The 1,153,433-nt window shown below is 39.6% G+C and overlaps 1 protein-coding gene, 3 long non-coding RNA genes and 3 pseudogenes across 15 annotated transcripts; 3 read left to right on the forward strand and 4 right to left on the reverse strand.

Moving 5' to 3' along the window:
* Positions 177,227-178,078, forward strand: Gm8110 (predicted gene 8110; annotated as a pseudogene).
* On the forward strand, positions 249,773-251,138 carry Gm26795 (predicted gene, 26795). Its single transcript, NR_166526.1, has 3 exons — positions 249,773-249,914; positions 250,058-250,293; positions 250,417-251,138. It is a non-coding gene; the product is annotated as a predicted gene, 26795 (long non-coding RNA).
* Positions 251,139-302,959: 51,821 nt separating this feature from the next.
* Unc5d (unc-5 netrin receptor D) lies at positions 302,960-875,914 on the reverse strand. Of its 11 annotated transcripts, none has more exons than NM_153135.3 (18): positions 875,485-875,879; positions 547,535-547,753; positions 531,739-531,882; positions 500,977-501,080; positions 417,942-418,122; positions 416,968-417,135; positions 415,201-415,365; positions 397,723-397,755; positions 381,391-381,405; positions 380,464-380,649; positions 375,860-376,237; positions 371,966-372,050; positions 352,573-352,741; positions 350,758-350,985; positions 339,346-339,495; positions 331,518-331,682; positions 323,009-323,187; positions 302,960-309,215 (listed from the first exon to the last, which is right to left on the reverse strand). In NM_153135.3, the coding sequence occupies exons 1-18, from the start codon at positions 875,579-875,581 to the stop codon at positions 309,011-309,013; spliced, it is 2,871 nt and encodes a 956-aa protein (NP_694775.1). In that variant the 5' UTR covers positions 875,582-875,879; the 3' UTR covers positions 302,960-309,010. The 11 variants fall into 11 exon arrangements, with proteins under 11 accessions (NP_694775.1, NP_001334428.1, NP_001334429.1 ...); XM_006509054.4 differs by having other exon boundaries at positions 302,964-309,215; positions 339,406-339,495; positions 875,485-875,914; XM_006509051.4 differs by having other exon boundaries at positions 302,964-309,215; positions 380,503-380,649; positions 875,485-875,912.
* On the forward strand, positions 354,588-364,884 carry Gm32505. Of its 2 annotated transcripts, XR_870297.2 has the most exons (5): positions 354,588-359,621; positions 360,492-360,569; positions 360,650-360,844; positions 363,427-363,511; positions 364,697-364,884. It is a non-coding gene; the product is annotated as a predicted gene, 32505 (long non-coding RNA). The 2 variants fall into 2 exon arrangements; XR_378847.3 differs by lacking the exon at positions 360,650-360,844.
* Positions 875,915-884,882: 8,968 nt separating the features above from the next.
* Gm32567 lies at positions 884,883-892,218 on the reverse strand. The gene is made up of 4 exons (XR_378848.3): positions 892,200-892,218; positions 890,998-891,082; positions 888,410-888,520; positions 884,883-884,959 (listed from the first exon to the last, which is right to left on the reverse strand). It is a non-coding gene; the product is annotated as a predicted gene, 32567 (long non-coding RNA).
* Nudc-ps1 (nuclear distribution gene C homolog (Aspergillus), pseudogene 1) lies at positions 942,465-943,225 on the reverse strand (annotated as a pseudogene).
* Positions 1,073,597-1,073,868, reverse strand: Gm18676 (predicted gene, 18676; annotated as a pseudogene).

Here is a 1,153,433-nt window from a genome sequence, read left to right on the forward strand (position 1 = left end):
CTGGAATAGAGCTTTTCATGTTGAGATTTAATAATAGAATCTGTCAGTCAGAAGGGTCTTAGAGAAACAGAATGTTAATGATGAGTTCTGTGAATTGGTTCTGGGATTTCTAGGATCTCAATGGAAGTAGAATATATTGATTTTCTGATCTAATTAGATTTAAATGCACCGGTTACTATTTCCAGCAGTAATGGAAGTGCATAGAGTATATTTTCGGATGTGGCAAGAGGGATATGGGAAAGAGAGTCACTAGATATTCCTATTCAATGATTTACAAACTTATAAGCAGGTTCTGGGCATCTATAAACATGATGGCTTTAAAAGTATTTGTCAAGCTGAGGAGTATAAAGTAAAATTGGCTGGTTGCTCTTAATTTCATTGAGCAAACATGGGAGAGATGGGAATGAGCCTAGGGATAAAGTTAAGGCTGTGTGCTCTATAAATGACTTGAAACTTTCTTAGCCTTCCCTGCAAAGAGACTCTGATCTGTAACCACTGGAGTTGAGCCTACAACAAACAAACAAACAAAGTAACTAACTAACTAACAAATGGAATTTCATCATCCACATAGTTGAGTTACAACACAAATTGAACTCCTCGCCCTTCAGGGTTCCTGCTATTAAAGTGAAGACTCGGATTAGGCATAGTTGGCAATGGAGGCTTGTGGGAAGAAGATACAATGAGCTTGGAGACATTGAAGGTTAGGAATACCCTATGAGGTTATAACTTGAGTGGGGAAGAGGAAGAGGGAGAGGGAGAGGGAGAACAGGAGTGGAATTCTGTCCAAGTGAACGACTTTTCCTATCACTTCCTGTGCTTTTAGCAGCAGCATGATCCTGTCTGTCTTGTATATATTGCTCCTATTGGATCATGTGCAATTGCTATGTATATCAAAGTTTTACCTCTGGTAGACAAGCTACATCCTGCTGATGATGGACAGCCCCGGTAGCTAGGTAATTTCATGACCTGTGGCTTAACAGTGATCTACACTAAGGCTCAGTGGTAGTCCAAGCCTGCTTCTTAAATGAAAAGCAGTTGTCCACAAAGGGTAGAGGGGCTTTGCTCCAGAATTTCAAAGGATTCTGTGATGCAGACAGGGAAGTCCATTGAGTTTCTTAGACTCAGCCTATGTGGCAGAATAACTCGTGCGGCAATGGGGGCTTTAGTTTTAAGGTGGTGGCCAGGGACAGTTATAAGTTTTATTTCATTCATTTATCAGTTAATGGTCATTATTTAATATCTTGCATGTTCATAGTCTATCATTTTCTTCTCTTTGCCTAGCATTTAGTTGTCTCAGGAAAGAAACTGAATCCCATGACTGTTACTCCACAGTGGTAAGAATAAAAAGGAGATTTCTATTATTTTGAAGGTTGTCAATAGGGTTTAGGGATGGCTTTGAACTTGGGAGCAAGCCATTAGGCATTTCCTACACTGTAAGATGGAAGAAGAAAGGAAAGCAGACTTGAGGACTAAGTGTGGCTGAGCACAACTTCCCTGTCTGTCCATCAAGCACAGCAGCCTGTCTGATCAGAGGTCCTTTTGAAGCTCAGTCTTCACACGATGCAGGGAGCAGGCACACCTGCTTCTTGTTAACTTTGAAACTTCATGAGTAGGCTCCATTAGTTTCTGAATCTCCGAATTCCAGAGACATTCCAGCTGCTCTCACAAAATTTAGGGGGTCACGCTTTTGCCTATCTTAAATTTGACAGTTCTCTAAGAATATACTATTTGCTAATCCTCAGTGGACTGATACATTCTTGGTTTGGCTTTGTGAAACCTAGAGAGAAGTAGTAAGTGTAGGATTCATGAGGCCAGTCTCCCAAAGCCTTAGTACATCCTGCATAGGCCATCCTGGAGCCATGGTCCTTGATCTTTCTAAGCCCTGACAACTAAACAGCTAGAGAGATGTTTTTGTAAACTGTTTCAAATGGGTTTCACTCACAGAACACTTTGTAATCTCTCCTTTTCTCTAGTTCACTTTCTATCTCTGTAATCAAACATTGTGACCCAAGGTATCTTTGGAAGCAGAGGGCTTATTTCAGTGTATCCTTCCAGGTCACCGTCCATAACCTGGAAACAAATAGGGGAAGGCGGGAACCTAGAAACAGGAACTGACGTTCCTGATATGAACAGGAGATCGCAGAGGAATACTGCTTGCCAGCTTCCTTCTGCTGGCTTTCTTAGCTACATTTCTTCTACCACCTATACTGATCCACTCAAGGATGGCACTACCCACAGTGGTCTGGGCCCTCCCAAAATGACAAACAATCAAGACAAGATAATTCCCCACAGACCAATGTGATCTGGGCACTCTCTCAGAAGAGATGACCTCTTCCTAAGTGACTCTTGGTTGTGTCAAATTGACAATACAACTAACCAAGGCATCCTCCAAATTATGTAGAGAGCAATCACGAGGCTTCAGTACAAGCTCTGTTGAAGAAAGAAATGTACAACTCTTGGAGTCACTCAGGTTTGGTAGGATGTTATTATATTTGTCAGGGTTCAGAAACATTTAATTAGTAACAGAAAAGAACGTGAACTCATCAAAAACTGAGCTGAACTGAGAGGAGCAGCGAATCACATTGGCACTGACAGGAGTCACAGACAGAAGAACCTCAGGAGCAAACACAGAAGGAAACTACCTCTCTCTCTCTGCTTCTGTGTGTGTGTGTGTGTGAGAGAGAGAGAGAGAGAGAGAGAGAGAGAGAGAGAGAGAGAGAGAGGGAGAGAGAGAGAGAGAGAGAGAGAGAGAGAGAGAGAGAACAAACAAAAAGGACTTTGGAAAGGGATCTATTTCATTTACTAGGAAAGAAAATGGAAACAGGGGCAAACAAGGGATTAAGCAAGATGAAGGTAGAGCTGGCAGATGCGGTATTAGAATGTAAATGAGTGCCGGCCAGTCACAATGTGTTGTCTCTAACAAGATGGGGCTAAAATAGCACAAGCAATGGTATTGGGAATGAACTTACAGTAGAGTTTGCAAATTCCAAAGGTCACATGCCACTCACAGATACCTAAGCTGACTACTATTGGACTTTTACAAAAGAAACCATTGAAAGAGGTCAAGTGAAAACCAACAGTAGACAATGAAATACGTATTACTTCAAGAAGACTGGAGGAAAGAAAATCAGTAGTTTCAAATGGGTGAAAATGAAAATGAAAAAAAAAACCTAATTACATTAATTTCAAATATAATTGGGAAAATGGGAGTAAGTACCTGCTGAGACCCAGAATCTGATCTGGCAGTCACCAACAGGCCAGTGTTAACGTAGACCTGGCAGGAGCAAGGCTTAGATGGTCCCATGTTGGGCAGAAATAATAGCACAGAATGCAAGCATTGGCCATAATCACTGTGAGACCACGATAAAGAGCCATAGAAACCAGGCAAACAAATACCAATCAGCTCCCTCTCTGGGCACATAGGAGAGAATGCCAATTCCTTAAAAATTTTAAACCAATCATAGCTTTTGTTTTATTTTACTGTCTAACTAAGGCTACCATTTGTCAGTACTCAGTTATAGAAGGATACCAGGTTTCTTACAACACTACATCTGGAACAAACATCTGCCCTAATCATCTTTCCAGGCAAAACACAAATCCAATAGTTGGTCCTTAATAGGACCACTGTACAAAGATGAACCTTAGGCCTCCTGTGGTACACCTGCATGATGTCCCACTCTAGGTGCATTGTGGAACATTGCCCGAGAGCACTTCCCAGATCACAGAAATTAGAATAAAATTAGTTTACTATCCCACATGTTTGTTCTTGGGTCAGATCAAAAAAAAAAATGATCTCACAAAATAATTCCCAGATCCTTGTGATTCCGGGTGTTTCCATTTCCTTTTCAGAAGTATAGAATGCTGTACTATAAACTTCCAAGAGTGGGTTTTCTCTCCCACAAATGTAATGTGTCTATCTTTTCCCACAAACTATAGACACATCATTTAGTAGCTCTCTTTATATTGATAATGCATGTAGTTTGTTAGGTGTATCTCTAAGTACCGCACAAGAATCTACTCCTCATTATATATTTTAATTTAATATTTATTGTACATATGATTTTATGTATATATCTATGTGCATATAAGTCAATCTATGTATATAAATATTTAGATTTTATATCAACATTTAAAATATATTAGTATATTTATGTATGTTGTACTAATATATACAATTACTTGTTTTTGTAATTGACTATTTTTTATTTTTATTCTTGATATTATGATATAATTACATTATTTTTCTTTTCCCTTTCTTGCATACAAACTCTCCCACATATTCTTCCTTGTTGTCTTTTAAATTCTTGACTTATTTATTCATTAACTATTCTTAAATGTATATATGGATACACACACACACATATATATACATATATATATATGTATGTATATGTATATATATATAATATATAATATATTATAGTATTATATATATATATATATATATATATATATTAACTTAAATATATATAATATAACCAGTCCATACAATTTAGTTGTATATATGTTTTCAGGGCTGACCATTAACCAGGTAGTATGTTCTTCGTCAGTGATGACTATGTCTCCAACTCCCAACATTTCTTCCTAATCTGCAGGAGTTTTTGTGTTGTTTGTTTGTTTGTTTGTTTTTGTAGAGTTGAGGCCTCATGAGATTGCCACCATCCATCCATTTGTGTTGGGACCCAGGCTAGATCTGTTGGGCTGCAGAGATATGGTGGATGGGAAGGTCAGAGAGACTCTCCAGGCTAGACACTGGGAAAGTAGGGTGGTCTCATCTTTTAGGTTTTTAACAGAATTTTGTCTTGCCACCTTCCTACTTTCTTGATTTCATTTTAATATTTAGAATAAATATACTGTTCTTTTTACACTAAGAATTTGAGAGCACATGAGTAAAGGTTTGACTGCAGTGTATATTGTCTTATAGAATATGCAGCCCTTGTCCTGACCACATAAACAGCATGAGTTACTAGTTATTTCATGTCATTCTAGTTGCTTATTAGAGTTGTTTTTCTTAAATGAGTTATTCTGTAAGCATTCACTACTTTCAGAACATGTACTGAGAATAAGTTACCTGTGTGATGATCAACATTTGTTTTCCTCCTTTCTCTTCATTTTAAATAGTTTCCCCAAGCTCCTTTGAAGTCAGTACATCTTCCAAAGTGCACTAGTGTACACATGTATGCTCTTCTGGATTTTTCTATCACATATATGAATGTTTTGTCTATATGACTGCCTGATACCACAGAGCTCAGAAGAAGCTAGCCAGTCCCCTGTAATTGGGGTTATAGATGGGTGTGAGCCTCCAGGTCAGTGCTGGAAACCCATTCAGTATCTTCTTTAAGAACACTAGTGCACTTTACCACTGAGCAATCTCTCCAGCCTCCAAACTCCTTAAAACCTTTCAATCATTATGAATGTGCTTTGCTGTGTATACTAAGCCCTAAATGCACAAGACTGTCCACTACTGCCACACAATGCCAAGCATAGTTAAGAATGGAGCAAATTGACTCATTACCTGAGTTTATTGCTTTTCCCTAAAAACTGTCAAAAACAAAAAGATGTGTTAGATACCCCCTATTGCTATTGTTATGTCCAGTTTTCTGCGCACAGTTAAAAGCATTTTTGAGGAGTGTTTATTTTACATTAATCTGGTGTATGGAGGTTCATAACTGTTATGTCTTCATCGAGAACTTTTAAATCAAAATGAAATCACCGCCTTTGTCCATTTGCTGCTTGGGGAAATTGATTTTATTTTGATGCATAGGGCCGCTTTGCTGTTGGCATTGCATGATTAGTCTTTGTCTGAATTTTTAACTTTTTATTGAAATTTCTTTACAGTTGTTTCTTGTAAAAACGTATGACTTTTGTATTTTGGTAATTATAACTCATTTGAGATTTTTCAGCCATACTGGGTGACATATCATTAATATTTGTCATGGTTTGGGTTTTTCATGCTTCCATTTTCCTTACGATAAGATTATGTTTTCTAAATTTCTTTCATTTCCTTTTTCTTTTAAGTTACCTAATAAGTTGGTAGGGTAGTATACACTTTGAGGTAGTAGTACATGCTTTCAAATATCATACATTCAAATATCCTAAACTTTTTCAACACATCAATGTAATAAAGGAAATGACTTAGCTTTCTCCCTGTGGATGAGTAAGTGAATAAGACATAGACAACATTTTAAAACATCTGCACTCTGCAAACCTACTCCTTACACATACTTTTAAGGAAATCTGACATAGAACAATGATGTAATTTACTTCGTAATTCTTCTCTACTAGAAATTACTTTTGATATTTTAACTTTGATGCTATTTGATTTATATTTTCTTTTTTTAGTATTAACTCTATCTTTAAGTAGTTTCAGGTTTTGCCCCAGAGTTTGTACCATAGTTTTCCTACTTTTTTTTTTTTTTTTTTTTTTTTTTTTAGTGTTTTGTTTCCCCTTATTTCTAAGATATTCAGAAGATCTGTTTGAAGATCTTTCTCCACAGGACCGTAGTATATGTGTGTAGCACATGGTCTTGAGAGACCATATCTTTTGGGTTCAGACTCATATAGAGAACCTAATCTAAGTAAAGCCGAACTCAACTCAAGTTAACTAACAAGACTGGTATCTAGAACCAGTTTCCAGGTTATCCCTCAATGAGACTCGAGTCTAGCACATTTCCAGGTTATTCCCCAACAAATCTACACTTCTAGGTTACAAGCCTGCCCTTGACACTTCCTAACAACCACCAATCTGGAAAAACTACAGCAGTTAAGTTTATGGTTTGATTTCGAGCTTGAGACAGTTATGTTAAGGCCGTAATAGCCCGCCAATCAGATGTGTATCAGGCTAGATACCCACTTCTTGCCTCTATAAATGCTTGCTTAATACTAGACTCAGGGCTCCACCTTCCTGCTGTGTTTGAGTTGGCGGGGAGCCCAAGTTAGATCTTAAACAAAGAGACCCTAATGCAATTGCATTGGATTCAGCTTCTTGGTGGTCTTTTTTAGTGTTCACAAATGTTTTCTGGTAGAACAGTCTATTAGGCTCAAATGGCTCCTTCCTCTTGGGCTTTTAAGGCTATCCCTGAGCTGTTAGGGCTTTAGGCCTATACCTAACACATCTAATGTTCAGGATTATAAGACCAAGGCCAAGGTAGACTTTGTTTCTCTGCACTCACTTGTAGTGTCTGCATGTATGAAGAATTAGAGGCCCCAATACGCTCTAGGGACAGAGTTCTACAGAAAGACTTTGTGTGATGATGGAGTGTGATTCACCTGTGCACCCCGTACAGTAGTTGCAGTCATGACTGGCCACTGTGGCTGCAGAAAATTGGGTTTTGTTCACCTTAATTCACTCATTTAAACTACAATATTCTTATGTGGTGGTAGCTACAATAATGGAAACAAATCGCTAGGGGCAAATGCTATGCAGTGTTGTATCTTGCCTGTACCTCCTTCCCCTTTTTAACTCTTCTTTTTTTTTTTTTATTTCGTATTTTCCTCAATTACATTTCCAATGCTATCCCAAAAGTCTCCCACACCCTCCCCCCCCTCCCACTCCCCTACCCACCCATTTCCATTTTTTGGCCCTGGTGTTCCTCTGTACTGGGGCATATAAACTTTGCCTGTCCAGTGGGCCTCTCTTTCCAGTGATGGCCAACTAGGCCATCTTTTGATACATATGCAGCTAGAGTCAAGAGCTCCGGGGTACTGATCAGTTCATAATGTTGTTGCACCTGCAGGGCTGCAGATCTCTTTAGCTCCTTGGATACTTTCTCTAGCTCCTCCATTGGGGGCCCTGTGATCCATCCAATAGTTGACTGTGAGCATCCACTTCTGTGTTTGCTAGGACCCGGCCTAGTCTCACAAGAGACAGCTATATCACGGTCCTTGCAACAAACGCTTGCTAGTGTATGCAATGGTGTCATCGTTTGGAGGCTAATTATGGGATGGATCCCTGAATATGGCAGTCTATTGATGGTCCATCCTTTTGTCTCAGCTCCAAACTTTGTCTCTGTAACTCCTTCCATGGGTGATTGTTTCCAATTCTAAGAAGGGGCAAAGTGTCCACACGTTGGTCTTCGTTCTTCTTCAGTTTCATGTGTTTTGCAAATTGTATCTTATATCTTGGGTATACTAAGTTTCTGGGATAATATCCACTTGTAACTCTTCTTAATAAATTCTTTCCACTCTAAGCAACTGGATTTTTCCCAAGCTCATTTAGCTAGAATACAGATCTGGGATCACGTTGATTTGTGACCCCTTTTCCTCTGTGATGATTCCAGGGCTGCTAGTTGCCCATCCCCTTGATCACTAGTGGAATTCCCTGTTTTATTTTGTCCTTGTTCTTCTTTCCTAGCTGCTTCTTTCTCACACCAAACAACCGGAGCTATTCCTCTGCCACCTCTATTCACTAACTGAGTGAGGGAAGAGCGAGAGCTTTGCTTTTCTCTGGCGTTCTCTTTGCTGAATAGTTGGTACTTTTTGAGAGATGAGTTAAGTTGATCTGGAAACTTGGATATTTAGATCTTTAGAAAGGACTTCCATCCTTCATTCCACATGATTCCCTTACTCACATTGGTGTCCTTAACACTGTGGAGTGGCTGAGTTGCTCCTCTGCCACAATTAATTCCCAGGTTTTCCTTGTTCCTTTCCATATGTTTTATACTCTTCCAATGTGAGAGACTTAGTACACCAGCCTGTCTGATTTGGGCTACATCAGTAGATGCTGACACTTCTCTGGTTCTTTTTTTTTCCCCCATCTGTGTTTAAACATCTGGTTCCCTAAAGCTAAGTCAATGCTTTACACACTGTCTCAGGACAGTGACTTTAAGACAGATGAAGCTCAGATGGATAAGAGGGCTCTAAAACGTACACTAATCTATCCCAAAAGATGTATTCCAGTTACAAGATTCACTTTGTGTCAGAAATACAGGTGGAGATCTTCACAGCAAGTTAAAAATTACATAGGAGTGCTTGAGTTCCATGGTAAATCTTTCCATCTATGGCCCTGCTCTGTATTTGCTTCTATAATGTATATATTGTTTTTGGTTTTGTTGTTGTTGCTCTTATTTTTGTTTTTGGTTGTGTTTTGTTTTGCTTTGTTTTGTTTGTATTTCAAAGGAGAAGCTCCATTTGCCCAAAGCTGGTCTTGAGTTCTAGAGCTCTAGCGCCTTGTCTGTGTAGCTGCAATGACTAGTATGCATCATTATCCAGGTGTCTCCAGACCACATCTTGACAGTAGCTCTCCCCCACTTACTGATTGGATGGTTTGATTGTCTTGTATTTTTCCTCTGCATAGTCTATGTAATCATCACCCATCAGATGCATGTCTAGCAACTATATTCTCCCCATTATGTAAGCTACCTCTTCAGCTGTTCAGAATCCTTTAATTCCATGAAGTCCAATTTGTCAATTAAATTTATTTCCAAAGTGACTAGAGTCCTATTCAAAAAGTTATTGCCTATGGTGACATTGTGAAGTTTTCTCCTTATTTTTTTCCCTCAATCAATCTTATAGTTTTATATCTTACATTCAGTTCTTTGATCAGTTTGAAATTAATTTTCACACAGGTTCAAAGATAAGAGATCTAACTTTTTCTCTTACATACAGATATCCAGTTGTGCCAGCATCATTTGTTGAAAGAGCTGTCTTTTGCCCAGTGGGTATTTTTAGTACCTTTGCAAAAAACCAGGTATCTGTGGCAGCAGGAGTTTATTTCTGAGTCTTCTCTGTTGCACAGATCTGTTTTGTGCCAGTATCATCCATGCTGATTTTGCTACTATGGCTCTGCTTGCTATACAACCTGGAATCAGGTATGGTAGTACATCTAGTGCTGCTCTTTTCCCGAGGATGCTTGGAGTATCTTAACCATCTTTAATGCTTCCATAAGAACTTGGGGATTCTTTTTCTAATTCTATAAATAATGACATTGAAATTTTGATGGGCATTACATGGAATTTGAAGAGTGTTCTTGGTAGTATTTGTGTAATATTGTTTCTTCCCCTCCCTATGCATGAAAACTCCATCTTGTAGGATCTTTGATTTCTTTCTTTAGCATTTTAAAGTTATCAAAGTAAAGATCATCCATGTTTTAAACTAGCTTTCTATTTAAAAATCTGCTTAAAATTCTGATGGGCTTGCTTTTATGTGAACTGTGATGCTTCTTTCAATATTTTTTTCTTTGTTTTCTATGCTTAGTGTTTTGATTATAATATAACAAGGGAGGCCCCTTTAGAATATTGTCCATTTAAAACTCTATGTGCATCTTGAATACAGAGGTTCACTTCATTCTCTAGATTTGGGAACTTTTCTAGAATGAAGCTATTAAATATATTATTTATTTATTTAGCCAAATATTCTTCTCTCTCCAGAATTTGCAATTGTCTTTCTTTTTATTAGATATTTTCTTTATTTATATTTCAAATGCGATCCCCTTTCCTGGTTTCCCCTCTGAATTTTAATTGTCTTTTAATGGTGCTCCAATAAATTCATACATGTTATTCATATTTTCTTAACTTTTGTCATTGTTGGTGCCTAAATGTTCTACTGTATCTGCCTTCTTTTCCATCCTTGGTATTATGTCTTCCACTTGATCCACCTGTGGGTAAAGCAGCCTTCATTACCACTTTTAGCTCTGTTTTGGTTTGTTAGTGACATGAGTCCCTACCTCTTAAGTGTCCATGTTTCCTAGTTTTATCAATATTTGTCTTATTTTGAAGCCAGTTTCATGAACTTTCTTCGGATTGCAAACACAGTACTTTGATAAACTTACACCAGTATCCTTTTCTTAATAGTTTATTGTTTTAGAGACTACTTTCTGATTCTTTTATATTTGTATGAGTACTCTATTTGTATGGTGTGTGTGTGTGTGTGTGTGTGTGTGTGTGTGTGTGTGTGTGTGTGTGTGCACATACAGAGATTTAAAAAGAACCGCTTGCCATTCCCCTCTCACACTTTCAGCTTTATTCCTCTGAAGCAGGATCTCTCTGTAGACCTAAGGTTTGTATTTCTCACTTGTCTTGGTAGTCAGCAAGTCTGGTTCTGCTTCTCAAGGGTGGGCACTATAGGCATACTTGAGACTATAATCACACAACTTGTTATTTGAGTGCTAAGTTCTAAATTCAGGTCCTCATGGTGATTATACTGCAAGCACTCCAACTTCCCCTCTATACACTGTTATGAATCATCTTTAAATACTTTTGTTTATCTCTTACAGCTTGGGATTTTATTTATTGTTTTATAGATTATTGTCATGGACTACATTTTTGTTTTTGTTTTATTTTCATTTGTTCCTTTAATACTTTCTCCTTTTTATGAAAGGCAGATCAGATCCACTCACCTAAATACAAGAGTATATACTGGTTATTTGGAGTTATTGAACACTTTCTGATTGATTGCAGACACAAGAAAGAGAGCTAAATAGGGTACATATGCCTATATTAAACATCTAGTGTGCTACAACCTTCTTTTTAGTATGGCTGTTGTGAACAGTCTTTCCTACCTGACTTGGGTGCCTTACGATTAAGAGCCTTTTAATGTGTACAATTTGAAGCAATAAGGAGTTGTTCATTTACTAGATATAAAGGGAAATTTCTCTAAGTGCAATTCTCCTGAAACTTCCAGCCTTTTCTTTTGAAAAATGTGAAATCAAACTTAGGAAACACCACCCTCTTTTTTCTTAAAAGCTATCAACAATATTCTACATTTGAAAGTATTTGGTAGAATCATATCAGATGATGAGGGAAAGAATTACTGATTTAGAACTCATAAACAGAAGTTGGCTTTTTCCCTTATAGAAATCGAATGGAAGGTTTCCCTTCTGCGAGATGGTCATATACCAGCACTCGATAGACTGCACCCCATAAGCATTTCCTCTATGTGGCCATGCCATCTGCCTTAAGAACTTACCTGAGCTATAGTACACAGAAATGCTTTATTAAAAGATCCATGTCCTGGAGCTGAGGACCTAAAATGTGCAGTGTGTTATGTTTTCTCAGTGTTACAGTAAACAAGAGACAAATTAGACAAGTAACTGAGGCTACTCTCTTTTCATTCTGATAAAATGCATAAAGGAAGTCATTTCGAGGAAGAAAATGCTTATTTTGTCTCATGGTTTGAGATATTGTCATCCATTGTGACAACGGAGTCCTGATGGTTGAGGCAGAACTATTATAAAATTCATTGCATCACATCTTGGGAAACAGAGAGCTCAGGCCAACAAAATTGTTCCACCTGTCACCAAGAAGGCTTATCTTTAGCCTGTTGTTTCCTCTGTTTGGAGCCCAACTCCTAACACTCCAAGTGTCCAAACACATGAGACTATGGAGAGTCAGAACCACATTGGCTTCACCACACTGACAGAAACCAGACATCTGGTCTTTACCCTAGAAACACATCTTCTTTTCAAAGGGAACCAGGCCTATATTCAGAGCTATAAATCACAACTGAACTTTGCCTCCACAGCTCCAAGGAACTCACAGGAAGTTTCCATCTTTATTAACCAAAGCCCTTTTTACCTAACTGATTTGTTTGCTTAATTTTTGAAGTGTTTCCTATGCCTTTTTGGTAGTAATGATTATTACATTTTCATTATCAAACACTTTTTCTAAGTTCTATGTTAGGTCCTGGAGATAAGGATGATCAATACCAGATGGTCCTCCTTTTCCTGGTAAACATGTGGTCTAATGAACAGGAAAACTAGCAAACAGATAAGTGAACAGGAGAAGAAATACCAGTGAATGTCTTGACAAGGGCAGTAAGTGTGGCTTATGATTCAGAATACACGTTGGGATGATATAAAGGTGGCTGAGATCAATTTGCTTTACACTGAGAAAACTGAGGCCAGTTTCACAATGTGGAACAAGGATGAGAGTCTTTCTTTTAGTCTCCTGGCAGTGGAAAGACTCTGATGTGGCGATTCAAAAAGCAGTTGGAGGACTATGGGAACAGTCAGGGCATGAGGGGTCAGGAACTAAGCATAGACCAATGCACACATGCTTGCTTGCTTGCTCTCTCTCTCTCTCTCTCTCTCTCTCTCTCTTTCTTTCTTTTTTCTTTCTTTCTGATGTTGTTGGAGACAGGGTTTCTCTGTGTAGCCCTGGCTATTCTGGAACTCATTCTGTAGACCAGGCTGGCCTCAAACTCAGAAATCTGCCCGCCTCTGCCTCACAAGTGCTGGGATTAAAGGCGTGCACCACCACTATTGGCGAGCTATTGTTCTCAACCTTCCTAACAATCCTTTAATACAGCTCCTTTAATACAGGTGTTGGGAGGACGCCCCGACCATAAAATTACTTTCATTGCTACTTTATGACTGTAATTTTGCTAGTTATGAGTTGTAACGTAAAAATGTTTGGAGACAGAGGTTTGCTAAAGTCGTAGTGACCCACAGGCTGAGAACTGCTGTAGAGATATCAAGAATGTCTTCTGGGTTGTATGTCAGTCATCTTCATGCTGTGCTGGTAAAATCCTAACACTTCTCAGTGGTCAGCGGGTCAGTGGATCAGTGGCCAATGGTCGGTGGGTCAGTGGGTCAGTGGGTCGGTGGTAAGTGGGTCAATGGGTTGGTGGTTGATTGGTTTTATGGTAGCAATATTCGTCTGTTTTTTCACAAACATAGCAAAAGGAGACCATGGATTTGTTGACTTATGATGAAGGCAATCTATATGGTTCAGTCTTAAATCACCAAAGCAGGAATTTGATGAGTAACGACAGCAAATGCACTTATATAAAGAAGACTTCTGAGACATTGGTAAGGCTCTCTCCTCTACTTCCTGCAAATCCCTCTATTCTGCATGCATCTATCACCCCTGTGCCTTCCTCATTTCCATATTTACTGCCCCTTGGCCCAAGTACTCACATTACACACAAGGTAAGCACTTCCCATCCTAGGCAAGGTGAACTAAGCATTCAGGATTAACTTAAGTTTGGCATCAGATTTTAAGCCATGGACATCCAGGTGAGGACTATGACCATCTTTGTTCTGAAGGTTAAAGCAGATACACTTTGATCCGAGGAGCAATCACGCTCAGTATAGAATGCCAGGTGACTTTTTTTTCTTCCTCACAGCTGGGAAGAGTCCCCTGAATACTCTTTACTTTCCTGAGTAGTCATCTTTGAACGCAATTCTGACCAAGTTTTTCCTTTGTCCATTGAGTTTGTTTGCTCCCAGTGGAGACCCTCTAGTGTACCTGTTATTACTTTACCTAAATGAAATGAGACGAGGAGAGCATTATAAACTAAGCTTTGGTCAGTGCAGAGCCCAGCCCACCCTTAGCATGGTCCTGTAAACAACGTAACTTTAAAATCTGCTCCCGTGGGAGTCTGCCCTCCAATTCACTCTCACTGAGGCACTGGTCTAGGCCCAACATGTGACAATGTTCGAGGTCTCTGCTGTGATTCACCTTGTCCTCCCCCACAGACTTCCGGTGGACTTCCTTTACCCAGCGAGCTACTGAACACTCTTGGATTCCCCTTTGGATATGTCCATCAAACACAAAGGAAGAGTTCACCATACTTTCGGTATGAGACTGGAGGCAGGTCTATGTTCAACATGACTCTACTTACAGGTCCATCCACCTTTTTAAGTACCCAAGGATATGTATATCTTTGCTTTTTGAAATAGGTGTTTCCTGATACACCAAGTCCAGCTTATCTTTCACCTAAAGGTTACCAATAAAAACTAAACCAAGGCAGGCATGGTAACAGGTGTCTGTAATCCCAAAACTTGGAATGTTGAGGTAAGAGACTCACAGGCTCTGGGCCAGCTGAAAAATACAGAAAGAACAAGTCTTTCTGAAGGACACATGCTCCACTATGTTCATAGCAGCCTTATTTATAATAGCCAGAAGCTGGAAAGAACCCAGATGCCCCTCAACAGAGGAATGGATACAGAAAATGTGGTACATTTACACAATGGAGTACTACTCAGCTATTAAAAAGAATGAATTTATGAAATTCCTAGGCAAATGGTTGGACCTGGAGGGCATCAGCCTGAGTGAGGTAACCCAATCACAAAAGAACTCACATGATATACACTCATTGATAAGTGGATATTAGCCCAGAAACTTAGAATACCCAAGATACAAGATACAATTGCAAAGAACATGAAACTCAAGAAGAATGAAGACCAAAGTGTGGACATTTTGCCCCTTCTTAGAATTGGGAACAAAATACCCATGGAAGGAGTTACAGAGACAAAGTTTGGAGCTGTGACGAAAGGATGGACCATCTAGAGACTGCCATATCCAGGAATCCATCCCATAATCAGCTTCCAAACGCTGACACCATTGCATACACTAGCAAAATTTTGCTGAAAGGACCCTGATATAGCTGTCTCTTATGAGACTATGCCGGGGCCTAGCAAACACAGAAGCGTATGCTCACAGTTAGCTATTGGATGGATCACAGGGCCCCCAATGGAGGAGCTAGAGAAAGTACCCAAAGTGCTAAAGGGGTCTGTAACCCTATAGGTGGAACAACAATATGAACTAACCAGTACCCCCAGAGCTGGTGTCTCTAGGTGCATATGTATCAGATGCCTAGTCGGCCATCATTGGGAAGAGAGGCCCATTGGTCTTGCAAACTTTATATGCCCAGGGCTAAGAAGTGGGAGTGGGTGGGGGTATGGGGGACTTTTGGGATAGCATTGGAAATGTAAATGAAGAAAATACCTAATAAATAAATGAATAAATAAATAGGCAAAGAAAGGATAGTGTGTGGAGGGAGGAGAGAGGGGAGAGGAAAGAGTAGGGGAAAGGAAAAATAAATTAACTCTCCAGTGGTGTCCTATTAGCTGGTGTTATAACATTACATGGTCCTAAGTCCCTTCCAAGACCTAAGCGCTTTATACCAAAATTCACAGTCAAATAGTTTGAAACAGGCAATGGTGGGGTTTTTTTCCTGATGTTCAGCCTTTTAGAGGTAGTAAACTTTCCAAGGTTTCCCAATGTAACTTTGCCATCCCTGCCCCGAGAAACACCGAAGCAGAAGGAAGTTGGAACCAGGCGCCACTGTTGCTTCTCCCTCACATTCCTGCCCCCTTAAGTCACTTCACATTGTATACCACAGCCACTGGGGACTGTCTTGTTTCAGGTGATGTGGGGTTTCACCCAGAAGACTGAGAGAAAGCGCTAGAGGATTGCTGAAGACTTGTCTCTGTCATGACCTCTGAGGATAAAACTGGGGACAACCTTTCTGTCACTAATGAAGCACAGGAGAACAGAATTGGCCTGAGGCACTACTGTTGGGGAGCCACATTCAGAGACCCTGATCCCCAACACACACCTTTCCATCACCATGGAGATACAGTGAGCTTCCCAATAACTGGCATGTGATTAGTCTCAATTAGCATGTGCTTTCTACTGAAGCCAAGTGCATCTTAACTCTACATTAAACATTAGGATAAACTGGGCATGGTGGCACACACATTTAATCCCAGCACTCTGGAGGCAGAGGCAGGCAGATTTCTGAGTTCAAGGCCAGCCTGGTCTACAGAGTGAGTTCCAGGACAGCCAGGGCTATACAGAGAAACCCTGTCTCGAAAAAACAAGAAACAAAAAACAAAAACAAAACAAAAAAACACTAGGATAAAAGTTGCTGGCTGGTCCATCTGGGCTGGCTGGTTTAGTGGGTCAACTACACACAAGCTGGAGTTATCACAGACAAAGAAGACTCCCTTGAGGAAATGTCTCCATGAGACCCAGCTGTAAGCCATTTTCTCAATTAGTGATCAAGAATTCAAGGGCCCATTGTGGGTGGTGCCATCCCTAGGCTGGTAGTCTTGGGTTCTATAAGCAGCAAGCTGAGCAGGCCAGGGGAAGCAAGACAGTAAAGAACATCCCTCCATGGCCTCTGCATCAGCTCCTGCTTCCTGACCTGCTTGAGTTCCAGTCCTGACTTCTCTTGGTGATGAACAGCAATGTGGAAGTGTAAGCTGAATAAACCCTTTCCTCCAGAACTTGCTTCTTGGTCATGATGTTTGTGCAGAAACAGAAATTGTGACTAAGACATCATCTAATGCATGCTCTATCAGGTTATCCCCAGACAAATATGTAGAATAGAACAGACCTTCCATTCTTCAAGATCAGCCTTGGCTGTAACCAACCAACCATGTCTCAAGGAAACCAGCAAGGCTGCCATTGAGATGCACACATAAAAATCAGTCATCCTTCAGTGTGGTGCTTGTCTGTGTCAACAAAGATTCTTGTGGGCAAAATGAAGGCATGTGCTTTTGGAGAATCATAAAGTAAAATTCTAGACTCTTTAATAATGTGAAGAAAGTGGTTTAAGAATGGCTGATCTTTAGACTTAAGCACTAAGAATCAGTTAACATGAATCCAAGAGTAGCTTTGGGGTTGTCTATGACAAAAATGGAAGGATACACAAAATCAAAAAGACAGACGTGTGACCTTGATGACATTCAGGATACCATAGCCAGAACTTTCTTAGCTAAAATTATTTAAAAAAAAAAATCCTTGCTGAGGATAAGAATCTGGAGGAAGCACATAATTGAAGAGGAGTAGTCTTCCAGTCAAGTGAAGAGCTAAGTACTCAGGTAGGCTAGACCATCACTAGGGGCTGGAGAGGTAGCTCAACAGGTAAGAGCTCTGACTGTTCTTCCAAAGGGCCTGAGTTCCAATCCCATCAACCACATGGTGGCTCACAACCACCTGATATGAGATCTGATGCCCTCTTCAGCTACAGTGTACTTATGCATTATAATAATAATTACATCTTTGTTCCAGAGCGAGTGGGTTTGACCAGAGTGAACAGAGGTCCTAAAAAATCAATTCCTAACAACCACATGGAGGCTCACAACCATCTGTACTGCCAAACCACTCTTTTCAAAATCCAACCTTCTCTCCTCTTGATAAAAGCCATAGAAATTCTAAGGATATAGTGAACATATATTAACATACTAAAGTGATGTACAACCAAGCCTATAGCCAACATCATGCCAAATTTGGAAGAAAAAAAAAACCCTATGATGCAGTCCCACTAAAATCAGGAGCAAAATAAAAATATCCAAATCTCTCTACTCCTTACCAAGGTTTTGCTTAAAGTCTTACCTAAATAATATAAGAGAAAAACAAAACAAAAAAAAAATCACACATAGAAAAATAAATTCAAGTATTCTTATTTGCAAATGACATAATTCTATACATTAAAGACCCTGACTCCACTAGAAAACTCATCCAGTTAAAAAACATTTTCAACATAGCAACAAGACCTGTTATTAACAGAACTTAAATAGTTATTAACTGAACTATTAAATAGTAGTCTTCTTATAGACCAAGGGCAAGTATACTGAGAGGTACAGATATGACAGAAATGATCCTATTTACAGTTGCTTAAAAAACAACATGGAATAAATCCAACAAAAGTAATAAAAGATCTGTAGAATAAAAACTTGGGAAACAGTGAAGAAGGAAATAGAGAAAAATAATAGAACATAGAAAGATCTTCCATGTTCATGGATGGACAAAATATTGTAAGTAATGGTCAGCCTACCTAATAAAATACACAGGTTCAGTGCAGTCTCAAAACTTCAATGCTATTCTTCACAGAAACAGAAAAATCTAAAAATTCACGTGTAGACACAAAATATCCCACAGACTAGATAAATCATGGGCAAAATAATAGTGCCCGAGTTGTTAACATACCTGTAGTATACTACAGAGCCATCGTGATCCAAACAACATGGTACTAGCACAGAAACAGGCAGCAGCTCAATAAAATAGAATAGAGGATTCAGATATAAACCCATGAAACTAAAGTCATATTTTAAAAGAGGACCCAGATATAAGCCCACACTCCTATAGCCACTAGATTTTTCACAACGATGCCAACAATGCACATTGAAGAGACAGCATCTATGACACATAATGTCTGAATTGGATAGCTAAGCATAGGTGGATGAACCTTGATCTGTACCTCTCAGCATACATCCTTATATCATGGGTTCAGGTCTCCTTCCCTGTTTCATGCAAACCAACGTTAGAATTTAAGATATAATGAGAGTCTATCTCAGTATGCCTTTAACTCTGATCTTGAACATTTTTATGAAATAAATACTTTTTCTTAAACATGCCCACTGTTATTGAAAGAGTGAGGAAGAGTGAGCTGCCCACATTTTAGAAAACCGAAGAAGCTTATGTGGGGAGGATGTGTAGGAGATGCGGGATGCAAGGGCCAGAGGAAGAAAGATCACAAAGGGTAATGACAAGCAAGCTTCCTCAATAAGATGAAGCACTAACGTGTGTTTTAAAGAAATCCTGATAGTAAAGGAGATATGCTATGGGGATTGAGCAAGGCAGAGGTGGGGATGAAAGCTGACTCAGGACACCCTGCAAGGGTACAGGATACTATAATTAAACCATGTTATTAGTAGTTCCAGGTTACAGATACATGCGAAAATGAAAGTAAACATCCATCTGCCTCAGTTTTCTCTGGGTCTTGGTAGGAGTGGTGGGAGGGAGCAGAGATGCTCACCGAGCAGAATCCAAAGAAAGTGTCTACTCTCTCTAGGCTCCTCCTCTGTTCACTTAAGTACATCGCCCATCTCTGGAATGAAATATTTCAGCACAGCCCCATTGGTTCTGAGCCTGTAGAGAGAAAAGCAAAGCCTTTATAAACTGTTGGCAGGGGGATGGTGGGTTCGGGTTGGGCGCCATTCCTTCCCAGAAGCTGAATGGTCTCTATGAGGTCATCACATTTAGAAGAAATGAGTACCTTCAAGGCAAGGGTGCTTGCTCCTTCTTGTGGCATCCTAAAGCGTGGTGTCCAGGGGCAGATGGTGTCATTCTGAGATGCCTGACAAACAGCTGCTGTTCCTGTGGTCCTCCCAAGCCCACCTTGCCCTCAAGGGCTGGCCAAGCCTTTAGCCCCGCCTTCTTATCGCATCAGTATTCACACCTACTCATAAATCGTAGGTTGCACGGCATTTATTAAACTATACTTCATTTGCTAAGAAAGCATAAACCCTAAAAATCAAAATGCAGCCCTTTGAACCACCCCTCTATTACCTACAGTCAAGAGCCATGGTTCTCCCTTTCTTTCTTTCTTTCTTTCTTTCTTTCTTTCTTTCTTTCTTTCTTTCTTTCTTTCTTTCTTTCTTTCTTTCTTTCTTTTTCTTTTCTCTTTCTGTCTTTACTTTTCTTTCATTCTTTCTTTTTTCTTTCTTTTCTTCCATCTTTCCTTCCTTTCTTCTTTCCTTCTTTCTTTTCTTTCTTTCTTTCTTTCTTTCTTTCTTTCTTCCCTCCCTCCCTTTCTTCCCTCCCTCCCTCCCTTTCTTTCTTTCTTTCTTTCTTTCTTTCTTTCTTTCTTTCTTTCTTTCTTTCTTTCTTTCTTTCTTTCTTTTGTTCTGATATAGAGTGTTACTATGCAGCCCAATTTTCCCTCAAATGTGTGACCCTGCTTCTTCAACAACCTGAGTCCTGGAATTATAACATACATATCTTTCTTTGTTTGCTTGTTTTGTTTTTTTTTTTTTGTTTTTGGTTTTGGTTTTTTGAGACAGGGTTTCTCTGTATAGTCCTGGCTGTCCTGGAACTCACTTTGTAGACCAGGCTGGCCTTGAATTCAGAAATCTGCCTGCCTCTGCCTCCCCAGTGCTGGGATTAAAGGCATGCGCCACCACCACCTGGCTATAACATACATATCTTGAAGATAAAAATTATGAATTGAATCCTCAATATCATTTTTGCTACTAAAGCACTTTAGATAGGAAACAATTGATATATTTAAAATAGGGACTAATGTGGTATATTTTAAATGTATAATACTAACATGAACAATGGTTTGGAGATATGTAGCAGGAGTGGAAACAGAAAGTTCAGGTTTGTGCTATAGCCACAGGAAAAAAGTGACACTTTCATAGAGATAGGATTGCTAATTTTTTTTTTTTTTTGTAGTGGTATAAGCACTAGAAATGTCCTTGGTATTCGTTTGTTTGTTTGTTTGTTTGTTTTTTGTTTTGTTTTGTTTTCGTTTTTCGAGACAGGGTTTCTCTGTATCGCCCTGGCTGTCCTGGAACTCACTCTGAGACCAGGCTGGCCTCGAACTCAGAAATCCTCCTGCCTCTGCCTCCCAAGTGCTGGGATCAAAGGCGTGCATTGCCCTGCATTCTTGGTATTCTTCTAGGCTCAAGCAAATGACAATGTCACTTACTAAGATGTGGAAGACTAAGAAGAGAGAAGAGAGAAATCAAGTGGTCCTATTTGGACATGATGCTTAGAAGTCTTTGATTCTAATGTGAAGTTGAATATATGTGCCTGGAATTTGCTCTAGACATTTGTATTTATAAAGTCCATGAGTGAATACATACAAGTAAAGGCATAAGGGAAATAATGTCCTCTAAGAAGTAGTACACAGGTCAAAAAAGCCCTCAAGAGGTTTGGTGTTTAGACTCTAGAAGGGAGAGAAAGTATCTACAAAGGAAATAATAAAAGGTAAAGAATTATCAAGCAAAAGAAAAATTAATCTAGTTATATGGAAGTCAAGAAAATGAAGATTTCATAAAGGAGGGAGCAGTGCCTGGGTTATAGCTGCTGAGAGGCTAAGAGAGATGATGGCGCCAGAACTTGTAATCACACAAGCCAATTGTGATCTTGGCTAGTACAATTTCATTTAAATCGTGGAGCTGTAGAATAATGAAAGGAAGTTGAAAGAAAAAAATATCAAAAGCTAATTTAAAATGAATACAGATTAAGATAAGTAACCAAGTAAAGACAGTATATGTAGAAATGATACTATAATTTGGGGTAAAGGCAGACTATGAAAGGGAGACTGCTTTAGCTACTACTAAAGAAGATTGATGACAGCAATGGATGCAAATGTGTTTAGAGTCTCACAAAGAGATTTTAGACCACCAGCTTATCTTTCCCTGTTAGCCGTGGGAATAAAGATGATTCTACACACAGGTCAGCCATCCGAACTATCATAATTATACAAAGGTGGACTAAGAACTTCATAGAATGACTAAAACAGTCAGATTTACTCCATGCTACTTGGTTGCCTCAACTGTGGATTGTAACTCTTTCTGGCTGTTTTCTGGAGGGCAGATGCCAGACTTTGGATAACAGGACAATAAGCAGTGAACCACTGTCAGCAGCTGAAATGTATTTATCTCTAATAACCCACAGAGTATACACCAGCTATAGCATCATTTCTTACCAGTGTTATACAAGCTCATTGGCTTTATTGAAAGGGATTTGAGATTGGCACTCTTTTGTTTTAAATTCTTAAAGGAAAGGAAATCCACACACATCATGAGAGAATACAATGTCACTTGAATACAGAATAACAGAGAGCAATTATCCCAAAATGCCAAAGAACAAGAAAACAGTGTGGCTTGAGATGCCATAGTTTGGTACATAGTTTTCAAAATATACATTTTGTGTTATTTTCAGAGCAGCTCCTTGGATTTAAGTCAGGCTGGCATAGCGGTCTGACACTGACATATCCCTGTAGATACATCTGACAACCCATAGCCGGCCAGTCACCAGTTTAGAGTATTATTTATGGACATTTTTGAACTCAATCACACTGCAAGCAAGACATATAGAAGAAGGAAAAGCAATATCAGCTGTGAAATAACACTCTATTTTCTCCATGTTTCTTGAACATAAAGTCAAGAATTAAGCACACATGTTAAAGGGAGGAATCGGCGGCTGTTAGGGAAGAGTGAACTGTGTTATATTTAAGGAAAGCTTCAAGAAGCATCACAGGGGAGAGGATTTTCTGTCATTAAAATGAAGTGTCATTTTAGGTTTCCTCCTACATATGTCAATTTAATTATAAAACAGATTTTATACATCAGAAGCAATAATGGGGTACTGGATGAGTGAGTGTGGGTGTGTGTGTGCATGCATGTGTAATTTTTAAATATTCAACATGAAGATTTCTGCACTCCAGAGAATTAATCAAACTGTCAGATCTAAGACCAAAAAACTGAGAAGTACACCCAGTGGTGTGTCATGGTAACTTAGCAACCAGAGCTGAAGAGGTTAAGACAGAAATTACTGTCATTCCCTAATATTTAAGAATATCTACCTTATACTACCCTTGCTTCCTCTCATATTCACATTCTGATTGATTCCTCTTGGTTGTAGTTCACCAAATCACATCTTTTATATATTTTAATGATATTATGTATGACAATTTCCATTTGGGGTGAGTGAAAAATTACGTCCTGGAAACTGAACTTGAGAGCATTTCATGATCCTCCACTGGCCAAGACTAAGACTTCTCCACATCCCAGGGATTGCCCACTGGACTCAACCACAGAGATACTCAGCACCTCCTTGCTACATACCAAGGGCCTTAGCCACTTCCATGACAGGCTCTGAACAGCAAGTTCTCCTGTCAAAATTCAGTTTTGCAGTAGCCCAGGTATGGGCATCAGCAGAGGATCTTCATAAGTTTGGCTTAGGTTTTCTATGGAGGGCAAAGAAGTCATGCCCTAAAAATATACAAAATATTTGTTCACTCAGACACCTGAGAAACAAGCACAAATGAATTGCATCCAGCAACAGAAAAGAGGGACATTATATGAGTGATTGATAATGTACACAGTATCCCAAATAGCCTTGACTTAGTAAGAAGATAGGGACATTACTCCCATATTTGTCAATAGTGACCAGTCATGTTGAGTATTCTCCTCTCCAGCTCTTATAAGGCAAGAGATTTGTTGGTGGACAACAGTGGTCAGGCATAGAATAGCACCAGCTCTTCCTGGCATGCCCCTCTGGGTTGCTTCCAGGAGTATGTGTTTTGTGGAGGTAGATATAGCTGGCAGCCATTTCTTTTTTTCCCATGTGAAGTGTTAAAAGTCACAGCATACAGTTGCTGCTCTTCTGGGAGCTATTTTTATCCTGTTGTCACTTGTGGCTGAAGCTATTTCGTACCTCTTATCTCAGTGTGGACATGTGTGTCTTCGTTTAGGAAGCATTACTTGAGCTCCATTCCGAGCAGTTCTCCATGCTCAGGAAAGAATAGGAGACACTCCTTACCCTCAGAGACCTTAAGTGGATCACCTTCATAATACAAAACATTGCACATCAACACAGGACCGTCCTTTCTCTACATCTCTTTATCTTTAATCTTTAAATATTGATCGTAGGACAAGCCAGTAATTCTGCCTGGCCTCCGCGTTAGAGATGTCCCAATGTGCTAAAATCTGAATTGTGATTGACATGCCTTGTGAATGGAGAAAGAACATAACTGTCTATATTCCGAATAAACTTCTTTAATTTTTGTTCCAGAGAAAGAAAAGAAATATGATGGCATTTTGAACATTCTCATCTCTAACTCATGTTACAGAGAGATCGGTGTGTGTGTGTGTGTGTGTGTGTTTGTGTGTGTGTGTGTGTGTGTGTAGGCTAAAAGAGAAACAGAGCTATCATACACATTAACCATAACATCTGCATTGCTTCTGGGCTGCTGTAATCTAAAACAGATCACATTTGCTCACATATATATATATTTATAAACTGTGTATCTAGATTCAACTAACCCTCCGAATCGGACTACCTTAATATATGCATTAAAAATCAGCACTGATTAAGGGCAACAGGACAACAAGTAAACAAGTCTGATAGAGATGCCAACTCCCTGCCTCTTCCTCTGCAAGCTTTGCAAGGGGAAAATAAGGGCAATCTAGGAAGTCTTATGAGAAATACCAGGATTTGCAGAAATTGCATTCAAAGTATTTCTGAATGTATATATGCATTTATTATTAATTAATATAAATTGTGCTATTAATCTCTAGCCTAAGTGATTTTCATTCTTATTGTACAAGCTAATGCCTTGCTTATCTGTGTATTTAGTGAGCTGCATACTTAAAATTATGATGATATGCCAATAATCAGAAAGTTTGAAGGCTACAACTTTAAGTTGGGTGTTATGGACAGCCCTGGGGCTAATTATATTTGATGTTAATTCCTTTCTCTTGTGAGGGGTTGCAAACAAGGAATGAGACAACACTCAGGTGATTTCCTATAAACCTGCTTCCCACCTTTATTTGTAAAATAAAGGAGAACTGATGATTGGGCAAATAAAGGGAAGGTGGAGCAGAAGGTAGAGTGAGAGAAGAAGGAGAAAATGGAAGAGGGAGAGGATGCAGAGGAGGAGGAGGAAGAAGAAGAAAAGCAAAACAGAAGCACATGGCCTGGAGAAACTGCAAGTTCTAAGGGGTCTCATAGATGTGGAAGATGGTAGGATAGTGGTAGATATGCCCAATCTAGACGCACAGCATGTATTCATATTAAATGAGTTGTGTTTTCATTGCTGGGGCATATTTGGGTTGGAGAGGTTTACCGCAACAGTCGGGCTTCCTATTTTAGCTTGAAGTGGACCCTTCCAGATTCACTGGATCCACCCAGCCACACTTACCCAGGAGGCTCCAACTATCCATCTAGTTAATATTGATCTACATGTTGCTTTGTTGTCTTATCTTTGAACAAAGAACATTATATATCTAATCTGGAGAGAAAACTCTCAAATGTTATTAAAAACATCATTCCATAACCAACTCATGGATTATTCCAGTCTGTTAAGCTAGCTGAGTGACATTTCTTCTATAAGATTTTTCATAATTTTACTTTAAAATCCTAAAATCTATGGCAAATAAACCTGGGATTGCTCCTCAAATTAGGCGTTCTCCAATCCTCTGTAGCGTTATGTCCTGGTCTCCATTTGTTGCAAAAAGAGCTTCCTTGATGAGAGACGAAAGCTGCACTTATCTGCCTATGCAGATAAGCATTTAGCATATAGTTAGGAATTAAGCTGGTGTAGAGAAGTGACAGGGGAGGAATTTCCTCTGGGTTTCAGGGCCTCACTTAGCAGCCATGAGTAGTTCACACTTCTGGGTATGAATTCCTTCCTAGGGAAAGGGCCTTAAGTCTAGCCATACAGCGATTGGTTACTCTCAGGATATAAATGCCACCATTACATCTTTTGGAGTAACGTGACATTCTTTTCATTGTTGTGCTTCATGTGTGTTACGGCTGAGACGGACAATTGATTGTGTTTCTCTCTTAGAAGCTCGCACAGGTCTTCCTGGTACATGGAGAGCTGGTCCTCAGGCAGGAGCGTTGTATGTCATTTCCTCCAAGTCCTGTATCAGAAGTGTGTAACATCTTCAGCGCTATGGTATTAAACTTCAGTTTCTTAGAGGACACCAAAGGCAGCAGCAATAACCTATATTGTTTTGGGAGTCTATAGATGATCCTATTCAACAACTCAAAAGGTTTCGCATGTCTGGCATACACACATACATATATATATATATATATATATATATATATATATATATACACATACATATATATATATACACATACATATATATATGTGTGTGTATATGTGTGTGTATGTGCATGTGAGTGTGTGATATATTTTAAGTAGATATTAAATAGTATAATTTCCTGTGACCTCTTCCAACCCCTAGTGTTACTTATACCTCCCTTGTCTTCCTCTGTGTTGCTCTTCCTTCCTCTCTCCCTCCCCAGGAAAATGGCTACCTCACTGTTTTCATTTCTCTGTCATAGCACCTGTGTCCTCCTATTCCCCTTTCAATTGTCCTTCCCTCCCCTCTGTGGTCCCTCTTTTACTTCCTGGTTATTTGCTGTTATTCCTATTATTACACTCATGACTGAAGTTTTAAAGCTAGATGCCAAAAATAAGAGTGAGCATACTCAGTTTTACTTCTGAATATGGATTGGCTCACTCAGTATAATATGGTCTCTGATCGATGATTAATATCCAAAATATATAAGGAACTCACAAAATAGCATTAAAAAAAAACAATTGTAAGAATAGGTTATAGATCTGAACAGAGAATTCTCAAAAGAAGAAATAAAAAATAGCTAAGGAATCTATTAAAATTCAACATCCTTAGCAATTGGAGAATTGCAAATTGAAACTACTTTAAGATCTCATCTTACTCCATTCACAGTGGCTAAGGTCAATCAAAACAACCCACAACAAATGCTGGTTGGGGAATGCTCATTCACTGTTAGTGAGATTGCAAGCTCATGTAGCCTCTATGGAAATCAGTGTGGAGAATTCCCCAAAAGCTCAAACTAGTCCTCTATGACCCAGCTATACTGCTCCTTGGCATATGCCCCAAAGATTCAAAGGATAATGAAAATGTGATACATATACACTTTGGAATAGTATTCAGCTGTAAGGAAAAATAAAATTTGTGAAAGTAAATTTTGCAAGGTGTTTGAAGTCATGATAGGCAGAAATTCTAAGTGATTTCTTTTCTTTCAAATAATTAGCGAATTTTAGTGCCGTTACGATGCCATCTGACATATGAAATTTGGTTTCTGCCGTAACTAGGTCATTAGTTAATTTTAGAGTTAGACCCGGGTATCTATAAGAATGTGTGTGTGTTGTTGGAACACTTCGGGAGGGAGATGACTCCAGTGTTCCTGATGTGGCTGCGACTTAGCTACGGCAGTGGTGAGCTCTCCAGGAGTACACTTGAGAAAAATAAGTCCCTGTGGTACCAGTGCTCTAGGGAACCCAAGCAGCCCAAACTGCTACATTTATCACGTTCTTAGAGGACATTATTTGCTTTTACCTTACACTGTCTGGACCCCAGTTGCTTACTTGCAAATTGTTAGAGCAGAATCAACTAATTATTGTGAATGCTTTACTCCTTTATACTCTTTGCATATTTTATTCCTTTAAACAGAATGTTTCATTTGCAGTGAAGCCCTCAGAGTCATGCAGGATTGTTGGGTAAAATGATCCCATTGCACATCACTTAGATATATATTTTAGATGAGAGATCTACCACACCACATTCTCATTTATAACTTGGTTACTTTACCTAAACCTGAAATTGTCAAGTATCCTTTCTCCTGTATCCAGCAAAGACAGATCCAAGAGCAATTTGCTGTAATAAATGAGAAACTGTCTCCCCTGCCAAACGTTCTCAAGCCTGCTGTTCCTGCAAGCAGAAAAAAAAACAAAAAACAAAAAACAAAGCAAAACAAAACAAAAACACTCTACAAATGCAGATATAAAAATTAACAGCTGCCCTTGTCCAAGTTCCTATCACATGTGACCTGGTTTGCTAAGCCTGTGTGATGTCTGGACCCTTGTTTCCCAGCAAGAGCCATAACTAACTGCTTTCAAGAGACTCCATCTAAGTCTATTTGCAAACTGTACCCAGTTTGCCAATTAGGTGAACATCTGGCATGGGGACCACAGCACAGCATCCTCCTGGACCTTCGAGCTGAGGAAGGAGCCAAACTGTCCTTTGTCAGAATTCATCTGAAGACACAGAGGTCAGTGTCAGGTTGGATAAATGGATTTCCTTCTAATACTAGAAATAAACAGAAAATGTTCTAGGGGTTGTGGGTAGCCTGAGGGTGATTCAGTTTTCTGGAGAAAGGCAGAAAATACAGTAGTCGTTGACTGTCCTTGTAAAAGTATTGCAAGAGGTGGACGTGATTGTGTGTGACTAAATGGGGGTAGGGATGGGGCAGGCAAACGTTTAATTAATAACCAAACACTACACTACCACTAATTTATTCTTTCAGTGGTTACCATGCCCGTTCTTCTCCATTTTAGTGTCTTTTAACCAGAGGGTTTTTTCCTCCCAAAAAACAACATGGACTTTCAGTCTATTTCACTATCATTTGTACTTGCTCTTTGCTAGAGTCATTTATTGAAGCTACTTCCTGACCTTTTGAGTAAAATCAATACTCTCAGTGCTAAATTAGAAATATTGAGTAAGGATGCTTCTGTAACTCAAAAGGAAAATCCACAGCTATTTTTTTGTGTGTCTTTTGGAGAAATTATAAAGCCTTTGCTTAAATTTTATGGTCCTTAAAAGTTAAAATACTGTAATAAAAATATTATTTAAAAAGTGTATTATTTTATCCCCAACTTAGTGCTTAAAACAATGTCCATTGATTTAATTTATGTTCCTGAGGGTTAGAAATGTGGACTGATTTCATTATTCAGATCTTTTGGGCATGGTCTGAAAACCACACATAGTCAAATGCATGCCATCTAAGGTCTACTACTACATGACACCTGTCTGTCACACACAGTGGTTATGAGCCCAGGCTACATTTCTTTCATCCTCTAGCAAACTTGTCCAAATATGTGCATGTGCTTCCAAAGTGAAAGATATCAAATAGAGACCTTGATTTAGAACAAACAGACAGGGTTCAATTTTCAAGGCAAGGAACCTCATTCCATGGTTTTACAAGAGGGGCAACGTATTGACCTAGGAGGGGTATTATTACAAGTGAGTGCCATTTTGCTGTCCAACTTACTAATCACAATACATACCACATGTTTGATAACTTGTGCATGTTTTGCCAATTTTCACGAGTGCTCAGTCACTTAGTCATTGTGTTCTTGTTTCAGACTTAGGGTCGCTAAGTGACTTGTCCACCATCATATATTCAAGGCTGAGCAGCTGGTGCTGAACCAGGACTTGTGTGACCCAAATCCTTTTATTTAATGCTTTTTTTTTTTTTTTTTTTTTTGGTTTTTTTCGAGACAGGGTTTCTCTGTGTAGCCCTGGCTGTCCTGGAACTCACTTTGTAGACCAGGCTGGCCTAGAACTCAGAAATCCGCTTGCCTCTGCCTCCCAAGTGCTGGAATTAAAGGTGTGGGCCACCACGCCCGGTTTATTTCATGCTTTTCTAGTCTCATAATTTACAGTTCTTTGTTCAATAATAGTATTCCTTTTCCTCTTGGCTCACAAAGCCTCTTAAGATTTTATTAACCCAGTCTTTTTAATTTATTCCACTTTTTCTAATAAAAGGAAGCTGAGGTAGCTGGATATTTGTTTTGTTTTGTTTTTTTTTTTTTTTTTTTTTTTTTTTTTTTTTAGGAATAAAACACATTTTAGCTTTTTTAAGGTTAAAATCAAATATTCACTACTATTGATTTAGCTAATATTAAAAACATTTATTGGGCTGGAAATGTAAGTCACTGTTAGAATATATTCTTTTTAAAAATATATATTGATTAAGTTATTTATTTGCTTTACATCCCAATTGCAACTTCCCCTCCCTCCTCTCCTCCTAATCTCTCCCCTAAGCCCCCCCCCCCCACACACACACACATACACACATGCTCAGAGAAGGGGAAACCTCCCGTGGATGTCAACCTTCCTTAGCATATCAAGTTGAAACAAGACTAGGAGCATCTTCTCCTATTGAGGCTATACAAGGCCACCCAATTAGGGGGAATGGATCCAAAGGCAGGCAATGTAGTGAGAGACAGGCTATGCTCTCACTTTATGAGTCCCACATAAAGGCTCAGCTGCACAACTGTTACCTAGATGAAGGAAATAAATAAAACTGTTCAAGACCTGAAAATGGAAACAGAAGCAATAAAGAAAGCACAAACCAAGGGAACCCTGGAGGTGAAAAACCTAGGTATGAGAACAGGAACTACAGACGCAAGCATCGCCAACAGAATACAAGAGACGGAAGAGAGAAGAGCATCAAGCATAAAAGATATGATAAAAGAAATTGATACATCTGTCAAAGAAAATGGTAAATCTCAAAAAGTTTCTGACACAAAACATCTAGGAAACTTTGGGACACTATAAAAACACCGAACCTGAGAATAATAGAACGAGAAGGAGATGATTCCCAGCTCAAAGGACCAGAAAGTATTTTCAACACAATCATAGGAAAAAACTTCCATAGCTTAAAGAAAGTGATGCCTATAGCATACAAGAAATGTACAGAGCATCAAATAGATTAGAGCAAAAAGGAAAATCCTTCCGCCACATAATCAAAACACTAAATGTACAGAACAAAGAAAGGCTATTAAAAGCCACAAGGGAACAGGGCTAAGTAACTTATAAGGGCATACCTATCAGAATTACAACCCAAACTTCAGCATAGACTTTAAGTGAGCCTGGGAAGATGTCCCATAGTCTCTTAGAGATGACAGATGCCAGCCCAGACGCCATTGTTCAATACTTCGACAATGAAAATCACCTCCACAAAACAAATTAAGGGTCCTATGAAGATAATGCAGTTGGTAAAGTGTTCAGTCATGAGAACTCAATTTTGAATCATTAGCATCCATATTTTAAAAAAACTGGGCATAGCAGTGCATACCAGAAATCCTAGCATATGAGTATGAAGGCAGAAAGAGTTGGGCTTTCTGTCCATTCAGTCTAGGCCATCAACATGGTTTAAAGGTTTGATAAAGGACTTTTTCTCAAAACATAAGGTAGAAGGGACTAGAGCTGAGGCTCAGTGATTAAGAGCACTTCCTGCTTTTACAGGAAACAGAATATATATCTTCTTAGAAGCTGTGTTGAATGTCTAGCAACCACTTTTAACTCCAGCTCTAGGGAAGCCAATACCCTCCCTCTCTGGCTTCTGAAGACATTCATATACATGTGGCACACATTACACACACCCTATCTCTCTAACACACACACACACACATGGATGTATGCAGTTTCACACACACACTAAATAAAAATACATGTTTAAACAATAGATTAGAGCGGATTGGGGAAGACACTTAACATTGATCTCTGGCTTCCACATCATGCACATACATGCATGTTCATACACTCAAGTGAAAGCAAACAAACTAAAATAAAAATAAAATAACACACTGATTATTTTCTAATCATAAGCATAGTAGACCCAGATGGAGGAGGTCGGAAGAAAGAGTGGTATTCAGAGGCGCTAAGACATAAGCAAAAGGAAGATGTCCTAAAATAAGAGTGGGCATGTCCCAAAGCCCCAGTGGCTGGTTAGTTTGCTGCTGGATCATCACTTCACTTTCCCATTCCTAGATTTCTGCATTTATAGGCTAAGGATGTTGGAGTTGAAAATGCTGTATATAGAATAATAATATCATTTTAAATTACTCCACAATGCCATCGGAAACAGGGGTATAAAGCTGAGATTTAAATCGTCCATGGTGCTGGGTCCTGCCTATGGGTACAAAATTAATACTCTTTCCAGTATGTAACCTGGTAGCCTTTAATAAGAATATGAATGTTCCATGTGGCTGCAACAGGAAATGCCTGCCTTCATGCCCCTGAGTTCCCTTAAGAGCAGCCATGATGTTTCCCATATCGGTCAGTCCTCGTCCTAGTAAAATATAGGAGAGAGCTACACATGTGTTCTACTTTCTTCTCTAAGCATGCATTACCATAATTTCATTTGCTCTTAATTAAGTTAAAGCTCTTGGAGACAGAAGCATGTCTCAGCCTCATGAATCCATCACCTGTTCATGCATTGTGAGTGACATTTTCTCCCCATGCACAAAGGAACAAGTCAAAGAAAGTTCTAGCTGGGGGTTGCCTTTAAGGAAACACTGACTCAAAAGCTTTGAGCGAGGTCTCAAGACAAATACTTCACGCCTTGGCATGGCTTTTCTTGACTTTTTTTTTTTTTTTTTTAGAAGAAGAATGGAGTTTCCACATTCCAGACAAATTTGTAAGCCTAGGATAAGGGCACAAAGAGGTTATTTTTGGTGAGTTGCTATGCAAGGTGCAAAGCACAAAGAATTGTCACGCTCAGCAGATTCTGATTTGGCACCACATCATTGAGGTTGTGGATAATCCTCAGGGCCAGAAATTTTTTTAATATGACTCTGCTGGATTTGTGTTTGGAGGAGATCTTAGCCAGGAATGAGTGCCTTAGCAGTCCTAGAACATTCACAGGGTCATAAGGAATATTTTTAAATACTCAAAGAACGTAAACTTCCTCAGGTCTGTCTCACTGATTTCTTACTATTCCAATCCCTACTAATGCTGAGCTTTCCATCAACTACAGACGAAGTGTTTCAAATACATGACTTTATACCAACTGCTACCCTCGCTCTAACAAGGCATTAGGCTACCAGCATACTGGTAAGCAATTGCTATCCTTGTTCTATGATTTGTGGTAATGCTGCCCCAAACCAAATGCTTAGTTGTGAATGATAGTAATGATAATAATTATTACTACACTATTTTGCTAAATCTGCAATAAGAAAAAAACAGATATAGCAGCTGTTTAAGCTGATGGAAGTAAGAACTTGAAAATCAGGGCATCTAAGATTGATTTTATTTAAGTTTTTCTGTCTGTCTTGACTGGCTTTTGCCGGACCCTCAGAGGTCCTTGCTTCACAAGCCAATACCTCATTTGTTTCTATCCATGTTACAGTTACTCTTCCAAAGGTCAAAGTCACTCAGCCCATGCTTGAAGCTTTATTTTAACATTAATATCCCCCACAAAGACATCTGAAATTATTGTAGGGACTTGGGACACAATTCAGTGCATAACATTCACCCATCTTCACATTTGCCACACATGACACTAATTACTTTATATGAATTAAGTTCAGGATTTCTAAAACCCAAAACTGTGGATATTTGTACCATTTGTACCATATTTTTTCCTTGGAGACAGGGAATGTGAAGGCAGGTCAGAAACCATCCTGTGTGCTTAGTATGCTTGATATCTTCCCTTTTTTTTTTTTTTTTTTTTTTTTTACTTGTTAGAAGCCAGAAGTACCTGCTCCCCAAGTATGGCAATGGAAATTGTCTAAAGACATTGGCATACTCACATACTACCCCTAAGGATCAAAAGTTCCCTATTTAGAAACATTATTTAAGTGTGATCTTAGATAGAGTATTTCAGGGTAACTTTTATTATCACCACTCTGTACATACAGGAAGTCACTCCAATTAAGAAAGGTTTAAGAACTGACCAAGGTCACATACAGACTAGGTGAATTTAAACTTAGTTATGTCTCATGACATTAGGCTAGTTTTAGTGGTTACCCCCAAAGACTTCAACTCTACCCCTATCTCTAGTCCAGTTACATCAAATAGAAATGCTGTCCTAAAAATAATCAACTCAGTGTTTGATTATACCTTCTTCAAATAAGACATTCTCCTAGCCCTACTCTCTAAGAGTACCACCAATCATTAAAGCCTGGACTGCAATATATGCAATGAGAACAGTGATTGATAGAGCTTAAGTTGTCTTACCATGTATCCACTCTGAAATGCATGGCACACACTTTTCAAGATAAAAATGAAGGCCAAGAAGATAATTCGAGATATCACCTTTGAGGACACCAAGAATCAGCTGTAGAATTTAGAACCAAATTCTGCCTTTTAAGAGACTCTAAAAACCTGAAAACAGCTCCATCATGCACCCACATGACACCTGCAGAGTAATGATAAGTTTTTCTTATGAGAACATGTGTTCATCAAACATTTCCTGCTCTTTCAATAACCTCCAGAAAGGAGAGAAAGCTAAATGACAACTGAGCAGTGTGAGTGCCATTGTGTCAGGGGAGGGAATCCTCTCCTAACTCTGAGAAAAAAAATCTTTGCTTCCCCACCATGAAGCCCAAGACTTGATTAACTTTATCCTCGCATACCAATAAATGTTGCATTGCCCATAAAAACAGTCAGCCCTAGTATAAATCCAGCACCAGTATTTAATTCCTTGACCTTCCATGTCAGAGATTCCCAGAAGCAAGCTACCTGCTCTGCAGAGTGTCTTCCTTTTTATTGGCTCTAAATTTACCATCTGATCACTTTGCAGCTCTTATGCTCATCCTGTCAGGAGACCACATAAAAAAGGGGCCGTTCCAGAGACCTTCATGTTGTGTGGAACATCTTGATCTATCCAATTCGTACTTTTCCCTCTGCCCCAACTCTTCTACATGGTGATGAATCTCCTGATGAAGGTACAGATTTTTGTTTTAATTCAGAGTCAAAAAATAATGAAATAAAAACTCTCATTTCAAATGAGAATGAATCTTCAAGAAAAATGCTTCAACATTATCCATTATTTTATTTAGAATATAATACCTTATAAAATGTCTAACCCCATTGTTCTTGTAGAGCTTTTTTAAGATGTTATTAAAAAAACATGAATTTTGGAAAGGGAATTTTTTTTTAGAACCACATGAGACTCCAAATAGAATCACTCTTTATTTATAAGTATATATTTTAAACTGTGTCCAATAGCAGCTTCTCCCTGCTCCTTCTCTTTTCCAGAGACATATTGCTCTGAAATGTTTATTTCTATTTTCTTACAGTGTAGCTTTATTATAAATTTAACAGAGAAGAAAAGATATAATGGTCAACGGGCCCTAGCAGCATCTATACCTGCATCGTGTAAACTAAAGGTTGTGAAGTTTCCTTCTGCTGAGATGTAGATAGACTCTGGTGTGCTGCAAATCACAGAGTCACTGTTACCAGAGAGCCACCTTTCCTTGTCTCAGATGGGTATGAGCTATAAAATAATACTGTGAACCACTGCTCTGTGTTTAGGAAAATCCATCTTGTTGCATGGGGCTTCTTCGATGCTCAGGTTTTAGTTTTCTTCTTTGGGGACCCTACATCTTGCTCATATATTCATGTCCATATAAATCCCTCATTCCACATGCCCTTGTCTGACTTTTATATGCATTTTTAGAACATGTGCAGGTGCCTCCACTCTGTCTGAGTGGCCCCATCATTGTTCCAATCAGGGTGCTCTCTCAACACCTCAGCATTTTCGCCTGATGCTTGGCTATAATCATTCCAGAATCTGCTGCTCTTCTCACAGGACATTGACCTTCACAGCTGGGCTTGACACTCAATCATCTTCATGCTCCATTGTCAAAGAAAGAATGTCTGACATAGCATGGCATGTCACCTGAATTTCTCAGTGTCTGGGGGACTCTCTTGCTCCTTTCACTGAGTACCCATATCATAAAACTACACCATGCATAGAAGCAGTAATGATTCCCTTGCTCTACTGTAAACCCGGCAAGCCAGGCACATCATGACAACAGGCTCCAAATAGTAAGATTGTTCTGAAAGTGATGGAAGTATCAGAGAAAAGCTCGCTTTAACATCCGAGGCCATAGCAACAAGAACACTAAGTCATAGAAGTTATGAAAAACTAAAATAACATGATTTGAAATATTGTGTTCTTGACAACAGTTCTTGATGATAAGGAATGTGGTCTTCTAAGTCAATCAATAGAGAAACAGTCTAACAGCCCTCAAAAAATGCAATATCCCCAAAGCAAACAGAAGTTCTTTCTTTTTGTTTTGTACAGGGGAACAGAGGGTGTGTGTGTGTGTGTGTTTGTTTGTTTATGTGTGTGTGTGAGAGAGAGAGAGGCACATATATATATATATATAAATATACATATGTACACACACATATATATATATCATATATATACACATACATATATTTATATATGATAAATATTTATATATATGTAGATATATATGTATATAGTGAGCGAGAGAGAGATATTAGAAATCAAATTTTGATGCCATTACTTACACATCATCCTCGTTGTTCCTTGAAGCAAGGTGAGAGATGTGTAACCTCTTTTCTGCCCAGAAGGCTGGTAACCATCGATGTGGTTAATAGTCTGGTGACCTTTGTAATATCTGTGTGGGCAGGACCTCACCAGATCCTCCCTAAGACTCCCATTATGAGCTTGTTTCTCTCAGTCAATCTATAGAACTTATCTTTATTGAATATATCACGAGTACTTTTACAAAGAGTTTCAATGTAGTCATCTCTTAAGCTTTGTTGTTCACACAGGATTTAATTACTCATCACCAGAAAAAAAAAACATTCACCAAATTGTGCTGTGTTTAAATATGCCTAAGGTAATCTGCTTAAGGTCAGACTCTCAAAGTTTGAACCAACACTGACTACTAAGTTGTGTTCAAAGTGCTACCTTCTTGTCTCCTATGAATTGTTCCTCTGCTGGCCATTTTGGTACCAGAGACATTGCACTCATAAAAGACTCCAAGAAAGAAATACTGTAGGTCTAGAGAAGTACAGGGTGTGTGGTGGTCTTTGTAGGTTCCTAACTTGTCCCTGGCCAAGTAAAAAAAATTCTTTCTTTCTTTCTTTCTTTCTTTCTTTCTTTCTTTCTTTCTTTCTTTCTTTCTTTCTTTCTTTCTTTCTTTCTTTCCTTCTTTCTTTCCCACATATAGACTTTCTATCTAGAATCAGTGGACTGAGTAAAATACCTTGCTAGAATGTGTGTTAAGTCACTGTCACCAAATTTAATAGAGTAATGACAAACTCGTGGCACTGAGATGTCCCTGTCAGCACTCAAATTCCCAGATACGATCAAAACTCATTTTGCCTCTCTGTTATCTGCCTGTTCCCTAAATCCTTTTGAGAGGAGCTGTGACTTTTAGAATAACTTGGTGGATGGGGAAATTAATAGAATTTATGAATGTAGCCTATCTTCGAGAAATAACCCCACCCCCTTCTTATCCTGAGAAACTGGACAAATTAAATCTTAACTCAGGGTTAGGTAAGGCTGCTAGCAAAAGTGATGTAGCTTAACACAAGGCAGTGTGGATGGTGCCAGTAATGTTAGCATTTGGGGGTCTGAGACAGGAGGATTACTTAGTGTTCTTGATGTGCTTAGGCTAGTGATATGCAAGCATTTCTAGAAAACAGAATGAGACACTGACTAACACAACTAGACCGACAAAAAGAACAACAGAGCAATTGCATGCCCTGTGAGTCTGCCGGTGACAGCTAGGTAAGTGCCAGAATTAGTCTCAGTCTTGCCCAGGGTATAAACAAAACAGCATTTGTTACATTTGTAGGTTAACTGTGCTTCTGCACCTGAGTGCTGGCCAATAGGATGGGTGCATTTACTGCAAGCATGTATAACTGAGTGCTGAAGTGAAAAAATTGTTAAGCTATGTGGATTTAGGGGTCTCTTAGAACATGTTATTTCATGCATCCTGGCCAGTTTGAGAACTCTTAGGTTGAACGTCATGACTTCAGTTCTTTCATCTGTGAAGTAGGGTGTGTGTGTGTGGGTACCTACTACCTGTCTATACTTCTCTTTAGCAGGTTTGAGAGTTGTGAGGGAATATCAGCAGTCAATGATCTGAAACCTCCAAGGTCAGCATCGGACATCCATGCTTTCAGCTTGTTGAGGACAACCATCCAATATCCCAAACAATCCTGCCTCATCTGTCAGCAAAATCCGCTGCAGCTGCTATCCAACCTCTTCTTCGCAGTGGAAACACTTAGATCCCCAATGTAGTTAGGAGACAGGGACCTCTCCCCAGCCTTCTTTAGAAAACATGAGTGTGAACTACCAGATTTCTTCCCTCCTTGTGCTTTTCGGCTTGGATTTTTCATTTTTGAAGAGGAGAAGGAAAGAAACCAGATCGGTTCTAATAAGAAACAAAAAGACAGAGAGGAAAAGGGCTTTTCCTACACCTGATCTTCACCAGGAAGAGCACCAGCCAGATTGTGGGAGACTAAGTAGAACCCTCTGGGATTTAACTGGAAGAAAGCAAAAATGTCCACCTAACTCCACTTGTTTGCACATGACACTGTCCAGTGCTTTTGCTAACATATAAGTATACATTTAGCTGTATGCATCTCCTAACAAGAGACATAGACTTCCTTTGTAAGAATCAAACTGCAGCCAGAGTTCAAATTACTAAGACTAAAGAAACCTTACAAGTCATTTACTTCTTTTTTTCCTCTACATCTTATGTATGTGACCCACGCTTAGTTCCAGCAGAATCTAGGTCTTTTGTCTTTACTCTAGTTGTCCTCTTATCATGCATACTTTCTCCTATCCGCTAATGAGTAATTTTCTGAAATATAAGGACTATAAAAACCTATATTTTTCACATTTCACTGGAAAATGATGTTTCTGAGTGTACAAATGCCAAAATATCACTTATTCTTTAGAAGATAGTGTATGCCACTTTAATTCTTCATTTGGAGGAGGATGGGACAGTTGGAACAGAGAAAAGGGCAAAGTAGCCATTCATTCTTATGTATGCCTGTAGCATTTTAGCATACTAGATTATATATATATATATATATATATATATATGTGTGTGTGTGTGTGTGTGTGTGTGTGTGTGTGTGTGTGTGTATATATATGGAAAAATCCAGAACCTCTTAAGTTCCTAGTAAGATTGACATCAGTCTAAATATTGAATTTGGGGTGATGGACAGTTAGCCTGACCAAGTATCCACAGACAAGCACCTGAGCTATAAGTCACAGTCAATAGCAATGCCTACTGGCTTAGGCTGCTACACGCTAGAAAAACTACCCCTGAGATAGAACATCACTGCAGTTGCATTGTATTGTAGAATGCCATAGGAATGCTCAAGTCCAAGGTATATTAAACCATATCTTCTTTCTTAACCCTGCTTCACCCAAACCCTCTGACATCCTATCAGTAGAATATCTAATCTCAGCACAGTGGGTTTGCATTCAGTGAACCTAACTTTGTAAGCAAGTAAGTGCACTTAGTGTTACTATGCTATTCCACACATTTTACCCTTGGGCCACTGACATACTTACCTTACCTGCCACCTGATTCTTGAAGACATTTGCTAATATCACATTAACAGCTCTTCTGTAGCACAGTATTAAAAATGTTAGTCATAATTAGCTAATTTCTTTAATTGACACAAGCATTATTTTATGACCTAGGTTAATGCCTGAGAATGAAAGATGAATGCCCTTGGTTCTATGTGCAGAGAACTGAAGATGTAAAGAGACTTTTTCTCTTCTCTAGAAGAATGTGCCTGAGAAGACCACCATGTCAATACATCCTTTCTTGCCTTCTCATACCTTGGATTCTTCCTGTCTTTCCATCTTAACTAGAAAGTTGGTTTCTTTCTTGGGTTTTCTCATGGGGTTTTCTGTACTCAGTCTCTCATGCCTTCTTGTGAGCCCTTCCCCAGCCTTGACTTGACTAAACAAGTCTCTGATGGCTGGAACCAGGTGCCTGGCCTTGCTACATTTGCATCTTCCTACCTGAAACTTGAGCAGACTGCCTGCCTGCTGAGCTGCTGAGAGCTTGTTTTTTCTGCAGAATCCAGCTGTGACAAAGCAACAGAATTCAGCCAGAACAAAGGATGTGTTCTTGGGTTTTCCCCTATATATTCAGAGCTGAACATTAGCGTTTGAGCCTCAATCAGAGAACTTTGTCTTGGCTCATTATTTCTCTTGTCCACCCACTCTATTTCATCACTAGCTCTCCTTCCAGGTATACCCAGCTCAACTTGTGTTTGTATATCAGACCCAATATAAGGAAAATGGCTCATTGCCTGTAGATCACAGGTTTCTGGAGAGTTCTGTTATCAAGAGCATGCCCCTGCTTTTGGCCCAGCCACGGCCAAACATGTATTTGCTTTCATAAACCATAATCTACATGGTCTCCATGTGAAGGTCACTGTGCTTCCAACATTGGTCGAGACATTTTCTATATTGAGAGTTAGAAGCAGTCCATTGCAAGTCCTTATGCTTCTTTTACTCAATAACCTGTAGGCTCATAAAGAAGTCTAGAGCCCTTTGTTTGAGGTTGCTCCTAGGAAGGCCATTCCTTCTCTGCTGGGTTGATCTGATTCTTGGTGTCCATCTGGCAGCTCTTCCTGTTTTATTTCTCTCCTGTGATTGTCCCTTGTTTGTCCTATTAAGTAAACAAAGAAAGGTTTGGCACTTCCTTTAAATTCAGACTATTACCTTTATTTGCCTCCCTGAAATCTATCTGATAGTTCAAAGATGACTGTAGGAAAGGAATATTATTTTTAATTGTCTTGGATCCCTGTCATTCTTCTCATTTCTCTCCCTTCATCCCAAAAGACCTATTGAAGACATAGCATTTTGGGAGGGTACTCCTCTTCCTTTCATTTTGAAAACATGACTTAACATTTCATTTTAATAATACCTGTCATGCTGAAGTTAATTTTGTCCCAAGGAAGATATCATTAAATTACTGTTGTCCCTAGAATGACATTTAAGTTTCTTCTTTTAGACTAGAAAGTATAGAGACCTGATCTTCCCCTCCTCTCTAACTTTACCCATCCACTTTCACTATGTGGCACATAGGATTCAACCCAGCCTGAATCTTTTCACTCTAAAGCAAGATCTCAGAGATCGTTTATACAGTTACCTCTTCCCAGAATATTGCTCAGATCTTGACACAGCTGTCCTCTCCCAGGGCTTTCGTTCAGATACTCTCCATAAAGTCTTCCTATACACATAGTTACTCTATGTTCCCATACCTTGCCTTATATAGCAGTCCAAGATATTTTGTTTATATATTTCCTTGTTTGTAGTTAGGATTTAATCTCTCATTCATCTCATATTTCAGTGCTCAGACAGGGCTTGATACACAAAGAGTATTAAGTATTTCCTTCTGTTTCCTCCTGGCTGATACACCCTACTTCCAGCCCCTTGTTTTCATAACCCTCTGAGCATATTCCAGGTTATGTTAATAGCCTATTCAACACCCTTTTATATAGTCTCTTGAATTCTCCTGAAATGTATTCTGTCACTTCTCTACTGTATTGAACCAGTCTCAAGACCACAGTATCATCATCTCAAAATGTTATATTCCACTGTCTCCTTTTTTTCTAGCCTTTGGAAATCTTCATAATATTTTTTCTTTGTGGTTTTTACTGAAGTTTATACCATTGCTTTATCTTTCTTGTACTTTTTGACAAAGGTCCTAAATTTTCTTTCTTTCTCAACTGCTCATGAGCTAAATGACTTTCTTATAACTAAACATTTCAGTGGAATCTCCAAGCTTTTTAAGAAAGCTCTTTCATTACATGACTGAACACCAACCTTACCTTCACAATGCACTTGGAGTTGCAAGACCACTGTAATGGGTTTTATGCTGACAACACCTTTTTCTCAGTCTTGTCCCAAGGCTAAGAGCACGGGTAGATTCTCAGTTCTGCTTGGCAGATATTTAATTCACATCTAGTGCCTAATGTAGCTTTCTTTTTCTTCTTAACAATTCTTCTTTTCATTGAAACTATTAGCATATCTCACTAGCCCTGTGCTCAAGACAGAGCTCACCTCATCTCATTTGCACAGAACAAAAGCAATGTTATGAGCTACCATCAGACACTCTCCCAGTTCACTGTCCTTTAGCTACAAAGTGAACCAAAGTGTTTTGTTTCACACCATCCCAATGGACAAGACACATATTTTGTTTATTTTTAATTCTTATTGTACTTTCCAATAGGGTTTTATAATTTATCGACTTACTAAATGAAGCAGCCGATGAGTAATTAAAGGCATAGTAGTAGAAACTTAATAGGATGTTAGAATATTGCAAAGACTCATAAAGATCTGCTGGAGCTATAGTTAAGAAGAGAACAAAGCTAAATACTAAATCCTTTTTGACATTGTACGATTAGTAAGAGCACTTAGCTTGCTGTCGCACTGAATCATTTGCGGCTGCATGAGACATACTTTTCTAATCTTGACTCTGCTACTGTCTATCATTGGCTCGCTAGACTTCAGTAATTTCATCTGAAAATGAGGGCTCTGATGGCCTCTAATTTCTCTAGCTCTAAAGATGTGATTCTTTTATTCCCTTGTCACTAGCAAATTGGAAGCTAAAATGGAGAATTTTGTTATAGAACATGTGAACCTAGTGATGGAACAAAATATCTACAGGGAGATTCTGGGAAGGAAGACATTAGCAAGGATACACTGCAGGTGACACTGAGTATTTGATAGCATTATGTCTGGGTCCAGTTATCATGGGAGACATGGAAAGTAGAGGTCTGGACCTCATTCTTTGTTCTTACTTTATTATTTGTTTTACTTCAGGGTCATCAATAGAAAGATGGATTTAGACAAGGACATGTAGTAAGAAGCTCATGTGATTCCTATGAAAGATGTTCTTTTATGTTTGAAGCCAAGGACAAACACAAAAAGTGTTTTACACAGAGGCAAGCCATTTCCTTAGGTAGTACCAATAGTTTAGTGAGTATAGGGAAGACGATGATTTTTCCAATAATTTACAATGAACTGAATAACAGTATGAATTATTTATTTTGGGTGTGAAAGCCCTTAATTCACTGTAGTTAATCACTTTTTTTTTTCATTTTTTATTAGGTATTTAGCTCATTTACATTTCCAATGCTATACCAAAAGTCCCCCTTACCCACCCACCCCCACTCCCCTACCCACCCACTCCCCCCCTTTGGCCCTGGCATTCCCCTGTACCGGGGCACACAAAGTCTGCGTGTCCAATGGGCCTCTCTTTCCAGTGATGGCCGACTAGGCCATCTTTTGATACATATGCAGCTAGAGTCAAGAGCTCAGGGGTACTGGTTAGTTCATAATGTTGTTCCACCTATAGGGTTGAAGATCCCTTTAGCTCCTTGGGTACTTTCTCTAGCTCCTCCATTGGGAGCCCTGTGATCCATCCATTAGCTGACTGTGAGCATCCACTTCTGTGTTTGCTAGGCCCCGGCATAGTCTCACAAGAGACAGCTACATCTGGGTCCTTTCGATAAAATCTTGCTAGTATATGCAATGGTGTCAGCGTTTGGATGCTGATTATGGGGTGGATCCCTGGATATGGCAGTCTCTACATGGTCCATCCTTTCATCTCAGCTCCAAACTTTGTTTATGTAACTCCTTCCATGGGTGTTTTGTTCCCACTTCTAAGGAGGGGCATAGTGTCCACACTTCAGTCTTCATTTTTCTTGAGTTTCATGTGTTTAGGAAATTGTATCTTATATCGTGGGTATCCTAGGTTTTGGGCTAGTATCCACTTATCAGTGAGTACATATTGTGTGAGTTCCTTTGTGATTGTGTTACCTCACTCAGGATGATGCTCTCCAGGTCCATCCATTTGGCTAGGAATTTCATAAATTCATTCTTTTTAATAGCTGAGTAGTACTCCATTGTGTAGATGTACCACATTTTCTGTATCCATTCCTCTGTTGAGGGGCATCTGGGTTCTTTCCAGTTTCTGGCTATTATAAATAAGGCTGCTATGAACATAGTGGAGCATGTGTCCTTCTTACCAGTTGGGGCTTCTTCTGGATATATGCCCAGGAGAGGTATTGCTGGATCCTCCGGTAGTACTATGTCCAATTTTCTGAGGAACCGCCAGACTGATTTCCAGAGTGGTTGTACAAGCCTGCAATCCCACCAACAATGGAGGAGTGTTCCTCTTTCTCCACATCCTCGCCAGCATCTGCTGTCACCTGAATTTTTGATCTTAGCCATTCTCACTGGTGTGAGGTGGAATCTCAGGGTTGTTTTGATTTGCATTTCCCTGATGATTAAGGATGTTGAACATTTTTTCAGGTGCTTCTCTGCCATTCGGTATTCCTCAGGTGAGAATTCTTTGTTCAGTTCTGAGCCCCATTTTTTAAGGGGGTTATTTGATTTTCTGAGGTCCACCTTCTTGAGTTCTTTATATATGTTGGATATTAGTCCCCTATCTGATTTAGGATAGGTAAAGATCCTTTCCCAGTCTGTTGGTGGTCTTTTTGTCTTATAGACAGTGTCTTTTGCCTTGCAGAAACTTTGGAGTTTCATTAGGTCCCATTTGTCAATTCTCGATCTTACAGCACAAGCCATTGCTGTTCTGTTCAGGAATTTTTCCCCTGTGCCCATATCTTCAAGGCTTTTCCCCACTTTCTCCTCTATAAGTTTCAGTGTCTCTGGTTTTATGTGAAGTTCCTTGATCCACTTAGATTTGACCTTAGTACAAGGAGATAAGTATGGATCAATTCGCATTCTTCTACATGATAACAACCAGTTGTGCCAGCACCAATTGTTGAAAATGCTGTCTTTCTTCCACTGGATGGTTTTGGCTCCCTTGTCGAAGATCAAGTGACCATAGGTGTGTGGGTTCATTTCTGGGTCTTCAATTCTATTCCATTGGTCCACTTGTCTGTCTCTATACCAGTACCATGCAGTTTTTATCACAATTGCTCTGTAGTAAAGCTTTAGGTCAGGCATGGTGATTCCACCAGAGGTTCTTTTATCCTTGAGAAGAGTTTTTGCTATCCTCGGTTTTTTGTTATTCCAGATGAATTTGCAAATTGCTCCTTCTAATTCGTTGAAGAATTGAGTTGGAATTTTAATGGGGATTGCATTGAATCTGTAGATTGCTTTTGGCAAGATAGCCATTTTTACAATGTTGGTCCTGCCAATCCATGAGCATGGGAGATCTTTCCATCTTCTGAGATCTTCTTTAATTTCTTTCTTCAGGGACTTGAAGTTTTTATCATACAGATCTTTCACTTCCTTCGTTAGAGTCACGCCGAGATATTTTATATTATTTGTGGCTATTGAGAAGGGTGTTGTTTCCCTAATTTCTTTCTCAGCCTGTTTATTCTTTGTGTAGAGAAAGGCCATTGACTTGTTTGAGTTAATTTTATATCCAGCTACTTCACCGAAGCTGTTTATCAGGTTTAGGAGTTCTCTGTTGGAATTTTTAGGGTCACTTATATATACTATCATATCATCTGCAAAAAGTGATATTTTGACTTCCTCTTTTCCAATTTGTATCCCCTTGATCTCCTTTTGTTGTCGAATTGCTCTGGCTAATACTTCAAGTACTATGTTGAAAAGGTAGGGAGAAAGTGGGCAGCCTTGTCTAGTCCCTGATTTTAGTGGGATTGCTTCCAGCTTCTCTCCATTTACTTTGATGTTGGCTACTGGTTTGCTGTAGATTGCTTTTATCATGTTTAGGTATTGGCCTTGAATTCCTGATCTTTCCAGAACTTTTATCATGAATGGGTGTTGGATCTTGTCAAATGCTTTTTCTGCATCTAACGAGATGATCATGTGGTTTTTGTCTTTGAGTTTGTTTATATAATGGATTACATTGATGGATTTTCGTATATTAAACCATCCCTGCATTTCTGGAATAAAACCTACTTGGTCAGGATGGATGATTGCTTTAATGTGTTCTTGGATTCGGTTAGCGAGAATTTTATTAAGGATTTTTGCATCGATGTTCATAAGAGAAATTGGTCTGAAGTTCTCTATCTTTGTTGGATCTTTCTGTGGTTTAGGTATCAGAGTAATAGTGGCTTCATAAAATGAGTTGGGTAGAATACCTTCTACTTCTATCTTGTGAAAAAGTTTGTGCAGAACTGGAGTTAGATCTTCTTTGAAGGTCTGATAGAACTCTGCACTAAACCCGTCCGGTCCTGGGCTTTTTTTGGCTGGGAGACTATTAATAACTGCTTCTATTTCTTTAGGGGATATGGGACTGTTTAGAAGGTCAACTTGATCCTGATTCAACTTTGGTACCTGGTATCTGTCCAGAAATTTGTCCATTTCGTCCAGGTTTTCCAGTTTTGTTGAGTATAGCCTTTTGTAGAAGGATCTGATGGTGTTTTGGATTTCTTCAGGATCTGTTGTTATGTCTCCCTTTTCATTTCTGATTTTGTTAATTAGGATTTTGTCCCTGTGCCCTTTAGTGAGTGTAGCTAAGGGTTTATCTATCTTGTTGATTTTCTCAAAGAACCAACTCCTCGTTTGGTTAATTCTTTGAATAGTTCTTCTTGTTTCCACTTGGTTGATTTCACCCCTGAGTTTGATTATTTCCTGCCGTCTACTCCTCTTGGGTGAATTTGCTTCCTTTTTTTCTAGAGCTTTTAGATGTGTTGTCAAGCTGCTAGTATGTGCTCTCTCCCGTTTTTTCTTGAAGGCACTCATAGCTATGAGTTTCCCTCTTAGAAATGCTTTCATTGTGTCCCAAAGGTTTGGGTACGTTGTGGCTTCATTTTCATTAAACTCTAAAAAGTCTTTAATTTCTTTCTTTATTCCTTCCTTGACCAAGGTATCATTGAGAAGAGTGTTGTTCAGTTTCCATGTGAATGTTGGCTTTCTGTTATTTATTTTGTTATTGAAGATCAGCCTTAGTGCATGGTGATCTGATAGAATACATGGGACAATTTCAATATTTTTGAATCTGTTGAGGCCTGATTTGTGACCTATTATGTGGTCAATTTTGGAGAAGGTACCATGAGGTGCTGAGAAGAAGGTATATCCTTTTGTTTTAGGATAAAATGTTCTGTAGATATCTGTCAGATCCATTTGTTTCATCACTTCTGTTAGTTTCAGTGTGTCCCTGTTTAGTTTCTGTTTCCATGATCTGTCCATTGGTGAAAGTGGTGTGTTGAAGTCTCCCACTATTATTGTGTGAGGCGCAATGTGTGCTTTGAGCTTTACTAAAGTTTCTTTAGTGAATGTGGCTGCTCTTGTATTTGGAGCATAGATATTCAGAATTGAGAGTTCCTCTTGGAGGATTTTACCTTTGATGAGAATGAAGTGTCCCTCCTTGTCTTTTTTGATGACTTTGGGTTGGAAGTCAATCTTATCAGATATTAGGATGGCTACTCCTGCTTGTTTCTTCATACCATTTGCTTGGAAAATTGTTTTCCAGCCTTTCATTCTGAGGTAGTGTCTATCTTTTTCTCTGAGATGAGTTTCCTGTAAGCAGCAAAATGTTGGGTCTTGTTTGTGTAGCCAGTTTGTTAGTCTATGTCTTTTTATTGGCGAGTTGAGACCATTGATGTTAAGAGATATTAATGAAAAGTAATTGTTACTTCCTGTTATTTTAGTTGTTAAAGGTGGCATTCTGTTCTTGTGGCTGTCTTCTTTTAGGTTTGTTGAGGGATTACCTTCTTGTTTTTTCTAGGGCGTTGTTCCCGTTCTTGTATTGGTTTTTTTCTGTTATTATCCTTTGAAGGGCTGGATTCGTGGAGAGATAATGCGTGAATTTGGTTTTGTCGTGGAATACTTTGGTTTCTCCCTCTATGATAATTGAGAGTTTGGCTGGGTATAGTAGCCTGGGCTGCAGTTTGTGTTCTCTTAGTGTCTGTATAACATCTGTCCAGGCTCTTCTGGCTTTCATAGTCTCTGGTGAAAAATCTGATGTAATTCTGATAGGCTTGCCTTTATATGTTACTTGACCTTTTTCCCTTACTGCTTTTAGTATTCTATCTTTATTTAGTGCATTTGATGTTCTGATTATTATGTGTCGGGAGGAATTTCTTTTCTGGTCCAGTCTATTTGGAGTTCTGTAGGCTTCTTGTATGTTCATATGCATCTCATTCTTTAGATTTGGGAAGTTTTCTTCAATAATTTTGTTGAAGATGTTTGCTGGACCTTTGAGTTGAAAATCTTCATTCTCATCCACTCCTATTATCCGTACGTTTGGTCTTCTTATTGTGTCCTGGATTTCCTGGATATTTTGAGTTAGGATCTTTTTGCATTTTCCATTTTCTTTGATTGTTGTGCCGATGTTCTCTATGGAATCTTCTGCACCTGAGATTCTCTCTTCCATCTCTTGTATTCTGTTGCTGATGCTCAAATCTATGGTTCCAGATTTCTTTCCTAGGGTTTCTATCTCTAGTGTTGCCTCGCTTTGAGTTTTCTTTATTGTGTCTACTTCCCTTTTTAGGTCTAGTATGGTTTTGTTCATTTCCATCACCTGTTTGTATGTTTTTTCCTCTTTTTCTGTAAGGACTTCTACCTGTTTGATTGTGTTTTCCTGTTTTTCTTTAAGGACTTGTAACTCTTTAGCAGTGTTCTCCTGTATTTCTTTAAGTGATTTATTAAAGTCCTTCTTGATGTCCTCTACCATCATCATGAGATATGCTTTTAAATCTAGGTCTAGGTTCTCAGGTGTGTTGGGGTTCCCTGGACTGGGCGAAGTGGGTGTGCTGGGTTCTGGTGATGGTGAGTGGTCTTGGTTCCTGTTAGTAAGATTCCTCCGTTTACCTTTCGCCATCTGGTAATCTCTGGAGTTAGTAGTTATAGTTGACTCTGTTTAGAGATTGTTCTTCTGGTGATTCTGTTACCGTCTATCAGCAGACCTGGGAGACAGATTCTCTCCTCTGAGTTTCAGTGCTCAGAGCACTCTCTGCTGGCAAGCTCTCTTACAGGGAAGGTGCGCAGATATCTTGTATTTGGACCTCCTCCTGGCCGAAGAAGAAGGCCCAAAACAGGACCTTTCTCAGACACTGTGTTGCTTTGGCAGTTCCCAGGTGGTACAGACTCTCACCTAAGCAGACTAAATTCCTAAGTTCCTTGGAGTCCCGGGACCAAGATGGCGACCGCTGCTGCTGTGGCTTAGGCCGCCTCCCCAGCCGGGTGGGCACCTGTCCTCTGGTCCGGAAGGTGGCCGGCTGTCCCCGGCCCACACAGGGTGCTGCCTCAGCGCCTCTGTGCTTCTGCCTGTTCCAGAAGCTGTCAGGTTCTCTGGCGCACCCTCTCACCTGTTCAGACTAATTTCCTAAGTTCAGCGGGTCTCGGACCAAGATGGCGACCGCTGCTGCTGTGGCTTAGGCCGCCTCCCCAGCCGGGCGGGCACCTGTCCTCCGGTCCGGATGGTGGCTGGCTGTCCCCGGCCCACAAAGGGTGCTGCCTCAGCGCCTCTGTGCTTCCGCCTGTTCCAGAAGCTGTCAGGTTCTCTGGCGCACCCTCTCACCTGTTCAGACTAATTTCCTAAGTTCGGCGGGTTCCGGACCAAGATGGCGACCGCTGCTGCTGTGGCTTAGGTCGCCTCCCCAGCCGGGCGGGCACCTGTCCTCCGGTCCAGACGGTGGCTGGCTGTCCCCGGCCCACAAAGGGTGCTGCCTCAGTGCCTCTGTGCTTCCGCCTGTTCCAGAAGCTGTCAGATTCTCTGGCGCACCCTCTCACCTGTTCAGACTAATTTCCTAAGTTCGGCGGGTCCCGGACCAACAGTTAATCACTTTTTAATTGCGGCCAAGAAACAAGACGACAAGAGCCGAGGAGGGAGAAAGTCACTGTCTTCTAATTTTCTGAGAGTATTAATTGATATTCCCACCCACCACAGACTGAAAATTTGATTTTAATTATTACTTGTACAACTTGTTGCATTTCTTCCTGTCACTTTTTCTATGGCAATGCTTCATATTAAGCGCTAGAGAAACAGATAGAGTGTTTCATATACTATTATTGCAGAGTTCTGACATTAGCAGAAGGGGCCAAATAAACAGCTTTACTTCTTTCTCATGGATGTTGTGACCTTCAGCAAATTCTAAAGTTGATAGTGAACTTAATGACACAGTAGACAGGAAGCTATTTTTGACAAATAATTATTTGCAATGTGTATATATTCTATGCTATAGTCTTGAATCAAAAACACAGCTCAAAAAAACAAAGCAAAACATAACAAAAACCCTCTCTACAGTGCCATGGAGAACAATAGGGCCTTTGATAAGTAAAAAATAAGATTGAGAGGTAGGAAGCCATGTGGTCTGTGGTTTAAAAACATTTTACAAAATCAAGATGGGACGTTCTGTGTCCATGTGGAACAGCCTGTTGTTGAGGAGTATAATCCCCTGTTGGAGACCTAGAAAGGAGTCCTAAGCTCTGCCTTTCTTTATGGAAAGTAAAACAAGAATGAATCAATTTGTCCCCACAGGAAAGGTAGATGTGTCAGTATCATATAGACATCCGACTAAAATGGTTGTCGCTTTGCCATTTGTCAACTGGTCTGCACTACACCTGCATACTAACAATAATTGTTTAAAAGCAGACATGGAGAAATGAGTCACATCACAGGCAAAAGATAGGTATATACCCTCTGGAATGATTTAGACTGACCTTCAGTTGTCTCCTTCAGCTCATAATGTCTTAGTGTATATGGAATTTCTTATGCTTTGCAAATGGCAGAGCTACTTTCTGTAATATAGAAATGGCCACACTTGGATAGAGTATAAAGCAGGTGATTCCATATACTTACAAAGTGTACTTCACTAACTATCACATGGATTGATTGGAACTCTCATCAATTAGGAAGGACGAGAAATGGTTAAAAAGAAAAGAAAAAGAAAGAAAAAATGAAAAAGAAAAAGGGAAAATAGCAATGCAAGCACTCTTAAAGGAAACAAAGCAATTCTTTCCAGTTTTAACTTTCCTCTAACACCACAAAAAGTGATGGGGCATATGTTCACCTTTTGTTCACCTACATAAACATTTGTCTCACACACTGAGATATTTCTATCAAATATCCATGAACCACGTATTTCAAAACACCTATAAAATTACCCAACCCCACTCTTTCAGCCCCATGTGATATGAAACATGATGTAAAAACCAAAACAATTTTCAGTTTCTTTCTTCCCTAACAAGCAAGAAAACCTATTTTCATACCTGAGTATTCTACTGTAATGTGTGTAATTTTGTAGTCCCGCTGGAAAGAATATTTTCCTCTTTGTACAAAGACATAACAGATGCAATTAGAGCATATTATATTGCCACTTGTATCAAAGGAACAGACTTAGTATTAAATCTTCCACATGACACTCAGACACTACCGCAGCCAAGAGGGAAATGGCATTCCTCAGGACCCCTTTCACCTTTAAAACCCAGGGATGACCTCCTATCTATGAGAAGAGTTTAGCAAAACTTGAGGACACAGTGAGCCGTAAGTTGTCCGGGGAACTAAGTGATGACCAGCCACTCTCTGTAAATACATGGTGAAATGCAGGTTCCTCAAGCGTTGTTGATCCTCCAGCTACTGTGGGTATAGGAGGGGCAGGTTTGAGTGATGAGACATCCCATTTAAGGCTGCAGACAATGATAGGTGATGGTGCAGAATAACAATGACTCAAGAATAGCTCATCTACAATCACTTGCAAATCTTGATTACAGTCAGGACTCCTCCTACACATGACTCAGATTCAGAGGTAGCATGGTGCATATTTTATCAGCATCCTCTGTAGGGTCATCAACTGCCAATCTTCATTGTATTAATATTCTAGATCCTATGTCCAGTCACATGAAAAAATAATGAAACTTCAAAACAATATAATTACATTACAATACAACTGAAACTACCTGCCTAGACACTCCCTGGGCTTTGGATAATACTTCATGTCATTCAACAAGACATGCTTTTATGCTCCATTAGATATTTTAAAAAGAAGAAACAAAAGCCAAGAGAAATCATAATGGCTATAGAACTATTCTGAGGAATGCTTCTCAAGTCCCCAAATATACTATATTTCTGCCTAGAATTTTTCTCCTCTAAAAAGGGAAAGGGAAGGTGATTTGAAAATGAATAGTTTTTCCCCACTCCGAATCAACTTATATTAATCAACTTATATCCCCAACATATCTTTAAATTTATTAAGCACCTATTATAAGTCAAATATTTTATATATGTTATTCATTCATGTGGTAACAAATTATCTATTAACTGTCAGACACTGTTCAGAGTCCTAATGATGTAACAGTCAACAAGGACATTCAATTCTTTCTCTCAGGGCACTTCCCTTGTATTTGTGGAAGATCACTAATGAGCATAGAAATAAATAGCTAAAGACAAATGCACAATATGATACATACTATAACAGGAATCAACTCAATTGTCCAACTGAGTTGAACAGCCTTGATGTATAAAATGAGCTAATAGGTATGTTTAGAACACAGAGATGACTACTTAACTCTTGCTCTCCAGGAGATGACAGAAGTATAGCAAAGCACAAATTATCTGCCATTTTGCACTAAGGTATTATGCATGTGATCAATCATAAAATTTTATCTAAAATCTCAGTGCTTCCTATTGCACACTGTATATGAAGTATTTGTCAAGCATGAAGCCACTAGGTAAGAATTGATTTCGATAGACTCAATGAATGAGGGAAGAGAACATGAACTTGAGCTATGGTGGCAGGGGTAAAGGGTAGAGGTGTCCTGTGTTCAAGGAACAGATAAGAGGCCTGTAGGTAAAAAGTCTTTAATTTCTTTCTTTATTTCATCCTTGAACAAAGAATCATTGAATAGAGTGTTGTTCAGTTTCCATGTGAATGTTGGCATTCTAACCAGTGCCCCCAGAGCTCGTATCTCTAGTTGTATATGTAGCAGAAGATGACCCAGTCGGCCATCACTGGGAAGAGAGGCCTCTTGGTATTGCAAACTTTATGTGCCCCAGTACAGGGGATTGCTAGGGCCAAGAAGTGGGAGTGGGTGGGTAGGAAAGCAGGGTGGGGGAGGGTATAGGGAACTTTCGGGATAGCATTTGAAATGTATATAAAGAAAATATCTAATAAAAGAAAGAAAGAAAGAAAGAGAGAAAGAGAGAGAGAAAGGAAGGAAGGAAAGGAAAGGAAAGGAAAGGAAAGGAAAGGAAAGGAAAGGAAAGGAAAGGAGAAAGAAAAAAGAAAGGGGCCTGTAGGTAGAAGGTAAATGCAAGAAGGAAGAAAGAAGAAGACTCTATTGAGGAAAAAGGACAATTGTTGATCTAAGAGTGAATGACAAGCAGTACGTATAACTGAAGAGAATTTTATGGATGCTTTATTTGCCATTCTTACCTGCAGATGCTTCAATTTTCTGTGTTAAATATGAGATGTTTCCTTAGCTTAAAGGACAGAGAGGTGAGGTAGAAGTCTTGAAGAAAATGCCAAGGACACCAATTGTCAGAGGGGAATATGGATGGGAACAAATAAACCTAAAACTTGTAAGCAATAGCAAGCTTCACCTACTGTGAATGTGTGAGGCATTTTAAAGGTCTATTTGGCTAAATGACCTCCACCAATCCCAAGCAAACAGTAAGGTTAACAAGAACACAACAGTAGACTGATAAAGGAAAGAAACAGTGGAAGAACTATCTTCCAGGTCATTGAAAACACTGATAAGCATATGATTGAGGTGGTGGAGGTAGGTGGAGAGATGAAGGAGACAAGAGATGGCTGATGATCTTGGATGACAGTGGACCATTTAAAGAGATGTTACCTCTCCATATTTAAAGTATTCGGAGTGAGGACATGATGAAGAATAGCTAAGGTTAAACAGTAGGCTATGTGGTTGAAGGGCTCTACTTTGGTATAGTTCTGATTTCTGGATGATGAGGAGATTGCTGTGGGGAATCCGTACAGCTTGAGGGCAAACCCTTCAGAGTAGAGCAAAGGAAGTTGAGGATATTATGTTGAGGTGAGCTGTCGAAATGAGACAATGGAGTCATTTGTGATCATGTACGAATTAGAATGAATTTTTGTGACTTTTGGGGAATAAAAAGTTCTGGCAAAGGTAGCTGGAAAATTAGTGAACTTGTTGACTCTGAGCTAAGGATAGCTGCCTTGTTCATGACTACTGGTGATTTATACCTTTGAGATGGTGACATGTCTTTGAATGCAGTTGACATCTGTAACTTGCTTTCTGACAACAGAATATATAAAAGTGGTAGTATATTATCTACTTGAATGTATTATTAGGTGATGTGGAATAGACTAGGGATTCTAAATATGTACTTAACCTAACCAGTAAAGTTAAAAGGAGACTTATGTGTTGCACCAATTTGTCAGGTGAGCTCCTAGAGAAGACCCAGTTGTCTAATCAGAGATGCTAGTCAGTCTGCTGTCTAGATGAAGATACTTGAGAAAAGCCATTAAACATGCAGGAGTTAATAGCTTAGGGTTATGATCCCAAAGGCCTCAGTCTATAGTGGTTGGTTGGGTATAGTGAAAGAGAACATTTAACATCATGAAAGTCAAGACGTAAGAATGGCTCTTCTCCCATTCTTAAGGTCTACTTATTCTCCTTCACTCCACTTGTACCCCGAGTCCATAGAATGGTGCTGCCCACATTCAGAATAAGATTTCCTTCCTTTGTTTTTCTGCTCCAGAAATGATCCCGAAGACATACCCAGGGATGTCCTTTAGTAATTATCTTTATGTTACAGTACAATCTCATCAAGGTGGCAAGGTGACTCATCAGAAAAGAAGTCAGAAAATGTCCTCCGGTTAGCCTATAAGAACCCAAGAGCCATGTTTTGAATTATTGATTGATCAGAGGAGCTTTAAGACCCTCAGGCTTTCCCTCTGCAATCACAAAGAAATGAATTCTGTCAACCACTATGTGGCATTGGAAAAGGATCGCAAACCACCATAAGATACCCTCTCCAACTGATGCCTTGATTGCAACTTTGTACAGTTCTGAACAGGGACACAGATAAGCTTTGTCCATGCTGATGACCCATGGAAATTGTGGGGTAAAAAGCATGAACAGTTGTGCCATAATAGGGAACCAACAGACTTCAGTAAGCATATCACCTCCTTAGGTTAGGAGACTAAAGTGTTGTAAATTCTGCACCGAGTTGTACTTAGGAAGTTTTCCAGTTTTTCTTTTTCTGCTTTGAATTTCTATTCACAGAAACAAATATGAGATGGTTTCTAAATTAGGACTGTGGATTAGAGCAAGAAAAGCAGGCTGTGCGGTAGATGGATATGGAACAATGGGATAGAACTCAATCTAACTCTCATTACACCTACCCTCCTTATTCAACCTGTCTGCATGGAGCAGAAACAAAGAACACAGGTGCATCTAGCCAGAAGGGCTGGATCAACTGATAATCAATACCTTGTAAAAGGTGCTGAGCTAGAAGGAGGTTAAAGCAAACGAGAAGCTTGAAGAATCAGAGTGGGAATGCAAATGAACATGAGAGAATAGAAAATGGTAACCAGAAGAGAAGAATCAGCCCTCTGGTCACTTTGGTGACACACATAAAATCTTTGGAAATTCACCTTCTTAAAATAATGTCTCTTGCCATAGGAGAATGTTTCCAACCAGCCAGCAATGACAGTGTAGAATCCTTTTATCCTGAATTCTGCTCCTGCTGGGAGCACTCAAGACATGCCAAGACACCAAATATGTCTGTATAAATGTATCATCTATTTCATTTCATCTCATCTATTGAATTTATCAAAAATGAACAAGAACAAAAATTGTAATGGCTGTGAGACACAAAGAACAAAATTAAAAAAGCTAAACCTATTCTGCAATATACTAAGTTGTATCCCTTCTACTTATGTAAAATATATTTTTTACTTCTCCTCTAAAAGTTTCCACCAGAGCTAGAATTCAAAACTTTATGAAATTCCAAAGTGTTTGAGGCTAAGTTAGGAGTAATACTTTGGGACATGGTTAAAGATTAGTTAAACACACCATAGAGCATTTCAAAGTCTGCAGCGACTCAGTGAGCCACGGGAATGGGGTGGGGCTTTTGATTGATTATTTATACTTGAACTCCTGAAAGAAAGGGATTTTTAGTTCTAGACATCTTCTCTTTTCTGCTGGGGCCCATAGTTATAAGAGGATGGAAGGTGGAGCTGATTATCAATTCAATGTGGGGAAAATGTCTTTATTAAATTCCATTAGCCCAGGTGGCCAACTCAGTAAAGCAGGAATCCAACCAGGTATAATGTTTTATCACTATATATGATTTCTGGGTGATTCTTATATTTACATTGCAGAATAAAAATACAGTCAATATATCCATTTAATAAATATTTCTACACACACATAGATACAGATACGTACATAGTTTGAAACTTTCATTCACATAGATACAGATACGTACATAGTTTGAAACTTTCATTCAGCATGATTTTGACATACTTTTCATTGGAACATCGGTTGCTCTTTTACCCTTTACTATCTCCATGTATAAAAACTGCTTGACTAATTACATATCGTAATGGGTTTATCAAAAGACCTTTACCTAGGATAAGGACTCATGTTAGGTAAGCAGAAGTACTGGTAATATTTCGATATGACTTTAGAATTCTTTGTTACTAAAGTGACTTGTCAATAACTGTACAGCTCCCATCTTTGTCAAAAAAATAGAAAAAGAAAAATCAATCCCTTTAGACTTTTCTGGCAACTCTTGTTTTCCATACCCTTTAATCATGTCTTTCCTGTTTGGACTCCATCCAATTTTCAGCATTTCTTTTAGCAGGCTGAGTTAAAATTGGTGCAATGTGCAGTGAAGGTCTTGGCCAGTTTTGAATAGCAGCTATGCTTCTGTGTCTTATTAAAACCAGAGTCATTGACAGCGAGTCCTTTCAAGCTCAAGAGTAGCTCAAGTGCAGCTGGCTTGAGCCCTTTTTAAAAGCAGAAAGCTGAGGACTCTGCTGGATGACCAGAAGAAGCTGCTAAAGCTTTCTAGAACCTCATTAGTTCCCTAGACATTTCTGACAGTGTTAGCACCCAGGAAAAAGCACTTTAAGCAGAGGGTTTATTTATAGGTTCTCCTTCAATAAAGTGACACAAGGCTCCCGAATGCTGCTCCAATCACCACATGATAAACTGTGAGTTAGATGATCCTATGGCACTTCTGATTCTGATATTGACTCCAAAGAATCACTGAAGCCCCAAGTATCTGCTTCCACCAAACTGTAGATAAATCGAATAGTGGGTGTTTGACGTTGCAGATTTTAGAGCTTATCTATACTGTGGTTTTTGGTTCTGGTAGATACAGTCATCATCTAAAATTTTCTCAAGCAAGGTAATTAAGCTGCACAAAAGTATAACAATCCCAGCCTAAGGGGAGACAGGATCCCAATTACAGAGGGTTTGGCATTCATTTTTCCTCAACTCTAATGGTCTTCTGCATGCACTGCATATTGTCGTGGTTAAAAACAAAACATAACACAGGCTGTTTACATTCCTTTAAGATTCCATTGTCAGACAGTAGAATTGAAAATGAATCCTTGATTTAAATATTGCACAAGTATTAAGAGTTTTCAGAGCGTGATTACAGATGGGATTTGTATCCGAGCCATTTTCCCCAAACAAGTTCTCAGCTGCAGGCCACTTAAGTGCAGTTAATTCATTAGAACAAGAACTTGAGTTAAATACATTAGCAATGAACTGCTCATCTGTAATAAGGCTGACACTTGCTGGTTATTTCTTGCTTAGTTAGTATTCAACATATACTCCAGAGTCCTGGCTACAGGAGCGAGAAACAAAGAGAAAGGCGGTTCATCTTTCAGGGTCTGGCCTTGAGAATATTCTTCCCATGGCACTGGCTTGAGTTAAGTATCTCACTGTTGATGTCTTAAAGGCAGACCATGGTTACAATCCATTGACTGACCATATTTCAATATTACCAGCTCACTCGGACAAGACTGGAGACCAAGAGGAACCTCAGTAAAGAAAATGCTTCTATCAGATTACAGGTATACAAATCTGTAGTGCAGTTTTACACTTAGTGGTTGATATGGGTGGGTTCTACTACAACACTGGTAGGGTGATAATCCCAGGAAAATGGTCCTGAGTTGTATATGAAAGCAAGCTGAGGAAGCCATTAAGAGGAAACCAGGAAGCAGCTCTTCTCCATGGCCTCTGCCTCAGTTCCTGCCTTCAGGTTTCCTGCCTTGGAGTGTTACTCAGGTCATATACGCCTTTTCTTCCCACATTGCTTTTGGTTAGTATTTTATCACAGGAATAGAAATACAACCAAACATAAGCTCTGAGAGGATAGGAATTATTTTCTGCTTTATTTATTTCTTAATCTTCCTTGGTGTCAAGAGCAGGGACTACTGCACACTGATGACTCAGCACTTGCCAGTTGTACATTGGAAAATACTGTTTTAGCAGATGCTTCTTCAGAGACAGATAACGATGTGTTGGAATCTCAGTTCTAGAAATTGCTAGTTATATGACCTTGGGCCAGTCCAAGATCATTCAGAAATTACATTTCTTCATGTTTTAAATGTGGATCATGAATCTTAAAAGAAGTATTGGTTAGCTTGGTGAATGAAAGAGTCAAGTCCCTTTGGATAATCTCTGGTGACAACATTATTTCCTCCAATAAGTAGCATGAGTTTTACTGTAGATGATCTCTAACTTATGACAGTTCAGCTTAATGGTTGTCTTTTCTGTACCATGAAATCAGACTGATATGCACTGGGGAGTTAAATTCTGATTTCCTTCACACTAGGGACACACAGTGTGATGCTTTAATACATATTCCCCATCTCTGGCTAGGGTAAGTGTTCCAAGCATCTTACAGCAGGGAAAGCTGAGTTAAAATGTTAGTGAGGTATGTAGAAACAGTGCCATTTTAGCAATGACATTTCTCACTCTACAATGGGTGTGTAAGAGCACAGTCCTACCATAAATTAAAGACCATTTATATTAATGCTTGGTGGTAGAGAATGTTGCCTAAACAGGGGGTCAGATATTTTAGGTTGTGACGGAGCATACAGGAAAGCAATTAAACATAATGAGGTCTGTGACTAGTCTCCAATAAGAACCAAGATTGCTGTGCTTGGATGATTCTTCTGGAATAGTCAAATGCCGAGGTCATAGGTGTTGAAAAAAAAATGTAACGAGAGGGAAGTGGGTCTCATGAGTTATTTCAAGAAGAGTTATGAGGTACTGAGCAGCCCTGCTCCCACAGAGTTCTGTGTTTTACCAAAGTTGTCATGGGCTCTGCTGTGTGGTGTCTGTTTATCTGTTTGTTTGTTTGTTTTTGTTTTTAATTTTTCTTTGTCTCCTAAATCTATGCCTTCCTTTAGCAGTGACTTCATTCTCTCCATCTCAGAATGGATTGGTGAAATTTTCAGGCCTGTCTTAAAATGTCTGCATCCATGAGTAAGCCATCAACATGGATGTAGCAGAAACCTCATACAACTCTTCTCCAGCCTTTTGGAATCATTTATAGTTGACTTCAGTCCTTAGTATAGCTACTGGTTGATAGAGTATCCAAGTCAAGAGGGCTTAAACTTCAGCATCATCTGTGGAAAATCACATTAGATTGTTTCACTTGGGAAAATGAAAGCATCATTAGTTTGCTCCTACTGCTTATAAAGTATATTAAAGATATTGATGAACTTCTGAGTGCCTGTGGGACTTCTGGTCTCTTCAGTAGAAGTTTATATTAAGCAGGAACATTTTATATGATTATAAATAACTTTATGACAATGCTAACTTCATCGATGTTATAAAGAAATCATTGAATACAGTATTTTATATCACAGCATTTTATTAAGTTCCAAAGATTTAAGATTCTGCCCTTCCCATTGTGGTTGCATTGCATGTATAGTACAATGTGTGGATCAGAGGGGGTGCTAAGAAGACCCAGTGTGTAAGCACCTAATCTCTGGTAGTGGGCAGACAGGGTAGACAGGAACCCAGCTATCTCATGGTCTGTTATCTCATACTGTCTGTCAGGTTTGCCCTTTAGGTCAAGTGTTATCATCCTACAAAAGTGTTGAAACCATAAAGCCAGGAAATAAGAGTGACAGCCTTAAAGACCTGCTGAAATTAAATCTATAAACATTTTCTGTAAAAATTGAGGAATAAAACCGAGAGAGAGAGAGAGAGAGAGAGAGAGAGAGAGAGAGAGAGAGAGAGAGAGAGAGAGAGGAGAGATACATTTACACATGAACAGATATACAAATAACATACAAGAATACATAATTCATACAAACACATATAATACATATATGCATGGAGAGACTGTGTCTGTGTCTGTTTCTGTGTGTGTGTCCTCTAGACAAAGCAGGGAAAATGCATGTTGCCTAAACAATGCATGTATAATGGTAATACCAATTAACATACCAAGAGGGACAAAGGAAATTCTACAAGTCCCACCAGGCTGAAGGACTACAAGTCAATGGCTGCTGAGAAATGGATCATATATCCTACAGTAAGTATCTGTCAGCTTGGTGAGTGAAAACCTCAAGTCTAGGTTTATTCTTTTTTGCAGAGGATGAGAGGGTAGCCTAATGACCAACCAACCTTGGCAAAAAGGAAAACATTTTTTCAGCAGGATCAGCTGGGGGCTGGCATATCATTAGAGAATATCACTGTCATAGCAGCATGTGGGGGTGGTAGCAGTGGGGAAGACCTCCTTCCTGTAACCAAAAAATAAAAAGTAAATGGAAGCACAGAGATAGTTGTGTCCTTGTACCTACCACATATACACACGTCTACTACCAACTACAACAGAACAGAACTTAGAAGCCAGGTTCCAGAGATAGTAATGAGGGTGATGAGTATGGGTTTGATCATCTATTGATATGAAACAATACATGATATGGCTGTGTGAATGGGAATTGCCCCCAGGAGTTCATATATTAGAAAGTTTGGTTTCTAGTAGGCAAACTGTTTAGAAAGGATCAGAAGATATGGCTTTAATGGAGGCTTTTAATATGTCATTGGAGTGTGCTTTAAGGTTTAAAAAGCTCTTGCCTATCTATTAGTCTCTCTCTCTCTCTCTCTCTCTCTCTCTCTCTCTCTCTCTCTCTCTCTCTCTCTCTCTCTCTCTTCCTCTCTCTTTCTCTCTCTCCTGCCCTTGGATAAGATGCAAGTTCAACCTCACAGCTACAGGTCCAATGCCATGACTCACTGCCATACCTGCTGCATTCTCCCTGCCATGATACTTTCAGATAGACTCGCCACTGAAATTGTAGGCAAATTCCCTATTAAATTCTTTCTTATAAGCTTCCTTAGTGACTACATCTCTTCATAGCAATAGAACAGTAACTAAGACATACCCTAAAGTTTTATGTAATAAATTTGTGAATATTTATTTCCTTAGAGTTTTCAGTATTTCCTACAAAGATCCTACAGTGGCAGCTGAGGTTTGAGCCACATGAAATCTTCAAATGTTATGATCTGCTTCCAGACACACTCAGTGTTATCTAGCTGGAGGCCCCAGCTTCTCCCTGCATATGCCTCTCCATAGAGTTTCTTGAATAATCTTGTGATATGGCTCCGGGATTTCCCGAGGTAAGTACCCTCTGTAGGAGGAAATTATGATGACTTCCATGTGAGAAATCACATTCTATCACCTCAACCACATTTTGTCCTTTGGGCTCATAATGAATGAGTCTTCAGGTTTCCCTCTGTGCCCAGAGCTGATCCTATGCCACAGTGCTCCATACCCAAAAGCAACCTGGAAAGAGCTGGTCTCCCCGGAGTCCTGGCATACCTGTGAGCACAGGTAAGACCACAAATTCTGCTCTGAGGGACCTCAGGACACAGAAACCAAGGAGCAGCTGGGGACAGGATCCTTCAGGTTTCTGTCTGCACCCTGCAGCTGACTCTGTGCCACAACTCTCCATACCCAAATTCCTCCAGGAGAGAAATGGGTCTCCCAGGAGTACTGACACACAGGCATGCAGGACAGATAAGCCACAGTCAGCGAATGCAAGGCCAGCTAATACCAGAGATAATCAGATGGCAAGAGGCAAGGGCAAGAACATAAGCAACAGAAACTAAGGCTACTTGGCATCATCATAACCCAGTTCTCCAACCACAGCAAGCCCAGGTTACCCAAATACACCAGAAAAGCAAGACTCTGATTTAAAATCACATTTCATGATGATGATAGAGGACTTTAAGAAGGATATAAATAACTCCTGCAAAGAAATAAAGGAAAATACAGGTAAATAAGTGGAAACACTTAAAGAGGAAACACAAAAAATCTCTTAAATAATTATAGGAAAACACAACCAAACAAGTGAAAGAATTGAACAAAACCATCCAGGATATAAATGGAAATAGAATAAATAAAGAAATCACAAAGGGAGACAACCCTGGAGATAAAAAGCCCAGGAAAGTGATCAGGAGTCATAGACACAAGCATCACCAACAAAATACAAGAGATAGAAGAGAGAATCTCAGATGTAGAAGATAGCATAGAAAACATTGATAGTCAAAGAAAATGCAAAAAGATCCTAACCCAAAACAATGAGAAAACCAAATCTAAGGATAATTGGTATAGAAGACAGTGATGATTCCCAACTTAAAGGGCCAGTAAATATCTTCAACAAAATTATAGAATAAATTTTCCCTAACCCATGATGCCTATGAACATACAAGAAGTCTATAGTACTCCAAATAGATTGGACCAGAAAAGAAATTCCTCCCATCACATAATATTCAAAACACCAAATGCACAAAACAAAGAAAGAATATTAAAAGCAGTAAGGGAAAAAGGTCATGTAACATATAAAGGCAGACCTACCAGAATTACACCAGATTTCCCACCAGAGACTGTGAAAGCTAGAAGATCCTGGGAAGATGTCATACAGACCCTAAGAGAACACAGGCTACTATACCCAACAAAACTCTCAATTACCATAGATGGAGAAACCAAAGAATTCCATGACAAAACCAAATTTACACAATATCTTTCCACAAATCCAGCCCTGCAAAGGATAATAGACAGAAAACTCCAACACAAGGAGGGAAACTATACCCTAGAAAAAGCAAGAAAGTAATCTTCTTTCAACAAATCCAAAAGAAGATAGCCACACAAACATAATTCCACCTCTAAGAACAAAAATAACAGGAAACAACAACCACTACTCCTTAATATCACTTAAGATCAATGAACTCAATTCCCCAGTAAAAAAGACATAGGCTAACAGGGATTTATGAACAGAACCCAGCATTTTATTGCATAACGAAACACACCTCAGTGTCAAAAACAGACACGACCTCAGAGTACTGGGCTGAGAAACAATTTTCCAAGCAAATTGTCCCAAGAAACAAGCTGGAGTAGCCATTCTAATATCAAAATCAACTTTCAACCAAAAGTTATCAAAAAGGATAAAGAAGGACACTTCATACTCATCAGAGGAAAAAAAAATCTATGAAGATGAACCCTCAATTCTGAACATCTATGCTCCAAAGGCAAGGGCACCCACATTCAGAAAAGAAATGTTAGTAAAGCTCAAAGCACACATTGTACCTCACACAGTAATAGTGGGAGACTTCAACACCCCAGTCTCATCAATGGACAGATACGGAAACAGAAACTAAACAGAGACACAGTAAAACTAACAGAGCTTATGAACCAAATGGATTTAACAGGTACCCATAGAACATTTCTTCCTAAAACAAAAGAATATATCTTCTTCTCAGTACCTCATGGTACCTTCTCCAAAATTGACCATAAAATCAGTCACAAAACAAATACAGGAAGATTTAAATAATCCCTTGTATCCTAACAGATCACCAAAGACTAAGACTGGTCTTCAATAACAACAAAAACAACAGAAAGTCCACATACACATAAAAGCTGAACAATGTTCTACTCAGTGATAACTTGGTCAAGGATGAAATAAAGAAAGGAATGTAAGACTTTTTAGAATTCAATTAAAATAAAGGCACAACATACCCAAACTTAGGGGATACAATGAAAGCTGTGCTAAAAAGAAAACTCATAGCTCTGAGTGCCTCCAAAACGAAACTGAAGAGAGCTTACACTAGCAGCTTCACAGTACACCTGAAAGCTCTAGAATAAAAAGAAGCAAATAAACCCAAGAAGAGTAGAGGGCAGGAAATAATTGAATGCAGGGCTGAAATCAACCAAGTATCAATCAAAACAAAATCAAAGTATCAAACTTTCTTCCTTCCTTCCTTTCTTTCTTTCTTCCTTCCTTCCTTCCTTCCTTCCTTCCTTCCTTCCTTCCTTTCATTTCTTTCTCTCTTTCTCTCTTTCTCTTTTCTTCTTCTTCTTCTTCTTCTTCTTCTTCTTCTTCTTCTTCTTCTTCTTCTTCTTCTTCTTCTTCTTAATCAAATATGGTCTAACTGGAGTCAAACTGAAAAAGGAGACTTCTGTTGAGAAAATGTCCATCAGATTGTCTAGAAGGCAAAAGGCCATTGAGTATCTACTTGACTGACGATTTACTATTGCAAGTGCCATCCCTGACCAGGTAGAATAACAAATCAGTCTGCACAAGATGGTAATTCTATTCTTTCATGACCTCCTTCAGTGCCTGATTCCAAGTTCATGTCCTGATTACCATTCATGATGTACTGTATGTTAGATGAAATGAATTCCAATCCAAAAGAAAAAGAAAAGAAAAGTAAAGTAAAAAAGAATACAGGAGACAAGAAGTAGGGAAGGTGCAAAATCTTATCTTCATGGCATGACTCAGCCACTGCAAATATGATCTCATACCAGCTATGGTTGCTTGCACAAGATGGATCCTGTCAAGCAACCAATATGAACATGGAGGGGCTTATAATACTCTGCCCCTCTGTGTTGAATTATTGATGACTGATAGACACTAGGGGTAGGAAGTACTTGTCTTCAGTTATGTGACATATATTGATCCCACTGAGCCCCATTATCTAGTTCCAAATGTGGGCATATGAAGGGTCCTAGTTAAAATCCACGAGTCATTAAAAAAGCAAATAAACATGAATATAGAAAATGGGGAAGATGGGATAATGGCAGGGGTGAGGGAAAAATGAGGAAAGGGAGGGGTGAGAGTAAATGGAATGCCATATATATGTGTATGAAAATCAAATAAATTTAATCAATCAAAATAAAATAAGTTTTCAAATCAAGGCCACTCAAGAGGAATAATAATAAGTTGCTTTCTAAAGAGAGAGTTATCAAATATATTATAAACCACCACAATTTTGTAAAAGTCAAATATCATCTATAATCTTCCCACATGAAAATATATTCACCACTCATGAATATATTCACTTTTCATGAACCTCAGTATAGTATCAACTTAAAATCCTCATGTATGAGATTGAGGGACACGTGTATTTCCAAAGTATAAATGCTAAGGTACTGTTCTTTTTAATTCGAAATCCTGATGCTAGAAAGACATGTTCTCTATTTACCCATAATCTATGTGCAGTGCCAGAACAGATTTCACTGTAGACACAGCTCTTCAGATGAATAATAGTGAGAGATACACACATAAGAGTTGATGGTTTATACCCCTTTAAAAGCCTTGCCTAGGACACTCTTCAGGGCCCAAGAAAAATCTGCAAATGCTTATCAATTCCTATTATGTTCCTGTCTCCTATCAATCTTTGTCTTAATGAAGGTAGCATTTTGTATTATTTTGCCATTGTTATGAAGAAACACCATGACTAAGGTAACTTGTATAAAAAATAATTTATTTTGCCTTATAGTTCAAGAGGGATAAGAGTCCATCCTGCCAGTAATACTAGGAGGAAGTGGCAGGCAGGGTGGCCAGGGTAGGAACCTAAAAGCAAAAATTTGAGACAGTGGGGTAATGTGGAATGAGACCTCAAACTCCCAAGACCCTCTTCTAGGGACATAATTTCTCCAGCAAAGCCACATCGCCTAGATGTCCCCATATAACACAACCAACTGAGAACCAAGAAATGAATTAACCTAGCCTATTGAAGACATTTGTCATTCAAACCAGTGTGCGGCAAGAGTGTGTGTTTGTGTGTGTGTGTGTGTGTGTGTGTGTGTGTGACTGAGTTGTTTTCTGAGCCTCTCCATACACAAGGTCCACAGATCCTCCTTTATTTACTATTGTGTTTGGCCATTTTAGTTCAGAGCTCTACTAATCTATGATTATAGAGTCACAAATTTACAGGGAAGCTTGGTACTGTATGCACTTAGGAACATAATAGTATAGTAGATACATGTCTGGGACTGCCTCAACTATTGGGTCCTAAGCCAGATTTACAGTGCTAGACATGTATTTCCTCCCATGAAGCAGGCCTAAAATCTAATCAGAAACTGGTAGGCAATCTCATAATGTGTATGCCCCTATTGGACTAGTGGGCATATCCAGCCATATTGGTCATTAATGCAGTTCACAGTCTTCATAGATGAGTAAGATTGTTGATGACATTTTGCCCCAACTCCTGCATAGTGTCTTCCAGTAGTATTAAAGCCAGCCAGCATGGAGAAATAGTCCCAGTCTGGAAAACTTAATTTCCCTATATGCTTTAACTGGTATGTTAGAAACATCTTCATCAAAAAGCTCTTGCCATCAATTTCAGACTGTGCAGAAAAGAGAACTGAAGGAGACAAAGTAAGACAAGAGACAAAATTAGGCTCCAAAGGACCATGAAATTCTGGCGGTCAACTAAGAAAAATGACAATAGCTTGTATTGTTTTGGGATTCTCTTGATTACCTCTAACTAAAAACTTGAAAGTATCCCATACCTGGTACTGTGCCTTTTGTTTTGCTTCCTGTGTTTTCTAAGAATAACATTATCCACTATAAAGTACAGTTCTAATTAAAGTTTCTGTGTAGCCTTTTTAAACATTCCATACAGTTTACATTCTCTCCAAAATGTTTCAGTTTCATCTGAAATATAAATTCACTGGCCACTTCTCACAAGCCCAAAAACTACTGCAGAGATCCAAAAGTCATCACCCTCCATCCCAAGGACATGACTGTAGCTTTCTACCTGTCCATCTAGGCTTCTCTTCCGCTATACCCCATGCAGCCTATTTTCAGAACACAATGCCCACTGATTTTTTAAAATATTTTTTATTAGTTATTTTCCTCATTTACATTTCCAATGCTATCCCAAAAGTCCCCCATACCCTCCCCGCCCACTCCCCTACCCACCCACTTCCACTTTTTGGCCCTGGTGTTCCCCTGTACTGAGGCATATAAAGTTTGCATGAGGCCAACTAGGCCATCTTTTGATACATATGCAGCTAGAGAAAAGAGCTCCAGGGTACTGGTTAGTTCATATTGTTGTTCCACCTATAGGGTTGCAGATCCCTTTAGCTCATTGGGTACTTTCTCTAGCTCCACCATTGGGGGCCCTGTGATCCATCCAATAGCTGACTGTGAGCATCCACTTCTGTGTTTGCTAGGCCCTGGCATAGTCTCACAAGAGACAGCTATATCAGGGTCCTTTCAGCAAAATCTAGTGTATGCAATGGGCATAAATCCAGAAGATGTTCCAACTGGTAAGAAGGACACATGCTCCACTATGTTCATAGCAGCCTTATTTATAATAACCAGAAGCTGGAAAGAACCCATATGCCCCTCAACAGAGGAATGGATAAAAAAAATGTGGTACATATACACAATGGAATACTACTCAGCTATTAAAAAGAATGAATTTATGAAATTCCTAGGCAGATGGGTGGACCGGGGGGGGGGGGCATCAATCATCCTGAGTGAAGTAACCCAATCACAAAAGAACTCAAATGATATGTACTCACTGATAAGTGGATATTATCCCAGAAACTTAGAATACCCAAGATATAAGATACAATTTATGAAACACATGAAACCCAACAAGAATGAAGACCAAAGTGTGGACACTTTGCTCCTTCTTAGAATTGGGAACAAAACATCCATGGAAGGAGTTACAGAGACAAAGTTTGGAGCAGAGACAAAAGGATGGATCATCTAGAGACTGCCATATCCAGGGATCCATCCCATAATCAGCCTCCAAACGCTGACACCATTGCCCTCTGTTTTGATGAGCCAGCCCATCTCCTTCTTTGACTTTGTCTCCTCTTACTTTATTCAGAGGAAAGTCTATGTCCATAGGTGGCTCAGGTGATTTGGTATGGTCTGATTTTGTCTCTTATTTGACCTACTCCTTACAGTTCTCTCTTCTGTGCAGTTTGGTCCAGATGCAGGTACTTTTTTTCCTGTGGCTCTTACACACACACACACACACACACACGATGCCTTTCCTCAAGATGTTATCCTACCAACAAATACTCTATTCTTAGATCTCTCCAGTGTTGCATTTTCTATTACTGCACAAACATCATGACCAAGAAGTAAGCTGGGGAGGAAAGGGTTTATTCAGATTACACTTCCTCATTGCTGTTCATCATCAAAGGAAATCAGGACAGGAACTCACACTGGGCAGAAACTTGGAGGCAGGAGCTGATGCAGAGACCAAGGAGGGGTGCTGCTTACTGGCTTGCTTCCCCTGGCTTGCTCAGCTTGCTTTCTTACAGAACCAAGGACTAACAGCCCAGGGATGGCACCATCCACAATGGGCCTTCCCAGATTGATCACTAATTGAGAAAATGCCTTTTAGCTAGATTTTATACAGACATTTCTTCAAGGGTCTTGCTCCTTGCTCTTTTATAAATACAGGTTGACACACAATACCAACCAGTACACTAATTTACCGTAAAATGTCTTACTGGTAGCATTAAATTATCTTTTCTGCACTTTTTCTCCATAGCTATTACAATAGCACCTAACAAACTATCCATTCCTTTTTATTTCATTAGGGCATGAATTTCAAAGACTTTTCATTGTCACACAGTCCTGCATTGTGGGTATCTGGCACTGTCTTTAACATACACCAGTAATCCAATGAACAGCCTTGCACTTCTTTTCCTTGCCTTTTTGAAATGCTCTCTTCTCTCACTCAGACTATGTGAATCTTGCACTACCTACCTTACCTTCACTAATGAAGACTTGCCTGGATACTAAGTCAGTCACTCATTGGCTATAGCAATCTGGTATTCATTGCCTATGTGACTCTCAAAATTGTCAAAGTATGTTTCCATCAGACAAAAATAAAGTATATATATAAAATACACTTATATTTGCATATATACACTTAAGACATTTGGAATCAATTTTATATCACTGAAAAGAGAATTATTATCCATCACTCATAAATTGTTTCATCTTCATTATCATGTATAGCCTGTTTTACTATACTATCTTATGTGATTATATATATGTATGTAATCATCTAACAATAGACATTATCTGTATGTATAGATAAAACTAGTAACTGATATATAAACCTTTTTCTATTGAATATTATAAAAACGAACTTCCTACTCAGGAGACTCTCTTCACCACATCAGCCTTAGGTTGGTCTTCCTTGAAGCTTTCTCCTCACTCATGGGTCTAGCCTGGAAATCTTGTTCCACCTGGCTCTGCATTCCTTCATTTTCCATCCCCTTCATGTGTTCATCTCTTGCTTTTTCAAATGATCTTTCTGAACCTGTGTTCACTTTCTCTTCTCTGAACTACTCTTTTGACCCTCAGCACTTCCATAACATCCAGCCAGTACATTCTCCATTCATGGCCAACCATTAACCCTGGAAATAAAGTTCCTAAACTTACACATTGGATGGAAGATTCACCTTCAGAGAAACACAGTGTTTTTGTAAAGGGTGTATGATTGCTTTTGATTTGTTCAGTAATAAGTTTCAGGACGAAACAGCTGAGCTACATAAGGAACTCTGTTCTGATACTCACACAGTTATTATATTCTCTTTAGAAAATGAAATCCACTTTTCCACATGGGATGGAAAGCCTAAGATGTTAAAAAATTTTAAAAAGCTCCACTGAGACTTTCCAACTTATCATCATTCTCTGAATCATTTCAGAGCATGTAAGGCATTATAAAACACTGAAATTTCCATGCTACTGCTAGCGTCTCTCAAAAAATTTTCCAATTAGTTAATTTCTGAGCCTCCTTCTCATATTCCCGAAGGTAAGGGAAACAATGCCTTTATCTGTAAGCTGTGTGCAAGACAATATCAAAATCACTCATGTCCGCTAAATATGATCATAAAAACAGTTCTAAATTTTGTGATATTTTGACATGTTTGTGATTTCATCACTATTATACAAAAGAGTATGCACACAGATTTAGTACTTATGTAAATTTAACTTAATCCTCTCCATTTTTCTGAATTAATCTCCTTATCATATTGTGACTCAGATTTTGCTTAAGGGTGGCATAAACTGTAGCTGCCTCAACTAGTTTGCCTGTGTGCTCTCCTATCTGTGAGACATATCATATCTTTGGGTTCAATTTCATCTCTTCTGTTGTTACAGGAATACTTGTATACACAAATGCCAAACACAAATATCATCGTTGACAACAATAAGTGTCTTCATAAAACAAGGAAAATTAGTATTTAAGTATAGCAGAATATTTCCCCAAGTATATGCTCATTAAATTAACACTGCCATCATATGGCATCTAATTAAGCATAATTTGTAAATAAACTCAAATAGATCTTTCTCTGGGATTTCTTCTCCCCAAAGAAATTATTACTTACATGATTCTTTGTAGGCCTATTTTCAGTGGCTACTTTTTAAAGGTCCTGTAGGCTTAGATTTTTCAAAACCAACTTTAGTAAGGGTTTTCAAATACTTTAACCCTGCTTTCTAGCCCATTGTCTGGATGTAGGGGAGAAAAGATGGCAAATAGGACAGCAGGATGTGGACCTGTTTAGAAGTAGGAGCAATTCCACTCTCCGATGTCAGGGTACCAACAATCCAGTTCAAAGAGCATCACAAAATAAAAATCAGCAGTGCTACAGTCCAGCAAAAACAGCCAGGCCTTCTTCACCAAACTGGCCAGAGTCAGCAGGGACTACCAGAACCAACCAGAAAGCCAGGAGTTGTTCTTAAAGAAGTGAAGATTAGCAAAGATGCAAGACCAATGAAGTGTTGCACAGCTAGCTATACAAGCTTCCGGACACTGTCTGTTTTTATCCTACTTACCCTCTCTACAAACATCGTGTGTCCTCTCATGGGTCGGCTCCAGAAGAGCTTCACATGACACAAGCAGACCTTTCCACCTCAGGTTCTACTATCTACCAACCACCGTTCTAACCCTTATCCCATCCCAAGCCCTTCCAGCCACCCCCACTACTAGTTAGGAGAGAAATAGGTTAGAGGAAAAGGGGACATAAACCCCTCCTGACTATTTCCTGATGATTAGGGGTATCATGGCCTTGGGAAAACTCGAATTCCTGTAGTCAGGATATCTGCAACCAGCGAAACAACAAAGTACAACCCACCAACAGCAAAAGCAGCAGCAGCAGGTGGGGTGGGTGTGGGCAGAAAGCAGGAGTAAGCAGAAGCAGCAGCCCTGTGGCCTCTCTCAGTGCTCTCACATTTATACTCCCTCCAGAGTACACAGAATGAAACTATCTGCAGCTGTCAAATATCATGCAGCCTAAAGCATCAGACAACCACAGTCAATGACTGTGCACAATATGAGGCAGCCCCATATCCCACACCGGGGATTAAAACAAAAACATATTCATATAATTGGATTTTTAAAGAAACTAAAAGTCTCACTACAATTTTTTATTTAAAACTCTTTGTTAGTTTTCTTTTTTATTAGATATTTTCTTTATATACATTTCAAATGTTATCCCCTTTCCTAGTTTCCCCTCTGAAAATCCCCTATCCCTCCCCTTCCCCCCTGCTCCCCAAATCACCCACTCCCATTCCTGGTCCTGGCATTCCCCTATATTGGGTGTAGAGTCTTCACAGGACCAAGGGCCTCTCCTCCCATTGATGACCAACTAGGCCATCCTCTGCTACAAATATAGCTAGAGCAACAAGATCCACCATGTGTTTTCTTTGATTGGTGGTATTTTAAACACTTTCTAGAATTTATGTACACTACGAAGATATAACTCTCATAAGCCATACAGACTTTTCCTCTCAATTTCAGAATTACCTCACAGGGAAAAGTGAATTTGCAGCTTTGCTCTTGTCTTTTATTGGCTCTGTTAGTTAAACATCATTTTATGGCATCATTTATGGCAACCTTCCTAATGCTAGAAACCTTTAAGATAGTTCCGGGTGTTGTGGTGACCTCCAACCATAAAATTATTTTTGTTGCAACTCCATAACTGTAATTTTACTACTGTTATATATCAGAATATAAATATTTGATATGCAGGATATCTGATCTGCAACACCTTGGAGAGTCACAATGCACAGGCTGAGAACCACTGTCTTAAAGGCTCCTGGCAAGCCATACTACTCATCACCTGGACTAGAAAATACACACTACCCATATGCATATAGTCTCATGGCCATTTGACCCATGTGTCTATGACACCTTCTTCAGCCCAGCTGAAGAAAAATTGTGAAAAGCACACTCCTTGCCAATAAGTTCTTCTGGTGGATAGGACTCTTTTCTTATTGCTGCCGTAACCTATTACTGAAAGCTTTGTCTAAATATCTCATAGATCTGTGAGTCAGGAGTCTGAATTAACCTCAAGGGCCTCAAATCAAAGTTGGGCAGATTTAGGGAAGATTTTCTGCCTTCCTTTTGCAGCTTCTAAAGGCTTCCCCACTGTATTCGTTGACCTGAGGTTCCTTCTAGTAATGGTGTCACTGATACTTGTTTCAGAACTCTGTTATCACTGGGCCAACACGGGTGGTTCAGGTTAACATGCTCAGAACCATCTCAACCGTCATCGTATCTGTATAGCCATGTATGATGTGTGTGCACAGGTTTCTAATATTGAGTTAAAAGCACTATTCTACTTACCACTGGTAATGTCCTCGGGTAAGAGGAGGGAGGACGTTACAATGGAGGGCTATAAAAAAAAAAAGCAGCATTTTACTGTGCTTAAGATGTCAAATCCAAATTGTACTAGTTAATACTTATGCAACACTAAAGAAATTACTCAAACTCTGCTCCTCGATTTTTCAATCTTTCAAACAATACTATTATTTTTGAAGACTTACTAAATGCATGCATGTGAAGGCAGTTCAAGTCATTTCTATTTTTGCTGTTATTTACAGCCCTCATTGTCTGAAGAGGATTAATTTAATCCAGACGTGTTTTATAGATAAACATAATAATTTGTTCAAGTAACAGAATTCAAAACTCATCTGATTCAGGTTTCTCTGTATCATAGAATCAGCACCCACTAAAGCTATCTTCAGTGGTCTTAAAATGTAAATCCATCCATTTTTTTTTAATGTTGAGAGTTCTTAATTAGCTTGGCAATACAATCAACACTTTATAGCATTCTTGTAGCAAGAGAAATCTTATGAGCATAGTCTTGTATTGTTCTGAACATGTTACAGCTTGATAGGTTCAGAAAAGGACAAAAAGATTTGACAAGGTAACACAAGGATGAGAAGGCCCAGAAGTTAAACAGGTAGGAGGGTAATTTTTCATGGTCTTCACATCCTTGGTTACAGTATATGCTACTATTTAAATGTTTGCATAATTTTATGCCTCCAATGACAGCTCAAATTTTACACTTATTTACAGATTTGATGTTGCTAACATATTGATTTATTCTCCATTGCAACCACTTCATTTGCTAGCCATCTGACCATTTGAATGGCCACTCTGAATCCAACCTTTCAGGCCCTGAGATCTGATGGTTTTGATTATAAAATATTTTCATGGGTGTTATAAGAGTACGTATCTATCATCTGCCTCTCCTCTAGCCTCTAGTGAATTTTGTTGATTGATTGATTGATTGATTGATTGATGCTTATACACCAAATACCAACTACCAAGAACAACTTATGTTATATGTCAAACCATTTTGTCAATGACATGTTGCCATGCTTTTATGGCAAGATTAAGATTTTCTATTAAAACGCAATACCTTCTTCCTTCCACAACCTAAAAAAAAAAGGGTTGTGAAGTTGAAGAAGAAAATAGAAACATTGAGACAATTTGGGCAAAGGTTCTCATCTTATAACTGTTTAAGGAAACCAATGGGAAATTTTAAGTAAGCAAATGTAATTCATGTAATATTCAGGTCCTCAAAACAATCCAACTAGTTTTTTGTTTGTTTGTTTGTTTGTTTGTTTTGTTTGTTTTATTTTTAGTTGTAAGTTCAAAATATTTCACTGAAAATCTAATACAATTTCATTTACTCTAAGTTCTTTGTTTTGAGTGTTTACCTTCAAGACGATGTAAACAAATGATCCACATTTAGCAGGCCTTGATGGCTACTACTTCCTTTCTCTAAATCATGTGTGGTGTCGCGTTGCTGTCAGAGTTAGATGGCCTTGTGCTCTTAGCACATTTCAATGGTTATTCTACAAGAAGTGTACACAGACTCCTAAGAAACGCTGCTTATTACATTGCTGCAAAGCTTCAACTTTGCAATCTTCTTTGAATGACACGGTTTTTTTCCTTTTCTTTTTAGTTTTGAAAAGAAAAGAAAGTGAATGTGCTTCCTATCACCATCTCTCCTGTTTTGTTCCTGTTGAGGCCTTGGAAAAGCCGTCTCAATATTGCATGTGACTTTACCTTGTATAAAAAGAGGACAATAACACCGACAAAAAAAACATAGTCCTTGCAAATACGGCAGGCTGTGTGTTCAGCTTTTAATTCCCTGGCTGTTTTCCCTGACTACCAGTAAGAATTGTCCCCCTTGGGATGGCAACCCTGTGTGCTTCCCGCTCTCTGCTGACTTCTTGCAGACTGCACTTGTTGACTTCTTCCTCCAGCTGTAAAGCAAATATTCCATTCAATGTTTTTCTTTCCCCCTGTGTTGTGGGTCTTCTAAATTTTTAGCTATTTTTCTCTGTCTTCTTTAACACACGAGTAGCCCTAAACTTATTCAGTTTTGTTGAGTGCCAGTTTGATTACAAGGGGTTTCGCCGTGGACCTCGCGGTCCTCAACTAAGCTTATGAAGGAGATGCTGCTGCATTGTTTAAATGATGATCCAGGCTCAGCAATATGAAGGGATTTGAACCTAGCATGCCACTAAGTTCCTCAGTGTGCAGAAGACCAAAGTGTTTAACTGAGGATATTGACTATGGTAGAGCCAACACTTTAAGCCATGTTGTGCCTCATTTTAACAGAGAGAGGTCAATAGGTCAATATCATGAAGCTTCTGAAACAATCCATGACAATAATAATAATAATAATAGTGCTAGTATCTGTACCTCATTCTAATTTAAGGTGAGGCCAAACATATTATCATTGTTTCATTAAAAAAAAAAGTATCCACAAAATTAATCGTTAAAGCCATAGAAACTGTAACTATACATGATCACATAAAGTACTTTAGAAGAAGGCAGCTAGGAACACGAACTTAATCCCAGTCCTACAATGCAATTGTTGCCACCTGCATCAATAACTAGAAACTGTACTCAGACTCCAGTATCCTCTTTGCTTTCTTAATTCCCCAGCCACAAAAGTAACCTAAGAAAGTGGCATTTGAGGCTGGAGAGATGACTCTGCCATTAGGAGGACAAAGATCAGCTGCTTTCCCACAGAGTAACTCCAGCTTTTCTAGTGTTAGCACAGAACCTTCCATCAGCATCAAACCATCTGTGAACTGGATGGATTCTTTACCATCTAAGATTAAACAACTACTTTCATGCCCTTGAAGTTGGATCACCAAGTGGGCAGAACCTGCAGTCACTTTCCAGTTTCCTTCTAAGTCTTTGGTTAGAGCAACTCTTTCCTGCTGGTTTCTGATGTTGTTGTTTATTTGTTTTCCTGTGTTCATCGTTGTCCATGTTATTACAATGCCCAGACCCCTACTAATATTAGTCAAGCTCGTAGGCACATTATCCCAGACCATGATTCTAAATTTCATTGGAATGTTGGTAACTCCCAAATTACTCTCTCCAACCAAACTCTTGTCCCTAAACATATTTGTTTCCTTACCTACTCACCATAATCTCTTGTATCAACTCTGAGCATATCATTCTTAAAGACCGTTAATTGAAACTCCAGATCTTCTATTCCAAACTTTCTCTGTGCCTGTGTACCCCGCCATGCATACTCCATTGTTGAGGTGTTCACCCATCGCTGAAACATGCCAATGAATGTGGTGACCTCCTTGATTCTTCCTCTCTTCTCACAGCTCACACCCCATCACAAGCAAATGCCACCGGCTCACCAACAAGGTGTATCCAGAATCAGCTGTTCTCGTGTTCCGCTATGATCTAATCACACACCATTGACTAGGAATCCATATTGAGATAACTGTGAGAACTTCTTCAACCCTCCTTAATCCACTAATGTCTGAGCTCCATAAGGTAGTCAGAACCATCCTGTTAAAATATAACTAAGGTAATGTCACACCTGCTCAAAATCTTCCGAGTTCTTTCATATCTCAAAGCAAAAGAACAGGCTGCAGTGGATACACTCACCCACTCACCTCTCTCCATTACTTCTAAACTTACCTAGTTCTGTGCTTCTCATTACTGTTATCCATCCTCAGGAGTTTCCATGTTAATCTTAAACATTCCAGGCACCAGTACCTTTAAGACCCTGCCTGGAATATTCCTTTCAGTGTCATACTGCACACCCCTTACCTCTTCTTGCTCTCTATATTCTGCTCAATATTAGTGTGATTTCTCTGGGCATCCTATATACATGTAGAATCTCCAACCTTCAACACACACTCTGCTGTCCCACTCGCCTGCTTTATTTCTCCCATGGCACTTATATCCATCTGGTGAATTGAATACTCTTAACTGATTTTGCATATGGAGTGCTCCTGCCATGAGTATGTGCATGCTTCAGTGGAGATAGGGGTTTTCACTGGTCATTCACTTTTATGTTCCAGCAATCAACACATGCCCTGGATATCACAGGGACTTAATCATATGGCTAGGTATTGATTATAGAACATCATTTTTCTAACCATAGCTAATTAGGACTATAAATTTTCTATTCCGTTATGTCTTAAGTGTCTGTATTAACTATTATTTTATCCAATGAAGACTCAACACATGTTTTGAAGTATCTGTTCTGTGCTGTATACTATTAAGATATTTAGTGATTATAAGGACATAAATATATATTTTCTTAAAAATGTGGAGAGAGAGACAGACATTTATGACATAAGCCCATAGAAATTATTTTACATAGGTGACCCAAGTGTTTTTCAGAAGATAGATTGTACACAATGCTATCATTCAAAATATTTTAAAGTTTTATTTGAACTGATTCCAAAAGGATGACTACTGATGAAGCCTCAGGTGTAGGTAACAAAGACCTGGGGAAGGGGAGGTAAAGGGACAAAAGAGAGATTCATGAGGCTAATGTGAGACATAGAATCTAGAAAGAGAAGAATATTATAGTCAAAGGCCAGATGTTTGCAGAATCCTTACAGAACATATTCGGGTCTTTATCCTAAAGTCAATTGGTGAATCCTCTAAAAATATTAAATCAGTAAGAACTACCACTCCATATTCTAGAAAAAGTATTCTGAATATCCTAAGACAAGAGGTTGAGGAAGAGTCTGACTATATATGGGGTCATTACTGTAAGAACTAATGTTTCCATATGGGGATAACCTGTAGTACTTTTCAGGAAAAATTAACAATCTGAGTCCCATGGAAAGGAAAAAAAAAAGTCAAGAGTTCAGTCATACAGTAAAAAGTTCCATAATCCACTAAAGTAGAATAGAAATGTCTGGCAGCAGAATTACACTGGCACATGCCAGTAGGGGCAGGGGCAAGCCAGCATCCCAGAATGCCACTAGCATGTTCCAGCAGGATCAGGGCAAGCCAACATCCTGACAGGAGGATGAAGGTTAGTTTTTCACAAGCCAGCCTGGGAGCTCAGAAAAGATGTTTGACCAGCAGGCTTGCTTGTGGCAGGTGACATTCTAAGTGCACTTCTGCTCATCAGAATGAGTTCATCCTACAAATAAAAAATATTAACAAGTGGATTCATAAAGACCCCTCCGTGTACTTTTCCCCAAATTTAGATGCTGAGTTCTTAAAGTATAACTCTGATTGACACATGACTGTGAACAGGGTTAGTCACCTTGCTAGAAGATGCAAGTCATGTTCTTTAAATACTTTCTAACAAGGTATTCACATGAACCATTTACTGTGTCAGTATCTGCCATGGGCTACACAATCAACACAAGTGCAAAGAGAGGAATAAATGTGGACAGTCTGGCAACAGAAAGTCAGAAACCATCAAGAAACTGAATTTGTGAAAACAGTATGGATTTCATAGGAAAACCGTCAGGACAAAGGGCTAAACTCCTACTCATTGGCAAAAACTATATGAAGAATCCTACCTCTCAGGTTCAAAATGATTCTGAACAATTTCTTACAAACTTGAATAGTGAGAAGCAAGGGAAGAAAGCTTGCTCGGCAACATTTGTCCTGCGGGAAAAGTCAAAGCAACTGGATGCTCCAGTTGACACTTTAGAAATTAAAGCTTTTAAAATTCTGGTTTTAGGGATAACTTTTAATTGTTAAAGAGTTATTTTTCATATTTCAAGTTTTGTACTTATTTTTATTGATTTATGTGCATCTGTGCACACATGCCAGATGAATGCAGGTGCCCACCAAGATCAGATGAGGGCATTAGATCCCCTGGAGCTGGAGTTACAGGTGGATGTGAGCCATACAATATGGGTACTAGAAACCAAACTCAGATCCTCTTTAAAAGCCATAGGCTTTCTTAACCATTGAGCCATATCTTTAGCCCCAGACTTTAACTACATTTAAGTTTATTTATTTTTACACTCCAGATTTTATCCCCCTCCCCCGTCCACCTTCCGACTGTTCCACATCCCATACCTCTGCCCCACTCCCCCTGTCTCCATGAGGATGTCCCCACCCCACATCCCCCACCCCACCTGACCTGTAAACTCCCTGGGGCCTCCAGTCTCTTGAGCATCATCTCTGATTGAACACAGACCCGGCAGTCCTCTGCTGTGTATGTGTTGGGGCCCTCATATCAGCTGGTGTATGCTGTCTGGTTGGTTGTCAAGTGTTTGAGAGATCTCAGGGGTCCAGATTAATTGAGACTGCTTGTCCTCCTCCTCAGCTTCTTTCATCCTTTCCCTAATTCAACCACAGGGGTCAGAAGCTTCTGTGCATTGGTTGGGTGCAAATATCTGCACCTGATTCTTTCAGTTGCTTGTTGCATCTTCCAGAGGGCAGTCATGCTAGGTCACTTTTTGTGAGCGCTGCATAGCATCAGTAATAGTGTCAGGCCTTGGGACCTCCTCTTTAGCTGGATGCATGGTATGTACTCACTAACAAGTGGATATTAGCAAAAAAAAAGAAAGTACAGAATACCCAATATCAAGATATAGTCCACAGAACTCAAAAAAGTCAACAAGCTGAAGAGCCCAAGTGAGGGCACCTCAGTCCCACTTGGGAAGGAGAAGAAAGTGGGGAAGGAGGGAGGGACCTGGGTGGGAAAGGGGACAAGGAGGGGAAGAGGGGAGCATGATCAGGTATTGAGCAAGGGAAAAGGACTGAAGCACTGAGGGCTGGCAGAGAGGTAACCTTGTGAGGTAGAAGATTGGAGGGACCCTGCAGAATGCACCAAAGACCTGGGAGGTGAGAGACTCTCAGGACTCAAAGAGATGGACCCTAGATGAAATGCCCAACAGTAGGAAGAGGGAACTTATAGAGCCCATCTCCAGCAGGAAGACAGGGCATCAAATGAGGCATGGGGTTGCCATCCCACAGTCAAAACTCTCACCCAAATTGTTCTTGTCTGAAAGAACTGCAGGGATGGAAATGGAAAGGAGCCTGAGGAAAAGAAGGTCCAGCGACAGACTTTAACCTTTAAGGGATCTTTCTTTGGCAGTCATTTTGTGTTCACAATGTCTGTTTTTATTCCTTCCTATTAATGGATATCTTTACCAGGCAGTGATCACTTTTTCTATATGACTAAAATATTGAATTTTCTCATAATTCATTATCTTAATTTTACAGAACACCTACAAAACTGTTAATATTTTCCCATTCCTAAAAAATTACTACATAAAACTGTGACAACTCATTAAGTATGCAAATATAATTAAAATGATAGCGCCCTTCATAAAGTACATAAACAAGTGTAAAAAAAAAAGGATGGTTTTAGAATTTCCAAAATAGTAGTAAACATTCTGACTTCTTATGCTCAAATCCTGAAGATTACTTCCCTTGTGAATTTGGAAATGCTAGCAAAAGACTTGGCATTTAGAGATGCTAGTATAGTACCACAAGATATTGCAAAAGGCATATACAAGAAATGTACAGAAAATGAACTTCAAGAGCTGTAGATAGTGGGGAAGACATACAGAAGAGCAACAAGAACAGACTCTGAGTTTCTGAGTTTGGGGTTGTGGTGATTTGTATAGGCTCCACCCAGAGAGTGACAATATTAGGAGGGGTGGCCTTGTTGGAGTAGGTGTGGCTTTGTTGGAGGAAGTATATCACTGTGAGGGTGGGCTGTTGAGACACTCCTCCTAGCCACATGGGAGACAGTCTGCTCCTGGCTTTCATTGGATGAAGGTGTTGAAATCTCAGCTCCTCCACCACTGTGCCTGCAGGGTGGCTGACATGTTTCCTACCATAATGATAATGAACTGAACTACTGAACCTGTAAGCAAGCCCCAATTAAATGTTGTCCTTTATAAGAGATGCCGTGGTCATGGTGTCTCTTCACAGCAGTAAAACCCAAACTGAGACAGGGGAGGTGGGCTCCAGATATTTCAGGAGGTCACTGAAAACTTCCAGGGTGTATAGAACAATCTTAGAGGGAGAAACCCGGGAAGAACATAGGTCATTGTTGCCATAACCTGGGGAAGGAGGAAGGACTCAGTTGTGTGTATGCTGAGCTCATAATACCTACATTAATATCCCAAGTAATGTGGCAAGTCACTGGCTTTGATGAGGCAAGAACTCAGATAAATATGGGTTCAAGAAATAGTCTAGGGGTCAGTGACACACAGGGTTGCTTATTTTCATTTATGGCTCTGGATGAAACCACAAATGTAGATGAGATCTATAGGCAGCCTATAAAGTAACATTTCTTCCTGCCACGGGCACCTGACACACACATTATATTCAATCATGAGTTCTCAGCCGACTGATATTATAACTATTAAGAGAAATGGGAAGAGTGTCAAACTCGCTTTGGTATCTTAGAAATATTGAGGATGACAAGAAAGCAATTGGAATTTTGTGTGTGTCAAATTTTATTCAAAAGGCCACATGCTCAGTGAAACCCTTGACATTGCTGAGGTCTCTCAGCCTTTTGAATTTAATAATACTATATTTAGCTATTTTCATAATATTTCATCCAGTGTTCCATTAATCAGTACATTATATGCTTATTTTATTTCTCCTACTAAACAATAAGCATCTTAAATAGAGATCTGTATTTAGGCCTTTATTATAGCTTGCATAATACCTACTACCATACCTTCTACATTTCTTACCTTGGATTAAAAAAAGGCATGTTACATAATCACATATCCTCAAACAAACCATAAGCTAAGAGCAGATATTGTGCCCTTTATTTTGCTTTTTGCTTATCCCAGTGGTTTGCATATAATTGATGTTGCACAAATGAATTATTGATGGATTAATTGAGAGGACCTTTTTCAATCTTCAGCCTGTTATCTTATCAGCACTCACCGATTGCACGTGGTGATGGATTCCATGAAGACATTTTAATCTTATCAGGTAATGTAGTTTGCTCCTATCTATCCCCATACACCTCTTTTATCTTTTACCTTCTCTCACTTCCATAGGTGGTTTTTTTTCCCTCTAACTTAGGACATAGATACAGACATACCATTGTCTGTATACAATTTAGGCTCCATCATGGAGGGAAAAGTGCTTCTTCCTGTCTCACCTACTTTGTGTAATATAACGATGCTCAGTTGTATCCATTTCCTGAAAGAAACATAGTTCATTCTGTGTGGCTGAATAAAACTCTATTGTATATTAACAAATTTTCCTTACTATTCCTCACACAGAGCATAGTGACCACATTATTTTAAGAGATTGTATTGTTTCCTGTTGAAAATACACCAGAGGAACACTTGATACATGTATTTTGTTTTTAGCCATACAAGATTAATTATCCAAAAGCATTAACTATCAACAAGGACAGAGTAAAATTATTTGACTTCTTTACTTCTGAAGTCTCATAAAAATAAGGTATTGTTCTATAAAATACTTGACTCTCTGAAAATAATTCTATGTCCCAGGAATCCCATAATTCAACACCTTATGGTAATTCTGAAATCATTAATTCCTTTGATTATTTTTCAAAGGAGACATTGGATATATTTACACATGAATTATATATGTATATTTCAATACACGTAGCTATATATATTATAACATGATCATTGTTTAAAACAATACTTCATAAACATTAATTAAATATAACAGGAGTGTAGTGGCTTGAACGAGAATGGTTCCCAAAGGCTCATATGTTTAAATGCTCCATCTCCAGTTAACAGAGAGTTTAGCAAGGATTAGGAGTTGAGGCTTTGCTAAAAAAGGTGTGTCACTAGAGATAGGCTTTGAGGCCCTGACACAGTTGCATACACTCTCTGCCTGCAACTTGCAGATGAGAGAGGAGCTCTCAGCTATTACTTCAGCACCATACCTGTCTGTTGCCATCTTCCCACCATGTTGATCATAGACCAACCCTTTAAAAAGATAAGTTAAGTGCATATTTAATAAACTGCCTTGGTCATGATATCCTTCACAGAAATAGAAGAATAACTAAGAAAAGTGACTAAGTATATATCTTCTTAATCCAGTATTCAGGAGGCAGAAACAATAGCAGTGTGAGGTTAAGGTAGTCTGCACTACATAGAGAGATTCTCCCTCAAAACTAAACAAAATAAAAATACATTCAGGAACACATAAATCACATATAGTTCTACACATAATTTGAAAGTACATAGTTATAATTAACAATAAAACTCAAAGCATGAACAAAAAATATAATATAATGAACATTCAGGCAAACAACGTGCCTTATGTTTTGATTTTTTAAATACCATTTAAAGTATATGGCTAAAATGATGTGAATATGGTAACTAAGAATAAAAAATTGCTGAGAAAAATGATGGCATTCTTTATCAAAGCTAAGTCGTAAAATATAGTCAAAGTTCTATTTTTTATCTTATAGAAATGTAAAATATAGCCAAAGCCTAGGTACATAGTGGAATGATCTTAAAGTTGGAAAACTAATTCAGTGAATTAGGAATATTTGCCTCTCTAGAGCTTCCTGACAGGCCAGTCCATTCCTACTAGAAGCACTCTTCCTGGATCAGATACCATCTCCTTTGTACAGTTTCCCTCAATACCCTAAGAGACCAGAAAACACAAATATGTATACAGCAGTGTGTAGGCATCCATGAAATTTATATTTTAATAATCATATATAAAAAGCCATACTGAAAATAATATGCACAAACCATAGCCATAGTCACCGAAGAGAAGCCTGCTCTAGTGAAGCTCACGGACCTGCAGATGCTGACTCTCATGGTGATGAGACAGAATAAAGTGTCAGAATAGCCGCATTAAATATAGTTTTAAATTTTGTATTCATTCATATATCCATATTTTCTGCTTGTGTGCATGAATGCATGTGTGCGTGTGTGTGCGTGTGTGTGTGCCTGTGTATGTGTGTGTGTGTGTGTGTGTGTGTGCGTGCGTGTGTGTACAAGCACCCGCATGCCACACTGTGTATTTGTGTAGGTCACAGGACAGTTTCTGAGTCAGTTCTCTCTTTCTGCCATGTGGCTTTTAGGGATCTTCAGACTTGACAATAGGTGCTCTTACCTGCTGAGCCATCTTTCCAGACTATCAAGGATTTTTTTTTTTTTTTTTTTTTTTTAATTCCCGATTTCTCGGTTCACTGGAATATATTTTGAAATTATACTCTAGTGAAATACTACACATATTTACGAAGCACTTATTATGTGCCAGGTACTGTTTTATGGCACACACACACAGAAAGTATATATACACCCGCACACACAGGTTAGAACCTAAGCCCACTGTAAATGACAATTAAACACAGAGGCTTCCGACTTTGCTCTCCTTAAAAGCTTCTATAATAGATCTCCTCTTTTCTTACCCAATGCTGGCTCTGCACGGGCCTCCATCTGGTAAACAGTGAGCTGAATGTAGAGCTATGCAGAGCAGTTCATTTAGCAAAGCTGGTGAATGTGACTTTTCCACTGGGAAGCAGACAGCCCGAGGTGAGGCTGTCACCCCTGACTGTGCAGAAATAACTGTCCGCCATGCTGATCCCAACAACAGATTAGCTGTATCACTTTTAATTACCTCAGCTCCACTGCAATGAAGAAGCGCCTCTTGCTTTACTCACACAGAAACCATCCAGGCTGACATCTCCTGAATGCCTTAGCAGGGCTCTCCAGCCCCTGGAGATACCCAGTCATGTACAATGAACTGTAATAGATCTAGCTGCTAAACTAAGCCTGATAATCCCAGCCCTTGAGGCTCCCAGTGCTGGAGAGGCGCGGAGTAATTCCACTTGGATCCACTTGCAGCATTGGCTGCTGAAACAAAATCATCTCCAATTACCAACAGTGTGTAACAAGAACCACGTACACTCACCTTGCCAGCCCCACCTGTATCCATGGAACAGAAGACACACATGCACATGTATTGCTATTCCTGTTTTAGGCAGAGATCCATCACAGTGTAAATAAATCAGGAAATGGCAGGAGGCTGAATCTGGCCAATGTATGCTAAATCTGGGTGAGAGGGATTTAGGCTGACAACTTAAAACAAGAAATATCTTCATTGCACTTGGTAGATATAGTCTGAGGACTATATCTTCCCTGCTCCATTTCCACCATCCAGTTATCAACCCTGATGTATTCTACTAGCATCGAAAAAGACCTCACAGACCTGGCATTGACACAGAAGTATAAGGTTACCAGCATGGATTTCCATCACTATTGCAGTGTAATCTATTGACACAAAGACAACCACCTGGACTGACTTGAGGCTTCCCAGTATCCATTCATACAGAAACTGTGGCCTCCATCCTGTAGGTATTCTCAGTTTTTTGATGAAAAGTAGAATTACCACATGTGCCAGTGTCCCCTGACCAGCATTCTCACTCTAAAGATCGGCGGGAAGTCATGAAATTATCTGATTCAAAACAGAGGAGCACCACACACTCAGACCCGAGTCCCCTGTCCTCAGAACAAGGATACATAGATACAATTGCTTCAAGAAACAGCCAGCTGGGTCAGGCCATTGGATGGCTTTCTGGATAGTCCTATGGATCATTGAAAAAGGCAGCCTCAACAACAGCTCTTTGCTACATTTCTTTCAAAGGCTAATTGAAATACTCGTTTTTCTTCCCTATATTATATTCAAACGTATTGATAGTTTTACAGCTCAATCAGTGATCGATGCCTGGAAATATCCAACACTCTGAATGTGAGCCATGCACACATTTGTTTTGATCAGACATGTCAACTCAAAAGGCACTTCTCAGGGAATTATTATTTTCAAATTTTGTGAGCATTTCTGAGCATTAGAATAGAGGAATGGAGTTAGAAACTAGATATCCAGAGTCTCTCTGAAGTGTTTTATGAACCATATGAAAATTTTGCAAGCTTATATGTGCTTAATGCAATGAAAAGCACTACAACCCTACAGTCTGATCATATGTCTTGTTTGAATATTTGATAACATATGTTGTTTGAATGTTTGCTCTTCCCAATGAAATCGTATGTGTTTAAATGAGATGAATTTAGTTTTAGACGTTTTTCTTAATTGACACAAGATGAACTGCTTGGTTTTAAAATGAAATTTAGACAAACATTTTATGATGGTTTGAGTGGGAATGGTCCCTGTAGGCTCATAGATTTGAATGCTTGGTCACCGGAGACTGGCACTATTTAAAAGGATTAGGAGGTGTGGCCTTGTCACTGAGGGTAAGCTTTCAGGTTTTCCAAAGCACAGGCCAGACCCAGTGGCTCTCTTCCGTCTGCCTGTGGATCCAGATATAGAACTCTCGTGACTTCTCAAGCACCATGTCTGCCTAGATACTGCCATGCTTTCTGTCCTGAAGATAATGGACTAAACCCCTGAAGCTTGTAAGCCAGCCCCAATTAAATGTTTTTCTTTATAAGAATTGTCATTGTCATGGTGCCTTTTCACAGCAATAGAACAATAAGTAAGACACATGCATTCAACCATCCAACTCCTGCCACATCTGGAATGTGTTTTCAGATACAGGATCGTATTTCAATGATCATTCTGTTTTCTACACTGGCCTACCTAAATAATGATCTTCCTGTGGTGACAAATTCCTTAGCATTTCACAGAATTTTATATAGAATAAAATCATCATGCTATGCGCAATGACTTCATACAGCTTCATACACACAACAGTTATTTTAGGGTTCAACTTCAGTGTTGCATGGACCTTCGTGTCCTTTTGCTGTAATGTGAGTAGCATGCAATTGCAAGTACATACAAGTTTAAGGGTTTGCTTGTTGATGGATATTTGAGATCCTTTGAGGTTTTAATCTGTTATAAAAAATCTGCTCTCCGACAGCTTTCACACGATGAGAAAAAATATTCAGGATAGATAGTGATATTTCAGATGTCTAAGAGTTTTATGAAAATGTTTAACTTTCTAATGTAAAGAGTGTAGTTATTCTGACTTGTTGCTACCATTTAGTATGACTAAAATACAAATTCATCTATTCCCACACATATGTAGAGATATCTCATCTCATTGTGGTTTTTACTTGTAATTTCATAATCATAAGTAATATGTCCCAATTGGATATCTGAATTGTTTAAAGGTTATATGTGTTTGTGTCTTTAATCTTGTCATTGGGCTCAGCTTTTTTATTCCTAGGTGTTGAGTTCTTTAAGTAATTTAGAAATATGGTTTTAAAACATTCATTCACTTTCAACAGAAGCTAGTATGTAAATTTATTTTTCAATTTTTATTAGATATTTTCTTCATTTACATTTCAAATGCTATCCTTAAAGTCCCTTATACCCTCCTCATGCCCTGCTCCCCTACTCACACACTCCCACTTCTTGGCCCTGGCGTTTCACTGTACTGTTTGCAAGTCCAAGGGGCCTCTCTTCCCAATGATGGCCGACTGGGCCATCTTCTGCTACATATGCAGCTAGAGACACAAGCTCTGGGGGTACTGGTTAGTTCATACTGTTGTTCTACCTATAGGGTTGCAGACCACTTCAGCTCCTTGGGTACTTTCTCTAGCTCCTCCATTGGGGGCCTGTGTTCCATCCAATGTGAGCATCCACTTCTGTATTTGCCAGGTACTGACATAGCCTCACAAGAGACAGCTATATCAGGGTCCTGTCAGCAAAATCTTGCTAGCATATGCAATAGTGTCTGCGTTTGGTAGCTGATTATGGGATGGATCCCCAGGTGGGGCAGTCTCTGGATGGTCAATCCTTTTGTCTCAGCTCCAAACTTTGTCTCTGTAACTCCTTCCCTGGGTATTTTGTTCCCTATTTTAAGAAGGAATGAAGTATTCATGGGCTGGTCTTCCTTCTTCTTGATTTTCTTGTGTTTTGCAAGTTGTATCTTGGATATTCTAAGTTTCTGGGCTAATATCCACTTATCAGTGAGTGCCTATCAAGTGAGTTCTTTTGTGAATGGGTTACCTCACTCAGGATGATATCCACCATATACATCCATTTGCCTAAGAATTTTATAAATTCATTGTTTTTAATAGCTGAGTAGTACTCCATTGTGTAAATGTAACACATTTTCTGTATCCATTCCTCTGTTGAGGGACATCTGAGATTCTTCCTCACACCAGTCAGAATGGCTAAGATCAAAAATTCAGATGACAGCAGATGCTGGTGAGGATGTGGAGAAAGAGGAACATTCCTTCATTTCTGGTGGGATTGCAAGCTTGTACAACCACTCTGGAATTCAGTCTGGCGGTTCCTCAGAAAATTGGACATAGTACTACCGGAAGATCCAGCAATACTTCTGGGTATATACCCAGAAGATGTTCCAACTGGTAATAAGGACACATGCTCCACTATGTTCATAGCAGCCTTATTTATAATAGTAAATTTGTTTTTAATAGGTAATTCTTGTGTTCATATCTAAAATTTTTGCTTTATTCAAGTTTATAAATGTTTTTCCTTCTGGGATTCATCTATAAATATCATGGTGTAGGTTTTCATTTAATATCCATTTAATTAACTTTTGTGTATTTGTGAAATATGTCAATGTTTTTTTTGTTTTTGCATTTTCTCATTTTTTGTTTTCCTTTGCTTTTATTTTTCTCTTTTTTAGTGGTTTTATTAACACATAATACTTATACACAAAAATATTTCATTATGAAAATGTTACATGTATACATATTGCTCTTGATCATATTAAGCCTTATTACCCTCTTGTACCCCTCCCACTCCCTTTAGTCCCCTGTCTTTATGACTATGCTTCTTTGTACTTTCGTGTGTGTGTGTGTGTCCAAATAATTTTCACTACAATTCTTTACGAGAGTGTGGGCGAGGTTGATGAGACCTTACCAGTGGCTATACCATTAAATAAAATATGTCTTCTAACTCACCAACACTCAGCATCATGTAAGGCCAGCAGTAGCATCAGGTTCCATAAGATTCCCAGCTTCCATAGAAAGTGGTGCCAAGAACAATTTTGTGTGGTTCTCATGCCAACAATCACTGCTTCTGTGATGAGTTTGGTAGCATAACAATTACATCATTCCCAGCCGCCAGCTTTTCATGCCCTCCCCACCTGACTCTTGCCTTCTTTCTGCCCATTTTTTTTCCTAAGACATTCCATTAGTCTGAAGGGAGTGTGATGGATGTGCCATTTATGACTGAGCATTGAGCAGTCATTTATTTTCTGTGTTTTGAGCATCTCTGCAGTCACAGCTGACCAGTACAGAAAGAAGCTATCCTGACCACAACTGACAGCAGCTCTATTTGATCGCCATAAACATAGTTATTTAGAAGACAATTTGCTGTTTTACTAAATAGACATGATGTGCACCTGTCAAATTGCCATTTCCTTTTCTTTTTCTTTCTTTTTTTCATATAGCCATGTAGTAATGAGGGGCTTCATTACTCCACTGAATTGCATTTTTAGTTTTTTTGAAGAGGAGATATCCACATGTGTGTTTGGATCCACTCAGCACTATGCTTTCTTGGTCAGGGTGTCAGCTTTGCCAGCATTTCCTGTTTGCTTTGATGACTTTGGCCTTCTGATTCTTAGAGTCAGGTCTAGTTGCTCTTCTGAAAAGCCATTTCGTAAACTATAAATTCTCGCGTTTCTGCATGACATTTAGAATCTAGCCATTAGTTGTCTGATTGACTTGTTAGCTATTCTATTTTGATCAAAGAATGGATTGGTATGAAATGAATTATTTTAATTTTTGAGACTTATTTTGTTGTCCAGAATATTGTCTTAGAAAATCTGTCCTGTTCATTGGAAAATACATACATTATTCTGAATTAAATGCTCTGTAAAATTCAATTTGATAACTTTGTCTGCAAGCTTGTTCAAATCTGCATCTGTACTGAATTTTTTAATGTGCTCATTCTATAAATTAACAAATGGGCAATTAAATTCCTTCTGGAACCTGTGGGTTGTACTTTTCCAATTTTGTAGAAGTGGCAAATTTTAGTTCATACTTTTCATAGCTCAGATATTAGACAGAGATTCAGGAATATTGTATTATCTCGATGAATTGATCCCTCTGTCATTATAATAGAATCTTTGCCTATAGCGATCTTCTTCACAGTGATATCTTTATTCTTGGATCCTTTATTTTATTCTTTGTGTTTTTAGATTTTTTTATTACATTACTTTGGGGTAGCAAATCACTGAATCTTGCTTTTTTGCTTTTGATGATCTTAACTGACAATGATTGCCTTTTAAATTATGTATGTTATCCTCCTATATTCAATATGAATAATCATATGAATGAAACAATCATAGTGTGTGGCTGTATCCCCATCTTTGTCTCATCTAAGCTTTGTTCCCTTCCCCCTACTTTTAGGTTAATTATAATTTTACTTTATTCATTTATTTTACTTATAATCTATATTTTATTTTGGTACTTGTAGAGGACTTACTATATACCTCTGATGTCTCACTGTAAACCTTCAGGTGATACATTACATTTTACTTACACATGGTATATAATATTCTTACATATGATATAATAATCACATAATTACATAATATCATTTCTCTTTTCTGGGCTTTACACTACTATAATAGCATATTTTAATTTTAAATATAAATTATAAACTAAACACTAGGCTGTTATTTAGTTTTAAAAGATTGAAATTTGTCTTTAAACATATTTATACAATTTTGAATTTCCAACTCTTATTTGATAATAATATTCTTTATACTCTGAAAGACTTTATACATGTATTCAATGTGTACCAACCATATCCACTCAGTGTGGATTGCTGTCTATATGCAGGTGAGGGTAGTCACAAGATAAGATGAGAGCCTGTGATTGAGTGATAGAAAAGGAAGGTGGGCTGAGAATTTTAGAGATGAGTACAGAGAGCAAAGAGAGACAGAGGAAGGAAAGGAGAGGAGGAGATAAGATGGAACCTACAAAAGAGGAAGAAGAACTTGAACCACACAGTCCTGGGAGTTAAAAGTATTGGGGATTTCTTTTTTTTTTTTTTCAAAAATACGTGTTCTTTATTGATCAACATAATTAAAAAGATTAAAGGAATTAAACAGGGACTTTTGGGAGAAGATTTGATTCTGGAACTTTCTTTTTTTTTTTATTAGGTATTTAGCTCATTTACATTTCCAATGCTATACCAAAAGTCCCCCATACCCACCCACCCCCACTCCCCTAACCGCCCGCTCCCCCTTTTTGGCCCTGGCGTTCCCCTGTTCTGGGGCATATAAAGTTTGCGTGTCCAATGGGCCTCTCTTTCCAGTGATGGCCGACTAGGCCATCTTTTGATACATATGCAGCTAGAGTCAAGAGCTCCGGGGTACTGGTTAGTTCATAATGTTGATCCACCTATAGGGTGGCAGATCCCTTTAGCTCCTTGGGTACTTTCTCTAGCTCCTCCATTGAGAGCCCTGTGATCCATCCATTAGCTGACTGTGGGCATCCACATCTGTGTTTGCTAGGCCCCGGCATAGTCTCACAAGAGACAGCTACATCTGGGTCCTTTCGATAAAATCTTGCTAGTGTATGCAATGGTGTCAGCGTTTGGATGCTGATTATGGGGTGGATCCCTGGATAAGGCAGTCTCTACATGGTCCATCCTTTCATCTCAGCTCCAAACTTTGTCTCTGTAACTCCTTCCAAGGGTGTTTTGTTCCCACTTCTAAGGAGGGGCATAGTGTCCACACTTCAGTCTTCATTTTTCTTGAGTTTCATGTGTTTAGGAAATTGTATCTTATATCTTGGGTATCCTAGGTTTTGGGCTAATATCCACTTATCAGTGAGTACATATTGTGTGAGTTCCTTTGTGAATGTGTTACCTCACTCAGGATGATGCCCTCCAGGTCCATCCATTTGGCTAGGAATTTCATAAATTCATTCTTTTTAATAGCTGAGTAGTACTCCATTGTGTAGATGTACCACATTTTCTGTATCCATTCCTCTGTTGAGGGGCATCTGGGTTCTTTCCAGCTTCTGGCTATTATAAATAAGGCTGCTATGAACATAGTGGAGCATGTGTCCTTCTTACCAGTTGGGGCATCTTCTGGATATATGCCCAGGAGAGGTATTGCTGGATCCTCCGGTAGTACTATGTCCACTTTTCTGAGGAACCGCCAGACGGATTTCCAGAGTGGTTGTACAAGCCTGCAATCCCACCAACAATGGAGGAGTGTTCCTCTTTCTCCACATCCTCGCCAGCATCTGCTGTCACCTGAATTTTTGATTTTAGCCATTCTGACTGGTGTGAGGTGGAATCTCAGGGTTGTTTTGATTTGCATTTCCCTGATGATTAAGGATGTTGAACATTTTTTCAGGTGCATCTCTGCCATTCGGTATTCCTCAGGTGAGAATTCTTTGTTCAGTTCTGAGCCCCATTTTTTAATGGGGTTATTTGATTTTCTGAAGTCCACCTTCTTGAGTTCTTTATATATATTGGATATTAGTCCCCTATCTGATTTAGGATAGGTAAAGATCCTTTCCCAATCTGTTGGTGGTCTTTTTGTCTTATTGACGGTGTCTTTTGCCTTGCAGAAACTTTGGAGTTTCATTAGGTCCCATTTGTCAATTCTCGATCTTACAGCACAAGCCATTGCTGTTCTGTTCAGGAATTTTTCCCCTGTGCCCATATCTTCAAGGCTTTTCCCCACTTTCTCCTCTATAAGTTTCAGTGTCTCTGGTTTTATGTGAAGTTCTTTGATCCATTTAGATTTGACCTTAGTACAAGGAGATAAGTATGGAACGATTCACATTCTTCTACATGATAACAACCAGTTGTGCCAGCACCAATTGTTGAAAATGCTGTCTTTCTTCCACTGGATGGTTTTAGCTCCCTTGTCGAAGATCAAGTGACCATAGGTGTGTGGGTTCATTTCTGGGTCTTCAATTCTATTCCATTGGTCTACTTGTCTGTCTCTATACCAGTACCATGCAGTTTTTACCACAATTGCTCTGTAGTAAAGCTTTAGGTCAGGCATGGTGATTCCACCAGAGGTTCTTTTATCCTTGAGAAGAGTTTTTGCTATCCTAGGTTTTTTGTTATTCCAGATGAATTTGCAAATTGCTCCTTCTAATTCGTTGAAGAATTGAGTTGGAATTTTGATGGGGATTGCATTGAATCTGTAGATTGCTTTTGGCAAGATAGCCATTTTTACAATGTTGATCCTGCCAATCCATGAGCATGGGAGATCTTTCCATCTTCTGAGATCTTCTTTAATTTCTTTCTTCAGAGACTTGAAGTTTTTATCATACAGATCTTTCACTTCCTTAGTTAGAGTCACGCCGAGATATTTTATATTATTTGTGACTATTGAGAAGGGTGTTGTTTCCCTAATTTCTTTCTCAGCCTGTTTATTCTTTGTGTAGAGAAAGGCCATTGACTTGTTTGAGTTAATTTTATATCCAGCTACTTCACCGAAGCTGTTTATCAGGTTTAGGAGTTCTCTGGTGGAATTTTTAGGGTCACTTATATATACTATCATATCATCTGCAAAAAGTGATATTTTGACTTCCTCCTTTCCAATTTGTATCCCCTTGATCTCCTTTTGTTGTCGAATTGCTCTGGCAAATACTTCAAGTACTATGTTGAAAAGGTAGGGAGAAAGTGGGCAGCCTTGTCTAGTCCCTGATTTTAGTGGGATTGCTTCCAGCTTCTCTCCATTTACTTTGATGTTGGCTACTGGTTTCCTGTAGATTGCTTTTATCATGTTTAGGTATGGGCCTTGAATTCCTGATCTTTCCAGAACTTTTATCATGAATGGGTGTTGGATCTTGTCAAATGCTTTTTCTGCATCTAACGAGATGATCATGTGGTTTTTGTCTTTGAGTTTGTTTATATAGTGGATTACATTGATGGATTTTCGTATATTAAACCATCCCTGCATTCCTGGAATAAAACCTACTGGTCAGGATGGATGATTGCTTTAATGTGTTCTTGGATTCGGTTAGCGAGAATTTTATTGAGGATTTTTGCATCAATATTCATAAGAGAAATTGGTCTGAAGTTCTCTATCTTTGTTGGATCTTTCTGTGGTTTAGGTATCAGAGTAATAGTGGCTTCATAAAATGAGTTGGGTAGAGTACTTTCTACTTCTATCTTGTGAAAAAGTTTGTGCAGAACTGGAATTAGATCTTCTTTGAAGGTCTGATAGAACTCTGCACTAAACCTGTCTGGTCCTGGGCTTTTTTTGGCTGGGAGATTATTTATGACTGCTTCTATTTCTTTAGGGGATATGGGACTGTTTAGAAGGTCAACTTGATCCTGATTCAACTTTGGTACCTGGTATCTGTCCAGAAATTTGTCCATTTCGTCCAGGTTTTCCAGTTTTGTTGAGTATAGCCTTTTGTAGAAGGATCTGATGGTGTTTTGGATTTCTTCAGGATCTGTTGTTATGTCTCCCTTTTCAGTTCTGATTTTGTTAATTAGGATTTTGTCTCTGTGCCCTCTAGTGAGTCTAGCTAAGGGTTTATCTATCTTGTTGATTTTCTCAAAGAACCAACTCCTCGTTTGGTTAATTCTTTGAATAGTTCTTCTTGTTTCCACTTGGTTGATTTCACCCCTGAGTTTGATTATTTCCTGCCGTCTACTCCTCTTGGGTGAATTTGCTTCCTTTTTTTCTAGAGCTTTTAGATGTGTTGTCAAGCTGCTAGTATGTGCTCTCTCCCGTTTCTTCATGGAGGCACTCATAGCTATGAGTTTCCCTCTTAGAAATGCTTTCATTGTGTCCCAAAGGTTTGGGTACGTTGTGGCTTCATTTTCATTAAACTCTAAAAAGTCTTTAATTTCTTTCTTTATTCCTTCCTTGACCAAGGTATCATTGAGAAGAGTGTTGTTCAGTTTCCATGTGAGTGTTGGCTTTCTGTTATTTTTTTTGTTATTGAAGATCAGCCTTAGTGCATGGTGATCTGATAGGATACATGGGACAATTTCAATATTTTTGAATCTGTTGAGGCCTGTTTTGTGACCTATTATGTGGTCAATTTTGGAGAAGGTACCATGAGGTGCTGAGAAGAAGGTATATCCTTTTGTTTTAGGATAAAATGTTCTGTAGATATCTGTCAGATCCATTTGTTTCATCACTTCTGTTAGTTTCAGTGTGTCCCTGTTTAATTTCTGTTTCCATGATCTGTCCATTGGTGAAAGTGGTGTGTTGAAGTCTCCCACTATTATTGTGTGAGGTGCAATGTGTGCTTTGAGCTTTACTAAAGTTTCTTTAATGAATGTGGCTGCCCTTGTATTTGGAGCATAGATATTCAGAATTGAGAGTTCCTCTTGGAGGATTTTACCTTTGATGAGAACGAAGTGCCCCTCCTTGTCTTTTTTGATGACTTTGGGTTGGAAGTCAATCTTATCAGATATTAGGATGGCTACTCCAGCTTGTTTCTTCATACCATTTGCTTGGAAAATTGTTTTCCAGCCTTTTATTCTGAGGTAGTGTCTATCTTTTTCTCTGAGATGTGTCTCCTGTAAACAGCAAAATGTTGGGTCTTGTTTGTGTAGCCAGTTTGTTAGTCTATGTCTTTTTATTGGGGAGTTGAGACCATTGATGTTAAGAGATATTAAGGAAAGGTAATTGTTGCTTCCTGTTATTTTTGTTGTTAAAGTTGGCATTCTGTTCTTGTGGCTGTCTTCTTTTAGGTTTGTTGAGGGATTACCTTCTTGTTTTTTCTAGGGCATTGTTCCCGTTCTTGTATTGGTTTTTTTCTGTTATTAACCTTTGAAGGGCTGGATTCGTGGAGAGATAATGTGTGAATTTGGTTTTGTCGTGGAATACTTTGGTTTCTCCATCTATGGTAATTGAGAGTTTGGCTGGGTATAGTAGCCTGGGCTGGAATTTGTGTTCTCTTAGTGTCTGTATAACATCTGTCCAGGCTCTTCTGGCTTTCATAGTCTCTGGTGAAAAATCTGGTGTAATTCTGATAGGCTTGCCTTTGTATGTTACTTGACCTTTTTCCCTTACCGCTTTTAGTATTCTGTCTTTATTTAGTGCATTTGTTGTTCTGATTATTATGTGTCGGGAGGAATTTCTTTTCTGGTCCAGTCTATTTGGAGTTCTGTAGGCTTCTTGTATGTTCATAGGTATCTCTTTCTTTATATTTGGGAAGTTTTCTTCAATAATTTTGTTGAAGATGTTTGCTGGTCCTTTGAGTTGAAAATCTTCATTCTCATCCACTCCTATTATCCGTAGGTTTGGTCTTCTCATTGTGTCCTGGATTTCCTGGATATTTTGAGTTAGGATCTTTTTGCATTTTCCATTTTCTTTGATTGTTGTGCCGATGTTCTCTATGGAATCTTCTGCACCTGAGATTCTCTCTTCCATCTCTTGTATTCTGTTGCTGATGCTCAAATCTATGGTTCCAGATTTCTTTCCTAGGGTTTCTATCTCCAGTGTTGCCTCACTTTGAGTTTTCTTTATTGTTTCTACTTCCCTTTTTAGGTCTAGTATGGTTTTGTTCATTTCCATCACCTGTTTGTATGTTTTTTCCTCTTTTTCTGTAAGGACTTCTACCTGTTTGATTGTGTTTTCCTGTTTTTCTTTAAGGACTTGTAACTCTTTAGCAGCGTTCTCCTGTATTTCTTTAAGTGATTTATTAAAGTCCTTCTTGATGTCCTCTACCATCATCATGAGATATGCTTTTAAATCTAGGTCTAGGTTTTCGGGTGTGTTGGGGTGCCCTGGACTGGGCGAAGTGGGAGTGCTGGGTTCTGATGATGGTGAGTGGTCTTGGTTCCTGTTAGTAGGATTCCTACGTTTACCTTTCGCCATCTGGTAATCTCTGGAGTTAGTAGTTATAGTTGACTCTGTTTAGAGATTGTTCTTCTGGTGATTCTGTTACTGTCTCTCAGCAGACCTGGGAGACAGATTCTCTCCTCTGAGTTTCAGTGCTCAGAGCACTCTCTGCTGGCAAGCTCTCTTACAGGGAAGGTGCGCAGATATCTTGTTTTTGGACCTCCTCCTGGTCGAAGAAGAAGGCCCAAAACAGGGCCTCCCTCAGAAGGTGTGTTGCTTTGGCAGTTCCCAGAAGCTGTCAGCTTCTGTGATGCAGACTCTAACCTGTTCAGAATAATTTCCTAGGTCCCGCGGAGTCCCGGAACCCAGATGGCCACCGCTGCTGCTGAGGCTGAGGCCGCCTCCCAAGCCAGGCGGACACCTGTCCTCTGGTCCTGACGGTGGCCGGCTGTCTGTGGCCAGCCAAGGGTGCTGCCTCAGCGGCTCTGTGCTTCTGCTCGTCCCAGAAGCTGTCCAGTTCTCTTGCGCACCCTCTAACCTGTTCAGACTAATTTCCTAAGTTCTGCTGAGTCCCGGAACCAAGATGGCGACCGCTGCTGCTGAGGCTGAGGCCGCCTCCCAAGCCAGGCGGACACCTGTCCTCTGGTCTGGATGGTGGCCGGCTGTCTCGTATTGGGGATTTCTTAGAACCACGATTAAACAGTAAGTAGCGTGCAACTGCCCCATCTGGGGGTGTAGCTTCTGTTTATTTCAATTGAGTTTTGAGTTCGTTGTGCAGGCTTTTTGTGGGTTAAGAATTTAATCATTGGATATTAGTCCCCTATCTGATTTAGGATAGGTAAAGATCCTTTCCCAATCTGTTGGTGGTCTTTTTGTCTTATTGACGGTGTCTTTTGCCTTGCAGAAACTTTGGAGTTTCATTAGGTCCCATTTGTCAATTCTCGATCTTACAGTACAAGCCATTGCTGTTCTGTTCAGGAATTTTTCCCCTGTGTCCATATCTTCAAGGCTTTTCCCCACTTTCTCCTCTATAAGTTTCAGTGTCTCTGGTTTTATGTGAAGTTCTTTGATCCACTTAGATTTGACCTTAGTACAAGGAGATAAGTATGGAACGATTCACATTCTTCTACATGATAACAACCAGTTGTGCCAGCACCAATTGTTGAAAATGCTTTCTTCCACTGGATGGTTTTAGCTCCCTTGTCGAAGATCAAGTGACCATAGGTGTGTGGGTTCATTTCTGGGTCTTCAACTGGAAAGAGAGGCCCATTGGACACGCAAACTTTATATGCCCCAGTACAGGGGAACACCAGGGCCAAAAAGGGGGAGTGGGTGGGTAGGGGAGTGGGGGTGGGTGGGTATGGGGGACTTTTGGTATAGCATTGGAAATGTAAATGAGCTAAATACCTAATAAAAAATGGAAAAAAAATCCCCCCCCCTCAAAAAAAGTATTTAATCGTATAAATCTGACTGATAAATTGTAAGCCTCTAGAGCTTTGATATTATTGTGTTACTGGGATTTGTGATCGCTAACCACAGGGGGCAGATGGGTGGAAATGTGAGCAGAATCGCTGTAAGAGAACCACAGGATGGGCAGTGGCTGCATGGGGCTAGCTCTGGAGGTGGAGAGATCACCGGGGTCCAGAGAGTAGCCAGTGCTGGCGTGGGATGGTGCCTCTTTATTATTTCATGCTACAACTCAACACCACTTCATTTCCAACATCTCTTAGTGCCACATCCATTTCCCTCTTAACTTCTATTTTTGTTGTTATAATAATCCTAAATCCAATCCGCTGTTGCTTATTTGCACTTGGGTGTGAGGATCACTGAGGAATGAACAGCCTATCAGCCTTGCCTCAATAGCCATATATTGCCAATATCTTCTCAACCAGAGGTGCTGCCTAAGGGCCCCCTCCTCCATCCATGCTGGCATTTTGACTAGCTTGATCTTATGCAGCTCATGCACAGGTAACTACAGGTGCTGTAGGTTGATGTGTGTGACAGCCTTGCTTTGACTACTGGACAGTATTTCACAGCTCTCCTCTCTATCAGTCAGCTATTACATTCTTTCCACACCATTCCACAAGTTCTCTTAGTCTTATATGGTGAGAAGGTGACACAGATGACTCATGTACAACTGAGCATTCAGTGTTATCCATACTCGGCACCTTGATCGTGATTTGATACTGTAATAACCATTACCCACTACATAAAGAAGTTTCTCTGATGACTTGACAAATACAGAAGAGGATGCTCACAGCCATCCATTGGACAGAGCACAGGGTCCTCAATTAAGGACCTAGAAAAAGGACCCAAGGAGCTGAAGAAGTTTGTAGCCCCATAGTAGGAAGAACAATATGAACTAACCAGTATCTCCAGAGCTCCCTGGGGTAAAAACATCAACCAAAGAGTACACATGGTGGGACTTGTGGCTATATATAGCAGAGGATGGCCTTGTTGGACATCAATGGGAGGAGAGACCCTTAGTCCTGTGAAGGCTCTTTGCTCCAGTATGGGGGAATGCCAGGGCCAGGAAGCAGGAGTGGGTGGGTTGGTGAACAGAGGGAGGGGGGAAAGGATAGTGGGTTTTCAGAAGGGAAACCAGGAAAGGGGATAACATTTGAAATTTAAATAAAGAAAATATCAAATGAAACAAAAAAGATACAAAGAAGAAGAAGAAGAAGAAGAAGAAGAAGAAGAAGAAGAAGAAGAAGAAGAAGAAGAAGAAGAAGAAGAAGCTGCTTCTCTAACCAGAGCTTACAGTAGCTCAAATCTATAGGTGTTTATAGAAATATTCAGAATGCTGCTTGACAAGATGACCCTTTACAAAGCAATAACAATACATCTCCTATAGGGAATATGATCTCCCAGTCATGGGTTTTGGACCATATTTACAGTACCAGGCATGAAACTCCTCCTATGATCAAACCCTATATCCAATCAGAAAGTGGTTTGTTAACCGCATGACCATCATTCCACTGTTGTAGCAGTGGGCATATACTGCCCACCTGGTTGGTACTGTACCATGAAGGGTCCAGTTCCGGGTACAATCATTGATCTTTTCATCTCTCAAAAGCCTGAATAGGACCTTCTGGAACAATGTGGGCTAGCCCAAAAAGAGAGAATTTTCCAATCAGTTGGAAATGGATACTCTATGTTTCACACCCAAAATGAATGGCACTTAAGCAATCTGTCTTCCTATCTAGTTATAATGGCTAACCGAGAGGTGTGCTCTTGTTAGCTTTGGTTCCTCTGTAGACACTCTGACCAGTATCTCATAAGAAACTATAGTCATGCCTGGCATTATGACTTTTGTACTTAGTAATCCATCTGTAATTCTATGCCTGGGAGGCGTCATTTAGAACATTTTTTTCCAGTTCCAGCCATTTATTTTCTAATGTCATGATCTCATTTTTCTTTACAGCTGAATAATATTCCATCATGTATATGTATATCATTTTCATTATCCAGCTGATAGATTAATTCTATTTTCTAGCTAATGCAAATTCGGTAGCAATGGGCATGGATGTGCAAATATCTCTATAGTATGCTCTAGAGTCCTTTAAGTTCATGTCCAGGACTGATCCAGCTGGGACATAGGTTAGTTATATATCTATACTTTGGAAAACCTCCAGACTTATTTTTGCAGTGGGACAAGTTTACACTCTCACTACCAGTACATACAGGTTTCCCCCTTCCCCACATTCACGAGAGCATTTCTCATCATCAGCCTTCTGACCTTGGTGATTCTGACTGGTGTGAACTGGAATCTTAAAGTCATTTTAATTTACAAGTCTCTGAAAGTTAAGGATGTTGAGCACTTCTGTAAGTGTTTGCTAATTATTTTTATTTCTTGGTCTGAGACTTCTCATACCTCATTTCTTAATTGGGTTTCTTGGGGTCCTGGATTTGGAAGAGAGGAAAAAGAATGAAGGTCTGAAGTTTACCTACCTGCTTCCCTGGCCAGCACGGCTGGTAGATTCCCAGGGAATACTCACGTTATCTTAAACTTAACAGATAGATTCAAGAACAGAAACCACATTATCATCCCATTAGATACAGAAAAGGGCCTTTGAAATAGGATAATGTTCCAGGAGAAAACAAATTATAGAAACCTGGAAGGAATATTTATTTGTATACCATAATTGGGTCAGAAAAAAAAGAACTGAAATTTTTGATTGGAATTATTAGTTTGTACTTACTTGTCATGAGTACAAGTATATATTTAATTTTTGCAAAAAATAAAAAGAAATATCAAATATCCCTTCCTGATAAAAGTCCTAGGGAATCAAAGGTACAGGGACATAGTTCAATATAATAAAGCTAATATACAGCAAGCCCACAGCTAACATCATACCAAATGTGAAAAAGACTCAAAAACAGTAAAACAAGGAAAATCAGAAAAGTGGAAGCAAATAGGAAGGGAAGTCAAATAATCTTCGTTTGCAGATGTTATGATTCAATGAATAAGAGACTGGAAAGCCTGTTGATGAAAACTCCTACAGCTGATAAATGCATTCAGCAAAGTAGCAGGGTATAAAATCAACACACAAAACTCAACAGCCTTCCTATATACAAATGATACACATACAGAGAACGAAACCAAGGAAACAATCCCAATCACAATAGCATCAAAATATGTATCTATCCAAGGAGTCAAAGTTTATGCTGGCTAGTTTGATGTCAACTTGATACAAGCTCAAGTTGCTGGAAAAGAAGGATCTTAATTGAGAAAATATCTCAAATATCAGGCTGTATGCAAGTGTACAGGCTATTTTCTAAATTAGTGATTGATGGAAGAAGACTCAGCCCATTGTGGATCTCGAAACTCCTGGGATGGTGGTCATGAGAGCTATAACAAAGCAGGCTAAGCAAGCCACGAGGAGCCAGCCAGTAAGCAGCACTCCCCCAGGCCTCTGCATTAGCTCCTGCCTCAAGGTTTGTGCTTTAGCTTCTCTCAGTAAACCTTGATTCAGGATAAGTGAACCAATTAAACCCTTTCCTCTTCAAGTTGCCTTTGGTCATGATGTTTCATCACAACAGTAGCAACCCAAACTATCTCTAGCGGCATATGTAGCAGAAGATGGCCTAGTCGGACATCAGTGGGAAGAGAGGCCCCTTGGTCTTGCAAACTTTATATGCCCCAGTACAGGGGAACACCAGGGCCAAGAAGTGGGAGTGGGTGGGTAGGAGAGTGGGGGGCAGAGGGTATGGGGGACTTTCAGGATAACATTTGAAATATAAATGAAGAAAATATCTAATAAAAAATTGGAAAAAAGAGAAAAACTCATTCAATAAGAACATTAAGACACTGAAAAAAAATTGAAGAAGATATCAGAAGACAGAAAGATCTTTTATTCTCACATATTGGTGAAAAACTGTGAAAATGGCAATCTTGCCAAAAGGTGCATTTATTGCAACCCCCATAAAAATTTATTTTAAAAAGTTAAAAAATTACATGAAAATGTAAAAGACACAGGATAGGCAAAATATCCTGAAGAATAAAATATAAAGCTGCTGGAATATCATCCCTGATCTCAATGATACTCTGGAGTCATCACAATTCCAAACAGCATCATACTGGCATAAAAACAGATTTTCATTTTTCACTGGAAAGCATTGGAGGGTCCACATATCCTTAGTTCTCCCACACTCCTACAACTGGGTGAGTTTTTATCAAAAAGGTCAATGATACACATTAAAGAAAATACAGCACCTCCAACAAATAGTGCTGGTTAAAGTGGTTGGCTACATGTAGAAAAATGAAACTAGATCCTTACCTCACACTGATCAAAACCCAGCTCCAAAGGGACCATGGACTTCAATATAAGACCCCCAGCCCTGAGTCTCCTACTACAGAATGTCGAGGATATACTTCAATTTATTGGTACAGGAAAGTGCTTTGTGAATAGGACTCCAATAGTGCAGGTATTAAGGCTATCAATTAAATAACATGATCTCACAGAACTAAACACATCTGAACAGGAAATGACACAACCATTTGTATGAAAAATCAGCTTATAGAATGAGGGAAAAGCTTTACCAACTACACATTTAACAAAGGGTTCACATTTAGAGTATAAAGAATTAAAAAATTAATACCAGGGAAACAATCCAATTAAATATGGGGTTTGAAACTACAGAGATAACACACATGTAGCTGGGATTCTTTATCAGTGCTTAACATCCTTAGTTGTCGTGGAAATACAAATTAAAACTACACTGAGATTTCACCTTACCTAAGTCAGACTGGCATGCATATATATATATATATATATATATATATATATATATATAGAGAGAGAGAGAGAGAGAGAGACATGGGTGTGGTAAAAGGTGCTCACTTATTCAGTGCTAGTATGAAGACAAGCTGGTGTGAAGTCACTTTGAAAATCAGTGTGGAGGATTCTCAAAAAGTTGTAGGTCTACCAAGTGATCCATTTATACCATTTTGAGCATATACGCAAGGGATTCTCTCCCTCCTTCTCTCTCTCTCTCTCTCTCTCTCTCTCTCTCTCTCTCTCTCTCTCTGTGTGTGTGTGTGTGTGTCTGTGTGTGTGTGTGTGTCTATCTGTCTGTCTGTCCGTCTGTCTGTCTGTCTGTCTCTGTCAATCATATATATATATATATATATATATATATATATATATATATATATCCTCTAATAAATGGAAATGGCCTAGATGTCTGTTAACTAATGAATAAGGAAAATATGATGCATTTATGCAGTGAAGAGTGAGTTAGTTGTTAAAAGAATGGAGATTATGGAATTTGCAGTCAAATGGGTAGAGTGATATGCAACCATCTTGGGTGAGGTATCTGAGACACACAAAGACAAACATTGCCTGTTTTTTCTCATTTGGACATGCTAGCTATAATATAAATTTAGGTATATGGGTCATGGGTTTGGTTTTTTGTTTTGTGTTTTTTGTTTGTTTGTTTGTTTTGAATACTAGTAAGAGTCAGGAAATTATTAAGGGACGAGAGGTGTTTTAAATAAGGGGAAATAAAAATGAACACAGAGCAATCAAGGGGTAAAGGAACAGAAGGCAGAAAAGGGGTCAGAGGGCAGAGTATTGAAGGGAAAACGGAGTGGGGGCAATAAGACTCGAGAACTTTTGAATAATTAAACCCTCTTCTTTATAAGTGTCCTAATATGTAAACATCCACACACATAAACTGCATTACGTGGAGTTACCTTAAAATGATGCAGTGTCTTTACTCAACCCCAAAGCCAACAAGCAAAGAGTCCAATGCCTACGCTCATTCTCAGCTTTATTATTCTATAGATAATGGCAATCTTTTTTTCCTTCTGGACTCTTTTCAGATTTCTTCTTGTCACCAACTTGTGGTGTTTGATTGCGATCGGCCTGGGTGTTTAATTCGCTTTTCTTGTGCTTGATACTCATTAAGCTGCCGAGATTGATGGACGGTATAGCTCTAATACAAGCTTGAAAATTTCATCCATTATTCTCTATTCTTTACCCACCCACCAACCTTTCCTTTTCTGAAAGGCTTTAATTATATTTATATTGGGCTCCCTAAAATATTTTCAGAGTGAGAACGTACTCTAATGCTTTTTCTTACCATCCTTTTTTCTTTGATCCTTTTATATTTTTAATTGAAATGGTATTATATAATTCCTCCCTACCTTTCTCCACTCAGCCCCTTCCATTTACCCTCTCTAAAGTCTATTAGATCTCCCCACTTTCAAGGTGATAGCCTCTTTTTCTTTACTATTACTGTTACCTGCACACATATGTATCTATGTGTGTGATGTACAAATACATACACACGCAATCTGTTGAGTCTGCTTTTGCTGTTTGTATGTGTATGGTTTCAGGAAATGGACAATCAATAAGTGGGCTCATTCTTGGAGGAGGCTAATTCTCCCTCTCCCGAACTTCTCTTACAGCAAATGAAGATCATTGCAGAAAACCACAACTAGACACAGTGTAGACATCAAGAGTACTTCAGGTTTCAGAATTTCTATTACTGCAACCTTAGGGATTTTAGTAATTTCTTCTTTGATGTCAAGCTAACCAATAATCCTGTCCTGTATTTTTTCCTCTAATGCTTTGAAATTTTCAATCTTGATATTCAACATGGGCATTGGTATGTTCTATGGCTTCGTGAACTTATGCAATAGAATTATTATGACTGTTTTAATGTTGTTTGTATTAATTCTGAAACTTGCGTGTGTTCTCGATTTGTTTTGGCTCTCTTCTCTTTTAATGTGATGTGTTTGTCTTACTTTTTGCATGTATAGCCATGTTTTATTGGAATGTAGCTATTACTTGCATAATTTACAGGCTCCATTTTTGTTATTTTTGTTGTTCCTACAACTATGAATATGCTTTGTTCTAAACCACAAATGGTCTATTTGGAACAAATATGATTACTTTGTATTAATTTGAGATTTATAAAATTGGACCAAGGCAATGCTCAATGTGGTCCATTGTTGAAGGTATATAGACCTTGCATATTATCCAGTTTTCCACTCTTTCTGCTAAAATGGGCACTATGCCCCTATCTGCTTTTAGCACTATTGTTTTTGATAATTTCCCATGGGTCTTTTCCAGAGTTGACTTGCTTTTAGGTGCATGCTTCTACTGAGTACTTGAGGAAGCTCTTTGCAACCTCACTTCTCTGTGACAGTTGTGGTTTTAACATTTCTAGTTTCTGTACTGATCCCTAACTTTCTTATTGTGTTAGACTTAAAGGTCTGTCTCCATCAGTTCTGGAACTTCCCTGGACTTTTCCAGATTTTCTCTTTAATACCTTAGCCTGCAAGCTTTTTCATTGGAAAGCTGTCTTTTCATAGGTTTTGTTCATAGAAGTGTCCAACTATGATTTTTTATCATTATCTCTTCACTAAAAATATAACTATTTACATTTATTTATTTAATTAATTCTTTATATTAAAAATAGGAAGAAACAAACTAGAAGTTGAACACTTTTATTACTATGAACAAGAGCTAGAAATTTTGTGCATGGCTTTTATTTTCCAAGTCCTGATTCTACTAAGAATTGTAGAGAAGCTCCACGGGCAGATTTACAGACTGAAAGCATGCTCCCTCTGTGAAATGTCAGGTAGTTTCATCGTGAAGAGTTAACAAACAAATTTGTCGGGTCAGGAGTTAATGTGAACATGCCATTAATATTTTAAATGTTTTCTTCTCTAATTGCTTAAATAGAAAATACATTTGACATTGGCATGGTCTCATGAAAAATAAGAGGGGACTCTAATGAACAGTTTCTATTTGTTGTCAGTGTTGTCAGTAGCTTTTGTGAGTCCTGGAAAAGGGTCTTGGCCAGAGGTTAATGGGTGAACTCTATAGAGGAGAGCATTTCTTCAATTTTCATTTCCAGAGGTGCTGAAAGAACACACAGGGAAGCAGAACATGATGACAGTAAATAAGACCTCCCCATGATCAGCTACCCAACAGAAGCCATGGTTATGAATACATGTACCCACGGTTGTGATCATGTGTTCATTCACCTGTAGCACTGCCTTCAAAGAGCTAAAGAACAGAGTACCGTTTTAGCATAAGAATAAGAGAAGATGTAATAACAAAAGCTGGAAAGACAAGACTGCCTGTGTCACTGCTTCAATACCTGTACTCGGGAGAGTAATATACCACTGGGAGAGAGAAAAGATTAAGCTGAGGCCATAGGCTTGCCTTCAGTCTTACACCAGTTCTGAATAGTACACAGCTCTGGCTAGGGGACTACCTTGGCCAAGGGCTTCATCTTCAACTGCTCAAACAGTGACAGCACACCAACTAAATATTCTTGGCAAACCTAGGCTTCCCTTAGCATCTAGTGATCACAGCTTTGAAAAATAAATGTGCTACCTAGAATTTCTCCGAGAGTAGGAACGAACACATCAGAATAGAAACACCAGAATTAATATTCAGCCTTTCAATGGAGGCATTGCCAAGTAACAGTAAGAATCAAGAATTTCCATGCTATTAGGACCTTACCAAATGTACAGAATAAGGCGCTAGAAACTGATGTAGAGCAAATGATATGTGAGAACTCTCCCTATCAGAGAAAACTGATAGGTAGAATGAGGTGGTTCTTAAATCAAAAGCCTATGTGCTGGAAAGCACTCTAAGTGAAATGAAAACTGGGATCAAAGGGATCTGTAACAGAATATAAGCAACAGAAGGATCACTGGACTTAAACTACTGCACATGTGCAGCAGGAAGACCACGAAGAGAAAGGAATGAAGAGGAATGGATACTGTATGTGAAGGCATTGACAGACTGAATGCTGAGGTGGTGGAGGTTCCAGAGGAGTTGGGAATACCAAAGTTATAGAAAACGAACTCAAAGAAATGCTGCCAGGAAATTTCATCATTAGAAGAAGCAACCATCCAGGTTTAAGAAATTCAAAGGTCACCGTCCAGATTTAACCCGACCAAATCTACACGAAGATATATCGTAATTACCCAAAGGATAAAGTCAAGGATTCTCAGAATGGGACGGGAAAAAAGAAACAGCATGAAAAGGTGTGTTTGCTTCCCTGACAGCACAGTTCTCAACAGAAACAGATACCGTAAAGGCAAGCAGAGTAAAGAGAGATATTTACAGAATTGAAGGTACAGGATAGGGGAGTCTGACCTACAGGCATTCTACCAAGTAGAAATAAAGAGGGGATGCCAATATTCTCAGATGAACAAAAACTGTATTTACTGCAGCCAGCACTATACTTGATCAGTGCAAAATGGAGTCCTTCATGTTTAATGAAAAAGACAGAATGAATAGCAAGGAGACATCAAACATTGGAAGGCATACACATTGAGACAGCCATTATGCTACTCAGCCCATCATACACTTCGAGAGTTTTCTTGTCATTTAATCTGTTCAGATTAAACTTGTTTGAAAATCACTGTTTCTCAAGACAATAACTATTAAAACTACCCTGTGCATTTAGGACAGACATTAAGCAACAGACTTGGAAATGTAAGGTTTTCCATGTAGAGACATACAGATTCATGGTAATTATTGGATCCAAAATAAATATGACAGCAGAGAAACTGTGTTTATAGAAGAACAATGCAACTGTAACTTATAAACACCCTTTTATTTTGTAGAACACAAAAGGTTTAGAGAGCAAAAGATTGGATAACAGGAAGAATGTGTTCAGAAATGAGAGTAAAAATGAACTTTTACATTGTTTGAGGTGTGACGTTTAACAACCTGACATCAACCATTCATTAGTCAAAGAAAACTTAATACAATTACTTCATAATTAAATCTAACATTAAAGCCCTTTTCCTATATTTTTGTGTGTTTTATTATGTCAGGTTGCAAACATACAGAAACTGGAATGTTACAATATCTTTGTAGTCATTTCTTAGTTTTTAGTATATTACTGACGAAACGTATTTGTTATTTTTAAACTAAGTACAGGAGTTTGGTAGGAGCTCCTCTGAAGACTTCTCTCAATCACCACTCTCATCTGGGAATGAAGCTTCAGATATTCTCTGTAGATGTTAATGCTTAGTTGTGGAACTCATGTTTGCTTTTACCTTATGAAAATAAAATCAATATGTAGGGGCATGGTCCATTGTTCCACTCAGCTGAGGGTTTTTCATTAAACTATATCCCATGTGTTAGTTTAATTAGATTCTATTCAAATGTCCAATCAGCTGTTGAATACATTTTATCTTTAAAGAGAGAAGATAAACAAAACTAATGTTTAGTGCCTATTAGTGACCCAACTATGTTAAGTTCCTTAGTCCTAAAAAATTTTTATTAAAGATTTTCTATTTAACTTCTTTTTATTTCTTTCCTATTCAGTCTTCAATATACATTTGTGGAACTTGCTATATATCTTTTATTTGTATAGGTTAGTTACACATAATGAATTTGATCATGACATCTTCACACATGTATTGTACTGGCTAGTTTTGTGTCAACTTGACACAGCTGGAGTTATCACAGAGAAAGGAGCTTCAGTTGAGGAAATGCCTCCATGAGATCCAACTGTAAAGCATTTTCTCAATTACTGATCAAGGGGGAAAGGCCCCTTGTGGGTGGGACCATCTCTGGGCTGGTAGTCTTGGGTTCTATAAGAGAGCAGGCAGAGCAAGCCAGGTGAAGCAAGCCAGTAAAGAAGATCCCTCCATGGTCTCTGTATCAGCTCCTGCTCCCTGACCTGCTTGAGTTCCAGTCCTGACTTCTTTCAGTGATGAACAGCAATGTGGAAATGTAAGCTGAATAAACCCTTTCCTCCCCAACTTGCTTCTTGGTCATGATGTTTTGTCCAGGAATAGAAACCCTGACTAAGACAAATTGGTACCAGCATAGTGGGGTATTCCTGTGACAGCCTGGCCATGTTTTGGGGAGGACTGTGGAAGGACTTTGGAACTTTGGGCTTGAAGATCCATCCGTTGTTAAGAGCTCTGTCGGATGTTGTGTAGGAGCTTGGAAGATAATGTTGAGAACACTGCAGAAGATGGAGGTCTGGTTTGTGAAATTTCAGAGGGAAAATTAAAGACTCTTTTCAGGGCCATTGCTGTTTTGAATGTGAAGATTCTGTAGTTCTGGTTAGCTGGGGCTGAAGAATCAGCTGTGATTAACAAGATACCAGAACTACCAAAGCAAAAACTTTGCATTACTGTGACTATTGATGCTGGTTAGCTGGAGCTAAGAAATTAGCGGTGATTAAGAAGAGACCAGCATCATTGAGGTGACATCTTCTGGGAAGTGTTTTCTGAGAGCACAGTGGCTGCGTTCCAGATATAGCCAAAGTTGTACCTTGTGCTGTGGCTGGACTTGGTAATATGTAAGGGTCACCCAGGTGGTACTGGTTTTGAAGGCATGAAGGGGTCACGCAAAGCAGCTGAGGCTCGGCACTGTGAGAGGCCATGGAAGGTCATTGGTGAAGGTGCAGCCTCAGTTGCAATTGAAGGCCCAGGACTGAAGGGGTCATGCAGTGTTTTGGAGATGCCAGTACCATGAGATGACCACCAAGAGCAGCAGCAGCAGTGGAGTACAGGCATCTGGAGCCTAGAGGATGACGCATGTGCTGCAAAGGGCATGGCTGGAGAAGTGACCCAAGCCCTTGGAGGAGCCCAGAAGATCGTGAGTTGGATCCCAGACATTGGACGTTTGGAAATTGACTTTTGCTTTTAATTGTGACTGTGCCCTGATATTTTCCCTCTTGAAGGAAGAAACTGTTTTAGTGGAGCCCACAGTTAAAGAGACTTTTAATTGTAAAAAGACTTTGAATTTTAAGAGATTGAAATTTTAAGAATATGTAAAGACTGTGGGACTTTTAAAGTTATTTAGATCTTGGGGATGAATAAGATTGTAAGGGTTGAGGCTTACTAGTGATGTTTTTGTGTGTCAAGTTGACAAGGGGTCAATTCTACTGGCTAGTTTTGTGTCAACTTGACACAGCTGGAGTTATCACAGAGAAAGGAGCTTCAGTTGAGGAAATGCTTCCATGAGATCCAACTGTAAAGCATTTTCTCAATTACTGATCAAGGGGGAAAGGCCCCTTGTGGGTGGGACCATCTCTGGGCTGGTAGTCTTGGGTTCTATAAGAGAGCAGGCTGAACAAGCCAGGTGAAGCAAGCCAGTAAAGAAGATCCCTCCATGGTCTCTGTATCAGCTCCTGCTCCCTGACCTGCTTGAGTTCCAGTCCTGACTTCTTTCAGTGATGAACAGCAATGTGGAAATGTAAGCTGAATAAACCCTTTCCTCCCCAACTTGCTTCTTGGTCATGATGTTTTGTCCAGGAATAGAAACCCTGACTAAGACACATGTATATAATGTATTTGGCATATTTATCATCTGTTATTCTTTCTGGTCGCCCCTCAGTCTATCATTTCTCTTCATCTCTTCAACTCTGACAACCCTTCTTGGTCATGACATTTATGGCCCTATAGAATGCACAATACTTGTTTCATGCAAATAGAAAAATCAGCCATGAAAATTAAGAAAATTAAGGAAAAATCATTCGTGGGATTACAAAAAAAGTCAAGGCATTAGGTTTGTCAGTAGTTATAAAATAGAACTGTTCACACACAAACGTGTGAGCTTACAGAAGTAGAAGTAATAAGCAGGCAGACGTTAGAAACATCGAAATATAGTTTAAATACATATTTATTGTATGTATTGAGAGTATAATATAATTATATAATTTCTCAATTCTCTTTTCTTCTGTCAAGCCCTCCCACGTACCATTTCTTGCTCTTTTTCAAATTCATGGCATCTTTATACTTTATTTCTTGTTACATATGTGTGTGCGTGTGTGTGTGTGTGTGCGTGTGTGTGTGTGTGTGTGTGTCCCTAAGTACATGAATACAACCGACCCAGTCTTTATGATGTTCCTTGTATCTACATGTTTTTAGGGTTGAGCATTTGGTATTGGATAACGAGTTGGTGTGCTCGTCCCTGGAAAAGTCTATTTCTCCTCCTCTCAGTGTTCCTCAGGAAGCTATAGTCCTTCCTGTTGGGTTGAGGCCTCATGAGCTTGCTTTTCCCTGTCCACATTAGCACGTAGATTGAAGTAGTCCTTTTCTGAGTCATGTTTAGTGGGTCATGTTTGTGATATTTTGAGGGTGAAGCTCCCGACATTACTAAGAGCCACAATCTCACAGAAAACACCCCATTTCTCTTGTCCTTAACAATATTTTCACCTCTTCTAAAGTGATCCCTGAGCCTTAAATTCAGGAATTATGGTGCAGATGTATCCATTGGGATCTGGGCTCCACAGCTCTGTGTTTTTATTGATTGTGGTTTTCTCTAATGGTCTCTGCCTGTCACGAAGAAAAGTTTCCTAGTTCACAGGTAGAGACTACATATATTTGCAGGTATAAGGATGAATATTTTCATGGTTCAGTAAACTCATGGTTGTAGGTAGTGGGTTGACTTCACTAGCCCTAGATAGTTCTCTATGTTTCCAGTAGTCAGCATGATTCCCTTCTTATTGAGCTGGTATTAAGGCTACTGATGGTGTGTATATGCACAGACCAGGGAGTAGCACTATTAGAAGGTGTAGCCTTGTTGGAATAGGTGTGGACTTGTTGGAGTAGGTGTGTCACTGTGGGTGTGGGCTTTAAGATCCTCACCGTAGCTTCCTGGAAGTCAGTCTTCCACAGTCTTCAGATGAAGATGTAGAACTCTCAGCTCTGCCTGCACCATGTCTGCCTAGATGCTGCCCTGCTTCCACCTTGATGATAATGAACTGAACGTTTGAACCTGTAAGCCAGCCCCAATTAAATGTCTTGGCCATGACATTTCTGACCTTATAAAATACACAGCACTTATTTCATGCAAATTGAAAAATCAGCGATGAAAATTAAAGAAATTAAGAAAAAAGCATTCCCACGATTACAAAAAATGTCAAGTAATAAGGTTGGTGAGTAGCTATAAAATAGAACTATTCACTCACAAATATGTGAACTTACAGAAGTACAAGTGAAAAACAGGTCACAGTATCTGTTCAGAAAAGTAAAACCCTAACTAAAATAGAAGTTAGTACCAGAGACTGGGGTTTTACTGTGATAGGCCTGACCATGCTTTTTTTTTTTTTTTTTTTTTTTTTTTTTGGAAGAATGTGGATTTGGGGGCTTTAGATTTGGAAAACCATGGAATCCTTTAATTGGGCTTTAATGGGCTATCCTAGTAGGAATATGGAAGACTTTGTTATTGAGAGTGATTTAAATTGTGTGGACCTGGCCCAAGAGGTTTCAGTTGGAAATTTCAATATGTGGACTAGAGAAAGTTTTTGTAGTATTTTGGTGAAGGATGTGGCTACTTTTTGCCCTTGTCTGAAGAGGCTGCCTGAGGCAAAATTGAAGAGACACAGATTAATTGCATTGACAAAAGAAGTCTCAGAAATGCCCATCATAGACTTCGTTTTCTGGTTAAGTCTCATGAAGAACATTTTAGACAAGCATAGCAAGTGTTTGTGTGTGTTTGTGTGTGTGTGTGTGTGTGTGTGTGTGTGTGTGTGTGTGTGTAAGTATATATATAAGTATTTAAGGGGCACTAGGAAGTGAAATGGAACTGAAATCTGTGTCCAAGGATATTAAATTGAATTAAGAAAGTAGTGACCTTGGGACAAGATTCCACCCAGCTAAGTTTAGGTCCAGGACTAGTGGGACAAGCCTTTAATCCCAGAAGGCAAAGGCAAGCAGATCTCTGAGTTCAAGGCCAGCCTATAACAGACCAAGTTCTAGGTGAAGAAAAATTTAAATCCAGGTTTGGTGAACCATACCTTTAATCCCAGTGCATAGGAGACAGGCATGTAGATCTCTGAGTTCAAAGTCAGACTATAGAACAAGTTTCAGGACAGCCAAGCTTAGGCAGTGAAGGAGTTGGAAAACAGAAAGCTGGTGATTATGTAGTAGAACATGTTCCAGCTCCAGCAATCAGCAGAGCTCAGCAGCTTTATGTGGCTCTGGGTTTAGAGTCCAGAATGGAAGGGACTATTGGCACAAATGATGCTGGTAAGCTGGAGCTAAGAAATTAGTAGTGATTAAGAAGAGACCATCATCACTGAGATGAAATCTTCTGGGAAGTATTTTCTGAGAGCACAAAGAAGCTGTGTTCCAGAGATAGCCAGTGTTGTACCTCATGCTGCAGCTATACTTAGTAATATGTAAGTCACCCAGGTGGTACTGGTTTTGAAGGCATGAATGGGTTCATTAAGAGCAGCTGAGGCCCTGCACTTTGAGAGGCCATGGAAGGCCATTGGTGAAGATGCAACCGCAATTGCAGATGACAGCACAGGAATGAAGAGGTCATGCAAAGGAATTGAGGCTTGGAATTATGAAAAGAGCCCGTGAGAGGCTATTGGTGAAGCCTAATTGCAGTGGAAGACCCCAACATACTGGAGATGACTGTACCATGGGATGATCAGTAAGATCAGCAGCAGCAATGGAATGGATCAACCTGAGCTTAAAGTCTAGAGAGGACAAAGCTAGAGAAGTGAAGCAAGCCCTTTGGAGGAGCCCAGGAGATCATGTGTGAATCCCAGACATTGAAGCAAGAAGCTGTAACATTGGAGTTGCCTTGGAGACCCCGAGATGTTTGAGATGCCAGAGTCATAGGCTATCTGCTAAGGAAATCTGCTAACAAGAAGCAGAACTAGCCCAGGAGAAAGAAGTTTGTTGCAGTCAACAAAGATGTAAAAGGAATTAGAGATCTGAAGACTGCTTTGACATCAGACCCAGAGATCTGGAGAGTTTGGAGTTTGCCCAGCTTGTTTCCTGTTTTACTTTGGGGATTATAGTTAAGTAATTGGATGAATTTCAGAAGAGTCTTTGAACTTTGAACTCTTAAAAATGTTGAGACTGCTATAGACTATGGAGACTTTTGAAGTTGGACTAAATATGTTTTGCATTATGCTATGTTTAGGTATGGCCCCTATAGACTTATGGGATTGAACAAGCATATAGGGATCAGGGAGTAGAATGTAATGGTTTGTATATTCTCAGGCCAGGGAGTAGCACTATTAGAAGGTATGGCCCTGTTGGAGTAGGCATGGCCTGCTGAAATAGGTCTGTCACTGTGGTTGTGGGCTTTAGGAGGACACTGTGAGTATGAGGACCCCAGCTGCCTAGGGTGATGAAAGTTCTGATGAAGAACTCTCAGCTCCTCCTGCACCATGCCTGCCTAGATGCTACCATAATCCCACTTTGATGATAATGGACTGAACCTCTGAACCTGTAAGCCAGCCCCAATTAAATGTTGTCCTTTATCAGACTTGCCTTGATCATGGTGTCTGTTCACAACAGTAAAACCCTAACTCAAACAAGCCCAATAGAGAGCTGTGTGACAAACATGTGTGACATTACTGTGTCCTTTGTGTTATCATGTTATGCTGATTATTTTGTAGTTCATAGGCATCATGGCTGGGATGGACTGTTGGTTGCTTTTCTCAGGAAGCTTTGTGCTACCTTCTGGTACCATAAAAGCTAGTTCTTGGCCAGGTGTGGTGGCGCACGCCTTTAATCCCAGCACTTGGGAGGCAGAGGCAGGCAGATTTCTGAGTTCGGGGCCAGACTGGTCTACAAAGTGAGTTCCAGGACAGCCAGGGCTATACAGAGAAACCCTGTCTCAAAACAAAAACAAAAACAAAAACAAAAACAAAAACAAAAGCAAAATCATTTTTGCAACCCTATAGGTGGAACAACAATATGAACTAACCAGTACCCTGGAGCTCTTGTCTCTAGCTGCATATGTATCAAAAGATGGCCTAGTCAGCCATCACTGGAAAGAGAGGCCCACTGGACTTGCAAACTTTATATGCCCCAGTACAGCGGAACGCCAGGGCCAAAAAGGGGAGTGGGTGGGTAGGGGAGTGAGGGGGTGGGTATGGGGGACTTTTGGGATAGCATTGGAAATGTAAATGAGGAAAATACCTAATTAAAAAAAAAGAAAGCTAGTTCTTATGGAGAAAGCTTTCAGGTCCTTTCCAGCTCAGGGGTTTCTGAGCCCTTCAGAAATAGAGACTTAAAAGCCTTGAATCTCTGAGGGGCCAACTGAAAAGCAATAGCAATAGCAATAGACTACAATATTTTGGGAGTTGCCTTAACAACCCTGACCAACAATTCAATAGAGGGCTTCTCAGGCCTGGTGAATTTGTCGTTATTGTTGTTCCTTTTGTTTTAAATTTGTTTTTGCCTCAAAGAAGGAGAATTTTCAGCCCAGATAGGAAATTTTTACTTAAATTTTAACTTTAGGGAACATGTACCCCTAGTGAATGAGTCAAAGGTTTGTTTCTTTGTCTAAAGATGATTAAAGTTTGCATAGTTTTCATCTGTTCTGGCAGCTATTTCATTCTGAATTATTTTGACAGCCTTAAAAGTTTGGTGGATGGATAGTTAGAAAGATTTGTTGTTGTTGTTGTTGTTGTTGTTGTTGTTGTTGTTTTCTAGAAATGAAGAAAGAACTGAATGTCTTCCACTCAAACTTTTAAAACTTGAAAGCTTTTACTTTATATTCAAGGTCTCTGAACCTGATTCTCTTTCAATGTTTTCTTTGCCAAGGAAGTACAAATATCTACTGTGATTAAAAGAATCTCAGAGGTGAGGAAGTAAGAGACTTGGCTTGGGGTGTGCAGATAGACAAGTCAGAGTAATTTACTGCCTGTGTTCACACGCCCACTTTTTAACTAGACAGAGGAGAGGGGAGAGCTTCTTCTGCAAAACCCCGGGATGGTCTGAAAGCAGCCCAACCATTTATGACGAAACTTTTCTCTGTTGTTTTGTCAGAAGAATTTTGGAAGAAAAGTGATTGTGATCTGCCTTCATACTCCTAGGGTTTTATATGTGGGGTGTTTTAGTGCATGCAATCCCCAATGAATTTTACTTTGCCATAAGTGGCAAAGCTTTTGTTTGACAAGTGATGTGTTATATGGCAAGACTTTGTGATCCAGTAGGTTTAGTCTAAGAGTAAATGGTCAAAAGTAAGGGATGGACAATGAAGCTTTCTAAAATCTCAGATAAAATCATTTAATTCTCCAAATGTCACATGATATTTTTAAAGCTACCTTCCTCTGTTTCACTGTCACTTCTACAACTGACATCAATGGTATTCATAACTCCTTGACTCTTATAATCTCTTTGCCTCCTGTGTTCTTTTCCTTCTTACCTATCTAAATCTAATGGTCTCTCATGGTGTTTTATCCATCTATAGTTTCAACATTTTTCTGTAAGATATTCCAGACTTATACCTCAGGGGAGAGACAGTCATCCACTGAGACAGTAAAGCTGTGGTTGGCTCACAATAGAATTTTTTCCCTTAAAACTGCACCTCCACTAAAGAGCTGATTTGTTCACAGTTATAACCTCTGCTTGAGAAGAAGCTCACGTCCAATGACTGGTGATACGACCATTCAACAGTCCAAATATTTATCAACTGGTAAGGACAGCTTTACAGACCTATGATAGCTTTGTGCTCCTAGTGAGATGTTAGAGAACTGTGTTGCAATTTCATAGCATTTCTCCTTTCTTCTATCCTTCATCCTTCTATCTTCAATACCTGATCCTTCTATCTTTAATACCTGATCATAGATTTATCTCCCAGATTGATGTCCTAAAAAATGTCTGCAGGGACTCAAACTTGAGAATGAGTGCATACACATGCACACACACACACACACACAAACACACACACACACAGAGAGAGAGAGAGAGAGAGAGAGAGAGAGAGAGAGAGAGAGAGAGAGAGAATATTTAGAGGAAAATGTGAGCCCTAAGAACATAGCCTAGGAAGTTGAGCTTGAGGCAAATTCTAAAATCAGATTATATTGTTAGAATATATGTCTCCAAGCTGGAAATGACAACAATACTATTAGTGGGCTTCAGAGTTACAACTCTGGCAGGTAAAAAATGGTATAGTTTTAAAACCCGTATTGTTAATAAGCTGAGAAAGATTATCAATAAAAGAGAGTACACCAGCAGTCGTAGAAAGACATAGGAAAATACAAACTGTTTAATATATAGGATTTGATGCTACAGATGTTTAAAGCATCCTAGAAGGATAACAAAAGATCTAGCCTGATTCATTATCAGTTTAAGGACAATGATAGAAAGCTTCCTTGGCCACTTATAAAGTCTTTATGTAAAGCTGCTAAAAATCAAAGAAAGCTGGTTATCAGGACCAGGACTTCAAAGGGAGTGACAGACAATATAAAGAATTATTCTCAAAACGTGGAGAGTCTGCTACACCAAGATTAGCAGCTTGCATGCTAAGTAATGCAATTTTGAGACTTGATAACACGTAGGACTTTGAAATTTTGGCACATTCAGATTTTCCATGACATTCTGGTTTACTTAGGTAGCCTTATCATCTCTGTCAAGAGCTGTTCTTCCTGTTTCATGTGGGAAGAATCAACTTTCAGGCTAACCCATATTATTGGCAAAATCTATTTATTGTAAATGTGGAACTCAGCAGTGTGTTTATTTTTCCGTAAACTACATGCTGCTCTTCATGTATGTGGCCACAGATGGTCCTCATTATGGAAGCTTGGCCTGCTAAGACCATCAATAATTTCCCAAGTGCACTCTCTGCTGGACCAGGGAAGAGAGATAAGTAAAAAAGAAGAAGGAGTATTGCAAGTGACTGACTGCTAGTCCGATCCCTCAAGGAGTGTATCTGGGAGGGAAGCAGATAAACCGGACTGATCAGGGGAAAAGGTCTCTTCCAGTCCACTCCAGCACCAGGGTGCCTTGCCAATGGAGTCTCAGGACACCCGCAAGGACCCACACAGGATCCCGCACGGGATCTTAAGACCTCTGGTGAGTGGAACACAGCATCTGCTCCAATCCAATCTCGCGGGACCTGAGACTGCATTAACTAGGGAAGCAGATAACCCGACCTGATCAGGGACACAAGTCCCTTCCGGTCCACTCCAGAACCAGGGTTCCTTACCTGCAGAGACTCTGGACACACACGAGGACCCATACAGGATCCTCCATGGGATCGTAAGACCTCTGGTGACTGGAACACAACTTCTGCCAGGAGGCATGTTCAAACACCAGATATCTGGGCACCTTCCCTGCAAGAGGAGAGCTTGCCTGCAGAGAGTACTCTGACCACTGAAACTAAGGAGAGATCTAGTCTCCCAGGTCTGCTGATAGAGGCTAACTTAATCACCTGAGGAACAAGCTCTAACCAGAGACAACTATAACAACTGGCTTCAGAGATTACCAGATGGCGAAAGGCAAACGTAAGAATCCTACTAACAGAAATCAAGACCACTCACCATCATCAGAACGCAGCACTCCCACCCCACCTAGTCCGGGACCCGCAAACACACCCGAAAAGCTAGACCCAGATTTAAAAGCATATCTCATGATGATGGTAGATGACATCAAGAAGGACTTTAATAACTCACTTAAAGAAATACAGAAGAACACAGCTAAACAGGTAGAAGACCTTAAAGAGGAAACACAAAAATTCCTTTAAAGAATTGCAGGAAAACACGACCAAACAGGTGATGGAATTGAATAAAACCATGCAAGACATAAAAAGGGAAGTATACACAATAAAGAAAACACAAAGTGAGGCAACACTGGAGATAGAAACCCTAGGAAAGAAACCTAGAAACATAGATGGGAGCATCAGCAACAGAATACAAGAGATGGAAGAGAGAATCTCAGGTGCAGAAGATTCCATAGAGAACATCGGCACAACAATCAAAAAAAAAAAATACAAAACGCAAAAAGATCCTGACTCAAAACATCCAGGAAATCCAGGACACAATGAGAAGATCAAACCTACCAATAATAGGAGTTGATGAGAATGAAGATTTTTCAACTTAAGGGCCAGCAAATATCTTCAACAAAATTAGAAGAAAACTTCCCAAACTTAAAGAAAGAGATGCCCATGATCATACAAGACGCCTACAGAACTCCAAATAGACTGGACCAGAAAAGAAATTCCTCCTGACACATAATAATCAGAACAACAAATGCACTAAATAAAGAGAGAATATTAAAAGCAGTAAGGGAGAAAGGTCAAGTAACATATAAAGGCAGGCCTATAAGAATTACACCAGACTTTTCACCAGAGACTATGAAAGCCAGAAGAGCCTGGACAGATGTAATACAGACACTAAGAAAACATAAATGCGAGCACAGGCTACTATACCCAGTCAAACTCTCAATTACCATAGATGGAGAAACCAAAGTATTCCAGGACAAAACCAAATTCACAAATTATCTTTCCACGAATCCAGCCCTTCAAAGGATAATAACAGAAAAAAAAACAATACAAGGACAGAAATCACGCCCTAGAAAAAGCAAGAAAGTAATCCCTCAAGAAACCAAAAAGAAGACAGCCACAAGAACAGAATGCCAACTTTAACAACAAAAATAATAGGAAGCAACAATTACTTTTCCTTAATATCTCTTAATATCAATGGATTCAATTCCCCAATAAAAAGACATAGACTAACAGACTGGCTACACAAACAGGACCCAACATTTTGCTGCTTACAGGAAACCCATCTCAGGGAAAAAGACAGACACTACCTCAGAGTGAAAGGCTGGAAAACTATTTTCCAAGTAAATAGTCTGAAGAAACAAGATGGAGTAGCCATTCTGATATTGAATAAAATCGACTTCCAACCCAAAGTTATCAAAAAAGACATGGAGGGATACTTCATACTCATCAAAGGTAAAATCCTCCAAGAGGAACTCTCAATTCTGAATATCTATGCTCCAAATGCAAGGGCAGCCACATTCATTAAAGACACTTTAGTAAAGCTCAAAGCACACATTGCACCTCACACAATAATAGTGGGAGATTTCAACACACCACTTTCATCAATGGACAGATCGTGGAAACAGAAAATAAACAGGGACACAGTGAAGCTAACAAAAGTTATGAAACAAATGGACTTAACAAATATCTACAGAACATTTTATCCTAAAACAAAAGGATATACCTTCTTCTCACCACCTCACGGGACCTTCTCCAAAATTGACCAACTAATTGGTCCCAAACAGGCCTCAACAGATATAAAAATATTGAAATTGTCCCATGCATCCTATCAGACCACCATGGCCTAAGGCTGATCTTCAATAACAACATAAGTAATGGAAAGGCAACATTCAAGTGGAAACTGAACAACACTCTTCTCAATGATACCTTGGTCAAGGAAGGAATAAAGAAAGAAATTAAAGACTTTTTAGAGTTTAATGAAAATGAAGCCACAACATACCCAAACCTATGGGACACAATGAAAGCATTTCAAGAGGGAAACTCATAGATCTGAGTGTCTCCAAAAAGAAACTAGAGAGAGCACACACTAGCAGATTGATAACACATCTAAAAGCTCTAGAAAAAAAGGAAGAAAATTCACCTAAGAGGAGTATACGGCAGGAAATGATCAAACTCAGGGGCGAAATCAACCACATGGAAACAAGAAGAATTATTCAAAGAATTAACCAAATGAGGAGTTGGTTCTTTGAGAAAATCAACAAGATAGATAAACCCTTAGCTAGACTCACTAGAGGGCACAGGGACAACATCCTAATTAACAAAATCAGAAATGAAAAGGGAGACATAACAACAGATCCTGAAGAAATCCAAAATACCATCAGATCCTTCTACAAAAGGCTATATTCAACAAAACTGGAAAACCTAGATGAAATGGACAAATTTATAGACAGATACCAGGTACCAAAGTTAAATCATGATCAAGTTAATGATCTAAACAGTCCCATATCCCCTAAAGAAATAGAAGCAGTCACTAATAGTCTCCCAGCCAAAAAAAGCCCAGGACCAGATGGGTTTAGTGCAGAGTTCTATCAGTCCTTCAAAGAAGATCTAACTCCAGTTCTGCACAAACTATTCCACAAAATAGAAGTAGATGGTACTCTACCCAACTCATTCTATGAAGCCACAATTACTCTGATACCTAAACCACAGAAAGATCCAACATAGATAGAGAACTTCAGACCAATTTCCCTTATGAATATCGATGCAAAAATACTCAATAAAATTCTTGCTAACCGAATCCAAGAACACATTAAAGCAATCATCCATACTGACTAAGTAGGTTTTATTCCAGGGTTGCAGGGATGGTTTAATATATGGAAATCCATCAAGGTAATCCATTATAAAAACAAACTCAAAGACAAAAACCACATGCTCATCTCGTTAGATGCGAAGAGAGAATTTGACCATATCCAACACCCATTCATGATAAAAGTCTTGGAAAGATCAGGACTTCAAGGCCCATACCTAAACATGATAAAAGAAATTTACAGTAAACCAGTAACCAACATCAAAGTAAATGGTGAGAAGCTGGAACCAGTCCCACTAAAATCAGGGACTAGACAAGGCTGCCCACTTTCTCCCTACCTATTCAACATAGTACTTGATGGCCTAGCTAGAGCAATTCGACAACAAAAGAAGATCAAGGGGATACAAATTAGAAAAGATGAAGTCAAAATATCACTTTTTGCAGATGATATGATAGTATATATAAGTGACCCTAAAAATTCCACCAGAGAACTCCTAAACCTGATAAACAGCTTCGCTGAAGTAGCTGGATATAAAATTAACTCAAACAAGTCAATGGCCTTTCTCTACACAAAGAATAAACAGGATGAGAAAGAAATTAGGGAAACAACACCCTTCTCAATAGTAACAAATAATATAAAATATCTTGGTGTGACTCTAAATAAGGAAGTGAAAGATCTGTATGATAAGAACTTCAAGTCTCTGAAGAAAGAAATTATAGAAGATCTCAGAAGATGGAAATATCTCCCATGCTCATGGATTGGCAGGATCAACATTGTAAATATGACTATCTTCACAAAAGCAATCTACAGATTCAATGCAATTCCCATCAAAATTCCAACTCAATTCTTCAACAAATTGGAAGGGGCAATCTGCAAATTCATCTGGAATAACAAAAAACCTAGGATAGCAAAAACTCTTCTCAAAGATAAAAGAACCTCTGGTGGAATCACCATGCCTGACCTAAAGCTTTACTATAGAGCAATTGTGATAAAAACTGAATGGTACTGGTATAGTGACAGACAAGTGGACCAATGGAATAGAATTGAAGACCCAAAAATGAACCCACACACCTATGGTCACTTGATCTTCAAAAAGGGAGCTAAAACAATCCAGTGGAAAAAAAAATAGCATTTTCAACAAATGGTGCTGGCACAACTGGCGGTTATCATGTAGAAGAATGCGAATTGATCCATTCCTATCTCCTTGTACTAAGATCAAATCTAAGTGGATTAAGGAACTCCACATAAAATCAGAGACACTGAAACTTATAGAGGAGAAAGTGGGAAAAAGCCTCAAAGATAAGGGCACAGGTGAAAAATTCCTGAATAGAACAGCAATGGCTTGTGCTGTAAGATCAAGAATTGACAAATGGGATCTCATGAAACTGCAAAGCTTCTGCAAGGCAAAAGACACCATCAATAAGACAAAAAGGCCACCAACAGATTGGGAAAGGATCTTTACCTATCCTAAATCAGATAGGGGACTAATATCCAATATATATAAAGAACTCAAGAAGGTGGACTCCAGAAAATCAAATAACCCCATTAAAAAATGGGGCTCAGAGCTGAACAAAAAATTCTCACCTGAAGAATACTGAATGGCTGAGAAGCATCTGAAAAAATGTTCAGCATCCTTAATCATCAGAGAAATGCAAATCAAAACAACCCTAAGATTCCATCTCACTCCAGTCAGAATGGCTAAGACCAAAAAATCAGGTGACAGCAGATGCTGGCGAGGATGTGGAGAAAGACAAACACTCCTCCATTTTGGTGGGATTGCAAGCTTATACAACCACTCTGGAAATCAGTCTGGCGGTTCCTCAGAAAATTGGACATAGTACTACTGGAGGATCCGGCAATACCTCTCCTGGGCATATATCCCAACCTGTAAGAAGGACACATGCTCCACTATGTTCATAGCAGCCTTATGTATAATAGCCAGAAGCTGGAAAGAACCCAGATGACCCTCAACAGAGGAATGGATACAAAAAACGTGGTACATATACACAATGGAGTACTATTCAGCTATTAAAAGGAATGAATTTATGAAATTCCTAGGCAAATGGATGGACCTGGAGGGCATCATCCTGAGTGAGGTAACCCAATCACAAAAGAACTCAAAAGATATGTATTCACTGATAAGTGTATATTAGCCCAGAAACTTAGTATACCTGAGATATAAGATACAATTTGCAAAATATATGTAACTGAAGAAGAACGAAGACCAAAGTGTGGACACTTTGCCCCTTCTTGGAAATGGAAACAATCACCCATGGAAGGAGTTACAGAGACAAATTTTGGAGCTGAGACAAAAGGATGGACCATCTAGAGACTGCCATATCCAGGGATCCATCCCATAATTAGCCTCCAAATGATGACACCATTGCATACACTAGCAAGCATTTGCTGAAAGGACCCTGATATAGCTGTCTCTTGTGAGACTAGGCCGGGGCCTAGCAAACACATAAGTGGATGCTCACAGTCAGCTATTGGATGGATCACAGGGCCCCCAATGGAGGAGCTAGAGAAAGTAACCAAGGAGCTAAAGAGATCTGCAACCCTGTAGGTGCAACAACATTATGAACTAACCAGTACCCCGGAGCTCTTGTCTTTAGCTGCATATGTATCAAAGATGGCCTAGTTGGCCATCACTGCAAAGAGAGGCCCATTGAACAGGCAAACTTTATATGCCCCAGTACAGGGGATCGCCAGGCCCAAAAAGTGGGAATGGGTGGGTAAGGGAATGGGGAGAAGGTATGGGGGCCTTTTGGGATAGCATTGGAAATGTAATTGAGGAAAATATGTAATAAAAAAATATTTTAAAAAAAGGAGTGTATCTGGGAAACTTAACTAATAGTGTCTAGTCCCATTTCTGATGTTTTCCTTCCAACAGCAAACGTTACTATTTTTAAATGCATGATCCCAAAGCTTACTGCCTTTGTGTGCTTGGTCATTTCACACTCACGTGCTACACTTACCTCTCTCTCTCTCTCTCTCTCTCTCTCTCTCTCTCTCTCTCTCTCTCTTAGTTTTACAAGACAGGGTTTCTCTGTGTAGCCCTGGCTGTCCTGGAACTCAGTCTGTAGACCAGGATGGTCTCGAACTCAGAAATCTGCCTGCCTCTGCCTCCCAATTGCTGGGATTAAAGGCATGTGCCACCATGCCCGGCTTTATTTTCACTTTTATCTGAGAACCTTACCTTTTTCTTTAATGAGCAAAACAAGCATTAAGAACAGACTTGCTACATACTCACATCACCTCATCTACACACCAGCCTGTTTTGGTGCCCATTAGAATGTATAGCATTTACTCCCCAGAAAAGGCTATTTCCTATACAAGTTAAATCTTATTGTGAGCCCTGATTCCTCAAGGACCTTACAACAGACTTTCTACTTCACTTCCATGCATGGCACCTTTTACCTCGATGCTAGGTTTTCTCCATCCACATACAAACATGATGCTGTTTGCTTTCTGGTCCCTCTTGGCATCATGTTATTAGCCAGTCATAGCTCTACTTTCTACTCCTGAGAAAAAAATCCCTTTCAAAATGACAATTTCCACAGCATTAGGAAGGCCAATGTGGGACCTAAAAAAGAATACCAATGGGAGAAATGAGGAAGGAACTCAGAGAACTCTTCTATGGAGCTTTTGCTCTCTGCATTTTGTCCTCATTTCTTCTCTTTATATTTTTTCTTACACCCACTAAAGTAAGGCTACTGCTTTCTCAATGCCACAGAAATTATCCTTTGGGGTGTAAACGCTGGCTACCTTGTTATTAAATTGAACAGAAACTATAGTCCTCACTGGCCAGAACCCTGGGAAAATATAGTCATCTTCTCTTCCTTGAGACATTTTATTCAACTTGTTCCAAGATTTCATATTGTATTAGCTAAGGATTATATCCTACTCTAAAGGAATACAACTCACACCATGAATATACATATATGTTTATATAAAGGCGGGATTTATTAGATTACTTGACATAAGAGGGTCTGGAGAGCTAAACAATGACTATAGCATACGGGAGAGACCAAGAATCCAGTAGGGGCTTAGTCTATACAGATGGATGTCTCAGCACTCCCAATCTGAAGGTCTAGAGAACTGGAGCGTTTTGGTCATTCCGTCTGTATTGAAAATCTGAAGAAGCCTGTTCTAATATGAGTGAAGGAAAGCAGTATCAATAAGATATAGAACTTGCTGGAAAGAGGGGAAACAAGGAAACAAAAAGCAAGCTTCCTCACTTTTTAATCTGGGATGCCACACTTAAAACGAGTCTTCCTGGTTCATATAACCTGATCAAGGCAGTCTGCCCTCCACAGTAGTGTCTATCCACTTGCATTTTAGTTTATTTCAGATGTAATTGAGTCAGAATCAGCCGTGACACATATGATCACAGATGTTCTTTTCAATACACATAATCTCTAGCTCTTCTATCCAGTCCTGTCATATTTGCTATGTTTCAACACCAGGATTTCTCTTCTTGGCGGAGGCTTCTTTTCCATTGTAAATCCACACGGCCATGTGCCTCCAACAGCCAAAACACAAATGTTAATGACTGTTGAATCCACAGCCTTCCTCAGAGCCACAGACCTGAACATAATATGGTGTTTGCAACATCTTTAGATTTTTGTTTATACAATATTATTTTTAAGTGTGAGTTTTATGTATTCTTTGAGAATTTCTTATATGTGTACAATTTGCTGCATCCTATTCACCTCATTTCCCTTCTACAGCTCCCACAGATTTTCTGATGACATATCCTCTTCCCGACTTCATGCCGCCTAAATTTATCCTGCTTGCTCCAATTACTAATGTCCCTGTGTACATGAGTGTAGACCCATCCCCTGGCACATGGGCAACCTCGTAGGGGCCATAGCACCCTCCACCCTCGGAAACAACCCTTCCCCCTTCCAGGAACCATCAACTCTAAACAGCTCCTCAGTTGAGAATGGGGATTCATGAGCCCTTCCCACATCCATATTGGAATGTTGGCTGACTTGATCTTGTGCTGGTGACCACAGCTAATGTGGTTTGCATAAATGAGTGAGTGGGTAAGTGAGTTAGTGGCTTATCAAAAATGAAATCTTCGGTCCCTTGAGTCACAAATCAGAAAGGGCATGGGGAATGAGCTGAGAAGAATTGAGTGGATCAATAAGCATGATGAAATAAATAAACAGGGGGCAAAGACTATGGGAACTGTCCCTGTGCCTGAAGGAGCAAGGCATGAGTCAGATGCCAGAACATTGAAGGTCGTCAATTAGATCAATCAACCCAACAGAAGTTGTGACCTTCAGTGAAAGAAAGTTGCCACTCAGGAGCAGCCTGTAGGAAAAGAAATACCAACACTCAGCCTCCTCTTGAACTTGTGTCTCTTGCTGATATCTCTGCTGGCTAAGACCAAATACAAGCCAGAATCAATGATGCATTCCAGACAGCCGCCTTCCAGCCAGGAGTCAAGCATAAGGCAGGAGAGGGAGTATTGGGTCCATGTGCTTTGTTCTTTGTCACGCACAGCATCTTATGGACTGAGAAGATAAAGAGACCTGTTCTAACATCAGTACATTTGCTATAGAAGATAAATTCCCTTTGTGCTAGAAACTCTGTGTCTATAACTCCCATTTCCCTTTGTCTTTTTAGCACTTATTTCTTGGCTTTTAAAAATAGAAATATTCACTCTTTGGAAGGTTCATATATATATATATATATATATATATATATATATATATATATATATATATATATAATTTTTTTCTACTTTGAATCGCTATAGTTCAGATTGTTTTCCTCAAATCAAATGCTAACCTTTAAGAGAATGTCTAAAGGCTACATTCTTTGGCCTGTTCTATTTAGGTGACTAGAAGGAATAGCATTGAAATTTGCTAAAGGCATCTTTGGAAATTTTTTGAAATGAGTCTTTTCTTTCTTTTTTTTTTTTTTAAACAAATGGAAGCAGAGTAAAATCAAAGGAACTGAAGCAACATCCCCTGCTGTGGAAAGATAAAACTCAGCTCTGGTTAAAAATAGCATCCATAACTGCTGATGAGACGGAAGCACATCTGGTAGAGAGAATGTATTTATCAGGTGACACGTTGGAGAAGGTGGCTGAAGCATTTGTGACACCGTGACAGTGCCAGCATTGTGATGCTCTAAGAATCTTCTTTTTTTAATTATTGGATATTTTCTTTATTTGCATTTCAAATGTTATCCTCTTTCCCAGTTTCCTTCCCTCCCGGAAACACCCTATCACATCCTCCCTCCCCTTGCTTCTATGAGAGTGTTCCTCTACCTAGCCACTCACTCCCACCTCCCCACCCTCAACTGCCCCACACTGGGCATCTGTCAAGCCTTCTTAGGACCAAGGAACTCTCCTCTGCTACATATGCAGCTGGAGTCATGTATACTCCTTTGTTAATGGCTTAGACCCTGGGAGTTCAGAGGGGGTCTTGTTGGTTGATATTGTTGTTCTTCCTATGGGGTTGCAAACCCTTCAACCCCTTCAGTCCTTTCTCTATCTCCTCTATTGGGTACCCCAATGGTTGGTTGCAAACATCTGTCTCTGTTTTTGTAAGGCTCTGGCAGAGCCTCTCAGGAGACAGCCATATCAGGCTCCTTTCAGCATGCACTTCTTGGTATCCACAATAGTGTCTGGGTTTGGTAACTACATATGGGATGAATGGTTTTGGGTGGAAGAACAGGAAGAACAGTTTCTGGGTGGCCTTTCCTTTGGTCTCTGCTCAATACTTTACCCCCATATTTGTTCCTGTGAGTATTTTGTTCTCCTTCTAAGAAGGACCTAAGCACCCACACTTTGGCCTTCTTTCTTATTGAGCTTCATATGGTCTGTGAATTGTATCCTGGTTATTTGGAGCTTTGGGGCTATTATCCTAAAATGAAGAACTGACAGAGTACACTGCTTCCAATGTTTAGGGTGAAGTGTGAGTGGACAGAATGGCTGTGTATCCTCTAAGATGAGTCTTTCTGCTTCTGAAAGAGGTTTGCCCTATGTTCCTTGTGACTTTTCTTTTAAATGTATAGAAGCCAGGAACACAAAGATATAGGATAGGAAATGTTGCAATGGAACCCCTTACTTTGTATGCTAACTAAAAGATCAACCTAAAGGGGACTTTAAAAAAAATACAAACAGAAAAGGAATGTGTAATTATTGGATTGACAATGAGCCTTGAAAAAAGGAACCAGTCATTGCAAGGATCCAATTCTGCAGGTGCAAGTGTGAGCTCTAAAAATCCAAGGGGGTGTCATGATAGAATTGGGTAATGAGTCTAGAATATTCTATAATTTAAGGGTATTGAATGAAAATGGCTATGTTTCTGTTCCTTGGCATCACTTTGGGAAATTCCTATCTTAGTCATACCTGCAATGACTCTTTTGTACATAAAGTAACATACAGAAGTTTCAGAACAGGATGTCATTTTCTTCAGTAGGTGTGGTGTGACCACAAGGATAAAGAACAATTTAAAAATTATAAACAGAGCCAGGTGTGGTGGTGCATGCCTGTAAGTTCAGCACAGGGGAGGCAGAGACAGGCAAATTTCTGTGAGTTGGAGGCCGGCTTGGTCTACAAAGAGTTCCAGGACAGCTAGGGCTATTACACAGAGAAACAAAACAAAAATTCATAAACTGTTCTGAATAACAAGATCAAAACTCACAGGAGATAGATTATTTAATGTCAGGACTTCTCATAAAGCCATGCAATGACAGTGGTGTAACACTTCCTTAAGGACTGGCAAACCTGGGAAGGAAAGAGGAGCCCAGTCAGAGTCCTGCATATCAAAGACTATTTGGCTTTTACAAAGAAGCCAAAGCAACTTAACAGAAAAGGAAAGTCTTTTCAGCAAACGATTCTGTAGAAATTTCATGTAGAGAAAGAAAAATTCCTGCTTCATATTCTATACTGTAATCTATTGAGTCTAATCCAGGACCTAGACATAATAGTCACAGCTATAAAGTTAGGACTGGAGAGATGGTTCAGGGGTTAAGAGCATTTGATATGTAATCATTGTCAAGTTTTTAAATCCCAGAACCCCTGTAATTAGTTGGGTGTCCTGTGCATGCCTGCTTGTAACCCAAAATCCAAGTGAGTGCAAGGAAAAAAAATGTTTGTGCAGGCTGAGAAAATGTGAATCCCAGATTCAGAGAAAGACTATGCCTCAAAGTGATAGGTAGAGAATAATTGCAAACTACACACAATAATTATACACATAGATAGATAGATAGATAGATAGATAGATAGATAGATAGATAGATTGAAAGCTATTAAGTGTCCCAAATATGATAAATGGAAGTATCATCATGACAATTTGAACTATAAAAAAGAATAAACTAACATTCATCAGAAATGTATAATTTTCGTAGAAAGATACCATTTTTAAAAAGGAATAATCAGGCCACTAACCAAGAGAAGATATTAGCAAAATAAATATTTGACATCTGGGACATACACAGAACTTCAACTTAATAGGAAGACAAACACCCTAATTAAAAGTCTGGCCTCAGTGGGAGAGGAAGCATCCAGCCTTACAGGGACTTGAAGTGCCAGGGTAAAGGAAATACCCAAAGGTCTCCCACCAGCCCAGAGGAGAAAGGGAAAGGGAGGGAGGGAGGGGGGAGGGAGGGAGGGAGGGAGGGAGGAAGGGAGGGAGGGAGGGAGGGAGGGAGGGAGGGATGACTGTGGGAGGAAGTGACTGGGAGGGGAACAGTGAGCCCAAAATAAAGTGAATAAGTAAAAATAAAATTAAATTTTAAAAAAAGACTTAAGTACATCTTTTACAGGGAAGGCATACAAATGGCTGAGAAAGCATGGGAAATGCTCTCCAGCTCCATTCGTCATCAGAGAGAAGAAAATTGAAACTTCAATGGCATAGTACCATACACCCACCATGCAAGCTAAAAATTACACTTATTGAAAACACCAAATGTCGATAAGTATGTAAAAAACTTGGGACTCACATATATCATTGGTGAGACTCCAAAGTGATACAATTACTCTGGGGGAAAGCCTGGCAGTGGCTTATACAACTAAACATCCACCCACAATATGACATTCATTTTACTTCTGGGCATTTAGCAAAGAAAAAATGAAAATAAGATGCACACTCAAAAAATATGTGAACATGTTTTTGCAGTGCTGGAGCTAAAACAAAGCAGGTCATGCTTTCTACTATTGATCCTTATCATCAGAAAACATAGGGTATACTTGTGCTTCTAATAACTTTGATGGGCAAATCCCACATGTCTGTCTGCAGGAGAATGGAGAAGATAAAACTGAAACTGTAAGGCATGATGATAACTGTGCTCATAGAAAGCAGTTATCCATTCTATCATGTTCCTATGTGTACATGACTAAGACTCAAGTAACTGTTCAAAACTATACCACTATGTAAGAGACACATAAAGGAAGGTATTTGTCTAGCTTAACTACTTACTGCTTCCAATCTTCTTACTCAATTAAAAGAAAAAAAAAGTCTAATTAAGCTATTGGTAGAAACACTAGTCTCAGAAGTAAAGGAAAAATATTTCTAATTACAAAATAAAAATCAAAGAAATTGTCTTATTAAAAATATGCATGAGGCATATACAAGATTTTGTTCCAGCCCTAGATCCATAAATAGTTCAAATAATAAATAAATAGGCAAAATCAAGGAAGTAAAACAGACATATACAAGGAATACACTGTATTTACAAATTATTTTGGCTTATGATGGAATTACATCCTCCAAGCCCATCATAGGTCAAATTACAGTGAATGAGGTTAACCCAAAACATCCCAGCTTAACAACACTATCATTGTAGTCCAAGGGATGTCTGTCCTGGGGATCATGTGACTAACTTCTTTCTCTGGCTCAGTATTGCCCAATATCCAGAGAGTACCACATAGACAGGAAAAGATCAAAGTTTAAAATTCATTTTATACTGAATATTATCTTTACAGCATTATAAAAATAATACTAAGTGGGTGTTGGCAACACCACTCTGTGTGTAAGGATCCTCCATTGCAAGTACGATAATCTGAATTTGATCTCTGTAACCACATAAAGATAGATTAAAAGTGAGCTGACCTAACAAAGATACCCTCTGACTTCTGCACATGTCCAGTATATGAACACCCACTTACTTACAAACATCATGGACACACACAATAATAATAAGGTATTTGAAAATTAAAAGAAAATGGTAAATCATAAAACCCAGTTATGCCATTCCTGGGCATATATTTAAAGAACTTGATATCCTACTAAAGATAGTCTTTATTCAGCCATGTTTATTCCCACTCTAGTTACAATAGCTAGGAATGTCACAAACATAGATATCCATCAGCTGATGCACTGATGATGAAAACCTGGTCAACATACACAAAGGAATTTTAATCGGCTGTAAAGAAAATGAAATTGAAAATATATAGAAAATGAATGGAATTGGAGAATATTATACTGAGTGAGGTAGCCCAGGCCCAGAAAGACAAACTTAGAATTTTCTCCCCTCACATGCAGACCCTAGATTTGTTTGTTCAGCTTGTAGGAAGCTAGGAGGGGTGGAGGGATGCCTTGAAGGGAGGAGAATACTGTGAAAGAAGAGGTGAAATAATACTGGGGATGGGAGGTTTAAGTAAAGAAGGGGGGTGGTATGAGAGAAACAAGGAGCTCGAGAGGCAAGTTACTCAAAACAAGCATGCATATGAAGGCCACATGAAAATCTACATTTTGTAAGCTAGTTGAAGCTATGAGGATCAGACACCAACTCAGACACCCCCTGATGTGAAAAAAAAAATGAGTTTTAAAAGGAAATTCAAAAGAGGTTAAGGAGGCCCCCAAAGCCTCCAAAGCAATATAAGCTCTTGCCATTCCTCTTGGTTGCCCATCAGAACCAGAGGGTAGGAATCAATTGATCAGAAAACAACACACCTTAGTGGTTAGATATAAAGAAATCAAGCTGGAACTGAGCTGAGGGCTTCCAGCTGTTTTCCTGCTAGAGGGTGCTATGTAAGCTTCTGAGAGAGAAACATCAAAGTCTTAATCGTGAGCCCAGCAAAATACAATACCATCCTGTCAGACAATATGTGCCCACTGGTACGAGAGTGGCAAGAGTATTACATGTGTAGATGAGAGCATATCAGATTGGATTTTCGGCCCACTCACAAAAGCAGCTCAACACCTGGCCCTGAAAACCCCTACCAAAGCCCATGGCTGTGAATCAAGGGTCCTAAGACTGGATCTTAGAACTATTGCTTTGCGAAATGGACATGCTGCCAAACTTCCTTCAAGATGTTTATGCTTGTACTCATAGGTTGGTCTTGCTTTCAGCTGTCATCAGAGAAGATCCTGTTTGTAATAGAGAACATAGAGAACAATATTGAAGTAAGTGGTGTGTGTGTGTGTGTGTGTGTGTGTGTGCTAGCTCACGCGTGTGCATGTGCATACACACATGTGTATGTGACTATATAACTAGATGATAGACAGATACATAGATAAACACACATATATACATATATATGCATACATATATGTATATATATATGCACACATATACATAGATACACAGACACATAGATGTACAGATTGACTGAGTTGGTGATACTTCTCAACAGATAAGGGCACTGACTGCCAAGCCTAGTGGCTTGAGCCCTATATGTAAAACCTACATGTTGAAACGAGATATTTTGCTTCCACAAGTTTCCCTCTGATCACTCATAAGTTGATATATATATATATATATATATAATTTCAAATCTTATTTTTAATGCTATGTTGTCCCTGTTGTCGCATTGTGGGGCTGGCACTGTTCCCTGTGCACAAAGCTGTGGATGTGGTTAGGTTACTCTGCCATGTAGAGAAGATGAGTAGATGTACTATGATCTGGGAAAGGGCACAAAAGAATTTTTATTCTTGTTGGGTAATTTTCTTTGGAAGGGGCTGGGAATTAGGGGGAAAACCCTGACCAGATAGAACACTTAAATGATTGCATTTCGATGTATATGATTTTCTCCTAATTATAACAAATATTGAACTGTACACATTGAAGGAAAAGGTCACACTGAAAAAGCAGCATGTGGGAGTCCCTGCAGCTTATATATGCTTAAAAAATGATGTGAACCGATGGATGGACCAGGGCAGATGGATGGATAAGCACAGACGCACTAAAATTAATGTGGTAAAGTGGAAACATTAGTGTGCAGGTGATATTCATGCATGCTCATCCTGAAATTCAGTCCATTGAAGTGTTTTTTTTTTTTAAACAAAACTAGTTTTAAACAAGTTAGGAAGAAAACCCCTGGGGGACCCTGAAGTCCCTCATTTCTTGACATCCACAAACTCTCCCCCACCCACTCCACTTCACTCAAAACTCACGTGTATGTGATACACGGATTTTGTTTTGGTTTTGCTGCTGTATTGTCTGTGCCTGTTTCCCATCTGTAATTGACAGGTTCCATCTTTGATGATAAGCATGTCGCACACTGTGCATGACATTTGGGGGCAGCTAAACACACCCGGGGTTGATTTTCTTACGTTCGCTCTGCTTTTCACTTTTTTAAGACACTGCTTTGGCTAGATTCCTTTGCTAGACTGTTATTTTTTTCAGTCTCTAAGTTGATGATAGTAATGACAATGACACACTCCTCATGAAATCACCATGACAAATTGACATATGTTAGGACACCTGCTCTGTCTGCATGCTTCTTTAGTGGACTTCACCCCACTGTGCCGTCTTTGCAGTCCACAAAGAACTATGATTTGTATCACACAGCTTGTCCCTGGACTGCCACCTCCCTGTCACACTCACCTTCTTGCCACACTCATGCTGATGCATACAGGGCCAGACAAATGAGATCGGTGATCAGGAACCTTGGCTGCCCAGGGAATTTAGATTGTGGCTTGGTTCAACAACAACAATAAAAAGCCCATAGGCCTATCATTCAGTAATATAAATCAAGAGGCATGGAGGTAGTTGGTAGTGGATACTGAGATTTGACTCAAATAGAGACAAGCATGAGTAAAGGTCTATGCTGTACCATGTTCATGATTACTCTGTTTATAAAGTTACTGAGCATGGGAGGGTCCCAGAAAGAGGTGAGAAGCAGAAATGCAAAGAGAGACTTTGCAGATGCCAAGACATTCATACAAGTAGCCCCTGCTCCTGGCTTTTATGTTCCTATTGCAATTTATTCTTAGTACCAACTTGTGATGATCATTGGATTCCCTGCTAATTCTTTCCCCTCCACTTCCCTTCTCTTCCCTTGATCTATATTAAATGAAATACTTCCAGAGTAAGATACAGTCAAAGATGCTGATGCACATAAAAATGACTATCAGTGGTCACAGCGACAAATGTGTCTACATATTATTCATGATACACACCTAGTTCAAGTTAGCAGAAATTCTCTTTGAGGCAGATTCATCATCAATCACATGGCAAACCACCATAAGAGGATGCATGGAAAAATGTGAAGAGCTCACACAAGCATTTCTGCTCCCATTTTTTGGGTAAAAGAAGATATATGACCACTCTGGGCCCAATGGGTTTAGGAAAGCAGGTGCTGAAATTTGATGAATGCTAATACAATCTGTCATGAAAAGTTGGTTTTTTTCCTATTCCTCTATAAAATAGCTCTAAATGGGAGTTAATGCGTGAAATATAGCTGGTACAAAATAGATTTTTTAGTCAGTGTGATTTGTGTCATTAGATAAGGCCTTTGCCCTTTGAAAGTTGTTTCTGAAGTACTAGAATGTTTTTGTCCATTCATTCATATACACACAGAGTAACTGCTATATGCCAGGCAGGATCCAGAAATAAAAGTGAAAACAAGACAGACATAAATCCTGCATAGGCCCTACAGGAGTACAAAGAGAAGAAAGGATAAGAAAGAGCAATGAATGGGTGATTACAACGTTTTGATGTTTGACACAGATAAGGTTTTGGGAGCTTACAAACATGGAAGTCAATATAATTTAAATCTGGACAGACATAGTATTTCTTATGGAGAGTGGTACTGATTGAAGCCAATAGAATGAGAAAGACATAGCCAGGCAAAGGGCAGAAAGAAAGGAGAGTTCTGTTGTCAGAGGGTCAGCAAATCTGCAGATCTAGCCACTAAAGGCAAGAGAGATTCCAGAAGGGAGAAGGTGAGGAAACGGTTGTTATGCTGCAGTAAGGAAATTAAGATTTATCCTAAATTGTGAAGAGGCACTGTAAACACATTCCTACAAGTAATGTTATATGTTTTGAGCCTATTGTACTGTATATTTAGAATTACATATGTATATATTTACATATATAAATATACAGCAGCAATGAAAGGAAGAAGACACATGGATATGAAAGAGTCCAAGGGAGAGGGGATATGTGGGAGTGGTTGGAGGAAGGAAGTGAAAGGGGAGAAATGATGCAGTTATGTTATAATCGCAAAAACATAAAAGTGTTATAATAAATAGAAGATTTAAGTAGAAGAGAGTCTCATTACATCTGTATTTTAGGAAGGTCACTAAGAACATAATTTATTACTAGATGCTTTGACCTACGGTTAAAGCCCTGTGTCATTGTTTAAATTTAACTCTGACTCCTATACACCCGTGCTTAACTTAAACCAAAATCAAAAAACAAAACAAAACAAAACAAAATTCCCTCCTTGTTAACCCAGTTGTGTTTTCCTTATTTCTCATCATAACTGCTTCATACATGATATATAGCCACAAACTATACTGACATTAGAGAAAGACCAACGAATTCAAAATTAGGGGCTTCTTCAAAATGTGACTTTGGACAATCACTTAGCATCTGTGAAAAGCATTTTGATTACAGGAAAAGAGCTTTAAAATATAAATATATTTATTATGGAAGTGATTACTGGGAGGCTTTCTTTTTAAAAAAAAATTTTTTTTTTTGCTTTTTTTGCTTTTCTTTTTTCTTTTTCTTTTTCTTTTTTTTTTTAAATTAGGTATTTTCCTCGTTTACATTTTCAATGCTATCCCAAAGGTCCCCCATACCCACCCCCCCCAATCCCCTACCCACCCACTCCCCTTTTTGGCCCTGGCGTTCCCTGTACTGGGGCATATAAAGTTTGCAAGTCCAATGGGCCTCTCTTTGCAGTGATGGCCGACTAGGCCATCTTTTGATACATATGCAGCTAAAGACAAGAGCTCTCAGGTACTGGTTAGTTCATATTGTTGTTCCACCTATAGGGTTGCAGTTCCCTTTAGCTCCTTGGGTAATTTCTCTAGCTCCTCCATTGGGGGCAGTGTGACCCATCCAATAGCTGACTGTGATCATCCACTTCTGTGTTTGCTAGGCCCCGGCCTAGTCTCACAAGAGACAGCTATATCTGGGTCCTTTCAGCAAAATATTGCTAGTGTATGCAATGGTGTCAGCATTTGGAAGCTGATTATGGGATGGATCCCTGCATATGGCAATCACTAGATGGTCCATCCTTTCGTCACAGCTCCAAATTTTGTCTCTGTAACTCCTTCCATGGGTGTTTTGTTCACATTTCTAAGAAAGGGTAAAGTGTCCACACTTTGGTCTTCGTTCTTCTTGGATTTCATGCGTTTGGCAAGTTGTATCTTATATCTTGGGTATCCTAAGTTTCTGGGCTATTATCCGCTTATCAGTGAGTACATATTGTACAAGTTCCTTTGTGATTGGGTTACTTCACTCAGGATGATACCCTCCAGGTCCATCCATTTGCCTAGGAATTTCATAAATTCATTTTTTTAATACCTGAGTAGTATTCCATTGTGTAAATGTACCACATTTTCTGTATCCATTCCTCTGTTGAGGGGCATCTGGGTTCTTTCCAGCTTCTGGCTATTATAAACAAGGCTGCTATGAACATAGTGGAGCATGTGTTCTTCTTACCGGTTGGGACATCTTCTGGATATATGCCCAGGAGAGGTATTGCGGGATCCTCTGGAAGTACTATGTCCATTTTTCTGAGGAACCATCAGACTGATTTCCAGAGTGGTTGTACAAGCTTGCAATCCCACCAACAATGGAGGAGTGTTCCCCTTTCTCCACCTCCTCGCCAGCATCTGCTGTCACCTGAGTTTTAATCTTAGCCATTCTGACTGGAGTGAAGTGGAATCTCAGTGTAGTTTTGTGATTTGCATTTCCCTGATGATTAAGGATATTGAACATTTTTTCAGGTGCTTCTCTGCCATTCGGTATTCTTTGTTCAGCTCTGAGCCCCATTTTTTAATGGGGTTATTTGATTTTCTGGAGTCCACCTTCTTGAGTTCTTTATATATATTGGATATTAGTCCCCTATCCGATTTGGGATAGGTAAAGATCCTTTCCCAATCTGTTGGTGGCCTTTTTGTCTTATTGACGGTGTCTTTTGCTTTGCAGAAGCTTTGCAATTTTATGAGGTCCCATTTATTGATTCTTGATCTTACAGCACAAGCCATTGCTGTTCTATTCAGGAATTTTTCCTCTGTACCCATATCTTCGAGGCTTTTCCCTACTTTCTCCTCTATAAGTTTCAGTGTCTCTGGTTTTATGTGGAGTTCCTTAATCCACTTAGATTTGACCTTAGTACAAGGAGATAGAAATGGATCAATTCGCATTCTTCTACATGATAACCGCCAGTTGTGCCAGCACCATTTGTTGAAAATGCTGTCTTTTTTCCACTGGATGGTTTTAGCTCCCTTGTCAAAGATCAAGTGACCATAGGTGTGTGGATTCATCTCTGGGTCTTCAATTCTGTTCCATTGGTCTACTTGTCTGTCACTATACCAGTACCATGCAGTTTTTATCACAATTGCTCTGTAGTACAGTTTTAGGTCCGGCATGGTGATTCCACTAGAGGTTCTTTTATCCTTGAGAAGAGTTTTTGCTATCCTCGGTTTTTTGTTATTCCAGATAAATCTGCCGATTGCCCCTTCTAATTCGTTGAAGAATTGAGTTGGAATTTTGATGGGGATTGCATTGAATCTGTAGATTGCTTTTGGCAAGATAGCCATTTTTACAATTTTGATCCTGCCAATCCATGAGCATGGGAGATCTTTCCATCTTCTGAGATCTTCTTTAATTTCTTTCTTCAGAGACTTGAAGTTCTTATCCTACAGATCTTTCACTTCCTTAGTTAGAGTCACGCCAAGGTATTTTATATTGTTTGTGACTATTGAGAATGGTGTTGTTTCCCTAATTTCTTTCTCAGCCTGTTTATCCTTTGTGTACAGAAAGGCCATTGACTTGTTTGAGTTAATTTTATATCCAGCTACTTCAGCGAAGCTGTTTATCAGGTTTAGGAGTTCTCTGGTGGAATTTTTAGGGTCACTTATATATACTATCATACCATCTGCAAAAAGTGATATTTTGACTTCATCTTTTCCAATTTGTATCCTCTTGATCTCCTTTTGTCGTCTAATTGCTCTTTCTAGGACTTCAAGTACTATGCTCAATTGGTAGGAAGAAAGTGGGCAGCCTTGTCTAGTCACTGATATTAGTGGGATTGCTTCCAGCTTCTCACCATTTACTTTGATGTTGGCTACTGGTTTGCTGTAGATTGCTTTTATCATGTTTAGGTATGGGTCTTGAATTCCTGATCTTTCCAAGCCTTTTCTCATGAATGGGTGTTGGATCTTGTCGAATGCTTTTTCTGCATCTAACAAGATGATCATGTGGTTTTTGTCTTTGAGTTTGTTTATATAATGTATTACGTTGATGGATTCCAGTATATTAAACCATCCCTGCATCCCTGGAATAAAACCTACTTGGCTAGGATGGATGATTGCTTTAATGTGTTCATGGATTCGGTTAGCGAGAATTTTATTGAGTATTTTTGCATCGATATTATTAAGGGAAATTGGTCTGAAGTTCTCTATCTTTGTTGGATCTTTTTGTGGTTTAGGTATCAGAGTAATTGTGGTTTCATAGAATGAGTTGGGTAGAGTACCTTCTACTTTTATTTTGTGGAATAGTTTGTGCAGAACTGGAATTAGATCTTCTTTGAAGGTCTGATAGGACTCTGCACTAAACCCATCTGGTCCTGAGCTTTTTTTGGCTGGGAGACTATTAATGACTGCTTCTATTTCTTTAGGGGATATGGGACTGTTTAGATCGTTAACTTGATCCTGATTTAGCTTTGGTACCTGGTATCTGTCTATAAATTCGTCCATTTCGTCCAGGTTTTCTAGTTTTGTTGTGTATAGCCTTTTGTAGAAGGATCTGATGGTGTTTTGGATTTCTTCAGGATCTGTTGTTATGTCTCCCTTTTCATTTCTGATTTTGTTAATTAGGATGCTGTCCCTGTGCCCTCTAGTGAGTCTAGCTAAGGGTTTATCTCTCTTGTTGATTTTCTCAAAGAACCAACTCCTCATTTGGTTAATTCTTTGAATAGTTCTTCTTGTTTCCACTTGGTTGATTTTGCCCCTGAGTTTGATCATCTTCTGCCGTCTACTCCTCTTGGGTGAATTTTCTTCCTTTTTTCTAGAGCTTTTAGATGTGTTGTCAAGCTGCTAGTGTGTGCTCTCTCTAGTTTCTTTTTAGAGGCACTCAGAGCTATGAGTTTCTGGGAGGCTTTCAATAACAATAATAAAAGACAAAACATATGACACTTTCCACTTGCAGGGAAAGCTGTATTGCGGGGCATTATCCAGTATACCATGTGGATACATTTTATAAACAACCTCAATGACTAAGAAGACACACAAAGTGATCATCAGATAACTACTTCATGATCTAATTGGAGCAGGTCTTCTTTGTATGGGTGATAGAGTGAAGCAGGCACCTGTGCAAGACTTCATTACGCTGCCCAGGAGCTATACTGAATACTGAAGTTAGCCAATCTACACACGCTGTCTTTTTCCAGTTTAGGCTGGACTTTCCAATTTGCATTTCAAATTCAAAATGTCAGGCCTAATACTCCTTTCGCATCTCTGAGGGCATGACATAGCCTTTCTAACTAAATGCTAAAACGTAACTCGAGCCTGATGGTTGGCAATTCCATTTTAGAATCTCTGGGGCTGTTGGAAACACTGTGTTATATGCTGTCAATCCAAGTTGACCAAACAGCATGGACTCCAGTTTCCTTTACTATATTTAAGATGGGGAACATCTCAGAGTTACTTCATGTCTCACAGGAGTAGGACCAATGACACTGACGATTCATTTCTGTCACCATTGATGAATTTATGTCACCAGAGAATTCTCTGTAGGTTACAGAAAGACACACAACACAGAAGTCACTCAAACTCAGTTTTCTTTGCAGTTCACCTGTTTTTCAAGTAAAACAAACATCTTTGGTGCAACGAAAACCTACCCCATAACTAGGTAGAATGAGACATTTTTGAAGAATGGCCTTCCACGGTCTATACTATTCTGCTGGGTTAGATACAGAGTAAAGATAAGGAATTCAGGATAAAGCTATCATAGGGACTCAAGAGTAGCAGAAATAGTTATCAAATGATTTTGCATAGCTTTGTCTGTGACTGGCATGGCACATGTCTGCAACCCCAGAACTCAGGAGGCTAAGGCAGGAGATCAAAGATGACTTGAGGTAACTGTGTTACGACAGCATAAGTGACATAGCAAGACCACACCTCCAAAATTGGCCATGTGAAAACTGTACCCAAAAAATAGTGTTCGATTTAATGGGTTTTCTCACTGTAAATATTATTAAAAAGCTGCCAGTAAAAGTCTGAATAAAGATGGTAAAAGTATTTTGTCAATAAGCTAATGAATGTTAAATCTATATAAAACAGAAAACAAAAGAACTAATAGTTTTGTTCAAAACAATGAAGGAGCTAGAGAAAGTACCCAAGGAGCTAAAGGGACCTGCAACCTTATAGATGGAACAACATTATGAACTAACCAGTACCCCGGAGCTCTTGACTCTAGCTACATATGTATCAAAAGATGGCCTAGTCCGCCATCACTGGAAAGAGAGGCCCATTGGACAAATAAACTTTATATGCCCCAGTACAGGGGAACGCCAGGGACAAAAAAATGGGAATGGGTGGGTATGGAAGTGGGGGGCAGGGTATGGGGGACTTTTGGGATAGCATTGGAAATGTAATTGAGGAAAAGATGTAATAAAAAAAAAAGAAATAATAATACAAAGGTCAAGGGGATGCTGGCTAATCTTATGTCAACCTGACACAACCTATAGTCATCTAAAGAGTGAACTCCATTGATAAATGTCTCCATAAAATCAAGCCTTAGGACATTTTCTTAATTAGTGATAAACCTTGGTGGACCTAGCCACTGTGGGTGGTGCCATCCTTGGGCTGGTAGTCCATCACTGTAAAGAAAGCAGGCTAAGCAAGCATGATGAACAGCACTTCCCTATGCCTCCACATCATTCCTGCCTCCAGGCCCCTGCCTTGCTTGAATTCCTGTTAGGACTTCCTTCCATGATGAAGAGTGATATGAAAGTGTAAGCCAATAGAGCTTTCCCTTACCAAGTGGCTTTTGGTCACGGTGTTTTATCACAGCAATAGTAACCCCATCTAAGACAGGTAAGCAACTGAAACAAACAACAAACAAACAAAAGAGTATAGTTTAAATAAATGTGAAAGTTGGAGAAACAAAAATGAGGATTTTTTGCCTTCTGATAATATAGGTGTTCACAGAAAACCAACTGTCTATTTGACAAGAACTTGGGATGGGACAGTTTTCCTTTCATTGTGTTGGAAGGATAAGAAAAGGTGGCTCACACCATCTGGATGACTTGAAGGCAGAGCCCCAAGATCTAGGTAAAAAGTCAGATGAGCATCACATTCCTGTAATCCCAGTACATCCCCATGGTGAGATAGAAGACTGAGATAGATGGACCCAGATGCCCAGTGGCCAGCTAATCTGGAACATTGCTGCAAAGTGGCAGCAACAGTAAGAGACCCTGCCTTAACAAGATAGAGTGGGAGAATCACCTCATTTTTATTTTTGTAATTCCTGTGCACTTTATGATACATGTACAGCCATACTCATACAACATGTGCACACACACACACACACACACACACACATACACACACACACACATACACCTGAGAGACTGGGGAGGGTGCAGCAGTTAAGTTGTGCTTGAAATCATGGTGAGGTCAAAATGGCAGCCAAGGTTTGGAGGTTTAAGATTCCATAAGGAAAACAATTCAAGGAGTGTTTTTCCCTTGAAGGTATTTGCAGGGGTCAAGAGGAGCACAGAACCCAGAATGTCAGCAATTAGTAGTTAGAATATTTACTAAGAATATTTACTAGAAAGTTTGGCAGCAGTTTTGTAGAAATGGAGTATCAAAAATACTCTTTAGGGCACACAAAATCTGGGACTAATGTCAGTTCTTCAGGTGCCTCATTAAGATTCCAAATAAGCAACATGTTGGTATAAGGACATCCAAAACTTGGGCTCATTGGCAACTAGTTTAGCCAAATCAATACTGAGTTTCAGGTTAAGTAAACAATCCTGTCTCATAAAAGGTAGAGAGAGTAATCACAGCTACCTGACATCAGCCTCTGGTCTCTAACACATATATCAAACACATACATAAAAAGACAAATATATTGTCAAACAAGATGTTAAAAATATATACAATTTTATGAGATTTGTATGATATAAGCCTTAAATTTATATTTAAAAGAAACTAGAAAGACTGTAGCACTAATTTAAATATTAGTAGAGTGCATAAATGGTGTAAAAATTAATCTTCAAAGCAATGAGCATGCTTTGGATAATGAAATGGTGAAAATATTTGTTCACCCAGAGAATGTATTATCTTATGGAGATAGATTAGACTGAAGTTCGGGTCCCTGTTAAGTTACTGTAAGACCCATTCACCTAGTTATGACTTACTAACATTGGCTTGTATATTTATCAGCTTACATTTCAACTTCCTGATAAATTCACCAGGCACAGAAACTCTATTTTCTATTGTGTAGCTAAGAGCTGCATAGAAACAAGGACATAATAGGCATTCAATCCCTACTGAAATAGATAGGTGGCTTGATGGACAGATGATGTTTCTGACCCTCAGAAAAGCAGTATATTTTCTATTCATGATAAGTAAGATTATCCTAATTAGGTGGCAAGGACCAACCTCAGCTTGGACAGGGGTTCTGAGAGAAGAGGCGTTTGAGAGCAGTGAAAACAAAGGACTTGAAGTCAAATCATGGGTCCAAGCTGGTAGCCTGTGTTCTGCTTGAAAAGACTCAATTGGACAGTGGACAGCTATCTGTAGTTAGCTCTTGGCTCTGTTGTCTACTCGAGATAGCTTTTCAGGTTGGTGTGTGTGTGTGTGTGTGTGTGTGTGTGTGTGTGTGTGTGTGTGTGTTTTCTGCTCAAGAGAGTCATTTTTGTCTTTTGGGTGTTTTGTTTTGTTTTGTTGCTATTCTAAAAACCTCTCTGTTTGAGACAGCTCTCTCTACTAGTAAAAATTCTTAGTGCTCTCTGGATAGCTCATAGGGTTTTTTTGTTTTTGTTTTTGTTTTTGTTTGTTTGTTTTTTAACCAAAGTCAGAAAAACTGATATAAAAAAAATTCTTAGATTTTCCTACCAAGTCAAAAATCCTGTTAGAAAAATTCTAAAAGTAATTCTTGGATTTTCCAATCAAAATCAGGAAGCCAGAAAAAATTCTAAAAGAGCTGTGTTTCCTATTTCATACAGCCTTCTCTGGATGGCTGCTAGAAAGTATTCTAAAAGAGCTGTCTTCACTCTCTAAGTACATCTGAAAATTTCCAACCAAGGTCAGAAATCCTATTAGAAAAAATTCTAAAAGATCTATGAAAAATTCTGAAAGAGCTGTGTTTGTTCTTCATGGATTTTCAAGCCAAAATCAAAAATCCTGTTAGAAATATTTTTGAAGAGCTGTTTTCTTCTGCCAACCAAAAGCCCAGTTTTTAATTTACATATCTATTCAGTTATATGTTCCAGGTTCCCTCTTGACTATCTCAGGAGTTAGCATTCCATGACCTTAGCCCCTTGACTCTTAGGAAGAGACAGTAAGTATAAGTACAGACAATAAGATGTGTGTGTGTGTGTGTGTGTGTGTGTGTGTGTGTGTGTGTGTGTGTGTGTGTGTTTGTGTGAACTGGAGAGATGGATCACTGGTTAAGTGCACTGGCCGCTCTCCCAGAGGACCTAAGTTCAATTCCCTGAAACCACATGGTGACTTTCAACCATCTACAATGGGATCCGATGCCTTCTTCTGGTGTGTCAAAAGAAAGCTAAAGTGTACTCATATAAATAAAATAAATAAATCTTTAAAAAAAAATATCTGGGTGGGACCCAGCCTGGAATTCTGACCACACCTGTACCCAAATTTGCTCTGACCTTGAACTCAGGAATCTGCCTGCATTTGTATCTGACTGTCTTTGTATCTTTCTCACAGGCTGGGTCATAGTGCTGTTACCTCTGTTCCTTATATCTGTAAAGCTCCTTTTACAATTCATATTGCATCCTTATGCTTTGCAGTTGAGAGATTATATAATATAAAACTCATGTTTTTAGAGTTCTTGTCCACAGCCTTAAGGGCTCTTCTGAAGGTCCCAGCATTTACCATTTTGCTAAAGACATAGACACACCCTCAACTCCTGGACTCATGGTGTTTCTAATTATCATGACGTTATTCACAATAACAGGGAGGACATTCCTCTAAGGAGCATGAAAATATGTGCATTATAATGCAAATCAGATTTATGCCCAGAGCAGGCATAGACACTTGTGAAAGCCCACACCCGCTGGCCCTCTTCCAGGACCAAGAACCGTGTCATTTCACAAGGCCATGCTGTACCCAGCAATTCAGAACAATGATTATGTGGTGTACAGGCTTTTTAAATATGGTAATAAATTTTAATAGTGTAAAAAAAAGAAGTATCAGGGTCATCCAAGTTATAAAATTAAAACAATGAGTTGTAATAATTACAGCTATTCATTGTTAGAAATTGTCTTGGGCCTGATCTAACTAACCCCTGCCTGACTCTCCCCTAACTTTATTTGCTCCAGTTTGGATATATTTCGGCACCCCTGGGGATACCTGACATCTCAAGTAATGCCAAATCCTGTGTTTACTGTGTTCTTTTTCTGTACATATAGTCCTATGATGAAGCGTAATGAACAAATCAGGTACAATAAGAGATCAACCATACTTCTGATAAAATAGAACAATAATTACAGCACTATGAAACTTATAATGTGTTTATTCCTGTATTCTAGAGTCACTGTTTATAAAATAATAGCAATACTTGAGCAAAATTAATGTGATAGTGTGACAGTCTGATAGTCCGATAACTGAATTATTAACAAGTGAGTAGCATCAAATACAGGATAGACACGCTGGACAGAGAGTTGCATCATGTTCCTGGTAGGAAGGAACAAAATGACTGAAAACCTCCCTATAAGATTAAATCCTAGCACTGCTGCCCGTATGTCAGGTTGTAACAAAGATCTTAACAGAACTGTATACAAAATACTTGGGAAATGTGGGAAAGATTGGTAATTGTGCTGAGTAATTTTGTGTTAATTTGATATAAGTTAAATTCATCTAATAGGAGGGAACCTCAACTAAGAAATTACCTTCTGAACAGGGCCAGTCACTGCTGAGACCACATCCAGAAGAGGGGAGGAGAGCAGAAGTGGTGTTGGTCTGGCCTGAGCCCTTGGGTGAAATTGTTAGGTGTGAAGGGCAAGTGATGTCTTCCAGACTCAGTGCAGTCCCCACCACCCCGGGACCCACATCCCTTAAGCAGCAGAGGAGCACCAGGATCATGGGAGCTAAGAAATGGCACCAAGAGAAAGAGCTCGTCTCCCAGAAGTGTAGACAGGCCTGTGAGTTCAGGTAAGACCACTACTGCTGCTCAGAGGAACCTGCCCAGAACCATCAGGACACAGGAACTGAGGGGCAGCCTGGAATTGGAGCTTTCCATTTCTGTCAGTACCTGGAGCCAATTCTCTGCCACAGGGTTCCATACCTAAATAGTTCCAGGAGAGAGCAAGCCTCCCATGAGTATGGACAGGCCTGTGAATGCAGGTAGGACCACCACTGATGTTCAGAGAAACCCACCTGGAACCCTCAGGACACGGGAACCGGGGAGCTGCCTGGGACGGGAGTCTTCTAGTTTTCATCTGCACCCAGAGCTGATCCTGTGCCACAGAATTACAATCACAAATACCTCCAGGAGAGAGTTGATTTCCCAGGAGTGCCTACACACCTGAGCACACAGGTAAAACCACCACTTCTCTTCAAATTCCTGGCCAAAGAGGGACCCTCCCAGAACCATTAGCACACAGGAATCAAGGATCAGCTGGGGACAGGATCCTTCTGGTTTCTGTCTGCACCCCAGAGCTGACCCTGTGCCACAGCTCTCCATACCTAAATGTCTTCTGGAAAGAACTGGTCTCCCAGGAGTACTGACAAACAGGCTTGCAGGACAGACAAGCCACAGTCAGAGACAGCAAGACCAGCTAAGACCAGAGATCAGGAGTCATGGATGCAAGTATCACCAACAGAATATAAGAGATAGAATAGAGAATCTCAGGTACAGAAGATACCATAGAAAACATTGACACATCAGTCAAAGAAAATGCAAAATGCAAAAAGCTCCTAACCCAAAACATCCAGGAAATCCAGGACACAATGAGAAGTTCAAACCTAAGTATAATAGGTATAGAAGAGAGTGAAGATTCCCAACTTAAAGAACCAGTAAATATCTTCAACAAAATTATAAAAGAAAACTTCCCTAACCTGAAGAAAGAGATACCCATGAACATACAGGAAGCCTACAGAACTCCAAATAGACTTGACCAGATAAAACATTCCTCCCGTCACATAATAATCAAAACACTAAATGAACTAAACAAAGAAAGAATTTTAAAAGCAGTAAGGGAAAAAGGTCAAGTAATATATAAATACAGACCTATTAGAATTACACCAGACTTCACAACAGAGACTATGAAAGCTAGAAGATTCTGGGCAAATGTCATACAGACCCTAAGAGAACACAAATGCCAGCACACAAAGTTATATTAAGACCAGGTAGACCATCTAAACAGCCCCATAACTCCTAAAGAAATAAAAGCAGGAGTTAAAAGTCTCTCAACTATAAAAAGCCCAGGAACAGATGGTTTTGGTGCAGAATTCTACTAAACCTTCAAAGAAGACCTAATACCAATACTCTTTAAACTATTCCACAAAATAGATATAAATGGAACACTACCGAATTCATTCTATGAAGCCACAATTATGCTGATACCAAAATGACACAAAGACCCAACAAAGAAAGAGAACTTCAGACCAATATTAAAATGAGACAAAGACCCGACAAAGAATGAGAACTTCAGACCAATCTTCCTTATGACTATTGATGCAAAAATACTCAATAAAATTCTTGCGAACTGAATCCAAGAACACATCAATACAATCATTCACCACGATCAAGTAGGCCTCACCCCAGGGATGCAGGGATGGCTCTATATATGGAAACCCACTACATAAACAAACTCAAAGGGGGAAAAGAGAAAACATGGTCATTTCATTAGATGCTTAAAAAGCATTTGACAAAATTCAAGATCAAGAATTCAAGGATTCAAGGTCTATGTCTAAATGAAAGTAATACACAGCAAACCAGTAGCCAACATCAAACTAAATGAGGAGAAACTTGAAGCAATCTCACTAAGATCAGGGTCAAGAGAAGGCTGCCCACTCTTTCCCTACCTATTCAATATAGTAATTGAAGTCCTAGGCAGAGCAATTAGACAACAAATGGTGATCAAAGGAATACAAATTGACAAGGAAGAAGTCAAAATATCACTATTTGCAGATGATATGATAATATATATAAGTGACCCTCAAAATTCCACCAGAGAACTCCTAAACCTGATAAACAGCTTCTGTGCAGTAGCTGGATATAAAATTAACTCAAACAAATCAGTGGCCTTCTACACAACGGTTAAACAGGCTGAGAAAGAAATTAGGGAAACAACACTCTTCAAATCAGTCACAAATAATGTACAATACCTTGGTGTGACTCTAAGGAAGTGAAAGATCTGTATGATAAGAACTTCAAGTCTCTGAAAAAAGAAATCAAAGATCTCAGAAGATGGAAAGATCTCCCATGTTTATAGATTGGTAGGATTAATATAGTAAAAATGGCTATCTTGCCAAAAGCAATCCATAGATTCAATACAATCCCCATCAAAATTCCAACTCAGTTCTTCAAAGAGTTAGAAAGAGCAATTCTCAAATTCATCTGGAATAACAACAACAACAACAACAAAACCCCAGGATATCAAAAACTATTCCCAACAATAAAAGAACTTCTGGGGGAATTAGCATCCCTGACCTCAAGCTTCTCAGTCCTTGGTCCTGAAAAGGCTCTATGCCCCAGAGCAATTGTGATAAAAACTGTGTGGTATTGGTACAGTGACAGGTAAGTAGATCAATCAAATAGAATTGAAGACCCAGAAATGAGCCAACACACCTATGGTCACTTGATCTTTGACAAAGGAGCTAAAACCATCCAGTGGAAAAAAGACAGAATTTTCAACAAATGGTGCTGGCTCGACTGGCTGTTAGCATGCAGAAGAATGCAAATGGATCCATTTTTATCTCCTTGTATCAAGCTCAAGTCCAAGTAGATCAAGGATCTCCACATAAAACTATACACACTGTAACTAAAAGAAAAGAAAGTAGGGAAGAACCTTGAATATATGGGCACAGGGGAAATTTTCCTGAACAGAACTCCAATATCTTATGCTCTAAGATCAAGAATTGACAAATGGGGCCTCAGAAAATTACAAAGCTTCTGTAAGGCAAAGGATACTGTCAATAGGACAAATTGGCAACCAGCAAATTGGGAAAAGATCTGTATCAATCTTACATCTGATAGAGGGCTCATACCCAATACATACAAAGAACTCAAGAAGTTAGACTCCAGAGAACCAAATAACCCTATTAAAAAATGGGGAACTGCCGGGTGGTGGTGGCACATACGTTTAATCCCAGCACTTGGGAGGCAGAGGCAGGCGAATTTCTGAGTTTGAGGCCAACCTGCACTACAAAGTGAGTTCCAGGACAGCCAGGGCTACACAGAGAAACCCTGCCTCAAAAATAAAAGGGGAGGGGGGGAACATAGCTAAACAAAAAATTCTCAACTGAGGAATGCCAAATTGCTGAGAAGCATCCAAAGAAATATTTAACATCCTTAGTCAACAGGGAAATGCAAATCCAAACAACCCTGAGATTCCACCTCACACCAGTCAGAATGGCTAAGATCAAAAACTCAAGAGACAGCAGATGCTGGTGAGGATGTAGAAAATGAGGAACACTCCTCTATTGTTGGTGGGATTACAAACTGGTACAACCACTCTGGAAATCAGTTTGGCAGTTTGGCAGAACATTGAGCATAGTACTACCAGAGGACCCAGCTATACCACTCCTGGGCATATACCCAGAAGATGCTCCAACTTGTAATAAGGACACATGTTTCACTATGCTCATAGTAACCTTATTTATAATAGCGAGAAGCTGGAAAGAACCCAGATGTCCCTCAACAAAAGAATGGATACAGAAAATGAGGTACATTTACACAATGGAGTACTACTCAGCTATTAAAAACAATGAATTCATGAAATTCTTAGGCAAATAGATAGAACTAGGGAAAAAAAAAACAAAAACATCCTGAATGAGGTAACCCAATCACAAAAGAACACACATGGTTTACACTCATTAACTAGTGGATATTATCCCAGAAGCTCAGAATACTCAAGATAAAATTAATAGACCAAATGAAGTCAAGAGAATGGAAGGTCAAAGTGTGAATACTTCGGTCCTTCTTAGAAGTGGGAACAAAATACCCATGGGAAGAGATACAGAGACAAAGTGTGGAGCAGAGACTGAAGGGAAGATCATCCAGAGACTCCCCCACCTAATGATCCATACCATATATAGTCACTAAACCCAGACACTATTGTGGATGCCAACAAGTGCTTGCTGACAGGAGCTTGATATAACTGTCTCCTGAGAGGATCTGGCAGTGCCTGACAAATACAAAGGTAGATGCTCTCTGCCAACCATTGGAGTGAACACAAGGTCCCTAATGGAGGAGCTAGAGAAAGAATTGAAAGACCTGAAGAAGCTAGCAGCCCCATAGGAGGAGTAACAAAATAAATAGACCAGTACCCCCACAGCTCCCAGGGACTAAACCACCAACCAGAGAGTACACATGGAGGGACTCATGGCTCCAGCTGCATATGTAGCAGAGGATAGCCTTGTTGGATATCAATGGGAGGAGAGGCCCTTGGTCCTGAGAAGGCTCTATGCCCCAGTGTAGGGGAATGCTAGGACCTGGAAGCTGGAGTGAGTGGTTTGGCGAGCAGGGGGAGGGAGGAAGGGATAGAGGGTTTTCAGAGTGGAAACCAGGAAAGAGCAAAATATTTGAAATGTAAATAAAAAAATATTTATTAAAAAAAGATTAAATCTTAGCATCTTTTGAGCACTTTCACTTGCTATTTTCAGAATGTAGTTGACTTTGTGGGACCCACATAACCGAATGTAAGTCCTCTGTTTTATATGGTATACAACATTAGGAAAATTGGTTTCTGGAAGGGGAGGGTTATGCATCTCTGGGTCCTTTGACAACAAGATGTCAACAGTTTCTCACAATATCTTCAAATAGTTACTTTGGCTAAAATTTCTGTGTTTTTATTGTTTCTCTGAGACTAACATCTTTATTCTTCCATTGCTGATACCTGAGATGTTCCAGGAAGACAGTAACAGGACATCTACAATCATTTCTTTCCAAGATGGCCTGGTCAGCCCTCCACCCCACCCAATTCTGCCATTCTGTGAGGTCCTCTGTGAGCATGCTCCATAAACTATCATATTCATTGTCTATGCTTTCAATGGAAGCAGCTCAAAATAAATAAATAAATAGAATAAAATCAAGATGTTCTTTAGGAAGTCTGTGGAAATAACACCGATCTGTAGGACATTTAAAAATCCCTAGGCATCTGCTCAGTTTTCATTTCTGCATAGAAAACTACCTGCTTCCTAGTCATAAATACACTGCACCTTCCTGCAGACCTATAATTGAGTTACTTTGGTTTCCCTGGCAACCACCACGATTAATTAGAACACTTGAGCATGGTAAGTTTATAGATGCAGAAAATATTTCATGTATAAATAGTGCAATCTGTTTATGCTCAAAGGACTTTTCTCCCTCAGTTGAGAAGTAGGGTTACTTTTTCCTTTTTTTGTGTGGATTATTCACTCTTCCCATAAACTCTATAAATAATATTCAAAAATTAATGTTGACCCCTTTAGCAGAATTTTCCAGTCCTGACACCTCTTGGATGGTTGGTGCCCTGAATCCTGAGTCCCTGCTTGGTAAAGAACAGCTGGGTCCACACTATAATTCATAACAACAGTAAGACACAGGGCCACAAAAATCCCTCTTCCCTTTGAGTAGTTTGTGGCACAAAGGACAGACACATAAGAATATTTGTATGAAAACTGTTTTCTATTAGTGATATGCATTGCACTAAGCCAAAAGAAGATCATCAGTTTAAAAAAAATGTAGGTAATTAATATCGGTTTCTCCCAGAAAGTACAAGACATGACACAGGGCTAACATCTCTTGGCTATTTACTCAATATCTATTAATCATTAATCCTGGTATTTCCCTCCAACTAGTCCTCTTAAGCAGTATTGTTAAATTTGATTGGAACTGTAAACCTCATTTTTGAGATGTGAACCTGAGACCTTGAAAATTTAAGCAAAATTTTCAGATTCATATTGTTTGGAGCTGGAAGCTGGATTGAGATCAAAAGTCTATCCATCCACGCATTGCCCAGCCTGTCACCAATTCTCTGACATTGTTGTGAAAATGAAACCAGAGGCTTCGTGACTGTCCATCAAGGGAGGGGAAAACAGTCTCGTGGTTTACAGACTCCAGCCACACCTGTCTGCTGATACAGATTAAATGGATTGATGTTGTTAATCCCTTGCCTTGAAATATGCTTAACCATTTGTAGCTGTATTCAGTTAGAGCTTAAACTGATCCCGGTGGTGGTAGTGGTGGTGTGTTCCACCTGTCCCAGTGCTCTGAGTTCCCGAATGAACTACACAAACACACACACACACACACACACACACACACACACACACACACACACACATACACACACACACACACACACACACCACAGCTTGTATATTTTGATATGCCTTAAACAGCTCAATGGCTGAGCCACCTCCTAACTCCCATGTGGCTAACCCAACTCTCTCCGATATATACTCAGGTTATTATTTACTAAAATCTATATTCTATCTTGCCTGCCCCAAATCCAGACATGCAGCCCTCTTAGTCTGTGTTCTGCCCCCCCCCCCCCAAGGTGCTCTCTGTTCAGCACTTTCTCAGGTCTGGCATCTATCTTCTCCTTCCCCTGACACTGCAGATCTCCTTCTTCTCCCTCCTCCCTTGGTCCCTTGCCTGGGAATCCTAAATGTCCTGCCTCTGTCTGCCCTGTCCAGCTATTGGCTACTGGCAACTTTATTTACCAATCAAAACCAACTGGGCTCAGGGTTCATGAGTATCTTACATGTGGACACTACCTAAGGGACCCTGAGCAGTTTTGGGGCCCCAAATTAACATAAGAATACAAGCAGCTATAGACACTTGCTGACTTTTTCTCCAAATTGTATGCTGCTTCTCGAGAAATAAGTGGCAGTAATGTAAATGAGTCCCTTATCGCCAGACTGGATTGTAAAGAGACAGAATGGGGAAAGGATAGAGCCACTGCCCATCTGCTAAAGCTCTTTGGCTGTACCTAGGGAAGGGCCAATCGTTAGTGCTTGAACAGATTTTAGTACATGTCATCATTGAGATGAGTATAGCTAACAAGGCCATGCTTAGGGATTACATCACAACACCCTTTGGCAAGAAGATATTCTCTACCATTGTGTTATTTCTTTCCAAGAACCAGGCATAATAATAATTATAGGAATTTATCTTCTCCCTTCCTTAAGTTATTATAGCCTTTGTAAATAATGGATACTTTAACTATTATGTCAATAACTCATATATTGGAACAAGGATGAAGATACTAAGAATGGTTAATTAGTAGGCCTGCCTATGACCAGTTCCCAATGTCACTGTTCTCATGTACACCTGTGATGGTAAATGATACCCTCATGGAGAATATCGATCTAGTTAAATCTAGGTTTTTGATTCTATATCCCAATATCCATTTTCTGAGAAGTGACACTAAGAATATTAATGATCTTAGCTGAAGATTAGCAGAATTTCTTTTTATGCATCCTAGTCTCTGCCTATATATCTATATCTAAGCCTTTACATATTAAACTAGGAAGTGCTCTCATAATATTTTAGATGCTTATTCCAGTGCATAAACATTCATTGTGTTTCTTGACTTCAGAATACTTTTTAAAATTTAAAACAGATATTTGGCTTGAAGGTTATCATCTACAGTGGCTTGTTAGAAACACAGAGGTCAAAGGTTGGTTTCATTAAACAAGACTTACTGGCTACTAAATATATTCAGTGTACAAGATATCTGGCATTTTTTTCTCTCTTCCTCCTTCCATCAGTATATCTTTCCTTCCCTTCCATTTTTTGTGCTTCCTTCCATTCCATCTTTTCCTTCCTTCTTTTTCTTCCTTCCTTCCCTCACTCCCATCCTTTACCTCTTTTTCCCTCCCTGACTCCTTTCTTTCCTCCCTTCCCCCTACCTTCTTCCTGTATTTTTTCTTTCCCTATATTCTCCTTCCCTCTCTTTCTTTCTCTCTCTTCCTTTATTCACTTCTTTCTTCCTCTCTTCCATCCCTTGTGCTAGGAAGAAAACAATTCTTTTAACCCCCTTCCATTCTAGGCACCTCAGACTCTTTGTCTGCATCTGTCCAGACAGGAGTTGTGAAAGTCACAACTATCCACTCAGACACGAGGCTTAGAAAAACTCCCCTGTGTTAATGGGTGTTGGGGCTGAAGTATTACTATCACTTCCCTAAACACTAGTATAATTAAATTCATGTTTCTATATTCCTGAAGAGAAAATTCAAAATCTCATTCAAGTTGTTTCTGAATATTTTCTCCAAATTCGAAGGCTATTATATCAGGGTCTCATGGTATTCAGCTCAGAGTTTGATAGCCAGTATAAGTCAAGAAGTTATAAGAGTGGTTGTACAAGCTTGCCATACCCGGGGATCCATCCCATAATCAGCCCCCAAACGCTGACACCATTGCACACACTAGCAAGATTTTGCTGAAAGGACCCTGATATAGCTGTCTCTTGTGAGGCTATGCCGGGGCCTAGCAAACACAGAAGTGGATGCTCACAGTCAGCTATTGGATGGATCACAGGGCCCCCAATGGAGGAGCTAGAGAAAGTACCCAAGGAGCTAAAGGAGTCTGCAATCCTATAGGTGGAACAACAATATGAACTAACCAGTACCCCGGAGCTCTTGTCTCTAGCTGCATATGTAGCAGAAGATGGCCTAGTCAGCCATCAGTGGAAAGAGAGACCCATTGGTCTTGAAAACTTTATATGCCTCAGTACAGGGGAACGCCAGGGCCAAGAAGTGGGAGTGGGGGGGCAGTGGGGGGGGCTTGGGGGACTTTTGGTGTAGCATTGTAAATGTAAATGAAGAAAATACCTAATTAAAAAATAATAAAAGAAAAGAAAAGAAGTTAAGGAGATCAATTCATTTTGTGAGATTAAAATTCAAACATTATTAACACACTATACACTTATTTCTGCGAAGTTTGAAGGTATATTTGAGGAATTAACCTGTTGAATTTATATGGCCAGTATATGTTCATACACCTCTGTGAGGTCTGAGTATGTTGTAAAAGATTGAACTCATACAGAAATAATTCACTTGCCGCTCGAAAGATTAAGGTAGTCAAGAGTTGCTAACCTGGTGGTAGCAAACAAGGCAATTGTGAATAACAAATCCACTTCTACCTATGGTTCATGCCAGCAACACTGTGTCATATTTGATGGCAGAGAACAATGCCAAGAGAAAATGATAATTGTCTGCAACATCAACCTCAGAGTGATGGGAATTTCCAAATCACAGTTTTCTCATTAGAGAAAAAAATTTAAAATATACTGTCAAAATCGTCACAAAGACAAATGCCTAAATGCTTTGGGCAAAGTTTAAAAGATCACAAATTTCCCTTTGTTACGGTGATAATGAAATATTTGTTTTTTAATGTTACTTGTCTTATCTGAACTTGAATTTAACCCCTCAATCCCTTTAGCCTAGTCTTTGGTGACATCTGCCCAGTTTATCACCTTTCAGAGGTATAATTCATTTTGGCTTGCCTCTTTATATGCAAGACCTCAGTGTTTATCTCCTTTAGATGGTAGCTTCTAAGCCTGCAGCTATTAAATATTTTAGAGTCTTTTACCTAATTTCCTTATATTGTTCATTTACAAGTTATAACTCTAGAAAAGAACTAAGTAAGACCTGGGGCCTGGGCAATTATTACTGTAAATATTTTCTTTTCTACAGAATCAACCCATGCCCAGTGTAGGTTCATGTCACATAAAAATTATCCCTGACCATATATTGAGTAAGGAGAAGTATTGTCTAAACTATAAGAGGCCCTGTTCATTATATGTGACTCCAGGTATAACTCAACTTTTTGGGTATCAATTATATACAAATTCATAATAGCATCCTTTTTCATAAACATTATTGAGATGTCTAGTTTGTTTGTTTCATTTTGTTTGCTGTGGTTCTTCTCAATGTGACCCCATAGCAGTCCAAAGACTAAGCATCTTATGGTGGACATCTTTTTCCTTGTTCTGCTTTGTTTTGCCCTTGTCACATCCTTCTATATCTCCCCTTTGCCACTTTTTGGAGTAACCAAGAGAACCTTAACACAGCAGGAAGGGGCACAAGCTTCTGAGAGCCGATCTCAGAGCTTCCATTTCTCAGGGAGTCAAGGCAGAGTTGAATTCTCTACATAAGCAAGAAACATACCTATCTTTCTAACTCTACCTGCCAGGGCAAGCTGTGTTGTTTAAAAACAGGTCCACAAATAGTCCATACTTTTTCAATAAGCTCACCTAATCTCTAAATCATAGATCTCCTAACCCTGCCCAGTAGACCAGAAAAAGAACTGGAGTTTGATAACCATTTCCTCATCCTTCAGCTTATCCAAAGCATCCCCAGAAAGACATGATCTTCCTCAGATACCAATTTTATGTCTTTCCTGTAGGATCAGAATCCTTAAACACTGCAATTTTTACAGTTTCTGATCTATAGCTATAACTGATAAATTTTCAGTTACACCAAAAATACAAAATTGAATTTCAGGTGGGGGTATATCCAGGGGTCACCCTACTTACTCAGAGAAGAAAGGGAGAGGGGAGAGGGGAAGGACTGATAGAGGCAGTGAGCGGGATGTAAAGTGAATAAGTATAAAACTAAAATTTAATTTAAAATTTGAATATCTACCCTTTTTATTATTATTATTTTTATTAGGTATTTTCTTCATTTACATTTCCAATGCTATCCCAAAAGTCCCCCATAACCTTTCCCCCTCCCCTCTCTACCCACTCCCACTTCTTGGCCCTGGTGTTCCTCTCCACTGAGGCATATAAAGTTTGCAAGACCAATGGGCCTCTCATTACACTGATGGCCAACTAGGCCATCTTCTGCTACATATGCAGCTAGAGACACGAGCTCCTGGGGGGTACTGGTTAGTTCATATTGTTGTTCCACCTATAGGGTTGCAGATCCCTTTAGCTCCTTGGGTACTTTCTCTAGCTCCTCCACTGGGGGCCCTGTGATCCATCCAAGAGCTGACTGTGAGCATCCACTTCTATGTTTGCTAGGCCCCAGCATAGCCTCACAAGAGACAGCTATTGTCAGGGTCCTTTCAGCAAAATCTTGCTAGTGTATGCAATGGTGTCAGTGTTTGGAGGCTGATTATGGGATGGATCCCCGGATATGGCAGTCTCTAGATGGTCCATCCTTTCGTCTCAGCTACAAACTTTGTCTCTGTAACTCCTTCCATGGGTGTTTTGTTCCCAATTCTAAGAAGGGGCAAAGTGTTCACACTTTGGTCTTCGTTCTTCTTGAGTTTCATGTATTTTGCAAATTGTATCTTATATCTTGGGTATCCTAAGTTTTGGGTTAATATCCACTTATCAGTGAGTAGATATCATGAGAGTTCTTTTGTGATTGGGTTACCTCACTCAGGATGATGCCCTCCAGGTCCATCCATTTGCCTAGGAATTTCATAAATTCATTCTTTTGAATAGCTGAGTAGTACTCCATTGTGTAAATGTACCATATTTTCTGTATCCATTGCTCTGCTGAGGGGCATCTGGGTTCTTTCCAGCTTCTGGCTATTATAAATAAGGCTGCTATGAACATAGTGGAGCATGTATCCTTCTTACTGGTTGAAACATCTTCTGGATATAACCCCAGGAGAGGTGTTGGGGGATCCTCCGGTAGTACTATGTCCAATTTTCTGAGGAACCGCCAGACTGATTTCCAGAGTGGTTGTACAAGCTTGCAATCCCACCAACAATGGAGGAGTGTTCCTCTTTCTCCACATCCTTGCCAGCATCTGCTGTCACCTGAATTTTTGATCTTAGCCATTCTGACTGCTGTGAGATGGAATCTCAGGGTTGTTTTGATTTGCATTTCTCTGATGATTAAGGATACTGAACTTTTTTTCAGGTGCTTCTCAGTCATTCAGTATTCCTCAGGTGATAATTCTTTGTTTAGCTCTGAGCCCCCTTTTTTAACGGGGTCATTTGATTTTCTGGAGTCCACCTTCTTGAGTTCTTTATATATATTGGATATTAGTTCCCTATCTGATTTAGGATAGGTAAAGATCCTTTCCCAATCTGTTGGTGGCTTTTTTGTCTTATTGACGGTGTCTTTTGCCTTACAGAAATTTTGAAATTTTATAAAGTCCCATTTATTGAATCTCGATCTTACAGCACAAGCCATTGCTGTTCTATTCAGGAATTTTTCCCCTGTGCCCATATCTTCGAGGCTTTCCCCCACTTTCTCCTCTATAAGTTTTGCTGTCTCTGGTTTTATGTGGAGTTCTTTAAGCCACTTAGATTTGACCTAAGTACAAGGAGATAGGAATGGATCATTTCGCATTCTTCTACATGATAACTGCCAGTTAGAATATCTATCCTTGAAGAGACAGAATATTCTCAGGAAGTTGTTAAAGAGCATTTTTTAAAAAAAATTCATGAATTCAAGAAAAATACTAGAATCTAGAACCTGATTATGTTGTTACCTAAAGAATTCTTTAAGTGGACTTGGGTCTCCAACTAATCACAACATACTATTAACAGGGTCTGTCCTTTACAAAGATTCAGTCTCTACTCTGGAAAGGAAGCAGATTAATTACTTCACACTGCAAAATGATGGCAAGGCCTTACTTGCTGACTCCTGTACAGAAAAGAAGACTTCTAGTCTTTTCAATTAGCCCTTAAACAAAATCTGATATTCACTTGTGTCATGACATCCCGGAAAAGCAGGAATGAAAATGGAACTCATTATTATCACGGCTCAGGAAAAACCCTGCTCACACCTGCATAGCTTGGTGTCAACGCCACAATATTTTCTCTCCTTTTTTCATTACGTTGCCGAGACAAACACAATGACCAAAAGCAATTTTGAGGAAGGAACTGTTTGTGTTGGCTTACGAGTTGCAGTGTGTCATTGAGGGAAGTCAAGTCAGGAGCTCAAGGAAGAGTTTACAACAGGAAACTTCTCATGGAAAACTACTGCTTGAAGAAGACTGGAGCAAGCTCATGGTTAGCTAGTTTTCTTATATAGCGTTACCCACAGAGAGTTGGGTCCACTTATATCAATGAACAATCAAGATAACCCTTACAGATATAACCACAGGCCACTCTGTTATAGACAGTTCCTTAGTCAACTTCAGACTGTAACAATCTGACTGTCAAAACTAACTTGGTCCTATGCTTCTTGTTTACAATTATTATTTATGGCATAATTGATTCTTTCACGCATCATTATATGATTATTCCAAAAACATTTATTCTCACATCTTGGCGTGATCATCTGCTGGGGTTTGGCTACTACTTTTTAGAAATTAGGATGCATTAATTATAAGTTCAGTGATGGTAATATGAAAGAGATTAATAAAGATACTTCTTATTTGATGGTTGTCAATGCTCAGTGCTTGGAGACTAGGAAGAAGGTGAGACAAAGAACTTGAAAAGTGAGTTGTACATGCTTCTGTGAAGTTTTTCTCCTTCAGCTCACTTCCTGGGAACATAACTTTCACTGGAGTCAACTCTCTACCTCCTTAACGGAGTCTGGCCCTACATGTCTAATGATTAATGACACATAAGCACAGTATAGTTTACAAAGCCTTTGAACACTTAACATCCATGTTGCAATAACCCTGGAAAGCACTACCTTGGAGCATATGTCACCTAAGCCCACACATATTATTTTTTCTTTGAATGGGGAACCAAAACTTGAAGGGTATCATCACACAATTCAATATATGGAAGATGTCTGTTCTGATGATATGTCTGACATGTAACCTCTCTTTCTTCTTAATATTGCTTGGCCCTTCCCAAACACCTATCCTTCTTAGAGAGCATTCTTCGGCAAGATGCAAGTCAGAAAGGAGGCAAGTCATCTGCCCAACATGAGAACAACTGACCTCATCAAGACATACAGCATACATGTATGAAATTGTAGAGGAACAAATAAAAGATAGTTTAGAGAAATCAAATAATAATCATATCTTTGGAGGTAAAAAATAATTACTTTGTGGACAAAAAGAGGTGCTCTGTACTTTGGAAATTTTGCACTCCTACCACCCCTGTGAAAGGTATAGAACGATGACTTCATATGTATTTGCTCTGGCCAAGTACAGGACTGCAAAATTGTGTGCTGTGGATCAGAGTTCGAAGGCACACCCTGGAGGAGTTGCTGATTCCAATCCTACAGCATGTCCATATTATTTGTTTAATTCCTTTGGTTTAAATTGCCAAAGTATCCTTGGCTCCATTCCCATTTTGCTGTTGTTGCTGTTGTTCTGTGTTTGTCCATCATGGTTGTCATCAAAAGCACAGAGCATTCAGAAACTAGCTTGGAAATACTTTCTACACTGAACAAAACAAATTGTTCAGCAGTGAGGAAACAGATGCTCATTTGCTTACTGAGAGCTCCTGAAAATAAGGTTCCTGTGCACTGTCATAGAGAGCGTGAACAGAGGGGGCAAGGAGTACCTGCTGACAGCCAATGAGGTCATTTCCATCCATCTGTGCAGGTGATGATGTGACGCCTGTGATGGTGGGAGACAGAAGTGTTGTCCATATGGCAGGCGGAGCACATGGGGACTAATCAGTACTGCAGAGAGGAGTAGAAACCAGACTCCCTCCATCACAGCTCTACACTGGTCACTCCGGAGCACATGCACATATACAGACACAGCCCCAAGACATACTGGTCTGTGTGCATGAACACACACACACACACACACACACACACACACACTACCAGTAACAACAACAATAGCCCCAAGGTATGCAGGTATGTATGCATAAACACATACACACACACACACACACACACCACGCAACAACACCAACAACTTGAAAGCACTATGCTAATTACAGCTAACAGACTTCAGATTCTTAGATAGCACATGAGAGAAGCATGTCTCCTGTCTGGAACCTGGCAACTCTCCTCTCAGCTTACTCAGTTTGAAAGGATGCATTTTAACAATTTTACAGCCCATACAGAGACATCTGTGTGGAACAGGTGGCTAGAAGCAGGTTGTGACCAATGCTGGCTGTCCACTAGGTAAAGGGTTATCAAGTCTCTAAGCATCTGGTAGGTGAGGGAAACTTAAAACACAGCAATGCCCAAGCTTCTCTAACTAAACCAGTGAATGAAACCGTAATCCTCCTGTGATCACTTACAGCACATTTGTACGTTAGACTTCCTTCGTGATGCTTACTGCCATTGCCTGAGAGGTATTCTACAATTTGCTTTAGCTATTTAATTCTGCCTCAGTATAAATTGAGCAGCGTTCCTGACGTTCATTAACACACACATATCCATTCATCTCTGTCCCCTTTTGGCTTCAGGAACCAACCTTGCATTGCGAAGATAAAAGAAGAAGAAGAAAAAAAGACGTACACAGAGCCCATAAAGACCCGCTGATAGAGTGATAGATCTTCTTTAAACACTGGGGCATTACAGGGTTTTATGAAGCAGTAAAACTTTCTCCAGGCCTGAGAAGTGCAGGCTGACAGAAACCATTTTATCTATAAGGCATTAAAGTGCCACATCAGACAAGCATAATAGAAGGGAAAAATAATAATTTCAGGAACAGCAGCCAACTCCTCAAGCAGAAAGGAGCAGACCAGGAGATACCTAATGATCTTCAAAGATGCTGGGAAGAGGCTGGCCTGCAAGCTCCAGGGCTTTTCATCAGGGCATCTTGTTCCCGCTCCCTCACCTTCCACGTCATTGCAAAGCACTGTATAAAAAAACAGCAATTTCATACAGACTTTTCTGAAGTAAAAGTTCAGATACTACAAGAAAAAAGAGATCTTTCTCACCCATCCTACCTCGTTGCCATCAACTGTAGCACCAACAAGGGTTCCCATGTACACTTCCTGAGTGTCTGTGTGTTCAAAGCAAGGCCCTGTGCTAGGAGGTCTGTGCCCTCAGTATTGTGTTCTTAATGGGAAAGAGATTAGTTCGTTACAGAATTATCATGTTCCTGTGAAAGAAATAAAAGAAGGTGCTATAATACTTGGGTAGGAGGGAGGGATTAGGAGAAAGGAAACCCTAGATTGGGTGATCTGGGCACAGTGTTTTGAGACGTAACAGGACACAGTGTACACAAAAGCTCATGTCCCTAGTCCTCCAGTCCTCACATCCCCACCCTCTGATTCATTTTGCTTCTGCATTTAGGTAATATGGCTTACTAACTGTTCCAGTTACCATAATGTTTGTCCTACTTTAACAGACATGCATTCTGAATACTTTTAGTACATTGCAGGGTTCCGGGCATAATAGGTACCATTTCTGCTTCCATCCACTTTCCTGCATTGCTTAATTTAAACATCCATCCTCTTTCCAGCTTTAGTAAAAGATCTGAAAAAAAAACAAAAAACAAAAAACGATTCTTGATTCTTACCCCATCAGCATGCCTTCTGTTCCTCAGATCAGTTTATCGTCTTCATACCATCTTTGAGCCCTGAATATGTTTTTCCTTGTTTTGGATGTTCTCAAGTAATCCCATCAGAGAGTGGCATCTCTAGTCTTCTCTCTGGCTATGTAAAGCTGCTCTATTTGGACAAAGTAAGAGCATTCAACCCTTGCCACAGACTCAGCAACCCAGAGGGGCACCAATCATGCCTCCATGGAAAAGATAAGATCATATTCAAGACCGCCAATAAAAGAACTATTTGTGTACTGCTTCAAATCTGTTTGGCTCCTTTGACACAAAGAATACGTGTGTTATCAGCTCAATTAGATTTAGAGATGTGTAGAAGATTAGGAAGGCAGGACCAGGAATGTATCTGTGGCAGTATTTACAGAGACAATTCCGTAAATTGGTAGTATTTGATCATGAGGGCCCCACCTAATCAATGTCTTAATCGGCTGATAGATTCAATTTTTTGTTAGAATGCTTGGAAAGTGGTGGAGCCACAGGGTGGGGCATGGTTGAAGGAAGTGGGTCAGTAGGGAAACGGCTTTGTATTGTGTGTCTTGGCTCTGGTTCCTTCTTGTTCGAGTTTTCTACTTCCTGACTGCCCTGTGCCCACAGCTGAGATATTCTACCTTGCCTCCGGCTCAAAGCAGTGGATCCAGCTGAACCCAAAGAAGTCTCTCTTCCCTTTAAGTTATTCATGTCAGGTACTGAGCCACAGTAGCAATCTATATGACACTGATAGATTTAAGTCTGGATTAGGGAAGTGATTCCGCAGAACTTACTTTTAACATTTTCCTTCGAAAACTTAACCCCACAATATGAACTGACCTCTAATTGCCTTGGGAAAAGTGTTTCCCCAATGACCAAACAGCAGCAAGGCTTCGAGTAGAGTTGTCTATAGGCTTTGTTCACAGAGAGTCCTTTTTCTTGCTTCATCGACTCTCTATCCTATCTCTAGCTTTCATTTCTTCTAAGCTCTTTGTGCTTGTTTCAAATCCTATTGGTTTCTCTTCTCCTAAAATGCTATTAGCATTATTAACTACTCTCCTCCTCTTCTTTTCTTCATTCCTACGACTACTTTTTCTCCTTTTTTTTTTTTTTTTTTTTTTTTGAGTGCTGTGGCTAAAACCCAGGTCCTTAGTCTTTCAAAGCTACATTTACAGTGTTCCAAATTTCTTTTTGCACAATTGTGTATAGTTATGTAAATTCTAATCTGTACCTGGTGATTGAAGACCCAGACAATATATAAGTGCCATCCATACAGAACTCTAGTGGGTACATGTGAAATATAAAACTATTTTGGATAATATTAAAAAATATAATATATAACTATTTAATTTGTGCCCAATATGTATCCCTACTGATTTCCTCAATGCATTTCTTTGCATACTAGAGATAGTCTCCAAATATTATTTGACAAGCTTTAATATCATACCTTCCATTAGTTTTGTTGATTTTTAAGCAAGACAGATACAATAATATCACAAAAGACTTTTTTCTTGCTTAGAAATTATGACATAAATTAATCTGTGCTTATTTAAGGAAAAACACACTTGATTGTTTCAAGTATATTAGCTATAACATAACCACAGCCCATTCTGCTAAGACCCAGGAGGAATTGTGTCAGAAGTATAGCATAGCTGGGTTATCCTAATCACATGACAAACGTGAACTTAAAATAGCCAGGGGTCACCAAATTAAATACATAGCTTTCACCTGTCCTAGTAACCAAGTAGACATTTAGAATGACTCATTCTTTTCTGAAGAGTCATTTCTGAAGTGTGTGGGGTGTGATATTGCCAGACAGTGTGAGTATGATGTCTACCACAGTGATTCCATCTCTGTCCCAATGTGGGGATGGTCACACTGGTACCACATTGGAAGTGTTGCCATGGCCCAGAAAACAATATTTTTTGGTGCGTTTGTTGATCTCTACATCATTTAGCTGATTTTGCATCTTTTCACTTTGTGTTTTTCTTTTTTATGAAGTCCATGTATTTCCAGTTATTCTAGATCAGACATAGCACTGAGGAATATACACTCGAACACATTACATCACATGTAAAGGTCAGGTTTGCACTCGGCATAAATTGTGGCTTACAATTTAGATTCAAGCTCCCCCTTTCCTTGGCTTTCTTTGTCAGGTGAAAATGATGGCCTCACATTTCTTAATTGGCTATTTTACTTAATCATAAAAATAATGTCATGGTCTCTATGTGAATATTTGTTTACTCTGAAAAGAATCTAACATTTATTGAGCATATATTATAGACGGATACCTTCCAATAGTCTATGTGATGCAAACTTTTTCCATAAGCCTGTTTATTCTAAATTAGTTTTACATATTTTACATATTTCTGGAGAATAGAGTTAATTCACTACATGTAAACAGTGTGTACTGGTAACATCAGAGGAATTGTTCCGTTTCCTTGCTTCTCTTTTCATAGGGACAGTCCCAATCATAACTTGTACTTTGGCCATGTGCTCGCTACCCTCTCTACCCTCTCTCTTTACCCTCTAGCAAGTCTTCTTTCCCTCAGTTTCTCTTCTCATTTAGCTGCCGTAGTCACCATCTCCTAGGCAAACACACTGGAGAATTCTAAATGATGTGTAAAGTGAACATCTGTCTGCTCAGGCTGGGCATATCTGCATCCATTAATTTTTCATCCTTTCCCCAAATCAGGGGTCAGACATTCTCAATGTGTTAATGTCAGGGCATCCTCTGAACTGGATTTGCAGCTCTGGCTTGTGAAGAACATGAAGACCCATGGAAAGTCCACCACCCATTCTCATAAGGAAAAAGGAAATGGCAGTTTAGAAGATGCTCCCCTATCTGATTTAGGATAGGTAAAGATCCTTTCCCAATCTATTGGTGGCCTTTTTGTCTTATTGATGGTGTCTTTTCCTTGCAGAAGCTTTGCAGTTTCATGAGGTCCCATTTGTCGATTCTCGATCTTACAGCACAAGCCATTGCTGTTCTATTCAGGAATTTTTCCCCTGTACCCATATCTTCGAGGCTTTTCCCTACTTTCTCCTCTATAAGTTTCAGTGTCTCTGGTTTTATGTGGAGTTCCTTAATCCACTTAGATTTGACCTAAGTACAAGGAGATAGGAATGGATCAATTCGCATCCTTCTGCATGATAACCGCCAGTTGTGCCAGCACTATTTGTTGAAAATGCTGTCTTTTTTCCACTGGATGGTTTTTGCTCCCTTGTCAAAGATCAAGTGAGCATAGGTGTGTGGGTTCATTTCTGGGTCTTCAATTCTATTCCACTGGTCTACTTGTCTGTTGCTATACCAGTACCATGCAGTTTTTATCACAATTGCTCTGTAGTACAGCTTTAGGTCAGGCATGGTGATTCCACCAGAGGTTCTTTTATCCTTGAGGAGAGTTTTTGCTATCCTGGGTTTTTTCCAATATAAATAAAGAACTCAAGAAGGTGGACTCCAGAAAATCAAATAACCCCATTAAAAATTGGGGCTCAGAGCTAAACGAAGAATTCTCACCTGAGGAATACTGAATGGCTGAAAAGCACCTGAAAAAATGTTCAACATCCTTAATCATCAGGGAAATGCAAATCAAAACAACCCTGAGATTCCACCTCACACCAGTCAGAATGGCTAAAATCAAAAATTCAGGTGACAGCAGATGCTGGTGAGGATGTGGAGAAAGAGGAACACTCCTCCATTGTTGGTGGGACTGCAAGCTTGTACAACCACTCTGAAAATCAGTCTGGCGGTTCCTCAGAAAATTGGACATAGTACTACGGGAGGATCCCACAATACCTCTCCTGGGCATATATTCAGAAGATGTTTCAACCAGTAAGAAGGACACATGCTCCACTATGCTCATAGCAGCCTTATTTATAATAGACAGAAGCTGGAAAGAACCCAGATGCCCCTCAACAGAGGAATGGATACAGAAAATGTGGTACATTTACACAATGGAGTACTACTCAGCTATTCAAAAGAATGAATTTATGAAATTCCTAGGCAAATGGATGGACCTGGAGGGCATCATCCTGAGTGAGGTAACCCAATCATAAAAGAACTCTCACAATATGTACTTACTGATAAGTGGATATTAGCCCAGAAACTTAGAATACCCAAGATATAAGATACAATTTGCTAAACGCATGAAACTCAAGAAGAATGAAGACCAAAGTGTGGACACTTTGCCCCTTCTTAGAATTGGGAACAAAACACCCCTGAAAGGAGTTACAGAGACAAAGTTTGGAGCTGAGACGAAAGGATGGACCATCTAGAGACTGCCATATCCGGGGATACATCCCATAATCAGCCTCCAAACACTGACACCATTGCATATACTAGCAAGATTTTGCTGAAAGGACCCAGATATGGCTGTCTCTTGTGAGACTATGCCGGGGCCTGGCAAACACAGAAGTGGATGCTCACAGCTATTGAATGGATCACAGGGCTCCAATGGAGGAGCTGAAGGGATCTGCAATCCTATAGGTGGAACAACAATATGAACTAACCAGTACTCCCAGGAGCTCGTGTCTCTAGCTGCATATGAATCAGAAGATGGCCTAGTTGGCCATCAGTGGAAAGACAAGCCCATTGGTCGTACAAACTTTATATGCCTCAGTACAGGGGAATGCCAGAGCCTAGAAGTGGGAGTGGGTGGGTGGGGGAGTAGGGGAGGGAGTGTATGGGGGACTTTTGGGATAGCATTGGAAATGTAAAAGAAATAAATACCCAATTTAAAAAAAAAAGAAGGCAAAAAAAAAAGAAAAAGAAAAAGAAAAAGAAGATGTTCTCTTCCAAAGGAATGGAAATAAAGAATAAGGTTGCTGCTGACTGCACATGGAATACTCATCTTTTCTCATGTATGCTTGTTTAAAACAAGAGGGCTTAAAAGCTCTGTCTGGTATTGTGTTCCCAAATGTGATAACTAATGACCTCTTATGATTTTTCTTTCACTTTATATGAGAACAACTTATCAAATGTTATCCTTTTTTTCCACTGTTAGTTTCTCAGCCTTTCATGCTTTGCTGCATCTTTTTGCTTTTTATTCCAGGAGAGGAAAGCAACGATCTAATGCTCCTAACGCCTCTTAACCATGCAGCTGGTTCAGATTTTCTTTTCTCTTCGTTTCTATCATTTGAGGTTAGGTACATGATCAGAAGGCACCTTAGACAAGGCAGATAACTATGACCTCTGTCCATGGCCTGCAGGAAGGAGCAAGCCTTTGCTTTGGAAGGAGTGGAGTGGGCCTTATACAAACACTGCAATCTTAGTCTATAGAAACGGACTATACTCAAAAACATTGCCTTGCTTAATTACCAATCTCATGGTGTGTTAAATATCTAAAAATAACTATCCATTGTCCTTCTTTGCTGAGAGTTGAAATCACAGCAGGAGGGCCATGAAGAGAGAAGATGTTTTTAAAACTTGGATAGTTTCCCAGGATTTTTTTTTTTTTAAGATTCCTACTTTCCAAAAATACAAGGTAACTTCAGTGATTTTCCAAGCTGTTATGGGGGTTGGAAAGAGCAAGTTGGCATATTCTCTGCCCCCTTAGGGCACAGGGTTATCTGCCTTCCTTCCCAGTTTAGCAGCCCATGTATGCATTTTGTTAACAGAAATTCGGGTGTTCTAAACTCAGTAGCCATCAACATAAACCCTGTAGCTCAGGATTAGAAAATATGTTTTGGGGGAGCCTGATTTTCTTAAAATATACCCATTATTAGAAACCACTACTGTTTTGCGAAAACATTTCATCTAACAACATTTCTTTTTTAAATAATATTGCCTGGTTCTTTTCCAGCTTTGTAAACTATGGCCAAGAGCAGCCGCAACAGCCACAGTAATGGCAGGAGGCACTTCCAGCCCCGGGCTCTGTTTCTTTTAGTGTGTAGAGTAGCTGGCATCCTGATGTCAGCTGAATTTTTCAGAATTTGCATTCTTTATTTCTATTCTTTATTATTTATGCATATTAATTGTACAGATCACTAGGTTTCACTATGACCTTTCTATACATGATTATATAGTCCTTTGGTCATATATAACCCTTCCTATATCTTAATTACTATAGAATGACCACCTGTTTCTGAGATTTGAAAGCTTGAATGCAGGTATTGTTGGGTATAGGATTAATTTTCACAGTCATGTCCTACCTATGGATAGCAGCACTCTAAAGTTTACAAAACATTTTCCTATATGGCCTACATTCCTCTCAAATTCAGGTTGCACAAGATTAAGAGGTGTGTGCAATCTGATTGGGGAGACAACATTAGAACACATTCAGTTTTGGTTTTTTGTTTGTTTGTTTGTTTTTGTTTTTTTCAGCTGATGAGGTAGTATTTACCTAATACTCCACCGGGCATTGTGCAACATTTTACATGTTTTGCCTTCTGTGAGCCTCAGAAATGAAGTAGCCCATACTAAGTCACATGTTCAAAATCAATTCTTCCCTCTGTCCTCTTCTATGAAGACACATGAAGTATAGCTTCTAACAAGAATTACAAGTGAGAACAAAAATCTAGATTGCTGATAAACAGCTTTGAATACCACAGTGTGCAACAGTGATGTGAGGTGGCCAGCAGAAAGAGCAGGCAGAACTTTATGAACCTGGGCAATCTGCTGGACTCACAGCCCAGATTCTGATTCTTGGCCACATTATATGACCAGCTGCAAACAAAATCCTGTCCAGATCTTTATGGCTTGCTTCCTGAGCTGTAGAAATGTGCTCCAGTTCCTGATCTGTAGATGCAGTTGGATAGCAGTTTAGAACACTCAAAAAGGGTTCTGTTTGCTGACGTGCAGCCAGTGGCAGCTACTTGGTAGTTCTGGGTATGAATCATTTCTCTTGTCTTTGGGCATACAGGCAGGAATTTCTAGAATCCGACTCTGTCCCGCTTAAGAATGTATTGATTTTTTCCCTACCTACTAATTTATGCAGAAAGGGATTTTTTGGGTTACAACGTGAACTCAACTTTTCCCAGTGTGAAATAATGTACATGTAAAAGCAGTTTCTATTTGTTGGAAAATAAGCATATACCCACTACAGTGAGGCCCTAAATATTATGACCTATGGAAGAGCAAATTTACAAGATGTGCCTGGAGCCTTAAATGTTCATATTTTTTTTTCTCAACAATATACCCTATAGGAAAACATTAAAAAAAACTGTGTTGTTCAAATAGATTTATGAACTCAGTTAAAAGTCACATACCAACACATAGTTTAATACCAAATTATAAAGATTTTGAATAATTGAGATGTCACTTCCACACTTTGAACAACACATATTTAAAGCACATAACTTACTGAGGTTTGATTTATGTTTCTACTGGGGCAGCATAAGAAAAATCAAGAAACAAAAGATTTCTCTCACCTCTCAGCTTTTTTATGCCTTTTGGAATCCATCCTTCATCTATCTCCATCCACTAGCAACTGCTGCCACTTTAAAGTATTTGGGGGATGGCAAGATGGCTGACTAGGTCAAAGAGCTTGCCACACAATCTTGATGACCTCAGTTGGATACTGGAAACTATAGTGGAGTGAAAAACCTGATTTCTTATAGTTTCCCTCTCACTTGTACATGCACATGAGGACACATATACTTGCACTTGCATACAAACAAATCACACACACAGCATACCCATGTATACACACATATACATGCATGTGCACATGCATTAATAGCAAGACTATTGGACAAAGATAAAAAAGTATGAAATAAACAAAGTACTTTGAATTTTATATGAACCTAAGTAAGTAGAATTGATCATTACATGTCACTTTGTAGTTTTGAAATTTTGAGATTAATTCATGAGGCATATGTCTACATTTTGTTTCTTTTTAATTGCTGAATGGTTCTAAATTGTAAGGAAATACTATATCTTGCTCTATTTATTTTATTGCAAATAAATACGTGGTTTATTTTAGGTCTGTATGGTTATAAATAAATTATAATAATTATTCATATACTAAAATGTTTCCTGGGTGGTATTTCCATTCTTTTTAGCAGATATCTAAGCAGAACGTTCGGTAGATATAACAAGTAGCAGTTATGTTTAACTCAATAAATGAACATTTTATCTACCTTAATTAACAATAATAAGTAAACCAAAGATGCTGTCTCCAAATGAGACACTGTATGATATTATTTAACTTAAAAGTGTCAATTCTCAGGATTTTGATGAAGTTCAACATGCCTTCATGATAAAAGAACTAAAGGAATTTGGAATTGATAGAACTTAACCTAAAATAATAAAGGCTGTAGAGGAAAAGTTTATTATCAACATTGTGCTAAGTAGAGTGGAACAAAATGCCCTCTAAAATATGGGATGAGACAAAGATGGCCACTCTTCACATTATTACTCAATACATTATTTGTCCTGTTAGCTGAAGTCATTGAGCAAAAGAAAGATATAAAAGAGGTGCAAAATGATGGTCACATGACCCCTACTCACAGAATGTATTGCTCTATGCTTAGAAGACCCTATGGACTCAACCAGAAAACTCTTACAGTTCATGAAACTATCAACAAAGACATAGGATACAAAATCAACAGAAAGAAATCAGTCGCTTTCTAGGTACTGAGAATGTACTTACTAAGAGGGAAATTGGGAAATGTATGCCTTTCACCACAGCCCGTAGAAACAACATACCTAGGAATAAACTTCACCAGTAAGTTAAAGATCTGAAAAGGCAGGCTTATGACTGAAGTATTAGCTATGAACTCACATTGATCTGCAAGTTGCTGCCAGAGAGGGCATCTGGGCCTAGGATGGGCTTTTAAAACCTCAGAGACCACTCCTAGTACCACACCACCTCCAACAAGGGCACACCTGTCCTGTCCAGCAGGACCTAGTTATTCCATGGGTGGAGGAGGACCAAGGCCTGCGAGAGAAGCAGGCAGAGGAAGGGGAGGGAGACCAAGCAAAGAGTTGTCAAGGTCTGCTTAATAAAGGCTCAGAGCCAGGTTACAAGCACACAGTGAGAGAAAATAGGGAGGGGTTGAGGGGGCATACAGAGAAAGGGATGGGCATCTGGGGCAGATGCTGATTACAGGCTTCTTCCAGCTTATCTTGGAATGTCGGCCCTAAAACGGTCCCGGGCAGCCTTCAAACATTCTGCAGTTTATCTTGGAGTGCCTGTCCTGACTAAACAGTCCTTGGCACCAAATGGAGACATGAAGGAGGGAGTGAAGCTGGCAGTCCCAGGCCCCAGGTGGAGACAATGAAGGACGGGGTGACATAATTCCCTTCAAAGGGTCAGCTGGATCTTTAGGGTGAGAGTTACTGGTGGACCTAGTTTCCCACAGTTTGGTCTCTCACACCCTTGGTCTATAGGAAGACTACTATTTAAGTTCCATTAATAACTATTAAAGTTCTGTTAGTAAGTTGCTATGTTGAAAATGTTTTCCAACTGGATGAGTTCTCTAGTGGAGTCAGGGTCTTTAATGTATAGAATTATACCATTTGCAAATAAGAATACTTGAATTTATTTTTCTATGTGTGATTTTTTTGTTTGTTTTTTTGTTTTTCTCTTATATTATTTTGGTAAGACTTTAAGCAAAACCTTGAAAAGGAGTAGAGAGAGTTGGATATTTTTATTTTGCTCCTGAGGTTAGTGGGACTGCATCGTTTGTGTGTGTGTGTGTGTGTGTGTGTGTGTGTGTGTGTGTGTGTGTTTGTGTGAAATCTCACAAGGCATTACCCTCGGAAGAAGAGCTACAGGCAATTCATGGTTGCTGAAAGAGGGAGATATATTTTTTTTCACCAGGGACAAGACTGCTGGCAGGTTAGCCAATCCCAAGAGGTCAGCCATATATATGCCTATGTAACAATTATCATTAAAGAGAAAGATGTTGTACATTTGGAGCATGGGAAGAATTAGAGGGAGAAGGGGCAGGGGTTTCTGGTGGTGAAGTAAAAGCAATCCTACATGTGAAATCCTAAAAAAATCAATTAAAATAATAATTAAATGATACAAAATCAGACCAACAGAAATGGTTAAGAGAAAATCGTGGTAATATAAAAGAGCAGATTCTTTTTTTTTTTTTTTTTTTTTTTGCTTTATTTTTGCCCTAAACACCCTAAACAATATACAGTCATTGGTGAGAACTGAAGAGCCATGATCCATTAGAGAAAAAAAAAAAGCAGAATGCAAATCATACCATGATTGTTGGTTAAAATGCTTACTTGGGACAAACACTGAGAATTAATATGCTAAAAGTATATTGCTTTCAGAGAGGGGATATGTTACTTCAATGATAATTTCTCCCAGATTGCTTTAGTGCAGTTATTAAGTTGGTTGTAGCTAACCCTAGGAAATAGCCTACCCTGTGTGTAAGGTGAGTTAGAATCTGAGGGAAAAAAAGACTCTGTCACCCAAGTCCCCGCCCCCACAACCCAACAACCAAAACAGCTTTCAATATAAGAATGATACAAGAATTTCCATTTCAGTAATGTCATCAAGATGAAACATATAGCTTTTCATGTAAAGGGAAAAGATGCTGACATACGATAATCTCTGACTTCATGCTGGTACTAGAAGGATTTGGAGAATGGATCCCATTTGAGAGAGCAATACAGAGCTATTGAACTGATCCTGAACTCACCACAGAGGACAGTACCCTTGGACCCTAGAGCAACAGAGGAAATTGCATGCCTTTCCTGTCCACATATTATCCAAAAAGCTACACTAAAAGGTAAAATCTTTACACAGCGCTCAAAGGAGGATATGGGAATTCCTTTGATAAGTGTCAACAATACAGTATCCCTGGGTAGCTGGTCTACTAAGGGGAGGTCTGCAAAAAGATGACATTTTATAGTTCAAATGACAAGCAAGTATCCAGCTTTATAGACCTGACGAAAACAGATAGATTTGCAGTTGGCTGAAGAGATGGTAGATTTATGCATTTAACAAACACGATGATGGCTGGAGGAATACAGAAGATTTCTTTGTTCTAAAATATATTGAGTTGGGCCTGGTGGCACATGCACTCAGGACACGGAGGGAGATGATTCTCTGTGAGTTCGAGGCCAGCCTGGTCTACAGAGAAGATTCCAGGACAGCTGGGACTGCACAGAAAAACCCTGTATCAAAAAAAAAAAATCAATCTGTCTGTCTGTCTGCCTGTCTGCCTGACTGCCAGCCTGTCTGTCGTCTATCTATCTATCTATCTATCTATCTATCTATCTATCTATCTTTCTATCTATCTACCTATCATCTGTCTTACAAAATAATAGGTTTCTTCATGTCATCTTGATGTGTGCATGTCACACACTGTGACCATAGCCACCAGCAGCTTTCTGACACATGCTTTAGGAAAGAGGGTAGGAAATAGAAACAACAAACAGCATAGCAGGATATTAACAGTGTCCATTTCTAGTGTTCTCTGCTTTTTAGTTATTTAGTTAGCGCAGACCAGACTGTGAAGCAGTGTATTTAAATGCCACATATTTTAAAGATGGGAACTTCAAGTCTGTATTTACCATATTGACTTTTAAACTATCAGTTCTGGGAAGTTTGAGTGGCCACACACATGACAGGCAGCCAGAAACCTTATTGTGTGTCTCATGTTCTCGACTGCTATTCTCACACATGGAGATAGCCATTTGTAGCTGTCTATCTATCAGTTACCACTCCAGATAGCCCCTTGGTGGACCTCAAGAACCATCTCGAGCAGGCTCTCTACTCATCTCTGCAGCTCTGAGTTGCAGCTGGGTGCTATGTAGGCTGCATCTGTGCTTTCTGTGGAAGAGTCAGTTCTTTTCTCTGGAGGCAGCAGTCCCTGATGTTGTAGACTTTCCCACTGCTGTTAATCTCTGGAACTCCAATGGAGAGACTATAGAAATCTAACTACACACTAAGTGGCCAGGAAGACACTCAGAGAAAGGCAAAGAATGCCCTCATTTCTAGATAGCAAAGTAACTGTATCACCCTTCTTCAAGGTACTCATCCTGCTTCAGGTGCTGTGGGTCAGGGTGATCAGGAGACTTATGGACTGTCGCCCATCACATGTATGCAATTCATCAGAAAATAGAACTATAGCAAAAACCTTATAAAAGGAGGTGCTCATGTAACCTGAAGCCAAAGAGGTGGAAATTTGTGTGAGTGTCAATGGAAGAGGAAACTGTGGGAATTAATCATGTGACAGATTTAGAGATCGCTTCTCCCAATTTACTAGGTCCAGCTCTTGACTTGTAACCATGGCGAAGAAAATATGAGCACAGGACAGGGAGTCTATCCTGATGGCAGGACATAGACTTTAATGATTCCCTACAACACATCACATGAACAATAAAACGGCAAGTACATTGCTGATGAAAGTCTAAGAAGGTTTGGGATAAAAAATGAGGTGGCCCTGATGACCATGTACGTTGAAGTCCCACAAGAATTTTTCTTGAATCTGTTGTAGTGAGCACATCCTTCCTGTGTTTGCCATAAACTCCCGGCTCATCTGGTCTGAGGATCATTTACCAAGAAGGGGCCAGACTATTTAGCATCCTAACCTATGGCTGGATTTGAACAGAAGAGAACTAGAGAAAAAGGTCAAAGCTGTGTCCCGAGATGCATTGTTCATGAGGGTGAGGTCTGGAGTCATCCTTTGCTTCCAGAGTCAATTTTCACTTCAGCCTAAAGGATGATGAGATGTGTAGTCTTGGTTGTCAAGTTGATTGGACCTGGAATCAAGCAACAGAGAGGCTTGTCGGGTGAGGATGCTTTAGGTAGTTTCTGGAGGAGCCGGCTGAACAGGGAAGACCTCTTCCAGAGGCCCCGGGTGGAGGTACCTGGTTATAAGGAGGTTGGAGGGAAAAACTTTTACCTTTTCCTGGCCACCTCCCCCTCTTGTTGGCCAGTGAGCTTACTCTGTTGGTGCTTTAGTCTGACGTTTTCTGCTGAGATTGGGCTCCAGATTCCTGGTCTTTCAGTGTGGACTGAAGACCAGTGGCTTCCCAGGGATTCTCTAGACCTACAGTACTAGGTTGAAGTCCCCCAAGGAACCCCACTCCATGAACTGAGCAACTACTGGGTTCTCAGCCTTCCCAGTGTTCAGCCAGCCATTGTTGGACTATCCACTGTAAGCCAAGCTAATATGTACTCTTTATAAGCTACATCAATCTATCAGTTCTGTTTCTCTTGAGAATCCTGGTGAATACAGATTTGAAAGTGTTGCCTGGGGAAGAGCCATTAGCCTTTTTTTTTTCCTGGCTACAAGGTGTGAGCTTCTTCCTCTCATTACTCAGGCCTGCTAGAGTGAACTGGCAGCTCCTAAACATGGAGCCCCAAGAATATTCCTCCCTTTGTTTGTAAATGTAATGTTCTTTCTCACCTGCTTACCCGATGGCCATGGAAGAAATCCTCTACTGAAAGCCTTCTTTACTGACTTTACATATATGTGTCTGAGTCTCTCTCTTCTTTCTTCCACTAATACCTTCATGAAAGTTGGCATGACTGAATGCATTTCTGCTGTACCCTCAGTGCACTTAGCAGGATAATGCCTGGGTGGCTCATCACCTGCTTTTGTCTTAGCACTATATCAAGCCCCACAGCGATCAGATCCTTAAAGAAGCTGGGAATTTCATCAGCAAGACAGTTTTAGCATAGTATGGTCAGGTATACTGGGTGTGTCCTGAGGCAAGGCACATCGTGGAGACTGTAGTCTTCACTGACCTGGTATAGGGACTGGGGTTCGATAGAAAGCTCTGGAACAAAGCTAGCTTACACAGAACCTTCCACAAGGCTGACTGATTCTTTAGCAGTGGGGAGGTTGAAGTGTTGCAGGATGTAGGGTGTAGCTTTTGCTACTCTGCTTTAATGCACGCTTTGGGAACAGAACCATGCTACCAGCCCCTGCCCAAAGAGTACTGGATCCAAAAATGAAGAACAAAGACACACACATGTTGATCAGTTTCAATCTTCCTTATTGGCTCAATTGCTAGGCACCTCCAATCTACCGTGGCTATTGTGCCCTTTCTAATACTCTTAGCTTATCCCTCTCAGCCTGCACTAGCTTGTTACTTTTAGTCCTAGCTGGACACCCTAACCTCCCTCCTGGAGAAGCGGTGTGGGGCCACTCCATCTGAGATCGTACATGGCTGGTTGGCTTTTCTCCCTCTGAAGAATGGTGCAAATCTCCTTTCCCCTCTCCCTGGGTCTGCTAGATCACCTGTGTGGATCCAGAAGTCCTACCTCTTCCTTCTTCCCAGTAACTGGCCCATAGCATCTTTACTGATAGATCAAGAACTAATTGGGGAACAAGCCCTTTATCAGAACCACCCTGACAGCAGATCCAGAGCCTAATTACAGTTTATTTTGGGGGCTACCTTTAGCCTCTCATTAACCATTCCTTGCCCAGCTGTGTGTCTGAACAAACATTCTTGTGATTATTAAGTGAATTTTCATAGTGATTAACGTAGTAACTGGCTTCCTCTAACCCTGAAACTAATATCATACAGCATCCCGAGGTCTAGGGCAGATATTCCTGTTTTGCTGTAGTCAGCCTACCTGCCCTCTTCATCAATGTGTTTGAAGAGTGTCTTGACTTCTGATCATTTTTTCTCTGTTTCCGTAAAACCATCATGAAATATGAATATTAGAATATGATATTTGAGGAAACCAAAATCAGTGTTTCTGGACTATGATCCTTTGTATATGACTCTAGAATTGGCCAGGCCTTTTGATTCACTGATGTATTGTTTTATTCCTTGATATTGAGCTCTGAAACTGGATGATATTCGGGCAGAGACTGGATGGCAAGTCCCAGGAAGTCAGCCCTGTAAGTCTCTAGAGACCTCTCCTCCTAGTTCCCTGACTGTCTTTTGCAGGCCACCTCTCACCCACTCCTAACATGCCTGTGCCCTTCCATCTGTGGATGGTTTCCCTAGATGTTGCCATTCTTAACATTTGGAATGACAGTGGCCTCAGACTAGAATACTTAGAGGTCAGCCTGAGTTGCAGCCATCTTCCCTCTAGCCACGTCCATTGCTTCATAAAGAGACAGATCTACCCCAACATTCTGAACTGTGATGTATAAAGGACACTTCACACCTCTGGAAAAACAGAACAAGCTGGGTGCTAGAGGTTGGAGGAGCTGTACAGACTTCCTGCTTGCATTGAAATTGTATTAAAGAGAGGGAGAGAGAGAGAGAGAGAGAGAGAGAGAGAGAGAGAGAGGGAAGAGGAGAAGAGTGTGAGAGAAAGAGATAATGTGTGTGTGTGTGTGTGTGTGTGTGTGTGTGTGTGTGTGTGTAAAAGTCATCTAGATAGAGTTAGATTAATAGATAGAAGTATAGATAGCTTAAAATAGATAGTAAATAGAAGAGAATTATTGATTTCAGGGTAGGACTTAGAAGGGTAAAGCCTCCTAGGGCCAGAGGACATGTGTTTCAAAAGGCTAAATTCCACCTTTCTGAAATTCAGGACACTAAGATTTATCGCCATTAATGAACGATTAAGGGGGCAAACCTCTGGACTGGCCACTGGGTTGAGGTTGGTAACCCAGGAGGTTAATGACCTCAGGGTCATCCCAGGAAGTATACTGGATCTGGATGATCATCAGCCTCAGCGTAGCCTGGCAGAGCTGCCTAGCACTGCTCATGGCAAGAGGAAGCCAGGCCATCTTCCATGCCTTATAAGCAGTGCTGGCAAGGGCCATGCCCCTGACCCTAATCCAAGCTTGTCAATAGTGTCCAAAAGAATCTTTCTGGGCGAATCTGTGGTCGAAGGCCTCCAGGACAGGCAGACATTTTTTGGGCCCAGTGGCTTGCCAAAGAATAGCCCCAAGGCAACAGCAGGGGAGGCCTAAGTGAAGAAGAGGACAATGGAGTTGCTTAACAAGGCTAGAAAGCAAACAGAAAAAGCCTCAAATCTAAAAGACATCAGACAACTCCTGAAGCAAGAGGTGTTTATGAACAACACATATCCATGCAAGAAACATCTGAAACAGCAACCATGGAGCCTGGAGGAGTGGAGGAGTGGCCCCCTAGGGGGAGACAACACAGGACTCATACATTCACAAGAACCTTTCAGGTGCTGTGAAAGTCTTGCCCTAGAAGAAAAGGCAGTCTTCCTCAGAAGACAGAAGGTACAATCCTCTCCTCAGGACATTCATCAGGGCACTCCGGAAAAAAACAACATAAAACCTAAGTCGTGGCCAAAGGCAGAAGGCTGGGACCACAAGGTCCAGGAAACTCCAGTAATTCTTACAGTTCAGGGCCATAGTTATGTATCACATGTACATCCGTTTCCTCAGGACACTCATCAGAGCCCTCTGGAAAGAAACAACATAAAACCTAAGTCGAGGCCAAAGGCAGAAGGTTGGGACCACACAGTCCAGGGAACTCGAATAGTTCTTACAGTTCAGGACCATAGTTATGATTCACAGGTGTCAAAATATCCTAGTGCTGCAAAGTACCAGATGAACTTTCTTAGAAAATGAAGTATTACTTAATAAGTGCCATGCAATCTACAATGTATGAGTAGGCGTGAGTACTGATGCGATAAGGCAGTGCTAAAGGCCTGGCCAGCCCTTGAGGGCAAGGTGGGCTTGGGAGGACCACAGGCATAGCAGCTGTTTGTCAGGCATCTCAGAATGACATCATCTGCCCGTGGACACCACACTTTAGGATGCCACAAGAAGGAGCAGGCACCCTTGCCTTGAAGATACTCATTTCTTCTAAATGTGATGACCTCATAGAGACCATTCAGCATCTGGAAAGTAATGGCGCCCAACCCCAACCGCCCACCCCATCCCCCTGCCAACAGTTTATAAAGGCTTTGCTTTTCTCTCTACAGGCTGAGAAACAATGGGGCTGTGCTGAAATATTTCATTCCAGAGATGGGCGATGTACTTTATTGAAGAGAGGAGGAGCCTAGAGAGAGTAGACACTTTTTCTGCATCCTGCTCGGTGAGCATCTCTGCTCCCTCCCACCACTCCTACCAAGACCCAGAGAAAACTGAGGCAGATGGATGTTTCTTACTTTCATTTTCGCATGTATCTGTAACCTAGAAGTTCTATTAACATGGTTTAATTACTGCATCTTGTACCCTTGCAGGGTGTCCCGAGTCAGCTTTTGTCCCCACCTCTGCCTTGCTCAGTCCCCATAGCATATCTCCTTTACTATCAGGATTTCTTTAAAACACATGTTAGTGCTTCATCATATTGAGGAATCTTGTTTGCCATCACCGTTTGTGATCTTTCTTCCCATGGCCCTTGCATCCCGTATCTGCTACACATCCTCCCCACACAAGCTTCTTCAGTTTTCTAACACGTGGACAGCTCACTCTTCCTCGCTCTTTCAATAACAGTGGACATGTTTAAGAAAAAGTATTTATTTCATAAAAAATGTTCAAGATGAGATATATCTTAAATTCCAACATTGGTTTACATGAAACAGGGAAGGAGACATGAACCCATGATATAAGGATGTATGCTGAGAGGTACAGATCAAGGTTCATCCATCTATGCATAGCTATCCAATTCAGACATTATGTGTCATAGATGCTGTCTCTTCAATATGCATTGTTGGCATCGTTGTGAAAACTCTGGTGGCTATAGGGGCTCTGGGCTTCTCTCTTGGGGGAGTTCTCCTAGGGTGGTCCTTTAGGACCCACTAAGAAACAAGTTGCTTAAGGAAATGTAAGTAGAGATATAGTATTCTTCCTGAGAAATATTTTTGTTGGAACTCAATCCACCAAGTTTCAGGCAGTTGAGCTGCTACAGTAATTTCCTGGACACTCAAGATCCTTGGATATTGACCACCTTTACAGGGGGAAAAAAAGAATGATGTGTTCTGTAAGCATTGAGCAAGGCATAGAAAATGTAATGTCTTAAATAAAACTGTTTCAGATCTGCACCCAAATGTGGACATTTTAAGTGCATCCCTCTGCTGGTTCAATATTATGAAATTATCTTTTACATTCTGAAAGACAGGAACTTTTGCTGGATCTTAGAGACATAGTTAATAACACACGTTGAGTTCCTGTTTTACTTAAATCTCTATCCTACTCTGTACCCAGGATTTGTTTAATTTACCTTTAAGAGAACAATGTAACACTTGGGTGGTGGTGGTACATGGCTTTAATCCCAGCACTCTAGAGGCAGAGGCAGGCTTGAGGCCAACCTGGTCTACAGCCAAAGCTACACAGAGAAACCCTTTCTTAACACAACACAACACAGCACTCTCTCTCTCTCTCTCTCTCTCTCTCTCTCTCTCTCTCTCTCTCTCCCTCTCTCTCAATCTCTCTCTCTCTCTCTCTCTCTCTCTCTCTCTCTCTCTCTCTCTCTCTCTCTCTCACACACACACACACACACACACACACACACCAAAGAAACACACAAACAAAGAAGAACAATGTAACGACCATCTTTACTTGCCTCAGGTTTCCCATGTCATCAGCTTTTACAACGCAAGCTAATGTGTAGCAGTGATCTTAAGTCACACACTCAACTGTGCCCTTGATCTGGAGTAATGCCTGCATATACGTATGCTATGCTATCAAATATAGGTCGAAAGCAGTCTTATAAGATGAATACCCATCATAACTGTTGAAGACAATTTATGGATATTGCTTGATAAATAAATATGTTGCTTTCTGTGCTGTTCAATAAAAGAGAGAACAAAGCCCTTAGTTAAGGTCTCTCTCTCTCTCTCTCTCTCTCTCTCTCTCTCTCTCTCTCTCTCTCCCTCCCTCCCTCCCTCTCTCTCCCTCCCTCCCTCCCCCCTCTCTCTCATACACACACACACACACACACACACACACACACACACACACACACATACACACTGGTAACTGTTTGCTGCTTCTCCAAAGCAGAGAAAAAGAAGAGAAAAGTCTGCCTACCAAGGCAGGTCAGGGTCTGCTGGGAGACTTCCTGGCCTGCTGAGGCATAGAACAACAAGAGGAGATATGCTTGAGGCTCAAGGTGAGGGGCTGAAGATTCTATTGACCTTTGTGGAAGGAATAGGGAGGTTTCCTGGTGAGAACAAATGTCTTGTGTGTATATTTTAGCAAATTGTTTATGTTAGCTTGTGGCTTTGCTATCCACAGTACTGTAGTATAAAAAAGAAATAACACTCATTGTTGATGTGGTAATGACCTGCAGCCCTCCTATTGTCTTGCATCTTTTTTTCTATCTTTTATATAATCAACCTTACTCCCCCCTCAGAGGACTCTTTGACTTCATACAAGCCAGTCCAGTACACACACACACACACATACACGATGGAGAGAGAGAGAGAGAGAGACATGAAGACATCAGACAGATAGGTTCATAAGAGACCAGGCAGGCATAGATTCAAACTCATACAACAGACAGAGAGTGACAGGAGACATAGGGAGAGAGAATTATTCAAGTCTGGGCTCACTCATAGTTAGATTATATCAAGCGGTAGAACATTTAATTTTTTCTCCTTAATGTGTCATAGACACATTATTGGTAACTGGGTTTATCATCAATGCACTCAAACCTGTATGCCTCATGTGTAAGTCTATATCCATTCTCCTTTGATTATCTTCTAATTCCCTGTCTTATGGATATCATGCTAGACTTTCTCAGGGTTTTAATACTATTCCCATAAGCTAATGGAAATTCTTTTTCACTTCACAGAAAGATAGATCTCAAACGAGTACCAAAATAGCCCACTCAGTAGATATCTATCAAACCAAATGATCTGGTAGCCTAACAGTGCACAGGGAGCAGCTGTCTCTAGAAGATTTTTCTTCACTGCAGCCAGGAGCACTGTAGATCTTAGACCCATGTCAGCCACTGTCAATTTGAATGACTGAAAATGTAATAGCCTGCCAATTAATAAAAGACCCTGCTTAGTTCCCTAGTTAGAGATGGGCCTGGGTCTCAGGGTGGGCCCATCTTAACAAGAAAGCTCCAATTAAGCTCCAGTGAAAAGTAGCCAGGATTCCTTTTTAATTTTTTTAAATATTTACTTATTATTATATGTAAATACACTGTAGCTGTCTTCAGACACACCATAATGAGGGTCAGATCTCATTATGGGTGGCTGTGAGGCACCATGGGTTGCTGGGACTTGAACAAAGGGCCTTTGGAAGAACAGTCAGTGCTCTTACCTGCTGAGCCATCTCTCCAGCCCAGTAGACAGGATTCCTGTGTCACATTTTCCAAGTTGCAAGAGAAACATTCTTTCGTTTCTGATCCAGGGATCTATTGGAAGTTGTGGTTCAGACTGGGCTACAAGATGCCATGATGTCTGTGGGAAAACTACAGCAACATCTGGGTAGAGAAAGTGCTAGTGGCTTGAGTATTTAGTGATGGTCTTCTTCTTCTTTTTCTTTCTTCTTCTTCTTCTTCTTCTTCTTCTTCTTCTTCTTCTTCTTCTTCTTCTTCTTCTTCTTCTTCTTCTTCTTCTTCTCCTCCTCCTCCTCTTCCTCCTCCTCCTCCTCCTCCTCCTCCTCCTCCTTCTCTGCCTTCAGATTTATTTTATGCATGTGAGTACACTGTAGCAGTACAGATGGTTGTGAGCCTCCATGTGGTTGTTGGCAATTAAATTTTTAGGAACTCTGCTCGCTCTGGACAAACCCACTTGCTCTGGACGAAAGATGTATTTTTATTATAATACATAAGTACACTGTAGCTGTCTTCAGTCGAACCAGAAGAGATCATCAAATCTCATATAAGGTGGTTGTGAGCCACCATGTGGTTGATGGGATTGGAACTCAGGCCCTTTGGAAGAACAGTCAGTGCTCTTACCTGCTGAGCCACCTCTCCAGCCCCTAGTGATGGTCTAGCCTACCTGAGTACTTAGCTCTTCACTTGACTGGAAGACTACTCCTCTTCAATTATGTGCTTCCTCCAGATTCTTATCCTCAGCAAGGATTTTTTTTAAATAAATTGTAGCTAAGAAAATGCTGGCTATGGTATCCTGAATGTCATCAGGGTCACACATCTGTCTTTTTGATTTTGTGTATCCTTCCATCTTTGTCATACGCAACCTCAAAGCTACTCTTGGATTCGTGTTAACTGATTCTTAGTGCTGAAGTCTAAAGATCAGCTATTCTTAAACCACTTTTTTCACATTATTAAAGAGTCTAGAATTTTACTTTATGATTCTCCAAAAGTGCATGCCTTAATTATGCCCACTAGAGTCTTTGCTGACACAGACAAGCACCACACTGAAGGATGACTGATTTTTATGTGTGCATCTCAATGGCAGCCTTGGTGATTTCCTTGAGACATGGTGACTTTTCTCCCATCTTGTTGGTTACAGCCCAGGCTGATCTTGAAGAATGGAAGGTCTGTTCTATTCTACATATTTGTCTGTGGTAACCTGATAGAGCATGCACTAGATGATGTCTTAGTTAATTTCTGTTTCTGCAAAAACATCATTACCAAGAAGCAAGTTGGGGAGGAAAGGGTTTATTCAGCTTTACACTTCCACATTGCTATTCATCACTAAAGGAAGTCAGGACTATAACTCAAGCAGGTCAGGAAGCAGGAGCTGATGCAGAGGCCATGGAGGGATGTAACTTACTGACTTGCTTCTCCTGGCTTGCTCAGGTTGCTCTCTTGTAGAACCAAAGACTTCCAGCCCAGGGATGGCACCACCCACAATGGGCCCTCCCATTCTTGATCACTAATTGAGAAAATGCCTTACAGCTGGGTCTCATGGAGACATTTCCTCAAGGGAAGCTCCTTTGTCTGTGATAACTTCAGTTTGTGTCAAGTTGACCCACAAAACCAGCCAGCACAGATGGACCAGCCAGCAACTTTTATCCTAGTGGTTTTTTGTTTTTTGGGTTTTTGATTTTTTTGGTTTTTTGGTGTTTTGGTGTTTTGGTTGTTTGGTTGTTTGTTTTTTTTGTTTTGGGATTTTGGTTTTTTGGTTTTTTTGGGTTTTTGGGTTTTTGGGGTTTTGGGTTCTTTTTTGGTTTTTTTGGCTTTTTGGTTTTTTGGTTTTTTGGTTTTTTGGTTTTTTTGGTTTTTTGGTTTTCTGTTTTTTGCTTTTTTGGTTTTTTTGGTTTTTTGGTTTTTTGGGTTTTTTTTGTTTTTTTGGTTTTTTGGTTTTTTGGTTTTTGGGATTTTTGGTTTTTTGGTTTTTTGGTTTTTTGGTTTTTTGGTTTTTTTGGCTTTTTGGTTTTTTTGTTTTTTTGTTTTTTGTTTTTGTTTGTTTTTGTTTTTGTTTTTTTTTTTGTTTTTGTTTTTTGAGACAGGGTTTCTCTGTATAGCCCTGGCTGTCCTGGAACTCACTTTGTAGACCAGGCTAGCCTCGAACTCAGAAATCTGCCTGCCTCTGCCTCCAGAGTGCTGGGATTAAAGGTGTATGCTACCATGCCCAGCTTATCCTAATGTTTAATGTAGAGTTAAGATGCACATGGCTTCAGTAGAAAGCACATGCTAATTGGGACTAATCACATGTCAGTTATTGGGAAGCTCACTATATCTCCATGGTGATGGAAAGGCATGTGTTGGGGATCAGTGTCTCTAAATGTGGCTCCCCAACAGTAGTGCCTCAGGCCAATTCTGTTCTCCTGTGCTTCATTAGTGACAGAAAGGTTGTCCCCAGGTTTATCCTCAGAGGTCATGACAGAGACAAGTCTTCAGCAATCCTCTAGCGCTTTCTCTCAGTCTTCTGGGTGAAACCCCACATCACCTGAAACAGGACAGTCCCCAATGGATGTGGTATACAATGTACAGTGACTTAAGGGGGCAGGAATGTGAGGGAGAAGCAGCAGTGGCACCTGGCTCCAACTTCCTTCTGCTTCAGTGTTTCTCGGGGCATGGATGGCAAAGTTACATTGGGAAACCTTGGAAAGTTTACTACCTCTAAAAGGCTGAACATCAGGAAAGAAAACCCACCATTGCCTGTTTCAAACTATTTGACTGTGCATTTTGGTATAAAGCGCTTAGGCCTTGGATGGGACTTAGGACCATGTAATGTTATAAAACCAGCTAATAGGAAACCGCTGGAGAGTTAATTTATTTTTCCTTTCCCCTACTCTTTCCTTTCTTCTCTCTCCTCCCTCCACACTCTATCCTTCCTTTGCCTATTTTTAAGGCTGGTTCTTTCTGTATTTCTCAGCTGGCCCAGAGCCTGTGAGTCTCTTACCTCAACATTCCAAGTCTTGGGATTATAGACACCTGTGACCATGTCTGCCTTGGTTTAGTTTTTATTGGTAACCCTTAGGTGGAAGATAAGCTGGGCTTGGTGTATCAGGAAACACCTATTTCAAAAAGAAAAGATACACATATCATTGGGTGCTTACAAAGTTGGATGGACTGGTAAGTAGAGTTATGTTGAGCATAGACCTGCCTCCAGTCTCGTACAGGAAGCATGGTGAACTCTTCCTTTGTGTTTGATGGACATATCCAAAGAGGAATCCAAGAGTGTTCAGTACCTTGCTGGGAAAAGAAGTCCACTGGAAGTCTGAGGGGGAGGACAAGGTGAATCACAGCAGAGACCCCGAACATTGTCACATGTTGGGCCTAGACCAGTGCCTCAGTGAGAGTGAATTGGAGGGCAGACTCCCAGAGGAGCAGATTTTAAAGTTAAGTTGTTTACAGGACCAAGCTAAGGCTGGGTGGGTGGGTGACCAAAGCTTAGCTTATAATGCTCTCCTCATCTCTGTTCATTTAGGTAAAGTAATAACAGGTACACTAGAGGGTCTCCACTGGGAGCAAACAGACTCAATGGACAAAGGAAAAACTTGGTCGGGATTGCATTCAAAGATGACTACTCAGGAAAGTAAAGAGTATTCAGGGGACTTTTCCCAGCTGTGAGGAAGAAAAAATAATCACCTGGCATTCTATACTGAGTGTGATTGCTCCTCGGATCAAAGTGTATCTGCTTTAACCTTCAGAACAAAGGTGGTCATGGTCCTCACCTGGATGTTCATGGCTTAAAATCTGATGCCAAACTTAAGTCAATCCTGAATGCTTAGTTCACCTTGCCTAGGATGGGAAGTGCTTACTGTGTGGGTAAGGTGAGTACTTGGGCTGAGGGGCAGTGAATATGGAAATGAGGAAGGCACAGGGCTGATAGATGCATGCAGAACAGAGGGATTCCCAGGAGGTAGAGGAGAGAGCCTTACCAATGTCTCAGAAGTCTTCTTTATATAAGTGTGTTTGCCATCATTCCTCATCAAATTCCTGCTGTGGTGATTTAAGACTGAACCATATAGATTGCCTTCATCATAAGTCAACAAACCCATGGTCTACTTTTGCTGTCTCTGTCAAAAAACAGACGAATATTGCTACCATAAAACTAATCAACCACCAACCCATTGACCCACTTAGCACCAACCCACTGACCCACCGACCATTGGCCACTGATCCACTGACCCGCTGACCACTGAGAAGTGTTAGAATTTTGTCAGCACAGCAGGAAGATGACTGACACACAACCCAGAAGACAGTCTTGATATCTCCACAGCAGTTATCAGCCTGTGGGTCGCTACGACTTTAGCAAACCTCTGTCTCCAAAAATATTTACGTTACAACTCATAACTAGCAAAATTACAGTTATAAAGTAACAATGAAAATAATTGAGGAAATTAGTCTGAACAGATTAGAGGGTGCGCCAGAGAACCGGACAGCTTCTGGGCGGGCGGAAGCACAGAGCCGCTGAGGCAGCACCCTTGGCGGGCCGCAGACAGCCGGCCACCATCCGGACCAGAGGACAGGTGTCCGCCTGGCTCGGGAGGCGGCCTCAGCCTCAGGAGCAGCGGTCACCATCTTGGTTCCAGGACTCCCTGGAGCTTAGGAATTTAGTCTGCACAGGTGAGAGTCTGCACCACAGAAGCTGACAGCTTCTGGGAACTGCCAAAGCAACACAGCTTCTGAGAGAGGCCCTGTTTTGGGCCTTCTTCTTCGACCAGGAGGAGGTCCAAAAACAAGATATCTGCGCACCTTCCCTGTAAGAGAGCTTGCCAGCAGAGAGTGCTCTGAGCACTGAAACTCAGAGGAGAGAATCTGTCTCCCAGGTCTGCTGAGAGACAGTAACAGAATCACCAGAAGAACAATCTCTAAACAGAGTCAACTATAACTACTAACTCCAGAGATTACCAGATGGTGAAAGGTAAACGTAGGAATCCTACTAACAGGAACCAAGACCACTCACCATCATCAGAACCCAGCACTCCCACTTCGCCCAGTCCAGGGCACCCCAACACACCCGAAAACCTAGACCTAGATATAAAAGCATATCTCATGATGATGGTAGAGGACATCAAGAAGGACTTTAATAAATCACTTAAAGAAATACAGGAGAACACTGCTAAAGAGTTACAAGTCCTTAAAGAAAAACAGGAAAACACAATCAAACAGGTAGAAGTCCTTACAGAAAAAGAGGAAAAAAACATACAAACAGGTGATGGAAATGAACAAAACCATACTAGACCTAAAAAGGGAAGTAGAAACAATAAAGAAAACTCAAAGTGAGGCAACACTGGAGATAGAAACCCTAGGAAAGAAATCTGGAACCATAGATTTGAGCATCAGCAACAGAATACAAGAGATGGAAGAGAGAATCTCAGGTGCAGAAGATTCCATAGAGAACATCGGCACAACAATCAAAGAAAATGGAAAATGCAAAAAGATCCTAACTCAAAATATCCAGGAAATCCAGGACACAATGAGAAGACCAAACCTACGGATAATAGGAGTGGATGAGAATGAAGATTTTCAACTCAAAGGACCAGCAAACATCTTCAACAAAATTATTGAAGAAAACTTCCCAAATATAAAGAAAGAGATACCTATGAACATACAAGAAGCCTACAGAACTCCAAATAGACTGGACCAGAAAAGAAATTCCTCCCGACACATAATAATCAGAACAACAAATGCACTAAATAAAGATAGAATACTAAAAGCAGTAAGGGAAAAAGGTCAAGTAACATACAAAGGCAAGCCTATCAGAATTACACCAGATTTTTCACCAGAAACTATGAAAGCCAGAAGAGCCTGGACAGATGTTATACAGTGTACTGGCTAGTTTTGTGTCAACTTGACACAGCTGGAGTTATCACAGGGAAAGGAGCTTCAGTTGAGGAAATGCCTCCATGAGATCCATCTCTAAGGCATTTTCTCAATTAGTGATCAAGGGGGAAAGGCCCCTTGTGGGTGGGACCATCTCTGGGCTGATAGTCTTAGGTTCTATAAGAGAGCAGGCTGAGCAAGCCAGGGGAGGCAAGCCAGTAAAGAACATCCCTCCATGGCCTCTGCATCAGCTCCTGCTTCCTGACCCGCTTGAGTTCCAGTCCTGGCTTCCTTGGTGATGAACAGCAGTATGGAAGTGTACAGCCGAATAAACCCTTTCCTCCCCAACTTGTTTCTTGGTCATGATGTTTGTGCAGGAATAGAAACCCTGACTAAGACATACAGACACTAAGAGAACACAAATTCCAGCCCAGGCTACTATACCCAGCCAAACTCTCAATTACCATAGATGGAGAAACCAAAGTATTCCACAACAAAACTAAATTCACCCATTATCTCTCCACGAATCCAGCCCTTCAAAGGATAATAACAGAAAAAAACCAATACAAGGACGGGAACCATGCCCTAGAAAAAACAAGAAGATAATCCCTCAACAAACCTAAAAGAAGACAGCCACAAGAACAGAATGCCAACTTTAACAACAAAAATAACAGGAAGCAACAATTACCTTTCCTTAATATCTCTTAATATCAATGGACTCAATTCCCCAATAAAAAGACATAGACTAACAAACTGGCTACACAAACAAGACCCAACATTTTGCTGTTTACAGGAGACACATCTCAGAGAAAAAGATAGACACTACCTCAGAATAAAAGGCTGGAAAACAATTTTCCAAGCAAATGGTATGAAGAAACAAGCTGGAGTAGCCATCCTAATATCTGATAAGATTGACTTCCAACCCAAAGTCATCAAAAAAGACAAGGAGGGGCACTTCGTTCTCATCAAAGGTAAAATCCTCCAAGAGGAACTCTCAATTCTGAATATCTATGCTCCAAATACAAGGGCAGCCACATTCATTAAAGAAACTTTAGTAAAGCTCAAAGCACACATTGCACCTCACACAATAATAGTGGGAGATTTCAACACACCACTTTCACCAATGGACAGATCATGGAAACAGAAACTAAACAGGGACACACTGAAACTAACAGAAGTGATGAAACAAATGGATCTGACAGATATCTACAGAACATTTTATCCTAAAACAAGAGGATATACCTTCTTCTCAGCACCTCATGGTACCTTCTCCAAAATTGACCACATAATAGGTCACAAAACAGGCCTCAACAGATTCAAAAATATTGAAATTGTCCCATGTATCCTATCAGATCACCATGCACTAAGGCTGATCTTCAATAACAAAAAAAATAACAGAAAGCCAACACTCACGTGGAAACTGAACAACACTCTTCTCAATGATACCTTGGTCAAGGAAGGAATAAAGAAAGAAATTAAAGACTTTTTAGAGTTTAATGAAAATGAAGCCACAACGTACCCAAACCTTTGGGACACAATGAAAGCATTTCTAAGAGGGAAACTCATAGCTCTGAGTGCCTCCATGAAGAAACGGGAGAGAGCACATACTAGCAGCTTGACAACACATCTAAAAGCTCTAGAAAAAAAGGAAGCAAATTCACCCAAGAGGAGTAGACGGCAGGAAATAATCAAACTCAGGGGTGAAATCAACCAAGTGGAAACAAGAAGAACTATTCAAAGAATAAACCAAAGAGGAGTTGGTTCTTTGAGAAAATCAACAAGATAGATAAACCCTTAGCTAGACTCAGTAGAGGGCACAGAGACAAAATCCTAATTAACAAAATCAGAAATGAAAAGGGAGACATAACAACAGATCCTGAAGAAATCCAAAACACCATCAGATCCTTCTACAAAAGGCTATACTCAACAAAACTGGAAAACCTGGACGAAATGGACAAATTTCTGGACAGATACCAGGTACCAAAGTTGAATCAGGATCAAGTTGACCTTCTAAACAGTCCCATATCCCCTAAAGAAATAGAAGCAGTTATAAATAGTCTCCCAGCCAAAAAAAGCCCAGGACCAGACGGGTTTAGTGCAGAGTTCTATCAGACCTTCAAAGAAGATATAATTCCAGTTCTGCACAAACTTTTTCACAAGATAGAAGTAGAAAGTACTCTACCCAACTCATTTTATGAAGCCACTATTACTCTGATACCTAAACCACAGAAAGATCCAACAAAGATAGAGAAATTCAGACCAATTTCTCTTATGAATATCGATGCAAAAATCCTCAATAAAATTCTCTCTAACCGAATCCAAGAACACATTAAAGCAATCATCCATCCTGACCAAGTAGGTTTTATTCCAGTGATGCAGGGATGGTTTAATATACGAAAATCCATCAATGTAATCCATTATATAAACAAACTCAAAGACAAAAACCACATGATCATCTCGTTAGATGCAGAAAAAGCATTTGACAAGATCCAACACCCATTCATGATAAAAGTTTTGGAAAGATCAGGAATTCAAGGCCCATACCTAAACATGATAAAAGCAATCTACAGCAAACCAGGAGCCAACATCAAAGTAAATGGAGAGAAGCTGGAAGCAATCCCACTAAAATCAGGGACTAGACAAGGCTGCCCACTTTCTCCCTACCTTTTCAACATAGTACTTGAAGTATTACCCAGAGCAATTCGACAACAAAAGGAGATCAAGGGGATATAAATTGGAAAGGAGGAAGTCAAAATATCACTTTTTGCAGATGATATGATAGTATATATAAGTGACCCTAAAAATTCCACCAGAGAACTCCTAAACCTGATAAACAGCTTCAGTGAAGTAGCTGGATATAAAATAAACTCAAACAAGTCAATGGCCTTTCTCTACACAAAGAATAACAGGCTGAGAAAGAAATTAGGGAAACAACACCCTTCTCAATAGTCACAAATAATATAAAATATCTCGGAGTGACTCTAACTAAGGAAGTGAAAGATCTGTATGATAAAAACTTCAAGTCGCTGAAGAAAGAAATTAAAGAAGATCTCAGAAGATGGAAAGATCTCCCATGCTCATGGATTGGCAGGATCAACATTGTAAAAATGGCTATCTTGCCAAAAGCAATCTACAGATTCAATGCAATCCCCATCAAAATTGCAACTCAATTCTTCAACGAATTAGAAGGAGCAATTTGCAAATTCATCTGGAATAACAAAAAACCTAGGATAGCAAAAACTCTTCTCAAGGATAAAAGAACCTCTGGTGGAATCACCATGCCTGACCTAAAGCTTTACTACAGAGCAATTGTGGTAAAAACTGCATGGTACTGGTATAGAGACAGACAAGTAGACCAATGGAATAGAATTGAAGACCCAGAAATGAACCCACACACCTATGGTCACTTGATCTTCGACAAGGGAGCTAAAACCATCCAGTGGAAGAAAGACAGCATTTTCAACAATTGGTGCTGGCACAACTGGTTGTTATCATGTAGAAGAATGCGAATCGTTCCATACTTATCTCCTTGTACTAAGGTCAAATCTAAATGGATCAAAGAACTTCACATAAAACCAGAGACACTGAAACTTATAGAGGAGAAAGTGGGGAAAAGCCTTGAAGATATGGGCACAGGGGAAAAATTCCTGAACAGAACAGCAATGGCTTGTGCTGTAAGATCGAGAATTGACAAATGGGACCTAATGAAACTCCAAAGTTTCTGCAAGGCAAAAGACACCGTCAATAACACAAAGAGACCACCAACAGATTGGGAAAGGATCTTTACCTATCCTAAATCAGATAGGGGACTAATATCCAACATATATAAAGAACTCAAGAAGGTGGACTTCAGAAAATCAAATAACCCCATTAAAAAATGGGGCTCAGAACTGAACAAAGAATTCTCACCTGAGGAATACTGAATGGCAGAGAAGCACCTGAAAAAATGTTCAACATCCTTAATCATCAGGGAAATGCAAATCAAAACAACCCTGAGATTCCACCTCACACCAGTCAGAATGGCTAAAATCAAAAATTCAGGTGACAGCAGATGCTGGCGAGGATGTGGAGAAAGAGGAACACTCCTCCATTGTTGGTGGGATTGCAGGCTTGTACAACCACTCTGGAAATCCGTCTGGCGGTTCCTCAGAAAATTGGACATAGTACTACCGGAGGATCCAGCAATACCTCTCCTGGGCATATATCCAGAAGATGCCCCAACTGGTAAGAAGGACACATGCTCCACTATGTTCATAGCAGCCTTATTTATAATAGCCAGAAGCTGGAAAGAACCCAGATGCCCCTCAACAGAGGAATGGATACAGAAAATGTGGTACATCTACACAATGGAGTACTACTCAGCTATTAAAAAGAATGAATTTATGAAATTCCTAGCCAAATGGATGGACCTGGAGGGCATCATCCTGAGTGAGGTAACACATTCACAAAGGAACTCACACAATATGTACTCACTGATAAGTGGATATTAGTCCAAAACCTAGGATACCCAAGATATAAGATACAATTTCCTAAACACATGAAACTCAAGAAAAATGAAGACTGAAGTGTGGACACTATGCCCCTCCTTAGAAGTGGGAACAAAACACCCTTGGAAGGAGTTACAGAGACAAACTTTGGAGCTGAGATGAAAGGATGGATCATGTAGAGACTGCCTTATCCAGGGATCCACCCCATAATCAGCATCCAAACGCTGACACCATTGCATACACTAGCAAGATTTTATCGAAAGGACCCAGATGTAGCTGTCTCTTGTGAGACTATGCCGGGCCTAGCAAACACAGAAGTGGATGCCCACAGTCAGCTAATGGATGGATCACAGGGCTCCCAATGGAGGAGCTAGAGAAAGTACCCAAGGAGCTAAAGGGATCTGAAACCCTATAGGTGGATCAACATTATGAACTAACCAGTACCCCGGAGCTCTTGACTCTAGCTGCATATGTATCAAAAGATGGCCTAGTCGGCCATCACTGGAAAGAGAGGCCCATTGGACACACAAACTTTATATGCCCCAGAACAGGGGAACGCCAGGGCCAAAATGGGGGAGTGGGCGGTTAGGGGAGTGGGGGTGGGTGGGTATGGGGGACTTTTGGTATAGCATTGGAAATGTAAATGAGCTAAATACCTAATAAAAAATGGAAAGAAAAAAATAAAAATAAAAATACTCACAATAAAAAAAAAAAAAAAAGAAAATAATTTAAGGTCGAGGGTTCCTCCCAACATAAGGAGCTGTATTAAAGGATCGTTAAGAAGGTCGAGAACAATAGCTCGCCAGGTAGTTGTGGTGCATGCCTTTAATCCTAGCACTTGGGAGGCAGAGGCAGGCAGATTTCTGAGTTTGAGGCCAGCCTTGTCTACAGAATGAGTTCCAGGACAGCCATGGCTACACAGAGAAAGCCTGTCTTGAACAACAACAACAGGAAGAAAGAAAGAAAGAAAGAAAGAAAGAAAGAAAGAAAGAAAGAAAGAAAGAAAGAAAGAAAGAGAAAGAAAGAAAGAGAAAGAGGGAGGGAGTGAGGGAGGGAGGGAGGGAAAGAGAGAGAGAGAGAGAGAGAGAGAGAGAGAGAGAGAGAGAGAGAGAGAGAGAAAGAAAGAAAGAAAGAAAGAAAGAAGGAAGGAAAGGAGGAAGGAGAGAAAGAGAAGGAAAGAAAGAAAGATAAGAAAGAAGGAAAGAAGGAAGGAAGGAAAGAAAGAAAGAGAGAAAGAAAAAGAAAGAAAGAAAGAAAGAAAAAAGAAAGAAAGAAAAAGAAAGAAAGAAGAAAGAAAGAAAAAGAAAGAAAGAAAGAAAAAAGAAAGAAAGAAAGAAAGAAAGAAAGAAAGAAAGAAAGAAAGAAAGAAAGAAAGAAAGAAAGAGAAAGGGAGAACCATGGCTCTTGACTGTAGGTAATAGAGGGGTGGTTCACAGGGCTGCATTTGGTTTTTAGGATATATGCTGAGTATGGAGAGAATGTGACTTAGTGCTAAGTGGTTGTAGTATATACTTTGAACAATTGATAAGTAGAGATCACATAGACACTTGAGTGGATAGATGCATTTAGAAATGTGTGCATCTGGAAGAAGCTGAGGAGGAGGGCAACCCCATAGGAAGGCCAGCAGTCTCAACGAACCTGGACCCTTGAGATCTCTCAAACACTGAACCACCAACCAGACAGCATAGACCAGCTGATATGAGGCCCCCAACACACATACAGCAGAGGACTGCCTGGTCTGGCTTCAGTGAGAGAAGATGTACCTAACCCTCAAGAGACTTGAGGCCCCAGGGAGTGGGGAGGCCTGGTGGGGCGAGGTGTGGTGTAGTGGAGGTGTGGGGACATCCTCTTGGTGTCAGGGCTTGGGGGAGGAGGAATGGGACAAGGAACTGTCTGAGGGTGGACTGGGAGGGGGATAATGACTGAACTGTAAAAAAAAAAAAAAAGATTAAAGATAATTAAAAAAGAAATGTGTGGACCACTCCTTCACTGAATCCCCAAGTCAGCAGATGTACATTTTCAGGTTGTCAGGCTGAAGAACAGAAAAGATGGTGATGGTTTATAGCCTTTGAGGATCCAGTGTGAGAGAGGTATCATGTATGTAAAGGCCAGGGAAATACGCAGAGGTCAGCGTTGGAGACACTGGCTGGCTTACTGAGCAGCCTTGTGGACTCTCACCCAAAACCCACAGTGAGTTCACATTTCAGAGTCTGAGCACTCCTTTTCTGTCTTTTAGTACTAATGCCAGTGGAACTGGTGTACATCGTGGCTGAAAATGAAGAATTCCTGGACAGAGGAATGGAGTGGATACATGAAGGAGGGAGTGAAGCTGGCAGTCCCAGGTGCCAGGTAGAGACAATGAAGGAGGGGTGACATAATTCCCTTCAAAGGGTCAGCTGGATCTTTAGGGTGAGAGTTGCTGTGAGACCTAGTTTCCCACAGTTTGTTCTCTCACATCTCCCCCTTTCTTCTTTATTAAAATTGGGGGGTGGCCACGAAAAGAGGGTCCATGAAACACCTGTCTTAGGCCTTTGTCATGGCAAACATCCATGTCCAATACCACAATAACTAGGCCTTTTCAGGTCCTAGGTGGGCAAGGCCTGTGGCTTAGGCAAATGCAGGTTGCAACCACTCCCAGCACCATGTCTTATTCCTATGGCTTAATCAGGCCATTGGTAGTCATGATGGGCACCCAGGCAGTGGACCCACAATAATCCTGTCATTGGGTCACCTTACAGCCAATAGGTGGTGGGCTTTTGGCTCGTGGCACCACAAGATCTTGTCATTGGTAACTCCACAGCTTATGGCCCTCAGCCACTATAAGATCTGGATGTCACCCCATCCATCATTGTCGTTTCCACAGCTTATGGAACCAAGAAGGCTCTGTTTCTGCAGCAAGGGTGGAGAATTGAAGGCCAACGGCTGCCCTCTCTGCATCGTCGGATAAGAGGTCTTCAGCTGAGTCTCCAATGTCTAGTCGATGATAGTGGACTGCAACTGTTTTGTTTAATGCAGAATCAATCTGTGACTTGATAAAACTGGTTTATTCTGTTGAAAGCCCAAGGGCCAAATGACAAAAGCAACAGAATGTCCACGAAGGGTCCCAAAAGGCTTGGAAGCAAGGTTAGGAGCCAGGATTTGATTACACATGTCAAACAGGGGCAACGGGGGAAGCATCTGGGGTCCCAAAAGACAGAGACCTATACCAGGTATTTGGCCAAGAGTCAGCCCTTCTTTAAACTCCAGATGTCATCTCAGAAAGGAAGTATCATTGGTGGCAATCACCTCTCCAAAAAGGGCTATTCCTTCATAAAAAGGAGGCTGGGATGAATAACAAATCTAACAATCTCTAGGAAGGGTAGAATTGGCCTCATGAATGGCTTGTAGTGAGACGTTAACCATGGTAACAATAAGTTCTGCCGTACATAACTATAATAAGAATTCTAAACTTACATTGCTAAGCTTACCCTGAGATTTCTAACTCTATGTAGTAGATAGTAAAGCCTGATTTCTTTCACTATCTCTCTAACAATACTAGAGGCAATTCTGCATGTCACTGAATAGGCAACATTCTTCTAATATCTGAAATTTCTGTCTTTGTAGTCTTAATATTTGTTATATCCTGCCTTATTGTTGAGACTACTACTTCTAAGACATTAACCTTTGCCTCCAATTTTTATCTATAATAAGTTGCCCTGACAAAGCTATGGAAATATTCTTATGCATATCATTAACAAAATGAGTAGTATGTAGCTGCTGATCTAAAGTTGTGGTAGATATTGAAGTTAAAATTGCAATTAAAGCAGTAAATCCTAAAATTCCTCATTTGACCTTTTCCAAGTTTGCATTCCCGGATTTTTAAACCAAGGATCATTTCCTAACTCTAACAGGCAGCAAAACATAAGCAGGTCTCTTTAACAAAATCATAACAGTAGATTCCTTATCTAAATTAGGAACTACACAATTAGTTAATTGACAACAATTACAATGAATATGAAAAGACTTGTCAAGATTGGTGATCTTAACTCTTAAAATTATCTAACATTATAGCATATAGGTAAGATACACAAGCTTTCACAGCTATAGGGGAGTTTGCCTGAATGGCCAAAAACAGTGTCTCTGATGAAATTTTGTTAAATACACTGTAGCAGTCCCTCAGCCTTATGGGTCATTATTTTTAGTTGTCCCCAAGTTGACACTAGGTCAGCTCTCCTTGCTTTAGCCCATGGCAGAGATAGGAAATTTCTTCTTTTTTTTTTTTTTTTTTTTTTTTTGCAAGTGACTGCTCTCCCTGATTCCTCTTTCTCTGTGTGCTCAACACAGCTTTCCTGTCACCAGTATCAGGGCACTCAGGAACTCGCAGGTCAGCCTGTCACATGAATCATTCTGGAAGCTAGCATGCTTCTGCAGCATTCTGTGGAAAAAAACAGAAACACCCCCTCTCTCCCCCATATTAACTTTCTGTTCAGGATCATGCCATGTGCCAATATCTTTTTCATCTCACCTAGACATGATTATGTCTAGTTTTAAGATACTATAAGGCATTTGTTAAGTACTTTGACATCCAAATTTCAAAATTCTTAAAAATAAAAGTATGATTTAAATAATGTGCACGGGGGTATAATTTCTCCTTTTCTTTGTTTTTGAGAAGATAGAGTTTTTAAAGTTCCACAATACCTTGTCTTTGAGAATTATTAAATTGTTGACAAAACATCTTAAATACTTGACTGTTATAGTCAGTTTTAATATAACATGGGCAGTGACTAATTACGCTTTCAATTATTTCTCTTGAAGAGCAGTTGTAAGTAGAATGCTTGAAAAGTTATTATAGTCACATGTGTATAATTTATTTATTTAATACTCAGAAATAAGAGCATTCATTTGCAGCAATTGATTAAGTATAGGTCCTCAAGAAGTAACACCATTATGTGGAAACAGGTAGGAACTGAGGACACTAAGAGCAAATTTTTTACAATTTGACATGCACATTCTCTAAAAATACCAAAATATTATCTTAAACCATTACTATTTTGAATATATAAAGAACAAGATTATATAGCCAATTTTTTAACGTATGATGAGCTTGCAATGAGGAAACCTCAGTGATGTGCAAGGGCTGATCAATGATCATTGAGTCTCTCTCATCTCAGTGCTGTGGAGTGCAAGAGCAGAGAACTCAGATGCTGACTAATTCTTGAGCATAGATAACCAAATTTCAGGGGAGGAGCCGTTTTCAATAGCTAAAAGTGCCTGAGTTATAATCACCTTGTCACGTTTTTGTTGGGTTCTGAATTTGCATATCAACCAGAGCATGAACACCAGTCCACAGCATATGGCAGCACCAAACAAAATCACTCCCACCCATTCCTTAAAGTAAGAAAAAGCAGAGGTAAGCCAAGAGTTACAATGAGCACATTCCTTGCCTTATGGGGTTATAAGGAATTCCAGTTTTATGTTTGATGCCAAATTCTTTACAAAATGAAGCAAAATTCTTGCTACAATAGGACACCCCGTTATCTGTCTTAATAAGTTTAGACAATCCCATGGCATTAAAGGCTCGTAGGCAATGATCAATTACATTTTTAGAGGCCTCTCCTGTATGCAGAGAAACAAAATGAAATCCTGAACAAGTGTCAACACAAACATGTATATATTTTAATGTTCCAGATTCTGCATAATGAGTTACATCCATTTGCCAAATATGATTAAGCATAAGACCTCGTGGTTTAACTCCTAAATGTGGCACTGGAGATAATGTAATACATTTAGGACATTGTTTTACAATATCTGGCTCTTTGCCAAAATAAGTTAGTGCCTGCTTCTTTCCAAGGATAACCATCTGAGTTACTGATGCATAATATGGCAAGATATTACATTTAGGAGAAATCCTTGAATGTATAAACATTAGAAGAGACTTTTGTCATAACAATCCTGTAGGCATATGAATCGTATTAAAAATTAACAGATGTAAAGGCAAAGAGTAATCTAGATAAGTGACAAATTGCTCTTCAATAGCTTTTTCCACTTATTGTAAGGCCAGAAATCCTTCTGAGGTTAAAGATCTAGGGGAGGTTGGATCAGAACTCCCTTTAAGACTATCAAACAAAGGTTTTAACTCCCTTGTAGTACGCTATAAATAGGGGCGAAGCCAATTAATATCACCTAACAATTTTTGAAAATCATTCAAAGTCCTTAAGTTGTCTCTGTGAATAACTATTTTCTAGGGAAAAACAGCTTGATTAGTAAGTCTAAAACCCAAATAATTATAAGGAACCTGAGTTTGTATCTTTTCAGGAGCTATCTGTAATCCTTATCAGTTAAAGCTTTATGTAAACCTCTATAACACAAAAGCAAATCCGGGAGTCTTTTCCAGGCAACCCAGGACAATTTCTTAACTGTCCAAAAACAGTCTTCTTAAAGGAATAGTATTTTTTCTTATAAGTTGCATAAGAAATTGCAAGCTTGAGAATTAATAGCATCTGAGGGATGAACAATTTTAAGCAATTGTAAGCTCTGAGATATGATACTGACTATTAATATACAATTTAAATTTTGACTGTTCAACGTTTTAAAAGACTATCTACAGCACACAATTTAGTTATCTGTGCTGAAACAGGAAGAAACTCAAAAGAATAAGTGTGTGATCCAATTCACATATACTTTTCTCCCATAGAAGGGCTGTTTTTAAACACAGTAAATGGGATACAAGCATGCATGAATTTCTAGAAGGTACAGAAGCATGCATAAAAATAATTTTTTAGCTTATCTTTGGGATATTGATTGCCAATTTTATTTAAAATGATGGTATGCAATAGATCAAACATCAATATTCTATAATAACCAAATTAATGGTTGTTTAGAACAAGGAACAAACACTTAGTCAGGTTCTTAAGACTCAATTTTTGTTATAGTTTTTCTAAAATATATGAATTTATCTTACAATTCTTTATTAGCACCACAGTGGCCTAACAGGGTGTTAAAACTTTACTTTAAGGTAATTTTACAACAATGTTTTCTCTTGCCAAAGATCTCTTGAGGGCACATAAATAAAATGAGCAGTTAATATTTAATTACCATTGATTATAATTGATAACAATTGATCACAGAAGTTTCCTCTGCTTTCTGTGAAACTTTCTTGTTTCTCACCAGTAATTTTGAATCTCACTAGATAGCACCTAAGAAAGGTTTAAGTCGCTTTAAGGCCTCCCGGTGAGGTCTTAGCCAATTAACATCTCCTGGAAGCTTTTAAAAATAAAATTTTGAAGCAAATCAATTTTTATTCCTTAGATTTTCTGTACCACTATTTTCTAGTATATAACTAAAAACCCTAAGTATTAAAAGATATTGCCTCTGAATCTTATCTGGAGCAACAGCTACTATCCAGAACTTAATAGCTCACTGTGTGAGAAGTAAAAAGCATTAGTAACTAAATACTTTTCACGTAGGAAACAATATACATATACGCAAACTCTGTACACTATAACTTTATATAAAGTAGGCAAGTCAAATAGCAATGTCCTGATAAATTCTACAGCCTGATTGACCTTTTATAAACTTTGAATTTAAACTTTATTTAGAACAACATCTGGCTAGGTCTGCAACAAGGCTCTTTTAGGTAAAAGGAAGGGAGGGAGAGGTGAGGTCCCAGGAACTTCCCTAGTCACAGTTTGCAAAACAAAAGAAGTGCCATACAAGCCTCAGCTGAGGGGGCTCCCATCTGAGCTCAACCCAAATGCAAACATTTCTCAATCTGAGCACTCTGCAAGAGTCCTGGCCTGAAAATTATCCCTATTTTGAAGTATCTTTAAAGACCTGTTTTCCTGGGTTCGTTCATGCCACATGTTGTTTAGAATGACTCCAACCCTGAGTTCCCAATTTTAAGCTAACTTTCTGTTACAAGCAAAAGGCTGCCTGCCCCTTTAAGAGCTCCTGTGTAGATAATCAGCCTCTAGCAGGGCTTTTCCAGCTGTACTTGACTCCCAGCCACAGTGCAGTGTAACTTATCAGTTTCTGCTGTGTAAATTGAGACTACCTTTTAAACAAGTTAAACTAAATCAGAGGATGGACCACCAGCAGATAAAGTTTTAACCATTTTTTTTTCAACATGAAACACAGAACAACAATCATTCAAACAACAAAACAGAAACAAACATAAATAGACAGACATAAGGATAAATGGTGCACCAAGGAAAGACAATAGACAGAGAGGGAATAGAACTTGATGTCTAAAGAGACCCAGATATCCTAACCAGAACTAAGAATATCTCCATAGGAGCCAGAGAGGAAGCAGGACATCTCCCAATTTCCTTCTGTCCCTAGGAGAGCTCTGGAATAGCTTATTTTCATTTCCCCTTTTTTGCTAAAAGGTCCCAAACAGGGGATAACTGCTTTTCTGAAACTTATTCTCTCTCTCTCATGTTCAAATTCTAATTCTTTATCTCCTTCTTCTGGGAATTCTGCTAGAGAAGGGAGAGGAGGCACCGTGGTAGCTTCTGATAGTTCCTCCCCAATAAGAAAAGATGGTTGCAGGGACCACATCGGGACCCTCATTAGCTAGTTTATCATTTAAATCTCTGCCTACCTTTTGCCATTTTTTATAGTGTATCTCTGTCCCATTAATGATAAACTAGGGGCATGCTTGATCTATAAAACTAAAAAAGTTTATCAAATCTTTTTTCTTAACTCAAACTCCCCTTTCCCTGAGTGAAGTTTTCAGGTCTCTGATGAAGACCACTTCCTTTCACAGCTTAGTTCCCATTTCTTATCAGAGAGGAATTACTCACGGAGGACACTTTCTCCTATGAGCAGTAGGAACGTTCCTCAAACAACTTATTCTTCTTATTCTTCTAGTCGCGACAAACTTCTTGGAGCTAGTCTCCATGGTCCCCACAGGGCAAAGGTCCGTGCCTCGAGCCGCACGTTGGGCACCACTTGTCCCATCCAGCCGGACCTAGTTATTCCATGGGTCGAGGAGGACCAAGGCCTGCAAGAGAAGCAGGCAGAGGAAGGGGAGGGGAGACCAAGCAAAGAGTTGTCAAGGTCTGTTTAATGAAGGCTAAGAGCCAGTTATAAGCACACAGTAAGAGAAAATAGGGAGGGGTTGAGGGGGCATAATAAAATACAGAGAAAGGGATGGGCATCTGGGGCAGATGCTGATTACAGGCTTCTTGCATCTTATTTTGGAATGTCGGCCTTAAACGGTCCCGGGCAGCCTTTAAACATTCTACACTTTATCTTGGAGTGCCTGTCCTGACTAAACAGTCCTTGGCACCAAATGGAGACATGGAGGAGGAGGTGAAGCTGCCTTTTTTTTTTCTTTCCATTTTTTATTAGGTATTTAGCTCATTTACATTTCCAATGCTATACCAAAAGTCCCCCATACCCACCCACCCCCCACTCCCCTACCCGCCCACTCCCCCTTTTTGGCCCTGGCGTTCCCCTGTTCTGGGGCATATAAAGTTTGTGTGTCCAATGGGCCTCTCTTTCCAGTGATGGCCGACTAGGCCATCTTTTGATACATATGCAGCTAGAGTCAAGAGCTCCGGGGTACTGGTTAGTTCATAATGTTGATCCACCTATAGGGTTGCAGATCCCTTTAGCTCCTTGGGTACTTTCTCTAGCTCCTCCATTGGGAGCCCTGTGATCCATCCATTAGCTGACTGTGGGCATCCACTTCTGTGTTTGCTAGGCCCGGCATAGTCTCACAAGAGACAGCTACATCTGGGTCCTTTCGATAAAATCTTGCTAGTGTATGCAATGGTGTCAGCGTTTGGATGCTGATTATGGGGTGGATCCCTGGATGAGGCAGTCTCTACATGGTCCATCCTTTCATCTCAGCTCCAAACTTTGTCTCTGTAACTCCTTCCAAGGGTGTTTTGTTCCCACTTCTAAGGAGGGGCATAGTGTCCACACTTCAGTCTTCATTTTTCTTGAGTTTCATGTGTTTAGAAAATTGTATCTTATATCTTGGGTATCCTAGGTTTTGGACTAATATCCACTTATCAGTGAGTACATATTGTGTGAGTTCCTTTGTGAATGTGTTACCTCACTCAGGATGATGCCCTCCAAGTCCATCCATTTGGCTAGGAATTTCATAAATTCATTCTTTTTAATAGCTGAGTAGTACTCCATTGTGTAGATGTACCACATTTTCTGTATCCATTCCTCTGTTGAGGGGCATCTGGGTTCTTTCCAGCTTCTGGCTATTATAAATAAGGCTGCTATGAACATAGTGGAGCATGTGTCCTTCTTACCAGTTGGGGCATCTTCCTTAATCTAAGCAGTTCTAGGCGCCAAATGGAGACATGAAGGAGGGAGTGAAGCTGGCTCTTGCGCGCGCTCGACTGGCCAGGAAGAACGACGCTGCAACAGGATCCTTCTGCACACGTTTATTGGGAGAGCTTGATTGTAGAGGCAAAGAGACCCTGAGCCCAGAACTGGTGCTGCTTTTATAGGCCTAGGAGAGGCGTGTCTCACACCCGGATTGGTTATGCACTACGCCTCATTTGCATGTTCCTCATCTGATTGGCTAGTCTCTCTCTCTGTACCTCACAGAGTCTCATTATCATACCTCATTTGCATGTCTCACATCTGATTGGTTATACTCTCAAAGCCTCATTATCATGCCTGGGCCAGGCAGTGTCTTTGCAAAAAACTTTACTGCATATGTACACATTGGTTGTTTGTCCAAACTTATGCGTGGTGGCCAGCAGTAGTCAATGCCACTCTGCAACGGCACATGTGGCTTCCCACAGCTGGCAGTCTCAGGCACCAGGTGGAGGCAATGAAGGAGGGGGGGTGACATAAATCCCTTCAAAGGGTCAGCCAGATCTTTAGGGTGAGAGTTACTGTGGAACTTAGTTTCCCACAGTTTGGTCTCTCACACACACCTCCTAAGTCCTCATAAATAGTTCAACAACTGGGGAGTAGAGAGGCCATTCTTAATCAAATCACCATATTCTAATCTCTGGCCCCATAGGCTTGTGTCCATATCATAATGCAAAATTCATTCAACACAACTTCAGAAGTCCTCATAGTCTTCCACAGTCTCAACCCTGTTTAAAGATCCAAAATCTCTTCTGACATTCAAGGCAATAGCTTAGCTATAATTCCATATAAAATCAAATAACAAATTGCACAATTCCCACCTTCAATGCATTATTTTAAAAGGAGGAAATGGAACATAATGAGAAAATACTAGACCAAAGCAAGATCAAAACCCAGTAAGCCAAACTCCAAAGTGTGTACCTTATGCCTGATATCAAAGTGTAATCCCCCCCCCCCAAGCCTGAAGCAGGCTGAGCCAGACCTTGACCTTTCTGCCACTAAGGAATCACCTAGGGTGGAGATGTCCACCCTAGATCACTCTATTGTTCAGCAACTGCCACTGTTCACTTCAAGACACTGCTACCTGCTGGGAGGCCAGTGAGCTATTCCAGAGACTACACCCTATCCTGCAAGTCTTGTCACCTGCAGCTGGTTCCAGACTCCAAGAATGAATTGGTGGGAAAGCCTCCCCCCTTTAAAAGCACATTTACTATTAAACATTTGAGCTTTGATCAGGAATCTTGACTTAGCTCAATTTTTCTCTTGACTGACTAGTTCCCCTCTCTTTCAGCCCCGGCCTGACACTCAGGTGTACCTGATTCATGTGAGCCGCCGGCTTGCAACATCAAAGGCCTTATGGGATGGCTCTTCATATCTCCTGGTACCCAGATTTTCTGACTGTGATATACTTCTTGGTCTTGGGCTGATTCCATACCCTGCTTGTCCTTGGCAGGTGTTCCATGGCTACTGCATCTCCAACATCTTGGGGCTCCCAATGCAACCCAGGCGTCACCTTCACAACTTTATGCAGTGGCCTGCCTGGACATTTATTTATGGTCCCCAATGCCACGTGTTTTTCTCTGTGTTTTCCTTAACCACCCTGAGGAAGATTCCACAAAGCCTTTACTTCTATTTTTCTTAATAAAGCCAAACAATAAGATCAAAATTGTCCAGCTCTGTTGCCTCATATGATTAGCATCAGGCCATTGATAAAATGTCACTAATGAATTGTTTTCATCAAACTTAGGATCTCAGGATCTTCATGGACTCCTTATTGCCACCTGTTATTAATCCCTTTACCTTACCTGATATGGACAGTAGACATCCTGTTTTCTCTAGAGATTTGTTCTACAATGCTCAGAAATGTCTTCTTTCTCCCGTCCCAGTAAGGAAGACTGATGCCAAAATCCCTACACATCATGTGATCCTTAGTGTGAATATTGCTGTTTCTTATAGAGGGATGTAACTTCTCTGGACATTATTATCAAGCATAAATTTTATTATAACTGTAAGAACTAGTTAGTTTTCCATACTTTCATAGATGATAGTAGAGACATCTAAGTTTCCTATGGTAGAGTCAAAGAACTTTCACCACAGCCTTAGGCGCATCAGCACTGATATTTTATTCTGGTTCCGTACATCAGTAGCACTAAGAATGTCATCCCTACTCCTCTTTAACAGGAAATGTCTGAACACAAGCAAACCCAATCCTCCATAATGGCCACAGAGCTGCTCTTCCCTTAGCTATAGAGGAAGACTTTATCTTTCTAAGGCACAAACTGACCAAGAATGTTTACCACAAAGGTCTAAAACAAGGTGCATTTAATGTCTTAAATAACACATGGGGAAGAAATTTTAAAATTTTAAAATAATGTAACCCCCCGAATGTCTCGTTCCTCTTTCTCCCTCTCCCTCTCCCTCTCCCTCTCCCACTCCCTCTCTCCTTCCCTCTCCCTCTCTCCCTCCCACTCCCTCTCCCTCTCTTCCTCCCTCTCCCTCTCCCTCCCTCTCCCCCTCCATCCCCCCTCCACTTCCCCCCCCTCTCTCCTCACTCTCCTCACTCTCTCTCTGCTTCTGGAAAAATTTTTCACGAATATGTCTGTCTTAGTCAGGGTTTCTATTCCTGCACAAACATCATGACCAAGAAGCAGATGGGGAGGAAAGGGTTTATTTGGCTTACACTTCCATACTGCTGTTCATCACCAAAGGAAGTCAGGACTGGAACTCAAGCAGATCAGGAAGCAGGAGCTGATGCAGAAACCATGGAGGGATGTTCTTTACTGGCTTGCCCAGCCTGCTTTCTTATAGAACCAAGACTACCAGCCCTGAGATGGTCCCACCCACAAGGGGCCTTTCCCCCTTGATCACTAATTGAGAAAATGCCTTACAGTTGGATCTCATGGAGGCATTTCCTCAACTGAAGCTCCTCTCTCTGTGATAACTCCAGCTGTGTCAAGTTGACACAAAACTAGCCAGTACAATGTCATACCAGTATCTACTGCTGTCAGACCAACTAAAGCTAGGAACAGATACCAGCAATGGCTTACTGAACAGCATGAGATCAACCTACAGTAATGGTCTCAACAAGCCTGAAACTATCCAGGTTTACTTTAGAGTCAAATGGCTTTCTTTTTAATGTCTTTTCTACTTGAAATGGTATATCAATCCAGGAATAGCAGAGTGTATTTGCCTTTGGACAGACTCTGTCATTACTAACAAGGAATAAGCCAGGAGCAATTTCATCTTCCATAACACTTCCAATGAATTGAGGACTTAAGAACTCCATTTAGGGTAAAGATGATGTCACTGATGACTTCAGTTCATGCTGAGACAAATTTTATGTCATTATTTCCTCTCTGGATATTATATACAAAACTGTCTATTGTGAAAATAACTACCTATTGAATGAGCATACAGGATGAGACAGTTATCTCCTCAGAAAGCTCTCCTCCCTGCCCCCGCTGCTGTGGTTTGAATAAGAATGGCCCTCACACGCACATATATTTAAATGCTTCCTCACTATGGAGTGGAACTAGTTGAAGTGATTAGAAAGATTTAAAAAATCATGGTTAAATTTAAGATGCATCATTTCAGAGAGCCAAGACTGGAGTTCTCCTTCATTAAGAATGACCAAGAAGTATATCTGAGAGACAAGATGGTGAATATCCATACCCAGCTTCTCTGGCATCCTCCATCCCCAAGTTACCACATACAGGCAGCAATGTGATTGTTGTTCTCATTCTAGTGCCATATGATGTCACCTCTCTCCCACATATACTCAAAGCCTTTGTTTATGAAGATCAAATGCTAAAGAGAAAAAGAATTTTTCATAAATTTATTAGAGGCCCACTGTGCCTCCCAACTTTGACCCATAAGGGGTTCCCTAGGGGACTGTGCAAGCAATATATTGAAGTCTTTGACCCTATCAATCAATCAGGATATCCCAGGACTGAAGCAGAATTAAATTTGAATCTCCTAAATTCCCTTTTGGCTACAGTGCCATTCAGAGATGTGTCTCATAAGTTAGATTTGAGTTGTCATTAGGGAAAAGAAATATCATCATGCCTAAAATTAGAGAAGAATCCAAACTTTTTTTTTAAAAAAGGCCTATACAACTTTTTTTTTTTTTGTTATCACAAAAGTGTGCCTTGAAGTGTCTGAAAGATGCACTCTCTCTGGGAAGAGTTATGAACTAACCAGACTAAACTACCTAGGAGGGCATGGAACCGGAGAAAGAAGCAGATAGAAAATCTTCCTGAGCTGCTCTTAAGGAGGCAATTTCAGCCTCATTAAAGCAGACAGGCATGCATTGCAGAAATGTGGCCTGTCCATCAATGCCTGAACTCACAGCCTATTGAGTGTTTGGAGCAATGAAACCTACAGAGTTATGCCACATTTCCTGCCTGAAAATGGCCTGAAAAATTGAAACTTGACATGGTCAGCTTCTAAACTACAATGGTGGAGCCACATATCAAACTGGTGTCGGCATCAGAGTCCCTTTGTGACTAGTCTGGGATACTTGGCATCTGTTGAGTATTAGTGTCTATCCATGTACCGAAAGTTTGTAAGAAACATGGTCTCAACACAAAGCCCTGACCACATGCACCTGCTTAAGTAGCATACGTGGTTCAGTGAGCAGCATCAAACAGGGCTTCCAGGCCTCTATAGAGGATGCATCTATCTTCCCCAATGAACATGCTTAGTTGCAAATCTCTAGTTTTTCAAATAGCAGTGCCAACAACCAGACTGTTGGAATCAGTTTAAAGGCAGTGAATGAACAAACCATTTAATGATGACAGGCAGAGGCCCCAAGTGTGACAACAGCCAGGTATACACACAGCCCACCAGATGTGGAGGGAGAGAGCACTATCACGCATTCCCTGTATCCACTGTCACTTTACAGGCTCAGCTCTGCACTGATCTCTTGTGTCTTTGCAGTAGGCAATAGGTCACAAGGTGGCATAGGTCCTCCACATGGACCAGCATACACTCTTGATTGTAGACTGAGCCTCTGCTGAAATTAGGCCTGTCACACTCTGCTGTGGCATTTCCAGTGGGAAATAGTCTTTGCTGTCACTCTTACCTTGTTTGTGAGTGTACACTGAGCTCCGAGATAAAAATGTACATCTGTCAGGGACAAAATGTTAGTTTCCACAAGAGCTCATTAGCTAGATCCTAGCTGTTTTCCTTAAAGATAAAGGAATCAATGTGTCTGCATTTCAAGGGGTGTGCCCAAAAGGAACGTAGCTCCTATTGCAGAAAGCTTCCATTCTCCAAATCCTAAGCCATAGAGACTATGCTGACTTTAGAATAAAGGGGGCCCTGATATAGGAATGAATATCTATTTATGTGCAGTTTTTCTGATTATGTTTACGATTCTATCTAACATTTATAAGACAGAGAATCACAGCATCAGATCCTATTGTGCATGAACATGTTTGTAGGAATGACTGCTTGATTTTGGGTAACAATCAAGGAGTTATCTCTGGGAAAGTCTAATTTTCTCTTTCTCAGCAGCTTGTAGTACTTTATAAAGGGATAGTGCCTGTGATGGCTATTCTGCTTTTCCCTTAACAAATCAGGAATTAACTAAAATCCAAGCATCTGGATACACACCTATGAGGTATTTTTTTCTTTCATTTTGAAAAATATTTAATTTTTTCTTTCACATATTACACCCTGACTAAAGTTTCTTGTCCTTCCAAAGTCTTTCCTCTAATCCCCTGAACCCCTCGCCACCCCCCAGATCTACTCCTCTGCTCAGAGAAGAGCAGACCTCCAAGTGATATCAACCAAAAGTAGTATAGCAAGCTACAATAAAAGCAGGGACATACTCACCTCAAAATTGGACAAGACAATACAATAGGAGGAAAAAAGTCCTGCACATAGGTAAAGGAGTCCCACTGTTAGGATTTTTACAAGAACACCAAGCTACTCAGCTGCAACAGATGAGGTGGGGGGAGGGGAATCCTGGGAGCATTTCTAGGGTAAGGTAGAAAGCTAGTAGTACAATGTAAATGCCATAGAATCTGTGAGAGTAACACTAGCAAAGCCGGCTAGTAATGAGGGCCATGGAACCCGAACTGGCCATACTGTATAACCAGGCAAGGTTATATGGAGGGATTGGGACACCAACCCAGCCATAAAGCCTTCAATCTACACATTGCCCTGCCTTTAGAGTGTTCTGATACCAGAGCCTAGCAGAATCATCATCAAAGGTATCAGAAGAACATCATCCAGCAACTGATGAGAATAGTTGCAGTCTCATGGCCAAACATTAGGTGGAGCTTGAGGAGTCCTATGGAGGAGGAGGAAGAAGAAGAGGAAAGGAAGGAAGGAAGGAAGGAAGGAAGGAAGGAAGGAAGGAAGGAAGGAAGGAAGGAAGGAACTAGAGGAGTCAGAGACACATCAAGAAAACACAGCCCACAGAATCAACTCACCTGGACTCATGAAAACTTGCAGAGATCAGGGAGTCTATAAAGGTCTGTGTGAGTGAGTCTTTCTTTCTTTTTTTCTTTCTTTCTTTCTTTCTTCCTTTCTTTCTGTTTTCAAAAACAATTTTTATTAGATATTTTCTTCATTTGCATTTCAAATGCTATCCCAAAAGTTCCCCATACCCTCCCCTGGCCCTGGCCTCCAACCCACCCACTCCTGTTTCCTGGCCCTGGCATTCCCCTTTACTGGAGCATATAATCTTTGCAAGACCAAGGGCCTCTCCTCTCAATGATGGGCAACTAGGCCATCTTCTGCGACATATGCAGCTAGAGTTTTTCTTTCTTAACTGAATCATTTGAAGTGGGAAGACCCACACCTAATCAGCATCTTTTGAGGTGGGAGAGCCACCTTTAATCTGGGTCACACTTTGTGCTACCAACTATATAAAGGGCATGGAAGAAGAAAGCTTGCTATCTGTGCCTGCTTGCCTTCACTCTCATTGGACATCCTGTGCTGGCATTAGAGCTTAATCCTTCGGGATTTTAGCATATAGTGAAGAATGGCTGAGACATCTAATCTCATGTCCAGAACATTTACTAGATTGTCTATCTTCAATTGGTAGATAGCCATTGTTGGACTAGCTGGACTACACCTATAAACTGTTCCCTAGGGAACCCTCTATGATGAGATGTAAATGGTTAGACTTGTTTAGACCTTGGTTAGACAATTATCTTGTTGAGATTTTACTGGTATAGCATTCTATTGTAGCTAGAACTCACCATGCCACAGTAGATTTCCTGATTCTCTGGCTCTTTCAATAATCATGTTAATCCTTTTTTGTTTTTCATGTTTTATTTTATCTTTGGGGTTTTCATCAAGCTTTATTTTATATTTATGAAGCTTGAGCCTAGGGCCTAACTTATGCTAGACCTATGCTCTATCACTAAGCTACAGTCCCCTTGTTTTGTATATAGACATGGATTTGCTATATACCCCAAGCAATCCTTCTATCTCAACGTCTTACATTGTGGGATTACAGTACTGTGAGCAAAATAGTGGCTCAGGGTGTAGTTCAATAGGTAAAGGTCCTATGAATTATGGATATAGAAAAGGAAAAATTACACATCAAAGATAGAAAATATTTTAAGTAAAATTATAGAAGAAAATTTCCCAAATCTAGAAAAAGAGCTCTTAGTCCTATACACACACACAAGAAAACAACCAGAAAGGAAATTCCCCATATGATATTATATTTAAAATACTAAACATAAAGAACAAAAAGATTACTGAAAGCTGCAAGAAAAATATATCAACTCTTCTGTAAAAGTAGACCAATTCAATAAAAGCTTTAAGGCACAAAATGACACTGAGAGGTATATTGTAAGTTCTGAAAGACCACAGGTGCCAATTTATACTACTATACCCAGCAAAACTATCTATCATAACTGAAGGTAAAACAAAGATTGTCCATGATAAAAGCAGGCTGAGCGAATTCATGATCACTAAGTCATCTCTACAGTGGATACTGGAGGGAATATTTAAGACTAAAGAGGAGAAACAAACAAGAGGACACAAAAATAAGGGAAATATCAAGACAGCTAAGCATATAAGAAGTTTTTTTTAAATCAATGAAATTATAAGAATTATTACACAGATTCTATAATAATGTTGAATATTATTGGTCTTCAATTTCTGGATAAAAAGACTCAGACTAGCAGATTGGATCAGAAAACAGGATGTATCTTTTAGCTAACTTCAAGAAACGTGCCTGATCATCAAAGATATACATACTCTTAGATAGGGTGCAAAAATGTATTCTAAGCAAGTGGAACAAGGACTCAAGAAGATGGGTATAACTGTTCTAAATACCAGACAAAGTAGACCAAAATAAAAGTTGTTAAAATAAACAAAGTCACTTCATGTAAATTAAAGTACCAATTCATTTAAAGGACACTGCAATTTTAAATACATATGCACCAAGTTCAGGTAAACCCAATTTCATAAATCAAATACTACTATATATAAAATCAGAGATTAATTCCAACACAGTAATGGTTGGAGACTTTAATATCCCATTCTCAACAATAGATTGGTAGATCATCTCAATAATAATTAAAAAAATAAACACAGAAATATTCATGACATCATGAGTCAAATGGACCTAATAGACATTTACAAGAACATTCCATTGAAGCACTAAAAAATACACATTCATTAGGTTCTGTGGATTTGTGGGAAAAAAATAGATCATATGGTAGGACAGAAGACAGATTTTTAACAAATACAGGAAGATGAAATAAGTTCTTGTAATCTATCTGATCACAAAGGATTACAAGTTAAGTTCACAAACTCCTGTAGACTGAATAATCTGAACATCTAAGGGAAAGGAATGAACATGAAAACACAACTTACCAAACTCTTTTAACATACAATGAAAACAGTCTTAAATTTTTATATTTTATATTTTTGTATTATAAAATATAATTGTATTTTATATTATATAAATTAGTATATTTACTAAGTATAAATATATTTATATTTAAATCAAATAATACTTCTATTATTTAATTTATATTTAAATCAAATATTTATTTTATATTTAACACTTATATTAAAATAGAATTTATATATGTATACTTATATTCTTTTTTATTTCTAATTATATTTTCATTTCTTTTTTATTTCTGACATTTATAGATCTTAGTGCCTATATTTTTTAAAAAAAATTCAGAAGACTCAAATATCTTTCTCAAACTTTTAAAAAAAAATTTTACATCAAGACCATGGTTTTCCCTTTCTCCTCTCCTTCGAATTCCTCCCACCCCACCTCACTTCACCTCCATCCACTCCTCCTTCGTTTTTCTTTAGAAAAGGGCAGGCCTCTCATGAATTCAACCAGCCATGACACATTAAGTTGTAGTAAATCAGGGCACCCACACCCTTATTAAGGCTGGACACAAGGCAACCCAGTAGGAATAAAGGGTCCCCAAAGCAGACAACAGAGTCAGAAACAGTCCCTGCTTCTACTGTTAGGAGTCCCGTAAGAAGAACAAGCTATACAACTGTGTGGAGAGGGCCTAGGTCAGACCCATACAGGATCTGTGGTTGGCAATTCAGTCTCCGAGAGCCTCTATGAGCCCTGGTTAGTTGATTATGTGAGTTCTCTTGTGGCCCTTGATCCCTCTGGCTCCTATCATCCTTTCTTTTCCACTTCTCCATGACTCCCCAGGCTCCACCTAAGGGCAAAACAAAACTTTTAATGATAAAGGAGAAAGCACTGAGGTAAATTTAATTTTTTAAAAAACTCACTTATTTCTATTTTATGTATACAAGTGTTTTGCCAACATGCCTTCAGAGACAGAGAAGTATCAGATCCTCTGAGACTGGAGTTACAAATGTTCATGGGCTGCCATGTGAGTGCTGGGAGCTGAACCTGGGTCTGGGAAAACATTACATTATCGTTCTGTCATAAGAGGACACAGTGATAATATAGCCATCTGCAAGCCAGAGAGACGGTCTTCAGGAGGAGTCAAATTGGCTAGGACTCACCTTGATCCTAGACATCTAAGATTCTAGAACTCTGAGGCTTGAATTCCTGTGTTTAAACCACATAGGTCATGATATTTTATTGTGACAGCCTGAAATAACTGCTAATGTTAATGTCAGTGTCCAGGTTCTGGTAACAGAATTGTGGTTATAGAAAGCTATAATTGAAATTGTTTCAAAAGAAAAAGACATGTCTAGCACAAACCTCACAAACATTAGTTGATTGCAGCAACTTTTGCCAAAGTTTAAGAATTGCTGGTAGTTAAAAATCCCTGCCCCTTCCTTTTTTGTTCTTTTTCTCATAGAGCTAACATTCATTTATCTATATTCATATATGTCTCTGTAACTAGGTGGCTATGTCTTTCACTGTTCTTCTCTTCCTTGGATCTGTAGTGGGTTCTGATTTATACAATGAAACTATCAGTTTCACTTTTGAAAACCTTCAAAAGATGAGAAGCTAGTGAGCTTCTGACCCACATTTCTGGAGCTAAGGATTCCATCCAGCACGGATATTAACATGTGCCTTTTCCTGTTCTTTCAGTGGCTTGTATGTGTGAGGCAGCAACCTCTGCATCATAATCCCATCAGCTGAGAAGATGAGTTCACTTGGTCTGTATAGGGTTTCTACTGCAGAGGTGCCCAGAAGCGCTGATTTCTCAAAACCAATCCTGACTGCAGATAGAAAGGGCCATCCATGGAGAGACTTTTAGCTCACCTAAAATAGGTTGGGGAATATTTCCAAAACAATTTTTTTTAAAAGGTCTCCCAAATTTTAGGTAGAAAAATGATATAAAATTATAGAGAAATAAATGGGACAAAACTATAGTGTTTTCAAAAATTTGCTGGATGTCTGGTGTGGTGGTGCATACCTTTAATCTGAGCATGTGAGAGGCAGGCAGATGTTGGAGAATTCCAGGATACCCTGCTCTATACAGCAAGGTCTAGAACATCCAGAGATACATACTGAGACCCTGATTCAAACAAACAAACAGCTACTGGTATTCAGGTATAAAATACATGGTAAGTACCTACAAGGCCCTGATTTCCATCCCCAGCACCAATTAATTAATAATTAACAACTTAATTAGTTAATGTGCAAGAACATGGAGAGATCCATATAAGAAAGAATGGAGCTCTGTGATTCTTTATGCTATGAAAGAGATACTAATTCAAAAGTGATACTTAACCTAAATATAACCTACAGAACTTTGAAACGTTTAAAAAGAAACCACAGAAGTAGGTTTTGGGGATCTTGGTTTCAGTGATGACTTCTTAAACACAGCATCAAAATCAAACTGGCAAAGTAAAAACTTGATAAATTGGGGGACTGAAGAGATGGCTCAGTGGATAAGAGGATAAATTGGACTACGTCAAAATAAAACATTTGTGATTCAAAGAAAAGTAAAAATCAATGTGCCAAAACAGAAGAAATGTTTGCAAATTGTGTATCAGACAACGGAAACGTATCTTGGATCTAGGAAGAACCCTTTAAGTTAGGCATAAAATGATAACACACATAATTTAAAGAGGGGTTAAGGCTATACGTAGGCATGGCTCCACCTAAGATGTTTAAATCAACACTAAGCACATGGAATGAGGTCTAACACCATTGGCCCCTGGGACCTGTGAACCAGAACCATGTGGCATACCTCTCTCCACTATAGTCTGCATAATTACAGAGGCAGAATGTGAGGAAATCAGAATTTTTCACCTGTCTTGACATAAAATTACTATGATTTTTTTCTTCCTACAATCCATTTTAGGTGACACTGTCTTTCTTACACCAGTGTGGGATTGGTTATTGGGCTTGTGCTGAGGCAGGTGGAATGAGAGATGAACACATTGGAAAACTTGATCCATTATCTACAAGGAATGCACCTAATGGAAAGGGGAATGCCCAGGCCAGTAAAGTATTTTGAGATAAGGGGAATAAAATTACATTACGTTTCAGTTTCTTTCTATTAGTCTCAAGGGTGTCTAGCCAGTTGATCTCTTCTGAAAATTCTATCGTACTTTCCTCTTACAATTGTTTTAAAGTAGTGAACATTTTTAAAAACTTTTATATGTATGTATATGTGCCATGACCCATGTGTGGAAGTCAGAGGACAACTTGTGGGAGTTGGGTTTTTCTTTCTACCAAGTCTGTTGTGAGAATGGAACTCAGACCTTGAAGCTTGGAAGCAGGTGCGTTTGCCCACTGAACCAGCTCATTGGCCCCATATCAAGCACATTTGCTTTGAATTTCATCTCTTGCCCTTTCATGTGGTATTTTTATTTATATAGTGAACAACATGTAACTCCACCAATAAAATAGAAATGTAACTTCCCGGACTCCATTTGAGTAAGCTCCCCTGGGAATCAGGGCCAACATTCTGCTATAGCAAACCGGCCTCGGGATTCTCACACTTCTTCTGATTTGAAAATTAGCGAGCACCATTTCCTTAGTTGAGACAGAAACTTCATCAGAGACTTTCAGCACCTGGAAACATCCTTAAATGATACATCTTCAAATATCCAGCCTTTTACAAAACCTGTGGCAGGTCTTCCATATTCTCTTCCACACACAGTTGAGTTGCTTCAACACGCAGGCAAACACTATTGCTGAATGAGTGGCCTCTTCAGTGCCCCAAAGTACTTGGGGTCATATAGAATCCTCACACAGATTTCCTCTCACTTCTTTCAACTCCAAAATATTACTATTCAGCAGGATGGAAGAAAACAAAAACAAAAACAAACAAACAAACAAAAAACATTCACCTAGTAAGAATGGCTGACTGATATTGTTGTTTCTCAAAGCGACCAGAAGGTATATGCCTGGCTAGGAAGGTATTTTGTTCTCTTTGCATTGGGATCATGTTAGGAACTGTGGAAGGGATACACTCCCCCCTCCCCCCGCCTGCCTGGTGGAAATAACTTATTTCAACCTCACATCTAAGTTCCCACACATTGCTTCTTTCTTGAATTTAATCCCAGCCTTCTTCAAAAACTTCTTGCTGTCATATTAAAAGGTCCCTACCTCCAGTTTTCTTCTTAACTTAGTTCTCTTCCCATTACCTGTCTTTTGGATCATCTGGGGGTTAACAACTAGTTAACCTGAATTTTGGAAGAAGCACTGTATCATTTGAACCTGACCTAGTCCTCCACAGCAGAGAGTATAAAACAGGAGTTAATTCCTTTGAGGGGCATTCAATTAAGCCTTTCAGTTCCCAGTGCCAGGTCATAAACACATACATGATAACAATAAAATAAAACAAACACATACACATGACACTTAAAAGGCAAGGTGACGTAAAAGCAAACTTCAGGGTTGAGTCACTTTTACTCGTGGAAAGGAATATCAATTCATATTGGATGCTCATTTGTTTTGACTCTACCACTGTGGTCTTCTGGGAAACCCAATTTCTTTGCAATCCCATCTCCCCTTCTCTGCGTGCTTTGATCTGAGAGCGACACAGAAGAGGTTTGCGATTGAGCGAGAAAGCAAGGGACAGACCTCAAATTACACCCCTAAACCAACCTTTAGAAAAGAGCAGCAATAAGCAAATGCAATCTATTATCCTTAACAGTTAACAAGATTACCGAGAGAGCTACAGGCTAAAACAGCAGCGAAGAGCTTGCTTCATCTGCCAACTGTTCTGTGTCTTAGGGGAACGGGTTGATTCACTGTCTGTACTCAGCTGTGCTGCAGAAATATGAGCTCTGCTTCTAATCTAGGTCCTTCCGGCCTGTGCTGCAGGACTGCATTCTCTACAGCAGCCACAAACTACACTGTGCTAAGGGACAGCACCCCCTTGCTTTTCGGAGGGCAAAGAGAAAGGTGCCGCCATTTGTCACAAACGTTTGGACTGCTCGCCTCCTTTTCACAGTTTAGCCCAGAAGATGCAGACAGACTCGGGTTGCTGGTTTGGATGGTTATTTCCTGTGCTCAGAGAGTTTAACTTTTCAGAGATTTAACCTGGAAAGATATGCTTGTATTTTATATTAAACTAGTTTCGGGGAGGCAGTAGGATTCAAAAAATCTGGTTTGTTTCCTAAAGCAGTTCATTAATACATTTTGAAAGCGTTTTTGTATTTGAAGCCCTTTTACTTGAACTTCTCTGCTTAAGTGTCGAACCTGTCTACTATTTCTAAGCAAAATAGTTTGGTGCCTAATGTCCATTCTAGTTTCTTGCTTTGTTTTTTATATTTAGCATATGCTAAGAATATTTTACTTTCTTTCTGGCACCAAGCCTTTTTAGAAGTAGAGACTAAGAGTAGGTGCCTTAGAAGACTCCGTGCTTATGACCAACACAACACTACTCTCTAACCTCCCTCGTGAGTCAGGGGAGTCATCTCCTCCGACATCTCTCAGCTTGCCTGTCTTAGAGGATCTCTGACTGCAGCGCTGTGCTTCTCATGGTGTTATGGGTGCCCAAGGAGTCTCCCTCCACTAAATCTGCTTCTTATTCTCTTTGTTTTTACTGTCTCCGCCCCTTTCTCTTGCCACACCAACATAGAGCAGTAACTATGTTGAGAAAACACGTGGCTGCACATTCCTTCTCTGCTCCATGGACACTTGCCGAGCCTGTCGAAGCCTTGGCTTCCTTTCATTAGCCCAGTCCTAGTGATAACGCACACAATGCTATCATGATTCGTTCATTATTTTGGAAGCCTGTCCAAAGAATATTGATGCTCTCCATTTCTCCCCCAATTCATTCATAAATATATTTAAGAAAGTTTTCTTTCTTCCCCTTTATTGAAAATAGATTTTTCTCTCACATAATAGATCCTGATTTCGGTTTCCCCTCCCTCTACTCCTCCCGGTACCTCCCCACCTCCCCCCACATCCACAGTCACCCCATTTCTGTCTCTCATTAGAAAACAAACTGACTTCTAAGAGATAACATTTAAATAAAACTTTTAAAATATGACAAGACTGAAAACAAAACCTGACATATTACAACAGGACAAAACAAACAAACCAAAGGAAAAGAGCCCAAGAAAAGGGGCAAGAAACAGACATAATATAGAGACTCACTTGTTCACACATACAGGACTCACATAAAGCATAAGTTTGTAAGCCATTCAATACATCCAAAGGACCTGTAAGGTTAAAAAAAGAAAGAACATATAATATATCTTAATGTAATTCATATAATTTTATAATTAATATTTGTAATATGTAATTGATAATAGTTAATATAATTAATATAAATTTCTATATTTATAGTTGAATATGTATATAATTTATATAAATTACATATAACTATGTATGTATATAATTTTAAAATAAGAAGGATTTTAAAAGGCCTGACATGACATTATAAGACAAGAAATCTCCCAAGATGTCATTGAATTCAGTTTTTGTTGACCAACTACTTCTGGGCATATATCCTGTACCTGCCTGTACTTTGGTTTCCCAGTAAGGCTTAGAATTTTCAACATTTCAACAGAATTTCAGATCTCAAGGAAGTGAACAATACCATAAAACCTCTTGTATTCTTAGGCCTTTTAAAAAAATTATTTTTTTACCTTGTAAAGACATTCTATGCTTTCTTGAAAACACTGACTGTAAGATGCATGGACTCTACTCATCACCGTGTAGCCCTGGCTGTCCTGGAACTCACTCTGTAGACCAGGCTGGCCTCAAACTCAGAAATCTGACTGCCTCTGCCTCCCAAGTGCTGGGATTAAAGGCATGCGCCACCACTGCCTGGCTCAAGCTTCTTAATAACCCCAACCCTGTGACTGTGCCATCTAGGGGAGATACAAACCAGAGTACTCTAGGCCTTTAGAACCCATATCTCTTACTCCATACTCACCACTGGGATGGACATCAAATTGCATCTATTTTACTAATGTGAAAGCTATTGAAACTGCCAGGTACTTTTAAAGTGTCCATTGTCCATTGGACTCACCATAAGACATTTATTCCCCAGATTGTTGACCAATTATTTGCTGGAATATTTTTCAGTGTTAGTTAGTCTCAAATCCTTTTCTTGGAGCCCTTTTCTCTGAGTATCATTCTAGATGGCTGCATTTATATACACATGTCTACAACTAATCACGGTTAACAGTATCATGAGGACTTGCCCAGCTGTCAGGGTTAAAGACCCTTAGCATTCTCATCTTGCTCACTCTAGTGTTTTGAATATATCTGTCCCCCATAGACACATGTGTTTGAATGATTAGTCATAGGGAATAGCACTATGAGGAGGTGTGGCCTTGTTGGAGGAAATGTGTAGGCACGCTTTGAGGGTTCCTATACCCAGGCTCTCCTGAGTGTGGAATCAGAGTCTCCTCTAGGCTGCCTAGGGAAGATAGTCTACTCCTGGCTGACTTTGGATTAGGATATAGAACTCTTGGCTCCACCAGCACCATCTTTACCTGCATGTTGCCATGCTTCCTGACATGATGAAAATGGACTAAACCTCTGAAACTGTAAGTAAGTCCCAAATAAATGTTTTCCTTCATAAGAGTTGTCTTGGTTACATTGTCCCTTCACAGCCAGGCCAATCCCCTGCCTGGCTCATGTCCAGAGATCTTTCTTTCTACCAGATGTCCCACCTCTTTTTCCTGCCTAAGCCATAAGCTATAGACTTTTTAATTGACAGGTAATGCATCCATACCACACACAGGATAGTCTCCCTACAAGCCTTAAATATTATATTTTGTGTGTTTAACATAGAGTACATGTGGAAATTGGAAGACTAGAAACCGGCCATTGGCGTGCAGAGTGCACTCAGAAGAAAAATAGTAGAATACAAGTTAAATGAAAATAGAGATGGAAAAATACTGAGGGCAGAGAGAATCAAGCGATGGGGATGGAGAAATGAGAGTCAACGCAACAACTTAACCAAAATGAGCAATGTGCATGATGAAGCTACTTAGAAACCTTTGACTTTATAATCCAAGTAAGAAAATACAAGAAGAAATAGTATATATGTGATATGAGAGAACAGAGGGAGGATACTTAAACTTTTACTAGTCTAAGCCACAGGGAAGACAGGGGCGTAGAGGAAAAGAAGAGTAAGGATTGGGTTAACGAAACTAAAAATGTATAAGCAAACCTTATAGAATACCACTGGATTGTTAGTTAATTATCTTTCTTGTTTGAGAACTTTGCGCATGCACAGTGTTTTGACCAAGTCCATTCTCCATGATATCTGCTCTGATCCCTCCCCAAAACAGCATCTTTCCCTCGGGTTCTTTTCTGTTATTGTCCACTGAGTCTATTCAGTGCTGACTTTGTGGGCATGGGTGAGGACTACCTATTGAGCATGGGTGGCAGATCAAGGGCAGCATCCTTGAAGAAAGGTGATTCTCCATCCTCCACACTCAGTAGTTACCGATTGCTCCTCGGTTGGGGTGGACTGCATGCTTACCTCCCTATTCCATGTTGGGATTTTGTCTGGCTTCATCTTGCACAGATCTGGTGTATGCTGCACAGCCATTGTGAGTATATATGTGTAATTATGCTGCTGTGGTCACATAAGAGTTTCATTACAGTCATCTGTCCTTTCTGGGCTCGTATCTTTATTCCACCATTCTTTTGTGAAGATATCTGAGCCTAAGGAGTAGGAGCTGGGATACAGAAATTCTATTCAGAGCCAAGAAGTTCTCTTTCTCTTTAAACCTCAACTAGCTGTGGGCTTCTGTGTTAATTGACCATGCATTACTAAAAGAAATTTCTCTGATGAGGTTGACAGATACGTTAATATATTAGTATAATGATAAATCATTAGAAATCTGTTTAATACTGTCTTAAGCTAGCAAATTAATAGTAGTGCATTTTTCCCTAGAGTCTATGACTTATTTTAGAAACAGTTCTTGGTCTTAGTAGTGGTTGCTAAACATGAATTCTTGCTAGTGGAATGGCCATAAATCCAATCAGAAAGTAGCTGGTTCCTTCTATAATATTGGCCCATTACTGCACCAGTGGGCATATCCTGCTTGGTGAATCATCTTTATAGCTCATATGATTCACAACTGGGTACAATTGATGACTGCTTTTATCCTAGCTGGTGTACATAGCACCTATAAGCACTGTGAACTTAGGCCAGTAAGATGAAGCTTCCAGGTGGGTATCCATTTGATTTCTCTGTATTCTGTGATTTATGTACATGGTGTGTTCAACAACAGGGTCTTACCTTCAAGTTCAGAAGAGAAACCGACAGAACTAGGAATGGTTTGTTATATTTGGGGACCTATTGGGGGATATTACGGACCAATAACTCTAAACAAGATTACCCATGTGGATTTTAATTTGATATAGTATGGTATTTAGGAGCCAAATTGTTCCCTAATTATAGAGTGACTCCATTGGAAAGGACAAAATAAATAGAGAGGAGAGGGAATGAAGGAGAGGAGGTCAAGAACAGAAGGAAGAGGGGAGAGGAGGAGAGACAGAAGAAGGCAGGAAGGGAAAGACAGAGAGACGAGGAGAGGATAGGATTCTTGCTGTTTTTCCAATGTCATAACTGACAAGGCCTGTGCAACATGTAACTCAAACATCTCCTTAAAGTGCTGGGCTTGTATTGACAAAACTAATGCCCTGCAATCAATCCTTTGAATGTAGATGGATTTCTAGTGCCGAGTTCAGCAGAACTGTTGGGAAGAAAGTTAGGGTATTCTCAGTTTCACCTATCAGCATTTCTTTAATTGGTAGCAGAAATATGACAATTTTTCTTTCAGCTCCTGAGTTAAAAGGGGGATCTGAATTATAAATTCAGAATTATAACCTAGATTTTTAACCACATGCTAATGTTTTGTCTACAAGGTAATTCCAAAGAGGTAATGTTAATGGGCATTCTATTTCTAAATCTGATCAAGAAATGTCTCTCAGAGCCTCTCCAGAGACCCTATAACATTTTATACCTGCTCCATTCTCATTCATCAATATTCATAGGTGCATCTGTAATTCTTAAGACACTGAGAAAAGCCCTGTTGGTGAGGGGAGAAAAAAATAAGACAGATCTTGTAAGGGAAGTATTATTCCCTTACAAGCAGAAAGTAAAATTCCATTCCCACTGTAGCCCTAGCACATTCCCCTCAGTGTGAGCAGCATCTTCTTCAGTCACTATACAGAGCCCTTTACAACTGATGTGTTCAGCCTCTCTTGTGCACTATTCAAAAAAATTGTTACAATTTTAGTGATTGTGGTAATCTATCTTTTACACGTGTTTGTTAATTGTTAATGGTTTCTAAAGTTTAATGTGTTCTCCCTCCTAGGCAGCATACTTGTTCACTTGCCATTTTGCAGGAGTTTCTAAGACTTTAATCTAATAAAAAAACCTCTAAGTTTCATGATTTTGTTTCCTGTAGTTAATAGAACTCAGAGCTCATCTACCATCTCATGTCCAGCAGCTCTCAGGAAGAACAACATCTTCCTACCTTCCCTTTTCCAAAATATGAAAAGTCAGGAATGGCTTCTCTAAATTATTCTGCCGCAACTCTCCTATGCTGAGCAGCTGAAGTACACTGTTCAGGTGACAGCCCTTGAACAAACAGATCAGACCCTGCTAGCACAACTGGCAGAAGTCAAGATATGTTTGTCATTTTAGCTTCTCTGACAGGTAAGAGGAGCTCTTTCTTGATATCCCCTATGAATGGTGGAGGCAGGCATCTCAGCCCAAACACAAGGGGGAAAAAAGCACCATTAGAAGACATAGACTCAAAAGCAAGAAGACTTAAAAGAGTTGTATACCCATAAGTTCCCTGACCAAAATATTGCCAAAGCAAGGATTGGAAACATCTGCAAGGTCTTTGTGCTCTTCCTCCAGTTTCCCCTCCATTTTGTATGCTTTCTGTTACCATCTCTTTTCTTTCTCATTCTCTCAGTTCCAATAGCAACAAAAGTAAGAGCTATTTTAAAGATACTGGAAATACCCTCTCCTTCTTAAAATGCAGAGATTTAGGGCTGGCATCTGCAGACCTGGTGATTTTTCAAAAAAAAAATGATCTGCAACTACTTAAAAAAGATCTTTTTGTCCCCTCTAAATCCCTTGCATCAGAAGTCCACTGTACAGAATTGTTTGGTGGCCTGGTGTGCACAGAAGACAATGTTTTGTCAATATCTGTCCCTTTCTAAGTACCTGGGGAGCCATCTGGCTGATAGTAAACAGGTTCTGCATTGTCTGGCTGCGCTAAGAAAACCTGAGCGCTAGGAATTAATTTTACCCAGGAATAATGCCATGGAAATGATAATCGATGGGACTAAAATGAGTGGTATTGGGAAAGCCTGGGAAACAGTCCGTGTCTACAGATGTGGAAGGTCCCAGGCACTCACTCAGATCAGAGATCCAATTGCTCTCACATTATGTTGTACTCTATGGATCCTGGTTGGAGGTAGAAATGGCAGCCCACTGATCATAAATTCCACAGTCTTCCCTTAATGACCTTAATGGGCTGCTATTAGTTTACTGTGCTATCACTCAAAAAGAGGCCATCTGGTGTTCGTGAATATGAGCAGAGGAGGGTAGGCTTCAACAGTTGTAAAAACAATGCAAGGATAGCCACAGTTCAGGGGAAATCAGGAGTTGCTTTGGGTAAGATTTCTCCTTCAAAGGGTTTACAGGATTCACTTGATAGAGAAACCAACCCAAAAGACCAGGATGAGGGGTTTTAAAAGAGATTGTTCTATATTGTTTGTATTAATAGTTACTTTTAAATATTTACTTAAAGTAAAGGATTTTGAGAGATGTGTAACATACAGGTGATACAAACCACATATGTTTCACAATCTCTACCTTCTACTATAAGAAAATTTGTGTTCCATACGAAACCCTATAAAATTAACTAACCTGGGCCCATAGCGGCCCACAGAGATTAAACCACTAACCAGGGACATGCATAGGACCCTCTTCATATATATAACCATTGGGCAGCTTCCTATGGGATTCCAACAGCAGGAGCAGGGTCCTGACTCTGTTGCCTGACTCTTTTCACCTACTGAGTGGCCTATCTCACCACAATAGAATACACACCTAGTCTTACTGATTCACAAAGACCAATTGATATCCATGGGAGGCCTCACCATTTCTAAAGAGGAAGGGAAGAGGAGAGAATGGGTGTGGGGATGGGGGTGGGGAGAAGGACTGGGAGGAAGGAAGGAAACTGTGGTCAGGGTGTAAAGTTAATTAGTTATAAATAAATAAATTCTGTACCTCAACTGAGGGAGGGGGGGAGAAAAATCTGTGTCATCCAGCACAAATATTGATGAAGGCTTTGGATATAAGAAGTTATTAGCATAATGACTCCCACAAGCGTAGTGAGGCATTGGGAAATAAGACAGGAAATAACGAGGTTGTTAACTGATGAGCTAGCGTTCTGACAGAATGGACATAACTCTTGCCAGAGCTCTTCTGAGCTGACCACTTTTCAGAAATGTCCACCATAGGGGTTGTTGATCAGCACGAGTCTCTTACTGCTTGCCAGTTGTTGTGGAGGTACATGTAAGCCTATATCCCCTGAGGCTCAAGTGTGCTTACACTGCCAGAGTACACCCCAGGCAGAGAGCTGCTAAAAACCATCAGAGCATAGAGCTGCCTCCAGGGTAGACCAAGGGGATGTGGAGTAACATACAGATAGAACACGAAGGAAATTGGACTTGATGACTTCTAACATACCTTCAATTCCTCAAAACTGATTTTGGTAGATGGTGATGGTGCTGAATGGTCGCACCTTACAACTTCAGGACTTTCTACAGGAAGCATTGGAGAGCAAAATAGTAGGTGTTCGGGAGGTGATAATATTAGGATTTCTCTTTCATTCCCAAGCACAGATCTTTGGTCAGAGATGCAACGACAAGATGTTTGCCTAAGAGAGTATTCATGTCCTTACAAGAAAAAAAAAAATCATAGATGTTGTGGGAAGTGAGAGGAATGCAGGATAACTCTACAAAACAATGTGGAAGCCATGTTATTGCTGTGAGTCAATTAACCTTTCATCCTCTGGAGAAGTCTGGAAGATCATGCCCTGGCAATGTCTGTAGGAGAGTAAGGGAAAACAATGCTCATTCGCTGAGGATGCAGTATGCATGGCGCACTGACAGCATTGTTGTGAAGCCTTGTAGCGGTACATAGAATACCTAAGGATCCTGTAATGTACTGTGTATGCACCCTATAGATCATCCCATTAATCTATGAAATCCCTCAATCACTAGACGCTAAGAACAAAAAATCAAATCAGGCTTATTGCTGGGCTGTATTAGTAATAGCTCCTGCACTTCTTCACATCCCGCAGAACTCGTTGCAGCCTTAGGGTTCTAAATGATGATGGCTGAGAATGGTCTCCAGCATACATCCAAATGTTTGTTCCCTAGTTGGAAGTGGCCCCTTATTGGAGGACATGTGGCCTTGTTGAAGAAGGTGTGTCATTAGGGATGGGCTTTGAGGTTTTAAAAGCTTATACCATTCCAGTTCTCTCTGTGCCTGTCTGTCCCTATATCTCTCTGTTGTGTCTCTGTCTATCTCTGTCTCTCAGTGTCTCTGTGTCTGTGTGTCACTGTGTATGTGTCTCTCTTTCTCTCTCTGCTTCATGCTTACAGATCAGATGTGAGCTCTCAGTCACTACTCCAGAGCTATGCCCTGCTTACCTGCTCTGTGTTCTCTGTCATAATGCTCATGAACTCTAACCCTCTGAAACCTTGACACCCCCCCCCATAAGTGTTAGATTTATGTTACCCTGGTCATGGTGTCTCTTTGCAGCTGTGGAAAAGTGACTAAGCCAACTGGATGACTTCTTTTTCTAACAATAGTGTAGCTTTTTCTTTAGAAAACCTGTTCTCTGTCTTGCTGTACTGTTCTCCTTTCACTGTATAGCCCACAACAACACTCCAGTGATCGAGCCAAGCACAATCACACCAAAGGTTCAGTTGCATGGCTCTATTTTTGGGGTGCAGGAATCACCCCACAAACCACACAAACACTAATCTCAGTTACACACACCCCAAGACTGATCAACCAGGGTAACATCTCAGGCTCAGGAGCGAAAATCTATATGCTTGACATTTTTCAAGGCCAGCTTATAATGGGAAAACCACAAAAACCACGATGAGTTCATACTCAGTTGCTGGAAGTGCTGCCTTGTGATTGGCCCTGACTCACGCCATTTTAAACCTAAATGTCTAAAGCCATTTTAAACGTAGCAGTTTGTATTGACCTTTAATTTGATGGGCCATTCATGAAGCTTATAGTTGTGGAATTCCTTAAAATTAACAAACCTCATAATATACAGAACATAACAGGGTATGTATGTGGTCAATAGGACCCTGCTCTGAATCAAGTTATTTTTCTGCATCAATGACTAGCAGGCAAATTATAACAACAATATGAATTAGCTGGACAGTATGGAACAAACTGGCTACAGCTATGCTGGGGAAGAGGAGCAGGCCTCAACATAATAGTTATGAATTCATAGAGGACAAATATTCCAATAAAGTAAGATATGTGAGTGTTTGAGGTCGAATATTCTAATAAAGTGAGCTCCATGAACTGTTTTGTTTCTCAGTGCATGGACAAGTTATGATTAGACAATGATAATGACACAGTCTGTAGTGTATACAATAGTATTCTGTCCAAAAATACATTCCTAATTTCAAAATTGGTTTAAGTTGGGAGTGCTGTCGCATACCTTTAATCCCAGCACTTGGGAGGCAGAGCCAGACAGATTTCTGAGTTTGAGGACAGCCAGGGCTACATAGAGAAACCCTGTCTCAAAAAACAAAAACAAACAGAAAAACAAACAAAAAAAAGAGTGATTTGTTGCTAAAATGTGAATATTCATCTGAATTTTTAGGAAAGAAGTCCTGATTGACTGGTTTGAGGCAAGTTGCCATGAACTTGTGACTTGTGGGAAAAAAAAAACAAAAGCAAAAACATAACAAAACAAAACAAAAGCCAGTGCCTAAAAAGAGCAATAAAGCACTGTAAAATGAAATGTGCGTGTATAAGCCTTGGTTAAACTACAAAATAGTAGAGAAATGCCATCTTTAAAATGATGTTTCTAGTTAGTAGAATTGTTTTCTACATCCTTTCCTTTTCCCTCTTGCATCTTGAACCTTTTCTTACAAGCAAATATATGTCCTAGGGAAGATTTTTGAGAGAATTAAAAAAAAAAAAAAAAAAAAAAAAGGTCATTTTACAATCTAGTTTTCATATAATGAGAAAAACAACTTTTTTTTAAAGATATTTTCTTTATTTACATTTCAAATGTTATCCTCTTTCCTAGTTTCCCCTCTGAAAATCCCCTTGCTCCCCAACACACCCATTCCCATTCCTGGTCCTGGCATTCCCCTATACTGAGGCATAGAACCTTCACAGGACCAAGGGCCTCTCTTCCCATTGATGACCAACTAGGCCATCCTCTGCTACATATATAGCTAGAGCCACAAGTTCCTCCATGTGTTTTCTTTGATTGGTGGTATAGTTCCAAGTAGTTCTGGAGGTACTGGTTAGTTCATATTGATGTTCCTCCTATGGGGCTTCAGACCTCTTCAGCTCCCTGGGTACATTCTCTGCTTCCTTCATTAGGGACCTTGTGCTCCATCCAATGGATAACTGTGAGCATCCACTGGATTTATTTGCCAGGCACTGGTAGAGCCTCACAGGAGACAGCTATATCAGGCTCCCGAAAAGACAACTTTTTAAATTCAAATTTACTTTCGTGTCTATGAAGTTTCAATTTTGAGACAACTTTAGTGATTGGCTATTTTGGTAAGAATTGCTTTATTTATTTCCCCCAAAGCAACAGCATCATATTTCAAAGAATACAGAGAAATAATATTATTTATAGGTTACACACAAAAACCTACCTGTAATGGTTAATAGTGATTACTGATGGTATCTAGGATCACCTAGGAGACAAACCTTTGGTGGTGGCTATGAGGGGTTATCCTTATTAGAATGATTTTATGGGAAGACCCACCCTAAAGGGAAGAAGCCCAGTACCCTTAGGAAGCCAGCACCTAAGGGTGCTTCTTCTCAACACCCTTCTCCTAGACTGTAGAATCACCCCCAGCTGCTTCAAGCTCCTGCAGCCTTAGTTTCCACTTAGTTTCTGATGGACTCTACCATGAACTGTAAACTAAAATATACCCTTGCTCTCTTAGATTAGTTTTGTATGGCGTTGTTTTGTCTAAGTAACAGAAACGTTAAGTAGGACGGCACCTGACCTCCCAACAGTCTTTCACTTCTTTCTTCTGTCAATACAGAACTTCTTCAGGTAGAAGCTTGCCTGGTTTCATAAAGAAGTCAAAACTATACTCATTTCCAAGCTTGAAATGGGGCTTTGGTGTGAACTGCCTTTCTTCATTTCAACGTATCATTACAACTGCCAACTTGTATCCTCATGTTTTAGAGAAACCTAGGTGTTCATTGGCGCATGATTAACAATTAGTGGTCAGGTTTAGGGTGGGATAGTCTAATTTTAATTAAAAAGCCTTCACAGGAAAGGTCAATGAATCCTACAAAATCAATCATTCATAAGTAGTCTTTGGTTCCCCCCCCCCTGAAATATTTATGAATGCTAAAGTTACTTTGACAAGGCAAAGGTCAGTATGGAGACTGTTTCAGACAACATGACACGGTTTCATAAAAATTTCTGAGTACAGTTATGATGAGACAGAAGGCTAAGCCAGGAGAAATGGATTTATTCCCCTTTAGACTCTCCATAGAACAGAACACCCAATGTGAGCTTCACATAACCAGACATACAACACGTTATATCAGGCCAAACTAGGCAGCCCTGGGGTGGGGGGTGGGGGGGAGCCATGTGCATTTAAGAAAAATACAGTTATTCTCTGTGCAGGTGTCTAGGTGTTTCTCCTATTAAGAATGACCATCAGAATGTACACTTAGCACACGTAAGGACAATCAAGGCAACATTTTGGTTTTCAAAGGCAGTTCTCGTTATGTTTCCCAGCATGACTTTACAACCCTTCTGGCTCAGCCTCTGGTGTTGTGGTGACAGGTAAGAGTCCCACCATGCTCCGCTTATCATTTCTGCATATATATATATATATATATATATATATATATATATATATGCACACACACACACACACACACACACACACACACACAGTCCTAATCTTCCTGTAAGCAAACAGCTATAATGGCAGTTGACTGTGTTTTAACCACAGAAGAGGCCCTTGGTGGTTAAACTAAAGATGTATTCCTGATGGGCACACTGAGTTGAGGCCACTGCCTCAGAAATCACTGGAAACTCAAGCAGCCTTCCAAACTGCTTTCTACAGGATATGTATAAAATGAGCCCATGGGTTCTGCCAGCATTGCTGAGCACAAAAGCAGGTTTTAGGTAGCTCCCCTGATTGGCAGGTTGGGGGTGAAGTCTCAGGTTTCATTTTTTCCCACCCCCACAGGTCCCACCACAAAAGGTCAAGCCAATGAGACCTTAGTGTTCAATGAGAACCAGACTGGTTTGCTTCATTTGCATATCACTCCATAAAATAGAATATGCAAATGCAACTGGGAGCCAGTTATGTTTTTGAGCCAGTCCAAACTTATTTTAAATTGTTTCACTACGTTTCCCTTCCAGACTGCTTGACTGTCTGAAATGTTAGGAGAAATAAAAATATTATATGATTTGATATTTAGATTAATAGGGTCAACTAAACTCATGTTAATTCAGACTTAGTTATGCAGAAGTAAGATATACAGAATATAAAAATCATCAATGTCATTCTAAGCACATATATAAAATATTATATAATTAAACTTCTCAACAGGAAGCTGTGAAATACTGTATTTGTAAAATTAATAGAACTATATATTCTTAATGTTAATCACATACTGCTAATCCTCATTCAAGTGACTTCAGAATACATGAAAACAATTTTCTTGAGATTTGGAGGACAGTGATCAATCTGCTTTTGTTAGTAATGTTCGGAAAAAATCATTAGCTTCCTACAGATGCTGCAGTGTCTAACTAATCACCCCCCTTCAAGAGCTCACAGTTTTAAAAGTAGTACAGCTGGAATGTATTAAAGTACATATCCCATCTCCAGGGTGATGTGCTTCCAGAGAATTCCAGGTCAGACGGTAAGTATCAAGGAAAACTTACTAGCCTGATAGTGTGAAGTTCTGAACTGACAAACAGAAAGTTTGGGAATGTGGACACTTACAAACCCAAACTGTTTCTACCACATTCCTCAGAGGATTGCGCCCGATTCCCAACTCTGATGCCCTCCTCCCCATTTCCATCTTATCTACTATTTTCAGAGACTTCCCATTTAGAAACTTTTGGGGAAAAAATATTATCTTCTTATTTTTTTTCCTCCAACCTACATTTCATTAATGCAATCTTCCAGCTTTCCCAAGAACCATCATGTCCACCCTTGCCCCACCATCCCGAACGTTCTCCACAGTCACGGAAATATTCTCAGCCCATCATGTATCCAATAGGAAATCCTCAGTGGTGTTGGAGGCTTAAAGAACGTATTTCCGACTGATGGTGGGTGAACACTGGCTGTGGGACACATGCTTGTGCTACTGCTAGAAAGCAGAGAAACACTTCACCTGTCCCTGAGACCCCTCGTCTGCTAATATTTCATCTGTTGCAATGAAAGATCCCCACATCTCAGAACAACAGGAGACATGAAACAAAAACAAAGAGATGGAGCCGGGTGGTGGTGGCACACGCCTTTAATCCCAGCACTTGGGAGGCAGAGGCAGGTGGATTTCTGAGTTCGAGGCCAGCCTGGTCTACAGAGTGAGTTCCAGGATAGACAGGGCTTCACAGAAAAACCCTGTCTCAAAACAAACAAACACACAAACAAACAAACAACAACAACAACAAACCCAAAGAGATGGATGGATATCCTCTGAGAAATGTAAATCTCTGAACGCACACATTTAGCCCTTATAATTCTTCCTATGTGCTTTGAAGGTCTCTATGCTTCCCATAGTTCTAGTAGTACCAGGTTTTCCAGGCTATCAAATAAAGCACACAGTGATACCCTTCCTTCCTGGGCCCTTCACTTCTGCTCTATCAGAGAAGTAAGGAAGCTGGAGTCACACACACTTAGCCCCTTGCTGTGAAAACCATTACCATGTTTTTTTGTATAATTATTGTGTTTATGGCTTTTGAAATTCTTCCCTTGCATTTGACATTTTACTTGTTACTCTGTATCCAATTTTTGTGTGTAAATCAACTCAATTTAATTTCATCATCAAGTTCTTGAAACAAGTCTCAAAACCCCAGGCTTCAAAGTCTCTTTCCTTCCCTGACTTCTCTCTTTACCTTGTATTTCCAACAGTCATCTGGTCTCTTTGGCAGTCACCACATAAAAGAACAAATGGGAAAGGCCATAAGGCAACATCCCAGGATGCCTTCTGCAATCCTGATGTTTCAGTCATTACCAGGGTCCCTGTGCATAAAGTCATCACTAACAAAAGCTTAGTTACTGAATATAGTACGTTAGCTGAATTCTCTGTGGATTTTCTACAGATTTTACTTTTGCATAGGAGATCCTATGATATCATAAAGGTGCCTGAACTTTGCCATAACAGTGCCTGAAATAGATGGACATGCGCAGAGTCTAGGAGCATAAAAACCATGTGGATGGAATTAGGACAGACTTCTTAAGGTTTGAACCAGTCAGTTTTCACCTCTTACCTCTTTGTGGATGTTCCCTAGTCGAGTAATTTCATTGTGTTGTGTTTTCCTTTATCAAGACAAATAAGCCAGGAAGAATGAACACAAAACTTGAGTGATAAATAACGGAAAGAAAATAGCCTAAGAGTAAATGACAAAAAGCAAGAGTGAAATGTGAATAATTAAGAAATACATCTTTCAAAAGCCAAGTAGAATATCCCTCTCATTCCTGAGAACAGCTAAAGCAGCGTCCTGTGTTCACTGAAAGTCTGTTTTTCCGGTCCTGCTCACAGGACAGAGATTCTGTGCCCACAGGTGACAAACACTAATAAAATAATGCAGTATTGCTAACACTGTGTTTGTGAATTAGCATGTGCCAGCTCTGCCCTTGCATTAAGGCTCAGAGTAGCTCATTCAGGTTTAAAATTTATTGACAGTCAAACACTTAACCTTTGCTCTCTTCCCTGCCCCACATAGACTTGTTTGGTAATTGGACTAGAGGCATCAATACAATGCATGTCTAGACTCTCTTAATGTGTAATTTCTTTGGTGGCTGTTGGCACTTTACATGACATTACAAAGGAATGACACTGTGTGAGTGTTGTAGATAGAGCCTTAACAGAGGAAATATGGCATAAATTTTTCAGAAAAACAGAAGGTAGGTTCTTCTGTATGATTTTTAAAAGGTTTGAGAAGGTCCACTAAAATACATGTTTATTCTTATTTCTGTTGTATGCTAAGCACATTCCCTGAACCCTCCTTCCCCTCCTAATTCCCTAGTGCCACCACAATTTTACTTCTGCTTTCAAAGGTACATGCTTCTGTGTGTCTGCATAAAATCTAAGGTGTACGAATGAGAGAAGATATGTCATATTCATGTTTTGTCTTTCTGAGAATGGCTTAATCTACTTAATTATCTCTACTTGAATCCATTTTCCTTTAAACATATGTTCATTATGCTTTCTATCTGAAAAAAATGTTCCGTTGTGTATTTATGCCACATTTTATTTATTCTTGTCTCTGATTTTGGACACCTAGATTTGTTCTATAGTTTGATGATTGTGAATAGTGGTGCAATAAACATTGATTGTGTGTGTGTGTGTGTGTGTGTGTGTATTTGTGGGTTTGGATAATACATAAAAAGCATTGCAGTGATAAACAATTACCATTAGAGTAAAGTAAGTATATTACTGCCTAAAGAGATTATTGACAGTTGTTCTAACTTATTATTCTCCTGGATGTCAATGACAAAGTAGATGCAACTAATGAGCAAAGGAAGAGAAGAGTGAGAGAAAGCCAACTGAGCTGCATTATAAAATATAATCTATATCACAACAGGAGAACATTAATTTAGAAGAAAATTAGCCAGGTTCTGTTAACAGAATAATGAATGGTTTCAAAGGTTTGCCATATCAAAAAGCCCTAATTGTGTTCATTAATTTCCAGCTCAACATTATTGTGGGAAAACTAAATGTGAACAAAGCAATAATCTACCTCCTATCCTCAGAACCCTGCACAAATGCTTGCTATCCATTACCTTTACCTCAGAACGGCCTGTCTTAATTACTCTGCCAATATGATGAATTCAAGGCTCTGAAGACTATGAATAAATGTGCTGACTTGAAGCAGGATTTTGGGGGCCTCCATGTAGAAATGTGGAGAAAACATACCCATGATTATTATAGATCAAAATAGAGAAAAAATAAAGTGGTGTGTTTGAAATTTTTAGCTCACATAATATTTATTTAAGTCTAGTGAGGCTCACATGTGAATATGAACCCAGGCTCTCATTGAATATAATCTAACAGAATAAAACAGCACAGATGGTAATTTGGAAACACATAGAAGATATATCCCAATGAATGGCTGGTGTTCTCCATTCTCACATTGGTTATTTGTGCTTTATTAATCACTCTTAATATTGATGTCTGTGTTCTAAGGGAAATAAGTTCCTCTGTTGCAATTTTTCATTTTTATTAATATTAGTCCAAACTTCTCCAGTGCCTTTTATTCTGTTAGCTCAAAGCACTTTTCAAACCACTAACGAATGAGCCTCCCTGACATCGCAGCGATTCAGAATGCATCCTACCCATTTTCATGGTGAAATGTTTCATGTCTGGCAGCACAGGCCATTAAAGAGTAGCTACGAGTGTTTAAAAACATATTTCATCATTTGAGAACTTCCCAGCTGGGCTCTTTCTTCATAGGAAAACCTGGAGCATTAAGAAGCTTAATGTAATCACCTATATAGTAATAGCACCAGCTAACTCGGTCTACAGTGCTTCTTTCTGTTCGCCATCTGAGATGATCGACAAGCAATCATTCTATCCAGCATTTCTGACACTCTCAACTGGAGGGCAAAGAAAACGAGTGAGATGACCCTGAACCAGTCTCCTACCCGGAGATATCTCCTCTTTCCTTTCAGGAGTCATGAACTCAAGAAACAAATCACCAAAGAATGAGTTAAGGGACAACATCACTTCTCCAAACTCGGTAACTCCCCAGCAGCAGCTCCCAGGAAGCTGTAAGAGAAAGCAGTGGCCTTGCAGGATTGTAAAGCTTCCGGTCTGTTTAAATTCCACTTGACCTCACTGTAGAACCCCATCCCAAGGGAGGTCTCTGTAACAGAACAAAACCGTTATTGGGTTCTTTTACCTCCCATGCATCTCCTCTCCAATCCCTTTCAACTCCCCAACACTAACTAGGTGAGAAAGGTTAGAAGGATGCGGGTGGGGTAGGGGAGGGCAATAGATCTCTTTAGATATACTTTCTGCTGACTAGGGATGTCGAGTTCCTGGGGGCAAGTAGAATCTTAGTTGGCAGGATATCAGCAACAGCAACCAGCACCCAACAAATGCCAGAACAACAAATGAAAGAGCAGAAACAAGCCAGCAGCAGCAGGGGCCAGCAGCAGCAGGGGCCAGCAGCAGTCATGCCCTCTTGGTGCTGCTCATATACTCGCTCAAGTATTCTCTCCTAGAATTCCAATTGTAAACCATCTTCAGCTGGCAGAATCACACCACTGCCAGAGCATGAGACAAATCAGAGTTAGCTGCTGTGGACAATCTGATGCAGACCCATACCCTACACCTAGGAATAGAACAAAAACATGTCCACATAAAATAACAGGTTTGTTTGTTTGTTTGTTTGTTTGTTTCATTTTAATTTCTCACTCACACAACAAGCTGAAAGGAATGAAGTGAGCCAGTTTGGTCCCACTTTTAACAATCGTATAGTAAGTAAAAGTGCTTCGTGGCTTATAAGTTCCAGAACTTTATTTTTGAGGCTTTTCACCGGGGGTAAACATTTTTATGTTCTATGTCAACCGAACTGGCAATATCAAAACATGTAAAATTACACTATCTTTTAAATTTGCCTTCCACGATTGCCATAATTGAGTTCTACAATCTATGCCATTGACACTACAAAATTATAAAGTATTTTGATTTAAGATTTGTTTTTTTTTTTTTTTTTACTCTTGTGTATCTCAGTGTGTATGTCACATACACATGAGGATGGCCACAGAGGCCAAAAGAGAGTGTCTTATTCCCTGGAGCCAGAGTTATAGGCAGTTTTGAACCACCTGACGTGAGTTCTGAGAACCAAATTCTGGTCCTTTGGAAAAGCTAAAAGTGACCTTAACCACTGAACTGTCTTGTCAGCTCCCAAATAACTAAAAAGAGGCCTATGTCCCAAATGACATAAGTATGGATCCATAAATTTAAAAATGGTGGTGTTCCATAGATAAAAATAGACAAGAACCAGAGGCAAACTCTGTAGAAATTTCAGAGGTCCCATGTTTGCATGCTATGGAGTAGAACAGGAACAACAAAATCTAACAACACACCAGCGTCTTCCAAGATGAAACTGCAAATGGCATTACAGAGTTTTACAGTATTGCGCACAACAATACAAAAATCTTAAATTAGCACCCATTATCATGGTCCAACAGCAGATCAAACACTTCCTCAAGTCAAGCTTAAGCCACCTCCCCCACGGCTCCAGCTACATAAGTAGCAGAGGATGGCCTTATCTGGCATCAATGGAGGGGAGCCCTTGGTCCTGTGGAGGCTCAATGCCCCAGTATAGGGGGAAGCTAAAGTGGAGAAGCAGGAGAGTGTGTGGGTGAGAAAGCACCCTCTTAGAAGAAAGGAGAGGGGGAACCGGGTTGGGGGCGGGGGGGAGGGTAGGGTGGGAACGTTGCGGAGGGGAGACAGGGAAGAGGAATATTTGAAATGTAGGTAATTAAAATAACCAAAAAAAAAAAAATTGCACCTTCGGATGCAAACAAATTCAGAAAGTAGAAACCAACTGATTCAGGTGTCTGAGTTGAGCAAGAGACTGCAGAGACTGAAGTGTGCTCACATCAGCTGACTTCATCAGCATTCAGACAGAGGTAGTTACTCTCCACTAACACCAGATGGCCTTCCTCAGCCTCAGCCAAGCGTTCCCTTAGTTTTTTGTTTTTTTTTTTTTTTTTTTTTCCTCCTGCCATATTAAGGAAGAATGGCAAATACTCAGAATGTTGGAAAACATACCGCATGTGGGTGGATTACACGCATTTTTTAGATAAGCGTGTCGGCCAGCTTTAGAGGTATAGGAGAGCAGACTGCCTGCTTAAGCTCTTTAAACAGCTCAGCGGAGGAGTGTAGGAGGATAATGTCGCACCCCTGGTAATCACGACTTCCTTGGGAAGTAGGAAAATGGATGCTACTCCTTTAACTTGAGTCATGAAGATTGATGAGGCAGACATGGTTAGTAAAAGACAATGAAAGGACACCAACGCATTGGAGGTAGTACAGACCACTCAGACTTTAGACACCTAAAAAAAATAAATAAATAAATCAAATAAAACACAAGATAATGAGGATGCCTGTGCCTTATTTCTCATTTTGCTTGTGAAACTATCCTTCAAAGAAGGGCCAATACTAGACCCACCCACCCCCAAGGAAAATTCTCCTTGAAAATATCCAAATATCCCTGATACATTCTAGATTTTTTTTTAATGGTCAGTGTTATAAAACGAACCAGTGACCTTAGGCATGATAGATGAGTAGTCTACCACTGAGATACACACCTCCAGCCAAATTTCTCAGAGATTGTTACTTCTCTAATGTTCTCCATTTGCTCTGAGGTTTGCCTGTCATATCGTCTGCCGTGTATTCATTTGCGATACTTCACTCGAGGTGGTAAGTTTGTATAGCTGTCACTCAAAAGCAACACAACTAATCAAAGCACATTACGGCACTGAGCCTGGATAACGTTCACTTGCAAAGTGTCCAATTATGCTGTAGCAGAATGAAGATCCAGCCTTGCAGAACCCACAAGATGTGTGCTCCTTGTTAACAGGGAACGTGTCAGGCTTGGGCGTTCCAGATGTTTGCTCACTTGAACTGCACATTTAAAAACAATGTCTCTGATGGCTTTCTGTCACTGACAACGGTTACTGCTTTTAGTTTGGAAGATGTGTGTCACTTTAAAAATAGATGAATTATCCAAAAGAAAAAAAAAAAGTTAAATATAGACTTTTTTTTTGACGGCATTAAATTTGTTCTCCCGGTGTGAATTTTGCCTCTTCACCAAAACAGGCTTTCGGTTTGCCAAGGTCTTTGCCACCTGTATTCATGTGCTTAATGTACTATAACAATAAATGTCATAGTCACCTGTTTCCCCTTATCTGGGGGCCGATCAGTGAGTTTACCTCTCTTAGGTCTAATATCTCCCTCAAGGTTGAGCACATCATATTTTCAACCAGGTAGGGATAAAGAAGGACAAATGAATAAGAAAATAGCAGTACTAAATTAACTTGCTGCTTTTTCCTTTAAACCATGTTTTGTCATTGTTTTGCTTTCTTCTATTGGGTATTTGACAGAATATGGATAAGATGATATCATTAAGGAGACCGGCGTATAGACCATTCCCATCTCCACTTTATGATGATAGAATAGCACTATATATTAATAAGATATCCTACTTTAGTGTTCAAATTGTTGTCATTAGCTAGGCTATGATATTCTCAGCAAGGCTGGACAGTGGCAGCAAGCCACAGCTAGCTTCCAGGCAGCCATACTGTTGCCAGGGAAGGCAGCCAATACTCTGCATGATGCTGTGGTGTTTGGTAGGCTAGGTGTAATAAATACACTTTCACTTTACAAGATCTTAAACTCAGGGTGGGCATGCTGGACCATCATGTCATGGAGTGCTGAGAAGATCTGCCCAACTAAACATAGGCATAACCTCATGCATGCTTACCTTGAACCTCTGGAAATTCTTCTTCAGCCTATCTGATCCACTTGAGCACATATCTCTACTTCCCAAAGATGAGCTCCTGGGCTCCACAAGTGAGATTCCCACCTGTGCTTCCACTCTTCCTGGGAAGCACAAGGATGGTGGAATGGAAATTAGAAAGGAGAAAGATCAATGAGACTCCAGCAGCTGCTTCTTCACTTCGTTTTCTCTACAGGCAAACGTTGCCTTATACCAGGGGTGGGGAGCCTGAGAAGAGTTAGTTCTGTAAGTCACCCAAGATGAGATTTCTGTAGTTTGAGAGAACACAGAAGCTAGGCTTTAGAGTGCCTGTTTATCTCCTTGACACATGGTTTTAGGGTATAGGTCAAAGGAAGAAAAGCTGTCTTGATTTGCTATGGGTGTGCCCTGTATTCTCCTGTGACCCACGATGAATGAGAGCATCCTCTATTCTTTCTAGTATTTAAGAACTGAGTGCATCAGGCCATGGCATATAGTTTCAGAAACTGTTTCTTCATCCCAGTTTCTACCTCACACAGTTTTTTGTTTGTTTGTTTGTTTGTTTGTTTGTTTTTACAAATAGATTTAAAAACTCATCAGTGCCTTCTAAACACAGCATCTTCCCCCCCCCCAACCATCATTTTATGTTTTGTTCCTTCTCTTTTACATCTGTACTTGTGGCTCAACGGGAGAGCCCTAGATGTCATGCACATCAGTAGCACTGCAAAGTAAAATGGAAAAGAGGAAAAGCTTTTATTTGCTTCTGAGCTGTCTATCACCCCATGACTTCTCCTGATTCTCTTTCCTAATCAAAACAACAAGTGTGTTCTCTTTGGGAATTTTTAAAGCACAGATATGAATAACCAAATGCATTAATTTACACTGTGGTGTGGAATTACCAGATACCCCAGTACCTGAACCTTCTGTATTTGGGGGTATGATAAGATCAGGTTCTTTCCTGGTCAGTTTCACTCATTCTTCCCACCAGCAGTGTCAGTGTCCTCTCTCTTGCCTTGATTTGGGCTGAGCAGGGGGCATTGTTGCAGTGCACTTTCTACCTATTATACAGCTATGCAGGGCATCTCAACTTGAATGGTCATGTGATGCTTGCTGAAATGTCGATTTTGGGTACTCATCAACCACAGACATTTCTCTTTCCCTAAGTGCCTGTTCTAGTCCTTTGGTCATTGACTCTGGGCTTGAAGAAAATCTGTCATAGTCCTGACAGAAGTACCTTGGCACCTGCATGTGCAGAATACTATTCCTTTCATCTGACTCTCTTATTTTTCTCCTGTTTATGAAATATATTTTTATGAATAAGTGTTTGCCATTTTAAAGGTATCATTTTATTAATAATTCTCTTTATGCTTAGTACTCTTTTCCCCTTTCTTTAATAAAATTCTCTTCTTTCTTGGTGTTACCCTCTGCTCTGCTTCAGTGATGTCTGAGTTCTTGCCAGACACTTGGAGGTTGTCAATTAAGCCTTGATTCAACTATGCAAATCTTGGTTAGGGCAGTGCTTTCTCATTACAGAGAACAAGCAAAAGTATTCCATTCTTTTATTAGTATGATGGCATTGCAACATGTTTTCATGGCGTGTATACATTTAGCTTTCTAGATGAAGGCAAAACCCTCCTGACTTAGTTAAGGTTTTACTGCTGTGAACAGATGCCATGACCAAGGCATCTCTTATAAGGACAATAGTTAATTGACGCTAGCTTACAGGTTCAGAGGTTCAGTTCATTATCATCAACGTAGGAGCATAGCAGCATCCAGGCAGGCATGGTGCAGGAGGAACTGAGAGTTCTACATCTTCATTTGGAGGCTGCTGGCAGAATAAAGATTTCCAGGCAGCTAGAACTAGGGTTATTAAAGATCAGACCCACTCCAACAGGTCTACACCTCTTAATAGTGCCACTCCCTGGTCCAAGCATATACAAACCATCACACCTCCCTAGAAAAACCACCAGTAAAGATCTATTTCTACTGATTGATTTAAAGACAATGTAAAGAAATCCAAGGTCTTCCCTAGATGAAGTGGTAAAAAAAAGAAATGGCAGGGTAGTAAGAGGATCATTGAGTATTATTTGACTTTACTCAGGAAGTTGAAATTTTCTTCTAAGCTAGCAAATTAAGGTTATTTTATTCCATTCCATTCATAAAGAGGTTAAAAAAAAACCTAGAGTAACAAAATTGCTAGAACATAGTCAAGATATCCCACCATTCAGCATCTCTCTGCATGGTCTCTGTCACTAAAAGAGTAGGACCCTTCCCCCCTTAATTCTGTGGTTTTTGGTTTTAATGAACATGATTGAGGGCTTCCTACTAAGCAACACCCGACACTTGCTTGCCGGGGTAAATATTCTAAATCCCTCTTAGCTATGCTCCATCTTTGTACCATGATTAATGCTTACCCTTGGACACAAAATGCCCAATCAGATTGCCAAGGCTTGTAGGCACAAATCAGGAAAATACCGCCACAAATCATTCTCCCCAAATAAAAAGGTCAACTGGTATTAAATTAGTTCATTTACAGAACTCATTGAAATTAGCAGCATGTTCTTAAATTGCTTCTTGATTGAGGACATTTGCCTCATTAATTCTAAACAACCTGAGAAGACTATTAAAGTCTTACAGGGGGAAAAAATGACCAAAGGACAAGATTCACAATACACATTTCCTCAGGGTAAATGCAACTCACAGAATATATGGAACCATGCACAAAGCCACAGTGAGGAAGCTCCACCTCCACATTCCCCCAAGGTTGTCTTTGTCATTCTTTCATATGTAAGTGCATTTCAAATCAATGCTTATGTACATAGCTAGGCATTTAATTGTGTCTTCCTCTTTGCAGCAAGGATGATGTCCCTTAATTGGCCTCTTCAGGAGTTCTACTTCATGCAGAAGTCATTCCTCTGATAGTCTATCTGCAACTTCTCCTTGCCCAACCTATCTGATCTCCAAGCTCCAGGATTCTAGGCTTACCCAAGCAGAACAAACTTTGATTCACTTCTGTGGATTTTCAGTGGCTTCTCCTGGCCACCCTTAGTCCAGTCTAATTTCAAACCATCTTTGGGGAGTCAGATAGGACTCTTTTCTAGGTGCCTCCTTTTCTGCTTTGACCCTTCTCAAATCACATATTGACATGATTGTATGATACTTTGTCTCCATCACCTATCTTAGGTTTGGTAGACAGAGACTATGTTGTCTTTAAATTTCAGTTTGGTTCTGGAAATTGAAGCTGGGATCTTAAAAGCTGCACAAGTGATCCACAACCCCAAGTTATATCCTCAACATAGGATAATAATTTATTTTGCATTTCATTCCTAGACAGGCCCTTAGTAGAAAAGCAATTAATAACTAGTTCTTATGATAGTGAACTAAAGAATGCAATCTGTTAGCTCAAAAGTAAGCAATGTCCTTTGGAGGACAGAATAACATCATGATAGAGCCTTACCTCAATCATCAACTCAGTATGTAATTAGAGAATAGTCAGGGACACAAATTACTGAAAGTTAAGTCATCAAAATACTCTAATAATGAGGGTTCTGAGGACAACCATATTTATTTGGATTCATCAGATAATCTGGAGCATAGAAAGGTGAACAGTGTCATTCTATATATATGAACATCAGAAAATGGTATATGAGATTTGGAAGAGAAAAAGAGGAGTTGGGAAAGGAATGTTTACAATATGAGAGGCAGATATAAGCAAATATCTTGAAGGAAGGGCTATATGCTATGAAACACTCATAATTCCTACTGTTGGTCAAATATACTGATGGCTACTACCTATTCATTAATTAGCTAAAGAATATAATATCTTTCTTCCTAAAATTTTCATTCAATGGAGGAAATTAAAACACACCAAAGAGCTAAGAACACATTATGTGTCTACCATTGTAAATGTTCTATATCAATAACAGGTAACAAGGACATTGCAGCATTTATTTTATAGTGGAGAAAATTTCATGATGCTGTAATCCAGACAGCAGAAGCCTGAAACATAAGGATAAAGTTATGTTTATTAAAAGGCAAAATAAGGAGGACTCTGGAGAACACAATCCCATAATACCCTAAGGAACATGCTAACCCAAGGAACCAAGAAAAGACAGACCCAAGTATTGGGCAGTGGTTTGGTAATGGTAAGATGGGGCTACATATATAATTTTATTTCTCTGTAAAATTGCAGACCAGATGAATTTCTCTGAATAATGAAAGGAAGAACATTTAAGGAAGAGATGGTTGCTAAAGGCTGAAGGGCAATGAGCTGAGCTTTTGTGCAAAGAAAGAGAGAGTTTATTTTGACTTAATGCTTGAGTCATAGGAAATTATGTCACAAGTGAAAACTGAGGCCAATATGTAGTCAGCATTGGTCATAAAATATCAGCATGTCTGCTCTATGACTTCTGAATGCCACACTGGAGATGCAGGGAACAAAAACCAAAAGATACTTTCTGAAAAAAAACTTAAATAAAAGAGCCTTTTTTTTTTTTCTTATAAGTACCTTTATTCATTACAATTGTGCTGGGGAGAAAAGGAGGTGGGGATTTTAGCCTTTATCATACTTCTGGGATGATGAGACAATAATTTCTTAATTTTAAAAAATTCTAGAATACACATTTTTTTTTAACAAAAGCCACAGAGCGTTTGACCCTTTGCATTACCAATGGGCAGACTGGCCCATCACATACAATCAGAGAGCCCTGTGACACAGATGGCTGGGACAGAAGGTAGAGAACAATTCATTCAGTCACTTCCTGACACAGGTCCCAGGAGCACAGCTGGGAGAGAAATTCTCTGTATGCACAACACCCGGCCAGGAGTACTGCTGTAGTCAGGCACTAAAACCAGTACATACATACTGTCCTTTTTTCATTGGTACAAAGGAATCATTCGATTGGCCCAATGTTTATTTTTCAATTGCGAATATTAGGAGGCCATTACTCCCACCTCCAGCACAACCTTCAAGCAATCATGTGTTACCCACAACCTTCCATTCTATCCGTGACAAAGAATGTTAGTCGTCTTCTAGTAACTCATTGACCTTCCTCAAATTGGAGTCCTTCTCTTCATCTCATAGAGATGTTACAGTGACTCCGAAGCACACTCATTTCAGCATTTACTATTGGATGGCAACCTGGCTTGAATGAAGGCTGGACTGTGTCTTGTATACTCGAGTTGATCAGCCTCCAGTTATCACTAGCTGTAGGCTAGAGTCTAGTGTCAGCAGGGACCAATCTGTGATGCTTCCCAGGTGTCTCTTGTTTACTGTCATTCCCTTGCTATGCTTTTATTCTTGGAATAATCTCTTGAGCAGGTCTACCCTGAAAACACAAAATAGTGCACCACCACATCTGTAATTGGACTTTGTGTAAATAGTGCTAATGTCCTTGTCCCTAAAATGCAAATTAAGGAAAACTAGCCACAATCCCAATTAGCATTTTGTTCTCAAGTTGTCCTTAGCCCATGTTGACATGTACTCTGGCTCAATGACAGGAAGAGTGAACAAACCATCTGCTTCAGGGAGGATTGTGAGCAAGATCATGTTAGAGACAAGTTCAGGATTGCAGAGAAAGAGACCGCCTCTCCAACTCAAGGTTCTGCACCAACATTACACATGGTCAAGAGTGCTCTCAGAAGAGTGACCATGAAAAGATGGGAAGTCAATTTGGTTTTTATTCTAGCTCAGGTGGTGGCTGTGTCGTTTCCCCATTCCAACCTCACAATGATGAATGTGAAGACAATGAGCACACCTGAAATGAATGAGGAAGGGGAGAGGAGAAGATGCCTCACTCCAAGGGGAAGAGGTTTCAGGCCACCAAATTCCTAGAGCATACAGGGGAATCTTAGTGAAAACAAAGATTTACTGTGCAGGGAAGCTTTAAAACAGATACACAAAAGTCTTGCAAGATAGAGGAGATAAGAAGATTTTAATTCTTTGTCCTAAACACAAGTTTTATAATATTGGGTAGAAAAAAAGTCACATTCGATATTTCTCTTTTTAAAGATTTATTTATTTTGTTTGCATGGGGTGATGGTTTGTATATCCTTGGACCAGGGAGTGGCACCATCTGAAGGTGTGGCCTCGTTGGAAGAGGTGTGACCTGGTTAGAATGGGTGTGTCACTGTGGGTGTGGACATAAGATCCTCACCCTAGTTGCCTGGAAGTCAGTCTTCCACTAACAGCCTTTGGATTAAGACATAGAACTCTCAGCTCTTCCTGCACCATGCCTGCCTGGATACTGCCATGCTCCCACCTTGATGAAAATGGACTGAACCTCTGAACCTGTAAGCCAGCCCCAATTAAATGTTGTTTTTTTATAAGACTTGCCTTGGTCATGGTTTCTGTTCACAGCAGTAAAACCCTAACTAAGACAGAAGTTGGTACTGGGATTGGGGTATTGCTGTGATAGGCCTGACCATGCTTTTATTTGAAAGAATGTGGAATTTGGGACTTTGGATTTGGGAAGCAGTGGAATGCTTTAAATGGGGCTTAATGGGTCATCCTAGTAGGAATATGGAAGACTTTGTTGCTGGGAGTGATTTGAATTGTGTTGACCTGGCCCAAGAGAGATTTCAAAGGAGAAGAATTTCAGAATGTGGCATAAAGACTGGTTTTGTGGTATTTTGGTGAAGAATGTGGCTACTTTTTGCCCTTGTCTGAAAAGTTTGCCTGAGGCTAAGGTGAAGAGACTTGGATTAATTGCATTGACAAAAGAAGTTTCAAAAAAGCCCAGCAGAGACTTTGTTCTCTGGTTAAGTCTTATGAAGAGAAGTTTGAACAAGCATAGCAAGCTTAGAAAAGAAAAATATAAAATATATGGTTCGAGTATTAAAGGGGTACCAGGAAGTGAAATGGAGCAAGATCTTGTGTTCTAGGAGATAAAAGATTAAGGGAGTAGGAGCTTGGGGCAAGATCCTACCCAGCTAAATTTAGATCCAGGTATGGTGATACACACCTTTAATTCCAGGAGACAGGCATGCTGATCTCCACGTTCAAGGCCGATCTTCAGAGAAAGATCCAGGAGAGCCAAGCTTAGGCAGTGAAGGAGTTGGAAAACAGAAAGCCAGTGACAATGTAATAGTACAAGGGGGTCATGCAAGCAGCAGAACTCAGCAGCTTCAGCCACGAGGCTGTGGCTCTAGAGTTAAGAATGGAAGGAACTACTGGGAAAATTGATGTTGGTTAGCTGGAGCTAAGGAATTAGCAGTGATTAAGAAGAGACCAGCATCAGTGGGGTCAAATCTTCTGGAAATTGTTTTCTGGGAGCACAAAGAAGCTGTGTTCCAGATATACCCAAGATTGTACCTCATGCTGCGGCTGGTATTGGTAATGTGTAAGTCACTCAGGTGGTACTGCTTGTGAAGGAATGAAGGGACCATGGAGAGAAGCTGAGGCTTAGCACTGTGAGAGGCCAGGGAAGGCCATTGGGGAAGGTGAAGCCTCAGCTGTAGTTGATGGCCCAGGACTGAAGGGGTCATGCAAAGGATTTGAGGCTTGGCACCCTGAAGAGAGCCTATGAGAGGCTATTGGTGAAGCCTAGTTGGAGTGGAACACCCCAGTGTATTGGAGATGTCAGTACCATGGGATGATCACCAAGAGCAGCAGCCGTAGTGGAGTGGATCAACCTGAGCATAGAGTGCTACAGAGGGCAGAGCTGGAAAAGTGATGCCAGCCCTTAGGAGGAGTCCAAAAGATCAAGTGGAATCCCAGACACTGAAACAAGAAGCTGTAACATTGAAATTGCCTTGGAGACTCAAAGATGTTAAAGATGCCAGAGCCATGGGATACATGCTGAGGAAAGCTGCTAACAGGGAGTGGAACCAACCCAGGAGAAAGTAGTTTGTTGCAGTCAACAAAGATGAAAAAGAAGTGGAGCTGGAGTTATATATGGTTGTGAGCTTCCATGTGGGTGCTGAGAACTGAACCCGGGTCCTCTTCTAGAACAAACAATGGATCTTAGCAACTGATCTCTCCAGCCCCTACTTAATATTTCTTACAATAATTAGTGACCTCCAAGGCTACATAAGACTGTACATCCTACACAGCAAAATGTAAAAGCCATTCCAGGGAGGGTTTCAGAAATATTGCCCATTTTCCTCTTTCTGTTTCTCTCCTCCATCCCAAACATGCCACTTTCAGTGGCATAGTCTTGAACTTTAAAAAAAGAAAAAAAAAATATATCTAAAGGTTCTTTTATGTCAAGCTACATAGTTTCAACCCCAGAGAAGTCTTAATATAAAACTGCATGTGCTCAAGTTGACTTATTAATTTAGCCCCAAATTTCAATTTCAGACAGCCTGAGGCTAGCCTCACAAGCTACCAATACTCTCATCATCGAAAAGCCCTCTGCACCCTGTGTAACCTTTGGCTAACTCATTACCCTCCTTTGCATAAATATGAGCATCAAATAAATGAGTTTGAGAGAGAAATAGAGCAAAGCAATGCATGAGACAGCACTGGGGGAGGAGTGCTCTCCTCTGCCACCCCCAACTTGATGACAAACTGGTCAGCATGATGTGAGTGCCAAGACAATTAGTGGGGATGCTCTTTATGGCTGCATAATTTCCAGAACATCTTAAAAAAAAATTCTTCACCTGACACAATGTTCCAAGGTTACTTTTTATAATGAGCCGCTGTGTGTGAAATATTAATACTGACACATAAAAATGGAACCACTGCTGATAAGGAGGCCCAGTGTGTTGCCCAGATCTTATTTTTATTATTTGAACTCTTAACTTTTACATGCGCCTTATGTAGTCTAGAGACAAAAAAAAAAAAAAAAAAAAAAAAAAGTTAACAAATTCTGGAGATGCCAATTCAGAACATGCAGACCAGTGGAGGAAGTTACATCCAAAGGTTTTATTACAACAGGGTTTCAAGCATCCACTGAGGGAGAATCTTTATTACAGAGAGCAACATCTTTCTGCCCCTAATGCCCACACATAGTTTTGTAAATGACTAAAAGAAAGAGGAAGTGTGCCCTAACTGATATCTCTTCAACTGAAATGCTAATTGCCAGTGACAGTTGAAAGGGATAGGAATAAACAAACCATCAAGTGGTCACTGGGATGAGTGTGGAAGCCTACATTTATAATCTCAGTGCTGTGGAAATTAGCAGAAGCAGGAGGAACAAGAGTTTGAGGATGACCTAGGAGATTTGTTCTTAAAATCAGGACAATACAAAAGAAAAGAAGATAGAGAATTAAAAGGAGTGATTGTAATTCATTGCTCTAAAATGGAAACATGAACTGGGACAATAGCTCAGGCAGAAGAATGTATGTCTTGCAAGGATCTAAATTTGGTCCCCAGAATGTATGCTAAAGTAAAAGAAACCCATTCGAGCTGGCACACTCTTGTAATCCTAGAGTCAATCTGGGAGGCAAAGACCATTAGACAGATCCCCAAGGTTGTCTGACCTATCAGCCTAGAATTTGGTGATTTCCAGGCCAATGAAAGACTTTATCTTAAAAAAAAAAAAGTAAGATAAAATGAGATGGGCAGCACCTGAGTAATAGCAACAAATTTATTTATTTTTCTTTTTTTTTTATTACGTATTTTCCTCAATTACATTTCCAATGCTATCCCAAAAGTCCCCCATACCCTCCCCCCCCCACACTTCCCTACCCACCCATTCCCATTTTTTTGGCCCTGGCGTTCCCCTATACTGGGGCATATAAAGTTTGTGTGTCCAATGGGCCTCTCTTTCCAGTGATGGCCGACTAGGCCATCTTTTGATACATATGCAGCTAGAGTCAAGAGCTCCGGGGTACTGGTTAGTTCATAATGTTGTTCCACCTATAGGGTTGCAGATCCCTTTAGCTCCTTGGGTACTTTATCTAGCTCCTCCATTGGGAGCCCTGTGATCCATCCAATAGCTGACCGTGAGCATTCACTTCTGTGTTTGCTAGGCCCTGGCATCGTCTCACAAGAGACAGCTATATCTGGGTCCTTTCAGCAAAATCTTGCTAGTATATGCAATGGTGTCAGCGTTTGGAAGCTGATTATGGGGTGGATCCCTGGATATGGCAGTCTCTAGATGGTCCATCCTTTTGTCTCAGCTCCAAACTTTGTCCCTGTAACTCCTTCCATGGGTGTTTTGTTCCCAATTCTAAGAAGGGGCACAGTGTCCACACTTTGGTCTTCATTCTTCTTGAGTTTCATGCATTTAACAAATTGTATCTTATATCTTGGGTATCCTAAGTTTTGGGCTAATATCCACTTATCAGTAAGTACATATTGTGTGAGTTCCTTTGTGATTGTGTTACCTCACTCAGGATGATGCCCTCTAGGTCCATCCATTTGCCTAGGAATTTCATAAATTCATTCTTTTATTTTGGTGGCACCACCCACAGTCTCTATAGTAGCTGTTTCTGGACTACACACACACATGCATGTCGACAACCATACTCGAACACACCCATATACATATACACCTATGTATACACACACACACACACACACACACACACACACACACACATGACTAGAAGATATTGTAACTCCTTTAAGTGGACCAGCAATGGATACTTCTGGATTGCTCAGTAGTCCAACAATGTCCTGTGAACCACATTTACTCATCTGGCTGTCCCCATCATTCTGTGATCCCTGATTGTGATAGGGTGTGATGGTTTGTATACGCTCAGCCCAGGGAATGGCACAGTTAGAAGGTGTGTGCCTGTTGGAGTAGGTACGGATGTGGTTTTTAAGATCTTCATTCTAGCTGTCTGGAAGCCCGTATTCTGCAAGCAGCCAGCCTTCAGATGAAGATGTAGAACTCTCAACTCCTCCTGCACCATGCCTGCCTGGATGTTGCCATGTTCCCCCCTTTATGATAATGGACTGAAGGTCTGAACCTGTAAGCCTGCCCCAATTAAACTTTGACCTTATAGGAGTTGCCTTGGTCATGGTGTCTGTTCACAGCAGTAAAACCATAAGACAAAGAGTTACCAACTACTTACACATGAAGCCAGAGTAGGACTCAAGCTAGGAAGCCAAAGAGTCAGACTTTTCATCATGGACAAGCTTCCCCACACCCACCCCCAATTTTCTAGACCTCACCAGGGTCAGATCCAAAGACACTCACAAAATGGTACTGGTGGCAGAAACCATGTGTGAATTGAAACAAAGCTAGTTCATCCTTGAGACTGGGAATAGATCTCCCTTCTGCTGAGTGTCTCTTTGTACTTTAAAAGTTGGGGACCAGTTATCAGAGAGCATAAGATATATTTTCAATGAGCCATTCATCACGTTAGTCCAACAGAGGTGGCCCTGTGATTCCTACACTGAGGCTCCAAACTGATAACTGATCTGGCTCCAGATACCTCAACTCATATCTATAGTCCACAGCGTACTCCTAGGGGATCCTGATATTGTCATTCCTTCCAGGCTCTCTGTTCTGAGTTAACCATGCTTTTCAACGCTCAAGTATAATATCGCTGCTCACTAGGTGCAGGAATCCCGAATGTCACTACTGAACATCCAGGAAATGAAAATTCTTGAATCCTTCTCTCTATGCATGTTATCACTGGTAAGGTTTCTAAAGCATTAATCATCTTTAAAGATTAAAGAAAAGAAACTTCAATTTAAGCAAATCCCCGAGGAGAGGAAAGAGCTTGGCCTTCCTAATTTTGGATTAGAAGAAAGGTTCAGCAAAAGATCTGATGCAAATTTCTACCTTTTTTTCTCTGAAACTCCTGAGGGAATCCATCCATCATCAAGGGCTACACACACCATGGGGTTCTAACTGTCTAACTGTTGGTTCTAGCTACTGCTTGAAGCCACCAAGCCGGACTGCATACCTGTTTTATCTTGAACAATTACCTTCATGACCTTTTTTTTTTTTTTTTTTTTTTTTTTTTTTTTTTTTTTTCAGAGAAAGACAATGGGAAGGGGAAACTCAACTGACAGAACCAAGGCTAGACTAATTTTTCCCTGGAGGATGAGACTCAAGCCTGTAAATGCTAAGAGGCTACTTCACCATCACTTTTGCCTGTAATAAGGGCGGGGACGGTAGCAGAGAAAAAAAGAGATCTGATTGACTACTCTACTCCTGCCTGAGCATGTGCGTGTGTGTGTGTGTGTGTGTGTGTGTGTGTGTGTGTGCATTTATGTGCACCACAGGTACCCTCAGAAGCCAAAGTAGGGCAGCAATTCCCCTGGAGCTCCAAATGGTGGGTGCCTGACTTGGGGGCTGGATCTGAGCCACAGTCTCTGGAACAGTAGTTAACACTCCTGGGCACTAAGCCATCTCTCCAGGGGGATAGTTTTGAGAGTGGAAGAAGAAACTATTCAAAGTATGCATGATAAGGAATATAAATGGCTTGTCCTGAGAAATGAGTGCTATGGCTGCCTGGACTATAAGCCCTAGAAGTAAAAACCTATGGAAAGCTACACCACTACACCGAGCGGCAACAAGAGCAAGCAAAATCCACTTAAGGTTTTAGTATCTGTGATTACTTTGTGTGTTCTCTACCTCCAGCGGTAAGAAACGATTTCTCCTTCTACTCCATGTGTGGGTTGCATTTGGATTGCTTTTCTAAAGTGTGCCTCTCTTTGTAAGATTTTAAGTTGGGGGCATCTGGGTACCTTTATTCCAGTACATCTTGTTTATCTTCTATTCTCAGCTCTGCAGCCTCGTTCTCCTCTCCCGGCCTAGCTTTTAGGAAGGGAAGGATCCAGGAGAGCCATCTAGTGAGAAGAGCATTACCACTAAAACTGTAGTGCGTTGGAGCGTCAGAGAAAGATCTTAAGGACTGTGTCCAGGCCAGTTTACTCTCTTTGTCCTCTGGGAAAATTGCTCCAGCAGAGGACCTGACAGGAGAATGCGGAGACCGTTGTTTGCACCACTTTACAGATTTGTGTAAGACTATTTGGGGACTTTAAGGACTCCAGCGGGAGGAGAAGAGGCCAAGAACCTCCCGCAGTGGATGCAGGTGCGATTCTGGGAAGGCAGCTGCAACTTTTCTCTTTTTATTTCTTACAGATTTGTGTGACCAAAGGGGCATCACCGGCCTCCTGGTTTCTGGGCAGATAAAAAGTGGAAAACCCGGAAGGTTTTCACACTTCTGGCTTCCCGGAAACACGGGAGGAAATCAAGGGCAGCACTCGCCCGAGCATGGCTCTGCATTAGACTGACGACCTTGGACTGAAACTGCCCTGTGTCCAAACAAGGGCGAAGACATGATCAGCCCTCTGGTTATTTTCACCCATGTGAAGAGGCACTTGGCATCTTGGATTCACACCAGCCCTGGCCATGGGAAGAAGCCGTGTGTTGATTGAAGCAGTCTGAGACCGGTGATTTGGAGAAGTAGAAAAACAAACTAGGTGCCCTGACCAGACCCACCCGTAGCTCCATATGCTGTTTTCCTGCCACTCAGCGTCTGATGGATGAGAGAAGGTGGCTCCTGAGGAGAGGAAGGTGGGGGGGGGGGGGGGACGGGGACTGCAGGTGCTCCAAATTAGGAATAATTCTGCAGATTAGCCTAATGAAGTCAAAAAGTTAATTTGTAGCTGCCAGCTGTTGAGCAGTAAGTTACAAAGTGCCACAGCCCCTCTACAGCTCAGCGCAGGGAATGCAAAAAGGCAAAGGGAGTAACTGAGAGGACTTGGAAGAAACACCTGCTAAGGCGTCATCTGGGAGGAGCTCCGCAGTCGCCAGGTGGCCTCATGGACAAAGAGATCATAGAAATAATGACTGTTGGTGACCTGGGCTTGTGTAGGGGTGGGGGGTGGGGTGCGGGGTGGGGTGCGGGGCACTGCTGTCCTTGCTTAGAGCACCGGAACTGATTCCTAGCTTAGAAAACAGTTGTCAATTGGTGTGAAGCTTGTAGATTCCTTTAGCACAAGGATAGCAGGGTTCAGAATAATAGTTCTCCCCTCTCCCCTGACAATTTACACTTGGTACACTCACTCTCCGTCATCCCTGTTCCTCCTCCCAATCTGTAAATTTAACTAGCTCATCTGGGAAGAGATAAAAGCAAATTGTGGTTTGCCACACTGGAAGGAGATTACCTTCCTCCCCAGCACAGTGGTGGGTCCTGGGTACTGTGAGCTCTTAGGGGCAGCGTGGTTGCTCATCTCTGTGTAAGTCTTACTGAAGGCCATTCTGCACGCGGCTGTTATGTATCTAGCTTTTTACTCTTAAAAAAAAAAAAGGCTGGAAGAATGAGAAGACAGCAAGCTGCACTGTGCTTCAGGACGCGCACAAGAGAAACTACAGGATGTAACCGCTCTTTCCTTGGGAAGGGTCGCTATAAACCCACAGATAATGCGGACACTGCATTCAATAGACCTCGACGATGCAGCTTGCGTTCATGGGGCCTGCTCGTGTCTGTCCTTCCAAACATTCAGACAGTTTCAAGTGCGGGGAAATAAAACCAAAACCCATAGATCTAAATAAATATCTACTGAATGAATTAAAAGCTGCTCTCTAGATAGGCGCTCTCATCACCAACCCTACTTTCCCATTATCCTTCCCTCAGACACAGAAAGCTGTTCACAGCCTGTATTGGAGCACTTAATCATCCCCAAATTTCTTTAATTGCCTTCTCTCCTTCTCGGCCCTGAACACTCCTCCTAAAACTGTTGCAGCTAACTCAAATGCTTATTTAACTGGCCGACTGACTGGCTCTGGACCCGACTTTGGCTCTTAACCTCAGTAGAGAAAAATGCTTCCATTAGAGACTGGTCATATGGGGGAAAAAAGCCCCTTGATTGTTGGAAAGTTATGTAATGTTGTGGTTGTAAACTTGGGTCTTAATATCCAGCTGGTGATTGAATCTGTAATCAGAGACTCTATCGAGTGATTTAGGGACTCAGTAAATGAATTGTTGACGCCTTGGAAGGTTTTCTCTGGCACTGGAGACCCCACCAGCTGTACCCTTTGCAATGGCAACTGAAAGTTTGGTAGCATGAGGCTACTGCCAGGCACTTGGCATGGAGCCGCTCGTTATGTCCTCCCCACCATTCTATAATGCTGATCTCCTCATGTGAACAATGGGGGACAACAGTCGTTTATTCAAAAAAGGGAAAAATGAGGTTTTCAGAAAGTGAGCTAGGTTTCTGTCAGTATATAAAATATCCAGATAATCTATTTACAAAGAGACAAAGTTTACTTTCCCTTGCAGTTTTGGAGGCTCTAGCCCATCACTGGCCTGTTGCTTTGGGGCCCGTGGTGAGAGGGGTGTGGGGGTAGCATGCAGCCTAGCGGTGATCTCCTGCTGTAGAGAGAAGAGACAGAGTGGAGAGGAAGGGAATGGAGTCCCACCGTCCTCTTTTGAGAGCATGTTCTAAGTGACTGGAGACCTTTTCATTATGCTTCATCTTGAAAGGCTCACAAAGGAATACGCACTTAACAGGGACACACTGAGGAGGCACAGACAGGGCAGACTTCAGCAGAGAGATGAAGTGAATTGCTCAAGTTTATCCAGCTTGTAGAATGGTGCCACTGTTGCTTGAGCCCAAGACCAACTAGATCGTAAAACCTATTTCGTTTGAGCTTTTGAGATTCCCATCAATTTGGGCAAGAGAGATAGCTAGGAAAACATCATAATTGCTGTAACAAAATTCAAAATTACACTACAAAGAGAACCACCTCTGTCATCATGCCATTCCTCTTTTAGCTACAGTTAACCACGAGATAATCACGGAGCTTTAAAAGTCCAGCGCTATGCGTGCACATTCAATTCATGTGCTCAACAAACGATGTCACAAAACACCTCATGAAGTAGATTCTCACTTTCAGAAGTGGATGCGGTTACAAAACTGGAGCCCTCAGATGGTCTGACACTTCATACAATGAAAGCCACACAGACTGTTGTGGCCACAAACAGATTGCCAGTTGGAAGTTGGCCAAGACATTCTAGGTGCATGCTGCAATTGCAGTAAGGTAACAGAACTGAAAAGGCAACTAATGCTAACCACTAGTGCCAGGAAAATTTGTTTGTAAATAGATGTGGATGCTGTCGCTAAGATTACTGGGATCTTTAATTAAATAAGACAACTTTACAGCATGAAAGTTCATTAAAACTTGCAATCAGCAATTGATTGGTAGCAATTTTGATTAAGTGTTGTGGTCCAATTAGCTAGAACTAGTTGACATGGCCTTAAAGTTATTAATACTGATTTATAAGACATTGTTAAAAATTAATATTTTCCATATAGCTGAAGCAAAATTATTGAAAAATATTAAATATAGGCCCAAACTTGAGGCTGCATTGCTCAATCATTAAAACAAACATTACAAATTACATTCACTCACAATAGTATTGTGTATAATATTATTTAAATTAATGATATTATTTTGAGTTTTATTGATTTTCCAGTGTTGTTTTATATTTAATTTATAAACTTTCTTTGGGCTCTCATGAGTTATAAACATAAGAAATAAATTAAATTATATACCAATAAATATTAAATAGCATTTGACAAAATAACTGAAATGAATGTTCAGAATTTAGAAAACTTTTATTTTCTCTTTAAAAATTACCATTAAATGTCAACTTTGAAAGAAAATGCAGGCTTGTACTACTTTCTTTAGAACAAAACAATGCAACATTGGAATCTAAGCATTAAAAATGAAACAAGTTGAAAAAAGTTGGGATTAAATAAGTATCATGTGCAAACTTAATATCCTGGTTAGAGAAACTACAGTTTTGTTCATTTTTAAGTTGATCCAATGATAGGAACAGAAATTATCTTCAGAAAGAGAAAAATTGACAAGAAGGTATGCTTATACAGACAGATAGGAAAGAAACAGAAACAAAAATGTTCATTTTTTAAAAAATGTTGATGGTATCCTCAGTGCAAATATTAATTTTTGTATTGTCTTTTTGATATTTTATACACTGTTCATTTATTTTTAATAAACCATTTCTACAATGAATAAAGCAATAAGCAAATATAAGTCAGGTACAAGAAGAGTTCTTATTTCATGTTCATAAGTTAGGTTATATGATGTATGTGAACAATAGAAAGAATCATTAGATGTCAAAATCACTTTAAAAGGCAGAAATTATTTTTTTAAATTTTATGCTTCTGTAATGCTTTTTAGGCAACTATGAAAACATTTATTTTAAGGGCTGTCTACTGTAGGAAATTTTAACTCCAATTCAGGGTTTCTACCATGCCTTTGACCATTTAGTTCCTGGATAATAGACACACACAACCTTTATATTTAAAATAAGCTTTAATCAGAAAAAGAGTTGGGCAGATCTACCTTCTGTGTGACTAGAATCTACTTTCTTATTAATAACCTCGAGTTATCACTTACTGTGTTTCATCTGGGCTGCTCTTAACTCCAATTGGCCAGCCCTTGGGCCATGTTTTCTTGACTCCTAGCCCATGGAAACTTTCTCTTCCTCCTCCCCCACCTCTATCTTTCTCTCATGCCCCTCTGCAACCCCCAAGCTTGGGAACTCTAAACCCCGCCTATATCTCTTCTGTCTCTGTACAGACTCTCTTGTTTCTGGGGCAATCAGGTCTTGGGGACCCACACTTAGCATTACAATACATAGCAAAAGACCAAACCTCAAAGCTGTCAGAAGGAAAATGGAAGGACATGGAAGCGGGCCAAGGGAGAAAATGTCCTAGAACCTGGATTCCAGATCAGTTCAAAATTCCAAATTAAATTTAAATTCATAATTAAAATTCAATAATTACTAATGTCAATAAGTAATTTCTTTTAATAAGGAGGGAGGGGGACCAATTCAAGAGGTACATGTGTTAGATGCTGAGACTATATCAGAGTACATAGGTCTCAAAGCTCCCTTCCTTTAAGGAGCTTAGAGACTTTAAAGAGCAGAGAGAGAGAGAGAGAGAGAGAATAATTAACAGGGAGGGTAAACTGGAATAAACACAGGATAAACATCTCCTATCCAAAGGCTGATGTTTCTCAAACCCAGAACTACTTAAGCATTAATGGAAAAATCCATGCCACAAGTAAACCACCCTGTTCTCAACCTATCTGTTGCAGTTAAAAATGCAGGTACAGTAAAGACACTGAATAGGATTACTGTAAGTTGTACATTGGAGGACACTAAATGAATTGCATGCCAAATCACTTTATCACATGCATGCAAATATTCCTCAGCCATAATCCAAAGACCTTCTGATCCCATGCATTTTACATAAGACAACCCATGCCTTTTTCATATAAAATAGAATTGAGCTGGGGATGTAGGCTCAGGAACGAAAGAGAAGGGAGTATTTAACTGTTAAGTGGGCACTCAAAGATGGCTCACTGACCTATGAGCAAAGATGAACAAATAAGGTGAATATTAGGAAGAAGAGGAGGAGGAGGAGAATTCTGAGCACTCTGATATTTGAGGTGGGATGGGACATTTCCAGATAGTGCTCAGGATCTGACGCAGGACCATGCCTGATGGGTTCCAGAAAAAGGTTAGCAAAAGTGCAGAAAACGGAAATTGAAAAATAATGGCTCATAGAGGAAAGTCGGTGAATTCTTATGGGCCACTGTTAGAAGTACTTTACCATTGGCTGTGAGCAAATAGGCCAAGCCCTGTAGCTGGGAGCAGATGAATATTTGACCTGCAGTTAGCAATTTCAGCAGAATGGTTCCAGCCTCTGTGTTAATATGTATGAGTGAGGTCTGGTAGTACAGGATGCTGTAATCCAAGTCTGTCCGGGGGAACCAAGAAGAAACAGAGACTCACTGTGTTTAGAAGTTTGAGCAGAAATAGATTTTATTACCTATCAGTCTACTCTTGGACCTGACGTGATGCAGGGGAAGGTAGTTAGAGGGATGTAGAAAGAGTAAATGCACCGGCCAGTGGTGGCACATGCCTTTAATCCCAGCACTTGGGAGGCAGAGGCAGGCAGATTTCTGAGTTTGAGGCCAGCCTGGTCTACAAAGTGAGTTCCAGGACAACCAGGGCTACACAGAGAAACCCCTCTGTGAGAAAGAAAGAAAGAAAGAAAGAAAGAAAGAAAGAAAGAAAGAAAGAAAGAAAGAGGAAGAGAGAGAAAGAGAGAGAGAGGGAAAGAAAGAAAGAAAGAAAGAAAGAAAGAAAGAAAGAAAGAAAGAAAGAAAGAAAGAAAGAAAGAAAGAAAGAAAGAAAGAGAGAGAAAGAATCCTGCATAGGGTAGGGTGGATCTTCCAAGGGATGGGACCTTTGGTTTAGGGACAGGACCAGGCACAAGAATCTTGCAGGTATATGGGGGTATGTACCCCACCCTTCTCTCATTCCCATTCATGTTTTGTTCATACTCCCTGCTGACTGAACCCTTGGGAAATAACAGGAGTCCATGCCATACTCAACATGTTGGCATACGGCTTCTGCCTTGTGTCTCTAGAACTTTTACTAAAGCACACCCTTACTCCCCCTTTTTCTCCCAATCAACATCTGCTGTCACACCACTGTAAGAGTGCTGTGTCATTGTGACAAGAGCCCATTGCCCATGAAGATTTTTTTTTAAATTGGATATTTTATTTGTTTACATTTCTTTTTTTTTCTTTCCATTTTTTATTAGGTATTTAGCTCATTTACATTTCCAATGCTATACCAAAAGTCCCCCATACCCACCCACCCCCACTCCCCTACCCGCCCATGAAGATTTAAATATTAAGTACTGCACTGGCCTGTGACAGACACCTTAGTTCATGTCCAGGGCATATGGTAAAAAAGTAGAAAGTATACCCTATAAGGTGGGGCAAATGGAAGCTGTCATCAGGCAAGAGGTGCTGGGGTCAGAGGTGGTTTTCAGCTCAGTGCACATTCTATCTTGCTAAAAGTACTTCAGAGTGAAAGGCATGTGTGATCTAATGCTGTTGGTGAAACATTCTCTAAATGTCGCTCTGTCCAGATGTGCATTACCAGAGGAGATTTGGAGGAGACTGAGTCCTGGAATTATTTTGAATTTTAGATTTCTAGAGGCATAGCAGTAACAAGAAGCAGGGAGCTCAAAAATGAACACTCATAAAAATGCAATAGATCATAAGAATCAAATGATCTTGAGAGGAAAAAAAACAATTCCACAACTGTGTATTCTTCCTATCTAATCAATTTTCACATATGTATGCGCGTGCATGTGTATAATATAAGATTTGACAACAGTCTGGAGAAATTGAACCCTTAGCCAGTGTAAATAAATTGAAGTTTAGTCTCACGTTGTTCAAGTTTCCACAGAAAACCAAATGGACAGCCCTGCCCACAATGTAATTTGCTGTGCATGGGGTGGGGGTTGGGGCTACCTTTATGCTGCTCGGAACTGGTATTAGTAATAAGCACACCGTGGTTACAGTAAAAGGAAGTCAGCTAGTCAAGCTCTCTGCCGAAAAGAGGCATGAGGACTTCCTCTTCCAGGTCATCAATCCACACTCACCAGTCATGGACACAACTGTCGGGTCCTCTCATTCCAAGAGCCCATGTGGGAGAAAGTGATTGGGGTTATTTCACCTGTGCCCTGCAAGCTGGACGCATGGGGAGAAGTCAGCGGTACTGCTCTGGGTCCAGCTGCTTGGGTTGGTGTTGAAAAATGTTGAATTATCAAATTGCCCATTTCTGCTCAATTGCTCTAATTTATTATCCCGGGCATTCTGAATGCTAATGAAACCTACCTTCCATGCCAGACCATGTCACTCTACTTTACGATCTTATTAAAACCTCAGCATTTCTTAGCTCTGTGACAATGAGTGGAGAGGGGACAGCTGTCCTCCTGCCTCCAGTGTGGTTCATACACCTGCCCCATCACTGCTCACGCCTGAATGATTTAGGCCACATGAGCAGCCTCGGGCAATATTTTTATACCCATGACAGCATTATATAACATGGAGAAAGGCCATTAGCGAATACAAAGGAATATGCAGGAGGGAAGCAGGTGAGAAATGGCCAAGTAAATCCTTGGATCTGACTCTTCATAATAAAATGCCCTGAGAGTTTAGATTTAATGAGCTGGTTATCTCACCACAGGCGCAGAAGAAGCTGGGGTTCAACTTCCCAGCTTTTCTCAAGATGTACCCCCAATCCTAGGTGGTAGAGAGTAGCTCCCAAAGGTTCACTGTGCAAAACAGCTCTGTAGCCAGGAAGTACTCTGCTGGGAACAATTAGACTCTCTCGGGTCTCCAAGCCTGTAACTGGAAGCAAACCCATGAGTTCATGTTTCTGCCCCAGATAGGATTCAATCCAAGAACTGTCAAGCCAGTTAGACTGTTAACATGTTTGTCAGTTTTTGTCTCCCTGTCATTGAAATGGAAATAACTCTATTTTGCTAGCACCATATGGTGGGAGCTATTTGACAGAAGGACCTAAAGCCGTGTCACCTAGAGTGTTGGTGTGGGACTGCCAAACATACAATTCTCCATCTCAATGTTGGTATTTAATATTAGCTGTGAGGATCACTCTATGAATGCCTTCTGAGGGACAAAAAAATACCACTCTCATTTGCTATTTAATAGATACATGTGTTTGGTTTCCTCGTGTGCATGATATATTTGTACAAGAAAATGATCCTATTTTATATTTATGTATATGAGTGAATTACCATTTATCAAATATCCATGTTTAGGTTGTAGAGAAAATATTGGTCTTTGTTTTAGCTGAAGCTTGTATTAAACAAAGGCATTTGTATTGCATGAGAAATGTCATGTATATTCATGTATGTGTGTATATTTATATATAACTATACTCTTAATGCCTGTCCAAGCTCAATAGCAAATGAGTCCTACATCAGATTCTTGTCATTGTAAGATCCAAATCTATAGAGCAGATAATGCCTGACACCCTGCATAGTGACGAGGACTCATGGAGTTGCTTCTGAAGCTCTCAGGAAAGTCAGACAGAAGAGATGGAAATTGTTTCATATTTGTCTGGGGCACCAAGCTCTTCCTCAGCTTTTCTTGCCAATGTATTAGCCTTGGCACTTGCCTCACTTGATGGCACCTATTCCTGCTCCAGGTAGTTGATGCTGACCCTCTTATTTTGCGCTCCCTAAACCCCTACTATACCCTTTCTTCACAGACTTCAAGATATCTTAGCTCAGAAATCACCAGCTCTTCTCTCCAAGTATCTCTCTCATGATTGTACTCTCTCAACTGCTTCCTTTCTGGCTTCCCCAGCCTCTCAGGCTTGGCTGCACGTGCGAAACCCATTGTTACAGTAGGCATCTCTCAGCTCAGGGATTTTCCACTGCTCTGAAGAATATAGTTGTTTAGGTTTAAGACCCAAATCTCTTCTCCCAAGAGTAACCCTCAATGGCTGAAATGGAGTATACTCGGGCACAACTTCAGTGCATTGAAGGCCTAAGTTGAGGGGAAGTGTGGAGCTAATATGCTTTCTTCTTTCTAGCGATGCTTTCTTTCAAAGGTTTTTTTTTTCCCCTGCAGTCTGGTTGCCATCGGGTTCTCTTCAGTTCCTGACACATATCTAAGAATCCCAGTGGTGATACAAGGTTATGTTTTTACCACTGTCTTCTCTGACCCAGACAAATCATGGAATGTGCCTATTCTTTAGTGGGGAAGGGATGGCTGAAAATATCTGTGCATTTATTTTCCCTTTCACATACTAGACTGGACTGTGTGCCATGGGGACCTCAACCAGATGGGCATGGGGATTAGATGAAAGCAAATTAGCAGAAGCAAGTGAGTCTGAAACTACTATCCCTAAGATTAGTAGTCTCATCTGGACACTCACTAAATAATATGCTAAGATCCAAGCCAACATGGGAAATGTTAGGAGCCTAGCTGATGATGTTAGTCTAATGATCGTGTCAATATTGACCATAGAGAGGCTGCATTCTCACATTTGTTATGGATTTATCAAAGAAGGAAGAAAAAATAAGAAAGAAAAGTAAAGGCTGGGAAAATAGCCTAATTGGTAAGTACCTGCAATAGCCACACAAAGAGAACTGGGAATGAGATACAGAGATACCTAGAAACTCACTGACCAGCAAGCCTAGCCTACTCCAAGAGCTCCAGACCAGTGATACATCTTGTCAAAAAGAGGGTGCCCTTGGTTACACACCGTAATACATGATAGGACCCTGATGTTGTAGATACCACACATTTAGGCTTTACAATAAAGAGAAATCAATTTCAAATTGATCAGGATACCTCCTCCCTATTGGCTAACTCTCATCGTGCCAGCACAGCTAATGGAGGCTGTTGAAAGACCAAAGGCCACAATGGTCTTACCTACCACTAGACGTTAAATGCTGTAATGCTAACCTGCCAAGCAAAATGTACCCACTGGTATAGTAATAGTATAACTGTTATATTGTAACTAACCACTTTCTGGTTGGATTTAAGGCCTGCTCCACAGAAGAGAATCAATGCCTTTTACTTTAACTGTGCTTAAAGGCCCATGGCTGCAGAGGCCACAGGCCCTAATGTAGAAACCAGTGTCATCATTTTATGGTCACACTGTTATGTTGTTAAATGTCTTCTTGTGGGTCCCCCTACCCAGGGATCTGCTACTGAGCAGTCTGAGGAAGTGGAGGAGCTGTGGAGCAGAGTCTCCTGCAATGATGAATGTGATAGGTATAAAAGGCCCTAGAGACTGTATAGTAGAACAGGGACTAGTGTATATAGCTTGAGTCAGGGGAGAGCGGGGAAAAGGTCAAGTAAGTGTTGCAGAGGGTGCAGGGACCTTCCAAGCTATCAGCTAGATTAACAGACTGTAGGTCACATGATGTCTGAGAAATCCTTTGGCAGGAAAAGAGATGTTTAACTGGCTTTATCATGACTTGGCTCTTGTCTCTGTGGAGTTTTGTAGGCCCAAGGCTGATTTGGGCAGGGAACAACCCCACTCCTACTGTGCTCTCTGAGAGCTGTCCAGGAGTGTGGGCAGCACTCTATCGTTCTCCATCTGGCTTGGGAGCCTGCATCTTCAAACTGTTTATGTTTATACCCATTGTGGTGACTTGAATGAAGAATGTCCCTCATAGGCTCATGTAATTGAACAGTTGATTCCAAGTCAATAGCACTGTATGAAGATGCTAGGAAAACTTTAATAAGTGTAGTCTTGCTGTAGAAACATGATACTTGAGATGAGCTTTGAAAGTTATAGCTTTACTTTCTGCCTACCTTCTCTGCTTCATGTATACAGGTGAAGATATGACACTCAGCTTTGACTGTCTGCTTCTCCATTATTATGGACTCTCCCCCTTGGAACCATAAACTATGATAAACACTTCCATAGTTTGCTTTTGGTCATAGTGTTTCACCACAGCAACCAAAATGTAACTAAAACACCCAAAAGATCAGGCACAGTGGCACATGCCTTTAATCTCAGGACTTGGGCCATAGAGGTTGAAGGAACTCTATGGGACAGAGGCCATCCTGGTCTAAGTTCCAAGACAGTCAGAATTAAATCGAAAGGCCTTACCTCAAAACAACAACAGCAGCAGCAGCAACAGCAACAGCAGAAGCAAAGCAACAACAAAAACCACCCATAGATCTGGGTTGCTCTCAACCTTTGCCAGAGAAGTCTAGTCACAGAACCTTCTTTTTGTAGTGGCCAGCAGTCATTAAAGAGATGCATGACTGGTCCAAGTGCTCAGAGGAAGAAATGAAGTGCTCACTTCTAACTAGAACATCTTTATTAACCTCTGCCCCCTCCCACCTACCAAGGCTCAGAGAACATTATAAAAAAGGAAACAGAAATTATAAAATGGAGGTTGGGGAGGAATGCCTTGTGATGCTCTTTTCTGGACTATGACACCCATATACAAATAGCATCTCTTATTAACTGCAAAAGATCAAGCAAGCAGAGATTCCAGCATAGATGGGGGAGGTGATCTCATGTCCTTACAAGTTAATGGAGAGCTACTGATACTTGATAGTTACTAAAGGAGGAAGAATCATTCTTTTTTGAAGATATTGCCACTGGTAAATTTCCTGTGCTCCAGTTGTGGCCCTACACCATGTACATATGGGTAGCACTAATTCAGTTTAGAGTGTTTCATGGCTGGAGGGAAAATGGTCCCCATGGGTGTATATGTTCGAATACTTGGTCTCTACTAATAAAAGTGTTTGGGAAGGGTTAGAAAATGTGGTCTTGCTAGAGAAGGTGTGTCACAGAGGCAGGCTTTCAACAGACTGGCGCAGTTTCTAATGCCTCTCTTGGATTCCTGCTTGTGGTCTAAGATGTGTTCTCCCAGCAGTTCCTGCCACCATGTCTTTGCTCTGCTTTCAGGACTCCAACTCTCTAAAACCATAAGCCCAATTAATTGATATCTTTTACAATTTGCTTTGGCCATGGTAATTTTCTTGGTTTGCTTGTTTTCGTTTTCCACAGTAATCAAAAAGTAACTAAGACAGTAGGTTATCAAAAAAAGATGGAACAAAGGGGAAAAGAGGTGATGGATGGTAGGAAAAGGGACATGTTGGAGAGAATATGGAGGAGTTGGGAGAAGAAATTATAGTGTAGATATCATATTTCATATATACTTGCATAACATTATTAAGAACAAAGACAAATTGTAATTAAAAGAAAGAGGGCAAGGACTCCTGAGGGTGACTCAGAGATTGATCATTGGCCTCCACGCACATGGCATGTACACAAACATGTACACGTATACACATGAATCCACAGGAAATGAGATTTTGAGAAATCTTGTTGCCTATTCTATTCATTCCTTTCTATTCAAATTAGTATACATCTGAAGGCATGTACCCAGATGGCTGGAAAGCAAGACGATTTTAATGTTAGTCTCTTTTAGTTTTGGGATTTTTTTTTTTTCTATTTACTCACTACTGGAAATAACAGCGCTTCAGAAAGAGACAGCAGGATTCTTCTCAAGTTCTTACTCAGCAGGTTCAAACAAAGTACTTCTTGATCTACTTCAGCTCCTCTCTGGGTGCCTTTCTGTGTGCAAGCACAGATTTGAATTTGTCGATCATTATTGCCTTTTGCCTGTGGGGGGAAAAACTTTCAAAGAGAAGCTAAGTTAATGGTAATACCTTTAAAGGCAAGGCATATTTATCGGCATATTTATCGTGCCTTCCCAGGGCTCAGAGGCTGGTTACCTTTTCCACACCTGAGCAATGCTCTCTGCTCTGCTTGGTGGCTCAGCAGCTCAGAGGAGCCCTGTAGCCACTGAGCAGAGTGAATGTGGAAGAAAAGGGCCAGCTTCTGTAAGGTCACTGACAGACCCTCCCTTGGCTCTTCTCTGCTACACCCTGCTAGTGCCTTAGAGGAAGATATTGGGAATATTCAGTCACATCCTCATGCTGAAATTCAGCAGGTACCTTTTATCAACTGATGGCACATTTCACCAGCCTTAAACCTCTCGTTCTCTTCCTTCTTTTCCTTCCCTTCCCTCCCCTCCTCTCCCCTCCCCTCCCTTCCCCTTCCTTTTCCTTCCCTCTCCTCTCCTTCCTTTCCCTTCCCTCCCCCTTCCCTCCATTCCCCTCCATTCCCTTCCCCTTCCCTCCCTCTTCCCTTCCCTCTCCCCCTCCCTTCCCTTCCCCTCCCTTCCCTTCCTTTCCCTTCCCTTCCCTTCCCTTCCCTTCCCTCCCCTCCCCTTCCTTTCCCTTCCTTCCCCTTCCCTCCTTTCCCCTCCCTTCCTTCCCTTCCCTTCCCTTCCCTTTCCCTTCCCTCCCCTTCCCTCCTTTGCCCTCCCTTCCTTCCCTTTCCCTTTCCCTTTCCCTTTTCCCTTTCCCTTTCCCTTTCCCTTTCCCTTTCCCTTTCCCTTTCCCTTTCCCTTTCCCTTTCCCTTTCCCTTTCCCTTTCCCTTTCCCTCCCTCCCTCCCTCCCTCCCTCCCTCCCTCCCTCCCTTCCTTCTCCTCAGCATTTCTTGTTATATAGCTCAGAATGACCTCAAACACACAATCCTCCTGCTTTCCCTTCCTGAGACCTAGGATCAGAGCCAGTGTTGCTCTGGATACATTTTCAAAGACCATATGAGAACTTAATGGCTAATTGAAGAAAACAAAGCATTAAAATACAACATATAATCAATACAGCCCTGTGAAGATGTTGACAGGGGAGCCCTATCTTCATATTCAACAGTAAAGGACCCCGTTTCTCTTTCCAACAGTAAGACATTGTGAGCAGGGAATGGAGGAGAAGGGCTGTGACTTTGACTGGATTGAGAAGACCTTTCCTTGGTTAGTGGGAACTTTGAAAAAACATAAGTGACGTATGTCTTGAAACAAATGAAAAGTATAAGATAACTTTGGACTCCAGGTAGCCCTCTCCCCCCCCAAAAAAAAGATGAAAAGATAATACATAATGCTTCCACAGGGCTCAGATCTAAACCTTGACCACTAAGCTTATAAACATGGGACAAGCTAAAGGTTTTGGTACATGTCATGAAGAGGTTCTTGTCGTGGGAATGAAGTCTCATCTTTTCATTAAGCAAAAATTCTTATTCAAAACACAGAAAATCTAAAAACCAATAGGGGAAAGAGTTGAAAGCATCCTGTCTGCTGAAAGACTAAGTGGAAATGGGTGAGGCATGGCTATACTATAACCTTGGAATAAGTCCCAGAACTTTAGAATATCTCCTGCTATATACATAGTTCTTTTGGGGGGCAAAAATGTAAATCAAGCTAAAAAGACACAAAAACAAAGGGTCTCAGTCTTGTGAGATATACTAGTCAGGGTTCTCCAGACAGGGTGAAAACTGATGGAACAAATGTGTATATGTTTATATACATGTATATGCATGCTTGCATGTATATAGCAGTTATTAATTTTGCTTATGTAGTATGGTCAAAACAATCCAGCAAGTATCGCATTTGAAAGACCAAGAATCAGGTAGCTGCCTGATCCATGAAGCTAGGTGTTGCAGCAGTTCAAACGTGGTGCCAAAGGCCTTGAGGATTCATGGAGAGCCACTGGTCCTCAGTCTACATTGGAAGGCCAGCAAAGCTAGCTCTAATTCCAGAGAAGAAATCAGCAGCAGTGAACAGGTGAAATCAACTTGGTAGCAATAGGAAAGGTCATGTGAGCAAAAAGCGACTAATCATCGGTCTATGTCTCTTTTATCTGAGCTGCTACCAAAAGGTGCAGTCCAAATATGGAGCGGGTCTTCCCCATACTAAAGACAATCAAGAAAAATCTCTCTGCTGAGACTTTCCGTGCAGATGATTTTATGTTCTGACAAGTTGACATTTAAAAAACAAGTAACACACAAGGTATGCTATACGTGTCAGAAATTCATACCTGTGGAAACAAATCAAGGGAGCAGCTCCCTTGTGTTTTATAGGGGTATAGAGGCCATCGGAAGTCTTCCTCTCCTGGCTCAGCAAAACTAACTCCCAGTAAGGACGTTGGTTGCTATGATTAACGTAGACTGGGTAAAATGTAATCCAAGTCATAGCTGTGATAGGTGATAGCAGCCAAATGCCACAGAGACTCTACTGGTAAGGAGGCGCAGTGACAAGCCAGTGATGTGGTCATTCATAGTGTCATTGCCCACAAGATGATGAGTCTGAAACATGCCTTGAGTTCATGAGGACTTCAAGGCCATGGTCCCTTGGCAAAACTTGGAATGAAGACAAAGTATCACATGCCAATCATTAGTGCCAATAGGACTATGTTTCTCTTGTGTCATTTTCATTAGAAGCATCTGCTTTGTTTCTTAATTGGGTTTGCTGCTAGAACCTTTAAGTTAAAGTCCTCCAAGCAATCAGTTCAGTAATGAGTTTTGGTGTTTAATGAATATATGTACTATGCTTATTTGACATCTTCTAGAGGACATATTTCTTGCTGGACCAACCCAGGGTGGTTATAAATGTAGAGAATTGCATTGTTTTAGAACATCGGACACTATCCTGTCTAATGCGTTAAACTCTGCAGCTGTTTTCAACATTCCTATGTGAAGGCCATCTTGGAAAAAACAACAACATAGCCTGTGAGTGAGAGACTTAGGTGGAGGCTCAGTGGTATGAGTTTGCATGGAGAACCAGGTCCCAGAGTGGGGCATGTCCAGACAGCTGCAGCTGCTGGGAGTTACTGGTCCTACTACATTCCTTTCTGAGCTCAAGAGAGAACTGTTCTTAGTAACCTTGGGAGTCAAGAGCCCTACTGCATTATTTTCTGCACTTAGGAGACTCCATTTCTAAGGGTGCTAATCGCTTCTTTTCAGTAGTAGCAGTTAATCAATGAGTAGATGTTCTCCATCAACCTCTCACCCGATCATGTAATGCCAAGTCCTGGAAACCACCCCCCACTCCTCCTCAACCCCAAGTTTTGGTTTTTTTCCTTTAAAACCCCCTTTCCCTAGACCTCGTGGTCGATATTTTTTCTATCCTGTTGCATAAGTAAGGTGTACAGGTCCAAGCTCACAAGCTTGAGTAAAGACCCTCATAACAAACTTAGAATTTTATTAACAGAGTCAAGTTTGGATTTCTTTAATCTCTAAAGAACCAGTACGGACACTCCTTAAGTTGGGTCCATCACTCCAGTGCTATTGAATAACAGAGACTCTAGTCTTTACCTTTCTCATTTGTGTAGAATAAAAGTATAAGTGATAGTCATTCCAATCTTACAGAACCATTGTGAGAACTAAATTATATAATTTATGTAACATTAGTTTCAGAAAAGCTCACACCTCGTTATCATCCAACAAATGTTTACCATTCTCATGTTATTTTCACGGTGGAATTGCTTCCACACATGAGTGAAATTTTACACCCACGATGTATAATATCCTGCAGGAGCAGAGTCTGGTGCGCTTGGAACTCAGAACTTAGCTCTGCCCTCAAATGATCAATAGCTGTTGGACATCACTGCTGTCATTAGTAAAGCTCTCATCCCTGGAATGCCAAGCCTCCTGCTCCTTATGAAGATGTTTATTGGGTTGAACAGGGCAGGGTGTGGATTTTTATTTTAAACACCTTTTTTTTCTTAGAGTGGAGAAATGGAGCTTGATAGTTTTGGGGTTTGTGATGCTGGCCTAGGGGCAATTATTCACTTCATCCCACCCGCCCAATGACAGCATAATAGGCTCGATCATCCTCAAATATAAAGTATAACCAGAGGAGAAGCCTGAAATCCAACTCACTTTTACACTCCCTCAGTTAATACCAGCACTGGTTATAGTCACCAGGGTCAAGCTCTGCTCCTCAGGAATCAGACTCCAGCCAACGTCAGTCATCTATAAGAGAAGAATAGTGTTTGGCACAGCGGAATCCAGGGCAACAAGAAACAGAATGCCATGTCAGTGATTCTGTCTGAAGCACTCTCTGGGGCTTGATTCCACCATTTTCATATGCTACAAATGCCAAATGTTTCTCCTTCTGCTTTGACTCGCCCAGGCACTTGGCCCTTTGGTCCCTCAGGTTTTTTTTTTTTTTTTAATTTCCTGAGAAGTTTTAATATCTTAAATAACAGTGATAACATAAGAAGGTTGCAAGTATCTTGCTAAGATGTAAAGCGTTACAGGTTCAGGCAAGTTAGACCTTAGAGAGCTCTCTGTGCTATCATTTCTAAGGAACTATCTTTGGGTTCTGGAGACCAATTAACCTGACCTGAAAATGGAGCTTTTGATTCTGCTCACTGTATGGCGTTATTGTGGGCACCATGTAAGCTAGTGGGTTTCTGTGTATCTTATTGGAAAAAAAAAACCTATATGGTATCTGGAGAACCTGCAGCAATTTTATAGTAGGCTTGTATCAATTACAAATGTAGAATAACTTAGAAGACATGACATTTCACTAGTAAGTTAAAGATGCTATTTGCCCAGTGTTGTGTGTGTACATGGCTGTGAGTCTTTAGAATACGCCATAAGATGCATAAATACATAAAAGTATGAGTATGAGAATGTGATTTCATCACTGTATAATAAAGGCATTATAATACAATTTTTACCTTATCGGTTGCTATGTTTATCTTACATACACTCTGACAAATATTTTAAATAGGAAAAATAAAGTGGGGTTTCATTCATATGGATTGTATCCAATAATAAGAATGGAAACTAAGCCCTTGCTTGCTGAACTATCTCATGTGCATCTCAGGAGATGATCACAGATAGCTCTTATGTTACTTTTCTTCTTTTTTTTTTTTTTTTTTGGTCAGGTGTATGTGCGTGTATATGTGTGTCACATGTATGTTTAGGTACAGAGTATACACATGTGTGTAGGTTCATGAGTGTGTATGTGTGTGCACATGTACAGATGTGCAGTAGAGAACAGAAGACAGTTGTGCACTCACTAAGGAGCGCTATGTTCTTCCTTTGACACAGAATCTGCCATTGCCCTGGAGGTTATCAATTAGGTTGGATCTGCTGACCAGTGACTCTCAGGGATCCTCATGTCTCCAACTCCCCTATGCTGCAATTCCAAGTGTGTGACCATGCCAGCTGTTTAAAAAAATATTTTAATTAGTTTTGTTATTTGTCATGGTCATACATGAATGTAACATACTCTGATCATATTCTTCCCATACTGTGTCTCCTCTTCCTTCCATCCCTATCATACATGCAGCCTATCCCTAACATTCCCTTTCCAGAGTTATGAATTTTGGATTTGCTTCGTGGCCTGTTTAACCAGGGCATCTATATTATCACTGATCTGGAATTACCCACTGGAGATGGTTAGAGTTGCCAGAGGTACATAAGTAAAAGAAATACCTCCTCCTTTCCTTCAATCTAGCTGTAGCAAATAGTTTATCAGAGAGGGGTAACTACCTTGAGACCCTCCTCCACCCATACTTGATACAGATAGGCCTGATCTTATGTAGACTCAGTGAAGATATCACAGCTACTGATGACTTCAATGGCTGTGTCTGTCCAGAAAATGACATTTCATAGCCTTTCTCTCATCTTCTGGTTCTGTGTTCTTTCTGCTCCCCTTTCCTTCATGGTGTCTAAGTCTTAGAGGAGGAGCATAATACAGATGACCTACAGAGGGCGATGAGATGAATGATCACAGCAAAACGTCATTGAATATATTCCTGTCTTAACTGAATTGTCTCCTTTGAAATTGTTTATTTATTATTTAATATGATTATACATGGATACAATGTGTTTAGATAATATCCATTCCATCCTCATACCTGTTCTCTAACCCATCTCAGTTTTCCAGCTCCCACATACAGCCCCAAGTTTCATCTAAAACCCACTGAATCTTTTAACTAACAATTTTTTTTTTACCCAGACACTGACCTTCCATGATGGTAAGGACAATTTTACTCTCACTTACAATGAGATAGATGTTTGAAGTGCCATTCATAGTTGAGCATATGACATTTGTATTTCTGAATCTGTTTAATTTAATTTAATATAAAATCTTTTGGTTCCATCCAAGTTGCCACAAATGATAGAATCTCCATTGTGTTAATGGCTGGATAGGACTCTCTTGTACATTTTATATGCCACATTTTCTGTATTATCCCACCAGGTGATAAACATTCATTTTATTTATATTTCTTGACTATTGTTAGAAAGCTGCAATAAACATGAAGTGTTAGCTATTTTAAGTATGCCCATTTCATTTCTTTTGGATAGCAGTGACTAGATCAGATCGCAATTCTATCTTATTTTTTTAAAGACTTAGTAGTTTTTCTCATGGTGTATTTATTAATTTACATTTTTAACAATGATCTACAAGCATCATCGTCTCTCCTTATTCTTGCCAACACTTACCTTTTGTTGAAATGATTATATCGATGGTGACTGGTATAAGGTAATATCTCATTGTAGTTTTAATTTGCATTTCTTCATCAGTGTTATTTTTTTTTCCATTTTTTATTAGGTATTTAACTCATTTACATTTCCAATGCTATACCAAAGTCCCCCATATCCACCCACCCCCACTCCCCTGCCCACCCACTCCCCCTTTTTGGCCCTGGTATTCCCCTGTACTGGGGCATATAAAGTTTGCAAGTCCAATGGGCCTCTCTTTCCAGTGATGGCCGACTAGGCCATCTTTTGATATATATGCAGCTAGAGTCAAGAGCTCCGGGGTACTGGTTAGCTCATAATGTTGTTCCACCTATAGGGTTGCAGATCCCTTTAGCTCCTTGGCTACTTTCTCTAGCTCCTCCATTGGGAGCCCTATGATCCATCCATTAGCTGACTGTGAGCATCCACTTCTGTGTTTGCTGGGCCCCGGCATAGTCTCACAAGAGACAGCTACATCTGCGTCCTTTCAATAAAATCTTGCTAGTGTATGCAATGGTGTCAGCGTTTGGATGCTGATTATGGGGTGGATCCCTGGCTATGGCAGTCTCTACATGGTCCATCCTTTCATCTCAGCTCCAAACTCCGTCTCTGTAACTCCTTCCATGGGTGTTTTGTTCCCAAATCTAAGGAGGGGCATAGTGTCCACACTTCAGTCTTCATTCTCCTTGAGTTTCATGTGTTTAGCAAATTATATCTTATATCTTGGGTATCCTAGGTTTGGGGCTAATATCCACTTATCAGTGAATACATATTGTGTGAGTTTCTTTGTGAATGTGTTACCTCACTCAGGATGATGCCCTCCAGGTCCATCCATTTGGCTAGGAATTTCATAAATTCATTCTTTTTAATAGCTGAGTAGTACTCCATTGTGTAGATGTACCACATTTTCTGTATCCATTCCTCTGTTGAGGGGCATCTAGGTTCTTTCCAGCTTCTGGCTATTATAAATAAGGCTGCTATGAACATAGTGGAGCATGTGTCCTTCTTACCTGTTGGGGCATCTTCTGGATATATGCCCAGGAGAGGTATTGCTGGATCCTCCGGTAGTACTATGTCCAGTTTTCTGAGGAACCGCCAGACTGATTTCCAGAGTGGTTGTACAAGCCTGCACTCCCACCAACAATGGAGGAGTGTTCCTCTTTCTCCACATCCTTGCCAGCATCTGCTGTCACCTGAATTTTTGATCTTAGCCATTCTGACTGGTGTGAGGTGGAATCTCAGGGTTGTTTTGATTTGCATTTCCCTGATGATTAAGGATGTTGAACATTTTTTCAAGTGCTTCTCTGCCATTCGGTATTCCTCGGGTGAGAATTCTTTGTTCAGTTCTGAGCCCCATTTTTTAATGGGGTTATTTGATTTTCTGAAGTCCACCTTCTTGAGTTCTTTATATATGTTGGATATTAGTCCCCTATCTGATTTAGGATAGGTAAAGATCCTTTCCCAATCTGTTGGTGGTCTTTTTGTCTTATTGACGGTGTCTTTTGCCTTGCAGAAACTTTGGAGTTTCATTAGGTCCCATTTGTCGATTCTCGATCTTACAGCACAAGCCATTGCTGTTCTGTTCAGGAATTTTTCCCCTGTGCCCATATCTTCAAGGCTTTTCCCCACTTTCTCCTCTATAAGTTTCAGTGTCTCTGGTTTTATGTGAAGTTCCTTGATCCACTTAGATTTGACCTTAGTACAAGGAGATAAGTATGGATCGATTCGCATTCTTCTACACGATAACAACCAGTTGTGCCAGCACCAATTGTTGAAAATGCTGTCTTTCTTCCACTGGATGGTTTTAGCTCCCTTGTCGAAGATCAAGTGACCATAGGTGTGTGGGTTCATTTCTGGATCTTCAATTCTATTCCATTGGTCTACTTGTCTGTCTCTATACCAGTACCATGCAGTTTTTATCACAATTGCTCTGTAGTAAAGCTTTAGGTCTGGCATGGTGATTCCGCTAGAAGTTCTTTTATCCTTGAGAAGACTTTTTGCTATCCTAGGTTTTTTGTTATTCCAGACAAATTTGCAAATTGCTCCTTCCAATTCGTTGAAGAATTGAGTTGGAATTTTGATGGGGATTGCATTGAATCTGTAGATTGCTTTTGGCAAGATAGCCATTTTTACAATGTTGATCCTGCCAATCCATGAGCATGGGAGATCTTTCCATCTTCTGAGATCTTCTTTAATTTCTTTCTTCAGAGATTTGAAGTTTTTATCATACAGATCTTTCACCTCCTTAGTTAGAGTCATGCCAAGATATTTTATATTATTTGTGACTATTGAGAAGGGTGTTGTTTCCCTAATTTCTTTCTCAGCCTGTTTATTCTTTGTATAGAGAAAGGCCATTGACTTGTTTGAGTTTATTTTATATCCAGCTACTTCACCGAAGCTGTTTATCAGGTTTAGGAGTTCTCTGGTAGAATTTTTAGGGTCACTTATATATACTATCATATCATCTGCAAAAAGTGATATTTTGACTTCCTCTTTTCCAATTTGTATCCCCTTGATCTCCTTTTGTTGTCGAATTGCTCTGGCTAATACTTCAAGTTCTATGTTGAAAAGGTAGGGAGAAAGTGGGCAGCCTTGTCTAGTCCCTGATTTTAGTGGGATTGCTTCCAGCTTCTCTCCATTTACTTTGATGTTGGCTACTGGTTTGCTGTAGATTGCTTTTATCATGTTTAGGTATGGGCCTTGAATTCCTGATCTTTCCAAAACTTTTATCATGAATGGGTGTTGGATCTTGTCAAATGCTTTTTCTGCATCTAACAAGATGATCATGTGGTTTTTGTCTTTGAGTTTGTTTATATAATGGATTACATTGATGGATTTTCGTATATTAAACCATCCCTGCATCCCTGGAATAAAACCTACTTGGTCAGGATGGATGATTGCTTTAATGTGTTCTTGGATTCGGTTAGCGAGAATTTTATTGAGGATTTTTGCATCGATATTCATAAGAGAAATTGGTCTGAAGTTCTCTATCTTTGTTGGATCTTTCTGTGGTTTAGGTATCAGAGTAATAGTGGCTTCATAAAATGAGTTGGGTAGAGTACCTTCTACTTCTATTTTGTGAAATAGTTTGTGCAGAATTGGAATTAGATCTTCTTTGAAGGTCTGATAGAACTCTGCACTAAACCCATCTGGTCCTGGGCTTTTTTTGGTTGGGAGACTATTAATAACTGCTTCTATTTCTTTAGGTGATATGGGACTGTTTAGATGGTCAACTTGATCCTGATTCAACTTTGGTACCTGGTATCTGTCCAGAAATTTGTCCATTTCGTCCAGGTTTTCCAGTTTTGTTGAGTATAGCCTTTTGTAGAAGGATCTGATGGTGTTTTGGATTTCTTCAGGATCTGTTGTTATGTCTCCCTTTTCATTTCTGATTTTGTTAATTAGGATTTTGTCCCTGTGCCCTTTAGTGAGTCTAGCTAAGGGTTTATCTATCTTGTTGATTTTCTCAAAGAACCAACTCCTCGTTTGGTTAATTCTTTGAATAGTTCTTCTTGTTTCCACTTGGTTGATTTCACCCCTGAGTTTGATTATTTCCTGCCGTCTACTCCTCTTGGGTGAATTTGCTTCCTTTTTTTCTAGGGCTTTTAGATGTGTTGTTAAGCTGCTAGTATGTGCTGTCTCCCGTTTCTTCTTGGAGGCACTCAGCGCTATGAGTTTCCCTCTTAGAAATGCTTTCATTGTGTCCCATAGGTTTGGGTACGTTGTGGCTTCATTTTCATTAAACTCTAAAAAGTCTTTAATTTCTTTCTTTATTCCTTCCTTGACCAAGGTATCATTGAGAAGAGTGTTATTCAGTTTCCACGTGAATGTTGGCTTTCCATTATTTATGTTGTTATTGAAGATCAGTCTTAGGCCATGGTGGTCTGATAGGATACATGGGACAATTTCAATATTTTTGTATCTATTGAGGCCTGTTTTGTGACCAATTATATGGTCAATTTTGGAGAAGGTCCCGTGAGGTGCTGAGAAGAAGGTATATCCTTTTGTTTTAGGATAAAATGTTCTGTAGATATCTGTCAGGTCCATTTGTTTCATAACTTCTGTTAGTTTCAGTGTGTCCCTGTTTAGTTTCTGTTTCCACGATCTGTCCTTTGAAGAAAGTGGTGTGTTGAAGTCTCCCACTATTATTGTGTGAGGTGCAATGTATGCTTTGAGCTTTACTAAAGTGTCTCTAATGAATGTGGCTGCCCTTGCATTTGGAGCGTAGATATTCAGAATTGAGAGTTCCTCTTGGAGGATTTTACCTTTGATGAGTATGAAGTGTCCCTCCTTGTCTTTTTTGATAACTTTGGGTTGGAAGTCGATTTTATCCGATATTAAAATGGCTACTCCAGCTTGTTTCTTCAGTCCATTTGCTTGGAAAATTGTTTTCCAGCCTTTCACTCTGAGGTAGTGTCTGTCTTTTTCCCTGAGATGGGTTTCCTGTAAGCAGCAGAATGTTGGGTCCTGTTTGTGTAGCCAGTCTGTTAGTCTATGTCTTTTTATTGGGGAATTGAGTCCATTGATATTAAGAGATATTAAGGAAAAGTAATTGTTGCTCCCTTTTATTTTTGTTGTTAGAGTTGGCATTCTGTTCTTGTGGCTGTCTTCTTTTTGGTTTGTTGAATGACTACTTTCTTGGTTGTTCTAGGGCGTGATTTCCGTCCTTGTATTGCTTCTTTTCTGTTATTATCCTTTGAAGGGCTGGATTCGTGGAAAGATATTGTGTGAACTTGGTTTTGTCGTGGAATACTTTGGTTTCTCCATCTATGGTAATTGAGAGTTTGGCCGGGTATAGTAGCCTGGGCTGGCATTTGTGTTCTCTTAGTGTCTGTATAACATCTGTCCAGGCTCTTCTGGCTTTCATAGTCTCTGGTGAAAAGTCTGGTGTAATTCTGATAGGCCTTCCTTTATATGTTACTTGACCTTTCTCCCTTACTGCTTTTAATATTCTATCTTTATTTAGTGCATTTGTTGTTCTGATTATTATGTGTCGGGAGGAATTTCTTTTCTGGTCCAGTCTATTTGGAGTTCTGTATGCTTCTTGTATGATCATGGGCATCTCTTTTTTTATGTTTGGGAAGTTTTCTTCTATTATTTTGTTGAAGATATTAGCTGGCCCTTTAAGTTGAAAATCTTCATTCTCATCAATTCCTATTATCCGTAGGTTTGGTCTTCTCATTGTGTCCTGCATTACCTGGATGTTTTGAGTTAGGATCCTTTTGCATTTTGTATTTTCTTTGACTGTTGTGTCGATGTTCTCTATGGAATCTTCTGCACCTGAGATTCTCTCTTCCATTTCTTGTATTCTGTTGCTGATGCTCGCATCTATGGTTCCAGATCTCTTTCCTAGGGTTTCTATCTCCAGCGTTGCCTCGCTTTGGGTTTTCTTTATTGTGTCTACTTCCCCTTTTAGTTCTAGTATGGTTTTGTTCATTTCCATCACCTGTTTGGCTGTGTTTTCCTGCTTTTCTTTAAGAGCCTGTAACTCTTTAGCAGTGCTCTCCTGTAAATCTTTAAGTGACTTATGAAAGTCCTTCTTGATGTCCTCTATCATCATCATGAGAAATGTTTTTAAATCTGGGTCTAGATTTTCGGTTGTGTTGGGGTGCCCAGGACTAGGTGGGGTGGGAGTGCTGCGTTCTGATGATGGTGAGTGGTCTTGATTTCTGTTAGTAGGATTCTTACGTTTGCCTTTCGCCATCTGGTAATCTCTGAAGCTAGCTGTTTTAGTTGTCACTGTTAAGAGCTTGTTCTTCAGGTGACTCTGTTAGCCTCTATGAGCAGACCTGGAGGGTAGCACTCTCCTTAGTTTCAGTGGGCAGAGTATTCTCTGCAGGCAAGCTCTCTTCTTGCAAGGCAGGTACCCCGATATCTGGTGTTCGAACCAGACTCCTGGCAGAAGTTGTGTTCCACTCACTAGAGGTCTTAGGATCACGTGTGGAATCCTGTGTGGGCCCTTGCGGGTGTCAGGCGACTCAGCTGGCAAGGTAGCCGGGGCTCGAGTGGAGTGGAAGGGGTTTGTGCCCCAGATCAAGTTCGGGTAGCCTGCTTCCCTATGTACCGCAGTCTCAAGTTCCACGCGATTGGATTGGGGTAGGCGCTGTGTTCCACTCACCAGAGGTCTTAGGGTCCCGTGGGGAGTCCCGTGTGGACCCTTGCGGGTGTTGGGCAAGACTCTGCTGGCAAGGTAGCCCGGGGCTCGAGTCTCGAGTCGAGCGGAAGGGCTTCATCAGTGTTCTTGAGGAGATTTTTTTTCTCATAACAATTGGTTACTTGTATGTCTTTTGTAAAGCATAGATACTTAGAAGCTTTGGACATTTAAAACTGGATTATTTATTTTCTCCCTGTTGATTTTGAGCTCTTTATGTAGTTGCATATTAACCCCTTACTGACATATGGATTGCAAATACTTTTACTTTGTGGAATTCCTCTTAATTCTTTTGTTTCCTTTGTAGGGATATTTTTGGGAAGGTTATATGTCATTTTTGTTTTGTTTTATTTTATTGCTTATGAGTTGGGGACCATATCCAAGTAGTTACTGCCTAGACCAAAACCACAGAGCCTTTCCACTGTTGCTTGCATCTGGCAGTATCTTTGAGTTCTCTCTCTAAAGTCTTTATGGTATGAAGAGCAACACCAACACCAACCTGCAATAAATTAAGAAGACTAGAGAAAGAAAGCAGTTTTAAATATACCATTATAGAGATGCCAGGACAGAAAAAAACCAGCAGAAATAGCTATGTATTGACTTGGCTGAGATAGTGTGGTCTTTAAAGTCCCTCCCTCCTGTGAGCTAGCTGGCCCTCTAGAGAGTTCTTTTAATGGCTTTCTTTCTCAATTGCCCATCATATTAGTTTGGGGTATAAAGTCTTATCTAATGAATATGCTAAGGTTTGTGGTGGCTGACTTTTCTGGTCCTAGCCTCAGTCAGATAGCAGCCTGCTTGCAACTTCCCAAATCTCTCAGCTCTGAGGTGGTAACTAGGTACCAGACACCAACCTAGAGTGAGAGCTGTAGTGGGCCCTGCTTCTCTGTGACTCTGTTGAGCTCTAAACATAACTCATACTTAAAATGGGCATAATATCTTATGTGGCCCCTTAGTTGTTCTGATCTCTATGGAAAGAATTCAGAAGAGACACCAGAGCATGATGTATAAAACAAGAATTTCATTACAGAATAAATGGGAGCACTCTTAAGGAGGAGGAAGAATGGATGAAGATGCCCCAGTGTTAATCTATGTTTTAGGTAGTTTTATATCATTCATAAAGTCTCTAAAACAGTAAGTGTGTATGTACCACATTAAAAGAGTCTTCTTGGTGTAGTATAGACCAAGACAAATCCCAAATCTGAGTTCTCTTCAAGATATGTGTCTTCCTTCTGCTCCTGTTGTCTGTGGTTTATGGTATTCTTTTTGTCTGCTGCCGTCTATTGGGTGTAACTGACTTCTGTCTGTCCCTACCCAAAGGTTTTGCTCTGTGCTCATTGAACAGCACAGCAAACATGGTATGGGAAAAGAATTGAGGACTTATTTTTTCACAGAAATTTATAACAGAGTTTTCCAAGGGAAGAAATTACCTGACTGACCCCAGATGACCCAGAATAGCACTCAAAACCACAAGCAGATGTCATCAACCAATATACACATTACTTCCAACATTTATGGTGGATATTTATTTTCTTTAAGGTTGATTTCAACCTATTGGCTGCTTCCAACAAATGATCACACCACACACTATTCTGAGTCTGATGAGAGGAAGAACACATAAGTTAAGATTAAAGGTGTGTTTAGTTCAGGTTGTAAAAGCTGATTACAAGGGAAAATCCAAGGTTGGTTGTATTGTTTACCTAAAGAAATGTTAACCTTAAGCATGTCGAATATGCAATAGGGAGGAACAATGAATACATAGTTTTAAATGGCCTCAGGGCATAGCATTTACTTGATTGCAAGGTTAGGCAAAAGGTCTGTTTCTGAAGGAAAGATGTATTTTCAGAAAAAGCTATTCCCAAAAGGAAGCTTTCCCCGAGGGACATTTTCCTGCCCAGGAGATTGACAGGCCATTTGGATTAATTCTTCCACATGGGAAGACCATGGTATGTCCTTATTTTTCAACTAGAAGATTCTAGTCTGTACCATTCTTTAGTTTCTCTGCAGTTCAGAGTGTTACACCTCATTCTAAAGCCTGAACTTAGATCCTACCTTTTGACCACTAATGAGAGTCCTGTAGTTTCAATTCTTGGTTTTACAAGCTGTTTATTATGAGAGAATAATCTATCTTCAATGACCTCAAGTATGCTAATAACTAACAATGGCTCAATCCATCATATATAGATATATACGAAATATACACACACTTATATAATGTGTGTGTGTGTGTGTGTGTGTGTGTGTGTGTGTGTAATAAGATAAGGCCAAATCTCATTGCTGTTGGGGTCATTTTCCTAACAGCATTTATTTATAAGGGTGTCCTTATGGTTTTGGCATCTTTGTAAAAAGAAAAAAAACATCAAGGATGTAAACACATGGATTTATCCTTGAACCTCTTCCTTTTCTGTTCATGCATCTGTCTGTCTTTCCTTATGTGAATGCTATGCTGTTAGGGTGAGTTCAGCTTTGTACTGTGTTTTCAAATGAGAGCATGTATCACCTACAGCTTTGTTTTTTATATTCCAGTCTGTTTTAGCTCTTCAAGGTCTTTGTGATTTTACTTTTTCTTTGTTCTGGCCTTCAGTCATACAAGTAAAATATGTAGAAAACTACAGTGGTGGCTAGGTGTGTGTGTATGGTACTGGTGTTGTTAACATTACTTACATAAAACATGCCAAGGTCACTAGCACCCAGCTATTGACCTTGCCATTCTCCTGTCCTACACAACCTCCAACTCCCACAACAGTAGGTAATCTTTGGAGAGAGTTGTTAGGGGTAAGGACTCTTTAACAGAGCAGCTTCCTTGAGTCATTAGTCATGCTTGGGTAGGACTTTTGTTGATGCCCCCTGCCTTTGAGCAAGCTGTGTTCCTGTGAGTAATCCTTCACTCATTGCTTCAATACCCAATCCTAGGAAATTCATTAGTTTGCCACACTAGACTCACAGAAACTACTTCTTTCCCTTTCCTTATCTTCCCCCCCTTTTCCTTCCTTCCTTCTTTTCTTTCTTTCTTTGTCTGTTTTTGTTGGTGCTCAATCTGATGTAAATGCAGTTCAAGCACCTAGACCATCTAAGCCCTCAGCAAAGAAGGCTACGAGCAGGTATGGAATAATACCTAAGTCCTTACTGCCTTGGGTCCAGGGCAGCCTGACTTCAGGTCACATATTCATCTAGCCCATTTCTGAACTCAGAGAAAGAGTGACTTTGTCACTTAGCCTGTCACGTCTGCCCTGATTTACTGCTCTCTGACACACAACATAGGTCACATATTAGCTAAGTCTCCTTCTTTCAGTACAATACTTCTTTCTCTGGAACCTTCAAGAATAGACACATCACTTTGTCTAACTTCTTACTGAGGGCCCCACCATTCTTGCTGCTGTACTGATAAATCTCTTACTGATAGAAAATTAAACTCAGTGTCCTCTCACACTGCTCTTTCATCTACACCTTCTCAAAGCCTAACAAATAGACATCCTTTTACATTTCCCCAAGAAAAGATACACAACATACTCATGTAGTGCTTTGGACATTTCAACAATATTATCTCAGAAATTTCAATCAGTGTTGTGTAATTTGCAATTCCACCTCTCTCTCTCTCTCTCTCTCTCTCTCTCTCTCTCTCTCTCGCTCTCTCTCTCTCTTTTATTTTGTTGTAGCTATAGTGAATGGAACTTTTAAACTCAGATTTCATTTTGAGTGTGTGAGGTTAGTTCTTTTCTTGCTATTGAGTTCTCTTTAATTTAAATTGAGAGTTAATTGCTTATCCTAAATGCTAGAGATTTTGGTCTGTCATATTATGTCTCTTGTCTTTCCAGAATTCACTTTTCCCTCATACTTCTTCCTTTACCGTGATGTGACCTTCAGTCCCCTGCTCTAATCTAGTCCTACTGAGCTGTCACTAAAGTAGATGGGGACCAGCGTACTTCTTTCTCTGGCTGGGGATTTTGTCTGTGGCTTGTCATCCTTGCCTCAATTTTGACCTCCTTTAGGGTTCACCCTTTCTCAGAGAGTTTGTATGTTGGATTCTGCCTACCATCTGTTAAGGACTCACAATGGTTAGAAAACAGCTCCTTCTGCTAGCCTATTTCCCCTTTGACACCTAAAACCTAGTAATTGCAACATTAATTGCCAGCCAGTAATAAGAATCACAAGAATAATAGGTTTACCACTGCAGAAACTTCTTGTACAAGTTTTGAGAGTTCTATCCAGAATCTTATTTACATTTGATGCCCCTGGACATGCTGTATAAATATGTTAAAAGTACCCAATAAGCCTTGAAGGGATTGTTTCCAAATAAGATTTCTTGCCTTGGGAATGATACAAAGAAAATCTGGACATGGGCACCTGAAGTTAAAGTAAGTCTCAGAAAAATATCAACAAATCCTAAGTACTTCTGGCTGACTAAGGATGCTTTCCTCTGTACCAATTATCTCCTGTCAGATTGAGAACTACATGAACCCACTTAATTTTACCACTTGACTAATTATCACTTGACTAATTTTTGAAAATATCTTATACTTGATGTGACAGGACAGCAATCTGAATCTACTGTATTTATAGACTAGCGGAGTAATGAAAAATTAATCTTGGGGCTGGAGAGATGAATCAGTGAGTAAAGAGACCTGTCATGCGAGCAGGAAGCTCTGAATCTGGATTCTCAGCACCCACGTAAACGGCAGACATTTCAGTGCACACCCCTCATCCCTACCTCCAGAAAGATGGAGAGAGGAAAGAAAGATACTCAGACTCACTGGTCAGCCAGTCAAACTAAACATGAGCACCAGATACAGTGAGAGATTCAGACTCAGAAAGCAAGGTGGAAACAATTGAGGAGGATGCTGTACGTCACTCTATCTCTAGCCTCCACATGCGTCCTTATACTGGTGAATTTACCCACACATACAAGTGCACACACAGACACAAACACACACACACGCACACATGCACACATACACAGGTCCAACATACTTGCAAATAAATAAAATGTAAAGTTAATCTAGTTGATCTTTTATTTGGCTTGGTTTAGGGTCTGGATACTTTTAATCTGATGGGAATTTACTTCTTCTTTTTTTTAATATAGCTGTAAGCCATTCTTAGTTTTGTAGTTTTGCTGGAGGACAAGAAAGAAGACACTGAATTGGTCAGAAGAAAGTCTCTCTCCTTCCCTTTGGTCAGCATGCTTGATTATGAAGTTGGAGCTACCTCAGTTCACTTCCTCGGGTCTCCATGATTTCTTCCAGCCATCAATCTTAGGGAAGTGGAGACAAGGCCAGTAGAAATACCCCCATGGCCTTACAGCAGTGACACTCATTAGGAACCTAGTTTGTTTCTCTTTTTTCTTTAGAACTAATGGCCCATCCCTTGGACTGGTGCTCTCTGCTCCATCCTTCTGAACCCAGCTGTATGCACAGTGGGCAATAATTACACCAGCAGATGATTGGCACATTAAAAATTCCTGTTCTAATTAAATAAACTGAGAAGTAAGGCAATATTGACATATAATTTTACTCGGTGACAGCTGAGGATGAGAAGACTGATGTAGATTTAGTCTCCCAGTAAAAAGCGGATAGAACAGGATACAAAATCTGGAGTCGCTTCTTCCCCACTACAGTATGATATTTCCACCTGAGCATTGTTGTAGTTGTTGTTGTTGCTGCTGCTGCTGGTGGTGGTGGTTGTGATATGGTGGTAGTACTGACTTTGTTTTGATATTTTAAACAATATTATATTTCATTCTTTATTATTATAATTATTTTTGATATTATAATTACCCAATTTCCAGCTTCTATTCACCCCACCAACCCTTCCTCTGGGCCCCCTCCTTGCTTTCATACATAATTAGCTCCTTTCGAACAGTCTTTGAGATTTGTCTTCTTCTATTATTTCTTTGTATATTGAGTTCAGTTTCTGTTGCCCGGCTAGGCTTGGGAGTAGGGTCTAGACTCGCATATGATTGACCTAACAGGAGGTCACATGACTAAATAAAACTGACTCTTGTTTTGCTGGCAGCTGTCAAATGCCATTGGATCTTAAGTTCCTGATGTGATTTCCTGCCCATCCCCTTCATTCCCACCTATTCTGGGATTTTTGTCTGGCTGGAGCTTATGTAGGTCTCATGCTTGCTGTCACAATCATCATAAGTTCATATGTGCAGCTTTACTGTTGTGTCTGAAAAAAAAAAGTGTCCTTGAGATGACTGACCACTCTTTGCTCTTAAAATGCTTCTACCCTCTTTCTTTGAACATCTCTGGGCCTTGATGAGAAATATGTACTATACATGTCCCATTTAGGGCTGAGTACTCCAGTTTCTTATTGTCTGTGTTCTGACCAGTCATGGGTCTTTGTGTTGATGACCATCTACTTGCAAAGATAAATTTCTCTGATGAGGGTTAAGAGATGTTCTGATCTACTGGTATAACAATAGTAATTAAGAGTCCTTTTAGTTCTATGTTCACCTAGCAGAATCAATGTGTTGATTTCCTCCTTTCTAACCCCGGGATTTTGGTTCCTTTGTATCAGATATGGATTCCATCTCATAGAGCAAGATTTAGAGTGTCTCAAAAGGCAGGTAGTTACTCCCATGACGTGTATGCCATTACTGCTTCAGAGACCATGTTTTGCCAGGTGTCTTATGGTTACTATTGCTGTGATAAAGCACCATGACCACAGCAAGTTGGAAAGGAAGAGTTTACGTGGTTTATACTTCTGCAACATAGTTCAACATTGAAGAAAGTCAGAGCAGAACCTCAAAGAGGGGAGGAACCTTTGGGTAGGAACTGACACAACCTCCCCTGTGCTGCTTACTGACTTGCTTCCTCTGGCTTGCCCAGCCAGCTTTCTTATAGAACCAAGAACCACCAGCCCAGGAGTGACACCACTCACAATGGTCTGGGTCCTAATTCACTAATTAAGAAAATGCCCTATTCACTTAATATACAACACGTACACACACTTATACACATACACATAATAATGGAAAAAAATTTTAAAAGTATATTCTCAATCCAATTCTGAAGGTCTAGAGAATTCATCAAAAGTTTCAAGATTCTAGTCCATGTTCGAAAGCTGAAGAAACTGGGCCTTGGTATCCAGGAAGAATGGCAGTTATAATAGCAGCCACAAAGTAGATGCAGCCAGCTATAGTGCACAAGGGCAAGCAGGCAGGCAAAAGCTACATCCTGTACTCTGTGCCTCCTTACTTGTGGAATTGTTACCCATATCTGGAGAAGGTCTTTTAAGATCAATTAACTTCCCAGGAGATACCGTTACAGGTCCAGCCAGAGAGAAGTCTCTTCGTCAATGCAATCTGTTGACAATCAACATTAATCAGAGCATGCGTCCAGTCATTAGAGTTTACAAATCTTGTGTGTGTGTGCGTGTGTGTGTGTGTGTGTGTGTGTGTGAGAGAGATGTATTTCATACATGTTCATTTCATTTCACCAACTAGACTCCTTGCTCATTGAAATCAAGGAATTTGTTTCATATTCACTTTGCATTGCCAAAAATGCACACTGTGCAAAAGATGGGCTGATTTGATTGAATGATATGATGCTTGCATCGCTCCTGTTTCTGAGGTGTTTAGCTTCAGGCCTTGAAAGGTATGTTTTTGGTTTTGTTTTTGTTTTTAATCTTTTAATCCAGACCAGAGATTTATGATCTATGATTTGATACTTGCTTGCTTGTGTTTCTGCTTTATGGTTTCATGTAATTTTAGATAACTTATCTTGCAGCTACTTCAGCTGTGACCTGCCTCATCTCCCACAGCCAGATGTAAGGTTACATCCCTGATCTGACTTAGATTGAATCTCCAAGGTGTCAGACAAAAGCACCTACCCAAAATATATTTTTAATTAAGTTTAAAGCGTGTTATAATCCAAAAGAATACCATGTAAGTTGAGGATGATTATAATTTTAATTGCAGCTCTATATCTGGTGGGAGGACTGTGAAAATATCAATGTAAAGAGCATAACATAGCTAAGTTTTAGCCTCACTAGAAAATTCTAGATGTATGGATATTTATAATGGGTGACATGTCTTTCACCCTTCATCCTACAGTTTAAAGTGAACAAACAGGTGTTGCTAAGGGCATTTCATTTCAGTGTGACATTTGCATCACTGGCTTTTCTGTTCTTGTCATAACACAATCTAAACACTCAGGGGAGAAGGAGGTTTACTATTGCTAAGGTTTCAGAGGAATAGACTCCATAGTGGTGAGGAAGGCTTGACAACAGTCAATGGAGGGATACTAATGAGAGCAGGAAGCTGTCTGATGATCATATTTTCATTCACAAACAGGAAGTAGAGAGAAAGACAACAGGATGTGGGACATGGCTATACACCCACAAAGCTCCACACCAGTAATATACTTCCTGCTAAAGGTTCCACAACGTCCCTAAACAGTGCCATCCACTAGGGAACAAATATTCAAATAAGAAAGCTTATGGGGAGATATTTCTCACTCAGATCTCCATGATGTTCTAACAGGAATTACCCCTGCTGTGTATTTCTCTTTCTTTTTCAGACCATACTCTACTGAGTATGCTGTAGTTCTTCCTTTCCTTTAACTACCTTTTGTTTGTTAAGATAAAATATATGTTTTTAATCTTAAAAGTTACACGACATAAATGTTAAGGGTTAAAATTTAATGCTTATTGTTGGGGTCCAGGACTTGCCGTCACAAACCACACAAACACCAATCCTCCTCAGACAAGAATGGTTTTTTGAATGCACACCCTAATAGTGATTCTTCAGAGACATAGTTCAGAATTTGGGAACTGAGCTATGATACTAAACATCTTTCTTTGTCAGTTTTTGAAGACTAAAATTACAAAAAAAAAATAAAATGAGCTCATATGTGGCTGCAGGAAGTGCTGCCCAGTGGTCAGTGCTGACTCAAGCCATTTTAGGCATAACAGTTCATTTTGATATTTAATTGGATAGATCCTATATAAAACTTTATGATATTTCTTAAGCTTACCAAATCTCATATATTATATAACAGAATATGTGATCAGCATGACCTTGCTCTGAGTCAACCTATTTTTCTGTGTCAATGACTGGCATTACATTACCAGCAACAATATGAAATAGTTCTTGCGTCCAGCCAGCGGCTCACATGCCAGGGTTCTAGTTTGGAAAGGCATCTTGGAAACCTGGAAGAGAAGACGCTCGCGCGCGCGGGGGTTTAGGCGGTGTGCGCGCGAGAGAGAACCAAGACAACAGTCTGATCAAGGTTCGATTTTACTATTTCCGACACTGGGTTATGAAGCAGGGGAAGGGGCCGTTTCCCACCAAATCATCTTGGAGTAAGGTTGCAGGTGGCCACGTGATAGCTCCAGAACAGAATAACATGCAGTAGAAGTGGGAGTGGCAGAACGATAGGGTGGCAGGCTCCACCCTGAAGCCAACAGTGAAACCTGAGCTAACAGGTTTCAGGCTGAGGGTGGGGTAGTTACACTTGCTAATGCTTTTGACAACTCACACATGTTTATAATTACTTTTGAGAATATTCCCCACCTATTACTCTACCCCACTGTCTCTTTCGCCCACTGAAAGTCTTCCAGCCTTCTCCCTTCTCCTGTTTTGCCGTCTTTTGGGTGTGATACACGAGAGTTTAATCATGGTTGCATCTGAATTTACCCTACTTTTTCTTAAATTTCGAAGGAAAACAGTTTCAACATCTTTCTCTCTCTCTCTCTCTCTCTCTCTCTCTCTCCCTCCCTCCCTCCTCCCTCCCTCCCTCCCTCCCTCCTCCCTCCCTCCCTCCCTCCCTCCCTTCCTCTCCCTCCCTCCTTCCCTCTTTCTCTTCCTCCATTCTTCTCTCATCCTTCTTTCTCCTCACACTGAAGACTGATATTCTGGACACAAGTAGTATGTAAAAGCAAAGAGTGTTTTATTCTGCAGAAGTCCAGCATGCTGGAGTCTTCCATTCCAAGATGGAGACTCCCAAGTTAGCTGGCAGGCCAGATTTAAAACACATTAGGGGAATTCTGGGGAGGGGTAGGTGACCTCTATCATTGACTCTGTCTCTAGGGACATTCGAGAACTATTGCTGGGGAAGTCTGGAAACTGTTGCTGGGGAAGTCTGGAAACTACTGCTGACTTATTGACCTTACCTCAGGCCAGGTGTCAGGGCAGCTTCTGAGGCCTGGACCTGCTGGGTCTTGCCCAGTTCTTGGAAACAGATTTAGGCCTAGTCTCCTGAACTGCCAGTTTGAAGCCTATCATGGAGTCAGCCTGTCTCATCACCTTCCTCTTCCCATGTGGTCCCACTTATATTTTCATGTAATGTGGTATGATTTGATATGATATGTGTATGCTTGGATATGAGGAAAAGGGATCCTTATACACTGTGGGTGAATACAGCCCCTGTGTAAAATCACTGATAGAGATGTGTATATGATATTCCACATATGAGAAAAAAAGTTCAGTATTTGTCTTTCTGGGTTTGGATTATTTTTACATGATGACCTCCGATTTCATTCATTTTCTTCCAAGAGATAATTTCGTTTTTCTTAGTGGCTGAAATTCCATTGTAGGTATAGATCATGTTATTTATCCATTCATCAATTGGTGTATATGTTAAGTTTCCACTCCAGGACAAATGACTAGGTGCATATTTAACATATTAAAGCAGACACAGCCTCCAGAGGTTGGATGCCCTTCCCCAGAGCCTCTTCCCTATTTAATCTAGACATTTTGGTTACCTGCCCCTTTGGTACCTTTGGCTTCCTGGCTTCTGCACCAGGTTGTCTTCTCTCTCCTTTTCCTTCCTCTCTCCATCTCTCCGAATGGCCCAGCTCAGTCTGGTCATGGCCACTCTGGATTCTCCTAGATATCCCTACATTTCTACCCACCATATTTTACAAAATCTTATCCAATTAACTAGTTTGAAAAGAATTGGTACACAGGAAATGGAAGAAAGAGAAAGGGGTCACAGCTCCAAGATCAAAATGGGCATAGCTCAAAGCCATTAAATTCTTAGAACCTAACCATAGGCCTTTGTGTAAACAAAGGTTTTACTGGGTGGGGAGGATTGAAACATTTGCATAACAGTCTTACAAGGTAGCGGGGAACAAATTTTCATTCCTTGTCCAAAACACAATTTTCATAGTATTTGACAGAAAAGACTCATATTCGATATTTTTTTTCAAATAAGATTAAGCACCTCAACAGGGAAGCTAGCTTCCTGAGTCTCCCTCACCATCTGAAATTTGGGTGTTTTGTTTCTTTTCTTGTTGCTATTTTTAGTGTTGGAATCCCCTCTCCTACTTCTTTATTTCCTCTTAAAAAATATATGTCTAGATTTGATTACTTAGCATAGTGGGTTGCATGAGATGTCCCTCATAGTCTTCTGTAGTGGAAGATTTGGTCCCCTATTGATGCTGTTGTGGGTTTATAAACCTTATGACATTCTCAATTCTCTCTCCTTTATGCTTGTGATTCAAGATATGAGCTCTCAGCATTCAGTTGCCACGGCTGCCATGGCTGCCTGCTGCCTGCTGCCTGCTGCTTGTTGCCATGCTCTCCAGCCATGACCTTCTTTCATCCCTGTGGATGCTTAAGCTAAAAACCTGTCTTCTAGAAGTTGTGGTGGTTATGGTGTTTTACCACAGCAATAGAAAAATAACTAAGTCACTTAATTATATATATATATATATATAGTATCTTATCAATTTATCTATCTTTGTATCTTTGTTCACTTTGGGCAAGATTTTCCCAACCATTAAATTGATACTACACATATGTCTACACAATTATTTTAAGTGTCAATTTGATTTGATTTTTAGGTTTTCTAAATACTTTTTGATTCTTTGAACAACAACAATAATTAAATATTTCGTTGTTGTTTTTTATAGATATATTTTATATCCCTATAAGAAATCAGTCACAGATGGGTTAAGATCATTTGGTAGGATTCCATGTAGCCCAGGCTTGCTGTATAGCCCAAGAATAATTTGAACTTAATTGCTTGCCTCTTCTTCCTGGGAGCTAGGATTACAGGTGTGTGCTAGCACAGTTGGTTTATAGTATGCTAAGGATGGTTTCTGCAAATTAGGCAGGCATTAGCACCTGTCTCCTTTGCTTTTACTGTTACTCTTAATTTCTTCTTCCCTTATTATTTTTACCCCTTTGTTTTCTCCTACTTGGTTCTTTAGAATTCTGTTATCTTTTTATATTAGAGACTTTCCTCGAATATCTGGTTACAGTGGACTTTCTTTCCCTATTTGAAGTGGAATGACAAAGAAGCAAAACAAAACCAATCACAAAGTCCTTGATGGACCTAGCTTGTCAATAGGAATCCTCACCTGGGTTGACCAGATGGACTCTGCTTGTCAATGGGAATCTTCTTCCAGGGTGATCAGATTATCCTTGCCATAAGGAATCGACATGCCAGCACTCTAAGCTCTTTCCCTTGTGTTTGTTCACTTTCTCATGATGGAGCTCTATATTCCTGCTTGGGAACACTGCAGGAGACCAGGAGGGGAGGGGTTGGGGCAGTTTCCTTGCTGTAGAGATCTGTTGTCACTCTGATGGGGTCTGATCATGGAAGCACTTCTTTTGAAACTAAACTCTGCCACTACTGTTTGTTGACTTAAGATTCTGCAAAACAAAGTATTCTGCTTGAAGGGCAATAGCACACAGCATGGTGTCTGTTGCCAAGACCTCCAGATTCAGGGTGCTGCTCTCTTCTGTGTCAGCCCAGCTCTCCATTCAGCTCAAAGTCTTCCCATTTTCATCTGTCTTCTGTGCTCTTACCTTTGCAGGTCTACAGTCTGTTCTTTTCCTGTTTTGGTTGTAATTGGCTTTGGGATTAGGAGCTATGAAGTACTTAAACTGGCATAAAGATTTCCTGTTCTAATTGCCATAACTGGATAACAAATGTTGAAAGAGACCATGTCAGACATCAAGAAATATATCTGAAATAAAGTATCATAAAGTAATAACTGCGTTGCTCATTTCAGCCATTGCTGTTCTTCATGCTCTGATCATAGCTCTTCTTTTTTCTTTTGAGACAGGATCTCATGTAGTCCACGTTGGCACTCAACATGTACCTTACCTAGAAATTCTGGTCTTTCTCTACTTCTTGAGTACTGGGACTATAGGTGGAAAAGTATATGGTGCTGAGCAATCAAACTGGGTGCTTCGTGAAGCCTAAGTAAGTACTCTACTGACTGAGCTATAACTCCAAGCTCTCTACATCTTCCTATTACTTGTTTACTTTCTTATATAGTAATAGGTTTCAGCATGACATCTTCTTTATACTTTGTTACATATGTTCCCTTCCCTGACTCTCTTCTGCCTATTTCTTTTCTTTCCCTACTTACCCTACTTTTTAAAATTACTATACATTTTACATACAGACACACACACACACACACACACACACATATATATGTATGTGTGTGTATATATATATATATATATATATTCAGTTTAGTTCATTTTACTTCTTAGAGGTAATTGCGGTCACATTATTTATTATATCTGGTAATAGTCTGTACTTAATTTTTAATTGTACACACATTAATCCTAAATATTCCATAGTGAGTCTATAGTGGACTCTTAAGGTTCTGTATAACAAGTGACACATTGAACAGGATCACAGGCCGTTCTGTTTTGCTGAGCACACTTTCTACATGTTTGCACGCTGATGGATTCAATGTCACTGCTGTAAGGCATTATGTTCAGATTCCATATTTTTTTACTCTTATCTGCTTTAGAGTAAAAGCCACAGATGAATACCAATGAGGTCCTAAAAGCTCATTATATTTCACCTCCACAAAGAAGCAGCTTCTTAAAGAGGCTGTATCAGGTACACCTGGATTCTAATCCACACTCTTTGCTTTACTGTCTGTGTATCTTCAATTTAGCAGGCCACCTAATATCTCAGACCCTATTATCAATTATACTATTTATATACTAGCACTATAAATAGTATAGAATAGTGTAAACCTTAATGCTGTTGCGGGGGTTAATTGAAAACATACGGACCACTTGGCAACAGGAGACCATCAAATAATGGAGCCATAATGAATATTATTACATCACACAATGCTCAGTGGTACAATAGCTCATGGAGCCATAGAAAAAGTGGTTGAACTACCTTAGGATGCTTGCATTTTATTTGCAAAATTATCTCCACATAGTGATCTGGCATCTGCCTGGCCAACTTCAATGACTTGCAATTCTAAGAAAGTTAGTCCCAGTTTTGGACAGCTCTGTGAAAATTATGCTTACTATAAAAGAAGGAGTGGGGGGAACAGGCTCTCTTTAGAATTTACAAAATTGGCTCTAGTTCTAGCTAGCATTGGGACCAGACAGAACAAGTCTAATCCTTCTTCCATGTGACAGATTTTCAAATATTTGAAGACAAATATCTAGTCCCCATGAGTCTAATTATATTGAAAAAAAAACAGTCTAGAAAGAGAAAGAAGGGAATTGGTAGCCGTCAGTGATGGATGAAGCCTCACATATTGAGACAAGTAGGGAAAGAGGCAGTTAAGTACCTCAGAACTCCTTTTTCTATTGGTTCCTACAAAATGAAAAGCTGTCTCCAGAACTTTCCTTTGAGGAGATTTTGTAAGTGCGGCTGAAATTTTCTATTACTGCCTTTTAGGGACCAGCATTGATGGTATTAACATAAGTGCTACCAAACGGACTGGGAAATAATCTTTAAGCATATCTTATAAAGAGAGTTTTTATGGTAATCTATTGTACTTTAAGCCCAAAATGGATAATAATGGAAGAGGATGCTCTGGTTTTACAAGGCAATAACGTGGTGACTGAGCAGTCAAGCTTTATTGAGAGGCAGACCACGAAGTTTATCCCAGGGAAGCTGTCACTGACAATGGCGAAGGCTACTACCAGCCATGCTAACAAGTGTAAGTCTGTGTCCTGCTTCCTTGAGTTTGCAAAAGATTGTGATTTCCCTCATGGTGTTCAGATTCCCAACCAAACCTCTTTATTTTTATGTTGGCATCAGTTCAAATTGAGTCCAGGACTTCACACAGGCTAAAAATATATGTTCTACTACTGATGTGTACTGTCAAACCCCTCAAACAATTTTCTAAAACTGCCCAGTGGCCAAGCACACTAGTGAGCACCTGTATCTGTGTTCCCTGCTGCGAGGAAGCAGAGGCAGACAGATGACTTGAGTTCAGGCAATGAAACAAGCCTGGGCAGCACAGAGAGACCTAGTGTTTTTGTTTTGTTTTGTTTTCTTTCTTTCTTTTCTTTCTTTCTTTCTTTTTTTTTTTTAAGAAACAGAAAGGAAAAGAAGAAAACTGCAATAGCAGTGGCATAACACCTGCTCATTGAAATAAAATCATGAAGACCTGACACTTCAGATTAAGCCATCTTCCTTCCCAATTTGCATAAACTCTGAGCCTGCCCATCTCTTCTGGTGGATGTTGTTCTGAGATCGGGACAAGTCATTCCTCGTTGAGGTCTGTAATGGGAGGCAAGGGTTGGTATTGGAGAAGTGTTGCCCCCCAGGCTAGGTTTAACCTCCTTTTGCATGGCTCACAAGTGAAGGATAGCACTTCCAGTTTTCAGAGGCTGTGTGTGTGTGTGTGTGTGTGTGTGTGTGTGTGTGTGTGTGTGTGTGTGTGTTTGTGTGTGTGTGTGTTGTGTGTGAAGGGTGGTGGTATAGTTTCATAGAATCATATGAAATTCAGTTTTTCATATCCAGAATAACATCTTTTTGCCACACAACCAGGTTTGGTGGTCTGCAGGTGATCTGTGCTTATTTGCTGATCATCGCTGTGAAGTTTCAGCTGAGTCCCTCTAGCTCACTAAACCCAATCTGTTTTCTTTCTCCTCTTTTCTAAAACACTGTATTCAACCCTAGACTGGCTGATGACAATTCATTGAGTGGTAAGAACCAAGAATCTTAGTCTCAAAGGAAAGAAGAAGTCTGGTGTAAGTACAGACAGGAAACACATTTAAAAAGAAAGAAGGGGATAAGGAAAGAATGAAGAAAGAAAGAGATCGAAAAAGAAGTTTCATCCTACATACCTGTATAGATATATTTCAATGGAGACAATGGATCAAAATTTCCAAAAGCCTTTAAGGTTCGCTAAAAGCTCATGCCAATTTTGGTAATTTCTGTGGAAACTATGTTCCCCTATAAAGGAAAAAATGTCTTCCTACACTTTTTACTGAATTGCTCTTAGTTCTACTGCAGGGAACAAGACAGGGCTGGTCTCATTTGTCTTCCATGTGACAGACTTTCAAATATTTGAAGACAAATCTCAAGTCCTCCTGAGTCTAATTACACTGAAAGTGGGGAAAAAATAGGAAGGAATAGAAAATAGGGGAATTGGTACTTGTCGGTGATGGATGAAGCCTCCCATGCTGGAACTGGAACAGATTCCCTCTTACGTTCACAGGCTAACCACTGTGCCACCGCTCTGTGGAGCAATCCCCTGTCCCATCAGGACTGACATGGATTGATGTAGAGACAAGGATGAAAGCTGTAAGAGAGACCATGTGACTTCTACCTTCACTGTTGTAGCTTTTGCCAAGAAGTCATGGATACTGAGAGCAAAAGAGGGAAGGGATAAACACTTGGGGAAATATAAATGAGAAACACTACAGAAGTGACTTGGAGAGTTGAGAGATGATGCCAAATATGAGGATTCCCAGGAGATTCCCAAGGTACATTGCGTATTGTCAAGAAAAAGCAATAGAAACGTTGAATGTGTGCAATAGTGCCAAGTAACGTTCTGGTGAAGTAACAGATGTGTCTCCTTGACCTTTTGGGAACTATCTGATACCATGATCTGTCTGTGCTGCTTTAATGAACCTCTCTTGAGTTGGTTACACTGTTGTGCAGTAGGGGTAGAGGTTAAACTACATAAACATAGAAGAAAGAATAATCTCAGGCTACAGCAATGCAAGTTTTTTTTTTTCTAGATGTAATTGATTTCCACTCTTAGAAGAAACAGACCCAAATACTACATTTGTGTGACTCTATGAACTATTTCCAGGTAGATGAGTATTAATACTACATAGTATTAACTAATGTCATGTCTATCCTATCACATTCTATCCTGTAGAATGTGAAGGTGTTTTTGTCTCTAATCAGAAAGCTATTGTAGAGTTCTCAAGTGCATATAGCTATGTGAATGTGTTTGCACACACAAGATCTGTTCTCCAGATCATTCTCTGAATGAATTTTACATCTCATCAGCATCTACTAAAATAAATAAAAGTATTGACATTCTGTCCTATTGTATATTTGCATGTAAGTTACATCCTTAAATCTTTGAATTTTGTTGTTGTTGTTTTAATAATGCCAATGGGGCTAGGGAGATGAATCAGCAGACAAAAGCTGAAGAAGTTTGAGAAATGAAACTTAAGCTTTGTTTTGTTTTGTTTTGTTTTGTTTTGTTTTTTTGACAACCCAAGCTTAATTCCAGGACCCTGAGAGAAAAAGCCAGACAAAGGGACACACATTTGCAACCCCAGTACTTCCTTTGCAATGGAGCTAGTAGAGGTAGAATCAGCTGGAGGCTCACAGGTCAGTTAGCCAGGGGATACTTTAAAAAGGCAAAAACAAGAGACCCAGCCTCAACAAGGTAGAAGGTGAGAATTGACTCCCAAAGGTTGACATTTGTCCTCCACATGAACACACACCATGGTACAAGAATGCCACTCACTCGTACATCCTTCACTATGAAATTATTAGATGCAAGAATATGCTTCCTTTCAAAGCCATCTCTTTCAGCATTTACTTCCTCTGGTTATGACAGAAAAGCAGCTGAAGAAGATCTCATTTCTGGACCAAATGCCACACCTTATGTTACCAAGAGCTCAGCTAGTGAAACTCTTTTTATGACCTGCCTGATAGAAACCCCCCAATTTCGATTTTGGAATTGGAAAGGTTTTTGGAGGCTCTACTTATATTATGGATGAAAACCATCAAGGCAATGTTTTGTTCTAGTTAACTTTGATTTGACTTTTTGATGTGGGCTTTTGGTACGAATCCTGGGCTGTCATCAAGTTTGTAATGTTCCTGTTTTGGCCTTATAGGTGTGTCTTTATTGGTACATACTACCATGCCTGCCTTTTTATTTTAGAAAGTAAATAATATTCCCTAAGAATGTATGTTTTATGTGTTGCTGCCAACTAGCTTTGTAATTGTAGGCTTGGTTTTGCATTTCTCTATTCTAGCTCTATTACATAACCCTATTATTTTCTATGCCTCAGGGCCTTAAAGAAAGATTTCAGACATGACATAGATGTTTAAGTGTATGAATAAGTGGATAAACTTAAAGAATTTTTACTCAGCCACTTTGTTGATTAAAGTATTCTGTTTTATATTGTGTCCTTTGCCTCTCCTGAAGCCAATCACCAGAGGATGTCCCTAATTCCAAGTCACCCTTGCCTCCTGGATGACAACCCTTATTGGAGTCTGGGCATGTACTCATCTCCTATCCATGTCAACTAAAAAAAAAAAAAAACCCAAAAAAACAAAAACCAAAAAAAAACAAAACCTCTCCTATGGTGCCTCAAATCATCAGCAAAATGTCTTTGTCCTCAATTGTATTGCTCAGTGTTTCTGAACCTAGCTCTTTCTTAACATCTCCCTCTCTTAGTTACAATGCCCTGTCCTATGCTATTTTTTACTGCTGGAGGTAAGCTAGGAGTTCTTCCTTCTTGCCCACTCATTTGCTACTTCCAGACTGCCTATCCTTTCTCCACCCTAATACTTCCCATTTCTGATGCTTCTATTTTGAGAGACTGTCCCCACTACCTGCTCTGGTTGCAGCCACCTGCATTCTCCTTGATCACAGAGAGTTTCTGCTTCCCTGTCTTTCTAATCAGTATATTGCTGTTTCATTTTACCGTGTGTGGATATGTTCCTGTGATTGCAGATATAGGAGAGGAACCTTGGGTGTTGTTCCCTCAGGAGCTGTCACCTCATTTATGAGACACGATTTGTCCCATGCAGGCTAGACTAGCTGGTCATTGAGCTTCAGCTAGCCATCAGTCTCCCACTCTCCAACTATTCATGCAACCATGCTGAACTTCGTAATTGTGCATTCTGGGGGATCAGATATATTACCAGTCCTAGATTTCTCCTTTAGGTTTTAGAAATTGCAGTGTATACACAGAACAGTCTTCTACTCCCCTTCTTTTCCTTCAATTTTGATTCTGCAGTGATTTGGTTTTCACTCTACAGGCAGCTTCCCCTAACCACTATATACACCAGTGGCTCTAACCTGCGGGCAGTTTTGTTCTTTAAAGGATATTTGGGAGTGTCTAAAGGTGTTTTCAATTACTTCAGCTAGTAGATGCTGCTGACATGTAAGGGCCAGGAATGCTGTTGAAGATCCTACAGCACTCAGGATAGTTCCCCTCAACTATGTGTCAATAGACTAAGGGGTTCTGAAAGCCCCTCAGTTCATCACAAATAGTCCTTACACAGTTTTGGTATCAGATAGCTTAATTTCTAAGTACCACCCCCCTCAAAGAAATGAAATTAAACACAAAAAATATGTCTTCTTCACATAAACCCCTTGAAAGCACAGGTTATACTTGGCTTCCTTTCCTTTTATTCTTTAAAATATACTAAAATTTAAATATACTTTCAACTCTAGTACTTCCTATCAGTACTAAACTGAGCCTTCATAATTCTAAGAAATGTCTATATAGCTGAACTTGAGGTACATCATTAATGCTCACAGAGATGGACATTGTCACATTATCTGGCAGGGCTCATCCTGAGCTTCTTTGTCACCCATCTTCCATGTGCTTGGCTTCCTCAATCTAGATAATCTTCTTAGCCTAGTGAATCGTCTTTGTCTTTCCTGGTTTCTTCAGATTTCTTCTGATCAGATAAAGGTTATAAATTTTACATGCCCCGGGGATTGATACCAGTGCAGAATCATGCTTTTAATGCCATCTATTTTTCTATGTGCCTCATGCTTACATACAAAGCTATAAATTCCAGTTTTCCAATTCAATGTCTAATAGCTAGAACTGGCAAAACAAAAACAACAACAGCAACAACAACACAAAACAAAACAACAAAATCCAAGCTCTTGATTTTTTACCTTTCTATAAATATCCATTTGCCAAATTCTACAACAACAATAATATTGTCATCTCTGTGTATTAGGTTGCTTATACCAAAGTCTCAAAGTCATCATTAGGTTTATTCTCTCTTTCACAACATCTATCTATCCATTTTATAACCTTAACCTTCAGGACACATTGACGACTCCCATCTGATCTCTGCTACTGTAATTACCATCAGTCAGCCTCCCCTGGGGATTTCTACACTAGTACCTCACACATATCGCCCTTCCTTCACTTAGCATGTGCACTAACCACCCTACACCCATGCTAAGGTCATTTCCACACCAGCCGTGTCTACTTGCAGCACACAGCTTAAGTCCCAAGTATATACAAGCACAGATGGTCTGTCTGCCTGTTCTTGTCCAAGCCTATCTTCTTCTTCTTCTTCTTCTTTTTTTTTAAATTAGGTATTTTCCTCGTTTACATTTCCAATGCTATCCCAAAAGTCCCCCATACCCACCCCCACAATCCCTTACCCACCCACTCCCCCTTTTTGGCCCTGACATTCCCCTGTATTGGGGCATATAAAGTTTGCAAGTCCAATGGGCCTCTCTTTGCAGTGATGGCCGACTAGGCCATCTTTTGATACATATGCAGCTAGAGACAAGAGCTCCGGGGTACTGGTTAGTTCATATTGTTGTTCCACCTATAGGGTTGCAGTTCCCTTTAGCTCCTTGGGTACTTTCTCTAGCTCCTCCATTGGGGCCGTGCCTATCTTCTATTCTCAGTCTATCCTCTCACTCCATCTGCACTAATTTCACTACTATTCCTTGGGTTTGTCCATTGTAGAACAGCCACCTCAAGGCGTTGGAGAGACTCTTTCCTCTGCCTTATGTCATCTTCTTACAATTTCTTACTTATCTTGCATAGAGATTTGAAGAGTTTTGACCCCCATAGCCTCATGTGTTTGAATGTTTGGCCCATGGAAAGTGGCACTATTAGAAAGTGTGGTATGTTTGCAGTAGGTATGGCCTTGTGTCATGGGGTAGGTGGGCTTTGAAGTCTCCTAGTGCTCAAGCTCCACCCAGTGTAGTCTTTCAGACCCTCTCCCCAGATGCCTGCAGAAGACAGTCTCCTCCTGGTTGCCTTTGGTTCAAGATGTAGAACTCTCGGCTCCATCAGCATCATGTCTGCCTGCACACTGCCATAATCCCACCAGGATGATAATTGACTGAACCTCTGAAGCTGTAAGCCAGCCTCAATTAAATGTTGTCCTTTAAAGAGCTGCCTTTGTTATGGTATCTCTTCACAGCAATGAAACCCTAAGATATCTTGTTTATCTACTTAGTCAAAAGCTAAGTTAGATCTTGCCTGATATTCCTGTCTTAACATATCATCGGTGCTACACCCTGGAAGCCCTATTCTTCCTCTCAGCCTATTTCTCTTTTCTGGTATTTCTCTTATTCTTTATTTTCTCCTTTTACAGAAACATGAAATACCTGTGAGACAGGGATATTCAGTAAACTGCTGTATTCCCATGGCCTACTATAGTGTACCCTTTCATATTTATTGTGTACATAATAAATATTATTTTAAAATAAGCTTGCAGGCTGAGCAAAGAAGAAAGAAAACAGAAGGCACAATTAAATGGTGAAATGAGTTTCCTTGTTTGCCTAGATTTTAAAGGACATTAGGAGGAAATAACTACAGAGGGCCGTTAGAGCTGAAAATATACACAAAAGCTTGCATACTTTTCATTGGTGGTAAATAGATGGCTCACTTGGCGTTTTTGTATCCTTTTACTTATAAACTTGCCAAGAACATACACACATTGATAATCTTGACTAAAGTGTTTGGAATTTTAGGTTAATGATGTTAGGAGAAGAAATGGTCCTCTGGTCCCGCATATTTTAGCAAAATCATTCAACTCTGGGATAGAAGGAGTGAAGGGGCATGTGGCCATCACTTGGAAGTTTGCGTGAGGATTTCTCACCAGATGGTAAAAATAACTAAATTATGACTTATTTATGCATCAATAGTCAATGTGATATTTTCATTTTACTATAAATGAAAATGCCTTTACTAGAAACAAAAATGCTCTTTCTAACTCAATTCTTGTTCAGGGATATTGATGATGCTGATTTTGAAGATGGGGAAGCCATGTCTCAGAGTATAAGTGATTTATCTGAGACCGAAGCCCAGAGACCAGAGTATCTCATTTGCCTGGGCGGCATTGTATTTATGGCTGGATTTCTACCATTCTCGGGAAGGAAGGGACACACTGGATTTGGCTCCAAGCTTAGTGAGAGCAGGATTATTTGACAAGTTATTTAATTGTTTCTAAAGATGCCTCCAGCCTTTTGGTTTTAAAGTAGTCGTTGTGAGGTTTAGCAAAGTATTGACAACCCCTTGTCAGTTCTAAGGATAAATTCTAATGAGTCATAGGGAAATGCAATCAAACATTCACAGGCAAGAAGCAAAATGCTAACGCTGTTGGTATGGACTTAAATGTTCAGATGTATGAAGTTCAGTGATTTGCAAGAAAATGGGTAACTAGATAAGGAAACAAAATACTGAAAGGAATATGGATTATCTTCAATTAAATAATTCAGAGTGAAAGATGTAGTTTCTCTTTTGTATCTCTTTAGCAAACACTGAAATCTCTGAATTGAATTTTGAGCTGTTACTCAATGTGCTAAGAAGCTGATAAATATCCAAAAAAGGTTAGTAGCCTTTGCTGAGTGATTACATGGTATATTAACATAACTTCATTTTTCTTAGTTTCCCTACTTGTAAACTAGTCCTAGTAATGATGGTGGCTTCATGTGATCACAAGAGGGTTAAAGTTATAAATCCTTGTGAAAGGCCAAACATGTGGAAGGTATTTACACAATCACTGATTGTACTCTGAGAGGAAGACTCATCCTGAAAACACCTCTGTAAATTAGCTTTTCCCCGCATAGCAAAGCACAGAATCACCTCCTATTAACAAAACCATGAAGTCTGGGACATGCTAATCTAAGAAACAGCATAGGCTATACTAATTAAAAGCACAAACATCATGGTAGCCTCTTATGAATGAAATTCTCATTAATATGTTTATGAATGATGTTTTTTGGGGTGCTTTTCCATCTTTATTTTGTCTGAAAAATTCTGACAGGGAAATGAAAACCATGATACAAATTCTCCAACACTTCCTGTAACTTTTATACTAGTTGTGATTTGATTTTGTAACCTTTCATATCAAGGAGTGGATTCTATTTTCCTAAATATGTGTGTGTGTGTGTGTGTGTGTGTGTGTGTGTGTGTGTGTGTGTGTGTGCTGATTTTGTGAGGCCACTGAGAAATACCTGAGTTTCAAAAGACTTGGTGAGCTTGGCTCAGATTATGAAGATCCAAAATGTATTAATAATAATAATAATAATAAATGGTGGCTATTTCCAGCAACAAATAATGAAATTTGTTATACAATGTTATATATAAAGCATCAATAATAAATCATATCTAAATCTTAGTTCAGTGGTAACTTGTGTCATTTCTGTAACATGCAACATATAGTGTTTCTCTCCCTCAATATTCTGTGCTTACCAATTTTGTGGTATATGCTATTTGATGCTATGTGATCTCTTGACTTGAGAGTCAGTGAGTCAATGGACTTTGAGTCAATATTACTCAATATCTTTCAAGGGCATCATTTTTGGATGTCCTGTTTATAATGGAAAAGTCTGGCAGATGATGTGCTCAGCCAGATCTTCATCATTCGGTTTATGCACACATCCAATTTTGGGGTCTTTGGTTATCTGAAAACCAGGAAGCATTCAGCTTCTTGTCAGAGCACTGATTGCATGCCAGAATCCTATATTTTAAATGTTGTTTTAATGATATATATGATTTAAATATGTATTTGTCTCACCAGTGGCCTCTCTAAAGCCATTCAATGGTCACATAATAAATTTTTTTTTCACAGTCAGAACTAGATGAGGACAGCTGGCTAGATTCCCATGTGTGTTTGCCTAGGTACATGTGTGTAAGTGGGTATGTGCAAATGTGTGTGTGTGTGTGTGTGTGTGTGTGTGTGTGTGTGTGTGTAGGCCAGAGGACCTTGGGTGTGGTTCCTCAGTCATCAGCTGGGATAATTACTATTACACCTTTTTTGGGCGGGTCCTGGAAACTGCACTCAGGTTCTCATGCTTGCAAGGCCAACCAAACCATTAACACAGTCCTCATTGTCAGCACTGATCATTTTCTTTGGGCTCATCAAACTCAACAGAATTATCCCTTCTTAAAAGTAATGAATTTCTTGGCAAATGCCATGGATCCAGAGAATAGCAGACTCAATGGCCAAGGTCACACATCCAGAGAATGGCAGGCTCAATTACCATCCAAACCAGTCTGGTGTTAGACTCTTTCAGATAACTATTCTTCAAAGTGTTTCTCGTGTAAGATGGAGATGAACCTTATTTTTCTTTGGAAGTCGCTTGTAGGACTAAGGGTTTTACCCATTTCTTTTTGTTCACTTATCAAACTGTGAAGAATGAAAAATTCTATAATAACTCTCCTCTAAACGAAACAGAAACATTACATATGATGCCTATTATCAAATGCTACATGCTGGAAGTACTAAGTATATTTTTTGAGTGAATGAGTAAGCTTCCATCATAATCAAATCTTCACAATATTGGCTGTACAGGAAAAGCCCACACTAACTGAGTCAATTCAGGAAGGAAATCGCTCCACATACACATGTGTATACACACACACATTGCTTTGACACAAACTCCAAGTTGGCTCTGAAGTAGTGGGCAATCGTCATGCTTCAGTTTTCTAAGACTAAGATTAGAAGTATGTGCGCACACACCTGCCTGCTGCCTGGAAATTTGTATGCAAATGTTGTAATTAATTTTTAATTAATTATAACTTTAACCTTATCTGGATTTATCTTATCTGAATCTCCATGCTATTTGTACCAGTCCTCTAGTTAAAATTTGTTTTGGCCAACTCAGATTAGATTCATTTGTTTTAACTGTGCAGAAAAAAAAAAAAAACCTGAAAATTTGGCTTGGTTTTGCCTTTTTAGCACTAATTTCCCCAGTTTATGTTAGGTGAAACCACCTCCTCTTTTTTTTTTTTTTTTTCTGTAGCTTAGACACTTTAAATCAGCTTTCAATCTCTATCCAAGTCTCACAATCGTCAGAGAGGACCTTTGGAGCAACTTATAGACATAGTGTGAAAACCTGCCCTGTGCCCACCCACCAGTTCCATCAGATGGTGGAGGAGGGAGGATTACATGGTCCAAAATGTTTAGGCATATGTTTCCATTTCCAAGATTCACTGCACACACCACGGTAACCTGTGCATCAGGTTGTGCGGAAGAGAATGGTGCTTCTTTGTATTTTTCGGCCTCACAAATGAAACTAGTATGACAACCAAACCTATTATACTCGCATGAAAATAATATTTTGGTTATTTTTTACTGGCATGTGTGTGTGTGGTGTGTGTGTGTGTGTGAATAGCTTTGGGGAAACTACTGGTTTAAATTTTTTTTATCGTCACAAATTACTTTAAATAAGTTAGAAAATATTTTTGAGTAGACCATGTTATTTCAGCTTAGTTCAACCCTCTAAATTTTCATTATTAAATGCCTGGGTAATTGTCATATTTTAAATACCATTAAAAGAGAATCAGCCAAATGTGGTTGGAATGCCTAACATTATATATATTTTCCTGTTATCTTTTCATAAATATTCTATGTAATGTCTGTTTTTCTATGGCAAGGCAGAGACTATCTTTTTCAAGGTTTTTTTTTTTAATTATGTGTATATATCCACAGCTGTCTGTATATAACCTGTATGTGGGTACCCTTGGCGGGCAGAACAGTGAGTTACACATCCCATAGACCTGGAGTTATAGGCAGTTGTGATTTAATTGTCATGGATGTTGAAAACAGAACTTAGGTCCTCTGGAACATCCTCAAGTACACGTAATCATAGAGACATCTTTCCAGCCTACAGAGTGTGTTCTCTGCTATATAAAAGTAATTTGAGGGATATGAAAAAGGATTTTTAATTATGGTAAGGGTGCGATTCCCTTGGAATTTCTAAACCTATATTCTTAAAAAAGACTACGATTCCCATGGAGTACCTGTGGTGGTTTGAATATAAATGGCCTCCATAGACTCAAATGTATAAATGCTTGGACCATAGGGACTGTTAGGAGGTATGGCCTTAGTAGTTTGTTGGAGGAAGTATGTCACTGGGCTGGGGGTTGTGTTGGGGGTAGACTTTGATGTCTTATAAGCTCAAGTCTCACCAGTATGTTAGTCTCTGTCTGTTGCCTGTGGATCAAGATGTATAACTCTCAACTCCTTCTGCAGCACTATGTCTTCCTGTTTGCCACCATATTTCCCACCACAATGATAATGGACTAAACCTCTGAAACTGTAAGCTAATCCCAATGAAATCTTTTCCTTTATAAGAGTTGCTGCGGTCATGGTATCTTTTCTCAGCAAGAAAACCCTAAGCTGTATCCCTAAGAAAGGGGTGTGTATACACAGACATATGTGTGCAAGTATGTATTTAGGTGGCCTGGAATTCCTTGAAAAAAAATATTTGTTTTTAACATCTCCCAGTGTTTTACTGAGACCAAAGAAAGAAGTGAGTTTCATTACATTTAAAGGATTTGAAAGCTGTCCTCGGGAGAATAGCCTAACACCTGCCAGAATATGATAGAACAGAGTCCTCACTGAGATTTCAAATTCCCACTCATGGATCATATCCTAAAATGTCAAGAAAAGACTCTTTATTCATAAATAACTGGTAAGCAGTAATTTATGCCTGTACATTTATCTCGAAAAGTCAATAACCATCCATTTTGGTTTTTTTGCAAACTCTACATAAAACATCCAAACGGGCCATTTTGTTCAGTACAATATAACATAGCTGTTTGGCATTACCAAATATATATGTATATATATTTATAGATATGTACATGTGCTGAAAAAAGAAGCCGGTGCATCCTTGCTAAGGAGTCCATCCAAGTATTTACTGTACAACATTCAGAATTTACACTGATAATACAAGGCACAAAAAGTGTGGTATGAAGCCAAGGCCATGCTTCGCTTAGACCCTCTCCTGTGGCTTGCTCACTCCTTCAGCTTCATGTCCGAGTTAGTGTTCAGCTCTGCTTAAAATGTTATTTCATATTTTTTTTGGCTTTGAACACATCAAATGAACATTGAGAGTGGTATGGGTTTGAAAAAACTAAATGAATCATTTGAAAGAACACCCCCATGTACCTTCCCAAAATAAACAGAACAAAATGAAATAGGTTTGAAACTCTCCTTTATAGGAGGAGGGAAATATATCACCCATATTTCCAAGTTTGGGCTTAGGAAAATGAGTCAGCACTTCTCTACCTGTCCATGCTGACAATACTTCTAGGTCATGATTTATTGGAGTGTCTGTACCAATCAGACCTGGTTACGAAGAACAGAAATTCTGTTCTTCATGTGGTGTAGAGAAGGAGACAGCCGTTTCCCTGATAGTGGAATTTTGACACTTGGGTATTTCCCTGTTATCGAGAAGTTTTCTATGGGAGCAGGAAGCATCTAGGAGAGGCCCTTGTTGGGGGCTTCTGTTCTCAGCTTTTCTCCCAGGAAGCCCTGGTGGGTGTGTCCTGGTTATTCTCCATCTTTCCACTCCCCATGCTTGGCAACAAAGGAACATTAGAATTGCTGTCTCCACATTTGAGCAGAATGCTTGTGTTTTGGGAAAGGGTCTTGTGGCATGACATTTGGCTTATTCCCTTTAAATATCATGCATTCATCAGAACTCTAGTTGGTTCATTACTGACTAGAAATGTATCCAATTTTAAGGTTATTGTACAACTTTCCCAATTCTGGAATTTCGGTCTGAATCATTTCTTTTCTTTTCTTTCTTCTTCTTTTTTTTTTTTAATGAGTCAGATAAATTTGAAACAAAGGGGCATATTCATTATACCCATGCCTTTAGTGAAAGTATTTGACACATATTTCTATTCCCAAAAAGAAAGTCATTAGCAGGTTCTCTGATATATAATAGAATCAAATGGTGGAACTTTGTGGAAAAAAGATATAACTCCTGCTGAAGTTAATACTGATAAGGGGCAGGGAGCTTAGGCCTGTCGAGGATGCTTCCTGCCTTTTTTTTTTTTTAATCTTTGGGTTCAGATACATGGTTCAGATACATGGTAGGTTCGAAGACATGAAGTTGCAACGTTACTGTCTTAGGCCCACTTCGTGAGGACACCCCAAATCCATGATCTTCACAGCAAAAGGAAAAAAAAAAAGCAATGAGGAGCTGCCTCAAAAACCACAATTATTCTATGCAAGATAAACTTCCTACTTCTGATCACAGTACTACACACTAGTGACTAATAGCCAGGCCTGGCGCCATCCCCTTTGATTCTCAGGGAAAAAAAATTACAGCATATAAATTGCCATTTCAGTTTTGTTGGTGACCCTGTAATGGGGATGTGAGGAGTCCACAGTAGACACTGGCTCTCCTAGAGTTGCTTCTGGAAAAGACACCACATGCTGTCAATACAGCCAAACAGCTTTGTCACCGCAGCTAGTGAAAGAGTTTGGAAAAGAAACACAAAATATGCAACACATCTAAGATTAGTAACAGTTTCACTTTTGTGACATTTGACAAAATACAGTTTTGCTTGTTGTAGTTCAGAAAAACTCTATGCGGACAAAAACAGTGGCAACTATTGAAACGGTGGCCATTCAAGTCTTGGCCCAAAGCATCAATGTTCAAATACAGCTCTATGACAATGAACACCAAAGGGCTAATAAAATGTGGTCACCATCGGTAAGCCCACGCTTTTGTTCTTGCAGGTGCTGTGACTGTCACCTGTAGTCCAGGCTTTGGGAGTTACTAAGTGTTCAGGTTCTGCAATGCTTCATGAGCAATAGAATGAAAATGGGCCGCGCAGTAGGCCAGAGAGGCACGTTTTTCAGCTCCTTCCTCATTTCTGCTGGAATAAAGACCTCAGAGAGTGTTGCCTTAGCATGCCTGATAGCTCTATCATTCAACACATTTACAGAGGCCAGGCAGACCAAGAAACTGAAAATATCTGAAAGGAAAAATCTAAAACAGAAACATATCCAAAGATGTTGTTAACATTCTGAAAGTCACAGGTAAATTCGGTCAAAATGTATAAAACCATTCACGCCATTTTAATTTTCTAGCTTTGCTTTTCATGTTTGATATTTAGAGGGTTTTTTTGTTTGTTTGTTTTTTGTTTGTTTGTTTGTTTGTTTTGTCCAGGAAACAAAATCACTGTAATAAATATTTTACTCCAAAGAGAACCCTGTGTGATTGGACTTAATAGTCCTTCTCATAGCCAAATGAATGAAGAGGAAGAAGAAAAAAAAATACCAGGACCACAGCAGTTGGAGATAAAAATAAGAGAAAAGTTCCTCTCTTTAAAGGAAACTATCTCAATTCCCTTCATCCCTTACAAAAAGGCCAATAAAATTTTGTGGAAGTACATCTGAGTTTTATGAGTCTACCCGCACTGGTGAATGAAGGTAGCATTTAAAACCACAGAACAAGTTTCCTTTTGGATTAAAGAATGCAAATGTAAACTACTCAGACTGTGTATGTGGAGTGGTAGAGACTGTAAATTAACGTAATGCTGCTGTAGTCTAGCAAACCTGTGGATCTCACCATTTTTGTGGCAAAATTTAAACTCATATTTAAAGTATAGATTTAATGTCTCCAAGCACTGAGAAATTTGGCATTGAGTAGGATTGTTTTTGTAAAAAATTTATGTTTTTAAGTATTTAAGGACACTTTTAATTTTTGTTTTATCTTGCACTAGGACAGTGACACTTCCGAATTTAGCGCCCAGAGTAATGTGGAAACCTCTTCCAGGATGGGCATTTGAGCTGTGACAGGTGAAAGTCATGCAAAAGCTTGGGGTCACAGTGAGTCATTGCATGTTCAAGTGTGAGCTAAGCCTTGAGACCTGCAGACCCTCCCTGGACACACACAATCCCTTGGTCTGTAAATCTCACAGACCAGGATTCTCTTTGAAATTTCACTGTAAAATATTATACCACAACCCTGGCATTCAAAGACCACAGAATGTGACATATTTATTTTAAAATCCTGTGTAGCATCCTAGCAGAAATAAGATAGATATAAAGAAGGAAACATAAAAAGTCAAGGGGAACCTCACTGAACCATGGTCTGGGATGTGAGGTGACTCCTGTTGACGCCTCCCTTATTACCTCATGTGATATTATGATCAAGTGCACTTATAAACACAGGCCAAAAAAAAAAAAATCAAACAAACAGAACACAAAACCTGAATCTAATGGGGGCAACTGCAGACACATGGGACCAACCTTCATGCTGTTCCTGCTACCTCACCTTAAAATAACCTACACAGATGCCAGGACAGTTACAATTTTTTATCTGTTTATAATATTATAAAAAAGCTGTTAAAAATCTACAAAGAACGTGTGTAGGTTCACAAAACATATAAACAATTATAAGGCCAATTGGAAGGGAAAGAAGAGAAGTGGATAGGGTAGGAAATGTAAAACAAAAATCTTCCACATAGATGTTAATATAGGATCTCTCTAGAGTGTGTTGCAAATAGTTTGTTACCTAACAAGTGATGCCGATTCTGCCCGCACCCGACCCTACTGTTCATCGTCATCTGGTTTGTAGCTCATCAACCATTTACATCTCTTCTCCCAGAAACTCTATCAGTGATGCCAAGAAGTTCTATATGCCTTTTCTCTTTCTTCTTCACAAGGATGAATAAATAACTTGAGTCTAAGGGAAAATGGTGTTCTCCTGATCCAGATATGGCATTCTGACTAAGTCTGTCAGTTCGAAGATGATTCATTTGTTCAATAGAGTAAGCCTTTCATTCCTGAGCAAAGCAACCCGGGTTCTTTTGATTTGCACACGGCAAAGCCTTTTATGTGATATGGAGGACCTGATATATCACATGCTCGTTAGATAAAAATAGCTAACACATTCAAGAATTCTTCAATGTCTGTTCCAAGGGGTTATAACGTCAACCTGAATTTAGGTATTTCCACTTGGGAAGAGGTTGCGAGCATTTGTTTTCACACAAAGGACCTATAAAAACAATAGCATGTCATGTCCTCATTCCCAAGGATTCTTTTTTGTCCTATTTCTGATCATGCTTTTTCAAACGTAATCATCCTCAAAAAAAAAAAAAGCTAAGTAGCTGCCTGGAAGTTAATGTAGGTGGTTGGCTTGGGTTGTCCTCCTTGTGGGCAGTTACTGAAAACTTCCTCCAGAAGAAGAGTATATCTGTTCATCTTCAGTCTCTCAGAATATTGGTCAAAATGATGTATTCAAATATAAAAGTGTCGTAAAATATAAGATGAAGCTTGTGAATAATCTACAGATTTCAATTCTCTAAAATACTATTGGTGTGTGTGTGTGTGTGTGTGTGTGTGTGTGTGTGTGTGTGTATGTAACTTAAAATGAAAGCTATGAGTTAATACTGTTAAGGAGAAAGTACACATGGTGTGGCTAGGCAGTCAGAGCACAGAAGTCTCTCTGAATGATGCGTATGGTTCCTAGGAAAGTGTGGTAGGGTTCTCTTCCTTGGAGACATTTATTCACTCACTCACTCACTCACTCACTCACTCACTCACTCACTCACTCAGGTGTTACTCAGAAAGGCTATCAGGTAAGTTTCCGAGAGACGATGGCAGGAGGTCCTAAAGCCCTATTGAAACATACTATGACAGCATAGTACAAAAGTTTAGAAGATTTCCAGAATCTGGATCAAAAAACACAGCAAAACACATTTCTTATGTGAAAAATGTTGGAGAACTTGGGTTAATTACCCATCTCCTAAAATCAGCGCTTACTCAAAGCCTGGGACATCTGTAGTCTATATATTTTCCTGGACCTTGTATAGCCTCTCTTATCAACACTCCATAGAATAAGTCATATTATAACAGCACTCTGACATTAGAGTGGCTTGGCTGGGAACAGAGATTGTTTGTCCTGCTCTGTTGAGTTAAAGGAAGTATGTTTCCATATTGAAATGAATAACTATGTTCTTTACTGTCTCCATACTGCAATCTTTTAGGATAGGAGAGAAATGAGTTTTGTCTCGGGAGTGGGTGGGTGGGGGATGAAGGTGAGGTACCAAGAACTAGTTTGAGGTCTATCTCCCTTCTTGATCTTGTCTCTGTTAAGTGACTCATATAATAAGTGCTGGTGTCATGTACTCAGATTCTAAATTCTAAATGCCCTCCCTGACATTGATGACATCTTACTAATAAGTTGGCAATCTGCTTTCACTTCTGAAAGCTAGTCTTATTATGATTTCCAACCTCTGGGATGCCAGTCGGTTGGAATCTGAAAATCTGGTCTCAGGATCATCTGGCCCGTGGGGCAAGTCATTAAAAACCTGTTTCCAAGCATGCACTTAAATCTCTGCCTTCCCGGCTTTATTGTTGTGTATCTGGTTTTCAAAACTACTTGTATCTACAGATACCTTCACTTTTTAATCCTCGGCAGTCTGAATTTGAGGAGCATATCCAATGTCTACCCATGTGTGGATTCAGAGGGTATAGCGGGGTTCTCTTTTTCCCCCACCGTTAACATGTTTTTACCTATATCAAACTCCTTTTCTTCATCCAGGGTTTCTCACTGACTCTCAATAAAGGCTGAGTTCCCCCCCAAATGCCCCGGGGCAGAAATCTGCCCTGTCTTCCCCACTTGAAGCCACTGCTCTGAAGCAGGCCATCACTAGTGCTGCCTCCGGAGAAGAAACAGACTAGAGTCCATTTTGCCTGCTGTAGTTGAAGTCAGCATCATCAATCTGTGGCTCTGTGATGTTGGATAGTTTCGTGTGTGTCCTCCCAATCTCCTCAAGGGCACAGGCGAGCGAGTCGAGGTCCCCATCCTGCTGATGACGAGCTTCCCAGAGGTTCAAAATGACAGCGGAAGGGCTGCTTTGGGTAGCGAAATATGATAAATTCCTAGAGGAAACAAAACAAAGGAGAAATAAATAGGCACGATAAGACAAATGATCTCTGTAAAGAAGTCAGAATTAAGTTTAACGGTTTATTTATTTATATGTATATGTTTGGGCTTGTTTACGTCAAGTTGACCACATGCATGCAGGTACCCTAATGAGACAAAGAGAGTGTTGGCTCTCCTGGAATTGTAGTTACAGGCAGCTAAAAGCTGCCATGTGGGTACTGGGAACCAAACCCAGGTCATCTGCGCAGCATTATGTGCCATTAACTGCTAAGCCATCTCACCAGCCCCTAAAATGACCTTTAAAGGGCAGCAATAAGATAGTGGTGGAAAGTTACACAGAGACAGGCCTGAAGCTGTCTGGTTTGTCTCCCAATGCTATATAATATAGCCATATGTGAGAACTATTCTAGTGCTTTCTTCTTTTGGATCTTCCCATGGTTTTTCCCTTTCTTAAGCTACACATGTGAACATATATGTATGTTTCCCTGTTCACTGGTCTCATGAAATATTCTTTTGCACTAGTTTATATGAAGTAAATTCATTCCTTGTTTTTTTCAAATATTTTCCTCCCCATGTCCTCGACAAATATAATAACTGCCAAGGTTCTGTCTTCAATTTCTGGCCACTCCTCCTTTGGTGCTAAATGTCTCCTTCCCATTTTCTTGGCTAATTAAACTGTTAATAGGGTTTACTATTGACTTAGGTGTGGGTGTAATACCTATCTATCTACTACTTCAACCTTAGTGGATGAGAAATTCTCACTTCAATATCTCCAAGTGACTAACTGTAAGAACTGGTATTTATCATCCTTTTTCTGATTCCTTACCCAAGGATATTAGTTTGTTACCCTTCCTCTTTGTTGTTTCTTCCTTTGATAAACTCACCAGCTTTTTCTTTCTACTCTAGGGGACAGACTTCACTTATATATCAGCATGTTAGGACAGTAAAGGACTTGGAACTCTGTTGCCAAAATCTTGAACACATACTGTATTGCTACATTCTATTTTCAAGTCATAAGAAATCCTGTGTTCATGCCTATCATAGTATGACCTCAATGAAACTATGGAGATTACACAAACACACACACACACACACACACACACACACACACACAACTTCCCCTTCATCTAACACCCTACTCTGTCTTCATTCTTGACTACAAAACTCTGAAAGCTAGAGATCATATTTAATCATTGGCCGAATCTTCCATAGCATTTATCATAATACTGTGACAGGCATTTATTCAACATCCATTAGCTGACATTAACTGAGTAATTGATTCTTACATGTCTTTTCCAGATGATATAGCATCTTCAGTGAAAGAAAAAAAAATGAACCCTAACCTTTTGGACAATAACTTTGCTATGATGAGGACTAAGAAGCACAAAGGATTAAAGGTCAGTGTTTGTCATGGGGACTTTTAAAGTTAGGACAGAAATGTCATTCCCAATGAAATTTTAGTGTTTTGGGAAGAAACTGTTTGCAGAACACTTTCTATTTTGAAGAGAGCAGCACTTTCTACCAGTATTTCCAACGTACAATCACAAAGTGGGATCTTATAAAGAGCAGTTCACAAGAGAAGATGAGTTTCCAATCACACATGACTACTTATAGGAAACATACAGTTTCTAGACAACTGGTTATCAAAAAGCATACAAAGCAGAATTATTCCACATACCTTCAACTAAGATTAATTTTTAACAAAGGAAGGGTCAAGGTCAGCTCAGTATCACTGACACTAACCTCGAGTTCCTTCAGTGTTTTCTTGCCTTCCTCTGCCCCCACCCTCATCTTCACGCCCTAGTCGCTGTCTCCACCTACAACCCAGCTTTGTGTTTTAAAAATGGTGATTAATGCCCATGCTAGCAGAAACAGTAAATTCTGCTTGAGAACTTTGGAAAAGATTCTGCTTCTTCTTACTTAAAAACTTTGAGTTGCATGTTAACACTTTCTCCAGTCTGTAGGGAGATATTTCTAGAAGTTGCTGGCTCTCACTATATCCCCTTTCATGAGGTTCAGGCAGTCCAGAACTGGAAGGGATAGTGGGAAAATAGGCACATGCTAGCAGGTGTGGCCATCTCTTTCCATATCAATTTTTAGAAGGAATAAAAAGTTTTTATGATCTCCAGTGTTGTTAAAAAAGCATCAACCACAGGCTGAGCTGTGGCTTAGTGGGAGAGGTTAGCCTAGCCATGGATGGACCTACAGGACTTCTCTTCCCACAAACAAAATATTATCTCTAACCAAAAGAGCAATACCACCACTCTGATTTTACTCAGGGCTGCTGCTGTTTTGATGTTTCTATTAAATGTCAATGGGCTTTTGTACTGTGACTGGGATCATAATGATCCAAATGCCCCACTTCAGAGGTTGACCAACCTACTGAGGCCAGACAATAAATAGTTCTGGCTTTGTGGGTCTCCGACGGCCCGGCTCTCTGCAGTGGCTGTACTCTACCATGGTACCACAAAAGGAGCGACAGACAACATTCTTGTGAATGATGGCTGTGTCTTAGGAAACCATTATGGAGTGAAGCTGAAATTTGATTGTCATGTTCTTTCTACCTTTCTTACAACACTACTCTCTCTGTTTCCCCCCTTGATACATTTATAAATGATACAATTTTTTTTTAGCCAGATTTTCCCTGTGACCATTGTGTTGTCTTTGTCCAGTACTCTTATGATTTAGCAAGATATCTACAGTAGAGAGCTAATTTGAAGAAGTTAAGACTGAATTTCCTGCTTTGTCTTTCCTTTGAAAAAACAATCTAGATGTCCACTGTTGCTGAGCCCCAACATAGGTGATCTGACTGCAGGACTCTAAGACATTTAACGAATAACATATTTAGGGATCCTGGACACTACAAGATAAAAGCTGTAATACTTAATAGTGAAAATCATCAAGCATATGTTTTCAAGTGGGGAATCTTGGTCTCAATCAGTCTTAAAAATATCCAGGAACCCACATCGGGTAGGAGTTCTATATACATAATCCAGAAAAAGCACTACAGACTAGACAGTGCCAGCTGCACGGCTGTGGGAAGCCCTGGGAAAGTACAGATCTGTGGAATAGGTACCCAGGGCTAAAGAAACTGCATGTCTAAAGGAGACAAAAATATATCTCTCAATTGGCACAGATCTCTGAACATACTGTAGCAAGTGAAATGAGCTTCTAGAAGTAACTTTTAGACTTGTTATTTGAATTTACACAAACACACTCAGTATAATACATATACATTCCAAGTTTCCATTTATTTTAGTAGCTATAAGATCATATTAGTCTTAATCATTTGATTTGCCTTGCTATTACCCAAGACATTTGAAAAAACTGTGTTTCCCTGTGTATAGTAGAAAAAAACAACCTGGGAAAACCTAAACTAAACTCTTATTCCAACAGGCTGTCCTTAAAAGATAGTGATGCAGTTTTATGGAGTGCATATATGCAAATGAAATGTGATTTTTTATAAAGTGTTAGGCCATATATACAACTGACTTTTTTTAATACCACACTTTTGAAATTATTCAGATTCTAATATATGAGTCCCGTTTTTCCTCACAGTAACTCTGATGCATTTGGATACCAGGTGGTAAAAACTCAAATTTAGCAAACATTACTAGTAAAACATAGAATTCATGTTGATTTTAAGCAGTTTCCCAAGAGAGTCACTGGTTCCCTCACCCTGTCTCTCTTTGTCCTCCCCTTCCTCTTTCTTCTCTCTCTCCTCATGTTGTTATATTCTCTCTCCTCTCTCTCTCTCCACCCCATCCCTTATTCTCTCTGAAATAAAGCCTAAACATCACCCCAAAACAAAAATTCTAAATATTCAGAAGTATGCTGAAAAAAATTTTTTTTATTATGCTCATTTTAGAGCCCTCAGATTGTTAAGCTCTTCACTAAACTTTATAGCTTTTACAAATTTTGACCAACTAAAGTAATTTAGATAACTAAGACTATTTTTGGTGGTGCCTGACAGATGCCATTTGCCATGCAGAAAGAAGGTCTAACCACTGCACTATGAGGTTAATTTTAGAATCTTCTAGGTTTTCAGTTCAAGTTACTTTCCCAGAGCTCTAGACTCAAATGGCTTGGTCCTCTCTTGGATGCTCTCCAAGGACAATCACTACAATACCAGAAATTATGGGTCACACTAAGATGATGAAACACACATACACACACACACACACACACACACATACACACACACACACACATACACACACACATACACATACACTCACACACATACACACACACACACACACACACACACACATACACATACACACACACATACACACACACACATACACACACACACACATATACACACACACTCACACACACACAAATTTATGTGGTGGTGATGGCTTATGAAATTTAATTAACTGTGTATTGTTGAACATTTGAGTTTTCTATATACCTGCGTTCCTTTTAGTTTTGCTTCTGTGATTAATTTCACCTTTTAAACTTCCCCATGAGCTGGCCATGTACATAATCTGGGGCTTTCTGTGGAAGGCAGGGCCAAGACGCCCTGACAAATATCACATGTTTGGTATGGGCAAACTGATAAAGCCACACTAAAACATGTAATCCACTTCATTTCATTTTTTTTAAACTTTTTCCAATTTTTTATTAGGTATTTTCTTCATTTGCATATCAAATGCTATCCCAAAAGTCCCCTATATCCTCCCCCAACCCTGCTCCCCTACCCACCCACTCCCACTTCTAGGCCCTGGTGTTACCCTGTACTGCGGCATATAAAGTTTGCAAGACCAAGGAGCCTCTCTTCCCAATGATGTCCGAGGAGGCCATCTTCTGCTACATATGCAGCTAGAGATACCATTACCCCCACTTAATTTTCAAAATACACCTTCCTACTTATAACTGTGTTAGATTGAGAATGGAATTCAGATTAGATTCAGAGATTTTGGAAATACTTATGGAGACTTTTAAGGTATATAAGTTGAGAGCAGGGGAGAGTTTAAGAGACTATAATAAAATTCCACCAGATAGGGCCATCATAATTAGTATGGTTAGTTCTACTGAAGAGACCCTGGTTAGAAAGAGTATAGTAAAAGCTTCCAGGTGTTTTGAGCAGTCCCCACAGTATTAAAATGCAAATACCTTAGAGAGTAGTTTACCTCTGTGTGCATTCTTAATGACCCTGCAAAGATTAAGTTTACTGAAGCCCTGGAATATGGGGAATCTGAGGCCACCTGAGCCCTAGGGAATGTACCAAAGCGCTATCAAGCTCACACTGTACCTCCTTGAAACTTGTTTTCTAACCCTCAGACAACAAAGCTTTGCCTTTATTCACTTATGGTTGTGTTACAGGGACTTGCTGCCCCTGGGGTTACAGATGTAATTGGCTGACAGTGTGGTTTGAAGGCCCAATATATCACCCTCAAAAGGTATCAGATATTCCTAAGATAAATGTGCCAATCAATGTTATAATATACAGCAGGAGTCTGTCTTTGAGCTGCACCCAAATATCCTTAGCATTTTAGACTCTTCTCCTATGTATGGGCCACAGTTTCATTCAGGATTGTTCAGGATTGGGGCTTCAAACCAATACTGTTAGCCAGTTACATCTATAGCTTCAAAGGCAGCAAGTGCAAGTTTGGTTACATTCTAGAAGAAGAAGAAGAAGAAGAAGAAGAAGAAGAAGAAGAAGAAGAAGAAGAAGAAGGAGGAGGAGGAGGAGGAGGAAGAGGAGGAGGAGGAGGAGGAGGAGGAGGAGGAGGAGGAGAAGAAGAAGAAGAAGAAGAAGAAGAAGAAGAAGAAGAAGAAGAAGAAGAAGAAGAAGAAAAGAAGAAGAAGGGAAGAAGAGAAGAAGAAACATATCTAGCTCAATCTTGTTTTTGTTGTTAAAAAGCTTATTTTCAGAATATTTTCTTTCTGAAGAGTTTATCAATAAATTAAATAAATAAATAAATTCAAGCTGTCGAATAAATTAGAAAACATTGTTTCTAGAATAGTGCATAATCCTACCGTACAGTATAGAACAGGGAATTGAAACACAGTCCTAATGAAACAATATTAGTATCTCTGCTATCATCCTAATTGTCTCATTTAATGAAAGCCTCTTATGCGACCCAAGGCAACCCTCCACACAGTTCTTTAAATGCAAATACAAGAGAAAAGCCATTTTTACTGAATAACAGTAATTGGATAGATTCATCGTAACCATTTGTTCTGCTCATCATGTTTCCATCTCCAAATTTCAGGCTAGCAGGGAACTCAAGAGGCAGCAAAGCCACTGTCAAGGTAAAAGGTAGAGGAGTCTCATCTGTGCCTACTACTGAGTGAGCAGGAGACAAGTTCTGTAAGCCAGAGAACAGAACGGGAAGGATAGGGACAGCTGAAAACATGCTCAGATCCGCCATGCTAGTTTGAGCTTCCTGCATCCGCCCCCTTCCACCACCACCCCTTGCCAGTTCCTTTCTGCCTAATGTGTCAGGTGCTCCTGGAAAAAGAGACAAGACCGGACCTCCACTCTTTGGATAGTGTATGGAAGCCCCTAAGCCTAGAAGTCTCTGAGCTACCAAATGAGAACATAGCTAGTTATAGTCTACTTTTAATGCGCCCGTTTCTCTCCTCCTAGAATACACATGACAATTTCTTACTTTTAGAAACCAAGCAATGGCATAGACCATCAAATCAAGATCTGGTCTTTACTTTGAGTTGGAATATATCTGTGGGAAAAATAATCCAACTTCAAGTCAATTTCTTTTTTTTTTTTTTATTCAATTACCTTGAGACATTTTTGAGAATCCTGTGTGCAAAGTAGGACTACAGTGTATTAAGAGAAAAGCATTCAAGGCTGATCTTCAATAAGGGAAGGGTTAAAATACTTAAGACATCTTACTTTGTAAATGACAGAGAAATGGATACAGAAAATGTGGTACATTTACACAATGGAGTACTATTCAGCTAATAAAAAACAATGAATTATGAAATTCCTAGGCAAATGGATGGATCTAGAGGATATCATCCTGAGTGAGATAACCCAATCACAAAAGAACACACATGATAAGTGGATAACTTCAACAAAGCCTCACCACACAAGAGAGACAGCTATATCAGGGTCCTGTCAGTAAAATCTTACTAGCATATGCAATAGTGTCTGGGTTTGATGGTTGTTTATGGGATGGATCCCTGGGTGGGGCTGTCTCTGGATAGTTCTTCCTTCCATGTCAGCTGCACACTGTAACTCCTTCCATGGGTATTTTGTTCCACATTCTAAGAAGGAACAATATATCCAAACTTTGGTCTTCCTTCTTCTTGAGTTTCATGTGTTTTGTGAATTATATATTGGGTATCTAAGTTTCTGGGCTAATATCCACTTATCATGTGTGTTCTTTTGTGATTGGGTTATCTCACTCAGGATGATATCCTCTAGATCCATCCGTTTGCCTAGGAATTTCATAAATTTCTGGGACACCTGGGTTCTTTCCAGCTTCTGGCTATTATAATTAAGTCTGGCAAATACAGAAGTGGATGCTCACAGTCATCTATTGGATGGAACACAGGGCCCCCAGTGAATGAGCTAGAGAAAGTACCCAAGGTGCTAAAGGGGTCTGCAACCCTATAGGAGGAACAACAATATGAACTAACCAGTACCTCCCAGAGCTTGTGTTTCTAGTTGCATATGTAGCAGAAGATAGCCTAGTAGGTCATCAATGGGAGGAGAGGCCCTTGGTCTTGCAAAGATTATATGCCCCAGTACAGGGGAATGCCAGGGTCAGGAAGTGGGAGTGGGTGGGTTGGGGAGCAGGGCGGGGGAGGGTATAGGGGACTTTGGGAGAGGAAACTAGGAAAGGGGATAGCTAACATTGTTAGCTTCTTCAGTACTGTTTGTGGTGCTGCCTCTGAAGGGCATCGTTCTGGCTGGCTGCCTGGCTGTGGGGTTCTACCATGTCCATCCTTTCAGCAAAGGACCGTTTAAAGGGAGACACTTACTTCTTCAAAGATCAGCATGAGCTTTCTAGTGCCTGGAAATAAAGAAATAAAGAAAACCTGGAGCCATCCCTTTTCAAAGCCCTCCCTTATCATCGCCCCTTGGCGCTGACAGTGGGAGCACCAGATCATAAAAAAAAAAAAAAAAAAAAAAAAAAAAAAAAAAGCTCCTTTACTGTTTTTTTCCTTCAGGATGGACACCTGCCACTTACAGTCTGCATACAGCTTGTTCACTGCTAACCCTGTCCCGGGGCTGTCTCTTTTCTGCTTCATATGAGCAGGCAGTTTCATGAGTCGTTGACTTCAGCAGAATGAAACCCAAATACCCATGACTCCGCTGCGTTGGGTCCCTCTGTCCTCATGGGCTTTTCTGATTTCAGACCCTGAGTCAGTCCGTGGGACTAGAACCGGAAAATCTGATTTAAACTTCATTGTATTGCACCTCCGGGGACCTACGTAATGCTATTGCCCCGTGCATCAATTCTCTGAGATGTCATGAAGGATTTTTTATTTCTTTTTACTTGGAAATGGCAGCCGGTAAAGGTAAAGGAGGTACTTTCTGGCTTCTAGCCTGCGGAACCAAGAAAGCTCCATCTGGTGCGATCGCAGTACATTTCGAAAGGGAACGAGGGAGGAGCTGCTGCTTGGTGTGCATTCTGGATGCATCTCTGTGCCTCTCCCATCCCCTCCCTTCTTCACCTCCAAGGCCTGCTCTGGAACTTTGCTACCTCTGAGGATTCTGAGCAGTTCTTCTGACCAGATGAATAGGCTGCCTTATGACTACTCCCTGGGTCCTTTCCATCCACCCTCTGGCCATTTTACTACACTGTGGCTTCCAATTAAGAGGGTAGTCAGTGGGACTGAAAAGATACGACCTCAATGCAAGAAGATTGCTTCTCATTAAAGGTCCTGCTGAAAGCTGTGGAGGAACAAAAGCGAGATGTCACCATGCCATTTATCAGCTACAAGGCTGGAGGACTTTCATTACTTCTCAACTTTTACAGCACCACCCATGAACCCAACACCTGAGTCACATTTGATATTTGAACTAGATGGCTAATAAGAAATACGTTTCTCTGACATTGCTGCCAGATTTTCAAATAAGTCTACTACTAGGGAAGGCCTTGGGAAAGACAGTTAATAAGATGTAATTTTCTTCTACTTTGGCTACTTCCCTCTATTCATCCAGCCATATCACATGCATCTGTTCCCATAGCAACACAGTAAAGCTTTGGTCTCACAAGAGTTTCTTGAATGTCGAAATCACGAGGCCTGGAATATCTAGTCACAGGCTTCACACTCTAAGACATACAAGAAAAGACAACTTTGGGTTTGTGGCTTGTTTTCTTCATTTTTCAAAAATCCCTTGATCCTTGTTTGTGTCCATTCGATTTTGATCATTCATTCGATCAAGGATAGTGTCCTGCGAGAGAGTTCATATTAACTACTCAAGGATAATTTATTAAATTTCTTCTTGGCTGTCAGCCTTATCTATATATGTTTAGTGGTAATTTAGAAATAAGTATAAAAATTGCAAAAATAATGTCAGTTTAGATATGGTGGGATATTGCTGGCTGAAGCAGGTATTTTAAAAATATTTATATTTATGTGTATGAGTATGTTCCTGTATATGTATCTGTGCACCATGTCCCTGTCTGGTGCCCATGAAGGAGGGCATTGGATCTCTTGGAACAGGAATTGCAGCCAGCTTGGAGCTGTCATTGCTGGAAACTGAACCCAGGTTCTCTGCAAGAACAGCCGTGCTCTTACGGTAGTGAGCCATCTCTCCAGCACTAAAAGCAGATATGTAGTCAATCCTCAGCCATGTTCTCTATCACCACTCATTAATCCCATGTGGCCTGAGCAATAGGTAGGTACTACAGCTGTCATTACAGGCTAAACATGCAACCTTGTACATTGGCTCATGTAACAAGTGTGGGTGCTGAGTAAGAGCCAGCCCTGCTCACAGCACTGATAGCTGCAACAGTTATCCATGGCATTCTTTACTGGACTCTGCAGAGTGTTTGATGTGATCCATGTGGCCAGACCCTATCATGTCTCATATTCTAATCAGGGAGGTGAGCCTTAATTTACTCCTTTTTCCCCCTATGGCTACTGTTCAGATCTCTTTCTGTCTCTCTGTCTTATCTCTCTCTTTCTCTGTGTGTGTGGGTGAGAGAGAGACACAGAGACAGAGAGACAGAGAGACAGAGAGAGGCATAGATAATTCTTCAGCAACATTAACATTCATGCTTGCCAAAGGTAAAGAATGATTTCAGGACTAGAAGAAAAAAATAATAAGAGCAATTATTTTCCTCCATTTTCTTGAAAATCTCTTCCATCATGTGACCAAAGTGAGAGAAAGCATCCTTGCACCTCTGTGTTCACCTTTCTATTCTGACTCTGAAGCAGTAGTCTTACCCAGTGATGTCTGCATTTTGGCAATTATACATTTTTCCATAGTTCAGATGTACTGATTTTATACTACGTTATTCCTAACCATGAGAGCTAAATCAGTGATCTGGTATTGCATAATAGGAAATGGAGATGGATTCCATTCCACCTCTGTCATGCATGTTTCTTTGCATGAAGAAGGATATGCATCTCAGGTACTTGTGGGTAGCTTCACTGAGGAGGGCCCCAATAGGCTCATGGGTTTGAATGCTTGTTCCCCACTTTGTAGAACTGTTTGAGAAGGGTGAGAAGATATGGTGTTGTTAAAGTGGGTGTGGCTATTTTGAAGGACGTATGTCACTCAGGATTAGGTTTGACATTTCAAAAGCCCACACCCAGTCCAATCTTGTTCTCTCTGCTTGCAACTTCCAGATTAGGTATGAGTTCTCAGCTCCTGTTCTAGGACCATGCCTGCTTACCTGCTGCAATGCTCCATGCCATGATGTTCATGGACTAACCCTCTGAAAGTATAGTCAAGCCACAATTAAATGCTTTCTTTTAAAAGTTGCCTTGGTCATGGCATCCCATAGGACAGTAGTCTAAACGAAAATATAAAAGAAATTTGGGTATTTCTGTAAAATGAGACTGAGCTGAGCCAACAGACATCAACCAGGTGGTTCCAAGGAATCTTCCTACTCTGCTTCTCCAGATATTTCCGCATCTGTGTCAGTCCCAGCATCAGCAGCCTCTTTCACCTTGAAGGAGGCTAGGCGTAGAACCGAAGGAGAATCCTCAGCTCCTGGCAATGCTTTAACAAGAGCAACAAAATCATAAGGAAGCTTTAGCCAATGAGGATTGACTACTGCAGGTCAGGGTTCTGGGAAGAACAGACTGAGAGGAAATGCAGGACGCTATCTGTTCACACTTCACTAGAACAGTCAAGGCCTACTTGGGTGGGCATCCCACCCTTCCCTGGAAGCTTCATGTCACAGAGACAGAAAGGTAAGCTGTTATTGAGTTGTTGGCAGCAGATCTCATATGGCCCAATTTGTTCTTATCTGGCGACTTACAGAAACTGTGCTGACCCTGGTTGAGGTCCTTCACTTCCCAGTTAGGATTTTAAAGATGGAAGCTGGTGGACAAAGAGGAAGGTAGGAAATACTGCACTCTGAACTGAATCTGTTATCTGGATATGATTTTGAGAGGGAAGTAGATTATACGCATTCACACTATTCTAATTTTTATATTCATTGTGGTAATGTCAAGGTGGACAACTAACATTTGTTGAAAATGCTTTCTGGGCACTATGTTGGAAAATTTCCACAAAATAGGTACTTGAATTCCTTATGTCAAGGGAGGTTAGACCTTCCTGGAAATGAGATATTAGGGGAAAATAAGCAAGTCAACAAGGCTTATGACCCTGGACACTGGGAGGACAGCTAGCTCAAGCATGGACAATTGATGTTCATTGATGTCTGGGCATAAAAGACACTACATGTAGTCTACAGCATGGTTTGCAATTTCCCTACAGTATGAGGTCAGAAAGACATGACATTGCAGCCACATACCCTAGGTTCTTATGTATATTGTAAATGGACAGTTAGACAGAACAAAGTGGGTACATCCACACGCTCACCTGATGTACCAATAGAAGTACACAAGGATACAATGGGGACTGTGTAACACCTCTCTGTTGGTTAATATTACTTTGAAAATCATAACATCTCACAATTAGAATCAAGATATATACCTTCTATTCTAGATGCCCATTACTAGAAAGAAAAGCTTGGAGATGTAACTGAGATGCTTATACAGGCTGGAATTGGCTCCAGCACAAGGGTGTGGAGCAGACATGAGTCCCTGCTGATCAAGGGTCCTCTCTTCTCCTGACCCCTCCAGTCCCCTCCTGCTCCTCTCCTCTCCTCTCCCCTCCTCTCCTCTCCTCTCCTCTCCTCTCCTCTCCTCTCCTCTCCTCTCCTCTCCTCTCCTCTCCTCTCCTCTCCTCTCCTCTCCTCTCCTCTTCTCTCCTCTCCTCTCCTCTCCTCTCTTCTTTCCTCTTTTCCTCTCTTCTCTTCCCATCTCCCCTCCTCCTCTCTCCTCCTTTCTTCTTCTCACCTGTTTTGTTTTCCTACCCACTATTGTTCAACAAAATTAATTTTCTTGGTCTATTTTTTTGTCCTGTTGTCCATATTGACCAGAAAGTGAACTTGACACAGTCATGGTATTCATGGATGACAACCAAGAAATTTCTCCTCTTTTACACTTGTTAAGTTTGGAAGCAGGGCTAAGTTACTGTATCTTCTGTACATTCATATATATTTTTTTAATGCTTCCATTTTCAGTCCTAGCCTTGCCTTTTCAAGAAGCTATCTATTCTCTTTGGGTTTGTCTATTCTCTGTAAATTCATTTTCTTCTGGCAACAGTGTCTCTGATTTCCAGTTGGATCCTTCATTTGTGGATTCTGGATCCATTCTGAGGCAGGAAGCCGTATTCTATCTTCCCTTGGCAGACACCTAGCCCCTTACCCCTTTCAGATACAAAAGAGTCAGGCATGTGTCTGTGAAAATAAAGAAGGAAAAGTGAAAAGGGAGAACAAGCCAAGCATGGGGGTGGGGGGTGGGGAACAAGCAGGTTAAAAAAAAAAAAGCAAGGGAAAAAAAAAACTTTGTCTAAAAAGAAAAAAAAAATCAAAACAAACAATAGTACCAAAGACAAAGAAAATAAAAATGATGCATAAAATCCAACCTTAGCTCATTTTGCGGTCTAGTCACGAGTCAACCCAAATCCAGTGCATACGAGCCTCCCACCACCCACTGGTGTTGCTCTGAGTCTGCCTCTGCTCCTCTTAGGTAATGAAGCTTACTAGGGCTTTCTCTATTCCAAGAAGCTCTAGGACAGGACATCATCTGCTAACCCATGAAGTCATGAGCACGGTGGCTCTCTGTGGCACTCCGTTTGGGTGGTGGTGTCAAGGTAACTTTCTCTTCACTTGGTGGCAGGTCTAAAAGTTGTCCTGAAATCCCCTCTCAATTGTATCTAGGTGCCCATTGTTGAACATGGCCCTGTTAGGTGGTAAGCAGTGCCTACCATTACCGGGTAGGGGAGGACAGCAGGATATTTGCTGCCGTGTGGCTATGTAGCAGTGTAAGCTATGTTCTGTTCATTTACCAGGACAGCACAGTCTAGGCCTCTGTTTGAGTAACTCAAGTAGCAAACCTGGATACAGGGCCAGAACCAAAGTAGGGACTTTCGGTAGTGCACCCTGAGGCAGGGTGAGATGGCAGTAGATGTGATAAGCTGGTAATATAGCTGGACTCCATATAAAAATAGGTAGAGGAATACACCAAGTTCCCAAGCCCACATGGTTGCCTCAACTCACTTGATTTTTCAGAGCTTGCAAAGTCAAAGCGTTTCAAAAAAGTTACCCCAAATTACCTATTGATGCTGTTCTTCTGTGCTAACATCTGCCAGTCCTTGCCTTTGGCATTTGGGGTATCAAACGTGGCGCAGATCCTCTGTCTGATGGAATAGGGAATTTTGAAGGCTTTTGGGCCAGTCTGTGCAGGAAAGGTACTGTCCTCTTGTGCGAAGAAAGTGATGGTTTCTCGTTCACTCTATAAACAAGATAAGCGATGTGTGATCAGGCCCAAAGAAAAACACCGCTGACATTTTTTATTTGTGAAAAAAAATCTATGTTAACACACATGCTCCAAATGCATACATAAAACACACTGACAGGTTCCCTTAGTTTTCAAAATAGTAAAGACCTTTTTTTAGTGGCCCATCAATCACGCCCGAAAGATTTACAGTGGCCTCTTCCACTCAGAGATATCATAGGTCACCAGCTCCTGACACCCTGCCCTGTCTAGAAAGGGAAGAATTAGGTAGTTTTTATTTTATTTTTTAAGGCTTTTGGATAGATGAGAATTAGTTAGAAGAAGCTACCTGGTGACAGATTTGGGTTCAGTATGAGGAATGACCCTCTGGTAGTCATTGAGACCAAAGACAAATGGGCTGATCAAAGCAGCAGACTGGGAAGCTGTAAAGGCAAGGGTGGGGGTGGGGGTGGGGAGGAGACTGTATGTTAATGCTACAAAAGTTTGTTCTGTTCCTTACTCCTGCAGTTGTATGGCCCTATGATTAATTCCGTTTTTGAGTTAACTCCCTTCAATGAGACAGACTCTGCCCGAGACAATGCTTCTGTGAGCTGTGCACAGTGATGGCTGCAAGGCTTCCACATGCTGCCTGCCCAGCAAGGAAAACAATGTTTAGATCACCACGCCCATGACGAAGTCACAAGGAGATCTGGCAGGCTACAGTGGTGGCTGATAGCTTCATGTGGACTAATAGAATTGTAAGAATTTATAAATATCTGATGCGACGAAACCCATGGTTATTATATGCCATAAAATAAGAAGGACACTGCTGACATAATTAAAGGACCTAATCAGATGGCTTTGAATTCATTATTTTTCTTTTCCCTTGTGGATTCAACCTAACCCACAGGTTAATCTTGTGGTTACACACCTTCAAAAGGAAAACAGGATAACTCTTCTGGAACGTATTCATTCTCATTCTCTCTCTCTCTCTCTCTCTCTCTCTCTCTCTCTCTCTCTCTCTCTCTCTCTCTCTCCTTTCTTCCCTTGCCCCCATTGCTTTTGACTGTACTGAGGATTGAATTCAGAGCCTTATGCAAGGTAGGCACATATACTACCTTTGAGATGCACAGCCCGAATTTGGAGGCATTGCCTACTGCTCTGGGAGAAGAAGATGAAAACATGCCCATGAGAATTGCTTGGGAAGCAGATAGATGTGTAGCTCAGATCCAAGGGCAACCCTTGGCCTATGCATATCATACGGAATGGGAACCTGTGCCCCACAGGACAAGGAACTGGGTTGTACCAACAATGTGAACAACCGTGGACTCTGCGCTCCAATAAGAACATTTCTCTAGCCAAAACCTTGGCTCAGTTGCCGAGATCTTGACCAGAGAATGCAACTATGCTTGGGCTTTGACTTATAAAAATAGGAATTTTCTTTATGCTTCTAAATTGGTGGCAATCTGTTATGTGAATAAGAAGTAATTCAAGGATGGTTTAGGGAGGAGGTAGGATGCTTTAAACCCCACTCAGTTAGCATTTGGAGGACGAACTTGTGTGTTGCATCCATCTTCAAGTCAGCTCATGCTTCACTACCGCCCCAAGTCCCGTTCAGATTTCTCCGTGACTCATGACCTTATTATGTCTTCCTACTGTGGGCACTGGAGCCACCATGACCCTTCACAGGTAGTGTCAGGCTTGTACGTTTTCATCAAAACTCAGTCAAAGAGACTGGCTGACGTAGAGATTTTATTAATGATTGGCAGTGCTTTTTATGTTTTCTATTATCCTGAGACATGGGAAGATGGTTATGTGTCTTGAAAACTCAGGATGCTCCAAAGAAGCACATCTGGGATGTTCCAAGAGAAAAGAGCTTCATGGCCAGGTGCACATCCAACATTCCCCTTGAGTTCAGTTGACTGCTTTCAGTTCTAGCATACATCATAAAATAATCTCATACAAACTCTTTCCATGCTTGTGGTTGGGACGGACTAATAACAAAAGTAGTCTTTAAATCAGGGTGCTTTAGGATGCTTTAAATTGCTTTCCAGTAGGACTCTGTACTCCTGGCTTGTAACTCGGAATGCCATAACATTTTACATCTCAGCTTCGTACTCAGACCTCCTGCCAAGTTGGCAGACTCAACAGACCGTACGAAAGCTTGTCAAAAGCCACCCAAGGAATGTGTGACACACCTGAAACTACAAGTTGGAAGCCCTGGTAACCACACCAGCCCCCATTTTACTGCTTCAAAACAAATATGAACTACACAGAGCAGAGAGCTTATTAAAAAAAAATCTTGTGTGGGTGACATTAATAGTATGCTTTGAAAATCTATATGGAGAAGAGTCTTCCTGAGAGAAGTGTTTGACCTGGCCTTAAAGGATTGGTAGGCATTGGCTAAACAGACTTTGAGCAGATAGGGTCTTATTTCAGGCAGAGTGGACAATTCTGTTCTGTTATATTGGATGGTTATAAAATAAACCAACCCTGGTTCTTACTGCATAAAATAGGTTACAGGTAGACATTATTTTTTATCATGGTTTGTAAAATTTCTTTTAGCCTCTAAAAATGCAAATCAAGTGGGAATAGCTTTCTTACACATCTTCTGACTTGAAGACTAGTGAAGAAAGTAAGGAAAGGGAGGGGATCCTGAATTGTGAGGGTTGGGGTGGGGAGAGAAAAAAAAAGACATTTATACAAGATAGCATGGGATTCTTCTGTGTGAAATGGCATCAGAGGTTATTAACCTAGGGGAAGGTGGCTTACAAGCAAAGAACAAAATAAGACAAACAAAGGTTCAGTCTAAATAATTGAAGGATACAAAATTTGCTTTGGACCACAAACTTGGAAATATTTTGAGTAATACAATCATGGGCTGAGAACGTAGGGAATATATGCTGGTTGGTAAAGTACTCAGCTAGCACGTGTAAGATCCTAAGTTTTAATTCTCTGCATAAAAATTATAAAGAATTGTATGCGTTTGTACATGTATATTTGTGCACGTGTGTGCATGTGTATGTGGGGGTGTATACATGAGTGTTAGGGAGAGAGGTAGGAGACTTTAGGTATTTTCCTCCGTTGCTTTCAACCTTATTCATTGAGGCAGGGTCTCCCCCCTAAATGTGGATCATTATGGCTCCAGTCGCTAACCAGCAAGTCCTGGCAATCCTCCTGTCTGCCTCTACAGTGAAGGGGTTAAAGATGTGTGCAACTGCATGTGGCTTTTAACTCTCAGGAGGGCTAGGGATTTGAGACTGGGACCTCATGCTTCACAGCAAGCGCTCTGCTAACTGAGCAGTCTTTCTTAAACCTCATAGAGTCTTCAAAGCCCAAACAATCAGACCAGGCCTCAGATTGTGTCAATGGACTAGTGGAAGTTTGACCCCCAAGAATCTCTTGGCAGAAGAAAAGCCACCTTGAAGCCTGAAATGAAGCAGAAGAAAAGTGTGTTTCCTTTGAAGGTGAATAAAATATATGAGGCTGAATCTAAAAATAAGCATTTTAAAAAATTTAATACACTTTAATAAGTGGATCCACTTCACTCTTAAAATTTCCAAACTTAAATACTCCCCTTCTACCAGAGTGACACTTTATGTAACATTTATGATGTATTCAAGAAGACATCTGAGCCAAGTAATAAGAATGCTATGGTTACATCACATTCCCTGATTGTTTAAATTAAATATGCAGAGGAACAGTAGATTTTCATGCTCTGTACATCTGAGATAAGCGGCTGTTACCTGGCAAGCATGGGGAGTTGTAAATCAACGAGAGATCCCAAGTACTCTGTTTTATTGCAGACAAATTATCCCCCAACTTCCACCGCTTTTGGAGGAAAGATAAGAGAATTGCTTAAAGGGAAAATTGTAACACGCAGGAATCCCATTTAAGTCATTTCTACCAAAAATGGTCTTCAATAATATTATACCAGAAAAAATGATGGGATAAATTATGTGAGGGTTCTTTCCTGTTCCTTAGAGTGTTCCAGGCTACAGTTTCTAGATGGATGAGAGAGCTGATTTGACAGAGCTTCAGTTGGCAGTAGTCATTATGTAATTCAACAGGATTGCATCAAGATAGGGGATCTCACTGCTCCCAAAGACTGAAACAATTCTGGTCACATCAATAATAATAATAATAATAATAATAATAATAATAATGTAGACATAGATATATAGATATAGATGTTTGGCTAAAACTAAGGGTCACTCCGAAATAGTATTTATTTGTAAAATCATCTAGACCAAAGGCATGAAGGGAAGTGGTAGATGAAACCATGAGCAATAAAATCAAATGTCTTTAGTGGGTATGATCCCTACATTGACTTAGATGTTTAGGACACATCCATACGTACAGACATGTGTGTCCTTATATCCATCATGATAGTCTTGTCAAATGTAAGGAGTTGTGACTGTAAGAAAACTCAGTCAAATAAGACAAAGAATGAAAACTCTGAGCTGAAATGCATAGGGATTTGGGGAACACAATAAAGAAAAAAAAAATCAATGACATCTATGAAAAGTTACAGGAGTTCCACATTATTGTGACTGTATGTACTCAACAAGTCCCAGCGGTTAACATACTAAGTTTTCTCAACTCTAAAGTCAATGTTGGCAGCCTGGTGACAATGCAGTGTGACTCGCCTTCAAAAATGGTCTATGATTCCAAAGCCCCCACCCCACCCCCACCTCATGTTTAGAATGTCACCTTTCTCTTCCTGGGAAATCTGTTTTTGATCACTATCCATATTTGGCCCTTTGCTTCAACCATTTACTATAAAAGTCAAATCCATTTTAGGAAAAGACAGCAGTTGTTATTGATCATCAGATGCAACCTTCTTCCAGATGCTGGGAGGAGTTTGAGAGACAGTTCAATGATGACACTATTAGAAGTTGAGTTCCACATGTAGGATACACATTATTCTCTTGACAATCTACAGAATAAACACCTACATAGGCCATCACACAAACATTGATGTTCTATGGTTTCTTCTTTTGTGGGTTGGCATATGTGCAAGTGCTCCTATATTTTCAGGTGTGTTTATGTGTTGCGGCCATAGGATAACCTTAAGCATTGTTCTTTCTCAGGAATTATCTGCCTCATGTATTTTGTTTGTTTGGTTTGTTGTTTTGTTTTGTGTTATTTTGTTTCTCACTCAACCTAGAGTTCACTTAGTAGGGTAGGGTGGTTGTGTTGTAAGTTTGATAAATTTGTGTATCTCTGCCTCCCTAGAACATGCATTAGAAGCCTACAGCTCTATGCTTTTTTGTGTGTGTTATGTGGGCTCTGAAAACTGATCACAGGGCTTCATGCTTATATAGTAGGGACTTTAAGGGCCAAGGCATCTCCATAGCCCTGCTTTTTTTTTTTTTTTTTTTGACAAAAGAATTTCTCATCACTCCATTTATGTACTTATTAACAAGATTACTGATTTGGGGATGTTTGCCACGAGTGAGCTCCCAAATTGATGATTTGCATTATGGGTCACTGTGAGACTCATTTGGGGTCTTAAAATAATGTAATATATGTGGATACTTTGAGCCTGAAGTTGAGGCTCTGAATTTGCACTGCAGTTTCCCATTTTGTTAGTTCAATGTCCTCAGACAAGCAAGGTAGCTTCTTTGAGATTTTCTATCATGCACAATTGTGAATGCAGTGATAAATCATTCGCAGAGCAGTGATGGTTATGTGACCAATGTGAAACAAATGAAACATTCTGAAACATAGGGACTTTCCAGAGTCATCCATTGTTTTCTAAAATAGAAAATGCTAGTAAATTAGACTTGCCGAAGATGTCCCAGAACTGGGTGAAATTCCTACAGCAACACTGTAGGCAATTAATAAACCAATCCCTGACAGAATCAAAAGAGCAGGAAAACATTGGAAAGCAGAGGCCTGGGGACTAACTAACAGCCATCACTCAATAAAGTTTTCTCATATTGATACTTGTATTCATGTACAAGAGATACTTCAATGCTGCCTTCTTGGTAGCTAAATGTCTCTGTAAACTTTGAATCATTAGAAAAAGGATAGACAGCAAATGGTAGGAAGGACTGGGTTCATTGGCTAATTTAGCTTTGATGTACTTCACAAGTTTAGTTAAGCAATAACAAAAAGTATTAGGGTGGGCCAACACTTTAATGTCCTCCCATAAGCTTTCTGTAATAGCAGAAACCAAAACACAGCATCCAGGTGTCCAAATCTAAAATACTTTGACCTATTAAGAGGCATGTCAGGATGTGATGCATCGTCTGCCCTTTGATGGGTGCATCTGAAAATTAGGCGTGTGTTTTTGTTTGGTGGTTTTGTGTTTGATTTTTGTTTTGTTTTGTTTTGTTTCTTTCTTTTCATTTTCATTTGAAAATCCATGGCTAGGGAGGACATTGGCCCCGAAGGAGAACTTATTACTGTTGTTTAGCCAAGTTGTCATGGTGACAAACTGCATTTTGAGTATTTCCGTTTCTAACTATAGGCAAATATTACTTAATCAGGAAAGCTTCTTTGTGGTGAATGGTGGTAAATGCAGACTCACGGCTGCTCACAGTGTTAAGGCCGGTTATGGAGACGAGTGCTCTTCCCTAAATGGGGCGTTTATACTAGTCCCTCTAAGATGCAGAGATATCACAGAGCAGCTCAAAGTATGCAAGGGCCAGAAAACAAAGAAAGGGCTATGAAAAGATACAGCCATTGCAAACATATCCCACACCAGCTACAGTTGCCTTCCTTGGACCTGCATAAGATTGGGTCTATCAACTGCCAATCATGGGGTGGGGTGGGACACACAGAGCCTTCTGCCTGCCTGCTGAACTATTATTGGTTACTGATGGGTTCTGGGTAAGAGATATAACTGTTTTGAGTTGTGTATCCACTAAATGAACACACCAGACTCTAATGGACAGTTGCAATGTGGCCACAGAGATGACCCTGGTTAAAATCAGTGGGTTACAAGACAAAGTCATGGCTGTGGGAAAGGGACTTGGTGGGGGTAGGATGAATGGAGTGGGAAGGGAACGAAGAGAGTTGGGATGTGCAAGTAACCAGAACATATTGTTCCCTTGGTTATCAACCCATGGGTTGCAACCTCCACGGGGGCCGTGCATATCAGATACCCTGCATATCAGATATTTTATATTACAACTCAACAGTAGTAAAATCACAGTTATGAAGTAGCAAGAAAAATAACTTTATGGTAGGAGGTCGAGATTGCAGCATCAGGAAGTTCACAACCACCTCGTCCTATATATTTATGTATGCAACTTAATCAATTAAAGCCAATTTAATCAATTAAAAAAAAAACCAAAAACCTAAAACCAAAAAATAAAACACTTCATTTAACTTCAGCATGAACTATTACTAAAAGGGGTTATATTCTAAAAAACAAAACAACAACAACAAAAACAAAGTAATTTTCATATAACATTTGTTTGTATTTTTCTTGAAATATATTGAATTACATATGCTGGGACTGTTCAAGAAAGAGCTTCTAAAAATACCATACCCAGATTTCTGCATGTACTTTTCCCCATCAAAGCTGCTTTATAGCTAAATGCTAATTGGCAATAATGAATGCAAATAGCGCACACAGACGTCAGTCAGTTAAGACAGCTATCAATTGTAAGACATGATCCTTGGAAAAGCTACCCAGCCCTCAGGAAAAGTATTTGGGGAATTAGCAGCACTCACTTTGCATAAACAATGAGCTAAGACGAAATGCAAAGAAGTGATAATGCATTAAGTTACACATTCAAAGGGAGAAAAACTCAAAGTTGAGTTATATGTACATAGCTGTGTTATATTTGCAAATGAGGATAAATTATTATCTCATTAATATTTATATGCTGACAAATACAGATGTTAAAGTCTGTGGGTCACAACGCAAACAAAAAGGACGGATGTGGGGAAAGGAAGTTGGTGGGGAGATGCTCCAAACGTGAAGTACTACACAAGTCTTTTAAAACATGGCCATGAACTAGTTAAACAATAACCCATTAGCCACCGGAGTCTCAACGGGCCATATTGATGCTCCCCGGATAAGAGTCTGCAGGTATCCCAGGCCCTCTGTCAATTAGGAAACTGCTTGCCTTTTTGCTGAAAAATTCCTGTACCCGCTCCTTGGCCAAAAGTCGCTCTACAGAACCTCAAGGTTGAGGTTCCCTGTCCAGTGGGAAGCTTGGCTCAGTTTTGAGGCTGCGAACGTTTGTTCTTCCTCGTTGGTAACGAGAGGGAAGAGTCTATATTGCAAAGTCCCCAAAAACCCCAATGGCAAAGCCACGGTAGATATGCGCTCATTATTCCCACCGTTACTTAGGAAGGGAGTCCAAAGACCTGCATCCTGGACTTACCTCTAGGATGGATGTCTGCACTTGGAGGATCTGTTCATGGCCTTTGAGCTGCCGAATGCAGATTTTGCAGGACAGCTGGGTGGTGGTGGGCGTGTAGCGCTCCAGGGAGAAGGCACAGTGCAGGGGCTGCCGGTTGCTGCTCCACACTCGGGAGAAGGGGACTTCCTGCAGGGGGTGGGAGGTGGGGGTGGAGAGGAAAAGGTGTGAAAAAACAGAGCCCTGCTTTGAGGAACCACAATAGGAGAGTCTTAATCACAATAACGACGACGATGATAATAGTAATGATAGTGATAATGATGATGATGGTGATGATGATAATATTGTAGCAAAGATGATTGCTTAAGTAACTTTGGTGGAAGTGTAGAAATAATGTTTCAGCATACGCCAGGCAGCATAAAAGTAATTAATATCAATTCCAATTGATAACATTTGAATTTGTAAGAAATGCTGCAAGAGGTCAGATTTCACACACACACACACATACACACACACACACACACACACACATGTGCTTCCACGTGTGCACACAAACACACACCATAGAAAAAGCACCATTAAAATTTAACCTTTTTTTTTCCTCTTTAGAAGGCTCCTATAGTCCTTTCTTCTATATAAGCCTAGAGTAGAATGCTACCTTCTTGCCTAAGTAAGAATTATACTAGAAGTGGTTACCCACACCACAGACTCATAATATACTTGTGTAGGGACAAACTCTGCCAATGTATCTGGCACAACTGCACACAACCCCTAGAGGGACACAAACATGCTTGGCACCCGGAGTGACATAGCTGTCTAATCACCTACACGTGGCCTGGAGAAAGATAAGTTGGAAAGGCTGAACCCTACAATAAAAAGAAGAAAAAAAATAACAATTTATGTTTGGCCCCATCCTCAAGTGACAGGTACAACTTCCTGGCAAATAAATGTAGGTTTTAGTAATAAGAATGGGAAGTACTCCTTTTCTTAATACTAGCTAGAGCATGCAGGCAAAGGCAATTTTTTAATAGTTTGTTCCTACTTCTTAGCCTTTTTTTAAATGTGTATATATATATATATATATATATATATATATATATATATATCTGCTTCCTGGAGACTTGGCACTGACCAGGAGTGCCAGGCTTCTAACAACCCTCAACATCACTTTTATTTCCTGTGTTTATCGCCACATTAATTTGCTCCTTTTATTGCTAAAAATATAATTTTCTGCAGTGCTGAAGCTGAAAGGTGGCGAGAGATGTACAAAGCCTGGAAGCTGGAGACTCGAAAGGGTGGCTTGCAGGGTGTGAAAAGACCAAGGCCACGGCTGTAATTACTCACTTGGACAAACTGTTTATTCCCAAGCTCTAATGGCCACGCTCACGTGTATAACTTGCTTTTCCCATTTCCTGTAAAAGTTAATATTGATCTAAGTTGTGGATACCATTGGGAGTGACTGTCCTCCAGGCCAAGCAGTTGCAGTCTTGGAATGCTCAGCTCTGTAAAAGGTCCTTTCATTCCAGCTGGGCTGGTTGACTGTTTACATCACCCTCACAGTGGGAAAGCACTGGTTATGAAACCCTCCCCTAAGAATCCAAGTGCTCCCTTCTATCCACTGTATACAACTCTGCCTTAACTGCATGTGGTCTCAGGCATATATAGGCTAAGGGAGACTGTCTGGGGTGGGGTAGGGGTAGGGGTGGGGGCTTCATCCTTGCAGCTATGGAGAAGCCCCCATCACCACTGGAATAGGGCTATGATCTCTTGGGGTGAGGAATACCCATGTCCCTGTTAGAAGCATCTCACATATGCTCTGTAAGGAAACCCAATAGGTACTAATTGGTTCTTTTATTTTATATATAAGAAATATGTTTATTATTTTTATGAGCTCAGTTAAAAAATGCTCATTCTTTGCCAGGGCTAGTCCGTTATATCCTTTCTTTGGAGATAATGAAATATACATAAAATTATTATGTATATTTAACAATAACAAATGAACAACAGATACCAAACCTTGCCTGTAAGACAAACAAGCAGGGACTAGGTTCACAGCTCAACTAATTGGTTCTTAAGAGTGAACTTTGGCAGAGTAATACCTCAGTCGGTCACTGGGACCTTAGGAAGAGGGGGAGACGTTCTTTATGTCTCCTTATGGGAAGGAGATTTGGCAACAGACACTTACTGGCAAAACCATCAGGGATCGAAGTATTTTAGATTTTTCTGTTGTATGCTTAAATAGGAGATGCCAAGCTTTGAAGAGCAATGAGAGAACAAAATCAAACATTTACAGTTACCAGTCATCTTAGCAAGAATATAAGAAACATGTAGGACATTTCTTTTGTTGTATTTGCTCTTAATCCTCAAGCCAAAGTTAGGAGACTAGCCTCCAAAGATGTCCAGAGGTCTCAGGAGCCCTGAGGTAATTTATAGCACATCACAGTTCCTCCTCTTGAGCCTTACCCCATTCTGCCATCCATCCCTGATTCAGCCTCCTACCCATCTCCCTCTGCCCAGTGAACTTGATCCCATCTGCTTGCACATGGCCAAACGTCATCTCCCTTTGCAGGGCTCTAATAACTACATCGCTGGCACTGGACCTTGTCATCATTCTCTGGCACTGGAGATCGGAGGTGCTCTACAAATGCTCCTATGTTTCTCAGGCATCTTTACCTTCTCTTTCCCAGAGTTATCTAGCAAGCATTCCTCACCCCATTATACCTCACTGGAGCTGATTGAAATACTGTCTCATAATCTTTCTGCCTCTAGTCTCTACTAGACAAGCTTGGCAGGCTATGGGGCCTGACAGGAGCATCGAATGGAAATCAGTTGATTGGCATTCATCAGGCAAAAGCACTACAGTCTCTCAGCTCTACTCATTATGTGTGGTGGTTTGAGTAGGAATGGCAACCACAGGCTCATGGGCTTGAATTCTTGGCCCATAGGGAATATCATCCTTAGGGTGTGTGGCCTTGGTGGACTTTATTGGAGGAAGTTTGTAACTTGGAGGCCATCTTTGAGGTCTTATATATGCTCAAGCTATGCCCAGTGTGACATACAGTCTCCTTTTGCTGCCTTAGGATCAAGATATAGACCTCTCAGCTCCTTCTCCAACACCTACATGCTGCCATGTTTCCCAACATGACAATAATGGACAAAAACTCAGAACCTGTGAGGTATGGACTAAGCTTGTGAAACTGTAAGCTAGTCACTTAAATGTTTTCCTTTATAAGAGAGGCCGTAGACATGGTGTCTCTTCACAGCAATAAAACCCTAACTCAAATACTATGAGAGACATTGACGTGACCATTATCTAGGAGCTGGACCTACTAATCCCATGATTCCTTTGCCTTGGGGTTCACAGCGAACCCCAATGCCTCATATTATAAATCCAGCTTTCTGCTCAGCCTTCCCAGGCCTCAGTCATTTCATGCCCTGCTCCAACTTTCTACATTCTCACTCTTACAATCTCTCACATAAAATATCTTCTCTAAACCAGTTGCTTTTTGTAGAGATACTTTGAATGACTCCTTTAGAGAAACCAACAATAACACAGCTCTAAGATTAATGGCTGGGTTTTCATTACAGCATAAGGTAAGCCTAAGGGTTCCAGTGTTACAGAGTCCAGTTCAAGAGAGAATCTGTCAAGAAGATCTGCCTTTTCTGCTGTGGGTTGGGAACCTTGGTAATATTTACCTTTTCTTAGAAAATAGTACTGACACTTTGCCCCTTCTTAGAATTGGAAACAAAACACCCATAGAAGGAGTTACAGAGACAAAGTTAAGAGCTGTGACGAAAGGATGGACCATCTAGAGACTGCCATATCCAGGGATCCATCCCATAATCAGCCTCCAAATGCTGACACCATTGCATACACTAGCAAGATTTTGCTGAAAGGACCCTGATATAGCTGTCTCTTGTGAGACTATGCCGGGGCCTAGCAAACACAGAAGTGGATGCTCACAGTCAGCTATTGGATGGATCACAGGGCCCCCAATGGAGGAGCTAGAGAAAGTACCCAAGGAGCTAAAGGGATCTGCAACCCTATAGGTGGAACAACAATATGAACTAACCAGTACCCCGGAGCTCTTGACTCTAGCTGCATATGTATCAAAAGATGGCCTAGTCGGCCATCACTGCAAAGAGATGCCCATTGGACTTGCAAACTTTATATGCCCCAGTACAGGGGAATGCCAGGGCCAAAAAGGGGGAGTGGGGGGTAGGTATGGGGGACTTTTGGGATAGCATTGGAAATGTAAATGAGGAAAATGCCTAATAAAAAATTTTTAAAAATAGTACTGGCCACTTATTTGAAAATACCTCCTTTGATATGACTTGCTAAGATTCCTGTATTTTTTCCCTCTGAACACTGGAATGTAGGAGATTAATAACCGCTGTAGAGACAGTCTTCCTTTTAGAAAGACATGAGAACTGGCATAAGAATGTCTTCTCTCCTGTTTCTTCATGCCACTGTGTGCAATCAAAACACTTCTAAATCTTTTTTTAGGACAGTACTGAATGAATAGATTTTCCTTGTTGACTTGAATAGCAGGTGCAAATAGTGCTCATCAAAACATTTTAAAAGAATAGAACGGGAAGCACTGTGATTAGTGTGTTTTCAGGGCAATTGTTACTGCATTCATTTATCCCAAAAGAGAGAGAGATGGGATGGGGTGGGGGGGGGCAGGCAACAAGAAAAGAAAAACCCATCCTGTTGCTCCAAACAAAACAAAACCAAATCACCAACAATGCTCACTGAGCAAAAAGGAACTGCACAGGAATTGTGCAGAGGACAAAGTGTAGCAAAGTTATGTGCTGTTAAAGAATTCCAGAAATGGTTTCATTTGGGTTCCCATTACAATTAGGTTCCTAGCAGATGGAGAGAATGTAAATCACATCCTAGTAGGGGACAGACACGGACTTCTGAGAGATTCATAGCATGCTGCAGAGCCTTTATCCCAGAGACATGACAACCTGACTTTGTGTCTTATTGGCTATAAATAAATAAATAAATAAATAAATAAATAAATAAATAAATGCTGTCATATAGCTTATCATAGCTTTCCAACCCAGAGGCAACAAAGAAAAAAGGAAGCTATAATGAAGAAGCTTGACCTTCTCAGGGACCTGTTGAGAGCCAGAGCTATTTAGTCATGTCCTGTGTAGGGAAAGGAGAGAGATACAGGACAGTAGGACTGGATTCCTAATTATGATAGTCTCGAATCTTAGGAAGAAATCATGGAACAATGGGTTATTTACTAATACTAGCATGGCAGGTAGAGGCTTCTCTGTGGAGCAAGGTCAGTTGGTGCTACAGAGGTCCCTTCCCTCCCTTCTTGCAGAAGTTGTATGACATTCTCTGTGACGTAGTACTCCTGGTTAGGAACCAAGCTGAACCACCTACACATAGGCTCAGGACACAGACCCAATTCACACTGCAATGTTTCAAAACACCCTGCAATGCAGACTTTGCTATCTGACAGGCAGATATTTCCGACCCTCTCTCTTAGTCTTGGAGTTCTTTGGAAATGCCATCCCTCAGAACAAAACCAAGTGGCATTTTGGAATCTGTGTCAACTTTAATATAAAAATTTGTAGACTGTCCATTTGCAGTTTGAAAAAAAATCAAATAGATACTGATGGCACCTCCTGTTTCTCTTGCTTGGGGCTCAAAGATAACAAGGAGATTGGCTGAAAAGGAGACCACATATCAGCAATAGCATGATTTTCTGTTTCTACAACATTTTTCTGAGATAAGCAGAAAGAGAGAGAGAGAGAGAGGCCCTGTTATGTTCTAAACACTAAGACCTAATGAATAGCCTTTCTCTGTTATCCACACATACAATGATCTACGTGAGATTCAAGTGGTCTTACCACAAATCCCCCCACCCCCAAAGTGCTTTTGATCTAATGCCTGGGACAGCCCAATACTCACTTATGCAATCTGGGCAAAGATTAGTGGGTAAGGGTGATGGAGAGAAAGGAAGAAGAGAGTGGAAATTAATTTGGGGTTTGAGAAACAGTGAGAATGAAGACTTGCGGGCAAGCCTCCTGGCACTGAGAAAATCCAACTGTTTCTCTTCCTCCCAAGACCCTTAGACTAAGCTCAATTATAGAAGGCAATTGTTTATATGTGTTCACAGTCTCCATGGACTCCAACCCACACTAGTAGTAAAGTGTGTTGGTTGTAAACCAAGGCTCTTTGGCTATAGCTAGTTTTGCTGTATCCTAGGAGTTCTGCAAGTACCTGTCCCCTTCTCTGCCTATCATATTCTTTCTGTATCCCTGGTTTCGCAATTATTGTTTAAGAGCCTACCTGGGAATGGATCTTTCATCCTTTTTTTTTTTTTAAACATTTAAGCATTAAATTTAATAGTGACTTTGGGCCGAGTAATTTGTATTAGCCACAATGCAAACAGGCCCTCATAATCTATATAGATTAATATGCAGGAATTCACATGGTTCTTGGGACTTGTTTTCATAAGTTTGATCTGGAACAGAAACTTGGGATATTGCCTCCTGGAAAGCGAAGGCACTGAGGTCTTGAATACCACTGGCACTACAGTGACTCAGGAATTTTCTGTCTAGAAATCTGTTGAGTGTGCCAAACAAAAGGGGGTGGGGGCTGGGACCACAAGAGATGTTCCTGTCACTCTGAATGTTTGAATGCCCTGAAACTGTAGATGGAGAAGTGGCTCTCAAAAGGCAAGAATCATGAGACTCAAGTGGGAAAAGAAGGGTCTTATCTGATTTGGATGTTCTGCATTTTATAAATAAGAAGCATTGGTGGTCCAACTTTTCTTTATCATGGAATGTCTGTGTTTTCTCCTTGCAATCTGCCTGGTTCTCATTCTGAATAATTATATGTCAGTGTAAATAAAGTGTGTGTGTGTGTGTGTGTGTGTGTGTGTTTGTGTGTGTGTGTTTGTGTGTTTGTGTTTGTGTATTTGTGTGTGAGTGTATCTGTGAGTGTGTGTGTGTTTGTGTGTGTGTGTGTGTGTGTGTGTGTGTGTGTGTGTGTGTGTGTGTGTGCTTGCATGGGTGTACAATAAGTACTAAAAAAGGAGAGGTTAAAAAGCCTCACAGAACTCTATTGCTTATGCTAGCTGCAATTGCAGATCAATGAGTACTAACAGATATTATTCCAGGGTTAATAAAATGTCCTGTCACTTGAAGCAAGGGTGACTTGCTTATAACAATGGAGAGAATTCTCAGACTTCTATGTCAAGATCACAAACTTCTCAGATATCATTTTTTATGGCAAACATAACTAAATAACCTGAGACGCTTAAAAACAAAACTTTATGAAGAGTTACATGGACACTAATATACAAATATCTTTATGTATCTGTAAAAAGACTCCCAGGATGCTCCCTTTTGCCTTTGATTTCTGACTAGGGGTATCCTCTCTCTCATCTTGCACATTGCATTTGGCAGCAAGCACTTCACATACGAAGGGTAACAGCTCTGTTCTCAGCCACAACTATCACTCAAAATCATCACCCTGAGACATTCTGTTTCTTCTTCGCTGACTGCGATTAAAACAATGTCTCGCGATGATTGATTTTAACAAAAACACAAAATCCTTACTCTTAAGTGGTTGGATTTCTATCTTGAACCAATACTGAGCAATTCACACAGAAGACTGAAGTGTCATATAACCTGTGATGTGAGAACTACCCCCGCAACTTGGTAGACATCTGTGAATTTATGACAATATGTTCCATTCCCTGTGTGTGCCCAAACCGTCATACCACTGACAGCTAGGAGGTGCAATACATAGAGGAAGGGGCCCCTCCCGGGTTTGCCGGTCACAGCAAAGCTGTTCCCGTGAGAAGCTGCTGGTTGCTACCTGGCATGCAGTGAACGGTTTGATCCTCCAGAGGAAGGGAGGGATGTCAAGGACAGAGACCTGGAGACTGAATGTATTCCCTTTGAAATGCAGCAGCTTTGGTTCTTCCAGGAGCTGGCCGCCTTGGTGCCGTTCGTCAGAAATCACTTCCTGTAGGAGGAGGAGAGAAGAGGAAGAGGCATATTGAAGCATGCAGATCTTTGTACCCTCTCTTCTATGGTGTGGATACACACAGCTGTGTCAACCTGTGACACAAACACACACTTCCACAACCAGACACTTGGGTCCACACTTGGGGTTGAAAGCTGCTGAGAAATAGGGATTTGACCCCCAAGAGACAACTGTGTTCTTTCTTGTTTATGTCATGGAGGCGCTTTAGAATCATTTACTTTGTGTGGTGTGGGTATGCGTGTGTCGAGGGGAGTAGACCATTTGCAGGAATCTCCATTCTTCCATGATGTGAGTTGCTGAGTCTGATCTCAGCTCATTAGGTTTGGTGGCAAGTGTCTTTCCATGCTGAGCCATCTTGCTGACCCTTGTAGAGATACTTTCATGAGTATCTATTCCTTATACAGAATGATGGCATCATCATGATGTCCCAGATATGTATGCCATGTACTTGTGTCACAACAACTCCATTACCTTTCTTTGCCTTCCCCTCTCACAGGTCCCGTCATCCCACACAGGCCCTTTTTACTTTTGCATCTTATTTTTTTAAATCTAGACACTGTAGGAGAATTCAGGGTTCTCCTGTATCTCTCTATCATTTCACTCTATTATGATCAAGAAGCATGATCATCTTCAGTTGCATCCATTTTTTTTTTTTTTGCAAATGCCATTTCATCCATTATCATGGCTGGATAATACTCCTGTCACTATGTAAGTGTGCACATTGACCTTGTCTCAGTAGCCGTTGATTAACCCCCAGGCTGACTCTCTAAGTTGCTATTGTGAACACTGTCAAAAAATACAGGTATCTTTGTGGTATACTGGTTGAAATTTCTTCATAAGTGCTACTCCTGGATCAAATACTATACTTTTAAATTTTCTGAGGAACCTCTATACTGATTTCCATAATGGCTCCACTAACTTACATTCCCTCCAGGAGTTAATGCCAGGGCTCCTTCTGTCTCTATTCATATGATACAACATTTGTTATGCATTTCCTTCATAGTATTACTTCTGGCTGCTTTAAAACTAACTGGGACTTTCCTTAAACTAAAACAGCTCTTTGCCCTCAAGCTGATGCGAATACCCTTGAGTTTCTAGGGGTGTATGGGTTTCATTTGGATGTGACATTATCCATGGATTGGCTGCACACAGGATGCAACACCGCCCTTCACAATACAGGCAGACTAGGTGTTTTCTACTCTACTGCAATTCTTCACTGAGATGGGCATTATCTAACATTCCATTTGGGCTCCAAATAAATGTTCTAGGGTGCACATTTATTTGTAGTGGCATTCATAAAAGTTTTTAAGCCAAAAGGCCAAGAAAAACAAGTTCTTTATCAAGTTAACTTCACTTCAGATACAAGAAATCGAATTTTCCGAGGTAAACACTCCTGCATGTTTCACCGAGAAATCATTATAATTACACCCATGACAAACAAAGCCCACACAGGTTCTGCTGAACAAACACTTAATTGCTTCTGAACTTGTTGTGACCAGAATTACATTGATAGGGCAAGTGGAACAGTTAGATAAATATGTATTCTGCAAAATATTAAATTACTGCAGAGGTAAGGCTGCCAGTGGCTGGAGATGAGAGTCTGCCCCAAGTCCATTGGTAGAATCACCCTTGACTTACAGCTTCTTGTCCTGTTGGGAGAAATGCCAGGCTATAGGCTTTTCTGTATTATAGGCTCCAAGATGCTACAATCAGTTAGAGAAAGGACAGCAAGCAGAAAATAAGCACAACTTATCAGAGGCTAAAAGCAGCCCCGTGGAGTGTCTACCTTCTGCCTTGAGATATACAGACATGGCTTTTTAAGGTTCTGGGAATTTGAGGTACCAGGACTTCACATACTTGGCAAGCGTTCTTATAAACACTTACATCTTTGCCTTTACAAATGTTGTTTTGAGACAGAATATCACTAATTTGCACAGGTTGGCCTAAATTTGTGATTCTTGTGTACTAGTTACCCATGTGGCTATACGTGTGAGTTTTATAGGTGTATAGAATGATGGACAATTTTTAAAATGTTTTTATGTTTTTATTCTTGAGTAATTTGCTATCTAGGGTTTTTTGTTTTGTTTTGTTTTTTTCAACTTGACAAAACCTGGGGTCGTCTGGGAAGGGTAATCCTCAACAGAGAAGATGACTCCGACACATTGACTTGTAGGGAAAATTGTGGGGTATCTTAATTATTGATTGATGTGAAGTATCTAGTACAGTATGGGTAGCGCTGTCCCTGGGAGTGTGGTCCTGAGGTATATAAAAAAGAAAACTGAACGATCCATGGAGAAAATGGTGCTCTTTCAGGTGCTCAGCTGAGCCAGTTAGTGAGCAGTGCTCCTTCAGGTGCTCAGCTGAGCCAGTCAGGAAGCAGTGCTCCTTCAGGTGCTCAGCTGAGCCAGTCAGTGAGCAGTGCTCCTTCAGGTGCTCAGCTGAGCTAGTCAGTGAGCAGTGCTCCTTCAGGTGCTCAGCTGAGCTAGTCAGTGAGCAGTGCTCCTTCAGGTGCTCAGCTGAGCCAGTCAGGAAGCAGTGCTCCTTCAGGTGCTCAGCTGAGCCAGTCAGGAAGCAGTGCTCCTTCACATGCCCAGCTTCAGTTTCTGACTCCGTGCTCCTGCTTGAACTTGATGACTTTCCTTCTTGAAGGACTGTGGCCAAGACAAGAAAACCAAGTAAACTCTTTCCTCTCTGAGTGGCTTCTGGATATGGCATAGCTTTCGTAGCAATACAGAGCAATCTAACACCAGTGGCCCATGGGAAGCATGCTCTTCCAGTACGTCTGCGTGAAATGACTGAGATCCATACCATGTTCTGCAGCTCTGTCTTCTTACTCATTGGAAGCACATTTCCTGGGACTTGTGCACCAGGAACAAGCATAGTGACCATGAACCATGATGGCTACAAAAGCACTGGAGATGTGGCAGTGATGGCTGCAGCCTATGTTCTTAGTTAATTTACATATATACATGTGACCAACAATTACTATACCAGGCTCCATGTCAATACATGCTGCAAAGTTGGCTACAACATGTGGTTTGTGTCTTCCATGCACAGTGGTAGGAAAAGACCAGGGTAAGGATGAGAATTAATCCTAATCAACTCTAAATGCGCAGTGGGGTAAGACATGGCATTGTAATAAACTGAGTTAGTAGTTCCTTCATGGGAGATTTAAGGAGCGTCCACTGGAGCTATGGCCAGGCTGGTACCCATTATTTAGCTATGCCATCATACACCACCAAGCAGTTGACATATGATTACTATGCTGTATGAGAATATATGCATCCATAAATGATAATTTACATGAATGTACACTAAGCTCTGTATTTACAGGGGATCCTACTAAGGTCCCTAGGGTTCTCCCAAAAAATGTTATTTGCCTAAAAGTACATGACCAGGGACAGGGAAGGGCTAGCGTTGTCCATCTTCATCATAATCCAGTATTTCTTTGCATAGACATTTTTGCTGTTTGTTATACTGTGCTTACTAATTTTTAAAGTAATGGGAAATTTGGACTACTACCAACTATCATGAATGTTTTTACACTGGTGCAAGATATAGTTATTAGATGGTATAAGTCTGTATATATTTACCATATATAATATATTTTATTTATTTTGTATATAATTTAAACTTAAAATGTAGAAAGTGGGTTAGGAATGATGGGGCAAGGGCTAAGTGGTTAAAAGCTCTTGCTTTGGAACCATGAGGATCTGGGTTCGAATTCCCAGAACCCACTTAGAAAGCCACGCATGGCCATACACTCTGTGTCTCAGCCTTGTGGGCCTAAGGATAAGAAGAGCCAAAGAGCTCCATGTCTAGAAAGCTTAGCCAATACAGCTAAGCCTTAGAAGGCACAGAGGAAGACACCTTCCATTCTGTTCTGATGTTCACATGTATGTGGACAAGTGCATGATTTCCCATATTTATGTCCACCACACAGACACACACAGACACACACAGCACACACCATAAAAAAATCACACACATATAACATATACACCACACACACATACATACATATTTATAACAAACTCATACACCTACACAGACACCTCATAAATAACACATACAACACCCACATACACAATGTACAGAAATATACAATGGATACAACACAGACTTAACAGACATGCAAACAATGCAGAGAGAAGGATTTGTAAAATAAATGTGTAGTTACTTAAAATTACCCCGTGGTAAGAGGTACCCTCTTAAATGTCTTGCTTTAGGCTCCTTAATTTAAATATAAGTACAATTATGCTTTGTCTTTTAGCGTACAGCTTTGCAAAGAGCAGCTATGTGCAATTAACCTTATTGCCTAGTCTTCAGCAAAATATTAAGCAATTAGATCAATTCTGAAGCAGAGTAATTATTAAATGAAAAGGCCTAATCATGAACTAATCACTATATTTACATATTCATAAATTTATAGCTAGCTGACTTTAGAATCAAAAACAAGAACAACAAAAAACCCTCTCATGTACAAAGAACTTTAAAAGTGGATACTTTGACCTTGCCAGAGAAGCATAATGCTATGTGCAGTGCATTGCTTTTTCTCAAGAGCTTGCTAGCGGTGGGGAATTTTGTCATTATGCTATTGTTACCGTTGTTGTTGTTGTTGTTTGTTGTTGTTAGGTTTTAGATGTAGTTTTGATATTTTGACCACCAGGCTTTGAACTAAGGATTCCCCTGCCTCTACCTGTAGAGTACTAGTATTATAAGCATACATCATTGTCACTAAGAACACACGGATTTGTGAATCAGCGATGCCCACAGCTTTACGGAACTCATTCTGAATGATCTGCAGGGACAGCCTCGCCCATTTTTGCCTCCTGTTAAATTTCCCCTCCTGTTTCACTGGTTTCGTTAACGAAACAAGAAGTCCTGGTTCTGTCTACACGGACTGTGCTGGAGATGCTCTGAACCATGGTTTTACCGGGCCCTCGACTTCTTCATTTCACACTGGAGCCTGCAAGGCATCCAGCTCTTGAAGCAGCAGCCAGGAGAAACCTGCACACTGTGGCTCACTGAGCTCTTTATGTTGATTTAATGAGACAGCCAGCAATATTCAGGTATGCTTCAGGGATGCTAACAGAGGCAGGCTGAATTTACATATTTATGAGACAAAACTGTTTGAACTTACACACTCATACACCCATAGACACATTGTGTTGCTGTGCTGTTTTCCTTTAAATGCTTTACAGGAACACTATTTCCCATGGTTGCATTATTGATAAACATAAGAACTACATCTGGAGGAAATCCTTTGAAATTAGGTTCTAAATCCACATTAATGCCAAGTAAGTAATGAGTACCGAGAGGTAGTGAATAGAAGTGCCGAGTGCCATGAAGAGGAAAAATGAGTTGTTGGTTTTGTTTTTTTTTTTTCTTCTTCTTTACATTCTGAGATGAAGATACAATGACATTCAAATTCCTTGCTTTCCTCATGTCAAAGTTTACGTGTGTGTGTGTGTGTGTGTGTGTGTGTGTGTGTGTGTGTGTGTGTATGTGTGTGTATGTGCATGCGGGTGCCATAAAATGTAGTAACAAAATCAGGTCTTAAATGTAACTCCTTTGAAAATATATCTTGAACTCTCAAGCCTCTGACGCATCCAAGAAGGCTGTGTGTCAGCACAGAGGCACAAAATGGCTGTTCCTGCCTTTGCAGAAGATGCAGAGAGAGGACCATACTCATTTGGCCTTCCTCAGCTCGCTCTTCTCTCACCTTTAGGTAGCTGACACTTCTTATTTGTTAGCTGAGTTGATCGAATTTGTTATGAAGTCAGTTGTAGATGCCTTTTTAGGACAGATCTTAAAACGTTGAAACCTACATCAAAACATATCTTATTTTGCTTTGGTCATTTGAAGACAAATTTTGCTTTTACTCAGTGTGGCGCAGACAGATTAGAATTAAGCAGGGTAGCCCTACAGGCAGGATGGAGGAAGGGGGGCAGGATGGAAAAGTGAGGCTGTGTCTGTTTATTCAACTTCGTTAAATGGAATTTTATTTGACAGAAACACCGTATTGCTTGGTCATAATCAGGTGTTAGCAGACACATAGATTTGTTCTGGAAGCTCATCTTCTTGCCAAGCCTTTTAGAATTTAAGTGTTCTAGGGGAAAGAACTTCCCAGAGAGCTATGAATGAGACAAAAGACATAGCCACATCCCTGCAGCCGCCTCCCTTCCTGGTGAAGAGCCAAACTGTTGCTGAGCACATATTTGTTATCATTGCTTTAAGATGAAATAAATACAACAGTTGTCACAAGCGTGTCCTAACTACGATAAACATTTCATTATAGTGATAGTTGCAACAACTTCTAAGATGGGCAATATCTGCCTAAATGCTCTGTGAAAAATTCCATACTAAGTTTGATAAACATAAGCTCTATTAAAAAATGCCAAAAATATACATCACGGGAAAGACAGCCTTTCAATGGCTATTGCTGAGAAACGCAGATATTCCCATGAAGAAGAGTGAGACAATCGATATTCCTCACCCTATACAAAATCAACCCTAGGGTGGGCAAGTTTGCTTAGTGGGTAGAGCTGTTCGCTATCAAGCCTGATGACCTGAATTTGACCTTCAGGCCCCACCCACATGCTGGAAGAAGAGAATCAGCTTCCATAAAGAGTCCTCTGATGTCCACACACACACAGTAGCACCCATATGACAAAGCCTATGCTAGTCACCCATTGCCACTGAATAAACTGTGTAATGAAACATCAATTCCAAATGTGCTAAAGATTTTTACTTAAGACTTAAAATTTAGAAACTGTTACAAGGAAAAGTAGAGGTAACATTTTAAGACAGGGGTATAAGCAAAGACTTCCTAAATAGGACAGCAGTCACTTAGAAACAATGTTAACAATTACAGCTGAAACATCATAAAATTAAAAGCCTTCTGTACAGTGAAGGGAAGAGATAATCTATGGATATGAGATAATCTTTGCCAGCTAAATACTTGACAGAAGATGAACATCTAGAGTACTCAAAGAACTCAAAAACCTAAGCAAGGGGAAAAAAAAAATCAAATAATTCAATCAATAAACAGGCTGAAGAACTGAACTAATAAATCTTAAGAGATGAAGTACAAACAGTCAATAAACATATAAAACCATGATCAACCTCACTAGTCATCTAGAAATGAAAATTAAAACCACGTTGCAATCCCACATTACCCAAGTCAGAATGGCAGCCATTAAGAAAATAAAATAAAAAGAAATTCTGCAAGCGTGTGAACAAACAGAATTCTTGCCTTCTGTTGGTGAGAGTGGAATCTAGACCAGCCACTATCAGAATCAGTATAGAACAGTATTTCTCAAAACAAACAAACAAACAAACAAACCTAACAATAGATCGACCATATGGCCCAGCTATACTACTTTTGGGTATTTACCCAAAGGGTTCTAAGTCAATTTTTTCCAGTGATACTTAAACACTAATATTTCTTGTGGCACTATTCACTATAGCTAAATTTTAGGACCAGTCTAGGTATCCAGTACAAAGGAACTAAGAGGAAAAAGGTGGTATGTATACACAATGGGCTTTTTTTCCCCCTTTAGTTGTAAGAAACAAAGTGATGTTTGCAGAAAAAAATGATACAATTGGTGACCATTTTAAGTGAATTAAGTCAGTCTAAGACCAAAGCTGTGTTCGGGTTTTTTATTTATCCATTCTAGATTTTATATAGATACATAGTATCATGTGTGTGGCATGGAAATACATGGCAAATTCTTGAGAGGAACAAAAGGCCTGTGATGGTTGCTGTTAGCCATCAACTTGACTGAACCTAGAGTCCCTTTGGAAGGGAGTTTCAATGAGAGGCTGTACAGATCAGGTTGCTCTTGGCCTTATCTATGGGGGAGGATTGATTTGGGTGGACTCACTGACTGTGATTGTCACTACTTCTGAAGGCAGAAGATCCTGGACTGTGTAAGAATGCAGAAAATGAGCTAAGCACTTGCATCCAGGCACACATTAACTTTTCTCTTGTGCTGAATTGGATGTAATGTCTGCTTCAAGGTCTAGACACCTTGATTTCTCCACCACTATATATTCTATCAGAAACGTGAGCTACCCACCCCCCTTTCTCACACATTGCTTTTGATGGGATCTTTTTGTCATAGCAACAGAAAATAAACTGAGAGGGTCTAATGGAAGTAGGTGTACGTATGATACAGGGAAGATTAGGGGACTCTGGAGGCTCATGACACGTTCAATATATACCAAAGATACTTTTTTGAAAATGCCCTTGTGATAAACAGTTCTATGTACATTGAATACATACAACCAAAATTGCACAAGTGTTAATAACAGCTAACTTCCATTATCATGAATTTGTGAATATTTCCCAGTACTGTATATATTTATTTAACAGCTTTTACTACATACTTAAAATTAGAAACTAAACTGCTAATTAGCAAAAACCAGAATGTCATTATTTAATTTTTAGTTTCATGGTATATTAATAATATTGGACATGTTACAAACCAAATATTTTTCTATAGATGTGGGGGTACCACTATGAAGGTTATAGAAAATAAGCAAACAATGTAGACAGTATTTTTTAGCTCATAGCACTTGCATCCAGGAAAAAATGGGATGGTTTAAACAGGTTAGTAACTACTAATGAATATCACACACAAAGCCATAAAAATATAATCTGGATGATTGAAGGTATTAAAGTGATACTAATGATTCTATGTGGAAAGTTCTAAATGCATTATATACCAAAATGAAAATACAGAATATAATGAATAACTAACAAGAAAGGAGACAGACAGACAGATGAATACATGGATGGATGAAAGAAAACAAGGAAACGAATACATAAAATTAGATGATTAGTTTCTGACTAAAGAAGTATTTTGCAGAAAAACTTAAAGGCATGCTTTACTCTATCTAGAATTTTAAAAAGTTGTACACTCCAGGTGGAGGATGTCTCAGAAATCCAGAAGGGAGGTGTGGTCTCTGCTACTCATGACAGCTCCCACAAACATCTTCCAATAACACATGACATGAAGAACTACTTGAAAACCTTCTTTATCTTCGGTAATTGGAGAGATAAAAGGTCACCAGTGTAAGAAGATCTAGTGAGTGAGGTTCAAAGGTACATCTACTGGGAAACATTTTCCTAAGCACTTAAGGTTTTACTCACTTAGGCATACTTGTGAATAATGCAGTAAGGATACCTGAACTCCATAGGGAGAGACCAGCATTTTCCCTGGGCCTGGGAAGGGTGGATGGCCAGCAGGAATAAATAGTAAATTAGAAGCTGGGATTAAAGTGTTCTTAGGACTTTCCTTGCAATGCGTATCTGTTCAAACATTTGAGTTGCTGTAAAACCTGGTTGCATCAATGGTAATGAAAATAGATTGTCTAAAAGTATTGGAAATAAATCCTTTAGAAAAATGCCTGTCTTACTGGTGCATGTATAAGTGAGACTAGTGTTCAAAAGAAACTCCAAGCTGGTTGAGCGATGACTGTGATGGCAATGAGGGAGTGCAATCAAGAGTAGATTATCTGCAGGAGCCAGGAGACTGGATGTCTTCTATAGACTCCTAAAGTCCTCTAAAGACTCCAGTTTGTTCCGTCTGTAACACCTGGCTGAGTTAGTAAGCATCACCTCATTGGAATCGTTGGCACATTTTAGACAACTGTTCAGTGAATGTAGTAATCCCAACAATGAATAACAGTTAGTTGTTCAGTCTGTGTTCTTGAATCCCAGATGACGACGGTGCATTGTCTCTAATAAAGGATTCTCCTTTGTGGGCTGGGAGGGAGGGCAAATGAGAGCACAAAATAGCAATTGTAGGATGAGGGTTAATGCTCCACTGGAATGCTTCACAAAATTCCACGTATATATATGTATGTATGTATGTGTGTGTGTGTGTATATATATGTATGTGTATATATATGTATGTGTATATATATGTATGTGTGTATATATATATGCTCAAGTCCCTTTGGGGAGCAAGATTAAGGATGTCTCTTGCAATGAACTCTGTTTCTTTCAGGATAGGAAGGGAAGGAGGTTTGGTAATGTAGTTTGTCATGAGTCACTACCTTCTTAGCTTATGTTTAAGTTTCGTATCTTTGAGTCTCTTCTATTGGTAAACATGAATTTTCTAGTTCAGTGTCTTAAAACCTAGTTACTGAGAAACTGCTCTGCATAATGGACTTAATGACCCAGGACAGGAATAGCACGGATCTGGAATGAGGTGTGTCAGGAGAGCTACGCTATTTAAATATGGGCAAAGCCTCCACAGCCTGTCCTGCATTATCCTTGCTTCTATTAATAAACCTCACTCCTCAGGAGTACCTCATCTAAGATGTATCTTATATGATTAAAAGCACTGAAAATAGAAAAGATGTTGAACTACCTCTGCCCTAATAGTCCACTATTAGACTTGGTGTCCTGATAGGATATGACTGCTGGGTGACAGATGACTTATCATCATTATTTCCTAACTCCTAACTTCAGTAGACTTGGGCAATTTTCTCACTGCTCTTTCCACACCAAATACGTCTCTGCTCTGTGCTTTGTGCCTTTTCCTTTCTTTACCAGGTATCTCTTTTGCTCTTAAATGCCATCCATTCAAGAAGGTTTGTGAAACGTTCTAAAAGTCTTCTCCAATGCTTGTACCACAGTTGGATTCATTTTCTAAATTCTGATCATACTTTTAGAGGATTTCTTAATTAGTAGACGTGTTTGGGTTGAGTATGAACTTAATCTCTGCCCCGTCTTGAGTGTCAATTGTCCCATCTTTCCTGCATGGAACACACACACAGCTCTTGTTTAAAGTGGTTGTGGGTACTTTTCTAAGTTTCTATCAAAGAACCTTCTACTGATATTGGTGTTTAGGAAGCTGTTATGGTTTACGTGAGAAATGTCCTCTGAAGGCCCATGTATTTGAAAACTTGTTCCTCAGTGTGGGGCACTGTTTGGGGAGGTTATGGAGTTTGCTAAAAGAGATAACAACTGAGGGCAGGCTTTGAGAGTTTATAGACTTAACCATTTCCCATTCCCTCTCTCTGCTTCCTGGATGCAGACAGAAATATGATCAGCCAGCTTCCTGCCATGATAGACTCTACCCCTTTGGAAGCATGAGCCAAAATAAACATGTTTTCCTTGAGGTTGCCATTCGCCACGGTAATTTATCACAGCGATAGAAAAGTCACTAATACAGGGAATCATTATTTTCACAGTACCAAAAGAACAACTGTAACAAGACTGACCTGAAATGCACAAGGAGTATTGTCCACACAGTAAACTCTCAGGTTGTAATCCAAGGAGTTACAGGACATGCAGCCAAACACAGCCACCTTGAGCTGCTTTACGGCACAGTCTGTGATTGGCTCTCCTGTGAGGGCATACGTTCCAAAGCTATCAAGCAGCACGTGACAGGCAAAGGGATCCAAGAGGCAGTAACAGGATGTGGACTCATCCTCCACTGACATCACTTCCTGTTAGAGAAAGATATGTTAAATTCTCTCAGTTTGGAAACACCATCGGGCCCAAGAGTTTACATAGATTTAAATAAATAAACTCTCCCAGAATATTGTATTGTCTTAAATATCAATGTTAGATGGTTGTTTTCTATTAAGATAACAGCTGGAGGCAAGAATGCATGAAATGGGTTATGTACAGTGTGCTGTCCATTTTAATAGGAATTTTGAAATTTCCATTTCCAGTTAATTGCTTAATACCAGTTTTTAAGAACTTGAACATTAACCTCAATAAGCAAACTTACATTATTATTACTGCCCCCCCAGATCTATTTCTGAAAACCTTCTAAAATACCCTTAAGTTGATGTTTATTTTCACTCCAACACTTTATCCTTTTTCGTTTTGCCGCAATCATTCACAGGGGACCATTAAGTAAATGATTTGGATAAGAAGCACTAGAATATTTCAGCCTCTCTGATAAGAACTTAGGCATGTGTGACTGGTTTGGTGGAGCATAAATCTAACACCATCTGGATGGAGAAGATTGTGAGGAAAAGCCGAGAAATGAAGTGGTAGGGGAAAAAAAAAAACAAGGGGAAACAGAACACAAGGGGGAGAAGACTACAACGTGACCCCTCTATGAACTTTATTGCCCAAAACATTCTCCCGTCCCAGTGCCAGGACCCAGTACATAGCAGGATACGTTCTCAAACAAAGGAAATGGACGGGTCTCAAGATACAGCTGTGCTCGGCACACAGAATCCACTGCAGCTGCTGTGTATTTTCTCCAAGAGAAACATGGTTTTCTTTGACTTCTTTTGCCTGAAGTACCTCCTAGGAGGCAAGACCCCAGGACTAGCACATGAGGGCTACTGGGTTCCAATAATATAGTTCACCCGGTTTGATGCAAACTGACTTCAGTTGGACATAAAGAATTCTTCGGACAGGCAAATCACCGCTTTTGCTTAAAATCGTAATTCTGCTGAAGCCACTGTTGATTTTGACTGGCTGTCTCTTTGCTTGTTATCTTCCTATTATATACTCCCATTCTTTTTCCTTGCCTCTCTCTGATTGAGATGTCTCTCCTTACATGTACTTATTTATACAGGAAAGCAGTGGTAATAATCTTCCATGTATCTGCTAATGCTTTAAACATATAGTAGGCACATACAGTGTTCCTGGATACTTATCAATGTAGCCTGTCTTCCTTAAGCAACATCCTCATTGACACAGCATAATGTCAGTTCGGAAAAGAACACGGCCTAGGAGGAAGGCTGGAAACTCAGCAAGCGAGAACATAGTATATGTGTCTCTGTGGGTAATTACTACTGGGTTCTCAGACCGTACAGCTCTGGATTATATTTTGCCTCTGTTTTCCATTATTACTTGAAAAGGCTAGCAAATACCTAGAGGATCGTGTAAAATGAGTTCCATAACTGCTTGGCAACTAGGAAATGTTCAACAGCTTCGCAGCTGATCTGCTGTAACAAGAAGGGTTAAGGTTAAATCTAAGCCATCCAGAGAACCCAACTCCCATTTAAACATCACACACACACACACACACACACACACACACACACACACACACACACACAGCATCTCACCTCCCACTTCCCCTGCTGGGTCCTCTTCTTCAGGTGAATGTTCCAGTGCTCTGAACTGACGTCTGCACAGTGAGGGATGGTCAGCGCAAAGGGAGTTGTGACAAGCATATCTGGAGGCCCACAGGTGACTTCAGGACTCAGGAGAACCTCAGATCCATCTGACTGCAGGCTTCAGAGATGAGAAAAGAGATGACCGAGAAGCATGAAAACGATGAGGGACATCAGGTGAGAACTTACTTACAGATGGGGATAGTCTACAAGCACGGTGCCATCCCTTTGTGGAATGACTTGGAGAACTTAACTGTAAACTACCCAGTCACCAAGGTTGACTTATGGTCAGATTTTAACTAGTTTCATCAGCAAAAATTGACAACCAGACTTTTGGAAATAAGGAGAGAATTAAAGAACCCTAAAATGCATCCGCAGAGCCAACCCCAGCTATCAAATGATCATTCTCATTAACATTGTCCTGTCAATGGAAAAAAAAATCCCAAGAATTTGATAAAACTTGGTTGCCTCAATACAAAATTCCCTTCTCCAGACAATATATTCAGTAATATTTTAGTGCTAATAAATGATGAAACAAGCTATTATGCAACAAAACACTACCTTGAACATATTACAAATTAGACATGATTATTCTGGTTTAAAAGAAAAACACTTATTTCTGTAATATACAAACATATCAGTTCCATAATACTTTACACTGATTGGTCAGTGGGAAGGTATAAATTACATAATCATGTACAGGATATCTAATTTTCAAATCTGAATTTAAAGCCATTTCACCCAAGTCTAGAGTTGAGGTTTTCTTGTGCTGTAATTATTAACAACAAAACTGTTATTGTAAAACCTGAAAAACCCAAGTGAAATTTCAGTGACAGTGTCATACCTGATTAGCCCCGGTTCATTATACAGCTCCCTTCATCCCACCCATATTGGCAATGGAACACAGGGCCACTGAGCTACACTTCAGCCCTCAGGTTTCTTCAGCTCTCCCCACAAGCAACAGGAGATGAAGTCTTTATATAACAAAAAAGAGTGAAAATAACAGGAATCCCACTTAATTTCTTCCAACTGCCTGAGGGTTGCAGAACAGGCATTTTAATCTCTTCCTTGATTTCTGCATTTTTCACTTGTAAGAAATATAATGATATGATCAATGAAGTAATTGCAGACTCACAGATGAACAGTGCCCATTGAGATCTAGGTCAGTTAGATATTACCAAAACTTCCACTCTCTCCGCTCAGGAAGACATGTATATGTGTCATCCTGGATCCCGAGAGCAAGGCCCTAGCAGCATAAAGTTGAAATTCAGTTCTCAAAGATAAAACTCATTTCATGGTCTTATGTAGGAGAAACATCATTTAGGAGTTCACCTAAATGCTATGAATTTCTGAATCATGTGTTTTGACATTCACTGGACTACCTCAAGTTCTTCATGGCCACCCTTGAGTTTATTATCTATAGTTTCCTACTGGACTAAATGCAGGTTATATAAAAGAGCAGCAGACCCCCACATCTACTGCATCCAAGACAGAGCTGAACACTATCACCTGGTCGGTCACCTTCCTTCCTTGTGAAGCACCAGTCATGCTCTCAACAGACTATTTTCTTAAAATTCCTGAATTTTACAGTTGTTCTTCTGTAAGCAAAGCATATATTAAGCAGAGAGGCTCCCATGCCTTTACATTTGAGCAGCAACGGAGGTTGCAACGCTTTGTTAGCAGTAGCAAATATTCTTTGGGAAGCCTAGAATGATATACTCAAGGTGTGAGAAACAGGTGAAAGTCAAGAGTGGATTCTCAGGATGTCGAGGAGGCCTGTGTATGGATGACTACCACTGACTTGGAGAGTGGGTCCAGCACTTTTCTTATAATTATCACCTACATTCATCATGGACAAGAGAAGCAAGGATACCCATGAGTGACCAATGACAAGCTCTTCTAAAAGACCTATCTAATTGCTTTTGGGGAACCATCCCCCTCATTGAACATATTTTTCAAACATATGGGAATTTGGAGAATTATTTAATGCCAAATGAACTGAGATCAGCTAATTAGAGGAACCAGCACACTCACTGTGCATAAAAAGATGCCTTTTAGTCATAAATGGAAGCAGCATCAGCACTCACAACCATAATATGCTGGGTATTAGAGTGCCAGGGCTTTGTGCTAAGTGGGCACTGGGTCCCACCATAAGTGTCAAGTCAACAAACTAAAGTTTATATGTAATCCTCCTTCTCTGAAAAGCATGTCTATTGATATTTCCCTGGTGAAGGAATAAAATTTAATATCTTAATTTTTATTTACATTACTACTAATAATAATTTGCCCTTTCTGCCACATTCTATCCATGACCATCAGAGAGAATTACAAATATTAATTAAAACCCTTTACACCTCCGGGAAGACATGCAATTACTATATATAGTCTCAGAGACCTCAGTCAACAGGCTGTCAGATAAACCACCCTAACTCTTTGACTCACAACTCCTGACTTCTATTCTCAGACTGTATCTTTATTTTCTGTTACCATCAAGAGACTTCTGGCCAAATTGCTGGCTCTTGTGACATCCCAAAGAAAGATGGGGATGGAGGATAGGATGTAGGTTTAGTCACAGTTAACGATTCGGGACATTTAAGGACAAGCCTGGGGAGAGAAGCCTTTAATTGAGTGTGGACAAAGACAAAGCTTTATAAGAAAAGCTTGGATGGCATTTGCATTTTCTCACATTATGTAATATATGACAAGGGAGGATTCATGTCCCTGCTAGAAGAAAAGCCAACACACTTTTTTTTTTCTAAAATTGCTGTGAGCTAATAATAACTGCATCTATTAACAGCCGTGACTTCAGAACCATAGTATGAACTAGTTTACCTCATCACATAACTTAGAATGCTTCCCAGATTGAAAAGTCTTATCTGGGACCTTTGTTACAAAACCATTACATTGTTGTCCATCTATAGATGTATACACATACATATAAAGGGACATGCAAATATGCCTATAATTTAGATCTTCTGTGTGTTAAGATAATTTGAGATCTGGGTCTTCTCTCTGGAACTTTGTTATCGGAGTCAGCATATTTATTCAGCAATGTGTCTATGTGTCAATCAATAGATCATTTTTTAACACAAGTTTCACTGCCTAAGGAATACACACTATTGGGATTTAGGAAACTCTGGTCACAAGGCTGGTCTTCCTGCTCGGTCCTTGCCTTCCAGTCTGCTCTCAACTCAGCCTCATGCCAGTTTGCTCTGACCTTGAGGAATTGGGGCTATTTTTGCTGCTCTGCAGTACTAGGCATGTCCTCCACACAGCCATTGGGCTCCCTGTCCTGTTCAGGGCTTTGTCCAAATGACATCCACTAATGAGGCACTCCTTGCCCATGCCCTGGTAATTGGGACATTCCCTACACCAAGAGCTGACCTTTGCCTTGTTTTTGCTCAATGTGTCTAATGGACTATCCTATTTGTTCATTTGTTCTCGTGTCACCTCCAAGCTAAGATGAACTCTCCATGAGCCTAGAGATTTCAAAGTTTTCTTCATTATTATATTCTTAGTGTCTAAGAGTGGTGATGGTAACCACTCAAAATGTTTGTTGACAAGAAGAACACAGAAGCCCGTTTGAAGGGGCTCCCACTGAACAAATCTGCCATAATTTGAGACTCAAAATTAGTCAACGTACAAAGTATAAGGACACAGGAAGGTATATAAAACATACAGGAGCTACTGATATAAATAAAGAAAACTTAAAAACAACCAAACACCAAGGAATAAACAGAGAACCATCACTTAACAGCCACAGAGATTCCTGCTCTAACCTAGAATTGTAAATGATACAAACCTAGTATACATCTAGTAAGGGAAGATGTGAGGCATTCTAAAGAACTACATAGTTTTAAAGTACTCACCACAATTTACTTGGTAATTACAAAAGGAAACTATTGTTTCACATGGGTGATTTGCCATGTACAACTTGATACAAGTTGTCAACCTTAATATTGTCAGTAATTGAAGGAATAGACAGAGCACACTGGGAGATGCCACACAATTGTAAGAATTCAGCATCTCCTCTTGTGCATTACCAACTTATATCTCACAACTTATACCTCATCATTGGGAAATACAAGAGGAACTCGGCTTGCTAGAAAGCATACAACATAGTCCCTCTGCAGGTTTAATTGTCACTGTCATAAAATTCAAAGACAGAATGACTTCGGATTCAAACAGACTAAAGATAAATGCCAATGGCTCACAGACAACAAATTAGCTTACAGTTTCCATTGGCTGCAAAGAGCTTTGTTCGTTAGATAGTATTATTTTATCAATGTTAATTGTCTGACTATGATAATCATGTTGTCACATAAGACGACACCCAACCCCACAGTTAAATATGCTGATGTATTTGGGATAAAGGGACATCTTGTTCACAAAGTTTACAAATGTTTTGTTCATGTGTACACATCTGCATTTTATTCCCATGTGTAAATACATGGAGGTGGGGAGAATACAGCAATGGTACTAAATACACAGCAGCCCTTCTAAACCTCATCACAGGAGACAGAAATTCTGTTACCAGCCTCCAAGTTCTCATTAAGCTGGAAAATGTGTTGAAATGTTAAACAATGTTGAAATCGAATGCATGAATGAATGCAGCAATGAATGAATGGATATAGGAAACTAGGGGAGAATGTTTTCCAGAATTCTGTTGCAGGAAACATGGAGCTGGAATGGGACAGGGGCATTGCAGGGAGTTTTGTCTGTCCTGCAGAATAAGTAGCAACCTCCTCAAGGGCTCCGTTGCTAACACTGCTGACCTTGACATGGCTGGTGTAGCTGCTTAGACACTGTGCCTTTTAGCTCAACAGTTGCTGATCCCATACTAAACTTATAAAAGGTTGTTTTCTTCAGGCCCAGTCGGCCAGTTTCACGGTCTGAGATGAGGTTTTCATTGCTGCTCTCTGCCCTGCTGTACTCATTAATAACCACCATCCCTGTCTTCTTCCTGATGGCCTAGATCATAGATTAAGGGATTTCCCCCCTCCCCTCACCCTTCTGCACAGTATCATTCAGGAAACCAGACAGGAGAGTAATAATAGTTTTACTACGTCAGAGCCTTGGTCAATACATAATTAAGTCATATTTTAATGGAACAGACATAAAAGATAGATAGTTATCAACTGTAGTACTAAAACCAGACCCCTAAAAGCAAAGCTATTTCTAACCTTCTAGAGTTTTTAATCGGAGATATACTCTTCTCATTACTTTTATACTTTTTTTCCTTTCCATTAAAATCCATATTCTGGTCTAGGGTACTAAATGTTGCAGGGATTTTGTTGTTATCTTTCCTTGACCACAAATTTACAAAGCAATTCTCAGGAGAGAAACATCCTAGACTCTGCAGGTGGGCTGGGCTCTTCAAAGCTCCTGTTACTCACTAGTTAATCGCAAACTATGAACTCACTTACACCCTGAAAACTTTCTCTCACAATTCCTATGCAGGTTGCCAAAAAACCAAACACCTGGAAAAAACATAGGAGGTGGCAAGGAGCTGAGGAGAGAAGAAAGTGGGCAAATCTCCCATTTGTTACAGCAGACTCTGCCTTTTTTTTTTTTTTTTTTTTTTTTAATCTTCAAGAAGTTCTAAAGCAGGAACTTCTTGAATTTCTTGAGAATTTCCCAGGCAGCGTAGGTCATTCCATATTCCTGGATACCTCCAATAAAGGACTGTTCAGTGCTTGTGGAATAGAGACAGGAACTCCTACTTCTTTTACTTACAAAGTGTCCTTGGCACTAACATCTGAAAATTGTGTTGTTCTTAAGAAAATATTCAAGGAACTCTGCATATAAGAGGGAATTGGCCATTTCTCATTTTTCTAATGAGAATTCGCTGTTTAGGTCTGCATTCAATGTTTTAATTAGATCATTGGTTTGCTGACATCTAGTTTCTTGAGCTCTTTATTTAATTTGGGGTTTTGTTCCCTTCTTACCAATGGGAGAAGTGACTCTGACCTTTTGCCCTTTATGCCTATGAGTGGGACCTTTTTCCCCCTACTGGGTGGCCTCACTATGCAGCTTTGATATGAGGGTTTTATGCCTAGTCTTATTATATCTTGTCATGGTAAGTGTGGTTGAAATCATTGGGAAATCTGCTCTTTTCTGAAGGGAATGGAGACAGAGGACTCGGGTGGGGGTTGGAGGGGGGGAGAGGTCGGGTGGGAGTGGAGGGGGGAGAGCTGTGGTTGTGATGTGTTGTATGAAAAAATAATATGATCAAGTATTTAAAAAAAATAAAAGAAGGATTTGGGCTTCGGATAAATACAGGGCAGCCTCTCAAAATGGAGTTCCGGTGCTGGTCAAGCTTAATGCTTAGTGTTAAGGCCCTTTGATGTTGCTGCCATCACAGAACGTTCAACTGTAGCTGATTTTTCTTTACACCTTCATTCTGTAAGCAGCATCAATTCCTTAGCAAGGATGGCAGGTTGGAGGTTGATTAGCAATGATTGGGAAGTGATGCCACAGCTCATCACGCCGCCATTGTATTCCATTAGCTGGGAAGCACAGATTGAGAACACCGCATTAAAACAAAACCCCCGTGTACAATTCACGAGGGACCAAAGAGCATCTGTACCATTCAAGGGTTTAAAGATTTGGGTCACCCACATAGTATTATCTAAAATAGCATCACGGGAAGGAGGCAGCACAGAGGGGCATGTGGTGGGAGGAGAGTGAGATGAGCACTGGAACGGAGTCTCTGAGCTTGTTGAAATGGAGCAACACCATACCGAGAGAGATTAAGCTGTTTGCATATGTTAAACGGCTTTCGTTTACACACACATTCGTGGGGGTGTTTACCAATTAATATACTAAAGGAAGCACAAATCATGTGCAAATCACCAGTTCCTAGACACAATTTAAGGCTCATCTTTCATGCAGTGTTGGGCTTTTTAGAACTGAAATGATGCCTTGCTGGGAAGGAGTGAGGGGAGAGCGGAGAGGAGCGGATCTATGCATCACGCCGCTGTGACAGTTTTTAATATCTAGTAAGTTGTTTATTCATTTACATTTTGAATGGGGAACCAGCTTTCTCTGGAGGAAATGCGAATCTTATTTCATTTTAGTCAGGGAAGACCTAGGGAGAAATCTGGCCCAATGTCGGCATGGCTCAGAAGCAGGGATGCTGCTGGGTAGAAGGATGAGACAAAGCCAATGTCACATGTCACCTTTGAGGCAGAATTAAGAAGGGAATCTAGTACTTTATTAGTGCCTATTTTGTGTGTGTGCATGTGTGTGAGTGTGTGTATGAGTGCAAGTGCGTGAATGAGTGTATGTGTGAGTTTTCATGAATGTGTGTGTTATCAGTGTGTATGTATATTTGAGTGTGTGAGTGTGTGTATGTTTGAGTGTTTATATGTGTATGAATATATGAGTGTGTCTATCAATGTATGTTTGTGTGTATGAGTGTATGTGCTTATAGGTGTGTATGTGTAAGTATGGGTGTGTGTGTATATATAATATATATATATATGTATGTTAGTGTATATTTGTGTGTGTGTGTGTGTGTGTGTGTGTATGAGTTTGTGTGTGCTGGTGTTGGGTTTGGGCATCATGTAGTGGTAGGAGGGAGCTGCTCTGCAGGTCATGTTTGACAAGCCTAGAGTTTTATTTTAGGGAACTCTAATGATGAGCTGCCAGGGCCTCATGGATGCCAGTCAAGAGCTGAATGTTGAACTAAGCACTGCATCCCCAACGCTGGGCTTGTAAGCAAATTCTGGCATGAGAGTTGTTACTTCAGAGGAAGTTTTGTGAAGATAGAACAGGAGGGTTTGTATAGTGATCACATAGAGGCTTGAGTTTCGGTCCTGTTATTGCTGTAGCACAAACAAAGGGCTTAAAACAAGCATTTCTTACAGGTCTGCGTGGCAGAGACCCCACTAAGCTTGAAGGATTTCTTGGCCTTTTCTAGCTGCAGCGTTCTGATTTGCATTGAGGTAAGGCCCCTCCTTTCCTCTGCTAGGCAGCAGCATGAAATTCTCAGATCTCCCTGACTCTGTCTCTCCTGCCTTCTTAGACCTTTCATTACGCTCACCTGGATAGTTTGCAGAATCTCAGCTTCTCAAGGTCTTTAACATGACTCAGACCTGAAGAATCCCTTAGCAAAAGGGAAGAACATGCCCAGGACCTCGGAGCAGCATGGGGCATCTTTTAGGGAGCCATTATGTTTGGAATCCTCTGCTCCCGCTTCTTGTCCTAGATTATGTCCCAGGTATGGATTACCTAATCAAGTTGCTGCTCATTTTCAGGGATTCATGCTGCAGCTGCTGGTGGTAATAGTCTACTATCCAGAAAAGTACTCTGTGCCTGCATATAATAATGTCATGGAAATCTGGGAGGGGTTAGTGGTTCACCTTAAAGACTATACTCAGGGAGCTAGGAGGTGGATGGTTCATGTCTTTCGAGAGCCGTGTGAATCATCTCAGCATCACGGGGATAGCCTTCCTGAGGGCTGGTGTCTTCTCCTCGCATGTTTATTAGACTATAACTATGTGAAGTGGAAAGGATGATATATATTAAATATCTTAATAGGACAGGTTATTTCTACTTCCAGCATGGGTAATAAAAGAGATGGCCATACAAATAAAAATAATGATGGGACCTGGTGCCTGCTCACAATGTGCAATCAAACCCATGAACCAGCGACTTTCCCCTTATTGCATTAAGGCATACTTTCTCTTTCGCTCTATTAACAGCATTCAGAAACCATTGTTATCTTGTCAATGGCATCTTTAATTAAAGACTCCCCTGGACCACCCTAATCACTTCCCATTGTGAGCTCACTTGGGCTTCAAATGCACTTTGATTAAAATGATGGCAATTTGTATTGAGGTGTGCTTGCAGGCTGAGGTGGGGGGGTGTGAGGCAGAAAAGAAAGCAGGACTTGGTTTGGGGAGGGGGGGGGTGGAAATCTTTTCTGGAAAAAAAAAAGCAAATCTTAAATCGACAATCGATGTATGAATTTTTGTCCCTTTCTTTTCTTTCTTTTTACCTTTTTCTGTATTTCATTTTGGCATTATACTCCAACATAAATGACTTTGTGAAGAAATCATCTTGATTTTTACTGGGGAAAGTAGTATAATCTTCCACTAAAGGTGCATTAACCCCTCTAGGCCATTAAGATACTATTTGATAAATTGCTCCTTTTATTACAGCGCAAGGCAAGGGAGCCTGAAAGAGCGAATGCAGCTCCCAAATGGCAGCAATTTACTCCCCTGGCACCAGCCGAGTCCTGCTCTGTTGTGTTACTTAGGAATCACCTTTCCCCAGCAGTTCCTTAGCCTCGTTGTGGAGTTAATTAATGGCAAATCTCTCAGAAGGGATAGGGACATGCCATCAATTTGATGTACCCAGTAAGATTTTTCTAAAACCCACTTAAATGACACAGTGAGTCCAAACCCTGGAATGAGCCCCGAGCAAAGAGGGACAAGGACAGTTACACCTCTTCATCCATCACAAGCAAGCGAGGAAAGCCGGGGAGTGGATGGGGTCACAGCCCCTTCAAGGTGACTTGACCCTTGTCCTGCTAGGCTAGGCAGTCATTTTCTAACCCGAGTTCCAGCTCACTAGGATTCTACTGTTTGGGATCATATAGCAAACTCTTAATGCATAATCGACAGATAGGAGAATGGTTAGAAATGGAGATAAACACAAAAGCATTGGAGGAAGTTTGCTCTTTTTTTATCAGTATCTTGAAAGTTGACCATTAATATTATCACTGTAACCGAAGTACTTGCTTTTAAGCCCAGAATTATGATGGCATCATAGAAACAATGAAAACCACCAGAGAATACCTCTTGTTGATGTAATTACAAAATAGGGCTACAGGAGGAGGTGAGTCAGTCAGTAAAATTCTTACTGTGCAAGTGTGAGGACTTGAGTTCAGATCCACAGCACCCATGTGAGAAATGAGGTGTATGGCATGAACCTGTCAGTTCAATGCGAAAGAAGCAGAGACAGGATGGTGCTTGAATGTTGCAGGCCAGACAGTGTGGCAGAATTAATTAACTCTGGGTTCAGTGAGAGATGCTGATTCAGAAAAACAAAAAACAAAAAACAAAAAAAGCCAAAAACAGCAAAACGCAAAACCAAACCAACCAACAACAACAACAACAAAACCAAGGCAGTGAGTAATTGAGAAAGATAATAAATACGTCTGGCCTCAGAGAGATATCTATGTGTATATATGCACACATACACAGGAACATGTATACATGTATATACATGTAGGCTATATATACATACATATACACACACATACATATATATAATATAGTCTTTTATATATATACTTATATATCATCTGCAATACACATAAATCAGGACTGGGTCTTCCTAAAATTACAGGGATGTCATTACAGCTGCTAAGGCAAGAAGATCTAATGTCAAAGTATGGTTGGTGTATGGAATAAGTTTAAAGCTAATCTAGATAATTAGTGAGATCTTATTGCAAAATGAAAAGTAAAAAGATGGCTTGAGATGTGGCTCAGTGGTCAGAGCTGTTCGCTAGCATGTTTTAGGCTCTAGCGTTGCACTCTATCACATAATGAGCAAGTGAATTAGTGAAGAAGTAAATGGCATGTTATGGTTTCACTGGAGTTCTTGTACAGGACATTATTGCATTATCTTTATCCAAAATCTCCAGACAGGTAACAATGTGTCAAAGTTCAGGTCTGGAGAAGAAGAATGATCCTGGCTCTCGATGAGGCCAACCGGGGCTCAAGCAGTCTGAATTTCTGTGCTTTCCCCCAGTCTGCCATCCCAGCTCAAGTCTGACAATGCTTTTCTTTTCAGGCACTGCCTATGCTGAAGTCGGCAGTGGAATCTTGACAAGTTCTGCATGTCATCAGTACTATTTCAAGGAGCTCCGGGATGCCAGGTAGACTCTTACTTAGAAAGGCAGGATATTTCACCTTGAAGGCAGCGGGGAAGTAGATTCTGTACTGCACAGCCTCACCTTATACTTGTAAGTCAGAATCCTGTCATACCCTGTCCTGAGGGCGAACCAAAATCGTAGGTTCCCTGCCTACTCTACCCTTTCCCCACATTATGCTGGTCATTTACTTCTACTCTCTCCTTCATGTATTCTCTCTCTCACTCTCTCTCTCTCTCTCTCTCTCTCTCTCTCTCTCTCTCTCTCTCTCTCTCTCACACACACACACAAACACACACATTTTTCTCATTTTTTCTCTCACTTTTTTTTTTTTTGTTATACATTAGAGAGCTATATTTATTCCCTGGAAAGAAATTCAAAGTTGTTCCTAGAGCAACTGTTACAAGTAACTCTCAAGCGACCTTGAGCTGGCAAATCTTTCTCTGCTAATTAATCATCGGGTCCCAAGCCAGGATTGTAGGCAATATCTTCAACCCTTTCATCTCATTCACCACACACACACACACACACACACACACACACACACACACTTCTCTCTAGCCTCTTTTACCTCCTCTCCCTTGACCCCAATGTGGAGATCAGTGAGTGGATGTAAAATGTTCATGATTAGAGGCAAGCACACTCAATTGTAGAGTAGCTATAATTTATCGTCCAAACTGGCACTGCTTGCAGGCAGAAAGAAAGGACTCTACCAATAATCCCACAAGGAGGGTACTTTTATGATGTGGGCTTGCACTTTGGCGGTGGGGATGCGGCAGAACATAAATAACACCTCTGAAAGTGACCCTTGCCAGGTCCCCCAACCCAAAGCCTCATCAATCCTGGCCATCAAATCAGTTTTATCCTTTCTCCCCCGCTCCCACGGGGCAGCAGGCAACACCACTAGAGGTAGAACTCACACTTATGCCGCCTTGCTCATCCCTCCTCCTTTAGGGTTTTGTTCTGTTTGATTTCCTTATTAAAATGCACGGCAATAATGCCTATGTCTGTACATCTGTATACATACCCCGAATAGCATGATGGTCAGTTTTCATTGTCAACATGATTGGATTAAGGAGCACCTAGGGAATTAGTGAGGATGTTCTTGTGGGCATATTTGTGAGCATTTGCATGGATAACTGCACAATGAGTGTATGCACACACGAGGCCTCTGATGTTTCCTTCATACAGGAAGGTGACACTGCCAGCTTCTCTAAAGTTTTCTACAAGCTTATCCCTGAACGGCTCTCCTATCATCTGAGGCCAGGTAGTGATGGCTTTCTTAGCTGACTGAGGATGATTATAAAAATAAGGATCCTTAATCATCAGAGAAATGCAAATCAAAACAACCCTGAGATTCCATCTCACACCAGTCAGAATGGCTAAGATCAAAAATTCAGCTGACAGCAGATGCTGGCGAGGATGTGGACAAAGAGGAACACTCCTCCATTGTTGGTGGGATTGCAAGCTTGTACAACCACTCTGGAAATCAGTCTGGCGGTTCCTCAGAAAATTGGACATAGTACTACCGGAGGATCCCGCAATACCCTTCCTGGGCATATATCCAGAAGATGTCCCAACCGGTAAGAAGGACACATGCTCAACTATGTTCATAGCAGCCTTATTTATAATAGCCAGAAGCTGGAAAGAACCCAGATGCCCCTCAACAGAAGAATGGATACAAAAAATGTGGTACATTTACACAATGGAGTACTACTCAGCTATTAAAAAGAATGAATTTATGAAATTCCTAGGCAAATGGTTGGACCTGGAGGGCATCATCCTCAGTGAGGTAACACATTCACAAAGGAACTCAAATGATATGTATTCACTGATAAGTGGATATTAGCCCAGAAACTTAGTATACCCGAGATATGAGACAATTTGTAAAACACATGAAACTGAAGAAGAACAAAGACCAAAGTGTGGATACTTTGCCCCTTGTTAGAATTGGAAACAATTACCCATGGAAGGAGTTACAGAGACAAAGTTTGGAGCTGAGACAAAAGGATGGACCATCTAGAGACTGCCATATCCAGGGATCCATCCCATAATTAGCCTTCAAACAATGACATCATTGCATACACTAGCAAGATTTTGCTGAAAGGACCCTGATATAGCTGTCTCTTGTGAGACTAGGCCGGGGCCTAGCAAACACATAAGTGGATGCTCACAGTCAGCTATTGGATGGATCACAGGGCCCCCAATGGAGGAGCTAAAGAAAGTAACCAAGGAGCTAAAGAGATCTGCAACCCTGTAGGTGCAACAACATTATGAACTAACCAGTACCTCAGAGCTCTTGACTCTAGCTGCATATGTATCAGAAGATGGCCTAGTCGGCCATCACTGGAAAGAGAGGCCCATTGGACTTGCAAACTTTATATGCCCCAGTACAGGGGAATGCCAGGGCCAAAAAGTGGGGATGGGTGGGTAGGGGAGTAGGGGGGAAGGGTATGGGGGACTTTTGGGATAGCATTGGAAATGTAATTGAGGAAAATACGTAATAAAAAATATTAAGAAAAAAAAGATAAGGATTCTTAATGGGCTCCTTACAGATGAGCTGTGGTTCTCAAAGTTCTCAGTGACAGTGGACAGTAGGTGTGGGCGTGACCCAATTGCCAACAGTTTTAAGTATTGGCAGCCCCATGTGGCCCCCATTGGCAGCAGCTCCTCCTTGAACACTGGCTTGAAAAAGCTGTGGTCTATATTGCAGAGCCAGAGTTCATCTCACTTCTTGGGAATATATGACCCTTTTTCCCTCTCTCCTTGGCTTTGCCACTATTGTGGCTGTATGATTGTGTTTGTGTGTGTGTGTGTTTGATTTTTGTTTCTTGTTTTTTTTTTTTTTTGTCAAATAGACATAAGCTATAATTATTTGGGAAGAGGAATCTCAATTAAGAAAATGTCTTCATTAACTTGCCTGTAGGCAAGTCTTGATTAATGATTGATGTGGGAGGGCCTGGCATGAGGCAGGCATTGCCATTCCTGGGAAGGCAGTCTTAGATGGTACAGGAAAACAGGCTGCACAAGCCAGGGGGAGGAAGTCCACATGGTGCATTCCCACCGTTGTCTCTGCTTCAGTTCCTGTCTGCTTTCCTACCCTGTCTTCCCTCAGCGATGGATAGTGACCGGAGAGTTCTAAGATTGAAAAAACCTTTGCATCCTCAACATGCTTTTAGTTATAGTCTTTGTCACAGCAACAGAGAACAAACTAGGGCAGCCACCGTGCCCAATATTCCAAAAGGTTTTCCCTTAGATCCTGGGAGCATGGAAATGGTAAAGAAACTGATATGAAATGAGAACAGCTACCAATGCCATGTACCTATAAATGGCTCTAATTTTATAGGCACTTCTCACTGGGTCTTTGAAGAGGACAACCCAAACGAGGCTAAAATCATTTCTCAGTATGTGCTTTGTGAAGCATGATCTTATGCACATATTTATAAATGTTTTTATGTATGTGCACTTGTGTGTGTGTGTGTGTGTGTGTGTGTGTGTGTGTGTGTGTGTGTGTGTGTTTGTACATGGGTATATGGGTGTGAGCATGTGTCAAGCCCACATAAAGCTGTTGACAAAATGACAGAGCTCATCTTGGGGAAGCAAGTCCATCTTCCTTTCTCAGACTTATGGAGAGCTTTCTGTCATCCTAGCATTTGACATCACTTCATACTCTGCTACTAAAGCCAGCAGCCACTATCCATACATCTTTTAAAAAGGTGTCTCATATGACCTAGATTTCTACCTTTCCAATTTTTTTTAACCTATTAGATTACATCGTTTGATCAGAACAAAACAACCTAGTAAACAAAATGGTTAAAATATCCCATCTCCAACTAAGCCCAAATGCCAAAATATGTGTCCCTTTGTAAAGCTGTCAGCAAGATCACTTACATTTCTGATGCTGGTCTAAGCATTTGGTCTGGGATATACACATGACAGTGTAATTGGAAAAAGAAATGAATGTTTGCCTTTGGTTTCATTTTATTGCTTCTCAGAAAGCTGCCCATAATAATTTTCTGGTCCAGTTCTCTATTCTCCAGTCATGGGTGGGGCGGGCTGCAGAGAGCTGGGTGAGGAGGAGTGGCCCAATGTGACATGCAGTGTTCTTACTGTAGGATGACCAGAAAGGGCCACAACATGGGATTCTTTTATTTGAAGATCTGAATTTAACTTTTAGAAAATGATTAGAACCTGGCTAATCTGTAACGGCTGAGGTCCCCTACCAACCAAGGATATCCAAGAAAAATGTAACATGAAACAAAACAAAGCAAAAATCTAAATCCAAATGTACTAGGTGTAAATTTAGTAGCTGGGGTGAGCTTATTTGACACACTCTGCCAGAGTTACCATGGGTACAAAGCCAGTGCATCAGGAGCCTGTGGGTCAGATGATATACAGCTTCAATCCAATAATAGGAGGCTTCTCATCAGCAAATATCCTCAGAAGTGCCAATATTGGTACCATTCATTTTCTGGGGACCCCTCTCATCCCTGTGCCTGAGGACATTCTATCCCATCTTGTGAATGGGATAGTTCACGGTACTCTTTCCCCAGTCTGTAGCAAGATGTCAGCACAGTTGTATGAAAGTTGTTTAAAGCAGTGTTCTGACACCAGAGTGATTTCTACCAGGGACAAACCTCTAGATGTAGACACTCTTTAAGACTCGGCCCTCACATACATATCCCTGTATATACCAGTCATCAGGAAATTTCCCCAGAGAGAAAGACTCCACTAAGACCCTTTTCTCATCTTTTAAGATTGGACTCAGATGACATCTCCAGAAAATAACCCCCCCTTTCCTGCCTCCTTGTCTTTAAGTCTGCCCTTATAATGCATTAAGGACCTACTCTATTTTCATTATTTCTATGGCTCTTTTCACCGCCCTGATACATAGTGACTGATTTTTACCATGAAAACCCCAAATCTGAAGGGGAGACCTGGAAAGGGGAAAACATTTGAAATGTAAATAAAGAAAATATCCAATAAAAAATTCATTAAAAAAAGAAAAGAAAACCCCAAATCAGAAATGTTGCAACCCTGTAACTTTTTGAGGGCTGTTATGGTTTGTATGAGAATGACCCACATAGTCTTTGAATACTTGGTCTGATGCTGATGGAACTGTTGGGGAAAATTAGGAAGTTTGACTATGTTGGAGAAGGTATACCAACTAGAAGTGACTGTCAGAAGTGGGTGGGCTTTAGGGCTTCAAGATACTCCTACTGTCCCCAGTGCTCTCTCTGCCTTGGCTTGCAGGCTAATATGAAAGCTCTTAGTTGTTGCTGTAGCCACTGGCCAACTGCTCCCTCTGAAACCATAAACCCACGCACATATGCCCATGAAACACACATATATGTACCAACACACATACCACAGCACCATATACTCCCTCCCCCCCCACACACACACACTTATCAAACCATGAATATAGAGCTTTGTGAGATTCCTTGAATAGAAGAGATATACTGCTATAGAAATCAGGCAGAAAGCTTAGATTAATCAAATCAGAATTCTCAGCCAGTCCCCTGCTACACTGGAGATGGCGCTCAAGGAGGAATAGTGGAAATGCATGCTAAGGTGGAAAACATGGTAGACAGGAATCTAAATATAGGATAAAGCCATTTGTAAGATCCTGCTGTATTCTTGCTAGGGAAGTAGAATCAACAAATCCAATTCTCACACCCCCAAAACAAAAGAGATGAGAGGAAATGAACCAGGGCAGCCCATTTTCGCTGCGTGCTGGATTTAGAGGCAAGTTTATGCTGACAGATGGACGGCGTAAAATGAAAATGGGTTTTCAAGTGGTATGACAAAGGAAGACAGTACAATGGCCTTTTCCTGATTAGTCGGAAGATTAAAAGCCAAAGAACACGGATCCAAAGCAGCTTCTTGGCTTAGACAGAAAAATTTATCCCAGCTTAGCAAACAAAAAGGGAGCAGAGAGGCATTTGCAATTTCCAGCATTTTGCAAATAGTTTAGTGTCACTCAAAGGGTAGTAAGGATTACAGAGCAAGTAGAAGGGCCTGCAGCTTAGAGTGACCATTCTGAAGGGACACAGGATCCATCAGCAGGTTACCACACATTGAAAGGCACCATAGGGAGCAAGGGGCTTCTTACCATCCACAGTTCAATCAATAAGAAATGCATGGCTCACAGATTTTAATCTTTTTTTTTTTTTTTTTTTTTTTTTTTGAAACAGGGTTTCTCTGTGTAGCCCTGGCTGTCGTGGAACTCACTTTGTAGACCAGGCTGGCCTCAAACTCAGAAATCCGCCTGCCTCTGCCTCTCAAGTGCTGGGATTAAAGGCGTGTGCCACCACGCCCGGCTCAGATGTCAACCCTTAAAGAAACAGTTCCTGTCTGTATCCACCTTCCTAGACAGCAGAAGGAAGCACAGTCTAAATATGGATGGGCAAGTTCAGTCCACCAACATGGGATTTAAAAAGAGAAGGTGGCCCAAGGGGTGACCTCATTAGGCCAACCTGTCTTTCAAGGTTATTAGCATCTAACTTCATAGGCAGTGTTCTCTCTTATGTTAAAATTGTAGGGTGCCCTATATAATCTTTCCTTTTCAATACCTTTTGAGCATTTTAAGGCTTTGTAGACTTGATGCCTGTTGGAACATTTCTTCTTCTGACCTGTTAATAAGGGGCAGCTTCCAGAATGAGATGGGGATGGAGGTAAGCTGTAAATTAAGTGTACTGGAAAAATGGAAAGTAGCCCCAGGCAGGCTCTGCTATAATAAGGCAAAAGGCACTGGGGATGGGTTTGAGTGGAAGAAGCCAAATACAGGCTCAGGAGATGGATTACAATGATGGGAGAAGATGCGGAAGCCAGAGCTGGCAGGAGGCCATGACTCAGGCACGATTGGCTGGTTCTAACTTATTCAGTAACCACTCTATATCCTCTGCTTCCCATTTGTAGACAATCAACCTGAGATCAAAAATAGTCTGACTGTACTGAACATAGACAGAGTTTTACTCTCAGAACACTGTAGTATAAGAAATTATCAATAATCTAGAGGAGATTTAAAGCACATTGCAGAATGTACATCGGTTCAATGCACATATAGTGCCCCTTTATATAAGGGATGTGAACATCGTGGGAGTTTGCTGTCCTTGTAGGGTCCTGGACACAGTCCTCTGTGGGTGATAAGGGATGACCGTACCTGACTTTTGCAAGATTATGAGTTTAAAATCATACAGGCAGCAGACAGGAACCTCAATCTCAAATAAGTATCCTTTAAAAAAAATCTGTGGATATAAAAGAGGTACCATTTATCCAAGAACTCCAATGTTACTTCTAAGTAACCTATAATGGAGTAGAAACTCTTCAAAGCTCTCTCTGTTATTTGTATAGGAATACAGCTCACTGGTTCGGCACTTACTTAGCCTTCTTGAGTTCCTGGAATTAATGTTCAGTACCAAAAATGAACACAAATTTAAACTCTCTGAATCTGTTTCCAACATCTGCCAGCAGGGGATATTTAAGACTCTAGCACCATGTAGGAAAAGAGAGGATCTCTACACAACTGAGGATGCTCTTCAAGTGCCCATCATAGAGCAGCTCCATGTAAATGGAGCTCCGAGAGCCTTCCCCATCACCAGCTAGCAGAAAATTGTCTCGGATTCTTCTAAGGCCTCATAGAATGGTTAGTCAGAATTGCTATGTACCCACAAATCAATTCTTCTATATAGATTACTATCTAAATCTGTCTCAACCATCTCTTTTGGGGGGGGTCTTTTCTTTCCCCATGTTTTTCATGTGTTCCATACTCATATCAAAAACAACAGAAAACCTATTTTAAAATAACCAAGATATTATGACTAAAAATGCCAGAGGTATGTAACCAGTTTATAAGACAAATTGCTTTCTAAAGACGAGCTAGCTTTATCTTGTGTGATAGAAAGCAACATTTCTACAAATATTATAGTTGCGCTGAGAAAATAACCAACTACTTTCATTAAAAATAGTATGTGACAAGATTTGTATTTGCTCATGTAATTGAATTTAATGCTGCTGAAATCTGTCAGACCCAAAAGCTATTGAAGGCCACTTATTTTACCCTTAGAAAATCATTGACAAAATTGACTCCCAGCCTGTATGGAACAGGCTGGACCTGAAGAGTCATGATTTCACTATTTGATGGTTTTTTATATATAGGGCTCTGCACTAAACAGCACCTGCAAAGGTAATTTAATTTTGTCTTGAAGGGGGGACTATTGGGCAGTTTAAGCAGTTTCTGTTTATGCATCTGACTACCAGTTCACTGTTTCCCACTTGGTGCCTCCTGCTTAGATTCCAATAACCTTAAGATGTAACTCAGGTCTATATTCCCTTTATAGTCATCGTCTCAACCTCGTACCAACTTGTCTCCTCTGAACAATAAATTCAGATTTTTTTGCACAAGTCCCAGTGGATATTCAAGGCACTATTAATATGCCAGTCTTCTCTGACTCTTACCTCGGTTCACCTTGGTTGATTGACATATAAATCTCCCAAGAATTCTCCTCTGGGATGGCACCATGTGGTATGAGTAGACTCACCCCTAAGACAGAGAAAGCCAATAGGTCATTTGGAGATATCCTAACTATTTTGAAACATGCTTTTTGGGTACCTTATAGATGCCAACACAAAGGAGTTTCCCCTACCAATTTATAAACACCACACCTCGAAGAACTCTGGGGGAGAACTTGCTCTGTATCAGACCAAAATTGATCATATTCAATGCTCACTTTTATCTGAAATTTTGCCAGCATTCTAAGGCCAGGATCTACCAAATAAACCTGAAAAGTTAAGACTTTATTAGCCCATAAATTAGCTTTCTCCAAAATTTAAAATATAGTTATATATTTTGTTCTCATTTCTGGAATAGGTATCTGGGCTGATGTGTAAACTAACACTTTCCTTGAACCTGGAATGAAATTTTCTTACAAGCTGTATCTACACGTTAGGGAAAGTGCTCTGTGAATTGCTGCATCTTTTTAAAAAGTATATAAAAAATGTGTCTGGTCAATTTTGAAATACTCTAGGTCATTCTGCAATTGATATGACTTTAACTTTGCAAACAGCAGCTAGAAAAGCTTAAGGGGGTGGCAGTGTCTTAACCATACTCATGTCTCTGTCATTGTGAAGCCACACCACTGCATCTGAAATGTCCCCTGTTCCTATTTACAGCTATGAAGAAAACACTTTACTTTGGACAAAGAGAGACATCTGGAAAAAGCTGGGAGTCCCTTTAATGTGACTTCTGTTTATAAAAAGGAATGAACTCGCGAAGTAGTAAGAGCATCACACAAAATAAAATCTCTAAGCTTCCTCCTATGTTTTGAATAATACAGCTTTCACCGTTTTTCCCTTTTGTTAGAGATAATTGCAGAGGAAGCTTGCAGGTTGCTGTTGACAAGCTTTCTTGTTCTTCTCTCCGTGTGTATGTGTGTTAGCAGCTACAGAGTCAAGGAATGTGAGCCTTATTGTGAACCAGGTTATCTGTGATTCACATTCACATCATTATTCAGTAACAGGTTAGTAATCATCAGCATCTTTCACCAGAACTAAGAATGGGACTCATTAAAATTCTGTTCATGGCTTTTCAGTAGGAGAGGCATTTACATTCTACACCTTCACATCAGTAGTATGATAACTGTAACTGGCATGCTGGGGACCTCCAGTCAGATGCCCCTTACATTTCCTGTTCTTCCTTAACTGTAGCCGTACCCATTCCTAGTACTGAACACAGATGCTAACAGATGGGATATTTAAGGTTCACATGTTGCCTTGAACCTTCATTCAGCCTTGATTCAGTTTGGCACTTATTTCTCTGTTGTTTCTTCTCCATTATCTCTATGCCACGAAGACAAAGAATCATGAAGACTCCTCAATAGAAGCTCAGTCTATAATTAGGCAACTGGGCCCTGTTGCAGTAATGACACTTAGCACAGTGCCGGACCCAGAATAAACATATTGCAAATAGGAAAAGATACGCAAAGGATTCAAAATTGTTAGTATAAAATCAGGTTCTGAGTTATGTTGTCTTGTGTGCACCATCATTGTCTGGGACTATTTGTTGGGCCTACACTATCCCACTTCTTTCAGGTAAGCTTAATTCCCTATGTTTAGGTGGAAACATTATCCAAGATACTCCCAATTCAACCTGAATCAATTCTTTAAAGTGGCCCTTACATTTTTCACTCTCCCTCACTCATGATTTCTACTAGCCTTTAAATATACTTCCTATCCAAATATACATTACACATGGAGGCTGAAAAGAGTTAATCCCAGGGCCAAGGGTAGAAGAACAGTGGACATTAGCATGTTGATGGCTAGTTGCTGATTATCATGCCTCGGGTCCCCTAAAGAACTCTCCATTTGCAACATGTCATTCACCACTGATCTTTGATTTAAAAGAAAATACAACTCCCCAACTCCACCTGCTACTCTGACAGCTTTTTAAAATTGGATACGACAATAGAACCACCTGTCAGAGTTTCTACTTTCATATTTTGCATAATAAATGAGTTCCAGAGTGTAGCGCCTGGCAATTCAGGATGGATGGCATTAGAGCAATCTAATTTCTGTGGCGTGCTTTCTGGACACTTCAGTTCCCCAGGGCATAGTTTGCATTCATGCCCTACAAAGACCAAGGAGCTTGTTTCAATACCTCATACTTCTTTTTCCTAAAACTCATTTGAAATGTGCAGCTTCAATCTTGCCCAGTGGTTCTTGTCAGGAGACTTAAAAACATCCCATTTATGGTGAAACTGGGTGGGGATCGCCAACAAGCTATCAGAGTTTTAGTTTTCAACAAGGATGTCTCTCAAGAGAGATACGAGGGGAAAGAAATATTTCTCATTCATCCAGGTTTCATTTCCATGTTTTCTTTGATGAAAATTAAGCAAATATGGGCAATGAATAGTTTGCTCTTGACACTAGTTCAATATGTAAACACAAACACATATGAACCCTGTACACATAAGGATGGGAACATGCGTGAGGAGCTTTGATAAAGGCATAGTAGTAACTCACTGGCTTCATGTGACTCTGATTTCACATCCTAGTCTTTGGTAAAACAAGGGATGCATGTTCCGTTTTTATATGTTTTACAAATTCATGTGATAAATATGGCTGACTGCTTCTTTCTAAAAGAAGAGTCCTATTGGTCAGTTATGCCCTAGTGAGACAAGTTAGACTGTCATCATACACTGTCACTCATATGGGACACTTAAACTAATGGGAAATAAGAATCCCAGCATGCCCTAAAACACTGGCAAGGTAGGTTGGGGAACATCATCATTTCTAGAGACGTAACTTAGGCTATTTTCCAGAAGTAAGTTATATTTTGAAACTGGGTGTGAGAGTACACAACTAATTTGGGATAGAATGAGGTTAAAATTATGAAGTGAAGAGAAAGTTCAGTTTCAAGTCTAAGCTACTAGATAGGTAAGGTAGCTGCAGTCATAGTCTAAGACCAATCCTGTCACAGATTTCATTTTATGGGATAAAATCCTGATCATCTCTCCTCATTGAGCACTCGCTTGATACTCAGTTTCTAAGAGCATGGCTAGATCTAATGTTCCTGGCCCTCTCTGCTTTCGATATCTGCCATGGAACTCACCTGCCTCCCACGGCTTAGGACTAAGAGGAGAAAGCAATCTCATTTCCCTCTACTCTGGCTTCAGGCAACAACCGTGAAGATCAAGCGACAGCTAGGGATGACATTTTTAAAGTAACCTGTGCCAGGGATCAGAAATATCCACCTACAAATATCCAGAGAAATCTCCTCTCTTAAAACCCAAAAAAGGGAAACACATACTTTGAAATGGGTTGTGCGTGTGGCATAGCTCTAGAACTAATGTTTGAACTTTAAAGAGCAACAATGCAATGATTCATCGTCATTGCTTGCCAAGAACCAATGTAATAATCACTTAAAAATAGTCAAAATAATTATCGAGGGCCCAAGAAATGTGACTGTCCGTGCCCTAAATTATTTGTCAGTGCAAACATGTGCTTTGGCTAAATATGGTACTTGTCAGTTGTAGAAAAGAACTGTGTTCTTTTCCTCCTTACCATGCCCTAGGTGACATATTCCAGTGGGTCTCAAAACCAGGAGCCTCTCCATACCACCTGATAGGTATAATGCTAAAAGATGGCGATCAGCAGCATCAACGTGGTCTTCTGTCCTGCTGGCAGGCAGAGAGATGGCTCTGCTCTATTTCAGCTGCACATCTGGGCTCCTGGGCACACAAAGTGCAGCCCCAGCCTTCGCTGATCACTTCCAAATGAATCTGATTATTGCATACTTATAAAAAGATATTTACACAAGTGAGGAAAATATGCAAACACACACTTACCACCCACCTGTATTTGGCATTACTAAGCGTCCCCCTAAATGGCCAAAGACACCAGTTGTCCTCAGCTCTGTCCTTGTCGGCAGTGATGACAGATTTTGGATGTACGGCGTTTTGTTTCTGGGATGTATTGTACTGAATCCGCGGTTGTTTCCATGGGGGAAAGTCCCCGAGTGATTCTTGCCATGGTACTCCGCTCTCTCAGACACTCCCAGGGAAACCATAAATGAGCTCTGGACTTTGACTTTGATGTCAGATAAAGGATTGAAGAGTGAGGACTCTGTCATGAGCTCCTTGTCGAGCGGATCCTGCAGACAGATGGGCCCGCTGTATGTCCGGCTCACAGTCAGATCTGGCTGCATGGCAGGATTCAGTAGTAGAGAATTTCCTAGTAAGAAAAAAAGATGATCTGTCACTCAGACACTAAAAGACACCTCCATCACTCTTTTTGCAGTTGCCTCTATTAAAAGGAGAACATCTTGTATTGGCGTTGGATGTACTGATTGGTATTAGCTTCCCCTGCTAACCTAGGTGGAACCATGCCAGTGGCTGGGAATGGGGACCTCTGACCTTCCAGGTCAGTTTCTGAATATCATGCCCTCACTGCCCTCACATCTAACACTCTTGACATGCCTCCTTTTCAAGACAAACATGTCTGACACTGGATTAGGGCCACTTGCCTCAGGTAGTGTTTGTGTGATTATCTTAACTGGCAAAGAAAAGTTAAAAAAGAAAAGGAAAGGAAAAAAAAAAAAAACAAAAACCAGAAAGATGTTTTGCAACCCAGTTAGGAGCAAAATAACATCTGTTCCTTTTAAATAGCAAGAGATGCTACCGTGTAGTGACTCTTGGTGCTGCAGACAAGAGCCCACAGAGGAGGTGGAAAATTCCTTGTAAAATTCTAAGCAGCTCCTGGAGCCGGGGGAGCAAGCATGCTTTGGAGCAAATAGTTCAGGGGACTTATGAATCACTCTAAGTCTGAGGGGCCAATGTACTTGAACATCACAGATGTCACTCTGTGAGGGAAAGAATGCTGCAGCAGAGAGTGGCTTGGATTGCAAGTGGGAGCATCTCAGAAAGGAGGTACCTTGCTGGTTTAAAAAAAAATGAACAAAACAGTCTTCACACAACACAGCAGAAATTGGACAGTGCTCTAGTCATCTGCTGGGCTCACCATTTTTTTTCCAAGCCAGATATTAAAAAGGCTGTGATATTTTTCTCGTGATGAAGTAATCGCATTTATTAGTAAATAACAGAATAACCCTCACTCCCCAGCCTCCCACCCTTACCAGTTCGTCAATATGACAGCTCAAGTAGAAACCCAAATCATATTAAGCAATATTCTTTTGGGACCTGACCAAAAAAAACATGTTTTAAATGTGGTATTTTTGAAAATGCTTCAATTCTAGGTTGTATTGTATTAGTCTCTATTGTTTGTCTATTTTCCCAATTTGTAACAGTGCCATGAGGGGAGCCATCACTGTGGATTTTCTCACCCCTTGTTGGGATAGGCTAAGAATCAAGAATCACAGAGAAAATACACAAAAAGATAATGCAACTATAATGGCCCTTTGATGTTGCCCCTTTTCCATCTAGGGGCTGTTGTGCTAAGATGCAGCCACCATCAAGCAGTCTTTTTTAACAGGACCACACAGAGTTCAATAGATGATAACCTTGCTCCTGTCTGTGGTCTTCCACAGGAAAAAAGGAGGACTAAAGAACACAGCACATTTGAAAACAGTTTGAAATAGCAGTTTCCATGGAGACTTCAAAAACTCATATCTTAATTTTTGGCTACTTTTGAAAGACTTGCTTAGCATATGGGGGAAAATATTTCTGATACTTAGCACAGACATGGAAAATACCCAGATGCACACACACACACACACACACATACACACACACACACACACACACACACACACACACACACACAGAGAGAGAGAGAGAGAGAGAGAGAGACAGAGACAGAGACAGAGACAGAGACAGAGACAGAGACAGAGACAGAGACAGAGACAGAGACAGAGACAGACAGACAGACAGACAGAGAGCTAGACAGAGAGACAGGGAGATAGAGAAAGAGACAGACAGAAACAGAGAGCCAAAGGTAGAGAGAGACAGAGAAATTAAAAGAGAGACAGAGACAGACAGAGGAGGGAGAAAAAGAGAGAGGGACAGACAGACAGAAAACAAAAAGGAAAAACACACAAAGAGACAGAAACAGAGGCAGAACAGAGATGACAGGGAGAAAGTCAGAGACAGAGAAAATATACACACACATGAGGGGAGAGAGGGAAGAGAGAAGAGAGAGTGGAGATAGACAGACAGACAGACATAGAAAAGCACACAGGGAAAGCACACACATATACACACTCAAATGTATAAGTCTATAGTTGAAAGTGTTGGTTGCCAACCTGACCGAAGCCTGATTAAGGCCAGCTATTCTTCCTGCTGTCTTGTTACCCCTCCCTTCTCTTTAAAAAACAATTTTCCTCATTTAACCTAAGCATTGTATTCTTTCCATATGCCTGACTTTTTATCTTTCTTCCATCCCTCCCTTCTATCTTCTTATCTATTGAACCCAAGGGCTTTACACTTGTGGAACAAGTCGTCTACATCTACCATACCCAAGATGATTTCGATGGTTAGTTTTAATTTAACTGTCAACTTGGCTCAGCGTGAATCTCCTGGCATAAGGGATTATCAAAATCAGATTGGCCTTCCATCACGTCTGTGGAGAATTGTCTTGGTTATATTAAGTGATATGGGAAGAAGCTGCCTTCTAAAGCAACATCGTTCCCTGGGTGTTGAACTATGTACAAGCAGAGAATGTGAGCTGAGAACAAGTAAAAGCATAAGCATTCATTTTCTCTGATATAGACCGTGATGCCTGTGGCTAGCTGCTTCAAATATCAACCTTGACTTCCCAGCAATGATGGGCTACCATCTGCAATTGTAAACCAAATAAACTATCTTTCCCTTAACTTTCTCTTGGGGGGGGTATTTAATTACAATTTCATTACAGAAAGAAAACTAGGACAAAATTCTGCTTAACATTCTTGCTGTTCCCCTTCTTGGGGTACCGGACATGTTGTTCATCAAGCTATCACCTTGAAGACAGTGGAGGTCAAAGTCACAGTCTATAAAAATGAGATTCATTGGCAATGGATATGGGGATGGTAGCAGTTAACAAAAGAGTTTTTGTCTTCTATCCTGAGATTTATGAGATTCTTAGCCAAAAATAAACAGAATGGTCAGACGATCTGATAAGATGATTTCTTTTTAGAGATTCGCAATATACTGATGTTCTGAATCACTCCTCCATGAGGACATTGGCCAATCTATGTAAATCACTGTCGCCCAAACGTATTCAGGCCAGGCAACTACCTCCCTCTCATATTCATTGCCTGCTGCTCCACAGAGCATGCTGCTGTCCCATGGTTAGAGGACACGTGAGCATCTAGAGCTATCTTGAGAGAATGAGCTCTCCTCAAATGCCAAGGGCTTCCCCAGGTTAGTCTCAGCATATTCATTTTCACAAGAACACCATGAGGAGGATGTTAGCATTCCTGTTTTATAGTTGTGAAATGGTGACTCAGAATAACTGTTTTGCTTCATAGCGGTTTCATATTCTAACGTAACTGACTTCAAAGCAGGTGAACTTGTACACAATAGTGGCTTAAAAATAATGGCTTAACACCAAGGTACCCAAAAATAAAAGCCAAGGGGAGAAGCCTATTCTCTAAGCTTTATCTCAGTTGCTTGTTCTAGCAGGTTTGGGCTTCTACTTCAGCAATCTGTCTACCCAATAAATGCTGAGTGCAGAAACTGTCTAGCCTTTAGAATAGGTGATATCTATACAATGAATAGAAATAAAGGGGACATTATAGAAAATGAGGGTAACGGTCCAAAACTTCATCCTTTGAAGAGAGACAGTTACTTTTTTCATAATATTAAAACCAAATGTGTCTCATCCCCACCTTGTATTCAGGGATAGGTTTGCTTCATAATAGAGGATTAAATGACTCTCTCTGTTCTGAAAAAGAGCATCTCTGTGCCTTGACATGAAAAATGTTTCTTTCTCCACAACAAAAGATTGGTCAGCCTTGGCAATAGCTGAAAGTAATTTAGGCTGGTATTTCATTTTGTCCTCACATACCTGATCCCTCCGATATCATCTAAACCCTTTTTATTTATTTGAAATTAAAGAAATTTTAAAAACCAGTGTAATAAAGGTTTTGGGTAGTTTTGTTCTGGGGCTGTGTCCTCAGTTTTTAGTACTCAGTATCTTAGTTAATAAAATTAAACACATAAACTAAAACTAGGGTTCTTCAAAGATGAAGTTGGATAATTTGAGAGGAGTGCTCTGTATCAAATGTTGAACTATTTCATTGGATGTTGCCAATAATAAATTGAGACCCATACATCCTCACAGTTGCTGAGGACCAAGAAAATCATTTTATCAAATATGGTGTGTTAATGAATGGAAACAATTTGGTAGCGGCTCCCAGGACCACAAGCTACCTCTGCACAGTATCAAGAACACGGAGGACACCTGTGTAAGTGCAGCCAGTGGTCCTAAGGATGAGGTGTTGGGGGACCTATGCCGCTGACCTTGACGAACTGTTTTGAAGTTGAAGGTCTGGAAGCCACCTGTCAATGCAGAAGAGTCAATGACATCCACTCCGTAGTCACTGTGGCTCCGTCTGTAGAGGGTGACACCAATGACCAGGACCGCAACAGCTACCACGGCTGCACCCAAGCCGGAGTACAAAGCAATGTCGCTGGCATTCTCAATGCCTGAAAGACACAAGAGAAGTCCTGAGTGGCTAACATGGGCTCAAGGAATAGAGCCACCCCAGGACAAAACATGGTGTTCTGTTAGAGTCTGGAGGCTACTGATCAGAAAATAAAACCACACAGAAAGCTAGCTACATGTTAGACTCTCATTTACACTATAGCCATGTTTCTAAACTTCCTTGTGTAAATCAGAGCAAGGCTAGTCTAATATAACTGCATTAAGGTAGCTTATCATATAATAGGCTTGCAGAGGATCAATTTTGCAAAGAACATAACATTTTTTTTCTAGTAAGAAAAAATAGCTCCGTAACTTAGTTGAACAAGTCATAGTTACCTAAAAAGCATTTTTATATTTGACTTTTTGTTCAAGGGAAAACAGACTCACACAAAGGACAAAAAAGAGGGTGGGTTCTCTGCTCATGTGGGGCCTGGGGCACATGCATATACACAGAGCTGTCTAGGGTAGGATATTAACGTGGTCTGTGAGTTAAAAGAGAAAAGATCAGGGTTTACAAACATGTCAAATTTGATACCAATACTCAAAGTCAGAGCATAGTAATAATGTTGGTTTAGCATACACAATCATCATGAGAGCAATGTTTATGTGAAACATGAATATCTTGGTTGCCAAGGGCTCTTGTGTCCACAGTCAATGTTTTCTGATACCAATGCAATGCTAGACTCTAATACTTTATTGTTAGGGGGCTCTTCTCTCAGGGGCACATGCTGTTTCTCCCATACCTCTCCTACTCCATCCTATTGAATGCATGGGCAAAGCAAAAATAAAAACGTTAGTTTATTTTTAGTATGTGGATGTCTCCCCACCCCCAGGATAGGCTGGAGCTGAATTCCCATCCTTTTCCAGATACATAGCTGGTGTGGTTCAACCCAGAAGCAGATTGATAACAGCTATTATAATTCAACCCAGGGGTCTGAAACAAGCTAATCCTAAAAGAGGTGTCATCTTAAAGTGTATGGAAAAAGAAGGTGGCAAGAACTAACTACAGATTTAATTGTTCAACAGATTATATGGTAAGTTCATGTAATGGGTCCAAAATAATTATTCTGATACCCAGTGTCTGGCTGAGAAGATAAAAGAAACACATCATATATTTGCCTTGTAATTGTATAGCACTTACTATGCATTTCCCACACCCTAAAATTGTATTTATCAAATGGGTAATGTGAGCCACACAAGCCTAGAGTGAATTTATTTTCAACAAAGGTCGTAGGCCATAAAATAAGGTGTTACCGAATTAAAGAGTGAATGAGAAGATCAAGCAGAACCAAACCAGCAACGGTGTGGTAAACACATAAACGCAGCAGGCAAGGAAGACAGCTATCAGAAGGAGTCAGAGCTGAAAGGTCAGAAGTCCCATAGACACCTTTAATAAGCAGAGCATCATCAAGATGTGCCATGTAACAGGGGATAATATAGAGCTTAGTTCTATTCTAGGATAATCCAATGGGGGCTGGCAGACCTTCTGTTCTCACCACCCAGACAGTGAGCACAATGAAACAGATCTCCACTGCAGAATATTCCATTCCTGCCTGTCTTCCGGAGAAACGGGGTGTTCACCAACCTGCTTATGCTCCCATCCCCGTGTTTCCTTGGAGGGAAGAATCATACTCAGGGCAGAAAGCACACTGAGCACAGCAGACACATCACGCCAGGGCACCAGCCACGGTGAGCCGACTTTGGATTGAGACCAGTTGGCTCTTTTTATTCCCCTTCCTTGGGAATTGCTGAGTGATGATACCACCATTGAAAAGGTGCTTCGGGGTATGCACACCGTCTTAGCAAAGGAGCATACGCAGGGAAGCAGCCTGGCTATGCACTGACCTCAGCTGCTTCCACTGCTGAGATTGGAAAGCAGAGGCAAAGACAGAAGCAGAGTCCCAAGCACAGAAACAGCAAGGACAGGAGAGGGGAAAGGGAAGTGAGGTGGGGGGGGGCGGGGTAGAGTGGAGGGGGGCAGAGGTAGGAATACCAGGGCAAAAATGCCTGACCTCAAAATGGAAATCGCTGGGCATTAGCACAGTGGGACAAATCAGGGAGAGAGGAGAAAGCTGCCCTCCCTCCCCAGATTCCCATTTTGGTCCTCGATACACAAGTAACCAGAGTGATCATCACCACCATCATCTTTCTCATCAGCCTTTCCCTTTGGATTAACACTGGGTATTGCTCACTGTGTTTCCTCTCCTAAGAAAATATGCACAAGCATTTGACTTAAGTCGTAAGAACCAAGTATTAAATTAACAGTATTTTACATGAAGAGAGGTAGCCGAGAGAAGGCTCAGTGCTTAACATCCCTGCAGAGGACTGAGCATTTGTTTTCAGCACTCACATGAGGGCAGCTCATATAGAGCTGTAACTCCAGCTCTGGGGCATCTGATACCCACTTCTGTGCGCTCGTGAACTCACATGTATAAACCGACACAAAGACATATGTAAACGCAATATAAAGGAAAAACAAATTCTTAACGCTATTGACTGGAGGGACTTTGGCTAGGGTAGGGACAGAAGACAGCTAGACTTGCAGGTGAATAGTGGCCCTTATAAAGTTTACTCTGATCCCTGAGAAAGCTAGCAGCTACTGGGAAGGGGTTGCAGTAGAAAGGGGGAACAAAATGGTATGCATTTCACAGGAACAACATGGGAGTCTCAAAGTATAGGATGTACTGATTCCACCTCAGAAGGGACAACTTTGTCATGAGTTTGTATGGAGTTCCAACAGTTCACTTCTTCAATCAGTTATTGTCTGAAAGCCAGACAACCAGTCCCACCCAGAGACTTTGCATAGTTGTATGTATTTCGGGCTCAGCTTTAATATCACATACAACTACTCAACACCATTTACCCTATCTCAAGAGGTTTACCCCAACATCCATATACAAGGCTCAATTCTGTGAAAGTTGAACTTTTGTATTTCCTTCTTTCTCCTCACTGCTGTCTTCTCTTCTTTATCTGCCTATTTGTGCTAAGTAGTATTACTTCCCCTCTACAAATTGCCTTCTCATGTTTCCAAGAGTATAAATTGGCTTCCCCTATAGATTTCAGGCTAGGTAATAGAGATTCTCTTTTGGTGTTCAGAACTGAGCTCATAAGGACCAAAGATTTGGTTCCAATTTTCCTATGCTGGCTTCCTAGAAGAAGGAGCAGGATATAGGTGTATGTATGTATGTATGTATGTATGTATATATGTATGTATGTATGTGTTACAGCTACACATGCAACAATATACAGTCAAGGGGACATGCAGAGGGCAATGACTTGGCTAGGGAGACGTGAGCATCTCTTTGAGGGAATCTCCCAGAATACATGATTGAATAGCATAGCAAGCCACTTCCCAGGACCTGTAGCTGCCTCTACATCTACTCCTGTGCCTTTGCTCCTGGCCCGTCACTATACTATCATCCTACATTCAACTGTACTCAACTGACTTGTCAGGTTGATGCTGCTAACAGAAGACTCTACACGTTGGTCAGTGTAGTATCTAGGCATCCACCAGTAGCTGTTTATCTTTATTTACCCACCTGCCAAATGCCAGCTTAAGGCTCCTCTCTCTGGGGTGACGATACACAGCCAACTTTGCCTACCTATGAGCTTTAAAACTTATAGGGCTTGTAGTTCTCAAAATGCATTTTGTACTGTACTTTTTATTGGTAATTATTTGAATGATAGTTGGGTTTTTCTCCCTACCAGCTTTATACTCCTTGGAAGCAGTATCATCTCTAAACTTTCTCATGGCACCTTGCTAGTCATTGTGTGGAGCTATTTATTGCTTACTTGCCTGGTCTCAAACTGGAGAAGCAACGAGTTAAATAAACTAAAGTTTTGGGGGTGATTTTTTAAATCTCAGCTTCGACAATTTTCTTTCCATTTCCATTTGTACAGGTGTGTTTATAACTATCAGTCCCCTCACAGATGCAGAATTGCTGATTTTGTTGGCTCAAAGGGATTCTGAACAAAAGCATTGGCTTGAGCAGGGCTACTGTGCCTTTGTGGGCACAGGACGCCTCTATACCTTTGTATTTCATAAGCTGGGCTTTGCATACCGTTGTGTTCCTGTTGTCTTTCCTGTTCTCCTTGTCCCTACCTTCCTTTTACTAAAAGTCACAAAAGCTTTAGGCAGAGCATGGACTGAGAACAAAAGAAGTTCTGTATAATCTACATCTATAGACAAAGCAACAAAAAACAACTGAAATTCCTGACTGAGAAACTTGTTATTTCCAGGTTCTAAAAAAAGCATGGAGAAATGTATGTATGCAGTGAAAAGCACCCATAGAGGCATGTCCAAAGATAAATGGGGGAGGGAGGAATAGGGCCTTGGGAAGGTAAGGGCTGCGTCTGTTCTTGGTAATAGGATGTAAGGGAAGAGATTAGGCCCATAGTAGGCATTCAATGACTGTCCATTAAGGAGGAAGCTAGTATACTAAGTCTTCTGCCATATCATTAAATATGAGAGGAAGGGATAGAAAGGGAAGATATGGCCTTTTATTAAAGCAACCTGGTGTCTGGTTGGATATTAAAATGACCTTTCCTACAATGAAGGATGATAAAATAAAACCTCTCTTTGAAGTAGATTGTAAAATCTACTTTCAGTAAGTGTCTAAAAACCAGCAGGACTTTGTAACAGTCTGCAATTATTTCAGTTTAGTTTAAATTTTTTCTCTTAAATCAGGGTAGGCTGGGAATGACTGACCTTTCAAAGCCCCTTCATATTAACAAATTTATGAATGACAACCCTTTGTAGGCATTTATAGTAACCAATATCCCTAATGACTCAAGGCATGGCTGTTTACATGATCTGCTCCATGCTTTCCAGACTCCAATATGAAAGGTATATTAGTTCTTCTTGCTGATGGAACCTTATCTCAATTCACATATTATAAATTGAACACAGCTCATATTTAACATATATCAGACTAGAACCTATCCTTGTGACCCAAGCTATAAAGAATTAATATAGAAGCATGGTGAATACATTTCTAGCCATGATATTCTGCCTCATCTCTTAGTGGGTGTCCTAGAATGACCACCACTTCCATTGGAGAAAATAAGGTAAAGAAACTTGAATGCCATTGAATGAGGCTGTGAACTGCGAATGAAACTACATTTACAGAAAAAAATTCTTAGAAGGAGAAGCCAGGGAGAAGGGAAACAAATGGAAATCATAAAAGCTAACTGCTGAGCCAGAATCCCACACAAAGTCAACCAACTGCCAGCCCAGGAGGCAGCTACAGTAGGGCCAGTGTCATTGGCTCGCAGACCTACTAGAACATTTCCCGAGTTACTGGTAGTGTTGTGCATTCTTGCTCTTCCCAAGAAGCCATGAGAATTTCCTTTAACTTGTCAGAAAATAGCATTGAAATGGTCATCTCTGATCAGCCATGGTAATCGATGTCAGTTAAACTTTGCAATCCATGGCGACTCCTGACCTCTTAGCCTCCGATCAATGTCTACACTCTTCAAGTTCTCCATCTTTGAAAGCCTCATTCTTGTTATTGGAGCTGCTGATTTTCCTTGTAATTAACAGCAGTATAGCAAAGTGTCACACAGTGCTTATTATATATCACGCATCATGCTAGCATTTTAACTGAGCATTAACTCCCAATGTCATTGAGCAAATGTCCTCACTTATGTGTATAAATCAAGGTAAGGAGATCAAGGCTTGTGTCAAGCCTTGTGATCAGTGAGTGGCAGAGCTAAGAGTGAATCCCATGAGGTCTATCTCCAGTGCCATGCCTTCAGTCATGGCCCACACCAGCTTACTTCTGTCCTAATTATACTGCCTGCCTCCCTTAAAATCAGTGGTTCTTAACCTTTCTAAAGGTGTGACCCTTTAATGCAGCTCCTCATGGTGTGGTGGCCCCAAGCATAAAATTTTCATTGCTACGAACTGTGACTTTGGTACTGTTATGCATTCTAATATAATTATCAGATATGCAGAATACCCGATAAGTGACCCACAAAAGGGGTTGCCCCCACAAGTTGAGAAACACTGCTCTAGATAGAAGGGACTATCTAGAAACCAGCACTCAGTGACAGGAGCTTAGGGAACTAGTCCCTTACCTATGGTTTCATAATTAGAAAACAGCCAAGCCCAGGTCTGAGCATACAGCCACCGTTAGTCCCTAACTGTTCACATGCATTACTATGTTCCTTCCTCATATCTCCTCTCTGCTACACAGGTATCCAAGTGACCCTGCCATGCTAGAGTAGAGGAATTCACATCTCTGCTGGTTAGCATCAGGCATCAGACATCGGATGCTGTGCAAGCTTCCCAAGGTCTTCCTAGCAGCCCAAGTGTCATGTTACTCATGTCTCCTGGCCAAATCACACCACCACTGCAACAGTCCCTATGGTCTTCCTCTTTCTTCAAGAGACCTAATTCTCATCTATCTTCCTTCTTGTTGAGAACACAGAGGCAATCTTATGTGAACTCCTATACAGCTCAAACCATCTCTGTTCGGGTATGTTTTCTTTCCCCCTTTCTAAGCAGACCTGCTCTCACTTAGTCCCTTCTTGCCCCCTTAGGGATATAGCTCCATGTTTATTCTTTTAGTCTTGCATCTCCCAGGTCTCTCCCACAGTGGCATCCTGCCCCCTGCCTTTGGTGGAGTCTTGCTCTTCTACTCACCTCTCTGCCAATCCCCCCCTCAGCTCTCACACTGACACACCTTCTATTCTTCCTTCCCCTGAGTTCTTAGTTCTTTATTTGTAATACTTCAAGCATGTAAAACATTAAGCATCTGTGAATGCATGCTTCCCAATGTCACTGACCAGTTATTTCTAGTTGCTGTTTTTCTGTTTGTTTGTTTTTTGTTTTTTTTTTAATTTTTATTTAATTAAACCAACACATCTGCAAAACTAGAAAATGCTTTGGGAGTACAAATAGTTCCACAATGCATGGAAAATGTTTTTCCCATTTTCTTGTCCTTAAGTAACCATGACATAGTGCCTCTTGAGTCCCTCCAGGGAAAGGAGTATAGATACTCACTTATCTTTCTTGTTCTTTACCCTAAAGGCTTCATAGGATCCATACATGTCTATATTTTCTAGTTTCCCAGAATGCAAGGTAACAAATCCACAGCTCCTTATCAGAATTTACTTGGCATTCTTTATCACATCTGCCGAGCTAATAGGCAGGCTGGATGATAGCTTTTGGAACCAAGTCCCTTTGCCTTATCATGTCACGTATCTTAAACTTTCGAATCTGTATCCACCCATGGCCCCATTTCACTAGGAAGCTCACCTGTTTCTTCATCAGCAGTGAGTATCCTTGTCTTTCCCATGGCTCTGCAGTGAGACAAAGCTATCCGAAGCCTGTCACTAAATGCACAACCCTTCAACTTGACTCCCCTGCTTTACCTACCGGTTCCTCTCTTGCTGTTTAGCAAAGAGCCTGTATTCTCCTGGTTGTACGTACAGACTATAATGCTCCACTATTGTCCCTCTTTCCCTTTTCAGTTTCTCTAATTGGATAATCACTCACATAGAGACAGTACCAACTACCCCCCTCGTCCTGTTCAGCCTCAGGCAAAGATCTGTCAATGTTCTCAGAAGACCCATACTCATGTCTTCTTGTTTGCTGGACACAATTACCTGCACTGTGGTCTGAGGTCTCACATTTGTCATCTGATTTAAGGATTTGTCATTCTCATATCTTTGGACATTTTTCACCCTCGTAAGTTCTCTTTTTCTGGTGATAGCACCACCAGTGACTAGGCTCAAAACACAAGAATCATCTTTGATTTTGTTTTGGTTTTTCTTAATTATTCACTTTCTCACAAGTCTTATTGAGTCAATACTGTCTGTTACTACCCATTTTCAATGAAAGACCACTTTTCTAAGGCCCACATTGTGCAACCTCTTCTGCCTGGTACTCCCCCTTCCTGCCCTGGTCTTTGATCACACAAGAATGTAACACGCTATTGTGGCATTGCCACTTACAGACCTTCCAATTGCTGGCTTCTTTGTACTGAGTCTGTTCCCTGGTGGAAGCCCTGTACTGTTCTATCCTGTCTGGTATCGCCAACACCTTTCACCCACTCTTCCTTACATGCACCATACTCTCATCAAATCTTGGGAGATTTTCCTCCTACTGTTCATTCTTAATGAAAGAGTCTATTCTATAATGCAATATTTTAGTCTTACCTGGTCTTCTGAGACTGGAAATTCATAAATTCATATAATTTATGAATACTTAGGCATGTGTCCATTCTTCTCTAAGTATGGTTGCTAGATGTAATGAATGTAAGCTAGTACAGAACTAGCTGAGAGCAATGGTGCCTTTAATCCCAGGAGGTTGAGACAGATGGATCTCTCTGAGTCCAAGGATAGCCTGCTCTTACGTACTGAGTTCTAGGCCAGCCAGGACTATAGCTTTGAGACCCTATCCCAATAAATATAGAAGTAAATCTAAATTTTTCAGTTCAATAATGAGCATTTTTTGCCTGTTTTCCATGTCATACCTCCAATACATTTATGCTAAAAATTATTTATAAAGTGTTTACTTGAAATTCAAATTTAAGTAAATGGTTCTGTGGTCCTGCATTTTAATTGGCAATTCTAGTTTTTGAACAGCCAAAGTACAGTGCTTTTATTAATGGGGGAAAGGCAAGGTAAAAGAGACGGAAGAGTTCGATTTGAATGTTGTCCTATGACATCCTTCTGACCACTGAAGACATCAACTCTATACATTTCAGTGCACTGGGGAAGGAGTGATTGTAAATTGGCAGTTGCAGTGGGTACCCTGGTGCTCTGCTGATGCTAAAGTACACAGTGATCTATCACCTGTTCTCTGTGTCTTTGCTCAGTTCTGAGGTGTTTAATGAACAAACTTCCATTATTTCCATTGAGGACAGAGCCACCAAAATCATTGAAAATGGTAGTATGAAAAAGCATACACTTGTGAAAGGCTAAAAATCAGATAGTTAAAAAAAAAAAACAAGGTTGAAAATGCTAAGAAAATAACAAATGTTGCACACATATATGTGCTGAATTGATTTAGAGGAAGAAGAATTGTGAAGGACAAAGCAAGTCATGCAATTTGTGGAAAGTGCTGTACTTATGTAATTGAAAATCATCAGCACGGGATGAGGAAAAGTGACAGCCAGAAATAAGGGAGGAAAGTGTTTCAGAGTGTAGCTGGGAGAGCAGCAGCAACACTAGGAGCCTCATGCTAGCTTACAAGACCCCAAGGATCTGCTGAGGATCCAGATGAATGGGCCAAAGACAATTCTGAAGGTTGAAAGGGCTATTCATGTCTACGGCCTGAGGCCAGATGGGATGGACTTAGCCCACGTGGGCAAGTACTGACCTTCCGTCTTCTGAGTAGGTACCTACCTGTTAAACTCTGTAAGGATGTGGACTGACACATGAGATGGAAATGTCTTCAATAAAAACAAGAGAAGTCTAGTTTCCAGACCTTAGGCATATATATTCACACCATTATCTGGTAGAAATTATTGCAGGATACAAGTATGTGGGCTGTTTCCCACTGTATAGTAGGTGGGTAATTCTTCAACCTTCTTCCCTTCCTTTTTCTTGAAGCCCTCATCTTTCATCTTGTATTGCAGTGTAAGGAGAAAGCACTTCTGATTTTCCCTTCACATTTCACAGAGCCACAACTATTAGTATATCATAAATACCTACTACATGAATGAATAAATTTGGTTACCTAGAAACAAAATTCTTGATTTTGCACTTTAACAGCGAAATACTCAGTAAAACATTAAGAGGGAGGCTCAAAACCATAACTCAACATTTTTTTTGAATGTGGTAATGTTGTAAAGGCAAAAGAAATAAAATGATAAATAAGGCTCTAAATTGGCATTCATTTGTAATTCTTGCAACCACAAAACTAAGGCAGGCTTCCTGAGTAAAGCATGGCCAGACTAGCTTTAGCTACATAGTGAGACCAGGTCTCAAAATAAAATAATTTTAGGGAGTGGAATAGCCAAAGCTAAGGGAATATGAAGAAACCTTATCGAAATATACTAGCTTGTATGATAAGTAAAATACTATGTCTATATATGCGAATGTGCATATACATATGTATGTATGTATTGGCGTGTATGTGCATGTGTGTGAATTTGAATAAAAGTCGCCTACATGAGTTTCCTGCTGAAAGAAGACATGGTTTTTGAATGAAAATCTTACGGGCAGTAACAGGGTGCCTCGCTACTTGTTTTGGGTCATGGAGACTGCCATGGGCACCAAAAATAGCACAAAACATTGCTAGTGCTTAAATCTCTAGTGCTGAAGACATCATTTACTTTGGATGCAAGACATAAAGAAATTAGTCTTAATCAACCAGGAAGTTCTCTGTCTGATGGCTCACTTATACTGTGCCAAGAGGTTTTGGGTAGGCTGCTGAGGAGTAAAATACATTTGTGGTCTTAGCACAGGAACCTGCTACCATTGCCTTCCAGGTAAGATGCGCCTACTGGTGCAATAGTGGCTTGATGGTTATGAAGGCAACCAACTGCTTTCCAATTGGATAAAAGGAGGGAGTTCATTCCTGCTAGAGTAAATCTTGTCAACAGCCCATATTTGGAGTGCCCCTAGGCCCTAGGAGGAAACCTATTACTGGTGTCTTACCAGATGACCATGTTGTTAAACTGCCTTTTAAATATTTATGCTCGTAACTATTAGATTTGTGTTGCTCTCAACTTATGATCAAGGAAACTTTTTCAGAGGGTAAGAGAGTGGGTTGCCATTAATACAAAGACTCATAACAGTACAACATGCCAAACTGTGGATGAACAATATACATCTGTCCACACAACTCTCCAAAGCTCAGGAACATGGCAGAAGGGAGCCTAGGGAAAAAATGTAAAAGCTGATAGATAAGAGAGCTGATTTGTGGATATGACACAGAGTTTGCATACAGCAACTCACAGTAGCTGCTGGTCACCTGCACAAGACCTACCTAAGATCAAACTAGTTAAAGTCCCAACATTGATTTGGAAGTGGTCCCTGAGGTGCCACACTTGGTAGATGGGGTATTGGAATTCGATGACAGCAGAGAGTGATAATCTTTTTCCTGTAAGGGTGTGGCTATTGGTACATTGCCTATGCTCCAGTGGGTGGTCTAAACCCAAGAGAATATAAGCAGAACTAGAAGGAATAGATATGATCAAAATATACTATATAGATAGATGAAAAATTTCAATGAACAAACAAAATATAATTTAATGTAAAAATTATCTTAATTAAAACAGAAAACCTTTGCAAACATCAACAAAAATAAAACATAAATGGCATGTATATATATTCTTAGTGTAATTTTAAAAAGTTAATTTTCTGTGCATTGGCGTTTTGCCTTCATGTCTGTCTGAGTGTGAGGTTGTCAGATACCATGGAACTTGAGTTATAGTCTGTTGTGAGCTGGCTGCCGTGTGTGCTGGGAATTGAACCTGGGTCTTTTGGAAGAATAGACAGTGTTCTTAAGTACTGAGCCATCTTCCCAGGTCCTCATATGCTATATTTTAAATACCAGATATGTGATAAAGATGAGGAGTAGCATTAATGTAATGAAATTACAGTATAATGAGGGAAATAGTTAAATTCTGGGAGAATTCTAGGAGTAACTAGCCCAGACCTTGTAGGGTTTGCAAGTCTTACAGAAGTAACCTTTAGGCTGAAAATTGAGGGAAGATCAATTAAACACATTAAGAATTAGGTGGAGGGAAAGATTTTAGGTACAAATGATAAAAAAATAAAGCACTGCTAAACCCAAATGACAATAGGAACTCAGTACTTTGCTTCACTGAAGGGTATGGCTGTGGTGTGCGGCTGAAAACCAAACGGCAGATGGTTAAACTGGTCAAGAGAAGCTCCTGCGCCTCAGGGAACATCAGTGTGCTCCTGAAGAGGCTTAAACGGGCAGGAGATCGGCTGAGAGTGTAAGTTCCAAAAAGCCCAGCCAAACTGACTTAAGGCTACAACAGGTATTGGGCGATGTCTGAAAAATCTCCTCTGGGAGACAGCTTGCCTTTCTTGCCCAGAGCCCCATTCATTATTTGGGATTTTATAAGGCCATTTTCATGCATGTACATAGTACCCTTTGCATATATATCCCCTGTAAGCACTCAAGTGCTTGCTTCCTTCGTTTCTTGCTTGCTTGCTTCCTTCCTTCCTTCCTACTTACCTGTCTGTCTGTCTGTCTGTCTGTCTGCCTGTCTGTCTTTCTCTTTTTCTTTCCTTCCTTCCTCCTTCCCTTCCTCCCTCCCTCCTTCCTACTTATTTCCTTTGTCCCCTTGGACAGTTTTTATTCCACCTTCGTGTCATCAGTACAGACATGATTTTATGCATTTATAGTACCCAGGACTCGGGATTGTTCTCTTTCCCTTCGGATCTTCTCTTACTGCACGCATGGTTTGTCTTTTCTGCAGTGACTCTGAGCCCCTTTACATCTAACTATGTCTGTCCTTCCAGGGCTGATCCTCAGCTCTCTTTTCTTGCTATTCTTTACACCTTGACCTCCATCTATCTGCTGGCTTTAAATAGCATCTTGGCACTGACAAGTCCCAAATGCGCATCACCAGCCAGGTCATTTCTCTGCCTTCCAGGCTCATGTGCTTGGCTTCCTATTCTACATTCCATTTAGGACACTTGAAAGGATTCTTTAAATGAACTCTGAGCTCTCCTTTCAAAATTATCCATCATGTTTCCCTAGTACTAGTAATGGCAACACCATTCTTCCTAGGCATAGCCCTGTATTTGGAACCACCCAAAACATCTTTGTTTTTCGTATCAATCTAGCATCAAACCCTTGGATTCAAAATATGACCTTTTCCCCTAAATATTGTTAATTCCCATCCAGTCTGAGCCACGGTCATCTTGAACCTTGATCATTCTAAGAGCCTAGCCATAATGACAGATTATGGTTGCAATAGATCATTGTAATGGATGCCCTTGCTTCTGGTCTGGTTCCCTGTAGGTTTACACTTGACACTGAAGTTACAGTTTATCTTTGAAAATATTAGGTCATGTTGCTCTGAATAAAATCCGCCCCTCCCATGGCTTTCCACTTCCTTTAGAGTCAAGGTCAAAGTCTTTATGATGGCTTGCAATGCAATGTAGTTTTCCCTCGCCTCACCTCTGCAGTCTTGACCATTACTAGTACTCTTCCTGTAACTTTGCTCTGTATAATCTTGGCTTCTTATGTCCTCAGAGCCTTCATCCCCTGCCAGTCAACTACCTTTTTATACTCACCCTCACCCCAGGTACCCCAGACTTGTGCCGTCTCGATTCTACTGTCATTCTGAAATGCCACTATATTACAGAGTCTTTCTCCGAATACTTCATTGAAAAGGAGTCAACTTTCCCTCAAAGCCTGCCCAAGGTCCTCACCCTACTTTATTTCTCTTCGTCACATGTCACATCATTGCCGAGTACTTCCTGACATTTTTTATTTATGCCATCTTTCTTCAGTAAAACTGTGAACTTTATGGAGCCTATAATGTGTTGTGCTTAGGGCAGATTTTCCACTCAACGGAACATATCTTAGTTCACAGTGAGGACTCGTAAGAAAGTGTCGAGTGGATGGATGGAAATGATTGGGTAGAAATGGAGAGGAGCCAGTGAACCAAAGATTTGTTTCAGCAAAGAAGAGGCAAACAGGGATGGTTGGTTGGATACAGGAAGTGAGGAAGATAGAGCCTGTCCAGATTTCTGACCCAGACCACTGACTGAATGGTCAACTGTTTATTGAATCAGAGAAGAGGGATGGACTGATGGACTAGACACAGGGACAGAGAAGAATAAATTGAATCTTGAATGTTGGCACTAAGGTTATTCAACTGCAGATACCTCTGAGACAGCTAGAGCAATTGGTTTCATTTCATGAAAAGCATTCATTTCCTCCTCCTCCTCCTCCTCCTCTTCCTTACTCTCCTCCACCTCTTAAACTCATTGTATTTCCATGTGTGGGTGTCTTTCTATATTTGTCTCTGGGCACCATATGCATACAGTGCTTTCAGAGGGCACAAGATGGATGGCCTTTGATATCCTGGAACTGGAGTTACAGGTGGCTGGGATCCACCATGTAGATGCTGAAACCTCAATCTAGGACCTCTGGAAGAGCAGCCAGTGTTCTTAACCTCTGAGCCATCCCTCGAGCTCACACTCTGCAAGTACTCATTTCCATAGGGAGAGAGAAATTATGTGGGAGGGTGCTGGAGAGAGACGAGAGCCCAGAACCATATTGTGAAATAATGCTGCATTGTGGCAGTGCACAACTCCAGTGAAAGTGCAGATCCAGCCACCCCTCCAGATTGTACAACCATTCAGCGAGAGCCCCTCTCTCCAAGCTTCCAAGGAGTCTCATTGTCAGAAGGCAACCATTTTTCAGTCTGACTCTGGGGGGTTCGTGCTTGCCATTCAGAAACTACTATATTTTACTGCACCTCCTGACATTGTTACACAACATTTATTGAAAGCACATTTGATGGTAATGAAGTTTCTATTAACTATGATTAAATCTCATAAAGCACCTGAAGATAATTTAAGATGTGCAGAAGCAGAAAATGAAACATTCGGTTTAGTACATTAGGAAACGTAATTGATTAAATTATCTCATTTACAATAAGTGCTTTCATGAGCTATGCAGTGCACATATTTTCCCCAGTTTGTCATTATGACTTGCCAACACATATCTTAAGACTCCAGTTTCTTTTTGTACCTCCCTACAATTCAAAGCTAGCTCCTTTGCCTGTCTGCTTTCGAGAACAGTGTAGAAAACTCCCTCTGACTGCTGGAATCTAGCCACCAGGACTTGTAGAAGATGATGTGTACCGCTATATGTAGGAACAGGTTGTTTCTCAATTATCTTCATAATTGACTTTGATTTTGCATCAGTGATGATTCACGTCGTCTTAAATTCAGCCTCACATTCACTTAAGGCCTAGCCTGAGTTTGGGTAACACACTTTTAACCATGCAGCTCACAGAACTCCGCCTGGATTCCCCTGGGAACCTTTTGCAATCACGTTGATTCTGGTACAGTTTTATTTTTAGGGAAATCACAAATTAAAATAGTTTAAGTGATTCTGTTGCAGTACCCAGCAATTAAGCACGGTGCTTAGGAGCAAGAACCCCAAGCAGAAATGAATTCAGGAGTCCCTACAGAAAAGAAATGGCTTCTGTGGGGTTTATGGCTGAAAGTACAGATGTAACCAAATTAGAAAGGCACAGGATTCACAAACTGAGCATGAAATTAATTTTTTAAAAGCATACACACACATGCATTTCTAAATAATCCTCATCATTGGTCACCCCACATGGACAACTATGATCTTGTCATATGGCACACAAAGCCAGAGGTTGGCATTGCTAATGGGACTAAGAAGCAGCTGAGTGTCCACTCATCCCAGCTCTTATTCTGAGAGTCAAGACACAGGCACGGGCTGCATATTGAAAGACCACATCCTCCTCCATTCAATGTGTTCATGCCAATATAAATGTACATACACACACACACACACACACACACACACACACACACACACTATTGAGTTGTTCCCAACTCTGTCTTTAAAAGCAAGTGTGCATGAAATCAGAAGTCTGCTATCTAGGTACGAAGGGTTTCTTTACAAGCAGCTGGCATCAGTAAATAAAGATACTGAGGAGGATTTTGTTTTACAGACTTCTCAGATTGTAAGCTAGCTGCCTCTCTGTACTGCTGGCTGCACACAGCAGGACAGTGGAGCACAAACAAAATGGCTGGATTTTCTTCTCGAGTCTCCTAAGATGCCTACCCCTGGGTACCTATTTCTGTCTGTCTTCTAAGGTCTTTAGTTTTATTTTATTTTTCCAAAGAAGTTAGCTAATGAAAGCTGTTAACTTTCCTAAGTGCTTTGAATTCCAATGTTGTAGATTTAAATGATCAAACGTCATTCATCTTGTATTAAATGAGAGAAATGAGACACAGACGGGTTTTCCAAGCTTCACATTTCAAAGCAGCTGGACAGCTGTCTAATTTTGCTCAGAGCTTACATCTGGGGATATATATATATAGTGTGTGTGTATATATACCATATATTATATGTTCCTATATATAGCAACGGTATATATTCTTTATCTCTAAATTCATGTAATTCCTTAAACACAATATCATGTAGATCTTAGGAGTATCCATCATCATGGATTCTAACTCCCCTATTTTTTCCTTTGTAGGCTATGCTTATTAAGTTCCCATCATACTTCACGATTCTGAGCTGTTTGGTCTCCCATCGAGAGATGGCTAAGGTTATGGTTCTCAAACTGGCTGCACAAGGCAATCACTTGGGGGAGCTCTGGGAATTAAAGGTTTCTGGATTCTAATCCCTGCCCCACTCCCCACTCCCAATCTTGGTTTCCCATGTACAGCCTGGGAGTACAAAATCTAGGTTACCATAAGTGCCATCAAAGCTGAGGATCACATGATCAAAAGGCCAGCTACCAACCGTGTATGATATGTTCTGTTCTCTAAATCCTCTGGATGCAAACCAGACATAATCCAAAGGTCTCTTCATAAAGCAAGCCCGGAGCTAGGGGAACTAAAGGCACTTCAGCGCCAACAGAAACACTCAGCTTCAATGCACTGCCCTGTGGAGGGCTGGCTCCTAATCTACATAGTTACCATGGATGCCACAGCAGCTGAGACTCTAGGTTTGTGTTCTCCAGAACTCTCCCCACCCTGCTTTTCCGGGAAGGGCTACGAGCCGGGCTTTTGCCTACAAGGCTGCTTTCCATGCAAGTGTGTACTGACAAATATTTATTAATTTTAATGCTATAAATCTCTCCAGAAATAAGAATCCTAGATGACATTTGTGGAGAAATGGACTTATAGGCAGAAAGAATCAAGAAGAGAGATTTACTTTTGCTTTGAGGGAGGGGAAGGGCGTGCATATTTCTTTTTGATTTAAACCTCCGATATGTGACTTCAAACTCAATGAGGAGAGGCCCCGAAAGCCCTGGATCTGTCAGAGGACTTTGGTTCTGTTTGGCTCCTGAACAAATACAACAGTAATGCAGCAAATATGAGAATAAATTATATCCACAAGAGGAAAAATAACTTACTTTGGGGTTTTATTTCATGAAGAGGTTTTTTATCTAAAAGAAAGAAAGAGAAAGAGAAAGTTGCATTTAATAAATTTACATGGAGCAGATATATTCCCTGTATTACTTTGTGCGGACCTTTATAAATGATACATTTTCTCCGATTTGCAGGCAATATGGATTATGGGGGCCCACATTTTTCTTTTGCATTCCAATTTTTATTTTCGCCTCTTCTTTGGAAATATTTTCATATAATGATTATTTTATTTACGAATATATTTTTCTCTTCGGTTTGCTAGCATATTTTTTTCCCTCTGTTGCTTCTGCTAGATTCTTATCTGCATGATAAGTGCAAGGAGCTTGCAGCCTGCTCCTTTTAACGTCCAGTGAGCAGCCTGCTCAGGTAAGAGATGCCATTTCACTATACATGAAGACCGAAAAAGGAACCAGGAAATAAATATTTAAAGGGATCCTGCATTGGTTTGCAAAAATCATGGTTTGTAAGTAAACTCCCAAACTGCCTATTGAGCCTTTCCCTAGGGCTAGGGGTGTGGTGGTGTGAGCAATTTGGATATGGGTTTCTGTTTTCTCTTTTCCTAATCTGGGTGTTGTCTCACTCAGTGAAGAAGGATCACTGAATATGCAGCAAGGTGGTGGTGTGTGTGTGAACAGAAAAGGCACTCAGCTGGACCTCTGAGGTCAGAGGCAGCTGAGGCAACTGGCTGGCATCTTTCTCCCCAAAGTTCTCTGCCCACCAAGCACTCTCTGGTCCTGACTCCCACCAGCATATAGTTCTGAGTCTCACACTGACTATGGTGCCTGAGGCTTCCTCTGTTTTGTCCAGAACCCCAATCTTTCCTCCTGCTCCACCTCCGTCCAAACACCACCACACTGTAGGAGGCAGTGCAGGCATAGAAGGCAGAAAGGGTAGCACACATTCAGGATGCTAGGGTTCAAGACTTTGCATAGCCTCCTGCACTCACAGGGTGTCCGGCCCTCTCATTGTCCTCTTCTAGGCTCTGAGGGGACACTGTCAGACTACACAGGTCAAGGTCATTGGTGATCATTCAGAGTCACATCGCTCGGACTGTGGGAGGTTACCTTCCCCAGACTCTTCGCTCTGTGTGAGTCTGAAGATGAGCCATCCTGAGTGAGGATTATGGATTGTGAATTATGGATTTAACAGAATCAAACACAGCATGCTACTCATTTTAGAACTTCATAAACATTATCTGACTTACTACCCAGTAACCCCTCCCAGGCAGATAGGGTGCTGTGGTCAGAGTTTGCCCAGGAGTTTCTACTAACTAAACATGCTTCAGAATTTCATATTGATCTCGACAGAGAGTTCCTTCAGTACATAACTGCAGCATGCTTTGTGTGTTTAGCTGTCTGACATGTTACAGAAGTCGATTTGCCATGCTAGATGCAAACCCATCCTCCTGTATGTGGATCATATAACAGTAGGGAGAATGACACAGCAGAAGGTATTGTCATCAAATAAACAATTTCTGGGAAGACAATGTATTATTTATATTGACGTGCTTACTCAAGATTTTCATTCAGGTTTCGAAGAACACTTGCGTGTCCTCTCGCTGCACAGACTCGGCACATTTCCCTGAGAGCAAGCAGGTGGCACCTGGGGAAGCCCAGATGCTACTGCTCTCAAAAAGTAGAAGGCAAGGACTTTGGTGGCTTCAGCCGAGTTTCTCATTTTGCTAACTGCAAAGCATCTGAAAGCGTTTGGCAAGGCACTGAAGAGACTGGCAGGCCAGGACTAAGATGCCCAGATGTGATACATTGCTACAGATGTAAGAGGAGATGGGAGACACCTGTTTAGAACTCCGGCTAAGCTCAACAGTATTTTTCTGCTAAAGCTTGAGAGTGGGCATTCTACTGGAATGCCCTTAAAAACGGGTGAGATACAGGAGGGAGCCTCAGAATAACTCATCCAATATAACCAAGCCATGAGAAAACTGGGGTGGTGGAATTCTAGTGCGGATAGCTCTGAAGTAAGAGTGAGTATGACAGAGACCCCGACATAAGTGCACATGAGGCAGGAACCTTGCATTTCCCTCTGACCCAGCTCCAGTGCCAAGTTAATTGGTGCATAAAAGGCAGATTGGGAGGCTGAACTAGCCTTGGTCTTTAAGAGTTCCACATGCCTTCCATGTGATTTCAATGCTCCTACCGTGGACCAGGCATAGAAACGGTCACAGGGTTTCCTATTCAGGTTTAAGTAGGATGCCTACAGGACCAACCACAAGGCACAGGGTTGGCCCAGGTTTGGCTTACTATCTGCTGTAAGTGGTGTCTGATGAAGTAAATTCACCATTTGATGATGGTTATGAGGCCCATTAGCTTATGATGTTTATTTATTTATTTATTTATTTATTTATTTATTTATTTATTTATTTATTTTTTGCTACTGCTTGGAGACAGATCACAATGCCAGATCAGGAACTTCACAGGTTTGGTCTAGTGTCTCGGCTATAGTGAGAACAAACTGAGTCAGAGCTTAGTTTCTTGATATTTGGAGAATAGAATCCAGAAATTCTCTAGGGACCATTTGCTTCCATCCACCCATGGTTGGTCTTCCGGAGCTCAACCTATGCTATGGGGACAAAAGCTATTCATACTGGTTTCCTGCTGCAGTGTCTAAATGTCTCAAAAGGCCACTATTCTACTGGCCAGCGTGTCTCTCATGTCAATCAGCATCTTGTAGAAATAAACTGGAAAGGTGTAGAGCCCAAATACATCACTGCCCTGGCATTAGCATCCAAATTGGGTTCTGCTGTGTTTTGTAAAATAAGAATACCGTGCAAGGAAGCTGCCAAAGCACAGCATTTTCCTCAGTAAAACACTGAACCTGACGTCGGTCCCCTGCATGCACTACAGAGGCTATCCATCCACTGACCTCGCCAACTTTGAAGGCTTGGCCCATTCCACAATGAGGTCTTATTCTCTTTGCATAATCACTCTCTCACAAAGCTCAAGGCCATGAAACAACTTGGCCTTGGTCAACCACATACTCTCCACTTTAATTTCCCCCTCTCCAAAGGCCATATTCAAATGCCCCCCTTAGTAAATTAATCCATTAAGGCCATGGTTCTTAAAGCTGGCTGCACACTAGAATCACCGGGGGAGCTTTTAAAATAAACACCCATGCCTGGGCCCCAATCCAAGAGCTCCTGATTAATTGGGGTTTGTGTTTTTGTGATTACTACTACTTCCTGGCAAGAAATCAGGGACCCTGTGTGGTCAACACCAGTTAGTGTCTGCTTCCCTAAGGGTCTGGGAGGTAGCAGCACACAGACAGGTCTGGGAAAGTTGGTTTTCTGTTTGATAAGCATTGAAATAGTGCAGTCTGGAGCCAGTAGCAGCCGAGCAGTAGTTTGGGGAATTCACAGTCACTTCCCAAGGTCTGCCTTAAGCCCTGGGAGGGCAAAAGGATGGAAGGAAATTGATGGTACATAATTGTAACTCTGCCTTATTTAGAAGTTTATTTTAGAAAAATCTGCAACCCTATAGGTGAAACAACAATATGAACTAACCAGTACCCCCTGGAGCTCATGTCTCTAGCTGCATATGTATCAGAAGATGGCCTAGTCAGCCATCAGTGGAAAGAGAGGCCCATTGGTCGTGCAAACTTTATATGCCTCAGTACAGGGAAACACCAGGGCCAAGAAGTGGGAGTGGAAGGGTGGGGGAGTGGGTGGGGGAGCGTGTGAGGTACTTTTGGGATAGCATTGGAAATGTAAATGAAATAAATACCTAATTTTAAAAAAAAGAGAATTTGTTTCCATCTTATATCAAAAAAGAAAAATCGTGTTTGCTGTTTACTTACTAAGCATCCTAGACAGGCACAGAGGAAGAGAAAGATTTCGTACAGAGGAGAACCACTGCTAATGTTAAGCCAGACATGCACGTTTAGGTTTTAAATTTTTATTTATATAATATTAAATATACATATGTATGCTTATATGTGTGGTAATGTGAAAATATAGGGAATTTCCAGTCAGTCACGTTATCATTTTCACATAGAAAAGTCATAGCTTACTGTTCTGCTTTCTGCCTTTGTCATTCCTTACTACAGTAGAAATGCAGCTTTGTGACTCCCACCCGCTGCCAGTATGTGTGTGTATACAGGTGTAAGTGAGAGGAAGGAGAGGGAGGGAGGGATGAGGGATGGAAAGCAGGAGGGGAGGGCTGGAGCACTTGACTTTTTACTTTGGATGATGGTTCTTTCTTTTCTACCTTAATTTTAGTCTTTGCTTCTTTCCCTCCCATTCAGTTTCCCAAAGCATTTCCAAGGGATGCATTGTTCTTGGGAGCTATTTATAAAGCTACCCACTGGCACCTAGCCCCTACTAGGAACCAAATGCAGCCAGCCTCATGAAACCCAGGCATACAGTGGGGACTTGAGGGAGCAGGTCTGAGGAGGCAGCAGCCCTGGGGAGATGGACACCATCTCCAACCCCCAAATTCTTCCAATGCTTTGGGCTGTGATTCTCTGGCACCTGTGCCCCTCCGTTTCAAACATTTCTCTCAGAAGTCTGCATGTCTCTGTGCCTCCTAGGATCAATACAATGCATGGGACAGCAGCCCTTTCCCCAGACTACAACCCAAGTGTGTCACTACAGTCAACATTTAACTTTCTTTTATACTTCACTTGTCTTTCCAAAGACCACCTTCACTTCCTTCTTTGCAGAGTATATTCTTCCAAACCTTTCCTGACCTGAACATATGCATATCAACACTTTCACTGTAATCCACTTTGAGCGTTTTTTCTGAACTCACAATGTTCAGTTTACCAAAATGTGGAGTCATTTTTTCCCACACCCTTGATGCTTTATTTGTTACAATTTCTAGCCTCAGCAAGAATACTGAACCCCGGACCTTTGCCCCCTAGACCATAGCCTACTGCTCTGTTTCTGTGGTCTTACCCCAACAACTAAGAATTTGTTTCTAGAGATCTTCAACTATACTTGTGTAGCTGTGCATGTGATCAATCTATTAACTCTTCAGCTCCATCATAAGCTACATTTCAGGTCATGGCATTGCCTCTCTTTGGGACACTCCTCTCACAACAACTTCCCAGAAAAGCCTCCTGCTTCAGAGGTGCAGATCCTGACATCTCTGGTGATTGCTTCTTTAGCAGACATCACTCTCCTCAGTTTAAACAGCATATAGTCAATAAAATACAGAATAAGTTATTTTGAAAAACCTAATGATTTTATGTGATTTCCCATATTTTGAACTCATGTATGCCTGTCATTTACAGGTCCCTAGAATGTACCACGCAAGACACTGATGAATCTGTTGAGTCTATGTGGCATTACAAAGGTAGAGTCATGAGAGGAATCGTATGGAGAGGGCTGGACAGATGATGCATTTGGCAAACCACCCCAAATAAATGTGAGGACCTAGGTTTGGATCCCTAGCATCATGTATATGTTGGTTGTGACACTCTGGCCCACCTGCAATCCCAGCATGTGGGAGGGGATCCCTGGAGCTAGCTGGAGAGATAAATTAGCCAAATTGATGAGCTTCAGGTTTAAGTGAGAAATCCTACCTCAATAAATGAATTGAAGAGTGATCCAGGAAGATACTTGATTGAATCTTGGGCCTACATGCCGTCCCAACCCCATCCCATACATATACAGACACACAATCAAATACGTACCCAAGCATACTACAAACACACACAAATGTAAAACAAAACAAATCACTCAGAGGAGCTGATTAAAAGTTGCTTCATTATTTGCAGATGGGGGAAAAGAGAGGCCGGAGTTATTGATTATCAGTGTGTGTTTCACTTACTCAAGCATTACCTCTTTCCCAATACCAGAGATAATTACCAGCTTATTTTATGCCCTCTGAATGCTGCCCAAGGCTGGAGGAAGTCCCTGGGCCTTCCTGAAAGCCTGTATTAGCACTGAAGATAATTAGACAAACAGGAAGCCTGCTTGACATTGGACACAACATGGTGCCTGAGTGTCAGGCAGTCGATGAGTGGACAGGTGAGGATTCTGGTCTCCTGGTGTTCAAACACACAGAAGTGCAGCGACCAGTACTTGTGTTCACTCTAAATCTGTCTAATGAGCAAAATGCTGAACAGATAAGAGGAAGAGTCTTCTTATTTTATGTGTGTGTGTGTGTGTGTGTGTGTGTGTGTGCGCGCGCGCATGTGTGTGTGTGTGTGTGTGTTTGTGTGCATGTATGTGCATGTGCGTGTGTATGTGTGTGTGTGTGCGTGCGTGTGTGTGTGTGTGTGTGTTTGTGTGTAGGTGTGTGTGCGTGTGTGTGTGTGCATGTGTGTGTGTGTATTTGTGTGTGTGTGTGAATTCCTCATTGTGCTTTCCTGGTAAGTTTGCAGGGGAGAAGGGGAGACCCAGTGACGGTCACACATTTACCCTATCACAAGATGGGACGAAGCTTCCTTTTCCCACTCCCAACTCCCATCAGCTTCCCAGTATCAGAGGTAAAAAACATCCATTGATATCTTCCACCTAAGAATTATCCAAGATCCCATGATGATTGGTTGTTAGGTGAAGACAGAGGACAGGACCACAGACAGCTCATGCATGTCATGTCTGGTGACAATGGCTCTAGTGTTCCTCTAGAAGGTGTGAGTTCCTCTCCTCCTTTGTTTTTCCAAATACTATACCTAAGATCCAAATACATGTCTTTAATAATTATTCTCACAAGTAGTTTTTCCGTATTTTATTTTGAACTAACTAAACCCTTTAAATTTCTAGACTCCATGTCAACATGAGTTTTGCTTTTTACTCAAATACAATTGTATTTAGTTATTTGGTAGAATCTGGCTTTAGCCTTCTGCACAGTAATCCGTATGTCCATTAATCTGAGGCATTTACCATTTCTTTAGTAGGAGAAGATTCAAAATAGCCTCTTCTAGCTATTTTGAAGCAGCCCTCTTTTTTTTTTTTTTTTTTTTTTTGCTGGCTATTGTCATGGTAACATCAGATCCCTTTCCTCCTCTCTAGCTATAACATGGCATTTGTAAGCCATCTATGCAACTCCCTAATCCCCAAAGCCCGCGGTGAGCATTTTGTGGTCACACAGTCCAATATGATTCAGCCATTAAAAAGAAAAAAAAATATTGTCACTTGCAGCAATAGATGGACTTGAAGACCACTGTGGTCACTGAACTAAGGCAGTAACAGAAAGCCAGGTGGTCCAGGACTTCATTCATTTGAAAGCAAACGAGATTCCACAATGCTCTCTCCCTTTGCAGTCAGTCTGTGCTTTGGTTTATTTCTATGATGGTCTTTATGAAGGTAGGAGCCTTCATGTTCCAAGGCTCCTACAAAGCTTTTCCATAATTTCTGCAACCTCTCTGCTCAAAACAGGTTTCCAAGTGGCAAAAATGCTGGTTTCCAGCTCTGTTCTCAGGGAAGATACATACTGAACATCCCCTCTGGGCCAGGAATGCTTTATCCTAAATCCCCTTGTGTTTGTCTGCAATAAATGTCTGCACCCATTCAAAAATGCACACAGGCTGTCATACAGCTCAGTGGGTGAGGACTGGGCTAGCACAAAAAAATACCTTGTACTGCTCACCACTGCAAACGACCAATCAAGGAAAACACCAAAAATGGAACAAAATGTCCAGAGCAAATGAAATATCCAGATAGTTTAAGTATTAATCAACATGCTAGCAAAATTAGCATATTGAATAGATAATTAACTGGATTCCATGTTCATTTAAGAGTTCTTCTCAATAACAGAGAAACAGAAATACTTTGAATGCCCACTGATAAATGGATACAGAAAATGCAGTGGGCAGCTGGTAGAATGTGATACACATATCCATAGACACCGTATGTCATATAGATACACGACAGAATATTGTTCAAGCTTTGCAGAAGAGTCACTCACAACGTCAGGTAAGGACTTTGGGACCCTATGCTAAGTGAAGTAAGACAGCCACAGACAGACAAATACTGCTTGGTTTGTTTTCCATGTGGCATCTAAAACTGTAATACTCAGACCAGAAAGTGCAGAGTTGCTGCTGGCCCTGGCAGTGAGTCAAGGCTAAGAGGTGAAGGCTGATGAATGGAAAGTCTCAGTGTAGTTAGAGCAGGAGGCTCTGGAATGAAATGTCCAGCATTGGGATGACAGTCAATATCATACTGTGCATTTGAAGTTTGCTCAGAGAGTGGATCTTATAAGAGTTGCTGAGTATGCTAATTAGCTAGTGACAGTATTTCCCAAGTGCAAACATTCAGGCCATAGAGTAGAAAGAACAACAACTTTTAACCAGACTCCAGGGAATGTCTGGAATGCAATGAAGGGTGCTGGAAGGTTGTAGTGACCTAAGCACTGCTTAGATAATGTCTATGTGTGGATGATAGAACTTGGCTCACAAAGAACTTCCTTGAGAGAAACTGTAACCTGAGGAGCCCTCCATTTTGTGATTTTTCTAAGCCATCCTCCTGCCTCAAATTCCCTAAGGATAGAATACCAGTCTGGTCCACCAAGGCCAGTCACTCTTGCTCTTGAAGCTACTCCAGTCCTTATATTAGACACATAGTTACTTACTACTACAGTACAAGAAGCCGGCCTTTCTTAGTTTATCACCAAGAACAGTAATTGAATCAAACAAGAACTCTGAAGGCTCTGTGGACTGACTTAGTGCTGTTACATCACAAGCAGTAAAATGACCACCAGGTAGCTTTCTAATAATAAGTATTGTTATATATATGATATATCATACATATAACATATTATATAATATATAATAATAGGTGCTAAGAAACCTTAATTCCATAATTGGGTCCTGAAAGAGTCTAGCATCCTCCTTCATTGGGATTGGGCAATTGATTTCTCAGTTAAAAGTTGCCCTGTACTCTGTGAAACGGCCTCTCAAATCTTTAACTTTATGTGTGAAAGAATGAGATTAACTTCTCAAAATAATACAAAAGATCCGAATCCCGACATTTCAGTGGTGCCTTACTCATTTTCCTATGGCATATGTGCTTGTATGTATACCCATATATATGAATGAGATCAATGTCAAGTGTCTAAAATTATTTTCCATTTTCAGAGCATCCATGGAACTTAGACATCATTGTGTGCTTACTTCATGGGATGCAATATCATGATTCTTACCCATAGTCACAGCTGGTTAACAAAGCATCTGAACTGATACCATGGACTCTTGACTCCTAGCTCAAGGATATTTACTGTCTATTGTATTTTTCAAAGTGATATTAGTAATTTCCCATTCCATCTAACACTAACATTGTTGTGAAATGAACATCTGAGACCACTTGCATTTCTTTTTCTTTGATGACAACATTCTGGGAGAAGTTGTGAAAGGTGAAGGAAGTCATGCTATTGGCATCTTCAGTTCACAGGTCACTGCTTCAGGTTCTCTTGAAGACATCCATACCTTCAATATGCAGTCAAAGGGAGGAAGTAGAACCAAGATACAAGGTGTCCTCTATCTCCCTTCACTTGCTTCCTTCAGCACACCCTGGAGGCCACTGAATTTTGTAGAGTAGATTGCTCAGTTTTAAATCACCTCTGCCACTGACTATTTGCCATTTCTTTCACAGCCCAAGGATTCTATGAGTTCAGTTATTAAATCTTTCTTCAGTCCAGAAGAATATTTCTTAGTGCAGAGCTTTGTGGAGTTGAATCTTGAACTAATTACAATGTTAATGTCGAATCTGTAATTCAGAGAGCTAATCCTTCTTCTTATTTATTATTATTTTTTTTTGACAAATCTATATGCTGGAAACTTCCCTCACAGGAAAGGGCCATGGTTATCAGCAGCTACTGAAAGATGTTCCTTTTAGCTATAGAAACAAACAAATACACAAACAAATAGTAATAATAATAATAATAATAATAATAATAATAATAATAATAAAAAGACATCATGAATGCTAATTTGATCCCTCCTTCCATTCCTACACAAAGAAGATTTGAGTTTATGTTGAAGAAATGTGGAATGGTCTCGTAAAATGTCTGTGCTGTCAAATTGTTAGGGAACACGTGTTTCCTGCGATTCTGCAAACCAGAGCATCCCTGCCTCAGTGTGGTGGGGACGCTCATGTTTGCCTATGGACCAGCCAGGCTGGAAGTGTGCCTTCTTTCTCCTGAGCCTCCCCTTAGTATGCTCAACTATTATCACCTTCATAAAGTGACAGAGCTGGATGTGGCCTTTACAGTCAGTCACCTGGCCCATCTCCTGCTAGGGACTACATCCTTAGGTCAAATTAAGGCTATAAAATTGAGAGACATTTATTTAGTGGCTTAACAGACGTAGTGAAGATGAAGACCGATGAATTTTAAGAATACTCACATACTATATGGGTTCTTCTAAATTTAAACTGACAGAATTAGTCAAATTACAACTCAAAAATCATTTATGTAAAAAATGTACGTGTGTCCCCTTCCTCATTTTAACAAGTATATCACATTTTATTAGAAACACACTAATCAGACACATAAAGAAATATTTAAATGAAATATTTAAAAAGCCACACTATCGATATTTATTTAAGAACATGGAAAGATAATATATAAAAATTCCACTATTAAACATCATCTACACAGGGTACAGTTTAACTTTTAATATAAATGGGGTGCTTGATATGGCTGTGTGAGCCTCCTGGGGGCTGCATCTTCTCTAAAGGACACATAATAACTTTTGTTTATAGGTGAATACATTTAGGCTTAGGAAAATCAAGAGCTTGGCTCAAAGTAGTTCTGTTCATGGAATTCAATCATAATTACAGCTCAAGTGATCTAACCAAAGTGCCTAGATTTTTCTACCTGTCTTTCAGCTATGGGATAAATGCTTTCTCTCTCTCTCTCTCTCTCTCTCTCTCTCTCTCTCTCTCTCTCTCTCTGTGTGTGTGTGTGTGTGTGTGTGTGTGTGTGTGTTGGTGGGGTCTATTCTTTTACTGATTACAGTCCTGAATTCATTCCCATTTCTAGTCATTGGAAAGAGAATGACTCATTTTAACTCAGAATCAGAGGACTTGGGAAGGCACTTTAGCTGTGCTTCTGGATATAGACAGCCAGTTTCCTCTTGGCAGTTCACCTCAGAAAGCTGGTCCTTTGTACCTTCCCACAATCTCAAGCTCAGTGCCTACTGGGGATGCCAAATGCAAAAGCTTTCTCTTTTCCTTCCAGTGGATTTACATCCAGTCAACTTCTGGGCTTTCTGACAAATATTTTATGCCCTAAATCTTTGGCAGATTGTAGTTCTTCATTTTGTATCATCATGGGAACCTGTTCTCATTTGTATCTTATTTTAAAAACACTGTTATATATTCTCATTTTGTTATTTTCCTGTAATTAACCTGGTCTGTAAATGAAGGCATCTTCCTCTCCCGCTGTCCTAAATCAATTTCAGAGTCTACTGTCTTTATATTTCAGGTTTTATTTTGATTACTCTCCTGAACAAATATAACAAAATGAGTTCATGGTAAACAAGCATCCATATATTCTTGTTAAAGTACCACACAGTGTGGCCTGTCTAACTCCAGGACAAGTATGTAAAAGATGGGGCAGGGGGAAATCCATTCCAACATGTTTAGGAGGAGTGGAAAAAAATAGGTGAAAGAAGACAGGAGAAAAAGAGAGACCAGAGAAAGCAATTCTCAGCTAGGTTACCCTGTCAAGCAAGCTTACAGGTAGCATAGATTCATGGGGAATAAAAAAGGAGGTGACCACGGAGAATGTCCTAGTAACAAAAGGCATTTTAAATGTTTCAGAGCTGGCTGGTAAGAAGGGGAGAGACTTTTAAACGCATACAACAACTATGGTCCACTGGGTGAAGGTCCATCCTTATTTGGAGAGAGGATTACTTCTTTAAACAATCTGACACCTTTTTGCTTATGAAAAAAGCAAGATAAAAAAGAATATATTGGATAGATAATAAAGGAGGTTTTATGGTTATTCTGAGCATGGTTTATTTATTTATTTTATCTTTTTATGCTCAATTCTACCAAGGATATGGCACATTAAGTGGGAGTTTTCTTCTCATAAAGCAAAAGGCAAAAAGGCAAGAAGTTTCAGCTTCTAGAATTTCTAGGAATATTGCCATTATGACACCTGAGGATTAAAATGTTTACTTTGCATTTTCTTTTTAAATTAAACACAATGGAAACTTGAGCCTGCAGTCATTCCACTGTCTTTGGAAAGCTAAAGATATACTGATCTTCTTATGGGCTGTCCCATAATGGGACAATGTTTACTGGGGTATGGGGGAGAGGCTGTTACTATCTGGCCTAATGACTGCCTGTGTGCCCAGATCTACATCCTTATGACTCCTGTGTGTCTGCAACATTACATTCACATTTGCTGTGCCGTGCACACAAAGACAACTGTGGATTAATTAACTGTTTGTTAGGCAGGAAGGTGAACTACCAAGTCTTTCTTCAAAAGGAACACCTAGTCAGCACAACTGATATGCATTACTGCTGCATTTTCGCTTGTGTGCAGTGTTGGAGATAGAATCCAAGGCCTCATTGGTACATGCTAGGCAAACACTCTGCCACAGAAACCTAGCCACTTTGTACCACACATGAAATGGGAGGGTTTCTTTCCATTTTCAAACCACTTGGAAAGAATTTGCACGCTGTAGGACACTTTATGGCCACCTGAGAATAAACTGCATTAGGATGGCATCTTGGTGAGGTCATATTTATGTCTATCTTACATAGACTTCCAGCTGGAACTAAGCAGCTATGCAGTGAACCCTGTTCAGGAATTTAAACAAGTGTGATTAAACAAGTGTAATTTCAGTATCATTCCTAAATCTTTGCCCACATAAAGAAGTAGATGAGTTTGGTGTTGATAAAGAGATACTTGTCTGTTATAATCTTAAATGAAAAATGGGTGTTTCATATAAATCACTGGCAAACAAGGAGGATAAAATTGTTATTTCAGATGAGCTGAATTATTCTAGAATGAAATGTCTCTTATTCAGTGGCCTAAATAAAGGGAAGGGGTAGTAATTACTGTAATAGATAACAATGTGGTCAGAGAAAACTCTTAACAAAGCAACCATTATTTTCATGTGATCACAGCTTTACCCATTCAGGAGTTTCCTCTCGGCCATTTAAGTGCATGGCTCAATAAAGAAAGTGGTTATATTATTAGTTGGGCCTTGGGAATGTTTGTTTGAACCACTATTGGATGGATGTCATTATCTTTGATTCGGCTTCCAAAGTGTCCATTCAAACTTTCATTATCAATGTGCCTATCAGAAATGAAAACAAACCGCCATTTAACCCAGTTGTCCTGTTCCAAGCTGTCAATATTAGAGTGACCTATGCTCTGTCTTCACAAGACGAACAGATTAGTTTGCAGGTAGCATTGCCTGGAAGACTTCCTCTTTCTTTAGGTCGCCGCTGGCATTTCTCTGGCTTTAGTCACACCACACATCTAGAGGCTAATCCCTTCTTCTGAAGCAGATCCATTTAATCTCCTCAAGCCGATGCCCTCCCTTTTTTCTTTTTATTGGAATAAAAAGCCACAGAGAAGGTGGCTTCCATCCCATAGGATCAATTTAAACAGCCACCATTTAATCCTTCTGTTCCTGTTCATGGGCACACACAGGTTACATTGTACTAGCTATGATTCTCAAATATGTTTCGAAGATGAAAGGATGGAGGTCAGACAGCTACAAGATTCTGTTTAAACCCAGGAAACACGGCCACCCAAGTCCTACTTTAAGAAACCATGTCCATACGCGTCCTCTTTGTTCTTCCCTGAAATTGGATGTCCAGTTTATGCTTGCAATTTGGATCCATGAATTCACCTCTTTTGGCAAAACCTGTCCAATCTCTCTCTCTCTCTAGCCTTGGGGCATTTATTTTCTTCTTGAGAGCATTTAGGTGTGGCTGTCTATGAGAGCATCACTCTAAGGTTCTGCGATTCAGCCACAAGTAACCAAGCAACAATCATACCCAAATATTAAAGTGATCATTCAGAGCTGGCAGCTCCATCTGGAGGAGAGAGAGAGAGAGAGAGCCCTCAGGACACTAGAGGGGATTCAGGTACTTTGTTGGAGGCTAAAGAGAATCAAATTATTGAAGGTCATCCAAGAGCTGAACAATGTCATTGTCAAACCTCCAAAAGAAGGTGTCATAGGTTTGGCATATAAGGAAAACAAAAATAGTATTGAGGAAATTCCCGTGTTGAACCATGACCTAGATCCTTCAACGGAGCTGCTGTTCTACAAAGCTGTAGCCAAATGCTATTTTAATCAAAGCCAACCTTTCTTGGTGCAATCCTGAGAGCACAGCAGTTTCACCAAGAGCATCTGACAGTACTAAAGAGTATCATGGAGTAACACTGATAATCATTTGCCTGGACTGCTGTTCTGCTTCCTACAAAGACCATGAACTTGGACTCATCATGTGAACACTGTCCAGAAAGACAGTAGATCCTGCTGCCCTGACCAGCCAACCCTCCCAATTGCTATGCAGATTGCAGATACAGCTCATTCTCCTCGAAACTCTCCCACTTCCGTATCTTTCACACTAAAACTACTGATTACTGTAGTCCTCACAGTCTTAAACATATATTCAGATATCCTAAAACACACACACACACACACACACACACACACACACACACACACACGAAGGCAAAAGATGCTGAACAGGGAACATCCCTTAGTGGAATTAGGAGATGGAATGTCAGGGGAAAAGCTCATACTGCATTTTCAACTTAGGAGAGATTCACCAGAGAACTTACCTCTAAAGCTGAGTATAGTACAACCCTTGCTGCATTTCTGGCTATTTTACTTTCATTATAGCAAAATGCAAACTGGGTCATCAGGAATTTGCCTCTGCTTGATTAAGCCTATACATTATCAGTGTACAGGAAAAAAAGGCTTTGTTCAATCAATAAATCACTTAAAGCCACTGTCTCAATTATGGCCAACAACTGCCCAAATAAGAAAGACCACTCTTGAAAAAAAATCCCAAGTACATATATATTTATGATGAACAATTGTGATGTGCTCAATTGGCCAGGAACCACCAGCTATCTGGTTTTGCTTTATTCTAGACCTTTGTGTCAGAGTAGTTGGCGATGACAGTAACTTATAAATCTGGAAACTCAGTAAAGCACATGACATTTTGATATAGGTAGTTCTCACCAATTAGTTCAAGACTTACAAAGAAAGAAAAGAATGACCCTACCAGAAGCAATAGAGAATTGTCTTCCCAGACAGTTTCTGAACTTAAATTCTAGCTCTTCCTGCCTTTTGGCCTTTGACCTGACACATCACATCTTGTTGGTTTTGTAGCACTTAGCCAACCATTGGACTTGGCACTGGGACAGTCACTGAGATTTCTGGGCTTGTCAGTCTTCAAAGCTTCAGTTCACTTCCATTCCTCTCTCTTTAATCCTCCCCTCCCCTTCCCTAAGAATCCCTCTTCCTCTCCATTTATTATGTATGTATTGATTGATTCAATGGCTCATTTCATTTTACTTTATTTTTGGTATTTTGTGATAGGGTCCCTTTGTAGTCTATATCTGTTACATAAAGTGGGGTCTCCTCTTAGCAGCTCACTGTCAGTGCTGATAATTTCTCTCAGCATTAAACAGGGCTGTTCCCCCGCTGGTGAAGAAGCTTGAATCATGGCACAAATACAAGTTATAGTCACCCACACTATAACCTTTACTTCTCACATTAAGTGTTAAGAACTATGTCTCCCATGAGTAACCATCACATTACATCACAGACAACTAAGCTTCAAGTCATATATTCAAGCTCAATATGTGATTTATAGGAATGCTTATTACTATAGTTATTTGAAATTCAACTAGAAGCCACATTTCTATAACAGCATCATCTTTTAAAAGACATATGAAAACCCTAATTCTAACTGTATCACTTTAAAAGCCTGTCCATGAGGTGAAAAAGCAGCCACACATCTTGAGCCATGATTCAGAAAAGGTTGGTGATATTCAAGAGTTGTTGGAAACACGTTTTCTGAACTATCTTACTAATGGGTGCATGCAAAAGTAGATGGCTGATATGCATTTAATGGAGAACACAACACTAAACTTTGTGACTAGATCATCTGTGATCATCACCCCTTGGATGGGGTCTGACATGTGCAGGTGGTAGATACTTGTGTCAGGAATAAAGGTAATGTGAGTATCAATGTTTTGATTTAATGCATTAACCATTTTAAACAATGCATGAACCATGCAGATTTATTCTGAAAATGCAACACTTAGCATGTACTTTCTTTCAAGAACACCTAGTCACATGAAGGCAAAGAAATAGATTGGCCAGAAGTATTTCATGCACAGTGTCATTTTTCCTAATGAAAAGTAGCATACACTCTACAATTGATCATGACCAACTAAGATGTGGCATTTCTTTGCTAGGTATCATGCAAGGAGTATTCAAGTAAGCAACCCAGTTCTAGAAGACATGAATGGCCCCAGTCTCATCTTTAAGGAACTATAAGATATCATTACAGCTTAATTCATATTAGTGGAAGTTCTTTGAGTACATACTCTATTTCATGAAAGATTCAGATGTGTCCTGTCAACATATGCCTCTGCTAATTAATGAAGGTAGATATGAGTTTTAGTATCTATACTAAAAGAAGTCAAGTAAGTTGGCTGGAATCATGGTATTAATAAAGGAAATCACCATGTTAACATGGCTTCTCCTTGACTAGAAAAGATCCTTCCATACTCTCAAACCTCATCAAATAGTCACTTGGAGGTAGTAACACTGTGATATTAAAAATAAAACAAAGCTCTGGGTGTTGAGATATGAACATTCCATCCCCTACTCTACCAGACCAATGTGAGAAAAAACTTCTATCATCAGGGTTCGTTCATCCTCCCTCCACCATTGGTCAAATGCAATTGCAACATTTTCCTTCCAGAAGACCTTGCTCTCTAAAGATGTATTAAGAGATTTAAATTTTTATAAAGTTCTTTAGAGATAAAAATTCAAAGCAATCAGTATCAGGGTTTCACTAAACTTAGAAGTGGTAGCTCCTAAAAGTCATAAATTTTAGAAATTTATTCTCTGGAAATATTGCCTGATTAGGTTGTAATAAAATATTGGAAATGGCTTCACCTGGCCTAAGGATGTGGTCCAGTAGTGAAAACTAGTCTAGTATGCACAAGCACTAACTAAGCTTTCATCCCCTGAACATCATAGGATAAAAACAAAAACAAAACCAACTCACTCTGTTTGTACCAAGAAGGAATGAACTCAGATGCTTTGCAGCACTATATATACAATATATATATATATATATATATATATATATATATATATATATATGTGTGTGTGTGTGTGTGTGTGTGTGTGTGTGTGTGTGTGTGTGTGGTGCCTTTTCATTTCTGGTTGCTCACTTTCTGCTGTTTTACTAGACCCAGTTAATGATTGAGGCATTCTTCTGGAAACATGCAGATACATGCACATCACCACAAATACTGAGGACATCAAATAGATGGTGTTACCTAGAATGCAGAGACCATCTGTGCAGTTTTCAGATTCCTGGCTGAGACCTTCACAGAACTTGCCCCCATTTCTTGGGGGTGGAGCTGTGCACTCACGGATACGAAGATGTTCACACTCTGGGCTGCAGACTGACCATTCACTCCACACTTCCCAGCTGCCATCCACTTCAAAGGAAAACAACAGATGCCACCATTACCAAGAATCAGCAGCTATAGGAAGGCTCACCCCACACCTTAAACAGACTACCACCCCAATACAAGCAAACTAGCAGATCAAGATATCTTTCCTCTAAGAGTTTATTTTCTAATTAAAGCTATATCAGGATAAGACCAATGATGGAATTTAGGCAAATGGTTGACTGACTGAAATTTTTTAGTTGGCTAATAAGGTCAGTATCCATTCTTTCCCAGTCTTTCATGCCAAAGAGTATCACTGATGGATAGGCAACTATGTGCTGAACCTCTGGATATCTGTTAATGCAGTGTGGCTTTACAGTTTAGAGTGGTAAATAGAGTAGACTGATTTTAAGTCCCCAAGTCCCCTAAACAATAAAAAGTTAAACTCCCATGAACTTATAGTGTTAAATGAAAACAGGTCACTGAAACCCCAAGATGGCAGAACCTACAGAAATAGAATTTCTTGGGTCATAGATTGCTGTTGTACATTGAAATGAAAAGACTGAACTTAATTCCATTAAATATCAACCCAAGAGACTAGGACAGATGTTTGAGGCAATTGCCCCATTACCTCCTAGGAATAATTTTTGCCATGCTTATGTAGGTTAAGAGGTACAAGGTTTAATCTAAACCAATTAGTTAGGGGGAAAAAAGGAAAAAAATTTAAAAAGTACTGAATTTGTATAAAAAAATATCTGAGTCCTAGTCTTGGTTTTATGAACTTGTCAGCTGAGAAAGTAAGTCACATGGCTTCAGTGGACTACTTCTGTCATCTGGGGACAATAAAGTCACAATGGAGAGGTAAATGGCATGGCATGTATGAAAGCATCCTGCACAGTACCTGGCACATAGTAAGCACTCAATAAATGTTTACAAAATACAAGGACAAATTAAACTCTGAAAACTCACTGTTGGTCAGAGTCTCACCTTTGCTTCTAAAGAAACTGCAGTTGAAAATTTAAAGATATGAGGCTCTGGACAAGGTTCTTGAAATTAAATTTATGTGGTGCATATGAAACTCAGGAGCAGTTATATTCTCTGTTGGAGGACATGCTTTCTATAAAGAAAGCCACCATGTACCTCATGTAATTCTCACTGTGTCAACTGGGTTACAGCCAGGAAGAGAACAAAAGAACTGATAGGAGACATATTCAGTAAAATGAGATCTTCTACTACTTGGAAAGAAAGGCCAGGCATAAATGCATACCACTGCAGTGGACAAAGTGCCAATTTTATGGCAAATAATTACCAACCTGAACCTGATAAAAGGTCAAGTTCTGGGTAGTTGCTATTTTGTACTTGAAGGCAGATCACCCAATCCCTGGTTACTGTACTCAAATACATGCCATCAAGTGGGATAGCCAAGGGTAGAAGGTGGTGGCATAGTCCAACCAACACCAGGATCACAAGCCTTGTAGAGAGGGTTTCACCCATGTTCTTAACATTACAATGAATTGGGAATCAGCACCGTGGACAGAGGCAATGGTCTAAGACCTTGGACCAGGGTAATGGAAGTGTACATTGCTTGTTCCACAGCACCTTAACAGCATTGGCAAATTACAAGGAGAAGGGAATCTGTGTATATCTCACCAGGACAAAGAGCAGTGCAGGTTATTTTCTGCACTGACATTCCCTCACAAAAGGCCCCACCATTGAGAGGAGCGGGGTTGGTGCAGGTCCGGGAACGTTTCTGCCATCCTCTACCACAGCGAACATTGCAGGCTGACCACTCTGTCCAGGAAGACCAGCCTCCATTCACTGAGAGACAAAAATGGGGAGGGGAGAAAAAAAAGGAGAAAGGTTTGTATTGATGGCCTACTATGTGCAAGCCACTGCGCCAGGTACTGTGAGTCAGGTATCTGGGGAAGAAGAGATGGTTCAGAGTTCCACTTGCTGCTCTGTTGTGAGGCAACAACGTTCCCTATTCTTCTATTCTTCTGAGAATATGCTTTGAAGGGAACTACTAAAAATGGGTAGAACTCATCAGCAGATCTCTAAGGCACTTGACCGTCTGGAGTATAAAAAGAAAATACCAGAATTTGAATTTCTATTACTTTTAAGTGCTTCAAATATAAATCCCATGGCTCTTCTATTCTAGAAAGAAAATCCTTTACTTAAGTAGTTGGAAACTGCCTGTATGTAATGCCTGAGATCATCAGCAAACAACAATATTTGGTTTTCTGCATTTCATATGGTAGGAGAGGAGCTGACTGGCAGTTTGGAAAGGTGGGAAGACTAAATTTCCCATTATGATTCTTTCCCAATATAAACTCAATGGAAATGAAAAAAATCACTATTTTATTATTTTTAAGAGAGAGAGAGAGAAAAATTGAAAGTACTACTAGTTGTCTCACAACAGCTCAAGACCAAATGGATCAGAAAACACATTAATAGTGTTAGGAATGTTTTCTCACCTGGCAGAGGGATGAGGTTGGACAGTACTCTGTGAACGGACCTAGGAGCCTCCTGGCTCTTGCCCTGGGAAGTTTTAATACAGTACATGGCTCTCTAAATCTCTGATTTTTAGCCCCCCTATGCCTTCCTGGCCTTTGGGCTGGTCTTACCGTAGACCACCACAGTTGCTGAGAGGCTCCTCCTCTTGGCCACGATGTTGGCTGCCATACAGGTGTAATTCCCTGAGTCTGACAGCCGGGCCTGTCTGATGATCAAGTTATGGTCAGCCCTGGTGTCAATGTTCTCATCCTGTTCGGAGTCGATGGGCTCCTCATTTTTCAGCCATTCCACCTAAAGGCAGAAAAGGATGTGTACAAGTTATCATAAAAATAAACTCTCTTCTGGGAACAGCAGATGTGGACTTGTGATATGCTAGGAGAAAAACAAATATAACACACTGAAGTGTGCTGAACTTGCTTCTTTGTATTCTACAACCTGTCTGATTATGGGCTCTATTTAGGAAACAGACACTTGAATTAACAAACTGAAAGTAGGAAAAAAAAAGACCTTAAATATCTTAGTGACTTTGACCAATTTTCTCAGAATATAAAAGAGCACCAATGACTACAATTAGGTAATTTTCTTTTGTTATTAACCCAGTGGAGGAGGAGGAGGAAGAGGAGGGGGAGGAGGAGGAGGAGGAGAAGAGAAGGAGAAGGAGGAGGAGGAGAAGGAGAAGAAGAAGAAGAAGAAGAAGAAGAAGAAGAAGAAGAAGAAGAAGAAGAAGAAGAAGAAGAAGAAGAAGAAGAAGAAGAAGAAGAAGAAGAAAGGGGGAGGAGGAGGAGGAGGAGGAGGAGGAGGAGGAGGAGGAGGAGGAGGAGGAGGAAAGAAAGCTGGGTAGTGTAACTTGGAAGACTCTACATATATATTTTGGACTTGTACTTTGTGTTAAGAGGATATTGCATTCAGCAAAGTGTCAAGTAAATATGTTTTCATTCAGTGTTTGATAGAAGACCAATGATGTAGACAAGCTAAAGAAAAGCAGGTTTGAGCAATCATAGAGTCAAACATTTAACTCTCAGAATTCTCCAGAGTTGGTGATCCATTCTTCTGAGTTACCACTTCCTCACAAGTTCAATGGAGCCCATCTGGGCTTTGGAAGGAGCACACTGACCCATTATCATCTACTTTTGATTTGTTTGCTCTTGGCATGTTCTTGGGAAAACACTTTCCACCTTTTAATTCCACTTGGCTCCTATTGTTTTTCAGCTCTTATTTTCTGGGACACATGAGGAAAACATAGGTGGAAGTTCCCCATTCCCTATTCTTCCTCAGAGGATGTATACTACACTTAGTTCCTAAGTTATTAAGAACGGTAATCTTTCATGGTATAACTGTGTTCTTTCTGCCTTTGGCTTCTTCTCCAAACATCTTCGCTGTCTTGGGACAGCATGGGCACACATGACATTTAGTTCAGACTATCAACATATTCTGATAAATGTATGAAAATTAAAATTTATTATAGAATCAGGATTCCCATGAGTGGAGAACCATTCTCTCTCTCCCTTTCCCTCCCTCCCTCCCTTTCTTTCTCTTTCCATACACTCCCCCTGAGTGCATGTGTGTGTGTGTGTGTGTGTGTGTGTGTGTGTGTGTGTGTATGTATGTGTGTGATCATTTAATCACTCCTCCAAGGGCAGTAAGTATGCTAAGAAGATCACAGAGAGCATGTTGCACAGGAGATATTCAGCCATGCTTGGCTCACGATTAGCATAGCTAATTAAGGGCTGGTTTTACCATAAGATGCCTCATTTAATTTTGTTTTTAAACCTAAATAATTCAACTTTATTGTTTATAAGTCGTATCTGTCATGTAACAATTCAGCACAGTGAAGATGTACTGATCTCGAAAAGGGAATCATTTACCAAATGAAAATGCAATCATGGTATCAGCAATATTTGCCACAAGGACTGCCCATTCACGAGTGTTCTGATACCATCATCATCATCATCATCATCATCATCATCATCTCAAATTAATCCAACAAGGCAGTAATTTGGGAAGAGGAAACAATACCAAATGCCAAAAGAAAAGAGCTTGAATCCCCAGAGGAATGGACATAGAGCTGCAACTCAGAGCTATACAGACCATGAGATAAGAAGCATATCACATTACCAACCCTATGAATCCCTAAAGACGTCCAATTATTAATCATGCAGAGCCAAGGAGTATGGCTGGACTCAGTGAAGAGGAAACCACTTTACAACACATCTGCATATTAGTAGTCTATAACACAATGTCTTTAATTTTTTTACTGTCATAGTAGATTTCCATGTCACTTGGTTATCTATATAACAAGTAATACAAACATTGACTGAGCATCAGAGATTGTAATGATGGGCTCAACAAATCCATTTTTCCAAATTGAAAGGCAAACTTCTTCCTAGGTCTTACTTTGAATAGCAAGACATACATAAGAAAGAAAATTCTCAACAAAAGCTGAGACTAAAGCAACATTGTCCCCAACCTTTGAGATGAAAGCCGCCCCTCAGAGTGAACAGAATCAGTGATTTTTTAAATCATTCTCACCCCAAAGTCATTGCAAATAACAAGATGGTCAACAAGCATGCCTGAGAGCTACAGCTCTGCCTCCAATCTCCTGGCTCAGAAATCCTGCTGTAAAGTTAAAGTTAATTCTGCTGTAAAGTGCCTGTTAAAGAGTTAATTCCGGAGCTTTGTTATTGGTAGTGCTTAGGAAGCCCTTCTCATATGTTGTTCTCTTGTTTCATTTCTTACAAAGATGGTAGAGACAGAAAATCCAGTGACTCTCCATAAGCCAATCCCGTTTACAGTGCAGACTCCTGTGGTCTCTGCACCTGGAGACTGAATCCTAGAGTCCCAGTGCCTTCGATTCAAGCCAAGGCAAGGTTTCCTGAAAGTCTTAGAACTGAGAACTTCAAAGAAATAGTCACCAAATAGAGAACTATTTTCAGATTGAAAAATCTAAAGAAAGGACAACAAAACAATCACCCATGAAATAAACTAGGCCAACTGAATTATACAATTGATGGGGAAAGAGTCAATATGGATGAGGAAAAATAATAGAAAATAAGCTGAGACTTCCTTTATCTTGATCAAAATTCACCCCATAAACATAGCACAAAGGTGAATATATAGTTCATTAAAGCAATAACATCAAGATGCACACGACAATTAAGCAGTATGTATTCTATATTGCTAATAGTAATTTAAATGATAATGTAGTTGTCCTGGAATATGGAGATAACTCAGTTGGTAAATTGTTTGTTTTGTAAGTTTAAGAACATAAAACCCACCTTAAAAAAAAAGACAGTGTGGTGGTACATGCTTGTAAACTCATTGTTAGGCAGGTGATGACAAATGGATGTGCTAGACTCCTTTGCATGCATGTGAGCACACACATAAACAAACTTTTCTCGAAAAACAAGACAAAAAACAAATATAAGCATGTGATCCAAGAAACAAATAAACAACAACAACAAACAACAACAACAAACATTGATACTCTCAATCCCACTGAATACAATCTTTTCTTTGTGTGGTTTTTGTTGTTGTTTTCAGCTTTTACTGGGACCACATTACAGAGCAGTTTATCTTCTACTTATTCCTCCCCCATTGCTTCTGGAATGTCTGTAGCTCCCAATGGCTAACTGGCCTACCTGCTACTTCCATTCCTGCCTCTATACTAGATACTGCCTCAAAGATCAGATATTGTCACATTTCAGTTAGAAATTGTTAACCTTTTCAGCTCTCCTCTAGATGAAGGAACCCTTTTGTGGTTTTCCTTCTATATGCCCCTTATATCAGATCTTCCAGTAACACCTCACCTCACCTGTTCCTCTCTAGTCAGACTAGACTTCATCCTTTTTAGAAATTCAAGGCAAGCTCTTTCCACTTAAGATTCTTGACCTAGAGGACTTTTGCTGAGGCACCCATGGTCGCATTTACTTGAAATTCTTTGAGATGTCTTACCTAGCCAGGCTTCTAAACAAAAAATTCCCCATCACCCCATTTTGCTATAACTTTTCTCTAAATGTATCTATACAGGGTAGTACTAAAAATATGAATACTTAGTATATGAATAAATAATTTTCTAGCATATCCTTTTGCCATTAGGAATTTGCCAAAAGAAAGTATTAGGGATTGTACTAGGTAGGATTTCTATTGCTGTAATAAAACACCAAGACTTAAAATAACTTGGTGAAGAAAGAGTTTATTTAAGCTTATAACTTGCAGGTCATTCTCTTTTGGTTGGAAAAGTAAAGACAGAATCTCAGGGCAAGAACTAAAATAGAAGCCATGGAGAAATACAGCTTATTGGCTTGCTTCTCAGGCCTTCTCAGTATTTGTTCTTTCCTTCCTTCCTTCCTTCCTTCCTTCCTCCCTCCCTCCCTCCCTCCCTCCCTCCCTCCCTCCCTCCCTCCCTCCCTCCCTTCTTTCTTTCTTTCTTTCTTTCTTTCTTTCTTTCTTTCTTTCTTTCTTTCTTTCTTTCAACAGGGTTTGCCTATGTAGTACTGGCTATTTTCGAATTCAATATGTAGACAAGGTGGAGCTCAAACTCATAGAGATTCTTCTGTCTCTGCCTCCCAAATGCTGAGATTAAAGGCATGTGGTGTGATGCTTGACTTTCAGTCTGCTCTGTTATACAACTCAACATCACTTTTCCAGAGCCAGCACTAGCTACAATGGACTTGGCTCTCCCACATTAATCAATCAATCAACCAACCAACCAACCAACCAACCATCCAGCCAGTCAATAAAATACCCAATAGAATTCCATATAGGTCAATCTTTTTTTTTTGACAACTTTGTTTTATTAAACTATTTTTTATTATATTCAGAAAAATATATATTTTATGCCAATCATAAAAATGATGGACATGTTATTAGATGAAGATAAATACATAAAGTCTTTTTGTTTATTTGTCTGGTTGTTTTGTTTTTTAGTAGAACTTTAAAATATTGACTCTTACTGTGGTATAAACCCAAAATAAGAACAACTTTTAGACATTGGATTACATTGTAATAAGGCTGTACTTTAATATATCTCACATCACCAAAGGATTTTACCTCCATAGTAGCTAAGCTAAAAGTTCTGCTGTGCCAAGGAATGAATTGTAGGCAAGATTACTTGGATACATATTTCCTGCTATGGTCAAAGTTATTTGAACTGAGTGATTGTCATTATTCTCAACCCCCCCAGGAAACAGGTTACATTCACTTAAGAAATGATGTGTGTATTAAGATGTTCTATCCATGAAGTCATTCATCAACTGTTTCAATGAAGAATGGTTCTGCTTGGAGGGTGGCACAGACATTAGGTCAGGATAAGATTCTGGTTCATTGGTTGTGATGATTTTGAAAAGCATTCATCTCAGAAAAAGAGTAACTTATAAAGTCTGCTTCTTCAAAATTGATACTATAATTATAAATATCAAGCAAAACATTCAGACTCAGTCTTTTTTATTCTCTTACAAGCCACTTCCCAAATTAATTGTCTAAGTTTCTTTTGGCTATATAAATAATTTTGAAATATGTAAGCTGTTCCAAAAACTACAGTATAGTGTAAAAACATCAAATAAACAATCATATTAATAGAGAGGCTGAGATAGGAGAGGCATGATTTCAAGACCATCATGTGGCACACAGCAAGACACTACCACATACAAACAAGCAGAAAGTGTATATGGATTGTACAATATTGGACCTATATCTCCAATTACCAAATTAGAGAGACCACTGGATGACAGCCAACCAATTTCTAGTTCCTCATATTTTTTAATTTCAATTGATTAGGATATATTGGTAATATTAATTTTCATTTTAAGAGATATTAAACAAAAGGGATTGTTACTTCCTGTTATTTTTGTTGTTTGAGGTGCAATTATGTTTGTGTGGGTTTGTTGAAAGATTAGTTTCTTCCTTTTTCTAGGGTATAGTTTCCCTCCTTGTGTTGGTGTTTTCCATCTATTATCCTTTGTAGGACTGGATCTGTGGAAAGATATTGTGTAAGTTTGGTTTAGTCATGGAATATCTTGGTTTCTCCATCTATGGTAATTGAGAGTTTTGCTGGATATATTAGCCTGGGCTAGCATTTGTGTTCTCTTAGGGTCTGTGTGACATCTGCCCAGGATCTTCTAGCTTTCATAGTCTCTAGTGAGAAGTCTGGTGTAACTCTAATAGGTCTGCCTTTATATGTTACTTGATCTTTTTCCTTTACTGCTTTTAACATTCTTTCTTTGTTCAGTTCATTTGGTGTTTTGATTATTATGTGCTGGGAGGAGTTTCTTTACTGCCCCACTCTATTTGGAGTTCTGTAGGCTTCTTGTATGTTCATGGGCACCTCTTTCTTTAGGTTAGGGAAGTTTTCTTCTATAATTTTGTCAAAGATATTTACTGGCCCTTTAAGTTGAGAATCTCCATTCTCTTCTATACCTATTATCCTTAGGTTTGGTCTTCTCATTGTGTCCTGGATTCCCTGGGTGTTTTGGGTTAGAAGCTTTTTGCTTTTTGTGTTTTCTTTCACTGTTGTCTCAATGTTTTCTATGGTAACTTCTGCACCTGAGATTCTCTCTTCTATCTCTTTTATTCTGTCAGTGATGCTTGTATCTATGACTACTGATCACTTTACTAAGTTTTCTAACTCCAGGGTTGTCTCCCTTTGTGATTTATTTATTGTTTCTACTTTCAATTTTAGATTCTGGATGGTTTTGTTCATTTCCTTTGTCTGTTTGATTGTGTTTTCCTGTAATTCTTTAAGGGATTTTTGTGTTTCTTCTTTAAGGGCTTCTAGCTGTTTACCTGTGTTCTCCAAGTTATTTATGTCCTTCTTAACATCTTCTATCATCCTCATGACAAGTGATTTTTAGATCTGAATCTTGCTTTTCCAGTGTGTTAGGGTATCCAGGACTTGCTATGCTGGGAGAGTTGGGTTCTGATGATGCTAAGTAACCTTGGTTTCTGTTGCTTATGTCCTGCCATCTGATTATTTCTAGTGCTGAAAAAGTAGAACGTAAAAGCAAAATTCTAGCCTTTAGGCCCAGGCTTGAGAATGTGACCTCTGTGACTCAATGCTCCAAGGTATGCTAATCATAAGACAGATAGAGACATTCCTCCACCCACCCACTTCCTGGGTTCAAGGAATGTTCATTCAAAGAAAGTCACCCTGACCCACCCTGACCCTTGCTGGAACCTGCTATGCAAATGTGCTATTGTTAGGGGCTCTTAGAAACTGGCCTCGAACTCAAAAATCTGCCTGCCTCTGCCTCCTGAGTGCTGGGATTAAAGGCGGGTGCCACCAAGTCTGGCAGGAAAAGCATTTTTAATATGAAAAAAATCACCTTGGCTTTAAAGCATCTCTTGTATTTATCATGTAGTATAGCAGTTTTTAACTTTACATTTAGCCAGGGAATCTTTCTTCAATTCAAAGCTTATCCGAAAACCCAAAATGAAATACTGATAAAGTATGAAAGATCCTGGGACTGACATAAAAATGAGGGATTCTCAGCAGCAGATTTGGGGCTCTTCAACTACAGACATGAGGCCATGCATGAACCCACTGTCTTTGTGCCACAAGGGAGAGTATTCTTGTCCTGCTCTGTATGTGGCAACAGAGCCCCCAGAGGTACAGAAGGTACAATGTGATCTATCATATATACTGGCCACACCAAGTGGTCCACCAACTTAGCTATACACACTTGTGCACATATGTTCTAGGTGTCCATATGCCTTCTCTTACACTGGGTGTTAACGGTGCTGTGACTGCAGTCCATCAATCTAACTGTGTCTATAAACAGTCAATACATTAGTGCATTCCTAATGGTAGGACCTTTTAGAATAACCTAATAATTTATCCATTTAACTGATGGCAGGATCTTTAGGAGGTAATTAGTTTGCTATTTTCTGGGCTTATAAAATTGACAGATTGCACTTTTATGGTTTTTTGTCACTTAGAGAAACTTTGAAATATTTTTGATTATGTAAGTGTTTCTAATGTACACCACACACACACACACACACACACACACACAGAGAGAGAGAGAGAGAGAGAGAGAGAGAGAGAGAGAGAGAGAGAGTATTATATTCTTTAGTTGCAAACTCTACTGTTCTGGGGCTAAGTAGGCAACATAAATTACTGCAGTGGAACTGGGTACAAGGTACAGATTCATTGTCTATGTATTAGCAGAATACTCTATTTCCACACAGAGATGAGCTCACTCCCATTTTTTTTTCTTAAAAAAAAAAGTGACATTTTAAGCCTCCTTTTATTTTCCCACTTTTGCTAGTAACGTTGGTCTTTCTTTTAAAAATAAGTGTTAGTGGAATAAAAAAAAATGAACTCATCTTTGCTTTAAAATCTCTTGCTTTTAATATATTGTAGAGAGGTCCTCAGACTTACAGGATATTCAGCCACCATGACAGGACTTATGTATAAGCACAAGCTGAGGAAAAATGTAGAGGAAGAGGCCTGTGCAAATGAGTCCTTGCTAGTCAGGGTCTGACTATCATCACCCTGAGAAAGCACACAGAGCCAGGGATTTCTTACAGGACCTAGGTGACAAAGCATGTCCCACCACCAGATACAGATTAGTCCCCCCTTCTGGAAAACTAAGGTGCAATGCCTAACTTGAGCTCTGTAGGCAACATCACAATAGCAGAGCTCAATGCTCTCTAAGGACAGTTTTCCACTTGCACTGGGTTTCCTGGGCTCCTTGTGTGTGCTGACAAGTAAATGTCTTGCAGTTGCCCGTGCTTTCTCATGGAAGTGACAGAGAACATCACAGAGATTAGGAACCTCTACATAGCACTGTGATTCTAGAAATTCCTTTATGAAAGACTGGCAAAGCTGGAAGTTCCTACTTAGGCTCTTAACAAAGGGATACAAATTTTCCATTTAGCATTGCAGGATCAATACATTGAAACCCGAGGGTCACAGGCATTTGCATCACTGTTTCCTATGACATCATGCTGGCAAGCCATATTTTCAACAGAGAGGCTTAACATTTTCAAAGGTTGCTGGCATCTGGCTCTCACCCTGCAGAGAAATGATTCCTCATCTGATTTCTGCTTCCTTGCTTCAGATGAACAGCCTTGCTTAGGAATATGTGAAGAAACTAGTTACTTGGGAGGCAACGAGCCTATGGGTCTGCAGTATGCCTGCATTCATTAGCAGAGAGTTATGTGCAGATGGTCTGCAATTTGTCGATTTTTCCAGTTTATAAACAAATCTGGAAACACAGATCATTGAAGACAATTAGATTGCTTGCCAGAGAGCTGGCTCCTGACTTGCCATTGGTGTGTAGCTTGGAAGTGTATGTACTTTCCTTACCAGTAGGTACTGTGATATACAGACAGATAGAGGGATATGTCTTTGGATAGTGGGAGAAGGATGTTTTGTGGGAGAATATCTATTCTGGGACCCCAGTAACCTGCAGTCCTAGGATGGATTGCATTGTTAACTGTCATTCCTTGTAACCCTTAACTCATCACTGCCATGTATGGACAGGTACAAAGCATAAGTACTCACTGTCATCTCACAGTATATCAGCATTCTCATGCATGGAATGCAAATGAAGCTGATCTGGCTCCAAAATCAAAGGACACCCAGCCTAGAAGAAGGGAGAGCCACTGGCAAAGGATGGCAATTTCTGGGCTGAACCCCAAGCCCCATAGCCTTAAAATTGTAAGTGGTACCAACCTGGAAATCTTCTTTCTTGTACCTCCCTCAGAAAATGCCATCAGGGACCATTCCTTGATGCCATTTACCAGGTGAACTTTTCCATGTCCTTACTTGGAACTGCTTAGACTCATGATCAAATGGAATTGTTCATCTATTTCATAGATGTAATCTAAGAAGTTTCAAAATTCTTCCACTCATCACCTGTGACGGTTCTCTTTTTGCCCTATTTACTCCTTCACAAACAATTTAGCAGCTTACATCAGTCCAAGACAAAAGAACATTCTAGCTAGGTTCTGGTCATGAGCACAGATACAAGATAGAAGGGGGATGGTTTAGTTGTTCCTAAATATATTTTGGAAGTCATTTGTATTTTGAAATGGGTACATGTTCCTTTATGTTTCATTATTATTACAAGGTATGAGTTATGTAAGAGTAATAAGTGAGTCTTTCAACTAGAGTTTAAAAAGTGGCTGAGGAAGGCACAGCAGGAGAGTGCTGAGGGATAGAGATAAGATTGCCTAGGCGTATATGGGGTAGAATCAGGGAAACACTGCAAAGCCATAGTAACTCCCAGAATTGCCCCTTCCTGCCTTAATAACCTCTTAACCTGTCTGTGAGTTCTTCATGTCATAAAAAAGAAGCATGTGGTTCCTTGGAACCACAGAGAGAAGAAAGAAGAAAGTATCTTAACTCCTGAGCAGCTAATATGAGATGTACCCAGTGAAGGACGGGAGACAATGGAACCAGCAGAAGTAAAGGCCTGAGTTATAGGAAACAAAGAGATCTCTATTGCATTTTCCCACCATAAGACATTGGTGTAGTCAATAAATACACTTTACATCACACTGTGAATTCTGGTCTAATGAATATTCCTAGTCTGATAATGAGAAGATCTTGTCTTGCTTGTTGTCTTAGTCAGGGTTTGTGTTCCTACACAAAACATCATGACCAAGAAGCAAGTTGGAGGTGAAAGGGTTTATTCAGCTTACACTCCCACATTACTGTTCATCACCAAAGGAAAGTCAGGATAGCAACTCACACAGGGCAGGAACTTGAAGGTAGGAGTTGATGCAGGGGCCATGGAGGGGTGCTGCTTACTGGCTTGCTTCCCCTGGCTTGGCTCAGCTTGCTTCCTTATAGTATGCAGAACTACCAGCCCAGAGATGGCACCACCCACAAAGATGCCCTCCCACCCTTGATCACTAATTGAGAAAATGCCTTACAGCTGGATCTCATGGAGGCATTTTCTCAAGGGAGTCTCCTTTCTTGTGATAACTCCAGCTTGTGTTAAGTTGACACACAAAACAGGCCAGTACACATGGGGAGTGACCATTTGCTACTCTTTTAAGCACAATAGAGTGTGTGTGTTCATGTATGCATACATCTGTGTGTGTTTGTATATACATACACCTGTGTATATTTGTCCTTGGGCACATGCATGTGTGTATGTGTGCATATACAGACGCACGCGGGCGTGTGTGTGTGTGTGTGTGTGTGTGTGTGTATGTCTCTGTGTGTACATGTGTCTATGTGTGTAGGAACGTATTTGTGTGTTATCTGTGTGTCTTTGTGAGTCTGTATCTGAGATCTTGCATGTACTAGGTAAGTGCTCTACCATGAAGCTACCCCTTGTGTTTTGTGTTTCGACGTAGGGTCTCATTATGTACCCCAAACTGGCTTTAGACTCACAAACCTCTTGCCTCTGTCTTCCAGGTGCTGGCATTAAAGATATGTGCCATATAATCATTGGTTCTATAAATAGCTATGTGGCCAAAATTCCTTCTAAATATTTATGTTTATGCTCACAGACTAGTGCTACTCTCTGTCTGTGGCTAAGATTAATGCAGAGATCCTCATCTGATCAAAGTACCGAGAACAAGCGGCTGATGAACACTCAGACCCAAACAGGACTTCTGTCTCACTCCTTATACAAGCCTGGGATCACAGCAGAAGAGAGGACAAAAATATATAAGATCCGGATGATAAGGAGCAATGTTATGTAACATTGTCTACCCAGTATAACATGGTCATTGAACACACTGCAGCACTTGTACAAAAGTGAGCCCCTCAATGCTCCGACATGGACAGAGGAGGCACTCCTGAGGTCCCATGCTTTTCTACAGAGCTTCTGACTATTGGTGGCTGATATGGGAGGGAATGTCATTTACTCAGTTGTGTGGCTACTGAGGACTATTTGGAGGACAGGGTTCTGGGAGGTGGAGAGGAAGAAGAGAGGCTAACGGGAGTGATTATAATCAAAACACACACACCTATGGATGAAACTGTCAAAATTTTAAAAAGAGAGAGACAAGGGTTAAATAAAATGGAAAAATAATAAAAGGAGCAGCCAAATGCCCAGGTCCCACCCATGCTACACCAACGTGGCCAATTGCCTAGAAAGCAAGCTGAATTATTGTGACATATACTGAATCTGGTATATGTCAAGAATAGCTATCCCTGCCCTCTCCGAGGTATCTGGTGTTTTATTTTGCTTCTTGGCAATGAGCAGACATGAATGGAGCAAATAGCCCATGAAATTTTTTTATGTTGATCTAGACTGCGTCTTAAAGTATTTACATAGACCAATTGTATCTAAGCCAATGGGTAAGAACACATTCTGTCCTTCCCATTGAACCAGACAGGAACATGCTTCTGAAGAGGTGGCAGCTATTTTGTGGCCATGAAAAAGAGGGAGAAGACATCACAGGTTCTCTGCTTGCTTGTCCTTCACAATCTCATGCGTTCCTTATCTTGCTTGAACCTTACAGCAAGCCTAAAGGAAGCAATACAGACTTTCTTTCTATTTTATATACTTTATGTGTTCAAAGGCTACATGCATGGGATTAGGAGTCTTCAAACATTTTGTCGGCTATGAAGCCTTTGCCATTTTCTTAGGCTTCTTAGTGGTCACCCGAAGCACTGCTTTCTCATATTTCCTATAATCTGATTCCTCTCATCACACACATCTTAGCTGGGACTCGGCAATCTGGGTTAATCCTGTGCTCACGACGAAACACACCATCCTTAAAGGTTGGTTGAAGTCGTCTCTTGTTCTGTCAAAAGTGAGTTAGCTAATATCCTAACTCACTGATACAAGGACACCTGTCCATCAAGTTATTTCCCACAATGCTACTGGCTCCTTCTGTATGTGGTTTTCCTTACAGGCTGGGTGGATTGATTTTTTTTAAAGCCACCTACATTGTTGTTTCTTCTGTTTATCTCGATGTACCTGATTATACATCCCAAAAGGAAGTAGGAATACACTTGCATTGTCAGACCACAGAAGCAGCCACAGACAAGTGACAGAGACTTGAGCTCAGCCAGAGCACACTCGTGGATGCTCAGAAAGATGACGGACAGGAGCCATAGAAGCCTGAACCAACTGTGAAACGCCGTGTTGTCATGGGCTGCGACTCCTGTCAAATTCACTGTTCTTTCACTTCCTGATTTCAGGTACAAAGTTGGGCAAGGCCTTATGCAACTTAAAATATTTTATCTTACAAGCAAATAGCCTTTGGTAAAGGGCCCATCCTCATCTGCTGCTGACTGAGACGGTTAATTGTCTTGAGCAAGGAATGAAACACGTTTGCTTTAATGAAAAGTGCTCACAAGAATAACGGTCTGAGGAAAGGAGAGCATCATGCAGAGATGCACTACAAACAGAAGATCTGGGGACACTGTGACCAAGAGATGCTTCTCAGCGATGCTCAGGACACCATTGGTTTTTGTTGTTGTTGTTTGTTCTTCTTCTTCTGCATTGTCCAATATGGTGGATGGTGTCTTTACTAATTCTCCCTGTGTTCAGTGTCATCTGTACAGACACATTCTGCATCTCTAGTCACTCCTTCCCCCACTGCCTCCAGAGCTGCCAGGCTTCATCCCACTAACCCTCTAAGCAATGTTGTGGATCGAATGTCTGACATCCTCCACAGACTCCTGTGCTTGAGTACTCAGTCCCCAGCTGAGGTCCTGAGACCATTTAAATATGGTACCTTGCTGGTAGACACAGTGAGCTAGGAGGGTTCCAATCTGACTTTCTAGTTGAGCATTGTGATTCAGCATCTGCCAGGGTAGGAACAAACCACCCTGCAAGCTCCTATAGCCTAGAGCCAAAGTAGTCCCAGAGCTACTGCTGCCTAGCTATAAAGGACAGAACTTTCAGCCAGGCTTCTCTTCTGTGTTTTGTCAGAGGGACAAGGAAATTCACTGGTTTACTGCAGGGTGTACTATTCTTTGGAAAGCATTATCTGGGGATGGAGAAAACTAACGTGGATACAGGGCTGCCATTCAGATTGAGGAGCAGCTCTGTCTCCATTCACAACTTTCCTCATCATCTCAGATTTGTCAATGGCTATCAGGTGAGAGAGAGAGTTAATTAAGAGTCCTCCTTTTCTGCTCCTTGTTATTATACAGTTGATCCAGAAGGGTACAGAAACTCCCCCATAAACTCCCAATTAAATCCAGGAGATTCTAAATGCACCCTTCTCATCAGCTATAGTGAAAGTGTAATCTGGTAATGATCTATGTGGGAAAGGTATGGATTAGCTCAGCTCCAAATAATGGGTGGTGAAAGCTAAATTAGCATAGTTTTGAGTTCTATCCAATTACAGAAAGCAATGATCAGAGGCCAGCTCACCGCATTACCACAGCAAAAGCAACAAAGAGCACCGCTCTGCAGTCATGTGTCTCTGAGTTAATGGCACTTAAAGATGAACGGGCTCCATTCTCACTCATGTTCTGTTCTTCTGATGACTAGACATTCCAGACAAGTTTGTTTTGGCCAATAAGTACAGGTACCATTTGAGAACAAACTACATGCTAACAAAAAGATCACACCTACTCTACTAACTCAGCTTCAAAACAAGCAGATTCAAACTCCCAAGTGTTGTGTGAATAGTTTTTACATACCAGCAGAGGTTCAGAGAAAGGTATTAAAGTTTAGACAGGAGTTTGTGTCACCTCTGATGTTCTCTCCAGAAATAGAATACAAACAGTTCTACAGTGCTGGGGCCCAGCTAGTTGTTACTGGCTCTAAACAGAAATCTTCTGTGTTATATCTCTTGTGAGACTATGCCAGGGCCTAGCAAATACAGAAGTGGATGATCACAGTCAGCTATTGGATGGGTCACACGGCCCCCAATGCAGGAGCTAGAGAAATTACCCAAGGAGCTAAAGGGAACTGCAACCCTATAGGTGGAACAACAATATGAACTAACCAGTACCCCGGAGCTCTTGTCTCTAGCTGCATATGTATCAAAAGATGGCCTCTTGGACTTGCAAACTTTATATGCCCCAGTACAGGGGAACGCCAGGTCCAAAAAGGGGGAGTGGGTGGGTAGGGGATTGGGGGGGTGGGTATGGGGGACCTTTGGTATAGCATTGAAAACGTAAACGAGGAAAATACCTAATTAAAAAAAAAAAGAAATCTTCTGTGTTCTGCTATGTTGAGTAGTGGAACTCTCTGGCTCCCAATGCTTGCTTCACAAGCATTCCTAGAACAGACAAACCCAGGCACCTGCCAACTATTCATGATCAGACAAGGATATGGTAGACTGACATGTGCTTAGTACAGCAGGCAACAGATTATGGATTCAAATTGGATCGCTAAAAATGAAATTTAATTTAATTATGTAATGTGCCCAAACTAAAACAAACAAACAAACAAACAAACAAAAACTGGAGAGAAATTTCCAAGATCATAGATTAATGAGAGAAGGTATTTCTTTTGAAATTAACATGATTATCTTATCATTTAAAAGAATTATGGACTCAAAATAACTGCAAGGGTAGGTCAAATCAGAGGGTGAGTGAAAATTGTGAAGAGAGACCTATACTTCGCATACTTTCATGTGTCAATATATTCTTAAAGAGGAGGAACAGAGGGGTTCCAGCAGAGAGATCACCAACAGTGTGTGACAGAAATCCAGGGGACAAACTCTGGTGATGAGCTAAGGATCCTTCTATAGGAGAAAACCTAGATGAGAAAATAGTTGCCCAGAGAGACTAAACAGAAAATACACCTCACTCACTATGGGATTTCGAAAGCAGAGAATCAAAGGTTGAACTGTGTTAAAAAAAATGGGTTGAATTATAAGGCTTGTCTTTAACATACAAAAAGCATTTTACAATCAATAAGAAATTGACATTTGAACTGATCTATGTGCCTGACTAGGATATTTGTCAAATGCAAAAGTAAGTATGAGAGGTTATCCAAGCAATAATGAACAGAAAATTACATATTGTTAGCTCATAAAATAACAAATATTTTATCCATTCGAGTCAGCAAATGTCTAAAGCAATAAAAGAGCCATTCGTTCTCTGATAATATTCTGTATGATGGTTAATACTGTACACTTGACAGGGTCTAGAATTAACTAGGAGAGACACCTTTGGTCAAGACTATGATAGGTTACTCAAACTGGGTTAGACTCTGGTCATGCCCACAAGGGATTGTTTAGATTAGCTAAATTAAGGTGGGAAGAACTATCTTTATTGTGGACCATACTATCCTGGGATCTGGGGTCCCAAGCCAAATAACAAGCAGAAGACCAGGTGAGAAAAAGGGTTCTTATCACTGTCCTTGCTAATCCTAGGGACAATTTGATCAGCTGCCTCATGCCCCTGCTACTGTACCTTTCTTGCCATAATTGACTTCCCCTGTAACTATAAGCCAAACCAAAACCTTCCTTGTCTAATGTCAAGGAAGACATTCCTTGTCTATGGTCAGATATGTTATAATGACAAGACATGCAACTTAGTTTCTATTTATGTGCTTGACAGATTAAATGACCTTGCAAGTTTTACGAGAACTAAAGACACTTAGAAAAATCCGTATAACCTACTATTTCCAATAAAGAATTATTACTATCAAGAGATGTATGATACGCTACAATGCTAATCACAATGTTGTTAATAATATTAAAATAAGTGAAAACATCCTAATTTTTGTCAACCAACTAGTTCATTTATGTCATGCTTGCTCAATGGAATGGAATATCGCCATTAAAAAGAACAATGCCCATTTAATTAAAGAGGTCATCTTCATGAGACAATACTGAATAGAAAAGCAGAGCAGAAAGCTTGTTTCTATTGTCCCACATTCAAGCACACTCACACAAATCCCTAGAAAGCAACTCATCAACTGCTGTTTCCAATTTTTCATGTATGTTTCCAATTTTTCCTCTTATAGGGTCATGGATTCCATTTTTGCCTGGTTTTCCTAAAACTATCTCTGGCTTTCTGCAGTATGGGAATAAGGGCATGCTTGTAGGTTGGTACACATTGTCAACGGGAGTAACTTCTCAGTCCCAGGTCAGTTTCCTGTGTTGTGGTTTTCCGGACTTCACCCTTCTTTCCAGAACATCTCACACACAAGGTTTCTAAGATGAACTCCTAACTTAGAACCACACTGGCAGTGTCACTGGAACAGGATTCTTGGCAGGCACCTAATGATCAGGTAGCATAGGAAATACAGATCTATTGCTTTAAGGCAGTAGGGTTTCTAAGCTATTTGCTCCTTCGGTATAATCTAGCCTGCCCTATTTTCTACATTCGGTATGATGTTTATTAGTGGAGAAAAGGTCACTTTGATTATGCAAACAAAGACACAGTCCCAAGTTTGGAAAAACATTTCTATTATGCCTAGACTTTATACATAGTAAACACATTATCTTAGATAGCTTATGCTTTTATTCCTTAAACTAATACATAAACCAGAAATCAATCCACTGGTAGACTTGAAGCCTAAGTAACTATCCCAAGTTGCATTTTATATTTACAGGCATGACTGTTTGAGTTTTGCAAAATCCATCAGGCACAATGAGCCCTGTCAGAACAATGGGCCCTGCATCCATCCACGAAGGGAAATGCAGTAAACCCACATTGCTTCCACAGGTCATCCACACTTCAGTTGACCACTCAATTTCATTAGCAGGACTGGGCTTTTCATTTCTGGGTTTATTGTATAAATAACACAGATTGCTCCATGGGTTGCAAGCATGTCAAGAGGGATCCTCAAAGAGGTGACTCTGTATATGCAACCTGTCTTCCCTCTGGGCCGGTGTCTCCATTTCTCACTTTAATCAGCCTGGTCAATTAAAGTGGATGCTTTCCTATTTGTTTTCATCCAGTTTACTCCCCTTCTCTTTGCATTTTGCTTTTTATGAACTATCTCGGAGCTGCTGTTCAGGCTTCACAACACTACTGGGAATGTTTAAAAAATAAACTAAATTGCCTTCGTTATTTTCTTTCTTTAAAAAAAAAAGTTCCTGAAAATTAGATTTCTCAACAGCCTCTACTCCACACCCCCTCCTTCCCTTTTAATTTTGATTTTGGAGAAAATTCATAGTGAGCGGGGCTCTTGGTTTGAGAATAAAACATATATATGTGGATTATAGGTGTTGTCCTTGAAAACAGTGTTTGTTTGTATATACTTCAGATGGGAGGCAGCAATCTTATAGGTCAAACTATAAAATAACTTTGCAGTTTTTGAGTTAAGATGAGGCGATTCTGCCCTTTAACTATATCTGATTTTCCCATTGTGGTCAATAAGCAGAGTGCAGAGACGTCAGAAGTATCGCATCAGGGGTGTCAGCACCCTGGACTCCGCAATCAATCCTCTCTAGATGGGAGATAGCACTTGAGTTGGTTTCATATAAAGAAGGTCAACGTGCTGGCTGCTGGTGCTCAGGATGCATTTGCTTATGGCCTGTTCTTTCCTCCTTAAAAGTCACACTCTTCTTAAACAAACAAACAAACAAACACACCACCAGGAGGCCTTCTACACTGTATTTTCAATCTAACCACCTCTCACCTACATTTTCTCGTGTAAACAAGGGACAACCACTCAAGGTTTCCTTTCGTCATTCAAATAGGTGCCTGCTACCTGTGTTATTAAGAAGGGCTTTGCACTGTAGAATAATTACAACTGAATCTGTTCTCCCTTTTCAATTAAAATCATTCTCTTTCAGCCTTCCCCCTCTCTCCCTTACCTATACACATATCTGTTATTGCACCTGCACCCCTCCAGTCATCAGCATCACCCCCGGCATCAGAGTGTGCCATGCTTGCAGACTGGAGCATTGAGAAGGGATACCATTTCCATTCCCCAGTGGAGTTTTAGCTTGCCAGTTATACTTGCATTATCTCGAGGACAAAAGACTTAAACCATCACATGGACCGGGAGGCCCATGCAATCAATGTGCCAATCGGTCTAGGACCTACCACGGCAGAAATGTGAGTTGATTGGATCTGTTTTCAGAGTTCTCCTAATGGAGATAAGGTCAGAAAGAATACTTGGCCAGGAAGTGCTAAGAGATCAGATAATGATTTTTCTACCTGGCAGTGGGCTGTCTAGGATGGAGAAGGTGTCAGTGGCTCTCCAGCTTGAGTGATGTGTCTGGCATTGAGCAGAAGCCGGCACTTGCTTCTACTTTTAGTGGATTTGCACATACTGCTGGTCCTAAGCAGTTCCCCTAATGATTCCCTTAGGAATGCATGGAAAAAAAGCGTTGCCTCTCCAGCAAGCTTGAAACTGCAGATTGACCATTTATGGTTTCTTTTCCCATTTTAGAGCAGTTATTTTTATCCTGGACTTGTTTGAGCTAAAGCATTAGTGGATGTATGATGTACTTAGCAGCAAGGCCTGATATTACCTGCTCTGAGTTCTGCATCTGGCTCCCTTCTTTATGTCCACAAGTTGCAATGTCCTGTGCTTTCCATTTTCTATATTTTGGTTTCAACCAAGACTCACCTCTTAATCCCCCCCCCCTTTTTTTTAATGCAAATCCTAGGCTTCCTGGACTTGTGCACTTTCTTAACTATATACCTGCAATCCTGACCAAAACCAGCAGAAATGCAATATCACCAGAGGGCATTAGCTGTTTTAGAAACTGCTGAAGTATCAGGAAGACACGGGGTCTGCCTGCACCATTCCAGACTGGCCTGTAAGATGAACTGCAGATAGGCTGCCAAACCCACATCTTGTAGAGGATGAGATTTCACTGAAATCACTCTAAAAAGACCACGTGTGATCTTTATAAGCTTTACGTTCTGTGCCCATTTGATATGGAGAAACACAAGAGGTATAAGGAAGCAGGTGTCCTATATATCTCGTACAGGGAAATGCTGAATTAGCCATGCACTCAGGAGATCAATCAGCCCCAGCAATAGAATCCACCATCCATCCGAGACCATGAGAAGATGATGTTGAGATAATGATGCTACAGCCTTGGCCAGAAGTGCTGGAGTGACTGCAGGGAAGCACCACTGGGTAAGAGGATATGGGTTATATGCTAGGAGAGATGCTGTTTTCTCTAATGGATTCCAGGCAAGAAACCTGCAGAGTGAGAAATTGGAAGTCAGCCTAGTAGATACCGTTTTAGTTATTTGTTTATTAAATGATCCTTGCTTCATCAGTGACTGATAGTTGCAGGGAAGTGGAAAAATGCTATGGGATACAGTTGCACAGCCAGTCCCTTGGCTGATGGTGACTGGTATCCTTAAGATGCACAGTAGTTAGATTCCTCCAGGGTGTCCCATCTATGCCCAGTCCTGAGGGTCTCTGACAGGCAACCCAGGAGAGTGAGAAACTTGAGCAACATACAGTCAGGTCAGGCAGTAAGGAAAGATAGCTATAATACAGTTGTTGCAACAGTGAGCTTCATTTTCCATTTTCTTGTCTTTCTCCAAACTTGACAAACACAGATATCCCTCCTGAGAAAACTAAAGCACAATGAAGTCAGAGGTGAACTACTACAACTGACCTGGCCAACCCAAGACTGGGATCAAAAGCATCCTAGGGGGTCTCTTCTCCCCACAAGAGGTTCCTTTAGTTCAGTCACTGGAAATGGTCCTTGGATGCTCTATAGTAATATGTCCCCAAAAGTTCTTCAACCCCAACGAAATCTGGAATTATCTTTTGGTTGAAGCAACTTAGGGTGGACAGCATTACATTGTAGTTAAGCAGAAATTGTATTACATAGCCTAGGCTGTCCTTGAACTGACTGCTTTCTGACTGTCTTTGCCTCATGAGTACCAGGATAACAGACCTGTGCCGCCACAGCTGGCTTCACAAGTTAGATTTTAATGTTCTTATTCACCAAGTACTCTCAAACTATGATCAAAAGTTCAAAATGAACACCTCAGTTCCAGAGGATGATGGCTTGTTCTAAGCTCAGTTAATTGAAGAGGAAAAATTAGAAGCCAAGCAAAGTTGGGCATTAAGGAGTTGGTTGTTATTAGCTACAGTTTGCTGTAAACAGATAGCCCCAGGGGAAGGAATCTATCTATTCCCATACCTCCCTCTGGCTGACTAGTCCCCTGGTATTATTCTACCTAGATGGATCACAGTATGTGTACAGCTTTGCCCCCCTCTGGCTCCCTTCCTTTCCACTTCCCCTGTTTTACAATGTAAACTAACTCCCAGCAGAATCCAAATGATGAAGGGGGATCTTTGATTCTGCATACATTACAGGGATCAGCAGCTAAATGCTGGGTGATAAACACCATCAGAGCAGAGCCTGCACCAGGAGGAAATGATCTTTAATGGAGTTGCTCTTATAAGAATCTGCATGTGGCAACTCTAAAGACTGTGGTCCCTGTTACAGATCACACACTGTTAATGTACGAATACTAAAGAAGAAAACAGGAGGAAGGTGGAGAGGAGCCAGAAGGAGCTACTGAAAGAAAAACTACATCTACAGCTTTCCTGCCATTCCCAGGGCCAGCTGTAGGCAAACCTTAGTAGACAGAATCATTCCTTTGAAATACATCCTATCATGCTTGGTCCACATGAACAAGCTGCTGGATATTTGTATTTTAATTGAGAGGGAAAAACAGAGACTGAATCTAAAGCATGATTTTTCAATGCTGGGATTGCAAGCAAAACTGGCCAAATGAAGGCTAGGCAAAGTTTGGGGATTTATTCATACCCTGTAAGTAGATTCTTGGATCCCTGCTAGTTCTTGTCTTCTGGACTAATGGCTAATGGTTCTCCTTCTTTTCTGTTCTAAGGAATGAGTGGAGGATCTGAGGGAATTCCTTGTACTTTGTTGTATGAAGGCTCCAAGCATTGATCCTGTATACACTGAACCTATATAGTAGCAGTACCATTTAGAAGTCACTCATGTCCATATACTCGCTATGGAGACAAAACTTGGCGACACTCCTATCATTCTCAAAGTTGGAAATGCCATCCTTCTTTCCTTTGTGGCCATGCGGCCATATATGTACATGAACTGGCAGCAGGATGTTGAAGATTCAAGTTAAAGAAGGAAGAGAAAAGCAACTGCTAGTCAGTCAGCAGGCCACATAAACAGTAACAGAGATGGGTCTGAAGCTACACCACACCCCTAAGACATCACCTGCTCTCCTCGTTCTGTCTCGTTCAAGTTTGCCATAATCAGACTGTTGTGTCATCAGCATAGTAAGAGACATGAATCTTCATTTCGGAGAACTGATCACAGACCTAAGCAAGGAGGAGGTCACTCTACCTACGGCATTGTCTAAACAAATCCATCGAGGGATCTTGAGTCCTTTAATCACAGTGCTGTCATTTGGTCTGGGTAAGCATATTTTCCCTTCATTAGATTTAATATATAATCTCATTATAGAAATATGACACTCTGCACCAACTCTCAACTCATAAATCAGCTTCTACTTCTGCTCCCGAGGCCCAGGAATGGAAAAAAAAAAGAAGTAGTGATAACGTGTGGCAAAAATGCATAGCACAACATTATGTCAGGCATTCAGGGGCGCTGCCTGCCACTCATCTGCATCCCTGACTTCCCAATGCCATTTCCATGTGGACTATCATGCTAACTTCTATCACCATATGCAGTGAGACATTTGAAGTGCATGAGCCTTTTTCAAAGATCACCTCCTGACTTTTGCCTATCTAATCACATGCCACGTTCCTTCTGTACATGTCAGTTTCTCCCTCCCTCCCTTTCCTCCCTCCCTCCCTCCCTCCCTCCCTCCCTCCCTCCCTCCCTCCCTCCCTCCTTCCCTTCCTTCCTTCCTTCCACCTAACTAACATAATGCAACACCTGGATATTCATAGGCTCCCAACGTAGCTATCTACCTATGGAGTGTTTATAACATGCTTATACTTTTCTGGCTTTAAATAGGATAGGAAGGAATAGCAGAATGCTTTAGGGGAGAAAAGGCTATAATATCAACACAAATAAGAGGTTCATATATACCCACAGTGAAATACACACTGAGAAGGCATCTCTCAGCACATATGTATTTGTTTATATAATGTACTTTTACTTAAGTATTTAAAATACATTCAAAGGTACTAATCCCTAACATAGAAAGATTTTTTGGTTTTTGTTTTTGTTTTTTGTTTTTTTTTTTTTTTTTTTTGGTCCATTTTACAACCTTTTGACACTCAAAGGCTCATTAATGTATTAAAGTCATGTAATAAATGTTTCAGCTAAAAGACATGAAATGAACCCAAGGTAGTGTGAGGTTTATCAAGGATTATAAATGTATCAAGACACACATATTAGCTCACATGTAATTTCATGATGTTTTCCTGTGCAAAATAAATATAGTCATGTCTTATAGAATACTTTCTAAAATATCTCTTGTTTTTCTGTGTAGCTTATCAAAGTGCTACATTAATATTTATTTTATTCTGAAAGGGTATCTAAGTTAGACAACAGTTCTCTAGAGAGTAAAAACTCACTGGTTCAGATATCAAACTTTGTAGATGTTATTCTATTCATGTGGCTGTGTGCACACGTGCACACACATGTGCATGTATATATGTGCCTGTGTACATACATGCTTCAATATATGAGGGTACATATGTGTTCTGAGTTGTACATAGATGTGGAGACATTCAGCTGAAGTCTAGAACCCCCCTCACTAACTTTTCCTCTATGAACCCCCCCTTTTAAAAAATTTTTAAGGGGATAAGAGTGAGTTTATTCTGATGCCAAATATGTATGACCATGGCCCAGGAATATTGATTTAGGTTACTCCACAGCTATCTTCCAGTATGCAAGCGGTTTCATGAATTTTTTATATTAAGAGAACAAAGAAAGTCATAAATCAATGTTCCTTAAATGTGTTGGTAGGAACTTTAAGGCAGTTACAACAAAGCAGAGAACTCTCAGCTGTAGGCCTCCGATGCTGGGGATAACGCTCTCCCTTTGGTTGGTAGAAGCTGCAGTTTTGTTAAGTCGATACACTGCAAAAAGGTTTCCTTTTCTTTCCTTGGTTTTTAAATTGGAAGACATATTTTTCATATAATATGTCCCAAACATGGTTTTCTTTCCTCCATCTGTGCCCCCCCCAACCACCCATCTCCATGGCCTTTCTCTATAAAACTAACATGGAAAGAAAACATACAAACCAGAATTAACAAAAAAAGATACACACACACACACACCCCACACAATACATATACACCATACATACCACACACACACCACAATACATATACACCACACATATACCACACACACACACACACACCATACAATACATATACACCACACATATACCAAACACACACACACACACACACACACACACACACACTACACACAATACACATACACGAGAATACAATACACCACACACACCACACACAATACACAGACAATACACTGAGAATGACACACACACACACACACACACACACACACACACACACCCATAAGAACACATTTTCAGAAGATAGAAAAGCAAAAGGGCAGAAATAAAAAAAGTCCAAGCAAAGTAATATGAAAGAAAAACATCCACAAAACACCCCCAAGTTCACTTTGTACTAGACATCTACTGCTGGCTATGCAGTCTGCCCTCAAGTGTGGCTTACCTACTTAGGAGGACTCCGTTGGAGAAAACAGACTTTTCCTTTGGAAAATTGCAGTTGACAATTGCAGATAGTTTTTTGGGTAGGAATGGGAGCTCATACCCACTAAGGGATCTCAGCGCTGGGACAATACCAGGTTTGAACATATGCAGGCCCTGGGTATGCTGCAGTGTTCTCTGTGAGTTCATACGTGTCTATGACCTGTTGTATCAAACTTCTGTGCTCTTTTGAGGCAAGACTGCTTAGCCAAACCTAGAGCTTGCCAATGCAGCCTGTCTGCCTAGTCAGCTAGTCCAGGGCAATCCCTTCTCCATTTTCCAAGACTGGGATTATAGAATAGCTGCTTCAGCCATTCAGGATTTTCTTGAATTCTGGGGATTTGAACGTTGGTCCTCTTGTTTGTACATCAAGTACTCTAAACACCTGGCTCTCTCCATAGCCAACAGAATACTCATTTTAAGGAAGGGGAGTTGCCACAATTGAAATACTGTGTGAAGGGAGGGAGGAAGCCTTAGAACTGCCCCTTAAACTGTAAAGTACCCCGTGGAAGGGAGATGGGAGTTTCAGGGCTTTGTCAAAATTCATTAAAAGAATTTCTCATAGTAAAGAAATCATAACTTACAAAAAACCAGCTTACTTCTTTTTAAAGTCTACAATCTTCACAATTTTTATTTTGTATGCGTGTGTGTGTGTGTGTGTGGGGGGGGGAGAGGTACACATACTCGAGAGGCTTTATACGAGGCCAGAGGACAGGCTCAGTTCCATGTGGTTCCTCAGGTCCTGTCCTCCTTTCCTCTTTGAGATAAGCTAAGTGCCTCTCTTACCTGAAGCTTACCAAGTAGCAAGGACTGGCCTGTGTGTCTACCTCCCCAGCACACTGGGAGTACATGTGTGTGTGCCACAATTCCAAACTGTTGTGTTTTACACGGGTACTGGGGTTCAAGCTCAGGCACTCATGCTTGCAAGGTAAATAAACATGCTACCAATGGACACATCTCCCTTAGGCCTTACCTTTTTTCTTTTTTCTTTATTTAATTCATTTTAATCTACATTGTTACATGATTTGTGATTTTCTATTGAAAAGGAAGAAGCTTCAGTGGGTGGAAACATGGAATTTTGAAATGTCCAAAAAGCTCCTAAGATAGACTGCAAAGATACCGTTGTCCCCTTTCTTAAGTATAAGTCCAAGTGAAGCTGTCAATCACCTGATCGGGAGGCCATCCCTGGGAAAGGAGATTCACCTGAAGACATATCCATAAGATAATGATGAGAACGGGAGACTGAAACTTGTCAGGTAGGTCTGGGACCACAGAAGTTTCCAGAATGTCTGTAAGCCAGAACTGCTGGAAGGGAGCTCTGATTCTTGTGCCTTTGTTATCTCCTAGATGAGTTCCTCTACCTAAAGGCTGAGTGTGCCCACAAGGCCGAGATGATCCTACTGGACACGACAGAGGAGTAACTGGGCTGACTGACAGCTCATCCCTCACCCCGTGCCCCACCTAGCTTCTGTCATAAGTCATTTTTAAAAGCTACACATTAGCAGCTTGTGGGTATCCAATTTCCTGGGATCTCTCTTGTTATACAGGAGTTCTGTGCTCTCTCTTCCTCTCTTGCTCTCTCTCTCTCTCTCTCTCTGTCTCTCTCCCCCCTCCTGAACTCTCACTTATGAATCTATACTGAATTTCTCTCTGAAACACTCTCGCTGTGGTACATGAACCCCATTCTTTGAATTCTCAAGACCAGAACCTGACATCTGCTCAGGGTAACATTTGTGCCTGTCATGATTCCCTCTCCCTCCCAGAGACTGCCATTCTCAAAGGTACTCCAATATCTTTATGTGCATAAGAGAAATAAGTATGTTTTAAAAATGATAATGGATTTCTATACTCTAAAACTATCCACCAAAATATGGCTGCTCTCTCTCTCTTGCTATTCATTGCAAAATTCCATCTGTCAATATGGATGCTCTCTCTCTCTCTCTCTCTCTCTCTCTCTCTTACACACACACACACACACACACACACACACACACACACACACACACACACACATTACTAAGCCTTCTTTTCTTTTTTTTTTAACTTTCAAGTTTTTTTAAATTAGGTATTTTCTTCATTTACATTTCCAATGCTATCCCAAAAGTCCCCCACATGCTCACCCCACTCCCCTACCACCCACTCCCACTTCTTGGCCCTGGCGTTCCCATGTACTGGGGCATATAAAGTTTGCACGACCAATGGGCCTCTCTTTCCAGTGATGGCCGACTAGGCCATCTTCTGCTACATATGCAGCTAGAGACAAGAGCTCTGGGGGTACTGGTTAGTTAATATTGTTGTTCCACCTATAGGGTTGCAGACCCCTTTAGCTCCTTGGGTACTTTCTCTAGCTCCTCCATTGGGGGTCCTGTGGTCCATTCAATAGCTGACTGTGAGCATCCACTTCTGTGTTTGCTAGTTCCCGGCATAGCCTCACAAGAGACAGCTATATCTAGGTCCTTTCAGCAAAATCTTGCTAGTGTATGCAATGGCATCAGCATTTGGAGGCTGATTATGGGATGGGTCCCCGGGTATGGCAGTCTCTAGATGGTCCATCCTTTTGTCTCAGCTCCAAACTTTGTCTCTGTAACTCCTTCCATGGGTGTTTTGTTCCCAATTCTAAGAAGGGGCAAAGTGTCTACATTTTGTTCTTCGTTCTTCTGGAGTTTCATGTGTTTAGCAGATTGTATCTTGTATCTTGGGTATTCTAAGTTTCTGGGCTAATATCCACTTATCAATGAGTACATATCATGTGAGTTCTTTTGTGATTGGTTTACCTCACTCAGGATGATGCCCTCCAGGTCCATCCATTTGCCTAGGAATTTCATAAATTCATTCTTTTTAATAGTTGAGTAGTACTCCATTGTGTAAATGTAGCACATTTTCTGTATCCATTCCTCTGTTGAGGGACATCTGAGTTCTTTCCAGCTTCTGGCTATTATAAATAATAAGACTTCTTTTCTAAGTTCTCACTCAGTACAACTCTTCTTTTTTCCCTCTTTCTGTTTCCTTCCAGCCCCCATGTGAAGAAGCAGATGTTCACAGACTTTCTATTAAGCCACCTGCACTGCCATGGACACAAGAGGGCAAGAGCAAAGCCATTCAGCTCTGTACAAAGAGAGGCCCAAGTCATCGCCAGTCAGCTGAGTGATAGATGGCTGAGGCATGGATGTGATCTAATCTCTCCTTGAAGGAAGAAGTCTGCAACTGGCTGTAGAGGGAAGGGCTGATGGTTGGGAGGGAGGAGCTGATGGTCGGGTCATGCAAAAGTAGATGAAAACTGCAACATGTTTTCTTTGCTGAACAAAAAATCAGTAATCTGCGTAGCACCAAGTGCAACCTCAGATAAAGTTTCATACAAATATGTGACTGAAGTACACTATTGCAATTTTGAATACACAGTTTCATCTTGTAAAATGGGGAATCCCAGACATTAACTTTATAGTTGTTTGTTGTAACTTGGCCATTAATTTTTCTCTTTCATACTAAAAATACTAGGCCTTGATACCCCAACCTTCATATATATATACATACACATACACACACACACACACACACACACACACACACATATATGTATATATGTATGTAAAATTTTCTATTGTGACTAAAAGTGTGGATTTGTACAGGTGTGTGCAAGTGCTTATGAAGTCCAAAGGCAGTACATCTACTGGAGCTGCCATTATGAGCAGTTTTAAGGCTCCTGCCATGGTACTGGAACTGAACTCCTATCCTCTGCAAGAACAGTATACACTGCCAATCACTGAGACATTTCTCCACCTCCTCTCCATCCTTCAGTTTAAAATACTCTTCCACAAAATTTATGTTCTCAATTAAACTAGAAGCGCCTTACGGAAGTGAAATCGGTCCTTGTTATCCCAGTGTCTTCCTGTGCTTATCATGAAATAGTCATGATTGCTATGATGAGCAGAACTTTTTCTGATGAATAAATTCAGACTTGCTGAGTACTACTCTAATATTATTAGTGGAAAAAAGGGAGTAGAGACAGTTATAAAGCCCTTTGTGCCCATACATGCTGCTTAAATATAATTAAACATCCTAAAGAAATGGTCATTTGCCCAGTGTCATCAATTTAGGAGACGATGTGTATGAATGCTTGTTACACATAACAGGGGGAATGTGATCTCAAGAAGAGAAGATGTTAATATTTTTTGGCTCCTGTCCATGTAATAATTGGCTAAAACCAGATGACTCTGGAAAACTTAATTATAGAAAGAAATGTGCTGTGAACATTTTTAGGACCCATGTAAAACAAATTATAATACAATAAACCCTAAAAAAAACTTCTCCAAAACAGGCTGGAAAATTTAGCTCTGTGATATGATTACTAACCTATTAGACAAAAGAAAAACTAAACAGTTGACCTTCATAAGCGCATGTCAACACATGTCCACTGAATGTCTTGCTACAGCCACTGCCCATACTACTCCCAGGTCACAAGAATTTACAGGTAGCAAGGAGTTTACACACAGCAGCAATTTGTGGACTCTGTAGCCCACTTTTTTTTTTTTAAATTCCATCTAAGAAAACTGTTGGAGGAATGATATGGGTTATTTGAAATCACACAACTAATTTGTGGTTTCTGACGATATAAAACTGGTTAATTACTCTCAGTACTGAAAGAAAGACCAAGCTCTGACTACAAGAAAGAAAATAGGGAAATAATAGATGGAAGTGTTAGCTGTAGGTATGTGACAGAGTAGTTGCACAAGGAGGAGCTAGATTCCAGACAAAACATATACTGATGCAGGAGCATGGCAAGGCTGATGATGAAACCATGTAGTAACACATCTGGAATCTCAAGGGGTCAAACAAGGAAGTGACCTTAAGAGTCAGCACTTCCCACTCAATCAATATCCTCCAGTCCTCAGGGGGAGGGGCCACCAACATAAAATAGGGGATCAAACCTTTCCCCAAGTTCAAGGAAAGATCAGCTCAGGCACCCTGCAATGAGCTAGTAGCTAAAAAAACCAGACCTCACAGTTTATTAGCATATGACAGGCATATACTAATAAGCAGTCCTCAGAAAACTTGGTTTTACTTAAAGTTGACATTAAGTTTTAAAGGTGAAAAATAGATCAGAAGTCTATCTTGAGAATTTCTTACACACAGTTCCTTTCCTAAAAGTTAACTCCATTTCTTAAAAAAAGTAGGGAAACTCAGAGACAAATGAAAATATCAGAGCACCTAGCAAAAGTATTTTGCAAGTCAGATCTAGAGAAAGCAGCTCTGAAAGCCCAGGCATTTCAGCTACTTTCCCCATTGATGGGACCGCATATAGACAGCAAACACTGTAAAGAAAGGAGAGTTGGTTTTGAATCCTAGTTTGAAAGTACCATCCACCATGATGGCAGGAATGGTGGTTGAGGTTGTGGCAGCAGACAGTCAGAGTGCATCTGCAGGAAAGAAAGAGAGAATTGGATGCAGGTGGTCAGCTTCATTTCTTCCTTTTAAGGACTCTAGTACCCCATCTTGTGAAATGATACTGCCTCACATTTAGAGCAGGCCTTTCCAATTCAACTAACCCAATCTAGATGCTCTCCCAAGGATCGGCCTCAAGGTTTATTTCCTAGATAGTTCTCCATCTTGTCAAGTCAGGAATCAATATCTACTATTGGCATTGACTTCAAAGATAACCTGTCAATGGATTTCAATAAACACGAGTTTGCTACATAAAAAGAAATTTGCCAAGTACATAAAGGAACAAATGCTTCAAACATTCTCGTAATTGATAGACAAAGAATCTGATTTTCAGATACTGATGACATTATAATGAACTGGAACAGAATATAAAATAGCTTTACTGCTTCAAGTCAAGAATGTGTGGAATTATAGTACATGCTAAGCAGGGCAGTGTACCTGTACAAATGAATTATTTGTATAGCCAAGACTGAGACTCCAAGGCTAGCTTCGTCTATGTAGTGTGTTCAAGAGTAACCTAAAATATATGGTCCAATGCATGAAAAGTGGCCTATAAAAACTAACCAAGAAAGTGTAAGCCTTCATAATCTCTGTTAACAAAAGCATAATGGTTAAAATATAAAAGAATAAAACTTAAAATACAAAAACCACAGTTGCGACGTTTGTGAGCTTAAGAAAAGCCAAATGTAACACAGAGGTGGAGTAGAATCTTAAGGCAGAAAACGATGATTTACAAGACAAAGGGATGAGCACTAAGAGGATGCAGAGTGTGAGGGTCTAATACAGTGTAATTTAGTACAGGCAGAAGAAAGCAACATCATGCTTTCTTAGTGTACAATGGAGACTGGCCACACTATAGAAATGTTCATTATCACAACTGTCCTGCTTATTCTTTTCATCTGTACTTTAACACGTATTAGTCTCATTTACCCTCTGTCTGTGTTCTGGCACAGAATACATAAACTATTAGAGTGGTAACTATGAACAGATGATTTAAAATTGCTATAATTATTACTTACTTCAGATCTAGGAAACTATTGATGGCTCTCCAGTGGCTAAATAAAAGGAAATGGTCATTTATATGGGTAAAAACAACACAAAAGGCAACAATAAGATCATCAAACATACAGAGGGAAATTCAAGTCATCGTTAGTAGAGTTCACAAGAATATAGCCTGGATAAAAGTCAGTCCAGGTCAGAACATGAGAAGACTTAATATGACAGTCCACACAGTACAGGCATCCACACACAAGAGGAAGAATTACATGCCTGGAGGAAGTGGAGGGCTTCAGTGAATGACAATCAGATAGAAAATTAGTGGGAAAAAGGGGCAATTTTAATCTAATAATTACTCCCCAGGGAAAACAAAATGCTATGTAATGTGTGTTATCATGGTACAGTTACTCATCTGGAAATAGTATTTATATGGCCATATGACTAGCAATAATCATCACACCAGAGTTGAGAAGTTGTCAGCTGCGGGATATTCACAGAATGGGAGAGAGGAAAATCTTTGTTTTCCCTGAGTAGTTCAGCTAGCACTGTGCTGATACAGAGAGATTCAAGACAGCACAGATGGAAACATCTTTCGTTTTTGTTAAAATGATTTTTAAAAAATTGACTCTGAGAGGCAGGTGAATGGTTTAATGCTTTAGTAAGCTGTGTGACCTTATTGGCTCTTCAAATTTAGACATAATTCATGTGCATAAAATATCATTTAACCCTTTTGCTCAATTGCACATCGGTTTTAAAGGGCTCACTTCCCATGTCTATCACAAGCTGATATCTTCTGGTAAGGATGTGTATGTGCAAGGTCGGTCACCAACGCCATCTTTTTGAGTGTGTTCTAAGAACATGCCACTGCTGTATGCCAGGAAATACGCACAGGAATACAACATGCCATTGTGTGACTATGTCCAAAGTCTGGACACAAATCAATGTATCCTCAAATGTTACAGACTGTACCCAGCTAAGGCCAAAAATTACTAAAAAGAAAGAATGACTATAAACACTGAAGATAGAGAGGCAATAGTCGGCAAGTGTACAGCAGGGAGCATAACCAACTAAAATAATGCTCATCAACTTCAGTTGTAGAGAACGTGTAAGACATAGGGAAGAATAGTTTCACTTACAGAAAACAATCCCTACATAGCCAACACTGAATGGCATAGTGTTTAGGGATGGGTTATATACAGCATAAGAGTAGAAAACTAGCTACTGAGAGTAAAGTGACAATGTAGACTGCTGAGCAATTATCTGCACAGTAGGATATGAAATATTCTGAAAAAAGAAATATATGTGTATGTGTGTATGCGCATTTGTGTGTGTGTGCATGCTCATGTGTGTGTGTGCCTGTACGTGTGTGTGTGTGTGTGTGTGTGTGTGTGTGTTAAGGAGTTAGATAGCTGGATCCATATGGTAAATTCTTTTAGCCGTTCAGAATTCTCCATGCTGATTTACATAGTGTCTGCACCCTTTGTACCCCTAACAACAGTGAAGTTGCCTTTCCCCACATCTTCGCCAGCATTACTGTAAATTATTTTGTTGGCCATGACCATTCTGACTGGGCTAAAAGCAAATACCAAAGTTGTTTTAGTTTGCATTTCCCTAATTTCTAAAGATGATGAACACTTTTTGAGCTCTCTCTTAGCCACTTCTGTCGCCACTTTTGAGAAGTATCTGTTTAGATCTATAGTCCAGTTTTTTAATTGGTTGTTTGTCCTCTGTATATTCTGGGTATTAATCCTCTGTTAGATGTAGAGCTGGCGAAGATTCTCCCCACACTCTGGGGTTCCTCTACTTGACTAAATGTTTCCTTTGCTGTACAGAAGCTTGTTAGTTTTATGAGGTCCCTTTTGTCAGCCATTGGTTCCAATTCTAAAATGAATGGAGGCACATCCGGACAGTCCTTCCCTTCATCTACATTCTGTAGGACAGGACGCTGTCTATGTTTTCTGCTAATAGTTTTAGCATTTCAGGCTTCAGAGTGAGGCCTTTGATTCATTTGGAGTCAAAACTTGTGCAGGATAATGGATACAATTCAGACATCATTCTTCTACACGTAGATCTCTATTATTTTTTTTCTAGAACTATTTGTTGAAGATGGCGATTTTTCTCCCATGCAAGGTTTTGGCATCTTTACCAATTATCAGATGGCTATAGCTACATGTGTACATGCCTAGGTCATCTGTTTTGATTCCTTGCTCTGCATGTCTGTTTTTGTGTCAGCGTCATGAGCTTTTTATCACTATAGCCCTGCAATATAGCTTGAAATCTGATATGCTAATCCATCCAGCATGGTAGTAACACAAAAAGGACAATTTTCAGGATTGCTTTGGGTATGCAAAAATGTTTTGTGGTTCCATATGTATTATAGGATTTATTTTTTATTTCTGTGAGGGATGTCATGGGGTTTTGATTGGGAATTCATTGAGTATATAAACTGCTTTTGGTAGGATGGTCATTTCACAACATCAATTCTCTCAATCCATGAGCAGTGGAGGACTTTTAGTGTCCTTTCTTCAGAGATTAAGGTATTGGTGGTAAGTTTTCACCAATTGGTGACATTTATTTTTTTTAGCTATTTCAGTGCTTTTGAGGCTCTTATAAATGAGAGTGTTTCCAAGATCTTTCTAAGCACAGTTGGGTTTGGCCTGTAAGAAAGTACTCAGTTTTAGAAGTGGATTTTTTTTTCCTGCCACCTTGAGAAACATGCTGATCATTTGTAGAAGTTTTCTGGTAGAATTGTGAGAATCTTTTTCTTATTATATATTATCTGCAAAGAGGTATCGATGTCCTTCACCTAATGGATGGACTATGGAAATGTGGTCCATAGACCTAATGATACATTACTCAGCTATAAAGCAAAATGAAATCATAAAATTTGCAGGCAAATGAATAGTACTGGGAACTATTATATTTAGTGAAGTAACCTAGACCCAGAAAGATAAACACTACATGGCCTTTCTTATTGGAGGATCTTAACTCATTGTCCTTAGATCTGAATATGCATCCTGAAGTAACCAAAGAAGCCAAGAGATTAGTAAGAGGCAGAGGAGAAGGAAGAAAAAGCACCAGAGAGGAGGATAATAGGGCACAGGTACTACAAATGTAGAAAAGAGAAAAACAAGGGTTCTGTGTGTGTATCTAGCTGGGAAGAGAAGATAGAAGGTAATACAGAAGTGAGGAAGTAAGGGAAGACACCACAAAGGAGGTCTGAAAACGTCATAGAGAAACAATATTTTATGTTTGTTTTAAAATGGGTGTATATGTCTATACATAGATTAAGTCGAGTTATATTATGTGAGCTGTCACTTCTTCCCCCAAGAACCATAGAGTACCTAGCAAAACTCATAGCCACGTATGAGAATCTTCTCTTTGAGTTGTCCCCGGGGGCAGAGTGTACAAGAGACTTTCAGAGCGATATAGGCTATTGCCATGCCCCTTGGCTGCCTTCTAGAACTTGAACCTCAGCTCAGGTTGCTGGAGATAATTCATACTTTGGATGCAAGGCTTGGAGGAATTGAGCTAGAGCTGACATGGAAACCTCTTCCCTAAAGAACAGCTCTCACACTAATTGGATGCTGCTATGCCAGCTACCAAAAATTATAATAATAATAACAGCAATCAGTATCCATGCCTTCCTGTAAAGCCTATGCACCATAACGATAATTATCCAGGCAAGATATCAGAATGGTGCCATAATGGCACTATTATCTTGGGAAGAACTAATCCCTGTTTGATTGGAGCTAGAGCCTGCTTCGTATAAAGGAATTCATGTCTGCTACTGGAAACCTACACAGCCTACACAACCATCTCTGGCTGGAGATCCTAGAGGAGCACCTACTACGGCCACTTTCCTATAATTTCTGTTGTCTAAATACATATCTTTATAATCACAGATAAGTGTAGCTCTCAACATTCATAAACAAAGTTTTGTACAAAGTTTGTTTGTTTGTTTGTTTACTTACTTATTTTAGCAGAGCCTATTACAGAGATTCACAGCAGATAACAATACATAGTATAAGTGACCCTATAATGCCAATTGTCCCCTCAACAATACAACCCCTACCTACACCAACTGCTCGGGGAACACCGTGGTAGAGAGTACAGAAAAATTATAACAGCCAGAAGACAAGGATATCTGCTGCTAAGTAGTACCTTCTAGAAAATGACAAGCTTGCTACACCCATGACATTTTAACAATATTTTTTTTCCCAACCAAGATGTCTGTGATGACACCGCCAGTTGTCATGTCAACCTAAGATAGGCGGAATCACACAAGGCTCCAGGAATACTCACAGATAAGCAGTTTGTGAGAGAGAGAGACTTAGTTTTCTCCCATTATGACCCTTCTAATTGGTTATCCAATCCGAAGTAGTCAGCCTTAAACATACATATATACAAATAACATTAGATGGACTCTGTAAGTTCTGTGTGTGTGTGTGTGTATGTATGTATGTATGTATGTGTCTAACAATGATAATAATAGTGTACCAATAATAATTATTAACAATGAGAACTGTTTTGGGAGTAGAGAAGTTGTAGGGGAAGATGGAGTGGGTGGACATGATATAAATACTGTACTCATGCATGAATTCTCAAAATTAACTACAGTAAAAAATAGAAATATTTTTTCAAGGAATGGAAAACTACAGAGAAACAAAGAAGCACTCTTCTAGACATTTAGCTGGAAGTTCCTTCACTGGAGAAAAACAGTGTCCTGACTTTTATTTATTAAGCTGTTTAGTTAGTTTATTATCTTGAAGCTGAACACAGAAATTATGCTGAGCAAAAGAGGTGCAGAAACCCACAGTCAAACACTAGTTGGAGCTATGGAGTCTTGGGGAGGAGTTGGGGGAATGATTGAGGAACACACTAGGGACAGGGACTCCACAAAAAGGCCAGCAGAGTCAACTAACATGGACCTTTGGGGGGGGGGGGGCTCCCAGAGACTGAGCCACCAACTGAAGAACATACAAAGGATGGACTTAGACCCCTTGCACGTATGTAGCAGATGTGCAGTATGGTCTTCATGTGAACCCCTCAACAACTAGAGTAGGGGATGTCCCTGACTCTGTTGCCTGCCTGTGGATCCTTTCCCCAAATGGGGTACCTGTGTGGTCTCACTAGAAGAGCATGATATGCCTAGTCCTTCAGTAACTTGATGGTCTAGGGTGGGTTGGTACCTAGGGGTGGTGGGTGCTCCCTGTTCTCAGAGGAGAAGGCTAGAAAAAATGGGGGGGGGGGACTGGGGGGCAAGGAGAAGAGGGAACTCTGATCAGGTTGTAAAGTGAATAAAAAGAAATAATTGGAGGAAAAAAGAGCCGTCTCTCCAGTAGAGAGCAGAATTTAAATTCTAATTCAGGTCTATATATACCCATGGCATGTTTATTGTATGTTCACATGTGCTTCTTTAAATTAGAAAATATTTTGTGTCTATGGGTATTTTGCCTGCATGTCTGTATATCTATGTGTGCCTGGTACCCAGTGAGGCCAGAAGAGAGCACTGAATCCCAAGGAACTGGAGCTACAGATGATTGTGAGCACCATGGAGATTTAAGAATTGAACCTGTGTCCTCTGGAAATGTAGAAAATGCTCTAAACTACGGGATTATCTCTCCACTCCCTCTTTAGGAGTGCTTCTATGTAACTATATATAATGTTCCAGCCATATTTTATCATTGATATCTTTTGAGTGTTACTTTGTGATCTCATCCATTACTACTGGGAAGCAGAATCTCCCATCTGTTTTGATTTTTATTACTTTCTATTATTGACTCATTATGTTTATTTGTAATGTCTCCTTGAAAATTATTTTTTTTACATTTTAATGAAGACATAAGTAGTGTACATATTCATAGGGAACAGCATGTTAAGTGGATAAATATGTAAAATATGTAATGATCTCTTCAGGGTAAAATTTTCATATTCTTAAACATTTTGTCATTTCTAGACACTGGGTGTATCTAAGTCTGATCTACCATTTCTTCACAAAACACACAATAAAGTGCAATAAACAACTCTAATAAGTGGATGTATACTGAGTATGTCCACTGATCATTATGGCCATCCTTCCAAGGATTCAGTACAGTAAGTATATGTGCAGCGTGTATACTATTGTAGCTTTTGAAATATATATATATATATATATATATATTTGAAATATATATATATACATATTTACATAGGAAAATGTGTGTGTAGCACTTTTATATAAGGTACCCAAGCAGTCTTCATCTTAGTTTTCTCTCCCTCTCCCTCTCAGCCCCATCTCTCTCTCTCTCTCTCTCTCTCTCTCTCTCTCTCTCTCTCTCTCCTCTCTCGTGTGTGTACATGTGCATGTGTGTGGTGTATGCATGTATGTGTGTGTGTACATGTGCATGTGTGTGGTGTATGCATGTGTTTGTATGTACATGTATATGGTGCATGTGTGCATGTGTGTGTGTGTGCACATGCATAGGTGCATGAAGGGCCTGCACAGCCATCCAAAGCTGAGTATATTTAGATACTGGAAAATGCAAGGCTGCTTATCTTCACTCCTCATCTACAGCCATCTTCTTCAACTCATATTTACTCAGTTCTATCATGTAACAGAATAGATGAAGTAGTCAGGTACAGATCACACTCTTTCTAATAAACACATAAAGGACATTAGAGGAGTAGAGTTTGTCACACTATTACAGAGCCAAACATTTACCAGACTACTGACAATATTAGATGTTGGAAGCTTAAGAGAACAAATAAAAATGTATATATTTCTTTAAAACATATCTTGTTCTCATTGAAAATCATGAGAGTTGGCCAAGAGGCTTCCCATTATTGGCAAGGAAAATTGTACCTTTCAAGTGCTTTTCCAGCCCTCTATAGAAAGGGTAGTTTTTCTTTTCTACACTGTATCCACATAGAGTACCACCCCCAGTACCATCTGTCTTATTAGGTTGGCTTCCTATGACTAATCAGAGCTCCAGAAACACAAACCACAACAGCAGCAACAACAATAGCAGCAGCAGCAAAGACGACAACAACAACAACAAAAACAACCATATTAGATAGAAGATGCTTAGATGATATAAACCAAGGAGGTAGTAGTGGGCAATAGAAGCCAGAGACCATCTATCACTGTATACACTAAGTTCCTAGCAGCATATTAGCTATCACTATCTATGCTAAGTTCCTGGCACTGTACAGTAATTTTTCAGATACGGATTACATGTTACTTTCTTTACTTTTGGACATCATGGTATGAGTTGATGTTTTGCAACATCCCTTGTTACCCAGTACAATAATTCCTTTACACATTATTGTGAGAAATTTGTCCCATTTTAGAAATACCCTCATTCAACAATTGTTGAACTCTTATTTACAAATGTGATTATGGCAATGTGACAAAGCTCTCTCACTAGAAAACTAAGCTCAAAGACACACTAAATCTTAGTTCACGGCAGAAATGCAATTCTATCTCATTTCGAGTGCTTTTGTTCTTGATATTGTATTGCTTCAGTAGGCCCTGTGCAGTTGCTTATATTTTTTATGGATGGATAAGTCAATGTTATGCATTTCAGATTATAATCTGTAAACTGTAGAGTGGATATTTAACTTGTCCAATATCCTTCCTTGCTACAACATAACATCAAAGCATAATGAATGCCATTTGTCAATGGCATGACTGCATTATCAGAGCCTGACTTGAATATTACCAAAAGCTCACACTTACCTTGTCTCCCTTTTGGCTACAGAAGTAGTTGAGATTTCTTTTTTTTGAGCATGTGGGAATGGGAGGAAATCGTAAGAGCTGGTATGTTTGTCCCACTTACGAATGATGTCAACAATATAACAACAGTATGGAAGGCTACAACATTCTGGATATAAAGATAGGCCACATAATTACATGGTCATCTTGTATCTAAAAAACTTCATCATGAAAGATAGCACCATATAAAAGAGAGTGACTTTTCTGTTTTAATAGAAGTACTCACACGCTCTTCTCTTCCTGCAGAGCCTGTGCTGTCATCACTAAAGGAGACTCAGCTGTTTAAGGTACACAGTTCTCTTTCCAGTGAGGTGCAACACAGGTATCTGTTGTATCAGTTTGGCTTGTTGCTAAAATTTTGTTTCCCTTCACTATAGTCTAGTGAATGGGGAGCAAGCCACACAAATATACGGACTACCATGTTACTTTAGTTGCTGACTTGGGAAGTAGAAATGCTGAAAATGCCCAGGCTTGCTGTCTTCAGGGCTCTATGAGCCAATTCCATGAATTTAGATCAAAAGATAGAATCCAAAACCATTGTCTATAAATTTGTCTTCATTTATAATTAACCAGGAAGTGACGGCACCCTGCCAATAGATAAAGTGTTCAAAGAGCAATAGTAGATAAGAATGTGGGTGATTGTATTTTTATATTATCTGCTAAGATACCATCAGTCCCTACAGCATTAATTTCAAAGATTAGAATCTAGACAATAATCGTGGAAAACTAATGCCATGAGCCAATAAACTCCCCCCGAACAGCTCCTACTCCACACTATGAAGATTAAGCATTAAAAAGAGTGATTACAAGTAAGAAATACCAGCAACGCTTGTATAATACTGAAGGTTTCAAAGACACATGTTTACATATAATCTCTCTCATGCACGCGCGCACGCGCGCGCGCGCACACACACACACACACACACACACACACACACACACACACACACACACACAATTCAGGGAATTGGAGTTTTATTGCTAAGAAAGCACCTTGATAAATGTACCATGCTCTCAAGCAATAAATTGTGTTCCATTCTGGCCTGTGTGGTCCTTATTCTTGATTACAGCAGCAACTTGAATATTTCTGCACTGCGTATAAAAGTAATGGAGTTTATTCAGAGTTTCAGCTAAGCAGGAAGTATCTCATAGAAGGCATTTTCTTTTGATGAACAGTTACCAGCATAGAGAATGGTTTTGTGTTTGTTTATAAGGTTCAGGTGAAGCCAAACAGATAGAAACATCATTAAGATGTGCTAATGAATCATCCTCTTACTTGCACTGAGAATAAGTGTTTGAACTCAATGCTGCTTCTATGTTTGGAGCAATACAATTATTGGCGAACAAATGTGTTACATTTAGGTGGGAGGACTGCATGAATACTAACTACAAGAAACCAAGCAAGCACTGAGTCTGTCATGCTGGAAAATGCAGTATATCACTGGCAGCATTCCATTGTCGAGGGAGCCAATACTCATTTGTATTGTTATATTTTTCGTTGAAAATTAACACTGCTCCCATCACTGATACGAAGTTTCCTGTGAGGAAAATTGAAAATACAGAACAAATTATCAGAGATGAGCTCCTAACTTGAGTAAACAGTGCAATCATTTTGGTTACTTTACTACCTGTCTTGCTCCTTTGAATGTACACATGAAACTAGTCTTGGCATTCGTTTTTAGGATTATTATCTAGACTCTGATCTTTGAAATGAATGCTCGAGGGACTAATGATATCTCCATTATTAATTGGAAATGCACAGGTACTTCCTGGTAAATTATAAATGATGACAGACTAGAAATATGTATAGACACTGGTAGATGTGGATCTACAAATACAAGTTCTAGTCTTTAAAAATATAAAGCTGTATCATTCAGTTTCCCTATAGAATATTTCAGACAAATGCCAACCATGATATGGCTTTACAATACAGAATACAAGTTGAGTGTCTGAAGTCTAAAATCCCTGATACTGGAATATTTTAAATGCCAATGCTCCAAAGGCTTGTAGTATTTTGTAGTATAAGGATGGACAGCTAGGTAATGTTTATGCAATTATTCCCAAGTTCTTTGGTTTTACACAACTAAGAAAACAGATATCCAACTTCTCTTTCATGATTGTGAATCCAGGAAGGTGTAAAATAGCCACATACAGATGTCATCAAAATCAGGGATAGAGCAACCAGATTTTAATCTGAAACCTATCATGATGCCTGGTGCATCATAAGTGGTCTGAAAGTGATAACTAGTAAATCATACGTCAGTATCCTGTGTATATTACTTGAACTACTGTAATCATTCCTTATAGTTATTTGATGCCACATACGTCATAATATGATCATCAAAGAATACTACAGCTCAAGCCCCCAATACCTGTATATATGTATGTTTACATAAGTGTGTGTGAACACATGACAAATGTGTATATTTGTTCTTCTGCAATGATACCTTTATTATCAAAGACCAATGACCTTAAGAAAGAATTTCTAAAGCTGTTCCAGTGAGAGACTGTCCTACATTTAATGTGTGTGTGTGCTGATGGAAATTTCAGGCAGCACACAAGTTGGTATTTCCATGATTTCTTGTTGAGTCCACTGTCTAGGTACACATAAGCCACAGCTTTTCAGGACCATGAGAGAATTGTAGCATGGAGGGAGAAAATGCAATGCCCCCTTGGATACATCTGAGATACTCATCATTGATGAGGACAAACACTGCACATGAGGATTACACACTTACTTAAAAGAATCAGAGAGCAGAAATTTTGGTGCAATACTTGTCTCACTTTAACCAAGCAGAGCTTAGAATTGTGATTATGAGACAACAATTTTAAATGCCCGTGATATGATATAATATATCCTTTTGTGGAGGGACAAACTTGGAATATGCACTAGGAAACTGTGAGCGGATAACTGAGCTGGTGAATGAGGCGTGGTGGGCAGCTCCATAGGCAAGCATCTCTACTCTGTGCATCTTTGTTTCACATATGATGAGGGGCGCAATTCTAATGTAGGAAGCGATGAAGGTCTGAAATCACTGGAGTGATGATAGCATTTTGTTCCTTGTTTCTACTTGAATCTTTTTGTCAAATTTATAAGTTGTTGTGAGTACTGAATCTACATGTATGAATAGCATTTTGTACTTCTGGCGCCCTTAGAGGCTAGAAGTGGGTATCAGATCCTCTTAAATTGGAAGTATAGATGGTTGTGAGCTATCACATGTGTGTCCTGCTCAAGGAAAGATAAACTTTCTGCCAGTTTTGAATCATGCAGAAAAGGTGATATCATGCTTTGTAATCAAACAGAAAAACAGAACTTTGCAATTATTTTTAAAATGTGTCTATGGTGTGGTTAGTGCATCATTAAAATGTCTTACAGGTCTTTAATGCCTCATTAAAATTAAATCTGTATCTGTCAAAAAAGAAGTACTTTCTGGTAATCTTTATATACTAATTAAATTTAGCAAATACCTTAAGATTATCCAGGAAGTCAACCAGGAAAACAATCTGTTGATATGCTTCCCCACCCACCCACAATTAATTCTACAAGCATTATTAACTGATTTGAACTTACATCGGCTTTGACAGCACCATCATCCAGGACCATGCAGTTTATTCTAAAAGATATAAACTACTAGGCAAAGCCTGAGTTTAAGTTAGATGTATAAAGTACAGCGTGTCCATTGTCCAGATGCCTAAAAGAGAATCTAGAGGAAAAAACCTCCTAAAACCCTGCATTGGATTGGTTCTCTTGGTTTTATAATCAGAGACATGGAAACCTCTAGAAATGTGACATAGAATGCAGCCTTAGTAAGACATAGACAAAGAGAAAAGATGCAGACAACACAACTGAGAAACAAACAAACAAACAAAAAATCCAAAGGTCTTGGGACCCAGAAAGAAATTGCTCTCTGTGTTAACATCCAGTCCCCTATACGCTATGGCAAATTTTAAAGCTATGAAATAAGATATGAGGCAGTATCCATATTAGTATAATGCCTCACACATTGATAAAAGACTAGTGCTTTGTGACTTCCATTTTTCTTGGTCATAACCACAGAATAAATTAGGAATGCAAACCCTTGCTCACTGAAGTAGCTCAGAGAATGAGGGAACCTGGTTGGTCTCAGTGTAGTATATCACAAAGCCATATCGCAGTACATTTCTTCTGGGAGCTAGGGCTTGTTGGGGAAAGACAGAAAAGGGAAAACTGAGATTCAAGTCATGGGCTCCATTGATAGAACCTATGTAAACAATATTTCTGTTCCAGAATGGCATAGGAATGTGAGCCTTTAAGCAGAAAGATCTTTCCATCTCTAGGCTCACAAATCTTAATTTCAAGACCCCCATGTCCCCTACCTGCCCACCCCATCTCCACAAAGGATTTTAAAAGATCTGAATATAAAGACCTGATACAACTTAATAAGACCAGGGTTATCTCAGACTCTGACTTTTGGTACATGAGGTGACATAGTGTCCCAACCAGATATCCAGAAAATTCTCTAACAAGCCCTAGCTTGAAATGACATAGAATAGAATCATTTTGCATTTTATGGCCAGTGGTTAGCATAGTTATAACAACGGCTGTCATAAAATATTTAGAAACTGTGGAATATGACCCAATCTCATAATCAAGACCATGTATATTCTCTAAGGGAGGATAATTATGTCCCTGAAGGGCACTGGCCAAAACAATACGGATAAGATCAGACACTTCATTGCAAAGATCTTTGACTTCCTAAGTACCAGAGATTTTTTATCCTGGTGGTCACAAACCAAAACTCTATTGGTTTAAAGCTGGAAGGAAAGTGCATGATATGATCCATTTGGCCAGAGGCAGCTATATAATATTGTGTAATAGGTTTGCCCTTTTATCAAGTAAGACAATACATAAGAACCCAGGAACATTCATATCCCTATTGATATCATTTCCAGAGGTTGAAGATACTCGCTTCATTGGGAAACATTCGAAACCTAACTTTCACTTAGATTTCATTAATGTTCCCAATAACCAATTTAAAGTTCTAGACTTTGTTTGGGTCCAAGTCTGAACTAACTTCATATTTCAAAAAAAAAGAAATCTGTCTTAAAAGTAAAAGAACATATATTTTTACATGTTCTAGATTGTGAAATTAATAAATGAGAAAGTATAGGGGATAGGAAAATTGTGAGTAGGGAGGGCAGGGACAGATTGATTTTTCAGGGGATAGTATGATTTGAATATGACATACCCACCCCGCCCCAGGCTCACTGAACACATAGTCCATTGAATACCAACTCTGCAACTGAGGATGTCATTTTGGGTACAAATTTTAAGAGGGGACAGACTTTGGGGGGAATTATATTATTTCTGTCTCCCTTCTGTCTTGATTTTTGCTTCTTCTCTAATATAAGGTGAAAGTTTTTCTCTGTCCTTGGTGTGATGCTCTGCCCATGTTCACGGAACCAAGCAACCATGACCCCAAACAAGTTCTTCCTCTTTCAAAACTATTGGGTATTTTATCCCACTGGTGGAAAATGTAACTAATCCAAGGATGGAAAACAAGAAGAGGAAGAATTTTCCAAAAGAATGTACTTTATAGAGAGCACTTCTTTTCTTTTTATAGATATATCTAGACATATTTAAAATTTACAGTCTATTAAATAGGAACTTTAAAGCAGATAGAAATTCAAATGACAAAATAGTTAAGATCAGAAACATAAAAAACCTCTTTGGGTTTTCAGGGACGTTAGCTTTCAGAAGACATAATTATTAGAATCAGAGCAGTCCTAACCTTCAACTCCAGTATCTTCTCTGGCTGCCTTCCTCACAGTATGCCTCTGATAATGGGAGAAGCCGGTGATTCTTAACACCAGGGGCTCCTGCTCTGAGAGAGTTGCTCAGGACAGCTTATGACATGCTGAAAAAAATCAAACTATAGACTCTAAATTTAAGCTCCTCCACTTCATAAATCTGGAAAATAAAGAGTACTTTTGATCATATGGTAATCCTGAGTTTTATTCTGTGGGTACATGACTACCGAAAGGAGTTAATACATTTATTCTATAGCAGGGAGTGGGGCAGATTATAACTGCCCAGGGTATAAGAAGTTCAAGGCCTAGGAGATATTGTACCTCCTATATTATGTAATTGTTCTGGTTCTTGTCTGTTATGAATAATGAATTGATGGTTAATAAAAGTATGTGTGTGTGTGTGCCTGTGTCTATATCTGTGTTTGTCTGTGTCTGTGTCCATGACTGACCAACTCCCTAAAACTCCAAATTGATCTTTTATCATTGATAGAAATCACTATCTTTACTTTGTTAATTTTATAAAGACTCACAGGAAATATATTAAATATTATTTAAATATACAAAGGGAGCATGCCCATTATAAAATTTAGAAAATGAAAATATACTGAATTGATTTCTGAGACAAGGTCTCTCTGGCTGGGATAGCTTGAATGCCATCTTACCACCTTAGCCAAACACCACCATGCCTAGGTAAGACCCAAATACATTAAATATGTATATAAAAACTTATAATAAAAGTCATTATTTTAACCTTAATAAAACTAAACACATAAAAATATAATTTATTCTGAGAAAACAAATGTCTGCCACTCTGAATTCTCCCTTTGAGTTTTCTCTTTAAGACTTTGTATTAATATTAAAATAATGCATTTTGAGGCTATTAGATTTTTATTAATTATCTATTCCTCATATGGAAGACGAAGAGTTAGCATTATATTTCTCTCAGCAACACAGTTCCATATTACCAGCATAGAGTTGTATTTTACTCTTACTTAAATTAGTATTTGGAATTTATAGTATTATGACTACCTGATAATATTCACATTTAAAGTGCTCAATTTTGTTATGACCACGTTTCTAATTTTCTAACTTTAAAAAAAAATGTCCCATAATTAATGGTGGTATTCATTTTTGATAGAAGTAATGTTTCTCCCAAATGCCCAAACACCTGTCAGGGTGTCAATATAAGAAAGTGTGTTAGACAGCTTAGACACTTGTTCCCTGAAATACCTCTTTTGGATCGAATTGTCCTTCTTGTCCCATCAGGAATCCCTGCTTGACACGCCTCTTTAAATAGCCATGGTGTTTGGGGGTCTCACTGGCCAGCATTCTCAGAATTTCATTCACTTCTTCCAGACACTGAATTCTTATATTTTTTACATCACACTTGAGGTTTGTTTGCTTTGGGCAGTTCCAAGTGTGAAAGACATATGTATCATGGTGTCTATGGCACTTCTGAAACAGACTTCTAGGCACTTTAGTAAGTTGAAGAAAGACAAAATGAATCATAGATGGTACAACTGATCCTCCTATTGCTTTTATTGAAGCCTTAACTACATTTCAATATTAATAAGTGTCAGCTTTAATTCTTATTTATTTGTATATGCTGTGGAATAAAAATGCATGTGTTCATGTGAGTATATGGTATGTATACATGTGCACGTGGAGACTGGATGTCCATATCCCATTTCTTCTTCATGTTCTCCAACTTAGTTTTTGAGACTGAGTCTTTCACTGAGCTCAGAGGCCACTGACTGGGCTAAACAAGTTGACTATTAGATTCTCTGTGGCTCTTTGTCACTCCTCAGAATGGGTGCTACAGACATGAACCATTGGTCCTGGTTTCCTACATAAGTGGGTGCTGGGAACTCATGTTCCCCTGATTGTAATGCAGGCACTTAACCCAGTAAACCATCTCCCTAGCCATCTGTACTTCTTATTGATTCTGTGATGAAGGCTTGTCTCAGGATTAAATTTTATTCCTTATCTTACTAGACAGCGAACAACCACACATGAAGGCATGGAAGGTCCCTCTAGCTGCCGAAATGAACTTCTCAGTGCAAGATACTGTAACAGGAATTGGATTCTTATTCGAGTAATGATTTCTGACCTAACAAGATTTCACATCATGTACCGTATCAATTCTGGTTGATTCCATTCTCTGTGAGGGTACTATATTTACACTACTGTATGTTATGATTCATTGCTCTGAGGAACGTCTTCTGCAAAAATACAGAAAATGTAGGTTAAATGTCTTCTTTCTGTGAACGAAGAAACAAATACTTTTATAAAAATGTGTGCTTTCATGGAGGTGAAAAAAATGATCTAATGGAGACACATGTTGCTCTTGGGGTAATGATACATGCCAAAGCCACGAGGTCTTTTCACATAGAGAACCTTCTAGGAGGTTCTCACCTGTAGTGAGGACAGAGAGTGACAGCTGGTCTGGAATCAGAGGCACAATAGGCTGAGCTAGTCTCTTGTGCCACCCCTTTGCTGGTGATGGTGATTATAATGTAGGGTCAGCAAAAATCAAGTTCAAAAGGCATCTCTTGAATAATATCAGAGGCCGAGCATCTCCCTAAAGCATCCTCATTACCAGGCAAGCATGGAGAAGCCCTCTCCTTGGCACTGGAGCAGAGCATCTCCCCTTTGATTTAAATGTGAAAAGATTCCAATTAACATCCGGAGATGCCAGTGCCAAAAGCGTAGGCCGGATTCTCTTGTTAAGATTTTCTTCGCTTATGTGTTTATTTTATCATCAGAGTTTAATATACTGATACTGTCCAATTCTAGACTACCCCAGACCAATTAGAGAGGCCATACCTCATGTCTTTTCCTAAAATGGGCTCATTACCGCCAGCTCCTTCTCAATATGACAGAGGTATAATAAAGACTAAAGAAATACTCCACAGTTACATTGGAAAATTTTAAGTAAAAGTACATGTAAGCCAATTTATTTCATGCAACTGGGTACATTCCTAGCCCAATAACTTGCTGTTTTATTTTAGCCTTTTTTCTTTTTAAAAAAAAAAGAAATTGAGATTATTAGTACATTATTTTTCCCTTCCCTTTCTTCTTTCTTCTAAACACATATTATATCTCCACCCCTGCTCTCTTTCAAATTCATGGCCTCTTTTTCTCTAGTTGTTTAATAGCCCAGTGTGTGTGAATGTGTGTGTGTGTGCATGTAGAATATATATGTGTATGTGTATACATATATACATACATGCATATGTCCCTAAAACATAAACACAACCTACTCAGTCTGTATAATATGATTTGCATACCTATGTTTTCAGGGTTGACAATTTGGTATTGGAAAACCAATTCATGTGCTCTTTCTTGGGGAAGACTGTTTCTCCTGATCTTAGCATTTCTTAGCTTCTTGCCATGTTTTGTCTAGATCTGAGGCCTCATAAGCTCTACACTTTGTAGATTATCATGGTTATTACTATCCTTGCTTAAGTCAGACTGAGGAAGCCATATTGTTTCCATTTCCTGTGTGTAGTTCTTTGGTGCCAACAATTTAATGGTCTGAAGATTTATTTTTAAGTTATGTGCATGTGTCTGTGTCTATGGTACATGCATCTGTGAGTTTACACAGCCACAGAGTCAGCCCCTTTGAAGCCGGAGCTTTATGCCATTGTGAGATGCCTCTACAAGGGTACTGGGAACCAAACTCAGATCCCCTGCAAGAACAGTACATGCTGCTAATGAGTGACTTGTCTCTTCAGCTTCAGGAATACAATTTTTGACTGGTGAGACAATGATCCTACCACAGAGAGAGTATATTTATAAGCTCATCTCAAAGGAAATATGTGATCCTAAAAATGACAGAAGATCATTCAGTGCCACCAACTGGCTTCTGGACTGAATGTGTAAACCATGTGTGCTAATGATTAGGAACCACTAAAGAACAGGTACAGTTGAACCTGAACGTGGACAACCAATAGCAATACCTTGCACTATTTTTCTGTATTAGTCACTTTCTATTAGTCACTGTTGCTGGGATCAAATAACATAGCCTAAAGTGACTGATACAAGAAATGGTTTGTTTTTGGCTTACAGTTGCAGAAGGAGCATCTGCAATGACAGTACAGAGCTGCATTGGAGGCAGCCAAAGCAGGAGATTGAAAGATTACATTTTTATCTAAATGCATGAGGAAGAGAAGGTAAAAGAGAAGTGAAGTGCGGTTATGAACTCTCAAAGCCCACCATCCAGTGACTTATATAATCCCTCAAGGCTCGAAGTCCCAGGATCCATAACCTCTCCAGATAGCACAAGGATAGCTCAAATATGGGAACCTGTTTGGGACATACTTTTATACTACCACATGCTTTCACACACGCAAACTGACATTTCCCTTGCCACCTTTCAGGCATTTCTTCTTGATGGCTTGAATTAGGAAAGGGCCAGCAGTTTTATACAGCAGAAGCCAGGATGCCTGTAGGTCACACTTCAAACAGGCATGACGCTTTGTTTTTACTAGCTAATTTTTTTACTGGTACAGCTACTATTTAACTTTTCTCTGCTTTTGCCATATACAGGAATGTTGCTGGAGTCTTTCTCAGTGAAAGTCACTAGTGTGACTTTCATCAGCTGAGTGACAAGGGATACAGCAGATTCTCCAACATTTTTAGATGGCAAGATATGAGAGGACCCATGAACATGGGCAGGAAGGACATACTCTGAGGCACTTATGGGAGCCCTACACCATTGGGTAGTTTCCTTGGCAGATAGTGCCCCTCATTGGAGATGACAGCATGCATGAGCACATTTTGGTCACTGTTACGAGAAACATGAGGATGTCAACTAAGGAAAGAAACATTTACTTTGAATCATGGTTTTAATGCTTTCTTTTACTCTGTGGTCATATGGTTTCTGAGGGTCTGCCACAAAGCTGTAACATTGTAGTGGGAAACTCAATGTGGATCAGTGCTGCCCACTTCAAGGCAGCTGGTGTGTGAGGTGAAAGATAAGGGAACAAGACAAGACATACTTGTGTCTGGTGAGGGTTGGGTGACACATTGATCTATGGGTATATCAATTAGGAGTTAGTTTATTGCTATGTTTTCTTAGCAGTAAAACAGTAGTGTGTTTTCCCTTAAGTACATGGCCTGTCTAGTCTTGGGTACTTGACCACTTTAGCAGTGTCACATATGGGTTCCGTCTCATAGAGTGGTCCTTAAGTCCAATCAAATGTGGCTGGTCATTCTTCAACCTATGTGCCAATATTGCACCAGTATACCTGGAAGGTGGGTTACTATTGCAGGTTACCTGCAGGGTTTGTAGCTGGGTGATATTGCTGGTTATTTTTCTCCTCTGGTAGCAAGGAAAGTACCACAGACACTTGTCAGTAGGGGTTAAGTTTCTAGTTAAGGATCAGTGGTATTTCTCCACATTCAATAACATCAGTAAGAGTTGCCTTCTTGTTACTCAATCATCACCAGAGAAGCTTCCTGCTGCAGGTGGTAATTACCACAGACACCTACAAGTAGACCATGTGGAAAGAGCTAGCAACTTTGGAGTATTTAGCCCTGAATGGGATGCCATTATCAAACTCCTCCCCACAAGGGTTAGAAATCTATGAGAAAGAGAAAATGGAAGGATTATAAGAGGCAGAGGTGCTGGAAAACTCCAAAATAGCTTTTCAAACAGAACAGGGATGATACACATATGGACAAACAGGGACTGTGACAGCATGCACAAGACCTGCACAATTTCAAACTAGACAAATGTCAGCACAGAGAAGGCAATGTATACCTGAAGTCCCTTTCCTAACCTATTGGTATTGGCAATTGGTATCTGTTGGGAACAGGTAAATCAGTTCTTTCCAATGAGTGGAATCACCTTGTGTGGGAAAAGCTCCAAGTCCAGGAATAACTGGACAATAGAAAACGGACTCCAAGGTTGGAATTATTGTGTGTATGTGAAGTTTTTGTTTTGTTATTCTTTTTGTTTGTTTTGACTTTTCTTCTTTGAAATTTATGGATTACTTTTGAGGTGGAATGGAGAAGAGAATAAAGCTGAGTGTAGGAGAGACCTCAGGAACTTTGTGGAGGGAAGAGGGCATTCTCAAAATATATTGCTGATAAAAGTTTTTTAAATAAAAATATACTCTTCATGGATATACTCTTCAAAGATGTGCACCAATTGACCTACTTCTCCCTAAAGACCCCCTTTTGCAGTTCCCACAATGTGCCAAAAATGCCATAAAGGAAAAATCCACCTGTGGATTCATCAATATATTAGGTCCAAGTCATCATGGTCCAAATATCCTGCCATACCCATCGGTGGGCAACCAAGTCTTGAATGCAGGAGATTTTGAAATTCAGACTCAAATTTTGGCAGAGTGCTAGCAAGTATCAGTGTTGTCACCAGCTTCGTGGGTAAACTACAAAATAAAACTTCCTCTTATTCTTCTTTAATCAATGTGTTCTCCAGAAAGGCTCAGTACCCTTCAGTGGTGGTTGGGGCTGTTGGGAGATCATCAGCATCTGGAAAAAAAACTGCTGTGGCTGCTCTAATTGTACATCTTTATGGAGAACTGAGGACTTACCAAATACCACACAACGTGGGGTGTTACCGAACATGAAAGACTACTTCAGCCCAGAATGCCATCTGTGCTGATGTCCAGACAACTTGGGCTAAATTAAAATCAGGTATCCTATACTTGCTTAATTCAATATCATTCTCCATTGCCTCTTTGACTAATACTCAGTTACTAAAACTATTATGGCCAGACAGAAAATTCATTGTTAGACGATGTCTACTCTTTCTTCCTCTCTATGAAATTGATTTTCACAGACATCTGTAGTACAAATCAATAGCTCCTGTATAATCCCAGGCAAGTGTGATAGAGAACTGGGTGATGTGTAATAAGGACTCTAAGTGATTAGAGAAATATAATTACTCTATAGTTTTGTTTTCTCTGGGGCTTTCTTTGGACACCTTGTGACCCAAACAGCAGCTTTCAAGGTTTCTGATTCTTTCAACACCCAACTCCTTGCCTGTGCCCACCACAATTTGAATTATTTTATATCAAGGAAGGATGAATTGCATACCCTGCTAAGCACACCCTGGTGAGCCCAAGAGAGAGTTGGTTGCAGCATAACCTTCCATTGCCTTGATGAGGAGGAACAAATGACAAACATAACTCTCTCCCCTTCTCCTTTCCATATGATTTTTGATCTTCAATTTCTACATACATAACAACCTTATTGTATATGTGTCTTTTATTGTTAGCCAGCTCAAATCCTTTTGTGAAGGTAGGCAGAGTATAAATTACAAATAAATAAAAGCCACACCGAAGAACCCTTTTCTACATGCATCAAGTGCTATTTATAGCAGGTTTCACAGGGGCCTCATCAATGAACTGCCACCAGTCAGTGTTGTTAAAATGATTTCTTACAACTAAGGAGCATTATCATGCTTTCCAAGCAGGCAATGCAATGAGTTATTATAACTTCTGTTCAACTTCTTATTAACAGCAGAACCTCCTAGAGCCAGGACTGGTTTCCTGCAGAAGAGAGAGTCCTTGGCTGAATGACAGGAGGAGACAACAAACATGCAATAAGCAAAGGGGGAAACCGCTCTCTTCCAACATCATCAGATCCCATCTTCCATAGGTAGGAGGGTGACAGCAACAGAGGTATCACTTCCCCACTGAACCCCCAAAGAGATGAGGTACATGTCAGTGAACAAAGAATAGTTTCCCCTGAACAGAATGCATATAATGTTGCTCAAGAACATGCAGAGGAAAATATTTGTGAAATTTTCTATGAAGTTAGTAGGCTATTTTTATAACTTTATAGAAAAACAACAAGACAGAGGAAAACAACCATACAAACTGGTCTTTTTTGCTTAAACCTCATAATTACACAAAAAGCACTTGAAAATCAATAAGTGCCCAGGCATCTTCTGGTTTTCCCTGTGCATCAGTATTTGTAACCTTTCAAAACTAAATAACTCGTCTCGTCTCTCCCTAGAACTTAGTATAATTCTGCTAAATGTTCTTAATTCTATCAAATGGATGCACTTAGGTCACCAGAGGCTTTCTAAATGAACCCACAAAGCTCTAACTGGAGCTTTCTACAGAGACCATCAGGGACAGCACACATTGCCTGAAAATCCCCTCCCCCCCCCCCCCCCCCCCCGCCCCACACTCTTACTCCCATTAAAAGAAGCGCTTTACTCCAGTGTTTCCATTAAGGGACCTTTGTTTGCTTCTCCTGTGCATATTATTGCCTTGTGTAGTGTACAGTTTGCCACGGAACTGAAAATGTGCAGCCTTCCTAGTTTTCTGGGAAAATGATTGCCATGTTCACTTGTCTTGATTGAAGGGGAATTTTATAGATTCCAGAAAATGCTTAGGAGTGCACTGCAGATAAAATGGTCAAAGTTTCAACTGATTTAGGAGTTGACAACATGCTTTCCAAAGACACCTGGTTTAAAATTTTAAGTCTCACATCAGGACAGTTATTATCACAATTGAAGTATAAGAATCGTAAGATCATGTGAGTCAATGTCACCAGCTACAAATTAAATGCTAAGTTTGTGAAGATACTATTTAACTTAACTAGCAAGTTTGTGTACTTTTCCACAAACTTGCATAATGAACTGTCAGGGCTAAGCTTCTGTCTTTCACATACAGATAAATGAAAATAAAAAATAATTTAAAATATCACACACAGCAGGGTACAGGCTCTACAGTCATTTCTGACTGCTGAGGGAGAGCCGAGAAGGAAGTGGTCTCAAGTATATACTAACTGAGAGAAAAATTATAGTTGGACAATTTATTGGTAGGCTTACACTCCACAGATTCAACCAATTATGAACTGGAAATATTCAAGACAAAATTTCACTTTTACCAGATGTGTAGACATCCCTCTGGTTATTTGCTAAACACTGTTTTCACTGGTCATGTAGCCACTGTATTTTTTGGGCATTATTAAAACTCTAGAGAGCTTTATAGTATACAGAGGTGAGTGAATACATTATATGTAAATACTGTACTATTGGGTATCCATATGTTTTAGGATTTTGAGGATAGGGATTCAAGAACAAATCCTCTACAAAAAAGAGAGGGACTACTTGGGAAGTTGGAAGCATGAGTTAGCACAAGTCTTTTAGTATAAGTCAGGGGCTATAGCCCATAGGAGGGGATAATCCATGGGCAGGCTGTTTGCAGAAATGTTGGGTGACAAGGGTAGACTGGATGAAGAAAGAGTCCCTGTAGTGGTGTGAATGAGGTTGGTCCCCATAAGCTCATATATTCCCATTTGACTGTTTATGAAGGGTTGGAAGGTGTGGCATTCCTGAGGAGATGTATCATTGTAGGTGCAATCTGAGGTTTCAAAAGCCATTGCCAAGTCTGGTCTTTCTCTTTCCCTCTGTCTCCATCTTGTGGATAAGATACACGCTCCCAGCTACAGCCCCAGTGCCATGTCTCCTGCCAGCCGCCATGCTCCCCACTGTGATGATCATAGATTAGCCCTCTGAAACTGGAAGCAAGTCCCCATAGCAATAACAAAAACAGGCCCCACCCACAATGACCCACTATCAACAGTACAAATAGAGATGGCTTAAGGAGGCCAACTCATATATGTCCCTAGTAATCAAACAAGTCCCCCTCTTTTCCTTAGTCCCAATGACCTGAAAGATACAACAACAACAACAACAACAACAACAACAACAACAACAACAACAACAACAATATATGCACAATTCTCTTGTGAATCTGGGTAATTGGAAGAAGATGACCTTGGCTTGACCATGGAAACTTTCCAGCAGTGCACAAGAAATATTAATGGTAGACAAGCCTTGTCTTCAGAGATGCGATCTTCCAGACAGAGTCTCAGGTCCCTCTTAACCTCTGAATATATCTACAATCGCAAGAGATGGAGACCTGCTGGCTGAATATTCTTCGATTTTTGTAGATAAAGAGGTGACCTGAATTGGAGGATAAGCAGATGGATCTAGGGTCAAATAACACTGGAGATTCAGGAATCCTCAGTGCCCTTCCTTAGCCTTCATAACAATGGTAATCATGGTCCGTCACATAGAAGACATTTTTATGTCATTCCATGTAATGGGCAAAATAAAAGCAGCAATTTCATCTCCAGGTTAAAGACAGAATCGATGCCTCGTTAAGAAGATTCATTTTCTAAATACTGCAAGATTTGGTACTTCAGCCTGAACAAGGAAATGTGAACAGAAGAGGGGCCAGAGCTCATCCCACATAGAAAGAACAGCAACTTTGAGGCACCAAATGAATGCAAATCCAGAGATAGCAGGTTAAATATCAGACACTGGTTTCATGATATGTGGAGACATAATAGTTCAATTATTGCTGCTTCCTGGTATTAAGTGCCAGGAGGCTCTGATTGCTCTGTGGGAATGCAGTAGATCTTTGTGTTGGAAGTGGGAGGGATGGCAAGTCTTACTTCAGGAGCCAGAAGGATAGTGGAAAATACAAGATACACGCAGAATGCAAATGTCTACGTGGATCCCTGTTAGAACTCCATCTTGTCATTTTGGTCTTCGATAAGTGATGTAAAGGATTTTATGGCTAATATAAGCATATTAAACAATAAAGGAAGCACGCCAGGACAATATTACAACTGGCTTTGAGAGAGGCCATAACAGTGTGATGAAGATGCAGGCTGTGAGGTGCACATTAGCTCTATAATATTTGCATATATATATATATATCTTTTTCTATCTACCTGTCTGTATGTCTTCCTGTCTTTCCCTTTTGTTTTGCTTTCTTTTGTTTTTGAGACAGGGTTTCTCTGTGTAGCCCTGGCTGTCCTGAATTTTTCTCTGTAGAACAGGCTGGCATCAAGCTAAGAAATCTATTTGCCAACTGATGGAATTAAAGACATGTCCTACCACATCTGGAGCAGCTAATACTTTTTACATATAGCCATACACCAGGCCCATGTATTACCATAATTCTTGTCCTCATATTATAGGCAAGGAACATGTTGCCAGGAGGCAAAGATGCCTATTTTCTAAAAAGTCTAAGCAAAAATATGTTCCTTATTTACTTGCTTAGTTCACACTACCTGCCACAGAAGTCAACACCTTAGACCTTTTCCTTCTTCAGTAAGGTCCTGTTTCTGTTTTCTATACATATCCTTCAGTGACAGGAAAAAATGAAGCTTGACATTGAACAGAGAGAACCAAGTCAACACCTTTCTGATAATGGCGTTTTGGGAACCCCTAGCAGTGCCTGGTGCAAGCAGCTGAAAGAACCTTTGCTTGGGAGTCCGAGGAGCTATGCGACTTTGGGTTATCTTGAAGGCCTTTTTGTGAGTCTCATACAACCTTCAAAAATTGTATATCCAGGCCAAATTACTTTGAAAGGCTTACTTTTTAAATTACGTGTGTGCATATGTAATTGTACGGGAAGGCAGGCGACTGCTGGGGCCAGATGGGTTGTGCTGGATTCCCCTGGAGCTGGAGTGACTATCAGCCATTGCAAGTTACCTCTTGTGAGTACTGATAATGAAACATGGGTTCTCTGCAAGAGTAGTACATACATTTAACCATCGCACCATCTCTCTAGCCCCAGCCAAACGATTTCTATGACTCCTGGCTCAAGAACTGTTCTTCTGATATAAAGGAGAAAAATCCAGTGGCTAGAACCTGCTTTCATCCCCAGGTGAGGCTGGACCATATCCAGAGGCATCAATACGCTCATCTTGAACGCTTACAGCCTCAAATTATGCCCACTCTGTGTGAAATGTCTAGTTTACAGTGAGGATGAGCTGTGGAATACTGGGACAGATTTTTTTCCTCCCCATAACTATACTACTTCTCAATGGATATGTTTGTGTCATGGTTTGAATGTGAAGTAGTTCCCATCAACTGGAATGTTGAATGCTTGGTTCCTTACTACAAAGTTATCTAAAAAAAAAAAAGTTTTGGAAATTTCCGGAGGTAAGACTAGCTGGAGGAAGAATGGGGGCAGGGAGCTTGAGTATTCCACCACCTGTGAGACCTGTCCCTCTTTCTGCTTCCAGGCAGAAACCTCAGAGGAAACCTACTTATGGGACTGATCTGAAACTCATGTTCAGAACCCTTTCTTATGCAGTCCAGGCATAACTTCGTAGGGACAGTACCACCCAAGGTGGACTGGGTTCTGCTATCCCAATCAGCAATCAAGAAAAATGTTATACAGATATCCCTACAGGTCATCTGGAGGCCATTCTTCAATTGTGTTTCCTTCCCCTCTGCCCCACTCCTGGGTGTGTCTCCAAGGCAACAAAACTGAGCAAGCAGTCCCAAGATAACATTGTCCATAAAGTTAAATGGAGTTAATATGAACTTCTCAGAATTTAGCTGTTTCATGAAACTTCGTGAATTTATTTCATTGTAGCTGTCCATTTTAGCATATGTAAATACCTGTGAACTATCTTAAGATAGAACAAAAAATGTTTCTAGATAAAAGATGATATAAAATAATAAACGTGAGAAATTAAAATGCACAAGGCCCAAGCATTTGTCAATGGGTTACATAGTGGGAAATCTTGAATCACTCCACCATGGAGGAGTGAGCTTTCCTTTACCCCCATCTACCTTCTCTTAGAACCCTAGAAAACTTCTCTCGGATTATCTGATCTCTAGGAACAGTACATGCAGTTAGTATCTGAAAAACGTAAATATCAGAGGATATTTTAAAAGACATTTATGTGCTGAGTTGCAGTTTCAAGTTAGAACACTAAGAGTAGAGAAAAGAAAAGTCTCAGAGAAAGGAGGAGAAAGCATATATATCTTCAGATTTTAAAGCACAAATGATTGTCCTTGTTAACATAACTTAAATCAAGACTTCTCTTCTTAGTGGATGATATCGTCAAGTGCACAAGCAGCTTTTGAAAGTGGTATATAAAGCAATACTTCCAAAGAGATGACATCTTCAAGTCTACAAAATATGGTGTTATCTGTCACATACACGGCAATGCATACCTTAAAAAAAAAAAAAGAAAGCAACAGCAGCCAGTGGACGATGAAGGTAAATACAGAAGCAAGAGTGTTAGTCTCTTTTAAATAATGCACCGATGGCACTTTCCAGGAGAGGATGGCATTTGGAGTCTTCTGTGCTGATGAATATTTGAAAATCTAGGGTCATTTTCCATAGAAACAGAAGGCTGGATTTTTCTAAGATATCTGCACTCTCAGACAGAGAAAACCCATAGAGTATAAATTATTTACCAGGGCAAAAGACTGCATGACTGCCATGAAGGGAATTGTGACAAATTAATACACTAAAGATGCCTTGAATGTGCTCAGACTCTACAGGCCCTGTCCCCATGTCCCTGCAAGGCGCTGAATCAAACGAGTTAGCGTGGAGATTGCATGATTAATTGAGCCAGGAGATTATATCTGGACAGTATGGTTCAAAATGGGTGAGTCTGCTTCAAAGGTCACTGGGTTGCCCTGGAAGGTGGCGGTGAACTGTCTGAAAGAGAAACCCAGGAGCCTCAGCGCCTACAATGGAGATACGGGAAGCTGCTTCTCCTTGTTCCTGCCTACATTTTAAAAATTAAAAAAAAAAAAAAAAGAAAAATTAAAAATCCAGTTAGCAGTTTTGTTTGCCAATGTAGGCAATGTAGCAAGATGAATGAATCTGCCTTTTAACGACTTCTTAGTTCATGCATGTGAGCAGTATCTATTTGGGTGGATGCTGGCCTAGCACATCCCAGATTACAGAAAACTGAATATTCACCAGAGTGTGGCTTAAGAATCATTTCCCTTTTCAGCTAGTAACCACTGCCCACACTAAAGGCAGCACCCCAGCATTAGGAGTTTTACAAGCAGACACACTGCTCCTAACTACCAACAAGCTTAAAGGAAGTGAAGGCCAGCACGAACCAGAAAGGCAGGTTCACAAGATAGACTTGGGCTGCATAGGGATGCAGGGGTTTGCCAGATAGTGTGGTCCAGAAAATGTTTGAACTTATACAAGGGAAATAATAAAAGAGCGCTTTTTGCTGAAGCTCCGAGGAGGCCTGGATAATACATATTCCCAGCCTGTACTCTGGAGAAAGTAATAGCAACCCAGCAAGTGGAAATTGTACCTTGCCAGCTCTGCTTTAATCATTTTGAAGCACTTGTATCTTGCAGACAGCTTTGAACCTAAATGAGCTGAAGGCTACATGTGCCCAGCTATAAACGCAACACCTTAGAGAATCTAATTAATCATTTTCATTCATTTCTTAAGCCTGGGAGCATGGTTTCCATGGTTTGCTAAGCACGATAATCACATATATGCACATAGCTAATCAGGGAGCCAAAGTCTAAGGGGAGGCTATATTTTAATCTTTTTGGTTATAATTACAATTTAAAACTAAGACCTAAACAAAACATGGATGGTTAATATTTCTGAGTTTCTAAGATACCGTGATCGTTATGCTAGGGTTTTTTTTTTTAAGATACTTTGAAAATGATGTAGAACTTATATATTGAAACCTGCTTGTTCACGGAGAGCTTTCTTGCTTTGTATTAAAAACAAATAAATAAATAAATAGCCCTGGGGGAGAAAACAAAACAAAACAAAACCATGTGGTACTTTGCAGCCACAATGAGACAGGAGGTCGGCTGCCCCTGGACTGCGCACACTTCTCATTAGCGTTAACGAGAATGTTGCACATACATCAAGAAGGAAAAAAGACCCCACCGGTCCTGAACAACAGTTGAAAGACAGCCTTGCTATCTGCCAAGAAGCAATTTAATTAAACTCTTATTTATTGCTATTCCCTCCAGTTTCAGGGGTTTCCTAGAGCAGCCGCAGCCGCTGTGTTTGCTTATTACAAAAGCAGCCTTGCTTACTTTCAGTGGGTTTTCAGATCAATAATCACTGAGACATATATTGCATACTCTGACTGGAGCACTGAAGTCAGCGTGTCCTTAAATGAAAAATGAAACACACTTATTGTATTTGTAACTAATGTTCCTTAAAAGTAAAGCAAATATTGATATTCTAGGCACACATAAAAACCAGGATCTATAACTAAGTGTGTAAAATGCACACTGCATGCATTTAATAATCATATTCCATTTTCAATAAGGGGAAACAGGGTACAATGACTACAATAATTCACCAGCCCCTTCTTCTCCTCAGCAAGCAGCACATTGTTTTATTAGAATATAGCAATCCTGCCACATTACATTTTACAGTATTTGTACAGAGCTGTAAATACACTGCCCATCTAAAATACGAAATAGCAACTCCAGCCTCAGCAATAGTTGCAAGTTGGCGTTTTATGTGATTTTCCCATTTTCTTGATGTGTTTGCAATGAAGTCAGTACTGCCCAGAAGAGAAATTATTTTACATTTCCATTAAAAGCTACAGTAGTAAATAAACCGCAGAGTTTATGTAGATACCCACCAAAACATTGAGGGGAAGCCATTAAAGTGCCAAACCCCCGAGTTAAGCATTTGATAAAAGAGCACCTATAAGGCACATTTCTAGGATTTTTTTCAAGTGATAGAGTTTTAAAGATATTTTATAATACTATACCAACCTCTGCAGAACAGTCAAAAGTAAAGTGAAGTTTATGTTTGTCAGTAAAGCAACCACACAGCCCATCGCAATGGTGTTCCTGCCAGGGCTGAGATGAAATGGTGAGATTGACAAGCAAATAAAATGCTGGAGACTGGAGTTCACATAGACTGCTGAGGAAGCAAACACCAGTGCAGGCACACGCATCCACACTCAGAATAGACATGGGATAGATTAAAATAATTAAGGGGGTGATAAATAATAATTAACATCCCCATAATTGAAAAAGGCTCTCTTCGAAGGACCAAATTAACAAGGTGGTTTACAGGCAGTGAGCGAGGGACATTTCTGTGATGTGACTCAAGATGGCTGGCTTGCTGTGGAGAGGAGAAAACCATAGTGATTTGTTAATTTACGGAGACACCATGAGTGATTTGGTGGCGTTCACTTAGGCCATCCCTTGGGAAATGTGGTTGTACTGAAGGAAAAAGAAAAGAGGGAGAGTGCTTGCATCCCAGGAAAATGTGTGCTATCTTTGTATCCTGTGCCTGCCTCCTTTCTTCAAGATAACAGAACAATCTGGAGGCTGGCTTCATTATCACTTGCATTTCTGTTAAGTAAAGAAATGAGCTGAGGCAGGAGAGAAGAATTTGTCTGAGATCACAGTCCATGGCAGCCAAGAGCAAAGCTTTGGATTCTTGTCTGTTGATTCCAGAGCACAAGCCTTCTGGGGATGGAAAACTGCAACTGAGATCAGAGGCTATGTGCACCGGGATTAAATGATGAAAGGCTTCCAACCCCTCTTCACTGTCAGCCCTCCTGTCCCACACAGGGCAGGCACATGGATAGGCTCCTGTCCCTATTCTAAGATGGTCTACACACCCCCAGATGATTCACTCACACCTGTAGCTTTGAACAGCAATAGGGGATTTCTCTTTCCACCATGCTGATGCCATTGTGGACACCCAAACAAAGCACATGATCAAAGTTACTCCTGAATGTTAGAAATATACATAGAAATTGACTGAAGAGATTTCTGCTGTCCTCACAGATTCCAGAAAACATTCATTTTTAATCTGTTAGCACTGCGTGCATGAAGATGACGGCCCTATAAACTTGGTGTTTTATCATACTATATATGATCTATGATGACCTTTTACGTTTTGTAGAGAAATAGGATAAATGAAACAACATAATGGATTCATTATGAATGTAAATTTATTTAAGATGTGCCATTATGAGACTGTAAGGCATCGTTTGTGGTCCTATTCTAAATGAGTAATGGTTGTCAAACAAAGCAGCTTTGTAGTATAATGCCCTTTTCTGGGAACAGAATGAGAAGCAGGTAACACTTGGTTAGATCCTTGTTTTAAGGAGAAGGAAGTCTTACTGGATTCTGAAATCCAGGAAAGTCTGGGGGGCATTTACCACATAGAAAGCCAAAAAGGACGAGCAGTACAACATAATACACAATGTGTAGCTGGAGTAAATAAATGGGGAAGGCAAAGAAAAGGATGTTGAGGAAAGAGGAGGGCAAAAACAATTTTGGCAAAAACTCTGGCATAAGGGAATAATGAAGTCATCACAAAAATAATAAAAATAAAATAAAATGTACGCCTCGGGTGTGTAGAGCACATTCCCTGTTCCAGTGCCCAAAGTAATAGAGATTTTACTCAGGCAAAGAAAGTAATAAGGGACAAACAAACATAAAAATGAGCCAGAGCCCGACATGGTGATGTACTGACCAAGTGCTTCCCGGCTTGGCTGAGGATTGGGCTGACGGCCGCCACGGGAACACTGCAATGTCTATCTGATCAGACAGCAAGAAGAAATTACCATCGGAGAAGCATGGCAAAGTGATAATTTATCCTTTTTGCTGACTCTATCATTTGGACCAGGGATCCATTAGTCATATTGATTCTAGATCTTCCACCTTGACTGGTACAGAGCACTTCCAATGACACAATCAAGTTGTTCACATTCTTCATTGTTTTACGTGGAAAGTAAATGGATTTGTCACTGAGAAAACATGCCCCCAGCATTTGCTCCATCCCCAAACCCGAGAGAGATCACAAATGCTGGTGAAGAATGCATTCGCCTTGCTTGGAATGTACTAAACTATTCCAGGTTAACAAAAGCAGATATGAAGGTGCACAAAACTCATATTCGGAAGAAGGAATAATGAATACAAAATGGAAAACACGGATCCTTAACAAGGTTCCAGCTAAGAAAAGCACCAGGGCAGAGCCGTGCTCCATGCTGGGATGAAGTGCCTACTTGCCTAGCATGTACCAGGCACTGCATATATCTCCAGCACTGCCTCTTTTCTCAAATCCCTAATGGATTTATGACCTACTACTACTTCTGACCATAAACATTTGATGTGCCATGGACCAAAGAAAATGCTATAAAGACATTTCCTGTTTTAGAGACATTCATAACATTGTTGTGCAGCATTATCTTAGTTTTCAGGAGGACACCAGTTCAGAGAGGACAACAAGATGGCTAGGAGGAGCTTGGACTGCACCTGGCTAGCCCCCCCGCCCCCCTTCTCTCTCTCTCTCTCTCTCTCTCTCTCTCTCTCTCTCTCTCTCTCTCTCTCACACACACACACACACACACACACACACTGCCTTTAAAAATACATTTTTAATTGAAAAACAACTATATAACTTTCCTTCCTCTCTTTTATTTCCTTTATCCCATCCCTGGTACCTTACCTCGAACCACTCCCACATTCCTCCCACACTCAAGTTGATAGCCTCTTTATTATCGTTTTACACACACACACTCACAGACACAATGTATGTATAAATGGCTATAGATAGAGCATGATGAGTTCACACCTTGCCTAATTTAAAGAGATGAGTGTTGTGTTGTCTACTGTGTTGACTATTCTTCCATCAACTTGACACACCAAGTGGAGTTCTCTGAAAGGAGGAAACCACAGTTGAGAAAATTACTCCATTACTCAGGTATAGGGCATTTTCTTAACTTGTGATTAAATGGGGAGGGCCCAGCCCATTGTGCTTGGTGCTGTCCCTGGGCTGGTGGTCCTGGGTTCTATAAGAAAGCAGGCTGAACAAGCCAGTGGATGCAAGCCAGTGGGCAGCACCCCTCGATGGCTTCTGCATCAGTTCCTGTCTCTAGGCTCCTGTCCAGTTTGAGTTCCTCTTCTGATTTCCTTCAATGATAAACAGCAATATGGAAGTGTAAATAAACCCTGTCATCTACAACTTGGTTCTTGGTCATGGTGTATTTCATCATAGCAAGAAAAACACTAACTAAGACACCTAGGTTGTTCTCAAATGCTTGGGATCATGGGATGCTCTCACCTCAGTCCCCAAAGTAGCTGAGACATCCGGTACATGTCAATCCATCTGGCTTGAGATCCACATTTTTAAAAGAGCAGGTTTATAATAAGTAACACCTTCTGAAGGATTTTAAGAGCCCCCCAGCTGTCGCTTTGTGCCTCTGACTTTTATACAGGAAAAATATTAGTATCTCTATTTAAGGAACTGTAACTCCAGACCTGGAACTCAGGTCTCCTGAACACATGCTCTGAAATCTCACCAAGTTGTGCCAATTACATTCATTTGTCTCCTTTTAGATTGTTTTGTGAGACTTTTGTGAAGACTGAATCATATACTAAGGGCAAATGCTCTATTCATCACTGTGTAACTATGGAATTTTGATATGTGCAGAAAACTGTCTGTGGTCACTTGCTCTGCAGGGGCACCTCCTGATATGATTCCCATTCACTGTAAGCATTCCATTCCAGAACATTTGTAAGCATCGGTGCAAGGCCAGGCAGGGTTGCAGTTTGTAGCTGTCCTGTGTAGCTTTTCCTTTTGCCATGTGAAAGCCAGTGGGTCACCTGGGAGTAGGGACATAATACAGACAGTGACCATGAACTGGGGGGAACTTACGCTTTCTTTCGATTCATCTTTTCTCCCCATTCAGTTCTCATACAGATACAATTGCAGTATAGCTTACTGCAATGTAATACATATACCTCTGATCAATCACAAAACCCAGCATAATCATTTTCATTTGAACTTACATATTTCCTCAACATTTTTTTCTTTTTTTTTTTTTTTCCATTTTTTATTAGGTATTTAGCTCATTTACATTTCCAATGCTATACCAAAAGTCCCCCTTACCCACCCACCCCCACTCCCCTACCCACCCACTCCCCCCCTTTGGCCCTGGCGTTCCCCTGTACCGGGGCACACAAAGTCTGCGTGTCCAATGGGCCTCTCTTTCCAGTGATGGCCGACTAGGCCATCTTTTGATACATATGCAGCTAGAGTCAAGAGCTCAGGGGTACTGGTTAGTTCATAATGTTGTTCCACCTATAGGGTTGAAGATCCCTTTAGCTCCTTGGATACTTTCTCTAGCTCCTCCATTGGGAGCCCTGTGATCCATCCATTAGCTGACTGTGAGCATCCACTTCTGTGTTTGCTAGGCCCCGGCATAGTCTCACCAGAGACAGCTACATCTGGGTCCTTTCGATAAAATCTTGCTAGTATATGCAATGGTGTCAGCGTTTGGATGCTGATTATGGGGTGGATCCCTGGATATGGCAGTCTCTACATGGTCCATCCTTTCATCTCAGCTCCAAACTTTGAATATCTATTATACGCCAGATCGGCTTAATAGGTTTAATGACAGCTTATTAAGAGGTGAATATGATGTTATACCCACTGATTTCAAGTGATCACAGGCAAGTGAGATGTGTTACAGACCACTGATTAAAGTGGAGCGCCACTGAACATAAAGGAGTGAGCCCAAGCTATACAGCAGTCAAGATATTAAACAGAATGTACAGCAAGGTCCCTCTCCTCCCACCTTTAACTTTCTGTGTCTTTGATAGACAGGGTCTCATGTAGTTTGGGCTGTCCTCAATTATGCTGTGTAGCTGAAGGTAACTCTACATTTGTGTACCTCTTGCATTCACCTCCCCATGCATCAACATGCCTGGCTTCAAATGATGCTGGAGGTAAACCCAGGTCTTTGTGGGTGAGAGGCAAACATACTACTAAATGAGCTAAAACCCTAGACATTCTCTCTTATCCTCTCTTCCTTTTGGTGGTGGAGATTGAAGCCCAGGCTGTATGCATCCTATGCCAGGACTCTCCAAATGAGTTACTTTCCCATCACTATGGTATCTAAACTCCCTAAAAACCAATATCTCTGCCAGCATTTCAACAGAAGCTGTTTGACAATGTCTGATCACAGTTTTGGGTAGTTATACTTGGGTTGGCTAGGACATTGCTAGCTTAATAACATCAATGGGTAGAAAGAGGCTAACGATGCTGCCCAACAGTTTGCCCTTGACCAGGACATCCTCTTAAAGCAAGAATCAGCCCACAAAAACATATCAGTATTATTAAGGTTAAAAACTCTCTGTCTTATGCTTAAAAAAAAAAAGAGTCAGAGTCAGGTATCAACTGATAAGTAGTAGAAAGGGGATGGGGATTGTCTTTGATTGACACGATCTTTGGTTATCCCAGGAATCCATAATTGCTACAAATAGCCAAAAAATTAACAGAAAGCAGGAAACTGAGGCATGAAAACTGCACAATAAGTCCATGAGTCGGGCAGGTTGAGAAGTGCGCCGGAGCTAGATCTCATGCTTGAACGAAGGTAGCTAAAAGAAATGTAGCAAGCCACATTAAATGCAGGTAGTAAGGTTAGCCAGTCATAAGGGTATGATAGACCATGGCAGAATAAGCCCCTGGGAACAATACATGCAGAATAAAGCATATGCAGAAGTTGGCTGAGACAATGGAGTGAGGACCTGAGGCGAGCAGAAGCTCTTTTGATACAATAAAGCACTGGTGTGGTCTGATAGGACACAAAAGCTTCTGCCATGCTGTTGTACCACAGGAGCTTTGAGAACCTATCATCATTATGTGGCTGAAAGCATCCTGCTGCATGGAAACAATCATGACAGCACTTCACCAGCCTTGGTCTGCCCCTGGGCATAGATTTTAGAGAAGCAGTCTAACGACAATACAGCCCGACAAATCTGAGTCTCCTACGTGGCTCTAATGGGATCAAAGGCAATGGGGAATGGGAGGATCCCTGTGTTCTCAGAATAGATGAGAAAGGACACCTTCAAAGGCTCTATCAGAGAGTTCTGGGAGTCCACACTGAATGCCGAGGGGAAGGGCTAGTTCAGGGGCATTGAATGATGTAAAGACTTGTGACCTTCTTGTCAGCTGCAATGTTTGTTCGGAGTCAGAGGACAGCAGCACACCCAGTAGCCGTGCAGAATGGACAAAGTGGAGTCTGGACAATGGTACTCAGAGGCAGTGGCAACGGTGCTGGGACTGAGACATGCTGCCCTAGGTTGGGAGTACAAAGCATTCACAGGTCTACCTAGCCTTTCATCTGCTCCGCAGGACAGGGGCAACAGACCTAACTAAATGGGCTTCAAAAGTCAGGTCTACTACTTGCTGAGGTTTGGGAGGGAGAGCTGGCTGTCACAGCAGTTGTCAGGGTACTCCTAGGCTCTCTACTCCCTTTTATTCTTAGGAGTCAACATTTAATGCAAATTTGAAATTATTTAGTGTTATGTTACTTTTTTTTTAATGTTACTTCCAACAAGGGCACTGAGACCCCGATACCAACTTAACCCTTACCAGCTTGCCAATTAGTCCAATTCCAGCCTCCTGGAGTGAGGAACAGTGTGGTTTTTTAAAGTGGAATTATAGAGCAACAAATACATCTAGTAGTCACCTCTCTGATGCACAATGTCTCCTCAATGTCTCTTCACGACCCGAGAGAAGTCAGTCCAAACGTTCAGCACAGCAGAGCTTCTGAGTGTGCCCCTATCTACTCCCTAACTCCAACACTTGGGTAGCTTTTAAGGCTTTCTCAAAATGAAGCTAACAAAAAACAGTATGCTTCCTGAGCAGTCATGACAGTTCACACTCATGTGATTTCATCTCTCATCCAATATAGCCCCGCCACACAATGGGCTTATAATCACTTTTCCAAAATATGCATGAGAATGCTATTCAGACCAGTCTTGGTAAGTAGAAATAGACATATCCCTCCAATTTTACTGTTACTATCTTAACAGTCAACATTCAAGCTGTTAGAGTCTTCTTTGAATATTTTATTATGAGTTATGTGTATGTGTTTGTGTCTCTGTGTGGGTATGTGCATGTACATGCATGCCTTCGCAGGCCAAAGAAAGGAGTCAGACCCTCTGGCACTGGATTTATAGGTATTTGGGAACTGTCTTGGATGCTAGCAACTGAATTCAGATCTGCTGCCTAACAGCAGACATTTTAACCACTGAGCCATTTCTCCACCTCCCTATTCGATTTTTATTTACATATTTATATCATTTGTTTGATACTTGAACTGATTAAGAACAGAAGAAGTATCCCATTCATTGCCAAATACCTTGAGGCACCAAACTCATTTATTAAATAAATTGAAATCTGTGGTTATGAGATTTGAGAACCAATCGCATAACTAACTGACTATGGATAGTCACTAGTCTAAGATATTGTACTGATGGAAAACAGATCAGCATCCAGGAGGAATGTTGTGCTATATGATACTGAAAATCCATTGGCAGCATGCAGATACCCACAGAATCTCTTCCCTTACTTGGCAACTTCTGGGCATAGAGGAAGTGACAATTGACAGTATAGGATTGTGCCAAAGGCTAAACTTGAAGTGAAAACAAAACAAAACAAACAAACAAAAAAACCAGGGCTCCTACAATCTGGGGGTGGAGTAAGGTAGGGTGGGGTGGTAGTCTTCAAAGTTACTTAGCCTGGTACTCAATTACTGTATCTATAAGACAAAAAAAAAAAAAAAAAAAAAAAAAAAAGAGTTGGCTGGATGAAAGAGCTAAATAGAAGTTCTCATAGTAACTGCCTAGTAGAAATCCTGGCATGGTATCTTCGAACGATTGTGAGCAATGCCAACCATCATTATTCAGGATTGCATCAAGTTGGAAGATCACAGAATCAAGGAAAATATCACATAAGCAAGTTCAGCCTCTGTCAGCATCTATATCTATACCGAAGCCTGTTCTCCTTACTGGAAATGTTTATTTCCTTCTTTATCTCTTATCCCTAGGACCTTCCTTCGGTACCGTTTCATGATTCCCATTCTTGAGCCAAGTTCATGAGAATGTGAGGTCTTAAGGGAGATAAACATGTCTTTTTTCTACACAAAGGTATACTAACTCATTATTATGGCACACTGTGTTCCTTCTGAATGCATGCAAATACCGTAACTAAGGCATTTCAAATAGCACAGAGATGACAATATTGAAAACAGGACTAGTCTAGCTACCTAGTTCAATACATAATTCTCAAAGCACAGGTCCATATCCTACCAGTGATGGTACAATGTGGAGCGGTTCTTGTTCCCATGCAGTACCCACCATGACTGCCTCTAGGGTGTGATCTTAAAGCGAACCAGTTGAGCCAGAAATCTAACAATCAGCTCAACACACTGTGGACAGAAATGGAGTTTTAATCTATCACTGTGACAATCAAGGGTCACTGTAGGCAGTCCAGAGAGCCTCGGAAATACTGAACACAACTAATAAATACCTCCATAGAGAATCTGTTAGGGGGAATAGACAGCCAGATCTTCAAGCCAATACTGAATCAACAATGAAAAGAACAGTTCCAATTCAGTTAAGCCAGAGCCAAGAGAGACTGAGTTATATTTAAATCAAAATTCACCACAGCAGGGGATTATCAGCTGTTCGGCTTTTGAGTGTTGGATGGTTTTTCTTGGAAAGCTAACAGATAGAGCCAAGTGAGGCTGAGCTTCATGTGAAGTGAGCTGTGCAGATGCTAGGCTGGGATGGTTTGCCTGTAATCGGTGGGGTGGAAGCCACTGCAATTTGTACAAAGCAAAGCCTAGGGACTTGCAGTATAAGTCACTTTTTCACTTGATGTGCTTGCTATGCAGCCAGATCTATGTGGCTCCCAGGGAACATTGCAGTGGCTCCTTAAGATCTTATAGAGCAGGGTGGGTGGGGAAGACAACAACAACAACAAAAAATGAGAGCTTGTGGTATAATGACAGTCCACCTAGGATTCCTTCAGCAGCAGGTTCTAGAATTATAGCCAACCTGTAATAAGATCAGCTGGATGCATCTCTATCGCACCTGTAGGCAGGTGCTTATTCTGCAGGTGTCTAAACCACCCACGGAGGAGAAATGGGCACACTCTATTCTACTGGCAGTTATGTGAAAGAATTTCCACAGGGTTGGTGCTTATTATCATCACCAACAATTAACTAAAAGTTAAAAAAAAAAAAAAAAAGCAGTAGCTGCAGGTATCATGTCTTCCAAAGCAGACTATAGAGAGCCATGAGGACCAGAGGACCCCATGGCAGAGAACTGCCAAGAGAAGCTGCTGATGGTGCGCATGGTTGTGGTTGCTTCTTTCCAATTTAATGAGCTGAAAAACACAGGCAGCCTGCATTTGCAGAGAGGATCAGGGTGGTGCGGGTTGTGCTGCCTAGAAACTTTAAAACCTGTGCTGTCTCAGCAGGACCGGGATGCAAGTCCTGATTCACACCCATGGAACATTACTGCTGAGTTACAGATCTGTAGCTGTCTGGATGGAAGCCTCCTGGGCTGCTCTTACTTCTGCATAATTCAAGACTTAAAGGCTGTTTATTGCTGCTAAACTGTGTAAGAAGACCTAGGATAGAGAAATAGTTCTCCACCTTCATTATGATAATCGAGCAAGCAGACATTTGCTTTCCTTATGCATGGCTTTAAAGAATATCATTGCACTCACTGCTTGGTTGTGGGCTGTCTGCATTGCTATTAAAAACAGATCAATGCCCATCTTTGACACTAAGTAACCCTGTCCTGACATCCCTACAATCCCAGTGCAGCACACATTCCATTGCCCTCAACGTGCAGAAATAATTGCCAATGGGCTTAGACCTGGAATCATGAATATAAATACTAGAACAGAAGTATTATTATTTTTTTGTGGTATTAGGGATCAAATGAAGAGTTTATTGCATGGTAGGCAAGCTCTACTCCTGAACTGTACTCCAGCCCAAGAGGATGAAATGCAAGTTGGTTTACAGGTGCATATGTATTCATATATAATAATTCTCCCTTAGAGTTAGATTTAGTAACTCAATTTCAAATGTGGTACAAAAACATTAAATGGACAATTTCAGGAAAAACTATTCCCTATGTTTTAAACTGACTGGTGATAGTGTGATGTTCCACTGTGTCCTGTCTATTTTGTAAACCACTGTGTCTAAGGAGTCCATGATGAAAATGCCATCTGCCCATTAGTCATTCGGTCATTATTGCATTTATCCAATCAACCGTCACAGGAGTGTGGAGCTAATATTCAAGTTCGGCATCACTTTACATAATAATAGGTCTAAAGCACAAGGTTAGTGATGTTGACTGTTTGAATGCACTAAAGAAAAGCCACAAGGTACAAGTGACAATTTAGAAGTTCACAACCAAATAGGAAAAGAAAATTAATGCATGATGAGATCACTAAAATCTATTTTCAAATAAGTGGGTTTTATTTTTTGAGAAAAAGACCAAGACAAGAAGTATGTATGTATGTACGTATGTATGTATGTATGTGTGTGTGTGTGTGTGTGTGTGTGTGTATGTACACACACATATAATATACATACATTTTTACAACTACACATTATTAGAATTATTGTACTTTTTTATTGGTTGTTTTTGTTAATCTCTTACTTTGTCTAAACTTCTCTCATTTATGCACATATATAGTAAAATAAAATGTATACAGGTTTTGAAACTACAGGCCTTCAGGTAGCCACTGATTATATATATATATATATATACACATATATATATATATATATATATATATATATATACATATATGTGTGTGTGTGTGTGTGCATGTGTTTGTGTTTGTGTATGTATATGTATATATAATATAAATTTATATATGTGTATATATAATATCATATATATGTGTGTGTGTTTGTGTATGCATATGTATGTATAATATAAATATATATGTGTGTATATATAATATCATATATATATATATATATCACCAATGACAAAAGATTTTAAGCCAGGCAAGGACAGGCAAACTCTCTACCTATGCTTAAGATAGAAGGTGTGACCAACAATGAGGCACTTTTATGTAAAGGCTCTGAAGTCAGACTGTCCCATAGTGGCTCAGTCAGTAACCATGTACTTGAGTAACTGCCTAATACCTTGTAAGCTTGTAAGTTCCCTTATCTATAAAACTGCCATCCCTCCTTCAGAGAGCTGTTGGGAAGATTAGCGGACACATGAAATACAGGTAAGCTGCATTGCAGTTTTCCAGTGAGTATACACAGAGAACAGCTGTAATCTCCAAATCTAAAAGTCAAAATGTACCAAATATAAACCATTTTTGTGAACTGGGGATTGAACCTAGGGCCACACATGCTGTGAAAATGTCCTACCACTGGGCTCTTTTCAGACACCCAAATAGAGGACATTTAGAATACCAACATGACAAGCCAAAAATTTTACAAAATTATTAAAGAGAATATATAAAATTATCTTAAGGCTATATAAAATAAATATAAAACAAAAATTATTGTTATATTTAAGTTGACTCCCATCTCCATGATATCTCATTAAATATATTCAATAGTAACAATAATGATAATAATATAACAAATGTTAATAAACCCAAACATTTGAAATTTGAAACCCTTCTTGTTTCACACATTGTGGATAAAGGGACCCCTTTTGTTCATTATTTTATAAGGCAAAGACACCAACACATACACACACATACACTTACACACACACACACACACACACACACACACACACCTAGATTTAAGGATCAAATGAACTTGATATAACTAAAATATAAACTGTAAAGTTCTACTCAAATTTAAAAGTGTATTATTATATGTAAAATTTGGCAGTAATCTGCTTGACCAATTTTGTGTTATCTACTGTGTGGGTGGGTGGGGGGTTATTGGAAATAGTGATTTTTTTTTTTTACTTCCTGTCCCCACGGGATATTACTTTGAGGAACTATGACACATTGGGATGAAAAATTAAATACAATAGTTAAAAATATAATGAAAAAGTATTCAAATCAATACGTTATATAAAACATACAGAGGGAAGAAGAGAAAACTTGAGAGGGTCACACCAGTTAAATCACAAATTTCTATGAAAGATGAATTGGGGTGTTATATGGATTGAAAGTATCCTCCAAAGGATGATGTGGTGAAGGCTTGATTGACAGACTGGGTAGGGGTGAGACTCTGGGAAAGTAATTGTATCGAAACACACTGCTCTAATGGATGGATTAACACGCTGCCTGATTAAGCACTGGGGTGACTCTCATGAGGCTCTGGAAGCTCAGGAAGCCGGCATCTGACGGAAGGAAGGAAAGGATTCCCCAGAAACATGCCTCTGAAGTTGTCTTCTAAGTCTCTGCTTCTGAGCCACCACCGATGAGCAGCCTCTGCTACCACCCATCCCAGCCACCATGCTCTCCTGCTTCCTCACAGCATCATGTCCATGAAGCCAGCAGACAGACAGCCGACTGCAGCTTCCGTATCTAGGAGCCAATGTCAAGACAAATCCTTTCTGCTTTTATGTCATGTTTCTGTTCCAGAACGACCCACACAGTGCTGACTGAGCTGAGCAAAGAAGAACTAGGAGGCTGGTAGGTAAGGAGCCAAATGAGACTATGTTAGTCAGAGATGGACAGGATGACAAGGGAAGAAACAGGACACACACAGAGCATAGGGACAGCAATGTAAGAGAGAATGAAGCACAGCGAGAACCAAGAAGGCCCTTGGGTACATCTGACTATGGCACTGGCAGAGCTCAAGGCATGCAAAGCAAGGCGACAACCTTTGGCTTTACTCCTTGCCTATGACAATGGCCATTCTAAGAACCATGTTTAAGTTCCCCTCCCAAGGAATCTAGCAAGAAGGCAAAGGAAAATAGTTACAAACCAGGAAGGGTCAGGTGCCTGGTATTTTCTTCCGCAAGGGAAGAATGCTTCAGAACTTAGGATATGGAAGTCAGCACAGCAACAAGGTTTGCATGAGTATTTGTCTAGGGCTGAGGGTATCTGGACGGCAGACATTCCCTTTGAAAATAACTTATATTAACCTCATGTTCCCATCTCTCTTAGAACAGCAGGTTTTTGTTTTTTGTTTTTTTGTTTTTTTTTTGTTTTTTCTGGAAATGTTTCCAAAGGACTAATTTCCTCTCACTTAATTACCAGTATTTAACCAATTCAACATACTCTCTCCTTTAAAGTCCATTAGGCTTTTATTACAATATTATATACATTCTAATCAAATGCGGTTTCCTGCAGAGGTCCTCGTTGTCAGTCTCCTCATAGCCAAGTTTATCTGGACTACTAGACATTCCTTGTGGTTTGGCTGCACCAAATTAGATTGATTATTTATACCCGGGGCTCACTGCTTCAGAATGTGGGCACCTCACTTCACATTCCTCTAGTCAATTATTTTTCTAGTCTTATTTTTTTTTAAATAAAATCCTCATTCCATGGTGTGTTTGATAGAGGTTAAACACAAGAGTCTGCTGACTCTTGTCTTAAAAAGCCTGATATCATAGGTTCTCTTTTGGGGTTTTATGCTGGTGAGCAAATTAGTAACAGAGGAACCTTTTATTCAGAATGTTCTCACAGGAGAAGAGCAAGGGGCCCCTCACTTGCAAACAGCTTGGTGCCAATCTGAGCAGAATTATCAAGACAATGGGAAGCCACAGATAAGGCACAATCTTCACAGTTATGCGTCAGAAATAATGAGAAATAAGAAAAGGGGCACTAGAAGCTTGCAGTACCTAAGCCTCTAATTTTGTAACAAAATAAGAGATATGTAACAATTAGCCTTTGATCCCAGATACTTATGTTTGTCCAAAGTCCTCTTTCTGATAGCATCCTGAAATTAATATGGCCTGGCACACATGGTGACATGGTCAGGTTCTTTGTTCTGCTCATCAACTCTTTCCTGGAAAGGACTTTACTTAAGAATATTAGTCCTGCCCAGGACCTTCATGAGTGGTGAAGAGCCAGGCTAGGTTGCTACACAGACAGAGGCAATAAGCAATCATATCATGGAATAGGTACAATTGGCAACACCAAGCCGTTTGAACACATGGCACATATCACAACAAGGAGGTTTGGAAGAGATGCATTCATCTAGTTGCAGAAAAACCTGGGGAAGTCTACACCCTTATCACTTCTTCCAATCCCCCATAGTATACCAGGTTGACAGCTACCACTAAAGTGACTACAAGAGCCACTTCCTTGAGTTTTATTCAAGTGAGGAAAACTTAAAATGAAATTCCCAAACACTAGCAAAACTTGGCAAATAGCCAATGAGAGGGTGATTAGCAAGACTTCATAAGCCATTCCTTGATTCCTAGAAAGACAGTTAGAAAACAATTTCCTTTCGTTAACCTCTTTTCACCTCATCAGCCCTTAATCTGGAGTCTAACACTTGCATAGTTCAAGAGGACTTTGTCAAGCACAAGGGTTTTGCTGTGCTCATAGAGATCAGTTAATGGCTGACCCAGCTTTGTCCTGAGCCCAGAGAAGACATACTCCTCTTCAATGCTGCAATGATGTCAAGGCCTCAACAAGGCCCTCGACCTTGAGTTTTCTAATTCCAATATCATTTCTGACTCTTTGATGAGACTAAAAACCAAAAATAGTTCCTGGCAGGTGAAGGCCCAGGGCTAGAATCTGTCTGTTGCTTAGCTTTAAGGCCTTAATTCTCAAAGACACTGAATTATTTTGAGGAGGCTGTTTACCTTGATGTGAGCAGAATTAGCCCTAGACACTAAGCCTTTATGGCAAGTTTTATTGTCCAAGGCAAATATAACCTGTTAAGATTTATAGACTTTATTAACAGCAATAACCATTTTATAGCCAGCATCAGTAAATCAGGGTTTATTGAGAACTCTACAATTTTAATCTGTAGAAAACCATTAAAATGTCGGATTTTCATTGGACATAATTTCTAACTTTTATGAAAGATAGATTTTTCATTTAATTGGGGAGTATAAAAAAGTGCAGTGTAGGATAATGAATTGTTTTGAAAAGAGCAAATTGGTTTTTAGCAAGACAACAAGTGTCCAGCACTAAAGTTGCTATCTTTAGTTATAACCGTCCCAAGGTTAAGGTTAAGAGTAATTGTAATAACATGAATGTTCAACTATATCCAGCAATTAGGATGAGATCTTGAAATCTGGGAAGGCTCCAGTTATCATCTCTTCACTTCTCAGGTATTTGGTAAGAACTATATGTATGGTCCGTGTGATAATTTTATTCAAGCCAGATCAAAGGAAGTCAGGTGCTAACATTGAACTTTACATTAAGCAATCTTTGAAAGATGCTTTACTGGCAATGCCATCCGTAATACATCAGAGGGGCAAGGTCAGGAAACAAGGTGGCCTTCGTCAGTAGACATTTAATTCCTCCATGGGCAACATAACAGAAGAAGGAAGCTAGAAGCCATTCAAAGTGTCCTTCCATTGTGAAATGCCACGTCTCCCTCACACTTGATACTCATAACAGTGTACTGCAGGAGACTGCAGCTTTAATCTAGCTCCCTGACTACATAGAGCAGGCCTCTATTTCCCTTTCTGAGATTTGATGATTCTTTAATTTTTAAAAGCAATGAAGGAGAACCGAGAGATAAATCTCTAGGGCAAGTAGTTGCCATGGAGTTACGTGGACCTGAGTTTGATCCACATGACCCAACAGGGTAGGGGGAGGAACCTGGGTGTGGTGGATTATTTACTTATAATTCCAGAGCTTATGGAGGTAGAGACAGGCAGATATATGGAGCTTGCTGACCATCCAGCCTACTCAGGCCAGCTCCAAACCAGTGACAGACACTAGCTCAAAAATAAACTAGACAGCGCCTGAGAGACAACATCTCAAAGTTGAACGCTGGCCTCCACATGCACACATATGGACCTTTGCATCAATACATGAACATACAAAATAAATTAATAATAAAATAAAAATAAAAGAGAAAGAACCATAAAAGTCAATAATGTCTGCCATTAATACTTAGTTTTTTTCTTCTTTGATGCCCCCCCCAAAAAAAACCTTACAAAGAAATATTGTTTTTATTTTGCAGTGAGGAAACTGAGGTTGAAGGTAGGTGGTGACTTGCCATAGCTGTCGGTCAGCATGGGAGAATTGAGTAAGAATCTGCTGCCAATGGCCATGATGTCTCCATTGCCTTACCATGCTGAGAGTCTTTGGTCTGTACAACCATTTTCATAAATCATCTATTAGCACTAGAGCAATAACTCTCTAATCCAAACTTCACAGTGTGCCCCTTAGAGCAAACCTCAGTCCTTTCTGATAACCTCTTTCTGTTAAGGGTGAGACCAAACAAGAAAGACAGCGAAGAGTACAGAAGTTATAGGACATACTCTTTCTTCTCCTTCAAAGTCTATTTAAGCTAACCATGGGCATCCAATTCCTTTCTACAGCCTATGAGAACTTCTCCCAGTCTCCTTACACCGAGGAAGGCTCCCTGGGCCTCAGCTCCAAAGCCTCCATCTCTCTGTACTCTGCCCCTTGTTTCGCAGCTGGGTTACTGCTTCAGAGACTCCCAGCCTGCACAGCAGATGTAGGGTTATGGGTAGAATGTCCAAGATCAGAGCAGGCAGATCTGCTCTCACTGACCCAAGACTCTCAAGATTGACAAAGGCTTAGGGAACCTCCTAACCACATGGTCTCATCACACTCATGTACACACACACACACACACACACACACACACACACACACACTAAAACAAAACAAAACAAAAAAATCCAGAAAAATAGAAAAATAAGCAAAAACAACTACAGAAAGGACAGCTCAGTTCTGAACTTTCAGGTTAGTGTCAAGTCTTGACTAGTAATCTGAGAGATCTGACCCAGTTATGGTATGACAGTTTTGAAAATCCTGTACTCTTCTAGTAATTCATAATCTTTTCTGCAGTTTAAACATATTGTTTGGTACAAGTAGGCACCCTATAAGTGGTGGCTTTATATTCTTATACAAGTCACATATCTTCGTCTAATGAATTGATTGCCATGACTATCTTACAGAGAAAGGTCATTGTATTAATTATATTTCTTGTGCAAACAAGACATAGTCATGCCCAGAAAGTGACTTGAAATACATCCAGTGGGAGACTGCCCAGTCTACTGTGATAAAAATCCAGGTGATGTACCAGTGTCTCTGATACCATATTTCCCTTCAGTAAAGACATTGCGTGCCCTTCAGCAGGGTCAGGACGTGAACCCAGTTGTGGTACAGGATAGAACATGGCCTGCTGTGGGTAGATATTATGCTGGTTTGAATGAGAATGGCTCCCATAGTCTCATAGATTTGAATACTTAGTCAGCAGGGATCAGTAATGTTTAAAAGGATTAGAAGGTGTGACCTTGTTGCAGGAAGTGTATCACTGGGGGTAGGATTTGAGGTTTTAAAAGCCCATTCCAAGCCCAGAGTCTCTCTCTTGCTGCTACATGTGGATGTAGAACTCTCAGCTACTTCTCTAGCACCATGTCTGTCTGGATGCTACCACGCCTGCTGACACCATGACAAATTAACTCAGACCTCAGAAACTAAGGAAGCCACAATTAAATATTTTTCTTTTGTAACAGTTGTGGTTATGATATCTCTTCACTGCAATAGAACACTGACTGAGACAAAGACTATGACAATCATGTGAACGACCAGTTTCCAAATACAGTACTCAGTTACTGCCATACTGTACAGTTAGCCACCATAGGACCATCCCTTTATTATATAGCCACTGTACACTCTTCAATCTGAGGACCACACAACAGATTCTGTTCATCCTGTGAGACCACAGCAAGGCAGTATATAGACATAGTTACTTTCTTCCTCCTTTTCTAGTCTTCCTTTTCCCATTCTTTCTTCTTTCCAAGGAGGAATACAGACATATAAGACAATAACTTCTGTTTGTCCTACTAGTCAACGTCAAAGAGCCATGCATGCTGGTGCTCAGAATCCAGCAGTTCAATGGGCAATCCATGATAAGTCAAGTGGGAGGCCTCTCTGCATCAAGGTAAAGCTAGAAATAATGGCTGGACTATGCAGCAGTTCACTTACCTACAATGCAACAAAAATTTCCCCATAGCTACCTCCAATACAAACCAAGGTCTAGTCCCTCTTAGCCTACAATTTATTTGTAAGCATTCTCCAGTTCTGACTGCTTCTTGAAACAGACCTGGAGTTTCATCCAGCTTGACTCTGAAATATACTTTATAAAGCATAGATTATTCAAGCAGAAAGTGGGAAGCATACTGGGCTGGATAAGTGATTCCATTCCTCTATTTATTTGGAAGTTGAGTCTTCACAAATGTTTGTGATCCATAAAATTAATGTAAAGGCTTAGTGGATTGGGATAGAACATAATCCACTAGGTGATGCTTTTATAGACACAGGAGTCTTCAGACCCCCATTAATACAGAAAGGAGGTCACATGTAAGCAGGGGCAGAGACTGAAGTGATGTGCTTACAGGCCAAAAAACAAAAAAAAAAACCAAAAAGAACAAAACAAAATAACAACAACAAACAAACATAAAAGGGACTGTTTGCAAATAACAGGAGGTAGAAGACAAGCCTAGCACAGTTCTCCTTTTAGTATTCCCAGGAGAAAGTGCCCTGCCAACACATGGAGCTCCAACTCCTATCTCTAGAACTATGAGTAAAAACAAAACAAAACAAAACAAAAAAAAACCAAAGTAATATTTGTCATTTTAAGCTTTCTATGTTGTGGTTCTTTGTGACAGGAATTTTGGGAAATGAATTAAGGAAAGCAATGCCTCCCCCTTTTTGTATAACCTGGAATAGTGACAGTGAAGGGTGGGAATGTCCACTTTTAAATGGACAATAAGGTACCTACAACAAACTACATATTTGTCCTTCTTTCTTAACTCTACCAAATATCTATGTTCACTGTCATTGAACAGCCCTGCCCTGTTCATTTGGATTATAGCTGAGAAGCACCATCAAGGGCAAATGAAGGGAGAGAATGGACTGAGCCAATGGACAGGAGGTGAGGTAAGGAGGATGGAAGGGTATCCTTTGGCATATCAAGGCAAGTGTAATATTTTTAAACATATGACCAGGCTTAGAAGCTGCTTGCTCCTAGAAACCAGCCTGCTACACCAGAATCCTCTACCAAGCTTGCACAGCATCAGAGCCTGCACTGTCTAGGAATGTGACGTGTAAGGATGCATGTGTGCACACCCACAGCCTGCTGTACTTTGCTTTGTGCTGTTTGTTACATTTATCTGATTATGAGTACCATGTCTGTTCCCTTTATTTTTCGCCATTTAATCTACACCTTCAAAGGATAGATGGGGAATGCTCAAGTCATTTGTTAGTACCTAGTACTGAACACAAGGAAACAAACAGTAATGTGCTCACTAGTCTTAGAGAATTTCTCCCCACAAGTCTGACAGACTCTCCAATACTCAGAGGCAGGGAGCTATGTTCACTCATATTCAGTAAATATTGAACATCTTGTCATGAGAAGAGCTGTTTGGGTTTTATAGATTAACTTCTTCCTTGACAAATAAAGTATGTGTGTGTGTGTGTGTGTGTGTGTGTGTGTGTGTGTGTATTTGTGTGTGTGATGTTGTGTATCTTAGTTTGGGGTTCTATTCATACAATGAATCACCTTGACCAAAATGCGAGTTGCCAGGCAACAGGGTTTATTAGGCTTATGCTCCCATAATACTTTTCATCATTGAAGTCAGTCAGGACAAGAAGTAGAGCAGGGCACAAACCTGAAGGCAGGAGTTGATGCAAAGGACATGGAGTGGTACTGCTTACTGGCTTGCTCAGCCTGGATTCTTATAGATCACTAGCCCAGGGATGTCACCACCCACCATGGACCGGACCTCCCACTTCAATCACTAATTTAAAACATTCCCTCCAAACAGATCATATGGAGGTATTTTCTCAGCTGAAGTTCCCTCCTTCTGGATAACTTTAGTTTGTGAGTCAAGCTGTTATAAGACAAATCAGCACAGTATGTTTGTGCATGTGCGCATGTGTGTGTGTATATGTATGTATGTACACCATGTTGTTTTGAAATGGATATCTATAATGGAATATATCCACTAAGTTACATATTTATATGACCAAAACTCGCATTTTGGTCAAGGTGATTCATTGTATGAATAGAACACATATTTATATGTTCTTTTGAGAACAATTAAGGTCTATTTCATCAACTTATAAGAACACAACTATTGATATTAACTGCAGTAGCCATGGTGTATAACTGATCTCCCGAATCTATTCCTCTCATATGAAATCCTGTGTCCTTTCGCCATTCCACAAAATCTTGGTAGTCTCTACTGTTCAGTGAGTATACATTCTCAGTCTGTATAGGAAAGTGAGATCATAGGGTACCTAGTCATTCTACTCCTTGTTCATTTGGCATATGACACGATGCTATAGAGGCTCACATGTGATGGTAGACATGGAAAGGCATCTTCTCTAAAGGCTAACTAATACCGATGTCACATTACATAAACCATGCCTTTCACTGTTCCTCTGCTGACATACATAGGCTGATTCCAGACATCGGCGACTGACTAGTGTTCAGTTAATGAAGAGGAGGTACAGGTGCCTTTTAGGGTATGTATGCCCCTAGTGGAATTCTGGGTCACAGCGTAGTCCTATATTTTGTTTTGGAGCAACCTCTTTAGTGTTTCCCTAGTAGCTGGACTAAATTTCTCTCTCTACCACAAGGATGCAAGGAATCCACTTTCTCCATCTTTGCTACCATTCTTACATTTCTTCCTTTTGATAATAGTCACAAGAGTACCATTTCATTTTCTAGTGATACAGAGATGGGTATCTTGCACAAAAGCTCTCCTTACACAAACTAAATCCAATAGGACAAGAGAAAACAGACAAGGCCAGTACAACATGAGTGATAAGAGATAAGGAAGGAACTAAAAGGAGGCTAAGACTAAAGGAGGCTAAAAGGAGGGTAATTGTGGGGCAATATGTTCCAAAGTGTCTACAGTGAGCTTTGTCATGCATGTGATAAGCTGAGTAAGCCCTACAGGAAGAACAGCAGAGATTGATACTGCTGAACTTGGCATGTGCAAAGGACCTGAGGCTGAAGCATGACTGTTTCAACTGGGAGGGGGGAGGAAGAAGGTTTGCTTGGAATGCAGTAGGTACAGAAGAGGAGAAGTGATAACAGAAAGCCTAACACAGATGGTACCCATTCCCCACATGCACGTTAGAGACCCCTAGAAGATTTCAAAGAGAGACCATATACAACTGTGAGGCCTCTGTTAGGCCATCGATCTGAACATCAGTTTTCCTGCCTCTCAAAGGCCAAGGCTGTCCCAGGGAAATAATTAGGCTTTCACCTAACAGTAAAAATCGACTCCTGAACTTCCCAATTTAGTCTGGCATGCAGTCCATCCCAAGGGCAGACTGCTAACAGAGGATGTTAGCCTCCTTCCCACCTGTGGCCCACATCCTGGAGAAGGTCTGCAGAGGTTGCCTGTGTCTCTGCTGGACTATCTGTAGAGCAGGATCCCCAAAGATGGCAAGGGGGCTGCAGATAATGATGATATGCCAGGCTGACCTCTGGGAACACAGGAGGTCCTAAACAAGATGACATCGTCTCCCATGAATGGAGTGTTCCACTTAGAGGGCAGGATGCATGCTTTGAGAAAGTTGGCAGAAGATTAATATCTTTTTGTTCTACATCAAATACAAATTTAAAATAAGCATTTTCATTGCTAATTATTTCATATCACGCATGGTGTGCTCACTTCAATTTTCAAGTCTGCTTATTTCATTTCTGGTAACCATCTGAGCCTCAGTAGCATCTACCCAGCTTGATTTCTACCTAAATATGCAAGCCTCTGTGTGTTTGTGTATGTGTATGTATGTGCATGTATGTGTGTGCATGAGTGTATGTATGTGCATGTATGTGTGTGCATGAGTGTATGTATGTGTTTGTATGTGTACACATGTGTATGTGTGTGTGCATGTGTACACTGTGTGTGTTTGTGTGTCTGCATGTGCACAATGTGTGTGTTTGTATGTGTATCTGTGTGTTTGTGTGTTTTATATGTGTGTTTGTGTGTGTGTATGTGTTTGTATATGTGCACATGTGTGCATATATGTGTGTAGGGGGATGTATTCATGCCATTTCCTTCCTTTATTCTTTCCCACTACACATCATACAGGTATTTTAGCAAGGACAGGAGGCAAATATTTCAAATTTACATTTTCTTTGTTTCTGTTTTCTTCTTTGGAGTCTTTCTACTTCTAACCAAAGGACCAATAGTTTTCTACCTTCACAGAGAAAAGCCATGGCTGAAACAGTTACTGCTAAGCAAGGGATAATGTTATACATTTACTTTTTATAGTCCTGGACTATAGCCTGCATTCTCTTGTTAGTTTTGTTCCCAGTCATTGTGGTCAAGCAGACCATGTTTAATGCATGACCACAGGGTACTACTAGTCACACTTAAAGTTTCACAGTGTATGCTGGGGGCTCTAGGAAATATACATATCTGGAGTTTAAAACTATTGGTGACTCTGAATTCTAGATGTCACAAAGGAGCTTCAGCATATGCCATAGTCCTCGTGTCAGCACAGAGACAGTGATATGCTAAATATTCAGAAGGTGCATGGTCTATGAGCGGGTGAAGGATGACCAGAAGCCAACCATCCCTCCCACAGGCACATCTCCATACTTGTTAATGCTCAGAGGTGACCCACAGCCACTATCCAAAACTGGGGGGACCTGACAGAACATAGGACAGATGATGCCTACATCTGTCCATCCTCAGAGTCAAGGCTCGTCCATCCAGACTGCCTAGCAAAATTGTGTGGGAATCAGAATGCTGACAAGAGGCAGGTTTCATCCACAGCTTTCCTCTTCATGATTTCTTCATCAAGCCTTGCAAGGGAAACCAGACACCAAGAATTCCGGGTTATGCTCTTTTTCCAACTCTTATCACATGGGCTTTTGTCTCACAAAGGACAGGACTGGCTTGGGACTGTGGAGACCTTCTTACCTCTGCTGCTGGAACTCCCTCTGGCGGGCGACAATGCAGCACGATCATGCCTTCAATAGGAACCTCCCTGCCTTGTGGATCTTGTTCAAAGTTTTTCCGTAAATCTGCAAAGAAGCACGAGATATGTGTGTAGGCTACATTGAGCTAGGATTGGCATTCCTCCCATGTGGCCCCAATTCAATAAAACAGCGAGCTTCATGTCAAAAGTTAGATACACACAAATATGTCACTTTCTGACACTCCCCAGTTCTACTTTTCCAAGACTCATAAATGCACCTGAAATATACCTTAGCAAAATGGCTCTTAATACTTTATATTGATATGAAGGAAGAAAAACTACCCAGAGTCAAAAAAAAATCCTCATAATTTCAGGAGTGTGTGCCAGTATTATCTGCTTGGCGTCTGATGAAATACTTGGCCTAATAAATTACCATCCGCAGCCATTATGAAGTTGAGATGCACATGAAATTTTTTTTTGTTGTTCACTGAAGAATGCATTATTAATCTGTAACCTCTGTCATTCCCATAACCCTCTGGGGAGCTGGAAAAGACAGTAATAGAGTGAGATCACCTATTAGTCTTTTTATTTGTAACCAGGGAGAAGGGGCCATAGCTAGTTACAACAGAATCCATAACCTATCCAACCGGATATATAATTAAGAAATGCAAGGCCCTCTAGTCAAGCAGCCATGCTGGGTATGTGGGTAGTGCCCTTCACACGGGGCTCCGGGCACTTTGCAAACAAGCTGCACTATTAACCTTTTACACACAGAGAGGTGACACTTGTGGAGGTTAATTGGCTTGCCAGTGGTCACAACGCATCAGTGCCACTGAGAGGGGAAATCCATTCTGCTTCCTGACACTTAGCCTGACTGCCAACCAGCCCAGACTTCTCTGGGAAGTTCTACAGGGAGAGAGCCAGCTTCATTTGCATAGCCTTCTATTCTACCATTTCAAAGGGTAGGCAGCTGGCCTTGGCTCCTAGGGAGGTGTCTGGACAACCCTTTGATGATCTTCCTGAATAAGGTTATTCTTGCTGTCACCTGGGTCCACAGGCCAGTTGAGCCAAGACAGGTTGTTTACAATTCTTCTTCCATGAAAAGGATTTTTCTCCTCCCACCCTGACAATGTATTTTTCTTCAAATTGAGGATCTCAAATTACAGGCTGTAGATTTATTGATTTAATTTTCTTCAGTGCTTACAATAACATGAAATATGTCCTCTGTAAAGAGCAGAGCTCCAGAATCAGTTACATCTTTATAAATTGTATAAATACATTAAACTTCCTTTTAGCAAGTCAAAAAACACCCGATGAATAACTAGTGCAGCCATGTGCACATTCAGTCTTCCCTAAATGTTCTCTCTCCCACGGACAACCAGCATCTGTATGTTCAGGGGGCTTTGCTGCCCCCTCAGTTGAATTGTAAACCTTCCTTCTATCCAAGTTCTTTAAATTGTCCTAGTGGTTCAGAGTTCCTGACTCCTGCTGTGATGGACTCAACAAAACCACCAAGGAAGCAGAGAGCAAAGGGAGTGACTAAGCCTAGAGTTGGGAGACTCTGCTGCACAATCTCACAACAGGTCATGTTCTGCTGTCACTCAAAAGCGTTCTGAGCCAAAAGTCTTTCCCAAGAAAAGCCGCACTACTCAGAAAGTATATGAAAGATCATCTACTGGAGTCAAAGTCAGTCAAAGAGCCAAGATGCCAGAGTAGTGACGGGAAGAGCTATGCTCTGGAGACCAAGTTTACTGTGTTGCCTTCCCCATTGCTTCCCAGCTTCCTAGGTCAGTTTGGCTTCCAAGAGAAGGCTTATTCAGTGCTAGCAAGTGATCATCTGAGTTTTGCTACCACTAAATACTCTGTGATTTTTAACCAAGTAAAATGCAAACATGTAAGAGTAGGCACGTCAACACTTTCTTCTGATGCTGCTTCCTTGTCTTTGCTCAGTACAAATGAAGATGGCAATCATTAGTTACCCTTACTTTATACTAACTACATTAGTAGACAGAAAGCCACAATGAGGTCCTTTGTCCTCTGTTGGAATACCATGTACTGACTTGGGATCTTTTTTATTTCCTAAAGTCAAGGGATTTAAAGGGATAGCTAAAAATATTCATTAAAAAAAGAATCAGACCCAAGAAAGGACCAAACTACCTTGCTTCCCCATCCCACTGACACTCGGAATCACTAGAAGACTCTGAGAAGCACATTATCACTCCCAATGTTGCAAATAGAAAGACTAAGGACAAGAGCCTGGGGGAAGGGCAGAGAAGGTGTATAGAGCTGAATCCATCAGTAATACCAGGTATCGGATCAAACCCCAGATATCACTTCAAATGAGAAATCCCTTGACTTTAGAGTTCTGATCTACTCTTCAGCCTAGTGCTTAATAGGTTCTCCTAAGTCTGTTGCATCCGTGAGTCTTAAAAACGGGGGTTCCACATACACATTCCAGCTAGCTCCGGAATGTACTAAAAATTAGAGAAATAAGCTCTTTGGCATGGTGGCAAATGCCTCTCATGCTAGCTATGACTTTCATCCCAAGTCATGCAAACTAGTTAGTTTCTAAACCAGCAATCAAAGCAACCGCAGACTTTTTAGATATAGAAAAGTTATATGTATTCAGGGATGTACATAACTTCTTCTAATCATAACTAGTCTATCTCCAGACACACAAAACTAACTGCTGCACAAAACAGTGAAACTATAGAACTGAAATTATCTGTCTTGCTCATGTTTGGTTCTACCCTAGGATCCTAAGCCATCCAGCTTCTAGATCCTGACCATGTAGACAGTTTTGGGCATGGGCTCCTTCTCCTGGTTTGGGGTTCCAGTTAGATCAGTCATCAGTTGACCATTATATCCTGCTATACTCCTAAAACTGGGCAAGGTGCCATTTGACATCAGAGAAGTTTCCTGCAGCAGCTGATGGGAGCAGATACAGAGACCTACAGCCAAGCCTTATATCAAGACAGAGCTCTGCAAACGAAACACCACAGAAAAGGAGGAGTGTGCATTATAGGACCCAGAGATATTGGGGACAGAGAACAAGGCCCACAGAATCAACTAAGCAGGGTTTGTCTGGGTTCCCCGAGACTGAAACAATAATCATGGTGCCTGCATGGGGATGTGCTCAGTCCTCTGCATACATGCTATGCTTGCTTAGCAGGGGTTTTTTGTTGAACCCCTAACAGTGGAGTTTGGGGTATATCAAGGCGGGGCAAGGCATCCCAGTAGGAAGAAAAATGCCCCATGAGCAGGCAAAAAGAGTCAAAAATACCAAAAAACTCCACTGTTAGGGGTTCAAAAAAACCCCATGCTAAGCAACATGACACCATGAGATCCTTCACTCAATCAGTATCTTAAACTCTATTTGCCTTAGTCTCTGCACCTGTAAGTATGATAATAATTCCTGCTAGATGTAACTTCTTATTTTTAAAGGAAGGGTCTCACTTTCTGATTTGGCTGGCCTGGAAATTTCTGTGTGGACCAGGATGACCTTGAACTCACAGAGAGCCAGCTGCCTCTGCCTAGCAAATTTGAAGACTAAAATGATGTGCAACCACACCTGGCTACATACATCTTTTTATAAAGATTAATATTAATACCTAAAATCTTTCCTAAGCACAATGGCTATATAACAGCTTTAAGGTCTATATATTACTACATCCTATGATAAAGTTAAGATGATTAATATGGGATGATTTTATCATAAATCTGATACAAATTAATTATAAACTGGAGCATTTTTCAGAGACACTCAAATAAAAAGTATAATTTAGTACATGATAAATTAAGTGGGAAAGGCATTAAAATGACTCATTGCCCTTCTGAAGAAAAAAAAGAGAAGATCTATGTCTTGCTTTATACTGAAATAAATGCTGTAGTGGTAAAAACATTTTAATAGGAAACCCCATCCATAATAAAATATCTAGAAAACCTTAAGAACAAAGGTTTGATTTTAGTGTGAAGAACAAGCCACTAAAAAATGATTGACAGACAAGTATTATTAGTTAAAAAAAAAAATTACCGCCCGGTGTTGGTGGCACACGCCTTTAATCCCAGCACTTGGGAGGCAGAGGCAGGAGGATTTCTGAGTTCGAGGCCAGCCTGGTCTACAAAGTGAGTTCCAGGACAGCCAGGGCTACACAGAGAAACCCTGTCTCGAAAAACCATCATCATCATCATCAAAAAAATAAAAACAAAAATAAAATTACTTTCTGTAAACCATTGTAAATAAAATACTCTGCAGTTAATGGCCTTAATGTGTTTAAAAATCTCTCATGAAACACCATGAAAAATTACAGATTCAATGAGATGAAATGACAAAGCAGTTGGAAACCATTTTCAATGGAAAAGACACAAATGGCTACCGATAAGTAATGGGGTATTAAGAGTTACAAAAATGCTAGCATAGCAAGTATGGACACATCTCTTTCCTCTGTTAACTGAACCGAGGTCTATTTGTTTATTTGTTTGAAATGGAAGATCCTAGAGATGAAAATGAAATCAGGCTTGAGAGTCTTGAATATTAAGGAAGAAGAGACAAGGTTATGTAAAGAACAAGTTGTAAATGGAGCAAATTGTTTTGCAGGTCCAATTATAGAGGATTCATCTGATAAAAAGATACATAATATACAGTCTATTATGGAATATGTAAAACTCTGATGCATGCACATAGGTAAATTTTGAATGCATAATTTATATTAATTGAACATAGCCATTCATCAAAGGCTACATATTGCATGATTCCATTTATAAGAAACATCTGTAATGGGTGAAAAAGTAGGTTAGTAATCAGCTGGGGCTAAAGTTGAGTGAAAGAAAGAGATGAATAATGACCTTGCAGTTAATATAAAAATACCCCCATATTGCCCTGGATGATGGTTATAGATCTGTGACTATGTTCACATGTATTGATTTCTATATTCAAGAGAATTGAATCTTCTGTAGATATTTCAGTAGCACTATAATTTTTAATGTTTCATTGATATACCTCTATAATTCTATAAGCACAGCTAAGAAAAAGATTAGAGATTACATGAAAAAAATGTATGTAGGCTGTAAGTGTCTCAAAGCATATCTGAACGGCAGGTAGCAACCCTAATATTTAATAATACTATGCAGAAATTAAAGGCCAGAAAGTCATGGTGTTTAAGTTAGATACAATGAAATGCCATTGTATACCATGATAGTATAGTATGAGAAATCTCAATCATATATATACACATACACATACATGCATATATTTAAATTATTGTTTAATATTTTAAAATGAAGATTTAATAATACATATATATATGTTTAATAATATATATAAACATATATTTAATAATTCTATGCAAAAAGTCATGGTATTTAAGATTTAAGTTATATAGACTGAAATAATAAACAAGATAGTGTTGTATGAAAAACCTTAATCACACACACATATACATATATATATGTAAATATATGTTTATATTTAAAAACAATCCTACTGCTTACAGATTCCCTACCCCTCATCTGTTTTATATATATATATATATATATATATATATATATATATATATATATACACATACATAGTCATATATATGATATATATATACAGGTACATGATAAATATGATTAAAACTCACCATGCAAATCTGTACTTGTTACAGAATATGCCTACTTCCATATGACAGTACAGAAGTAAAAATTAAAACTCTTTCTAAGTAGCACTTCCCCTATGAGAAGCCTATGATGTGGGTGTTCAGAAAATGTAGCACAGCTGCTTCTATCCTCTCACTGTTGAACATGGGCTGGACCCTGTGAAAGTGTGAAGGTTCTTGACATACAGCATCCTGGCCCATCTACTATACATGCTTTCACTGTAAAGGCACACTGCACACATGCAATTAAGAGCTAGAAGGATGAGCCATGAGACAGAGGGAAAGGAAGCCCCTCCCATGAAATGCAGTACAGCTTAGCGGAGTGCCCGGAGGAAAGCTTAGAGAAGAGTTATTCAAGCTGAAGTAGAAGATCTCCCCATCTTAAATAATACACCCTAGACTGAATTCCCACTTTCTGATTCTCATTAATCTAAGACATGGGCCTTCAGGGGTGGGGAGACATCTGAATCATCACATGCTTGGCCTTGCAAGTGCAAGGACCTGAGTTCTCAGCCACAGAACCCATAGGAATGCCAGGGATGATGGCAAGGGCTTTTGCTCCCGCTGACAGTGAGGCAGAGGGGGAGACAGCAAAGGAGCCTATTCCATTTGGCAAAGTTCCAATTCAGCTAGAGAGCCTGCCTCAAAGGAAAGGCGCAAGGCATTATCTGCTATCATTCTCTGACTTCTACACACATGCATTCTTGTACCCACACATGTGTGGATGTATACACACACACACAAACACACACACACACCATGGATACACACATGCACACCATTCACACATACCACACACCCTACACATACCACACACACTCCAACCCTCCTCACCACATACTTTCTTCATTATCATCTTCAATTTAGCACTATCTTCTCATTTCTTTATTTCTAATCTCTGAACATCCTCCCTTTATTACCTCTCTCGAATCACAGAGGGATACCCTTCTGACTGATGCTTCTTCTATCAGTATTTACGGACAGGGTAAAGCATGACTGGATTCTATCCTTTCATCTTGTTATAGCTGTGTATCAGATAACAATTAGATTATTCTACACACAGGAAATTAACTAAATTGCATATGTGATACACAATATTAAATATTTCAGATGTGGTTAAAGAATATAAAACTCTTATCATCTGTAAACAGCAAATTGTTTGAGACTACTCTATCTGTTATAGGATAAACCCTAAAATAACATTATTCAGCATTTCACATTTTTACCTCTCAATGATTACATTCATTGTATATAAACTTGGTAAAATATACATTCATTTCCACAAACATCAAACACCAGTAAAAAGTTATCCCTCTACTTTCAGAGTCCCCACCCCTTGTCTGTAGTGTATACTGAGTTAGGATTGTGGGCATAAGCATTTTCTGTCTCATTTTATTGTGTCTTGGTTCACTCTTGACACATCTACCAATAAAAGAAGCTAAAATTACATAGCCTTCAAAACTCAGAGAACTATGAATTTAAACATGCCCCCAATTTTATTTTTTTTGTTGTGGGACTGGGGGCAAACTTTTCATCTGTTTGATTTATTGTCATGTGTCTATGCTTTGAATTGAATATAGCATATCCTCTCCTGCAAGCTCATGTCTCTGAACACTTGTTCTCTAGACGGTGGTATGGTCTACAAAGGGTGTGGGACCTTTGGGGCACAGAAACTAAAGGCAGGGCTTAATAATTATTGCTCAAGTCTCTCTCTGCTGCTCAATTCCCAGAGACAACCCTGGCCTTACCCACCTTCCTCACAGCTATAATACATCTATCTGTAGGCATTTTGTCCCAACAAGGAAGGTAATACACCTGGTACCCAGAATGGCGTATACTATCTCTTGATGAATATTTGTTCAATGAGAGGATGAATTAATTAAGTTACTTATGCATTTCATTTCCGCTCATGTCACCTGAGAACATTCTCAGGAGTTAAGAGGACAAAGAAAACATGGGGATATGTGATAAATACAAGGCTGTTATTGAAAAGATGTACTTATTCATTGTCTTCTTCACACACACTCTGTGCGCGTGTGTGTGTGTGTGTGTGTGTAAACTCTCATGCGTGACATCATCAATAAAATGCAAATCACTGCATTTTCTATTTCTATAACTTTACCTGTCACTCTGCTTCCATTTTTTTTTTCCTACAGTAGAATGTCAATGACACTCAAGACGACTAGGAACAACATTAGGGGTAAAGAAGAGGAGTACACAGTGAGGAAGCCAGGTGCATGGCTTGGTTATAAATCATACAATCAGCAACAAGTCTTCCATCGACAGCAGTACCTGCCCCTAAGTGGCACATCTTAGGCTGGGCCATAGGACACAACAGCCTCCGCTTCCTTACCCCATGCCCTATTTGGATTTTTTTCCTCATTTTCTTTTCATGCTACTATGTTAGAAAAGTCATTGTAGCATACAAAAATCAATAAAAATTCAATTCCGAATAATAGTTCTCTGCAGCTCGGCAACACTGGGGAGTTATCGGCTCATTCAATGTTCTGGCAGTTAATGCAATGAAATAAAAATAATTTACTCATTCAAACCAAATCAGCCAGTGAAAAATCATAGACATTTTTTAATAGTCATAGCCAAGGCCATTTGTTAAGATGCAGGAGGATGACACAACGTCCCATTAGTTGTCTGACTACACTGGTTTCAAATCGGGTTTGAATCTTTCCTACTGTGTTTCTTCAGAAGAAACAACAAACCACATTTGTCATACATAAGAGGAATTTGTAACTCTGCCAAATGCAGGTCATTTGTTGTAATAAAAGGGCTGATTCAAACGCATAGCAGATGCCCAGCAGAAAATGGAAGTCAGGGCCCAGTGCCTCTATTTGATTCTGTCTCAGTCCTTGGGTCCTAAACAGTAATGGCCTGCGAAGTCAGTTAATGACTCCAGTTCCCCTGGGAAGCATATGAAAAGCATCCTGCCAGGTGACAGTGTACTCTCTGTGCCTCTCTGGCTAGCTTTGCTAAACTCCTTCTGCTTGGCTTTAGATTCTGAGGACTCATATAGATACTGGCCATTCACACCACCCAGCCCATCTTGCCTTGTTTCTTCCAGGACTGAGTGTTACTGGGAGGAGCCCTCGAGTAACAGCTGGTCATAAGACAGACTTCCAAATGGAGATTCCTACAGATCACAGCTGAGGTATTTCCCCTGCTCTGACCTAAAATCCCAGAGTATTACAGCTGTGACCAACTCCTGCTAGGAAACCCTGTAGCAACAGTAGAAAGCCACTTCTGTCACAGTGGAACCAACATGGTACTCTCCGTGTGACTTCCTCCCTCAGAACACAATCTGCTGCCTGTGTCTACTGATACCCCATGATGTTTGGCCAATGCACAGAGTCCGGGCACATAGAGACTCCCGAGGCTGATAGCATGATTAGCATGATCATAAAATAACTCTGGGACCATGAGATACTTTGTACCCTATAATCCTGCTGGGAAAGAGCTGTCATTCACAAAATATTTTGTAAATAGAGTTCTCTGATATTTCCCTCCCTACTATTGGCAAAAACTATTAGGTAAGTAACTGCAGTATAGGAGAACATAGGGTGGCTTTGCCAACGGTGGGGACATTGGTGGTGGCTAGAGACAGCTGCAGAGCTGAGAAAGCACTCTGACAACTTAACATGCCTTCTACTGAGCTGCTCCCAGCAAAGCACACTGCATTGTGTGTGACCTCTCCTGTTTACAAGGGTAAAAACAAAAATGCATTCAGAAGCCATCAAAACCTGAGACTGGGCTGACAATTAGGAAGCAAAAAAATCTTAATTAAGAACCCGAGACTGGAGGAAATCAAATGTACCTTAAGCAGTGACTTCAATGAATGCATCAATCTTAAGAGAACCATTCTTCAAGAAAGTTATAAAACGACCGCACAAGGCGATAAAGAGATCCAGCATAGCTCCACCCACTAGGGTGCTACTCCGTCCTTTCAGCACACACTTTGCATTTGTTACTCTGCCCAACCCCAGCCAGTTTCCTCTCAGTATTCTGCCAGGGTGAACTCAATTTATTCCTAGCCATAGGTCCCTGCTTTTCTTGTCCTTTTTGTTTTGTGTAATTAGTTCCAATTATTTCTTTTTAGCATCAGGTCATATGCAGACAAGCGATTAACCACAGGTACAGGATCCTTTATTCTCTCTGAATGAGACTCCATGATGGTCAATGTACAGAGCTGCTTACTAGGTACATATTCTTGGTCCAATGGGCAAATGTGGTATACACACACACACACACACACACACACATATATATATATATTATAGCATACCAATATAACTGAGAAACTACTTCGTACAGGAAGGAGCTATAGGTAGGAGCATTACATAATGAAAGTACACAGGTTACGGATTTCTTGTGTTTTCTTTGTCTCCAAATGACAAAATGGAATTTGAATATATTGATTATTTGGATCAATACATGAAAGATAGGTGATGCTTCACTGAATTACACTAAAATGTTTTAATGACCTTTGACAGAAAAATATTATATGAAATTCTTCAAAAATTATTAGGTAAAATGTACCATGTTTTTAAGGTATTGAATAAGATAGACATACAGTGATATTATATCCTTATCCTAAGCTATATTATATCCTTATTTTTATCATGATCCATGGCATGTTATAGGGAGAAATTAGCTATCAATCCCATTTTCTGCATGTTAGTATTTTTGCTCTTTTTGGAGTGCTAATGGGAAAATGAGTTCTAGGTCAATACAGATAATCACCAAAGCAAAGTATTTCCGAAGAAAGGAAGCAAAAACCAGATACAGGGGCAAAATCCTCAGCTTTCCTGTGCTGCTCAAATCCTGAGCAATACACACAGAGTTCATCTTCCTCCTGTTAGAATTCCCAATGCGAACGTGCTTTATTCACACCTATAAGCACTGGCTTGCAGCTTGGCATCTTGATGAGCATTCCAGTACACAATGAACTCCATGGTTGATGGATCCAAGTTTTAAGACCGACACAGACATGAAGAATCATCCCTGGCTTCCCTGTGTGACCTCCACAGCCCTGCACAGGAAATTAGAGGGCTGTGATCTCGCAATGAGTTTCAGAAGAAATGACCTAAAAATAACCCCAAGCATTCAATGCTCTCCACCTCATTAGGATTCAGTACCAGGACTGCAGAGGGAGGGAAGAGGAAAAAAAGGAAGAAAGAAGCAAAAAGAAAAGTCAACCCTGCAGCAAGAAGAAATAGAGCCTGAACTGCAGTGTTAGATCTTTTATTCTCCCCTCAGCCCATCTCCCTGAGGTCTAAAAGGTCAACTACAACAACATGTGGCCAGTGTCATGAGTACAAAATCAATAGAATAGCCACCAAATACCTAGTACTTCCTGGCCCCAAAAGTACATCTCTATGGAAAGAAAACAAACAAAAAACCAAAGAGATTTGCTTACCTTAATGCTCTCCTACAACACCGTGGAGGATCCAAGTAATAACTTAGACCAAAACTTGTTATAATCAAATCTATAGTTGATGTTAAATACTATAAAGAGACATAGTAAATATTGCCCATGAAATAAAAGCTACAAAGGACCCAACCTAACTTGCTCTTGGGGATACTTTCCAGAAAAAGAGAATCAAAAAGGACTTTGAACCAGGATTGCCTGTGGAAATTTGAGGAAGAAAAGAATCCATTATGGCAGCAACAGAGAGAAGAAGCACTTTTTACAAAAGTGGGGTTAATTCTCAAGGAGTCAGTAGTAGGTCTGGAGAGTCAGATGCAGGACTTAAGCTATAGGGTTATCATAATCTACTCCTTTATTTTTTCATTTGCCAAATTATACAAGAGAAGTCAACTAATTGGAGAATTTTATAGATGTAACTGGATCAAATTCATTCTTACTCTTACTGCTAACTCCTCCCAGATCCTTCCCTACACCACTTTTCTCAACATTATATTCATTTATATTTTTAATAAGCTAATGAATCTTATTTGTCCCCATGTACTCATGAATGGGGACAATCCACTGGATCATGGTGAACCACCCAGGGACCATGCTTTTAAAGAAAACTGACTCTCCTTTCCCCCAAAGCCATCAATTATCCGCAGCATCTCAGTGGGGATGGAGACCAATGAACTCTTCCTGTAGTCAGTAGGAAGAGGGAAGGCCAAAAAGACTGCAAAACCACCAAGCATTCCTGTCCCTCCTACCAAAGACTATGATTTCACTGTCCTTAAGCAGAGCTGAGTGACCTTAATTTCTGGTTTTTATATGAATATCATCTATGGTGGGTTTTAACAATCAGTAGAGTTGATTAGGTAGATCAATAATTAGTTAATTAATCAGGTGGCTGGTTGGCTGAGCCCAGACTCAATCTAGATTTTCTGATTTGACTTCTTTTTTCTTTTGTTCCTATTCCTTCTTAGCAAATGTTCACAAAGAAAGTCTTTTTATTCTCCATGTTAACATTACATCATCATCTAGCCCCAAAATGGTTACTTCCAGCCATGTTCTAGCTCTTCTTTATATAGTTCAGCTTTTGGAGAGAGTCATCTATCTCTATCCTCCATATTTTCCATCTTCCTGCTACTTGCTTGGTGTACACAGTCTCTTAACACCTCTTTCATTAATGGTCCTGGATCAACGACAACTCTCATATCAAAACCAGTGGACACACCTAAAATATTCCCATAATCTGTAGATATAACACTGGGGTCTTGACCATCTATTCCTCACAACAATGTCCACTTATTTCCTCTACTGCGTTTACCTTCACCTTGCTGCGAACTTCTCTGGTTCTCCCGTGTCCTTGTATGGAACTCTACTCATAGCTTACCAGCCTTTCCATTTCCACCAGCAGTTTGAGAGTGGAGAAAAGACACATGCAAAAGTATTCCTGACAAAATCGGTTCCTCTTGTATTTTCAATAGCAGACAGTCCTAATCACTAATTTTTCAAGGACTCCAACTAGGGCTTTGACGTTTATCTTATATCCTGGGTTTCAGGCTCAAAAGTACAAGTGCCTAATTAAAAACAGTTCATTGACAATCACATGGGTTATTTATATCTTCACACACTATGATCAAACACTGAACTTGATATTATGTTTCTGAATCTCATTTCTTCTATTACAGTCATAATTATACTTAATAAAATAACTAGCAACTCAGTTACTCAAGACAGAAACATAGACGGCCCTATACCTAACATATCTAAAATCCCTACCTTAGCTTCTAGTTTTTATTTCAACAGCCATATTCTCATGTTAATGTCCCTTTTCTGGAGCCTCAGGTTTGTCCCATTCTCTTTAACTTGCATCTTCTGTACAAACGATTAGCATTCCCGCTGCCCCCCCACCCCATCATCACTGTTGTTCTCTTGGAAGCCTTTTCCACAGTTAATGGGAAGTTGGAGGTTTTGATATTTTACCACCTCTGCTACCTCAATGGCCAAGTCATGTCCTGAATGAATCTGAAGTCTTAGCTGAGGTTTCAAATACCTTCATCATCTGACCTACCCACCTCTCTCAAGTTAAACTGTTTCCTGTTATCTTGTGTTTTATTTACTATAAACATGTATTAAACATCATACTGTGCATCTGTCAATACCTGGTGATCTAAACAGTCTTGGGGTTGAGGCCAGAGCAGACTACAAAGGCTTCAGTTACAGATCTTCAGTCAAGGAAGTTAATACAAATAATACAGAGTTCGAACATTGAAAAGATTTGAAATGCTCTACCCAATATTCTAGATAAGAGACAGTCACCCTATACCTGCATCTTGTGTGTGTTTGTGTGTGTGTGCCTAGGCTCTCTTCTGTGGTCACATCTAAATTTCTCTCTATCCTAAAATGACCCAGGAGCTGTGCTGGTGGGCTTCTTAGGCACACTGAATGTGTCAGCCATGCCTCTGCTTCACCAAAAATTCGTATTTACAAGTATTTCATTTGTTGTATTGTGAAGGGACAGTAGTTTGTTCTTGGGCTGCCTAAGACATGAAGGTTCCTGAACTATTCACAGATGACTGACTCTTCCCTTAAGCCAGCATCCCTCTCTTACGTAGGCAATTTCTGGGATGTAATCCGATACTCAGGCAGAAATAACACTAACATAAGAAGAATCACTAGGCATAAAAAGTATGCAAAGACTAAGAGACCTAATTCCTTTTTGTTGTAATTGTTTGTTTATTTTGTATTTCAACTGTTGGTTTGTTGGAACGTTTACTAAGTAGGAAGATTGAGTATTGACTGAAGTAAAATCTATATTCTCTTTGCCAATAAAGCTTTACTGAGGTTTGAATAAAGATGGCCATCTTTGGGAAATTCAAGGTGAATTTCACTGAAGGAAAAACAGACTGAATTAACCTGTGATTTTTATTGAAAGGCAGTGGCTATGTTTCTGCAAATTCTTCTTGGTAAAATAATGACTGGCAATAAATAGCATGAAAGAATTTCTCTGGGGAAATTTCATTTCTCCCTCACACATTTCTTTTCAATAGATCCCATCTTTAAGGTTGTCACTTATAAAAAGGCATGTATTAAGCAAAAGTAAGCCAATTTCTATCAGAATTGTACAAACCATTGCTCTTTGTTCAAAGAAACATGCTTTCTATAGATTTAAGTTTCTCATAACCTATGCTGAAGAATATATACTAGCAAGAGAGGCAGGGCCATCTGGGTAGAGGCTAAGAAGATGCAGGATGCAAAGTACTTTGATGTTTAAAGTTGCACCCTCAAAACTTGTTCACATTCATCATTCTGCCTCATATGTCTCATAATTATTTTTACTGACCTAAGAGAAGTATGCACTATGCTGTATCCATAGACTTCACATTTGGAAAATAAACCAAGCTTGTGTGGAAATAATAAAAATTAGTTGTATCTGTATAGAACATAAACATTGTCATTATTATTACTCAAAGTTCAAACAATAGAGCAGAATACAATAAATAATTCATAGAAGTTAATGTAAGAAAGGTTGAACAACTGCAATAACAACAGTAACAACAACAACAACAACAATAACAACAACAACAACAATCCCCAATCCAAAGTGCTCCTAAATCTGATGATAAAAAAAAAAAAATTGTGAAATTGGAACATTTCTGAATTTTGATGTTTGGGTTGGAGATGCTCAAGGAGTGAAGCAGTTGTAGTTACCCCCAAAATTAATGGACCCTGAAACATGAAAACATGGTGGTCTCAAGCCTTCCAGACAATGCATGTTCAATTTTTACACAGGACTGGAAGCAATCCAGAGATGACTTACAGATTATGATAAGAGGTTCCAGTATAACGCCTTTTAACATAAGGCAGTTGGGCAAACAAGAATTGATACTGCAGGACCGTAAACTCCTGTGGATACTGAGGACTGAGAGAGGTAAGCCACACTGATCTTGTGGCTTCTCTAGTGTCTGACATGTAGATAGCATTTTGAGGAGATTGTCCAGAATGTTCTATCACATCCAATTTCTTTGATGTAATTTATCCAATGTCTTCCTGAAAGTACAAGCTGTGTACATTTAGAAAGAACAATGCTGAAGTGATTAGTGTCTGTTCGTTATATGAGGAGAGATCTCATTGACTGTCCTATAACTGGTGATGTTATTATTTGCTGAAGTAGAGTATGATCACATTTTCCACTGCAAATTTACTAGCTTCTTCTTTATGACTAATAAGTAGATGAGGAAAGAGACTGAATTTCTGTAAACTTGCTAAGAACCCTGCTACTCTTACCACTAGATTTGGACTCATTACAGTGCTTGTTTAAACTCACTAAATTATGATAGACATTTTCATTCTATAATAAGTAAGAATTATCCCTGTACTTTCTTTATTTTATGTACCAGTATTTGTCTCTTTCTCTGTGTCTCATTCTATCTGTCTCACTGTATACATGCATGCACATAAGCACATACACACACACATACGTGTGTGTGTGTGCGTGTGCATGCACCTGTATGTTTGTGGAAGCCAGAGGTTCACATTATGTATCTTCCTTGATTGATCTCAACCTTAATTTTTGAGTCAAGGTCTCTCAATAAACTTAGAGTTCACCAATTGACTTTACAGGCTAGCCAGCAAACCCCAAGTATATCTTCTTCTCTTTGCCTCCTCAATGCAAATTCACTTTAAAATTATAATAAAAACAATGAAACAGCAAATCTAGAATGATTTGTTAGTGTTACCATATCTCATGTACATGACAACTATATGTGCAGAATCAAGGACTTACGTGTATACTCGAGAACCAGATTTTTTTGTATGGGTGCTATTTATGTGAACAACTGATATCTGGAGATCTGGTTCACACACTTATGTAGCAGATGCTTTACCCATGCGCATCCTCTCCAGATACTTGCTTTAGCTATACATACTTAATCAATGTGAATCCTTACTTAATGAGTTATACTTTTTAACTATAATTTGTTTCTATGCTCAAATTGTCCAAACAAGGAAAGCCTCCTTCTGTGTGGCTGTATTTATTATGTACAATGAAAAAATTATATTGAGGTACATCAGGCAGAATAACTGACCATTATACTTCTAAATTCTATGCCACAGATGACAAAAGAAGACTAAAAGGTCCCTTGGGTTATAAGAAGCAGAGGCTTCACACCTCACGGTAACACAGGAGCTAGATCTGTTTCAAAGCCAAATTTCTGCATGTTGGCAAAGAATGAATAGTTATCTAAGTTGGGTAATAGTTTTTTTTTTTTTTTTTTTTTTTTTTTTTTTTTTTTATGGAACAACTCTAGTTTTAGCTTTCTTTTTTTTTTTTTCCATTTTTTATTAGGTATTTAGCTCATTTACATTTCCAATGCTATACCAAAAGTCCCCCTTACCCACCCACCCCCACTCCCCTACCCACCCACTCCCCCCCTTTGGCCCTGGCGTTCCCCTGTACCGGGGCACACAAAGTCTGCGTGTCCAATGGGCCTCTCTTTCCAGTGATGGCCGACTAGGCCATCTTTTGATACATATGCAGCTAGAGTCAAGAGCTCAGGGGTACTGGTTAGTTCATAATGTTGTTCCACCTATAGGGTTGAAGATCCCTTTAGCTCCTTGGGTACTTTCTCTAGCTCCTCCATTGGGAGCCCTGTGATCCATCCATTAGCTGACTGTGAGCATCCACTTCTGTGTTTGCTAGGCCCCGGCATAGTCTCACAAGAGACAGCTACATCTGGGTCCTTTCGATAAAATCTTGCTAGTATATGCAATGGTGTCAGCGTTTGGATGCTGATTATGGGGTGGATCCCTGGATAAGGCAGTCTCTACATGGTCCATCCTTTCATCTCAGCTCCAAACTTTGTTTCTGTAACTCCTTCCATGGGTGTTTTGTTCCCACTTCTAAGGAGGGGCATAGTGTCCACACTTCAGTCTTCATTTTTCTTGAGTTTCATGTGTTTAGGAAATTGTATCTTATATCGTGGGTATCCTAGGTTTTGGGCTAGTATCCACTTATCAGTGAGTACATATTGTGTGAGTTCCTTTGTGATTGTGTTACCTCACTCAGGATGATGCTCTCCAGGTCCATCCATTTGGCTAGGAATTTCATAAATTCATTCTTTTTAATAGCTGAGTAGTACTCCATTGTGTAGATGTACCACATTTTCTGTATCCATTCCTCTGTTGAGGGGCATCTGGGTTCTTTCCAGTTTCTGGCTATTATAAATAAGGCTGCTATGAACATAGTGGAGCATGTGTCCTTCTTACCAGTTGGGGCTTCTTCTGGATATATGCCCAGGAGAGGTATTGCTGGATCCTCCGGTAGTACTATGTCCAATTTTCTGAGGAACCGCCAGACTGATTTCCAGAGTGGTTGTACAAGCCTGCAATCCCACCAACAATGGAGGAGTGTTCCTCTTTCTCCACATCCTCGCCAGCATCTGCTGTCACCTGAATTTTTGATCTTAGCCATTCTCACTGGTGTGAGGTGGAATCTCAGGGTTGTTTTGATTTGCATTTCCCTGATGATTAAGGATGTTGAACATTTTTTCAGGTGCTTCTCTGCCATTCGGTATTCCTCAGGTGAGAATTCTTTGTTCAGTTCTGAGCCCCATTTTTTAAGGGGGTTATTTGATTTTCTGAGGTCCACCTTCTTGAGTTCTTTATATATGTTGGATATTAGTCCCCTATCTGATTTAGGATAGGTAAAGATCCTTTCCCAGTCTGTTGGTGGTCTTTTTGTCTTATAGACAGTGTCTTTTGCCTTGCAGAAACTTTGGAGTTTCATTAGGTCCCATTTGTCAATTCTCGATCTTACAGCACAAGCCATTGCTGTTCTGTTCAGGAATTTTTCCCCTGTGCCCATATCTTCAAGGCTTTTCCCCACTTTCTCCTCTATAAGTTTCAGTGTCTCTGGTTTTATGTGAAGTTCCTTGATCCACTTAGATTTGACCTTAGTACAAGGAGATAAGTATGGATCGATTCGCATTCTTCTACATGATAACAACCAGTTGTGCCAGCACCAATTGTTGAAAATGCTGTCTTTCTTCCACTGGATGGTTTTGGCTCCCTTGTCGAAGATCAAGTGACCATAGGTGTGTGGGTTCATTTCTGGGTCTTCAATTCTATTCCATTGGTCCACTTGTCTGTCTCTATACCAGTACCATGCAGTTTTTATCACAATTGCTCTGTAGTAAAGCTTTAGGTCAGGCATGGTGATTCCACCAGAGGTTCTTTTATCCTTGAGAAGAGTTTTTGCTATCCTTGGTTTTTTGTTATTCCAGATGAATTTGCAAATTGCTCCTTCTAATTCGTTGAAGAATTGAGTTGGAATTTTAATGGGGATTGCATTGAATCTGTAGATTGCTTTTGGCAAGATAGCCATTTTTACAATGTTGGTCCTGCCAATCCATGAGCATGGGAGATCTTTCCATCTTCTGAGATCTTCTTTAATTTCTTTCTTCAGGGACTTGAAGTTTTTATCATACAGATCTTTCACTTCCTTCGTTAGAGTCACGCCGAGATATTTTATATTATTTGTGGCTATTGAGAAGGGTGTTGTTTCCCTAATTTCTTTCTCAGCCTGTTTATTCTTTGTGTAGAGAAAGGCCATTGACTTGTTTGAGTTAATTTTATAACCAGCTACTTCACCGAAGCTGTTTATCAGGTTTAGGAGTTCTCTGTTGGAATTTTTAGGGTCACTTATATATACTATCATATCATCTGCAAAAAGTGATATTTTGACTTCCTCTTTTCCAATTTGTATCCCCTTGATCTCCTTTTGTTGTCGAATTGCTCTGGCTAATACTTCAAGTACTATGTTGAAAAGGTAGGGAGAAAGTGGGCAGCCTTGTCTAGTCCCTGATTTTAGTGGGATTGCTTCCAGCTTCTCTCCATTTACTTTGATGTTGGCTACTGGTTTGCTGTAGATTGCTTTTATCATGTTTAGGTATTGGCCTTGAATTCCTGATCTTTCCAGAACTTTTATCATGAATGGGTGTTGGATCTTGTCAAATGCTTTTTCTGCATCTAACGAGATGATCATGTGGTTTTTGTCTTTGAGTTTGTTTATATAATGGATTACATTGATGGATTTTCGTATATTAAACCATCCCTGCATCCCTGGAATAAAACCTACTTGGTCAGGATGGATGATTGCTTTAATGTGTTCTTGGATTCGGTTAGCGAGAATTTTATTAAGGATTTTTGCATCGATGTTCATAAGAGAAATTGGTCTGAAGTTCTCTATCTTTGTTGGATCTTTCTGTGGTTTAGGTATCAGAGTAATAGTGGCTTCATAAAATGAGTTGGGTAGAATACCTTCTACTTCTATCTTGTGAAAAAGTTTGTGCAGAACTGGAGTTAGATCTTCTTTGAAGGTCTGATAGAACTCTGCACTAAACCCGTCTGGTCCTGGGCTTTTTTTGGCTGGGAGACTATTAATAACTGCTTCTATTTCTTTAGGTGATATGGGACTGTTTAGAAGGTCAACTTGATCCTGATTCAACTTTGGTACCTGGTATCTGTCCAGAAATTTGTCCATTTCGTCCAGGTTTTCCAGTTTTGTTGAGTATAGCCTTTTGTAGAAGGATCTGATGGTGTTTTGGATTTCTTCAGGATCTGTTGTTATGTCTCCCTTTTCATTTCTGATTTTGTTAATTAGGATTTTGTCCCTGTGCCCTTCAGTGAGTCTAGCTAAGGGTTTATCTATCTTGTTGATTTTCTCAAAGAACCAACTCCTCGTTTGGTTAATTCTTTGAATAGTTCTTCTTGTTTCCACTTGGTTGATTTCACCCCTGAGTTTGATTATTTCCTGCCGTCTACTCCTCTTGGGTGAATTTGCTTCCTTTTTTTCTAGAGCTTTTAGATGTGTTGTCAAGCTGCTAGTATGTGCTCTCTCCCGTTTTTTCTTGAAGGCACTCATGGCTATGAGTTTCCCTCTTAGAAATGCTTTCATTGTGTCCCAAAGGTTTGGGTACGTTGTGGCTTCATTTTCATTAAACTCTAAAAAGTCTTTAATTTCTTTCTTTATTCCTTCCTTGACCAAGGTATCATTGAGAAGAGTGTTGTTCAGTTTCCATGTGAATGTTGGCTTTCTGTTATTTATTTTGTTATTGAAGATCAGCCTTAGTGCATGGTGATCTGATAGGATACATGGGACAATTTCAATATTTTTGAATCTGTTGAGGCCTGATTTGTGACCTATTATGTGGTCAATTTTGGAGAAGGTACCATGAGGTGCTGAGAAGAAGGTATATCCTTTTGTTTTAGGGAAAAATGTTCTGTAGATATCTGTCAGATCCATTTGTTTCATCACTTCTGTTAGTTTCAGTGTGTCCCTGTTTAGTTTCTGTTTCCATGATCTGTCCATTGGTGAAAGTGGTGTGTTGAAGTCTCCCACTATTATTGTGTGAGGCGCAATGTGTGCTTTGAGCTTTACTAATGTTTCTTTAGTGAATGTGGCTGCTCTTGTATTTGGAGCATAGATATTCAGAATTGAGAGTTCCTCTTGGAGGATTTTACCTTTGATGAGAATGAAGTGTCCCTCCTTGTCTTTTTTGATGACTTTGGGTTGGAAGTCAATCTTATCAGATATTAGGATGGCTACTCCTGCTTGTTTCTTCATACCATTTGCTTGGAAAATTGTTTTCCAGCCTTTCATTCTGAGGTAGTGTCTATCTTTTTCTCTGAGATGAGTTTCCTGTAAGCAGCAAAATGTTGGGTCTTGTTTGTGTAGCCAGTTTGTTAGTCTATGTCTTTTTATTGGCGAGTTGAGACCATTGATGTTAAGAGATATTAAGGAAAAGTAATTGTTGCTTCCTGTTATTTTAGTTGTTAAATGTGGCATTCTGTTCTTGTGGCTGTCTTCTTTTAGGTTTGTTGAGGGATTACCTTCTTGTTTTTTCTAGGGCGTTGTTCCCGTTCTTGTATTGGTTTTTTTCTGTTATTATCCTTTGAAGGGCTGGATTCGTGGAGAGATAATGCGTGAATTTGGTTTTGTCGTGGAATACTTTGGTTTCTCCCTCTATGATAATTGAGAGTTTGGCTGGGTATAGTAGCCTGGGCTGCAGTTTGTGTTCTCTTAGTGTCTGTATAACATCTGTCCAGGCTCTTCTGGCTTTCATAGTCTCTGGTGAAAAATCTGGTGTAATTCTGATAGGCTTGCCTTTATATGTTACTTGACCTTTTTCCCTTACTGCTTTTAGTATTCTATCTTTATTTAGTGCATTTGATGTTCTGATTATTATGTGTCGGGAGGAATTTCTTTTCTGGTCCAGTCTATTTGGAGTTCTGTAGGCTTCTTGTATGTTCATATGCATCTCATTCTTTAGATTTGGGAAGTTTTCTTCAATAATTTTGTTGAAGATGTTTGCTGGACCTTTGAGTTGAAAATCTTCATTCTCATCCACTCCTATTATCCGTACGTTTGGTCTTCTTATTGTGTCCTGGATTTCCTGGATATTTTGAGTTAGGATCTTTTTGCATTTTCCAGTTTCTTTGATTGTTGTGCCGATGTTCTCTATGGAATCTTCTGCACCTGAGATTCTCTCTTCCATCTCTTGTATTCTGTTGCTGATGCTCAAATCTATGGTTCCAGATTTCTTTCCTAGGGTTTCTATCTCTAGTGTTGCCTCGCTTTGAGTTTTCTTTATTGTGTCTACTTCCCTTTTTAGGTCTAGTATGGTTTTGTTCATTTCCATCACCTGTTTGTATGTTTTTTCCTCTTTTTCTGTAAGGACTTCTACCTGTTTGATTGTGTTTTCCTGTTTTTCTTTAAGGACTTGTAACTCTTTAGCAGTGTTCTCCTGTATTTCTTTAAGTGATTTATTAAAGTCCTTCTTGATGTCCTCTACCATCATCATGAGATATGCTTTTAAATCTAGGTCTAGGTTCTCAGGTGTGTTGGGGTTCCCTGGACTGGGCGAAGTGGGTGTGCTGGGTTCTGGTGATGGTGAGTGGTCTTGGTTCCTGTTAGTAAGATTCCTCCGTTTACCTTTCGCCATCTGGTAATCTCTGGAGTTAGTAGTTATAGTTGACTCTGTTTAGAGATTGTTCTTCTGGTGATTCTGTTACCGTCTCTCAGCAGACCTGGGAGACAGATTCTCTCCTCTGAGTTTCAGTGCTCAGAGCACTCTCTGCTGGCAAGCTCTCTTACAGGGAAGGTGCGCAGATATCTTGTATTTGGACCTCCTCCTGGCCGAAGAAGAAGGCCCAAAACAGGACCTTTCTCAGACACTGTGTTGCTTTGGCAGTTCCCAGGTGGTACAGACTCTCACCTAAGCAGACTAAATTCCTAAGTTCCTTGGAGTCCCGGGACCAAGATGGCGACCGCTGCTGCTGTGGCTTAGGTCGCCTCCCCAGCCGGGCGGGCACCTGTCCTCCGGTCCGGAAGGTGGCCGGCTGTCCCCGGCCCACACAGGGTGCTGCCTCAGCGCCTCTGTGCTTCTGCCTGTTCCAGAAGCTGTCAGGTTCTCTGGCGCACCCTCTCACCTGTTCAGACTAATTTCCTAAGTTCGGCGGGTCCCGGACCAAGATGGCGACCGCTGCTGCTGTGGCTTAGGCCGCCTCCCCAGCTGGGTGGGCACCTGTCCTCCGGTCCGGAAGGTGGCCGGCTGTCCCCGGCCCACACAGGGTGCTGCCTCAGCGCCTCTGTGCTTCTGCCTGTTCCAGAGGCTGTCAGGTTCTCTGGGTAATAGTTTTCTATTAAATTCTTCTCATAATTACTTAAGTATCATAAAATATACTTAAGTAAGGGCAGTGAAGGGAGACATGGTACTATATTAAAGAATTCCACAAGTCTGAATCTAATATATATATATATATATATATATATATATATATATATATATATATATATATGTGTGTGTGTGTGTGTGTGTGTGTGTGTGTGTGTGTGTGTGTGTGTGTATAATACTAGAATTAAATAATTCCTGTTGCCAGTGAACCCACAGATCTAGCTATCTGCATGGGTTTGTGGTAACTTTTGTAAAGAAGCTTGCTATAAGATCAGTTGTATAAACATTCAGGACATATAGTTGACTTGTACAGTTATATATGTTTCTTTGCTTTTGTAGCAATTTTCAAGTGAATTCCTACTTACTAAGAATATACTTACTTCAGAATATACTTCCACAGGGTAGGTTGGCTTTAGCCCTATTCCATATTTCCTTATCATATGGAAGCATGCAACCTGGGTAAGCAAGTACAAAAATACCTAATGATGTGAATCTCAGAACACTTCCCATGGTTCAGTGGGGCAAGATCATAGAGATATAAACACAGAAAGAGTGGCAACAGTAAGCTGTATCAGTGTTAACCTGAAGACTCTCAGTACATGGCTGAAGGAAATTCTAGGCACTATGATGTAACCTCAGTTAAGGTCTACCATTATGTCAAACATTTGCTTGAGTTGTGCCTTCATGTTGGCCTTGCTCTCCATTTAGCTTGATGACCTAGAACCTCTGTTCACCTTCAGAGTGCTGGGATTATAGGATGTTTGTGGAGTGCAGAGGTTCAAATGTAGGATCTCCTGAATGCTAAGTAAGCACTCTACCAATGAACTGACTCCACTTACTCTTGATATCATCGTTTAATTTGTAAGCAACCTGTCTGCCATCTTACCTAGATATCTAACGTAAGTATATAGTCTCAAATGTCACTGTCAGATGTATGTCCTTTTCTTCTCCATGTATAGTGCACGAGGCGATTCTATAGCAGGAACATTGCTCCACCATTGGTCATGTCTGGTTCCAGGCTCTAGAGTCATTTGTCACCTTAATACTTAGACCTTAATACCTAGATGCTGCTGCTGGCTTTATAGTAAAAACAGCACTCTTTAAATCCTGTATGATAGAATTTGAGGGTATCCATAGGCTTCCAAGGCCAGTTATTTCACTTAAAAAAAAAACCCAATTACTACATATATGGCCTGAGTTTTCAGAGTTGGCTCACAGGTGTTATGCTCCATATAATTTCACATGCTTCAAAAGACTGATTTTCCTGGTCCAAACTTTTATCTTTTAAACACCAAACTTTGCTCACTGTACACTAGGGCTCAGAAAGCATGCTCCCAGATCTGCTTCTGTAAGTCTCCATGGCACATCTGTGCAAACATGACACTCATTAGCACTGGGCTTGACAAGCAAACAGCATTTGCATGGTTTCAGGTAGATACAACTGCACCCCACAGTGTGCAGCCTCGCTACTGGACTGCAGCTGTACTTTAGCAAACATACATTCCTTGACTAGATGATTTTATGCAGCTTACAATATGATTACGAAACTAAGCCTCTCACATCCTTCAGTAGTATCTTATATCTTATAGATTAATGTATGGTTATGGGAAATGATTGATCTTTAGAAGAAAGCTAGCTTATTGCCTTTCTTAACTTTAGGGGACATTTTGCTGTAAAAAGAGAAATTAAGGCTTTAAACTTGTGTGCATTTCATACAAGGTATTGAAGACTGTTTCCCACAATGTAGGAGTATGTGGACAGAGAATATTGGACCAGAGCAGACAGTGTAAACAGTTGAGGTCACATATGTAATACATGGTGTAACATGATTGTAATGTTTCATCTCTTCTATTCCCTTTTGGCCTCTGCTTACTGCACTGCTGACAGTATGCAGTCATCTCCAGATAAGGGAAGCCAAAGATGACTCTTCCATGTTCTTATTAGCCATAGACTCACAAGAAAGTCAGACAGCTGGACATCATCACAATGAACAATGAACAGATGCCTTTTTCTGAAGAGGAGTTAAGCTTTACATGAATAGCATTGCTGTTCAAGACGTACCCACTACAAAGGTGACAATAAGATCTGCTTGTGACTTGGAAGTCAAAACAGTGAAGGTAATAACGGTGGAACCTTGAGGCAGTTCAAAAATATAAAAAGATAGATGGGAGGTGGTGGCTCATGCCTTTAATCCCAGCACTTGGGAGGCAGTGGCAGGAGGATTTCTGAGTTCGAGGCCATCCTGTTCTATAGAGTGAGTTCCAAGACAGCCAGGGCTACACAGAGAAACCCTGTCTCGAAAAAAGAAAAAAAAAAACTATATCTATCTATCTCTCTGTATCTATCTACATATAGAATGAATTCACAGGTAATTTCAAAATAATTGTGATTACAAATATCATGATAACAGTCCTAAAAAAATTCTGTGGGAAGACAGAAATGGAAACTTGAATCCATAAAATTTGGAAGCTGGATACCAGAGTAGGCTCTTGGATGTCCAAATTAGTCTAAGAGGCTGTTGAGGTCAGTGGGGTGAACAGATTTGTTATGCTGGTGTCTATGTATAAGGCAACAAGTAGGATAATCCTTCAATAGGGGCATAACGTACGAATAAAGAGTCAGAGACAGGGAGATGGACCTATGCATGTTCTCTGGGACAATAATGAACACAGGCAAAGTACAGACAGGGAAAGCAGCCTATACCTCTGAGCCTAAGAATTTATACCCAAGCATCTAAGACAGTGGTTCTTAACCCTCCTAATGCAGTTCCTTATGTTGTCGTGACCCCCCAACCATAAAATCACTTTCCTTGATCCTTTATGAATGAAATTTTGGTAATGTTATAAATCACAATATAAATATCTGTGTTCACTGAAGGTCTTAGGTGACCCATCTGAAAAGGTCACTTGACCCCCCACAAAGAGGCTGTGAACCACAGGTTGAGAATCTAAGTGGTGCTCATTCACTCACTCACTCACTCACTCACTCACTCACTCACTCACTCACTCAGGTGGAGCGCAGCACACCTGTAAGGACGTCATGGGGCAAGGCAGGCAAAAGAGGTTACTCCTGAAAATTTTACAGTATACGAACATTTATTTATCCCCATATTTAATGTTGCTAGCAGGAGGCAGAGGCCCCAGCAGTTCCCAGCATATGAAATTATTTACTGAAGCCAGGAAGCTGCGCTGCACAATAGAGACAACTGAATAGTTTTTTTTTTCTTTTCTGATTTTTCAAAAGGAAACCACCTCCAAAAGAAAAATAAAATAATCCTGTTTCACTCCAGCATGCAAGTATAGAGCACCCTGTGGCTGTAAATGAGATTTTTCTAATTTCTTCATTCCTTGCCACAATTGCATAGATATTTTAGAAGCATCTCAAATAAACATCATATTTACATTTTATTCAGCATGTCTCAAATTATGCCCCTTTTTAAAAAAAAATCAACAAAATAGTGATTTCCTACTGTGTATTCTTCCAAATGTCCAACTTGCTAGAACAGGCTCAATTATAGGACAGGGATAGTTCCTTCTCAGTACAAAATTAGGTAAAGTAGCCAAGTGTCAAGAAGGGTTTCCTTGACTAAGAGTTTAATGCTACAGGCACAACACCTTATAAGCAGATGAAGGAGAGAAAGAAAAACAGAGAATAAAAGAGAGGGCTAAGCTGCCAAATGTTCACCCATGAAAATAAACAACTAGGAATGATTGAGTATTCCTGGTTTTGACAATAGTCCAGCAGCAGATGCCACAGCACGACGTATCTTCCAGCCCAAGTGAAGCAGACGGATGAGGGAGGGCCTGTGGGAGTTGTTCCCTGGAGACAGGCTTCTGCCAGCTTGGTGGGGGTCAATGTAGGCTGCTTTTATTTACCTATTTTTACCTTCCTAAACTCACTTTGGTAACTAGGTCTCTGCTATTTCCAGCCCCCTGTAGTTGGTGGCCAGCCAATTTCTCCCTGTTCATGCCTTAGTGTGATTAAGGGGGATCTTAGTGAAGGCGGATGACAAGCACACTGGCTCCCAATAAGAAGCGTACACACAGTAGAACTTGACCATGAGGCGGTTCAGGTTCACAACTGACTTAGAAATGAAAGAGGAAAACAACTGCCATTTCCCTCAAGAAAGTACTCAAATGCACATAAAGGTTTCTATTTTGATTCTCCCGTTTCTATTTAACAGAGGGCAACTCACAGGGCTTAGCAGTAAGAATACGCAAGGGAATACAATGGGCAGACAGATGGGGCTCTGTTCCACTTTGGTAATGGCTAGATGACCTTCCCCTTCAGTCACGGTCTTTATCTTTTGGCAACACGTTGAACAAAGCAGGCATAGGAAATCCTAAATGGGGCAAATAGAAATGCCTCAAATAATATTACATAAATTCTCAGGACTGGAGGTACAGGGCGTTCATCAACTAGCAGCTCTCACATTCAGGAAGCTCAATAGAAATTCTCAATTAGAGACCCAATACTAGGCTTCCTGAATTATTTGAACTGAATCTTCAGCATTAGATGAGGACCATGCTGATTGCTGATTGACATGATGGTGCACGGTGGAGTTATGGAAATCTTGTTCCTAGGCAAGATATCCCAATGATATCTGCTTACAGACTCACAAAATCCTTAACCATATTATACAATCACATAGTAGATAGCAAACTAAATAATAAATAATATAAGCATAAATAATTTACAACATTTATCATATTTCCATAGTCTAATCCAGAGTATCATAGAAGACAGTGCTCGGTATCTGTAACTTTTACCTCCAATAGGGTCCACTCTGAGGAACAGATGAATCATAAAAAATAACAGGAGATTTTTCTCAGTGTTGCTTCCTCTTAAAAATCAAACCATCTCTAAGCAGCAGCATCCAGAGAACCTCCTGGTGTTTCGTAGAGATTAGTAACCCTGATCACATCAAGAGGCTCCTGTCAATATGTCCCCCAGCTCGACGTCCCAGTTGCCTTGGCGCTTTTGCCCAATGCAATTTAAAAAATTTTAAATCCTTAATGGCTCATTGGCTCAATGCAGGAAGCATAAGGGGCTCAGATGCTGAAACAGAACGGTTTATTGAATTCTATAAAGATGACAGTAAATTGTAAAGTCCCTTCGGATGATGGTCCTCACGTTCATAAACTGCATTTATCTACCAATGATTATTTAGCACATTAAGATGCCTCTATTACTTAAAAAACAATCTTAAAAAGAAGAAACATTGTAACAATTATATCTAATTTGCCTATTCATTTATTCAGAATGAGGACTATCCTCATGTGCAATGTGCTATTCGTTAGGAAGTACTTACACGCAAAAGTCAGAACTCTTTTCTCTCAGTCTAATAAAAATAGAAAATCATTTTAAACATGTTTTTCCTGCAAGCGAATAAAACATCCAAGTAAGATCCTGAAGGCACCCCCACATACACTTTTGATGCCATTACACTAGTTAAATTTCAATTTACATTTTAATACACATTGGTCCCCAAGTCAAATGCAATATTTAATGACAAATCATGTCTTGGCTTGCATAAATAATTTTAAATAAATTAAAGAGCCTCTAACTTGCTACATGGGAAGAAATTAAAAATATGTTGGAAACACTATTAGAGAACTCATTAAGTGAATTGTATAATACGGGCTATAATGATATTCTAACATTTTTGCTTGAAAAAATATTTATATACAAATGAGCTTATCATATGAAAAGTACAGTTCCTTTAAAATCTTTAGAGAGAATCACAAGATTATTATCAGAAAAGGATCTCAGACGTCTATGAAGGTCAAATGATTAAAGGGAAAGTGACATAATGAAAAATTCCTTTTCCATTATTAATATTTCCTAATCTCTTATTTTATCATGCAGAGAGGGTCAGCACAGTAGAGGCAAACCTAGAAGACTCAGTCAGTAAGCATCAGTGAAGACCAGCCCATGAAACAGTGCAGGAGAGGATCAGGTATGCCACAGGGCATCAGGTCATAGCTGGAGAGTATTCACTGGTGTTGTTAGGTTACATAATTAGTACTCGGGTATATCAGCAATGCTCAGAACAGCTCCAGGAAATAGGTACGGTTTCACATATGGAGATATTAAGACCGAGGAAAATGAGCTATGCTTTCCACCTGTACAAAACTAAGGCGATGCAGAACAGAAATGGAAATGGAGCAGGGATGTGAAGTCTAGGCTCTTCTCTCCTGTCCCGCTACACATGCAAATTAGCAGACTGCACTAGTGGATGGGGTGTGTCAGAAAGGCAAAGCTGACATGTGTGGCAACCATGCATTTGAAAGGACAAAGTGTGTGGAGTATAGTCCACGTGATGAGAGATGAGAACAGGTGGGTGTGAACCAATCTCTGATGGGCTTTGTGAACCAAACATGAGGTTCTGATAGACACATGGCAATCAGGACAACTGAGGGAGACAACCAAAGAGATGGACACAGACTGGGAAACCTGTATTGATAATAGTTCAAAGGATAGGCGACATGGACCTTGGAGAAGGAAGGCTGATGAGTGGGGGTGGGGGTGGGGGTGGAGAATGGAGCTCAGAAGACAGAAATTGAGTGAGCCAGGGTTGAATACTCTCATGCTGTTTCCTCTTCTCTGCTTGAATTGAGCACTACAGATACCCCGCCTTGACTAGGGATCTGGATGGCCTCTGTGAGTCCACATGGGAACACAGAACTGGACTTATTATGGGACAAATGAATGCAAACACACTCCCTCTCCTGGTTGACCTGCTACGTTAACATCATAAAATATTGGTTGGCTAATTTTAATTAACTAAGTAAGTATTGGAAAAAATGTTTCCCAAGGCTCTCACATTGAGTACAGCTTATGAGGTGACCTCTCTTTCCTGGTCTTGGAGGACTCACATGGCGTCCAGGAGAGGCCTCCCAAATCGCCAGTATTATGAAGGTAAAATGCATATTTTAAGAGGGAGATTTTGTTTCTGAAGAAACATAAATGTCTTTGCAAACAGCAATTCACTCCTATTCTTAATCCCTAAGCCACCAACATCTGCTATGGAGAATTCCTCCAGTCCTCAGACAAATCCCTCTTGTCCCATATTCTTTATGACACTCTCAAAAGGCAGGATTTGAATAAAACAACAATAACCATCTCTCCTGCCCCTCCCAGCTTCTTTCTATTGAGTTTTTCCCCCCTTTTTTCTTATAACAGTCCTAGGCGCAAAAAGGAGCAATTTGAGGATCTACAGAGGTGGGCTAATGGGAATGGGTAGGACAGGAGGAGAAGTTTACATATTATAAATCATATTCAGATTATAAAGACATAGATGCTGAAACAGGATAGAGAAATCCTGGACTCCTCAGAAAAGCAATTTTCTTTCTTTCTTTCTTTTTATTTCTCATCATTTTTCAACTATATATTTTTTTAAAAGTTATACTTGGGTCAAACAAATATAGTTTTGAAACCCATTTTCATGATTTAAGGTTAGCAGAGAAAGGACTTAACAGCGGGCTATAAAAACCCTCTAATGTTTTTAATGCCTTATTTTTGCAGATGGGCTGGAAAGTAGAATAAACAGCCATCACTCAGCTCGCCCCATGTAGGCTCCCCGTGAGCCTACATTGATGGGGAGAAGCAGAGTGCATTTGTGTGGGCTTTTTTTTCTCTGGAACACATTTTCCTGGCAGTGTGAAGACATTTGAGCTCTGAACATTCGGGAAGAATCTCTTAGGCAAACTGAGTTGCTTATTATCCTCTGCAGAAAATGTCCAAGCATTTTAAAGGAGAGTTTTAAGAACTAAATTTATTGGAAGTTGGAAAAGTCCATCTTGCTTCCCATTCATCTACATTCTGCAGAAGACCAGGATATATTCACAGAGCTCTTCAGCTGTATTTAATCCATGTTCAGACTCCTAAGACCCCAGGTCGCCTCCAAAGATCATCCCCAAAGGTACTTACAGGCTATGGGCACAGATCACCCCCAAAGGTACTTACAGGCTATGCGCACAGATGCCTTCCTACTCTTGGACGTTCCCAGGTGGCTCCACGCTACACACTGGCACCAGTAGTCCTCTGGCCCATGGAAGTCCTCCACTTGCTGCCTGGTGACATTGATAAACACTTCCCGGACCTTCAAGCCTGATGGGCAGACGGAGAACATTAGGTGAGGCAACTGTACTCCTCAATCACAAAGGTAAGGCCAGCCAAACCTTTTCTTTTTAATTAAACAATTCTGTTTTTAATCAAGGCAAGGTTTTAATTACCGTGACAGTAATATATTACTGCTAATTAAATTCCACTAGCTGAGTAGGCTGTAGAGTGCACACACAAAGTATTATCAACTAATGCAGTGCAGTACAATAGAATAGCATCCCTCTTTCATTGACCTGGTGCCCTCAGGGCTCTCAGTCTGTGTATAAAATGTACTATGAGGAATATGTACCAAAGTTAATGTCTAGAACCTAATCATCTCCATATAGTAAGCCCAAGGGCAGAGTTTTAAGTTGATCTTAGAGTCATCACAGGGTTTTGTAGCCAAGGAAGGGTTACTGTAATGGTGTGGCTTGAAAGAAAAGTATGTGTGTGTATGTATGTGTGTGTGTGCGTGAGAGAGAGAGAGAAAGACGGGGGGTGGGGGGAGAAACAGACCAGGAATTCAAGAAATGGCACAAATAGTGGCATCAAAGTTTGAGAACAAAGTCTAAAGGATACAAAGCAAATGGACAGGACAGAAAGGAAGCAGCCATCTTGATCTATAAGTCTAAGAATCCAGACAGAGGACCAAGGAAAACTCTCAGAGTAGTGCTGTGAGAAGATGGAGCAAGGGTTATAGAAACAGCAGAAAAGAAACACCTGAGCTAGGATAAAGCTGAAGACTTGTAACCTTTCAATGAGATTTTTATGACTCTGCATTGTCCTTCTAATCATTAGGAATAGGCTTGGTACGTGTAACTGTGGAGCTCAAACTCATTCATTCTTCTGGCCAAGGACCACTGGGCTCCTTCTATGCATATGGGAAGGTTGGCTAACCTTCATGGAGTGTCAGGGATGAAAGTGGATATTCCTTCTAGCTCCTTTAGTTACTTAATGACAAGTAAGGTCCCAGTCTCTAGTTCTCATGCCTTTCTGTCCCACAGACACTGGCTGACACTGGCCGCCATTATAAGCATGCTTCTTCAAAGCTTGAACATAGAAGCCCAGCACCACAGTGAGCCCTAGAGATCTTTATTCACTATATGTGCACATCTCCCAAAGATGGGATATGTTTTTCTATCCCCATGATGTAGACAAAAACATCCCATGACTTAGAGAGATGAGAGTCATTCATTCACATCTATGGTTTACAGAGGGAGCATTTTGTGGTTATCCCCTGCTTCTGCCTTATAAATTAATACTGAGGTTATTTTCACAATGAAAAGCTTATCTCTGTGCTCAAATTTTTTGTTCCTGATCATGGAAATAAGTCGAATACGTGAAAGAATTGAAGCAAAATTAAATGCCTAATTTAGATTATTTTCCCTTAAAAATAATAAAGAATTCAGAAGAATCTGCCTTGTCTTGTATCCGGTTTTGTTGTGATTGGTTGTTGTCTTTTGGAGCCTGCTCTTTTCTGAAGGAAAACAGAGGGGAGGGGAGGATGGGACTGGGGGGAGAGGTGAGGTGATAGGGAGCTGGGAGGAGTAAAGGGAGGGGAAACTGCTTAGGATGGGTTGTATGGGAGCAGAATGTACTTTCAAATTGTATTAGAGAAGAATCTATTTCAATTGAAAAAAACAAAACAAAACAAAAAAACAAAAAACAAAAACAAAAGAAAACAAAACAAACAAGGAAACAAACAAAAAAAAGTAGCAGAAAAAAAGCCTGGGGTTGGGGGATGGGGTCATTCCAATTCAAATGAGCCAAAGGCTCTGCAAGGAAGAAGTGGGATACAAGTCTACCTCTTCTGGTGGTAAATAAGAACAGAGGTGAACTAATCACATGGAGAACACCCATGCCACCCAGTCAAAAACGTATTATTCATAATATGTGACGAGAGACTGTTATGGACTCATAAAACATCATGGACAATTTGAGGTAGTCTTCCTAAGTTTGGAGGAGGTACCACACAACACTCATCCTGTTGGTGTTTTTTAACCATCCACATTTCCTCTGATGGAAAGCTCCAATATGTTGAATTCTTCTTTTGTTAAAGATTTGTGTCCTGCAATCTGTGGATTTCTCGAGAGCAAAGAAGTTGAGTGTTAATGCTAAGGAGTGAACTGATATAGGGGAGAGCTTGCCTACATCCTACTCTTCAACTTAAGACAAATGGATAACCAGTTTTGAAGAGGCAAGCAGGGTAGAAAGGATCATACAATACTACAGGTGAGAGGGGGCAGCCACGGTAGTGTGCTGGGGATGCTTACTGAGTCACAACACACATGTCCTTTGTAAAGCAGGCCATCAAACAATATGTTTAGCTGGTGGGGATGTAAATCAGTCCAGCTGCTATGGAAATAACTATGCAGGGCTTCAGGGAAAAAAAAACAGAACTAATATATGATCCAGCTCTACCACTCTTGGGTATATACCTAAGGGAAGTAAACTCAGCATTCAATGGAGCCGACTGTATATTCCTGCTCCCTATGGCACAATTCACAGTAGCTACCCTGAAATTAGCCTATGGATCCACCACCAGATGAATGGATAAAGAACATGTGCTATAGATTCACAATTGATTATTACCTGACCACTAAGGAAAAAAAAAACCATGCTATTTATTTATGAGATAATGGATGGAACTGGAGATCATCCTATGAAATGAGCTGCCAAACACAACAAATATAAATAGCAAAGTAGAAGGGGGATCCCATGGTGTCAGGGGAGGAAACAGAGGATGGAAGCTGAAAACGCAGAGGTGTGCGGGTGTGACCAAATCGCACCATACGTGTCTACAAAAAATGTCATGAAACCCCGTTATTTTGTACAAATATATATCTAATATTTTTAAAAGATCTACTATTTATTTTAGGTATATGAATATGCTGTCACTAACACAAAAGAAGAGGACTTTAGATCTCATGGCAGATAGTTGTGGGCCACCATGTTCTTGCTGGGAATTGAATTTAGGACCTCTAGAAGAGTTGCCAGTTCTGAGCCACCGCTCCAGCCCCTATATCTAACATTTTAGATATGATAAACTTGAAAGGTAAAAAGGTGGTCAAACCACCCTTTGGTTCTCATTCTATCCACCTTGTGAATCTATCTAATCCACCTCAGAATGTCTAAGAGCAGTCACATATCCAAGTCAGAAAACAGGGAGCACACACATTCATACCACCAATTTGCATTCCCCCTACCATAAGGACACCCAGAATTTATTTTAATCAATTGTGGTCAGACCTGCAGACATACAAATGGCTGGCATGAAGGATGAAATTTACATAGCTAGCAAGAAACTGGCCCAGCCTGCCACATTTGGCCACACAGGAAAGCAGAAAGCACCAGGGCAAAAAGAAGGCAGAAAGGAGAGGGAAAGGGAACAAGAATATTTCTGCTATTTCTGCTTTATTCCCATGAAAGGGATTATAAAGGAATAGCAATAAAACCCAGAATTGGCTAATTTGAGTAATGTCATATAATGGCTACCTATTTGGTCCTGGGGTTAGGAGAGGGAATGGTGGCTTGGAGTATTGGAGCTGTATCAAGGATGTGCATAGAGTCTGGGTTAGTTTGTATATGCAGCAATGATCATCAGAGCACTCCCCACAAGATCAACAGGCCTTAAACCTGTTTGACTAATCTACACAGAGACCTTTACAGGATACTTTGGCAAGAACAAAGAGAAAGCAAGTCCCTAAAACATGGAAAGAACTTATCTTGCTCTGTTTCTGGAATTCTTTTTGACATCCCATCCAGGATGGAGAGGAAGAGCCTCAAGTCATGAATTCAACATCAGGATGGCTCAGCTACTGGTCCATTTCAGAGGTTCTTCAAGGGGTCACAAAGCAAAGCCAACACAAATGGGCTTCTTCTGAACACGGTGTGGCCTCCTAATCAGCATGATCAAGGCAGCAGATCACGAATGGCATTGTCACACACACACACACACACACACACACACACACAAATGTATATTAATTGCTTGATGACTCCTTCAAACGTGAGGGCTTCAGTTAGTCAGACCATCATGTCTAAGAAAATCCTTACAACACAATACATTCTTTATATTTCTTGTGTTTTACTTAGCATAAGAAGATAATGCTGCTTTAATAAGGTGTCTTTCTTAAAAAGTAGGGCATTCTTTATCAAATCTTCAGTTCTTTTGTGAATATATATATATATATATATATATATATATATATATATATATACATAGGCAATAACTATGCACATATGTGGATTTGGAAAACATTTAAGCAAAGCCTCTCTATTTAAGGTAACTGCTCCTATCATCTCCACTAAAGTTCACCCATCTGTATTGCAAGCAGACACAGCTATATACTTTTCTATCTCCAGAGATGTCAGCTAACTTGATTGCAGGAAACGTTACAGTGGTACAAATAAAACTAATAAAACATTGTATCTCATGAAGAAGAGAGGCATTGTACCCAATAACTTGCACAACTCTAATAAACAGGGGAAAGCCCACACCTTTAAATGATCATGCAAATTATGGGCATCAGCCTTTGCTATGGAGTAGGGTCTCACAGAATATAAAAATATAACTACGGTACTGATATGCTAATAAGCTTTCTAGGTTCTGGGATGGTTTAGTTGTGGATAGACTAACATTGGCAGCAGATGAATAATCACTCTGCATGTTCTAAGCATAACAGAGCAGCACAGAACTTCATCATTTGTCAGCTTTATTTGTTTAAATGAGAAAAACGCTGACAGCAGTTACTGCTGTAATCCCCTTATTTATCAGATAGAAAACACTAGTTACTTTTAGCAGGTTTAATCCTGTAGGGAGGCGAAAAGTTAGAGCATTTTCCAACTAATTGAAGGTAGATGTTTCACAAGTCAAGGCAGAGAAATGCACAAGTGAAGAGGGGGTGGGGTGGGGGAGACAGTGAAGAGAAAAGAATTAAAATGAATTATATCTGGCAAAAATTCAATAAAAGGGCTACACAGTCTCAGTGTAAGATCCTAACTTGGTGCATAGAGCATAAAAGATCCCAGAGTAGTATTTAACATTCAGAGCCATGCCAATGACAGCCTGGTGCCTACTAACAGCTGTCCTCCTGCCTTTTATCTACAGCTCATTATCACACCAGCACAAAGCCCATCACTAGCATCCTGCCTGGTTATTGTTGCAGCCAGTTCTTGGATGCACCTGGTGATGGGTGCTCAGGGAGGGATTAGACACAGTTCCCACGCGCTCACCACCCCCACAGCTTCCCTCCTCTCAGCTGAAGTTCTCTCGGGTAGGATGCTCAGCTTCTCACACAGAATAAGCAGACCTCAGCAGAAAGCTAGAATCCTTCTTTGTCCTTAAACATGTTTTGCTTTTTTACAAACCATATGCAAGTGGCCATTGCCTAGAGAGCTTAGTTGGAGGGGCATTGTTGCTTTTTTATGGGAAACTCTGGGTCTGTTTTCTTGTTCTATTTTGTTTTTCCAGTCATATTCCACACAGTCCTGATTTATTTTCTAGGATATGATGTGTCATAATTATATGGGTACTAACCAAGTGAATCATTACTTAGCTTCCTGTAAGGGGGGAAAAATCCACAAGACCATAGGAATTTCATGAGTATCAGCACCATGGTCAGCTCTAAGAGGGATGGGAGGAACCCAGGACTTCTGGCATCCATGGGCTTTCTACTGACCCTCAAAGCCCATAGAGTGCTTTTTGGATAGCTGTTGCTCTGAGGTGGCCTCACCATCTCCCTCCACCTGCTGAGCAGCCGGTAAATCGCCCACTCTCCTGGAAGAACTGCCTTCATTGCTTAGATAGGGCAACACTTCCTATTGACCTCTGATGGTTCCCAGATTAGACTCTACAACTGTGCATGAGCAATAGAAAGCTTTCCCATATTTTGAATAATCACTTATTATCATTTTTAATTGTTATTATGGTGTTTTTAAGAAACGAATCAAAGACATCATAAAGTTGGTGACAGATACTGAGTTGAAAAACAAATGTATGGAGGTTCTCATCCATGTCTACTTCTGTGACAAGTGCCAAGAGCATCGTCACAAGCAACCTATAAAGACTGCTGTCATCATTGTGCTACCAGGTAAAAGGAGAACATACTTCAAGTTGTCCTACCAATTCGGCAACATCTTCTATGAAAGCAGAACTACAGAATATTGTAAGATTACACAAAATGGACTTATCAACGTTGGAAAGAGAAAAGGCTTCTTAAGGGTCTGGGTACTATTCTCCCTCAGTGTTGAAGGTTTCAAGGATATTCATTGTGAAACTTAGTTTATATGACAGGGCTCTCTTGCTCACTAATAACACACAGATTCCCCGTGTTTCTGAAATTACAAACCTCTGGAAGAAATGTCATAAAAATCTAATCCTATATTGTGGGTGAACTTAGCTGTCTTCAGACGAGCATGCTACTGAAAATAATAAATTGAATATAGGTAATTAAAAGGTGGAACCATATTTCATTTTAATGGCAGATGACTAATTAGGGCTAAATGTCTTTTGCCTCCTTATCCTAGCAACAAGATTAAAATATATTCTGACAAAAAAAAAAAAAAAGAAAGAAAGAAAGAAAAAGTCCTCATCCTTTGAATGTGTATGTGCACTACGCTTAATGAACGAACGCTCTTTAGTTTCCCCAGGATAATAAGCACTTCACACATTCTGCAGAAGTATCACAAGTTCAGACTTAAGTACAGAAATGAAGAATACACCCAAGCTCTCCAGTCTCTGCCACACTAGAGATTAGAATTAATCAGCTCAGAGGTGTCTGGCAGAGGCAAGCAAATTAACTTGAGAGTGTTGTCTGATAACAGCAAGAAGAAGAAACTTCAGAGACAGAAATGGATATGGTGAGGTCACTTAGAGGACACCATTTCATACACGACTCACTTTTAAGCCATATTTCATTGAGGCAAATAGGATCATGATTTCCAATTCTGTACCCGAGTCAATGATTTTCTCTTCCTATATCATGAAAACTATCTCTTTGCAGCCTAAGTTCATAATGTATGTTGTTTGCCATGTGTTATTTGATATGTTAAATGAATATGGCATAAAAGAACCACATGCAAGTAATAAAATCTTATTCAGTAAATTCAAATAATTAATGATGTATCTTTTCTCTTTTTGGAATTATGAATGTGAGGTCGTAAATTTTTGAATCAAGTTTTTTTTTTTAAAGTTTTAGAATATCAAATTTATATCATTTTAAGGATAACCTTGACAGAGTATTTGCAGGGTATAATACAGCATATGTACTAAGTTCTATAACCTTTAAGGCAATGGTGGTAGATGAATTTATTATTCCATCTTATACCAAGAAAACCTTGGAAGGAAGCTATGAGACACACCATCTAGTGGAGAAGTTTGTTAGTGGACAGCTGCATTCCAAGCACATCTAAGCATCATTGAACATTCACATCTACCTTTCTGAACATGAGCAAATTGTCACTGTTGTGTTTTACTTTGTCTGATTTCTTTATAATTCCAACTTCAAATTAAAAGCCACACAACTTAGTGTTACATGAACTGAATGGGCTGAAAATTATAAAAAAAAATCATCGCTCAAGAATTTAGAATGTGCAGGAAGGCAGAGACAGGAGGATTACAAGGTCCATGCCATCATGGATTACAGAGCGAGCTTGAGGCCAGCCTAGGGTACACAGTGAGACCCTGACCTAAGGAGTGTTTGGAAAGTGCCAGGAAGTAAGGAACTACTTCTAGCACTGTTAAAGTTAAATCGAAGGAAAATGGTGTCCAAACTTTTGCTGTTGTTGTAGGAAAGGTTAAATTAGACACCAGAGACAAGTCTTTAAGAGTCTGCTACATGTTACGGAGGGAATTCATAATGATTGTCTACAAACCCTTTTAAGAATGTGTCAGTATTCTCTAAGAAACAGCAATGAACAAGATAAAGTACAGAGCTGTGAGGAAGGGCGTTTCTATAAAAGTGGACTCTAAATGCACACAGACGTCGGCAGAAGACTCCGGAGATTGATCACTTCTGAGCTCTGTGGGCTCAAACGTATGTTTCCCTAAGGTACCTTGGCGATCTGTGAATCATCAAAGGCAACTGCACATTGATGGGTTTCCTGGAAGATACTATATTCAAATCCTCATCGCCAGGGCAGTGAAGTTGTGAGATACAAACTCAAAGATTTAAGACACTTTTATTTCTACTCTTCTGCCTTTTCTCAACACAATGCATTAACCTTTTATCCCAAGAGAAAGGTTCCAGCTGTGTAAAAAAGGAATAGCATAGAGTGGAAGGCATGAAATGATATTCTTTAGAAAGGGGGCAAAATTTGCCAAGTTTAGACTTTTTCCAGATATACTGGAATGCATAGAATTTCACCAGTTCAAGTTCAATGACTCCTGGGCCAAATATATTAAGAATGACAGATTATTGTTTAAAAAAAAGAAGAAGAAAAAAAAGCAAACTCTAGGTTATTACTGAGCAATCAAGAAGTAGTTTAGGATGGTCCATGTAGAGACTTCCATATCCAGGGATCCACCCCATAATCAGCATCCAAACGCTGACACCATTGCATACACTAGCAAGATTTTATCGAAAGGACCCAGATGTAGCTGTCTCTTGTGAGACTATGCCGGGGCCTAGCAAACACAGAAGTGGATGCTCACAGTCAGCTAATGGATGGATCACAGGGCTCCCAATGGAGGAGCTAGAGAAAGTAGCCAAGGAGCTAAAGGGATCTGCAACCCTATAGGTGGAGCAACATTATGAACTAACCAGTACCCGGGAGCTCTTGACTCTAGCTGCATATGTATCAAAAGATGGCCTAGTCGGCCATCACTGCAAAGAGAGGCCCATTGGACACGCAAACTTTATATGCCTCAGTACAGGGGAACGCCAGGGCCAAAAAGGGGGAGTGGGTGGGTAGGGGATTGGGGGTGGGTGGGTATGGGGGACTTTTGGTATAGCATTGGAAATGTAAATGAGCTAAATACCTAATAAAAAATGGAAAAAAAAATAGCTTTTCCATAACAGAAGTTTTGCACAAGCAACATCACCTCCATTGTGTGGGTGTTTGGGATTAATGTCTTTGGTGTGTGTGGTGTTGTAAGGCCTGTGTGCCTTGCTTTAATTCCTGTATTAATGAATGCACTTACCATTTCACAGGGGTGTGATTCCTTCCTTGGGATTGCTCCACCATTCGAAGCTTCCAGATGTTAACAGAAGCAAAACACAAGGAAGAAGAGCCCCATATTTCCAAACGAAATGGGGCAGAACAAATGAGAGGATCCCTTGGCTCATGTGGAGAACCGAGCGTGTACATTACTAAGAGGTATAGCCACGTCTGTGAAAACACCGTAACTCATGTCAAATAAATTGTACTTTTTGCAGGAAAGAACTCTAGCTCAGGATTTTCCAAGCTAAATTGCATGAAAACTCACAATCCTTTTTCTTCTTATTTGAGCAGTTAGATGACGGGTCCAAATTACCAGAAAGACCAAAGGCAGTTTGCAGCTTTTAACAACTGAAAGGACTTATTGCTTCCTATCCAGGAACACAAAAACGATTCCATGTCTACTTTCAGCACTATCAGGTCCTATGTGTTCCCATCATACCCTTGAAGAAACAAGGCAATGTGTCAAAAATAAAATGTATCAATTATAATAGTTCAGAAATGGACAACATGTCCAAAGACAGGCCAAGAGTGACTTCACACAGGCTTCTCACAGAATATGAACAGTTCCCCCTGTACTTCTGGTCAAATGGTGTCTCCTGTCCTTGGCTTGTCAGTGCTACTCAGTCTTGCTGGGTTGTAAGGGATTATTTTACAGATCTCATCAAAAGCCATTAAGTCTTTAACAGTAGTCAGGCCATATGACCCAGCTTCTTGTGGAGAGAACCTTGGGGGAGATAATGCATCCTGTACTTTTCAATCTCTCTGGCTATTTTTTTTTCTGTGTACTTGCACTCATGTATTGATTTGGGATAAATATCTACACTCATCTTGCTGCTGTTTATAGCATTAAAGTGTTAAAACAGAGCTGAGGAAACACTCACAAGGTGGGGCAAATGACAATTTCCACTAGCAACATGGGGGAAAATATTTAAAGAAAAATAGTTATTTCCTATTGGTTCTACCAACCAAGATGACTTATATTAAGAGGTTTTGCTTATTACATTATTTCAAAGATGTAAGAGTTACATTCCTTTCTAAAGGCATTTTAAAAACCTAGCACACACACACACACACACACACACACACACACACACACACACACACACATATGCTCTCCTGATTTTTACCATTTATGAATTTTTTGTTCTGTGGTAACTTTGAAATATATGACTTTTATTGGCCTTTAAAAAATAACTGGAGGGCAGATTTTTATTTGAAAGAAAATTGTAATCAACAATGGTCTCCTCAAGACACAGAGTTGCCTAGCAATGCTAGCAGAATTAAAAGGAAGAAATAATAACAGAACAACATATTGTGAAATTACAGGAGAGTGAACTATTCAATTGGTGTGTACTATTTACCAACAGCTGGTTAAGTGAGGATAGATACAAGATTTTTAAACAGTGTTAGGAAAATGGCTGATTATTTGACAGCATTCCTCCTTACATTTGGAGCCATTTATGCAATGTAGGGTGCAGACACACACACACACACACACACACACACACACACACACACACCCACACACACACACACAAGTGGCAAGCAGCCCCATTGGACTTCTGGAATTTGAGACCTCTTTGGGCATAACACTGTGTTATAACCCACTGCCGTTGGTAAGCTACCATTTACTTGATGAGTGTACCTCTGTTATATGCATCCACATCTTAGCATCCTTCTGTAACATTCTCAATCTAAAAAAGGTATGTATTGTCTCCATCTCAACCACTCCCAACAAGTTTGTCTAATAAGGCCCCATCCATCCAAAGTTTGGAAATATGAAATAGGTAAATCAAGACTGTTTTCTCCTTTATCTTTGATTATAACAAATCTTTGGTTTAAGGAAACTATACCCATAACTCTGGAAACTTTGCCTAACATATGACATTCTACATGAATGAGAAATGGACCTCCAAGAGATCATAGATAGAGACTGTATATGTGGTCAGGAATAACAAACCTCAATGAAGTATATATGGAGTCTTGTAGTATAAAAGCTAAGCACATTCATGATGGGAAAATGACGATCTATGGATGGAGTTTAAAGAGAACTTGTAGACATTTTGAGTTGAAGGAGAATATGAGAAGATGTAGAAGTAAGTGCCTCATAGTGTTGAGGAATATACCTGAAATGACCATAGTATTCACATCTAGAAGTAGCTATGTCACAAACTACCTATCTCTGCATACTCCAGGCACTTCTCAGTCAGATAGGGCTCTCCCTCTCTCTGACATCTGATGATGATACCTTGGAGGCTCCTTCTGTTCACAGTAGACTTTTGTCTTGATGATTCCTGTATCTCAATACCTTCATTCTTTACTGATTATCTCCTGATGCACTCCTGTGCCCCTGACCTCTGTCAACTCTCTGCCCTCTATCATTTCACTAGAACACCTAAGCACTTCAAATTGTGAGTGTGCTAAGATTTGGATTTCTCTGGATTCCTCTCTCTGATAATATAATTTGTATTAATTATACTGCCCTTCCTGTAAAAGGGGAATTGATATTAATCTCTCTTCATTCATTTATTTATCCAATCATCTTTAAAGTCCTATGTTACTAATGGTTCTGAATTCATAGCTACTAAAGTGCTTCTTTTTTTTTTTTTTTTTTCCATTTTTTATTAGGTATTTCGCTCATTTACATTTCCAATGCTATACCAAAAGTCCCCCTTACCCACCCACCCCCACTCCCCTACCCACCCACTCCCCCCCTTTGGCCCTGGCGTTCCCCTGTACCGGGGCACACAAAGTCTGCGTGTCCAATGGGCCTCTCTTTCCAGTGATGGCCGACTAGGCCATCTTTTGATACATATGCAGCTAGATTCAAGAGCTCAGGGGTACTGGTTAGTTCATAATGTTGTTCCACCTATAGGGTTGAAGATCCCTTTAGCTCCTTGGGTACTTTCTCTAGCTCCTCCATTGGGAGCCCTGTGATCCATCCATTAGCTGACTGTGAGCATCCACTTCTGTGTTTGCTAGGCCCCGGCATAGTCTCACAAGAGACAGCTACATCTGGGTCCTTTTGATAAAATCTTGCTAGTATATGCAATGGTGTCAGCGTTTGGATGCTGATTATGGGGTGGATCCCTGGATATGGCAGTCTCTACATGGTCCATCCTTTCATCTCAGCTCCAAACTTTGTTTCTGTAACTCCTTCCATGGGTGTTTTGTTCCCACTTCTAAGGAGGGGCATAGTGTCCACACTTCAGTCTTCATTTTTCTTGAGTTTCATGTGTTTAGGAAATTGTATCTTATATCTTGGGTATCCTAGGTTTTGGGCTAGTATCCACTTATCAGTGAGTACATATAGTGTGAGTTCCTTTGTGATTGTGTTACCTCACTCAGGATGATGCTCTCCAGGTCCATCCATTTGGCTAGGAATTTCATAAATTCATTCTTTTTAATAGCTGAGTAGTACTCCATTGTGTAGATGTACCACATTTTCTGTATCCATTCCTCTGTTGAGGGGCATCTGGGTTCTTTCCAGTTTCTGGCTATTATAAATAAGGCTGCTATGAACATAGTGGAGCATGTGTCCTTCTTACCAGTTGGGGCTTCTTCTGGATATATGCCCAGGAGAGGTATTGCTGGATCCTCCGGTAGTACTATGTCCAATTTTCTGAGGAACCGCCAGACTGATTTCCAGAGTGGTTGTACAAGCCTGCAATCCCACCAACAATGGAGGAGTGTTCCTCTACTAAAGTGCTTCTAATAATGGGTATCCAGTTTCTACTCAAGCATCTGACTTCTCTTTCCTTACCTGAGTTCTCCAACATTCCACATTTCCTCATTTTTGCTTCTCCTTGTCATTCCATACCTTTTTGTAGGAATTGTTCTGGAAAGCATACTCTAGTCACTGTACTTCCAATCTTAGCATCATCACCATCACCAATGCATCTATCCACACACAGACCTCCTCCCAGTGGCCTTTGTCCCCTTCCACATCACTGAGTGCATTCTTCCTCAGTAGCCCTTCTTCAAGATCACTGGGTCTCTACCTTCCTAGTGCTGTGACCCTTTAATACAGGGCCTCATGGTGCAGTGGCCCCAACAATTAAATTATCCCTTGCTATTTCAGAACTACAATTTTGCTACTGTCATAAATTGCAGTGTAAATATTTGATGTGCAGGCTAACTATGATATGTGACTCTTATGAAAGGTTTGCCACTCACAGGTTGAGGATCACAGTCCGAGAGCAGCATTGTATTTGAAGTGAACTATACTTCCTACTGGACATATATTAGGCTTTGTCCATTGGCTAATGATAGTGACACTTACACCATCAAGATGTTCCATATGTTCATGGAGTGTATCTTCAGCGATGCCTGTTTGGAATAGTAATGTCCCTTCCATAAATTTCCCACTGGGAAGTGGCATTTTCTATGAATCCACAATACAACATACCTCTCTGAAAACATTCTAACTTCATTTACACAGAACTTCTTAGAATATTTGTCTTGTTCTTCCCATATGTTTATAGAACACCAACCTGAGCTATAACTTTCCTATCATTAAATATTATGAAAGGTCTAAAATGCACTGACTGCCATTATTATATTTAACACAATGAGATCATTGGAAACTTTCTAATTACACTGAGGCTTCCTGACTTATTCAAAATCTGATATCTAGTTAACTGACCAAATCATCTCCCATAAAAAAGAATAATCAAGTGTCAGTTCAAACTGAATCCTGTGAGAGGGGCTAAGTTCAAAAGCATATGTGATTTCTGTTACATGGTGAAATAGAAAACCTTTACTTATTAAAAAGTATGCTTAATTTTTTATTCATCATTTATTTCTTTTTTATTATTGAAAGTAGATTCCTCTCTCATACACTACATCCCAATCACAGCTTCCCCTCCCTCAGGTCCTCCCAGCTCCTTCCCCCCTCTTCCCCTCTTCCTCAGATCCACTTCCCCTCCATTTCCATTTAGAAAAGAGCAGACAGACCTCCAAGAGACAACCACCAAACATGACAAGACAAGATAAATTAAGACAATACAAAAGCCCACATATCGAGGAAGCAAGTAAGTAGGATGAGAAGAAACCAAAAAGCAAGCAAAAGCAATCTCTGACAGTGTGTTGGAGAGATGGTTCAGTGCTTGAGATCACTTGTTACTCTTACAGAGGGCCCTGGTTTGGTTCTCAGAACTCACATGGTAGTTCACAACCATGCTTAACTCCAGTTTCAGAGGACCTGATGTCTGTCCTCTTCTGACCTACTAGGGTAACAGGCATGCATAGGGTATACATACATACTTGAAAGCAAAATATTAAAATACAACAAGATAAGTAAATCTAAACTTTTAGAAATACTTCAATGTTTTCATCAAAAAATATTATGCTGAGACTTAGTATCACCTCTTCATGTACACTTAACTTCTCTTTGAGCCTCCAAGTTCTTACCTAGTTGATGTCAGTAATTGTATCTATCCCAGTAAATGGCTGTAAATACCAAAATAATATCTGCCTAGTTAAGGACTTCAAATTTTTCACACTCAGTAAACCTTAGATGAGTATGATTGAATTCTCATTATTTATCAGAAAAAATAGCCACACTAATAAAGATTGTGCCATCCCCCCAGCCTTGAGCAGACAGAATCAGACCTTGTTTTTGCCACAGATGACTAGCCCACCTAGGGTGGAGCCTTCCAACCTAAGTGAAGTCTATTGTCTGCCACATCTGCAGCTTCCTGCAAGAAGCCACTACCTGTTGAGCAGCTGAGGGTTTTGGGTTGTTTGTTTGTTTGTTTGTTTTAGATACTGACATAGTGGGGGATGGGTTTTCCCCCATTTAAAAATTCAGACTAAAGCAGTAAATATTGGGCCTTGATCAGAAACTTTCTTGGTCTCATTCTTCTCTCCCCATCCACCCCATCCAGCCCAGCTTTCCTTTCAGGAACCCAGTTCTCCATAGCCACTGGCAGCTACAAAAGATGATCCTAAAATCTACCCATATTGAGAAGCCCTTAGTATATGGTGCTCGGGTTCTGGTTGTATCACTATTAAATGATCAACACAACTTCAGAAAAAAGCCCAGAAACCACCAGCTGTGGTGAATAAAGACATAAGAGTAATCTCCAGGAGAAAAAAAAAAAGATAAAAGTGATTGAAATTATGCTGCTTAAAACGGTTTTGATGAAAGATTTAATATTTGTCCCAAAATTATTTAGGATTTGTCAAATGAAAACAGCAACTGTCTGGTTTAATTTCCAATGGGAATATTAACTTCATACAACGTGGAGTGTTTGAAGTTATACAGAGCATGAAAATGGCTCTGAACTACACTAGAATAAACAACAAAGGAAGCTGTCAGGTCACTGAGGAATGAGATTATCTGTCTTACATGTCTAAAATGAGGTAACATTAGCTGCATCCACACAGGGGGACATAAATGCTTATGTTCCCTCCCCTTCCCTCCCACCACTTAAGTAGCAAGAGGAGAGTCTAGGGAGATCCTGCGGGTTCTCCAGTTTGCTTCACCCCTCACCTGAGCTCTCATCCAGGCTCTCCTCGGACACATGTTCATTCTGATGGACCCACTCCCCATTGCATTTGAAGAAGATCTGCATGGCTGGCCTTGCTTTGCACCTGAGTGCAATCGGGTTGCTCTTGATGATGTATGCATCTTCGGGCTCCTCGATGAAATGAGGCAGCGTTCCAGGGGCAGATGGGATAGAGTCGGGAAGAATTTCACTGCCATCGGCTCCTGGAAAATTGAAGAGGAGATTAGCACCCCGCCTACAGCAAAGGCTCACACAGCAAATCACAATGAGCATTCCACCCCAGCCCCACCAACACCCCAAAATATTCTGAGTTGAAACACTGTCAATATGTACAATCCCAAGGTCTGCCTAGTATCTTCTAAAGGCTGACCTAGCAAAGATGGAACCTCCAGCAGGATGTGCCTTCACATTGCTACACAACCTAGAACATGAATGTGAGAACTCCCAAGTTCAATTAGAATTTGAGCATCTGGGGAAAGAACTGAGATAAGTAACCGTGGGGCCAATTCTCTAGTTTAATCTGAGAATTGGTTACCTCAGATTCAGTGAGGACTTCAAGCTGTCTCAAACCTTGGGAAACGGGTCTAGAGTATCTTTGATTTTCGAGCATTCTTGAATGAATATGTGGAGGTGGAAAAAGGATAGAGTCTACATAGTTTCCCAGTATGTGTGGATAAGGAAGGACGCTATTAATTTCCCCAAGTTCCAATACCTGCTTTCTTAACCTGCTGATTTGTATAGTACCTTTTTGGTAATTTGCAAATTTACTACTTCTTTAAAAAAAAATATAGGAAGAATTTCCTCCTCTGTCTACCATACTTCTCCATCATGGGACTGTGTATTATATCACCAAGGCTGATAGGCAAGACAAGTCATCAAAATAACTCCTTGGGCTGTTACAATGTATCTATTCAGAGATCAAGTGGATATGGCTTTTCACGAACTTTTGAGAGGACTCCTGAAATTCTAGGAAAAGGAAAAGCCACAGCAGAAACTCCTTTTATACCTCATTGACACATTTTGTGTGAACTTAAGTCCCAGGCAAGCACATCGGGTGAAGCACTACCAAGCAGGTGATGGTAGGAAGAGATGACCTGACTTTCAAAGGGCAGAAGAACAAAGAAGGCAACAGTTTCAATACCAAAGGCAAGTTTTCCCTGGAACATGCTGGAGGCCAAAGGGATCTTTAAAACTGACCTGAGGACTAGGAAGAACACTCTTTCATAAGATCCAACCCCTAGGAGAGCATGTTGTGATGGATGAGCCTCTTCCAGTCTAACCTGGGCTTTCCATGTCATCCTGAACAGAGCTTCATATCATTATTCATATTTAAGTCAAAACCAAAACCAGTAAGCATTGTTAGAGGTAAGCACAATTAATGCCTTGTTTTAACAACCTTTACAAACACACACACACACACACACACACACAGAGAGAGAGAGAGAGAGAGAGAGAGAGAGAGAGATAAAGAGAGACAGAGACAGAGACAGAGAGAGACAGAGAGAGACAGAGACAGAGAGACAGAGAAATTGAAAAGGTACAGAGAGGCCTGTACTTCAGGATTTTTTTTTTTTTTTAATGCAAGGATGCAAACAGACTACTGTGAGCTATGAAAACAACTTCTCGCCTGGGAACACATAAGCAAGGTTTTCAATTGAGATGAATTAAACATAATTATAGTCTGATTCTCATAAACAGGACTGTTTTCTGATAAATCTATCAACCTATGGTGTGGATGAGGACAGGCTTAAACAAAGAGTTTAAGATACTATAAGCTTTGTAATGCATTTGAAAAGGTGGGGCTAATTCTATGTAAATGACTAGAGATTTAAAAAATCATCAAAAAACAAGTACCCAAAAAAAGATGTAAACATTTTGCTTCATGAAATCACAATAAAATCACTGATTATAACTATCAGAGATACCACAGTTAGAGAGAGCATTTCCAGAATAAATAAAATCTCTCTCTCTCTCTCTCTCTCTCTCTCTCTCTCTCTCTCTCTCTCTGTGTGTGTGTGTGTGTGATGAATCAAATTATATTTACAATGGTCTTCATAAAATAGATCATATATTAATTTACTTTATTACCGACTACTCATGCCAATTTCAATTTTCAATAAATACCAAGTCCCCGCAGGCTTTTGTAAATCCATACATTAGAGGAAATGACAAGGATATTAAAAGATTTTTATGGACATCAAATGCTCACACTCCCACAAGAGGCTTGAGCTGTGTTCAAAGTAATTCATTGCTCATGAAAGGGTAATTGATGAGAATATATAGCTGTCCTCCACCTAGGATAGAAACATGAATGGATAGGCACAGAGATACATTCTTACTGATGCATTTTTGCCTGTTAACAAGGTATGAATATTTGAAGGAACTACAAGGGGTGTAGCTGAAAGTGTTACAAACTCGACCCAAATATTGAGAACACATTTGTAAAATGTCAAAAACAAAGGCAGGAGATTCAAAATAAATCAAGTTTTAAACATCCAACACACAAAACAGGGAGATCTAAAAAATATTAGCTTTCCCTCCTTCCATTTTAATAGATGCCCTTTAGAAAAAGAAAGCAGTTGAGCCTGTATCAGAGATAGGGAGCAGGGGAGTACATGAAGAAGCCTGAGGGTAAATGTTCTGGCTATGCACAGATCGGCTTTAAGAATCAGTAGATCTTAATGTTTAGAGGAGAGAGAAAAGGAAGATGGAATGTAATATTAAATCTCAGTTATTATTGAACCAGTGTTCACTTCATGCCCTACATAGAAACAGAAAACGCAGAGCCAGGATCCTTAAGTACACAAAATAAAATAATTGATTTATAAGAGAAACAGAAGGTGAGAGTTAGCAAGTACAGATTCGTATATTCTTAACATTTATCTGCATTCTTCAACAAATAAAAGAAGCAAACAATAGTGTAGTTTGAGCGACATTCTTCCCCTTGCTTTGTATAGGGAGGAGCTGGGAGTGTTCTTTGACCTTGCTTGGCTTTGAATGATTCCCACCCCACTCCATTCCTTCATTACTTCATTTGACCAGGTTCTATTTCTGGGACAAGAAGAACCTGCCATGTTCATTTCTTCCAGCTGTTAGTCTGCCTTCTCAGACCCAGAAGACAAGTAGGGTGTCTTCCTTGTTACCTTCGCTGATAACATCACATCCTGATCAGGTCTACTGGAAGCTTGGAACAGAATTCCTCAGGAATTATCCTGGGATTCTTCAGGGAAAAAAAGAGAAAGGAAGGGGTGGGGAAGATAGCTCAGTTGATAAAATAGTTGCTATGTGAGCATCAGGATCTGAGTTCAATGCCCAGAACCCACCTAAAAGCACATTTGTAATTTACTTGGGAGGCAGCAACAGGCAGTTTTCTGGCTAGCCGGCCACTGAGCTCCAGAGTCTTTTGAGAAACCCTGTCTCAAGAAGGAAGGTAGATACCTGCTTAGGAAGAATACATAGTTGACTAATGGCCTCTACATGCATGCACAAGCACAATGAACTCATTTGTGTGTGTCTGTGTGTGTGCATGTGCACACACAAAATAAGGAAGGAAAGAAATCATGAGGATCATGAAAGGAAGTGAGAATTATTTTAGGGTCTTAGCAGTTTATTGATCTTGTTCTGTGGGAGGACGGGTTAGGTCATTTCCTCTAGGAAGTAGTTCTATGGAAACTGGATCAATGTATTTGTGCTTCAAAGAAAATCGACATGTAATCTTGGCATGTCTTCTACCATTTTGTGTGTGTGTGTGTGTGTGTGTGTGTGTATGAGAGAGAGAGAGAGAGAGAGAGAGAGAAAGAGAGAGAGAGACAGAGAGAGAGAGAGATTTTAAGATCTGATATAACAAATCCTGACAATCAATGACAGTCACCTGCTTTGCTCAACATCCTGATTACAATAAAGTGGGGAAGTCATGCTTCTCTGCTGATACTCTTAAATACTTGCACGGCAAACACACTAGCCTAACCAAAGACCCACAAACAGAAACTTTTTGTATACCTTTTATTTCCCTGATGAAAGCTTTGGTTCTTACCAGCCCTTGCCCCTTTGCTTCCTGTGTGGAAGGCCCCAAGGAAAAACAAAGACAAAATACAGAGAACTGAACAGACATGGCTGACAGCTCCTTCAACGCCAACCCAGAAACAGGAGATAGTTCTTGAAAAGCTACTGAGTCAGGTTTTTTGATCTGTTCTGATCAGCTAAGAAACTTGGAAACTATGTGAATAGAAAGCAAAAATGAGACCTGCCATTTACTGTGTGTTTATAGTTGTCATTTATTATGTGGCAGCCTTAGGGTGACTGTATGCTATGCATATAATCTGGAGAACAGGATAAACAAATGTACATTATCTGTGTGTCCCTCACCATTGCTATCAACTATGACACTTTTCCTGTCAGTTGATCTGGGGGTGAAAGTCAGTGAGTACAGTTGAAAGAAGGTCATAAGAAAATTAAAAATAAATAAATAAATAAATAAATAAATAACAGCAAGTAATCACCAGAATATAATCAATTTATGAGCCTTTCTCACCAACGCTAGAGATAATGGAGTCAGGGGCTGAGGTGCAGTGAAATGGTTGAGTACAAGCCCATCACAGGTAAGGTCTTAGGTTCCATCCTTACCATCACACACATTTACACACACACAGACACACAGACACACACAGACACACACAGACACACACACACCACCACCACCACCACCACCACCACCACAACAACAACATGTAATGTAAGAATAATATAAGGAAAGGGGGTCTCCAATGTACCACTCGGAAGCATTTATTCCTTTTGAAGCACAAACACTTAAGTGTCAAGTTCCAGTTAATACAGGAGTATTTTTTAAAAGTCAGTGGACCTCAGGAAAGGGTGGGAGGAAGCCATTGTCATTCTATTAGTTTTAGCCAAGTGAAACTGCTATTTGACCCTTTCATGTGTTGTATCATTAATAATACTTGAGATATAGTTACTTAGTAGTGCCTGCCTAGAATACATCAAGCATAAAGCTGAAGTCTTGATCCCTGCTACTCTATAGACTACATATGTTAGTAAATATCTGTAACCCCAGGCCAGAAGAGGGAATGTGGGGCAACAGGCTATGTGCAGACACCCTGGTTTCCAGTCAAGGCTAGATCTTGAACCCCGGGACCAGAAGTTTAAATCCATCCTTAGCAAAATAATGAGTTTGTGGCCAGCCTGAGCTACACAACAATCTATCTTAAAATATAAAATGAAGTAATAGAATCAGACCCATATCAGTCCACAGATGTCACAAACCAGGTCCACTGTTAAACCCTTGAACCACTATAATTCATGAAGTATAAGTCAAACGGAGCTTTGTGAAGTTGGAGAAATTCTAAACTGGTGTCATCACTTTTCCTGGAAAGGGTGTTCTATTTAAATATGTTTCACATTTTTCTCTTCTATCCCCACAGCACGCTTGTTGTTACACCATATTGGCACAAGGTTCCAAGTGCAACTAGCACCCATACCATCAAATGCACTTTAGGATGAAATCAGCTGATCAAGTCTGGGTAACTGTTACTTTTCAGTCATCTGGCTGTGTTTTCTTAGCCTCGCAACGTGAATGACTAAACCATATTCTTTGGTGGCAAAAAATAAGATTATACACGAAACAAATATTATAAACCATTAAATGAGATGTAAATGTTATGTGTCCCTTCAATATTTTATTGGTACAGGTACTTTATCAGCACATATGTTTATGCATCCCATGCATCTTTGTGCTGAAGAGACCAGACAAAGGTATACTATCCCTTTACAGATGGTTGTGAGTCACCATGTGGTTTCAGGGAACCATACCCAGGTCCTCTAAAGGATCAGCCAGTGGACTCAACAACTAAGTCATCCCTCCAGGCCCATTTGTACCACTTTCATCATAAACATCAATATAAAAGGAAAGAATTAAAATTATAATCCCTTTGGCTTCAATCCTGAAATGAATGCTGAGGCTTATGTTTTAATTTTTAAGGATGTATTTTGCAAATAGTATTTCAGATTTCATTGTAAACAATATTCCATTTTTCATCTCAGAGTCCACATAAGATTATTGCTTATACATTTTCTACTATTGGTTTCATATATATATATATGTATATGTATACATCAGTGAAATTACTTTAAGTCAAGAATTCTGAAAACACACCAAAAATCATTTAATAAATTCACAATATTGCAATGCACCAGGCTCTTGAGGGCCCTGCAAATTCTTGTTAAGCATAATGGATTTCCTGTTGGTCAGATCCCAAAACTATTAGCTTCCCTAGGCAAACAAAAAATAAGATTTTTTTTTTTATAAAATCAAGAACCCATTTTTTTTTCTGAAACATGCTTATAAAGTAAATACCTAAAAATGGACTTTAAATTCTGTTCATGGTCTGCAAGCACAGTGGAGTTTGGAAATATATAAAGCAGACCAGAGAGCCACACTAGGCAAAGCAGGTTACATAATCCAAAGACAGCACCACAGGGCTGGGGTTTCTCTTTTGTTTATGTAAATGTGACTTGTTTCCATATGGCTAATCACACAATGATGAAGTATATTCACCACTTCTCTTAGATCCCAATGCAAGGTTCACTTTTCTAAAATATCATTTATTTTTATTTCATGTGTATGAATGTTTTGTATGCATGCATATTATAAGTATACCCTGTGTGTGTGGTATGTCTGATGCTTGTGGAAGTTAGAAGAGGGAAACACATCCTCCAGAACTGGAATTACAAATAGTTCTGAACTGCCGCAAATATTCTGAAGAACAGAAAGTTCTATTGAGCCATCTCTCCAGCCACAGGTTATTATTCTTAACTTTAGTTTTTAATTCTCACACTACAACGCCCTCTTCCAAACCTCTAATGAAAATGGAAATGAGGGGAAGGAGTACACCTGTGTGGCTTCTGCATTGCAGAACACATTACAGCTAATCGCATACACTGTCAGCCCAACATACTGTCACTTTGAACAGATCTTCTCTGCAGAGTGGAAGGAGGTCACTGAGGCTGACCTTATGTTCGAAGAAAATCTAAAGGGTCATTTATTAGTTCCTAAAATAAAGATATCCAACTTTTAATAGAGGTTATAAAGGTATATTGACAACTCATAATTGGAAAAATAGCCTCTAATTTATTCAATAATATATTTTTTTACAAGACATTTGTTAGCATGCCTATCAAGATCAAACAGTGGTTTAGGTTCTGAGGATGCTAAAAAAGATGTAATAACTTTCTACAGTGGTCTCATAGAGATGAATAGTGTATGAGAAAGAATAGCAGTAGAACAAGAATGCTAACAGTATTATAGAGTTCTTAAATTCCATGAACAGAGGATGAAGTAAATAAATCTGACTTAATGTAATTTTAAAAATGTCAGAGCAAATGGTTTGTAAGAATCATCCCTTTAGATAAGTAAACAGACGAAAGCTGAGAGAATATACTAACTGGTTACTATTCTCTCCAGCAACAAATTACGTCTCTGCATCTCTGCAGGCAGCTGACTAGGATTCAACTTCCTATGAAAATCTCTTGGGACATGGGGAAGGTTTTGCTTTTAAAGTGTTACTGTGTTGCATTTATAACTGCCAGTTTTTAACGGAGAGGTCATTCATATTTATGGAGAAAATGTTGTTTTAATGTAACACTGAATGACAGAAAACCAAACAATCAAATAGCATTCTCAATCACTCTCTCATATATATATATATATATATATATATATATATATATATATATATATATATATGCACGACACACTGTTCTTGGAAAATTACCTTTCAAGGAGAGCTGTATGCTTTATGTGTAATGCACTAATACAGCAGGGACTTTCAATCTTATAATGACAAAAAGAAACAACGGAGAGAAAGCTAAAGTGTAAGGAACAAATTCTAAATTCTTATTGAAATAAATCTGCTTCTATTAGAGGTCAGGTGACTCACATTGTGACCATTGAGTCTCTGGGTTTGAAAATTAAATCCATGTTGAGTTGGCTACAGCGTGGTTCAATAGAATGTGTTGTGTGCCACATAGACACAGACAAAATAAAGTAGTTGGTGTCCTTATATAAAACCTGTGACACCTGTTTTATTATAGAAGCCATCTAAGCCCCAGGATTGAGGTTGCTTGTCTAAGACTTCTACCATGCAAAGCCATTGCAACTATCTCTACAAATCACTCACATACAAATTTCTGCATTTTAATAAACCAATTTCATGATGACATGGTACAAAGTATTATTATAACAGATATTGAGAAGTTTTGCCCAGAATAATAATCATCTAAAACATTCTAGTAAAATCAAGTACAACTAAAAGTATAGTAGTTATTTGATTATATTGTTTGTACTACATATGATGATCCACTATAAGACATTAATTACCCAAGAGTAGTTTTCAGTACTATGTAGCTACTTCTAGAAAGTGTTTATCCTTGTTCATATTGCTCCTCTCTTTATTCCTCAGTAACTGATTCTGTCTCCCAAGGATCTTTCAGACTTAGCATCAGCTCTTCATGAATGTCTCTTCTCTGTTCTTTCTGATCACTGCCATCACTGTCTTCAATTACACTCCTTGTAGGAATCGTCTCGGCATCTTTTCTGTTACCTTTCTGTTGATCCTCCCATAAACTGCACAGGAGCATGAACTGTGCAAACGTGTAATTCAAATACACTTCCACTCTTATTTTCCAACACAACTAATCAAGTCTTTCAGCACTGTCTTCTTATTGATATCTCTTGCAATAGGCCCAGAGATTCTCAAGTTCATGCTGCGTCAATCCACACTAAATGAAAATTATAGAGACTGTCACAATTCTTCCAGGGATTTAAGCATACTTAACATATACTCTCTATCTCTATCTCTATCTCTATCTCTATCTCTATCTCTATCTCTATCTCTATCTCTATCTCTATCTCTATCTCTATCTCCACATCAACATCCACATCCATATCCATATCATCTATATCTATATCTATATCTATTTCCTTCCCAGAACATCAATTTGCCTACTTTTGCTTAATTCTCATTCACATATTTTATGTTCAGTTTCGCTGATGCATTCTTATGTGAAGCTCTACTTGAACTTCAGAAATTCTACATTGGCTACATCACTTTTGTCATCTCTTCTCCTACACTTCATACTACTCTTTAATTATTCATGCACATCACCGCATCTTCCTCCAGTCTCGACACTAGGTTCCATGAAAGAAAAGCATGTGAGGATAACTTTAATTATTTATATCCCCACTGGGCAAACAACTCTGACACTCGACACATGTTCATTGAATAAATTTTAAAAATTATAAATATGCAAATAGAGGAAAGCATGAGGGAACCTTGAGACCATCATCACTGCAGAATAAGGTAGTAGGGACACAGAACACACTGTTCACTTTATTTCCAAGAAGACCATAAAATCTCATAGACCACAGCCTAATAACAATTCCAGTTTTTATTTCCATTCAATTCCAATTTCCATTCTCACTAGTTTTAAGCATTATCTCTTTGGAATGTATGTTAATTCATATGTAAAAGCAATAATAATCATTTAATGAACATCTTGACTACATGCTATATTAAAAAGTAAAACACCAGCTATTATTATTTATTTTGAATGTGGAACACTTTGATTACATGTTCTATTTTATATTGTTAAATATACTACATCCATATTATGTAAAAACAAGTGAAGACCTGACTTGGCACTTGACAGCAGGAACACCTTCTATATTTTCTCCTGACCATTAATCTATTTGTTACCGAATTTGAAATAAAAAAGGAAATCTATGTTATCACATTATCACAATCAAGAGTTCATGTGCTCTGTAACTGAATTTTGAACAGATTGCTAGATCTAAGCAAAAAGAATGTTCTATACAAAGAACACTATAAATCTTTTAAAAAAGAAATCAATGTGTTTTTATAGACATCTATGTTTTTGTTTTAAAGGAGAAATGTCTGTGTCTGTCTGACATTCCTTAATGAGATGTCCTATTTGTCACAGCAAAGTCACTTCTGAGAAGCCACCTAAGATGTCTCTATGACAATGGAGGTCTGATGCTTATAAGAAATCCTTTAAATCCTTTGTTATTTTTCTGAAAACACAGACACATTTGAGCCCTGTGGGATGTGCTCTTCAGTAAAAATAGGCAATACTGTATGGCACTAGTGTCCCACAGTAAAAGCTATGTCCTGCTTTGACAGTTATATGATTGTGGTGGAGAACTTGTACAACAGGAGTACACCAACTGGAACTGGAAGAAAAGAATGCTGCTTCTTCTTGCATCTTTTATCAAGATGTTGCTGGGTTCCAGGGGGCATTGGAATTAAGAATTATTATCAAATTGAGACTCTCTCACTAGCTGTGTGATAGTGTGTGATGCCCAAGATTAACCCATAAGCCCCACTTAGTCAGGGATCAGGTAACTTCCTGGAATACTGGGAATTGTAGTTCTTGGAAAATGAGAAAGCCTCACTGAAATGTAAGGTGGTCTATATGTCTGTCCTTACAAACCTCTGTGATATGGGGACAATTTCAGCTGGAAAATTCCAGGGAATGAATGATCCTTACCAAAGCTCATCAATAATCCGTATTTAATATTTAATAAAGCTTGTTTTAAATTGGGCTCAAAACAGTGGAAATGGCTTTTCTCTAGCAAATCTCAGGATTAACTCTCAGGCAAGATTCCCCCCCCCCCCATTTTTTTTCCCAAGACAGGGTTTCTCTGTATAGCCCTGGCTGTCCTGGAACTCACTCTGTAGACCAGGCTGGTGTCAAACTCAGAAATCCACCTGCCTCTGCCTCCCGAGTGCTGGGATTACAGGTGTGCACCACCACTGCCCGTCTCGAAGATTCCTAACCTACCTTGGCCTCTAAGTTCTTCTAGACAAAGGGAATCATTTCTGCTGTAGACTATTCTGCGAATTTTACACATTTAGCTAGAAAAGAACTCTGATATTGCCTAAGACATTGCTGGGCTTTCATCTCTACTAGGTATTGTCATTAGCATATTAATCTTTAAAGACACATGAAGAGATGGGTGAATGGTGAAGAATGGAATACAAGTAGAGTTGGATCCTGTGTATTATTGTTTTGTTTGTGAGAAAGAAACTGCTAAAGCCAAGTCCACTAAGGAGCATGCCAGCATGTGGGAAAAAAATGTTACTTGTTGCTTAACAGGTGATATCTAAGTTGATAAGCCAATGAGCAATTCGGGGGCCCTGGATGCTCTTAGAAAAATTAAGGCTTCTTGCATCTGCTCTAATGTGTCCAGTAAAGAGCTTTATGCACATCATGTATAACTTGTACCATGAGAAAATGACATTTGACTTACAGGGTATCCACATAAAAAGATGTAAGAACAATAACAACAACAAGAAGAAACCCTTCAACATACTCCAGCAGCTTCATATTGGCTAATCAGTTTAATTGCACTGGATCGAGGGCTGATATACATAGTGTCAGCAAGAAGAATGAAGGCAACAAAGCACTCTAATAGAGTAGGTTTAATTGCATTATGTGATTTACTTATTCAGCTATCTCAGCACCCTTCCTCCACGTACAAATGAATATGAATCAGACAATCATGTACATATTGCTGGGCCACTACAGTGTGCCATTTATCACCAATAGTTTGATAGCCTGCAGGTTATCTCTAACTCATAGCAAGCACTTAATTTTGTTGTCATTCAGGGTCTGGGTCAGTAGATCAGTAATGACCTGTGGTACTACTGAACAGTTTTTGAAATTAAAAGAAACAGCCAGCACGAGTTGTTACTTTGAGAGAAGATATTAAACCATCAATCAAATGGGTCAATGTGCCCCAGGAGGAATGAAACCTTCACTAACATCTAGAGGTGACTTTCAGAACAAATGTGTGGTTAGGTCCAAGAGGCCCCATATTTCCTTGTTAGGTTAAGTATGGACATGTTAGGTAAGCAGGAAGGGGGAGAAAATGGTGGGTGTTTATGTGATTACACTAGTTTCTCTTTCAGATTTGTTTTTATTGTGAATCAGTGCTCTCCTGGCCAGATGAAATTTTTGTGATCCTTCCCAAGACTAAATTAGAGAAACAAAAACTGGAAAAATCACAAGACTGAGGTGCCTCTCAGATATTATTACCTAAAAATGAGACTGGATACTTCGCGAAGATGGTTCTACATAAATATTTATGCTTAGTTACTTTGTGTTTATTTTCAAATAATTGACAACTAGCTACTAAAGGGGAGACCAGTGACAGAATTCACGGTTGACCTCAGAGGATGAGTAGGGTTCAACATCAGAATCCCAAGTTAGAAATAGGTAATTTAGTCCTTACGTACAGAGACTGTAGCACAGCAGTAGACACCAAGAACCACTATTTAGACAACATTTGAAGTTATCATGTGCAATGGTACAACTGTGTATAATGGTATTAGGATCCAGGTCATGAGCAATTCCTTTCTCAGGCTAAACCCTGAACAGATATGGCTAAGATTGCAGAGAACTGCAGGAGCTAAACAAAGCCTAGAAGCAGTGACTTCCGGGGAAAACAAAGGAACTCTCAGATAAGAGGGTAAAGATACTAAGTCCATAGAAGTACTAAAGGAGGGATTCAGTTGAGGGAGTCAAGTACTATTTGATCAAGCTCTTCTTACAATGATAGTAGTCATCTAAACAATACAGAACCAGAAGTGGGAAAGATAATATTGGTTCATTCTTGAAGTGAATCCAGAGTCTGTGTCTCTGTTTACAATCATTCTCCTTTCTAGTTCCCTGTGCCTATAGATGTCCAGGCTACACAACAGCCACAGAGACAGAGGACCATTGTGGGGGGAAAATAACTTTGGTTTGCTATCCAAACACTTCACACCTGTAATGTAATTTCTGGGATGAAAATCAGGAGGATAAGTTGAGGCTTAGACATTCTGCTATTTGCACAGTCTTAGTAAAGAAATGATTGCTACTCGAGCCCCGGGCTACCTTGCCAGCAGAGTCTCGCCCAACACCCGCAAGGGCCCACACAGGATTCCCCACGGGATCCTAAGACTTCTGGTGAGTGGAACACAGTGCCTGCCCCAATCCAATCGCGCGGAACCTGAGACTGTGGTACATAGGGAAGCAGGCTACCCGGGCCTGATCTGGGGCACAAGCCCCTTCCGCTCCTCTCGAGCCCCGGGCTACCTTGCCAGCGGAGTCGCCTGACACCCGCAAGGGCCCACACAGGATTCCACACGGGATCCTAAGACCTCTAGGGAGTGGAACACAACTTCTGCCAGGAGTCTGGTTCGAACACCAGATATCTGGGTACCTTCCCTGCAAGAAGAGAGCTTGCCTGCAGAGAATACTCTGCCCACTGAAACTAAGGAGAGTGCTACCATCCAGGTCTGCTTATAGAGGCTAACAGAGTCACCTGAAGAACAAGCTCTTAACAGTGACAACTAAAACAGCTAGCTTCAGAGATTACCAGATAGCGAAAGGCAAACGTAAGAATCCTACTAACAGAAATCAAGACCACTCACCATGATCAGAACGCAGCACTCCCACCCCACCTAGTCCTGGGCACCTCAACACAACCGAAAATCTAGACACAGATTTAAAAACATTTCTCATGATGATGATAGAGGACATCAAGAAGGACTTAAATAACTCACTTAAAGAATTACAGGAGAGCACTGCTAAAGAGTTACAGGCCCTTAAAGAAAAGCAGGAAAACACAGCCAAACAGGTAGAAGTCATTAAAGAAAAACAGGAAAACACATCCAAACAGGTAATGGAAGTGAACAAAACCATACTAGAACTAAAAAGGGAAGTAGACACAATAAAGAAAACCCAAAGTGAGGCAACGCTGGAGATAGAAACCCTAGGAAGGAGATATGGAACCATAGATGCGAGCATCAGCAACAGAATACAAGAAATGGAAGAGAGAATCTCAGGTGCAGAAGATTCCATAGAGAACATCGACACAACAGTCAAAGAAAATACAAAATGCAAAAGGATCCTAACTCAAAACATCCAGGTAATCCAGGACACAATGAGAAGACCAAACCTACGGATAAAAGGAATTGATGAGAATGAAGATTTTCAACTTAAAGGGCCAGCTAATATCTTCAACAAAATAATAGAAGAAAACTTCCCAAACATAAAGAAAGAGATGCCCATGATCCTTCAAGAAGCCTACAGAACTCCAAATAGACTGGACCAGAAAAGAAATTCCTCCCGACACATAATAATCAGAACAACAAATGCACTAAATAAAGATAGAATATTAAAAGCAGTAAGGGAGAAAGGTCAAGTAACATATAAAGGAAGGCCTATCAGAATTACACCAGACTTTTCACCAGAGACTATGAAAGCCAGAAGAGCCTGGACAGATGTTATACAGACACTAAGAGAACACAAATGCCAGCCCAGGCTACTATACCCGGCCAAACTCTCAATTACCATAGATGGAGAAACCAAAGTATTCCACGACAAATCCAAATTCACACAATATCTTTCCACGAATCCAGCCCTTCAAAGGATAATAACAGAAAAGAAGCAATACAAGGACGGAAATCACGCCCTAGAACAACCAAGAAAGTAATCCCTCAACAAACCAAAAAGAAGACAGCCACAAGAACAGAATGCCAACTCTAAGAACAAAAATAAAAGGAAGCAACAATTACTTTTCCTTAATATCTCTTAATATCAATGGACTCAATTCCCCAATAAAAAGACATAGACTAACAGACTGGCTACACAAACAGGACCCAACCTTCTGCTGCTTACAGGAAACCCATCTCAGGGAAAAAGACAGACACTACCTCAGAGTGAAAGGCTGGAAAACAATTTTCCAAGCAAATGGTATGAAGAAACAAGCTGGAGTAGCCATTTTAATATCGGATAAAATCGACTTCCAACCCAAAGTTATCAAAAAAGACAAGGAGGGACACTTCATACTCATTAAAGGTAAAATCCTCCAAGAGGAACTCTCAATTCTGAATATCTACGCACCAAATGCAAGGGCAGCCACATTCATTAAAGACACTTTAGTAAAGCTCAAAGCACACATTGCACCTCACACAATAATAGTGGGAGACTTCAACACACCACTTTCACCAATGGACAGATCATGGAAACAGAAACTAAACAGGGACACAGTGAAACTAACAGAAGTTATGAAACAAATGGACCTGACAGACATCTACAGAACATTTTATCCTAAAACAAAAGGATATACCTTCTTCTCAGCACCTCACGGACCTTCTCCAAAACTGACCATATAATGGGTCACAAAACAGGCCTCAACAGATACAAACATATTGAAATTGTCCCATGTATCCTATCAGACCACCATGGCCTAAGACTGATCTTCAATAACAACGTAAATAATGGAAAGCCAACATTCACGTGGAAACTGAATAACACTCTTCTCAATGATACCTTGGTCAAGAAAGGAATAAAGAAAGAAATTAAAGACTTTTTAGAGTTTAATGAAAATGAAGCCACAACGTACCCAAACCTATGGGACACAATGAAAGCATTTCTAAGAGGGAAACTCATAGCTCTGAGTGCCTCCAAGAAGAAACGGGAGAAAGCACATACTAGCAGCTTGACAACACATCTAAAAGCTCTAGAAAAAAAGGAAGCAAATTCACCCAAGAGGAGTAGACTGCAGGAAATAATCAAACTCAGGGGTGAAATCAACCAAATGGAAACAAGAAATATTCAAAGAATTAATCAAACGAGGAGTTGGTTCTTTGAGAAAATCAACAAGATAGATAAACCCTTAGCTAGACTCACTAAAGGGCACAGGGACAAAATCCTAATTAACAAAATCAGAAATGAAAAGGGAGACATAACAACAGATCCTGAAGAAATCCAAAACACCATCAGATCCTTCTACAAAAGGCTATACTCAACAAAACTGGAAAACCTGGACGAAATGGACAAATTTCTGGACAGATACCAGGTACCAAAGTTGAATCAGGATCAAGTTGACCATCTAAACAGTCCCATATCAACTAAAGAAATAGAAGCAGTTATTAATAGTCTCCCAGCCAAAAAAAAAGCCCAGGACCAGACAGGTTTAGTGCAGAGTTCTATCAGACCTTCAAAGAAGATCTAATTCCAGTTCTGCACAAACTATTTCACAAAATAGAAGTAGAAGGAACTCTACCTAACTCATTTTATGAAGCCACTATTACTCTGATACCTAAACCACAGAAAGACCGAACAAAGACAGAGAACTTCAGACCAATTTCTCTTATGAATATCGATGCAAAAATCCTCAATAAAATTCTCTCTAACCGAATCCAAGAACACATTAAAGCAATCATCCATCCTGACCAAGTAGGTTTTATTCCAGTGATCCAGGGATGGTTTAATATACGAAAATCCATCAATGTAATCCATTATATAAACAAACTCAAAGACAAAAACCACATGATCATCTCCTTAGATGCAGAAAAAGCATTTGACAAGATCCAACACCCATTCATGATAAAAGTTTTGGAAAGATCAGGAATTCAAGGCCCATACCTAAACATGATAAAAGCAATCTACAGCAAACCAGTAGCCAACATCAAAGTAAATGGAGAGAAGCTGGAAGCAATCCCACTAAAATCAGGAACTAGACAACGCTGCCCACTTTCTCCCTACCTTTTCAACATAGTACTTGAAGTATTAGCCAGAGCAATTCGACAACAAAAGGAGATCAAGGGGATACAAATTGGAAAAGAGGAAGTCAAAATATCACTTTTTGCAGATGATATGATAGTATATATAACTGACCCTAAAAATTCTACCAGAGAACTCCTAAACCTGATAAACAGCTTCGGTGAAGTAGCTGGATATAAAATTAACTCAAACAAGTCAATGGCCTTTCTCTATACAAAGAATAAACAGGCTGAGAAAGAAATTAGGGAAACAACACCCTTCTCAATAGTCACAAATAATATAAAATATCTTGGCGTGACTCTAACTAAGGAAGTGAAAGATCTGTATGATTAAAAACTTCAAATCTCTGAAGAAAGAAATTAAAGAAGATCTCAGAAGATGGAAAGATCTCCCATGCTCATGGATTGGCAGGATCAACATTGTAAAAATGGCTATCTTGCCAAAAGCAATCTACAGATTCAATGCAATCCCCATCAAAATTCCAACTCAATTCTTCAACGAATTAGAAGAAGCAATTTGCAAATTCATCCGGAATAACAAAAAACCTAGGATAGCAAAAACTCTTCTCAAGGATAAAAGAACTTCTGGTGGAATCACCATGCCTGACCTAAAGCTTTACTACAGAGCAATTGTGATAAAAACTGCATGGTACTGGTATAGAGACAGACAAGTAGACCAATGGAATAGAATTGAAGATCCAGAAATGAACCCACACACCTATGGTCATTTGATCTTTGACAAGGGAGCTAAAACCATCCAGTGGAAGAAAGACAGCATTTTCAGCAATTGGTGCTGGCACAACTGGTTGTTATCATGTAGAAGAATGCGCATCGATCCATACTTATCTCCTTGTACTAAGGTCAAATCTAAGTGGATCAAGGAACTTCACATAAAACCAGAGACACTGAAACTTATAGAGGAGAAAGTGGGGAAAAGCCTTGAAGATATGGGCACAGGGGAAAAATTCCTGAACAGAACAGCAATGGCTTGTGCTGTAAGATCGAGAATTGACAAATGGGACCTAATGAAACTCCAAAGTTTCTGCAAGGCAAAAGACACCGTCAATAAGACAAAAAGACCACCAACAGATTGGGAAAGGATCTTTACCTATCCTAAATCAGATAGGGGACTAATATCCAACATATATAAAGAACTCAAGAAGGTGGACTTCAGAAAATCAAATAACCCCATTAAAAAATGGGGCTCAGAACTGAACAAAGAATTCTCATCTGAGGAATGCCGAATGGCAGAGAAGCACCTGAAAAAATGTTCAACATCCTTAATCATCAGGGAAATGCAAATCAAAACAACCCTGAGATTCCACCTCACACCAGTCAGAATGGCTAAGATCAAAAATTCAGGTGACAGCAGATGCTGGCGTGGATGTGGAGAAAGAGGAACACTCCTCCATTGTTGGTGGGATTGCAGGCTTGTACAACCACTCTGGAAATCAGTCTGGCGGTTCCTCAGAAAATTGGACATAGTACTACTGGAGGATCCAGCAATACCTTTCCTGGGCATATATCTAGAAGATGTCCCAACCGGTAAGCAGGACACATGCTCCACTATGTTCATAGCAGCCTTATTTATAATAGCCAGAAGCTGGAAAGAACCCAGATGCCCCTCAACAGAGGAAGGAATGGATACAGAAAATGTGGTACATCTACACAATGGAGTACTACTCAGCTATTAAAAAGAATGAATTTATGAAATTCCTAGCCAAATGGATGGACCTGGAGGGCATCATCCTGAGTGAGGTAACACATTCACAAAGGAACTCACACAATATGTACTCAGTGATAAGTGGATATTAGCCCCAAACCTAGGATACCCAAGATATAAGATACAATTTGCTAAACACATGAAACTCAAGAAGAATGAAGACTGAAGTGTGGACACTATGCCCCTCCTTAGAATTGGGAACAAAACACCCATGGAAGGAGTTACAGAGACAAAGTTTGGAGCTGAGATGAAAGGATGGACCATGTAGAGACTGCCATATCCAGGGATCCACCCCATAATCAGCATCCAAACGCTGACACCATTGCATATACTAGCAAGATTTTATCGAAAGGACTCAGATGTAGCTGTCTCTTGTGAGACTATGCCGGGGCCTAGCAAACACAGAAGTGGATGCTCACAGTCAGCTAATGGATGGATCACAGGGCTCCCAATGGAGGAGCTAGAGAAAGTACCCAAGGAGCTAAAGAGATCTGCAACCCTATAGGTGGAACAACATTATGAACTAACCAGTACCCCGGAGCTCTTGACTCTAGCTGCATATGTATCAAAAGATGGCCTGGTGGGCCATCACTGGAAAGAGAGGCCCATTGGACACGCAAACTTTATATGCCCCAGTACAGGGGAACGCCAGGGCCAAAAAGGGGGAGTGGGTGGGTAGGGGATTGGGGGTGGTTGGGTATGGCGGACTTTTGGTATAGCATTGGAAATGTAAATGAGCTAAATACCTAATAAAAAATGGAAAAAAAAGAAAAAAAAAGAAATGATTGCATAATATGGACTAAACTTTATAATTGAAAGTTCAACATCCAAAGTGTGACTTCTGGAATATGACCAGATTCCCGCAATGGGGACGGAGTCCTTTGAGGAAGATGCAGGAGAGTTTCCTCTCGGTCTGTGCTCTCCACCACTAGGGACACTTGAAGATGGCAACCTTCAAGGCAGCAGGCAAGGCCTGTCAGTGAGCCTCTTGAAAATCCTGGTTGCCAAATGGTAGAATATAAATGTGAAGCTCACTAAGGAGATTGCAGTCACATTTCAGGAAAGAACTTCTGGAGGACAGTAATTTTAATCGCACAGAAAGAATCCAAAGATAGTTAACCAACCTGGGCATCTGCCATAAAAGCCAACAGCAAGCAAGGGGTGGCTCTGAGGCACTTGGGGCAAGACATAAGGTAGAACCCTAGCAGGAACAATTTGAAAGATGGTTGGGGCGATGTAGTGATGGGATGAAGAATCAGTCTACAGTTTTGACTGTGCAGTATGTTAGAGTACAACTTACAAGTGGTTTTCCACTTCTGTTTTTACTTTTAATTTATTTGTATGGATGTTTCCTGAGCATGGATATTTCCGTACCACATGTGTGTCTGGTGCTAATGGAGGCTGGAAGAAAGGTATTAGACCCTTTCAAATTGGAGCACAGGAAAACTGTGATCCACAATGTGGGTGCTAGGAACTAAACCCAGGTTCTGTAGAAGAGCAGCAGACACTATTAACCACTGAACTATATCTCTCCAGCCCCAGTTTTGGTTTGTTTGTTTTGTTTTTGTTTGTTTGCTTTTTTTTTTTTTTTTTTTTTTTGGCCTTTCAATAATTGTTCTTCCATAGCTGGGTGTGGTGGCACACACCTTTAATCCCAGCACTTGGGAGGCAGAGGCAGGCAGATTTCTGAGTTTGAGGCCAGCCTGGTCTACAAAGTGAGTTCCAGGACAGCCAGGGAAACAGAGAAACCCTGTCTCGAAAAACAAACAAACAAACAAACAAACAAACAAACCAACCAAACCAAAAAAATGTTCTTCTAAGTAATACTCCAATACAGAGTGAAATCTAGTATAAAATGGGATAAGAGTGGAAACATCCCAGGCTCAGACAAATGACAAAGAAATGTCCTCCTGTGCATTGATTTGGGAGGGGCAGAGAAAACATGCAGTGCACAGAACAGAGGAAATTATCCGGACAGCAGAAAGTGAAAGCCATCAATACATAACACTATTGAAGCACGTTTAGCAATCATATGCTACATTTTAACTTGGGGGTGGTGGGAAGAGTGGAGAGATCAGAATACTCACAGGAAACCATTGTAGGCTGTTTTAATTAAGCCTCCTTTTTTAAGTCCTATTCTCTTAGACGATACAAAATTTTCTTCATGCAAGAAAAATATTTTCTTCCCTAAATTTAAAATTCTGGTGGATGATTCTTCAAAGCTTAAAATGTAAGCAGTGCAAGAACAAAATATGTAGTTCTGGCCTCCTACTAATGCCAGCTAAAACGACAAGTCCCATACTGGCAAGAAGAATCCACTGCTGTAGGGATCCACCTGGCTTGTTTTTGGGAAACCAAGAGCGATTGATGAGGTGGTTCTCTGGCATATTATAACTCCTGCATGCAAGGACTCGGGAGCCACTTCTGAAGAATGCTCTGCTTTTCCTGTGACTAAAAGGATACACCACCAGCCTCAAAGATAAATGTAGACCCTGGGCTTCTAGCAAATTAGACTATGGTTTGTGTTGGGTTTTTGTTGTTGCTGCTGCTTTTATTTTGATACTGGGTTTTTTGTTTATTGTTTTGTTTTTGTTTTTCTATGTCTCAGACTTCAGTAGATTAAGTACATGAGAGAGCATGTTCTCAGCTGACAATCACAGACTTGAGGATAAGACCAGTAGAACACAGTCAAACTTTCTCCCCATGTTTTCGGGAAGCCATTCCACTGCTGGGCCGCTGTCATATCTCAGCGATTCACAAAAGCATGTAATGCTTAATGAGCCAAATATGAGGATAATTATCCAAGTTATATTTGGGAAACCCGAAAAATAACAGACAGTGTTTGCAGACTCTATGAATACTCTAGGGCAGAGAGGGAAAAAAAAAAGGAGACGTTCTTTTTTTAAATAGCTGAACTGATTTCACTATAACTAAATATCTCTGAAGTAGAATGTTCCTTTTCCACCCAATTAAGAAAAGAGTTTAAATGTCGACAGAAGACTCTCTTGGTTTCAGCAGTTCCAAAGGGATTTTAATTGTTCTGATGCTGTGGCTGTACCTGATTTATGTCACCCTGGCTTGAATAGCCACACCTATCACTGCCTATCAAACCTATCTCCTTACAAAATAGGATATTTTCAGAGATCCTGCTTGCTTGTTACAGCGGGCTACATATAAGTCACTTGTATTGAAATTTTGAATGAAAATGGGGCTTAAAACACAGAAATGGCTAACGAGATACCTGTGCAGATCAAATTACTAGGCTGGCAATGGAATTGGCAGATACCAAAAGTTCATCATGAGCTGGCTAGTAGTACCAATCAAGTTTACTTTAGAAAGCTTTCAGAACAGGGTTGCAATTCAATATTATACCATATGGGATTGCTCTGGTTAGAGTTTGGAGGACACTTGGTACCTGCCATGCAGAAGCAGATAGGAGCTCGGTCTGTGGTCCTATGTTTGGAACCACTGAGTATTATGAACATTACAGGAGGTGGTGGAGACTGTGAAGGGTCCTATCAGGGTCCACATAGCTTGTCTGTGTTTGTGAAGTAAATAGTTGAAGTTAGCCAATTAAAAACATACCTCCAAATATAATCCCCTTCACTACATGATACCAAGTTTCAAGTAAACTATAACATTTAAACCCAAAGTTTCGTTGAACTATTTCTTTCATGGTAGGAAATTTAGTCTCTGCACAAAAAGGACATGAGAAAAAAATATGCCAGGGTATTTCCAGAAGGTTTGAGAAGACATGCTCATTGTGAGCATGTTCAGAGGTCCCCAGAGCTTGTCCTCGGAGTTCAGGGCAACAGAAGCATCTATCCTCAGGAGAATTAAGGATATGGTCCCACAGGACAGTTCATTAGGACGTGTGGGAATCATGATTGTACTAGATGTCTGCCAACTAGGAACATACCTTTGTAGAAATTTCACTCCTCAAATGAAGTTTCAGACCTCGAGGTATAATGAGAGGCTACTTGGGGTGCATCAATAATTTATCCTAAAAACTTTCTCAGAGTAGAATGTGTTAGGATGAACTGAAACCATATTCTGGGAGGGTTTCATGGCTCAATCAACCAAAACAGCGAGGAAACTGGTAACCACATATGATGGGGAAAACTTGGGGGCAGAAAACTGGAAGATGGGCATTTTCAGCTCTGGTTCTCTTACCATTGGCTCAATTGCTGAGTCATAATTTTATGTCATTCGTACCACTGGCTCAGGTGCTGAGTCATATTTTCCTGTCCCACATGCCATTCTCTGTGTAAGCTCAGCCAGTCCTAGATCACAGAGCTTTTCCTGCAATTCTAATAAAACTAAACTAAAATAAAACTAATAAACATCTTGATGTATTGGATAGCATATTTATCTTAGTGTACAGAGACTTAGAAGGCATTTGTAGTGTAAGGAAACATAGTAAAAAGCAGGAGTATGGGGCTGGAGAGATGGCTCAGCGGTTAAGAGCACTGACTGCTCTTTCAGAGGTCCTGAGTTCGATTCTCAGCAACCACATGATAGCTCACAATAATCTGTAATGGGATCTGATGCCCTCTTCTGGTATGCATGAAGAAAGTTATAATATATATATGTATATATTATAATATAATATATATATATATATATTCTTTATAATATATATATATATGTATATATATATATATTCTTTATAAAACAAAACACAACACAATAACAACAACAACAACAACAAAAAACAGGAGTACAGTAGTCACTTTCAAAAAGGTTTATTCCACCAAGAAGTTTGCCTTTTCTCCCATGTTTTAATCATATTTATTCTCTCTCAAAGAAGGGAAAAAATCTTTATTTTCAGAGAACGAAATTTAATTGTATTTCTTTGTAACATAAAAACCTTCAGGTTTATCCAAGCACCGACTCACTGATGTTCTGGGTAAGGAATGTGCCATCACTTTGTGGTATTCTCCATTGTCTCTCCCTAGCAATCTCTCCAGGAAATAGAAATGTAATGAACACAGACTGTTCCACTAATACAAAGTGCACCATCTCCTTCACAAGTAACGCGGGCTGCGTGCAGAGGTCACGCTGAAGAAGTATCTGCTGCCTGGTGCTTTCACGATAACCGCGGCTTAAGATAATATATGTATTGTAAATGTTAGAGATAAAGCATCGTAATGAAAGAAAACCGTCGTTCCCAGAACCACCCATCTCTAAAGTTAGATGAGATGGCCTCTGTGAACCTCAGAGGTGAGAGCAGAACTGCATGCTACAGCTACATTTGCCTGTTTACTCGACAGTCATTGCTTCCGTAACACTTACGGTGTAATGAACACATACATAACCCTAGACAGCATATTACTGAATTTTCTAACAACTGTTGCAGAAGACCTGCATTCCTTTCACTTTCCCATACTCTTCCCTGCTTATATTCTTTTTCTTTTTAGATCACAACTATAATTGATGTGCCATTAAATTTATCCACATTAAAGCATATAATTAAATGGTCATCTACCAGTCACAGAGTGGTTGGCTACTATCACAGTACACGCTGAGAACATTCTTACCACCGTACACAAAGGAATTCTGCACCCGTTATTAGTTGTTGTGCTATGACAGCCACTACAAACCATCAATCTATATTTTCTATATATGGATACATCTATTCTGGGCTTTTTCTTAATCAATGAAATCATATAAAATGTGAACATTTGTGATAATTATTCTCATTTAGCATAGCGTGTTCAAGGTTGTCTGATTTATAGCATGGCTTGTTGCTTCATACACATTTATTATAGAGTAGTTTTCCATTTTGTAGCTGTGATGCCCTTTATCCATTGGAAATGATGGATTTTGGGACAATTTCACCATGAGAAGTATGGGAAACCTGTCATTGTTTGACCGAGTCACAGTGACCTTGTCCTTGCAGACAGATTGTAAAAGAACATGCTGCTGTGGGGGAAGGGCCATTGGCATTGTGTGTCCTTTGAAAATGATGTAACAGGAAAAAGAGTTGAGGTCTTAGAGACAAGTAGAAAGTACCCATCAGACGTCAGTACAACCCTGAGCACTAAGACCCACTTTCCCTTCATAATGCCTTCATTGCTATTGCTTGTAGTCATCCAAGGAACTGCTTTCTCCTAGGAAGTTATCCCTGCACATTACAATCTTCCAAACTTCTACGGACTCCTCTGATTTCTTTCTTTTGGGATCACCAAATAGTACTCTGACATTGTGAAGTCTGCTGCTGGAATAACAAAGAAATAATGGTGCTGTGAGCAGCCATCAAGATATTTTTGTGTGAGCCTGTGTTGTCATTTTCATCATATAACACAGGAGTGAAACTGGTAAGCCATAGTCTAGCTACATGTTTAATTTTGAAGAAGAGCTGAAATTCTTTCCCCCCCCTCTTTTTACATTTGTACCAGCAATGTACTTCATCCTTGCTAACACTGGTGATTATCTGTCTTATTTTTATTGCCTGGCTGATATGTGTGAACGCTTTGACTGCTATTTCCTTAGTAGTTAATAATGCCATGAGGGCCATTTACATTGTTTTGATTTTATATAATTCAGCAGTAATTTTGAAATTCATCTTGTCAAAGCATGTGTCTTGATTCCAAGCATTTTCCCCCTTTCGGATCAAGCTCTCTATACACACCCTGACTTACCTATCCATTCAATTAATGGACTTTTAGTTTGCTTACTTCTGTTTGTCCACTGGAGACAATCATGTTTTGAACCTTCTTTACCTGTCTTCCAGTACATTTTAATGCCCCCCATTATCAGCTAAAGAAATGTCTAAGTTGCAAACACTTAACACTAAGTAGTAGAACACTTAAAAAGCAAAGATGGCCATCATAGGGGGCTATATGCTACTGAAGCCAGCTACCCTTGCTTGGGAGCAAGTGAGCTTGTCATAAGATGCCCGAGGCTGGGTAAGCACAAGGACCTCATACCCTTCTGTTTCCTGTCTACAAAGATGGTCATATCCCATTTGTACAGAAGCATAAATACAGAGACTCACTTATGAAAATGATGTAGTTTTGTGCCAGGGTGCCTTTTATAACAGCTTTTCATCTCTTCTAGTTTTAAAGTCCAAAAGTTAAATATGACCTTAGTGTGTATGAAAAAAATTATTTTATTAGCATTACACAGATGAGTTGAGGAAAGAAATCCAGAAGAAAAGCTAAAGGAAAAAAAATGGATGTGTGCTGAGACTTTAATGGTTTATGAGGGGTTCATAGTGGAGGTGATGCGCTAATCTGTGTGGCTCCTGGACAGGACAAAAAGGCCACTTTCATTACAAAAGTGGGAGTTTATGTCCAATGCTTGAAATGTCTCCACTCTAGTGGTGTGTGTGTGTGTGTGTGTGTGTGTGTGTTATACACAAGGATTTATAGACACCTACAATCCAGGTATGTTTTATTTATGTTTTCAAAACTTACCAAGAACCAAGTTCACCCAGGTCTCAGGTAGAGAGGTACATGGCATAGGTTGTTTTTTTTTTTTAACATAATTCCTTAGAAATTCATATCTTAGTTTTCATTCAACCAAACAGCATTTGATAGATAATTACTCTACCAATGCCTCTTAATTGGAGACATACTCAATACCCAACAGGGCACTACAGAAAGAACACAAGAGAAAAATGTGTTTGATGTTTTCCAGAGTGAAAACAAAAACTCCAGAGTGAAAACAAAAACGGTGCCTCCTCTCCCCTCTTGGCGGGTCTAATGAACCAATAAGGCATATCGGGAGAAACCACAACCTGGGAGCTCTGTTCCACCTGCCCCTATGGATAAGTCCCAATTGATGGTACACAGAAGAAGCGTACAATGAATATATGTATGTGCTTATTAATCAGCCTCAAAGCATTACAAGATATGTGACTCACACAATTATGAAAATCTGGAAAAAAAAATTGATGCAAGGATGCTAAACCCTTAGGGAGAGCCGCTTTGAGGAAGACATAGAAGGAGAAGGTACACATTATAAGCCCGGAAGGAGAAAAGAACTCTGATGCTTTCTAGAGTGATGATGCCTCTGTTAAAGCACATCAAGGCCAGAGCATAGCTCAGCGCTAGAGTGGTTGCCTAGCAAGTGGGACGTCATGGGTTCTGTAGCCACAGTACCAAAAAACAAACAAACAAACAAACAAGTGAAAAAGCACAGAAAGTTGATAGAGTGACACTGCCACTTAATACTAAAGAAGACATGGCGCTAACAGGGTAAGAAACAGGAAGAACACTATTTGATTTCTGTATTTTAAAAACTCAGAAAAAATTGTAAGGGCCTGACTAATTTATTATAACTGAATTTTTGTCACTCCCTTCAATGTCTCTACTGAAATCCTCACTCTTCCTGGGTGTAGATAATTCCAGTACTCTGAAGGCAGAGGCAGGAGAAGCCTAACTTAGAGGCTACCCTGGAACATATGGTAAGCTCCAAAATAGGCTGGTGGCATACCATTTTCCCAGACCTGAAGTTAAAAGACAAAAATAGGTTCTATTGAAGACTGCAGACCTAATGAAGTGAGAGGGGAGTCCTTCCTCTAGGGAACTACAGTGTAGACAGAGCCATTATTCAGCAGACTCCAATCTTCTTGTACCTCTGTACCTTGACCTTAGACATCCAGCCTCCACACAACTATACAACGTAAATTTGTGTCATCTTAATAGCTGGTAAATGGCATTTTATAACGTCCCAAGCAAACCAAGTGGTCCAACATTGCCAGTGTACTCTACTGCACTGCAAAAGTTCTGGTCAAAATCAAAACACAGCAAGGTGAGAAAAGGTGCCCTGTACATCACACTTTGTGAAATACTGAAGAATGCACATACATCCCAACTGTTCACAAGTCCACTGTGCTCTGGGACCCAAAGTCAAACCTTAGGACAGACCTTCCGCCTGCAGAGCAGCACAGGTCTAGACACTAATAAGGATATTATCTATCAAGTATGGGTTCACTTCCAGTTTTACTTCCCTCATTTCAGAGAGGAGGGATCTAATGAAGAAAATCACACCAGGTCAAAGCTACCGCCATATTAGCACATATCTTCCTTCAGAGAGGACATCTCACAGGAAGAAAGCATTTCTACCCATTCCAATCCTTTATTCTTACACATCTATTTCACAAACTCCTGAAATAACAGTCTACTGGACTCTAAAGCCACTGTACAGCCATTCCTCAGAGCAGATAAAGGGCCCTTAGAATCTTAAAATCCAAATGCTCAAATTTCTTATAGAAAATCATGTATAATTTGCATATAACCTTAGCAACTGTATGTGTTAACCATCTATGTATTAATAAATAAATAAATAAATAAATAAATAAATGAATAAATAAAACGGCTTAAATGCCATGGCAGTAGTTGTTAGCCTTATGAGAATGGGAATAAAGAGAAGCTGTACAGACCTGAAACCAATACAGTTTTCTGAGAGCATCTTTTCCATGACTGTAACTGTGAGTGAAGTGTAACATGGAGACTCCCTTAATCCTCCCAGCTCCCTGGTAAAGACACTGAGGAGAAGTTCACCATGCACCAGCATATTTGGTGTTTGGGAGAAGAGGTGTAAAAGGCAGATTTTAGAAAGGAAGGCAAAGAAAGGGAACACAATCTCAAAACGGCAATGGGCGAGATAACAGCAGAGCCTTCAAGAAGTTATTTTTAGGCAGAGAACAATGAATTCAGGCTTCTTCTGGGTGGCAGGAGCGGGGAAACTGCACACATGAGTAAGGTACTGCTAGTCATTGCCTTCACTTAACAATGTCACTGGGATAGAAGGAACCCAGAGAAGAAGGCTCAACACTAAAGAGCAAGGTCTGGGCAGGTAGATATCAAAGGGCAGCGAGAGCAGTGAGGGTTGGAAGGGTGAACAGGTAGGGTTTCTTCCTTCTCTCTAAGGTGAGCATCATGAAGGTGAATGCAGCTTGGTTTCCATGGGTTAATGATACAGTGGAGCACATATTATGATAAAAACAAAACAAAAACAAAAGAAACAAACAACTTCTGGAAGACCACTGAAAGCCTCAGCATAGAGTCTTTGGTATTGATGAATCCAACATGAAGCCATATGACAAGAACTGTAACAAACAAACAAGCAAACAAACAACAACAAAACTACTAATGGAAACAGATTAGATTTTCATGAGAAAACCAGACGAATTAGTTTCACGGAAGGCTATTATTATCTCCACATTTGAGAGACATCTACCTCATTGCTCTTTATGACAGAGTCTGTCTCTTTCAAGATTTGCATGTACTTTACAGAAAAAAACAAAGAAACAAACAAATAAAAATATTCCATGAACAAAAGCAAGGAAGCGGGCTCAGCTTAGAAAGCAAGCCTCTGTTTCTTTCTGTATATTTCATGGAAGGACTTCATGGGAGATTATTAATTTCTTCATTGGGGCCTGGTGTGCAGGCAAATTTTAAACGTGACCAACACAGAAAATGGGAAGTGGCATGCAAAAAAAACAAACAAACAATCAAACAAACAAACAAAAACCCACAAGAGATGAAATGATTTTCAAGACCTATTTATTCAGGGGATAAGAGGCAGACAGGACATAGAATATACATGGAATAGGGGAAAGAGAGAGAAGCCACAGGCAGGAGGCATTAGTCAGGGATGTGACTATGAGCCCAAGGAGCCTTTGTCTAAGCCAGCTGAAGAATCCTAATGTACATGGTGAAATCTGTGTTTCAGGAACGTTCTTCTGACAGCAGCAATATTATTATTACTTATGATGTCCATAAAGCGTTCAAAGAAACAAGGCACTGACACCGTTTTATATTTACTCTGACAGTTTAAAAGGTTGCTGCCATTATACATGGATTTCTAAAATGTTATTTGTTGATTGCACTGAATAGGCTGGCCTTTGGTAACAAACTGCACAGGAAATAGAAAACTCAAGGGGGGCAGTCAATTACTAGAACCCAAATCAGATTACAGTTTCATCCATAGCCCCCCTCTCTCTTTTTTCCTTTGTACCATTTACCACAATCAACAGCAATAATTTCAGGCTATTAATTGAGATCCTGAGCAAGGCTCCAAGAGCCTTGTCGAACACAAGAACACACTTACAGCATAACAGACAGAAGCCATCATTTGCCACGCTACAGATTCAAAACCAAGTGCCTGTTTATTTGTGTGACTGAAGCTAGTCTTTCAGAAATTGCCCTACTCACTGGAAATCCATCCCCGTTTCATAGACACTTTAGAAAGCTGGACTCTGATACCAGAATAGTAGTTTCATTAGACCCTCACACTTTGGAAGGATCCAGAGTATAAACTTTCAGAGGCAGCAACATAATCCTTCTCATCAAATATTTGGGCGACAGGTGGAAAATTGTTCTGCCAGCTGAAGAAGACAAAATCCATTCCTTCTGGCAATTTTCGGCAATGAAAACCCCAGAAATGAATGTGCAATAACTTGTGGAAATAAATTTCAAATATTATCACACAAAAAGCAGTATGCTCAAAATCTCTAACTGTAAACCAACTCCTGCCCATCTGAATTTTAAAAATGCTGATTTCTCTTTATGTTTGAAAATGCCACTAAGGGAAGGGGAAATATTTCAAGACATAGAAATCCAGAGGAAAACATTAAATTCTAAAAAGGAGAACAGCCTTGGAGACTGGTGTTAGGTAGCAGCATCCTTCCATTCAGTATACAAAGACCACAGAATCCTTCGTACAGGATCATACCCTTAGACCAGGAAGTTTCACACTGGCTCACGTGCAAATACATATGGAGGCCTGGCCTATTTTTGAATGATTGCAGTGGTTTCCATATGCTTTTTAGAGTGCTGGAATACTCCGGCATTCCTGAGGATTTCCTTCAAAGATTCATTCTCTCAAAAACACTCATTTTCTTAATCAATCTCTGAGTTAGAACCCTGTCCACTCATGTTTTCCTATGGGGAGCACCTTTATATCAGAGTACGTATAGTTGCTGAGAAGGACAATGAATCCCACTGTAGGACTAGTGGGGAACAGGGTTCTATTGAAACACCACACAGTACAACTTAATTAAAACTACTGCCTTTAATTTGAGGGATATTTTCATTCATGCTCATCAACAGATCTCTCATGTGGCTTATGGGTACAATGGTAACCATCTCTCACATGGCTTACAATGATAAAGAGTCTAATTTCCTTAGTTGGACTTCTTCAAATACGCATCAGTGAAGTGTATTTCTATAATAGTCTTCAAGTATTAAGCAAATCAACAATGTAAACAAAATTGTTAAATCAGTGCATCATTTGAGTTTTAGAAATTCTTCATTTGATACATTTTAAATGCTGTTTAATAGGGCTGCTCATGGGACACTATCTCAGTTTGCTATTGCTATGATGAAACATCATGACCAAAGCAAACTGGGGGAGGAAAGGATTTATTTGGCTTACACATTCCTTAACATCATTGAAGGAAGATAGCAAAGGAACCCAAACAAAGAAGGAACCTGCAAGCTAATGCAGAGGCCGTAGAGGGGTGTTGCTTACTGGCTTGTGACACATGGCTTGCTCAGCCTGCTTTCTTGTAGAATCTAGGACCACTAGCCCAGGAATAGCACCACTCATAAAGGACTGGGCCTAACCCCATCAATCACTAATTAAGGAAATCCCGGACAGGCTTGCCTACAATCTGATCTTATGGAAGCAGTTTCTTAATTCAAATTCTCTCCTCAGATGACTTTAGCTTCTGTCAACTTGACATAAAACTGTCCAGTACCCACATATAGCATTCACATTTCTACCATCCGGTAGATTCTTTCTGCCAGTCCAGGTGTTATAGCTGGAAATAGTTCACAAAAGAAGATAACAATAACTGACCATGCTCTTTAAGTAGCTGATAGTCTTTAAACAAATTAACTAGTACTCTCACCTTTAATAACTAAAGAGTAGACTAGATGAGGAGAGATAGAAACGAAGCACAGAGACTGCAACAGTGCCTTGAGGGAGCACTATGGCTTATGTGAGTATAACAAGGGAAATGCTCAGGAGGCAAAGACAGGAGAGTGGAAAGAAAAATGAGCAGGGTACCCAGAGAAAGCTCATCAAACACAGGCAATAGCGGAGCCTGGAAGGAAGACACTACCTAGAATACGGGAGAAAGCAAATGATGATGAATGAGGGTGGCCAGCAAAGCAAAGAATAGACAGCAAAATGAGTGTAAGAGAGAGTGAGTGCAAGAAAGCCAGAGAGAGAGAGAGAGAGAGAGAGAGAGAGAGAGAGAGAGAGAGAGCAAGAGAGACAGTGTGTGTGTCTGTCTGTGTGTCTGTCTCTGTGTGTGTGTGTGTGTGTGAGAGAGAGAGAGAGAGAGAGAGAGAGAGAGAGAGAGAGAGAGAGAGAGAGAGAGATCAGTATGCATGTTGGGTCTTACAGAACACTAGACAATAATTTCAGACTGAATAAGAGGATAAAACTTTGGAAGTTCTCTGAAGACAAATCTCTCACTCATTGAGATACAACGTGAAAGCCCAATTTACTAATCTTCTATCCTCTGATTCCTTTTGCCCTTGTCAATTCTCTTTGTCTTTTCCACATTCTAACATGCACATCCACATTCTAACATGCTTGCTTATACTCTTCTTTCTGTTACATGTTTACTTCCTCCCACCTTTACTTGGATGTCAGACTAACAAGAACCTCAAGCTACATGAAGCCCCACTGGCACATAGCAGGTACCCAGCAGAGGATGATCCCTGGCAGGTTTTCTCTCCAAGTTACCATAGCAAATCTGGAAAATTCCCCAAAGCAAATAGCTCTAGGCAGTGCATGTGTTTTGGATGATGAAGGAAAGTCTTGAGTGAGTGGAACAGAAAAGACAGAGTGCAGTGTGTTAACCTTACAACCACCATGTTTGTAAGTTAGACAAAAGATTGAAAAGGGAGAAATGCTGAGAGTATTTCCTCTCCAATCTGAAAGGAGAAATGGATGCTGACCTTCACCGATCTTACTTAGTATAGTTCCTGGAGTCTTTGCTACAACTATAAGACAAGAGAAAGACATGAAAGGGATAAAAATAGGAAAGAAAAGAGCCCAGGTATTCCTATTGGAGATAGGATGATTCTATACTTGTAAGACTCCCAGAATATATTCTTTAAGTTGCAACGTATAAAAATCAACACACAGAAATAAGTAGCTTTCATAAACACTAATAATACTTGAAAGCCAGCACTTAGAAAAAATACCTCATTTCTAGCAGCTCAAAAATAAAGTATGGAGGAATAAAGCTAACATGATAAGTGAAAGGCCACTACAATAAAAACTTTAAGTCACTGAAAAAATAAAAGAAAGAAAGAGAGAGAAACAGACAGACAGAAAGAGAAAGAAAGAAAGAAAGAAAGAGAGAGAGAGAGAGAGAGAGAGAGAGAGAGAGAGAAAGAAAGAAAGAAAGAAAGAAAGAAAGAGAGAGAGAAAGAAAAAGAGAAAGAAAGAAAGAGAGAAAGAGAAAGAGGAGGATACTAGACCCTGCTCCTGGATTTGGGGAATTTATATTATGAAAATGGCTACATTAACAAAAGTTGTCAACATATTCAATGCAATTCCCATCTAAATTCTAATGTTATTTTTCATCAAATCATTATAAACAAAGAATTCATGTGGAAATACAAAAGGCCACAGGTAGTTAACCAACCAACTGACCAAAACAAAACAAAACAAGAAACCAAAAAAAAAAAAAAAGAAAGAAAAAATTACTAAAGTAAAGGAGCACAGATCTCCATCATTATCATAATAATTGACCTCAGATTATCCAGCACAGCTATCATGACAAATGGGCTATTCTTGACCTAACAACAGATACATAGGTCACTGGTACAGAATATAGGATCAAAAATATACCCATATAGTGATGGCTACATAAATTTTTACACGGAAAAAAAAAACCTATACTGCAACAAAATACAAAACTCCAGACTATTCAATGAATGATGCTGGAAATATTTAATATTTGAATATAAAAGAATGGAATTCAATCCATATCTTTCATCCTGTATATAATTCACTTCCAAGTGAATTAAAAGACTTATTTAAACCTTGAAATGCTAAAACTTCTAGAAAAAATTAGGAAATACAGTTAAAATATAGGTATAGGCAAGATCTTCCTGAAAAGACCCTCACAGAATAGAAACCATTGCTGAGAATTAATAAATGGAATGCCACCAATGATTCCTGAACAACTAAGGACAATGTTAGTTAAACAGAAACATAGCCTATGGAATAGAAAGTAGAAACCCTTACCAGTTATAACTCAGAAAGGACTTAATATCCAGAATTCCAAAAGAACTGTAAAAATTAAACAGTGAAGAAAGAAAATTGCCAATCAACATATGGGCTGGCAAAATGAGTAAGCGTTTCTCTAAAGAAGAAATGCAATGACCAATACATGTTTTAAAAACTGCTTGATATCCCTAATCTCAAACAAATCATCAGGGAAATGCAAGTTCAGCTCCCATCTTACTCTATTCAGACAGGCTGTCATCAAGGAAACTGGCAAAAAGTACTAGTGAGGATGTGAGGATGTGGGGAAAGGGGAGCCATTATTCAGTGCTAATGGGAGTGCGAACTATTAAAGTCTTTACAGCACTCTGTTTGACTCCTGCCACAACATTCCTAGCTACCTACCCAAAGGCTATATATTCTATAATAGAGTTACATGCATACCCTTGTGCATTGCTTTTCCAGTCAGAGTAGCAAGGAAACAGAACAAACCCAGCAGTCTACCAATATGTAGATAAAGGAATAAGAAAATATGATATAGACATATGATGAAGCGATAAGTCTATTATTCAGCAATAAGGAAAAATGTAATCATAAAATCTGCAAACAAAATAAACAAAACAAAACAAAACAAAAAAAAAACAGATCTAGAAACTACTATATTAAAGCAAAGTGAGCTAATCTCAGAAAGAAAATAAATATCCCAATGTTCTGTCTCACATGTAGATCCTAGTTTGTAATGTGAACATATATGTATTATAAACATAAAAGCAGAAAGTGATCTAATAATTTCCAAGGGAATAAAAGTACATTTGACACTGGTATTCATTCATTCATTCGTTCAGTCAGTCAGTCAGTCAGTCATTCATACATTTAATTATGTGTGTGTGTGTGTGTGTGTGTGTGTGTGTGTGTTTGTGTGTGTGTGTGTGCATATCGTGCACATGTGCACATATGGAAGTAAGTTAATATATAAGACTCATGAAGAAGAGTCTTTTACAACTAGGTATTTGACCATGCTTTCCAATGAAGTCAAATGCTTCCGTTCTACCAGCATGCGACAGATCTCCGGAGACCAGCCTATTTAACATGCTGTTTTGGGGATGCCCATATGACACAACAAAGTAAACACATCCACAATTTTATTTTGGACATTTTTTTAAACCAGATTTTAGCCTATGATTTTCATTCTATAGGGCAACCTGCTTGAATGAGTATTTGGGGGATTAGAATGATAGCATCTCAGACTTCAAATACAATTTAAATATTTTAAAATGGTTTGGATTTTTGAACCCTAACAACACACCACTCATCTTTTTCCTGACTCCATAATGATGGCACCTCATGCTCTCTCTAAAGAATACCTCGTCTTCTTTCAAATTGCAGGAAGTTCAGAAAGGTTGGAGCTGAATATTTTGGCTTTAGAGTCTCATATTGACTGCTAAAGGATGGCACCTACAGCCATCTTCTTTATTATATAGGCTCTGACCATGAGGCATGTCCACATTAAGTTTATTGTAAACAATTATGACTTCATCTATGTAAAAAGAATTGCCAAAGTGCCGATACACAGAGAATTCTAGTTATATGCCTGGGACACAGATTAGGGGCTACAAAGGATTAGTCAACAGACAGGTTTATTAAACCTATACAATCTCAGGACTTGGTAGCATTACATTGCATGGTACTAGGTATTTGAAGACTATGCAAAGCAGGAGTTGTGTTGTCTGACTCCATAGCACAATCTATGAATACCTCTTGAGAGGGAAAGTCCCAGAAAGTCTAATAGTTCTATGAGTTACAATACCCTTCTAACCATGGAAGAAAAAAAAAAAAGTTGATTAAATGAAGTCTTGTTATTTGGCTTCCAGTAAATGGAGGCTTTGGTATATAATTGCCCTCTCTTTTAATTAGACAAAATTAGTAAATGTTACTGTACATTTGTTCCTGTCAAGAGAAAATTAATAATTTACATGTGACATTATATAAATACCAGACATTGATTTATGTGTGTCATTTTTGGTAACATCAATTTTCCTCTGAAGTCCTTGATGATGGCAAAAGTACAGAGCAGCTGGAAGGTGGTCTAGAGGAATTTGGCTTTATCTGGGTGAACCACAGTCTTCCATTGATTGCAGCTTAATGACTGACTGTATGTCTCACATGTCTGGCAAAGATGAATTGCTGAGTGCTGTGGTTTGAATCTGAAATCTTCCCCCACAGGTTCATGTATTAAACATCCAGTCTACCTTGAAACTCTACTTTGAAAAGTATAGGCTCTTAAGAAGGTGGCCTCTCTGGAAAAAGTAGGTCACTAGGAGTGGGCTTCTGAACGTTGTACCTGATTCTGATTCAAGTTCTGTGCTCTCTGCTTCCTGGGCCCCCGTCATGTGATGAAGCCTCAGCTTTATGCTATTGATATCAGAGACATTTCCCCATTAATAAAGAGAACTTAGAAGTAGCTTCAGAGTGACAAGCTCTTTCTCAGCTCTTTGTGGGCGTAGCTGAAGCCAAACCTGGTGGCTTTCATTTTCTTGTCTAGCAAATGCAAAAACTTTAAACCACAGCCCACAAATGGTAAATATTAGAAAAGCCTATTTTAGTTCCTGGGAGCTTGAGGGAAGAAATGAGTTTGAGCTCCTCTCCAGCAGACATGCATCCCCAGGAGTGGACACCACACAGGAGACAGTCTGCAGGCTTTTGTAAGGACTCAGGACACAAACTTGGGAGAGGAATTTGAAGGGATTCAGCCAGTCAATCTAGTTTGCCCATCTGCAAGGTGTCCATGTGACTTCTTTCCATTTTAGTCACATCTGACTTCCATGGAAGGGGGAGAAAACATAGATTTAGGAACCAGAACCCTCCTAGCCATCCCTGGTCTCTAGCAAGGACATCCTAGCTGCTGCTCTGGGGTCCCTGCCCCATTCAACTGACCTGCTTCTGTCTCCTATTCTCACCATGATGACTTCCCCACTGGGATAGACTGCAACCCTCTAAAAGTCAGGCACTAGGGACTCTGGTCTCAACAGTAAGAAGTCCTACAAAAATGTCTTACACTGAGCAAATCTACCCTGAACTAAATGGTAAAGATGTGACAGTGATCAATCTCACATTTGTTGGGCCCTGGGCACTGTCATGTGACAGAAGTTATAGGATGATATTTATGTCAATATCACCGAGAGAGACCTATGAAAGAAAGAGAGAAAGAGAAAAGAAGAAAGGGAAGGAAATGAAGTGGAAGGGAGGGCAGGAGCTCCTAAGTAACTTCAGAATGGAGAATCAGAGAGCACAGGACATGATGAGAATATTGAGACCCACCTCCTTTGGATAACAGAGAGAAGCTGAAGTTTGAATTGGTTTCTATGGTAGTCATGTAATTGATTCTACCTCTACAAGGTAGATCCACAAGAACCTTAAAGAACTAAGTAGGGACAGGAAGGGTCTGGGAGCTCTGAGCTCCACACTACCCTGTGGCAGTCAGCAGTGTCCTATGTGTAATATCCTTTATGACAAACCAGTGAGTAAGTGCATTACAAAATACTGTGAACTGAAGGAGTCACAGGAACTACAGCCCTTAGATCAGAGCAGAAGTCTTCTGATTGGCACTGTGTGGGGAATCCTTTAGCTCTAAACTCTGGTAATATCTCTAAACAAACAATGTTCATTTTGAATTGAATTCATTGAATCTACTGAAGAATATACCAAGAATTTCCACATACAGTACATAGGTACAGACGTATTCTGTTGTACTGAGGATAGGAAAAAAAAATTGTTTATTTTGTTTTGTCTTTCCTTATATGAAAGCATGAGAAAGGATGGGGTGAGCACTCAGGGCAGGAAAAGACGACACATCAAGAAGTCAAGCCTGTAGTGCGTTCCTCCCTCTAAAAGCAAAAACAAATGATACGTGCTGCCCTTGAGCAGCACACAAGCCAAAACATCTTCCCAGGACTCTTGAGTGCTTCCCGTATGCCCTCCTTTCTTATTTCCTATCCTTAGTGGATCCCCGCATATCCCAGGAAGGGATGGGGCTAGGCTGGCTCTTATCCCTATTAGGAACAATGATGTATCTATTTTCCTTGAGTGACACACAGGAAATGGAGAATCTGTGCTTTTACTCAAATCAGATACTTACTCTCTTTGGGCCCAGCAGCGGTATGATGATGGTGAATCACCTCACTCCATTCTCCCTGCATCCGCACAGCTTCTGGGTAACTCAGCTCCAATTGTTCAGCAAATTATAATGAGGAAGAGAGCACTTCCAAGTTAGGCACACTTATATGCTCATAGCTAAATTCCTTGTCCTCCCTGAGACTTCAAGTCTCATCCATTCAGAGTAGGCTTCTTATATTGGACTTAAAAGAGTGAACAAAAATATTTTTTAACCTCCACCTTCATTTGATACTGACTATTCTTAGTAAATTCACACACATCTTAAGTTTTGAAAATATGGCCACTAAATTAAACTCTTGGTATGTATTGCACTAAACTTCATTTTCTGTAGGTGACTGAGTCCTAGAAATATCTCCAGAATATTTCTAGACTGTGAAGTTAGGACCACAGCTTCATTTGCCAGTGCTTTCCACAGCTGTAGAAGCTCATGGCCAGTGATGAAATGGCTCAGTGCTGATCCCTCATCTCAAGAGACAGTTGTCTCTGCACTGACTGCCAATCTACCATAACCTGCTCTCTCTCAGCTTTCTCTAAGAAATCTTTGACAAGAAACCAGTTTCATCTTTTCATTGGTATCTCACCTTTTTTCTGTGGAGGGAAAATTCTTGAAAACCTATTTAGCAATTGGAAGAGAAGGTCTCCAGGCAACAGCTTGCCACACGAAACCTGCCCTGTCCCTTCTCTGGGTCCCTATCACAAAATCTAATTGTCAGAAGGATAATTAAAAAAATAAGTATATGAATAATCTAATGCTCAGCCAGAGCTTTAATTTTTCTCAACTATAACTGAAAATAGCATCAAGTTTAAATAAAACAGACAAAAGAATCTCCACCCCAAGGTCTATCACTTAAGAATGCACTAAACTGAGTATGGTGGGTGATTCAGGCCAATAATCACAGCACTCAGGAAGCTGAGGCAGGAAGACTGCCAAGAACTTGAAGTAGCTAGGTTACATTGTAATTTCAAGGATAGCCTGGACACACACACAGACACACACCACCACCACCACCACCACCACCACCACCACCACCACCACCACCACCACCAGAACAGCAGGATACAGCAAAGTTCAAAAACATTGGGAAACTGAGCATTAGCCTGACATGAAGGTCCCAGATGAACTTTCAAAGCATACAAATATCTATATATCTGTATCTGTATCTGTATCTGTATCTGTATCTGTGTCTGTGTCTGTGTCTGTGTCTGTGTCTGTGTCTGTGTCTGTGTCTGTATCTGTATCTGTATCTGTATCTGTGTCTGTGTCTGTGTCTGTGTCTGTGTCTGTGTCTGTGTCTGTGTCTGTGTCTGTATCTGTATCTGTATCTGTATCTGTATCTGTATCTGTATCTATCTATGAATTATCCAGGGATATAATTGCTCTGAGCCTGTTACTACTACATCTACCTTCACCAAGGAAGAACACTGAAGCTCCAGGGCTGCCATGCTAGGATTTCAGGTCTAGCCATGCCCCATTAAAGCACAGCTTTTACAGCCTACACAGTCCTAAATGCTGGGCCCTGACATTATTTCCTCTTGAGCTCTTCTGTCAATAACCAGAACCCATAAATAGTTCTACAACCAAGCTATGTTGCCATTGGGTTCCAGCCCCTTAAAGAGTCAGAACTGGCTGATCCTCTAAAAATATCTATTGGAGGGTTAGACCTCAGGGTGTCCACTAAGAGATGGAAACCTTTAAAGAATTTAGGCCTTGGATAAGGATATCCAGCTGGTCTGTGGCTTCAGGTCTCCACAGGCAATGGAGTTCTTGCAGATCAATCTTCCTTGTGCAACTATCCACCCATCATAGATGGCTACATGCTTCTGAAACCCTATTCAAACCACAGTCTATACAATGATGCAATCAGGGTTCTAAGGCTCCTGACAGATCTGGGCCCCACCCTAAGCAAATTTATGCACTTGGGCTCCTCAACAGATGTGTGCCCTACGAAAAGCAAGCAGGCTTATGACTCATGTGGCAAAGTACGGATCATAAATTATGAGCTTTATAAGCAAAACCCATTTAAAACTGGTGGTTTAAGCCTCTGAATTCCAAAGTCCCTGACTGGTGATGATAGGCTATCTTAAATCTCAGGGAAAGACCCTTTTACACACTCTAACTCCTTTTCGAGACAAACCCTATTTAATATCTTCTATTAAGACACCTTACAATTGCTTTGCCAATGAGCTGTCTTTACTTCCATTTGCTACCCACTGAATAGAAGAAGAAAACGAGGAGGGGCAGGAGGAGGAGGAGGAGGAGGAAGAGGAGGAGGAGGAGGAGGGAGAGGAGGAGGAGGAAGAAGGAGGAGGAGGAAGAGGAGGAGGAGGAAAAGGAGGAGGAGGAAAAGGAGGAGGAGGAGGAGGAGGAGGAGGAGGAGAAGACAACATTAGCCATTGTGAGGTGAATGAGAGTATCCTGCTGGTGAATGTGAGATTTAAAAAAATCCCTTCACTCAACAAGTGAGGGTGGGCAATGCTGTGCCTGAATGTGATGAGAGGAGCCACTGTTGCAATCTTGCTGCCCTGTGGAAAGCCACCCTGCAAGTCACAACATAAAGTTGAAAGTGCCTGAGCTTCTAATACCTTTACTGAAGCACAGAATTAGTAACCCAGCAAGTGGTAAGAATTTTCATGACTTAAGCAATTTCAACTAGAGACTGTCACACACAGTCAAAGCTGAAAGAAGCCATCATAATAATGACATGTGTTTGGGTCTTAAATGTCCCTCACTTGGCCCCTGTCTTGAAAGTTTGAACACTAACGTGTGGTGGTACCCAGATGTAAGGAGATCTTTGGAGGACAGGGCCTAACAGAAGAACGAATAACAATCAGGGACTGACTAGGGGTAGGGAGTGTCCTTGGAAGAAATAATGAAATGCTGGTGTCAACATGTTCCCCTACTTTTGTTTCGTTCTTTCTTTTTTGTTTTGTTTTTTTTTTTTTTTTTTTTTTTTTTTTTGTTTTGTTTTGTTTTTGTTTTTCTAGACAGGGTTTCTCTGTGTAGCCCTGGCTGTCCTGGAAGTCACTTTGTAGACCAGGCTGTCCTCGAACTCAGAAATCTGCCTGTCTCTGCCCTCCAAGTGCCCTACTTTTGTTTCTTAAGCATCCACTGAGAATACTGCACTACCATGCATCCTCAGCATGTTGTGCTGCCTTGCTGCAGACCAATGGCATGGAGGCTGACCAGCTGCTGACTAGGTGTTCAAATGATGGGCCAACATAAAGCTTTTGTTCTCTTTTTAAGCAGGTAATCTCCGGTATTAGTTACAATAACACAAAGCTGAATACCACACTGTAACTGGTCAGGTGTTTCTCAGGATTAAGTATCTATAAGAAAAACCCTTAGTGTGATAACTTGAGTATCCTGATAAACCTGAGACTGTTAAGAAATGACACACAGAGGTTAAGACATAGAGCTCTGTTTCCCCAGTAGGGAGCCAAGTGGGCATTTGACCAGAGTAGCCTGACTCTACAGTCATTTGCCAGGCAGAATTGCTTCCCCATACATACTATCTAATATGGTAATATTAGGCTTTGATTTAAAAAAATAAATTCATCTCCACAGTTAAAAAAAGAAGTCGAAGTTGAAATTAGTGTTGATTTTGCATCAAGGGCGAAGTTTTCCACCTGCTTCCTACAGAACAGGTATCTTCTCATTCCTCCAAATTCTAACTCTCCTCCTCCCAGGATGTCATCTGACTTTCATATGTATATTAGTTCTCACCACATCATTCCAAAAGATTCTTCATTGTGTCTACTGGACCAAAGCTGTAACTCCAATGATGCTATCTCTTTGTCTTAGATGCCAGCGCTTCTAGCAGATCCTCAGACCCTCTGAGCCACATTCCTGTTAGCCTACCTGCCTGAGGAAATTCTAGCCAATGAGTCACACTAGGACCTACTTCATTCCGTTCTCCAAATAACCCCATAATTTCCTGACACCTTCATCATTTCTAAGTGATTTGATCCAAGTCTCCTGACAAGCCCACATGGGTTGTAAGTCTATACAATCTAGGACAATGGCTTTTTTTCTTGAGTACAATTGGGCAATTGGTACAGATTTTCCTTAATTTGCGGAGGGAACATTGAGATGGAACCTGAGTAGAAGGATGGGAAAGTAGAATTTGTGTCATCATGGGAGAAGAAAAAGCCACTGTGGAGTCACACTTCTTCAGAGCACAGAACTCTTAGACATGACATAGCGATCTGCTAACTCTAGTGCCAGTAGCTACTACTTCCTGGTATTGGTAGGGTAGCTTCAGAGACAATGCCTAAGTACATGAAGACCTGCCATTGGCCCTGAAGAGCTCTGGTGCTAACTACTGTTATTTTTTTCCCTATGAAAGAGAAGAAAATGGGAAAGTTGGGCAATAGAGTTTTGTGAATATTAATTCAAAGTTTGAGCTAGGATTTGCTCTAGAGTTGATACTTCTCAATGCTGCTGCTATAAAACCAGAATGAAGCACGAGAGCCTGGTCAGATCTTCAGTGATTATGGGCCTCTCCCAGAGTGGTTTCCTATCCGTCCTCTGACAGGAATACCCTTGCTCTTCTGTATCCTCTCCATCTGTAAAGGCTACATCTCATTCCTATTCCCCAAACCTGGCAGTCTTCTCAAGGTTAAATGCATAGGGAAGCATCTTCCTTGCTGTGCAGATTTCTTTCTTGTACCCGGAATCATGCACATTAGATGCCAGCCACCAGCCTGTAAGGAGGGTTGCTGAACTCCAAGGCTTTCGCAACCCAACTTTTGTGGATTAAGATTTCAATGCACACAGGAAGCCACTTTGAGTCCTTCTCATTCATGAGAGATACCGGAGGGTAACAACGAGAGTGGAGATTAACATTCTAACTCCTTTCCCATTAAGTAAACTTCCAGCACAGTTTAACCCTGGTAATTAACAAAAATTTACGCTACTAATTACTCTTTGCCTCTCTAGGAGAGAATACAAATGTATGCCTAACGGGTTCAGTGTCTCAGTCCTGAGCTGGCACGGGGTCAAACCAGCCCCGGAGCTTTGCCAGCTCTGATATTGGGCCAGGGGTTCTCCTGGATAAAGGTTTTTGTTCCTGGTATATCTTCTTCTAGAGCCAGCCATGGCGATGCCTCTTGCTATCTGGGACTCTGATGAAATGGATATTTTTAAATCAGTTGTTGTGGCATGAGACATGATAATTTTTTATTTCTAGTTAATTCCAAAGGAATTTTGATGTTCATGGCTGTTGAGCTACACTTTGAATGGCAAGTAGCTTAACCACAGTTTTTGTGCCTATTGCAAAGCTATCTGTAGGGATATCTATATTATCCAGCCTCTGAGATGAGCTGAAAGAAACATGTAGATTCTGGGAGAGAGATGGGCTTTGCTTGTAAGGAAGAAAAGCACATTTGATTTGAGTCTGCTGTTCTAACAGATATCTGATACTGAGACTATCAACCAGAAGATGCTCACTATACCAGAAGATGCTCACCTCTGTGAACTGTGAACTCCGTGTATCACACACTAGAAAAATTCAGGAGAGAAAACTGTATCTGTCCTCAGCATGTACAGACTTAAAATTATTCCCCACAGAAGCACAATGTAACAATGATTCCTAGAGTATCTGCATACATTAGGTGTTTTTACATAATCTGAAAATCTTTTAAAAGTACAGATGACAGAGTACATGATGTGTGCACACTAATTTACCATCCTCTCGGTCTGGTACCCACTGCTGGCCCTGAAACTGGGTTCCTGTAGGCACTGTGTGGTATCTGGGACGTGCTTATTGGAGAGTTCCTGGATGTTCCAGGATGCTCTTGAGCTCCCTTACATGATATAAGTGAGCTATGCAGTATCCTTGCACTTCAGTGGGCATCTACACATACAGTAGTGATAAGGGCAACCCCAACATCTGATTATGCCCCTCTGCAAATGGGATAGCTACAGAAGCCTGAAGATGAGTGGGGACAAGGGAAAGCAGGAAAGACGGAAGGATAGAAGGGGGAGATGTGGAGTATGATGGAGAGAGACAGGCTTTGGTTGTAAGGAAGGAGCCCTCTGTTCTAGCAGATACCTGATACTGAGTCTATCAATCTGTGCTCTGTACTTAGGAGATACCAGAAGATGCTCACCTCTGTGAGATGCCATGGATATTAGGAAGTTAAGTTTCTACAAAATGTGTTTATAAATGCCTATAAGAGAATGACACACGTACATCCGAATGTTCGTAAATCTCTAGTATCAGAGGTCTCTTTTGCCAACTCTTGAAAAGAATATGTCATCTACCCCTCCATGGACACTCATATTTTATTTGTATGTATTTATGAAATGTTTCAATTTTACATAGGATGCATAATGCATGCTCTGACAAGCAACCGTCCAGATCACATGTCTTTAATGGTTAAGTGAACCAAGTGTGAACGAAAGTTCCATGGAGTGGAGAGTGAAGCCATTCTAAAGATTCTGTGAGGTCTCTTGATATATTACAACTTTGGGGGCTGTGTCTGGTCCACATAGTGCAGGACCACAGCTAACTTACTCTCTAACTACCATCCAAATTTCCACGTCCTGCTTTGGCCTAACATTTTTGTCCCTACTGGGTAAGTCTTTTGGACTGTATTAACTAGCTTCCAGGGACTAAAAATATCATCTGATAGCATCTAAGATCTATAGTGCATATTTAACACTGACCTATGTGTGTTTAAAGGGGTCTTGATCATGAATTGCTTCTATTTTGTTAGTATGTAAACCACTGGTGCATGATATTTGATGTTACCTAAATATGTGTTTTCACCATAGTCATCAATATTTAGCTCCAGAATAAACTAGCTCTTACTCTCTTTAGTGTGGGAGTTGTGCTTCTGTGGCAACAGAGGGAAACTCTATTGGACCAATAGCAATTAGTTTCACAGACATGTGGACACTGTGCTTCCTGTCTATCACATCAAGCAAGGTCCCAATTAGATTTGTTCTTGAGTACAATCCCAGAGCAAGGTGTGTGAGAGGCTCACAGGAATCCTGCAGTCATTAGCTACAGTCTAGTGATTCTAAAAATGGAGGGCTTTCGTCCAAATCTCTTATTCCAATTGCCAAAGTTGAGTCGAGACGCTTGGACTTTCTTTTTTTTTTTTTTTTGTTTGTTTTTTTTTTGTTTTTGTTTTTGCCTTCTTTCTGCCTTTTTACTTTGTTGTTGCTAAAGATATACACTATTCAGTCCTGGGAGACCCCGGGTATGATTTATTTCATGACAAGTGTTCCACTCTGCCCTTGTGCAGAGATTTCAACCAAGAAGGGCACAGCTAAGCCTTGGCTTCAGGTGACCACAGGGACCTTCCCTCATCTCTAGCTGTCTTATGGCACTTGCTTCCTTTTCATTGGGGCTTGCCTCTCCTGCTCTGCATTTGAAAACTTCTGTTTTAGGATTTCTGCTCTTTAAACACAAAAGAAATCCACAGAAGCAAAGCCTGAGGGGGTGGAGCAGAGCCACCCCAGAGAGAGGTTTTCTTTGGCTGACTTCCACCAGACAGGCCCTGATGTAAGGATTTCTCAGGAATTTATCTCAGACACTGCACTTTTCTATATAAATGGGTTTATTTTGACTCTCTATAGTCAAAGTCTTGAGGTACGTAAAAACCCACTGAGTGGTTTCCTCTGGGAATCTCATCAGAAACCCTCATACACAGGGAATGGTCATGTATTAACCACCTTACACAACCCCAGTGGTTTTTGATTTCTACCATATCAGATTATAAGTCTATCCAAGGCATCTCCAGAGCAAATGTCACAAGTCAAAAGAGAAGATAAAATAAAATAAAAGTTCTTAGCAAAGTTTTAAGATTTTCTTAGAGACCAACAAAATAATGTATATGGCCCGTAATGGATGAGCCAATTGCATGCTTGCTCTTGAAGAGCCATACTTCGTCCACCTCAACATCTTATGGTTCTTGGAAAGTCCACAGGTATACTCTCTGGTGTGTCTTTCTTCTCAGCATTTCTTCATCTTAGGCCTGCATTCAATTAATAAAACTACCAACTGGTGCCCCTTTGTCCTGTCACCTCTAAGAGTCCCATGAACATGGCTTGTGCCAAGTGCTATGGGAAGCTCAGCAGCCTATGTTTTCCACAGGGAGGGAAATGTGTTGGCTACTAGTTCCTGTACCAACAGCTTCACAGAAACAGAGGACTCTACTGGAAGCATTTTAATGCTGTCAACAAAAGAGGAAAGACATACTTCCTTGAAAACTAGCAAACACTACACATGGCTTAGTGCTATTCAAAAAGGGACTTGCTGTTTTAAATGCAAGAGGATGGAGATAGCGCTTGTTTGTCATGCTGCTTAATGCTGCCTTCGGTTTGGATGGTGCAAGGTATTTGCTTACTTCTGACTTGATCCTTACATTTGCACAGGATCCACCTAGCAAAGCAGATGTTTAGAATTTCCTGCAGAAGTATCAATAAAAAACTGTGAGGGTGTGAGCAAAAGAACATGCACTGTGTGAGCCTGCGTGACTCACAAGTGTTCCTCAACATGCCAGCTCATGCGCAACTAGTGAGAGGCAGTGCAAAACTATTTACTGTTATGTATTCCTAACATCCTATTTCGGAAGACAAGCAGCGTACAAACAGTTTGCAGGGCTCCTACCCCAGCTTCACTTCTCTAGAACCTGTCAATATTAAACCCAAACTTTTAAAGTAAGAACAAAGGAGTTCTTGTTTAAAAAAATTCAAATCAAAACCAAAACCAAAACAAACAACCTCCCCCCAAAAGACCCCAAAACTAAAAACATAAAAGATGTTTCCTCTAGCTGAATGATGCCAGAGCAAACATAATTCAACCCTATTTACATCATTCGTTTACAAGTCTGCACCCTGGAGAAGAAAGCTTCCCCGGCAACTGGACAAAGGGCAGCCACTGAGTCATATATGGTGGGAGATTGCCTGTTCTTTGTTCAGTAAGTTGTGATGCATCAAAGAGATAAGCTTCCAAGAGGAAAAAAAAAAAAAAAAAACAACCGACAAGAGATAAGCACTTGGTCTGCTGAAAAGGATGTCTAGAAACAAGCTTTGTCCCAGTAGGGTGCAATCACAACTGATGCAGAGTTTGCTGATGCACTGACTGCAAACTGTCCAGAGGATGGGAAATGGGAACAAGCAAACCTGAACATGTTCACATAACTGCACCTGTGCCATGAATCAATCTATCTACCTATCTATCTATCTATCTATCTATCTATCTATCTATCTATCTATCTATCTATCTATCTATCTATCTATCTATCTATCTACCTACCTATCTATCTATCTATCTATCTATCTATCATCTATCTATCTATCTATCATCTATCTATCTATCTATCTATCTACCTATCTATCTATCTATCTATCTATCTATCTATCTATCTATCTATCTATGTATCTATCTATCTATCTATCTATCTATCTATCTATCATCTATCTATCTACCTACCTATCTATCTATCTATCTATCATCTATCTATCTATCTATCATCTATCTATCTATCTATCTATCTATCTACCTATCTATCTATCTATCTATCTACCTATCTATCTATCTATCTATCTACCTATCTATCTATCTATCTATCTATCTATCTATGTATCTATCTATCTATCTATCTATCTATCTATCATCTATCTATCTACCTACCTATCTATCTATCTATCTATCTATCTATCATCTATCTATCTATCTATCATCTATCTATCTATCTATCTATCTACCTATCTATCTATCTATCTATCTATCTCTACCATCTATCACTCTATGTATCTATTTATCTATCTATCATTTATTTATTTATTTATTTATTTATTTAATGTTTATGAGTACACTAGTGCTATTTTCACACACACCAGAAGAGGGCATCAGATCCCATTTCATATGGTTGTAAGCCACCATATGTTTGCTGGGAACTGAACTTAGGATGTCTGGATTTCTTAACCGCTGAGTGATCTCTCTAGTCCCCATGACCACATTCTTAAGGATGCAAACATTTCATTAATGAAAGTTATTCCTTTGAGCCAGTCCTCTAACTCTTCCATCAACGTACTTTGCAGGTCAACTGTCATGATTAAAGAGATGCGATTGGATGCATCAGGCTGCTGAGTCTAGGGGTACAGGGCCTTCCAATAATGTCATGCTCACTCTTCTGGAGACTAAGCAACATTTTTCACAAACCTTGCTGAGTACATACCAGCCATTGTTGAGGAGCAGGCTCAATGAGGGGAAAGAGGTCTTAATATAAAAGTATTACAAATTATGGACTGGAGATGCAGCTTACTCTTTTTTTTTCTTTCCATTTTTTATTAGGTATTTAGCTCATTTACATTTCCAATGCTATACCAAAAGTCCCCCATACCCACCCACCCCCACTCCCCTACCCGCCCACTCCCCCTTTTTGGCCCTGGCGTTCCCCTGTACTGGGGCATATAAAGTTTGCGTGTCCAATGGGCCTCTCTTTCCAGTGATGGCCGACTAGGCCATCTTTTGATACATATGCAGCTAGAGTCAAGAGCTCCGGGGTACTGGTTAGTTCATAATGTTGATCCACCTATAGGGTTGCAGATCCCTTTAGCTCCTTGGGTACTTTCTCTAGCTCCTCCATTGGGAGCCCTGTGATCCATCCATTAGCTGACTGTGAGCATCCACTTCTGTGTTTGCTAGGCCCCGGCATAGTCTCACAAGAGACAGCTACATCTGGGTCCTTTCGATAAAATCTTGCTAGTGTATGCAATGGTGTCAGCGTTTGGATGCTGATTATGGGGTGGATCCCTGGATATGGCAGTCTCTACATGGTCCTCAAAGTGCCTGTATTGTGAGAGAGAGCCTGCCTGTGCTTACTCTTACTCTTATAAGCTGTTGCCCCTAATCAGAATTTGTATCCCATCACACACAGAACAAGGCACATACACCAAAACATATGAATAAATATAATCATTTTTAAAATAACCATGTAAATATGTGGTTGCTATTGTCCATTGAGAAACCCAGATAGAAAAGTTTTCTAAGCATCCAGCCAATACAGCCTGCCAGAACCTTTTGAGATATCTGGCCCCTCCTCCTACTATAGCCATGGCCACACTGTCCCTAAGACCTGCTTCTCATATCTAGCCCAGAGAGCTTCCAGCATCTAATCGGACTATTTTTATAGGATATACTTCTTTGTCTCTACCCCTCTGGATTTCTTAAGCTGACCACTCCTCTGGCATGCCTTATGGTTTTCACTAGCTGCCCATGTAGTCCTGTGAAGACATCTTCTCCTATCAGATCCATTGCTTTAAATCCGCAAATCATTAATTGGGTGATCTCTGACCAGTAGGCTAAAAATTAACTTGAAAAGATAAAACTGATGGCCTGAATATAGGCACCCAGGTATTACCTCAAAAACTAGAAGCAACAGGAAATAACTAGAAAAAAAAAAGTCCCTTCAGCTATCAATTCCATAGTAATGATCACCAAGAGCATCAACAAAAAAGATAAATGAAATTCAGAACAAAACTTAAAAGAACAGTTCTACACATGCTCAAGGAGTTCAAAGAATTCAACAGGGTCTTGTATAAACACCAGAATGAATTTCAAGAGATCAGAAACTGATTAAAATCAAAGAAAATAAAAAGGGCTGAATGTAGTACTGAAAACAACATAGGCTACAAAAACCGAATTCAATAGAGAGAAATATTTGATTACAAAAAACCGAGGATGAGTCTGAAAGAGAAAATCAAAAACTCTAATATTAAAAAAAAGCCTCGTCAACAGAACAAAGCATAAGAGGATGGAAACCCCTGGCTAATGATAGAGTATATGAATTAGATCACTCTGTCAAAAAATGCTAAATTAAAGATAAAAGAAAACCATCAGAATATTCAGGGACTATACCATAGTATGAAAATATCAAATTTATGAAAGAAAGCAAATTCTAGATCAAAGGTGCAGAATGCATCTTCTAAAAATCATAGGAAAAAAATCCCCAAATTTAGGCACAAGAGGCAGCAGAACAGCAAGGAGAAAAGAGAAGAAAATAAATTCCCCCATTCCATACTATAGTTAAGACACTATATATATGTGGATTATAGAGAAAGTACTGAAAGGTATAAAAAAAAAAAAAAAAAAAGCCCATACATCATTTGAAGTCACATCTTTGAGAGTAACAAGTTTCAGTGGAAACTAAAGTTCAGAAGAATTAAAAACATTGGCCTCAAGTCCTGAAAGAACATAGGTGCCAAACCAGGCTGCTTTGATGAGCAAAATTATTTATCATAACACAAAGAAAGAAAAGCTTTCCATGATAACAACAGGCTAAAGAGTTCACAACTACCAAACACAACTAACAGGCTTGCTGTAAGAAATATCTCTGCTTTATTCTAAGAGGCTACTTGAAGAAAAGGGAATAAATCATACTATTTTACTTATTCAGGAAAAAAATGAACATAAATTTTGCTTAAAAGAATGAAAATAGCGAATACACATCTTTCAAAACTTCTGCTGAATATCAATTGAGTCACCTCTCCGCCCCCACCGCCTGCCCCAAATAACCAGATGTGTGATTGATTTCAAAAACAGGATTAATGAAATGCAAATAAGTATTAGAAACAATATAAAATAATCAACAGTACAAAGTTTCATCTCAGTAAAGATAAAATAAACTGACAAAAATCTTTGCCAAATTAAGTAAAGAGATAAGAGACCCAAATTAACAAAATTATAGATGAACAGGCCAGCATCACAGTGGTACCAAGAAATCCAGAAAACTGTTATTTCACTAAACTTAGAAACCTAAAAGAAGTGGATGGTTTTTCTACATACATATTATTCACCAAAGTAAAATCAAGATAAGATCAATAACTTATACAGACCAGTAATAACAAGCATGATATTGAAGCAATAATTAAAAGGATCTCCTAAATAAAAAGAGCTTGGCTCCTGAGAGATTCGCAGAACTGAACCAGACATTTAAAGGGGAACTCCAAGCACTACTTCCCGAAACATTCCACGATACACATTCATAAGAAGTACTTCCCACCTCTTTATCCAAAGCCAGTATTACTCTAATACCAAAGCCGGGGGAAATCATGACTATAGAACAATCCTCCAAATGAAAATAAATGTGGAATTCTCAACAAAACCATTTCGAACCAGATGCACATTAAAAATATTATTCATTTTGATCAAGTCGACTTTTCCCAGAGATGCAGAGATGGTTCAGCATACATAAATCAATACAGTATAATAAGTTCATAATAACTGTCCTAGAGAAAATGGGAATGGAGGGAACATAAGTCAATATAATATGTAAAATAAATAATTTATTGGAAAAAAATGTTAATCTAATCTCTCAGTCAAAATCAGCCAAAGTGGTTCCTACTCTCCGAAAAAACACTCATTGCATGCAGTAAATGAGGTTAATTTTGCTTCTACCCATGTTGAAGTTATGGGGGACCTTACAGGCCTGTAGGTGCTGAGGTCAGACACTGCTTACCCCATGACTATCTAGTATGGTTGCATATTCAGCACCTGCTGCTTACCACAAATTAGTATGAAGAACAAATTTTCTGCTAGTAAGGAGTTCAATATCTCTGGAGTTTTATATGTATATCTTTTATTAGTAAATAAACCAATCATTTCTTTGGCTAGGGCCATAATTCAGTTGTAAAGAAATCAAATCACATATACAAGGACCTACAGCAACACACACAAAAATTATAATGAAAAAAAATTAGGGAATAAATTCCTTTCTTGAAAGTCAGTCTAGGGCATTTACTGCTAATATTTAGTATTTCTATGAAATACTCATTCATAAGTACACCTGTCTTTGAAAGGATCTGGTTACCTGTCTTAAGCAAATGAATGGAGGGCATAAATTAGTAACTGTTCCCTGGAGAGACCCACAGAACAGTGCTAGAATAGAATAGACAGGACAGCTCTGTGTGTGAGTGCACACAGGGGAGGGGAGGGGAGGGGAGGGGAGGGGAGGGGAGGAGAGGAGAGGAGAGGAGAGGAGAGGAGAGGAGAGGAGAGGAGAGGAGAGGAGAGGAGAGGAGAGGAGAGAGAGAGAGAGAGAGAGAGAGAGAGAGAGAGAGCGCTTGGGAATAAATTACCCACAGAAATCGCCTTAATTTCTGCCTCTCTTATTTAGTTGGAAGACCTACTGCCAGCCAAATAAAAACGTTCACATCGCCCCCAAAATCCTACTAGTAAAAAGGTATTTTGACATACTTTCTTATCTCTTCCTACATACACTGCCTTCCACAGTGCTGGCTTTCTGAGCTCTGACAGCACCTCTGGCAAGTCCAGAGTCCTCAGTCTCCATTCTCCTGTGATTAGAAAGAGGCTCTCAGCCATCACTTGGCAATGAGGCTAGCTGTCAAACTTCTTGTCCCAGGCCGAGCCTCAAAGTGCCTGTATTGTGAGAGAGAGCCTGCCTGTGCTCAGGGTCCACTCCTCTATGCAAGCCTAGAGAAGGTACAACATACAGAGAAAGAAATCAGAAGTAGCAGACAGAAATGATGCTAAAGTCTTGTTTGGGAATGTCTTCTATTGCAGATATATAAGATGAGCGGTATTTGGGGCAGGTATGAGTCCTTCTTATGAAATAGAATTGAAATACCAGTGCGAGCTAAAGAACAGAAGTCATGAAAGATTATAGCAGACAAATTGAAACATTAAAAGAAGGGATTTTTTGCTCTGTCAGATTATTCGGGATCATTAATTCTGAATAAATGTTCTGAACATTTGACTCGATTTTCAGAAGTTGCAGGCTTTAAGCTTAGATGCCGGTCCATGAACATACATAGTTTCAGTGGGGACTCTTGGAAAGAGGATGTTTTTTTTACCATCTCATTCTTCATCTACAAGATGGATATAATAATGCTTGTTTTTCTCAAAGAACATTTTGAAGTATAAAAAAAAGTCTTGAATAAGAAAGAGCACTAAGGGTTCTAGGAAGGTAGTCCCACGTAAATAACTTAAATAATCGAATTAGAATATAAATAAAATATGAAAAATATTATTGATTTGAGACTATCAGCATATGTAATAAATTATCTTATTTTTTAGAAGCGTTATAAGCTGAAGTCTTGAAGCTGATCTGAAGAGACATCGAAGATTTAATTAGACACTCAGAATAGCATCCTTTATTTAACTTTTAACTATAACACTGTCAATCATTGGAAGAGACAGGTAAATTGTGTATTTATTTAGAGTTATAAAGCTAGCTGAAATGATGAGAATTATGAAGGATAGGAAAAAGAGGGTTCATTTGTGAACTTGGCTATGCATGTGATATTCGATGTGCTGCCTGTGTTTGACTCTACATAAAAAGTTCTTAAATTCCTTTGATTCTACCCAGATGGGAGGTGTTTGAAAGCAAAATGGCTAAAGTTCATCTTTACTACCATACATTTTCATATGTTTGTTTAAAAAAATGACTCATTCTAAGCAATGTTCTTCTCTGATTATATATCTATATGTCTATATGAGTATGTCTATAATATATAGATATAGACATATAGATATAGATATATTCATTCTATGGGAAAAACAGCACTTCTGAGTTACTTATTACAATGAAGATGATTTATTAAGTAATAAGGAAAAAAACTGGTATCCATTAAATTCCACAAGGCATTCTGCAGAGCAAACTGAGGATAGAGAAATGATGATATAAGTTTTCAGACTTTCCAAGTGTTCAGTTTGGATATTTTTCTTCCATATTTATAAAACCAAAGCTTTGTTGTTTGTTTTAAGTAAGGGTTTCTTTTGCTATATTTTCTTTTGTGATCAAAATAACCTAAAGTCACCTTAAAACTAGTTGCCAGCTGGAAAAGAAAATTCAATAATGAAAAGGACAAGACCAGCAATGTAAGAAATTACTATCGAGTTTTAAAGGAGCCAATACTCAGGTCCGCTTTGTCACATTCTCTCTCTCTCTCTCTCTCTCTCTCTCTCTCTCTCTCTCTCTCTCTCTCTCACACACACACACACACACACACACACACACACACACACCACACTTCCACCCAGGGAGGTGGATTGCATGCCTACAGCTCTCAGGCCTAGGAGCAGATGCCTAAGCACAAAGCAAACTGTTTTGGGTGCTGGCTCCGCTGAAGCAAATCTTAATTGTTCATGAAATTAAAGTACGGATAAGGGGAACATGTAAACTGTCATCACGCATCCAACAGCTTGAGGGACCCATGATCTCCATCACTAATGACCAACCCCAGCCTTTTCTCCATTAGGGATGCAAATGCCAGTAATCTTCTCTTGCCCCCATACATATGTCCCTTCCCAGAACTGAAAGACTCGATGATCCCCACCAACAGTTAGCCCTCTTGATTTATACGGTGTCTCATTTAAAACACAAGCTCTGAGGCTAATGCAGATGTAGTTTTTGTTTCAGTTTCTAGAGAAAGGGTACCGCTCTGTGGCTGTAACTGTCTTGAACCCCCTTTGTTGTCTAGGATGGCATCAAACATGCAGGGCTCCACTAGCTTCTTACAGAGTGGTGGGTCAGTAGATATGCATCACTGGGAAAGGCGGTTCATCAACCTACCTAAAGTGCATTCAGCACTTAAGGAGGTAATGATGAGGGAATACTGATTAGACTTTGGCCCTGAGAAAAGACAGAAACAGTTTTCTTTTGTTTTGTTTTGTTCTTTTGTTTGTTTGTTTTGTTTTGTTTTCTTTAAGTTGGGTACTCAGAAAACAAACAAACATAAATGACTAGTGACCTGTTTGAGACTTTTCTGCAATGTTTGAGATGCCAAGCTATCTACCAAACATAAGTCAACCTGCTCTCTTGTCTGCCTGCAGACCTATAGCAGTTACAAAGAGGAACCGTGGGGACCAAAGACTAACGAAGTAGAGACTATGTAAATAACTATATAGCCTAATGTCAGTCATATGATTGGTTGAAGAGCATACCCGGTTGCTAGAAAAGCTGAAGGACCACGGACAAGCTGTGGCAGGATCTGGCTAAAGGACTCATAGTCAGGCAGGACCTTCTTGTCAACCTCTAAAGAGCACTCAAGAAAGCTGCAAACACAGTCAGAAGCATTTTGAGCTGGGGATCTTTTCACACAGGGGGAAAAAAAACATTTCTAAGGAACTGCAGTGTCCACTTCGTAAAGTGTATTTTCAAGTGTTACTTTAACAGACATGGAGGAAAATGAGAGCAGTGCTCCCTGGTGTCATGAAACACATTAAGCCACAGCTTTTTTAATGGGTGGAAACAGAAGGACAGGGCATTTTCAAAGGGACGATCTCTTTCTTACAGTTGGCTATCACTGACCAAACAAGGAGATGCTGTGTGCAATTCCAGTCTCAGTACAGTCATACGTGTGCTAATCATCTGCACCTCTCTATTCAATAATGTTTTCAGTCGAGCTTTATTACCCAAAGTAAGTACATGACCACAAAACATCTCAATCAAAACGTGTGTATTTCACTTTCCAAATTCTTCAAAGACCATGAAGGGAGCACCTTTAGAAAGAGGGTCTTGATTGACAGCTATTTGCATTGCCTAATGGCCACAACTGAATGTTTAGAAGTCTGATGTACTTGCCATCCTTTGTAGTCCATGCACTAAAGCAATAGGCTTTCAACTCCATCCCTTGGGTAACCACACATAGCTGTTATAGATTATCAAATAGATTATCTACACAAAGTCAATTAAAACATAAGGAAAAATCAAGTTTAAAAGGAAGTAAAGTAAGGCCACAGATGAGCTAATAAAAAAGGAACAACTATAATACTGAAACAAAATTCATAAAAACCTTGGAAAGCTATTCCCAAGAACTCGAAAGAGAAACTCATCTGAGGCAATCTGGAGAAGCAGCTGTGGTTTATCCACAATGCTTCTGAGAACCTGTTGCTTTCAGTGGCCAGAATCAACACAACGCCAAAAACGGTCCTCCAATCCCCCACAGAGTTTTGTATATTGTCACTGTTGGGATCTCTCAGCTATAGTAACACAGAACATACACAGAGACACCAAGATCATGTAGGTGTTTTAGATTAAATGCATTTCCAGAGACTTTGGCTACCTGTGACAAAGTTCTGTGGCATACATTTTCAAAGCACTTAATAAATCAAACTAAATTGATCATTGTTTATCTCATGTTTCTAACATCACCCGAAAGAGAATAAGTGGGATTAGTAAATATGGAAACAATTGGTTGTTTAAGGAAAAAAAAATAAAGCTAAGAATTTAAAAAATAAGCCATTGAAATACCATGCTTCTCTTTTTATAGTACTTTTCCATTGCGCTATATTTCAGCAAAGCTGAGGATTGTCTGTGAATGATATTCATATCCTCTCTCTCCTTCTCTTCTTCTCTATCTCTATACATGCTTCCCAAATCCATATTTATCTCACACGCAAAATGTGTCCATCCGCAATCCCCAGTGTCTTAGAAAATTCCAGCATTGGTTCTGAATCTCAGCTCTCCTCAAAATATCTACTTCAGGCGTGGGTAGAAACTGAGGCATGATTCATTCTGAGGTGAAATTCCTCTCCAGCTTTGTATCTCTGAAGATCAGACAAGTTACGGTCTTGTAAAAGAGGCACAAGATACAGGCCATTTTTAAGAGGGAGAAACCAGAAGGCAAAGTGATGTCCATCGGAACTGTCATCAAAATGACCATCCACCCAATACTCTCTTAGAGACAATCCAGGCTCTACCCTGAAAGTAACTCAAAACTCTTTAAACTTCCACTGAAAGCTATATCCATATTTTAGTTATTTGTGGAGTAGTATCCACTTCCTGGGTAAAATGTAAAATAGGCTATGGGTATGTGAACACTTATCTGCACGCACATACACACAGACAAAAGAGTTAATGCTAAGAAATTAGCACAATTCATAATTTTTGATGCTTGATGAACCCACCGTTCAAGTGAAACAGGCAGAAGCAAGATCTAAGTTAACCCCAAAGGCAGTTTACAGAAACAACTCCTGTAGCTTTAAGACATCCTGGCTTTATGACTTAACAAGTATGTTGAACACTTGGTTCTTCATAGCAATAGAACACTGACTAAGATCATACTCAACATCCACATTTGGACTTTAGGCACAATCAATCACATATACATATATGCCCATTCATACACAAATACATATGTACATTACCGACACATAAACATTCTTTTCAAACATATATCATGATTCTTATCCAAACACAGGGAGCATTACAAGGGGTGGTTTCCCTACTTCCTAAATAAAAATACTCTTCTGCTACTTTCTCGAATCGTCCTTAAGCACAGAGGTAAAAATGTGAGGCTATTCTATGGACAACTGTACTACTTAATTCACTGAAATATGTATTCACTTTGTCTCCCTGGCCCCGCCAGCTTTAAAGATAGACATAGTCTTTAATCCCACTCCTTTCCCCAATTCTCTTAAAACATCACAGGCATTCTGACGGGCAAAGACTTTGATCTTATGAAGCAAACCAGTAAGGCCCTAGGATTAAAATAAAATCAAGTAAAAGGCTAGCATATTTTTTATTATAGTTTGACTCTAAGTTTAATATTTTTCAGATTTCAATCCTCTTATGTTTTCCGTGGAGGAAAAGAGATCAAAGATGATTTTTACACTTATCAGAGGAGGAAAGCTTGGGCGGATTTCAGATCCTTCCTTGGGACAATCTGAGTCTGTATCTCTACTGCCACTGATCTTGTTTAGCGCAAAGTCAACACACTGGGCCCCTAGATACATGTTACAGGGACAGATCCCATCAGAGAGCATGAGCTGACTGGATCCACTGCAGAGAGCATTAGCCATAAGGACTCATAATAGCAATAAGCATACACTCCTCACCCAGTCCAGAAATGGCTTTTACATCCACTCATGCTAATTAGGAAATTACTGAAAATATTTCCCATATTTAAAACAGCAGCCCACCTCATTGATATGCCACTCTCTCCTTATATGGCAACCTAGCTATGAATCAAAACTGAATAATAATCCATCACTGTCAACGGAAAATTACTGCCTGGGATATTTAAAAAAAGCACCCTGACATTTAAAACACTAAAGAAACAGTCAGTTAGTCCCCTGTGTGGTCCTCAAGTCAGAGAAAAGTGTCCATGAAATCAGTACACTAGGGAGGTAGCTTAGAAGGGGAGTCATGTGCCACATAAGCCTAAAATACGACTGTAAACATGGGAGCATTGCCCCTACGTCTGCTCCAGTTTTACGTGTATTATTTTATTCAATGAGTATAACAGAGTTGATGTTCTGATCAAGTCTGTCTTACAGATCAGAACCTATACCCCAGCAAATTTAACGCTGTACTCAGAAACTCAGTGTTAATTAGATGGGGACTGAATCTAAAACACGAGCTCTAACTGACATGGTCAGCTAGCTTATCTTCAGTGCCCCACTCTGCGTGAGATGCTTGGGAGTCTGGAGTTACCACAGCAGAGACAGGGAGTATCACACCAGCCTTGTGGTTAGCACCATAGATATCATATGTAAGTCAAATAAAGCCTTCTGTGCCTCAGTTTTCACCATCAATTTATCCTATCTAACAACATAATAGAGATTAAATGACATATATCACAAAACTCTGAGAATATAAAACACAGTAAAGACACACTAAGATAGAAAATTCCTTCTCAACATTGCTTCCTGTATCAATGTAAGCCAATATGTGTTCACTCTAAACTAAATCTATCTGTACTGAACACGGTAATGCTAAGAGTATCCTCCACCAAGTATTACTGAGTCTTATATAAGGTGACAATGTGTTGAACACAGGGTCAGCTCATTGTATATACCTTGCATTAAGTTCTTTGAGCAGGGAAGATAAGTCACAGGTCCTTAAGTCAGAGAGTCTTTGAGAGCACTGGACACTCCTTTGTGTCAATCATAACATATTGGTGCTGCTTACCCATACGACTGGTCAATGATAAATGTGGGGCACCTAAACATCTGCTTAAGGAAGTACTAGGAATCATCCCCCTTCTAGAAGGAAAAAGTAGAGCTGTCCACTATGCCACAAAGGCGTAAAACTCTACTTGCTGTTCTTTATGGCGCCACTTACAGCTATCAGAATGGAAAATACCTCCTGTTATATTAGGATTTCCATAAATATTTAATTACTGAGAAACAATATTGCTATAGCAACAGTGCTCAGACACCACTCTCAGGTCTTACAAAAACAAGGATAACGTGGTCTCTGGTCTCATGAAAAATATGTTCTGTTGTGAGGGAAAATACTGAATGAAGAGAAGCACATAAGCTATAGTCAATATAAGTGGTGAGAAGAAACAGGAAAGCGAGATGCAAAGGAGAAAACCTACTGTGGGTGGGATGCTTATTTGAATAGGTTTGTGAGGCCCACTATTTAAAAGCTGATATGTAATCAGGGATCAGAATGGGTCCCGCGCAAGGGAAAACAGGGTATTCACTACGGTCCTGAGACCTGAGAAGAAAGCTAAGTGTTCAAGACTCTAAGAAACTAACTTGTTTTCCAACAAAGCATGTTTGCAAAAAAGTGCACTGTAGTTGGTGCAAAGAATGGATGACTGAAAAAGAGACATTAAGGAAACCAGTTCTGTTGAAGGTTGGATTGTGGCTTGAGGGGCCAGCAAGTCATGCTGAAGAAACCAAGGCATAGCATAAAGCAGAAGCTAGGCACTAGATCCTTGGGTCAGAAAAGGGACTGAGGTGATATGGGGTAGAGCTGTTAGCTTTCTCCTTTAGTCATTGCTTTCTCCAACTTAATAGGCTTCTGACAATGAGTTTGACACTGACATCTGCCTGATGGATGCAAATATGCACAATTCATTAGGAGCAGCAACGACAGGGCTCAGCCTTCTCTTAAGAGCCATTTTCTAGATATGATTACAATATAAATGGATGCAGGGTCTCCAGAGGCGAACATTCGATTGTCTGGTTCATAAGGCCCTCCCTTTAGCCCCATATCTGAAAGCAATACGCACTACCTGTAGCTTTTTCTTTCTACCTTACCATCCCCTTATTCACCACACTCTGGGCTCCTCATATAGAGGAGCTGCAAAAAGCAAAATAAAACAAAATGAGCAAACAAATAAAAAATCAGATAAGTATACTACTTATGAGGTGAGTGTTATCCTAACTAAATATGTAGCTTTAAGTGGAGCTGCTGAGGTTTATATTGTCAAAACAGTGAGACACACCTAGGTTTCCCTTGTGCCTCCAACATACCCAGAACATACCTGTCTTAATAAATGGAGGAGCATGACCTAAATGTTTGGGCTTCTCTGCTTGTAGGAAATCCAGTGTCAGAGAAGAACCAAATTCTACTTAGAAGACACGAAACAGATTAAAGCAGTCTATGCTGCATACTTTCTTCTCCATTCCATCAAAGCTATCCTAAATTGTTCTTCAGAAAGTTTGCATGCCTCAAAACATACAGCTTTGGGCTGAGCCCTCCCCAACACACAGGCATGCATGCACACGTGCATACACATGCACACAGCCCTCATCTGATGCCTGCGGAATGCAAAGTCTGCACAGCTTGTGTACCTGTGGTAGTTAGTTTTGTGGTTTTGTTGTTGCTGTTTTAATCATTGCTAAAAAAAGAAATAAGAAACCATCAAAAGGCCACTGAGATGATAAAGAGCATGCAGTCTGAGGGTCTGAGTTCAATCCCCAGATCCACACAGTGCAAGACAGATCTTACTCCTAAAAGCCCCCCATCTGGCCTCTACACAATACTCTCCCCCACAAAATAAATAAATCATTTAACAAATATTAAAAATCAAAATAGCATAGAGAAATTCTATAAAAGAGGTAAAAGAGGGCAGTCTTTGTGCCCAGTACGCAGGTGAGAAATTTGACTTAGCTTTCACTCTAAAAAATTAGCTTGAAATCATAGTCCTGCCCTCTAGCCCCCACCCACGCCCTCCTTCAGAAGTGACCAGAGCTGCTTTGCTCATTACTGAAACTGAACAGCAAACACCAAATTATGGAAGAATATTTTAAAGGACACATTGGCAAAAAACATAATCGGCCAAATTATAAAGTCGATTCATTCTTTCCTTTTTGTTTTTCCCAAATTTCCATGTGAGAATTTTAGCCTATTTCCTCTATGATTATGTGCCTGACACTTATTCCTGGGGCATCAGCTAAATGAGTCCTTAAAACAAACATAAATGCCTGGGTCTGCAGGCAGAGCAGTCTAAACAGAGCTTCTTAACTGGCTGAAGCAGGGCGATCACAAGTTTTAGGTCTGCCTGGACAACAAAAAACCCTGTCTGAGAAAAAAAATAATAACTTTCTTTTTGTTGGGTCTCATTTTGACTATAGATTTCAATTCTACAGTCATACTTTTAGGGGATTTTCAATGTTTCTAGAACTAGCTTGCATGATGGTAGAGTGAGTTGAAGGCATGTTATACAAGCAAGAGAGAGCCAGAAAATGAATGAAGATGCACTGTTGATTAAAAATACCTTTTTAACAGATCTTGTGCTTAGATTATAGGTGGTAAGATGTCTCTCTGGTTGTAAGTGATCGTGCGATTTTCTGCTTACTCTAATAACATGTTTTGATTCAGAAGCAAATGTACGTCAAGAGATTCACATAGCCTTCATGTTGCATACAAAATATTTTCTAGGAATAAATAAGAAATCAAACAGAAGAAAAGAAAGAAACAGAATATTCTTTGACATGTGTGAGACCATGGGTGCACCATCTCAATAAATGACTATTCCTGACTTTATACGAACCAATAAAGACCCTCTTTGTGTTCCTAAAAAAAAATGATGATGCTTAGGGGAACTAAGATTTAATGGAAAGGCAAAAAGAAGAAGAAGAAGAAGAAGAAGAAGAAGAAGAAGAAGAAGAAGAAGAAGAAGAAGAAGAAGAAGAAGAAGAAGAAGAAGAAGAAAACTGTACAGCAATAGAGGGTACAATTTAACCCCAAGTGGGAGTAGAATGGACTGAAATTCTAAATCACTTCACAGAGTGGAGGCTGAAGGACAGACCACATCTGAACCATAGCTCCCACACAGCGCCCTGATATGATAAAAAAGACAGCTTGTGTCATTTCAGAATTCCACGTTTTAGTGACTTCATTTTTTTGTTCACCCTGACAAAACACAAACAAACAAAAACATGTATTTGAGTTTTTTTGTTGTAGACTAACATATCCAAAGTAGGGCCTAACTGCTTACTGTGACATATGGTAGATATATTTGATGGGGGGGGGGGGGCAAAAACATACAATTAAGTTGTAAGAAGTAAATAAGTAGATGGGTAAAAGTAAGTATAAATTATAAAGGAAGAATATGGGAGGAATATTATATATAAGTACATACTCCTCTGATTAACAACCTATAGGAGTGAAGGGCTTCTAGGCTATGGGAAGAGATGGCAACAAGGCTCAGACATAAGTTATCTCCTGAGCCCAGAACACACAATGTGGGAAGGAAAACTGACTTCCACAAAGTTGTCTTTTTATTACAACATGCATACTGTGGCATAACTGGCCACAAACAATCTACCCAACAGGTACACATACTAATGGGTAAAATATTTTAAAAGCTACACTAAGAAATCAACTTTAAGGCACAAAATAATAGAAGAATGCTCTCTGTGTCTCCCTGTTTCTCTCCCCTTCTCTCCCTTTCTCTATATAGGCCAGCGGTGGACACTTCCTTCAGCAAAGCAACTTGGCTAGACTGGTTGGTGACCAAGTCCCAGGGATCTTCCTGGCTCTGCTTCCCCAATGTCAGGATTACTGGTTTGCTGTGCCATGCTGGGTTGTTATGGGAATACCTGGGATCCAATGTCAGGTCCTAATACCTAGTCAACAATGACTGCACCAACTCAGCAATCTATCCCTATGTGAGTTTAACATAGGAGAAAACTAGTTTAAGATGAAAAGCTAAACTATTATTTTGAAAGAAAAAAAATTCAATGTGAAATAAAGACTGGATGGATGCCTAAATATCCATTACAGGGATGACACCAGGCTCAGATTCATCAGGGAGATTGCTACCCAAGAAGTGCTGGAATATACTTCATGAAAAGGAGGATCAGCTTCAGGGGATGGAGGAGGAAAGGAAGAAGAGGATGAGAAGGAAAGGGGAAAGGAATAGGAAGGGTGGGGAAAGGAAGGAAGTCAGGGATTGTCAGGGAACGCACGATGATGACCTTGTTAGAACACAGCCTCAGGCAACAGAGAAACATGTAAAGATCTCTCCAGCACATATTATCTCTATCAAATCTGTCAATCATAAGAGATAGCAATGACTGTGTGTTCAAGCAGCATCTGATGCTCTCTAAAGTGCTTATGAGCACTGGAGTAAGCAAGGGAGAAGAATGTTAAGTCAACTTGATTGTCTACTTATAAGAAATAATTTTTGAAATATGACAATCATCCATGGAACACTGTGTAGGCATTGCAAATGGTGCTTTTGCCTGTATCTGAGGACCTGGAGGAATCGTTTCCAGTTAGTCTAATTGCAGAAAAAAAAATCAGTAGTTTTTCTTCAAGAACATTCACGAATATCACAAATTTTATTTATGTACAACACATCTATCATTTATCTATACACTTCTCTCACACTTCACATTGAACATTTCAGGAAATTGTCTTGACTTTCTCTTTGATATATATCCAGTGCTATAAATAATAGTGCGGAGAGCTAAATCTGCAGGGTGCTATCACTGGTTATATTGGGAAGCAATATTCCAAAACCAACCAAACTGAAACCTGGCCAAAAGAAGTAGCAGACTATTATAAAGCTGGGTGAAAACAAGGAATATAAATTTATGCCCATAATATTAGTACAAAATCTAAGAAGAAAGTCTACATGTTGGAAATAAAACTACTGATGATTATTTTTACAATAATCAATGACAAAATAGGATAATGAAATTCTGAAGATTTTGGTTTTCTGTAGGTAATGTTTTAACCAATCTTCAATATTATTCAATCTTCAATGAAAGATTTTTTCCATACTTGAATTTACTAAGCATGTATGGCTAGCATGAATGCTAGAGATATTTATTGTTGAGTTTAATAATATTCAGTATGGAAGGCAAGTGAATAGGTCACTGTTGCAGATGTGAGAATCAGAGACAGAAGCCAAACTTACTGCAGAAGATGGAGTTTGGGGTTAATTTCTTATTTATTTATTTGGTGGCCCTTTTCCAGTGCACAAATCTTCACTACTTCTTTTTGAAAATAATAAGAGATTGAATGGCTATTGGCCTCTGCTCCCTAGTCCTCTGGCCCACCAGACAGGTTGAGCATCCATTCAGCAACAATTTGATGACCCTTTTTCTGGTGGGATATGTTTGCTCAGTGAGATATGTGTTCAGCTTTCCATGTAAAAAGCCAAGAAGGCCATTTAGCTTCAACAAACATTCTTTCATGTGGACAACCAACTAAGAGATATTGCCAGAAACCTTTGTGAGACTCCATCAGCATCTAAGTTGCTAAATGGCAATGTTCAGATGGGTCCCTATGCTTCTACTATACTTCTAAGGGACATGTTATAGCATGTATCTTTATACCCATTTCCACAACCGGGTCCGCCTTGAATGTTTTAAGTCCCTAAAGATTGCCAAAACAAAATCAGAACAATAATTGTTGGTGGGGTTTTTTTTGCTCAGACCCCTCCAATGACTCTGTGTATCTTGTTCTTTATTGTGTGTATCAGTACCTCCATTGTCTCCGATCCTACTGATTTCTCCAAGGTAGACATTGTGCTTTGCTTTTCCCTTTGCCCAAAGGCTCTGTCTGAATGTAAGTACCACAGGAGCAACAATCCATCCCAATTATAATCACAGACACATCCCAGCATCCTAGAATAGAACCTTACACATAATGGACCTTTTGATAAGTACTGGGATACCCTTCTTTTTTTCCTATCTAGTTTTGACATATATGAGAGGATATGAACTTAGGAAATACTTTTACTTTCTCTTCTGCCAGAAACACCACTCCACTAAGAAAAGATTTAGGTCACCTGTAAACAAGGTAATCCCCAGCATCCAGAGTTCCTAGTCTCCCTGACAATGTGTCTAGCAAAACAGCCTTTCTCCTAGGAAAGCCAGGATGTCCTGGTTGCTTATATTTCATTCACATTTAGATATTTCCCATTACCTTGAATTTTCATGCTTACAAAACTACTTTCCTCTTTCTTCAGAACAGTGTTATGATTGTAATCCTATATTTTTAAGTTGAATGCAGCAAAATTTATTATCTATAGGTGAACATACACTTAATGTGCTAGCATTCTCTGTCTAATCACCAACTGACTACTCACAACACAACAAACTTGTGGAGAATTAAATTATTGTGAGTGTGTGTGTGTGTCTGTGTGTGTTCATGTGTATGGATGTGTCCTCCATTAGAAGACAGCAAAGTAGTAGTGGATGTTAAATAACCATCAGGAACACAAAGGAAGTGTTCTTTCCATCAGACTTCTCATATTGCACGTCATCTAAAGATGCCTCTGCTAATGAGATTTTTGGTTGGTTTTTATTTATGCCAGAAGAAATCATTGAACTTGTGTGTATAGAGGAAATTTGAATGGAGTGACACACAGACTGTTCTGACACTTAGAACACATGTAATAAACAACAAGGAGTCGAGAAAAAAAAAAGCACAAATTGCAACTTTCTCTGGAGTCTACTAGCCCTAGATCATAATAGAGTGTGTTATTCTATGCTCCTTTTCTTCAATAATATATTTGTTTTCATTTTATATGCATGGGTGTTTTGCCTGCACGTATATCTATATGAGGGTACTGGATCCTCCAGTACTGGAGCTACAGGCAGTGGTGAGCTGCCATGTCGGTGCGGGAATTGAACCCAGGTCCTCTTTAAGAGCAGTTAGTGCTCTTAACCACTGAGCCATCTCCTCAGCCTCTATTCTGTGCTTTTTACCATACCGATTAATTAACAGTCTGGTTGTAACTGGATTCAGGGTGGAAGAATTGAATCAACTTCCACAAGGTGTCCTCTGCTCTGATTTCAATGTGTGCTCTGTAGTACACGCACACACACACACACACACACACACACACACACACAAAGAGAGAGAGAGAGAGAGAGAGAGAGAGAGAGTGAGAGAGAGAGGGAGAGAGAGAGAGAGAGAGAGAGAGAGAGAGAGAGAGAGAGAGAGAGAGAGAGAGAGAGAGAGAGAGATTACAAGGAAAACAAATCCACTTTCATGAAGAATCATATGGGTTAATAATAGCTTAAAGCATGTGAAACTCCAGGGGACATTCTTTATTCAACATGCAGAAAGTAGGCTTCCCGGTTCTGTGCATGTCCAAACACTGAGCTCCAGCTCTGTAGAGAATCAACGAAGCAAGACTCTAGTTATATAGCCAATGCTCAGAAGCCTGGTCTAGAAGTTGATTCTATAAACTACACTCATATATCTGAGCAGCAAAATAAACAATGAGTTATGTCTCCAGTTCTAAAGAAGACATCATCTAAAGATTTGCCCTTTGTTTCACTCAGAAATTTTTTTGCTAAGTTCTTCTGTAAACCCAGTCTGAAATGTAATTTAAACAAATTCAACAGCCAAGGGAAAGCAGCTACAGTGTAACTCAACCAAAATCCCTCATGATCTAATTAAAAGAAAGTTAAAAAATGATACACTTAAAAAAAGGATACACTTGCATATTTACATTCTCAGATACCTCACACTTTATTAAAAGTGTAGGATATTTAATGTTATTAACATATTTCAGTACCACCACTTTTAGATCAGATATTTAAAGTATTTAAAAATCCAAATTAAGATGAGAACACAGGGCAGATTTTCCCTTGCTGAAATGGATAAAGTTACATATCTATTACCATATTGGTGAGGGTTGGTCAACACAGGACCTTTCTTTGAATTAGGAATATTAGTGAGAAAACATCTGGAGACCTAAATTTGCTTGAAAGTGTTTCATTTAGACTGTTAATGTGTACTATCAAATGATGGCCTCACTTTTTTTTTAATCTGGGTCACATGTTCTAAGGAATAAATTTCCCTGCTGAGGTAAAGGTCACTTTGTTCCTGACCTTGAAGACAGTAAAAATAGCATACCATGTGGATATGCATGGATGATGAATCTGCATGTAGTTCTTGCCTAAAATAAAATTATCCATTGACTGATGTAAGTTCACCCATCCATTTTGATTAGTTGCCTCAGCTCTCTGGCATGACATGCAAAATTCCTCATAAATATTTCCTTTCACTTGTGAGGATCCTATCTAGTGATAAACTTTCTATGCAAATGATTACCATTTAGGAACAAATATGAAAAATAAAAGTCAACAAAAGATAATTATTTTAGTCTGTTGCAATCACCAGTAAGCATTCAAAAAACTATGAGAGCTACATTAATGTTTTAAGTTTTGCTTTAAGTCAAGATATAACCAGAACATCAATTAATTGGTTTGATAAAGAGCACAGAATAAAAGCACACTATTATGATCTATGAATCTATTAGATTCCAGAGAAAGTTCCACTATTTACTACATGTACTCTGAGTGTTGGAACAGTCTATATGTTACTCCAATCAAATTTCCTATGTACACAAAAGGTCTGTTATTTATTCTGGCAGAAAAAAAAACAAACAAACAAACAGAAAACATCATTAGCAGAGGCATCTTTAAATAAGCATCATGAGAAGCTATCTGTGATGAAACAGAGAAGAGGCTGATGCCAACGGTGCAAGGTACAGACAGAAATTCCACAAGTAAATACTCAGATGATCAGATAGGGAGAGAGGGAAGAGCAAAAGAAGAGGTAAGGGACAAGAAAAAACCCACTCAGGTATTAAGCAGGGACAATTGTCATAGAAAATGTACAGAAAGTTCTCAAGTTAATCAAAGACAGAGAAAAGCCACATGGATTTGGAGCCCATTAAAATTTTGATCCTGGAATAATTTTGAAATTAAATGAAATGAATCATTATAAGAGACCTAGAGACCACTTTTTTTTTCTAAACACAAAGGAAATTACCTACAGAGTTTATCAAGGCTCTCTTTTTAAGTGCATTAACATCAATTAAATCTAAAAGACCAATGAACTGGGCTGTCTGGTAAATGCATTGGACATTGCAGAACATTCCAATTGAATGCCCTGCTGAAATGATCAGAGAAAGAGAGAGATGCAGATGTCATTCCAAAGCAAAAGGAGAAAAGGCATAGCAGAATGGAAATCAATATTGATGTAAGATTGGGTGATCAAAGCCATCACAGCTCAATGTCCAGAGCTGAGGCACTGAAGCAGAGAAGAAATGAAAAGGTCCTTTACTCTCCCAGTCAGAGTTTTTTTCAGAGAAAAAAGGAAGAGATGCAATAGTCAATGATGCTGTAATTTTCAGAAATGGCTCATGTGTCACTGGAGGCTAATGTACCTGTGGCAAAGACGTGGGGGGGGGGGGTGGTATTGTGGGGAAACAGAGAGAAGCATTGCTTATAAACAAGCAAAGCAAAGGTTCCTGTTGTAGGCACAGAGGACACTAACTATTGTGACCCTAGGTAATGAAGGTCACAGACAAGCAAGAGATATTTTTTTCTGTATCTCAAAGATAGCCATTTTTTTCCCTTATCTCACTCTGCAAGTCACTCCTGAAAGGCACTCCCAGGGAAACATTCTGAGAAGGAAAAGATTAGAAATCTGTCAAATTTTAGAAAACTTTACAAGAAGCCTCTCTGTCTCCACAGGTAGATAAAGGGAGACCCAGAGAAGGTCAATGGCTGGTCTGAAATGTGGGTCTCAAGAGTAGCCCTTTGGCTACTCAGTATTTAGTATATCTGTAAAGCTGCATGGCCCAAATAGGTTTGTCCTGGAGTCATTTGAAGACTTTTCAAAGATAAACCCAGAAAGAGTGGTTCTAATGCGATAGCAAGATGGCAAGCACCTCTGAGCTAGACAAATCGTTCACCTCCAATCTCCCACAGCACTGACTTACATCAAATCAAATAAGTGTCTGCAACCCTATAGGAGGATCAACAATATGAACTAACCAGTACCCCCAGAGCTCCTGTCTCTAGCTGCATATGTAGCAGAAGATAGCCTGGTCGGCCATCATTGGGAGGAGAAGCCCTTGGTCTTGCAAAGATTATATGTCGCAGTACAGGGGAGTAACAGTGTCAGGAAGTGGGAGTGGCTGGGTTGGGGAGCAGGGCGGGGGGAGGGTATAGGGGACTTTCAGGATAGCATTTGAAATGTAAATGAAGAAAATATCTAATAAAAATTGTTTAAAATAAAAAAAAAGATGTATTGGTTGCTGAGTGCACAGCATACAACATGATGATTCAGAGCCAAGGACTATAAAATCACTGGCCTCAAACAACTTAGAATCTGGATACTACATCACTTAGTTCATGCCAAACACTCAATGGGCTCTGGAACCAACATAAAAGGTGATGCTTGGATCTGATGCCTGTTATATCCCAGGTGTTCTGTCATGGAGAGAAATCCTACTTCTACTGATGATACAATTTTTAACATCCCCACAGACACACAGAAGAGAAATTGTGAGTTTTTTTGTTCCTAAATCATTGATAATTTATATCTATCCTGTCATCTGCACTAAAACAAGAAATTTGGAATATATTCCAACTTCTCCCATCTCTGGTAATAATGCAAAAATGTCAGGGTTGCAAGATAGATAATTCTAGAAGAAGGTATCCAAATTTCCATCCAACTCCTCACTCCCCTTCACAGTTGTTTGAAGAGGTGAGATTTGAATAAAATAGTTGTGTAATGGTTGGAATCCCTTGGAAGATTACCTGGGTGAGAGGCAGAAAGCTAGAGAAAAAAAATAACATACAGGAATAAGTTTATGCACACCACAGACATAAGTACAAAATCAGACAAGCAGCCAAATAAATTAGAAACATCTTTTTCTTTCTTCTGAATATCCCCTCTTCTTCTCCTCAGTGCCCAAAGTCCAGATGAAACCCCCCTGAACACTCCTGGGAAGACACTGAATTCAGGTCACCATCCTGACAGCTCAGTTCAGTGTCTGAGGTTCATGTATACCGCAGAGTAATGCAATGAAACCATAAGTGTAGCTTGGAACACAAAGTTAGCATTGCCAAGGATGCAGTGAAGAGAGACCATGGATGCTGGCTATGAGTATCCTGGAATAACTCACTGCATCTACATGTGACAACCTATGTGGAATGCCAAGTACACCATGGCAGATACAGATGGCAAGGATATTTTACAATGCCAGAAATCCACCCCCATGCCCCCATCTTACAGGCCTCATTATGGTCCTCAAATCTTACTAACTGCTATTGATAGCACAAGTCAGTCGGTGCTTCTATGTTAAGCCTCCTTCTTGCTTATTTTACACTTTTGTTAAAGTGTAGGGATTAGAAAATCAGCAAACTAAGGCCAAATAAATAGAACACTCTTCCTTTCTTCTGAATATCCCCTCCTACCCTTCCCAGTGCCAAAAACCTATATAAAACACTGCTAATCCTTTCGAGAAGACATTGAACTCAGCCCTTATTTCTCCCTGACTGCTTAGTTCATACCACAAATACCTAATCTACTGAGACTCTAATCACTATTAGCTTCATTCTTCTAAGAAAGCCTTGTTTTTAAATTTTACTTTACATCCCCCTCACTGACCCCTCAAGATGATCCATTCCCCAAATCCTTCTTTCCTTCTACCATCCCGTTCTCTGAGTGGGTGGAGACCCCTGGGTACTCTCCCACCCGGGCACATGAAGTCTCTGCAGGACTAGGTGCATCTTCTCCCACCGAGGCCAGACAAGGGAGCAGAGCTAGAGCATATCCTATGTACAGGCAACAACTTTTGGGATAGGCAACACATGAAGACCAAGCTGCACATCTGATACATATGTGCAGGGAGGCCTGGTTCTGGGCATGTATGTTCTTTGCTTGGTGGTTTAGTCTCTGAGAGCCTCAAGGGTCCAGCTTGGCTGACTCTGTTGGTCTTTCTGTGGAGCTCTCCAAATAACTAGTTTATTACTTACTCCTCTGGTGGATTTACTCTCTGCTACTTACATAAATCTTATCATCCAGGGTAAATTAACAGCTTTTGTAACCAGTAATGGAATCCCCATGGTCTTTATCCAAAGAGGACTATCCCTTGCCTACATAAAGTTCTAAAACAGTAATGGGAATGTCCTCCATTCAGGTCTCAAGGACTAATCATCCTTTACTTTATGATATCATCATTGCCAAATGTGGCTTTCAGGTTTCAGAGACAGTGACAGAGATGTGAAGAATCATTCTGTCATCGACCAACCTCAATCAGAAACAACATACTAAATAAAACATCAGGCCAAACCAGATCCTAAAACTACATCCTACATACAAAAGAAGGCAGTAAGTAATTGACTTTCATTTAATGGTAATTAGCACACATTATGTCTAAAATGTACTGTTTTTCTTATTCCCACAGTCTAGTTCTTAACAGTCTTTATTTGGTTCTAAGCCTTACTGCACATTCTTTTCCATGTTTTCTCTAAATAATGAGACAAACTGAACATTACCTTCCAGGGGAGGGGGTTAGAACATAGTGGTATAATGCAGCCTACTGGAAAGAGTGAAATTCAGTGGGCATGGGAAATGGGGTAGAGGAAGGATTGAGGGAGAGATAACTAACACTAAAGTCATATTGGAAAAAAAATCATTTGAAATCCTATTACTGTAGAAAATTCCTAACATACATACGTACACACATATGAAAAGAATTTAAATGGAGTTATACTTTAATGGGGACAATACTATTACCATGCACCACAAGTTAACAAAAATCCCAGTGAGAGAAATGGGTTATCGACTTTGGAGTGTTGGCCAATTATTTCCAGCAGTCTCAAACATTCCCTACAGGCTATTGCCATTGATATTAGTTACTCTCCAGAATTCAATGATAGCACCCCATTGTGGAAGACACCATAGACTTGAGTCATAGAATGTAGAGACATCAAGTTGGTACTCACCTGAAAGCATGACCGTTATTGGCTCGCTTTTATAGTGCCAGAATATGGTATTAATGCTATTGGAGGAGAGAATTAACCGTTATTCTTACTCAGTCATGGACACTTCGAGTTATGAATAACAACATTCCTGAAAAAAAAAAAAAACATGGTTCCCTAGTGGTGTAAATATCAAGGTCCTTTCCATAAGATAAAACCCATACCTGTCACTGTTACTGGGGCTAAGAACAGTACATGTGACTAGACAGCTCACAGACTCTAGGGGCAAGTCTCCCACTGCTACACTCCTAAATGGACATAGCATTAAACTGACTCTTAGTGACTTATCCTTATACCCATGGATGAGTACATCACTAAAGATACATCAGAGGAAATTCTTTATGAAGTAGATGATAATTAACACACACACACAAACACACACAGTGCTTAAGGTACAGAGAATAAGAGACTAAGAAATGCTCTTCCTTAATTGGGGAATCCATACTCTTCCCCAAAGGCTCGGGATCATTCTAGAACAAGCAAAAAGCAAGACTATGAGAGACAGAAATAGTAGTAGTAGTAGAAGAAGAAGAAGAAGAAGAAGGAGAAGGAGGAGGAGGAGGAGGAGGAGGAGGAGGAGGAGGAGGAGGAGAAGGAGAAGGAGAAGGAGAAGGAGAAGGAGAAGGAGAAGGAGAAGGAGAAGGAGAAGGAGAAGGAGAAGGAGAAGGAGAAGGAGAAGGAGAAGGAGAAGGAGAAGGAGAAGGAGAAGGAGAAGGAGAAGGAGAAGGAGAAGGAGAAGGAGAAGGAGAAGAAGAAGAAGAAGAAGAAGAAGAAGAAGAAGAAGAAGAAGAAGAAGAAGAAGAAGAAGAAGAAGAAGAAAAGAATAAGGAAGAGGAGGAGGAGGAGACAATGATGACAACAACAAATTGTTTACAGATACAATAGGGTAGTTGTACATATGAACTCATAGTGATTGTGACATCATTCAGAAGACCTGCAAAAATTCAAGCCAGACACAATTCCAGTACTGAAGAAGCGAGGTGGACATGAAGTACCAGCCCGAGCTGAGGAGCCATTGGCAATTGATAATTGTTAGGATAATAGCTGTTTTAGGTTTTTGTTTTTGATTTTTAAAGGGTCGGGCCCCTGACATATCCACAATACACTAGTGAAAGATCCCATACTCAGAAGTATACAAGAACAACACATTAGGTTAAAAAAATATGAGAATACAGTTTGAATGGACAAGCAAGGAAGGGGTGGATCTTGGAAGAGTTCAGATGGTGACTATGATAAAAAAATATGGTATAAAATTCTCAAGAAGGAACAATAAAATAATTATGAAAGGTAAATAGATTTTCTTTTTTTTTTTTTAATTTTTAATTTTTTTTTTCCTTTTTTTTTTATTAGGTATTTAGCTCATTTACATTTCCAATGCTATACCAAAAGTCCCCCTTACCCACCCACCCCCACTCCCCTACCCACCCACTCCCCCCCTTTGGCCCTGGCGTTCCCCTGTACCGGGGCACACAAAGTCTGCTTGTCCAATGGGCCTCTCTTTCCAGTGATGGCCGACTAGGCCATCTTTTGATACATATGCAGCTAGAGTCAAGAGCTCAGGGGTACTGGTTAGTTCATAATGTTGTTCCACCTATAGGGTTGAAGATCCCTTTAGCTCCTTGGGTACTTTCTCTAGCTCCTCCATTGGGAGCCCTGTGATCCATCCATTAGCTGACTGTGAGCATCCACTTCTGTGTTTGCTAGGCCCCGGCATAGTCTCACAAGAGACAGCTACATCTGGGTCCTTTCAGTAAAATCTTGCTAGTGTATGCAATGGTGTCAGCATTTGGAAGCTGATTATGCGGTGGATCCCTGGATATGGCAGTCTCTACATGGTCCATCCTTTCATCTCAGCTCCATACTTTGTTTCTGTAACTCCTTCCATGGGTGTTTTGTTCCCACTTCTAAGGAGGGGCATAGTGTCCACACTTCAGTCTTCATTTTTCTTGAGTTTCATGTGTTTAGGAAATTGTATCTTATATCGTGGGTATCCTAGGTTTTGGGCTAGTATCCACTTATCAGTGAGTACATATTGTGTGAGTTCCTTTGTGATTGTGTTACCTCACTCAGGATGATGCTCTCCAGGTCCATCCATTTGGCTAGGAATTTCATAAATTCATTCTTTTTAATAGCTGAGTAGTACTCCATTGTGTAGATGTACCACATTTTCTGTATCCATTCCTCTGTTGAGGGGCATCTGGGTTCTTTCCAGTTTCTGGCTATTATAAATAAGGCTGCTATGAACATAGTGGAGCATGTGTCCTTCTTACCAGTTGGGGCTTCTTCTGGATATATGCCCAGGAGAGGTATTGCTGGATCCTCCGGTAGTACTATGTCCAATTTTCTGAGGAACCGCCAGACTGATTTCCAGAGTGGTTGTACAAGCCTGCAATCCCACCAACAATGGAGGAGTGTTCCTCTTTCTCCACATCCTCGCCAGCATCTGCTGTCACCTGAATTTTTGATCTTAGCCATTCTCACTGGTGTGAGGTGGAATCTCAGGGTTGTTTTGATTTGCATTTCCCTGATGATTAAGGATGTTGAACATTTTTTCAGGTGCTTCTCTGCCATTCGGTATTCCTCAGGTGAGAATTCTTTGTTCAGTTCTGAGCCCCATTTTTTAAGGGGGTTATTTGATTTTCTGAGGTCCACCTTCTTGAGTTCTTTATATATGTTGGATATTAGTCCCCTATCTGATTTAGGATAGGTAAAGATCCTTTCCCAGTCTGTTGGTGGTCTTTTTGTCTTATAGACAGTGTCTTTTGCCTTGCAGAAACTTTGGAGTTTCATTAGGTCCCATTTGTCAATTCTCGATCTTACAGCACAAGCCATTGCTGTTCTGTTCAGGAATTTTTCCCCTGTGCCCATATCTTCAAGGCTTTTCCCCACTTTCTCCTCTATAAGTTTCAGTGTCTCTGGTTTTATGTGAAGTTCCTTGATCCACTTAGATTTGACCTTAGTACAAGGAGATAAGTATGGATCGATTCGCATTCTTCTACATGATAACAACCAGTTGTGCCAGCACCAATTGTTGAAAATGCTGTCTTTCTTCCACTGGATGGTTTTGGCTCCCTTGTCGAAGATCAAGTGACCATAGGTGTGTGGGTTCATTTCTGGGTCTTCAATTCTATTCCATTGGTCCACTTGTCTGTCTCTATACCAGTACCATGCAGTTTTTATCACAATTGCTCTGTAGTAAAGCTTTAGGTCAGGCATGGTGATTCCACCAGAGGTTCTTTTATCCTTGAGAAGAGTTTTTGCTATCCTCGGTTTTTTGTTATTCCAGATGAATTTGCAAATTGCTCCTTCTAATTCGTTGAAGAATTGAGTTGGAATTTTAATGGGGATTGCATTGAATCTGTAGATTGCTTTTGGCAAGATAGCCATTTTTACAATGTTGGTCCTGCCAATCCATGAGCATGGGAGATCTTTCCATCTTCTGAGATCTTCTTTAATTTCTTTCTTCAGGGACTTGAAGTTTTTATCATACAGATCTTTCACTTCCTTCGTTAGAGTCACGCCGAGATATTTTATATTATTTGTGGCTATTGAGAAGGGTGTTGTTTCCCTAATTTCTTTCTCAGCTTGTTTATTCTTTGTGTAGAGAAAGGCCATTGACTTGTTTGAGTTAATTTTATATCCAGCTACTTTACCGAAGCTGTTTATCAGGTTTAGGAGTTCTCTGTTGGAATTTTTAGGGTCACTTATATATACTATCATATCATCTGCAAAAAGTGATATTTTGACTTCCTCTTTTCCAATTTGTATCCCCTTGATCTCCTTTTGTTGTCGAATTGCTCTGGCTAATACTTCAAGTACTATGTTGAAAAGGTAGGGAGAAAGTGGGCAGCCTTGTCTAGTCCCTGATTTTAGTGGGATTGCTTCCAGCTTCTCTCCATTTACTTTGATGTTGGCTACTGGTTTGCTGTAGATTGCTTTTATCATGTTTAGGTATTGGCCTTGAATTCCTGATCTTTCCAGAACTTTTATCATGAATGGGTGTTGGATCTTGTCAAATGCTTTTTCTGCATCTAACGAGATGATCATGTGGTTTTTGTCTTTGAGTTTGTTTATATAATGGATTACATTGATGGATTTTCGTATATTAAACCATCCCTGCATCCCTGGAATAAAACCTACTTGGTCAGGATGGATGATTGCTTTAATGTGTTCTTGGATTCGGTTAGCGAGAATTTTATTAAGAATTTTTGCATCGATGTTCATAAGAGAAATTGGTCTGAAGTTCTCTATCTTTGTTGGATCTTTCTGTGGTTTAGGTATCAGAGTAATAGTGGCTTCATAAAATGAGTTGGGTAGAATACCTTCTACTTCTATCTTGTGAAAAAGTTTGTGCAGAACTGGAGTTAGATCTTCTTTGAAGGTCTGATAGAACTCTGCACTAAACCCGTCTGGTCCTGGGCTTTTTTTGGCTGGGAGACTATTAATAACTGCTTCTATTTCTTTAGGGGATATGGGACTGTTTAGAAGGTCAACTTGATCCTGATTCAACTTTGGTACCTGGTATCTGTCCAGAAATTTGTCCATTTCGTCCAGGTTTTCCAGTTTTGTTGAGTATAGCCTTTTGTAGAAGGATCTGATGGTGTTTTGGATTTCTTCAGGATCTGTTGTTATGTCTCCCTTTTCATTTCTGATTTTGTTAATTAGGATTTTGTCCCTGTGCCCTTTAGTGAGTCTAGCTAAGGGTTTATCTATCTTGTTGATTTTCTCAAAGAACCAACTCCTCGTTTGGTTAATTCTTTGAATAGTTCTTCTTGTTTCCACTTGGTTGATTTCACCCCTGAGTTTGATTATTTCCTGCCGTCTACTCCTCTTGGGTGAATTTGCTTCCTTTTTTTCTAGAGCTTTTAGATGTGTTGTCAAGCTGCTAGTATGTGCTCTCTCCCGTTTTTTCTTGAAGGCACTCATAGCTATGAGTTTCCCTCTTAGAAATGCTTTCATTGTGTCCCAAAGGTTTGGGTACGTTGTGGCTTCATTTTCATTAAACTCTAAAAAGTCTTTAATTTCTTTCTTTATTCCTTCCTTGACCAAGGTATCATTGAGAAGAGTGTTGTTCAGTTTCCATGTGAATGTTGGCTTTCTGTTATTTATTTTGTTATTGAAGATCAGCCTTAGTGCATGGTGATCTGATAGGATACATGGGACAATTTCAATATTTTTGAATCTGTTGAGGCCTGATTTGTGACCTATTATGTGGTCAATTTTGGAGAAGGTACCATGAGGTGCTGAGAAGAAGGTATATCCTTTTGTTTTAGGATAAAATGTTCTGTAGATATCTGTCAGATCCATTTGTTTCATCACTTCTGTTAGTTTCAGTGTGTCCCTGTTTAGTTTCTGTTTCCATGATCTGTCCATTGGTGAAAGTGGTGTGTTGAAGTCTCCCACTATTATTGTGTGAGGCGCAATGTGTGCTTTGAGCTTTACTAAAGTTTCTTTAGTGAATGTGGCTGCTCTTGTATTTGGAGCATAGATATTCAGAATTGAGAGTTCCTCTTGGAGGATTTTACCTTTGATGAGAATGAAGTGTCCCTCCTTGTCTTTTTTGATGACTTTGGGTTGGAAGTCAATCTTATCAGATATTAGGATGGCTACTCCTGCTTGTTTCTTCATACCATTTGCTTGGAAAATTGTTTTCCAGCCTTTCATTCTGAGGTAGTGTCTATCTTTTTCTCTGAGATGAGTTTCCTGTAAGCAGCAAAATGTTGGGTCTTGTTTGTGTAGCCAGTTTGTTAGTCTATGTCTTTTTATTGGCGAGTTGAGACCATTGATGTTAAGAGATATTAAGGAAAAGTAATTGTTGCTTCCTGTTATTTTAGTTGTTAAAGGTGGCATTCTGTTCTTGTGGCTGTCTTCTTTTATGTTTGTTGAGGGATTACCTTCTTGTTTTTTCTAGGGCGTTGTTCCCGTTCTTGTATTGGTTTTTTTCTGTTATTATCCTTTGAAGGGCTGGATTCGTGGAGAGATAATGCGTGAATTTGGTTTTGTCGTGGAATACTTTGGTTTCTCCCTCTATGATAATTGAGAGTTTGGCTGGGTATAGTAGCCTGGGCTGCAGTTTGTGTTCTCTTAGTGTCTGTATAACATCTGTCCAGGCTCTTCTGGCTTTCATAGTCTCTGGTGAAAAATCTGGTGTAATTCTGATAGGCTTGCCTTTATATGTTACTTGACCTTTTTCCCTTACTGCTTTTAGTATTCTATCTTTATTTAGTGCATTTGATGTTCTGATTATTATGTGTCGGGAGGAATTTCTTTTCTGGTCCAGTCTATTTGGAGTTCTGTAGGCTTCTTGTATGTTCATATGCATCTCATTCTTTAGATTTGGGAAGTTTTCTTCAATAATTTTGTTGAAGATGTTTGCTGGACCTTTGAGTTGAAAATCTTCATTCTCATCCACTCCTATTATCCGTACGTTTGGTCTTCTTATTGTGTCCTGGATTTCCTGGATATTTTGAGTTAGGATCTTTTTGCATTTTCCAGTTTCTTTGATTGTTGTGCCGATGTTCTCTATGGAATCTTCTGCACCTGAGATTCTCTCTTCCATCTCTTGTATTCTGTTGCTGATGCTCAAATCTATGGTTCCAGATTTCTTTCCTAGGGTTTCTATCTCTAGTGTTGCCTCGCTTTGAGTTTTCTTTATTGTGTCTACTTCCCTTTTTAGGTCTAGTATGGTTTTGTTCATTTCCATCACCTGTTTGTATGTTTTTTCCTCTTTTTCTGTAAGGACTTCTACCTGTTTGATTGTGTTTTCCTGTTTTTCTTTAAGGACTTGTAACTCTTTAGCAGTGTTCTCCTGTATTTCTTTAAGTGATTTATTAAAGTCCTTCTTGATGTCCTCTACCATCATCATGAGATATGCTTTTAAATCTAGGTCTAGGTTCTCAGGTGTGTTGGGGTTCCCTGGACTGGGCGAAGTGGGTGTGCTGGGTTCTTTTGATGGTGAGTGGTCTTGGTTCCTGTTAGTAAGATTCCTCCGTTTACCTTTCGCCATCTGGTAATCTCTGGAGTTAGTAGTTATAGTTGACTCTGTTTAGAGATTGTTCTTCTGGTGATTCTGTTACCGTCTCTCAGCAGACCTGGGAGACAGATTCTCTCCTCTGAGTTTCAGTGCTCAGAGCACTCTCTGCTGGGAAGCTCTCTTACAGGGAAGGTGCGCAGATATCTTGTATTTGGACCTCCTCCTGGCCGAAGAAGAAGGCCCAAAACAGGACCTTTCTCAGACACTGTGTTGCTTTGGCAGTTCCCAGGTGGTACAGACTCTCACCTAAGCAGACTAAATTCCTAAGTTCCTTGGAGTCCCGGGGCCAAGATGGCGACCGCTGCTGCTGTGGCTTAGGCCGCCTCCCCAGCCGGGCGGGCACCTGTCCTCCGGTCCGGACGGTGGCTGGCTGTCCCCGGCCCACAAAGGGTGCTGCCTCAGCGCCTCTGTGCTTCTGCCTGTTCCAGAAGCTGTCAGGTTCTCTGGCGCACCCTCTCACCTGTTCAGACTAATTTCCTAAGTTCGGCGGGTCCCGGACCAAGATGGCGACCGCTGCTGCTGTGGCTTAGGCCGCCTCCCCAGCTGGGTGGGCACCTGTCCTCCGGTCCGGAAGGTGGCCGGCTGTCCCCGGCCCACACAGGGTGCTGCCTCAGCGCCTCTGTGCTTCTGCCTGTTCCAGAAGCTGTCAGGTTCTCTGGCGCACCCTCTCACCTGTTCAGACTAATTTCCTAAGTTCGGCGGGTCTCGGACCAAGATGGCGACCGCTGCTGCTGTGGCTTAGGCCGCCTCCCCAGCTGGGTGGGCACCTGTCCTCCGGTCCGGACGGTGGCTGGCTGTCCCCGGCCCACAAAGGGTGCTGCCTCAGCGCCTCTGTGCTTCCGCCTGTTGCAGAAGCTGTCAGGTTCTCTGGCGCACCCTCTCACCTGTTCAGACTAATTTCCTAAGTTCGGCGGGTCCCGGACCAAGATGGCGACCGCTGCTGCTGTGGCTTAGGTCGCCTCCCCAGCCGGGCGGGCACCTGTCCTCCGGTCCAGAAGGTGGCCGGCTGTCCCCGGCCCACACAGGGTGCTGCCTCAGCCCCTCTGTGCTTCTGCCTGTTCCAGAGGCTGTCAGGTTCTCTGGCGCACCCTCTCACCTATTCAGACTAATTTCCTAAGTTCGGCGGGTCCCGGACCAAGCGGTAAATAGATTTTCAAATAATAATGATATTATTCTCTTAACTGTGTATTTGAAAACTGGGAAGTAATTAAGATTAAGAAAGAATTGGTACATAGGAAAATTCAAAATAGAGTAGTATATCGTGGATATTATACTTACACAGTTTCTGAAGGCAGGTACCCTAAAGTGCATGTGTGTGCGTATATATTTGTGTGTGTGTATCATCCTTATGTGATCAATTTCGTAAACATGTGAAAATTACAGTTCCATGCCTCCAAGTAAGTGGTAGCTTGTGGTGGTTGTGTGTTTCTCTGAGACATGGGGCTACTGTCTTTACAAACAAGATAATTTCAGTTTAAAGGAAAAGTACTTTCAGTGCTGGATACTCAGTTAATGCGGAGAGGTAGGGAGAGTGTGAAGGACTGGCTCAGCATTGATGACACCTGGGCAATGTCAATGTTGTTAGAGCAGAAAATGAGACTTAACAACACCCTTGAGCTCTCTGGAACTTGCCCTCTAGGATATACTGGAGTCTTCACTATGTAATAACACTATGTAATAACTTAATCAATTGGTTCTTCCCTAGGGTCTTCCCCTTCCCATCATCTCACAATGACCTTAGTTGTCCTGTTTCCAATTGTTATATCCTCTTTCATGCTTTCCACACCATCAGCTAAAGTTGACACCTTCCCTAGATCGAAGTCATCAGCTTACTCATTCCTCAAAAGTTCTGTCACCTACTGTCAGGGCAATCCCATTTTTAAAAAACACTGTGTTCTACAGTTGACAACTTGACTATTATTTTCACTTCCTATTTCACTTGGTTCACTGCACCCTCTGCCTGCTAGGACCTGGACTCTGGTTTGCCTTTGGGACATGCTTGGTAACATCCATTGAACACACATGGAAACTCTGACTTCCATTTTACGGCTGCACATAATCACTGTCTTCCTTCCCAGTATCCTGATATTCTTTTTTTTTTTAAATTAGGTATTTTCTTCATTTACATTTCCAATGATATCCCAAAAGTCTCCCATACCCTCCCCCACTCCCACTTCTTGGCCCTGGCATTCCCCTGTACTGGTGCGATGGGCCTCTCTTTCCAATGATGGCTGACTAGGCCATCTTCTGATACATATGCAGCTAGAAACACGAGCTCTGTGGGGTACTGGTTACCTCATATTGTTGTTCCACCTATAGGGTTGCAGACCCCTTCTGCTCCTTGGGTACTTTCTCTAGCTCCTCCATTGGGGGCCCTGTGATCCATCCAATAGCTGACTGTGAGCAAATCCTTTTTCATTTTCTATCCAGCAGTCTCCATGCCAGGACAAGCAGCATGCCTTGGAAACCTGGGTCTGTATCCATCTCAAAAAATGAGGATTCTCCTGCCTTTATGAAAGTTATTTTACCTCCTTTATACTTCTAGAAAGTTCTCAATTCAGAGAAAATGAGCCGAGTGCTTTCCCTGCTATGTACCAAAGAACTTTATGACAATAGCACCCTACAGTATCACTTCCCCTACAAAAGTTTTCTACTTCCTAATACCTTCCTATGAGAATGCTATTACCTTTGTCAGACTTGATCTCAATTTCCAGTAAAAGGCAAGGCGAGAGAGCTCATCTGGTTGGTGAGTTGCCTAGGTATTCTACTCTGGGAAATGATCTGCAAAGCCTGTCATTTTTCTTGAGTTTTAAAAACCAGTCTCTTTTCTAACATCCTCTTGCTTTGTCATTCATCCCAGATTAAGAAAACTTATTAACATCCTTACTTTGACACCCACTTACATCTCATCACAGGTGAGAGTTGTCACAGTTATCTTCTATTATTCCCTCTTTCCTAAGCCTGACCCCCACCACATACACAACCCATTCACGATGGGATCTTGGTGAGATTCCATAAACCTGCACATAGTCTCCTCTAACAGAGACTCCCCGCTTTGGGGATAAATATCAATAAACGTATTGATACGTTTTTCTATTCTAAACATACAAATCTCACATCCTTTGTAGTACTACACTGGGCTTGATTTCTGAAATCTGTTTAACTAGACATTTCATTTCAAATCTACGGATCTTGATTCAAACCAAAGGTCTTACCTGTCCAAAACAGAATTACAAAATGCACCCTGGTTTTCTGTTAATTTATGTAGCTATTACACAGCTTGCTGTAAAATAGAATAATGCCTCAATTCATCTTATGGCAATGGCAGCTTCCTCCTTTAATAACTCAGTGGGTCTTTAAATACTTAGATAAGTATCGCATTCTACAATAGCCATCAGGCAAAAGATGTCTCTACCCATATGACTTAGTTTAATTCATTAAGAAAAACATTAGGAAGTGGTCATGGGCTGCTGCATCCCAATAACACTGCCAGATCTTAGAATATTAATTGTCTTAACTAAGGTTGAAAAGAACAAAGGAAGAGACTAGTAAGAGAAAGACTAATAATAGGGAAATTATGTAAAACAACAGAAAATGATAACACCAAAGTTGTAAATTCATATTACTTTTCTTTTGACATGAACTACTTCAAGGTACACTGGGCCAGTTAAAACTTGTAATGTTTATTTTTTTCACCACTTTCCTCCATGCTGATTTATAAGGCATTACACTCATTTTAGTAATAAACGTGTTATTCAATGTTTCCTGAACGTTATGTGTTTTCCTCTTGCAAGCATGGGGCTGCTCTGTGCCTGATTCCTTAATTCTCTACATCAGTGGAATTCTTCAGTCAGACATTCTTGCATACAAATAAGCTGAGGTGTCAAATAGGGAGTCTTCTGGAATGTCCATTCTCTACTGACTGGTGCTGGCTAGGTCAGAGAATACAGCATTCCCAACAGGGAAGTATTTTGCACAATGCTTAGCAGATGTATCTGTCAGAGCATGTTTTCAACATAGGCACAACAAAATGTCAGGCTGGGTGGGATCACATTCTTCTTATACTGAGGTGTGCCTTACATAAGTCAGCACCATTCCTGCCTGGGCTCCCTGCATGATGTACAGGTGTGATTGTTGCCTTTCGATAGCCATTAGTCCTTGTCCCACAGGTACTGAAGGAACATGTAGGGAAGAGGAGATGCACAATAAAAAGATTGTTATTTTTTAAAAGGTTTATTTTTTTTCATTTTATGTTTATGGGTGTTTTGTCTGCATGTATAATTGTACACCTTGTGCTCGCAGTGGGCAGAGGGTATGGAGCTGCTGAAGAGGGTGGAATTCCTGGGAACTGGAGTTACTGAGAGTTGTGAGGTGCATGTGGGTGCAGGTATCAAATCTAGATCATCTGGAAAAACAGTGAGTCCTTCTAACCTCTGAGTTATCTCTCCAGCCATTAATGTTTTCTATATTAATAAATGAGCCACATTGTTATAAGCAGCGTTGTAGAATAAAATAATTTGTACATAAGAAATTCCTGAAAGTATCCTTTTGTTTCCAAACCACTTTACACAGACCTCTGTCAGTGTGCATTTAAGTTCGTTGTAACTATTTCAGTATGCTTTTCTTTAATGGCATTTTTATTTATTTCCTTTCTGTTTATGGCTTCTGCCCAGGTGTTTGCTCACAATTCTGTTCACCAACTATTCAAAATCTAAGTGATTTTGGATACATTCTGCTGGAAAATGATGGGAAATCAAAATTTACAATAAGCTTCTGAAATAAATTACTTGCACAGTACCTCATGGATAATACTCTAAAGACAAGGTAGGGGTTACCAACAATATGGTAACACATACTAGAAGAGCTGAAATTTCTAGCATCTTTCCCTTTATTCTAGTTGTACCTAGAAAACGCTTTGGCATATACCTAAAGTTCTCCTAGCATTGCATGCAGTCTGCTTCTATTTATAAGGCACAAAACTATGACATATGTTGATTGCAAACCTGCTCTTGGGCTGAATTTTTCATATTGATAATTTGGGTCTTCTGAGAAATGGACTGCAGCTTTCTTCAAATTCCCTTCTTTGATCAAATGAAAATATCACATAGATTTATAACATCCACTTTCCTTATTGCTCATCAAGACAAATGTGTCAGTCGTGTTATAGGTTCCTAAAGTGATGGAGAAATTAATACCTCGAAATAATATCAACACACCAATGCAAGATGCCTAATCAAGGCTCTATGTGCATGATGTGGACTGTTGTAGTAAATGGGAAGAATCCAGGGTCCTCAGGTTCAGTTTTGATTTAATACTGAATATTTTCCAAAGCATATACTACAAGGCTTTCTGTGCACTCTTCCAATTGTTTAAACTTGTGAAGAGGTATACTAGGCCAGAGTTTTTTCCCCGTCTATAGAGATGAAGAAAATGAGACCCAGAGAGGTTAAATACATTGGCCAGGTTTAAGTCTGTTGTATTTTTTTATTTTAAACAATGAGTAGAAGAAATTGCCTTTAATTGGAAACCTTTATCTATGCTGTTCTGATAGCCAGTGCTTCAAAAGTTGCTTTCTCTTTGATTGGCAGAGGTGAGTGGCTCCTCTCATGTCACTAGGACATGTTTTCCTCACTGAGTAAGGACAGCTAATACCTCATCATTACTATCTCTGTGACACTCCTATCTTTCTCAAGGCTGCAATTGCTACTTTTCTTCATTTCTAGCTCCAATCAGCAGGGGCTTTCTCATTTATCAAGCACTTCCATCCCTTAGTTTGCTTCTAGTACACCTGTTAATTCAAGTTGAAGAGAAGAATCCTAATTAAAACACCATCAGCACTGTCCTGTACAAATCACACTCTCTTTGTCAGGAGCTGTAATGCAATGACCCATGTATTGTTGTTCAGGAGAGACACCAGGAGGTGACTCTGATCACTTTGCAAGATTAAAGGTTCTAGAGCAATTTGTTGACAATGGCTAGCTGATAAGCCATTTAGTGTTGGAAACCCCTCTGGGTTTTGACCTAATGGGAAAGCTTGATCTCCATAATTACACATAAACATAATAATGGAAGGAGAGAGAGTCCACAGACCACTGCACTACAAAATCGGCCTAACAGCTGTATGGGCGCTGTCTATCTGCTTTGTGTAGATGAATATTGGAGAATAGAGCCTTCACAGGACCTAGAGCCTCTCCTCCCACTGATGACCAACTAGGCCATCCTCTGCTTTAAGTTTTTGTTTTTGTTTTTGTTTCTTTTTTAATGTCAAGCATCTCATTATAATTGTGAGATACTAATACAACATACAAATTTTCCCGTTATAGGAAAAAGAAAACAAAAAAGAATGGAAATCCTCATTGAGTTCTTTTATCCAACAAAAAGGGTAACTGACACTGCCAGAGTTCTAGTAAAACAAATCCTTAATTAATCCACAAAGACAGGACAAGGAGCCGGGCGTGGTGGCACATGTGGTGGCACACGCCTTTAATCCCAGGACTTGAGAGGCAGAGGTAGGCGAATTTCTGAGTTCGAGGCCAGCCTGGTCTACAGAGTGAGTTCCAGCATAGCCAGGGCTGCACAGAGAAACCCTGTCTCAAAAAACAAAAAACAAAACAAAACAAAACACAAAAGACAGATTGTAGAACTTTCTCTTGTCTCTCTGCCACCCACACAGGTCTGAGTCTGCTGGGTCACATCTTCACAGTGGTGTTTAGCTCATCACCACTTGGCAAGTCCTATCCTACAAAACCATGCCGTGGGTGGAGGTTTTACTACTCTCATACTCATAGTGCTAACCTGTCTTGACATGAGGGATTAACCTAATTAAAGGCAACTGTAGAGATACATCTGCTGTAAGAATGATTTCAACTTGTCCCTCGGGAGGACTAATGGGGCCCCAGTTTGAATTTCATTAAGAGAACCTTAACGATTTCATAAAGAAAACATGTGTACATGTAGTTTTTAATTAACTTATTTACTAATGTGTAGTTATTTAGACCCAGTTTCACTATATCGGCCAGGCTGGCCTAGAACACATGATCCTCCTGCCTTAGGTTCTCCAGTGCTAGGATTATCAGGGGTATGTGACCATCCCTGCCTGTCTTTGTGTATATCTTTATTGTATCATATAATACAAAGTATTGTAAAAAATAATTACAAAGCTTACTAACTATGATGCATCAACAGCCTTCTGCTACAAAGCAGTCATAGTCAATAGGCTTATAGGCTTTGGACATCAGAAATGGACAACAATGACCCAGCTCATAATAGGAAACATCTGTGACATAGAATAAACTTCAGCTCCATCTCTAACATCTGCCCATCTCAAGGCTCTATCTGTGCCCTATCATGTACATATCATGCAGTCAAGTTTTCTTTTATATCTACAAGTTCTTTAAATATTTGGAGACAGATATTGACAGGTTCCTCCAACAATAACAGTTTGTGATTTTGTGTGCATGTGCCTGTCATGCTTTTTTTTATGGTATGGATGCTTTCAGATATAAAATAATGGGCCTGGATAATGCTGAACATTAATGCTGAGTAGCTAAGAGGATGGATCTGACAGTCTCATGTATTTAAGCTGAATTTAAATTATCTTCTACCCTGCCTCCTTAGCTTAATATGTGCTTTCAAACTGTCAATCCACCTACTTTGAAATCAACTAACTCAGAATGTCCACTCATCCCATTAGCTCTTCTCATACTCCCAGAATACAGCACATGTTGAATTTAGCCCAGGGAAGTGCAGTTCTCAGGAGGCATTGTGAATTACAGAAGCCTGTTAGCTCATGAATGAACAAGTGGTACCTTGGACAGGGTCTGTCTGACATAATCATTTAAACCGGCCACATGATGAAGCTTCAGAAGGCACATCAGTGTCTCCACATGCTAACCTCATAGACCCTCATTGTCACACAACTTAGAATTTCAGCTCTTCTCAGACTGCATCCTTGACTATACATTTTTAACCTAACACTGTAGTGATAGATTACCTTTTCAATGCTGCGACCTTTTAATACGCTTCCTTATGTTTTAGTGACCCCCAAATCATAGAATGCTTTTCATTGCCACTTCATAACTGTAATTTTGCTGCTGTTATGAATCATAATGTAGATATCTGATAGGAATGATATCTGATATGCAACCCCGTGAAAGGGCCATTCAACCCCAATAGGATTTGTGACCCAAAGGTTGAAAACTACTTGTCTAACCAAAAGTTAATTTGCAGCAAGACACTGTTCCCACTTTCTCCCTACACTTGCTGAAAGGAACTCAGAAAATGTAACACTTCGATTATGCTCAGGGCAACATCATCATATCACCAGACAAGGTTGCTCTGTAGGAAAGAACTATTGCTCTGTTTTTAGATGTCCTGTGATAAACTAAGCACAGTGACACACACTAGAGTCCTAGAATTTAGGTAACATGATTGTGAGTCTGAGATCCGTGTGAGCCACTTAGCAAATGCTTTTCTGAAGCAAACAAACTAAAAACTCTTTGAGCTTAATACATTGCTTTTGCTCAAACACGTGTGTATGAAAATTTCTATTTTTGCATGACCAACGTTTCATGTACAAAATGTGAAATAAAAATCCTAAATGTGATTGCAAGCATAAGCCTATTGAAATGCAAAATTTCTTATTTTCAATTAAAAATGAAATTTCCATCCTGAAAAGGCGGGGGGTGGGGGGTCAAAGAACAGGTCTTGGGGGAAATAATAGACCTTACTTTTCAAAGGAAATATCTCCATCTTGTGGGCATTTGGGACTCGTATTTTAGATCAGTTCCACTGTGCTGAATTTTTAGCAGATCTGGTTCAAATGGCATCAGTAGCAATGGCGGGCTCCCATAGTAAGTCTTGTAGGAGCATGCAAAGATAAATGATATACGAATTCTATTTCCTGGACACTTACAGTGCGGGGTAGGACCACATGTACATACAAGAACCTAAAATGTGCTACAAAGTGTCAATAGTGGACATAGGATTTAGGTCAGAATAGTAGAGTGTCACAAGATGAACCTTGCCTACAGGGATCTGAAAAGTCTTAGAATAGATGAGGTTAGTGTTTTACAATTTCAAGTCTTTACTGGAATTTAACAAGTTGACATGAGCATGACAAACATTCAAGACATTGAAATTACCTGAACCAAAACATGGAAATGAGCATTCCACTCTCCTATTGGTGATATAACAAATTTAATGCCTTAGCAAACAAATTTATTATCCTTCTGCAGTCTAGAGATCTGGTACAGGTATCAGTGGACTATATCAAACTATCAACAAGACTGATTTCTTCCTGGAATCACTAAAGGACTTTCTAGTTCCCTTGATTTTGCAGTTCTAGAAGCCAGTTACCTAAAATGAGAAAGAGTTCCTTCCATTATTCATCCTCAAAAAAGCAGAGATGGTTTAATATGAGGTTGAGGCCTCCTCATGTCACTTCATGTTCTCACACAGAAACTTCCTCCTTTGTCCCTTCTCCTCTGCTTCCATGTTTCATTTTTTCTTTTGTTGGATATTTTCTTTATTTATATTTCAAATATTATCCTCTTTCCAGGTCTTCCCTCTGGAAACCCCCATCCCATCCCCCCACCCCTGCCTCTATGAAGGTCCCTCCCCCCACCTCCCACCTTCCTGCACTCACATTTCCCTACAGTGGGGCATTGAACCGCCTCAGGCTCAAGGGTCTCTCCTCCCACTGATGTCCAACAAAGGGCCCTTGTGATTACATTGGGGCCACTGGAGTAGAAAAGGCATTTTTGCCATGTTAAACTCAGCTCACCAGTGTTTTCCATTCAGTCAGCAACTTGACTCACTTCTTCTGGGGCTACAACAGATTCAGTGGACCACTATTTTGTTTATAATGATGAAAGGAAATAATATTAAGAGACTCTTGAGTTGGTTAAGTTGGCATACAAAGTCAGGCAGGTAGCATCTACATGAAGATACAATTAGTTATGTGATATCTGAGACCTTCCCCATGGCTTCCAAAACTGGAGAAATACTACTTGACTTTGCTATGAAGCAGTGGTTCTCAAGCTTTTGGGTTTGCGTATCAGATATCCTGCACATCAGATATTTACATTCTGAATCGTCACACTAGCAACATTACAGTTCTGAGCAGCAATTCTAGGGTTGGGGCTCACTACAACACGATGCACTGTATTAAAGGCTACAGTGCTGGGAAGGCTGAGAACCATTTCTGCAAAGGATATAATCCTGGCAGCAATTATTACAGTGGAGAGGAAGCTATAACTTTAAGGTAGTTGATCAATTAGAAGAGGATTGATATGTCTTGAAGAAATATCTCTCTTTGGATGTAGCTTTCAATGGACGATATGTAATTATTGATATGTCCAAATGCATATGGCAATTGTACTAAGGAAAATTCATGTGTAGAAAATGTTATTAAGGTGAGTAGGTAAGACCTTAGCTGCTTAGGATTCAAGGGGATATAGCGTTTTAATACACTTAGATTTCAATCATGGTAAAAGATGCAGCTATCAGCACTGGAGAACACAGTGAATGTTACCCAGATGGAGGGAAATGGTCAGACATAAGGATAAAGGTGGGTTTACTTAAATTTATAGGAGTCAACAAGATCAACCAGAAAGGATAAATGAAATATGAAAGCAAACAGTAAAGTACTGACCTTCAAAGGCTGTCTACATTTGGAGGGAAACTAAAGGTAGGGAGGGGACCATGGTAAAGGCTAAGAGAATCAAAGATGACTAGGGGAAAAAAGAAAAGAAAGAAAGGACAAAGAAGTTAAACTACAGCTACAGAGATATGCAGTCATGACCCCCACCCCAAATTATAAGTATACTTGGCACCAAGTGCTACAGAAATTCTGACCTATCAAGGTTTTCTTCCATGTGCAGTAATATCATACACTTCTAGCACCCAAGTATGAATCTGATAGCATAGGATTGTCTAATAAATCAGGAATCAGTAAGTGACTGACCAAGTAGTTATCAAGGCACTGTAGCTACCCTCTTTCATGGGACACTACCCACATCCTAACACTGTCTAAGAACTTCATGTTTAGTTACATAGTCAAATGTGTTTTGAACATATGCAGTATCCACATACTCTTCAAGATGATGCGAATTTCTCTAGACCTGCATAAATTATATATATGTGTATATATATATATATATATATATATATATATATATATATATACACACACACACACACACACACACATATATACTTACAGACTTTTCATCGAGAGGATTGAATGCATCCAGTCATCTTTAAAAGAATGGCTGCTTATGATCTTTCTAAAGATGAGTTTCTTGAAGCAGGTATCAGGTATGGGAACCCACAGAGGCATAAGACAAGGAGCAAGAGGCAAACCAGCTAGCTTGGCTATAGGTGTTGCACTTTTCCCAATGCTATGCAATAATCACCATTTGATAAAATAAGGACTGTCTATAGCTATGCTAGCGCCAATTCACCCTACTCATCTAAAATGAAGTGATGACTTTTGAAAATGGTTTTATTTCCCCCTCTAGTTTCAGGGACTTTTCTTATTGAGATAAATGTTCATAATTACCTTCAAACTTTCTCTCTTATAACAAATTCCTCAGAAGTCTGTAGCTATACCAACAAATGAATTACACGGAAGACATCAGCAAGCACACAGTACAAATGTACTTGCTGTGGTAGAATTGGGACATTATGGTCAATCTGTAGAGATAATCTGGCAATGGGTAACAGACATAAATCCATGTATAGGTGCTGCTATTCAGCAATGCATGCATAGTGATTTTAGGAAACAAACATATGTCAAGAACAAGATTCAAACTACATCCAATAGAGAGAAATTTCTTCAAGACTTAATGTAAGATCAGCCAACATCCTACTTCTTTAAGTAAGCACCAATAAAGAAAAAGTCCTTTGAAGTGTGAGCTACAGAGAGCTGCCACTCTAAGAGAAGAGAACCAGAAGCCGAGTTCCAGAGCACTGGCATCCAGGGCTGAGGATACTTAAGCATCTTCCCTTGTGAAATTCTGAAATCCCCAGCTTGGCACCTATGTCAGGGTATTTTATGGCAGTTCTCAAGTTTATTTTTTTCCATCTTTTTTTTTCTGGATCTGCTGATTCTCCTACACTAGAGAAGACAACTCAGTTACCTTCGTGTGGCATCCCCTTCTCTTATTTGGCGAATATGTCATTCAGTCAATGGGAATTTCAAGAAAAAAATATATAACTATTATAATTTTATATGCTTGGATTCAAAATATTCTGATTATAATTGGCATTACAATTTTAAATATATATTTGTCTTACTTTAGAGAGTATAGAATATGTTCTTTAGTATTACTATTTAAAATTATTCATCACTGACTATCTATAAAACCATAATTTAAATGTACTGCAGTTTCTTTTCTAAGCTTTAAATAACAGTGTGATATGCATAAATTATAAAATTGACCATATTTTATCTTTAATATGTGAGATTTACAAATATTCCTTGAGTATATGAACATTTGTAGCTGCTGAACAATTTTAAAACCTTAAAAAGAAAACAGTCTATATCAAATTTATGAGTGCCTTTAAAAAAATACTGACGGGATTTAATTAACTAGGTTGATTAAAAGGAGAAAACCCCTTTAAAGTGACTGGTAAAGCTGCTAGGTTCAGTAAAAGAATAATTAAATTTGTAAATTGAATTTAAAGGCTTAAGAAAGAACTGGGCATTTGAATTTGCAATTTTAATAAATTGAGTATTAATATTAAAAATGAAAGTAGCCTTTAAATAATCTTTTCTAAGGAGCAAAGCCACTTTTTAGAGACATCAAAAAGCTTACACCGATAGCATGTAACCGCCGAGGGTGTATCTTTTCTCATGTATTATGAAAGGCCTGGATTAAAGGGCCTCCCAAATGCTTGCAGTGCTCATCTTCTGAAGGCTGTGCCTCACCTGCTGGGCGGTTTGTTAATATACATCACAGGTCTTATTTTCAGCCTTGTACGTAGTGTAGCTCAGTCTAGTTTTGATCCTTATAACAGAATAATGGCGATGACCATAAGCATATTGTTTCTCTAAGAATGTCACTGTGCCCTTTTCCAGGAGCATCTGACTGCTCAGGATAGAGTGGAGATTCCGGATGCTGAGGGCACTAATGAAGCAGTGTCAGGGTATCTCATCTCCACAAACGTACTTGAAGAGAAATGTTCTCCTATTTTGCTCCCGCTAAAAGGATGCAGAGACAATGTTCGAGGGAGAGGAAGATAGAAACACCTCTCCCCCAGCTAGACTGCTATTGCTATTATTGTGTGTTAACATCCATTAACGGCCTGCATATTGGATTTTTTTTCACCTTTTCTGGCTGGCAAATAGCCTTACATCAACTGCACAGAGGTTTCCTGGCTTCTTCTCCCAGCACCCTAACAAATATGACCCTAAGCCTTCTGATGGTTTCACCAAAGTAGGAGAGTTTCAACACTCCCAGTGCAGGAGTATGGGATATTAACCTACCTATGGAACTCGAAAATAAAGGGGCTCTGGGTGTACTCACAGAAACACGGTCCTGGCCTTTTCAAAAAGCTGTATACCAAGTAGCTTTGCTGAACTCCTAGCCTTACACCACCCTCACCAAAGGACAGAGCACAAGGAAGCTTTCTGAAGGTGCCCAGTAGCCCTCCAGTCCACATCCTACAGTCTGGATGTGGTCCAGGAGCCCAGGGGTAGTTCCTCTTCTTTTCATGCTTGAAGTTCAATGCCACATAGCACAGTCCATGGAAAAACACAATCATCATTTTCCAAATGCAAACATGAAATAATAAAAAAGCCAGAGATCCATTTACAAGCTCATAAAACCACCCGGACTGTTCTTCCTGTTTTGTTTTCCAAATAAATAGATGTCTGGATGGACAAAGTCGGAAACCCATAAATAGGATGATTCACTATTGATAACAGTGAGGATAAATGAGTCTCTAAATTCAACGAAGGGCATAGAAAGGGGATAGAATGGGAAACAGAAAGGAGAAAGTCAGCCAGAAAGGGACATGCAAGAAAAACCGTCCCTGCATGCATGCAGAAGCTCCAAACAGCTTGTGGCGTGTTGGAGAACTCAGTATCACATTCTAAACAAAAGTAGAAAAGACACTGGCCTGATAAATAAAACATACTCTGAAAAAGAAAATCAATGAATAAAAATTAATTGGAGCTGTGGTTAGTAAGGTAGCCACTGCACACCACTGCACTTCCTCAGTTTAAAACCTCCCGACCCAGGGGATCCGGAGTAATTTGATGAAGACTGGTATGTTGCAGAGGTTTTGTGGTCCTGGTGTGATTTCAAGTTAACAAGTCCGCATTTTGCATTTCATCTTACAGACTCTAGGCTGATTCCTGAAGGGGAGTTTGCTTCAGCCTACATTTCCAGGAGGAATCCTGATGTTAATCCATTCCTGTGTCTCTCAAGCTGTCAAGAAAGTCTCCCCAAGGAGATGACAGCCTCTTGTAGGGAAAGCAAGCTTGGGGAACTTTATGAAAGAGAGAGAGAGAGAGAGAGAGAGAGAGAGAGAGAGAGAGAGAGAGAGAGAGAGAGAGAATTCTCCTCTCTGTGGAGCTCAGCAAGCAACTGAGGCAAGAGCTGGCTTCTCACGGCCCAGTTAATCTGATTATTTTTTCAGCGAATAATTAAAATGTGATATCTGAAGTTGGTAATTTCAGGCCCTGTGCATGTTATGAGTCAGCGTATTTTATTTTCTTCTATAGAAAATTCCAAGATTATTTAGGGATTGACCCTTCTGTTGAAATGTGCTGGCTGACATCCCTGAGTGTTCTACGTGTCCAGTGGTGAGGAGCTATGAGGTTGGACCCTAGAGCATGGAAGCCTGCAGTTAAATTGTACTTCTGTAAAGGCCACGGCAGATCTAAAAATACATAATGAGCCATGTTCATGCACATGTTTTTCAGTTATAGAAGGGTTGTCCAACGGCAGGAACCCAAGCTAAAAATATATACAACAGCATAGTAGAAATCAAAACAAGACACTCATTAGTACAGAAGAAAAGGTTCCGATTTGAAACAAGATGTTTTCCCTCTTGACAGGTGGTACAAGCTGGTGTCACCTTTCCCCATAGCAAAGCAATGGTGTAAAAACAAAGACACAAACACACATGCCCTTCTCCTAATACAATGAATAATGTATTGGGATGCTGACATGTTTGTAAGAACTGTGTGAGCGATTGTGGGAGCTGTATATCTTCTTAATTCTTCTCTGTCTGATACATGCCCCGACCTTCAGCTTTCTGATTTGTACATTTGGCCCCAAATGTCAAAAGCCTTGTGCACTCAGCCCAGCCAATTCAGTTGTGTATGATTGGATTCACCACATATTCCAGAATTAATGTGTGTTCAGAAAGCAGTTATACTTCAGTAACATTTCAACATGAAAGAAAAATGGGGCCAGAAAGCTAAAAATTGAAATGCTATTAGGCTGCTTTTCCTCTCCATTGGCAACACTATCATTTCTGGTTAGAAGCTTGAGGTTATATTTTCCTCCCGAAGCAGGGTCTCATGTAGCCTAGGCTGGCCTCAATCTTGTGCTATATCTGGGAAATTAAATCAAACGAAATTAGTTCATCTATAAATGCCTCCTCCTATCTTATCCAACACCCTGCAGAGAGCTAGATAAATCAGTTATTAATATATCAACTAATGATATTAAATGAACTAATCTATGGCCTCAAAACATCTGAAGCGTTCCCTCTAAATGCACATGAAAGTGGAGGTAGAAGTCAGAGAGTACGAAGGAAGCACAAAAACTGGAAAGAAGGGAGTTGGACTTCCATTTAGATAATGAAAGGTGCTACTACTAGATGCTGACATAGAAGTAAGAATTTCTGGTATACACTTGCACAGTAGAGTGGTGTACAAATCATTACAAAGTTATTCACAAAAGCTAGAATTGAGAAGGATTTTGCCATAAGTAGTCATGCTTGAGCTGAAAGATAGATTTAAATAAGCTCATTATGTAAATGTTTTATATGTATATATAAATATATATCTCACAGGGAAGGCCAATAATATGTAATTCTCAATGTCTTGTTTCAATTAAAATAAATAAAAATTGTGGTGAGTAAATATATCAAAATGGGCTGAGGAGATAGCTCAACAGTTAATGGAGGGGCTTCTCTTCCAGAGGACTGAGGTTCAGTTCCTAGAATCCATGTGCTGTGACAACTGACAACCATCTGTAACTCCAGTTTCAGGACTCTGGTGATATTCTGACTTCAAGGTAAACATACATATTCCACAAACATACATGCAGGCAAAATAGTCATGAACATAATTGATCCAAAATTATTTAAAATATTACAATGTTATTTATTTACATAAGATGTAATATGAAACCTGACAAATGATGAAATGTACTTAGGTACACTGGGGTGGAAAAGGCTCTTGGCACCACTGTACGTCATTGCTTTCCATTGGGCCCTCACTGACCTTAGATCACATGCACAGCATGTACTCTGTTCATCCATGGGCTCAGCTCTTCGTGCACCTGTTGCAACCATCTTGCTTGCTATCAAAAATAGAGCAGCCCCATGGTTTACCGTAGGACCATAAAAGAATGCCTTCTACAGGAGACTTATTCTGTCATGTACCTATTGCTTGCCTTGAGATGGTATGAACTAAAGAATGGATGTTAGGGTAAATGGAGACTGAGTCCCAAAACCAACAGGTCAGTGTCAGTGACTCCAGGAAGTTAGCACTATTCCAACTGCCAAGTGAGGTGAGCTCTTACGAGCAAGAAACCAATGGGTCATCAAGGATGCTTCTTTGAGAAGTAAGACTCAACAATCATTTGTACTGACTTACAGAAGGCACTATTTGGGCTCATTCTAAGTTAGGGAGAGATACTGGTGGATTTTCTTCGGCCAGAAACCATAGCATCACCATAAGGTAAGTGACTAGAAGAAGGAAGGTGTTTGGAAAAGCCCAGGTCTGCATCCCCACTGTACAGAGGTGAAGATTGTTCTGCAGCAACCATCTCAAAGACCAACTCAGTGCACTATATATCAACTCATTCCACAATGATGTGGCCTTCTGTGCGTACCAAAAGACTTGCATAAATCAGGAAATGTTCCTGAGATCCTTCCATGAGGTTTTTAGACCAGCTGAGATTCTGTAGAAGTTTCAATAACATGGGTGTTTTAATTAGCTTCATCATTCAGAAGTAACCATTGAGCAATTACTATGTAGATGATAGTTCACCACAACAGATGGGAGACTAAAGAAGATAGGCTGCTTCTTCTGAAGAATTCAGGAGATAAGAACCTGTAAGTCTCTAAAAACACCACCACCACAAACAACAACACTTGCCCCCCCAAAAAAAAACCAAAGCAGAACAAAAACAAGAACAAAACAAACAAATAAACGAAACAAAGCAGCAGCAACAACAACAAAAACAGAACTATGTTCAGTTCTTGAACCTTCCTCAGAAATTATCTCCATCAACACACTATCTCAATTCTTGTCTGACCAACTCATAATGCAGCACCATGTCCATGCACACAAGTTACTCCCAAGTCAAAGGGGTAGTCATATTCCAGTAGCATGAATAACCCCTGGTTCAAACATAATGAAGCCCAGTAAGTACACAGAACTCATCAGAATTCATCTTACTCATTAGAGATGACACATGTTCTGACTAAAGATTTATGCTAGGTGTGGTGATACAAATAGGGAGAATCATGTTTTTGAATGCTTGGTGTACTGGCTGGTTTTGTGTGTCAACTTGACACAGGCTGGAATTATCACAGAGAAAGTTGGGGAAGTGCTCCCATGAGATCCAGCTGTAGGGCATTTTCTCAATTAGTGATCAAGAGGGAAGGGTCCCTTGTGGGTGGGACCATCTCTGGGCTTTTGATTGTGACTGTACCCTGATATTTCTCCCTCTTGATGGAAGAAAATATTTTAGTGGAGCCCACAGTTAAGAGACTTTGAATTTTAAAAGAGATTTGGATATTTTAAAGGGATTGAAATTTAGTATGTGAGACTTTTAAAGTTATTTAGATCTTGGAGATGAATAAGAAAGTAGGGGTTGCCAGTCTTGGTGGCACACACCTTTAATCCCAGCACTCAGGAGGCAGAGGTAGGCGGATTTCTGAGTTCGAGGCCAGCCTGGTCTACAAAGTGAGTTCCGGGACAGCCAGAGCTACACAGAGAAACCCTGTCTCGAAAAACCCAAAAAAAAAAAAAAAAAACCAAAAAAAAAAAAAAAAAAAAAGAAAAAGAAAAAGAAAAAGAAAGAAAGAGTTGAGGATTAATGATTAATAGTGATATGTTTGTGTGTCAAGTTGACAAGGGATCATTTGTACTGGCTGGCTTTATGTGTCAACTTGACACAGGCTGGAATTATCACAGACAAAGGAGCTTCAGTTGTGGAAGTGCTCCCATGAGCTCCAGCTGTAAGGCATTTTCTCAATTAGTGATCAAGGGGGAAGAGTCCCTTATGGGTGGGACCATCCCTAGGCTGGTAGTCTTGGGTTCTATAAGAGAGCAGGCTGAGCAAGCCAGGGGAAGCAAGCCAGTAAGTAACTTCCCTCCATGGCCTCTGCATCAGCTCCTGCTTCCTGACCTGCTTGAGTTCCAGTCCTGACATCCTTTGGTGATCAACAGCAATGTGGAAAGTGTGAACTGAATAAACCCTTTCCTCCCCAACTGCTTCTTGGTCATGATATTTGTGTAGGAACAGAAACCCTGACTAAGACACTTGGCTATAGTGAGTGGCACGATTAGGAGGCAGGGCATTGTTGGAAGAGGTATGCACTGTGGAGGCAGACTTGGAAGTCGTATATACGGAAGCTCTGCCAAGTGTAGCACACAGTCTCTTTCTGCTGTCTTTGCCTCAAGATGTAGAATTCTCAGCTCCTCCAGCACCATGTCTACCTGCACAATGCCCTGTGTGCTTCTGCATGATGATAATGGACTCTAAATCTCTAAAACTGTAAGACAGTCCCAAATTAAATATTTTCTTTTATAAGAGTTAACATGGTCCTATTGTCTCTTCACAGCAATAAAAATCTAAGAGAATATGTACAGACTGATTTTGTCCAATGCCACCATGTTGAGATGAAGAGGGAAAGGAATAAAGCGATACTCTGAATTCACATTTGAATTTCCAAGATGTTAACCTTTACATATTAAGTGTCTATTATGACAATTAAAGGGAAAAAATCTTTTATACATCATGATACCAAAGAATCTTTTCAATCATGTTTGGGATTAGAAGATGTCAGTTAACTGAAGGTTTTTAATGGCAAGCATGGTAAGAAAGAGGAAAGAACCTCGTGCCCATCCATTTATAGGCTAACTTAATTTCCAAATCACTCCCAACCAAATGGCAGGTTGTCCTTCCAACAGTAGAGTAGGAAAATAGGGGACCATTGCAGACAATAACCAACGTTCTCAAGGACACACATTAATAAGTCTATGAGGCAAGATCCAGGTCATATGCTATTTCATTGTGACCAATATATCCAAAGATAGCCCATGCATCATTTAATGGTGATATGTCTCAAGTTGATAGGATCTATAATTACTCAGAAATTGATCCAAAATCCATTCCAAAAAGCAATGGGTCTCAACTTACGGGTGGTGCCCCCCTTTGTGGGGTTCAAATAATGTTTTCACAGGGGTTGATTATCCAGAGATTCACAATGTGATCCATAACAGTATTAAAAATACAGTTATGAAGGGGCAACAAAATAATTTTATGGTTGGGGTCACCACAATATGAGGAGCTGGAATAAGGGGTTGCAGTATTAAGAAGGTTGAGAACCACTGCATTAAAGTATGTTTGCCCAATCCTTTCCCATCAACACAGAAAATATCACCAAAGGAGTACATCATAAAGCACAAAATCCTATACATTAATACCTCTTAGTTCATGACATTTACTATGTATTCTGGCGGAGAGGTCAGCTACCTCTACCACTTCTCTTCCCCATATGTCTTCATGGTCAACTGGCCCTGCCATATATGGTCCCACTGTTCCTTCCAGGCAAAGAGATGCTTAAAAAAAAAAAAAAAGAAGCACATTAAAGGAAAAACTTCCTGATAATCCACCCTTATTTCAGGGTGTTGAGGAAATAAGCCAGTGTATAAGTGAAAGGTAAGTAAGATCTTTGTCCATAATGAGAAGTCTATTCTACGCAAGGCCATGTACAGTCTGGGGATTCTGTGCAACTGCATTGTGGGTCTCAGGGGTTGAGCCCATTACCCAAGAGTCTGAAACAGTGTCCTCCATTAGTGCCAATTCTTGCTTCTATCCATCATTTTATGACAGGAATTCTGGAATTGGGGCATCACTATCTATATTTTAGTAAGTCTTTCATATAACTCTGAGACACTTTCAAATTTTAAACACCCCAAAGAGAACATTTATATCAACTCAGGTTCTATGTAAGAATGAGAAGTTATAGGATACTGAAATTCCAGGCAAGGTTCTTGTGAAATCCATTGAAGAATGTAGAATTGGCAGCATTATTATCACTTTTGATATAGACATTTACACATAAAGTATAAGAAAATGTCGTTTTAGTGCATGATATTAAGTCTAAGTTCAGTATTACTAAATTCAAAAACAAAAACAAACAAAAAAAGAAACAAAGACAACAAAAGAAACAAAAATATCCCCAAGTGTAACAAGAGTTAAAAATTGCAAAATGCGTATTATTTTGTGTATTTATTTCACATCAGCCTTAGTGTATGTACCTGACATTAGAATATCTAATTATAAGTGAAGTATTCATAAATGTCTATAATAGAGCCATTTTATATCTATAAGCAGCAGAACACTACCAATACAAAGAAGATGGCCAGAGTAGGAAAGCACATATCTAGTCCTTGCTCTATACTGATTTCTTTCCCTCGAACAATCCGAAAGTATCTGTAGAGCATAAAATTGTGCTTCTGCTGGACTGTCAACAATCTGAGTACAAGAAGCAAGCCTTATCTGTGGAGATGCTAATAAGTTCGGGCTACATAAAAGAGGGAGGCACACAGCAAGGGGCACTTTCATCTGAGGTCCAGGTGTGGACTATCTAGAAATGTTTTCCTGGGTTAGAAAAGCGACCAGAAAAGGATCAACCACCCATACCAGTGAGGGACACAGAACACATCTTCCTTTGCCCTCTTAGGATATTTGAGTGGGGTCTGCAAATAAAACTCGCTGATCAGCAGAATGAGAAGCACAGGGTGTTTACTGTTTTCAACTTTTATGTGCACCGAGGGGAAAAAGAAAGCTCGGAGAAGCTGTTAAGTTTGAGAGTTGATATACCATTTTAACAAAGGGCAATGCACTGTGGAAAGGGGGAGTAGGCAAAGAAAATGGGGTTGGCCTTCTAGGGGCAGCAATCTATAGGAAAAAAAACACACTAGAAACTAATAGGTGATGTGGTTATTATCATGGGGACCATTACTGCAGGTTTAATCCAAGGCCAGGCTCCCATCTCCTGTGACTGGACTAGCTCTTCTAATGCAGACAAGGGAGAAAAACATCTTCACAAGGCACAATTTAAATGTTTTACAGGAGAAAGAGGGCAGAGAGCTATTTCTCTGTTTACCTTTTTAAAAATTACCATCATCTCAAAAGAATCCTTACACTGAGGCATTACTCTTGGGGGTAGTCCACTCTAATCCATTTGCCAGACACTCTTCAGATATGTCCTCCTGCTTATGGTGGTTTGTAATTCTTTGTCCCCAGGCTGAACACTTTGAGATCAATTACCTCCCTAACTACAGCTTAACTCTGCCTTTGCCCTTCTTACATGGAGTAACTGAGGGCAAAGAGGGGAAGGGTTACCCAATGGAAGCATAGACTGCAAGGAACAAAGGAGGGTTCCAGGTTGGTTGGTAATAGGATGCACTGAGCAACTAAAGCAGAGCAGTGTACCAATAATCATCTTACACCAATCTTTATCCTTCTGAATCCATCTTGCATTAGAAGTAACTGGAAAAGAAAAAAAAATAAAAATAACAACCACAACAAGAGAAAACCAACAACAAAATACCAATAGCTCAGAAACAAACAAACAAACAAACAAAAAAAAAACCAAACCAAACCAAACCAAACCAAACCAAAACAAAACAAAACAAAAAAAAAAAAACCCAAAAACTAAGCCAGCCATTTTTTTACCAAGTATGGGCAGAAGGATAATTTTGCACCCTAGCTAAAGGAAGATGAGGGATGTCCTGGTAGGCAGGAGAGTGGGAGGGTGGCAGATGTCTTACTCTGCCTTTTAGAAACACATGTTTCAGAGTAGAGTCCTGAATTTGTACCCCCTTGAGAGACAAGACAGCCAAGAGGCCTACAAGGACTGAACATAGATAAACACAGAACTGGGCCAAACAGCAATTAGGAGAAGAAATTAACAGAGAATGCCGGAGGACTTTAGCCTCTTTTTTCCCTGTTCCCTTGATGACACATTTAGAAATAAATGTTAAAGGAACAAAATTATTCTGATGTGTTCATGCCTTGCCTACTTTTTAGACTCTGTCGTCAGACTGGCCCCAGTAGGAGCTCCAAATGGCCACTGTTTAGATTGCCATCGCCTGGGGATACCACACGTTTAAAGTTTCCTGGGAAATGCCACGGACTTTCAAATTAAATTTGCCTTAGATTTCCTTTTTAGCAAAGCTACTTTTGAAGTCCCTTAAAATACAATGCATTTGTTCTTAAATCCCAAGCCTCCGTTTGATGGAATTTGGGTGTGCAGATGGGCAAGCTCATAGTGACTAAAAAAAGGAACTGTGGGATTCTGGGATGCAAATTCACTATCATCAGGGCGACAGAATGCTACTGGTCACAGGGATAGAAATTCTGAGGTTAGGGAAAAACACAACAGCAAGAAAACACTAGCTTTCTGCCATCTGACGCTAGATAACAAATAGCTTTCCCTACTTTCCTGTGGAGTCATTGGTTTTCCACAAGGGAGGCTGTGGATATTCAGCTGAGTTTTGCATTCATGCTCAAGACAGAAGCCTGCAGGATTAATGCATTAGTTAATTCCCTGCTATCACATGCTAAACAGCTTTTTTTGAACTATACACATCAATTTGTTCTAATACTAAAGGCTCCCGCAGTAAAAAGATATGAAAATATTCAAAGTATTCTAATGCATCCCGAAGCTCTTGGGTCAGAATACTAATGCCTCCATCTAAGAGGCCATAAGTCTGTTATCTTACCATCAGAAGTCTTTCACGGGAGTCCATTTAGACAATAAATACCTGTGGATCAGGAACAGTGAGTAATATCCATTTATTTGTTGATGTGATGTCCCTCTTTGTCTGCATGTGTTGTGAAAATTCATCGCTAAGGCTAATTTCGTGCTTTAAATCAATGGATTCAGAGAAAGCCTGTGTCTATGTTTGTGTCCCTTTGTGGCCATATTGTGGTAACTAGAAGACCATCATGTGGCTGAGTGCTTGGCAATAAGAGACATCAGAATTATCTTCTTTGTGCATGCACACACATACATACATCATACCAGTGTGCATGGTTTCCACAATGTTGAATCACACAACTATCTATCAAAAGTAATTGATTATAATGTACTAGACACAAGATCACTGCACTGTGCATGCAAGGGTTCTGTGCCCTTGATAAAGAGCTCACCATACACAGAAAGCCATTTATATTTCCTTTACAGAAGCAAAAGGAATAAACTACCATTCCTTACTGGAAGTGAGCTGCAAGGTAAGCAGTGTGAGGGCATCGCCTGAAATGTTAAGGCCTTCACAAAGCAAAGACCTGAATTAGTGATTCATGAAGAAAATTTCAAAAGCAAGGGACTTCGTTCTCCCTTTCCATGTATGAACATAAAATTGAGAGGAGGAATCAACTAAGAGAGAAGAAAGATATGAACCCTATAGACAAAGAGACTGTCAGAAACAAGTACAAGCTAAACGTAGCTCTATTCAGTAATGGGATACATTCCTAAGATCTACCCTAAGACATCGTGGTACAAGAATAAAAAACGAGTGCTTCGCTATAGGATATGTTTGCAAATCAAAACTTCCTCGTGATTATGGTTAAATTGTTAGCTTGAAAATGATTTGTGACCTCAGGCAAGTTCATTTTACCTCTTAGTGCATGTTTTTTTCACTGACAGTACTGAGCTAATATAACACACCAGTTTGTACTACTTTAATGACCAAATGTACCAAATTCATATAAAAAGGCTAAAAAATAAAGTCTGATACCCAATAACTATTTTATGAGGTTTTGCTAATATGTGAGCTAATCACTTAGTCTTCTAACTAGGTAAGTAAATTTTATAAAAGATTATTAGTCTTTTATTGAATGGCTGGTTGTTTTCAGAAAGCACTGAGCAGCACATACCTTTCAGGAAAGGCAGGTAATAAGAATACCTGTGTTATGAATCATAGAAAATAAATATTTTACTATGAGACGTGCTCCAAAACAATATTGCTTTTCTCAAATTCTAAGATAAAAAGGTCAGTCTAGGACTGGAGGGATGGATGTCCCATGTGTCCCTTGCAGCAAAAGCATGAGTGTCTGAGTTCAGATCTCTAGCACCCATGTAAAGGCTGGAGATGATGGCCTGCACCTGCAACTCCAACAATGAAGAGGCAGATATCAGGAGATTATTGGCCAGGCAGTCTAGAAGAAACAATGAACTCCAGGTTCAGAGAGAGACCAAGAGGGAGGGAGAAAGAGAAAGAGGGAGGGAGAAATAGGGGGAGGGGAGAGGGGAGTAGAGGGGGAGGGGGACCAGGGGAGAGAGAGAGAGAGAGAGAGAGAGAGAGAGAGAGAGAGAGAGAGAGAGAGAGAGAGAGAGATTGACTCTGACTCTTTGTCTTAAAACATGAGCTGTAAAACAATCCAGAAAAACAGACAACATAAACCTCTGGCCCCAACATGCTCCTACGTGGGCAAATACAATCTCACACAGTGTGTGTGTGTGTGGGGGGGGTGTGTGTGTGTTCATAACAGGTAAGTGCTCTTAGAAATGGGTTGTTCACCAATTTCCCTGTGGTTTGAAAATCAAAATGTATCCTCAAACCTCTTTCAAAACTAGGTCACATAGTCTAGTTTTTATAGCATGGGCCAGTATCACACTAAAATAGCAAATGTCCTATACTATGGCACGAAATGATTTGACTTTGGAAATATCCTAAATATCTAGACATAGTTAAACCCAGAAAAGTTCTATTTAAGAATCACAACACCAGCTAAAACTTAGGCAACAAGAAGTTCTCAGATCCATAATCACACCAGGATACTGCTATAATTCAGTTCCTCAATACCTGGTGAAAGTTCCAGAATAACTAAAAGTAATAAATTTCATAAGGAAAAGACTGATATTAGCTAATGTGGACAGATGGGAAACTGCGGAGAAGGAAGGTAAGCAGGGTTGTATTCTGTAAGGACAGAGAAGGAAAAAAAATCACGAAAACAAGTCTGGAGTTGTGTCGTACAACCAAAGGCCACATCTTAGCCAGTAGACCATCTTTGTCAATGCAAGAGACCAACTCATTCATAGAAGAGAGTCTCTTGAAGAAATGCAAACATATTAAAATAATATGTGAAAACCAAGGCCTGCAGCCAAGGTTAGCAGGATAGAAGAAAGACTACAATCACTTTATGGAGTATCTTGTTTGGTTGGATGGTTGGTTGGTTTTGTTATTAAAATATATAATGGAGTACCCGAAACAAGCAAAACTGACAAAATGCTGGTATTAAATCATTCGAGTTTCCCAAATAAAGTTATAAGATCCTAACTTAAGAGGCTATATGAGAACAGGAAGAAAGCATGCATTGCTTACTGATTTATCCAAATTTACACAAAATAAATTCTTTTCAGTGAACGAACACCAAATATGGAAGACTCAAGATGCTCTGAGCTCACGCATCATGGTACAGACAGCCTGAGAGGTTCCAATCATTTGTTGTTTTTAAAAAAAATTGTGAATCATTCCATTTGTTTCCATCTCAAGCGATATCCCCATTCCCAGTTACCCCTCCATCACCCCTGAGTTCTTTCTGCCCTCTCCCCTCTCACCTGAGTTCTGTACTGGGTCATAAGTGTATAGTTATGGTGGCACAAAAAAAGGTAGCTAGAAAGAATACCAGAGGACCTGTCTAAGGCAAGAGACAAAATGGGATTATAAAGGCAAGGCTTAATAAAGGAAATTTGAGCAGTTCAATCAAGTACACACCAACTTGGAAGATAACAGCCTATGGCTTTATCTGAACCCTGTATTGAACAGGAGAAAGGCTCTTGGGTACCACTGAAGTATGCTGAGGGAAGGGAAGGTGAAGGGAAGCAGAGAGTTAGGCTTCTAATTACTCCCAGCTGCTCTGCAGCTGCTGCCCACCAGGAGGCACTAACCTAAAGTGTCAGTGACTTCAAGGAAGTTGATAACAGTGTTACCTATGTAGGAAAGTGATTATAATAGAGGCCAGTATTGTGTATGTTCCTATGATTATAGGAAGTTACGGTCATTCATCCTCTCTGTGGTTATATTTACCATCAACAGCTTTCAAAGCAACTGGAGTAAGTCTTTTTAAACATTTTTTGCAAGTCTTTTTAAAATAGTTTCCTCAAACAATCATATATATGTTATTAATTATTTCATTTACATCCCAAACTTTGCCCTCTGTTCCCCTCCATCTGCCCTCCCCTTCCCCTCAGAGAGTGTGCTTCCCCCAGTATCAGTTTCTACACAATTAGGTGCATCCTTCCCACTGAGGCCAGGCAAGGCAGTTCTGGTCTGAGGCCCCCAACACATGTGGGGTCTCAGACCAGCCTGTGTATGTTCTTTGGTTGGAGGCTTATTCTCTGGGAGTTCCCAGGGGTCCAAGTTAGTTGATAGTATTGATCTTCCTGTGGGATTGTCATCCCCTTCAGTACCTTCAATCCTTCCCCAAGCTCAGTCCAAGGCTGGGCTGTCAGTATCTGCATCTCTCTCAGTCAGCTGCTGGTAGAGCCTCTTAGGGCACAGCCATCATAGGCTCCTGTCTGCAAGCACAACATAGGGTTAATAATAATGTAAGAGTTTGGTGCCCACCCATTGGATGGATCCCAAGGAGGGCTCATCGCTGGACAGCCATTCTTCCAGTCTCTGCTTCATTTTTTGTCCCTGCATTTCTTTTAGACAGGAGCAATTTCACATACTCTTACCTAGCATGTCTCAAGCTCTTTAAATTTCTTAGTAATAAGAAATCAACACACTGGAATCCCATACTCTATTGGTCAAAAACTTTGTGTATTAACAATTAGTCTGGAGTCGTTGTTTGTTTTTGTTGTTTTTGTTTGTTCTTTCTCTGTATAGCCCAGGCTGTCCTGGAACTCACTCTGTAGACCAGGCTGGCCTTGAACTCAGAAATCCACTTGCCTCTGCCTCCCATGTGCTGGGATTAAAGGTGTGTGCCACCACTGCCTGGCTTAGTCTGGACTCTTTAATGGTGACATATAGTGTTGGTGACCAGAGTCACTAGAATTCTGAAGCCAACAGCTTTACCCATCCCCTTTCTTTTTAAATGTAAATTTTAACTTATGGCCACCATGATCCTTAAAACACATTGTTTTCTAATAGATGACAAATGATTTTGCTACTATAGGTCAAAAATTGTGCTGGAAGCAAAGGGGGAAGTAGAAGGTTAGAAGGCTCAGAAAATTTTGCAGGAGATAGAAACACCAAGGGATGTTGTCAAGGAAAATTTTAGATCTTTCAGTGAGGTAGGGTGGGATGTTTTACTTCATGGTAGAGCAATCCTTCTTCTATTTCCCATGTAATGGATCCTCAATAGAAATGCAGCAGGCAGTGGCAACAGAAAACAAGGGGAAGGAGGACAGTGCTAGATTTTTCTAATCTCTCCACCATTAAAAGGCTGGGAGGATGCATATAAATGGCTTAGGGTAATTTTTCCTGACCTGTAATCTGTCTTTCATGGAGATCCACAAGTCAGTCCACCAAAACCATGGACGACTGTAATATGACCTGGTAATTTACAGGCCGTTTTGCTTATGAGGCACATATTTAAGGACTTCAAATGTCATTTCAGTTTGAGCATATCTCCTAGAAAAGTCAACCTCCCCACCCTTTGAAAGAAGAGATAATAGACAAGGTCAATTTTAATGACTCAAAGGACAGAAAGATAATGCATATCAATAGAGAGACAGGAACATTAACTCTGGCCTGGTGCTCACCAGAGACAATGCCTTTGATGACCTGGTGATAATTTAGTGATAAGAAGCTCTCAGGTGGAGCTGCAGCTCTCATGCTAGCTAGAGGTTTGCTCTTGAACAACAATGCCCCCTGCAACTGTCTCATTCTTCATATGAAAACATAGACATGTGATGGATACACTTTTAATGGACTTCAATTCAATGGGCACCTAGTAGGTATTTATAGATTTGGTAATAAGCATTTACTATGTATTTAAGACCACTAAATAGCCTTTCTAGTTCTTTGCAGTGTAGCTTTAGGCAAAATGTTTCTTTTTTGTGCTATGGTGAGAAGTAAGCCTACCTACTCCAGAACGTATTCAAATTCAATGAGCTCCTACAGAGGACATTTACAACAGTGGCCAACAGCATCTGTACCATCATGTCTGTTCTGTGGATAACAGCAAGGAAGATGGCGCAGTAATGAGAAATACTGTGCTCAGTGTAATTCACCTATGTACCAAAGGGGAGATGTGTTAAGGTTCAAAAGGTACCTGCTCATGAAATCATAAAAAACAGCCTAGATAGAGATGAGTCCCCACTTTTGAATTTGGACAAACTCACAGGCCATTGGGATGAGTGGAAATTAACAAGCACCTGATAGGTAGAAGTTGGATTTCCTCTATAAAGCAACAGTCTTAAATATTGGAAAGCAAGTCTAATACCCTAGGAATTTACAACATAAGGTGAGCCAAGAACTAGAAACTACTAAGAAGTCCAGAAAATCTGGATGTCAAGGCATGTTTAATGAACACTCAACCCTGCAACAGGTTTTATACAATAGACTGGAACCATACACAATTCTTCCACAAAGATCTTTCAAAGACTTGAAAGGGTGGATGGGATTTATGCACAAATGAGAGTGGGTTAATTGTATAACTGGATTTTTCTTTAGTACTGAAAAAAATTGAATCCATATCTAGCATCAAATAAATGTACAAATGGTGATAAATGTTAGCATCAAAAAATCAAATTCATGAAGCACTATGTGACTTTGTATTTGATCTTGTGTAATGGGCTCTTTTAAGGTAAACAGTGAATTACATCTCAATGACTTATACAAAATGTAAAGTCTTTTCAAATATAATAAACTCTATGGACACCCAAAGATTCTATGAATTGCATGTAGCAAAGCCTTTATAGTAACTAAGAAAAAGAAACCAAATATCACTCACACTATTGAAACTAAATACAAGACTGTATTATAAAATCCTAATCAGAACAGCAATTACAAATCAGACTTTTGTTTTCACACTTATATGTAGTTTTGGAACTTTCTTAACTAGCCTTTGACTACTTTTAAGTGATGGCTCAAGACTTATGTAGTAAGCAGGATGACGTGAAGCAGATCCAACTAAGGGAACATGCCTCCTAGAATACCACAATTCCCCAGGATATGCTGTTGGATCTCACCCTAGGACTTTCTAATTCCATTCAATTGGCTGCTGGGTCACTGTACAGGGAAAACAAATTGGATTTTCTTTCTGAGGTAAAATGTTTATAGTCCCAATTAAAAAAAAAAAAAAAAACTCCACTGGAGGATTTAGAAAATAAGGAATGTAACAGGAGTTCACAGAAAATTTGAGATGTAGAAATTTCTGGTGAGTTCATACTTTAAACTACTGGGCAACAGATAGAACCATAGGCTTGAACTTTTCCACTGCTTCATGAGTGTAAGTTAATCCACTACTATGTTTCCATCTGCAAACCAAAAATAATGAAGGCACACAATACTATCTATCCATCAAGACTAATACAATGCTTCAAAGAATTGACATTAATGAGGAGCTCAGGACATATCTCATAGTAAATATACGCTTACTTTGGCAAGAGCAAGAAGTCAACACTGTTCACATTTCACTAAAAATATCCAATTGCAGTAGGACAGAGGAAAGAGTTTCCCCCCCCCCCACATTTTGGAACTTATACCTTGTTAAACTTGTTAAGTCCTGTTTCATTTTTCAGTAATTATTTGTCACAGCATCTTTACAAACCTTAAAATAGAATTCTAGGACCAGTGATGGATAAATACTGGCACAGAAAAAAAAGGGCTGCCTAGTAATCATTAGGTGATAACACGAGAGACAGGAATGGAGTGGGATGCCCTCTACAGCACACAGAAGAAATCATAAGGACTCCGGTATGCACTGCCTGATCAAATGCAGTATTTTACATGTAAGTGATAAAAGATGATGTTGGGGTGAAGAAGTAACATTGTCTACAGGAAAGAAATGCTGTACTGTGTGATGCAAACTGAAACACATTACAAGTGGAGCAAAGAAAGTGTTACAAACAATTACAACAGGTCAAAGGGCAAAAATAATGAGGTTATACTTGTAGATTTTACTCCTTTGAACTATCAAAATAATTAAGTAAATATTTTCCTTCTGCACTCATCAACAGAGGTAAGTCTTATGGAAACCTTGGGTTTCTGGTACAGTTAAGAATGGACAAACTATAGTTCAAAGAAGAGCGACTTGACTGTCAGTGTCCCCGTTGAGAGTGCCTGGTAGATCCAGTAGAAGCTGACAGCCTGTATGTGCATGCTCTTAGTTTCTGCTATCATTCAACTTCCTCAGGTTAGGAAGGCCTAAGGCAAGAGGTCCTTGCTGCTGTTTTGATTTCTGACTGTTAATGAATTTGAAGAAAGTGGTGTAGGATTAGAGTTTATTGAATCATGCACACACAAATGTACACATGCATGTATATATGCACAGATGCACACATACAAATACACACACACACACACACACACACACACAACTAAATTCATGGAGACCCTTAATCAATGTAGTTCTTGTACAGGGAAAAATGTGGCTCTTTAGTAAAAACTAAAGAGAAGCCCCTGTCATAATGTGGCGACTCCCCAAAAAGCAAGCTTTAAATGTTCCCAGTGACCTTATCCAGAACATGTTTTCAATCTGACTCGGGCAAAAGCTGATCATGAAGAAAGAAGACTCACAGTTGGAAGAGAGCTTCACTATACAGCAGGGAAGAACTGGGGAAGCTGAAGGTGCTTCAGTCATGATGTCAGTTTTCGCCACTGTCTGGAGATGACTGTGCAAGATGGGTTAAAAGAAGTTCCTCTCTAATGCCTACCAACATTAGATGAGTAATACTAAATTGAATTATTTTATTATTCCATTTCACATTTTTTCCTAAAAATATCTTAGAAAATGAATGATAAGCAAAGACATGAAAAATTTTGAAACAAAATATTTCAGCAGGCTAAGGAAGTACTTCAGAAGGTAGATAGCAGGAACAAAACCCAGTGCTTCTGTAACCCTTCAGTATAATTCCTCATGTTGTTGTGACCCCCCAATGATAAAATTATTCCATTGCTACTTCATAACTGTAATGTTGCTACTGTTATGACTCATAATATAAATATATGATATACAAGATATCTGATATGTAACCCCCAGATTGAGAACCACTGCTTTTGATTCAATCCCTGGCACCATTTACATTGGCTTTGATGGTATATGCCTATAATTCTAGCCTGTAGGAGGTTGGCAGGAAGACTGTAATAAGAAATATGAAGCTAGTCCATGTTAAAGACCCTGTCAACCAACCAAGCAACCAACGAATCAACCAGTAAGAAACTGATCCTTTCATATCTCTTTTTTGAGAAAGCTTATACATACAAGACAATGTCTAGGTTTATTAGTTATAAGAAAAGCTAATTCTTTTATAACATATCTCATTCAGATATAGTTACATGTTAAGTTTAGCATGATAATCAAATTATACATTATATATCAGGCATTCGTTTTATGAAAAAACAGGGCTCCAAGAAATGTTATGAAGGCTTATTAAATAATAAAACCTCACACTTATAGTCACAACTATTTTAAAAGAACATTTATTGTGATGCGAAGCACCTACAGCTAGAAGATACCTGAAATAGAATTCACACAGACCAGAACTAAATACTCATTAGGTTCTGACACAACCAAACCCATCAACATCACTTGTAACTAGTTATATCAAGATGAGTTCCACACATGTCTGATGTTCAGTGCATGTTGTGTGCATTTACATTCCTATCTCCTTTAACCAGTTCCCATTTCTTCCACTTGATCACACTAGCTTCTGTAGTCACTTGTACCTGGCTACAAAGATGCAGTAGGAATCTTGACTCTCCCTTGTGTCAGCTTGATGCTCTTTCCACAGACACTGAACACACTGTCATATGCATCAAACTAGCTCACAACCACAGCACTCTCTGCATACACAGAATACACAACAGTATATATTTATATGTTTTTTTTTAGAAAAATATCATGCTTGTTAAGTAGGTGAAATGAAACCATTCAGTTTAAGCTCAGAAGACAATAGCCACAGATGCACATACACACACAGAGTTCAAATCAAGAGGTTGTTCATTCCTCTCCAGTTGCTACCTAAAAACATAGAGAGAGGACATATTTCTCCCCAGACACAGTTGGTTGTAATCTTTAAATAGTGTCATGACATTTAAAACTCATCATCAATTTTATTTGAGCACAGTGGGATATGTATCCCATGTATATGTGTGTGTGTCAACATGTGAGCATTAGAGTTTTAATTTGTAAACAAAGGTAATTCCTAGCCTAGATTATGTTGGGTTTAGGGTCTTTTAAAGCTTATAGCAGCTACAGCAAATGTATCTACACTTTTTTTTTTCTTCTTAGCAGCAAGAGAAATTTCAACAACAGGATGGATTGATAAAAGGGCTCTTCCTTGAGGAATTTGATGATGCTCAGGTTCTAGAGACTGACTCAAAATATGATACATACAATCAAGGCCTGAGCATCCTTTACCCAGAATGCCTGGCACCAGATGGCTTTAGAGTGTTATACTTCTTGAAGTGTTACAATATCTGCACATGCAGTTGAATATCCCTGTGCCCAAAACCTAACCTTTTCTGAAATATGAAACTTGTTAAACATTTTATCAGCACTCAAAAAAAGGAGGGATGGCAAATCATTTTGGCTTTAAGATTTTTAGATAACTAATGGTTGCGTATGATCTCCCTGTATATAGACAGACTAACCGACTGGCTGAAAGATGATTAGTATGGACTACACAGTCTCCACAAAAACCAAACTTTGAGCTGGGAGTTGTGTTTTGGATTTTAGATGCATGACTCCAAAGAAGACAGCTTTTCAATGCTGGGAATAAATTGATGCTATTGTTGTTTTGTTTTATTTGTGAGATAGGGACTGGAAATCACTGTGTAGACCAGGCTGGTCTCAAACTCAGAAATTTGTGTGTCTCTCCTTCTGCAGGGCTGGGATTGATAGCATGCACCACTACACCCAATGAAATTGCTTTTGTCTCAAAGGTAATGACTGAACTTGGTGAAGTCAGTCTTGAAATATGATCGGGAATGGAATATTTCAAGAATACCACCTGCATGTCTTTGTTTCTAAACATTATATAAGATTTGGTACCTCTCTACAGTAAATATTTGACTTGGTAGCAAAATTAGATCCAAAGTGATTTACTGTCTGAAAGTAAAATTCTGCCAAGAAGACATACAGACTTCTCCACTAACTTTAGATTCCTAATAAGAACCTGAAAATAAATAAATAAATAAATAGTAACACGATAAAAAAAACCACTTTACTAAGCATGACTAGTAAAATGTACTGTTAATTGAGCAAGTTTCTAATATATAAACACTTGTACATTTTTGAAGAACTTATGGGATGTGTAGTAGTTTGAAACTGTGCATAGATGGTAGTAGGTGCATAAGCATACAGGCCCTGGAATCAGAATCTACCGGCACAAGGTAGGATTTCTCATCTAATTGCTTAAATCATTTCTGATGCTTGTTGGATACTGGCTTCCTTCACCTCAGATGGACATGGTGAGCTTCAGTGGACATGGATCTTACTCTTTCTTCATCAAAAATGAGGTCAAGTGTGGCTCTTCACCCAGCATCTTCTCATCAATCTCTTCAAGTTCCAGCAAACTCAAGCATTGGACACATCCCATGCCCTTGTTCTACTGTACTAAAAGGATGTCAATCATCTGCATCCAACCTCAAAGCCAATGACCCAGGTTCAATCACTCATGTTCTCTTGTAACATTCTGGCTCTGTTTGGTGTTTTTGGGAAAGGCTGGGTGGAGGGGGGGCATTAGTACATTTCAAATTTCACAACTCAAGGAATCCCCAAGAAGGTGTGAGGAAAGACTGAAGTACTCTAGGTACAATGACAAATACAGAAAAACAACTGATAAACCTTACATTAAGCCTTATGGATCTTAAGTCACATCCTACTTATGACCACAGACAAAGCAGGAATGGCACCACAAGGAGACGTCAAGTCCCAAAGACCTGAAATCTTTTATAAAAGCCAAAGTTCATTAAACAGGAGATTCTTGTTAAATATCCCTTAAGGAAGCATGTAAAAACCTGTGCTCCACGGAATCCTAGATCTTTACAGTCTACTTGTGGAGATAAGATCACTATGGAAGGAGCAAATCGATACATATAAAATACAGGAATCAGAAACAATATTAGTTGAATAAAAATAGAGCCCAAGAAATCAATGAATCTACACAAATTAATCTGTGACAAATGTTTTCTCTCAAGAGCTCTGCAGGGAAGAGAAAAGTTGCCCGGAGCCACTGGCATTCTCCCAGTCCTGCCCATGTGCATTAATATTCCTTATCTAAAACAAAGGAGAAGACACTGAGGGAAGATCTGGGAAAAGCAATGAAGTGGAAGGGCTTGACTCTAAGTTAGGCAGATTCTTGACTCACAAAAGAACCAAATCTATTAGAAAAGCACTTCTAGATGCAGGAGCTATTTCTCTTGTGACTTGGTATTGAAAGTTTCAAAGCGATTCCAATAGAGACAACCCCCCCCCCCATAAAATCCTTGCCCCACCTGCGTAAAGTAGTCTTCTTGAAAAGCTGCCAAGGAAGATATAATCTCTGAAAGACTCAGGCTGACTGGCTTTGGAAGAATGCACTTACTAACAGTGATTTGTGTTCCTGGGATGCACTCCGATGATGCACTGGAGACTCAAATGAGAACATCAACACATATCCAGAGGGCTTTTAGGATCTTAGATAAGCCCAGACTGAGATGGGAACTATCTTACCTATAAAGAAGCTTTTCTGCACATCAAAAGGATGGAGTTAGTTAGAACCCCCAGGGACGAAGTGCTAAGACTCAGCAGCACAGGTCACCAGAGTGACAGAGTTGAACTTGAGGACAACTTTGGAAAGAAACATTTAGGTTAGCCGGAGGGCAGTGGATCTGAAAATGTTCACCTTCCGACCTGTATATTTTTGTGTAGCATTTCTGCATAGCCTTTCTTACAAATGCAAACAATTTTCTGATGTCCTTTAGCTTACCTTTAAAATGTGAACTGTGTAGGGGAGGGGGTGTAATACTGTTTATAAGGAATGCAGTAAATTTGCACGCATCTGGCAAACTGCTAGGAAAAGAACCCTACTGCTACATGATAAGACCATGGCACTCTGCAATGACTTTACTAAATACTTAGCTCTATGCTTAGGAGTACTCAATGTGTATATATAATCACATCTTCCCTAGATAGGGAAATTGAAGCCTAGAAAATTAGGATGGTGGTGTTCGCTGGCTGCCAGAAAATTCTGAAAAAAAAAATACAAAAAAACCAAGCATCTGTTATGTAACAGACATGGTGTTCTATACCAGACACTGGAATACTAACTTGCCCAAGTAGTTACACATTTAGAGTCTGTTGATTCAGAAGGCAGAGCATGAAATATTGATACCATGCAATCCCCAGTTGTCATCTGCTACTGCCCACGGGGAAGCAAGACACAGTAAACTCCAAAGAGTGCAAACTGTTAACTGTGACTACCCTGACGAATTTATTCCCACCAATTAAGAAGAAGTATGGTTTATACTGGACATTTAAGAATAGCATATAATGGCCGGAAGACACATTTCCATCAGAAAAATGTTAGCAAGCGTGTAGACTTGAGGTTGAATCCTCAGAGCCCATATGAAATATTGGGTGTGGTGGTACAAGCTTGTAATCCTAGTGAGGGAGTTGCAGACAAGGACTCGCAGGACAACACTGCTAGATCAATAAATTCGACATACACAAGTGGCTGTCTCAAAAAGATGCCGAAAAATTGAGGGGGATGCCCAGGATGACCTCTGGTCTCTACACAAAAGGACTTATGTACACTTATTCAAATGTGTGCATCCACAAATACTTAGGCATTCATAACACACACACACACACACACACACACACACACACACACACACACACAGAGCATACACACACACACACACACAGAGTACACCACACCATCTGTGTGCTGACTGAGGAGGGGTAATGATTACTTATCAACAGCTCAATGAGTAGCCAACAGTTTTACGTACTGTTCCAGCCTACCAGGTACTGTGTGAGATTGTGGTTATTGTCCACATTATAGGATCCTGGACAGAAGAGCTGACGAGCTGAGATAGTTTAAATAACTTGCCCAAGGTCATGCAAGCTGGCAAAATCAATACTTGAGCCAGAGCTGTCTGATTTATCAGGTCATATTTCCAGTCCCTGGATCTCCCTCTTCCAGAACAAAGACTGTTTTATCCCTCGTACAGGCTTAGCTTCACTGTCTTGGAAACCAGGCTTGACCTCAAAGTTATCTGACATTTGAGAGCAGCCTCATGCTCTGTTTCTGGTAAGTGAGCCCCTGATGAATGCTCCCTGGTCGCAGATTAGCAAATAGCCTCAGTTCTCTATACTGGGGTCTCTGCCTTGCATATTCTTAATCGTAAAAATTTAGCTTGAACATAGCCTTATATCTGAAGTCTTTCTGGAGACTCTGTCAAAAGAAATTCACCCCAAAGCCAGAATTAAAATAAACTTGCCATGAAAGGCCATTTATATTGCTTTTTGAATAATGAAACACATACATACACATACAGACACAGACAGGCAGAGAGAGAGAGAGAGAGAGAGACAGAGAGAGAGACAGAGAGACAGAGACAGAGAGACAGAGAGGATAGAGAATAACTCAGAAAACACATATAAAAAAGGCACAGTTTCCAAGATACACAGCTATTAAAAATTTTTACTCAGGAAAAAAATCATTTTAATGACTGTTGTCCTATCATCAAAATTAATAGAGCCCCATCAAGTACTTAAAACCAATTGAGTTTAAATGACAACTTTCAGGGTTATCTAAGACTATACTACTAAAGCACTATAGGTTACTCTACAAATGCAATCTTCTTAAGAAAAAGTCAAAGTAACTCACAAATATACCAAACATTATCAATCAATCAAAGAGATAATTGAAATTCTTTGATATCAAAATATTTGAATAAAAGTGCCATAATAACTACATGAAAACTGAAGAGAGAATTTAAAGCCAGATCAGATTGGCAATTGGTTATTTACAACCCTCTTTCTCATCTTGGTTTGACTTAGCCTTCTTTAGGCACCTCCTGAACATTTGTCTTGCACTCAATGAATTATCCTTTCTAAAGTAGATATGCTATTCCTAGTTAATACAAAAATGCACCAAAATAACGTGTGCCTGACAAACTGTGAATGAAAATGTTAAAAATCATGGAAGGAAATGCTGGAAACCCACTAAAATTCCTCTTGTAGAAGTCACCAATGAAAAGCAATGACAATTTGACTAGTCGAGGTAGGAATATGTATCAGAAGATGGCCTAGCTGGCCATCACTGGAAAGAGAGGCCCATTGGTCGTGCAAACTTTATCTGCCTCAGTACAGGGGAATGCCAGGACCAAGAAGTGGGAGTGGGTGTGGGACTTTTGGGATAGCATTGGAAATGTAAATGAAATAAATACTAAATAAAAAAAAAGAATTGTGGAGAAAAAAAAAGAATATTTAACGTTATGTTTATAGGCTTGTTTTCTCTAGGATCCTGAGGCTTTGCCTCACAGTCCCACTCCAAAGCATAGTCAAGGTAGAGCAGTTGAGAAGTGGGGTGGGAAACTGAATTTAAAGAAAGCCAATCAAACATCACTCAGATCTATGAATGTTGGTTGGGCTGAATCCTTAGTATGCTTACTAGTATGATAACATTTACTGAGCATTATTTAGTCAATTCCCCATAGATGAACACGGAAACACAAAGGAACATTATGTATTTGTAAATAAGAACTTAAGCAAACATTATATTTAGACCAAATTAATTACAAGTTCTTTTTTTTTTTTGGATTATTTTATAGCTATCCTACTTCTAAAATCTATGCTACCTTGTACATTTCTTTCTTCCCTTTGACAAAATGCCTGACAAATGTGACTTGAGGCAGACAGTACTTATTCTGGCTCATGGCTTATAGAGAGATGAAACCCACCATAGTGTAAAGGTGTAGTGGCAAGAGTCCTCCAGTATGGTGACAGAGCATGAAGCAATCTGTCACACTGAGCAGGCTTTGGGGAGCAGAGACTGAGGCTGGTGTTCACTTCAACTGATTCTAATTCAGTCTAGGACTCCAGCCCATGTATGATACCAAACACCTTCAAGGTGGGTCTTCCCTCTTCAATTACAGCTTTTTGGAACCATTCAAAGTTACATTTCCTCCATTATCCTCAATCCAACAGGATGAAAATGAAGATTAAATGTCATATTTAGTTGGGTCAGAAAAAACACAATGGCTTTCTGGAATACACCTACCATCATGCCGTACATTTAGATTTGCATAATGAGGATGTGATACACAATACCCAGCCTAAGGATGCCATGATTTGCCTAGTAGAGTAACTGAGTAGGAAAATGAGATATTCTGAGTCCCCATCAGGAGAAAAGCACACATTTAATGTTTTAAAAGATCACTATTAAACATACATTCAATATGATTTCTAGAAATGTTCCTTCTTTTTTCTAAAGGAAGAATCATACAGCAATGAGCATCCAATATGTCATGGATAATTCTTTTTAGGGTCCTGGTACTGTGAACTACATGTATTTTAATTGAAAAACAAAACAACAACAACAACAACAACAAAAGAGTAAGATTGAGTCTCAGTTGTCAGTTTTAGACCACAGTGCCTCAAGCCTTTGACAGGCTCCAGTATGTCTGACTCCTAATCAATGCATCCCATTTTGTCTTATTATGATTCTTTGGCTGAGTTTACTCATAGTTATAGACATAATGCTGAGAATGTCTAGATAAAACTATCAATCATCTGAACAGAGTGGCAGTGTTTGAAAATACCAGAAAAAAATTTTTTAATTCTTTGAAAACTTCATACATGTATATAGGAGAACATACTCAGATCCACTCCCATATTTCACATACATCTCCCCAAATCTCCAAAACAACACGTGCCCAACTTCCTGCCCTTTAAAAAAAGAATAATTCCCTAAGTCCAATTAGTGCTAGCCATATGTGCTTGGGCATGACATCACAGGACAGAACCTTTGTTCTAAAGTCAATATTCACTCTGCCCTCAGTAGCGGTAGTGAGGGATATGGCTATCGTGGCAAACAACTCTAAATCTCAGCAATAAGAAAGAATAAAAAAAAAAAAAAAGATCATGAGTTCAAGACTAGGCTGAGATACATCACTGAGACAGTGACTCAAAACACCGAAGTGATAGTTTTGGGGACATGGGGTATATCTTAGAGTAAGACATTTTCCAAGTCTCCTAGTTGCTTCTCGGTTGCAGTGACAAAATGGTGAGGGGAGGAAAGGGTTTATCTGGCTCATAGATTAAAGCCTATTATTAAGGGAAGCCAGGAGAGAAACCTGGATGAAGGAGCTGAAGCAGGAAGCAATGGAGGCAGTTACTCACTTGTTTGTTCCTAGTGGAACTGTTCAGCTACATTTCATATAATATCCAGGCCTCCCTGCCTAGGAATGTCACCACACACAGTGGCCTCGGTCCTCATACATCAATTTGCAGTTAGGAAATTGCTTCACAGACGTGCTCACGTGTCAACGTGAGTGATAGGGGCAAATTCTCAGTTGTGGTCCCTCTTCTCAGGTGTATAAAGCTAACACTAAACCTAACTATGGCAACTACTATCAGCAAAGCCTTTGGTCAATTCCAATGAGCAGGATTCAAAAACTTTAGTTTTTGTCATAGAAAATTTCTAAATTTAGATTGTTCTCATTCTTAAAACTTAGGTCCTACCATCTTGTTTACATATTTACTTCTCAAAGCAAGTTTTCACTTTATTGACAATTTTCCCTATAAATTCAAGAAACTTCTACATTTATTCCATTTCTCATTTCTGTAGCAAAAACACCTAATAGAGATGTTTATTTTTTGGCTCACATTTTCTGTAGTACAGCCTGTCCTGTGACTGAACCATGTGCTTGGTATATTTTGGAAAGCTGGAAATAAAAAATCAGGACCTATCCAAGATCCTAAAGGCTCCCCATGAACTACCTCCAACAGCAATGCCTCCTGTGGCAGAGTTCTCCAGAGTTTTCAAAAACAGTGCTCCAGATTAGAGATTAAAAATTTAAATACATATTCATTTTGGGATATCTACATCCAACTCAAAACATCTTCAAATATTTTTGAAATTATCATATAATTACATATTCCTCCTCCCTTTTCCTCCCTCCCACTCATGACCAACCCATACCTTGATGGCTCTCAAATTCATGGCCTCTTCTTCTTTATTCTTAAACTTATAAATTCAACCTCCCCAGTTTATTTGATGTTAGCTGTATACATATGAGATCAGAACTGACCACTTGCTATTGGATTACTGGTTGGGTGGGGGGTGTTTCCAAAGGAAGGATATGACTCTTTGTACAGTTCTCATCACTCCTTATTTGCTTCTCACATTAGAGAGCTCCTTCAGAGCTCAGTGTCTAGAGTTGAGGTCCCCTGAGCTTTCTTCCTTTTATGTTAGGGAGTTGGTGTCATCCTTGTTCAGGTCCTGTTCAGGTTTTCATATTGATGATAGTTGATGCTAGAAAGTTCTATTTGCAATAGATGGAGAGGGTTATAGAAACTACAACTGATCAAAACACAGAGAATAAGACATTTCATGGCACCGAATCACAGTGATAAATAGACAACACAATTCTTGCACTAAGGACCAGGGAAAATTTCAGAGTGGTCGGTAAGATAATAAGATCCAGAGGAACACTTTAATGTAAGACTGTGTGTCCTAGAAATCTTGAAACATTTTAAACTACATTTAAACATCTGATGTTCTAAATACTTTAATAGGTGCACTGGGAGACTTTAATAATCAAATTATCCCAGAATCAAATACATTTAAACTATGATGTGTAAAAATGCAAAATTTATAAATTAAGTGCTCTAATAATATTTGCAGAATTATTAAAATTCAGCTTACAATCACAGTTCTAACTTAATTATTTAAATTAGCAAATCCAAAATGGAATCATAACATAATCTATCTTTTAAGAGTCAAATTTTCTTTTTTTTTTTTTTTTTTTTTTTTTTTTGGTTTTTCGAGACAGGGTTTCTCTGTATAGCCCTGGCTGTCCTGGAGCTCACTTTGTAGACCAGGCTGGCCTCGAACTCAGAAATCCGCCTGCCTCTGCCTCCCGAGTGCTGGGATTAAAGGCGTGCGCCACCACGCCCGGCAAGAGTCAAATTTTCTAAACATGGCAATTACAAGCCTTTTAAATACCTGTTACTATAAATATTAGCACAATGAATTCAAAGATCTCCATGCTTTGTGGTAAAATTTCCTGAAAGACTAAAATATTATTGCTCACAAAAATATTTATTTTTGATCTCATGTAACATTCCTTCAATATAAGAGTTGACTTTTCAGTGCTATATAACTTACACAGGGTCAGAAATTCAGCTAAGAGTTTGTTTGCACTCTAAACAGCTAGCCTTAGAGACCTAAATACTACGGTTTTCTTGTAAAACATGCTATAATTCTAATAATCTAATGTCCATTACCTGAAACTCCATGCTTACATTTAATATCTCTGAATCAATTCTACATTTCTTTGACACTTGATCTGTACTTTCATCCTATATTCACTAAAACAATTCACATGTATCTCTACATTATTTAAAAAGCTCAAAATATGATGTATCAAGTAGATCATAGCTACCACAAGTGGCTCTATCATACTATTTGAACATAACATCCAAGATGATCTTCCTGTGTTTTTCTAGGCATAGTCAGTCAAAAAAATCCATGTATCAGAGATAAAGGTCCCAGCTGGTGTGGGTGTTATTGAGAGGTAAATGGATTTGGGGATTTCAAACAGGGAGTTCAATCTATTCACGAGTTCATACTCATTGGGCTATTAGAAGGAAGGGGCTGTTTGGTTCCTAAAGATGTCGTCGTCTCTTGCTCCTTCTTACCTTTCTCTCTGTTTCCTGTCTTTCCTGTGGTGATCGGCTTGATTCTACATCTTATTATTATAGCTTGGGCTGACCTCAATCAGGTAGGCCTAACAACTGACTAGATTCTATTAAACTAAGGGTTAAATTTTATTGTCACCTTTGAATTGCTTTCTTTGCTATTTCTTTCATACAGTGCAGATCCACACAAGCCCATGCTCTCTTCTTAGAAGCTGAAATGTGACATTGTTTGCACTACCAAGTCCATCACATTTACCTAGTGCTTTTCTTTCCAATCTCTCTTGGAAATGCATTAAAGAAGTGGCTAGCAATTACTTGGAAGGAAAAGCATCTTTTGATAGTGCTATAAAGTCCCACTGTGGTTCCCCCTTACTATGTCAAAAGTGAAAAGAAACCCCTGATGTTTACATTAACTGCAAATCACAATTAACTGTCCGTACATATTTGTGGATAAATCAGTTCAGAGTCCTTAAGAAGCATATAAACAATGGTACAGGTTTAAAAACAATTGATTATATACAAAACCACAAAACAATTTAAAGAAATCTCCATAGAAACAAGGTTTTATAACCTTGATTCAGAGAGCCAATCTCTTCAGAATTATAGCACTTCAACACCCCACAGTTATTCTAGTTTATAGGCATTTAATATATTGGTAAATTTATTACTATCTAATGAAAAATGAATAGTCATGTATACAGATAAGAACAGAGATGGAGAAAAATCAAGCAAAAATTCACAAATACACACACACACACACACACACACACACACACACACGCACGCACACACACACCACAAGCAGAACAAAGGCAGGTTTGGAAGGTCTAATCAGTAAAATAAAGGGATTTTCTTCTTGTATCTGCTATTTGCAAGAAGAAAATTACTCTAAAAAAAAAACCATAAAAGCCATATTCTCTCTGGGTTAGTTTGTTTGCTGGACTTTTGTGGGGAAGATCTGCTATGTCCATTTTTCAGCCACTGTCTACCAAGCTGTTGAGTGGTGCATAGTTGCTAGCTAAGGAAGCTATGCCAATGGAACTAGTTTTGCAGGCATAATCAAGAGTCAGGCAACTATCAGGTAAAATCTATCACAAAATTCACCATGAATCAGAACAAGAAAATTACCAATAAGCAAAGAACAAAGATAAAGAGTAAAAAAATTAATTATTTTCGTTTTTTAGAAATGTAAGTATTTCAGAAAAGAGTTACAAGAAATGGTTTACATATTCAGGGAAAGACTTTAGAAGAAGACTGTTTTGTTTATTATTACTACAAAGTTATTTATTAAAATTAAATAGTGTTTTAAAATTATTACCATTACCTTCAAATGTTACGACCCAGACAGAAATATTTTCATTTTGGAGTATTTATGGGGCAATGGTTGATGCTTCTAAAACTCTGGAAGATAACCACAATTCTAATGAGTGGATGTTGCTACATTGCTACTAAAATGGTATTGCATCTATTTCCATGTTAAAACCTCGAAGATTAATTAGATTTAATGTGCTGTTCACTCTATATTAAAATATCACTAATGGCAGCAAGTTTTTTTTGAACCAAGTTTGCAGTTCTTGCTTTTCCTAAGCAAGTGACTTAGAATCTCCTCAGTCAGTCGCCTTAGTGTTTTAGCCTCACACTGAATTACATACACTCTACCCTTAGCATCTAAAAATGCAAGATGCAAAAGCAAATTCTGATCTGAATAAAGCAAAAACTATAAAGTATTGAAAGCTTTGTCACACAGAAAACTGAAATTTAGAATGAGAGTCATCATGTCGGTGACCTAAACGAAGGAGCTTCACTTGTATAAACTGTGACCTGTGATAACCAGAAAAGAAAACTCAAATGCATGAAGCCATGGAGTTGAAGAATAGAATATTTTATATAAATTTTACATTTTCATTAACCTCAAGACCTCTAAACAGTTATGGTTTATTAAGAATTTTTAAAAAATTGTAGAAGAATGCGAATTGATCCACTTTTATCTCCTTGTACTAAGGTCAAATCTAAGTGGACCAAGGAACTCCACATAAAACCAGAGACAGTGAAACTTATAGAGGAGAAAGTGGGGAAAAGCCTAGAAGATATGGGGACAGGGGGAAAATTCCTGAATAGAACAGCAATGGCTTGTGCTGTAAGATCAAGAATCGATAAATGGGACCTCATAAAATTGCAAAGCTTCTGTAAGGCAAAAGACACCATCAATAAGACAAAAAGGCCACGAACAGATTGGGAAAGGATCTTTACCTATCCTAAATCAGATAGGTGACTAATATCCTAAATATATAAAGAACTCAAGAAGGTAGACTCCAGAAAATCAAATAACCCCATTAAAAATGGGGCTCAGAGCTAAACAAAGAATTCTCACATGAGGAATACCGAATGGCTGAGAAGCACCTGAAAAAATGTTCAGCATCCTTAATCATTGGGGAAATGCAAATCAAAACAACCCTGAGATTCCACCTCACACCAGTGAGAATGGCTAAGATCAAAAATTCAGGTGACAGCAGATGCTGGCGAGGATGTGGAGAAAGAGGGACACTTCTCCATTGTTGGTGGGATTGCAAGCTTGTTCAACCACTCTGGAAATCAGTCTGGTGGTTCCTCAGAAAATTGGACATAGTACTACCGGAGGATCCTGCAATAACTCTCCTGGGCATATATCCAGAAGATGTCCCAACTGGTAAGAAGGACACATGCTCCACTATGTTCATAGCAGCCTTATTTATAATAGCCAGAAGCAGGAAAGAACCCAGATGCCCCTCAACAGAGGAATGGATACAAAAAATGAGGTACACTTACACAATGGAGTACTACTCAGCTATTAAAAGGAATGAATTTATGAAATTCATCATCCTGAGTGAGGTTACCCAATCACAAAAGAACACACATGATATGTACTCACTGATAAGTGGATATTAGCCCAGAAACTTAGAATACCCAAGATATAAGATACAATTTGCAAAACACATGAAACTCAAGAAGATCAAAGAACAAAGTATGGACACATTGCCCCTTAATAGAATTGGGAACAAAACACCCATGGAAGGAGTTACAGAGACAAAGTTTGGAGCTGAGACAAAAGGATGGACTATCTAGAGACTGCCATACCCGGGATCCATCCCATAATCAGCCTCCAAACACTGATACCATTGCATACATTAGCAAGATTTTGCCTAAAGGACCCAGATATAGCTGTCTCTTGTAAGGCTATGCCGGGGCCTAGCAAACACAGAAGTGGATGCTCACAGTCAGCTATTGTATGGATCACAGGGCCCCCACTGGAGGAGCTAGAGAAAGTACCCAAGGAGCTGAAGGGGTCTGCAACCCTATAGGTGGAACAACAATATGAACTAACCAGTACCCCCGGAGCTCATGTCTCTAGCTGCATACGCATCAGAAGATGGCCTAGTCGGCAGTCGTTGAAAAGAGAGGACCATTGGTATTGCAAACTTTAGATGCTTCAATACAGGGGAAAACCAGGGCCAAGAAGTGGAAGTGGTTGGGTAGGGGGTTGGGGGGAGGGGAGTGTATGGGGGACTTTTGGGATAGCATTGGAAATGTAAATGAGGAAAATACCTAATAAAAAATTAAAAAAAAGAAATTTTAAAAATTTGTAAGATTTACAAATGATGCTGGGCATGCTGGTATAGGCCTTTGAAACTCAGTACTTAGAAGTATTCTGACTTGAGACTCTCCTGCACTATATATCTAGAACCTACAACAACAGAAAGAAAGGAAGAAAGGAAGTAAGAAAGAAAGAAAGAAACTAAGACACAAATAACACTTCATGAACATTCTGTTCATTTATCCACATTCCCTACAAACAACATTTTTTTAACTCTGAACAAATAATTTGAATAGTCTTTTTAGATTAGGGTTGAGAAAGCTGATGTGGTTTTGTTTCATTTGAAGGGGTACTGAAAAATACTTATAAAAACTACCAAGCCTTCTTTTGCAAATTCAATACATATATGTCTTCAAACACTCCCTAATAGACTAAAGAAGAATGTTTATAAGATTCAAAATGGAATGTTACATATGTCTTGGACGACAAGACTACAACATGCAGTGGCTTAAGGAAGATCCTTTTACTAAACCTTTCGTATCACTAACCCACTTTGGTTAGGCTCCCTCCACTGGAGCAGAGCAGGCAATGCAGAAATTCAATTCTTTTAGAGAAATCTGTTATATCAAAAGGAGCTCGCCATCTAAGTCTTTGTGCAAAAATACAGTGGATGAGAATAAATCTCCTAGCTTTGAGAGTGAGCACTGGAAATCATGGAAGTGTCCCAATTCCATAACACAAAAATTTTAGCTGCTAATTATGTGACATATATGTGAGGAATGGACATTTGCATCTAGTTATCTCACATATAATTTGTGAGAATCCAGTACTTGCTTTTGTTTCAAACTTTGTACCTATATAACAAGGTGAAACATTCCTCAGAAAAGTCTTAAGAATTAATTGTTTTTAGCACTGGAAAAGAATATCGTGACCTTGAAAGTGACTGAAGATGAAAAGGAATCAGACAAGGAAGCCATCTGTTTGGCAAAATTAATTGGGATTTTAGAACCCTTCTTCATATACAATTAGTAAGACTTAAAAAAAAAAAAAAGCATGATTTCAATGCAAGTGGAATAAGGAGTTTTAACACTTGCGTGAAAACTGCTCTACTTCTTTAGGGATACCCACCACCAAACACTGTCCACTCATGATATTACCAATAAGCAGATGGTACCAAATTTAAAGAACTATGAAGTCACCCAAGATTCTCTAAACCAATGGATTTTGATTCTGTTAAAAGAGATAGTGAAATTTTTCAGCACCCTGGACAGCACAAAAAATACCCAGTAAAAAGACCCCTTTCAGGATTCGATAATTCACAGAACTCTGTCAAAGTAATTAAAGTACTTCATCTGTAAAACTGGAAGAGTATTTGGGGTAATAAGAGCATATGCCATTTTTACTTTTTGTTTTGTTTCTAGTTTATATATACATATGTTGGTGGCGTATGTACACATGAGTTCTTGACAGAGTAGAGTTCAGCAGAGGGTTTTGTGTTTCCTTGAGCTGGAGTTAAAGGTGGTGGTTGCCAGGTTCCTGACTTGGATACAAGAAAGTGGACTCTCCTGGGATTCCATAAGAGCAGCAAGCACTCTTGACTGCTGGATCATCTCTTTAACCTCTATTTCAACTATTTTCCTACAGTTAAACTCAATGTATTTTGTATATTAATGATGCAATTTATATAACTCTCTGCTTTCCAAAGAGGTAAACTGAGATTAAATAACTTAATACACTGTAAACATAGGACTCAACTCTAACATAGTAAGGAGCCCCTAATTTTAAACATATCTCTGTGATATGATAGAAAGTTCCAACAAAAATCAGTGTTTTAAAGATCATGATATAAGCATCATTTTAATATTCTATTCAAAGTTAAACTTAATGGACTTATAAATAAAATCAATTTCTTTCTCTTAACAAGTATTATTATTACCATTAAAAATGACTTAATGCTACTCTTTGAAATAAAGCACAATTTGTTTTGTTAAATAGCATTGTATTATGTTTGGAAACAAGATATACAGCATTACAATAACAACAGCATATGAACTATGAACTATGGTATTGAAATAGAACAAAATTTCTTTCATAACCTCAAATTTTAAATTCATGAACTTCATAGAAAATTATTGTTACATATATTTATAACTGTTTGTGATTCAATTCTAGTTCACAGATGGTTCAGTCTTTTATTTTCAAATTTTCTTCAAATAATTCATTGTGTTTAAAGGTGTTTCTCCCCAATAACAAGTCAAATGGAATATAATTATTCCCTGTGTTATTCTTCCTAGAATTGTATTTTTGAAGTCTGAAAAATGTTCATTTTGTACAACTAATTGGTTTCGAAATATGCTGAAGAGAGTGTTACTCAGATTTTTAACTACTATAACTTAATATGTGAAGACAATGGTCTTAGACAGAGAAAAGGTTATAATGTGACTCACACTTTTGAACACGTATGTATTTATAATACTTCTGTGTATATGTGATACAGATGCATGCTATAGTGTGAAGCATGGGTGAAACTATTGATTTTTGGCCTGGATAAAAAAGTAAACAGAAGGTCAAAGTATCACAAACCCCAGGAAGAATGCAGTCCAGTGACCTAAATACACCCCAACTGGTACCCACTATTAAAGGTCACCACTTCCCAATAGCAGCATCCTGAAACCAAACATTTAACAACATGGGTAGCAAGCATGCTGTGATCATTATTAGTTTATTTATATATATATGCTTCTTGGCTTTAATCATTAACCAGCAGTTTACAAACAACTGATAATTGTGATTATTGCTTAATTTCTTATTATAACTTTTCATTTACTTTAAAGGGATATAGATACCTACACACCTGAAACCGAGTTCAGAAAAGCATAAGCTACGGACACTTTTCTAACTTTCACATATTTATGGCTACTGTGATACTCAAGTGTAGTCTCCCCTCCCCCAGCCTTAATGGTTCCACTGTTTACACCTGGATGGAGCTTCCTGCTCAATTGTTCTGCCATGCCCACTGCTGGAACCTGCAGCTTTGCTGTTTGGAGCCATCACGTGATCACCCTGCTACTGGACTCCAAGATTATTTGGCGGGAATTGGGCCCCTCCCCCTTCCTTCATAACGGAGTGCCGAAATAGTAAAAATTGAACCTTGAGCAGAGACCTTTGTCTTAGTTCCTTCCTTATCTCGCACCACCTAGCCCCTCTTCTCTTCCAGGTTTCCAAAATGCCTTTCCAGGCTAGAACCCAGGTTGTGATCTACTGGCCAGACACAACACTCAAGATATTTACTACACATGTATATTATATGATCACACACTATATTACCCACATATATGCCAATGTTGCCATTGCTTAGAGCCTCTGCAGGCATATAAAATGTACCACCAGTCAGCAAGTAGCTGCTTGCTTCCTCTGTCACTATTGCTATGCTGTACTCTGAGGAATTTCATAGAGAACTCTATCTACAAACATCGTCATAACCAGCAAAGAGACAGAAGTGAAAACAGGTGTCTATCACGTGAAAAATAATAATTTCTTCATTTTGAAAATGTTATCTAAATGAAAGTATAATTAGACTCTATAGCAGGAGGTACAACAAGCAAGCAAACAAACAACAGTGGTTGGGATGGCTGAGTACTGGAGCACAGAAAGACCACAAAGGTATACGAAGAACAATCTGGAAGTGATGGATACAGTCAAATTCTTTAATGTGGTAGGCTTAACATATATTCAAGAACACCCTTTAAATCAATGTCATTGTATAAAAATTAAACTATAATAATACGAATTAAATAGGGAAAGTACGACTTTATGTCTTGCAGAAAAATCTTAGGCCACCATTTCCCAATGAACATTCATGACTTGAAGTGGTGATATGCAACAAAGGTAGGATGATATGAGATTCAGCACTTTAGAGGACTGCTGGCATACATACATACATACATACCATCTTAAGATAACATGACACTATACATGAGAATGTGGGCTGACCAAAGCCACAGTGATTTCTGTACAGATAAATCTGTAGTGGAACTCTGACTATTCTCCAAAATCCGAATAAAGAAATGACACTTTTCTGAGGACAACCTCAGTTTATGTTTTCTACCTTCCTGCCCAGCATCCTGACACAACCCAGCTCAGAATCCTGACACAACCAGGCTTTCTAACCTTCACTGCCCTCGCTTAAAAACTGCCACAGAAAAGGATGAAACGTCATGGTAACGGCTACGAGGGAGAGAAAGACATTCTAGCCTGACAATCAACTACAGTGTGTTTTACACGATGCAAATGAAGTAGGAAGCAGGCACCAGATCCCACGTTGATTACAACCAGATTTTCCATTTAACCAGTAAATGGATGTCAAGGCTTTTAAGAAATGGATTGACTCTGGTTTAGCAACATTTCCCATTTTCTTACTGACTAATCAATTAACATCAGATTTTGCAAATTGCACCTTCCTCCTCAGACTCCTCAGACCTTATTTGAAAGCCTAAGTCTTTGAGTAAGTATGGTCTGAAAAGTATCCACTAGAGCTTAGTTATTGGGTTTTGTTGTTGTGTTGTTGGAGTTGTTGCTGTATTTCATTTCCAAATTATCTGCTAGTAATACAGACATTTTCTCTTGGTCCCATTCAACCTATGTCATAAAACTGTAATAGATTATCTGTGTGTGTCAAATATCATATTAGTTTATTAATGAGAGTCACAGAGAGAACCTGGGGAGACAGAAGACAACTAGATAGAAGAATTTGTTTATTTCTTCTGTAGGAAAGCAGGATTAACAATAGGATCTGACCTGCACTTAAGTCTCACAGACTTGTATCTGTAACCGAAGTATTAAACACTTAAGCCAGCTTCCTAGCGTTCAGATGCCTTGAAGCCTGGAAAATAACCCACTGTCTAATATGATATTCACCTCATTCATCTACATCAAATATTTTGCTTCCATAAAAGTCAATTTGAAAAGAAAAACATGTTGCCATTAAAAATAGTTGGTAGGGCAAAGGCAAAAGAGCTCAGATAACTATCAAGCTCAGATCTAGGGTTTTGAATGACCCACCCCAACATCTACTCCATTGATATACGGCTGGCATGCATAAAGAGGCAGGTCTTACATATCCAAAACTACAGCATCTCCATGACATAGGACAACAATAAAATGTCTGAGAGGAGTCCCAGTCATATTGACAGAGTAGTAGAAGCTGGAGGCCTTGTACCAGGCCAAGTCATTGCAATGAATATTTGCAAGCAAAGAAGTGTGGACAGAAGTGTATACTGTGGGATACACTGTGACACACTACAGCTTTCACAACAAGTTTTGTTGTGTTTTGTTTAGTTTGATTTGGTTTTGTTCTGTTTGGTTTGGGGGTTTTTGATATTTTGTGTGTGTTTTTGATTTTTTGTTTGTTTGTTTGAGAAAGAGGTTGTAAGGGTGAAGGGCAGGTTTGGGGAGAGTGAGAGATGAGTGGAATTGGGGTATAGGATGTGAAATTCACAAAGAATCAACAAAAAGTTTTAAAAAATAGTTGGTAGATCACAACTCAGATATACTCACATGATCTATGTCTACATTGATAGCATCAACTCCTTAGAAACGTATGTATGTACTCAACATTTTCAAAACAGAGTGGCTTACAGTTTTATCAGTGAGAATAAATAAACATAGTCTACAAGTTAACAACAGACTTAGAATAAGCACCACACACAAAGCCTTAGTTTCACCCAGCCTGCATCACTTTACAGTGCCAATGAGGGTACTACTATCTGAGAAACAAGAATAAGACATTTCAATATCTTATTGTCAGAATGAATGAGAATCACCTAGGACCAGGGAAGGAGAGGTCCCAACTGAAAAATTTCCCAATAAATGCACATCTTAATTTCAAACATTTCATACCCTTTATTTGAAAAAAAAATAGTCTAAATCCTTTTTGTCTCAGAGCTGAGGGTATACAGTGATACATTTACAACAAATCTGTTTACAATAAATTTTACAAAACAAAATACTCTGAAAATACATGAAAAATTCTTGCATGGCAAAAGCAACCCAATACGTTGCATCTCATACAGCCATGGTCTATAAAATCCCTGGATTCTTGATTTGCTTCACCATCTACGGAAAGACCAGGGGAAGTAGACACTAACATCTATGATTGTCAGCCTGTGCCTGTATACGGACCTGTGGATGTGTCCTCAGCAAGTGTGGCTGTGCACTGAGCTGAAAGCAAAGGAAAAGACAGGTGAACAGAGGCAGGAATGGGCTCTACATCTCAGCATGTCAGCATCTATACTGGGTGACGTCACCTAGCAGGTTTGACAGAACAATTCAAAAGCCAGGAGAAAAAAAAAATCCCTGAACTCTGCATACTCTATCCAGCTTAAAGCTGGACACCCTCCAATCCCAGCCAAAGCTGTCTTGTCAAAGCAAGAGGAATAAATCAAGCAAGATGCATTTCACCTTTAGCTGAGCCAAGTGATTGCAACAATCAACTCGTTCATCATCTTCCATCACTGAGAAATTTAGTAAATAGTAGCTGAATGGGGGTCGATAAATGTGCTTAAATAATACCTTGGCTCCTACTCGCCGTGCTTTTAATTTGGTAAATAAATGCCTACCACTGGGCATGCACCCTAGAGTCCAAGCAATGACGTGGATTAAGCATTGGGTAGCTCTGCAGACTTGAATGCATCACAGAGGTCTAGCTAACTATAATGGTCCTGGAACATTCAGCCCCAATCTCCATGCTGCTTAATTTCAAACATTAAAAAGGGGGCATGTGGGGGCAATGTAACTTTGAAGTTAAAAATAGCACTTTTTAAATAGTTTTAAGTCACTTTCTGAACAAACAAAATATGTATATATTTATATATACACATATATTTGCATAATGTCATCTCTAATTTGATTGTCTAATTTCAGAACCTGCCTCCTAGTGCCACTAGAAAAAGTATCATCTCGCAGTAGATAGGAACCTAGGCTCCTCTAACATGGTTTAACTAAAATTGAAAAAAAAATGCAACTGGTATAGTGACATTAATTTAATCTCAGCATTCAGGGAGCAGAAATTAGTAATGTCTGTGAGTTCAAGGCCACACTGTTCTACATAGCAAGTTTCAGGCCAACTCATAATTTATTACATGAATCATGAAAGGAAACCTTCCCAGGACTGTTTTTTGGGGTCTTTATATTAGTTTTCTTTATATATTCCTTTATACTCCTTTTTCCTAAAACCTATGAAGGTCAGATGATCAAACCGTATTTATAATCATGCATTTAGTGATTTGTCTGGCCACTGTGACTCTTAAATGAAGTAAGGAGGCTATATCCCTGTTTCAGGAGAAGCACTGAACAGAACTCTTGAGTTCTCAGCTTGAAGGAAGAACACTGGTGGAGTCCACAGCAGAGGGGAAGCACACTGCGGTATGATTTTCAAACACTTTCAGGTTCCTAGGCTAGGTGTTATTCACAGCCTCAAAGGGCTAGAGTCACAGGAATAAATGTGTGGGGGAGATTACAGAGAGAAGGAGCTGTTTAAACCCAAAGCTGGCTGCCACAGGAACTGGTGAAATTCTTGTCATTGGCGGCACTGCAAAATAAACTTCAGGGTTACATGCTAAGCTATTAACTCAACAGTCAAAATCACATTAGGGTTTACACTGCATGGTGTTTAGGGCCCCTCTCCATCTCTAGAGGGTTTTGAAGGAGGTCACTGTTATCTGACCAAAACAATAAACCCAAACACAAAGGCTGCTGATGGGTTTTCTCTTTAAGGCACAGAAGGGGTAAGGATGGTGGGGGTTGGGAGATGGCAGAGGACCTGGGAGCTAGTAAAAGAAAGTCAATGGTTTCTAAGGGAGGAGGATTTGGGAACTTGAGAGAGAGACATACTGCCCTTGAGCGAATCAGTCTGGCCTGTGCTACATCTCTATTTGCCTTTCTAGAAACATTCACTTTAACTCATGGGCATGCTGTGGATCTTACCACAATCCTAAGGTGACTCGGTATACTAAGCACAGCAGTGTTTTAACCTCGGGGTCTCGGAGGGTGTGCACATCACCATTTACCACATTTTGTGACTGAATAAGCAGTAGCATCAACAAGCAAAATGAAGCTAACAGAATAATGCATTTGGCCAGAGGCAGACACAGAATTTCCTTTGTTTTTTTCCTTTCCTTTCCTTTCCTTTCCTTTCCTTTCCTTTCCTTTCCTTTCCTTTCCTTTCCTCTCCTCTCCTCTCCTCTCCTCTCCTCTCCTCTCCTCTCCTCTCCTCTCCTCTCCTCTCCTCTCCTCTCCTCTCCTCTCCCCTACCCTCCCCTCTTCTTTCTTCCTTTCTTTCTTTCTTTCTTTCTTTCTTTCTTTCTTTCTTTCTTTCTTTCTTTCTTTCTTTCTTTCTTTCTTTCTTTCTCCAGAGAGAATTAACCAATGACAGACATTAGAAAGAAGCTCAACTCTCAGAGTCTTACTTGCCCAAAGTCACCTCTGCTTACGAGTTACCAAGGTCAACTCAGAAGTCCTGCAGAATTTGTCATTTCTATCTCATGCCCCATGCAACTCCTCCAACATCTTACTTCTATTCATGTACCTCATGCTATATCATCTAAGTTGGAGGTGGTTAGGCTCAGAGAAGGTTGCCTTGTATTTTCTTCTACTTCCAAGAGTGTTAGTCTTAGAGGCTAATATGGGGAGTTAGACCTCAATTAAGGAAGTCAAAACTTCTTGGAACAGAGTTAAGTGTCCTTCTTTTTTATTACCTTTAAGATTATGCTGAAGCTTACATAAAAATCACAGGCTTTGATATCCATCCCTCATCTGCAAGCCTTGGGTTAACCTTCATCCCGTGTAAAAGCCTCTGCCACTGCATCATTGAGTGCTTGTAATGTGGGTAGCCTGAGAAGACAGGCAATGCATCAAATTCACACTGCATTCTCTAAATATTCTCTTAGTTCCAGAGAGAGAATGTCAAATTTGTCATATGATGGAATGATAATTTAGATAGGCCAAATTAAACAAAATATATCATTGAAATAAAATTTCTATTTTCTATTAATGTTTCAAGATGACTCAAAAAGTTAAGACCCTATATAATGGGTCATAGATACTGCATCACTCATCCTGCAAATGTCTCAGTATGCCCACACATTGTATCAAGTGACTCACTACCCATACAAAGCATCCGGAGGGAGCTGTCATCCAGGCACTATCAGACTTGAGTTCTCCATATAAACTCCTCACACCTTGTAATCCCCATACTGTTAGTTTATATCTGAACTTTCTCTAGCTTATTTTAAATCTTTCAGCTTCAATAGAGGTCAAAAGTAGCTACCCTACATAGTTCTGTGGAAACAACACTACCTATTTTTTATTCTCGGAAATATTTCCCAAAGATTTTTTTTCCCTCCTAATATGGCCTCTGTTAAAACCATAGTTCTAATTACCAATTTGAGGAACAACTGGTATTCTCTTAAACTGGTATTAGTTCATACTTGCCACTTCACTGTTTACATTATCGAACCACGGAAAATATGAATAAATTTCTATACTAATATATTTCAAAATCAACTGATAACAACAACAAAAACAATGTAAATTAGAATTTTCAACCTGAACAAATTTTGCCTGTATAAGAAATCACCCACTTTAATCTGGGTAGCAGCCACAGAAACAGTAGCATCAGGGTATGTCAAGTGGAAGAAAAGCACTACTGGCTTCAGAGCCACAATGCTTAGTATGGCCAATCTGACTGGGTGTTGAGGAGGCCAGGACATGTGTGTGACCTAGAGAATGCAAAATGCCCATCTGTCTCTGCATATATGTATTTCTCCAAAAGAGAAAAGAAACAATCATCTTATGTGCTTGGTTTACAATTTTAGCTGTGTATACAGTTCTCCAAAAATAGGTTATGTCACTGATCACAGAGCTAGGGACTAAAATGCACTGCACTTGCTTCTCAAAGCAATCGAGTAATGCATACATGGAAGCTCCAAAAAAATAGGTCCAAGAAATAGATTCCACAAGCAGCTTTTAACTAGTATTTGTAAATTGAAACCAGCCACTACAGCATTGTGTCCTCTTCTATGGAATATGTGTTGAAGGGTCTGAAATAAGATAGTCATCTATTAGGGAGGGGTTGCAGAGATAGCTCGGCAGCTAAGAATACTTACTGCTCTTGCAGTAAAACTAGTTTCAGGTCCCACTACCTCCTGGATGGTTTATAACCATCTATAATTCCAGTTCCTGGGAAACCTCTGAGTATATTATACACAAACATACGTGGAGGCAAAACAGCTATACACATAAAGTTATTAAATCTAAAAAAAACAATCATCTATGTGGTCACTCTTATCACTATGACAAGGCTTTGGTTTGATTAAAAGGCTGGTGTATTTTAAATATGGATCCCAAGGTAGTTACATGGGAAGCAGCAGAGCTCTGAAGGTGAAGAACTTCTGCAGAGTTCATGCCTTGTAAAAGTACACGATTTCTTTCTCTAGCAGGCTTCTACTCAAGCCATCCACCATAGTGTGACATAGCTAATGATGTTCTCACCTAAGCCAGGACTGCATCTTTGACCTTTCAACCTCCAAAATTATCAAATGAGCATTGTTTCCAAGGCTTGTCACAGAAAAACACATGAGAACAACGTGGATGGCAATATGACAGACTAATAGAGCTATGGGCTTTAGAGAATAACTATTCGCATAATCTATTTCAATCATATTTTCCAAATTATAAAACAGAAAATGTCATGTAACTCATAAGCTTGGTGTGATAATTAAGTGGGATTATTTCTCTAAAGTAATATGTATATATATAATATATATATTATATATACATATACACACATGTGTGTATAATTATATGTATATGTATATAGATATATAGTTATATATAGATAAATAAATGATAGGTAGATAGATTCTTATTAAGTAAATGGCTTATTTTCTCCTCCATTATTTTAAGTAATGCCAAACTATATCCTCATTTTCATTTGAATGAAACTTGTAATAGTTTTGGTTGAAGTTAAAAAGAAAATAATTCTCTGTGTGTATGCTATTTAAAGTCTGTGAGGAAGCTGAAGATATAGCAGCCTTTGTCATGTTACATTATGCAGGCAGTTCTGCATATTAGCAACTGAATTCACTAATTCATGAAAAGTTGCAACTATGTGCCTAGACGTTTAATGACAAAGGGGAAACAGTGTCCCCTTAAAATACAGCCAAACCATTACATTAAAATTGATTTAACCACACCCATGAAGACAAAGACTTAAAACATGTCCCCCCAAAGAATCATTCCTTTACAACTGATTTCTAAATGCTACACATTCTCCTTAAACACATTGTTCCATTTTTCCATTTGTAGAGCGTCCCATTAACAGCACTCACTTCCTGAAAGAAGCCCCCATGAATGGGTTATATTTTTACTATTTATAGCTATTAAAATACAAGTTCTTGGGAAGTAGAGAATCAATATTGAATTGCTACACATCATATCCTAACACCAAGTATATACAATATTAGTACCAAATGATAAATGGATAAATCATTAAAAAATCTCTACCACTAAAGAATGCTTTAAAACTTTCTAGAAATAGTCTAAGTTATGGTCTCATCTCTTCAGTTGAGATCTGGTATGTTTGGCAAAACACCAGAGCCTTCCTTCCTGAATATTGTTTAACCCTCAAATCGAGGGGTATACTCTGTCCTGCTATACTGTCAGAAACTGAGGGACATCTAGAGATAAGTAAGCTAGCATGATCCCCAGGCAATCCTGACAGAGCAGGGACATTTATTCTCGGCCTGTGCCACTGCAGATGTGGCAAGGACACATCACTAGTCCCCAAATGGCACAGATTTCTTACCTATTTCTGTCCTGCTTTTGAGAGGATAAAATAGTGAAGCACATTCGGATGAAGATTAATCACATAACCTTTCCTGAGAGCAGAGGTAACAATTGGCAACAAGAGTCCCTAACTAGAAGGGGAGAGGGAAATAATGAAGGAAAGAAAGGGGTCATTTTTACCACCTATCATTTTAGCAAAAGCCTATAGAAACACCAGAACACAGTCCTCACAGCTGCGACCTACATCCTCCTTGATTTATCAGATACTTTGTAAAATTTTATTTATCTATTTACTCATTCACTCATTCTTTCATTCATTTTAGCTCTCTAGGGTCTACCCTTCCAATAGAGCCGGGGAGAAATGTATTGTCTTCTAATTTCCTGATGCTACAATCTTTTAGAAAAAGTCATGTTAGGAATATAGCTTAATTAATATGGCAGCTGAATGATCTCGCCAAATACCCATATGTTAAACTGCAGGCTATGCAGGGAGGGAGAAAAGGCAAGAACCTCTGTCTCTCTGGAGGAAACAGCATCTTCTGACATGTATATGATGGTCGATTCTTGAGCAGTGGTTTCCAGACTCCAAATTGTATTCAAATGAATACAGGTAGTAGGCACTGTATCCTGAATTTTCTTTTGCATGTCTTCTTCTTTCAAGACATACATCAGGCAGCTCACACAGAACCACCTGGGTAAACTACCTTCACAAAGATCCAGGAAAGACTCCACAGCGGAGAGCCTGGCAGGAAGAGACAATGGTGTGCTGCTCACCTTAATGAGGAAATTCTTAGGATGCAAGATCTTGTGCTTTAATCTCCAATCAGGCAGACATGTATGAGGTCTGTGAGTGTACAGAATTATGTACATATCATTAAAAAGTCTACAGCTCCTCGAGGAGGCTCCTTTAATTTCATATCCTCTTGTTAAAAAAAAAAAAAGAAGAAGAAGAAGAAAAGGGGGGAGAAAGTTACTCAAATGATTCTTCTTCATTAGGCTGCAAAGACATGAAAGATGCCTCCTCCTGGGAAGTCCAGTCGGTGGCTTAATTGGCATCACCTGTGATTCCATAGCCTTTGGGCTCAGGAGAATCCCACATAGGCTCTGTGCCATGCTTGCTGCTACATGGCCAGGCCACTTAGGAAGCACCAGCGGTTTAAAGGGAGATGCTAATGAGCTGATTTATTGTGATACTTGGGGCTGTGCTTTGAAAACTCTATAGAGCTGAGAATCCATCTATTCAGTGGTAGCATGAGGATTTCTGCTTTTGCTTGAGATTTTCAGAGTCTCCATACCTTGCAGAAGGGACTGACGATCCCATACACTCTCTAGCTAACTTTCTCCATAACCAAACATCCAAACAATAATTCTCTTGTCTGCCACTGCATTGTTCCACACTAATGTACTTAATTGACTCAATAAAGGTTAGGGGATTTCCACTAAATCATAGATTATATACCATAGAAACAATGTGAAGAGTGAGGTGTGCCAGTGCTTGGGAGAGAATAAACCCTTACCTTGTTAGTGTTAGGTGTCACATGCCACTCCTGCTGATTCATGGTGGGCAAGGCATTGAGGCTTTCCTGGATAGTCTTCCCAATTAATTTCTAACTCTTACTGTTTTTTATTTCTGTATATAATCTGGAATCTCACCCAGACAATTAATATAGTTTCTTTAGACAGTCTAGCTGCATATTCTATACTTTATTGGTATGGGCTATCTAGCCCAGGCTGGCCTCTGATATACAATCCTCTTATCCAAGTTTCCCAAATACTGGAATGGCATTTTGATGTATCTTTTATTTTGGAGCTAAAAACCCAACCTAGAGAATTCATGTGGGCACAGGGCACTCGTTCAATGGGTTATACCTCTAGTATTGATCTATCATTTAAGGACTGGGGAGAAACAAGCTGAAAAATCTATTTCAATGGAGATGATTGTTTATTCAGTGAGCTTGTATCCAGAATTTATATCATATAGAAAAAGGAGGGGGGCTCTATCAAGAAGTTTGTGATAATCAGTAATAGACACTGGGATTGTGACAATATGCTAAAAATGGCTTTACATGTCACATACGAAGCAAGTTTTTGGCACCTGCTTATGCAGTAAAATGCTGGCAGGGATCCCATAGATCCACAAGGGTTGAGGGTTAGGCTCTAATATCAAACATTCCCTGGGGGCTAACAGATGCGTAGGAGAAAACTGAAGCAGGCTGAAGTTACCATTATTACAACTGAGGATGTTTCCATTGCTATAATGAAGGTTTCTAAGGGGGCAAGGACCCCAAAGGAACAGCACACTTAAAAATAAAATAAGGCACCATTTAAAAGCAGTTGGCTACAAAGTGGCTTTATCACCATCCTCTTTTCCAACTGCAGCCCTTAGGGTGCGAATGAGGATCACTTGTGGCTTTCAAAGAGCAATGAATGCACTCACCTGCTCAAACTTGCTCATCTAAGCACTGCTCAGCCAAGTTGAAAATGAGCATAGTTAAAATCTGGAAATAGGAGTCAGAAGTCCCATTGTCTTCAGACCACTGATTTACTGTGTGACTCATACACTATGCCTCTGCTGTCTCCACATCTGTGGATCTACGATAATGATTCTTTCATCTATCTGCTTAGAAATATGGAGGAGACACAAATATACCATACCCAGGGTGTCTTCCGGCAATCACTTTTAAAATGAAGAGACATCCTCTCTTTCAATAGGAAAGTTTAACAACCGAAAGGTGAATGGATGCCATAATAAATAAGTGTATGTAGAGACATTAGCGTGTTTAGAAGGGATCATTTATTTGTGTAACACCTCGACTTGTGTCATTTTTAAAAAATTCTGTATGTTTGACCTGTTACTTCGAGCAAATCAGAATGAAGTGCTGCACCGGTTGAGTCAGCCCATGTTATATTGCTTTTCTGCACACCAGACTGTTTCAAACGGCTCTGTTGGAGAAAATGAATCATCTGTACAGCTCACTTCTTACAAACATCAATCCTATTTAAAATATATATCCAGCCTAATCCAAATACCCAAACTCATCCTTTCTTACTGGATTTGATGTGAAAACAGCTCGGTACATCTTCCCGCAAACAAGACATCTGGAGTGAGTTCCAGATTGCATGCCCTGTGCACAGAGAGTCACGTTAAATAGCTTTCAGATACCAAGTTCTATTGCAAAAATAACTGTGCTTGTGACTTAATCAAGGATGGTAGGTACTGTTCACTGCTGTAATATATTTATATCCTGCTCATCAGATGCAGTTTGTCAGCAAGAAATGCTAAGCTGTGTGCAGAATACTACATTAGTAATCTAAGGCCACACCCTTTTTCTTTTTCGTTTTATTTTGTTGTTGTTGTTGTTTTGTTTGTTTGTTTTTTGTTTTTGTTTTTGTTTTTCAAGACAGGGCTTCTCTGTGTAGCCCTGGCTGTCCTGAACTCACTCTGTAGACTAGGCTGGCCTTGAACTCAGAAATCTGTCTGCCTCTGCCTCCCAAGTGCTGGGATCAAAGGTGTGTGCCACCACTACCTGCCTGGCTTCATTTTATTTTCTATTTGGGAAATCTCAGAGAGTCCCTGACTCTGTGCTTACTATGGTAAAAGGAATATCCAGAGGTCAAATGCTTATTCAAACGCATTTCCCTACATATTTGTGCATTTAGGCTTTTGAATTGGCATTTTAAGACTTGTGTCATGATTTAACAAGACCTTTCTACTTACACCACCTAAAACATACAGATCTATTTATATATGATATGACTAAAACAAATACCAGGTTTAAATGAGCCCTCAATTATTCATCTTAAGATTTAAAAAATTAGTTCAGAGCCTATGAAATGGATCATCTGGTAGGAATTCTTGACACTAAGCCTGGTGACATGAACCTAGTTGTAAGAACCTACCTGGTGCAAAGAGAAAACCCACTGGAACATATTGTAGTCTCTGCTCTGATCTCCACATATATGCTGCAGGATGCACACACACACACACACACACTTATACACACTTACACATAAATACACCTGCACTCACCATACACATACAGACATACAGACACACACAATCACTCACACACCCTCACACACAAACACACTCACCACACACAGAAAGGCACAGACACACACAGAAACAGACATAAACACTAAATAATAAATAAATAAATAAATAATATCTTTAAAAACTTAGGACTCACTGCAGTCCAGTGTACCTTATATTCTTTCATGGGCCCCACTCCCTTTATCATGTCTAGATTTTCATTTCTACTTAGTGTCTGTGTCCATTCTCTGTTACTATAATGAGTACCTGATAATTAACTTATAAAGGAAAAAGGGGGCAAGTAGGGCTTATCATTCTGAAGATTTCAACCCATAAGTAACTGGCTCGCTTTCTGCGAGTTAAAGGTGAGGAAGATCATCGCATAGGCACTGGATCATTCACTGCAAGGTCAGGATGCAAAGGAAAGAGAAGAAGGAGACCACTGTACCACCAACCTCTCAGGGTAATCCTTTCAGTGACTTAAATACTCACAGAAGATCCAACTTCCTTCGCACATCTTAAAGATCCCACTTGCCCACACTTCTAAATGTGTATTCATGATTAAGAATGAATTGAAACATGAGTTTTGGAGGAGACAAAATATATGGAAGCTATACCAATACACCCACCCACCCACCCCCCTCCCACACACACACAGTATTTCACTTTTATGGTCTATAAAATAGGATTTTAGGTAAATTCTGTGATAGTAAATCAGAGACCCAGAAACAGCTTGGCCTTCAGGACTGAGGTATTTTTGGAAAGTCTCATGCTAAAAGGAGGTCCTATTAATTCTGAATGTAATCATCAGGAAAGTTGCTTCAGTCAGGATGACTGGCCACTCAAAGAAGCTACCTGAATAGTTTCCTTTGGAACTGTAAGAGGCGCCACGCGAGTCAGCCTGAGGAGAAGCACGCCGCTTCCTAGAAGGAATGACTCTAATGGAGAATATTCAAGAAATGAAGAGAATAGTTACTGTGGGAAGAAAGGGGAACTACATTTCCTAGAACTGAGGCAGAGAGAGGATTTTTCTTCCCCTATCTTATAACCTTGACTAGCACATGATATGACGTTATCGATTCTTCCATAAACAACATTTAAACCAAAAAGTATATTATACAGATGGACTGTCTTGTCAGAGGGCCTAGAATTTTTATATTCAACCCTGAATCTATATCATGATAACCTACTCAAAACCTCAGTGTTCACTGAAATTCTGATCTTCTGACACTTGGTACTTATAAAAAAACAAAAAAACAAAAACAAAAACAAAAAAACCTTGTTTACAAAGCTCGTGCATTGGAGGCTTGAGATATATAGCACAGTTGGTAGCGTTTGAGTATAAAGCCCTAAGTTAAATCCCAGCCTCTTCAAAGCAAGCACAATGGCGTAAACCTGTAGTCCTAGGACAAGGAGATAGAGGCAGGAGGATCAGTGAGCTTCTGATTTAAAAAGTGAGGGAAGGGGTCCCTTTATACACCATAGATTTGGGTATCTATCTATCTATCTATCTATCTATTATCTATCTATCTATCTATCTATCTATCTATCTATCTATGTATCTATCTATGTATCTATCTATGTATCTATCTATCTATCTATCTATTATCTATCTATTATCTATCTATCTATCTATTATCTATCTATTCTCTCTCTCTCTCTCTCTCTCTCTCTCTCTCTCTCTCTCTCTATTATGGGTGGAAGAGGATGCACACTTGCCAAAGCGAAAAATGTAGTCAACTTTTGGCATCTGGTTCTCTCCTTCCTTGACCTCATAAGTATCAAACTCTCGTGGGTTTAGTAAAAGAACTGAGGTCAAGGCTGGGCTTTCTTCAAGTTACAGATTTAAAAACAAGAAATTGCAGACTTAGATTTACCTAATTTCTTAATGGATAAATTACAGGGGTAACCAGGACATATTAGGTATAGAAAGAAAAGAACTACACCACAAGGATAGACCATGAGATATCTACAAAGTATCAATGTAACTTTAAAATCTTATGATAATCAAAGACTTACACAGGGCCCAACAGAAGAAAATCCCAGAGCACACACAAAAGGCAAAATACACTGGTCCTGATTTTGAGTACCTTACACCACAAGTTCTTCAAGGTGATTGGGTTTCTTGCGTGTCAAGGGTACCCAAATTTTGAGTGCAGGTCTTCTGGAGAATTGGGTCTAGAAGGATCAACTGTTAAAACAGGTTGTTCTCAAACTTGGCAGTCCTTCAGATCAACATGGGGAAGAAGGCTTCCAAACCATCCATGATCATTAGGTCCCATTTTAGTGAAGAATCAGGAGGCAGTTCTGGTGCATAGGGTTTGTCATCTCTCCCCCTCTCCTCCCATCCCTTCTTGTCTTCCTTCCCTTTCTTCATTCTCCCTTCCTTGCCCCATTTCTTTCATCTTCCTTCTATCTGCTTCTCTTCCTCCCTTCCTCATCCTTCCATCCTTCTTCCTTCTTACTTTCTTCCTTCACACTTTCCCCTTCTTCCTTCCTCCCTCCTTCTTCACCTTTCTCCTGTCCTTCCCTTTCCCTCTTTCCTTCCTTCATCTCTCCTTCCTTCATCCTTTCCACTTTCTTCCTTTCTTTCTAAGCTCTAAAAAATGACTGTAATGTGCAGCCTGCATCAAGACCCATTGAGGCAACATCAACAGTCTACACAATTCTATAGAAATTTGTGGACCTATTCTACTAAAAGGGAAAGAAACTTCCATGCTATCAATTTAAGAGAGAAACTAAAATGGGCCCTTGTTCCTCCCCTTTCCGTGATTTCTTGGGCCAGCCTTCTCCTCTCACATTTATGAAGAGCATAGCCATTCACAAAGCTGAATGGATGATTGGAGAAATTCAGAATAAGGATGTGGGGCTTTGTGCACTACTCCAAGTTCCCTGGGTACAGACACCCTTCATCAAGATGGAATTGTCTACTTGCACATTTTGTCATTGTACTTGGTGACAGTAAGTCAAAGGGCAATCATCATCACTATCATTGACTGCCGTCCTCATCACCAGCCCATTTGATGAGAGGCTGTCAGAGGTATGATGATGGCTGCTATTTTTATATTCAGAATAGGTCCATGAAAGGATCCTGGTAGCATCCAGCCCTTGGCTATGTTCTTAATGCGTTTAGGAGGGCAGCGAACCAACAGCTGCATGTTTTACATTTTTTATCCAAAGTCTAATTCAAAGTCTTGGCCTCCAGATGTCTATCTCCAATTTGTTCAAGACTTTGAAGAAATAACACACACATACACACACACACACACACACACAGACACACACAAAACAACTAATCAGGAAGCTTGACAGGGTGATTGTCAGAGGCTGAAGCTGCTAGGGCACGGGACCTAACTCATACACATTCATGTTGCCTTGACTGCACAGTGAAATTTGTGGTTGCCCCTCCAGGCAAGCAAACCAGGACTGGTGATCTTTGTATGCAGTTCCTGACACTAATCCAGTACACAGTGCATTTGCAGCCACTCACTGTAAACAAAAAAAAAAAAAAAAAAAAAAACAAAAAACAAAAAACAAAAAAAAAAAACCCACCTTGACAGCAGTATTCAACAGAACTAGGGCATTTTATATGCTGAAAAAGAATGCAGCAGACCCGTACACCACACAGCGCTCTCTGTCCATACCCACCCCTCAACCTCCATAGATGGCATAGCTGTTGTCCTTTCAAAAGAGTCCCCTACCCCCAGGCCTCAATTGAATCAGATTTTGGTTCCATTTCTTGCAAGCTGTAGCATTTATAGAATTAGCTATGCCTGGTAAACAGCAAAGAGGCATGGTGGTACCCACCCCAGATAACAATTGGTGTCCTAACAGGAGCAACTTAGTGTGCTGAGCCAAATGGGAAGTCTCTTTGTGTTTCACCTCATTGGAAGAAAGACTTATGACAATGGTAATTCTCTGAGAAGCTATTTGCATGTGTGGACTCTCCTCTGGGAAGAATTCCATTCTCCCATCCCCCAAATACCACGTTTGTCACATTGAAAAATAACAATGCTCTGGCAGTAGGAGCAGGGAGAGTATTGTATCTAAAGCGTTAACCAACCTGTGGACTTTGGCTATAAAAGTTTGATTCTTCTGATCCATAGCTCAATGGCTTTTTATGTGATTACGTGTAAAAAAAGCAAGGGAGCCAAGCAACAAGATCAGTGAGCATCCATAGCCCACTGGGACATCTCTCAAGTGGCTGTCAAACCATTTGTTTTTACTCAGTATGATAGTGCTTATATTTTTAGCCTAAGATCCGATCAGAAGAGCTAATGCCACCCATCTGCACAGAGAATTTTATCGCCATTACTGTCAGTGTGGGTGACTTAAATGTGTTCTTAAATGGTGCCCAACTGAGGATGCTAAAAATAAGACAAATGTTAGGGGTTCAAGGAAGCAAACTGCCAACCCTACACAAAAAAAAAGTGGTGGTGGGGGGATGGGGGCAAGAAATAGTTGCAGGATTTCTAGCAAAGTAGAAACAATGTTAGCAATGATGATTGTAACATTGTGTAAGACTCATGCAATTCATAATTTGAATTGTTGTTGCCATTGGAGTTTGTGTTGTTATTTTTTGTTTTGTTTCATGGTGTTTTTTGATTGACACACTGGAAGAATTAGAAAATCAACAAGTTTAAGTAACCTAACCTCCTTTCAGAATGGCCTTTGATCTACCAGGAGATGCAACAGACATTGTGACTCCAAGATAAAGGCAAACCTATGAGGCCCGGAAGCTCCTCAACAGATGCCCATCTGACAATGGAGAGGCAGCTGGAAGAATTCGGTCCTACACCAGACAGAGTTTTCAGTGCCTTTTTTCTTGCCTGCCTGCCAATGTTTTCTGCCTGGATTCCAAGAATAGTATAAAATAAAAAAATAAAAAATAAAATAAAATTTGAAAAAAGGCAGGCAGCAGAGGCAGAATCATTGAGGGTTTCTCATTTGGGGAAAGGGCTTTGAGATATCCTCCCCTCAAATCAAATATTGAAGCTCAGATAAAGTCCAGGCACATTTCCCACTGTAGCATACAGAAGAAAGGAAAACACAGTTCCCATAGAAACATGTAATCCAGCTTGAAAGGGATTTGAAGAGATGGTCACTGGGAGCACAAGCCTAACCATCAGAAGATGGGGACTCTATTTTTTGCTTCTGCACCAATTTGTTGTGCAACCTCGGGCAAGTTACATAATCTCTTTGAGGTCGTTTTTTCTCGTCATTGTGGTCATGATATTTCAAATATCTCCACAGAGTTCAGTTCAACTTGCTAGGCTCTACTTTTTTTTTTTTTTATCTGTTTTGACTGTGTTTCTGGGTGAGATTTCATTTGAAAAACAGGTACCCTGACTTCAAAAAAATAAACGCTTTTGATAAGCTTGGGAAGAGATAGTCTGGAAATCTTTCGATGCTACAATACTCAGATTGCATAAAAAAGCAAACTGTCTGCCCCAGACTTCACTCCTGGAGTGGGAGGAAGGGCAGAGCGCTACTGAAAACCAACTGTGCCATGCTCTGTTTTAAGGAAACACTTGCTCTTTTCGTTATTGGAAGAATAAAGAAACTCTACTCCATGGTAGAGCACATCCTGTGGGCAGGGAGCTCAATCAGGAGTGGCCTAGTAATCTCCTCCATTGTTCTCCCCACCTCCGCCCCCCAAAGGAAATGTGTATATATTTCCTTTCCCCTTCAAGGTTTCCCCAGCCAAAAAACATGTAAGGAGAAACCCAAGGTCAATCGCTAATCAACTACATTATCTAATAAATATTTAGTGAATGGTTACTACATTCCAGATGGTACTTGTTCTTGGCATTAATACATTTTCTCAACTTCTAGAAAAAAAAAAAAAAAACATCAATTATAAGTATGCTCAAAACCAAGTGGACTGTTAGATACCATGTTTGGGGCTTAAGAGATTCATTACTTTCATCAGTAATTTTTGTTTGCATACAGCAGTGCCTGGGATTAAACTAACAACTCCACAAATGCCAAGTCAGTACTCTACCATTGAGGTATGCCTGAACCTCCCTTTTGGCCTTGGGTTGCTGAGGATGAAACCAGAGCTTTATCAAATACACCTATGGTGATTTTGTTGTTGTTATCTCTCTAAAGTTTCAGATGTGAACATGGGCTTTTCATTGTAGTAATATTAAAATATTCGACAGCAACAAACCTTCGTCTTAATATAGACAATCTTCCTCCTAGCTCAGATACTCTTACCTCCCCAACACACTGAGCAACATGGTCTCTTGCACCTTGACAGTCATGGCCAAACAAGCAGGAACCCATAGCAGGAAGTGGCAGCTTGAAGCCTCACTATGCACAGCCAGTTCTCTACATAGCTTTCTTTTTTTAAAATATTTTTTATTACATATTTTCCTCAATTACATTTCCAATGCTATCCCAAAAGTCCCCCATACCCTCTCCCCCACTTCCCTACCCACCCATTCCCATTTTTTTGGCCCTGGCCTTCCCCTGTACTGGGGCATATAAAGTTTGTATGTTCAATGGGCATCTCTTTCCAGTGATGGCCGACTAGGCCATCTTTTGATACATATTAACACAGGAAGTAATGGCACCACAGAGAAGGGTTCTCAGAGCTCCACCTGACAGCTCCATTCTGTCTGATGCCAGGGGGAAACGTCTGTCATTCCCAACCTAAAGTGTGAATATCCCTGTTGCATTATCCCTGTATCATCATTTGAAGCAGAAGCATAAACAAAAGGGAAGGATATTCAGATGCACAGGCAGTTACAGCAAAGAATAAAGAGTAAAATGTCTGTCCCATGCTTTACCGCAACAACATCTTTAAACCTATCAGTGGGAATTATTTCAGATGTTAGTATTTTTCGCCATTTTTATAAAAATATTTTCTGAAAACAATGAATGTGATAAGAGACACTCCATAACATAACATAACATAAAGCATAGTAGTTTAATAAATAAATTGTATTTACTATTGAGGTATGTATATGTGTGCCCTGTGGTAGGGCACATGAGCATCACAGCTGACACTGGGATGTGAGTGAGGATGCCGGGGACTGAGCTCAGACGTATGTATGGGCTCCCTCAGTAGCCCAAGATTTGATTCTAAATACACTGAAAGTGGAGGGAAAAACTGTCAGACAGGCTATCATTTTAAAAGGTATCACATTTACAGTGTGACTTTCTGTATACTGGACAGAAGAATAAGATGCAGTGGTGGTGGTAAGTGCATCTGTCTCAAAGAATATGCCTAGATAATTGGAAACAACTTATGCTAAGCAAATGTTCTGATGGAAGGTATTTACTTGGCAATCACTCCCTCTCACTCCGAGCATCAGCTAGCCATGGTTCACCAGTTGTAATCAGCCATAATCTGAACGTTTCAAACGGAAAAATCACTGAATAAACCACTCCTGTTATAAATGGTGTTCCTTTCTGAATAGTGTGATGCCATCTTATGTAATCCAGTTCTGCACTGCATCCTATTGTAAATGCAGGCTGGCTCCTACTTAGTTGGTAGCCACCACCGGGACAAGCCTGGCTGTCCTGGTATCACAGAGTTCCCTTGGCTTCATGGAACCCTTATGTTGCTTACAAGTAGCTGTGAATGGGAAAGCAATGATCTTTCAATGCATCAGGTACATCAGAGAGAAGCCATAATGTGTTTCCTACATTAAAAACTGAAATCATTTTTCACTTAATAAAGAACGAAACTCAGATGTTGCAATTACTAAAATCTCCAGTCAGACTCTTGTGAGAGTGTGAAGGAAAATAAATTTGTGCTAATTTTGCTATGACACTTCAAATTGCAAGGCACAGCCAGAGTGCATAAGTGCTTACTTACAAGAGAAAAGTAATTAAACGTGTATATATAAGTACAGGGGGAAAAAAGCAAAGTATATGCAAAATTATTGCTGTCCTAAGTATAAGAACTAAGCCAGCCTGGTGGTGTATGCCATTAATCCCAGGACTTCAGCATGGAAATGGGGGAGGATCTCTGAGTTTGAGGTTAGCCTGATTTACATAGCTAGTTCAAGGACAGCCTAAGTGACATGGTGAGATGCTTTAAAAAACAGAAAAGAACTCACTGGTGATCCTGGGACACATCTATTCCAGATTAGGGGATGAGTGACGATTATATTAATGTTTATGTATAACTGAGGTTAATATGCATGTATAGATGGATATACATATTCACATGTTTGTATTTCACATAAATATGTGTGGGGGCATGCATATATGACATATATATTTCATGTGATGTATTTTTCTATGTGAAAGATATAGCTATGGAAGCTTAAAGGTTCCTAAAATTACTGAAATACAAATTTAGAGCCTATCCTAATGGTGCTACCACCAAGCATTGAGATGTTAGGTTCACCATTTGTATCTTTAATCTTTAATTCTCAAATCACAGTCATTTTATCAAAGTCTAGAGGAAGGATTTCAAAGGAATGAAGCTTGGGGGCACAGTGGTACCTGCCTCTAATCTAGGTTCTCACTGCAGAAATCAGAGGGGAGCGAGTCCTAAACTCAAAGCCAGTCTGCATGCTGTACAGAAAGACCCTGTCTGAAAATGAAAGAATATGTAGCCTCCTTGTTTATTTCCCCTCTCGTGGCTCCCATGCCTCTCTCATTCTGGACCATATTTTCTCTGCAAACTGTATAATACTTTCTGAAGGCAAAGTGATATTATCTTTTAGTCGTAAAATTCTTTATACCAATTTGCTTAATGCCATTTTTTTTCAGAAGCAACAAAACTTAGCCTTGAAATGGAAACTTGAAGGTTCTTTGGAAAGTCTTTTTTGGATGGTGTTTTGCTGGGGCAAACACGCGAAGGATCATTTAGCTGAAGTGGACACAGGTGAAAGACTAAGGCAGACTTATAAAGGAATGCTTTGTTGAAGCAGACACAGGTGAAAAGATGTTCTGCTAAAGCAAGCAGGTGAAAGGGCATGTAATAAAGGATTTTTTGCTAGCAACACACAGGTACTGGTCCACATTACATTGCATAGTTGGGCTCCATTTGTCAGAACTCCATAAAGAGAAACGCACCAAAAAAAAAAAAATCTAGTGGTGTGCTGTAGTTTCTTGCCACTTCCTCAGACTCAGGCCGATTGGCAGAGTGATGTCAGCTGAGACAGAAACACATGCTGAGGCAAGGACATGTGATGTTTGGAGTGAGTATAAATAGGACTGGACAGACAGTGACAGACCTGAGCTAGGCTTGCATATACAGCTAGCTGTGCAATGTTTATGGGTCTGGAGTCTTCCCTGATCTTCAGTGAGAGAGCCACAGATGAGAACTTCTCCTGGTGTTCCTCCTGGTCCTTCCTGCTGACCTGTGCTGAGGCTGAGGCCTGGCTGTCACTGCTAGGTAGTGCCACTATTGCTGATTGGTGTTTGCTAGCCTGACTCTATGGAACTGGACAGGTGGTGTATCTGTGACGTTTTTCCTGCTAACCTGTCAACTGAACTGCCAATTTCAAGACAACACAGATGGGAGTTACTCCAAAAAACCTTCCTAAACAGGTCCACTTCCTCTTTCTCCCATATCCTTTCTTCCCTACTACCTCTCTGGTTAATGGGCTAAAAGGGATGTTAAAGTGTTTAAAAACCATCAGTAAAAGTTTTTAACACTAAGCAAGCTGATAACTCAGAGAAAAATCCATTTTGTAAAAGTAACTTGCAGAAAAATTTGGCTTCCACAAAATTACTATTTATATTTTATAAACACATGCATACTTTACCAATATCTCTATACAAATAGTACAAATAATATTGAGCAACAACACTAGTCATTTATGACTTCAGCATGCAGAAAATATCTTTGAAGAATTTTCAGTTATTTATTTTCTTAAAAAATATTATGATTCTCAGTGGTATTATAAAATACCCATGAAAAACAACTAAGCACATTAAGGGTGAGTTTATTTTGGCTCCCACTTTGAAGGTGTATATCTACACGATGGGGAGATTATGATGCTAAGGCCATGAAGAGCTAGCTGCATTTCACCTACAGTTAGGAAACAAAGAAGCCAGTTGAAGCTCATCTCACCATCCTAACTAACGCGGCCAAAAGAAGGATGTATGAAGAACAGTACCTTAGGGGACTGTGAGAGAGGCTCCTGGACAGAAGGCAGAAGGATTTTTTGTTTGTTTGTTTGTTTTTACCTCAGGTGCATTGTGTTCCCTGGTTTGTTCTTGGATGTGACTGTGTTCTTCCTGTGACAAATATTTAGAAGAGATGTTCATTCTTGTTGGATATCAGAACATAGTTATAGAACCCAATCTGGCCAATGTGTTCTGAATCGGGATATGACCTTCCACCTTCCGATATATAATCTATAGTATATATCTGACAGTTATGTTTAAATTGGACTGTTCTGAGAAAGTTGTGGCAAAGGACTCCTGTGTTAATAGTTAGTATGTGCTTACTAATGTTTATTTACATGTTCTCTGACCATGTCTTTCTGGACTCAAACGCCCTTCCTTAGATCATTGCTTTCTTTGTTACATTTCTATATAAAAGTCTACAGAAACCAAATGAAAGCTATTTACAGTATCCGTCAGAATTCTTTTTATTCTTTTTTATTGGATATTTAATTTATTTACTTTTCAAATGTTATCCCCGTTCCTGATTCCCCTCCCAGAAGCCTCCTATCCCATCCCCCCTCATCCTGCTTCTATGAGAGTGTGACCCCACACATCCACCCACTCCCACCTCCCCACCCTTGCATTCCCCTACACTGGGGCATTGAGCCTTCATGGGACCAAGGGACTCTTCTCCCATGAAGGAGAAGGTGATGGTGGACCCTGGGAGCTCTGATTGGTTGATATTGTTGTTCTTCCTGTGGGGTTGCAAATCCCTTCAGCTCCAGTCTTTTTTTTAATTCCTCCATTGGGGACCCCATGATCAGTTCAATGGTTGGCTGCAAGTAACTGCCTTTGTATTTGTTAGGCACTGGCAGAGCCTCTCAGGAGACAGCTATATCAGGCTCTTGTCAGCATGTACTTCTTGGCATCCACAATAGTGTTTGCTTTTAGTGACTGTATATGGGATGGATTCCCCAGGTGGGGCAGTCTCTGGATGGCCTTTCCTTCAGTCTCTGCTCAACATTTTGTCTCTGTATTTGCTCCAGTGAGTATTTTGTTACCCCTTCTAAGAAGGACCAAAGCACTCACACTGAAAAAATGGGGTACAGAACTAGACAAAGAATTCTCAACTAAGGAATACTGAGAAGCACCATAAGAAATGTTAAACTTCCTTAGTCATTAGGTAAATAAAAATCAAAACAACACTGAGATTCCACCTCCTACCCATTAGAGAGGCTAAGACCAAATACTCAGGTGACAGCAGATGCTGGCGATGATGTGGAGAAAGAGGAACACTCCTCCATTGTTGGTGGGACTGCAAACTGCTACAACCACTCAGGAAATACATCTGGAAGTTCCTCAGAAAACTGGACATAGTACTACTACATGAGGACCCAGCAATACCACTCCTGGGCATATACCCAGAAGATGCTCCAATTTGTAATAAGGACGCTCCACTATGTTCATAGCAGCCTTATTTATAATAGCCAGAAGCTGCAAAGAACCCCGATGTCCCTCAACAGATGAATGGATACAGAAAATGTGGTATATTTGCACAATGGAGTACTACTCAGCCATTAAAAACAATGAATTTATGAAATTCTTAGGCAAATGGATGGAACTAGAAAATAACATCCTGAGGGAGGTAACCCAATCACAAAAGAATGTACATGGTATGTACTAACTGATAAGTGCATATTAGCCCCAAAGCTACCCAAGATAAAATTCACAGGCCACATCAAGCTCAAGAATGAGGCAGACTGAATTCTTTAAGGTTCTCAGATCCTTAGTCCAACAGACAAGATCTACACAGGTCAGAAAAATGTAAGCATCTCACATTCCTTTTTTTATTCAGTGTAGGACCATGGTCTACAGCAAATGTTATCAACCCTTCAGGGTTGGTCTTCCCTGCTTCCTTCTTCCTCGAAACACCCTCATAAAAACGCTCATAAGTATGTGTCTATGGTGACTCTAAACCATTACAAACCCACTCCTTGTCATCTTGACATTCAAATACAGCAATTTAAACCAGAGCATTCTATTCTAAGCCCTAAAATCTCATTTTCTTCTCAGAATCAAAAGTACATTCCATCCCTAAAAGTCCTTTGACCTTTAACTATCTACATTCGAAAGTCACTTCTGAGAGTCAAGGCAATCTGTTAATTAAAAAATGCTTCCAAAATACAGTGACATGTAAAAACCTCTATTCCAAAGGATTAAATAGATATGAGCTATACTTTAACCGTCACAACCTAATATGTGGTGTAAGAAGAAGAAACGAAAAACAAAACTTATTTAAACACATCAAACCATTTTATTCCATAGTTAATATCAAGCAATTCCATTTTAATGTTGAAAATTATCAGTCTCATTTAACTTTACATTGTCCTTCCTTTTAGTTCAGTTACATATACAAGCCTAGAATAAAGATAAATCTTTGAATTATACGTATCAGGGTTCTAAAGTCAATGAACTACAGTCACTTAGATCTGCTTTTATATATTCTAGACCAGAACCATCAAAAAGAAACACACAGGGTGCTGGAGAGATGCTTGAGTGGTCTCAAGCCCTTACTGCTATTGCCAAGGACCTGGTCCCAAACACCTGCATCAGGTGGTATGCAACCACCTCTAACTCCAAAACAGGGCGTACAATGTCATCTTATACATGGGTATCTCTCTGTCTATGAAGGAAAACATGGACCTAAACAAACACACACAAATAAAAGATTTTAAAATGAAAGTCACAATATTTTTCTGTAGGAAAGATGTTCTAAAAACTGATCCGAGTTAAACTGGATATGAAGATGAACATGATGCAAAACAATCAACTGTGATAATGTAATCAATCTCAAAGTTTACTAAAAATAGTTGTGAATATACGATAGCAACTCCTAAAAACAGCTGATTATTAGGGAAATCTCATTACCAAATGAACATGATGACACATCTTGATGGAAACAAAGATTGTTGAGGATTCTTTTTTTTTAACACTCCTTTCCCACTTATCATTGGTTTAATTTTTCCAATTATCAAACTCATACTTCTATCACAAGGTTAATTCCGTATGGTCCGAAGTCATTTGGTGCTCTTACACATGAGTTAGTGTGTAAACTACATGCTCCAGCTGGAATATACCTCTCATATCTGACCTACCTGTAGGATTATAGAACAAGAAACATATCAATTGTGGTATAAGGCTCATTTTCATTGGAAGGTAATACATGCTTCTTCAAATAAGATCTGGTATCTACAATTCATACCATTGTCTCCTGCAATGCCCAACAGGGGGCTCCTGGTTGCCTTTCATTTCCCTATTGGCACACCCAACAAGACTTGGACTAAATTTTCTGCTAGTGCTTTTCTATTTATCCAAAGAAAACCTCTTCAGTTTTAACCTCAATAGTTTTTCATATTGCTTTAGAATGCTTCATATTTCCCTCACTGCTTCATCTGTACATTTTATTATTAGGATAGTACAATAGTCCCAAGGCTGCTATTAATACCTCTATTTGTAGGCAAGGACACCGAGGCACTAAGAGCTCAGCACATGGAGTCACCTTGGCCACAATGAGTAAACCCATACTTACTGAACTTTAACGTGTGTTAAAAAGTCACATGGAAGTCTTGTTAACATGCAGATTCTAATTGAGTATACCTCTTGGTTGGTTTTAAGACAGGAATTTCTACTAAGGTTGAATGTCAACCCAGCTGGTCTTAGTTCAGAATGAGCAGCAGAAATAGACTGACATCTAAACTTGACTCTTCTTCCACATGGAGGCTCCTCAGAGCTGGCACCTATTCCTCCACTTCCTCCTCGAGAGGTGAGAATGAAGTTTCTCACTCTCTTCTCAAACCAAGAAGGAGTCTATTTGTCCACCACATTCTGATGGTGTGGAGCAATCCTCTCTTCCTCTACCACTACATATTTTCCTCCTTTCTCACAGACCTCCCAGAAGTTGCCATCTATGAGAATGGTTGTTTGCAATACAAGAGGGAACAAAGACTTCATGTCCTGTTACAGGCTGTCTCTGGCCTCCCGGAGTCATGGCTAGAGAGAGGAACACCATCTGCAAGACCTCAGGCTGGCAGAACAAGCACAGGCAGAACATGTCAACGCCTACACTGTCACATTGTCATCAATACACAGCAACCCAAGTGCTGGCAGGCAAGAAATCCCTGGGTGGAATGAGACAGTGACCATGGTGAAGAAGAAAGAATGCTGAATGGCTGGATTCAGGTCTAACTACTCAAAGCTCAGGTGAGAAGATGGCAGGGCTGTTCCATTCCTTTTAATAATACCAAATAGCTTTCTGCTGCAGGTGAAATCCGGGCTATGATACGTGGCCATTTCTCCATGTGTTCAGGGTCTGAGAAAGTGTCTCACTAGTAGCAGATGTGAGACATCAGCTCCTGGAAGGCTGAGGGCCAGGCAGGCTCTTGGCTGGATACAAAGCTAACCCCTCAAGCTTCCTGCCTACACAGAGTAGGCAGATGAACCAAGGTGTGAATGCAATTTTACAAATATGGCAGGAATGTAGCATTGGTGTAGGAATACTGGCTAATTAGCTTCACAGACTGGTGATGAACAGCATAAAGTTTTATCTAATAAACATGGTGATCACTAAGCAGAAGTCATAACAACTATATACCTTCTATATCTCCCACGACCCAACAGTGTGCCTCCTACAATAACTTAGCAGATCTGACAGCAATACTGAAAAAGGAAGAAATACATGTCTATGAAGTGAAAAGTGTATTCTCACCTCCGGGCTTTTCTAAGGCTGGAGCATCACTAGGAATGGACATTGAACCATCAGATTCTGTGGTGAGGACACAGAAACTGAGTTCTATAAACAAGATGGAGTGATGCCCCCAGTGCCATGAGCCTCAGAGGAAACAAGCTTATATTTGCTTTGGGAGGCAAATAAGAAAGTGCAAGATAATACTAAAAATTGCTAGAAGACTAAATAGGATTCTAAGGCAGAAAATTCTAATACCTCTGATGTTTAAAGGTTGGGGTGACAGGCTATTGCCAAACACATAAACTACTATTTCATCAAATGGAGAGGAGAAGAGAGGAGGAAGACAAATCTAGTACATTGTAAAAGCATAAATCTTGTATAACTTTCACATTATAACAGAGAGAAGATAGTATGGAATGAACAAATAAGACACATTTTTTCATTCTAAGCCACCCAACAGATTCCTTCTAAGTCAGCTTTCTATATTCAGATATACAACAGCATTACCCAGATAGGTATAGAACAAGACAAGAGAAGCAAGCGAGCATGCACTGTCCGATCAGTTAGTACACAGTGAGCAACGCTATCCAATTAAATATATTCTTTATGAGCCAAAGTAAAAATCAATGCTCCTTGTATTCCAACTAGAGAGCCCAGGGCCAGTAAGAAGAACCAGCAGGTGAAAGCATTGCTGCCAAGCCTGAAGATGTAAGTGCAGTCCCCATGACCTGCATGGTGGAAGGCTATAACAGTTCCCCACAAGATGCTCTCTGTCTTCCACATGCAACTATGGCATGTGCAACACACACACACACACACACACACACACACACACACACACACATAAACACACACACACACACACACACACACACACACACACACAAAATGACTGCATACAATATTTTATTGTCTCATTCTTTTGGTTTTTTTCCTTCCTTTTTTTTTTTTTTTTAGAATTAAAGAAATAAAATGTACATCTAGGAGTTGTTTTTTTATTTTTAAACTCTGTTGGTCTGAACCTGCAGAGGATCTTAGTAGGGCTACACTTTACTCTAGTCCTGGACCTGATGAGGCCCTTTCACCTCAGACAAAGCCAGGAATGAGAATGGAGCATTCATAGTCCCAAATTCTTATACAGTTTTCTCTTCATTGTTGGTATCAGGAGGGCTTTACTAGGTCTGCAAGCAGAAATGGAGTGTCCAACTAGTCTGACAACTCCCCCCACCCCATCTTCCAGTTTTTCTCTTTTTTTCTTGTCATTACCTTTCTCATGGTGACACGAACTGCTTCTCTTTTAAATAATGAACATTTTAACTTCCGTTCTGAAAAGGGTACAGTTTGTAATCCTGGCATTTATTTCTTCAGATTTCAGAGAATATTATGAAGCTTCATGATGTGATTGTTGCTAAGATGTCACTGAGACTCATTGCCCACTGGAGGCTCTTCTGATGCTTAGGAATAATGTGTATTAGCTGTGGTATGCACCTCTACTCTGCAGGCAACAGGACTCTATAACATGCAAACACAGATACCCCCAAGCAAGGAGCAGAGGCTGTGAAGAATTCTCCAGTCCTGTTTGTAAACCCATGCTCCAAAGTAGAGGAATGGAGAGCAGAATCCAATAGACTGTAGTAGCCCCTGAGTCTGAAGTCACTCTGGTGCTGATGTAAAAATTGATGCACTAACTACTCATGATGTCTTTGAGTCAGTCCTATAAAAATGGCCTCAATACTGCTGAGTTGTTATTGTAATGGCTTATAGAAAAACACAGCTGGTATAATTGAGAGCTAGGCTTGGTTTTATTAACCCAAAATGAAATTGACACCTGTGGTTATGCCTTTAGGGAAAGAAGAATGAAGGTCAATGAACAAGAAACTATTTATTTGACAACATTTTGCTTAAAATTTACTATGACCTAGGGCAACAAAAGGCCCGACAGAGAAGCATGATGGTAGAGGATCTGTCTTCAAATTTTGGATTATACTCCAACAATGTGTTATTAGAATATCCAACAAGCAGTGACTCCCCATAAGGATATTAAATGTGTGTGCATGTGATTGTGTGTGTACACTTAATTTTATAATGTGGGTTTTCCTGATTCATCAACATGTTTTGTTCTGTTTGGGGTTTAGAGTTTGCTTTTTCTCTGTATAAAGATGTTCAACCGAAAGTGTTGTTAACTACAAGAATATTCACGTATTTCGCACAGATAACTGCTGGGTTCTGGGTATTCCTGATGCAAGTTCAACTCCCTAGTGATGTTATTAAAGAGCCACCTTCTACCATGTTTGGACTCAACTATCATAGGAGTAGTTTTTCATAGCCAGAAATGGTGTCCAGTGCTCTAGGTTTCACATCCTTCTTAATTCCATTCCAAGACAGAAACAATGTATTTTACCACCAACAACTGTTTCTATCCTCAAAGAAAGATCTCCAGAAATCTACCCACACTCTGCTGCCAACCTTCCCTCCCCTATCATGCCTGGATCTATTTCCTATATTCAAGGATCTTACAGGCTGAGGGTAGCAGATCATCCCTATAGTCCAGGGTAGCTCCACTGAGTTACAGGAAGTCTAGGGAGGAGACAATGAATGGACTGTGGCCATTGTTCAGTCTTCACAATGCAAACTCAACTCCTATTGAATTAAGATCAATAAAAAGCCTTTATTTTGTAGAGCAGCCCTATTCCAATCTTCACATATGTTCCTTCCCATTAAAGACACAGAGGTCTTTAATAAGCAAACTAAGTTTTGACATACACTTGCCATGCCCAGATGCAGAAACTGGCTTAATGATGGGAGAAAATGCCTAGCCTGTGTGTTGAGGTTGAGACAATGAAGAACAGAAGCCTAACAGCAGGGCATCCTTGTTGCATTGATCCTCAGTTTGCCCAAGAAGGTGAATATTGAGGAGCAGAAAAACAAGTTTAGACCTCATGAGGACATCCCAGAACTGAGAGAGGCAGGCCTTGAGTTAGGATGCCATAGAAGACAGAAAAAAGCTGCCCATAGTCACAGAAAAGACATAGAAAAGCAAGATGCTGAAATGGGACAAAGAGGGTCATAGCACCTGATACACATCATTACAACATCAGCCACAGGCGAAGCATCTGAGGAGTACAGTGCATGGAACTCCACCCTCTCTGGGAAACAGGATGAGAACGTTGTATACTACACATAGGTGAATGGATCAAGGTTAACACTGGCCTGCTGCCATCCTTTTAAACGTCTCTTTACAAGGTCTCTCCTTATTTGGTGCCTTGAGCTTGTTTCATGAATCTTCCACCATTGCCAGAACTGAGGAAACCTTTCTTGCTTAGCTGTGGGAACAGACGGAATGAACTGAGGTTTTTCTATGTGGGATTCAGGAATTTTGGTACCAGCTCCAGTTAGATCTCTGGGCTCCGAATCACTGCCAAGCGTCTTTAGTTGGCAACACTTCACATATCCTGCCGTAAAGATTGAGTGTGAGTCCCATGGGACTGAACTCCTGGCAGTATTCTCTTCCCTTGGTTTTGCACATGTGCTCCTTAGCCTTGTTAATTTTTCTATGTTGATTGTGGTAAACTATATCTTGACAATTGGATCCAAACTCTATTCTGAGTCTTGTGAGTCCTGCCATTGGATGGTCAAAACATAGGGAGCTCATGACACAGTGATCAAGCTGGGATGTGAAGGCTTCCACCTGAAAATATAATTACAAACTCAAGAAGGAAAGGCTGTACAGCATAGGGCAACTGCATAAGAGAGCTGACTACAGAATATCTTTAGTCCAATCACACCAAACATTATCTCCTCTCTGAACTGATACTTACAGGAATCATTTTATAGGGATTGTTTCTTAGGTCCTGTACCCAAGAAGATAAAGTCACCATGACAAAAATAGAAAATTGCTAGGAAAAATATTTTCTTCACATTCAATTAGATCCCCACAAATTCTGGTGCCTGGCTTTACATTCTGATAAACAATCAAGCCTGAAAGCCACACTGTGGGGTACACAGTGCATACAGGATTGTGTCAAAAGGCTACACTGGGATCTGCTTAGATCTGAAGAAAATAATGTCACAGGCTGATGAAGGGCTTGCAGATATTTTGCTGAATAAAAGGTGTTTTCTTCTTTGGTGACAAAGAAACCTTAGCTAAGGTCCACTGATTCTGGGTGGGCATGAGCCCACATTAAACACAGAGACATGAATTTGTGATGGGATAAGAATAAATATTTTGATATCCCATGACCTCTCTAGTATCTCAACTAATTTATGCTCTAGTAACAAATATATATATACACATATATATGTTTTTCAGAAAAGAAGTTTAACCTCAAAATAATAATTTTAGCAGGACAGGCAAAAGAGAATGCAGAAGAAATTTAAGCTGTCTTAGCAATCATAATGTTAGCCCAACCTCATCATCTCCTGTCTGGATCTCTTCTCTATTTGTCCCTGCAAGGGCAGTTAAAGTGTTACAGTCCTTTCAGTATCAGAGTTCAATTTCCTGCTGGATTATGTCCTCTGCCTCTGACAACCACATCTTCAAGGAATGATAATATTTATCTCTTCTTCATTTTGTGACTTTTGTCATTATCAACCACGCAAACACTAGATTTTAGCAGAAACCCCTGAAAATAGAAATGGCCCTTGCTCCTCAGTATGGTCAAGGCTTATCGCTCATCATGAATGTTAATTACCTACCTAGATATTAAATGAAAATTAGGAATACCAGACACTGCATTTCTCCCACTGTTTCCATGAGTAGATTGTCCCACATTCTTTTTCAAGGTAGAAATGTAATGATCCTTCCAAATTGTACTTCAACTAATGCACATGCACTCAAAAGTTCGCCGTGGTAGTGCTGAGTCTGCACTTACAGACCTCTGTAGGTAGTGCTGAAGTCAAGAAAGATACCGCAATTGAATTCCATTATTGTGCAACTTCCCACAATACCATATGTTCACTGGGAATGTACATCATTAACAAAACATTTAACTTAATTTGCTTGACATATATTGATGTAGATTTCATTTTTTGAACAAATAGAAATTGTGTATCAAATATGATTGGATCCATCATCTTGTTTCCATCATTGTTTATGAAACACAAGCTTTATCGTCTTCACTGATTCCTATGAATCCATCTTCCATGTGACATCAGAAAACAGCGCCCTGTGCTACCCCACTTCCAGATCCCATGTACTAATGTTAACTAAGTATTTTGCTACAAATGCCTGTCATTTAAAGTACAAAGACTGAGGAAAGAAAGAGAAAGGGGACAATCAAAAGAAGGCAAGAAAGGGGATGAGAAGAATAAATAGGAAGGTGAGAAAGAGGAGAGAGAAGTAAAGAGAAAGAAATTTCTATTGCAGATATCTCACCATGACAAATATTTATAGCAAAAGTCATCCTTCAGAGGCCAACCCTACTTTCAGATGCCGCATTTTCATCTGTAGAACCTGTGAATATATCTTTTTACTGGACAAATGAGGTTTCCACTGATGATCTTACACTGGCAGAATATTTTCTCACAGGCCCTGAGACCTGGAAGACAGACCCCTGACTTTCATAGTACCTGTGGAAGATGCAACTTGGCTAGCTTTAAAATAGAAAGACACTAGTCAAGGAAGGCAGACAACTTCTAGGAGCTACAAAGCTCAAGAAAAAAAAAAGGAGCCTCCCCAACAAACCACTTAGAACAAAACAAGGCTTACACACAGAACTCAGCTGAGTGGAGCCCTATTGGACCTTTTACCTCCAAACCTGTGAAAGGAATCAATGTTGTTTTAAGCTATTTAACAAAATGGCCAATTGTTATGGCAGCAACGGGTTACTATACAATCTACTGTTCCATTACTAATTCTAAGACTTAAATGAGCATATTTTAAGCTCCATGTTAAAAAATTAATGGGGAATGGCAAAAGGAAATATTTAGTTTCCAAAGATTTAAGAACACATATAATGGGTAACTTATAAACAACTTTACTATTTCTATCTCAATCCATATATAATTAAACCCATCAAACATATTTCACACTGCTCTAGCCAGACCAGTACTTTGTTGAGCCTGCCTGTACATCACCCAGCTCAAAATTCTTGCTTTAAATATTCTCCATCATTTCTTTCCTGTGATTACTTATAAGATTCTGCAGAGATTCTAAGATATCCGCCTCGATGATGTCTGATGAACTGACCTCTGCTCTGTCTATGGTTTCCCTCTTTCAGGGGAAGCCACACATGACGTAGGACATGCATTCACCATTGCTTAGCTGCAAATCTCCCTAAGGATTTGAGATGGAGTCCGAACTACACTTCAGACTCATTAACCTGAGAGAGGGAAAACACAACAAAGGGATTATAAGAATAAGAAAGTACTTTGAAATCTGTGGAGATAGCTGAGTCAGGAGGATGGTTGCATTGAAACATAGGACCTGAAATCGATACAGAAAAGGGCAGGGCATCATGATGCACACTTAACCTGAGTGCCTGGGAAGCAGAGACAGGCAGATCCCTAGAGTTCCCTGGCCAGCAAGTTAGCCCCCTTGGTGAATTCCAGGCCAGTACTTGCGTTCAAAACCACATGTAACTCCTGCTCCAGGACGTCCAATGCACTCTGGTCTCGGTTTGTATCTTCAAACATACATAAATCAAAATCAAATAAAAGAAAACAATACAATACATACAAACAAATACAACTAGATAACTGTTCTAGTTGCTACACAGCATCTGTGGCATGCTGTAACAAAATTAAAAATAAGACAGGGAGGGGAGGAAAGTTAGGTCAACAGAATGGGAAGAGAATAGAAAAGGGTAAAAGATGTGCACATGACCCCCAATCATGATGTATTGTACAACCTACAATTATGTTAAAATAATTCTTAAAAATGAATGAATATAAACTATGCCTAAGGAAAGACACTAAGGTTGAACTCCATCTGCTACAGGCATGCACTCACACAAACTCATTCCAAGAAAAAGAGTGTGCCTTTACAACACACCATCACAGGGTTGAACATACAGATACACATAAGCTCCAAAATGTAGGTCTCTTTTTGCAGTGACAGGCAATGTCATTCTCCCACAAACAAGTCTGTTGGGCGTACACTACAGAAAAGCAAAAGATGCCAAGAAAGGGCAAGACTCTGGCTGTCTAGGGAGAGCACACAGCAGGAATTTCTTCTACTATGTGACCTTGTGCTTCACAGCTTAAGGCTAAACTGAGGACTGACCACAGCAGCAGCACTTCTGGTCCCTTCCCATTTGTCCTCAGCAAGACTCTTACACCCACACCACAGGGTACATCGCAGTCTTTATGCATGACTCTCCTTCAGGCTCTATCCCCTTCACAGATGCCTGCTCACAGGTCACAGATGAAAGCACAGGGATGCAGTCTCATAGGACCTCAAAAAGTCACACAGTGTTCACACCATTTCCACGTGTGGACCTCTGTCCTTTCTTATGTTCACTGTACATTGTTGCATTAGCTTAACCAGTTCAGGTGACAATGGGAAAGAATTATGATCCATTACCTCAAATTATACCCATCATTTGAAATGGGGTTTTTGTTAGCGAGTACAGGCTTTTAAGCCATAAAGAGAAACGAATGAGAATATTTTAATGGAACATATGCATCGGTTAGTTTAGAAAGAGAGAATTTGCTAGGACGAAAGAGTATTCCTTCTAACAGGGAAATTGTTTCTTTTAGATCAGTTCACTCAACACAAAGAACAGTTTTGCTTTAAAAATACACTTTTAGAAGGGCTAGGATGGTAACTCAGCATGAAGAGACTCTTGCTGACAATCCTCATTACTTGAGTTCAAATCTCCAAACATACACAATCGAAGCAGTAAACTGACGACTGCCCAAAACTCCCATTTTGGCATTTAAATGCAAACGGTGGTACCATGTACACATAGCAACGAAACAAACAAATGTGTGTGTATTTTAAAATGCTCTTACGGAGATTTTTTTTTTTTATTCCATTTAGTAGACTTTGTTTCTCTCTTGGAATTTCAGCCTCTTTTCTTGTTGGTTTTGGTTTTCTGGTATTGTAACCAACACAGACTGCTCTTAGGTCTGTAAAGAAACAACAGTCAGTCTCATAATATTAACAAGTTATTAGAGCTGTAATAAGTAACAGTGACAATTGCTGGTGACCTAGTGAATATACAGGAGCCCTCAATTACCAGTTGATTGTCTTGATGCATAGTTACAGCAGGCCATCTCTGCAGGCAATGACTAAGTGGGCACACCTGCCTCCCTGCCTCTAGAAGTCCACATGTGCATTCATGTTAATTCCTACCTACCACTTCTTGCTGCTTCTGTATACTGTGCCATGAGATTGACTATTTTGTCAGCCAAAACACTAACTTCTAGAATTTCATTATGGTGGTGAAACCTGGTCCTTTTTTACACTACAAAGTAGCTTTCAGCCCTGGTGGTCAGTATTTAATCATGCCAAGAAAGGGAGGGGAAGTTGTTCAGTAAGGTGTAGTATTATTTTCTGGGCCTTACAAAATATATAGGATGCCAATATGAAAAGAAACTGATAAAGCAGTGAGCACCCACATTCTCACTGTCTGCAGGGGTCACAGTGCCATGTTTGCTTCCCAAGTGCAAAGCATGATGCATACTTTACTACTCAAAACCTATGTCAGACCCCGCAGCATCTACATGGCCTTGAACTTCTAAGGCATGCAAAGCCCCTATCCATACTTCACTTTATCAAGACCTCTGGATATTTTCCACACTCCCTAAAAATTTAAGATCCATGCCCAAGCATTTCCCTTCCGTAGGAAAAAGGCTATCCGTAGCAATCAAGAATAATATCAAGTCTGGCATGGTGATGCACGCCTTGAATCCCAGCACTTGGGAGGCAGAGGCAGGTGGATTTCTGAGTTCAAAGCCAGCCTGGTCTAAAAAGTGAGTTCCAGGACAGCTAGGGCTATACAGAGAAACCCTGTCTCAAAAAAACCAACCAAACAAACAAAAAAGAATAATATTAAGCTGTACAACCCTACAAATCCAGTAGCCACTGGGTAGAATTTGACTATCAGTCAGAAGCCTAGATGTAGACTACAAGCATCTATACACTTTGAAACTTCCCTGAACTGTTCTAACTCGAAAGTCAATTCAGAAAAACTGAGAATCTTGCGTCTGTCCACTTAAAACTTACTAGGACGCAACAACCACCCATAATGATTCCCAAATCACTTTTCTATCCAAAAGTTCATGAAAGACAAAAAGCAAGTACCACGAGCTTCAATGGGTTCAGTATGGAAACCCAGTCTAAGAGACTCTGCAGCCACTGAGAGAAGGTTGCGCTAATCTACTAAGCTCAGAAATCTCAGGTGTCCAGAATGAAAGCTCAGTTTTCCATCTCGGAAAGCTAACTCCCTTGCTGATGCCCACATTTTACCTCTGAAGCTATTTAGCTCAAATACAATCTGGAGCAAATCTGCCTTCCATTCAGATTCAGACAAACAAAAGATAATGGCTAGTTACAGAAACAGCAGGCTGGAACTGCAATAGCTTGGACTAGCTTCTGCTCATCTGTGTAACCACACAACACATGGAACAGATGCCTGCACTGAACTAAGTTGGCTAAAGATGAATGAGTCTTGGCCTTCTAATCTGTACCGTCAACAGTGCTGGTTACAGAGCAAGACAAAACAGCTGGCAAGCTCCTCAGCCCCTAATTGAACTACTATTTAATTCTTGATGCATACTTACCAGACCTTGGGCACTGATTCCAAGTCCACGTACTCACGAACATGGATAATACAATCATTATGGCCACCCTTGCTCTACGCAGAGTGAAATGGAGATCGGACAGGTAAGGAGCTGTCCAAGGTTAAACAAAACCCAGCCACCTAGCAAGCAAACACAGTGAGAGAGCGCTCATACTGAATCTCAAATCTGCATGGCCCCTGTTCTTTGCAGTTGACTAAAAGCATTAATGCAACAGTAAAGAACTTTGAAGCATTGGCCAATAAGAAAGCCCTGTGGTCACAGGAAGAAATTTTTTTCAGAGAAGAAGAACTTGGGCTACAAGATTCTGACACTGTGCATCAGAAAAGCTTACAGGAGCCAGAATTTGAATTTCTAATAAACACACTAAGTTTTAAATATTTTTGTTTTAATTTCAATTAAGATGTAATGCCTCATCGCAGATGAGGGAAGATTCTTCCTGCCTCACAATCCATCATCTACAAACTATAATAATCAGGTTTCAGTCCACCATCAGAACCTAAATCCCTGCTCATGTTCAGGTTTCCTTCTCCCTTAACATTACCTTCAGAGAAAAGGGTTAAGGGGGGGGGGAAATGGAGAAAACAGAGATAGAGACAGACCCCAGACACACAGGAGGAGGCAGAAGGGAGAGGGAAAGAGGTGGGCCCATACACTAGCTCTGTCTCTAACATTTTCTATCAGGTCTTTGGAAAACAAAAAACCAGAAAGAAAATCAGGTCAATTACAATCCTTCCCCCATACTTTCAGATGTGGTCATTTCTGATGTTTATATTTAATGTGGAAAGTCTCCTGCATGCCACTTTTGATAACAACTAACCCAGGAAACTCTTCAATGCCATTTCTTCAATTATATTTTCCTTACTGCTCGAACAAGATAAATGGGGGGAATCCAAACAATTTCTCATAGGTCAGAGCTTTGCTGCACCTGGTGCAGATGGAGCTTGGTTAACAATCCATTGATAGCACTTCCAAAAAATACAACCTAGGCAGGGTTTTTTTCTCTTTCTCTTCTCAGGCTTTTAGTCGATTTCCCTGGCACTGAGCCTCCCTTTAAAACAATTAAAAGAAGAAATCATTCAGTCCTTCAGTTAAAAAACAATGAGAAAACAATGAGATGGTAGCATTGTTACAAAGGGAAGCAATTGATTGGTAGGCTCTCAAGGCTGAGTGATCTCCTTATGTAAACTGCAGTACATGCACTTAATTGTGATTGCAAGGATTGTGTGTGTGTGTGTGTGTGTGTGCATATATGTGTTTATGTGTGTGTGCCTATGTATGCATTTGTGCTTCTAGAAAAATATGCATCATATTTCTGGGTTTTGGTAATATTTTAAATAAGCACTTATTGGAAATTCATCTTTAAAATTCAGAGTTTGCTGCTTTGATAGACTTTGGGTTAACTGCTTCGAAAAGCCATGGCAAGTATCTTCGATTTCGCCCCTTTGGAATTTGTACTGAAGAAAAATTAATGAGAAGGAAAGAAAGGAAGATGGTTATTTAGACATGAATGTTGGAATTTCAAATGGAGAATAAGCTTCATAATTTTGACCACATACAAGCATTCTGTGTCTACTAAATTAGTACAGCAAATGGATTACATATATCATATCCCAAGGCAATCAATGGTGGAAAATCTAACATTGTTGCTGGGTGTGACTCTGCCAGAAGCGATTGTGAGCTGGATCTGAGGCTAAAATCAGAGTATTATGAGTTCAAGACCAGCCTGGTTAAAATATTACCAAAAACCAGAAATAACAAAAACACATATATGCACGTACATGCACATTCACTCACACACACACACACACACACAGAGACACAATCCATTAGGGATATACATTCTCAAAAATAAAATGTAAAACAAAAGCAGTAGACAGAGCTCAGTGATAAAGCTCTTGCCTCACTAGCCCTAGCTTTAGAAACACTTTGTTTCCAGTCCACAGTAACTACCAGAAGGGGGAGCAAGGTATTGCAAAGCTATAGAATTCTCAGTGAAGAAGATGATGACACTATTTCCATCATATCTCAATGCTACGTCGGAAGAGCATTTCTGTGGCTATGTGAGGGAATGAAGCAGGCAGAGGGGTGGGAAGACAAAGCTACATGCAAAGGTCTATCTACCAGATCAGCCCTGTCCACTGAAAACTGGAGGCATATAGACTTCATGGGGTACAAAGAATCTAACAGGTTTCTACAATAGTTCGAGTATGGAATGACAGCTGGAAACAATGGAAAGGATTTTTTTTACTTTAGAGGATCAGTAATTTATCACTCAGGTCACTGCAAATTGAACTGAATGGAAAAGCAGAACATTAAACCAGAATAGTTCATTCCCATGCCCTGGGAGTTTGGGGTTAAAATAGATAGATGGACATGAGGTTTCTGAAGCTTTATAGGGAAGTGATGAGATATTCAGTACAGAATCTATGCACAATAGTAGCTTTCCTCTTGTGCTCTACTTCCACTGAGTATCAGCATCCCTTATCCAGTATCCAGCATCACTTAGGGTATGTCTTCAACATCTGGTCTTTCTTCCTTACTTCAACCCTAGCAGCTTCCTAAAGACTTCCATCATGCAAGGTTCTTTCTTTCCAAACCCTGCTCGAGTGAATCACCCTGCTGCTAGAATGCTATCCTTTGTCCTGAAAAGACAAACCTTGAGTCATACTAAACCAGGGAGCATTACAGTAGATACATAAGCATCCTTCTACAAGGCCAATATTTTCCTTCACCCTGCCAATTTAAACATGAAAACACAAACAAACAAACAGCATGGAAACTCTTATCTGGCCATTATTAAGTACAGTGTTGGAATGTGGGTCACCAGGTCTCCTCTTTCAGTTCTTTGTTCCCGTTGAGGTTTGGGCAGCTCCCACCATCTGTAGCTTTGATTAAGAGCTTTGCATTTCATGAACTAGCAGAAAAAGTTACAGGGGCATGCAGAAATGTTTCCCACTACTCAGGTGAATACCAGACATCTGTTTCAGGGAACTGACTGTCAAAGGGGATAATGAAGTCACCGTGGACTACCCAGATGAACAGAAATAAGAGGAAGACACATACACGACATGATATGCTTGAATGTCCACATTTTTGGACACCCACATTTATAGCAGTAAGCCGAGTGCTCCCTGAGCCTTTGTTCTGTATGTACAGCCCCTTCCAGTCTCTGTGAAACAAAGGTAATCAATCATTTTCGAAGACCACAAGTACTGCGCTGTTGTTGTCATTTTTCCATGATCACAGATAACATGCATGTGACAGGTGTGCCTTTGTTAATAAGGAAACCAGGGCATTTCAGCACAAAATGAAAGACCACTAGTAAAGCAGAGTGTTAATCTGCAGCTGACTTACAGCCCCCACATCTTCCCTCCTCTCCACCACTTCTCCTGTGCAATCACAGACCATACACTCATTCCGGCTGTGGTTTTTTTTTTTTTTTTAAATCTGTGTTATTTACCACAACTGTGGGGCTCTTCCTCCCAGCCATCTTTTAAGCCTCTGAAGGATGATCATTTTTACTAGAAGACTCTCAGATCTTAAATCAGTTGTTTATTAAAGTGTGGATATATAATCATCTGATTCTAGTAACACTTCTCATTTTTATTCCATCACTGTGACACTGACCATCTTCAGGGCATGATGAGATCTAATTACCATATTTTATGACCTTTCACAAAGGTATGTAATTGGAACACTTGTCTGAGACATATAGTGAAGAATAAAATGGCATAGAATAGTGAATCCTACAGTATCCCTGAAATAAGAGGACATAGGGCAATCATGAAACACACTTAGCTAGTCAGTGCTCCAGTACCACACTAACTAACTAAATCCAAACAAACACAAATGTGTGTGAACATATGCAAGATTCCGTGTGTGTGTGTGTGTGTGTGTGTGTGTGTGTGTGTTCGAGTGTGTGCTAGAGAGGGAGAGAGAGAGAGGGAGGGAGAGGGAGAGAGAGAGAGAGAGAGAGAGAGCAAGAGAAGAGAGCGAGAGAGCACTTGTGTGCCTGGCTTGGGCTGTTGTTTCACCCATGGTGATTTGCTGTACATTATTTAACAAATATCTCCACTGCAATGAAGTTTCTTGATGATGAAGGAATGGCATAAGGAAGACAACATTCAACATGTGATGTTGCTAAGCCTGTACATAGAATTCTTGGAATGTTCACTTAAAAGTAGAGAACAGTTTCCCAGAAATCCTGGCGTCATCTACAAGTTAGAGAAGAAACTGTGATAAAGAATATAAAAGTGAAAGACAATGCTTTCACAAAAGCATCAAAGAAACATTCTCAGGCAAAAGTTGCCAGGAACCTCTCCAACCCACTGGCTCTATAAACTAGCAGTGTGTAAGCCGGAAGCTGAGAACTCCCTTCCTCGTTGCTGTGGCAGCTCAGTACAGACCATACACCATACATCTACAAACCACGCATCACCTTTGCCTTGCTTATTCAGCTCTGAAATGCCTTGCCAATAAAATATTGAATTGGGTCTCAAGACAATACAAAAGACAAAGTACTTTAACCAGTAAACTTTAAGGTGGAAGACTTTATTTTAAAAATAAACAATATATGTTTAAAATCTGAAACTGTCAAAAGGAAAACCTATTGTTTTACATATAAGAAGCATAAAAGGACATTGCTAATCACTACTGGGTAAGCTGAAGGCCCTGAAGGAGTTGAGTTTTTCATGCAGGAACACTGTCTTGAGGCAAGCCTTAATATCTTTTCTTCTTTTGCTAAGGACATCATAGACACCTAATAAATACAGTTGTCTGGTTCAAGTTCTATATCAAAACCTGTCGCCAGCTGCTGAATGGGACAACACAGAGCCTCCTACTCTAGCTCTTGAGATGCCTTTACATTCATCTTGCAGGTTTTTATCTCCATCTTCACAGAATCACAAGGCTCCCCTCAAAGTCCTTTGAGAATGCTTTGTGCCAGGCCTATTGGGTCAAGAGTTGAAGACACCTGTTACTTATAAATGCATTTGCATGGTATTAGTCCATAATAGCAAAGCTGGTTTTGCAGTCCCAAGAGGCAAATGAACTCTTTCAAAACATTGCAATGATCATGTCAGCTATGACCTGCAATGTTCGCGTAGCATTTGCTGGTTCCATTGCTATGCTCCAACCACTTGCCATTGAAATGATGTAAACAAGGATCAGCCTAAGAGCCCAGTCCAAAGCTAAAGGGGGAAGGAAGGAAGCACTTCACAGCGATGACCGTGCAGGCATATGTGCAAAGCATGGGGCCACACATGTGTCACGACAGAGACCTTATGCTTAAAAGCAAAGGAAGGAGAACTTCATAATTCATGGTGCTATGGTAGCTTGGCAGGACTGAAAATTTAATAAGTGCCATCTAAAGTAATGGCAGGCATTTGGATTGGAAAAACAAAGATGCATGAGATTAAGCTTTCTAATGACTACTTAATGAAACTTAAAAGAATATAGATCATCTTCCCTTTAATTAAATTACTCACTAAGGAAGAATAGTTAAAACACGTAATCTCACCCCACAGCTGAGTCCCGCAGAAGGCTGTACAGTGGATTATATCTGTGATTATATCTGGCTTTCAGGAAACATAAGTCCCTGAGTCAGGGACTTGGGTGATGCAGTGGCTAGAAGGGTTCTGTTAATACAGCCAGTGTGTGCCTCTCCAAGCGAGATTCTCGTTATAAATCATCTAGAATCCAGGCCCTGGACGAGGTAGGGGTAAAACGAACAAGATAAATTATTTGGACTCTAAAGGCAAAAATTTAACTGTCATTTGCTCCATAAAATCTTTCTTGGTCTTCCCAGTTGACCCACATGGATCTCATTCAAATTCCTAGGCATTTTCATTTCCATTCATTTGGAACAGTTAGGAGGCTGATTTTTAATGCCAGTTATCACACACATTTGACTGCCTGATACATTTCACTACATCAGTACTTCTTCCTGATAATTACACACACACACACACACACACACACACACACACACACACACAGTATATTTGTTACATATGGTAGCACATGTCAGGGACTTGGTAACTGTGCCCTTCCATGTACAGATATCAAAGTACTAATGTTCCATGGGAAAGGTTGAACATGTGGGACCACTCAGAGTGATCAGAGTGGGGAAGACATGGGAACTGGCCCTCAGGATAGGGATAGCAGGTTTGGTTTGTAAGACACAAGAGGTCTCACTCACTCTCCTTCCTTCCTCCATTCCTCCCCTTTCCTCTTTTTCTCTTATGTTGATTTTATTCCATCTATTCCATCCTGCTGCCTTCCTTTCATTGACACAGAGTGGAGAACATGTGCTCACACAGCAATAGAGGGGAATCTACAAGAGAAGACGCCTCAGAAGCAAGGCCATTGTGATAGCATTGTTACCAAGCATCACAGGCCCCCAAAGTGTGAAAAGCACAGTTCTTTTCTTCAGAGGCCTTTCTATAGAACTTGCTACATCTGCTTGGGAAACTAAAGCAATAGGGTTGGCTTAACTGATTCCTCATGAGAAATACATCATTAAGTAATTGTCACTGTGCCAGTGCCACAGAATATGCTTAGACTCACATAGTTGGCTACAACCTTGCCAGACAAAATGTTGTTATAGGACCACTGCTGTGTGCAGTCTGCTGTTGCATGAAATGCCATGAACTAGCATATGATTTTAGGTAATATAAAGATGTGTGTGTGTGCATGTGTGTAGTCATGTATATGTTTGTGTATTTGTGGAAAACCAGCCTTACATTAGAATGGATGCTCTTTGGACAATATCCTCAGGACAGTCAAACTATACATTACTTCAATATTCCCTTGGTTATTCATGCTGTTCGAGCACTAGGTATCACTATAGCCTTACTTTTTCTCCATCAAAAAACTTAGTCTGCACTCTCAGGCATCACAGTACTGGGAAACTTGAGGTAGGGACCTTAGAATCAGAGATGCTCCCCATAGCTGGGTCTAGCTGGGAAATTCTGAGCTAGATTTATGATGAGAGTAAAGTAGACACAAATGCAATTGTTCTAGTGAAGGGATCATAAAGAACTAAAAGTCAAGTGCCAGGAACATGAAGATAATGGAGGGGAGAGGAGAAGGGAGGAGAGGTGATGGTTGTGGATCCAATCCGATCTGATCTGATCAATTAGATTTAGATTTAGTAACTTCATTTTAAGGTAGGAAGAAAAAGTATGAAATGAAGACCTCTATCTTGGGGGATAGAAGTGACTCTGCCATACCATTTATACAAAGAGGGAAAAGATCATAGTTGGACTCATTGGATTGGTGGATGAAGGAAAAACCAGGTTCCATATGTAATTAATTCAAACACACACACAGACACATACACACATACACACACACACACACACACACACACCACGGCATATTTGTTGCATAGAGTAGCACATGTCAGGGACTCGGTGGCTGTGTCTTTCCATGTTCAGATGTTGAAATATTAATGTTCCATGGGAGAGGATGAGCATTTGGGACCACTTGGAGCAATCAGGGTGGTGAAGACATGGGAATAAGGTATAAGAATAAGAATAAGGCAGAGATAAGACATTGTTAAATGGTTTTCAGAGTCAGAGTAAACAGAAAGGATGCTAGGGGAGGGGGACCCCAACTGAGTCTCTCTATGACTTCTCAAGGACAACTCACACATGACCACTATTCAAAGAAGCAGGGCCAAATGAGATGACTTTTAATCTGTCCCCACTTCAGGAGACAGCCACTTCTGCTGTTATTATTCCCATTTAGCCCGTCAACAATATAGGAAATCAACATGAACCTCCACCTCGGACCTGTGAAAAAGCTCTAAAAATAAGATCATAGCATTTCCTGCTATCCTTCTAGTGCTCTCCAGCTAATCAAGGGCACCCACAGAACCATATCGATGCCTGCATCTGTAAAATCCAGAGATGGCACCTTTAGTTTTTCATTGGTGCAAATGAAGTGTAATGAGAAGGCAATGACTGGGAATGCTGTGGGAATCACTGCTCTGCATGACAATTCCTGAACACACCTGTTTCGCTCCTCATTCTGCCTGCCTCCAAACCCTGTTCTCTCCCAACACCTTTACAACCCAGGTGTGGGATGGATGGTACCTACACTTTGTCCTGACTGTTCACATAATCTCCAGAAGAATGGGAAAAAAAAATCAGAGAACAGGAGAGGATCAGGCAAGTAAAGCCATAGAATGGACATAATCACTGCAGTCAAAGGAGCTTGAAGATGAGATAATTCACACCTCCAGTGGGAGATACTCCACGTGGGGGGATATGCCAAACACAGGAAGTCCATCTTGGATATAAGAACAACAACAGGCTAAGCCTCAGGGTATCAACCTAGATTAATATTCCAGGTCACATGTTGGAGTCAGTCTCCATCAGGAAGCCCAGAAAACAAACCTGGTCCATAGCAAAGGATGAGTGTAATACCCCTATGACAAACAGCATCTCAAGGCCTGGCTAGTGGTGGCAGAGGTCAACAGCCTCTGCTTCAGCTCTTTGTGAAGCAGTCAAGAGTGGGGTCGCTCAGAAAGCTTGTCTGATGCTTCAAAACCAGGACAACTTCTTATAACATTCTTTGGCTCTGCTTGGAACCCATGTAAGAACGCTGGCCACTCCAGTTAAATACCCAAAACATGATTAGAGATGGAGATCAATGAATTGAAAACTGAGACACCACAGAAATGGTGTCTCAAAAAACCAAAACCAGATTCAAACCAAACAAAAGTGCATATAGTTCTTTGAATTGAAAAAAATATTTTCATTTAAGTACCACATGCATTATACTGTCAGAAGAGCTTTCAGAAAACACTGTACATTGTAGACAAGCAGATAGGTAAGATGTGAGTAAGTTCACAGACATTGCCTCTGTAAAGGCTGGTTTTAGGTCAACTTGATAAAGGTTTAAGTCATCAGACAGGAAGTAGCCTCAATTGAGAAAACATCTCTGTAAGATCCAGCTGTAATGCATTTTCCTAATTAGTGACTGATGGGGGAGGGCCTAGTCCACTATGGGTGGTTCTATCCGTAGGCTGATGATCTTGGATTTTATCAGAAAGCAGGCTAAGCAAGACAGAGACAGAAAGCCAATAAGCAGTACCCTTCCGTGGCCTCGGCATCAGCTCCTTCTTCCAAGTTCCTGTCCTGCTTGAGTTCCTGTCCTGACTTTATTTGGTGATGAACAGCAATGTAGACAGGTAAGCTGAATAAATCTTTTTCTCTTGGACTTTCTTTTTGGTCATGGTCTTTCACTCTAACAATTAAAGAAAATCCTAAACAACTCCACTCAGAACAGTTTTGAAAAACACAAAAGGTCTACAGATGAGTAGGAAGTGGGGGACCACACACTATCCCAGAGGGATGTGTCATGAGCCAATCACTGGGTATCAACCAGAGAAATGCAAAGTCAGCAAAGGTGCCAGATGACTTGTAATATTTGTAATATGGGGGAAATAAAAAAAAATAAACCTCTAAATACAAAAGCCAAAAAAAGCACAGATAAGTAAAATGGACCCCTCTCTCAAGAGGGAAGCTGTGAACTCAACAGCCACCTGGAAATTCTGAAGAGCACATTTCAAAAGTCCACAGGCAGCTGCTTTGCTCAGGTCTTCAGAAAGTGACCTGAGGTGTCACCAGATCCCAGCTGTCCGCACATATTACAACCAGCTTCCTCTGCTTCGCTCAGAGATCGCTCTGATACCTATCACCACCTTTCTATGTAAACACAGAGAAACCAGAGTTACAAGGGCAGAGGGATCAAAGGAACCCACGCTGGCCCTGCAGTCTGGTGGCTGGCTACTAATATATTCCCAGGTTGCTCAGTAGGAAGCTTGGGTCAGCAGACTGGAAGACAGCATGGTGAGCTTTCCCTCTGAGCTGCAATTACTGAGACACTCTACTTTAATAACCACAAACCTGGGACCTGCAGTGACACAGTACCCACTCTGCCCTTGTGCCACCTGCTGTGACCTACTGGAAGCCTTGCTCAGCCAGGCCTGGGCTTCTGGGAGATAACAAATGCAGACCAGAGGCCCCATGCAGCCACAGCAAGGACACAGCCTCTCCCCCTGCCCCTCCTAAGTAAGTCTCAGGCCTATAATACAGACAAAGGGGCTGCTGCACCCAAAAGCATGTGGCATTCTTAAAGATGCTTTGGTGAAGAAGGTCAGCAATGCTCCAGAGCACCACAAGCAAAGAACTGTTGGGCGTCGGGGTGCTTAAGATGATGTGACAGAATGTTAAGCTAACTAGAGAGATTGCAGGAATGCCACAGACACAACTCAAAGACAAAAACATGGGTGGTGGGAGAGAGTAAAGCCAAAGTGCAGCCAAAGATTAACCAGGGCAAATAGAAGAGAAGCACTAGCCAGCATAAGCTACCCAAGGACACTTTTCTGAGGAGGTGAGACATAAATGTGTCCTCAGAGGACTGTGCTTATTGACTGAGTATGAATGAGAGAAGTTATCCTGGCTGAAGATATAGCACAATTGGACCTCCCTCACTAAATCCAGTTAGTCCTCCATAAGTTCTGCAGCCAAAGATTAAACCAAGGGTTGATGGACATTCTTCGAAGGAGGAATGCACCTGTATTTGACATGTCAATTGCTTTTCCTGTTATTATTCCACACACAATAGGATATGACAGCTATAAGTGGAATTTGCATTGCTCTCTGTTTGCGCATCACAGTGAGCAAGAGTGGGTGCATGCAAATGCTATACTATTTCTGTACACAGGACTTGAGCATTCCAGATTTGTGTGGCTAACCAATTCCCTGGTGGAAAGGATACTCCAGGATCTATATTTTATTCTGGAGGAATTCACTCCATACCACTATTGAAGTTATAAGTTCTCCTTTTAGGTAAAAATCTTTCAGGACTTGGTTAGAACTCACAAATGCCCATCTCATTCTATTGTCTGTCTGGCAGCATTCTGACATGTGAAAAGATGCACAGTATACCAGGCTGCATCTAACACACAAGTTTCCTCAAAAGGGAAGTATTCAGTTATGCTCACTTTACCTACTAAAGAGCTCCCAGAAAGCATATTTTATTTCACACTTATAACCTCAATTTTACTTCAGATAGAAGATGGCAAGCTATTGTGTGTGCTCAAAAATTCACAATGTCATAATTTTTCTGCACAATGAGATACAGAATATGATCAGAGCAAGCCATCTTCTTGACACATCTCAGATTTCTTTCTTGAATTGGGAGTTAGGAGAGTACGAGGAGGCACTTAGATGAGACCAGGAATTGTACCTCTGAAGGCAAATCTAAAAATGATTTGCATTTGGGATTCCCAAATATTGTCATTGGTTCCTCCTTTTTCAAGGAATAAAAATAGAATCCTTCTCTCCAAAACCACAATTGTGCTAATGGAACACATCCAAGTGCCCACCAATTCCTCTTCAGCTTTAGGAAGTGCTGACTCCACGAAATTCAGCTGAATCAATAGTTTGGATTACAGAGTAAAATTCTCAGTGACCTTTATTTACTACATTGCTTTCTCTAAAATGCTTGTGATTTCTACCAGATAAAATTCTACTGTTAAAATTAAATATAGATTGTGAAGCCCATGTCATTAATCTTATTTGTTGCCGTTGTTGTTATATGAGGTTGGTCTACCATCACTGTATGTAATTTATGTTCGCTTTTTGGTGTACCTGTTTTCTGCTTTGTTAATTAAATGCATTAACCAGTTCTGATTTCCACATGTGGACTTTGTCATGAAGTTTCTGCCCCATCACCAGCAAATATGACAGGGACAGGGTGTTAAATACCAGAAAGGTATATTTTGTTGCCTCAGTCATCTGTTAGCACCATTAAAAGAGTGTTGCTAACAAATTTTTTTTGCTTCAAACACTTTATGATTCCTGTGTACAAAGACTTCTACAGAGAAAATCCCCCTCACCTCTCCGTGGGGAAGAGATTAAATAAACCTGGTAACTTAACATTTTACCTCCTTCTAAGACATCTTCATTCTTCCTGGGAGGCTCAGATATATTAAAAACCTGATCTGCCAGTTAAATATTTATATGGTACATGGGTGTTTTAAATGTATGTTTATCTGTACACCAAGTGTTTGCCATAGAGGCCCAAAGAGGGCTATGGATTCTTTGGACCTGGAATTAACAGATGGTTGTGAACTGACCTGTGGTGCCTGGATGAGACCTACAGTTTTCTGGAAGGGCAGCTGATGCTAATAACAGCTAAGCCACCATTCCAGCCCCCTGCATGCTTTATACCTTAAAACCAAGTCTTTGGGTTGGTGATTTAGGCTGGTGGCAGAACATTTGCTTGTCAATCACAGGACCCTGGATTTGATCTCCATAACTTAGGCTTGGAGAAGACTCAAAACTCCAAAAGATACAACTTAGCTTTTAGTTTTCAATCTATTACACAACCTCTGTCATGCCGTCTTAAATAAAAAACTAAGGTGGTTATTAAATAATGTCACAAGTAGGACTAGAGGGACAGCTAAGAGTTCAAGATTACTTGACATGGGTCTGATTTCCAGATCATACTTGGTGCTTCGAGACCATCTATAGCTTCAGCTATGGGAGCTCCAATGCCCTCTTTTGACCTTCGACAGCTCCAAGTATGTATATGGTACACATAACATACATGCATGGAAAATATTTATACATAGGAAATAAAAAAATACATCTGAGATATTTTACGTTGCTGTCAACACGATTTCCTTCATATGGGGTTTGAAACAATGGAGACCCAGACTTATATCTGTTGCTCTTCAAGAACTGAAGGTAGGCTAAGCTTAACCAAAATGAGAGTTTACTGCCTCTCTTTACAGAGAAGCAAATAAGCATTTGGAGTCACAGTGATAGTTGACACAAGACATGAAAGTGGCCTATAAGATGCTCTCAGAGCCCGATGCAGATCAATACATATAAACCTTCTGTGTAAGCATAGTCTGAGCATTCTTTACCATGGACACCACTTCCTTCTGATCCATCAAAAGACATGTTTATATTCATTTTCACCCTTGTTGCAAACACATTTTTGAAATAAAAAAAAAATAGTTCCCATTTTCTTTCTTTCACTTTCGTTAAACCAGTACAACTTTAGGCGTCTAACATCACATCATCATCTTTGGACATCAGGCTGGGAGCACCAGACAAACTCTATTAGAAAACATGGACTTTCTGCCATCATTGAAGTGAATTACTTCTGGCAATAACAGAACCGTTTCTGGTTAAAAGCAAAGCCACGATTCAGTGGTAATTTCTACAGCTGAAATGTAGTGTCATCAATACACACATTTACGGTGCACATAAAAGTACTGGTATGTCACTCCCAAACTCACTTGACTCTCTACAAAGCTCATGGTATATATATATATATATTTTAAATGGATATATTTAAGAACAAAAGAAGGTAGAAAGAAAGAAAGGAAGAAAGAAAGAAAGAAAGAAAGAAAGAAAGAAAAGAAGAAAGAAAGAAAGGAAGAAAGAAGGGGGAGAGAAAGAGAGAGAGCTCTTTAAATACCCTATGCTCTTAAATCTCCCCAAGAGGAAAAAAAGATTCCCAATCTGTAAAGGCTGGTTTTGTGTGTCAACTCGACACAAGCTGGAGTTATCACAGAGAAAGGAGCCTCCCTTGAGGAAATGCCTCCATGAGATCCAGCTGTAAGGCATTTTCTCAATCAGTGATCAAGAGGCGAGGGCCCATTGTGAGTGGTGTCATCCCTGGGCCAGTAGTCCTGAGTTCTACAAGAAAACAACCTGAGCAAGCCAGGGGAAGCAAGCCAGTAAGTAACATCCCTCCATGGCCTCTGCATCAGCTCCTGCTTCCTGACCTGCTTGAGTTCCTTTGGTGATGAAAGGCAATGTAGAGATGTAAGCTGAATAAACCCTTCCCTCACCAACTTGCTTCTCGGTCATGATGTTTGTGCTGGAATAAAATCCCTGTCTAAGACAAATTTATTATCAGCATAGTGGGTATTCCTGTGACAACCTAACCATGGTTTGAGGACTGTGGAAGGATTTTAGAACTTAGGGCTAGAAGCTCCATTGGATGTTAAGAGCTCTGTGGGATGTTCTGTAGGAGCTTTGAAGATAATGTTGAGAACAGTACAAAGGATGGAGGCCTGGCTTATGAAATTTCAGAGGAAAGATTAAAGACTCTTATCAGGGATGTTGCTGTTTTGATTTCGAACATTCTGTGGTTTTGGTTAGCTGGGGCTGAAGAATTAGTTATGATTAACAAGCTACCCTAACTACTAAAGCAAAATCTTTGCATTACTGGGACTATTGATGCTGGTTAGCAGGAGCTAAGAAATTAGTGGTGATTAAGAAGAGACCAGCATCATTGAGGTGAAATCTTCTGTGAAATGTTTCCTGAAAGCACTAAGAGGCTGTGTTCCAGAGATAGCCAAGGTTGTACCTCATGCTGCAGTTAGACTTGGTAATGAGTAAGAGTCACCAAGGTGGTACTGGCTTTCAAGGCATGAAGTAGTAATGAAGAGCAGCTGAGGCTTGGCACTGTGAGAGGCATTGGAAGGCCATTGGTGAAGGTGCAGCTTCAGTTCCAGCCCAGGATTCAAGGGGTCTTGTAAAGTATTTGAGTCTAGGCACCATGAAGAGAGTCTATAAGTGGCTGTTACTGAAGCCTAGTTGTAGCAGAAGAACCCAGGGTGTTGGAGATGTCAGCACCATGAGATGATCACCAAGAACAGCAGTGTCAGTGGAGTGGATCAACCTGAGCTTAGAGTGAGACATGGGGCAGAGCTGGAGAAGTGAAGGGAGAGCTTCAGAGGAGCCCAGAAGACCTTTAGTGGATCCCAGACATAGAGTTTGAACTTTGATTTTGATTGTGACTGTGACCTGATATTTCTCCCTCTTGAAGGAAGAAAGTACTTTAGTGGGTCCCACAGTTAAAAGAGACTTTGAATTGTAGAAAGACGGAATTTTAAAAGAGATTGGATATTTTAAAGGGATTGAAATTTTAATCTGTAAAGACTGTGGGACTTTTAAAGTTATTTAGATCTTGGGAATGAATAAATAAGAAAGTAAGGGTTAAGGCTTAATAGTGATGTTTTTTTGTGACAAGTTGACAAGGGGTCAATTGTACTGGCTGGTTTTGTGACAACTTGACACAAGCTGGAGTTATCACAGAGAAAGGAGCCTCCCTTGAGGAAATGCCTCCATGGGATCCAGCTGTAAGGCATTTTCTCAATTAGTGATCAAGGGTGGGAGGACCCATTGTGGGTGGTGCCATCCCTGGGCTGGTAGTCTTGAGTTCTATAAGAAAGCAAGCTGAGCAAGCTAGGGGAAGCAAGCCAGTAAGTAACATCCCTCCATGGCCTCTGCATCAGCTCCTGCTTCCTGCCCTGCTTGAGTTCCAGTCCTGACTTCCTTTGGTGATGAAAGGCAATGTAGAAATGTAAGCTGAATAAATCCTTTCCTTCCTAACTTGCTTCTTGGTCACGATGTTTGTGCAGGAATAGAAAACCTGACTAAGACGCAATCCATTTCAGAAAATAAAAATCATATAAAAATGTGAAGATAACTTTATAGACCTGAGTTTATAGACTGTAGGGCTTCAACTTTCAAATTCAGAGCAACGGCACAGAGCTGACTTGGATACTTGTCTCAGTTCCCTGTGCTTCTCCCGTGAAGTCAATCCTAAATGCATTACTGATATCAAAATGATGATGTCACCCGCTCTAACAAGGGGTTCCTTGGCTGCATGAATTGCCTACTTTATTGCACCAGAGACAATAATTAAACCTTCACAAGTTCTTGCACATGTCCCAGTGCACAAGCACACAGCCTATTATGTGATACTTATTAGCTATTCTCTGTGTTAAGTGAATAGGTCTGACAGGAGAAGAGGAGGATAAATAAGTCTTGTTTTATTGCTACATGTATTTTTAAAGGGAATCTCTACTGAATGTGGCATGGGTAACATCTCCTGGTGTGTCTGAAATCATTCAGTAAGCACCACATGGTGCAGTAATGTCATCCAGCAGTGGGGCACCAATAACTCACAATCTGTTTCGCTTCATACTTATTTGTTTAAAAAGCTAAACTGTATTGAGATGTAGCACTGGCACCAGATGCCCTTCCAGCAGAATGGGCTGAGCCCTGGTGAATTTATCTTATTTTACCTGTGGAGGACACTGAAGAAAGAAGGCAGGGCATCCTATTCTCCTTAGTCAGTGTGTAGGAATGAAGTGGACTGGGCATAAGGAATGATTCTACTTATATGAACTGTCAATCAAACAAGTATCATCCCTGAACAAACTAGGCTGCTGGCACTCAATAGGTTGGCCAATGAGGCCACCATTCAAACCACTCTGAATGGTCACATCGTTTGACCCTTCAAGAAACTGAACTTTCATTCTTTTTTATCATTTGAGACAGGGTCTCAATATATAGCATAGAATTTACATAGCATCTAGAACTTACTACGATTCCCTAACCAGCCATTTTTGAAACATATTATACTCCTGACTCCAAATCTTAAGTTACAGAATCTCAAGTATATATAACCATGTTTTCATTCATGTTTATACACTAAAGCTTCAGTTTCAGATATGAAGGAGTAATTCATGGTACACAAACCAACCTTATGGCAATTCCTAAAGCAGATGTTTAATCTAGGTCAGAGTCCCAAAAACTCATGATGAGTCAAATCAGTAAGTCCTCCCAGGTAATTATCAAATGATGAGGATGGTAGATACAAACAAAATAAAATGGCTAGCCTCAGTTCAAAACTAAGATAAAAGATTCAAGGAGAAGATAACGTTAGATTGCCACATAAGTCTTGGATTCTCATCAAGAAAGACTTTAACTCTAATTACCCTGCTATGAAAATACCATTCTACAAAGTGAATGAAGCAAGTAAAACTAAAAACAACAAAATACCCATAGGAGGATTATGCATGAAGAAATCACACATCAATAAGGTGAGCAAAGCAGAATAAACACTGGAACCAATAGCTTTTCCAGTGAAACTTCTCAAGTGGTGACAGCTAGGAAGGCATAAACAACCAGAGCTCAGATCAAATTTCTCTTACCAACACTGAATCACAGACCTCCATCACTGTCATGGTCTGCCACAGCAGGTGTTGACTAGACAAAGACTTGACTTTGATCCATAAGCCTTGAGGAGTTTTGCATGTCTTCACCAATCCCTTCACCCTTCTGAATGCTTGAAAAGCATTGTGTCAGCCCAACACATGTCAAAATGCAGATTACTGTGAAGTGTGAGGACAGGAAATAATAAGTCTCAGTAAGAAGTGTGAACACCAACATATTTTCTGGTCTTCATTCCTAGAGTCAGGTACTGCAATGGTGCTGAAGACAGCCATCCCATCATAAAACAAGAGGGGGAGAAATAAGAACCTATCTTCAGTGCAATGTTCTCAGCTGACACTTAAAATTACATTAAAAATGAACGTGGCTTGAAATGTTTGAAGAAGTCCATTATAAGTAATTCTACAAAGCCCAGGTCTGAGTTTCTTGACAGGATCAAGGCCAATTTCCCACTTAGTAAACTCGTTTACTTCATCTATTCTGGAAAGAGAGTGGCCACCATCATACTGGGTCCTTGGTTGTTTGCACAGTGACTAACTGTTGGAACTTCTTACCTCAGCAGCAGGCTAGGTCTGGTACCATATGCAGCTGCCATGTGCATTTCATTTCCATAGCTAAAAGTTACATTAATTATTTCATTCCATTTTGTTCTAGGAAACAGGAAATAAAAAAGCTGACAGACTGTTAAAAATATATAAGCCATTCTAAACAGCACAAATAAATATAAGTGAACCATAAAAATCTTGAGAGAATTACCATTCTTTTCAACAACAGTTTTAATTCTAAGCACTCAATATTCCCATTAAATCTCCTAGACACAATTACATTGACAGGACTTTATACATTTCAAAGCAATATGACAGAAGACTTAGTTAAATGTTATATTAAAGATTCATTGTAAATTAAATATTAAAAAGTATTCAACAAATCCAAATGTGGTTCAAATCCATCTGTCACTACAAACTCTTATTTTTTTCCCTTCCTTTTGCATTGCCATATGCTGGAACCCAGAACACATGCCTTCTTCTCATCTCCTATTTGGACTCTTTCCTTGGGAATGGGTAACCATAGTTAACACATGGCACTCAGCCTGTTCTATAATAGCACTACAGTTACAGTCCAGTGGATTCAAGGTTGATAACCCCAGAAATAATTTAATAAGACAAGGTAATTTCCCCCAAAGGTAGGTTAGGATTCTTGGAAATGACATATAGAAAGTTCCTGGAAAATCTAGCCTGCAGTGGTAAGAAATATGAAGAAAAGAAGAAAGGGGGTGTCATTTCTAATACTCCCCAGATTTGGGGGCTAGAGGAAGGGCGGAAACACAGAACTTAAAATGGAAGAGAGAAAGCCATAACCTGACATGTGGATGACAGGCTACATTTTCCTTATCCCACTGACATGATGGTACATAAGGCACTCTGCTCAGACTCCGTCTTCTCCAAGATTCACATTGGCATGTAATCCTCAAGGTTATCTTCACATGGTACTGAGACATAAGATGCTCAGAAGATCATTGCTGTTAAAGCGGTCCTGAGAGGGAGGCCTTTATGATTGCCTCAGTATCTTTATAAGGGACGTTAGAAAGCTCAGTGTAAAAACACCTGTGCATCCCTTCACAGGCAACCTCTACCATGCACTGATGTGACATGAAGCCCTCATAAGACCCTAAAAAGACAAGAGCTTGTGAGCCTCCAGAACTATGTACTGAATGAACCAGTGTGCTTCATAAATTGCCAGTTTTCACATCCAGTTTCCAGCCACAGGAAATGGTCTGAGACACAGGGAACGCATGAGAGGAGCTGTAATGAAATCTTCACCAAACAATAGCTCAGGACACATAAGTCTTGTAGCTATCATCTTCTCTGGAGAAAAATGGAGAAGAAAATGTATTCAGAAAGGCAAAACCTACCAATATTCCAGCCAATCTTTAGTGCAATCTCAGGAGATGTTGTACACAGAGAAAATAAACCAGAAGTACAAGGTAACCTTTAACGGACCCATCTGAGGGTGGACACAGCCAGCTACCAAACCTACACTCCAGGACTACCAGGTACTGGAGACAATGAAGACATGAGAAGAACTGAGACCTTCACGGTACCAGTGTGAAGCATTCACACAAGGACCATCAGCCAGAAGACTCTCTCGCCATCAGTTTCCCATCCAACGTTGCAAAAACAGTCCTTGATGTGGGTTTATAAGAAGAATCTAATTCAAAGACACCAAAATATGGTTGTTTACAAGAGCATCATTTTGTTAATTTCAATGAAATAATTCAGAGAATAGATCCATTTCCCTTCTTTTCTTCATTTCTCTCAGCATTGTGCTGAGGTTGAGAATGCAGAGACAAAATGTATGAAGCCTGAATTCTTTGCAACTGTTAAAAAAGCTTAAACTAGAAAGTCCCAGATGCCAGGAAAGCAAGAGCCTGGGAGGACTCCACCGGGATGACATTAGCTAAAATACCCCACAAAATAAAGGAAGAATCTGTGGAGACCATATCCAGAGGTTAGGCAGAGCCCTTGACTAAGGTATAGGGCCACCCCCTCATCTCCAAATTTTTAACCTAGAATTTGCTCTTGTCTAGAGTAAATACAGGGACAAAGAATAGAGCAGAAACTGAAGGAAAGCACATCCTGAGACTGCCCTACCTGGAGATCCATCCCACATGCAGAAACCAAACCCAGACACTACTGCAGATGCCAAGAAGTGCTTGCTTCCACGAGCCTGATATAGTTGTCTCCTGAGAGGCTCTGTCAGATCCTGACCAATACAGATGCGGATGCTCATAGCCAACCATCGGACTAAGCACAGGGGCCCCAGTGGAGGAGTTAGAGGAAGGACTAGAGAAGCTGAAGGGACTTATCTGGCATCAGTGGGAGGGGAGGCCCTTGGTCCTCTGGAGGCTTGATGCCCCAGTGTAAAGGATGCTAGAGTGGTGAGGCAGGAGTGTGTAGGTGGGTAGAGGAGCACCCTCGTAGAAGCAGGATAAGGCGGTACAGGATAAGAGAGTTACAGAGGGGAAACTGAGAATAGAGATAACATTTGAAATGTAAATAAATAAAATAATCAATTAAAAAAAACTTAGACTAGCAAACCATGGTAAGATGTGTGTTATCCCAGCACTAAGACTGCCATGAGTGTGGGGCTACCTTGACTTACATAGTCAATACTAGTTAAGCATGGTTAAATAACAAAACTCTATCTCAAACCAACCAACCAAACAAACAAAAAGCAAACAAAGGAACAAGGGGAGCCAAGTAAAAAAGAGAGACAAGGTCATTTTATTACAGCATGCCAAGAGCAACACTGCCATTCTCACATTCAAACTCTTCAATAAAATTGAATTAAATTGGATAAAATTGTATTAGCTGCAATGTTATCTATATAATACATATATATTAAAGATTCTATAGAATGGGTAGCTTTCAAAAATTAATGTTGTCATAGATCTGGAGATTAGTAGTTCAAGATCAGAAATCTGACTACTCCTACACATTACTCCATTAGGAGGTCATGGATTCAACATAAAAATGTTAGACTATGGGGCAAAAAACTCAGTTCATTAAAACTGTAATGTATATTTTACATTAGAAAATTCCTTATAAGTATCGGCATTATCTACATGTATGTTAAGTACCTGAATTCATGTTACATTCATATAAAATGACTTCATATTGAATTTCACATGTGCAGTGTAATACATGGAATTTTAAATAGCAGGCTTTTGTCTTTAGCAGGGAGCATGGGGTGAAGTTCTCCGCAAAATCTAAATTTATCAGAGTTCAACTACAATACATTTAAAACAAACTGGATAAATGATAAAATACATATTGCAAATGTTGACACAAAAACTGAATGAGGTGCTCTAATACAAATGTTCTCTGCTCTCTCTCTTCAGCGACTCTAATTGAAGAGAACATTCACCATGGTGATGGTTTAACTCCAAACAACACTGTTTTTATAATCGTGTCACATTTTTTTTTGACTCACTAGATGTCTGTATTGTCACTTACTGGACATAATGTCTTTGGGTTGTTACAAGAACTGATAAAAGAAAAAAATTGTGGTACCTACACACAAAGAAATTTTACTCAGCCATGGAGGACAATGAAATTATGACATTTATAGGGAAATAGAGGCAACAGAAGGTGATTATGCTAAGCAAAATAGGCCAGAGTCAAAAATACAAATGCTATATTGTCTCTCATTCACAGAATGTATCTGTGCATATATGTGCATGTGAGCATGTGTGTGTGTGTGTGAGTGTGTGTGTATGTGTGTGTGTATGTGTGTGTGTGTGTGTGTGTGTGTGTGTGTGTGTGTGTGAGAGAGAGAGAGAGAGAGAGAGAGAGAGAAAGAGAGAGAGAAGGGGAATGGGCACCCCCATGAGAAGCAGAAAAGATTTAAAGAGATGGAAACGTGTGGGGAAGAAACAGTTATAGCATATGTTTAACATGAAAGAAAGTTGGGGGGAGGCTATCTTGATGAAAGAAGGTGACCTGTAAGAAAGTGGCAGAGGTCAGTGTTGGACAGATGGCTTTACAGATAATAGAGATGCTTGTATGTAAACCTGTCAATCAGAATGTGGTGCCTGGAAATGACATAATGGAAAGAGAGAACCTAGTCTTGCAAGTTGTCAAGAAGTACTCTGTGCTGTGCACACATACATACATGCACACACATACTTAAATGAATGTTTATATGTGTGTATGCATATATGTATATATACACACAAATATAAAATGTATATATGTGTGTATATGTGTGTATATGAGTGTGTGAGAGAGTATAGATGTATATATATATATATATATATATATGTGTGTGTGTGTGTGTGTGTGTATACATATATACATACATGCACAGACACACACATTTTAAAGGTGGGCAGTGGAGATGGGAGTGCAGTAGGGAAAAGAGGCATATCAGAAGGTTTGAATAGGTTTGGAAATGTCATACTGAAATTTGTGCTGGTTGGTTTTCATTGTCAACTTAGCATAACCCAAACTCTCCCGGGAAGAGGAAACATCAATTGAAGAACTTCCTATAGGTCACAGAGATGTTCTTGACTGATCACTGATGCAAGAGGGGCCAGTCTACTGTGTTTGTGGGGATTGGGGGCAGTTATCCCTAGGGCTGTACTGTATAAGAAAGCTAGCTGAACATGACCCTGTGAGCAAGCAGGAGAGAAACATTCCTCCAAGGTTTTTAGCTTGAGGCCCTTCCCTGACTTCCAGAGGTGATTAACTCTTACCTGGAACTAAAAGCAGAAATAAAACCTTTTTTTCCCCTAAAATACAGCAGAAAGTCAACTAGAACAAAAGCTATCCCTTTGTATGCTAGCTTTTAAAAAAGGGATTTTTAAATAATTTACAGTCTCCGGATACAAGCAAAGGTAGGAGTATACCTGTGCTCACAGGCAGACTCTATGAGGAACCGGCTTGCTAATAAATTTAAAAAGGAAGGGAGAAGAGAGGCTTGGAGACAGGAGAGAAACAAACGAGGCAGGGAGAGGCAAGCACACAAAGGGCACCGCAATGACTATGTACTAAGCAACCTTTTGTTCATTCCCACTCCACATGACAGAATGATTAACTGGGTTGGCTCATTTGGTAGAACAAGCTACAGCCACACCAAGCCAAGCCTATAGCGGCAGTCTTCAAGGCTCCTGAAACAGCCCGAAAGTCGTGTCATCAAATATTCCCTCTTCCTGCCTGTTTTGTTTTATGAATGTCTCTGATTAATGAAAGATTTTCAGTTTCCAACCACTCTTTTATATATTTCCTGTTTGCAGCCCAATTTGCAAACAAAAAATAAATATTTTAGATGTCCCAAGGTTGTGATATGCCTGTCCAATGGTTCAATTATGTTTTCAATAATTACAAATAAGTCCCCTGGGAGGAAGCTGTAGGGAGCATTCCCACATGCAAACACTGGTGCCCCAGCAAGGCAGCCCAGGGAGGACCAAGCATCCTGATTTGGTACAAGGTGCATCTGAGATCTGCATGTTCTTCCCCATCTCTTCATCTTTCCATCCTAGAGGAAATGAAAGGCTAAAGGGAAGGACATAGAAGCAGACCAGGGAGGCAGGGATGAGAATCCAAAAGCTATGTTCAATAGACAAAGACAGTGACAGGCTATGCTCTAGAAGGTGGATTTCTTGGAGAAGACAAAGGCTTGGTGAACCTCTTAGAAACACTCCCCACCAAATCCTCTGGAACCTGCTCTGAGGCAGACATAATGGGTCTGAAGACATCTGTAGCAGACTGCTGCACCATCTGAAGTCAAGGGATCTGCACGCAATTCTCACTTTGCCAAATTATAACCACTCCAGGCATGTCAAGCAGCTATACGTTTGAAATTATTTTATTAATCTCATCCTACTTGGAGTTCTACAAAAGAAGACTACACTACAGTAATAATCTCTATTATGACATGAGCTATGAAAATAATTTCCAGTAATATTAGGCAATTAGGCCTTTCATCAAGTTGTCTGTCATATGACGAAAAAATGTACAACGTATCTTAAAAGATGATGGTAATGATGTTGCATATCATTTTTTCTTTTATCGTTTTTTCAATATAATTCCAAGCATACTCAAGGGAGTGAAATTACTATGGAAAAGAGGACCCAGGGACCCATGTTGTCTAGTACCCAAAATCATTGAGTTGCTGGTAAGTCAATGTACTTCACAAATACACTGTGGGTAGTTAATACTGGGCTACTTATATGTGATGATAGACAGACAGACACACCCTTTGCATCCCAAAGCTCTCACAGAACTAGGACATAGAGAGATACAGAGGTACACAAAGCAGAGTATTCTAGATGCACTGACAAAATGAATACAAAACAAACTTTTCACCAATTTTTATGACTGAGAGGAAAAGGCCCTGGTAAAGAACATCATGGTTGAGACCAAGATATTGAACAATTTAACAAATGTGTGTGTGTGTGTGTGTGTGTGTGTGTGTGTGTGTGTGTATGTGTGCATGTGTGTATAATTAAGGGAATTTTAGGAAACAGTGTATCCAAGTAAAGTGTAAATGCAAGATCATGTGCCAATGCAGATGGGATGCAGGAAAACAGGGATGCAGGAAACATGAATGCAGGAGACATGGAAGAAATTCAGAACACCTCTTCTGAGCAACTAGAAAGGAAAAATCTGAGAAAAGAATGTGCACCTGGTTGCCCCCTGGTACTTGCATGTCAGGTTTAGAAAACGGCAATGTGTAATTAGTTAATTAAAACAGAATTTAGTTCCAAGTGTGTCTACTTTTGCCCACGCTCTGTTCCCACTTTCTTTCACACTCCATCCAAATTCCTAATAGTTTGAAGAAACAATGTAAGGCAGGAATTGGGTTTGACATTTTGATTATTGCTTTGTTTATTATAAGCCAGAGACTTTGATCCTGCTATTAGCTGATGCTGTTTCTTTGCCCCAATCCACAGGTTCTTTCATGGAGTAATTATCATGGAAAGCTGGATTCCAACAATGCCACCTGTTCACCAAGTCTGTTTTTCCCAGAAATGCTCACTCGGCATGGGCTAGACCTACACTGAGCTGTGCTAAAGAAGTGACAGCTGTAAGCTCTACATACCAGGATTCTACAGTTGCTCCATGACATTCTTGTCCATGCTTCCCAGTGACTGGTAACTGGAGAAATGGCCCCTGCCATTGTTGGCTATGAAGTTCCAATTCCTCTGTCTAGCCACACCTGCACTTCTAACGTGTAAGCTTGCTACCCCCACACCTGTACTTTCTGCAGTGATGGGGTTGAGCCTGCAGACTGAGAGTCTGAACTGACAACCCTCCATGGAGAGAATGCCAGGCAGTAAAGATGGTAGGGAGAGCATGAGAGGCACGTTACAGGCTCCAGTTGAAGCCTTTCTCCAAAACTGCAAAGAGCCATGCACTCTTTCATGTTCCCACAAACCAGTGTGCTGGAATTATCTCCATGTGAGGACTTCTCTTATCCTTCTTTACATAGTATATCATTCCCCCGCCCCTTGGATGAACAATAGCCAATTAACCCCCCCCCCCCATAAAGACACATTTTTTTTTCCATATGTTACTATTTCCACCAATGCTGCAGTACAAAAAAACCACTTAGGCACATTCATTTTCTACTGGTAGAGAGAGAATAATACATAAAAATACACTAAGGGCCAGGACAGAGCTTAACAGAATACCATGGGTTTCACATGTAGGAGGCTTGAGTTCTACATAAGGAATTAGAAACATCATTTATCAGCTCACTTACATAAAATGAAACATAGCAAGCCTTTCCAAGAACATACTAAGTCTGCTTTAAACCATGGAAGAAAAAAAAAAAAAAAGAAAAGAAAAGAAAAGAAAAGAAAAGAAAAGAAAAAACGCGGTTTCAGTAGGAAAGATCCAGGGAGGAACATTTCTCTGAATATAGCTTCTTCATACATTTCTGAGTTTAGGCCTATAGTAGTGTTTAGAGTCTTGGGTCATATTTAATTAAAGTAAGGTTGGGAGGATGCTCTTCAACCACTGAAAAATGAAACCATTGTATTTTAAATCAAGATCCTGACAACACCAAATGCGGAGGCAACCTCATAACCTATCAAGATTGGAAATTACCTTCCCTTTAAATGCCCTTGACTAAAGCTTGGCTGTAAGCTTGTGACCCTACTGTAAGGCACTACATTTTGGGCAGCGGGGTTAGTATTTGCTAGTGGAGCCATGCTCACAAAAGTGACAATAGAGTACCAGACCCTTCCATGTCACCTCTGGCCACTGTTGGACTATGCAGGCCTCTTCTCGATGTGCACCTGCTGGGGAAAATGTCCTGCCATAGGGCATAAGGCCACTGGACAAAAGCCATCATGGGCTGAAAACTACTGACTAGAAAGAAAACCAATCTTTCCTCCTTAGGATGCAAAGCTCAGGTGTTTTATCACGTGATAAAAACCTGATTTAGATAGCCTTAGTAATAATATATTGACGATATATGGTTGAAGGCTAAATACACAAACAACTACCTTCAAACAATAAGGCAGCTTTCATAAATTTCAGTTCCATCTTTTTAGCCCCTTGATCGACGGAGAAAATATATGTATAATAGAAGCCAATTTCCCTATGGAAACACAGCAGAAACGAGAGAGATTCCCATGAGATATAACAGAAAAGAGAGGTGTTGTTATGAAGTTATGGATTCTGTGGGTTTGCAGGAATAGAAAGTAGAACCAGGCAGTGTGTGCATGGGTTTCTGCATAAATTTGTACAGATATTTCCTAGGCTTGTTTATTAGCAGGTTCTGAAACAACAGCAGACCAGTAATAACAACAAATTTAGTGTCTTTGCTCCTGGATTCTACATACTCTTTACTCTACAATTAAAGGGGTGAAGACTCCATGGTAAAATGCCCTAATTTCAAGGCCAGGGAACAGAAAGCAAAAGATAAGCCAGGCATATCTGGTGCTGGTATCAGTTGTGGGAAGAGATTATAAACATGACGAAAACATTCAAGGAAACACAGCGAGAGCCAACGATGAGATGATATTGAGAAGTGAGAAATATACTGACAGCAGAATTTAACTCAAAGTATAAAATCAGGATCTATGAGTTCAGATTCATTGAAATAAACAAGGAACGGGAGCAGGAATTTCCTGATCATAACTGTGAAGAAAGAGAGAAGCTAAGACGTGATCATTTGGCACCAGCCACAGTAGTGAGGTTCAGGGAAGAATCATGGAAGGATGCGAAAGCATCCTGAGAACATATGAAAGAATCCTGTGTGTGTCTGCTCAGAAAACCTCACCATAGGATAGTTACAAAGGGAAGGTAATGGTTCAGTTACACATGGAAGAATAAACTTACAGTACAAAAGCAAGTCAGATGACATACACACATAGGCACATCCATAATGCACTTACTTTTTCATTATTAATCACTTTATTTGTTTATATTTCAAATGTTATCCCCCTTCCCAGTCTCTCCTCTGTGAACTCCCACCCCATCCCCATTCCCTTTGCCACTAAGAGGGTGCTCCCTCACCCACCTACCTACTCCCTCCTTACCACTCTAGCATCCCCCTACCCTGGGGCATTGAGCCTCCACAAGACCAAGCACCTCCCCGTCCCACTGATGCCAGATGAGGCAGTTCTCTGCTACATATGTAACGGGAGTCATAATGCAATTCCTAATACACAAAGCAGGTCATGATGCTTTGTACCCCCCGCTCTGTGCTTAATGAAAATGCAGTTTAAAGGCACCCATGAAGCAATGTCAGAAGTGCCCGAACTGACAGCCTACTAAATAGCAGGAGGACATAATTTTGAACTTTTGAGAAAATGTCACAAATTACATATTAAGAACACATGACAAGAGTATTTAGCATGTGATTAGGGATGGGGCTATAGGCCAGAGAAATAGCATGAGTGGCCCAACTTGCCAACCATATAAATAAGGATTGTTGGTATCATTGTTTGATAAATTCAGGCCAGCTGATCAGCCCCCTGAGACCCAGTTATTAACATCCATTTAAGTATCTTCAACAGCATTTCCTACACTATAAGGCAGTGCAACAAATGATAATTATAAAGCTCTTATAGCTAACAGTGCAAAAATACATATGCTCTGACCTGCTACAAAAAGAGAGTGCGAGAGTGCTCATCACTGAATACAAAACTAGTTATGTCACAGTTGCTGTGAAAACTTTTTGGAAACAGCTGTAGTCTTAAGAATGTTAGAGTAGAACTGGAGTGGTGGCCCAGGGCCAAGAGTGCTTCTTGAAGTTCAGTTCCCATAACGCACACAGGATGGCTCACTAAAGCCTTTTAAAACCCAGCTCCTGGGAGATCCAAATCCTCTGGCCTCCACGGCCACTTGTAATCATGCACACACACACACACACACACACACACACACACACTCAACATACACAGACATGTTAACATCATAATAAATCTTTTTAAATGGTTAGTGTAGGACATTTCCAAAGAAACATTTATAGGAATTCTTTTTTTTTCTTTTAATAGTTGTAACATCAGTCTGAAAATAATTCAAACAAGAAAAGGTAATAACAGCCACATATCCCTTTGACCCTAGTTAGTCCCACTGTCAGAGTGGCTCCTTGAGTGACTGAACTGAATGCTGGCTCTTCATTTGCCCTGATGAGCACTGCTGTCCCTGACCAAGGACTAAATATGGAAATGCAAAAGGCTACCACTGAAGTGCTTGACAGAAATGATACTCCCTGCCCATCCCTCGCTTCACATGAGGCTCTTCTTGGAAGGAAGAGGAAATCTATTTGCTGAAGGGATACTCTACAAAAAACCACTTCATTAGCTAGTGAAGAGAGCAAACAAATGACTACAGGAGGTGGCATATGACTGTTAACTCAGTTGTGAACACTTTAGAGTAGGTTGTCTGTAGCAGAATTCTTCCTTACCTATCATGTGAACTCACTTAATTATGACTTTGCCTCCACTATGAATACTGTTCAGAGAAACCTGGGACTTAATGTCTGGTGGTAAAAATTAATACTATTTCCCGTCATCAAAGATATCACAAAGTAAATGCAATTAGATTTCATTTACTACTGAAACAGCGATATTGTTTCAGTTGGAGGACACCACCTAATTCAGGGATGTCAAAATGCAAAACATATGCCTTTGGTATGAAATACATGGAACCTACTCAGTGCAAGGGCAGCAGGCAGCCTTGGTAGCATTTGTTATTAATTAACTCCCTACTAGGAGATATTCTATGTAGAATGATACTCTTTCAAGGTCCGTTGTCACAACGAAAATACTCACTGAAGCAGATGGCCAATTAGAACTAATGCTAAGGCTCACACTGCTGGTCAAAGCTAGAAAAATCACAGCTCTAAATAATGTCAAAAAAACTACACAAGTGATTCCTAGAGAACAGCATATCCTGCAGGGACTATGCCTGCCAGGAGCCAATCACCTGCATACACATCTCTGCAGGGCTATTAGTGCTCTGTCATGGCATCAGTAATCAGCATCTACTTGGGAGGAAGTGGTCCAACAATAAACCATCAATGTCGTCAGAAGAGATCCTGATGATACTGAGCAGAGTGTCCCATCTCATTGAGTATCTCGTCCTTGGTGTCTGTTGTTCTGTACAGGACACCGAGTCTCAGAGACATACCCTATTGATTCACTTGAGTAGTGTCCATATCAGAATCGAGGGCAGTCTAAGATTGCATGCCTATGCTTAGGATTTCCTCCAGATGGCATCCCTATTTCTAAACAGGTGGAAACAGAAAGAAGAGATGTGAGGGTGCTAACATAGAGACAGTAAGAAGAAACAATGTTGATATGAGCTTTGTTGGTCATTGGTACAACTGCTATGGAAATGTAGGTTCCTCAAAAATATTAGAACTAGAATTTCTACATAAAGCAGGATATGGTTTGTTTGTGCCTGCAATTCTAATACATGGAAGCCTGACAGAGAAGGATTGCTGAGCAGTTCAGGCTAGCAAAAGCTAAGAAATAAAGAAAGAAAGGAAGAAGATGCTATGAAGTAAGTCTATACTAATCCTGAGTATACACTTCCATCACTCTAGTTCAAAAAAAAAAAAAAAAAAAGCACATCTAAGTTCATTGCACTGCTTTTCACAATGGCCAAGACACACAACAGTCACACAATAAACACACAATAGCCCAGATACACATCAGTAAACAATAGATTATATGGTACATACACACACTGAAGTTTTATTTAGCTATAAAACAGAACAAGGCTATATCATTTCCAGGAAAATGGATGGGATAATAGATCATGTAAAACCTAGAAAGGCAAACTTAAAAAGGCCAATAACACATTTTTGTGCAAATACAATGTTTACATTTTAAAGACAGACCTAAGAGCAAAGTGAGACAACCTGAGGGGCGGGAGTAGATGAATAGAAGAGATAATGAAGTTAAGAGAAGGTGAACAACATAGATACAATCAGAATTTGTTATATGCATATAGGAAAATGTCATGATGAACCCCGTCATTCTGAAAAGATAATGTCCACTCCTCACTTCTTTATAACAGATAGGAAAGAGAATATCCTGAGGCAGAGCCCAATGAAAACTCTGTCCCCTATGTCCTGGATTAAAATGCTGTTCTTTGAGTCATGGAACATTAAACCTTACTTAGTATTTGCAATCACCTATCAAATCCTGCCTCAACACAAACCGTTATCACAATCCTCACAGACAAGCTAGCCTGCAGATAGCCTGTCATCCATTAAATTTATTTTCCATCCTTGAAAAATGTTCTTTTCCTCAATATGTTTCTTATGTTTGAGGGTCTATATTTTAAAAACCGTTTTAAAAACAAGTTGAGTAAAGATAGAACTATGTAAAATAAAAGCAATTCTGCCATGGTCTTTCAATCAAGCATGGTTTTTCCCATCTGGAAGACCTAGCAGCAAACACAGTAGGTGTTTTAAACCGGGTACTTGAGTAGCCCAAGCTGGAGCTTGAATATTTTTAAGGAACATATTTCCAATTTCATGTCAGCTCTTGACTACATATTCAAATGAATACAGGGAGTGTTTGCATCTCCCACCATGTCCACACAGTCCTCCAGGCTCATAAAATTTGTACTCGCTGAGCAGAAATTAACCGATGAAATTCAGACATGCACACACTTGACTTGTCACACAGCGACAGTGGAGATTCAGACACATGGAACAGAGAAGGCAATTTTCTTACCAAGTAATGAATGTAACTCATCCACAGAACTCTCAACAAGACCGATCTTAGAATTCTATAGCGCATTACGCATAGCAATAGATACGCTGAGCTTCATGCCAAGTCTATCAGTGGCTATATAAGCTCAAGGTCAGGCTCCATGTCTTCAATGACCTGCATTCTATGAACCCATAAAAGGACCTTGAAAGAAATGTTCTGGGGAAAGTTCAGGACAGAGATTCTATGATTAAAGCACCTTAAGACACCGCCCCGTATGAGTTACAAGAATTCAATAAGTCACAGAATCCTGGAAATGCTAATCACATTTACAAAGGACAAGAACTGGGAGCCAGCATTGAGGGTAGGTGTCTCAATTAGGGTCACTGTTATTGTGATTAAAAGCATCATGGTCCAAAGCAACTTGGGGAAGAAAGGGCATGCATGGCTTACACTTCCACATCACAATCGATTCCTGAAGGAAGTCGGGGCAGAACCTGGAAGCAAGATCTGACGCACAGGCCATGGAGGAGTGCTGTTTGGTGGTTTGCACCCAATGACTTGCTCAGCCTTCTTTCAAATAGCACCTAGTACAAATACCCTGGGGTGTCCCCACCAAAAATGAACTAAGTCCTCCCACACCGATCACTAATTAGGAAATACACAGCAGACTTGCCTACAGGATGATTTTTAGGGTTTCATTTTTTTTTTCTCAGTTGCAGTTCCCTCCTCTCAATGACTCTATACTATACCAAGTTGACCTAAAAACTAGGAAGGATGGTGGGGGATGGCAAAATCCATGCACCCATCTGGAGGGGATATAATGGCTTCAGACAAAAGCAGCCAGGATAGAAAGGGAGACTGTTCACAGCATGGGGACATGAAAACACCCTCTAGGACAGACCACACTCCTAGCATATCATTATTTGATTTTTCACACTAAGTAAAATAATTTCTATTAATTCAAGGGAAAAAAATGGAAATGGCTATGAGCCAGATAATGGACAGGAAGCCTCTGTCAGCCCTAACACTCAAGCTTTTACAATGCCATGATAATTTATGCTCATAATTTAGATGCAATTACATATTTTAATCACCATGAACTATCTTTAGCAACCAGGACATTAAATTAGCCAAAATTTGTCACATGCCAAGGAATCATAGTGTTTTCACAAGTGGCTGACACGAAATCCACAGTTCCCACAGAGACTTCAATCATGCTGTAACTATCCACAAATATAGACACACGTGATAAGATTTATATTCTAGGAGGTAAACAGTTCTCATCATTGGTTTGGCAAGCACATGAAAGCTAGGGTTTTGTAAAGGATTTTTGTCTTAAGAGATTTGAAAGTTCACATGCAAAAAAAAATGTCAATGAAACCGCAAGGCTCAGACTTTTGCTAAACGAGAATGTATAACAAGCCAAAAATGACAGCGCATGCCTGTAATCCTAGCTCTCCGAGGCTGACACAAAGGGATTATAAGTTTGAGCTGGTTGAGCCACATGGGAAGCCCATGTGTCAAACAAAACAAAACAAGACAAAAAACCAGAATGTCAGCTGAAAGATTATGAAAAATTATCTATATTCAACACATACAGTAGGCTACTTTAAACCATATACCATAAGTAGTTGCAACCTGAGTCTTTAAAGATACAAATATTACTGAATTCATACCAGTGGTTGGAACACATATTGAAATAGATACAGCCACCCAATTACTTCTTTGGGAGACTTATTCTCTGTAGGGAAATTTTCCAATTGTCCTTAATCTATTCACAACACTACTAATTTTAAATATGATGAATGAATGAAATATTGAATTCTTTGTTCATTTATGGAGTCACCATTTGTTCCACTAAACCTAATAAAAGCTTCCTATAATATTGACTGCATGAGAAAACCACAATATAGCCCTTGTACCAGCCCCTATAATTTTATAACAGAGAAGCATGAATGGCTAGCAGTGGGCATAGTAATGCAAATAGAAGAACATTTCATAGAAGAGAAGGTAAGAGAGAGATGGGCAAGGGTAATGGTACTATTTCCTCACTATTTCCCTAAGTATTGTACACTTAGGGCTTTGTACATCCTAAGCGAATATTCTACCATAAACTATAACCGTTGTTCTCTTGTCTGTCTGGGACTCTGTGTTTGTGTATGTGTCTGTCTCTGTCTCCCTCTGTCTGTGTCTTTCTGTTCTGTGGGGTGAGTGAGGATAGTAGAAATTCTGCTTATGTGTTTGTGTACATGTGTATGTACCAGGAGACAACCACTGATGTTATTCTTAAGAACCATCCTCCTTGTTTTATTGAAACAGGGGATTGTCTTAGTTACTTTTATACTGCTATGAAGAGTCACTATGACCAAGGGAGCTTATTAAACAAAAATTCAGTTGGGGTCTTGCTAACTATTTCTGATGGTGAGCCCATGGCCATCATGGTAGAGAGTATGGCAGCACCCATGCAATGCCATGGCACTTAGAAAAGTAGCTGAGAGGCTACACTGTATCTGAAAGTTGGAGGCAGGCAAAGAGGGATAAAATGGTATGCTCCACTAGTATGGTATTGGGTTCTAAAACCGCAGAACTGTCCCAAATAGTTCTGCCCACTATGGAACAACCAGCACAATATATGAGCCTCTGGGAGCTATTCTCATTCACTCCACCACAGGGACTTTCAAATGAAACTGAGATTTACTGATTCTGGGTGGCCAATGACCTTACAAGCTCTGCCTGTCTTTGCCACCACAGAGCTGGCAGTACAAGCAAGCACCACTAGGCTTGACATTTTACACAATTTCTGGGGACCAAATCCAAATCTCCATGCATGTTTGGCAAGCATTCATCCAACTAAGCCACTTTAGAAGAACCTCCTTTTACATTTTTAATATCAATTCTCAACACGTTGCCCAAGCAGCCTTTGAAGGTGATCTATCTGTTAGAGTTTTCTAAACAGCTGAAATGACTATGTTTACACCTCAAGAATTCTTGGTATAAAATTTCTTAAGGTACAGGATAGGCATTAGACTGTGATTTAAACATGTAAGACACTTGCTCTAAAACTCTTGAGTTAGTACACAAAACATAGAGTTGAAAGACCTATCTTCTATTCCATTAGAGATAAAAATATGAAAAGATGCTGTTATAAATTATAGTAATGTTTATCTAGAGCTGCTCACGTTGAACCCTTGTTTGCTAGAATATATGATTACTACGATGGTAAAAAGCAATGGAAGGGAGGAAATAAAGAGGAAGAAGCAAGTTCCTGTTTGTTGTTTACAAGTTGTCAATGAAACCAGGTGAAACTGCTTGAGTCAAAGAATCATTAGCTAAGGTGAATTGCTTATTAACGGTCTTAATTCATCTAGTGATCTTCCAACACTTGGGAAGCACCAAGCACTGTTTTAGAAAGAGGCTGTGCAATACACAACCTAGCCTCTCTTCCTTATGGTTCCAGTCTAAGAAAAGGCAAGCCTAACACAGCAATATCCAGGAACATTTACTAAGAAGGGAAGATGATGGTGAGAAAGGGTGCATAAAAGTGCCTGGGAAACCATGGTAAGTCCAAGGGCAGACCCTGGAAGGAATTCTTCGTCATAATGAAACCTAGAAAGCAGCACGAGTTAAAGAAGTTAAAAGGGACTGGGTGGTAGTGGTGGATCCACTTAGGAGGTGGGGGTAGGTAGGATAGCTAAGCTCAAGGCCAATCTGGATGCCAGAATGAATTCCAGGACAACCAGGCCTATACAGAGAAGCTCTTTCTTGAAAAACAAAACAAAACAAACAAAAAACCAAAAAATCAAAAATCAAAACAAGAAAAAGAAAAAGGAGGAGGACCAGGAAGAGGAGGAGGAGGAGGAGTTGGAGGAGGCGAAGAAGAAGAAGAAGCAACAGCAGTAGCAGCAGTAGCAGCAGTAGTTGTGTAGTAGTTGTTAAAAGGGTAGGAGAGATGGAGAAATGGGAACAGGCAACTGCTACAAAGCCGGAAAATCCAAGTTTGATCTCTATGACTAACATGGTGGGAGGAGAAAAGAAATTCCTACAAGTTTTCCTCTGATATCTGTAAGTTTGCCATGGCATATATGAGTGTACATACACACATATACACACGCATGTACACTCACATGCATGCACACATAAACACATGCACACACACACACACACCCCAAATAAACTTAATTGTAAAGAGGGGAGGGGAGACTTATGAAGCCAGACAGTATGTAATGAACAAATACATGAAGAAAAATGAAAATAATCTAAGTATATTATGGAAATAAAGTTAGGGGACATAGTTGAAACAGCATAAGTGAAGATAGAGAAGGTTAAAAAAAAAAAAGGCTAGAACAAACAACAGCCACCCTGTACAGAGATGTTTGCTGTGTGATTTTACTCAGCTGGTAACATGTGGGGCAGTGAACCATGCTACCAGACCGTAAACCTGGTAAAGTTGAACAGATTCTGGGACTCTAGCAATTCTCATAATTGAGAATAGTAGGTGCTTAAATGTACTCCTGACCAGGTTCCTGTCCTGGAACATATGACCATGAAACCCCATTGAGAGGACTGTGACATTCAGTCACAGAGGGACAACACCTGAAGTCCTTTCACATGCAGAGAAGCCATCCCGAACATCTCAGACCAAGCCAATAGAAAGCATCTGCTTTTAGATACCACCCCACCCCACCCCAAAATGTTTATAAGGTCCTATCCACAAGGAATAAAGTTCAGGAGTTAATTTGCTGAAGATCATCAGAGAGTGCTTGTCTTATTAACCTGTAACACTCCAGGGAAGAAAATTCTCTCCTGAAGCCTTTGTTGCCGGTCCTTGTCCCGGCCCAAAAAGTTGGGTGCTAGAGCCTATCACAGCCACATCCTGCTTGGTAGCACAGACCTTGGCTCAGATTGGCCCACTGGGGCCTGCCACCTGTCACGTGCCACCAACTCTGGGACAGTGACAGCCTCACAGAGAGCTGCGACTCTTTGGCTGCTCCAGCCAGGCCAGAGCCCCTTGGATCTCCATGGGATCCCTGGTATGCAGCCTGGTAGTGATGGTCCCACTAATTAAAGAAACTTCACAGGAAAATCACATCGTCAGATTTTATTTTTCACTTTAAGGTAGTCATCTTTCAGCTGTAATGTGAAAAATGGATTAGAAGAAAGACCCAAAATCTCCAGCAGGAGGCCATGGGTGCACTAGGCATAAACTAACAAGCCTCAAAGCAGAGGTAGTCACTGCAGGACAGAATGGAGTTGGCAGTACTCACAGGAGTTTAAGAAGAGACCCTGTAATCATTATTCATTTGCATAGGTAGCACACTCAGTGCACATCCTATTCCCAAAGCTCCTTGTGCTTAGAAATAAGAACCAGCAAGTTGCAGAGCTAGCCTCATGCACTGTTGACTGGGCAGGCCTCAGTGCATTGTGCCAGAAGTTAATAAAACACCTATGACCAGATAAGACATAAAGAGGACACCTTGTCTCTTAACACAGTGCTAGCCATCCATAATCCAGGAGCCTTAGGTGCCTTCCTTGCATGGTGAGAGCCTAGTCTTCACTTCTTAAGTACCCTGCTGTGGGGAATTGCAGGTTGGTCCCCAATCCAGTTGAGGTCTGAACCTCGGTGGTGATAATTCACCTACATGACACTGTAGGTGTTCCCTCATGCTCCTGGAACTCTGGCCACTGCCTAAGTTACCACCCCCCACAGCCCCGGCAAGAGAAGCATGGTCAGTAGTCACATAGACAGTGGCCTAAGCTTCTGACCTTCAGGCTAAATTCCTCCCCAGTTACCTAGAACAGTGAAGACCATAAAAGGGGGGTTCAGCCCCCACCTCACTCTCTCACTTCTCGCTCTTGTCTCATCCTCTCTCTTCCCTCTCTTTGTCTTCTCTCCTCTCTCCTTTCTCTTTGTCCTCTCCTCTCCTCTCCTTTGCTTTCCTCTGCTCTCCTCTCCTCTCCTCTCCTCTCCTCTCCTCTCCTCTCCTCTCCTCTCCCCTCCCCTCCCCTCCCCTCCCCTCCTTTCCCCTGCTCTCCCCTGCTCTGCCCTGCTCTCCCCTGCTCTCCCCTGCTCTCCTCTCCTCTCCTTTCCTCTCCTCTCCTCTCCTCTCCTCTCCTCTCCTCTCCTCTCCTCTCCTCTCCTCTCCTCTCCTCTCCACCTCTCCTCTCTCTCCCTCTTATTCTCTTTCTCTCTAGCTCCCCCTCTCCCTTCTCTCTTTCCACCTGCATTTCTATAATAAAGCTCTTAAACCACAGAGAGTCACTGCTCCATCAAGATCTGCTGTACACTCTGGTCAGTGTTGGGAACCTCTTCCCTTATCCCTCTCTCCCATTCCCATGGGGTTAAAGGGTGTGGCCCTGCGGCCCCCAGGTCGGAGGCTGCCCCTTCTGCCAAGTGGGTCAGATGCCCACCTAGGGCTGAGTGGAAATGTCTGGCAGACATAGCCCCCCCCACCCCTCCACTATGCCTGTGTCTGCCTGCCCAGAGCACAGGAACTCTGGCTGGATATGGGCAATATCCTCCCCTTCCACAGGGTCTCACCACCCCCAAATTTTTTTGTTCCCAACACCTTGCAATAAAATGTATGCCAATGCATGCTGTCCATATGGCACAAGAGGTAGGGAGCCAACCAGAAAGGGCTAGTTAGTTTGCAACTTAAACAAGCTCACAATCCAGGCACTTCCTTGATGATGCAGTCACTTCCTGGAGATTCTTCCTGGTGGCACTGTCAGGCTGGCAAGTGTCAGTTATTGTATGGGGGACTCTTTCAGAGGAAAGAAAACTGAAGAAATGAAGCAAAATCCCATCTCTCATTAATCCTGTGCTGTTAATACACATTGGATAGGCTAAGTATAAAAATAAATATGTTCCAAATATTAAACCCTGAGTGTAAAAGATGTTCACATAGCCTTTGACTTGAGACAGTTTTGATATGTTAATGGGTGGTAGACCTTGCATAGAAGCTATGCAAGTATGCCTAGCACCCAAAATGAAGTAGGAAGCTCCTTTAGTGGCAAGCATTTTGGATAATGAACTCTCAACCCGTAATGATAGAGCTTCCCCAGGTTTCCTAAGGATATGTGGATGCTAGAGACGCCATGAACAATGACCAAGAGTTACACTCCTAGGGATTTATGGAAGAAAGGATAAGCCTAATTTGATTAAAGTGAAGGCTACAGGGTCTGCTTTGATAAACAGTGGCAGGAGAGTCAACTAAGCCAACACAGTCCCTTCCTTAGAACTGCTTCTTCTCAAGCAACATGAAGTCCCATGACCTCAATGCAGAAGTGAAGTCAATGGCTAAGAAGAAATGAACACTGCTGGCTTTCACCAAAATGTTGAGACTGAAAAAATACTTTCAAGTACATTCTTAGGACATTGTTCAAGTGCTTTCATAGAAACAGATCAGCCACAAATTAATTGGTTCACTACCCATCTAGAAATGGGTTCTATTTTCGCCCTTTGACTCTGAGTAGACTCTAGACATATGACCGTATGGATAATGGTAGAAAGGCATATGCCTTTGCATATGTCACAATAGAGACACAAGTCACTAAATAGCACCTGCTTCCTGTCTAGGAACACTTGCTCATGTTATGACAACAAAGTCCCATGGAAGAGGTATGAGGAGCCTGACCCCAAAACACTGTGTACAATGGTTCTTTTAAGGTAACAAGTCACCAGGTAGTTATGGAATAAAAAGTAAGTTGGTTAAAATTTTAGGTGAAATAAGAGGACAAAGTCATGTTTTGAGAGATGTAAGTACGTAGCTACTTTCATGGTTTTGGGAGAACATCTCTAATACACCCAAGTGAGAGTAAAGGTAGGTCATATGTATATTAAGCAAGATGACATATACATGATAGAAAGGCAAAGCTTGGTCATCCACATGAAAGAGTTCCTGAGACTAGATCCACAGGACCTCTCTGTCAACACCTCATAAGATGCCAACCTTAAGTGCCTATTAACGACATGGTAAACATGAAAATTCCCACATGAAACATTTTAGGAGAAACATTTCTCACACATTTAAATACTATTTCAGATTTGCTTAATAAATCAAATAAAACAAGAAGGGGTGAGAAGGACCACATATGTATGTAAAGAAATATCATCATGTGTGCCACTATCTTTCTTCATATAATGATACCAGAAAAAAAAATTTTTTTAAAGCAATAAAAACAAAACTAGTAATCTGTAATTCTAATACATTTGCCTATGTTTGATACAAACTCCCTTGCCAAATATTACCCAAAATAAATTACTATGGGCAGTCATATTAAGATGTTGCACAATTGCATTTTAAATATAGATTTCATTGACTCTTGGGCTTAGTAATATATTCACATTATTCAAACTCTAAGCTTTGTAAAGTGCAGAGAGAAAAGTCAACTTCCCAGCCTTATCTCCATCCACTCTGACTCCCCCCCCCCCAGCCCTGGAGGCAGCAACTACTATCAATTTCCTGCACATATCTCTAGAAATACTTTCTCCAGTACATGCAGAATGAAAACACATTGGTTTCCATGTAAATATTATTAAAAAGCTAGGCTTTATCTATCTATCTAAACATGTCTACAATTTATATATAAAGAGTGAGTGCCTTTATCTGAGTGTTGCTTTTCCATTTTCTACATGATTATTATATAATATGCCTCCCTTTTCAATATATTTGTTTTTTCTTTTTTTTTCAGAATTGAAACGTTATTTATATTTGGGGGTTTCTAAAGATGAGTTTAACTTGTTCCATCTTTTCTGAGGTACATACACATTAGTAATGGATCCAAACACTGCTGATGTGAGACTTCCAGTGTGGTTGGGAAATAAATACTTACATTACAAACCACTGGAATTTCTTGGCTTTTACTCTGACAACTGTCCTTTGAAAAGGCATGGGAAAACTATTTTCTGCTCTCATTCAGTAGTCACAGAAATGGAGACTCATCAAGCCATTGGGCTTTCCAGCCAGTTATAGGATGGTTGGTGTAAAGTCAGGCTCTGTGATTCTCAGCTTCATGTTCCTTCCACTATTCAGTGATGGAAAAGCTCTGTACAGTATCACAAACCCAGGGCAGAGTAACCATGAGAACCCTGAGGCTGCTGCCACCTTGTGTCTTTTTTTTTATTAGGTATTTTCCCTTTTACATTTTCAATGCTATCCCAAAGGTCCCCCATACCCACCCCCCCAATCCCCTACCCACCCACTCTCCCTTTTTGGCCCTGGCGTTCCCCTGTACTGGGGCATATAAAGTATGCAAGTCCAATGGGCCTCTCTTTCCACTGATGGCCGACTAGGCCATCTTTTGATACATATGCAGCTAGAGTCAAGAGCTCCGGGGTACTGGTTAGTTCATATTGTTGTTTCACCTATAGGGTTGCAGTTCCAAGAAGAACACATGCTCCACTATGTTCATAGCAGCCTTATTTATAATAGCCAGAAGCTGGAAAGAACCCAGATGCCCCTCAACAGAGGAATGAATACAGAAAATTTGGTATATTTACACAATGGAATACTACTCAGCTATTAAAAAAATGAATTTATGAAATTCCTAGGCAAATGGATGGACCTGGAGGGTATCATCCTGAGTGAGGTAACCCAATCACAAAGGAACTCGCACAATATGTACTCACTGATATTTGTTTTTTCTTAATGGTAATGCATATAGACATATTACTGTTAGAGCAATGATATGCACCACAGCACTCTCCCTTAAATCAGTACCTCCTGACAAACACCAGGATACTGAAATCCGTTTCCCTTAGCAATAGTGCTTGGCTCAGGGACCTCATTCTCAACTCGTTTCCAGCTTTTCAATACAGGAAGCATTTCCATGATGTGAAACTCCCAGATCAAAAGTTATATAGGTCACGATTCAGCTAATCATCTCCGATTTCCACTGCACAGAACTTGTTACATCCCAAAATGTGATGGCTGATTTTATCCTTAGAGACTAGAATAGTGACATTAAGGATATGCACTTTCGTAATTTAAAGGGGTGAAAGTTTGGGTTGGTTTGCATGTGTTTTATTTCATAATTCACTGCTCACTATCTATATGTAACAGCCATTCATGCTGACTATATTGTGAATTTAAAAATCATATATCTTCCCTATTTCTCTCCTGAGCTATCAGTTTCTGTCTTCTCAGTTTTCTTATGAATTATTTATTTTATAGACAATGACCCTCTGCCTGTCACAGGAATTCCAAGTTTAAGTTTTTAAGAATGTATTCTAAAATTGTTTATTAGTAGCTTTTGTTGTGTGGAATTTTTAAATGCAACTAACCTCATCAAACTTCTTCAATAGCTCCTAATTTCTCGTGACAGATTTAAAGCCCAGAGAGAGGATTTACTTGCGTGTAAGTGTCCACTCGGCTCCACTCAAGGAAAAACAGTATCAGACATTTGGATATTATTGAGAGGCACAATCATTGAGAAAAATCTTTATGTCTAAGATCTTATTAGTGACTAATTTATCTCTAGAAATATCTGTATCAACATATTCATAATACAATAAACATTGCTTTTCTTTTCAATAGCAATTAAAATTTCTCTATCATTTTTTATATAGGAAGCATTTTCAATGCTTTATAATCATATATGCAGTAAATAGTTGGTGTAAAGGCTAAAACCAAAGTTGATTAACTGGATCAACTTAAAAATCTTAAGAAATCCTGAAATCTGATTGCTACCTATGTGTATCTTCCCAGTTGTGTGTTCTTAGGTATTTATGGGCAACTTTTAATTTAAAAATTGCATGTGATTATGCAAGTTTCACATTATAACACAGTGTGTCAATCATTATGAAAGTAAACTCCTTTGTGTGGCTTAACTAAAATGAAAACAGGGTTCAGAAAATGAACAAAAACTTCACAGCATACATATAATTTTTTAAAAATTGGAAATTTACTAATTTCATTTTCCTCAACTTTAGAATTATTAGAAAATGCCTTCCATGAAAAAATGGACTGTAAAAGAGAAATAATGTGTCTATTTTTCTAAACTGTTGATAATGTAAACATGCAAGTCCAATTACAGACCCATCTCACTTCCTTTGCAAAACCAACAAAAGGTTAAGATAGTTGCCAATGACTACGAGCCTGGAGACCGTGATTTTAACCAGTTCTTCCAATACTTATTATTTCTAACCACTGAATGCTTGATAATGACATTTCTGTATTAATGCTTTTCATAAAAAGTAAAATTATTTCTACGTGTACTTATAAAACACACAATTGTGAGGATACAAAAACCGAAATAAATTAAGGAAAATGCTTTTAGATAAAATGTACAAACAAAGTGATATATCTATGAAAAGTACACTGAGAATCCTACATCTAACTTTCAGCCATCAAAGGTATAGGCATATTTATGATAATGATTTATATGTTGGAGTTTATAAGACTTAAGCAGAGACACACACACAAACACCCACAAAGGCATTGGCACATGTGAACACACACACACACACACACACACACACACACACCATTGTCTAAAGACATTAAAGGTAACCTCACTGAAAATAACAGGTAACTTTTAACAGGTATCTTTTTGAAATAAATGTTTAGATTAATCTTAAAGCTATTTCCCACTAAAGAAAACAAAAACACAGCCTACTTTATGAAGATAAGAGATTGTGCTCAGAACAATACAAACTGCAAGAATCTGCAGCACTTGATAGGCATGAAAGAAGAGAGTGCACAGATTGGAAATCAAAAGGAAAGCAAAAACATTGAGACAGCATGTTTGCACACAGCTTCTTAGATGAGATTCTTCCCATTTCCCCATTTAATTCACCGAGAGTGCACTTCTGCCGAGATTTAGCAGGGACAAAAGATAGGAAATTTGGCTGATTCTTGGTAATTATGTACGAAACAATCATCAGAACAAGTCTAACATAATTTTTTTGTGTCAATATCAAAACTAGAAACCGGTTTTAAAATTTTGAAGTTGCAAAGGATTCAAACACCTTATCCTTCGGTATTCTCTGGGTGTTTGAGTTTTGTACATTATTTTTTATTTTAAAAAAATATTTTAGAAAGTGGTTTGAGGATGCCTTATATCACAGCATGGATTTACGAATTGAGAGGACAACTTGAAGGAGTATGTTTTTTCCTTCCACCATGGAAGATCCCAGGGTCACAAGGAAGTCATCACACTTGGTAGCAAGTACCTTCATTCAAGAAGCTATCTCCCTGACCCTTGTTCTGCATATTTTTCTAAACTTACTAATAGAAGTAGCTAAGGCATTAAACATATACTTAGTACCAACTTTTTGTGAGATGTATTAAATATGCATGTATATAGTAAAAAAGACAACACACCATGGAAGCATGAGTTAAAAGGGCCATCAGATGACTGTAATCATTTGTTTTCTTCCTATCCATCTACCATTATAGGTTCCTAAGCCAAGACAACCATAAGAAGACAGCAATCCTCAGCGCAAAGATATCTGAATTTCACCTGTGTCTTTCTGTTACATATGATGAACTGGTAAACATTCTGTACATATCACCTGGGTACAAATATGTATGTCTTTCTAGGACTGCTGTTATAAATGCAGACTGCCAGACTCTCTGATATCCGAGCAATAAACACCTATTTCCTGATAGCAGAGAAATAGAACATGATCCCAGTTGATATATATGTAGATCTCATCCCTCATCAAGGACTTCTCTTTGTGCAGAAGATAGAGAGCTTTACAGAAAGCCACACCATGTTAGAATATAGCGGACACCTGCCTGTGGAGCGGTCTTCCATAGTTATTACATGTACAACATAATCTCCATACCAAAGGCTCAGAGGGCATCCCAGAAGAGAAGTCAGAAAACTTGGAAGGGCCAGAAGACCAGGATATCTGCTAAGAGATAGGATCTTCTATCTACCACGAAGCCATCCATGATATCTCAACAACATATTTCTATGAACAATACATGAAAGGTAACTTCAACAACTGATATTCCAATATGGACAGGAAAGATCTCACAAAGCCCCACCCCATTGACGAAGGCAAGCAATTGATGGTTCCTGAGACAGTCTTCTTCAGCCATGAACTCCCTGATCGCTCAATCCCAATTAGTCTGTTCTGAACACACACACACACACACACACACACACACACGTATGGGTATATATATAGCAGGTGGTGTTTATGAATGCAAATATGTTTATATGTGTGCATGTAACAATATACAAAATACATGTAACAATAATAAGTGAGGAATAAAAAGCAATGAAGTTGAAAAAGCTAGACAGAAGGGAATTTCAAAGAAAACAGAGAGGAGATGATGATATCACTCTTATATTAAATTCTCAAAAAAAATGTAACAACTAAAAATATACTTTCAACACCTGCACCTTTGAGTACATTGGTTTAGTTCCAAACATTAGGCATGAAGCCATTCTGCTGCAAATTGAATAGGCAATGGTGATTTTGAGAAAAAGCTATTAAAAGAAAAAGTTACATGCTAAGTGTGGATTGTATTTTGTAAAATAAATTGTATGTCAAGTGACTAAGAAGTATAGAAAATGATAAATTATAGAAAAACACCAAAGGTACTTAGCAGGCCCTTCCCCAAAAATATCAAGGGGGCTGAGCATAAAATAAGGGCAGCGGTACTAGGCTCTGGGTTCAATCCTCAGACTGACACTACAAACAAGGCACTAACAAAACTCTTTGCCAGTGATAAAATATGTGATAATAGTTTAAAGTCAGATTTTTAGAAAATATACTTGCCACTCTAGAGTTTCCTACTCTTGAGACTTTCCAGAGAAATTCAGCTGTGATATTACTGGACGTGATCGTCGTGTAGCTGTGTGGAGTATGCCAGCATTTGGAATATATGCACACTGCAGCAAACCAATCTTTTCTACCTGGATTTTTCTTAATATTATAAAATTATGCATGGATAAAGATGAATATACAATGCTGTTTAATGGGGGCGGGGGAGGGCGTTGTTATTAGTCTATCACATGGTTTTAGACTCCATGTTTATGTCAACATTCTTTCACATGGCTCCATATTCCATATGCCCCCTGTACTTGGAAATGCTGCCATCTTTGAAGCTTCAGGTCTGTATCAAAAAATATCATAAGTATCTGAAAAGATTTTTAAGATATGTGACAGGATTTCCCCTGTCCAATTACATTAAAGTATTAGTGCCGCAGGAGGCCTGTGATTGGACAGGGAAAAGGGAGGCAGAGTAAAGAGTTGCAAAGACAGAGAGCATCTCAAGAGAGAGGGGAGAAAAAAAGCAAGATGGAGTACAGACAGGAAGAAGATCTTGAACCAGCGTGGCTTTAAATAGCTATAGGTAGATATGATAAAATAAAGGACAGAATAATTGGGATAACTTGTCTGATCTAGGTGGGCAGCTTTTATCATTATCAATTGGTTTTGAAATTATTGTATTGGCATCTTGTGAATTGAGAATTTATTGATACATAAATCTGACTGGTTAACTATAAGCTTGTAGAGTTTTGTTTTTGCTGGTTTGCTCGATGTTGTGGTGGCTGACCAGGGTGTGGATGGTCTTTTCGTGGGGCTGGCGTGGCAGTGAACAGAACTCGGGAGATCCAGTCCCCCTGAGAGTTGGAGGGCAAAGAGTAGCTAGATGGAGTGCGGGGGAAACTTGGTGGTTCTTTTTGAATATTTCCCACAACAAAGTTACTCCTTCCTTTGTCAGGCACACACCAGAGCAGAACCAAAGGAGAAACGCCATGACAAACACGCAAGCTAACAATGTAAGAACTGTTTCCTCGAAAAGTAAATTTTAAGGGATTCACCAAAGTTTGAAACAATTTCATGCTTTTTAATATTTTCTTTTGTTTTGAAACAGGCTTCTTCTTATGAGCAAACATTCATGGCTACATTAGTAAGCTTATTTCATTCTTTCTAAACATAATAACTACTTTCTAATTGTTGGTCAGTGGCAATATATGAGCTAGTAAGAACAAAGACTTGGGAGTTATTTATACTTTTTCAGACACAAAAGTGATTCTGAAATGACCTGAATGGCTTAGGTCTAAAGTAGATTAGTTCTTTAGATCAGGTCTAGAGTGTATTCCCAGTACGGCAGCTTGAGGTTTAGGAAATACACATCTTCATCAACTTTGATAGATATAAAATAATTTTTCAAATAGATTCACTTGAAGCGGTGAGATAAAATGCTTCCTTTCCTACAGTCTTCAATTTCTGGAAGCTTCAGAATTTTTAATGTAGGCCATTCTGATGGTGAAGAAACATTTCTATCCTCTTGAAGACTCCTGCTCTTACACACGGTAACGTCCACTGATTTTCCTATGTAGACACAACGACCAGGATATCACCTGTATATCTTTCTTCTGTGGAGAGAGAGAGGTTAAAGCTGCTTGTTAATGTCCCCATCTGGATCAGTATAGCCCATTGGCGTTCATAAACACTGAACATGTTTCTCCACCCTGTCTGACAAAATCAGACACACTCCTGTTTGCTCTCTCTCTCTCTCTCTCTCTCTCTCTCTCTCTCTCTCTCTCTCTCTCTCTCTCTCTCTTTACATTTTTCACTTACAATTTGTTCTTTTCACCACATATTCTTTGTTTCAAAATATGGAAAGTTACAGACAGATGCATATAATGATTTTGTTGTGCTAAGAAATACTCACCAATGACATGGAAATTTAAATCAATTCAAATATTTGCAAAAGCAATTAAAAAATGTAAAAATGAACAAGATGTCTTCAGTAGAAGGGAAGTCACAAAGTAGGGTGGAAAAAACAACCAGCTTTGCATTTAAATCTCTCCATCTTATTCTATTTCAACTGATAAGAGACACATTACTGTTGTAATTTCAGAAAATTCAAACAGCCATAGGAAACAAAGCCTTGTATTTCTTTGTCCTCAGCTCCTCCTTGGTACATCATTCCTGATCACAAGCTCTATTATGTGTTCAGTGGTCCCAAGAATACTTCCTCAGTTGGATTTATGCCACATTATTGGCCATACTGAATAAATAAATTGCAACTGAATTTTAAAGAGGTCAATATTATCTCAATGGAATGTTCTAGAAACTTGTCATTATTTAAGGATTAATAATTAAGAGTACTATCATAAAGTTCAAAGTACACTCATCTGGAAACCCAAGTCACTTTCTATCATTCTTATATATTAGCATATCAAGGCTCACAGCAGTAGACTTAACAAATAAGTATGTTTTGGATTTTTGTCATCTTTTTCTGATACTATTCAAATACTTCCAACCAAATTCAAACCTAATCCCAAGCTCAAGAGAACAAGCTTTAAGCTTAGTAAGGAGAAACTGAAACCAGTTAAATTCTTAGTAATTTATAAACCATGCAGGCTAGCCATAATGAAGCATTTAGAAATATGCAGCAAACAATGATACTATGACCAAGAATACAGCACATACATACATAGTAAGGGTCGCAATATATACTGATAGAATCCCAAATTCCTATAACTCATCAGCCATATAATTACAGTTGTTGCAACTGCTTATTATATAGAAAACAGCAAAATGTTGTACAGATGTATGTAGTTCATGAGTCATAAGCTATACAATAGAGAATGAGTGTGTGATAGGCCGTTTCACAGGCATCTGGATGAGAGTACTTTACAATGCTCAATAACGCAGGCATCTAGTGATGCATTCTTGAAGCATATCTCAATGACAAGTGACTCATGATTTACTTTTACTTAACTATCCTCTAAAAATCTGTGGTATATAACACGTGTGCATTAAGTGTGCAATGAATGTCCTTTCCAAAATGACAACAAAATGTATGTTAGGTGTGATACCCCCCCCCCAAGGAGGATGGATAGATATATATCCTATAAAACTCATTGCACGGATGGTGTGACTACTTTTTCGAGACCTTCCACAGTGGCTATTTGTGGATTGGACTATGTTTGGGCACAGAGCCACAAAGAAATGAATTCTGCTCCAAATTTAACCTGGTAATTGATATGGTCTCTTAACCATAGTTACACTGAAGGACTCCAACTTCATTTTAGATGTCTTTCACTATCCTTTTAATGGTAAAGAGTATTTCTCTCTTGTATTTTTTTAATTTTATAACAATTTCTAAGCTATAATGGCCCTAATGAACAGTGGCCATTGTGAGCTAATAGATACATCATCTTGTCAGCATAAGTGCATTTTGTTCCCCTAACAAGGGCCAGAGTGATTTTACAAAAGCATACACAGGAAGAGAACCCCCCCCCCCCGATGTGTATACCAACATATGACACAAGGGGATTAGACAGAACAAAATAAGATGCACATGATAAAGAGTGATAAAGGGAATAGACCCAATCAGAAGGATCAATGAATTAATGTTGTAACAAAGGTATTAGCATTTAGAGCAATTACATCCTATTATAGTTAGAAGTGAAAGGCTGACTATATTGTATATTCAAAGACATGTTCCAAAATTTTCTAATTTTTAGTTGTATCATATGTTATATATTTGGGCTTAAAGTGATTGATTATAGTACTTTTATGCATCAAAAAGCCTTAAAACAATAAACATATATACATGCAAATACCACATAAGCATGTGAACATACACAACTTACACACACACACACACACACACACACACACACACACACACACACACACACACACACACAGGACATTTTGTTTATGGAGCAGTGTATCCATTTCATAGCATGTCTTTTCTGAAAATGTTCATTGACAAGTCTCTTTAACATTACTTTTCCATTTTGTCCTGAAATTTAAACCCTTTCCAACTATATAGTTCATGTACCGACATATAGCTGTGTATGGGAAAACAAAAGAAGTAACTCAAGCATTGAAAGATGGAGATCCATACTGCGATATTAGAGTTATGGCATCCCCTAACTCTTCTGGAGGTTCCTGGGAAAGTTTGGGCATTCCTAACCAGTTTCCCTTACATTTATGTAAATCTATATTTAGTTAGATCCTGTTCATAACCTCAAGTCTAGCACACAAATCTATACAAAGGGAAGACAGTTTGCATACAGCTCTTGGGACAGGCTCTGCTTTTCTCCGTCACAATACCTTGGCTTCTACTACTCACATAATGGCCTACTTCCTCGAAGCTAGAGTTCATTTCTCTTTTGCCCAGGGGAATATACAAAGCAGAAACAAAGCATCAGGTGAAGGACAGAATTTCTGATCTCTAAGGAGGAAAAGAAATATATCTTCACCATCATAGACTTCCTCAGCTTATCATGACTTAGGATTGTGTCAGAGAAAATATACATGACCTTGAAGGCCAGGAATCCCTGGGACCATAGCAATGAAGCATACAGATCTTTGTGTTTCCACTGCTGGGAGACACTCCTCAGGAAAAAAAAAAGATGATCTGCCTTTTAACTTTCAACATTTTTTTTTTAACCTGTCAGGTCTCTATTAGAATCATAAAATTTCTGTTCCTCACTTTGGACATTATCCTTTTTATTAGGCACTGTCATGCATGAGTTTTTATTCAGTGTCTGAGGTTTAAAAAAAAATCTAATGTGTTTCATATCCTCTAAATTTTTGTGAGCACGCAGTACATTTAAAATAAAAGTTTATAGCCGAGTCCCAGAGATGTAAGGCTGGCATATTACACTTCTGAGCCCAGGACTGTGCTAACTCTCCCTCCATTGCTAACCTACTGAAAAGGATGCTTACTTTCCTGAATGAGATTTGTTGCCTTAAATGAAATGGAAATGACATGAGAGACAGTTTACTGGCATTGGGACTGCTATCTAAACGTGCTCAAAGCTAAGTACAACAGAATTCTCATTATTTGAAAAGGTTTTTCATGGCAAGGAGGCCTGGTACAGGGAGTTTCTTTCCTGGGTCCCTTGGGGAAGCCTTCCATTTTTCCATAAGGCATTTTTTGCTCATATTTCCACGTGTGTGTGTGTGTGTGTGTGTGTGTGTGTGTGTGTGTTATCCGTTTTCTCTTTTGATGTACGCAAAGGAGGCCATAGAAAATTCCCGAAGAAACTCATTAAGGAAAGGCACAGCAGGTCAGAGACAAATGCAGACAAGAGATGCAAACACCACTGGCTACAATCCCATGTAATGAGATTGCAAACCTTCTCTCCAGCTCACACTTGGAGGGAAAAAAATTCACTTTTTAGTAAATATCTATGATTTATAAAATGCAGAAGTTAATATGTAGATTAAACTTTTCCATATCTGAAACATTAAAGGTAATTGACTTGGCCCCTTAATCCCTTTGGCATTTACTACTGCAAAGCCATTATGCGATAGACTAGCTGCACGTACAGATTACTATTTTCTACACATAAGCAGACATACAGAGACATCAATCCTTTCATAGCATGTTAAACATGTTAAGTGATACAAGGGGAATCAGGTCACGTTTCCTAAACTTGTAGTTTTCTTAAATAAATTTTCTACTTGCTAATGACATTATGATTGACCAAATTGGTACAACCCTCTTCCTTCCCCATGCCACACCTTTTATTGAAAGATAAAATATAAATGTTTTGAAACATCCGAATGCAAGATAACCAAGAGAAGCCAAAGATACCTCATTGTAAACCTATTTATGAGACTAGTTCTTAGAGATAAATTGTAAAATGGGGAAGGGTAGATTGCATTGATTTAGAAAATTGCTACTATTAAACAGTTTACAAAGAGTCTACTGTTTCTGCATCATTATCCTCAATGAGTCAGTCAGGATTTTCAAAATATTTAAAGCACTCCCAACTTCCTGCATAGCTACCTCAGTATTATAGGTAACACAGTATCATCACCCGAACCAGAAATAAAGATGAATAAGGAGACAAGACTGTCTCAATTTAGAGTCAAGACCATGCCACCTTAGTGATACATTTGACTCAGTACTCAAAATTCGCTCTGTTACCTGGTGTGTAGAAAACTGATCAGGAAGCAAGCTGGCCCTGATGCACACAGTAGCATCTTGCCACTATGCCACAATATAGGATAAACAGGTGGCCGAGTGATGGCATTGCAACTTATTCTGCTTCAGTTGCTTTACATTGGAAGAGTCTCTTCTTTTCCTACAGACAACCTGATCTTAAACAGCAATTTTACTCTTCTCTACAAGTTCAGATCCCAACAGAGACACGTCAACTTGCTGTCTTTCATGACAATTAACTGTACTAATGGACAATGGCCAAGGCCTTCTATGAAGTTCTTAGTGCTGTTCTGAACATCTTACATAATAACATTAGGATGGACTCTTGGTGAAATCCATGTGTACTTTAATAGCTTTCAGCTGCAAAAACTTATAAAGGCTCATTCCCTCTGTAGAATTATAAAGCAAATACAACTTCCTTTACATTCAAACAAACAGTCAAACAAACAATCACAAAACAGACTTCCAGATGCATCCTGTCATTATTGAGGATCTAAATAAGAAATAATGGACTTGAGACAGCAATTATATACAAGTTGCTAAGGCTGGAAGCATGGGAGCTACTGAGCCACGAGGGAAAAAGGACTCTTGTGGCAAAGATTTTTTTTTTTTTATTTGTTCACAGAAAACAAAATTCTTCAAGCATCGTCATGTGAAAGCTCAATATATTAAAGAAAAAAAAAAGGGGGGTTGCCACCTTGGGAAATAGCTCTAACAAATGTGTGTACTCTTTTAATCCTTACAAAGAAGCTAAACAACATTCAAGAAATTCAAAGGGGACTAGATAATGTAACAAGAGTATTTATGAAAAGCACTCAGATGCACTATGGTTTAAAGGAATCCATTATTTGTCTAAACACATAAGCAAAGACAGAAATAGTATGGTGACATCAAGAAATTTTGAGGCCCTAGTTACAAACAACAGTTATACTTCTAAAAGATAACCTGGCTTTAAGCATCAAAACACTTCACAAGTACCACCTCTGACTTGGCAATTAGACTTCTAAGAGCTATCCTGAGAAAATCATCAAATTGCCAATTAAAAACAGGCATATAGTAGAGTAGAAGAAATCATGAAAATACTCAATGTATCCAGTCATACGACACTGGACAAATCAATTGTAATCTTAATTGAATCTAAGCAATAATAATGATGACTGTCCATATATAGTTACTTAAAATAAAAGTAAATCATATATTCTGAGGCTCAAACAGTCACACAAAACTAAGGTGTGCTGTGAACATGCGCATTCAATGTAGTTAGCGTTTCTCCTTCTCACTCTACCTTCTCCTTAGTTCCAGGCACCTAAAGATACATCCCTGTGGTGTCTTCCTCTTCAGAACCTGGTAAAGAGGGAAGCAGCTGGCTTTGCATTCATTTTTCTCATCCAGTGTAAACACAGAGGTAAACAGAAAAGATGACAGGGTAGGGTGAGATTGCACCAGTAGATGTGAATGTTTTTTTTTTAGGAGTGATTGATAAAGAATATTCCGTGGCAGATATAAACAGAAGACAGGATGACATACCACATCTTTCATCCTTTCTTCCTGCCTTCCTTCTTTCCTTCCTTCCTTCCTTTCTTTCTTTCTTTCTTTCTTTCTTTCTTTCTTTCTTTCTTTCTTTCTTTCTTTCTTTCTTTCTTTCTTTCTTTCTGTTTTTTTCTGAAACAGAGTTTCTTTGTGTAGCTCTGGCTGTCCTGGAACTCACTTTGTAGACCAGGCTGGACTTGAACTCCAAAATCTGCCTGCCTCTGCCTCCCAAGTGCTGGGATTACAGGTGTGCACCACCACTGCCCGGCTCATCCTTTCTTTGTATGCACTTAGAAATCACCTTCTATTGCACATGATGCATGTCATGTAACGTGCTTTCTGGGGAGATGTGAACACAGATCTACTCATTGTACACAGAGACTAACAAAAAAAAAAATCAAAGCAAGGATACCAGCAAAACCCTACTGGGTGAACCAGTAAATTTTATTGGGGCTACTTACAGGTAAAGGGTGAGGAGTTACTTATAGGAGCAGCTATGACTCAGTGACAGATACATCGCCAAAGTCCACCCTAGCATGCATGGGTAACAGCTCATTCAGATGGAGATCTACAACACACTGCACAGCCTGCAGGCATAGTAACAAGTCAGAGAGTTTTTCTAAGGAGCTCCTTTACACTGAGCCTCTTCCAGGGAGCTCAGCTGGCTGCTCTGAGAAGTCTCAAGGCAGTGCTTAGATCTCATGTGAACTTGAGGAGAGAGGGGCCACATTTTCAGGGACTTCCTAAATCTGCTGAGTTGTGTGCTTCCTATGTTTAATAGAACTTGCCTGCAGCATGGGATGTTCTACCTCTCTGGAGGACACTCTGGCTTAAAGGGCTTCCCATAGTGATGTCACCAGGGGAAGATGTTCTACAATAATGTGAGTTTCCTTAACACAATGTCCCTCTCCCCCACTGTGAGTCACAGAAGAGTTGTGTGTTGTATAAATTTTACCCCTCAATGCTGCATAATGTGACCATTCAGTGACTGGCTACTGAAATTCTTTAATTCTTCTGTAATGAACACTGAATATTTAAAAACATAGTGTATGCTTCACATAGAAATGAAACACAGAGAGAGAGAGACATATACAGACACACACAAACAGACACAGACACACACAGACATACAAAGTCATAGACACACATACACACACAGACACAAACTCTCTTACTCTCCCAGTGGTATATAAGTCTTAGTAAGAGATATGCCCATTCTTTTCCACTCACAGGCAAACCCTTGAGGTAAATGGTTGGAATATGATTAGTCCCTCAATCTTCATTAATTAGGACTTTAATCACTGTAATGGCTAATCACGTCAAGTTGAATGGCTTTAGAATCAACTAAAAGGCAAACCATTGGGAACTCGTGTGAGGGATGTTTTTGATCAGATTATTTGAAGTAGGGAAATCTACCTTAAATATGGGTAACACCTTCTATTGGTATCCCAGAGAAGAGGAGATGAAAGAAGGGACTTTTTTAAATCTTTTCCCCACTTGTTCTCACTCTCATTGATAAGCTCATCTATCCTGTTGCTACGACTGCTGTGTTCCATCACTGATTCCTGATTCTAGCTCTTTTGGGCTTTGAACATAGTCTGAAAATTGGTGGCTCTAGGAATTCACCACAGTCTGTCTGTCTGTCTGTCTGTCTGTCTGTCTCTCTTTGTGTGTGTGTGTGTGTATGTATACACATATACATACATATATATTGGAGGTACCCAAAATTATGAACTGAACAAGTACCAGGTTATCCGTATCTCCATCATGACAACCACTGTTGGACCAGCCAGATGCTATCATATAAATTAATTTAACATATCCATTTACAGCATATGTTCATCTATTAAATGTGATAACTAGATAACTATAATTCACAGTCACATACTAATGGTACTATGACTATGGAAACTTAATATGACTATGGTGCTAAAATGGAAAGGTTTGAGGAAGTGATTAGAGTAAATTAGATTAGATTAGATTAGATCAGATCTTTATGGTTAAACCATATTAATTTAACTCTGTTAGCTTTTCAAAGAAGCAACACACACACACACACAGAGAGAGAGAGAGAGAAAGAGAGAGAGAGAGAGAGAGAGAGGGAGGGAGAGAGAGAGAGAGAGAGAGAGAGAGAGAGAGAGAGAGAGAGATACATACACTCCGGATATGGTATGATGCAGCCTAAAAGGACTTTCTGAAGAAAATACAAAATTCTCTTTGAATCTTGAATGATGGGCATTATGAGTCACTGTCTTTTTTTTTCCATTTAATATAGCTTGTATCCGATATTTTGCTATAATAACATAGAATAATATACTTTTCTTGGCTATATTGTTGAGTAACAACACAAGACACCATGGGTACAGAAAGAAAACTGGTCAAGGTTAAGAAACTGGGGACTCTGGAACACAGCACCTACTCCTTCAGGTGACTTCTGGAAGATGCTGTCACGTGTCCTTTGTGCTGTCCCCATTTAGGGAACATATACATCACTTCCTTGACTAACTGCTCTAGATATTTTGGCATGCCTTAAATCTGGTATTGTGTACGGTATGAAAGCCCACACAGTAGAACATTCATGGGAGTCATGCTATTTCTTTGCACAACAATCCAGAGGCAGCTACAAAGTAATGAATGGTATGTCATTCTAAAAGGCCTCTTCCTCTCATACCTGCCATGCAAACACTAACCTCCTGGGTATCACATCTAATGCCTTTAGGATGAAGAGCTGAGAGAATTAACTGCGACAAGAGCATTAGCATTCCACAATGGCTTAAAGGTGGTTTCATCTGAGAAATTTGTTTCTTGGTTGCTGAACTCAGTAATCAAAAATAAGAACCCAACTGGTGTGAATAAAAACTCTTACTAGAAGGGAGAGCATCAGAGACAGACTAGACTGTTTTTACTATGAATTCTTACTAGAAACAATATGCCACACTAGGATCCCCCAACATCACCCTACCTAACTAGGTGTAGGGACACACTGAAGCAGAAACTCTAGGTGTGGTGTTGTAATGGTGCCAAGCAGAAGCTCTGGGAATTCTGACACACACTAAAGAGTAGATCCTGTCCCTGCTCAGAAAGTTAGCATCAGACTATACGTGGCATAAAATGTAGATTAGAGGTGCTGTTAAAATGCCTCACACCACAGCAGTTAGAAATGAACTCTCCTAGTAACTAAAACTTGCTTTGAATTAGAAAAACAATAGCTATCATATTCCATTCCACATAAAACTATAACTACAGAAAGATGATAGATCTAAATACGGGGTGAGTCTTAATGCCCAGGAATCAGAAAGTGAACCTTGGCTTTTCTACAGACTGAACATTTACACCACACTAAGCAACACAACTCTAGCATCCATCCTAATTTCTTACACACTGACCTCATGAGTGTAGATCATTGCTTGTATTTGAGAAACCAATGATAGTTTGGGTTCATCTACACTCCGGTTGTCTGAGGACCATGAGCTCTCAACAGTTCACTTGCTGATTCATATTTCCCTATACCGCCAGAGGGCATTTCCATTGTCTTGCTAGTCTGAAAGCAACAATTTTATAAACTCAGGTTGTATGACTATCTCCTACAAACTCCTCCCCCTTCCTAGACCAAGCCTACCTAAGACAAAGAAAATAAGGAAACTGACAAAGATCAGAAAACAGTGTTTTAGACACAGGGTTCAGAAATGTTACTTTGAAGTTATATAAGTAGTAGTAATGCCAGAGAGAGTAGGGTCTCAACCAGTGGAGCTATCTGAGAGTTATACTCAGCGAGCTCTAGGGATGTAGCTTTTGTGAATTATCATCCTGATTCCCCGTAGTAACCTTTCATGCATCCTCTTGTAGGTAACTCACTGCTTTACTCTGCCAGGTTTGGGTGGAATGGTTTCTTTGGGGTGCTGTCAGTGTCCTATCTAGGATAAGCAGGCATTTTGTCGTATGCTCCCAGGGTGGGGGTGGTGGACTACACGACAGAAGACATCATTTCATAAGGGATCAAGTTCTGCAGAAAGATTTTAAAAGAAATGACTGTAGGCTAGAATTAAGGGCACATACTGTTCTTCCATAGGTCCCCAGTTAAGTTCCCATCACCAAGTACTGCCTATAACGCTAGCTCCAGGGGATCTGATGCCCTCTTCTGAATTCTGTGGGTACTGAACACATGTAGCATCCACACAGACACATATACATGAATAAAAATAAATTTGGAAATAAAACAATAAAAACTAAATAATTGTCATATTTGTCCACAAGTTGAGTGAGGTCAGACCTATTTGACTCTAGGGTCACAGCAAAGGGTCCTGAATCTTACTAAGTTCTACATTATTTCAATGATTCCTGCCTGTGAGCTCCCCTGAGCCCTACAAATTGCATGAGGGGTGTGTTCAGACAGGAAATAAGTAGTGGAGAATCAACTCATTGAATAAGCTTTAAACACAAACTTTTCAGTATGTTCCATGATTGACAGCTAAGAACACTGAAAACAGGAGAAGAAAAACTATGTTTTGAGGGTGTGAAGGATGCCATTTAATATTTGATATTTACCCTGTTCTCTCAGATGTAAAGTTACTGAAAAAAAAGAGACTATTGCAAAACCCATCTCTATAAAAATTTGAATGCTTTTGACTAACAAAGCTGAATTAATTAAGAATGTTCCATTTCTAAAACATATTAGCTGGCTCTGGCATGTTTCACTATCAATTCCATTTACACAAAGTATGTGTCACATCTATGGCCGCCAGTTAATAAGATGTTTGCTCCTAGTTATTTCTCCTGTCAGAGATGTGTCTCTGCTGCCTAATTTACATAATGATTAAGCATCTTGATTTTCTGAGTATTTGTACAGAGGTTATATCAATATAACAAACTAAAGATGTTTTAAGATGTTTAAAGAGAGGAGAGAGAAGTAGGGTCAGTGACGGCCAGGATATTAAATGACCAGCTCATTGCTTACATACAGCCACTTGACAAGCAAAAGCTCTTCCCTGCCCTCTATGTAAGTTTAGGCTTTCCAGCTTAAAATGCTATTACTTGAAAAGACAACAGAGTGATAAGGAAAAGAAGAAAAGGGATGAGTGTGGCTCAGTGCTAGAGTGATTGCATGGAATGTCCAAGGTCCTAAGTTCAAATCCCCAGGACAGCAAATAGAAAGAGATAAAAATTAAGATCAATGCAACGCTACCCAAAGACAATTCTTTTAATCAATGTTCTTTCCCTCTTGTGTGTGTGGGTGTTTACACACTTTTCTTGGATTTAACAGTTTTGAATGTTTATAAAACATGATTTCTAGATTGTTATCCTGAATCTTCCTAAGATGATTCATACTTTATAAAATGTATTTACTTTGGGTGCTATAGCTTCTGAGACGTAATAAAATCATTGTGACTCAGCCACATCAATCTCAATTATAGTAGGGGATATCATAGGCAATATTATAGGTAGCTACTATTGTAACAGTGGTTGGTGATGATCTGCCTCGATCTTAAAAGCCAACTTGTAAGGTAGGGAAGATTAGGTACCCAAAACCGTATTTTCCTGAAGACAGCTGCTAATCTCATGTAGGGAGAATCAAAGGAATAGTTTTGGCCCAAACACGTCACAGCTACTTAACACATATTTTTAAATTTTAGTCCCTCTCTGGGGGACTGAAATGCTATAATTTTAAAAAAAGCAGCTTAGAGAAGAAAGGGAGAAGAAGAAGGAGAAAGAAGAGGAGGAGGAGGAGGAGGAGGAAGGGGAAAGGAAGGGAGGAAGGAAGGAAGGATAGGGAGGGAGGAACTACATTATACAGTTTGCCAATTTTGACTCACAAATAGAACACCGTAAACTGTAGCCTTTTGTTTCTTGTTTGCTTCCAAGATCTCACATTGATACCATAAAAGATGATACAACTTAGAAAGTCCTGCTGTCTTTAAAACATTTCCATGATTTTCAAAGTTCAAGTTCTCATTAGAAATCCAAATGTCCCTTAACTGTAGGCTCCTATAAAATCAAAAATAAGTTGCACACCTTATTATTCCAAGAGGGCAGAGACAGGGCACAGTTCCAATCACATCAAAGCAAAATCATACCCCAGCACTATAAACAGCTCAGTTTTCAGTCTTGGACTCACTCATCATCTTCTGAGCCCCAAAAGGCTGGTGAGCACCAGTGCCACTTCAGCTCTGCCACCCACAACAGACAGAGCTTGTCTTGTAGCTTTAGGTCAGCTACATTCTACACATGCTGCTGTCTTTGGTCCCACAGTCCAATGTCCTAGGACACATACTGCAATCTGAGGCTTCACTGTCATTCACACCCTCTCCTGCCTTTCTTGTCATCCTTCTACCCTAGTGTACGGTGCCAAGCCTCTGTTTTTCCTGCAACCCCTGCATCAAGAGTGTCCACATAACCTGGGGCTGCAAGATAATCAATTCTATGGGAATCCCTATGTCATAATGAAAACACAGGTGAAACTAGGTAGGAAATGGCACAACTGAATGTGTCCATGAGTAAAACGTTGAGAGGTTTCAGTTTGAGTTTAAAAAAATCATAGTTGTTGATGTCATTTTCATCATCGTCTTTTTTGTTGTTGCTGTTGTTGTTGTTGCTGTTGCTGCTGCTGCTGCTGCTGTCCTGGTTTGTATGACAGCATGTGCCCCACAATTTTCAACACAGCCCAGCTTGGCCTCTAACCCATGATTCTTGCCTCAACCTTCCCAGTGTTGAGAGTACAGCATATTCCACCATACTGAGCTACTCTACAAGTTAGAAAGGGTGTGGTTACCATAAACACTGGACTATCATTTTAATACCTTCATTTACACTCAGCAAACATTGTAGAGCAATGAAAAGCAAAGGCAAATTATTTTTTCTTACTGCATGCCAATGAATTTCTATAATGAAGAAGTGAAATAATATCCAACACACAATGCTGAATAATTTATGCCCTTGACAGTAATAAGTAAAATATGATTACCAAGTTGCAAATGTTGAAATTAAATCAACAATGGACTTTCTTGGCTATCTGATTTTGGTTTTGTTTTTCTTTCTCCTCGTCTTTGAAAAGGCAAAGATTAGAGTCTCCCTATAAATATACTTGCACAAAATGAGGCTTATAGTTTTTCTGAGAGAGATGACTAGAAGTTGAGTTTGTTTCAGAGAAAACACTCTAGCAACCTACTGAAGGGAGCAAAATTCAATGTATGCTTTGTACCAAACCAGAATGCTAAGAGGCACTGCCCACGGCTAGGGCGTACTCTCTTAATGCTGAAGAAAAGTTGATTGCTTTCCTGGAGGCTGCAAGTGAAGTCAACACACAAACACTGTCCCGATGGACCAGCTTGAATAGGGGAAAAGCAAAAGCAAAATGTCAACGCCCGTGCAACATGCTTTCCCTAACTCAGGACGAAAAGCAAATGTTGCATTAAAAGTCAAGATCCAAAGAGAGCCTTGACACAAGGGCTCTGCTCCTTCTGCCTCCCCAAAGCCCTGAGAGCCAGGGTTTTAACTGAGAAAGCTCAACCAAGATTTGAAAATTAATTCTAAAATTAATCTCGTGAACCCTCCTAGGTAAGGAGGTTGTGGGACCAAAGATGAATGTATCGAGGACAGTGAAGTCTCTTTAAGTGTGTATCTAAAAATCCACAAAATTATGATCGCTCAGCAGCTGAAGGCTCTGATGTATTCCATCAGTATTTATCAACACTGCAGGATTTCTAAACCATTACCCCTCCATTGGGGTCAGCATTCTAAATGTTACTCCAAGGGAAAGTGGCTATGTATAAAAATAAATATGAAAACATGAACGGGCATGGGGGAGTTAGTGGGCACCATCACTCACTGGCATCTGCTCATCCAGCTGCAGCTGAGAAGCAGATGAAAATGAACTGTGGCATAGCGCTCTGCCTGCACAGGCCAGCACAAAGAAGAACAGCAGGCCGGACAATGGAAGGGGAAACTATCATACTGTCCTTGTGTCTGACCAGAATGTGTGCTTGAAATTCATCTCTTTTAGAGATGGCCCTTTCTTCAAGCACTATTCTGCAGAAAGGGAACTGTCCACCCAAATCCAGGCTATTGCTATACCAACAGAAGGAGGTCTACCTTAGACCTTCTAATGGTGACAGCCTGTGGTGTTCTCTGGGACACTTGGCTGCTTTCCAGCCATGAGACTAAAATGGCAGCATGACTCCCAGACACTCATCAAGACTTCTTTCTTTCTCTTTTCCTTCCTTTCTCTCTCTCTCTCTCTCTCTCTCTCTCTCTCTCTCTCTCTTTCTTTTTCTTTTATTATTATTATTATTAATCATTCCATTCATTTACATATCAAATGATGTCCCACTTCCCAGTTACCTTTCAGCCATGCCCCCCATTCCACATCTGCCCTCTCCTCTCTCTTTTGCCTATATGAGAATGCTCCCCCACCCACCCACACTCTCCCACCTTACTGGTCCATTATCCTCCTACTCTAGGGTATTAAACCTCCCTGGGACCAAGGGCCTCCCTTCCCATTGCTGTTGGGCAAAGCCATCCTCTGATACATATGTATCTGGAGCCAAAGATCCCTTTAGATATACTCCTTGGTTGGTGGTCTAGTCTCTGGGAGAACTGGGTGGTCAGGCCAGCCTATGTTGTTCTTCCAATGGGGATGCAATTCCCTCCCCTCCTCCAGTCCTTCTGCCAGCTCCCCCACCAGGTTCCCTGGGTTTAGCCTAATGGTTCTTTCTATAGAATGACCTGAAGACACTCTACTGTTTTTAGAATTCAAGGTGACTGAAGGTTTAGGACAGTGCCTTATTCTTGTGCCTTTGGCATGGGAGAAGAGTGAGAAAGGTTAGCATCTCTAGCTTACAGATTTAAACATTGCTTGACAGAGTATCAAGCTGCTTGTTTCTTTTCATGTTGCTTTGATAAATGTAGATTTTGCTTGCTCCACTGTTGCGCAGTATGATGAAATCATTATTTTTCACAGGGATGGATTTTCTTCACCAGTAGAGAGTAGAGGGGGTCAACATGGCTCGGTAGGTGAAACTGCTTGCCAAGAAAGTCTGGTGACACGAGCTTAATCCCTTGATGATACAGTGAAATCTGAGAATATAGTACCAAAGTTTTTCCTTTAAGCACATGTATGCCATGGTATGAATGTTCCTGCATATGTGGCACACATACACAAACACACACACACACACATACACACACACACACATACACACACACACACACACACAGGGGGTGGGAGAGAGAGAACAAATGCACACAATAATATAATAATAATCTTTTAAAAATGTTGTAGTATTTAGACAATTCAATACTGAAACTTTCTATATAGTTTTTAACTTGATGTTAACCAGTAATTGCAGTTGGAATGAATGAGATGAATATGTCTTATAAACTAAGCACAGTGACAGTGTAACACTGCTTTCCATTAAGCACATCACTTATTTTTTTTCCAAAATGGAGCTGCTGAATCTAATGTGTTGAGTGAGTGACAGTGCCACAGGCTAGTAGGTAGTACAAGGCACATAGTAAATCCAGGGAGTCAAATATTTATAGTATATGACCCAATCACTCTTCTCCTGGTTATTTATCCAGCCATCTGATAAACATGTCCACAGAAGGCCTGCACAGAAGGTTCACAATGCTTTTACTGGTAAATTAGTAAGAAAAATTAAAATAAATAAAAACGTAGAAACACTCAAATGTCCATCAGTCCTAGATAAGTGATAATTGCTACCTCAGACACACACAATAGAGCAGTGCCTGAAATAAAGGGCAGTGAGATGATATGGAACAGGCATGAACAAAACTTACAAGAAGCCAACTGAAAGTGTTTTACTCAGTTAAAATGGGTGTCACATGCCTTCATTTACATAATTTTCAAGAAAATGCAAGCTCACCCAAACTGTACAAAGCCGATCAAAGACTGCCCAAGGAGAGACTAAAGAGTATAGTTGAGGTGGATTAAAATGGATCAAGAAGAAACTATGGACATGAGGGCTACCTCATTAATTTAATTATGGTGTTAAATTCACAGGTGACTATATTGGTCAAAATTCACCCAACTGAGCACTGTTAGGATGTGCACTTAATTATAAATTAATTATACCTAAGTTTTACAAGTTGAAGCAGTTCAAACCTAAAGCTGCTACCCCTCACCAACAAGAGCAGAGTGCCTTCTGTATGAATAATAAAAATGTCTTACTTAGAAATAAGCAGCATATTGCTGTTAATTCAATGTTGACTTAATGTTACATCATTCAATTTACTACGTAAGATGTCAAAAGACAATGAATCCAGTTTCAACTCTATATACTATTTTCTACTCTATAGGCTACAAAGGGTCAACTGATAAGTTCTAATGAGAGACTATTACCCCCCTGCACATTAGCTACTTTGAGAGCACTTTGCTCTTGATCAATTTACCCTGGTACAGAACGGTCCCACAGAACTGCAGGGTATTCATTGAAGCTTTTCAGCTTCCCTTTGCTGTCTCTGATCACTGCAATTGCTTTCGCATGCCTAGCTAGGTCTGTTTTTAATCTACTTTAATACCTTTGCTTGTGAAGTTAAATAAAAACGATAAATATATATAGTATGCAAAGTTCAACAGAAGTATTGTGAAAAAGGATGTATGCAGAAGGAAGGTTCTGACCTATCTCCTTAAGCTGTAAAACACTCTGATGGAAATATGTTACTACCGTTGATAACTAGTTCACTTAGAGTACTGAGGGCCAAATATGGAACTTTTCCAAATTTTCAGGCTCTTAACATTAGGCAATAGGTGATTTACTGATGTGCATTACACTATTAATATTTGGGTTTGTTTTTAGTACCAAAAGGCACATTACATGCTAAACCTAATTGGCAGTGACAGATGAACTTCCAAATCATGATTAAAAACAACAAAACTGGAGAGATGGCTCAGTGGTTAACAGCATAGGCTGTTCTTCCAGAGGACCCAAGTTCCACTCCCAGCAACCACATGGCAGGTCACAGCTATCTATAACTCCATTTACAGAGCATCCAACATTCATAAACAGACATGCATGCAGACAAAATACCAAGGTACATAAAATAAAAATAAAGAAATAAAGAACAATAATAAGTTTTGAACTTTGGGGGGAAAAGGCTAAAGGAGAAATGGTTGTGGTAAATATCCACAAAAATCCAGCGCAACAAAAATCAAACATAGATCTGAAAAATGCCTAAATAATAAAGGTTTCTGATGCAAAAGTAGGAGCTGGCAAGACAGCTTGGATTGTAAAGTGCTTCCTACATATGCATGGGAAGCTAAGTTCAGATTCACAGCAGCCACATCAAAAGGCCTGGGACAAGAGCACATGCCTGCATTTCTGGCTTCAAGGAAGCTGAGGAAAATAAGATTCTCCAGCCAGGCTGCTGATGCCTGTGTATTCTAGCCCAGCTGGGGATCTCCAGGTTCAAAGAGAGACGCTGGCCTCATAAATAAAAAGGAAAGTGACTGAAGAGGACACTTGACATCAAACTTGGGCCCACAGATGTAATACATTTCCGTGTATACCTGCAAGCACACATATAAAGCTAAAATCCATCTTGGACCTCAAATTACCTCCTCCATTACGACATCTGTTTGAAGACATGTTCATATCTCCAAAGTGGTTCCAAACTTTAACAGTAAGTCCTTGGTAGGAATTTTTATGCTTACCATACTCCATGAGACTTGGGGCTTACCTAACTTCACACTTAATAATGGGGTGATATAGTGATCCATCTTCATGGCTAACCTGACTAGATTTGGAAACATACCTAGAGACCTAGGCCTGGGTGCAAGTTTACAGAGAGACTGAACTAAACGGAGAAGAGCCAGGCTCAGTGCTAGAGCAGTAACCCTTGACCAAAGGCTGCAGACTGAATGAAAGGAGAAATAGGAGAGAGTGGGCTGAACACTATCATCCATTGCTCTTTGCCTCCTGATATAGGATCAAATATGACCAGCTGCCCCATGTTCCTCCCCATTCTTTCCCTAGCAAGGATGGACTGTATATCTCTGAACTGTAAGCCAAAACAAATCTTTCCCTGTCACGTTTTTGTCTTTCCAGATATACTGAAATTACTGGAAAAATAATACAGTTGATGCCCTGGAACTTCTGTCTTCACTCCTGGAACCCATGCTTTTAGAACTCCAACTAGATCCATTTCCCTTTTCATTCCAACATACTGTACATTTTGTGTAAAAAAATTTGGGGCAAAAGCTGAGGGTCCATATATCAAATTTCTTAACCCAAAGAATTAAGCACCTAGAATTTTGTTCTGTCTTAATCATATAGTGACTTGGCTGTCACTATATTTAAGGTTTATTTGCATAATAAGTGGTTAATTATTAATATTTTTCTCATGAGTTTTCTCATGGTGCTAGATATCAACTACTTGTGTGCATTAATGAAATTCGTGTGTCTTGTATATATCTGTGTGTACATTGACATGTACTTGTGCCTCTGGAAACCAGTGGTCAGTTCTGGTTGCCTGCCTTAATCAATTCCAACTTCTATTGTTCATTGGTGAAAAAGAATAGTATTGAACCTGGAGCTAGCTTTACATCAGCCCTCCTTTTAGTATGTTTAAGCCTTAATCTGAATGTTTACAGTTATCCCTCAATGGGACTTCCTTGCTAAGGCATTCTGATGCCTGAGCAGCCTGGACAGTTCAAGTTGGGGCATCCTAATGTTACAAGTTTGCTTCACTTGGGTAAGAAGAAAGAAAAATGGGCTGAAAAGGCATGCTACAGACTTTCATATTTTAAGGCTATGACAAAGGTTGAATTCTCTACGCGGAGCCTCAAATCTCAAGCTTACACCTCAGGCTAGACTCTACAGTATATACATTGCCCCTCCTTTGCCAAGATGAAGTCAAAGGAAACCATTTCTGGTCTTCACATTAAGCAAAGTGAAGTAAGGCAGCTGGCATGTATTTGTCAGTTATCAATAGCTAGGAGACTGAATAACCTGATGCAGTCCTGCCCTTCCTTCAGTCTGTCTGGTGCTCTGATCCCCCTTCAAGTCACTTTCACTTCCTTGTGACAGCTGGTTCACACCAACAAAAGAAGCATTTAAAAAAAAAAAAAAAAAAAAAAAAAAGAGTGTGAGTCAGACCAGCCCTCAAAGCTGGTCCAAGGTCATTAGTGCTATGCCCTGTATTTGACAAAGTACCCTAAACACTCATGTGTTAAGTAAGGGAGTCCCAGCTGATGGTGCTAATCAAAAGAGACATAGTGGGACAAAGTGGGGAAAGTCAGATCATTAGAGGTGTGTCCTTGAAATGATATCAGGCCATGGCTCCTTCTTGTCTGTGTTTTTGCTTTTAGCAAGCCTCTGAGCAGACAGAAAGCTAACACCAACATTGACTAATAACTTAGACTTTGACTGCTGTCTCTCTCATTAACCACCAACCAAGCAAACAAACAGGGCAAATGGTGTCACAGGGGAGGGTACAACACTGGAACACATTTCTGGTCTTGGCCCTTGGTCTTCAGGAAATCATTTTGATGCTCTGTGGCTACTGCCAACTGCATCCGGAAGAACAATACAGCCCTGACACTCATCCTAGAGAGGCGGAGCCTCATTCCTACAGCCAGCCACTCTCATAAGAGCCTCCACTGTCATCAGCTTGGAGTTTTCTCTTTATTTTTGTGGTCTTGGGGACTGAATTGTATATTTAATTTTTACTGGCTCATTGGACTTAAAACATGCCGAGCAACCTTTTAAGTATTTCAAGCATCAATAGCAACTTATAAATCTCTCCTGTTGGGCTCTTTCCCTGTTTTTCTTTCATGGGATCAACTATTTTGCTCTGTCTCCTTTCCCCTCCCTCTTCTTTCTAAATACCTCTGTCTTTAATTTTGAATCCCTCCCACCCCCCGATAAAAAGAAAGAAAGAAAGAAAAAAAAAGAATTCCTCATAGCACAACAACAACAAACATCAGCCTAAGATTATGTCAATTTAGTAAACAACCAACCAACCAACCAACCAGGCCATCATCAGAAACCCTCTGCAGCCCAAGAGAACACATAAAAGGAAATGAGGCTGCATTCTGTTTCTGGTCCCCTGGGGCAAATGCTTCGCAGTGTGACAGTGCACTTGACTTATGCAATCATTTTTAAACTCACTTATCACTTCATCCACATTTCCTATAATACAGGGAAGAATGCACTTGAAAACCAGAGCGCTGTGCATTAAGGAGGCCTGTCATGGTTCAGGCCCAGTTCAATTTTCTAAGTTTTTATGGCAGCCCCCAGCTATGCTGCTCTATGGTAATCAAAGCCAGGCTCTTTCCTCTCATCTTATGTATATTTCAGATTTCCAAAATCCAAGGTTAGAAAGCCTGAGTGTATTTTGTTTTTCAAACATTCTGAAAAATGACAGCGGCCTCTCGAAAGCCTATCTAGATTGGATCTAAATGGAAGGACGCCAGTACTGCAGGCCCGAAGATCAACTAGAATAATGCAGTGGCTGTTTGCTCATGACTGCAGTGCACCACCTAGCAGCTCAGATTTCTGCTTCTACCCACTAATCCTTCTATTCTCCCACTTAGGTGAGATCCTCTCGGTAATTAACCCTCCTTTGGTTTACACAGGAAGGAAATGGAGTCACTTAAACCTTTGTCTGTTCACTGTTTGTCACCTGAGCACTCAATTTATGACAAACCTTAGACAATGGAAGCACGTTATGACTTAGGGTTAAAGAGCTTATGCTCTGAACTCAGTCGAATCAAGACTTGGTATCAAAGTCTGCCCCCTTAAAACTAAGTGATATCTGGACTGTTTTTTAGTGAGTAAAACTTCAGAGATGTCACTAAGTGTTGGTTTTTTTATTCCTTTCTACATGGGATGTGTGGTCCATCCTCATACCTCTGCCCAGGGGCCACTGTAATTGAAACACTCTGTAGAGTTCTTAAATTTGGAGGAATCCATTCAAGGGCAGTTATGATGATGATAGCTAAATACAGTAATGCCCCTACTTTCTCAGGGGCTAGATGTCCCTTGTTTAGAAACAAGCAGCAAAGCCATGAACAACAATAGGATTAGTTCAGTACAGGCGAGGGGTCATGCACAGGCTAGGGCTCAGAACTGTGCAGCTATGAACTGGGATGAGGAGGAGAGATCCCAGGGGGAAAATGGGCTGGGTCACAATGACAGACTTTGGTGGTATTCAGTTTTGGTTTTTTATTTTTAAGTTATTTTAGTGAGTTAGTTTTGTAGCAGATCTAGTCAGGGTCTGATAAATGGAAAGGACTCCAAGAGGAGGGATAGGACAATGGAAATGATGGGTGAGACCTTTGTCCAGGGCAGAACATTCCTCCTTTTGCTGCCGAGACACTGATATCCAATTCTTCTATTCACTGCCTTCCAAATATAAGCCAGCCCAACAAAGGAAATGAGAAGTTTGGAATGTTCTATATCTACATTGATTGCATATGCCTAAAGTTGGTCTTCTTCTTTTTTTTAATCAAAAATATGGCTAGGTGTGATGGTTCATGCCTTTAAATCCAGCACTTGAGGCAGAGGCAGAGGCAGAGGCAGAGGCAGAGGCAGAGGCAGAGGCAGAGGCAGAGGCAGAGGCAGAGGCAGAGGCAGAGGCAGAGGCAGAGGCAGAGGCAGAGGCAGAGGCAGAGGCAGAGGCAGAGGCAGAGGCAGAGGCAGAGGCAGAGGCAGAGGGATGTCTGTGAGTTTAAGGTAAATCTGGTCCATAAGGCATGTTAAGAGTCAGCCAGGGCCAAGTAATAAGATATAATCCAAAAGTAAAAAATTAAATCAGTTAATTTTATATCCAGCTACTTCATTGAAGCTGTTTATCAGGCTTAGGAGTACTCTGGTGGAATTTTTAAGGTCACTTATATATACTATCATATCATCTGCAAAAAGTGATATTTTGACTTCTTCCTTTCCAATTTGTATCCCCTTGATCTCCTTTTGTTGTTTAATTGCTCTGGCTAGGACTTCAAGTACAATGTTGAATAGGTAGGGCGAGAGTGGACAGCCTTGTCTAGTCCCTGATTTTAGTGGGATTGCTTCCAGCTTCTCACCATTTACTTTGATGTTGGCTATTGGTTTGCTGTAGATTGCTTTTATCATGTTTAGGTATGGGCCTTGAATTCCTGATCTTTCCAAGACTTTTATCATGAATGGGTGTTGGATTTTGTCAAATGCTTTCTCAGCATCTAACGAGATGATCATGTGGTTTTTGTCTTTGAGTTTGTTTATATACTGGATTACATTGATGGATTTCCGTATATTGAACCATCCCTGCATCCCTGGGATGAAACCTACCTGGTCAGGATGGATGATTGTTTTGATGTGTTCTTGGATTCCGTTAGCAAGAACTTTATTGAGGATTTTTGCATCGATATTCATAAGGGAAATTGGTCTGAAGTTCTCTATCTTTGTTGGGTCTTTTTGTGGTTTAGGTATCAGAGTGATTGTGGCTTCATAGAATGAGTTGGGTAGAGTACCTTCCGTTTCTATTTTGTGGAATAGTTTGTGAAGAACTGGAATTAGGTCTTCTTTGAAGGTCTGATAGAACTCTGCACTAAACCCGTCTGGTCCTGGGCTTTTTTTGGCTGGGAGAATATTAATGACTGCTTCTATTTCTTTAGGGGATATAGGACTGTTGAGATCATTAACCTGATCTTGATTTAGCTTTGGTACCTGGTATCTGACTAGAAACTTGTCCATTTCATCTAGGTTTTCCAGTTTTGTTGAGTATAGCCTTTTGTAGAAGGATCAATGGCCTTTATGTACACAAAGGATAAACAGGCTGAGAAAGAAATTAGGGAAACAACACCCTTCTCAATAGTCACAAATAATATAAAATACCTTGGCGTGACTCTAACTAAGGAAGTGAAAGATCTGTATGATAAGAACTTCAAGTCTCTAAAGAAAGAAATTAAAGAAGATCTCAGAAGATGGAAAGATCTCCCATGCCCATGGATTGGCAGGATCAACATTGTAAAAATGACTATCTTGCCAAAAGCAATCTACAGATTCAACGCAATCCCCATCAAAATTCCAACTCAATTCTTCAACGAATTAGAAAGGGCAATCGGCAGATTCATCTGGAATAACAAAAAACCTAGGATAGCAAAAAGTCTTCTCAAGGATAAAAGAACCTCTGGTGGAATCACCATGCCGGACCTCAAACTGTACTACAGAGCAATTGTGATCAAAACTGCATGGTACTGGTATAGTGACAGACAAGTAGACCAATGGAAGAGAATTGAAGACCCAGAGATGAATCCACACACCTATGGTCACTTGAACTTTGACAAGGGAGCTAAAACCATCCAGTGGAAAAAAGACAGCAATTTCAACAAATGGTGCTGGCACAACTGGGGGTTATCATGTAGAAGAATGCGAATTCATCCATTTCTATCTCCTTGTACTAAGGTCAAATCTAAGTAGATTAAGGAACTCCACATAAAACCAGAGACATTGAAACTTATAGAGGAGAAAGTAGGGAAAAGCCTCGAAGATATGGGTACAGGGGAAAAATTCCTGAATAGAACAGCAATGGCTTGTGCTGTAAGATCAAGAATCGATAAATGGGACCTCATAAAATTGCAAAGCTTCTGCAAAGCAAAAGACACCGTCAATAAGACAAAAAGTCCACAAACAGATTGGGAAAGGATCTTTACTTATCCCAAATCGGATAGGGGACTAATATCCAATATATATAAAGAACTCAAGAAGGTGGACTCCAGAAAATCAAATAACCCCATTCAAAAATGGGGCTCAGAGCTGAACAAAGAATTCTCACCAGAGGAATACCAAATGGCAGAGAAGAACCTGAAAAAATGTTCAACATCCTTAATCATCAGGGAAATGCAAATAAAAACAACACTGAGATTCCACTTCACTCCAGTCAGAATGGCTAAGATCAAAAACTCAGGTGACAGCAGATGCTGGCGAGGATGTGGAGAAAGGGGAACACTCCTCCATTGTTGGTGGGATTGCAAGCTTGTACAACCACTCTGGAAATCAGTCTGGCGGTTCTTCAGAAAATTGGACATAGTACTACCGGAGGATCCAGCAATACCTCTCCTGGGCATATATCCAGAAGATGTCCTAACCGGTAAGAAGAACACATGCTCCACTATGTTCATAGCAGCCTTGTTTATAATAGCCAGAAGCTGGAAAGAACCCAGATGCCCCTCAACAGAGGAATGGATACAGAAAATGTGGTACATTTATACAATGGAATACTACTCAGCTATTAAAAAGAATGAATTTATGAAATTCTTAGGCAAATGGATGGACCTGGAGGGTATCATCCTGAGTGAAGTAACCCAATCACAAAGGACTCGCACAATATGTACTCACTGATAAGTGGATATTAGCCCAGAAACTTAGGATACCCAAGATATAAGATACAACTTGCCAAACGCATGAAATTCAAGAAGAACAAAGATCAAAGTGTGGACACTTTACCCTTTCTTAGAAATGGGAACAAAACACCCATGGAAGGAGTTAGAGAGACAAAATTTGGAGCTGTGACGAAAGGATGGACCATCTAGTGATTGCCATATACAGGGATCCATCCCATAATCAGCTTCCAAATGCTGACACCATTGCATACACTAGCAAGATTTTGCTGAAAGGACCCAGATATAGCTCTCTCTTGTGAGACTATGCCGGGGCCTAGCAAACACAGAAGTGGATGATCACAGTCAGCTATTGGATGGGTCACACGGCCCCCAATGGAGGAGCTAGAGAAATTACCCAAGGAGCTAAAGGGAACTGCAACCCTATAGGTGGAACAACAATATGAACTAACCAGTACCCGGGAGCTCTTGACTTTAGATGCATATGTATCAAAAGATGGCCTAGTCGGCCATCACTGCAAAGAGAGGCCCATTGGACTTGCAAACTTTATATGACCCAGTACAGGGGAACGCCAGGGCCAAAAAGGGGGAGTGGGTGGGTAGGGGATTGGGGGGGGTGGGTATGGGGGACCTTTGGGATAGCATTGAAAATGTAAACGAGGAAAATTCCTAATTAAAAAAAAATGAAAAACAAAAAAACAAAAAAAAATTAAATCAGATGCTGTAGTGAGATAGCTATGTAGTGAGATTACCAAGAATATGTTTTCATTTTAATCCCAGGGGTGGGATATGGGGCTGCTTCAGATTATCTGTAGCAGGTGACTGCCTTGTCTCATGCTCTACGAGGGATCTGATTTTGTCAGCTACAGATAGTCTACATTTGGAAATCTGGGTACTCTTTGAGAGGGTATAAATATGCCCAAGCCCAGAAAGGTTGCAGTGTTTGCTGCTCCCCTTGCTACTGCTACTGCTGGTGCTGCAGGTGCTGCTGCAGCTGCTACTGTTGCTGGTTGCTGGTTGGTTGCTGGTTGCTGGTTACTGGTTCGAGATGAAGATTAGACTTGCCTCAGGGAACTCGATCCCCCAAATCAACAGAAAGTAATCTAACAATGCTGTTGCCCTCTTTCCCCTCTACCTTTTCTTGTCTCTTACTTGGTGTTTGGAGTTGAAACGGCAAGAAGAAGGGAGAAGAAGGGTGGAAAAATGAACCCACAATGTAGCCAAAAATCTGGCTACAAGTCTCAGTGGTGGAATGCACTCGATGCTTTTCCAAAGGTCCTAAGTTTGATTTACAGCAAAGTAGCTCACAGGTGCCTTTAATTCCAGTTCCAGATCTAAGGCTTCTGGCCTCTACAGGCACCTACACACACACACACACACACACACACACACATGACATGCACATGCCTATACAAACATACAGACAATTAAAAAATTATCTTTTTCTTAAAAAAAAATAACAAGAATGCTGTATTCCTGTACAACAGAAAATGACAAGAGCTTGAGAGACTGGAGGACATAGTCAAAAATCAGACTGCACACTTCAACAATGTCATGAACGAATCCTGGCTCTGACTCTGAGAACCCTATTTAACCTCTAAGCATAGTTTCCTGCACGAAAGAGAAATAATAAAAATTGACTTCATAGGTAGCAGAAGAAGATGATTAGCAATGCTACACATGTCAAAGATGAAGAAAAACCCTGCACACATTTTTTTAATGGAAGAAAAGCCACAAGGAACACACACACACATCTCAGGAAACATGATTGGATTAGGCACGAAAGCAGGAGTGTGTTGGTTTAAACCAGGTTGAAGGTAGAGAAATGGATATATATGTGTGTGTTCCAGGAAGAAACAAAAATAGCTTCCAAAATGTATTATGAAAGAAACAGCTCACCTCAGCAATAATATGCTGAATGACACTCCTGTGGCCCAAAGACCAAGTGCAGCTCCTGATCTAGATGCCTCAGAAGACGGAACTTACACTTTGGACCAATCTGCCTTTATTAAGTTTATATATGATGGCTCAGCCAGTGTATTAAAATTCTCCCTCAAATTCAAGTCTTATCTGCTTTGGGGATGGCTAGGAAACATCAAGAGGCCTGATACCAACTAAAGCTTATAAGAAAGAAGATCTATGGGTATATTTTGGAAGTGTAATTTCGATAATTATTATAGTGGGAAGAAAAAAAAATGAGTTTGGGCCTATGCCTTGGTGATTGGAATGATTCCTTCACAAAGTATATTGAGCCCATGATCCTGCCTGGCAGTGAATAGGAACGAGCTTTTCAATCAAAATCCAAACACTGTCATTGATGGTTATTTCATTTTACTTCCTACTAGGAGACACAAGTGCATTGACTGAAGAACAGAACTGTCATTGGCTTTGAGTCTGTGATTCAAAGTATCCTACCCAACACTCTCTGGTTCCTCAAAGGCATTTGCAAACAGCACTAACATAACATTAGACTTAAACCAGGTGTGGTGGTGTTTGTCTGTAAACCCAGCTTTCAGAAGGTGGAGGCAGAAGTGTCAGAATTTCAAGGTCATTGTTATTCATATGGAGAGTCTGGGCTGAATGGGATGCCTTCTCAAAAAAGGGGGAAAACTATGTTATCTAAAGACATTTCTAGGATACTTTCCCCTAGCCTTTAAATTCATTTACAGATACACCCGTACACAGGCCCAGCATAGTGGTAGACCTTGAATTCCAGAATATGTTTAGTTCTCACACTCAAAGGGGATGAGACAGGCAGGTCATCCATGAATTCATAACCAGCCCCCAGGTGATGTAGTGAGACCTTGTCTCTGGAAGACACACGCAAGAATTAAACACACGGAGAGATTTTATAAATATTTTATCAACTATTTTTGTAACACAGGAACCTCCCTAATATTTGCTGATATTATTGCGGTCCAAAGAAGGAAAGCATATTGGCATTTAAACATGCAAGTGTCAATAGAGGCCTTTCCTTACCCCAATCTCACAGTTAACAAGTGAGCCAGCACTACCGCCTGGCTTCAGCTTTTGCGAGGTGTTTCTCTAAGGCCCATATCCAGCAGCTGTCACCTCGAGCACCCAAATCTCTGGGTTCACACTTCCGATAAATGACTCTTGCAACATTGTACTTGTGAAACCAACTGACCAGCTGGGAGCTTAGAACTGTAACTCTGGCTGTCAACTTCTATCCATCACCATGCACCAGAAGAGACTGAGCTATACAACTGCAGCCAGAACCTGGGTCAGAAAGAGCAGTTGCAGTCAATTAAGCAAGTTAGGATCAACTGCCCCGTGCTTTGATTACAAGATACCTTGTTCAAAAGAAACACTCGGGCAGAACCAAACAAACAGGGTCACAGCCTGGCAGAGGGGCTCGTTTCTGTACCCCATGTGGTCACAAAAGTCAGCACTAGGGGCATGGTTCTCTGACCAAATATACGTGACAGTTACTCTAGACTAAGGGTTTTCTCTGAAATCTTGGGGTGACAAAAGAAATTGACAATGGGTATATATGCATAGGTGGCTAACAGACCACAGGTCAGAATGAGGAGGAGGAGGAGGTGGAGGAGAAGGAACAGGAGAAAGAGGAGGAGGAGGAGGAGGAGGAGAAGGAGAGGAAAAAGAAGGAGGAGAAGGAGAGGGGGAGGGGAAGAGCAAGAGGAGAGGAAGAAGAGGAAGAAGAGGAAGAAGAGGAAGAAGAGGAGGAGGAAGAGGAGGAAGAGGAGGAGGAGAAGGAGAAGAAGAAGAAGAAGAAGAAGAAGAAGAAGAAGAAGAAGAAGAAGAAGAAGAAGACACATCAGAAGCAGCAGCAGCCTGAATAAACACCACCAAGGCTCTAAAACTCATTTGCAAAGGCCATTCTGCCCATGTTAAAAATGAACTGATGTGATTTACATAGTTGTGAGTGAGTGAGTTGTGTGCTCATCTCTACTGAAACATCCTTTGGGAAACACGGTTTAGAAAATATTATTATGTTTAGCTGTGGCAGAGCTCAGTGGGCGTCTCATTTTAACAGATTCCCTTCTGTTCATCTTTCCGCTGAGGCTCTAAGGTAATACACCCTGCATGCTTTGCCCATCTTAAGATACATGGCTGGCTATCTCCACTAATTCAGACAAATTTCTCCCCAATAAGTCATTCCAGCTGGGGGCAATGCTCATTATAGCTCCACTACGGCTAAATTTCACAACAAATTAAAGATGATGCTACATCGGGGATCTATCCCTTCCTTTCAAGCCAAACACGGGTAAGCATTTGCCATCACCCAGAGCTCTCCACTGTACTAGGCCCTCTGCATGTTCCCAGGGGACATTAGGGAGAGAGGACGTCACCTTTAGATCAATGTGTTTGTGTACTGATGTGCTGTGTCTCATTTCTTCCCCACTGGAAATCCTGTACTTTGGGCTCTGGAAAGTCTTCTGCTTATTTATTTATTTATTTATTTATGACAAATCAAGCTATGCACACACTGCCTTTCAATGTGTGTCTTCTGCTTTCTGACCGTCTGCTTCGACCTCTCCCTTCGTTGCCTGTCTTCATTTTTCCTGCTCAGCTTCTAGCGTGCTCCGGCATTGTGATGCTCAATAAAGTTTTATTCATAAGATTAGGAGAACACACTGTAAGGGTAAAAGAGAAACACACACACACACACAGCCCTTCTACAGAATTCCCCACTGAAAGAACATCCTGCTTAGGCCTGAAGAGCTGCATGATGGGATATCCCCTGTTCTTCCAGTGTGAGATTCAGGTATCACATCCCTCATACACTGAGCCTAAATCCTCAGGGTGTTGATGCTCTAGTTCCATCTCTAATCTTTCAGAACCGAGTGAAGTGGAGAACACAAGGATGATACCCTTCTAAGGCCTCAAATCCAATTTTGATATCATAAATTTCCTAAACAGACTTATGTATCATACCCAGCCTTTAGGGTTGTCATTTTCTAAATGACAAGATGTGACATTACTTAAAAACCTACAGGGCCTAGGACATGAAGAACATTAAGAATTCTTTTCTGTTTCTCCTACGTTCCTAGATATATGGTGAAGCTACAGTGTGTCCCAAAAAGTCTTGAGGATTCAAATTCCTTAAAGCTCCCGGTCTCACCACAGAAAATGTTCTAACTGACTAGTTTTAGCATGCTTCTCAAGGGGGGCATACACTGCCTCGTGTATCTGCTGTTTGTCTTGTCCTTGAGCCAACACGAAGCATCTGAAGGGAGGATGGTTTTACTTGGCTCACAGCAAGGAAGCCATGCTGGCAAATGGCAACACTGTGGCAAGGGTAAGGAATTGCTTGTTCACATCTCGGTAGATCAGGAAGCAAAGATGAACTACGGCCCCTGACCAACTTCCTCCATCCAGGCCCCAAATCCTAAGCTTCCACAACCTTCCAAATAGCTCCACCATTGGGGCTGGAGAGATGGCTCAGTGGTTAAAAACACTGTCTGCTCTTCCAAAGGTTATGATTTCAATTCCCAGGAACCACATGGTGGCTTACAACCATCTGTAATTGGACCTGATGCCCTTTTCTGGTGAGCCAAATAGCTCCACCAGATGGAGCTATGTGGTAAAACCCTGCAGGTTGTTAGGAGAGCACTCCCATCCAAACTACAATGTTTCCTTTGTACCCTGAATGCCATGAGGCACCACTGGCCCTATCATGTCAACTCTGTTTCTGTAAATCTGCTTCGTGTTGTCCTGATGGATTCTTGCAGCCTGAGCTGGAGGTAAAGGAACTTCTGCCCTGTGTCCTTTCACCTCCTCCTACGTGACACATAAGGCTAGGTCCTTTTAGTCTTTCCTCCCTGTCCTTTCTGGCCCTGATACTTCCATCTGTGTATCTTTGCTACAAAAGCCATAACTGACTCTCTTCAGGTTTCCTTGATGTTCTCACCATTTTCCCTAGAGATGTTTAGGTAGCACTACTGACTTACTATGCCCCTTTTAAAATGCTCACCAGAATTTCTTTCCATTCCTAACTCTCAACCTCTTAGTGTAAGGACTTTAAAGATTAGTTATTAAAGTTAACTGGTTAATCATTAACCACCAAGATCTGGGTTCTTTATTTGGCAGTTAAAAACAGCTTTGCCATTTTTCCTTAATGACTCCAAGGACCACATCTGAGGCCATTCCACATTTTAGTTTTCTGGTGGTTGAGAGCAATTTACTTCATCTGCCAAAGTGTCTGCTTTATAAGACATAACTAGCTGATACACAGCTGTGCTACTGGATGAGGTGAGGCTGTTGCAAGGCCCTGGCACAGGTTAGTGATGGGCATCCTACCTTCATATCCTTTTTCTCAATATCTATGCTAGAGGAGGAAGAAAAAAAAATAAAAACAGGGCCAGAATAGTTTCAAAAGCAAGGAAGCTGCTTCACAAACACTGTCTTGGGACAGGTATAGGCTGCCTTGCACAGCCCCGAGAACTAATTAGGTTTTATTTTTTTTCTAACGAGCAAGTTGCTAATTTGATAGAAAAATTCAAGTGAATTTGAAGCTTCCTTTTATCAAGTAAGAATCATTTTCATTTAGAGACGCTCAGCTCCCACTGAATATTAGCCTTAAATTTTGATTGACAAAATGCCTTTTACTCAGTAAACATCATAACCGAATTGAATCAGTCAGAAGAGAGATAAATGTGATTAACAAATGGCTGAAAGGACCTCTGAGCAGCACACATAAAAAGGGTCCAATACAACAAGAAATATGAATTAGCATTAGCCCAATGTTTTAGACTTGGGAAACATGCATGTATTGTCTACAGGGGCTGGTTAGAGATTCTGAAGCAACATGAAACCAAGACATGGAAAGTACATGTATGGGAGAGGTTGATGGGAGAGTCTTTCATTATTTCTCTTTATTTCAAGGTATCCCCATGTCTGCACAGAAGTCCTTTTCAGTTTTTTTTTCCTCAGTATTTCCTTATCCTGGCACATGCATCTCTCTACCTTTGCCACAAAAATATTACAGATCCTGTTACATTTTTACTGATCTCCAGGATCTTACCAGAGAAGCATTCAAGAAATGCTATCAGACCCTATTAAGATAATCATAGAACAAGGTAGTTAAGAAGGTACCTGAGAGCCTCTATCAGTGCCTGACAAATACAGAGGTGGATGCTCTCAGCCAAACATTGGATGGAGCACGGGGTCCCCAATGGAGGAGCTAGAGAAAGGACCCAAGAAACTGAAGGGGTTTGCAGCCTCATAGTAGGAACAACAATATGAACCAACCAGTACCTCCAGAGCTTCCAGGGACTAAACCACCAACCAAAGAGTACACATGGAAGGACCTATGGCTCCAGCCAGACATGTAGGAGAGAATGGCCTTGTCAGTCAATGGGAGGAGAAGCCCGTGGTCCTGTGAAGGCTCAATTCCCCAGTGAGAGAAATGCCAGAGCCAGGAAGCAGGAGTGGGTGGGCTGGTGAGCAGGGGGAGGAGGAGGAGATGGAGGGGGGAGTTTCAGAGGGGAAACCAGGAAAGGGGATAACATTTGAAATGTAAATAAAATATGTAATAAAAAAAACGGTTATGATAGAATGACTCCTCTTTATTCCTATGCTTGCTCCAAGCCTGTGCAGGAAGCATGAGACCTCAAGACCCAAGAATGAAGTGAACAACCAACCAGACAACACAACAAAGGGGCTGACTTTGCCACCAGTCATCTTTGCACAGTAGTTCAATGTATGCACCATCTTGTTGGCTAGATTATACAAAAATACTACTTGGACAACGATTTAGCTCCATCATTTTGTAGAACTATAGGTATTTGTCTAGCTTTTTTCAATGATATCTAAGTTTGTTTAATAATAACAGAGATAAGATAAGAGTAGCTGCCCCATGAGGTAGTTCTAAGCAAAATTGTATTAATTTAATAATATTAAGTGGCACAGTGTCAGGTATATGTTTGGATTTAGTACTAATGTTATTTCTGTTATCTATCAACATATTTTGCACAGATATCTGCTAAAGAGATGAATGAATAGTTTAGAAAAAATTTAGTCAGAAGAAAATTTCAAAAACAATACAAAACTGACTATTTAGTCATTGGGCAGATACTCTATAGCTTTGTAACCATGGAGAGCTGTATTTACACAGAAGCCCAGGGACTTAAGAGGGTAGTGTCAAAAAAACATTATCTACATAAATACCTAAGTTCCACATAAGTTCTCACCGTAGTGGAATAAGGCAGTTTACTCTGGACCCATTGACCAGAAACACATACTGAGGTTACTCCAAATTCCATGTTCTAATGTGTTTGTTCATGTTTTAGTGATTAACAGAACAAAGACAGTAATACAGCAAGGTCTTTTCAAGTACGTTGAGTAGATAGGTTACAGCCAAATAGAATGATCTCTGCTGCTACAGGCTTCGGAGCTCATCTGATGACATTCTTAGCTTTGTATTGGTAGAAACTGTTTTGCCATCCATTACAAAGGATGGACCCAGGGCTGTGAGAGGGTAAAGATGGCAGTGGTGAATTTTAATTAATCTCTGAATCTTCAACATTCCAAACCTTTCCAAAATCATTGAAGTTCTAAGCAGGGCATCCCTTTTAGAAGGTGTGGCTTTCTTTTCAGGAACTACTTTTACAAGACAGAAAGCAAGGGCAGAACCAGAAGAGGTCTCTCCATGGAAGACACTGGCCATTCTACTGCATCAAAGCTGGGAGTTCCTTACGTTACGGGGCTCCAGGTTCAGAAAGGACCAAAGAGTCTCTTCATTTAGCATTTATGTACGTAAGAAAGCTAAGTAGGAGAATAAGGCCATAAATGTCAAGTATTTTCTGTATGTCAGAAGTGGAAATGATGAATTAAACGGATAGCCACCCTTTCCAATAGGTACTTAGCTCACCTTCTCCATACATAGCACCTAATTCTTTTCTGATAAAGTCATATTAGCCCTACTGTTAAAAGTAAAAGCCAGAGCAGAACCCAGAGCTTAAAGGAATAATCAAAAGGTATATCACCAAGAGTTACAGCTTACTTAATCCCTGCCGCTATAACTAGATATTATATGGTGAGAAAGAGAGTATGCGATCTGTCTCTTTAAACCTGTCAATCCAGGCTCTTCCCTCTTTGGAGGGTAGTAAACTCATCAAATCATTATAACGATTTAGAAAGATCATTTAAGAAATCGGAGGTACTGAGCCAAAACCTTATGCCATGATTAGGAAAAATTAGAAGCATTAAGTTACCTATAAATAGGAAATCAACATATTAACCTTTACTTTATTTAAAGAGGCAGACACAACATGCATTGCAAATGAGGACCATTCACATACAGGTAATGAAATCCTCTTTAGAAAGCAGGGGTTGGGAGCAGGAAGGGAGCAGTTTCCCCTGGGGGAATCAGAAGACTATTATTTGTCAGCCACAGTGCCACACAGGCAAGACCAGTCAACTAGAAACAAAGATATACCCAAAGAAAGAGACTTTTCTTAAGAAGTCAAGTGGGTGGGGATGGGATTAAAAAAAAAAAACAAAACAAAAATCTGTCAACATAAGAGACATTCCTGTAGAGGAAACATTATTTCCTAACTTAACAGGGGTGGAGGAAAGTATTTTGAAATCCCATCCTTGGTTTTTGTTTGGGTTTTTTCTTTCAATTTTATAGAAGGAATAAATTGCTGCATCTTAGGTTGAACATATCTGAGTAGTGCTGATAACAAATATATGTGAGCTTTAAAATAAGAAGTCCTAGACCCAGTCAGTACCTCCTGCTGGTCTAAGGGCAACTGGAAATACCAAACTGTTGTCACAAAGAATCTCCTACACTTGCTTAGGAAATAGTGAGTTACACAAGGTAGACCTTATCTAAAGGGATGAGCCTGGACCCAGTAGATGCACCTACAAAGCACTCTCACACTTAAGGCTCAGGGAACATTGTGAACTAAAAGGGATCAGGGAGTTTGCTATGAGATTGTGTCTTCTGGTAATGTCAGAAGGTCCATACAAGAAGGGTAACTAGTGCCTCACCTCCCCAAATGAGAGCTGAACAAGGATGATACCCGTGTCATCCAAAGTGGATAGGGAAAAGCTCACAAGGTCTCACACAATGAACTACAGGCAAGTGAAGAATGATGGGCGTGGGAGAGGTGCTCGTTCCCAAAGAAGAGCACACCAACTGTTTCCTTAGTGCCAAATGGTCAAGCCCGGAAACAAGCCTACAAGTAATATTATGGGGACTGAGTAAGTTGTACCTAGGAATATTTATATGCATATATAGGTATGCATGTATGCAATAACAATTAGTGAGAAAATAGATCATGACTTTGAAAGTGAGAGGGTAGGGGTATGTCAAAAGGTTTAGAGCAGCATTTCTCAACCTGTGGGTCCCAACCCCTTTGAGGGTCCTATATGAGAAATTCAGCATATCAGATATTTACTTTATATTTATAAGTAGTAAAGTTACAGTTATAAAGTAGTAAAGAAATAAGTTTATAGATCTGAGTCACTACAACATGGAGAGCATGGAGTTCGGAAGGTTGAGAACTACTGGTTTAGAGGGAGTAATAAAGGGGAGAAATGTAATTAAATTATGGTCACAAAAATTAAAATTAAAATGTTATCCTTTATTAATTTCTCACAAAGTGATTTCTTACTGGAAAGTCATTTTAATTTTATAACATTGTAACTAACTGGTTGTCTTAATACTTTCTAAGTAGGCCAGGCAGGCCTTGAACTCACATAGATCTACCTACATCTACCTTTGACATGTGGGGACTAAAGGCTTCCACTACATCTAGCTTAAAACTCTAATCTTCAAACAACCCTAAAAACAAGGTATCTATGGTGTAGAGATTCCTCATCTACTAAGAGCATGTAGCTCGTCTGATCTCAGCACCTACACTGGATGGTTCACAGGAGACTGTAACTCCAGTTCCAGAGGTATCTGAGGCTTGTAGACACCTACACTTAGATCCCATACCCCAATACATCTGTATACATTTACACATAATTAATTTTTTCAAACCTTAAACAAAAATACATATCCCCAAAGTGTTATAGATTGGGGCTGCAGAGAAAGCTTAGAAATTGAATATATACTGACCTTGCAAGAGACCCAAATTTGATTCCTCACACCCAGGTCAGGTGGCTCACATGTAACTTCTGCTGAGGTTTGTGTTGCTAATTCCTCCAGGTCTGATGGTTTGGGACTAGATAGAACTGCTATATTTTATGATGTCAAGATCTGAAGACAATCATCCACTGAACAACTTAGCATCCATAATTACATGGGACAGTTCCCTTAACAAATGCCTTCTAGGGGGTCTCTCTCTGTCTCTGGCTCTCTCTGGCTCTGTATCTCTCTGTCTCTGTCTATTTCTCTCTGCGTATGTGTGTGTATATATATGTATATGTGTGTATATATATACACACACACATACATACACACATACACACATACATACATACATACACACATACAAACACACACACACACACACACACACACACATATATATATATATTCATGAGTACTTTCCTTCTCCAAAGCATTAACTAATGTACCCACCCTCCACTGAACTTAAGCTTTACCCAAAAACCTGGCTAAGCAGGTTGGTGGAGGGAAGAGAGAGTGTATGTGATAGGTCTATTCTCATCGACCTACTTTGACTGATGGTGACACTTCCCATTATAAACTGATGGGCATTCTGCTTTCCACTGGTCTCTTTTCAAGTTTAGTTAATGTGATTCAGGAACCCTGGTTGAACACATCCTGATATAGTGGCATAATTTAATTTGGAGATGGCTAAGCTAAAAGTTATACCTTTGACCACAACAAATTTACCAAGATAGTGTCGTAACAATCTCTGTGGCCAGGGACATCATTTGATTAATCATTGTTGACCAGAATGATCCAGATGGCCTTCTTTCAGACATTTATGAACCCCTTTAACTCTTCACAAGAAAAAAAGTGGTACATATATCAACAAACAGACTTTTTAATTTTAGCAGTAACAGGTATATCAATCTTCCTGTGACATAATATTTGGGGGTAAATTAATCATAACTATTTATGGCTATTGAAATAGCACATGATGATGGAAGATGTATTGAACAGGAACTAGAAAGTTGGGTTACTTCCATATCTCTGCACTAATTAGCTATACAACCTTGGAAAAAATCACTTAACTGTCCCAAGCCTCAATATATTTATCCATAAAATGGAGAAGTTGAAATCTATGTTGTGATGTTAGCTTATCCTTTAAAAGTCAGAACATTCATTTTTGTGCTGAAATGGCTTCATTTCTTTCAAATATTGGCTCTTGGCTGTCACAGTTGCTCTCCATGATTAAATGAATGTCTTTAGGTGGCTCTCGCATTGCCTGCCCATCTGACAGAATATTTCCTGAAAATGCAAAGTGATATAAGCAATGAAGGGAACCACTACCTGCAGTGCCTGCATTATTCCTGACCTCACGAACCTCACAGAATGGCACTGATAAAAACTTACTTATCCTGAACAACTACATTCCCCATGGAAGCCCTAATCATGTTCTTTCAGGTTCTCATCAGCCCCCCCAGAAATCCAGAGCTTTGGAATCACTAAAGCTCATTAACAAAAGCCCCTTTTCATTTTTGAATACTTAATAAATGTTTATGATGTTTTAACATGCTGACTAGTCTACATTAAACAAAATATATGTTCACACTTTGGAGGTAGTTTTTTTTCAAATGGACAATCACCCAGGGATTTTGTGTTAACTGAAAATGTACTATGGATACTGTCACTTCCAGAAACAAAATGGGAATATAGCAAGTATAACCTTATGTCTCCTCCATAGCTGCACTGTCAACTCCAACATTTTCTACCTCACAGAAAAATAATTGTCCCTTATTACCCATCCTCTATTGAAAAAAGCAAAGTGGTTGCATTTCCCTAAACGTGCTACATATGCACAATTCTAGTTTGTCTTAACACCACCTTAAGCTCTTCCTTAGGGATACCTCAGTAATACTGTGGGAATTTTTATCATGGTATTTTCTTAATCAAAACCATCTGTTAATTCATTGGTCACTCCTTTGATCGTCTCCCTTTGGTAATCCTCTCAGCTCCTTTGCTGACTGGCTGGCTGGTAGACTGGTCAGGGTATTTCCAGTTTTGCTCTGCTCTAATGCATTTTCCACCCTGCAGTTCAACTGATCTTTCTAGACTGTCAAGCTGATAATGTCAATCTTCTGATCACTGTGCTTCAGTGGGTCACTGGAGCCTGAGGAAAATATATTCATCCTCTGCCTTCTCCTGGAATCTCTGTAGCAAGCATGTTCTCTCCTCCCTTTCTTCTCATTCTCTCTCTCTCTCTCTCTCTCTCTCTCTCTCTCTCTCTCTCCCTTCCTCAGTACATTTTAGTAGATTTCACTGTGACATTTTTATACATGGACAGCATGTAAATATGGTATATTTCATAATATATTCTGTCCCATCATGAATTACCTGTCAACTAGTTTCTGCCTCATTGGTTTTGACTTTCTCAATAGTTCTCTCCTCTAGTTTCATGTTGTCTTTTCCATAAATATTCTCCATCCCTTCTTCTTCTCAAGATTTCTATCTCAAGATTTCTCAAGATTTCATGTCATAGAGAACTTAAGGCTTTCATCTTCCTGACTTTCGTTTATTTCAATTATCATGAAGTTCTGTTCTTCTAAATGTTAGAGATTACATTTTTATGTCTAAATAATATTGTTCATATGCGTGTGTGCCAATATCTGGATATAAATGTGTGTTATATGGACTCATGTAAATGTGTGCGTTTTGTGTGCATGTATACACATATTTTCTTTATCCATTCATCTATACATGATCTGATTGGCACATCCCCTTAACTTGGCTACAGTGAATAGTTCTGAAATAAATATGAGTATGCAGCATCTTTATCATCTGATGAAGTTAATTCCTTTGATAATACTGAGCAGAATGCTAATAAAGGGATCATGTACAATATTTACTCCTCTTTTGAGTTATGATGGAACCCCATACTGATTTTCATAGTGGATGGACTAATTAATATTCTCACCAGCAGTGTTTAAGGGAGTCTTTCCCCTAAATTCTGACATTTGTTATCATTTGTTGTCCAGATGATGCTAATGCTGATTGGGATAAAATGTAATCTCGGTGTAATTTTGACTTTAATTATCTGGACAATTACAGATGTTGAACATCTTTCTTCATGGTATTATTGGCCAGCCCGAAGTCTGTGTGAAATGTATTAATTGTCACTTTTGTTTACTTAATGATATACTTTTGGAGTTCATTATATATTCTCTTTAAGATAAGTAGGTTGCTTACTTAATGATATACTTTTGTTTATTTAATGATATACTTTTGGAGTTTATTATATATTCTCTTTAAGATAAGTAGGTTGCATGACCTTTTTTTCCGGAATATAGGCTATCTCCTCACTCTAGTGTTCAATCATGATGCCAAAGCTTTCTAATTAACTTATAAACACAGAAGAAACTTAATCAAAAGAATAACCCCCTAACACAATGCATAGCAAAACCATAACCAGCATCATACTGAATGGAAGAAAACAAAGTATTCCTTCTAAAATCAATAATATGACAGACAAGGCTATATATGCTTGTCACCTTTTTAAAAAGCTTATTTTATGGTTTTGTGTGTATTAGTGTGTGCCTGAATGTGTGCATGTGTACTTGGCATCTTCAGATGTCAGAACAATGCATGGGACCCCTTAGAACTATAGATATGGTGTTGGGAACTACCATGTGGGTGTTGGGAATTGACGCTTAGTCCTCTAAAAAAGCAATGAGTGCTATTTAGCCACCGAGTCATTTCTCTAGTGCTGACCCTTGTCATTTTTATTTGTCCTGGTGCTCAAGTTTAATCAGAGCTATCAAACAAGAAAAAGAAATAAAAGGAATACTAATAGTAAGTAAAATGTATTACTTTGTTGTTGTTTTCAGATTGCAGGAATTTAGAAGACTCCAAACACTCCACCAAATGACAATTGGGAAATATAGCAAAATAATAAACTTACAAACTCCAGGAGCCTTTTTATATACTAATAATAAAGTAACTGAGGAAGAAATGGCATGTATGTGTAGAGGGGATGTTGCAATCAAAGAAAGTACTTCCAAAATATAACACTTAAGAATAAATGTATCAAAGAGGTGAATGTCCTATCCTATTCTGGGTTGAATGAGTATGGCTGCCAGAGGTCCAAAGGAGTGGCACTATTAGAAAGTATGGCCTTGATAGAGTAGGTGTTATCTTGTCAGAGGAAGTGTGTCACTGGAGGTGGGTTTTGAGATTTCAGATGCTCAAGTCAGGCTCAGTGTCTCACCCTCCCTGATGTGCCTGCAGATCCAGATGTAGACCTCTCAGCTACCTCTCTTGCACCATGTGGGCCTAGGTGCTACCATGCTTCCCACCATGACTATAATAGACTAAATCTCTGATAGGTAAGACAGACCCAATTAAATGTTTTTCTGTTTAAGATTTGCCTTGGTCATGGTATCTCATGACAGTAATGGAACTTTGACTAAGACAACTGTGAAAATTATGTTGGTTTAAAAAAAAAAGTGACAAACTAAAAAGCTTCAGAATAGCAAATGAAACAAGCAAAGAGACAGCTAACTTCTTATCCTAATATACTATGTTTATTCCTGTCTGTCCGTCTGCCTTAAGAAGTTCCTCGAACCTGATGTTTAAAAACCAGATTTCTGCATCAGATTGCCTACATGCAAAGTACCAGATCTGCCCCTTACTTACTATGTGTGGACAAAAGAGTTCACAAACCTCAAACTACTTAAGAGGCAATATGCTTGACAAGAAGAACACTTGCCTCACTGGGAATCTCAAGGTTGTAACAGATAACAAACTTGACTGTATATATGTTGACTCCTTCAGATGAAGGCCATTGGCTATCTATTTCAATCTGGGTTGACCATGTTCCTTAAGACAAAGATACTAGGAAAAGGGTTAAACCTGGACATTTCTCCTCTTGCTCATCTTCAAGTCCTGATTGTCTGCTAAACCTTCTGAGATTACCAGGGACACATGATCCAGCTATCTCCACTACACCAGGAAAAGCAAGAACCTGAGACTAGATAGGCCACAGATCTAGGGGAAAACCAAATACTATTGTTCTGCTAAAGCATCATAGTAGTGTAAGGACCCCTAATAATATTCTGCTATACCTGTAGATCAGTTCTTGTTCAGCCTTCATCCAAGAAGCGTCCTCCTTTGATAGAGACCTACAACTGGGCAATGTAAGGACAATTAGAAAACTTGGAACACTTAGTCCTAAATGGAAAGTCTTCAACAAATCCCTCCCCCAGGGCTCAGGGAATGATGCAGAAGATGCAGTAAAGATGGGAGGATCCAGTATAGATAGACACCAGATGAACACAGCAGGAATGGCACATACAGAGAAAGTGGTAGCATACACACAACCTACACAGGTCCAAGCCCAGGGTCCCAATGATGAGAGGAGAACTGGACTTGAGTACCTGTTCATAACAACCCTAACATAGGAATATCTAAGTCATGTTCTATTTGTTGTTAAGACAACTGGTCTTATCATTTCAGTCTCCATCACAGACTCACATTTTAGACCAACAAGGTGATTCAGTAGATAAAATAGCTGGCCATCAAGCCTGGTGATCTATGTTCCACTCTCAGATACCACCTGATGGAAGAAACAACCTACTCATTCAAGATTCCCTCTGACCTTCCCAGAGTTATCATGGCATATATGCACTCATACATAAAAGAAAAAAATATATATATACACATATATATGTATGTAGTATTACATACATATATATATCTTTAAACAAACTTAAAACTAGATCAAGATAGAATAAAACTGCACTTACTCTCAGTAGGGATCTACCTATTTCTTGTCACTAACCTGTATCCTCTTCTGTAGTTATTTCTTGACACCATCCCATGTTGTTCTGTGTCCCTGACTGTGACTGCTCAAAAACTCTATTTGCCTCGTTAAAACATCTCTGTACTGCCCCATCTTCTTCCCAGAGGGATTCCCTTTCTATATCACCTCTCTGCAGATAGACACATCACTGTAACCCAAGCAGGCTTACCTTCACTACTCTTTATTGTGTAGGTCAACCCCAACCAGTCAACCAGCCTTGATCAATCAAAACAAAACAAAACTGTTAAGTTTCAAAGTTCAAAATGCATTTAACTCCATTTCTAGTAAACCTAGAACATTTGGTTATTTCAGGTTATTAAAAAATAAGCTAAAAGACTCTCTCTCTCTCTCTCTCTCTCTCTCTCTCTCTCTCTCTCTCTCTCTCTGTGTGTGTCTGTAATAAATGTCTTCATTCATTTCAACCATTCTTCCTATTAATTGACTAGCTTAGGGTTCTTTAATTTTGTTCTGTGGTGTGTTTGTTTTTACACATATTCACCATTAACATTAGCCACACCTCCTAAAATGTGGCTCACTTATACAATAGACATGTTTGCCATATGTTCGCGTGGTGTTAATACTGAACAGAATTAGAGAAATCAGTGTACTGTGATTCTTACTCTAGCATCCCACAACAATGACCATGCTTGTGCGTGTGAACCTGTAACTCTACTTCATCAAGCTCATGCTGCCACATTAGGATCAAAAAGCACAAAAATGGAAGAATCCATACACCCAGGAAAGCATCCCCGGGGCAAGCGATCTAGTGACTTTCCACAAACTAGGGTAGGCTACTTGGAAATGGCTGGCTTTTAATTAATACATTATGATAGTTAGTGACCACACTGCTTTTTTCTCAGTGCTCAAAAGCCATCTGTTTACCAGCTTTAAGTAGACTTTTTTTTTTGAAAAGGAGCTATAATAATCTATTATTTTCAGAATCCAAATGGTCCATCAATTTAGAAAATTAGAACTGCGTTTCCACTCTCCTCTCACCTCTCCTGTGCTCAATGAAGCATCAAAAAATATAACCATACATAACTTCAGTGTATGCATTCTTATTAATGAAAGTTTAAAATTCTAACTACAGCTAACTTGTCTGATCTCTTCTTGTGTGTTGAATACTGTGCTGTGCATAAAATACACATATCCAAAATTAGATATAATCCCACAAGGACTGTAGTATTATTTATAGTATTCTTTCATGTAATGCATTAAGAAACTGGAGCAGAAAAGTGTCAAGTCACATAGCATTCAGGTGATAGAAACCGGATTTGAATATGGACTGCCTTAACCAATATTCGTACTCTAGATACTATCTAGATGGGAACTAATCTCTGGTACACCAGCACAATCACTCTTATTCCATGCCACTGAGAAGATGCTCGCAGAAAGTCATAAAGAGTCATCTCGTTGAAAGTCTCATTGAAAGGCTGTTGGATTTTCAGTCTTCAGGTAATCACAATCTTCCACATGGAATGCAATAATTATAGTAATTTTCTATCACTCGGAACATGGTTCTGTTTCATTTCATGGAAGAAAGAACTTGATGAGTAGTCTGTATGGTATATTCAAACAATTTCCTTGTGGCAGCTAAGCAGTCAAGTACAGGACCACTAAAATAAATCACCATATTAAAGAAAATAATTATAGTAAACGGCAAAAGAAAGATGGTCATGAACTACATCCTTCTGGACATTTCAACTGAAGCTGTTTCTTGATTTGTGTATGGAGGGCTTATTTACATAAGCACTCACTCTTTGTCCTTAAGAAATGTATTCCATGATGAATACAAAACTCAGGTGAACTCTAATGAGATCGTTGTGGGCTATTCCTATAGTGATAATATGGATGCTTCCCTTTATATAGCACTTCCCTTTATATAGCCACTGCATCTGAACTGACTGCTGCATTCCAACAACCTAATGGATTGTTTAGCACAGTGGTCATTCAGATGTCTGTCACAGAGCTACCAGCCCTAATAGGATGCTATCAAGAAACAGGCATATTGACAGAGCTGAGTGCCCCAGGAGGAGGAGGACACAGGCAAGAGATTAATGTGACAGTATAGATTATAAAGCAATGAATAAGTACAAAACAAATGACAATTTATTGCAAGTTTGTGTTGGAGAGTTGCCCTGTGCTTGAAAAGTCTACTCTGAATTATTACCCTGTGCTAAAACTAAAGTGCAAAACAGGACAAAATTCAACACAAAGTCAACATTGCCTTCTGTTTGGGTGAATCCAGGTTAGGCTCTGACATCCCTCACAAGAGAGCTGGCATCTCTGGGTGTCTAAGTATTCCGAGATGCTAATCGGTAGTTATGAAGTCTATTCAATATGTCAAAATTCATTTTGAAATATTATCCAGTGTGACAACCCCATCCTCATTTCTTCAAAGGATCTCTGTACACAATTTCTGTACCTAATAATTCTTTGTTGCACAGATGAACCCAGACTGTATTATTCCCATATTTAGTAGTAAGAACATACAAGAAGGCACTTTCTGATATCTAAGGCATTAAAGCCTACAATCATAAAGAAAAAAAAACAACAACAATGATGCATTTCTTAAAATCTTGGCAGGCAATAAATCTCAAGGCATATATTTAAATGGCTGGCCCGACTGGAGCAATAATTTCTAACATTTCCAAATGGTACGGCAGGCTACAGGCAACACAAGCACAATTACAGATTTGACAATTATGTCATCCTAGATAAATGCTTTGAGTATTATTCTAAGCTGCACTGGATCCCGCCACAAGAGGTGTTTTTCCGGGGCTAGGTGATGACAGTGAGGCATCACAGTGATTTATGGTACTTGTGACAGCATTCAATTAGATTGTTCTTAACTGATTTTAATTAATTGGAAAACAATGTTAGTCTGGGAAACATGACTTTACCTCAGAGGATGCAATCCTGATTGAATGAAGTACAGCACTAGCATAGAAACTCAGAACTAAACAATGGAAGGAATTATTTTCCTCTAATGTGGGAGCTCTCCTCCCACCCCCACACCCCAATACTCTAGCAAATAGATGGAAATTCATACGCCACTGTCGAGTCCAGGAGCAGGGGAGCATCAACACACAGATTTTAGATATGACAAATTAAAATATACTCCCATCAGTATTTCTCAAGAAGACCAGACATAAGGATGCCTTCTTCATACCTTAGAAATGACTCTGATTTGTTCTCTCACATCTTTATTTTACACAATTGTGAGACCACTTGTATTGCAGGTTGGTGCTGGGATAACACCTAATGTGCTTAAAATCCTATCCAGTTTGTATATTTGAATCAAACCACCCCTCAGGCATCAGAGCCAGAGTATATATGCACTGATTCTTGAAAGAAATACTGATCCCTACCCAAATCTATCTTCTTATTCTGTGGAAAGCATTTTACATTCATCAGTCTTTACAACACTCCTACATACAAGGGGGCTTGTTATTCCTGCTTTAAAGATGAAGAATAAAATGTTTTCTGAAGTTCATCTATTTAGCTATCAACAGTCCCATAAACCCAGAACTGTTCACTACACAAGTATAGCTTCAGTCTATTGTGTTATGACAAGTGTGCTAATCAGCCTCCTATTTCTAGAAAACTGCCTGAGATAATCATCTTAGAAAGCAAATGTTTCTTGGCTTCTTGCTTCGGAAGACTTAGCCCATACCTGTTTAGTCATGTTGGTTTGGGCCCTTGGTGGGGCAACACATATACAGCAGGAGCTCATAGGCAACAAAGGTGCTCACCTCAGGCAACCATAAAAAGGAGCTGGAGTTCTACTACTCACTTGGGGATCCACTTCCAGCGACCTAAAGCGACCTAAGCCCTCTCTTGAGCCACCATGTCTTAGAGTGCTCATCATTTTTCTGTAGCACCGAGCTGAGCATCAATCCTCCAGAGTCTTTCAAGGTCTAAACTAGAGCAACATATACTCCAAAATCACACCACATTTTGGTACAAACTGAAACTATAGTCCTCAGTCATATCTATCTCAATTGTCATTCTATAAGGCTTATACAACAATGAAATCACCTGGAAGAGCATTACTCCGAAGAAATCACTATGACTGGATTTTCCCAGACATGACCCACAGCTGCCCCATATTTATTCCTCTTTTTGTCACCACATGGCAATATATTCAACTCTGTAACACATGTGGTGTTTCATTTGAAGACATTATAATTTATATTTGTCCGTGAAAAATAATGACAATTTAAAAATCAGTCAGAATTCAAAACCAGTGTCATACATTGTAGGTTTCAAAAGTTTCTTTTGATTTTTTCTTTCTAATAAAATTACCTGGAACATCTGTTTAACATGCTGAGGGCAAAGCTTGACACAGAACTTCATGGATGCTAACACTTAATGAGAAGAATCTTAGGTATCTCAAGATTAATTTATGTTTATCCAATTGAAAAAAAAAATCTAAACCAGAAGGTCAATAACGAAAACTTTTGTTGATAAAATGGAAAAATATATTACATAGAACTTCTGATATTTTATATTGTATTTTCAACAAAAAAATAATTAAGGAAAGTAAAAACAACTTTTTACAATTAAAAAATTTCATGTGATATTTCAGCGTTCTTCATTTGTTTCAAAGAACACTCACTCATACTTAACCAATATGTATATTGTCGATGGAAAATTATTCTTCTACATAGCTACTCCCCTGCTGACAAAGACCCAGAGAATACAAACATCTTTCAGGAGCTACAAGGGAATTCACTCATTCTGTGCTTCATCATGAGCAAAGGATATCGTGACAAGATCAACCTAGAATGGGCCCAACAACTTCATCATGCCTTGGTGTGGTACCTGCAACACAACTCTGTGAGAGTACTCTACAAAACAAGACACTTCCTAGGGATATTATTAACATGGATCAGCTGCTGAAATGATGCCCTCTTCATTTTGCAGTATTTTAGCATAATAAAAAAAGGAAGAATTTCCCAAATATTAGAATGTCTCAGAACTGTCTACTATGAAAGAGTTGGGGACCAGTGTTTTCTTCCAAAGTAGCTGCTCTGGATAGGACCAGGAACAAAGCATGTGGTGGGCAAGAGGCCAAGGCTTTTACCATAGCTGCCTCTACTCTCTTGGTTGGCTTTATTACAGTCTTTTCAGAAGAATGACTCTCAACTGAGAAAATTTCTCTATGCAGATGGCCTACAGACAAGTGTGTAGAGCATGTTTTACGTTAGTGTCTGAAGCGGCAGGGTCAAGGCTACCACCAGTGGGCCTAAGTTTATCTCTAATGAAAAAGGATACTTAACATTTCTCCCAAGTTTTAACTTTAAGGAAACTACGTCATGGATTTCACAGGAATACCAATGGGTTGAAATAACAATGTATCAAAATGCCACATGGAGCCCCATATGAAAATTATGTGTCATGAACTAGGAAACACTAGCAGGTTAGGATGGCCACACACAATGTTATGCCTTGGATTCTTGGAAGGGTGGGGCACGGAATGACAAAAATGAGTGTGAAATTTGAAGTAAGATTGCAATTTAGTTGATAGAAATATACAGTACAGATTTTCTTAGCACTAGTACACATACTATGATAGTATATAAGCAAGCACATGGGAGAGTATCCCATGGGAATTCTCTACATTCTCTCATTACTGAGGACCACCTTTCATAGTATTAGGAGGTGCAATACAAGCTGCCAAGGGAGAAAAACAAGGAATCCTATCCAGTCTTGCCTACTGTTAAGTTTATAAACCACAGCTACAGGTCTTAGTACAGAGCATAGAACCTCTTGTTACTATTTCTTGAACTAATGCAATTTCTAAATGTAATTTGTCTATCCATAGACCCCAGATAAGTGTATCTCTCACCCCTCATCAGAGAAGCTTCCTTTTGCAGTCAACGGAGACTATCTCAGAGATCCACAACTGATCACAATGCAGAAGAAATGTCCAATGCCAACTCATCTTCTGAAATGAAAGCCTTGTTCCTAAACCTCAGTGGACATTGTAGAAGAATAGGTAGGAAAATTGGAAGAGCCAGGATGTCTGCAGCTGTACTACACTTGAGGGAAGTTGCACTGTGAAATCTCAACAGCATAATATCTGACCAAGAGAGATGTAATGGAAACATAGTTGACTACCCACCGGGACAGGGACAATTCTATAAGGTCCCAACTCAAGAGGAAGAATTATAGGTGATCAACAGCCTCTACGAGAGTCAGTGTCCTCCAAGGCCAAGCTCTGTATAGGTGTGTAATCTCAAGTGACTGATCTTAGAAACACGTACTAAATAGACTCAGTTTTGTGTGTGTGTGTGTGTGTGTGTGTGTGTGTGTGTGTCTGTGTATGTGTGGTGTGTGCCTGTGTGTCTGTGTGTGTGTGGTGTGTGGATGTGTAACAAAGAAGATGAAATCATTAATTGAGATAGATAACTAAGAACACAGGAGGAGTTAGGGAACAGGAGAGATATAGAAATTATCAGAATTATAAAAATTATATAAATTATCTGAAATTATTTCAAGATTCAATAGTCAATGTTTAAGGCTTGGGGAAATAGAACCATTTGTCCCATAAAAAGCTTGCGGCCCAAACATGAGGTACTGAGTTTAATCAAAAGAAACACACACACACACACACACACACACACACACACACACACACACAAACACTTAATATTTCAACCATTCATCCAGTATCATCCCTGAGGTAGACACCTGAGAATTTTATTTTAACTATTTCATCTAAGTGTTTTACTGTAGTTTTATCTTGTAGGTTGTAGGCTGTCCTGGTTGAGTTCTGGGAAACGTGGCACAAGCTAGAGGTATCTGGGGAAAGAAACTTCAGTTGAGAAATCCCTCTATCAGATTACTGGTAGGCAAGTCTGAGGTTCATTTTCATGATTAATGGTTGATGTGGATGGCCCCACCTGATGACAGGGGTTGGGGACACTACTGGGAAAGTTGTCCTAAGTGGCACAAGAAAGCCAGCTGAGTGAGTAAGCCTTGAGAAAAAAACAAAACAAAACAAAACAAAACAAAACAAAACAATAAGCAGCCCTCTTCCATGACCTTGCTTTATTTAGTTCCTCATGTCTGCACCACAATCATTTTATTCGACAAAGGGCTTCATTTCCCCCAGTCTTCCATATAGATCATTGAATCTGGAAATAATTTTAGATCATTTATATAATTTTTGAGAACGTCATACATGATCACATCTCCATCACTCATGGCCCCCAACTCCTCCTCCTGTGTCCCCAGCAATCTATCTCAATTCATCCAGATGGACAGATGACACAGAAGTAAACCCTGTCCTCTCTTCAAGGTGTTTTTGGCCATAGTGTGTTAGCACAGCTATTGAAGCCCTATAGACAAGTTCAAGCATCTATCCAGATTATCACTCTTTTCCTCTTGACCACGGAAAACACAGCTTTCATATCCTTGTAGGTCTTCGAGCTCTTACACATCGTCTATACTGTCCACACACCCATGGCATGAAAACACCATTAGTGATTGACACATCATGGCTCTGTTAATAACTCTAGTGTAAATATCAACCATGTGATCACATCAATTAAGTTCCCCCTTACTAGAATCATCACTTTGTGTGTATAGCTATTGGCTGAGCTCTTTCACTCCTCCTAGCTGAGAATCCTAACATAGCCGGAGAGTCAAACGTATTATCAAATGATCAGCAAATGCTGACAGGCCCTGGAGGCTATCAGGGAGACCAAAGTTTTTATTTAAAAAATAAGTAGTTGGAGTGGATGGCGGAAGTGAGATTAGCAGCCCAATGAACAAATTCATTAATTCAACTTCCCTGTAGAGGCTGTTAACTCAGGACAGTGGTCATAAAGCCTGCCCAGGAGCCTGCAGTGTCCTTGGATGCACGTAAGAAAAAATTGTGCCAGGTGAGAAAAGCTTTATACTGACCAATAAGAAGGAGCCAGTACCTGCTAGATGTAAGGTTGTATTGAATTATCTTCTGACAAGAATTACTCCTGACGACCCATGATATGCAAGTCATGTGCTAGGAAAAGCCTGTGCTGTCTGAGCTCCTATGTGTACATCCATGTATATCTTTACACGGGTAAAGCTTAAAATAGATATCTCAGCTGCTTACATCAAATACATTTCCTTCTTTTTTAGTTAAAAGAAATATATATATATATATATATATCATCATCATCAAAGCAGTCTGAGGAAGATGCCTGTGTAACAAATGAGAAGCTGATTGCCACAGGCCTCAGCACATGCCTTCAATATCTCAGCCTAGATCAATAACTAGAGCTTGCACTTTCCTACGTTCCAAATGAAAATTTCAGGACCCCTCCACCCCGTCTTCTCCATAGCAATCAATGCTGCCCTTCTGACATTGAATCAATATTAATTGTAAAGTCCCTGCATGCCATTTCCATATGCATGCGGAGGAAGACAAGGTCAATTTTATCCCACAGTATTTTTTTTCCTCATCTACCCAAACGACTCTGCAAGTGGAAATGCAAGGTTAATTAAAGCAGGTACATAGCAAATGATGATACATTGCCTGCCTTTCCTTCCCATTTCAAACTCTATCATTTAAATCTAAGGCAATTTAAATGATTTTTTACACTTGCTCAGACTTCTTTTTCCCTGATCCATCACTTCTCACACCGTCTTGGAGGCAACTTCACCAACCAAAGAAAAACCTTCAGTTTTCTCATGATCCCATTAGTAACTAGCCCCAGTCGAGAAGCAACCTTGCTCCCAGCTCATGGAATCCTGAAGATACCAGCTGCTTAGATTAATGAGGCCCCTTCCCATGAGCCTCTGGGGAAAACACAAAATTTGGAATTGAGGACATCCATCAGAGGAGGACTCTCATCCCATTGCCTTGTAATCAGTTACAAGGATAATGAGTCACCTAGAAGCACGTTATTTACCTCAAAGCACTCCTGTGCTTGGACTCCAAACTCACACATGAGATCCATTATTATTTTTATTTCCCCAGCTGTGAATATACCCGTACTAATGGAATCTGAGATTTTCCAAATTGTCTCTCAACTAGAAATCTCAAATGGCAAACAAAATACAGCCACCGAAATCGCAACAAGACAGAATGAGGCTAACCCATCGCTATAGGGTCACTAGCTTCCAGCTACAAAATTCCATGGAGTGGAAATGCAGACGCCATGCAAGATCCAGCGATACAGTTCAACTTCCCCGGACCCTGTGAGAATCGGGTCAGACGTCAGAGGCAACTCACTGTGGAGATCGTTTCCGATGACGCTGGTTTTCTCCATTTGCCCAATAAAGTCCAAAGCAATCTTTTTCTAGAGGAGGTGAGTTGAAGTTACTAACCAGCAAGTATTTATATTTCACTGAGGATTTCAAAATATAGGCAATTAAGAAAATTTACTCAGACCAATTTCTTTTAGACAGCACAGAATTTCTTCCCCACTTTAATTTTATCTTGGCAGATTTTTTTTTTTTTTGTAAGACTTCAGGGAAAGCCACAGAAAAATTGTAAATGATGGGAGATATAATATCTCTCACTTTAAAATACAACTAAAGGCTTGGTGGACAAACATGAACATGAAGAACTGAATTTGGATAACCAGGATACCCAGGACTCAGTGCAGGCAGATGCAGATATGTTACAAAGGACAAGGTGGGGAGCCGACAGTGATGGAGAGAAAGACACACAGAGACAGACTCACTCTTCTGCTAGAATCTCTCTAGTTCTGTCAAAGTTCCTAATTCAAGAACTAAGGTGGAGAACACAAGGGATCACAGCCACGGCAACATCCAGCCTCCACACACGTATGGCAAGGGAGAACACTGGGATACAGAAACAAAGTCACTGAAATTAAATTTATAAAGTTACATCTGAACCTGAAAACATAATCTGTAACCTCAGAAACCTGTGTCAAGTCCCCGTGGGTATTTTCAAACAAGTGCTTTTAGCGAGAACTTATTTAAGCCATCTCACAAACAAAAACAAATGAGCACTGTAAAATTCAACACAGTTTCCGAAGTTTTTAACCTTTATTTGTTTTTCATCTAAATGAGTCATTCAGCTAACACCTGCGTGATGAAATCTTACTCTCGGCAAGTCAAGTAAAGAGTTAACATCTAAAGGCCCTTACACAGACGAACTGTGAGTTCTGGCAGATTTATCTTATGAAACAATACAGGGAAAGGAGATAAATTTCTCAATGTGGAGAGGAGAAGCATTATTATCCTCTGTGGTGTGTGTGTGTGTGTGTGTGTGTGTGTGTGTGTGTGTGGTGTGTGTGTGTGTGTGTGGTGTGTGTGTGTAGAGAAGGAGAGGGAGGGAAGGAGAGAGAGAGAGAGAGAATGTTGATATGGGTATGAGAGTGTTTGAGTTAAAGTAATGGAGACGTTTCCCAGAGTTGAGATATTGGCTCCTTCCAAAAGGCTGAGCTCATGGACCTGGAGTCAAAGGAAAAGGTGTTCTTCAAAGAAAGAACTACAGATAAAAGGAAATCCACTTAACGCCCAGCAGCTCCCAGACACAAGGGCATACCTTGAGGTAGACCTGAGAGATCTCATCGTTACATGCAGCTAAAATCAGTCTGTCACCTACATTTGTCATTCCTCTTTCTCCTATCTAGAGTCATACAGGACAAATGCGAGCCCTCTCTCCCATCCTCAAATATGTGATGGCATGCACTAAACTTGAGTGAGCCCAATGAAGAGGCTGAAATGTCCCACTTCTAAAGGTGACCTTCAGGGTAAAAGCCAGATGATCACAGAGAGGCAGTCATCATTGGCACCACTTCAGTTCTTCAGCCTAAAATAACAGAATACATTTCTGCGGCTTTCAAACTAATATAAATGAATATAATAACTTCCTTTTGTTCGTGGCCGATTACATTATATTACAACAGCACGACTTCCAGGGCTAGCGTGCAAAAGTAATTTATTTTTCTCCCACATCTGTAACTATTTGGGAGAGCAGCTAAGTCTTCATAATTATGCTGCAGACACAGTAAATAGAGCAAACGCAATAGGTCACCCTGCGACTATAGTTCAGGGAGAGAACAATTATTTTACCCCATATAATTTGCATCCAACATTTCATATGGGGAAACTAAAGAGAAAAACAACACTGCCTTAGAAAATTACCACAGCCTTTTAATAATTGCTCTTCCTGATTTTATTTTATTTGTGTTGAACAGATTTTTCTCTAACAGGACACACACACATACACACACGTGCAAACACACATATAGATAAATGGCATGCCTGACTAATTTTCATTAAGAACTCATTTCTGTTTAGGTTGTAATTCATTTTACTTTGTCTCGCACAGATTAAGTTATTATCAAATAAGCTAAAATTGCTGCCACATCATTCAATTTTCCTTCTTCAACTTGTTTCTATTCTCCTCTGCAAAAACAATCTGCCATTGCCAAAAGACTGCTCAAACTTAAGAGATAGACTTCTGTCTTCAACAGATTTTTTTACTTAAGTAGAAAAACAAACCTGCTGTCAAAAAAAATAAATAAATGCAAATGGGTATTTAAAAAGTCTCCACTTAGGCAGCTGTGTGTCACAGAGGCTAGCCCTACTAAAAAGTAAGGCCAGTGTATCTGTGTTCTGTCAATTATTATTAATAAAAAATATGAAACATCAAAATATTTTTCAAGATGATGAAGGGGCCAAAGAACCAAGTCTATAGCAATTCCCCTGACACCCAGAGGATTTTGTTTTTCTAGAAGTCTCTTTATTTTAGAAGTTACAGCTTTTCGTGGAGAGATCAATGTGAGTCCCAGGAGAAATGCAGTCTAATAGCCTTTATATTTTTTAACAAGAAAGAGCCCCAGATGTAAAAACAAAATTAAAAGCACCATGAAGAGGCCACACAAATCAGACTGTTAATGAGGAAGCCAGGGAGCCCTGGTACAACCCAACAAGCCTCCAGAGGAAGGGATTTGAGCTGACCCTTTTCATTTGCCCTCCATCTCACTAGGGTGAGGAAGAAGATTAGTATCTCAGGCTGCGAAATGTGCTTGCTCACTGCTCTACGAGGTCAGCCTCCTCTACCAGGCCCATAAACTAACTGCCTCCTGGTGGCCACTGATGGGAGGCTTTCCTCCAAGCAACTCAAAGACTCTCATCACTGACACACCTGCTAAGCAACAGAACCATATCGCACACTCACACACACACACACACACATGCACAGAGTAGGAGTTGCCGTTATAAAGGGTTGGTTGTGTGAACAAACGAGGTTGAGAAAAGTTCAGTCTCAGTGCTGCTGAACTGGGAGAAATTTGAGTTGTTTCCTTTGATTTCTAAACTCAGTCTGGCATCACCCACCTCGGGCCACTGAGAACATCAAGTGCAGCGAGTGTAGTTGAGGAGTAGAACCCCGTGTTCTGTTTTATTTCAAGTAATTAAAACTTAAATTTAGAAGTAGACATTTGCCTTGGCTATTGAGAAAATTTCTCAAGCACGTTACATCAAACGGGGCATGTTATTCGATTGTTTCCAATCAACTTTCAATCAACTGCAAGCGGCAATCAAACATGTATTTCCAATGAAGAGTTAGCATTAGTTGTGGGTTAAATGAAATAGAAATGCCTCACAGGCTCATGCATGCGAACATTTGCTCCCCTGATGGTGGTGCTTTGGGGGACGTATGGATGCTATAGGAGGTGGTGCATTGTGGGAAAGGTATGGATGCTTCAGGAGGTGGAGTCTTGTGCCCCTTCAGGTTTACAAACCAGTCTCACATTGCATCTGCTCTGGAACTGTAAGTCAGAATAAACCTTTTCTTCTCTAACTTGTTTTTTGTCAGAGTGTTTTATTATAGTAACAGAAAACTAACTAATACAGCATCTGACCTGAACTGCTCTCTGCATAACATAGGCCCTGACTTCAAAGACTTATTAACAGAAGAAAAAGAATTAAAATGTTTTATACTGATTACAGATTGAAATACTATCTTAGACAGGATTAATTTCAAAATTATATATTACCCAGCATAATATAAGTTTCTATCTTTTTCAAAAATGACTTCTGGAATTTTTTTCTAGTTACATATATGAGTCGTACTTGTGTCTTGTGTTATTTTTCTTTCAGACAATGCTGATCTGAACCTCAGTTTCTTCGTCTATGAAATGGGATGATATTCGCTACATTTTTAGGCGATTCTGAAATAAAACACACATCTATAAGTAATTTCTTCCAGTTTATCCCATGCCATCAATAAATGGCCTTTTATACAGAAGTTGCCATGTGGCCTGGATTGGGCTCATACTGTCTGAGCCAATGATGACCCTAGACTTCTGCTCCTCTTCTCTCTACTTCCTAAGTGCTCCCGTTATAGGTATACTCCTTCAAAGATGGTCAAAGTGGAGCTGGCATTTTGGCCTAGGGCTTCTGGTATGCAAAGCATGAACTGTACCAACCGAGAGACATTCCCAGCTCAGGTGGTCATTTCTACTGATACTATGTAATCTATTGCAGAGTATTTGGAGCAATATTCCATAGCTCATAATCCTAACAAACTTAAAATTTCTATGATCATTAGCTTTTCTCCTTCATCTTTAATTCTTGAGGTCTACCTGCTAAAACCATTAGCTTTTCTCCTTCATCTTTAATTCTTGAGGTCTACCTGCTAAAACCATAACTGCTGTGGTGCACCCTCTCATCGCTACTGCTTCCATCTGTTTCCTTCTCCTTTATGCCCCTCACAAAGTGATTTATCTCACTGACTTCCAGAATATTCATTTTTCATGTGTTTCTTTTCTGTTCCAAATTATCATATACATAACATATTTTCACATATCCTTTTTGCTTTCATTGAACAAATGCCATGCTATACTTCCTTAAAATACTCAAAAGCAATGAGCTTAGGTTACCTGTTCTCCGTCTCCCTGTGCTATATTTCTCTGTTCAGTACTCCACTGGGGAGATGGACTGCCACTCTTTCAACTAATGTCGATTCAGATTGGTTCCAATAAATTGTAACTATAAAACACCCCTCCAATAAATAATTTGTTCACAATCTCAAGTTCTTGAGGGTAGATTTTTATTTGCATAAATTCTTTGAAGAGCTGATCAAAAAAAAATATAAGTGCACAGAATATATATGGCTTCCTCTATGTACTTATGCACCACTTTCTCCAAAAGTCACCAACACTTTGCTCTTCCATCAGCAGTATGCAATACCCCATGTGCTTGCTATTGTTTTCTTTGTTGGACCTATGATAATCAAGTCACACTGATTGGTTCCTTTGATCCCTGCATTCCTTAAATAAATTTTCTCCAATAATAAACTTTTGAATTTACCATCATCATTTCTTCATACACCAGTCTGTCTACTGTCTCTGTCTCATCCTTCTCTCTCTCCTCTCTCTCTCTCTCTCTCTCTCTCTCTCTCTCTCTCTCTCTCTCTCTCTCTCTCTCTCTCTCTCTCCCTCTCCCTCTCCCTCTCCTCTCCATATCTATCCCTTCCAAAAAGTACAGAAGCCAAATAGAAGAAAATAATTGACCCAGAAAACTGAACACATTGTTCTTCAACTTCAATGTAACAAGTAATTCCCAGCAGCCTATGAACTAAGCACCCATGCCTTTTAAAGACTACATGAGGCTGTTTTAGGTAGCTTTTGCCCAGTTTCATCTTCAGCAACATTCTCTTGACACTGTACCTCCTTGGAAGCCAGTATTTAGGTGGCAAGTTACATCTGTGATCACAGGTGTATTTTGCTTGTCATTCCACAACCTGGCCCTCCATACCGCCTTCTATCTTAGCAATATCCATCAGTCAAGTTCACATGTCAACCCCACTTCTTGAAAGCATGTCTGGATCTTGCTTACTCCTTGATGCTACCCCTTGATGTTATGAAAGTTCGTCATTCCTATAGAACCTACTATGTTTTTTGGATTAAGGCAAACCCGACAGTTTTTATTAAGTGTTGGAGGCACAAAAGTCTTTGTTCCCACAGATAGCAAGGAAATCCAGAAGTGGTCATGCAGAGTTGTTTCCTCAAAGGAGATATACCTTGTTTACTGCCCAGACATCGGGAAATGGATATTGTTAATGACCTGAAGCTATCTATAAAGTCAGACCTCACCCAAATATTTGAGACTCTCCCTCCCTAGATCTTTATCTTTAGCTCCTGGTAAATAAAACCCATCTTCAGGGAAACTGTCACATGTACTTTGTAATCTATTGACCTCTGTGCTGTCTCAGTCAGAGACCCCACCAGATCCCAGACTTTAAACTATAGAACTCATCTTCTTAAACACATGTGCTTTGCAAAGAATTTTGTATGTGCCCACACCTTAAACTTTATTGTGCACCTGTAATTAAAATCATTGTTCCCTGGAAACCTTTTCCCAAAATCAACTATTTAAATATGCTTACAATAAAGGGCAGGAGCAGGCATTCAACTCTCTAGATGTTTGATCCAGAACCAGACTGGCTGAATCAAGTTTTCCTTCTCACATCTTCATGGTTCATTTCCCTGCCTTCCATGACACTTACAGGAACCCCTGACAACGCATGCCCAACCTCCACCAATGGGCACAGTATCTTGCTTAACTATCAAGCGCCAATGGTTCCACAAGCTTCCAATGGATTAAAATTAATAAATAACACGTGAAAAAATGTGTCACCCTTAAAAGCTGGCTTTTCTCTCATTTCTTCTGATTTCACAGTTGAAGGAGGAGGCTCCAGTCCTTACATCTAGTATGAGCAAATACACATCCCTCCAACATTGTTCTTGATAATCCTTGGGAAATCATCTATTGCTAGTGCTTTGTTTTATGAGGAAGTTCTTCTGCCCGTGCTTGAGTTGAGCATGAATGTTTGAACGCCCTTTTATATAAACAAACATTTTACAAGTAAATAAACTTATATGCTGAGCTAGATGTTTACGCATATGCATATATGTATGTTAAAACAATCAAATGTAACAGAAAAGACCACAAGGAAGAGAATAAATGGAAGGGGGGAATGGTATAACTCTATTAAAACACAAAACAAAATAATTTTTAAAGGCAAATAAAGTATTTACAGTTGAAGCATTCCATCTTCATTCTAACACAAATTTGGGTAATTAAAATAAGTTGAAGAGTCATTCATTTTGTGTTCCCTTCTGGTCCACAGCAGCTGTTTCCAGACCCATCTACAACTCATACTCAGAAAGTACTGTGCCTTGGAATCAAGGAAAATGGACGGCCACTTTTCTGTAGAAGAATGGATAAAAACATGCACTCAAGGGGGAACAGGCTTTCAGTGTCTTATTCAACAGTATTCCCTGTACCTCGGAGGGGGTAGTATATATGTCCAATTCATGGCTCTGCATTCCACAGTCATTCATTTTACATATTTAGGAGTTTCTGAAGTCATTGCCATTTCAAAGAGGAAACATCTCTAAACAAAACTGACAGCAACATTAACATATGGACATAACTGTAGTTATTTAGAAGGTGATCTGAAAGACACAATATGTCCACTTAGCAAAACAACAGAGGAATTCCTCCACTCCAGCTTATGACCTCCCAGTCATATAGGCTTATGGCTGGGTTTACAATATCGGACAGGAACTCCTTTCTGAGAAGTGGACAGCAATTTCAAACAGAAAGTAGGTGATAGCTCCCCTGACTGGCTTGCCACTATTGTACTGATAGCCTCGAGGTTTTGTCTGGCCAGTGATACTGTTGCACACAGGGTTCAAAACTCATAAGGTTGTTAATGTCATTTTCTCCCACAGCAGTCTCCAAGTCATCTTCTGGTATCATGAGAGATAGCCATAAAGGAGGAAGGTTGTAGTACATTCCCAGTAACAGACTTTCTATGTCCTTTGACTAAGATGAGATGGCTTCCTCAATAGGCTCTGACTATCTAGTTTTGTTAGAAAATTATCAGCAGGGCCAATAGCCTATATGGCCTTAGAAACCATTAAGAGCTGAAGGAAGGACAGTGGATAGTGTCACTGGAGATTGCTGGCTCCCATGGCCTGGCTCTTATACCCTGGAACTCACAGCTGTTATACTTACCTGCACAGTATCTGTTCAACCCTAGACCTATGTCAACATCTTTTCATAGGAGAGGGAAGGGCTCCAAAGTCCCCATTCCTTTCCCAGGAATTATATGCAATGAAGAATTCGTAGAGAAGGAAGACACATTTGCTTCATGGGTAGGCACTGCTAAAACAGTTCCTGTAAACATAACCGCTGAAACCTACTGGGTCATATACACAAAACGATAGGAAAGTCGAAGGAGGCGATGATTGGAAGAGTGGGAACAGAACAAAGAAATGATCACAGAGAGCAGGAGAATTAGTCTTCGCCTGGGCTGAGTCCCCCGATTGGCTATACAACAACCAAGAAGTACTTTATGAGCATCTATCTATGAGACCTTTTCTATGCAGATAAAAGCAAATGCTTGAAAGGACTTACGTTTTGGAGAATTGTCAGAAAGACTTGAACAGATAAACGCCTGTGGACGCACTTTGTTATGTTAACTGGAAAATCACAGTTATATTCATCTGAATGCAGATGAATGGTGTTTCGCTAACAGACATTATATATCCATTTGCTTCTCCATGACTTACAAACATTCCCCCCTCACACACACTTTTTTTCTTTTTTTTTTAAATACGCATGTGTATATGCACGAGTTGTCTGATAAATCCTAATGAAGGTGGACATACAAGTGCCACAGAATGCTTCTGGAAGTCAGAGGACAGCCATAAATGTCAATCCTCACCCTCTACCTTCAGACAAGTCCTCTGTTGCTGCTGCTGCTGGTTATGGTGCTTGCCAAGGTAGCCATCTCACAAGCTTCTGGAGAGTCTCCTGGCCCGGTGTGTGACCTCACCATAAGAACAGTAGAATCATAAGCACGTGCTTCCATAACCAGCTTTACAAGATCCCTGGGAATTCACACTCAGGGTCTTCTCCTTTCAGAGCAAGCATTTTATCCACAGGACCATAGTCCTAGCCCTATTATTTTTTGCATATGTTTTCTTAAATAACTTTCCAAAAATATATTTATTTACTGTGTACATTTGCAAGTGTATGTGTGGGCAAATGCATACCATCTCTCAGGTGTAAAGTCAGAGGGAAATTTTCAATTGTCTCCTTCAACCATGTGGGTCCTCAGGATGCAACTCAGACATCAGCCTTGGCAACAAGAGCCTTTACCAACTGAGATGACCCACTAATTCCTGTGCCTCTATGTAGTCATACGGTGTTGCATAGTTATGGACTCTCATATGTGAGGTAGCGGTGGATGTTGGATAAAACTGAACCTGAATGAGAGAATGTGTTTCACGGGGTGGAGGCGTTTCCATGTGTGTGAAGTTATTTAGTGCTCCTTACACATAGACCATTTTACGTGTCGACTTTATCTCAATGAAGTTGCAGAAAGGACGGAAATGGAGTAGCAATGTAATGATTTCAAGTTGTTCACCGCCAGCGGAGAGCTTTGACCAACATCCAAAGTCGCAAAGCTTCTACAATTAGAGCAAAATTTTCCACTAGAAATGAATTAATAAGTGAAGTTCTGAATGTGCAGCATACACTAATCCGGGTTTTTAAAATCCCTAATGGGCTTTGTAGCAGTGCAATTTGGCAAAGTGAGTAAAATCCTCACATAATAGATAAAGGTAATTAGAGATGCAGAACCAATTCCTTTTAAATGCCCTGCATGCAATTTGGAACCGTTAGTCCCTTCTTCAGAAACGGGGAAACTGGCCAAGGGGAGAAATGCGACGAATTAAGGGACCATCTAGCTGCAGCAACCACACAGCATCTGGGACTTGAACATGGTAATAATTCCTTCCACCTACTTTCACTTTCTGAAACTTCTCAAGAAACCAGCCACCTTGCAGGTAAGGAATCTCTCCCTGTAGAGAGTGTCTAACTTCCATTTGTGTTGCCCATACCTGGAAGCAACTGACAGCCAGGAACTTAGGAAAGCAGGTAGAAACATGTCTTAAGGGAAACGTATCTCTTAAAGCAGAGCCACACAATTCTTGGTACATATCTCACAGAAGTCGACGTGAGGAACTGCAGGCTTCTTTTCACCCTCCGAGGAGTAAATCAGGTTTACGTACATTAAGTGTCCACTCAGCCTTCAAGCAAAACCTCATCTTTAGCGTCATCTGTAAGGCACACCTGTACAGTGTCGGCTGAAATGCAACAACCCCAGAGACAGAGTCGTAGGAAAAGAAGACCAGAGTTGGTGGCTGAATACAGACTTCTGCAGTTCCCGGCACCTAAGCAGTAGGTGCAGCCTCTAGGGCTCTGTAGGGCAAATGCCATGGGGAGTGGGCCATCAGGCAGGGAGGAACGTGTGGAGACAGACATGACTAGAGCCTGACCACTAAACCACCCTTTGTGGTACCGACAGAAGCATACTACCTCCACTGCCCGACCAGTTTGCCGTAGGGCTAAAGAGCCATCAGAAATGCCCCGTTGCTCACATCTAAAGTCGAGAAACCATGCATTCAGTACATGTGGCACACCAGATTCCTCCTGCCTAACTCCAACACAGAAGATTCAGAAGAAGGTCTCACTGTCAACTCCTCCAAACAAGAGACTGTAAACCCAGTCTTAGCGTTTAAATTGAGGAGTTTTCTATGCCCAGGTACTCTAACCTTTTACGACAATTGATGCCCCAGCACAGGGAAATGATAAGGCGGTGAGGAGGGGGTGAGTGGGTGGGTGGGGGAGTAGCCTCACAGAGGCAGGGGGAGGGGGAATGGAAGGGGAGATTTCGGAGGGGAAACTGGGAAGGGGGATTATATTTTCAATGTAAATGAACAAAATAACCAATAAATAAGTAAATAAAATTTGGAAAATTGGTTGATCTGGGCAGGGGCAAGGCAAAGTCTATGAGAAGCAGAATCTTCTTGAAAGTTACAACACATCACCTGCGTCGACTTAGATATAAGGAAACAGAACCCAAAGTAAGTAATTTCATAAGAGCCACCCTTCACTCCTGGGTACTGCTGAGCCCCAGAGCAAATCTTGAGATTCCCAGCTTGGTGCTTTGGTGTTTCCCTGCTGGCAAGTGTGGCTGGGTTCCTCACAGCAGGCTCCGGAGGACAACCACACACAGATCTTGAGTTTGACACAACTGGTCCTCATAATACCAAAAAGCATACCAGGAGCCTGGTGAAGGTACTTTCTTGATGACGTTTTTCACTTAGAGTAGCTGGCTGGTTGAACTGTGTGATCTTTGCATGCAAACTCCTTTATCTATTGCTCCCCAGCTTAGGGACAGTGAAAGCAGCTTAGCTCTCATAGGAGTTCTGGGTGTTGGCTTTAGCTTTAAGTCTAAAGCCCTCTCCCCAAGGGTGGCCAGAACCAATCATTGGTTAGTTCTTTTATGTACTCATGTATTTATTAGTGCTAGGGATATGTTCATACATGTTTCTATGGTACATACATAAGAGAGGGCACACACACGTATGCATGCATGAAGAGGTCCTAAGAAGGCATTGGGAGTCTTCCTTTATCATTTTACATCATATTCCTGTGAGACAGCATCTGCGAAGGAACTGGAAATCTTTATTTCTGCTTGGTTGGCAGACCAGCTAGCTCCCGGGATCTGCCTGTCTACAGTCTACAATGCTGATGTTACAGGCGCCTGGAAGCATGCCCCGCTCTTTTAGGTGGGTGCTAGAATTTGAACTCAGGTCCCCACACATGTACAGTAACTACTCCTCTCCACTGACTGATTTCACCAGCCCCGGTTGTCTCTTTCAATAACTTCTCTGAAACCCTTCTTGTCACAGACTCTTTAAGTCTTAAGTGTTTTATATACTTGGCAGAGAGTGAAATACAGACCTATTTCTGATGATAATGCCTTTTAACAGTTGTCAAAACTGATTTAGCAGACCGCTATAGCAGTACATGAAACCCCAGTGGATTTCTCATCTTTATAGGAAACTTGAGGACACCATGAATAATAATTATATTTATTGTTTTCCTCCTTAAAAAATGGTACAGTGTCTAACTGGTCACTTACAATTTTTGCTTCAACTGTCATTTTAAAAATTTATGCTATCATAGAAAAGTTCCCATTGTGCCATCCTAGGATTGTCACCTCTGTGGCCACCAGGTTGCCCTAGACAGAAATGAAACTGCTTAGAGCAATGCTAGATTCATAAGGAAAAGGATCTGTGACTTTCCTGTTCTTAGCAAGGTTAAACGTGGCGTTTTCTCCCCTGTCCTTCAAACACCCTTCCCTGGAACTCCCTCAGAAGCTTCTTGTAAAAGCTGTGATTTTCCTTACCATTCTGTGCTTTGGGTCTGCTTATTCTAAATCCATGAGTAAATATATTTAATCTATCAAGCTGATTGCTTCCCTTTTTTTCTCGTAATAGCAAAGAGCATGCTACCAAGAACAGTACACTGAGTGCTTCCCAGATCTGTCCATCACCGTCTGTAGAGAACATTTGATTTACAGATTCCTAGAACCCTAGAAATTGGAATTATACAAAGCTTCACCAGAAAGCAATTACTACATCTAAACAAACCTGGAGTCAGGCATTCACTCGTCTGTCATCTTCCCTACGGCACAGGGCATCCTACCACGAATGGCGTAATCCTCCCAGGGAAACACAGTGGCAGGTGTTTTCCTGAAGATAAACTGACCCTGTCCTGCAAGGAATGGGCAGGAGGAATCCACAGGCTTTTTCTTCCTCTCTGAACCTAACAATAAGAAACAGCAAGATTCCCCAAGCAATTGTCCATCAGTCGAGTTAAATTCTGGGGCTGGGTTTGACAGAAGTGAAGGTTTTATGATCCCATGCATGGTGTTTTTCTACAGTATTGTAAACTTAAAAATAAAACATCTAACAACGTGTTAGCTGTTAATATATTGTCTTCAAATCAGCTAAAACAAGCCCATTTTGTAGTCTTTAATCAGGGGTTGCTCTTACAGGAAAGCAACATTCTCTAGGTTAGAAGAGGCAAACAGACAAAAATCACTTCATGTAACTCAGAGACAGGAGAATTCTTTTACCTCCACATTGTATTCAGAAATACTTTTTTTTCTAATGTCAAGTCAGAGAATGGAAGTGGTTTATTTGCCAGAGATAACTGACACAGATAAGTCTAAAAGTGGCAGCTAGCACGTATCTAGCCCATTGCATGACGCCTGGGATATAGCTGGCATTCAGTCACAGCTGCACACTGGGTGGATCTGGTGGGGAGAAGGAAGGTCATATTGTTGCTATCCCTGTGCAAAAGTGTGCCATCTACAAGGCAGTAAATTGTTTAAACATTTAATTAAAAGGGTGTTTTGTAACCTGTATGTTTTTAAAAACACACATTTGTTATACGTTTAATAAAAGCCACTTACATAGGCTCTATGAGTCTGTAATTGTTTTATGTGCATAATTTCTAATCTGTATGATTACTTCAGCAAAAAATATACACTAGTGTAATGTGGTTTAATATAGTTTTATGCATTGCAGTTTTATCTTTTTCTATTTATTCACAGAAATAGCCAACGCCGAGGTTCCTATTAGAACTCTCCACTAAATCTCCTCTCGATTTAACGTGAATCCATCCTAAAAATACTGCTGTTAAAAACTATTACTTTTAACAACAGCATTTGTATTTCTGGTTGGAATGGCCCAGGTACTAACTGAATCCACATAAAAGGCCTTGAACTTGCCTAAGATAGAATTATCTTGGAAACATTTAGGAAATACTGACATTACGGTTCCATTCTAGTCATTGGAAAAATCATGATGCTGATTGGAAAATTGCTGATGCTGGAGCCTAGGAATCAGCATTGGGAAGTTTCGGCTGTGAGCTAACATGGATATGACTTCGAGTCATCCTCTCACCTACAGACCTCCTGAACGAAGCCCTTCTTAACACAGATGTTACAGAGAGCACACACTGACAAATCCTGCTTTTATTGCACGGGTGAGAAACCATTCCTTGTATTTGTATGCTAGGCTAAAATGAACCAAAGACACTAACAGACAATATCAATGTGTAAACAACAAAGCAAATATAAGAGCTGCCATTTTGAAATTAAAACTTGTTTTTACCTGGGCATGGTAGCTCACTTTTAATCCCCGCACTCAGAAGGCAGACACAGGTGAATCTCTGCAAGGTTAAAACCAGCCCCGTCTACACTGCCAGTTCCAGGTCGGCTAGAAATAAATAGTAACACCTTGTCTCAAAATAAATAAATAAATAAAAATACTCCATTTTAAAAAGGAAAAAAGTTTTTCTTTGTACGTTAAGTAATGTTTGCCTTAATGGGCTAAAGCTATAAACGCTTTTTTCAAATATCGAAGTGCTGACCTAGAAGTTCACTTTTGGTTTAGATCATTAAATCCACAGATCGGCTTCATCTCCCTAGCCTCAGTCACTTGCTAACTGCAGACTGTCTGTCTGCGTGAGAGGTGCTGTTACCTTGTTCTTCACCAGCAGCCCAGTAACTGAGACCTTCTGTAAGTGACCTTCAAGCATTAAACACTGCTGGCTTTGCACTTTCTACCCGCTGAGCTCTTCCCATCCAGTTCCCTCTTTACTTTGATGCCATTCACCTTTCGTTAGTTCTCCTGACATAATTATACATCTTCTAATCAAAGCATAAAATTGTCAAATCAACAATTCGTGTAGGTTATATATGCCTTCATAATAGTTTTTGCCAACTTGGGAGTTTATTTTTAAAAATTAAAGGGTAGTCCATGCTCAGTCTACTGTGAAAAACTTGAGGATGCTTCCACAATAGGAGCCTTGCCCCAACAAGGAATCCTCTGCATGGACAGGGAGATAAACTGAGCCAGAAAATCAGCATCTTTAAAGAGTTCCATGAGGGTTCTCTATAGCTCCTGAATTTGAACTGGCAAATAACTGTGCCCCCAAAACAGGAATCGAGGAAAACTGATTCATGTCTATTCTGACCTCTTACTGGAAAGCAAAACAGAGATGACCAGACAGCCATGTGTATAAGCAGCACTAACTGAATGTAGTAGACTCTTTGTTTGTCTGACATGAAGTGAAGAGAAACACTTCATGCAGCTGGGAGTGCATTCCTGGAGAAAATGTGAGGACAGAGTTCGTAATGGATATGATCAAGACACTGCATACATGAGATTTTTAAATAAACAAAGTTAAAACACATTTTAAAGACCATGGCTTTAAAAATTGAAGACTGCCTTACCTTGAGGATGACTGTGCCAAATCTACAGTTAGAAGCTTGATTTCATACCAACTTCAACAATATCACAGTACTATTCATGGAAACTTACAAACAGAGCTCAAAACCCCAAAACTTCTAATGTCTCTCTCTGGCAACCCTCACCCATTGCTAAACCAGACTTACAGAAACGTAAAATGTGATATGATCATAGTTGATATTGAAGGTACTCAAAGAATAATTTAGCGTCAGTTTGGTTTCAACTATTCCCTATGAGAAGCTGCTATATTCTATTTATCGCATGTCCAATTAAATTTAGCAATACAAAATTATAAGGAAAGGAAAACTTGCAAAGTTGCCTAAAAATGTCAGCCAGTTGGCCAGTTGGCCTGGAGCATGCCAGCACATGAGGGACTGGCATCAGTATCCAGAAGGTGGCTTCTGTGTCTGGGGACATTCAAGTGAGACCAAATATTACCAAGTAATTTTTTTTTTTTTTTTTACCTAGGAACACGTTCTCCCATCTAAATTCACAGGCATGAATATTTGAGTGACAGTACCTCCTCACCTTCCAAAGCTCATGCTATAGGGAGACGGCCATTAAAACCACATACTGTGTTCAGAGCACTGACAGCAAAGAGAAGCTAAGCAAATGAATTGTTAGTATGATTTTCCCACACTCATCACAGCAGAGAATGAGACAGACAATGTAGGAGAGTTGTTGGTAGAGAGAAGAGAGGAGCGTTTGCCCCCAGCAAACAGAATATGCAGAGCCATGATCACAGGACACATCTGAGGCACAGCAAGGCTTGGTGAGGTGCTGATGATCCAAGTGAGTCCTGGAGAGGGGATCAGAAAGAGCAGGGTTCTGTGCCTGGGACGAGGAGGAAAATGATTCAAGCTGAGAGCTGGAATGGGCGGGAAGACAGGCCCACAGAGACTTTAAACAACCCGCATTTGCTACTTTATCTTCTAGGCAATCAAGAAAACAGGAAGAATATGAGGAGAAGATGGGGCATTCTTATGGTGGATTTGGGGGGAAAATAATCTGGCTATCAACAATGGAATAAGCTGATGGAGCGAGGAGGAAAACAAAAGCCAATACAAACTGAAAATTAGCATGTTTGTAATTTGCATATAATTTATTTGAGGGTATTCCAAATATTCCAAACCTGCATGAACACCATCCTACAAATGGACGATGGCTTCACCATCACACTGCCCTGTGTCTTCATATACCACATCGTCATGATCCAAAACACAATTATGACTATAAACCACAACTTCATAGGTCTCAGGTAGATACATGGAAAAATAGGAATATGCTTATCTAATTCATCCCATGGGATATGATGGGCCTTTTCATGAAATATCATACTGCTAAATAGTCAGACTTCAGTGAAGTATTCACAAGCTTCATAAGATACTTTAAGGATTAGAGAAACTGAAGGTAAACCTCCACGGAGACCTTTTGTTGTTACTTTCTACAAGGTCACATTATACAGTCCTGGTCGACCAAAACTCACTCTATAGACCAGGCTGGCTCCAAACTCAGAGATTGCCTATCTCTACCTTCTGAGTCCTGGTAGTAAGGGCAAGTGCTGGTATTAAATGTGTGCTCCATCACTCATATGAAAACAATTTTTTATACATATTGGTATATATTCACTCTTCAAAGGCATGATTGAAACATTACCCTGTTTCTGTCATTATAGTACCCAGCATTCAGATTTTTCCTTCATTACCAACTCTAAATCCATATAACCTGTTTTGTGTCCGAGCTAATTTTTCTCTACTGATTGGAAGTGATAAATCGTCTGTCTACAGGAGACACAGAAGCATCTTCGGCCTAAGCTTGTTTTTCCCCAGTGTCTCCCTGTAGTAAAGCTCAGGGCTTTCACCCTTATTCGTTTTCTAAGCCTGCTGTTTATATTTGGTGGTAGCTGGGGTCGAGAAGATAAAGAAGTCATAGCATCCCTTGAGGTTGACTGTTGTAGTGCCCTGATCATCAGCCGGTCATGGGGGAATGAGGAGGACCTGTGTTCATTAATCACCACAGTGACCTACTCTAGAAACACATGCTGACTTGCATTACTTTCATTGCAAAGGGTCAGTCCGTACACATGGGAGTAATTTGCCACCACATAAAATTTATATTATTTTATGTTCTCTGAGCATTGTGCAAGTTCATCATTATATCTCGGGAACAGCTGGCTCATAGTCTCAATATCATCTCTCCCCACTGAAAATAAAAGCATACCAAGATAAAGGGAGACCAGTGAGCGAAGTCCCAAATATCCTTTCCAAATTAACCTTCTCGTAAAAACACCTAAGGAAGATGCCTCCACTCTGCCACTTGAGACACTACTCACAAAGTGATTGACTATGCAGGATTTGAATGTATACAGCATCATCAGGTTTCACTATACCCTCACCCTATTCATTGCAAATTCCCAAGAGACCCTTCTAAGGCATTTCTATCTCTTGGGCTAGAAATCATAGCAGGGAGCCTGAAACATAGAAGGAAGTTGATTTCATCCAACAGTAAATCCTAGATCTTTAACAGGATAGATAAGTATTCAGCTACTGTTGGCAATAACTGGAAACCATCGTAATATTGTTTTTAACATCTGATGAGTTTTTAACATTTGCAAATACGTGATTATTTGCAAATGGCTTATAAATTCCACATATTGACTAGGGACACTCAGATATTTCAATACATGTAAAAAATGCTACAATTCTAAATATATTTTGGTATTATAAGCCAAAAGAAGCTGAATGGGAGATGTTCATCAGAGTAACAAAGCAATGAAGGATGACTGTAGGCCGAGGAAGCCTGGAATGCCACTGGATAGCAGGGTAGCAACAGGTGCTGGCATTGTGCTGTAGACTGAAAGCTATTAAGAAAAGGTGCTCCAAGCGCTGCCACCATACACAAAAAGATTGCTGCGAGGAGACAGCTATAGTCATTGAGGACAGTAGTAAGCATGTTAGTGGGTATATATACCTCAATCAACAAATCATGCTGTGTGCCTGACATGTACACAGTTCTCATTTTAAAAGACACACATTTATACCATGAAATATTTGATACTCTGTGAAACACAAACTTCAGCCCTTGAAAGTCTAAACTCTTCATTCTGAGGTCTACTGAAGTAACTAACAACTAGATTCGGTGCTCTAGAAAAGGAAATAGAAATGCCAGGGGGTACCTCAACTGAGGATGGGGGAAGATGCCAATAGCAAGGGCAGGGAGGAAGGGCGATAATGAGGATGTTTGAAAAAGCTGTAGAGACAGAGATTAAGTTACATTATGTAAAAATGCATACATAAGTGTAAGCATGCACACATTAAAATAGATGAATATAATTTAATATATAAAATATGTATTAATACATTAATATATTATATACATAAGTATAAGCATACACATATCTAATATATGTGAGTACAATTTAATATATAAAATATATTTTAACATAATAGTATAAATTATATTTAATGAATAGTACTACATTTTAAATGATACAGTATAGGGTGATAATGTTTCCCTAAGAGCCATAAACTTTCTAACAAGATCCCCAGTAGCAGCTATGGGAAACCTCCCTTGTTGTTGGTCAAGAAGGTCTAAGATACTCCTGAAATGATAGAGCTTATTGTCATTGCCTTTGATTTTTCCCAGAACTTGACATTAAGGCCCTATTGTTGAAGACATCATGTAGTGGACACACATATGCAAGAACTGATCTGAGACTGACATGAAAGGCTCCTCCCTTTGTATTAGGGTTCAAAGTACTTTAATGTGCTATACAAGCTGAGAAAGTAACAAAGCAAGCAATAAGTCTTACTCTATTCCAGTGGTTTTGCACAACAATGCCCAGCATACAAAGATCTCCCCCAAGGATACAGCAGTAGCTTACATTTACAGAGCAACCAATAGCCATCAAATTGGACTTAAGACAACCTAATACAAGAAAATTCATGCCTAGTACTGTAAATGTCGGCAACTACTCATGACTGATAAGGCTATGGAACCTAAAGAAGAAACTGCTATGATCACTTCCCTAAACTAGTATGATTTCAAATTTCACTGTACATAATTATCCAGATATCCACATATAAGCATGACTCGTACACCATATTAACAAAGCTTCTTATTAAGGCAAATGAAGTGTAGTGAGAGTTTTAGGTTCGACCAGTTATGTTATGTCAGGATGTTTTTGTTTTAATCCCATGTATGGGATATGGGGCTGCTTCAGACTATTCACAGCAGCAGACTTTGCCTCTGTGTGCTCTGGCTGGGCTGTGATTCTGCCAGCTACAGATAGTTTAATTCTGAGTCTGGAGAGGGAAAAAATGCTAGGACCCAGAAAGAGAGGGCTTCTGAAGGAGAAGGAGGAAGAGAAGGAAAAGGAGGAGGAGGAGGAAGAGGGGGAAGGCATGCTGATACTCTTGCTGGTTCCTGTTGCTGCTATTGCTGCTGTTGCTGGTGGAAGAGAGAAAAAAGAGAAGAAGTTGGAGATATGACAAGATGAAAATTGGACTTACCCCAAGGAACTCAATACCCCTATTCAGCAGAAAGCAGCCTAAAGAGACCTACTCCCCCTTTTCCTTCTAATTTTCTTTTTTTTTTTCTTTTTTTTTGGGGGGGAGTGATTTATTTGGCTTGAAAGTTACTGCCTATCATTGGCAGAGGCAAAAGAGAAACCCAAGAATAGAAACTGCACCCACAGAGAAATGCTGTTGACTAGTTTCCACCCCCAGCTTGCTCTACAATCTTTCTTATATATCACAGGCCCACCTAACTCAAGCTGGCACTGCCCATAGTGGTCTGGGCCCTCCTATATCAATTAGCTATCATGGAAATGTGTTCAAAGGTGTCTACTAGTCAGTGTGATGGAAGCAATTGGGAAAGTGCCTTGAGTTTTTATTTTTCTCACCTATGTAGTGTTGGGGGGTTGGAAGGGATTAGGGAGGATATATAAGAACATAATAAAAGTAGAACTTTTTTTTGCAGAAATTCACAACCAGTCAAAATCTTGAGAAAAAAATTATTAATGAGTACACAATCCCAAATGATAAATCTCCAATGCAATTCCTACATTTAAGGCTCAGGGAACAACTGAGGAAAGATGGTAGGAGACAGATCATCAGGAGACCTGACATGACAGTGTCTTTTCCACATAACATGGAAGCTACATCTATGAAATGACAACAATATAATTACCTATACAGTACCAGCCCAATAACAATACTGATGAGCCAATCTCACAAGAGCCCATAGCTACGTGATGAGTTCTAGACAATCGCTGCTGAGAGAGGAAGATTCGGTCTTCTCCAGAATGAAGCCCCTTCATATGGCATCCAATCCCATGGGCATCTCTAAACACATATAATAAGCAACACTAGGACTCATGTGATTGTAGTTTACGTGTGTGTGTTTGTGTGTGTGTTGTGGTGTATGTAACTATAACAACTAACAAAGAAGAGGTCATAAATAAAATAACATTAAACTCTTTATATTTTTCATCCCACCCAAAGAAACAAAAACATCCAACTGCATGTACTACTAGCCCTGAACATGGAGTACATTCAGACCCCACTGCAGAAGTAAGCATGGCTTTCTCCGGCATCATACATGGCTACTACTTGGAAGAGCCTAACATCTCCACAGTAAATAAGGATAGCCACTGGTAAACCAGTCACAGCATACTGGTCCTTCCTTTGGCTCTGTTACCACAGTCCAAGTTCCTGATATTCTTAAATCTTCTTTCACTAGCTGACTGTGAGCATCCACTTATGTGTTTGCTAGGCCCCGGCCTAGTCTCACAAGAGACAGTTATATCAGGGTCTTTCAGCAAACGCTTGCTAGTGTATGCAATGGTGTCATCGTTTGGAGGCTAATTATGGGATGGATCCCTGGATATGGTAGTCTCTAGATGGTCCATCCTTTTGTCTCAGCTCCAAACTTTGTCTCTGTAACTCCTTCCATGGGTGATTGTTTCTAATTCTAAGAAGGGGCAAAGTGTCCACACTTTGATCTTTGTTCTTCTTCAGTTTCATGTGTTTTACAAATTGTCTCTTATATCTCGGGTATACTAAGTTTCTGAGCTAATATCCACTTATCAGTGAGTACATATCATTTGAGTTCTTTTGTGATTGTGTTACCTCACTCAGGATGATGCCCTCCAGGTCAAACCATTGGAGGAGCTAGAGAAAGTAGCCAAGGAGCTAAAGAGATCTACAACCCTGTAGGTGCAACAACATTATGAACTAACCAGTACCCCGGAGCTCTTTTCTCTAGCTGCATATGTATCAAAAGATGGCCTGGTAAGCCATCACTGGAAAGAGAGGCCAATTGGACATGCAAACTTTATATGCCCCAGTACAGGGGAACGCCAGGGCCAAAAAGTGGGAATGGGTGGGCAGGGGAGTAGGGGGGAGGGTATGGGGGACTTTTGGGATAGCATTGGAAATGTAATTGAGGAAAATACGTAATAAAAAATATAAAAAAATTCTTCTTTCACAAAGACAGCAAAGACAGCAAATATTGATGAGCATTCAATAGCATCTCTGAAAGACGACACCGTAATTGTCACCCTCTGGAAAATAAAGGCAGTTCTTTCCATATATGAGTAAACTCTGAAGAAGCAAACTATGTCCCCTCCTAAGAAGCACAACAGTACACGGGAGAAGCTATTTTGGGTGTATTATTTTAATAGAACTCAAAATGACACTGTATTCCTGAAAGGGGTAGAGTCATAAGAGGAGAAAATGGAAAGCCAGCAATAATGAAAGCCTACACCAAAGGCACAGAGAAGTGGTACCACATTGTGGTCAAGGCTACTCAGCAAAGCTTTGGAAAACTGTCCCAAGATTCAGGGGCAAGCATAAAGCCCAGAAGATTAAAAGGGACAGTGACAACAATAGAGACTGGGGCACAGCAATGGATACACAGAACAGGAGTACCAGTTAAAAGAGATGGCATGGCAAAGAGTTATAAAGAGAATTCAATTGAAAAGCTTCCTTAGAAAGCCATGCATGGTGGCATATACTTTTAATCCCAGCATTCAAGAGGCAGAGACAGGAGATCTCTGTGAGTTCAAGACTAGCCTGGTTCACACAGCATCTTTCAGGGCAGTTTCATCTAAAGAGCAAGAAAAAAAAATAGTCTTCTAAAAGAATCAAATCAGTGACCTGGCCTTTTGAAGAAAAAGACTTTTAAAAAACAAAGATAAAAATTGTCCTTCAGCAAGCCAATCTCTTCAGTGTTAATTTATTAATTTGAAGTGAGAAATAAGTGTCCTAAACACCATTATGCATATCTTCCCTCACCTACATGCTGCATATTTACAGGTCTATGAGAGAAACTATCATAATTTAGAAGATTGCCTACTGACTATGAAAAATCACAAAACCATGGAAAGAGCTGGAAAATCAAAACTAGCGAGATCAGCTTTATGTTGTTAAACTACCATTGCCACAACACAAGCAGCCATTATCAGAAAGGCCTAGCTCAGGGCTAGGGTGATAAAAGCAGCTGTTTCAAAGCTTGCCACTCAAGTGGGAGGCCGCAGGTTGGAATCCTCAGACTCACACAGAAATCTCGGAGCCCCTATGGCAGAAGCTCTCATGACCTGGTGAGCATCTGCATTGGTAAGGTCACATGGGGGCCCATTCCCTTCTGCAGTGTGCACTGGGAATCTGAGGGACACTCTGATGGGTTATTTATTAGCTATGCTAATACAATCTATCAGCCTCCAGCCAAACTCTGCTGGCCCAGGAGCATGACGGGGTGGAAGGTGGAGAGGAAGGAACAATGAAGCTTTCACATATCTAAGCTTTGATCCATTAGATGTCGATATGCAACTTAACACTTGAAGGGCAGAGTTGGCTCTAGGATGCTGTTATTAAGAGGCAAATCAGTGTAACTCCCTGTCATGACCACTTACTCAGAGGATTTGAAAAATTTATTAAAAGGATAATTAAACAGATGTAGATGGAAACCTTCACAAGCCTGTCAATAAAACATACACATTTTATCTCTAATTTCCATGAATCATTAACAAGGAATTGATCCTATATTAAGCCACCAAAGAAATCTTATATCTCTACATCCTTTCTCTCAAAATCTAAGATCAGAACAAACACTCATCTCCTTTTTCTATGAAATGCCCCAAACCCCTTAGAAATTTCAAACTGTTTTGTTTATAAAAGGAATTGGTGCAGTTTTTTTTAAAGTAAGCTGTAAATGAGAATCTATTAATACTACAGATATTTCAAATTAAGGCAAATTACAGCAAGAGCAATGTGAATACCACTTTACCTATCCCATCCCAAGCCCCAAGTGTCACAATGCCCACTCTACTGATGAAGAAACTGTGATGATACAATATTTATTCCAATATCCTACTATCAGAAAACAAAGAAGATGGGCTCAGATTCTACATTCCTCACACTGGACATTCCACCCAGCTTCTAGGAATGAAGGTTAATTAAATAAATGTAATTACATGGAATTGAAATAAATGGAAAAACAGAGAAAAATACAGCCAGGCAAACAAGTATAAAAAAGTTAAATATATGTCCCAGAAAAATATAAATGGACACCATGAGCAAGCCTTGTTCACCTCATGTTCCATGCTGATGATCCTGATTTATATTTATGGAACTAGTTCTTCCAACACTTTGTCTGAAATTAGGACACACTAATGCGTAACAGCTGGTGACATCTGTCATAACTTTTGATGCTGAGTGTTAGATTCATTCTAGCCTATGATTCTGGTTTGGGGTGGGGGTGACTGTGGAAAGCCAAGAGGCAGTGGAACAGGATATATATATAGATGTGGCCTAAATTGGATGGGCAAGAACAAGGGAGATTTATGGTTTCTTTTATCAATCACAGACACTTTCTCAGACAGAGGACATTTTAAAACACTCTAAATAGTACATGAAGTCACGTTGCCTACTAATGTCCTCTGGCAGTAGGTGCCTATATTAAATATCTATATTCAGAACTTCAGATACAAACATTAAGTTTATAGTAAAGTTGAGTTGGTGGGGGTGGGGTCAGACATTGCATAACGCAATGAGTTAATGTTACCAAGCTCTACCAGCAAATGACAAGACCGAGGTTTACTTCATAGCAAGAGGAACTGCAGGCTGTCTTCAGCTCTTATTAATGCTTGGCATGAATACACGAATTCACTATCTTCCAAACTGGATACATGTATTTGTACATATGGGAGCGCGCTCACATGTGCGCGCGCACACACACTCATTCACTCATGCACGTGCACAATGTGCACACACACACACACACACACACACACACACACACACACACACATGCACTCACGCTCACTCATGCTCTTCAAATCAGAAGTGTGGATCCTGAACAAATATTTGCAGGGCAAACAGGTCGCAGTCTCAGTGCAGCTAGAGAATCATTTTCTGGCCCTTCTGAGACAGTTTAGCTGCTTAGGCCCTGATAGCTGCTGTGCTTAACTTCCGCAAAGGATTCTTAAGACAAATCCTTCTCTAGAGATTTGCTAAATCATCTGAAGAAACCATTTCACTCTTGGCTTTTCACCCTGACAGTTCTCTCCCACTGAGATGTCTTTAAACACTCGCATTCGCACTTGAACGGGAGGAACTATACATTATGATGTCTATGGAAACCCTGCTCCTTAAATGCCACCCGGTACCCAGCCAGCTCTTTTGAACTTTACAAAGACAAGATTTGAGATTCTCAAATGTTAAAATGATCCCCATTCAAAATGTAATTATGCACGGTCAGTTGAAGTAGACAAGTGAGTCCTCATTCCTGAGAACTATTTTTTTTTCAATGAAACAACCCAAAAAATGAATAATGATATAAAAATTTCATAAAAGGCATAAAAATGAGCCAGGACATCTGGGAGAAAGCTAAATGCTGTGTGTTGTTAGCCTGTCTCTTCCCCAGGGTTCAATACCCGACTTATGGGTAAAGATATTAAATTTATATTGAACATTTCCAAGCTATCTGGACACATGCTGAGCATTTCCAGACCCAGGTTTATATGGAAAAGCAACAAACTTTATGTAAGCCAATGAACACGAACCCTGCAATGGCAGTGAAATGAAAGTAACACACTGAGCAGAAACCTGAGTATGTTTGTTGTGTTGCAGCCAATAGTGTCCCTTTATGTCCCTGAGACAGAATATCTCAGAAATTCCTCTTTTGGGGATCCCCTAAAAACACATGTATTTCAGAAGCTAGTCTTCTTTATGGTAGAATTCAGACAAACTCATGACTGGGTAGTTTGATAATTAAAGTCCTGAGGAGGCTTTGTTTTAGGCTGCTCCATCACATCAAGGACCTCTGTAAAGTATTAGTTACTTTCAGGAAAAAAAAAAATAATGTCCAGTGGAATTTCCTGGAGTTAAAGGGGCAGATTTTGGTTAGGTTTCAGAAGTGGAGTTGCACAATTTCTCTGTTCATGTGCCTAAGCAAGCCTGTCGGAGAGCAGAGCATAGTCAGGAGCTAGGCACAGTGTAGCTGCTCAGGAAGCAGATAGCATCATGAACCCAGGACCCAGTTGGAAAGAAAGCATCATGAACCTATGACCCATCCTCAAATAGTCACCAGCCAGTCCCTACCCCCTAAAGGTTTCATAGTCTTGCAGAATACCAGATCACCAATGCAACCGCCCTCCCCCCACACACAAAAAAAAAAAAAAAAAGAAAGAAAGAAAGAAAGAAAGAAAAGAAAAAAAAGAAGAAAACCAACAAACGAACAAAAAACAACAACTAGAATTCCACTGAGGATACAAAGTTAGAGCAAGAAGTTTCAGGACTGAAGTCATACCACCTGAAGCTATCCTGAAATAGCCACCAGCTTCTTCACAATTCTGTAGTGTGTTGTAACGAGAACAGTAAAATAATTAAAAATATATACATTATCCCATACCCATAATTTTTTTTACTGACTAATTTACTAATTTGGAAAGTGATGTCCCATTTGGTTGTCTGTCCTTGGACTTTGAAGACTCAAGGCTGACAAGAAGAAAATGGCTTACTCCAAACTTGTACTGAATGAATGTTATCTTCATCTTTAGGACAAAAACATCTTCCTCGATAACAGGTATGTTAAGGTCCAACAGTTCTCAGCTGTCCTGCCCTTTAGGATTGTAGATATGACAGAGTTTCTCAAGCTTTATTAATTCTAGGAGTCTTCCCCTGATGATCTTTGAAATAGAACAGCCTACAAGTAGTAAGTGGATCACACCATCAACATTCATGCCCTACCAATGCAACCCTGAAAACCTCAGACGCTCACATGCTGTTCTTTCAGACTCAGTCATGCACTGGTTTTTTCCTCATGAACAAAAAGCTAAAATTCTGCTTTGAAGGAGAAATGATGGTATAGCATGTGAGTAACCTTCAATGCAAGCTTTTGCAGAGTTCTGTGGAGCCTCTGAGTCCACGGAAGAGCTCCCAGGACATCCAGGAAACAATTTAGAAATCATTCGGAGACTCCAAGTCACTTTCTCCCCAAGACCAAGCCAGGTCAAGTGACTAAGGGACATGGAAGTAGAACAAAGTGGTATGTTTTGTGTCCCAGACACTTGGATCAGTATGGGGCAAGTCTAAAAGCCCGCTTTAATTTTGCAGGTGCTCCCTAGATAATGAGCTGAGGACTCTGTTGCAAGGTCTTTACTGGTTAACTTCCCCATCTGTGTCTCTGCCTTCTCCTCCTGCCTCACCCCTCACCCCATGGTAGAGCAGACTCCATGGGTGTATTCCAATAAACAACCTATATCAGTTTGCATGTCAAGAGTCTATGGGCCAGGAAACCCAACAAATGCAAGACACATTAAATAAAAAATAAAAAATAAATTGTAAGAAAACTACAAAATGCTCCAACTAGCCAATCAAAAAAAATATATTTTAGGTAATACTTATTGATTAAAATCATCTCGCAGTTTTATCTGGGACTGCATAAACACTCAGCAATTTGACCTCACAACTTCAGGATGTGAAAAAAAAAAATCCCAAGAACTTGAAAACCCAGCAGCACAGCATTATCTCCATTCCACAGCTGCTGTGTTCTCTGGAGTTTGTGCTAGTGGTAGGCAGGCTGACCATATGGCATACACCTAACAAAAGCTATATTGCCTGCTCAGCAAAGAACAGCTTCCAACCTTATTGTGTTTGCAAAGACTTCCTCATCCACAGCAGTGACAGGAGACTTCTTTTAAACATATCAAGCCAATTGGAATCCTTGTGGTAGAAACCCTTCCTTATCCCAGTGCTGAACAGAGTGCCCAGCGAATTACTGTCACTCAGTGTGTGTTGCATGAAAATGAAAACTTTCTGTGAAACTCAGCTTCTCTGGTACCTTTAAGTGTAATTAGACAACAGAATTCCTTCAATTTTTCTTCAAATAGCAGTCATGATGATATACATATAGGTTATGTCTTAGTCAGGGTTTCTATTCCTGCACAAACATCATGAACAAGAAGCAAGTTGGGGAGGAAAGGGTTTATTCCGCTTACACTTCCATAGTGCTGTTCATCACCAAAGGAAGTCAGGACTGAAACTCAAGCAGGTCAGAAAGCAGGAGTTGATGCAGAGGCCATGAAGGGATGTTCGTTACTGGCTTGCTTCCCCTGGCTTGCTCAGCCTGCTCTCTTATAAAACCCAAGACTACCCACCAGGGATAGTTCCACCCACAAGGGGCCTTTCTCCCTTGATCACTAATTGAGAAAATGCCTTACAGTTGTAGCTCATGGAGGCATTTCCTCAACTGAAGCTCCTTTCTCTGTGTTAACTCCAGCTGTGTCAAGTTGACACGAAACTAGCCAGTACAAGTTATATATGATATATATATATTATATATATTACATTGTATATATTAAATAACTCGCTTAAAAAGTTGTGCTATGCTGAAGAGAAATGCTAGGCGTCTAGCCCCAGCCTTACTGCAATATATCCATAACGCACCAGAGGGGCACATTTCAATGTTTAAAGTTAAAGAAATAAATAGTGATTTTTTTTTATTGCAGCAGTCACAAGTACTGTGCCGTAAGTTGGCAACTGAAAGAAATGACTGCCTATAAATTTACTGTATGTTATGAGCACTGTTTTAAATGGCCATGAAGCAGGTGTCTGCTAGAGGCTTGTACAAAAGCGAAAAGGTTCATAAAAATATAAATGAGCAATGAAGCTCCATCTTAGATCTTGTAATTTAAGATCCAACAGAACACAAGGTTTTACTTTTAATTTAAGTAATAGGCTGAACTGCATTACCCACCACTATAAAGATAATTGGGCAGTCTATCAATTCAGCACAATGACTAACAAAGACAGTCTGTTGTATTATTACTGTTGTTTTCAAAGCTATACGCACCCTCTGCCCCCAAAAAGGCAAAAGCTGGGTAAATGTGGATTCTTAAGGACTTGGGGTAATCAGAATCAGAAAAACAGCTTTTTCTGGCATTCAAGTGACTGCCCTTAAACAATGGTCCTCAGCTGAATTAAATGACTGCTCTGACTCAAAGTAGGTAGGGCAGCTATCCAGCACCCAGTTCTCTGAACCTTAGCTACAACTGCAAACAACCTTGTTTCTGAAACAGGAGACACAGACTAAGCACCACACAATGTGGTTACACAGTCTGACTCAAGTTTACAATGGAGGACCACTTAAAACGAAGCAGGGTAAGCACACTAGAGAATATGTATAGTGTTGGATGGATGGGAACTGGGTTAAATCTCAGAAACAAGGGAAAGGATTCGCTCTCAGACTCTTCCACTTCTTTCCCTTCCTTAATTTCACCACTGCATCCACAAGAGAAACATTCAATGTCAAACCACAAAGTTTCTCCCTCCAGCTGTGATAATTTGGATATGGTTTGAGTGTGTCCCTCAAAGTCCCACATGCCCGAAGTTCTGTCTCTACAATGTCCACACTGAGAGCAGTGGAACCTTTAAGGAGTAGAACCCAGTGGGAGGTGATGTTGTCATGGGGCAGGAGGGACAACGCAGGTCATGGGACTAGATTGTTAGCATAGAGTGGGATGCTAGGAAGTACAGCATTCAGCAACCTCGGATTTCTCCCCGGTCCCTGTCTCACCACATAATCTGTCCATCTCACACAGACTCTAACTATGATACATAATAGGTCATGTGTTGACAAATGGCACCATTTCCTTGAGCCTCCTCGGCTATGATATAGATACACACACACACACACACACACACACACACACACACACAGACACACACACACACACACACACACATCTTTATCTGTCTGTGCATGGTTGTGAATGGCTTCAATCCCAGCACCCAGGGGGCAGAAGCAGGCAAATACTATAAGTATACATAAAGAGTCTCAAACCAATTAAGGTACATGGTAAGAATCTGTCTCAAGACAGCAATTTGACCAGGAAAGCAGGGGCAGGAGTGGGGTGTAGGGCATGCCCTTCCTATCTACAGCCTAACATCACATATTTGATAAACAGCAACAAAGATGGAAATAAGAGATCATCTTGGGGCAAGCTAAAATTATATTCAGTGCCACCTAAGATCTCTCAGACTTCAGTGGTCTCAAGATAACAGCAATCTGGACCCAACTTGTGGTTTTTAAATGTAGGCCAGCCCCTTCAGCTTCACTGACCTGAATCTGAACCTCTTCACCAAGTATAACCCTGAACTCCTTTCTAGCTCTGCACAGAGTTGCTTCCTGTGGGACCTGCATCCCTGGGTTATTATTGCTGAGGCTGGGTCAACCAACTGATTTCCTGTATCATCAGCCACAAGACAGGAGCACATGGGTGCACTGGAGGTGGCCCTGTAGTATCAGAACAGCAGGGGAAGGAATGGTGGTAGGATAGCCCTGGCCTGACACCAATCAGTAGGGGTTAAGAATTTGAAACAGGCTTTGTTCACAGTACAAAGGCCAGCTTAGCTTGGCTAAGTGCACTCCAATGTTCCTACAATAATCAAATCAACTCTCGGCTCATTTCTCAGAATGAAACTCCATCATTACCTCTGGCTAGATTGATAGATAGCCACTGAAAACTTTTATTATTGAAAACAATTTCAGATAGGTCTATAAAATTCTGGGTCTATGTTATTTTAAGTGAATACACACCGGGAGTTTTATGAAATACAAATTGTGTTTGGCAATTAAAAAAAAAAATCAGGTGCTTAATGCCATCATTTCCAAAGTGCCATTTAAAATGTGTTCTATGCTAAAGAAGGTCAAAGGTTATTGTTCTCGGTTTGTTTCTATAACTAAAATCATCAGACAAACTTTTAAAAAGAATTTTCCAGTTAGAAACGTAATGATCTCCCTTTGCCTCCACAGTTCAACTAAAGAACATTACATCCTTGTGGCCATTTTACTCATGGGTCCAGTATCGCTCCTTCCCATCCCTGGGTCAGCTCTGGACTTGTCTCTTGAATCTCCCCTGGTCTAAGAGAAATCCAACACTGACTGATTTGATTCTAGCTCTTCTAGTTCTCTTGCAACATTCACTGTCCAGGGCTTCCTTTTAAGTTCAGACCTACCCACCCAAGTCAGAAGGCAGTCCACAAAAACAAGTCCCTTGCAGGGTCAGTGTCATCTGCCCGAGAGAACCTTAGCGTCACTGACATAGATGTCATATATGAGCAGTAATTGGCCTTGTTGACTCCAACCGCAGCCATTCTGGTAGCTTCCAGGCTTTCAGGTCCTTCCTGCTGAGGCCTCAAACGCCATGAAGGGCCACCAGCCGGACATTGTACTGAGCTCCTGATCCACACAGAACACAGGAATATAATAAAACAGTTGGGCCACTATGTGTGTGATAGTTTGATATAACAGTAATTACAGCCATTATGCACTTTAGTGTTGGGACATAGTCTAACCAGAAGCATATGCTCGGGCAGGCTGAGATTTCTATACTTTAATCTACCCATTTGACCACCTCCCATGCAGAACAAACACTTCACCCTTCAAATCTCAATGGTACTTACTGTACATTTTCCAGTGGTATTTGTCAACAAAGGAAAACATTTCAATGGAATACCATGTTTCTGGCTTATTACTTCAGCCATTTTTTTTCCCAAGAAAAAAGGAGCAAGCTTTCCTTCCAATAGACTACAACCAATTATCATTCGGTATAAGAGACTTCACACACACTTCTGAATACTTATCGTCAAATTGTGTGAAATTATGTTAACTAGCAGAATAAATGGTGACTTCAACTATTGAGGAAAGTAAGATCTTTACTGTTTTTGGAGTCTTATTTTATTATAGAAACTTTAAATGCTCACAGTCAAAAATATAAAATTAACCTTCATGTACCCATAAGCTAACATCAGCAATTATCAGAATGTGGCCCATCTTTGCAACATCTTCTACATGCCCAGGGTATGTTGGTGCTATTCCTAGACAGCATATCATTTCTATCTGTATGTATCTCTAGCACAGGGCTCAACAGACTGAAACCTGGAGGTTAAATTCAGCCTGCTGCCTGATTTTATAATAAAGTTTTATTGGAATCCAATGATATACACTCACTAGGGGATTGTCCATAAGTACTTCCTCCAGCAGTATTTCGGGCAGCTGAAACACAGAACATATGGCCTGCAAACTCTAATCATTTCAGTATTCAATCCTCTTACTAAACAAACAGAAAAACAATGCAACCTTGTTATTCCTGTTATAAGTATACAGGATCTTTGGTGAGGAGGTTGTAATCTGTTGCTTGCAAAAAAAGGTTCATATAAAACTGGTTAATAATCTTAATTAGCTCATAGTTTCAAAATATTAAAAGCTGACTTATATACAGGTAACATTTATTCCTAGCTACAGAGAAAACAGGGTCACTTTGAAATAATCAAGTTGATATCATATCAAACTTGACCTAGCTATTAATGTTTTCTTCCCAATATGGTAGAAAAGTGCACATTCAGACCCGGAATGCAATCCCTTCTGTTCGATATCCTTGTGCTTTTGTGTGTTTGCCTTATTGGAATTGCTTGTAAGGCACTGTGTCTGCAAGAATATATATAACCCTTCCGTCCATCTACATAACCCAGTAACAAGTGGCCATCACCTGGTCATGCAGCGAATGTCCTGTGGGCAGCATCAGCCTCACTCCTCCTGTGGGAGGACGTACACATCACAGGAGAGTCCTGCAAATAACCTCAGTAAGCAAAAGAGTTACCTGGCCACTTAGTTACAGATATAAAAATGAAAGACCTTACAGCTTCTACTATCTTCTAGATTAAAAGCTGGGTATTTCTCAAAGCTTAGTGTGGTACATATGTGGATTATCACTGACAATTAGTCTCCATATCTTTTCTAAATACTTAAACTGTACCCCCGGAGCTCATGTCTCTAGATGCACATGTATCAGAAGATGGCCTAGTCTGCCATCATTGGGAAGAGAGGCTCCTTGGTCTTGCAAACTTTATATGCCTCAGTACGAGGGAATGCCAGGGCCAAGAAGTGGGAGTGGGTGGGTAAGTGTGTGTGTGGGGGGGGGGCGGGCAGAGGGTCTGGGGGAAATTTGGGAAAGCATTTGAAATGTAAATGAAGAAAATACTTAATTAAAAAATAAATTTAAAAAAAATTTCACATGAAAGATTAAAAACACTCCCAAAAGATCTACTACAAGCCCCGCTCTGAAGGACAGCAGTTGTCCAAACCCTATGTGGTTGTATATACAACATCAGCAGTGCCCAAGTAAATAGATCAATGATTGATAAGCTCCAGCTGGTGCTGTCAATTTTGCCTTTAAATTCAATGGCTAGACCCTGTTCTCACCCTCCACACTTCAGCTATTTCTCTTAAAAGTACCCAACTTTTACGGTTGTGGTTTTACCTCAACCAAACACTGGCAGACTCATAAAAATTCAGTCTCATTAAAAGGTTGGATGTTAGGGGAATATATTTGGAAGAAGAGAGAGAATTTACCAAAATGAACACTAGCATTAATAGTAACAGTACTGGGAATATTAAATGATATTTTTGTAGCAATTCTGGTCACCAGGTAGTTTATATCTGATGTTGTGTGAGTCCATAATATTAAGGTTCTCATTTGTCCAATAATAAGCAAGTGTGGAATCCTCTTAAAACCACAAGGAAAGACAGAAGTGAAATAGGATCATTAAGAGAAACAAAAGAAAACAATTTCCCTACCTGATTCCAGTTCCTAAAGTCAGGTCACTTGGTGTGCATTCACAGATACTGTGACACCACCAAGGCTTACCATCCAAAAGCTCTCTTAAAATACAAACATAGTTCATGGTAACTACTCTAAGTGAGACACTTTATTATTCTTCTTTGAAGTTCTCTGGCCATTATACCACTAAATAAACATGCTCCCTCTAAATGCAAAGAAATAGGCAATATTTTTATTATAATTTAATAAAATAAAATTTATATTTTAAGAAGCAACTTCAGAAGAAAGGGACTCTTTTTGCTTATTAGAACAGCTAGAATCATAGTGCTGGCCACCTCTACCAGGGCCTCAGAAGACAGTGGAGGCGCTTGCCAGCCTAACAGGTAGAATAAGTGTGTCTTAGACTAAGCATACACAGAGACATTGAGCGGTAAAGTCTGAGTTTTTGTGGCTGCAGTACATAGTACAGGGTAAAGAGTAATCAAGAACAATGAAAATGGGAGCTGTTGCGATGGCTCAGTGGATAAAGGTGCTTGACACCAAACCTGACCACTGAAGTCTCATCCCAAGGGCCCCATATAGAAGAGAACTAAACCCTACAAGGTGTTCTCTGACCCTCGATTTGTATACTTAGTTCTCCTTGTGAACACACAAAATAAACTAATTGGTGTAGATGTTCTTAAAAGAATGGTTGTGGGCTGGTAGACTAGGGTAAAATTATATTATCAATGAATAGGTTCTTAATGTTAAAGACATCAAGAAAACACTTGACTTAGGAGTAAAGTAACATCTGAAGATGGACTGGACTACGGGCTATATGGGGATAGTAAGCTAGCATCTTGAATATAATTCAGAGCTCATGTGTTGAAAGGTTGCTCCCCAGGCAGGGGCAATTCAAGGTAATAGACCTCTGTGTTTGGGAAGGGAAATCCATGTGGATTAGGTTAGAGTTGTGTGTGCATTCCTTTAAAAGGATAAAAAGAACCCTGAGCCATTCTCCCTTTTCTTCCCAGCTACTATGAGGTGAACAGGCTTCTGTTGTAACACTCAAAGCAATAGCTCCAAACCAATAGGTCAGCTGATGGTCTATAGGCTAAAGCCATTGAAAACAGGATCCAAAATACTCCTCACAATTAATTTTTTCTGCTATATTGTCACAGTGATAGAAATCTAATCTGGGAGAAGCAGCCAAATCTTGTTCAAATATGATAAGATTATACCGCAAATTACTTTTCTATGTATAAATTGCTTATGCAAATACCACAACTATATTAATGATGCTACTGGTGAATAGAGTTTTTAGATGAAGAAATCGCATTGTGAGGAGGCCACTTCAGTGAGATATGGAGCTGGGATCTTAGTTACTCCATGTCCATTCCCCAGAAATGCCGGCCCCTCTTCATTATGTCAATACGTCACATTCTGGGGCAATATCTATTTCCTGCTGAGTACCCTGCTATGGGGATGCTTGGGAATTTTATTATCATCACTGTTCTGAGCTGATACGGGTAGCCCAATAGTTAGGTAAAGTTTTGAATCATTTCAACTGGAATGATCTATAAAAGGCCAAATACTTCAGAAGCTAAAATCTGCTACTGGGAAAATATTTACATAACCTTCAAACATCCAACATGTATTCAGTCAAGCATGACCTCCAAGATTCTCTTCAATATAAATTTGTGCCAAGTGGAAGAAAGGAGAAATGACAGTGGAAGGGATGAAGCTCTCACTTGGAGAGAGTTCTAGAGCTTAACACCCTGAAGTTCATTACAACTGAAGAATCTACACAGGATGAGTGTTTCCTTATCACCAAGGAACCATCCATGATTGTTATGGAGATGTTCTTATCATTGTCCCATTACCCAAAAGCCCTGTGAATGGATGTATTCATGCCATCCCTTGGTGGTCTTATTCATGCAAGTCAGTAAAAAGAGATCATGATGCACAAAAGACCATTATAACCACAGATATAGTTCCCCAGCCCCTGCTGTACTGAGTGCCACCAGATATATCTTGTGAGAAATGTATTTGCCTTCAAAATAAGCTCAAGAGTGTGATTGCAAATTACCTTCCTCCCAGGCTTGCTAGGACAACAAAACTTCCAAATGCTCCATATTATTAAAATAGAACTGAATACCCAACAACACAGAGCACTTAAGACTTTTCTCCAAAGAAATAAGAAGCAAGCCTAAAAAATAAAATAAAATAAACATTTTCTGTGTTATGGAACAAGTGTCCGTAGTCAGAAAGAGCTATGTGCCTGCATGGCAGTCACGTAAACTTACGGTTTAGTCCTGTTCTTAATTCCCCTAAAAGGAAGAGTACTACAAACAAAGATGAGCACCAGTGGCCTCCACTGGGGACTGGAGCGGCTGACTCTGGCATAATAAACTGCTGTTTACCTTTTGGATTCTATTTATGCCACATGCACATTGTTCATCATTATTAAATGATCCTTTTTTATCTTTCTATGACAGTTACATATTTTAACAGGTGACAGTTTGCCTTTATAAGCAGCAAAACACTGGTTTATTAGTATGCTTGTGTGGCATAAAATAGAGTTCATTTTTTACTGAAATAACTGGAGGAAAGAAACATCAATTGTGCAGGGTTCTGAATAGCTCAATGTGGGTATAGAAGGTACTGGCAATAAATTAAGATAGGTTTGCCTTATTTATGAGTCTTTGGTATTTCTTCACAGTTGCTACTGTGCATGAATTTTAAGCGGCCTTTTGATGGGGGGACTCATCTGAAGAAGCACCATAAACTCAGGCATGGTTTCACAATTAATCGCTTCCCTGCCATAAAGTCAAGGGATGGAATCCAATGTCTCTACCACTCAGAAGACTGTCCCTGGCTCCTGATAGAAATGCTGGAGAGACAAGAGGGTGGGAGCCAAGGGAAAGGGGAAAGAGTGAGTGAGATTATTCTATCACAGAGTCACTGAAAAGGCACAGCCCATTTCTTATGCAGAGTAGAGGCTGAGAAATCCTAAGAACCTGCTAGAAAGAGTTAACAGTCCCGTGGGGTCTCCTGGAACAACGTCTGGGGCAACCCTCCATTTACAGCTTTGTCTATATCCACTGGGGTCCCCAGAAGAAGACAACACTCCTGCCAGATGGCATTTTAGAATCAGAGCCGCAAAAGACCCCACAGGCCGTTGTTCATATTTATTTTTGGTAATAAACATAAACAAAAACCTCTTACATATAATAGCTCTGTGCTTTGCAGAGGAGGCAAACAGGCCCAGCTCTCACAGAACGCCAGTGGCGGATGCTGCTGACGAAGCCCAAGTTAGTAGATCATCTCTATGGCTGCTTGTAGTAAGCACCTCATTGGGTAAAATATGGTCCTCTTGAATGATGGACTGCTGCAGAGGCTTCTGCTCTATGAGTAGGTATGGTGAGGGCTGAGATAATGTTCCTGGCGGTGGCTTCGTTATTTGTTTCCCGGCTGACAGCTGAGCCATTCTGTCTGCATTTTCAAGGAGACATAACTATACCTGTCACTCCAGAGGCGAAACTCACTCAGGAATAACACTAGCAAGTTTCTGATGGCGATAGTTTTAATCTCGGGAGTCAGAGATGTAGCCAATGAGTGCCAAGGTAGGAAGCATTTGTTTTCGCAATTAAAACTGTTGGGACAGTTCTCATTTGTATTTTCTTGAGGGCCGGAGTAAAATGGTATAGACCACTTCCTTGTTAGCAAGTTAAAAAAGGAAAAATGATGGCATCTAACATCATGGCAGTGAAGGAGGCGCCTGACTTTGTAAATATGCACCCGGTCTTGCCCTGCTGATCTTAGCCCCTCATCTGATGGCTCACCAGCATCCACACACATGGAGCCGGAGGATGTGTCTTATGCATGCTTTCATTACAGCGCTCAAAGAGGGAAAGAAAAAAAAATGAAAAAAGATCAGTCAGCTTTTTACACTCCTCTGTAGCACTAAAGTTGCCTCTGCCCTTTGAAAATATGAAAGCCCTTGAATGATTTTGTATTTTCAAAGGGTAAAAGTGCTAAAGAGCACTCCTCTATTTCAGAGAGGAGGAAAGGACGGAAATCAGTTGGCCTAAAGTGTTCACTTGGAATAGGTAAAAGTGAACTATGGGTGTGAGGAGTTACCTAGAATAATAGACAGAGTACTTTGGAGTCCGTGCCTGGAAAACAACACCAGGCACTTGCCTGCAACACCACACTGCAGGATGTCTGCTGCTGTCGGACCCGTTATTTTACAAAGTATGGTCCTGATGATGAATAGGTGACCAGCATTCACTACTGCCCTGGCCAAAGTGGTGATGTGAGTAAAACTGGTGCCGCCCTCCCCAGAACCCCCTTCTTTAACCAAAGGACAGCTACCTGTTCTGCCAATACTAAAGATACAGCCTTGGGAGAGGATTCGCTCCCCTGTGTGGTGCACAAATTCTCTTTAAAGCTCTTTAAATTCTCTCCTGTCTGCCCATCACATCAGGGATGACTGCAGAAAAAGAATGGAACCAATGGTCATCTCTCCTGGGGTTCCCATACTTAACCTCTCCAGTGGAATAGATGGTTGTCTTCAGGTAAATACAATAGAACTACTAGACATCACAGGCAGTCAGGGTAAGAGTATTCATTCCTTAATGGGACTCACCTTTACCTGCATCCTCTGTCTCACATCTATCCCTGGATAACTCCCTGCCAAAATTCATCACTTGGTGCAGTCAACAATTCCTTCAGTAACTTCAATTCCAAGTTTGGTGGGAGGAGGGTGCTCGTAGCTAGGCTGCCATTACTACCCTGAAACACTGTCCTCTCTCGTTTTCTTGTACCATCATATGGAGTTAAGGCTAGTTAACCCCCTCACTTCTCAGATCTTTGATAGCAGTTACGGACACTCTAATTTCTTGTTCCCAGATCCTACAGTTATTCAAATACAGTATCACAAATACACTTAAGGCACTGTATACTGAAGACATTTAGGGATTTTATACATATTAATACACCCAGGCTTCATGGTATCTCAATACAATAGATGGTATAAGTAATCCAGATTCACTTAGATAAGAATCAGCTGTGACTAACAATATACCGTAACAACTAAAATGAAACTTTTGTGTTACTGGGACAAGTGATGCTGGTTAGCCAGAGCTAAGAAATTAGCTGTGATTAAGAAGAGACCAAAATCCCTGAGATGAAATCTTCTTTAAAGTATTTTCACAGAGCACAAAGAAGCTGTGTTCCAGAGATAGCCAAGGTTGTACTTAATGCTACAGCTTGGTAATATGTTAAGAGTCACCCAAGTGGTACTGTCTTGAAGGTATGAAGAGGTGGGTCATGAAGAGCAGCTGAGGCTTGGCACTGTGAGAGGACATGGAAGGCCATGGGGGAAGATGCAGCCTCAGTTCCAGTTGACAGTCCAGGACTGAAGGGGTCATGCAAAGGAGTTGAGGCTTGGCACCATGAAGAGAGCCTATGAGCAGTTCTTATTGGAGCCTAGTTGCACTCCAGTGCATGGAGATGCCAGTACCATGGGATAACCAGCACGTAGAGCAGCAGCAGTGGAGTGGATCAACCTGAGCTTAGAGTGCTACAGAGGGCAGAGCTGGAGAGGTGACACCAGCCCTTTGGAGAAGCCCAGAAGATCATGAGTGGATTCCAGCCATTGGGCAGTTAGAGTTTGATTTTGCTTTTGATTATGACTATGCCCTGAAATGTTTCCCTCTTGAAGGAAAAAAGTAGTTAAGTAGAGCCCAATGTTAAGACTTTGAATTGTATAAAGATTTTGAATTTTAAAAGAGATTTGGATATTTTAAAGGGGTGGAAATTTTAATATGTAAGAATTTGTAAAGACTGAAGGATCTTTAGAGTTATTTAGATCTTGGGGATGAATAAGAAAGAAGGGTTGAGGCTTAATAGTGATGTGTTTTTGTGACAAGTTGACAAGGGGCCAATTGTGCTAGGTAGTTTTGTGTGTCAAGTGGACAAAAGCTGGAGTTATCAGAGAAAAGAGCCTCCTTTGAGGAAATGCCTCCATGAGATCTAACTGTAGGGCATTTTTTCAATTAGTAATCAAGGGGGGAGGGCCCATTGTGGGTGGTACCATCCCTGGGCTGGTAGTCTTGGGTTCTATAAGAAAGCAAGCTGAGCAAGCCAGGCGAAGCAAGCCAGTAAGTAACATCCCTCCATGGCCTCTGTATCAGCTCCTGCTTCCTGACCTGCTTGAGTCCAGTCCTGACTTCCTTTGGTGGTGAACAGCAGTGTGGAAGTGTAAGCTGAATAAACCCATTCCTCCCCAACTTGCTTCTTGGTCATGATGTTTGTACAGGAACAGAAACCCTGACTAAGACAGTTATTATTTTTAACTATTTACATAAATATAGATTTTCCTGAAGTCCAGAAAAGCACATTACCTTTGTACTCCCTCTAACTGTAATCTGTGTAAATGCAGTAAACAATAGCTATCCTATGAATATCCCAAGAATGAATATTATGCACTCTTGAGGTGTCCTCTGTCAAACAAATTAGTCACCTACATTTGAGTTCAGCTCCATCCAAAACTTCAGTACATAGAATGCAGCCAAATTCTTTACCAGAAAGACAAGTGATCACTGGACCGATTCCCATAGAGCCCTGATCTCTTCTCATCTATAATGTTCATGGTCTTTACTCTCCACATTCCTTTGGCACGCTGCTCTTCTAAACTCATAGCAGAATGGTTTATTCTGTACCACAACTTGAGGGTTCGGTTCCTAAAACTAAGCAAGGCAAGACAGTTGGAGCCGCTCACAAATGTGGCATCAGGAGCATGGTGATGCTTGCTCATATCAAGGTGCACAAGGAAGCGAAACAGAGGGCAATGCCAGAGCTAAATATCTGGAAATCTCTGTAGAGCTAGTGCTACTGAGTGTGTGTTAAAAGGCACAGGTGCTGGAGGGGTAGCATCAGGGGAAGACAGGACAGCAAAAGGCAATGTGCACTCTTGTTCAGGAGGGAGACATGTATGTAGCTGTCTTGTCACTTTCCATATCTGGGAACACAGGAAGGCCCTACACAATTAAAAGAAGGTCTTCCCGACCCCAACCATAATCCTCAAAGGTACTCCCACAGGTATATCTCCCAGGGGATTCTAAATCAACTCAAGGTGAAGATGAAGAGCATTGTCCCAAATGTTAGTATGTGTGAATTTTAAATTCCATTTTTATAAAGCATAACATGTACATTATATAGCTATAATCATAACTGTATATATAAAATCTAATACAATGAGAAGCCTATGACAGATAACCATACTATGAAGTCAGAACTCGGTAACACACAGACATTTGATGATGTTGGAAGCTATTCATTTCTCCATTAGCTTATTCATTTATTAAAATGTTCTCAACGACAAATATTAGAAAACAAATCCATGTCATACATGTACTTTCCAAGGAAAAGAAACCATATTCAACTTCCAACATAGGTTGGTGAGCAGCACTAAAGCTTCAATTATTTGGTATCTATGAGTGTATGTATACAAGTATGCATGTACATTGCACACCAAAAAAACTGGAAAAATAAGTTTACTGATAAAACTAAAGAAGCCTTCAACTCAAAGCTAAAGACTTGGATGAATTGAGCCCTTCATCATGTTGGTCACAGCTTGGCAAAGGAAAATATGGTTTCCAGATCTTATTTTTCAATGTCTTAAGTACTTCCAATTCATTTTATTAATAAATCAATTTTTAAATGTAGAAAGGGACTTGGCGGGGACCCGCCGAACTTAGGAAATTAGTCTGAACAGGTGAGAGGGTGCGCCAGAGAACCTGACAGCTTCTGGAACAGGCGGAAGCACAGAGGCGCTGAGGCAGCACCCTTTGTGGGCCGGGGACAGCCAGCCACCGTCCGGACCGGAGGACAGGTGCCCGCCCGGCTGGGGAGGCGGACTAAGCCGCAGCAGCAGCGGTCGCCATCTTGGTCCGAGACCCGCCGAACTTAGGAAATTAGTCTGAACAGGTGAGAGGGTGCGCCAGAGAACCTGACAGCTTCTGGAACAGGCGGAAGCACAGAGGCACTGAGGAAGCACCCTTTGTGGGCCGGGGACAGCCAGCCACCGTCTGGACCGGAGGACAGGTGCCCGCCCGGCTGGGGAGGCGGCCTAAGCCACAGCAGCAGCGGTCGCCATCTTGGTCCGGGACCCGCCGAACTTAGGAAATTAGTCTGAACAGGTGAGAGGGTGCACCAGAGAACCTGACAGCCTCTGGAACAGGCAGAAGCACAGAGGGGCTGAGGCAGCACCCTGTGTGGGCCGGGGACAGCCGGCCACCTTCCGGACCGGAGGACAGGTGCCCGCCCGGCTGGGGAGGCGACCTAAGCCACAGCAGCAGCGGTCGCCATCTTGGTCCGGGACCCGCCGAACTTAGGGAATTAGTCTGAACAGGTGAGAGGGTGCGCCAGAGAACCTGACAGCTTCTGGAACAGGCGGAAGCACAGAGGCGCTGAGGCAGCACCCTGTGTGGGCCGGGGACAGCCGGCCACCTTCCGGACCGGAGGACAGGTGCCCACCCGGCAGGGGAGGCAGCCTAAGCCACAGCAGCAGCGGTCGCCATCTTGGTCCCGGGACTCCAAGGAACTTAGGAATTTAGTCTGCTTAGGTGAGAGTCTGTACCACCTGGGAACTGCCAAAGCAACACAGTGTCTGAGAAAGGTCCTGTTTTGGGCCTTCTTCTTCGGCCAGGAGGAGGTCCAAATACAAGATATCTGCGCACCTTCCCTGTAAGAGAGCTTGCCAGCAGAGAGTGCTCTGAGCACTGAAACTCAGAGGAGAGAATCTGTCTCCCAGGTCTGCTGATAGACGGTAACAGAATCACCAGAAGAACAATCTATAAACAGAGTCAACTATAACTACTAACTCCAGAGATTACCAGATGGCGAAAGGTAAACGGAGGAATCTTACTAACAGGAACCAAGACCACTCACCATCACCAGAACCCAGCACACCCACTTCGCCCAGTCCAGGGAACCCCAACACACCTGAGAACCTAGACCTAGATTTAAAAGCATATCTCATGATGATGGTAGAGGACATCAAGAAGGACTTTAATAAATCACTTAAAGAAATACAGGAGAACACTGCTAAAGAGTTACAAGTCCTTAAAGAAAAACAGGAAAACACAATCAAACAGGTAGAAGTCCTTACAGAAAAAGAGGAAAAAACATGCAAACAGGTGATGGAAATGAACAAAACCATACTAGACCTAAAAAGGGAAGTAGACACAATAAAGAAAACTCAAAGCGAGGCAACACTAGAGATAGAAACCCTAGGAAAGAAATCTGGAACCATAGATTTGAGCATCAGCAACAGAATACAAGAGATGGAAGAGAGAATCTCAGGTGCAGAAGATTCCATAGAGAACATCGGCACAACAATCAAAGAAAATGGAAAATGCAAAAAGATCCTAACTCAAAATATCCAGGAAATCCAGGACACAATAAGAAGACCAAACGTACGGATAATAGGAGTGGATGAGAATGAAGATTTTCAACTCAAAGGTCCAGCAAACATCTTCAACAAAATTATTGAAGAAAACTTCCCAAATCTAAAGAATGAGATGCATATGAACATACAAGAAGCCTACAGAACTCCAAATAGACTGGACCAGAAAAGAAATTCCTCCCGACACATAATAATCAGAACATCAAATGCACTAAATAAAGATAGAATACTAAAAGCAGTAAGGGAAAAAGGTCAAGTAACATATAAAGGCAAGCCTATCAGAATTACACCAGATTTTTCACCAGAGACTATGAAAGCCAGAAGAGCCTGGACAGATGTTATACAGACACTAAGAGAACACAAACTGCAGCCCAGGCTACTATACCCAGCCAAACTCTCAATTATCATAGAGGGAGAAACCAAAGTATTCCACGACAAAACCAAATTCACGCATTATCTCTCCACGAATCCAGCCCTTCAAAGGATAATAACAGAAAAAAACCAATACAAGAACGGGAACAACGCCCTAGAAAAAACAAGAAGGTAATCCCTCAACAAACCTAAAAGAAGACAGCCACAAGAACAGAATGCCACCTTTAACAACTAAAATAACAGGAAGCAACAATTACTTTTCCTTAATATCTCTTAACATCAATGGTCTCAACTCGCCAATAAAAAGACATAGACTAACAAACTGGCTACACAAACAAGACCCAACATTTTGCTGCTTACAGGAAACTCATCTCAGAGAAAAAGATAGACACTACCTCAGAATGAAAGGCTGGAAAACAATTTTCCAAGCAAATGGTATGAAGAAACAAGCAGGAGTAGCCATCCTAATATCTGATAAGATTGACTTCCAACCCAAAGTCATCAAAAAAGACAAGGAGGGACACTTCATTCTCATCAAAGGTAAAATCCTCCAAGAGGAACTCTCAATTCTGAATATCTATGCTCCAAATACAAGAGCAGCCACATTCACTAAAGAAACTTTAGTAAAGCTCAAAGCACACATTGCGCCTCACACAATAATAGTGGGAGACTTCAACACACCACTTTCACCAATGGACAGATCATGGAAACAGAAACTAAACAGGGACACACTGAAACTAACAGAAGTGATGAAACAAATGGATCTGACAGATATCTACAGAACATTTTACCCTAAAACAAAAGGATATACCTTCTTCTCAGCACCTCATGGTACCTTCTCCAAAATTGACCACATAATAGGTCACAAATCAGGCCTCAACAGATTCAAAAATATTGAAATTGTCCCATGTATCCTATCAGATCACCATGCACTAAGGCTGATCTTCAATAACAAAATAAATAACAGAAAGCCAACATTCACATGGAAACTGAACAACACTCTTCTCAATGATACCTTGGTCAAGGAAGGAATAAAGAAAGAAATTAAAGACTTTTTAGAGTTTAATGAAAATGAAGCCACAACGTACCCAAACCTTTGGGACACAATGAAAGCATTTCTAAGAGGGAAACTCATAGCTATGAGTGCCTTCAAGAAAAAACGGGAGAGAGCACATACTAGCAGCTAGACAACACATCTAAAAGCTCTAGAAAAAAAGGAAGCAAATTCACCCAAGAGGAGTAGACGGCAGGAAATAATCAAACTCAGGGGTGAAATCAACCAAGTGGAAACAAGAAGAACTATTCAAAGAATTAACCAAACGAGGAGTTGGTTCTTTGAGAAAATCAACAAGATAGATAAACCCTTAGCTAGACTCACTAAAGGGCACAGGGACAAAATCCTAATTAACAAAATCAGAAATGAAAAGGGAGACATAACAACAGATCCTGAAGAAATCCAAAACACCATCAGATCCTTCTACAAAAGGCTATACTCAACAAAACTGGAAAACCTGGACGAAATGGACAAATTTCTGGACAGATACCAGGTACCAAAGTTGAATCAGGATCAAGTTGACCTTCTAAACAGTCCCATATCCCCTAAAGAAATAGAAGCAGTTATTAATAGTCTCCCAGCCAAAAAAAGCCCAGGACCAGACGGGTTTAGTGCAGAGTTCTATCAGACCTTCAAAGAAGATCTAACTCCAGTTCTGCACAAACTTTTTCACAAGATAGAAGTAGAAGGTATTCTACCCAACTCATTTTATGAAGCCACTATTACTCTGATACCTAAACCACAGAAAGATCCAACAAAGATAGAGAACTTCAGACCAATTTCTCTTATGAACATCGATGCAAAAATCCTTAATAAAATTCTCGCTAACCGAATCCAAGAACACATTAAAGCAATCATCCATCCTGACCAAGTAGGTTTTATTCCAGGGATGCAGGGATGGTTTAATATACGAAAATCCATCAATGTAATCCATTATATAAACAAACTCAAAGACAAAAACCACATGATCATCTCGTTAGATGCAGAAAAAGCATTTGACAAGATCCAACACCCATTCATGATAAAAGTTCTGGAAAGATCAGGAATTCAAGGCCAATACCTAAACATGATAAAAGCAATCTACAGCAAACCAGTAGCCAACATCAAAGTAAATGGAGAGAAGCTGGAAGCAATCCCACTAAAATCAGGGACTAGACAAGGCTGCCCACTTTCTCCCTACCTTTTCAACATAGTACTTGAAGTATTAGCCAGAGCAATTCGACAACAAAAGGAGATCAAGGGGATACAAATTGGAAAAGAGGAAGTCAAAATATCACTTTTTGCAGATGATATGATAGTATATATAAGTGACCCTAAAAATTCCAACAGAGAACTCCTAAACCTGATAAACAGCTTCGGTGAAGTAGCTGGATATAAAATTAACTCAAACAAGTCAATGGCCTTTCTCTACACAAAGAATAAACAGGCTGAGAAAGAAATTAGGGAAACAACACCCTTCTCAATAGCCACAAATAATATAAAATATCTCGGCGTGACTCTAACGAAGGAAGTGAAAGATCTGTATGATAAAAACTTCAAGTCCCTGAAGAAAGAAATTAAAGAAGATCTCAGAAGATGGAAAGATCTCCCATGCTCATGGATTGGCAGGACCAACATTGTAAAAATGGCTATCTTGCCAAAAGCAATCTACAGATTCAATGCAATCCCCATTAAAATTCCAACTCAATTCTTCAACGAATTAGAAGGAGCAATTTGCAAATTCATCTGGAATAACAAAAAACCGAGGATAGCAAAAACTCTTCTCAAGGATAAAAGAACCTCTGGTGGAATCACCATGCCTGACCTAAAGCTTTACTACAGAGCAATTGTGATAAAAACTGCATGGTACTGGTATAGAGACAGACAAGTGGACCAATGGAATAGAATTGAAGACCCAGAAATGAACCCACACACCTATGGTCACTTGATCTTCGACAAGGGAGCCAAAACCATCCAGTGGAAGAAAGACAGCATTTTCAACAATTGGTGCTGGCACAACTGGTTGTTATCATGTAGAAGAATGCGAATCGATCCATACTTATCTCCTTGTACTAAGGTCAAATCTAAGTGGATCAAGGAACTTCACATAAAACCAGAGACACTGAAACTTATAGAGGAGAAAGTGGGGAAAAGCCTTGAAGATATGGGCACAGGGGAAAAATTCCTGAACAGAACAGCAATGGCTTGTGCTGTAAGATCGAGAATTGACAAATGGGACCTAATGAAACTCCAAAGTTTCTGCAAGGCAAAAGACACTGTCTATAAGACAAAAAGACCACCAACAGACTGGGAAAGGATTTTTACCTATCCTAAATCAGATAGGGGACTAATATCCAACATATATAAAGAACTCAAGAAGGTGGACCTCAGAAAATGAAATAACCCCCTTAAAAAATGGGGCTCAGAACTGAACAAAGAATTCTCACCTGAGGAATACCGAATGGCAGAGAAGCACCTGAAAAAATGTTCAACATCCTTAATCATCAGGGAAATGCAAATCAAAACAACCCTGAGATTCCACCTCACACCAGTGAGAATGGCTAAGATCAAAAATTCAGGTGACAGCAGATGCTGGCGAGGATGTGGAGAAAGAGGAACACTCCTCCATTGTTGGTGGGATTGCAGGCTTGTACAACCACTCTGGAAATCAGTCTGGCGGTTCCTCAGAAAATTGGACATAGTACTACCGGAGGATCCAGCAATACCTCTCCTGGGCATATATCCAGAAGAAGCCCCAACTGGTAAGAAGGACACATGCTCCACTATGTTCATAGCAGCCTTACTTATAATAGCCAGAAACTGGAAAGAACCCAGATGCCCCTCAACAGAGGAATGGATACAGAAAATGTGGTACATCTACACAATGGAGTACTACTCAGCTATTAAAAAGAATGAATTTATGAAATTCCTAGCCAAATGGATGGACCTGGAGAGCATCATCCTGAGTGAGGTAACACAATCACAAAGGAACTCACACAATATGTACTCACTGATAAGTGGATACTAGCCCAAAACCTAGGATACCCACGATATAAGATACAATTTCCTAAACACATGAAACTCAAGAAAAATGAAGACTGAAGTGTGGACACTATGCCCCTCCTTAGAAGTGGGAACAAAACACCCATGGAAGGAGTTACAGAAACAAAGTTTGGAGCTGAGATGAAAGGATGGACCATGTAGAGACTGCCATATCCAGGGATCCACCCCATAATCAGCATCCAAACGCTGACACCATTGCATATACTAGCAAGATTTTATCGAAAGGACCCAGATGTAGCTGTCTCTTGTGAGACTATCCCGGGGCCTAGCAAACACAGAAGTGGATGCTCACAGTCAGCTAATGGATGGATCACAGGGCTCCCAATGGAGGAGCTAGAGAAAGTATCCAAGGAGCTAAAGGGATCTTCAACCCTATAGGTGGAAAAACATTATGAACTAACCAGTACCCCTGAGCTCTTGGCTCTAGCTGCATATGTATCAAAAGATGGCCTAGTCGGCCATCACTGGAAAGAGAGGCCCATTGGACACGCAGACTTTGTGTGCCCCGGTACAGGGGAACGCCAGGGCCAAAGGGGGGGAGTGGGTGGGTAGGGGAGTGGGGGTGGGTGGGTAAGGGGGACTTTTGGTATAGCATTGGAAATGTAAATGAGCTAAATACCTAATAAAAAATGGAAAAAAAAATAATCTAGTAAAAAAAGAGAAAAAAATTGAAAAAAAAAAAATAAACACATTCATAAGATCTTAAAAAAAAAAAAAAAAAAAAAAAAGAAAGGGACTTGGCAAAGACTAGTAGGTCTAAGCTTAATTAAATTTGCCTATAAAATTTGTTAATTGTTTATTTCCATCTCATGCCGAGAAAAAGGAGGTGATGCATAATACCACAAGTATATATGACATCATAGCTAATCCAAGGTTATGTTCCACCACAACAGAGCCAACCTTCTTGAACAGAAGTACACTAAATTTTCTAAACACGTGGCTTGCCAATTCACCTGTGTTTGTGGGAGTCACAAGCATTCCCTCTGCTGAACTTCCAACTTATTGTTATGCTGAGACAAAAAAAAAAATCATGCATGCTGCAAAACATCAGGAATGAAATATTATCTCTCAAAGCCATTTTTGGTTAAGTTTAAACAACAACAACAAAATTCTGTTCAGATTATCACACACTGTCTTCATCTAGGCAGACAATACAAAAGGATGTGAGTGTGTGTCTCTTGCAAGCTCACTTCAGAGGAAGCACCACCTGCCACTTGCCTGAGCTTGCCGCTGTGAGCTTGGGGCACTGCAGCAGGCAAGCATGGCCACTGGCTCAGGGCAAGCTCTGCAAACATGTGCGCTGTACTTTCACATCCGTAGCTCTGAAGGTACAAAATGTGCGGTACTAAGGTACTAAGCTCTTCTTGCAAAGATATAAACATTCTGAACCAGCGAGAACCCGAGATATTTGCTTCTGTTCTGAGATAACTGGTTGAAGCAACAGACTAGCAGTCCAGTATGGGAAAAGAGGCCCTGGGAAGGGGATGGCATGAACCTGTGAGACTTCCTGGGCAGGCTGGAAAACTTCCTGAGAATCTCTGTGCATTTATTTTTCCTTATTTTGAAACTTATTAGAATAAGCCTGCAAGATGCTCTAATTCAGAAATACCTCATATACAACAAAGCTATGGGAGTATTAAGGAAAGTCATGAGCCTGGCTCACAGTTCATGGGATGAAAAGCCCTGACTCCTACCTGGAAGGCTGCAATAAGCCAGGCTGTTCCAAACCTGAAATTCCCAACCACGCATGTTCAGTCACAATTGCTGCATGCCATTTTTATTCCACAAAGCTTTCCTAACTAGGGCCTCTGAATACATCTCTCAACTCCTTTAGCTAAATTAGACTACTGTGACAAGAGCTAATTTTTCAAGTGTGTTTCTCCCACAGGTTTGTTTTATTAGGGAAAGACAGCTCCATCATTTCCCCCAAATGAACACACATTTAAGCAGTGTGGTGGCTGATGGGATTTACAGGCTCAGTTAAGAGTTTTTGGTTCTTTGCTAGCATGGGTTTTGCATTTAGAACTTATGTCAAATAATCTTAGACTGGACCAGCCTGGTGCAGCGGCGGCAGAATTTATATCTAGATAATGAAGTTGATCAGGTAGACCATTCCATATAATTTAAAATCTACTGTTGGAAATGCATGTGCACAGAGTCTCATGGTAACTGCTCTGTTGAAGAAATCCAGGCACAGAGATGCAAGTCTAATGCTATGGCTGTACCTCATTCCTGGTTAAGAGACACAATTAAAGAATTGGGTCCTATTGTCTATGTCGCTCCTCATTTGTTTTCCATTATCTTCTATCTGGTGTCTCGAATTTCTGGACAGAGGTCTAATAATTCAGGCATTTGTTCATTGAATGGAGAGTTAAAGGCTTTCAGTAGTAAGCTCAAGGGGGCAATGGGAAGAGGGAAGGCGAACAGCCAGGCCTCAGCCAAAGTGTGTCACTTTAACACTGCAATTAAAACCTATAAATAACAGCAAGTGTGGGTGGGCCTGCATGGTAAGCTGTATAACTTCAAGATCATTTTAATTTAATTTCAGTGATTTATGAGATGTTCTCCAGGTAGAAGACACCATCTTTTATATTCTTAAGGGGAATCACTAACAAACAAAGCATCATGGCTTCTTTCGATAGTTTACAGTACAATACAGGGGAACGCCAGGGCCAAAAAGGGGGAGTGGGTGGGTAGGGGATTGGGGGGGTGGGCTTGGGGGGGTGGGTATGGGGGACCTTTGGGATAGCATTGAAAATGTAAACGAGGAAAATACCTAATAAAAAAAATTTAAAAACCTTGGGTAGCCATGAGGCCTGTCATACCATCCACCTGAAGGGGAATCTGGAGGGGCAGTAGTAGGAATCAAATCTATAGAGGTTACTGGAAAATATGTAAAGACAGAATAACTGCTCAGGAATACATGAAACCTCCAAAAACTACAAATACCTCATTGCAAGCACAAGGGGAAAGCCTAAATAAGAGAGACCAAAATGAGTATTATTAAAAAAAAAATCACAGGTGAGCATCACTCATGTAATTTTGGAATAATTTCCTAAGCACTACACAAAACAGCTAAACACAAAGTCAGCTACAGCATTGGTTATGTTCAGAATTTTAGTATATCAGAAGACAAAGGACAATTTCATTTTATCCAGCACCTTAGAGGCTGAAGTAGCAACAAGGAGGTCAGCCTGGGCTACATAGTGAATACCATGCCAGCTAAAGTTACAAAGTAACAGTCTGCTTCAAAAAGTAAAAATCAAAACAAATAAAAACTTTATCTGAACACATGTAAGTCAAGCTGGGAGGAGAAATTGCAATCGCACACAATGAACGCATCAAGGAGATGCTCACAGGCGTCCCCAAATAGGACATTTCCACTTCACGGCTGCATAAGATGACATGTTCAATAAAATCTGTCACTTCAGAGTCTGAATGTTGATCTTCCCGTGGGCCGTGATGCAGGGTACCGTGCTGTCCTATGATGGCAGTTTCCCAAGTGATGGAGGGAGTGAGTACGACTCCCAACATCTTCTTACTGAGCCCTAGTGGGGAGGATGCCCAAGAGCATTCACAACACTTTCAACGTGTGATGCTTTCAGCTTATGATGGTTTTATCCTAAGTTTGCCCACCACTAGTACAGGAGCATCTCTAAATCCACACAAGAGCACACACTTAAAATCCCCCCGATTCAGACACAAACAAAAAAAGAGCAAAGTGTCAATTTTGCACTCAAAACACACATGGTGAATAAATCCAAAGGAAAATGCTTAACTTTGCCATCCAACAAGGAGAAGAAAGTCAAGGGCATACATAAAAGCAAAGGAGTAGGCACCATTTGTGAAAAGTATCCCAGTGCCCTAAGTCCAAATAACCTACTTTCAGGAACGGAGAAACAATTACACATGTACCCTGTTAACATCATAAGTATTCCTGGCACTTAGCTGAACAATGCACTCCAGGGAAGCAAGCCAGCTACATTACATACAGGAACACAGGCGTGACATGACCTCAGATGAAAAAGCTAATTGCTGGAAATTATGGATGGAGCCCATCTTGTGTAAGACAGCACGAGGGCATCTCAAAAGGAGACATGATCAACCAAGTGTCTATGCCTGCGTATAAACACTTAAGAGCAGGCACGAACTTCAAGCTTGACACCACAAAGAACAAGAGGAATGAGCTGAAGAACCAATGAGAGACATGGATCATGGTCAACTTCTAAGTGCAGTGTTGACTTCACAGACACATGTCAAGTCTAACACAGTCTTAAATCCATATTCATTCAGGTGAAACAATACATCACAAAATGGTTGATAGATGCTACAGACTACCTGTAGCCTTTGGACAATTTGACTAGTAAAAGAATATTCAACCACACACAATTTTGATTCCTTGGTATTTACATGCTTACTGGGTATGCCTTAATGTCTGTCTCCGAGTGGTGGTGCTGTCAGGGAGGTTCTGACACCTTTAAATTATGGAGCCTTGTGGGAGGCCCTTAGGCCACTATCCCTGGCCCTTGGGAGAGAACTGTGGAGCCTGCCCTCTTTCACGTTTCTCTCTTTGTTCGTTTTAAGACCTTAAGATGACTGTTTCTGATCCTGTTGGGTGAGCACCCTCAACACAGCCACCTCCCATCACCCACGTCAACCTCTAAAACTGCACGTGAAAAGGTTCCTCTTTGTAAGTGAATTACTTCAAGTATTCCATTGTAGCAACAGACATGTAATGCATTGGCCAAGAGTTTCCAGAGGAGGGCTGGTGTGTGTGTGTGTGTGTGTGTGTGTGTGTGTGTGTGTGTGTCTGTCTAGGGGGGGGGGGGTTATGAGTAGGTTCCACACTGTAGTCTATCCCCAATCCTATGTTCTTAAGTCTGCACTTCTATAATTTCTTTCACATAGTCTGACCCCTTTAACAAATACCTCACTTTCCCCAACCTAACAAGAAAGACTAAGGTCCCCTTCCAACGCAAATAATCAGCTGCATTCATCCGAGTCATCTGAAATCGAGTGCAGATAAAAACAGAGCTAATGGAGCCAGTGGATGGTGATCGGGGGCCGTCACCTGCATTCCATCATCGTCTCACAGGTTTTCTTCCGAACTTCAAAGTGGATCCATTCCTACATTTACACACATAAATGCGTTTCTACATTTATACGCATTAAGAAGGTGTTTTTCCAGCTTAGGCTCCCAAATCAAGAATCTGCTAAGAACCTTAATAGAGAATGGTCTTGCTCCTGCTGATTTGCTGACTGTATTGCTAGATCCAGGCTAGGTAATCAGCTGACTGCTAACATCAGAGTCAAATTGTTTCTCTTCAGAACTGAAAATCACTCATGGATATTTTCTATTAGGTGATATTACATTAACAGCGCAGCTTTCCCTCTTTTAGACTTCATGAAACTGATAATAAGTATGCTTCACACAGCTCAGTTTTTAGCCTACAGAACAAAACTCTACACCTCGTGCACACCAAACATTTGTCTGTGATACTCCAACCTAACCCTTGGTGGCACTACTGTACACGTTTACACCTCTGGAAGTTTGAAAGCACTGCTTTGTGGGGTGGGGGGGTGGGGTGACAACCAGGATTTGTTGAGTTAAAACCTACCCACCATTTCTGGAAGCAAGATCCTTCACTGATAACTGCTAAATATAGCAAACCTGAATATTCTGCAACCTAATCTCCAAGAATCGGAAGTTTTCGACACCCACTGTGTCTAACACTTTTCCTGCAAAGTGGCATCCGCATGAATAATCATCATGACCGAGGTTCCAGAGTTCAGAGACAGGAGCCCAGTGTATGGTGGCACTTGGCAAGTTATTGTGACCATCAGAGAGGCAGCATTCAACACTGAAATCAAGACAATTCAGAGAAGTAAGAAAATAACCGAGCACTTTCTCTGGAGGTTGTTCTGTGGCTTTTTTGAGAGTGTCATTAGCATGTCACTGCAAACATCAGAAGCTTTCTTCAAGAATGTGCAAAGCAAGTTATACAATAAAAGCACCACCTAGTGTCCTCTTGAGTGAGCAACATGAACATTTATTGAGCCCACAGATATCTCTCAGCAGCAGATAACCTTGGCTCAGTGGGCCGCTCACATACATGAGTCTGACCACCCCACATGTGAAAACCCAGACTTAAACAAGGAACACTAGAGAAATAGTAAGAACGAAGAGCTAGTAGCAAACGCCTCTCAAACAAGGTTAGGTGTTCCAAGTCTCAGCACTAATGTCACGTAAATTAGCTGAAATGAGGTGAATATGTTCTCTTCCCTATGAATAGATCCTTTTCAAGAATAATTATGTGCAGGAGGTATTTAGACTCCTCTGCTGGATTTATATTCAACAAATGTATTAGCAAGGATACAGCAGCTTAAGACTTACTCTAAGTTTCATCCAAACACAAACCAGTTTGTCAAGCAAGCCTCTTTAATAACATCAGCTATCCTAAATCTGCACTAACCCAAATTCTGGTGCCAGCATTCAGTGTTCAGAATGAAGAAAAGATGTAGCTTATTCCAGGAAAAAAAAAAAAGTATAAGCATCAAACAAAAGGAAAACATGTTTTGACAAGAAGGAAGAACATCAATACAGTCTTTAGTCTTCTGGTGTCATTCTTTTGAATTTCTTTGTGCTTTTATTGATTACTTTCCTTATTTTAGGTCTGAAAAGATAGGAGGCAAGGATATCATTTTCTTACTAGAAAATGAAGGTCTAGGTTCATGGGCAGGGACGGTATGCAAAGCCAGACAAGCCAGGGCCCTTCCTTCACAGGAGAGACACTTGGTCATTCATCATGGCTGGTTTTGCTCTAGAGAGATACTTTCCACACGGAAATACTGTGACTCTTTTGAAACTGGTAGGAGAAGACACAGAAACTTAGAGATCATATAGCGCTCATCAGTTATTAAATAAAGGCCATTTTGGGGCTGGATGGACTCAGTGGGCCATCGGAGTACTTGTCTACCATGCAGGAGGCCATGGGATGGTCCTACACTCAGCAAAATAAAACAGAATGAAAAGGTCATTTCTGTGCTTTATACCTTTCAGGAAGCACAGCTATTTTACACGTCGAGTAAAGGTGCTCCATGCCCACTCCTCCGGCCCTCTCCATTGATTTCAGATGAACTGCAATACTGAAAAGCATACCCTTTGACCTTGGAGTCAATATTTAGTGAGCTAATTTGAGGTTTTGATTATGGAAAATTAATATAAAGTTCCATATATCTGATTTCTTCTAAAAGAAAAATCAACCTAGCAGGGATCAGGCCACATAGAGTAGCCAAGTGCATTTTTGAAGGGACCTTACCTGTTTATGCCATCTCCCAGGGGGGTCTTCTTCTGCTCAGAACATAGACATTAAGTACCTGTTAGCCAAAGCATTTGACACCACAAGTGCTTCAGGTTTCACAGCTGTTCACATTTGGGGACATTTGCAAAAAACCTTACTGACTGAGCAGTCCTAATAAAAAAATGTCAATGCTCTAAACGTCAGAATATTTCCCATCAGTGATATTGAACCTGTAGATGCATTCACTAGCAAATGCCAATTTAAAAGAAAACAAAACAAATTCCTCTCATCATTGGTACATCTCTGAAGAAAGCATAAGTCCAAAGTCTGCAGCCTCGTTTCTTAAATCCATTAAGTCTCACGCATTTCACTCCCAGAGTAATTCACTGGAGGTTTCAATTTATACTTAAGATGTCAAGGAATGCCTTAGGAAATGATCATATCCCTGTGAATATGTGGGCCTGGAAACAAAGGTGATGTCATGTAATGGCAAAGCCGGAAGGAACTTAAAGGATGAGTGAGTCAATTCTTCTCACTTTGCAAAAAACAGCCTGATCGGGTGATGGGTGGAACTGTGGTTAGTCATCTTCTGTTATGACAAGATACCTGAAAAATACAACTTAGACAATAGAAGAGGGAGTTTGCCTTGTTTCTCTGTCTTCTGGCTAAGATTAAGGAAAAAAAAAATTCAGCTCATGATTTCAGAGGTTTCAGCCTGAGGTCAGCTGTGTCCACTTACAGGCTGTTACATAGGGAGGTAGAACCTCACAATGACAAGAAGAGTGTAATACTAGATGACTGTGTGTGAGTGTGTACACGCATGCACATGTAAATCCTTTAAAGGCACATCTAAGCAACCCACATCCTACAATCAGTACATACCTTACACACTTTCATTTCGTTCCCTTGAATCTATCAATTTTGAGTTTCGCAGTCAATTAGGTCAAAGCTGTCATGATCCAATCACTTCAGAAGATACCTTTGAAGACATGGTTCAAAACCAAGCATTCAGCCCTTGAGCCTTTGGGAAGAATATTTTATTTCCAAACTGTACTAGGGACCTATAGTCTTGACCTTCCAATCTGCCATATTAAAAGAATTGGAAGAAAGCCTCACCTTTAGAAATATGAAATAGGCAAGAAAAACTGGAGGTGAGGACTCGATGTAAAATTAAGAGTCCCATCATGTAGACACTGACTTTCATGTCAAAAAAATGGGACCATATCTCAAGCCGAAGTGATATTAATGCCATTGAAACTAATGGCATAGAACTTGGATGATATACGTTTGGAATGATGATGAGATATGATAGTCCACTAATGTATAATACCCACAGAGCTAGCCACACACTGCAGCACTTGCTATTCTGACAATTTTTAATAACTAGCTATGCAACTGTCTCCTCTGATACACGTAACACAGTACACTTTTCTTGTCACATTGACATCCAGAGGCTGGCGTGCATCTCGAGCTAAACTTCAGAAGACATCAGGTGGATTTATTTTTTGCTTCCAAGTTAAAAAAAAATTAATGACAAATCTTTAAGTCGACATGTTTCTTTAAAACAAACCCCAAGTGCTTGCATCCCACCCACACAGCTCACACCCTCGGAATCTGTGAACCTCCTGATTGCTTTTTTTTTTTTTTTTTTTTTTTTTTTTTAGGGAAACAACTTTGGAAAAGTCCAGATACAAGCTTCGAAAAACTCTTCTGACACTTGATGGGAGCTCCGAGGTCTGCCATGCAGACAACAAGTATTTCTACTTTACAGGTGCTGTATAAGGCTCCCTCCAAGAGCCTTGCAGTGCAAAACTCTTATTTCTCTGGAATTGAAATTTACTTTGGAAAAAAACGTATATTCATCCTTCTCTTCCTAAAGATAGGTTAAATATTTATTAAAGACATTTACGGGAAATGTTACTGGAAGTGTAACTACATTGTGCCAGTAAATTCCTTTTGAATACAAGGTAGGAGATTTTGACTTCATTAGATTACAAAATGCAGTGGGGTGGGGGTGGGGTCACACTCAAAAATAATAATGAAGACAAAGTAACTATAAAGCTACACAAACTGAGGGACTTCTTTGAATTCTGAATATTCTGTATATTTGTGGGCATGTAGTTGTGTATGTGTGAGAGTAGGCAAGGCATGTACATGTGTTTTTCTCTTTGTGTGAGTGTGTGTGTATGTGTGTGTATTGAATGTGTGTGTGTATATGTGCACTGTGTGTATGTATGTGTGCATGTGTGTATGTATATGTGCATGTGTATATGTGTGTGCACTCACGGACACACATCTGTGCTGGGATTGGGACTGAGTGCTTGGGGCTCAAGCACTACACCACTGATCCATATCCCCAGACCTAATTCTTCTGAAATTTATGATTTTAATGTTTCTTAGAAAGGTCCTAAAATGATTTTACTTACCAACTACTCCACATTTTAGTGTGATATTTCTAATACTGTCACTTCTTTGCTTTCCCCCAATCTCCCATCACATTTCTTACTGTTCTTCTTCTCTTGAGGAAGCCATTTCTGTTTAAAAATCACAAGAAACCTAACACCACACACCAGGAGGGTAAGGTATGCATTCATTTAATTTGCATTCTCTCTTCATATTCACACACACACACACACACACACACACACCCCTATCAATTCGGAGCAACTTTATCATCCAACTTTAGTCCAATTAACCTATTTGGTAATAAAATAGAACTACATGATAATATAGTTGAAAAAGCCCTGACACCAATTGAAGACCCAAATTCTTGTCCTAGTGCTGATAATCAGCATGTGACAGGGGTGGTGGTGGCAGTGGTGGTGGCAGTGAAGGTGGTGATATTCATTTAGTATAAAGGTAGAGGGTAACATAAAAATGACCACACTATGCAGTTCCTGTAAAGCATGTTTCAGAACACAGAAGAAAGATGTTGTAGAATTCTAATCACTTTAAATGACTATAATTTATCATAACCCATTATACATTTGTTGAAGAACCAGAGGATAAAAAGTTGAAGGTTTCAAAACCAAAGGATTGAAAAAGATGAAAATGCTAATTGCCCTGATTTGATGAATAAATACACTGAAATATCATCTCCTTCCCTGGATGTATGTTACTACTACCTGTTAATCCAATTAAAAATTTCAAATCCCAAATAATTGAGTTATAATTCAAAAGAGATATTCATGGTGTCCTACATTACATCAAATTACCTTTCTTGAAGTCTAAGAATGTAAACTTTATAATATCTTGTGGGGGTAAATACCTTAAGAGCCCATACAGATATTTCATTATTACTCTGCAAGTAAAGTTTCCTAAGGCTTTCTGGACAATGCTGAGTAGAGTTTAGAAATCTTACCCCAGTGTTATTTATACCTTAGCACAGGAAGGTTACAGTGAGAAAGGCTACTGGGCTATGGGACAATCCACTTCCATGTGACAGACGGTAACAGTGGGCAATGTCAGCCAGGAGCAGAGGTATGTGGGCCCAAGCCCTTGGTTCTGCATCATGTCATAACAATAGTAACAATGACCCTATGGACACCATCAGTAAACCAGGTGATTATGGCTGGATCTAAAAAAAAAAATAAATAAAAATAAAAAAATAAAAAACCCCAAAAACTGTTTTTCCTCTATCTCCTACTTCTCTAATTACCCTGAATTTTAGATCACTCTGAAGTATAGGGAAATTAAGTCCAGTGAACACAATAAATTGAAGGAGCACTGAAGAGGGCCACCAGAGCTTCTTCACAAAGCCTAACACCAGGAAAACCATTCTAATTCTGGGGATGTCAATTTCCTCTTCATTACAAAAAAAATTAATGAGATTCAGACATAAGACCCCTAATTATTTCAAAATAAAATCCAAGACATAGAATAGTGCCGACGAATGCCTATTAGCTTATAAGTAGTTGTGTGTCTGTCTGATAAACGCTGGCATTTGTATTTCTCTACCCTCCTACTGGACTATGTTTTAGTTTTGTATTGAAACCTACTTCATACTGACCTGCAAATGAGAAAGAGTTCGGCATCTTCTGGGCTCATTGTCTACTGCTTGCAGATAGACTGGAAATGCCGACTCACAGCCCCCTCTTCCGATGAGTCAGAATTTTAAGAAGAATTTGCTCTTACTCCGATGGACATTCCCATTTGAATAGCACTGATTGGTGAGTTCCAAACATCACCCCAGGGCTTTCAAAACCATGACCATATGCCCTCCTCCTTCTCTGGTAGATTTACGGAATTAAACTTAAAGAAAGAGAATAACTGCGCAGTAAGTATTGCCCTAGCAGAAGCCATTAAAACTGGAGGCGACTTTAAGATGTCACCACAAATTTACTTAGAGGTAAACTGTATCCAATACTTAGCCAATTAATTTGTTTTCAGTGTGTTTTCAAAACGTGTGAAGGATGTCGTAGCTCTCCTCCTGTTGGTTGGGTGTTTAAGTTAGTCAACATTTCTTCAGTTTGGCCTCTGGGTCGTCCTCTTTTTTATGCTTGTCTGCCATCAGCCTACATTCTTGATTCGCTAAGATGGATGTCACTTTTCCCGACTTTCCTGCATTCAACTCAGCTGAAAGAACAGCATCTACAGAGTTCAACCTTAGCTCCTCCATGGCAACATAATGTTTCCCACCTGATCCATCCCATGCTTATGATATGATGTTGAAGTCATGTAATAACTATGCAGAGGTCTCTTCCAAGAGATAGACTCATTTGCAGTTAATAAAATGGAATTTGAGGTCATAAACTCAGTACAGTTGGCCCTCCATATCCATCTGCTGTGTATCAGTTGTTCAGCTAGTTGCCCACCAACACATTAGAAAATACACTATTGTGTAGTGAGCATGGACAGATTGTTTTGTGTTATTGCTTAACCAACTCTGAGAACACAACTTTTACCACAGTACTCTACATAGCCACATAGTCTTTGCATTGTTTAAGGAATTAGAGAAAACCTAGAGATCATACATAGATTATATATGACTATATAGTAACCATTTTTAATAAGGAACATTAGCATGTTTGGGTTCACGCACCAGGGATAATTACATGCATGCTAACCAAAGTGCATCACTGAATCTCCTTTGAAAGACAGGATTTTGCTTGTTGTCCTTATTTATGAAGCTGGGCATAAAATTACACCTTGAGCCTGCAAGATGGACAATGGATAAGTTTATGCCTAGTGACCTGGGTTCAATCCTGCTTGAAGGAGCAAGAAGAGAAATGACCAGAATTTTGTCCTATGTATACAGTGTTGCACACACACACAGAGACACACACACACACACACACACACAATCATAAAAAAACATTAAATAACAATATAGACCTTGACATAGTATCCTGTTAGATTCAATATTGGGAAATATTTTATATCCTGTCAGATGAAATCTGAGAGACAAAACACAGGTTTGATCATCTGTACTCTAAAATTTGACGTCTACAAAACTCCAACATCAGAAGTTTAGGACCACTACCTTATGCTGCAACTGCAAATTTTCAAACTTGACCGTATGTGTCTACACTAAAAATGATGTGTAAGATTACCTTTAGGCCACCTGATAGTTGTACATAAAAACATAAATCAACTCTGATTAGACTTGGGTCGCTGTCCAACATCTCGCACTTATACATAAGTAAAAGTCCAAACTGCTCAATTCCTAAATCAAAATATTCCCCAGTATGCCTCAGAAGAGATACTCAACCTTCTTACTGGTTTCCACATCAGCCCCGTAAACACGACTCCCAGATTTCTATCTCTAAGTTCTAGCTCTCCTTGTAGAGAGAGCAAGGCAGACAGCAGCAGCAGCGACCCGAGCTGAAAACTCTTCATACACACAGCACCGCAGCCAGACCCACTTCTAAAAGAGAATTCTTAAATCAGAACAGAGTCAGCAGCGCAGTTGGAATAGAACCACCCAAACTGAATCTATTAACATCTGCCTAATTCGGAAAATTATCTCTGGGCTGCGTGTGTGTGTGTGTGTGTGTGTGTGTGTGTGTGTGTACAGGAAGGCCATACGATGCAATGTGGCACAAACAATTAAAAGTTCCTTTCGAAGTGGAAATGCAAAATAGAACGAATATCTATTTTCTATAAATGAATCTAGCCATCTGCCTTGCAAAAGCAGCAGCAGCAGGACTACCCAAAACAGCAGAAACAGCAGCCTCTCGTGTTAACAATCTATTCTCAAATCTCATGCTCCACATTTTCCCTGCAAACAAGGCTAAAAATACAAGACATGCAACAAATAGTCTTTTGGGAGCTGCCATTCCATGGATGGTGTATTCAATCAGAGTAATATTTTCTGTTGACACTCAAGACTGCGAGGAAAAAAAAAAAGGCAAGCTATCATATTAGAAACTGGTATTCAGCATTTTAAGCGTGATTCCAATCCCAAAGTATACTAAGCTGAATGCTGTTAAGGATGTTGTTTTCATACAACATAAATCTCTTAGATTTATCTGAATATATTCACAGATATATTTAAGCTACTTGAAATTCCTCTACAATTCTGGATACTTATGAAGATATCATTTTAGGGCTTTTGTCAATAAAATGCAAGAGACCACTTTTATTTTCAGCCCAGCTTAGCTGCACTGTATATTGTGAGCTCTTAATTCAGACTGGCTAGGTTTAAGATCTAGCATATCCCAACTCCTCCATCCATGGCCTTGGGGTTTTATTTAACCCCACTGTGCCCCTCCCTTCCTAGCTTAAAAAAATTACCTTTGCCCCAAAGAGTCATTATAAGGAATAAATGAACTGATATGAATAACACATTCAGAACAATTAATGGTATGCACTGAATAATATCAAAATTACTTTATACCTAATATATTAAAATGCCTTCTTCATGTGGGACTCCTTAAGTGGTAGAAGGTGCTGTCTCTAACTTCTTTGCTTGCCTTTGGTTCCCTTTGCCCTAACTGGGCTGCCTTGTCTAGCCTCAATAAAAGAAGATGCACCTAGTTTTACTGCAACCTGATATGCCAAGGCTGGTTGATATCCATGGGAGGAGGAGGAAAGGATAGAGGGGAGAGGGGGAGGAGGGAGGAGGAAGAGGGGAGGACTTGGAGAAGAGGAGGGAGGGGAAGCTGCAATCAGAAGGCAACATAAATAAATAGCTTAATTAATTTTTTAAAAAAAACCTTCTTTTAAAGAATAACCAGCATGCAGAGTAAATGACTGTTCTCAGGGCAACAATATAAAAATGAAAGGTAAAGAGTAGAGGTAGCTCACTGAGCATGGAGCTCCAGCATTCACTTAGAAGTGGGGTTCCAAAAGCGGCACAGTCCATAGCCCTAGAACTAGGGAGGCATAGACGGGACATCCCTGGTGCCTGTGGATAGCCATCCTAGCCAATAATGAGCTCCAGGTCCAGTGAGAGAGCCTGTGACATGAGCTGAGTGAGCCAGCCAGGATCTCAGTTAGTAAAGGTGCTGGCTTCCGAGCCTGATGGCCTGCTATCAGTCTGCTATCAATCCCTCTGGTTCACAGTGGGGAAAGAACAGAAAACTTCTGCAAGTTTTCCTCTGGCTTCCTCATGGGCACTATGGCAAACATGCATGATCTCCTCCCTTTCCCTCTCCCTCCCCTCCCCCTCCCCCTCCCTACCTTCCTCTCTCATGTGTGTGAATAAATAAATGCAATTTAAAAATTAAAATTAATAAGAAAGATGGAGGGTGATTGAAGGTTTACACATGTCAACCTCTGGTCTCCATATGCATGAACATTCGAATACACACCTTAAATGAAAAATGAGCACATGACTTTTATGTGACCCATGTGACTTAGGGTGGACTAGGGGAGATTCTGTCTTTGTTCTGTTTCATAGTTAGGTTATGACAGCATCAGAATAGGCTGAGGGAGATGACAGGGGCAGTGTCACTCAGAAGGCATTGCCTGGGACAAGGCAATCAGGATGGTTGGCAAAGGTATAATCCATAAAGATAGCCCAAACTTGAGCCTTTCATTAAGGGGGTCCTCCACATGACTACTACTTCCTTTGAGGGGTCAATGCTGGGATTCAATGTTCATACATGTGGGGTGGGTCTATACTCGAAATGTCTAAAACAAAACAAAATAGCAGTAGAGACTGATATCAAATAGCTGTTATGTCCCAGGTAACAGATTCCTTCATAAATCTCCGTGTTGGCAATGTTCTAAGGTACAATATTCATGGAATGAAAACACACACACACACACACACACACACACACACACACACAAGTTTACAAGTCACCTAGGAAAGAGGAGCGAAGTGAGCCTTTCATTCCCTAGCAAGGCTGGTCTACATCCTCCTGACCGACCCTGTAAGTCTCAAAAGCCCCCAGGGAGAAGCCTTGTCATCTGGTGGGTCTCCTGACACTTCAGAGCACTACCTCAAGAGTGAGACTCATACTTGGGTCACTCACAGAGTGAGAAAGAACATGAAGAAAAGAGTTCAGGGGCCTTCACTCCTTTCCTCAGACAAGTCAAAACAATTAATGTCCCTTCAAGACTGAGATGCTGAAAAGGGATCTCTTGTGCATGAGGAGACGGTACCACAGTGCTGCTCTCTCACCAACAACACAACCTGTGAACCAGCAAAGACCTGGCAGGAAGTTAGGAGGGCTGGGAGGGAGGCGGTGCTTTGCCTTAGGTCTTGTGATCAGAATGAATGTACCTTTGAATTGCAGGAAGCATTCCCAGATCACATTACCAAAATGCCAACAGCTCTAAGATGTGGACTGAAGGGCGTGAGCATGTGTAAGACATGTGACCCTCAGTGCCTATAACTTAAGTGTTAAGCGCTATCCTTGTACCCCTCTAGTTATCAGGGGCTTATGCCAACCATCTAGCCCACTTAATGACATGATCTCTTCTGCACAGAATCTAGTGCAAATCGCAACTCCATCAGCCGCACACTCTTCTAAGAATAAAAACAAGTCAGTATGACAGGATGTGGAGTCAATTAGCACTTGGCAGGTCACAAGTAACTTTTAAGCATCCTTCGTCTAAGGTGTAAAGTGTCAAACCTACCATCATGATGGTATCAGAAGTGCTATCCTTATACTTTACCAGGAGGAATAAAACTTGCTCTCTGAAGGCAAAAGCCTTAGTAAGGTGGAAAATCGAATGACGCCCTGTGTCAGGGCTACTTCCTTTGTGCAGAGCCTTGTCCTAAGTGTGTATTTCCTCACGGAGTATATGTGAAACCAATCATTCAAAATTAAGTCCAGGTTTCTAGAGGTTTTAATAGCAGGTATTGAAGCAGAGAAAAGTTAGAGGGGAAGAAGATGGTACTAGTGTCATGGAAATGGATATCTGGTAAATATGGTAAGAATAGTGTTGCTGATCTCATAGTACTGCACCACCAAAGCAAATAGTGTAATTCTATATGGCTTGGTAACTAAGTGATGGCATGTTGGATCAAATCCACAAGAGAGCTCTTTGATGGGCTACAGTTATGGATCACTGAGAGAGTACTTGCCCGGCTTATGCCAGGCGCACTGGGTCCATGTCCCCCGCCCCCAGCACCACAAAAGGAAAAGTGCTTCAAAATACAAACTATTTAACTTGCAAATACAGAAATTACCTATAGAACCAACCAACCATACACAACACAGTGAGACTACTACAGAGGGATGCTACACAAGTCCGCAGCATCCCAGGTTTAATGCACCATACCTTGCCTAAATGATAGAACGTAATACAGAGAACGTCTGTGATTTGGAAACTTCTACTGTGTGTGCCCACCTGCCCAAAGCCAGGTGCGAGAGAATGCACTGGTTTGGTAGCCGGCTTAATGCTCATTTCTTGAAGTATCTTCCAAAGCTGCTAAAGGTGAATAGAAACCATGACAAGGGAAGCATTACTCAGATTTACTGCTCCATGTGTCTTGGGCATTTTCTATGATCTGTGCAAGGCATTTGTTGTAACTAAGCCTGCAGAGTGTACAGTATGTTTTCCAGGAGACCTTTACAGAACAGCTTGCAGACAAGAGGTGCTAGCCTTCGTTCACAGCCAGCAAAACCGCATCCAAAAGGCTGCTGGCGTGTGTCCCCACCTCTTGTTTTGAGCTGGCTTAAAGACAACTCCACAAACCAGATTCTGAGGGTCAGTATCTGGAGTCAGTCATCATGAGCGATCCCATGCTGTGACTAGAAAGTAGTAACTCGGACATTTCAGGCCTCATGTAGGAGAAAGAGAGGGGCAAAGCACCGACCCCTGGCACCCCTGCTTTCCCCCTAACAGAATAGAAAACACTCAAGAGTTGCCTGAGCAGTTAGGCAGTCTCTAGTTCCCCCGTAGTATACTAAATGGCTGAAGCCCAGGCTCCTCCAACAAGAGAAAGAAACACGCCTCACTCTAACAATCACTCGTATTTAAAGCCTTTCCTTATTTTTGAAAGCCTGCTCCATTATAAAAAGAAAAGGGGAGGGTGAAAAAGTTCAGGAAATGAAATGCAAATAGGCATAGAATAGGATCATACTGCTGAAAACCTCTATCCACCCTTTTAATTCCTCTTTCCAGGCGGTATCGCTGCTCCTAACACCGTTAGCTTCTATTAAAAAAAATGAGATTATACCGGTTCTTGGCATCTTTGTCAACCCTTCCAAAGGCCTCACAGCTACTAGCGATATGTTCAAGAGACAGAACAGAAGGAGAGGTGGTTAGCCCGGTGCCACCTCTTGCTAGACAAGCGTTAGGTAAATCATTTAATGCAATTACATATTCTAAGCCGGCTGGATGGCAAGCAGCAAAGAAGAAAGGTAAAGAAGGGCAGGGAAAGGGAAGCTTCTAGATTATTTCAAAGGTAGCCACAGCACTGGGGCTGTCTGGAACTGCCTGTGATCAGCTTCAAAACAGGTCCGTGTGGTTTATCTTTAAGTTGATGCTCTGCTGGAGTGCAGCGGATCTAGAAAAAGAGTGTGTGTATGTGTGTGTGTGTGGGGGGGGGGGGGGGGGCTCCTGAGCTTATTAGAAGCAGAGAAATCTCTGCTTCTAAATTTCCCTGCTGCTCAGTAGGGCCCGCGCTTCTAAGCTGGTATAAGCACCCGATAGGGAGAGGATGCGCCGAGAGTACAGCCTCCCTCCGGCCAACTGCTTATCCGGCTGGGCACTGCAGGCGCAGTTAAACCCCAGGGTACACACTCCCCAGAGCTCTTGCCCCCTCGCAGATTCTGTAAGGCAAAACCACTGCTGGCTTAGAGCCAAGACTAGGGTCGCCCGAGGGGCTTGGTGCAGAGCGAAGTGACCAGCTTGGATGCTTCCCCCTGAAGGGGAAAAAAAGCGCAGTCTCTATTGGAACCCACGGGCATGCCTCTTTCCCTATGCACTCTCGAACATCACCGTGGGCTCCCACCCAGGGACGAGCTCGCCCAAGAAGGAAAAGTGGAGAGGACCAAGGCGAGAGAGGATATAGGGAAGACGAGTTTTCCAGTCTGCAACAATTGAGGGGCGGAGGGTGGGGAGGGAGGTTGGAAAATCTCAGCGGGTGCAAACTCAAGGGGGGGGGGGGCCCGGTCAGAGCAACCTGTAGGATTACTGCAGATAGCAAACTTGGGTTGAAAGGCAGTGGTCCCCTGGAGCTCCTCTAACACGGTTCCCACTGAGTCGGGCTACGCGCGCGGAGAGAAGCCAGAACAACTTGGGAAACCCACGCCGAAGGTGAGAGTCCCGCTCCCCTCGCGCACCGCTGTCCACCCAGCGCTTACCTCGGGCAGCCGCAGCCCCCGCCGCCCAGAAAAAGAGTCCTAGCCATGGGAGCCACCGGCGCGCCCCGCGGCTGCCGTCTGCAGCCCCTGTCCCCATGCTCCGAGCTCCTCTCAGGATTCGCTCCTCTTCCACGCCCTGGAAGTCCGCGAGGAACGACGGCAGGGAGCCAACGCCAGTAGGTTTCCCCGGAGGTGGTGGTCTGTGGCGAGTCTCTTTTTCCCCACCGCCGCTCCCTACAGCAGCGGAACAGGGATATCAGATGGGCAGCGGGACGCAGCGCGCGCCCCCATCGCCTCCTGCGGCGCCGCCCGCCGTCCCCGCTAAGCGGCCCGCAGCCCCAGCTCCGCTCCGGGTCCGGGACTACCAAACCGAGCCTGGAGACCGCATCGCTAATGAGCCCCGGGGCCGCCTCTGCTCCACCCCTCCGAGCGGCGGCCAATGAGTCACGCCGGGGCGGGGCGATGGGCGGGGCCGGGCTCGGGAGGCGCAGGTGAGTCCGCAGCCGCCGCACGTGCGGGCACCGCCTCCCCGCTGCAGAGGCCCCCGCGCGTGCGGGATTGCAGCGCGCCCGAGCCCGGCGGCCGGAGGCGAGGATGCGCGAGCGCAAGCTGTGCCGAGCAGCCCGGCCTCTTGGAGGCGAGCGCCCAGCGGCAGAATGTGGGCGTCTGGCTTGCTAACTCTGAGTGAGACAGCGGCTTCCAGGAAACCAAGGTTTCGCTCAACTTTGAGTTCCACTTTTACCCGCAGTCCTGGGGAGGACGGGACGGGCGCTAGGGAGAAAAGAGGGTGGGGGTGGGGGGTGGGGGCAATGATAAGCTTCAACTGTGCCCAAATGTGAAAACGAAGAGGGAAATGAATCGAGGGCTTCTGGGGATGTATGGGATCAAATTTTACTTTAAGGAAGCAAAACCTTTTTTTTTTTTTTTTTTTTTTTTTAATACTTGCCGCTCTGGAATCTCAAAAGTTCTCAAAACTGCTTCACATCTGACCACTTAATGTGGTTTTGTTCATTCCAATTCAGGCCCTCGAAATTGCCTTTCTAGTAAGTAAGTAAAGTTCAAAAGGAGACCTGCTCAAAGTCTTCAGAGAAGAAAGAAAGGGAACATTTGTTTAAGCACACCACCCCTCCCTTCCCAGTCCCCTTTTATTAGATGGCTTGATCTTTACCTGATCTTGGAAGGGCCTCAAAGTTGTCTCTTTACCCCATCCGCTGGAGCAGGCAACCAGCTACAGACGACAACCCCCTTCCCCAAGACCGTTGGCTTCCTGTCCAGGTCTCCACAGTCAGACCATGGCTTTCTGTCAGAAGCTTTCAAAATGTCCCCTGTACTCAGCTGGTCAGAAATCTGGGTTCTCAATACAGATGGAAAGCTTCAATTAAAAGACAGCATTGGCAAGTGATTCCTCAATGGCTACCAAGCTCACTAGCCCACACATGCACACACACAAACAACAACAACAACAAAAATCTTGTCCAAGTGCAACCTGCTCCCAAACACCTCTGTATGGAAAAAAAAAATGGTTTGAGGTGGAGAGATTGTTGTGAAGGAGGTAATCACACTAACTTACTTGCTCCCAAAGACAAAGGGGATGATAGACAAAGATTGATTACCCGATAAACAGGTAGGCCATCCCTCTCTGCAGACACCAGGCTTGTGCACGTCAGCGGAAGGAGCTGATTTTTTCCTACAGAGCTCTTGCAGCTCAATAACAAGTTTAGGTCCTGGTGGAGAAAACCAAACCCTGGGGAACAGATACTTCAAAGCAAAGACTGATGTGGGGCCTGGCCAGGGACTTGCCTGGAAATCTCTTTAGAATCTTGGTAAATGAGGGGTTTGTCCTTTCCTTCTGAGAAGGTGAATTGAGAATTAATCTACCAAATACGCCTCACCTGTCTCCCAGAAACTACTCATTCATTGCCTGCCTTCCTGTATGGCTGAAGACTATGTGACAGTCCCCTTACAAATGAGCATTTCTGTTTAAAAAGAAAGAAAGAAAAATTTAGTTATATTTTCAATATTCTATGACCATAGTTAATTCTCTTTATTGTCCCCACAGGGAGCAAAAAATAAAGTCAGTTTATTTTGGGAATCTGAAAAATAGATAAGCTAGTTTGACATTAATAATTCTAGAAAATATGATGAATGAAATGGTGGAAAAACAAAATTACCATTGAACAAATCCTAATCTTAAGGAGTGGGTCTTCATACATGTTTTTAAAGAAGACTCTACAAAGCTGATATATTATCACTATTGGTAGGTAAGGACAATGAATTTGACTTTAGAAGAAAATTGCCCAAGGCTGATGTAAGTAAATGGTTGCGGAACATCAGGAACAAGAACCATTTTCTGTAATTCTACATCCACAGAGCTAGCCATGGGCATGTCTGTCTGGTCAGCGAGGCTTATTTAATTATGGGCTGAGCAGACGCTGTACCTTCAGTGTTACCTGAAGTGTTGCACGCCCTATATTTTACACTGCATATAAATTATGCCACACACATGAATTTCATGCATGTGTATAACTTCCACTAGTTTAAATCCTGTACAGCTGTTTATTTTTGTGTAGATAACCATATCTATTTGGACAAAACAGTTGAGTGGTTATCATTCGCGATTAGGACCTCTGTCCCAGGAGCAACAGCATGCCATGCAAGAACTGGGGCTAGTGAGATGAATCATGGGTAAAAGTGAGATGAATCATGGGTAAAACTGCTTGCAGCATAAGCTTGCCACTTGAGCTTGATCCCAAGGAACCAGGAGTGAAAGGTGAGCACCGGTTCTCGAGATGGGTTCTCTAGTATCGACAAGCATGCCTTAAACACCCTTTCATGCACATACACTCACTAGTGCGCTTGCGCATACACACACACACACACACACACACACACACACACACACCATGCACCTCACCTGCTTACACACACACTGTAAAGAAGAGGAGGGAGGAGAGGAAGAAGACAACAAGCCTGAGAATCTGGTCACAAAGCAACTCAGCCTCACACTGCCAAGAGCTGACTGGTGGGCTTAGGGTAAGCCAGACCCTCCTGTTTCCTCTACGGAAAACTGATATTATTTGACCGAACTGTATAACTAATGACATTTTTTAAATCATCAACTTCTGTGACATCCTATGATTTTTGAATACAAGTTGCTCAAGTGCACTGGAAATGAATGCTGTGTCTTCTGGAATTGAAATAATTGTTTATGAAGCACACTGTGTTGCAGAGAGATTATTTTAGAATTATAATTAAGCTATAATACTAACTATAACCCAGTATGTCTTAGAAGGGCCAGGCTGCTGTAACAAAATACTGAAGAATTATCAGGTTCTAAATAATATAAATTTATTTCTAGCAGCTATGAATGTTAGAAAACCTGAGATTAAAGTGATGTCAGATTTAGCATGCATTGAGGACCCATTTCCTGATGGTGTCCTGTCCCCTGTCACCACAGAGTCAAAAGGCGAAGAAGGTAAGGCCTCTTCTAGGAGAGCATTGGTCCCAGTCATGAGCTCTTCAATTTCAACACAATTGGAGGAAATGCTTCAGTTGAAGTTCCTTCTTCCCTGGTGAAGTTTGTGTCAAGCTGGCAAGCTATTCTAGTACATTGGGAGAGTTATTAGCTAATCTGCTTGTGGCAAAACTCTGTAAGTGGCAAAACTCCAAGGAAAGTGCATAAGGTAGAGATAGGGAAACAACTTCTATACAATGCAGAAGGAAGATGCGATGTTTACATGGAATGGCTTGCCAAGGAGGTGGCTTTCCTTCTTGAAATCCCATAAAATTATTAAAGTTATGGAGGTAACTCTACTCCTGATGAAGATAGATATATGAGTAAGATTTTTTTAAATGTAGATTACTGAAAATTAACATCAGTACTTAAAAAAATATATATGACTTTTGACAGGAAGGCATTCAAATGAAGAGGTGATGTTTTGGCTGCCCGAAACAGTAGATTATCCTGTCTCAAGATCTGCATGTGACTCATTTAAAACAGAAACAAAAGCAAAATGGTGAAGCCAGTGAGATCAAGATCTTTAGAGACAGAGCACAGATACATCTGAAGAGAGAGGCTAAAGATCATTGTAAGGCTTCAGAACTGGAATTGCTATATAAAGTATATCTGTCCTAGAGGTTACCTCATCTATGGGCTTAGTGGGAAATCTGAGTTTTAATGGATGTTAAAATTAATTTTTTTAGGAGCTTAAAATAACTTGGTTCTCTTGGGCATGGGTCACGGACCAGTTATCCCCCAACATTTGTGATACAATATTGCAGCTTCTCCTCCCTTGAACCTGCCCACTGTTTATGCAACTAATATCTACCTCTAGCTCTGCAACTGTTGGATGTTTGTGATAAAAAGCCATTGTCTCTATTTAATCATACAATTATGCTAATACATGTGGAGAGACTAAAAATCAACCGGACAAAAGGGCAACAGCTGGCAACTTCAATCCGTGAACTTGGCAAGACAATTAAATGAGATATTTTACACATTTCCTCTGGGAATACTGCATGCCAGTCATTTCCCAGGACAGTCGTGTTCAATCAGAGTGACACATTTCAGAAATGCATGAAGCTTACCATGAGCATACTGTCATTTATTCAGCCCTGTATGGTTACAGCCCAGCACTGGATCCATGAACGTGCTGGAAAGCAGAGGAGAGGACCGGGTGTTAAAAGCTCTGAGTGGCTCACATGGGATGTTCTGTGTGTGTACAATAATCCAGGTTAACAACCTACCCTGTAAAAGGCAATATGGGGTCGTTTGTTAAGTAAACTCTCTCTCACAGACAGACAAAATTAGAGAGGTCTATTTTAGAGATTGGGCTATGAAGCAGCAATAAAGTGCGAAAATCCAATACATTTGTTTAAAAAGGGCAGCGGGGCACCGAGATAAGACTCCAACTAAACAGGTTTTTCCTGACACTGCAAGTGTGCCTTCCTACTTGAACCCCAGGAATCCTTCCTGAGCGCTAGAGTTCCAGAGATTCAGCTCTAGCAGCCACACTGAAGAATGAAAAGAACTTAAAAATAATAACAAGCACACAAGTCTCTGACAGTAAAATTAATGCATTGGTGCTTTCAAAATAATAAGCTTTGATTAGAAAAGACAATATGTGTTAGCTCAAAGCAGATGCAACCTTTGCAGTCAGAGGAACAGGCAACCTTTGAGCAATATGACTTTGGCCTTTAGTATCAGAAATGCAACAATTTCCACATCTCATCACTTGGTGGCCTTTGTGGCAGTGCAGGAGGAACAGCCTGATACCATTCCTTACTGGAAGGAAAGTGAGCAGGATTCTCACTGTTCAGTGGAAGCTGGCGAAGCTTCCATCTCTTTTCCTGCTCCTTCACCACTCCACCTTGGGGTATCATCTATTCCTTCACTCGTTATCTCTCTTGATCTGCTCACTGTCACAATGTCCTCAGGTGGATAGTCAGGATAAGGAAAGATAATTAATAAAGCAATTATCAATTATCTTCATTTTCGTTAATAATTCAAAGATAATTAAACAGAACCCGAAGAGCTAAACAGTACACATGACTTCATAATTCCTCCACTAGTCACGCAGTTAGTTATCTCCAGGTGGAAGGATGAAGGTCCAGGAAAATGATGGACCTGCAAGTTCTGCTCTGAACACATACAGGCTACAAATGTAAAACGATGATCAGTGTCACATCCCAAAGTCCTCATCCCTTCATTAGCAGCATGCAACCCAGGGATCATTACCATAAGTCAACTAATCAAAGCAAGCCACTGGGAGAAAGGTAAGGTTTGGGGTCCACTTTCAAGTATATGAACAGGGAGAGGCCCAGAGAGTGTGTCTTTATAGTGAATGCTGCCTGTCTTACTCTAGACTTAAGGACTGAAGATTGAAGATTTGATGTGTACCATAGAGGGTTTGAACATCAAAATTGTAGGAAGAAACGAATATATGGTTTGTTTAAGATGAAAAAATTATAAAAAAAAGCATTATAATAAATAAATAAATAGATAGATACATAGATAAATGGATAAAATAAATAAATCTGAACAATGGAATAAAATATACAATATATAAAATAAAATAGTGTGGTCCCTATAGATTTAGGAAGTAGCCTGTGCCGTCGTCAGAATGGAACATGTTTGACTTTTTACATACATTTGTAAAAATGCAATCTGGCAAGGAAAGATAAGTTCCTTGGATGTATAGTAAAGGAAAGATAGGTTCCTTGGAGTATACAGTAAAAGGGACAGTTATGATATGCATCCCTTTTCATCTACAGCCTTTCTCCATACATCACTTTCCTTATACATCCCTTCCCATTTCCTTGATTTTTCTTTTCTCTTTTTTCATCCTCCTGAGACTTGGAGAAGTGACATCCTCCATGTACCCTTTAAAGGACACTTAATGCCTGTCTATTACATGATTAATAATAAAAGATTTGCAAGTAGAAGATGCTAATTTAGCAGAAAGAATGTTCATCTAGTTTTAAAATAAAGCTTTTACTTTTATCCAGGTTAGCCTGGATCTGTTGCTGTTTCTCCATAGGTATAGTGGGGAAAAATGTAATTTCCTATGTCTTTAAGGCTCTGGCAATAGATTTAAAAAGCATTCATTAGTAAATGGTTGGCAAACGTTTTGAAAGAAGAAAAAGTCTACTTTACATGTTAAGTAGCACTTTACTGAAAATAAAAATTAGGAGACTTTCATTTGCAATTTTATTCAACTATATTTTCTGCTCCTCTTGTCAGATATAAGGACTTCTTAATCTCCAGAATAAAGGTGATATAGGTCACTGCAAGGGTGTGGTCATTAGTGTCTGGAGAGAATTTATTATATATTATTTCATATGCATAACTGGTATATGCAGTTGTGTGTGAATAATCAAACAAACTGAGATATCTGAATGTATCTTTTAAACTCTGGGTATAGGAATATGATATCTGACCCACTTGATGCACTAACTCTGCTCCTTAGCATATAGAAACATCTACTCTTAACACTGAGGAATGATAGAGAACACATAGAAAAAGAATATTTAACATTTGTTATCTGACTCAAAACCAAGATGACTAGCTCTGTGCATCACCAAGAAAACAACTTCTAAATAGTGGATAATACAGAGGCTTTCTGGACTCTAACCAGTAGAAGGTGAGAATCTGAGTCATGAAATGACACAGGCAATAAATGGCCCTGCACCAGATAGCAAATCAAAGTCAGTTCTCTGGCTCTAGACAGAGGCTACTGCTATGGGCGGAGTAATCCAAGTTGAGAGTGGAGCCTTCGAGGTAGGGAAGCAAGAATCAGAACGTTAGCACTTTGTCTCTGAAAAGTGAAACTAAGCTACCACTGCTTTAAGATCCAAGTATAATTTCCTGAAGCAATAAAAGAACACACAGTCCGGAAAGACCCGCATGAGGCTTAGTATTACATTTGAGGCCCTGGTATTGGATCTAGGCAACTGCTACTCGGCCTGGAGGAGAAAGTCACCTAAGGATAGAGATAATAGAGGGGGGAGCATATACAAGGAGCTGGAGACCTCAAAATAACCATACTAATCAATATCTTAGAACACTTCAATATGATACTTAAAAATAGATCACAATAAAACCAGCATTTGAATGTCAGTTCACACCATAGGAGAAAAACAGATCTTCAGAGATTTATTTGGGATGCTCTAAAAAAAATGAGGAGCTACATTCCTTAAAAGATGAATAAACGGAAGCTAAATAAACTGAAATGAAACAAATAGGAAATGTTGGAATCTTGAGAGTAAATAATGTGACCACTGTAAACAAAAATATTATTAATATAATTAATATTTATTGCCTTATACCAAATTATGGGAAAGCTCCAACAGTACTAGAAAAACGAAAATTTTCATAGGTTTAGATTCAATGATTAAAAATATAGTAGTTGCAATAAGGAGTAGATTTAATGGCAAGGATTACCATGGACAGATAACGTATCATGAACGATAGATCCTAAGAAATAAACAGAATGACTACATAAGAAAAAGCAAGCAGAAAGTGAAAGATACAGAGAGAAGAATAAAAGGTGCCCATTACACTTTGAGAGGTATCCATTTAGAATTTTAGTATAAGTTAAAAAGCAAGGAATGTGTATGCCATTGTTGAAGATATGATGGTTGAAATGTTTCCATAATCAATGGAACTCATCGTAAACATTCACAAGAGACTGTAAGCATGAAGCTGGATAGAACAGAAAAAGGCATCTAAGACATCAAGTAAGGCTGTTGAGTAATGAATAAAAGAATAATAAAAATATTTCTAAGGAAATGGAAAAAGAAAAAATGGCAAAAATAGACATGCTGTTTGTTGATGTGGAAATTAAACGATGGAAAAGTGTGGTCTAAAGAAGATGATGTGCCAGGAGATACTTTCTTCAGCATAGAGCAAAGAGAGAGTCCCATGGAGGGAGATAAAAGACAAATGATAGTCAAAACTCCAAATTAGTGAACACTGTAGGGAGTGGTTAAGGCAGAAGAGTGGCATTTAATTAAAGGATAGGTAAAAAAGGGAAGAACAACACTGGAGAATGGATATTTCTAGTATTTATAAATATGAGCATTGATGCAATGAGAGTTGCATGTCCCATGTATAGATAATATACATGAACTTTTAAAAATAGCTAATGTAACACTTGGTTAGAAAACAGAGTTTAATTTTGGTCAGGAAAAAGGAACAGTAAATAAGGAAAGCAGTGGATAAGGTTTTGATTTGAGTCATGACTTTCTGGGTCTGTTCAAATTGTGAGAAATTGCTCCGTTGTACTATTTTGGTTTGTCTTCAGTAAATAAATTACACCTAATACAATGGATCCTTTAGAAGTTGCATAAAAATATCATATCAAATGGTGTTTAGGTGAAGAATTTTGGGCAACTCATATAATAAAAAGATGATATTTTGAGTAATGATATGTTTCTGCACATTTATAAAAAGAAAGTAATTTTATAAAAATATTTTTAATTATCTAAACACTCAAGAAAATAAACACATTGAAAGTGAACATTCTAATTGATTAAATAATATTCTATAATTATAGCTGTGAAAACAATTACATTAGAGTTTCATGCTTATTTTATTGACAATAAAATAGAATTAACCAATAAAGATAACATAAGAAAACGGTAGCCTTCATGTTTATTGACTGGAGTATGTTACTATAAACTTGTACAAAAACTTTGGTCATATATATCATACTGCCTCTGCACAATAATAAATTTATTTTATAAGTCTAAACATAAATAGATCAATATAATTTATATGAGATTTTCACTGATGTTTTTGGTTTGTTTGTTTGTTTGTTTGTTTGAGACAAGGTCTCATTATGTAGAACTTGCTACCTGGGAACTCACTATGTAGACCAGGCTGGCTTCAAACTCACAAGGATCCATGTGTCTCTGTCTCCTGAATTCTGGAACTAAAGGTGTGGACCATCACACGTGCCAAGATATTCACTGTCTAGAAAGATAAATTAGAATGACCTAGTGAGTTAAAAATAAAATATTTTCCTATCTCGTTTGACTACTAATTTAAGGATTTTCAAATAAATTGTGCTTTATTCATATTGGTGAATATTATGTAACTCTAGAAAAGAATATAACATAGTATGTAGGGGTCTCCTCAGTAAAACCACTAATAAATACAAATGTTAAACATGCAAACACTTTGAAATATGTGTCCTTTCAGAAAGATAGAAAAGGCAGGAAGAGTTGGCAAAAGTTTGAATGGGACAACATTACCAACTATACTTACATCATCCTTCCAGAAAATAAAATAAGCACATATTTGTTTTAAATTTATTAGTTGCACAAAATTATCAAGAAAAAATATACATGATAAAAAATGGTAAAATTAAAATAACATATATCAAAGCCCTTTCTGTGTACAGAAATAAAACTTGAAGTAATCAAACAGTTATACGTATGTGAACATGTGTGCGTATGTATGTGTGTTAGTCCAGATTACTATAGAAACTATCATATGTTACATAGTTTATAAGCAACAAAATTTATCTCTTACAGTTCTGAAGACTGGAGAGACCAAGGTCCAGGCATTGATCTCACAAGATCATTGGGCGGATAAGCCTATGCTTAGGCAATACAAATAGTGCCTCTCATTGTGTTTCATGCTGTAGCAGGAGCTGTAAATTGTCTCAGAACTCTTAAGACAATTGAAATCCTATTCATAGTGAGCTCTGGTTTGTCTCCCTGAGACTCCATCTTTTCATCCTTTCACATTGCAGAGACTGGGTTACAGCATATGGATGAGTGACCTGGGACCACAGCATTTATTCTATCTCAGCAACACTTGCAATTTCAGAATGCAAACTAGTTAAATACTTAAAAACTAATAATGATAATAATAATAATAATAATAATAATAATAATAATAATAATAAAACTTGGTGTGTACTGTCCTAACTCCTGTACTGTGACGTAGGAATGTGCATACTAAGATGTGAGACGTTTTCTTGTAAGAGAAAAGATATAATCACCGTGTGCTGCCTGTCTTGCCTTATTTGCCAGTATCATTCCTTATGAAAGGTCTTCTCTGAGATTTTATATTGGATTAGACTAAGCTATCATATGATCTGTGGTCATAGTCCCAGCTTTTGGTGGCCAAGACCCCAAGATACTTTATTGCATCAAAAAGGGGTTACAGATAGATCATCACCCTGTATCAACCAAAGTACCCATGAAACAAGACCTAAAGAATGTGGCTACTAAAGTCCACTACTGAGGAATCCTGATCTTGTCTCTCTTTGAGAAAAAAAAAAAATCTTGTTCCATGCAGTAGCAGTAAAAGTCATGTTTCTCTTGTTACCACAAACTGGCCTGGGTGGACATTCTGGGAACACTGCTTCTGGTAAGAGACCCCAATTCTTAACATAAAAGGTTATAAATACTACAACCTAGCAGCTGTCTCAAGAGTAAAAGAAAAATATATTGGCAATATTTTATACTTATTTATGACTAAAAATTACTCTACTACAAAAAGTGGGACATTCATATGATTGACAGCTATTCCAAATGCAGAGCCAAGACCAAATAAAGCAATACACATCATTCTCATCAGAACTGTGAATGGGCTATAATGTAATCACTCTAATTATTTAACAAGATTCTGCATGACTCAACCAGTGTAACACATTGTTTAGGAAATTATACTTAGCAAAAATGAGACCAGTGAATAAATATAAGTTATGCTTGCATGATTTTTTTCTACTAAGAAAATTCCAGAACTTTGTGGCTCATGCCTGTAATTACAGAATTTGGGGGACTGGAGCAGAAAAACAGACACAAGTTTGAGGCCATTCTGGGATGCATTGTGAGTTCCAAGCTAGCTTTGATTACAGAGTGAGACCCTGTCCAAAAAGAAAGACAGAAGGGCAGACAGAATGGAAAAAGGAAGGAAGGAAGGAAGGAAGGAAGGGAGGGAGGGGAGGGGAGGGGAGGGGAGGGGAGGGGAGGGGAGGGGAGGGGAGGGGAGGGGAGGGGAGGGGAGGGAAGGGAAGGGAAGGGAAGGGAAGGGAAGGGAAGGGAAGGGAAGGGAAGGGAAGGGAAGGGAAGGGAAGGGAAGGGAAGGGAAGGGAAGAAGAGGGTGGACAGGCTGATAGTCAAGGAAAGGGACAGAAAAGGAGGGACGGAGGGAGGATGAATGTTGGGAGAGGTGGGGAGAGGAGGGAGGGAAGAAAAGAGGATATTCCAAAATTCAGTCTCTAGAGATCCTTCAATGCACTCAGATGACATTGTGTGTGTGTGTGTGTGTGTGTTTTTAATAGCAGATGAAGAAAAGCTTAGGAAAACCATATAAAATATTACCAAAGTTTTATTATTCAGTGCACTGCCAAGGTTCTTTAAAATTAAGCAGAGGATGCAGATGCTGATAAGAAAGACTGAGACCTGAAGATTGAGCTTACTGTGAAGCTAGACACATCCTAGGGAATTTAAGGACACCTACAGCCCACAGTCTTGGGCTTCCCTGTTACTTCTGTATAGCTGGACAGATACTGGGTTCTTCTAAAAGACAGGAATTTGAATTTAGGTATGCTATGCATGCTAACCTGAGTCTTGGAAAATAGGTTAAACATCAATGCCAGTAACTTAACTCAGTGGCTAAAGTTGCTGCCATTCTCCACATCAAGGACCATGGTATGGCATGTGCAAGCATAAATAAATCAATATAAATAAATAAATGATACAGAATAAAAGAATGAAATGAAATGAATAACATTGTGAGCTAGGCATTTGTACTTACCTGTGGAGGGTCATGGGATACGGCCTGGCCTGGCCTTGGATTTAGGATTTAAAGAAGTTTCTAAGGGGTCAGCAAGATGAGCAAAGTCACTTGCAACTAAGTCTGACACGCTGAGTTCTTTGGTTCCTTGGGACTCACGTGGTATAAGGAATTGACTTCTGAAAGCTGTCCTCTGACCTCTACACATACGTGTGGCACATATCACTCAAACTCAACACACACACACACACACACACCCACACACAAACACATACACACACATCACACAATACACATCACTCAAACACATCACACACATGCATCATTCATAAACATCACACACACACACATCACATACTTCACTCTCATACATCGCACACATATTACTCACATACTTCACTCCCACACATCACACACACATCACATACACACATCACTCAAACACATCACACACATGCATCACACCACATACATCACACACATGCATCACACCACACACACCACACATACACATCATACACACATATCACTCACACATATCACATACATCACTCACACCTATCACACACACTTCAAACACAAGCAAATACATACATACAATTTTCAATATTTCCTAGGAATTGTAAAGGAATATCTTTTGAATATAAATTTGGGGGCTCAAAATTACATTACCTGTATGGTTACAGAATGATCAAAACCATGAAATTATTTGGTACTTGATGTGCAGAGTCCCAGGATACGCGGCAAGAGCAGTGTGTCTTGTCTGGAGAGCTGATACTTGCACTAAAAGATTTTCCACATAAAACAAGACAGAAGTTTACAACCTAGTATGATAAATGACAGGAAATAAGCTGTAATTAATAATCAATAGATCAACACACTAAATAATGACAGAAATGAGAGTTTCAGATAGTCAGCTTTCATTGTAAATTTTAAATCAGCCCTTCAGAATTGCATTTCCAGTGACTGTTGAAGAAAACAAAATTTTCCTTCTTGAACATTTTTTCATTGGAGATAGTTTCTGGGTTTGGGATTGGAGCTTGTGTCTACTCCCCCATTTATTGCTGGGACCCCATCTAGCTTAGACCTGTGTAGGGCCTGAACAAGCTGCCACAATCTCTGAAATCATATGTGCTTTACTCCTGTAGTATCTCTCCTTGATGTCTTTTTCTGCTCTTCTCCTAATAATCTTTCCACAGAACCCCATGGGGAGGTATTTAATGGAGTCAGTCCATTCAGGACCAAGTGTTCCAAGATCTCTTGCTCTTTGCCTGTTGTGCAGCTGTGTGTCTCTGTATTTGTATCTATTATTGTTGTTGTTGTTATTATTATTATTATTATTATTATTTACTAATTCCTTCTCTGGTGATGGCTGAGCTAGGCACTGATATATGTCTATAGCAGATTGTTGTAAGGAATTATTTTATTGGTACCTTCCTTCAGCCATGCATTGGTATTTTACTTTTCCCCTAGGTGGCTTATCTAGCGTCAGGTTTTTGGGCAGAGCAGTGTCAGCATGGTCTACATGGAATGGGCCTTAATTGCAATCAGATCATGGTTGATACCTCCCACAACGTTTGTGCCACTGTTGTTCCAGCATATCTTACAGGCTAGTCACCATTGTAGATCACAGGACTTGGAGTTGGGTGGATGTTTATTTAACTTTCTTCTCTGGTAGGATGCAGTGTACCTTCCAGTATCATGAACACTAGCAGGGTGAGAGCTCTCTGGAGGGACCCATTGGACTTCTCCATGTTCAATGAGTTGTTGCATGTTGTCTTCAGCAATACAGACTTACCACTAGTTTGCCAATAGCCTTGGCCATAGCTTCTTGTTTGTTTGTTTGTTTGTTTGTTTTTGTGTGTGTGGGGGGGTGTTTCCATGGGACTCCATTTGTCAACAACTTGACCAGATGCAACCCATCTGGGCACTGAAAATTTCATTTGGTGATAAGAAATGTCTCCTCGGTGCTTTATCCTCCAAGTTTATCCTCGGGGCTTTATCCTCCAAGGTGATTCTATTTAGATTTCTTTCACATGTATACACATATTTTAGAAAGGTTCTATAGTTTTAGGTTTCCATTTTTTTTCTAGTCTGGTTTGTTTGTTTTAACTTTATCTTATTTTGTTTTTATTATTTTTTTATGATGATCATTCATATTCTAATGAGAAAGCGAAAGAAAGGTGTGGATTTGGGTTGCATGGGGGAAGTAGAGTGGATCTGGTAGAAGGTGGGGGAAGGTAAGCCATATCAGAATATATTGTATGGAAAAAAATCTATTTTTAATTAAGAAGGAAAGAAAGAGAGCAGACCGAGTGAGCCATGATAAACAACATTCCTCCATGACCACTGGATCTGCTTCTATCCTAGCTTCCTGACTTGTTAGAGTTCCTGCCCTAATCACCTTTAATGATAAAATGATCAGCAGTGATATTCAAATATAAGCAAAATAAACCTTTCCCCACCAAAACTGACCTGTTCAAATGTATTTAAATAAAGACAATTGAAAACATTGAGCACACAAAGAAGGGACAAAAAAGTACTTAAACAAAAGAACTATACAGACCATTTAACTCAGGAAATTGTGCATTGTCTTTCCTAAGGAGATCCCCTATGCTTTACAATGATCTCAGAATTCTAGACACATTTACTACGCAGGATTTCTTACTCAAACCACCACACTCGTGTTCTTCAGAATAAAATAGTTAACATGGCTGCCCAAAGCAACACTTTCTAAAAGTGCAATTAGGAAATAAAACAGACTACAACCTGTGCCAGGAATGTCTTATCTAACTTACCTTGTTGGGCTGTAAGAAGCAAAAAGTATTTCAGAGAATTCTCCCATTGCTGCAGAAGGCAAACTTCTGCCTATGTGGTCACTAAGTGTCTGTGAGTCCTGCCTTTAAAAAGCAAAGCTTAAAATTAGATAAAATGAGTCATTTCAGGGAACTGAAACAGGAAAGGAGAGATAACAGATGAAGAAAAACTGAGATGTGTGTAAGGGTAAACGCTAGAAAGTTTGTCCTCGCCTGACACTGCTCTCACAACACACACACACACACACACACACGTGTGCGCTTTATTTGTGAGGATAATAATTTTATCTGCAGGAGAACCATTGAATATATTGACAGCTTTGTCCCAACAGTGAAATCCAGAGCCTTATCAGCTGTTAAGTGGAAAACGTGACAGGAATGAATGGAAATGCAGACCAAAGGCAAACCCCAGGGAACCAGATGAATGAAGTGAGCAGACCTCACCTGTACTGTGTAGAGGACAGATGCCATAGCATAATTCTAGGCGAGGCATTGAGCAAAACATAACATGTGGCGGAAACTCCAGAATCTAGAAATAACATTACTGTTACATAAATATCCATTTTTACTCAAACTCATGAAACTCAGGAAAACAAACAGAAAGTCATGCTCTACAATAATAAAAGCAAGCCAATGGAGATGCACCCAGGGCTTTACTTATCAGAGTAGGCTATCAGTGAAATTTGTGAATTTACTCAAAAATATATGTTTTTAAAAGCAAAGGATATTGGGCATTTTAAAGGAGGAACTCTATTCCAGGGAAAGAACAAAACTATGAATTTGAATAAGAAAAGGCTATCAGAGAGAAAATGATACAATGAGACTGTTAGTGTCTGTCTTGTCTGTAAGTGCTTTATGTATGAGTGAATTCAACCCCATACCCAAGGTTAAGCAACTTGAGATAGTCTACAAGAAATCCCTGTAAAATTAAATGCACACATAAATTTGAAGGATAAAGCAGAACATGAGTTATTTCTTCCTTCCTTCCTTCCTTCCTTCCTTCCTTCCTTCCTCTCTCTCTCTCTCTCTCTCTCTCTCTCTCTCTCTCTCTCTCTCTCTCCCTCCCTCCCTCCCTCCCTCCCTCTCCTCCCTCTCTCTCTCCTTTGGCAATGTTGTAGGATATTTGATCACATTGTGAAATGCTGAGATTGTGTTATTTACTGGAAAAACCCTTTTTCTACTTGTGGTGTGGCTCATCCTTAGCACACAATGAAGGTAAGGTTAGTTTGTGCAAGGAGGCAGCCATGTTTGAAAGTGAAGTCTAATTGGGTGGCAGACAAAGTGGCAAATCAGAGATTTGGAATTGACTTGTTTTGGACTTTTCCAGTTCTCAGAAACAGATTCTTAGGCCTAGTCTCCCAAACTGCCAGTTTGCAGCCTGTCATGGAGTCAGCCTGGCTCTATCTCACTCAGTCGTAACAGTTTAGATAAATTTGGCAGGAAGAAACTGACATTCAATTTACGGCATGGCTACAGAGACAATCTCTGTAAAATTACTGTCAGAATTAAACCAAGCCACATCTTATTTAACTTGCTTGAATAGAATGGACCACCTTGTAATTTCAAGCCATTATGAAATAGACAAGAACACTCAGTTGTTACAATGAAATAATCAGAATAGCTAAGTCGATAAATGCATCCCTTACTGTGAGAAGGTATCCAGTGCTCAGGATAGAGCACTGATTGGTACAGCCAATCTACAAGCATGGCTTGGTGTGATGTCATAGAGGGGAGAGAGAGGAGCACTTCAGGGCTTCATACAACAGATTATCAACACAAAATAATGGCACTCCTCATGTCAAGATGCTTTCTTCTATGGAATCAGAGTTGTCTAATAGAGTCATCTATTAAGACATATTTTATCATATTTAAACTTGACAATATATTGGCAAGTTCTTCACTTTACAGATTCCCTTTCCTTGTTGGTAATCCATAAAACTTGTGATATTAGAAAACTCCAATAAACGCACGCATAAAATGATTCTCAAGTTTAAAACAGCTACACTGTTTTTTAAAATAATCTTATAATGGCCAATGAAAAATACATGCTACTCTTCTGATGAAAAAGTGGGACTAGAGTGCTTTCCAGCTTGATACTAAATTCCTAGGGGGACATAGGAGTTTCTTTTACATGACTTCAAGTTAATCATCATTTTGTGTAAAAGTATACTTATATCAATTATATCCATTAATTTGAGAAGGAAGTGTGTTTCCATAAAAGCACTTTACATTAAAATGACATTATTCATAATTTTAGTAAAAGCATGGACTACTTACATGTTCTTATATTATATGTTAGGTCAATATGGTTGTCATATCTCATCTTGAAGCGATTGGATTGTTAATTGTTGTAAATTTTGTCAAAGAATAAGCACAACTATGCATTATTGTACTTAACTGAGCTGCATCTGTTCTTATATTCCAACATTACAGTTGATAAAGTACTGAAAGAAATTGAAAATTTAACCAGGTTGTTCTATTTTTTTTTTTTTTTTTGGTGGGGGCACAATACAGGCAACAGCACAATCCTCTAGGTGTCTTCACAATAGCAATGACACAAATACAACATTATCACAAAAATAAATAAAAGCACAGAACCTCAAACGCAAAGAAACAAGTCAGAGCAGAGCCAACTGGAAAAACATAATTTAAATAAGTTGAATTATGTGTGAGTTTTTGTATAAGAAGATTCCACTTCTGAAAAGTGTGAACTACACATCAAGAAGCAAAAGAAAGGAGGGAGGGAGGCACAGTGGCTGTGAAGGTGACCTGTGGTGACCTGGGCACGTCACGCTTTCTGTGCAGACACAGGCCCAAAGGTTCTGCCAGCTTGGAAGAGACTTCAGGGACAACATAGAAGAGTATTTGTGGTGTAGACAGAACATGGTTTGAGCAACAGCTCAGAAGCTCCACAATTTCACTAATGGTGCGGTGCATCCTCCAGTTAAGCTAGCACAGTTGCTTTTAATCTACAGAACAAATATGCCATTCCTTGAGTAGAAGACATCTGCTTGGTGATATTTTTTCTTCTCTCTGAATATACCCATTGAATTACCAGCATGTAAATAAATGATGCAAAGCATTCCGAGGTACCTAAAAAACTGAATAACCCAAGAAAATGTAATTGTACTGACTGCTTAGCAGAAATGCACCCACTGTAAACACATTTACATATATATGCATATATATATATATATATACATACACACACACACACACACACACACATATATATATATATATATATATATATATATATATATATACATACATACATACAGAATGGCAACTCTTTGCTTAGACTCTGTTTTTCCATTCTCTTTTTAGAGAGAGAGGGATGGGTAAGCTTTGTCTGAGTGAGAACTTGAATTAGGACCTCAAAGTAACCAGGGTCACAAAGGCCCACTTTGAGTCAAATCATCACTTAGAACTGCCTTTCTGTATTGCTCCCAACTGATGTGTTTTGTATATTTCCCTTCATGAGCTCATTATCATGATTCAAGTAAGACATGAGGGCAAAGTTCTGACAAAATAATTCATGAGTGTGCATGAGTCTCTGGTGAATAGACACAAAATGCTGGTGTAAAGCTTGTCAAAATGATAAATAGCCCAAGCAAGAGAAGAGTGGGAAATAACTGAGTAGTATCACTGCAGAGAAGATTTGCCTTTGGCTATTGTAGGGTTGCCCCAGCACAAGATCAAGATCCTAATGGTGGGAGTAGGGGCAAGCTCCATTTGAATTCAGGTAACAGCCCCCTGCTCACACCTTGGCTATAAGTTCTTCAGGAGAAAATGTCCCCACATCTAAACAGTTTCATAAGTGCCTGCTACACAGTAAAAACTCTGTTTATGTCTTGGTATCATGGAGGGAGCAGAACACATTGACAATGGGCACTGTGCAAGTCTTCCTTTTCACACACCAATCGAACAGAACTTTAGGTTTCCTGCACAATTGAGTAAAAGGCAGGGTATTAAACTAGACATAGGCAACAACCAGAAAGTCAAAGAAATCAAACACTTGGCAACTTTGACTTTGTATAATAAGAGTCTTTAGCAACAATTATGTAAATAATTTAATGATGATTATCCATGTCTCTGTTCTGTGAGGCTATGGAGTAGAGTATCCAACCCACCTGAAAGTGCCAGTATAGTTTAGTGGTACCTGTGTAGGGCAAACACTGGGCTTGGGGTTCAAAACTAGCTAGTTTGACGAGAAAAGATGCAATCCATAGATTTAGCTGTGGAAGTATAATTTCAAGGTTAAAGAGATCTTCATATGGGACTGTCAAAATGGCTCAGAATGTAAAGACTACCAAGCATATAGTATATGTAATAATAATTAATAATTATAGAATAACAGGTCGTGAATTTGAGAGGAAGTTGCACAGACACAGGAAGAGGTAGAGAAGGAAGAATGAGGGTGGAAATAATGTTACCATAGTACTCAGGTATGACATTATAAACAAACTAAAAGAAGATTCTCATTTGTAAAAGTAAGTAAACGAAAGTAAGTATAAGAATCAAAACATTAGTGGAAGCATAGTATCATAGTATGAGGTATGCGTTTAAACACTCCATTGTAACCTAAGAATGGAAATACCTGTAGCCATAGCACTCATAGATCAACTCTGAAAGTGACACTCAGTCATCCACAGACTGGAGTATCTGAGATAAAAACACAGTTTAATATTAGGAAAGAATGAGGAGTGATTTTGAATCATTACAATTAGCTAAGAGGGGAACAAACGAATTTCATTTCATCAGAAAGATCATTTTGTTTTCTTTTTAATAAGTCTAAAATACAATATGTGGATAAAGTGTCTTTAAAAAGAAATAGCTTTTATAGTTGCACATTATATTTTGATGCATCTATGGTTTTCCTCAATGACTTGCTCAGAAATTAGAAGCCCCTCTGTCCTCTCTCCTGCCCAATATGATGTGGGGTAATTTCTTCTTTCTCATAAAGGAAGGAGGGAGCATTTCCTGGCCAAACAAATTTACATATTTTAACTGGGTCACGTAAGTATGAGAAAAACTAAAGAATTATCTTTAACTGAAATCCATAAAGAGGAAAAACACATAAATAAATGTAGAATTTCTGACAATGTGTACTTCTTAATTCATTGGTAGCACAAATGGGCTCATTTTTGGTTTTCTGTGTTCCCTTGCATGGTACAAAGCACACGGTTATTTTTAAATAATCTATTAAATAATCTACAAGACATCCCTCCAGTGGTTTAGACAAAGAACCAGCTTGGACAGCTGGGAGTCTTTTTTTTTTCCAAGCTAAAGGGTTTTTATTTAATGTCAGCTTCCTAAGATATTCATGGACTGCCTTCATGAGCAACACAGCAACATGACTTTTCAGGTGCTCCAGTTCTGAACAGTAGGCATTTCCCTGCAAAGAAAGGGCACCCTGGTCTGTTCTTTTAAGCTAGGTCTAGCAAGGCTTGATAGAAGTGTTGAGGAAAAGGAGGAAAGACAGACAGAAAGACAGACACACACACACACACACACACACACACACACACACACACACACAGAGAGAGAGAGAGAGAGAGAGAGAGAGAGAGAGAGCGCCACACATACAGAGAATCTGGTTTTAAAAGGGTTGAGCTCACAATTATGGAAGACACCAGCTACACAACAACTGGGGTCCCTTGTGAGTTCATTGCTACAACACAGGGGTGGAAAGTTATCTAGTCTTAGTAAGAGGTGCCTGTAGGGGAGCCATTTAAGGTTGCGATCATCCAGAAGGAGGAGGCTACAGTTGCTACTTTTTGCACACACTGATAACATCCACAAATGGTCAGTTCCCAGCTTGTCCTGAGGAAGGCTTTGCCAGTTCCCATGGGTCCGAGCGTTGGGGTCCTTGTTAAAAAACGGGTGTTCACTCAAGGTATCCCCAGCTCCCCACACTCTTGAGTCTAGTTGCCTGAATGTCTCATCACAGCTTCTTGTTGCTTGACGTGTTGAAGGGAGGCCATGGACAAGGGATTTGTTCTGTGGAAAGGTCAGGCCACATAGAGTGTCTGGCCTGAAGCTTTGACTGTGGAAGGATATCAGTGGGGAGCTCATTACAGTTCTTCTCTTAATTAATTCATGTTGTTAAAATGAGCCAAGTCATGCATACAATGTGGACAGCCTTAATTACACACACACGCGAGTGCACACACACACACACACACACACACACACACACTACATTCTAAAACCTATACGAACCTATTTTTAATTCTGATTAACATAGTATAGTATACTAATGATACTAGCACAGGAGACTAAGATGGAAGAATCTTAAATTCAAGGCTAGCCTGGAATACATAGTAAACCCCTATTTATCTGAAAAACAAACAAACAACAAAAAATCCCCACTACCCTCATTTAAGGTACAAACTAAATGACTCTCTTCTGATCCAGATCCAGATACTCATAGCCAAGACCTGAGTCTGAGTATCCAGATACTCATAGAACTAAGCCCGGAGACCCCAATGGAAGAGTTAGGGGAAAGACTGGAAGAACTGAAGGGGATTGCAACCCCATAGGAAGAACAACAATATCAGCTAATTTTACCTCCCAGAGCTCCCAGGGACTAAGCTACCAACCATGGGTGGGTCTATTGTTCCAGCTACATATGTGGCAGAGGATTCCCTTACCTGGCATCAATGGGAGGGAAGGCCCTTGGTCCCATGGAGGCCTGTTGCCCCAGTGTAGGGGGATGCTAGAGGGGTAAGTTGGGAGTGGGTGGGTAGGTGAGCACCCTCTTAGAAACAAAGGGGAGGGGGTGGGGTGGGTGGTTTGCAGATGGGAGACCATGAAGGGGGGAACAACATTTGAAAAGTAAATAAATAAAATAACCAATTAATTTAAAAGATAACAATAAAAATAATTAACTCACATATTTACTTGAGAAGCACCATACATAGCCAGAATTATAAACAAATTATAAAATCTCTTCTGACCATGGTTATAAACATTCATCTACTAATATTCATTCATCCATCTATACTTCCACAATCCATTCACTCATCTACCTACCCATCTATGTGCCTGCATCCATCCAATGTGCGCCCTCAAATAAACATCAGTTTAATGTCTAACAGATGCTACAGTTTTCAAAGCAAACAAAAGTATCTAGCTGTATTAGGATGAAATCGCAATACGGAAGAAAGGCATTATAGAGAGGTGTGCTTGTCATATACCAGCACTGGAAGATTAGCACAGTACCTGATGTTCATAACCGTAGAGCAATGAGATCATGACTGTGATTGCCAGTGGCATAGAATACATGAAATGAATTAGTGTCCATGAAATGAGAACTTAGTTTGGCAGTAAAGAATGCTTCCCAAAGGAAGAGGGAATTGTCTATGTAAAGGCTTCTGGAGAGAGAGTGATGGGCTGGGCAAGATGGAAACTGAAATCAAAGCCTGCTGCATGCTGATCTGTGTAACACAGAGTTGAGGCTTAGAAGATTGTGCAGACTAAGATTCTCCTGTGTTATATATGCATTCTAAGAGAAATACGCGATGAGGTCATTCTGGTAATCTGTCTGGTGCCCAGGAGCATTGCATCCACCCTGTTCCAAAATCTTAGTGTTTAGTAACACTAGGGTAATTTTTCATTAGATTTATTCCTCAGCACACACATGATCTCATAATAGCAATATATCATAATAACTATATAGTATTAGCAATGATATGATTACTGAAAATAGATAATTTTTAATTTCATGGTTTGTTTCCCTTAGGAAACTATTCCACTATGGCTATGTGGCAAATTACTAGTTTTTAAAGTCACTTGAAGCAAGAGTCCCATTCCAAATGGTTATGCCAATGACTGAATTACAGGGCTTCAGGCGTCACTCAGCAACTGAGTATATGCTTGCTATATGTAAGGCCCAGGGTTCGATTGCCAATGCTCAACCTCCTACCAATTACATAATTATGGTTACTTCCCTATATTTTATTTCTAGGACCATTTAAAAAATTAATTTTGTTTTCTAATTATATATGATATGCATGTGATTTTGAAACCATCTTACAACTTAAAGTGTATTTGAAGAAATTTGGCTTGACCATTTTTTCGTTAGCCTACCATAAGGTAGTAAGTACATGAATATTTATGCACACATGTGTGTACACATGTGCATAGACATTCATGTACACTACATCCATATGTATTTTTCTTCTTAGGTAATTGATAGCCCTCTTGAGAATGCTCTTTGTCATTTGTAGTCATGTAATATCTAAGAGGACAACCACCGTGGAGTAGGTTGCTAAGGGAAACATCCTGACACTGTAATAATGTATCTGAAAAATATGAAGTGGAAGTTCTTTGCAAAAGGCAGTGAATGTGTTGTTCTGCATCTTTTCATTAATGAAATGCTTACTTTCTCTTCACTTGCTCCTCTTTCTTTACGGATGCTTTTGCCAGATAAAAATGGTTCTTTGATTTGCCTGAATGAGTTAAAGATTTCTCTTTTGAATACTGTTAGAATTCCATCCAAGTTGTTGCACAACACACGCTGCAAAATTTCCACTCACACAAACCCCTTATGCTTCACACACACACCTGGTGCAAGAAGACCTTGACTTTACAAAGAAGAAGTTTAGAAATGCTGTTAGCTCGTTTGATATTCTCAATTTAATGTTCAGATTTTGCATTGAATAGAGAACCTGGATTATTCCGTTTCACTATGGATTACTGTTCAATTTAAGCCAGTTTTCTGTTGCCTCTGCTCCAGAATTAACATAATATAGCCAGATCTGTCCCTGAAAGGAAAACAATGTCCATTTTCCATGTTATGTATTCATTTTTAGTTTTAAAATATATTATCGTTCAATTCTGTCAAGAAAATTAATGCTTCCCTCTCACCTCAGACAAAATACAAATTCAAGTTCTTTTTTTTTCTTTTTCTTTTTTGATCACACTAAATATGAAGAATGGAGTTGGCTTTAAGCAAATGAAGCTAATACATACTAATGAACTTGCTCATTCATTCCAGGGTGAACACTTCTTAATCTGGTAGGTGTGTGGTGGATGTTGTGAATGTGAGAAGAAGATCTGGGAGAGAAGAATGAGGAGTCCCTTAAAGTACTTCTGTGCTATTAGTAGAAGGGCTGGCTGAATCACACCGTGTGGAGTGAGCGTAGAAACTAGATGAGCCCCGTGAAAACATGCAGCTCATTTACACTAGTGTCTAAGAACTTATGGAAGAGAAGCTCATGGTCCAAGAGGTGAACCTACTCTTATTCTTCTCCTATATGGACATACTATCAAACTGCCCTCTAAATCTGCATCTCTCCATCTACAAATTAGTACGTCTCAAAGACCTCATTACATAAGTTTCTTCATGCACTGGACTGTAGTTAATGCAGAAATTCACAACTGGTCAAAGCAAAGAGAACAGGTGACTTTGGAGAGCTGAGGCTCAAGTGGGTTACATATATCACACCCTTGCCTCAAGGTTCCAAAGCCATGTAGGAGTGGAACCAAAAAGTTTATGAGAGCCAGAGGTCATGGAGGGCCAGGGTGAAACAATGTCTTCTGAAAACTACAGAACTGACTGTTGGACTCATGAACTCACAGTTGCTGGTGTTGCCCATAGAACACTCACACAAGATCATGTGTGGAGAGAAAGGGTTTCATGAGCCTCCACTACCAACCTAGGATCTATGGACAGTTAATGGCTTCTGGGAAAGAGAAGTCAGTTTTCTTTAAGGGTGTGGCTCCTAGAAGATTGACAATGCTCCAGTCAATGGTTTTACATCCAGGAACATTTGGGCAAGACAAAATTGAAGAAGTGGATTATAAAGAAAAGAGCAAAACTGATAGAATTTGGAGTTGAAGAGGTAGGGATTGATCTAGGAAGAACTTAGGGAGGTGAGGGAGGTAAATATGGTAAAATACATTGCATGAAATTGTCAAAGAAAATTTTAAAATGTTTTTTAAAACAATAAAATGTCTATCCATTAGTAAAATAGATTTCAATTCAACATCATTTTACATAGTATTCAACTTCAAAACGACAAACAAAAATAGAATGTAATCATCATTTGCTTAAAAATTAATCACTGTTGCTTTCACTAAACATCAATGAAGTCAATGACAGCCAGGTGTGGTGGCCTATGCTTGTACTCCTTGGACATGGGAGACTAAGGCAAGGGATTGTGAATTCAACTCCACTTTGAGCTACATATCAAAATCATGGTATGTGTGTGTGTGTGTGTGTGTGTGTGTGTGTGTGTTTGTGTGTGTTTGTGTAGTGTGGTAATGCACCAGCATTTGATTTAGCAAAAGCATTTTATGCAGTTATCAAGTAAAAGTGGGTATATTAATAACATTAATCTTCATAGTTTTGTCCTCATGAGATCATTGGTGACCTTGCGATCAAGTACAAATATTTATGTGGGAAGTGGAAATGGTGAGGAAGCAGAAAGGGCTCATGTAATTTATCTCAGGCCCTTACTCATGTAATATTTATTGCTCTTTTAAGAAGTTTAAGAGTGTGTAAAAGAAACAGGATGTTAGTATAAAGGTATAGAAAGATCAAGAAGAGATTTGGGGGAAGATTTGGAGTTGGAATGTAATTCATTTTAAATTAAATTTTTTCTTTAGGCGTACAAAGAAAAAAATCATATTTGTATTCATATTTGGAGAAAATGTCCCCTTCAGCAAGCCCACACTGATTTGGGGGGAGGTCCCTATGCATTGATTTCTTGTATACTTTCCTGTTTTTTTTTTTATTTTGCAAATATATAGTTGTGATGTGCAGTCTATATCTATGTTCATTTATTTAATCCCTGGTACTTAAAAGTTTTCATTGTGAAGTCATTGGCATCATAATTATACTTTGTATCTTCTAGCTACCCATTAGGAGAGATGAATTAGTTTTATTACTATGTGCTTATCCATCTTCCTTTCTGTCTTGGATACCTCCCCTCTGGTGTCTAATGATGTGAAGGTATATGGGTAGCATCCCAGTAGGAACATGTGAGAGAAGTGCCCTGAGTGACCACAAGAGAGTGAGGGATCCCCTGCAGGTGCAGGTACAGGTGATTGTGAACCTTCTGACTTGGGTGGTGGGAACTGAACTCTGCTCCTCTGCAAGAGCACAAAATACACTTGAGAATCCTCTTCTGTCCTTTTAACCCGCCTTTCCTATTTGATTTACTATTGTTAGCTATCCCCCTCCCCCGATACTGAAAAGACCCTGACAATTTACTTCACACGATATCAGACTACGTTGAGCGTCTGTCCTATTCTGCCTTCATCCTGATAGTTATTTTGGTATCAGTTGTAAAGATCCGCATTAATCGATAATCAAAGGTCTCTTCTTAACCTTTCCCCAGTTATTTGTGTTTGAATAAAATCTTATTTGTTAATCAATTTTTCAACAAGGATTTATGGAAAAAATATTTTCTGACTTGTTTGGTTTTTTTTGTTTGTTTGTTTGTTTTAAACTAGCTACCTTTACTTTTTATATATGACTTTTAGTGTTTTGTTCTTCCTAGATATAGTGTTCTTTTCACTTTTCCTGTTTCTTAGTGGTACTTTACTGTCTTTGTGCACTGGGTCCTGGGATAGAAAGAACAATGTGGTCTTATAATATGGGGTGTATGTTAGTTACTTTTTAAATAAATGCCACGACTAAAGGCAACTTAAAGACAAAAAAGGATGCATTTAATTTATGGTTTGAGAGGGATAGAGTCCACCATGGTGAGGAAAGCATAGTATTGTGGCAGAAGCAAGAAACACAGAGAGATCACATCTCATCTGCACACAAGACACAGACAAAAAGGGCAGCAAGTGGGGCTATAAACCCTCAGTGGGCTATAAACTGAAGCCCACCCCAGTGATGTTCTTGTCCAGTAAAGCCGTACTTCCTAAAAGTCCCATAACCCCACTACCCAGTGCCAAAAACAGGGGACTACATGCTCAAATACCTGAGTCTATAGGGGTTACGTCTCACTCAAACCATCACATTTTTGTGTGTGTGTGTGTATTTTTTTGTTCTTGTAGATTGAAGACTTCATTATCTTTTTAAAAATCATTCCAATGCACTGTAAAATGTTGCTTTAATATTAATATGTGTGTGCATGTATATGTATATGTATATATATATATATATATATATATAATATTTAAGGAGTCTAAATGTGAAAATGCTGTTTTATGAAAATGGCCATCATTGAGCCTGAAGACAGTGACCAGCTTTTCTGGCCCTTTCTGAATCTGTTTTAAATTCTGCATGTTGTCCACATCTTTCACTACATTCTGTAGCTGCTGGTTGTAACTGCAGCTTCTCTAACATTCTCCAGTTGTCTTCATTTCTTTAATCCATCGCTTCTTTCCGGTTCTTTCCTGGTTCTGTCAGCTCATGTTTCAGTCTTGACTGCTGAGTGACCATTTCCCCCTTGAGCTCTTATTTTTCTGCTTCACAGTCTTCCTTCTTGTAAAGATTGCTTCATAACTCATTTTAATGGGGGGATTTTGGGCAAGATCTTCTGCTACAACGTGACAATATTTTCCCAGGACTTCTCTCCTGTTGGAAAGTTTTACTGCTGTTCCACACATTTTTAATAGTACTTTTGTGTGAATTCTGAGCCACTGTTCTTTTACGACTCAAGGTTAAATGGATTAAGTTTTTCAAGACTAGCTATTTGCAGTTTTCCCTGGCAGGTGGAGCTGGCGATGTGTGAGGCAAGAAAAAGTGTTTCCCACTTACATTTCTATTTTATGTTGCCAGAGAATTCCCAAGCTCAGACTCACAGTAGAAGATTTTGTAGGGCATATTCCATAAATGCCTTCCCAGAGCAGCAGCCCTCTGGTACGTCCTGCCACTTTTCTTGGATGCTCCATCCCTCTTTGCTTCTAGATTTCTTCAGCTCTGGTTTCAGCAGCTCCCATTTTGGGTTTTGTCTCTTAGGGTGCATACATTACTGTCAGGAATTTCTTTTGTTCTTCCAGAGGTTTCCTTTCTTGAGATGCCTTATCACTTTGCTTACTGTCCAAAGTTAAGCACGAGCTAGCCTTAGCCTGACACTAACGGCAGATGAGGACACTGGGAAAAGTTCTAGACCATAGGTGAGGTGAATATAAAGGTAAGATCCCTCAACACTGTGCTAATGTAACAATTGGAGAGCACATTAAAAAACAATGTGTAATCACCTGTGGGATTCATCTTTGAGCTTCAAGAATGTATCAAATCAGCCTGATGGAGGGAAGCCCTCTATGGTCAGCTTAAAAGCTGAATCACTTGACACATTCAGCGTCCCTCCGTGATTAACAAGAACAGCTACAAAATCTAAACACTAGGTGCAGAGGGAATCTATACGTGTACACAGTAGACAATAAAACTTGGTTTTAACAGTTTTCTTCTACGATCATTAATAAGGCCAGAATGCCCCTTTTGTTATTTCTATCCAATACAGCCCTAAACAAGACTCCTGTGCTAGAACATATCTGAATGTGCCCTCCCTGAGTACTAGCTCTCATTATGCCAAAAGCACCATGAAATATCGAAAGGAGTAAGGCAACCAGCAGTCTTACTAAACTATGCCGTTTATGAACCACATCAGCAATCAACACGACACAATAACCCTAAAGGATGCAGTAGCAGCTCACATACCTTGGCAGTAAGCAACAGCTCTCGAATTAAGCTTAAGAACTACCCAGAAAAAGGGAAACTATTTATAGTTGTGGAAATACAACACAACTACTCAGTGCTTTTGAAGTCACGATTATTGGAAGAGATTCTACAACCATTAATTGTTGACCAATCCAGTATAATACCTAATAGCAATCTATGACATTTGTCCTATTACTCACAGATAAATGTAAACTTCATTCCTAATCTAGGCATTGATATTTTATAATTATATAAAATTATATATATAGGTAAGTAGATAAACTGACAGTGATAAAAAGAGGCCGTTGATTTAAAAGAGAGAAGCGAAGGTTATCTAGGAGGGTTTCGAGGAGAAAAGGGAAGGAATAAATGTTGTATATTACATTGCAATTAAAAATAAGAGGAGAAAATCAGCAGCATCTGCATCTAAAATGGAGAGGAGGAAGTAGCAGAATCTGTTGGATATGACATGAGTTCATATAAAATGACTTCAAAGACTCCGCAGCATAATCCTTTGACACTACAAAGAAATTTTAGTAAAGACTGTGGGTACAAATCACTTCCTTTTAGTATAAAAATTAATATCACCAAGATGAAATCAAAGGTAATTTACTTATGATAATGAACATATTTAGCAAGAAAGTGAAGGAGTTGTATAGGGGAATCAATACCACTTATATGAAATACAGATAACACACACACACACACACACACACACGCACACACACACAAAATCCAGAAAGATTCTGTTTTCAGAGAAAGAATAGTGTCAAAATGCCCACAAAATACCCTATGTGATCTATAAATTTAATATTAACCCCATTAAAGGATAAATATCTATTTTTTACCAAAACAGAGAAAAAACTTATATGGTATGGAGGTTCAAATGCGACAACACTCATATGTCTTGGCCATTGAATACTTAAGTCTCCTGTTGGTGGTCCTTTGGAGTCCATAGGGATGTGGCCTAGCTAATAATGTATATTACTGGGAGTTAGTGTTGAGGTTCCAAAAGACTGACATTATTTTGTACTTTGAGTGAACTTGCTCTGCTTCCTGTTTCAGGTTCTAGATGTGATTTCTCAGCAGCGGATCTTGCTGGCTGGCACCTGCGACCAGCTCTGCCACTGTGGGCGCTAACGTTCTGGAACCCTAATCCCAATATAACACTTCCTTCTGTAAGTTACTTTGGTCATGGTGTTTTAATCATAGTGATAGAAAGGTAACTAATACACATTGAACCAACGACTCTGACTAAACAAAGGATTATTAGGCAAAGAGAACTAACTAAAAAGAACAAACTATCCCTTGTCAAAATAGACTGCATTTCTTTTTTTTCTTTTTTCTTTTTTTTTATTACGTATTTTCTTCAATTACATTTCCAATGCTATCCCAAAAGCACCCCCCCCACTCCCCTACCCACCCATTCCCATTTTTTAGCCCTGGCATTCCCCTGTACTGGGGCATATAACGTTTGCCTGACCAATGGACCTCTCTTTCCAGTGATGGCCGACTAGGTCATCTTTTGATACATATGCAGCTAGAGTCAAGAGCTCTGGGGTACTGATTAGTTCATAATGTTCCTCCGATAGGGTTGCAGATCTCTTTAGCTCCTTGGATACTTTCTCTAGCTCCTCCATTGGGGGCCCTGTGATCCATCCAATAGTTGACTGTGAGCATCCACTTCTGTGTTTGCTAGGCCCCGGCCTATAGACTGCATTTCTTTAGTAATTAAAACAGTATACTACTAGATTGAAGACAGACATATAGGTCCGTGAAATAACATGAATTATAGAAATCAGTCCATGCATTTCTTTTCACTTGACTCTACACAGAAGTCCAAGGATCATGATAGGAAAGGTGCTTGCCTCATTAACATTATATTCCCACTAAGGGAAAAAGTCAATCCTTGCTGTATATTATTTAACAAGTCAAAATCAAGTGCATTTTTAAATATTTAAATGTAAAAATAGAAAGTTTGAAAATATTAAAAGAAAACAGGAAAAATATTGTCATTATTATTCTGGACAGTGTTTTTTTTTTTTAATAAAATTAATTTTGCACTTTGGCAATGACCCCTAAGCCAAAGGCCACAAGAATGAAAGTGAATAAGACACTACCAAACAAAACAACTGTTAGACAAAAACCTATGGAACTGGAGGAGATATTTGCAAAGTTTAATTTGATAAGGAGTTATAATCCATGATATATAGGGAACTCAGACATTTTAGTAGCTAGAGAACAAACAACTAAATAAAGGTAGGCAAAATATCAGAAAGAATATTTCTGAAATAAAGAGTTACAAATTTCAACAGCTATTAAAAAGATCAGTCACACCTCTAGTCATTAGAGAGATGAAAAATGGAAATTGAATTGAGACATTACCTTATATTGTTCCAATGGCTGTTATTAGAAAGCAAAGCTGAACAGGGGTTGCAAAGCATGGAGGTAAAAAGGAACATTGGAAGCTCTTAGTGGAAACTGGTATAGTCCTTATGAGAAACAGTATCAAGTAGCCTTGAAACAGTTAAACATGTAAATAGTGTTTGATCCAGCAGTACCACTCCTAGATGTATGTGTGCAAATTTGGTCTCAGACATTTGGTATATATTTTTCAGTCCCACATTCATTACTTTATTATAACAACAGTCAAGACATGTAATCAAATGTCCAAAGGGACCCTTGATGGAAGAGTGTGTAAAACCATGGTAAATCATTAAAAGAGGAGAGCTTGAATTTATGTTGAAATGGATGATCCTGCAGGATGCCATATGAAATGAAATGAACTAGGTTCAGAAAAAGGAAAAGCTGTGTAATTTCACATGTGTGAGGAATCTTATGAAGTGGAACTCAGAGGAGCACAGAGGAGAGTGATCATGGCCGGGACTATAGATGAGGGTAATGGGAAGTTAGTCCAAAGATATTATTTACTTAGGCTGCATGCCAAGATCTGGAGATCTGCTGAGTATCATACTGTGTTACATATTTGAAATCTGCTTTTTTGTATGTACACCCAAATCGAAAACTTTGTGATCTGATGGATATATTAATTATATGTGTTGTGGTACTTGCTTCAAAGTAGAAACCATCATCCCATACATCATAAATATTTATTGCCATTTCTGCAGCAGGAGAAATAGATTCTTGAGATATTCAAGACTGTGTGTCAGTCATATGAATCCTCTAAGGTGGTGATGGGAGGGATTGGGGTAGCCATGAGGATGCTCTCAAAAGACAGGAAGTGAGTGTCTGCAAGTGAGAAAGATTGAGGTTAAGAGTAAATGTCGAATAAGCTAGAATTTCTCTACAAAATACAGAGAATTCACTCCATTTTGGTTAAAGCAATGGAAGTAACTGACACTAGGTGTTTCAACAGAAATTCAGAATCATTTGCCCTGGGCACGTAAGGAAGTTATCAAATTATGAGTCTGACTAAAGGAGAAAAACTCCAGGAAAAGGCAGTACAAAGGGGTGAGAACTAAGGTACTGTAATAACCATGGCTTGGAGAGCATGGCTCAGCTCTTAAAAGAGCTTGCAGCTCTTGCAGAGAACCCAGGTTTGGTTCCCAGCACCCACAGGACAGTTCATAATTATTGTGAACTCCATATGCTCTCTTTTAGCCTTTGTAGGCACTCCATGCACTACCTATGCTTATATGCTGGCAAAGCTCTCATATACATAAAATACAAATAAATAAAATCCTTTTTTAAAAGACAGTGTAACAGAAAAGGTAATGTTTACAGGAAGAGAGCAAGTACACAATGTTTCAGAATTTGACATGACACTTCAAGGCTTACCATTGTCCTAGGCATCCATCTTTAACTACAGTTCTTACCAGGAACATTCCATGGTTCACATTTAATTCAACCAGCTGACACAATAATACAGAAAAAGCCTTCACCAACTGTAGGGGGAAAAATGAACATTCCTGCTCCCTTCATACTTATAATGTCCACATAAATATTCGAAAGCCCTTAAATGATCCATAAAGTATCATGGCCCATAATGTTGAATTCATTACTTAGTTGAGTGATTAGATTTATCTCAATGTGAAAGCAACAGGGACGCAAACATTTTGCATCAAAAGAATCACTTCATCTGAGAATTGTGCTCTAGTCCTTTTAAGTTTAATATCTTATCCTTACTTAAACTGAATAGAACCAAAGTGTTCCATGTTGGTTAGTCAACAAAAGCACTCTTAATTCTGTGGGCTGTGTGTGTGTGTGTGTGTGTGTGTTTATGTAACAAGTTTTTACGTAGACTTTAGCTTTTCATTCATAGAATTGTGCGAGCTTTCATTCAATAACATATATTTCATGTAAACTGTGATGAGATCATTAGCTTTGCATGCCTAAAATAGCCCGAATCAGACAGTACAGAATGAAGGAATGCCAGCATGTCAAAACCGTAAACCAACTCAGAGACATGCTAAGCATGATATTCTGTATAAAAGTAACCTATGCACAATAGTGCAAACTCTCGAACCACCACAACCACCACCACCATCACCCCAACAACAACAACAATGATGGCAACAACAACCACAACAACAAAGACGAACTAACTTAAACCACTTAAACATAGGGCTTGTAGGTTTCTGTGATTAAGGTCACTTGCTCCCAAGCTAGACAACCCATATTCCATTCCCAGCACCCACATGTTGAAAGGAGAAAACAAACTCCAGAAATTTGTCCTCTGACCTCTTACAGATTCAACCAAGGCCATGTATACTCATATGCATCTGCAGCGACACAAACACAAAATAAATAAAAACTGTTTAAAAAGGAAAAAAAAAAAGAGGAGACACGCTCAAAAAATGAGCAAGGCTCATAGAGTAAGTGCTAACCATAGAATGCTTTAGAAATACTGTATCTCTGTATGAAGAAATCAATCTAGGATTATGGTGCTAAGAACAGTCGACAGCAAACTCTCAAATTATGGGTTCATTGCTTAAAGAAGTGACATTGTATTACTTATACTACTTCATTTGTTAGATAACAGATACACGTTTTGCCTACCTAGTATTCTTTCATTTTAACCATGCCATAATCCAGATTCAAGAGAAGATATTCGTCATTAATGACTTGTTCAATCTTCACTTCCAATATCTCTGGCATAAAATAGAAACTGAAAGCTCCAACTCATCCTCCTCAAAAAGGCGCCACGTGGATGACAAAATTTTAGAAGGCAGAGGTCTGCTTTCTCTCTCCTGTGTCACTCCCTCATGTGAAAGTTGTATCAGATTGGCATTTTATCCTAACAGCTAAAGCAATGCTAGAATACTGCTTTGTGGACACCAGACACATAAGCAGGAGAAACAAAGTCTGGGCACAGTGCATGCTTTTAACTCCAGAGCTGGGCAGGTGGGTACCAAGACACAATATAAATGGCTCCTAAGAATGACACTTGAAGTTATATTCTGTATATCCACATCACATTCACACACACACTATGCTGGTTCCTGGATCTTGTGACTATTTGGTCATTGCTGTTGTTTTGTTATGTACCAGGCTAGAAGACACAGGAAATTGCTAAGCATACTGGTAGACATATTGGACCATGTATGGTTCCCAACACTCTGTAGGTTTCTGTTTCTGCAAGCACCTGACATTGAAAGTCATGTAGAGATTTAGAACTGAGGATGGGGGGATAATAGCAACAGTGTAAGGGTTTTTAAGGAATCAGTAACATTTTATTCTTGCTTAAGAAAACAAAGGAAATCAAATCATCAGTAATTTCTCCCTCTCAGAGAGGCGATTTAACAGCTTGACTATATGGAAAATTGTGGGTTTACGGGGAAATATTTCAGATTCATGCATTACAAGAAAGTTACCCAAGGTAGTCTTTAAAACATCTTATACACTGTTTTGCACAGCACTTGTGTTGTTTAAAATTGTTTGATTTAAAGAGAGAGAGAGAGAGAGAGAGAGAGAGAGAGAGAGAGAGAAACCTTCAGAGCCTCAGTGGAAAAAAGCAACCTGGAAACACTACACCTAATACACAAGATATAGAGAGATAAATAGTTTGGGAGCTTTTAGCAAGTTATTATTCACTATTCACATTTATACTTGTTTTTTTCCTCTACCAGTTGAAATTGCTTTTATGAAATAGCGAGTCACAGCAAATATTTATTCAATAAATAAAAGCTCAGTGCCATAGAAAGCCTAGACCACCAACAGTGGAAGAACGTAAGAAAGAAAAAGGAAGAAAGGCATTGCAGAACTATGAGCCTACAGTTTCCAGTACAGGCTCAGGGGCCACACCTGCATCTCTGAATCCTGATTCTACTACCTTTTCCATGTGTTCCTGGCTTGCATAGCAACTGAGTGGAGCAGAGAATGAAAAAAAAAAAAAATAAAGGCCATTCAGAGACTGCCCCATCTAGGGATCCATCCCATATGCAGACACCAAACCCAGACACTATTGCTGATGCCAAGAAGCACTTGATGACAGGAGCCTGGTATGGCTGTCCCCTGAGAGGCTCTGCCAGAGCCTGACCAATACAGATGCAGATGCTTGCAGCCAACCATCAGACTTAGAATGGGGACCCCAATGGAGAAGTTAGGGGCCTAGGATTGAAGGAGCTGAAGGGGTTTGTAACCCCATAGGAAAAGCAACAATATCAACCAACCAGACCCTCCCACTCCCAGAGCTCCCAGGGACTAAACTACCAACCAAAGAGTTCACATGGAGGGACCCATGGCTCCAGCTGCACATGTAGCAGAAGATGGCCTTGTCAGAAATCAATGGGAGGTGAGCCCCTTGGCATGTGGCGGCTCGATGATCAAGTATAGGGGAATGCTAGAGCACTGAGGCAGGAGTGAATGTGTGGGTGGGGAAGCATGCGCATAGAGGCAGGTAGAGGGGATGAGGGCTTGTGGAGGGGAACCTGGGAATGGGATAACATTTGAAATGTAAATAAATAAACACACACAAATAAATAAATAAAAAATAAAGGGAGTGAAAGTGGCATCTTCTTTATTTGGCTGTCACAAAGGCATAATGTACAAGTTGTGTTTAGTACATAGTAAAGACAAAGTAAATATATGTTTTCATTGTCACCTTGTTATGAAAAAATGCCCTGGTGGGATAAAAACCATATGAGCAGGCGATTCAGATCCAGTCTCACTGTCTTTAAATCATGGGAAGCTGTAAGCACCTAGCAATTTTTATCTCTGCCAAGGAACAGATGATAAAAAAAACCATAAGCTAGCAAAAGAACTACTAAAATATGTGCTAACTAGTAGTCAATTGCTAAAATATATTGTTATAGAACACCTTTTAATAATTGACATAAATAAGTAGTCTGATTTTTCATGGTTGTCAATATTTTATTGTCTTAAATTTTTTATCATTTAGTATTTTCAATGTAAAGATATTTTATATTTTTAAAATAAGTAATTTGGGTATCTCTTGCCTATTTATAGTGAAAACATCTCTGGGGAAAGGAGCCTTGCTGGTCAACACCTCAGAATCCACAGGAGGATTCAAGAGGTTCTCCTAAAAGTGCCATATGGAATAGATGAAGAGAATCCCTTGATATGTTGTTAGCTGTGTCACATGTATGTATGAAAGGGAGAAGGAACGGCCTCCTTAAGTGAATGAAGGTGGAAACATGATGTCCTAGCTAAGGTTTCAATTGTAATGAAACACCTTGATCAAAAAGTAAGTTGAGAACAAAAGGGTTTACTTGGCCTTATAATTCCACATTCTAGCCCATCATTGAAGGAAAACAGGGGAGCTCAAACAAGGCAGGGACATGGAAGCAGGAGCTGATGCAAAGTCCATAGAAGGGTGATGCTTACTGGCTTGCTCCCCATGGCTTGCTCAAGTTTCTTTAATATAGAACTCAGGAGCACCAGGCAAAGGATGGCATCATGTCAATGGACTATGCTCTTCCCCATCAATCAGGAATTAAGAAAATACTCTACATGCATGCTTCCAGCCTGTTCTAATGCAGACACTTTTAAAATTGAGGTTCCCTCCTGTCTGATGACTTTAGTTTATGCCAAGTTGACATAAATCTATCTAGAACAGTTGGTTAAACAGTAGCAGATTGGGGTCTGGTTTGACTGTTCTATCTTCTACCTCGAAGGCAACTGACTTTTAGGACAATCAGAAATTAGATGGAAGTCCCCAAAGCATAGGTTCTCAACCAGCAACCAGTGAAATCTAGTCAGTTCCATGGGAGTAACATTCATGGCTTTGCTGACGTAATGAACTCCTCATGTGTATATAAACAAGGTAGCAGTATGTGAGGAACCCCAGCCTGCAGAAACCACATTCTGTATGGGAGAAGCCAACCACTCTTGACAGGATATAACATGACATTAGCTTAACATGGGTTTCTCCTGATCCAAAATAAACTATTCAGATGTTGTAAATTTGGATGCAGAAAGAGACACATTCTTGACTGAACATTTGAGTCCCCAAGTTCATATGCTCAACTCTACTTCCCAACATGGCTGCATTTTGTCAAATGAGGAGGTGATGCAGGTTAAAGGATGACTGAAGAGAAGGTTGGAAACCTACTACTAATCCTGGTTTCCTTCTAAGGAGAGGCAGTCCAAGTTCTTGTTCCACCATGGGAAGACACTGAAAAAGAAGTTTGTCTACTAGGGAGGAAGGGGCACTGGCAGGAGTAGAATCAGCCAGCACCTTGATCTTGAACATATGGGCCATAAGATCTTTGAGATGCTTTTCCGTTCTTTGTGCCATCCTAGGCTGACAGTATAGTGAACACGTAGGTGGCGAACCAGACACTTTGGGCCAAGATTCACTTTGCAGTTGCAATCAGTGTGACCTTGGCAAATGTATATAATTCTACCAGCTCTGTTCCTCTGGGACAACATAGAATGTGATCTTTCCTTATAGAATATTACAAACATTAGCTGAGATCATATTTGTCAAACACTTGACTCAGCACAGATATTCATTTATTCATTGACTGGAAACTACCTCTCATGCATCTGTCAGTGCAAAAAAGAAAGATGAATAAAAAATACACATTCTATGAACAAACTGAGAAAATTCTCTAAACTGTGTCTTTACACTATTCCTAAAGGAATTTTATGAATGAACCCCACATGGTGATTGGAAGTCGTATCTAGTATTTTCATGCACAGGAACTTTCATATGGGAATGACTGAAGGTTTCATTAGAGTCTAGAAAGTGAATGTGACCTCTGCAAAGGGGTTAAAACTAACTACTCTCTTAACTGTGTAGAGAATAACATTAACTACCTGTATTAGTCAGGGTTCTCTAGAGTCACAGAACTTATGGATAATCTCTAAATAGTAAAGGAATTTATTGATGACTTACAGTCGGCAGCCGAATTCCCAACAATTGTTCAGTCGCAGCTGTGAATGGAAGTCCAAGGATCTAGCAGTTACTCAGTCTCATGCAGCAAGCAGGCAAAGGAGCAAGAGCAAGAGCAAGAGCTAGACTCCCTTCTTCCAATGTCCTTATATTGTCTCCAGCAAAAGGTGTAGCCCAGATTAAAGGTGTGTTCCACCACACCTTTAATCCCAGATGAAAGGCATAGCCCAGATTAAAGGTGTGTTCCTTAACTCGGAGATTCAATCTTCTGGAATCCATAGCCACTATGGCTCAAGATCTTCAAACCAAGATCCAGATAAGGATCTCCAAGCCTCCAGATAAGGGTCACTGGTGAGCCTTCCAATTCCGGATTGTAGTTCATTCCAAATATTGTCAAGTTGACAACCAGGAATAGCCACTACAATCCACCCCTTGTCAACTTGACACAAATAATATCTCATGTTCACATGAAACAATAACAAGGCTGTAAATACGCCTAACATGATATAACTATCCCTCGTACAATCGCAAACGCATTAGTAAATTTACAATGGGCATTCATATTACTTTATAATCCTCGTTTCTGCAACTGGTTACGTGGCCTTAATTGGTATTTATAACTACCTTCCTCTACTACCCATTCTGTATTTCCTTCACCTTCAGCCAGCACCTCAGCAGGTCTTGGCTCTTTTCCTGGAGGATTGACCCATACCTTCATTCCTGATGGGTCTGCGTCCTTTGTCATCCTGCTTGGATTAGGCTGTTGTAGTTTCCCATTGACTTTAATCACAGGACATGGTAGTACTAAGAGACGCCCTAAGGGATCTCCTGCACTCCAGACATAATCTTGCTTACCACCATTGTGAAGAGGTAATCCAATTTCCCCATGGTAATCTGGATCTATCACCCCTCCTAACACTGTTATTCCTTTTTTAGCCTGTTGGTTTAAGGGCATTAGAAGCCCAAAATGACCAGGGGGAAGTCTGAGCTTCCAGTTCAATGAAATGTTTGTTGTAGCTCCTGGTAGGAGCACTCCCCTCTCTGGAGCCAAAACTTCTAAGCCAGCAGAACCTAGAGTTATGGGGACAGGAAGCAAAAATTTTCCTAGAGGGTCACTAGGAGTGATAGTAAGTGGAACTATTCCTTTTTCCACCCCTTGATTCCTGGACCCATGAATCCTGGCTATGGGTGAAACTGTACCATATATCGAGCGCTGATTCAAAGCATATACTGCCTTCTGAAGAACTCTGCCCCAACCTTCCAAGCTGTTACCACCTAATTGGCACTGTAACTGCGTCTTCAAAAGGCCATTCCATCTTTCTATCAGACCAGCTGCTTCAGGATGATGGGGAATGTGGTAAGACCAGTGAATTCCATGATCGTGGGCCCACTGTCTTACTTCTCTGGCTGTGAAATGAGTTCCTTGGTCAGAAGCAATACTGTGTGGAATACCATGACGATAGATAAGGCATTCTGTCAGTCCGTGAATGGTGGTTTTAGCAGAGGCATTACGTGCAGGAAAGGCAAATCCATAACCAGAATAAGTATCTACTCCAGTAAGAACAAAACGCTGTCCTTTCCACGAAGGAAGTGGTCCAATGTAGTCAACCTGCCACCAGGTTGCTGGCTGGTCACCTCGAGGAATGGTGCCATATCTGGGGCTCAGTGTTGGTTTCTGCTGTTGGCAGATCTGGCAATCAGCAGCAGCTGTAGCCAGGTCAGCCTTGGTGAGTGGAAGCCCATGTTGCTGAGCCCAAGCATAACCTCCATCTCGACCACCATGGCCACTTTGTTCATGTGCCCATTGAGCAATGACAGGGATGGCTGGGGAGAGAGGCTGATTGTCCACAGAACGGGTCATCTTATCCACTTGATTATTGAACTCGTCCTCGGCTGAAGTCACCTTTTGGTGAGCATTTACATGGGACACAAATATCTTCACATCCTTTGCCCATTTGGAGAGATCTATCCACATACTTCTTCCCCAGATGTCTTTCTCACCAATTTTCCAATTGTGATCTTTCCAAGTCCCTGACCATCCAGCCAATCCATTGGCTACAGCCCATGAGTCAGTGTATAATCGTACATCTGGCCATTTCTTCTTGCAAACAAACTGTAATACCATGTGTACTGCCCGAAGTTCTGCCCACTGTGAAGATTTCCCTTCACCTGTGTCTTTCAAGGTTGTCCCAGAAAGGGGTTGTAATGCTGCAGCTGTCCACTTCTGGGTGGTGCCTGCATAACGTGCAGAGCCATCAGTAAACCAGGCTCTAGTCTTCTCCTCTTCGGTCAGTTGATCATAGGGAACACCCCATGAGGCTATAGGTGCATGCTTGGCAGCAGATGGCATTGTAACAGGAATAGAAACCATAGGCATTTGAGCAACTTCTTCATGTAACTTGCTTGTGCCTTCAGGACCTGCTCTGGCCCGATCACGTATATACCACTTCCATTTGATAATAGACTGCTGCTGTGCACGTCCCACTTTATGACTTGCAGGGTCTGATAGTACCCAGCTCATGATGGGTAGTTCAGGTCGCATAGTGACTTGGTGTCCTATTGTCAGACGTTCAGTTTCCACTAAGGCCCAATAGCAGGCCAAGAGCTGTTTTTCAAAGGGAGAATAGTTGTCTGCAGATGATGGTAGAGCTTTGCTCCAAAATCCCAAAGGCCTTTTCTGTGATTCACCTACAGGGGCCTGCCAGAGGCTCCAAACAGCATCTCTATCAGCCACAGACACCTCAAGTACCATCGGATCTGCTGGGTCATATGGTCCAAGTGGTAGAGCAGCCTGCACAGCAGCCTGGACCTGTTGAAGGGCCTTCTCCTGTTCCAGGCCCCACACAAAGCTAGCAGCTTTCCGAGTCACTTGGTAAATAGGCCTAAGTAACACACCCAAGTGAGGGATGTGTTGTCTCCAGAATCCAAATAGGCCCACTAAACGTTGTGCTTCTTTCTTGGTTGTAGGAGGGGCCAGGTGCAATAACTTATCTTTCACCTTAGAAGGAATATCTCTGCATGCCCCACACCACTGGACTCCTAAGAATTTCACTGAGGTAGATGGTCCTTGAATTTTGGTTGGATTTATTTCCCATCCTCTGATACGCATATGTGTTACCAATGAGTCCAAAGTAGTTGCTACTTCCTGCTCACTTGGTCCAATCAGCATAATGTCATCAATATAGTGCACCAATGTGATATTTTGTGGAAGATCCAAACGATCAAGATCCCTTCTAACTAAATTATGACACAGGGCAGGAGAGTTAATATATCCTTGAGGCAAAACTGTGAAGGTATACTGTTGGCCTTGCCAACTGAAAGCAAATTGCTTCTGGTGGTCCTTATGAACAGGTACTGAGAAGAAGGCATTTGCCAGATCAATAGCTGCATACCAGGTGCCAGGAGATGTGTTAATTTGCTCAAGTAACGAAACTACGTCTGGTACAGCAGCTGCAATTGGAGTTACCACCTGATTTAGTTTTCGATAATCAACTGTCATTCTCCATGATCCATCTGTTTTCTGCACTGGCCAGATAGGAGAGTTAAATGGAGATGTGGTGGGAACCACCACCCCTGCATCTTTCAAGTCCTTGATAGTGGCAGTAATTTCTGCAATTCCTCCAGGAATACGATACTGTTTTTGATTCACTATTTTCTTTGGCAGAGGCAACTCTAAAGGCTTCCATTTGGCCTTTCCAACCATAATAGCCCTCACTCTACAGTTCAGGGAACCAATATGAGAATTCTGCCAATTTCTGAGTATATCTATCCCAATTATACATTCTGGAACTGGGGAAATCACCACAGGATGTGTCCGGGGACCTACTGGACCTACTGTGAGTCGGACATCAGTCAAAACTCCATTAATTACCTGCCCTCCATAAGCCCCTACTTTAACTGGAGGGCCACAATGTTTCTTGGGATCCCCTGGGATCAGTGTCAACTCAGAACCAGTATCCAGCAGACCCCGAAAAGTCTGATTATTTCCTTTTCCCCAGTGTACAGTTACCCTTGTAAAAGGCCGTAGGTCCCTCTGGGGAAGAACTGGAGAAAGGGTAACAGCAAAACCTTTGAGTGTCTTATCAAGATCCTTCCTCAGAGGAACCTGGCCACCCCTTCATTCAAGGGGTTCCGGATCTGCAAACTGTCTCAAGTCTGGAAATTGATTCACTGGCCGAGATTGCTGTTTACCACGATCTAATGTAGCCTTTCTTTCATTTGTTTGAGAATTTTTCTGCTTATACAGATCAAACAAATATGCAGTAGGCTTCCTATGTATTTCATTCCTGGAAACACCATGATTGATTAGCCAGTACCAAAGGTCCAAGCGAGTCATGCCATTATAAATTTCACCTCTCCTGTGCTGACCATTACTGGGTATGTTATTATAAACATTCTTTTGTCTACGCTGTCCATTATAATAACTAGGATCACCTTGTCTCCGGCGATTCAATGCTGCCACCTGGCCCTTGTTACCTTGGGATCCAACTAAACCCAGTGAATTTAATTCATCTAATTGAGCAGAAGCATCTCCAATGCTAAGATCTGGCACAAGGAAAAGGGAAAGAACAAAACCCTTCAAATGTGCTGGTGCCCCTCTCACCAATTTGCGTCTTATAGAGCTGGTGAAAGGCATATCTTCTGGACCTTCCCATTGTGGACAATTATGCTTTACACAATATATCCACTCTAGCATTGCAATTTCCCTAAGTCTTAAAATCCCTTCATCAACACTAAGCCACGGAATATCAGGCATCTCCAAGTCATTTCCAGTAGGCCATCTTTTGATAAACACCTCAGCCAACCATTCAAACAAACTTTTGACACCTTTTTTAACTATGCGAGCTTCCGTATTAAACCTAGAATCTCTACTCAGAGGACCCATGTCAATAAACTCAGCCTGCTCTAGTTTTATGTTCCTTCCACCCTTATCCCACACCCTTAAAATCCATTCCCACACATATTCACCAGGTTTCTGCTTGAATGAATTAGCAAACTCATTAAGCTCCTTAGTAGTGTAGCGAATTTCCTCATGGACTATACTTTCTACCTCCCCTCTAGGAGCCTGTTTTGCTTTGAGTCTGGTTACAGGTCTAGAAGAAACTATTGGTGGGCCGTGAGCAGACTCTGCAAAATTAATTTCCTCATGTGGGGAAGGCATTATTTCAAGAGGTGGGGCTGAGGGTACTACTTCCTCAGGTGGGGCAAACCCTTGAGAATCTGAGGATTCAAAATTCTCAGCTTCAACATGGTCTTCCCACACATCCCCGTCCCATATTGTAGGATCCCATTCTTTGCCAATTAGAGCCCTTACTTTAACTGTCGACACACTCTGAGGCTGAGACTTGAATTTTCTCTGTAGTTCAGCCAACCTTACAATGAGAGTTTCTGTTTGATTTTCTGCAACTTGAGCTCTATTGCTACAAGAGAGAAGATTCTCCTCAAGGACACACTTAGCAACTTTTAGATCATTTACTTGTGTCTGGAGCCTTTCGATTTTATCACACAACTCCTTCCTTTCATTCATCATTTTTTCCACAGATACTAAGAGCAGCCAGCCAGTAAAATCATTTTTCGATTTTTTCCCCATCTTGTAGAAAGCTTTGTGCACTGAATCACCTAATTCATTAAGAAAATCAAGGGCATTAGCTTCTTTAAGTTCGGAATATAGTTTCAACCATGGGTCTTCAAAATTCTCTGAGCTCCCAGGAGGGAGAGAATCTGGAGAGGTTTCAATATTTGAAAGTGCTGGTGGATCAACAAGCCAATTCCAGTATTTTAAAAGATTCATCCTTGTACTTCTGTTACTCTAGAACCACTCCTGGTACCAACTTCTGTATTAGTCAGGGTTCTCTAGAGTCACAGAACTTATGGATAATCTCTAAATAGTAAAGGAATTTATTGATGACTTACAGTCGGCAGCCGAATTCCCAACAATTGTTCAGTCGCAGCTGTGAATGGAAGTCCAAGGATCTAGCAGTTACTCAGTCTCATGCAGCAAGCAGGCAAAGGAGCAAGAGCAAGAGCAAGAGCTAGACTCCCTTCTTCCAATGTCCTTATATTGTCTCCAGCAAAAGGTGTAGCCCAGATTAAAGGTGTGTTCCACCACACCTTTAATCCCAGATGAAAGGCATAGCCCAGATTAAAGGTGTGTTCCTTAACTCGGAGATTCAATCTTCTGGAATCCATAGCCACTATGGCTCAAGATCTTCAAACCAAGATCCAGATAAGGATCTCCAAGCCTCCAGATAAGGGTCACTGGTGAGCCTTCCAATTCCGGATTGTAGTTCATTCCAAATATTGTCAAGTTGACAACCAGGAATAGCCACTACACTACCATAGAAGATGACAGTGATAATTAGCTGAGGTGTTTTTTTTTTTTAATATAATCCTGGGTCCTTCAGATTAAAAAGTATTGCCTTCTTCCATTACCCAAAGACTTTTTTTTATCATTGCTGAAAGTCAACGAGGAATAAACTATGTCCAAGAAATGAGTTGAATGCGCTTTTTAACATTTCCACTGGGTATACACTCAGTGGGATATTCACCTCCCACAGGCTCAGAGACAGGCTGCTATCATCTGCCCAGGCTCTTTCCTGGGTGAGACAGCCCCTCTCCTTCCATACCTCTTGTCAGAGTATCTTTACTTTATTGATTTTTCTCATGTCTGTAAGTGAAAATCTTGCACTTGTCCTGGGTGTTCCCCCATCTTATGTGGATCTTTCAGAAGGCAATAGAAACTCTTCTCTCTCTCTCTCTCTCTCTCTCTCTCTCTCTCTCTCTCTCTCCCTCTCTCCCTCTCTCCCTCTCTCCCTCTCTCTCTCACTGATACTATATCCAAAATACTCTGTTTATGGATGAAAAACAAGAGAACAAGAGGAGTGAGTTGGAGAGTAAAGTCGTACATGCACATATATAGAAATGTTCAGCAAAACAATGTTCCTTGAATAGTTACTATCAGAGGCCCTGGGTTAAATGTCACTGTGGGTTATTAACATGATCTCTTGAAGGAGGAATACACTTAGTGCCATTTTATGGCAAGATGTAGAATTTTGGAGAAGCAAAGTAGGTAGTGAGTAGTGAAGCTCATTTGAACATAGGCAGACAGGACCCAAAGCACAGAACTCAGTCTGTAACTAGCTAGCAAATTACCTCCTCTTCAACTAAATCTCTATTTCCATTTGTAGGCCTTTAGGAGGAGGAACCTTTAAATGGTTTTATACTGAAAAACACATATAATATATATGTATATATATATTATTAATATATATGTATATATATTATATACATATATATCTCAGACAGTTTTCATGGAATTGATTTTACACATTAATATTAGGTGCTAAATGTGAAGAAGATCTAATTTGAAACATTTGAGGCTGTTTAATGATTCCAAGCATTTAGCCATATTTCCTTCAACACCATTATCATATAATCATCACAATAACCATGTAATAAACCAAACTCAGGTACCCACCAGTGGGTTAAAGGTTAAATAGAATCTGGCAGTTGTACCCAAATGGTATTAAGAGAAGATTGAAATCATGGTGATTACAGGAAAATGGATGGAACTCAAAATTACTGTTAAGGCAGCTGAACTAGACTGCATGAGTCAAACCTTTCAAATATTTCATATATGGAATATTTTTAAAATTATTAAAATAAAATATTTTTAAAAGAAAGGGAAGATGATAGGTAAGCATGGCTAAGAGAGCTGAGTATATAGAAGCAAAGGAAAGGCAAAGATTCTTGGACAGGTAAGAAGATGCCAGAAGGAAGACCACTATTCTGTACAAGTTACATATCTAAATAAAAAAGATAATGTAAAAGTCAAACAAACAACCCTTACAACTTATTTTCTAAATAACCCTTACAACTTATTTTCTCTTCACCAAATGTTTTCCATAGAATCAGGAGCATATGAGAAAAAATGTTCAGAGATGAAAAATGAGCTAGGAACCAAGTGGGACTTTTACATGATACGGGCATTGTCTCAGTTAGGTTTTCATTGCTTTGAAGAGACACCATGACCATGAAAATGCTTGTAAAAGAAAGCATTTAGTTGAGGCTGGCTTAATGTTTCAGAGGTTTCATCCTTTATCTTCATGGGGGGGAAGCATAGCAGTGTGCAGGCAGACATGGTGCTGGAAGAGAAGCTGAGAGTTCTACATCTTGATCCCCAGGTAGCAGAAGAGAGTGAGCTGCACTTCTTCCAGCAAGATCACACCTACTCCAACCATGCCATACACAGTGGGCCTTTGTGGGCCGTTTTTATTCAAACCACCAAGGGCACCAAAACAGGAAGAAGCAAGGTTGGGCTCTGTGTTCTTACACTTGGGAGTAGTGAGTGTCTGGCTGCTTGCTTGTTGCTTTAGAGAAACCTTGTCATCCAGTTCTTCAGAATGCTGAGATCTTAGGATGACAGGAAAGAAAAGACACCATTTTACTCTACCAGGTGTTGCAAATACACCCTGCCATTAGCCTGGTTTTCCAGTTGCAAAATACTCTATCCTACAGCCTAGCAGTCTATCTTTTTGTCTTATGTCTTATTTTTAGGACTTGTTATCTATCTCAGGAGCACCTTGTGCCCCTCTATTTGTATGTAACAATAATTTCTTGTTCCTGTGATGAGATGAGGCAATTAGATTGATTGTAGGTCACAGTTCAAGGATATAGGGTATCATGGCAGGGAAGTGATTGTGGGAAGAGCTTGGGAAAGATGGTTACAAGGATGCTGGCACTTTGTTCTCTTCCTACCTTTTTTTCAGTATGGATTCTATTCCATGGAATAGGGCCACCCACAGTTAGCATGAGTCTTTCTACTTCACTTAACCTTAACTTGCAACTCCTTTAGAATTTTGTCACCTTGGTGATCCCTAGATTCCATCTACTTGACAATCAGTATTAACTATCATTCTCCATAACAAGCTATATTATAAAAAGATCATGTGGTGTATATCTAAGGAACAGCTGTGTAGCCAATAAATACAGTTCTTCCTCCCAAAGCTCGCAGGGTCATTTGTGGTAGGAGAGAGCACATTAATCACCCACCCAAGAAGACAACAAAAGGTATTCATGAGTCTGGATTATCCTGAGGTGGAGAGCTATGATTCTGGCTAATGAAGAATTAAACACAAGAAAAATACCTTGAAGACTGTTTCTTAGACCTCTGTGCTTAGCAACAGGCACACAGACAACAGTACGAGCATGCTTGTTAATCTTGGTAGCTTTCCTCGGTGTTCTCAGCTTAAGTGAGCTATTGGCCTTATTATCTGCAAAGGGTAGGGCATTGTTGAGTGTGCCACAGCACAAAACCATGAGAATTTGTCTCCGTGGTGGTAATGATGACACATGTCCCTATGTGAGCACTATTTGTGGGTGAAGAGGGACTATTACTGTCATCATTTCTTCCTCAACGAAGGCTTACTACAAGCTGTCATATGGAATGGTGACTGAGCCCTGCCCCCGCCCCCGTCCTTCTAGGGCCAAATGTGATTTGGCACAGACTGAGATGAGTGGAAACTCTCCCTAGGGGTCTCAAGCCAGCAAAGAGCTTTGATGCATTTCAGGCTGACAATGTGATTTTCGGCTGTTCTCCATGATGCCTCAGAGCCACTTCAGATCTCTGTCATATGCCAGCCCAGTAGGGACAAGCTGACTTTAGTCTCTTTATTTCTTCCCTTGGAAAGCTCAAATATCAGCCCCCCTGGAATATTCTCTGCAATTTTTGAATCTTTGTTGGCATGAAAGGAAGGGCAATGGATAAGGAATAGCATTGCCATGGGTTATCATAATTAAATGAAGCATCTGGCCCCAAAAGGTTGGCAACGTAAAAATTTGGGTCTGGTAATAAAAACAAATATCAAAGAGTTTTTGCAGTTATTGTAAGAGCATTACAGACATTGTCTCATTTGAACCTGCATACAAAGCATTATTATTGTGTCTATTACACATTGGTAGTGCTGGGAGTAAGTATGTTCTGTGGACCGTGGGCACAGAGATGGTAAAATGGAGAAACATTGAAGCCAGGCATTGTGGCTAGCTGTATCTTCTCTCAGGCAGTTCGAAGTGTCTGCAGGCCTCAAATATTGCAGAAATTTGATTTTTCTTTCTTTTTCGATGACACATTGATAGTACCCCAAATTTCCTAAAAAGGTTTTTAATTAGACCATGCATTCTTTTGTTTTGTTTTGGTTTGGTTTGGTTTTTATTTTTGTCTTTGTTTTTGGAGACAGGGTTTCTCTGTATATCCCTGGCTGTCCTGGAACTCACTTTGTAGACCAGGCTGGCCTCGAACTCAGAAATCTGCCTGCCTGAGTGCTGGGATTAAAGGCATGTGCCACCATGCTCGGCCTAGACCATGCATTCTTATCATGCACTTTGTGATATACTACTTATCACGATGCAGGCCTGTTCAGGGAGCCTCATGTTGAAATACTGGGACTGGCCTTATTATAGAATGATTGCTCATATTCTTTATAAAGGCAGTTCTGTTCCTCCACAGACATTGCTGTCTGTGTTTGAGAGGCCGCCTTAAAAGAAAAAAAAAACATGCTTTATTATTACGGCATGCTGTTGACAAGTAATGCACTATTGCCATCTATTGTAATGGAGAGAAAGTTGATTTACTGGGAAGGGTAGTGAGCTAATAGGAAAAAGTCACTATGCAGTTGGGGACTGCAGTTTACTCTTCTCTGTTTTCCAGTCTATCTCCCAGGAGCCACGCCTCCCTTAGTCCAGAGTCATGAATCCTCTCTGCTGAAGATGAAGCTGAGGAAAACGAGAGATTATTTGATGTAGGTGATGTGAATCCAACTGGAAGCATCCGTGACATTTATTGCAGAAGCAACACTGTGTGGACCTAATACTAACAGCATTGGGCGGGAAGGCTGAGGCCGATCTCCTGCTGCTGGGTTCACAGCTTGAGAGTAAAGGAAGTGTCTTCTCATCTTTTTGTGTTGACACCATCTCCTATTCCCCCTGGAGAAGCAAATGATGTCTTGGTGTTTTGCAAGGACCGTCTTCTGCACCCCATTGCCTCCCTGTCTTCTGCATGGATCAGACTGCCTTAGGGGGACCTTGATACTGACTCTCTTTCCCGCTGGCCTTCGGTGAACTTCTGATCTACTGATCAGTGTTGAGATGATTCCTGGAAGCAGTCAGCATCCCAGGTTTCCTTGTTTCTGATCTATCATTGAGCAGGCCTGGGTATGCGGTTATCTCTGGATGTCACATCAAGGAGTCAGCTCTTTCTTCATTCTGCCAGGAACCACTCAAGTCTGGCCCATTCAGCTAAGTCTGACAGTGTCAGTTATTCCAGGAGATTGGCCTGGATTGTTTCCCATGTACACTGGACACCCTTGGTCTGTACTCTTTGCCTTGATTCTGAGATAGCACACCACTTTAACTTGGTTTCAGTTCATTCTATCTGCTTTCCTGGGTTTGATGCTTGCTTGGTGATAATAAGAAATTCAGATGCCAGCCATGAGACTGCAGAATCTTCTGGCTGCTTCAGGTTTCTGTTTTTCTTCTTTTCTCTTCCTGAGACTCCTAAAGGAAATTAGAAAGATTCAGATATTTATAACAACCTCCATTGTTTTCTGTTTTTTTTTTTTTTTTTTTTTTTTTTTTTTTTTTTTTTTTTTTTTTTTGTAGACAACTAGAAAGTAAAAGGAAACGTAGTTATGCTTTGCTGAGGCAGTATGATGCTGATAAGAGCCATATCCCTATCTATGTAATCCTTGCCAAGGGATACAGCAGACCCTGCTGGTTCTCAGACAATCTAGTAACTACATCTTCTTATGAAGATCTTCTCTCTCTCTCTTACCATTGGTTTTGGGTGCTTCTCAACAAATATTGCTGAATTCAAAGAATACAGCAGCTCTTGAAGGTCAAAGAAAAGCATGACATCCTCTTGATTCTCAGTGAACTTCCAAAGTGTAATCTATGGGTGTTTTGAGTAGATTGTTTCATTGAGATGGTCAAGTTTGCATGGGATATAAAAGGGGTTTGAGACTTTTTCTGGAAGAGACACTTCCTTTGCCTGTGATAGTAATACCAAAGGGAAGATTGGCAAAGCAAAACCAGAACAAGTTGTAGAGCATGTATGAGCTGGGGTGAAGGCAACTGCAAGAGTGTGATGTTGGTAGAGGATGAAGTGGGCAGCAGAAGGATGCTCAGGATGTGGTATGGATGGACCATTACAACTCAGAGACTCTCTACCTCAGAATGCAAGAAGAATGTTGTGGGTTTCAGTATTTCTTGTACCCAGGAGCTTAGAGTTGGGTGCCTGGTGATACCCATTGAGTTATTCTCTTTGTCAAGCCATGACTGACAGAAATCTATAGAAAGTTGTATCTCTAATAATATAGGTAAGCCAAGGAAACACAGGTTTGGACACTACTTATACACACTTTCATAGGCAAGGCTGCTTCCAGCTCTGGCAAAAGATATCTGCTCTAGCTTTAAGAATAATGGAGAGGACTGTGAAACTCCAGTCTGCAGACCCATCAAATGGCTCTACAGCCCAATTGTTCATGTGTCTATTTTACTCAACTTTGGTCATTTACCTAGCATTAAGATGAACCCACTTTGAGTCCCATAGGATCTTATATCTTCCTCTTGCTTCCTCTACTCCTCCTCCTCATATCCTCCCCCCGCCCCTCTCGGAATCTGAACTTAATACAACAGTCTTTAATTGGTCTCTAAAAGATGATTTAGGTACTGTAGGAGACAAAAATCCACATGTATGAAGCTCTAAACTCTGGCTAGCAAGTGGAGGACAAACTTCTGAAGTACATAACAGGGCCACAGTAGACCCATCTGTCTTTCTGTGCTGCCAGCAGGAAAAGCCCTCAGTCAATTTAGCATGATGATCACCATGCACAAAAGTATAACAGCCTCTTCTAATGAAATAATCCTTTCTTCCTGCTCTAATCAGCTGATTGGGCTCTCGTCTAGGATTAAATAATAATGGCCATATAATCTAATAGGGCGAAAAGGAAATCAGTAAAGTATCTAGATAATGAAGAGTTATTAGGCAAACCACTGCAAATTTTTCTATCTGCTCTGCCTTCCACAGAGCTGGAATTTTAATATGTGTATGCAGGAAAACATATTGAACAGAGTTTTTGAAATAAGCAAAAAAAAAAAAAAATCAAAATCCTTGTTGAACCACCTTAAGTTCTTGTTGGAAGGAAAGAAACATTCTTGCAGAACTTAGAACACTTTCTTAGAAGGATGCTCAGAAATGCCAGCACATAGGCCTTCTTTTCTCTCTACTCCACACTTAGTATGCTTGCTTATATTTTAGTTTGGTTATTAACCATGTTACTGCAACATGCAGCTGTACTCTTATCAGTTATTTTGTTTCTTAATTGTATTTCAGATTTTTCTTACAGTTGTGTGACAGAATACTTAAGCAGAAGGGAAGTATATGAACTTATGAAGAGAAAAATTAAGTCCACTGGTACAATTAGGTCATGATTCTCAATGATGGTTACTTTATCTGCAGAACAGGAGTTGTGGTATGTAATTTTCAGGATGCCATTGCTATCATGAGGAAGAAATACAGCACATTTGTAATATCTCACTGGGAATAGAAAGTGTGATTTAAATGGCAAATGTCCACCACAGGCTCATTGTTTTGAATAACTGGGTTGCCAGCAGGGGTTACTGTTTGGAAAAGTTGTGTAGCATCACTAGAAGTGGGTCACTGGCACAGGACTTGAGACTTCTTAGCCTGTAACTTTAATTTGTTTCTAGTCCTTTTGTTTTGTTTTATTTTTAATCAAGAAAGTCACCTCAGACAGTGCCAGTCGGGCTACTATTGTTCTTTTTTTCATAATCTTGAAAAACTTCAGGTTAAACATGAGGGAAGACCCAATCAAGTATGCTTGAATCATACATAGAAGGAGTAAACTAGTCCTAGGAGGCAGATGGAGGCACAGACATGAGTGAGAGAGGGGATGGACCTAGGAATGGGGACATCAGGATCTGCTGTAGGGAGGCACAAGAGAGATGGCCTGGATAACCAATGGATATATGCAGTTGGTGGGGTTTTGTTGTGAGGTTTTCTTGAAGATGTTCCAGAGATGGGGGATAGGGGAGGCTCCCAAGGGTGACTTTAGTTTAGAAACTCATAGAAATGGAGATATGGAACCTGAAGGGGCAACTTCCTGCAGTTAGGCAGTGCCCTCAGTAGAGTGATAGAGACAGCCTCGTCTGCCTCCCGAGTGCTCGGATTAAAGGTGTGCGCCACCAACCCCCAGCTCCCAAAAAGCTTTTGACTTAAAAAGTTTATCCTGTCTACAAGAAATGCAGGAATAAGTGTTGAGCAGAGACTGAGAGAATGGCCAGGGAACAATCCTCGAAACTTGAAACCCACCCCATGGGCAATTCTTGACATTTTTAAAGATACTTTTTACAACTGTAGACAACAGCCTAGCATCACTCCCAACTGAGAAGCTTCACCCAGCAGCTGATTGAAAAATATGCAGAGATTCACAGCAAACATGGGACAGAAGTTGGAGACGCTTATGGAAGACTTGGGGGAATGATTGAGGGACCGCAGTAAGACAACTAATCTGAACCCTTGTGGGCTCCCAGAGACTGAACCAACAAGCAAAGAGCATACACAGGCTAGACCTAATGCTCTCCTCTTATGTGGCAGGTGTGAAGTTCAGTCTCCATGTAGATCCCCCAAAAAACTGGAGGAGGGACTGTCCCTAAAGCTGATAAATGCCTGTAGAATCCATTCCCCTACTGGTACTGCTTTGTCTGGCCTCAGTAGAAGGGGATGTGCATAGAAACATTGTGCCAGGGTAGGGGGATACCCAGGGGGGCTGCAGCTTCTCAGAACAGAAGGCAGATAAAGGGCAAGGGAATTTGTGAAGGGGATCCGGGGTGAGGGCTATGATCACAATGTAAAGTGAATAAATAAATAAATAAATAAATAAACAAAACACCAAAACCTATCAAAAAATACCGCTATTGGGAGAAAAATATTCTTTGTAAGTGAAGAAAACAATTCTTTAGGTGGTATAATTTCTTTTTTGGATATGATATAGTAATTATCATAAAACCCATTTCTTTGTAATAACAAAAAAAAATCAAATCCTATTTTAATGATGGTTCTTAAATGTTTTAGCCTCCCATGTAGCCCATCACTCACCTGAGATAGTGGGGGAAAGGGATACAGTGAAGTGAACCTGTTTAGAAAAGTTCTTTGGAGCAATTTCCGTCTGTGTTGTCTGGAAATTGGCAGTCCAGTTAAGAGATTAGCAGCTGCTGTTTGATCTACTTGCAAACACTTCATGGATACATCAGCAGTTTAATTTGGTAGAGTTGGGTTAGCTGCAGTGGCCTCAGCCTCAGCACAAGTCAACAGGTGGGACCAAGAGGAAGGACAGAAAAGTTCTCAGCTGTGCCTCTCTCAGCTTAAAGATCAGTGAAGATGTGAGATCCCCGAGCCTTGTACAGCTAGCTGTATGAGCAAGCTCTGTCTCTGTCACTCCATCTTATTTAAACAGTCTAAACATCACGTATTCTCTATGTGCCTTGCTTTAGGATAGGTCTTGCCTTAGCATGGACATACAACCAGCCCCAGTTTCAGGAGTCCCAACAAATGGAGCTCAACTATATAAGGCAGAACAATAAATACATGCATGTTGTTAGCAAAGAATACTTTATCACCTATCCCTTCACATGTTTGCTTTAGCAAAACATCCTCTCTCTCGTGTCTGCTTCAATGAAACATTCCTTCACATGACTGCCTTAGTCTTTCACCTCTGTCCATTTCAGGAAAACACTCCTTCATGTGTTTACCCCCTAGCAAAACACCTTCCAACACAACTGACTCTCCAAAGAACCCTGAAGTTACCTCTTCCATAGCCTGGTTCTACCTCACATTCCTGAATATGGATGCATCATGATTTGGTAGCCCTCTGCCTTTGCTACTATGGCTTGTGTGGACATTGCCCTATCTTCTCACCATGGTGGATATATTCCTCTCAGATTATAAGCACCCCCATCTTTGCCTTGAGTTGTTTTTGTCAGGGTATTTCATCACAGAAAATGCAAAGTAACTAAGACAGGTCTTCACTGAATGATTACAAATACATTTTAAATATACTCAAAATGATTTTGCATCGTATTTGCTTGGAGGAAGGCCAGTTGGTACATGAGAAGTTCAGTTACCCTGAGGTTGCCATGCTGGGAAGGAGCCCTTGCAAGTAGGCTGGATGTAGACAAAGTGAGAAAGAAGAGAGATGGACCATATATAAGCAGCCCAGGCTACTACAGTCATCTTATCCTTCCTGTTCCATACAGAGGGCACACATCCCTGGGAGACTCTAGCATGGTTGTATTTTCCTATAATTCTACAACAGACCTCCCACAAATAAAGCACCTGGGTAAGCGCAGAAAACTCCTACAGCCAAAAAGAGAAGAATGAATTGTTATAAGATACATAAGAGCTATAGTTTCCTGTGAACCAGTGTTATTATTGCACACTTTTTAATTTTCCTCTACATCATGTACAGCCAGAATGCATGAGTAGGCAGACTACTTTTAAATATTATATTTATATTTATCAAAATATTCATATACCATATCCATGAATTGGTGTAATAGTATACAGATCTCAAAGCCTTTAGGTTTCTCTCTGTAAGTTCACAAACATATTATCTTTTCCCAAACACGTACAGAGAGGTGACCAGATGAATATAAAATCATGGTTTTCTGTGCTGGACAGATAGCTCAAAGCTTATTACCATATGCTGCTTTCCCATCAGACCAAAAATTCGGTTCTCAGCACCCAACAGGCAGCACACTCACAACTGTCCATAACTCTGGATTTGAGGGATCTGGTATCCATTTCCATATTCTATGTTCACCTGAACACACATGGCATTTATTCATATAGACACAAACACATTAATAATAATAATAATAACAATAAGTCTTTAAAAACAGTGGTTGTTTACTGAGAGCACAAGGTATGTGTTCACTAAACATCACTATCCCAGAAAAACAACAACAACAACAACAACAACAACAAAAAAAAAAACCCAAAATATAGGAAATTTTGTGGTTGTTTTCTTTTAATGATCTGTAACTGTGTAGAAAGGGGGAGCTAAAGTTATAGAAATCTTAGAGAAACTGCACACAAATGTTTCATCTAGGGCTGAACTTCCAGAGAGGAAGCAGGTGCATTCATTGCATACGTTGGAATAATGATTCTCTGTTGTTTCCATGAAGCTGTCGACAGCTACCCAACACAAATCTTGTCATCAGAGTACAGAAGTAAGAATGGACAACTCCTTCAGAAACAACCTTTCAAGTAGATTTAAAACAAATAAACAAAAGAAGCAAACAAACAAAACGACCCTTGTTTCATATAGAAATTTCTCCCAGTGACCCTGAATAGAAATAAGCATGTAGTGTTAAATTCTAATTCACTGAAAGCCTTTTACAAAGTCTAGCATGAATACCAGCAGAGGAGTAGAGGGCGGGGTGTCAGTGGTGGTAAAGCTGCCTCTCTGGAGAAGCAGTGAGAATTAATCTTATTCAGCCCCTGTGGTGAGATTAAAGCAGAGTTGAGCATAGTGATAATGAAATGCAGAGGAGATGACAAAGCTGTATGTGAGACAGCAGAGCTAGAGGCAGGAAACCAGCGTCAGGGAACAGTAGAACCAGAACCATATGGAGAGATAAAGGAAACAGGTTAATAAAAATCAGGCCCAAGGGTCAGTGGGTGGACAAAGCCTTCAATCCGGACCATTTTCCAGGGAGGCTGGGAGAGCTTTCTGATGGCCCAAGGCTTTTCTGGCAACTGTGAACTTGATGGGATGCAAAACAAATACAACTTCAACCTTTCTGTTGTCTCAGGGGCACACGGATGCCCAATAAACTGGAGAGAGCCTGAAGGAGCACGCCTCATAGCTAGGCAAAGCCCAAGACCTAAGCACCTCACATTACACTCTGACAAGAATCAGAAGAAAGCATGGAGACTGGGCCTGTGAAGAAAGCATGCAGGTGAATACTCATTTTTCAGATGGCAAAATGCTTCTGATGAGCATTTGAGGTTCTTCTGATACCAAAGGTCATCACAGAAAGGCACAGTGCTGTGCTACAAGATTCTCTGAGTACTAATTTCTCAGCCGTGTCACTGTTCAACAGAAATATAGGCCCAGGTTATTCAAGTGTGTAAATTTACCTGATGATCAACTTGCCGAATTAACTCCGGAATTTGTTGCTCTCATAAATTTAGGAAACATCCCTTAATGAATCTTCAGTTCTTCAGAAACAGATATTTCTACAGCATAGGTAGGTCATTGGTTAATAAGCGCTCTAAGGTTTTAGATTATACAGACCAGCTGGCCTCTGCTGAAATCACTCAGCACTTTATCATCACATGTGCACACAGGGAGCCAGAGATAATATATAAACAAATTCATGTGGCAAGTAAGTTACTCTAACTTAAAAAAAAAGGCAGTGGACTAGATTTTAACAATTCCTGAGAGAGAAATACTCTACAGAAGTAGACACACATATACATTTTACCTTAAAACCATGTATGTATGAGACCTGGAGAGATGGGTTAAAGGCATTGTTTGTTGTGGAAGACCCTTTTTCTATTCAAAGAACCCACATGGCTAGTAATCCACCTACAGTCTCAGTTTCAGGAGAGTCAATGCCTCTTTCTAGCCTCTGTGGGCACTGTGTACACATGGTACACAGATATGCATGCAGGCAAAACACTAGGAAAAGAAAAGAACAGTAAACCAACCTTTAAGAAAGCCATGAATGTATGTATAACCATACACATGCATATGTGAACACACATATATATGCAATGACTAGTTTGTTCCAACTTTATGTTTATATAAGTGGTGTGGCTGTGTGTGAATATGTGTGTGAGTGTGGATACGACATGTGTGTGCATATGATATGTGCATATCTGTTAAGATGATCTGAGTGTGTGTTTGAGTGTACAATATATGCATGTGTGAGTGTATGGTGTATGTGTGTTTTTGTGACTATATATGTGTATGTGTGTGTTTAAGTGTTTGTGTAGCTATATATGTGCATGTATGTGTGTGTTTAGGTGTGTGAGTATGTGTCTGTGCAATAGAATGCAGCTGGGGAGTCTGTCCTTGATGTCCTCCTTGATTCAGATAGGGTCTCTTGTTTTATAGCTGTATGCACTAAGACGGCTGGCTTTTGAGCTTCCAGGGACTCTTCTGTCTCTCCCTCCCATCTTGCCTCAGCAGTCCAGGATTTCAGACCCTTACTGTGGAGTCAGGCATCAATTAAAAGTGTTTGGGGAGTACAATTTAAGTCCTTGTGCTTATGCACGAAATGAATTACCCACTGAGCCACCACCTAGCCTTGTTTCTACATTTATATAATTCTTTTACAATGCTGATATGCTATTCAGTTCTACTAATCTACACAGAGCATCATAAACAAAAGAGAACTGAGTTGGCTATTACATATTGATCGCTACATAGAATTTATTGTGCCTAGTTTTTAAGGTTCTTTCAACACACATATAATTTAAATTCACACTGAGTATATTGAGTTATGGGAGTTGGAATTGGGGGGGGGGTAAGGCACCAACATTGTGCTTATGTGTGGAGTTGGTACCTCATGCTATTTGAGCTATGTATATTTGTAGAAGGCTTACACAAAGATGGAGTTAAGAGTTAAGCCATGTTTCTTGCTCTTGTCATTATACGTGGCAAAATTGCCAGCAGCAAAGGGAAGATTTTTCATCATTCATGGTATGCTTTTAAATTCCATTCAGCTGGATGATTAAGGGCCAGCTTCATGCTTCTTTTAGGCTGTGACTTTAAGCCCTGCTGTTTGTCTTTATCTTGGTATGTTCGCAAAAAAGATTCTGATGATGCTTGAAGGAGAATACAGTTCTCTCTGTTTTTCTTAGAATGAAAATGAATGTACTTAGTAGTTTCTAAAAATTGTTTTTACATGAACTGACTTCCATTATTACTCATTAAAATACCTCTGCACTGCTGTTAAATACTGAAGCATTGGGAATATAAACACTACTTTTAAGGATTCTATATATGTCTTTTAGAAAGGCAACAGAGATCCCTAGGGTCAAGCTTCCTAGATCTTCTAAGCTGATTTTTGTTTAAATTATTTTGTGATATCAGTAGATAATGAATATAATACAGAGGGGATGTTTCATGGCAACAGGGATATGAGTGGGACCAGACTTCCCATGATTTCCACTAGATTCCTCACTGGTGACTTGAGATCAACAATGGCTGTCACATGCTTATTATACTGAATTACAGAAGAATGTATTAGAGAACTCAGGGACGGGACAGGGTTCCTCTCTTCCTTTTGCCAGCTGATTGCATCTTGAGTTTGAAAACCATCTTTTCACTGAGGATAAATTCCTCCTCCTCCTCCTCTTCCTGCTCCTCCACCTGCTCCTCCTCCTGGTCCTCCTCCTTCTCTTCCTCCTCTTCTTCTTCCTCCTTCTTTTTAAATAGTGAAATACCAGGGAAAAGAAAGCCACCGAAACAGGGGAAGTGAGGTAGGACAGAAGACCCCCTCTCCATCATAAAAAAAAAATCTTCACAAATACATTGCTTCCTGGAAGGTGGAACCATGGGACCATTCATTGTCTGACTTCCATGTGTCCTTCTTCTCCACTCAAGGAAGCAGGAGCGGCTGATAGAGGACTGTTACTGAGCCTTTAAAGGACATGTGTAATGTGCTGAGATGATAGGATTAAGCACATTTCAAAGCTTGATGATTCTTTTTAAGCAAAGACAATTATTTCATAATTCCAATATTCAAATATAATATAATATAATATAATATTCAAAGCTGTTCAGCTTAGGACTGGACAGCAAATCTGGGCACAGCTGGGTGACAGGAGTCTGTTTGAACCAGGAGGGCTGTTTTTGCTTGAGACATCAAGGAAGAGAAAACAGAAAAGCTATGTACAGGATAGAAGAGGTCATTTTATTCCAAACATCTGGACATCAAATGTTTTCAAAGGAAGGTGCTTTTCAGAATACGACCTGAACTGTGTGTTGTAGGGTCTTGTGTGTGTGTGTGTGTGTGTGTGTGTGTGTGTGTGTGTGTGTTAGAATTTTGTTGTTTGCTTGGTTGGTTGGTTGGTTTGGGGGTTTTGTTTGTTTCTTTGATTGTTTTTGCAGAAACTAAAGTCTTCAAAAAGATCTAATGGTTTTCTATCTGAAGACTTCCTACTTCGCAGGCAAACGATTTTCCTTGTAAATTGATCCTCCGAGTTTCTCATTTGAGGTATAAAAGAAACCAATGGCATTGTTTTCCTCCTAAATATTTCTGTTAGACTGTTGTGCTTCTTTTCCTCCTTCTTCCAAAGGTATAATAGAGTCCTGTAACCTTATTGGCCCTTTAACTGTGACACCTTCTCATGGCTGAGAATGAATTCTTGGAAAAAAACATTTGGGAGACCCAGAAATGTCACCAGTATTCTTCTCTGCCAACTGCAATTATTTTCTCTGTTGATTTTTATCATCTTGGTGATCTATTTATCTAATGCCAAGCTATCTTGTCAGGACACCCTGTACTGAGTTCAGTGGCCATGTGTCCTCCATACTCTGAGCTGGCTGGTTTCCTCTCTCCCTGGCTGAAACCAGGCTTCATGCTGATCACCCTACTGGTTCTTCTAGGAAAAACTTCCAAGCCTGCCAGTTTCTGAGTCTGCTAGTTTCAGGAGGCCCACTCCACTACTTTTCTAAGGAGAGAGTCATCCTATTGATCATGGGCAAAAAGTAAGAGAATGTCTGCTTGCGAATGCCCGTGAGGATAGAAAAAGAGTGCACTTTCTTGTTGAAATGAAACAGAATTTATGAGGAGCAGGCAGTGCTGGCTCTTGCTTGGCACTGTGTAAGAAAGAGCCCAGTATCTCAGTGTAGGCAGGAATGAGTTCCAGTTCGTTTGGGTGTTGTGTGTGAGTGGGTGTAGCAGGTAGAAAGGATCTAAAAGCATGGGGAGAGCTAAGAGAATTCACAGAGGCAAATTAATCAGTACTGTGAGGCATTGGGAAGTCAACAGCAAGCTTGCTTTCTGTCTCTTTCCTTCAGAATAGGGATATACATGCAGGCTGTCAACAAGTCTTTGATCCTTCAAGGCCAAGAGAGGAAAGCAGCTTCCTGCTCCTTAGAGAACAGAGTGATTGACCTCTAGGACAGGTTTTGTTACTTGGCCGGCATCGGGAAGACATGCTGGTCACAGGAACCTGAGCTTTCCCTTGCTCTGCAACTCAGGCTGGAGTCCCATTTTCATGCTAAATTGTCATCTTACCACTTTCCCTGTAATTTACTGCCTGGATTCTAGCATCTGTTCCCTCAGTGTCCTGACAGGACGGTTCAAAGTGCACTGTGGTTTTAATCTTAAATTTTAACCTTAGTGTTCTGTATTTGCAGTTTAATTAAGTCTTTTTTCTAGGGATTCCCCTCCCCACCACCACCCCTGGGAACCTGTATTATCAGAGCAAATGTATAGTGCTCTCTAGACTGGCCATAGGTAATTTCAAGATGAGAACTACAAGCATTCAGCTGCCTATCTCTATTTGGTCACCTTGCAGTATGTTGTAGACACATTAGAACAGTGCTACAATCATACATACCTCTGATTAGTGCCTTCTTCCAGGGTCTACTTCTGCAGGTTGGAAGTTCCACACCCTCACCCTCCAGCCTGAAACAAGCAGCAATTCTGCCTTAGCTACAGCAAGTCGCTAGGAGACAGAGTTTTATGGGCATATTTTCATACATTTCACTACCTGCAGAAAAGAGATCATTTTCCTCTCCATCGTTTTCTAAGCTTGATTTCCTGGTAATGAGGGTGAAGTGCGTCTCTGTATGTGTGCCTGTGGGAGTATTTGTGCCTCAGGACCCATGGTAGCTAGCAGGGCTAGTGGTTGTCTGAGATTGGATGGTGGGAGAGTGGGGCTGATACACAGGATGCTTTGCCAGGAGCATCTAATGATCGTCAGCAAAACAAAGATTGTGCAGGGAATTAGACCCCATCCTTGTGCTGTCCGTAGCTCCTATTGTTGGTGTAACTTTAAGTAGCCTCTCAAGCCCCTCCAGAACTAATCTTGTGATTCTACCATAACAAGAGGAAGGTCAGGCAAAGCAAGCTGGCCACTAAAGTATGCTACAGAGGGCTTTTGGATACTGTAGGCAACTTCTAGATGAAGATGAGGGGACAAGACTAGATAATGCCATGGTTGTTCCAGCAGACACTGCATCCAACCTAACTTAAAATCATACAGAACCAACTGCATAGAATAAAGAAAAGGTGTCTCAGATTCCTCATACAGAAGGAGGGTCAGACAAAAGAGCCTTCAGCTGAGGTATCTGCTCAGGAGAAGCAATATAGCTGAGGGCTGTAACTTCGGAGCTTCACCTGAGTCTTCACGTGTAAAAACGACAGTTGAACAAGGAAGCCTGTAGCACTTATTGTTCTGACCACTGTGCTGTGAGTTAACCAGACTCCTTCACAAAACTGCATCCAACACAAGCATGTTTTATCTGTGGCCTTAAAACTACCTTAAGACAGATGGCAGTAACCACATAGTTAGTAATTGTACAATTTAGGGACATGCTGTCTGGATTCTAGAAAGGGAGCGACGTGTATGATATTTATTATGTCATCAACGCAGAACTGTAGGGCCCCTTTGCCCTGCTTCTTACTATGTCTGATTCCAGCCTTAACTGGCAGTCCCACTGCTCTCTGAAGAGCTTGTGGCTTCCCACTGCTTTGTCTATGCTCATGTCCCTCCCTCGTACTTTGTGGATGTCCACATTCTGCTTCCAAACTGGTGCTTGGGCTTTCACGCCTCCCCTTGTGGGTGGTGACACGCCTACCATGGTGATCTGTTAACCTGGGTCTTTACCGCCTGGTTGCCATTGGTCACGCCTTTTCCTTTCAAACTTGTAGTCCTTGTGGGAAAGATCTCATAGATTCGTTTATTTCCCCTAAAATTATTTTTATATGATCTGTATGCATTGCTGCATAATAGAATTAGCTTCTGTTTAATCAGCATGATATGGAAGAGAAAATCACTGTATTACACACAATAATCTAGGTTTATAAAATGTCATGTTTTCTCACTTCCTTTCTTATGTGGATCCTCAATCACACACATGTACAGCACATGCGTGCACACACACACACACACACATATCACACTCACATGTTCACACATGGCATACACTCACACATACATGTGCATACATATGCACACATGCACATATACACTGGCTGTATGAGAAAGTAAACTGAACTTTACCTGATCTTTTTCCAGGTTTCTGAATGAGGCTTTTCGTCTACACCACCACATTGTATTGAGCCCTCATGCTTCCTCAGACTCCAAAAAATATAGGATTGTTTTTCCAGTTTCTTTTTTGCTTGTAGGCTCTTTTGGAAAGTTCTGGATTAGTGGTCCTCAACCTGTAGGTCATCATCCTTTTGGGGGTTTAATTACCCTTTCACATGGGTCAACTAAGACCACCTGCATACTGTATATTTCCATTATGATTCATAACAATGACAAAATTATAGTTATGAAGTAGCAACAAGGATAATTTTACCCTTGGGGGGCAACACAACATGAGGAAATGCACTAAAGGGTTACAACAGTAAGGAGGTTGAGAATACCATTCTAGACAAATATCCTGGACTCTTCTTACTTGCATGTAGGTTTTCAATGGTTGAGTAGAGGACATGTGCCTCTCTGCCTCCCTAAAGTGACTAATTTTCAACACCATCAAGAGAGGCCTGGCGTGTTTCTCTACTGAGTTTCAACTTTTCAAAGTTTTACGAATTTGATAGAAACCTCTAGGCCCAATTACACTTCAGGTAGGTAATGGAAATTTGAGAGTATCTCCTGCAGGAGGGAAGAAAAAGGAGCTTGTGGGTGTGTTTTAAAATTCCTAGTGGTGATGTGAGCCATGGGAGCGATGGTCAAAACTGCAACTCTGCCTTTAGGCTCCATGCGTGAACATGAGCTTTGGCCTTTGTCTGCAGCCTGTGCAAGACAGTTCTTCCTAACAGTGCATTTTACTCCTGAACGAAGGATGCTAGGCTGCCTCTTAAATTTATTTATGCATGCAAACATTCCTGGAACTTTGTCATTTGTACCAGAACCCAATCTTTTTACTTCAGAATTGATCATTGGAGCCCTTGTCCCTTTTTTATTTCTGCTTATTTTGATTATTATTATTTTTAAAAAACTTCTGACACTTCAGTGTGCTCCAGGATCACTTTGTATTTTTCTGAATCCTACCTAGCATGTAACAGGGTCTGCATTCCTGCTATTAGAGAGCATCATTTCGGATTCAAATCCTAGGTGCTGTTGTGTCTGTCAGTCTATCCTGGCCCTTGCTTTATGGCATTCACAGCGTAAAGTGGGAAGTAAATGGTGTGTAGACTATACCAAAAATGAATACACAAGTACACAGGTCTGTCTTTCTTTCTTTCTTTCTTTCTTTCTTTCTTTCTTTCTTTCTTTCTTTCTTTCTTTCTTTCTCTCTCTCTCTCTCTCTCTCTCTCTCTCTCCCTTCCTTCCTTCCTTCCTTTCTTCCTTTCTTTCTTTCTTCCCTTCTTTCTTTCTCTCTCTCCCTCTCTCTCTTCCCTTCTTTCTTTCTCTCTCTCTCTCCCTCTCTCTCTTCCCTTCTTTCTTTCTCTCTCCCCTCTCTTTCTTTCTTTCTTTCTTTCTTTCTTTCTTTCTTTCTTTCTTTCTTTCTTTCTTTCTTTCTTTCCTTTCTTCCTATTTACCTATCTATAAATTATTAAACTATCTATCAATTCCTTTTTATTTATTATCTGCCTACTTATCTCTCACCTAAATCTCTCTATATATTATGTAACTATGTATTTTTATTTACCTATAATCTACCAGTCTTCTGTCGATATATCTACTATGCACAGATCTCTAACCCTACCATCTAGCTACCATCTGTATTTATCATCTATATCACCTATCATCTGCCTTTATGTCTATCCATCTACTTGTCAACCATCTATTCATTGTGTGAGTCATAAGCCTGGGTCCACACTTATGTTGTTCCCTATCTCTTTTCCTTCGCTCATCTGTGCCTCCTTTACCTGACAGTGTGAAACTTGGCTTCTATTATTTCCAGTTCATTGATTCACTCACTTAAGTTTTACTACTGTATGCCAAATATAGTCTTGCATTTCTTACTAATGGGGAAATGTTGGAATAAAAGCATGGCTAAGGAACTTTGTTATTGTGTAAATATCTTAGAGTGAGCTTATATAGACTAAAGCAGATGAGTTCATACCCTAATCCTTGAGACCAATACAGTGTGGTGTGCCCGTGACCAAATCCTGCTAGCTGCACATGTGAATTTTCAGAATTGCTAATCTATACCTGCAAACAATGTACTGACCACACTACATGGCTACATATAGTTCTTTATTTTTAAATTTACTCTTACCGTTCCTGGTCAACATGCCATTTAACAAAGTGATGTAGGTAAGCTCTTTTGTCCTCATTCCTTCAATGGGGTTTTTCTAGACACCTGTACTATAGTTAGACTCTCTGCTTGGCCTGCAGCCCACCTGGCATCTCCAACTTTTTTGTTTGTTTTCATTTTTATGTGGCGAAGTTTTCTGTTTATAAGGTGCAATATCATAGATTTTGACACAATATTGCACAGCACACATTTTGTTGCTTAAAACTCCCGTTGGTATCCTTCAAATCCCTCAAGCTGCTGGAGATATAGCTCAATTGTAATGTGGTTGCCTACCACTCACAAGGCAGCACACACACACACACACACACACACACACACACACACACACATACACACATACATAAACACACACATACACACATGCACATACACATGAATGCACATACACAACATACAAACACAGACATACACATACATACATATAAACACATGTATAGGCACACAAACACATATATATATACACACACAATCTTTAAGAAATTTGGCTTAGAAGCTGGAAAGAACCCAGATGTCCCTCAACAGAGGAATACAGAAAATGTGGTACATTTACACAATGGAGTACTACTCAGCTATTAAAAAGAATGAATTTATGAAATTCCTAGGCAAATGGATGGACCTTGAGGGCTTCATCCTGAGTGAGGTAACCCAATCACAAAAGAACTCACATGATATGTACTCACTGATAAGTGAATATTAGCCCAGAAACTTAGAATACCCAAGATACAAGATACAATTTGCAAAACACATGAAACTCAAGAAGAACTAAGACCAAAGTATGGAAACTTTGCCCCTTCTTAGAACTGGGAACAAAACAGCCATGGAAGGAGTTACAGAGACAAACTTTGGAGCTGAGACAAAAGGATGGACCATCTAGAGACTGCCATACCTGGGGATCCATCCCATAATCAGCCTCTAAACACTGACACCATTGCAAACAGCAGCAAGATTTTGCTGAAAGGACCCTGATATAGCTGTCTCTTGTGAGGCTATGCTGGGGCCTGGCAAACACAGAAGTGGATGCTCACAGTCAGCTATTGGATGGAACACAGGGCCCCCAATGGAGGAGCTAGAGAAAGTACCCAAGAAGCTAAAGGGATCTGCAACCCTATAGGTGGAACAACAATATAAACTAACCAGTACCCCCGGAGCTCATGTCTCTAGCTGCATATGCATCAGAAGATGGCCTAGTTGGCCATCATTGGGAAGGGAGGCCCCTTGGTCTTGTGAACTTTATATGCCTCAGTTCGGGGGAACGCCAGGGCCAAGAAGTGGGAGTGGGTGGGTAGGGGAGTGGGGGGCAGAGTCTGGGGGAGTTTTGGGATAGCATTTGAAATGTAAATGAAGAAAGTGCCTAATTAAAAAAATTAAAAAAAAAAGAAATTTGGCTTGTTTCTCAGTTCTACAGTTTGTCTTTTCAAAAACAGTTACATAAATGGCATATATACAAATAACCTTTTGAATCTGATTTCATTTACTTACTATGAAAAGTTTCAAGACAGGCTAGAGAGATGGCTTGGTGGTTTAGTGCACCAACTGCTTTTCCAGAGGTCCTGAGTTCAATTCCCAGCAACCACATGGTGGCTCACAACCACTGGTAATGAGATTTGACTCCCTCTTCTGGTCTGTCTGAAAATAGTTATGGTGCACTCACATATATAAAATAAATAAATCTTTAAATAAAACAAGAAACTAGCTCAAAATATTTCATTGCTCATATGTCTCATAGTCTGCTTATCCATGTAACTGGAAGACATTTTTTTCTTGGAAATATAGTCTTACCATATACCCTTGGCTAGCCCAGAACTTGCTATGTAGACCAGGCTAGTCTCCAACTCACAGAGATCAGTCTGCTTCTTCCTCCATGTAATGGAACTACAGGTGTTCATTTCTACCCTAAACCTCAAGGACATCTTGTTGTTTCTAGTTTTATCCACCTGCAAACACAGCTGTTAATAATAAGTCCTATAGAGTACCCTCTTCTGTAAAAACAAACAAACAAACAAACAAGCAAACAAAAAACCACTACTGGGACTAGATATTTAGAAAGATTGCTAAGCCCCACACATGTAATGAGAAGTAACTTTACAAGTGGAAATAAAACTGCATTATTGGCTGTATTACTTAGCATTACAACTAGTAAAAAAGGCTAATTAATTAGCTTTTTAATGATTTCTTCTTACCATGACAGGGTGAGTGAGAACGTGTTGTCAACGGTGCAGAAGGTCTCTTCTCTGCCTGCGTCTCTATGTGGGACTCAGGTATCCTTGATTTCACTGCATAAAAGAATTTCAAAAGAAGGCATTTTGCTGCTGACTTGGAGTCTATGAAAAGACAATGTAGAAGACTGGAGAGATGGCTCAGTGGTTAAGAACACTTCTTAGACTGTGGGGAGCCGCCCTCACTTCTTTTTTTTTTTTTTTTTTACAGGTGGAAGAGGGTAAATAGTTTTAATGTGTAACAGGACGAATGGCAAGGACAAGACCCCCAAGACCCAGTCCTTCTCCAGTGAATCCTTGGAGCTCACACGCCTGGGAAATCCATGCCTGCCCCAGCCCTAAGGTTCCCAGGTCCCAGGAAAGGAAGTTGAGTGGCTAGGGGCTCAATTGCAAGAGTTCAGGAAGGCAAACCCAGGAACTAGTTGAATTTGGCCTTGGAGAAATCCATCTCTGGGTGCTGGTCCATGAACTTCTTCAGGATTTCCTGTTTCTTCTGCTCATCAGAGGTGGGCAAGCCCATGGACTTCTGCCTCTGGTCATACATCATCTTTTCCACCATGCTGCGAGTCTCACTGTCGAGGTCTGATAGCTTGGAGTTCTCAGGGTTAATCTTCTTGGTATTGATTTCGGGGTCACTGGTAACCAAGCGGTTCCACCATTCCATCTTATTGATCTTCTCCAGATGCACTGTCACCACCTTGCCATCCTCGATGAGCCACGAGCTCTCCTCCACCTTGACTTCATTGTAGAGTTCTCCATCAACCACTGGTGGCTGTCCTTTAAGGCCCACCCGGAGTGCCGCTGGATGTCCACCACCACATCCTTTCCCTTCAGCCGGAAGCTGACCCGGAAGGGCACTGCCAGATCCAGTTCTGCCAGGGTCTGGGTCCAGCGGTAGTTGGGCAGGTCAGCCCCATTGCCTAGGTTGGGCTTCAGTTTTCCTTTGTCCTTCTCATCCTCCTCGTCCTCCTCGGATAATTCTCCTTAAAAGGGACGGGGTTCTGGCACTCCCTCTCTTCGTCTCTCTTCGTCTCTTCGTCTCTTTCTCTCTTTCTCTTTGTCTTTTCCTCTGCTCTCTTCCTCTGCTCTCTGCCCCCCCCCTCTGCCTCTCTCTCTGCGTCTCTCTGCATCTCTCTCTCTCTTCCTCTCTGCCTCTCTCTGCCGTGCTCTTCCTCTCTTGCTCCTGAGTAAGCAATAAAGCTTTGCCGCAGAAGATTCTGGCTTGTTGCGTCTTTCCTGGCCGGTCGAGAACGCGCGTAAGATTAGACAACCATAAGAACCAGGGTTTGGATCCCAGCATTCATTGCAACAAACCAGGTGTCTGGTGCACACCTGAAACCTTCGCTCCAAGCTGTAGAGATATAGGAGGATCGCCGTGGCTTGCTTGCTTCTAGCCTAGATGAGAAACCTGCAGCCCCAGGCTCAGGGAGAGACCCCATCTCAAAGAAACAGGAAGAGAGTGACAGAGGACGATGTGTGCACATGTCATACACCTTCACACTCAGTTGTGAATACACATACACACAGACACATATATGCACACACAGATAAATAATGAAGACATGAGTCTTTAAAAGCAAAGGCATTCTAAACATAGGTTTAAAGCACCAGATGTAGCAGAGAGACACTGAAGGAATTAGAGCTGCCCAAGAGCAGTTCTCAGAAGTGAGTGACACTCCCTTGTCTGTACAATGGCCCTGCAGAAGCCTTGCTGGCTTCTGAAGTTTTATCTCCAGAGGGTTGCTAGGGAATTTAGAAATGAAACCCCACGCTCATTCCTGAGGTGTGCCTGACAGACGGGTTCACTCTCAGTAAGGTAAAACTCTAAGTCAGAGAGATGCAAGGTGACAAATCTTCCTTAAGGTTAACAAAAATACATTGTCCTATTTATGAGATCTGTAGAGAATACACGGGAAGGGGCTGAGGCCATTCTGAGTTAGTTTACCCTCAGACCTTAAGCCTCATTTTCTGCTCTTTCAACATTTTTATTTTAAAAAATATTCTGCATAAATATTATCTTCTTGTTGGTGATTTTTGTAGCAAGAATCATTGTACTAGAATCCTTCTTTTCACCCCAACTCTGGGGGAGAGATTTCTCTCCTTCTTTATATTCCCACAATTTCTGCACTTTTATTCTCTTTGTTCATTCATCACAATTACCTTCTGAGTCCTTATATTGTAAGGACCATTTGAGTATTTTTAAAGAATAAAGGCTCTCTTCATTGAGAGACAGTAAGCATAATGAAGATACTAAATGATGTAGGGGTGGAGGGATTAGTAAGGATAGTGCACTGCAATTGAGGTGAAGGAGTGTTAAGAAGTAGGGTAAGATAAGCACTGTCTCAAAGTCTCAGAAATCCTATTTAAGAATGGAATTGGCACCCAGGAGGTCTATGAATGTGTCGTGGGACTGCGGCAACAATGCATTAGAAATGTATAATTTAGAGGAAACAGGGACAGCCACCCTCACACTGCTCTCTGCCCCCAGAGTTCCTTGCTGCCCAAGGAGGAATGAATGAACTAGGATCCCTGAGCATCCTCCAGCATCTGTTCTTGTCCATCTTCACCATAATCATGCTACTAATGGGTAAAGCAACAGAGAGAAGAGAAAAAGAGACTACAAAATACAGAGAGGGGGCTCTCGATGGTTACCTAAGGTAGACTAAAATGAAACTGAAACACTTTTGTACCATTGTAGTTGGATTTCAAGTATTCCTTGTCTTTATGGATGAAAGATAGTAATAATCATTTTTAAATAAACATGATGCATATTTAATAGTCAGTGTTTCAAGAGCCATATAGCTTCATGTGGGGGACATACTGCAATAGACGATAGAGTTGTCAGGAACTGGATTTTATGTTAGATCAATTAGATTCATGGTTCAATAATTTTCCATTGGGTTGGAGGCCATGTTTTCCAAGTCCTTTTGTTGGTAGCATCACATCCTCTTCTGTGAGATGCACTATTTACTTGCCATAGGAAAAGGCAGGCTACCTAAAACTCACTGCTTGGTGCTTAAAATATCCCTCAGGAAATTCTGGTTAATGGAGTATCTTCAGAATGCCTAGCTAAGGTCCTGGGTTCAAGGACTCCTAGTTACAGTGTGACATTGGTTCCCAGGAGATGGCACTTTTCAGGAAGGCTCAGCTGGGTGGGAACAAAGCTGCCCTGGCCTTGAACTTGGAGCTGCCAGCAGCTGACGTCCAGGCACTGAGTGTGGGCTGTGCCTGTGGCTGTATGGACAGTGCTAGGATTACTGCTGGCCTCCATGCCCTGCCCAGCTTATGATTGCAACACTTGCCTGCTTTCGTTTCATCATGGAATAGTTTATTGCTGGCTTCCGGAAGTAGTTCAGATCAATAGCTTCTGGGGGAGAGAATGGTTTGGGACAAAGTTTTCTTTGGAAATTCATGTCTTCTCAGAATTATAAGCAAAAATACTGAGGAGCAATTTCAGACGACTTTGGGTTGTTTGGCTACAAAATACAATGAGGGCAAGAGTACAGAAGCCTAGCTAGCTCATTCTACTTGCCCCGTGACTTCAGGTTCTGCAACACAGTAACTTGCTCTGAGATCCCCACCACTTTAGAGGAGAGAGCTATGCAGTGGGCTTATTTACCTTAGATTTCCTCCCTCTCTTCAGCATATCAACAGTCATTCAGAAGAATTTGCACCAATTTCAATTTGCTGCTTTCCACCTAACTTCACTCTGCTTTCTGCCTGTCATCTCAGTAAGAGGACTGTTTTCCTGTCTAGAAACGAAAGCTTGCTTGGTCCTGTGAAGGTTCTATGCCCCAGTGTAGGGGAATGCCAGGGCCAGGAAGCTGGTGTGGGTCAGTTGGTGAGCAGGGGGAGGGAGGGGGTATGGGGGGTTTTCGGAAGGAAACCAGGAAAAGGGACATTTGAAATTTAAATAAAGTAAATATCTAATTAAAAAAAAGAAATGAAAAAAAGCAAAAAAGCATGTTTATCTTGTACAACATATATACATATGCATATATGTGTTTATCTCATACAGAATGTGTATATATATATATGTGTGTGTGTGTATATATATATATATATATATATATATATATATATATATATATATATATATAAGTATATATACCTATGCCATACTTACATATGCCTCTCTGTTCTTGCCCAAGACCCCTGACCACATTAGATCGTATTGTTTTCAAAGCAACCAAGGATATTCTCAGAGAAGCTGAAGTAGAAGTAGAAGAGAGAAAGTATTGCTTTTCATAATAAAACAGGCAACAACAGCTTTACAGGAGGACCTGCTGAGGGAATTGTAATGTAATGAATATATAAAATACTTTAATGAGTGAGGATCCTTAAGCTCATTTAAGAAAAAAGAATTTAAAAACATGATTAGAGAAAAGCCTAGGTTTATTTAGATATAGGTCAGAGTTTGAGTCCCGAGTAAACACAGTGCCTTAATTTGTAGATGAATCACCTGCTAAGTGGCTAAGTGATGAGATTCATTTGTGGAGATGAAATGAGTTCTCTGAAGGCTGCTTCTGTAGCAAAGGTGTGGATCCAACTTGCAGTTTAGCGCGTTGATCTGCTTTGCAGCAGCGCCACCTGTCAGTAATGAGTAACAGGGGAGGATCGATGCAAATTGCAGATTTCAGAGTTTGACCAGTATTGTTCCTCACTGCAGAAAGGCAATGCAACTAGGGATGGTCATTTTGAACCTGCCCTGGCATACTCTCCACGGGGAGCTGAGGGAGAGGTTGTTGGCTCTGGGAATGAACTCACATACATGGAAGGACAATGAGAGGATCTTCAGGCTACTTGAAGTGATGTCTGTGGCTTTCAAGCTCCATGTTACTAACAAATACTAACAAAGATTCCTCTCTCAGCAGGACCCACCAAAGGTCATGAGCTCTAAGCATCGCTGGGGGAGCTAGCTGTGCTCTGCAGATGCATCCTAGCACCGATATTTCAGAGGTCTGATGGCAGGTTTCAAATGACATTCTGAAATACTTTCTATCTCCATGTCTTAGGTTGAATGATGCCAGCTGAACAGATTACTTTCCACGAATATCTGTTAGGCAATTGGAATGTTACTGATTTAAATAATAATAATAAAGTAATAAAAAGAATGCATGTAGCTGTTTCCTTAATATTTTATTCTAAATGTAAGGTTAAGTCATGCCACTTGCATTTATATCTTTCTTTATTTGGTAATGGGAGAGGGGAAAACAGATACTAGTCAAATTATTGTTCACATTTTCCTTTGGAAATCATTCAATTATGCTGCTGTTAGGATTGACCAACTCGCCTCAATTTCAAGTGGAAGGAATGTGGGTGGGTAATTTTGGATTTCCAGAGAGGACCCCATGAGGGTGGTTGATGAGGATGACAGAGATTGTTTATATTTATTTTATTATGTACTCAGACCTCAAGGAGAAATTGGTTGACTGTCAGCATGGAAATGATCATGATCAACTAGTTATTGGCCTATATCTAAGCATCCCCAAGTACCAAACAGGAGTCACTAATCCGTTATCAATACTCCTTCATCAGGATCATTTCCTACTTAGGAATCCAAGGAAAGTAGAGAGACATGACAGAAGTCAAGTCATTTCTTATTGTATAGACAGAAAACAATCAACAAAATGGATAAGATAAAGGGTGCTACATCATGGTGTTGACCAGTAAAAGAGGTATTTAAAAGTATTTATCTCTAACACCTGGTTTTTATTAATATACAGAGAATCTTCCCTACCTGTTCTTCAGAACCCATTCTAGACTCAAGCATGCTTGATCATGCTTACCATGAGCAAAGCATTACTAATCATGAGTCCCCTTCATACTGAATGTCCATTTAGCCCAGGCTATGTCAGAATACTTGCTCTGTCTTTCTGGTATCAACTGCCTGTGTCAAAAGAATAAGTGTCAGTGAAGGCCAAACATTAAGCAGAGACAAATCAGCCAAACACACACACACACACACACACACACACACACACACACCTCTCACAACAAACAAGCATATTTTATTGTATATTTGAAAATTTAAAACACCACTAAAAATTGAATCATTATTTGAATAATGTATGGAACAGGTTGTGAACTTTGGAGGGAAATTTTATGCATACAGACAAAATATATACACATTGAAATTAACAATCAGAGGAGAAATAATAGTATGGAAAACAGTACAGAACCAGATAGGAGGCAAAAATCAACTGACAAGTGGGTGGTCATTTCCATTGGTCAACATCATGACATGGTGGCTCATTTGTTCCATTTGAGTGTCTTCTGTCTATAGAATAAGAAAGGACTTCTTTCATGTCTCTCTACTTTTCTTGGATTTCTAAGTAGGAAATGATCTCAATGAATGAGTATTGATGGCAGAGGAGTGGCTAGTGTTGGCTTCATGGGGATGCTCAGTTATAGGCCAATAACTCAGCACTGTGTAGGGCTGAGAAGAGGACACTGACAATCAAGACAAGTGAAGAGAGTTCATGGGCTTTAAGAATGGATACTATTGAAACGGTGATGTCACCACCCTTTCTGTATTGTTAAGTTTATTCTTCAGAGTTATTTCACTTTGATCTTTCAGTGCATTTTCCAAAGCAAGTGGTTTTGTGCGTTTAATTCAAGAGAGCCTGAGAATAAATCATAAACTATGACAACAGTACAAGGCAGCTTTCAACTCTAACCTCTTCAAAGAGCTGAGATAAGTGACCAACAATAGAGAAACAGAAGCACATCTTTGATGAGTCGAAGCGTACCTGGAGGACCATGGGACGTTGTTTTGAAAGGAAAACGCACAACTTGAGCCATCTTCACAGACAGCAGCACAATGTGTCTCTCCATAGACTATGCTGGACACTGTATTTCTGCTTTCCTCACTCCCCTTCTACTCAGAAGATATTAGTGGGTACTTCATGGAAGTAGAAACCTTGGTCTAAAGAAGCAGGAAGGAGCCTGGGGAAAGGGCCTTGATACCTACCTTCAAAAATCTTGCAAAATGAGGTTGATGATGTAGCTCTGTGGAAGTGTTGCCTATGGGGGAAAAGGGAGCTGAGTTCACACTCTAGTACTGAAGCAAACAAACAAACAAACAAACAAACGAACAAACACCTAAACCAGACAACAAATAAAAAGCCATCTCAAAATAAGAGTAAAACCAATATATTTGGGTAAATAAAATTACAGAGAAGATACATATATAATAGGTACTGGAATAAACTCTGACTTTGGAAAAATATATATGAGCTTTGAGAAATACAAATTTTGACAGCAGGAAATCAAAGTTATTATTCTTTAGAATACATGCTCTTGGGCCTGGATTAATGGCTTAGCAGTTAGACATGTATTGTCTTACAAAAGACCTGTATCTGGTGATCATCATTAACATCTGGTGGTTCACAACTCCCTGGAACTATAACTCTGGGAGTTCCTCTGGCCACTGAGGGCATCTGCATCCACACACATTCATATAATTGAAAATAATAAAGATGAAAATTTAAAACATAAAAGAATAGCTGCTTGTAGTTAGAATATATAAGTCCTGGGAGTGAAAAAGCAAACATGTTGAATACAATTGTAAAAATGCTACAATCGATAATATTTGAGCACAGATAACAGCTTTAAACCTAGGCGTTCCAGATGTTGACTTGTGCTCAGGGTTACAGTAAGACCATAGAAGAGTTAAGAGAGATAATATATTTGAGAGAGAAATAGATTAGAATAAGTTATACCAGTTTAATTGCTAAAGCCAGAGATTAAATGAGAATAAAAACCTGGGGAAAACAGTGCTTAAAACAGAGAGATTTGAGAACTAATGATGAGCAAGAGCCCTGGAGACTTGTGAAGGGTGGTGTAACCTAAGCAATAAGATAGCAGGGACAATAATTGCTTAAGATGTTTGAGGAGGTATCTGGTAGGATATGGCGGTTTCTTCAATGATTAATATACACAATCTCAGCCACCAAACATCATAAGAATCTACTTTTACTCAATCATGCTCTAATGAGGGCTGGCAGAGGAGTAGCCGTCTTTTTCAACAGTCATTGAGGAAACTGGCTCCTTCCCTGTGTTTTACCATATCGTGATCTGTAGCTTCTATCCAGGTACACACATATCTGGACAGCAATCATGATAAGTGATTAACAGAGACCATACTATTCCAAGGCTTTAGAACTTATTTCAGAAGGGAAATATATCACTCTTATTTCCCATTTATACACATGTTTGGCTATGTCCCACTTAACCTCAAGGTAGTTAGGCAAAAATAACAGGCAGTCTGACAGTAATGATGACCATAGATACTGGAAAACCTTAGTATCCAGTTTCTGGTAGAATTTTCAGTAGAGGATACTATGATGAGCCCCGCAAACACCCAAAGGAATTTGAAAAAAAATCTAATTACAAAGAAAAGGAATTCAAGTTGGTCATGCCTAGCTAATACTGAAGGCAGAAGTCTGTCCAGTTGAAATGTTCTGTGTGTAGCTGCAAATCTGGGTTGGTATATGAAAGGGAAATCACAGATATGGAAGTCACTGTTGGATGAGGGCTGGTAAAGGCAAGGTTGTAATGGAAAGCAAACAGAGAACCCTTGGACAGCATCTCTGCAGTACAGAGCCAGAGTTTTCTCTGTGACAGTTTATACTCCTGCAGCTGTACCACAAAGGAGCCCACTACTTTATTACTGAAGCCTCCAGAAGCTGTCTCCAACTGACCTGTCCTCCATGAACTGTTCCAACCATCGTACCTGCTAACAGTAGTTGGTCCCTGTACTTGACTCTATATATGAGTACCTGGTCCTAACTCCTGTAATTGCTACCCCTTCCTATCTTGCACAAGCCTCAAGTTGGCTCTATTTCATCTTTAACATAAATCTGTAGCTGGATGCTGCAGGCAAGACCATGCAAATAGTTCCCTAGCCTTTATTTCTGGGGCATTGTTCGCTTGATGCTGGGACCAAAGGTCTCACTCCACCACTAATTATCCTTAAAATGTCCACAGACCATAAGAAGCTCTTGTCACAAAGGAACATGCATCTAATGTTGACATGCATCTCACTGCTAAGCATTGTGCCCACAAGTCGGTGTCTCCAACACAGAGACACTCTACCCTTCTGGGTCTGGAATCACTGGATGTTCCTGCTTTGGGATCTTTGCCACTTGAGCCAGTGCAGTACCACCCCAGTAACAACTACAAAACTAATCGAAAGTACTTGGGATGGCAAATCTTGCCTCTCAACTTTACCACATCTGGAATGAAGTAAAACCCAAGCAGCTGAGCATGCCTGTGAGAAATTTTCTTTGATTGGATCATTTGAGGCTGAAAGACCCACTCAGATCTAGGCCATACTTTCTAGTGGTAGCCCACATAAAAAGACATGGAAGAAGGAAGCTTTTGTTATATTGCCCCTTTCCCTCCCTCTCACTGGCAGGTTCCACTCTCCTGTTGTTGGTCATAGAACTTGCTTTACTGGGACTCCAATGTAGACTGAAGATCAGCTGAGACATCTATCCTCATCAACACAGACATTGTTGAACTAGCTAGATCATAGCCTGTAAACCACTTTAATACACACACACACACACACACACACATCACACCCATATATATATATATATATATATATATATATATTTAATACATATTATGTATAATATATAAGCCACTGTAAAAAAAAATATATATATGTGTGTGTATAACATTATATTATGCATATGTATGTATGTGTATATAAATGTATATATATATAAATACAAACACACACACATATGTGCAAACACACACACACACACACACACACACACACACACACACACACACACACCCCATATACTTTCATCCCATTAGTTCTGTTTCCCTAGAGAACCCTGAATAATTCAGTGTTTTTCCAGCAAAGTTGTCATTCAGAAACGAGGGTGATACAAAGACTTCCCTGATACAGAACAGTCAAGGAAAGTAATCATGAAATTGGCAAAATGCTGAAAGGACTCTATAATCTTGGAACAAAGGGCTATTCATATGTTCAAATATAAAGGTATAAAATTTACTGGTAAAACTAACGCAGAACTTCAGAATATATTAGCACTGTAATGATGATGTGTAACCCATGGATAACTTTAATACTAAGGTTAAAAGACAAAGATAATAAGTGTAACTACTTATAGAATAAAACATTTAGAAATGCTATAAAATTGCTGTTACAGTATAGCTTCCCTCATCTCACTTATTGATGTTAGGAGGCACAAGAGCATTGATGCTAACAATCTGGATATTTCAAGGAGAGATGCTGTGTGCTTCTTTTGCGTGACAATTTAAAAATCCTCAGTGTAAGGAAGAAGAAAACATATGTCCAGGTCCCTAAGATGTACATTGAACATTTTAAAATTTCATTTTAAGGGTTTATTTTATTCTAATTATGCATGTACACGTATGTCTGTGCATGGATTTATTCACATGAACCCAAAGGTCATGAAGTCCAGAGGTATTGGATTCCCTGGATCTGGAGTTATAGGCAGCTCTGAGTTGTCTCACTAGAGTGCTGGGAATCAAACTTAGGTCCTCTGCAAGAGCAACACCCACTTACCACAACTGAAGAGTCTCTCCAGACCAACAACGATAATTTTATCATCCACAAAACTGTAAAGAAAGAGATTTCTGATATTTTTGCTACCTTTTGCCCCAAACAGCAAAGGTTCCAGCCAGTTTGGGAGGCAAATGTGCAGCAACTGGAGGGAGGCACTAAATGATATCGCTTCAAGGGTTGGCCATTCCCTGTGGCTTGGAACATCATCGCCAGCCGATAGCTAGGAATTACTTACTTAAGTTTTGAGTTTTGCTAGGAGAATAGATACGAAGACATTGCATCAGGCTAGAGAAAGCACCTCTAGATGATGTGATGTATACTTTACTCACTCTTATACTTGTAATCAGTCTTGTAAGATGTGTGTATTTCCAAACATGCTTCAGACAATAAATATAGCTTATATGTGTTTATTAATCATTCCTCAACAAAGCTGAAAATGATCCAGAAGTAATTAGTTCCCAGAGAGGGAGATAACTCAGTGGGTAAATGTGCTTACTTTTCTGGGACCCAACTGTTCAACGAAAAGGACCGACTGACTTCCACAAATATTTCTCTGACCAACACACAACATTGTGTGTGCATGCATGCACATACGTGGACACACATTCGCACCCATGTGTACAAAAATAAATTAATGTAAGTATAACTATAAAATAAATCAATTTTATCTTACTTTCCTTCTCACAGTGCAACTCCAGTCAAATAATTAAAGTCCCCCAACCTTCCTTCAACTGTAAACTAGGGCAAGGCTATTTACATCCCCTTTACTTTACAACTTTAAAACCATTGATTATAAAGCAAATGGTAGAGCATAGTAAATCATCTCTGGAAGAATGCCAGTGGATAACGAGCAATTAAGCCTTGAAGAGGATGAACACAAAGTGCAAATGGGAAAAGGAGTTTACAAGAAAACTTTGGAAAATATGAAAATCTGCCTAGATCATCTGATTTTCAGTTGACTTATCAATTATGTGAGGAGGACATCCTTGGGCACAAACCGCTTAGAAGACAAGAATCTGTCCTCATTCTTTAAGCGTTCATGATGATGCATGATTGCCAATCAGACTGTGGGGCAGGACGAAGAAAAGGCTAACAGAAAGCTTTGATTATGTATATTAACTGGTTTAAATGCTTTGCATTTAGTTTGTGTCTTACATGCCTTAAATTCATCCAGAGTAGTTTATAGAAAATTTATTCTGTGAGTATAATAACTCACAGTTATTCTGTGAATATAATTCAATGTATATGTGGACAAAGTAGGGTAACTAGTATTCGTCCCATTTACCTATAGATTGAAATGGGTAAAATGAAAAAAAACTAGTGTTAAGTTCTCAAAATTTCTAATTTTAAATCTATTAAGTTTTCACAGAGAAGAGTCTTAAGTAGCAAAAGTGTTTTCTTTCTTAATTCATGGCGAAAAACTACACTTGAAAAAAAATATGTACCTGAAGCCAGATAAATCAACTTGCTTGCTCTTAAAGAATTAGTTGACTGCAGACAGGGTTTTACAAGCTATTCCTCTACTACTTTAATTAACTTCAAACAAGGAATATGTTCCAGAGCTTCTTTCCTTTCCATTTCCATGACTTTGCATCCGACATGTGTGAGGATTATAACACTGAATTCTGCCTTTTAGGAAATTAATCTGACATTGCTCTGAGTTTCCCATCAAGTTGAACTTAGGACATTCCTTGTGTGGAGAGTTTTGTGTTTTCACATTCTAATTGGCTTCTATATTGTTTTGCTTTTTTGTTTGTTTGTTTGCGTGTTTGGTTATTATTTTTTGCTGTTTTTAGTCAATTTAATTTTATTAGTCAGCTGTGTATAAAAATTCTTACATAATGAATTTGTAAAAAAGATTTACTTTAGCTGATGGTTTCAGATGTTCTTGTCAATGGTTGTGTAGACCCACAGAGGTTCTGGTCAATGGTTGTGTAGACCTACTGCTTTTACAGCCTGTTGTGACACCATCCAACATGGTGGGACATGTAGTAGGGCAATTCTACTCATTTCACAAACCAAATTGCAAAACAGAGTGAGTGGCAGAGGGCAAGTTCCCACAACATCCTTTAAGGGTAAGCTTCCAGTGACTTACGGTCTTCCTATTGGGCTCTGCCTCTTAAACATCTTGTCACTTACCAGCACCATCTTAACACATGGGGTCTAACTCAACATCAAAAATATAATAGACATTATGAAGTTCAATTAGAGAAGCTATGTTAGGGTTAAAGATAGGGGCTAAGCAGAAGAAGTGTAAGCAGGAATTTAATAAATCTATGCTTAGTAATTATACTATTTCAGTTCTTAGGAAGAGTTTAGAAAAACAGAGTTGAAAAACAAAAAAATTTTATAGACTTTTATTTAATTTTTTAAATATAGAACACATTTCTCTGGTGAAATTACACACACATACACACAATTATAAAATCTGTGCAATTAACATTAATTGAGAAGTTGGAATCTGGTTGGCTATATGCTAAGTGATTCATACATGTTACTCTTCCAAGATGTTAAGTACTTGGCACATATAATTTTGTATAATCTTCATGAACATCCTAAAATTTGGTTGTAAATATCTGTACTAAGTAGATGAAAAACAATAATTCATAAGCGGTCAGTTTGGTATCTGAACAAAACCTCTTGTATCCCAAGAAGCCTTGCACCTTCATAACTGCAAAGCTCTAATAGCCTATTATTGATAACCATTAGGATGCTTAAAGTAAAGGGAGTCCACGTGTCTTAATCTTGGAGGAACTGAGGAAGTTGGGCTCAGTTTTTAATAGCCACGAGCTGAGTTTGCATCTGGTAGTTTCTCTAGCATTTGTCTAGAGAAACTTGTGATTTCAGGGATAGAAAAGGGAAAAGGCTCTTTGGAGTGGCAACATGGCTGAAGGATTCCTTTCCTGGAACGTAGAGGACAAGAAGAGTTAAGAGGTCAGACCTTGGACTGGAATCACTTAGCCTTGATGCCATCTTAGAGCATCTTTCTCCTGAGTGTCAGTCATAGTCCAAAGCACATTCTTGATGCCAGCTTCCTGAATGTAACATTCTGAAACATCCAAATACCCAAGGCTTGAAATCCTGAAAGTCATAACCGTGAAAAATCAATATCCCGAATACTGAAATCCTGAAGTCTGAAATCATAAGAAAACACAATCTTTACTGAGAGAGCCTGGCTATAAGCAGTAGGATGCTGGGTACTAGGGAGACTTGACTGTGTTTCCAATTGCACTATGCTAGGTGGACAAATACTTAGAAACCTTTACAGTGTTATTTTGGGAGTGTGTGGGTTTGGGTGTTTTTAGAGGTTAGCGTATGATGGTACTGGATGAGGTGGGTCAGCCACATAGGAAATAAAGGAGAATGCATCCTTGAGAAAAGACGCATGGATTTGGAAGCCATTTATCAAAAAGCATGAGTAAGACAGACATAGGACCGGGAAGTTTGTCAGGCTCTTTAGGACAACCTCTGAGACTTGTTTGTAAATAATCCACGTGGTTACACTTTTCACATGCTGAGATTTCTTTAAAAACTCAATTTTTGGTGTTTCCTGTTAATTTCTCTCAATTAACTCCAAATTAACCTTTTCAATACTGTATGCTGTGCATTTCATCGTTTCATCCTGTGATGGTTTGGGTGATAATGATTCACATAGGCTCAAGTGTTGGAATAGTTTCGTCCCCAGTTGGCAGAACTAATGGGAGTGATTAGGAGGTGTGTCATAGGCGTGGGAATTGAGACTTAACAAGCATCACACCGTTTCTAGTGTGTTCTCTGCCTCCTGGTTGTAGATAGTGATGGGATCTCTCGGCTGCTGATCTAGGTGCTGGGGCACTATGCCTTTGCTTTCCCATACAAAACTCTACACCTCTGGAACCACTAAGCCCAAACAAACTCTTTCTTTTATAATTGGCTCTGGCCATGGTATTTTATCACAACAAAAGAAAATAAACTAATATACTTCACTTCCAATATGGGAGATATAAATTGCGTAAGGAGTTCTAATTTGTCTTTTCAACCTTGACAGTGAAAGTCTCATTATCTCTATGTACACGTTGGCATATAGGAAATGGTAAAACTTCTTGTCAAGTGAGAGATGCTCCCCCCACTTTTTTGGACAACTAACTTTCTTTGTATGGCTGATATAAGGTGGTGGCATCATGGATTTTGATGGATGTCACTAGAAGATTTAGCAAAGTACACACAATTATCAATCACAGTGTTATTTACTTAAGCATTTGACTTCTTTGTTGTTGTTTTATCAGCATATGTGCATTATATAAAAATATGGCTCTCATTGTGGCATTTCATATGTGCATATTTTTGTGCCATTTTTTGTGCCCTTCTTTTGTGCCCTTTACTCCTTTTTGCCCCTTCCCATTTCCTCTCTTATCAAGAAAACCACACATTTAAATATAGGTTCTTTGAGGAAAAAGATGCAATATCTGTCTTGGAGGGTCTGGCTCACTTGGCTTTACCATGGCAGTTTCTGTTTCTATACATTTTCTTGCAAATGCCGCAGTTTCACTCATCACATTTGGCCACTTCTTTATCAATGAAGTTCATTTGCTTGTGCAGGTGTATGTACACCTGGTACTGATCTTTGTACACCTGAGTTTTTAGGCTCACAGAAATGTTCATGTTATTCTTTACTATATCATGATGCAAAAGAGGCTGTGGGGGATCTGTGTATTTATTCTCCTCAAGTCAATCCATTTTAAAATGTAAAAAGGGGCATCTTTTAGAGAATTATTTTTATTCACAGTGCTATGTTTCTGAGATATAGACATTACAGGAATTAGAAGCTAGGGATTGTAGATGCAAGGTTTTCAAGTGGAGCTTTTTGGCTGATGCCATTCGGGAGCATATCTTTGAGGATTATAGTTCAAACCCATTTCTGTTTCATTACTACCCCAATCTCTGATAATCCCATAGAAAGTAAAGGGCAGGATATGACAAAGGGGGTGTGGCTGCAGCTGAAAACTCTTCTCTGGGAAAGGAGGTGGGTGCTCCCCAGGAACTTTCCTCACAAGCCAACTTTCCCTTGCACTAAGATGCTGTGCCAGTAGCACTGGTCTGAGAAGCTAGGGAGCAGAAAAAGCCTGCCAGACCCCTGATGCAGCATCAAAGCTCCCCCAGGGCTTCTGCTGTCAGGAGCTCTGTTATTACTCCTCATGCTGATGCTCTAAGGTGAAGCACAGGTGCGGAATGCACAGCAGTGAGTGGCTTTTCTAAAGGCCAGTAATTGTCCCTGCTGCCAAGAATCATCCACAAATAGGAACTATTTGGACTCTGTGTTATTTCAATGGTTGTTTGTGAGTGAAAGCCCATCACAGTTCCTTCATTTTCCATGATACAGAAGGCATAATTGTCAAGTGGCTAGACAGCTGTCTTGGGAGAGATACCCATCCTTTCCCTAAAGTAAGGATCAGGCACTTAGGGCTTTGTAGCATAATTGAGTTTGTCTGTGAGTTGAGTCTTCAACACAGAGGAAGTAGGGTAGCTTCCTTGTCCCTCTGATCCTTTCTCACTTTTCTTCGTTGCTCCCACAAAACATTTCTTTTGCTCTGGAGAATAGAGAAAATTCTAATTTGAGACTTGGAGTCCCAACTTGGAATTCTAGCTTCTCTATAAATGGTCAGCTCTCTTTGTGGCTGTTGGCTTGTTCAGAGCTTCTGCTCCCTTGGCTCTGAAATCTGGGCTGTATTCTCCAGCTCAGACATTTGTAGTAAGAAGGAAGTTGAGACAATCTGAGACAAGAGCAAAGAGCTAAAGCATAGCTCCAATTGTGTCCTGAGTACCATCGGCAGTAAGGAAGTCAGCCTGGCTTTGCCATGGTCTTGGCTCCCTGACCTGAAATAAGTGTTCAGATCAAGAGACTGGGCAGATCAAGGAGGGCTACAATTACAAATTGGCACGTCATTCTTTCAATACTTCTTAGGGATCAAGAATAGTAAACGACTCCATAGTGTTTCTAACCTCGGAACTATTCCCTGCCACTGTCCATTGTTCTGTATTCTTTAGACCAGTGGTTCTCAATCTTTCAAATCACGTGAACCTTTAACACAGTTCCTCATGTTCTGGTGACCCCCATCTATTAAATTACTTTTTGGTACTTTATAACTATACTTTTGCTACTATTATAAATAATAATGTAAATATCTGATATGGGACCCCAAAGTAGCCTCAACTCACAGATTTAGGAACTGCTGCCTAAAGCTCAAAGTTGAAATGTTGTGGACTTGTTATGACTCATAATATTCATTTAGTTGTATTTATTCTTTCCCTTAGAAACCTATTTATTATCTATCTATCTCTCTATATATGTACCTATCCATGTATCTATCCATGTATCTAACTATGTATGTATGTATGTATGTATGCATGTATCTATGTATGCATGTATGTATGTATGTATCTATCTATCTACCTACCTATCATATATTATCTATCCATCTATTATTCTTGTGTCTATGTGCATATGCTTGTACGAATTTATGTGTGCATTGTTTGTGCCGAAACCTGAGGGGGCTAGCAGAGGGCATAAGATCCCCTAGAATGATAGTTACTGGTGATTATGAGCCACATATGGGTCTGAGAACTATACCTAGGACTTCTGTAAGAGCAGCAAGTGCTCTTAACCACTGAGCTATCTCTCTAGTCCTGCTTGTTTGTTTATTGAGGGCATATTAGGGATGGAATGTGGAATAAATAGGGTGCAAGTTTTTAATCATTTTTAGACCACACTCTGAGGTATAATTTGGAGTCAACGTTGGTTTGAGAGGTCTCTAAGGACACAGCTTTATAAAAGACTGAAACACACAATCTCTTCCCTTCCTCCATTTTTCCTTCTCTGATTGCTCTTATTCAATCTGTTTCTTCTTTCTTTTTCCCCTTTCTCTTTCCTTCTTTATTTTTTAAGTAAATGATATAAAGTTACATTTATTGTAATATTTGTTTAAAAGATATGAATGAAAAGAGTGGGTTTGGCTATTCCTGCTTCATTGAGTGCTTAGAATTAATGTTAGTAAATAAAATTACATATTGACAGTGTACTTAGACAAGCCAAGACTCAGTAAGTCTGGGTTTTATAAAATAGGTAAGGAGCTGTGGTTTACAGGTTTGCTTTCTTTTTTCTTTCTTTCTTTGTTTCTTTGTTTCTTTCTTTGTTTCTTTGTTTCTTTCTTTGTTTCTTTTCTTTCTTTCTTTCTTCCTTTCTTTCTTTAGTGGTTGCAGATGTGTAAGTGATGAGCTTCAGAGCATATTTCCTTCAAATAAGTCTAAAATTGATGTCACACAGTGCCTCAAGAAAGGACAATACATTATAAATATTTACTACTATAGTAAGCCATCATGCAGATATGAACGGAATTAGCATCTACTTTCTGGTTTTTCAAATATATATTGTACTTTCTTCATTATCACTAAGTACAGTTTTTGTTTGTTTTTTTTTTGTTTTGTTTTATTTTTTGTTTTTTTTTTTTTTTTTGTTTTTTTGAAAAACAAGAGTAAAACATATTACCCTTCCTCCTTCTAGTTGTTCTATAACCGGCAAGGAAAAAGTCATCGTCAGCCAGTGATACCATGGTGAACATCTGGTTGATTAACAGATGTTAATGCCAGAATAGCTTGGGTTTGATCAACGACATAATCAATCACGAAAGCCATAATTTAATCAAGGTTTAGACTGTTCCATTAAATACAGATGGAATATGTCTGATGTTGAGATTTTTAAAAATGTTTTCCTCTAAACCAGTATTTGTACAGCATCTGCATGTGTATAATTTTAGATGTGATTTTTAACATGTCCATATGGTAGCTACCTTACATTAAAATAAGACAGTAGAGGGAAAAGGTGAGGATTTATTTTCCTTATATTTGGGACAGGATTCAAATATTATTTAGTTTTATGCATTAATCAGAGAATATACAAATGTGGATTAAGAACTGAGATCCAGCTAATTTGTTTGGAGGGAATTGTTTACTGAGTGGTTTTTTTTTTTTTTTAATGTTTTATGTATTCACATTACAGCATCTGACTGTGGATTTAGGTTACTTCACTCTCATTGGACAAAAGAATTTGCAAGAAAACAACCCAACAAAATGAAAACTGTAGAAGGAACTGAGAAAAGAAAAATGAGAATGAAGCATTAAATATTGATTATTTTTCTCTAAGAGGTTATCATTAAAATAACACCAATTGTCAAACAAAAGGAGAAGTTGCCTCAAAGCATGTTTCTTAAGCATGTTTTTTCTAAAAAGAGGGGTGAATGGGAAATAAATTTTATCTTTTATATTAATTTCTAATCTTTGTCTCAAATGATATTAAACCATACATTTCAGTACTAATTCTTCAGAGAAGTGGGACTGATTGGGAAGGAGAGAGAAACAGAGAGATACAGAGAGAGAGAGAGAGAGAGAGAGAGAGAGAGAGAGAGAGAGAGAGAGATTGATTTAATTTGGAATTAGTGTTCCTGATTGTAGAGGCTATTATCTAAATTCTTCAGGGTGGGCTGTGGTCCAGAGACCTAGAAACATTCGATGTGGTAAGCTTGAGCCCAACAAGAGATGGTAGAATTTCCTCTTTTTTTTTAGAATGTCAGTCTGATTGATAAGGCTCTGATGGGGACCTGTTCAGTCTGAATTTACAGATCCGAATGTTAATCTCATCTAGAAAATACTTTCATTGCAAAGGGTGGATTAGTGCTTGATGGAAAAGCTTTCTAGGTCCCATGACTGAGTCAGTGTGATGGTTTGAAAAAGAATGGCCCTCATAGGTTCATACATTTTAATGCATAGCCATTATGGAGTGGCACTACTTGAGCAGGATTAGGAGGGTGGCCTTGCTGGAGGAACTGTGGCCTTGCTGGAGGAACTGTGGCCTTGCTGGAAGAACTGTGGCCTTGTTGGAGGAACTGTGTCATTGAAAGTAGATTTTGAGGTTTCAGATGACCAAATCCAAGCCAGTGGTTCTCTATCTGCTACCTGAAGATTTGAACATAGTTCACCTACAACCCCAGAACCATGTCTGCCTGTATGTCGCCATGCTCCCACCATGTTGATAATGAACTAAACATCTGAAACAGTAAGTAAGCCCCAATTAGGTGCTTTCATTTGTAAGAGTTGCTGTGATCATGGTGCCTCTTCACAGCAATGGACTGCAAAGACACCAAGGTTAATGCAAATTTAGTCAACACATCATTTAAAAAGTTTTTTTTTTTGTTTTTTGTTTTTGTTTTTTTTGTTTTTGTTTTTGTTTTTGTTTTTTTGCTTACTTTTGTCATTGCAAAGAGTATTGACCTTTTGTGCCAAAATCTAGGGTGAGTGGGTAACAATTCCAGATACAATATCTGAGTTTCTAGTGCATTTCCATTTTGATAGAAGAGTTCACCATCTAGGTCCATTCATCTCCTTTTCAGTATCTACATGAAATGCTGTGTCGTAAAGTAGAAATACCGAGGTTTGCCCACTGTACTATCCCCCACTGTACAGAGGCTGTATTTCAGTGTCAGTTTTGAGGTCTGTCTCTGGGACAGCTGACCATCTGAAGTCCTTTTATAATGAAGACTGTTTTGGTTCTTGTAGCAATAGAACTCATGGGTTATACAGGGTACAGATGCCATGCTCTGAACATGACTGTAGAACGATATAGATTACAGTGATAGATAGTCCTTTCTGCTGCATGTGGGGCCTAGAAAGTTACCATCCTACCTGCAACCTGTTATTGTTTTTATGTGGCTTTAAAAATGCTGTATTTTTGCAGAGCTGCAGGGCTTTTGAAAATGAATTCAGCTGACACATTGAATCAGGATGTAGCAAGATAGATGGCAGATTCATATTCCAGCAAGTCAGGTGACTTGTATCAATTTAGTGTGTCAGCTAAAAAAAAGAAAGTTTAAAGAGAGAGAGAAGAAAGTTTTTAAAATTTCATTTTGGCTAAAATCAGGCTTAGGGAAAGTTGTAATTAGAGTAAGTTTACATTGTGATATTATGGCTTAGTTGTAGATAATAATATAGTTGATGCACACCTGCAGTCTGAGAGCACCTGGGATGTTGAGGTAGGAGGGTCTCAAGTTTAAGTTTAAGCTGGGCTTCACCAGGATTTTCAGATAAGTCTTATTAGCAGGGGAAGGTCTTGTCACAAATGAAGGAACTGAATAATAATAATAATAATAATAATAATAATAATAAGATGATGATGATGATGATGATGATATTCAAGGTCAGATTTTGGCACAGTTGAATGGACCATGACATGTATAAGTGAGAACCAAGCATGCTGGTATTATTAGTTGAAGAAACCTAATTGTGATAACTATTATTTTACAATTCTAAGAATTGAATCCCAAGCCTTGAACATGCTAGCAAATTGCTTTTCCATTGACCTAAACTTTCATACACAAACTGTACTAGTTTGATATGGCAGATACTTCTCATGTAATGCAAAAAGTAAAATTGGATGGATTCTTCTAATAATCACTTATTTTTAAATGAAAGCATAAATACATTTATTGTGTTAGCTGACTTTAACCATTATGTATTTACATTATATCAACTTGCTTGGTCTTTAAGATACAGTAATAAATTATGCAGGAGAATTGTGAGCTTGTTTTCTCATGGAGTTGATTAAAAACAAGCCACAAATATGGTTAAATTAAGGTTAGTTGTACTGTGCCTCAGAAGGTAACCTTCTCTATTAGGAATAAGGAATTTAGAGGAACTGCAAAGACAGGGAAAGAGTTGGTGGTATGGAAAGTTGTTGGTTTGCTCAGGACATGACTCATGGGAAGATGACATTTGAAGGAGGATTGGAAGTGTGTGATGAGGTTCACTACTGTGCCCCTGGGGAGTGTGGAGAGCTGAAGTGGGAACACTCAGGCTATCTAGGTGCTAAAGACTCATTTATTGAAACTGTCTCATGTTTAGAGAGTCATGAGGATCCAGCAGCAGTCAAGAAGGGAAGGGAAATCATCAAATGTATATTAAATGATGATAGACCAGTTGAGATTAGACTGTAGAGGGCAATGGTAGAAATGAGGAACGCTTGGTGTTGCTGCAAGGACCCAGAATGGACAGGATGGGGTTCTTTCTAAGGTGGGGGAAGGAGACAGTAATGGAGTTCTGGCCATGTAACAACTGGAGAGTAGAACCAGCTTTAAAAGAAAAAAATAGTTTAGAGAAGGAGCCAAGAGAAGCATGATGGTCAGGAATGACTTGAAGAACCTTGGTTTGTGGAATTGAAAAGATAGAACTGTTGAATAGGTAGGGAGAAAGTGGGGAGCCTTATCTAGTCCCTGATTTTAGTGGGATTGCTTCCAGCTTCTCACCATTTACTTTGATGTTGGCTACTGCTTTGCTGTAGATTGCTTTTATCATGTTTAGGTATGGGCCTTGAATTCCTGATCTTTCCAGAGCAATTTGACAACAAAAGGAGATCATGGGGATACAAATTGGAAAGGAGGAGGTCAAAATATCACTTTTTGCAGATGATATGATAGTATATATAAGTGACCCTAAAAATTCCACCAGAGAACTCCTAAACCTGATAAACAGCTTCGGTGAAGTAGCTGGATATAAAATTAACTCAAACAAGTCAATGGCCTTTCTGTACACAAAGGATAAACAGGATGAGAAAGAAATTAGGGAAACAACACCCTTCTCAATAGTCACAAATAATATAAAATGCCTTGGTGTGACTCTAAATAAGGAAGTGAAAGATCTGTATGATAAGAAATTCAAGTCTCTGAAGAAAGAAATTAAAGAAGATCTCAGAAAATGGAAAGATCTCCCATGCTCATGGATTGGCAGGATCAACATTGTAAAAATGGCTACCTTGCCAAAAGCAACCTACAGATTCAATGCAATCCCCATCAAAATTCCAACTCAATTCTTCAACGAATTAGAAAGGGCAATCTCCAAATTCATCTGGAATAACAAAAAAACCTAGGATAGTAAAAACTCTTCTCAAGGATAAAAGAACCTCTGGTGGAATCACCATGCCTGACATAAAGCTGTACTACAGAGCAATAATGATAAAAACTGCATGGTACTGGTATAGCGACAGACAAGTAGACCAATGGAATAGAATTGAAGACCCAGAAATGAACCCACACACCTATGGTCACTTGATCTTTGACAATGGAACTAAAACCATCCAGTGGAAAAGAGACAGCATTTTCAACAAATAGTGCTGGCACAACTGGTGGTTATCAAGTAGAAGAATGTGAATTGATCCATACCTATCTCCTTGTACTAAGTTCAAATCTAAGTGGATTAAGGAAATCCACATAAAACCAGAGACACTGAAACTTATAGAGGAGAAAGTATGGAAAAGCCTCAAAGATATGGGCACAGGGGAAAATTTGCTTAATAGAACAGCAATGGCTTGTGCTGTAAGATCGAGAATGGACAAATGGGCCCTCATAAAATTGCAAAGCTTCTGCAAGGCAAATGACACCTTCAATAAGACAAAAAGGCCACCAACAGACTGGGAAAGTATATTAACCTATCCTAAATCAGATAGGAGACTAATATCCAATAATATATATAAAGAACTCAAGAAGGTGGACTCCAGAAAATCAAATAACCCCATTAAAAACGGGGCTCAGAGCTAAACAAAGAATTCTCACCTGATGAATACTGAATGGCTGCGAAGCACCTGAAAAAATGTTCAACATCCTTAATCATCAGGGAAATTCAAATCAAAACAACACTGAGATTCCACCTCACACGAGTCAGAATGGCTAAGATCAAAAATTCAGGTGACAGCAGATGCTGGTGAGGATGTGGAAAAAGAGGAACACTCCTCCATTGTTGGTGGGATTGCAAGCTTGTACAACCACTCTGGAAATCAGTCTGGAGGTTCCTCAGAAAAATGGACATAGTACTTCCAGAGGATCCCGCAATACCTCTCCTGGGCATATATCCAGAAGATGTTCCAACTGGTAAGAAGAACACATGCTCAACTATGTTCATAGCAGCCTTATTTGTAATAGCCAGAAGCTGGAAAGAACCCAGATGCCTCTCAACAGAGGAATGGATACAGAAAATGTGGTACATTTACACAATGGAGTACTACTCAGCTATTCAAAAGAATGAATTTATGAAATTCTTCAGCAAATGGATGGACTTGGAGGGCATCATCCTGAGTGAGGTAAACCAATCACAAAAGAACTCACACAATATGCACTCACTGATAAGTGGATATTAGCCCAAAACTTAGAATATCCAAGATATAAGATACAATTTGCGAAACACATGAAAGTCAAGAAGAACTAAGACCAAAGTGTGGACACTTTGCCCATTCTTAGAATTGGGAGCAAAACACCCATGGAAGAAGTTACAGAGACAAAGTTTGGAACTGCGACGAAAGGATGGACCATCTAGAGACTGCTATATCCGGGGATCCATCCCATAATCACCATTGCATACACTAGCAAGATTTTGCTGAAAGGACCCAGATATAGCTGTCCTTGTGAGACTATGCCGAGGCATAGCAAACACAGAAGTGGATGCTCACAGTCAGATATTGGATGGATCACAGGACCCCCAATGGAGGAGCTAGAGAAAGTACCCAAGGAGCTAACAGGCTCTGCAACCCTAAAGGTGGAACAACAATATGAACTAACTAGTATCCTCCCCCCCCCCCCCGCCGCCCCCGGAGCTTGTGTTTCTAGCTGCATATTTATCAGAAGATGGCCTAGTTGGCCATCAGTGGAAAGAGAGGCCCATTGGTTGTACAAACTTTATATGCCTCAGTACAGGGGAACGCCAAGGCCAAGAAGTGGGAGTGGGTGGGGGGGGTGGGGGGGGACTTTTGGGATAGCATTGGAAATGCAAATGAAATAAACACCTAATTCAAAGAAAGTAATATATATATAATTATATATATTATATATATATATATAATATATATAATATATATTTTCATATATATATGAAAAGATAGAACTGAAAAACTATCTGGATCAGTCTAAGGAAAAAGTGCCCTGGCTGAGAAGGTCTGGATTCAGACACTGATGGGTGAAGTTGAAATGTCTATTAGCAAGAGTGCTGCTGAGCAGGTATCAGGCCATGTAAGTTAGGATGCATAAAGCAGCACTGAGCAAGGAACAGGAACATAGGTTTAACTGTACACAATGGACAATGCTTGATTTTATATATATAGCCAATTTTTCAAGGTTTCATGCAAACAAAAAATACCATTCAATTGGTATTCACTATGTCTAATTAATAATATATCAAATATGCAACTATTAACGTGCAACTATTTCTCCCTCAATTGATCTGATACAAGCAGAGAGTGAGACTAGCTTTTGTCATCTTGCTTTCCTGTCATGCCTTGGTTTACTGTTTACTAGCTTTAGAGATTTCCTTGCCTCAGGCAAAAGCCATTTTGCTCTCTTTGAGGTGATTAGACATGAGTAGAGTGCCTAATTTAAGAATAAATTTGTGCATGAATGCCATGTTATTTTGTACAATGGATATAAGTTAGTGAAAAGTTAAGTTTTGTATTTACACTTGAAGATAGAAGTGGGCATCATATCCCATTACAGATGTTTGTGAGCCACCACCATGTGGTTGCTAGAAATTGAACTTAGATCCTCTGGAAGAACAATCAATGCTCTTTATTACTCCTTTTATTATACCATTTTCCCCCTTACTGATACTTTTAGAAAATGTTTTAAGTGCCTTCATGGGACTTTTATTATACTTCTTTTTATTACAGAGTGCAGTAAAATTCTGATCTTGCCAAAAGAAATATTTAGCCTTTACAATGAATCCTAAAAATCACTTCTCAATACTTGGAATGTCTTTATTGATAATCGGTGTGCCTGCCTGGAGACTTTGAGCCATGTCAGGGAGCCTACTGTTGTGACACTGTGATCTATGATGGAGCCCAGAGGCAGGCAAGTATTAGCTTGGAACCTGGAGGAAATGGAGATACCAACCATTTACATGGGTGATAAGTAATATTGATAACCAAAAGTTTGGAGACCAACTTGGAAGGAGATTTCCAAGACTCCAATGTTCTATGTGTTTTCACATGTAATTAGTGGAAGACATGGTGGTCCACCTAACTCAACTGAGAAAGGATGTGGGGAATGTCATACCTTCTGGTTTTGAGCTCAACTCTGTTAAGTTTCTTCTTTGGCCAATTTTAATTTCTAGATTTATACTGCAATACACTAACTATGAGAATAATGGGTTTTGTATGTTCTCTAAGTCCTGGCAAATTACTGAGCCTGAAGGTCATTTGATGTATTACTAAGGAAACTGAAGTTTTCTTAAGATTGTTTGTTATATTATTAAAAGAATTTGAAAACAGACATGGAAGGAAGCTCAAGGACAATTTTATGAAAGTGTTACATGAAAACAGCAGTAGGGCTGGCAGGCTGGAAACATTGCAGCTCCCAAGAGAAGGGAAGATGGATAAATGTCATGGCTTTAAAGAAAGGGATGGGGGTCGAAGAAACAGTAAGAGAGTGCAGCATTGGGGGCCAATTGTGTGTGTGTGTGTGTGTGTGTGTGTGTGTGTGTGTGTGAGAGAGAGAGAGAGAGAGAGAGAGAGAGAGAGAGAGAGAGAGAGAGAGAGAGAGAGATGGATGCTTGGGTCTGAGGTTTTGAGTTCAGAGAGCACATCATTGTAGGCAGTGTGTCCCAGGACAAAGCTTGCACCAGGGATACCTGGTTAGATGTAGACTCGGGTTTTAAGTATTTCATAATCACAAAAAGCAGTGGACACATCAGGTCTTTGGCATAACACCTCACCTCTCATTTGTACTTCACACCTATTACACTCAGTTCGTTAGATGAAAACCAGGTGAGGAAAAACTTCCAGACTTTCCCTACAAACTTGGTGTGTTAATCTTGATATCTATTCTGCATTCTCCTGTCACAGAAGGATCCTTAAGATTTGCAAACACTCTATCTTTTTTTCATGGAGTATAAGGAACTAAAACACACTAGAGCTGATTTCCTTCTTCACTTTTTTGTTTATTGTTATCAGGCATTTAAGTTTTATAAATGTCATTAGCTAAGAAAATGTACTAATGTACTGCTATTGCTTTATTTTAGAAAACCAAAAATCTTTCAAGGCTTTGGAAAATAAGGAAAACAACTTAAAGGTTGATTTTATTAAGGCTTTTTCCATATTTGCCAGTAATAATCTGCTTATTTAATTATGTATTTAGTTATTTCTGTCTTCTATGATAGCAAATTGGTTGAATCAGTTCAGTAGGTCAGTTATCATGTTTTGAAACACACACACACACACACACACACAAACACACTTTAGTCATATATTATTTTATCTTATTTTCTGATAACTATATCATATAAAAATATCACTGAAATTAAAAAAAAAATATATATATATATATAGAAAAATGCCTCTTGTAAATAGAATGTAAACAACAACAAAAACATGTTGAGATGAAGTGTTGTAGCAAAGTAAATGAGAGATATACATCATGGCCAAGTACAAGTCAACCAACTATAAGGTTGTCTTAACATGGGAAATGTGATGGATTAGTATCCTTTTGCTAATTAATTACTATAACCAAATCTGTGCAAAAATACCTGATTAAGACTAGTGAGGGAAGAGTTTCTCTTAGCTCATGGCTTCAGAGAACACAGTCTATTCTGGCAAGAGAAGTCAAGAAAGCAGGTGGATAAGGTGGTCATCCTCTGCTCTGAGTAAAGAAACAGAGATAGAGAGACAGAGAGACAGAGAGACCGAGAGAGACAGAGACAGAGAGACAAAGAGATGAGAGAGACATATGGACAGACAGAGGCTAGTATTTTATTCATTTTCTTCTCTTGATCTAGTTGAAATTCTAGCCCACATAATTGTGCTACCCACATTCAGCATTGACCTTCCTATTTCAATCAAACTTCCCTGGAAGTAGCTTAAAAACATAACCAGAATCCAAATTCCCTTTAGTTGACAATCAGGTTAACCTTAGCAATAAAGTACATATATGAAAAACAAAAATACCCCAATCTGGCAGTGTTTTCACAGTAAGTGCAGAAAATACATTAGATACTCATCAGTATTTTCCCACTAGAATACGTCAGAGGTAGTAGGATTTGAAGTAGATTTCTTTAACCTGAGGAGAGGTGCCTACAAAAACACCACATCTACCCACATTCTTTATGCTGAAAAAGTGGATCTTTTCCTCTTAGGATAAGGAAAAGGCACTTACATTTCATCTTATCACTTGATTACTCAAGGTTCTCAATAGAACAATTGGGCATTGAAAATCAGTAAGAGGTGGTCCGATTGGAAACAAAGAGCTATAACCATTTTTAGTCACAGAAATATGGAACAGGAAAGTTTAAATTTGGGCATAGAAAATAAGGACAGGGTAGAGAGTGAAATACGGGGAGGTATAAATAACACTAAAGACCTTTGAGAAAACATTATATGGAAGCCTGCTATTATAGAAGCTTTGATATATACATATACATATACATATACATATACATATACATATACATATACATATACATATACATATACATATACATGTATAAAATGGAAGTATAATGGGGGCAACAATATCCCTCCAAGACCCCACAAATAAAAACCCCAGTTCCAAATTGATTACTTCATTTGGAGTCATAAGATGATGAGATCCCATAATTTCCAAACATCATGCACCACTGACAATGCTCTTGGGAGCAATAATCTTGGTTACCCTCTAGAAGCTGATGGAAAGACCCTGTTGCTAAAGTCCATACAAATGAGTTGCAGAACATGGAAAAACTAAGCTTGTTTCAGCCTGGAAGCTTCAACCTATGGGATAACTTTCATCATGTTGGACCTAGAAGATTCTATACATGCACTCGGAGGAGAAAAGTAATTATCATTATCATCTAGCAGTGGAGCCTTGAGAGCTACACTAATGACCTTCCCAGCAAGACATGCCCGTTGATGCAAAAGTGAGTCAAACGTACTGGAGTAACCAATCAGTTTCTTACTTACCGTTCCTTTAGATGAAACCCATCCCTGGCACTATTATAAGGCTAAGAGCCTGTGGTTTGACATGTCATAGACCCGGTTAGATACTCTTCTTCTATTACTATTCCAAAGGGACATAGAATAAAACCACCCCATAACAATTCGTCATTATAGTCATAGATTAATGCATCTGTCAACTTTCATCTGAAGTTTCTGTTTGCAATTGATGATGCTTATAACAAAATCCACAATTGACCAAGGTACATAAAATAAGAGACTGTTGAGTGATCAGTGTTATATTGAACATGCATTATAGATCTCATCCTTCCAAAGTGTGGGGATCATTGAAGAAGTGAGGCAAAAAGAGTGTAATAGCCAGAGGTGGTATAAGGCTACGAGGGACCACTGTCTTCTGGACATAGCAGAGAAGCTGTAGATATGAGGTAAACAGTGTTTGTGACACTCACTATTCAGAAGACCTTTGAAAGCCCAAGGCAGATCTTATCCCAACACAGAGAGTGGAGATAAGAATCAAGTATCACATCTTCCTGAGCAACTCTGAGTAACTGATAGCTGCTGGAGAGGGAGAGACTGTTTTCTTTAAAGGTATATAGCCCATGGCAAATCAAGTGAGTCCATTGAAGGGCACATATCCAAGAATATTTGGTCAGCACAAATTAGTCTTCATGAGTTTTATGTTTTAAAAAAAAGGAATATGAAGTTTGACGGGAAGGGGAGGGGAAATGAATTTAGAAAGAGTTGGGGTTGAATATGATAAAAACATATAAAATTCTCAAAGACTTAATAAAAATACGTTAAAAAACTAACTGAAAGCTTATTAAAACTAGCAAAATTTAGAAAGTTACAAAAGGTAATTGTGTACCTAGAACCCACAATGATAAGTGTGAAAATGAAAGCAATCATATCTATGAAAGCATTCAAATGTGAAGCTTTGTCAATCAAAGGATACCACCAGGAAAATGAAGTAATGACTCATACAGCAGACAAAAGTATTTAAAGCATGTAATTGGCAAGTCATATGAATATAAAATATGTACAACAGTATTAGGGCCCAACATTATAAATAAATAAGTCATTTAAAATTGATCTAAGTGGGTTTTGAAGAGGAGCAGTGGTTGAGTACTTGCTACTCTTCCTGTGAACCTGAATTTGATGCCAGGTACACATGGTGACTCACAACTGTCTGTAACTCTAGTGGTGAGATCTAACATCTTCTTCTGCCATTGGCACTACCATAGTGCACATGTATATGTAGGCAAAACACTCATACACATAAAATTAAAACAAGTGTGTGTGTGTGTGTGTGTGTGTGTGTGTGTGTGTGTGTGTGTATGTTATCTAGAGATATTTTCTTAGTCAGGGTTTTTATTCCTGCACAAAAATCATGACCAAGAAGCAAGTTGGGGAGGAAAGGGTTTATTCAGCTTACATTTCCACATTGCTGTTCATCACTTAAGGAAGTCAGGACTGGAACTCAAGTAGGTCAGGAAGCAGGAGCTGATGCAGAGGCCACGGAGGGATGTTGCTTACTGGCTTGCTTCCCCTGGCTTGTTCAGCCTGTTATCTTACAGAACCGACGACTACCAGCCCAGGGATGGTACTATCCACAAGGGGCCCTCCTCCCTTGATCACTAATTGAGAAAATGTCCCACAGCTGGATCTCATGGAGGCACTTCCCCAACTGAAGATCCTTTCTCTGTGATAATTCCAGCCTGTGTCAAGTTGACACACAAAACCAGCCAGTACAGATCTCTTCAGACATTTTCCCAAGAAGATATAGAAAAGAACAATGACCACATGAAGAGAGATACCAGCATCAGGAGTAATAATTAGGGAAATGCATATTTAAGGCACAGGGAGAGATTATTCTCATCATTAAGATGGCTATAGTCCAAGAGATTGAAAACTGATTGCTGGTAAAATTGTTGATAAATTAAAAACCTCTTTTCTGGACGCCAAGAACAGACACGATGCAGCTACTTTGGAAAACTGGTAATGCCTCAGAAAGTAAGACAGGGTTACTACTGGACGTAGCAATTTTACCTGAGAGTACAGATTTCCCCCTAAAGAGAACATATAACAGAAATGTGTGTGAGATGTGAGTATTCATAGCAATGTTATACATCATAAATTACAAATGAACCTAGGACTGAGTACGGGTCTCCAATGGTGAAGTTAGGTCAAGGACTGAACAATCTGAAGGGGTTTGCAACCCCATAGGAAGAACAACAATAACAGCCAACCAGACACCCCAGAGATCCCAGGGACTAAACCACCAACCAATGAGTACACATGGGGGCACCATGGCTTCAACTGCTTATGTAGCAGAGGATGGCCTTATGGAGATTCAATGGGAGGGGAGCCCCTTTGTCCGGTGGAGGCTTGATGATCCAGGGTAGAGGAATGCTAGGGTGCTTAGGTTGGAATGGATGGGTGGTGGGGGAACACCCTTATAGAGGAAGGGGGAGGGGGAAGGAGATGGAATTTGTGGTGGGGAAACTGGGAAGGGGGGATAACATTTGAAATGTGAATAAAATAGCCAATTAAGAAAAATGGAAACTTTTGCCATATCTACTAATGGTGTATGAACTTACTGTGAGTTTACTCAACCATAAATAGAAATAAAGAACTGATATACCCTGTCATGTGAATGGACTCTGAAGACTGTTGAGTGAAAAACAGGCAATCAGAAAAGCTCTTAAAAGTAACATGTACTTTTGTTTTTAACGAAATGTCCACTGTAGGTGAATACATAGTCTGAAAGCAGATCAAGAGCTGGGCAGGAAGGTGGGACAAATGGATACTTGGTCATATCTGAATGGCACAGTTTCTTTTATGGCTCATCACAAGGCTCTAGAGTGGGTTGTGGAAGGAAGGCTACACAACACTTGAGTATACTCACTTTTAGCTGCTTGGTTGCATGTTGTTAGATTACAGTTCAGAGAACTCACTAGGAAAGTTAGTCTTCCAGTTTTGCCCTGCTCTTGTGCTCAGGGAGAGCACTGTAGTATCTTACTGTTTAGCTTTATGTGGTCCTTCTGACTGCTGTCCTATCAACAATGCCTGTTTTTAGTATCAGGTGAGATCCTATGGGAAATAACACGCTATCCTGTATCTGAGACCTCTATATACTGTATTCTTATGAGAGGGCATGTATACTTTTCAGCAATTTCTTGGGATTCTAATTTGTTTCGTTTTATCTACTTGGGTGATGAATTTTCTCCCATCCTTGACTATAGAAGTCAGTCTGAATATGTTATCTGTTATCCATCTTTGATCATTTGGAGTTTCATGGTTTTAAGAAATATCTATGTAGACTTTTCTCATAGGTAGTATAAACACAGCCATTTATAAAGCAAGCTTTTCAGAAGAATTAACTTCTACAGTTTGGGCAACTAGGAAGAATGTCCCCACTCTTTGAGACAGGAACTTGTTCTGTGTCCCATGCTGGCTATGCAGGCTAGGTTTATTTCTGTTTCCTGATCGCCGGGATTATAGGAATGTCTCATTTACCTCTCTGGTCATGTCTTTAGAATTTTCTGTTCTGTGAGTTATATTTTCCTAGTTTTAATATTTTTCCTGGTTTGCTCAGACTTTTATTGTAGGATTTAAAGACACATAAGCACTAGATTTGTCATCTATCCTGGTTCAAGGTTAGACATTTGCATACTGATCTTTCCTTTTTGATTTTGGCATATATGATGATATATAATGGAATATCCTAGCTGATTTTGCATTTCTTGATACAAATAAAGGTTTTTCCCTTGTCTTAGATTTTAAAAATGTAAGATCTGAGATTGAGGATTTTACTATTCCTCATAAAAATGAAAAGTATAATGTATTAACAGTTTTTGCTGTAATAAAGGGAAGCAATTTTACTTTTCTCATGGAGTTTTTTATAGTAGAATTTTAGTTATTTTATCTAGTAAGGTAATTTCTTACAAATTCTTTATCTTATTCTTCCTTGGCTTTCTAGGCCACTATTAATCATTTAGTATACCACATGCACTTTTAAGATATTTTTATAGAATATCAGGGAAGATGCCTTGAATATTTGTCCTATACCTTGAGGCTAATATTTGCTTTTCAGTTTCTCAGTGTGTTTGTTCACATTACAATGTATTTGTTGCTAGGAAAAGATTCATAGTATATAATTAAAAGGGAAGGCTGAAGATAAGGTGACTAGCTTGCCCTTTAAGCTATGTAAAATTGGGAGTAGGACACGAGCTGTGGGTTCTGAAGAGGATAGACTAGGTAGCCTTTGCTTCAGTAAGTTAAGAACGTCCATCTGGGACCTATTGGTGCCAAAGCTGTCACACTCATACTTTGCTCAGCATATTTTTAAAAAATTTTTATTAGATATTTTCTTCATTTACATTTCAAATGTTATGCCAAAAGTTCCCTATGCCCTCCCCGCACCCTGCACCCCTACTCACTCACTCACACTTCTTGGCCCTGGAATTCCCCTGTACTGGTGCATATAAGGTTTGCAAGACCAAGAGGCCTCTCTTCCCAATGATGGCCGAGTAGGCCATCTTCTGCTACATATGCAGCTAGAGACACGAGCTCTGGGGTACTGATTAGTTCATATTGTTGTTCCACCTATAGGGTTGCAGACCCCTTTAGTTCCTTCGGTACTTTCTCTAGCTCCTCCATTGGGGGTCCTGTGTTCCATCCAATGGCTGACTGTGAGCATCCACTTCTGTGTTTGCCAGGCCCCAGCATAGCCTCACAAGAGACAGCTATATCAGGGTCCTTTCAGCAAAATCTTGCCAGCATTTGCTGTCACCTGAATTTTTGATCCTAGCCATTCTGGCTGGTGTGAGGTGGAATCTCAGGGTTGTTTTGATTTGCATTTTCCTGATAATTAAGGATGTTGAACATTTTTTCAAGTGCTTCTCAGCCCTTTGATATTCCTCAGTTGAGAATTCTTTGTTTAGCTCTGTACCCCATTTTTAATAGGGTTTTTGAATTTCTGGAGTTCAGCTTCTTGAGCTCTTTGTATATCTTGGATATTAGTCCCCTATCTGATTTAGGATAGTAAAGATCCTTTCCCAATCTGTTGGTGGCCTTTTTGTGTCATTGACAGTGTCTTTTGCCTTATAGAAGCTTTGCAATTTTATGAGGTCCCATTTGTTGATTCTTGATCTTACAGCACAGGCCATTGATGTTCTGTTTAGGAATTTTTCCCCTGTGCCCATATCTTCGAGGCTTCTTTCCATTTTCTCCTCTATAAAATTTAGTGTCTAGTTTTATGTGGAGGTCTTTAATCCACTTAGACTTGAGCTTTGTACAAGGACATAAGAATAGATTAACCTGCATTCTTCTACCTGATAACCGCCAGTTTTGCCAGCACCATTTGTTGAAAATGCTGTCTTTTTTCCACTGGATGGTTTTAGCTCCTTTGTCAAAGATCAAGTAACCATAGGTGTGGGGGTTCATTTCTGGGTTTTCAATTCTCTTCCATTGATCTACCTGTCTGTAGCAGTACCAGAACCATACATTTTTTATCACAGTGACTCTGTAGTACAGCTTGAGTTCAGGCATGGTAATTCCCCCAGACTCTTTTATATATAGTTGATATTAGTTTTTGCTATCCCAGGTTTTTTGTTACTCCAGATAAATTTGCAAATTGCCCTTTGTAACTCAGTGAAGAATTGAGTTGGAATTTTGATGGGGATTGCATTGAATCTCTACAGCAGGATAGCCATTTTGACTATATTAATCCTGCCAATCCATGAGCATGGGAGATCTTTCCATCTTCTGAGATCTTCAAATTCTTTTTTTAGAGACTTGAAGTTCTTGTCATAAAGATCTTGTACTTCCTTAGTTAGAGTCAAAACAAGGTATTTTATATCTTTTCTGACTATTGTGAAGGGTGTTGTTTCCCTAATTTCATTCTCATCCTGTTTATCCTTTGTGTAAAGAAAGGCCACTGATTTGTTTGAGTTGATTTTATATCCAGCTACTGCACTGAAGCTGTTTATCAGGCTTAGGAGTTCTCTGGTGGAATTTTTAGGGTCACTTATATATACTATCAAATCATCCGCAAACAGTGATATTTTGACTTCTTTTCCAATTTGCATCCCCTTAATCTCCTTTTGTTGTTGAATTGCTCTGGCTAGGACTTCAAGTACTATGTTGAATAGGTAGGTAGAAAGTGGGCAGCCCTGTCTACTCCCTGATTTTAGTGGGATTGCTTCCAGCTTCTCTCCATTTACTTTGATGTTGGCTACTGGTTTGCTGTACATTGCTTTTATCATGTTTAGGTATGGGCCTTGAATTCCTGATATTTCCATGACTTTTATCATGAAGAGGTGTTGGATTTTGTCAAATGCTTTCTCAGGATGTAACGAGATGATCATGTGGTTTTTGTCTTTGAGTTTGTTTGTATAGTGAATTATGTTGATGAATTTCCGTATATTAAACCATCCCTGCATCCCTGGGATTCAGCCTACTTTCTCATGATAGATGATTGTTTTGATGTGTTCTTGGATTCAGTTTGTGAGGATTTTATTGAGTATTTTTGCATTAATATTCATAAAAGGGAAATTGGTCTGAAGTTCTCTTTCTTTGTTGGATCATTGTGTGGTTTAGGTATCAGAGTAATTGTGGCTTCATAGAATGAATTGGGTAGAGTACCTTCTGTTTCTATTTTGTGGAATAGTTTGAGGAGAGTTGGAATTAGGTCTTCTTTGAAGGTTTGATAGAACTCTACACTAAACCCATCTGGTCCTGGGCTTTTTGGTTGGGAGATTATTAATGACTGCTTCTATTTCTTTAGGGGAAATGGGACTGTTAATATCGTTAATCTGATCCTGATTTAACTTTAGTACCTGGTATCTGTCTAAGAAGTTGTCCATTTCATCCATGTTTTCCAGTTTTGCTGAGTATAGCCTTTTGTAGTAGGATATTATGATGTTTGGGATTTCCTCAGGATCTGTTGTTATGTCTCCTTTTTTCATTTATGGTTTTGTTAATTAGGATACTGTCCCTGCACCCTCTAGTTAGTCTGGCTAAGGGTTTATCTATCTTACTGATTTTCTCAAAGAACCAGCTCCTGGTTTGGTTGATTCTTTGAATAGTTCTTTTTGTTTCCACTTGGTTGACTTCAGCCCTGAGTTTGATTATTTCCTGCCTCTACTCCTCTTGGTGAATTTTCTTCCTTTTATTCTAGAGCTTCTAGGTGTGCTGTCAGACTGCTAGTGTATACTCTCTCTAGTTTCTTTTTGGAGGCACTCAGGGCTATGAGTTTTCCTCTTAGGACTGCTTTCATTGTGTCCCATAAGTTTGGGTATGTTGTGACTTCATTTTTATTAAACTCTAAAAAGTCTTTAATTATCTTCTTTATTTCATCCTTGACCAAGGAATTATTGACTAGAGTGCTGTTGAGTTTCCACGTGAATGTTGGCTTTCTCTTATTTATGCTGTTATTGAAGATCATCCTTAGTCTGTGGTGATCTGATAGGATGCATAGTATAAATTCAATATTTTTGTATCTGCTGAGGCCTGTTTTGTAACAGATTATATGGTCAATTTTGGAGGAGGTGCCATGAGGTGCTGAGAAGAAGGTATATATTTTTTTGTTTTAGGATAAAATGTTATATAAATATCTATTAAATCCATTTGTTTCATAACTTCTCTTAGTGTCCATGTGTCTCTGTTTAGTTTCTGTTTCCAGGGTCTGTCCATTGATGAGAGTGGGGTGCTGAAGCCTTCCACTATTATTGTGAGAGGTGCAATGTGTGCTTTGAGCTTTAATAAAGTTTCTTTAATGAATGTGGCTGCCCTTGCATTTGGAGCATAGATATTTAAAATTGAGAGTTCATCTTGGTAGATTTTACCTTTGATGAGTATGAAGTGCCCCTCCTTGTCTTTTTTGATAACCTTGTGTTGGAAATTAATTTTATTCGATATCAGAATGGCTAGTCCAGCTTGTTTCTTCAGACTGTTTGCTTGGAAAATTGTTTTCCAGCCTTTTACTCTGAGGTAGTGTCTGTCTTTGTCCCTGAGGTGGATTTCCTGTAAGCAGCAGAATGTTGGGTCCTGTTTGTGTAGCCAGTCTATTAGTCTATGTCTTTTTATTGGGGAACTGAATCAATTTATGTTAAGAGAATTCAAAGAAAAGTAAGTGTTGCTTCCTGTCATTTTTGTTGTTAAAGTTGGGATTCTGTTCTTGTGGCTGTCTTCTATTAGTTTTGTTAAAGGATTACTTTCTTACTTTTTCTATGTTGTAGTTTCCATCTTTGTGTTGGTGTTTTCCCTTTATTATCCTTTGAAAGTCTGGACTCGTGGAAAGATTTTGTGTGAATTTGATTTTGTCATGGAATACTTTGGTTTCTCCATCTATGGTAATTGAGAGTTTTGCTGGGTATAGTAGCCTGGGCTGGCATTTGTGTTCTTTTGGGGTCTTCATAACATTTGTCCAGGATCTTCTGGCTTTCATAGTCTCTGGTGAGAAGTCTGTAGTAATTCTAATAGGCCTGCCTTTCTTTATATGTTACTTGATCTTTTTCCCTTATTGCTTTTAATATTCTGTCTTTATTTAGTACATTTGTTGCTCTGATTATTATGTGTTGGGAGGAATTTCTTTTCTGGTCCAGTCTATTTGGCGTTCTGTAGGCTTCTTATATGTTCATGGGCATCTCTTTCTTTAGGTTTGGGAAGTTTTCTTCTATAATTTTGTTGAAGATATTTGCTTGCCCTTTAAGTTGAAAATCTTCATTCTCATCTACTCCTATTATCTGTAGGTTTGGTCTTCTCATTGTGTCCTTGCTTTCCTTGATGTTTTGAGTCAGGATCTTTTTGAATTTTGCATTTTCTTTGATTGTTGTATCCACTTTCTCTATGGAATCTTCTGCATCTGAAATTCTCTCTTCCATCTCTTGTATTCTGTTGCTGATGCTTGCATCTATGGTTCCTGATTTCTTTCCTAGGGTTTCCATCTCCAGAGTTGTCTCCCTTTGGGTTTTTTTTTGTTTGTTTGTTTGTTTGTTTCTACTTCCCTTTTTAGATCTTGGAATTATTTTGTTCAATTCCATCACCTGTTTGGTTGTGTTTTCATGTAATTCTTTAAGGGATTTGTGTGTGTGTGTGTGTGTGTGTGTGTGTGTTTCCTCCTTAAGGACTTCTACGTGTTTAGCAGTGTTTTCCTGTAATTCTTTAAGGCCTTCTACCTTTTTAGCAGTGTTCTCCTGTATTTCTTTAAGTGAGTTATTAATGCCCTTCTTAAAATCTTCTACCACCATCATGAGATATGATTTTAAATCCGAGTCTTGCTTTTCAGGTGTGTTGGGGTATCCAGGACTCATTGTGGTGGGTGTACTGGGTTCTGATGATGCCCAGTGTTCTTGGTTTCTGTTAGTAAGATTCTTAAGTTTGCCTTTCACCATCTAGTAATCTCTGGTGTTAATGTTCTAGCTGTCTCTGGCTGGAGCTTGTTCCTCCTCTGATTCTATTAGCCTCTGTCAACACTCCTGGGAGTCCAACTCTCACCTGATTCCTAGTGGTCAGAGCACTCTCTGCAGACAAGCTCTCCTCTTACAGGGCATGTGTCCAGAAATCTGGAGCTCTGATCCATCTCCTGAGCCCTCCCTGTAGGCTGACTCTCCTTTGGCAAGGAAGGTTCCCAGGGGTCTGGGTCTCAGCTCTGCCTCCTGACTGAGAATGAAGACCTGAAGGGACCCTGACCAAGAAGCTCTGTTGCTTCTGTCACCCAAGTGCTCTCCTGTGATCATGAGGTCCTGGGTGTGCTAGGGGTCCTGCAGCACTGAGAGTATTCTGAGGCCCTTGACACCCTAGGCTGGGTTCACAGTAAGATGGCAGGGCTGTCCCTGACAGGAATGGATCCCAGCCTCTGGTTGGGCGGGATTCCTTTGTCCCTGTTCCTGCTGGTGCAAGACCCTCCTCAATTCTTTGGAGCTGATGTTATGTTCCACTCACCCGTGATCCCATGGTCCGGAGGTGCCTCCACTGGATTCAGGTGGAAGATGGAGCATTTTTTTTTTTCAGAAAGGTGAAATAATGTTAGTCAACTTTGTCCTCGTATTGTTTCTGTAAATGTTGTCTGACTTTGACGCTGATGTGTCCCACCATCTTCACTCAAGCAGGCAGGGGGATGCAGTTTAGGTTGTTAAGAGCTACATGTGGCATTGTTTCATTCAGTATCCTTCAACTTAACATGAAATCCCTTTTCTCGGAGATATATGCTTAGCTTTAAAGGTTACTCACACAGCACACGTAGAATACGTTAAAGAAAGGTAGAGAAGGAGCAAGGAAAGAAGAAAGAAGGTAGGGAGGAAGCAAAGGGATGGGGGTTTTACTGAGCAAATAAGAAACTAAGAAAGGAGAAATAGTCCCTGGAAACACATAATACATTTTGCGGGGAGGGGGGGGCATTTCTGCTCAAAGTAGGAAAATTATGACTAATTTAAAGAAGGCTACCTAGATTCTTATAATGTTCACATTTTTCACTGCAGATTTTATATTGATTCTGGAAAGAAGGAGGAAAAATGTAAATGGTCTAGTTAAAATCTTCAGTGCCCTTTCCAATAATGTCCTGATTAAGTCACCATTCATTTTTATTTCTGTCAACCATATTATTTTTCTTTGAGGCTGACACTTGGTGTTTGGATTACCTTAAAACAAACGTCTTCCATGCTTCCCACTTGTCAAATCTCATTGTCTGCAAAGAGACTCAGCATTAGCTGACTAGAAAAATGTTCATCATGTGTCTTACCTTCTGGGGGTAAATTCTAGTTAACTCTCCACCATCAGCAAATGTGGGGATGCATACTGAGGTAGAAAACCAGGGATTCAATTTATAAAACGCTGCCATTGCTTTCCATATGAATAAATATCTGAGTAAACTCAAAGCCAACTGTTTATATGTAATATTTATACTCGAATCTGCAACAGTGCAAAGCTTTGCTTACAAATGTTATGTATATACACGTAAAATAATTAGCATCTATTTTGGCTGAAATTTAGGTAGCTAAGACATGGCAGATACAATGTGTAAATGCTGTAAGGTATAGAAACTCATAGAAGTTTCTTCTTGGATGAGTCCACTTGGTTGAGTTAAGAAATCCACATTAAATTTTAAGACCTTTTTCTTTTACACAGTCTCTCAGGGTTTTATATTTTCAGAGAGGAAAATAATTTCCCCAATAAAGACAAGGGTTTATACACACGGGGGATGGAAGCATGCCAGAATCACCTGGGAGTCTTGACCTTTGATTTCCAGTCTATGACTATTTCTATCCCTTTCCTCCAGTGTCCTTCTTTGAGCCTGGTATTTTGGAGATACTCAGCTAGGAAACTTCACTGCTTTAGTCGGTCACCTTTGGTCACTGCAAGGAAAGCAGGTTGGTCAAATCACTCAAGGCTTACCCATCTCTTAACTGAGCAGAGAAATGTTTAAGGCATACCTTAGACAGATGCAGACAGATGGTGGTCACTGAAGGGGAGCCATCTTGCTACTTCCCCTCAGCCTTAGTACCCCTTTCGTTTGCCCTTCATTGGCCACAAAACTCAGAGATTAAAACTTTTCCATTTGTGTTCCCTTTCCATTCAAGTACATTCTATGTAATCATGCATATATGGGTATAAAAACTAAGCATACAATCAAAGCTTAACTAGCAATAATCATAAAGAAATTTATTTAAAAAAATTTAAGTAGACATATAACTTTATTATTTTTAAGGATTAAATAAAATTCTATTATAATGATACTACTTTATATAAATAATCAAATATTAACTAAATATTTAATGCTGTAAGTTATAGAACACCTTCCACGATATTTTGAAGTTGATTAATGTTTTGATTTTATGGTCGTCAGTTCTGAGGATGTCACTTTGCATAGTATAAAATGGCAGAGGTATGCTTAGGGATATTCTGGATATTGTGGGAAATTCTTCCTTGAGCCTAAGCTATCTTTACTTAACACTTTTTGAATGAAACACCAGCCAGAAACTCAAATGGTAATTTTGAAGATCAAACATTCTAAAACATAATACAATCCAAAGATATACTAATTTGACACTTACATGCTGAGGAATTACAATAGGGAAATACAAAAGTCTTTGTTTTGTTTTCTGTAATTAAATCATCTTGTTTCTACAAGAACAGAAAACTGTGTATGCATAGCAAATATACTGAAATTCAGAATACACAATAGTCTCAGCTATCAGGATTACAGTGTATATGTTGTCTGTTCAGGTGCAGAATAGGTGAACTCCGCCAGAAATATTTCAGAAGATTCATTACATATTTATTTTTTTATTTCATTTTGGGCACTGTGAATTATGAATTTAGAAAACTCTACACTTATCAAAGGTTTCACAGCCTCTACTCTTACCAAAAGTTTCATGGCCTCCACCTTCATCGTCTCCGTGACTGGATACAGAGGCACAACTTATGGCTTAAGAAACCGTGTGTGTGTGTGTGTGTGTGTGTGTGTGTGTGTGTGTGTGTGTGTGTGTGTGTATGTGTGTGTGTGTGTGTGTGCAGTGAGAAGCACATATGTGGATATGTAAGTGTATATATGTGTATGGTTGTGTTCATGCTTGCAGAAAAAAAGAGGTCAGCCTTTGGTGTCATTCCTCAGATATGATTGGACTGGTGTTTTAAGATAGACCCTCCAATTGGCCTAAAACTAGGCAATAAGGTGTGTCTCATTAGCCAGTGAACCACAGATATCTACTTGTCTTGGCCTTGCCAGTGCTAGGATTATAATTAGGTGCAAGCCTGGCTTTTCTATATGTGTATGCCCTGGAGATAGATAGAATTCAGGCATTGCTGCTTACAAGGAAAACACAACTGTGACTGAGCATCAACCAGGTCTTGTTTGTCTTTAGTCTGTGAATGATACATAATTTTTGCATATAATTATAAGGGACAATCTGCTGCACTGCTACACACACACATATATTGTACATATGTATGTATATTGTACAATATATGTACACACACAACACAGGATCTTAAAAAATGGTATAAAGAAGGGATTGCAGCTGGGTCTATTGGGTTCTTTACTTTTTTTGTAATTGAAAATAGAAATAGATATTTTCTGCATAGGTAATTTCTATTGAATAAATTATTAATTATTAATTATTATTATTATCATTATCATTTTTCAATAACGTGGTTCCCAGAATGTCTTTATGATTATCTGGATTTCCTTGTTATCTATTGTTAGGTTCTCTCCCCTTTTCATCTCTAATTTTGCTTATTTGGATCATCTTTCTCCACCTTTACTTAATTTGGCTAATTATTTGTCAATCTCATTGATTTTCCTAAAAGATCAAACCAACCAACCAAAGAACCAACCAACCAACCAACCAAATAAACAAACAAAAAACAAAACCCCTCTCTTAGCTTCATTGATTCTTTGCATTATTTTGTTTGTTTGTTTTTGTTTGCATTTTATTGAGTTCAGCTTTGAGTTTGGTCATTTGATTATTTCTTGAATCTTCCCCTTTTGGGTATACTTATACTTTGTTCTACAGTTTCCAGGTGCTCTATTAAGTACCTAACATAAGACACATGTGATCCACCCCCCCTTTTTTATGTAGACACTTAGTGCTATGAACTTCTTAGAACCACTTCAATGGAGTCTGATAATTTTCTGTATGAACATGTAAATTCATTTTTTATGTCATTCTTTTAAAAATATTTTTATTAGGTATTTTCCTCATTTACATTTCCAATGCTATCCCCCCATACCCTCCCCCCAACTTCCCTACCCACCCACTCCCACTTCTGGCCCTGGTGTTCCCCTGTACTGGGGCATATAACGTTTGCAAGTCCAATGGGCCTCTCTTTCCATTGATGGCCGACTAGGCCATCTTCTGATACATATGCAGCTAGAGTCAAGAGCTCCGGGGGTACTGGTCAGTTCATAATGTTGTTCCACCTATAGGGTTGCAGATCCCTTTACCTCCTTGGGTACTTTCTCTAGCTCCTCCATTGGGGACCCTGCGATCCATCCAATAGCTGACTGTGAGCATCCACTTCTGTGTTTGCTAGGCCCCTAGCATAGTCTCACAAGAGACAGCTATATCAGAGTTCTTTCAGCAAAATCTTGCTGGTGTACGCAATGGTGTCAGCGTTTGGAAGCTGGTTATGGGATGGATCCGTGGATATGGCAATCACTAGATGGTCCATCCTTTCGTCACAGCTCTCTTACTGCCTTTAATTTCTGTATTGACTCACCTTATTTATTTATTTATTTATTTATTTATTTATTTATTTACTTTAACAATTTCATTATATGCATATAATGAATTTGGTTCCTATCTTTTCCTCATCTTCTCTGCAGAAACATTCTTCTTTCTCCCTAACTAATCTCTCTCCTCTTTCTTTCCTTCTTTCCTTCTTTCCTTCTTTCTTTCCTTCCTTCTTTCTTTCTTTCTTTCTTTCTTTCTTTCTTTCTTTCTTTCTTTCTTTCCTTCCTTCCTTCCTTCCTTCCTTCCTTCCTTCCTTCCTTCCTTCCTTTCTTCTTTCTTTCTTTCTTTCTTTCTTTCTTTCTTTCTTTCTTTCTTTCTTCGATATTTTCTTTATTTACATTTCAAATGTTATCTCCTTTCCTATTTTCCTCTCCAAAAATCCCCTAACCCCTCCCCACTCGTCCTGCTCCCCAACCTACCCACTCCTGCTTCTTGGCCCTGGCATTCCCCTATACTGGGGCATAGAACCTTCACAAGACCAAGGGCCTCTCCTCCCATTGATGACTGACTAGGCCATCCTCTGTTCCATATGCATCAAGAGCCATGAGTCCCACCACGTGTTTTCTTTGGTTGGTGATTTAGTCCCAGGGAGCTCTGGGGGTACTGGTTAGTTCATATTGTTGTTCACCCATAGGACTGCTCCTTGAAATGCCCTTCAGCTCCTTGGGTACTTTCTCTAGCTCCTTCATTGGGGACCCTGTGCTCTGATTGATTCACCTTTTATTCATCACAGAACTGTTCAGTTTGCACACTTTCTATTATTTTTATTGTGCTGAAATAGATTCAATCAATTGTTAGCCTATAGGATGCAGGGTGTTATTTTAATTGTACTATTTCTTTTGCTTTGTACTGTGCCTGGAATGGCCTTGGTGGGGATAGACTGACATGCTTCCTGCCCCTCGGACAGTGCCAGTGGATGTGGCCTCCACAAGTGTTTATGACTGCCATGGCTCTAAGGCTTGTTGGTATAATAATACACATATTTTACATTTCTACTTTTAAAAATGTCATCCCTGTTAAAATTACTGACTCCATGATAAACAAAGACAACAAGAGTCTGGGAAATGAAGGTGTGACTTTCATCTTAGGGAAATGGCAAATGCTAGGACCTTCAGGACAGCCCATAAGGCTGTTGAAAAGAACTGTAAAACATGAGTTCAAAGTATATAATTTCTCAAAAAATAAGGAAGCAATATGAAGTATGTGCATGGCTTCATGAACCTAAAAGAACAAAAGCAGCTGCTTAGTGAGCCAACTTGTCAGAAAAATACTAAGGAATGAGATAAAGAGGTTAGGGAGCGGTGATAGAAGGGAGTCCCATGCAGCTAAGATTTTTGTTTATACTTGCAAAGGTAGACAAATTCCCGAGTTCAGGGTCTGCCTGGGTCAGAGCAAGGCTAGGCCAAGGTGTAGTAGAAATGGATGCTGAGGTAATCCACAAGAAGTGGGAAAGCAGAATTTGTTTAGTTCACTGGGAAGAGGGGCAAAGAGTGAGTAAAGGCCTTACCAGCAGTTTCCTTCAGAACTGGGAATGAGAGTCCGGAAATGGATTTGGAGAGGAGGAAGGAGAATGAAGGTCTGAAGCTCAACTCCCTGCTTAGGGCCTACTTGCTTCTCTGGCAGGCTTGGCCAGAGGGTTTCCAAGGAATGCCTGCTGGAGTCGGAGGCTTAGACAAACACATGCGTGTGGAGGAAGGTTACGATCTGGGTGATCTGCTGGAGATGGGAACAAAGAGTAAGGAAAGCCATAGTAGGTGGTCTGCTACAGAGCTGGGGATGAGCCTAAGGCACTGGATTTGGAGGAAACCTGGGTGAGTAATGATTCGTTACTCTACCAGATTTTTATGGTTAGCTTGGCCAGTGGATTCCCAGGTAGTGCCTCCTGAATTTGGTTGGGTGCTAGAACAAACAGATGAAGGAAAAGTTGGAGGAGATCTTTGTGAACCGCTGGAGATGGGGTGGAGGGATAGGAGAGGCCTTGCATGTAGTCTGCTACAGATCTGAGTTGAGACTGCAGGGTTGAATTTAGAGGAGAGGAGGAAGAGATGAAGATCTGTGCTTAGCCTACCTGCTTTCCTGGATAGTGTCTGGATTGGCTTTTTGACTAACATGCATGAGTTTCTGAGTTTGATGCCTCTTATTGGGCAAAAGAGCCTAGCACTTGGAGGCCAAGGGAGAAGAATAGTGAGTTCCAAACCAGCCCAAGTAAGAGAGAATTTATTTCAGTACAAAAACCGCAATAGTCAAAACAAAACAAAAATAGTCAATTAGCCTGCTGATAAAGCCAAGAAGTGCTCAATGTAAAGGAAAATTACATTTTACCTTGCCTGCTCCGTCATGAAGAGTACCCTCTGTAATAAAAGAATTACAGCAGAAACACAGAAGAATGGAAACCTAAGTTTTATAAACCTACTTTTTGCAATATGAACTTTAAGAAGACTCAAAAGAAAATACAGAGGACTTCTACTTAGAGGAAGCTAGAACATGTAAGCTTTATGCTCTCTGAAGTGTAGCTGGACACATTAGGCATCTTTTATAAAACTTATATAAGGGCTCTGACAGAAAAGACAATAAAGCAGAATGACTATGCAGTTCAACCTGGGACGTTCTCTGGGCTCTGGTCTTATTCACAGTGACAGACTAGGAGATTGTACTTGGAAATTGGTGCCTTGTCTCTTTAACTAAAAGATTTTAGGTAATACTATAAAAAGAGAAGACTCTTATTTGATAAACATCACAGAAGAGCTATTGCTTCATTGCAACTCATGCCAATAGAGTTCTAAAGGACATCATAGACTTTTATCCTCACCAGGCAGAACACATTGCATCCTAATCCATTACCACTGAGAGGGTAGGGACTTTGATCAGGAAATAAGATTAGTCTCTGCAACTAAACTCTCTGAAAAGCTTTAGGAAGATGGTTGAAGCTTTTAATGGTCCCAGGGGATGATTAGATAGTTAGTGACCTCTATTGCTCTAATGGAAACAGTGAAAAATTCCACTCATTTTCCTGATTTGATGACATCACAAATATCCTGATAGAGAAGAAACTTTCACCACCTTCTCACATCTCAATCCTACATGCTTGTCATGTTATCACAGAAAAAAAAATCCATGATGATATGCCATGATGATACTTCAGAATATCACCTGTGGAGTCCTGAAGAAATTTTACCTATGTCCAGAGGTAGTGAGTAGACATATTCTCTATTTGCATACCAATGGAGAGGGTGCAGAGACTAATTCCCATAATCCAATCTGGCAGTAAAAAAATGTAAATCTCTCCTGACTTTCCTTTTGTCATTGCAATCCTTTAGAAAGTCAGCTAAAGTTTTAAACAAGAGCACATATAATGTCATATAATCACAAGCACTCTAGCTCTCAATTGATAATCTTTAATTAAAACTTCAGTTTAAATAAAAAAAATCACCAATAGGTAAAAATATTGAAATGTGAGCGCCAAAGGGTCTTAAAATGATAAAGTTGTCATCAATGAATTTAATAATGAATTATCAATATCTTAAGACATAAAGAGAAACATGTAAAGGTATATTGAAGCAAAGAATTAGAAAATTTCAAAGAGAATATGTAAAAGTAACAAAGTGGAAACTTTAGGAATTACAAGTGTAGTCATTTGAATTTGATAGGACTTGCTGGTAAAGATGTGCTAATAGGATTGCAAATTGGCACAACCACTCTGGAAATCAATGTGGTGATTCCTGAGAAAATTGGAAATAGTTGTATCTGAAGACCCAGCTATATCACTCCTGGACATATACCCAAAAGGTGCTCTACCACATCACATCCAAGGACACATGCTCCAGTGTGTTCATAGCAGTCTTATTCATAATAGACAGAAGCTGGAAGCAACCCAGATGTCCCTCAAGAGAGGAATGGATACCGAAAATGTGGTACATTTACATGATGGAGAATCATTCAGGTATTAAAAATGAGATCATGAAATTTTCAGGCGTCTGGAGTGATGTCACCCAAACGCAAAAGGACATGCATGGTGTGTACTCACTGATAAGAGGATATTGGGCAAAATGCACAGAATATCTAGGATACAACCCATATACCTTAAGGAGTTTAACATGAAATAAGTTCCAAATGATGATGCTTCAACCCCACTTAGAAGAAGGAACAAAATAATCACAGGAGGCAGAGGGAGTAACAGATCAGGGTGGAAAAGGGGAGAAGAGGAGGCAAGGTAGGCAGGATCAAGTATGGGGGTCTGGGAACAGGAGAGAACCCCAGAGGACCAGGAGAATGAATGGAAATATGCAGCTTCTGGAATCGGGCTTGGGGAACTCTCTAGAGTTCTAGAGACCTGGGATGTGCAAGTCTTCCAGGATTCAGTGAGTGTGACTTTAGCCAAAATGGCCAAGAGTGGGGGTCGGGAACTCAAAGAGTCCACTTCCAGTAGATAGATGCCCCAAGTGGAAGGACAGAGTTACCAACCCACTGTCATAATTTCTGACCCAGAATTGTTCCTGTCTTAAAGAAATGCAGGAGCAGAAATGGAGCAGAGAATAAAAGAAAGGCTGTCCAGCAGCACAACTTGGGATTTATCTCACGGGTGGGCACCAACACCTAACACTATTACTGATGCTATGATGTGCTTACAAACAGGAACTTAGAGTATGGCTGTTCTCTGAGAGACTCTGCTAGCAGCTGACTGAGACAGATGACTGAGTTCGGGGACGCCTATGGAAGAGTTGGGAGAAGGACTGAAGGAATTGAAGGGGATGGCAATCTGATAGGAAGACCAAAAGTCTCAACTAACCCGGACACCTGGGAGCACCCAGAGACAAAGCCACCAACCAAAGAGCATACCTGGGCTGGTCCTAGGCACCTGGCACATATGTAGCAGAGGACTGCCTTCTGATCTTAGTTGGAGAGTATACACCTAACCCTGTGGAGACTTGAGGCCCTGAGAAAGGGGGATGCCTGTGGGTGGGACACTCTCACAGAAGCAAAGGGGAGAGGGAATAGGATGAAGAACTGTGGCAGGGTGATCTAGAGAGTGGGCAATGTCTGCAATGTATATAAATAACATAATAAAAACAAGACAAGGGAAAATCATTGGAATGAGAATTTCTTTTCCTTTTTTTTTTCTTTCTGTTATTTCACTTATATTTTAAATGTTATCTTTCTTACCTGTCGGTTTCCCCTATGTAACCTTCCCATCAGATCCCCCCTCCACTTTGCCTCTGAGACAGTGCCCCCCCCCCCACCTACCCATACAATTCTGCCTCATTCCTTTAGCATGGGATATGGAGCCTCCATGGTACTAAGGGCTTCCCCTCCTATTGATGCCAGATAAGGCAATCCTCTGCTACATAATGTAGCTGGAACCATGGATCCAACCATGTATAATCGTTGGTTGGTGATTTAGTCCCTGGGAGCTCTGGGGTGTCCTAATAATTGATATTGTTGTTCTTCCTATGGGGTTGCAATCTCCTTCAGAACTATGATGTGTAACCTAAGTCACAAAAAAAGAAAGAAAAAAAAGAACTACTAGAGCATTTGAAAGCAGAACAACAGAGGTCATCAAATCCGGAAACAGATGTTAAACAGTCTTACAGACAGGGGAAAAAAAAGGAAATAAAAATAAAGAAGGAAAAGTAGGTAGGAAGGAAGGAAGGAAGGAAGGAAGGAAGGAAGGAAGGAAGGAAGGAAAGAAAAAATGAAGAGAAAAGAAATAAACCTCAAACACTCCGTGGGAATATTATGAGAAAAGACCTAACATTTATGCCATTAGATTTTCAAGAAGGAAGGAAAAGAAAATGAGGCTGAAGTAAATAACCAAAGAAACAGTGACTAAACCTTCAAATTATGGCAAACACTATGAACTTTTCGGGAGAAAGCCCCAGAAGTATAAATTAAAAGAAATCAAACCAAGAGATATTATGATTTATCCTACTTATTTGTCTATCAAAAATAATTTAAAAATAAAACCCACATGATGATCAATGTCTTGAACTGAATACATGCTAAGAGCGGTAAAAAGAGAAAAAAATTCCTTACCTGTTCTCAAAGAGGATCATTTCAGTAGTACTTTCTCCTCAGGAACTACGGGGGTAGAAAACTGTGGCACAGTGTTTTCACGTTAAAACAAAAGAAATGTCAATGACAAATTCAGTATTCAGCAAAAACATTCTTTAGGTGCAAGGTAGAAATCAAAACAGTCTCAGATCAAGGGAAATTAGGAGACCATTCTTTTACATGTAATCCCGCTATGAATAACTTCAAGGAATCTTCTAAACAGAAATAAATGACAAAGAAACATCATTAACACTAAGGAGAAAGAACAACAGGAAGAGTGAAGCCTGCAATTTCAATAGGGTTGCTGGTGGGACTCAAGCTTGTACAACCACTCTAGAAGTCAGTCTGGTGGTTCCTCAGAAAATTGGATATAGTACTACTAGAAGATCCAGCAATATCTTTCCTGGGCATATACCCAGAAAAAGTTCCAACTGGTAATAAGGACACATGCTATTTTCATAGCAGCCTTATTTATAATAGCCAGAAGCTGGAAAGAACCTAGATGTCCCTCAACAGAAGAATGGATACAGAAACTGTGGTACATTTACACAATGGAGTACTACTCAGCTATTAAAAACAATGAATTTATGAAATTCTTGGACAAATGGACATATCTGGAGGATAGCATCCTTAGTGAGGTAACCCAATCACAAAGGACGTCATTAGATATGCACTCAGAGATAAGTGGATATTAGCCCAGAAACATAGAACACCCAAGATACAATTTGCAAAACACAAGAAAATCAAGAAGAAGGAAGACCAGTGGGTGGATACTTCATTCCTCCTTAGAATAGGGAACAAAATACCCATGAAAGGAGTTACAGAAACAAAGTTTGGAGCTAAGACAAAAGGATGGACTATCCAGAGACTACCGCACCCAGGGATCCATCCCATAATCAGCCACCAAACCCAGACAGTATTGCATATGCCAGCAAGATTTTCCTAAAAAGGACCCTGATATAGCTGTCTCTTATGAGGCTATGCCAGTGCCTGGCAAATACAGAAGTGGATGCTGACAGTCATTTATAAGATGGAACACAGGGCCCCCATTGGAGAAGCTAGAGAAAGCACCCAAGAAGCTGAAGGGGTCTGCAACCCTATAGGTGGAACAACAATATGAACACACCAGTAACCCCAGAGCTCCTGTCTCTAGCTGTATATGTAGCAGAAGATGGCCTAGTCGGCCATCACTGGGAAGAGAGGCTCCTTAGTATTGCAAACTTTATATGCCCCAGTACAAGGGCAGTGCAGTACAGGGCCAAGAAGCAGGAGTGCGTGGGTAGGGGAGCAGGGCAGGGGGAGGGTATAGGGAACTTTCAGGATAGCATTTGAAATGTATATAAAGAAAATAAGTAATATAAATCAATCAATCAATCAATCAATCAATCAATAAACAAACAGGGTTTCCCTTCTTAGGTTGAATACCCTCTTGGATGCTGTGCTTAATACAAATCAAAACAAAGGTAGAAGAAATATTTGACAATCATATAAGAGGAAAACCACATTGATGTATGAATTCTACACTCTACCCAAACTAGTACAATACTCACACATTGTTCAACAGCATGGATAATTTACTTTCTCTCCTATTTGCCTTCCTCTTGAATTATTGCTTAAGATTTCAAGTATGATTTTCAAAAGGATCAAAGAGTCTGGTCATTTTTGTCTTTTGGTTTAGAGTAGATGGTTTCCAGTTTACTCCATTTAATAAGTTGGCTTTAGGTTTGTTCTATATAGTCCTTATTTAGAAGTATGAGCTTATTATTATTTGTTTGGGGCTTTTGTAATGGAGGTACGTTGCAATTTGTCAAAGGTCTTTTTGAATCTATTGAGATGATGATGTTATTTTGGTCCTGAGTCTACACACGTGGTAGATTTCATGTACTGGTGCTTTTATGTTGTACTGTTCACATTCCTGAAGTAAAGCCAAGATGATCATGGTATATGATCTTTTTGCATATGTGCGTAAATTCATTATGCAAATATTTATTGATAAATTTTGAATTTATGTTAATCTGACCAATTGGTCTACAGTTCTCTTTCCTTTTCAGCCCTTGCGATTTGGCCTCCGAAGCTGGGTTTCATATGATCTTTCACTTTATTTTATAAAATAGTTCTAAGGAATGTTGATGTTAGTTCCTCTCTTGAAGGTCTTGTAGAATTCAGCTGCATGTTCCTGTAGCTCTTGCCTTGGCTTTGTAAGTGTGCTGTAATGATTCAGTATAATTATTTATTGTAGATATGTTTATGTTGCTTATATTCTCCTGATTTATTTACAGTAGGTCATATACGTCTAGGAATTTACCTATTTCTTCTAGATTTTTACAATATAACTTTGTAAAAGTAGTCCCTAATATTTCACTGGATTCCATTGCTATGTGCTGCCTTTTATTTCTCTAATTATATTCATTTATATGTTCACTTTGTTTCCTTTGTCTGGTTTGGAGGTCTTGTTTATTCTTTACAATAACTAACTCTTTGCTTGGATCTATGTACTAGCTTGTTAGTCTCTCTTTGTTGATTCAAGTTCTGGTAATAATAATTTCTATCCATATTCTGTTTCTGGGTTTGACTTTTTGTTTTTTTGAAGACCTCGTGGTGCATCATTAAGCTATGTAGTTGAGTTTTTGATGTTTGCTAGAAAATACCATCATTATTAATTTGTTTCTGTAACAATTCTCGTGTATCTCAGGGTTACCTCAAACACACTACATAGCTAAGGATGTACATGAACTCCCAATACTCTTATTTTTATGCTCCAGGTGTTGGGATCATAGACATGCATAAGCATATCTGCTTCTATGATTTTAATATAAACATCCAAGCTGTTTTTCTATCATGACTGCCTGTGCTGTGTTGTAGTGTCAGATAAATTCTGTTTTAATTTTATGTAATTCTAGGAATTTGTAAAACTCTTCTGTGACTTCTTCAGTGATTCATTGATCATTTAATAATATATTGCTTAACTTTTTTCTGTCTTTTTAAAATTTTTTATTAGATATTTTCTTCATTTACATTTCAAATGTTATCCCCTTTCCTGGTTTCCGCTCTGAAAACCCCCTATACCCTCCCTGCTCCTCCTGCTTATCAACCCACCCACTCCTGCCTTCTGGCCCTGGCATTCCCCTACACCGGGGCATAGAACCTTCACAGGATCAAGGGCCTCTCCTCCCACTGATGACCTACCAGGCCATCCTCTGCTACATATGAAGCTGGAGCCAGGAGTCCCACCATGTGTACTCTTTCATTGGTGGTTTAGTCCTTGGGAGCTCTGGGGGTACTGGTTAGTTCGTATTGTTCTTCCTCCTATGGGATTGCAAACCCCTTCAGCTCCTTGGGTACTTTCTCTAGCTTTTCCATTGGGGACCCTGTGCTCAGTCCAATGGATGGCTGTGAGCATCCACCTCTGTATTTGTGGATCTGCTCTCTGGCAGAGCCTCTCAGGAGACAGCTATAATAGGCTTCTGTCAGTAAACATTTGTTGGTATCTACAATAGTGTCTGGGTTTGGTGACTATATATGGGATGGATTCCCAGGTGGGGCAGTCTCTGGATGGTCATACATCTAGTCTCTGATCCACACTTTGTCTCTGTAACTCCTGTCATGGATATTTTGTTCCCCCTTTTAAGAAGGACTAAAGTATCCACACTTTGGTCTTCCTTCTTCTTGAGTTTCATGTGATTTGGGAGTTGTATATTGGGTAGTCCAAGCTTCTTCTGGGCTAATATCCGTTTATCAGTGAGTGCATACCATGTATGTTCTTTTGTGATTGGGTTACTTCACTCATATACTTGTATAGTTCAGTTTCTCTCTCTCTCTCTCTCTCTCTCTCTCTCTCTCTCTCTCTCTCTCTCTCTCTCTCTCTCTCTCTCTCTCTCCTTTCCTTCCTTCCTTCCTTCCTTCCTTCCTTCCTTCCTTCCTTCCTTCCTTCCTTCCTTCCTTTTTTTGTGTGTGTTTTGAGACAGGGTTTCTCTGTGTAGCCCTGGTTGTCCTGGAACTCACTTTGTAGACCAGTCTGGCCTCGAATGCAAAAAATCCACCTGTCTCTGCCTCCCAAATGCAGGAATTAATGGTTTGTGCCACCATGCCCGGCTGTTAGTTCAGTTTCTCTTGTTATTTATTTCTGTTTTTTATTCCCTTGTAATCTCATAGAGTACAGGAATTTTCCCATTTGTGTATTATTTACTTAAGCTTTAGTTACATAATGATCTAATGTGTGATGTATATTATAGAAAATTCCATGGGATGATAAAAAAATTTTTCATTCTATAACTAAAAAATAATTGATGTACACTACAGTTTAATTCTGTTCTTTTTTTTTTTGTCCAAAGGATTTATCTGTTAATGCGAATATGGTATTTACATCATCCACTATTAAGTCCATTATTGTCATAGGAAACCGAACACTCCACCTTTCAGTGCATACGTTATTGCCTTCAGTTAATATAGAGTTCTGGTTTTCATCTTCTATAATTTTAACTTCACTCTGTTTTGTTAGATATAATTAATCTGTTGATTTTGAAATTTCCTTGCCTGTTATGTCAACTTCCCTGTTATGTTTTTGGAACCAGATATGTCTACTACAGAGAGAAAACAATTATGTTTTATTTGCTTTAATAAGTTTTCCTAGTCAGTGACTTTTACTGGAGAGTGAAGAATCATTTACATTTAAGGTTCTTACTAATAGTGATTTGCTGTTGCCAGTAACTTCGTGGGTTCACTTGAATACCATTTGGCCTTTTAGTTCTCATCTACTTATATTAAGGGGGGTGTATCCTGAGATGCATATGAATGTTTGCTAAAATGGATATGATTGGTTCTTATCTAGATCTTTTGTTTATCTATGCCTTTTGTGAAATTTATTCTCAATCTCATGATTAAATTTGTCTTCCTCCGCTTTGTGCAGGATTGCTCTATGCATTTCTGCCATACTTCTGGTAGTTATGAACTGGTCTTGTTCATACTTGTCTTGTAAGGTCTTTATTTCTCTACCTATTTAAAAATATAACTGGTAAACAAAGTAGTTTTCATTGATAGCTATTTGCTTTCAGGGCTTGAAATATATTATTTAATGAATCCCCACATTTTAGGTTTCTGCTAACTGGTCAGATTATTCAGTGAGCCTCCTTGCTTACTTAATTTTTTTAGGTTCACTGTTGCAATTGGTTAGAATGTGGTACTTCTGCAGTGTTCTTCTGACAGGTCTACCTTTGCAAGTAAGACGGCATTTTTTTTCTCCCAAAGATTTTCATACTATTGTTTTGTCTTGTGATTTTTATATTTGAACTGTAATATATTATGGAAAAAATATTTCTTGTCATTTGGTGACCTAAATGTTTCTGGTGCTTGGATATCAATTTTGGATTTAGAAAATTTTCTCCTATATATTTTATTTTTGAAATAAGTCTCATCATGCAGTTTTGATTGGCCTGGAACTCACTGTTTAGATTGTTCGGGCTTGGAACTCACTATTTAGAACATGGTGGCTTAAAAGTCACAAAGATTCTCTTATCTCCCAAGTGAAGGATTAAAGTCAAATACCTCCATATTTGGCTATAATTTTGTTCCATAGTTTTCTTACTCTTTTATCTCTTAGATCATTCATTTATTTATTTATTGTAAACTTTTATTCTTAGATTTGGACTTTTGAGTATTCCTCAGGGCTCTTAACAATGATGGCCAGTCTTTTGTTGTCATTATTACTGTTGACATCTGTATAGTATTTTCTTGGCCCAGTCTTCCATTTTTCATATTCTTCATTCTGCTTAGTTTAGTTTAGTGGTGGCATTTTCCATTGTGCTTTGATTTAATTAAATTTGACTAATTTTACATTTCCAAATATCTGTTCTTCAGAATATAAAAGTTCCCTCTGAATTTTTTATACAATGCTTGTTGCTTTCTTTCTGATCCATGTTGCTGACTTTCTTATTTAAGTTCTGATTTCATTTTGTTATTACATGTGATTGCGGGTTGTTTCATTCTTAAAGTTTTGATCATTTTTATAAGAAGGCTCTTGGATTTTTGGCATTTCAATGATGACTATACTTTGGATGTCATTTTGCATCCTGGATATTGAATTTAGATTGAGATGCATGCTAGACAATTTCATTGTAATGATGAGATATGCAAGTCTTTTAACTCTCTTAAAAATAAAATTGAGACGATTATTGCAGGTCTATTCCACATGGCATATTACATTTTATTGGTGATGTCCTTCAACTAGTGCCATGTGGTATATATTGCTCTATTTCTTCGAAAGTCTTTAAATTGAGTATGTCAAGATCTTCCTCTTTGTTCTCCCACAAATTCATTTAGATATTTTGGTTCATTTGCATCTTCATTACATTTTAGGACTCACCTAATTTGTTGGTAGTTTTATGGAGTCATGTTATATGTAAGTTTGGAAAGAACTGGTTTTATTAGTATGGTCAATCCATTTGTGACTTCTCTAATTTAATATCAAATCTGTGCCTTGCCAATTTTAGGATATTTATTATATAAATTTCCATTTTCTACCCCTATTTTAAATTATTTCTTATGAAGTATAAAGGGTATCATATCCAAACTTCTGATGTTGATGTGTTAGTTGGTAGGCCATGGGAATGAACTTGAGATTTATTTTTTAATGTTATCTACAATGTTATTTTTTATTATTTTTATTAGGTATTTTCTTCATTTACATTTCCAATGCTATCCCAAAAGTTCCCCATATGCTGCCCCCCACTCCCCTACCGACCCACTCCCACTTCTTGGCCCTGGCGTTCCCCTATACTGAGGCATATAAAGTTTGCAAGACCAGTTTATTAAGTCTATATGGTCTATTGTAAATTCCTCATGATGAACAACAGACAATGACATCATTTGAAAGTAGATTTAACTGTTAATATCTGATTGCTGCACTTTTCATATACATCCCACTCTTTGTAGCATATAATGAAGAGCTTCAGTAAAATGCTGAGTAAGCATGGTGACACTATATATTTTCCCTATTCTCAATACTGAGTAAGAGTACTTAATTTTATATTTGGAGTATAATATGGTTTTGTATATTGTTTTAAAATAGATGGCTTTTATTAAATGAAAGCTTTTAATGTTAATGGATGCTATGCATCTGGGAATCTATACAATCAAGTGATCTATCCATTAAGTTTGTCAACATGATAAACTGAGTCGATTAATTTTAAGTACTTTAACATCATAGATGTCTAACTTAGTTATACAGTATTTTCATTGTTTGCTCAAATTTACTTCTTAGTGTTCTGGAAATGTTGAGAAACAAACTTAGGAACTTGTGCATACTAGTGGAACGTTCTATTTCAAGCTGTACCTACAACCTGTATTTTTCAAATTAATTTATTAATTATTATTATGCATGTATGCTGTAATATAGTTATTAATGCAAATTTAATATATTGTATTTTTTATTCGTAGTGTAATGTGTAGAAATGTGTATGTAAGTATTCGCATATGAATGCAGGTGCCAGTGGGGTCAGAAGAGGCTGGCAAATGCCTTGGAGCTGGGAGGACAGACTGTTGCTTAGTTGTTCTATGTTAATCCTTGAAACTGAAACTGAATCCACTATGTGAGTGACTCTAACCACAGCGACATTTCTCCAGTACACATTTCTTTTATATCAATTTCTCATTATGTGCCTCGGTCTTACCTGCAACTCACTATGTGGCCCTAGCCAGCTTTGAACACATAGTTCTCTGGGCTCAATTTCTTATGTGCCTGGATTTTAAGTGTTTGGCATGCTAGCATTTGATTTTATATTTTAAAATAATCATGCCTTTACTTAAAAAAAAAAAAAAGTAATAGTACTCCAGGCTTGCCTAGCATCTTCAAAGCCTTCGACTTTGTATAAAGCATCACAAAACAAACAAACAAACAAACAAACAAACAAAGAAACAATACCCTTTAGCTTATGTTAAAGGAGAACGATTTCCATGAGTTCAAGACCATCCTGAGCTACATTAGGAAATCAGACCAGTTGTGCTACATGACAGAAGATGTAAAGAAATATAAACAAGTAAAGAATCTTTTCTTTTTTTCATGAAAGATGTTAGACGATAGTTTTCTTGTCGTTTTTTTTTTTTTTTTTGAGGAGTCTGTCTTCCTTATATATTTATTGAAAGAGATTAAATAGAATTGATACTATTTATCTTTAAAACAGTTTCAGTACAGTGTGAGAAATCACCTGGACCCGGTTCTCCTTCTGAGGGGTTCTGAGTTATAAACTGGTACTGTTTGAAATGTAGGGTGTACAGTGTCAGGTATAAAGTTTCCCCTACAGCTTCATATTTTGATCATCCTTCCTCTAACTTATGGTACCATTCTAAAGCAGGCAGGGAGCCTCTCAGGGTAGTGAATAACAGACAAAGAAAGGTAGGGAGGAGGAGCAGGCCTCTGGGAGCTTTACTCAACTCAACCCTCTTGGGAGATTGCTTTATCTGCCTCCCAGCACAGCACTGTGTAAACATGCTCTTGCTGTATGGATCTGACCATGGGTCAGGCCATGTGGTCTAACCCACTTGACTCCCTTTATCCCTTCATGGGGGACAGAATCGCTCTGAAACCAGAATCTAAATTAAATCTTTTCTTGTCATAACTGGTTCTGTTAGGAATCCCTTCACAGGGATAAAAAAAATTAGGCTTTTCATATCTGAAACATCTGTAGCTGTGTTTGTGGTCTTGTGTTTTACTCCCTAAATTGGCAATTTGTATCTTCTTGCTGTCTTTTTTTACCAGCTTTCTTAGAATTTTTGCATATGTTAATGATCTTTACACGACCAGCTAATTATTGGAGTGAATCTTCCCCTATTTCATTGATTTTTGTGACAATCTGTAAAATTTCTTTAACTCATCCGGGTTTATTTTGTCCTTCTGTCCTAACAACTGGATTATTCTCTTTCTGTATAGTGAGATAATAATTGTAAGTCTTTGTTTTCTACATGAAAGTCATTAGTGCTAACAGATTTCCCCTTATTTCTGCTTTCACTGTTCTCATAAATGTTGCAATCCAATTTTAACTCATTTCTAGGTACTTTTGGATTCCCCACAGAACTTCCTCTTTGACTATGAATTATTCATTTTCCAAGTGTAAGAAGTTGGGGTTTTTTGTTTGTTTGTTTTTTGTTTTTTTCTCATTGCTTTATACCTCCCTCTTAGCCTTTTCCTTTTTTCCATGAGGTTTATCTTCTAGTGTTTCTGTTTTTCGTTGTTTCAGGAAAATTGTAATGCTATTTTCTATCCATTCACTAACCCCCATTGCTCATTTGAATGCACATTGTTCATTCGGTTTTTGTAAATTTACATAATGGCTAAAGTACATTTAATTGTTTAACTTTGCAGTTGTTTGATCGTGGTCAGAATAGAAATCGATTGAGTCTTGTTTTGTGATCTAGTATATGATTGAGTTCCTACACTCTATCATGTGTGCATGCTCAGAAGATGAATTTTACAACTGTTGGATGAAATGTTCTGTAAACATTCTATTAGGTCTGTGATATACTTTAACACTGGCATTTTTGATATTTGTTGTCTTGAATTATGTAAATGTAGTATTAATGACTTTTACTATTGTACTTCTATTAAAGTCTCTTTATATCTATAATTCTTGTTTTATAGTATTGGGTGTAATACTTCCACAGTGGAAAATGGTTCAACACATACAAATAAATAAATGTGGTTTATCATATCAACAAATCAAAAAGCAAAAGAAATATAATCATCTAAGTAGATGCAGAAAAACATTGAAATTCAACATCTCTTCTTGATAATAGTTCAAAGAATTAAAAAAATTTTTTTTATTTTTTTATTTTTTTATTTTTTATTTTTTCGAGACAGGTTTTCTCTGTGTAGCTCTTGCTGTCCTGGAACTCACTTTGTAGACCAGGCTGACATCGAGCTCAGAAATCAGCCTGCCTCTGCCTCCCAAGTGCTGGGATTAAAGGCGTGTGCGAAACCACCTCCCGGCACATTTTTTTTTTGTTGTTGTTGATGTTTTGTCTTCTTCCTGTTTGTTTTTTGTTTTTTTTGTTTTTGTTTTTTTTTTTTGATGTTTTGTCTTCTTGTTTTTTTTTCCATTTTTTATTAGGTATTTAGCTCATTTACATTTCCAATGCTATACCAAAAGTCCCCCATACCCACCCACCCCCAATCCCCTACCCACCCACTCCCCCTTTTTGGCCCTGGCGTTCCCCTGTACTGGGGCATATAAAGTTTGCGTGTCCAATGGGCCTCTCTTTCCAGTGATGGCCGACTAGGCCATCTTTTGATACATATGCAGCTAGAGTCAAGAGCTCCGGGGTACTGGTTAGTTCATAATGTTGTTCTGCCTATAGGGTTGCAGATCCCTTTAGCTCCTTGGCTACTTTCTCTAGCTCCTCCATTGGGAGCCCTGTGATCCATCCATTAGCTGACTGTGAGCATCCACTTCTGTGTTTGCTAGGCCCTGGCATAGTCTCACAAGAGACAGCTACATCTGGGTCCTTTCGATAAAATCTTGCTAGTGTATGCAATGGTGTCAGCGTTTGGATGCTGATTATGGGGTGGATCCCTGGATATGGAAGTCTCTACATGGACCATCCTTTCATCTCAGCTCCAAACTTTGTCTCTGTAACTCCTTCCAAGGGTGTTTTGTTCCCACTTCTAAGGAGGGGCATAGTGTCCACACTTCAGTCTTCATTTTTCTTGAGTTTCAAGTGTTTAGGAAATTGTATCTTATATCTTGGGTATCCAAGGTTTTGGGCTAATATCCACTTATCAGTGAGTACATATTGTGTGAGTTCCTTTGTGAATGTGTTACCTCACTCAGGATGATGCCCTCCAGGTCCATCTATTTGGCTAGGAATTTCATAAATTCATTCTTTTTAATAGCTGAGTAGTACTCCATTGTGTAGATGTACCACATTTTCTGTATCCATTCCTCTGTTGAGGGGCATCTGGGTTCTTTCCAGCTTCTGGCTATTATAAATAAGGCTGCTATGAACATAGTGGAGCATGTGTCCTTCTTACCAGTTGGGGAATCTTCTGGATATATGCCCAGGAGAGGTATTGCTGGATGAGACAGACCAGTAGACCAATGGAATAGAATTGAAGACCCAGAAATGAACCCACACACCTATGGTCACTTGATCTTTGACAAGGGAGCTAAAACCATCCAGTGGAAGAAAGACAGCATTTTCAACAATTGGTGCTGGCACAACTGGTTGTTATCATGTAGAAGAATGCACATCGATCCATACTTATCTCCTTGTACTAAAGTCAAATCTAAGTGGATCAAGGAACTTCACATAAAACCATCCTTTTGTTTTAGGATAAAATGTTCTGTAGATATCTGTCAGGTCCATTTGTTTCATAACTTCTGTTAGTTTCACTGTGTCCCTGTTTAGTTTCTGTTTCCACGATCTGTCCATTGATGAAAGTGGTGTGTTGAAGTCTCCCACTATTATTGTGTGAGGTATAACGTGTGCTTTGAGCTTTACTAAAGTGTCTTTAATGAATGTGGCTGCCCTTGCATTTGGAGCGTAGATATTCAGAATTGAGAGTTCCTCTTGGAGGATTTTACCTTTGATGAGTATGAAGTGTCCCTCCTTGTCTTTTTTAATAACTTTGGGTTGGAAGTCGATTTTATCCGATATTAAAACGGCTACTCCAGCTTGTTTCTTCAGACCATTTGCTTGGTAAATTGTTTTCCAGCCTTTCACTCTGAGGTAGTGTCTGTCTTTTTCCCTGAGATGGGTTTCCTGTAAGCAGCAGAATGTTGGGTCCTGTTTGTGTAGCCAGTCTGTTAGTCTATGTCTTTTGATTGGGGAGTTGAGACCATTGATATTAAGAGATATTAAGGAAAAGTGATTGTTGCTTCCTGTTATTTTTGTTGTTAAAGTTGGCATTCTGTTCTTGTGGCTGTCTTCTTTTAGTTTTGTTGAGGGATTATCTTCTTGTTTTTTCTAGGGCGTGGTTCCCGTCCTTGTATAGGTTTTTTTCTGTTATTATCCTTTGAAGAGCTGGATTTGTGGAGAGATAATGGGTGAATTTAGTTTTGTCGTGGAATACTTTGGTTTCTCCATCTATGGTAATTGAGAGTTTGGCTGGGTATAGTAGCCTGGGCTGGCATTTGTGTTCTCTTAGTGTCTGTATAACATCTGTCCAGGCTCTTCTGGCTTTCATAGTCTCTGGTGAAAAATCTGGTGTAATTCTGATAGGCTTGCCTTTATATGTTACTTGACCTTTTTCCCTTACTGCTTTTAGTATTCTATCTTTATTTAGTGCATTTGTTGTTCTGATTATTATGTGTTGGGAGGAATTTCTTTTCTGGTCCAGTCTATTTGGAGTTCTGTAGGCTTCTTGTATGTTCATGGGTATCTCTTTCTTTAGATTTGGGAAGTTTTCTTCAATAATCTTGTTGAAGATGTTTGCTGGTCCTTTGAGTTGAAAATCTTCATTCTCATCCACTCCTATTATCCGTAGGTTCGGTCTTCTCATTGTGTCCTGGATTTCCTGGATGTTTTGAGTTAGGATCTTTTTGCATTTTCCATTTTCTTTGATTGTTGTGCCAATGTTCTCTATGGAATCTTCTGCACCTGAGATTCTCTCTTCCATTTCTTGTATTCTGTTGCTGATGCTCGCATCTATGGTTCCAGATTTCTTTCCTAGTGTTTCTATCTCCACTGTTGCCTCACTTTGGGTTTTCTTTATTGTGTCTACTTCCCTTTTTAGGTCTTGGATGGTTTTATTCAATTCCATCACCTGTTTGGTTTTGTTTTCCTGCAATTCTTTAAGGGATTTTTGTGTTTCCTCTTTAATGTCTTCTACCTGTTTGGTTATGTTTTCCTGTAATTCTTTAAGGGATTTTTGTGTTTCCTCTTAAATGTCTTCTACTTGATTAACTGTGTTCTCCTGTATTTCTTTAAGTGAGTTATTTAAGTCCTTCTTGATGTCCTCTACCATCATCATGAGATATGCTTTTAAATCCAGGTCTAGCTTTTCAGGTGTGTTGGGGTGCCCTGGACTGGGCAAAGTGGGAGTGCTGGGTTCTGATGATGGTGAGTAGTCCTCGTTTCTGTTAGTAAGATTCTTACGTTTACCTTTCGCCATCTGGTAATCTCTGGATTTAGTTGTTATAGTTGTCTCTGTTTAGAGATTGTTCCTCTGGTGATTTTGTTACACTATATCAGCAGACCAGGGAGACTAGCTCTCTTCCCTGAGTTTCAGTGGTCAGAGCAGTCTCTGCAGGCAAGCTCTCCTCTTTCAGGGAGGTGCACAGTTATCTGGTGTTTGGACCTCCTCCTGGCCGAAGATGAAGGCCCAAAACAGGATTTTTCCCAGAAGCTGTGTTGCTTTGGCCTGCAGACTGCCTGCTGCGGAGTCCCAGAATCAAGGTGGCCCCCGCGTGAGGCAGAAGCCTCACGGGCTGCGCGGACACCTGTGCTCTGACCAGGAAGGTGGCAGGTTGTCTGGAGCCGGAAATGGCGCCACCTCAGAGGCTCTGTGGCTCTCGCCCGGTCCAGAAGCTGCTGGCCTCTGTGTTCCACACTCTCACCAGCAGACCGCCCGCCGTGGAGTCCCGGAACCAAGGTGGCCCCCACGGAATGTGAGGCTGAAACCTCTTGGGCCGGGTGGACCCCTGTGCTCTCACCAGGAAGGTGGCCGGTTGTCTGGAGCCGGAAATGGCGCCGCCTCAGAGCCTCCCGGCACATTTTTATTTCCTTTCTTTCTTTCTTTCTTTTTTTTTTTTAAGGTTTATTTATGATTATATATAAGTACAATGTAGCTGACTTCAGACGCACCAGCAGAGGGCATCAGATCTCATTATGGGTAGCTATGAGCCACCATGTGGTTGCTGGGATTTGAACTCATGACCTTCGGAAGAGCAAGTCAGTGCTCTTACCCACTGAGCCATCTCGCCAGCCCCCTAGTTCAAAGAATTTTAGGGTAAAAAGTGCACAAATGCTATATGCCCCAACCAATCAACCAATATCATACCCAAAATAAAAAATAGAATAAGAAAAACAAAAGATGACTTTGTTCAGGACTATATATTCACACACACACATACACACACACACACACACACACACACACACACACACACACACACACACACATCAGGTTGGCCTGGAACTTACTATGTAGGTAAGGATGATCTTGAATTTCTGATTCTTTTGTCCCTATATGCCAGGTTTTAAGAATTACAGGTATGTACCTCTGTACCTGCTGGGGACTGAGGTAGTCCTACAATAAATTTACCCATGTGGTGGATGAAATCAATTTAAGCTAATACATACTTACAAACGGATAAGACATTTCATATTAATTATTGAAAGTGTAATGTGGTGGGTTGAGTAAGATGACCCTCATAGGCTCATACATTTGAATGCTTAGTCACCATATAGTAGAACTCTTTGATAGGATTTTAAGTATTAGTAGGTACAACCTAGTTCAAGGAAGTCTGGCACTGGGGGTAGGCTTTGAGGCTTTAAAAGCCCAAGCTATACCCAGTCTCTCTCTCTCTCTCTCTCTCTCTCTCTCTCTCTCTCTCTCTCTCTCTCTCTCTCTCTCCCTCCCTCTCTCTCTCTCTCTCTCTCTCTCTTTCTCTCTCCCTCCTTGCAGAACAGGATGTAGCCTCACCTACATTTCCTGCACCATGACCACTATCATCATGGTATCTGCCATGATAACGATGGACTAAAATCTCTGAAACTGTAATTAGCCTTCAACATCAATTAAATGTTTTATTTTTGTAAGAGCTGTCTCAGTCATGATTTTTCTTGATGACAATAGAACAGGGACTAAGACTGGTTACACATGCACAAAATGAATTACAAAGTCAATGTCATTAATACTAACGCATCAATGCTACTCTCCACACAGTGAAACAATTCTCAGATCAATAGAAGCAAAAGAGACTATGACCAGACCAAATGATTTTAATGAAAAAGAAGAAAGCTCAAGCCACCACTTTAAAGTATGTTAAAGTATTGCCATAAAAGCAGATGCATAGCTCAGGAGAAGAAAATGAAGAATTTCATGTGTTTGCTGCTGCCTGCATTTCCTCAATGTGCCAAAACCCGCGTTGGAGAATAAGCAGTTCTGCAGAATGGACGCTCCCCTGAGGAAGATTGACACCTGGGCCTGATCTCTTGCCCAATGCAAATCTCCAAGTGGATCAAAGGTCTGTGTGTGAGACATAAAACTGTGAAAGTGTCAGGAGAACACAACAGGGAAGACACTTCACAGCGTTGTTGTTTGTACCATCCCAAGAAGTGACAGCAAAAGTACAAATGAGAGTCTAACAAACCAAAGGCTTTGCATAGCAACAGAAATAACTGAAAGTGGAAAAAACAAACAAGCAAACAAACGAACAATCCCCCCCCACCCCCCCACCCCCCAAAATACTAGCTACAGAGCAGGGAAGCCTGGGAAGAACTCACACGATAGAGGACTAACCTCCAGAAGATTCACTAGAAACCCCCAAAAAACTACACTGAAGTCTAGATGACATGAACAGATACTTGTCCATGGAAGACATTCAGATGGCAAGCAAATATATGAAGAAATGGAAAACTTCATTAGCTGTTAAGGAATCAGAACACAAATGCAATGCCGTCTCAGTTCTGTTACTATTAACAAAAAACGAAAAACTAATGGCAAGAGAAAAATATCAGGGAGGAAGCAGAGGAAAAGGACATCCTATTGAGTTTTGTCAGAGAAAACACTGTAGAGGGTCCTCAAGCCCCCTAAAAATAGATGTACTATGTGAGCCCATTATCCCACCTCTGGGTATATATATTCAAAGAAAATGAAATAAGCATGCCAATGAAATGTGCAAATTGATATGTTGCTTCATCATTAACAATAAACTTAGATGCTGACCAGTGGATGAAAGCAATGCAATTTATGAATATTATTTATCCATGAAAAATAAGGATTTGCCGGCTTTGCAGCAAAATGGATGCAAAATGGTAAACTAAGTAAGTTAGACACAGTAAGGCTAGTATCCCATAGCTCACCTATATTGGATCTTAAAAATGGGATGTGCAACAGTAATTACCAGAGATTCTTAGAAGGGAGAATGTAGAAAAGGAGATCAGATGATGTGTACTGAATAGTAACTGAATAAACACAATGACTCTTATTATAGTATTCTAGAGTACATAGTAGGCTTCATTGTTTTAATTATTTTTGCACTTATCTATATATTGTATGTATGAGAAGCACATAGCATGTAGTGAGTGTGAGGTCAGAGGACAACTTGCTGAGTGTTATTCCTTGTATTTTAGCATGAGGAACCTGGGTGTTGAACTCAGGTTGTTAGCCTTGCCCACAACCACTGTTCCCAGATGAGCCATCTCACCTGCCCAGTTTTAATAACCCACTGCAGATTTTACCAATGAATTAAAGACAGCAAGTCTCCAACTACAAAGTATGTTTTAATTATTGAGAGGGAAACATTAATTACTTTAAATTAATCGGTATACATTGCCTACATGTGTTGAATTACCACAGTGAGACTTACCCACTTTTATAATTAAAGTAATAGAAATCAATTAGAAAAGAAAAATGCTGAATTATAAAACAGCAAACAAACTTTAAAGAGAAAACCAAATCAAACCAAAACAAACCTTCAACAAGCAGACTGTAAGTCACTGTGTTTGAGTAGCCCATAGACGGGTGGCTTTTATGATCATTATTTCTATTTCAAGATCTTACGTTATGATGAATAGAAACTTTTAAAGGGCACTAGCACTCGCTGAAGAACAGATTCTCATTAGTTTTTATCAGTGTTGCTGGCCTTTATGAAATTCGATGTTCCTTCAGCTCCATCCAGCTTGGAGACTGTCTGTTATGGAGAAGATGCTGGGAATCCTTCACGTCAGCAGTGTTGCTTATAAAGGATCATTGCCTTGCTGACAAGTCGGTAAAATGATCAGACACTCTACCTCATGAGACGAACAATCTGCATGTACAGAACAATCTGAAAGCATGTGATAAACATAACAAGAATGCACTACATGCTCAAATACCGGGATATAAGCAATCACCGGTGTCTTCAAAACTTACTGTAAGCAAATGCTTTCAAGTATTGGTCAAATAACTGATTCTGCTTGTTTATAGAATTGGTGGCCAACAGGAATGTTCTGTTCCTGTCACAGACGACTCATCAAATAAAGCCCCAAGGCATTCTGAAAAGGACAGTATGACATCTAGGATGTCACAGGCCATTGTATCTGGGTGACGCGTGGCCATTCTGATAGACTGTACCAAATGTTCTGAAGATCAGATGTACCATGCCCTGTAAGTGATGAGTCACTGCAATGCTTCAGGACAGGGGCAAGGTGTTACGGTTTCTTGGAAAACGTGTTCGCTCTATTCTAAAGCAATGACATTGATACTTCTATATAAAGGTTTTTGGTGTTCTGTATGAGTGTGATTCTTTTTTTTTTTTATTTTGAAGGTTTTTATTTCATTTTTGTCTTATATTGTTTTGTTTAGGCTATTTTTACCTTACTAATCTGTTTGCTTGTAAATTGTGGTTTCCTATTCTGTGTTTTTTTTTTTCAAAACCAGTACCACCTGGGTAACTCTTACACATTACCAAGTCCAGTCACAGCACAAGGTACAACCTTGGCTATCTCTGGAACATTTCCTAGAAGATGTCATCTCAATGATGCTGGTCTCTTCTTCTTCTAATTCTTCTTTTTTTTTGTTTGTTTGTTTTTTGTTTTTTTTTGTTTGTTTGTTTTTTTGTGGACACTTTGCCCCTTCTTAGAATTGGAAACAATCACCCATGGAAGGAGTTACAGATACAAGGTTTGGAGCTGAGACAAAAGGATGGACCATCTAGAGACTGCCATATCCAGGGATCCATCCCATAATTAGCCTCCAAACGATGACACCATTGCATACACTAGCAAGCGTTTGCTGAAAGGACCCTGATATAGGTGTCTCTTATGAGACTAGGCCGGGGCCTAGCAAACACATAAGTGGATGCTCACAGTCAGTTCTTGGATGGATCACAGGGCCCCCAATGGAGGAGCTAGAGAAAGTATCCAAGGAGCTAAAGAGATCTGCAACCCTGCAGGTGCAACAACATTATGAACTAACCAGTACCCCGGAGCTCTTGTCTCTAGCTGCATATGTATCAAAAGATGGCCTAGTCGGCCATCACTGGAAAGAGAGGCCCATTGGACACGCAAACTTTATATGCCCCAGTACAGGGGAACACCAGGGCCAACAAGTGGGAATGGGTGGGTAGGGGAGTTGGGGGGAGGGCATGGGGGACTTTTGGGCTAGCATTGGAAATGTAATTGAGGAAAATATGTAATAAAAATGAGTGTGATTCTTATGAAAACCTTTAGACTCAGTGTACTATACTGTACCTTTTGTAAGCTATTGGGGGAAGAGTTTTTGTTGTCAGCCATAAACATCCACACATGTATAGTTTCATACTATATGTCAAAATGTAGCCTAGTTCTCAGTTAATGTGTGTTGTTTAACTACATTCATGGAAGAAGAAATGAAAATCTGAACTATCAACATTTGACTTTATATTTTATACGATGTATGCTGGCTCATTAATTTTGTCCATGTGAGTTTTAAAGAATTGTGAAAGTAAGATCTAATTTTGTAGATCCAGCAATGGATGGCATCGATATATGTGAATGCATATCCATTCTACTAGATAATGTAAGCAATTGGTGAAAAGAAATTACTTACTACACATTTTAAATTCAGAAGGGCATGCATTAGTAAAATTACTGTGAACAATGATTCAGTTAGCCCAGTTGGATAACCTCCAAAATGCTGTTTCAAGGGTAACCATGTTCAGATGGAGGGTGTGATAGGGTTACTCACCTGTCTGCTTTCCCGTGGAGCTTGGAACTGATAACAATGCTTGGAACAAGTCATGTGCTATGTCGAGTTTCTTCCGAGTTCATGGTGAAAGATGCTTCAGGTGTTTTCAGATAAAGGTATCATTCTATAGCTGGCTTCAAAAACCCAAGAGAAAAAAAGAGACTGAAATTAAGAATAACTTTCCCATGATAAAGTGTCAGTCACAAATTTTGAAAACTTTAAAAGCAGGAATATTTCTATTTTCCATTTGCTTGATTATAAACCTTTAGCATCCAGGAGCAGGTACTATATAACCATCTCACCTCTTGTTCTTTTTTTTTTTTTTTTTTTTTTTTTTTTTAATTTATTTTTTTTTTTATTTTATTTTTTTTTTTATTTTTTTTTTTTTGTCATCTTCCCCTTCTGTCAAATGTTTTTTTTTTTTTAATTAGGTATTTAGCTCATTTACATTTCCAATGCTATACCAAAAGTCCCCCTTACCCACCCACCCCCACTCCCCTACCCACCCACTCCCCCCCCTTGGCCCTGGCGTTCCCCTGTACCGGGGCACACAAAGTCTGCGTGTCCAATGGGCCTCTCTTTCCAGTGATGGCCGACTAGGCCATCTTTTGATACATATGCAGCTAGAGTCAAGAGCTCAGGGGTACTGGTTAGTTCATAATGTTGTTCCACCTATAGGGTTGAAGATCCCTTTAGCTCCTTGGGTACTTTCTCTAGCTCCTCCATTGGGAGCCCTGTGATCCATCCATTAGCTGACTGTGAGCATCCACTTCTGTGTTTGCTAGGCCCCGGCATAGTCTCACAAGAGACAGCTACATCTGGGTCCTTTCAGTAAAATCTTGCTAGTGTATGCAATGGTGTCAGCATTTGGAAGCTGATTATGGGGTGGATCCCTGGATATGGCAGTCTCTACATGGTCCATCCTTTCATCTCAGCTCCATACTTTGTTTCTGTAACTCCTTCCATGGGTGTTTTGTTCCCACTTCTAAGGAGGGGCATAGTGTCCACACTTCAGTCTTCATTTTTCTTGAGTTTCATGTGTTTAGGAAATTGTATCTTATATCGTGGGTATCCTAGGTTTTGGGCTAGTATCCACTTATCAGTGAGTACATATTGTGTGAGTTCCTTTGTGATTGTGTTACCTCACTCAGGATGATGCTCTCCAGGTCCATCCATTTGGCTAGGAATTTCATAAATTCATTCTTTTTAATAGCTGAGTAGTACTCCATTGTGTAGATGTACCACATTTTCTGTATCCATTCCTCTGTTGAGGGGCATCTGGGTTCTTTCCAGTTTCTGGCTATTATAAATAAGGCTGCTATGAACATAGTGGAGCATGTGTCCTTCTTACCAGTTGGGGCTTCTTCTGGATATATGCCCAGGAGAGGTATTGCTGGATCCTCCGGTAGTACTATGTCCAATTTTCTGAGGAACCGCCAGACTGATTTCCAGAGTGGTTGTACAAGCCTGCAATCCCACCAACAATGGAGGAGTGTTCCTCTTTCTCCACATCCTCGCCAGCATCTGCTGTCACCTGAATTTTTGATCTTAGCCATTCTCACTGGTGTGAGGTGGAATCTCAGGGTTGTTTTGATTTGCATTTCCCTGATGATTAAGGATGTTGAACATTTTTTCAGGTGCTTCTCTGCCATTCGGTATTCCTCAGGTGAGAATTCTTTGTTCAGTTCTGAGCCCCATTTTTTAAGGGGGTTATTTGATTTTCTGAGGTCCACCTTCTTGAGTTCTTTATATATGTTGGATATTAGTCCCCTATCTGATTTAGGATAGGTAAAGATCCTTTCCCAGTCTGTTGGTGGTCTTTTTGTCTTATAGACAGTGTCTTTTGCCTTGCAGAAACTTTGGAGTTTCATTAGGTCCCATTTGTCAATTCTCGATCTTACAGCACAAGCCATTGCTGTTCTGTTCAGGAATTTTTCCCCTGTGCCCATATCTTCAAGGCTTTTCCCCACTTTCTCCTCTATAAGTTTCAGTGTCTCTGGTTTTATGTGAAGTTCCTTGATCCACTTAGATTTGACCTTAGTACAAGGAGATAAGTATGGATCGATTCGCATTCTTCTACATGATAACAACCAGTTGTGCCAGCACCAATTGTTGAAAATGCTGTCTTTCTTCCACTGGATGGTTTTGGCTCCCTTGTCGAAGATCAAGTGACCATAGGTGTGTGGGTTCATTTCTGGGTCTTCAATTCTATTCCATTGGTCCACTTGTCTGTCTCTATACCAGTACCATGCAGTTTTTATCACAATTGCTCTGTAGTAAAGCTTTAGGTCAGGCATGGTGATTCCACCAGAGGTTCTTTTATCCTTGAGAAGAGTTTTTGCTATCCTCGGTTTTTTGTTATTCCAGATGAATTTGCAAATTGCTCCTTCTAATTCGTTGAAGAATTGAGTTGGAATTTTAATGGGGATTGCATTGAATCTGTAGATTGCTTTTGGCAAGATAGCCATTTTTACAATGTTGGTCCTGCCAATCCATGAGCATGGGAGATCTTTCCATCTTCTGAGATCTTCTTTAATTTCTTTCTTCAGGGACTTGAAGTTTTTATCATACAGATCTTTCACTTCCTTCGTTAGAGTCACGCCGAGATATTTTATATTATTTGTGGCTATTGAGAAGGGTGTTGTTTCCCTAATTTCTTTCTCAGCCTGTTTATTCTTTGTGTAGAGAAAGGCCATTGACTTGTTTGAGTTAATTTTATATCCAGCTACTTCACCGAAGCTGTTTATCAGGTTTAGGAGTTCTCTGTTGGAATTTTTAGGGTCACTTATATATACTATCATATCATCTGCAAAAAGTGATATTTTGACTTCCTCTTTTCCAATTTGTATCCCCTTGATCTCCTTTTGTTGTCGAATTGCTCTGGCTAATACTTCAAGTACTATGTTGAAAAGGTAGGGAGAAAGTGGGCAGCCTTGTCTAGTCCCTGATTTTAGTGGGATTGCTTCCAGCTTCTCTCCATTTACTTTGATGTTGGCTACTGGTTTGCTGTAGATTGCTTTTATCATGTTTAGGTATTGGCCTTGAATTCCTGATCTTTCCAGAACTTTTATCATGAATGGGTGTTGGATCTTGTCAAATGCTTTTTCTGCATCTAACGAGATGATCATGTGGTTTTTGTCTTTGAGTTTGTTTATATAATGGATTACATTGATGGATTTTCGTATATTAAACCATCCCTGCATCCCTGGAATAAAACCTACTTGGTCAGGATGGATGATTGCTTTAATGTGTTCTTGGATTCGGTTAGCGAGAATTTTATTAAGAATTTTTGCATCGATGTTCATAAGAGAAATTGGTCTGAAGTTCTCTATCTTTGTTGGATCTTTCTGTGGTTTAGGTATCAGAGTAATAGTGGCTTCATAAAATGAGTTGGGTAGAATACCTTCTACTTCTATCTTGTGAAAAAGTTTGTGCAGAACTGGAGTTAGATCTTCTTTGAAGGTCTGATAGAACTCTGCACTAAACCCGTCTGGTCCTGGGCTTTTTTTGGCTGGGAGACTATTAATAACTGCTTCTATTTCTTTAGGGGATATGGGACTGTTTAGAAGGTCAACTTGATCCTGATTCAACTTTGGTACCTGGTATCTGTCCAGAAATTTGTCCATTTCGTCCAGGTTTTCCAGTTTTGTTGAGTATAGCCTTTTGTAGAAGGATCTGATGGTGTTTTGGATTTCTTCAGGATCTGTTGTTATGTCTCCATTTTCATTTCTGATTTTGTTAATTAGGATTTTGTCCCTGTGCCCTTTAGTGAGTCTAGCTAAGGGTTTATCTATCTTGTTGATTTTCTCAAAGAACCAACTCCTCGTTTGGTTAATTCTTTGAATAGTTCTTCTTGTTTCCACTTGGTTGATTTCACCCCTGAGTTTGATTATTTCCTGCCGTCTACTCCTCTTGGGTGAATTTGCTTCCTTTTTTTCTAGAGCTTTTAGATGTGTTGTCAAGCTGCTAGTATGTGCTCTCTCCCGTTTTTTCTTGAAGGCACTCATAGCTATGAGTTTCCCTCTTAGAAATGCTTTCATTGTGTCCCAAAGGTTTGGGTACGTTGTGGCTTCATTTTCATTAAACTCTAAAAAGTCTTTAATTTCTTTCTTTATTCCTTCCTTGACCAAGGTATCATTGAGAAGAGTGTTGTTCAGTTTCCATGTGAATGTTGGCTTTCTGTTATTTATTTTGTTATTGAAGATCAGCCTTAGTGCATGGTGATCTGATAGGATACATGGGACAATTTCAATATTTTTGAATCTGTTGAGGCCTGATTTGTGACCTATTATGTGGTCAATTTTGGAGAAGGTACCATGAGGTGCTGAGAAGAAGGTATATCCTTTTGTTTTAGGATAAAATGTTCTGTAGATATCTGTCAGATCCATTTGTTTCATCACTTCTGTTAGTTTCAGTGTGTCCCTGTTTAGTTTCTGTTTCCATGATCTGTCCATTGGTGAAAGTGGTGTGTTGAAGTCTCCCACTATTATTGTGTGAGGCGCAATGTGTGCTTTGAGCTTTACTAAAGTTTCTTTAGTGAATGTGGCTGCTCTTGTATTTGGAGCATAGATATTCAGAATTGAGAGTTCCTCTTGGAGGATTTTACCTTTGATGAGAATGAAGTGTCCCTCCTTGTCTTTTTTGATGACTTTGGGTTGGAAGTCAATCTTATCAGATATTAGGATGGCTACTCCTGCTTGTTTCTTCATACCATTTGCTTGGAAAATTGTTTTCCAGCCTTTCATTCTGAGGTAGTGTCTATCTTTTTCTCTGAGATGAGTTTCCTGTAAGCAGCAAAATGTTGGGTCTTGTTTGTGTAGCCAGTTTGTTAGTCTATGTCTTTTTATTGGCGAGTTGAGACCATTGATGTTAAGAGATATTAAGGAAAAGTAATTGTTGCTTCCTGTTATTTTAGTTGTTAAAGGTGGCATTCTGTTCTTGTGGCTGTCTTCTTTTAGGTTTGTTGAGGGATTACCTTCTTGTTTTTTCTAGGGCGTTGTTCCCGTTCTTGTATTGGTTTTTTTCTGTTATTATCCTTTGAAGGGCTGGATTCGTGGAGAGATAATGCGTGAATTTGGTTTTGTCGTGGAATACTTTGGTTTCTCCCTCTATGATAATTGAGAGTTTGGCTGGGTATAGTAGCCTGGGCTGCAGTTTGTGTTCTCTTAGTGTCTGTATAACATCTGTCCAGGCTCTTCTGGCTTTCATAGTCTCTGGTGAAAAATCTGGTGTAATTCTGATAGGCTTGCCTTTATATGTTACTTGACCTTTTTCCCTTACTGCTTTTAGTATTCTATCTTTATTTAGTGCATTTGATGTTCTGATTATTATGTGTCGGGAGGAATTTCTTTTCTGGTCCAGTCTATTTGGAGTTCTGTAGGCTTCTTGTATGTTCATATGCATCTCATTCTTTAGATTTGGGAAGTTTTCTTCAATAATTTTGTTGAAGATGTTTGCTGGACCTTTGAGTTGAAAATCTTCATTCTCATCCACTCCTATTATCCGTAGGTTTGGTCTTCTCATTGTGTCCTGGATTTCCTGGATATTTTGAGTTAGGATCTTTTTGCATTTTCCATTTTCTTTGATTGTTGTGCCGATGTTCTCTATGGAATCTTCTGCACCTGAGATTCTCTCTTCCATCTCTTGTATTCTGTTGCTGATGCTCAAATCTATGGTTCCAGATTTCTTTCCTAGGGTTTCTATCTCTAGTGTTGCCTCGCTTTGAGTTTTCTTTATTGTGTCTACTTCCCTTTTTAGGTCTAGTATGGTTTTGTTCATTTCCATCACCTGTTTGAATGTTTTTTCCTCTTTTTCTGTAAGGACTTCTACCTGTTTGATTGTGTTTTCCTGTTTTTCTTTAAGGACTTGTAACTCTTTAGCAGTGTTCTCCTGTATTTCTTTAAGTGATTTATTAAAGTCCTTCTTGATGTCCTCTACCATCATCATGAGATATGCTTTTAAATCTAGGTCTAGGTTCTCAGGTGTGTTGGGGTTCCCTGGACTGGGCGAAGTGGGTGTGCTGGGTTCTGATGATGGTGAGTGGTCTTGGTTCCTGTTAGTAAGATTCCTCCGTTTACCTTTCGCCATCTGGTAATCTCTGGAGTTAGTAGTTATAGTTGACTCTGTTTAGAGATTGTTCTTCTGGTGATTCTGTTACCGTCTATCAGCAGACCTGGGAGACAGATTCTCTCCTCTGAGTTTCAGTGCTCAGAGCACTCTCTGCTGGCAAGCTCTCTTACAGGGAAGGTGCGCAGATATCTTGTATTTGGACCTCCTCCTGGCCGAAGAAGAAGGCCCAAAACAGGACCTTTCTCAGACAGTGTGTTGCTTTGGCAGTTCCCAGGTGGTACAGACTCTCACCTAAGCAGACTAAATTCCTAAGTTCCTTGGAGTCCCGGGACCAAGATGGCGACCGCTGCTGCTGTGGCTTAGGCCGCCTCCCCAGCCGGGTGGGCACCTGTCCTCCGGTCCGGGAGGTGGCCGGCTGTCCCCGGCCCACACAGGGTGCTGCCTCAGTGCCTCTGTGCTTCTGCCTGTTCCAGAAGCTGTCAGGTTCTCTGGCGCACCCTCTCACCTGTTCAGACTAATTTCCTAAGTTCGGCGGGTCCCGGACCAAGATGGCGACCGCTGCTGCTGTGGCTTAGGTCGCCTCCCCAGCCGGACGGGCACCTGTCCTCCGGTCCGGACGGTGGCTGGCTGTCCCCGGCCCACAAAGGGTGCTGCCTCAGCGCCTCTGTGCTTCTGCCTGTTCCAGAAGCTGTCAGGTTCTCTGGCGCACCCTCTCACCTGTTCAGACTAATTTCCTAAGTTCGGCGGGTCCCGGACCAAGATGGCGACCGCTGCTGCTGTGGCTTAGGTCGCCTCCCCAGCCGGGCGGGCACCTGTCCTCCGGTCCGGAAGGTGGCCGGCTGTCCCCGGCCCACACAGGGTGCTGCCTCAGCCCCTCTGTGCTTCTGCCTGTTCCAGAGGCTGTCAGGTTCTCTGGCGCACCCTCTCACCTGTTCAGACTAATTTCCTAAGTTCGGCGGGTCCCGGACCAAGATCTCACCTCTTGTTCTTAATCGAGATGGATTTCCTCTCTTGATGCTGACCACTAAGCTTATCACAACTTTTTGTGGTATCCAAGGAGAGAGAGAGAGAGAGAGAGAGAGAGAGAGAGAGAGAGAGAGACAGACAGAGCAGTCATTTTCTTTGAAATCTAATCTATTTTAGATCTGACTTCATCTTCCAATAGAATGCACTGTTGGGCTAAATGGTCACATTTAATATCCATTCATAGTTCCAAAATGAAAGAAATTGGATGCTTCAGATGTAAATGTTTGACTATATGCTAATTTTTTCTGCTGCTTTATCTCAAAATGGTTCCATACCTTGGCAAAGTCCAACAAAAAAAGAAGTAAATCATATTCCATTTGATTTCATCTTCAAAAGATACCTTGTCACATTTGAACATTCACATTTTTTTATTTTCTAGGAAACTTACACAGAAAGGGCATTTTAATGTTAAGCTTGGATATAGACAAGTGGCAACATGGCATTTAATATCTTATCATAAAGACAATATCACTGCACATTTTGGAGAAACGAAGGTGTCCAATTTATTCATTCTTCATTTTAGAAGAGAGCAACCAAGACATGATGGCTTCTTTCTACAGTTTACCTTGGCTATAATTCACACTTTCTTTTCTCAATCCTTATTGCGAGTGGAGAAAAAATTGTATATACATAAGGATTACCAGTAGTATGAAAATTATAAAAAAAATTGTACTAATCAGGGTTTTCTAGAGAAGCAGAACTGATAGAATATATGTGGGGCTGGTTATAATGGCTTACAGGCTGTGGTTCAGCTAGTACAAAACTTCCTGTCTATTGACAGAAAGTCAGAGAATCCAAGAGTTGTTCAGTCTAAGAGAGGCTAGATGTCTCAGCTCATCTCCAGTGTATATTAGAACTCTGAACAAGAGGCTCTAATGCCAGTGAGAGTTAGGGTAAACAGGCAAAGAGCAAAAGCTTCCTTCCAGTTCTTTTATATAGACTGCCACTAGAAGGTGTGGTCTAGATTTAGGGTGGGTCTTCTTACCTCAAATTATCCAATTATAAATTCCCTCACAGACAGCCCAGGAAAATATGCAATAGGTTCTATTACAATCCATTAAAATTAGCCAGGAATTGAACAATAGTTAATAACTTTAATGTCTGTCTCCACTTCCAATCTAGGAGAAATCAACAAAGGTAAAATATGCACCCTTAATTAATAGTGTGGCATAGTGATTTAAACGTGATAGTTTCTCCATCAGTTCACACATTTGACCACTAGTGCCTAGATGGTGGCACTGCTTGGGAAGGCTGAGGAGGTGGGACCCTGCTGGAGAAGGTATGGCATTGGGGACCTTGAGGTTCCAGAGCCTAGTTCTACTTCCTGTTCTCTTTCTATTTCCTGACTATGGAAGCAATGTGACTACATCCTTTACTTCCATTGATAGAAAGAATCCCCTGGACCAGAAAGCTGGCATGAACCCTTCCTTCCTCAGTTTGTCTCACCAGGTGTTTTGCCGCAGTAAGGAGAAAAATAAAATTACATATGGTGCACATTTTTTCCAGTCAACTCTTGTCCAGAATCCCTATGCCAATGTTTTCCATAGCACCTATCTGAAGGTGTCTATCTTTCTCACTCTATGTTCTTCAGGCAATCTTCCCAGTAAAATATCATGGTTGGAGCTGATTCCCATAGTAGATCAAGATCTAAATACGAATTCTTCGTTACTTGGTCTTCATTCATTTCTGCCAAATAAATGAAGTGAAGAAATGTAAAAATGGAGATTCACATAGTCACTGCCATGAGTATGGACATACTGTATGTGGATTATCAATTACCACAACCACAAGAATGGATGGACAACCAGGCCAGGATGGTCCTATTATCACCATCAGAATGGATATATGTCATGCCACAACTGTCAATCTCCGTCATCACAGGAACTGAAATGCCATAGCCCAACTGCCAGTCACCACCACTGCAAGACTGAGCAGACCAACACAGGTATGTACACACCACCCAACAGTTGCCACACAAGCTTATTTTTGAGGAAATGAGGACATTTAGAGCTCCTGTCATATGTGTCACATCTCTGTATAAAAGAGAGGACCACAGCAGAGGACAGAAGACCTGTAATAGTATAGGCAAATCTATAATGAGGCATGCATATTAGGTATTTCTTTCTGTAAGAGATCAAAGGATATCGATTCATCGGCGACACCATAACCAGAGGCAATGAGCAGGGAGAACCTGTGCACCAAGATCTGAGGTCTGTATCTAGAACCTAACCTGATGGTATGTTGGATACAGACTTGTGTACAATGAATAATTACTACTCAACAGTGGAGGCTGTGAAATGCTCATATCTGCTTTTTTTTTTTCGTGGTGATAGTTTCATGCTCTAGGAAGTTAAACAGTTGTATTTAAAAAATAACCTTTCAGTGGTGGGAAGAGCGTTCAAAAATCAGAGATTTGCTTTTGGTCCCTAGAATCATGCAGAAAACTCTAGTGACCAGGTGGATGATAATCCCAGTTGAGTCATATGTCTCTTGAATTCCAGACAGCGATATGTTTGAATAAGGATAAAGTAGCTACAATTATTGCAAGACACAGAGCAGATATGACTGGGATAAGGAGAAGCAGGAAGAATATTTCATTTCTAAGGCCATTTTCTTTTTAGCTTTTCTTTGTTGCACCTCTGAGTCTTCCATAATAAATGGAATTCACTTGGTATCAACCACACTTGATGGTTGTTTCATTGTTAAGAACTTTATTGGATATTAACTTTTAATAAACACTAACAAAACATGTCATCTATTATTCATTTTAAGGCAAATATTTATACAACATCTACCCTGCTAGATTCTAAGATGCAGAGCTATGATCAAATATAATCCTGGATTTTATTTGGTCAAAAGAGAGACATATATTTACATCAACCATTAATTTATTATTTAATTTTAAGTTTACTAACTCAGTGTGATCAGCACCTGAAACAAAAATTTCTTACAATCTGTGTGTTGTTTCCATACTCCTATTCCTGGAGGCTCAAAACAAACATTTTCATGCTTCATGTATGATATAGTTCTTGGAACCTCAGGTAGTAACAGTTGGTTGTTGCTACAAATCTTGACAGCATGTGCTCCTGGTAAGGTCTCACTTCTTCATGACATCTACTTAACCAAAATTAACCTTAAATTCCAAATTTATCTTAATGTCATGAAGATACCCATGAATCATATTTTTTCCTCTAGCTGAAAAATTCTCCCTGGGACAGTCCCTCCCACCTCTTAAAATATACAATAATTTGGGTGTAAGCATCAGCTTCCTTGTGTTTACTTCTACAAGCCAGCCAATCTATACATTTTAAGTGATGGAAACTTATGATCCCCCTTTATATTTAAATTTGTATTATTTTGACCTTCTAGACACTCATATGAAGTATCTCTCTCCCTCCATCCCTCCCTCCTTACCTGCCTTCCTTTTATTTTCCTTCTTTCCTTTCCTTTTCCTCCGCTCCCTCCCTCCCTCCCTCCCTCCCTTCCTTCCTTTTTCCTTTCTTCCTTCTTCCTTTTTCCTTCCTTTCCATCCTGTCTTAGTCACAGTTACTATTACTGTGATGAAACACCATGAACAAAAACAACTTGGGGGAGAAAATGGATTATTTAGCTTACATTCCCACACTACTGTTAATCATTGAAGAAAGTCAGGACAGGAATCGATCAGGGCAGGAACCTGTAGGAAGGAGCTAACACAAAGGCCATGGAGGAGTGCTGCTTACTGGCTTGTTCCTTAAAGCTTGTTCAGCCTGTTTATTACAGAACTCAGGAACACCAGTCTAGAAATGAAACTACCTATTAGGGGCTGGGCTATCCCCTGTCAATTACTAATTAAGAAAATGCCCAACAGGCTTACCTACAGCCCAGTCTTATGGAGGCAGTTGCTTGAGGTTTCCTCTTCTCTGATGACTTCAGCTTGTGTCAAATTGTTGTAGAATTAACCAGCAGTCACTTTTTCCTTCCTTCTTCCCTTTCTTTCTTTCTTTCCTTCCTTCCTTCCTTCCTTCCTTCCTTCCTTCCTTCCTTCCTTCCTTCCTTTCTTCCTCCCTTCCTCCCTCCCTCCCTCTCTCTCTCTCTCTCTCTCTCTCTCTCTCTCTCTCTCTCTCTCTCTCTCTCTTTCTCTCTCTTTCCTTGAGGTGTGTTATGGGGTATCAAACCTATTTCTAGGCAAATTCTCTTCCACTAAATTATATCTCAGTCTCCTAGAATATAGACTCAAAATGAGTGAACTAGCCCAGTGTTAGAAGTGTATTGATCTGAGCATCTGATTCAGGCTTGTTATTGCCTGTCTTACCCATGAGGTTCACTCAGAGTTGACTCTGTCTTTTCTATATATTTTAATTTATATTTCCTTGAAGATAATACCTGCTCAGTGTTTATATCTTCATATGGTTTCAGCATACTTTTATAACAATAGGTATTAAATATATTTTACTAAAGTCTTTATTAAAGTATGAGTTATAGCCAAATCTGGAACAGTCTAGACTTCAAAAAAACAAAAAACAAAAAAAACAAAATGGTGCTGAAAAAAATACTGCAAAGTCTCATAAATACTAAGGATCTAAAGGACTGAGGACTGAAAAAGTAAACTAAGAGATATTTCTTGACATGAAGAATTCCAAAGTAAATCTATTTATGTTCTTTGACTTTAAGGAGATAGGTCATGACTCACTCTCCATACCCTGAGTGTAGGCTGTTCAGAGTATATAAAAAAAAGTGATTTTAAAACAACAAAAATTAGTCAAGCTATTCAACAACCAGGTGAGCAAGCCCACTTAGCTAAGATGAGCTACAGTTGCAGTATTGTCCTTGACACGATGAGAGAAACATGGTAGTTTATCTCTCTGATCTTCTTCCTGAAAACCTGTAACTCCATCTGAACATCAAAAAAACCTAAGCCAAGGCTATACTATACAAAACACAACAGGCCTTCAAATAGCAAAAATACTTAGAGAAATATGAGATTATGTTTAGTTCACATCACAGCAGCCTGAGAAGACAGGACCATTACTGAAATACAGATTTTCAGATGAGATCTTGACACAGAAAAAAGCCCCAGGAAGAAACTTAGGACATTCGAATCCAGCATAGACTTTAATAATATTTATTTTATATTAATATTAATGTATGTTGATTTAATTTACATAAATATTTATTAATGTATCTGCTTTAGTTCACTAGCTGACAAATGCGAAATACTAAAGTGAGATGACAAGAGAATTGTTTATGTGCACAATGTACACAGTTCCCGGGTATTGTCTTTGCAATTTTTGATAAATTTAATAAAAAATACTGTAAAATCAGAAGTTTATTTTTAGAAACACACATGAATTCATACATCAAGGTAGACTTTACTCATGATTGATTTATAAATATCAAGTTTCTTGGGCCTCATAACCAAAAGCTACTGGGAGCCCACAGATTGCTATCTACTCTTTTCCCAGCCAGATATGCAGGACACTGGGAGAGAGATAGATAACGGTGATTGTGAAGTATTTGTCGCTATGAAACTGAATATTCCAAGAAGATGATGGAGTTTCCACACTTCTTTAAAATGTTTTTCTGACCTCAAATTACTTCTTAGTCTTCAATGCCAGTTGTTTTTTAATCCATGGCTCAGGAAAAACTCTATGAATGATGTTGCCTAAATTGGGTGAGTTTAAACAAGAGAAGGCAATCAGGTCCTAAGAAAGACGCCTCATTGCCTGTTTGAAAAGGAACGGATTTACTTTGAGTTGGGCTAGTTCTCCTTTGAGCAAAGAAAACAATTATAAAATCTTTGGATGCAGGGGCAGGAGGAGGTCTTCATAGGCAGCCTATGTTACCTGGTTGGCCAACAAAGTGCCAACACTGAGGCATACCTGGGGAATGACATTCAGGTACAAAACACACCTATGTGCCATAGAGAAATCTGAACACTGTAGCTGCTCATACTGTTGGTTGCTGGTTCCCCAGTTCCGTTGTGTAAGACAGCACCTCTTCTTTGTGGTCACTTTCTAGTTTTATATCTTGTCCAAAGGGAAGTGTGTTTCTCTCCTATCCCACTCAGCCTATCAAGGGCAATCCTTCTTCAAGAGAGTGTTTCACCTCAGTTGGACAATTTTCTTCTGCTCATTGTACAATAGCAGCTAAATGCTTTGGGAGCATGGGTAAGATGGAGAGTATTGTATACATAGGGTCACCTAGATAAATAATGACCATCTGCCACCTGAGGTGCCAAAGAAGTATGCAAAACGAATGCTAGTACATATCATTCGTAAAGTAATGAAGGTACCCTCCTTATTTTCATAATATTAATCAGTTGCATTACTTTATTATCATGTTACATTGATTCTAATCCTAAAGGATGTGACTCAAATTCATCGTTGTCAAACTGGATGGTCTTTATCTGTGAGGCTCCACCATGGTTTATCTTGGATTTCCTGGGAATTTCTCCAATAGGAAAATTCAACCATGCACAATACAGAGTGTCTGTGTTTACCTCATATTTTATTTACCATATGGTGAAATCTAACAATGACTTCTGGCCCTTAGTAGATAATGTATTGTTAGGTAGATAAAATTTTACTTATGGAAAAATATATCTTTTTTTGAGAATGTAATAAATCTATTTTATTTTTAATTGAATTTTTATTAGATATTTTCTTCATTTACATTTCAAATGCTATCCCCTTTCTTAGTTTCCTCTCCGAAAGTCCCCTATTCCCTCCCCCTGCCCTGCTCCGCAACCTGCCCACTCCCACTTCCTGGCCCGGGCATTCCCCTGCACTGGGGCATATAATCTTCACAAGACCAAAGGCCTCTCCTACCATTGATGACCAACTAGGCCATCCTCTGCTATATATGCAGCTAGAGACACAAGCTCTGGGGGATACTGGTTAGTTCATATTGTTGTTCCTCCTGTAGGGTTGCAGACCCCTTTAGCTAATCCTTGGGTACTTTCTCTAGCTCCTTCATTGGGGGCCCTGTGTTTCATCCAATAGATGACTGTGAGCACCCACTTCTGTTTTTGCCAGGCACTGGCATAGCCTCATAAGAGATAATTATATCAATATAATATATTTCTGTTTATTACTACAGGGTATCTCTCTTGTCCACCTAACAGAAGTCAATAAAGACTCATATAGAATGTGTTTTAAAATGTGTAAAGTTTTTTCAATTTTTTATTAGATATTTTCTTCATTTACATTTCAAATGCTATCCTGGAAGTCCCCTATACCCTATAGATGAAATAATAGAGAGCATCCCTCAAACTACTTTCTGTTAGATTAGGTTTTTCAAACATAACTCCAATGTTTATAAGAACACTTGGTGGGATATAGTCTGATAAAGTGAGTAATGCCAGAGGCAGGGAGACAGAGCAAGCATTTTAATCTAATGCCGTTTAAATCTGAAACCTTGTAATCTTTTACATAAAGATGAGCTCTCCAGTCATTAAAAAAGATACACATCTGGCTGAGTCCTTTCAGAGCTTTTCACCCTCCCCATGTATTCTGATAAAAATTGCTGTGTTACCCACAAAGGCACCTTGTCTACAATCTCCTGGTAAACAAGATGAAGGCAGTACTCGATAAGATAATTAAAAACTGAGTTAGTGGTTTGTCTCATGGCTACTCCTGAGATGTTCAGTAAGTCACTTAGAATGGTGTGTGTGTGTGTATGTGTGTGTGTGTGTGTGTGTGTGTGTGTGTGTGTGTGTGTGTGTGCGTGCGCGCGCATGTGTGTGTGATTTGTGTTTGCAATACATTATATTGGGAATTGTTTTATTTTATTTTTTTCATGCAACTGTTAGTCTACTCAGGGACGTGCCTCCTAGGAGCCAGGAACTATGATTTTTCAGTGTCTGAGTTGACATTATGGAGAATGCAGACCCTGGTCATCTGGATTCCTGCAGGTGCTGTGAAGATGAGAAAAGGATTCCTAAATACAGTGACAGATTGGTATTCCTTCCTGGAGCCCATTTTCCTCAGCTACAAAAGATTGGATACCACTGTCTCCAAATTCCTAGTGTTTTCATTCTTCAACATGTTCTTCCATCTTTTGACTTCTATTTTGAATATCATTAGATGTGGTGGTGGCTGTATCAGAAAGTGACTATGAAGGAAATAGCTCTCATTTTCTACAAATCAAACCAAACAAAACACAATTAGGCATTTAATATAGGCAGTTTAACGACATTCTTATCCATTACAAGCTAAGGGCTTTTGAGAAATCTTAATAACCAGGCAGTCTATCTGAAAGCTCAGACTCACTGAACCAGGAGATACTGGATTCTCTTGTATATTTGGGTTTCCCATTTGCCTATATTTCCACCAAGGTGGAAGGTGAAGTGTAAAGCAAGATACATTGCAAAGATGGACAAGGCATCTCTGATGAGCAAAGGCAGTTTTAGGTCATCACGACGTGCCACTGATGTCCATGCATCCCACTACACACTGAGGTGAAGACTTGCTTTAGGCAAACAGCAGGTAAATTGTGGGTACTCATGTTAAGAAACTGTTCTCAGAGGTCCTAATGGGAGCCTTCTATTAACACTGGCCAAACAGTTAATCAATTCAAGGGCCAAAACTATTTCCCCATTTGATTTATTTTAGATTCCAGGACAAATAATATATATGCAGTAGGGAGTGCATAATGAGGAGAGAAAAAATATCTCTTACTGTGCAGAGGCACTTTGGGGTTGAAAGACCCACTAAATACACATGTATGTTTTCATAGACTTTCTTTCTACATCCCACTGTTGGATTACCTTAAATGCCTGCATTATGGAGCTTTCCTTAGCAGGGTATAGAAGCTGAGGGTTTTCATAAAATGTTTTGAATAAAACGCTAAATAAGATTATGCATTAGCTCTTGTCATTCATTTTAATCCCAAATATATTGCCACAAAACTAGTTTTGTCATCCTAATATGTACTAAATTCTAATATGTACTAAAGATAAAGGGTCTGATTTCAAATAGAGACAGAGGGCATGACTTTAACCAAGTGATGTGTGGTTGTGATTATTTGGCAAATTGTTGAACTACGTTAAGCTTCTTCTTGCTGTATAGATTATACTATTCCCTCAATGAGTCAAACAAAATTACAGCAAATATGTTGGTCTGCCTTACAACTGCAAACAGACAGACGAGCAGAGCTACTGTTTTGAAACTGTGGACACCAATCAGCTGTAGTAATCACTTGCCTCCCTAGAGAAGCTCAAAAAAAGCTCATAAATATGTGGCATTTTAGATACTGTAATGGTTTATTTCAGAGGTTATAAACGCACATTTTATTAGGAGCATGTTCATAGTTCCTTTCCACCCACTGAAAGGGGTCACTTTTCAATGTACGGCAGCCTATCTGTGTATGAGGACAGACAGATCTGACATGTGGCTCTCATGTTTGTTGTCAACTTTCCTTGGAACCTTAGTTCACATTCACAGGAAGCAGAATTCTGTCTATAGTTATTCCAAGCCATGGAGATAACCAGGTGGATAGTCTAGGTTAGGATTTAGTAACATGAGGTCTTTGGGAAACTTACATAGAAAATCAGGTGCTCCTAGGCCTCACATCAAATTCTGAGAGTCTGTCTTACAAGTCTGCAGACCAGGTTTTCTCACTCCGAGTGATTGTTACAAACATAACCTTCAGAATGTTTGGAATACTTAAAATAGATCAGTGATGAAAGAATCTAATAGACAGGTCAACTGTATATTTTGAAGTTGTCTAATTCTCTTTCCAATAAAATCAACAGACTACCACCTAACGCTATCTGAAACAAAAAGCTGTTGATAAAGAGGGGCTATTATAGGAGTAAACTGTCAAAATAGGACCCCAACAGTTAGAAATTTTCAAGTTATAGGTAAAGACAACTAAAGTCCAGGAACGGGAACCCTGATGTCACAGGAGTGACATCAGTGTGAGCCACTGGCTCAGATTCTAGTCTCCACTATGTTTTAAACATCTTTACTTCACTTACAAAAGGAAAAGAATGAATCATGATATTTTAGTAGCCTCCATGGGTAAAAATGTTGTACAGACACCTAGCATATCATTGTGAAAGAATTTTTTTTTTTTGAAAAGAAGCTGTGTCTGGCTGTGAACAAATAAACTTCAGAAGGAGATAGTGTCTGTAGAGACTGATGGGTCAAATGGAATTTCATCTCTCTGGATAGACAGACTGGAAATCTGTAATTTCAAAGACTACTTCCTTTATCTTGATCTAGTATTTGCATTCTGGGACAGTCATTTCTTGATTCATAATGTGTATGAACTAACAACTTGTAATAATAGATAAGAACCTCTTACAAGCTACTGACTTAGCAGAACATTAGTTTCCACCAGTCCAAGAGCTAAGACTGTATCTTGGGCCTAGAAAATAGCTCTCTTTAGTTAGTTGTACCCACCTCTCTGAGGCATCCACTGAGGTACTTTAAAGTTGCCTTGACTTATGACTTTCTTTGCTCTCCAAAACTATTAAAACCCTCAAAAGTCCTTACACATTGGAACATGGAATTTGGGGTAATCTAAATTTGTGTTTCTAGGTTATGGTCTCTCAAGAAGGCTCGAGAATTAATGACCTGCTATTCCCTTTAAAATCAAGGCTGTGTTCCTTATGTCAATGATGTCATCCTGTCCATTCCAATATGGATCTTAGACTGTATGCACCTGCAGTGATTATAACCATCTGTTACTTCTAAACCAGAACACTGCAGCAATCATGGATGCTAAGGGTCACTGATGTGTTCCCTGCTGCCTCAAGTCTGGGATATTGTGTTTTACTATACCAGGTATGCTGCCCTGAAACCGCAGCCAAACCCCACCATGTTGCCACTGGGCACTTTCCATGGCTGCAGATCTTCAATTCTTCCAAATGATTTTCTTCTTGCATCCCTATTAGTTCTGGCCCTATAAGTCTGACCAGTTTTATTTTGCCTCCTGTGTAGTCCGAGGTAATAAGCATCAGCAGGTATAATAAGCCATGCTATGCATTTCTTCAAAGGGAACAAGACTATGATTGAGGTAACAAAAATGCTTTGTTTATCTCAGCAGATAAAGATCAGCACACAGCAAAAACTGTTGGATATTTCATATCAAGGAAGAGGGAATTAAGAACAGGACTTGTGGTGCTATGTTGGTAGAAATCTGAATTAGTGAGAAGATCCTAACTGTGTCAGGTTTGGGAATAAAGGGATCACATGTAATTCAATTGTTGGACCCATTTTAATGTGAAATTATAGTAATATACTCATTCATTTATTCATTCATTCTTTATTCATTCATTCTTTGCTATGCAGGCACTCAAGACTTATCAACAATGTGAAGGAAATAATTCTGAATGTTTGAATCTACTAGAAAGGTTACTCAAGTGGATCTACTCAGTAAACACCCCAGTGGATAAAGGAGATGAAATAAAAGCAAAAGTAAAAACGTTCCCCTCATCCCCCTTGGCATATTTTCCATGTATCTTTACATTTATTCCACAATCTGTGGAATTAATGGAGAAAGTTCATCCTGCCCACGGATTCTAGCTTCTCTAGACCTTGATGCTACGTTTAGCTCCCGACAATATTAGTTGCTTTTGAATATCTGAGAGAATAAATTTAGTAAGGAGAGATGGAGTTTGGCTCATAGTTCCTGAATATTGTTTAGTGATCACTTAGCTTCCTTGCATTGACAGAAAGTCCTGGTAATGAGAGTGTGTGGAGGATGAAACCCTCTGCCTCACAATGCATAGGAAGCAGAAGAACCCATTTACAGGGTCTTACTATGTCCACTTAGGTCTTACCTCTTAAAGTGTCCAGAACTTCTCCACATTGTGCTACAATCCAATGCCCTAGATGTAATACATGCACCAGTGAGGGCACACTTCATGCTCACACCATAGCACCAACACATTACCAGCATTCCTGTTGTAGGAGTTTTCCATTTGGGAATTTCTCTGACTTACCATTTTCAGCTTTTTCTTTCATGAATAAATAAAGAGAGCTAACAGTTGAAAGGGTATGTAGAGAATTACATACAGAGGGCTTAAGATAGTCTAGACTATGCCTAGTGTCCCGAATCATTACTCACTGTTGCAATTATGGTTTGATGTAAATTTATTCCTAGTGTCTCTATCAGGGATAATTGATTATAAAAGGCTCTAAAAAATGAAAATACTATAAAGTAACAACATGGAATATTTATTATATATATTGAACCTAAAATGTCCTAATTTTAACTTTCAAAATAGTTAATAAATAGTTACAAAGTAATAGTTAAAAATGACCAATTTCATAGGTGGTCTTCAGAATGCTTTTGGTCAAAACTTGGAAAGCCATATAGATATACAGGACAGATTCTCTGCATCTCTGGATTTCTAAAAGATTCATTGGCACCTTATTCTTGATCTAATCAGCTATAACCAATGGTTCCACTTGTCTACTATTCAGTTTTGTGCTTCATGACAAAGGCCTAGAAACACATGTGGACCAATGAACTACTTTTTAACTTTAGCATGAAGCTTGCTGGAAGATTCCTTAGTCTGCTTTGGCAAGAAACTGCCATATCTACCATAACAACCTACCCATAGATAGAAATGTGAATAAAGAAAAATTAATCTGGACACCCCCCAAGACCTCTCAGATACTTTATCACCAACCAGGCAGCATACACCAGATGATATGAGGACCCCAACACATACACAGCAGAGGACTGCCTGATCTGGGTTTAGTCAGAAAAGATGCACCTAACTCTCAAGAGACTGGAGGCCCCAGGGAGATTAGAGGTCTGGTGGGGTGGGGGGTGAGGGGTGGGGGTAGGAACATCCTTGTGGATACAGAGGGATGGGGAGGAGGTATGGGATGTGGAACAGTCAGAGGGTGGACTCGAAGGGGAATAAATCCACAGTTTTAAACAAACAAACAAACAAATTAATTGATTAAAAATAAAGAGAACTGTGGGAAAAAAGAAAGTAAAAAAAGAAAAATTCTAGAGGCAAGAAAATAAATCTTAAAGGAAATCCCAAATCACTGATGTCATCATTTGATCTCTGCCTTACTAACTTTGGGTAATTTGTATCACATACATGATGAGAAACCAAAATATTTGGTGTGTGATTATTATTCTTAAACTTCTTTACTAGTTTTCTTTTCGAAATTACACTGGTAGGAGTCTTTCCTAAATATAGAAGTAGCAAAAGGCCAGAAAAATACTGCATGTGGATATTACCATAATGTACAACTTAACTTTATAAATTTCCATACTGGATAAATGACTTTAGACATTCTGTATGTTTATAAATAAGAATAAAAATCAATTCAATAGAAAAATTCAGCCCACAAAGAGCAGAACCTCCAGAATTTGAAAGTATATATGTATAGAATTAAATCTATGGCTACACATTAGCATTCATGAATCTTACATATTCTTTGTTTACAATCATTCACAATATCATACTTTTCTTTAGCTTACACTTAAGCGCAAACAAGAGAAACAATATATTATTGTAAACACTTTAATAGCACATTAATATAAGAATGGCTGGCTGATTGAATTATTGCCACCTATTATAAGCACTCAGTACAGAAAAAGTGGAGTATAAGTGCTATGTTTCCATCCATAATGAGTATTCATAGAGTCATTAATTCTTTCTCTCATCAGGAACTGTAGTGGGGTGCTATTTCTCCACCCCTTGAAGCTCTGCAGGTCTGGGAAATGTGTTTAGTCTACTTGATCTGAAGGGTAATGCCGTATTCTTTCGGTGATGCATTTCATTTCCAGTGGCCCACTCCCTGTTCCATCCAGATTGTGACCCCACAAACTGATGCAAAGTTGCATCTGTACCAGAACAGCCTGAGATGCTGTGCTTTCTGTGGTGGAAGGAACCTGTGGTGATTTCAATAAGAATGGCCACCATAGACTCATATATTTGTAAGTTTGGGGAACTCATATATTTTCTAAGTATTTGAAAGAATGAGGTGTGGCCTTCTTGTAGGCTTGGCCTTCTTTGAAGAAGTATGCCACTAGAGGTAAGTTTTGGAGTTTCAAATCCCCAAGCCAGTGTCTTGTTCTTTCTTCTGACTAGATCCAGATGTAGAACTCTCAGCTACTTCACCAGCACCATGCTACTGCTATAATGAGAAAGAACTACACCTCTGGAACTGTAAACAAGTAAAAATTAAGTGATTTCTTTGATAAGAGCTGCCTTGGCATTATTGTCTCTTCATAACAATAGAACACTGACTAAGACAGCACCCAAGGCCATTGGAACATACAGTAGACCAAACTAATATTGGCTCGATAAAACTGGCATTTGGGGGCATGTCTTAGAGGATATTCCATATATTACAATTTGTAGAAGATACAGTCTTCCAGACTCACATTGGTTGTGTATTTCTTAAACTTTGAGCTTGGGAGGGAGCAGGGAAGAATTGTGAAGGTAAAGAGTTTCATAGCAACCTCCTCCATCTTTTACTGCTTAAGGAATGCAGGGGCATGTGTTCAGGTCACAATCACATGACTCAACCCAGAAAGGAAGAGCTGATTGGATCAAGTTCAGATATGTTGTTGCATCGTCAAAATCTATGGGGAAGAAATATGGGAGCAGCCAAGAAAGGGACAGGCACAATCATTTTCCATTTTCATAAAGTAATGTTTTGAACTAAGGTGCCAGCAGAGAATTCCAAACTCAAGTTCAAGTTTCTCATGCTGCTCCTCTTTGTGAGGCAGAGAGAATGCTTAGTGGAGCATCACTAGCGCCCAGCTCCAGGCAAAGTTTGCCTTTCACAAAAAGACACGGGGAGAGTCATATATCCTGCCTTGTGGCATGTAAATAATGGAGTATTGAACAAAAGCAAGCAAATATTGATAACAACCAAGCTCTGAGTAGAGAGTGGGTTAAAAGCACATCATCGGGTTGATAGTTAATTAGGGGAAATGTAGCTAAGTGGCGTGAATTCCATCTCTAAACCCAAGACATCTGGACACGGCTACTTTACTTCATTAGATTCAGTGACCTTACCGCAAAAAGTGAGTGAATTCTAAATTTAATTCTCACTTTATTTTATAAAAGGTTAAACCCCTCTGTTCTCTCCCAACCACAATGATTTCTTTAAATTTTCAATCCCTGGGTCTTATCTGTCACTACTAATGTCAGTCATGAATTTAGTGAAGGAAGATGAAGCAGGATTAATCTATCTCTGCCCCTACTCCTGTCAGGTTGGGGTCTGGCTTTGGTGTCTTGTACTCCTAGGTCAAGGAATTCTCCTGACTCAGCCTCTCAAGTAGCTGGGACGATAGGTGCTTACCACCAAAGGGCTTTTCCATACCTTCTGCACATATTCTCCTATGAAGTTTTGTCTTGCTCTCTATAGCTTTCATGTGCCCTCCTCCCCCCAGCCACCTGCTGTTCTTGAAGCCAATCCTTTCCTCCTGCCTTCTTTGTTCTCATGTTTTTCAGGCTGTGTTCTTCCAGTCTTGGGTTCCTTCTACTTTCTCCATGTCTTCTATCAGCTCCTTAATCATGCTGTTTGGAAAACTGCCATCTTTGAAAAGCAGATATTTCGTTGCAGTTTGAAGCTTTCCCGTTAGTTACTGCTTCTTCATAGTTCTGCTTTAATTCCAAAGCAACTTTCGTCAGTGGAACTTTTCTTTTTTTCTTTCTTTCTGAATTCCCTGCTATGAAAGATGTCTTTGAACTTTCTGTTTGACAACTCTTCAGGCAAGTTGATGGAAGCAACATTTAAAAAACAAAAAACAAAATAGAACGAGCATGGTGTGTGATGTGGATATGTCACTTCTAGGCTATGGTTATGGTTTCACAGGACTTGTTTGTCTGTGACGTTTAGACCAGTTATGTTGTCATCTTTAGGCAGTGGCTTTGTTTATCCCCAAGTGGGGCATTTCTCCACTTTCTGAAATGACTGCAATGCCTTAAGGGTTTATCAGGGCATATGGATGCATGTCTGTAACTCCAGCATTCAGAAGGGAACTCAAACTTGAGGAAAGAGCAAGACTCCATGGTAACTTTGACTCTAGTCTCTGCCATATAGTGAGAATGTCTCAAAACGCAGAACAAACAGATTCTACTCTGTACTATTTTTGCTTTTGTAATTGTTTTGTTCTTTATATTTGTTGCATTTTAGTCACAAAGATATGACAATTTCCAAACACTCTTTCGACCTTTTAGACTGGAAGATATATATATGTATACACACACACACACACACACACACACACACACACACACATATTCCTATCATCTACTTATTAGGTCCATATTCCAGTCCCTTAGTTTAGTTTTGCTGAGACATTCTTGGTGTCTTCATAAATTTGAGTCTCTAATCTTCTCTGAGTAATTATATTCTGAACTATCTGTAAATCTACTTGCCTTACTACAAAACATGGCAACCTTGGCCAAGAAGTTCAGTAATGTCTCATTAACATCTAAGACTATCTCAGTACCACTCTCAACCTTCAGCCAAGTCTACTTTATAGACCCCTAACCTTGAATAACCCCATCAAGCCCTGACTCCTTTCCTCCAACTGGGCTGTCAGCAGTAACTAAAGAAAGTCACAAAACCAAGATAATTGGGTCCACTGCAATTTCATGCTAAGCAAACACAGACAGGTCTTCCCTGCTGTTCAGCAATCCTTTGATTTATCTATTTGCAGTAGTCCCCCTTAATGCCCAGATGACACAATCCAAGACCCCTAGTGAATCCTGAAACTTTATATAGTAACAAGCTCTGTTTATACTACTCTTCTTCAGTTCAAACATACCTAAGAGAAAGTTAAATTTTAAATTAAGCCCAGTAAGAGATGACTAATAACAAAATAATTATAATAACATATCAGTAGAAGACATGTAAATAAGGTGTTCTTGATTTAGACATATGGTACTGTAGATCTTACCAACCTCAGCAAGCAAGGATTTTTTTCTTCATTCTCTGCCAAGCCATGTTCACATTTGCACTTAAAGGAAACATGTTTGGATTGGCAGCGTAGCTTTTCTTGCATTTTGAGCCTATTAGCAATTGCAGTGAAGGTTATTTGAGCACAATCACTGGCATGCTGCTATAATCATTCTTCTTACCAAGATGCCTACCAAGTTGATAGGGGGCAGATATTATATGCACCACAGATACTTGGGAGAGAGACGTGGTAATTTCATCATGCTGCTCTGAATTGTATCTCATTTATAGTTTATGCATAAGGGTTGTATACATGACTCAGAGATTAAGAGCACTGGTCACTCAGAGGACGCAGGTTTGATTCCCAGCTTCTACACAGCAACTTACAAATATTCCATACTCCTATCCTAGGCGGTCAGATGCCATTTTCTGGCCTCTGTGGGTAACATGCATACACATGGTACATAGGCATAGATGTAGAGAAACATCCATACACATAAAATCCTATGATTTTTTAATTTCTGGAATTTTCATTTATATTTTTAAAAATAGATTGGCTGTGACTATCTGAAACTGTGAAGTTTGGTATAAAGAAGACAATCTCTCTCTCTGTATATATGTGTGTGTGTGTGTGTGTGTGTGTGTGTGTGTGTGTGTGTGTATGTATGTATGTTTGTGTGTGTTGTATCTGTGTGTATACATGTGTGTCTATGAGGAATGGAAGAAAACATCTTCCATGGCAACTGGAACATAGTATTCATTATCATTTTTCTCAGATACCCACTCCTACATAGGTCACCTGAAGGTCCTAACTGTACTTAGAATAACATCATTAAAGTTCTGCTATTTGTTTCTCTCCTTACTTCAACATTTTACAGTGTACCAGAGTTCTTCCTGTTCTATTCTGTTGCAGTAGAATCACAGTGTGTCCCATCCTTGCCATCTTCACACCTATGCACTTGATTATATCCCTGCCTGTCTCTGGCATCAGTTACCGTAGATGGCCCTTCAACATTTTCAAATGTGCCTTTCCTAAAATACCTTTCTCTGTGTCAGTGTGCAAGCATATATTTTAAAGTTCCAGAAAATTTACCTCCAATATTTTGAGAGTAATAATGATTAAATGTTACAGGTGATTTAGAAGCAAAGATTTATGGAATATTGGTAGGAGTGTAGGAGGGAAGATAATTGAGACCAGAACATAGTTTTTGCTGTGGTTAAAAAAAAAAATGGGACCCGTAAGAGAAATCAGTGAGTGCCCTGTAACATGCTGTAGACTAGGCATGGGCCGGTGTTAGAAGTCAGTGGTCAGCATTCCATTTTAGAAATGCATGTACTGAAATCAAGACCAAAAGTATCTCCTAGACAGTTATTGTTGTGACTTGGAAAATTTCAATGTGTGTCAGTCCCTTGGACATTGCAGCATAGGATAAAGTTTAGTGTCCATAAAATGAGACAGTCAACAATGGTAGAGCATGAGCCCAGGTACCTGGACCCCAAGCTCAAATTCGAAAGGCAACCTCAGACACTGCCCTTCCCTGGTGAGCCATCTCTTAACTGAGTCTTGTGGCCACGATGTACTCAAGAAAAGGATCAAGATGAATCTCTCAATGCTAAGGACGAGCTACTCCATTGTCAGTGGGAAGACAAGGCACACTGCCATTTGCCTCTACAGAAGACTGAATTCAATATCCCTGGATACAGAAACTTCTATCTTCAATTGAACTGGTTGATACTGGAAACAGTTGTATTTTTGTAATGTACTGTTAGACTTATTATGGTCTATATATCCTCTGGAAGTGTAGCATGTGGTTTTAACTGCTAAGCCATCTCTCTCTAGGCCCGATATTTTTAGTTCTGAGTAGTTTTTATTGTTTTAATTTTGAGATTATAATATAATTATATCATTTCCTCATTCCTTTTATCCATCCAAAGTTTCCCATATATACCTCCTTATTTTCTTCAAAACTCATGTTGTTTTTTTTTTTACTAATTGCTGTTACACAAATACATATGTATTTATGCATATACATGGATATATACATGTGTGTGTGTGTATGCATATACTCCTAAATAAAGCCTGTGTAGTCTGAATAATGTTATGTGTCTGTATGTTTTCAGGACTATTTGGCACTGAATAACTAGTTGATGTGCTCCTTCTTGGAGAAGACTATTTCCCCCACTCTCAGTATCTCATAGTTGCCAGGAGTTCTTTGCATAGTGTTGAGGTCTCATGGTCTTTTTACCCATCCACATTAGCATGGTCTGTTGTTACATTTTTAATAAATTTAAAGAATTATTTATTTTAGATTCATGCATATGTCAGATCTGTGTTTTACAGATATTTCCACTAAGACTGGTCATTATTTCTTCTTTGTGCACTTTTGAACATTTATTTTAATTTACCTGAAATTAAATTGATGGCTTTTACATTTATACTTGATGATATTTGTATCTCATTTAAGATGTCTCCACATCCCTAATTACAATGATCTTGTCATCTGTTTATTGTAAAAGTTCAGAAATTACTATTTAATATAGACTTACCATGAGTAGTTTATATCTAATTTTTGACTACCTGGTGTGAAAGGATTTCTTGCAAGTTGCATATCCCTGATGCAGAGCAGTTATGGAAAACTATGTTCAAAATTTTTTCCTAGCATCTTAATAAAAAAAGAAATGGATCACACGAGTATACTTTTTATTCTGTTTCCTAGTCCCACCTATTACCATGACATGACAGTACCCCAATGAAGTTATTACTAAAATTATATAATTGATCTAGATGCCATGAAGTACGGATAATTTTCTTAGTAATTTCAAAGTTATTTTCTACAGATATTGTAATAGTGTAAAAACTGTCTACAAGTAGGTACTTATTTTTTAAAAACATAATTCTAAAGAAGAAATAATTGACATGACATTCTGCACAATGACTGTGGTCCTGACATTTTTCCCTAATTTGATAGTTCAGAACAAAAAAGTTTCCATCACTTCAGAAAATTGCTATTCTGCTCGTACCAACCAATGTCCAATCTGTAAAAAAAAAATATTCTCATAGAGCCTGTCTCCTAGTGTTACATCAAATGACACAACACATCTTAGAAAATGTGATAATAGGCAAAAATCAGCATACACCTATCATCTAATTAAAAATATAATATTTCTTCAGTATCTGGTTAATCACTTTTTTGTCATAAATCATTTCAGGTGAATTTTGCAGTAGCATTTAGAGAACACCCAGAAGTACCATTAGAATTATAATTTTTTAAATGTGCATTTACAAAGAGGTAACAAATGTTTGTCACATAACTCTCTATGTGATATATTAGATATAACTACAGTTATATATATAAAACTATATTTACAGCTGGGCATGGTGGCACTTGGGAGGCAAAAGCAGGCAAATTTCTGAGTTTGAGGCCAGCCTGGTCTACAGAGTGAGTTCCAGGACAGCCAGGGCTACACAGAGAAATCCTGTCTCAAAAAACCAAAAACCAAGAACCAAAAACCAAAAACCAAAAAACAACAACAACAAAACCCAAAAACACTCTATATAATAGATGTATATAATATAGTTACATTTATATAATGATATATAGTTATATATAAAAATATACTTATATATTTATATATAAAACTATACTTATAGATATATTTATTATGGCATTATAATTAATGAAATATGTATATATGAGAACAATGAAAATTCATATATGCTCAAACAGTTATTAAAATTATACATTGATGGATTTTGTAGTTTATATTAACAGGAATAATACATATGTAACAATAATAATTAAGAAGAGCTATGGTTTGAGAGGCCCTGGAAGTAGTTGGAGCTGGGAAGGGAGGAGCTTGGAAATGATGAAAATACAGTACTTATATTTTAAATCATTAAAGGTGGAATTAAAAAAAAGTACATCCACATAAATTGATATAAAATTATATGTTGTTTACTAACTAGTGATGAATGTTTGTAGTCTCCCCTCCCCTAGCCTGAAACCTGCTTGCTCGGGGTGGAGCTTCCTGCTCATTCGTTCTGCCACGCCCACTGCTGGAACCTGCGGAGCCACACACGTGCACCTTTCTACTGGACCAGAGATTATTCGGCGGGAATCGGGTCCCCTCCCCCTTCCTTCATAACTAGTGTCGCAACAATAAAATTTGAGCCTTGATCAGAGTAACTGTCTTGGCTACATTCTTTTCTCTCGCCACCTAGCCCCTCTTCTCTTCCAGGTTTCCAAAATGCCTTTCCAGGCTAGAACCCAGGTTGTGGTCTGCTGGCCGGACACAACAAATGTTGAGATATATAACATATTTCACATATACAACAAAGGAGTGCTAAGTCCTGTGTGCTTTAACTAATCATACAACAATCCTCCACACTTAGAGGAACCAAAAATTATTTTTAAAAAATACTATGCTGAGTGTCACAAGAGAGGAAGATTACAGTTTGGTTCGTTTCAGTTTATATTTTGTATTTTTTGAGACAGTCTCATCTTGTGGCTAGGCTGGCTGGAGTTCACTATGCGGGCAATACTGTTCTCACACACATCCTTTTGCTGTTGATTACCGAAGGACGGGCATTTTTTATGAACTGACAGTTGTGTGAAGACGAAGAAGGGGGAAATGTGCTGAGAATTTCTGTGCTGAAAGAGGGAAAAGGCTCTACTTCACAGGAAAGGCATTGGTTGCAGTGGCAATCACAGATTGTGTTCGAATTCCATGGACAGAAGAGGACTGGTGATGGATTTGTGCTAGCTTTTTTGTAGCAATAACGATATAACCGATTCAATGGATCCATTGACCCCAAAGGTACATTTGGCTCATGGTTTCGGAGGTTCCAGCTGTGACTAGCTTGTGTGTGAGGAAATAGTACATCATGGCTGGAAATTAGGGTAGAGCAAACCCTCTCACTCCAAGGCGGGAACACAAAGGAGATGGAAGAGAGTGTAGGAGGCCTGGCAGATTGGGAGACTTCCTGTTAGTCCTTATTGCCTGAATGTTTCCACACCTCCCAGGGTCACCACCCTGGAGACCAGAAAACGTTTTACAAAAAGAGACATTGGGAGACATTCAAGGCCTGGAGTATAGCAGACCTAAAAAAATCCTCAAAACAAAACAAAACTTAACAAAATAAAACAGTTCCCCTAAAATTCCCCCAAACATAACATACAAAAACAAACAAACAAAACAAAAACAAACAAACAAGCAAACAAAAACAGAGAAATCAACCCAGCTTCTATCAGCACCTAGGAGCTAATGAGCCCTATCTAGTTTTTAGACTCATTCTTCCTTGAATTGCAGGCACTTGGATTTAAGTACCCGTGGGATGTTAATGCTTAAGAGATCACAGGAACACCTCAAAATAATCACAATTCGATTTGGGTAATAGCTTTTGTAGTCAAGTTTGTTCTTCCTCCTCTATTCGCAATTTTATTAGTGGTACTTTCATCTGACTCTAAGACAGAAGGCAAATACCTGTAATTCCCCCCTCTCTCTGCCTTTTAGATATTCTAGTAAAATTCAATTCTGCAATTTTAACTCCATTCTTGATAGAAACATTGATGTGCCTCCCCATGGCAGTTTCTGTTGCCTTCACCAAGGCCTACATCTTTTTTCTTCAGACATATTGATGGCTTTGCATTCCTTTCCTCCACTCTCCTCTTACTTGCATTACTCTCCAGAATAAATGCTCCATTTTATTTGTACAAAATTCTGTTTTGATAACTCTTTTGATAATTCTGTTTGTGTAACATTTTTCTCTGGGTGTGTCTCTCTGACACTTTTTAAATGCTGTGATCAGCAACGTTTTTCTGTGACTCTATACAGCTAACATTCCACCATCAAAGCACCTCCGTGGATATAGAGTTGTCTTTTTGAGGAGTCTACCTTCTTGAGTTCTTTGTGGATATTGGATATATTGCCATCTACTATCTGATGTAGAATTGGTAAAGATCATTTCCCAACCTGTCTGTTGCCATTTTGTCCTATTGACAGTGTCCTTTGCTTTACAGAAGCTTTGCAATTTTATGAGGTCCTATTTGTCAATTCTTGATCTTAGAGCATAAGCCATTGGTGTTATGTTCAGGAACTTTTCCCCTGTGGCCATGTGTTCGAGGCTTTTCCCCACTTTCTCCTCTATAAATTTTAGTGTCTTTGGTTTTATATGAAGGTCCTTGATCCACTTGGACTTGAGCTTTGCACAGGGAGATAAGAATGGATCAATTTGCATTCTTCTACATGTTGGCCATCAGTTGGAACAGCACCATTTGTTGAAAATGCTGTCTTTTTTCCACTGGAGAGTTCTAGGTCCTTTGTCAAAGATCAAGTAACTGTAGGTATGTGGGTTCATTTCTGGGTCTTCAATTCGATTCCATTGATCTACCTGTCTGTCACTGTACCAATACCATGCAGTTATTATCACTATTGCTCTGTAGTACAGCTTGAGATCAGGGATTCTGAGAATGTGTGTTCCTTCTCATTGAGATCTGGCCTTCCTGAACTTTTCATGTAGCCGCTCAATCCTCCTGCCCTGTGATGACCTTGGTTGGATTCTATGGGGACATTTCTTATCCTTTTTCAGGAATAGGGCTTTATCGATTTATACAAAGATGCCCTGGGAAAACCTACTGGCTCTTTACGGAAGGGTATCATATGCTTTTCTGCTTCTCTTTTTGTCTCCTCCAAGATGATAACAGAGCAACATGATAATAAGCAGTGGAAAGTGTATGTATTTTTGAGTGGTGAAATTTTGTATGTAATAAAATCAAAAATCTTAAAACTATTGACTTGGAGATGGATTGTTGCAGTGGGCAAGGTGATGACGGAGATCCTGGTGTTCAAGAAACCTCTCCAAAGCAAGAATATGGCCTTGAGCACCAGCTCTTTAGAGCTGGGACTTAATCTGTACATAAAGTTTTATATCACTTAGATATAACTGCAACAGGCTTGAGCCATTTTGACCTAATTGTCCAATTTTACATTTTTTTTTAAAGTAAGTTAAGCGTCCAAGGCAGAGAACTGCATGCTGAAAGTGTTAGGACTTAAATTCCCATTAGGGATAAAAACCAGAGCAGCAGATTCAAGCTGTTGGTTATTAAATAATAATTACATTATTTTTGCAGGCTTACCTCTGCTTCAATAGTAATAGCTATTTGGGAAACTGTATTGAAGACCATACTAGCCCTGGAAGGAGTCTGATGGTTTAGATAAGAGACACAAAACACTGCTGGAGGAACTCTATTAGTGTATTTTTGGGGAAAGTAATTGACCATTGGCAGTGCTGACATTTTAATCACATTTTCTCTTCTGTTCACTTATGTTCCTTAAATGCAGGCTGCTGCTCATTGAACTGGAACACCGCGCTGTGTAATCTTACTGCTTTCCTGAAGTTTACCTGACAGTTAAATATTTCCAATGCCCAGAACATTTCTTAAAATGTGTAATTAAGTGATTCATAACCTTTGGCACAATTAACATTTTCTTCACTTCTAAGAAAAGCAGGGGCTTCTAAATATAGTTGCTGTCATAAAGCAGAGGAATGGGCTCAAAGGAGTTGAGTTAATAGAAAAAAAAGAGGGTACACTAAAGCTTAGTATGTCAAAGATGTTAATGCCAATTCTTTTTTGTAAGTAGTCCTTAACTTTTTAAAGTTGAGTGTTAGTATTTCTATAAAAATTCAGGATAAAAAAAAAGTATTCTCAGTGTTTCCTGGAAGCAAGCAAGGAAAAGAAAAACCCTATATCAGAGAAAATGACACTGGATACACACAGATGGGAAATAAAGATGTCAGTTAGTAAGGAGATAAGTCTGTCAAGCCTTCCACAGTGGGGATACTGGGGCTCTGATAGACTTCTCTCTTCATTCCTGGTTCACTACTTGCTATTACAGTGTGGTTTTCCCACTATCTAATCTACCCATCACATAGCTACTCACTGTGTTGAGTGTTATGGAGAACAGAGAGTTGGGAGAGTGAGGCGGCAGGGAGGATCTGGGAGGCACTGGCTAAAGAAAAACGTAAAATATATTTATGAATTAAAAAAAATAAAACAACAAAAAGCAGAATATGATACTTTCCTCCAAAAGTTTAGGACTTTTCTAGAAAGTTAGTAAGACATGTAAGAAGATAGTAGCGGAAACTTCTCCCAAGATGGGCAACTGGTTTCCTGCATGGGCGGTGCTTTGGGATTTGGTTCAGAAGCTGGGCCTCTCTGGCTTCCTGAGATGAAAGAACTTCACCTTCAGTCCATGTGATTTTGTCCTACCTTTACCCTGTGAATACAGGTAACCCTATATAATCATTATGATATAATTCACCTGCTACATCAAATACTGCTGCATTTCTACATAGCTTTCAAATTAAATCTAGCATGAGTCTTTACTTGACAGTTTGCAAAGTTGTCTGGAAAACCAAGGCAGTTTATTCTGGTCAAATGTTCCACCACAAAAAAAAAGCTAAAGAAGAGAGAAGATGACTATACCAGTAAATGGTGTGTCCTATTGCTTCCTGTCCTATTATCAGTCAACCAAGAGCTCTATAGCTGTCTTTTTTCATTAACATACAGAAGTTTCTGTGGTGTTTGTAAATGAAGATCCATCCTTATTGAAATTCCTTAGTTTGCTTCTGTCTGGTTTGACTATGAAATATGCCCCCAACCCACTTGCTTGCTTATGTTTGAATAGCACCATTTGCACTAAGATGAGGGGCTGTTAGGGAAACCGTAGAAGGTGGAACTTATCAGGAGAGAAAAGGGTAAGTCTACCAGTTACAGAGTCCCTTTCCGTACCTCTGCTCCTGCCTTCCAGGGAGTACAGAACAGCTCTCTATCTCAGACTCCTATTGCTATGCTGCTCCCCTAAGGACAAGGACCTCTAGCAGCCAGAGATAGAACCCTCTGTAACCATGAGTTGGAGTATGTGTTTCTACATTTAAGTTATTTCTGCCATGTGTTTGATCATAGTGGCAATAAAATAGACCAGTGACAGGTGGTTGGCCTGCTTCATTTAGTCTATGGTAGCAAACTTGGTTGCCCTCTTCCCACAGGCTGCTGTGTTTATCTGACTTATGTACATATAGCAGTGGGTTTCCTTCCATTTCTCCTCTTGACATACCTTGTGGCTCAAAATATAGTTTGTTTAGCCACTTGTGCTCTCCAGTTTGATAACTTTTAATGACATCTAGTCTTAAGTATAAAAATATAATCTCAAAGTGTTGGATCATTTAGCTGCAATTGGCTGTTCTTACAACACCCTACGCTGGACTGCAATATCTCATTTAATGTGCAGTCTGAGTCTGAAGACATAGATACAGGCTATGGAAGTGGGAAAACACTCTAAGTAACCTTGTCCATACAACCTAGTCTTGGTTTTTTTTTTTTTTTTTTCTTTTTCCCTGACTCAGACAGTTTCACAGTGATGGTAGACTAGGAACTGTTGAAATCCCTGTCCTGGATTACAGACTGATGAAAATCATTGCTATACATAAACAGTCTATTGCTATACATAAACAGGCTGTTAAAATATTCTGCAAAGGCAACATGCTTCTTTTTAAAGATAATTTTTTTTGAGAAAAACTGAGCATTTGGATAGAATAATCAATGTAGGGAGAAGCTCAATAGCTAATAAAATACACACACCAGCAGAACACTCAGTGAAAAATATTATTAAAAACAAGGTCCTTGAGAACTTATTAATTTATTAAATATTGATTAAATGTCCTTTGTGGGCCAGTCACTGAGATCAGAACCAGGGATGCAGGACCTTGGCTCTTGTGCTCAGCAAACAGTGCAATTGTGAAGCAGGTATGGATTCATCAGAGCAGAGAAAATGTCAACCTGAGATAACTGGATAACAAGCTAGCTTGTCAGGTAGCTCCGAACAGGAGACAGCTCATTATAGCTAAAGATGAGGAAACAGTGGCTCTCTTCTGGATGATGCCTTAGAACTTTCCCTATCTCTTAAACATCCTCAGATTAGAGCTTATTTCCTAATTTGAGAAAATAGGCATACTCAGAATAAAGCTTCCACAATGTACTTGGGCCTCTCTCAACATCTCCTGTGCCCTAGAGTTAGAATTCATGGTTTCTATCCGAGAATATTACTAAGGAAATCTGCCCTGACCTTCATCATTGCTATTTTTTTCTTCTTTCTCTTTTCTTTTTTTTTTTTTTTAGGTGCCCTTCATATTATATGTGTAAGTCTTTATTTTCTCCTCTTAATATACCCGTCGGTTAATATAGCACCCCCTCTGTCTCTCTTTGTAAACAGAACTGGATAAAAGAAGCCTATGTTCTTTCCTCAAGACAGTTTCCCTTATGTCTATGTATCTTATCCAGTGGGAGATTGCCATCTGGTTCCTCCATATTTGCATCTAATGATCCATTCTTGCTACTTCTTTGTAACCTGCCTTGTTATAACATTGATACTTTGATATCTCTTTGCTGTAGAAAATGTTTCCATTCCTTTCTTTCTAGGCAGTCATACCCCTCTCCTCTTTACCCCATTTCTTTGTCTTTTGGCATCTATTTTGTTGTACCCACCATTATCATTTAATGGTTTATCTCAGAGCTTGGCTTTAAGTAGCAGTTGGCTTCCGTATGCAGTTGGCTCCCAAATATGTGCATGGTATTTGTCTAGGAACTCTAGACTTAGGTATCTAACTCCTTACTCTATTAATAATGAGATCTCTATTTGGTAATAAGTAGTTGATGTTCTGACCTTCCCCAAAGCAGAATGCTTTCTCTGTGTTCTTCTCATCAAGGGCCACAGCATATGCCCATTCAACTACGGCAATCTGCCAGTAAATCTACTGGCAAACCTATTGCCCCTGCTGCAAAATATATTCATAATCTTTAGGTATTAGAGTCCTACTAATTCCCTATTCAAGAAGCCATTAAGTCCCTATTACAAGTTCTTACCCTACACACCATTTTCTCTTTCCTGAGCTATTACCATATTCTTCTTATTTTTGATATTGGCATGCCTATAGTGATTATTTTCATAAAAACATTTTAGTTCAAGTAGAACATATATTCTGAACATATGTTCTGTCTACAGTCTCTCCTTTTCTCCCAACCAACTAGATTCCTTTCTTTTCCAAGATAATGCCATTTCTATTTTCATGTCACATATATATGTATGTACATATGTGCACACACACAAACACATACATCATATGTATATGTATTTATATATATATGTATATATACATATTTATATGTATGTATATGTATTTATATATATGTATATATACATATTTATATGTATGTATATATATTTCTACCTACACTTACATATTGGAGATTGTCTTTCTTGTCTAGTTTATTCCTCTTTCTATAATGATCTCTAGTTGCAACCATTTTCCTGTAAATGACACAATTTTCTTTTTTATGGCTGAAGAATATTCTCTCTCTCTCTCTCTCTCTCTCTCTCTCTCTCTCTCTCTCTCTCTCTCTCTCTCTCTCTCTCTCTCTCCTCCACCTCTGCCTCCTCCTCTTCCTCCTCTTTCGTGTGTGTGTGTGTTATTTTATTTATCTATTCATCTGATGGTGTCCACAAAGGCTAATTCCATAACCTCTGTGTTGGAAAGTACTGTAATAAACACAAACGTTCAGGTATCTTTGTAGAACACTAACTAGATTCCTTTGGGAATATTCTCAGGAGTAGCACAGCTGCACTATATGATAGTCTATATTCAAACTTCTGAGGGTCCACCATGATTATTCCCCAGTGGCTTAACTAGTTTTCATTCTTGGCAGCAAAATGCATTTCTTTTTCACACATCCTCTCTGGAATTAATTTTAATTGTTTCCTTTATGAAATCTAGTTTTTCTGCAGTATAATGAAATTTCTATGTAGTGTTAATTTACATGTCCCATATAACTAAGTTTGGACATATTTTAATATGTCTATGTCAATTTGTATGGCATGTCTTGAGAACTGTCTGTTGTTCTCTCCCATTAGTGTTGAGTTGTTCATGTTTATGGTATTTAGACTATATTTTCTCCCAGTATATAGCCATCTCTTTGATTAATAGTATCTTTGATTGAATAGAAGCCATTGAATTTTATGAAATGTCACTTGTGAATTCTTGCTGTTATTCATGAACAAACAGGGTTCTTTTCAGAAAGTTCTTGGCTATACATATATTTTGAAGTGTGTTCCTTAATGTTACACTTAAGAATATTAGGTATTAACTTAATGATATTAATTAACTTGAGGTGTGTATTTGGCATCATTTATTGAATAGTCTGTCTTTTTCCAAAGTAAGCTTTTGATAATTTAATAAAACAAAACAAAACAAATCTCATATGGCCACAGACAGGCAGGTTTAAGTCTGGCTATTTTATTTTATCCCACTGACTTCTATGTTTCTTTTTATACCACAGCCAAACTGTATATATTATGATAGCTCTGTAATATAATTGAAATCAGTAATTATGACAATTTACCACTATTCTTTTTTCTCAGAGTTGCTTCGGGTATTGAGGGCCTTTCATCATTCCATACAGCTTCCAGAGAGTCAATGAAGAATATCTTTGGAATTTTGATAGGAATTTCACTGACTTTATAGGCCTTTTGTCATGATTTTAATCTTTCCAACCCATGAACATGGATGGTCCTTCAGGACCATCTTCAGTTTATTTCTTTATTGTTTTCAACTTTTCATTGCAAACATATTTCATTTCTTTCATTTTGACTATTTTTAGGTATTTTACTTTTTGAGACAATTATGTATTGGGTTATATTACCAATTTCTTTCTCAGGTCACTTGTCACTGATTTCCAGGAAAACTATTGATTTTAGACCTTAATACACTGCTGAAACAGTTCTATGAGTTTTCTGATAGAACACCAAGGCGCTCAAGTATAAAATCACATTACTTGTACATAGGGTCAAGTGATTTCAATTACCATTCACATCCATTTTAGTTTTTAATTTCATTTTTATTTTGAGTTATGTTTTTTTCCTCTTATTTTTTTTTTATTACGTATTTTCCTCAATTACATTTCCAATGCTATCCCAAAAGCCTCCCCTACCCACCCATTCCCATTTTTTGGCCCTGGCGTTCCTCTGTACTGGGGCATATAAAGTTTGCCTGTCCAGTGGGCCTCTCTTTCCAGTGATGGCCGACTAGGCCATCTTTTGATACATATGCAGCTAGAGTCAAGAGCTCCGGGGTACTGGTTAGTTCATAATGTTGCACCTACAGGGTTGCAGATCTCTTTAGCTCCTTGGGTACTTTCTCTAGCTCCTCCATTGGGAGCCCTGTGATCCATCCAATAGCTGACTGTGAGCATCCACTTCTGTGTTTGTTAGGCCCCGGCCTAGTCTCACAAGAGATGGCTATATCACAGTCCTTGCACCAAACGCTGCTAGTGTATGCAATGGTGTCATCATATGTGTATGTGTGAGCATTTAAGAGTGTGCTTGTGCACACAAGGGCAGATACTTTCCAAGGCCATGAGAGAGGGCTGATTCACCTGGAGCTGGAGTTACAGATGGTTGTGAGTCTCAAAATGAGGGTTCACAGTGAGAATCTACATTTTTTATGTTACTAATTTCTGCAAGGCATTTATCATGAGGGATGTTAAGCTTTTGTAAAAGTTTTTGTTTTTTTGTTTGTTTTGTCTTTCTTTTTCTCCATCTCATGGTCATGTGAATTTGTGCTTATATCTCGTTCACTTGTGAGAATAGGACTTTCCAACCTCCTTCATGCCTAAGACTCCTGTTAAGTTTTTACTGCCCATCTGCTCATTGATGATTCCAGTGACAATTGGGCTTCACAGTTTCACAATTTTGTTTTGTGTTGTTTTTGTTTTACTTCTTCCCACTTTGGTCTTTGCCACTCCCTCAGCTGCATGGCTTTTGTGCCACTCTCAGTCCTATTCTCCAAACAACCTGGTACTGAGGCATAGTGATTCTTTTCTGAAGTTCTTCCTTTGTTTTAGCCCATGGTTCCAATCTTCTGCAATGACCTCATCTTGGCACTTGGAGCTGAGCTCTCCTTGTCCTCCACGATGGACTCTCTCATTTCATTCCACAGTCTAAGAAGTTTTCTTCTTTGCTTCTGAAATTGTATAGTCTCTCTCCTGTAACCCACATCAGAGGGTGGCTTTTCTCCAACAACTCCAGGTTTATGCCCTGGAGGTTCCAGTAGCTGCAGTGTAATCCAGAAGTGGGGCTCCACCTGCCATCTTCTCATCCTAGTCTTGATTCCTACAACTTGCCTCCCTTTTTCCGTCTTAGCCAAACCTAATTAGTCTCAGTGCATAGACACAGGGATCTCGATATGATGCAAGTCCTATCTTGTCAAATCTCTGGTCCTGACACGGCTTCTCATCTAACTTAATCCCAAAAGTAAGAGGGATCAGAATCCTAGAATTTTCTACATAAGCAGCTTCCATCTCTTATCCTCCTATCATCTAGTCACATTATCTCCCTTGCTGTTTTGGTTTTCTTCTTTGTTGGGTAAACATTTTCATCCCCTTGATGGTTCTCACACAGTTGTCTAGGTCACTTCTTTTCCCTTTTACAGATCTTTATTTTACCACATCATCAGTGGTGTCTACTTGGCCATCTTTCATAATTGGGATCATCTACCTCCTTAATTCCCTTCCTTACAGTGTGAATATATATTATTGGATATCAATTATTTTTCCACCTATAGAAAAATGGGTCTGAAATGTGAATAATTAGATAATTTTTCATTGTTTAATAATTACAATAGCAATTATTGGTCAAATATCAAGAGTATGTCATAGTCAAGACTGAGAATGTCACATATATTTTTCTTTAATGTTTACTGCTGTCCATATCTATAAAATTGTTCTTACACTAAAGCATGAAGCAATTATTTTCTCCAAAAGGTCCAGTTTTGAGCGAAACATTTTTTCTTATAAATTTGTATGTGTGCATGTTTATATATATGTGTGTGTGTGTGTGTGTGTGCATGTGTGTACTGTACATTTGAAAGTCAAAGGTTAACACTGAAATTCTTCCTTGGTTACTTTCTTCCTTATCTTTGAGGCAAGTTCTCTCACTAAAAATGCAGCTCTCAGACAGGCTAGTCAGGCTTGGCAGTGAGATTTGGAAAATCACTGTGTCTACTACACCCAAGCTAGGATTACAGATATGCCTGAACCTGCTTTCCTTTTGCTGTTACTGGAGATCTGACCTCAGGTCTCTATGCTTATATAGGAGGCTCCTTACTGACTGAGCCACCTCTCCAGCCCAGCCATCCCAGTGCATTTTCTTACCTTTGTATCTGTGTTTGATATAGGACTTGTCTCTGACTTTTGAGTGAATTACAATACACATCATTTAATGGCAGAAATACTTGTGCGTAAATATTATTACTTTACCCCATACAGTACAGAGGGACAGAACCTGGCTTCGTTATCTTTGCATATATAATACTTTAAGTCTGCAACAGGAACTTGCACATGGAAGGAATTCATTAAATGTTGAATTATGAGCTATGAAGACAAATATGTGACAGTATGGTAACTGAGATTAAAGTAACACTTTTGCATTTTAGAGGGCTGGTTCTAAAAGAGTGGGACAGCTTTCCAGTTTCTACCTGCTCTCCTTTCAATTTGTCTTTAGACTCCAATTGCTTGCTTGAAGTTAGAGACAACATTACTCAGAATGATGCCAAGGCTACCTTCTTCCAGTTGTTTACAGTATACAGTTTTTGAATCCCTCTAAAAAATAGAAGGCACTGATGCCAACAAATCTATAATTATGTAGACTAGCCTTTCATAATTAATGTCAAAATCCTTATGTGTGCTTATAGGTATTTAAAGATAATAAAAACACTTTTCAGTTAACTTCAATATTCTAGTTACAAATAATAGAGTAGTTGTCTCTTTCTAAACATAAACTTTCTTTACATATTATCAATTAGGATAACAAGTTTCCAGAAATAATTTTTTCACATGAGTGTGGAGACTGTCACCACAGTTTCTTTGCTCAGTTTCCCATTGTGTGTTATACAACAGTTTGCTACACTCAGGCAGCTTTGAGTTTATATAGATCTTTAAAAACTCCTAAAAGGACACAACTAAAAATTTAATGTGCAATTCAGCAAAGTCTTTTTGAATTTTGCATTAGATTTCCCTTTAGCCTTGGGTAAAGCCATAAAAAAAAATGACCTGCTTAAAAATGTAATCATCACACAGGAACCTTCCTAAAGTCAGCATCAAATAGAATAAAATATATTTTATTAATGATACAATTCACAAAATTACTGGTCCTGCCACTCTCTGCCCTCCAGGGAACACCCCCACCTCTGATTGCATGTGCATCTGTTATTGGTGTTTGTTCTGTGTAATTTAACCTTCTGATTGCCTTGAATGACTAATGAATGAGAGCAAGCTAAGGGCTGCTTAAGGATGGGTTGGCTTATTTGGAAAATGGATCAGTGAGACTCTATCTAGAAAAAGAGTTGAAGAATAAATTTTTACTGATTAATTAGATTTATCCAGAAAAATAATGTGAACTCTTGGATATTCTTAAATTCTGATCAGATTTAGTCTCCATTTACAGGAAAAAAATGTCAGTACCAAGATAAGTCAAGTTTTAGGCATTTTAGAAGGGGAATATGAAAACTTTCTTTGACAGGTAGGAGGTATGAATGGTTGGGTGGGCAACTCACAGGGTCCTTGCTACAGAATAGCAAATAATTATATATTGGGACAAATGATTTCCATCAATTATTTCTTTCTGAGTAGCTTCTTTGAAGATAACAGACTCTGAGCATGGCCAAGCCAGCTGAAATCCATCTGCTCTATGTTCCATACTTCATATAGTGTCTCTGCTGTGATATCATTGTACTTGATTCAGGAGCAAGAGATTACTTCCAACGGTTGCTTTATGCTACCCCTCCCAATATGGTGTTTTAACCCTTTTTACTTATTTTAAGTACCTTGTAGTAAGCACACATAAGTGGACTGAATCATGTATTTGTACTGTGTAATAATTAAGCAGGCTCTGTATAAATCATTCTGGGTGCCTCCAAACCATTGTAGAATATTTTGTTCGGAAAGAGAAAATTAAGCCGATGTCACGAAGCATAATAAAGGTAGCATAGAAAGCTTTCTTTTCTTCCCTACCATATTATTACTTCTAATAAACTTTTAACACAATTTAGTCTCCAATAACTAGATGTGAACTCAGTAAGTTTTCATTGGATATATTGATCATGAGGAGGAAATATGAAAATACACATAAGAGGAAATATTTCCATGGCTATATTTTATCATTAATGGTAATAATATTTAATACAAACCCCATGTACTACTGAAAATTAGGGAGAATCCAATTACGTGTTTCATAACCATGTCTACATGTCCATGCTTTGTATTTTATACTAATAAAATACGTCATATTCAATCATAATCTAAGTCATATTTGCTGAATTCATTCTCCAAATAGATGTACCTTCACCTTACCAAAAAGTTACAGTCTCAAAGCTTAAGGAATGTTGAATATAAGCCCTTAGTTGCCATTAGAAGCTTGAAGCACTTTCTGAATGATAGGCATAGGGTATCCAAAGAAGACAGAGCAAAGTTTCAGGAAAAGCCTTCTCCCAGGCCAAATCTCAGAAATGATGAAATACATTAGGAAAGGACATGAAACCAGGTACTACTGTACTAAAATGCATAGGCTTCCATGCTCACTTCCATTCACACATCTGTTTGTATAGCAGACGGGTGAAAGCAAACACAAAGGTAAGTGTTCAACCCTTGAAAGACGTGAAGCACAGTGGGTAACACCTAAATCTATAGCGTTTCTCACCTAGGCATATTGCTTACTCTGCAGTAGGATTGCTCTACAAGTAGAGCCTAAACTGCTAGCTTTAGAGTTATTTCCACATGGTGTGAAAGAACTGACTTGAGAGCTATCAGAGAAGCTGAAAATCGAGAATGGGGATCACAGAGAAAGGAGATCTACAGATCGATGATTCTCCAGTTTTTATCTAAACTCTCGGCAACTATTTACTTGACCAAAGATAAGATTATATGTGTGTGGCTCTCAGGAGCTCCACAGCTAGAAAGGTGTGATATTTCTGCTGAAGTCTTGTCAACTTGCAGAGTTTTGATAAAGATCTTCTAGTTTTACACCCTCCTATTAGAGGTATGGCTTAAAAGATATGGCTTAACATTTCAAAGGGATCAGAAAATACATTAGATGAAATGAATACCTGATTGCTACCCCCAGTTCCACATTCCCCATTGCTACACACCTCAATTCAATTCCACATATCTCCAAATTTTTAACAAAGAATTGTTCCTGTCTAAAGGAAATACAGAGACAAAGAGTGGAGCAGAGTCTGAAGGAAAGGCCATCTGGAGACTGCCCCACCTGGGAATCCATCCCACATGCAGATACCAAAACCAGACACTATTGCAGATACCAAGAAGTGCTTGCTGACAGGAGCCTGGTACAGCTGTCTCCTGAGAGGCCCTGCCAGATCCTGACCAATACAGATGTGGTTGCTTGCAGCCAACCATCCAACTGAGCACAGGAACCCCACTGGAGGAGTTAGGCAATGGACTGAAGGAGGAGAGGCCCTTGATCCTGTGAAGGATTGATGCCCCAGGGTAGAGAATTGCTGGGGTGGTGAGGCTGGGGTGGGTAGATACATGAGGGAGCACCCTCATAGAAGCAGGGTAAGGGGGCTAGGATAGGAGGTTTGAAGAGGGGGAACCAGGAAAGGGGATAACATTTTAAATGTAAATAAATAAAATATCCAATTAAAAGAAAGAAATGCAAACCTGAAGTAGATCTCCTATCCAACATAGAAACCAGGCTGTCAGATGCAGGTGACCTGCTTGCCAGCAATGTCAATGTCTGCTGGAATAAATTTTCCTGATGTTCAGAGGGTGATTAGCAAATGTAGAGTCTTTGTAGACCAAAGTCAAGAATGAATCTACATTTTGACTTATTAATGTTTTGAGGCATAATAAAGAGAAAAGTAATTAGTGAGAAATTACTTTGAGGGGACCAAAATAATGGAATATGATTATAAGTGTTTAAAAGCAGAAACATTGATTTCTCCATGCATATAACTCTACTATGAGGTGTCTTCATCAATAGGATTTTACAGTCAAGTTCTGGAGGGAGACAAAGAGCATGGCAAATAACCTGTAATTTTGGAGGCCTAACTGGCTAACAACTCCAAAGATGTAATCCATGCCTGCCATTGGATTTTTATTTCTTGTATTGTGGTATAAAAGACAAAACACTTGCCATTCCACTGTAGGGTAACTCCATTTAAAGTACAAATACACTTTCTCTTTAAATATATGCATATACATGAACAAACACAGTACATGTAAACATCCATATGATATATAAACAAACACATAATTCATTATATATTATATATAATATATTGTCTATCATGAATTAAATATAATATATTACATATATTATATACCACATATCTCACATCACACATTACATGTCATATTTTTACATTATACACTGTGCACTATTTACTAAATATAATATATCATGTATCATATTTCATATTACATACATCATATATCATTTATATTATATCATACATCATATATAATACATCACATAAATATCATATAGCATACATCACACATCACATATCATATATTATACCATATATCATGTGTCATATGTCATGTATCATACATAACATAATATATATTACATATTATGGACTATGTATTATACATGATATAACATATATAATATATACTGCATATCACATGCTAAATAACATGAATTATGTTATGTTTCATATGTCATATATCACATATTATAAATTACATATAATTTATTATGTAGTATATTCTGTATGTTATATATAAATACAATATATCATACATTATACATATATGTTACATATTACATATTATATATCATATATTATATAATATATCACACATTGCTTTTTGCATGTTCCACATTATTAATTATATATTAAATATTAAAATACTACATATTACATATTTGATATTACCTCTTGAATATTGCACATTAAATGTTACATATTGCATGTTACATACTATATATTATACATTACATATTATGTAGTGTGTAGTATGTAATATATTTTAGAAGTTACATATTATTCATTACATATTGTATGTTATATCTTACATAATACTTATTGCATAATATACAATACACATTGTAAACTGTATCTTGCATAGTATATATGTTTTATATTATATTTTATGTATCATATGTTGCATATCACACATCTCATATATTCTATATTGTTTATACTGCATCATGTATCATGTCTCACATATTATATACCATTATCATATATTTTATATAATATAATGTTATATAATATATTTTTTCAGATATATGTATATATAATAATATATAATATGCTATATACTATAAGAATACATTCTAAAATAAAAAATAAATATATATCTAAAATATATACATTGTAAACCAAAATATTATATAATATGTAAACTTATATGACATATGCATACATAACATATATTATTTATAATAAATGTGTACATATACACATATACATATATGATAAATAAATATAATAGACAATATCTGATATTGTATATGTAAATTTACATACAAATATACATATATATGTATATTATGTATGCTTCTACATTATCAAGCATGATTACTAGGCTCTAAAGGCCTCTAGATATAAACTCAAAGTGAGATCCTGTTGTAGATATATTTCTAGATTTGGGAGGAGCCTCTATGCCTTTTTCTACAGAGGATGCACCAATTTGCACTGCCATTACTAGTTAGTGTACAAGTGTTCCTCTTCCCAGATGTCTATGGCAGCACTTGTCAGTTTTTAAAATTCTTACTTGGATAAGAAAAGAATCTTAAGGTCATTTCAGTTTGCATTTCATTGGTAGCTAAGAATGTTGAATATTTTAGCATGTTTTTCAATGTTTCATATTTCCTTTTTGGGAAATTTCTGTTTAGGTTCATGTTTCATTTAAACTCATTTTTCATTCATTCATTCATTTTTCACTCCCTTGATGCTCAGATTCTTGAGTTCTTTGTGTAATCTGGACAATTCACCTCTGCCAGATGTGTATTTGGTAAAGATAATTTTCCATTCTATAGGATGTCTCTTTTCTCAAATTATGAGGTCTTTAGGCAGTTTAGAAAGTTTTTGTTTTCAGATGATCTTTTTTATGCATTGTTTTTATTAATGTTTTAAATGCCAACACGTCCAGGATTCTCTTCAGAGAGTTCTTTCCTGTACTGAGTTCAGATGTTGTCTACACGGTTCTCTGAATGGACCACTTTTGGGATAGCATTGAATTGTAAATGAAGAAAATATCTAATAAAAAAATTGAAAAAAAAAGCAAAACAACAGCAGCAGCAGCAACAACAACAACAACAAAACAGAAATAGGTTGTTTTTCCATTACTGCTGAGATCATTGTACCCTCACAGTATAATCTACATATTTGCCTTTAAATAGGCTAACAATGGTATCTAAAGATTTAAAGTGCTAATAAATGATGTATGTAGTGTTTACTTCTAAAAAAATAAAAATCTTACTTTGATGTCCTATATTCATTTGTTGTGAAGGAGTGGAGTTTTTCTACAGGGTAAGGTATAAAAGATATGGTTACATTTTTTTTTTTTTAGTATGTAGCAATTAAGTTTAACCAGCACTTTTTATTGAAGATTTATGCTTTTATTTACCTTCTATTTGTTCAAGTAGATGGTTACATACCAAAAGTAATATGCCCAGGACAAATCAGATTTCATGGGAGAAAAAATATTCAAAGTTGGGTTTGTTTGGAAGGAGCTTGACTCTATAAGGAGATGAGGGAAGGGATGTATAATGACCAATTTGCATTGTAGCAAATACTCAAAAAATAATTTAAAAGAAAATAATAAAAATGAAGTTATAAAAATAAATTTAAAAATAAAAATTGAAGGAAAAATACCTTTCTGATAAACAAATGTAAATAGATTTGTTTCTAAAAGAAATTGAAAGATAGTCAAAAGTGTGTTTCCTTTATCAGAGGCAAAACATGGAGTGATGTGCAGAAGACTAACATGGTCCCTGTGCAAGGAAGGTATGTAAATTCGTACAGGAATCCATATTTTATTGGACAAGATGTGGAATCAATTGAGAGATGCAACACTGAATGAATGAATATAATTTATTTATTTATTTATTTATTTATTTATTTATTCAAACACATGAAATTATTCCTGGAATGTGCTTTTGTGCCCCTCCCAAGTGTGACTGATAAGAGTGAATTTAACTCAGATTATTCATTCCAATTGGCAATTGTAATTCATTTATTTATATATGTCTCTATGGAAAAAAATTACGTTCCTGCCATGTGTGGCATTTTCTTGTGATTGTACATATTACTCGCTAGACCTCTCTTAACCCTCAAAGTACAAATTATCTGAGGCTCTGAATAAAGTGGGCCCTTGCATCACACTTTAGTATGCCTCATATTCATGCTTCATTCTCCTCAGTCTCACTGTCAAAGAAGTTTAAAAGTTTCTACCATATAGATATGATAATCCTTGATTATAAGAAAATACTAGTTACTTACTTTATATTACATATTATACACACATAGCAAAATGTAAAACTGAACTTTAAATATAAAAGAAAATATTACACCAACCTCTCAAATTTAATAATAAAGGAAGTTATTGTTGAATAATTACTTATATTAATGGAAATGATTGTAAATGAATGCAAGGCTTAGTAAAGAAATAAAGAATGACCATCAGAAATATATATCTAAATATCAGTCAGGTTTTGCCCAATTTTTATGAAGTTAAATGACAAGGCAAAAATTATACTTTGAATAGCTATACTTTGACTACCGAAGACACAGTTACAAAGAAAAATACAGAATTAAAAGTATTAGGAAAATTAATGGAGAATTAAAAAATATAATACATTAACTAAAAAGTGGGAATTAGGCCAGCAAAGACAAACTGGAAAGAGAAGAGAAAGAGAAAATGGCAGGCACACCTCCCTTGAATGTGTAATTAAACTACAAGGAGAAACTTCCAATTAAAGGTGGAGAAATATTTGTGTCTCCATTGTATACCCATCACACTTAGAAATGAGGAAAATAAGTGGTTTCCAAAAATATCAAAAACTGCAGTGTTAGCAATAATCAGATTGAAATGGGGAGAAGCTATATTAAAAGCCTATGCTTGCCCAGCTGGTAAGCATAGGGAAGCTGGAGGGGCCGTCTGAATAGCACACAGTGTAGGCTAAGATAAGGATGATTACAAGAGAGGAGGATATTTCATTATGATGAGTATATCAGTTCTAAAGGAAGACAAGCCTATCATAAAGACGTATGTAGCTAAGGATGGAGACTCAAAATATAGACTGAATACTGACAAAACTAAAAACTTATGTATATATCAAGAGATTTTAATTTCTGTCTCTGTAGTTGGTATAACTAGACGAGGAACCAGCAAATCAATGAATGTTCTGAGCAGCATGTGCTGCTTTGAACTCTACTTAGAGAACTGAAACAGATGCCTTTGATTCTCATATTAACCAGCTTATATGCTGTATTTCCTCCTATTAAAGAAGTTCTTTATGTTAGAAACATGACATTTCAAAATGACATTGGTATTGAGTATTTAATATAGCAGAAAGTTGGATGTTTCACAGTCTTTGTCTTGAAATGTCAGTTGGATTGCAGCTTAGAAACACCAAGTTAGCGGAAAATCTCCAATGGACCAAAGAGTAAGTCATGAGACGACCTAGGAATTAGTGTTACTGTGTTGCAATGAAAAGGTAAGATATCCAAGCCGATGGAGGAGCTGAAATACATTTTCACAGGGCTGAATATGTATATTTGAAAGCACAAGAAGACCAATAATGACATGCCAAGAATCTGAAAAATACCAAATAAGTACAAAGTAATATGAAGCATGGTGATAATAAAGGCTGGAGTGGACATCAATTAAATTAGAACAAAACGAGGAAATCAAAAACGCTGAACATGTTTATAGAACTGACTTATCTTGGGCTCAATGCATGAGGATAATAGGCGGAGCAAAAACCACAAATGACCCTTTTATATTTGTGTGGTTTATCATCAATCAGAATAAATATACAGTTATCATAAAGAAATTATGATGAACACATGCCAGATAATCTGGTAATTCATATTACAAAATGTCTAATAATTAGAAACTTATGGAGCCAGATGTAGAGACACATGTCTGCCATTCCAGAACTTGAAATGTTGAGGAAGGAAGATTGAAAGCTCAACATACTTAAAAATGAGGAAAAAAATATTATTACCTTGCTAGGTGCAAGACAGAGGCGAGTACAATGTAGTCCATATCCAGAGAAAATCCAGTAACCTGGAAACCAAAGGAATTGATTGTACTTGTGCTTGAACCAATTAAATCAGCAAAACTATAGAACTCAAAAGGCATTTACTGGAAAGAAAGAATTAAACTTCTTCTGTTCTCATATGCCATGATTATCTACAGAGGAAATCTTAGATAACCTACAAGGCAACTATAAATAAATGATTTTATTAAAATTAGGAGATAATTATGATAATACACAAATGAATTATGTTTCTCTATATTGCTAAAAACTGTTGAACTATGAAGCATAAAAACATCAAGTTCTTAAATCCTTAATCAATAAAGTGTAAGATTATATTAAAAGCTACAAATATTATTGACTAAAAATTAAGAAGTCTAACTTGGGGACTGGAGAAATGGCTCAGTAGTTAAAGGCACTGACTGATCTTTCAGAGGTCCTGAGTTTGATTCCCAGTAATCACATGATGGCTCACAACCATGTGCAATGGGATCCCATACCTTCTTCAGGTCTGTCTGAAGACAGCTACAGTGTACTCACATATATAAACATAAGTATATAAAAAAGCAGGAAAAAGTCTAACGTAAGGAGATATTCTTATTCATGGATGTGATGGTATCATCATTCAAGAGTGTCACACCATTTAATATTATTTATATTAGAGTGTTTTATAGCTGTAGTGTACATTAACGTATCTACTTTAATTGATAAAAATACACATCTATCTCTCAGAAGGAAAACCAGAGACACTCATTAACTATGAAAATCACAAATGTATTCCTGAGTTCATAAATAGGATAAAATCAAAAGTGGCCATTGGGTTAAGTGAGCAGCAACTGTCGCCAGAGAGGGAGGAGGAAGGATTAGATTCTAGAGAAGAGGGATGCTGAAATCTGGGTTCAAACCTCATTTCAGATATTAACTCTCTTGTTTTTCTTCCTACTTTCTGTCTTCTAATCCCATCCAAGTGTAGGGCACCTTTGTTTCTGTGCTCAACATATTCAATACTTCTTAATAAATTGTGAATTATAGCACATATATATCATGAACTTGTATATTATACAGTTTAAACCACAGCAAGTGCAGGGCAAACAATCTTTCATTCATTTGAAACTTAAGTATTTGTTAATTATTTGGCATGGTAGAAATATTGTTTAGATGATGGTAATGTAATGAAGTGAGCAAAATGAAGACACAGTTTTTATACAGTATGAAGCAAAGATCAAATAAAGCAATGAGGATCCAATTTAGTGCACATATACTCCCTTATTGAGAACACATGCCGACTCTTAGCATTGTAACTGGACTTCATGGGCTTGCAATGGGGTGAGTATAGATTAAAACAAGCATGGTTCAGTCATAGAGGAGAGAGAGAAAACCTTACTTTTAGCAGGTGGAAGGATCCTAAGAATTATTTCTGAAGAAATGCTCTGCCCAAACAAAGGAAGTATGGAGATTGAGTAACTGAATGGATTTCATCTATACTCATATAAGGAAGTACCTTAGGGCAGAGAGTATTCTTGAGTGTGCTAAGTTAGGGAGAAAGACAGTGAGGATTTTCAGTTGAAGGTCAGACAAGAAGGAAGAAAGGAAGAAAGAAAGAACAAAAGAAAGAAAGAAAGGAAAGAAGGAAGGAAGGAAGGAAGGGAGGGAGGGAGGGAGGGAGGGAGGAGAGAGAGAGAGAGAGAGAGAGAGAGAGAGAGAGAGAGAGAGAGAGAGAGAGAGAGAGAGAGAGAGAGAGAGAAAGCAAAAAGAATGTCCACACATTTTGGGGCTCACTCAACTCAGTATCTCAGAGCACATAGTTAAAAGGTAAATCTGGGACAAGTATTACTATGGGCATGCTCATCTTGCCCTGGATCATATATGACACAAGGAAAGAGCACATTTAAGGTACATTATACAGTACTTTGCTCCTGCACGTGCCCATTCTCTTAGTAACAACACAGATACAACCAAACAACCCTCAAAACAATATAACTGTCATAATGACAATAATCAGTCTTTTTGTTTTTACATTTTGAATAGTTTGGGCTCTCAGTGGAATGATGTGTTCTAAAAGAGATAGTATGTCTATACTGAAATATCTGCTTTATAGTTCAAGAAACTGCAAGGGTTGCCAAGAACCATCCAATGACAAAGCAAGATCAGGTATCCAAGGCTCCCAAGAGGAATTCTCACTTGTGCTCTCATCATTAAAAACAGACCATCAAAATAGATGGAAACAGATATGCCCCACAATTTAGGATTTATTAAGTCTGCCACCATCTTGTTTCAAATGTAGGAAAAATGGGTCTTCAAAGTTCTTGCTTATTGCTCCACATCAGCATTGTGAGGACAATGACTTGTTAGAGGAGACAGCTGCTTTGACCGAGGATCTTTTGTGTGGTCCAGCGAGGATCAGACATTTATCATGGGCTGTTACTTATTTATCATCTCTTAGACATTTCTCTCAGTAGCACAAACATGAAAAGGCAAACTTCCTTTCCCTAGGGAAGGACAAGCCTGATCAGTCAATGATTAAAATCCACCTCAACAGCTGACACATGTGCCAACACTGAAAAACTACCGAAGGGCAGCAGAGGTCGTTCTTAAGAAGTCAAACCAAAGTTTGTCCATATATGAAGAGTGGCATTCAGATGAGAGAGAGCAAACTCAGAGGGTCTGGTGGACACAAGCTAAATGGGAGCCAGCAAATCAGAGTCCACCCAAAAGCATGACTGAAGGTGCTATGCCCTTGTATCAGGTAGAGCATTAGAGGCCCTGGTGGGTGTTCTGCACTAGGACAGGATGCATGGTTCTTGATTCCAGGGCTCAATTTAGAGGTGAGAATCTTATAGAATTTGCCGAAGGCCTATCTAAAAACGACCAAGCATGATGGAAGAGGAGTGAGATTGCCACTGAACTTGAGATACTGCAGTAAACAGCTTTGACAACCATAAAACAGTGCTGTCCATTCATTTCTACTTTATCCAAAAAAAGGGTAGGGCATCCACTTGGAGGCACATGCACATTCAGACCAACTTGAAATAAGCATAGGCTTTGTTACACATCAGCAGATTCCCAGGGACTAAAGTACCACTTCCCCAAAGGGTGATTACATTTTTTCCCTCATGGGGCTTTTACTGATATGGCCTTAGGAGCCCTGATGCTGGATTTGGGGAAAGAGGGCAATTTGGTGGCAATGTCTCTAGAAACTCCTTCAGTTCAACATAACCATTGTTAATTTTTTATTAACTCCTATAGAAGTGGAGACGAATGTCTTGGATAATGTTGTCTATGGATGTCAGTATACTAAATTCATTTCCGAGGACTTCCAAATGCTTATGAAAAGAAGTACTGAGATCATTCAAAGATACTTTTGTATGTATTATATATGTATTATTCTCATACTTATTAAACAAAACTCCAAGTAGGGTTTGGAGAGATGGCTTAGCCATTAAGTGTGTCTACTGACTTTGCAGACAACCAGACAACACCCACATGGGACAACTCATAGCAATTAGTTTCCATGGGATCCAATTCTTCTGGCCTTCATGAGCAACTGTGCTCACGTATACATACCCAATGCAGACAGACATGTGCACACGTACATAAAAATAAGTTTTGCCAATATCCCCAAAATATCACAGAAGAATATGGATGATTAACTAGTTAAAGCATGTGTCCTTTGGTTGTAGTCTCACCAGAAGAATACAGATGAACATTTTTTGAAAAAGCATGTTTCCTTTGGTTGCTGCTTTCTTTTTTTTTTCCCCTAAGGCTTCTTGCCTTGTCTAAAATTTTAAGTATTTTTAGCATTGTTTTAGACAAAGGGAAGTAAAATACCAGAGTTCATAAAAGGTTTCAATGTAATAGAAATGAAAAAAAAAAAAGAGGAATTATTTGAACTTATTACTTTCTCATATCACTGGCCTTCCACAACTTTCATCTATAATTTGTAGCAGAGTGGGCTACAGGGAAGAGGCTAAAAAAATAAAGTAAATACAAAGGTGCCATTTAGCTACTGAGACTCGGTCGCAGGAGCACTGTGGAGAAATACCAGGATCTTGAATCATAGTACAGAAGGGGAAAGTGCAAGCCAGGGCACTCAAGAGCTAGCACTGGAAGGAAGCAAGCCTGGCAGCCACTAGTATGTCCTGTTTTCAGGACATTCAAAAATGTTTATAGTCTCCAAAGGGTCTCTCCACTCTCCGTCTCTTTCTTTCTTAAATTCTGCTGTTTGAACTGGTTTGCTCTTGTTTGTTTGACTGACTGAAAGCTTCAGCTTTAGTGGTCAGGTTTCTGGAGAATGTGGATTTTGCTGCTGGCCACAGTGTACACAGAACATGAGTTAGTGGGTCAGATCCATCCTAAAGAGCTTGACGGGCAGAGAGATGCAAGTGTGGGGAGGACATAACATCAGAAAGTAGAAATGCAGATAAGAATAAGTAGTGGAGATGATAATTTAAGTCTATATTGGTATATCCAGCTGGGTGAGAGCAAAGCCTTCACTGGTGATGCGATCTTGTTTCGAGTTTGAAACTACGGTGAAGAAATGAGATGCCAAACCTGGACATAAGGGAAAAAGATACCTCTCGCCTCTGGGAAGGAACAATTTCAGCAAATTGATACTAAATAATGGACATAATGAGAAGATTCTTCTTTTACTGTTTTATTGCAATAATATTCTTAAACTACAAAATTCATTCATTTAAAGTATATACTCCAGTGGCCTCCAGTTTATTCACAGATAGACACAGGATGACCTCAGAGCATTCTGCCATATTTCCAGCATTTCAAGCAGGAGTTGCTCCCTTGGCTTCATCCCACATGTTTCCTGTGCCACAGGCCAAGGGGAACACTAGTTTATTTCTGTATATCTCAGTTTGTCGCTGGGGCACTTGATAATAAAAGGAAATTAAGCTAACTCTTAATGATGATTTAAATTACAAGAACAAATCGTCCTAAATAAAGTGACTTTCTTGCCCCACACACATAAGCTTCCTTGTTGATTAATGCATAATTATTTCTACTTTAAATATTATTTATAATAAAGTTGCATGTTGTATTGTAGGCAGCCGGTGCCTAAAAGATGGTGCCAGTCTCAGGTACACCATCACCGTACACAACACCACTGCGCAGGTGCTAGCCCGATTCTGGCGCCAACCCCTCCCGAGCGGGTGCATGCAAATTAAAGTGCCAGCAGACTGACCAATCTCAGGAGGACACGTAGCCCTCCCAGTGTTGGGGTGTATATAAGCAGTCTTCCCTGAGTTCCCAGGGTTCCCGTAGCATCGATGCGTTCCTGGAATAAAGCTGTTGAGAAGAATCCGACCGTGTTGCGTTTTTTCCTTGCTGGACGAGGTGAACGCAACAAATTGGTGGCCTGCATGGGGACCCCAGGATCTCGTGGATTCAGAACTCTTCAGCTGGTAAGTCTCCAAAATTGATCCCCGGTTAAAAGGGGGGATATGTTTTTCTCGCCTGTAGACCCAGTGTGGGTAGCTCTTAGTGTTGTTGTTTCGTTTTTTTGTAATTTCTGGCCTCTGCTTTTGTTTGATAGAAGCAGTTAAGGCAGGTCAGAAAATTCTTACTGAACAACAAGAAAGTATGTCAGAGGAAGATAGGAAACACATAAACAAAAGAAAGAAAAGGGGCGAAAAAGAGAGAGAAAAGGAGAAGGGAGAAAAGGCAAATTCAAAAGGAAAAGGAAATAATGAGAAAGAAAAGGAAATAGCAAAAAGATATTCCTCATTAAAAGACTTAACAATAAGTTCAGCAAGTTCTGACTCCAGTGACTCAGAGCTTGATAAAGATGAGGAAGCTGACCTAGAAGAAGAGGCAGCTCTGTATGAGAGGGATAGGTATGATCCAGATTGGTCATACAAAACCAATCCTTTATAAAAGGGGGGGGGGTCGGCTGGCAAAAGAGTAAAATCGAAAGCTCCACCTCTTAACCCTGAGTATACAGGAAAAAAGGAATCCACAAAAGCTGGTAAACAAGGTACCTCATTTTGCCCAGAGGTTTGGAAGGAAGTGGGACTGACTTTCCCTGTCTTCTTAGATGGCCAGGGACAATGGTATCGTGAGCCAATAGATTTTAAAACTATTAAGCAACTGGCTGAGTCAGTCCGTATCTACGGGGTGAGTGCAGCTTTTGTAGTTGCACAGGTTGAGGCGCTTGCTAGATATTGCCTCATCCTGGGGGACTGGAATAATATTACTTGGGTTTGTTTGTCATCCAGACAGTATTTAAACTGGAAGTCCTTGTCCTATGAATATGCAAACAGTCAGGCAGCAGCACATTTAGCCACAGGACAAGATCCTCAGAGACTTTGGGATGCAGACATGCTTCTGGGTTTAGGACATATTAAACCTTCCCGGTCACCTTGGAATACACCCATATTTGTGATTAAGAAAAAATCATGCAAATGGAGGCTCCTGCATGATCTTCGAGCCACTAATAATCAAATGCAGATTATGGGCCCCATACAGAGGGGTCTGCCTCTACTTTCTAGTTTGCCCAAAGAGTGGCCTATTATAATCATTGATATTAAGGATTGTTTTTTCTCTATTCCCCTTGCACTGTGTGATAGCAAGCGCTTTGCCTTTACTCTTCCTTCTGTAAATAATGAAGAGCCTGATAAACGGTGTCAGTGGATAGTTTTACCTCAAGGGATGGCAAACAGTCCTAATATGTGTCAACTTTTTGTAGGAGGAGCCCTACAACCTGTCCATAATGCATTCCCAAAATTAAGGATAATACATTATATAGATGATGTCCTTCTTGCCTCAAAGAATAAAGAAAGTTTAGATGAAGCCTATATTAAGCTAGTAAAATAATTAGAAATGAAACAATTATTTATAGCTCCTGATAAAGTTCAAATGGGAAATTTAGGAGAGTTCTTGGGTGCTCGAATTACTCCACATTTTATTACACCTCAAAAGATAGAATTACATAAAGATCATTTGAAAACATTGAATGATTTCCAGAAGTTGTTGGGAGATATAAATTAGATTCGTCCATATATGAGGCCATCAAATTTTAAATTAATCCCTCTTTTTGATATATTGAAGGGCGATGCACAGCTTTTGTCACCCCATGCTCTCACCCCTGAGGCCCGAGTAGCATTAGAAAAGGTAGAAAGGTGTTTAGAAAAGGCCAAGCTGTATAGATGGAAAGAAGGAGAGGACATCCTCCTATGTGTTTTGAAGACATTCAACCAACAGGAGTGTTGTGGCAGTCAGGTCCTCTATTGTGGATTTATCCTCATGTGTCTCCCAATAAAACCCTTGAATATTATCCCATTGCTGTAGCTCAATTAGTGATTTTGGGCATTAAATCGTGTATTCAACTTTTTGGAGCACCCCCTCAGAAAATCATTAAACCTTATATTGCTAATCAAATACAGATCCTAAGTTTTTTGTTAGATGATTGGGCCCTATTGCGCTGTAGTTTTGATGGGGAATTAGATAATCATTATCCCAAAGATCTTTTGCTACAATTTTTTAGTGAACATCCAGTGATTTTCCCCAAAGTCACAGCATCTAAACCCATATCGGGTGCATTGGATATTTATACAGATGGTTCTAAAACAGGTGTTGGTGCCTATGTAGTTAATTCTCAAAAACCCGTTCTTTTTCAATATAATCCTGGCACCCCACAACTTACTGAATGTAAAATTGTGTTGGAAGTATTCAAAGCTTTTAAGGAATCTTTTAATCTAGTCTCTGATTGAACTTATGTAGTAAATGCAGTGCATGCATTAGAAATTGTAGGACCCATTAGACCTACCAGCCCTGTGTGCACCATCTTATTAGAGTTACAAAAATTGATTTGGAAAACAACACATACATTCTTTTTTTTGTTGTTTTTTTTTTTTTGTTTTTTTTTTCTTTCCATTTTTTATTAGGTATTTAGCTCATTTACATTTCCAATGCTATACCAAAAGTCCCCCATACCCACCCACCCCCACTCCCCTACCCGCCCACTCCCCCTTTTTGGCCCTGGCGTTCCCCTGTTCTGGGGCATATAAAGTTTGTGTGTCCAATGGGCCTCTCTTTCCAGTGATGGCCGACTAGGTCACCTTTTGATACATATGCAGCTAGAGTCAAGAGCTCCGGGGTACTGGTTAGTTCATAATGTTGATCCACCTATAGGGTTGCAGATCCCTTTAGCTCCTTGGGTACTTTCTCTAGCTCCTCCATTGGGAGCCCTGTGATCCATCCATTAGCTGACTGTGGGCATCCACTTCTGTGTTTGCTAGGCCCCAGCATAGTATCACAAGAGACAGCTACATCTGGGTCCTTTCGATAAAATCTTGCTAGTGTATGCAATGGTGTCAGCGTTTGGATGCTGATTATGGGGTGGATCCCTGGATAAGGCAGTCTCTACATGGTCCATCCTTTCATTTCAGCTCCAAACTTTGTCTCTGTAACTCCTTCCAAGGGTGTTTTGTTCCCACTTCTAAGGAGGGGCATAGTGTCCACACTTCAGTCTTCATTTTTCTTGAGTTTCATGTGTTTAGGAAATTATATCTTATATCTTGGGTATCCTAGGTTTTGGGCTAATATCCACTTATCAGTGAGTACATATTGTGTGAGTTCCTTTGTGAATGTGTTACCTCACTCAGGATGATGCCCTCCAGGTCCATCCATTTTGCTAGGAATTTCATAAATTCATTCTTTTTAATAGCTGAGTAGTACTCCATTGTGTAGATGTACCACATTTTCTGTATCCATTCCTCTGTTGAGGGGCATCTGGGTTCCTTCCAGCTTCTGGCTATTATAAATAAGGCTGCTATGAACATAGTGGAGCATGTGTCCTTCTTACCAGTTGGGGCATCTTCTGGATATATGCCCAGGAGAGGTATTGCTGGATCCTCCGGTAGTACTATGTCCAATTTTCTGAGGAACCGCCAGACGGATTTCCAGAGTGGTTGTACAAGCCTGCAATCCCACCAACAATGGAGGAGTGTTCCTCTTTCTCCACATCCTCGCCAGCATCTGCTGTCACCTGAATTTTTGATCTTAGACATTCTGACTGGTGTGAGGTGGAATCTCAGGGTTGTTTTGATTTGCATTTCCCTGATGATTAAGGATGTTGAACATTTTTTCAGGTGCTTCTCTGCAATTCGGTATTCCTCAGGTGAGAATTCTTTGTTCAGTTCTGAGCCCCATTTTTTAATGGGGTTATTTGATTTTCTGAAGTCCACCTTCTTGACTTCTTTATATATGTTGGATATTAGTCCCCTATCTGATTTAGGATAGGTAAAGATCCTTTCCCAATCTGTTGGTGGTCTTTTTGTCTTATTGACTGTGTCTTTTGCCTTGCAGAAACTTTGGAGTTTCATTAGGTCCCATTTGTCAATTCTCGATCTTACAGCACAAGCCATTGCTGTTCTGTTCAGGAATTTTTCCCCTGTGCCCATATCTTCAAGGCTTTTCCCCACTTTCTCCTCTATAAGTTTCAGTGTCTCTGGTTTTATGTGAAGTTCTTTGATCCATTTAGATTTGACCTTAGTACAAGGAGATAAGTATGGATCGATTTGCATTCTTCTACATGATAACAACCAGTGTGCCAGCACCATTTGTTGAAAATGCTGTCTTTCTTCCACTGGATGGTTTTAGCTCCCTTGTCGAATATCAAGTGACCATAGGTGTGTGGGTTCATTTCTGGGTCTTCAATTCTATTCCATTGGTCTACTTGTCTGTCTCTATACCAGTACCATGCAGTTTTTACCACAATTGCTCTGTAGTAAAGCTTTAGGTCAGGCATGGTGATTCCACCAGAGGTTCTTTTATCCTTGAGAAGAGTTTTTGCTATCCTAGGTTTTTTGTTATTCCAGATGAATTTGCAAATTGCTCCTTCTAATTCATTGAAGAATTGAGTTGGAATTTTGATGGGGATTGCATTGAATCTGTAGATTGCTTTTGGCAAGATAGCCATTTTTACAATATTGATCCTGCCAATCCATGAGCATGGGAGATCTTTCCATCTTCTGAGATCTTCTTTAATTTCTTTCTTCAGAGACTTGAAGTTTTTATCATACAGATCTTTCACTTCCTTAGTTAGAGTCACGCCGAGATATTTTATATTATTTGTGACTATTGAGAGGGGTGTTGTTTCCCTAATTTCTTTCTCAGCCTGTTTATTCTTTGTGTAGAGAAAGGCCATTGACTTGTTTGAGTTAATTATATATCCAGCTACTTCACCGAAGCTGTTTATCAGGTTTAGGAGTTCTCTGGTGGAATTTTTAGGGTCACTTATATATACTATCATATCATCTGCAAAAAGTGATATTTTGACTTCCTCCTTTCCAATTTGTATCTCCTTGATCTCCTTTTGTTGTCGAATTGCTCTGGCTAATACTTCAAGTACTATGTTGAAAAGGTAGGGAGAAAGTGGGCAGCCTTGTCTAGTCCCTGATTTTAGTGGGATTGCTTCCAGCTTCTCTCCATTTACTTTGATGTTGGCTACTGGTTTGCTGTAGATTGCTTTTATCATGTTTAGGTATGGGCCTTGAATTCCTGATCTTTCCAGAACTTTTATCATGAATGGGTGTTGGATCTTGTCAAATGCTTTTTCTGCATCCAACGAGATGATCATGTGGTTTTGTCTTTGAGTTTGTTTATATAGTGGATTACATTGATGGATTTTCGTATATTAAACCATCCCTGCATTCCTGGAATAAAACCTACTTGGTCAGGATGGATGATTGCTTTAATGTGTTCTTGGATTTGGGTAGCGAGAATTTTATTGAGGATTTTTGCATCGATATTCATAAGAGAAATTGGTCTGAAGTTCTCTATCTTTGTTGGATCTTTCTGTGGTTTAGGTATCAGAGTAATAGTGGCTTCATAAAATGAGTTGGGTAGAGTACTTTCTACTTCTATCTTGTGAAAAAGTTTGTGCAGAACTGGAATTAGATCTTCTTTGAAGGTCTGATAGAACTCTGCACTAAACCCGTCTGGTCCTGGGCTTTTTTTGGCTGGGAGACTATTTATAACTGCTTCTATTTCTTTAGGGGATATGGGACTGTTTAGAAGGTCAACTTGATCCTGATTCAACTTTGGTACCTGGTATCTGTCCAGAAATTTGTCCATTTCGTCCAGGTTTTCCAGTTTTGTTGAGTATAGCCTTTTGTAGAAGGATCTGATGGTGTTTTGGATTTCTTCAGGATCTGTTGTTATGTCTCCCTTTTCAGTTCTGATTTTGTTAATTAGGATTTTGTCTCTGTGCCCTCTAGTGAGTCTAGCTAAGGGTTTATCTATCTTGTTGATTTTCTCAAAGAACCAACTCCTCGTTTGGTTAATTCTTTGAATAGTTCTTCTTGTTTCCACTTGGTTGATTTCACCCCTGAGTTTGATTATTTCCTGCCGTCTACTCCTCTTGGGTGAATTTGCTTCCTTTTTTTCTAGAGCTTTTAGATGTGTTGTCAAGCTGCTAGTATGTGCTCTCTCCCGTTTCTTCATGGAGGCACTCAGAGCTATGAGTTTCCCTCTTAGAAATGCTTTCATTGTGTCCCAAAGGTTTGGGTACGTTGTGGCTTCATTTTCATTAAACTCTAAAAAGTCTTTAATTTCTTTCTTTATTCCTTCCTTGACCAAGGTATCATTGAGAAGAGTGTTGTTCAGTTTCCACGTGAGTGTTGGCTTTCTGTTATTTTTTTGTTATTGAAGATCAGCCTTAGTGCATGGTGATCTGATAGGATACATGGGACAATTTCAATATTTTTGAATCTGTTGAGGCCTGTTTTGTGACCTATTATGTGGTCAATTTTGGAGAAGGTACCATGAGGTGCTGAGAAGAAGGTATATCCTTTTGTTTTAGGATAAAATGTTCTGTAGATATCTGTCAGATCCATTTGTTTCATCACTTCTGTTAGTTTCAGTGTGTCCCTGTTTAGTTTCTGTTTCCATGATCTGTCCATTGGTGAAAGTGGTGTGTTGAAGTCTCCCACTATTATTGTGTGAGGTACAATGTGTGCTTTGAGCTTTACTAAAGTTTCTTTAATGAATGTGGCTGCCCTTGTATTTGGCGCATAGATATTCAGAATTGAGAGTTCCTCTTGGAGGATTTTACCTTTGATGAGAACAAAGTGCCCCTCCTTGTCTTTTTTTGATGACTTTGTGTTGGAAGTCAATCTTATCAGATATTAGGATGGCTACTCCAGCTTGTTTCTTCATACCATTTGCTTGGAAAATTGTTTTCCAGCCTTTTATTCTGAGGTAGTGTCTATCTTTTTCTCTGAGATGTGTCTCCTGTAAACAGCAAAATGTTGGGTCTTGTTTGTGTAGCCAGTTTGTTAGTCTATGTCTTTTTATTGGGGAGTTGAGACCATTGATGTTAAGAGATATTAAGGAAAAGTAATTGTTGCTTCCTGTTATTTTTGTTGTTAAAGTTGGCATTCTGTTCTTGTGGCTGTCTTCTTTTAGGTTTGTTGAGGGATTACCTTCTTGTTTTTTCTAGGGCATTGTTCCCGTTCTTGTATTGTTTTTTTTTTTTCTGTTATTAACCTTTGAAGGGCTGGATTCGTGGAGAGATAATGTGTGAATTTGGTTTTGTCATGGAATACTTTGGTTTCTCTCTCTATGGTAATTGAGAGTTTGGCTGGGTATAGTAGCCTGGGCTGGAATTTGTGTCCTCTTAGTGTCTGTATAACATCTGTCCAGGCTCTTCTGGCTTTCATAGTCTCTGGTGAAAAATCTGGTGTAATTCTGATAGGCTTGCCTTTGTATGTTACTTGACCTTTTTCCCTTACCGCTTTTAGTATTCTATCTTTATTTAGTGCATTTGTTGTTCTGATTATTATGTGTCGGGAGGAATTTCTTTTCTGGTCCAGTCTATTTGGAGTTCTGTAGGCTTCTTGTATGTTCATAGGTATCTCTTTCTTTATATTTGGGAAGTTTTCTTCAATAATTTTGTTGAAGATGTTTGCTGGTCCTTTGAGTTGAAAATCTTCATTCTCATCCACTCCTATTATCCGTAGGTTTGGTCTTCTCATTGTGTCCTGGATTTCCTGGATATTTTGAGTTAGGATCTTTTTGCATTTTCCATTTTCTTTGATTGTTGTGCCGATGTTCTCTATGGAATCTTCTGCACCTGAGATTCTCTCTTCCATCTCTTGTATTTTGTTGCTGATGCTCAAATCTATGGTTCCAGATTTCTTTCCTAGGGTTTCTATCTCCAGTGTTGCCTCACTTTGAGTTTTCTTTATTGTTTCTACTTCCCTTTTTAGGTCTAGTATGGTTTTGTTCATTTCCATCACCTGTTTGTATGTTTTTTCCTCTTTTTCTGTAAGGACTTCTACCTGTTTGATTGTGTTTTCCTGTTTTTCTTTAAGGACTTGTAACTCTTTAGCAGTGTTCTCCTGTATTTCTTTAAGTGATTTATTAAAGTCCTTCTTGATGTCCTCTACCATCATCATGAGATATGCTTTTAAATCTAGGTCTAGGTTTTCGGGTGTGTTGGGGTGCCCTGGACTGGGCGAAGTGGGAGTGCTGGGTTCTGATGATGGTGAGTGGTCTTGGTTCCTGTTAGTAGGATTCCTACGTTTACCTTTCGCCATCTGGTAATCTCTGGAGTTAGTAGTTATAGTTGACTCTGTTTAGAGATTGTTCTTCTGGTGATTCTGTTACTGTCTCTCAGCAGACCTGGGAGACAGATTCTCTCCTCTGAGTTTCAGTGCTCAGAGCACTCTCTGCTGGCAAGCTCTCTTACAGGGAAGGTGCGCAGATATCTTGTTTTTGGACCTCCTCCTGGTCGAAGAAGAAGGCCCAAAACAGGGCCTCTCTCAGAAGCTGTGTTGCTTTGGCAGTTCCCAGAAGCTGTCAGCTTCTGTGGTGCAGACTCTCACCTGTGCAGACTAAATTCCTAAGTTCCAGGGAGTCCTGAAACCAAGATGGCGACCACTGCTCCTGTGGCTGAGGCCGCCTCCGAGCCAGGCGGACGCCTGTCCTCTGGTCCGGACGGTGGCCGGCTGTCTGCAGCCTGCAAAGGGTACTGCCTCAGCGGCTCTGTGCTTCTGCCTGTCCCAGAAGCTGTCCGGTTCTCTGGCGCACCCTCTAACCTGTTCAGACTAATTTCCTAGGTCCCGCGGAGTCCTGGAACCCAGATGGCGACCGCTGCTGCTGAGGCTGAGGCCGCCTCCCAAGCCAGGCGGACACCTGTCTTCTGCTCCGGATGGTGGCCGGCTGTCTGCGGCCCGCCAAGGGTGCTGCCTCAGCGGCTCTGTGCTTCTGCCTGTCCCAGAAGCTGTCCGGTTCTCTGGCGCACCCTCTAACCTGTTCAGACTAATTTCCTAAGTTCTGCTGAGTCCCGGAACCAAGATGGCGACCCAACACATACATTCTTTATTCAACATATTCGAGCTCACTCTACCTTGCCAGGTCCTATGGCTGAAAGAAATGCCTTAGTGGACACTAGCACTCGCATGGAATTTATTTTTCACACCACCCCACTGGAGCTTGCAAAAATTTTCATCGATTGTATCATGTTCCTGCTGCCACACTTCATCAGAAATTTGATATCTCTCAAGCCTCAGCACGAGATGTGGTGTTACAATGCCCACAGTGTGTACAATTTCACCACCCTCCTCATGTTGGTATTAACCCTCGTGGATTGCTTCCTCTAAAACTGTGGCAAATGGATGTTACTCATGTCTTAGCATTTGGAAGATTAAAATATGTTCATATTTCAATTGACAACTGTTCAGGTGTCATTTTTGCCTCCCCCATGTCCGGTGAGAAATCCTGCAATGTGGTTGGCCATTGCCTAGAAGCCTGGGCAGCTTGGGGAAGGCCAGATAGTTTAAAAACTGATAATGGCCCCAAATATACATCAAAATCATTCCAAACCTTTTGCAAAATAATGCAGGTTAATCACTCTAGTGGCCTTCCCTACAATCTACAGGGCCAAGGCATTGTGGAAAGAGCACATCGAACCTTAAAAGAACTCTTACAAAAACAAAAAGGGGGAATCGCCAATGGCCGGCCACCCAAAGAACAATTATCGTTAGCCCTCTTTACTTTAAAATTTTTAATTCTGGCTGAACATGGTCGTTTGGCTGCAGATAGGCATGCCATGACCTCGCCTATCCTTAAACAGGATGTCAAATGGAAAGATGTCCTAACTGGAAAATGGTATGGCCCAGATCCCATTATTTCGAGATGCAGGGGAGCTGTTTGTGTTTTTCCACAGGATCAAGTACCAGAGAGGCTGACACAAAAATTGCTCCCCCAGACAGAGATATAGATTGTAATAGTTTCGGAAGGACATGTTTTTTAGCAGAATGTTGGCAGGGTATACTGTTGTGGTTGTGAAACTTCCCACCTTTGTGCCTATAGTAGATTTTGATATGTTTGCCACCTATGCCCATTGGTGCTACTCACTGAGTGGTCCAATTTGAACCTCTTTTCCTCAAATCTTTGCTTCTGTTTGAGAATGAGTTCATTCACCAAGAAATTAGGATAGAGATGGTCAATATTGTCCACAACATAATTACACATGGGATATCCATTATTGTCCTCCAAACTCTGATGAATACACTTGTAGCCAAAGCTAAGGTCACATTTTGTCATGTATGCCTCCTCAGTCATATCAAAGCAGATGGGACTCTCTCTTATTTAATAGACTTAGTTCAAGAACAGGTTGAAGAATTGTATAAAGTTGTACAAGCTAATTTCTCTCAGTCTCTTGAACAGAGTCGCCTCTTATCTGAGTAGGAAATTGGTCGGCTAAAGCTGAGCAGTTGTCCAGAAATCGGCTCCTCCAGATTGCCAAACTCAACAGCACTCGACTGGACCCCATCACCTTGGGGGACTTCACCTCCTGGATCACCAATGCCTTCTCATTTTTTAAGGAATGGGCGGGAATGTTGGCCTGGGGGGCAGTGGTCCTCCTGGGTTGTGTCTTTTGTATCTGGCTATTGTGTTGACTCAAACAAGAGCACGCTCAGTATAAGGCAGTGGTGTACCAAGCATTGATGGCGATTAAAGATGGCACATCTCCCAATGTTTGGCTGGCCTCTTAAAAAAATTTAAGAGTTTGCCCTAGGTCGTCTGGCAGTTTTAGTCACACAGATCCACGGTATCCAGGGACAGGCAACTTTCCTTATGCAAAGACCAACCTAAGACATGGGGCCTGGAGGCAATAGGGTAACCCTAAGACGGGTAAGTCTGTGACATGAAAGGATCGACCTAAGACAGGATCTGTGGCCGATGGACAAACTTGCCCAGACCTAGTCCAGCATCATATTATTAAACAAAAAAGGGGGAGATGTAGGCAGCCGGTGCCTAAAAGATGGCGCCGGTCTCCGGTACACCATCATTGTAAACAACACCACTGCGCAGGTGCTAGCCCGATTCTGGCGCCAACCCCTCCTGAGCGGGTGCATGCAAATTAAAGTGCCGGCAGTCTGACCAATCCCAGGAGGAACATAGCCCTCCCCAGTGCTGGGGTGTATATAAGCAGTCCTCCCTGGGTTCCCAGGGTTTCCATAGCATCGAGGCACTCCTGGAATAAAGCTGTTGAGAAGAATCTGACCGTGTTGCGTTTTTCCTTGCTGGACGAGGTGAGCGCAACATTATATAACATACATGCAATGATATCATTTTGGGGGAAATAAAAACTTCATCAAAATATAAAACTCAAAAAATAGAAAACTCAAAACAGTTACCTGAGGCTATCAACAATGCTAACAGAAGAGTTAATAGTCACTATGGAAGAAATGACTACAATTCTTTAAAATAGTTGTGTGATCAAAAATCAGTTTTATCGAGTGAAAGATGACTCTGCTAGGCTCCAGTTTACAAAACTGATAGAAAGGTACACACCAAACTGAAACCAAGAAAATGTCTTAATTTCCCATTAAGAACATGTAAGAATCCACATTGAGTCTACCCATTGACAGAGGAACACAGAGACTCAGCATGATGTATCAATGCTCAAAAATCCATGGAATTAAAAGCAACTACTAATTCTCACTCAGAAGGAGGAAAAAACATAGATGAAAAAATGATCTCTTTAGTAGTGATAGAAAGAGGGAACTTCAGAAACGAAACTGTAGCTGTGTGGTTTGTTTCACATTTCCTTCAGTAGGGTTACTCAAACCATGCCCACACAGATTTTTTTTCTCAAGACTGACACAGATCTTAAAATGTTCACGTGAGGTTATTGCTTACCTGTGTCCCCAGCAGAGATAGTTCCCTACTCATAGACAGATTGATGGCAATAGGCAACTCATAAAGGCATGCAAGTGGATAAAAGAGTGCAAACAGTGTGAGACAGCAGAATTTCAGTACTAATAAGTCAACTTATCCATTGCCTGCATTCCAAAGGAGATCTATTGAGAGTTGCATTTTCAGTGAACACGGGGTGCATGAAAGATATCTAGATGAACTCAGAATAAAATAAAATAAAATAAAATAAAATAAAATAAAATCTATGAGATGGTGGCCATATTCAGAGAGCAAATGGATGGAAGAGCAATACACACACACACACACACACACACACATATGAATGAGAGAGAGATTGATTTTATAGTTAATGCTGACATTTTGGGAAAGTTAACACATAAGTACTAATTTATTCTTTCATTATATTATAAATTTTTGTTTGTATTACAAGCTGCCTTCTCCAGCTTTCCTTGCCATAATTCCCCTCCTCCCCTTTATCTTAATCTTACTTTGCCTTTTAGAACTGCTATTGGTTTGAACTGATTGTGTTTTGAACTCCACTCTAATTGTGGATGAAGTCTTGCTCCTTTTTCTAATTTTTGCTACCTTTCCTCCATCTTTTGAGTTGAATTCAAGTTTGTTTGTGAGGATATCCATATTTTGCCCTTCTTTTCTTCTTTTGCTTAATATGCTTTTCTGTGCATCTGTGATTTGACCCATGAGATGATTGCCATCAATTCTTTTGACAACGATTCCATGTTCTTTGTCAGGTGACTGAAAATCATTATCTGGTAGTTTCCTCCATGCAGTCCCAAAGCAGCTCAGTTTTCCCTGGAGTGCACCCATCTGGGCAGCTGTGACATCTATCCGGTGGCTCAGTTGGTTCTAGCATCATTGGTTCACTCTGTCTCTGTAGTTTGAAAGCATGCTCCCACTGTGCCATAGTTTCCATGATAGGTTTTAGAAGTTTGACTCAAGCTATTTCCTCTGTTGAATCTTTTAGTGTGTGAACTCTGAGAATATTGTTTTCTCCATCTTTATACTATAGTAATATCCTTAGAGTATTTCAAGGAGTTTAGAAAAGTCCAAGTCAATTACTGCAAAGCTGCCGTGAGCTATGTCAGTATGGACACGCAGGCCTTTCACTTCAAGAGGACTTTATTTTGATTATGTTTCTCTTTTTTTTTTCCACAACTGAATTGCACTGAAGTATAGTTTACAGATGTTAAAACACAACTATTAAAACTTTAGAATTATGTTTTGTTCTCATTCCCCTACAACTGACCCCAGATCCCTCCAATACCCCTTTGGTATCTTCCCATCCTAATTTTATTTTATTTTTTATAACTCTCTAAGTCCAGTTAGTGCTATCAATATGGTGCATGCGTATGACGTTATGTATGCCATAAAGCATAAGAAATTCATTGGCCAAATTCTCAAGAAAAAAAAAAATGATTTACTTTCCCAAAGAAACTGTCCTCTTCCAATAGTGTTTCAGGAAGGAGGGGTAAGCCTTGGAGATCGGACACCACATCCATGCTGGAATGTTAGCTAGGTTGATCTTATGCAGGTATTCATGGATACTGTGAGATCACGAGTGTGACACTTCCAAGCCTTGTCTAGAAGATAGCATTGCACAACACTCCTTTAAGTCCTATGGCTTGTACATTCTTTCTACTTCCTTTTCAGAGATGTTCCTTCAATCTCATAGAACTGTGGAGTGGACATAGGTGTCTCATTTAGGGTTGAGCCCTCAGTCTCTTATTCTTAGCACATTGACCAGTCAGGTGTCCCTCATTGATTGAAAAAAAAAAAAAAAAGAAGCATTCTTTGATGAAGGCTGAGAGGACCTCAGGTCTATGGGTATAAACATCACTGTTTTTTTTTTAATTATTTTTTATTAGGTATTTTCTTCATTTACATTTCCAATGCTATCAAAAGTTCCCTAAACCCTCCCCCGCCACTCACCCCTCACCCCCACACTCCCACATCTTGGCTCTGGCGTTACCCTGTACAGAGGTATATAAAGTTTGCAAGACCAATGTGCCTCTCTTCCCAATGATGGCCGACTAGGTCATCTTCTGATACATATGCAGCTAGAGACACGAGCTCCGGGGGTGGGGTGGGGTGGGGGATACTGGTTAGTTCATATTGTTGTTCCACCTATAGGGTTGCAGACCCCTTTAACTCCTTGGGTATTTTCTCTAGCTCCTCCATTGTGGGCCCTGTGATCCATCCAATAGCTGACTGTGAGCATCCACTTCTGTGCTTGCTAGGCCCCAGCATAGTCTCACAAGAGACAGCTATATCAGAGTCCTTTCAGCAAAATCTTGCTAGTGTGTACAATGATGTCAGCGTTTGGAGGCTGATTATGAGATGGATCCCCGGGTATGGCAGTCTCTAGATGGTCTATCCTTTTGTCTCAGCCCCAATCTTTGTCTCTGTAACTCCTTTCATGGGTGTTTTGTTCCCAAATCTAAGAAGGAGCAAAGTGTCCACACTTTCATTTTCCATCTTCTCGAGTTTCATGAGTTTTGCAAATTGTATCTTGTATCTTGGGTATTCTAAGTTTCTGGGCTAATATTCAATTATCAGTGAGTATACATATCATGTGAGTTCTTTTGTGATTGGGTTACCTCACTCAGGATGATGCCCTCCAGGTCCATCTATTTGCCTAGGAATTTCATAAATTCATTCTTTTTAATAGCTGAGTAGTACTCCATTGTGTAAATGTACCACATTTTCTATATCCATTCCTCTGTTGAGGGGCATCTGGGTTCTTTCCAGCTTCTGGCTATTACAAATAAGGCTGCTATGAATATAGTTGAGCATGTGTCCTTCTTACTGGTTGGAACATCTTCTGGATATATGCCCAGGAGAGGTATTGCAGGATCCTCTGGTAGTACTATGTCCATTTTTCTGAGGAACCACCAGACTGATTTCCAGAGTGGTTGTACAAGCTTGCAATCCCACCAAAAATGGAGGAGTATTCCTCTTTCTCTACATCCATGCCAGCATCTTCTGTCACCTGAATTTTTGATCTTAGCAATTCTGACTGGTGTGAGATAGAATCTCAGGGTTGTTTTGATTTGCATTTCCCTGATGATTAAGGATGTTGAACATTTTTTCAGGTGCTTCTCAGACATAGAGTATTCCTCAAGTGAGACTTCTTTGTTTAGCTCTGAGCCCCATTTTTAATGGGGTTATTTGATTTTCTGGAGTCCACCTTCTTGAGTTCTTTATACATATTGGATATTAGTCCCCCATCTGATTTAGGATTGGTAAAGATTCTTTCTAAATCTGTTGGTGGCCTTTTTGTCTTATTGACAGTGTCTTTTGCCTTACAGAAGCTTTGCAATTTTATGAGATCCCATTTGTCCATTCTCGATCTTACAGCACAAGCCATTGCTGTTCTATTCAGGAATATTCCCCCTGCGCCCATATATTCGAAGATTTTCCCCACTTTCTCCTCTATAAGTTTCAGTGTCTCTGGTTTTATGTGGAGTTCCTTGATCCACTTAGATTTGACCTTAGTACAAGGAGAGAGGAATGGATCAATTCGCTTTGTTCTACATGATAACTGCCAGTTGTGCCAGCACCATTTGTTGAAAATGCTGTCTTTTCCACTGGATGGTTTTTGTGCCCTTGTCAAAGATCAAGTGACCACAGGTGTGTGGGTTCATTTCTGGGTCTTCAATTCTATTCCATTGGTCTACTTGTCTTTCGCTATACCAGTACCATGCAGTTTTTATCACTATTGCTCTGTAGTACAGTTTTAGGTCAGGCATGGTGATTCCCCCAGAGGTTTTTTTTTATCATTGAGAAGAGTTTTTGCTGTCCTAGGTTTTTTGATATTCCAGATGAATTTGCAGATTGCCCTTTCTAATTCGTTGAAGAATTGAGTTGGAATTTTGATGGGGATTGCATTGAATCTGTAGATTGCTTTTGGCAAGATAGCCATTTTTACTATATTGATCCTGCCCATCCTTGAGCATGGGAGCCTTTCCATCTTCTGAGATCTTCTTTAATTTCTTTCCTCAGATACTTGAAGCTTTTATCATACAGATCTTTCACTTCCTTAGTTAGAGTATCGCCAAGGTATTTTATATATTATTTGTGACTATTGAGAAGGGTATTGTTTCCCTAATTTCTTTCTCAGCCTGTTTATTCTTTGTGTAGATAATTGACTTGTTTGAGTGAATTTTATATCCAGCTACTTCAAAAAGCTTTTTATCAAGTTTAGGAGTTCTCTGGTGGAATTTTTAGGGTCTTTTATATATACTACCATATCATCTGCAAAAAGTGATATTTTGACTTCTTCCTTTCCAATTTGTATCCCCTTGATCTCCTTTTGTTGTCGAATTGCTCTGGCTAGGACTTCAAGTACAATGTTGAATAGGTAGGGAGAAAGTTGACAGCCTTGTCTAGTCCCTATTTTTAGTGGGATTGCTTCCAGCTTCTCAACATTTACTTTGATGCTGGCCACTGGTTTGCTGTAGATTGCTTTTTATCATGTTTAGGTATGGGCCTTGAATTCCTGATCTTTCCAAGACTTTTATCATGAATGGATGTTGGATTTTGTCAAATGCTTTCTCTGTGTCTAATGAGATAATCATGTGGTTTTTGTCTTTGAGTTTGTTTATATAGTGGAGTATATTGATGGATTTCCATATATTAAACCATCCCTATATTCCTGGAATGAAACCTTCTTGGTCAGGATGGATGATTGTTTTGATGTGTTCTTGGATTCCATTAGTGAGAATTTTATTTGTATTTTTGCATCGATATTCATGAGCGAAAATGGTCTGAAGTTTTCTATCTTTGTTGGGTCTTTCTGTGGTTTAGGTATCAGAGTAATTGTGGCTTCATAGAATGAGTTGGGTAGAGTACCTTCTGTTTCTACTCTGTGGAATAGTTTGTGAAGAACTGGGATTAGATCTTCTTTGAAGGTCTGTTAGAACTGCACTAAACCCATCTGGTCCTGGGCTTTTTTTGTCTAGGTTTGTCCATTGACTTGCAAATTTAATAATTTCATTTTGCTTGGCAGCTGAGTATTGTTTCGTCTATATCTATATCTATATCTATCATATTTTTCTTATTCAACATCTGTTGATGTACTTCTAGGATGATTTAATTTCCTAACCTGAATAGCGCTGTAGTGAGTGGGAGAGTTCTGGGATACCAAAGGCATCATGAGATACCAAAGATTTATTTTAGCTTACTTCCTTGAAGTCAATCATTGTAGGAACTCAGAGCATGAGCTCTTGCCAGGAACCTGAAGAAAGGATCTGAAGCAGAACTCTTGCTGCTTAATAAATTTCTCTCCATGGTTTGCTTGGTCTATGTTCTATCTATCTATCTATCTATCTATCTATCTATCTATCTATCTATCTATCTCCTTCCTCTTCTCTTCTCTTCTCTTCTCTTCTCTTCTCTTCTCTTCTCTTCTCTTCTCTTCTCTTCTCTTCTCTTCTCTTCTCTTCTCTTCTCTTCTCTCCTCTCCTCTCCTCTCCTCTCCTCTCCTCTCCTCTCCTCTCCTCTCCTCTCCTCTCCTCTCCTCTCCTCTCTCTCTCTGTCTCTCTCTCTCTTTCTTCCTTTCTTTCTTTCTCTCTCATTTTCTTTCTTTGCTTTCTTTTAGCAAGTTTTCTTTTTCTTTTTTAATTGTATATTTTATTTAATTACATATAAAATTTATCCCCTTTCCTGATCCACCCCCATAAAACCTTCTATCCCCTTCCTCCTCCCCCTGCTTCTATAAGGTTGTTCCCTTACAGTGGATAATTGAGCTTTCATAGGACCAAGGACCTCTCCTCCTGTTGATGCCCAACAAGGCCATCCTCAGCTACATATGTGGCTGGAGCCATGGGTCCCTCCATTACTCCTTGGTTGATGGTTTAGTCAGTGGGATCTATGAGGGTGGTCTGGTTAGTTGGTATTATTGTTCTTCCTATGGGGTTGCAAACCCCTTCAGCTCCTTCAGTCCTTTCTCTAACTCCTCCATTGGGGACCCCATGCTCAGCCCAATGGTTGGCTGCGAGCATGCATGTATTTATCAGGCTCTTGCAGAACCTCTCAGGAAACAGCTATATAAGACTCCTGTCAGCATGTACTTCTTGGTATCCACAATAGTGTCTGTGTTTGGTGATTGTATATGGGATGGATCCCCAGTGGGGTAGTTTCTGAATTGCCCTAACTTCAGTCTCTGCTCCACACTTTGTCTCCATATTTCCTCCCATGAGTATTTTGTTCCCCCTTCTAAGAAGGACCGATAAACCCACACTTTGGTCTTCCTCCTTCTTGAGCTCTAGTGGTCTGTGATTTATACCTTGGGTATTCTGAGCTTTTGAGCTAATATCTACTTATCAGTGAGTACATAATACTGTAGATATTCATGGTCTCAATTCCCTAATTTCAAAAAAGTACAGACTAGCAGATAGAATCATAAAACATGGTCCATAGTTTTTCTTCCTTTAAGAAGTATAACTAACCACCAAAACCAGGCACTGAGTATAAGAGAATGGAAAAAGGTATTCTAAGTAAAAGGAATTGAAAAACAAGCAAATTTGGCAAGATAGATATCTTCTAAATATCAGAGAAAATAAAACAAACCAAAAATAGTCAGAAGAGTTTGAATGGCTAGTTCATACTCTCCCACAGAAAAAGCCATCAAGCAAAGATTATCATCCTAAACACATATGCACCAAATTCAGGCATATTCAGCTTTATAAAACAAATGCTACTAGATGTCAAGTCATGGAATATTTTGAGCCAGTAACAGTGGTTAACTTTAATAACTGACTTTCAGCAATAAACAGGTCTTCTAGTGAAAAATAAAAAATAATAAATAAATAAATAAATAAAAATAAGGAACATGGGAGTTAAATGATAGGTTGTAATAAAGTGACATGTGGGTGTAACCCATGTATTAACAGCCACTACCAGGCCTCAAGAATGTCCCTACTCCAGGCATCAGTTACCCTTTTCCCACACACCTTCAACTTCCAACTGCCCCCATTCCTTAGTGCTAGCCAATCACTGATTGGACTTCTGTCACTAAAGTTCGCACTTAGCTTTTCTAGAAGTTCATATAAATTAAGTGATGCAACCTGAACTCCATTGGATGGGCCTAGAGTGATGGCTCAGTGGGTAAAAGAACTTGCTTACCAGCCTGATGACTGACCCAAGTCCAAATCCTAAAACAAATGATAGGAGAGAACCAACTCCACAATGTCATCTTCTGATTACCAACATGTGTGCTAAGGGGCCCATGCATCTGTATTCACCCATCACATAATACATATGCATGTACAACAGCAACTACAATAATACACAATAATGATAAATGAATACCACTGTGTCTGGCTTCTGTTGAGTCTTATTTGCCTTTCCATGTTCACCTGTTACTATGGCTTTGGAATTTATCCATGTTGTTGCATGTGTCAATCGTTTATTCGTTTTTACTGAAAGTACTGTTTCACTGAATGTATATTTTCTGCATTGAGATTTTGTTTGATAGGCATTCATGTTGGCATGTAGTCTATCTTTTAAGTAAACCTTTTGTCAATATACCATTGGGATGTTTTTGTGTAGACTAGTGTTTCTTTAAAATAATTGGAGTGATTGAGAAGAGTTTCTGGATCACATGGTGAGTGTACATTTAATTGTGTAAGAAACTCTCTCATGTGTTATAAAGGTCTTGAAGACTTTTATACTATCTCCAACAGTGTGTGGATTTTACCAACACTTGTCTTTCCAGCTTTGTTTGCAGTTGCTTTTATTAAGCTATCACAGTGCTGCGTGGTGGTATCAGTTGTTGCTCTGTTTCTGTTTTGAATTTCTCTGATGATTAATGATGTTGAACACTTTTCATACAGCTGTCTCCCACCCTGCAGTCTTTATTCAAATATGTTGTTAAATTTTAGTGGAGTTATTATCCTTCTAGTATTGAGCTGTAAAATTAAAGAAAAAGTTCTGAATGCAATTCCTTTCTCAGATAAATGTACTGTGAATTTTCCCTGTCCTATTAATTTTCCTAGGTGTATCTCTGAAAAGTAGGCACTTTAAAGTTTGATGAAATCTACTTCATCCATTTTTAATATTATCCTTCTGTTTTCTAGGTTGTGTCTGAGGAATCTGAGTGAAGCCTGCCTCGAGGCTGCCAAGGTCATGCTCTGTGTTCACTCTGAAAGTTTCATGGTTTTAATTTTTGCAAGAGGTTTGAGAATTAATTATTTTGAATTAACTTTGTCCATGATATGCTATTGAGGGTTACATTTCCCAAATGACAACTTAGTTGATGGAGCACTCTATACTGAGAAGTCCATTGTTTCTTTTGGGCCTTACCTGTGTGTGACAGAGAACTAGGCAGAGAGAGGTGACTTGTTTAACCAGTTTAACCTGACAAAAGCCACTTTAAAAAGGAAGAGTTTAGAGAGTCAAATGCTTGTACTCATGTCTTTTTCTCCTCTTTAGTCAGTTGACCTTAGGTCATTGGATGGGTAATCCCCCTTCTGGATGAGTTCCCCCCCCTTCCCCAGTTGAGTTGTTTGGAAACCCTGAGACATGGTGGTGGTGGTGGGTGACCCGTGTGGCCTAAAGCAAAGCAAAGCAAAACAGAACGAAAGACAATTATTGTGAGTTTCAGCCAACTAAGCCATAACGAATCGCCTCCTCTGCAGTCTTTATTCAAATATGTTGGAAGCTGAACACCCTCCTCTTCATATTCACTAACCCCTCATATAGCAAATGTCAACTCGAGATTATGTATTCATCTGGAAAAACTTATTTGATCTTGCAAATAAGGTCAGGCAAACATTGTTTTTACTGCTCTTCAGGCCCGACTGATTGCTACCATGCATTGTCCTAGGAGCTAGTTCATTTTTTAAAATATTTTTATTAGGTATTTTCCTCATTTACATTTCCAATTCTATCCCAAAAGTCCCCCATACCCTACCCCCACTCCCCTACCCACCCACTCCCACGTTTTGGCCCTGGCGTTCCCCTGTACTGGGGCATATAAAGTTTGCATGTCCAATGGGCCTCCCTTTCCAGTGATGGCTGCCTAGGGCATCTTTTGATACATATGCAGCTAGAGTCAAGAGCTCCGAGGTACTAAGTACCCAAGGAGCTAAAGGGATCTGCAACCCTATAGGTGGAACAACATTATGAGCTAGTTCATTTTGTGGACAAATATTCAATCAACTCTGAAAATCCATTTGATTTTTTTTTTCTGTGTGGGGGATAGAACCCAGGTCCTCACACATGCTCGGCAAACACTACTATTGAGCTACAGTCCTGAAGTTTTGGTCTGACCAGTTTTGCTTAACATTCAGCAATGTGGCACCACCTGCTTTCATCTTTGTTGCCATGACCTGATTTTATTTACTCCTGCTAAACCTTGCTGTTTATTTCTATCTCAAAACCAAGGAGTGTAAGTCTACAATTAGCTATTTTGCAGCCATTTAATGGGTTTAACTTCCTGTAACTGGGTTTTGTAATTATATGCCTTGTGTTTTGTTATGGGTCATTTGCTCATATTTCTTGCTTTATCCACGTTCGTCATTTTCCTCTGATTATTTGAATGTTTTGTTTTAATTCTTTGGATGCATTTATAATAGAAGCTTTGAAGTCTCTACTGTACTCAGCATCTGCTTCTATTCAGAATGTGTTAACTGACTGCCCTTTCCAGCTGTATGGGTTATGCTTCCTTTTAAATTTATTTTTTGTATGTCTTGTAATTGTCAACAGTAAATGGACATTGTAGATAGCATGTTATAATGATGGTGACTTCTGTTATTTTCTTAAAAGGTATTTCTTTTTAGTACTTAAAATCAGTTATTATACCTAAACTCAAGCTGAAAGTAATGTCTCCCTCACATTCTAAAGCACAGATGTCTTGTAGGGCATGGTAGTATATACCTGTAAGTCTAGTTATCAGGAAGGTATAGCATTAGGATCGCAAGCTAAAGGTCATCCTGTTTATTGAGTGAGGTCAGTCTAGGCTGTATGAGACTCGATCTGGAAACAAAGTCAAAATCAAAAGTAGTGTCCCCTGTTTTTCCTGGTAAGATTTTCATCTCACCCTTTTAAGCCAGTATTATTATTATTATTATTATTATTATTATTATTATTATTATTATTATTATTATTATTTTGGTGGCTCAGGGGTCTTGCAGAAAGTAGACAAGAGCTCTTTGCAGGTAAACCTACTCAATGGTACTCTATGCATTTGCTGAACACCAAGCAGGACATTCCAGGATTCATTGAGCAGCTGTTACATGTATTTGCCTGAGTTTTTCAATTGACCCAGCAGGATTGTAAACCTGGATTTACTGAATACAAAGTGGCCTTAAGATGGACTCTGGATTAGAGTTCTCTGGGTGTTGTATTGTGAAATAATCTCCTTCAGGGAATTCACATATTTTTATGTTAGATCTTTACCTGTACTCCACTTCCATAATTTTCTTTCTTATGCATTTTATTTGCTTGTAAATCTGTTTCAGTTTAATTTCTTTGTACAGCTTCCATTTAATTCCATATCCTTAATTATATCTCATTTATTTTTTACATGTGTCTTTTTCGTTAATCTCTTCATTGAATCTCTTCAATGAATTTATTTCTTTTTTTTTTGCTGTTTGATTAATTTTTGTTTTTAAATGTTTGATATATTATATAAACATTGTCTTTAAAGTGTATGCTTTAGGACATCTTATTCTGAATAAATCACCCCAGATAGGACAATTTCATTTATTATCTCTCTCTCTCTCTCTCTCTCTCTCTCACACACACACACACATGTTGATTTACCTGAATTATAGGTATATTTAAGTAGTCAATAATATGATTTCTGAAAAAATATTCAGACACCCCTAATATTATTCTTCCCTTATCCTTCTTCAGTATTTATCTCCCTTTCTCCTCCCTCCCATTTTCCCATTTAGTAATATATTAACTTTTTAATGTGGTTATGGTGACCAAATGTAGTGGCTTACATATGTATGCCAAGCAAAGTCTGTACCAGTCCACATTACCCACCAGCCCAGCTCCTTTATTTATACCTGGGTCTTTCAACTTTCACATTGCAGATCTCTGTTCTACATTGGAATTTTCTTTCTATAATAATAGCCTGTGTCTTGTACTTATCAACGCTTTCTTTTCTATGTAATCATTGCAGAGCTGTTCCTGCTATTCCCACACAATGCTGTGTGTGCACATTTTCATATCTATGTGCATGTGATTGTGGAGAGCAAAAGCCAATAGTAGGGTCTTCTCTGGACACTAAGCCGCCTTATTTTTGAGACAACTGACATTGGTGCTTGCTAATTCTGCTAGACGGGCTGAGCAGCAAGCTTCAGAAGCATTCCTGTTTCCATTCCCTGGTACTGAGGTTAGAACTAGGGTTAGAGTACTGCCCTTCCTGGCTCTGAAGTGGGTCCTTGGGATCTGAACTCAGGTTCTCATGCTTGTTCAGCTATCATTTCATCAACCAAGCCATTTCAGGCCTCCACACACATCATGGAACTGATAACGAGGGAGCTGATATCAGCCTTGTTTGCATTCAATGTTGATTTCCCTATGTGCTGAGGGTTAGAAGCTCTGCTATTGTTTGTTTTTTTACAATGCAGAAACTGCCTATTTTGTGTTGGTTTATCTGCATTGTATCATTAGGATATAGGCAGACTAGGTGTGCTAATTCTGAGTTACTCACCTTTTGTGCCATGGCTCACTGGAGACCTATGTACTATTCATACTTCCAATTTTCTGTAATAAAGGCTTACAAATTTTATAATATACCTTATAAAATACCATTACAAACCATAGAAATACCCTGATTAAATTATACCAACGTATTGCAGCTTCCAAAGGGAGGTAAGTAAACGAAGCTAAATAAACTATGGACATAGTGAAAGATATTTGAAGCTTTTAAAATAATCATATACAGAAGATAGACCCTTCACTGTACCAGCAACACTGAGAGAAACTAAAAGGTGATGATCAAAGGTGGTTTTTTTTTTATGACTTGCTCTGTTCTCTATGATGCTTTAATCAATAACTGGGAAAAGGCTTAATCGCTGCTTGTTTCAGATTTTTAAATGATAAAACTTGGAAAATGTATCGGTAGATTTGACTACAGAAAGAACTTTCACAAGATTTAAGAAGGTGGCAAAAAGGATTAAACTGCATCAACAAGCTCAGCACAATGTGTTTAGATTGCTTTAGATAAAAGACAAAAATCAATTGCATGAATTTAGAATGTAATGAGCCCGACTGTTAGAAATTCATGTGGAAAAGAGTTGACATTTCCAGCTGGCTGTGAACATAATACAAATCAACTCACTGACACACCTGCACAAAAAGGCTAATGCTGCACTAAGCTGTGATGTTTGGGCTAGTGTGGGCTGAGCACTTAGAAAGTGCACCTTAGTGCAGATTTGGCAGAGTAACTGCAGATTTTGAAGCTAGGCCATTTGAAACGGAGGTTCAGTGCCGGGACGATACTGCTTACACAATCTGAAAAGGAAGGGACGAATTCAGGCTGGGCTTGAAGGAGAAACTTGGCACTAATGTGTAAAGATGCCCAGGATACCTGGTTCATGCTTAGCAGGAGCCGATATTGTTAACTGTCTCAAACCCAGCGGGACCCAATAGCCCTTTACTCTGAGCTTTATAAGGCCCCATTGCCATAGATTATTGGCTGATTGGTTGTTCAGTTACTTAATACAAATGCCAGCTTTGTGTAGGAAGTTGAAGAAGTGACGTCTAAGATGTCTTATAATGTAAAATTGCTCAAGTAGATAATATTAGGTTTACCTAAGACGAGTGTGGGATGAAATGCATGGGATTGAAGTGTATGGGACTTCTTTTATTTTCCCAATAATTTATTTTTTATTCACTTTAATCCCAATCATAGTCTCCTTCCCCCTCTCCTCCCAATCCCACCCTTAAAAATCCCTCCTTTCACTACCCCTTCCTCTACATAGTGAAGAGCAGTTCCCCTTGAATACCTCTCCACCCTGGGATATCTAGTCTCAGCAGGACTAGGTACATCCTCACCAATTGAAGCCCAACAGGACAGTCAAAATTGGTGGGAAGAGGATCCAATTACAGTAAATAGACACTGAGATAGTCCTTGTTCCACTTGTTAAGGGACCCACTTGAAAACCAAACTGCACATTTTCTACACATGTGTAGGGGTCTAGGTCCAGTTCCTGCATGCTCCCGGGTGGGTGGTTCAGTCTCTGTGAGCCCCCGTAGTCCCAGGTTAGTTGACTCTGTAAGTCTTCTTGTAGTGTCCTTGATCCCTCTGGCTTGTTCTCTTCTATCTCCTACTCTTGCACAAGACTTCCCAAGCTCTGCCTGCTGTTTGACTGTGGGTCTCTGCCTCTTCTCCATTATCCCTTCATTGATGAAGCCTTTCAGGAGAAAGTTATGCTCCTGTCATATGTGTCTTGAACTTCTAAGCAGAGACCATCAAGATGAAATTGGTAAAAAATCATGACTCCCTCATTCTACTCCAACTACATACTATTCAGACTGACCAGACAGTGAGGAATCCTGCTTTAAAGTCAAGGGGAGCTAGTTTGACCTCAGTTTGGAAGCTATGGCATATTCAGATGCTGTGCTGATTTGGAGTGCCAGTCATTTCCCTATTGTACACACTAGTGTGACTGTGCAGACCTGGTGAATAGGGAGAGGCCAATCTAGACATTGCAAATGATCTGTGAGGGGATGCTCAGCATGCTGCTTTGCACACTATCATCTGCAGTTCAACATTACCAACAATGATAAGTGTGTTTTATAACTAACATCCTTAAGGTTTTCCTACATGCTCTTATATGTTTCATAGGTAGAAGGGCATTTTAGAATGTGATGCAATTGACTGCCAAAGGTGCAAGGCATCTGAGATTTCACCCACCCTTTGAGCTCTAAATTACCCTGCCATATAGTCATGTATGGTACCTGCAGACATACAAGCTGGATTAGTTGATTGCACACAGCACTAGATATAGACAGAGACAGCCTTTCTAGAACCCTTATCTCAAGTTCTTATAGCTGACCTAAACAAGACCAAGTGACACTTATCTATACATGCTAGGTTCTGGTCATGTTATCTTGCGTTTGAAACCATGATTTTTTTTTTAATCCAGGGAATGATATAACCCTATTCTTTACTTTTGAAGAGGATAGTCTCTAACTTCTAAGAACATTGTGTTAAAAATTCATTTTTGCACGAAGATCTTAGCAGCAAGCAATTCATACCTCTGTAAGGACTGAAGTAGCACAGGAAAACTGTAGAAATTCCCTCCAGTGCACACTTTCAGACAGAGCCAAGCCCTTACTCCACTGAACATCTGAGATAACAATGACAGTGACAAAGTCAAACCAGGGAGCACCTGTCCAAGCAGATACCTATTTTAGCATAGTGTTATTACCAAATTCTAGGAAGTATTTTGAGCTTTTATATAAACAGAAGTACTAGATATTTCTCTAATTATTGTCTATCTCTTAGTTTTCAGTTCTCTCTTCTTCCAATATGTACATACTCTAATAGAGTCATGGATATTAAGGGGTCATACAAGTTGCTTTTTATCAATTTCATATTTCAAATATTCCTGTGAGTTATGGATAGCAGTATCAAAGGGCTAGATCCTGAGTGACAATTAATATCAAGGTTCCTATGCCATACACAGTGCTAATCACAAATAATACTGTGGGTTTCAAATCTACAAAGGGAGATAATTGTAAAATGCATGTAAGTGTGTAGATATGTATTTTAATGTAATCTAGTTTTAGATACATCTGGTTGTGACATTCAAATTGACTGACTATTGATTGATCAATAGATTATTGATTCTGAACTCCAATTTACAAGTTTATCTTTGATCATCAGTCCATACATCTATTTAGTGTTTGGATAAACATTAATTAAGATAAACTATACATAACTATATTTATATGAAATGAGCTATTTTAAAGTATTTTATTATACTTGAGCAACTTGAAAACTAGCATTATAAGCAGGGTACCACAACCAAGTTTTAGTCAGCTGCATATTACAAAGCGCATGGAATGGTAAAGTCTTATACACATGAGAAGGCTTTGATATGTTATTATTGGCCCATGTATGTATGTATGTATGCATTGCTCTGTATGAATATTGCACCAAGGACATTATGAAAGTAGAGTATGAAAACATTGAAGGTGGGAAAAGAAGGTAGAATGCTTCTGGTCTTAAATAATAATGATCCCTTGTTAAATAATAGTATTTGCCTATTGTTAAGTTTACCATAATTAGAGCAGTCATTTGTATTAGTCACTCTGGCATAGGTGATGTTTTCATGCCATATCTGATATTGTTACTGCAAAGTTAAAAGATATTTTCCATTTCTTTTTTCCTCTTAGGACTTACTTGCTTAAAAAAAAAATCAGTGATCAGTTTGTACAAATTGCAATCAGACTTGTTATACAAAGTCAAGGCTTCATTTTGTAATCAGGGATCAGGAGAGAATGTTGATTGGTGTCACACACACACACACACACACACACACACACACACACACACACTCACAAACCCTCATACTTGAGAAACACAGATGGCTTTAACCGCAGAATTCCAGGCTATGAATGCTTCTTCATTATCAGTATTTCTATACAAGTTTCCCTGGCTCCTATAGAAGTGGACTGTAAATACCTTCATATTCATTAAATAATTTTCATAATTAACTGTACATATATTCTTGCTTATATAGATATCTATCCACTGTCTCATTGTTTATCTATCCATGTATCTAAATTTATTGCTGTTGTTTCTATAGTATTAATAAATAGCAAACAACATCTCTTCATAAGGTGGACTGTAATGCTCACATTCTTCTAAATACTTGAGCATGGTTATTATGTTCAAGTGTTCAATATTTGTGTGAAGTTTTTAAAGTAAAAATTTTTGAGTAATAGAATGTGTAAATCTTAAGGTATTATTTAATTGAGTTAGTAGCTGCATTTCTCTGAAACACATTTTATTCACAATGTAAACTACTCCCATTACACTGGAATGTCTCTTTCTCAATAGTGTCTACATATCTCCCATCACTTGAAGCACTGGTTTGGTTTTTTTGTTTTTTTTTTTTTTTTCATGCTAAGAATTCATTTTTCCTGATACTTTGTAAATAGAATAAGATCTGATGTTATTTTTAATAAGATACTTCTTTCTTTTGGCATAATTTTTTGAGATTCATCTACAGGATGTATATTAGTAGCTTGGCCTATCTTATGTGTGAATGGTATCCCATTTTATATGACCCATCAGCTAATTGGTGTACTATTCTTTGTTGATGGAAAAGTGAGAGACTTCCAGCTCTGTATAAACTGAATCAAGGTTCTTGAATAATTTTGTTCAAACTTTCTGGTTTGGATATGGTTTAAGTTTTTTGAGTAAATGTCCCAATTTTAATTTTATCCCAGGCACTATGTGGATTATGTGGTAAGGTATGCTTTTAAGATGATGGGAAGTGGTAATGAGACATTGTATCCAGACAAACCAAGAGAACAAACCACTAATACTCTGTAATCTTTTGTATCATTAACTATATTGCTCAGTATAATGAGTGAATTAATTGCACTTTTGCTTTAGGATTATTTTCTGTTCATGATAAGCTTATCATGATTGAAATACACTGAGATTTGAACATCTATATTCATGTTTTTATTTTAATAATCAAAAGAAAAAAACTTCAGATCCTGATGGGAAAAAATGAACATATTCAGTGTCAAAAAAATCATGCCTCAGTACAGGGAAATGCCAGGGCCAAGAAGTGGGAGTGGATGGGTAGGGGATTGGGGGTGAGGGCATGGGAGACTTTTGGGATAGCATTTGATATGTAATTGAAGAAAATACCTAATTTAAAAAAAGAGAGAAAAAATTGAAGGCAAAAAATATATCAAAAATTATAGCAAAACTACATTTATTCATGACAAGAATTCATAAAATTACTAATTTCTAATTGAAAAATCTGTAGGTGAATTAACAATAGGTCTGATTTAGCACTTTATCATTAACATTGTACTTAACACAAGAATGTATGCCTTTAGCAATATCTTGTGTTGCAGGATATTTGATCACATTGTCAATGTTGAGACTGTATTATAATTTACTAGAAAAAACTGATTTTAGTTGTGGCGTAGCTCATCCTTAGAACACACCTTTAATCTGAGAGTTTTCTGCTTGGATATTATAAAAATGGATTAAATAAAATCATCCATAGGCCAAGGGGTAGAGTGAGCAATCAGTTGACAGGAAGTGAACATAGAATTATATATAAAAACAACAACAACAACAACAACAAAAACAAAAACAAAACAAAAAACATAGAGTAAGGAGGACAGAGATGCATAGGATGTAGAAAGGACTTTGTTTTTTTTTTTTTTTTGTTTTTTTTTGTTTTTTGGTTTTTTTTTTTTTTACATATTTTCCTCAATTACATTTCCAATGCTACCCCAAAAGTCCTCCATACCCTCCCCTACCCCCCCCCCACTTCCCTACCCACTCATTCCCATTTTTTTTTTTTTTTTTTTTTTTTTTTGGCCCTGGCGTTCCCTGTACTGGGGCATATACAGTTTGCGTGTCCAATGGGCCTCTCTTTCCAGTGATGGCCAACTAGGCCAACTTTTGATACATATGCAGCTAGAGTCAAGAGCTCTGGGGTACTGGATAGTTCATAATGTTGTTCCACCTATAGGGTTGCAGATCCCTTTAGCTCCTTGGGTACTTTCTCTAGCTCCTCCATTGGGAGCCCTGTGATCCATCCAATAGCTGACTGTGAGCATCCACTTCTGTGTTTGCTAGGCCTCAGCATAGTCTCATAAGAGACAGCTACATCTGGGTCCTTTTGATAAAATCTTGCTAGTGTATGCAATGGTGTCAGCGTTTGGAAGCTGATTATGGGGTGGATCCCTGGATATGACAGTCTCTTTTTGAGATGGTTTGAGAAAGGGCATTGTTTTGTGGAAGTTAGCTGAAGAGGAAGATCAGCTGGGTCCTTTCTCTGTCTCTCTGAGTTAGCAGGCTTTCACCACAACATCTGGCCCTTAAGTCTTCATTGATAAAATAAATCATTGAGATTTTATTTAATTCAACCCTATAGGAGGAACAACAATATGAACTAACCAGTGTTCCCCCAGAGCTTGTGTCTCTAGTTGCATATGTAGCAGAGGTTGGCCTAGTCAGCCATCAATGGGAGGAGAGGCCCTTGGTCTTGTGAAGATTATATGCTCCAGTACAGGGGAATGCTGGGGCCAGGAAGCAGGAGTGGATGGGTTGGGGAGCAGGGTGGGAAGAGGGTATAGGGAACTTTCAGAGAGGAAACTAGAAAAGGGGATAGCATTTGAAATATAAATGAAGAAAATATCTAATAAAAAACAAAACAAAACAACAACAAATAAAACATTTGGTGCTCCAATACATGACAAGACCACATGGACAGAGAAATCACACCAGCTGTAGACAAACTGAGGAGCCATAAGATTTGGTAAAACATCTGGGAAATGCTCAAAGAAAGAGTTAATAATATTGAAAGAAAAGCCTTTTGTACATTAAGAATGGGAAATATAATACAGAGTGTAATGACCCTCTATAGTACTGCCTAAGATGGTTTGAAAATAGGAAAATCAAGAGACTGAAAAGATAAATGACTTAATTGAAATTGACATAATACCAATTATAATTATCAGTCCAGTAATTTATATTTTATCCTCAATAGTCTTAGAGAGGTTTTTATTTTGTGTCAATACTGGAAAGTGGATTGATAAGATACAAACAATTGAAATACTTAAAGATGAAAAAAAAATTCAGACACAGAAAGAGGATTTAGACAAGAACCTACCTTGCCACCACATAATGAATCTGAAGATGGGTGGCCCAAGGTTGTTAGAAAATCAACCTCAGTTCATGCAATTACTATACAAGAACTACCAGCAGATGATAGGCACCCCCAAGGTAATGAAGAAGTTAAATGGAATCCTATAGACTCATTAGAATCTGGGAAATTTAAGGGAGTGATCAATTCATAGGGTATGCAGTCACCCTATGTAAAGCTGTCATTAAATTCATGGGCAGCTCAGAACAGAATTATCCCCAAGACTAGAAAGACTTGGCAACAATGATACTGGAATCTGGCCTTCAGTTACAATGGTTAACATGGTGGACAGAGGAAGCTAATGCCATAGAACAATAAAATAAGGCTCGAGGTATTGACATTTCCTAAGATCAGTTGTTAGGTAAAGGCCAATATGTTGAATTACAAAGGCAGTTGGAATTTGATAATACCTGGACTGTATATCATGTACCAGGTTTAAATGCTTTGGACAAGGTTGAAGAATCAGGAAAAATGGTTCTGATAAAAATATTAAAAGGTATTATCAACAACGGTCACAGATCATTCAGGTTATACATAATTAGGCGCAAAAACTGTTGGCTTCTCAGAGGTACCACTAACCCTACCTGGGAAATGGTTAATAGACAAGCCTGTGTGGGAGCCATTAAATGCTCAACATCTTAAAGAATCGACCAGTCCTTGGAATTTTCCTGTATTTGAATGAAACACAAGAAAATGGAAAATGAAGAATATTAACAGGCTTAAGAGCCACACATGAGGTAATTCAGCCAATGGGCACTTTACGGCCTGGAATTCCCTTGCCTTCTTTGTTACCTATGGAATTGTCTATTATAGTGATTGATTTTAGGAAGTAATTTTTTATTTTACTATATTTTCATAAAAACAAGATAAGAAAAAAAATGTCTTCACAGTACCTACTTATAATAATGCTCAACCTGTTAAAAGGTATCACTGGAAAGTGGATATTAAATACTCCAACACTGTGTCAATATTTTGTATAACAGCCACAGTCCTTAGAACTAATTTGTAAACAGGTTCTTCAATCTAAACTTTATCATTAAATGGATGATATCTTACTGGCCATTCAGCTTCAAATACCCAAGAAAAACATATTTGATGACGTAAAAAAATGTTACCTTGCTGGGAATTGCAAAAATCTCCTGAAAAAAAAATACAAAGAAGAGATTCTATCAAATTTCTAGTATATAAGATAGGTTGAGAGAAAGTTCAACCACAGAAAGTACAAATCAGGAGAGATCCATTACAAACTCTTAATAATTTTCAGACATTGTTGGGAGATACTAAGTGGTTAGGCTCACAATTGGATTAACTACTCAAAAGTAAGTGATTTATTTCAAATCTTACAAGGTGATAAGGCCTTAAATAGTCCAAGAAAATTATAACCTGAGGCTGAGAGAGAATTGACTCTGGTAGAAAAGAAATTACAAAATGCACATATGGATCACTTAGACCAAAGATTGATTGTAATGTTAGTTGTTTTTGTTTTGTACTCATTCTCCCACAGAATTTCTTATGCAGAGAGAAGATAATATCTCATAATGGGCATTTTTAGCACATAGACAGAGTAAAAATTTAAAAACCTCTGCAGAAAAGATTTCTGAATTGATTCTGAAAGGGGAAAAAGGGGGAGTTTATCAATTAGCGTGAATAGACCAAGCAAAAATTGTGGGACACTTTACTAATTTTGAAATTGCCTTATTATGGGCAACAAATGAACATTGGCAAAGAGTTTGCAATATTTTTGGGGGGGGGAATAACAAAAAATACCCCCTAGGCAGGAGACTTCTGCTTATAAAAAGAATTAATTGGATTCTCCCTCATATTGTAAAAAGGATACCAATGTCTAGAGCCCCCACATTTGACCCTGATGCAAATAAATCAGGAAAAGCAGGTTACACATCAGGAAAAACTAAGTAAATGTGTTCAAAGCTCTTATACTCAATTTAAAAATCAGAGCTGTAAGCCATCTTTAGGGTATTATTAGATTTTCCTAAGTCTCTTAATATAGTTACTGACACTCAATATACAGAAAGATTTGTTTTACATATTGAAACTTCTGAAATTATTCTGGATGATTCAGAATTAACTTCACTATTTATCCAAATACAACAAGTGATCAGAAATATAAACCACCCATTATATATACTACATATCAGATGCCACATGAGCCTGCTAGGTCTGCTAGGACAAGGCAAGCATGGACTCCATTAGCTATTGATACAAAATATGCTAGAATTTTCAGAATTTCCTCAGAAACATGTGTCTTAGTCAGGGTTTCTAATCCTGCACAACACATCATGATCAAGAAGCAATTTGGGAGGAAATGGTTTATTCAGCTTACACCTCCACATTGCTGTTCATCACCAAAGGTAGTCAGGAATGGAACTCAAGCAGGTCAGGAAGCAGGAGCTGATGCAGAGGCCATGAAGGGATGTTATTTACTGGCTTTCTTCTCCTGGCTTGGTCATCTTGCTTTTCTATTGAACTCAAGACTAGAAGCCCAACTATGGCACCACCCACAAGGGGCCCTCCCACCCTTAATCACTAATTGAGAAAATGCCTTACAGCTGGATCTCATGGAGGTATTTCCTCAAGGGAGGCTCCTTTCTCTGTGTTAACTACAGCTTGTGTCAAGTTGACACACAAAACTAGCCAGTAGAACATGTTAACAGCAAACATTTAAAAAGGAATTTTCCATCTCTTGGCAACAAGGCAAGAAACTGTTCTACTCGTCTCAAGCATAACCAAATGTCATTACCTGCAGAAGTAACCGAAAAAGTACCCATATAAATGAAATTTGGTAAATGGATGTGTTTCATTTTTCCTGTGCACTGTACCATAAATACATGAGCAGGATTTCAATGGGCAAATGCTTTAAGTTTTATAAAGCCTGTTATCACACCATTATTAGAAGTTACAGGATTATTGAGAAACATTCAGAAATTAAAATTGTCAATGCTCCAGTATATGTCTCTAGCAAAGTGAAACAGTTCTTTGCATGTTTCAACATAAAGCTATAGCAGATACGCCATACAATACTTAAGGACAAGCAGTTATAGAAAGATTTGATCACAATTAATAATAAAAAAATCATATTTCCAAATGATAATTTACCAAAGGCACCCTTGCCTTAGTAGCATGAAACAAAAACAACAAAAAATGGTGTTTTAAAACCACATGTCTTAATTTCATGTAAGAATGTTAGACTGCAGATTGCCCACATGGCCCATGCCACTTTAGACATAAGTTTTTGAGTTTTCCTCTTAAACAAAAAGGATATTTCTCTTGCTTGGAATTAAAGATACAGGAGATTTAAAGTATTTTAAGTAAATTCAAAGGGTTATTATAGTTCAAACTTACTTTTTAAGTCTCTAAGGGTTGGAGTTACTTAGAGGTATGATAAAATACTTGAAGGGAGGTGGTAGCTCATGCGTTTAATCCTAGTGGATCTCTATAAATTAGTTTTTTTTTTCTGAGTTCTAGAGTTACAGTGAACAAGGTATTGGTGGTACATATCTTTCATCAGAGTACTCAGGGACAAAACTCAGATACAGCTCCTATGTGATATGTTTGTACACTAGAGAAATCATATACCATATTTACCGATTATTACAAAAGCCCTCTCCTGGTTGGTTTACTAGAAAAGTAGTTAATTTCCAATAGAGACGGGAAGAAAGAACAGCTTTTGTGACTTCTTGTAAACTCATATCTCTGTTCATGCAACCCTGACTGATATTGAGCCAGATGATATCCTAATTATGGATATACTTATTGGTGAATTGGCAACTGGTGACTTTGCATAAAGCAAAAAGAAGTCCCCCAACATTTGCCTGTTAGCTTCTATTGCAGATACTTTCCATATATGGAGAATAAATGTTCTGTTGTTGGAAACAAATCTGTACGTTTTAATGAGTCATGGTGAATCTAGTAGTCACTCATTGCCAACTACCCCATGGTCGTAAGGACACCTCTTACAATGATGGATTGGATCAGTTCAAAGTCAGAGTCCTCCTCAGGACTACTCATGGAAGGAAAGGTATTGCATAGAACTGGTGTGGTTTGGAATTCCTTCACGAACAAAATGCGGTAGCAAACGGGTCTGTGCCTTCCTGCACAAAGGATATATCTCAGTTACCTAAACTTCTCACCCTTCCCCTAAAAGAGGCACCTACTGAACTGTGGGTACTGACAGAATGGTCACATTTGTCTAACACATGATTTATTGGTGGTATATCAATCACCATAGAATCAAAACTAATGGAAAAGAGCAACCTATAGACTTGGGGGTGGAATGGCAAATATTGAGGAAGAAACCACAAAATCAGTACACCACTATTAGCTATAAGAAAACCAACCAGAACAAGAGGCAAATCTCTATCTCTTCCAGTTCGTGGTATTTGTATAATGGTATAGCTGTAGGGGAAGCAAAATGGAAAACCACTAACTGGCAAATAAATGGCAAAGGTATCTGGTCAAGGGAAGTATGAATAGAAATGGCAAAACCTAGCAAAACTTAGCAAAGACATCAAATGTTATACAGACAAAACATCTGAAAATGAGAAAATAATGGACAAATTGGCATCATGTTTAATTAAGACTAGACTATCAAAGTTTTTCAGGGAACAAGTTCAGAATAAATCAGCAAGAATGATAGATTACATATCTGAAAAACTTGAGAGTTCACCCCTAACACTAAACAATAAGGAGAAATGGAGAACCCAATTAAACTAGGACAATCCTATGAGAATAACAACTACAAAGAATCCATAGCCAGGTGAGGGTTTACTCCTTTAATCCTAACACTTGAGAGGCAGAGTTAGGCATATAAGAATTATATTGATTTACATTTAAAAACCCCTTGCAAAAGGCAGGCTGGAATTCAAAGATCCTTTGTGATCTTAAGTAAATATACTTAAGCCTTGAATTTATATATAAAGAAAATGAGGAATATAGATATATTTATCCACATATACTAAGGTATATTTAGTTTCAATATTTCAAAAGAATTTTTAAATGTTAATTGAAATGTAATACTTTTTCTGTTGCCAAAACCCTTTTGCTCTAGGAAAGATATAACTGGCCAATAAAGAAACCCTGTCCCCAGAGTTAGGGTTATAACAGGGACTTTTTTTTAAAAGTCTTTCTAGGAGAGTAAAAGCATCCAACTAAGGAAGCCAGAAACTACTGGACAAGTAAAACATCTATTAAAAAAAAAAAAAAAACAGGACAAATTGTCAAGAGAAAATGTCCCAAGAAAAAAAGGAGTAAATTGGTCAAGTGATAGTATTATTGTCTACCTCCAGTTAACAGGCCTGACATCCCAGTTTGGGGTTCTAGACTAGCACCTGTATCCATGCCAACCTTCTTGCCACCGCCCCCAACCCCATGTGGCTGGCCCACCCATATCCGATTCCCAAATGATTGTCTATGCTGCCCTCTACAGACATAAGTGGCAAATGATCTTTATGTGGTCCTGATTTAATTAAAAAATTAAAACTAGCTTTGGGGTTGAAGTGTCCTGCTCACGCTCTCCTTCTCTAAAGCCACACATGCTTGTTAAAGGAAAAATCAAAAAGCTCTATCACATATGTGAAAAACTACCTGGTATGGGACAGAGAAAAACAAAAAATAAGACACTACTCTATTGTCACTAGTCCCATAATCTTTTGGTTTTCATTTGACTCTCTAAAACTTTTCTTAAAGTACAAATATTAACTCAAAATCTGTAAGATGATTTCATGTATATATATATATATATATATATATATATATATATATATATATACACACACTTTCTGATGTGATATTAGTAGTTATACTAATTCTAAAAATAAGCTTCATCTAGCTCCCTGCATGTGTTTTTAGTTTGAGTCTGAAGCAGGCAACTTGGAACTAGGAAGTTTTTTCTTTAGTTTTTACTTCGGATGTTCTTAATAGATTGTGGTCCTCAAACTATCCGGAGATCTCCTGAGTATAGTACTTAATACGATTATGTTTTCCACAGTAAACCATTAACAGGAACATGTGATGTCTCTGAGAAGATGATGGGGCCCAGTGAAGATGAATCCACCTGAATTGTAGCAAGGGTAAACACTGGGAAAAACTGTCTCATGGCTCTTTTGCTGCCAGTCTCTGTGCAAACAGTAGCCTTCCCTGTTGACTGTCCTGTTCTACCTAGTCAGGATTGCCACTAAGCTGACAAACACCAACCAAAGGTCAATTCCAGACTACAAACTGCTCAGGATATTAAAACTGCTGAGTTCTTATGAGATCAACACAAACCTTTTACAGAACATCAAACTCAAAAATGCTTAATTCTAAGACTTTCCATATACAACCAAGCTGGACACTGTGGAAATCAGGCAGAAATAGCTTCATTATTGTAAATAGTTTTACTGTGTCATAGCTAAAGTCTTTCCTTTATATTTAGATAAAAGGGAGAAATATTGCAGGATACTTGATCACATTGTAAACCCTGAGTATTTATGGGAAAACCCTGTTTTTAGTTGTGTGGCTCAGCCTTAACACACATCTTTAATCCAAGAGCCTTCTGATTGAATACTGTACACAAGATTAAATAAAGATAACAATAGGTCAAGAGGTGGAACAAGCAACCAGTTGATGGGTAATGAACATAGAATTGTTAAGAAAAAAGAAAGCAGAGGGAGTAAGAAGGAGTCTGGAAGACAGACGGAGAGACGGAGAGATGTACAGAAAATACAAAGGAGGGACATTCAGTTTAAGGAAGATTTTTGAGGTGAGAGAGAGAGAGAGAGAGAGAGTGAGAGAGAGAGAGAGAGAGATTGCTTCGGGGATTTCAGTTTGAGTAGGGAGTTCAGCTGGGTGCTTTCTTTGCCTCTCTTAGCTAGCAGACTATCACCCAGCATCTGTCTCCTGAGCCTTCATTGGAAAAAGTAAATGTTTGAGATTTTGTTTAGAAAACAATAATTGTGCATTAACACAAGTGGATATATCCAGGGCAATACTTCCAAGAAAAAATAAAGACTATACTGGTAGAAAATAGAAAATTAAACAGTATCTGTTCAAGACACATCACTCTACATAAGAAACCCTTCAGAAAGCAAGAGGACTTACCCGAGTCAGACATTGAGCTTAGCGTTTTGTACCATCCTGATTCCCATCTCATACACTACCCATAAAATTAGCAGTTTCAAAGATGTTCTTATAATGTTGATAAACCCACTGCAGTTATAGAATGCCTTTAATACAATCTAGACAGGGATAATGAAAACTCATAAATTGTTGAGAGAAAGTGGATGAGATCTCAGTCAATATAGACATATATTATGATAATTGTTTGGAGAAAGCAGTAGTGTTAGAACATCAGCATTCCCCAAGTTAATTTGGATACATTTACAATCTATTACATCTCTTTTCTTGTAATATATTTCGATCATAATTTTCTATCCCTAAGTTCCTCCCAAATCTTCCCCTCCTATATACAACCCAACTTCATGCTATCTCTCTCTCCCTCTCCCTCTCTCTCTGTGTCTCTCTGTCTGCCTCTGTCTCTCTGTCTCTGTCTCTGTCTCTGTCTCTCTCTCTCTCTCTCTTTCTCCCTCTCCAAATTTCGGGAGCATGAAGTTCCTTCAGCTGACAGATAGCACGGGGAAAACAGGAATGTTAAACACACTGTGTTGTCTTTTCAAAATAAAAAGAAATATAACCTGGTTTTCTACCCAGAAGACCTGGAATGGAGGTGCCTAATAACCTGGTGACCTGTGTTAACTGTAGAGCAGAGCCATAGCAAGTTCCTAAAAGCAGGAGCAGTGATGGCTAACAGTCTAGGTGACTTTTGCATTATCTTTATGGCTAGGGGCTTCCTCAAGATTCCACAGTCATGACTGGAGGTGGCTAATAGTTAAGATGACCTCTATGTTATTTATATTACTGAGACTGCATCAGATCTTGCCCCTGGGTCAGTAAGATAACACCTATAGCTTATCTCTAAAATCCATCCTCATAGATGTGACATGTTCTTTAAGAAAAGTTTGGATGTAATTGTGCTTCGTTGTGCATTGAAGATCCTGTTATACCAGGAAAAAAATTTAAATTGTACTGTACTTAAATAGAATTACAGCAAACTGCTCAGGGATAGACTTTAGATCTTTGAAACAATACCAGCTAACCATGTCATGTTGATCTAGATTTCCTTCTTGCTTTATGAGGGTTGTTACTCTCCTGATGGTAGTGGGTGCAGGGACCTCACCAAATGGCAACAGCAGCAGCAACAGCAATAGCAAAATCAAACAACAACAGAAACAAAACCAAATAAAAATCAAAACAGACCAATTAAAAAGAAAAGAAGACAAATAAGAAACAAAGGCAACAATAAAAACTTAATCAAAGCTAATAAGCAACTCACCAAAACAAAGCAAAACAGCACACAAGAAATGAAAATGGAATATATTACTTGTTAGTCAAGGATTCCCGGGCAAGGTTCTAGGTAAATAGCAATATTTTATTATTTAAAAGAGAATTTCATACAATTTATTTTTTGTCATTTTTATTCCTGCTCTTTCTGCTACACTCACCACCACACCTTCCGGCCCACCCAAATTCATGGGTTGTTTGTTTGTTTGTTTTTATTGAGCTGAATTTGAGTTCTCCAAGGTCTCTTTGGATTGGAGAACTATCATGCTTCTTGATAGTAAGGTTTCTGATAAGCATTACCTGGTAAGCATTTGGCTAATGCATATAAACATAAGTTCTTGGAACAGAATAGATCAAAAAATTATTCAAACTTATAGTTGCATTTTGAGATAGATACTCAAAGATATCATTTTATGATGACAAACACTACCCAGTTTTACATATATCATAGTTCTGAGCATGCTATTTTAGCATAAAAATTTTCTAGAAGGAAACAACAGAAGGAATTTGTTTTATGTGCTATTTGCTACAAGGTCATAGTTCAAGTAATACAAAAGAAAATCAAACTCTCAGAATCTAGCAATAAGACATGGATAGCTCAGCAATAAATAAACAAAAATTGGAATGGACATTTCTATTCATTAAGTATGTGAAAGGAAAGTTAACTCATAAAAGATGCTTAATATAATTAATCACTAAGAAAGTATGTATTTCAATCACAAGATAATTAGAGTTCTTTCTTCTTAAACTAGGTTTTCTAGGAAACAACTGTTACTTTTAAGCATCTTGGTTGGGTGTATATAATAGAAGGTTACTAGTAGTTTCCTATAATATTCATCAAGTACTTAGTTTGTTTCTTATCACACCCGTGTGTGTGTGTGTGTGTGTGTGTGAGAGAGAGAGAGAGAGAGAGAGAGAGAGAGAGAGAGAGAGAGAGAGAGAAAGAGAGAACTTATAGAATTTATGGCTACATAATATCCCCTAAGTGAAAGATAATAGCAGCATTATTCTTAATTGTTCCATGCCAAAACAATACAAATATCTATCACTGAAGGGATAAACAACATGTAGGACTTTCTTATAGAATATTGCAGTATGTAAATAATCAGCAATCTTGTGTTCATTATTTTAAGTAGAAGTTAGACAAAGAAATTACATAGTATGTGATTTCAGTTATAAAACGTTGTATAAGAAGAGATAAAGTCTAGAGGACCCAGAAAGAGTTCAGAGTTTGTGTAGGGTCAGGGACATGTGGCTACACCCACTATGAATGCCTAAGAAACCTTGGGTTGCCAAAACACCCTTACATGTTGGGTCCTGTGATCACATATGTGTTAAAATTTGGAATCGTTTGTTTATATTTGGAATTGATATAAACAGGTCAATTTTTAAAAAGAGAAAGTGAAGACCAAAGTAGCACTAGCAGAATGTATGTGACTTTCTAACCACAAGGTCTACTAAATATTTTGCACACATGCATGTTAAGGTGCAGATGGGAAAACCTCTGTTAATTTATTATGTTCTTTCTGCAGCTCATTAGAGCTCCTCTTTCTCACCACCAGATACATGGTAGTAGTTGTCCATATGTTCCTAGTGATGCTTTGTACACAGTTATACTAGATATGCTTGGCTCTCTTAGCAGCTAGAATCTACATTTTTGACTGCAATTTAGACTCAGAGATCAAAGATATTGTCACGTTCTTGTAGTAAAAAGCCCTTCTTTTTGAAGCTGTATAACCAAATGCCAGGAGATCTAAAGGGCTCTGCCTCTGTTAGCTGCCAGCAATTGTCCCATTTTTTACTTCTAAGAACCAGTCAAAAAGACTGGTGTTTAGGTTTATTTAGAAAGTTGCTACATATATGTCCATGGAGTGGTACAGAAAAGACTGAAGAATACCCAAGTCTAATCTGTGTGATGTCCTTGGGTTGGAGACAGATCAAGGTAATAGGTTTAAGAAACCACAACACAAAACAAAGCATTCCAAATAAGGAAAAAATATGGGACCTGTAGACTGTTCAGTTTTTAACTGCAACAAATAACATGTATGCAAAGAAATAATAAAGCACACTTCATTCAAAGGAAGAGATTACGTCAATAAAACTATCCTTGAGAAAAAGTTGTTTACTGGAAAAGCACCTCAAAATAACTGACTTAGAGAGATGCTCAAGGAACTGACTGAAGATTGAAAAAAGTTTTGAGAAAATAATGTGCAGAACAAAATTCAATAACAAGATGGAAAACAACAACAACAACAACAGCAGCAACAACAACAACAGTACCCCAAAGGACATTCTGAAGACATAAAATACAACACATGAACTGGCAGATTCAATAGAGGGATACAAAGACAGGCTTGAGAGGGTAGAAATATTGATGCTGAGCACACTGCAATTGAAATGAAATCTTAGGAGTAGAAAGGCAAGGTTTGAGGATAAGTGAGTAGATCTCACTCACAGGACACTGTTAAACAAGCCCCAGTAGCATGCCATGAGTTAAAGCTAGGAAGAGAGAGATAGTATTTGAAAAAAGTGCTGCCTTGCTCCAGATTGAATGAAAGGTGTGAATGTAAATATTCATCCAGTTCAATGAACTCTCATTGGATAAACTTACAGTCAGAGGTATGACTTCAAACTGTTTCATCAAAGAAAAGTAGATGTGATAGAATGTGACCATGCTTATCATCAGAAACTGTTGAGGATAAAATGCAATTGTTTGAACATTCAAGGTAACAACAATAAATAAAATCAATAAATAAACCTTACAAGCAAAACTGGTCAGCTGTGAATTCTGTATCTAATAAAATTCCTCCCTCAAAAGTGAGAGAGAAATTAAATTTCTAGATAATAAAAGCAGAGGGAGTGTCTAGAAATCAAAAAGATTCCTGAGGGGTGTGTAAACTAAAAGATATTATACTGTGACTCAAAGAGATACAAAGAAATACATTCTCAGAAAAGGTAAGCCTGACAGTAAGGATTAAAGCTAGGTTTATGGTAATAACAATTTTGCAACTCAATTTTTTTCTATTTATTAAAAACTGATATACTGAAAATTTAGTCCCAGAGTTAATATTATTGTAACATTAGTTTATAAATTCGCATCTTTCCTAGTGAATAGATTGACAGTGTACAAGAAATAATGATTGATTTATGGTAGACACATAATGCATAAAGTTGTAGTTTTATGATATTGGCTATTGAAATGATTGGGTACAGAGCTATTCAGAAACAGAGTTTTCTATATGTTTGAAGTTAAGCTGATAAAAATATCCATAGCATTCTAAGTTTTAATTGTTAAATATAACCCTGATGGTGACGAAAAGGTTACAATATATATATATATATATATATATATATATATATATATATCACCAAAATATAATCACACCACCACACCATTTCATTAAAAACTGGTAAAATACAAAAGAAGACTATAACAAAGGAAAAGAGCAACCAACGTATGTAAAATAAACAGAAAATACATGGCTAGTCAAATAGATATCACCTTAATAGTAACTACATAAAAATGGATTAAGTTCTCCAACCAAATGACAAAGATTGTTATTATAGATAAAATCAAAGCACGCACAAATACAAATACACAAATCCATACACATGTGTATGATGGCATATATCTGCAATCTCAGCAATCCAGTGACTGAGTCAAAATAATCGGGTACTTTAAACCTTTCCAGGCCACATAGCAAGACCTCAAACCACAAACAGAACCATGGTATAGTAAGATGATGTGCTGTTCTTTGAATCTAAATGTCCTCCACAGGTTACTGTGTTATGTGCTTGGTTCCCATCTGATGGTGCTATTTTTGGAGTTGGAGGAAAGACCAGGAAAGTGGAAGATTTGGAAAGCACATTTGAAGGTTATGCTTAATTTCTGTTCCCTTCTTTCTGCTCCCTTCCTGTCCTGAGGTGGTTGTCCTCCATTGCACATTCCTTTATGTTGCCTGGATGTTCTGCCTCACTGTGAACACAAAGTCAATGGAGATGTCTGGAATCATGACCTAGATTAACTATTTTTCCTTTTAAGCTGTTTATCAAATATGATTTATCGCAGTGATACACATCTAACATCTGTAGTCTGTAAGAGAGTTTCTTTTGACCCAATGCCACAGACTCGAAGTCCAAGGATGTTAATGCATATTCCATGAAAATAGTAACCAAAACCGAATCAATCTGGCTATGCTAGTAGCAGGTTACATATGGTTAACAAGTACAGTTCATGCCAAACAGGCCATTCCTTATAAACTAATATATTTTACTGTTACAAGAATATATAGAAGTCATAAATACTTATACACCTAATAAGAAACTATCAAATATATAAACCCGGCATGATCCAACATGAACAAACACCAAATATATTTTTCTAAGTAAAAAAGCCTATCCCACCTACACAAATACTACAGGATCCCAGCCATATGAGGCAGTAAATCATAGCATTGAGACAATGGAGTTGACTTAGTCTTGGGGTAGAATGATATCAGGAATATTTGTTAAAAGAAATAAAGTCTTTGTTTTGACACACAAGAAAAGTTCTGCAGATGGGTGGAGGTGGTGAAGGATTAGTGTGGATTGTCTGCTTCACATCTGGAGTACATCAGAGACGATTGCCTGCTCCTGCCCATGAAGAATTTAGATTAGGGCAGTCTTTGGGTATGAATTGAGGGATTTATCTAGATTAGGCTGTTTGAGGTTGGAAAATTTTTATTCTTGGAAGGAAACTGGAGAGCACTATTTTCTCAGTTTGGGTACTAGACAGAAAAAAAAAATGGAAAAATGTAGCTAAGCATAAACAACCATCTCCCTCTGCTTTTCATGACCTAAAATGTAGTGTGCCCAGCTACCCCAAGTTCCACTGCTACAATCTCGTCCTTACTGTGACAGACTGCACTCTGGAATTGTGAAATGATATTAGCATTTTTCCCTTAAATTTCTTTTATCAGGGTATTTTTTTCCTTTTTTAAAATTTATTTTTCTTTTATTACATATTTTCCTCAATTACCTTTCCAATGCTATCCCAAAAGTCCCCCACACCCTCCCCCCCCACTCCCCTACCCACCCATTCCCATTTTTTGGCCCTGGCATTCCCCTGTACTGGGGCATATAAAGTTTGAGTGTCCAATGGGCCTCTCTTTCCAGTGATGGCCGATTAGGCCATCTTTTGATACATATGCAGCTAGAGTCAAGAGCTCTGGGGTACTGGTTAGTTCATAATGTTGTTCCTCCGATAGGGTTGCAGATCTCTTTAGCTCCTTGGATACTTTCTCTAGCTCCTCCATTGGGGGCCCTGTGATCCATCCAATCATTGACTGTGAGCATCCACTTCTGTGTTTGCTAGGCCCCGGCCTAGTCTCACAAGGGACAGGTATATCTCGGTCCTTGCAACAAAGGCTTGCTAGTGTATCCAATGGTGTCATCGTTTGGAGGCTAATTATTATCAGGGTATTTTAAAAATTGAAACAGGAAAAGTAATTTAGGGAGTGGTGATCATTAAATAGACATGAATATACATATTATTTAATAATACATACATAGTAAATTTTGTGTTATACATATTTTCCTTATTAAAAAAAATTAAAATAGAATGCAGGAGAAAAGTTGGCGATAAGAAGTAGGGACAGTTTTTAAATGGAATATTGCTGTATCAGGAACAGGAAGAACAGGCTGACAATTGAACTGAAATTACAAACATTTGGTTCTTTAATGTGGTTGAAATTATGATTATATTTATTGAAATTATCTTAATAGAAAGGTACTTACAGGACAAAAGAGTGAACAAAAACTCTCAAAACAAACAAAACAGAACAAAACTCTCAAGGAGACAATAGAGTGTGTAGCTTACTGCAAGGTAAACTAGAAGGGGTTGATCCTATATGTGAATAATATCGACATAGAAAATCCTAAAAGTATCACACAGAACCTGTATGGTATAATAACCAACTTCAATATAGGAGTTACTGGATGCTGTTAATTTTTCAAATTGTATGTAATGTAATAGATAAGTACTATAAATACATGCATATTCACAAAAACAAATACACATGGACATTTGATTTTCCTTCATGTATAGGCAACTTTTATAAACAAACAAAAAACAAAAAACAAAAAACAAAACAAACCTAAGTCTATAGAGATAATAGATTCCTTCTTGTATGCAGCCTGTTTCTACACGCTTACTTACTATTCAGATTAGGAAACTGAGGCTCTGATAGATTCATGAATTTACCTGCTGTCAAAAAAGTGTTTGCATTAAAATATATTTTATAATAATACACACTGGAGAAAATAAAATATTGCCAACAAATAATGCTGAGAAAACTGGATGCCCATAGGTAAAACAATGTAGAACCGTATTCATCAGCCTATACAAAGCTCAAGTTCAAATAGGGCAGGGACTTCAAACTGCTAGAACAAAAAACATGTAGTATCCTACTAGATTTAGGTGTACAAAAGGACTTTTGGAATAAGACTTCATTTGCTCAGGAATTAAGGCCAACAGTAGACAAATGGACTTCTTAAAACTAAAGGTACATCTACACAATGGAGTACTACTCAGCTATTAAAAAGAATGAATTTATGAAATTCCTAGCCAAATGGATGGACCTGGAGAGCATCATCCTGAGTGAGGTAACACAATCACAAAGGAACTCACACAATATGTACTCACTGATAAGTGGATACTAGCCCAAAACCTAGGATACCCACGATATAAGATACAATTTCCTAAACACATGAAACTCAAGAAAAATGAAGACTGAAGTGTGGACACTATGCCCCTCCTTAGAAGTGGGAACAAAACACCCATGGAAGGAGTTACAGAAACAAAGTTTGGAGCTGAGATGAAAGGATGGACCATGTAGAGACTGCCATATCCAGGGATCCACCCCATAATCAGCATCCAAACGTTGACACCATTGCATATACTAGCAAGATTTTATCGAAAGGACCCAGATGTAGCTGTCTCTTGTGAGACTATGCCGGGGCCTAGCAAACACAGAAGTGGATGCTCACAGTCAGCTAATGGATGGATCACAGGGCTCCCAATGGAGGAGCTAGAGAAAGTACCCAAGGAGCTAAAGGGATCTTCAACCCTATAGGTGGAACAACATTATGAACTAACCAGTACCCCTGAGCTCTTGACTCTAGCTGCATATGTATCAAAAGATGGCCTAGTCGGCCATCACTGGAAAGAGAGGCCCATTGGACACGCAGACTTTGTGTGCCCCGGTACAGGGGAACGCCAGGGCCAAAGGGGGGGAGTGGGTGGGTAGGGGAGTGGGGGTGGGTGGGTAAGGGGGACTTTTGGTATAGCATTGGAAATGTAAATGAGCTAAATACCTAATAAAAAATGGAAAAAAAAAAAAAACTAAAATGTTCCTAATTTTAATGGAAAATAACTAATTGAGTGAAGAGAAAGCCCATGTAATGGGAATATTTTCCAGCTTCATATTGGACAGAGGATTAATATGCTGAATTTCTTTTAAAAATGTGTCAATTAAAAATTGAGCTACATATTTGAACAGAGCGCGTTCAAAAGAAAAGTTAAAAGTGGATTAAAGAAAAAGTCTCAAATATGTTCATAATGGTGAACAGTGGTCAATCAGTAGTTTTATATCCCTTAAACTACATTTATCATAATTAGCAAATAGGGAAATGCAAAGCAAAACTTTCTGAGATTGCATGTTACATCAGTAAGAATGTGTAGGAAACACTGAGGAAGAGGAAGGAAAGTTTAAAAAATACCATCAAAGGTATGTAAGAAAGTCACAAAGAAACATCCTGTTATATTTACTTAAAATACATTGCATATATATATATATATATATATATATATCCACATACATACAATAAAATTAAGACAACTGGGTGATAACGTGTCCAACAAGAGTCATGGACTAAAATAGTAACAACAGCAACAACATCATCGACAACCACAAAAATCAAAACAAAACAAACAAAGCAATACAAAACAAAGAAAACAAAACAAAAAAAATCTGATACCAGGTATGGGAAACCTCCCTTCAAGCTCCTAGTTGGGGGAATTCAAGAAACTCTCCAAACAATATAAGTTATTGCTGTTGCCTTTGGTTTCCTCCAAGAACATGACATTAAGACTCTATTGCTGAAGACAGCTCACTTTGGACATAGGATTTTGAGACATCAAGCTGTAACTGATTTTGAATCTCCTCTCTGGAGAGAGAGGCTTATGATATTAGAAGGTCCTATGAAATTTGCCAAAGGAGAAGGTTGCCAATAGTCATATTCAGCTGCAAATCCTATGGACGACAACAATAACTGGATGGGCAAGATATCCATAATGGTATAGTAGTGGCACTTTTAGCTCAGAAGAAACTACTATCTAATTGGATGTAAATTCAGTGTTCGTGTATCACATTCTCCATGTAAGTAAAATATGAAGTAAGACAAAACCAAACCAAAGAAACAAAATCTTTCACCACAGATACAAAGGCCTTTCCAGGGACATTGTTTCCTTATCTATAATAACAACACCGGAACATATCAAAACATAGTTTATTAGACCTGTCTAGAATAAGGGTTATCTTTAGAATAATACTGAATTGAGGTTTGTTTCTTATTAGCTCTGCACTAGTGAGCTTCTTGATACCTACGTGTCCTTAATTTCCTATTTGAAACATGTAAATAAGACTACTTCCAGTTATTTGGGGACATTAAATTAGATGTCATCATACTCTGAGCATGTTAAGAATATCATATGTTAACATTTTTTAAAAAAATCTTTTTGTCATGAGTTTCTAATAGTTATAATTCAGTATTTGTTCCTTTGATATAATGCTTTTCCAGAAGACCATTCAGTCTTCTTACAAACATTTCCTCTTTTTTTGCAGCTTAGTTTGAAACCTCCCTAACTTACAATAATCCAAGTGTTAAAAAAAAGTTCAAATTCTGAACTTTGATCTTTTCCATGTTTAATATTATATTACAAGCCACCCCATTATGCTGGGTACCAGCAGAAAGTCTAGTCTCCAGGAATCTTCTTAGTCAGATTTAAGAATGAACTATGTTGGTAAGCTAAGGTGTTTCACAGGTTAGGTATGTAAATGTGCCATATAGGAAAGGCTAAAGGAATGAAAATAAGTTTTCTGGAGGTAGCTCACTGCTTTGCATGGCTGTGATGGCTACACTCTAAATTGCAGGAATTTCAGCAATTTCACCCCAGGATTGCTTCTTGCTATTGATATGCCTTTCCCATCAGTATTTCATAGTCTAGTGATTTCTAGGCATTAGCCCATCCTGTTGGGCAGATATTTGCAGATTAACAAGGATGTATTCTCATGTAGCAAAGCTGTTTTGACAAATTTATAATGTCATAATTTCTGATAACAATTTACAAATTTCCTAATTTATATAATGATTTTCCAGCCCTCTAAAAAGCTACAAATGGGGCTCAGTAACCCTCGTGTCTTAGGCTAATTGCACTAAGATAAGAAAGTAGGTTTGGAACAAATTTACTACCAGGGAAAACATTTCTTCTAGGTTAGCTATGAGACTATTATCTGGTACCTAAAGGTCATAAACTGGTACAGTTGCAAGGACAGAAAATAAAATATTAACTGGTTTACTATTCAAAACTTCAATAATAATGGACACTGGCAGATGATTTGTTTCTTGGTAAAACCATGCTAACTTATGACACAAGAATTATTGTCTTAAACTTTTAATAAACTTATGGAGCTAGCAACAGATATACATGCTTATCTAGGTACTTGCCTTAATGGAAACACATGCAAACCTTTCTGCTCTGGCTTCTTATCAATTTATGAATTGAATTAGGATCTTAAACTTTCTATGAACTTATGGAATAGAAAGATGCTTGAAAGACCATGTGATCAATTCTCCTGAGAAAATACAAGATCTAATAATGGCAATAGGGAAAGTTTTTTATGTGCTTGGAACAATTAAAAAGGTTGAGGGACTTTTCCTTACTTTCAGAAATAAAAAGATAGTAGCTTTCTCTTTTAGTAATAAAGGCTATAGCATCTTTTTCATTCAGAACAAGTGATTTTTTTCTGCATTGGCACTTGCTCATTGAAGCTTGCTTGTTGGAGCTTTTGCTCTGTCCCTCAAATGTATATATGCATATGTACATGTAGGTGTGTGTATGTAAGTGTTCACAAACAGTTGTAGAGTTGATGAGATCAGTAATTGGGTCTGTCCAGAGTGCTTATATGTATGAATGTATGTGTTCCTGTGCATATTTCCTCGTGTAAAAGATTATAATTATTTTCTTTCTTTCCTTTTCTTTCTGGTTAAAAAGAGTTAATAAGTTCCAAGCCTCTTGCTTGGCCAGGGAAAGATTCTTGAGTGAGAGAGAACTCAGTGCTTATTAAAGCACACATAGTGAGATTATAATGCCTTCATCTGATGCTGTGTTCTGCCCCATACCACTCCTTCTAAAGGCTGGAACAGACACCCAGAAAAAATGTATTTTAAGTATATTGAATTTTCACTGTCTAATGGTTTTTGAATGTTGTAATTCTATGATATATTAAGGGGCATATATATTCAGTATATCTTTTATACACATAAGATATAGAAGTAAACCAAACAGAATATCATGAAAGTGTACCATCATATCATTTTTCAACTAGAAAGAACCTTTAAATCATTAATTTAACATTTGTACTCCCCTGTCATTAAAAAATGAGGTGTATATGAGAGAATTTGAAAGAAGAAATGGATGAAACATTGATGCAATTATATTACAGTCTCAAAAATGAAAGAGAAAATACACTTTTAGTTTGCAATTTCACATATGTGTACTTCCCACTGTAAGGGCTCACACCTTCTATAGTTCTACTACTTCTATCTATTCTATCTTGTCCCCAAAAACTCTCTTGCCCATTTCTGTCTAATCTTTTTGTTTTGTGACCCAGCAGGATTGACTAGGGCCAGCTGCAGGATTCTGTGCTTCAAGTTACTTGTGGGCTCAGCAATAGTTGCACTATTAAAGACAATGATCTGTCTTCTTCCAAAATCTATGAAGAGCTGAAAGTAAATAAACAAAGGGTATGTCTCATGATTTCCTTCCTATTTCTTGATAGAATAATATGGAAGATTTTGGGTGAGCCCAGTGCAGCTTATTATAGCCCACATGAGCCATTGATTACAGTAGATGCAGTGCATCTAGAGAATGACATTTTGCAGCCTTTAACCTTGTATCCTGACTCTTACATACTTTCCAACCTCTGTTCCCTAGTGTTTCTTCAAACTTGGAAGAGATGGTATAAAAGATTGTTTAGAATTGGGCCAAAACCATGTGACTTATTGTTCTGCACCTTGGGCAGGCACAATCTCTCAGCATGGTTCAATGAAAAAAGAAGCTTCTTTCATTAACGACGAGACATGATTTTTGTCTAGGGGTATATTAAAGGTATTTATAAGGTAATTTATTGACATTCAGCACCCAATGAGACACATGAATGAAAAAGTCACAGTCACTGTTGTAATTCCCACATTAGATATCTCATTCTAGATATTTAATAAACTATTGGTACCATCAGAAGTGTTAGCCATGACTGGGAGAATACCTTGGGTGACATAACAAGGATGTTATCCTTCTCCTGAGTAGAGTGGGAAGGCTCTTCCTAAATGAGTGTTGAGGGCTCAGCCTACTTGGACACTGGAGTCAGTGAAGTCAGTAAGAAATGCCAGACATAGATATAAACACTTATCATATCTAGAGAAATGCATGGATTTGGCATGTGAAGATGCATGATAAGCTACTAAAAAGCTTTGCCATTTTATTCATTGACTGTTGTTTGGGAAAGTCTTACAGCTGGCTACTGACAGGAGAATATAGTTTTCCAATGTGAAATCATTTTCCTAGGTAAATGGATCTTGTGCCCTATTCTGCTTCAGTGCAACTGACATACTTGGTGTTGGATGCCTTCCACATGAAGATTTATCATTTAATTATAACTAAGAACACTGACTAAATCCCAGCTGCTTTGGGAAATTACTTAACTGAAATGCAGGATTGTCAGTAAGAGACCAGAGGCTTATTTCTGATCCACAGACTCAGGAGTTTGATTCCCTAAAAGTGACAAATGTTTCGGGCTTGAAAAAAGGGACACTCTTTAATTATGAGGTACATAGTTCAATCCCAACTAGAGGAGGGCAAGCAGGAGCTACTGGGACAGATGTTTCAGTGGTTTGAAAAGTGACAAGATGCAATCAGTCACCCTAGTATCCAGCATGCAACTTCTCTGCTTTGGTCAGTCATGATTACAACATTCTGGAAAACATGCTCTCAATGCCATGTGACTAACTGTACCACTTAATTACTCTACTTACAGAGAAAGGAGAAACAGTGTCTTGCTTCCAAGCTTTTCCTCTTTTGCTTTCATAGTCTCAAAAGAGTGTTAAAGTGAAAGAACTTGCAGGAAGTCTGATTCATTAAGGAAATTAATCCAAAAAGGATTGGCAGGCTTGGCCTTCTTTCACCACTGTTATTGATAGATATCTTGGTTCTGGGCTCAAGCAATCCAAGACATTGTGAGAGAGGAAGAATTCACTGTTGTTTTGCAGTACATATTTTTGATCCATTCTTTTCAAGCCTGCCTATATATTTTACTTATATTTAAAATTATTTTACTTCTCATTTTAAAAAACCATGAATTAATCAGCAGATAGAGTCATCAGAGTACCATACCACCATTTTGAAAGCTCATGAGATGATTCATTTTGTGCTAAATCAGTGCTTCATCACTATAATGAAGCCTTTGAGACAATTAACATATAGGGGATGAAGGTTTATTGTAACTTTTAAAGGTTGAACTTAAGAGTCAAGGAAGCTCACTTCTTTGATCCTGTGGTGGAAAAACTGAATGACAATGGCAGGAGCAATGTGGAGCAAAGTCCTCACATCATTGCTAGAAATAAAAAGAGAAGGAAGAAGAGTCTAGGGTTTTATAATCCCATTCAATGGCATACCTCCAATGGTCTACCTTGAAGTCTATGCTCCTTACAGGTTCAGCCATCTATCAATACCGTCGCCCCAGGGAATAAATGTCCTAACAAATAGAATCTCTGAGGAATACTAAGTACTCAGACTGTCACATACATATGTAGATATTAAAAATCAGTGTCCACAAGTGTAATATTCCCCAAGTCATTGTTTAGCTGTTAGCTGGAAGAATGTCAATAGATCATTTGGCAGTGTTTGGGTCTGTTAGCCTTCCACTTCAACTAGACATGATTACTACAGATCCAAGGATTCTAAAATTGAGTTTAGACTTTGGATTCTATTAACATTTCCCATTTCTTTGTCTTTAGATAGAAGGAAAAAGGAAGTGGGTTCCTAAACATGCTGAGATATGGCCTTCTCCAGATACTCTTGTTGTCGCCCCAGCTTTTCTATCACCCAGAGAAAGTCCTAGTATTTTTGTCAAATTGTTGAGAACATTTTAGAGACCCTTATTTTTCTGAATGATACTTTGCTCTCAAATTATGTAACCTTTTGTTTTCCTAAAATGTTACCAAATGCTTTATTGCCTTCTCACGTTTTCCTTAATCCTTTCTGCTCAAGCTTTCATTGCCACAAACTCAACTAAGCTATTCTTTATAGAGACCTAATTCAGATTTTTTAATCAATTGCCAGTGTTTTTTGGTGGTTTTTTTTTTTTTTTGACATTGTTAATCATTCCTTCTCTTTGAAAGGCTTTGTGCCTTGTGCTTATGAATAATGTATTCTTTTGAAATTATGAGTTCTTTTTTTTTTCTCTCTGAGTCAGTCTTTGTAGTCTCATCTACCCACCCTGAATTGTGCCAGGGAAACAGGCCAAAAGAGCTGTTCTCAGTCCTTGTTTCTCCTGGAGATGTCACCTAACGTGGAAGAATTAGGAGGGACTTTAAGTGTTCTTCTTCCTCTGTTTTAGGCTTGGAGGAGCTTGACCCTCTAGAGCCCTGGAGATGCAAGGAAAAGATACATCTGAAGAAGACATTACATGGGAAATAGCACTGCACATTTGATAACTCACAGGAAAGGGGAGTACAAAGGGATAAGTTGATGCTGCTGAAGAAACAGAAAAAAGAATTAATGGAAGTTTGCAGCAATTAAAGTAGTCGGCATCATCCACAAATGTAGTATTCTCCCTATGTGTAAAGGACATCATGTCTGCAGTGATATCAATAACAGGAGTAGAATATGGCACACAGTAAAGGCTTAATCAAGTATTTTATAGATTTAAAATGTCAGTTAATAAATGGAAGACATTTGCTCTTACTTGGGCTGAAAGTATCCCTGTGAAGTTCCTAAAACATGCCACTAAAACTATTTCTTGGTAATATATAAATTAATGTCATTTTTTTGTTCTTAATTCTATGAAGAATTCCAAAGCATGACATTTTACCTAGCATCATTATCCTAGAGTAATCTATAGTAAAGTCAGCTTCTTTGTATTTGTGAGTCCTCTGTCTATAGAGTCAACCAATCACAGATTTGAAAAGATTTGAAAAATCGTTTGTGATGAACACACATTCTTATCACAATTTCTTAACAGAACACTATAATAACTATCTGGTATTCAAGTAATTTTATTATAAATCAGGTAGGGATTGTTTCTGGTGTATTCAAGAATGTGTATTTGTTATATAAAATCCTTTTTTATTTTATAGAAAAGATATTGAGTATCTGATGGAGACCCTATAAGTAGTCATCCAATGATGTCATGGGTGGACTGTACTGCTCTTGACAAGTGTTTGTCCCATGCCCAGAACAACTGCTCTGACCATTAGTCTTAACCCCATTTATTGACAGGGTATGATATGAAAACTGTCCCAACAACTTGCTTCTCTTACTGAAACCAAAAAGATACCAGCTCAGCTCAGGGATTGAGGATTTGGGGGTGTCATTTAATCTCTCTTGTTTTATATAACAATGTTTCTTGAACTTTTAAACCAGAGCCTTTAGACATGTTTTCATGAACAGAAGAAAGAATTCTGTGCACAGAGAAAAGAGTGCTTTGTCCGAGCACACAGCATCTATTTCCATTGAGCACCAGGCAAGTTAACTCTAACTAGCTTGTGCACCTTAATGTCAAAATCTGAAGACTTTCCAAGACAAGTTCCTTATGATTGCATGATGCCATGCCAGAGGCTTCATTCAAACAGCCCAGGAGGGGTAAGGAGGGGGATGGAGAAAAAGACACGAAAGGATATTATTGGGTGACAATAATTATTTGACTATCCATAATGGGAACATGAATGCTTCCATGTGTATTATGGTTGTTGGTTTTTTGTTTTGCTTTGTTTTTTGTTTTTTGGTATTTTCTGTCTTTCATGCTTGAATTCTTCCACAGTTAGAGAAAGGGCAGATGAAAGAAGAGAAACACAGACTTGAGCAGCATGTCAACACATCTTGATATGTTGTTTGGATCTCAGAATAATCTAGTCTTGTAGCTACAGTGAAAACTCCAGTAAGTTCATAGACTCCAGTTTGTTTGTTTTTTTTAAAGTCAATCCCACCTCTCCTTTTTCTGACAGTTCTGCCTTGAAAGGCAAACTGGCATTTCTAAATACAATGGCACCAAAGACTATCCAATCCATCTTTCTTGTTCCCGTCAAAACCAAGTCTCTAACTTCTGACTCTTTTGGAAAAGTCGTTTTCAGTACCAGAGAAGAGGCTCTGAGGGAGTGCAGCAGTTCACACAGGATCCATTTGTCAAAGTCCTCGCGCCAAGGGTCCTTTACTGCCCAAAGTCTGAGGTTGAATATTTTCAGCAGGAGTCCTTAGCAGTGATAGCCACACACTGAGACTCACCAAACCTTCTGAAGGCAGGGCAACCTACACAATCCATTCTTGTCAACTCTGTCCCTAGGTTTTAGTAGCTAATGTTTCTTTGTGGCTGAGAGAAAAATGACTTTCACTATATGAGCCTTCGGAACTTCCTTTGCCTCAGTCTTTTTAAAATCATGTGTTCAGCTGCCTCACCCCATGCTCAAATACCACCCTGTTATGTGTGACCTTGGAGTTGTCCATGATAGCTGCGTATTACATTCACCTAGGATCTGACGAGAGCTTCTGTCTGTCTCTTAACAATAGCTTGCTCATTTATTTGGATTTCTTCATCTTCCTCCTCCTTCTTCCTTCTGATGATTGTGATTATCTCTACCACCCCCTCTTCCTTCTCTTCCTCCCCTCCCTCTCCTCCTTCTTCTCTTCATATTCCTCCTCTTCCTCCTCCTCCTCTTCCTCGTCCTCAGCATTTGACACTCTTTTGATCTTTGGACACCCCAACAATGTTTCTAAAATGGGTTTATCAGTAAACTGCAAATCTGGTGTTCCAAGTGAGTTTTACAGGTATACTTCCTCAAAGACAGAAGGAATTGTCTAAACTTTAGGGAAATCTTCTCAGAGATTAACTAAAGGCTCAGGCTTCAGCTGGCGAATGTGGTACTCTGTATGAAGTCAGGCTGGCCCCACGTAAAGCTGTGAGGTGGCTAGCATCAGTCTGTACATCACATAGATTTGTTTCTTTTCTGACTTCTCACTTTTTGTCATGTGTCCTTGACATGTGCCCTACATATCTATGCTGTCCCAATTGTTCTCATATATAGCAATTAATTTAAGTTGTTATATACTTTAAGTTTAGTTTCTCCCACAGTGAGATAGCTCAGCAATAAAACAAAACAAAACAAAACAAAACAAAACAAAACAACAACAACAACAACAACAACAACAACAACAACAACAACAAAACACTTTCTGCCTACCCTGATGTGCTGAGCTAGATTTTTGGGATCCATATGATGGATGGAGGGAATTAATTTCTGTAAGTTATTCTCTGATGTCCACACACCTCCATGATGGTATTACCATAGGATTTCTCTCAAATAAATGAATTAGTATAATCTAAATATTAGCATTGTTCAGTGTCTTACTTCTCATAGAAGAACTATAAAGAGCAGAATGTTTAACCTAAGGGTAGGACAGTGAGATTTTAGTATTATGGGCATTCTGGAAAGAACAAGTGTCATATTTTTTATTTTAACTTTTCCTTTTGGAGCATTATCAGAATCTTTACAATGAAAACATTAATGAAAGAATTTGGAAGCCTCATGTCTAGTCTTTCCTCTACCAGTCAACTAGAATATTGATTAATCCTAGTCAGCTTACCCATTTAGATCTCCGTCTTCCTCCTTTCTATAAAGTCAACTGTTGATCTGGTGATATCAGGTTCCAGAGGCTGGCACTGTGCCTGCTCTTTGTTGTCCACTCCATGTATGGGGTAACTAGATATTTACAGTTCTCTGATTCTAAGGCGCTTTTGTAAAACTACCCTCAGCTTGTGTCTTTAGAGGTTTGGAGTGTACATTCAGGTAACATATCTGAAAATTCTATGTGCTAAGTGAGAAGCTAATGGAAGATTGAATCACTCTTGCTATGTTAGTTCAAAGTATTATAAGGATTGTAGAGTACTACCAAAGAGATGTTGGTATAAATGAATAACATTTGCTTCATACTTAAGCTTTGCTCAGGTTTCATATAGTAAGCAAGTCAATGTGATGATACCCAATGTTAATGAATGATAGGCTATAAAGTACAAAAATGGAAAGGAATAATCAACATAAAAGTCACAGAGAGTAGTGATATCTACATATTGTTATTTGTCACAGTTTGAGTATGAAAGGAATCCTATAAGCTTATGTGTTTGGAAATTTGGTTCCCCAAGCAGCTGGTACTGATTGGGAAGTGGTAGAGCTTTCAAGAACTAGGGATCACCAGGTTGAGATAGATCCCTACGAATGGTCCTTGAGAACATCTGTCTGGTCCTATTTCCTTTCCTTAGATCACGTTTGTTTGGATCCTTTACCTCATGTAGAGCAGAGATGCCTCAAACTCTCTTTGTAGCCAAGCCTGACCTTGAAATCTTGATCGTCTGATTCTACCTTAGGAGTTCTGGCATCACCAAATTCATCAACATGCCTGCTTATGCAATACTAGGGATTGAACATATGGCCTCATGCATGTCAAGAAATCATTATGGCAAAATTTACCCAGTTACCATTTCTGCTTTTTATTGCATGAATACCAGAACAAGCTCCACTATAAACCTTTTTTGCTTTGGATGAAAGCACTATAGCTAAGATGCTATAATAAACTATACCCCCATGAACTCTGAACCAAAATAAAAGTTTCTTTCCTTAAGTGGCTTCTGACTGGAGTTCTGTCATAGCAATAAAAGTAACTAATACACTATCCATGAACTGTGTGTTTTAAAGATTTGTTGATCTCACTGGGAAAGGCGAGTAGATACTTGTGAAATCTTTTCTTATTCCTAGAATACTGTGGCTAAGTGTCAATATTGTCACATTCTATGGGATATAGGTCAGTAGCAATAATACCTGTGCAAATATATTGCTTTCTTCACATGCTGTATTTGTATATGTTAGTTCATTTACTCCATAAACAAATTGTTTAACGATGGATTATGTGGTAACTACAGTGTGATTACTGGGAATATAAAGGAAAATAAATACATTCTTTGCAATGGAGACTCTCAATGTTGTTGAAAAGATGCATAATGAAGCACAAATGCACCCACATAAGAAGCATTATTTCATCTCTTTATAATAACATGCTACAGAACTTTAGAACAGGAAATGATTCAAAGTATATGATCCTGATAAAATGGAAGACTAAAGAATTAGGCATGGCCTTACTGAGTAAACAGTGTCTTGCAAAAAAGTGATGTTCACAACAAAATGACAAAGAGAAAAGAATGAACATTTATCCTCTCTCCACATCCCGAGCAAACTCTCCTTTCCTGTGTTCAGAGCTCACTGCCAACATGGAAGACTATCAGGCGATAACACTGAAATGATTGAAAGAATTTGATCATGTACACATCGAGTTTCCCTTTTATATTTCAGTCTTACGGGAGTTTTGTGATCCTTCGAAAAAGAAGATCAGCTAATCTTTGCTCATTCTTCAAATCCCCAAACCCCATAGGCTCTACCCCAAAGAAACAGCTTCCATTGATAGACATATCACTGAGCCTTCAAAGGTATCCCTGTACACAACATTTATGATGTTTATGCTACTCTGAAAATTTAAATCAGTTTAAAACCTGAGCCTGGAATTATATGAAGAGAAAGTTGCTGTGTAAATAAGGTTATGGAGTCATGGCACATTTCCTTGAGATTATTTCAGAGAACCACATCACTGGTACACAGAGATGGGAGAAGAAAGCTGTATAAATGAAAACTGAACAATATGGTACTGAATCTATCATTACTTCCTATGCCAAAAAATCACTAATATTTTTGATCATGTGACCAGAATTGGTAAATCAAGCAAGATGACTCTCAAACTTAACTATATATATATTTCACTTAACTACTCCACTCAAGTTGTAGAGGGCTGCAGTAATTTCATCTTGATTGGTTAGTATGAATACTCAAATGTAAATCCACTATATTTTTGTTTTTAATTATTTTAATATTAAATAACAATAATTAATAATATTAACAATATTATAACAATATTAAATTCATCATAGCAGTATATATTTGTCATATACAATTATTAAGAATTAATATGTATTAATATAATAACAGTTGTTAATATTTTTAAAACCTTTTTTGTACAAAGTTCCTACTTTATTCATATTTCTGAGACCATGTCTTTTCTGTCCTAGAGTTCTACCCAGGTCAATGGCACTAAGTACCTGTTATATTTCATGTGTCTTTTGGTTGTAAGAATTCTTTAGAGTTCTTTGGTTTTGATAGTGTTAGGTAGGTATCAGGTATTTTGTAGACTTTTTTCCTTATTTGGGAGTTTTCTTTTTTTTTTCCATTTTTTATTAGGTATTTAGCTCATTTACATTTCCAATGCTATACCAAAAGTCCCCCATACCCACCCACCCCCACTCCCCTACCCACCCACTCTCCCTTTTTGGCCCTGGCGTTCCCCTGTACTGGGGCATATAAAGTTTGCAAGTCCAATGGGCCTCTCTTTCCAGTGATGGCCGACTAGGCCATCTTTTGATACATATGCAGCTAGAGTCAAGAGCTCCGGGGTACTGCTTAGTTTTCAGAAGTTTCTCTCAAGTTCAGTCCAGGATTTATGTTCTTGGGAAGAAGACATCCGGATAAAATGCAGTCTCTTTTACCTTGTGTGAAGCCCTGTTTAAATAGCATGGCCTTTGACCCAATTCGAGCCTGGCCCAGTTGCTTCAGGTAGGTCTCACAAGTTTCTGTATCAATGGCTCATTGCTACTCCCTACTGTATCACATTTCTTTGAAACAAATCACAGTGGACAACCTGAACTGAAAGTAAAGGAAGCACAGTTCATTTCCACAGGGGAGGGGGGGGGGGCAGAATAGCTACATAAATTACTTAGATTCCTTTGTTCACTGATTTAGTTGGTATATAATTTTTTTAAAAATCAATGCGTATACATGGATTTTACTTTTCTTGTTTGGGTTATAAACAAATGTGACTTTATTGTGTTGTTCAGATTGCTTGGTCCTTGTTTGTTTTTTAGATGCTCTTTTGATATGCTTTTCTTTCTAAATAACCCTTATTGATGGGTACAACAAGGTGCTCCTCGGTCATGCGCTCTCTTTCCAGACATAGTTCTGGATTCTCTTACTTGCTATAGTTGACTGTTTCATTTATTATAGAAGGCTAGAAACTTAGGTTTATAATATGCATGCTCATCCAAGCTGCTATCCTTGCTTGGAAGTCATCTCAGTTAATAGACAAAAGGAACATTATTGAGTTAACATCTACAGATCTGTGACCATCTGTGCCTAGATTAGACTAATCAGAATTACACAATGGTTTGTCCAATACTAACCTGCCCCCATAGGGAACATTTTAGTCTCTACTCTTTGCTTATTTATCCCCACCTTCCCAATGAAATAGTTAAACAAACAAACAGAAAAACAAACCAACAACAACAACAACAACAAAAACAACAGAAAACAACAACATCAGGAGAGCATGTCTCGGAGCACAACCAACCAACCAAACCAACAAAACCATGGCTTCCAATATTCCACAAATGTTTAGCTGTCCTATTCTAGTAGACACCAAGAAGTATTGAATTACTTAATCCAAATCACCATGAGACAGATTAATCAAATAAAGCCACATTTTATGTGTACTTTCCTTTGACTTTATTTTATAGATTTATGTTCCAAAGTTACTTACTCATCAATGTTTTCAACCTTGCATAGTGAGGTTGTTTCATGCATTTGCAAAAGCTAGATTTCCATCCCTACTTTTATTTATTTATTTACATTTTTGTCACAGTGTGTATTTCATTCTGGAGTTCTTCCAGGTTTTTAAGTGGTTCTTTACTTAATCTGCATACATCAACTCTTGTGCAGTCCCATGGGTGTTGACAAATGCATAGAGTCATTTTCATCACATCACAGTGTCATAGAAATGTTTCACTACCCTAAAAGTTCTTCCTTAAATTACCAATTCGACCTCACCTATTTTCCTGATGTTCCTGAATTGACCAACTTCTAGATGTTTTGCTCATTCTATTACTTTAGTTTTTCTACAATGTTTTATAAATGAGCATCTCCATGGTTGTTATTCAGATGGGATTTGTTTGCTTTTTATGGTTTGTTCAGTGCTCTTTGTTTTTTGACCATCTGTCTGTTTTGATGTTGTTCTTGTACAACTGAATAGTATGCTGATGCATAGCTATATTACCAATTTCTAGGTTACTTGTCTATTGAAGCAGATTTTGGATGCCACAAGTCCATAGTGGGCATTAATAAAGCTAATAGAAGCACTTCAATGCAGTATGCACTGATGGATGCATTCTCACATCAGGAGAGCATGTCTCGGAGCATGACTTCTTGGTCTTATGCGTAAGACCACATTTATATTTGTAATAAAGTAATGTCCCAAAGTGTTTGCACACTTTTACACACCCACTCCTACAAATAGACAATGAACATTAATATTTTTCTGTGAGTTTAATCAGTAGTGCACACTGTCTACTTCTATGTTTTAGATTTTAACAACTCTAGTAGGCTTAAGTGTTGCCTCACTATTTCTGTTTATTATAATTCATAATCTAAAAAGGATGACCAATATCTTTTTCATGTTTATGTGCCCCCTACTTCTTTGTGGCTATGTCTACTTATTAGTTTGTCCCATTTTTTTAAAAATTGGGTTGTTTGGGATTTTTTTACTTGAGACTTGTAGATTTCTGGGTATTGGATACAAGCCAATCATTAGCTATGTGCTTCATGTCTGCATATTTCTACTCTCCAACAGTACTTACTGTTGTATTTTATACAGTAGTTTCCTTAATAAAGTATAATGACAACTTTTAGACCTTGATTTTAGTGTTGTTGTGCATAAAACCTCAAACTTTTTATTAGTTTCATTCTCCTCTTGCTTTTCTGTATTATAATTTACAATAATATTTTAAATATGGTATGGAATGTCACTATTAAGTTTATGCTCCCTTTGAATTTAATTTTGAATGTATGAATAATGCCAGATCCTTCTTTAAACCCATTTCTTCCTTTCTCTCTTATTTCCTTCCCCCTTTCTCCTCTCTTCCTGTTTACTCTTACTCTCTTCCTTGTCCCCTTGCCCTGTAACTATCCTGTTCTTCTTCTTTGGTAGCATTATTTTGACGATTTGTCCTCCCAAGTAAACTTTAAAATCATTTTTTGTCAATATGTACAAAATATCTTGTAAGAATTTGATTTGAATTGCATTAAATCTCTAATCAATTTATGAGAAAAATGGCATCCTTATAATACTGACAACTCTACCTCATGAACAGAAAATGTTTGTCCTTACTCAGATGGTCTTTGACATTTTTCATCGACTTTTGTAGTTTTATTCATACAAGACCTACATATTGTATTAGATTTTTCCTAAGATTTGTTTGTTTGTTTGTTTTTTGGTTTTTCAAGACAGGGTTTCTCTGTATAGCCCTGGCTGTCCTGGAAGTCATTTTGTAGACCAGGCTGGCCTTGTGCTTTTGAAATGACAGTTTTACTTCCAACTCTAATTGTTATTATTGGCATATTATTAAACCAATAGCTTAATAAATGAGCATCATCCCCTGTAACTTTACTATATTTATTTGACAATTATTACTTTCTATATTTGTCATTTTGTTACTGGAAATTGATAACAATTTATTTCTTACTTGCTACTATATGGATCTTTTCTTGTTTAATTATTTTTTAAGATAACTGTATTTTTAAGAACTGTGTTGTACAAAACACAATGCAGAGTTACAGAGACCAGTTCCAGTGGATATATCTACAAAACACTTCTGTACCTAAGGCTTAGGGAACATTGTTGAAGAGAGATGAGGTGATTGTAAGAGCCAGATGATTAGGGAGTATTGAGAGATTTTGTTTCCTAGAAACATCAGAAGCCACGTCTATAATGTCCCACCAACAGTACTGCCTAAATGTGAAATGAAGAAGGATGAGACCTGTGGATATGCAAAGCAGACATGGAAAAGCTCATGAGACCGGGGTCCTCATGAAGAACTGTAGGCAACTGAGAAAAGCTCCAGAGAAGAGTAGAAAAAAATTTATTGTTGTTGGTAATTGCAAAATGGGCAGCTCTGAAATAATAATACAAGTAAAATTATACAGACTGAAGACTTTATATTTAGCAAATATATGTATATACACACATGCATTCCATAACAATTAGTGAAAGAAGAGCCCATGAACTTGAAAGAGTTGGGGAGAGGTATATAGGAAGGCTTGAAGGGGGAAAAACAAGAGAAATGTGGAAATTATATTACAATCTAAAAAAAGAGAACTGTGTTTTATTGGAAAAATGATAGGTCATTATTTTAGTACTAATTTTGGAGGTAAAACCATTTTATACTTCACCAATATCTACTGTTATACTACCGAAAGAATTTTGTTTTTTGTCAGGTTGAGAATACCCATCTGTTTTTAGTTTGTTGGGAGTCTTTTGGAGATTATTTTTAGAGTTTTTAATTTACACTTGATAATTTTTCATATTTATTATATATTTATAGGGCATACTGTGATATCTCAGTATATATATACTATGTATCATAATCAAATAAAGGTGATTGTTATATACAACATGTATTATATTTATTAGTTCTCTACCTTGGGAACGTCCAAAATTCTTTGTTTTAGATGAAAGCAAACTATGGTTTTCATGTTGCCTCCTGTAGTTATCCATGATGCTGCAGCACATTAGAAATTAACTTTTCTATCAGCATCATGATTTTTTCTGTTTTGCAACTCCTTATCAAACTCTACCCCCCTTTCACAATAGATTATATATTTTATTCTATACTATATTTCTGACAGTCTGGCTTTTTAGACTTTCCAATTAGGAAAATGCAGTATTTGTCTTTCTGTAGCTGACTTCATCTATTAGATATATGTTGTGATTCCATCTTGGTTGCCACAAATATTAAGATTTCATTCTTTTCCATATATTTTTATTATTTACTCTTCTAATGGACATTGAATTATTAATTTTTCCCCTTTCTGTGATAAATATTCAAAAGGAAGCAACTTGAGAAATTAAAGTTTTATTTTGTCTTCCAGGTAAAAAAGAGATATAGTTCACCACAGCATGGAAGGTAAAGGGGCATGAGTGTGAAACACCTGACCACATTACATCATGCAGCAAGTGAACCAGTATAGCTCTGTTGGTGTCCCAGTCACTGTCTGTATCATTTCTGTCCCATCTGGATAGCAAATAGAGAATTTCTGTGATTAAAGATTATCATACATCAAATTGGTTTATAGCTAGCTACAGACATTTTACCCAAATTTCATAAAAACATATATGCTAATCAGCAGCCCAGTTTTAGAAGTTTTTCTAAAATAGACCATATCTTGAGACAGAAAATAAATCTCAAAAATTGCAGAAAATCTGAAACTGCTCTGGGCATCCTACCTGGAAGCAAGACAATAAAGCTTGAACTCAATAGAAAAGATTTCTGGGAATTGAACAAACTCATTGAGATTCAACAGTGCATTACTGAATGATGAATGGGTTAAAGAAAAATATCAAGAGATTGAAGGAAACTTATAATTAAATGAAAATGAAAACAAAGTACAAGAAAACCTCTGGAACACCTTAAAACCTGTCCTGCATGGGAAATCTATGTGTCTATAGTGACAAACGAGAAGGAGCATAATAAATAACTTAATTACGCAACTTTGAGTTTAGAAAAATAAGAACAAAACAACTCTTAGTCCCATAGAATGGAATAAATAAAATGGGTGTAGAAAATAATGACAAAGTAGGACAAATAAAAACACTACAAAAAAATTCAATGGATATAAAGTGATCCTTTGAAAATTCACTCTTACCTGAATGAGTGAAAATAGAGAACAAAAAAAATTAAATTAATAAAAGCAGAGATTATTAGGGAAACAGCCCCACAGATATCAGAGAAAGTCACAATACTACATCGGCATATTAAAAAATTCTCCCTAAAGTCTGAAAGAAATGGTGATACTTCTAGAAACTTCAGAACAACAAAAATTAAGCCAAGAAGAAATCAATAATGTTAACAGATCTGTAACATGCAAGGAGCTTGAAATGATAACACAAAGTCCTTTGACTAAAAAGATAAAAATCTTGGTCTGATAAATTCACAGCAGAATTCTACCAGACTTTCAAAAATGAACTACAACCAATACATCTTAAATTGCTCAAAAAATAAATATAGGAAAAATATGTCCAAACTTATTATGTGAAGGCAGCATCAGCCCCATTTCAAAGTCAAGTAAAGAAACAAAAAAGAACCATAGGACAGTATCCTTCATGAACATACACCAAAATTCTCAGTTAAATACTTGTAAATTAAATACAAACAGAGGTCAAAACGATCATTCATCACGGTCAACATTGCTTTATCTCTAAGATACTAGGATGGCTTAATCCAGTAGACAAAGGATTCAACATGTATAAGACAATAAATGCAATAAACCTTATTCATTAACAAAAAGACAAAAATCACATGGTCATTTTAATAAATGCAGAAAAGGGCTATGACAAAATCCATCATGTTTTCATGATAAAAAAAAATCCCAGAGAAATTAGAATTGGAGGGAACATACTTAAGCATGACAAACACAATATATAAAATACCCAGAGCTGATGTCATCTTTAAAGTAGAAAATATATTGAAGCATCCTCATTAAAATATAGGAGAAAAACAAAGATGTCCACTATCCCCACTCCTTTTAAATGTAGTGTTTGAAGTCTAAGGTAGAGCAATAAGACAAAGGACAGAAATTAATGGGATATAAATAGGGAAAGGAGTCAAATTATACCCTTTAAAGATATATTATACACAAGAGATATAAAAATATAACTAGAAAACTTCTAGAAATGAACAATAATTTCAACACAATGTCAAGATAGAAAACCAATAAATAAGAGTACAATAAAAAAATATATAGGCCTTTGATACATCAATAGCAAGCATACTGAAAAAAGATTATGGAAATACCACTATTCATAAGAGTCTAAAAGAAAGCTAGAATAAACCTAACCAATGAGTGAAAAGAACATTATAGTAAAATTTAAATCAATAAACAGAGAGATTGAGGAAAAAACTAGAAGAAAGAACTTCTACGCATGTGGATTGGAAGAATTTATATTTTGAAAGTTATCATCCTACTAACAGCAATTTATATATTCTGTCAAATTCCCCAATTAAATCCCCCATGACATTCTTCCTAGAAATAGAAAATAATAAAATGTCTTATAATACATATGGAAGCAGAAAAATTTCCACATGCTAGTAGAAATGTTGGATAAAAGAACACTACTGGAAGGATTGCCATACCAGATTTTAAGCTATATTACAGAGATATAGTGGTAAAATAGCAGTATGGTACTAACACAAAGTAGATATGTATACAAATAGAACAAAATAGAAGATTCAAATAGCCTTTTTAATATAGTCACCTGATATTTCTGAAAAAGGTCATAAGCATATTCTAGAGGGAAGAGTATTCAAAGATGGTCCTGGGAAATCTGAAAGTTGACACAAGAATGAAATTAGTCTCAAGTCCATCACCCTTTACAAAATGTGTTTCAGACACAAATATAAAATCTGAAATGCTAAAAATTCTGGAATAAAAGATAGGCAATGCTCTGTAAGACAGAGAGGTTCAGGGAAGAATTTTCTTAGTAGCAATCCAGTTGCTTAGGGATTAAGGCAAAGCATTGACAAGTAAAGCCTCATAAAACTAAAGACAGAACAAACAGACAAACCAAAAAAAAAAAAACACAACAACAATAACAACAACAACAACAAACCATTCAATCAAAGTGAAAAGGAATTTGAAGGAGTAGGAGAAGATCTTTACAAGTTGAACATCTGATAATGGATTAATATTCAAAGGATAAGAACTAAGACATCAAGAAAGCAAGCAAGCAAATTTTTTGTTGTTGTTTGGTTTTGGTTTTGGTTTTGGTTTTTTGAGAAAGGGTTTCTCTGTATAGCCCAGGCTGTCCTGGAACTCACTTTGTAGACCAGGCTGGCCTCGAACTCAGAAATCCACCTGCCTCTGCCTCCCGAGTGCTGGGATTAAAGGCGAGCGCCACCATGCCCGGCGCAAGCAAATGTCTTAGTCAAAATGTGGGCTATGGCTCTGAACAGAGAGTCCTCCAACATAGGAGTAATAATGGCTAAGAAATACCTTTAAACTAGGCCAATTTCCTTTGTATTTATGATGTGTCAATTGCAAGCACCTTGAGATTTTATCTTACTCCAGCCAGATGGTTGAGTTCCAAAGATCACCTGACAGTGAATGGCATTGAGACTGTGAGGGGAAAGGAACCTTCACTCATTATGGGTAAGATTGCAAATTTTGTCTGTCTTTCAGAAAATCAGTGTGAAGAAGTCCCAAAAAGCTAAAAGCATATCCATCATATGACCCAGAAATACCACTGCTTGGCTAATACCCAAACAAATCAATAGCCAATATCCTATTACAGATATACACTCTCAGACATGTTCATTGCTGCTCTACTCATTACAGTTAGGACATAGGGGACCTAGAACACGGTGGGTGTATGGGAATGGAAATGTGGTATATATCCACAATGGAGTTTTATCAACACCCCCTTTTTAAAAATAAAAGTGCTTTATCTGCATAGAAATTTGCATTCACTTGGTTAAATTTACTTTGAGGTTATTTTTATCCAAATGGTATAAGTGAGATTGTATTGTATCTAAAATTATTATTCATTATTTAGTACTTTTGTGTTTCTGTGTGTGTTGAAGAGGCCAGGCCTATAGGATAGCCTGGAGCTTCAGTGTTTTCCTTCTATAGGTGATGCTATCTGAAAATAAACATTGAAATTAGATATAATTCAACTTTTTAGGTTTTAAAATTTTGTTCTTCCTTTCCCAGCCCCATTTCTTCTGACTATGACTAATATTGTATTTGTGAGCTTTTGTTATTTTTTAAAAAGATTTATTTACTTATTATATTTAAGTACACTGTAGCTGTCTTCAGACACTCCAGAAAAGGGTATCAGATCTCATTAAGAATGGTTGCGAGCCACCATGTAGTCGCTGGGATTTGAACTCAGGACCTTTGGAAAAGCAGTCAGTGGCTGAGCCAGCTCTCCAACCCCAAGAGCTTTTGTTATTAATTATGTGTTGTTGAGTGATAGGAAAAAAAGTGTTCTGTAATTTTACAATTTAATCTGTCTTTCAGTAGGCTTTAATCTCTGGGCTGTCACCTTCACAAACATTTCTCTATTGTTATAGGTTAATTCTCTATTTTGGTGATTTAAAATAAAAACCAAAAACTAGGGGACAGCCAGTGAAAATGATGTCTTTTTATAGAGTTGAAAACTGTGATGAAGTCTTTTGCCCTGGAGAATGGTTATGGAGAACATTCTTGGACTGACTTCAAATAGTTGCTTTTACCATCATAAGAAAAATTGTATTGCATCTTTACTCTGAGAAATTAATGGACATCTGAATCTAAACCCTGTGAAGTTCTTGGAGCTCCTTAAGAAATATAGTTCCCAGGAGTTTCATACTTTACACTTCCTTGGACTCTGCAGACCTATTCTTTAGACAAGTAGAGATGAATTGGGCACCTTTTTCTCTACTTCTTTATCCAGATTTGGAGCCATAAATTTGTCCGGCAAGTTTATTTCTTTGAAAACTAGTTTTTAGTTTTCTCCATTTTTAATTTTGACAGATGTTAGTGACAACTATCTTGCTCTTTATATCAGAGCTGAAACCTGAAGTTATTTTTCCCTCTATATGGAGTCTTTATTTGTATGGGATGCATAGCCACAGACTCTATTTACATCAGTTACTTAAAACAGCATTTACATCAGGTGGAAATGAGGTAAAACTCTACTGAACTGATAACCTCCTCCTAAAAGCAGAGCATTTTGTGTAACAAATTGCCAACACATTTTTTTTCTTATTAAGTATCTTTTATTTAAAATGTCACAAGGTAACATTTCCTAGATGAAGCAGTCAAAGGAGGGAAATATTCATTTTGAGCATTGATTAACTGCTTCTTTTGCACCAAGCACTGTGGAAGATGCTGCGAGTATGAGGAGAGACAAGATAGATATGTTACTTGCTTTGCACATAAAGTCGAAAGTTTCCGATTGAATACACAATTGTTGGGTGCTTGTATCAATTATCTTGCTTGAGAGGCAATTGTTTAGGTTAACAAAATGCATTAGTAAACTTGATAGATAAGGGAAAGAACTGAAAATTCCAGAATGCATAAAATATGGAATTTATTCTATTTTGTGGAATCACAAGAGAAAAAATATCCAGCACATTCATAAAGAAAAACTGTAAAGGGCAACCATTTTCAAGATGCTGAAAGTATTGACTGACACCATAGACACTGATGAGGAATTTGACGTTTATTCAGGATGTATCAGCCTACCTGATAGACAGAGAAGGTATGGTTACCAAAACTTGATGAGGCTTATAATAAAGAGATAGGGCTGTTTTGGAGAAGATGTGGCCTTTCCTTAATGAGTGCATCTTAAACCAATCTCTATCTAGCCTGAGAGAATATTATACAGGGTGGTGTCATGTAATCTATAATTAGTTGAGCACAGTCAAAGGCAAAGAGTAGGCCAGCCATCCTAAGCAAAATGCAAGGTAGAAATATAAGTTATTTAGCTTTCTCTGCAACTCTTCCATATTAGCAATTTCATGCTTGTTCCAAGTTCCTGACCAGAAGTTGTACAGCTCATTGCTCTGTCAATCATTGTTTATATGTAAGAGGTTCTTAAATAAAAATGTAGCATTGATTTGCCAATCCCAAAGTCCTTGACTCATGAGGGTTTAATTTGATCATTATTTTTCTGCTTCAGACCTCTGTGTAGGTATTCTTATAGTTAAGTGTCTCCTTCTATTTATTTTCCCATACTGTTCATATGTGGGTATAAATGAGGTTCACAGTGTTTCCTTCCTCTTTTAACTAACCATATAAGTGAGTTAAAGTGAAAAAAAGATAAATGGGAACAAAGGAAACCTTATTTGTTTGAGAAGATGCCTGATACCATTAGGGACTGCATCACATTCTGATATTTCTGATATAACCTATCAGTAATAACTAGTTTTTGAGAAGATTTTGAGCTTAATAGTCACTAAGTGTATGCATGCCATATTCCCAATCTCTTTCAGTGCCCACCAATAACCTAGAAACTCATTTTTAAAATAAGATACATCTGGAAGTGTAAGCATTGTAGATGCCCAAGGTTTCAGAGGTTTTTCAAGGCATGTGTCAATTACCTGTGCCCTATAAACTGCATCAAACACCATTAGGTCTGTTGTGCGTGTTTTATTCTATAGCTTCTTTGAAACAAACAATTACAGATTATCTGCAACATTTTTTCAGAATGGTAGTTTCAACTGTGGCTTATCTTTCAGATTTCAAAGATCCCTAAACTTGGTGTCTCCTTAGATAAACAGCACATGTACAGGTTTGTTTCCCAAAGCAGGAAGACATTTCTGTCATGCCCATTACTAGTGTGCCATGAGGAACTTTAGATATGAAGTAGGTTCTGGAATTTAATTAGGTTTCTCTCATCATCTGCCATGAATATACATTGTACAGGCAATTACTTTAACAGCAAGAAATCAATGTATGAGCCAGAAAAAAAGTGTACCGAAATTAGTGTGTTGAGAGTGAAAGAAGCCCTGAGTGAATATAGTCTTTAGTGACAGTGTGATATTGACATGAGACAGTGCTTCAAGCCCATTGGAGGGGCAATGCCATGTGAGGCTCAGAGGGTTGATAAGGCTGTCCTTGGGGTCTGATTGTAAATGTTGACATGTGGGCAGGAGATGTCCACCATTCTTTATTCCTCCTGCATCATTACCACCTGAAGACTGCTTCTCTAGAGTGACTCCTCATAACCAGGATCCTTGTTCAGTTATTATGATAAATGCTTTGAGCTTTTAGGGTGCAGCCTTTCTGCACCAGAGAGCCCAATCTGCCCCATTCCAGATGTTTTTATGTGTCTGTGTGTTTGTCTTCTCTTCATCCTTTCACTGCCCAAGGCAGATCCATCCCTGGATTTCAGCCAGGACACAGTAGCTATGAATTCATCTCCAACAAGAAATCTAGAGTTTTCAAAGTATTCCAGACAATGAAATACAGAATATCAATCCCTAAGTTTCAATGGTGAAAACAAGAAAGTCTCTCCTCATATCCAACCCCTAATTCTATGTTTAGTATTGGAAATGTGCCGTTTAGTAACAGTAGTGCCCCCATGCTTGGAACTTTAGCCTCCAGAGGCACAGCTACCTGGTTCAACTTGAAACACTCTGAATTTGTTTTTTTAAGCAATATAGAATTTGTGCAAGAAAAGCAGGTGAGTTAAATGAGTTAGAAACAATATACACATATACTTTCTCAGTTTTTACTGCTGGCAATAAACTCTGCAACATTTCCACAGAGAATGGGCCTTTGTGTTTACCACACCAGAGGGAGCATACAGGATAGATTCTAAGTGTCTAGGCTTCTTAGTTTGCACTTATATTATCCAATAGCTGTATATGCTCAATAATGTATATAACATGATTGACCATATTTCTTGAATGTCAAATTTTAAAGTTTGAATGATGTTGTTCATGGTGATATTTGTACATTTTGAAGGGAAAAGTTGAAGAAAGTAAAAGAAAAGATTTATCAGAAATCAATGTCCAAATAATGGTATATAAAGTATTGGAGTGCTAGACAAATGGGCCAGAATATTTTGGAGATTTTTAACAAGTTTTACCTGTGAGAAAAGCAATGAATCATGAAACGTGAAAACAGTCAACTTCCAAGCAATAAAGGTTTCCAAAGGTGACATTTTGCTTGTGCTGGTTTTTAGCACAGATGAAAGTATTGTTCTTTTATTAAGCAACTGTCTACTTCTGAAAATAGTTATGGAGTAGGCATTGCCCTTTTCTTCGGTGTTGAACAAAATGATTCATTTCAAAATGTTAAGTAGAAGAATTTTGCTTAAAGGATGGGCATGCAGGCCTTAATTTATAAGTCTTTGAAAAGAGGCAGTGAAGCACATAAAGAACCATCTGTCCTCATCGGATGGTCCTACCTGCTGCTCCAAAACTCAGATCTGGTCAATTACTCCATCAAGATGCACATAGTGTTTCAGGCATGCTGCGACTACTTATAATCAGACTACAGGCTTTAATCCTTAATAGACAAACTTTATTTGCTTTCATGCATGTACTTTTATTTTTATTTTTTTATATAACATGAGTTTAAATCAGTTAAGGCTCTGAATATGGCTTTTTCCCCCTATGATTACCTCCCATAACACAACACATGATCTCTGAAAGCTGAGGTAAGTTACTGAGTTTCCTGGAAAAAATGAAAATGAGGGATTCAAAATCATCCTCTCCAATCTTTCTACATTCATGTTCTTTAGTTTTCTGAATCAGTTGGTTTGTAAGATAATCTTTGCAAGCGGCTTTTAAATGTTTGTGTAGTAATTCACCACTTTTAAGTTTATTAATCAGTTCACAGAAAAATCTATGACACTATTGCATTCACTCATTATGACCTCCAGTGTGCAATGATTTCTTGTTCTTGCAGCTACCTGAATGCAAACCAAATTTCCTTGATAACTAAACTTAAACCCAGGACCAAAGAGATTATGTCACATATTGGGTATGCATCCAATGACTTTCATCCATCATTGCAAGACCTTGCAATGGGAATAAACTAGTTTAGGTCTCCTAAGGAATGAATATTAAGATAGAATTCAATGCACTTTTTTTTATTAGAGAAAATAGAGGGTGATCTTAGAAAACTGAGAGAACTGGCAAACACTTGCTATTTTAACCAATTTATAAGAAGAATGAAATGAGACTGGAGGAAACAAAGTAACTCAACCTTCCACCCAGCGAAAGTGTAACACTGTTTCCAGGATTATTCAAGGCAAAGCTGGTGATTGGAAGAATCCAGGGTGGCTCAGAATGGTCTCTGCTTCATGTTTTTCTTCGGGCAGTAGCTGAAGACAACTCACAGGAACTGTGACTTCTGTCATTGTGGAAGTAAATTTCAGATCACACAGCAAAGCCACTAGAGTCACTCTGTGCTGGTAGGTTTCTATGGTACATTCTCACAGTCACAGAATAGTTACAGATTTGCATCCAACAATCAACATGTCTACTTACTTGTAACTTCACATATACCATAGTCCACTTTCATCAACTATACCATAACTTACCTTTACTAAAGACCAAAACAATGTATATCTGATAAGACTCAGCTCTTGAGACTATAATTACACACATTTTCTATAAAGGGGAGACATCAAGTTGTGTATGTTTTATATTCTCTTTGATATTTGTATGTTTGTTCTTTACACGTTGCTATCTTTTTATATCCTTTGATTTAAATCTGAGTTATAATAGAGTTATCTGTAGTGACTATAAGTTATTTCAGAAGGAAAGTGAGTTGGATAATATGGTCCATAAAGATGTAAATATATGTGATTGAGTAATCCAGGTCCCATTTTCCCAAATGCTTTGTAGAGCATGACTGTAATATAGCATTTCTTCCCGTCCCCCTTGTCCATCTCAGTAATCCTTTAATCTCACTCAGTACCATGGATAGCAACAGGCACCATTCTTGGTGAATTTGTGTTTCTGGTTTTGTTTGCATCTAATTTAACAGTTGCTATCTACCATTTCCTATTGGGAAGGCATACTGATAGGCCCCCAGGGACTCCCAGGTCCCTGTCGCGCTGCTAAAGCACATCCCCAAACCCGTGACTCTATTTCAGGCAGCACCATGTCCTGACTGGATATTCAGAGGTACATTTCATTCTTCTACTAGATAGCCTCAGAAAATGATTTGCGCTTGTTCTTGCTATCAATAGGAACTGACTGTCCCTCTACTCAAATGCTTTAGAGGCTGCAGGAACAATATGTCATAACCACTACAGAAATATGTAAGACTGACTTTTCTTAAGGAAGCTTAAGGGTGCAGAGTTTATATATTTTATTTTATAATTAAATAATTAAGGCTTTAAGAGAAGAATAGATAATATTCTGTGTTGCGTATGTTTTTGTTCCCAAACATATAAGATTTTATGATGAAGCAAGGGTAAGAATTCAAATTGTGATTTTGTTACTTGATTGGTTTTGCATGATCACAGTGTCTCTTGGGGATTCAGTTCACTTGGATGTACATGTGTTCAGTCATACATCCCTCAGAGGACTGAGAAGGGAAAATGCCAGCCCAAGCCTCTGTATTGTTGAGCCAATATGCCAGATAATGTTCAGCATACATCGAAGACTGAATTGGTTGTGGGGAATAATGATGATGAAGGTGAAGTCAGAGGCTTTTTGGAACATCATGAATTGTTTTAACTTATGATTCTCATCTCAGATATTTCAAACAGATTTGTGAACAGAATTTGAGGCTCTGAGTTTCAACATTGAGAGTTTACTAGGGAGTAAAAGTGCTGGGACCATGTTTTAAGCATAGTCATAGGACTAGTATCTATTTCACTAGGATAAGAAAATTATGTTGTTACAGCTTATTGAAATCACAAGAAACTATATACAGGCTTACAATTTAATAACAGTCAACAGCAGGTAGAAAGACTGTTTTAGAATTTTAACATGCCTTCACTCCAAGTTCGGCAGAAACCAGACCTGGTTGTATGGTTTTGCACACATCCTAATTTCAGTGAACATAATCATAATAGACCATAATTATTGTAATAATGGCTTGTTTTCAGATGTGTACAAATTTTTAAATCACTGCACATATCATTATTTAGTGCCTGAAGCCTTGCTATGGGGTGTGCATTATCTAGGCTCTACAGATGAAACTGGAGTTTAAAGGGAACGAGTAATCCTTTTGATCCTTCCTTTCAGCCAGCACCGGGGGGTCATGTCATAGCAGGCCTCTTTTAACATCACCCCTCATCCTAATACTAACAGATTCTCAAACAAATCACTAAGCTTCTCTTTACAAAGTTTTATATGGTCACCCAAATAAAATATTATAGCTGAAATGTTGATCTCTAAAGAAAAAAAACTTCTTTTCTCTACCACCCTGTCCCTGCCTTGTGCCCATTTTCATGGTTTTTTGTTGTTGTTGTTGTTGTTGTTGTTTTGCTTTTTGTGCCCAGCACAATACTAGAACCCATTTTATTGATGTCAGGATACTAGCACAGACCCTGGGGTGGAGTGGGTATGACTTTGTCTAGCTGACCCTTTTGTTGTTGTTTTTGGTTTTTGGTTTTTTTTTTTTTTTTTTTGGTTTTTTAAAGTCTCTTAGCAAAGAGAAAACTTGGAATTAACTTGAATTGCTAGATCCATTAGAGAGGTTTTCAATGCTGGTAAGAAAGAAGAATACATGTTTACTTGTAAGAAAGTAGGGAAAGTAAGAGATAGTTTTTTACACACACACACACACACACACACACACACACACACACACACACACACAGAGAGAGAGAGAGAGAGAGAGAGAGAGAGAGGGAGATGTTACCACACACACACACACATATATATATATATTCACACATGTGTTCACACACATTTTTATTTTTTCTTTCTATGAAAGATTACTTATCACTTGTCAGTCAGTCTATGTATGTATGTATGTATGTATGTATGTATGTATGTATCTATCTATCTATCTATCTATCTATCTATCTATCTATCTATGTATCATCAAAATCTGGGCCCAATATGAGATAAGGTTGGGCAAGGATCAAGATCCAAACTCAGATGTAGGTGATGTCTGCTGGTTAGCTTTTGTCACTTTAATACAAACTAGGGTCACTTGGGAAGAGGGAATCTTGATTGAAGAATTCGCAATATTAGATTAGCCTATGGGGTACTTTCTTGATTACCGACTGATGTGTAAGAGATCAGCCACTGTGGATGGTATAAGACTTGGGCAGTTGGTCTAGGTTTTATAAAAAAATCAAATTGAGGATGCGATGAGAAGTCAGGCAGTTATCAGCTCTCCTCTATAGCCTATATCTCAGTTCCTAACTCCAAGTTCCTGCTTGTGTTTCTTCCCTAAGTTCCATGAGTGTTAGATTGTTGAGAGGAAGTGTCAGCTAAATAAATCCTCTCTTTCCAAGTGGTTTAGTCACCAGAGGTTTTTTTTAATCACAACAGATTGCAAACTAGGCCATTAGAGAAGCTACAACAGGGTTTTCTCAACCAAAACTAACACTAAACCAATATGTTTAAGCAAACACACACACATGTGATTTTGACATACTAACAGCTTAAGGATAGTTAATGGATCAGCAAGTAAGATATTCTTGAATTATTTTTGTTGAAAAGATCAAGCATTCAGAATAGGATGGCCATAGGCATGACTCACTTTTACAAGTGGGGCAGGACTAGGATTTACTCTGAATAAATAAATGCAACAGGTTTATTATGGAGGTAGTCATCTTTTTTAAAAGATCTATATTAAGTTATTTTATTTATTTACATTCCAAAAGTTGTCACCCTTCATGTTATCCCCTTCCTGAGTTTTTCACTCCCTTACCTTTGAAAAGGTGCTCCGCCACCTCCCCATTCCCCTCCTCACACCCACCAACATCCCTGGTCCCTAAGGCATCAAGTTTACACAGGATTAAGAGCATGCCTCCTCTCATACTGAGGCCAGACAATGCCTCTGCTATACACCTGCCTAGGACCATGAACCAGCCAGGTATGCTCCTTGGTTTTTGGCTTAATCTCTGGGAGATCTGACTGGTCTGGGTTAGTTGATACTGTTGTTTATCCTATGACATTGCAATCCCCTTTAGTTCCTTTAGTCTGTCCTCTAATTCTTCCATATTGGTACCAACCTCAGTCCAATGGTGTCTGCAGTTGTCTCAGTCAGTTGCTGGTAAAGCCTCTCTGAGGATAGCCATGCCAGGTGCCTGTCTGCAGGCACAATATGGCCTCAGTGTCAGGATTTTGTGTGTGTGCATGGGGTAAATCCCAAGCTGGGCCAGTCACTAGGTTTCCTTTCCTTCAGTCTCTGCTCCATTTTTGTCCTTGCCTTTCCTTTAGACGGGAACAATTCTGGGCTGTTGTAAGGGCTGTACTTTCATGGTTCTTGAAATCCTATGCATTGGTTCCCAGATACCTTGGGGACTAGTCTGCACAGGTGAGTGTGTGGACTACAGAAGCTGACAGCTTCTGGGACAGGCTGAGGCCATAGGGCATCTGGGGCAGGCTCTGCTTCGGGCTCCAGACATCTGGGCACCTTCCCCGCCAGAGGAGAGGTATAGAGGTATCTGCCTCACCTGGAAGGGCTTTGCGGGAGCACCTGAGGGAGCCATCTCTGGTCAGGGATCTCTCAGAGACTAGACTGTGTAGGTGGGAGTGCCTACTACAGAAGCTGCACAGCTTCTAGAACAGGCCGAAGCCACACAGCTTCTGGGACAGGCCATGTTTTGGCCCTTCATCTACTGCCAGGAGGCAGGTCCGAAGGCCAGATATCTGTGCACCTTCCCTGTAAGTGGAGAGCTTGCCTGCAGAGAGTACTCTTACCACTGAAAGTCAGGAGAGATCTAGTCTCCCAGGTCTACTGATAGAGGCTAACAGAATCACAAGAGGAACAAGCTCTAACCAGAGCCAACTGTAACAAAAAACTCCAGAGATTACCAGATGGCTTAAGGCAAAGATAAGACTCTTGCTAACAGAAACCAAGACCACTCACCATCAACAGAACCCAGCACTCCCACCACAGCCAGTCCTGGATAGCCCAACACACCTGAAAAGCTAGACCTGGATATAAAAGCATATTTCATGATGATGGTAGAGGACATCAAGAAGGACTTTAATAACTCACATAAAGAAATACAGGAGAACACTGCTAAAGAGGTACAAGTCCTTAAAGAAAAAGAGGAAAACACAACCAAACAGGTGATGGAATTGAAAAAAACCTTACAAGACCGAAAATGGGAAGTAGAAACAATAAAGAAAACCCAAAGTGAGGCAACACTGGAGATAGAAACCCTAGGAAAGAAATCTGGAACCATAGATTCGAGCATCAGCAACAGAATACAAGAGATGGAAGAGAGAACCTCAGGTGTAGAAGATTCCATAGAGAACATCAGCACAACAATCAAAGAAAATGCAAAAATGCAAAAAGATCCTAACTCAAAACATCCAGGAAATCCAGGACACAATGAGAAGACCAATCCTACGGATAATAGGAGTAGATGAGAATGAAGATTTTCAACTTAAAGAGCCAGCAAATATCTTCAACAAAATTATAGAAGAAAACTTCCTACACCTAAAGAAAGAGATGCCCATGAACATACAAGAAGCCTACAGAACTCCAAATAGACTGGACCAGAAAAGAAATTCCTCCTGACACATAATAATCAGAACAACAAATGCACTAAATAAAGATAGAATATTAAAAGCAGTGAGGGAAAAAGCTCAAGTAACATATAAAGGCAGGCCTATTAGAATTACACCAGATTTTTACTAGAGACTATGAAAGCCAGAAGATCCTGGACAGATGTTATACAGACACTAAGAGAAAACAAATGCCAGCCCAGGCTACTATACTCAGCCAAACTTTCACTTACCATAGATGGAAAAACCAAAGTATTCCATGACAAAACCAAATTCACACAATATCTTTCCACGAATCCAGCCCTTCAAAGGATAATAAAGGGAAAACAGCAACTCAAAGATGGAAACTACAACATAGAAAAAGCAAGAAAGTAATCCTTTAACAAAACTAAAAGAAGACAGCCACAATAACAGAATCCCAGCTTTAACAACAAAAATGACAGGAAGCAACACTTACTTTTCTTTGAATTCTCTTAACATAAATTGATTCAGTTCCCCAATAAAAAGACATAGACTAATCCACTGGCTACACAAACAGGACCCAACATTTTGATGCTTACAGGAAACCCATTTCAGGGGAAAAGACAGAAACTACCTCAGAGTGAAAGGCTAGAAAACAATTTTCCAAGCAAATGGTCTGAAGAAACAAGCTGGAGTAGCCATTCTAATATCGAAAAAAACCGACTTCCAACCCAAAGTTTTCAAAAAAGACAAGAAGGGGCACTTCATACTCATCAAAGGTAAAATCATCCAAGGGGAACTCTCAATTCTGAATATCTATGCTCCAAATCCAAGGGCAACCACATTCATTAAAGAAAGTTTAGTAAACTTCACAGCACACATTGCACCTCACACAACAATAGTGGGAGACTTCAACACACCACTTTCATCAAGGGACAGATCATGGAAACAGAAAGTAAATAGGGACATAGTGAAACTAACAGAAGTTATGAAACAAATGGATTCAACAGATATCTACAGAACATTTTATACTAAAACAAAGGGATATACTTTCTTCTCAGTACCTCATGGTACCTTCTCCAAAGTTGACCATATAATTAATTGGTCACAAAACAGGCCTCAACAGATACAAAAATATTGAAATTATCCCATGCATTCTATCAGATCACCATGGACTAAGGCTGATATTCAATTACAACATAAATAATAGAAAGCCAACATTCACATGGAAACTGAACAACACTCTACTCAATGATACTTCATTAAGGAAGGAATAAAGAAATAAATTGAAGACTTTTTAGAGTTTAATGGAAATGAAGCAACAACATATCCAGACTTATGGAACACAATGAAAGCATTTCTAAGAGGAAAACTCATAGCTCTGAGTGTCTCCAAAAAGAAACTGGAGAAAGCACACACAAACAGCTTGACAACACACCTAAAGCTCTAGAACAAAGGGAAGCACATTCACCCAAGAGAAGTAGACTGCAGGAAATAATCAAATCAGGGTTGGAATCAACCAAGTGGAAACAAGAAGAACTATTCAAAGAATCAACCAAAGGAGGAGCTGGTTCTTTGAGAAAATCAACAAAATAGATAAACCCTTAGCCAGACTCACTAGAGGGCACAGGGACTGCATCCTAAATAACAAAATCAGAAATGAAAAGGGAGACATAACAACAGATCCTGAAGAAATTCAAAATACCATCAGATCCTTCTACAAAAGGCAATACTCAACAAAACTGGAGGACCTGGATGAAAAGGACAAATTTCTAGACAGATACCAGGTACCAAAGTTAAATCAGGATCAGAGTAATGATCTAAACAGTCCTATATCCCCTAAAGGAATAGAAGCAGTCATTAATAGTCTCCCAACCAATAAAAAGCCTAGGAACAGATGGGTTTAGTGCAGAGTTCTATCAGACCTTCAAAGAAAAATCTAATTCCAGTTCTTCACAAACTATTCTACTAAATAGAATCAGAAGGTAGTCTACCCAATTCATTCTATGAAGTCACAATTACTCTGATACCTAAACCACAGAAAGACCCAACAAAGATAGAGAACTTCAGACCAATTTCCCTTATGAATATCGATGCAAAAATAATAAAATTCTCACTAACTGAATTGAAGAACACATCAAAACAATCATCCATCCTGACCAAGAAGATTTCATTCCAGGGATGCAAAGATGATTTATTATATGGAAATCCATCAACGTAGTCCACTATATAAACAAACTCAAAGACAAAAACCACACGATCATCTCCCTTTTAAGGAGAATTATCCTCCGCCTAGGACGCGTCACTCCCTGATTGGCTGCAGCCCATCGGCCGAGTTGTCGTCACGGGGAAGGCAGAGCACATGGGGTGGAGAACTACCCTTGGCACATGCGCAGATTATTTGTTTACCACTTAGAACACAGGATGTCAGCGCCATCTTGTAACAGCGAATGTGAGGGCGGCTTCCTACAATAAAGGTCATGGAAAGATCAGGAATTCAAGGCCCATACCTAAACATGATAAAAGCAATCTACAGAAAACCAGTAGCCAACATCAAAGTAAATGGTGAGAAGCTGGAAACAATCCCACTAAAATCAGGGACTAGACAAGGCTGCCCACTTTCCCCCACCTATTCAATATTGCACTTGAAATCCTAGCCAGAGCAATTCGACAACAAAAGGAGAACAAGGGGATACAAATTGAAAAGGAAGAAATGAAAATATCACTTTTTGCAGATGATATGATAATATATATAAGTGACCCTAAAAATTCCACCAGAGAACTCCTAAACCTGAAAAAAAGCTTCAGTGCAGTAGCTGGATATAAAATTAACTCAGACAAGTCAATGGCCTTTCTCTACACAAAGGATAAACAGGCTGAGGAAGAAATTAGTGAAACACCACCCTTCACAATAGTAACAAATACTATAAAATACCTTGGCATGACTCTAACTAAGGAAGTGAAAGATCTATATGATAAGAACTTCAAGTCTCTGAAGAAAGAAATTAAAGAAGATCTCAGAAGATGGAAAGATCTCCCATGCTCATGGATTGGCAGGATCAACATTGTAAAAATGGCTATCTTGCCAAAAGCAATCTACAGATTCAATGCAATCCCCATCAAAATTCGAACCCAATTCTTCAACGAATTAGAAAGGAAAATTGGCAGATTCATCTGGAATAACAAAAAACCTAGGATAGCAAAAACTCTTCTCAAGGATAAAAGATCCTCTGGTGGAATCACCATGCCTGACCTAAAGCTGTACTACAGAGCAATAGTGATAAAAATTGCATGTTACTGGTATAGCAATAGACAAGTAGACCAATGGAATAGAATTGAAGACCCAGAAATGAACCCACACACCTATGTCCACTTGATCTTTGACAAGGGATCTAAAACCATCCAGTGGAAAAAAGACAGCATTTTCATCAGTTGGTGCTGGCATGAATGGCAGTTATCATGTAGAAGAATGGGAATTGTTCCATTACTATCTCTTTGTACCAAGGTCAAATCTAAGCGGATCAGGAAACTCCACATAAAACCAGAGACAGTGAAACTTATAGAGGAGGAAGTGGGGAAAAGTCTCGAAGATATGGGCACATGGGGAAAATTCCTGAATAGAACAGCAATGGCTTGTGCTGTAAGATTGAGAATCAACAAATGGGAACTCATAAAATTGCAATGCTTCTGTAAGCCAAAAGAAATGGTCAATAAGTAGAAAAGGCCACCAACAGAATGGGAAAGCATCTTTCCCAATCCTAAATCAGGTAAGGGACGAATATACAATATATATAAAGTACTCAAGAAGGTGGACTCCAGAAAATCAAATAACCCCATTAAAAAATGGGGCTCAGAGCTAAACAAAGAATTCTCACCTGAGGAATACTCTATGTCTGAGAAGCACCTGAAAAAATGTTCAGCATCCTTAATCATCAGGGAAAAGCAAATCAAAACAACCCTGAGATTCCACTTCACACCAGTAAGAATGGCTAAGGTAAAAAATTCAGTTGACAGCAGATGTTGGCGAGGATGTGGAGAAAGAGGAACACTCCTCCATTGTTGGAAAATTGGACATAATACTACAGGAGGATCCTGCAATACCTCTCCTGGGCATGTATCCAGAAGATGTTCCAACTAGTAGGAAGGACACATGCTCCACTATGTTCATAGCAGCCTTATTTATAATAGCCAGAAGCTGGAAAGAACCCAGATATCCCTCAACATAAGAATGGATACAGAAAATGTGGTACATTTACACAATGGAGTACTACTCAGCTGTTAAAAAGAATAAATTTATGAAATTTCTTGGCAAATAGATCGACCTGGAGGGCATCATCCTGAGTGAGGTAACCCAATCACAAAAGAACTCACATGAAATGTACTCAATGATAATTGGATATTAGCCCAGAAACTTAGAATACCCAAGATACAAGATACAATTTGCAAAACACATGAAACTCAAGAAGGAAGTCCAACGTGTGGACACTTTACCCCTTCTTAGAATTAGGAACAAAACACCCATGGAAGGAGTTACAGAGATAAAGTTTGGAGCTGAGATGAAGGCATGCACCATCTAGAGACTGCCATACCCATGGATCCATCCCATAATCAGCCTCCAAATGCTGATATCATTGCATACACTAGCAAGATTTTGCTGAAAGGACCCTGATATAGCTGTCTATTGTGAGGCTATGCTGGGGCCTGGCAAACACAGAAGTGTATGCTCACAGTCAGCTATTGGATGGAACACAGTGCCCCTAATGGAGGAGCTAGAGAAAGTACCCAAGGAGCTAAAGGGGTCTACAACCCTATAGGTGGAACAACAATATGAGCTAATCAGTACCCCCGAAGCTCATTTCTCTAGCTGCATATGTATCAGAAGATGGCCTAGTCGGCCATCATTGGGAAGAGAGGCCCCTTGGTCTTGCAAACTTTATATGCCTCAGTATGGGGGAATGCCAGAGCCAAGAAGTGGGAATGGGTGGGTAGAGGGTTGGGTGGAAGGGTCTGGGGGACTTTTGGGACAGCATTTGAAATGTAAATGAAGAAAATACCTAATAAAAGTACTTAAAAAAATTCTGTGCTTCTTAGTACACTATATTTTCTTCTTTCTCAAAATCAGTATTCAGATTTGTAGGAGCTGTGGCTGTTTGTTCTTTATTCATGCACACTTGTGTCTCTTCATATTGAATATTAAGCTCTATGAAAAGAACCTGATTTTGATTTCTTCAGTATTTGAGTCTGACTCAAAGGACCAAGTATGTTACCAGATGTGAAAACTGAGAGCTTCCAAATCCTGCAGGTTGATTATTAATAATTTCCTTGCATTTTGTATAGCACCTAAGAAGAGTTCTGATCAATTTCCTTTATTGCTATAAAGCCAGTTTTGGATGTAGTCTGTTATTTTCAAGTAAGGGTCTTAGCTAAGCCACCATATCACCTATTAGCACTCTTGCACACAGTCTTCCTGTCAAACAGTTGGAAAATAATAAATGTTATTTTGCTAAATCACTTTCATGTCATTATTCTTTCTATGGTAAAAGCAAGCCATTCTCCAATATGCTCACAAGCCTCTCTAGCTATTTTCATTGTGTTCTGAGGATCATGTGCATCTTGTTGTATAGCTGGAAATCTCCTTTAGGTGTTTCAATAAATATTTATTTCATGAAATACACTGCTGAATCTAAATCATATGACTAATCCTAAATCTGGGACTCGCTGGTGATCAATCAAATGGAAATAACACTTATTACCTTGACGTATTACTGAGCCAAGACTTCCAAAACAGGATGCACTTACTTCATAGCACAGGCCATCATACAATTACGGTTGTGAGCAGAAGCACTTAGTCAGAGTAGCAATAATACTGAAGGGAGGCAGGAAGGAACAGCTGCAATTTTGCTTCTGTACTATCTTGCTTATGAGTGTTTTGAGTCAGAAAAACATGTTTATGCTGTAAAGCTTTCAGAATCATTTTTTAATTCTATTTAAAGGCCAAGCTAACTGGTTCCCCCAATTAATACTTCTTCTTCTTCTTCTTCTTCTTATTATTATTATTATTATTATTATTATTATTATGATGATGATGATGATGATGATGATGATGATGACCTATGAGGTGACTGGAGCTTTGCTAGGCTATTTTTTGTACTCACACCATTTTCCTTAATCGTTCCATTAACTTTAAGAGTTATATTATCTGGCAGTTCATACTTAGATCTACCAAGATGTGTACTGTGAGTGCCTGTGCTTAAAGGCACATTATGCCTGCTCAGAAAGAGTCACCACTTGGTACATATTGACATTTTCTACAGTCCTGCAAAACCTTCCTATTTCAGTTTGTGGTTGCGAAAACCTGATTTTGCTCTTCTGAATTTTTTTTAATGCCTAAATTTTACAAAATGAGGCTGCCATCTTTGTTCCAGGGCCTCTGATTCATTGTATTGCTCTCAACAAGAGAATAACAAATCTTAGTTTTTCCTTAGTTCAATGTGTTTTTTCAAACTACACTTCATCTTCCAGACAGGTCTGTGTCTGATGAAATTTTGCTTGCCACATTCAGAGATGAGAAAGGGGCCATTGGAATCCAGTGAATTGGTGCAATGTTGTGGCTCATATTTTTACTATATTTGACCTATCTCCAGTCCATCCATCCAATACCTGACCACCACCCACATCCATAGGCGTGAATCCAGAATACTGGTGTGATATTGCATGGATGGCAATTCAAAGAGATAGTTAAATGTATGCAGTATGGAGCTAAACTATCCTTGCTTTATCTGGTTCTACTATTTACTAGTACTGATGACTTATTTTTTTCTATTGGTGCCTCAATATTCCTGCCTATTAAATAGAACAATAACTATCATCATTGCATAGGTGGGTTTCAAAGCTTTGCTATGGCTAATAACAGGTAAATTATTTAGCTTTGCCCTAGCCATGACTGAAGGAAGTCTTAGAGGTCTTTTGTGAACTGATGCCTAGCTCTAGCTTCCTCTGTGTCTCAAATGTAGACTTGAGGAAGACACAGAAAGGCAGCAGTAAAGGTGGATATTTGACAAAGGGAAAGTAGAATTGAGAGTGTATCAGGGTTATTTTTAGTATCAATTATTATTAAACAAAGGCAGAGGGGATTCCTCTAAAATGGTGGTCATTTCTCTGTCTACCAAAGATAACTGATTTCTTTGGTTGTAGAACAGACTTTGCACAATTTTTGTGGTGGTCCAGGGAAGTCCATGGATTTTCTTTGTTAGTTGGTCTCAATGTTAATCTTAAGACTCACAGTCATGTATGCTGTTCCTACCTTGTTGGCACAGTGTTTCATAATAATTTACACATAAGTGTAGAAAGGCATAGATCTTTATGAAGTTTTTTTTCCAGAAAACTAAAGGAGACAATATTTTTTTTAAATTGAATTCAAAGTAAAATAATAGACACAAGGATATAGCCACAATCTTTGCATTAAAACCACTATAATTCAGTCTTCGTGTGATCTGCCCGACTAAACTCACCCTTGCTCAAGTTGGGTGGCATAAACGTGTGGCAAATTAAAGTGATTTAGGGGGACAGGTAGATAACATATGTAATGCAAGGGCCTTATGTTGGCATTTCAGACAAACAGCTCATTTTTTCTTATACAAAGAACTACATTCTCCTTTGTTGCTCTTCCATCATGTGGCACCCGAGTCTTTGTTTTCAGAGCCATGACTACAGAGGAAGAGTTCTCTGCCTTAATTTATACAACAATGTAATAACAATGATACATGGCAACTGACACTTGGCCCTGAAGTTTGGAAGGAAGCGGTGGGTGAGTGTGCCAGCTGGAGATGGCAGGGATGGCTGGGGCAGACAACTGGTACATTCAGACAATTGTTGATGCATGGGAATAAGCACCCAATGGATGCCAATATTTTCAAGTTTCAAAAGGAAGCTTGGGCATTAAATTTTTATGTGAATTTCCCTGATATTTAAATATTCATTTTTGTTGATGATAAACTTATGTGCAGGTTAAACAGCAAACAAACACTGTTTTTTAAGGGCTGAAAAAAGTCCCAGAACTCTCAGTCTCTTCCATCTGTTCCCTTGTTTTTGTTCCCCTGTTCAAATATCCCAGCAATTTGAGATGTGTTTGCTCATTCTTCAGTTAAGACAGAGTGCTGATTGTGTGTCTATTGCTAATCTGTTTGAACTACAACAATGTAGAGCTCACTATTGCCTAATTATGGAGTTTGTATTCAATTGGGAAGAAAGTGGAATAACATACCAGGGAGTGATATGGTTATGCACAGCAAAAAATGAAGCAGAGGCAGGGTGCTATCAAAATTAGAGATACTGGAGCACAGACAATAAAAAGGAGAAGGCATGAGTGCTGTTGGTATTTTAGAGCAAAGAATTCAGGGCAAGTGACACAAAGCAGAAAGGATCCAAGGTCCATTTACTTAGTAGACTTTTAGAAAACCCAGGAACATATGAATGGAGACCAAAGTGGACACTATTGGGTTGCAATGAACTAGTTTATAAAATATCATTATTCTAAATTTTATTGAGAATGAATAGTAGATGTGCTAGAGAATAGACACACTGGGGAATAGTTACGGTATATTCTCAGCAGTAATTGTGAAGATGCCTGGAACCATCACTTCCATCTCACCTTTTCAAATGCTGTAGTCCATGTACAAATTCTTAATGGAAGATGTCATATTACACAGATATGGTATTCTATTTTGTATTCTAGAATCTTCTCAGTACCAAGTCTTAATTTTGTATTGCTCTTTTAGACTGCCTATGGAGTTGACTTTCATCTTGGGGCCACAATCACTTCTTTTTGAGCTCTCCTCTACCATAAGTAGGTTCTTTGCTTCACGCCCTCCTCTTTCTTTTGTACATCCCTGGTGCTGGGGTTTCCCATTTTAACAGAAGAATGTTCTCTGCATCCACAGTTTGTAAATGGGAGGAAGCTCCATCTCGGGTGCTGTTCATGTTACTCTGTGGCTTCTCTAGTAATCCAAACCAGGAAACCGAATTTCCTGATGATTCAATGACTTTCCCAGCCACTAGATAAATTTCTCGCTTCCCCAGAATTGTTTTCTCTTCCTTCATTTCCTCGTGTCATTAAGGAAACAGCTTCTGTGAAAGGCTCCCCAGGTTTCAGAGCAGATGCTAGGCCCACTGCATTCAGTTTGTGGGTATCAAGGGAAGTGACTGAACATTTCTGCATTTCCTCCTGTGTCATGTAGGACTAATGTGAATCATGAAATTGGTTTGATGTGAAAAAGTCAATTACAGATGGAGGTTTCAGAGAATGCCTGATGTCATGTTCTTTAAAAAATGTTAGTTACTATTATTATTGTTATTATTATCAATCTCCTGCTATATTTAGATGCTTCAAAAATTATTGTCATTTAATAGATAAATTGGTTGTTCATGCTTCTCAGTATACTGGTGTGTCCACTACAAAGCATAATGATAATAGCTTACAAACACTTAAATATTCTAGAAGGTCTTTTGGGTAAAAGTATTATGTGCATTAAGTGACTCTTTAATACAAGAGAGATATTCTACTATGAGCTGAAGTCTTTCTGTTCTGAAAGCAAGTGTGTGAAGCCTAGGGATTTTAATCATTCTTCATATTTGCACAGCCCATCAACATAAGACAATTATTCCCCTTGTGGGAGAAACAACAAGGAGGTAGGGAAAAGGGAGAAGGAGACCTAATAGCACTCGTTTGCCTTTGTTACTAGAAAAATAATTGATACACATGATTTGACTTCTCCTATTATGGAGAAAGGTGAAGAGAGAAATGGCAAGTGGATGAACAAGGAAACTGGAGGAAATTGGAACAGCACAGAGGGTGGGGCATCTTATGATGTTCTTAGAATTCCTGTTTGTTATTTCCTTGCTTTGAGGAATTCAGTAGATGAAACACACACTTGAGCACACACACACGTATACACAGTGTATGTGTGTTTGTAAAATGTTTGAGCTTTCTTAAGTACACATTAGTATCTCTGTCTTGTTGTTTGTCCTTCAGGTCCTGCTGAGACAGCCAGGTAGGTGAGATTTATTGACTCACTTTCACATTCATATTTTGGTGAATGGTAAGTAGAATTGCTGAAAATGTTATGGAATGCTGGTTCTGTATCTTCCCATTTCTGAATGAGCTGTGGTAACATGATGAAGACAGATGAAGCCCACAGTTAAGTAGATTATGAATAGTAAGAGGATGTGAGTTCCCTGACAGTGGTTAATTTCCTGTGACAATGTAGATGGAGCTGACCATTATCAGGACAAATTTCAGGATGTTTCACGTGTGTCAGAATATGACAGAAACAGACTTTATTTTACTTGAAAAAATGCATTCTATATTTGTTTATTTTATGCATATGTGTGTTTTGATAGGATACATATATGCCAGGAGAATATGCACAGTGTTCAAAAGAAGGTGTTGTATCACTGAAACAATAGTTATGGATCACTAGGAGTCACTACATGGATGCTAAGAACCAAACCCACGTACACTGCAAGAACAAAAATGCTCTTAATCACTGAGCCAAGTCTCCAGCTCCCAGTCCTATTAGAGGGTTTGATCTCCATTGGATGAAGCTCTTTCTTTTAATCTCATATATGTCTTTGAGTATGAGATGTGCTGAAATAAATACATTTATGCCTGTTTAAATGAAACGTCACCACTAGGGAAAATATATATGGCACAATTGTGTGCACGAAAATGAGCCTGCAGATGGCTATTTCCAAGCCAAAGTGTTCTTTGTGTGGTGGCTCCAGTGTTTCTGTCAGTTCATTTATAAATATGCTGCTTCCAGTTGCAAAATGCAGTCATTTGGCTCACAATTGTCCTGGTGTTTTACATCTTCCTCTGAGTTGAGTACTTTCCATCCCTGCATGGCCTCCTGTTAAATATTTATTATTGAACAATATTGAGAATTAGGTGAGATTTTGCATCCAACTAAGACATAGATATGTCATGCTGTGTCCTTCATCTAATTAAACATCTAAAACCTGTCCCCATAATGATCAAATAAAGACCAGGAAAGAACAAGAGTCTCTCCATTAGGTCGGACCATATTTCCAATGTCATAACAAAATACATTTTTTTAAAAACAAAATCAAATATGGTTATGAACTTTTCTCTTTCCTTTCTTAATTTTTAGGTGACATGTCAGTTACTTTTGCATCAAAGCAGGGTGTAAATGAGCTGATAGACTCATTAGAACTAATTTGCTTACTTGATGGGTTCTTTCCTGCTTGATTTGCTGAGGTTGGTAGCAGATGACAAAGAACATTAGACATGTGAAAATGTTTGATTAAATAGTGTTTTTTCTTAGTTAAAATAGAAAAACAAAAGACCATATCTTTTGATATTGGCTTCCATGATGCAGGTTTAGTGCTCCAAGCAATCAGGTACTCATCACCATAGGGGCTGTACATCTTCCTGAAGAACAAGGTCAGCAGTCTATGGATGATGATCATGCTCACTCTTTTTTTTGACTCAACTTCTCAAACATAGATTCCACATCTAGCCAGATAGGGTCATGCCTACAGCAGAATCCTTTGAAACATAACTGTTATATCAAAAAAAAAAAAAAAAAAAAAAAAAAAAAAAAAAAAACCCAAAACCCTGAAACATTCTCCCTAGTTTATTGATCTCATCTCATTTGGAACATAGCAGTTAAGGTTCCTGATCGACAAGTGGAATTTAGATTTTTCCACCAGGATGGGTCTTTCTCCAATCCCTCCTCAAGACAAGCAGATGTTGGGGAAGACATGGGAGAGAGTAGTCTACTATTTTCTGACTCTTATGACCATGAATACTCTTTTTTTGCCTTTGTCGTGCAGGGT

The sequence above is a fragment of the Mus musculus genome, chromosome 8 (genome assembly GCF_000001635.26).
Source record: "Mus musculus strain C57BL/6J chromosome 8, GRCm38.p6 C57BL/6J".
Classification (NCBI taxonomy): Eukaryota; Metazoa; Chordata; class Mammalia; order Rodentia; family Muridae; genus Mus; species Mus musculus.

Excerpts from the sequence above, each read along its gene's own strand:
- Unc5d (NM_153135.3), bottom strand. The coding sequence starts at position 875,581 with ATGGGGACAGGGGCTGCAGACGGCAGCCGCGGGGCGCGCCGGTGGCTC. Across the intron at positions 397,756-415,200 it reads AGATGGTCTCTGCATTCTAG|ATAAAAAACCTCTTCATGAA; the intron begins GTAACACCATCT and ends TCTTTCTTTTAG. Across the intron at positions 352,742-371,965 it reads ATCAACCAAGGTGAACCGAG|CCTGCAGTCAGATGGATCTG; the intron begins GTAAGAGTCAGA and ends TCATCTCTGAAG.